Raw genomic sequence first — 884,867 nt, 5'->3', positions numbered from 1 at the left:
AGCAGAAGAGAGGCGACTGCATTCCTTGGACATTGTTCGGGCAAGCAGAGTTTACTTGTCTAGATCTGCGGATCAGACACCTTTTTTTGTTTTACCAGAAGGACCCAAAAAGAAGGACCCAAAGCTTCCATTGCCAATTAGGTCCACTAGTTGGTCATTCAGATCGATGGTCTGAAGGAAAAGGCTCCTCCCTTCAGGGTGAGAGCTCATTCTACCAGGGAGTGGAGGAACCTCTTGGGCTTTTCCCCATCAGGTATATGTGGCTCAGATTGGTAAGGCTGCTACCTGATCTTCGGTGCATATGTTCACAAGATTTTATCAGGTAGATATTGGAGCAGCAGTCGACGATTCAGCTATTGGCCGTAGTGTACTACAGGCTGCCATTAAAGAGGAAGTAAACCCTGATGGGTTTACTTCCTCTTTGGTTCCCTGCAAAGGTAAAGCATAATGGACTACTATGCATCGCATGTCACTTACCTGACACAGGAGCCAGCAAAGTCACCGCTGTCCCCTGTAGTCTGGAGCATCCATCTTCTCGGTGGGTCTCGCTGCTCCGCCATTGTCATTCGACGAAGCCGCAATGACGTCACTCCTGCACATGCGCACGGGAGCCACCACTCGCGGCATATCGCCATTGACAGCGGCGCGCTCAGTGCGCCTGCGCCGTAGACGGTGGTGCCTGTGTTTTGGCAAATGTCTCCTAAACCGTGCAGGTTTAGGAGATATTTCTTGGACCTACAGCTAAGCCTTAATCTAGGCTTACCTGTAGGTCAAAGTGGTTTGTAAGGGTTTACAACCACTTTAAGTCTGATGGCTATTTTTGTTTAGCAGGGTGTCTCCCTCCTCTCAAAGCTTTTGCTCTGGAATGTCCCAGTAGGTAATGAATATTAGCCTCTGTGTCTCATGATGCATGATAAGGAAAATAGGATTTTTTTCATCATACTTACCTGTAAAATCCTTTTCTTTGAATACATCACAGGACACAGGTACCTTACTACAGGATTCAGTGCTTACTACAAAACTGAAGTACTTCCTGTATGAGAGGAGTTATATAGGGACAGACTTCCTGTCTAAGACTGTCTACCAGTGTCCATTCACCTAGAGATTAAGTATAACCCACTAGGTAATAAATATTGGCCTAACTCTGTCCCGTGATGTTTTCAAAGAAAAGGGTTTTACAGGTATGATGAAAAAAATCCTATTTTAAAAGTGTCTGCTGCAATCAGGCATCTGGATTTATTGTTCATCCTTCCTGAAGGGTCAGGTGGTTACAAAGTCAACCATTTTACGGTGGATTTGTCAGTTTATTACTCAAACCTATGACTTGAAGGATATGTTTTAATCTTTTGGTGAAAGCTCACGCTACCAGCCCCATACATACTCAATCTAGTTTGCGGGAATTGCTTCCTCCGGGCGGTGTCTTTTGCGGGCTGCAGAGTAGTTTCTTTGGGCCTGATGATGGCTACTGTGCCCCCTCCCCCCCATATGCATTGCTTTGAGGCATCCCAGGTAGTCCGATTTTATAACGTGCTCTGTGTTCCACAATGTACGAAAAAGAAAATATGATTTTTGTACTTACCTGTAAAATCTATTTCTTGGAGTACATCACAGGACGCAGAGGTCCCTTTCCTTTTATTGGGGGTTAATTGCTTGCTACAAAACTGAAGTACTTCCTGTATGGGTGGGCTCCCTGTCTGTTTCTGTCAGTGTCCATTCAACTATTAGTGTCAATCCAAAGACATGCAGTTAGGTTAATTGGCTTCTGTCCAAAATTGGCCCTAGTATATGAATGGGGACCTTGGATTGTGGGCTCCTTGAGGGTAGGGACCGATTTGAGTGTTCAATGTACAGGGATAGGGGCAATTGTAGACACTCACTCAGGTTGAACTGGATGGACTGGTGTCTTTATTCAACCTTACTAACTATGAAACTATAATTGGTGCATAACCCAGGTAGTTATGATTTACCTGCTCTGGGTCCTGTGATATACTCTAAAAAGGATTTTACTGGTAAGTACCAAAAATCCTATTGTATCTTCAAGGGGGAGGGGAGCAGGGCAGGTGAATTGGGTGATTAAGTTTAGCCTTTTACAAATAAAGCTTTTCTTGCAACTTGGATGTTCAAGTGGGGGTAATTTGGCATTGAACTTCAACTATTCTAATAGTAGGTGTGGGTTAGGAAGTGATGAATGTGCAGTATTTTTGTGTGAATTGAAAGTCTTTCTAATACAAACATGAGTATCTAAATTTGTCTCCATTCTGTTTTAGGGTGGCAGTAAGGTATGCCATATAAAAATAAAATCTCATACTTTGCAAAAGTTGAGGCCAATGGTGGTGGGGATTGTATCATTCCTCCGTTTTTATTGTATGATGGTTCGTGCTGCTTTTAAGAGCTGGATAAGTAATTATATTGTTTTCTGGAAAGCAGATAAAGGTGTAGGAGATTGGCAGTGGGCTTCTCTCCAGGTGGGCACCCTGTGAGTTAGGTAGTGAGGCCATTTCCAGATGTGGAATAATAGCATTCCCCTTGTATAGTTGCATCTCCAGCATATAGTGGAAACAGACTGACTGAGGCCCTCATTCCTCTATTCTACCCATGGAAGAGGATGAAGAGATACGCTAACTCATGAAAGGTAGCTGTGGCCTCCAGATATTGTCTAAGTGTACTCCACATCAAAGGGAATAAGATTCAAGCTGACCTAAAGGTGACTATGGTCACTTTAGGGTTTGACTCCAGCATGGGAATTAGCACCACTCTATCAGGGAAGAATGTGAGAAAGGGCTCCCTTGAACCCAGGTCTCTGATTTTGGATACTCTTTTTACTGATGTGACAGCAACTAGAAATTTGTTTTTTTTTTTTTAAGACAAGTTCCTTGATTGAGAGGGGTTTGCCAGTATCTGCTCCAAGCTGGGAGAGGGAATACAGGACACGTGGGAGATCCCATTTGGTGCCTGAGCCTGATTGCTTCTTTGAAAAATTGGCAAACAAGGGAGTGCTTGGCCTAAGACACACACCTGTGATAGCCGACACCTGTACCCAGAGGGAGCCAACCGATAGGGCAAGGTCTAGACCTGTTTGTAGGAAGCTTAGGATGTCCTGGACAGCAGGGGCACTACATGGCTGGAGGACATATGGTACAATAAACTGGCCCAAATCCGATCATAGACCCTGTTGGTGCTCCTTCTCCCAGTGTTCAGGAGGGTAGGGATGACTTCTTCCGGACAGCCTAGCACATCAAGCCTTCCTCTCTAAAGAGCCAAGCCCTGAGGTGCTGATGAGATGGACAGGGTGCAGGGGAGCCAGATCCTGATAGCTGATGAACATCAAGAGAGGAAACCACGGCCTGTTGGTCTAGAAAGGAATTATTGCTGCTACCACCACCTTCTCTGTTCTGAGTCTCCATAAGAACTGGAGTAGCACTGGCACCGGAGTAAAGTCATAGGCTCTGTGGAACCTCCATTTATCCGTGAGGGAATCTATACCTTAGCCCTGAGGGTCTTGAAACCTCGAATAGTACTTTGCCAACTTGTTGCAAGGAGAGGCGAAGAGGTTGACTTTTTGGGGAAAAACCCAGGGTCAAGAGCCACTCGAACACCTCTTTGTGGGGAGCCCAATCATTGTCCATTCATACTCGAGAGAGGAAATCCGCCTAAACATTCTGGGTCCTGGGTATGTAGACTGCTGAAATGTTGGACAAATTCTTCTGAGCCTAGATAATAATTGGCTCTACCTCCTGTAGCAGAGACACGCTGTGGCTTCCACCCTGCTTTCTTATGTAGGCCATGTGTTATGTGTTGTCCAGTCTTACCATCACGAAGACTTCATGTTAGATGACGAAAGGCTAATAGTGCCTAAAAAGCAGCCCAGAGTTCTACAATGTTGGACTCTAACCCACGAGTCCCACCTGCCCTGTGCCACTTTCAGCAGGCAGTGAGCACCCAAGCCCCTGTTGCTGGCGTCTGTCTTTATAGTAACCCATGCAATGGGAATAATCGACTGATAGTTGCATAGATTCTTCCGCTGGAGCCACCAAAGGGGAGGCAACCTCATAACCATAGTAAGATAGATATGCTGATTCTTGCTGCCTGACCTCCACTGTTGGAGAAACCCCTTCTGGAAAGGGTGCACCCACCACTGTGCCCACTTCACCATGGGAATAGTGGCCACCATGGTGCCAATCACCTTCAGGGAGCAGGGAGATGAGACAATACGAGCACCAGGCGAATTCTGCCTCAGACCAGGGAAACGTTCACTTCGGGAAGGGAAATTGTTCCCGTCACTGTGACAAAGAGGACTCTGAGAAACACGAGGGACTGAGAGCTCCAGACGCCTTTCTCAATTCAGGAGCCACTTAAAATCATGCAGAATGGAGATAACCAGACCTGTTTTATAGAAGTTGATTTTTGTTTTGTGCCAGGAGGAGGAGATCATCTAAGTAGTGATGGAAAGGAATACCTCTGACTCACAATAAGCCAGGACGGACAAGACCTTGGAGAAGACCAAAGGAGCTGTCGATAGCCATAATGGGAGGTAGGCGAATTGTAAATGAATTTGGCCTAAGGCAAACCGGAGGAACTGCTGCAAAGCCGCTGGTACCGGAACGTGGAAATGTCTTTTTAATCTATAGACACTAACCAGTCTTCTGGTTGGACCGACTGCTGGATCGTAGAAAGGATTTTAATTTGTCATTTTTCTTTTTTGAGGAAGCGATTGAGATGGGCCAAATCTATGACAGGCCTGCCTGTGCCATTCTACCTCTGTACCATGAAGAGAGGAGAATAAATGCCCTGGCCTTGCTTATCACCTGGAACAGGAATAGCCGTGCCTCGCTTCAGTAAAAAGCTTACGTAGGCTAATAGGGTATTTTTTCTGCTGAGGGAGGAAGAGATGTAGGGACGAACCTGAGCCATGGGGTGCTGCTGAAGACCGAGGCATGGCTTGAGGATACCGTTTTGATGGTCCAGAAGTCCTTTATTGAGGCCACCCAGACATGCCGAAAGTGGAGAAGGTGTGACCCCCCCCCCCCCCCCCCCACAGCATGTCTGAGCAGATCTCAAAAAGACTTAGCGGCCTCCCAATAGCCGGTGAAACTACACTTTTTTTTTTTTGCATCCTGCAAATTTGCAGCCAGGCTTGTAGCTGTGCTCCTCTCTGGCCCAATCCGGATCCTGTTTCCTCGGGAAGGCCCGTCTCTAGCCCTGTAAGCTCCGGTCCTGAGGGAGGAACCCCAACTTGCGACCCGTGGCCCGGGTTATAGCTCTATCCAATTTGTTGCTGAAGAGGGGGGTATCCTCAAAAGGAATTTGTCACCAAACCTGTTTGGAAGCTGCATTGGCCATCAAGGAACAAAGCCACAAGGTGTGCTTGGCGAAAGCATAACTGGGCCACCAGGTGGATAACGTCAATGGAAGATTCCTCCAGAAAGGTGGAGGCCAGTTGCAACTCTTGGCTAGGTGTGTTCGTGACCACTTCACCAGAGATGCCTCAGAGTCTCGTTGGCGCTGTCCATCCAGACATTCATGGCTTTGAACAATGGGGCTAGGGTCAGTGCAGTTTGCATGCCATGCCTGCTGTCAGGTAGATCCGTGTTATGTTAGAGTCGTTCTGTCTCTCCAGGGGATCTCTAGACGAGATTGTGTTTTCCAAAGGAAGGGTCACATGCTTGACCACCCTCATCAAGGCTGCATCCAAAAAGGGTGCCTACTCCAGATGCTTAACTTCTTCCTCCCTTGAAGGGATAAAGCTTTAAAACTTTTGGTATCATGGACCTCTTCGTCTGAGATGATTTCTCCCAATTCGGTAAGGAGAGGGAAGTTTTGGCGCTTCTTGTTAAGTTGCTTAAAGATTTTCCTCTGTTTAGGGGGAATCCACTAGTTCCTCCCAATTCAGGGCTTCTCTCGCTGCCCTTACCAGGGAGGGAACTAAAGCAAACTCTAAGCCAATCCCAGGATCATCTGTGTCTGACTCACTGTCAGAGGGGGCAGCAGATGGGTGACTTGGCTGGGAATAATCCGTATGTCATGGATTTGTGCCCCTCCCGATGGAGAGCATAGCAGCCCCGGAGGGGGTTCGTGGTACTGGTGGATCTTCCTCTCCTTCAGGGATTCCTTCACGACCCATTTTTTTTTAGAGCCTCCAGCTGCTAGTTTGTACCTTCCCTCTCCTCTTCTGCCTTGGTGTAACAGGCGTCACAGAGGGATCTTCCAGCTGGGACGGTAGCCTTATACCCCCATCAAGAATTCTTAATCACCTTGCTGGGGCAAGATCCAGATCTTTACTGTGGTGCCTGGATCTGGAGGAGGAATGCCGGCGGTGTGATCTAGAGGAAGTGCTTCAGACAAAGCAACATGAGCCAAGGTGCCGCTGTACCCTCCCCCCCCCCCCCCAGCAGCAGGCACTACCCAGAGGGGAGAAGCCCACCATACATGTACCTGCTGCAAGAGAACTGGCCACCAGGGGGCGGTGAGGTATGATCCCAGGAAAATAGCAGGAAACTGTAGGGAAAGAAGGACACTCAGGTCTGTGTCTAAGGAAGGGCCCACCTATACCCCCAGACAACAGGTACCAACCTTGGAGACCCGGTCCGGTAGCCTGGGGAAGTTGCCCCTGACCCTGGAAGCATTCCTGAGGCTTGCAGTCTCCTACAGGGTTTTTAAAATGGTAATTGTCTGTCAAGAAACACATTTTCCATATAATACGATCCCCCCCCCCCCTCCATATAGTTAGTCTGGCTGAAAAAAAAAATACATGAGTCTATCTAGTGCAACCAATAGAAGATCTTTTCATGCGTCAACACTGAAGAAATGCCACTTTGCTACAATGTAGAGTAGTGAGTGTATGACAGTGTAAATTTGCTATCCCCTAAAAATAACTCAACACACAGCCATTAATGTCTAAACCACTAGCAACAAAAGTGAGTACACCCTTAAGTGAAAATGTCCAAATTGGGCCAAAAAGTGTAAATATTGTGTTTGGCCACCATTATTTTCCAGCACTGCCTTAACCCTCTTGGGCATGGAGTTCACCAGAGCTTCATAGGTTGCCACTGAAGTCCTCTTCCACTCCTCCATGACAACATCACAGAGCTGGTGGATGTTAGAGATCTGGCATTCCTCTACCTTCTGTTTGAGGATGTCTCACAGATGTTCAATAAGGATTAGGGCTGGAGGCATGCTTGGCTAGTCGATCATCTTTACCCTCAGCTGCTTTAGCAAGGCAGTGGTCGTCTTGGAGGTGTGTTTGGGGTCGTTATGCAGGAATACTGCCCTGTGGCCCAGTCATTGAAGGGAGGGGATCGTGCTTTGCTTCAGTATTTTACAGTGCATGTTAGCATTCATGGTTCCCTCAATGAACTAGCTCCCCAGTGCCAGCAGCACTCATGCAGCCCCAGACCATGACACTCCCACCACCTTGTCTTTGTACTTCTCACCTGGATGCCGCCACACACGCTTGACACCATCTGAACCAAATAAGTTTATCTTGGTCTCATGAGACCACAGGAAGGTTCCAGTAATCCGTGTCCATCTACTTTGTCTTCAGCAATCTGTTTGCAGGCTTTATTGTGCATCATTTTTAGAAGAGGCTTCCTTCTGGGATGATAGTGCTCAGACCAGAAGCCACACACTGCATCATATTGGTCTGCATGGCTGACAGGCTGATCCCTTTAACCTCTGCAGCAATGCTGGCAGCACTCATACATCTATTTCCTAAAGACAACCTCTGTATACAATGCTGAGCATGTGCACTCAACTTCTTTGGTCGACCATGGCAAGCCTTCTCGGAGTGGAACCTGTCCTGTATGGTCTTGGCCACTGTGCCGCAGCTCAGTTTCAGGGTCTTGCCAATCTTCTTATAGCCTAGGCCAGTGGTCATCAACCCTGTCCTAAGGGCCCACTAACAGGCCAGGCTTGCAAGCTAACTGAAATACATCACAGGTGATATAATTTGCTGCTCATTGGTTGCAGTATTCTAGTCTGGCCTGTTAGTGGGCCCTGAGGACATGGTTGATGAGCACTGGCCTAGGCCATCTTTATGTAGAGTAGTAATTATTATTATTTATTTTTTTTCAGATTCTCAGAGAGTTCCTTGCCATGTTGAACTTCCAGTGACCAATAAGAGAGTGAGAGCGATACCACCAAATTTAACACACCTGCTCCCCATTCACACCTGAGACCATGTTAACACTAACGAGTCACATGACACCGGGCAGGGAAAATGGCTAATTGGGCTAATAGTCTGTGCTAGTAGTCTGACAATCTGTTAGCTCAGTGGTCCAGTCTTTGACATGAACGAAGGGATTGCTCTGAAGGTGGATGGTCTGTCACCATTAGTTTCCTTGAATTGTGCTTTGCCATGTGGAAGCCTTTTGGTGCTTGCTGGGACCTGTAGTCCTCCTCCTCTTTCCTGTTGGATTTATAGTGGACTGTTTTAGATATGATATTTTAATTTATTTCTTTATGTGTTGCACTTTATTTTATGTATTAATGCCTGCGTGTCGAGTTATTTTGAGTGGACAGCAAATTTACACTTGTACAAGCTGTATACTCACTACTTTACATTGTACCAAAGTGTAATTTCTTCAGTGTTGTCAGATGAAAAGATATAAAAGATTTACAAAAATGTGAGGGGGTGTACTCACTTTTGTCAGATACTGTAGACATATCAATTAATCTGCATAATGAACATAATTACACTATTGTTAATGAATCGATATTTAATCTAAAGGGATTATAATATTTAAAGGTTAAAAATCAAGCAGGTCTCTATCCATGAGAATTCTCTCATAGCGACACTCCCTTGCCGATGAGTGTATAGTCCAGAGAATAAGGAGAAAAGGGGGGGGGGGGTTAATGTGTAAAAATAAAACCGGAAGGTGGGGCACCCTTATGGCAAAGGGTGACTAGTATCCTGAGGGGGGAACCACTGTCTGTAAAAAGGCAAATAATACAGTGTAAGGCAACTGGACAGCCTGGCTCAAAACAGTGGGCGCCTTCATTATCACGACTGTAACCCAAACCCAACACAAATGGGGGGGTGGCTCACAGCTGCAGGCTCAGAGAAAATTTGGGCAACCATGGGGATAGCTGGAACTGGTAGTCAAAAGGCATGGTAAACCGGAATGAAAACCAAATGGGCCCAGGCCCAAATACTTGCTGTGTCCCAGCATCAAAAAGGCACTCCTCATCCGAGGAACTTAAAGGTGCAAACTTCAGCAACCATCCAGCCAGGATACCACAGCATCCGGGGGGTTTCCAACAACCTGGAACGGTCACCATCCACCACCCAAAGCTTACTGGGATAAAGCAGACTGAACTTGAGGCCTTGATCCCCGAGCCGTTTATGGACCCTTGTGAAGGAGCGGCATCTATGCTGAATCTCAGGTGAGTAGTCAGGGAAGAGAAGAAACTTGGCATTCTCGCACTGTAGATCTGGCTTTCACCAGGATATGGTCTCAGTAATTGAGGAGCTGGAGGCGAAAAGGCCGCAATAGTGCCCTGGGCATTGGAGGGAAACCATGGGCCTTCTCCCTCACCGCTATGCTGCCTACCTGTTGTGGTGAAAGAGGGGGAGGCAGACCTCCTATCACAATTTGGATTAGCAGCAAGGAGAAGTGTTATCATAATGGGGGATTTTAATTATCCAGACTGGGCGGAGGGAACCACGTCTTTGTCTAAGGCTTGCCAGTTCCTAATTCAGGAACTACAATCCCCATCATGCGTAGTCATGTCTTTGAATGTCAGAGTTTTACAATGCCTCATGGGATGTGTAGTTCTGCAACAGCTGGAGGGCCGTAGTTTGGACACCCCTGTCCTAAATGTCTTGCAGGACAATTTCATGGATCAGATGGTAGACACACCAACTAGAAATAAAGCATTACTAGATCTACTGATTACCAACATTACAGACCTGATTGTGGATGTGGAAATACGGGGCAATTTAGGAAACAGCGATCACAGGTCAATTGGCTTCAGTATAAATCACACAAACAGGAAACATACGGGAAATACAAAGGCACTGAATTTCAAAAGATACAATCTTAGGAACAAAGAAGACAGAGGAGAGATGGGTTCAATTTAAGAGCATTAGTCAGTGCACTCCATTAGGTAATACATTTAAAAGCGAACAAAAGTCCTGGATGGCTTAACGGCACTGTAAAAATGCATATAAAAGCAAAAGAAGAGGGCCTTCAAAAAATACCAGGTTGAGGGATCATTATCAGCATTCAAACTGTATAAAGAATGCAACAAGAACTGTAAGGGTGCAATGAGGGCGGCTAAGATAGAACATCAAAGACATAGCTTAGGAGAGCAAAAAAAAAAAATCCCAAGAAATTCTTTAACCACTTGCTTACTGGGCACTTAAACCCCCCTCAGTCCCAGACCAATTTTCAGCTTTCAGTGCTCTCACATTTTGAATGACAATTACTCAGTCATGCAACACTGTAACCAAATGATTTTTTTGTCCTTTTCTTCATACCAATAGAGCTTTCTTTTGGTGGTATTTGATCACCTCTCGGTTTTTTATTTTCTGCGCTATAAATGAAAAAAGACCGAAAATTTTGAAAAAAAATGAATTTTTCTTCGTTTCTGTGACAAAATTTAGCAAATTAGCAATTTTTCTTCATAAATTTTGGCCACAATTTATACTACTACACATCTTTGGTAAAAATAACCCAAATTTTTGCATATTATATGATCTGTGTGAAATTTATAGAGTCTACAAGCTATGGTGCAAATCATAAAGATTTGCAAAAAAAGATCACATCTGATGTACTAAGGCCTATCTCCATTCTTGAGACCCTAACAAGCCAGGAAAGTACAAATGCCCCCCAAATGACCCCTTTTTGGAAAGTAGACATTCCAATGTATTTAGTAAGAGGCATGGTTAGTTATTTTAAGTTGTCATTTTTTCCCATAATTCTTTGCAAAATTACGATTTTTTTTTTTTTTTTTTTTTTTTCACAAAATTTTCATTGTAATAGCTTATTTCTCCCACACGGAATGTGCATACCACAAATAACACCCCAAAATACGTTCTACTACTCCTCCTGAGTATAACGATACCAAATGTGTGAGACTTTTACACAGCCTGACCACATACAGAGGCCTAATTTTGAAGTAGCACCTTCAGGCATTCTAGGAGCATAAATTACACATTTCATTTCTCAACCACCTATTACAGTTTTGAAGGCCCTGGAACACCAGGGCAATGGAAACGTCCAGAAAATGACCCCATTTTGGAAAGCTAACACCCCAACGTATAATCTATGAGGCATAATGAGTCTTTTCAATGGTTCATTTTTTTCCAGAAGTTTTCGGAAAATGTGGAAAAAAATGAAAACGCATTTTTTTTTACACAAAGTTGTCCGTTTATAAGATATTTCCAACGCATAGCATTTACATAGCAAAAATAACACCCCAAAATACGTTCTACTACTCCTCCTGAGTATAACGATACCAAATGTGTGAGACTTTTACACAGCCTGACCACATACAGAGGCCTAATTTTGAAGTAGCACCTTCAGGCATTCTAAGAGCATAAATTACACATTTCATTTCTCAATCACCTATTACAGTTTTGAAGGCCCTGGAACACCAGGGCAATGGAAACGTCCAGAAAATGACCCCATTTTGGAAAGCTAACACCCCAACGTATAATCTATGAGGCATAATGAGTCTTTTCAATGGTTCATTTTTTTCCAGAAGTTTTCGGAAAATGTGGAAAAAAATGAAAACGCATTTTTTTTTACACAAAGTTGTCCGTTTATAAGATATTTCCAACGCATAGCATTTACATAGCAAAAATAACACCCCAAAATACGTTCTACTACTCCTCCTGAGTATAACGATACCAAATGTGTGAGACTTTTACACAGCCTGACCACATACAGAGGCCTAATTTTGAAGTAGCACCTTCAGGCATTCTAAGAGCATAAATTACACATTTCATTTCTCAATCACCTATTACAGTTTTGAAGGCCCTGGAACACCAGGGCAATGGAAACGTCCAGAAAATGACCCCATTTTGGAAAGCTAACACCCCAACGTATAATCTATGAGGCATAATGAGTCTTTTCAATGGTTCATTTTTTTCCAGAAGTTTTCGGAAAATGTGGAAAAAAATGAAAACGCATTTTTTTTTACACAAAGTTGTCCGTTTATAAGATATTTCCAACGCATAGCATTTACATAGCAAAAATAACACCCCAAAATACGTTCTACTACTCCTCCTGAGTATAACGATACCACATGTGTGAGACTTTTACACAGCCTGACCACATACAGAGGCCTAATTTTGAAGTAGCACCTTCAGGCATTCTAGGAGCATAAATTACACATTTCATTTCTCAACCACCTATTACAGTTTTGAAGGCCCTGGAACACCAGGGCAATGGAAACGTCCAGAAAATGACCCCATTTTGGAAAGCTAACACCCCAACGTATAATCTATGAGGCATAATGAGTCTTTTCAATGGTTCATTTTTTTCCAGAAGTTTTTGGAAAATGTGGAAAAAAATGAAAACGCATTTTTTTTTACACAAAGTTGTCCGTTTATAAGATATTTCCAACGCATAGCATTTACATAGCAAAAATAACACCCCAAAATACGTTCTACTACTCCTCCTGAGTATAACGATACCACATGTGTGAGACTTTTGTACAGCCTGACCAAATACAGAGGCGCAACATGCAAGAAACACCGTCGGCGTTCCAGGGACACATAGCCTGCACATACCAAGAATTACACCCCCAAATACATTATGCTGAGCAAAGGGTAAAGAAAAGATTACCTGTGGTTTTAGAAGTGCAGTTGTCCACAGGAGGATATCACTGGTCCAGGCAGCAGGCAGGGACTTGGTCAGCAACAGCGAACACAGTTTTTCAGGCAGCAGGCAGGGATACTGTCCATATTACAGTCCAGGGTTAGTGCAGAGATGTCAGCAGTGCCAAAAATATTGGTCCTGGTAGTAGGCAGGTCCTTGTGGTGTGGTCAGTGCGGCATGATGGCAGTAAGTCCTACAGGCAGCAGACAAAAGTAGAGCCTCGTTCAGGACAGAATGGGGATAGGGGTAGAGGCTTCTCCCTCCCAAATCTCTTTGAAGCCTCCGAGTCTCCAGACCCTAATCTAGGAATAAGAAAACAAAGAAAATTGTTTTCTTCTTCCAGAAAAACTATACTGGAGCCCCTCACATATGTGAGACCCCGTGTTGAATCCCACTAGTCCAGTTGCAGAATACAAGATCAGTCCAAGAGGCAGGCAAATATCGTGGTCAAACAGTCCAAGGTCAGTTCCAGATCAGGCAGAGATATATACAGAATCGTTAGACAGAAGCATGGTCGAATAACAGTCCAGGGTCAGTTCCAGATGAGGCAGAGGTATGTACAGAATCGTTAGGCAGAAGCGTGGTCGAATAACAGTCCAGGGTCAGTTCCAGATCAGGCAGCGGTATGTACAGAATCGGCAGGCATAAGAGTGGTCAAATAACAAGCCAGGGTCCGTTACAGAGCAGGCAGTGGCATAAGGGGTGTGAAGGTGTATGAAGGCAGGAACTGAGGATTATGTTTACCATACTTCACTAAAAATTTATTGAAGTATGGTAACGCCGAAAACAGTCGCCTATACAGAGGCCTGGTTGGGAAGGACATTGTGCACAATAATAAGATGTGTCTCTTCTGACTCCTGCTTTGGTACACGCCTTACATCTTTTTTGGCGTCTTTTGCCTGCTGGTGTGGGGGGAATTTTATCCGGAAAGTGGCGCTCGGAGAGTCGACTTACAACGTCTGATCGGATATTTTCTGGTGGGCCGTTTGGGAATAAAAGGGCTGTGAAAACTTCCTCCTGGTAGCCAAAGAAACGTTTGGGGTTTTGGGTGGCGTTGCTGTAAATTACATATGAATTGTAAATGGCCAATTGAAAAAAATAAATTACTACTTTTTTGTACCAATGATATGTCCGTCTTGAGACCAGATATGGTTCCATCATTTGGTCGTTGAAGTCGACTCCTCCCATGAACAAATTATACTCTGAAATACATTTGGGTTTCTTTACGGGGCCATTCCTTCTGGGGATTTCTACGAAGGTATCGTTGTGGATAGAAGATAACATGTACACATCTCTTCTGTCCCTCCACTTCACTGCCAGAACCTCCTTGTTTCTTAGACTTGCGGTTTCTCCTTTCCGCAGCTTCTTGTTCACCAGACTTTGAGGAAAGCCCTTCCGGTTCTTTTTTACAGTGCCACACGCTGGCGTCTTCTTCCGGTGAAGGTTGTGGAACAGGGGCAGAGATGTGTAGAAGTTGTCTACATAGAGGTGGTAGCCTTTATCCAGTAGGGGGTATATGAGGTCCCAAACAATTTTTCCGCTGGATCCCAAATAATCCGGACAATTAGGGGGCTGTAGCTGGGTGTCCTTCCCTTCGTACACCTTGAAGGAATATGTGTACCCTGTGGCTCGGTCACATAATTTGTAGACCTTCACCCCATAGCGGGCCCTTTTGCTGGGCATAAATTGCTTCATCCTAAGCCTGCCACTAAATTTAATAAGGGACTCATCCACACATATGTGTTGGTCCGGGGTAAACAATTTGGGGAATATTTCAGAAAAATAATTTAGTATTGGTTGAATTTTGTAAAGGCGGTCATAATTTGGATCATTTCGTGGAAGGCATTGGGAATTGTCACTGAAATGTAAGAACCTCAGGATCATCTGATACCTGTTTCTGGACATTACCGCGGAGAAGAGCGGTGAGTGGTGGAGGGGGTGGGTTGACCAGTAGGTACGTAATTGGTTTTTTTTGTTGAGTCCCATATTAAATGTGAGGCCTAAAAAAAGCTTGAACTCCTCCACCGTTAGGTCTCTCCATTCGTAGGGACGGGCATAATAGGAGGTCGGATTTTGAAAAATAAATTGTTGTGCATACAGGTTGCACTGGGCCACAATTGACGCCAACATGTCCTCTGTAAAAATTAAATTAAAAAAATCGATGGGGCTAAAATTCTCCGTGTCCACCTGGACTCCTGGCTGGGCGGTGAAAGGGGGAACATTGGCCTCTCCTGAATTAGGAGGAAGCCACAAGGGGTTCTGAAGGGCACAGGGAAGGCCAGCATGGCTCCTAACCCTTTGGGGCTGAGATGACACCCCACTGGTACTTGGCCTTTCTTGCTGGGGCACTGCGGTGCTGGTGGACGGCATTGCGGTGCTGGTGGACGGCATTGCGGTGCTGGTGGACGGCACTGCGGTGCTGGTGGACGGCACTGCCTCACTAGAACGCCTTCGCTTGATGGGCCGGATATCTTCCTCCTCGGATTCATCAGTCAGTGTTTCACTGCTGAGGACTGGCTCATAAGTTACGTCGGCTTCAGAATCCGAATCCGAAAAGGAATCGGAAGAGGAGAGCTCCCCGTTGCTCTCGTCGGCCGCGGAAATAATTTGGTACGCCTCCTCAGCGGAAAAGACGCGTTTAGCCATTGTAGCACTGATGGGCACTGATGAGGTGGCACAGATGGGCGTTTTTGAGGTGGCACAAATGGACACTGATGGGTCGGCACAGATGTGCACTGATTTATTGCACAGATGTGCAGATTTGTTGCACGGATGTGCACTGATGAGGCGGCAGATGGGCACTGCTGAGGCGGCAGATGGGCACTGCTGAGGCGGCACAGATGGGCACTGCTGAGGCGGCACAGATGGGCACTGCTGAGGCGGCACAGATGGGCACTGCTGAGGCGGCAGATGGGCACTGATGGGTCGGCACAGATGTGCACTGATTTATTGCACGGATGTGCACTGATTTATTGCACGGATGTGCACTGCTGAGGTGGCAGATGGGCACTGCTGAGGCGGCAGATGGGCACTGCTGAGGCGGCAGATGGGCACTGCTGAATCGGCACAGATGGGCACTGCTGAGTCGGCAGATGGGCACTGATAGGTCGGCACAGATGTGCACTGATTTATTGCACGGATGTGCACTGATAAGGCAGCAGATGGGCACAGATGGGCACTGCTTAGGCGGCACAGATGGGCACTGCTTAGGCGGCACAGATGGGCACTGCTTAGGTGGCACAGATGGGCACTGCTTAGGTGGCACAGATGGGCACTGCTGAGGCACAGATGGGCACCGATTGGTACAGATGGGCACCGATTGGCACTGGCGGGCAGTGGCGGGCACTGGCGGGCACTGGCGGTGCACAGATGGAGTACTGGAGGTGCACAGGTGGGCACTGGCGGTGCACAGGTGGGCACAGGTGGGCACTGGCGGTGCACAGGTGGGCACAGGTGGCCACAGGTGGGCACAGGTGGGCACTGGCAGGGTAGATCTGAGCACTGGCAGGGCACTGGCAGGGTAGATATGGGCACTGGCAGGGTAGATCTGGGCACAGGTGGGTTTTTTTTTATCACTTTACTGTCTCACTGTCTCACAAGCACCTTCGGTCTCCTCACACGCTATCGCTGTGTGAGGAGACACGTTCGGCAATGGGTGATGATCTCATTTGTTTACATTTGAGATCATCACCCATTGGAGGAGGCGATCGCGCTGTAAACGGCCGCTGTGATTGGCCGTTTACAGCGATCTGTGATTGGCTGTGTCCAGCGGACACGGCCAACACAGATTTTCCCCGATGCGCGCTCCCGGGAGCGCGCGGGGAACTCTTAAAGGGGACTACGTCAATAGACGTAGTCCCGGAAATTGAGATCCGCGCTATACACGTCATTTTACTATAGCGCGGATCTCAAGTGGTTAAGTATGTAAACAGTAAAAAAGGGAGGACAGACCATATTGGCCCCTTAAAGAATGAGGAAGGACATCTGGTTACAAAGGATGGGGAGATGGCGAAGGTATTGAATTTATTCTCCTCTTCAGTGTTCATGAGGGAATCAGGGGGCTTCAGTAACCAAAACTGCCGTGTATATCCTTGTGACACATCACAGGAAGCACCCTCATGGCTAATGGAGGACAGAATTAGACTTGGGATAATTACCCTTAATAAATCGCTGGGCCTGGATGGCTTGCACCCGAGGGTGCTTAGGGAACTCTGTCAAGTAATTGCCAGACCATTGTTCCTAATTTTTACTGACAGGAATGGTACCAGCGGATTGGAGAAAACCCAATGTAGTACCAATATTTAACCACTTGCTTACTGGGCAGTTAAACCCCCCTCCTGCCCAGACCAATTTTCAGCTTTTAGCGCTGTTAATCTTTGAACTACAATTGCGTGGTAATACAACACTGTACCCAAATGCTTTCTTTTGGTGGTATTTGATCACCTCTGGGTTTTTTATTTTTTGTTAAAAATATTAAAGTCCGAAATTTTTTAAAACAAAAGACAAAACCTTTTTATATTTTATTAAATTTTGCAAACAGGTAATTTTTCTTCTTCATTGATGTACACTGGTGAGGCTGCACTGATAGGTGGCATTAGTGGACAGAACTGAATGGCATTGATAGGGGACACTAATAGGTAGCAGTGATAGCTGGCACTGAAGGGTGGCAGTGATGGGCACTGATAGGTGACACTGATTGCCACCACTAGTGAGCATTAATAAGTGGCACTGGTGGGGACAGATGAGATGGCTGTGCATATTCCTCTTCGGGACGCATGTCCCTGGCACAGAAGTTGGTGATCAGCGTTTTTTCCCTTCTCGCGCTGTCAGCTATCAACGATTACTGATCTTCTGTTTACATCATGTGATCAGCTGTCATTGGCTGACAGCTGATCACCTGGTAAGGGGCTGGGATCGTCTCATTGATCACAGGGGGCACGCAGGGAGCGTGCAAAGAGGACGTCGTCCATTGACGGCCTCCTGGCAAAGTAGGTCCGCGCTGTAGCCGTCATTCCGCAATAGCGTGGATCTGAAGGGGTTAAAAAGGGCCCAAAATACATCACTGGGAATTACAGACCAGTTAGCCTAACGTCAATAGTATGCAATCTCTTGGAGGTGATGAGAAGGGACTATATAGAAGATTTTAGTAATAAAAACTGTATCATTAGCAGTAATCAGCATGGATTCATGCAGAATCGTTCTTGCCAAACCAATCTGTTAAAAGAAGGCCCATAGACATGGTGTATCTGGATTTTGCAAAAGCATTTGACACAATATCCTATAAAAGTTTACTGTACAAAATGAGGCTCAATTGGCATGGACCACAGGCAGAGTACATTTATTGAAAACTGGCTACAAGGGCGAGTTCAGAGGGTGGTGATAAATGGGGAATACTCGGAACGGTCAGGGGTGGGTTAGTGGGGCTCCACAGGGTTCTGTGCTGGGAACAATCCTGTTTAATTTATTCATAAACAAAATGGAGGATGGGGTAAATAGTTCAATCTCTGTATTCGCGGACAATACTAAGCTAAGCAGGGCAATAACTTCTCCCCAGGATGTGGATGTGCATTAGTGTGGCAAAAATTTGAATGCAATCTATAAACTAGGGGGAGAACCTCTGGGGGGGATCTAGAATGGAAAAGGACTTGGGGGTCCTAGTAGATGATAGGCTCATCAATGGCATGCAATGACAAGCTGCTGATAAAAAAAGCAAACAGAATACTGGCATGCATTAAAAAAAGGGATAAAGCAATAATTCTCCCACTCTACAAGACCCTGGTCTGGCCACACCTGGAGTATGCTGTCCAGTTCTGGGCACCAGTCCTCAGGAACAATGTGCTGGAAATGGAGTGAGCACAGAGAATGGCAACCAAATTATTAAAGGGTCTGGAAGACATTAGTTATGAAGAAAGGTTGTGAGCACTGAACTTATTCTCTCTGGAGAAGACACGCTTGGGAGGAGATATGATTTCAATTTACAAATACCATACTGGTGATCTCACAAACTTTTTCTTGGAATATGGCCACTCATTAAAATTAGAAGAAAGGAGGTTTAACCTTAAACTACGTAGCGGGTTCTTTACTGCAAGAGCGGCAAAGATGTGAAATTCCCTTCCACAGGCAGTGGTCTCAGCAGGAGGGCATTGATAGTTTTTTTTTTAAACTACTGGATAAGCACCTGAGCGACCGCAACATCCAGGGATATACAATGTAATATTGACATATTCACACACATAGGTTGGACTAGTGTCTTTTTTCAACTTCGCCAGCTATGTAACTATGTACTAATAGATCAAGCAGCGTGGTAAGGAAGGACTCTGCAAATGCTGCCAGCCTAGGGCTTTCAGCCCACTCCGGTAGGCCAAAGATTTGGATGTCATTTCACCTAAGGCGATTCTCGGTGTCAATTGCTTTTTCCTGGAGGGCCTTTACCTATATCTGCAGAACGTGTAATTCGCTGGAGATAAGACTCTGCTTCAGAAAAACAAGACCTGAATTTGTCTAAATCCTGGAGGATAAGGCTGATAGCCAGGTAATCTTTGTTCACAGTGCTTGTCCTTGCAAGCTTGTATGGCTTCTAGGATGTCAGTAGAGGTCGGGCTGGTTGCCTCTATAGATCCAGAGGCAGTCTGCGTGCCGATCGACAACTTGCGAGCTGTATGCCTCGTGACCAAGATGGCCGCTGCAGAAGAAAGGCGAGGAGTGCTTGCAGGAAAATGGGAGGAGCGTAGACAGCGGAGGATCCCGCAGGGGCCGTGTACCCACCTGGACCCCAGCATGTCAGCTGAGAGGATCCGCAGAAGAGGATATGGAGATGATTGTCAGGATGATCGCAGGAAGAGAGCTCATGCACTGCGCGTCCACTTGGTCTGACATCCCGGCCATGCGCGCCCCCCCCATACTTTGATTACGTTTTTGTTGGTTGGTAGTATGCTCAGTGTCCGAAATTTATTGGAATTGCAACAAAGAAACATTAACAAATTGTGTTAGTTTCTACATGTGCATATTTTCAGGTAGATGAAGGGCATAGGAGCTACAAGACCTGAGGGCATAGGAGCTACAAGACTTTTTGGAACTCAAGTAGCCTTCTCTATTTTGATGAGTGAAATAAAATCCATTCATGCAAAGAATATGCATCTTTGACAAAAATATATATATTAAAATAATTAAATTAAATAATCAAATAGCACTACCACTAACAAATGAAGTTGTACTGTATCACAATGATTGACTTGTCTTTACTTATATTTGAAAGCACGGTAACAGACTACCAACTACAGTATACATTTATACCAAATTAAAGGCATTATTTGAGAATTCAAAAACCACAGTCACAGTTAAAAGAGGTATTTTTTATTTTATTTTTTTAAATAAGAGCACAAAGAAAATATACAAAACGCACTTTAAGATTACAAATGTCAACTATTTTATTACCATAACTAAATATTATAAAAAGGATCAACAAAAATATTTACGATCTAGAACAATTTACAACATAAATAATGTGCAGAATTTAGTAATAGAATAAAAATATTTATATAAACACATTAGTACAATGTTCACAAACTAGAATACACTTTAAACGTATTTAACCACTTCGCGCCGGGAGGACGTCCTGGGACGGCCTCGACTTTCCGGGGGGATATCTGAATGATGCCTGAGGTTAGAGACATCATTCAGATATCGACATTTTCAGCCGGCGATTGCCCCCCCCCTCCCTCCGGTGCTTCTACCGATTCACCGCTTCCATCAGTGATTCGGACACAGGATCCACCGGCCTCTGGATAATGATCATAGAGATTTCCGGCGGACCAGATGGTCGCCGGAGTCTGTATGATCGTTCGGAGGCTGGGCGCGATGTTATGACGTCACGCCCAGCCTCTGCATTCACATAACAGTTTTTATTTCTTATTTTAGGCTTCCCAGCCTAGAAGTGAGATATGGGGTCTTATTGACCCCATAGCTCACTGTAAATAGGTCAGATCGTGCCATATTCCTATTACAAGGGATGTTTACATTCCTTGTAATAGGAATAAAAGTAATCAAATTATTTTTTTTTTAAGTATCAAACTTAAAAAAAAAAAAAGTAAAATTAACATAAAAATTTTATATATATTTTTTTAAAGCGCCCATGTCCCCGTGAGCTCGTACGCAGAAACGAACGCATACGCAAGTCCCGCCCACATATGAAAACGGTGTGCAAACCACACATGTGAGGTATCGCCGCTAACGTTAGAGCGAGAGCAATAATTCTAGCCCTAGACCTCCTCTGTAACGCAAAACATGTAACCAGTACTATGGGGATTTTTAAATACCAAGTTTGGCGCCATTCCACGAGCGCGTGCAATTTTGAAGCGTGACATGTTGGGTATATATTTACTTGGTGTATCTTCATCTTTCACATTATGCAAAAAAATTGGGATAACTTTACTGTTTTTTTGTTTTTGTTTTTAAAGCATGAAACTTTTTTTTTTCTGAAAAAAGGGTTCGAAAAATTGCTGCGCAAATACCGTGCGAGACAAAAAGTTGCAACAACCGCCATTGTATTCTCTAGGGTCTTTGCTAAAAAAACATATATAATATTTGGGGGTTCTATGTAATTTTCTAGCAAAAAAAATATGAATTTTACATGTAGGAGAGAAATGTCAGAATTGGCCTGGGCGCGAAGTGGTTAATGAAAGGGTTAAAAACCAAACATCCATTAGTTATTCTGTATTCCACAATTCTGATTACATAATAGACTTAATTAACACAAATATCACTGGCAAACTGCAATTAGCAGACTGGGTGAATATTTAACAAATCACGTCTAAATGTAACTGAGGAAATACCCTTTCAGCAGTAAAGCTACCGGGCCGAACACAGTTGTGAATCTGCAATGCAATTACATATAAAAATCAAACATTTTTGCATTATGAAGGCATACAACTTTTTTGGCTTAATTAACTGTATATTATCAAGCGTCATTTTTAAAACTAGGAAACACTTAAAACATTTCGCTCTTTGGCATGTCCAAATATTTTTTTATTACATTTAAGAGAAGCAACTTGATATTTGAAAAGGTTCAGATTAATATCTTTGGTGTTAAAAATGTTGGTAAAACTGCATGCATGAAGGGAAAGTGCAAATACGATTGGGGTTCGGGATAGACTACAAACCAATTATTTTTTTTTTTTTTTTACTACATAGAGTAAATTATAGGTATCACTTTAAACAATCTTATAAATGTATCAGCTTACAATGGCCACTGCAAACTTCTCCTTCTCATACACTAAGGCCAGCCGTACATGTACTGAAATTTGGTGGGTTCAGCAGGGACCAGCTGGCTTTTGATCCATGTATGGGTAACATGGTTGTGAAAAATTTGATTTACTAATTGACTTCTGTACAACCACTGTGTTGGATTATAGCCACTCATCAGTGTATTCTAAAGACAGGGAAGTAGCCTCGCTGTTAGAATACAAAGGCACAGCAGGGAGGATTCCCCTATCCACATCGAGTGTGTGGATGGTGGAATCTGGTCCCTGGTTGAACAAAAAAATAAAAATAAAAAGGACTTATGTATGGGCAGCTTAAATGAGACCTGGAGACTGTATGTATAGTGCCTTGAAAAAATATTCGTACCCCTTGAAATTTTTCACATTTTGTCATATTGCAGCCAAAAATGTAAATGTATTTAGGCCCGGATTATTTCCTAAGTGCACATAATATAACTGGGTACTAACATTTATAGGTAAAGTTGATCCGGGGAAAATCCGATTGCCTCTCAGGGGATCAGGAAGGAATTTTTTCCTCTGCTTTAGCAAATTGGATCATGCTCTGCTGTGTTTTTTTTGCCTTCCTCTGGATCAACTGTGGGTATAGAATTGGGTATATGGGATTGTATGATATTATTATTATTATTTTTTTTTGTGGTTGAACTAGATGGACTTGTGTCTTTTTTCAACCTGACTAACTTTGTAACTATGTATTTTGTGTGATGGACCAACACAAAGTGGCACATAATTATGAAGTGGAAGGAAAATTAAAAATGGTTTTCAGAATCATTTACAAATAAATATCTGAAAAGTGTAGTGTGCATTTGTATTCAGCCCCCTTTACGCTGATACCCCTAACTACAATCTAGTGGAACCAATTGCCTTCAGAATTCACCAAATTAGTAAATAGAGTCTACCCGTGTGTAATTTAATTTCAGTATAAATACAGTTGTTCTGTGAAGCCCTTAGAGAATTTTAGTGAACAAACAGCATAATGAAGGCCAAGGAACACACCAGACGGGACAGGGATAAAGTTATGAAGAAGTAAGAGAAGAGTAGACTCATCCTGGGGGGATGACGTGACGTGGGAAGGCTGGGGGAGGAGCCCGAGACGGTGCCTGTGAGGGCGGAAGGGGAGGCAGGAGATCCATGGCGGCGAGGGAGAGAGCACCGTGCTAGAGGACCGCACACGGAGGGATCCCGCGGACGCCTATGCCCCCACAATTTAGGACCGGGAGAGCAAGGAGGAGCGATGGCCGGGGGTTGACAGCAGCAAAGGACGCTGGTGATGCTGAAACTGAACAGGGGTATGTGAGAGATATCCCTGGTTTAGTCTAATAGCTGCTGCAAGAGAGACCACCTGGTCCTGGGACCCCAAGAGTGCCTGTTTGCACTGGCCTCCTCCTTCTATCCCCCCTTTACGCCCCCCTCTTACCTCTGTATGCTCCTGTATGCTATACTCCTGAGCCCCGAGTGTGACCAGCGCTGCTGCATTGTGCACTGTGCCTGCTGTGGAAGCCATCAGACCTAGTGAGTGGCTGAAGGAGAGATGCAGCAGCTGGGGTGGGCTAAAGGTTAAAGACTGGAGACATTTGAGAGGTTCTGATAGAGTGATGACTTTTGAAATGATTGAACTTATGAGATCTACTGAAATCAACTGTATGTATGAACTGTACTAATAAGAGGATCTGTTCAAATGTCAAATATCGATGACTGCCTAATAACTCCAGACGTCTTTGGAACGGCTCAATTGATTAATTGTTGGAATTACTAAACAGATATCCAAAGCAAGTACTGAGTGCTAAGATCACTTAAGGACTATGTGTTGATACAGCTCAGTGCTGATTCAAAATGTTATGAATTATGTTATGAACTAAGCTGTGGATTAAGTGATGAACTTTGCGATTAATTATGCGATTAGCTCCGATGCTATGATCATTTAAGAGAAGGAGAAGGAAAATGGGGAAAAAGAAGGGGGGGTCGGTAGTAGTGCTGTAAAACCACCAAATTAGCTGAAATCTGCAGTGATTATCTGAAGCGATATCCATTGGAAAGAAACTTCCCTTGCCTGTGTTGGATAGCTGCTAAATAGATAATTTGTCATGGCTGAAAATAGAGCAGCAAATGTAGAAGGACATGCCTTTTTTTTTTTTTTTTTCTGCTGCTGTTTTCTTTTTCTTTTTTTCCCCCTCTTCCCTCTCACGTTATATAGAAACCAGGAAAACCAGGGACGAATGGTCCTTTCTTCACAGACGCCCCAGTAAAATAAGTCAAAAAATTCACCCAGTCTCAGAGTTCTTAAAGCAAAGGAAGAGAGAGGTACCCCACCTAAACCAGGGAGCCTGAGAGGGGAAATGACAGGAAACTCTCCCCCCCCCCCTTCCAGATAATAGTAAACAAAAAGCTGAGATTTGGACCAGGAGGTACCCTCTTACATAGGACAAGTAATCTGTCGAACAAGATAAACGAATAAGATACACGATGAGGGGAAGATCGCAAAAAACAACAGAACCTAAAACCCCAAGGGAGAGCTTAAATTCTAGCGTAAATGCTAGTTCGATACAAAAATATCTGACAACTAAATAGGGGAACCAAAAAAGCCCAGATGTGGAAAAAAAAAACATCCCAGCCAACCAAAAACGCTAAAAAGGAAATGGCTAAGCTAAAAGGGGCCCAAGGAGATAAAACAAGAGAAAATACAGAAACAGAGAGAGAAATAGAAACTACCGAAGGGGAAGAACAACGAAGTATAGCTCAAATGCCCACAAAGACTGAGATGATGGCAATGTTTGAGAAGATGGAAAGTCTAATTAAAAGTGAGACTACAGATGTCCGGATGGATTTGGGTCATCCGTTGAGGAGAGTAGAAGAGGCTGAGGAGAAAACTGAGAAACAAACAAGAGATCGCAGAATTAAAATCGCAAGTGAAAGAACTGAAAATAAACCAGAGGAATTGCTTCTATAAAATGGAAGCACAGGAAAATCAAAACAGACGCCAAAATTTAAGGATAAGAGCCCTACTGTAGGAAAAAATAAGGGAAATATTTAACCCTTTATTAGGACGAGAAGAGGATGAGGAGTTAAAGATCGATAGAGTACACAGAATTAGGAAGCCTGCAGGAATGAAGGAGGAAGCCCCACGTGATGTTATTGTTAAATTCCATCGGTATACAGACAAGGAGAAAATATGGAGGAACCTCAGAGAAGGACACCCGCTGCAATACGAGCAAACAACTTTGCAAGTATTTGCGGACTTGTCAAGTGAAACATTAATTAGAAGAAGACAATTAAAACCATTACTAGAACATTTAAGACAGGCTAATATTAAATATAGTTGGGGGTTCCCTGCAGCATTAATAGTACATAGGGATGGAAAGATGGTGAGATTGAAATTTCTGGAAGAAGCACAGGACTTTTGCATAAAGTTACAGATTCCAGTCATTAGTATACCCGAGCGACCGGAGAGAGAAGAAAGACTAACTGAAGAAGGAAGATGGCAGAGAGTTTAATATAGAGGGGGGATGGTGGGGGGGAGGGGTGGCTGGTGTAAATTGATACAAAAGAAACGAGATTGGAGATGTAAAGAAAAGATAATGTGGGTATGGGTGGAAACGGGGAGAGCCTCTCCGGAATATCTGCCCCCTTCGCCCCCCCCTTATGTCTACCTGGCCTTTATGGTGGGGGGGGGTGGACACAGAATGCCAGGCTCGTAGTTTCACCCCAAGGGGTGAGGTACACATTCCAGGATGGGGAGATATTCTGGATATAGGTACAAGGACCAAAGAGGGGTCGGGGAGGGTTGGGAGGGGGAAGGGTGGGGGGGGGAAGGGTGGGGGAGGGAGGGGTGGGGGGAGAAAGAAGACCCGACAGCCTAGGACCTTGCTAAGTGAGAAAAGTGAGAAAATCAGCCTGATTAAAACCTGTGTCCATAGTTAACTGTTTGTCATACAATGTGAGGGGGCTAAATGAACCAGCAAAACGGTTTAAAATCTTGAAAGAAATAGAACAATATGAAGCTGGTATAGTGTTCTTACAGGAAACTAATTTATCCTATAAAAGCAAGATTAGAATATATTCTCCTAGGCTCCCGATGTGGTTTTATGGAGACTCTTACTCAAGGAACTCAAAGGGGGTAGCCATTGGTATAGGACCGGAGGTATGCCATAAAATAGAAGAAAGGTTAGTGGATCCGGAGGGTAGATTCCTCTTCTTAAAAGGGAAACTATGGGGAGTAAATTATACCCTCGCTAATATATATACTGCCCAAATAGAAGTCCAACAGTCTTTCTGAAAGGAATACTAGAGAAATTATGGGACTTTAAGAGAGGGAGAGTAATCATAGCTGGAGATATGAATTTTTGTATGAACCCGCAGTTGGATAGTTCGTCCCGTGTACAGGGGATAGGGAAGGAGCAGAGGAGAATAATAAAACATAGGCTGTATCAGTTTCAGCTTATGGATGTGTGGAGAACTATGCACCCGGGGATACGAGACTACTCGTTCTACTCCCCTGTACACAGGACATATACTAGGATCGACTACTGGTTAGTGGAACATAGAGTCTTGGACGAGGTGATATCTACAGATATAGGAATTAGAACACTGTCTGATCATTCTCCAATATGTTTGAAGATCAAAATCCCAGGATCTCAAAAACCTCTATTCTCTTGGAAATTGAATAAGGAACTGCTGGATGAGAAAGGATAGGAAATAATTAGAAAGGAATTGGAGTTTTTTTTTTCTATTAATTCAAGCGGAGAGAATATTGAAAATATTGTATGGGAGGCACATAAAGCTTATATAAGAGGGATATATATTTCTTAGGTGCAGATAGGAAGAGAGAAGGTATTAAAAAGAGTAGGGAGTTGAGGGAGGAAATCCATAGACTAGAGCAAGACCATAAAAATGCGAATGGCAGGGAAAGAGGTTAGGATTTGGACCTATTACATAAATTGATTATTAAAAGAGAGGAACTAGGGGACCTAATGAAACAGGAAATGGGGATGATATATAATAGGATTGCTAAAGAGAGACACTATGGTGGCACTAAAAATAGTAAGACCTTAGCAAAGATAGAGAAAAAAAAGATCGAAGAATTATATAGAGAAAATATTAAATAAAGAGGGAGAGCCAGTCTATAAAACTAAGGACATAGCAGAAGTCTTTAGGGAATATTATGGGCAGCTATATTCCGTGAGAAATAAAGAGACAGAAAAACAAGAGATGAAGAGAAGGGGAAAAATTAAAGAATATATACTTAAAGCAAATATTCCTAAAATACCAAGGGAATTAACGCAGGAATTGGAGAATCCAATCTCAGTCCAAGAAATAATACAGGCAATAAAAGAGACTAAAGGAGGAAAGAGTCCAGGGCCTGACGGCTATATAATAGAATGTCTAAAAAAGTTTGGGGACATATTAGCTCCAATTCTATGTGCATATTACAATGGACTAGGTACAAAATACGGACTGAGCGAGGAGGCCTCCACTGCGACAATCTCCATGATATTGAAAGAGGGAAAAGAGAATACAATATGCTCAAATTACAGACCGATCTCATTACTCAATACAGACGTTAAATTTTTTGCAAAAATATTAGCCTCTAGAATAAAGAAGTTGATGCCAAGTTTAGTCCATGCAGATCAGGTGGGATTCATCGAGGGGCGAGAAGGAAAAGATAATGGAGTAAGGTCAATATTGTTGCTTCAGAGGATGAAGGAGAGTAGAATCCCCAGTCTACTCCTATCAATAGACGCTGAAAAAGCTTTTGATCGAGTAGACTGGGGATTCATGATGGGTACTCTGGAGGGAATGGGGTTTGGACCCAAAATTTTGAATTGGATAAAGGTGCTTTATAATAGCCCCAAGACAGTGGTAAAAGTTAATGGGGTTCTATCAACAGCCTTCAGAATGAGCAATGGGACTAGACAGGGGTGTCCGCTGTCTCCCCTATTGTTCATTCTGGCACTGGAACCACTCCTGGAGACAGTAAGGGGAAACCCAAATATAAAGGGGGTGGAGATAGAGGGGGAAACACATAAGGTAGCCGCATTCACGGACGATATTCTGTTTTATGTGTCTAGCCCACGAATTACAGGAGTATGGGGAAATATCTAATTTTATAATAGCCCCAAGGCAGTGGTAAAAGTTAATGGGGTTCTATCAACAGCCTTCAGAATGAGCAATGGGACTAGACAGGGGGTGTCCGCTGTCTCCCCTATTGTTTGTTCTGGCACTGGAACCACTCCTGGAGACAGTAAGGGGAAACCCAGATATAAAGGGGGTGGAGATAGAGGGGGAAACACAAGGTAGCCGCATTCACGGACGATATTCTGTTTTATGTGTCTAGCCCACGAATTACAGGAGTATGGGGAAATATCTAATTTTAAAATTAATCCAAATAAGTCAGAAATCTTAAATGTAAATATAAATTTAAGAGAAGAACTAGACATTAAGAGAGAATTCCCATTCCTATGGCAGAAAGAAATTAAATATTTAGGGATTAAACTGAACTCAACAATAGAAAAAATATATCAAATAAATTATATCCCCCTCTTAGAAGAATTGAGAGAAGAAATAAGGAGAATGAGAACAAAACCCCTGTCATGGTTGGGAAGAATTAATGCCTTAAAAATGATTATACAGCCTAAAATTCTGTATAAATTTCAGTTACTCCCAATATATATCCCTCCCATATATTTTAAAATGACAAATTCTTTAATTACTAAATTTATCTGTAACAACAAGAAACCTAGAACCCCACTGAAGACTTTGCAAAAGGGAAAAGATGAGGGAGGACTGAATGTCCCAGACTTTAAAAAATATTACGAAGCAGCAGTATTAATATGGGTGGCGGAATGGGCAAAATTAGAAAGTAAAAAAAGATGAGGAAAAATAGAACATAGTCTATCAGGCACAAATTTAGGTAGAGAAATTTGGACACCTTCAAAATATAGATCACTAGGGGAGACAACACCTTTGCTCACAAAAAATGTGTTTAGAGTATGGGAGGGAATACACAAACATAATAAGTGGAAATATAATTCCCCTTTAATATACTTAAAAGACAATGATTTGTTTTCACCTGGTAAAAGCACAATAGGAGGGAAATGGATAAAACAAGATAATATACAATTACGACACATAATTAAAGAGGGGAAATTGAAAACGCTAGCAATATTACAGAAAGAAAATGATTGGATGGATTTAAATGAGTGGCGGTATCTGCAGCTTAGATATTTCATCTCAAGACTACCACAACTGCTTAGAGATGGAGAAAATTTGACTGCTTTGGAGCAGATATGTGAGGGGAAAACCCCAAGGGCAGGTATCACCCAGTTTTATAGGGTCTTGAGACGGGAATGCGAAGCGGAGGTACCAACTTTTATAAAAAAAATGGGAAGAAGAATTAGGACCACGGGGTGAAAACCAAAATATAGAAAATATGTTGAAGATGGTTCACAGATCCAAAAATAGTAAGATGATAGAAATAAACTATAAAACTTTAGTAAGATGGTATAGGACCCCAGATATAATGGCAAAGTATCAGGAAGGACAATCTGGGAAATGTTGGAGGAAGTGCGGACAAACGGGGAGTATAGCCCATATATGGTGGGATTGTCCCAGGATTAAAGAATTTTGGAGAGAAATAATAAGATACATTGAAGTAATAAATAAAATCCAGCTACCAGAAAACCCATGGTTATGTCTATTCCATGCAGTAGATACCCCAATTAAGGAGTATAGGAATTCCCTTACAAGCTCATTGATAAATGCGGCAAAGAGCCTGATTCTGAGAAAATGGAAAGAAATAGAAGCACCCAAAGTAAGGGAGTGGCTAGGAAAAGTAGAGGAAATATATAGAATTGAAGGGCTGGGAATGGATGAGGAGAGGGAAAGAAAAGGATTCTATGTGAAATGGAAATACTGGAAAATCTTTAAACAATCTAGGATCTATAGCGAGGCAATGGGTCTGTAGGGAGGGGGGGAGGAGATGTTCTGGAAGAAATGGAGAAGTAAAGGAAGAAAGCTGGGATAATGTGAAATTTGAAGGGCATGAATGTACTTTGGATCCTATGTTTTCTTTTATTATTTGGTTCTGATTTGTATTTAATATAAGGTGGAAAACTTAAATAAAGAATTAAAAAAAAAACACTGTTCAATCCATCATATGGAAATGGAGTATGGCACAACTGCAAACCTGCCAAAACGTGGCCGTTCACCAAAACTGACAGGCCGAGCAAGGAGAGGATTAATCAGAGAAGCAGCCAAGAGGTAACTCTGGAGGAGCTGCAGAGATCAACAGCTCAGGTGGGAGCGTCTGTCCACAGGACAACTATTAGTTGTGAACTCCACATATCTGGCATTTATGGAAGAGTGGCAAGAAGAAAGCCATTGTTGAAAGAAAGTCATAAGTTGTTCCATTTGCAGTTTGCGAGAAGCCATGTGGGGGACACAGTAAACATGTCTAAGAAGGTGCTCTGATCAGGTGAGACCACAATTTTATTTTTGGCCTAAAAGCAAAATGCTATGTGTGGTGGAAAACTAACACTGCACATCACCCTGAACACACCATCCCCACTGTGAAACATGGTGGCAGTAGCATCATGTTGTGGGGATGCTTTTCTTCACCAGGGACAGGGAAGCTGGTCAGATTTGATGGGAAGATGAATGGTGCCAAATACAGGGCAATCTTAGAAGAAAACCTGTTAGAGTCTGCAAAAAAGACTTAAGACTGGGGTGGAGGTTCACCTTCAAGCAGGACAATGACCCTAAACAGCAAGATGCTACAGTGGAATGGTGTAGATCAAAGCATATTCATGTGCTAGAATTTCCCAGTCAAAATCCAGACCTGAATCCAATTGAGAATATGTGGCAAGACTTGACAATTGCTGTTCACAGATGCTCTCCATCCAATCTGACAAAGCTTGAGCTATTTTGCAAAAGAGAATGGGCAACAATTCCACTCTCTAGATGTGCAAAGCTGGTAGAGACATACTAAAAAAATAAAAATAAAAGACTTGCAGCCATGGTTACATAGACTGAAAAAAGACTCAAGTCCGTCTAGTTCAACTATAAAAATAAATAAAAAATAATATCAAACAGTCCCAAATACCAAATCCTATACCCACAGTTGGTCCAGAGGAAGGCGAAAAACCCCAGCAAATCACGATCCAATTTGCTACAGCAGGGGAAAAAACTCCTTCCTGACCCCCAAGAGGCAATCAGATTTTCCCTGGATCAACTTTACCTATAAATGTTAGTACCCATTTAGGAAAGAATCTAGGCCTTTCTTAGGGCAATCTAACTGAGCTGGCTAGAACCCCCTCTGGAGGGAGTCTATTCCACATTTTCACAGTTCTTATTGTGAAGAAATCTTTACTTATTTGGAGATTAAATCTCATTTCCTCTAGGCGTTATTCACTTTACACAGTCAACACAAAGTTCATTATATGGACCCCTTATATATTTGTACATGGTGATCATCTCCTCCCTTAATCTCCTCTTCTCAAGAGAGAATAAATTCAGTTCCTCTAATCTTTCCTCATAGCTGAGCTCCTCCATGCCTCTTATCAGTTTGGTTGCTCTTCTCTGCACTTTCTCCAGTTCCTTGATATCCTTTTTGCGAACTGGTGCCCTAATGAACTGCATATTCCAGATGAGGTCTTACTAATGATTTTTACAGGGGCAAAATGATATCTCTCAAGTCCATACCTCTTAATGCAAGAAAGGACTTTGAAAACCACAGCTTGGCATTGCATGTCATTATTGAGCTTATGATCTACCAAAACTCCTAGATCCTTCTCCAATATGGATCCCTCCAGTTGTACCCCCCTAGTATGTATGATGCATGCATATTCTTAACCCCCAAATGCAGCGAAAGGTGGTTCTACAAAATATTGACTCAGGGGGGCTGAATACAAATGCACGCCACACTTTCACATATTTATTTGTAAAAATGTTTGAAAACCATTGATCATCTTCCTTCCACGTCACAATTATGTGCCACTTTGTGTTGGTCTATCACATAAAATCCCAATAAAAAATATTTTTACGGTTTTCATTGTAACATGACAAAATGTGGAAAATTTGTGCTGGTATTAATATCTTTTCAAGGCACTATATAATTGTTGACTGATTTGCACATTGCCGTTCTGATGGTCTGTGGAAATTTATGGCACTACAGTTTTGCTTGAAATTTGCTTGAGTTTTTGTGTCATTCCTTGAAAACCTAGTTCTATAGATGGTTTTATTTTACTGAAATAGCATCATTCTGCATTTCCACTTTAAATTTAGCAGATTGACAAGATTTATGCTAGGTATTTATAAAGACAGCCTTTCATTTCAGTTATTTTTGACCATCATTTGTTATAAAATCTAGTGCAACTTTCCTTTTTTTTAATTTTAGTAATTCATATTCTTAGAGTGATTTTCATGAACGAACACCATAAGCTGCCTTTTTATCGCAGGATGCGATCTTGCCACTACTTTTTAGTATAATGATGTAGATATACTAAAGGCAAACAATTAGAAAAGAAGCAATGCAGTCAATTGCTGCCAGCAATACTGCACAGAAGAAAAGACAGTAGGTGTGTTCTGTACTTTATCTTTGTAAAATGAAACTACATAAATGATAAGAACAAGTAGAGGCTTCAAAGTGTGAGCTCATGCTTTCTGGTATACAGAAGCTAGGGTAGACAACAGTTAGTAGAATACAAACACAACAGTACTTTTTTTTTATAACTTACATCTTTAAGTTAAGTTCAGAATGACAATACTGCTCTGTGCATAAAACTGCCATAATTCTAGACCAGTGTTTTCCAACATATCTTCGAGTCCAAGCTGGGGATAATTTTAATAAGTAGCAATTCACAGACCATGAACTGTTGGTGGAACTTGGGAAGAGGTTTAGAAATACTTTTAGGGTTATATAAATGTACATTTTTGTTACGTTGCTTTCACAGAGAATGGCTGTGTTGCTATTTGTGAGGGTTTGGCAATAAAAATGTCTCAGAATGTATTTGATGTATTGCATTTTACATGTTATGTCTGTATTAAAACAGACCCAGACACTTTCCTGCATTAACCACTTTTAATCCCCTGCCCCCAATCTATTCTTTCATCTCTTTGAATAAAAAAACAAAATAGATATTTATCTTCCAGCCATTCCAAGCTCCCTCTATCAGCAAGCGCTGTGGGGTTTATGTGGGCCCATCAACAAGCAGGAACTGTGTTTGAAAGGCCATATGAGCCATGCTATAGCTAGGTTCCAGAACCAACAGTGGAGTGAAGTGGCAAGTAATTCAGAGTAGAATTAATAGTTATGAAATTAGAATTTTAAAGGAAACCACTGACCATGTGACAAAAAAAAAGTTTTCCTCCAATCCCTTCCTAACAATTTCTTGCTTGTTTCTATTAAAATAAAGGATTTAGCACCCAGTACTACTTACCTTAATCCACAGTCCAGCAATCCATCTTCCTCCACCAGCTCTGCATTTAACTGATCTAATAAATTTGTTCTCCGGCTAGTTTTGCTGCTGCCTGTAGATATCCAGTCTGCACTGAAGTTTTGTAAGTATCAAGCATCCATGTCATCAGGATGGTGCTATTAGAATTGCCTGCTCACATTTCAGCCCTGAATAGCAGAGCACTTAGAAGTTGGCTGTTGGTATACCATGGATTGAGGTATTAGTGGGTGTCCATGCCCAATAATGATACTTGCAATGCAAAAGCTGTGACTGCCTTTCTGTTCAGCATTTCTGCTAAAAGTGCACAATATTCTGCTCTTCCTCTGTGTTGGAGAAGTGTCAAAAGCTCATTGTTCCAGCCTGTTGCCACAATTCCCCTTATGTCACCTGTACACCTGATGGTGGCTGCAGAAGCTTTGCACAGTCTACATAAACTGTCTAAACAGTTCTGCAAGGCTTCTCTGGCTTCTGCCAGGGGTAGGTGACATTTGAGTTATTCTTCCTGAAAGTGTTAGAGCAGAATATCAGCCCTGTTTGCAATGTACTTTCAGCATAAATTCTGAAAAAAAGCCACAGCTTTTGCATTGCAAATATATTCACATAACATTGTTATAGGCTTGGCGTGATGGACAGGGTGGGTCCCTATAAGATATATTTGATTGATCCGGCTCTGTGACTGGCCAGAGCCACCGGTCATGGCACTCGCTATTGAAGAAATGGCATAGGCTGCTGTTCCTTCCGAGTGCATGCGCCGAAGATATCATCGGCGCTGTATACAGTAAATATATTCTAAACATGCACTGTAGACACCATCGACGCTGTATACAGTAAATATCTCCTAAACAGTGCATGTTTAGGAGATATTTACAGTACCTATAAGTAAGCCTTATTCTAGGCTTATCTATAGGTACAAAGGAAGGTTTACAGCCACTTTAATGCCTAACAGCTCATGAAGCGTAAAAGTTACTATTTTTTTAATTTGCTTTTAACTGGAGGCCTTTCAACTGTTTTTTTTTTTCAAACAATTGTTCATCAACGGGTGACCTTTTTTTTGAAGTGTATGTCATGGAAGATATGCAAATCTGTAAATGGGAAAACAACTGGGAAAATAAGTAAAATGGCCTCAGGGATGATCGTACGGTACTGTCTGACTTTTTCTGGCCACTTCATTATTTTTCTGCTTTTAACCACTTTCCACCCGGCCAATGCATATATACGGCCAGGTGGGAGCCGTCTACTCCTGATAGGACGTTCAGGAACGTCCTTCAGGAGTAGCGGGATCGTGCCCGCGCAGCGGCGCGATCCCGATGTGCTCGTGTCACCCGGACACGGCACACCTCAGATCGGCAGGAGGGCTCTGTGATTGGCCCTCCTGATCACATGACGGCCGTGTCCAATCACGGCCGTCATGTGATGTAAACAAACAGCTGGTTGCTAGGCAATCGGCTCTCCTCTCCTCACACGGAAGTCACCGCTGAGGAGAGGAGAGCAGAACGCTGCAGCCGGCTGATGATCAGTGAGTATGGGCTGCTTTTTACAGCTTTTTACTCACTGATCATCAGTGTAGTGTAAACACACAACACACCACACAGTACAAACACAGTCCCCACATATGTCCCCAAAACACACATGTCCCCAAAACATACATGTCCCCAAATAATAAAAACACATGTCCCTAATAATAAAAACATGTCCCCCCACATATGTCCCACTAAAATCACATGTCCCAATGATTATCTGCACACATATGTACGTGATCACCTGCACACATATGTACATGATCATTTGCGTACATATGTCCGTGATCACACAAACCAATTATTATACACTTAACGGATTTTTTTTTTACCAAAAACATGTAGCAGAATACATTTTGGCTTAAATTTATGACAAAATTTGATTTTATTGGATTTCTTTTCAAATAGAAAAAAGAAAATATTGTTTTTTTTCCCAAATTTCTGCTTTTTTTGCGCTTATATCGCAAAAAAAAAAAAAACTGAGTCGTGAATAAATAACACCAAAATAAAGCTCTATTTGTGCGAACAAAATGATAACAATTTCATTTGGGTACAGTGTAGCATGACCGCGCAATTGTCACTGAAAGCGCTAGAGCGCTGAAAGCTGAAAATTGGGCTGGGAAGGAAGGGGGTGAAAGTGCCCTGTATTGTAGTGGTTAAGCAGTGTCTTGGATTCCCCTCTGCATCCATACCAGACCCCTATCCTTGATGAGGGTCTGGTTTGAATTTTAAGGATGGGGCCCCATATGTAAAAAAAAAAAAAATAATGACACAGGGTTCATCTTAAAATGGATACCAGAATCTTTGGTCTTTGAGGAGGGTCTGGTATAGATTTAGAAATTATGGCGACCCTTCATAATCTATACCACAGACCCTTATCTAAGCATAAAAAATGTGTTCAACACCCTATAAGGGTAAGAAGACACCCTAAATGGGTGAGGACATTTTTTAAGGCATCCATCATAATGGATGTGAGTCAACATACCTAAAAATATATGCAGAAAAAAAAGGAGATGGAATAACAAGAGAAAAATCCTTCAAGAAATGTAGGCGTCACTTAATACCTACTTTTGTTGAGGGTATTTCTCTGGTTATTCTCTCTCCTTATCTAAGCATGCAGTCTGGCTGGCCAGGAAAAGCGAGCTTGTACTCCACAATGAACCATACTAGGCCACATCCCCTCAACATGGGGGATATCCCCCTACATAAATAAGGGGTACATGGTAATCAATTCCGGTTACTCATTCACAAAAAAAATAAAATATATATATATATATATATATATATATATAAACACAAAATACATTTGACATAGTAATTTATTTATAATAAAATAGGTCCCACAGTGTAAATCCACTGTTAATTGCATTGACTGGTGGTATAGATCCACATAAATCATGCTGAACAAGGCCCACTGAAAAAAAAACCTGCCCAGGAGAAAATAATGCTATTCTGACCGACTTATGCTGGAAATGACATTTCCCAGCAAAGGGTGGGGGAGTCCCAGGTGACTTAACTGACCAAATATGACTGACAACCGATTTACTTCATGTTTTTTTTTTTTTAAATAAAGAATTTTGTTAAATGTGTTGTGTGTTTATTTAACACTTACTACTTTTTTTGTGGATGAGTAATCAGTGGTAACTCCCTATTTTTAAACAAGGCTTCCACATTCGAGAGGCCTTTGTCCTCCCTGCACAGACACCCACATTCACCAGGTAAGGGGAAGAGGCCATTGTCCCATCAACATGGGCAGTAGGTTCCCTCCCCATATTGAGGGCATGTTGCCTGGAATGGTTTAGAATTGAGTGAGGCGAGCATGCCAGGCAACTAGGATCATCCATAGTTGCCAGCAACCAAACGAAAAAATATAAAAAAAATGTACCAGAAAGCAATCCAAACTACTTGCCGCATCTAAAACTGTGCATGGCAGATTGCTGTGGTTCTAACCAGATTGAAAGAGCAAAAATTGTGAGGTGTATGGCCTGCACACATTTAGCACACTGCCATCTGCTATATTACATCACCTATGACTCAGTTGGAGATTAAGAATTTGGAAGATACTCCACAGAACAAGATACTGTAGATTTGAATCTGTTCTCTGTTGCATCATTTTTTGCTCATTCTAAAGCTGCAATATGCAATACAAAATGATTAGATATTATCTCTACAATTGGATTACATATTTTCCTTTAGCTCTACCAAACTGTGTACCACAAATATCCATCTTACATAGTTAAATAGTAGGTGAGGTTGGAAAAAAAGACACAAGTCTAAACTATGTGTTAGATTATATGTCAGTATTACATTGTATATCCCTGTATGTTGCAGTCGTTCAGGTGCTTATCTGGCTAAATGAAATTAATTATTTTTAAATGTGTTAAAAGTTCTTGGTAACTTTATAGTGTGGAAGCTTTCATTATGTTTAAATCCAGTCAAGTGAACTCTCACAATAGTTGTCGGTAAACAAAAAGAAAATGATTTAAGATCCTGCACCTTCTACCTTCAGCTTGTGTTAATTGTCCTGTTTTTTTTTTTTTTTTCAAAGGCTGTCCCAGCAGAATAGTCTGAGGCAGGAGGCTGAGGATAAACTGCTTTAAAAAAGACTGCCATTCACAAGTGTCAGTGGCCTTTAGCTGAAGGCTTCTGCTGGGTATAGATTTTTCTACGAGGAGGACCTTTTAGAAAAAAATAAAATAAACAGTAATGACAATTATCACCTACGGGTTAGATCTATCCTGACTGTAATTGGTAGTTTACTTGGATAGTTTGTTGCAAAACTACGTTTGGCCTTTAATCTGTACAAATAGCTATTCATGTGTTCCTTGATTCATACAGTTAATAAATGACTGCCTCTTAAAGGGCATGCTTTCCAGACAAGAAAAAGTATCTCCTTGGAATAGTATGAAAGAAGGATATCACAATACCTGCAAAAAAACATTGAAACATTATATGTATGTAAACATAGCATAAATTGATGTCATCAAGACAGGGTATTCCCATTCCCAACTAGTGAATAAATGACCTTCTATTAACAGGTGATAAGTATATTACAGCTACTCTGTTACTTATTATAAGAAATTGGTTTTAGGTTTCCGACTGGCAATTGTCGCCAATCCAACTTCACTGTTGTCCCTAGCATCATCGAACAAGAATATAGATCTCTGTATTGAAAAGTTGTGCTATACCGTTTACGATGCTTTATACTCACCTTTGCAACATTCTAACCCATTTGCACTATAGGCTTAGTTCACAAAGCTTTAGTACCTAGGTAATAACTTTATTTTAGTAATGAGACTGTAATTTTTAAATCTCATTTGCCTCAGCTAAAACAAACTTGCTTTTTTAAAGATATGCATTGTTATCCTGGTTTGTAAGCTTGGTAAATTGTGCCTTATGCATCAAAAGGAATGGCACTGAAAACGACTGTCCTGAAGATTACTGCAATTCAGTTACATAGTTACTAAGGTTGAATAAAGACACCAGTCCATCCTGAATGAGTGTCTACAATTGTCCCTATCCCTGTACATTGCGCACTCACATCAGTCCCTACCCTCAAGGAGCCCACAATCCAAGGTCCCCATTCATATACTAGGGACAATTTTGGACAGAAGCCAATTAACCTACCTGCATGTCTTTGGAGTGTGGGAAGAAACCGGTGTACCCGGAGGTAACCCATGCAGGCACATGGAGAACATGCAAACTCCAGGCAGGTAGTGTTGTGGTTGTGATTTGAACCAGCGATCCTTCTTACTGCTAGGCAAGAGTGTTAACCACTACACCACTGTATCGCCAAATCTGGGCTTTGTTTCTTCAATGGCTATCCATATCTTATGGTTAGAAATTCTGTTCTAGTATTATTACCACAGAAAACTTGCAACAATTTTGTGTTGCATCAACCTAACTGTATAATTGGAAAGCAGCGAATGTTCAGAATGCTCTCCTAGTGGGGTGGACAATAGCAAAGGAACTGCTCAAGAAATACAGGAAAGTAAGAGGTCCTTGGCTATGGAGAAAGCTAGGGCAGTGATCGCAAAATTCAAATGCACCTTTTTATGAGCACAGTAATAAGTGCGGTAAATTTTGGCGAGGGCCCAGGCCTTTATCCCGGAACTAAGGGGAGAGGGGACCACCAGGGTGCGAACCACAGAGGAGATTGTGGACTGGTTCCGCGAATATTACAGTGCACTGTATAACCTGCCACACCCTTCCTCGGAGAGAGAGATCTCCAGGGAGCTGAAAGACATCAGACAGTTTATCCAAAAGTCAGGACTCCCCCGGTTGCCCGAAGAAGCTCTGGCACCATTGGAGGCTCCGCTGATGGGTGAGGAGGTGGCGAAGGCCATAGCCAGGATGCAGAGGGGCAAGGCCCCAGGCCCTGATGGCTATTCGCTGACATACTATAGAACCTTCGGGGACCGTCTGACGCCGCACTTCTTAGCAGCATACAACGACGCCGGGGAGGGGGCCACCCCCCTGGCGGACTCGAGAGCCTTTATCACAGTGATTCCCAAGGAGGATGAGGACTCCTTGCTATGCCAAAATTACAGGCCTATATGTATCCCTCCTCAACGTAGATCTAAAAATCTTCACTAAGATCCTCTCGATGCGGTTGTCAGAATGGATACCCTCGCTCGTTCACTGGGACCAGGTTGGCTTTGTTCTCTCGAGAGAGGCGAGGGACAACAACACACAGGCAATTAGTCTTATACAATGCTGCCAAAGAGGGGAGTGTACCGCTGCTGCTTCTCTCTACCGACGCCGAGAAGGCATTTGATATGGTACATTGGCCATTTCTGATTGAAACCCTTTGACATGTGGGATTGGGCCAGCGGATGATGAATTGGATACGATGCATATATTCTAGACCCTCAGCTCAAGTTAAAGTCAATGGGCAGCTTTCCACCCCCTTTAAGATTACTAATGGGATGAGGCAGGGGTGCCCCCTGTCCCCACTGATATTAATTTTGTCCCTGGAGCCCTTCTTCTGTACGGTAAGGGATAATCCTAACATATCAGGAATGCGTCTGAGTGACCATCTGTCCCCAAAAATAGCAGCCTTTGCAGATGATCTGCTTTTTTTCATATCCAACCCGCTGATCTAAATCCCCAACTTGATGGCAGAACTGAAAAAATATGGATTGTTGTCCTTCTTTAAAGTCAATTTTCAGAAATCAGAGGCCTTAAACGTCTCCATATCGCCCTCTACGAGCGCCCTGCTTCGAGCGGACTTCCCTTTTAAAATGGGCACAGTCTCATATTAAGTACTTGGGCATTCGCCTGCCTAACCAGATAATGGACATATGCCCCCTGAATTTCCCCCCTCTCCTGGCAGAGATTAGAAAAGACCTACGAAAGTGGCAGACGAGGAATAGGAATGGCCCTCTTGGACCTGAGTTTTTATCGGATGGCATGTCACTTGACGAGAATCTTTGATTGGTGTCGCCATGGGACACTTAAGCAATGGATTCAGATAGAACAACATATGTTGGGAATGGATCTGGATGGGCTGCCCTGGTGCCAGAAGTCCGTACCTGACCGGGTACTTAAACACCCCACGGTGGGGGAGACGTGGAGGGTAGCCCAGAAAACCTTTCGCGATCACTCAATCACGCCAAGTCCCTCACCACTAACTCCTGTGGTTGGGAACCCCGATTTCAGCCCGGGGAGACTCTAGATTCCGAGCCCTGAAGGGGGGTGAAAGATGCCAACTCCGCCACTTCAACAGTAATGGAGAGTGGATGACCAGACAGAGCATTATGGAAGACCCTCACCTGGAAAATCTTTTCTTTTGGCAAAAGATCCAACTGGCTCACTTTATCAGGGCTCAGCCGGCCCTGGCACCTTATGAAAGAGCCTTGACTTCCTTTGAGCTCCTCTGCCTGGAGCAAGAACTAATACGTCATATGATATCTGTGACCTATCGGCTTCTCATCTCACCCCCCGTGGGATATAGACCACCCTATGTAGCCAGCTGGGAACGGGACCTGGGAGTGCAGCTAACCGAGAGGCAAGTGGAGAGAATAATTCTCTTCACAGGCAAAACTTCCATATGCGCCAAGCAACAGGAAGCAGGGTTTAAAGTGCTGTCATGATGGTACTACACCCTGGTCAGGTTGCATCGGATGTTCCCTCAGTGCTCGGACTTGTGCTTTGTGCATGCACTGTGGGAAACCGGCTGTGAAGCCACAAGGCTTCACTGCTGGTTTCCCTTAGTCAGGATTATGGTGCCAGCAACTGATGGCTGACTGAAGAATCGGCTCGGGAGAGGAAACTGCTGGATGCCTGGACAGGTAAGTGGAAGTTTCCTACTGTGCATGCGCAAAGTGTGGTGCGCTTTGTGAATGGGAACAGAAGAAGGAGGGGGAAGCTCCCCCCGCCACCAGACAAGTGGAGCGTCCCCTTTTGGGTAGAGCTCCGCTTTAACAACTTCTGGATTGCCGCATGCCGATATGCATCCTTACTTTGAAGAGGAATATCGTTGTTATGGCAGCAGCTAGCTGCCATAACCCTGGTATCCTCTTCTTCGGCCAGTGGTCCGCTTTCCGATAAGAGTGGTCTCTGCAGTGGATTCGCCACAATATCACTTATTGGTGGTGGGAGAGGAGTCCCCCTCCCACCACACTCTGGTGCCCGCTGCTGCTTACCAGAGCCGTTACCTATACGGTTTAGGAGATATTTGCTGAAGACAGCCACCGCTGTCTACGGCGCATGCGCCGTAGACAGAGGCGCGCAGGCACACTGGGGCAGGCCGCATATCACGGCGATATGTCGCGAGCGCCGGCTCCTGTGCGCATGCGCGGGAGTGACATCATCGCGGCTCCCGCGAATCACAGCGCTGGAGCCGTGAGACCCGGAAGTCGCTCTGGGATCCATGGCAGCGGCGAAGAGGAAGACGGAGGACCGCTTCGGGGGCTTCATTCTCAGGTAAGTTATTCATAATGAGCTAGTATGCTATGCATACTAGCTCATTATGTCTTTGTCTTGCAGGATTTTTTTTCCAGGATTTTTTAAAAGGGTAATTTTTTTTAAATGACAATTTTTTTTTTATTCTTATTGCATTTTAGTGTAAATATGAGATCTGAGGTCTTTTTGACCTCATATTTAAGAGGCCCTGTTCTGCTTTTTTTCTATTACAAGGGATGTTTACATTCCTTGTAATAGGAATAAAAGTGACAATTTAAAAAAAAAAAACTGTAAAAAATAAGGTAAGGTAAGGTAAAATAAATAAGAAAAAAAAAATGTTTTAAACGCTCCCCGTCCTGCGGAGCTCGCATGCAGAAGCGAACGCATACATGAGTAGAGCCCGCATAGGAAAATGGTGTTCAAACCACACGTGAGGTATCACCACAATTGTTAGTGCGAGAGCAATAATTCTAGCCCTAGACCTCTTCTGCAACTTAAAACATGCAACCTGTAGAATTTTTTAAACGTTGCCTATGGAGATTTTTAAGGGTAAAGGTTTGTCGCCATTCCACGAGCGGGCACAATTTTGAAGCATGACATGTTGGGTATCAGTTTACTCAGTGTAACATTATCTTTCACAATATAAAAAAAATTGGGCTAACTTTACTGTTGTCTTATTTTTTCATTAAAACGTTTTATTTTTTCCAAAAAGGTGCACTTGTAAGACCGCCGTGCAAATATGGTGTGACGGAAAGTATTGCAACGACCGCCATTTTATTCTCTAGGTTGTTAGAAATTTTTTTTATAATGTTTGGGGTTTCTAAGTAATTTTCTAGCAAAAAAAAAAAAAAAAAAACAGTTTTTAACTTGTAAATACATCTCAAAAAGAGGCTCGGCCCTTAGGTGGTTAAGTTAGGCTAGGATATTCCACTATAACATCACATTCTGCAGGATCATGAAAAGTATTGTCTAAGCGAATTTACATTATGTTGTCAATCTTTCTCTACTTAAAACAATAGTGAAACATGACTAATCGCCTACCGCTGCTTTGAATGTTTGCATTGTGTTTATGTGTGTCTGTCTTGGAAAAAGTGATTATATTGTGGGAAAATATGTGGAGTTGATAGGCAATGCACTGCCTATCTCACTGCATTGAGAGTATAGAGGACTTCATGTTTCCCTAACAATTATTGCACTGATGGTGACCCAATGGAAAAGGTGAGTTGAAAAACACTACACATCAAAAAGTGAGACCTGAAGGGGTATTTTAGTGTTAGTTCTAACTCTAATTGTTTTATGTGTGTGTGTGTGGGGAGCAAAGACCTAAAAGCACAATGCATACATTTTCAAAGCCCTCTCCAATTCTGGTCATAGAACACGTATTGACAGGAGATGGTGCTGACACCTGCCAGAATTCTTATCCTCTGGTTAAAATGAAAACGATAAAGATGCAGTGATTTGAGATTTCCCTCTTCCCCAAAGCTTTATACTTTAGGCGAGAATTCCAGCAGTTAATGCAGGTTTGCCTTCAAAATAGAAGGGAAAAATCATGTTCTTTATTGGCAAAACTAATGCCTCTCATTTTGACATTTGTTTTTACCCTCAAGAAAGTAAAAAACGAATTCTTGTAAGCAATACTCAAAATTGGGGGCATTACTTGCTGTTGAAAAAAATGATAATATCACATTATATTGTTTAGATCTAATAGGATTAGAGATGCTGTCTGCATTGTTTTCATATAACAAATGTATTTTCTTAAGACATGGTCAAGATTATCTCTCAACATGCAAACTGCAGGACTAGTGATAGAAGCACAAACTAGCCACGGTGTATTGGGATACATTTGCAAAGTAGGAACTCATGTAAGCAAAATCATGTTATAGAGCAGTGATGGCATACCTTTTTGAGCCCGAGTGCCCAAACAGCGACACCAAACCAACTTATTTATTTCAAAGTGAAAACATGCCCTAAGGGACCAAAAACATATGATTCTGCCCAGAGAAAAATGTTTGTGCTTTTTCAAAGGAGTGCGTTACGCTCAGCATACAGGGATCAGATGAAGGCATTGTGTTCAGAATACAGGGATCAGATGGATGCATTATGCTCAGAATCCAGGGATCAGATGGATGCATTGTGCTCAGATTACAGGGTCCTTCCCAAAGCAGTGTCCTCTGCCCCCTTCACATCCCCCCACATACACAGCAGTGTCCTCTGTGCCCCCTCCCCCATAGCATGTCCTACCTGTGTATGTAGAGCCAAAGTCCTCCACATTGCCATGCCTCAGCGCCCGAGCCCCTGTACAGGAAGCCACTCTCCTGTTGGCTCTCCAAGTCCAGGAAGGGAGAATCATTCTTCTCTTCCTCGGTATTCAGAGGCATCGCGCGCTGCTTACAGCTGACACTCCGTGTCCTTTCCATTGGGCTGCCCTCAGTGCATGCAGGGGGGGCTTTACTCACATCTGCAGCTCCACTGCCCGATCACACTGATAATAGGAAGGGATCCGACCTACTCCGTGCCTGCATTACTGCATTGCTGTGGGATTCCCTCCCCTATCCTGGCGGCTCGTAACGTGCCCACAGAGAGGGCTCGGCATGCCAGCTGTTGCACACGTGCTATAGGTTCGCCATCACTGTTATAGAGTGTAAGGTTTATATAGCCACAAAGGACAGTGTGCTTGTCAAGTATATGTAAGGTATGTTTTACAGCCAAATTCAATGATAGGTTGTGTCCTAATGCATCAAGCGCAGTATGATTACAAGCTGAGCATCAATGTATGCTGCAGATTAATGCAGTCCTTGAAAGAAGCACTGAATCAATTACTAACTTTGCCTAGTTTACACAGGCTTCAGCTTGTATAAGAGCAGTGTGAATGGAAAGATTTTATGAAGTTTTTGTCAAGTTTCAATCAGCTTTCTTAAAGCATCCTTCAGCAACTGTTTGGAAATGTTAAAACACAGATCTTAAAAAGAATGCTGACCATCCAGCACCAGTTTGGGACTGTTAAATACAGATCTTAATGAAACCAGTGCTAACAGCTACTTTAAACAAGCTGTTAGCAGGGTTCAGCAGGTTTTGAACACACTTTAAGCTGTGCTGAAGCCTGCTAGCAGTTTGTTTAAAGTAACCTTTAGCACTCCCACTAGGATCTGTATTTAACAGTCCCAAACTGGTGCTGCGTGGTACTTTATGATCTTAAAGCGCACAACAATTGCAAAACGCAGGTTCAGGTGCCATTATTTTCAATGGCACCTAAAATGGAGTGTGATTTTGGCACGATTGTCATACGGAAAATCGCATTGCATCTAGCTCGTCACCCAAAACGCAGCAGGAGCTTCTTTTGGGTGACTAGCTTCATGCGATTTTCTGCAAGATAAATTAGGCAACAATACTGCACCACATTTTGGGTACCATTGAAATTAATGGCACCTGAACCTGCGGTTTGTGATTGTAGTGCATTTTGAGATCACAGGCAGAAATTGCACGCACACCAGTTCTCTTGGCAGAAAAAAACAACAACAAAAAACGCTTATTAAGGCTCCATGCACACTGACTTAAAAATTGTTTCTACAGAAGTGTTGTGCTCTGCCTGTAGAAGCAGCTCAATCTTCTCCTAATGTGTCCATACACATTAGGACATTTAGAGGCATATTTTAAGCTCAGCGTTTAGAAGCAGGAAACAAAAACCCTTCTGCTTTGCGTTTGATTAGATCTTTCTGGCAGAAAAAAATCCACTAAGCGGTGTACAAAAATACTCTATATGAGGTAGGAACTGGCGTTTTTTTAAAGCCCAGTGTACATGAAGCCATAGAGTGTTTTTGTACAGGAGTTTAGAAGCTTTTAGGAGATCTTAGAAGCATTCAGCGTTTGTTTCTGACAGTTTTTTGGCAGATTAAAAAGGTTTTTTTTTCTGCCTCTAAAATCTGAGCTAAAACTATCCCTCTAAGCATCCTAAGTGTGCATGGACCCTAAAGCTTCAAGAAAGTTTGCTGAAAGTTCTGAAAATGCTTTGTAAACGCTTGCTGTTCATGCTGCCCTTTACAAGTTGAAGTCTAAGTGAACTAAGCCTTAAAGTGGAAGAACAACTTACAATCCCTGCATGTGCCAGCAATTGTGCTCTCAACCAACCTGGCAAACCATCCAATGGCTGGTAACATAACTGATCACACATGCGGCATCATGGCAGTTGTAGATTAAACAGAGGCCAAGATGGCAGCTTCCTTGGCTGATAAAACAATAGGATTTACTTACACTTTAAGAAGTAAACATAGTAAACACACCCACTAGCACCCATGTATAAAACACTTTAACCATACAAAGTGCTAAAATGTTAAAATTTTAGGGTTAGTGAATACAATTCAGTTTAAATCATATTGTTTCTATAGTGCAGGAGTTTTCAAATGCAACCTTGGTATTTTCAATGTTTATTTAGTTGCATTTTCTAAAACATAATCATTTTGTCATAGTCACATGCTGTAAAATGTATTACATACTTATAAGAAATTATTTGATTTATAATAAAATAGATAAATGCAGAAAAATACTATTAGAAAGTTTAAACCAAAAATATACCAAATGTGGTATACCATTTCAAGTATTTAGAAACAAATAATGTTTGCAGTCTTTGTTTTTTCCTATTCAGTGTGCTTGTCATATGTAAATTTCTTCTTGGATTCTTAAGAGTAAATGGTGATTACTTCTCTACCACCGCCACGTACAAGAAGCACTCTGTTTAAACCTTCTGTCAAAACCTCTAAGAACTCCATATCTGACAATGTGTTAAGGTAAACAATTCCAAAGAGAAAGAAATTAAAGTCAATTGGTCTTTGAAAGCTTTTGAAAGCTTTGGAACACTTTTGAAAAAGAGGCAAAATTCAAAACTGTAGAAACGACAAAAACTGTAGAAAATATACAAAGATAAATAGGCTTGTATTACAAATAATTGTGTTGAAGCGTTTTAAATTTCTTTGACACTTTAAAAAGGTTATGCTGATCTCTAAAGCAGCTTTCCAGAACTTCAAAAAAATAGGATTTTTTGTACTCACCGTAAAATAATTTTCTCTGTAATTCACCGACCGACACAGCTCCTCTCTGTAACAAATGGGTTGTTAGCCTTATCACTAGGAGAATACTAGGCATAGTTGCAACACAACACTCAGAACTCTTAGTTCCGCCCAGGAGGGCGGTCCCTTGGTTAACAACCCTCCCATCTGCAGACAGACCTCAGTGCGTCAACAAGCAGTATAACGTAAAGATAAAAGGAGGGGCGGGTGCTGTGTCCGTCGGTGAATTACAGAGAAAAGGATTTTATGGTGAGTACAAAAAATCCTATTTTCTCTTATATTCACCGACTGACAGCTCCTCTCTAACAAATGGGACATCCCCAGGCAGTGCCAAATGAGGGGTGGGAAAACAGCACAAAACTTCATCCACCATGGCAAGTGGGAACTAGTGAAACTGTACCCACAAAAAACAAGTGCGTGGAAAAACCACCACAAAAAAAACAGGGTATCCTCAACAGGAGTGATCACCCAAGACTGCACCAAACTGCGGAAGTAATGCAACAGTGCATTAACATAACAGGATTGTGTTTTTATCGAAAAACCAGGAAAAACAGAAAATATATATTGCATATTCAATTGCAACTACACGGCCGCCTGCAAAACTTTGCGGCCAAAACAGGCATCAGCCGATGCACTGACGTCTACCTTGTAGAACTTGGTAAACGTGTGGACAGACGACCAGGTCGCCGCTTTACACACCTGAGCGGTAGACGCCTGGTGTCGGAAGGCCCAAGACGTTCCGATTGCCCTTGTGGAGCGGGCTGTGACCGGAAAGGAGGGCACCTGCCCCTTCAAGGCGTCTGCTTGTACTACAATCTGTCTGATCCACCTGGAAATGGTGGCCGACAAGACCGCCATGCCTTTCTTTGGACCAGCCACCGAAACAAACAGTGAGTCTGACTTATGAAAGGGAGCTGTGGCAGACAAATACACCTTAAGAGCCCGAACTACATCCACAGCGTTAAGGGCCACCTCCTTAGGGTGCTTTGGCTTAGGACACAGAGATGGCAATACAATGTCCTCATTGCTTTGAAAAGCCGAGACCACTTTTAGTAGAAAAGACGGTTGCGGACGCAACACCACCTTATCCTTGTGGATAACCAGATAGGGAGACTTGCAAGACCAGGCTGCTAGTTCCGAAACCCTCCTGGCTGATATGATGGCCACTAGGAAGACCACTTTCTGGGAAAGAGTCAACAGGGGAATCTCCCTGATATTTTCAAATGGCGGTTTTTGAAGCACCGACAACACCAGGTTCAGATTCCAAGGGGTTAACGGTGGACGAACCGGAGGGACTACATGTCGTACCCCCTGAACGAAGGTACTCACCAAGGAGTGAGATGCCAGTGGTCGCTGAAAAAAGACAGCTAAGGCTGAAATTTGCCCTTTAATGGTGCTTAATGCCAATTTCCGGTCTACTCCTTGCTGAAGAAACAGCAGGATCCTGCATATGGAAAAGGAGCGCGGATGCCATCCTTTCTCCTCACACATGGAGATGTAGGCCTTCCAGGTACGATGGTATATCTTCGAGAAGAAGATTTCCGTGCTCTCAACATAGTTGAGATCACCGAGTCCGACAGACCCCGGTTCCTCAACACCTGGCTCTCAATAGCCATGCCGTTAAAGCCAGCGATGGTAAAGTAGGATGGAGAATTGGACCTTGATACAGAAGGTCCTCTCGCAGCGGCAGTTGCCAGGGAGCGTCTGCTACCATACGCACCAGTTCTGCGTACCGGGGATGCTGAGGCCAATCTGGGGCAACCAGTATCACTGGGTTCCCCTCGGCTTCCACTCTGCGAAGCAGATGTGGTAACAGTTTTAGTGGAGGAAAGGCGTAGATCAGCTGGTCCTGATCCCATGGAGCCACCAGCGCGTCTGACGCGTCGGTCCACAGATCTCTTGTCTTGACCTGGCACCTTCTGATTGATACGGGAGGCCAGCAGATCCACATCTGTTGTGCCCCACCTCATGCAGGCAACCTGAATGTCTCCGGATGCAATGCCCATTCTCCTGGGTCCAGCATCTGTCGACTCATATAGTCCGCCTGCCAGTTCTCCACTCCCGGGATGTAAATGGCCGACAGGGCCGGTACGTGCCGCTCTGCCCTACCGAAGTATGTGAGTGACCTCCTGTGCGGTGGCTGAGCTTCTTGTTCCCCCTTGGTGATTGACGTATGCCACAGCCGTGGCGTTGTCTGACTGGATGCTGATTGGACACCCTTGCAGTCTCATCGACCATGTGGAGAGGCACAGCCTGATCGCACTCAATTCGAGCAGATTGATCGGCAGCTTGGATTCTTCCGTCGACCAGAAGCCCTGAGCTGACTGGACCCCCATCACTCCAACCTCCAACCCAGCCGGATAGACTGGCGTCATTTGTGATCACCGTCCATTTCAGAGAAAGGAACGATTTCCCAGGCTGAATCACTGGGGACCTCAACCACCTGATCAGTAAGTCTCTTGACTGGCTCTACTGGATCTGTCGATCCAGGGACAACTGAGATTTGTCCCATTTTGTCAAAATCTCCTTCTGCAGGACTCTGGTGTGGAACTGGGCATAAGGTACTGCCTCGAAGGAGGCTACCATGAGTCCCAGTACTCACATGCAAAAGCGGAGCAACGACCACTTTTGGTTCATCAGCAGTTTTACAGCGGATCTGAGTGTCTGCAATTTGTCTGGAGAAACACTCTTGCTTCCTTGGAATCCAGCAGCAAGCCTAGGTACTCCAGAAACTGGGTCGGCACAAGCACCGACTTCTTTAGGTTCAACAGCCACCAAAATTCCTGCAGGGTCTGCATGGTGATCGCCACATCCTCCTCTAATTCTGAGGCGGAAGATGCCCTCAGGAGGAGATCGTCTAGGTATCCCACAATCGCAATCCCACGTTGCCGTAGCAACACCAAAAACTGGAGCCAATACCTTGGTAAAGACTCAGGGGGCTAAAGCCAGACCAAAGGGAAGAGCCACAAACTGGCAGTGGGCTTCCCCAACTGCAAACCGCCGGAGGCATATGGGTATGTGCAGGTACGCATCCTGGATGTCTAAAGACGCCAGGGAGTCCCCTTGATGGAGTGCAGCAACTACTGAGCGAACGGATTCCATTCTGAACCTCTGCACTTTTACAAAGTGATTGAGGGCTTTTAGGTCCAAGGTCGGAAGTACCCCTTCCTTCTTGAGAACCACAAACAGATTTGATTAGAATCCCTGGAAGCATTCCGATTCCGGAACCGATACAATCGCCCCATGATTCTGCAAATCCCTTACCGCCCCCAAGAGGGCCTCTCGGCTAGCCGGGGATATGGTTATGCTTGAGGCAAAGAATCTGTTTGGTGGCCAAGAAAGAAACTCAATCTTGTAGCCTGTGGAAATCAGATCGCAGACCCATTGGTCGGATAACCGGGAGGACCACTGGGCTGCAAACTCCCGAAGGCAACCCCCCCACCCGGGATGTGGGTGGGGGCAAACCTTCATACGGTAGCACTTTTATTCGCAGGCTTGTTAGGCTTCCGGTCCAAGGACGTTTTGGACCTTCTGTGGACGTCTTGTCGGGCTGGGGACATTTCGTTGGAGCTCCGGGCGGACGAAAAAGCAGTTTGTGAGCGGAAAAAAGAGGGCCCTTGCCTACAGCGTGGCTCCTTAGCCTTCCTGGCCTGTGGGAGTAAGGTACTCTTACCACCGGTGGCATTTTTAATAATGTATTCTAATGAGCCTCCAAAGAGCCGGTGGCCAAGGAAGGGAAGATCCGTCAGGGCTTTTTTGGATGCCTGGTCAGCAGACCAGCATTTTAGCCAAATTAGACACCTCAGCACCACAGCTGGCACTGAAGCCCTGGATAACAGAGGGAGAGTATCCAGAACCGCGTCACAGACATACTTAAGGCCTTCCACTAGTTGGTCTGCTAGTTCCACGCAGACAGGAGAAGCCTGTTGCTCTCCCAATTCGCAGTGCAAAAGTTTTGCTCACTCAGCCAGTGTCTGCGACACAAGTGCGGATGGCAGTATTGGTCGCATGGCTGACCCCACAACCGTAAACAAGGAACGAGCCACTGCCTCTGCCTTCCTGTCTGTGGGATCCTTGAATGCAGGAGTCCCCTCAACCGGGATCATGGTTACTTTATTTAACCTTGAGGAGCCGACCATTTTTTGAGAAGGCTCTCCTCAAATGGGTAATGCACGCCATGTATTTGGGGACCGAAAAGGTCCATTGCGGGCGACCCCATTCCTTGTAAATGAACTTGTCAAAATAAGTCAGATACGGGAACACCTTAGGTGAACGTGCTGGCTTGCGGGACCCAAAAGGGACTGGTACATCAGCAGAGGGATCCGCTGGCTTTTGAATCTTCAGGGTATCACGCACAGCTGTGATAAGTGCTCCAACAAGCGCTTTGTTGCGCCCGGACCCGAACGGGGACTCATCCTCACTGTCCGAACGGCCCTGGTCAGCGTCGTCTGACAGGACAGAGCAGGGGTCACCAGCCTCAGCAGGTCCCTAGTCTGCGTCAGAGCTCTCCCGGGGGGGGGGTCTCTTTAATGCACCTTTCTTCCCACACACCGCCTCCATCTTGGCAACAAACGAATTGAGGACCGGCATCTGGGTGTCCTTGGGCACTGCGCAGTCCGCAGGTGACCCAGTTGCAATTGCCTGGATTTCGGGGGAAGAAACACCAGTTTCTGAAGCCATGCTGACCCTACCCTGTCTGCCACCCGAAGGAGACTTAAGACAGTGACAGTCCCACACTCCTTGCTACAGCTGACTGAGGGGCTCTTTCTCGCTGGACTCACCACCCTGAGGAGATCTGTGTTGTTCACAAGTAGTGCCTGTAGTCCCTAAGTGCTCCCAAGTGCAGAGGAAACAAAAGTTGTATCGGTGGCAGCCGCCAGAATGAGCACTAAAACGTTCTAGAAAAGTGCTCGGGCTTCAATAAAATGGCCGTCCAGCGTCCAGTACACAGACAGGAAACAGGGAAAATAGCTGTGAGAACACATGAGTCATGCTGCTGCTAGGGAACACTGAAAAATCGTGTTCAGGCTTCCAGAAAATGGCCGCCAGTGTCCTAATTAGGAGATCATTTGGAAAATGGCCGCTGAAGCCCAGGAAGGCATGCTGCCCTCGCCCACACCTAAAATGGCTGCCAGCAGCTCCATGAGGTACAGAAAGAAAGAATGATAACAGACACAGCGCCGCTCCAGACCACAGCAGACCCTCATAGGCACCTTCCGGGAGCTTAACACACAGGACCCAGGACACCTCTAGCCAGCCAGCCCCCCATCTCAGGTGAAAGCCCACAGAGAATGCACACATACACCGCTCAGCAGCCACATGCAGCATCCTCCCAGGGAGGTGGGGAGGGAAGACAGGGACAGGGGAGAGAAGTAAGGGAGGTGAGGGACCCCCGAATCAACCTCCCAGGGAATGCCCAGCCCCGCTGAGGAAGGGAGAGCTGTACTTACCAGTCCTGAAGAGCTGGGATACATTCCATTGCAGAACTACTCACTGATCAGTACAGGGTAGCTGCTGGCCTCGGCATACTGTGACGCAGACATCAGTAGCCTGGTCATATGTATGCCTCGGAGCATAAAATCTCACGACCAGCTCTGGAGCTGAGGTTTCGTCATGGCCTGCAGAGCCTTAGCTGTGACCTGCACATGCTCGATGGCCGGACTGGGGAGACTACAAGGATAAGGGTGGGTATCCAGCCTGTCACACAGCTAGCTGTTGATAGATGATCACAGGATCATTCATCTTGCGCAAAAAGCCAAGCTTCTGCATAAAAAAATATGGACCAATGGGCCCGCAGGGTTCCTAGGTCCTTCTCCAAAACTAGGCAAAATAAAACTGAGGTCTGTCTGCAGATGGGAGGGTTGTTAACCAAGGGACCGCTCCCTGGGCGGAACTAAGAGTTCTGAGTGTTGTATTAAAACTATGCCTAGTATTCTCCTAGTGATAAAGCCAACAACCCATTTGTTACAGAGAGGAGCTGTTTCGGTCGGTGAATATAAAAGAAAGTGTAATACCTGTATTTTTTTTTTTAACACTTTCTTTATTACTTGTGTAACTATGCTAAACAGTCCTCCTGACCTTGCTCCCAGGTTGTGCTGTTAGTGTCAAGCATGAGTCTCTTGAATTTTTTATTTTTTTTTACCTGCTAGTGCCATTCTATCTAATGGTTACTCACTTTCCCCATCAATATCTAATATGGGTCATCACATACTAGTAAAATGTCTTCTGAAGCAACACAAAAAGGGATGTATGGTATGTTTTTCTGGTTTTAGCCATAATCCTTATTGCACGAGACCTTTTTTGTGCTTTATATTTTGTAATTATGTATAGTCCTCCTTGGACTTAAAGTATAGCTGTACCTAGGCTGGATACATTCACATTATTAAAATATTCTTTTACTGGCATTTACTTTTACATGCGTTTTAAAACAAGCCCTTATGGATCTCTGTTGCTAAAGGCACTGTGTGGCAATTCATCTTCAAACTTCATACCAATGACACTCTGGTGAGGATGTAGTTGGATTCTGCTTCTGTAGCTGATCTGCTTGTGACCCAGCTTTCTGATTACTCTTGCTTGCTTGACCCTCGATTTTCCTTTGTCTGCTTGATTCTCTGTTGCCAAACCTCTGCCTGAACTTTGACCATTCTTTTCCTGATGTCTCTGATGTACTTGATCTTCCGTGTATAACCTGGCTTGTCTGACTCTGCACCAGTGTCCTCCACTTGCTACAGCCTCTACGTACTTGCATCCGCAGTACCCCGGCGCTTGAAACCTACCTGCACCTACAGCATCCCTGCATCCACAGCCCTAAACCCGTAGCTCTACTATTGTTGCCGGCTGCTTCACCTGCTATGGGAGAACATTGCAGGAACTCCTACCTCACTGTGCTCTTGTGGCCACTGTTGCAACCTCAGTGGTCCGTGAACCGGGGCTGTACGAGAGGCCTTCCTCTGCTTGTCAGGCTCTACCTGAAGGTACGTGACAATCACTGTGCGTTTGTCTGTATCAATATGGTAAGTGTATCTAAAGGGAGTAGTCTCATAATTAATAAGCAGCAGCTGCACCTGCAGGGTTCTAATTAGGAATGTGATTTCCTATTGAGAGTATATCAACAAAAATTACATTGCAGACTTCCAGGAAAATCAGTGAGCCAATCACACAAGCAGGACAAGATGTTTCTGGGGGTGTACAGAACACCTCCAGGTAGCCATATTGCATTTTACAGAAAACTACAGAGCTGCAAATTGAAAAGGAAAGGTAATTTTTAATAACATTTAATTACAATATGACTTGTGTCGCAATTTTATATGCTATATTTTTTTTTATTTGCCATTTTCCCATGAAAAAGATAGCGTCTACAAACTATGGGAAAGATTTATGGCATTTTAATTATTTATTTTTACTAGTAATTACGGTGAATTGCAATTTTTAGCGGTATTGCAAGGACAGATCGGACACTTTTGACACATTTTTGGGACAATTGACATTTATACAGCGATCAGTGCTATAAAAATGCATGGATTACTGTGTAAATGACACTGGTAGAGAAGGGGTTAACACTAGGGTGCAATCAAGGGATTAAATGTGTGTTCCCTCAGTGTGTTCTAACTGTATGGGGATAGGACTGAGTAGGAGAGGAGACATTTCACTGTTCCTACTTACTAGGAACAAACGACATGTCTGCTCTCCACTGACAGCACGTGAGCCTTCTGGCGGCTCTTAAAGGAACGGGGTTTCGCACAGTGGTGCCATTGTGGCGCAGTATATGTACGCGAGCCAGTCGGGAACAAGTTAACAGGAGAAGGAGGAATCATTTCTATTCTACTATATAGGCTTGAATAATGATGCCACGTGTACACAAACGCCGGTGGTCAGACACTAGAGCTGGCTACTGTGTGCTTCACCTATAGCAGCCCCTATCTAATAAGGGTGTAGATGTGGCGCTATTCCCTTATTATATAATAACTGATGATATAAGGAAGAAACCATGAATACATGTCTTTTTAATTGTGCTAGAATATTATAATTACTATAGGTTTCAATTTGGAATTAACTCTGATGGGTAAGGAGACCTTTTTAGTAAAGTCACAAGTGCCTATGTGTTACACCCTCTATCCTGTGCAGAGTAGTAATGGAAAAAAAAAGTAGTAATGGAAAGCAGTAATGGAAAAAATAATATGTATTACACCCTCTGTAACAGTGTTAAAACTTGCGGTTTCTATAAAATTCCATTTGGAATTGCCTTTAACAATAGGTAAAGAAACCTTTTTAATAAAGTGGTAAGTGCCTAAGTATTGTACCCTCTGTCCTGTGCAGGGTAATGATAAAAAAAATATAGAAAAGAAGGAGTGTGTGTGTTGCGCCCTCTGCCATGTGCAGAACAATGTTAACGAAAATGTGATCAAAAGTTTCACATATACTGCTGTGCGCAGTTATCCCTTAAACATATGAAAAATTGAGTGATACGTGCTTGTTGTGTTACCCCCTCTGCAGTGTCTAAAAAGGTGAATGAATTGATTCTAATTTTTGTAGTATAGGTGTAACTATTATCATACACTACTTAATACTACTCATGTTTACAAGTGACATATGTGTTTGACCCTCTGTTGTTGCTTCTCATTGAACAATCAATCAATCCTAAAGCGAAAATAAAAAAGAACACAGTGCAAGAAAAATGTATCCCACTGTATGACCCAGAGGGAAAAATACATAAACAAACTCAAACGTTAAATATCAGTCCATTTAGTCCAACAATAAATCAATAAAGCGACTTGTGCTATCAGTGTCCAGTACTTTTTCAGAATAATACTGTTTATATCTTTTTAAGTGACAATGGTGCCGGAGCTCATAGCCGTACTGGCAATATAGTTGCACTCACCAGAAGGCCTCACCCCCCCAGGGGTACTGCGCATTCACAGTATAAGGCACTGTGTAGCTCTCTGGTGCTGATTGTTCAAACTGTGGATAGCTAGTGGCGTTCAACCGGGTAATCACATAAGAGAAAGGAGTGCCCATAGCATAATGCAGCGTTTCAAATATTTACTTATAGTAAAAGTATAAGATTATACTCAATAATGCTTAAAATCACATGCAGTGGTTTAAAAACGAAACAAGCGCTGGGTAAACAACCTTATACGGCCCTGACTGTAAGTGACGCAAGACGTACTGTAACTCCATCCTACACATTTCATCACTCGAGACGTTGTTAAAGTGGTTGTAAACCCTTACAAACCACTTTGACCTACAGGTAAGCCTAGATTAAGGCTTACCTGTAGGTCCAAGAAATTTCTCCTAAACCTATATGGTTTAGGAGATATTTGCCCGAAAACGGGCACCGCTGTCTACGGCGCATGCGCCGTAGACAGCGGCGCGCAGGCGCACTGAGCGCGGCATTCTCAGCGACGGAGCTGCCGCGCGTGTCGGCTCCCGTGCGCATGCGCGGGAGTGACGTCATCGCGGCTTCGCCGAATGACAGCGGCGGGGCTGCGAGACCCCACCAACAAGATGGATGCGGCGGACTACAGGGGACAGCGGCGACTTCGCTGGCTCCTGTGTCAGGTAAGTGACACATAATGGGCTACTATGTGATGCATAGTAGTCCATTATGATTTGCCTTTGCAGGGAATGAAAGAGGAAGTAAACTCATCAGGGTTTACTTCCTCTTTAATGGGCACTTATCACTTTACTAAAAAGGTCTCCTTACCCATCAGAGGTAATTCCAAATGGAAACCTATAGTAATTATATTCTAGCACAAATAAAAAGACGTGTATTCATATTTTCTTCCTTATATCATCAATTATTATATAATAAGGGAATAGCGCCACATCTATACCCTTAAAACTCATATTCCTATATTACATCTAGGAGAAAGTATTATGTAGAGGCAGCAATCCCCTTTTCTCCTTTTGATTATCAAAAAACACACCTTGTCTACTGTCTTGTTTATTCCGTGGCGCAGCATCACACATCTTTAATTTTTCTCTTTCCAATAAGGCAAGCCGGGGGACCTGATGCACATGGCCGGCGTTCGCGATTGCCGCAGGCTACCAGTACTCTGTTTCCCCCAGGACTTATACACAATGCTATAGTGCCTGGCTAGCACACCAGGGCAGGTGCGAACTGAGCAAAGCAAGCAGGTACTTGCGGTTGGCAGACAGGCAGAGTGGTTCTATGACAGTCCAGGTAAAAAGGCAGGCTGAGTTCAGGGAATAGTCCAATAATCTGATCCAAGGTCATACACAGGGAAATTGAATCTAGCAGAGCAAGTCAGACAAACAGGGAGCTTGATCAGGAACAACATGTATCACTCTATCACAAGCATTAGACTGAGTGCTTGGCTTGCTTAAAATAGATGACTGACCACATCAGTCACCCTGCAGGTGGACAAAGACAGGGAGAAGGCAATAGCCAAAACCCGAATGCTGGAATGAGGAGCAGGAGCACTAGGTGCTCCTGACAGATGACTTATCTAATCCACTTAGCAATAGTAGCGTGAGAACCAGGGAGCCCCCTATGGGAGCCTTTGGGAAGGAAAAAAAAGCTTATCCAATTGTCAAAGAGATGCTGTAGTTGAAAGTAAGATTATTCTCACAGAGTGTGCCACATGGATACAGTGGAGAAAAAAAAACCCTTGGTATGTTTCAGAGCAGGATATAGGGAAGGAAAAACAGGTTGAGGTAAAAAAGCCACATACAAAAAAGCCACAAAAGGACAAATACCGCATTTATCGGCGTATAACACGTACCGGCGTATAACACGCACCCCAAGTTTAGGAGGGAAGTTTAAGGAAAAAAAAAAAATTACATTTAAATGCCCATTAATGCAGCCTTATCAATGTCCATCTGAAGCCTTGTCAGTGTCATATGCAGCCTTGTCATGCAGCCTGTCCATCATTGCAGCCTTGTCAGTGTCATATGCAGCCTTGTCATGCAGCTTGTCCATCACTGCAGCCTGTCTATCATTGCAGCCTGTCCAACGTTGTCCCCTTGTCAGTGTTATTTTCAGGTTCTATTTTAAAAAATGGCACCGCCGAGATGTCCTCTGTATCTTGGTGGCGCCCGGTAGTTCTTGGCGGCTTTCGGCTGCCTTCAGCCCTTCTCGGCTTTCAGCCACTGAGAAGGGCCGAAGGTGGCTGAAAGCCTCCGAGATGGGCCGAAGGCGTCTGAAAGCCACCCAGAGGCTCAAAAATCGCGGAGGATCGGCGTATAACACGCACCCGCGATTTTAAGAGGAAAAAAGTGCGTGTTATACCCCGATAAATACGGTACTTTAAAGGATAAAACTGCTTAAAAGCCACCTTGTCAAACAAGGAAATATGAATAGTTGAGAGAACCAAGGTAAGCTTCCACTGAGTCACAGGGGGAGCAATGTGCACAACACCCCGCACAAATGACTTAAATAAGGAACGAGAGGCCAAAATTTTGCCCCTTGATAGTACTCAAGGTCAGATGCTGAATGCTTATTTCCTCAAATGGAATTTTCTAGTCTCACACCACACAAAGTAGTAGTAGTGTTAAACATTGTGAGATGTCCTAACCCTTAGGAGCATAGTGAAAAAGAAAAAAACCCTGTAAGTTGCACATCTATGCAAATCCCTGTGAAAGTGTACAGCAGCCTCAACCTGGGCTCCAACCACATGTTTTATGCCACCCCTGAAGCATGAGGGATGTGCAACTTCCAGGACATTTTTCTTTTTCTCTAGATGTCTGGAGCAGAAATGAGCTCCATCCTTGTCTGCACTCCCAGCGGTTTGTCATGCAAGAGGACTCAGAGGAGCCTCGAGCTGCACCTGTAAATGAAGTGTAGAGCTGGCCAAATCTGATCCCTGTCCCTCAGAACCTAGGTTTCAATAGCCATGCCATGCCAGAAGATTCACATCCAGCATTCCCCATGCAGGCTTGGAGCACTTCTGGGTGGATAGCCCATTCCCTCCGATTCAGGCATTGGAGACTGAGATCCACCTACCAAATTTCCAGGCCTGGAATCTGGGCAGCATACAAGGCTGGAACTTTCAGATCTGCTCAGATGGGAATCAAGTCTGCTTCTCTTTAAGCGACACAATTTCTGATTCCTGCTTACTCCCGGAAATCGCTATAGGTGTAAATCGGCTCCTTTAGGAGTGCATGCCAGCTGCACGTGGCCGGCGGCTGTGATGTCCACCAGCCACCTGCGATCGTGGGAAAGAGGCAGAATTGCAATTTGTCAATGTAATGTTCTGAAAGGGGAGGTGTCAGGGCTGGGCTCAGCCCTTCCTTCTCTGAGCTGGCCACTCAGCTGTCGGCTAATTGCCAGCTCCTTTCTCTTCACAGTAACTCAGCTGTTGTTGATCTGCTGGTCAGTTCTGCCTACCTAAAGCCGTCCACCTCACTTCATCTCTGCCTTTGCCTTTGGTCACATCTCCTGCATTCCTGTTGAAGACTTGATTGGCTGACGGTCCTTCTGACTCCTGCTTGCTGTCCGTTGATCTCTGGCTCTCTGACATTGGCTGACTACCCGATCTGGTTACTGAACTCTGGCTATGTATTGACTATGCTTACACTGTTTACGTTTTTATTACGTGGCTCCCAAACAAAATTGACGTCCTTTTTTTGGTATTTGATCACCCCTGCGGTTTTTATTTTTTGCGCTATAAACAAAATAGAGCGCCAATTTTGAAAAAAATTCATTATTTTTTTACTTTTTGTTATAATAAATCTCACCCAAAAATATATATATAAAAAAAAAATTTCCCTCAGTTTAGGCCGATACGTATTCTACATATTTTTGGTAAAAAAATCGCAATCAGCGATTATTGATTGGTTTGCACAAAAGTTATAGCGTTTACAAAATAGGGATAGTTTTATGGCATTTTTATTAATAATTTTTTATTATTTTTGTTTTTTTACCAGTAATGGCGGCGATCAGTGATTTTTATTGTGACTGCGACATTGCGGCGGACACATCGGACATTTTTGACACATTTTTGGGACCATTGTCATTTATACAGTAATCACTGCTATATAAATGCAGTGATTCCTGTGTAAATGACACTGGCAGTGAAGGGGTTAACCAGTGGGTGGCAGTGTAGGGGTTAAGCGTTCCTAGGGGTGTGTTACTAACTGTGGGGGGTTGGGCTTTCATTTAGCGAACACTGATCTCTGCTCCAATCAAATGGAGCAGAGATCAGCGTCACTAGTTACTAGGCAGAATGGGGAAATGCTGTTTACACGGCATTTCCTCCATTCAGCTGTCCCGTGAGACGATCCCGAGTATGTCTGTGGCGATCGAGTCCGCGGGACCCGCGACCGGACTCACGCCGCCCTCGCAATGGCAGGGCAGCATTGAAGATTGGACGTACCTGTACGCCAATATGCCTGCCCGTGCCATTCTGCCGAAGTACATCGGCGTGCGCTGGTCGGGAACTGGTTAAACAAGTGTGATTAACTGTACTTCTGTCTCGGTCTAATTCATGTTTTCTGACAGGAGGAGAGAGAGAGATCTGCTGTTCCTAGTGATTAGGAACAGCGACCTTCCTCCTCCAGTCAGTCCCATAGCCCCTCAGTTAGAAACACCTCCCAGGGAACACATTTAACCCCTTGATCGCCCCCTAGTGTTAATCCCTTCCCTGACAGTGACAGTGTTACAAAACCCAAAACAGTACAATCATTCGATATATGCAGTAAAGTATGCTTGTTATGCACACTGTGGAACCTAAGGGGTTAATCCTCTGCATTGTGTAAAAAGGCTGTTTGACTCCTTATTGGAAGATGGATTGACAGTGGAAGAAGAGTAGGATCAGAGAATATGGGATCAATCTGCTCAGATTGGTGTGTATTGCTAGAGTGTTTTCTTTTTCTTGGGGGGTGCATGCGATTGGCACAGGGCCAATCAGCACCTGTCCACACAAAGTGTCAGGGGTCCTGCAGCCTCTTAGGACAGTCAGACTAGAATGAAAACTCCTTCTACAAGCTTTTGTACTCACTGTAAAATCCTTTTCTCTAAAGTTTGTTGACGGACACAGCTCCTTTAATTCTTGACCTTAGGGTTATATCACCTTCAGGAGAGGACTAGGCAGAACATGTAAAAACCGCAAGACTGCACAGCAATGGTAAAGCAGGATGAATTATCGGACCTTGCGATAGAAGGTCTTTTCGCATCGCCAGCCGCCAAGGAACATCCACCACCAGTCACACTAGGTCGGCGTACCAAGGACATCGAGGCCAATCTGTGGCAATCAGAATCCCTGTAATCCCCTCAGCCTCCACTCTGCGAAGCAGCCGTGTTAGAAGTTTGAGTGTGGGGGAAGGCTTAAATCAGCCGATAATGCCCCCATGGAGACACCATCGTGACTGACGCATCCACCCAGGGGTCTCTTGTCCTGGACACAAACCTCTGCACCTTCCGATTGAGCCAAGAGGTCCACATCTGGTGTGTCCCACTTTAGGCAAAGGAGCCGGACTACATCCGGATGCAACGACCATTCCCCTGGGTCCAGCATCTGACGACTTAGGTAGTCCGCCTGCCAGTTTTCTACGCCCGGAATGTATATGGCCGACACGTGCTGCTCTGCCCACTGGAGGATGTGAGTGACCTCTCGTGCTGCCTCTGAGCTCCTTGTTCCTCCTTGATGGTTTACTTACGCCACCGCCATGGCGTTGTCCGACTGGATCCTGACCGGATGACCCTGTAGCCTCCTTGACCATGTGGAGAGGCACTGCCTGATCGCCCGAAGCTCGAGCACATTGATCGGCAGTTGGGATTCTTCCCACGATCAGAGGCCCTGGGCTGACTGTACGCCCAAAACACCCCCTCAACTGGTCAAGCTGGCATCCATTGTGATCACTGTCCAATGGAGAGGAAGGAACGATCTCCCGGACCAGAGAAGGGAACCCCTGACTAGCTGGCTCACCCGAATTTGACAATCCAGGGATAACGGAGATTTGTCCCATTTTGCAAAATCTCCTTTTGCAGGACTCGAGTGTGAAATTGAGCGTATGGTATCGATCCGAAAGTGGCTACCATGAGACCCAGAACTCTCATGCAGAAGCGCAGCGACTACTGCCTGTGGTTCACCAGCGGCTTGAAGAGTCTGCAGCTTGTCTGAAAGGGGGAAAACTCTCCAGGCATTTAGTCAGCACTAACACCGACTTCTTTAGGTTAAGCACCCAACCAAACTCCCGGAGAGTCTGTATGGTGATTGCTACATCCTCCCTTAATTCTGAGGCGGAAACTGCTCTCAGAGGGAGGTCGTCTAGGTAACCCACAATTGCGATCCCACGTTGCCTTAACAATGCCAGAATTGGAGTTAACACCTTGGTAAAGACTCGGGGTGCTGACGCCACGCCAAAAGGGAGAGCCACAAACTGGTAGTGCTCCTCCCCCAACTGCAAATCGCAGAAACCTCTGATGCCTGAGGCATATGGGTACATGTAAGTATGCGTCCTTGATATCCAAGGACGCCAGGAAGTCCCCCTGATGGAGTGCAGTGACCACGGAGTGAACCGATTCCATCCTGAACCTTTGCACTTTCATAAAGCTGTTGAGAGCCTTCAAGTCCAGGATTGGACATACCCCTTCCTTTTTGGGGACTACAAACAGATTGTAGTAGAATCTCTGAAACCTTTCCGGCGTCGGCACAGGTACTATCACCCCGTGCAGCAGCAGGTCCTGTACTGCCCCGAACAAGGCTTCCTGACGAGCCAGAAGCAGATGTAGATTGGAGGGAAAAAATCAGTTTGGTGGACAAGAAAGAAACTATCTTGTATCAGATGAAACCAGTTCGCAGACCCATTGGTCGGACAGTAGGAAGTTACACCAGGCTGCAAAGTCCCGAAGGCGACCCCCCACCCGAGAGTCCGGCGGGGCAAACCTTCATGTGGTTAAATTTTTGCTCGCAGACTTGTTTGGCTTGCAAAACCAGGGGTGCTTTTGTCCTTCAGCAGGTGCATTGTTGGACTGGGAACGCTTACCTGCTTTTTTTTTATAATTTAAATTTTATTAGTTTTTACATTTTAAAACAGGCAGGGGGCATAAGGAAAAAAAACAAACTAACAAGACCATCGAAAAAAAAAAAGATACAAAAAAGAACAAAACAAGTGTTCTATACAATCCTATTCATGGCCCCTTATCTTGCTTATTTACTTTATCATACTTCCTATCTACCCTCCCCACCTCTATCCCAATCTATACCCTAATCCCCCCCCCCCACCCTCCCCAGTGTTTCTTGGCCTTTCCTCCTCTATTTATTCTTCTAGTGCCTGGATGTAGGTTTCAGTCCTTTTGAAAGATCTCCATTTTTTCCATGTTGCCCAATATCTGTTCATTTGGTTATTCTCCATTTTGATTAAATATTCCATATTGTTGATGTATTCAATTCTCTGTACCCGCATTAAGCAAAAAAGGTACCAACATGTTTGTTTTTCTTTTTTTTCAATTTTCATTTGTGGGTTACTACTTTTTTCTTCTACTCCATAGAACAAACATTTCCGCGGGCAACATGGTATTTTTTCCCCTGTTATTATTTCTATATATGCGAAGATCTTCTGCCAGTATAACTTTATCTCTGGACATTCCCACCATATGTGGAATGTTGTTCCGGGTGATTTACACTCCCTCCAGCAGTACATAGATCTAGAGGGATCTATTCTATGCAGTCTATCCGGAGTCAATTGCCATCTTATCATACACTTGTAATTAACCTCCCTAGACGTTGAATCTGACACGTTCCTATATACTGTCTCCATCATCTGGCTCTCATCTATTTTGATACCCATATCCAATTCCCATCCTTCTATAGCTGGTATACCATCTTGTGCCTCGATTTCCGCCAGGAAATCGTATACTCTTGACATGCAGTGTTTTACTTTTACTTTAGAATTGCATAACTTTTCTATAGGTGTTAAAGCGGAGGTCCACCCTAAAGTGGACCTCCGCTCATCGGAACCCTCCCCCCCTCCGGCGCCACAATTGGCACCTTTCAGGGGGGAGGGGGTGCAGATACCTGTACAGTACAGGTATTCTGCACCCACTTCCGGGATAGCTCTCTGCGGAAAGGGGCGTATATTACGCCCCTTTCCGCAAGTGCCCCGCTGCCAGCTGGGAAACACACAGATCCCAGAGGCAGCGGGGACCGTCCTTATTGCGCAGCGCGATTCGCGCATGCGCAGTAGGGAACCGGGAAATGAAGCCGAAAGGCTCCATTTCCTGATTCCCATACCCAAGATGGCGGCGGCAGCACCCGACATACGATCTACAGATCGGCTTCGGGTGCCGACATCGCGGGCGCGCTGGACAGGTAAGTGTCACTATTTTAAGAGTCAGCAGCTGCAGTATTTGTAGCTGCTGGCTTTTAAAAAAAAAAAAAAACGCGGAGTCCCGGTGGACTCCCGCTTTAATGTGTTCTCATCTCTCATGGGTTTTGGAATTGAATTAACAAAATGTTGAATCTGTAAATACTCCCACTCCTTTAAATTTTGTCAACAGTGTTTCTTAATTATATCTTATTTTAACATCAATGCCCCACCTAAAGTGATATCTTTTAATTATATATTTACCAATTGTTTACCTAATTGTGTACCCTTTCCTGGTATAAAGAAATGTGTGCCCTCAAGTGGAATTAGTGGAGAATTATAAACCCATTTGTTTCTCTGGTGTAGTGCATCCCCTATTTTTAATGTTGTTGCCGTGATTTCGTGAACTTTATTACTACTTATTCTAAATTTTGGCGGGATCCAGATAATTTTTTTAAATTGTGTGCCTGTTAGTGCTTCTTCCATTTTTACCCACTTCTTTTCAGTGTCCACATTTGCCCATTCCACCATTCTTGTCAACGTGATTGCGCTATAGTATCTATAAATATCCGGTAGTGCCATCCCTCTATTTTTTTTCCTAATTAAAATATTGTACTTTATCCTTGGTTTTTTATTTTGCCATATAAATTTAAAAAAATGTTTTTATTATTTTAACCACTTAAGGACCGCCGTATTGCCATTGTACGTCAGCACAATGGCACAGGCAGGCACAATCACGTACATCTACGTGATTGCCTTCCAGCGGGTGGGGGGTCCGATCGGACCCCCTCCCGCTGTTTACGGCGGTCCGATTCGGTCCAGGAGCGCTCCGTGATGAGGGGATGGCCGTTGGTTTTCGGCCACCCCCTCTGGATCGCTCCTGGCCAATAAGAAGCTTCCTCCCCTGTGTATTGTTTACACAGGAAGGAGGAAGTGATGTCATTCTCCTCGGGGCGGTCTTTTTGACCGGACTACGAGGAGAAGAGTAAAAGTAAGTGTGCACCAACACTACACTGACATGTAGGTACACACAGGCACACAAACCCCCCCCGATCCCCCCCCGATCGCCCCCCCTCCCCCCCCAGTCACAGTGTCACTGATTGCATTGATCATTTCTTTACTGATCAATGCATTCAGTGTCAGTTGTGACAGTAAAAACTGTCAGGACAGTTAGTGTTAGGTCCAGGGTAGCCCCCTATCACCCCCCAATAAAGATTTAACCCCCTGATTGCCCCTAGAGTTAACCCTTTCACCCCCTTTTGCCAGTGTCACTAAGCGATCATTTTTCTGATCGCTGCATGTGTCGCTAGGTAGCTAGTTATTTTTTTAGGTTCACCGCCAGGTTTTTATATCGCTAGGTACCCCGATATACTACCCAATAATGGTTTTAACCCCCAGATTGCCGCTAGTTAACCCTTTCACCCCCTTTTGCCAGTGTCACTAAGCGATCGTTTTTCTGATCGCTGCATTAGTGTCGCTACAGTCGCTAGGTAGCTAGTTATTTTTTTAGGTTCACTGCCAGGTTTTTATAGCGCTAGGTACCCCGATATACTACCCAATAATGGTTTTAACCCCCTGATTGCCGCTAGTTAACCCTTTCACCCCCTTTTGCCAGTGTCACTAAGCGATCATTTTTCTGATCGCTGCATGTGTCGCTAGGTAGCTAGTTATTTTTTTAGGTTCACCGCCAGGTTTTTATATCGCTAGGTACCCCGATATACTACCCAATAATGGTTTTAACCCCCTGATTGCCGCTAGTTAACCCTTTCACCCCCTTTTGCCAGTGTCACTAAGCGATCGTTTTTCTGATCGCTGCATTAGTGTCGCTACAGTCGCTAGGTAGCTAGTTATTTTTTTAGGTTCACCGCCAGGTTTTTATAGCGCTAGGTACCCCGATATACTACCCAATAATGGTTTTAACCCCCTGATTTCCGCTAGTTAACCCTTTCACCCCCTTTTGCCAGTGTCACTAAGCGATAATTTTTCTGAACGCTGCATCAGTGTCGCTAGTGTCGCTAGGTAGCTAGTTATTTTTTTAGGTTCACCGCCAGGTTTTTATAGCGCTAGGTACCCCGATATACTACCCAATAATGGTTTTAACCCCCTGATTGCTGCTAGTTAACCCTTTCACCCCCTTTCACCAGCGATCACAGTATAAGTGTCACTGGTGACGCTGGTTAGCCAGTTAGTTATTTAGGTTCCCCGTCAGGTTTTTATATAGCGCCAGGGACCCCCATATACTACCTAATAAAAATTTGAACCCCCTGATTGCCCCTAGTTAACCCTTTCACCACTGATCACCGTATAAGTGTTACGGGTGACTCTGGTTAGTTTGTTTTTTATAGTATTTTATATTCAAATCCGGAAGGCAGTGCTTGGTTTTCGGGGTCCCGTACGTGGCTAGGCTCCCAAAAAGTCCCCCACATGTGGTATCCCCGTACTCGGGAGAAGCAGCAGAATTTATTTTGGGGTGTAATTTGACTTCTGCCCATAGCATGTGTGAGCAATATATCATTTAGTGACAACTTTGTGCAAAAAAAAAAAAAGTTTGTAATATTCCCGCAACTTTTGGCAAAATATAAAATATTCCATGGACTCAACATGCCTCTCAGTAAATAGCTTGGGGTGTCTACTTTCCAAAATGGGGTCATTTGGGGGGGTTTTGTGCTATTTTGGCATTTTATGGCCTTCGAAACTGTGATAGGTAGTGAGGAGTTAAATCAAAAATTTGCACCCTTAGAAATCCTGAAGGTGGTGATTGGTTTTCGGGGTGCCGTGCGCGACTAGACTCCCAAAAAGTCCCACACATGTGGTATCCCCGTACTCGGGAGAAGCAGCAGAATGTATTTTGGGGTGTCATTTCACATATGCCCATAGCATGTGTGAGCAATATATCATTTAGTGACAACTTGGTGCAAAAAAAAAAAGTTTGTAATATTCCCGCAACTTGTGGCAAAATATAAAATATTCCATGGACTCAACATGCCTCTCAGTAAATAGCTTGGGGTGTCTACTTTCCAAAATGGGGTCATTTTGGGGGGTTTTGTGCTATTTTGGCATTTTATGGCCTTCGAAACTGTGATAGGTAGTGAAGAGTTAAATCAAAAATTTGCACCCTTAGAAATCCTGAAGGTGGTGATTGGTTTTCGGGGTGCCGTGCGCGACTAGACTCCCAAAAAGTCCCACACACGTGGTATCCCCATACTCGGGAGAAGTAGCGGAATATATTTTGGGGTGCAATTCCACATATAACCATGGCATGTGTGAGCAATATATCATTTAGTGACAACTTTTTGTAACTTTTTTTTTTTGTCATTATTCAATCCCTTAGGACAAAAAAAATAAATATTCAATGGGCTCAACATACCCATCAGCAATTTCCTTGGGGTGTCTACTTTCCAAAATGGGGTCATTTGGGGGGGATTTGTACTGCCCTGCCATTTTAGCACCTCAAGAAATGAGATCGGCAGTCATAAATTAAAAGCTGTGTAAATTCCAGAAAATGTACTCTAGTTTGTAGACGCTATAACTTTTGCGCAAACCAAAAAATATACGCTTATTGACATTTTTTTACTAAAGACATGTGGCTGAATAAATTTTGCCCTCAATGTATGACTAAAATTTAGTTTATTCGATTTTTCTTATAACAAAAAGAAGAAAATATCTTTTTTTTTCAAAATTTTCGCTCTTTTTCCATTTATATCGCAAAAAAAAAAAAATCGCAGAGGCAATCAAATACCATCAAAAGAAAGCTCTCTTTGTGGGAAGAAAAGGACGCAAATTTCGTTTGGGTGCAATATTGCATGACCGCGCAATTACCAGTTAAAGCAGCGCAGTGCGAAAATGCAAAAAGACCTCTGGTCCTTAAGGTGTTTATTGGTCCGGAGCTGAAGTGGTTAAAGAAGCTATTTGTTAATTGGAAGCATTTGGAGTTTATAGGTGATTTTTGGTAACACCACCATTTTCAAGATGTTAATTCTGCCCGTCCATGAGATTGATCCCTTTCTTATATTCCTTAACACTGTTTTAATTTAATTTACTAATGGGATATAATTCGCTTGATATAGGTCCTGGACCGTCTTTGTTATTTTTATACCCAAGTATGTTAATTCTTTTTTTTCCCATGTAAAGGGGTATTCTTGTTGTAATGACAACTCTTCCTCATTATCAAAGCCTATATTCATTATAACTGTTTTTATAGGGTTTATTTTAAAATTTGAGAGAGCACCGTATTCTTTTATTTCTTTTATTAAGCTAGGTAAGGACAATCTCGGTTTAGTGATATATAGGAGTATGCCGTCTGCGTAAGCTGCCACTTTATGGTCTTCTCCCCCCATCCTAACCCCACTTATATTTACATTTTTTCGAATCTTTGCCAAAAATGGTTCCAGGGCAATCACGTATAGCAGGGGCGAAAGTGGGCAACCCTGCCTTGTCCCATTTAGCATTTCAAACGCGGACGACATACTCCCATTCACCCCCACTCTGGCTGTTGGTTGTGTATATAGATTGTTTATCCACTTCAGCATCCTTGGGCCTAAGCCTATGTTCCGGAGAGATTCTATTATAAAACACCAATCTATTCTATCGAATGCCTTTTCGGCATCAATAGAAATCAATACCATTGGGGGTTTATTTTCCCTATCTTTACCTATAAGAAGCAGAGTCCTCAAGCTATTGTCTCGTCCCTCCCTTCCTGGGATGAATCCTACCTGGTCCCTGTTAATTCCGGCATCAGATTTTTTATTCTTGTTGCTAATACTTTCACGTATAGCTTTGTGTCGATGTTCAACAAAGCTATTGGCCGGTAATTGGAGCAGATGGATTCATCCTTGCCTGGTTTTGGCATTACTGTTATATTTGCCAATAAGGCCTCTTTCCTCATACTCTCCTCTTCACCCAAACTATTCCAATATTTGCAAAGTTCAGGGACCAATTGATGTTTAAATTTCTTATAATACCTGATTGTAAAGCGGATGGCTTTTCCCGTTTGGTGTTTCTTTTATTGCTTTGTATATTTCATCTGGCCTAATTGGTTCCTCTAAACGTTTAGCCATTTCTTCTGTTATTTTAGGTAGTTCTGTTTCGCTTAGATATTCCTGAATTTTAGTTTTCCTATTTTCCTTTTGTGCCCCTGACTCGTGGCTTTTTATTGAATATAAGGCTTTATAGTATGTTTTAAAGGCCTCTGCTATCTCTGACGTTCTGAATTTCACTTCCCCATGTTCATCCTTAATCTTTTCAATATAATTTAAGGCTTTTTTTTTCCCCGAGCTATTCTTGCCAGATGTTTCCCCGTCTTATTTGCCCACAGATATCTTTCTTTAGCTACATTTTATACACACTTCTACGTTTTTGTTCTATCAAATCATTTAGTTGTGTACGTTTTTGAATGATCTCCTTATATATCTTTTTGTCTAAATGTCTCTTATGATTTTGTTCTAACTCGTAAAGTGTATCTTACTTCACTTTCTTTTTTTTTTTCCAGCGCCTATACTAATTAATTTCCCTCGAATTAGGGCTTTATGCGCTTCCCATAAGGTAGCTTTAGAGACTTCTATAGTGTAATTTGTTTTAAAATATTGTTCTATCTCTATTTTTATATTACTCTCAACTTCCTCGTTCTCAATCAGTGCCTCGTTAAGTCTCCAGGTCCCCTTTCTAGGCTCTATTTCCCCCTGCCTAATGTTGGCTATCACCGGGGCATGATCCAATACCGTAATATTGCCTATCTGGACATTTACTCGATTTTCTAGTGTTTAGTGATCTAAGATTATATAGTCCAGTCTTGCATAAGTATCGTGAACCAAAGAGTAATATGTATAGTCCTTTTCTACCGGATTACATGCTCTCCAAGCGTCCACAAGCTGTTGTGTGTGTAATTTTTTTTTAATATTCTATGTTGTTTAATTTCTTGAGGGGGAATAACTGATGTACTGTCTATTTCTGGCTTCATGGTGAAATTTAAATCCCCTGCTATAATCACATGGCCTTGCTTATATTTCTCTATAATTTTCAGTATCCCATTTAGATATTTTTTTGGGGCCTTATTGGGGCAGTAGATATTAATTAATGTATATTTTTGCCTTAATATATTACCCTTTACCAGTAAAAACCTCCCCTCCGGATCCACCTTCATCTCTTCTAACTTCCACTCAATTGTATTCGCTATTCCAATAGCTAACCCCCTAGATCCCTTAATCGGGGAATCAGCATAGTACCAAGTTGGATATTTTCCTGTATCTATCCGAATATTAAAGTCCAGGGCTAGATGTGTCTCCTGTAAAAAAAAAACAATATCCGCAAGATGCCCCTCTAATTCTTTAAAAATACTGAATCTTTTCCTTGGAGAATTCATTCCTCTTACATTATATGTTACTATCTTAAACTCTGCCATCCTGCACTTCTAAAATCTTTCCTATTACCCTTACTATGATCAGGCCAACAAACTCCCCCCCCCCTCCCCACTTCCCCTCCCCCATCCCTGACCCATCGTATGATGTAAATTTGACCCCTTGGTCTGGGACCTCTTCTCCGGGACCTCCTTGTTCCGAATGTTCCTATGTCCTAGGGTGGAGTTCTGTTCGGCCGTGTCGCCGTCCATCTCGCCTATTACTTGCGAGACGAATACCCGACATGCCCGGGGGATCTCAGACCCCCCATTACCTCCCCATCCTCTCCCCCCCCTTTTACAGGGAGGAGGGAGAGAAAGAGAGAGGGGGGGACGGGAGGGGAGACAGCCCCGGGGAAAAAAAAATTTTACTTAATCTGGCCAATCGGCCTCTATTACTTATCCCCCTCCCCTCCCCCATTACCAGGGAGGGGGGCCTCTCTTCCCCTGGCTGTCTCCCCCCGTACCCCCCCACCCCCAACCTACGCCCCAATCCTTGGGACTGGAATATCAATTTTTTAACAAAATTCTGTTATATCTTCAATATGTCTCAGTCTCCCAGTCCGTCCGTTCTTTCTGCCTATTAGGCATGCAGGAAACCCCCAGTTATACTGCACCCCATTCTCAATCAACACTGCTAGTAGCGGTTTTAGAGCTCTTCTTCTCCTCAAGGTATCTGGGGATAGATCCTGGAATATCTGTATGTCTTGCCCTTCATAAATAATTGGTGCTTTAATTCTTATATTTTTCCATATTTGACTTTTGTCTTCTTCCTATTGAAAACGCACTATGATGTCCCGAGGGGTGTCCTGTGACAATTCTTTAGGTTTCCTTATACGATGAACCCTTTCGATATTTATTGGATTTGCTATATCTTTATTCATCAGAGGGTTACATATCTTTTTTATTTCCGTTAAATCTTCTTGTTGCAAAGTATCCGGAACACCTCGTATTCTTATATTTTTCCTTCTATCCCTATTTTCTTGGTCCTCTACTTTATATGCTTGCTCTTGTTGGACTTTTTTTTAGGGAGATTACTTCAGCTTCTAATTTCTTTATTATGTCTGCCTCTTTTTCCGCTTTTTTTCCATTTCTTCTACTCTTTCCAATACATGAGCAAGATTCTTATGTACTCTATCCATTTCCCTTTTCATGGAATTTTCCAATGCTGCAAATATAGAAATTATTTCTTTTTTTTGTAGGTAATGATAAAGGATTTTCCAGCTGCGTCAAATGCGATTGTATATCTTCTATTTCATAACCTAAATCTACTGATTGATCCGTCTCGGCCTCCAGAATGCACTCTTGGGACTGTAGGGAATTGTTTTGGACCTGTTGCCTTTTTCTTTCTTTTTCCCTCTTTTCCTTGTCCTTTTTATCTTTATTTTCTGCTTGGGAACTTCTTGTTTGTTGTTGCTTCTCTGGTTGTTGTTTCTCTGAACCCCCCGTTTGAGTAACACATTTATTCATAGAGCCGGGACTAGCGACCAGGCTCCGCCGGGGTGATTTAGGGATTGCTCCAGTCTTAGCTGTCTTTCCCTTCATTGTCTAAGTATCTTTACTCAGTCCCAAAAATAGAATATCACTGTTGTGTCATTGTTTTATCACCATGGAATCTCTATTATTTTTATTCTCCCCCTTTTTTTATAATTATAATTTCGGTTTATGTTTATTGCGTATAATTTCAATTCCAAAGTCTTACCCCATTTATCGGGCGGGGACACTTTTACATAGCAATAGAGAGAGAAAAAAAAAGGTGTATTCCAACTTCCTGTTGTTTAACCTTACTATAGTTTAATTGCGTATATTTCTATACTTCCCTTTATTATAGAAGACACAACATATAGTCCTTATACAAGGAGTAGGCTGACAAGTACCGCACCTTTAAATACCGGAATTCATTAGACTTTTCCAAGCTTACGATCCATCTCATCCTTTACATTACAGTTAGTCTCGTTTGCAAGCGTTTCTCGTATTGACCAAATTGTTACATAGACTTGTAGAGAGTCCAATGCAAACGCAGCAAAAAAAAAAGACTATTAAAAAACACCAATTTAACGTCTTTCTTGTTTCCTATGTTGGCATAAGGCAAGTAGCACTTTTACTGCTTTCCGTTCAATCGCTACGGGATATTTAAGAACAAGTTGTTTAGCGATATGAGCTACTGCATTTATTCTCCTTACGAGAACTTAGACTTAGATAAACTACTAGCGACCATTTATCCATCTGTCAAAAACAAAAAAAAGGATTTTCCAGTGATTCAAAGACTTATACTATAGTCCACATACCGCATACACCATCTCCTCCTTTACATTACATTAGCCTCGTTTTTTACGAGCGTTCTTGGGTTGACCAGATTGTTGCAATCACTTGCAGAGAGAGTCCGATGCAAATGGAACAAAAATGCCTATTGAAAAACACCAGTTTAAAATCACTTTTCATACTCTGTCTCCCTTATTTGCTATAATAACATTATTTTCCGTTCAAACGCTACAAGATTTTAAGAACAAATTGTTGACGGTATTAGCGTCTGCATTCATTCTCCTTGTAAGCACTTAGAAAGACTACTAGCGACCTTTTATCCGTCTATCAAAAAAAAAAAAAAAAATTATCCAGTGTTTCAATAGCTTATTATATAGTCCACATACCGCATCTTCACACTCTTTCTTCTTCTCTCTGGTATTTCACTCTGTTAAGATCTTTCTACTGCAGAAATAGCTTCATACCTTCTCATGAGGCTTTAGCATCTCCATCTGAGGACATTGTCAGCAAGCTGAAATTCCTGTTTCCAAAGATCCCGTCTTTCAACACCAGAGGGCGCCCGGCGCCACCACTCCTCTCCTCCGGGAATCCGAAGGCTAACGGGCTCGCCCGAGACACCGCTCGGGACACCGATCCCCCAAGCCAAGACAATGCACTCGGCTCCGCTCGTTTCTGCTCTGTTCACCACGGCGGCGTCTCCAGCCCCCGCACGGAGCTCCGGGGGACAGCAACAGCTGAGGTAAGGGGCACAATACGAGGGCTCTGCTGGATAGGCAGGATAGGCAGTGTAGGGAGAGCGTGGAGAGTCTATAACGAGGATGCCAAGGCCGCTATCAGACCTGGCATTGCGGCTGCTTCACAGCCGTACGGGGGGAACCGATCCTCCCCCATGCGTCTAGGTGTGGACACGCTCCCTCCTGAGTCTCCTCCCCCTCATCAGGTGTCCAGCGACTGAAAAAAAATGACCCCGGGAACGCTTACCTGCTGACCCGGGCGGGCGAAAAAGCTGTTTCTCAGCAGAAAGAGAGGGTGCTTGCCTACGGCGTGGCTCCTTACCCTTACTGGACTGTGGAAAAACAACAGGGAGTGCTGGCACTCAACAAATCAATGTGAATAACATAATTACAATTGGAGCAATAAATAAAATTTATAAAAGTAGCATAAAAATAATCATGAAGCCAGTGTCCAAACGAAAAATATTAAAAGTACTTAGGATGTGAAAATGGTCCAACCACTGGTGCTTGCTGGATGGCTGGATGATAGATGCATGCACTGTCACGGAGGGCTGCTCTTCTCCGGAGTGAAGCCGACTCAGAATCATAGGGAAAAAAGTAAAATAGGAGCACGTCACTCAGTTAAAAGTGCTTTAATCAGTAATAAAACGGAATAGTATCACTTACATGTAAAAATGCAAGGAGCTGTACATAAACGAAAGGCTGTCGTCATAAGCGTGTGCAAAAGTTTGCAATCACTGTAGTAATGTCCGCAAGACACTGGGGGGGGGAGTCCGGCTATGTCTCACACATAGGAAATTGCAGAGCGGCTCGTGGAGACAGCGTGTGATGTCAGTGAGTGGAGAAAAACACAACACATTTCAGAGCATGCGCGAAAGTCTGTGGGGCACATGCACGCCCTCTTCTCAAGTGTAGGAATAGGGAAAGGACGGGAAGACGGCACTCAAATACTAAACCTTAAGGAGCAATGCAGCTGGATGCATAATAGATACATAGTGAAGCGTAAACAAAATAAGAAAGATATCAATAAAGATGCTAATGATAATTGAGCTACATATTCTGCTAAACAAATATATCGTAAATGACGTGAGTAAAATCTGGGAATAAAACAATAAAACAACATCAGTATAAATGTGTGCCTTCAATAGAGGAGAAAACCAGCACAGTGATATCTAGAGAGATAATATATAGTGTCAGGAAGGGTTTGTCTTAAAGTGGTTAGAAGAGTGGGTGATGTGTGACATAAGCTTCAAAATGTTGTGCATAAAATGCCAGGACAGTTTTTTTTATTTTTTTTGCACAAAGCTGTCAGTAGCATCATTTTCCCGAAACTAGTGGCAAAATATAAAATATTCCATGGACTCAACATGCCTCTCAGCAAATAGCTTGAAGTGTCTTCTTTCCAAGATGGGGGTTTTGTGCTATCTTGTCATTTCATGGCCTCCGAAACTGTGATAGGTAGTGAGAAAAGAAATCACCATTTTACCATTCACACATGAGGTATCCTCATGCTCAGGAGAAGCATTTTGGGGTGTAATTCCACACATAACCATGGTCCTTGTGAGCAACACTGTATATCATTTAGTGGCAACTTTGTGTATGTGCGCCGGCCGGGAGCTCCGTGAGCAGGATCGCGGGGATACCCATGATCGTTTCATGGAGAGGAAGAAGGTGGAGATGCTAATATGAACAAGCATCTCCCAGTTCTGCCTAGTGACAGTGTCATTGATCATAGCTCCCTGTGATCGGGAGCTATGATCAGTGATGTGTCACAGCTAGCCCATCCCCCCTACAGTTAGAACACATCCCTAGGATGCACTTAAACCCTACAACTCCACCGAGTGTTAACCCCTTCACTGCCAGTCACATTTACACAGTAATTAATGCAATTTTAATTTCACTGATCACTGTATAAATGTGAATGGTCCCAAAATCGCACCAAAATTGTTCGTTGTGTCCTCCATGTCACAGTCACGATAAAAAAATAAAATAATTGCTGATCGCCACCATAACTAGTAAAAAAAAATTAATAGAAATGCCATAAAACGATCCCCTATTATGTAGACGCTATAACTTTTGCGCAAAACAATCAATAAATGCGTATTGCAATTTTTTTAACCAAAAATATGTAGAATACGTATCGGCCTAAACTGCGGAAAAAAATTTAAATTTTTTTTATATATTTTTGGGGGATATTAGTTATAGCAAAAAATAATGCGTTGTTGCTTTTTTTTTGTTTATAGTGCAAAAAATAAAAAACGCAGAGTTGATCAAATGCCACCAAAAGAAAGCTGTATTTGTGGGGGGAAAAAATGCCAATTTTGTTTGGGAGCCACATTGCACGAACGTGCAATTGTCAGTTAAAGCGATGAATCGCAAAAAGTGCTCTGGTCTTTGGCCAGCAAAATGGTCCGGGGCTTAAGTAGTTAAACATTTCTACAGGTTACCAGTTTATAGTTACAGAGGTGTTCTAGTGCTAGAATTATTGCTCTTGCTCAGACCTTTGCGGAAATACCGCATGTGTGTGGTGCAAACACCATTTACATATGCGGGCATGACCAACGTATGTGTTCACTACTGCGCGCGAGTACGCGGGACAGGGGCGCCTTACATTTCTTACATTTATTTTATTACCTTTTTTTTATTTATACACTGTCCCTTTCAAAAGAAACTTGGATCATTTTTTTGCTATAGCAAGGAATGTAAACATCCCTTGCGATAATACAGCATGACAGGTCCTCTTTATGGAAAGATCTGGAGTCTTGGATGACCCATATCGGAAAGCAAAAAAAATACCGTAAATTAAATCATTACGTAAATTCCCAGTTAGGCGGTCGGCAATTGGTTAAGCTTCGTTCAATGCAGTGAAAGCTACATTTTTTAAAAACTGATAGGCAATGATTTTCTTCAAACTGGAGTTTTACTTTAACATGGTGACACGATCTGGGGTATGGTGCCCATAGTCTTAAAGGGGTAGTTGGTATCCTCATCCTCATTACTTAATATGGAAGAACAGAAAAGGGCAAAATTAACATGGACTACTCCAATTATAGATAACCATGTATCACCCAATGGAATCGAGGACTGTCTTGATACCCATTGGGTGATACATGGTTATCTATAATTGGAGCAGTCCATGTTATTTTGCCCTTTTCTGTTCTTCCATGGGGACACGATCATTATTCATACGAACAGATTATCAGGAAGCAAAAGTTAAGTTATTCACAAAAAGTCATTAGAATTTACACCCAAGGGACAACACTGTTGGACATGTACCACATGCCTGCAGGAATAACGGTGTGCCTAGTGAGGAGAGAGAAAGCAGAAAAATTAAGCAGGACATACACAGCTAAGTGAACGAGATGGAGAAAAAAAATTGAACCAGTTTTACAGCAAGTCTTTACAAGTGTCACATACCTTTAAACTACCTACATGAAAGGATACAGTTTTCATCACCTTGTTTACTCTTAGGTGGTCCTGGCATATTTAGTAAAACCAGCTGTGCATGCTGAGATCTATTACGGACAACTTCATTCAGCTTTACAGCAGTGTGCATTCTCCTAACATTTGACTGATTTCTGCAAAACAGTTTAATGACAATAAGAATTTGCTATTCACAAACCATTTTCATAAGGTATACAACCTATTTAAAAGGGATTAACCAAATCATACATGTTTATTGGATAGTAGATGCTACTAACAACACAGCTGATAATATCCCCCCCCCCCCCCCCCATGCCCTCAACGACTTTGCCATCAAGATCAGTCCACTTCCCTCATACCAGGGTACTAAGTGTAATTATAGACTCTGACCTATCCTCATTCAGGCCCCAATTCCAATCACTGTCAAAAGCTTGTAACCTTCACCTCCATAATCTCTAAAATGTGCCTTGCCTTGACTATTGCAACTCCCTTCTCATAGTCCTACCTCTCCATAGGCTATCGCCTATCATGAATTCTGCTGGCAGAGTCATCCACCTTACCAACTCGGTCTGCCACCCCTCTCTGCCAATCCCTCCACTGGCCTCTAATTGCCCAGCAACATACAAAGCCATACACAGCTCAGCGGACTGCTACATTACGAATCTTGTCTCCAAATATCACCCAAACGTCCTCTCCACTGCTCCTAATACCTCCTGCTCTCAAGCCCTCGTCTCCTCCTCCCATGCTTGTTTCCTGGAATTCTCCAGAGCCTCTCCCATCCTCTGGAAGCCGCTACCTCAGTCTGTCCAGTTATCTCTTACTCTAGCTGCCTTTAGACGATTCCTGAAAACTCATCTCTTCAGGGAAGCCCATCACACCTCCAACCAACTGAACTTTTATTACTTTCATCAGCTCATCCCCCACAGTTATAACCAACACTTACCCCACCCTATTAAATCGTAAACCCTTATGAGCAGGGCTCCCTTAACCCTGTATTTTTTGATGATGGATGGATGTGATGGAACTGTAATGTCTCTCTTTATATTGTAAAGCACTGTGCAAACTGTTGTTACTATAAAAATCCTGTATAATAATATCAATAATGCTTAGCACTGTGCACAAGAAAATGCAGGTGTACACAAGGTTTATGTTATTCTCCCAAGTTATTATGAAACTCAAATTATTTTAGTATGAAAGTCTGTAGTTTAACTTACAGGTTCTCCCATTCCCTGCATGCAAAAAAAAAAAAAAAATAGTAAGGTGTACAACATTTACTGGAGCTGTATTCGATTTATATTCTCATTTTTACTTGTGTGCAAGGCAAAACAAATAGTGTTTACAGAAGATACTGGAAACTGGCAATGGCAGCTCCCATATTTCCCTTGTGACAAATTTATGCAACATGATAAAATACTTTGTGCTATACCTTACTTGGGAATACTGGGTACAATGAGCTAAGCAGCAGGGTGCAAAAGTAAACAAAATATTGGGATATATACAAGGAAAATAGTGATTCTAGTACAGTATTGCTTTTACATAAATCTAGAACATGGGCTCAGTTTTGGGCACCATACTGTAAAAAAGGACATTCAAAGGTGGGTAACTAAATTAACAAAATGAATGGAAAAACCTTACATATAATGAAAGATTGTGTTCACTGTGGAAAAAAGATCTGGTAAATAAACATTTTACTCCAAGGACTGAAAAGGGACATAGGGACATCATTTATTGAAAAAAGAATTAATAATTTCTTGAAGAAATACTGGCCAACCTGTGGAATTTCCTTTACAATAGTGTTGGTTACCCAAAATGAAAAACCACAAATCTCAGGGATAACCTGTTATGTAACCTCCTTGAAAATTTTCAATGAAAATTGATTGTAAAAGAAAACCGCAAATTTCACAATGCATCAATAATATACTAAACAATAATTTCAGCAACATGACTCATTAATATTCTTATACTGCACAGAGATGTTCTCTCTTCCGATAAATTACTCAGTGGGATGGTAATGACAAAATAATTACATTTAAAAGAAGCACTGCATGTGTTTGCATCCTGACAGGCTGCCCCCATGTTTGCATTCTAACAGGTTGCATGATTCACACAACACTAATGTTTTTTAAAAAAAACAAAAAAACTTCTAAAAGAATATTTTGTGAATTACAAAAAATGATGTGAAGAGGATTCAATATAAAGTCTAAAATGTTTAAAGTCAGTTTGTCCAAAAGTTATATTACTAGATGTGTCAGTCCCCTGAATTCTTGCATATCTTGGATAGACTCAAAGTAGGAGCAGTCTACTGCCTTTGAGTTTTAGATGTCCTGGCACCACCTGCGCCATTCTCCCTAACATTACACACAGAGCCTTTCTTTGTAAAGTATTAATATTTAAACTTGGTCACAGAGTGAACTATTTTACTGTAAGATACCAAGCTGATAATATGTAACTGTGTTCCTTGCTATGCATTCATCAGTCCTGTGTGGATTACCTTAGCTTTGTAGGTGTTTTTTGTGGTCTCTTGTAGCGTATTTTGTGTATTTACCCTGTGTGCTCTGTGCCTAAGGTAGTATGCAATAAACACTGATCAGCCATAACATTATGACCACCCACCTAATATTGAGTAGGTCCCCCTTTTGCCACCAAAGCAGCCCTGACTCAGAGTCATGGACTCTGAAACAACAACCACAGGGTCAGGTATCTCCTCAGGGCCTGCTTTAATCCCATGGACCCTGCACTAGCATGCCCGTATTTCAAAGTGACAGGGCGGATAAGAAAGAGGGGAGTGGGGGCACTTTAACAGCATGGCTGAACCAGGTGATTTTACGGCCTCCAACCACTAGTATGAAAGAGCTCTAAAACATATACAATCTGTTTAAATAAACAGTTCCAAAAGGACACATGGTATTCATGCAAAACATGGTTGAGAAAAAGCCATTGCCAATTTTAATCCATTAAAGCAAAGTGGCAAAATTATCATACTGACTTTATCAAGGTAAGATAATGTTTTCATATAATGTTATTTCCAAGAAAATAAGAGTTAAAGTGTTAAAAAAGTGCAAATAAAATAGGTTTCTTTTAATTCTGTGAACCATTTCCTAGATAGTAGGTATACATGTTTGACATTATTGAAAAATGCACAAGAGCCAAACTTTTTAAATTTTGGCTAAAATTTGGAGAAGTATTAAAACATCTGGGGGGTTTTTATTTCAGTCTTTACTTACAGTATTGGGAGTTTCCCCCCTCACTTCCTGCCCCAGAGACATGACACAAAGTTTAGGCATGAGACATACAGGCAATAAAATAAAAATATAATAGATTCTAGCCCTTCTCCCAAAAATGAGTTTTTATTGCAGTTGGCGTACCCATTGGAGAAATTTCCCCTCACTTCCTGTCTATATGATACAACAGGAAGTAAAATTAAATCTCATTGACAGGCACACTGGTCACAATAAAAGTCTGACAGATATTCTTATATTTTTCAGTCCAAAAAAAGCTAGCTTTCTGCTTTAATATATTGTCACAGACTAAAAACAAATCCATTGCTTTGCGTACAGTACAGGAAGCAGGTATAGTCTTAGACAACAGTCTCACAAAAAACAAACAAGGGTATAGGACCCCAACTAGGCAGATGCTTGTAGCACTTTATGGTCGAAGCCAACATGAGAAGAGGCTTAAACATCCACCTGGTAAAACTTAGCAAACGTCTGAATAGCAGACCAAGTGGTAGACCTACAAATCAGCAAAAGAGATGCTTGATGCTGAACAGCTCAAAAAACTTCCACAGACCTAGTGGAGTGGGCCTCAACAGGAAAGGGAGAAACCTTATCCTGCAGGGAATAGAGGGTGCACCCTCTGTGACGTCATCTCCCTTCGCCTGGAGTCCCGCGTGCGTTCCACGCCTTGGATGAACGCGCGCTGTCAACACCGGCGGTTCTGTATACCAACATAGCCACCAGGAGCGGACTCATCCTGACAGGACTCCTTAGTGCAAATGATTGGAATGACTACACATTGAGGCTCTTCTCCCCTCCGTTCTTATGGGATCAATATATCGCCTGATTATCATTATTACAATGTGAGTGTTTTTAACCACTTTTCTATTAAATACAATATTTACAGTCTACACCCAGAGGCACCTCTTCTTTTTTTCTCTACCGCATGCGTCGTAGACAGCGGCGTGCAGGCGCACTAAGCACGCCGATGTCAACGGCGATATGCCACAAGTGGCGGCTCCCGTGCGCATGCGCAGGAGTGATGTCATCGCGGAGCAGTGAGACCTACCAAGAAGATGGACACTCCGGACTACAGGGGACAGCGGTGACTTCGCGGACTCCTGTGTCAGATAAGTGACACATAATGGACTACTATGCGATGCATAGTAGTCCATTATGCTTTACCTTTGCAGGGAATCAAAGAGGAAGTAAACTCATCAGGATTTACTTCCTCTTTAAGCCACAGGATCTGATGCATCTGAATGAAGTAGGGAGTTTCCAAGACAGTCTACGCAGTACCGCAGAGCAGTAGAAAGTTGTTCCAGATGCTTAAGAACAAAATTATCTAAAAAGGTATGGAACCAGGGTTCTGGGACATACGTCTGACCTAGGCCACAAGGGCCTTACAAATCTCCATGGAAGGAATCACAGGCTGCATGGCAGAACCAACAAATGCAATAGAAGCCTTAGAGAGTAATGCAAATCTCTTGTCTACAGAATCTAAATACCAAAACATCATCAACCTGAACCATCAAGGACTTAATAAAGCAAAGAGAAGTTCACTTTTTAAAACAAAATAATAAATTCACTTTTTTTGCAGGTAAAAAAAATTTGCATTTATTAAATTTTTTTGGGAGCCTGGAAAGACTTGCACCAGCAATCAGCAGATCGCTGGTGCCATGCAGGTCTCCTCAAAGGAGCTGTGTGAATAAATGATCCGGCAGTGTGGGTGGAGTCCCACATGGCTGCACTGCTTTAAAAAAGGGATAGCTAGTAGGGGGAGCTTCTCCCTCTACTGCTATCACAGGAGGGGGGGGGATCAGGCAGTGGCTGCAGCATTGGGAACATGTTACATGTTCCAATCTAAAAAAGGGTGGAACATGTAACATATTCCCAAAGATGAACTTTAAATCCTTAAAGATCCTTTAAAACTTCAACCACACTGTGCAATAGGAAACGTTTTGGGTGAATTTGCAGCCTTTTTGGAACCCATACTGGTAGTTTGACACCAGAGTCTGTTAAGACAGAAAGGAGAGGAAGTGTCCTTGAGCTTGGAAGAAATTATGAATAATGGCTGTTCCCTAGATGAATCCCCAGATTCAGAAGGAGCACCCTCTTCTTTTATATTGATAGTAAAGGCTTTTTTTTTAACCTAAAATGAAAAAAGAAGTTCATACCTGCTCTGTGCAAGGATACTGCACCGAGCGGTCTCTTCTGGGGTTTTACCTTAAGCTGTGCTTTTCCCTGCTTAAACAGGAGTGATACAGACCACCAGAAGAGGAACAGTGAGTCCTAATATCATAGGTAGAGACCACACAGGGAGCAGAAACAATGCTTCCAGACTCACTAGTAATGAATGTGTAGAATGAGGGGTCTTCAGGGACTGTCATACTTGCGCTGATTGCCAATAACCTGAACCTGTAGAACACCCTCCGACTAGCACCACATGCTGTCACAATGTGGTCCCAATAGTATACCCAGGGCACAGATGCTGAAATTGTGTCATTAGCTAAAACAGCAGGTGTACAATCATATATGCATATATGTATATATATATATATATATATATATATATATATATATATTCTATTACTTAAAGGACACTAGAAAAAAAACTGGATATAATGGTCAATAGGAAAGATTATATAGTTCTATTTGTCGGTGGCCAATCAGGTAGCAACAGAAAACCCCAGTCATCTGTATCGTCTGTCTGTATCCTAAATAAATATATATTATAACAGGGGTTGACAAATTTTCTTGGAATCTAGGAGCCAGCTAAAAAAGTTAGGAGCCAGGTCCGTGACGGCGATCTGGACCTGTCCCTGGCCTGACATGGAGACGAGTGAGGGGAAGATAGCCCCCAGCCCCCCAACTGTCTCCAAGTCATTGCCCATAGCTCTTAGAGGGACATTTGTTTTGTTTTATCTTTTTCAAATGACGAATTTTTTTTAAATTGCATTTTAGTGTAAATATGAGATGTGAGGTCTCTCTGACCCCAGATCTCATATATAAGAGGACCTGTCATGCTTTTTTCTATTACAAGGGATTTTTACATTCCTTGTAATAGGAATAAAAGTGACACACATTTTTTTTTTAAAAGAACAGTGAAAAAAATAAAAATAAAAGTTAAAATAAGAATTTTTTTTTTTTTTTAAATGCGCCCTGTCCCGCCAAGCTTGCGTTCAGAAGCGAACGCATATATGAAAGCGGTATTCAAACCACACATGTGAGGTATCGCTGCGATCGGTAGAGAAAGAGCAATAATTCTAGCCCCAGACCTCCTCTGTAACTCAAAACGTGCAACCTGTAGAATTTTTTAAATGTCGCCTATGGAGATTTTAAAGGGTAAAAGTTTGTCGTCATTCCATGAGCGGGCGCAATTTTGAAGCATGACATGTTGGGTATCAATTTACTCGGCGTAACATTATCTTTCACAATATAAAAAAAAAATTGGGCTAACTTTACTGTTGTCTTATTTTTTTTTATTAAATAAATTATTTTTCCCCCAAAAAAGTGCGCTTGTAAGTCCGCTGTGCAAATACGGTGTGACAGACAGTATTGCAACGACCACCATTTTACTCTCTAGGGTGTTAGAATAAATAAAAAAAAATATATATATATAATATATTATATATATATATATATATATATATATATATATATATATTTTTTTTTGTTTAGGGGTTCTAAGTAAAGGGAAGGAGAGGCTGGCAGGTAGGGCAGGCAAGCTCCATTAGCATTGCTGGTTGTAATCCCAACGGCCACCACAAGAGGGCGCCAGATTCCAGAAGGAACCATAGGATCACAGAAGGCCTCAAAGCTGGGGGCTCAATTACCGGCCACCTGCGGCGCGGCCCGACGCGATCACGCCGGGGGGGGGGGGGGGGGTCCACGGAGACAGGATACCCCCAGCTGTGCTGCCCCAGGCGCCAGGTCGCTAATTGCGAGCACTGTATTATAACATAGTACAGAAAGTTGTGAAAGAGTAGATATGTCATAAAATAATTCCAAAAGCAGACTGTAGTGGAGCTGAATACAAAAAGCAAAGAAGGTCTGCTAAGTAATTTAGCAATATTTATTTTTCCTAAGCAATACCCTGAAAAATCTACCTTTTATCTGGAATTCCCCCTTGAAGAAATGCAAGTGCTCAGTCTGGTAAGTGAGGGTGAGTAGGCACCCTGTGCCTTCAGCCTCATAGGTGTATATCTGCAATGTGAGATTTAATGAACTGCTTCTTGTGACTGCTAATCTCAATAGATATGGAGTGAGATTTGTTTATGAATTTATTACTGTGCTGCTCACTATCCTCCTTGCTTGAGGCTCCATCATAAGGAGGTAAACCCTGACTATCAAGATGGCCATCCCACACAGAAATTGTATGCAGGACAAAGCATGTTTCTATGTAGGTGCTGGTAAGTCCTTGAATGTCTTCTGAGAAGGAAAGGAGATACACACATATTGTGCCAATATGCTAAGAATGGGGTCAAGGAAACCATATTTTTTCCTAAGCAGCGAGTAGAAATACATAAGAGGGATAGAGAGGGAGGAGGGGGCAATTAATATTCATTGTGCTCAACTTCTACAAAATAGAATGAGATAATGTTCCAGATGTTGCTTTTCTAAGCTGGGGTAAGTGTACATAGACTATCTCTTCACCACTGGAAATGCGGAGCAAACCTTTAGCATGAGGAAGGCTTTGTAGTAGCCCTGGTGAGCTTAGACCACAACCAAAAACATCTGCAGTAGATGATGGTGCCTGAGACAGAGGAAAGTAGATCTAATCCATAAAGTAGAGGATATCCATTCCATTCAACTGTGACTTTGGATAATGGTGTCTGAACCCTCTCCCCTTTAATGTATCAAATAAAATGCCAAAGAGAATCTTGTCATTAAAGGGCATGTGCAAAAGGCATCTTTCCAGCACTGATCAGTCACCCAAGCTTTAGGTGAACTAACAGATCACATTCTCCTTGACTTCTATACAGAAGGGCTATAAAATGTTTTTTTATCAATAGCACAGGGGCTGTGAATTTTAAAGTGGTTGAAAACCTCTGACATGAAATATGAACAAACGTATCCCTCTATAGCAAGGATATTCAATTAGCATACCTCCAGCTGTTGCAGAACTACAAGTCCCATGAGGCATAGCAAGACTGACAGCCACAAGCATGACACCCAGAGGCAAAGGCATGATGGGTCTTGTAGTTTTGCAACGGCTGGAGGTCCGCTAATTGCATATCCATGCTCTATAGTGTGTACTTGTATACCCGTGTCGTACATTCAGAGCGCTCCCCCGCCCCTGACACTTTACGAGAAACCCCCATTTCGTCAGAGGGGGCGGGGTCACCCCTACATGTCACTGGGTAACCCCGACATTCCCCTGTCCTCGGTTATTTAAGAACCGTCATCTGAGTCGCGCATCATTCTGCTATGGAGGAGGCTGTATTGTTCATGGATCGTAGGATTACATCACTAGAATTTTTTTTGTTTTGTTTTTATTAAAGGACTTGTGCCAAGCTGAGTGTGTTTTTTTTTACCTTTACTCCATTACCATGGGGTAATGGTACCCCATTACCATTTCACACGAGGGGGGCAGGATCTGGGACTCCCCTTTGTTAAAGGGGGCTTCCAGATTCTGATAAGCCCCCTGCCCGCAGATCCCCACAACCACGGGCAAGGGTTGTGGGGATGAGGCCCTTCTCCCTATCAACATGGGGACAAGGTGCTTTGAGGGGCTACCTCAAAGCACCCTCCCAATGTTGAGGGCATGTGGCCTGGTACAATTCAGGACAGGAGGGGGCGCTCTCTCGTCCCCTATCTTTTCCTGCGGCCTGCCAGGTTGCGTGCTCAGATAAGGATCTGGTGTGGATTTTTGGGGGGAACCATTTTTTTATTTTGGCATGGGGTTACCCTTTAAATCCATACCAGACCTGAAGGGCCTGGTAATGGAATATGGGGGGGGGACCCACGCAAATTATTTTTTTAATTTTGGTTTGGGGTTCCCCATAATATTCATACCAGACCCAAAGGGCCTGGTAATGGACTAGGAGGAATCCCCATGCCGTTTTTTTCAATGACTTTCATCTGTATTGCCAAGACCTCACATTATACCTGCGAGTACTTTTAACCAGAATGGCACGGGCAGATATATTGGCGTACAGGTTCTTCCAATCTTTAATGCCGCCCTGCCATCGTGAGTCCAGTCGCGGGTCCCTCGGACTCGTCTCACGGGGCGGCTGAATGGAGAAATGCCGTTGTAAACAGCATTTCCCCATTCTGCCTAGCAACTAGTGATGCTGATCTCTGCTCCATGTGATTGGAGCAGAGATCAGTGTTCACTAAATGAAAGCCCAGCCCCCCACAGTTAGTAACACACCCCTAGGAACACTTAACCCCTACACTGTGACCCACTGGTTAACCCCTTCACTGCCAGTGTCATTTACACAGGAATTACTGCATTTATATAGCAGTGATTGCTGTATAAATGACAATGGTCCCAAAAATGTCCGATGTGTCCGCCATAATGTCGCAGTCACAATAAAAAACGTTGATCGCCGCCATTACTAGTGAAAAAAAAATATTAATAAAAATGCCATAAAACTATCCCTATTTTGTAAACGCTATAACTTTTGCGCAAACCAATCAATAATCGCTTATTGCGTTTTTTAAATCAAAAATATGTAGAAGAATACGTATCGGCTTAAACTGAGGGAAAAAAATGTTTTTTATATATTTTTGGGGGATATTTATTATAACAAAAAGTGAAAAATAATGTGTTTTTTTCAAAATTGTCGCTCTATTTTTGTTTATAGCGCAAAAAATAAAAACCGCAGGGGTGAACAAATACCACCAAAAGACAGCTCTATTTGTGGGAAAAAAAGGACATCAATTTTGTTTGGGAGCCACGTCGCACGACCGCTCAATTGTCAGTTAAAGCGACGCAGTGCCGAATCGCAAAAAATGGTCTGGTCTTTGACCAGCAAAATGGTCCGGTCTAAGTGGTTAAATTACTATTTTTCCTTTTAGAAATGAGATTTTGTGCAGGGACTTTTCTAAACACGGGAAACATGCCCCCCTTTACAGGCATACTATAGACACCCCCCAGGTACAAAATACAAAAATAAATATTACACTTTTATTGTTTCACTTTAAGCAGTATTAAAATCACTGTTCCTGAAAAAACGTTTTTAAAACTTTTTTTTGCATTGATACATGTCCCTTGGGGCAGGACCCAGGTCCCCAAACACTTTTTATGACAATAACTTGCATATTAGCCTTTAAAATTAGCACCTTTAATTTCTCCCATAGACTTTTAAAGGCGGCTTTCGAATTTGCCGAACGGGCGAACAGCCAATGTTCAAGTCGAACTCATGTATGACTCGAATAGACAGCCCATCCCTATTCCTCTTTACCATGATCTATGGCCCTAGAATTATTGCGCTCACTCAAATGTTCGAGACAATACCTTACATGTGGAGTAGATGATGTTTACATATATGTTCCCACCCTACATTGTGTTTTTATATAGGGTGTTTACAGGGGTGATACTTTTTTTACTTCTTTTTTTACCACTTTTAGATTTTTTTTTGCTATCACAAGGGGACTAAGGAGCCCCTATGTGATAGCATGAGCAGGATATAGGTACTCTTTATGGAGTCATTGGGGTCTAGTAGACCTCCAATGTCTCCCCTGCAGAAATTCTATCAGATTGTGCTGAATTAACTGCATCCTTGGCTACATTAGCCAAGAAACAGCTGTGAACTTGGGAAGTGACGTAATACACTTCAATAATCACAGGAGGGATCCATTACCCAAATTCCTCCTGGAGAAGCTGTTTGCCACTGAGGGTGCTATTGGGATGAGGGAGGAGGAGTGTACACCAGGGACGTGCAGTGAGGTCAGTGGCTGGTGAGGCACTGGCTAGTATCAGAGTCAGATACACACAGGTTACATACACCGCGAATGTTAGAGCGAGAGCAATAATTCTAGCACTAGACCTCCTCTATCTCTAAATATGTAACCTGTAAAAAAAAAAATTAAAGCGTCGTCTATGGAGATTTTTAAGTACGAAAGTTTGGCGCCATTCCACGAGTGTGCGCAATTTTAAAGCGTGACGTGTTAGTTATCTATTTAATTGGCGTAACATCATCTTTCACATTATACAAAAGAAAAAGGACAATCGGGCTAACTTGAGCCCGTGATGAGTCGCCATCACTGCCCTAGGATGTCTCCTAAAAAAAAAATATATATATATATATATATATATATATATATATATATATATATATATATACTGTTTGGGGGTTCTGAGTAATTTTCTATCAAAAAAAATAAATTATGATTTTTACATGTAGGAGAGAAGTGTCAGAATTGGCCTGGGTGGCCAGTGGTTAAGATACATAAAGAATATAAATTACCCCTCTCTGCCAATCCCTCCATTGGCTGCCACTTGCCCAACGAATTAAATTCAAAGTACTAACACTTGCTTACAAAGCCATCCACAACTCTGCCCCCAGCTACATCTCTAGCCTAGTCTCCAAATACCAACCTATTCGCCCACTTCGTTCCTCCCAGGACCTCCTGCTCTCTAGCTCCCTCATCACCTCCTCCCATATCCGCCTACAGGACTTCTCCCGAGCCTCGCCCATCCTCTGGAACTCACTACCCCAATCTGTCAGACTGTCTCCAAATTTATCCACTTTCAGGCGATCCCTGAAAACCTTCCTCTTCAGAGAAGCCTATCCTGCCTCCATCTAAGAACTTCACTATTCTCTCCATTAGCTCATCCCCCACAGCTATTACCCTTTTGTATAACTTGACCCTCCCTCCTAGATTGTAAGCTCTAACGAGCAGGGCCCTCTGATTCCCCTTGTCTTGAATTGTATTGCATTGTACTGTCTACCCCAATGTTGTAAAGCGCTGCGTAAACTGTCGGCGCTATATAAATCCTGTATAATAATAATAATAATAATAATATACAAATTAATACAAATTATTATTATATATTGTTTTTAAGGTAATTTACTATATTTTCAAAAACTGTAATAAAGCAGATGGCTTAATCCTCCTGGTGGTAGTCCCGAGTGTGGCTTGGGGTTTAATGTCAGTACCATCAGCGGTAACCCCAAGCCACATTGAAGAATCCTGGTCCAGGTAACTTACCTTGTCACCGGGATCCTGTGATGTCCCCCCGCTGTATTCTCCGCCCGATGCTCTGGGTGCCAGGCTCCGTTTCCTACAAGCGTTGCGACGCATGGGGGCGAAGGCCGGCGGCAAATTCAAAAAGTACAAAATACATAAAACATACATTACACTGTAATCTTACAGATTACATTACTGCAACAAATCATTTCATATTTCAAAATTTTTATTGAAAAAGAAAAAAAAGGGAAAGGGGAAAGGAAAATGATGGTTGGGAAGCCACTGAGTAGCCTTGGTGCATTTCCCGAGACCATCTTAGGGCTCTCTATAGTATGAGGCCCCATAGCCACTTAAAGCGGGAGTCCACCGGGACTCCGCGTTTTTTTTTTTTTTTTTAAAAGCCAGCAGCTACAAATACTGCAGCTGCTGACTTTTAAAATAGTGACACTTACCTGTCCAGCGCGCCCGCGATGTCGGCACCCGAAGCCGATCTCTAGGTCGTCTGTCGGGTCCTGCCGCCGCCATCTTGGGTATGGGAATCAGGAAATGGAGCCTTTCGGCTTCATTTCCCGGTTCCCTACTGCGCATGCGCGAATCGCGCTGCGCAATAAGGACGCTCCCCGCTGCCTCTGGGATCTGTGTGTTTCCCAGCAGGCAGCGGGGCACTTGCGGGAAGGGGCGGGCACTTGCGGAAAGGGGCGTAAGTTACGCCCCTTTCCGCAGAGAGCTATCCCGGAAGTGGGTGCAGTTACCTGGATTATCCAGGTAACTGCACCCCCCTCCCCCCTGAAAGGTGCCGATTGTGGCACCGGAGGGGGGGGGGGGGGTTCCGATGAGCGGAAGGTCCACTTTAGGGTGGACCTCCGCTTTAAGGACAGAGCCTCTTTTTCAGATTTGGTGTTTACATGTTTAAAACAGTTTTGTTTTTTTTTGCTAGAAAATTACTTAGAACCCCCAAACATTATATATAGTTTTTTTTTTTCTAACACCCTAGAGAATAAAATGGTGATCATTGCAATACTTTTTTTCACACCGTATTTGTGCAGCGGTCTTACAAGCGCATTTTTTTGGGAACAAAATCACTTTTTTTTAAATAAAAAAATAAGACAACAATAAAATGAGCCCATTTTTTTTATATTGTGAAAGATAATGTTACGCAGAGTAAATTGATACCCAACATGTCACGCTTCAAAATTGCGCCCGCTCGTGGAATGGCGTCAAACTTTTACCCTCAAAAATCTCCATAAACGACATTTAAAGAATTATACAGGTTGCATGTTTTGCGTTACAGAGGAGGTCTAGGGCTAGAATTATTGCTTTCGCTCTATCGCGGTGATACCTCACATGTGTGGTTTGACTACCGTTTTCACATGCGGGCGCTACACACATATGCATTCGCTTCTGCGCGCATGCTCATTGGGATGGGGCGTTTAAAAAAAAAATAAAAAATTGGATCACTTTTATTCCTATTACAAGGAATTTAAACATCCCTTGTAATAGAAAAAGCATGGCAGGTCCTCTTAAATACGAGATCTGAGGTCAAAAAGTCCTCAGATCTCATACTTGGACTAATGCAATAATAAAAAAAAAAAAAAGTCATTTGAAAAAATTACATTGAAAAAATTTGCCTTTAAGAGGTATGGGCGGAAGTGACGTTTTGACGTCGCTTCCGCCCTGCTATGGTATAGAGACGGGTCATCTTACCCTCACTCGTCTCCATACCACAGAGAAGGCAGGTCCTGATCACCTCCGCGGCTACCAATGGCTCCGGTAAGCGGCGGAGGGCACGGGAGAGCGGTTGGAGGGGGGTGGCACCTCTCCCGCCACCGATAACGGTGATCTTGCGGCGAACCGGCTGCAGAGACCACCATTATCATACACACGACCGGTGCCTGAAGAGATGGATATCTTGGTTGTGGCAGCAGCTGCTGCCATTACCGAGATATCCCTTTTCAAAAAATGGACGTACATCGTCACGCGCCGGTCGTAAAGTGGATAGACTATCAAAAGTATTGTACCTGTAAATACCAGAAACAGAAAGGAATTAAAAAGAAATGGAGAGAAAGAGAGGACAGGAAGCTAAACGAATAAAAGAAAGAAGACAGACAAAGAGAGGGTCATCCTGGAGTTCCTTACGGAGTTGAGTTATAGTTGATCCATGGGTCTTATTACATTTTTTGGAGCTATTACAGAGTATATGGATGAGCTTGTCATTAATCATACTCCAATTGAATTTACTTTTAACGTGATCTAGAGGAATGATCGACTGTTTCCAATGCCTAGCAACTGTGATTCTCCCTGCCAGCAGTATATATGTGATCAATTTTATTGTTTTTTTGGGTACCTCATCTGGTAGTTTGTGACTGAGTGGCTTCTGGAGATCTACAGATATTTACCCCCGTTAGAGTTTATGAAGTTGAATATCCTTATCCAGAATCTAGTAACAAGGGGGCATTGCCACCAAATATGATACATCATCCCCAACTGGCCGAATCCCCAAAACAATTTGGCGAGGTGGAGGGATGCATTTTAACTCCCCTATTTGGGACCACGTACCATCGTAGGAGTGTTTTGTAATTAGCCTCTATAAGAGTGGTATTGATGGATATTTTGGATAGGTTACAGGCGATATCTTGGCATTCAATCATATCAAAGGAAAGATGCGATTTGGTCGTACCGGAAAATTTTGCGAGGAGGCAGTTGCAGCATGTCTTTAAAGTGATGTAAAGAGCATATTTGGTCTCCCTCAAGAAAGTTGCCAATTCTTAATAACCCCTTATTAAGCCACCACTGAAACAACCATGGCATCAAACCAGGTGGGAAAAATGGGTGCTAATGGAGTATGTGGGGATGATAAAGGGCTACAGTGGCATATTCTGTCCCAGATTGCTAAAGAATGCGATAGAGCGGGGCATAGTATAGGAGGGCGTAGATGACTAGGAAGCCACATTAATGATCCTATAGCCAATGGATGGCAAGAAAGAGCCTCAATGGAAACCCAAAGGGGGACAGAACCTTTGGCAGTAGTGTAAGCCAACTGGGCAATCTGGGCTGCTTGGAAATAGAACTGCAGATTAGGGAGACCAAGCCCCCACCCCATAGGTTTCGGTGTAAAAATTGTCCGTTTTTGCATCTGAAGCCTTTTTGTTACCCCACACAAAGCGCAGGACTTCAGCTTGCAGACGTTGTAATTCTACTCTTGGAATTGCCATATTTCTGAAGTAATAAAGGAGTCTGGGTAAAAAGGTCATTTTTATGGAGTTGATTCTGCCAAACCATGAAAGAGAATAATTTGCCCTCATGCTCTTCCCTCAGTTTTTTAAATAATGGGGGGTAATTTGCCCTATATAGTTAGTTTCAATGGAAGAAGTTAGTTGGACCCCTATGTATGAGAGAGAATGTTGAGTCCACCTAAAATGATATGTATTTTGAAGGGTCTGTACAGTAGCAGTGGGTAATGAAACATTACATGCTGTTGTTTTTGGAGAATTCAAAGACAAACCAGAAAGTTGAGAAAAATGGGTTAACAAGGATAGCAAATTGGGTAAAGTCACTTGGGGGTTTCACTATCATCATCGGCAAAGGACATCAGTAAATAAAGCGCATTTATGTTCCTGTTGACCGCAATGTATACCATGAATTGTTAGGCTGGGAACAAATCACCACAGGTTCTATTGCCAATGCAAAAAGCAAAGGAGAAAGTGGGCAACCCTGTCTTGTGCCGCACCTAACAGGGAATAATGATGATTTATGACTGGAAACTTGAGCTACTGGGGAGCTGTATAGTTTCACAATTTCACAAAATCATTCCCTTTTGTTCCTAGTGCTTTATCCAGTGCCCTGCATGCACTTTTATATTATACTGTTCTTTCTGCCTGGAAACTTGATATTGTCCATGGCAACCCAAACTTGTCCCTTTACCTTAAAATGGGTTTTAGACCAGCTAGAAAACAGTGATAGTAAATTAGAACACTTGCAGAATTGAGCGATAGTGATTCGTGGGGAAATTAATTTTATTATTATTTTTTATAATTATAGTTATTTATTATATTATAATTTATGGTTTTGTGTTTCAAACTTTATCATACCCGGAGTGTCTACTAGACTCTTGCTTGGACAGATTTAAGTGTGTACCAAGAATTACAGGCCTACAATATAAAACATCGAATTTCTATGCAAACCAATGTACTGCTTTGAGATGCAAAAATCTGACATAATCATACCGCCAGGGACAAATGTTATAACACATAGCATAATAATATATGATTTAGCTTTTTTTGAGTAGGCAGCAGATTCTCATTCTCCCTCTTAACTGTATGAGAAAAACATGGGATTATGGGTAACTCTTATACCCATAGGCCAATGGCTTTTCCTTCTAGACACATGCCCCCTTTTATGACACTGCAGTGAGAGGACAGTCTCCACTGCAGCATTTTTATTGGACAGCTTGTTCCAATGGTGCTTTACCATTGGTCCAAGGCTCCAAGCTGTCCATTTAGCTCAGTGCCTCTGACAAGAAGTCAGAGGCACTGTGATATCAGCCTCTCAGTAACTGCAAAGTAGTGTGCCAGCTTGAATTTAACCTGGCCGCTCTGTATGTAGCTTCTGACGGGTTGAGCAAGGAGCCCCTTATCTCCGGGAAACATTAGATGGCAGAAGCACCAAATGTTGACCAGTGGTGGGGTAGGTCTTCAGGTCACTGAGCTATGTCGAAGCTTGATCGTTGTTTTTTTTTAATGTTCATGACAGGTGAGTATCTGCCTCACCTGCCTCCCCTAACTGTACGTCCCAGGTGTGCACTCCTTTGAAAGCCCTGTAAAAGTATCAGGCGGTATAATATCAAGCTCACTTAACTCACTTTAACCACTTCTCCATCAACAGACCTTGGTAGACAAAAGATTAAGAATGTTTGGGATTATCTATTTCAAGGGAGGATTCACTATAGATTTCTCTAGCCAGTTAGCCATAGTTTGTGCAACCGCTAAGGTGGCAATTGCTGACTGTAGAACAGGGCTTGTCAGCGCAAAGGGAAATTTCGGAAGGTTCTCCAAATGCCAATACAGTGAATACATGGAAGTGGTAGATTGAGCATTTAGTGCAAGAATAGCTGGGTTCACAGTGAGGATGGCCTTTTTTTTGTTAAATTCTGGGTCTATAGCATAAAAGCCTTCAAAGTTGTCAGAAGAGAGAAATAACCTATGAGTTTGGCACAATTTGCCTTTCTACTAACAAATCTTGTTATTTTTGTGCATTTTTGAACATGCAGGTGCTACAGGTCACTGAGTGCATCTAGACAGAAACTGGTACACACTGCCTTGCTTAAGGAGTCCACAAAAGATCGTATAGGAAAAGGAAATAACTAGCCTAAACTGTGGTGGTCAAAAATCTTTGTAGCCCCTGAATATAGTCAGGGGATGGCAATCAGAAGAGCGCTTGCAGCTGATCGCGCCCTGCTGATTCCCGTAGTGGTGATAACCTCTGGAAGAGATAACACACAGTGGCAGTAAACTCCACCTTAAGCTGACCATACACTAAACAATTTTCTTACTCAATTTCCTTTAGATTTACCTTCAACTATGTAGTGCAAGGGTCTGCTTTATTGCATACAAATTGAAAGAGCTTAGTTTTGACGTCATATTATATGGTTATGGTAAATCTAGAGGAAAATTGTAAAGAAAATTGTATCATGTATGGCCAGACAGGGCTTCTGTTGCAAACCTGTAATGGAACTAGAGTGCGGTTAGGAGAGGACCACTAACAAGTTGATAGGAATGTAGTTTCTTTAGGGCCTCCAGCAAACTCACACTGTCTGTCCAGTGTGTTCCCACTCCCAATCAGTATGTCTGGTATGAAGAAATTGTGCCAACCCAGTGGTCAACTGAGTTCTGATGGCAGCTAGGGGACTTATAAGAACCACGTCAGTAGCCAGGAGGTGGGAAAAAACAGGCTTGCTATCGAGACAATAAAATTAGGGAAAGACACTAAGAGTGCAAGTCCCCCTACATATGCGCCCTGAGAACCACTTACAGTATGTGCACTATGGTATGTCTTGTAGAAGGATGATGTATCTATACTATAGAGCCACCAAGACATGCAAGCCAGTAACGGGTATGTACCAGGAAACACCGTCTTCCCCTGCCAAAGTTGCTGGTCCTATCTAAGGTCCATGCTTCACCAGCCAGGTTGGGCATACCCTCTAAGGCAATGGCAAGCATCCTTTGAGAGACAGAGATCTAGCACCATGAAAGAGTTCAAAGATCACAGGTGTGTGGCATTTTTTTTTCTTTAAGAAATTGACTAGCAAGGTCCCAATAAAAGCATGGCATGGGGAAAACTTTATATCCAAACAAAAGAACTCGCTGCTCCAGGTGAGACAGGAAGCCTAATGATATCACAGTTGCCCGCCTCGCCTCTGCATACGATCAACACTGAAGAAATGGCTGCGCTCCAAGATCCATCAAAATTCTTATTTAATAACGAACATCCCAAGTGTTACAGACAGTTCAAATGGTATACGCGTTTCACACACTAACAGGCGCGCTTATTCATTACTAGTAAGTTAGTAATGAATAAGCGTACCTGTAAGTGTGTGAAACACGTCTACCATTTGAACTATCTAACACTTGGGATTAAATAAGAATTTTGATGGATCTTGCAGTGCAGCCATTTCTTCAGTGTTGATGGGGAAAACTTAGAAAAATCTAAAAAACGAAATTGCACAAAAAAAATTGACAAAATGACAAACATGTAATACTTTGCAGCTTTCCAGTCAGTAAATGTGGTGGCTGCATCAGTTCTATTCTCTAAGCCCCCCCCCCCCCCTCGTTTTCTCCTGGTGATCTGGACAATAACACTTCCAGTATAAAATGCCCCCACTCTGGATAAATGATCACAGGGGACAAATTTGGACATCAACCATTCTCCATTTGGGGGAAATGTTTGATGTACTAGCAGATTTACACTACCAAATTGAAGCCAAACTCCAGCAGTTTTTCCCTTTTGGGATAATGTTTTACATCAATAAAAGCTGATCATTCTAAGCACCCCTGCTAGTGTTCTCATTGGTGTGTCTCATCCCTGTAACTGATGCTTTCTGCTGGAAAGTGTTTTCTTTTGAAAAACAGCAAACTTACTAGCTGAAAATAGAAGAAAGAAAGCCTAAAAAGAGGATGAATGCAGCCATCACATCTAAAAAATGGTAAGCCACAATATAATAAAGCTTTGCTTTTGGATTTAACCACTTAAGGACTGAGCCTCTTTTAGAGATGTGTTGTTTACAAGTAAATACATTTTTTTTTTGCTAGAAAATTACTTAGAACCCCCAAACATACATTTTTTTCTAACATCCTAGAGAATAAAATGGTGGTTGTTGCAATACTTTCTGTCACACCGTATTTGCGCAGCGGTCTTAAAAGTGCACTTTTTTTTGGAAAAAATACACTTTTTGAATTAAAAAAATAAGACAACAGTAAAATTAGGCCAATGTTTTTTATACTGTGAAAGATAATGTTACGCTGTGTAAATTGATACTCAACTTGTCACGCTTTAAAATTGTGCCTGCTCATGGAATGGCGACAAACTTTTACCCTTAAAAATCTCCATAGGCGACATTAAAAAAATTCTACAGGTTGCATGTTTTAAGTTACAGAGGAGAAGATCTAGGGCTAGAATTATTGCTTTCGCTCTACCGATTGCGGCGATACCTTACATGTGTGGTTTGAACACCGTTTTCATATGCGGGCGCTACTAACAATTTTTTTTTTCTTATATATTTTACTTTTTTTTTAAACTGTGTAAAAATAAAAGTGTCACTTTTATTCCCATTACAAGGGATGTAAACATCCCAAAAAAAATCATGACAGGACCTCTTAAATATGAGATTGGGGGTCAAAAAGACATCAGATCCCATATTTACACTTAAATGCAATTAAAAAAAAAAAAGAAAAAAAGAAAAAAAAAAGAAATAGTCATTTAAATGTTTTTTTTTTTAAATGGCCCTTTAAGAGCTATGGGCAGAAGTGATGTTTTGGCACCGCTTTCACCCTGCATTGTTATGGAGATGGGTGGGGGCCATCTTCCCCTCACTTGTCTCCATGCCCAGCAAGGGTGAAGATCCAATCGCCTCCGCCGCTGCCTACGGATCCGGTAAGCAGCGGAGGGCACCGGAGCGTAGCAGGAGGAGGCCACTCCTGCCGCCGATAAAAGTGATCCCGCAGCAAATCTGCTGCAGAGACCACTATCATCAGGAAGCGGACCACCGGGCCAAAGAAGAGGATACCGGGGTTATGGCAGCTAGCTTCTGCCATAACAATGATATCCTCCTTCAAAGTAAGGGCGTATATCGGCGTGCAGTGGTTTGGAAGTGGTTAATACCACATTCAGTGAGAAACAAGTGTACAAGTCAAGTGGGCTTCACTCAGAGTTATGCTTAAGAGATTTCAACCTGTATCAGTTACATATGTAGAGTCTTCCTTTAAAGTATTATTTGCCCAGCTGTTTTTCACAGGAATAAAAACAGTTTCAGTCTTCCAGCCAGCAATGATCTGCATTTTCTTAACTACCGTATTTATCGGCGTATAACACGCACATTAATTTTAAGAGGGAAGTTTCAGGAAAAAAGCTTACATTTTAAATAAGGAACTTTGAAGCAAAATAGGGGTCAGTGCCCATCTGCAGCCTCACCATTGCTATCAATGCAGCCTGATCAATGCCCATCTGTAGCCTCACAAGTGCCATCAATGCAACCTCACCATTGCCGTCAATGCAGCAGCCTCACCATTGCCGTCAATGCAGCAGCCTCACCATTGCCATCAATGCAGCAGCCTCACCATTGCCATCAATGCAGCAGCCTCACCATTGCAATCAATGCAGCAGCCTCACCATTGCCATCAATGCAGCAGCCTCACCATTGCCATCAATGCAGCAGCCTCACCATTGCCATCAATGCAGCAGCCTCACCATTGCCATCAATGCAGCAGCCTCACCATTGCCATCAATGCAGCAGCCTCACCATTGCCATCAATGCATCAGCCTCACCATTACCATCAATGCAGCAGCCTCACCATTACCATCAATGCAGCAGCCTCACCATTGCCATCAATGCAGCAGCCTCACCATTGCCATCAATGCAGCAGCCTCACCATTGCCATCAATGCAGCAGCCACACCATTGCCATCAATGCAGCAGCCTCACCATTGCCATCAATGCAGCAGCCTCACCATTGCCATCAATGCAGCAGCCTCACCATTACCATCAGTGCAGCCTAATTGATGCCCATCAGCAGCCTAGAGGGGACAGGGAGGGGGGAGGGATGAGCGCTGACAGATAACAAACAGGGAAAATCCCCTATGATAGACAGAACAGTGGTCCAAAGGTGGCCCAGGAGACAGGACTTCCTATTAGAGGCCGCCAAGCAAACAGGAGATTCTCAATGTATGTAATCTGATGGCGCTCGCCCTGCCCCCCACCCTCCCGTCCCCCCCAGGGCAGCTAAAATGTAAGTATTGGCGTATAACACACACATGCTATTTGCACAAGATTTTCAGGGTGAAAAGGTGAGTGTTAAACACCAATAAATACAGTAATTGCAACCCGATCCAACCTTGAGTACGTAAAATATAGAACTGTATTTTCTAGCTAACGGACATGTTATTCAAACTCTTATCTCTGAACCGTATAATGTTTTTTGTCAATCATAGTATAAACAGAGAACTTCTAACCTTTGTGCGTGTGCTTTCCCCCGTGCACAGTACAAATATATATTTACAGTATACGCAGACCATTTTTAACTTTATCAACTTTCATTCACAATTTGTTTTAGGTCTGCAGAGTAATTGGTAATCTCAAGTCTGATGAAGGAGTCTATAATGAAAGTAGGACAAATGGTCCTTCAAGCTGACTTACCTAAAGTAAATGTAAACCGGATTCATGAAATTTGAGCTGGGTGCATACAGTATCTCACCCCTCACATTTTTGTAAATATTTTCTTCATCTTTACATGTGACAACATTGAAGAAATGACACTTTGCTACAGTGTAAAGTAGTGAGTGTACAGTTTATATAACAATGTAAGTTAGCTGTCCCATTAAAATAACTCAGCACATTAATCTCTAAACCACTGGCAACAAAAGTGTGTACACCCCTAAGTGAAAAATTCCAAATTGGGCCCAATTAGCGTTTTTCCTCACTGGTGTTATGTGACCCGTTAGTGTTACAAGGTCTCAGGTGTGAATGGGGAGCAGGTGTGTTCAATTTGGTGTAATTTCTCTTAATAGCTCATACTGGTCACTGAAGTTCAAAATGGCACCTCACGGCAAAGGACGCTGTTGATCTGAAAAAAAAAAAATTGTTGCTCAGCATAAAGATGGCCTAGGCTATAAGAAGAATGCCAAGACCCTGAAACTGAGCTGCGGCACGATGGCCAAGACCATACATCAGTTTAACAGGACAGGTTCCACTCAAAACAGGCCGCGCCATGGTCGCCCAAAGAAGCTGTGTACACGTGCTCAGTGTCATACCCAGAGGTTGTCTTTGGGAAATAGATGTACGAGTGCAGCCAGCATTGCTGCAGAGGTTGAAGGGGTGGGGGGTCAGTCTGTCGGTGCTCATACCATACGCTGCATCAAATTGGTCTGCATAGCTGTCATTCCAGAAGGAACTAAAGATGATGCACAAGAAAGCCTACAGTTTGCTGAAGACAAGCAGACTAAGGACATGGATTATTGAAGCCATGACCTGTGGTCTGATGAGACAAAGATAAACTTATTTGGTTCAGATGGTGTCAAGCATGTGGCAGCAACCAGGTGAGGAGTACAAACACAAGTGTGTGGTGGTGGTAGTGTCATGGTCTGGGGCTGCATGAGTGCTGCCAGCACCGGGGAGCTACAGTTCATTGAGGGAACCATGAATGTCAATATATACTGTGACATACTGAAGCAGAGCATGATCCCCTCCCTTTCGGAGACTGGGCCACAGGTCAGTATTCTAACATGATAACAACCCCAAGCACCCCAAGATGACCACTGTCATCTTTACCCTAAAGAAGCTGAGGGTAAAGATAAAGGACTGGCCAAGCATGACTCCAGACCCAAACCCTATTGAGCATCTGTGGGGCATCCTTAAATGGAAGGTGGAGGTCTGCAAGGTCTCCAACATCCACCAGCTCCTTGATGGAGAAGTGGAAGAGGACTCCAGTGGCAACCTGTGAAGCTCTGGTGAACTCCATGCCCAAGAGAGTTAAGGCAGTGCTGGAAAATAATGGTGGCCACACAAAATATTGACACTTTGCAGCCAATTTGGACATTTTCACTTATGAGTGTACTCACTTTTGTTGCCAGCAGTTTAGACATTAATGGCTGTGTGTTGAGTTATTTTGAGGGGCCAATTTACAGTTATACAAGCTGTACACTCACTACTTTACATTGTAGCAAACTGTCATTTCTTCTGTGTTGTCACATGAAAAGACATGATAAAATATTTACAAAAAATGTGAGGGGTGTACTCACTTTTGTGAGATACTGTATATCTGTAGTGTTTTCTTATCTCTCTTCAAAGCACTAAGTCTCCTGTTCAGTAGCTCTGTTATCAGCCTGATAACTTCTGACAAGTTCTCAGAGATAGCAGCCTGAAGTGTGTGTCCTAGGAGGTTGCTATAAATAGAGTAGTAGACAGCTTGCCATCTCACAGCAGAGCTCTGCACATTCCTTCCTTCTTTTGCCAATGTGTATAAGATAAGATAAGATTTATTGTCATTGTAGAAAGCAAATTCACAATGAAATTACATTTCTACTCCACACATTATTCATATATCACAAGTATCAGCCAGGCATTTACCACACAGCATTTAATTATATAAAAAATAAAAATAATATTATATATATATATATATATATATATATATATATAGATAGAAAGGTGTCCCCATACTATAAAAATTTAAAAAGTGTCCTTATTAAAAACTAAACCAGACAATAAAATAAGACTGACCTGAAGTGCGCATGCGCCGGAGCTTCAAGATGGCCACGTAAGCCAGGAGCTCCGCACCACCCCGGACCACCTACACATTTCACAGCCACTACAGCTGCCAACGAGCGTTACAAAGGGTGCCACAGAGCACCGGAGACCCCCGCGCACACCCCTAGATGTCCGCCCCGTCCGTCAGACGCGATCTCGGGCCACAAATGGACTCGGTTGCCAGGGGAGGGTGTACCAAGTTGGCCACCGCTACCACGAGCACACAGCTACACGAGACCTCAGAGGAGGACGCACAGAAACACAGGCAAGTGATCGTCCCTGCCATCCTCACATACTCGCAAGTGACACAGGGCTCCCTCCTGCCTACCCTGGCTCCCTCACCGGCCTCAACAGAATCCCTGCTGGGCCGCACCATGGAGGACTTTGATTTATCTCCACTTGGGCCTACTCATACTCAACAGAGGGCCTCTCCCTCCCCGGGATACCTGGACCATGACCCTATCACAACACCTCCAGACCTATTCCTCAGGCTCTCAGAACTCCTGGAGAGGGGTTTGGCCAACACAGTAGCCCAAATAACCAGGGACATTAAATCTGACTTTCAAAACTTGGGAACCAGAATGGAAGCCATAGAGAACAAACTGAACTTCACTGTATCCAGAACCAACCAAAACTCAGACCACATTCAGGTCCTACAAGACCAGCTCGACACAGCCCTATCCAGAATCGACGACCAGGAAAATAGGTCAAGAAGATATAACTTCAGACTGTGTGGCCTGCCCGAAAATGTCAAGGACGTGAACGCTGCAGTCCAGGACCTCATCAAGGACCTAATCCCTGAAATTCCCCCCCCCCGACTGGAATTAGATAGAGCTCACAGAGACCTGGGACCCCCCAGGAAGGACGGATCTCCCAGAGATATTGTTCTGAAGCCCCACTTCTTTGCAGTGAAGGAGGAGATCATGCGACAGTCGCATTCCCTGCCAAAGGTAATCTGTCAGGGCCATCGGGTCCAAATCTTTGCTGACCTCTCCCCCTCAACGATCCAGAAGTGGAGATCTCTGAAACCACTTAACGGTCCTATCACAACGGGACATTAAATATAAATGGGCCTTTCCATTTGCCATGAAATTCAGCTTAAATGGCAAAACACACTCATTCTCAAGCTTGCCAGACGGCGAGAAGACCCTCCTCAGTCTAAAGCGCCCATGGATTACTCCAATGCAGCTGGGAATTCATCTAAGTGCCCCCCTCCAACGAGCCCGATCTCCCGGTATGGAACAAAGGACAGCAAAAGCGCTTGAAGGACGGCAAACCTCCTCCCTAAGAGGACAGGAAAGCCCTACTATCTACCTATTACCCTTCTTTTACTTACTTTACCCCCTCAACTTTGAGAGAGACTTTACCCACGGATGGAGCTGACGGCTGCTAGCCCGAGTGGCAACTGTTCTCTGGTGTTAACACCGTTCTAGGTTCTATTTTGGTTCTCTTTATTTTGATTCACATGCTCACATGGACTACAGTTCCAGCTTCAAGAAAATGACCGATACCTGAAAAACTGTCCGCCCCCGGTGACTGCCTACAACCCCAACTCTTGCAGTTTTGTGTTTTTTTAAATTTTTTTATTACTGATCTCCAGGTCAAGTGTACCGTAACGTTCATTTTTTTTTCTATAGTTTAATACTTTGATTGCAACGTTTTGTTTTTCATAGAGTGTTGGGGTCCAGGGTGACCCACATGTGCCTCCACCTCTCCCACTGCTGCAGTTTTCCTGTGGGTGCGGGATGGGTAGTCGGTTCCCTTCGCAGGACAACCGACTATTTGGTTGGAGTTTCGCAGACCTATGTCAAGCCAAACTCTCTAGGTCTTCCTAGAAGACCTTTAGGTCTACTCTGTTCTCTCTTTTTGCTTTCCCCCATTCTTTCTCTAACTTCTTTACTTCTTTTAGCTGATCTGACGGGAATGATCCAGGATATCATTCAACTCCGGTCGATGCCCTTCCACTTGCACGCAGCTACTCACGGTCGAACAGGACAGCAGGGGGTAAGTGATGGTATTGGTATAAGCATTCCGCTCCTCTATCCAAATGGCTAGCATAATTTCCCTGATCCCCCTCCTTAGGATCGCCACGCACAATGCCCAAGGGTTGAATTCTCCTCTCAAAAGAAGGAAAGCTTTTAATTACTATCACTCCTTGAACCTAGACATAGTAATGCTCCAAGAAACCCACTTCCTGATGCGGTTCAGCCCTAAATTCCTACATGCCCAATACCCTACATTGCGAACACGGAAAACAAAACAAAAGGGGTAGCAATTTTATTCTCCAAACGTAGTAAATTCGTCATGACACATGTCCACTGAGACCCGGAGGGTAGATTCATACTGGTTAAGGGTCACATGGATGGATCCTTATTTTCTATAGTATCATACTACGGCCCCCAGTTCAGGTCAGAAGCAATTTTTCCGCTCTCTCTTCATTACCATTGCCCTTCTCCTGGAGGGCAAGGTCATTTTCGGAGGGAACTCGAACGTAGCCTTTGACCAGGGACTAGACAGGATGAGACCACCCGGGGCACAATTAACTCACCCATCTAAAGCCAGCCTCAAAATAGCGAAGCTCATCCACTCACAGGCCTGACTGACATCTGGAGGAAGCTAAACCCAAACAAAAGGGACTACACCCACTACTCCTGCCCACACCAAACATATTCCAGGATCGACGATATACTGGTCTCTCTGGACCCAATCCCGACCGCACAAGCCGCAGCCATTAAAGACATGGATTGGTCAGACCATTCCCTGGTGTCCCTCTCCCTCCACAACCCTCTTTCTCCATGTTCAGGCTCGCATTAGAGACTTAATGAATCTCTGCTCAGCGATCCCATCAAAGTCAAGGAACTCTCTGACTCCCTAACGGAGTATTTTACTTTAAATGACGCACACATTTACCCAGAACTCCTGTGGGCGGCCCACAAAGTAACGGTTAGGGGCAAATTAATTAGCTTGGCCTCCCGGGCCAAAAGAGAGAGGCAAATTGACATAGAAAGACTGGAAAAGGCATTCCAAACCCTAAAACGAAAAAACATAAGCTCTCCTCTACTAAAACTTCCCTGGACCAGCTAGACGCCACACGCCTTGAACTCAGATCTGCTGGAGTGGAGCGAAATTCTACACCCAGAGAGACAACATGGGTCCCATGTTGGCCTCTAAATTATCCCCCAACCTCCAATCCGGACAAAATCCTGGAGGCTTTCCGGGACTTTTATTCCCAGCTATATAGCTCCCCCTCAACTGATGGGAATAAAGCCATTCAGGACTTTTTAAAGGATCTCCCCCTTCTCTCCTTGTCAGGGGAGCACAAAAATGTCCTAGAGAGCCCTATCTCGTCGGAGGAGGTTCTGGAGGTCATCAAGAATCTTAAGAAGGGCTCAGCACCAGGCCTATATGGCCTTTCTGTGCCATACTATAAGACATTTGCAGAAACACTGGCTCCTTATATGACCAGATTTTTCAATGCCAAATCCCAGGGAACACCCTTAGATCCCCAACTCAACACAGCTTTTATAACCATTATTCCCAAATCGGACAAAAATTTAGAGGAGATAGGGAACTACAGACCCATCTCCCTTATAAACAATGATCTCAAGATCCTAACAAAGATCTTAGGCAACCGTCTTACATCGTTCATCAGCCAGTACATTCACAAGGACCAGGTTGGGTTTATGACAGGGTCCTGATCAGGTCAGAAGGGCTGTTGATATTATTTCTCTCTTACAGTCTGGCTGGGACCAGGGCCCCAAACAGGAAGGGATGTTGCGCTCTCTGGATTTACACAAAGTGTTCGACTCAGTGACCTGGCCCTACATCTTCGCTCTCATGGAGCGCTGGGGTTTCGGCCAGCACTTCATGGGGGTGATACAGCCCCTCTACTCCTCCCCTAGAGTGGTGATACGGTTACAGGGGCTTCACTCACAACCACTCACAATAGCAAGGGGTACCAGACAGGGTTGCCCCTTATCTCCACTTATTTTTGCCATTGCTATCGAGACCCTAGCTATAGCAATACGCTACAACTCGAATATCCAGGGAGTTGCATGTGGCCCGCAGATTCACAAATGTGGGTTGTTTGCGGACGACATTCTCCTGTTCCTGACCTCACCGACCACAACTCTCCCCAACCTCTGCAAACTCCTGAACAAATTTTCGATCATCTCGGGCCTTACAGTGAATTACACGAAATCCCAGGCACTCAACATATCCCTTAAGCCTGCAGTAGCTGTGCTTCAAGACACTTTCAAGTTCGAATGGAGCGCCTCCTCCATCAAGTACCTGGGGATCACCCTAACGGCCAAAATTGAGCACTTGTATCCTGCTAACTTTCCCCCCATGTACCAAAAACTTGCGTCTGACCTGACAAATTGGGACAGAGAAGGTTTATCTTGGTTGGGAAGGATACACTTAGTTAAAATGACCCTCCTGCCCAGACTCCTTTATTTATTCCGCCCCCTACCCATAAACATCAGAAAAGACCACCTAAAGTCTCTACAAAGTAAAGTCACCAAATTTATATGATTTATACGGGGGGCTCAGGATATAGACTTCCACAAAAAATGCTATTTCACTCTAGGTCTGGGGGGGGGGGGGGTGGTTGGGTTCTCCCCTGCCTCCACTGGTACTTCCTGCCAGCAAGAATTGTGCAATTGTCCATGATATACACCAAATTTGAAAAGCCAGATTGGGTCTCCATAGAGAGGCAGGCGGTCCCAGCTCATACCCTAGACTATCTCCTGTGGTCTCCCACCAGGGACCGACCTCCGATATTTTCTCCCGTCCTCTCACAGTCCCTATCCCTGTGGGATAAGGTGAGATCTCTCCCATCCATCTCTTCAGAATGCAGACCCCTAGCCCACTTTTTTCGGAACCAAGACTTTTCCCCAGGCCGGGAAATTAAATCCTTCCAAAGGTGGCTGGATAAGGGGCTGTAACGCATCGGGCACTTCTTCACCCCCTCTGGCCCAGTATCCCACAAATTTTGCAGACAAAACCTGGAGATGCCAATTTCAGAACACCTTAGGTTTCAACAGATACAGAATTTCCTCCACAGACTCTGGAAGGGGAAACCTATCCCACCTAAATGTACACCATATGAGGTATGGTGTGGCCAGGCTAGTGATCAGAGGGTCAGAATCTCCATCATATACCAATCACTTTCATCCCCGTCCTCCAAGTCCTCGTACATGATTAAATGGAAGAGGGACCTCCAGATTGACTGGGACCTCGAGAAGTGGCAGTCCTCATTTTCCAGAGCTTTCAAGGGGGTGAAAAACATTTCCTTGGAGTCCAACATCAAAGTCCTAACTAGGTGGTACCTCACTCCCTCAAGGTTGGCCTCCTTTTTCCCTACAGCAAACCCACTCTGCTTTCGGGGATGCCAGCTTCAAGGGTCTATGGTCCACAACTGGTGGGAATGCCTGAGAATCAGGTCGTTCTGGACCAGATTGTACACCCTGATACAAAAAGTGACTTCACACCAACTCTCGAGGTCCCCCTCAGTATCCCTCCTCAACGACTGTCTAACTAACATTCCTAAAGCAAGCCGTAAACTAATCCACTTTATATTCTTAGGAGCCAAGATGTCCATTGCTAAAGCGTGGAAACAACCAACAGTACCCCTCTCAGCAGTTAAACGCAAGATCTCCTGGATTATGTCGCAGGAGAAACTTGTTAGCATATTAACAGATACAGTTTCAAAGTTCAAAGCCATTTGGGAACCATGGTCCCTGTATGTGGGGGTCCCGCTATGTCCGGGCACTCAGGTTCGACCAGATCATCACTAGACTCCCTGTGGTCTTCCCAGGCTAGACCAGACTCTACTCTTCCTCTTTGACTCTTTCGGTATCTCTTTCCTCCTTTTTTTCTTCTCCTTTTCTTCTCCTCTAGTAAGCACTAGTTTTTTATTTAAGGCCTTTCTGTCTGGCCCACATTAGACAAGTCAGGCTACCATCTAGCACCTCCTGCTAATCAACCTGGCGACTTGATCTCGGTGACTTCTCCAGGCCACGGAGTCGATAATATTAGTTGGACTCGGGGGGAGACCTCCAGGCACAGGTTGCTCCCATTTGGGGTGCCGGGGGCCTTCTCTTCAAGTTCCAGTTCTTAAGCACAAACAATGGCCAGGAATCTATGTTGTAACGGTACCATTACCAGGTTGATTGTCATACTCCTGTAAACTCACTCTCAGCTGCTGTCTGATTGAAGTGCCTTCATTTTATATTGGCAATGATTGTACCTACTGGCTATGTCTCTTTTGTTGTTGTTTAATACCAATAAAAAGTTTGAAAGAAAAATAAGACTGACCTATTTCATTTCATTCCTGTATTGATAGGCTTAATAGCCCTGGGAAAAACGCTCTCTTTAAATCTAATTGTCCTTGTTTTAATCACCCTAAAATGTCCCCCAGATGGCAATAATTCAAAGAAATGACAACCAGGGGTCTCTCATTATTTTTCCTGCTCTACAAAGGCAACAAGTCTCATATTTCTTCTAGAGAAAAGTTCACACCCTACAATTTTCTGCACTGTTCGAACCACTCTTTAGAGCATTTTTATTTGCATGCGTACACCTAGGATACCAAACTAGAATACAATACATGAATGTACTGTCAATGGCAGAGGGATAGAAGATCTCTAGTAACTTCCTTCCCAAGCCATTCTTCCTAAGGATTTGCAAAAAAAAATAAACGCTGTTCCGATTTCTTAATAATTGCTTTAACGTTGATTGTCATTGATAAGTTTTCAGAAATGCATGCTCCCAAAAACGTAAAGGTAAAGACGCCTTTAATAAAAAGCGGTGCTGTTTCAGGCCTGTTCCTTCTAAAATCTACAATCAGTTCCTTTGTTTTCCCTGTGTTTAGGATCAGGTTATTTCGCTGTACACCATTCCACTCCTATCCTGTCTCCTGTATTGCTCCTCATCATCTCCGGTGATACAACCGATTACGGTGGTGTCATCAGTAAACTTAACTATACTATTGGTGTCATAATAGAGGGTGCAGTCATATGTGTACAGAACATAGAGAAGGGGACTTAACACAACCCTGCTGTGCTCCAGTACTTATTTCTCACTTGGAAGAAACAAACTTATCTAATTTGACCACCTGTGAGCGATGGACCAAACAAATCCCTTATCCAAAAACAAATGAAGGGTTGCAAATCCAATTTTTTGCAATTTTTCAACCAACCGATCTGGAATGATGGTATTAAAGGCAAAGCTGTAATCTATAAACAACATCCTCATGTAGTTTGCCGAACGCTCCAGATGATTAAGTGCTCCATGCAGCGCTAAAGCTATCTCATCTTCTGTACTGCTATTTGCCCTATACGGGAACCGATAAGGATCTAAACTACCCGGTAATCTAGTTTTGATATAATTCAAGACCAACCTCTCAAAGCACTTCATTAGTACTGAGGTCAGTGCTATTGGTCTATAATCGTCTAAACTTCCCACAGTTGACTTTTTTGGAATTGGAATAATAGTGGCCGATTTTAAACATGCCGGTACAATAGCAGATGATAGTGATCAATTAAAAATCTTGACAAAGACTCTAGCTAATTGATCAGCACAGGCCTTAACTACTCTCCCTGGGATTCCATCTGGACCTGATGATTTCCTCGTATTTATAGCCTTAAACGCCTGCCTCACCTCATATTCCTGTATAGTGAGTGTACAGTTTCCTGGACCTAAAAGACACTGTATATCCTGGTTTGGTAACACAACCTCAAACTGTGAGAAGAACCTATTTAATTTTTCAACCAGCGAAGCACTAGAATTTCCATACATTTTTATAGTTCCTCTATGTTGTGTTGAGTACTGTAGTGTATACCCCTCCAGCCCTCCCTCGCATCTTTTCCATTAAAATAGTCCTCAGTTTTCTTTTTATAGGCTAATTTGGCTTTTTTTATGCCTCTTTTCAGATTAGCTCTCGCAATACTATACATTGCTTTATCTCCCACCTTGAATGCTCTATTCCGTTCTCTAAAAAGACTCCTTAGTCATCCAGGGTTTCGGATTTGAAAAGACCCTGATATGTTTATCCTGAGTAACATTGTCCACACAAGTTTTTATAAAGGCCAGAACGGTTTCTATATACAGATCTAAACCTGTTGCTCAAATATCTCCCAATTTGTTCTTTCAAAACAAATTCTGCTTATTTTACACTGTAGAGCTGTAAAGACAGATGAACTTAAATTCACAAGATTGTAGAGATTACAGCTCATGTGAAATGTTATAGGACATTCATCCACTCCTGGGGGAAGGCAGTTAGCATCTGTGACCATCTACACACCTCTTGCTGCATTTGAACTTTCATGCATGGACTCCCACTATAGAGAGTAGATTCATTGCCCATTTCTCTCTATTTAAGCTGACAGTGCGCACATGAACATATTGTGAAGTTTGGGGATACTAGCTCCGCGGGATTAAGTGCATAAACCGTTGTCAGGTGAAACCAAAATATATTTATTTATGAATAAATCAAAAATAAAGCTTTTCTCCAGCATAAAAAACGTAAATTAAAGTCCGCTTGTCTTCAGCACAAAATAATACAAAAAGAAAAGCACCTACAGTTCTGTAGATAGGTCTTCACCAAAAAGAGTCCTTGCAGAGATCTTTTTGCAGCCTCCAAAACAGCAAACAGCAAATATAACAACACAGCCAGACAGCTCCTCAGACAGGTGTTCATCTCCTTCTCCTCCTCACCAAACCTCTCTGTCTACTTCCTGTCTTTATAGGCTGTCTGTCTTCCTGGAGGTCATTAACCCCCTGTGGTCAGGGAGGGAGGCTCTTTCCCACCCAAATGTCACTTTAGAGCCTCCCAAATTCCGGGTCCCAACTACCTCTCTTAAAATATAGAGAGGACCGCGAATCAGTCATCTCCTGAAAACTACACCCGGAATCTGTCACCCATTTTTGGGTGACCCCCTGAGGCCTACCATGATTCCCTTAAAGGGACCACATCCCGAATATAGGCGCCACATAAAACCCGTCCAGGACCCAACCTTGGCGTCCTGTACAATATGTATACAATATTTATATGCTGGCATAAGGAATAAAGAAAGGTGGTCTGACTGACCAAAAAGGGATAGTGTAATGGCTCTGTAGGCCTGCTTAATATTGCAATACACGATATCCAATGTATTTTCACCTCTAGTAGTACATTTTACAAACTGATGTCCTTTTGGCTGTGCAGCCCTCAAATTCACTTTATTGAAATCACCTGCAACTACCAAAACCCCATTAGGATGTGCACGTTGATACTTGCCTATGAGATTTGACAAAATATCCAGAGCCATGGCAGTATCCGCATCTGGCGATATATATATATACCACAATAATGATCACCACTGTAAATTCTCTGGGTAAATAAAAAGGTCTACACTTTAGCAGCATAAATTCCAAATCTGGTGAACAATAAGTATCCTCAAGTATACCATCAGAGCACCACTCATCTAAAACAAATACAAAGGCCAACACCTCCTTTGCTCTTCCCCGAATTGCTGTTTCTAGCCTGTCGATAGAAAGTGCGGTGAGATATGTGCATAATAGTGTCAAGTACAGGAGGATGAAGCCATGTTTCAGTTATCAACAAACAGCACTCTAACCAAACTGCATGTAGTGATCTGCAACTGCAACTCAATTTTAGGGATTATGGATCTAGCATTGGTTAGAAAGAGACTGGGCAGGGGCGTGGCTTCGGCATGGCGGCGTGAGGACGATTGAACTGAGAGCTCCCGGCCAGCGGCACCCTTTCAGCATACCGGCAACAACTTACCCCACATTTTCAGTACCTACCAACACCCCAGTCAGTCTGCAGACCGAACCGCCGTCCCCTGTACCCCATCCACGGCATGGAACGGTACCCGAGGCAGCATAAACTTTCAGCCTCCACACCGGCGTTCTCCAATGTGGCGCTGTCCGGTCATGCGACGGGGGAATACCAGGGAGAGACAGCTACTCCAGGAAGCTTTCACGACCGGGTGAGGACCTCACTATGCCTGGCCTGTGCAGGTTTATGCCTGCTTGCATATGGAGACTGTCTTAGCAGAAAATCCTCTATCCCGGATGGTTAAGAAAGGGACATGGAAGAGACAATATAAACTTCCATAGCATGATACTGTTTATTAAAATTTAAAAACGTGAGAAATGAGCCAAATGGCCTCTTACATTTGATGGTGCCCACGCGGCACTGCGGCTGCTCGTTTGATTGTTATTTTTTTTATTTTTTTATTCTTTAATTTTCCAACTTACATCATTCAATAAAAATGTACATCTCATATTACAAAATATATAGTTCTTATTACTCTACCTCCCTCCCCCTTTCCCGCACCAATTATATTTATAAATTGCTAATCAAGGCACAGTTTTTTCTTCTTCAAATCACGTAAGCTCCTATAACTACTTCTTAATCCAAGCTACTTTTCACATCATTTAATAAATTCATTCATATACCGCCAGGTATTTTTAAACTTATCCCATTCTTCCTATTTATGTTTCCGTTCACAGTCCGCTTCTCCTAATAGGTCATCCTCCCCCGTTCTCCTCCCTCTCTAGTTTTTGTATCCTATTTACACCTATTATCCAATCTCAAATTTTTGGGCTTTCTATATCCTGCCTTTTTTTGGAATTAGACTCTTTGCTACATTGAGCAAGGTTGGGGTAAGCGAAGCTTTATGTCTTATTGGTACATCAATCCCATGGAACAAACATGTCTATGGGTCTTCCGAGATAATTCTGTAAGCTCAATTATCTCCCCCAATACTCAGTTCCTCTTCCGATCGAATTGGGTTTGGTAACTTCGACAAAACTTTTCAAATGGATGTACCTCCATATATCAATTTTCATCCCCTCTATCCCCTCGTGAAGTTATTGCAAAGTGCATATATTGCCATTTTTAACTATATCTCCAAGTTGCAAATTACTATTTTCGATCCAATTCCCTCCCACTTCCCCCCCCTACCTGGCACAAAAAATTCATTATTCTTTAAGTAAATTAGCGGTGAATTATATTTCCATTTCTTTTGTATGTGCATTCGATCCCAAATCTTAAAAGTTGTGATTGTGATATTATGTGTGTTTTGATCTAGTATTCTAAATTGGTGTGGATTCCATATTATATGTCCTAAAAGTGATTTACTCAAGGTGTATTCTATATTTACCCATCTTTTATCGCTACTCTCTTTTGCCCATTCGCCTAACTGTGAAAGTATCACTGCATTATAATATTTTTGGAAATCCGGCAACGCTAGGCCGCCTTGATGTTTACCTAGATAGAAAATAGAAGCCGCAAGGCAAAGTTTTTTATTTCGCCAGACAAAATTTGATATTATACCTTTCAATACTCTAAAAAAAGATTGTTATAGGTAACATTTGGAACTTATAGAGGATCTTAGGGTGTTATTACCATTTTCACGGCATTTATCCGCCCAAACCATGACAGGGGACGGTAAAAATTTTTTGCGTTTCTCTCCTTATTTCATATAATAACGGGATATAGTTTGTCGTGTAGAGTTTCCGAAGAGTATCAGTCAATCTAACCCCTAGGTATTTAATCTCCTCTTTCCATGGGAAGTGGAATTATTTTAAAAGATTTTCCCTCTCTCTTTTCTTTAAATTAATGTTTACTATCTCTGACTTATTTAAATTTATTTTAAAGTTTAAAGTTTTTTTTTAGAGTTTTTAATAAGTTAGGGATCGTTATCCTCAGCTTTGTAATGAAGAAGAGAACATCATCGGCAAAAGCTGCCAGTTTGTGCTCCTCCTCTCCCACCCTAATCCCCCCGATGTCCACACTTTCTGTGATGTAAGCCAACAATGGCTCCAGGGAAAGTATGAACACCAGGGGCGATAGTGGGCACCCTTGTCTAGTACCGTTCCTCATCACAAACGACAAAGAGGGGAGACCGTTCACCTTTACTGTCGTTTGGGGTTCCTTATATAGCGCTCTGATCCAGCTAATCATCCTAGGGCCTATTCCCCTAATCTTCAACGATTTCAACATGTAACCCCAGTCTACCATGTCAAATGCCTTTTCAACATCTGTCGAGAGGAGTAGACTGGAGTCCCCACCTATCTTGGCGGCCTGTATGAGCAACAATGCCCGAATGCCGTTGTCCTTTCCTTCTCTACCGGCTACAAAGCCGGTCTGATCTGGGTGGATCAGCTCAGCCATCTTATCCCTCAATCTATTGGCTAATATGCTAGCAAACAGTTTTGTATCGTTATTCAATAAGGCAATTGGTATATAGCTCGAGCAGAGACTGCTATCCTTGCCTTCTTTTAGAATAACAGTAATTGAAGCCACCAAGGCATCTCTCCCCATTTCGCATTCCACTCCTATTTTGTTCCAATAATGACAGAGTCTAGGGACCAATATGTCTTTATATTTTTTATAGTAAGGCATAGGAAAGCCGTCTGGGCCTGGGCTTTTACCTGAGGGTGACTTTTTTAAAGCTTTATAGAGCTCTTCCTCTGTTATTGGACCCTCCATACTAGCCGTGTCGCTGTCAGTTAATGAAGTTAAAATCTTATCTAAAAATTCTCTTGTTATTTCTTCTTCATCTGGCGTCGTATGATCTCCCTCTTTCACTGCATATAATGTTTCATAATACCTCCTAAATTCTTGCACAATTTCCTTTGTTGCATACACTGTCTCCCCTGTTTTATTTAGAATTTTTTCAACAAAATTTACTTCTCTTTTTTTCTTCAATACTCTGGCCAAATGCTTACTTGATTTATCCCCCCAATAATATTTCTCATGCTTAATTCTATTTAACTCCTTCCTGGATTCACTCTCCATATAGTCATTAAGTTCCACTCTTTTACTTAATAATGCATGATAGACCTCCTGCGTTTGGCCCCCTGGACTTTTATGGACTTGCTCGAGTGACTATTTCTACTAAGCGGTCCTTAACATTTCTTTCCTTTTCTCTTTTCTTCCGTGTCCCGATGGAGATGAGGATCCCTCTAATGTATAGTTTATGCGCCTCCCAAAGGGCAGCCGCCGAGACTTCCCCATTATCGTTCGTCAAGAAATAGTGTTCTCTTTCCAGACTTCTTCTCCCAGCTTCTTCTCATGTAGCACACTTTCGTTCATACGCCAAGTAAATGGCACTCTTTGGATGTCTGGGGTCCTCAACCTCATCAAGACCGGAGCGTGATCAGAGATGGACATTACTTCTATGTTTACTTCTCTTACTTGTTCTATCAGTCGATGGTAGATGAATATGTAGTCCAGTCTAGAGTAAGTCCCATGTGCAGGGGAGAAGAAGGTATAATCTCTTTTTTTTGGCATGTTTCACTCGCCATATATCTACAATTTGAATTTGATTAAATTTGTCTTTTATCGCTTTTAATTGTATCCTACTATTCACCCGAACCCGGGACGTGCTATCTATAGAGGGGTCTAGGCCAAAGTTCAAATTCCCCGCCAAAATAGGTTCCCCTGCCCTAAACTTTTCCAGTTTATGTAGTGTCTGTCTCAGGAAACGGATTGGGTTTTAATTGGGACAATAGAGATTCGCCAGGGTATAAATTCTCTTCCCGATGCTTCCTTTTAAGAATAAGAATCGCCCTTCTGGGTCAATCTCTCTTTCAATAACCGTAAATGTAATTTTCCTTGAAAACCCCACAGCTACCCCCTTTGCCCCCCTAATAGGAGAGTCGCTGTAGTACCACATAGGGAAATCTATTGAGTGGATTTTGATATTAGTTTCCTGGGTAAGGTGTGTCTCTTGTAAAAACACTATATCTGCCTGGTGTTGTTTAATGTCATCAAGGATCTTATATCTTTTAAGCCGGGAGTTCAATCCCCTAACATTATATGTCAGAAAATGTAAATCCATTTTACAGACGTGTTTTTATCCAGAGGAACCTCTGAATGATAAGTCGTTACCCTGAGAGGCTATAGTATTTTTTGTAATTGGTGCAGCCCACCCCTCCGACCATAACTTGGCTCTGTGCTCAACATAGGGAATCTATACTTATCCCTACCTGGCCACCTAGTTTCGAGAGTGAAGCTCGCGAGATGCCGACCCTCCCCCCTAAAATAGAGGGGGGCAGGGCACAGACCCTCCCCCTGCCCCTCCCCTAAAGACACCTCCCATCCGGTTTCTTCTCTAACTCCACTAGCAAGAGGCCTCCAGTAACCCTCAAGGAGAGAGGGAAAAAAACAAAAAAAAAACACCTCAACTCCTTGTGGGTTATTTCTATAACCCAAGACATCAATATCAAACCTGGGCCTCCCCTCCCCCTCCTCCCCGCATTTCTATAGTCTCTTTCCATTAGTTCGGGATACTAGGGGCAGGGATGTCCAAGTCTCTACAAAACTCTTGAAGGTCTCCCGTTTGTCTTAATCGTATTGTCCTCCCCTCCTTATGGACCAATAACATTGATGGGGAACCCCAACTATATTTCAAAATTGCCGTCCTCAGAGCTTCCAGAAGGGGTTTCCCAGTCAGCCTGCAGACCAAACCACTGCCCCCTTTACCCCATCCATGGCATGGAACGGTACCCGAGGCAGCATAAACTTTCAGCCTCCACTCTGACGTTCTCCAAGATGGCACTGTCCGGCCACGCGATGGGGGAATACCAGGGAGAGACAGCTACTCCTGGAAGCTTGCATGACTGGGTGAGGACCTCACTATGCCTGGCCTGTGCAGGATTATGAGGAACAAAGAAAGACAAAAAGCCGCGCTATGGTAATGGATATCATATACTAGGTTGCTGCCGTCCCAATACTTCACACCTCCCAAAAGGGATTGTGAACTACAGCTGTTAAAAATAATAAAGTGAGGGACTCTGGCGCTATCTACACTGAATATAATTGTGAACAGATAAATCCTTACTAGATAAGGTGATCTATATTAAATTGACTCCTTAATGTTGATGTTTCATAAGTAGGGGAGAGAAAAATATGCCAAATATGAGTGACAGAGAAACAAACAAGAAGAAGTGGTCTCAGCTAATATGTGGAAGCCACTACAGGGGTCCCTATGTTTAGATTATATTCTCAGGCCCTATAAGGGTTATCTACTAACCTCTTGCTTAGTGTATAAACCAGCTAGTTACTTGTAGGCGTACTATATAAAGGTGAAAGAATCAAACTTGGTGCAATATCACATTGTGAAGCCATGGTCAGTAGCTAACAGTCAATAAGAATCCATAGAAAAACAAGCTTAAAAAGAAACAGTAGAAAGGTACAGAAAATAAAGTATCAATATCTAGCTGTATGAATTGTAGGACACTGAGCCAACTACAGAAAATCTCCACTGCAAGTGAACCACCAGAAAATGATATGTGTAAACACATAAATATGGTCCACAGACAGGGGCCTAATGTGCATAAATTCAAAGGAATAAAATATGTGCAAATGATAAGAACATGTGCAAATATAGTGCAATAGTGCAAAAATATGTATATGTATGTGTGCAAAATATGCAAAAAGGCAAATAAAGAATTGATTAATTGATATATATACACAAAGGAAAAAATATATGTGTATAGTATATGATATTAGTCAGAAGATGTTATCCAATAGGGATAGGCACAAAAAACCCCAAAAATTCAAAAAGTGCAAAAAACACAAAAAAAACCCCAAAAAATCCATACAAATAGTGCAAAAATATCAGAAAAAAAACCACAGGAGACTCAAAATACACGTAAATAAATAATAAAAGTGCAGTAAACTATAACTCTCATATAAAGTCCTCGAGAAATAAGTCCACTTGATGGGAATAATTATATGTGTATTAGCTCTTCAAGTAGATAAATCATAAGGTGACTTCTGTGCTCATGCAGGCAATCCGGTGACTTCTGTGTTCACCCCCTCAGGTCCCCACTCAGCGGATCCCTATGCCCACTAGGGGCAGATGTGCGTTTATATCCCAAACACCAGGAGCTCGTCAGGCCCAAAAGTCCACCGCTTATTCCTCTTTTGGTATGTAGTGGATGCTTCAATGGAGCTGGTGCATGCAGGCCGGTGTGTCCTCAGGGAGATGGAAAAATATATCCCATAATGTAGTAACTTAATGTCACCAGAAAAGGCTTATATTCAATGGTTAATTTTATTATAGGCTGTTACAGCCGGCCGGAAAAAATACATATAAAAATTATATAAAAACAACTTCCATGGCTTGCAATCACAGTGAAAGCAGGTAACACCTGTAGTGGCTTCCACATATTAGCTGAGACCACTTCTTGTTTGTTTCTCTCTCACTCATATGTGGCATATTTTTCTCTCCCCTACTTATGGAACATCAACATTAAGGAGTCAATTTAATATAGATCACCTTATCTAGTAAGGATTTATCTGTTCACAATTATATTCAGTGTAGGTAGTGCCAGAGTCCCTCACGTTATTCTTTTTAACAGCTGTGCAGGATTATGCCTTCTTGCATGTGGAGGCTGTGTCAGCAGAAAATCCTCTATCCCGGATGGTTAAGCAAGGGACATGGAAGAGACAATATAAAGGGCGGCACAGTGGTGTAGTGGTTAGCACTCTCGCCTAGCAGTAAAAAGGGCTATCCATTGGATACACTTGAAAAGTGGTTTAACAGGTGTCGACAATGAATAGGTCACTCCTGACTACCAAACCCAAAAGGGAGTTCAGGGAAGAGGTAGCCTTTTTATCAGGTTTTCATCGCCAATACAGACAAGTAGAATCTATTTTTAAAAAACATTGGTCAATTCTGTTGAAAGATAGGGACTTAAAATCCATACTTCCAGATAGACCTAGGTTTATTTACAGAAGGTCTCCGCACCCAAGAAATCTTATAGCACGGAATGTACCAGACTCGCCCGGTAAATTACCAATGTTCCTGGATGGGTCTGGGTTCCATTATTGCACTAGATGTAAAGCCTGCAGAACCACTAGAAAAATCGGATGCAAAGAAAAAGATATCGCATTTTAAATCCTTTGTGACAGGAGAAGAATAAGAAATCAAACCCCTAATTATGCATCACCTAGATCATGTGACATATGTTCATTACAATATGTGGGTAGAACCACGCAACAATTAAAAATGAGAATAAATGAACATGTTGCCAACATTAAGAAAGGTTATCCCAACCATAGTGTCTCTAGACACTTCAAAACCCATCACGATAGTGATCCAACGCTCCTAACATTTTATGGCATTGATAAAGTATCGAAACATTGGAGGGGTGAAGAGATCTAGATCTAAAAATGAACCCTACTGGCTATATACATAATACATACAATGCAACCTTATGGGTTGAATATTAAACTTGATTTAAACGGTTTCCTAACCAATGATTAATTTCTCACCCCCCCCCCCCCGACCTTCTAATTTTTAAGATTTATAGCTAGAATTCATTTATTTTTCTACCATTATGAGATATTTTAGCATTGTGAGTCAATCACAGTATACTTTTCTAGGGTCAATTAATAGCCAAACCAATCAAGGGTGTCTACATATTGTAAATTGTAAAAACAACAATAGAACTGATGAGCAACCCATTTTGGAGTAATTATTATGTTCATGTGCCTAACCTAATATTGTCTGTAGCTTATTTATAATATTGTCTGGCCAGCCATGTATTAGCATTGTGTGTTTCTAATATTTTAACTTAATATGAGGGCAATAGGCTATGTACATATAGTGCAAGCAGCCAGTATGTATACTAAACATGTAAACCGCACTGCAGCTAATATTCGTCACAGCGCGGTTCCGGTTTTGCGCACACTATATCATTTATATAGTTTTGGTATTCCCTTTATGCTTATTCGTTTCTGTACTACAGAAAAAAAGTATTTTTAAAAGTTTTTAAAATTTGTATTTCCTTTGTATCTTTTATGAATATGCAATTTGGGTTGCCTTAGAGACAAACGATATGTCCACTATGGCGACGCAGAGCCTACGTCTAGTAACCAGCTTCTTCCGTTCAATACTAAGGATCGTTGCTTAGCGACTAGGGTCACCCTAGAGACGAACGCGGTGATCGCTGCAATGGCGCAGGGCTTACGTCTATTAAACCGCCTCTTCTGTCCACTACAAAAGATCGTTGCTTAGTGACCAAGGTACACATCCCTTAAGACGTTTAATACGAAACGTATGTCGGAGTGTAACCTTGGTCACGTGTTCTCCTGGTCCTACTTCCGACTTACGGTTTTCTGGTTGTTGCCGACACTCGGGTGGAACGCACGCCGACCACAGAGGTGGTCTGTGGCTTCTATGCCCTACGGTCTAACGATCAAATGAGCAGCCGCAGTGTTGGGTGGGCACCATCAAATGTAAGAGGCCATTTGGCTCATGTTTTTAAATTATTTTAATAAACAGTATCACGCTATGGAAGTTTATATGGTCTCTTCCATGTCCCTTACTTAACCATCCAGGATAGAGGTTTTTCTGCTAAGACACAGTCTCCATATGCAAGCAGGCATAATCCTACACAGCCTTCATGACTTTCTTTTTAAATAAAGAAGTCCAATATATCTGGTAAACAGAGCAATTGCTTGGCACTGTGGGGTAATGATTCCCTTTTCAGGTGAAGGATCTGGGCAGCGAAGGTCTGTGGGCATGCCTTCTCAATCTGGTCAGAAAGCCTGCCCGACACTCTCACGTCCGCTTCCTCTCCTTCCGTCTCCTACTCCTTTTACCAAATGTGCTAAATGAACGGATCCCAATATACCGGACTAGATTCTTTGGGATATCTTAACCCCCCAGGTGTACATTCCTAGCTAATGCATTATACTATAATCTAATGTCCAATAACTCCTTTCCACTATATAACAGTTTAGTATCTGCCCTAAATGTCGCAGGAACTAATCCAAAAAATAACATTTAAAAAATGTACCATAGGCAACCACAACCCTCTATTCTTCCTAAAAAAACATGTTGTCCCACTTAATGATTTAATGTAAACAGTCACTAGTTCCGCAACAAACATTGTGGCCATTTACCACATAGACGATCCAATCCAGGACCTGTATTGTAATACCAATTTAGGCTCAGTCAATAATCAGTTGCTTTTAAATGCAGATTTCCTCTTCCTTAGCCAACTGAACAATTTGTTTATCACTGTTACTTCCCTACCCAGATAAACGTATTTAAAATAGATAGTTAGTTTCAATTTACAAACCGCACTTTAGCAAGCCGATCTTTTTTCCATGCCTTCTGCAGCCTTCAATCCCACACAACAGTCATAGAAAATGGCAGATGAGAACAAAAGTCTAGCTCGGCATTACTGTGCGAATATGTTGTGTCACATCCTATATAAAAGGGAGAAAACCCCATATTGGTGGACTTTAAGGGCACGTACAACAATCAAAGTAGGACGTTTTTATTATAACAATTTATAAAAATAATGACAACAAAAAATATATATCACAGAGCAATTAAAAACACATGAAGCAATGTCCGTAATGCGATATATATAGTGGATATACGTGTCACCCATACAGAGTAAGGTGGACCGAGGTACTCAATACTCTACGCGTTTCGGAGATATTCTGGTTTCCTTCATCAGGTGTGAGTATGGGGCATAGAGCATATTTCTGATCAAGAACACAAATGCCAGGATGTCAGGATATAGAGATGGCAAACAGAAGATGAAGATACATCAAAAAATTGTACTCGCATATCAAGTTACAGAGGGAAACACATGCAGCATGTTAGTAGTTCAAAACACAGAGATCGAGCAAGTCTCATATGTGGCCTTCCAATATCCAGGGCTCACTTGTCTGGATGAATGTACGTCAAGGTAGGATTGCTCCAAAATAATGCGGGGACCAAAAGATCCCCTTCCCCCTATCCAATGGAGCGGGAGTGGCACTGGGTGAAAGTCAGGGGAAACACTGAGGCGTCAGTGGCAAAGGATTCTGAGAGAAAGGGAGAGGCAGATATAAGCACTGATAGAGGAAGAGAGAAAAAAACAAAAAAAAACAAAGACAAACCCTGTGCAGCCAGATAATGGGCCACACCGATACATATAATTGGTCAAGGACAGCCAACGGTGTGTAGTCATAGATAGGAGTACTGAGGGCAGTTACCTGGAGAGATGGAGAGCAAAAGAGCACGGGACCGTCCGCTCAGCATCCCACAGCGATCAACTGTGGAGTACCGGCAGGCACCCGGTCTGAGGTTTAAGAAGAAACGCCTCTCCAATCAGCTGGCACAAAGCCAATTGCAGCAGCTGATGGAGAGGGAGGGGATAGAGGATTAAGCTGTGTGAGCAGGGTCCCGTCAGTAGCGCGCGCATGTCAAAGACACCAGCGCCAGAATGGGGCCCGACCCACTCCATCCACCGACACACTAAGCTTCTCCAGTGGACAGCACATGTCCGCTGGAGTCGCAAGATGGAAAGCAATTGGCGCTGAATGCGTCGGCTGCAATCTCCACAAAAGCCGCCGCAGGTAAAGAAACCCCGGCGGCTTTGTGTGCCGGGTGATCCCGTGGCAAAAACCCAGGCCAAGGGGGAGACAACAAGAGACTGAAAACAGGAGCTAGGGTAATGAGGGAGATATATGCATGAAAAGAGTACTTGAGAAAGATCACATAGGGGAGGGAGAGGAAGCCAGCAAACAATACAAAAGCAAAAAAAAACAATACGTGGTTTAGTATAGGAGTGAAGGGGAAATTTTTCTGAGTAAATGCAGATGTTAATCAAAAGAGCCCGGGAGGCTGGAAACCCACATTGCACAAATTCAGACAAAAAATAATAATATTGTCAACAAATATGAATAAACATAATGCACATAATACAATTCTTATATGTATTAATCCAACATACACAGGTGTATCATGATCATACAGGACATGCATATATGGTATAGAAACAGACATTGGGAATATGGATATAAAGATTTACATTCCTATTACGGAAAAAAAAAAAAAAACTATTATAATATGATTAATTCATTTTTCCCTATGTCCTGTTGAAAAGCCTTTGAGGAATGGTTTAAACCAGATGCTCTCATTGAGGCCTGGTGGCTGAGTGGCTTTTAATTTATAAATCCAGCGGGATTCCAATTGGAGGAGAGTCTTATTCCAATCCCCTCCCCTTGGATTAGGGTATATACGGTCTAGGATTAAAAATTTAATCTTGGAAAATTTGCTGTTGTGGACTAAAGTCTTATGTTGGCCTATGGGTAGGTCTGGGTCACATGATTGCATACTTGCAATATGTCTGTAGGCTCTTCTCCAGAACTCAACTTTTGTTTTTCCAATGTAAAAACATTGGCACTCACAAAGCAGCAAATAAATTACCCCCAACATGTGGCAATTAGCAAAGTGCCTCGGATAGAAAATTTGGCCATTAGGTAAAATTAGGTTTTTCTGTACCAGCATGTATTTACAATAATGGCATTTTCCGCATATAAAAGTGCCTTTGTATTTACAGTGGCGGTTCTTGTCCTCTCCCCTGAATTCACTATTCACTAATCTGTCGCCAATAGAGGTGGCCCGTTTAAAGGTAAAGTGGGGTGTAGGAGTGACAAACCTACCCAGTGTCGGGTCACAGAGCAGCAGATGGCAGTATTTATCAATAATCTTTTTTATAATATTGTGTTGGTTGTTGTATTTCGTAATGATTCTAGTGATGTTGGTATCATTAGTGGGTTTAATTGAATGGAGTAGAGACTCTCTAGTGTGTATACAAGCTTGCTTAAATGAGCGCTTCAGGAAGGCATGAGAATAGCCCCTCAACAGTAGTCTGTCGCGGAGCTTATTCGCCTTCTCCCTAAAGACCAACTCATCAGAACAGTTGCAACGTATTCTCAAATACTGGCTGTAGGGAATAGCGTTCAAAAGGGGTTGCGGTTGGATGCTAGAAGCGTAAAGGATCGAGTTGCCCGCCTTAGGTTTTCTGTATACCGTATTTTCCGGCGTATAAGACGACCTTTTACACGTAAAAAAATTGGCCAAGAAGCAGGGGTCGTCTTATACGCCGGGTCAGCTCCTCGGATGCCGGCTGGGTGTTCGGTAGTACTGTATGTAGCTTCGGCTACATACAGTATATACCGCTGAGCCAATCCTGGTGAGCGATGTATTCAAATTAATACAAAGCCTGCTCGGATTGGAGTAACGACCTCTGCCAATCCGAGCAGGCTACTCTGTAGCCTGCTCTGATTGGCTTGGAGAGTCAGAGCGGCGCGGACTGATGATGTTACAGCCTCTGCCAATCCAAGCAGGCTTTGTATTCATTAATAGAATACATCGCTCGCCGTGATTGGCTCCAGCAAATGCAGGAAGAAGGAAGAAATATGAAGCCTCGGAAGCCTCGAAAGCCGGGTCGTCTTATACGGTAAGTACAGATTTAAAAGCATTTTTGTCCTGTAAGATTAGGGGGTCGTCTTATATGCCGGGTCGCCTTATACACCGGCAAATACGGTAATTTGCTCCCAATGAGACTATCTCTCCCCTATATACTTCAACATCCAAAAATGTGACATGTTGTGGGTCAAAAGACATAGTAAACTTCAAATTTAAATCATTTTTATTAATTCTAGACAACCAATGTTCCAATAGGTCAGGAGGTCCGTCCCAGATGATGAAGATGTCATCGATGTACCGGTAGCAACATAGAATGTGGTCCAAGTACATCGATAGGTCTTCATCATCTAGGACCCAGGTACAGGTTGGCTTATGATGAGGCACAACAAGTCCTCATCGCCACCCCCTGTACCTGGAGGTAGTGGGAGCCATTGAAGGTGAAAACATTGTGTTGCAGAATAAAATCCAACATAAAGACAATAAATTCACCGTACATGGAGTCCATGTGTTGTTCCCTTTGTAAAAGGTGTTTGATGGCCGCCAGGCCTTTAGTGTGGGGGATACAACTATACAAGGATTTTTTTTCTCTCTTCCTCTATCACTGCTTATATCTGCCTCTCCCTTTCTCTCAGGATCCTTTGCCACTGAAGCCTCAGTGTTTCCCCTGACTTTCACCCAGTGCCACTCCCGCTCCATCGGATAGGGGGAAGGGGATCTTTTGGTCCCCGCATTATTTTGGAGCAATCCTACCTTGATGTACATTCATCCAGACAAGTGAGCCCTGGATATTGGAAGGCCACATATGAGACTTGCTCGATCTCTGTGTTTTGAACTACTAACATGCTGCATGTGTTTCCCTCTGTAACTTGATATGCGAGTACGATTTTTTGATGTATCTTCATCTTCTGTTTGCCATCTCTATATCCTAACATCCTGGCATTTGTGTTCTTGATCAGAAATATGCTCTATGCCCCATACTCACGCCTGATGAAGGAAACCAGAATATCTCCGAAACACGTAGAGTATTGAGTACCTCTGTCCACTTTACTCTGTACGGGTGACACGTATATCCACTATATATCTCGCATTACGGACATTGCTGCATGTGTTTTAATTGCTCTGTGATATATATTTTTTTGTTGTCATTTTTATAAATTATAATAAAAACTTCTTACTTTGATTGTTGTACGTGTCCTTAAAGTCACCAATAGGGGGTTTGCTCCCTTTTTTTCCGATGTAGGCAGATTTAGGAGCGATCTCCTGGAAATCAGCAGCAACGATCCCTGATTACTACCTCCTTCACGGTGGTCACTGCTCCTTCAAATCTTCCAATCTGTGTAATCACCGTTTCCTTATGCTGTGAAGATGGTTCATGACATATTTCACACTCCAGCTGGTTCTGCCACGATCTTTGTTTCTCCTTTTCCGACCTCTCCTCTCCAGGCAGTCCGAGCTGCGGGCTCCAGGCACAGTACACACTGTTTGCCTTGATGTTATTAGGAGGAAGGCTGAACACAGGCATTGGCACTCCACTATATGAAAGCAGTAGGCTTTACACAGTTCCAGCACTCTGTCTCCAGTGTTAATTTAGTTGAATAAAACATTTTAGTTGAATAAATGAATACTATTTTAGTCAAATAAAATATGAATAAAACAACAGAGATGACTAAAATACGGCCAAAAACTAAAATGACATTTTAGTTAAAAGGCTAAGACTAAAGCTAAATTGAAATTTGACTTCAAAATTAACACTGGTCTCCTGTATTTATCCCAGGCTCACTATACACCCCCAGAATTATACGAATACATAGACGCTATTGATTTCCCTACTCTGCCATTGGAACAAAATATGTCCTTGGAAGCACCCATTTCTGTGAAGGAGATAACGCAAACTATTAAAACTTTTGCTAAACACAAAACCCCGGGCCCAGACGGATTTCCAATCGAATGGTATTTGGAATACCAAGAAGCCCTAGTCCCAAGGCTGCACAAACTTTTCTCTACTATTTTTAAACAGCACTGTCTGCCCTTATCTATGAAAGAAGCTCTAATTGTACTAATTCCCAAGCCCAATAAGGACCCTCTTCACTCTGAACCCTATAGGCCAATTTCCCTAATTAAGATTTGAAAATTCTATCAAAAATGTTAGCCTCCCGTATAAATTCTGTAATCACCATCATCTTAGTAAACCCAGATCAAACTGGGTTCATCCCGGGGAGATCTACATATAGTAACATCCGTAGATTATTCACAAATCTTCAGGCCCCAAATACACTAGCAGTCCCCAGAGCAATAGTGTCTCTTGATGCCCATAAAGCATTTGATTCAGTGGAATGGCCTTATCTCCTCTACATTATGGAAAAATTTGGATTTGGAGACAACCTTATTACCTGGATTAAAATATTATATGATCAACCAACAGCCCGCATTAGGATTAATGGTACAATATCTAGGTCCTTTAGAATTCGCAGAGGGACTAGGCAAGGGTATCCTCTATCATCTCTATTATTTACGTTGGCTGTGGAGCCCCTAGCCAGATTAATCAGAGCTTCACCTGACCTACAAGGGATGTGGATAGGCTCATTGGAGGAGCGTATATCACTGTATTCAGATGATATGCTGCTTTATCTATCGGATCCAAAACATACGATCCCCAAACTTCTCAACGTAATCACTGGTTCGGTCTTAAAATTAAATTGGACTAAATCCAATATATTCCCTGTAGACTCCGACTCACCCTCTGATCTTCCGCAAAACTGCCCAATACAGGTTGTCACAATGTTTAAATACCCGGGAGTTACCATTCAATTACCAATCCCTAAGTATATTCCAAACAACCTTCTACCCTGTATACACTCCCTTAAAACCAAATTGAATAGTTGGGTCAACCTACCATTGACACTGAGAGTTAATAGAGTTAATCTATTTAAAATGGTGTTTCTCCCTAAACTTTTGTATATTCTAGATATAAAGATTTTTCAGGAGATTGATTCCTTCCTATCCACATTCCTTTGGTTCCCTAAGAGTCCCAGATCAGCACTGACTACCCTACAATTACCCACGACCAAGAGAGGACTGGCCCTACCAAATTTGAGACTTTATTACTACGCCTCACAATTGGTCTATATCCACTGGTGGCTTTTCCCACAGCTGAACAACGCTGCTACCGCAGCAGAGGCGGCACTACTCTCCTCCTATGTAGCACTGACTAATATAATATTTAGGAAGACGGTTTGGGGGGAAAAAGGCACAGACATAATAAAGGTCTCCCTTAAAATATTTAAACAAACAGCGTCAGTCTCTACTCCCAGAAGATCAACCCTCCATATCGCCCAACCAGCCCATCTGGTATAACTCCACATTCCCACACTTCTATGACTTGCCTGAAGCCTGTATGTGGGCAATAAAAGGCTTAAAATACGTGCATCAACTGTATGAGGAAGGTATCTTTAAAACATTCCCCACGCTACGATGGGAGTTGTTGATACCTAAGACTTGGAGTTTCAGATATCTTCAGCTAAAACCTGCCGCCGGAACCCAACTGGGCCTTAGAAATGTCTCTTTTCCGAACTTCTCGCTAGAAGGGGCACTGATACGACCAGAACACACAAAATTGATTTCCACTTACTATAAATTAATAGGTCAGACTAGGTCTACTTGACTGCAAACTTTAAAGCACCACTGGACGACAGATATACCAGACTTTTCGGATGATAATTGGGAAGAACTTCTTAGTACATACTTTGTTACTGCTATTTCAGCCAGAGATAGAATGATACAGATACATATCTTCCACAGAATAGACTATACTCCACAACGACTCTTCCAGATGCGGAAAATACCTAGCCCACTGTGCCATAAGTGTGGCAGGAGTGTGGGGAACTTGCATCACATGCTTTGGAGCTGTGGGAAAAGACCATTTTGGTCCCAGGTGACTCACTTTATTGCAACTACCTTTAACCTACCCAATATTTGTAGTCCTAAATGGTGTCTGCTTTCAGTTTTTTCAAGAGGTGGAACTCAGTACTTATCACAAACAGTTCCTGCGCTTCCTGTTACACTATGCTAGGAAATCCATACTTCTACAGTGGACACAATCAGCAACAATCTCCCTAAATCAATGGAAAACTCTGATTAATCAAGCCATACCGATGTCCAAAATCACATACGAGACCAGTGGATGTGCAGGGAAATTTTTGAAAATATGGGGAGAATGGGTTGAGAAGGTAGACACATGTGAAGTCCCAGAATATTAAGGAAGGTTAAATCTAATGTGGCTCTACAGAAGGTCCCTTGCTGCTTATGGAGACGGGAACACAACTACTGGTAATAGAAACCAGACATCCGGGCTATACGTGCTTATTCCTCAGGGATTATACCATTTGATTTCTCAACAAATAGCAGGTACACCAAAAAAAGAATGTGTAAGGATGTTGATATGTTAATGGTACAGCATTTATTCTATTGAATTTTTATAAGCACAATGCTAATATGTAACATGTATGTTGAATGTCACCTGTATACGATTGTTATTAATAAAAGAAAGTTTAAAAAGCAAAACAAAAAAAAACACTGGTCTGTAGTGCATGTTCACACCTCAATACCATAAATAATAACATTAGATTTTTCACTGCAGCAGTATATAATGAGTTTGTAAATTGTAGAGAAATGTTAACTAATGCATTACAATTTAATTACCCCCTTTAGATTTTAGACGACTAAAATGAGGTTTAGTCGACTAAAATGTACTGGAGATTTAGTCGACTAAATACGACTAAAACTATAAAAACAATTGAAGAAGACTATTTGTAAAAGATATGTGGCGCTACCTCACCCGACTGTAAACTACGTGAAATTAATATCAAAAATGAAAAATATAACTATCTTAAATCAAAACATATATAGTATGATGCAGAATATCAATAGAGTTCAATAGTGATAAATGTGCAAAAGTTTTGACAAATTATTGTGCAAATCAATTGGAATAGTGCAACCAACTTCTAAAGTGCAAAAAATGTTTCAAAGTGCAATCCGTGCTGAATAATAATAAATTAATCCAATAATGTAACCATCAATGAAATATTATGTATTAAGTCCCACAATATTGTAATAAAATAATCTTCTTATAAAAAGTTCATTCCAATTCAATAAAGTGCAGAACTTAGTGCAATCTACCTTCACACAGTGCAAATCCACCAATCATCTGTTCAGTGCAATCCGGGGTGCGCCCCTTGTTTCCCCCAGCCTCTCACCTCTATTAGCGGCCACTATGGGCCAAATGGCGCTGTATGAGTGCTGTTGGTTACTCCCACATCGACTAGCCGCAAAATCAGTACGTCATATATTATGCCATATCATCGGTTTTCACAACCATACAGAATTTCATCATGTGGCGAGGGAAAGAAGAATATAGGGCTCCAATGTGTAGTATTAATAAAATAAAACTTTTAATGTTCCACACAAACACTTACATCAAAGTAGAATACAAAGTGCTGTACACAATGGATGCTTCCGGTCTCGGGCCGCGACCGGAAGTGACATTGACACCTGGCTCCTCCCCAATGTGTTGCATCACCGTTCACATTACTTTTTCAAAGGGTCAAGGAGTCAGGTGTCCGTAAGCCAGCTTAAATAGTCTATAGCGCTACCATAGCAACGGCTAATACTTCTGCAATAATTATACAATATTCAAATATATACATCATTCTTTTAAATGCTCAATAATACTTTTCTTTAGAGGAATACACTTATAAAAAAAAATATTCTACCGATACTAAAAAATATTTATGAATACAAACGTTTAATGGTTTAAAAATAAGGCTGTCTTGTAAAACATTCTCTTATGCCCCGTACACACGAGAGGACTTATGTCCGACAGACTTCCAAAGGAGTTCCGCCGGAGTTCCGACGGAGTTCTGACAGACTTTTCGGCCGAACGGACTTGGTCACACACGATCACACTAAACTCCGACGGATTCGAACGTGATGACGTACGACCCGACTCGAATAAGGAAGTTCATAGCCAGTAGCCAATAGCTGCCCTAGCGTCGGTTTTAGTCCGTCGGAGTAGCATACACACGAGCGGAGTTTTCGAAGGGGACCGGGTCCGGCGGAGTTCCTTCGGGAAAATTTGAAGCATGCTTCATTTCTAAAGTCCGTCAGACTTTGGCGAATCAAAAGTCCGTTGCAGCCCACACACGATCGGATAGTCTGACGGACTCGGTCCTTCGGACTTTGGATGTTGAAAAGTCCGCTCGTGTGTACGGGGCATAACCCTCCTGCTGGGAATGATGGACATGTTGAAGTGTTCAAAAAATGGGTTTTGAAAGATTTACAACAATTAAAAATAATCCTCGGATCCAGGAGATATAAGAATTGGAATCCAGGAAGGACATTGTTATAAAACAAGCAGATAAAGGTGGAGCAATAGTTATACAGTCAAAAGGGGATTATAATGATGAATTATATAGATAATTGAATGATGAGACCACGTATCAGAAGTTGCCAAGTAATCCAACCATACGATATAAAAAGGAATTACGGGAGCATATTGATTTTTTCTTACAACCTGTGGTAAAAGAAACAAAATCGTATCTGAGGGATACAAAACATCCCATCCAGCTGTTAAATTACATCACTTTAGAAGACGGACCAGTATACTTGGCAACTGCGGATGTTGCATCTTTATACACCATCATAAATCATGAAGAAGCCATCCATGCTACTAAATGGGCTCTAAGAAATTTGAGTGATCTAAAATGCAAAGAAAGGAGATATCTGATATCTGCTAGACCAGGGATATGCAATTAGCGGACCTCCAGCTGTTGCAGAACTACAAATCCCATGAGGTATAGCAAGACTCTGACAGCCATAAGCATGGCACCCAGAGGCAGAGGCATGATGGGACTTGTAGTTTTGCAACAGTTGGAGGTCCGCTAATCGCATATCCCTGTGCTAGACTATCTACGATTTCGTTTGGATTCCAATTATTTTTGGTTTAATAATACTTAGGGAAAGAGACCTTAAGGTTCATTTCTCATACTCACAATGGGAGAAAGCGAATATCTTCACTCATAAATGCTCACTGAGCTCTCGCATGCAAGAAACCTCCTATAAAATTTGCTCCCAATGGTACATCACTCCAGTGAAGAAAAAATGCTGGTTCTCTGGGGAGTCTGACTTATGTTGGAGATGTGGGGCAGAAATGGGTTCATTCTTACACTTATGGTGGGATTGTACTATGCTCCAACCTTTCTGGTCACAAGTGAAATACTGGATCAAACACATCACGGGATACAAAAAAGAATTAGATACTGCCTGGTGTCTTTTACATGTAAACAATTTATCATAAAAAGACTACAAAAACTCTCTCATTAGACATTTGCTAAACGCAGCGAAAAGCCAGATTCCCCTCCATTGGAACTCACGCAACATTCCATCTATCAGGGATTGGCTGACAAAAATAAGTTACATATATGAAATGGAAGAAACTATCGCAGTCAAAAGAGAAAACACTGCACAGTTCCACAGGAGGTGGAAACCTTGGCTCAACTTCATCACCTCAGATCCCTATAGTTCTAATCGCCCAATCTCCTCCAAGCACAGAAGGATAAAAACCCCTGGTACCCCTTATTATTATTGGTTTTATTATCGGTTTATTTCTGTCCACCCTTTCCACACAGAGGACCCTGAAACTAATCTGTATAAATATTTTCTGATTATATATGTATCTGGATTCCAAACTGTCCTAACTATCACATTTTGCCCATAGCTGTTATCATTTCATGCTATGGTAATACTCTCAAAATATCATATGTATCATTATGTTTCTCTCATACTTATGTCTAACTGAATAGCGATCACTCTTTAATTCACAGTGTTCTATACACATTCTGTAACCCACTATATTTTGTACTGTTCTTATTATTGTTTATTTCTTTCAATAAACTTTATTGTGAAAAAAAAAAATAATACTTATTTCAAATAGATATGTGGAATCGCTATGGGAGCTAAATACGCACGTAGTGCTGCCAATTTATATATGGCGGAATGGGAAGAGGAGTCCCTATACAGTAATATACTGCATCAATTAAAGCTATATAAACGGTATCTAGACGTTCTTATTATTTGGTCAGGCAGCAGAGAGAGCCTTATGGATTTCTGTTTTAATCTTAACACCAATGAGAGAAATATCAAACTCACATGGGAGATAAGTTCTGACAAAATTAATTTTTTAGACTAGGAATTGAGAAAGAAGAGAATAAATTGACTACATATACACATTTTAAAACAGTAGACAGGAACAGCTATCTGCCCCTGGATAGCTGTCATCATAATACATGGCTGGAAAATAATCTTATTAGACTAAGACTAACTGTGCCAGTAAACAGGTTTTCCTTCAGCAAGCTGAAATGGTTGGGGAGAGATTCATACAAAAAGGGTATCAAGCTGACTTTATTATGGAAAAGATAAACAATATAGCTGAAGAAAAATTGATAAAGGATACTACTAAAGATACAGAAGAGCCAAGTATGGTACCCATTATTATGGATTATAATATTCAGTATAAACAAATAGAAACAATTTATAAGAAACACTGCGATATCATCAAGACAGATCGTCATTTAAGTACCATTCTCCTAAAGAGACCGAAATTCGTGTATAGGAGGGCCCCGACCCTCAGGGATAATTTAGCAAAAAATGTATTGGATCCTCCAGCAAAAAAAATCCTTCTTCTTTGAGGGAAAGTGTCGACACACAAAGGAAAGTAAGAAAAAGAAATCCAGCTTTACATCAACAGTAACTTCAAAGAACTATATGATAGAAGACTTCATAACATAGCGCAGTGAAGGGGTGGTATACCTTTTAGAGTGCCCTTGCCACATACAATATGTTGGTAGAACGAAGAGGGAATTGTGGAAGAGGCTAAGGGAGCATGTTCAAAATATTAAAAACGGCTTTGACAAACGTAGTTTGTCGAGACACTATGTGAAATATCACAAAAAGGATCCGTCTTCACTACAAATTTGTGGTATTGAGAAGTATAAGCCCCATTAGAGGGGAGATAACAATATAATTAAAATCAGTCAAGCTGAATCTCAATGGATTTATGAATTACGCACTTTCAAGCATTTGGGACACAATGTAGAATTTGACCTTAATTGTTTTATATCTAATTATTAAAATAATGGCTCCCCAGGATTTTTATTATGGAATTTAATATATGATAAAAAAAATTTAGTGTTGGTATTTAATTTTTATTTTAGGTTTTAGTCAATATTTTATTTATTGCTAGATCTTCCATCAGAATTTTTTTGAAGAAAAAATAATGATCATACCTTTTATACAAAAGAATGACATAATAATATAAGATTTTTAGTACATTGGTTCTGCTATATTATTATATGCCCACTATATCTCCACAGTGAAAGGCTAAGAACTTGGTGGCACTATAGGTGATTAATAACAAAAAAGATGCAATAATAAACATGTCCACTAGATGTCCCCTTATAGGCGAGATCATTGTTTTACAAGACAGCCTCATTTTTAAACCATTAAACGTTGTTTGTATTTATAAATATTTTTATTATCATTAGAATAATTTTTTATATGTGTATTCCTCTAAAGAGAAGTATTATTGAGCATTTGAAAGGATGATGTATATATTTGAATATTTTATAATTATCGCGGAAGTATTAGCAGTTGCTATGGTAGCGCTATAGACTATTTAAACTGGCTTAGATGCCTGACTCCTTGACCCTTTGAAAAAGACATGTGAACGGTGACACAACGCATCAGGGAGGAGCCAGGTGTCGAAGTCACTTCCGGTCGCGGCCGAGACTGGAAGCATCCATTGTGTACAGCACTTTGTATTCTACTTTGATCTAAGTGTTTGTGTGGAACATTAAACGTTTTATTTTATTAATACTACACATTGGAGCCGTATATTCTTCTTTCCCTCACCACATGATGAAGTTCTGTATGGCTGTGAAAACCGATGATCTGGCATATTATATGACGTACTGATATTGTGGCAAGCCAATGTGGGAGTAACCAACAGCAGTCATACACCACCATTTGGCCTATAGTGGCCGCTAATAGAGGTAAGACGCTGGGGGAAACAAGGGGCGCATCCCGGATTGCACTGAACCCAGACGATTGGTAGATTTGCACTGTGTGAAGGTGAATTGCACTAATTTCTGCACTTTATTGAATTGAAATGAACTTTTTATAACGAGATTATTTTATTACAATATTATGGGACTTATTACATAATATTTCATTGATGGTTACATTATTGGATTAATTTATTATTATTATACATTTTTTGCACTTTAGAAGTTGGTTGCACTATTTCAATTGATTTGAACAATAATTTGTCAAAACTTTTGCACATTTATCACTATTGCACTTTGATATTTTGCATCATGTTATATATGTTTTGATTTAAGATAGTTATATTTTTTATTTTTGATATATTAATTTCATGTCGTTTACAGTCAGGTGAGGCAGCACCACATATCTTTTACAAATATTTTCGTTACGGTGCTGAGATCACTTTTTCATGCTGGCAGCTTCCCGGTGATTTTAGGTAGTAGTTATTAGGTTGTGCGCAATAGTATCTTATTTAAATTTAAGAAGTCTAAAATGGGACTAAAACTAAAATGCCATTTTAGTCCTCAGACAAAATTAACACTGCGTGCCTCAGGCTCCGTTCACACAGGGGGCGACGCGAGGCGACACGACTTGCCGTGCCGAGACCTGACAAGTCGCCCCCGTTCTGTACTACGGAACCGTTCTAAGAGGAGCGACTCGAGTCGCTCCGACTTAGAAAAAAGGTTCCTGTACTACTTTTGGGCGACCTCGGGGCGACTTGCATTGACTTCTATACAGAAGTAATTTGCAAGTCGCCGCTGAGGTCGCGGCGAGGCAAGTCGTGTCGCCTCGCATCGCCCCCTGTATGAACCGAGCCTCACTCTCACAGGCTTCAGATTCAGGCTTGTCACACTCACAAATTCGGCTCCTCAGCACTCTGACTCTCATTGCTCTCACAGCTGCTCACACACTCATTGGAGTAGCCACACCAGCCTATGCGTCCCTGAAAGCCGCAACCTTCCACATGGGAGGAGCCTGTGCTACTTATCACAGTCACTTATAATCCACTCCCAGTGCTGACTAGGAAGAGAAAATCTGTAACACGAATAGCACTTTCTAAAGGATATATGCAGCTGAAGACAGCAAATATGCATGTAAAACTTATGTAGAGAGATTTGTTTCATCTCTGTGCATCATCTGAGGCTATTCACTTCACTGGGTATATGTGAGGGTTTACGCTTTAACTAGTTTCAGGCCTGGCTGGCTTCAGTTCTGTGCTGCCGTCTACTTTGCATTCTGGTTTGACTGGCAGGGTTGAGTTCTGGCTAGTGTAAGTAATATGTAGCACAACGTCCAAGCAGTATACAAAAGGGTCAGCAAAGTGAAGGGCAGAGGTCAGAAGGGCAAAGAACAGTAGAGCAGTGAATTCACCCATATGCAGAGCAGGGAAGGAGTGGGGACACATTCTACTGGCACGCTAATCGCCGCCAGTCCCCTCCCCCCCGGGGAATGCCTTCACTGCCCATGACTGGCAGCTTTGACGGCTTCTCTGCAGGATAGCTCAGGTGGTTTCAACAGAATGGCCCCCTCGCCCTAGAGGAACCATGATGGATCCAAAGCCATGGTTTCAAATTTTTAGGGAATCAATGACTGGAATAGTACCACTGGATTGGCATAGGACCAATGTGGTGTCTATATTTAAAAAGGGATCAAAGTCTTTACCAAGTAACTATAGATCTGTTTAACTTCTATAGTTGGGAAGATACTGGAGTGTTTTTATTAAAGACCGCATAGATGAGTTCTTGCTGGAAAAAAATATTTTAAGTAACAGACAGCATGGATTCATTAAGGACCGAAGTTGTCAAATAAAACATATTTCTTTTTATGCAGAGGTAAGTAAAACCTTGGACAGAGGGATGGCTGCGGACGCAGTATACTTGGATTTTGCAAAAGTGTTCGACACAGTTCCCCACACGCGACTATTGTGTAAGGTAAAGTCTACAGGATTGGAAAGACCAGTTTGTAAATTGATATTAAACTGGCTAAATTACAGAATCCAGAGTAGTGGTTAATGATTCTCACTCTGAATGATCTAAGGTCATCAGTGGTGTACCCCAAGGTTCAGTATTGGGACCCTGATATAGGGTCTGGGATTAAAAGTACCATTTCAGTGATTTCAGATGACACCAAGCTATGCAGTGGAATAACATCCTTACAGAATGTATCCAACTTACAAGCCGACCCAAAGTATGGTTTAATTGAGCGACTATGTGGCATACATCGGTAGAATGGCACAGCTGGGCACAATCACGTACTTGTACGTGATTCTTTAAGTGCCCAGCCGTGGGGGCGGGAGCGTGGTCACGGGACCAGTGGACGCAATCGCCGCTGGTGTCCCGTGATCGGGTCACAGAGCTGAAGAATGAGGAGAGGCCTGTGTAAACAAGCCCTTTTCCCGTGCTTCCTACTGTGGCTGTCACCAATCATCTGTTACCTTCTATGGGGAAGGACGATCAGTGACGTCACAAGCCAGGCCACACCCCCCTACAATAAAAAATAAATAAAAATCATACATAACCCCTACACTGCCCCCTAGTGGTTAACTCCTTCACTGCCAGTGTCATTTACACAGGAATCAGTGCATTTAAATAGCACTGATTGCTGTATAAATGACAATGGTCCCAACAATGTGTCAAAATGTCTGACGTGTCTGCCATAATGCCACAGTCACAATAAAAATCGCTGATCGCCGCCATTACTAGTAAAAAAAAGAATTCATAAAAAATGCTATCCCCTATTTTGTAAACGCTATAACTTTTGTGCAAACCAATCGATAATTGCTAATTGTGACTTTTTTGACCAAAAATATGTATAAGAATGCGTATCGGGGTAAACTGAGGAAAAAAATGTTTTTTTTAATATATTTTTGGGGGGATATTTATTATAGCAAAAAGTAAAAAAATATAGAATTTTTTTCAAAATTCGCTCTATTTTTGTTTATAGCGCAAAAAATAAAAACCGCAGCGGTGATCAAATACCACCAAAAGAAAGCTCTATTTGTGGGAAAAAAAGGACGCCAAATTTGTTTGGGACCCAAGTCGCATGACCGTGCAATTGTCAGTTAAAGTGACGCAGTGCAGAAAGGGGCTGGTTCTTTGGCTGCAAATTGGTCCGGGGTTTAAGTGGTTAAAGTGGAACTTAAGTCATTTTTTCCATCTATTAAATCTTCTGCCCTTGTTTTAACTTTGATAGTAAAACTTTTTTTTTGTCTGGAAAAAAGCCTAGGCTTATGACATCATCTCTCTCACTCTTGTGAGCATTTGCCAGGAAAGGAGTTACAAGAGGGCAATTGAGAGCTACAGAGCTGGAGGTGTGCCTGTGTGTCTGTGTAAGTCCAGGCAGTGAACAGCCAGCATCTTCAGATGCTCACAGTTAAAATGATTGCAGCCAGACTCAGTGCAGGGAGATTTCTGAAGCATATTCGACAAGTACAGAATCACAGTATATATACACATTAATATGCAAAGTGGTTGGAGGGAAGCTTTAGAATGGCAAAGATGTTTTTATTACAGATTAAGTGAGCAGACTGCAGTTCTTCTTTAAAGTGACTGTAAAAGATTTTTTTTTTTTTAAATAAACATGTCATACTTACCTCCACTGTGCAGCTCATTTTGTAGAGTGGCCCAAACATCCTCTTCTGGGGTCCCCTGGTGGCTCTTGCAGCTCCTCCCAGCATCAGATAAACTCCTCGGAGAAGGGCTCTCCCAAGGGGGTTACCTTGCGGGCGCACTCGAGTCCAGCATTTATGTCCATAGACACAAATGCTGGACTTGGTGCCACCCCCAGCACTTACATCATTGGATTTGATTGACAGCAGTGGGAGTCAATGCATGCGCTGCTATAAATCTATCCAGCCAAGAGCTGGAACCCCGTGGAGAGAGAGACAGCCCGTCCCCGCCAAAGAAGGGGCTCAGGTAAGTAAAACGGGAGGGGGGGGGCTGGGGGGCCGGTGACTGCCAGGTGTTTTTTCACCTTAAGGCATAGGATGCATTAAGGTGAAAAAACACGAGGGTTTACAAAGCCTTTAATAATAGCATGCAATGCCAAGCTGCAGTTTCCAAAGTGAGCGAAATCCTTTGGATTGAGAGGTATGGAGTCCAGTGAGCGAGAGGGAGAGAGAGAAAGAGAGAGAGATCATTTTGCTCCTGTACAAATCAATAGTAAGACCTCATCTGGAATATGCAGTTCAGTTTTGGGCACCAGTTCTCAAAAAGGATACCAGGGAACTGGAGAAAGTGCAGAGAAGGGCAACCAAACTGATAAGAGGCATGGAAGGAGCTCAGATATGAGGATAGATTAGAGGAACTGAATTTATTCTCTCTTGAGAAGTGGAGATTGGGGGGGGGGGGGGGGGGATATGATAAACATGTACAAATACATATGGGACCATGTAAGGAACTTGAGGTTGAGTTATTCACTTCATCAAAGAGGACAAGGGGGCATTCTTTAAATCTAGAGGAAAAGAGAATTTATCTCCAAATACGGAAAGGTATCTTCACTGTAAGAGCTGTGGAAATGTGGAATAGGACTCCCTCTAGAGGTGGTTCTGGCCAGCTCAGAAAATTGCTTTAAAAAAAGGCCTGGATTCTTTCCTAACTGTACATAATATAACTGGATACTAACATTTATAGTTAAAGTTAATCCAAGGAATATCCGATTGCCTCTAGGGTAGTGGTCATCAACCCTGTCCTCAGGGCCCACTAACAGGGCAGGATTTATGTAATACCTTGGGGAGATGCAGAATAGAATACTGCAATCACTGAGCAGCAAATGATATCACCTGTGATGTATTTCAGTTATCTTGCAAACCTGACCTGTTAGTGGGCCCTGAGGACAGGGTTGATGACCACTGCTCCAGGGGGATCAGGAAGGATTTTTTTCCCATGTTGTAGCAAATTGGATTATCCTTTGCTAGGGTTGTTTTGCCTTCCTCTGGATCAACTGTGGGTACAGGATTGTGTTCATGGGATTGTATGTTTTTTTTTTTTAACTAGTTGGACTTGTGTCTTTTTTTCAACTTCACAAACTATGTAACTAGGATTCAAAATGAATGGGCATCTCTATATTAGATTCCACTGGGGAAAGTGGTGAGGGATGCTTTAAACCACTGAAATCAGAGGAAGCAACCAGTTGCACAAACTATGTAATAAAAATCCTTGCATAAGAGCAAAAAAAAACCTCTGTAGAGAAGCAGGAGGAGGAATGAGCACCAGAGGGAAGAAAGAAGGTAATAAAAAGTAATTATTGCAGCCAGTTTCAACATTAGGCCCCTTTCACACGGACGATCTGTTCAGGTCCGCCTGTCAGTTTTTCAGGCGGATCTGAACGGATGCTCCATAGAGGTCTATGGAGCGTCGGATGTTAGCGGTGACAAGTCCGCTGACATCTGACCCGCTCCAATCCGAAAAAGTGTGACAGAGGAAAAAGTTATTTTTCCATCCATCATCGGATCGGATGACGACGGACACTGCGGTCCGTCGTCACCCGATCTCCCATAAGGGAGAGCGGCGCTGTGACAGGTCCGTCCCTGCGCAGTGTGTAGAGAGGGACCTGTCATCTTCCTGCTCAGCGGAGATCGCTCCGGGCGATCCCCGCTGAGCAAGCGGATATCCACGGGGCGGATCAGTACTGATACGCCCCATGTGAAAGGACCCGAAATCTTGAAAAATGTGCTTTGCTTAGGGTCCTTAGTTGGTGGGTCATCTGCAGTTGGGTCATTCCCCAGGAATACCGACGGAACACCTGAAGAGGTATGGCTGCGTGACCACTGACACTGCAGGTGAAGCGCAATATCCACAAATGCATTTACTGTCACTCGTTGTGTCTGAGTGCAGACTGTCAGCAGGGACTAATCTGGAAACTGCTAGTAAACCATGACGCAATCTAGGGAAGCAATTGTCAACACTGAGAAGTCCCTCCATACTAAAGGAGAGTTGGGATTGTACCAGGCAGGTTCTTTCAGGGGCCAGCACAGAGGCGGATGGAGATAAAGAGGGGCAGGCTCCAAAGCAGAGTAGATGGGTGACAGGAAGGACAGGGGAGAAAGAGTCAGGGAGGCTGGTCCCAGGCTGGAAAATCCCAATAAGTATGCCCCATTGAGTGATATGGGTGAAACCAGTCAGGGACCAGCATTGCTGGAGCTGAGTGACTCCCCCTAGCTGTCAGGGGAAGAACTCCTCTAGTGAGGGTGGGTTTAAAGCCAAGGGAAAGGAAAGCCAGATTCTGGTGGTAGGGGACTCAAGTCTTAGAAGGACAGAGAGCGCAATCTTTCTCAAAGACCTGAAGTGCCAAACTGTATGTTGTCTACCGGGCACTCGGGTTCGGCACATCACGGATCTGGTGGACAGATTACTGGGAGGAACTTGGGAAGACCCAGCAGTTATGGCGCACATTGGCACCACTGAAAAAGTCAGAGGAACATGGAGTGTCCTAAAAAAACGATTATTGGAACTTAGGAGCTAAATTGGGTAAAAAAACCTCCAAGGTAGCATTCTCAGAAATACTACCAGTACCTTGAGCGACACCAGAAAGGAAAAGGGAGATTAGGGAAGTAAACAAGTGGCTGAGGAGCTGGTGTAGAAAGGAGGGATTTGGGTTCCTGGAGAACTTCTCAGTCGGTTACCAGCTCTATAAAAGGGACGGACTGCACCTAAACAGGGAAGGTGCAGATCTGCTGGGATTAAAGTTGGACAAAAAGATAGACGGGGCTTTTAAACTAGGCGACAGGGGGGCAGGGGAGGGTCCCGGGGTAGAGAAAGTCAGCGCGGAACATATTCCAGAGGGTAGTATTGGGGGCATTAGTGGTAGGTTGACTAAAGCACCTAAACCCAAGGTAAGTATAATACCAAGTCCTATTTACAACCCCAGAGCACCCAACAAGTAGATAGTATACGACCGGTCTAAACTACGTGGCATGTTCACCAATACCAGGAGTCTGGTGGACAAGATGGGAGAACTAGAGCTACTGCTATACGAGGAGGATTTCGATTTTGTAGGAATTACAGAGACAGAGCCCTTCCTTCTCTGAGCTGGCCGCTCAGCTGTCGGCTAATTGCCAACTCCCATCTCTCTCTACAGCTATCCAGCTGTTGTTGATTCTACTCGTCAGTCCTGCCTACTTAAAGCCGTCCAGCTCACTTGATCTCTGCGTTCGCCTTGGTCACATCACAAGAAACCATCTCCTGTGTTCCTTTTTAAAGACTGGCTTTGCTGACATCCCTTCTGTCTCCTTATCCTGCTTGCTGTCCTCTACTTGGTTCCCTGACTTCTGGCCTGGTTGATTACCCGATCTGGTTACTGAACTCTGGCTTGGCTGACTTCTCTATTTACCTTTTTATTGTTATTAACAAGTGTGATTTTACTGTACTTCTGTCTCAGTCTGGTTCATGGTTTCTGACAGTTCGACAGCTCTGATGATTGGCTGGCAACCATTCAAGGGTATTCCCTATATCGCAGGGATAGAGAGGCTAAAAAAGGGGGGAGGGGTATGCCTGTATATCAAAAATAATGTACAAGTGAATGTGAGAGAAGAGATTATTAAGGGAGCAAGGGAGGAGGTAGAATCCTTACGGGTAGAGCTACAAAGGTAGGAAACTAAGGGCAGAGTAATACTGGGAGTATGCTATAGGTCCCCTAACCAGAAGGAGGAGGCGGAGGCGGGCCTCCTATCATAATTTGGATTAGCAGCAAGAATGGGAAGCATCATTACAATGGGGGATTTTAATTATCCAGACACAGACTGGGTGGAAGGAACCGCACATTCATCTAAGGCCTGCCAGTTCCTAAAGGGCTTGCAGGACAACGTCATGGGTCAGATGGTAAATGCACCAACTAGAAACAAAGCATTACTAGACCAAAAATACAGACCTGATCACGGATGTGGAAATACAGAGCAATTTAGGAAACAGCGATCACAGGTCAATTAGTCTTATTATAAATCACACAAATAGGAAACATAAGGGGAATACAAAGACACTGAATTTCAAAAGGGTCAACGTCCCTAAACTACAATCCTTGCTAGAAGATAATAATTGGGATAAAATCTTAGGAACAAAGAACACGAAGGAAAAACGGGTATGCATTAAGAGCATATTAAATAAATGTATTAGCCAGTGCATCTCAATGGGAAATACATTTATCAGAGCTAATGAAAGTCCTGGGTGGCTTGACTCCAATGTAATGATGCATATAAAAGCAAAGGAGAAGGCCTTCAAAAATAATAAGGCTGAGGGATCATAAGCATTCCAACTTTACAAAGAATGCAACAAGAAATTTAAGGGTGCGATCAGGGCGCCTAATATAGAACACAAAAGGCACATAGCGGAGGAGAGTAAAAAAAATCCAAAGAAATTCTTTAAGTACATAAATAGTAAGAAAGGGAGGTCAGATCATATTGGTCTCGATGATATTGAATTTATTCTTCTCCTCAGTCTTCGCGAGGGAATCGGGGGGGCTTCAGTAACCAAAACTGCAATCTTTATCCTCATGGCAGGTCACAGAAAGCGCTCTCATGGCTAACAGAGGACAGAATTAGAAGTAGACTTGAAAAACTTAACATTAAGTCACCAGGACCAGATGGCTTGCACCCGAGGGTCCTTAAGGAACTCAATCAAGTAATTGCCAGATCATTGTTCCTAATTTTTACGAACAGTCTACTGACTGGAATGGTACCATCTGACTGGAGAAAAGCTAATTTAGCACCAATATTTAAAAAAGGGATATAAGTCATATAAAAAAAAAAACCTAAGGATGGTGAAGGTATTAAATGCATTCTTCTCCTCAGTCTTCACAAGGGAATCGGGGGGAAATGGGGGCTACAGTAACCAAAACTGCAGTGTTTATCCTCATGACACATCTCGGGAAGCACCCTCATGGCTAACAGAGGGTAGAATTAGACTTTGAAAACATAACATTTAATAAGTCACCGGGACCAGATGGCTTGCACTCGAGGGTCCTTAGGGAATTAATTACTAGACGATTGTTCCTAATTCTTACTGACTGGAATGGTACCAGCTGATTGGAGAAAAGTCAATGTAGCACCAATATTTTAAAAAGGGCCAAAATACATCCCTGGGAATTACAAACCAGTTATCCTAACACAGGGCTCGACAAATCCCAGGTGCCAGGTCGCCGTTGCAACTAGAAATTGTGCCCTGGCGCCTGGGTTTTTGTCACTGACAGGTGCCTCTGTTGCTCTGTGTCTGGTAGTCGGGATGGAGCAGGAAGAGAGCAGCTCAGCAGCTACTGACATCCTCCTCCCTTCTCCACACACTGTTGGCAGAGCAGCGCCGCAGTGTGTGTAGAGAGGAGCTGTCAAAATTGAGGCTGAATGTCGGGGTCATCGGGACCCAGCTTTCCAACACCAGCCAATGAGATGAGATCTGGGCGGGCCGATACGTGTATGTGGCCCCTCCCCTTTCTTAAGCTGCCCAATCATTGGCTGGATAGCTGCCGGTCCCACCCACCTCTGACATCACGCTGAATGTGTCAGCTCCTCTCTCTCCATACAGTTTCACACAGTGCAGCACTGCAGGGAGCATTCAGTTTCACAGTTACACTATCGGCTGTGAAACCTGCCAGTGACATCCAGTGCCACCTGCCAGTGCCAGTTAGTGCCACATGCCAATGCCATCTGCCAGTGCCAACCAGTGCAATCAAGTGCCACTTGCCAATCAGTGCCAGTTAGTGCCACCTGCCAGTGCCAACCAGTGCCACCTGCCAGTGCCAACCAGTGCAATCCAGTGCCACTTGCCAATCAGTGCCACGTGCCAACCATTGCCACCTGCCAGTGCAATCCAGTGCCACCTGCTAATGCCAGTTAGTGCTACCTGCCAGTGCCATCTGCCAGGGCAATCCAGTGCCACCTGCCAATGCCATCTGTCAGTGCCACCTGCCAGTGCCAACCATTGCCAACTACCAGTGCAATCCAGTGCCACCTGCCAATGCCAGTTAGTGCCACCTGCCAGTGCAATCCAGTGCTACCTGCCAGTGCATTCCAGTGCCACCTTCCAATGCCATCTGTTAGTGCCACCTGCCATCCAGTGCTACCTGCCAGTGACAGTTATTGCCACCTGCCAATGCCAGTTAGTGCCACATGCCAATGCCACCTGCCAGAGCCAAGCAGTGCTACCTGCCAGTTAGTGCCACCTGCCAGTGCCAGTTAGTGCCACGTGCAAGTGCCAATCAGTGCCACCTGCCAGTGCCAGTTAGTGTCACCTGCCAATGCCATCTGCCAGTGCCAACCAGTGCCACCTGCCAGTGCAATCCAGTGGCACTTGCCAATCTGTGCCACCCATTGCCACCTGCCAGTGCAATCCAGTGCCACCTGCCAATGCCAGTTAGTGCCATCTGCCAGTGCCACCTGCCAGTGCCAAGCAGTGCTACCTGCCAGTGCCAGTTAGTGCCATCTGCCAGTGCCAACCAGTGCCACCTGCCAGTGCCAACCAGTGCCACCTGCCAATCTGTGCCACCCATTACCACCTGCCAGTGCATTCCAGTGCCACCTGCCAATGCCAGTTAGTGCTACCTGCCAGTGTCAATTAGTGCTACCAGCCAGTGCCAATCAGTGCCATCCAGTGCCACCTGCCAGTGCAAACCAGTGCCACCTGCCAATGCCAGTTAGTGCTATCTGCCAATGCCATCTGTCAGTGTCACGTGCCATCCAGTGCCACCTTCCAGTGCCACCTGCCAATGCCAGTTATTGCCACCTACCAGTTAGTGCCACCTGCCAGTGCCAAGCAGTGCCATCCAGTGCCACCTGCCAATGCAAATCCAGTGCCACCGGCCAATGGCAGTTAATGCCACTTGCCAGTTAGTGCCATCCAGTGCCACCTGCCAGTGCAATCCAGTGCCACCTACCAGTGCCAGTTAGTGCCATCTGCCAGTGCCAACCAGTGCAATCCAGTGCCACTTGCCAATCTGTGCCACCCATTGCCACCTGCCAGTGCATTCCAGTGCCACCTGCCAATGCCAGTTAGTGCCACCTGTCAGTTAGTGCTACCTGCCAGTGTCAATCAGTGCCACCTGTCAGTGTCACGTGCCATCCAGTGTCACCTTCCAGTGCCACCTGCCAATGCGAGTTATTGCCACCTGCCAATGCCAGTTATTGCCACCTACCAGTTAGTGCCACCTGTCAGTGCCATCTGCCAGGTCAAATCCAGTGCCACCGGCCAATGGCAGTTAATACCACTTGGCAGTTAGTGCCACTTGCCAGTTAGTGCCATCCAGTGCCACCTGCCAGTGCAATCCAGTGCCACCTGCCAGTGCCAGTTAGTGCCATCTGCCAGTGCCAACCAGTCCAATCCAGTGCCACTTGCCAATCTGTGCCACATGCCAGTGCATTCCAGTGCCACCTGCCAATGTCAGTTAGTGCCACCTGCCAGTTAGTGCTACCTGCCAGTGCCAATCAGTGCTACCTGCCAGTGCCAATCAGTGCCACCTGCCAATGCCAGTAAGTGCCACCTGCCAATGCCATCTGTCAGTGTCACGTGCCACCTTCCAGTGCCACCTGCCAATGCCAGTTATTGCCACCTACCAGTTAGTGCCACCTGCCAGTGCCACCTGCCAGTGAAAATCCAGTGCCACCGGCCAATGCCAGTTAATGTCACTTGCCAGTTAGTGCCACTTGCCAGTTAGTGCCATCCAGTGCCACCTGCCAGTGCAATCCAGTGCCACCTGCCAGTGCAATCCAGTGCCACCTGCCAATGCCAGTGCAATCCAGTGCCACTTGCCAATCTGTGCCACCTGCCAATGCCAGTTAGTGCCACCTGCCAGTGCAACCTGCCAGTGCCAAGCAGTGCCACCTGCCAGTGCCAAGCAGTGCCACCTGCCAGTTAGTGCAGTCCAGTGCCAATGCCAGTTAGTGCCACCTGCCAATGCTGCCCATCAGTGCCACCTGCCAGTTCCCATTAGTGGCACCTCAGTGCTGCCTATTGGTGCCCATCGGTGCCACCTGTCAGTGCCCATCAGTTCCAACCTCAATGCCACCCCATCAGTGTCCATTAGTGTAGCCTATCAAAGCACATCAGTGAAGGAGAAAAAAAAACTTTTTTGCTAAATCTTATAACAAAACAAGTTTTTTTTTTTTTTTTAAATATTGTCTCTCTCTTGGCATCAGGTATGAGCAATTCTTATTGTCCAATGCCCCAGACATGCAGTTCTGGGCGATGGGCAGATGATTTAAATAACTGGCTCCTAACTTTTTCAGCTGGCTCCTAGATTCTAAGCAAATTTGTCAAGCCCTGGCCTAACATCAATTGTATGCAAGCTCTTTGAAGGGATGAGAAGGGACTATATACAAGATTTTAGCAATGACAACACTATCATTAGCAGTAATCAGCATGGATTCATGAAGATTCGTTCTTGCCAAACTAATCTATTAACCTTCTATGAGGAGGTGAGCTGCCATCTAGATAAAGGAAGACCTGTACGTATGCAGATGTCTGGTGTATCTGGATTTTGCAAAAGCATTTGATACAGTTCCCCATAAATGTTTTCTGTAAAAAGTAAGGTCCGTTGGCATGGACCATAGGGTGAGTACATGGATTGAAAACTGGCTACAGGGGTGAGTTCAGAGGATAGTGATAAATGAGGAGTACTCAGAATGGTCTGGGGTGGAAAGTGGGGTCCCCAGGGTTCTCTCCTGGGACAATTCCTATTTAATTTATTCAAAAACGACCTGGGGGATGGACAGCTCAATCTCTATTTGCGGACGATACTAACCTAAGCAGGGCAATAACTCGCAGGATGTGGAAACTTTGCAAGACGATCTGAACAAATTAAAGGGGTGGGCAACTACATGGCAAATGAGGTTTACTATAGGAAAATGTAAAATAATGCATTTGGGTGGAAAAAATATTAATGCAATCTACTCACTAGGGGGAGAACCTCTGGGGGAATCTAGGAAGCAAAAGGACCTGGGGGTCCTAGTAGATGACAGGCTCAGCGATGGCATGCAATGCCAAGCTGCTGCAAGCAAAGCAGAGTATCGGCATGCATTAAAAAGTATGTTAATTGGCTTTTGTCCAAAAAAAAAAAAGAAAAGAAAATTGGCCCTAGTATATGGATGTGAGTTGGGGACCTTGGATTGTGGGCTCCTTGAGGGTAGGGACCGGTGTGAGTGTGTACTGGATGGACTAGTATCTTTATTCAACCTTACTAACTATGTAAAAAGATAATTCTCCCACTCTACTCTGGTTTGGTCACATCTCGAGTATGCTTGTCCAGTTCTGGGCACCAGTCCTCAGGAAGGATGTGCTGGAACTGGAGAGAGTCCAAAGGAGGGCAACAAAATGAATAAAGGGACTGGAGGACCTTCGTTATGAGGAAAGGTTAAGAGCACTGAACTTATTCTCTCTGGAGAAGAGACGCGTGAAAGCGGATATGAATTCAATGTACAAAAACTGTACTGTGACCCCACAATAGGGATAGCGCTTTTTCGCGAAAGGGAATTTAATAAGACACGCACCCATTCACTAAAATTAGAAGAAAAGCGGTTTAACCTTAAACTGCATAGAGGGTTCTTTGCTGTAAGAGCGGTTTAGGATGTGGAATTCTCTTCGACAGGCAGTGGTTTCAGCGGGGAGCATTGATAATTTAAAAAAATGATTAACCACAACATAAAGGGATATACAATGTAAAGACAATAAATAGTCAATCAGATCTTGATAGAAGCATTAGTCAAAAGAGAGAAAAAATTCTATTGAAAAAAAATTCCTCAGTAAGGGGAAAGGGTATCCATCACCTAAGTACTAGCAAAAAAATACTGGAGCCTTGGAGTAGCCGGGGTTATATGAGCACACTAGGGAGCAGACCCCGCAAAGCTTTGGTCACTGTTCATCATCTGTAGATAGTGGATAGTGTAGATCCATGGTCCTGTAGTGCATGATAAAGCTAATTTGATTCTGAAAATGCAATAACAGAAAACAACTAATCCTTTATGGCAACCATTATTCATGTCCCAGAAAGTATTAAAACTTTACATAAACGTGTCCTAAAATACATTTCTTTTTAAAATAGTAGGTTCATAATTACTTACGGTTTCATATTAAATAGGTCCCTGTAGCCTGCTGCATTAAGGTCTTTAATTTTATGTTTTTCAGCTATAAGTTTTTCTTTAGTCCATGTCATTTGAACTCTTTCTGGTGTAGCAGCACTTGATTTGTCCACCACTGCTGAATGGGATGCTGTATTTCTGTCATGGATAAGCTGAGCCTAAACAAAGGTATATAGAGAATACATAAACATGTAGAAACAAATGAGCATTCCTGAAAGCTCCAAAAAATCTTCAACATTGCACATGGCTTGATAGCCCAACTACATGAGAAAAGATAAAAGCCTTAATCCCAAATAAATAAAATAAAGTCTGTGTGCTCGGTAGCTTACTAACTAACCCTTATAAACACTATGCAGTTTTACTTGTCCTCACAGTTATTAAAGTTTTATAACAATTCTCTGGACACACTTTTTTGAGCCATGGGAAATTTTATGATGCGATACACAAAATTGACTAGGATTCCTCTTTGGGCTTGTTCATACACCTGTTAACTATGAAGAACAAAGCAGCACTCATTAACGCACCTATAGTGTTATGATGGGTTTTTGACATGTTTTTGTGTTTTTGAAGAGCATCAATAAAGCTTTTCAAACATTTATGAAAGTGTTGTTTTTCTAGGGGGAAGTGTTTAAATAGAGACGTGAGGTAGAGGAAATTATCTACTTTGAGTTTTGTTTAGCTTGTGGTGTGATAGCAGGCATTTTTGTGAATTCTCAGCAATGGATTTGTATACTTTGATCTCTTTGGTCCAGCTGAAAATGATCATGGCAAGAATGGGTGCATCCCATACTGGGTATATCCCATAGTCTCGATTTTCTTTGTTAGTCTCGCACAGATTTACCAAGGGGCATTTCGATACTCTTTACCTTGAATAGCGGTTGTTCCCACAAAATTTCTATGACTAACCACTTGTTGACAGGTTCATGTAGGAGTACGACAGCACAGCGGCTCTCTTGTGCTGGACAACATATCCAACTCTTACGGGCAGGAGGCGTGCACCCACCACACTGACTGTGCTGTGATTAGTCAACACAAACCAATCAGTGGGTCCCGGGCAATGATTGCCAGCTGGGACTCGCTGATCAGCGAAGGGGACAGCAGGACAGAGCTTTCTGAATGTAAATGACAGAGCTCTGTCCTGTCAGCAAGGGTGTGCCGGTTTAAAAAAATAGGATTTTTAAAATAGCTTACCTGTAAAAAGCCTTTTCTTGGAGTATATCATAGGACACACAGCCTCAAGTATTTACTTAGTGGGTTATAGCTTCAGGTGTTGACACTGGTATAACCAGTACAGGAAGTTGATTCCCTCATATAACCCCTCCTCCTTCCAGGAGTACCTCAGGTTTTGTAGCCAAGCAATATAAGCAATATACTCTCACCCCATAAAACCGAGGGGTGGGAGCTCTGTGTCCTATGATGTACCCCAAGAAAGGGATTTCAAAAATCCTATTTTCTTTATCGTACATCATAGGACACAGAGCCTCTAGTATTTACTTAGTGGGACGTCCCATAGCAATGCTACTTGAGGGGAGGGAGACGCAACCCGTAGGGCAACCCCCAGACCTGAGGACTTTATACTGCTGCCTGAAGCACATTGCACCCAAAGGCAATATCCTCATTCCATTTTACATCCACTTGATAAAATCTTGCAAATGTATGTACTAAAGACCAAGTCGCAGCCTTGCAGATCTGATACATGGAGGCCTGGTGGCGCACTGCCCAAGAAGCACCAACCGCTCTGGTAGAGTGTGCCTTAACTTGAAAAGGGGAAATCTTTCACTTTAAATCATAAGTTTGAATTATAACTTGCCAAATCCACTTAGCGACAGTGGATTTCTTTTAGGACCCTCTAGCAGAATAAATAAGACATCAGTCTTACGAATCAAAGCAGTTTTTTCTTTAAATAGATCTTCACTGCTCTCACTACATGAAGACAATGTAGTGACTTTTCTTCCCTGGAACATGGTCTTGGGAAAAACTAAGGCAGGACAATATCTTCAGATGAAAGCCCGAATCTACTTTTGGCAAAAAGCCTGGACGAGGGAGTAACACCACTCTGTCCTCATGAATAACCAAATATGGCTCTTTACAAGAAAGAGCAGCCAATTCTGACACCCTCCTTGCTGAAGCTATAGCAAGCAAAAATTCCAGCTTCCTTGTCAAAAGCACTAAAGGAATATGCTGTAACGGTTCGAATGGCTGTTTTTGTAACCAGACAAAACTAAATTTAAGTCCCAAAGGCTTAAGGGTGCTATAACTGGCAGATTAATCCGCAGCACTCCTTGCATGAAACCCCAGACTAAACAATGCGTAGCAAGCGGTCTTTGAAATAAAATTCACAAGGCTGAGACTTGGCCCTTAACCTCCTTGGCAGAATGATTATGTCAGGAATTTTGTACCAAAAGCGGTAAAAAATTTTGCATGGAAATTTGGTGTTATGTATCGTAGGCCTGGAATTCTTAGTAATTACTTAAACCTGACCAAACAAGACTCCAGTAAACATCCCATATGTTATAAAGTTTGAAACACAAAATCATGAATTATAATCTAATACATAATATAATTTTATTCAATAATGTAATACAAAATAATGAAATTTGTCAAACAAAGAAAATTCAATAAACATCCTGAGTGTTATAAATGTTGAAACACGGTACAGCACAAAGTCCGACGTCACAATCAGGACAATGGAACCTGCTTTCTTTTAGGACTTTCTTTCCATTGTCATCTCTCTTTGAACAGCAAACCATGCACATCCTGGTAGATGCTGCCTTTTTTGTGGTTGGCGGTATGTAGTCCATAAATTGATGACCAGTCAGGCGTTCTGGGTTTGCAACGTCAACAGCACGTCGCCAAGGTCTGTTCACAGCTACCGGTGGCGTCTGGTGGTTGACAAAAAATCTGCTCAGCCACCTTCCAGATAAAATCTGAACAAGAGGCTTGTCACTCTTTGCTCTGTACAGGATATATGCATTCCCAAGGCATTGTTCCAGAAGATGCCTGAAAATCTTCAGCAAACCTCATACAGATCCGGAGAGGTGTAGAAATCGTCCATGGTCACACAATATCCCTGGTTCAGCAATGGCTCCAGCAGTGTAAGGACAGATGATGTGGCCATCCCATAGCTGCTGTACCTGGGGCCATATTATAAATATTTTATGGGCACAAATGACAGTAAAATGGCAGGCAAGGGGCATTGTACAGTGATCAAGTGTCAGATCTGAGATGATACAATGTATCACCTCTTTTATGTGTGTGTCACTTTTGAATTACCCACCCAGTAACACTCCCATGTACCTCTGCCGTTCGCAGGGAACGGAACCAGGAAGTCAGACGCCGGTCGGCATCTTCCTTCTAAGCCCTGCAGGGCAGAGGGAAATACATCTTCAGTCACATATACAGGGACTGAAGTGCGTGAAGCAGTTGCACCACTGCTATCTTCCAATGACTCACCCTGGCTTGCCATGTCTGATCTCTCTTTAGAGGATGACAGTATGGAGGCATGACTGGGGTTCCCAGTGTCTGGGGGTGGTTCCTTAGGTACCTTTATGGTAGCTCTGGAAGACATAGTGCAAGGCACAAAAGCAGAGCCACACAATACAAATTTACTTAATAATAAATCTAGCAAAATAATGTCACCATTATAACAGTACTAACTGCTAAGTAACAGTGTTTCCTGTACTGGAACCCCTTACGTGCCCAGCACTCTTCTCTTCATGCTAAGAACTTGCAACTGAGAGTGTCTGTGTAATAAAGCCTCAGGTGGAACCTGATTGGCGTCCTCATCGTCTTTCCCTCACTCTGCGCCGTGTACCGTGTATGGAGCTTACGTCCCGTACACAGCGCCATGTGACCTACAGACACGCCCCGCAGCGTCCTCACCAATACCTGCCCTTCTCTTAAATATGCCTAGTTCGCGCACGCGCAAATGGCATGTGGGTCTGCATTAGCAGATCCCAAAAGGAGGAGATGATGCTGTCGCTACTGCCGGCATTATGCCTGTAATACCAAGCTAGGAGGCCGGTTTAGTTACACAAGGTATGCAATATATGTGAACGCACCTCTGTAAGGGGGGGGGGGGGGGCGGGGGGTTCTGTTAGCAGTTTTTTTTTTAAAAAACCTGCCGATATGGGGACCCTGATTTTTGCTTCAGGGACCCCCTTTTTACCTTCTCCGCTGCCAGGCAGCTGGGCCAACCTTTTCCACCAAAGTATATAATTCCCTTTGTTATGTTACTGCTGTCTTTATTTAAATCCTTTAAGAGATTAAGTAAGAACCCCCTCTGCTGGGACCACACTTGCTATATAGCCTAGAGACAGAGAAGCTGTAAAACATCATACATAGGTTGTTAAAATTACTCCCTCTAGGGGAGACATCTTAAAAGGCATACAAGGTGTATAGAAAGAAAAAGCATTAGCTTCTTACCTTACCTTGTCCTCGCTGCAGGATACTGCTGTAAACAGACAGATCCAAACTTTGCCCATCAAGGCAGGCTGCGTTGTAAACATTCAAAGACTGGGGCCCCTTTAATAGGGGTTCCGCTCCTCTGGACCTGTATAGCAACCTCAGGACACTTTAGGTTATGTAGCAAGACCAAGAAGAGTCATGGTTCCTAGGGTCCAGCTCTCAAAACCTCGTTCTGGTCTGCGAGGCCTGGGTACCATCCTATGGCCTCAGTGGCGAGGATGGATCCGGCTGTGGAGGTTTTCTAAATCCGTCATGGATCCCTCTAGAAGCTCCTCAGAGCACATCTTCACTTGTGACCAACTCCTTAGACACTGGCGAAAAAAACTGAGGTACTCCTGGAAGGAGGAGGGGTTATATGGGGCAGTCAACTTCCTGTAGTGGTTATATCAGTGTCAACACCTGAAGGTAGGCCCATAACCCACTAAGTAAATACTTGAGGCTCTGTGTCCTATGATGTATGATAAAGAAGAAAATGGCACATCACTTAGTAAAAATAGCATGCAGTGAATGCACCAAGCACTGTTAAGCACACATTTAAACCCTTGATCGTCCTAGATGTTAAAGTGTTACTAAACTCAATTTTTTTTAAATCTTGCGGACCTGCAAGGGTGTCCACATTTGTTCCCCTTTTTGAGATTGTTAGACCCAGACTGATGTGAGCCACAACTGATGTGAGGCATCCTGTATCACCAGAACATCTCCTGTTAACTTTGCAGTAAGCCATGTCTTAGTATTCTCTTTATTGCCATTTTTGAGGACAATTAACCCATCAAGTTCCCCGCAGTATGATTGGCAGCGAGTGGATTCCATAGCTGATATTTTTTCCATATCAGGTATTGAATCTGCCAACCTCTTCTATGGGTATGTATACATTAATATCAGCCTTCATGACTCTTGCTGGTACCCACACTTTGCAGACACAAAAAGCTTTGCCACTGGCAAAAATGCTCAATGCCTCTGCTCCTGTCTAGCACTGTCAGTATTTCTGGCTGGTTTGAGGATTTTGCCTGCACACAGGAGCAAATGTTACCACATGGCTGCTATGTACAAACAGGAAGTAGCTGTAGCTGCTTTGTCCTAGTTCTCTTTTTCCCAGTGCATTCTGTAATACAGGAACCTCTGCCTCTCCCGCCATACCCAGCTAACACTTTATAAAATGTTTCACTAAGGAGCTATAAATGCTATAGATGCAGTTAAAGTGGAGTTCCACCCAGAAATGGAACATCTGCTTATCCAGTTCCTCCTCCCCTCCGGTGTCACATTTGGCACCTTTCAGGGGGTAGCAGATACCTGTCTAATACAGGTATTTTCTCCCACTTCCAATGAAAGATTGCTGCAGATGCACATGTGAATAAGCTCTGAAGTCAAAAATTTCTTTAAAATTTAGATAGAAAAAGGTTTATGATATAATTTGTGCAATGCAGGATACAGGGCTTGATTGTTAAACCATGGGACATCACCAAGCAATAGTTTTAGGGGTGGTCAACAAAATGGCCCTGACAGAAACAACAGGCCCACAGGAAAAAAAAAAACAAGAAGGGTAAACAGACCTAAAGAGGCAGGCTGAAGCACAGTGCTCAGGAGGCCAAACAGCCACCCGGTGAACATGTGAATGAAGGATCAGGTGGTGGCTACGGAACCTGTAAAAATACAGATGCTTGATGCTGAAAAGGACCAAGAACCTCAACACCTTACAAAGATTGGGCTCAGGTAGGGAAGGAGGGACTCATTCCTTGAGGGCACAAGTCCCCCAAAAAAGGCAAAATATCATGTAGCAAGGTGGCAGAGGAAGAAGGAACTCCCTAGATAGACCATGTGAAAAAACAGAAAGAAGTGTCAATACGCAAGGGAAGTCAAGGCAGGTAGCCATATATGACAGTGCTGACCTCGTGAGGCAAAGCGAAACTTGTGTGACATGAATTCAGGCAGGACATGGAGTGGTAGAACCACATTCCCACAAATAGTGGTATAAAAGCACCAAGGAAAGCAGAGCTATGGCTGCCAGGGACCATTTTACAGGGACTCTTTTAAGGGAGTAGTAACACCCAAGACAAGGGGAAAGCTCTGCATGGGTAAGAGCACCTGAATAAGGCATCAGGGGGCACAGAAGGTCACAGCAGGTGATGAACAGTAACTTCTTCCCAAAAGGGTACACAAGGAGTGCCAGAGCCAAGGTGTTAGGAGGAAAACATACAAGGACAAAGAGCTAGGTGTTTGGCAAATCTAAATAGAAGAAGTTGCAGAAATTAGAAATGGGAATAGATTTTAAAATCGAGTTCCCGATCATACTAGGCGAGAACTACCTCATATGATATATTTCAAAGCAAGGGGGAATCTGCATGTCCAAAGGAAGGAGGAGCGCCCAACGTACTAGTGGTTGGAATGTGCCCAACTAAAAGGCTCAATGCTGGGGGACATGGGCGTAGAAATTGGGGTCACAATTGCGACCCCACCCATGTAAGTTATAATTTTTCTTCATATATTTTTTTCCAAAATATATACCGCTACATATCTTTGGCAAAAATAACCCAAATCGGTGTATATCATTTGGTCTTTGTGAATGTTAGAGTCCACAAGCTATGGTGCCAATCTCTGAAAATTGATCACACCTGAAATACTGACAGTCTATCTCATTTTTTGGGACCCTAACAAGCCAGGAAAGTACAAATGACCCCTTTTTGAAAAGTAGACATTCCAAGGTATTTAGTAAGAGGCATGGTGAGTTTTTTGAAGTTGTAATTTTTCCCCACAATTCTTTGCAAAATTTTCTTTCTTTTTTTTTTCACAATATTGTTATATTAGCAGGTTATTTTTCTCACACAGCATATGCACAGCACAAATTACTTCCCAAAACACATTCTGCTACTCCTCCTGAGTATGGCGATACCACATGTGAGACTTATACACAGAGTGGCCACATACAGAGGCCCAACATGCAGGGAGCGCCATCAGGCGTTCTTGGAGCATAAATTACACTTTTGAAGGCCCTGGAGAACCAGAACAATGGAAACACCCCAAAAATGACCCCATTTTGGAAAGAAAACAACACAATGTATAATCTACAATATGAGGAATATCGAGTCTTTTTAACATGTCATTTTTTTCTACAAGTTTTTGGAAAATGTGTAAAGAAAATGAAAACGCATTTTTATTTACACAACGTTGTCCATTTACACAATATTTCTAACACACAGCATGTACATACCAAAAAATTACACCCCAAAATAGATTCTCCTACTACTCCTGAGTATGGCAATACCACATGTGAGACTTTTCCACAGTGTGGCCACATACAGAGGCCCAACATGCAGGGAGCACCATCAGGCGTTCTAGGGACTTAGGTAGTCAAATTAGATTTGAAACTTATTACACATTTGTGAGGCACTGTAGTGGCATGGATGTGGCATGGATGATAACTGATGTGGCATGGATGAGCATGAATAGGGATGGATGAGTTGTGGATGGGGATGGCTGAGCATGAATGAGTATGGCTGGGTACGGCCGTTTACGGCTGGGTATGGCTAATTATGGATGGGGGTTGATGGGATGGCTGAGGATGGATGCATGAGTATTGCTGAGGATGGATGAATGGCTGAGCATTGATGGATGGATGGATGAGTATGGATGGCTGAGTATACCGAGTATGGATGAGTATGCTGTGCATGGATGGATATGCAGAGTATGCTGTGCATGGATGGCTATGCAGATTATCGATGGGTATGCAGAGTATGGATGGATGGTTGGATCTGTCACTGAGCAGCACTGTGCGCAATACAAAAGCAGCCCACAGTGTTGCTGCCACCGATCTCTCCCCTCTCCGCTCACACTGGACAGAGAGGGGAGGGAGAAACCAGAAATCACGCAGTTTTGTTTACATGTGTTCGCTCCCTCACTGGACGGAGCGATCACGTGGTAAACGGCCACGATCAGCGGCCGTTTGCTGTGATCCATGCTGCTCTGGAACTGGTGGTCACAGATGTTCGAGTGTGCGGCCCAGGGGGCACACGAGAGCGAGATTCTGGGAGGACGTCACTGTACACCCTCCCAGAGTTAAGCAACCACCCTTTAGCCATCATTCGGCTATGGGCTGGTTGCTAAGTGGTTAATGGGGGGGGGGGTGATGGGCTGGGGTTAGGCTGGTCATACACTATACCATTTTCTTGTTCAACTTTCCTTTAGTATTAACCAAAACTATGTAATATGAGGTCAAACCTAAATAAACTATATTGCTTTTTTGTTAAAGAACAACACCAAAACTTTCTGAGGTTTCTCTGTTGCAGGGACAACAACCCCTCTGGAGACATCACAGAATACCGCATGAGGGTGCACATATTTGGCAACAATCCTTCCCCTGCAGTTGCTCAATATGGCCTCAGACACTCTGCTAAAGTGGGAGAGTTAGAGTATGGGTCAGATGTCAGACTGTTTGTGGACAAGGTTTTTTTATGTAGACGATTACTTGAAATCACTACCCACAAATGAAGCTGCAATCAGTCTCCTCAAAAGAACTCAGATGATGCTTGCTTGTTCCAACTTAAGACTCCACAAGATTGCTTCCAACAGCAGAGAAGTTTTAGAAGCCTTTCCTGGTCAAGATCATTCTAACGAGTTAAAAGACTTAAATATAGGCACAGACTCGCTTCCCATGCAACGCTACCTTGGTTTGCTTTGGGATTTAATATCTGGCACATTTACTTTCCAAGTAAACACAGCAGAAAAACCCTTTACCCGTAGAGGTGTCCTGTCTACCATAAACAGCCTGTATGATCCTTTAGGCTTTGCAGCACCTGTCACCATCCAGGGTAAAGCACTACTTAGAGACTTAACCTGTGAGTCATTGGATTGGGACCACCCTCTCCCCACCGACAGGAAGAACCTATGGTTAGAGTGGAAGGACTCACTAACAGCTCTATCCAACCTTAAAATATGATGACAATATGCTCCTCTGTCATCTGCTGATGTTCAGATGCAAAGACTTTGTGTATTTTCAGATGCTTCTGTTAAAGCAATTGCTGCTGTAGCTTACCTGAAAACCATAGACACTAAAGGACAATTCCACATAGGGTTTGTAATGGGAAAAGAAAAACATCCACCACTGCCCGAACACACCATACCCAGACTGGAACTTTGTGCTGCAGTATTGGCTACAGAGCTAGCTGAACTAATTACAACAGAGACAAACCTAGAATTTTCAAAAGGCGGAGTTCTACACAGACAGTAAAGTAATTCTGGGTTACATTCATAATGAAACTAGGCATTTCTACGTCTATGTCAACAACAGAATGTTGAGGATAAGGAGATCCACCCACCCAGAGCAATGGCATTTTGAGCCTACAGACTATAATCCTGCAGACCTAGTGACCAGATCTGTGGTGTCCAGCTGCCTCGAAAGTACTTTGCGGTTCACAGGTCCCACCTTTCTATGCAGTATCGACTGTAACACTAAAGACCTCGCCACATTTAATCCAATAGATTCAGATAAGGAACAAGAAATTTGCCCTCAGGTTTCTACCGCAGTCACAAATTCTCTTAACCAGTTTAAAACCCACTGTTTCAGCAGGTTCTCCACCTGGAGGTCACTAGTTAGAGCTATCACTTGCTTAATCCACATAGCTCAGTCCTACAAAAAAAAAGAAAAAAAAAAAAACACCAACTCATGACAATTGCAGAGGTTGGCACGACTGTAGGAAAGTCTACTCAGCAACTGACCTAGAACTATCTAAACATACTGTTGTACAGAGAGAAGTCTTTGCCAAAGAGATCAACTGTATTCTCAACCAGAAACCTGTTCCTAAAGACAGTGTTTTAAAGAAACTTGATCCAATCCTTGATGAAAATGGCATGTTGAGAGTGGGAGGTCATTTAAAAGACAGCAAGTTAGAGTTTTTAGAGAAGCATCCTTTAGTGATCCCTAGTCACCATCATATTACCTACTTACTCATTCAACACTACCATGACCAAACTAAACACCAGGGTCGACTGTTTACTGAAGGAGCTTTACGAGCTGCTGGACTGTGAATAGTTGGAGCTAAGAGATGTGCGAGTAGGTTCCTCTTCAAGTGCGTTATCTGTCGGAAACTTTGTGGAATGTTAGAGACACTAAAGATGGCCATTTACCATCTGACAGACTTAGCATGGATCCGCCTTTCACTAATGCTGGACTTGACGTTTTTGGTCCCTGGTCTGTCGCCACCCGGTACACCAAAAGGAGGCACTCAAACAGTAAACGCTGGGCAGTTATATTCGTCTGCATGTCCATCTGAGCTGTCCACATTGCAGTGATTGAGTCAATGGACACTTCAAGTTTCATTAATGCTCTTAGACGTTTCATTGCAAATCAGAAGCCCAGTGAAACTCATTCGCTCTGACAGAGGGTCTAACTTTGTAGGAGCAGTAAAAGAACTTCAAATTCCTTCTAACTTGGACGTTCTCAGAGTAGAAAGATAGTTGAGTGAATAACTCTTCAACCTACCTCACTCTTCTCACATGAGAGGTGTTTGGTAAAGGATGATAGGCATAGCCCACAGAATTCTTGACTACCTACAAGTAGGAACTGCAAAGCTTACTCACAAATGTTTAGTGACATTTATGGCAGAGGTTACAGCTATCATTAATGCCAGACCTTTGACATCAATTTCACGCGACTCTGAAGAGCCAGTGGTCCTTACACCTGCCATGTTACTCACGCAAAAGACTAGTCTTGCCGGTGCTCCAGCTGGAGAGTTTTATGAGAAGGACCTTTACAAACGTCAATGGAGACAAGTACAAACCCTTACCAATAACTTCTGGAGCCGGTGGAGGGAACAATATATATCTACTCTACAAGTAAGGAGAAAGTGGCACACTGAAAAGCATAATCTTAAAACTGGTGATGTTGTGCTCATGAAAGATTGCCAGACACTAAGGAATATGTGGCCTTTAGGTCTGATCACCAACGTACTCCCAAGCAAGGATAATCGTGTCCGTAAGGTCGTGGTCAAGATCTTTCAACAGAATGAGGCTAAAGTATTCTTAAGACCAGTGACCAAACTTATTCTTTTGCTTTCTACAGAGGACTCTGTTAGCGACATCACTTGACGTCAGGCGGGGAGTGTTCTGTCCACCAGATGTCTATGCCGATTATCCGTACCTGTATTGATAAAGTTACATGTAAGGTTTGTAATTTACGGCGTGCAGCATTTATTTTTATTTTTTTGTATTGCTGCAGTTCTGTGTATTTGATTTACTATGTGTAGTTAAAGAAGTTGTTAGTAAGCAGGGAATTCTGTGTAGAATCTTCACAGGAAGTGAAGCAGTCACCATTCTTTGAGAGGACACTCCAGAAGCAAGACATATATTTCTCAATCTATCGCCATCACCTCTTAGAGAAAGTATGTTTTTACTATCTCATCCTATACTGTAGATCATTGTTTTTGTAATGTATGCAATATTTTACTTATTGAGGTCTATTTCTGTTATTTTGTAGTTTCACCTGGCTTGTTCCAATAAAACGGAGATCAAAGAAATATGGTATCTGAAGTCTATGGTAAAAGAAGGTTTAGCTATATGTCCTTCAGAAAGAACACCCTTCGCTCTATCCTCCTCCTTCTCAATCACTTCGGGGGTGCCCGCTCTCACCCTTACTGTTTGCGCTATGTGTTGAACCCCTGGCAGCATCTATCCGTGGAAATCCAGACATTCGGGGCATACCGGTCAGAGGAAAGAAGTTTAAGCTGTCATTGCTTGTGGACGACATAATTACCATGGCCCAGCCCAGGATTTCCTTACCTAATCTGCACACTCTCAGGTCCCTCTCAGGGTATAAAATGAATGTGTCCTATTCGGAGGCCCTTCCCATCAATATTTCCGCCGGAGAAGTCCACCACCTGCAAACGAGTTTCTCCTATAACCGGAAGCCTGGGCTTTGAAATACCGAGGGATTTATCTCACACCGGCGTTCGCCACCCTATACCAAGCAAATTTCCCTCCTCTTTTTTGCTCTATATGGGAACTATTACAAAAATGGAAGTCCCACCATATATCCCTTTTTGGGCGTGTAGCCTCAGTCAAAATGACCATTCTCCCTAAACTCCTATACTTATTCCAAACACTGCACATAACCTATCACTTATGCACACTTGAGAACTCTCCAAGCGTATCTGATACGCTTAGTTTGGAACTATAAGAGACCAAGGTTTCTCAAGTGACCCAACTGCAAGCTAAAACCTCCTGGTTCCCCCAATGATCTTATAATAAGTGGATGGAGATTGAAAAATTATGGCTGGCACCCATACACCCAAACAGCTTGCTCTAGGACACAAATGCGGAGGTGGACCCGGGTGGGCACACTCCCGCAGCAGGAGCAAGAGCATGCCGGTGTGTGCCTGCACGAGCCAATGTACAGCTATGGCGATTTGTGCAGGAGAGCCAACCTGCCGCCATATAACAATGGTGGCTGGTAGGCTAATGGTTAAGGGAAGAGTTCGCCTCCTCTAGGGCATGAACATATTGAATCAGGTCATCAAACTTGGTCCTACCTAAAAGGATAAGAGTGTATTAGGGATGCTGAGAGATCCCTGGGCAAATGTTTGCGGAGCAATCCATTCATGTAACTAAAGATTTTCAATGAGGTAGGCAAGTGCCGTTGCACCTACATAGAGCAAAGGTAAAGAGGAAAAGAAAACACATAACAGAAGCACGGAGAACAGAGGCAATGCAAGCCTTTTCAGTACTAAACCAGTGAATGGAATTTACCCAATACAAAGGCCAGGTTTTTCAAAATTCAAAAGGTATAAATGGCTTTTTGGCCCATAGAGTGGGAAATTTGCTAAACTACATTGGATCGAGAGGAGGATGCTTTCAACTCTGGGACGGGGTGTTTTGGTCTCCGCTTGTTGGTGTGATTTTGGCCGTCCTCTCCTTCCGGGGTTCCACCGGAGAGGGGGGGTTCGAACGCCGGCAGCTGCTATCTCCATGGGGGAGTCGCTTCTCCCGCTGCCTCTGCCAGAGGGGAGGGGGTGCAAGGGTTTCAGCCGCGGGTTTCCTCCGGAGGGGGAGGGGGGTTCGCCCACCGACAGCCGCTGTCTCTGCGGTGGAGCCGCTTCTCCCACCCGCCTCCTTCTCCTGCTGCCTCTGCTGTGGGGAGGGGGGGTCCGCCCGCCGACAGCTGCTGTCTCCCCGGGGGGGGGGGGTCGCTTCTCCTGCCCGCATCCTTCTCCTGCTGTTGCCTCTGCCGGGTGGGGAGGGTTCAGCCGCGGGCTTCCCCCGGAGGAGGAAGGGGGAGGTTCGCCCACAGCTCCTGTGTCCACGAGGGAGCCCTTCTCCGCCCGCCTCCTGTACAGTACAGTCGGAAGAAATGGGGGTTTCAGCTGCATGTTTGCAATGTTTTTTGTTTTTTTTTCTTCTTCAGGTATGCACTGGTAATTTTGTTCATGAATCCTGTACTTATATGTTAATAGGTGAAGTGGCATTGGTGAGCTTTCTAAAATGCTAGCTACCTAGCCGTCATGTCTGTGTATAACTCTTACCGAGTAACTGAACTAGTATGCAATCAGTGTTTCTGCCGGGGGTGGGGGAGGATTCGATCGCTTGCCGGGGGGGGGGGCGGGGGGCTAGTCTGCCGGGTGGCTGCAGGGGAGCCGCTTCTCCCGCCCCCTTCTCCCGGTGTTTCTGCCGGGGGGGGGGGGATTGGGTCTCCTGCCTCTGCCAGGGGGGGGGGGGGGGGGGTTAGTCCGCTTGGTGGCTGCGGGGGGAAATGCTTCTCCCGGCCACCTTCTTCTCTGGGTGTTTCTGCCGGGGGGAGGTTAGGTCACATGCTTCTGCCAGGGGAGGGGGGGAGTCAGTCCATCCGGTGTCCCCGGGGGCACCTAAATTGCAGAACTTGGCCGCCCACCCGCCTCTCCTGGTGTCCGGTGTTACGATCTCATGCAATTTTCGGTTTCCATGCAATTTACGGTTTCTCATGCAGTTTAAGTTTTTTCTCATGCAATTTACGGGTTTTACGCAATTTACGGCTTTGTGCAAATTACGTTTTTTATGCAATTTATGCATACGATTTGTGTTTCTTATGCAGTTGACGGTTCATGAAATTATGGTTTCTCATGCGATCTATCTCATGCCATTTATGGTTTCAAGCAATTTACGGTTCTTACGCAATTTACAGTTTTCTGCAAATTAATGGTTTCGTACGCAGGTTACAGCTTCTGCAATTTACTTGTTTTCTCGCAATTTGCATTTCTCATGCAATTTGCGTTGCTCGTGCGTTTTTGCGTTTCTCAGGCGGTTGATGTTTTTTTACACGTTTTACGGTTCTTATATGGTTTTCATGGAATTTTTGGTTCTCAGGTTTTACTTTTTCGCATGCAATTTGCATGTTTGATGCAATTTACGTGTCTCAGGCAACTTTTATGTTTTTTGTTTTACGTTTCCAGTGTTTATTACGCTTCCCGTGTTTCTTACGTTTATCCTGTGTTTCTTACGTTTTACCCATGTTTCTTAAGTTTTTCCCATGTTTCTTACGTTTTCTTTGTGCGTTTCATGTTATTGCCCGTCGTTCGCTGCATTTCCGTTAGCTGGTACTTACATCCAGGATCTGTCATGTCTACAGGTCCATACGGGCTGAGGTTTTGTTGTTTTATTGATTGTCGTCCCACAATCTTCTCGCCTCTAGTCCACACATCATACGTATACATTCACCATTACACCTTTTACTACTACCCACCACGGTCTGTGGGTACCTTAGCCCTGAGTGTTCATTTTAATTTCCTGTCTTGGCGCTGCAGGTTACTCTGGCTCACTGCTGCATTCATTAGGGTGGGTTGTCATCAGGTTCACATTCATGCGCTGTTGGTCCTGTCATTTCGGCACCCACATCTTTAAACTTAGTAGGTCCCACGTCCTCATACTTATCAGGTACCAGGGGGATTGTTGTGTCATGGGCGGGTTATTTTATTAGGTTTTCTGGTTGTTTTACACAGCTGGGTTGTCCATGTTCTTCCACCGCGGGTTACCCATCACGTCTATGGGTTTTAACAGATTGAGGTGATCGTTTTTAATTGGCTTGTTCGGTGGCAAGTCTCCTCATCTGCTCTTACACCACTCACATTTTTGTTCAAACTCACGTTTCTCAGGCAGTTAGTTTCTCATATGGCTAGTTCTTAGGCAGGTAAGTTTTTCATGCAATTCACGGTTCTCTCGCTATGTTACGTTTCTCTCGCTATGTTACGCTTCTCGTGCAAATGTTACCGTTTCTTGTGTAAATGTTTCCGTTTCTCGTTCAAATGTTTCCGTTTCTCGTTCAAATGTTTCCGTTTCTCGTTCAAATGTTTCCGTTTCTCGTGCAAATGTTTCCGTTTCTCGTGCAAATGTTTCCGTTTCTCGTGCAAATGTTTCCGTTTCTCGTGCAAATGTTTCCGTTTCTCGTGCAATGTTTCTGTTTCTCGTGCAATGTTTTGTTTCTCATGCTTTTTACGTTTTTCTTATTTTCTAGGTTCTCTCGTTTTCCAGGTTTTTGTCGTTTTTCCAGGTTTCTCATGTACCCAGGATTTTTCTCTTGTGTCCCCAGGGTTTCTCCCGTGTCCCCAGGGTTTCTCCCGTGTCCCCAGGGTTTCTCCCGTGTCCCCAGGGTTTCTCCCGTGTCCCCAGGGTTTTTCTCTCGTGTCCCCAGGGTTTCTCCCGTGTCCCCAGGGTTTCTCTCGTGTCCCCAGGGTTTTCTCTCGTGTCCCCAGGGTTTTCTCTCATGCCCCCAGGGTTTTCTCTCATGCCCCCAGGGTTTTCTCTCATGCCCCCAGGGTTTTCTCTCGTAGTTTCATTGGTTCACGTTCCCATGTAACCTGCGTTTCTTAGGTGGAGGGGGTTTTTCTTGCAGCCTCGGTTCTTAGGCTGCTCATGTTTATTAGCTCACACTATTCATGTTTCTCGTTCAGTCACGTTTCCTTCTAGCAGGTTGCATGCTTGTCACAGGTTTCTTTGTTTGCTCACGGTTCTCTCGCTAGTTGTGCTCCTAAATAGTTGGGAGTCGTTCCACACTACCTTTTTATTTCCCAGCTGCGTCCAGCCAGGAGTTGCGCATGGTATGGAACGATTGGTAAATCAGCCTATTGCAGCTCCGCAGCTTCTACTGGCTCGGGGGCTTTGGTGGATCCCGGGACCCTCTTGGGGCTCGGGCCGGTATCAGTAGGCTCATGTCTCAGGAAGCAGGTACCAGTATCGCACTTTCTTTTCAGTTCCAGTTTCGTGGTAGATTGGTTGTCCATTTGGCTGTCGCAGCAGCTTTGAGCATTAGGTTTTGTTACATACCAGGAAGGCTCATGACACTGCTTGGCATGTTTTCCAGGCTCTCCAGGCTAGGTTTCCAGTCCTGATGGTTAACATCCAGTTCCTATTGTTTTCTGCACTTTTGATTGAAACCGTCCTCAGGGTTCCAGCAGAGTAGACCCCCTGATGTGCTCAGCTGACTTCCCTTGTTTTGGGTCTTATTTTTGTGTCGTATCTGACATACTCTTAGGTCTCCTTTTGCATTGGTTACCAGCGTTGGACCAGCGTAGGCAGTGCTATAGCTCGCTTTTGTGGTTCTTAAAGCCAGGGGAGTGGTGCTTCTGATCAGGATCTCGCTTACTTTAGCCTATCAACTGGTTGGCACCCCGGCCTTCTCCTGTTACATCTGCATGTTCTCGAGACGTAGCTTTCGGGGGCGGCACTGTTAACTGGTTCTGGGAGCCTGTCAAGGTGTGGTGCTCGGGGTTGGTTTTATGCCAGCTTGGTTATTTGTTACATTTGTCAACCCCTGGGTTGGTCCTCTACTGCCTTTTCTGGCGCTCCCCTTTCTACAGCAGAGTACATACTTAGTTACCGCCACCCCAGGTTAGACATTAATTCACTGTGTAATCTGGTTGTTAAGCTTTTATCCTACTGTGTTATTTTTGCCCCCTTTTAGGCATACTGACCACGTGACCCCGGCAGACTTCAGGTCTATGTTCTTTGTTGCTCTTTGTTCCTTTCCATACTATCCACAGTTTGACTCTGAGTACAAGTGTAAGGCTGACCGCAGGTCAGCCTGTATTTGTGGGAGGAGTCAGGCTGCTTAAAGTCTGTCCTCCTCTGCCTCCTCCTCTCGCGGACGCTGGCTCTTGTGTCCCACCCATCCATTCGCTTTTTCTTTTCATTTCATTCATTATATTTCATACTTGGGTATGCCCCCTTTTAGGCATACTGACCACGTGACCCCGGCACACTTCAGGTCTATGTTCTTTGGTTGCTCTTTGTTCCTTTCCATACTATCCACAGTTTGACTCCAAGTACAAATATACTCTCACAACCTGAATCACATCCAAGTAATGGAGAGAAATGTAGGTCTGATTACCTGTAGCCAGGCAGAGGATTGAAAAAGGGCCTTCCTTTGTGCTTTTTTTTGATATGGGTGTTTTTTAAAATATCTTTATTTATATATATATTTATTTATTCCTATATCAAGTAGTGGACCTCTCTCTGTATAATTTTGTATTTTTTTCATGATTATATATATTTTTGATAGAGATATTATTTGTAATATGTGCCATGTTGTTTTTTGTCATTATGATACTTACTACGTTAATGGAATGTCTGGAGATAAATCCATATATGTAGATTTTTACCTGTAGAACGGTTTCTCCCTTTTTTTTTTCTCCCTAGGGACTCCTTTCCAGTTTTTATTTTTTTGGAGTTGCAATTCTTCTTGTCCACATCACCTTTGGCATGCAGGGACCCCCAGGCATTCGCCTCAACCAGGGTCCATCTTGTGACTGTCTAATGAGAGGTGTCCACTTCAGCTCCTCAGGATGGGTGGGATTGGCACAACCTTTCCTTTCCTCCCAAGTCAGGAGACTGTACACACACTGTGGGCTGTATATTTCCCAGGTTAGTGGCGCTACCACATAGTGGCTCCAATGGTCTTGCACATGCATAGTGCGATCTTGCCCTGCACATGCACAATATGGTCCCAGTCCAGGTGGGCAGACACAGCGAATATCTATCGGCTGTGTGCTGTCCCAGACCTCAGCATTTTTGGCATAGGCCAGGTCACATGGGAAGGGGTGCCTCCACCCCTCTCCACTGACCTGAGCCCCAATGGCGGGGTCACCACGGTGATGCTGGATGGGTGGGGGTGGAGATGTGGACTATATTTAGCCCAGAAGCAGCTCTCAGTTGTTATTCATCTGTGGATAAGACCAGGCTGTGGTTGACCCTTTCTGCTGCTTTTGAATAAAGTACATTTTTTCATAGTAATTGGGGTGAAATATTTACTTGCTATGATGCATGCATATCATGCCATAGATTCAGTGGGGATCACTGTTTAGTATTTGGGGTCACTTTGTTTTGTTTATTGAGGTCCATTGCATTTTGTTTTTTAGAGAAGTTATAACACTGGGAGGTCGCAGCAAATGCAGGGACCCCTCACTTTCTATCATCACAGTTTTTTTATGTTTCTTACTATGTAGTCTTTCACTAACACTACTCAGCTAATGGTTTTTTCTACTTCATTCACAGATTTATGTAAGTAAACAGAGTTGGGTTTCTGAAAGCTTATTAGTGGGTTCATCTGGCAATTAGCTGGATGGGTGGAGATGGAGACGTGGGCTTTATATAGCCAAGAAGCAGGTCTCTGTTATCCATCTGTGGATGAGACCAGGCTGGTTGATCCTTTCTGCCGCTTTTGAGTAAGGTACATTTTTCCATCTTGCACACTTTAGTTTGAGGCGATATATTCACTTGCTATGATGCATGCACATCATGCCATAGATTCAGTGCGGATCACTGCTTAGCGTTTGGGGTCCCTTTAAAGCTATCACTTTATATAGTTAGCACCAATCATTGCACATTTGTGACATCACCTTTAAGGATTGACACTATGTATATTAATTCATACACTCCTATTTACTTCTTTTGAATTGCACATATTGTTCAGTTCTGAACACACACACACACACATATATGTTTACTAGTTGATTAGGTGAATTTTTCGATTATTTTTATTTTTTAGTATTTGGAGGTCTCTTTTTGGATCTGACACTCACGCCTAGGTGCTCACCCTGGGAGTGCTTGGCTTCCTCTCACTCTCCCCGTGTATCCACAACTCCCGGTTAGAAGAGAGTGGAGCTGTCGGTTGTTTCATCCTGGCATCTCCTTTTTGTACATACTTGGAAGACATTTGATTTTAATAATCTGCTTGCCATACTATATATCAAGGTGGAATTTGGCCACAACTCTCATAACTGTTAGGCAAATAGGTGAAGTGTGACGTATGGTAGGGTTTGGAGGTTGTTTTTGTTTTTATGTCCTTTGTCTGCAGATACTCTCTGTGCTTCTCCTGAGGAAGTGAGGTTTGGAACTCAAGTAACACTTTGAGAATACCAGCACAGATTTTTCAGGCTGATGGCAGATATCAATACAGACCATATAGGTTCTATCAAAAGTTTCAGTATTTGAGCTGTACGGTATTTAAAATGTACTTCTATCTTTGCTATACATGTATGACTTGCTGTTTTTAAATGAATGTAAATACACTTTTATACATTTTACCTGTGTTTGAGGTGCGACTCAAAAGGTCCCGCGAGCTTAAATAAATTGTTGTTCAATACTTTTTGGGACTGAGACACTACCTCTCATACCACCCTCCTCTTTTTGTCACTTTAGAAAAGAAGTCCTGGCTCTTAACACTTCTTGTTCTCGTGTAAGACCAAAAATGGTTCTTGGATATGGTTGCAAGCATTTGCTTTTCAAACACCAAGGGTAAGAGTGGGAAGAGGAATATCTTTGATGGGTTCAAAGGGCAGTTTTTCCATTTAGGAAATAATCGTGGCCTTTCTTAAAGCAATCTACTGAGCTGGCCAAACCAATGCATCCATCATCCTGAACAAGGCAAAGACCCCTCCCAATGCAGCAGTTATGGCCCTATATCCTTATTAAACATAGACCTAAAACTATTTGCGAATGTTCTCGCCAATCACCTCTCCCCTCTACTTACGGGGATTATTCACAGAGACCAGGTCAGTTTTGTCCCAGGCAGGGAGGCCAGGACAACACGACCAAGACCATACATCTCATCTCCTATATTCAACGTCACCGCCAACAGGCTTGCCTTCTGCCTTGATGCCGAGAAGGCATTTGACAGGGTCAACTGACGATTTCTGCTAAATTTCCCTGGAGCAAATAGGTTTAGGATCAGTCATCTCCAAAATCATGTACCTCTACTCACACCCCTCAGCATCGGTCTTAGTGAATGGCACGTCATCAGAAGTGTTTGACATATCCAGTGGCACCCACCAAGGATGCCCCCTTTCCTCTCTTAATTTTGTTATTGTAATCAAGCACTTTGCTTGTGCCATCCACCAAAATGACTTCATACAAGGTATCCAAACACCATCCAAACATAAATTATCACTCTACACAACCTATTAATATATGCCCAACAGCCCCACACAACCCTCCCTTCCCTCTTCATAATGCAAACGCTTTGGATTACTAAGCAATTTTAAGCTCAGCATCTCCAAAACAGAGCCCCTCAACAGCTCTTTATCCACATCGACCATGTCTTTACTTCGCTCCAACTACTCCTTTCAATGGCAGACTAAATGCATCTCTTACCTGGGTGCAACAATCCCTGTTAATCTCTCTAATCTTTTTACACTAAACTATATCCCCCTTCTCTCCCAATTCCGAAAGGACTTGGTTTCCTAGGGGGAAACAACTCTACCCTCGTTTGGACGCATTAATACCCTTAGGATGGATACTCTACCCAAGCTATTATATCTATACCAGTCACCATTCCCAAATCCTTATTTTCTGCCCTACGCTCCCCCTCTATTTGTTTTATATGGAATAAGGGGCTATCCAGAATTAAATATAAATTACTCACACTCCCAAAATTGCAGGCAGGCGCAGGCTTACTGGATTTTGAGCTTTACTATAAAGCCACTCTCATAGCTCGCATCCTAGAGTGGTTCCCACGACCCTTCCAAAAAGCGTGCTCCTCACCTCTGACCACAGCTGCCCTTGTGCTCTGGTACAGGAGAGGGCTATATGAAATTCTCTTCTCAGATCCACTCCCCTTATCACTATTTGACAACCCAGCCTTCTAACAAGGCATAGGGGCTCACACCGCTCCTCCTGGCCTCAGGCACACACCTTCATCCACTTGGGAAACGGAACCCCAATTGTCCCGACGGGAACACGTGACCGGCTCACTTCCTTACACCTAACAACATTTACCAAACACCTATTTCTCTCATCCCAGATCCACTGTCGACTCTCTGAATTTGAACATCTGAGTTCCCTTCAGGAGTTGCCCAGACACTTACTTTCCCACATTTATAGTCCGATTCAGGCCCTCACACAAAATGACCTACCCACTTACACCAGGATATGGTCGGCAGACCTGGGAAAGACCTTCTCCAGAGCGGAATGACAGATTGCATTCCACTTTGCACACAAGTCCTCTATCTCCTGCTATTCACAAGAGAAGAACTTCAAGATTTTGTCTAGATGGTACAGGGACCACGCCACACTACAAAAAATATTTCCATCTACCTGCTGGCAATGCAATGCAGCCTCAGCCACATATCTTCATATCTGGTGGGAGTGTGATTGGATTCGACACTTCTGGAAACAGGCATTTCAGGTATATTATAAGATATATGATGAATCTTTGCAAATGATCCCCGAAATAGCCCTTCTTTCCATACTACCGGGATCAATAACCTACCAAAAACGGTGCCTATTATGCTTTTTTCTATCGGCAGCCCGTCATCTCATCCTCCTTTTTTGGAAAACAACTACTATCCCCCCAATATCTCTTTGGGTCTCCACGATGAATGACATTATGCGAATGGAGGAGATGTTGGCGCTGGACAATAACATCTAAGACAAATATACAGTTTTGTGGACTTTCTGACGGCGCGTCTCCTCCTCAGATACCCTGACTGAAATTCTTTCCATCTCCGCAAGCTCCATTCCCCCCCTACCCTGATCTCTAACTCTAGTAAGAGGATGAACCCCAACTGACAAATCAGTGTCATTCTCTCTCAGTCTCTGCTAGCATACTCCCTCCCAACCCCTCTCCTCCCTTAAACCCCCTGGTCTTCCTTCCTTCCTCATACTCTTTTATTGTTTGACATGCAATGATTGTATCCAAAACAAAACCGAAAAGAACAGCGCACCAAAGGGACCTTTATATGCTAAAAAATTTGTCATTTATTACAAGTTATGAAAAAACACTTTAACAAAGACATCAGTTTTTACGGAATTACGCTATGTTGGATTTATTCTTCTATTCTGTATGATCGTTTGGTGGAGTGTGATCTGCTCTATTGATTGGAGGATATTTGGCATCAGGTCTGGTTCTAGAGGAGTATCTGCACCAACCAGTTCCATGTTTCACGGTTTCCTGGAGGCCATCTAATCGTTTTTGTATTAAAGCCATTTCGACCCTTCGGACATATGACCGTTGGGGTCATAGACGTCCGGTAAGCCTCAAACTTGTTCCAGGTGGAGGTGTTCACATAAAGGTGTACTGTGCAAGTTTTGGATTTCCTGGAGGATATCTGTAATTTCTCTTCACGCTGAGGGGGACTACTGATGATTCTTCATACAAACACTGTATCAAAATTTCACTGGAGGACTTTGATATAACAAAAAATTTTTTGTTCATTTCTTTTTTTCACGTGTAATATTTATATATACACATTTAATGAGTATTGGGGAAACCCGATAACTGAGCATAAGTTTATATTCCTTTGTATAGAAGTTTTTTTCTGTACATCTATCACATTTATTTTCACTTAGCGCAACACTTTGTTATGCATTGATTGTACTAGAAACTTCCACTTTTAGTGTGTTAGCGGCTGGTTTGGCAGTGTTCTTTTTGTATAGTCTGTAATAAGCTCTCCTCCTGTAGAATGATCAATTCCATCAGTTCAATAGAGCATTTAGTAAGAATGTTATTCCATTGTAAAGTAAATTCTTCAGAATAAAGGGTGGAGGGGAATTTCTTAATTCTTAGACCTCTAGGGATCATATTGATTGTGTGAGTGTGCAATGTACAGGGATAGGGACAAATGTAGACACTCACTCTGGATGGACTGGTGTCTTTATTCAACCTTACTATGTAACTATATCCTATCCTACATACTGTTTGAGACCAGTGAAGTCCAACCAAACTTGATCTCCTTAGTCATGTTAGTCCGCAGGTTATCAAACATAGTGGTGCATAAGGAGTTATCAGATGGAGGCACAGGTTCCTTAGTGTAGATCTGTGTGATGTTCATTTGTCGATCCATCCCAATCCTATATGCAGTCCCAATAATGTGTACTCTATTATGAGAAAAATGTAATCCTTACTGTGCCACAGTAAATAAAACGTAAAATGTATGAATGGACTCCAATGACTGTGAAAAAGTCCAGATATGAAATTAAGGAAATCCCCGGAGCATACCTACCACAGAGGATTATGTCATGTGCAGACAAGAAAATGTAGCGCTCTGAACACGGGAATTCTGTGATGACAAAACGGAGTCAAGAGAAGGGTCCTCAGGCTACAGTCTCCTCCAAACACCCGAACAGCAAATAGCACCCATGGATGCCCCTCTACACTGTAAAAAGCATGTCTGATTGAACATAAAATAATTGTGCTCTAAAAGAAAAAAGAGTGTGCCTTTTTGTAACTTTTATGCAGTGATCAAGGCTGATCAGCCAAAACACATCTGCTTTTTGTATTTCTACGTGTGTCAAATAAATTTATCTCTTTATGGATTGGAGTTGCCAGCAATTTTTCTACTTTATTTACGTGAATAGGTTTATTTTCAACATTCCTGCAATAATAATTTGTGTGAGTTTAATTATGTTAAAGACTGTGTGATACCTTTAAAGTCTATTTCCTAGAGCTTGAGTAGTAACTCACTGGGATGTGGTGCCTTTTTAACTGCACACACAGTTTGTCATATCTCCCCAGAACCCCTTCTGTGTAATATCTGATCTATCCCCGATACACAAGGTCTACAAGTTGGCCGAATCAGCAGATCGTTGCAGATGATCTACTTTTGTTCTACCTGCTTTATGGGCCAATCCTTAAAATTCTCTACAACCAGGAATGCCCCCAATTGATCAGTCAGTGTCCATCTACCTTAACCACAGTTATAGTCAACCCTAGATTTCAACCCAAAGTTGCCTTTCTCCCCCTCTTTGCAAAGCACTTTTCAAATTCAGCACTTTTTGACTATCCTTTTTAAGACTGATCAATTATCAACTTTCAGAAATTAAACAACTATCTGCAGACAAACTTGCTAGGACATGGGTTATTGACCTCATATGCTCTGCTTGTAACTCCACTGCATGGGTTCCTTTCAACTTACCTTTTGTACTGGAAAAGGAACTTGGGCATTGCCTTCTTCCAGGAGCAAACAAATCCATTTACAATTCTACTCTATGCAGATAAAGCTTCTATAGTGATTAAGATAAAAGAGATCAGCTTTAAACATCTTTCCCAATAGTATAGAACCTGCCCTACTCAAAAAAATAAAAAAAATAAAATCATCCACAAAGCTCTGTCCTTTGTTAGCATTGCTTCTAACATCCTGGTTCACTCCTTCACATTTTTTGTGAATACTCCACGGACCCATACTGAATGTGGGGCCGTGGCTATCCGAGGACTATAAAGAACCTTATAGCCTCTTTTTAATACAGGGGAGAAAAGTTCTAAGAAAACTGGTTTTATTGGATTGGTTTTACATTCTCCCTAATTATACACAAGATCCTTTTACCGTATATACTCGAGTATAAGCCGAGATTTTCAGCCTCTTTTTTGAGGCTGAAAGTGCCCCCTCGGCTTATACTCGAGTCACCGCTGTCTGACTGCTCGATCAGCGTATCGAGCAGACAGACGGTGGACATTAAAATTCAAAAGCCGCGCCTCCTTCTCCGCCTCCGCCTGTGATAGGCGGAACACTGAATTTCCCAGCAGTCAGTGTTCCGCCTATCACGGACATCCGTTCATTCTCATACTACGGACGAGTATGAGAGGATGTCCGTGATAGGCGGAACACAGGCTGCTGGGAAATTGAGTGTTCCGCCTATCACAGGCGGAGGACGGAGGCGCAGCTTTTGAATCGTAGAATGGCCGCCGAGAAGAGCGGCGATCCATCGGCACGACACGGGACGGAGGAGGCACGGGACAGAGGAGGCACGGGACACCGGAAGGCACGGGACAGAGGAGGCACGGGACAGAGGAGGCTCGGGACGACGGCGGCTCGGGACACAGGTAGGCTGGACACACACACAAGGCTGCACGGACACACACACACACAGGGATGGATGGATGGATGGATGGATACACACACACACACACACACACACACACACAGGGATGGATGGATGGATGAATACACACACACACACACACACACACACACAGGGATGGATGGATACACACACAGGGATGGATGGACGGACACACAGGGATGGATGGATGGACACACACACAGGGATGGATGGATGGACACACACACAGGGATGGATGGACGGACACACACACAGGGATGGACGGACACACAGGGATGGACAGCCATGTCTCACCCTCGGCTTATACACGAGTCAATAAGTTTTCCAGTTTTTTGGGGGTAAATTGGGGGCCTCGGCTTATATTCGGGTCGGCCTATACTCGAGTATATACGGTACTTAATGCCACTCAAGTGCAGAATCTGACCTCTACTTTTTCCAGTCTACCTTCTCCGCTCTATCTTTCCCTTGCCTATTGCCCCTATTCTTCTTCTTCCCTCCTCTCCAAGCCCGATGCCATCTATGAGTCCTCTGAGCCCTATGCCCTTCAGCTATGGCTGAACAAGCATGCTGTCTGTCTACACAGTGTCCTATACCTCAGAATGACCAACCAAAAGGTTAAAAAAAAAAAAACTGACCACACAAGCACAAATTACCTGCTCTGCTTTGTGTGGAGTCAGCTTGAAACAAGGAAAAGAGGTGACTGCGAGGATCAACCAGGTACTTTAGATATGAGAAGTACATGAAAGGGATAGAAACTTTGGGGTTTATTTACTAAAGCTGGAGAGTCCAAAATCAGGCTCACTTCTGCACAGAAACCAATCAGCTTCCAGGTTTTATAGCCAAATCCTAATTGAAGAAGCGGAGGTTAGAAGCAGTTTAGTTTCTATGCAGAAGTCAGCTTGATTTTGCAATCTTCAGCTTTAGTAAATTAACCCCTATGATTTATAAAAAACACATACTATATGCAAACACACAAAAATATACATATATTTTTTTAGGTTTAAATACACTTTAACCATTTCCGGGGAGATTGACTTATAATTTTATGCAACATCTTTTGTAACACTCATCAAGATTGTATATCTGTGCAATTTTGGGTATGTCAATGCATAAATAAAAAGGTATTTCTTGTTTCTTCCTCATCCACTCAGTACCTTTCTCCTTACCAATTTCATGTGACTGTACCCCTGCCTTCTTCCCACAGTCTCTAAACTTGCCATTCTGTACTTAAAACATTTAAAGATTTATTTAAAATAAATATAACACTTTACCTCTCTTTCTCTTTCGTTCTTAGACAGCTGCATTTGCTTTAGCATTTGAGATCTTTGCTCCATCATTAATGTCCGCTCATATGTAAATGCAGATATATCATTTTCAAACTATGAAAATAAATAACATTGTCATTTGCATGTAAATCATATGCTGTAATGTTTTGATTTTCCCCTGGGGATTTAGCTGTAATTTCTGTAACCAAAATACAATTAGAAACTTACAGTGATTAACAGCTACTTTTTATTAACTGCTATTGATTAAAAACATTTTTATATTCTTCTGCAACATTATTAAACTAAAAATGTGTGCCTTTTCCTAGAAAAAGTAACTCTTAAAAACTGGCCAATGCAGACAAGTGGCCCCAGTAGTCTAAACTACACTGCACCATTTGTAAATACAGGTTTTTAATGCAACTACCATATCTGTAGGTCTTTATTGTCACCCATTGAAGTTGGTCAAAATATTTCCAGTGTTTGTGATTCTATGTCCCAGCTTATTTTCTTGGACATGGGCTACAAGAAAATGGCCATTGCACCTTCTTATTTGGGGATGACTAAAATGAAAATCTTTTAAAGTTATCCCGTCCAAAAAAGGATGCTCAGTGACCATTTTGTTGTTGCTGGGACTGAAAAGGGCTACAGCAATGCAAGAACCCTGGTGGGGATGTGCGAGTAGAGAGTCCTTGCTGCGTTGGAACAGAGCACAAAGCACATTTTTTGAATTGGGAAGCAAACTCGATTTTGCAATGCTGTGAGACAGCACCCAACAGCTGTCGTGTCCTAAAAATAAGCCAGGACAGAATTTAAAAATTGGGAGTATTTCAGCCAGGCTTCAAGGGTGATAGAAAAGGCCTACAGATATGGCATTTGAAGAAATATTTCTATAAATGGAACAGTGGAGTAAAGTCAAAGCTTTAAAGGACTCCTTTATAAACTCTACCTCACTCCATTAGTCCCTGGTTTTCTAGCAAACAAAAAAATGAAAGGGTGGGTGGCCTATCTCCTGTGCTTAACTCCAAGATATCGAATTTACAGATCAGAAGTCAAAATTCCTCTCATCTTAATCATATAGTACAAGACACAAGCAGAGTATTCATACACTATGAGATGTCCCCAAGTAATGAATAAGAAGGGTGGGTAACAAATAGGCAAACACAACTGTGCCAACAGGCCCTAACAACAAAGGTCAGAAGACTCACCTTTAGAGTGCTGTGTTACCCTTGTAGCCAGAAGACCAGATGGCAGCCTTAAGCTGGCCATAGATGGATAGAATCTTGGCCCCTTCAGCAGGGACTGGCCAAGATTCGATTCCTCTAAGGGCAGGCTGATTATACCCAAGTCCATTGATCATCTTGGGTACACCAGGGTGAGATTTTTAGCATGCGATTACTGCCAGCAATTATAGCCGTTAGCAGCCCCCCACCAGGAGAACACAATAACTCTGCGGATGGGATTTCCCCATCACCACAGACTATGTTGATGGTGGAACAGAGCAATTTTCTTTTTTCAGGAAAGAAAATCCCATAATCTATGGCCTGTTTTACACAACTGGGCTACATAGACTTGGTGCTGAAACCCCAAGGAATGGGTGTGTAGAAGTGCAGGAGGAGATTTCTCTTTGAGAACATAAGATCTTGTGATCAGATTCCTTATCCATTGTGTAATGGTGGACTTTCTAGAAGGGTGCCCCTTGTGAGGCCCTGGGAACAAGGCAAACAGGGAATCTGTCTGATTGGAGCAGTATATAAAAGCAGAAAAAATCTGGGCAGTACAACCCCTTTACAAAAGCTGCTGAACACCAAGGGTCAATCACCAAATCCCAAAATACAATATATCAAACAGATGGTACAGCGCTCTAACTAAATTAAAATAATTACTAACGTATTAAAATAAACATTAATTAAAAGTCCAAAATAGCTTATATGTCAAAAAATCCACGTGAGGAATCCTCAATGGTATACAGTCAGATCATGCGTAAAGTGACTTAGTGCCAGGGGGGGGGGGACCGCCACCAATGGTAAAATTACATATGGACCCTTTAAATTACAGAAGGTCACATGCACTTAATATCACCGAATGCTTATCAACTCGTCCAATTGCTGTATTCGTTCTCACAGATATTATCCGACCGGTTCAGCTTTCTCCCACTCAGTCAAATTAACTGGCGAATTCGTGGAGTACCCACAATAGATCATTATATTGCAGTATTCAAATTTCAATAACGAAACTTCAAACGATCGTTAAAATGAGTGGCCGCGGGTGACGTCACGTGATCTCCGTCTGAATTTTTGGTAATTTCTTTAATTTGAGAGTCCAGAGTGTCCATCTTCCTTTGCTTACACAATAGAAGAAATTCCAATAGCTCAAAACCCTTTTCAAGAAAGAAATTACTCCATTCTATCATAGAGCTTTCATCAATCAGACCGTCATTGGGTGGTACATCCCACCTCAAGTGTCTGGGTATGAGTTTGGCTGACAGATACTGTTCGCATGACGTAATATCCCACCAAGTTTTTATCTTTTATCTTAATATTTATTTTAAAGCGGAGGTCCACCCGAATTACTAGTCCTACGTCTAAGTGATCTCCCCCTTGCCTAATCGCTAGATATCCTCCTTACCTTTCTGATGTCTTCTTCTGTTTTCTTCTTCTTTCAAATTTCCTGCCTCTGGAGATTCCGGAAAGGGGCGGTGCTGCTGCAGAAATCGGCGGGGCTTCAGTGGCAGGTCAGTTCTTCCTGTCGGCTGCAGGGGCTCCTGGGATCATTGTTTTTATTTCCCAGGAGTCTGTGCGGCACCCAGGCTCGAGATCGCTCGAAGGATTGATCTGCGCATGCGCGAGATCGCAGATCGTATGGGCGGTGCATGCTGGGAGATTAGGAGGACTGTGTCCCGGAAGACAATGCCTGTGGGCTTCACATTCCCACAGGCAAAATGGAAAACGTCTGGAGACGTTTTTGTAATGACTTTAGAAGAAAGAAAAACGGCTGCAAGACACTTTGACATCATATAAAAGTAAGTAACCTATTTAGAATAGTTACTTTTGAAGATTATTGCGGAAAAAAAAAAAACGGCAGTGGAACCCGGCTTTAATACGTTAGTAATTATTTTAATTTAGTTAGAGCGTTGTACCATCTGTTTGATATATTGTATTTTGGGATTTGATGATTGAGATGAGCAGCCAATTTTACCATTGGTGGCGGTCCCCCCCAGCACTAAGTGACTTTACGCATGATCTGACTGTATACCACTGAAGATTCCTCGCGTGGATTTTTTGACATATAAGCTATTTTTGACTTTTAATTAATATTTATTTTAATACGTTAGTAATTATTTTAATTTAGTTAGAGCGCTGTACCATCTGTTTGATATATTGTATTTTGGGATTTGGTGATTGACCCTTGGTGTTCAGCAGCTTTTGTAAAGGGGTTGTACTGCCCAGATTTTTTCTGCTTTTATATTTTGACTGTTCTATTTTCTTTAAATCTAGCAGCAGATATGGATGTTTTTCAATATATTGAGAAATGGGACGTTAAAATAAATGAAGTGTTCTCTCTGAGTCTTATGGCTGAACCTATCAATGATATGTCCCAGGCGTTTAAGAAACGGACATATATTTGAAAAAAAGATAAAAACTTGGTGGGATATTACATCATTCCAACAGTATCTGTCAGCCAAACTCATACCCAGGCGCTTGAGGTGGGATGTACCACCCAATGACGGTCTGACTGATGAAAGCTCTATGATAGAATGGAGTAATTTATTTCTTGAAAAGGGTTTTGAGCTATTGGAATTTCTTCTATTGCGTAAGCAAAGGAAGATGGACTGCTCCTTTGGATGCTTAGGAGCAGGGCATAAGGATGGAAGGAAAATTTCCTCACTGAAGTGGAATACTGAAACCATATGGGAAAAAACATGGCCTTGGGCGCAAGACAAGTTTATCAGTGAAGTATAAGGAAAGGGCAGCCAGATGTGTTCAGAAACACATCTTTGAATAAGAGATCCTGGCAGAGGTTCTTAACCTGGGGTTTATGGACGCCTAAGTGGTACATGGGTAGGTTTCAGGTGGTTCACGAGGGTCAGATAAAAAAATTATATTTACATTCATTATACAGCCCTCCCCTTGTCCCAATCAATGGTTTCCCATTAGAAACTCGTCGTCAGCACACATTTACTATCTAAATGTGTATCATTGTTCTACGCATAATCTCTATCTTGTGCGACCCCATAATAGCAAGGGCTAATTTTCATTTACTTTATCCAAACCTTGTGTATGCCATATACTGTATGTATGAAGCAATCACATTTTAATAAAATAAAGTACATACATTTATTGTATGCAAACTTGTGTTTATGTGAATATTTATGGGGAGGGGGTCCATAGTTTTCATCAGATTTTTAAAAGAGTCAGTGACTCAAAAAGGTTAAGAACCACTGCTTTAGGGGTATTTCCATAATGGGTTCAAAGGGCAGAGAGAACCAAGTTGGGATCCCAAGGAAACAAAACGTCTTGGAAGGAGGGGCTTAATGTGAGGTACACCTTGGAGAAAGATACTTCTAAAAAGACAGCAAAGCCAGGGGCTTTTGAAAAAGAATGGTTAAGGAAGGTACCTGCCCTTTAAGAGTGCTTAAGGTCAAGTTCTGGTCAAGACTTGTTTGTAGAAAGGCCAGAATGCAGGCAGAGTAATCACTGGGGCTGAAGTGCTAGTGTTCATATCAGGCAAAAAAAAGAAAAGAAGGATTTCCATGTAGGATACAAAATCTTCCTAGAAGAGACTTCCCTTGCTCTTAGCAAGATAGGAATCACAGACTCGGTAACCCCTCTATCCTTTAAGATCTAGGTTCAATAGGCATGTCATTAAAGCCAGAAACTGCTAAACAGGATGGAATGGGGGCCTTGAAATAGCAGGCCTGTTTGGAACAAGCCATATTTGTCTGCTAGAATTCTGATTATATCCATGTAACAGGTTATTCTGGGCCTGTTTGTTGCAATTGGGATCACCATTTTCCTTTCTATTTTCTGGAGCAGATGAGGCAGAATTCACACAGGGAGGGAAGGTGCCAGTTAGGCTGAACTGAGACATGGGAACTATTAATACATCCAAGGCTAGAGTTAGAGGATCCCTGGTTCTAGTAACAAACAGACGGTTGACTGAGGCTAAGATGTCAATATTTGGAATTTCCCATTTTTGTCATATCAGATTGAATATTTCTGGATAAAAAGGCCCATTCCCCTTTAACCACTTTCAGACCGGACCATTTTGCTGGTAAATGACCAGAGGTCTTTTTACACTTTGGCACTGCGCTGCTTTAACTGGTAATTGCGCGGTCATGCAATGTTGTACCCAAACAAAATTTGCGTCCTTTTCTTCCCACAAATAGAGCTTTCTTTTGATGGTATTTGATTGCCTCTGCGATTTTTATTTTTTGCGATATAAACGTAAAAAGACCGCAAATTTTGAAAAAAAATGATATTTTCTACTTTTTGTTATTAGAAAAATCCAATAAACTCAATTTTAGTCATACATTTAGGCCAAAATGTATTCAGCCACATGTCTTTGGTAAAAAAAAAAGTCAATAATTGTATATTTATTGGTTTGCGCAAAAGTTGTCACATCTACAAACTAAGGTACGTTTTCTGGAATTTACGCAGCTTTTAGTTTACGACTGCCTATCTCATTTCTTGAGGTGCTAAAATGACAGGGCAGTACAAAACCCCCCCAAATGACCCCATTTTGGAAAGTAGACCCCCTAAGGAAATTGATAAGAGGCATGTTGAGCCCATTGAATATTTTATTTTTTTGCCTCAAGCGATTGAATAATGACAAAAAAAAAATTTTTTTTTTTTTTTTACACAAAGTTGTCACTAAATGATATATTGCTCACACATGCTATGGGCGTATGTGAAATGACACCCCAAAATAAATTCTGCTGCTTCTCCTGAGTACGGGGATACCACATATGTGGGACTTTTTGGGAGCCTAGCCGCGTACAGGGCCCCGAAAACCAAGCACCGCCTTCAGGCTTTCTAAGGGCGTAAATTTTTGATTTCACGCCTCACTACCTATTACAGTTTTGAAGGCCATAAAATGCCAAGATGGCACAAAACCCCCACAAATGACCCCATTTTAGAAAGTAGACACCCCAAGCTATTTGCTGAGAGGCATGTTGAGTCCATGGAATATTTTATATTTTGCCACAAGTTGCGGGAAAATTACAAACTTTTTTTTTTATTTTTTTTTTTCACAAAGTTGTCACTAAATGATATATTGCTCATGCATGCCATGGGCATATGTGAAATGACACCCCAAAATAAATTCTGCTGCTTCTCCTGAGTACGGGGATACCACATATGTGGGACTTTTTGGGAGCCTAGCCGCGTACGGGGCCCCGAAAACCAAGCACCGCCTTCAGGCTTTCTAAGGGCGTAATTTTTTGAGTTCACTTCTCACTACCTATTACAGTTTTGAAGGCCATAAAATGCCAAGATGGCACAAAACCCCCACAAATGACCCCATTTTAGAAAGTAGACACCCCAAGCTATTTGCTGAGAGGCATGTTGAGTCCATGGAATATTTTATATTTTGCCACAAGTTGCGGGAAAATTACAAACTTTTTTTTTTTTCACAAAGTTGTCACTAAATGATATATTGCTCACGCATGCCATGGGCATATGTGAAATGACACCCCAAAATAAATTCTGCTGCTTCTCCTGAGTACGGGGATACCACATATGTGGGACTTTTTGGGAGCCTAGCCGCGTACGGGGCCCCAAAAACCAAGCACCGCCTTCAGGCTTTCTAAGGGCGTTACAGTTTTGAAGGCCATAAAATGCCAAGATGGCACAAACCCCCCCCCCCCCAAATGACCCCATTTTAGAAAGTAGACACCCCTAAATTTAGGGGTACACTAGTGAGACTAGGTAATAAATGGCGGGTGCCCTGAAACTATAAAAAAATAACTAACCAACCAGCGTCACCTGTAACAGTTATATGGTGATCACTGGTGAAAGGGTTAACTAGGGGGCAATCAGGGGGCTTTATGCGGTAGTATATGGGGGTCCCTGGCGCTATAAAAAGCTGCGGCGAACCTAAATACCTACCTGCCTAACTAGCGTCACCTGTGACACTAATACAGCGATCAGAAAAACGATCGCTTATTAGGCTGGGTTCACACTGGAGCGATGCGGGAACGCCACGAATGCGCGGCGGGTTCCCGCATCGCATGCCTCCCGGCGGCAGTTCACACTGCCCTATGCGAACTGCTGGGAGTGTCAGTGAAATGTTAATGACACCCCCAGATCAGTTCGCATATCGCAGTGCGATCTGCAAACTTGGATCGCATGGTGTGAACACCCATGCGATCCGATTCTGCTGCGGACCAAAAAAAGGGTCCCGTGCGAGTTTGCGGCGGGTGCGGCGGGTGCGACACGAATTCAGCCATACTATCTGTATAGCTGAACTCGAATCGCACAGAGATCGGATGTGATTTGCACTGCAGTGCGGTGCGAATCACATCCGTTCTCATAAACCGCTGCAATGTGAACCCAGCCTTAGTGACACTGGCGACGGGGGGTGATCACGGGGTTAAACCTTTATTGGGGGGGTTAGGGGGGTACCTTAGAACTAAAGGGGGCTAACCCTAACTGCCCTAACAGTTATTAGTCACAAATGACACCTGCCGGGTGATCAGGGGGTTAAACCTTTATTAGGTAATAAATGGCGGGTGCCCTGAAACTATAAAAAAATAACTAACCAACCAGCGTCACCTGTAACAGTTATATGGTGATCACTGGTGAAAGGGTTAACTAGGGGGCAATCAGGGGGCTTTATGCGGTAGTATATGGGGGTCCCTAGCGCTATAAAAAGCTGCGGCGAACCTAAATACCTACCTGCCTAACTAGCGTCACCTGTGACACTAATACGGCGATCAGAAAAATGATCGCTTATTAGGCTGGGTTCACACTGGAGCGATGCGGAAACGCCGCGAATCCGCGGCGGGTTCCCGCATCGCATGCCTCCCGGCGGCAGTTCACACTGCCCTATGCGAACTGCTGGGAGTGTCAGTGAAATGTTACTGACACCCCCAGATCAGTTCGCATATCGCAGTGCGATCTGCAAACTCGGATCGCATGGTGTGAACACCCATGCGATCCGATTCTGCTGCGGGCCAAAAAAAGGGTCCCGTGCGAATTTGCGGCGGGTGCGGCGGGTGTGGCGGGTGCGGCGGGTGCGGCGAATGGCTGAACTCGAATCGCACAGAGATCGGATGTGATTTGCACTGCAGTGCGGTGCGAATCACATTCGTTCTCATAAACCGCTGCAATGTGAACCCAGCCTTAGTGACACTGGCGACGGGGGGTGATCACGGGGTTAAACCTTTATTGGGGGGGTTAGGGGGGTACATTAGAACTAAAGGGGGCTAACCCTAACTGCCCTAACAGTTATTACAGTCACAAATGACACCAATGCAAAAAAAAAAAAAAAAAAAAAAAAAAATGACATTGGTGTCACTGTGACTGGGGGGCAGGGGTAATTGGGGGGGTGATCGGGGGGTAAAGGGGGGGTGTGAGTGTGCCTGGCATGTTCTACTGTGTGTGGGATGTGTTGGTGCAACTCACTGATCCGCTCTCCTCCGTGTCGGAACGAAAAATACCGACACGGAGGAGAGAATACATCACTTCCTCTCCTGTGTTTACATTACAGGAGAGGAAGTGATGTCACCGGGGATTTCCATTCGTCGGGAGCGATCGCGAGGGGGTGGCCATGAATGAATGGCCGTCCCCTCGTCCGGGATCGCTCCCGAACGAAAACCGACCGCCGCAGGCACCGGGCGGGGGCCCGATCGGGCCCCCGACCCGCGGGAGGCAAAGGACGTACATGTATGTGCTTATGCCTGCCCGTGCCATTCTGCCGACGTACATCGGCGTGCGGCGGTCGGCAAGTGGTTAATCCATTCAGTGGTGGGCTGAGGTAATCCACTTTTAAATTGTCCACACCTGGGATGTGGACCGCAGAGATCACTGGACAGCAAGTTTCTGTCCATATTACCATATCTGCATGTTTCCTTCAAGGCAGCAAGACTCCTGGTGTCCCCTTAATGGTTGATGTAGGACACAACTGTGACATTGTCTGACTGCACCCCTAATTCAGAGAGGGGCCCAGTGCTGCATGGTCCACCAGACTGCTCTGGGCCTCAAGAGGTTTATTGGGGGCTTATTTTTCTCCAGTGACCATGTTCCTTGGACTGTTAAGGATTGGAACAGCCTGAGAGACGTGTGTCTGTTGTTACATAGTTACATAGTAGGTGAGTTTGAAAAAAGACAAGTCCATCAAGTCCAACCTATGTGTGTGATTATATGCAAGTATTGCATTGTATATCCCTGTATTTTGCGGTCGTTCAGGTGCTTATCTAATAGTTTTTTAAAACTATTGATGCTCCACACTGAGACCACCGCCTGTGGAAGGGAATTCCACATCCTTCCCACTCTTACAGTAAAGAACCCTCTACATAGTTTAAAGTTAAACCTCTTTTCTTCAAATTTTAATGAGTGGCCACGTGTCTTGTTAAACTACCTTCCTTAAAAATGTTTTACCCCTATTGTGGGGGTCACCAGTACTGTATCAAGCATCTCTTTTTCAGAGAGAATAAGTTCAGTGCTCGCAACCTTTCCTCATAACTAATATCCTCCAGACCCTTTATTAGCTTAGTTGCCCTTCTTTGTACTTGCTCCATTTCCAATACATCCTTCCTGAGGACTGATGCTCAAAACTGGATAGCATACTCTAGGTGCGGCCGGACCAGAGTCTTGTAGAGCGGGAGAATTATCGTTTCATCTCCGGAGTTGATCTCCTTTTTAATGCATGCCAATATTCTGTTTGCTTTGTTAGCAGCAGCTTGGCATTGCATGTCATTGCTGAGCCTATCATCTACTGGGACCCCGGGTCCTTTTCCATCCAAGATTCCCCCAGAGGTTCTCCTCTCCAGTGTATAGATTGCATTCGTATTTTTGTCACTCAAATGCATTATTTTAGATTTTTCTACATTAAACCTCATTTGCCATTAGCCACCCCATTAATCTGTTCAGATCTTTTTGCAAGGTTTCCACATCCTGCGGAGACGTTACTGCCCTGATTAGCTTAGTATTGTCCGCATATACAGAGATTGAACTGTTTACCCCATCCTCCAGGTCGTTTATTAACTAAATAAATAGGATCGGTCCCAGCACAGAATCCTGAGGAGCCCCACTACTCACCTCCGGCCATTCTGAGTACTCCCCATTTATCACCACCCTCTGAACTCACCCTTGTATCCAGTTTTAAATCCATGTACTCACCCTATGGTCCATGCCAATGGACCTTATTTTGTACAGTAAATGTTTAGGGGCAACTGTGTCAAATACTTTTGCAAAATCCAGATACACCATTGTGATAACTTTCCATTGAGAGGGAAGGAAAGACTTCCCCATTGTTAGGGCTGAGGTGGTGATTCACCAGAATAGGGATTTGGTTACTTGGACAAGAGCATGGGTAAATGGAGAGGAGATTACTTTTACCAGGTCAACAAGATTTTGAGTTGAAAAGTTTCTAATGGAATTGAAAGAATGGTACTTCCTCCAAGGAGGGTACCATTAAGCCTAGAATCCTCAATGACAATCTCAAGCATAGGCTCTTAGAGAAATAATTTTCTTTTCTTAAGAAAGACCTTTGCTTTGGATGTGTCCAAGACCAGACCTGACACAACATGTCCTAGTGCATCCACACAAAAAAAGATAGCAAAAAGACAACTGCTCTGTTTCAACACCATCCTGAAACACAGGGTCATGTTGGTTGTTCGTTACCCTAGTCCAGTTAGCTGCAGTCTGACATACTGAAATGGCAGCAAAAGCTGGATGCAAGGCTGAATCAACAAGAGCAAAAGAAAGCCTTTTAGGAACCGCTCAAATTTCTATTTACAGAATCTTTGAAAGATGTAAAATTTCCAAAAGGAACCGTGAGATGTCAGTTTAAGACAGAGACGGCAAGATCGACCATAGGAATAGCCCACTTCTTTTGCAAATTCTTATCCCACTGGCCACTTTATTATTAGGTACACCTTGCTAGTACAGGGTTGGACCCCCTTTTGCTTTTAGAATGGCCTTCATTCTTTGTGGCATAGATTCAACAAGGTGTTGGAAACATTCCTCAGATTTTGGTCCATATTAACATGATAGCATCCGGCAGTTGCTGCAGATTTGTTGGCTGCACATTCATGATGCAAATCTTCTGTTCAACCACATCCCAAAGGTGCTCTATTGGATTGAGATCTGGTGGCTGTGGAGGCCACCGGAGTACAGTGAACTCATGGTCATGTTCAAGAAACCAGTTTGAGATGATTTGAGCTTTGTGACATGGTGCATAATCCTGCTGGAAATAGCCATTAGTAGCTGGGTACACTGTAGTCATAGTCAAAGGGATGGACATGGTCAGCAACAATATTCAGGTAGGCCGTGGCTTTTAAACTATGCTCAATACGAATTGTTGAAAAAAAAAGAAAACTCCCCCACACCATTACATCACCACCACCAGCCTGAACTGTTGATACAAGGCAGGATGGATCCATGCTTTCATGTTTAAGCCAAATTCTGACCCTACCATCTGAATGTCGCAGCTGAAATTGAGACCCAGATCAGGCAAGGTTTTTCCAATCCTCTATTGTCCAATTTTGGTGAGCTTGTGCCAGGTGTAGCCTCAGTTTCCTGTTAGCCGTCAGGTGTGGCACCCGGTGTGGTCTTCTGCTGCTGCAGCCCATCTGCTTCAAGGTTTTATGTGTGTTATGTTCAGAGATGGTATTCTGCATACCTTGGTTGTAGGAAGTGGTTATTTGACTTACTGTTGCCTTTCTATCATCTAGAATCAGTCTGCTCATTCTCTTTTGACATCCAGTCCTTTGGCAACAAGTCCTTTTCCTCCATACAACTACTGGATATTTTCTATTTTTCGAACCATTCTCTGTAAACCCTACAGATGGTTGTGTGTGAAAGTCCCAGTAGATCAGCAGTTTTTGAAATTATCAGATTAGGCGGTGTGGCACCAACAACCATGCCACGTTCAAAGTCTTTTAAACCCTTTCTTCCCCATTCTGGTGCTCGGTTTGAACATCAGCAAGTTGTCTTCACCACATCTAGATGCCTAAATGCATTGAGTTGCTGCCATGTGATTGGCTGATTAGCAATTTGTGTTATGAAGCAATTGAACAGGAGTACCTAATAAACTGGCCAGAGAGCGTAGTTTAGCAAAGTTTCTTTGGGGGCGGGTGAACATTCCGTCTGGAATGATCCAGTCATGATAGATTCCACATTTTATCTTTTCACGAACAGGGAATGTTTTACAGGATTTTGCAGGTCTCTTTCTACCCATGGCAAGATGGAGGAAGAGTCAGGCTGCAAAAAGCCAGGGCTTCTGTGGACAGAGGCAATGAGGTTTTCGGTGTCAGCAAGCATGTTGCCTGAAGCTCCTTTTTCAATATGGCAGCAGTCTGAGGAAGATATCTGCCTCAATATTCTCTAATCTGTCTGCGTCCTCTCAGACAGGCATATCCGACTCAGGTTGATAAATGGGAATGTGAGAAAAAGTGTGCCAGTTTTGAGCTCGGGATTAAAATTGCTGTATTAAGGCAATAATCTGTGTGAGGAATAGGGACATAGAGACAGAGAATTCTATTTTAGTCAAATAGGCCACTTGTTGTGTGCCTCAAACAGAGGTAGAATTGGATGTAAAGATCAGTGCTAGAGCCGGATCCTTCTCCAGTGGAAGTGATGCATCGTTGCTCTGAGGTTAAAGTGGGAGTAAACCCGCTGACTTTTTTTTTCTACACCTGTAAGGGAAAAGGCATAATGAGCTAGTAAGTAAAAATGGTACTGTGGCGCTTACTCAAAATGGCATTACATCCATTAAAACTAATAGACCAAAATAAACCCTTCGGAGACTCCAAATGGATAAATCCAAAGAAATAAAGTGTCCTTATGTTGATTTCTTCATCAAAAATTGTATAGCCAGAGATTATCAAACCCATGCTATAGCAATTAATGAATGGCCCTATTTAAAAAGAATGTGTGATTAAAACTTAAACAGTAAAACATATGTAGCTGCAATCCTTAAATATGATAAAACTCCAAAGTGCAAAATAAACAAAGTGCAAATGAGCAAAAATTGTGCAAAAATTGTGAGTGCAAAATTCCACAATGTGTGCAAAATAGCAAAATTTAAATGGTGCAAAGTCCACAATCTGTGCAAAATAGCAATACAAAAAACAAAGTGCAGCAAAAAATGTGCAATAATAAATGTGCCAAGGATGAAATAAACCGTGCAAATATCAGCTGGACCAAATTTCACCTAGCACTGTGCAAACAGCAAACATTTAGTGAAAATAAAATTGCAGCAAAAAAAAAATATTCAGTGAAGTCAAAAATCATCCAAAAAGGTGCTCAGGAATACCAATAAATACAATTTCATGAAAAAAATATAAAGACGTAAGTCCAAAATTAAGTGAAAAAAAAAAAAACAGGGTCCCATATAGAGACGGCCTTGCGGTTCGCCCGGCGGTCGGTTCGCAGTGAACTTTGCTCATTCGCGATTCGCCAAACCAGCGGACTTCTGGCGCTGTTCGCAGCGGACATATTCATTTACATCGTGAAGAACTTTGACCCATGACACATCCGTGTCATGGGGTACAGGACAGCCAATTGAGACATTTCAGCACATGGACATACACCCTACCTTTTAAATAGACCTGATCTGGCGGCCATTTTACATTCTGTCTTTTGTCAGTGTAGGGAAAGGATGCTGTGTGGAGCAGGGACAGTCAGTCTAATCACTAGCTATTACTATTAGGTGCACAAACGTCCTTTTAAGGACTGGTATAGGTGTACAATATATAGGATTGTAATACACTTATAATATACTTTCTTTCAAATATAGAAAGCATATTATAGTGCACTGCTGTGCTGACCGATTCTGCAGCTGTCTTTTGTCAGTGCAGGGAGGGACAGTTTGGTGTTTGGAGCAGGGACAGTCTGCAATTCACTAGCTACTAGCTAGCTACTATTAGGTCCACAAAAGTCCTTTTAAGGACTGGTATAGGTGTACAGTATATAGGGTTGTAATACACGTATAATATACTTTCTTTCAAATATAGAAAGCATATTCTAGTGCACTGCATGCAGTGCTGCTGACCGATACTGCAGCTGTCCTTTCTCAGTGTAGGGACAGTCTGCAATTCACTAGCTACTATTAGGTGCACAAAGGTCCTTTTAAGGACTGGTATAGGTGTACTATTTGGTGTGCAGTATATAGGGGTGTAATACATGTATAAAATATTTGCACTGTGCAGCATTGTGACTGCTGAGCGGTTCTGCAGCGATACTACAAAGAGTGACAAACGCAATTAGAAAAAAGTATTAGAACTGGTGTGATAGACCAGTGGCCCTCAAAACGACAGATTGAAGCGGGGTGTTATATACCTTCTTCCACATATACTGCACTTCTCTAGAGACTTTTGTCACAAGGTCATTTAAAAAAATGACAGGCAGAGGAAGAGGCAGGCCCTTCCGCAGGGGTAGGGCAGGAGCAAAAGGCTTGGGACAAAGTGGCAAATTTCAGAAGGTGCGTTAGATTACGTCAAAGGATGCACCAGACTTGGTTGAGTGGCTCACTCAGCCTTACTCTTCTGCACCCTCCTCATCCTCTCGATCTGCACCCTCTTAACACTCTGCTGTGTGCACCCCCAAAGACACTACCACCAACACCACCACCCCCATATACCCTCCGCTTGAGTCACAGGAATTATTTTCCGATCCATCACAAGACATTGCCGCTGCGCAGCCATTCTTGGCATTGGATCAGGAAGAGGAGGTAGCAACAACCACCACTCAGCAGTCTGACAACAGTACCCAGATCAGCCCAAGGAGGTTGGTCCCCGGTGTTGCTGCCAACTTCGAGATCTCTAATTATAGCGGTGGGGAAGGTGACGTCGATGATGACATGTCTAGTGATGTCACGTGGGTGCCCACAAGAGAGGAAGAGGAGGGGAGTTCAAAGGGAGATATGGACCAGCAGATAGGGAGTAGAAGCAGGTGGAACTTACATTGCACAGGAGGGACAAACCAGACTGCTAATGTATCAGGAGCGAGGCATCAACCATGTACAGTCACATCTGGCGCTCCCAGGACGCCTGCACATGGCTCCGCAGTGTGGGCTTTTTTTAACGTGTCCGCTGCTGACAATAGTGTTGCCATCTGCAGCCTTTGCAGTCAACACATAAGTCGTGGTAAGCCCAACATTCACCCAGGGACGACCGCCTTAAGAAGGCACATGAGCTGCCATCACCTAGCCCAGTGGGAGCAACGGAACCCACAAAGCCACACTCCGGGCTCTCACCGTCCAGCCTCTTCTACTTCTCCTTCTCTCTCCTCAGAATTGTCCTCCACTCCACCTTCCATCATGCCTTCCTCACGTTTTTCTGGAAAAAGGCAGGCTTCCGTGGGCCAAACGTTCGAGCATAAAAAAAAAATGATGACGCAGGATAACCCTCTTGCCCAACGGTTGACCGCTGGCTTGTCAGAACTGTTAGCCCGCCAACTACTGCCATATAAACTGGTGAACTCGGAGGCCTTTCGAAAATTTGTGGCCATTGGAACACCACAATGGAAGGTCCCAGGAAGGAAGTATTTCTTACAGAAGGGCATCCCAGAGATATATGGCCATGTTCAGCGGCAAGTGAATGTATCTCTGGCATACAGTGTCGGTGCCAAGATACACCTGACCACAGACATGTGGTCAAGCAAACACGGGCAGGGAAGGTATATAACTTTTACTTCCCACTGGGTGAACCTTCTGATGGCCGTCAAGCATGTAACCCGTGGCACCCGTGTAGATTTGGTTACACCGCCACGGATTGCATGCAGGCCTGGCTCTTCTTCTCCTCGGGTGACTCATCCTTTTGCGCTGCTAGCGTCTCTTTCGCTGCGCCGCCCAAGATCCCCAGAACCTAATCGACATGCCAGGTGAGACGTTGCCATGCTGTGCTGCGTCTGTTGTGCCTGGAAGTCAAGAGCCACACTGGCCCTGCACTCTTTTCAGCTTTGCGTTCACAGGCAGATCAGTGGCCAACACCGCTCAATTTGACAGTTGGTAAAGTGGTGTGTGACAACGGTGGCAATCTGCTTAGCGCATTGAAACAGGTCAAAATTACACATGTGCCATGCATGGCACACATCTTGAACTTGGTCATGCAGCGATTCATTGTCAAATACCCTGGGGTCCACGGCAGGCAAGGAAAATTTCGGCCCATTTCAGAAGATCTTACATGGCCATGGCTTGCCTTGCTGACATTCAGCGGCGACACAATCTGCCGGTCAGACGTCTTATTTGCGATTGCCCCACGTGATGGAACTCAACCTTCTATATGCTTGATAGGCTGCTCCAGCAGAAACGTGCAGTTAACGACTACCTGTACGAACTCTGCGGCAGAACAGGTTCTAGGGAGCTTGGTTTTTTTTCACCGCGCCAGTGGCTGCTCATGCGCGACGCATACAGACTTCTGCGGACATCTGATGAGATCACCAAACTGGTCACAGTCATGGCGCCATCAGTGACATTGTACCTTATGCCTTCTTTATGGAGCGTGCATTGCGTCGTGTCATTGATCAAGCCATGGAGGAGCAGGAGCAGGAAGATGAGGAAGTCGCAATGCTGGATGAATTCCCAGGGGGGCTACTCTATCTGAGACAAGTCAACAACAGGAGTCTGAAGAGGAGTCAGAGGAGGATTGTGGCGGGGCGGATGAGGAGCAAGAAGAGCATGCTTTAAACCTTTCTGGGATCCCTTTTGTTGTCCGTGGATGGGGAGAGGAGAACGAGGAGGACGACATTATCCTGGATGATGAGCAGGAGCCAGGCCACCACACCGCTTTCAGTTTAGTGCAAATGGGGGCCTTCATGCTCCAGTGTTTTAACAGGCATCCCCGTATAAAAAGCATAAAGGTCAAGGACCAGTACTAGGTGGCAACGTACTTAGACCCCCGGTAAAAACACAAAATGGTGGAAATGTTACTACCATCACAGAGGGCTGTCAGAATGGAGCACTTCCAGGACTTGCTTAGAGAAATGCTGCATTCTGCTTTTGCGTGCGCTGGCAGAGGAATTCCCACTCCCAGAGAAAGAGTTGCGGGTACCAATCCAACAGCGCCTGCAAGAAGAGGGCGGTTTGAAGATGTGTTGCTCACTTCTGACATGAAATCATTCTTTCAGCCGACCCATCGACAGGCGTCATCCAGATCCAGCATCAGGGAACACCTAGACCGACAAGTGTCCGACTACATTGGGTTAACGCCCGATGTGGACGCTCTAAGAAAGGAATGAACCCCTGGACTACTGGGTGGACAGGCTTGACCTCTGGCCAGAGCTTGCACAATTTGCAATGGAACTGTTGGCTTGCCCCTCATCCAGTGTCCTGTCCGAAAGGACGTTCAGAGCAGCAGGGGGGATCGTGACCAATAAGCGTACTCGCCTAGCTCACGACAGTGTTGACTACCTCACATTTATAAAAATGTATGAGGCATGGATCTCGGAGGAATTCAACACATGTGACCAGTAGACCATGAATATGCATAATACTATAAACGATTTATATAATCTAGCACACGGACCTTATTTCTACCTTTGGCTCACTTGTACAAAAAAAAGCACAACGTACTATATGCCTGTACCCTCCTGTTTGAAGAGGTTGAGCGGTGTCATATTTTTGGGCTCTGCACCAAGTTGCTGGCATCAGTGCTCTCTATCACGGTGCTGGTGTCATTGCTCTGTATTACGTTGCTGGTGTCAGTGCTCTCTCTCTATCTCGGTGCTGGTGTGGTGTCAGTGCTCTCCATCACGGTGCTGGTGTGGTGTCAGTGCTCTCCATCATGGTGCTGGTGTGGTGTCAGTGCTCTCTATTACGGTGCTGGAGTCAGTGCTCTGTATCTCGGTGCTGGTGTCAGTGCTCTGTATCTCAGTGCCGGTGTGGTGTCAGTGCTCTCTCAGTGCTGGTGTGGCGTCAGTGCTCTCTCAGTGCTGGTGTGGCGTCAGTGCTCTCTATTTCTGTGCTGGTGTGGTGTCAGTGCTCTCTATCTCGGTGCTGGTGTGGTGTCGCTGCTCTCTATTTTGGTGCTGGTGTCGGTGCTCTCTATCTCGGTGCTGGTGCTCTCTATCTCAGTGCTGGTGTCAGTGCTCTATCTCGGTGCGGGTGTCAGTGCTCTCTATCACGGTGCGGGTGTCAGTGCTCTCTATCACGGTGCGGGTGTCAGTGCTCTCTATCACGGTGCGGGTGTCAGTGCCCTCTATCACGGTGCGGGTGTCAGTGCTCTCTATCACGGCTCTCTATCACGGTGCTGGTGTCGGGGCTCTCTATCACGGTGCTGGTGTCGGGGCTCTCTATCACGGTGCTGGTGTCAGTGCTCCCTATTCTCGGTGCTGGTGTCTGTGCTCCCTATTCTCGGTGCTGGTGTCAGTGCTCCCTATTCTCGGTGCTGGTGTCAGTGCTCCCTATTCTCGGTGCTGGTGGCAGTGCTCCCTATTCTCGGTGCTGGTGGCAGTAATCCCTATTCTCGGTGCTGGTGGCAGTGCTCCCTATTCTCGGTGCTGGTGGCAGTGCTCCCTATTCTCGGTGCTGGTGGCAGTGCTCCCTATTCTCGGTGCTGGTGTCAGTGCTCCCTATTCTCGGTGCTGGTGTCAGTGCTCCCTATCTCGGTGCTGGTTTCAGTGCTCCCTATCTCGGTGCTGGTTTCAGTGCTCCCTATTCTCGGTGCTGGTGTCAGTGCTCAGTCTCTATTGTGGTGCTGGTTTCAGACAGTGAGGGAGATAGCAGCGGAGAAGCCAATTAGCAGGCAGTGCCAGCGCCATGGCTGAGGATCAGCACTGGACTGGCACCTCCGGACCACAACAGTGGAGCCCTACATAGGTGGGGGTAAGGGCCGGGCAGAGGGAGGGGCTCAAGCACAGGTTGGCACACGGACACTGGCACAAGACTGCGCTGCTCTGACTGTGGCACTGATCATCTCCTGCACCCCCTTCATAGCCTGGCCTGACCTTGCCTCTCCTCCATGGCCTTTATGCGCTCCTGAATTGTTAAAATTTCCCAGATAAAAAAAGAATGCTTGTCGTCGATCCCAGATTCACTTAATACTTCTGGTATGTCAGTGTCCATGTTGTGGGACTATGTGTACACAGCTAGTATTGTGTGGCTGAAAATATGACCTGGAGGTTTCGCCTGCCATTAAAGTGAATGGGGTCCGCCGCGAACCGCAAGGAACATTTGGGCACGTTCGCGGATCGCGAAACGTCCCATCGGAAGTTCGTCCATCACTAGTCCCATACACGGTGCAATGCAATCCAATTCTGACAATCTCTCTTTAATATGCAATATAGTTCATCAGCTACTCAAGTGACCCCGACCAAGCACTCTCCAGTGTATAAAATGAATAGTGTTACCCTCAGCCTCTCACCTCTATGTGGAAAAAGAACAGCCTTACAGATCAAAACACTGGCCGATCCATTCCCAGGCTCCCCCTGATAACACATCTCCTGTGGGGTTCTATCCTCCGTCAGGACTGTCCAGGGAATTCCAGACATTCAGCCAAGCAGTTAAAAAAGGAGAGGGAGGACTCCATAGTGTAGTAATTAAAATCTGACAGTTTAATAAATGGTCAAACACTTACAATTAAGACGATGCAAACAGCATGAAGTGGAAAATGTTACCAATCCTGGCCGTGATCGGAAACGAACGTCACCCGACTCTCTTCCCTCACGTGTTGCGTCACTGTTCACGTGACTTTTTCAAAAGGTAACTGAGTATGGGACCCTGTTTTTTTCACTTAATTTTGGACTGATGTTTTTATATTTTTTTCATTGGTCTTCCTGAGCACCTTTTTGGATGATTTTGGTCTTCACTGAATATTTTTTTGTTGCTGCAATTTTATTTTCACTAAATGTTTGCTGTTTGCACAGTGCTAGGTGAAATTTGGTCCAGCTGATATTTGCATGGTTCATTTCATCCTTGGCACATTTATTATTGCACATTTATTGCTGCACTTTGTTTTTTGTATTGCTATTTTGCACAGATTGTGGACTTTGCACCATTTCAATTTTGCTATTTTGCACACATTGTGGAATTTTGCACTCACAACTTTTTGCTCATTTGCACAGATTGTTTATTTTGCACTTTGGAGTTTTATCGTATTTAACCACTTGCCGCCCGCCCTATAGACAATTGACGGCCCAAAGTGGTTTCATAATCCCGATCTGACGTCATATGACGTGATCAGGATTTTGAGCCGCTGCGTGCCCCCGGGGGCGCGCATCGCGGCGATCGTTATTGCGGGGTGTCAGTCTGACACCCTGCAACTATGATCTCGGTAAAGAGTCTTCGACGAAGACTCTTTACCACGTGATCAGCCGTGTCCAATCACGGTTGATCACAGTGTAAATAGGAAAAGCCGGTGATCGACTTTTCCTCACTCGCGTCTGTCAGACGCGAGTAGAGGAGAGCCGATTGGCTGCTCCTCTGACAGGGGGGGTCTGTGCTGATCGAATATCAGCGCAGCCCCCCCGAGGATGCCCACACTGGACCACCAGGGACACCACCAGGGATGCCCAGGACAAGGTAATCCTCCCTAGACCACCAGGGATGCCAGTCAGTGCCACAATAGATGCCAATCAGTGCCCATAATGGATGCCAATCAGTGCCCACAATGGGCATCACTGATTGGCATGCATTGTTTGGCACTGATTGGCATCCATTAGTACAGTACAACATAATACAATGCCGCCTATCAGTGCCCACCTGTGCCGCCTATCAGTGCCCACCTGTGCCACCTATCAGTGCCCATTCATGCCCATCTGTGCCACCCATCCATGCCCATCTGTGCCACCCATCCATGCCAATCCGTGCCATCTATCAGTGCCAATTTGTGCCACCTATCAGTGCCCATCCGTGTCGAATTTGGGTACAGTGTAGCATGACCACGCAATTGTCATTCAAAGTGCGACAGCGCTGAAAGCTCAAAATTGGTCTGGGCAGGAAGGTGTTTAAGTGCCCGGTATTGAAGTGGTTAAGGATTGTAGCTACAAATGTTTTACTGTTTAAGTTTTAATCACACATTCGTTTTAAATACAGCCATTCATTAATTGCAAACAAGCAGGACAAAACTCTGGATAGCCGCACACTGTAAAAAGACTTGAAATCCCATCTTTAATTGAAACAACGTGGGTCACATCAAAACAAAATAAAAAAATCCACAGCAAAACAATAACAGGGTACAGGAAAATGTTGACGCGTTTCGCACCGTAATCAGTGCTTACTCATAGCTAAGAGTAAGCACTGATTACGGTGTGAAACGCGTCAACATTTTCCTGTACCGTTATTCTTTTGCTGTGGATTTTTTTTTTCTTGATGTGACCCACGTTGTTTCAATTAAAGATGGGATTTCAAGTCTTTTTCCAGTGTGTAGCTATCCAGAGTTTTGTCCTGCTTGTTTGCTCATGGTGTGTGTAATGGTCAGGACTGGGGCACATCAATAGGAGACAGAGCTTCAGTCCTCGAGGATTACTTTGGAGCGGTGGTTCATCCTTTCTATCATTCATTAATTGCCATAGCATTGGTTTGATGATCTCTGGCTATCCAATTTTTGATGAAGAAATCAACATAAGGACACTTTATTTCTTTGGATCTATCGGTTTGGAATCTCCGAAGGATTTATTTTGGTCTATTAGTTTTAACGGTTGCAATGCCATTTTGAGTAAACGCTACATTACCATTTTTATAGTTATATAGTTGGCTGCTACATCACTAGGTTCCTTTGTTATTTACATTTTGACCTTGTGGCTTGCGCATTAATTTCACGTTTTGCATAATGAGCTACTATGCACCGCATAGTAGCTCATTATGAAATACTTACCTTAGAACAAGGCGCCGGCATCTCACTCGGTCCACGCCGAGGGAACATGTCAGCTCCCTCTTCCAGGTATCGCGGCTCCGGAGCTGTGAGTGGCCGGGGCCACGATGTTGTCACTCCCCGGCATGCGTGCAGGAGTTTTCTTTCCGGCAGGGTCTGGCATCTGCCAGACTTGCAGCCGAGAATCCCCGGAGCGCATGCTCCGCTGAAGTCAGCGGCTCATTGCGAGAGTATCTCCTAAACTGTACAGGTTTAGGAGATGTTCTTTTTACTTACAGGTAAGCCTTATTATAGGCTTACCTGTGGGTAAAAGTTAAAATATGACTATACAACCGCTTTAAGTGTTGTGTGGGCCTTCTTCAGAACGGTTGTCATGGATCAGGTTCCATAGCAATTAATCATGACCCTGGACCTGTAGATCACCTTGTGGCTAACTCCATGTGTATGTATGGGGTAGTATGGGGGTCATTGTATAGCTACGTAAGTTTTGGCAAGGTACCGCTCATCCAGATATGCGCCTTCTATGCTGGCATTAGAAGACAATGATGTGGTGACTTAAGAGTCTGAAGCTTAAAGAATAAAAAAAAATAATAATAAACTTGTTAAGCATAGGGTGATTTTCTCAGTGAAGGAGAAGAGGACTATCACCAGACACTAGCACAAAAACAGAGGACTTGCCGAAAGGGGGAAGAGTTAAAGAGGAGGTGCAAAGGGGGCATTTTCTCTAATGTTTTGCCAGTGTCTAATCACCCGAACGTACGTTCCTATAACCTATAGTGTATGAATATTTTGCCTGTGTCCTGTACTGCACGATTAAGAGATTACATTATCACATACAGTACATAGTTTTATTTACCTTTACTGGGCAGTGCATATTTCCAATGATTGCTATTTTCTACATTCCTAAAATATAAAATGCCTGTACCATGAGACAAATAAGGTTTTATTTATTTAAATTTATGTTAATTGACTTTAAAGTGTTTGCAAACCCTCATGTAAACTCAGAGATGTGAGTATCATCAAGTGATGCACAAGTGAAACAAATCCTCATACACTGTTGTACCTGTTTCTCTTCTGCCATCTCTTCTGTAGATCATTCTTAAACACACAGATCAATTCAATTTATTAAGTAAGCTCTAGCAGCAGGGCAGGTATATAAGGTCTCAAAGTGCCAGTCTCAGTGAAAAGAACTCTGAGCCCTTGGATGGATGGATGGATGGATGGATGGATGGGACCTCACCCCCCCAGTACACAGAGAACATGAAGACCTGTGGATATCAGTCACAGCAGGGCAGGCGAGGTATTTCTCTGTGTCAGGGAAAGCTGCAAGAAGTGGCTCGTGCGGATAACACAAGAACAAGATAGCAGAGAGAAATCAACCAGTGCTTTGGATTGAGGCAAGTACACAGTATAGAAGAAAAGGATGTACTTTGTTCATATTTAATGTCTGACGTTTACAACCACTTTAAAGTAGCTTTGGGGTTATTTATACACCACATTAAAGAAAATGTATTTGGTTCTAAAAGCGGAGTTCAACCCAAAAGTGGAACTCCTGCTCATTTGTTTTCTGCGGTGCCACAATTAGCACATTTCGGGGGGGGGGGGGAATATTGAGGTCACCGCTCGGCTCCCTCCTCCTCCCTTGTTGCTGGGCCAGTAGGAGAGGAGCAGAGCCTCGCACATGCACAGTAGGGCAGGAAGCCGTAAGGCTACACTGCCGGGTTCTCCTACTTGCAATGGTGACGGCATGCACCCGACAGCTTATGGAAACATCAGCTGTGGTGCTGACATCGCTGGACTCCAGAACAGGTAAGTGTCCTATTATTAAAAAGCCAGCAGCTGCAGTATGTGTAGTTGTTAGCTTTTAATTTTTGCAGTGGTGGGTGGACCTCTGATTTAAATAGTGAATTGACCCAAGTATATTATAAACTACTGGGGCCCCTAGTCTGCATTGGCCAGTTATAGCACAAGGTTAACCTAACCTATAAACGGTGCACTGTGACACATTCCTTCCTGGACTTCCACTTTCCACTAAAAGGAAGATGAAGAGAAGCAATAAAGCAGAGCTAAGCAACTGTAATATGCAAAGTGCAATAACTTATATGGAAAATTGACTGGTTGCTATGAGTTTCTGTCCTTGCCACAATTTGTGCGATTTACAGAATAGGGGTGAAAATACAAAAACACAAGTTTGATCTGCAGAACATAATGGAACATTTTCTGACTGGTCTGTTTCAGTGCCTGAAACAGGCACTGCTCAATAACCAATATTAAATATATATTAAAGTTATACTTTTCCATTAGTGCTTGTGTAGGCAATTAGTAATTTACATTCCAGCATTGTCTGCTAGACTCATTATGTTTCCTGGATCCCAGGTTCACACTGACTGTGGGAATGAAATGGTGCGAGTTCAGCTGAACTCGCACCATTTCATTCGCACATGTCAGTCCCGACTTTGTGAGGCGATTTCAGAGACATCTGTGCAGGTCACAAATGCAGCATTGCACCGATTTGGATGGTGCCATTGCCGGCAATTGCCACCGATTTGGTATCCAATTTGACATGTTAAATTGCATACCAAATCGCATCAATGTGAAGAAGGTCACATAGCTGCAAAGATGTAGTCTGGTAGCTTACTGGATGTTCGCCTGTATCCTGTTGACCAGCAGTGTTTAGTGCAACTGGCACACTATCTACATGTCTAGACACAACATTCCTTAAAGCGGGAGTCCACCGGGACTCCGCGTTTTTTTTTTTTTTTAAAAGCCAGCAGCTACAAATACTGCAGCTGCTGACTTTTAAAATAGTGACACTTACCTGTCCAGCGCGCCCGCGATGCCGGCAACCGAAGCCGATCTCTAGGTCGCCTGTCGGGTCCTGCCGCCGCCATCTTGAGTATGGGAATCAGGAAATGGAGCCTTTCGGCTTCATTTCCCGGTTCCCTACTGCGCATGCGCGAATCGCGCTGCGCAATAAGGACGCTCCCCGCTGCCTCTGGGATCTGTGTGTTTCCCAGCAGGCAGCGGGGCACTTGCGTAAAGGGGCGTAAGTTACGCCCCTTTCCGCAGAGAGCTATCCCGGAAGTGGGTGCAGTTACCTGGATTATCCAGGTAACTGCACCCCCCTCCCCCCCGAAAGGTGCCGATTGTGGCACCGGAGGGGGGGAGGGTTCCGATGAGCGGAAGGTCCACTTTAGGGTGGACCTCCGCTTTAATGTCACAATCAATGCCTAATCTCACACAAAATGCCAAGTCCTCAATGTATGAGAAATGGCACAATATAAAATCTGCAAAACAAGGCTTTATTTGGTAAGGTAGTCTGCAGTAACTCCTTGCAAATTTCTAAATGTGTTTGGTAATAGATTATTGCACATACTTTCATATTACATACTGTTGGCAGTCCCTTCACCTTCTAAAATGTCAAACATAGCAATCTTGTCTTTAGAGAGGAGTTCGGTCTAATATTCTTTACAGATATTTTGGAATATAAGCACACGAAAATTCCATTCTTAATTTATCTTTACAGATTAGGTCAGGAGATTGAGTGTGAAAAATGAATGCGATTTCCTTAGCAAACCCATATTAAATATTTAATATAATGATAAAAAAAAAGTACAAACCATTTCTACAACTTCAACCTCAGCATCAAGGCGTAGATGATATAAGAACATCTGAAGATCTTTTTTCATCTGAATACTATTATCATCCATATGGGCAACAGTAAATATCCGCATTCTACATTTTCTCCAAACCTAAATTTGGTTAAAAATGTTTAAATATTAGATAACCCTTTATGTACTATATTGAGGAGAGCAAACAATGCAGACAGACAATTGCATATACATTTAATGACTGAATTCCCCTGAGCTTTTTGCTTTTTTAGCGTTGGCAGTTCCAGCACTGAACCCACATAAAGCTGCCGAAGGTGAGTTTTTTTCTTTTTAATGGTACAGAGAAATGCAATCCCATTGCTAGACCTCAAAGCAAAGGCAAACATTTGATGATGAATTTGAGATTGTATTACAATTGTATAAAACTATGATGCAGCGCTCAACGTTATAGTCCAAAAAAATGTAAGTGGAAGCAAAAAAGGATTTATTGCACAAGTGGAAAAGTCAAGTCAAGTTAACAACAAAAGCCATCAAAGCTCAGTGATAAAACATAAGTTAGTGAAAAATTCTCCAAAAAGCATTGATAAAAAGCCAACAATACCACACTGGTGACTCCTGGGTAAGAAGGGGTTAATACCATCTGGAGGGCTTGTGGTAGAGCATTGGGGGGGCACCAAGAATCATGCTGAATGATGGAAAGCCTGGAGAGGTGGAGACCGGTGACTGCTGGCTAATGGCGAATTGCTATGCCCAGCGATGGTGATGCCAAGGGGTGACACTGCACCAGTCACTGCAATAGCAATAGAAGCATATGGGCCAGGAGAAAGCCGATGGAAAAGAGTGATCAGCCGGGAGGAGCTCTCAAGACCAGGGAAGCCCAGCGCAGTCAAAAGAGTTAGGCGCATCTGGATGACGCCAGCACTGGGTGCAGGGGCAGAAGAGGAACGCATTGGAATATCGTGTATCACAAACTATGGCGTTGCTATGACTACATGTTTCACACTCCTGCACTTTGTCAAAGTCATGGAAAAACGGCAACAGCACCTATTTGAGCATAGAATGGGAATGGAGAGTGGGCATGAATATTTATCCTGGGGATGGTTTTTAACCCCTCCTGACCATACAAACTATTATGGGCTTTATTACTATGAAATGCTCTATTAAGCATAAATGATTACCGTATATACTCGAGTATAAGCCGAGATTTTCAGCCTCTTTTTTGAGGCTGAAAGTGCCCCCCTCGGCTTATACTCGAGTCATCGCTGTCTGCCCGCTCGATCAGCGTGTCGAGCAGACAGACAGCGGCCATTCTATTCAAAAGCCGCGCCTCCGGCTCCGCCTTCGCCTGTGATAGGCGGAACACTGAATTTCCCAGCAGCCTGTGTTCCGCCTATCACGGACATCGTATCATCCTCGTACTACGGACGAGGATGATACGAAGGCAGTGATAGGCGGAACACAGGCTGCTGGGAAATTCAGTGTTCCGCCTATCACAGGCGAAGGAGGAGGCGCGGCTTTTGAATTTTACAATGGCCGCCGAAGAGGGCACGGGACGGAGGCAAGGCAAGGCAAGGCAAGGCACGGCACGGCACGGGACGGGACGGGACGGAGGCAAGGCAAGGCACGACACGACGGCAAGGCACGGCACGGGACGGAACGGAGGCAAGGAGGCAAGGCACGGGACGGAGGCTCGGGACAAAGGTAGGCTGGACACACACACACACACACACACACACACACACACACACACACACACACATACACACACACACACAGGGATGGGTGGATGGATGGAGACACACACAGGGATGGGTGGATGGATGGAGACACACACACACAGGGATGGATGGATGGATGGATGGAGACACACACACACAGGGATGGATGGACACACACACACACAGGGATGGATGGACGGACACACAGGGATGGACGGACACACAGGGATGGACGGACACACAGGGATGGACGGACACACACACAGGGATGGACAGGCATGTCTCACCCTCGGCTTATACACGAGTCAATAAGTTTGCCAGTTTTTTTGGGGGTAAATTGGGGGCCTCGGCTTATATTCGGGTCGGCCTATACTCGAGTATATACGGTAAATAAAATTATGTTATTAGAAAAACACAAGCTTTGTGTACCTTGGGAAGATGATAAAAATAAGTAAGGGAGTAAAACCCTCTCCCCCTTCTGTTGCGCACCCCATCCCTCCAGGCTGCATCCACCAGGGTTGTGAGGTCTAATTGGTATTGGGCAAGAGGGTCAGATGAAAGTTTATACTAAGTATCAGTAAACAACCAATAAGCCTCTTGGAGGTAGTCTGTTCTGTTTTGGACTACCAGACCACTCACTTTATCAGCCTGTTTGATAAGGACATCTTTGTTAGATGTCATAATAGTAGCGCCCATAATAGTTTGTATAGTCAGGAGGGGTTAACAACCATCCCCAGGCTCAATATTCCCTCCCACTCTCCACTCCCATTCTGGGCTCAAATAGGTGCTGTTGCCATTTTTCCGTGACTTTGACAAAGCGCAGGAGTGCGAAAGATGTAGTAATGGCAACGCCATAGCTTGTGATCCACAGGGTTCCTCTTCCACCTCCGGCCCGGTGCTGATGCCATCCAGACGAGCCACTTGGTTTCCCCGGTCTCGAGAGCTCCATCCGTCTATATGCTTCTATTGCTATTGCAGTGACTGGTGCAGTGTCTCCCCACACTATGGAAACACTGTCACTGGGCACAGCATTGCCATAAGCCAGCAGTCAATGGGCTCCACCTTTCCAGACCAGGCTTTCCATTGTTCAGCATGGTTATTGGGCCTCCCCTCCCCCCATGCTCTACCAACGAGCCCTCCAGATGGAATTAACCCCTTCTTACCCAAAAGTCACCAGTGGTATTATTGGCTTTTTATCAATGTTTTTGGAGATTTTTTCACTGTTGTGAACTGTTGTGCTTTATCACTGAGCTTTGATATCATTTGTTGTAAATAAATATTTTTTTCACCCTTTTTTTGCTTCCACATACATTTTTCTGGACTATAACCCATTGAGAGCTGCATCATAGTTTTAGCTCCTATGTTACTTTGTACCAGTGTTTTGGCAGCTGCACTGGGTCTGGTCCAACAACATTTGTGGCTTGTCACAGCTTCATACAGGACCCACAGCTCCCAGCAGCGCTGAAGAACCTTGTTGTATTATAATTGTCTGTCCAAATAATAAATCAGTGTTTTCTTCCATCAATCAGCAAGGTTAAAGTACTAAAGCCTCAAATTCATTATCATCCTTGGGCCCATCCTTGTGGGAATGTGCTGTATGTGAAGTTACAATTACTTGCCTGCGCCCCAATCAGAATTTCAAGGAAACAAACACCTCAGAAGCTGTGCTTGTATACATGGCTAATTATAAGCATTTTGTAAAGGATAAGTTCACCTTTGGGAACATGTTACATGTTCCACCCGACATGCAGCATGCCCCCCCGGCAGCAATACAGGGAGAAGATTTTCTGCATGTGCATGCTGGTGCAGGCAGTCTCCTAATGTAGGTTTTGAGTCTCTCTCTTTTGGGAGCACACAGAGGGTGTCTTCATCTCCCCAAAGAAAATGGAGCTACACAAGGAGGAAACCTGCAGCAGCAGTATTCCACTGGATCAGTTGAGAAGAATATGCTTTTAAAGAAAAACAAGCAGTAGTATAATAGGCAAGTGTCCAAACCAACTGCTGTAATTGCACCTAGGGTTTAATAACACTTTAAGACAGTAAAAATAAAATAGAGGTATCTCTGCGCCAACCAATTCGATGGGTAAGGGAGGGTATTGCTGCATGCACTGGAAAGGGTTATTCAAACCCAAAATAAATGAGAATATTTGAACACAAGAGTGTAAAAGACTCATAAATGTGATATAAAAATTCAGATCACAATCTATCTATATAAGTGGACTCTTTCCGGTGCAAAAGTGCTTAAATAAATTGTGTGTGAAATCAATAAATATGACAATAAATAGTGATGGACGAACTTCCGACGGAACGTTTCGCGAAAGCGATCCGCAAACATACCCAAATGTTTGTGAACCGAGCACTGACACCAGCACCGTGATAGAAAGCACTGACACCAGCACCGTGATAGAGAGCACTGACGCCAGCACCGAGATAGAGAGCACTGACGCCAGCACCGAGATAGAGAGCACTGACACCAGCACCGAGATAGAGAGCACTGACACCAGCACCGAGATAGAGAGCACTGACACCAGCACCGAGATAGAGAGCACTGACACCAGCACCGAGATAGAGAGCACTGACACCAGCACCGAGATAGAGAGCACTGACACCAGCACCGAGATAGAGAGCACTGACACCAGCACCGAGATAGAGAGCACTGACACCAGCACCGAGATAGAGAGCACCGACACCACACCAGCACCGAGATAGAGAGCACTAACACCAGCACCTTCTGTAATTTGCCATTTTGGCTCAAGCCTGTTGTTCCTGCCCTACCCCTACCACCCCTGTGGAAGGTCCTGCCTCTTCCTCTGCCTGTCATTTTTTAAATGACCCTGTGACAAAAGTCTCTAGAGAAATGCAGTATATGTGGAAGAAGGTATATAACACCCCACTTCAATTTGTCGTTTTGGGGGGCCACTGGTCTATCACACCAGTAGTTATAATACTTTTTTCTAATTGCGATTGTCACTCTTTATAGTATCGCTGCAGAACTGCTCAGCAGTCACAATGCTGCACAGTGGAAACGCACTATACTATGCTTTCTATATTTGAAAGCATTTTATACGTATATTACACCCCTATATACTGCACACCAAATAGTACACCTATACCCGTCCTTAAAAGGACCTTTGTGGACCTAATAGTAGCTAGCTAGTAGCTAGTGAATTGCAGACTGTCCCTGCTCCAAACAGCAAACTGTCCCTACACTGAGAAACGACGGCTGCAGAATCGGTCAGCAGCCCTGCATGCAGTGCACTATAATATACTTTCTATATTTGAAAGAAAGTATATTATACGTGTATTACAACCCTATATAATGTACACCTATACCAGTCCTTAGAGGACCTAATAGTAGCTAGCTAGTAGCTAGTGAATTGCAGACTGTCCCTGCTCCAAACAGCAAACTGTCCCTACACTGAGAAACGACAGCTGCAGAATCGGTCAGCAGCCCTGCATGCAGTGCACTATAATATGCTTTCTATATTTGAAAGAAAGTATATTATACGTGTATTAAAACCCTATATACTGTACACCTAATACAGTCCTTAAAAGGACCTTTGTGGACCTAATCGTAGCTAGCTAGTAGCTAGTGAATTACAGACTGTCCCTGCTTCAAACACCAAACTGTCCCTACACTGAGAAACGACAGCTGCAGAATCGGTCAGCAGCACTGCAGTGCACTATATTATGCTTTCTATATTTGAAAAAAAGTATATTATAAGTGTATTACAACCCTATATACTGTACACCTATACCAGTCCCTAAAAGGACCTTTGTGGACCTAATAGTAATAGCTAGTGATTACTGACTGTCCCTGCTCCACACAGCGTCCTTTCCCTACACTGACAAAAGATAGAAAGTAAAATGGCCACCAGATCAGGTCTATTTATAAGGTAGGGGGTATTACCATGTGCTGAAATGTCTCAATTGGCTGTCCTGTACCCCATGATGGATGTGTCATGGGTCAAAGTTCTTCACAATGTAAACGAATATGTCCGCCTCGAACAGCACCAGAAGTCCGCCGGTTTGGCGAATCGCAAACGAGCAAAGTTCGCCGCAAACCGACCGCCGGGCGAACCGCAAGGCCATCCCTAACAATAAATATAAACGGAGAACTGACACTTGCACTTTATATGTATTTTCCTTTGGATTATCACAACGTTGCACTCTATATGGCATTAGCCTATATGGACAATTTTTTTGAGCTTGAAATGAAAAGCGTCCTGGTTTTTATTTTATTTTGATCATACAGTTCTCCGTTTATATTTATTGATTTCGCACACAATTTATTTAAGCACTTTTGCACCGGAAAGAGTCCACTTATATAGATAGATTGTGATCTGAATTTTTATATCACATTTATGTGTTTTCTACACTCTTGTGTTCATCTGATATGAATTAGCCTCAATTTTGACACACCAATCCCTGTTTCCCCCACCTCTTTTTCACCCCTCTCTCCCCCCCCTCTTTTCTCCTCTAGTGCAGCACTTTAAGACAGTGGCTCTCAACGCCTGTCCTCAGAACCCACTAACAGGCCAGGTTTGCAAGATAGCAAATACATCACAGGTGATATCATTTGCTGCTCACTGATTGCAGTATTATAGTCTGCACCTTCCCAAGGTAATACTTAAAATCTGGCCTGTCAGTGGGTCCTGTGGTATTCTATGCATTAAGGTGAAAAACATTTTTTAACACAGCAGTGCCCAAGCCCCCCTTAGACTTACCTGAACCCCGAAATTTGCGCGACAGGAATGAGCACACTAACTCCAGTCGGTGTCTCATGTCCTGATTGGATAGATTGATAGCAGCGCAGCCACTGGCTCCCGCTGCTGTCAACCAAATCCAATGATGCAGGCGCCGGGGCGGGGCTAAGTCATATATTCAGCGGCTATGGATGCCGAATGATGAACTCGGGAGCACGTCCGCAAGGTAACCCCCTCGGGAGAGGGCTTCTTCTAGGTGTTTATCTGATTGCGACTCCATTGTCACAATCTTGCCCGAGACTGGACCAGCTCTGTAACGTCAGCAGACTTCTGCCCGCTGCCTGCTGTAAACAGGTCACAGGAGTGCTGAATGAACTGCATTTCTGTGATCCATAGGAGGAGTATAGCCAAACGAGCTTTGGCATTACTTCTGCTTTAAGTTCTCTAGGGTGCAGTAACCAGAAGGGCCCATGCCTACTGCAAGGTCAAAATCAAGTTGCAGATTTTTGCTTGTGTTGATTGTGGCTACATTTTGTTCATTCTTGTTCTTTGAAAAAAAAAAAAGAAGAAGCAAAATCATGTAACACTGTACAGGTGTAATCAGTGCTCACACTTGTATACAGTAATGTCTTACACATATTTTAAACAGTCGCATGATTTTAGCACTACAAAAGAACTAAAAATGACTAAGCATGGCGGAACTTGGAAGGCACAACAGTTAAAAATATGAAGTTTATTGTACATTCACAAAATTCAGGATTTAAAAATTATGGATTTTGTGAATGTTAAATAAACTTTATATTTTAAAATGTTAATTTGTGTTGTGCCTTCAAAGTCCTGCCATGATAGTCATTGCTAGTTTTTTTGAAGGGCAAATAGGGGTGTGGCACTTATAGGCCAATTTAAAATTTTAGCACTACAAATTTCAATGTCAATATCACAGAATAGTACTGACATTCAAAAAAGCTTACTTTATGTTGGCGCAGTAAAAAAGGAAGCAACATTAGCATTCCACCATCATGAACAATCCACCAAATATCAACATTCCCCTCACTGAAACGCTCTTGTTTGGCAGGAAATGAATCAATGTTCTTTGCCACAAGTAATGCTTGCTGAGCTGTTGTAGCATCTCGTACTGTATCTGGTGGAACACAAAAATTTACAATTAAATTCATTTTTTGAGACACATATGAATTATATTTCACCTACATCCATCTAATTAACCACTTGCCAACTGCCCCCTGGCAGTTTTACTGCTACAAGGCGGCAGCTGTGCACAGGATCATGTATATATACACACAAGATTCTGCTTTTCCACCTGCAAGGGGTATGCGTGCGCTTCCAGCGGGATTGCTTCTGCTGTGGTTCTTCGCACTCAATGTCCTCCGTCACCCACCGATCATTGGTAAGCAAAACAAAATGGTGATCTGCTTATGTAAGCAAAGCAGATCACTGTTCTGACAGGGGGAAAGGAGTGGCTTCTGTGTTCCTGCAAAGCAATGACTAGAATCCATCTCTTCCCCTAGTAAAGCAGCACATATAGTACACAAACACTGGCTAGGCACACAGTTAACGATTTAATTGCCCTAGATGTTTAACCCCCTTCCCAGCCAGTGTCATTAGTACAGTGACCGTGCATATATTTAGAATTGATCACTGTATTATTGCCACTTGTTTCAAGGACCGCCGACAAAGCGTCCAAAGGCACTGCACTGTTTGCAGATGAGCAGGTTGCAAGAAACCGCAGTTTCTTGAAGCCATGCTGACCCACCCTGTCTGCCATCCTTGGGGACTTAGGACAGGTGCACAATCCCACCCTCCTAGCTGCTTTAGACTGAGGGGCCCACACCACAGAACTCACCACCCCGACCGACTGCTGTGCCGTTCTGTTACAGGTGCCTGTGTCCAGTGTCAGCTCCCAGGTGTCCAGAGCAACAAAAAAAAAACGCGCTGTTCAGAGCAACAGGGACCAGCGCTGAGGATAAAAACCGCGCCGAACTATAACAAAATGGCCGCTGGCCACCCAGTATAAGGGACAATCACAGGGAAAATGGCCGCCAAACTTCAGGAAAATGGCCCTCGACCATGCTTTCCACAGAGACACACAGAAAATGGCCGACAAGCAACTGTACACAGTGAATGAACAGAGATAATGGAGGCAGAACAGCGTTATGGTGACAGCACATGCAGAGTCACCAGACACCCAGGAGAGACCACAGACACCGAAGGATACAGACAACCAGCGCAGCCCCCAACCCAAGGTCAGAGCTCCCCGGAGGCCCCTGGCTCAGGTACACACACCACTCAGCAGCCCAGCCATGCAGCATCCCCCACGGAGGTGGGGGGAAGGGACAGGAAGAGAAGAGAGGGAGGAGAAGGACTCCCTAATTGACCTCCCAGGGAATGCCCAGCTGCACAATCCCGCCGAGGCAGGAAGAGCTGTACTTACCATCCGGACGAGCAGGGGACATCCCATCACCGACCTACTCCCGAGCAGAACAGGGTGGTTGTTGGCCACGGCACACTGACAAAGACATCAGTAGTCCGATCATATGTGTGCCCCGGAGCGTTGCGCTCACCGGCCGCCCCTGGAGCCTGAGGGGCATGTTGTGGTCGACCCAGCGCGTACCTAGGGTCTGCGCGCGCTCAATGGCCAGGCTGGGGAGACTACAAGGATCTAGATTATCCAGCCTGTCACCCAGCCGGCTGTTGATAGCAGATCACAGATCTTAAAATCTTGCTCAAAAGGCAAAAATCCAGAGATTCCCAGGACTAATGGTCCCGCAGGGAGCCTAGGCCCTTCTCCTTCACTAGGCAGAAAAAAACTGAGCTGAGCTGCAGGAAGCAGGCTGAGGGGTTATTACCCCCTGAGCGGAACTGCAAGTTCTGTTGTATTTCACATGTATTAAGGGGCGGAACAGTGGTGTAGTGGTTAGCACTCTCGCCTAGCAGTAAATAGGGTCGCTGGTTCGACTCCCAACCACGACACTACCTGCCTGGAGTTTGCATGTTCTCCCTGTGCCTGCGTGGGTTTCCTCCGGGTACTCCGGTTTCCTCCCACACTCCAAAGACATGCGGGTAGGTTAATTGGCTTCTGTCCAAAATTGGCCCTAGTATATGAACGGGGACCTTGGATTGTGGGCTCCTTGAGGGTAGGGACCGATGTGAGTGTGCAATGTACAGGGATAGGCACAATTGTAGACACTCACTCAGGTTGAACTGGATGGACTGGTGTCTTTATTCAACCTTACTATGTAACTATGTTCTGCCTAGTCCTCTCCTGAAGGTGGCGTAATAACCCTACGGTCAAGATTACTGGAGCTGTGTCCGTCAATGAACGAAAGAGAAATGGTATTTTCCTTATGGTATTCTTTAAAATATAGTTTAAAGCTTGTGCAGAATATTGCTACTTGCTGCGGTGGGTTTGCTAAACATACCTACAGATAAAGTGCACGTGTGGATAGACAGTATGCAAAATATACATTAACAAATTTAAACACAATATATATATATATATATATATATATATATATATATATATATATATATATATATATATATATATATATATATATATATATATATATATATATTGTACATACATACACACACACACACACACACACACACACACACATATATATACATAATGCACATGTGCATATGCATGTGCACATAGTTGCACAGGTCCACACGCAAACCTACGCATACAAAACCGCACACGCAATGAACACGCATCTGTTCTATAAGGTGAAAGTCACCAGCGTGTATTGCTGGTGACAAAAGTAAAGTGACTGTTATGTGAACATAGCGTGCAAATGGGACACATACGTGTAGAGGTGTGCGCATGGAATGAGCTTATAAAAGTGCCTGTTGCAATAAATTGAGGTGAGAAACTGGTGAGTGTGTGTGAGGGAACTGAATTGCACCTACCTATGCGGTGTAGAGAGATGCATTTCTCTTTCTGTGTGGGTCTGTCAATTTGAACCTACAGAAAAAATGACACAAGAGGAATGGAACAGGGAAAATTGGACCTGGGAGGGATGACCTAAACTGCTGGTATATATCAATTGTGACAATATCAGTTCATATAGGGAATGGATAAATCCATAGAGTGAGACATCTGTATTACTGACCTGCATCCAAGATTTGTGACATTCCGATCTTTTACGAAATAGTGTTAGATGAGATAAAAAAGATCTGCCAAAAAAGCCACCCCAATGGCAAATTTGTACATACCACGGACAAGAATGAAGTCGTCCCAAAAGATATCATCAAGAATTTTCAAGACAGAGAAGATATCAGACAAACTGATAAGGGGGGACATTATTTGTCAAGGAGCAACATGCACCTCCTACAAACCCAATTCCTCCTCGACTACATCGAATTTTGTCTCATCCAAAATAATTTTTTCCTCTGTGGGTGAGTACTATAGACAAACCAGAGGGACAGCCATGGGAGCCAGATTTGCTCTAAGCTATGCAAACCTTTTTATGAGTTTATGGCATCCATTACTCTTACTTCGTTCTCCACATTCATTTGTGGCCCTCAGTATTCCTCCCCCTCCTTTTTTATTATATATTTATTATATTTTTATTATTATTATACATTTGTATTATTATCATTTTTTATAAAAGACGGCTACAGCGCGGACGCTAACTGCTGGGAGGGCGTCGCTGGACATCCTCCTGTTTACTTCCGCACTGCGCACTCCCTCAAGAGCGTATCGGGGAAGTTCTGTGCTGGCCTTGTCCCTTAGACACAGCCAGTCACAGATCGCTGTAAATGGGCAATCACAGCGGCTGTTTACAGCACGATCGGCGTGTCCAATGAAAGATGATCTCATATGTAAACATATGAGGTCATCTCTCATCGCCATCTCTCCCTCCTCACACAGACAGCGTGTGAGGAGGGAGAGATGAACGGCTGCAGCCGTAAGTAAAAAAAGAAAAAGAAAAAAGAAAAAAAAAGGAAAATAAAGTGCCACAGTACATGGCAGTGCCACCTGTCCCCAGTGCCACCTGTCAGTGTGATCTGTCCCCAGTGCCACGTATAAGTGCCACCTGTCATCAGTGCCATGTATAAGTGCCATCTGTCACCAGTGCCACGTGTCATCGGTACCACATAGTGCCATCTGTCATCAGTGTCACGTGTCATCAATGCCAGGTATCAGTGCCATCTGTCAACAGTGCCACGTATTAGTGCCATCTGTCATCAGTGCCACATATTAGTGCCACGTGTCATCAGTGCCACGTATTAGTGCCATCTTTCATCAGTCCCACATATTCGTGCCATCTGTCATCAGTGTCACGTGTCAGTGCCACGTATTAGTGGCATCTGTCATCAGTGTCACATCAGTGCCACGTATCAGTGCCACATCAGTGTCACATGTCATTGTCCTGGTGCTCCAGGGCCTTCAAAAGTGTAATAGGTAGTCAACAAGTTAGATGTGTAATTTATGCTCCTAAAACACATGATGGTGCTCCCTGCATGTTGGGCCTCTGTAAGTGGCTAGGCTGTGGAAAAGTCCCACACATGTGGTATCGTAATACTCAGGAGGAGTAGCAGAATTTATTTTGGGGCATCATTTGTGGTATACACATGCCAAGTGAGAGAAATAACCTATTACAATGACAATTTTGTGGAAAAAATTAAAAATAAATCTTCATTTTGCAAAGAATTGTGGGAAAAAATGACAACATCAAAAAGCTCACCATGCATCTTACTAAATACCTTGGAATGTTTATTTAAAAAAAAGGAGTCATTTGGGGGGTATTTGTACTTTCCCGGCTTGTTTGGGTCGCAAGAAATAAGCCACCAGTAAATCAGATGTGATCAATTTTGTATGATTTGGACCATTGCTTGTAGACTAACTTTCACAAAGACCAAATAATATCCACTAATGTGGGTTATTTTTACCAAAGATATGTAGCAGTATAAATTGTGGCAAAAAATTATGAAGAAACATTAATAATTAGCAAAATTTTATCACAGAAACTAAGAAAAATTTGTTTTTTTTTCTCAAATTTATGGTATTTTTTCATTTATAGCGCAAAAAAAATGAAAAACCCAGAGGTGATCAAATACCACCAAAAGAAAGCTCTATTTGTGGGGAAAAAAGGACAAAAAAATTAATTTGGGTACAGTATTACATGACTGAGTAATTGTCATTCAAAGTGTGAGAGCACTGAAATCTGAAATTTGGTCTGGGCAGGAGGGGGGTTTAAGTGCCCAGTAGGCAAGTGGTTAATAAACATTTATTATTAAAATGTATTATCAAAATTTAACATCAGTTTATTTCTGCATTTCTCATTACTGTTTGCATCTTGTAATTTGCAATTAGTCACCAGTTGGAATTGAAATTACTCTCTGCAGGTCAACACTACTATCAATGTGACAGGGAAATCCCACTGGTTGTGCACTACGGATTGGCTTGTCATCTGTGGCTCCTCCTACAACTGTGCTGGTGTGCGATCTAGGGAGTGAATTGGTTGCTCCTTGGCTCACACAGACTAGTCACATGCCCACCGTCCTGAGCTGCCACATGCACAGTCATTATTACACAGCGATCTGGCTCCCTGCAGACCACCGTATGTTTAGACCAGTCCCTTATAGGATAAGGCTGACTACTGGACATACGAACAGTCTCTGAAACACACGACCACGCCCATTCACGCAATGGCGTGCGTTCCACAGAGAGATCTATCCACTCATGTCTGCCATTAGGGTCTACAAGCCCGCCCCATGGACCCACCCACTGTTGGCTCTTAAAAAAGCCCGCACTTCTGTGTTCAAACATGGCCGATGTCCCATATGATAGAGACAGCCAAGAACTTTTTCATAGCAAAAGGCAACTCTCTGGTAAGAGGCACTCAGAATCCCCACAGAAGCAACTGCCTTCTGCTTTATCAGTGATGCACGCAGGCTGCAGTTCCCTCACAAATCTTGGATGCAGGTCAGTAATACAAATGTCTCACTCACTCTATGGATTCATCCCTCCCAGGTCCAATTTTCCCTGTTCCATCCCTTGTGTCTTTTTCTGTAGGTACAATTTGACAGACCCACACAGAAAGAGAAATACATCTCTCTACACCACATAGGTAGGTGTGATTCAGTTCCCTCATACACACTCACCAGTTTCTCACCTCAATTTATTGCAACATGCACTTTTATAAGCTCATTCCATGCACACACTTCTGCACGTATGTGTCTATGTGCCCCGATTGCACACCGATATGTTCACATAACAGTCGCTTTACTTTTGTCACCAGCCAATACACACTGGCAACTTTTACCTTATAGAACAGATGCGTGTTCTTTGCGTGTGCAGTTTTGTATGCATATGTGTGCACGCTATGTTGACATATATACATGCATATGCATATGTGCATCGTGTAACATATGTATATGTGCTTTTATCTCTCATATATATATGTATATATATATATATATATATATATATATATATAGCAATGTTCTTCGCAAGCTTTAAACTAGATTTTAAACAATTCCATAAGGAAAATAATTTTTAACGGCTCTCTAATGTTTTAATGTTTAAATACTGGTAGTAGTATTACTACTACTTTTTCTAAAAAAAAATAAAAAACCTTAACAGGTCTACATTTAGTTTTTTTATGTATTTTAACATATTAATTCCACTTTTAATTATATGTCTCTGGTCTGCATGGTGTAGTATACAACGCCAACTTTTAATATGTGCTCTGTAATATACACATATTTGATATCTAGCCTGTTTAGAGCGCTGGGATGTGGACAGCTCTAGAGCTAAGGAGAACTGATCACATGCCATGCGATACACCTCCCAACTAGCCATTCCTTTTATGTTAGTCTACCATATGGTACAGACTATTCTCCTTTTTTCAAGGCTCTGATGAAGAGGGAACCCCTCGAAATTCATAAGTAGGCCTTTGAGTACTTGCCCTTACATGGGCATATTTAACATTTAAACTTTTAATTTTTAATGTGTATATTTTCTAACCCAGCTTTTATGAATACGTAGGAACTTTTTTATATGCATTTATCTATTTTTGTATAGGAAAAATGTATTATCTTGATCCAAGCATTTGATCCTGCGCCTTCCACCTCTTTTCTTCCAATTGGCCTTCGTCAGACCACGCCTGGTCAGTTTAGGCAGTGGGAAACGCTTGATCATCTTCTACTTTTATTCTTTTGTAAGTACTACCACTCTATACCAACAACGCCTACACAAGCACAGGAGTATTTCTTTCTCTGCCTACATTGTCTTTAATAAGACTACAAGAACCAAGCTCTGACCCTTGATAAGCTAATGCTGTTCCAGGCATACCTGCAAAATGGGCAGGATTCGTCACAGAGTTTCCTAGGATAAAAGTTTCTTGTTTCAAATAGCCTTTCAGGAAGACTTTTTAGCGGTTTGCATCATGGGCACTACTGATCCAGACATGCCTCTGTCCCTCAGAACCCTGCATTAATAATCATGCTGTTCTTTGGACCCAGTAGGTTCAGGTACTAGGCTCTTATTTGAGTCTTCATTGTCCCACCCCCCCTTTTTTTTCTAAGCTCTTTACACTACTTTGTTACAAATGTTGTACTATGCTTCTGAGCTTTACAAGCCATTTGATTTTGCCTGGATGAGATCCCCTTGATTAGTCTCTCATTTATGTAACCAGCACTGTACTGGAGCCTGTTCTTTTGGATTATTGTGTCTTCTATATGCTTATAAATAATAATAAAACAAAACATACTGTTAAAGCCAGCGATCTTGAAGCAGGGTGAAACGCTGGGCCTTGAGACTAGAGACCTGTGCGTTTTGGAAGAGCTCATGGAGCATTTGGCAGAAATGTAATTAGCTCCACATCCATCTCAGCCAGTCCAAAAGTATGAGGATCACTGAAATGCCCCTCAACTTGATTGCTCGAAGCAGCAAGAAAGGCGTTTCAAGGTAAATAAAGGCATAGATTAAGCTGTCTACTTTATTGTTGAACCTGGAAGCCAGATGGTCATCTTCCAGCAATCCATACCTGTGACGCAGGTTTTGAACACCTTCAGGTTTAAGGATCAGTATTCTGGGTCTAGCACTATTTATTAACTAGTTGCTGACCGCCGGCCGTCAAATGACGGCCAGACGGCGCAGCTATTGTGGCGGGAGGCCGTCATATGATGGCCTCCCGTTTAAACAGGGATGCGCGCGATCGTGCGCGCGCATCCCTGTTTCTTCGGTGGCGGCGTGTCACGGAGACACCGCTCGCCACCGAAGGGGGTGAACAGCCATTCGTTATGGCTGTTTACCACGTGATCGGCCGTGATGAAGTCACGGCCGATCACAGATGGTCACACCCCCTACGTGCACGGCGCATGCGCGCGATCGCGAGCGCGCTGCGCGTGCACGTCGGTGGCGGCGTGTTCCCCGGGAACACTGCTCGTCACCGACACTGGTAAACAGCCATTGGCTGGCTGTTTACCCACGTGATCGGCTGTGATCCTTTCACAGCCAATCACTAAAATGTAAACAAACCGCGGTAACGGGATGTTACCGGGTTCTCCTCCTCACACACCGATCGTGTGTGAGGAGGAGATTGCGGTAACATCTCGTTACCGCATACAGTGTACACCAAACATACTGATTGCCCCCCCCCCCCAATAAAGAGGACCTGTCACCACCCCTCATAGTACCTGTCAATCACAGTCCATCAGAGTACCTGTCACAGTCCATCAGAGTATTTGAGTACCTGTCCCAGCCCATCAGAGTACCCGAGTACCTGTCCCAGCCCATCAGAGTACCCGAGTACCTGTCCCAGCCCATCAGAGTACCCGAGTACCTGTCCCAGCCCATCAGAGTACCCGAGTACCTGTCCCAGCCCATCAGAGTACCTGTCCCAGCCCATCAGAGTACCTGTCCCAGCCCATCAGAGTACCTGTCCCAGCCCATCAGAGTACCCGAGTACCTGTCCCAGCCCATCAGAGTACCTGTCCCAGCCCATCAGAGTACCTGTCCCAGCCCATCAGAGTACCTGTCCCAGCCCATCAGAGTACCTGTCCCAGCCCATCAGAGTACCCGAGTACCTGTCCCAGCCCATCTGAGTACCCGAGTACCTGTCCCAGCCCATCTGAGTACCCGAGTACCTGTCCCAGCCCATCTGAGTACCCGAGTACCTGTCCCAGCCCATCTGAGTACCCGAGTACCTGTCCCAGCCCATCTGAGTACCCGAGTACCTGTCCCAGCCCATCTGAGTACCAGAGTACCTCTGTCACAGTTCATCTGAGTACCCGAGTACCTGTCCCGGCCCATCAGAGTACCCGAGTACCTGTCCCGGCCCATCAGAGTACCCGAGTACCTGTCCCGGCCCATCAGAGTACCCGAGTACCTGTCACGGCACATCAGAGTACCCGAGTACCTGTCACGGCACATCAGAGTACCCGAGTACCTGTCACGGCACATCAGAGTACCCGAGTACCTGTCACGGCACATCAGAGTACCCGAGTACCTGTCACGGCACATCAGAGTACCCGAGTACTTGTCACGGCACATCAGAGTACCCGAGTACCTGTCACGGCCCATCAGGGTACCCGAGTACCTGTCACGGCCCAACAGGATACCCGAGTACCTGTCACGGCCCATCAGGGTACCCGAGTACCTGTCACAGTCCATTAGAGTACCGAGTACCTGTCACAGCCCATCTGAGTACCCGAGTACCTGTCACAGTTCATCTGAGTACCTGTCACCGCCCTTCAGAGTACCCAAATACCAGTCACCAAACCATCAGAGTACCTGTCACCAGGCCATCAGAGTACCCGAGTACTTGTCACCAGGCCATCAGAGTACCCGAGTACCTGTCACCAGGCCATCAGAGTACCCGAGTACCTGTCACCAGGCCATCAGAGTACCCGAGTACCTGTCACCAGGCCATCAGAGTACCCGAGTACCTGTCACCAGGCCATCAGAGTACTCGAGTACCTGTCACCAGGCCATCAGAGTACCCAAGTACCTGTCACCAGGCCATCAGAGTACCCGAGTACCTGTCACCAGGCAATCAGAGTACCCGAGTACCTGTTCCAGTCCATCTGAGTACCCGAGTACCTGTCACAGTCCACCTGAGTACCCGAGTACCTATCTCCAGCCCATCAGAGTACCCGAGTACCTATTTGCAGCCCATGTCTCATAGAATATACGTTGGGGTGTTTACTTTCCAAAATGGGGTCATTTTGTGGGTAATTTCACTGTCCTGGTGGTCCAGGACCTTCAAAAGTGTGATGGGTAGGAATGAAATAAGATGTGTCATTTATGCTCCTAGAACGCCTGAACGTACTACTTCAATGTTTGGCCCATCTATGTGGCCAGGCTGTGTAAAAGTCCTACACATGTGGTATCGCCTTACTCGGGAGGAGTAGCAGAATGTATTTTGGTGTGTAATTTTTGCTATATACATGTTATGTGTTAGAAATATCTTATAAATTGACAATTTTGTGTAAAAAAAAATGCGTTTTAATTTTTTTCCACATATTCCAAAAACTTCTGGAAAAAAATGAACCGTTCAAAAGACTCATTATGCCTCACAGATTATACGTTGGGGTGTTTGCTTTCCAAAATGGGGTAATTTTATGGGAAATTCCATTGTGCTGGTACTCCAGGGCCTTCAAAAGTGTAATAGGTGGTTGAGAAATGAGATGCGTAATTTTTGCTCATAGAACGTCTGAAGGTACTACATCAATGTTAGTGCTCTGTATGTGGCCAGGCTGTGTAAAAAAGTCTCACACACGTGGTATCGCCGTACTCGGGAAGAGTAGCAGAATGTATTTTGGGGTGTCATTTTTGCTATATACATGCTATGTGTTAGAAATATCTTATAAATTGACAATTTTGTGTAAAAAAAAATGCGTTTTAATTTTTTTCCACATATTCCAAAAACTTCTGGAAAAAAATTAACCATTCAAAAGACTCATTATGCCTCACAGATTATACGTTGGGGTGTTTGCTTTCCAAAATGGGGTGATTTTATGGGAAATTCCATTGTCCTGGTACTCCAGGGCCTTCAAAAGTGTAATAGGTGGTTGAGAAATGAGATGCGTCATTTTTGCTCGTAGAACGTCTGAAGGTACTACATCAATGTTGGTGCTCTGTATGTGGCCAGGCTGTGTAAAAGTCTCACACATGTGGTATCGCCGTACTCGGGAAGAGTAGCAGAATGTATTTTGGGGGGTAATTTGTTGTATACATATGCTGTGTGTGAGAAATAACCTGATAATATGACAATTTAGTAAAAAAAAATAAAAAAAAATAAAAAATCTTCATTTTGCAAAGAATTGTGGGAAAAAATGACAACTTAAAAAAACTCACCATGCTACTTACTTAATACCTTGGGATGTCTACTTTGTAAAAAGGGGTCATTTGGGGGGTATTTGTACTTTCCTGACTAGTTAGAGTCTCAAGAAATGAGATACACCTGATGTACTGAAGGCCTGATCAGAAGTGATGAATTTTCAGTGATTGGCACCATAGTTTGTAGACTCTATAACTTTCACAAAGACCAAATAATATATTCTAATGTGGGTTATTTTTACCAAAGATATGTAGCAGTATAAATTTTGGCCAAAATTTATGAAGAAAAATTACTAATTAGCAAAAATTTATGACAGAAACAAAGAAAAAGGCATTTTTTTCACAAAATTTACGTTTTATTTTATGTATAGCACAAAAAATAAAAAATCCACTAGTGATTAAATACCACTAAAAGAAAGCTCTATTTGTGTGGAAAAAAGGACGCAAGTTTCATATGGATACTGTGTTGGATGACTGAGTAATTGTCATTCAAAGTGTGAGAGCGCTGAAAGCTGAAAATTGGTCTGGTCAGGAAGGGGGTGTAACTGCACTGTACTGAGGTGGTTAAGGAACTCTGCCAGCCCATTGTCAGAGGCTAAGATGTGCAAGACTGACAAGACTAGAATGGGAAGTTCTGCCCAAGAATATGTGCTCAGTTTTGTTTAGATGAGACTTACGGTTCTTCCCTAATGGCTGATGTATGGCACTGCTGTGACTTTGGGCCTGCCTGTCCCTGCAATGCTAGACATTTCAACTGAAATGTCATATAATCACGATTCAGTAAGGCAAACTTCACGATTGTGGATCTGGAGCCAAGATTCCTGTGGTGCCCATATCCCATGCACCAACAAGGTGCCCAGGGCTTTACCTCAGCCCAACTGACTGATGTTTGAAGATCCCAGAAGAATTTGGAAGAAAGGACTTCACAGGCTCCAGATTTGGATTTCTGAGCCACCAAGCTAGCGACAAACTTTGGTGCATGATGAATTGGTCTGTACAAGGACTGGACTGACTTGTCCCAAGAAGACAAAATGTTGTGTTGTAGGGGTCTGTTGCAGAACTGGGCAAATGGAGCTTCCTTGAAGGAGGCTACCATGAGCCCAGAACTCTCATGCAGAAATGAAGAGTTGGGTCACTGCTGGACTAAAAAGTCTGAGCAGTAAAAAAATGTAAGCTTCTCCTGAGGAGCAACAACTTTGGCTTGAGCTTTGTCTAAGTTAAGACTAAGATATTCCCACATATTCCTGTCAGTTCCAGTGATGACTTTTGGTTCAGAATCCAGATCTGGCAGTTCAGTAAGACTAGCTGAGGAGTCAATAATTTGGCAAACATCCTAAGTACAGCAGACCGCTCTACCACAAAGACTGGGGAAATTACATTGAGCTACACAAAACTTGCTAGAGCTGCATAGAGACCTGCTAATCTGTGCAGGGACACAGGTCGGTTGGTATAAATTAACTAGGGAGGGGCAGGGAATATTTTTTTTTCCAGCTTGTAGCCCCTGAAAACCACCTCCCACACCCAAGAATATGTAATGCTGGCTGCCCTAGTGTCAGCAAAGTCTCAAAAATGCCCTCACACATGCTGAAGATTTGCTGCTTTGCATATTGAGGCCTGGGAGTAATAAAATGAACACACCTTGACTTAAGCCCGAGTCCTGGGGTTTCTTTGCTGGGCTGATAGAAATTCTTGCCCTGGTGACATCTGTGATAAGGGTGTACAGGGCAGCCCTGATAAAGGAGGAGCTCCCTGAAATGTGGTGTCCTTATTGCTGGCCTTTGAAGTCAACCCTCAAGCTTTGGGTTATGTGTACTACATCAATACCAGCTGAGACAGTCTTCTCTAAGCCAGGGGTGCCCAACAAGTGGCCCGGGGTCCACATGTGGCCTGCGACCTCCTTCTGTGGGATGTTGGATTGGCAAGCCCAGATCATGGATTGCAGACCTGCCATCACAGACCAGCTGTGTTTAATGAAGCCGGCAAAGCAAGCAGCTGTGGAGCAGAGCTATATAAGCTGATGCTTCCTGTATAGTGCTGTCTCCTGCCACAGGCAGAGTGATACCAAATGCACTCTGCCTGGGACAGCAACAGCAGGCGATACCTGAATGGAAAACTGTTATTAAAGGTCAGTTTTTACTAAAATTGCAGTGTATGTGTGGGCATATCTGCGTAGTGATTACTAGGCTGCTTTCCAACCTATCCGCAGGTGCAGTGCACCTTACGGTTACCTACATTGAGCCATAGACTTCTGTTATTACCTGCGGGTTTGGTGTGCTTTCAGAAAGTGCACCACACCTGCAGGATATAATAGAAGTCTATGACAAATTGTAGCTAACCCGCTGGAAAGACACAGGTGCACTGTGCTGCATAGTGTGAAAGGCCCCTTTCACACAATCGGTCCTACCCAATCGGACCCTCCATTCACCTCTATGAAACGGCAGATGTAAACAGATTTGTGTCCATTTACACCCGTCTACCTCCAATCTGATTCGCTAAAAAAATAAAAATAACCCTTCTGTTTGGGCGGATCGGAGGACCCATAGAGTAGAGTAAGCTGTGTCCGTGTCCGGTCTGCATGGACCTGTCATCTGCCTGCTCATTGGGGCCCGTGACCAGCTACCAAGTTTCTTAACCACATCAGCACCAGCGTATTGTAATATGAGATGGTATCCCCCAACCTGGGCAGGCGACATATGAAGTCCTCTCATTCCCGGCCGTCTAGCTAGTAATGGCCTTGATCTGCGATTTTTTTTTTCATGACTGCGACATTAAGGCGGACACATCAGACACTTTTAAAACATTTTTGGGACCATTCACATTTACATAGCAATTGGTGCTGTAAAATTGCACTGATTACTGTGTAAATGTGACTGACAAGGAAGGGGTTAACACTAGGGGGCACTGCAGAGGTTAATTATGTTCTCTGGGAGTGATTCTAACTGTGGGGGGTGGGGACTCACAAGGGGAGGAGACCGATCAGTGTTCCTCTATACTGGGAACACACCATCGGTCTCCTCTCCTCTGACAGCACGTGGATCTGCGTGTTTACATACACAGATCCACGGTCCTGCTGTGTTCCTGAGCAAGCAAGGGTGCCCGGCGGACATCACAGATCAATTACTAGTAAAAAAAAAAAAAAAAAAAAAAAAAAATGCCATAAATCTATCCTCTATTTTGTAGATGCTATAACTTTTGCACAAACCAATCAATATACGCTTATTGCAATTTTGTTTTACTAAAAATATGTAGAAGAATATGTATCGGCCTAAACTGAGGAAAACTTTTTTTTTTTTTTTACAAATAGAATATTTATTATAGCAAAAAGTAAAAAATAGTGTTTTTTTTAACCACTTGCTTACTGGGCACTTAAACACCCTTCCTGCCCAGACCAATTTTCAGCTTTCGGTGCTCTCATGCTTTGAATGACAATTACTCAGTCATGTAACACTGTACCCAAATAAATTTTTTGTCCTTTTTTTCCCACAAATAGAGCTTTCTTTTGGTGGTATTTGATCACCTCTGGGGTTTTTATTTTTTGTGCTATAATTGAAAAAAGACTGAAAATTTTGAAAAAAAACGCATATTTCTTTGTTTCTGTGACAAAATTATGCAAATTATTAATTTTTCTTCATAAATGTTGCCCACAATTTATACTGCTACATGTCTTTGGTAAAAATAACCCAAATTAGTGGATATTATTTGGTCTTTGTGAAAGTTAGAGAGTCTACAAGCTGTGGTGCGAATCATACAAAATTGATCACATCTGATGTACTGGTGGCTATCTCATTTCTTGCGACCCGAACAAGTCAGGAAAGTACAAATACCCCCCAAATGACCCCTTTTTGGAAAGTAGACATTCAAGGTATTTAGTAAGAGGCATAGTGAGCTTTTTGATGTTGTCATTTTTTTCCCACAATTCTTTGCAAAATTAAAAAAAATATATTTAATTTTTTTCCACAAAATTGTCATTGTAATAGGTTATTTCTCTCACTTGGCATGTGTATACCACAAATGACACCCCAAAAAAATTCTGCTACTCCTCCTGAGTATTACAATACCACATGTGTGGGACTTTTTCACAGCCTGGCCACATAGAGAGGCCCAACATGCAGGGAGCGCCATCACGTGTTCTAGGAGCATAAATCATACATCTAACTTGTTGACTACCTATTAGCCCCTGTACACACGGTCGGAGAATCTGTCGGAATGCATCTTATCGGACCGTGTCGTCAGATAATCCGACTGTGTGTGGTATGCATCGGACTGATTCCATCCGAATCTCCGTCTGACCCAATTTTCCAACATGTTGGAAATATTTCCCGACCAACTGGGCCGGTCGGACCTAATCCGATCATGTGTATAGCATTTTGATCGGACCAAGTGCCACGCATGCTCAGATCAAATTCCTACGTCAAAGCTATTGGCTACTAGCCTGAATGTAGTCCCATCGTAACAAAATTACGTCATCACGTTCTGAAAGATCTGATTTTTCGCCAACTTGGCCCGACCGTGTGTATGCAACAGTTTCGGACACAATCCGTCGGACACAATCCGTCGGACTAAATCCGACGGATTTGGTTGGCAAAATCTCCGACCGTGTGTACAGGGGCTCACACTTTTGAAGGCCCTGGAGCACCAGGACAATGACATATGACAGATAGCACCGATACGTGGCGCTGATGACAGATGGCACTAATACGTGGCACCGATGACAGATGGCACTAATACGTGGCATTGATGAAACATGACACTGACAACAGATGGCACGTGACACTGACAGGTGGCACTGATGACAGATGGCACTAATATGTGGCACTGATGACAGATGGCACTGGGGACAAATGGCACTGACAACAGGTGGCACTGGGGACAGATAGTGCTATCTGTCCCCAGTGCCACCTGTTAGTGCTATCTGTCCCCAGTGCCACCTGTTAGTGCTAACAGGTGGCACTGGGGAGGATGGCACTGGGCGAGGATGGCACTGGGCAAGGATGGCACTTTAAAAAAAAAAAAATTTTACTTAAGGCTGCTGCAGCCGTTCATCTGTCCCTTCTCACACGCTGTCTGTGTGAGGAGGGAGAGCAGCGCTGAGAGATGATCTCATATGTTTACATATGAGATCATCTCTCATTGGATAGGCCGATCACGCTGTAAACGGCCGCTGTGATTGGCCGTTTACAGCGATCTGTGACTGGCTGTGCCCGAGGGACACGGCCAGCACAGAATTTCCCCGTTGCGTGCTCGCGGGAGCATGCATTGCGGAAGTAAACAGGAGGCCGTCCAGGGACGGCCTCCCGGCAGTTAGCGTCTGCTCTGTAGCCGTCTTTCAGCTATAGGGCGGCGCGAATCGGTTAAATTGACGCTCTTCTTTTGTTTATAGCCCAAAAAATTTAAACTGCAGAGGTGACCAAATACCACCAAAAATAAAGCTCTATTTGTGTGAAAAAAGGGCGTACATTTTGAGTGCAACGTCGCACAACTGCGCAATTGTCAGTTAAAGCGACGCAGTGCCAAAAATCACAAAAGGTGCTCTGGTAAGGAAGGGGGTAAAATCCTCCGGGGCTGAAGTGGCTAAGTGGCCATCACTCTTCAAAAGGTTGGGCAGCCCTGCTCTAAAGCTATGAAAGGTTGGGCAGCCCTGCTCTAAGGGTGCACCTCCTAACATGTAGAATTGGCCATAAGAAACTTAGCATCAGACAGTCTCAGTGGCTGAAGGCTCGGAGGTCACTAATGCCATAGGCAGACCAGAAGAGGATTCTGCAGGGGAATTTGTGTAAGCATGCTTGTGGTCTCTATGACCCGAGTCCACAATCAACCATCCTGTCAGGCCCTACTCCATTCCTGTGGTAAAATCATCCCAGGCTAGAGCCAAGAATTGGGCCACATCCAACAGCAAGTGGAGCCTATGATGATATCAGATGCTAGCACAAACATCACATTTATATAGACTGCAGTACTGTATGTGTGCTGTTTCTTTAGGATTACATTGTGTATGTAATAACCACCTATTTTTTTTTTGGGTTGAACTAGATGGACTTTTTTTTTAACTTAACTATATACTATATACATTGTAGAGGAGAGATGTGGGGTCTTAATGACCCTAGATCTCTCCATAAAGAGAGATTATTATTTCTATTCCCTTTGATAGGAATAAAAGTGATCAAAGAAAATTGTTTTAATGGGACAATGTAAAAAAAAAAATAAGAAAAAAAAAAGAGTTAAAGCGCCCCCGTCCCCCCTTCCCCAGCTCATGCACAGTGGTGAATGCATATGTAGGTCACACCCACATATGTAAACGGTGTTAAAACCACACATGTGAGGTACTGGCCCAAACATCAGAGTGAGAATAATAATTCTAGCACTAGATCTCCTCTAACTCTAAACTGGCAACCTGTAAAAAAAATTGAAAGCGTTGCCTATGGAGATTTTTAGGTACCGTAGTTTGTCACTATTCCACGAGCATACGCAATTTTAAAGCATGACATACTGGGTTCCTATTTGCTCGGTGTAACATCATCTTTCATAATTTGCAAAAATCCTGCATGACTGCAGTGAAATCCTCACAGGTTAAAGTCAAGGAGGGGCCACACCCCAGAGTCAATGAAGATGTCAAAAATGGCATAAAATCAAGCAGAAGGTTAAATTCCAGTCCATCATTTTTAGGCACCTTACGGAGCACAGCAGTCAAATCATTAGTGGAGCTTGAACTGGAAGTACCCAGGACAGCGGGTGTGTCCCCTATGTATCTTGGATTCAACATGCTGTACCACAAGGAAGGGACAATGTAGTTCAGGGTATAAGATACTTATTAAAGCGTTTGTTAACCCAAAAAAGAATAAAAAGTAGATTCTGGTCCCTTAAAGCAGATTACACAGCACTGGTACTATGTAATCTGCCCCCCTCTAAACTGTAAAACCCCCACCACCCCTAAACCTACCACTTCCTGTATTGACCTCTCTAAACAGACCATTATGACCAGGGGCAGGTGCGCCCTGATCACCATAGTCAAAGTGCCTCCTTCTGTGATAGGCTGCCTGCTCTCTTCTCTCTCCCCCCCCCCACTCCTCCCTGTCAGCGCCCACTATGTCTGTCTCCGGCCCCGCAATTATTTTGATACTAAAATATTAAATTTATCACTGCCAGACTCTCTATTAGAGGCTGGCATAGCACACTGTGTATGTTTTATTTAAAAACAAGCGCTGTAAATACTGAATATCAGCTGCTGTCTTCAAGCCAGTCACGTGACTCGCGGATGCATTCCAGGTCCGATGGATGTCTTCTGCGGAGGAGAAGAATGGCCACGTGATCTCCCTCTGATGTCAGAGGGAGTTTACGGCCCCTCCCACAGAAAACACCTATCAGAGCTGGAAAGCGGCCGTGAGTGATGAGACCGGCCTGAAGACAGCTGATATTCAGTATTTACAGTGCTCGTTTTAAATACAACATACACAATGTGCTATGCCAACCTCTAAAAGAGGGGCTGGCATAGACTTAATGCCTTAATCACTTTAACTAGAATGCTAGTTAATGGGCATTTGTTACTAATGTCTTGGATCAGTTTGGGGCAATGAACAGATTATTATTATACAGGTTTTATATAGCGCCAACAGTGTGCTCAGCGCTTTACAACATGAGGGCAGAAATTACATTTACATTACAATTTGGTACAAGAGGAATCAGAGGGCCCTGCTCGTTAGAGCTTACAATCTAAAAAGGAAGGGGCAATTGATACAAAAGGTAATAGCTGTGGGGGATGAGCTGATGGAGGAAGTAAAACAGTGTTCGTTAGAAGCAGGATAGGCTTCTCTGAAGAGAAGGGTTTTCAGGGATAGTCTAAAGATGGATAGATTAGGGGACAGTCGGACAGATTGGGGTAGGGAGTTCCAAAGGATGGGAGAAGCTCTGGAGAAAACCTGGAGGCGAGCATGGGAGGAGGTGACAAGGGAGCTAGAGAGCAGGAGGTCTTGGGATGACCATAGAGGGCGGTTTGGTTGGTATTTTTGGACTAGGTCAGTGATGTAGCTGGGGGCAGAGTTATGGATGGCTTTGTAAATTATTGTTAGTACTTTGAATTTTATTCGTTGGGTGAGTGGAAGCCAGTGCAGGGATAGTAAGGTGGATGAGTCTGGCAGCGGCATTCATTATGGACTGGAGGGGGGATAGTCTGTGTAAAGGTAATCCAATGAGGAGGGAGTTGCAGTAGTCGAGGCGAGAAATGACCAGGGAGTGAATTAGAAGCTTGGTGGTGTCATTAGTTAAAAAGGGGCGTATTCTGGAAATGTTGCGGAGGCTAAGGCGGCATGATTTGGACAGGGCTTATATGTGGGCCTGAAAGGACAGTTCGGAGTCTAAGGTTACCCCTAGCACTCTGGCATGTGGGGATGGACTGATAGATGTGCCATTGATCTTGGCAGAGAAGTCAGGCGAAGGGGTACGTGGGGGAGGAAATATTAATTAAAACTACCAAGATCCTCATTCACTCCCTTGTTATCTCTCGCCTTGACTATTGCAACTCCCTTCTCATTGGCCTGCCTCTCCATAGGCTATCTCCCCTTCAGTCTATCATGAATGCTGCTGCCAGACTTATCCACCTTACCAACCGCTCAGTGTCTGTCAACCCTCTCCTCCAATTTCTACACTGGCTCCCAATCACCCAGCGAATTAAATTCAAAATACTAACCACCACATACAAAGCCATTCACAACTCTGCCCCGAGCTACATCACCAATCTTGTATCCAAATATCACCCAAACCGTCCCCTCCGTTCTTCTCAAGACCTCCTACTCTCAAGCTCTCTCGTCTCCTCCTCCCACACTCGTCTCCAGGATTTCTCCAGAGCCTCTCCAATCCTCTGGAACTCGCTACCTCCACCGGTGCGGCTATCCCCTACTCTTGCTACCTTCAGACGATCCCTGAAAACTCATCTATTCAGGGAAGTCTATCACGTCTCAAACTAATCTCCTACCACTTCCATAAACTCATTCCCAACAGTTATAACCTTCTGTACCACCTGCCCCACCCTTTTAGATTGTAAGCTCTTCTGAACAGGGTCCTCTTACTCCTCTTGTATTTAATTGTATTGCAACTGTATTGTCTCCTTTTTATATTGTAAAGCGCTGCGTAAATTGCTGGCGCTATATAAATCCTGAATAATAATAATAAAATATTAAGAGCTCGGTTTTAGATAGATTAAGTTTGAGGAAGTGGTGTAACATCCAGGCTGATATGTCTGTTAGTAGATCAGCGATGCGTGAGGAGATTGATGGGGTGAGCTGAGGGGTAGAGAGATAGATTTGGGTGTCATCAGCATATAAATGGTAGTGAAAGCCATGGGAGGCTATCAGCTGACCCAGGGAGGACGTGTAGATCGAGAATAGTAGAGGTCCAAGGACAGAATCTTGGGTGACCCCAATGGTAAGAAGAGGAAGTGGAGTTGTAAGTGACACTGAAGGTGCGATGAGATAGGTAAGATTCAAACCAACGGAGAGTGCAGCCATGGAGACCAAGTAAATTGAGTTTTTTGAGGGGGTGGTCAACTGTATCAAAGGCAGCAGAAAGGTCCAAGAGTAAGAGTATGGAATAATGACCGTTGGTTTTGGCTGTTAGTAAGTCGTTAGTGAGTTTTAGAAGGGCAGTTTCTGTGGAGTGCTGTGGGCGAAATCCAGACTGAAAAGGATCAAGAAGGTTATTTTCAATGAGGTGGTTGCTCAGTCGGTTGTAGACTAAACGTTCAAGGAGTTTGGAGGCAAAAGGGAGTAAAGAGATGGGTCTTAAGTTGTTAAGATGGGTGGGGTCTTAGGCCTTTTTTGGTATGGGAGTGACTAGTGCATGTTTTAGAGGGTTGGGGAAGATGCCAGTAGAGAGTGAGAGGTTGAAGATATGAGTTAAGGAGTGTAGGATTGAGTCAGATGGTGACCGTAGTATTTGAGAAGGAACAGGGTCCAGGGGACAAGAGGTTAGGTGGGCATTAGAAAAAAGTTTAGTGACTTCCTCTATAGTAGCTAGGTCAAGAGGAAAGTATTGATTGTGCAGGAGGACAGGGAGTGTAAGGTGAGGGAGATGTCTGTAGAGCGGAGATCTCGAGATGAATCGTCTCAATCTTATTTTTGAAGTGATAAGCAGTCTCCTGGGCAGTGAGTAAGTTAGTGGGTGGGGGTAATGGAGGACGAACTAGAGTGGTAAAGGTAGAAAAGAGTTGACGGGGAGATTAGCTCAGAAACACTGGAAGGTTCTAAAAAAAAAAAAGACAACGTTTTAGATCCACAATTACCAATGGTCCTCCCATTATTTTTAGGAAGGAGCATTCTTTACATGATAAGATAGCCCTTAACTTGGTGGAGAGAGGAATCAAAATGTGGACAGAAGAAGGGGAATTTTTCATAGTGCAACGCCACTTTATTAAAAAATTATATTCATGGATAACACTCATTTGATAACTGTGCAGGTAACAACCAATATGGACCCAGAAGCGCCGCAGCAGCATGCGCTCCACAGGTCGCCGAGTGCCCACAGCGAAGTTTCCAGTTCTGGAAGCGTCACATTCAGCCTGAGGAGCACATGCCTGCACAGTTATAAACTCAGTGTTATCCATGAATATAATTTTCTGGTGATGTCACATCCAACCCCTTGAGCAAATGCTAAGGTGTAGCTTCAGGGTCCATATTGGTTGTTACCGTCACAGTTATCAAATGAGTGCTATCCATGAATATAATTTTTTTTTAAAGCGGTGTTGCACTATAAATGACCCCCCCCCTTCTTCTGTCTACATATGTACAGAGCTGAGTTCTGTATAAAGTAGTATGTTTTAAAGGGGCAAAAGGTGACAGAGAGGAGACAAGAGCTGGTGAGGGGAAATGCATCTTCTGAATCCATCCGATTTGATTGCCAGCGTATATGACTCCCCTAGCTATAAAGCAGAGGGTCAAGTGGTTCTGATGGTGTAAAAAGGACTTGCAAATATTATATATGTAGCTGTGGAAGCTACACAAGTTATATTTAAGCATAAAGCATATTATTTATGCGGCAAAACACTTTAGGTTTGGACTGTGACATTGAACCATTGATATATATATATATATATATATATATTACAAAGATGTGATGACAAAACTTTTTAGGGTGTGACCACACGGCTCCCTCGTCTGTCTATCTCAGAGCTTGTCACCCCGGGTTCCATAGCAGCCAATACCATCTCAAGGGGCGGTGTGAGAGACATGCGCTGTGCCGCACAGACGTTTATTTCACATGCTGTCATTTTCAAGTCTCAGGTGATTACAGGCTTTAGTGCCTGTTGCAATTGCATCGTACTTGGAGGAATCTAAGGATTGGAGATCATCTTATAGTGTATGGTGACACAAGGCCCATATATCACTTATTTTTGGTGAGTTTATTACCAATGGGGACTATCCGTGCATGAGGTGTTCGTTATGGTATCCAGATGAGGAAGCTTATTTCTTTCTGCTAAGGGTATACGGAGCACCATTTATGCTATAAGAATCTTATGTGGACTTTCTCCTCTACCGCCTACTGATTTTTTAAGTGTTTTTTGAGTCCCACAATAAGTTTTATGAATGTATTACAGGCAGTTGGGCAGAACCGAAGGCAGTTATGTCACCTCATTCTTGCATGTTCCCGCATTGAGCGCATTTTTAGCGTTTTTTACCCAATAAAGTATGATTATCCCAAAAGGATTTTATACTATGTGAGCCAAATGCTCCGTTTTTGTATTCCCAGGACCATGAGCTGCTGAGAACCATTTTGACAAGATTGGGCAATTCTGGACTCCAGCAGTGGGAGCTTTCCCACAACAAGCGCTCTTTGACTTCTCTATGATAGAGTCACATGTCCTCTGCCAAGCGGACATCTTTACTAGACATTAAGACACATGGGGGTTGATTTACTAAAGGCAAATCCACTTTGCACTACAAGTGCACTTGGATATGCAGTCAATTTAGATCTGGGGGAAGATATGAATTGAGGGGGAGATCTGAATTGAGGGGCACTTGTAGTGCAAAGTGGATTTGCCTTTAGTAAATAAACCCCATGCTGTGTTTCTTCACTGTGGGAATTCATTAAACACAGAGATTTCATTTGATATATTCTAAAGTCATTTTAAGGGTGCTGTACTTTTCGTTACTCTCTCTCTCTCATAATATATATATATATATATATATATATATATATATATATATATATATATATATATACACATACACACACACACTTACTTACAAGGATTCACTATTGTTATTTATTGGAACTTTAATCACTTTATTTTCATGATTCTTTAGGATTCACTATTGTTTTCTGTGTACCATACTTTTAGTGAGCTTAGTTAGTATTTACTGAATTACCATACTCACTGAAGTATTTATGTATGTATGTATTTTTGTATATTTATACTGCTATTTCATTGGAATGTTAACACTACTCACATAAGGTCTAAGGATTCATTACAGTTTATGTAGATTTGCATCTTACTATTATAGTAAGTGCGGCATATTATTTTTATTGAATTCTCTATGTATTTTATCCTGATCATTTATGATTTTTTTGCCATTTGCACAGTTTCACTTTTTTGTTTTCACAATGAATTTATTATGCACCGTGAGCAATTTTAACGGTTAAAAAGGATGGAACACTTATTTTTTGTATTTAACTTGATATATTCTGTACTCAGATATTTAGGTGCTGAAGTCTCTTAGCAAAAAAACTGTTCCTGATTAATATATGACAGAATGCTCGGAAGTAGGAGAGAGGCGGGCAGTAGAAAAGAACCCAGGAAAGTTCCATGTGCAACTTGCTGTCAGCAGGGATCGCACGTGCAACACTCTACATAGCAAACTAAAAGCAAAAAATGATGGTGCTGCGCTTCCAAAAAAATGGAACCTTACAAGAAAACACTAGAGAGCTAATTATTAAGATGGAGATGTATCAGATGGCATGTATTAAAACTAATATGATAGAGGAGAACTCTTCTCCTGGTGTGAAAATTATTCTATCGAGAGTGTTAGCAGCAGTGTGTACACAATGATAAATGTCACAATACAAAGTGCAACTTGTATCTCTACAGCATAATAACAGTGCTAGGTGCAATAATACATATAACACCACATACAGTGGTCTGACTATAAATCAGACTTATACGGCAAAAGGTGCTGAGTGCATCACAACAAAACCAAAGTGGCTAATAATAAATAATTACTGACTATATAAAAAAATTACTGACTAAGTAGACGCAAACTAGTGGCAATGATAAAGTGCAAAATTGCAAGCAAAGTGCTAAGTGTAAAACAAAATATCAAAAAACGCATACAATAATCAGACTGTAAATCCAAGCTCTATAAACAAAAAGTGGTGAGTGCAAAAAATAGCAAAACAATTGGACTATGTCCAGCTGTTAATGACGTGAACACAGTCCCGTGATGATGTCACATAAACATATAAAGTGATTCTGTGCTGAAAATTGCCTCAGAGGCTCTTCCTCCACATAGGTGATTCCACGCATAAGTGTGCACACTGGGTAATTACCTTCCCACTATATAAAATATAGCGTATATGCAGCCTCCTCATAGATAAACCAGGAGTCCCAGGGAAGGGGGGGGGCCTCAGGGGTCACTCTCAGATCTCCGTCAAAATACACTCCATCAAGATGTTCCAATATAGCTCAGAGAATAAATATAAGAGCAACCATAGTGTAGCATGTATTTAAAATTCACTACTTTATTAATAGGTTAAAATTACTCACAAACGAAATGGGGTTAATAGGCAGTATTAGCAGCAAGACAATTCAAATCGACCGCTCTGGTGCGAGCGTCACTTCCAGTCTCCATATCCTACGCGTTACGTCACTTCCGTGACTTCAACTGGGATACTCATACGTAGGAGCCCATTGAATATTTTCTACATAGCAAACTGCATCAGCACTCAACCCCCTAGTGTGAGTATTGAAATGGGTATTCCACAGTGGAACTGGCAGAAGTGGGAACTGAAAAGGGCACAAAGCGGACCTAATAACCGAAGCACTTGGTGCACAAACCGCAGGGCCTGCTCACAAGGTATTTCTTCAGAGAGATGCATCGGCCAACTTTTGCAGTACACACAGGTCTGAGAAGTGCCACAATTCAAAGACCAGTGGCAATATCACGTGCCAGGCTAGTCCTGCAGCCCAGCAGGGTTCTGGTACAGCACCTCAAAGTTGGCCTAAGGAAAGGCTGCTTATAGAGACCAGACACTTGAATAAAAAAAAAAAAAAAAAAAAAAAAAAAAAAGCTTGAAGAAACATTTAGCAAAAACTTTAGGCTTTTAGCACCAGATCAGGTAAATGGTGTTCATATTCTTAGTAAACATGTAAAAAATGTAGTCTTGCTGGGAGTAGTAAGAGTTATACTGAGGTAACCCATAATTATTTGCTTCCCAGTGTCCAATGCTTCTGTGAGTGACAGTATAACCAAAAAAATAAATAAAAGAAATACATATATATATATATATATATATATATACACACACACACTAATACACACACATATATATATATATATATATATATATATATATATATACACACACACACACACACACTCTAATACATAATACAATGAACCTCTGCGCCTATGGAAAGAATGTGCAAAATAGAGAGTGTTGTAAGCTACTGTACACCTATTTTCAAATGGGTAATAGCAAAGCAGAGCAAATATAGTTGGGTTGGTGCAGTGCTCTCAACAAAAACATACTAAATTCAAATAACCCAAATAAAATAATTTTTATTTATTTATTTTTAACGACTTGCCGACCAGCTCATGTACTTATACTGTCGCAGGTCAGCAGCGCTGTGCAAATTGCCGTAGGTGTACAGGGGCTTGCGCAGGAGCAGTTGCCAGTGGTGCACTCTCACTGCACGCTGTGTGAGCGTGACTGTGGATCGGGCAGACTCTATGCCCGCCGGCGACCTGCGATCACCTAGTATAGAGGCAGAACAGGGATCTGCCAATGCAAACAAGCGGATCTCCGTTCTGACAGGGGACATGTCAGAGATCTTCTGTTTCCAGTGATCGGGAACAGTGATTTCTGTCATGTCTCTGAAAGCCCATCCGCCCCTACAGTTAGAACACACCTAGGGAATAGTTAACTCCTCTCCTGCCAGTATAATTATTACATTGATCAGAACATTTTTATAGCACTGATCAAAGTAATAATGTCACTGGTCCCCATAAAGTGTAATTTGGGGTCAGATCTGTCACAGTCCCACTAAAAATTGTAGATCACCCCATTACTAGTAAAAACAAAAAAAAAAAGTCCCTAAATCTAACCCATAGTTTGTAGACTTTGTAGCCAAAAATATGTAGAAGAATATATATCGGCCTAAACTGATGAATAAATGTGTTTTTTTTTATATATATACATTTTATTTTGGATATGTATTATAACAAACTAAAAAAAAAATATTTTTTCAAAATTGTCACTCTATAGCGCAAAAAATAAACCGCAGAGGCGATCAGATATCACCAAAAGAAAGTTCTATTTTGTTTGGGTACAGTGTCGCACGACCACACAATTGTCAGTTAAAGCGGCGCAGTGCCCTATCGCAAAAAATGGCCTGATCATTAAGGGGGCAAATCCTTCCGGTCCTTAAGTGGTTAAACTCTCTACAGGTGGTTGCCAGCTTGCAATAACACCAGCAAGATTTCTACAATTTTTTAGGTTTTGTTTCACACATTGCACTGAAGTTAATAGTTCACAGTTTTACAAGGTAATAGCTGACACAAGAACCACCTGAAATAAGTTTAACCATATGACCTCTGGAAAATTTACACCCCTTTATGACCAGGTCATTTTTTGTTTTTCATATGATGTTGTACCCAAATAAAACATATTCCCTTTTTTTCCTACTTGTTTTGGTGGTATTTGATCCTTTTTTTTTTTTTATTAAAAAATAAATAATGTTTTACTTTCTGCTATAAACCTGTCCAATAAAAAAAAAAAAATGAAACAAATCAGATTTCTTCTTAAATTTAGGCCAATATATATTCTGCTGCATGTTTTTGGTAACAAGACATCCCAAGCAGCGTATATTGATTGGTTTCCGCAAAAGTTATAGCGTCTAAGTTATAGCCTCTACAAACTATGGGATATTTTTATTTATTTACTAGTAATGGCAGCGATTAAGGACTTACATTGGGACTGTGATATTGCGGCAGACATTCTGACACTTTTTGGGGACCAGTAACACTAACTAGTACAGTGATCAGTGTTATAAAATATGCACAGTCACTGTACTAATGACACTGGCTGGGAAGGGGTTAACATTAGGGGCGATCAAAGGGTCAACTGTGTGCCTACCAGTGTTTTACTAAACTGCCTTGTTTATATAGGCAGATCTCCGTTCTGCCCCTCTGCTCGATCAACTGGTGCCAGCGGATATAGAGTCTGTGATGCCTGCCGCCATACTCCCTCTATGTTTGAGCTCTCTATCCTACCCTACCCGAAAAAGCCAAGTATATATACGTGATCCAGCGCAGTGGACTTTAAACAGTTAAGTAAATTTTTTTATTCTATATATTTAATTTTAGTATATGTTTTTTTTTTTTTTTGCTGCATCAACCCAACTATAGTTACCATTATAGTTTAGCATTACCAAGCAGTCTCTGAATTCTTGGCTATGGGGATAGTGGTGGAACAACTTTCCTGGCTGCCAATACCCTCAACCATTTAAGAAATAATAACTGCTTTGAAGATCACACAAAAAACACTTTTACTATATTTCTCCACAGCACTTGAAACAAAGGAGAAAAATTGTCCTACAGCAAAATATACTCACCAACAAAGTTCTTACAGCTGTAAGGGTTGTCAGGCTGTTTCCATGCTTGAGGCCAAGCCATTAAAACAGTGTTGTGTTTCATGCCACCAAGTCCAGCTGACTGAATCAAATGCGACATGCCATCTCGTAGATTTGATGAAACAACTAGTTGACAGAATCCTTTGGTCTTCTCAGCAGTCATTAATGCTTGGATATTCTTAAACACATGAATAGAAAAAATTTACTTTAATGCAACACTAATCCAAAAATGCAATGCAACTTTTAATAAAAGTTACAGCCAAAATGTGTATAGATATATTCATAAAAATGTATCATCACTAAAAAAAAATGTCCTTTGTAATATTTGCACACACCAGTATTGCAACAGATAGCCTTAGTAATGCAAAAGCCCAATTACAGTGTTGATTTTGAAGCACATTTCAATTTCCCCCTGGAAACCAGGGGGGAAAGGCCAGCCCATACACGGTTTGAATCTCAGCTGGTTCAGCAGGAACAGTCAGCGCTTCGAACAGTAAGGCTGGATTCACACCTATGCAGTTTTAGTGCTTTTTGCATTTTGCAGATTTGAACTGTAGTCCATTTAGCATGGTATCCTATGGAACACATTCTGCAAAGCAAATCTGCAAAATGCAAAAAGCACCAAAAATGCATAGGTGTAAATCCAGCCTTAATGGGCAGGCTGAATGTACCAAGTTGATCGATCAATCAACTTGGGTACAACTAGCCCACTGAATTCTCTTGTGATTATCGCTAGTGTCTGCGTTGATCATGCAAGTTTCGCACCATGTATGACCTGCCTTATGCTGAGTTTTGGAATAGGTTATGGGATTGATTACAGAGCCAACAGGCAAAAATGTGCTTCTTGAATAAGTCCTCCTCTACTATTTTGACACTCCCACCAATTCTCTGAACACTCACATTCCCTACACTCACCAATTCCTGCCCTCGGTTTTCAAATTTTTTTTTTGAAATTTTGAAGCCATGAGAAAAAAAAAAAAGTTTTTTCCTTTTCTTTCCCAGAAAAAAAATGGAAACTTTTGGAAAAATTGAAAAGAAATTCAGTGTAGATTAGTTTTACAAATTGAAAGTAATTTTGTTACACTGGAAATGTGAAATGCAGCGTATATAAAAGTACTATGTTTGAATTAAGAATAATAGGATTTTTATAACAGCTTACCTGCAAAATACTTTTCTTGGAGTACATCATAGGAGACAGCACCACAGTAATTACTGTATGGGTTATTTGGCACCTTCAGGTGATGGACACTGGCACACCCTAAACAGGAAGTTCAATTGCCCATATAACCCCTCTCCTTATGAGGAATACCTCAGTTTGTAGCAAAGCAATACATGTGTAACCAGAAAGAGGGGAGGGACCTCAGTGTCCCGTGATATACTCCAAGAAAAGGATTTTACAGGTAAGCCGTTATTTTCTTTATCGTACATCACGAGACAGAGCCACAGTAATTACTGTATGGGATTTTGCCAGAGCAATTCTATCTGAGGGGAGGGGGGTCACTAAAAAAGTAGGGTGCAATCAGACCTGAGGACCTATACTGCTGCCTGCAGCACACTGCTCCCAAAGGCGATATCCTCATACCTTCTTACATCCACCTGACAGAATCTGGTGAATGTATGGACTGAAGACCAAGTTGCGGCCTTGCAGATTTGAGCCATGGAGGCTTGGTGATGCACTGCCGACGAAGCACTACCAGCCCTGGTGGAGTGCGCTTTGATTTGAAAAGGTGGAACTTTCCTCTTTAGACCATAAGCTTGAATAATTACTTGCCGAATCCATTTGGCAATAGTGGATTTCGACGCTGCCTGTCCTTTCCTAAGACCTTCAGGCAACACAAACAAAACATCCGTTTTCCGAATCTGAGCAATCACCTTCAAATAGATTTTGACTGCTCTCTCTACAGCCAAAGAATGTAGTGACTTTTCTTCCGTAGAACAAGGTTCCAGAAAAAATGAAGGTAGAACAATATCCTGGTTTAGAAGAAAACCTGAAACTACCTTTGGCAGAAAGCTAGGATGAGGACGCAATACTACTCTATCCTTGTGAATGATTTAATATGGCACTTTACAAGAAAGAGCAGCCAGCTCAGATACCCTTCTTGCAGAAGAAATGGCTACCAGAAAAACTAGCTTCCTTGTCAAAAGGACCAAGGGAATATGTTGTATCGGCTCAAAATGCAGTTTCTGTAATGCTGACAGAACTAAAATTCAAGTTCCAAGGATTCAGGGGTGCTCTAACCAGTGAATTAAGCGTGTTACCCCCTGTATAAAGCTTTGGACGAAGAATGTGAAGCAAGCCAATGTTGAAACAATACTAATAAGGCTGAGACCTGGCACCTGATAGTACTCAAGACCAGCTTCATCTCTAACCCCATTTGAAAAAAAGAATAATTCTATCTATCTATGACATACTTTCTGGGATGCCAACCCCTGGATTTACACTAGGAAACATATGCCCTCCACACTCCATAATAAAGGACTCTGGAAGCTGGCTTCCTTGCATTAATCAAGGTAGATATCACAGAGCCTGAAAGCCCACGATTCTTCAGAATGTGGGTTTCACTAACCAAACAGTTAAATTTAGCGTTTGTAAAGTAGGATGGAACAGTGGTCTCTGTGATAGCAGGTCTGGACGTGGTGGTAGGGGACATGGGGCCACAAGAACTACCAACTTAATTTCCCGATTGATCCTGCGAAGAGGTCGAGGTAGCAACAAAATAGGAGGGAATGCATAAATCAGTGAGAGCTCATCCCACGGGGTCACCAACGCATCTGATCCGCATGGGAGTGGATCCCTTATTCTTGACACAAAGTTGTCAACTTTTCTGTTGAACCTGGACGCAAACAGATCTACGTCTGGGATCCCCCATCTTTGGCATTTTGCCAGGAAGATGTCGGGGTGAAGGGACCATTCCCCCAGGAACAACTGCTGGCAACTTAAGTAGTCTGCCTGACAGTTCTCTACCCCTGGAATGAAGATTGCTGAAATGCACGGCACATGCTTTTCTGCCCAGGTTAGGATATGGTTTACCTCTCCCTAGGCTGTCTGACTTCTGGTGCCCCCTTGGTGATTGATTTAAGCCACTGCTATGGCATTGTCGGATTGAATCCCGACAGGAGAATTCTGCAACCTGAATGTCCAGGCCTTTAGGGCTAGGTCCGCTGCCCAAATCTTTATAATGTTGATGGGCAAGGTCCTTTCGGTTCTGGACCATTTTCCTTGGATGGACGCCTCTTCCAGGACTGATCCCCAACCCAAAAGGCTGACATCTGTTGTTATCACCTTCCAGGTAACTGGTAAGGAGGATTTCCCTTTCTGCAGATTCTCAGATATCGTCCACCAACTGAGGCTCTGGCGTACTTTTGGGGACAAACACATTGGAAAAGCTAGTGCTTGACCCTTCTTTTCAAGGCAGACAGGATACTGTTTTGCAGCATTCTCAAATAAAACTGAGCATAGGGAACTACTTCGAACAAAGCCACCGTCTTCCCCAACAACCTCACACAAAGGCGAAAAGAAGGACCCTTCGGCCTGACCACCTGAACCAGCTCCTTTATGGTGCTGATCTTGTCTGGGTTAAAAACACCCTCTTCTGAGCTGTATCTAAAACCAGACCCAAAAACTCCAATTTTCTTACTGGCTTTAAAGAAGATTTCTCTGGGTTAAGGACCCAACCTAGGTATTCCAGGTAGTTGACTGTGGTGATCATGCTCTGGTCCAAGCGGGCTACCGATCGGTCTATCAAGAGCAGGTCGTCTAGGTATGCTATTATCGTTATACCTTGAGTCCTTAATCTGGCCAGAAGTTTTGTAAACATCCGAGGTGCAGTAGCTAGACCGAAAGTCAAGACTACAAAAAAAAATGTCTACTTCGAAACGTTGATATTTCTGTTGAGCAAGGAAAATAGGTACATGCAGATATGCATCCTTGGTGTCGATTGATGCCAGAAGTACTCCTCCTTGTAGGATGGAGACTACTGATCAGATTGATTTAATGCGAAAAGAGCGAATACTCAGGAACCGGTTTAGATCTTTGAGATTTATAATGGGTCTGACATCTCCATTTGGCTTTGGCACCGTAAAAAGGTTTGCATAAAACCCCAACCCCAACCTTTTGTGACAAAAGCCGGTCTAGCGCTTGACATTTCTTTTTCTCTGGATCTTTGAGGACATTTGACCTGAGGAAACGAGAATTCTCAGAACTCTGCTTCAAATGGTCTCTCAAGGATTGACATACCCCAATTGCCGCCACTGCAGGTTGAGCCACTGAACCTGCCAAGGAGAAAATGTTTTTTTTTTAACAGGAATTACAACTTTTATCGGTTGGATCCCTAAGCATTTACGCATCGTCAACCGGACAAGTCCAACTTTTATTCACGGAGAATATAGCAGCATCAATTGCTGGTATACTCCACATCTTAGTAAATTTTTCCTCCATAGGATAAAGTGTTGAAAACTTTTTAGGAGGAAAAAAAAAGCTCATCTGGGTGATCCCACTCAGAATACATAAGCTTTTACAGCAATTAATGGACAGGAAAGGCAAACCCAAACAAGAAGTGGGCTCCTTAACCAACTCAGTTAAGGGTAGCTTAAATGTGAAGCAGACCATTTCAGTAAGAGAATGCACCAGCAACTTTTCAGCTTGTGAGGCTGAAGGTCCTTCCCCACTTAATCCCATGGAAGAGGAGTCATCAGCCTCTTCACGATCCCCTGAGGGGGATTCATCTTCCCTCACCCACTGTTCCTCTGCAGAATTCCTCTAATGGAGCTCAGCACAGCACATCTTTACTTATGACCAACACCAAAGACACTGGCGAAAACACTGAGGTACTCCCGGTATGGGGAGGGGTTATATGGGGAATTTAACTTCCTGTCTAAGGTGTGCCAGTGTCCATCACCTGAAGGTGCCATATAACCCATACAGTAATTAAGTGGTTCTGTGTCCCGTGATGTACGATAAAGAAAGGATTTTTTCATCATACTTACCTGTAAAATCTTTTCTTTGAATACATCATGGGACACAGAGTTAGGTTATTATTCATAACCTAAAATAAAAAATATTGCTGCGCTGAATATAAGTGTTGTGAACACTCCCAATTAACTTAATTATAATAACAGGTGAACACACATGAATCGTGTGAAAAGTCCATGAGCCGTATCAGTTACCAAAAATAGTTCTATATCCAAAAAAGGAAGTATGTGTATAGTAACCGTGATTCAATAGAAAAAGCGTTAAATAAAAAAGTAAAAGAAAAGTGTACTTTCAATCAATTTCTTAAATTTTGATGATAATCCCGAGTCCCGGGTGATAACTCTTGCTGGTATCTCAAGTAAGTACGGGTCCTTACCTGAGCCGGTGGACTCCCTCACGAGCGGAGTCAGCAGCGTATACAGAGATGCCCTCTGCGGGGATGAACCAATCCTCCGTAGCCACACGTTCCACCGATAGTTTCCGAAAGGAAGCCGACGAGATGTCCCCGTATTCGGACTACTCGCAACCCGAGTAGTTCCGAGTTCAGCCAATGGTCTCTGGAAGTAGTCAATCAAAATGTCCACCGTCACAGGCATAGCAGGGGAGATAGACGGGCCAGCCAGCCAATCCCTGCCGCAATACAGCGTCTCCTCGCAACTGAACAAAGAGAACTCACTGTTGAAAGACAGCACGCAGAGACTTTTCAGCCAATATATATTTTACATGCAAGGCGAGGCGGTCCTCTAGTATCTTGAGCCTCTCTATTTGTCAGTGAGGTCATCCATCACAATAAATGGCAGAAGGGAGGGCAAAAGCTTTAATTCCAACAGACAGGCCTTGTCCAGGACATTCATATTCATTATTCATAACCTACTGGGTTACACTCCATCTTCAGGTGGATGGACACCGATAGACAAAGTCTTAGACTGGAAGTCCACCCTTATATAACCCCTTCCATACAGGAAGTACTTCAGTTTTGTAGCAAGCACTGAATCCTCAAAAGAGCGGAGGGACCTCTGTGTCCAAAGAAAAGGATTTTACAGGAAAGTATGATGAAAAAAATCCTATTTTCTTTACCATATATCACGAGACACAGAGTTAGGCTATTATTCATTACTTACTGGGGTGTTCCAGAACAATAGTCTTGAGGGGAGGGAGACACCCTGCCAAACAAAAATAGCCATCAGACTTTGAACAGCAGCCTGTAGTACATTATGGCCAAAAGTCAAATCTTAAGCTGCTCCAACATCTACCTGATAAAATCTTGTGAACGTATGCACTGAAGGCCAGGTAGCAGCCTTACAAATCTGAGCCACAGATATCTGATGGCGAAAAGCCCAAGAGGTTCCTACACCCCTGGAAGAATGAGCCTGAATGACCAAATGGCGATAGAAGCTTTAGAAGTTGCCTGTCCCTTCTTGGGTCCTTTTGGTAAAACAAAAAAAGGAGTCTGGTCCTTGGATCTCCGCAGATCTAGACAAAAACTCTGACTGCCCACACTACATTCAAGGAACGAGGTTGAGAGAAAAAAAAAGGCAAAACAATGTCCCGATTTAACCACTTAATAATCGGCCCATAGCCGTCAAATGACGGAGTGATCACATGTAAACCAACCGGTGTGATTTCCCCTCTCCGTCCAGTGTGAGCGTAGAGGGGAGAGATCGGTGGCAGCAGCACTGTGGGCTGCATATGTAGTGCCCAAAACGCTGCTTAGTGGGAGATCCATTGATCCATCCATCCATCCATGCTCACCCAGCCATACCCTGCATACCCAGCCATACTCTGCATGCCCATCCATACCCATCTATGCCCATCCATCCATAGCAATACTCATCCATCCATCCATGCTCAGCCATCCCATCCACTCCCATCCATAATTAGCCATACCCAGCCATACCCAGCCCTACTCAGCTGTGTCCAGCCATACTCAGCCATACCCGGCCATCCCCATCCATGGCTCATCCATCCCCATTAATGCTCATCCATGCCACTACAGTGCCTTACAAAAGTGTAATAGTCAAATTAGATTTGAAACTTATGTCCCTAGAACACCTGACGGTGCTCCCTGCATGTTGTTCCTCTGTATGTGACCACACTGTGGAAAAGTCTCACAAATGTGGTATCACCTTACTCAGGAGGAGTAGGAGAATCTATTTTGGGGTGTAATTTGTGCCATGTACATGTTATGTGTTATAAATATTGTGTAAATGGACAACATTGTGTAAAAATAAAATGTGTTTTCATTTTTTTTTTACATATTTTCCAAAAACTTGTAGAAAAAAATTACATGTTCAAGACTCAATATGCCTCATAGATTATACATTGGGTTGTTTTCTTTCCAAAATGGGGTCACTTTTGGGGTGTTTCCATTGTCCTGGTGCTCCAGGGCCTTCAAAAGTGTAAGAGGTAGTCAAGAAATTATACGTGTAATTTATGCTCAAAGAATGCCTGATGGCGCTCCCTGCATGTTGGGCCTCTGTATGTGGCCACGCTGTGTAAAAGTCTCACATATGTGGTATCGCCATACTTAGGAGTAGTAGAATGTGTTTTGGGGTATAATTTGTGCTATGCATATGCTGTGAGTGAGAAATAACCTGCTAATATCACAATTTGTGAAAAATAGAAAAGAAAATCTTGAGATTTCAAAAAATTGTGGGAAAAAATTACAAGTTCAAAAAACTCACCATGCATCTTACTAAATACCTTGGAATGTCTACTTTCCAAAAAGGAGTCATTTGGTAGGTATTTGTACTTTGGCTTGTTAGGGTCTCAAGAAATGAGATTGCCACCATAGCTTGTGGACTCTATAACTTTCACAAAGACCAAATAATATACATCGATTTGGGTTATTTTTACCAAAGATATGTAGTGGTATAAATTTTGGCCAAAATATATGAAGAAGAATTACTAATTTGCAAAATGTTATAACAGAAACGAAGAAAAAGCTTTATTTTTTTACAGAATTTTCGGTCTTTTTTTTTTATAGTGCAAAAAAAACAGCGTTGATTAAATAACACCAAAAGAAAGCTCTATTTGTGTGAAAAAAAGGACAAAATTTTCAAATAGGTACAGTGTTGCATGACTGAGTAATTGTCATTCAGAATGTGAGAGCACCTAAATCGGTCTGGTTATTATGGGTGTTTAAGTGCCCAGTGGTCAAGTGGTTAAATTAAAGGCTGACACTACCTTTGGCAAGAAGGATGGAATCAGACCCAACACCACCTTGTCGTGGTGAAGAATTAGGTATGGTTCCCTACATGAAAGGGCCGCCAATTTCAACACCCTTCTAGCAGAGGCCATCAGGAAGGCTGGCTTGCGTGACAGCAAGACTAATGGACTTTCCTTGATAGGCTCAAATGGTTGTTTCTGTAACACAGACAGCATCACATTTAAGTCTCAAGGACACATAAGTAACCTAATGGGGGTAAGCAAACGAGTTGCCCCCTACATAAAGGTTCGGACCAGCGAATAGGATGCTAAAGGCCTTTGGAAGAATATTAACAAGGCCAAAATATGACCTCTGATTGTACTCAAAGCTAATCTGATTTTCAAAGCTGAATGTATAAAATAATTCTCCCAATCACGTATTTCCGAGGATACCATTTTCTGGCTTCACACCAAGCAATATAAGTCTTCCAGACCTTATGCTATATCTTCCTAGTTATCGCTTTCCTAGAATTCACCAAGGTAGACACCACCGGTTCAGAGATGCCACGATGCCAGTCTCACAATCTCTGTGAACCAGGGCCTTCTATGCCAGGCTGGTGCCACCAGAATGACCAAATCCTACACAACAAATGTCGAAGGACAGGGATCAGGAAAAAGCATAAACCAGAGTGTCCTGGCTCCATGTAACTACTAGAACATCTGCACCGATTACCAGAGCTTCCCTTGTTGGGGACACAAACTGATGTAGCTTGTTGTTGAACCTGGATGCCAATAGATCATCTGGCCAACCTCAACACCGGAAAATTTCCCGAAATGGCTTTGGGTGTAGGGACCATTCGCCCAGGCAGATCTGCTGATGGCTGAGATAATCTGCCCTCCAGTTCTCTGCCCTCAAGATATGGACCACCAATAGAACAGGCACATGTCCCTCTTCCCAGGCCAATATGTGGTTCACCTCTTCCTGAGCTGAATGACTCCTGGTGGTTTATATAGACCACTGCAGTGGCATTGTTGGACTGAACCCTAATAGGGCAGTCCTGAAGCTCCACCGTCAAGGATCGTTGGGACAGATGTACTGCCAGAAACTCAAGGATTTTAATGGGCAGGCTCTGCCCTTGACCCTCTTCCCTGAGCTATGAGCCCCTCTAGGGTTGCTCCCCAGCACAAGAGACTGGCGTCTCTGGTCAGTACTCTCCAAGACACAGGGAGGACAGCTCTTCCCCTTTGCAGGTTCTGTTCCTGCAACCACTAGCTGAGGCTTAAGCGCACCTGAGGAGATAAGGAGATGGGGTAATCCAGGGCTTGACCTCTCCTGTTGCAAGCCGACAAGATATCTGGTTGTATAGGTCTGGAATGGAACTGGGCATAGGGAACTGCCTGGAAGGAGGACACCATCCTTCCCAGAAGACTTATACAGAGCTGATTGGTGGGTTGCCTGATACCCCTTATCCGACGCATCTGATCCTTCAGGGCACAGACCCTTACGGGTGGCAAAAATACCCTTGCCTGAACCGTATCTGGGATCAGACCTAAATACTTCAGACTTTGAGCTGGTCTCAAGGCTGACTTTTTGGTATTTATGACCCAGCCCAGGCTTTCTAAACAACACAATGTTCAGGCTATGCTCTGTTCTAGGGCCTGTAGTGAGTGATCTCTGAGCAGGAGGTTGTCCAGGTATCCGAGCACTAAGATTCCCTGGGCCCTTAAAAGGCCCAGGACTAGTGCTAGGACCTTAGTAAACACCCGGGTTGCTGTGGCAAGCCCAAAGGGCAGTGCCACATACTGGAAATGACGTTCCTCTACTGCAAATTGCAGGAACCTCTGATGAGCTTTAAAGATGGGTACGGATTTCACCCCTGCAGAGCTATCTAGTTACCTGGCCAGTATTGATCTCCTGGCTATTTCAATAGAAGAGAAATTCTTAATGCTCCACTTACTTTAATGGAAGTGGAAAATGAGGTGGCTAGTTTTCCCAATGCCAAGGCCCCAGGGACCGATGGTCTCATTGAGACCTATAAAAAAAATATAATAAATAATTGTTTCCCGCTCTTCTTAGCGCACTAAATTAGACTTTTCATATGGGTTGGCTCCCAGACTCTGTAGGACCATCCGTAATAGTAGTTATACCCAAAACGGATAAAAAATTTCTACACCCTAAATCTTATAGACCAATTTATCCATTATCTACAGACATTAAAATTCTTGCAAAGATATTTGCAACTAGATTAAATAAGGTTATTAACCGTATTACTCATCCAGATCAGGTAGAATTTATGTCCAACAAAATCAACTGCACTTAATATCAGACGTGCATATTTAAATATTCAGGTTTCGGGCCTCGGGCCATTCAAACTGCGATTTTTTAGCATTAGACGCAATCAAAGCCTTGAATTGTGTTGAATGGCCATATCTGTGGGCCATTCATGATAAATTCAGGCCTGGTTCTGCTTTTTGTAAGCTGGTCTGGTTGTTATACACCTCTCCGGGGGCATTGGTTGGGATGAATGGCTTTCAACCTCCTAGTTTCAGACTTGTTTCCCTTGCTCTTTTCTTTGGCCATAGAGCCTTTGGTATCTCTTATACGGGCCTCTCCTGATGTTACTGGTCTGATTAGAGGAAAGCTGGAGGAAAAGATATCAACTACATGCGGACGATCTTCTCTTTTTCATGTCTAATGTCTGTTCATCCCTGCCCTTAGTAATTGAATATGTTAAGGAGTTTGGAAGGTTTTCTCGTTTAGGCATAAACTGGGAGAAATCCATGTTGATGCCTTTTGACCCCCTTCCGGATCCACTACCACCTATACTTTCTCATTTTAAGGTTGTATCATCCATACAATACTTGGGTATAACTATGTCAGACTCCCCACAGTCATGTATTGCAGATAATATATTTCCATTACTTATTAGATTTCCAAATCAGAGCAAAACCTGGACTAAGCTCCCTTTATCGCTAATAGGTCGTATCAATTTATTACAAATTATATGGATGCCTGAGCTCCTCTTTTTTTACATAATGCCCCGATTTGGATACATATCCGGATCTTTATTAAGATAAACACAATATTTAGGCAATATGGCAGAACAAAACCCCTCGTATTAAACTGGAGACAACATCCCACAAATGCAGACGGGCTGGCAGTTCCTAATCCAAGGCTATATTTTCTTGCCTCCCAATTACAGCACTTTGCTGGATGGGAGTCTGAACAGATATCCTTTCCTGATTGATGATTATTCTCGTTTGCATTTAGGGTCAGTTTCCACTCTCTGTCCATGATGGTGCAAGAGGGGGGTGTCTCGCTTGCTGATATGCCTACTTGTATATTAATTTGTAAAGTATGGGATACAGTTAAAAAAAATTCTTGGTGTCTCATATCCCACTAGATACACTCCCATATGGGAAAATGGTAGACTTTCTCAAATTTCAGCTCTTAGAGGCTTACAGAGATGGGGAAAATTAAGAACTACTTTAACTCAGCTATATCAGAATGGTTTACTTAAATCTTTTGAAGATCTGAGGGGGAGAGTTCTCTGTAGAATCCAATTGTTTTTACCATTCCCTTCAATTAAGGCATGCTCTACATGCCCAGTTTTCTTCTGCCAAGATATTTTTCCCCTCTATCTCTGTCTTGGATAAAATAGTAGGGGCAGGGTCAACAAACGGTCTTACCTCGGTTATTTATAGGGTACTGTCAGATGGGTTCCTATTGAACTTTCCCATTCACTCTCGGGTTGGCTGGAGAAAGATATTGATCGCATCTCTGAGGAGATTTGGGTCAATGTCCCCCAGTCCCCGTTCAGGGTGTCTTTCTCCATCACACAAACTGACCCAGATTTTTATTCTCCATAGGGTCTACAGAACTCTGCAGTTTATCTGTGTAATTGGACTGAAATCTGAGCCAGCCTGTGCTAGATGCAGTAACACAGGTACATTAATACATCTTTTGTGGCAATTTCCGAAACTCCAAAGATACTGGTATATTGGGTTACTGTAATACCTCCATCTATACCTCCCATAATGGTAACACTATAAGGCGCACACTTTTTGTTGCCCGTAGACAGATTGCTCTTAAGTGGACCTCTCCACATCCACTGACTGTCTGATTGGATTGTAGATATCAATAGGATTATTCAATTTGAAAAGCATACATATTCCTTAAGGAACTCCCTGAATAAGTTTGATGTTATCTGGTCTAGATGGCTTCAATCTATGACTTAGGAATCATGTCAACCAATGGGTACTATGTACTTTGTTATACTGGATATTGATATTCTTTCGGGAAGTTTCGGCTGAACAGTTCTTAAGCCATAGAAGTCTGCACATGTGTACAGACAGGAGAGCCATATGAGAGACTTGCTGTATCAAGTCCTTTAAGGCATCTACACAAAACACAGTGCTTGAGGTATATCTGCTCTGCTTTCAGCAGGATCTTCCTCTTGACCATCTGACTCGATCCTTTCGTATGCCCTGATAAAAAAAAAAAAAAAAAAAAAAAAAACTGTAATCCAAAGGCATAATGAGCTAATATGCACCTGTATGTCTGTCTGTGCATGTGGTATTGCGGGCGAGCAATTGCGGTGAAGAGAGGTAGAATGGGTATCTGCCAATGTAAACAAGGCTATCCCCGTTCTGACAGGGGAGGAGAGAGAGGTGGTCAGCTATTCCTAGCAATCAGGAACAGTGATCTCTCTCTACTACCAATCAGCCAGTCCATTCCCCTGACAGTTAGAGACACCTCCCTAGGGAGCCCTTAACCCCTTCCCTGCCAGTGTGAGTCTGGATCAAAGGCCTATCTGACTGATACCAACTGGACATCTTCTGGCCCAGATTGCTCAGAAGCAGACTCCTCTGCCAAACCCTCCACAGAATCCTTGGCATTTAGCTCTTCCCCATCATCAACCCATTCCTGCTCCAAGTTAGTAGGATCAGGGGAGGGGAATCTGTCATTCTTCTTGCCATCCTGCGAGATAGAGGGAATCATGCTAGCAATCATGTCCTCTAACCCAGCTAGAGCTTAGGACAGACCATTTCTGGTGTTAAAGGTGGAAGCAGGAGTGTTGACAGTAGACACCATACCAGACAGGTGCAGCGGCTTAGATTGCCCAGAAGCCTCTGGTCTTTCAGGGGATACAACACTAAGGTTTTGACTAAGCTCCTTCCCTGTAGTCTTGGTCCCGCTCCTCTTTTTTGAAGACATTGCAAGCCATAAAAAGGGAGTACCTGAGCTTAATCATAGGGCTCACCAAGCCCCTATGCAACAATTTTGCTAAGCAATTTACCCTACTAACCAACACCTGGTGACTCACGTGACCCGGGTAAGGAGAAATGAACTGCTGAAAGTGAATGGTTCAGAGTCTACTTTGTGTCCCACAGCTCTCCCCTGGAAAAGGCACGTCAGCCATTCTCAGCTTAAATAAGATGACTCTGCGCATACACGCACAGTCCTGGCAAATGTGCCCGGCTGTATTTGCACATGACGCAAATTTTCACATGCCAAGTTTAGCCTATGGCGCATGCACACGTCTGTGGCGAAGCCACGTGCACCATGTCACAAAACTCAAATCTTCTCAAACTGGTTCCTGGAACATGACAATGACACCAGATCTCAATCCAAAAGAGCCCCTTTGGGATGTGGTGGAACGGGAGATTTGCATCATGGATGCGCAGCCAACAAATCTGCAGCAACTGCGTGATGCTATTGGGTCAATATGGACCAAAGTCTCTGAGGAATGTTTCCAACACCTTGAGGAATAATGCGACGTGGTGCATTATCCTGCTTAATTTAGCGTTCACAAGAGGGGTACACCGTAGTCATAAAAGGATGGACATGGTCAGAAACAACACTCAGGTAGGCTGTGGTGTTTAAACGATGCTCAATTGGTACTAAGGGGCCCAAAGTGTGCCAAGAAAATATTCCCCACACCATTCATTACATCAACACCACCAGCCTGAACCATTGATACAAGGTAGGATGGATCCATGCTTTCATGTTTAATCTAAATTCTGACCCTACCATCTGAAATTGAGACTCATCAGACAAGGCACCATTTTTCCATTCTTCTGTTGTCCAGTTTTGGTGAGCCTGTGCGAATTGTAGCCTCAGTTTCCTGTTCTTAGCTGACAGGAGTGGCACCTGGTGTGGTCTTCTGCTGCTGTAGCCCATCTGCTTCACGGTTCGAAGTGTTGTACGTGCAGAGATTGTATTCTGCATATTTTGGTTGTAAAGAGTGGTTATTTGAGTTACTGTTGCCTTTCTATCATCTCAAACCAGTATGCCATTTCTCCTCTGACATCAACAAGGCATTTTCATCCACACGTCTGCTGCTCACTGAATGTTTTCTCTTTTTTGGACCATTCTCTGTAAACCCTAGAGATGGTTGTGCATCTAAATCCCAGTAGATCAGAAATACTCAGACCAGCCTGTCTGGCACCAACAACCATGCCACGTTCAAAGTAACTTAAATCCCATTTCTTCCCCATTCTGATGCTCAGTTTGAACTTCGATTGTAAAACGCAGAAGATTTTTATAAAAAGCCTTTTGTGTGCAGCAACCCCCCTCCCCCCCTAATACTTACCTGAGGTCCTTCTAGATCTAGAGATGTTACATGAATGTCTTGGCTGCCCAGGACTCCCCCTCCTCATTGGCTAAGACAGCAGACTGGCGCCATTGGCTCCAGCTGCTGTCAAAGTCAGTCAGTCAATGAGGAAAGAAAGGGGCAGACCGGGGCTGCTGCTTCATGTCTGAATGGACACAGGGAGCTGTGGCTCCGCTCAGGTGCCCCCAGAGCAAGTTTCTTGCTGTGAGTGCACTCAACAGGAGAGCAGGGCCAGGAGAACTGAGGAGGGACACGAGAAGAGGAGGATCTGGGCTACTCTGTTCAAAACCATTACACAGGGAAGGTAAGTAAACCAGGTTATTTTGAACTAAAAAAAGGCAAAAAATAAACGAGACTTTAAAATCACTTTCAACAAGTTTCCTTCGCCACATCTAGATGCCTAGATGCATTGAGTTGCTGCCATATGATTGCCTGATTAGCAATTTGTGTGACCAAGCAACTGAACAGGTGTACCTAATAAAGTGGCCGGTGAGTGCATATTGCTCTTAGAAGAGCTTGTTCAAATTTTTCCTGATTTTTTAGATGTTATTTTCTCTATAAAGGTTTTGTGTATTTTTGTTTAGTAGTGGTTTGTAACACCTCCTTATATAAAGCTTTTGCTGGTAAAGATACACTTGGTATAGATCCAGAAGCAGCATAAAGTATTTCTGGGATGAGAACTCTGGAGGGAAAAGCTACTCGCACTTTCAACATGGTCCTCGTCATTTCATTCCATAAAGTCATTTTTTATGTCTTTAGGGCCCCTCTGTCATGCCAAGATGCGTTTGGTCATCCTTTTAGCATTTGGAAAAGAATATTTCTTCTCACAATATTTTCAAATTGCCACTTTGCTCTCAGCAGAAAATTGCACTGTGCAAATGTTTCCGAATTCTAGATTTTGGTTTCACCATTTTACTGAGAGGAGGAAAAGGAAAACCAATTTACTAACCAGACTATAGGTAAAAATTATGCTGTGATGGTGTAGAATATTAATATGAATCATTTAAAGGTTAAAAAAGATGATTTGGCAGACGAATGTACCCTCTTGCCTGTCAATTAAAAGGGTTGTAAACCCTCAAGGTTTTTCACCTTAATGCATTCTATGCATTAAGGTAAAAAACCTTCTGTAGTGCAGCAGCCCCCCAGAGCCCACCCCTTTTACTTACCTAAACCTGATCTTTCCAGCAACAAGAATGAGCACCGCTGTCTCGGATCCTCACTAGATAGCCATTGGCTCCCACTGCTGTCAATCAAATCCAGTGACACAGGAGCCTGGAGGCAGGACAGAGTCCTGCTGTCTGCAACAATGGACACAGCAGCAGGGCTTGGGAGTGTGCTGGCACCAGCGCCCCCATGGAATGCAGCTCTCCGTGCGTGAACTCAAGAAGAGGAGGAGGAGCCAGGAGCGCTGCTGGGGGACCCCAGAAAAGGAGGTCGCTCTGTGAAAAACCCTTGCACAGAGCAGGGAAGTATAATAGGTTTGTTATTTAAAAAACAAAACAAAAAAACAGCCCCTTTCAGGCCTGAGAGCACAGATACCTTCATCTACTGTATCCCAAAAAACACCCAACTGTAGGAGATACAAGATGGAGCTCACAAGCAAACTAAACTTGCGCCCCCTCCCAGTGGCAGAAATGCATATTTCTGTTTGAGAACTGCATTGAAAAGTACAGTGTTACTTAAATTGTATTGTTTTCTGCTGAGAGAACTTGTGTTATAGATATATTATTTATCATTGTAAAATAACATTCAACACTTTTCTTTTTTTCCAATTTTCCAGGGAAAAAAAAAGCATAAAACAGCTACTATAAAAAAAAGGGGGAGAAAACACTTTTTTCCAGGCCTTCCCATTTGTAGGCGCTTCACAGCTTCTATCCTGCAGCTCTGTCCAGCACAGCATCATTATTAGACCCCTTTCACACCACACCGCCCATTGCGTCGGCGGTAAAACACAGCTATTTTTAGCGGCGTTTTACCGCCCGATTTGCGGCGCATTTCGGCCGAGAAAGGGTTAAAACCGCCGTCAATAGCGGGGTTTTGCCGGCGGTATTACAGCGCTGCCCCATTGATTTCAATGGGGAGCAGCGGTGGAGGAGCGGTAAACACACCGCTCGTTCACCGCTCCAAAGAAGCTGCTTGCAGGACTTTTTTCTGACGTCCTGCCAGCGCACCGCTGTAGTGTGAAAGCCCTCGGGCTTTCACACTACACACAATGGTGCAGCTTCTTTAGGGCAGATTGCAGGCGCTATTTCTAACGCTATAGCGCCTGCAAGACGCCCTGGTGTGAAAGGGGTCTTATAGAGTGTTTATAGGGCCAGACAGGGACATTAGATGAGATATTTATTTAGACATAGATTGTTTTCTTTTGGTTCCTCCCACGTTCTCTTTTCTTGACTGGCTATGATGTCTGTGTATGTTTATGTCGTTGTCGCTCTCAGAATGTAGTAGCCAAAGTTCTGATTGACTTCATGTGATTCCATTGTTCCACAAGGTGCACAGTTGAGAGTGATTTTAGATGTTCTGCTGATGTCGTTTTCACCTGTATTTTACATAAGGGGGGAACCATATTTAAGGGATATCAGTGGAATATTTCAGGGTAATGAATAAGCACAGAGTCGCTGTGTGGAACGCGTCTATCTGTACCCGTTTGCCTGTCCTGTGGTGTTATTCATGTTACGGATTTTACAGCAAAGAGATTCATCACTACCTCAGTGTGCAGTCATCTATTCCTTTTAGCCATATTGCATGGCCGACGAGCCGAGGCTAGCACCCCTGGGAGGAGTCCATTCCCCAGCCTACCTGGTTCCATCACTCACCTGGAGCTGCGTTTACTTTTTTTATTGCCAGCACAACAGTCTGCTCAGGCACTCAGCCTGGGGACTTGACAACAAAACCCTCAGCCACATACCTCAGTCTGTCCCTCATTCACTGCTACCTTCTTCACCTTTAGTATAGGGGAGGACAGACTGCTGCAGTTCTCTTCCTCACCGCTCTCTGTGCAACCTGTCGGTTTAGAGTCCCCCCACCTCCCCCACTAAATAATATTTATTTAGGAATTTAATTTGTTTAAGTAGCTTTTATTTAAATATAACTTTGTGATTTTACCATAAGGAGCCTTGCTCAGGAACTTGCTGTTTTGGAGTGACAACTGCCTCTCATTCCTGTTCCTGCATGGTTACAGGTTACCATGGTGGAAACAACAAACTTCGGTGCTGACACACTTTTCTCAGGCATGGTCCACTGTTGCCACTATTAGGCCAGAGCAATGATGTGCAATTGATCTGGCAGCAAATACCGTATTTATTGGCGTATAACACTCACTTTTATCCCCTTAAAATCAGGGGGAAATTGTGGGTGCGTGTTATATACCGATCACCTCCGTTCCCCTGCTGATTGCGAGGAAAGGAGTGAGCGGAGCCGAGATACACAAAGCCGAAGTACACTCGGCTCCTCTCGCAGTCACACTTACCTCCACTGATTGCGAAAGGAGTGAGTGCCGCTGACATATAGAAAGCCGAGTGTACTTCGGCTAGACTCGGCTCCTCTCACAGCCCTGCCCCTGACTGTGAGCAGAGCCGAGTCTAGCCGAAGTACACTCAGCTTTCTGTATGTTAGCGGCGCTCGCTCCTCTCGCAATCAGTGGAGATGGGCGGGACTGTGAGCAGGGTCGAGCCTAGCCAAAGTACACTAGGCTTTGTGTATCACGGCTCTGCTCGCTCCTCTCCGCTCATAGTCAGCGGAGATCGGTGCCAAATTTAAATCAGGGCAAGACTGCAAAGAGACTGGCAATTCTGCAAAGAGATTGGCAAGGCTGCAAAGGCACTGGGCAAGGCTGCAATGATGGACAAGGCTGCAGATGGACCCTGATAAGGCTGCATTGATGGGCATTTAAATGTAAGTTTTTTCCTTAAACTTCCCTCCTAAAAAAAAAATTTCTTTAAAACTCCCTCCTAAACTTGGGGGGCGTGTTATACGCCGATAAATACGGTACATGTAGACGGGAAGTAGCTAAAAGAAAATGGAGGAGAACAACACTGAAAATAATATTTTATGGGGGAAACAACTGCCTTTGCTTATGATACCCAAAGCTTTAGCAATCTAAATGTCATGCAGTACAAAAAAATACAATATATTGTTCATTAAAGACGGTATTAACTTTACAGGTTTTTTTAGTGCACGATCTTATAATTTATCAAAAAAAAAAAAAATCAAATGCTCAGGGCTGGTTCACACCAAAACGCAAACATTATGCCATTTGCACGGAGATGCATTAATGTGCATCTCCAATGTGTTTGCGATATATTTATGTGCAGTTTAAATTCATTTTTCTTGTGCTGCATAATCGCATGCCTATGAGACACCACATAGCCTCAGAAAGATAGCAGCAGGAAGGGGGAAACACTTTTTTTAAATTGTTATTTGCAACGAAAAAACATTTGTACTGCCCAATCACATGCAGATGCGTTGTGTTGCAGTGGTATGTGCTGTATAGCATTGTACAGCGATCCATTGAGCAAAAATAATGCATGCATCGTTTTAGCATAAAGCCAGAGCAATGCAGCACATAGATGTGAACACTGATTTAAAGTGTCATTAAACCCAAAATCGAATTTTTGTCATTACCTTCAAAAATATTTAATGGAACTACTGTATTTCTGCTGGAAATTTCATTAAAATGCAGTTAGTAAATACCTGGTGATCCTGACAGCTCATAGGACTTCTGTGTTTCGAGTGGCAACCCTGTCTTCTACATTGCCCCGCTGACTGTGCATGCTCCAATTTCAGTATAGGGAAGCAGGGCACAACCTCTTTCCTCCTTAGCAATCCACCCCATGTGATAATCTGCCTGTCATAAGGAGGCCGTCATTGACAATGGATTATTTCCTCTCCCGTCCTGGGATCCAGTCCATATGACATGGGTGATCACATTACCTTTACTAAATAATAATAACAAAGAAAAATAATCAAAATGGAAATGCTTGTTTATATACAGTGACATTGTTTTCTTGAAACTAAGGATGAGCTCCGGCGTGTTCACACAGCCCATGTGTAGAGCCCGCCAGGAAGTCGGCACTGCGCTGTGCTAATCACAGGCAGTGAGACATTTCCTGATCTCTGCAGCTGCTCATCGGGACAATGTCTCACTGCCTGTGATTAGTGCAGCCCAGTGCTGACTTCCTGGTGGGCTGTGCAAACACGCCGGAGCTCATCCTTACTTAAAACACACAAAATTCGTTATCATTCCAATGCTTATGGCAGAGTTTTTTGATTAATGGTGAGGCAGAATTCATGGGGATAGACCTCTCCTGCTCATGGAGGCTAGAGGGTATGACAGGAAAAGTCAATCCCCATAAACATCGCTATCAATCAACAAACGCCTCCATAAGCATAGAATAGGTAACGTAAATTGTGTGTTTTAAGTAAACAATGAAAATTGTGTATATAAACAAGCATTCATTCAATTTTCTTTGTATAGTATTTTATTTTCAATTCGATAATTTTTTTTCTTTTAATTTGCCAATTGTTACATGATCACAGAGTCAAGTGGGCTGGGTCACATGGGGAGAAAAGAGGAAGTAATCCACTCTCAAATCTGCTAGGAATGAGCTCCACCCTTATATTGCAGTTACCTGCAGTGGAGCTGCATAATGATCATGAAACTGGCTTACAGAAGATCAATTCAAGAGTATTAACAATCATTCTACTGTTGGTACTATAAAGCTAATGATTTTAACACCATTACACCATGCACTTACGTTGAAGCATATGGAAATTGGCTTAATCACACTGTAAACCAAAGTTATTGTCCTTGCTTTTGCGTTGTGGTTGTGTTGGGCTATTGACGCCTAATACAACACGATGGCTCTGTTGTGAACTGGCCCTTATGTGTTTTATTACTGAATGGAAAAAAAAAATACTCAAAATGTACATACTTCTTCTCCTTTCTGTGCTTCTACATGTTTGTCCAGAAACGTGCCTTGCAGCACAGAGCCCACAATGGTCAGTCCTTTTCCAGCCTTAAGCTGAGTTGTTAGTGAAAGCAGTCTGGGATGTTTTACATTTTGCTCTGAATCCAGGTTGAGTAGCACCAAAATCTGAGGTCTGAAAGAAACACATTATGGTTTTAAAATTTGTTAAAGTAGTATGTGTTAAGAATATTCAATCCATGAAAATTGTCATTGAAAATTATTTCAATATCAATTCTCAGTCTGTTATAGCCAGACTGTGTTATAACAGACTGAGAAATATAATAATTATTACAACCAAGGCTATAAGTAATGGTATTCAAGAGAAAAAGCAAGTAGTACAGAGCCCATCTTCAATATTCTTCCCTGTTTAATCATTATAATTCTCGTGCCTGTGCTGTACTCCTCCGATACAGACAACTCAGATTCAATATCACTCCCTTAACCATCAAATATTACACCACCAGAGTGGATTGCCTCATTGGAAGCAGAACTTCTGACATCTGGTTTTTCTTACCTATCCTTGCCTTAATGCAGAAGACAGTCTAGTAGTGTCCCTTTTATTTTATTTTTTTCACTGTTCTTTTAAAAAAAAAATGCATGTCACTTTTATTCCTATTACAAGGAATGTAAAAATCCCTTGTAATAGAAAAAAAGCATGACAGGTCCTCTTTTATATATGAGATCTTGGGTCAGAGACCGCACATCACATATTTACACTAAAATGCAATTTAAAAAAAACTTGTCATTTGAAAAAAATAAAAATAAATAAAATGTCCCTCTAAGAGTTATGGGCAATGACTTGGAGACAGGTGGGGGGCTAGGGGCTATCTTCCCCTCACTCGTCTCCATGTCAGGCCAGGGACAGGTCCAGATCGCCGTCATGGACCTGGCTCCTAACTTTTTTAGCTGGCTCCTAGATTCCAAGAAAATTTGTCAACCCCTGATATATATATATATATATATACACACATACATACACTCACACACACATCTCATTAAAAACGACTCTCCACATACAGTAGGAGTTCGCAACATGCAAAGATTTCAATTACAGTTCACATGTGGATTTGGCACATTTGGAGAATCCTTCTTCAGGAGAATATGTGACAGAATCAGTACAGTGGAACCCACTCCTAATCTTTAACCACTTGACCACTGGGCACTTAAACACCCTTAATAACCAGACCAATTTTCAGCTTTTGGTGCTCTCACATTTTGAATGACAATTACTCAGTCATGCAACACTGGACTTATATGAAATTTGTGTCCTTTTTTTCACACAAATGGAGCTTTCTTTTGGTGGTATTTAATCACCGCTGGGTTTTTTATTTTTTGTGCTATAAAAGAAAAAATACAGAAAATTCTGTAAAAAAATGAATTTTTCTTTGTTTCTGTTATAAAATTTAGCAGATTAGTAATTTTTTCTTCATAAATTTTGGCCAAAATTTATACTACTACATATCTTTGGTAAAAATAAGTACAAATTGGTGGATATTATTTGGTCTTTGTGAAAGTTAGAGTCCACAAGCTATGGTGCCAAGATCTGAAAATTGATCACACCTGAAGTACTGACGGCCTATTTCAATTCTTGAGACCCTAACATGCCAGAAAAGTACAAATACCCCCCAAATGACCCCTTTTTGGAAAGAAGACATTACAAAGTATTTAGTAAGAGGCATGATGAGTTTTTTGAAGTTGTCATTTTTTTCCCACAATTCTTTGCAATATCGAGATTTTTTTTACATTTTTTTTTTTTCACAAAATTGTCATATTATCAGTTTATTTCTCACACACAGCATATGCATACCACAAATTACACCCCAAAACACATTCTGCTATTACTCCCGAGTATGGCGATACCACATGTGTGAGACTTTTACACAGTGTGGCCACATACAGAGGCCCAACATGCAGGGAGCGCCATCAGGCGTTCTGGAGCACCCAGGCCAATTCTGACATTTCTCTCCTACATGTAAAAATCATCATTTATTTGCTAGAAAATTACATAGAACCCCAAAAAATTATATATTTTTTTTTAGCAAACACCCTGGAGAATACAATGGTGGTCGTTGCAACTTTTTATCTCGCACGGTATTTGCACAGCAATTTTTCGAATGCTTTTTTTTGGAAAAAAAAATGTTTGGTGCTTAAAAAAAAACACAGTAAAAGTTAGCCCAATTTTTGCATAATGTGAAAGATGAAGTTACGCTGAGTAAATAGATACCTAACATGTCACTCTTCAAAATTGCACAGGCTCGTGGAATGGTGCCAAACGTCGCTACTTAAAAATCCCCAAAGGCGACGATTTAAATTTTGTTTACTGGTTATATGTTTTGAGTTACAGAGGAGGTCTAGGGCTAGAATTATTGCTCTCGCTCTAACATTCGCAGCGATACCTCACATGTGTGGTTTGAACACTGTTTTTATATGTGGGCGGGACTTACGTATGCGTTTGCTTCTGCATGCGAGCACATGGGGAAAGGGGCCCTTTAAAAAAAATATATTTTTATTGTTCATTTTACTTTATTTTAGTTTGAAATTTTTTTCCCCCAAAAATAAATTTTTTGATCATTTTTATTCCTATTACAAGGAATGTAAACATCCCTTGTAATAGGAATATGGCATGACAGGTCCTCTTTACAGTGAGATATGGGGTCAATAAGATCCCACATCTCACCTCTAAGCTGGGAAGCCTGAAAAAAAAAAAAAAAAAAGATTCTGGCTTTGATCGTATTGGCGAGTCGGTAGAAGCTCCGGAGGGCGGAGGGAGGCAGGGGGGATGTCTATGGCTGGGTATTGCAGGGTATCACCGACTATGGCTGGGTATCTCAGAGTATGGCGTTACAGAGTATTGCGTTGCAGAGCATTGCAGGGTATTGGCGGGTGTTGCAGAGCATTGCAGAGTGTTGCAGGGTATTGGCGGGTGTTGCAGAGCATTGCAGAGTGTTGCAGGGTATTGCAGAGTGTTGCAGGGTATTGCAGAGTGTTGCAGGGTATTGGCAGGGTATTGCAGAGTATTGGCAGGGTATTGCAGAGTATTGAAGGGTATTGCAGAGTATTGCAGAGTAATGGCAGGGTATTGCAGAGTGTTGCAGAGTATTAGCTGGCATTGCAGAGTATTGCAGGGTATTGCAGAGTATTGGCAGGGAATTGAGGGGTTAATTTTCGGTGAGCAGCGATTTGGGCAATGCAGATGCAGCCCACATCACTGCTGACACCGATCTCTTCCCCCTCCGCTGTACCGATCAGTACAGAGAGGGGGAGGGAGGAACCGGCGTCATAACATGACGCCGGTTTGTCTACAAGTGATCACTCCGTCATTTGACGGAGCGATCACGTGGTAAAAGCCCGCGATGAGCGGCCGTTTACCGTGATCCGTGATGCACAAGACCCGGCGGTCACGGATGCTCTCGAGTGCGTGCCCCAGGGGGCGCGCGATAGCGGAATTCTGGGAGGACGTCTTAGGACGTCCTCCCAGAGTTAAACAACCGCCCTGTAGCCGTCATTCGGCTATGGGCCGGTTGTTAAGTGGTTAATAAGGTAATATCAACCAGTAGGGTAAACTGGAATTCATAGCATGTGTATGTTGTCGATAGAGGTGCAAATGAGTGAGCCAAGGAGAAATACTAAATTAGGGTACAATCACTAAACAGCCAATGGTCTTTTACAAATAATCTTAAAGTAACAGGACTAACTTTCCATTGGTGAACCATCCAGACCCAATGTGAGCAATTCACCATAAAGACAGCATGGTAGTCAAAGTAGTCAAGGCACATATATTCCAAAGAGGAGGCACCTGATATATATCCTAGAAGCAAACTCAGTCTCAGTTCACATGAATCCAGCCTGTACTTTACAAATGCACCATGACTGAAAAAATTTACTTGACCCCCCCCCCCCCCCTTTTTTTTATTAGGAACAAGGTGCATTACAATACATAGTATGTGTGTTGTGGTATCCTCTACTGTATAATGTGCTGGGAAGCCATTTATAATGATGGACGGCAGTATGTTCAGATAAGGGGTGCAAAGGGTATGACAGCAGGCAGTACACAAAGAAGTGGAGGGTTACGATAACAGGCAGCATGTGCAGGAGAGGGGTGAAACAGATATGACATGGGCAATCTGTGCAGGAAAGAAGTGTAGCAGGTTGAACAGTGGGCAGAATGTGCAGGAGAGGAGTGCAGCAGGTATAACAGCAAACAGCGTATGCAGGACAGGAATGCTTGTACAAGAGAGGATATGATAGAAGATGGTCAATGTATATAATCCAGGCCTGCTGATATTGGCTCCTCTAGGACAGTCAAGATGGCAGAGAATCAAACAATGGACGTTGAAAAGAATTCACAAAAATTAAAGCAGGTTTTTAGAAGGCACCAAGTCAAAGTGTCCAGGACTGGTAGATACAGCTCAGTAGAGGTAAATGATCTGGCAGGGCTTTGTTGTGTTGGTCTGTTTAAGCAGGATATAGGCAGCAATTATTCTTAACCTATGGGCAATGGAGGCAAGGCTCATATTTGACATGTTGCACTCAGAGAGTGTTGGGGATTATCACACATGCACAGGAGACTGGGTGCTAATGGTTTAATACATATGTGCTAGGAGCAGGTCAATACAGATACACTGAAAATGTGTCACTAAGAGGTTAATACAATTAGAATACAGACAGGTCACTAAGGGTTAATGCTAAAAAGATAGGGATAGGTGACAGAGGTTAGCATTTTCTGTGTAGGCTGATCACTGTGGGGTTAATGGCCATATGCGGCAGACTGCTCACTGATGGATAAACTCACATATACTGCAGACTGGTTGCTGATTGGTAAATGCACATACTCTAGTAGTGTAATCACTAGTTGGTGACCTCTTTGCATTGGAGGGGCAAATACACTGCTGGTATGGATACTGGTAAGTGAGGTGCAAGTGCTAGAAGCAAGATTTTGCTAAAGTATTTGATAGAGTGCCCTACAATAGAGAAACTTACAAATTAAGTTGTTTTTGGCATTTCTGACATAGTATGTACTTGAACAGAAAACTGGTTGCAGGAGTGTGTCCAAAGGGTCGTGAATATTGGCATAGTTTCTGAATGGTCTGGAGTTGTGAGCAAGGTGCCCTAAGGCTCTGTCCTGGGGCCAATTCTTTGTAATTTGTTCATTAAGGATATAAAGGTTGGGATAAATAGTTTAATCTGAGCATTTGCTGATGATACAAAGCACTTGGGAGCTAAAACCATACATGCAAGTCGCATGCTAAGGGGGAGAACCTCTGGAGGAAAAAGATGAAAAAGGATCTGAGGGTCCTAGTAGGTCACAGATTCAGCAACAGCATGCAATCAAGGCCAGTAGACTAACAGCATACATAAAAAAAAGAGAGTATTTACTCAAGAGATAAAACTATAATTCTACCACTTTACAAAACTGGCTGCATGTTGTATATGCTGTTAATTTCTGGTCACCAGTCCCCAGGAAGGCTGTGCTTGAAATGGAGAGAGTCCAGAGAAGAAGAAGGCAGCTAATAAGGGGGATGGAGGACCTAATTTATGAGAAATAACAAAAATGAAAAAAAGCTTGGAGAAGTGGCACTTCAAGAGGCATATGATAGCAACATATGAATCCTTGAATGGTGAATCTAGCATTGGCAGGAAATGTTTTAATCTTAGGCCTCTAAAGAAGAGACATGTCACCCAATGACGTTGGCAGAGAAATTATTCAAATCTAAAACGGAGCAAGGGGCTCTTTTACTGTTAGGGTGGTTTGGATGTGCACAAGGCACAGTAGATGGCTAAACAGATGCCACCATGCCCCAGTTGACGAAGAGAGAAGGGAGACTGACTTCGCTGGATGACCCCTGCCCCCTAGTCTATTTAGTAGCGCGGGGGGGGGGGGGTCACTGTCATTTGACTGTCAAGCTCACTCATCTCCACTCTTTCCTAGCCTTTCAGGCTGCATGCTCAGATAAATTACTGGTATAGATTTGGGGGGGACCCCAGGCCATTCTTTTAAACTTTGCAGTGCCCTCCAAAATCCATATAAGGCCCCACATACCCTTTTTTTGTCTTTGTTTTTGCAGGCTCTTCTGTCACTGACAGCAGAGAAGTCATAGTTGTTAACCGCTTGCTGACCACCGCCTGTATATATACACATCAAAAGAATGGAACGGCTGGGCAAAGTAACGTACCTATACGTTACTTTGAATTACCCGTAGTACGCACACCTGCCACAAACTCTGTGACCATGCCCATGGGACCTGCGGACTTGACGTCTGCGGGGATACCCGCTATCGTGTCATGGAGCTGAAGAACGGGGAGATGCGGAAGTAAACACAGCATCTCCCCATTCTGCCTAGTGACAGGACATTGATCGTCTGCTCCCTGTCATCGGGAGTGTCGTGTCACTGCTAGCCCATCCCCCAGACGGTTAGAAACATGCCGCAGGACACACTTAACCCCTCCCTGCCCCCTAGTGGTTACCCCCTTCACTGCCAGTGACATTTTTACAGTAATCAATGCAATTTTATAGCATGGATCGCTATATTAATGCCAATGGTCCCAAAAATGTGTCAAAATTGTCCGATGTGTCCAACATAATGTCGCTGTCACAATAAAAATTGCTGATCACTGCCATTACTAGTAAAAAAATAAATAAAAATTATTAGCAAAAATGTCATAAATCTAGCCCCTATTTTGTAGACGCTATAACTTTTGCGCAAACCAAACGCTTATTGCGATTTTTTTTTTTAAACAAAAGTATGTTGAGGAATACGTACCGTATATACTCGAGTATAAGCCGAGATTTTCAGCCTCTTTTTTGAGGCTGAAAGTGCCCCCCTCGGCTTATACTCGAGTCATCGCTGTCTGCCCGCTCGATCAGCGTGTCGAGCAGACAGACAGCGGCCATTCTAGGATTCAAAAGCCGCGCCTCCGGCTCCGCCTTCGCCTGTGATAGGCGGAACACTGAATTTCCCAGCAGCCTGTGTTCCGCCTATCACGGGCATCCGCTCATCCTCGTACTACGGACGAGGATGATACGACGTCCGTGATAGGCGGAACACAGGCTGCTGGGAAATTCAGTGTTCCGCCTATCACAGGCGAAGGAGGAGGCGCGGCTTTTGAATTTTACAATGGCCGCCGACGAAGAGGGCACGGGACGGAGGCAAGGCAAGGCACGGCACGGGACGGGACGGGACGGGACGAAGGCAAGGCACGACACGGGACGGAGGCTCGGGACAAAGGCTCGGGACACAGGTAGGCTGGACACACACACACACACACACACACACACACACACACGGATGGAGACACACACACACGGATGGATGGATGGATGGAGACACACACACACACACAGGGATGGATGGATGGATGGATGGAGACACACACACACAGGGATGGATGGATGGATGGATGGAGACACACACACACAGGGATGGATGGATGGATGGATGGAGACACACACACACAGGGATGGATGGATGGATGGACACACACACACACAGGGATGGATGGACGGACACACAGGGATGGACGGACACACAGGGATGGACGGACACACAGGGATGGACGGACACACACACAGGGATGGACAGGCATGTCTCACCCTCGGCTTATACACGAGTCAATAAGTTTGCCAGTTTTTTTGGGGGTAAATTGGGGGCCTCGGCTTATATTCGGGTCGGCCTATACTCGAGTATATACGGTATCTGCCTAAATTGAGGAAAAAAAATGTTTTTTTATATAATTTTTGGGGATAGTAATACGTTTTTTTCAAAATTGTCGCATTTTTTTGTTTATAGAGAAAAAAATAAAAACCGCAGAGGTGATCAAATACCACCAAAAGAAATCTCTATTTGTGGGAAAAAGAAGGACATCACTTTTATTTGGGTACAACGCCGCACGACCACGCAATTGTCAGTTAAAATGACGCAGAGCCAAATCGCAAAAAGTGCTCTGGTCAGGAGGGGGAGTGGGGGGTAAATCCTTAAGGGGCTGAAGTGGTTAAAGAGGAACTGCAGTCTGCTCACATAACTTGCAATAAAAACATCTTTGCTATTCTGAAGCTTCCCTTCAACCACTTAGCATATTCATTTCTATATATTGTGCATCAAAAAAGTATCTGTAGTAACATATGGGACTTTTGAGGCACAACGTTTTAGTAAAATTTTTAACATTTTATTTCATTTCTTTTAAAAAAGTAAACATATAATAAAATACAATTATAAAACGGTCATTTTAAACAACTGCAGTGATTTATACAGCAAAGTGGTTTCGCTACTAAAATATTACATCACTTTAAGAAATAGACATGAGGTATTTAAGTAGCTTTTTCTTTTTTTTTTTTGTAAATTGCAAAAACATAAATGAAAAATGGTATGAATTATTTTTACAGCTCATCTTAAATTGGTAGATACTGTTTTTTGATTGGAGCCCAATGAAACTTATACAAATACGATATGTCTCTTACCGTGAAAAGTAGAAATGGACAGTAGAGGGGGAAGGTGATCAGGACTTATCTCTCTGTATAGTAACTAGGAAGAGAAGACCAATTTGAGCTGGCGAAGGGTGTCAGCATATTGAGACTCAAGACTCGTAGTTTACGAAGCCCTACAAATTAGTAATACTTTGAAAGCAAATCAATGGGTCCATATTTTGTGGGAGACAGAAGCTAAAAGTCTGGTATTCATACACAAGCTCTACCATGTAATGGATGTAGTTAACACTTTAAAACCGTTTCACAGTAGGTATAGCTCTATGCTTTCAAAATAATCAAATAACGGAGATGGCCACATTCAACACGTAGTAATGGAATGATTATATTGGCCTGTTGATTCACTTTTACGGTGAAATAATACAACACACGGGTTGTTTAGATACTTCAGATCTTTGAATGTTTATTCTCCAAAATAAAGGTGTGTATATTTGTGTATGGTGCCAGCGAGATAGAAATTTAAACTTATAAATTGATATAGAAATGCGGCCGCATTTCTATATCAATTTATATACTCATTTTTGGTGCTGAGATCACTGTTTTTATGCTGGCTGCTTCCTGTGTACATTATTTTTGTATTTATTTAGTCTTCCTATGATTTATTAGGTGGAGCGCACTAGTTTTTCCTTTATACATTAGAAATTTAAACTTGTCTTCCATTGCCTTAGATGAAATAGGGGAAATGTGTTAGTTTTTTTTTTTTGGGAATTTTGGTTTTCTGATCTTCCGTTGACGTTCTATGAAGCTGATGCTACCAGGTCAGAAAATGAAGACCTGAAATAAAGACCTGGTATGAAGAAGATTCCAGGTTGAGATAAGCAAGATAAAACTGAGAAACACCTTTTTTCAAAGGTGATGAGGTTGCAAGAATATTTTCTAGGGATACACAGATACCGATATTAGTGCCGATACTTGGCATTTTCAGGGGTATCGGTACTCGTGAAAATGCACCGATACCGGAAGCGACATCAGCTTTGGTGGAGCTCGGGAACTGGATAAGGTTGCGGCCTTTCCACATGATGGTGAGTGCCGTTTCCCTCATGACGTGTTTTGCTGCTGCTGCGTCTGCTACATTGCTACCCCACATGGAGAGCGTCCTCCTTACACCATGTCCCCTCATGGTGGCCAGTGAGTGTTCTTCTCTATTTCTAACTGTCGCTTGCTTGCTTTCTACTTATGTGCCTAACATGGCCGCCGGCCTGTGTTATACTTAGTTTAGTTTGTCCCACATTGTCTCTCTCTCTTAAAAGTTATCCGTTTCACCACGGACATTTGGAGCAGTAGTTTGAGTCCTGTGTCTGTAATTAGCTTAATTGCACAGTGGATTGATGAAAATTTCACTCTGCACCAAGTCATGCTGCATGCAAAGAAATTTTAAGGCTCTCACACAGGCCAAGCTATAAGAAGCATACGAGAAGAAATGTTTGACACTTGCGCGATTCCCAAAAGTTCTGTCCATGTGGTAGTCCGTGATAATGGCAGAAATATGATAAAAGGTGTGCAAGATGCCAGTCATCAGAGTCTTTCATGTGTGGCACATACACTGCAGCTGGCTGTCTTAGAGGGGCTTTTATCACAGTGCAGCTTTACAGAGGCTGTGAGAGTTGGGCGCAAAATAGTTGGGCACTTTAACCACTTGCTTACTGGGTACTTTGAATGACAATTGCGCGGGCATACAACACTGTACCCAAATGAAATTTTTATCATTTTTTTCCCACAAATAGAGCTTTCTTTTGGTGGTATTTAGTTACAGCTCGGAGTTTTATTTTTTGCTAAACAAACAAAAAAAGATGCAAAAAAAAAAAAAAAAAATCATGTTTAATAGTTTGTTATAAAATTTTGCAAACGGGTCATTTTTCTCCTTCATTGAAGTGCGCTGATTAGGCGGCACTGATAGGCTGCACTGGTGGGCTGCATTGGTGGGCACTGATAGGCTGCACTGGTGGGCACTGATAGGCATAGTTAAGGCGGCACTAATAGGCACAGATAAGGCGGCACCGATGGGCACAGATAAGGCGGCACTGATGGGCACAGATGGGTGGCACGGATGGGCACTGATAGGTACCACTGATAGAAGGGACTGATGGGCACTGATAGGTGGCACTGCTGGGCACTGATGGGCGGCACTGCTGGGCACTGGTAGATGACACTGATGGGCACGGATAAGGGGCACTGGGGTGCAGCACCTTTGAGGCAGATTGTGGGCACTGCTGGGTGGCACTGTGGGTGGCACTGCTGGGTGGCACTGTGGGCACTGCTGGGTGGCACTGACGGGGGGCACTTACTTTTTAAACATGTGGCACTGCAGGGGGCAGGTGGGCACTGGCAGGGGGCAGGTGGGCACTAGCAGGGCTGGCCGTGATCGGGACTGATGTCCCGATCACGGCCGCCGGTGATCGGCTTTTTTTTTTCTCCTCGCGCTGACAGCGCGAGGAGGAATAATAGCCGATTACCGGCTCCGTTATATCACATGATCAGCTGTCATTGGCTGACAGCTGATCATGTGATAAGGGGTCGGGATCGACCCCTTGCACGGATCGGTGATCAGGCGAGTCTCGTAGACTCGCCGATCACAGGGCCCGCAGGCCGCTCGTGCACGGGACGACGTCAATAGACGTAGTCCCGGAAAAGGAGATCCGCGATGTAGCCGTCATTTGGCTATAGCGCGGATCTCAAGTGGTTAAACATTCAAACCTGGAATATTCTCGAGTGCAAGATATTCAGATCCAGCTTGGTCAACAAGATGTTCAGACTTGCTGGAACAGCACTTTTTACATGCTGCACTCTCTGCAAAAACAGGCCATTGGAGTATATGTGTCAGAACATGATCTGCCAGCAACGATCACTGCAAATCAGTGGAATCTCATGGAGAAGATGATCAACATCTTGGCTCCCTTTGAAGAGTTGACTCGGCATGTGAGTTGTCCAGATTCTTTTGCCTCAAATGTAATTCCTGCAGTCACTGTGCTACAGCGATTATTATCTAAAGAAGTGGATGAGAACCATGGTGTTAAAACGATGAAGAACACATTGCTTGGTGGTTTGCAGAAACGGTTCTCCGACATGGAGCAAAATCCACTTTACTGCATCGCTACCTTACTGGATCCAAGGTAATAATCATTTATTGCTGTCTGCTATTTTGCATTGTTTTTATTTGAATATTGATGATATGTTTTTGTCTTTTGAATGAAGGTGATATTTTACAGTGTTATTATCACTTGCTTGAATTAAAATAAAATTTGTAATGAAGTGTTATATTCCAACACAAGTTTTCTTATTATGTTTCTGTTTTTTCTCTTTTCGCTTGTTATCTATTTTCTTTGACCATACACAGACAAGTGTCAAACTTAAACGTAATATGTCACAGAATCTTCATGCTAAGGGAATCAATTGAACTATGGCGAGGAATCATCATCATGGACCCAAAGCCTGGCATGGCGCCGCAGTGAGTAACCGTGCTACACACATGGCAGTGTCTTCTCCCTCACATCCACAGGATGGGTCTCTAGTATCCCCTTATGCAGATGCAAATAAGTCAGCTGACTCATACACAACCAGTACTCTCATGGCCATAAATTTTCTATCTATAAATGTTAGGGGCCTTAATCACCCAACAAAGTGGAAATCTTTGTGGGCAGAGGCTCTGCAAAACAGGAGTGATGTCATGTGTGCACAGGAAACTCACTTCTGTGCTGCATCTGCCCCGGTATGCAAAAATAGACACTATCCGCATATTTTTACCGCCAACGCAACTTCTAAAACTAGGGGAGTAATGACTGCAATTCGGGACACTGTTGCGTTTGCGTTACACGAAGAGCATAAGGACCCTGGCGGTCGCTTCCTTATACTCATATGTGACACCAACCAAATAACGTACACAATCGTAAACATGTATGCCCCAAATTCACGACAGTTACTTTTTTTTCCACAAACTCATGAAAAAATTAATATTGTAAGGAAGGGTCTTTTGATACTATGTGGAGACTTCAATGTAGTACCAGACCCCAATGTGGACTCTACGGCAAGTGCAAACCACACAAGTTTATCCCTACAGGAAGCCCTCCAAAGAGAGGATTCGTTTGATGTGTAGCGGTGTCTATATCCTGAGGGAAGGGACTATACGTTCTTTTCTGCTCCACTTCGTACTTACACCAGAATTGACTTATTTTTAGTGGACCAACTAACCTTGTCCAGAATTGTCTCCTCCTCTATAAATAGTATCATGTGGTCTGACCACGCTTCTATAAAGTTCTCCTTGAAGGATGCTTCAACTGTTAGCCCCACTCCACTATGGAGAGCTAACTTTTCTTATACAACAACCGGAATACAAACGGATTATGGAGGAGCACCTGAGAGAATTCTTCACTTGAAATCAATTCTCGGTGCAAAACCAATTCACCTTGTGGAACTCCCACAAGGCATATATGAGAGGGATTTTCATTAAACTGGGGGTCAGGGTGAAGAGGCAGCGGCAAAAAAAAGATACATGACATTACAGCTGAAATTTATGACTTGGAATCAAAAAATAAACAGCAACCATCCCACTCCACTTCCACCAAAGTAACTCAATTAAGATATGACCTTAGACTGCTTTTGTTGGAAGAGTTTGAGAGACACACCAAGAGACTTAAACTGAAACATTACGCACATGGTAATAGAGCAGGGAAACTGTTGGCACACCAACTTAAAGGACACAGACATAAAACCAAAATTCCCTTTATCTTGCATCCCATAACTAAACTCAAAATGCAACATCCACAAGACATCGCAGACACGTTTAGCCACTACTATGGAATGCTTTACAACCTTAAGGATGACCGAGAAACACAACCTACCACTGAAATGATTAATGAGTTCCTGCTAAAAAATTTCCCTGCCAACACTATCCACACAACAGACAGCTTCCCTAAACTTACCATTCACCAAGGAAGAAATTCATGAGGCAATAGATACACTTCCAACCAACAAATCCCCAGGCCCAGATGGCTTTGTGGGGAAATATTATTGCACTTTTAAAGACATCTTGTCACCATATTTAGGTAAAACTTTCAACGCTGGCGCGGCCTCTTCCTCCTTTCCTCCTGAAATGCTTGAAGCTTTGATTGTGAAGCTACCCAAGCCAGGGAAAGAACCTACCACCCCAGCAAACTTTAGACCTATCCCCCTATTAAACACGGATTTGAAATTATACGCTAAACTGATAGCCAAACGCCTGCTAGATATTTTGCAGCTTCTAATAAATTCAGATCAGACTGGATTCACCAGGAGGCGCCAAACCTCAGACGCCACCAGGCGACTAACAAACATTATTCACCTAGCTAAGACTCAGCGGAGGCTTTCTCTGCTACTGGCATTGGATGCGGAGAAGGCCTTCGACAGGGTCCACTGGGGGATATCTAGATCTGGTCCTACGACAGTTTGGATTCCAGGGGCATATATTGAGGGAAATATTGGCCCTATATTCAGCACCCTCAGCCCGGGTGTACATATCGGGCATACTCTCCAAGCCGTTCCAGATAACGAATGGAACTCGCCAAGGTTGCCCACTCTCCCTTTTAATTTTTAATCTAATATTAGAACCCTTGGCTACTTTTATTAGAGCGCATTCTAACATCAAATGTTTCCAAACTCACAAATCTGAACATGTCATCAGCCTGTTTGCTGATGACATAATTTTGATGTTTACAAATCCTGAAACTTCCTTGGCTTCGGTACATGCAGTTCTACAAATGTTTAACAAAATATCTTATTATAAGGCGAATGAAAATAAATCCTATGTGCTGGGAATGGGAATACAATCACGTTTACAAAAAGAACTCAGTTTACGGTTTCCATACGCTTGGAGCAAGGAAAAGGTCAAATATCTAGGGATCCTCCTGACTGCGTCCACGGAGGAACTATTTTCAGCTAACTACACCCCTTTTCTTAACTCCCTGACACTGAAACTTCATGACTTAGCTAAATGTGAACTTCTATGGACAGGGCGTTTAGCAGCATTCAAGATGGTGATATTACCACAACTCATTTATTTATTCAGATCACTTCCCATTCCGGTCCCCAACTCCTATTTTACCAAAATGCAGTCTATAGTCAACAGATTTTTATGGAAAGTGAAGAAAGTGAGGTGGGCCCTTAACAAACCGATAACAGCAAGAAGAGTAGGGGGAGTGCGGAAAGTATTGATTAAAGACTATTATACAGCCTTGGTTCTTGCGCAAATGAGAACATGGTTCCCAAACTAGCCCAAAGCAAAATGGCAGGAACTAGAGGAATTTCAGACCCCAGGCACCAACCTTTACAATCATTTAATAGCTAATATTATCAAACCGGCTTCCAATACTTATTTAGCTCCAATAATCCAAGCTTCCTTACATGCATGGAAGTTAACACCACACACCACACAACTTCTCCTATGTCTTCAATTCAGATACCCATCACATGCCTATCAGAGATTATACCGGATATACACATAACTCATTGGGCTAAGAAAGGTATCACTAGCAGTACAGAACTCTTAATAGGACCCACTATGAAAACATTCAGAACACTACAAATCGAGTTTGGGCTTGAGGAATCTGACCATTATAGGTATATCCAGATAAAACATTTCCTCCAAGCTAACCCCCCCTCTCAACACAAATACCATGGAGGATGTTCCTCTACCTCACCAAACCATCCACCAACATTAAGGGAATCGCTTTGTTTTATGGCTTCTTAATAAATTATTATTTACCTAGAGTTCCAACATCATAGCTTGGGAACAGGAGTGGGGAACTCAATACACGCCAGAACAATGGCAACAAGCACTCCAAACCACATACTCCGCTACTAAATGTATTAATCTATGGGAATTGACACAAAAAATACTATTGCGCTGGTATCTAACTCCATATAGAATATCTAAATTTGACACTCAGGCTTCCCCACTATGTTGGAGGAAATGCGGATGTGTGGGCACGCTTCTCCATATTCTATGGGAATGCACAAGCATCCGCAGACTTTGGGACAAAGTGTTTCACATAATTGAGCGAGTACTAAAGCTACGGATCCTTAAAAATCCGTGCATGGCTATTCTCTCAATGGGCATAGACCTACTCCCAAAAAACACCAGGGTAATAGTGACCCACGTCTTACTGAGCACTAGACTGGCAATTATGAGGCACTGGAAGGATCATAACCCCCCCAAGTTAAGAGAAATAATACTTAGCACCAATACCCATGCGACCTATGAGATCATGTTCGCTTCTACTCAAGGTAAATACATAACGGCGCAGGCTCAGTGGAAACCGTGGACTGACTAGTATTGGACTGACTAGTATCAATCTAGTAGCTTCAAGTAATAAGTATGACTTATAAACAATCAATTGACACAAAAAAGCTGTGTATATACATATTTCTTGATTTTCTTTTTATTCTTTTGACTTTGGTTTAATCTGAGTTACATTTGTTCCTCCTGTTCATTATCTGTTTGAGTACACTGAAGGCAACAACCTGTATCCTATAGCGGAAATCCAATAGATAAAAAATATAAAAATATAATTTTAACTTCAAGTCTAATCATAATGAGGATTCTTAGTGTATAAGGTGTACCTTATATAGTTGCTTAAAGTATATGCATAAGTATTGTCTTGTTAAGATACAAATATTTCACTCCATTTGTAAAGTGAGATCTGTATTACTTCTGAAAACTTTAATAAAGACGTATTGAGATAAAAAAAAAAATGTTTTAATGCAAGTGAGAACACTGTAAAGCTCACCTTCATAAAAAACACAAAACAAAATCGATAATGACAAACACACTTACCTGCTCTGCCTCTGTGTAATGGTTTTGTACAGAGCAGGCCAGACAACTGTTTTTGCAGGGTCCCCCGCCGTCACCATTCCTTCTAGCAGTGCCCCCCGCTGTCACCTTTCCTTCTAGCAGTGCCCTCACAGCAAGCTTTCACAGTTGTTGCTTTGCTTGCATGACGTTCTTTAATGTCTTGTATTTTTCTTCTTCTAGGTATACAGATTGGTTCTTCTCAAATACAGATGCTGGCAGGGAGGCCAAAGATGTTCGTGCAACAAATCTCTTCTGTACAGGTACTAGAGGCACAGGCAGCTACACCTGAGGTGCTCGATAAACCAGCTACCAAAAGGCCCCATACTGAGCAACAGCCAGGTACCAGGGTGACTGTGGACAGTGTTTTTCAAGAAATTGCTTATTAATCTACAATTGAGAACAGTGCTCCCACAGTTGCTACCATACAACAAGAAGCATATCTTGGAGAGGTCACTGTGCCTCGTTCGGACAAACCTCTTGAGTATTGGGCAGTCAAACTGATTTCCCACTCTAGCCAAAATGGCACAAAAATATCTTTCAGCTCCTTGCAGTAGTGTGGAAAGTGAGAGATTGTTCAGTGCAGCGTCACACATTCTGACTGACACCAGAAACCGACTTCTAACGGAACATGCAGAGATTCTTCTGTTTCTTAAAAAAAACTAGCCACTTGCGTTTGAATTGGAAAAGTAATCTACCATCTGTTACTGTCCAACTGTAAGGCATTATGCACAGTTGCATGCTGCAGCTCAAAGCAACTGCTCCACCTGGCATTTGAGCTTTTTTTTTTTTTTTTTTTTTTTTTTAGCGTTTCCTCCCCTCCCTTGTTGGACTTTAAAAAAAAAATAGGATTTTTAGTACTCACTGTAAAATCCTTTTCTCTGTAATTCACCGACCGACACAGCTCCTCTCTGTAACTACATGTGTTGTATAGCCTGCCATTAGGAGAAACTAGGCAAAATTGTTACACAATACACAGAACTTTAATCCCGCCCCGGGGGAGCAGGCCCCGTGCTATCAACCCTACTCCTGCTCCCAGCAACTTCAGAACGTCAACAAGCAGTACAACGTAGAAAAAAGGAGGGGTGGGTGCTGTGTCGGTCGGTGAATTACAGAGAAAAGGATTTTACGGTGAGTACAAAAAATCCTATTTTCTCTTATATTCACAGACCGACACAGCTCCTCTTTGTAACTAAATGGGATGTCCCCAAGCAGTGCCAAACGAGGGGTGGGAAAAAAACAGCATAAAAACTTCAACCACCATGGCAAGTGGGAACTAGTGAAACTAAACCCACACAAAAACAGCAGTAAGTGGAAAAATTCCACCATATAAAACCGGGTATACGCAACAGGAGCGAACCCCAAGACCGCAACAGAGCATTAACAAAACAGTACTGCGTTTTTCTTGAAAACTAGTAAAAAACTCAATTGCAACTACACGGCCTCCTGCAAAACCTTGCGACCGAAACCAGCATCAACCGATGCACTGACGTCTACCTTGTAGAACTTGGTAAACGTATGGACAGAGGACTAGGTCGCCACTTTACTGAGCGACAGACGCTTGGGGTCGGAAGGGGTGCTTCGGCTTAGGACACAATGATGGCAATACAATGTCCTCATTGATATGAAAAGCCAAAACCACCTTCGGTAGAAAAGACGGTTGCGGACGCAACACCACCTTATCCCCGTGGATGACCAGATAAGGCGACTTGTAGGACAAGGCCGCCAGTTCCGAAACCCTCCTGATCGATGTTATGGCCTCTAGAAAGACCCCCTTCTGTGAAAGGGTCAGCAGAGGAATCTCCCCGATATTCTCAAACGGCGGCTTCTGAAGCGCCGACAACAACAGGTTAAAATCCCACTGAGGTAACGGAGGACGCACCGGAGGGACTACATGTTGCACCCCCTGCACAAAAGGTACTTACTAATGAGTGAGACCCCAGGGGTCGCTGAAAAAAAGACAACCCGAGCTGAAATTTGCCCCTTGATGGTGCTCAACGCCAACCTCTGGTCTACACCTTGCTGAAGAAACAGCAGGATCCTGGATATAGAGAAGGAGCATGGATGCCACCCCTTCTCCTCACACATGGAGATATAGGCCTTCCAAGTACGATGGTATATCTTCCTGGAAGAAGATTTCCGCGCCCTCAGCATAGTTGGAATCACAGAGTTCGACAGACCCCGGTTCCTCAATACCTGTCTTTCAACAGCCAGGCCGTTAAAGCCAGCGATGGTAAAGCAGGGTGAAGGATTGGACCTTGAGATAGGAGGTCCTCTCTCAACGGCAGTCGCCAGGGAGTGTCTGCCACCAGGCGCACCAGATCTGCGTACCAGGCCTGCTGAGGTCAATCTGGGGCAATCAGGATTACTGGAATCCCCTCGGCTTCCACTCTGCGAAGCAGATGTGGCAACAGTTTCAGTGGAGCAAAGGCGTAGATCAGCTGGTACTGATATCACGGAGCCACCAGCACGTCTGCCCATGGATCTCTGGTCCTGGACACAAATCTCGGTACCTTCCGATTGAGATGGGAGGCCAGTAGATCCACATCTGGTGTGCTCCACCTCAGGCACAACAGCCTGAACACTTCCTGATGCAATGCCCATTCTCCTGGGTCAAGCATCTGTCGACTTAGATAGTCCGCCTACCAATTTTACACCCCTGGGATGTAAATGGCTGACAGGGCCGGTACATGTCGCTCTGCCCACCAAAGTATGTGAGTGACCTCCCGAGCAGCGGCTGAGCTTCTTGTTCCTCCTTGGTGATTTATGTACGCCATAGCTGTGTCATTGTCTGACTGTATTCTGATCAGATGCCCTTGGAGGGTCATGGACCACGTGTGGAGGCACAACCTGATCGCTCTCAATTCGAGCCGATTGAGCGGCAGCTTGGATTCTTCCGTCGACCAGAAGTCCTGAGCCGACTGAATCCCCATCACTCCACCCCAGCCGGATAGACTGGAGTCCGTAGTAATCACTGTCCATTTCAGAGGAAGGAACAATTTTCCGGACTGAATCACCAGGGGGCTCAACCACCAGATCAGGGAGTCCCTGACTGGCTGGCTCACCTGGATCTGCCGATCCAGGGACAACGGAGATTTGTCCCATTTTGAGTTGGTACAACCACTGACTTCTTTAGCTTCAACAGCCACCCAAATTCTTGCAGGGACTGCAAGGTGAACGCCACATCCTCCTCTAATTCTGAGGCAGAAGAAGCTCTCAGGAGGAGATCATCTAGGTAACCCACGATCGCGATCCCGCATTGTCTCAACAACGCCAATACTGGAGCCAGTACTTTGGTAAAGACTCAGGGGGCTGATGCCAATCCAAAAGGAAGAGCCGCAAACTGGTAGTGGGCTTCCCTAACTGCCAAACGCAGAAACTTTTGACGCTGAAGGCATATGGGTATGTGCAGGTACGCATCCTGGATGTCCAAGGATGCCAGGAAGTCCCCTTGATGGTGTGCAGCGACTACTGAGCGAACTGATTCCATTCTGAACCTCTGCACTTTTACAAAGTGTTTGAGGGCTTTTAGGTCCAATATTGGACATACCCCTTCCTTCTTGGGAACCACAAACAGATTTGAGTAGAACCCCTGGAAGCGCTCCGATTCCGACACTGGTACAATCACCCCCTGATTCAGCAAGTCCCTCACCGCCCCTAACTGGGCCTCCCGGTGAAATGGGGACACGGGTATGCTGGGAGGAAAGAATATGTTTGTCGGCCAAGAAAGAAACTCTATCTTGTAGCCTGTGGAAATCAGATCGCAGACCCATTGTTCCGATAACCGGGAGGTCTAACGGGCTGCAAACTCCCGAAGATGACCCACCACCCGAGACATGGGTGGGGGCAAATCTTCATGCGGTAGCACTTTTGTTCGCAGGCTTGTTAGGCCTGCAGTTCCAGGGATGCTTCTGACCATCCGTGGGCATCCTGTCGGGCTGGGGTCCTTTTGCCAAAGCACCGGGCGGATGAAAAAGCCACTTGTGAGCGGAAACAGAGGGCCCTTGCCTGCGGCGTGGCTCCTTAGCCTTCCTGGCCTGTGGGAGTAGTGTACTCTTACCACCCGTAGCATTTTTAATAATGTCATCCAACGAGGCTCCAAAGAGCCGTTCGCCAAGGAAGGGAAGATCAGTCAGGGCTTTCTTCAATGCCTGGTCAGCAGACCAGCATTTCAGCCAAATGAGGCGCCTCAACACCACGGCTGACACTGAGGCCCTGGATAGCAGGGGGAACAGTATCCAGTGCCGCGTCACAAACGTACTTAAAGCAATGCACTAGTTGGTCGGCTAGCTCTACGCAGACCAGGAAGGCGTTCTGCTCTCCCAATTTGCGGTGCAAAAGTTTTGCCGACTCAGTCAGTGTCTGCGACACCAGTGCAGATGCTAGTACAGGTCGCGCGGCCGACCCCACAACCGTAAACAGGGAACAAGCTGCTGCCTCAGCCTTCCTGTCCGTGGGATCCTTGAATGCAGGAGTCCCCTCAACCGGAATCGTGGTTAATTTATTTATCCTGGACACTGGGGGGTCCACGACCAGAGGAGCCGACCACTTTTTGAGAAGGCTTTCCTCAAAGGGGTAACGCACCGCCATATGTTTGGGGACCGAAAAGGTCAGTTGAGGGCGACCCTATTCCCTGTAGATTAATTTGTCAAAATAAGTCAAATATGGGAACACCTTAGGTGAACGTGCTGGCTTGCGGGACCCAAAAGGGACCGGTACATCAAAAGAGGAATCTGCTGGCTCCTGAATCTTCAGGGTATCACGCACAGCTGTGATAAGTGCTCCAACAAGTGCCTTGTCGCACCTGGACCCGGACGGAGAATCATCCTCACTGACTGAACGGTCCTGGTCAGCCACGTCTGATAGGTCAGAGCAGGGGTCTCCAGCCGCAGCAGGGCCCAAGTCTGCATCAGAGCTCTCCTCAGAGGACGGGGGTGGCAGGGGCCTCTTATGTGCACCTTTCCTGCCACGTGCCGCCTCTATCTCAGCAACATAGGAGTCAAGGACCGCCGTCAGGGTGTCCATGTGCACCGCGCTAACTGCAGGTGACCCGGTTGCTACAGCCTGGATTTCGTAAGAAGAAACACCAGTTTCTGAAGCCATGCTGACCCTAGCCTGTCTGTCACCTGCAAGGGGACTTAGGACAGTGAAGGTCCCACCCTCCTGCTGCCGCCGCGTGGGGGGGTGGGGGGTTACTTAGCACTAGACTCACTACCCTGGGGCGTTCTGTGATAGCCACAGCAGTGCCTGTAGTCCCTAGGAGGTTCCCAGTTGCAGAGAGGAGAAAACTGTCAGCAGCAGCAGCTCCAACCAGCGATGCAACGATCTGCAGAGCAGCTTCAGCGTTCAGCAGAGAGCCATCCAGCGTCCTGCACACACAGTGGATACAGGAAGCAGCAAGTGAAAGCACATGTAATGCTGCCACAAGAGGACAGAGGTGAAAAAAGTGCTCAGGCTTTAAGAAAATGGTCGCCAATGTAATCAATAGGAATCCTAAAGAAAATGGCTGCTGAAGCTCACCAGTGGAATTTACAGTTTTCCCAAATCCAAGATGGCCGCTGCAATGGCGCCATGCGGTGACACAGCAAAAAATAAAAATGTGCTGCCTGCTAACAGTCAGAACAACCTCCATAAACTTGTTTCGGGACCCCCAGACCTGGACCAGGACTAACGCCAGCCGCACAGAGCCCCCACAGGTGAGAAACAGCGACCCACACACACACACCTATCACAGCGCATGCAGACACCCCCCTCAGAGGGGGGAAGGAGGGGTGATGGGGACTTGGGAGAGAAGATAAGGAGGTGAGGTGGCCCCCGAATCGACCCCCCAGGGAATGCCCAGCTGCTCACTCCACCAAAGCAGGGAGAGCCGTACTTACCAGTCCTGAAGAGCTGGGAGACATTCCATCACAGACTTACTCCTGCGCAGTTACAGGGAAGCTGTTGGCCTCAGTATACTGTGATCCAGACATCAGTAGCCCGATCATATGTATACCTGGAGCATTGAAGCTCACCGACCACCTCTGGAGTTGAGGCATGTCGTGGCCTGCCGAGCCTTAGCTGCGGCCTGCTCATGCTCGATGGCCGGACTGGGGAGACTACAAGGATATCATTAACCAGCCTGTCACCCAGCCGGCAGTTGATAGAAGATCTCAGGATCTTTCATCTTGCACAAAAAGCAGCAAACCTGCAGCAAAAATATGGACCGAGAGGCCCGCAGGGTTTCCTAGGTCATTCTCCTTGCTAGGCAAAATAAGAACTGAACCCCTGTGGCGGGATTAAAGTTCTGTGTATTGTGTAACAATTTTGCCTAGTTTCTCCTAATGGCAGGCTATACAAACCATTTAGTTACAGAGAAGAGCTGTGTAGGTAGGTGAATATAAGAGACATTTTGGATCCGGATCTCAAACTTTGTGTGTCGGAAATTCAGACAGAAAAAATCAGATGGAGCCAACACACGATCGGCATTTCCGACAACACAGTCCGATCACACATTTTCCGTCAGAAAGTCTGACCGTATGTACAGAACATTAGACTTGGAACAACCACTGTCAAAGGCCGAACTAGAAGTCATCCTCAAACAATTAAAACCAAGCAAGAGCCCAGGCTCAGATGGCCTGACGCTAGGGTATTACAAGGCATTTATAGATACGCTACATCCACATTTCCTCAACGTATTTAAATACCCTTTCTGTAGACAACCCTCCTCCTAGAGACTTTTTAACAGCACATATTACTGTACTCCCAAAACCTAACAAAGACCCAACGTATACATAAATGGCTGACTTCAACACACCAACACAGATTTTGGCATTCGACAGGGTGGCATGGTACTACATAGCAGAAGTTCTCAAAGCGATTGGCATGGGTGAACTTATGTTACAATTCATACTGCCATTATATTTGGGTCCGACAGCTAGGGTTCAAGTCAACGGCCACCTGTCTAGTGCCTTCTCTATCTCCAATGGAACATGTCAGGGCTGCCCACTCCCCGCTAATATTTGTCCTTACCCTAGAAACTCTCCTCATGCGTATCAAAGATAACCAGGACATCAAAAAGGTATCTCAATAGCAGAAACCACTTACAAGCTCATGGCATTTGCGGATGACATTCTCTTATTCTTAAAAGACCCACACATCACACTGCCCAATCTTCTCAAAGACCTGATGTTATTTGACACCTTGGCCAGCGTATGAATTAACTTCGCTAAATCAGAAGCATTAAATATATCATTGCCAAAAGAGATCCAATCGCAACGCCAAACAAATTTCCTGTTCAAATGGCAACCAAATTCAATTATGTATCTTGGAATTCAGATCCCGGCCCAGTTATCAGACTTATATAGCAAGAATTATATCCCAATACTCCAAAATATTCAGAAAGATCTCAAATCATGGTCGACAGGACTATTTTCATGGTTCGGTAGAACATCTATTATTAAAATGATCATCCTACCAAAATTACTATATGCCCTATAGACGGTCCCTGTAAAATTGCCACAATCATTCTTTGCTTCATTTCGCAAATCCTGTTGAGAATTAATTTGGGATGAGTCAAGACTCAGACTGAGCTTTACAAGGTTAACTGTACCCAAACAAAGGTGGTCTAGGACTACCGGACATACACAAATATTAAGGCGGCACAGTGGTGTAGTGGTTGGCACTCTCGCCTAGCAGTAAGAAGGGTCGCTGGTTCGAATCCCAACCATGACCCTACCTGCCTGGAGTTTGCATGTTCTGCCTGCGCGGGTTTCCTCCGGGCAGTCAGGGTCCATCCCACAAACCAAAGACATGCAGGTAGGTTAACTGGCTTCTGTCCAAAAAAAAATTGGCCCTAGTATATGAATATGGGGACCTTGGGTTGTGGGACAATTGTAGACACTCAGGTTGAACTGGATGGACTGGTGTCTTTATTTAACCTTACTAACTATGAAATTATTATTGGGCATGTCAATTGAGCAGAGTAATAGACTAGAATATCCATGCACACAAAAGCTTGGATCACCATAGAACATGCTTTCCCACATTTCCAAGTTAGATAATTACTCTGGATCGCCACGAGCCACATTCCGCAACCATGCAAACGGCACCCATTAATTGGCAACACGTTGCAAATTTTCAATAAAAACGTGTCGCCAATTTAAAATCTCTTCTTCTCCAGGTCCGCTGACACCAATAAGACAAAACCTGGATTTCCCACATGGTAATGATACATTCCTTTCAGAACTACGGCCACACACTGACTTGAGAGCAGGAGATTTCTTCTCTGGAGATACCTTTTTACCGCTATTCACACTCACAGTACAGACACCAGACCAACATATCTCGTTCTGGTCTTGCATGCAACTTCATCATTTTCTTACCGACGCTCGGGTATGCCCAGCATTTTTGATATCACACTCACAATTCAAATTGCTTTGTACCAACACTGAACCTCAACGTCATCTGATCTCTATCATTTTTGCCATTCTCTTTGATGAGCACAGTGCTAAATCTAATATAGCAAGCATGCATTGGGATAGAGACCTCTCCATCAACCTTTCAGAAGTAGAATGGGGGAAAATATACACAAAGGTTTGATTAATGTATCTGCCTAAGAAAATGGCTTCAAAATATTCTTTAGATGGTACAAAACACCCCTCAAGCTACACAAACTTAACCCCTGCGATTCCACCCACATGTTGGAGATGCCATGCCAAGGAAGGCTCGGTTCTCCACACTTGATGGGATTGTCCCTCGATCCTACAATTCTGGACAGAGATACACCGCCTTACGACCCATATTACAACACACCAAATAGACTTCTTACCAGCCCAAATGCTTCACCAATCCACACTACCTGAGAAAACTTACTGATGTTCTATGGCCCTACACCTACTTAATGCTGTGAAAATGTGTATTCCAGTTCACTGGAAGTCTCCCCACGCACCTACAATAATGGAATGGATCAAGAGAGTGAACAAGGTAGCTGAAATGGAGGACCTAGTACACCAAGCCCATGACACATCCACTACTTTCTGGAAAACATGGGCTTGCTGGCAACATTTCCAAACAATGCCCGAATACACCAAGCTTCTAAAACAGTACATAAGAGTAGCACAAGGAGATGGCAAACGGAAAAGACAGAGTGCCTCTACTTTCTCATTCCCCTTCTGCCCATCCCAATCAGATACGTACTACTACCCTGCCATATAAGTACAACCCTTAAAGTACCCTCCAAAAATAGAACACAGATTGAGACTGAGACCCTAAACCAGAACCATCATATAAGGATTATAGAACAGTTACAGGGAAGTACCCTATGCACCCATTCCTCCCCTCCTCACCATACGCCCCTGGAATTGAGAATATATGGACAGGGAAGAGAAAACAATCCCTTTACCTACACGTAAGGGATCTTCCTCACCTTGCACACCTGACGGTTCAAATATTCATAACACCCGACACAGAGATACTCCTGAATCCATTATACCATAAGAGGAAAATTAAGAGCACTAAATCATCATCACTCCTATTCAGGGGATACCCATTAAGGATTGATTCACATCTATGCATTTTTTGTGCTTTTTGCATTTTGCTCTACAGAACGTGTGCCATAGGAAATCATGCTAAATGGGCTGTAGATCAAATCTGTAATACTCAAAAAGCACTAAAAATGCATAGCTGTGAATCGGACCAAACAATAAAATGATACTCGGTTGGACTTTTCAACATAACATCGTCACCACAAAAGGAATATCTTAACAATGCAAGACATTTTGGTGTAATGACTATGAATCTTACGGATTTGGAGTATCCTGCAAACTGGACAAGCTTTACAAAGGGCAATTCTCCCTAACTATAATGTAAGTCTTCCTTTCCATTTTAAATATATGTATACTTGGCCTATATATGAACTAATGCATTAGATATGACCAAATCTTATCTGATTTTCTGTTAACCTAGCTCACATGTGATGCTGATGTTTCTGTATGTTTGTTTTGGCAATTCAATAAACTTTACCTTGGGGGAAAAAAAGAAATTAAATTGCCTATGGAGATTTTTAAGTACCAACGTTTGGTGTCATTCCACAAGTGTGCGCATTTTTAACCACTTGACCACTGGGCACTTAAACACCCTTAATAACCAGACCAATTTTCAGCTTTCGGTGCTCTCACATTTTGAATGACAATTACTCAGTCATGCAACACTGGACCTATATGAAATTTTTGTCCTTTTTTTCACACAAATGGAGCTTTCTTTTGGTGGTATTTAATCACCGCTGGGTTTTTTTTTTTGTGCTATAAAAGAAAAAATACAGAAAATTCTGTAAAAAAATGAATTTTTCTTCATTTCTGTTATAAAATTTAGCAGATTAGTAATTTTTTCTTCATAAATTTTGGCCAAAATTTATACCACTACATATCTTTGGTAAAAATAAGTACAAATTGGTGGATATTATTTGGTCTTTGTGAAAGTTATAGAGTCCACAAGCTATGGTGCCAATATCTGAAAATTGATCACACCTGAAGTACTGACGGCCTATTTAAATTCTTGAGACCCTAACATGCCAGAAAAGTACAAATACCCCCCAAATGACCCCTTTTTGGAAAGAAGACATTCCAAGGTATTTAGTAAGAGGCATGATGAGTTTTTTGAAGTTGTCATTTTTTCCCACAATTCTTTGCAAAATCAAGATTTTTTTTACTTTTTTTTTTTTTTTCACAAAATTGTCATATTATCAGTTTATTTCTCACACAGCATATGCATACCACAAATTACACCCCAAAACACATTCTGCTATTACTCCCGTGTACGGCGATACCACATGTGTGAGACTTTTACACAGTGCGGCCACATACAGAGGCCCAACATGCAGGGAGCGCCATCAGGCGTTCTGGAGCACCCAGGACAATTCTGACATTTCTCTCCTACATGTAAAAATCATCATTTATTTGCTAGAAAATTACATCAAATCCCAAAACATTATATATGTTTTTTTAGCAAACACCCTGGAGAATACAATGGTGGTCGTTGCAACTTTTTATCTCGCACGGTATTTGCGCAGCAATTTTGCGAATGCTTTTTTTTGGAAAAAAAACTGTTTTGTGCTTAAAAAAAAAAAAAAAAAAACACAGCCCAATTTTTGCATAATGTGAAAGATGAAGTTACACCGAGTAAATCGATACCTAACATGTCATTCTTCAAAATTGCACAGGCTCGTGGAATGGCGTTAAACGTCGCTACTTAAAAATCCCCATAGGCGACGATTTAATTTTTTTTTACTGGTTATATGTTTTGAGTTACAGAGGAGGTCTAGGGCTAGAATTATTGCTCTCGCTCCAACATACGCAGCGATACCTCACATGTGTGGTTTGAACACCGTTTTCATATGTGGGCGGGACTTACGTATGCGTTCGCTTCTGCATGCGAGCACATGGGGACAGGGGCGCTTTAAAAAAAAATAATAATTTATTGTTCATTTTACTTTATTTATTTTAGTTTGACATTTTTTTCCCCAAAAATAAATTTTTTGATCACTTTTATTCCTATTACAAGGAATGTAAACATCCCTTGTAATAGGAATATGGCATGACAGGTCCTCTTTACAGTGAGATGTGGGGTCAATAAGACCCCGCATCTCACCTCTAAGCTGTGAAGCCTGAAGAAAAAAAAAAAAAAAAAAAGATTCTGGATTTGATAGTATTGGCGAGTCGGTAGAAGCACCGGAGGGCGGCGGGAGGGGGGGGGGGGGGTGTCTATGGCTGGGTATTGCAGGGTATCACCGACTATGGCTGGGTATGGCTGGGTATATCAGAGTATGGCTGGGTATCTCAGAGTATGGCGTTGCAGAGTATTGCGTTGCAGAGCATTGCAGGATATTGGAGGGTGTTGCAGAGCATTGCAGAGTGTTGCACGGTATTGGCGGGTGTTGCAGAGCATTGTAGAGTGTTGCAGGGTATTGGTGGGTGTTGCAGAGCATTGCAGAGTGTTGCAGGGTATTGGCGGGTGTTGCAGAGCGTTGCAGGGTATTGCAGAGTAATGCAGAGTATTGCAGAGTATTGCAGGGTATTGCAGGGTATTGCAGGGTATTGCAGAGTATTGCACAGTATTGCAGGGTATTGCAGGGTAATGCAGGGTAATGCAGGGTAATGCAGAGTAATGCAGAGTAATGGCAGGGTATTGCAGAGTAATGGCAGGGTAATGCAGAGTATTGCAGTGTAATGCAGAGTATTGCAGGGTATTGCAGAGTAATGCAGAGTAATGCAGAGTATTGCAGAGTATTGCAGAGTATTGCAGAGTATTGCAGGGTATTGCAGAGTAATGCAGAGTAATGGCAGGGTATTGCAGAGTATTTGCAGGGAATTGAGGGGTTAATTTTCGGTGAGCAGCGATGTGGGCACTGCAGATGCAGCCCACATCGCTGCTGACACCGATCTCTTCCCCCTCCGCTGTTCCGATCGGTAGAGAGAGGGGGAGGGAGGAACCGGCGTCATAACATGACGCCGGTTTGTTTACAAGTGATCACTCCGTCATTTGACGGAGCGATCACGTGGTAAACGGCCGCGACGAGCGGCCGTTTACCGTGATGCGCCGGGTCCTGTGGACCCGGCGGTCACGGATGCTCTCGAGTGCGTGCCCCAGGGGGCGCGCGAGAGCAGAATTCTGGGAGGACGTCATATGACAGCCTCCCACAGTTAAGAAACCGCCCTGAAGCCGTCATTCGGCTATAGGGCGGTTATTAAGTGGTTAAAGTGCGATATATTAGGTATCTATTTACTCTGCGTAACATCTTTTACATTATACCAAAAAATTGGGCTAAGTTTACCGTTTTGTTATTTTTTTAATTCATGAAAAGTTTTAAAAATTGTTGCACAAATATCGTGAGACATAAAAAGTTGCAAGGACAGACATTTTATTTCCTAGGGTCTCTGCTAAAAAACATATATAATGTTTGGGGGTTCTAAATAATTTTCTAGCAAAAAATACTAAATTTAAACTTGTAAACAAAAAGTTCCAGAAAAGGCCTGGTATGGAAGTGGTTAAAGTGGTTGTAAACCCTTACAAACCACTTTGACCTATAGGTAAGCCTAGATTAAGGCTTACCTGTAGGTCCAAGAAATATCTCCTAAACCTATACGGTTTAGGAGATATTTGCCCGAAGACAGGCACCGCTGTCTACGGCGCATGCGCCGCAGACAGCGGCGTGCAGGCGCACCGAGCGCGGCATTTCCAACAACGAATGACAGCGGCGGAGCTGCGAGACCCCACCGAAAAGATGGATGCGCCGGACTACAGGGGACAGCGGTGACATCGCTGGCTCCTGTGTCAGGTAAGTGACACATAATGGGCTACTATGCTATGCATAGTAGTCCATTATGCTTTGCCTTTGCAGGGAATGAAAGAGGAAGTGAACCCATCAGGGTTTACTTCCTCTTTAAGGTCATCACAGAGGACAAGGGGGCACTCTTTACATCTAGAGGAAAAGAGATTTCATCTCTGAATACAAAAAGGTTTCTTCACAACAAGAGCTATGAAAATGTGGAATAGGCTCCCTCCAGAGGTGGTTCTGGCAAGGCCAGTAGCTTTAACCACTTGCTTACTGGGCACTTAAACACCCTTCCTGACCAGACCAATTTTCAGCTTTTGGTGCTCTCACACTTTGAATGACAATTACTCAGTCATGCAACACTGTACCCAAATGAATTTTGTGTCCTTTTTTTCCCACAAATAGAGCTTTCTTTTGGTGGTATTTGATCACCTCTGGGGTTTTTATTTTTTGCGTTATAAATGAAAAAAGACCGAAAATTTTGAAAAAAAATGCATATTTCTTTGTTTCTGTGATAAAATTTTGCAAATTATAATTTTTTTTTCATAAATTTTGGCCACAATTTATACTGCTACATATCTTTGGTAAAAATAACCCAAATTAGTGGATATTATTTGGTCTTTGTGAAAGTTATAGAGTCTACAATCTGTGGTGCGAATCGCACAAAATTGATCACACCTGATGTACTGGTGGTCTATCTCATTTCTTGCGACCCGAACAAGTCAGGAAAGTACAAATACCCCCCAAATGACCCCTTTTTGGAAAGTAGACATTCCAAGGTATTTACTAAGATGCATGGTGAGGTTTTTGATGTTGTCATCTTTTTCCCACAATTCTTTGCAAAATGAAGATTTTATTTATTTTTCTCACAAAATTTTCAATGTAATAGGTTAGTTCTCTCACATGGCATGTGTATACCACAAATGACACCCCAAAATACGTTCTGCTACTCCTTCTGAGTATTACGATACCAAATGTGTGAGACTTTTACACAGCCTGGCCACATACAGAGGCCCAATATTGAAATAGCACCATCAGGCGTTCTAGGAGCATAAATTACACATTTCATTTCTCAACCACCTATTACATTTTTGAAGGCCCTGGAGCACCAGAACAATGGAAATGCCCACAAAGTGACCCCATTTTGGAAAGCTAACACCCCAACGTATAATCTATGAGGCATAATGAGTCGTTTGAATGGTTCATTTTTTTTCCAGAAGTTTTGGGAAAATGTGGAAAAAAAATGAAAACACATTTTTTTTACGCAAAGTTGTCCATTTATAAGATATTTCCAACACATAGCATGTACATAGCAAAAATGACACCCCAAAATACGTTCTACTACTCCTCCTGAGTATAACGATACCAAATGTGTGAGACTTTTACACAGCCTGACCACATACAGAGGCCCAATATTGAAATAGCACCATCAGGCGTTCTAGGAGCATAAATTACACATCTTATTTCTCAACCACCTATTACAGTTTTGAAGGCCCTGGAGCACCAGGACAATGGAAATGCCCACAAAGTGACCCCACGTGGCACTGACGACACATGGCACTGACAGATGGCACTGGAGGCAGATGGGGCTGGCAGATGGGGCTGGCAGATGGGGCTGGCAGATGGGGCTGGGGCTGGCACTGGCAGATGGCACTGGCAGATGGTGCTGGCAGATGGTGCTGGCAGATGGTGCTGGCTATTTGCTCTGGCTAATTGCTCTGGCAAATGGGGCTGGCAGATGGCACTGCGGCTGGCAGATGGCACTGGCAGGTGGCGCTGGCAGGTGGCACTGGCAGGTGGCACTGGGGCTGACGGATGGCACTGGGGCTGACGGATGGCACTGGGGCTGACGGATGGCACTGGGGCTGGCAGGTGGCACTGGTGCTGGCAGGTGGCACTGGCAGGTGGCGCTGGCAGGTGGCGCTGGCAGGTGGCGCTGGCAGGTGGCACTGGCACGTGGCACTGGCGGCACTGGGGCTGATGGATGGCACTGGCAGGTGGCACTGGCGCTGGCAGGTGGCACTAGCAAGTGGCACTGGCGGCACTGGCACTGGCGGCACTGGTGGTGGCAGGTGGCACTGGCAGGTGGCACTGGCACTGGGGCTGACGGATGGCACTGGCGCTGGCAGGTGGCACTGGCGGCACTGGGGCTGACGGCACTGGGGCTGACGGATGGCACTGGCAGGTGGCACTGGGGCTGACGGCACTGGCGGCACTGGGGCTGACGGCACTGGGGCTGACGGGCGGCACTGGGGCTGACGGGCGGCACTGGCGCTGACGGCACGGGCTGACGGCACTGGGGCTGACGGCACTGAGGCTGACGGCAGGCGCTGGCAGGTGGCACTGGCACTACTGGCAGATGGCACTGGGCTGACAGATGGCACTGGGGCTGACACTGGCACTGGGGCTGCACTGGGGCTGACACTTAGATCGCTCTCCCTCCTCACACGCTGTCTCTGTGTGAGGAGGGAGAGACACGGCAATGGGAGATGATCTCATATGTTTACATATGAGATCATCTCCCATTGGCAGCTGCGATCGCGCTGTGAACGGCCGCTTTGATTGGCCGTTCACGGCGATCTGTATTTGCCTGTCTCCGGGAGACACGGCAAATACAATACTTCCGCGATGCGTGCCCCCGGCGGCGCGCATTGCGGAAGTAAACACCAGGCCGCCCAGGGACGGCCAGGCAAAGGAAGCCGCCCGCTCTAAGGCCGTCATTCGGCCATAGGGCGGGTGGGAAGCGGTTAAAAAAGGCCTGGATTCTTTCCTAAATGTACATAATATAACTGGATACTGACATTTATAGTTAAAGTTGATCCAGGAAAAATCCAATTGCCTCACAGGGGATCAGGAAGGATTTTTTTCCCCTGCTGTAGCAAATTGGTTTATGCTTTGGTGGGGTTTTTCGCGTTCCTCTGTATCAAATGTGGGTGAAAGATTGTGTATATGGGAGTGTATGATTTGTTTTATTATTTTTTGGTTTAACTAGATGAACTTGTCTTTTTTTCAACCTGACTATATAACCATGAAATATTAGCTACATGGTTTAACACTGGCATGAGGTTTACAACATGAGGGCAGACAGTACAGTTACAATACCATTAAATACAGGAGAAATCAGAGGGCCCTGCTTGTTAGAGCTTCCAATCTAGGAATCTCAAGCCAACAAGCTTGCAGCAGCAATAGTAGTTATGTCTACCCAACACAGACAATTAATGTATACTCTTAAAGCTGAACATCAGCATCTTAATTTAACCACTTCAGCTCCGCAAGGTTTCACCCCCTTCCTGACCAGGCCATTTTTTGCGATACTGCACTACATTGCTTTAACTGACAATTGTGTGGTTGTGCGACACTGTACCCAAAACAAAATTGATGTCCCTTTTTTTCCCCCACGAATAGAGCTTTCTTTTGGTGGTATTTGATCACCTCTGTGGTTTTTATTTTTTGCGCTAAAAAACAAAAAAGCTAACAACTTTTGAAAAAAAAAAAAAAATAGCTTTTTTACTTTCTGCTATAAAACTCATTAAAGATGTAAAAAAAAAAAATCTAAATGTTGTTATCAATTTAGACCATTACGTATTCTGCTACATATTTTTGGTACAAACAAAATCCCAATAAGTGTTTATTGATTGGTTTGCACAAATTGTATAGTGTCTACAACAGGGGTAGGCAACCTGGGACCCTCCAGCTGTTGTGGAACTACATTTCCCATGAGGAATTGCAAGGCTGGCAGTTACAATTACTTCCAAAGGCACAATGGGACTTGTAGTTCTGCAACAGCTGGAGGGCTCCAGGTTGCCTACCCCTGGTGTAAAAACTATGATAGATTTATGTACTTTTTATTATTTTTTTTAAATAGTTTTTACTAATAATGGTGGCAAACAGCGATTTTTTCTGGAACCGTAACATTGCGGCATACAAATCTGACACTAAGTGAAGCTTTTTGGGGACCAGTGACACAAATACAGTGATCAGTGCTAAAATAAATGCACCGTCACTGTATAAATGACACTGGCAGGGATGGGGTTAACAGCAGGGGGGATCAAAAGGTTAACTGTGTTCCCTGGGAGTGCTTTCTTACTGTGTGGGGGATAGTTTAACTGAAGAAAGGCAGAGATCCGTGTTCCTGCTTAGCAGAAACACAAGATCACTTCTTTCTTTACTAGCAGAATGGCAATCTGCCTTGTTAACATAGGCAGACCACCATTCTGCCTCTCTCTGAATGATCGCAGCCGATTGGCTCCTGCTGTGTCCAATCACATGGGGAGTGGGGCTCCAGCAGCACGCGCATGCGCCCCAGAGCGGAGAGGAATCAGGTAAACGATTTTGCGCTTATGGGCCATCCTGCCGCAGTACATGTATGTGGGATGGTCCTTAAGCAGTTAAAGCAGTATAACCCCTTCTACTCTCAACATGCTTTGATTTTCTAGCAAGCAACCATAAGAGTGAATCACAAGACAAAGGAGTGGGACCTGTGCTTCCCTAATAAACCCCAAAATCTTGTTTTCTTAATAGTTCATTAGGGGATAAAGTAGGACATGCAGAAATGTAGGAAGGTCCCAAAGCAATCCAACTGAGGGGTGGGCAACACAGAAATTGTTAGCAGGCCTACAATTAACCACAGGTTAACAGAGGAGGCTCAAAGGGCTGCTAAGAGAAATGCATGGCTAAAACTGGCATTAGGAGAGGCCTGAATATCCACTTCATAAAACTTGGCAAACATATGAAAAGGAAGACCAGGTGGCAGCCTTTCAAAATGGAGAAACTGATGCTGAAAATCCTAAGATGCACTAACAGAACAAGTGGCATACATTGACAGGAAATGCGGGAACCTTGTCCTTAAAGTGGTTGAAAAACCCATTCATGAAATTTGACCTAAGCACGTATGTCTGTAGTGTTTACTTATCTCTAGCCAAAGTGTAAGTGTGGCGCCTTTCTGCTGCTCTGTTCCTCTGTTATCAGCAAAGTCACTTCTGACAAGTGCTCCGACATGCAAAATAACAGTAGCTGAAAATTTGTCCCAGGGAGGGAACTTAGAGTTATATAAGCAGAGAGCTTGTCTATTCAGACTACAGCTCTGCATGTTCCTTTGTTACTATGCCTATGTAGAGTGGGGGTGTGTGCCTTTCTCCCAGTCAGCTCTCACACAGTGTAAGCCCAGACTCCACACCCATTGCTGAATGAAACAAGATTTCTAACACAATCTGAACTTTCCAAAGAGTGTAGAAAGGGAAAGACAGCAGATATACATGTAAAACATACAGTATTTATGGAGATCCGTTTCATATCTGTGTAGCATCTGAGGCTATTCACTTCACTGGGTATAGGAGAGGGTTTAAAACCAATTTAAACATATAAGTTTGAATGTGAAAAACAATAGTGTAGCCCCTTGAACAAAATAAGTAGATTAGAGTATAATAAACAACATGTGAAAAAAAGGTGCCAAAATATAAAGTCACAAAATAGAGTGCCACAGAGTAATCATTGAAAACTGGTACTGTGTATAACGATTCTAGTGTTCATGTAGATGTTCCTCAGAGTGCTCCAGTGACCAGCCACCAGCAGTGAGTGAATTCAAAACTCATCAGAGCGAATGGCTACCATTACAGTGGCATGTGCACCCAACCAAAACAGAGATCTCACAGGAATCACTACGGCATGTAAACTTCAAAAACTGCTCCTGATATGCTTCCAACTGAGGATAAATAATGCTCACCAGAGCCAGAAGAAAATTCCAATAGCGTAGTATGTTTTGTAGAAAACATATATCAGAAAAAATACAATCAAGGACAGTGAATCTCAAACTCACATAGGAAGTTAACCAACTCTGGTATTGATGTAATGCCGCTGGGTGATCTCGGGTCATCAGCGGCTTCCTATGTGAGTTTACGAGAGTCACTGTCCTTGATTGTCCTTGGGTTAAAAAAAATAATTGCTCATTCTCACACTGATTTCCTTAATAAAGAAGTCAAGGGATGCGCCAAAGAGGCATTGCCATTTAAAGGGTATGTACTGTAGCATTTTTTGCAAAGCTGTTCAGCAGCCACACTTGAGTCAAAGGATCCCGTGAAGTGAAGAGTCCTATGTAGAAAACTAGGTTGCATAACAGCATAATGAATAATTGTTGTGGGCTGCTGGCGCTACCTCAGGCTATTTTCTGTTTACAATATTAAATTTGAACCTATATTAACCATTTATTATCCCTAAGGACTATATATATTAGAATCGTGTTTAATGTTATATCCCAATTTCTGTGATTAAACCAAAAAGGTTTTTTCTCTCATACCCTTAATCCAACCAAATGTGACTACACAACACTTATATTAATTACCATAAGTGACCTGAATAATTTTGTCACTTATTTCAACAAAGAGCTAGAAGCAAAAAACACAAACAAAAAGCAAAAACCAAGTGATGTCCAAACTATTCTGTGACACTAAAAGAAATCCCCATATGTGGGAAGTGTAACAGCTATACCTCCAATTCACATACACAACCCTTGTGCTAATTATTATTTATTACTATTAAAAAACTATTTTTTTTTAAAGAGAGTACCTGTCACTACCTATTGCTATCATAGGGGATATTTACATTCCCTGTGATAGCAATAGAAATGATAAAAAAAGAGAAAGGAACAGTGTAAAAATAAAATAAAAAAGGCAGAATAAATAATAAAAAAATAAAATAAAAAGCACCCTCGTCCCCCCATGCTCGCACGCAAAGGCAAACGCAAGCATCGGTCTTGTGTCATATTTAACCAGCAATTGCACATGCATGTGAGGTATCACCACGAATGTCAGATATAGGACAGTAATTTTAGCAGTAGACCTCCTCTGTAAATCTAAAGTGGTAACCTGTATAGGCTGGGCAATAGTGTGTTTTAGAGCATAAAAATTCAAAGTTTTTTTTTTCCCCCAAAAAATTGCATTTCAAAAAGCTGGTCAAATACTGTGAAAAAAAAATGCAACACCCACCATTTTAATCCATAGGGCCTTTGCTTTAAAAAAATAAATAATAATTGGGGTTCAGAGTAATTTTCTGGCAAAAAAAAAAAAAGTTTTCATGTATCCCAATAAGAGGATACATGCAACTGGTCTAGACTACGTAGCATGTTCACCAATGCCAGAAGCCTGGCACACAAGATGGATAAACTAGAGATACTGTTGTAAGAGGAGGATTTGGATTTTGTGGAAATTTCAGAGACCTGGTTCAACAGCTCTCATGATTGGCTGGCAAACATTCAAGGGTATATACCCTTTAGCGCAAGGATAGAGAGGGTAAAAAAAAGGGGGAGGGTTATGTCTATATATCAAGAATAATGTACAAGTGAAAGTGAGAGATGACATCCCTAAGGGAGCAAGGGAGGAGGTGGAATCCTTATGGGTAGCACTCCAAAGGGATGAAGCTAAGGGAAAAATAATACTGGGAGTATGCTATAGGCCCCCTAAATCTGAGGGAGGAAGGAGAGACAGATCCATCACAAACTGGATTAGCAGCAAGGATGGGAAGTGTTATCATAATGGAGGATTTTAATTATCCAGACAAACTGGGCGGAGGGGACCACGCATTCATCTAAAGCTCGCAAGTTCCTAAAGGTCTTGCAAGACAACTTTATGGGTCAGATGGTAGACGCATCAACTACAAATAAAGCGTTACTGGATCTACCGATTACCAACAATATAGACCTGATCACGGAAATATGGGGCAATTTAGGCAACAGCGATCACAGGTCAATTGGCTTCAGTATAAATCACACAAGTAGGAAACATAAGGGGAATACAAAGACACTGAATTTCAAAAGAGCCAACTTCCCTAAACTACGAACCTTGCTAGAAAGCATTAAATAGGATTTTTATCACAGCTTACCTTGGAGTACATCATAGGACACAGAGCCTTAAGTATTTACTTAGTGGATTGTAGCTACCTTCAGGTGTTGACATTGGCACACCCAATACAGGAAATTGACTCTGTTTTTGTAGCCAAGCGATATACTTAAATTCCATAAAAGAAGAGGGGCGGGACCTCTGTGTCCTATGATGCAAGTAAGCTGTTATAAAAATCCTATTTTCTTTACCGTACATCATAGGACACAGAGTCTTAAGTATTTACTTAGTGGGACGTCCCGCAGCAATGCCAACTGAGGGGAGGGAGACGCAACCCGTAGGGCCCTCCCAGACCTTGACGACTTATACTGCTGCCTGTAGCACACTGCACCCATAGGCGATATCCTCATTCCTTTTTACATCCACTATGTAAAATTTTGTGAATGTATGGACAGAAGACCAAAGTGTGGCCTTGCAGATCTGAGCAAAAGATGCCTGGTGACGCACTGCCCAAGAAGCACTAACCGCTCTGGTAGAGTGCACCTTAACTTGAATAGGGGGAATCTTACCCCTTAAATCATAAGTTTGAAGTATAACTTGCCGAATCCACTTGGCAACAGTAGATTTTGACGCTGCCTTTTTTAGGACCTTCTGGCAGAATAAATAAGACATCAGTCTTACGAATCTGAGCAGTTTTGTTTAAATAGATTTTCACTGCTCTCACTATATCAAGACAATGTAGTGATTTTTCTTCCCTGGAACATGGTTTGGGGAAAAACAATGGAAGGACAATATCTTCATTAAGATGAAAGCCTGAAAACACGTTTGGCAAAAAGCCTGGACGAGGGCGTAACACCATTCTGTCCTCATGAATAACCAAATATGGCTCTTTACAAGAAAGAGTAGCCAATTCTGACACCATCCTTGCTGAGGCTATAGCAACCAAATATATCAGCTTCTTAGTCAGAAGGACTAAGGGAACGTGCTGTAATGGTTCAAATGGCAGTTTATGTAACAAGTCGCAAGGGGTTAAAGGTGATTTAATTGGTGGATTAATCCACTTCACCCCTTGCATAAAACCCCGGACTAAAGAATGTGTAGAAAGCGGTCTTTGAAATAAAAACGATAAGGCTGAGACTTGGCCCTTAAAATTACTTAGGACCAACTTCATCTCTACCCCCATTTATAGAAAGGCAAGGATTCTGCCTATAATACATGTCCGAGGGTGCCAACCCTTGGATTGACACCAGGAAACGCAAGCTTTTCAAACGCTATAATATACAGCTCTGGAAACTGGTTTTCTTGCATTGATTAAAGTTGAGATAACAGACCTGGAAAGCTCACACTTCTTCAGAATGTGGGTTTCAATAGCCAAGCCATTAAATTTAGCATTCATAAAGTAGGATGGAATATCGCTCCCTACGATAGCAGGTCTGGCCTTTTGTGGGAGAGGCCAAGGACCCTCTACTGCCATCTTTACGATCTCTGCGTACCATGACCTTCTGGGCCATGCTGGTGCTATCAGAATTACCGGCTTTCTTTCCAGCTTGATCCTGCAAAGAAGTCGAGGCAGCAACTGAATCGGGGGAAAAGCGTAGATCAGTGAAAACTGATCCCACGGAGTTACCAGCACATCAGTTCCGTATCTGAATTGATCCTTTGTTCTGGACACAAAGTTGACTAAGTACATGTTGAATCTGGACGCTAGAAGATGTGCGGAGTCCCCCATCTTTGGCAAACAGCCCGAAACACTTTGGGGTGAAGAGACCATTCCCCTGGGAATGACTGCTGGTGACTTAGATAGTCCGCCTGCCAATTTTCTACTCCCAGGAATGAAGATTGCTGATAGGGATGGGACATTCCTTTTTGCCCAAGTTAGGATATGGTTCACCTCTCTCTGAGCCGAGAGACTCTTGGTGCCTCCCCTTGGTGATTGATATAGGCCACAGCCATGGCATTGTCGGATTGAATCCGGACTGGACAATTCTTTAACCTGGAGGTCCAGGTTTTCAGAGTCAGATACACTGTCCAAATCTCTAGGATGTTAATGGGCAGGGCTCTTTCGAGTTTTGACCACTGTCCCTGGACAGTCGTCTCCTCTAGTACCACTCCCCAGCCTGAGAGGCTGGCATCCGTTGTTACTACTTTCCACATTATTGGTCTGAAGGATTTCGCCTTCAGCAAATTCTGGCTTTGTAACACTCTTAGGGACAACTGCATTGGCAAGTCCAAAGCTTGGATCGTCTTGTTCCAAGCAGAGAGGATTCTGTTTTGCAAAAGTCTTGAATGGAACTGAGCATAGGGGATTGCTTCGAATGAAGCTACCATCTTTCCTAACAACCTCCTGCAAAGGCGGATTGAAGGATTTAGTTTTGACTTGACCATCTGTACCAGCTCTTGTATGTATGCTAATCTTTCCTGGAGGTGGGGCCAGTATTTTTGTGAATACCTATGGTGCTGTGGCTAGCCCGAAGGGCAAGGGCGTGAACTGAAAGTGCCGTTGTTCCACCTCAAAACCTTTGGTGAGCGGGAAATATAGGGACAGATATGCGTCCCTGATGTCGATGGACACCAGAAGTTCTCCGCCTTGTAGGACCACTGACCTGATCGACTCCATTCGAAATTAGCAAATTTTTAGGAACTGATTTAGATTTTTTAGATCCAGAATGGGCCTGATAGCTCCATTCGGTTTTGGTACCGTCAACAGGTTTGAAAAGACCTAAAATTTGTTCTTCTGTGGGGATCTGTATGATTACCCCTTGAGTCAATAATCGGTCTAATGCTTGAAACGGGGATTGTCTTTTTCCTGGATCCTTGGGAACGTTTGATCTCAGAAAGTGAGATGGTGTAAACTCCTGAAACTCTAGTTTTTATCCTACAGTCACTTTGGAGAGAGCCCATCTGTCCTGAGTTTCCCTATGCCAGACTTCTGCGAAATGCAGAAGTCTTCCCCGCATCTTGGTGAGGGGAGATGCCTCTTCTTCTGGCCTTATTATTCTGCTTTGTAGTCTTGTGGCTCCAGGTCTTCCTTTGAGCCTGGGTCTGACCCTGCGATTTTCCTCTGGAATCTGATGGTGGAAGCCGTCACCACTGCCTAAGCCAAAGGGTCCTATGCATGTGTACTAGCACAAGTGCAAGGCGAAACTCCTGGTGAATAGAATCCTTTATAGCATCTATGGCAAAACATAATGCTTTTGGTAAATCGGCCAACTCACTGGCCTGTTGTGCGGGGAGCTCGTTAAGGGCCTCTGTGAACTGGTCTTTTAAGGACTGACAGATGCCCACAGCCGCAATTGCAGGCTGAGCAACAGTACCTGCTAAAGAAAAAAGAGGATTTTAGCAGATCTGCTCTTTACTGCTGCCTGGACTCTGCTGCCATTGTACATGAGCCCCGGCATTCTCTGATCCCCTTGGCCAGTTGTTTTTCACCCTGCTGCTGCAATTGCTGGACGGGGGTGGCTGCTGCTGGGCACTGCCTTTCTACACTCCTGGCTGCCCTAGATCTATTGAAACCACATTACCTAAGAGAGAATTGGCCTGACGCTTCTCTAGAATAGGAACTACGTACATTGATCCTTCCCCCTTCATCCATACCGGCAAAGAATAAAACCGCTACCCCACACTCCAGCAAGAAGCAACCGCTGGCGCAGGCTGAACGATCTGACGCCATCCTAGCTGACAGGCTTCACTCTTTGCTGGCTGAACTGAATATGGAAGCGAGTCAGGGAGGCCCATCTGCCCCAGAGGTCTCCACCTCTAGAGACACGGCGGTGATCCTCCTTGCCATCGAAAACAGTAGATCCTCACTGTTAACCCATATTGACAAGCTCACGGAGGAATGTAACTGCATACGGGCAGACCTGGACAAATTTAGAGGCCGCCTTACAGAATCTGAATAGTGCATATCAGCCACGGAGGACCTGACCGCCAGCCATGATCACCGCATCGGGGGCGTTGGAGGGCACGGTTAAAATGCTGGTAGCTAAATCCGATGATGCCGAGAACCGCCTAAGGAGAAACAATGTGAGAGTGCTTGGCTTGCTGGAAGGATCCGAGGGTGACCGTCCTGCAGAATTCGCTGAAGCCTTCTTTAACCACTTAACAACCAGCCCATAGCCGAATGACGGCTACAGGGCGGTTGTTTAACTCTGAGAGGCCATCATATGATGTCCTCCTAGAATTCCGCTCTCGCGCGCCCCCTGGGGTGCACACTCGAGAGCATCCGTGACCGCCGGGTCCTCACAGATCGCGGTCGTTTACCACGTGATTGCTCCGTCAAATGACGGAGTGATCACTTGTAAACAAACCAGCGTCATGTTATGACGCAGGTTCCTCCCTCCCCCTCTCTGTACCGATCGGTACAGCGGAGGGGGAAGAGATCTGTGTCAGCAGCGCTGTGGGCTGCATCTGCAGTGCCCACATCGCTGCTCACCGAAATTTGACCCCTCAATTCCCAGCCAATGCTCTGCAATGCCCGCCAATGCTCTGCAATGCCCGCCAATGCTCTGCAATGCCCGCCAATGTTCTGCAGTACAATTCCAGCCAATACTCTGCAGTACAATTCCAGCCAATACTCTGCAGTACAATTCCAGCCAATACTCTGCAATACCCTGCCATAAATTTCCATACTCTGAGATACCCTGCAATACCCAGCCATAGACATCCCCCCCTCCCCCCTCCCGCCTCCCTCCGGTGCTTCTACCGACTCGCCAATACAATCAAAGCCAGAATATTTTTTTTTTATTATTATTATTTCAGGCTTCCCAGCTTAGAGGTGTTGACCCCATATCTCACTGTAAAGAGGACCTGTCATGCCATATTCCTATTACAAGGGATGTTTACATTCCTTGTAATAGGAATAAAAGTGATCAAAAAATTTATTTTTGGGGGAAAAAAATGTCAAACTAAAATAAAGTAAAATGAACAATGAGAATTTTTTTTTTTTTAAAGCGCCCCTGTCCCGCCCACATATGAAAAGGTTGTTCAAACCACACATGTGAGGTATCGCTGCAAACGTTAGAGCGAGAGCAGTAATTCTAGCCTTAGACCTCCTCTGTAACTCAAAACATGTAACCAGTAAAAAAAATTAAAGCGTTGCCTATGGGGATTTTTAACCACTTCCCACCCGGCCAATGCACATATACGGCCGGGTGGGAGCCGTCTACTTCTGATAGGACGTTCAGGAACGTCCACCAGAAGGAGCGGGATCGCCCACGCAGCGGCGCGATCCCGATGCGCCCGTGTCACCCGGACATGGCGCATCTCAGTTCGGCAGGAGGGCTCTCTGATTGGCCCTCCTGATCACATGACGGCCGTGTCCAATCACGGCCGTCATGTGATGTAAACAAACAGCCGGTTGCTAGGCAATCGGCTCCTCCTCTCCTCACACAGAAGTCATTGCTGAGGAGAGGAGAGCAGATCGCTGCAGCCGGCTGATGATCAGTGAGTATGAGCTGTTTTTTACAGCTTTTTACTCACTGATCACCAGTCTAGTGTAATACACAACACACCACACACCACACAGTATAAACACAGTCCCCACATATGTCCCCAAAACATACATGTCCCCAAATAATAAAAACACATGTCCCTAATAATAAAAACATGTCCCCCACATATGTCCCACTAAAATCACATGTTCCAATGATTATCTGCACACATATATACGTGATCACCTGCACACATACAGTGCCTACAAGTAGTATTCAACCCCCTGCAGATTTAGCAGGTTTACACATTCGGAATTAACTTGGCATTGTGACATTTGGACTGTAGATCAGCCTGGAAGTGTGAAATGCACTGCAGCAAAAAAGAATGTTATTTCTTTGTTTAATTTTTTTTTAAATAGTGAAAAGTTTATTCAGAGGGTCAATTATTATTCAACCCCTCAATTCAACAGAATTCTGTTTGGTTCCCCTAAAGTATTAAGAAGTAGTTCAGGCACAAAGAACAATGAGCTTCACATGTTTGGATTAATTATCTGTTTTTCCAGCCTTTTCTGACTATTTAAGACCCTCCTCAAACTTGTGAACAGCACTCATACATGGTCAACATGGGAAAGACAAAGGAGCATTCCAAGGCCATCAGAGACAAGATCGTGCAGGGTCACAAGGCTGGCAAGTGGTACAAAACCCTTTCCAAGGAGTTGGGCCTACCTGTCTCCACTGTTGGGAGTATCATCCGGAAGTGGAAGGCTTATGGAACTACTGTTAGCCTTCCACGGGCTGGACAGCCTTTGAAAGTTTCCTCCCGTGCCGAGGCCAGGCTTGTCCGAAGAGTCAAAGCTAACCCAAGGACAACAAGGAAGGAGCTCCGGGAAGATCTCATGGCAGTGGGGACATTGGTTTCAGTCAATACCATAAGTAACGTACTCCACCGCAATGGTCTCCGTTCCAGACGAGCCCGTAAGGTACCTTTACTTTCAAAGCGTCATGTCAAGGCTCGTCTACAGTTTGCTCATGATCACTTGGAGGACTCTGAGACAGACTGGTTCAAGGTTCTCTGGTCTGATGAGACCAAGATCGAGATCTTTGGTGCCAACCACACACGTGACGTTTGGAGACTGGATGGCACTGCATACGACCCAAAGAATACCATCCCTACAGTCAAGCATGGTGGTGGCAGCATCATGCTGTGGGGCTGCTTCTCAGCCAAGGGGCCTGGCCATCTGGTCCGCATCCATGGGAAGATGGATAGCACGGCCTACCTGGAGATTTTGGCCAAGAACCTCCGCTCCTCCATCAAGGACCTTAAGATGGGTCGTCATTTCATCTTCCAACAAGACAACGACCCAAAGCACACAGCCAAGAAAACCAAGGCCTGGTTCAAGAGGGAAAAAATCAAGGTGTTGCAGTGGCCTAGTCAGTCTCCTGACCTTAACCCAATTGAAAACTTGTGGAAGGAGCTCAAGATTAAAGTCCACATGAGACACCCAAAGAACCTAGATAACTTGGAGAAGATCTGCATGGAGGAATGGGCCAAGATAACTCCAGAGACCTGTGCCGGCCTGATCAGGTCTTATAAAAGACGATTATTAGCTGTAATTGCAAACAAGGGTTATTCCACAAAATATTAAACCTAGGGGTTGAATAATAATTGACCCACACTTTTATGTTTAAAATTTATTAAAATTTAACTGAGCAACATAACTTTTTGGTTTGTAAGATTTATGCATCTGTTAATAAATCCTGCTCTTGTTTAAAGTTTGAAGGCTCTAACTTATTTGCATCTTATCAAACCTGCTAAATCTGCAGGGGGTTGAATACTACTTGTAGTCACTGTATGTACATGATCATTTGCGTGCATATGTCCGTGATCACACAAACCAATTATTATACACTTAACAGATTTTTTTTTACCAAAAACATGTAGCAGAATACATTTTGGCTTAAATTTATGACAAAATTTGATTTTATTGGATTTCTTTTAAAATAGAAAAAAGAAAATATTGTTTTTTTTCCAAATTTCCGCTTTTTTGCGCTTATATCGCAAAAAATAAAAAACGAAGTCATGAATAAATACCACCAAAATAAAGCTCTATTTGTGCGAACAAAATGATAAAAATTTAATTTGGGTACAGTGTAGCATGACCGCGCAATTGTCACTGAAAGCGCTAGAGCGATGAAAGCTGAAAATTGGGCTGGGAAGGAAGGGGGCGAAAGTGCCCTGTATTAAAGTGGTTAAGTAGCGACATTTGGCGCCATTCCACGAGCGTGTGCAATTTTGAGGAGTGACATGTTAGGTATCTATTTACTCGGCGTAACTTCATCTTTCACATTATGCAAAAATTGGGCTAACTTTACTGTGTTTTTTTTTAAGCACAAAATTTTTATTTTTTCCAAAAAAAAGCATTTGAAAAATCGCTGCGCAAATACAGTGCAAGATAAAAAGTTGCAACGACCACCATTCTATTCTCCAGGGTGTTTGCTAAAAAAACACATATAATGTTTTGGGATTCTATGCAATTTTCTAGCAAATAAATTATGATTTTTACATGTAGGAGAGAAATGTCAGAATGCTCCAGAACGCCTGATGGTGCTCCCTGCATGTTGGGCCTCTGTATGTGGCCACACTGTGTAAAAGTTTCACACATGTGGTATCGGCATACTCGGGAGTAGTAGCAGAATGTGTTTTGGGGTGTAATTTGTGGTATGCATATGCTGTGTGTGAGAAATAAACTGATAATATGACAAAAATGTAAAAAAAATCTTGATATTGCAAAGAATTGTGGGAAAAAATGACAACTTCAAAAAACTCATCATGCCTCTTACTAAATACCTTGGAATGTCTTCTTTCCAAAAAGGGGTCATTTGGGGGGTATTTGTACTTTTTTGGCATGTTAGGGTCTCAAGAATTGAAATAGGCCGTCAGTACTTCAGGTGTGATCAATTTTCAGATATTGGCACCATAGCTTGTGGACTCTATAACTTTCACAAAGACCAAATAATATCCAATTTGTACTTATTTTTACCAAAGATATGTAGTAGTATAAATTTTGGACAAAATTTATGAAGAAAAATTACTAATCTGCTAAATTTTATAACAGAAACGAAGAAAAAAACATATTTTTTTACAGAATTTTCGTTTTTTTTTCTTTTATAGCACAAAAAATAAAAAACCGAGCAGTGATTAAATACCACCAAAAGAAAGCTCAATTTGTGTGAAAAAAAGGACAAAAATTTCATATAGGTCCAGTGTTGCATGACTGAGTAATTGTCATTCAAAATGTGAGAGCACCGAAAGCTGAAAATTGGTCTGGTTATTAAGGGTGTTTAGTGCCCAGTGGTCAAGTGGTTAAAGGCATACTGGACCTGACTCCTATCTCACCGACCTACGTGGTGGAACGAGCACATAGAGTACCATCTGGTCGCCGCCCACCTGGGGCGACACCTGGACCATTTCTGGTACGGTTCCTCAATTATCGTGACAGAGACCGCATCCTGAGTGAAGCCAGGAAACAGCCGCACATCCAGTATGAAAACGCCGAAATACACCTGTACCCCGACTTCTCAGCAGACCTACAGAAGAAGAGGAAAACCTTCCAAGACATCCGTCGGTGCCTCAGAGAAAGGGGCCTGCCTTACAGTATGTTATATCCGAGCCGGCTGCGAGTGGTACATGCAGGCACTACAAAGTTCTTCGACTCCCCGGAGGAGGCGGACTCCTGGTTCTCCACCTTGCGGTGAGCTGTCCTTGTTTGCATTGGTCCAAGGCGCCTAACTGGTGCAGTTCTATGTCCTGGAGAGCCTTTTCTCTTTTACCGTATCACTGCATGTGCTCCTGTCTACTCCTATGGGGGGTTTTTTTTGCATCCTGGAATAAATGGAGCAATAAAGTTTGGAAGACGTTTACACTCATGGATGTTCCCCCCCCCCCTTTTTCTTTGTATTTTTGTTTTTTGGCTCTCCCTTTTCTTTTTTTTTCTCTTCGAGTCTGTCTCCAACTCAAGTACTGTTATAGCACCACCTAAGTGTAGGGGAAATAAAACTGCCTAGTTCTCCTCGCCCAGCGATTAGTTTTTGGTAACAGACTGTTCCAGTTTTTGTTTTGTTTTTTGTTCAGAGATGAAGCTGACCTGCCTAAATGGTTCCGGCGGGTTGGTAGGGGTTGTTTGCTTGCTGCTAAATTGTCATACCTTGATACTACCTATTTACATAAGTGAATGCACCATTGGCTACATACGGGTGTTGGTTGTCACATGCTGCCATAGGGGTGGCGGGACGGGGGGTGGGGGGGCAGGGCGATTGGCTCTCCCCCCTTCCTTCGGTGGGCTACCCTGCTATTTGTTTATATGATAGATGGAGCTTAGATTGGTGTCATGGAATGTGCGTGGCCTAAATAGTCGCTTCAAGAGAGAACTTATGATTAAGTATTTACAAACGCACAAACCACACATTCTTTTTCAACAGGAGACCTATCTGATGAGCAGTAAACATCTGGCTCTCCGTAGGAGGTGGGTGAGGGAGTCCTTCCATGCCACATATTCTAATTATGCCAGGAGAGTGTCCATTCTCCTAAACAGATCCCTCAATTGCCAGGTAGAACATGTTGTCTCGGACCGGGGGGGGGGGGGGGGGCGGTTTGTCATATTGCTGCTGTCTATAGAGGCCCAGATGTTTGCGTTTGTGAACATATATGTCCCGCCCCCTTTTTCGACATCTGTGCTACATACGGTGTATGACAGGCTGGCCCCTCATATGGTCACGAGACTCATCATAGCGGGAGATTTCAATGGCATTCTGGATCGGACTTTGGACACCTCCAATCCAACCAGACTGCCGGATACAGACTTGGAGCAATGGGCCACAGCCCTGCAGCTCACGGAGGTCTGGAGGTGGGAAAATCCACAAGTGAGGCGCTTCTCCCACCTGTCTGCGGTCCACCGCTCGGGCTCCAGAATAGACCTGGCCTTTTGCTCTCCGGCTATGCTTCCATATGTAGCCTCGGCAACATATTTGCCAACGGGGATCTCAGACCATTCCCCCCTGGAGGTCATTCTGCGGCTTGGAGAGAGGGAGTGCAGAGGTAGCTGGAGACTGGCGACACGCTGGCTGCAGGATGAGAAGGTGGAGGAGAATATGCAAGGGAAGATTGCTCAGTATTGGGTCTGTAATGATGATGTGTCCACTGCACAGATAACCTGGGATGCCTTTAAAGCAACTATAAGAGGGGGTTATATATCTGCAATAAAAGCTGCCAGGGTGGACTATGCCTCTGAGACTAAGGAACTAGAGTTTGATGTGCGTATGGCAGAAGGGGAGTTTGCATCGGATCCTTCTCCTGGGGCATATTCCTCCCTGGCACAGGCTCGGAGGGCACTCTCTCTACACTTAGCTAATGTGACGGCCTCCTCGGAAAGGTCACTCGGAGCCAGGGTATTTGAATCTGGGGACAAGAATGGGAGGCTTTTGGCCGGTCTGGTGGCTGACCCCAAATTTCAAACGGTGGTGCCCACGATACATACTGTGGCGGGGGGAGTGACTTCCAACCCATCTGACATCCTTAATGAATTTCAAACGTATTATTCCTCATTGTATAGCTCCACCACTGCACAGTTATCCCCCGAGCACCTCTCTTTTCTCCGGGGACTGTCTCTGATGGTTCTCACAGAGGAGGATGTGGCCCTACTAGAAGCTGACATTTCGATAACCGAAATTGAAACAGCAATCCGTTCCCTACCACCTAATAAGACACCGGGCCCTGACGGGCTCCCAGGGGACTGGTACAAAATGTACATAGCCGATTTGGTCCCACGGCTCCATAAGTTGTATGCCCTTAGTCTGGAGACAGGATCTCTACCTGACTCAATGTCACAGGCCCACATAGTTCTGGTTCAAAATCCGGGTAAGGATGCCTCCTATTGTTCAGCATACCGTCCTATATACCTTCTTAACTATGATTTAAAGATGCTGACGAAAGTGTTGGCCACCAGGCTGATGGGGATCCTCCCATTTTTGGTAAACATAGATCAAACTGGTTTTATGCTGGGGAAATCAACAGATGTCAATATCCGTAGAGTCTTCACTCATCTGCAACTCCCTTCCACGGACCAGGACAGCAGAATTTTAGTGGCCTTGGACCTTGAAAAGGCGTTTGATTCTGTGTCCTGGGCCTACATGGAGGAGGTACTTAGGTTATATGGCTTTGGCCCTACTTTTAGGAAATGGATCCAACTATTGTACCAAAAACCTAATGCACAAATTAAATTGGGGGGTATGCTGTCCTCCTCATTTCCGGTAGAGAGGGGCACCCGACAGGGGTGTCCTCTGTCCCCAGCCCTTTTCTCTTTGATGGTTGAACCCTTGGCTGTTGCGCTGCAATCCTCGGGCGCCGTTCGGGGGATACGGGTGGGATCCTTGGAGGGAAAGACTGCACTGTATGCTGACGATATTATTCTCTTCCTCCGGGATCCTGGGCCGTCCATCCGGGCGGCGCTAGAGCTTCTATCACGCTTCGCGGCCGTTTCTGGTCTGAAGGTCAACTGGGACAAGTCCCAGATTCTGCCGGTGGACCCGGGGGCTGGGAGGCTGGCCGACCCATCACTTCCACTACAGTGGGTAGAAAACATTAAGTATCTTGGTATCACCATCTCTCCCAGAATACAAGACTTTTGTAAACTTAATCTTCTTCCTATCCTACAAACTACACAAAATAGGCTTAAAGTGTGGGCTAACCTTCCCCTTATGCGGATAGGGCGAATTAATTTAATTAAAATGAAATTGCTCCCTCCTCTCCTGTACGTAATGCGCCATTCTCCAACGTGGATACCCAGGGTTCTTTTTCAACTATTAAACTCTCACTTATTTCGTTTTTTTATGGGGCACCACTCCTCCCCGGTTCCGCTTGTCCATACTACAGAGACCTTGGACGCAGGGGGGCCTGGCTTGTCTTGATTTTTTCCTTTATTTCATGGCGGCAATGCTCACACATGCCCACAGCTGGCTTACCTCAGATGCCACCAACGCAGCAGTTGCCTTGGAGGCCTTAATTGTGGGATCGTTTGAAGCACTGCAGAACGTTTTAGGGGCCTTTAGGGGCCTTAGAGCTCCACATCCTCTTACTACCTCAATGAGGACAGTGCTGAGGGCGTGGTCTGGGGTGGTCAGCCACCGGCTGGCTGGACCCAGAGTATGCTCTCCTAATACTCCATTGTGGCTCAATCCCTCCCTACCTGAATTCTACTCTATTCCGGATCCGATCGTGTGGGCGTCAAGGGGCGTTCGGTATCTCCATCACATTTGTGAGAATGGTGCATTACTGACATTCGACCAGCTCAGATCTAGGTTTGATTTACCCAATGTGTACTTTTTCCGGTACCTGCAGCTTCGCCATGCATACGAGACTCAGTTCGGTAACTTGCCTCTAACCCTGTAACAGTCTAATATGGAGTTGCTCCTGCGTCAAGAGACACTGCTTAAACCGTTATCCACGGTTTACAAGGCTCTGCAGCCCTCAGTTCATTGTGGATTGGAAAAACGTCGGGAATTTTGGGTGGCGGAGCTGCCGGGACTGGATGGGGAGGACTGGGAGGACATTTGGGACTCCCCCTTTAGACACTTGGTCTCCTCTAGAGACCGGCTGATTCAATTTAAAATACTTTATAAATTTTACTATACCCCATATAGGCTTCATAGGATATACCCTGACTCTACATCGCAGTGCTGGCACTGTCGGGCGCACTCGGCTGGGTACATTCATATGATTTGGTCTTGCCCTGAGGTACAACATTACTGGTCACTGGTTCTTTTCTTCATTACTGAGCTGACGATTCCTATACCTCAGACGATGGAGATATGTCTGCTTGGCTTGGTGGGCGCTTTGGTTCCCTCGCGGGCAGTCCGCACATTACTGGGATTGTTGCTCTTCTATGCCAGGAAACTTGTGCTCCGGTGGAGGGCCCCCAAGGCGGCCCTCACCCTGAGTGCATGGAAGTCATTGGTTAACTTTGCAGTGCCCTTGTACAAGGAAGTATATTCTATTCGGGGATGCCCTCAGAAGGTTCAGAAGGTTTGGAATATATGGTTGGAGTCTGAGACAACTGTGGAGCAAGATAACCCTGTAGAATTGTCAACCCAATCTATTCAGTAGACAACTCCTTTAATAGCTTTATCTGGGGTGGCATCTGAGCTACCCACGTGCCAAATGGACACCCGCTTATAGACCTTTTGTTTTAGTAGACTGCCTGTAGTGCATTACTAGGCCTAAGTTGATAACTAGGAAATATATTACTCCTGTCAATTTTAGCAGCAAGCTACGGGGTTGGTTTGACGAATGTTGTTTGGGTTAGGCGCATAGTATTAGGATGTTATGCCTTACCTACTGTTTTGTATTATGCGAGCCGGGGAATGCCCCAAGGCTCTGTTTTGTACCTTTTCTTTTAAAACGAATAAAAAAATAAATAAAAAAAAGACAGATCCAAACTTCACCCATCACGGTGGGCAGCTTGGTTAAACCTTCAAAGACTGGGGCCCTTTTAATAGGGGTTCCACTCCTTTGGACCATGTATAGCACCCCTCAGGACAGCTTTAGGTAATTTGCAAGACCAAAAAGAGTCCTGGATCCTAGGGTCCAGCCCTCAAAGAGGAGCGTTACAGGCAAAACCTCATTCTTCTATGCGAGGCCTGGAGCCGCAGTGGCAGGAGGGATCCGGTTGTAGAGGCTTTTTAGATCCTGCATGGATCCCTCCAGGAGCTCCGCAGAGCACATTTTCACTCGTGACAACACCTTTAGACCAAAAGAAAGCTCTATTTGTGGGTAAAAAAAGGATGCAAATGTTGTTTAACCGTGCAATTACCAGTTAAAGCAGCGCAGTGCAAAATTGTAATTGTAAAAGTGCTCTGGTCAGGAAGGGGGCAAATCCTTCTGGGGCTGAAGTGGATAATGTGCACTGCAAAAACACGTGGTAAGGCACATTTTTTATATCGCATTACTACAATGCACAGATGTGAGGCCCACCTTTAAAATGCATCTATAGCCAAAACGTTTGATTTAGTATTAGGTAGAGCAGGGAAGAATCTGGTTTCGATTTGAGATAGCCAAACAGAGGAATGCAAGAACCTCTGCCATCTTTTTATGGTTATCCATTTCTCTGTGGCAGATTTTCCCTGTCTTACAGTCTGTTAAAAGATCCCCATAACTGTGATTGGGCAATCTCGAGCACTGGATAGCAGAAAGATCTGACAGGGGTTCCAACCTCTTTCTATTCTATCCAAAACTAAGAACAAAATTGGGTATAGATACACTTTTAATTCTCTTAAAAGAGGAATTTAGCTTTCTTGATAGTCAGCATGTTTGATAATACCACATTAAAAAATGTCCTCAATTATACAGTGCTCTCCTTTATATCTATCCTTCACCTTAACTGAACACAAATGTTTTAATAACCCTTGATCTTGTTACTTTAGCTATTCTTCTAAATACTTACATAAAATAAAATCACCTACAAGCAAATCCTGTAATACTGTAAGAGAGAATAGGCTGGAAGCACACGAGATACAACTAAAACATCTTTCCAGAAGGCCTATTCTGTTTAATTGGATTACAAATAACTAGTCATATGGCAAGAATATGGTTCTTGATTACCCATTTGCTTGTTTTTTTACTTTTTCAGAGACACGGTCTCTTAAAAGAGTAACAAAATTAATTTCAATTGCACACATTTAATATGTAAACAAATGATACAGAAACTTACCTCCAATTTTTAGTATGCATTGTTCCATGTTCAACACGAAGTAATGCATAGCGAGCTGCATTTAAGGACAGTCCTCGTATTCCATCTCCCCATTCTTTTTCAGCTCTAAATGTAGGGCATTTTAAACATGGTTACTACAGTTTCTTAGGGATGATAATAAGTAGATCTTTAGCCATTAAATATGATTTATGTTAAAGGGTTATTTATAAAATGTTTTAAACACATTAGTCGCACAACCTTTACCCATGATTCACATTTTTTTCAACTGAATTCACATGAACAAATGTGTGTAATTCAAAGGTGTTCAGGTTTAAAAGGATGAGGTGGTAACTCTAGGAACCCATTCATATCGAGGGGCATATAGATGTGGCCAGTTAGACTGTCTTCAAGTTGCCGCACTCATCCTGCAGGAGGCTCGAGGAGACTACAGCAGCTTATCACGGTGTAACATCTTGTTGCTGGGGAGAGAGATTTCCTGCTTGCCATCCTAAGTGTCCATCCTGATGATTAATCTAGTCCCATATAATAGTATATTCTGGTAAGCGGCCAGAGTTAATATTGGTGATGGCATCTTCTGCACTTTACAGAACTTTTTCAAAGGGTGTTTTGATCCTGCACTGGATTCCTGCTGATCCCTTAGCATGAAAATTTTTGGGACATTTATATGGACTAATATTTTCTATTTCGTTTATATTAAGTATCATTATCAAATTACTAAGCTTCGCGTATGAATTTGTATTTATTTTATATGGTCATTTTATTAGCTTACTAATTTTCACTTATCAATTTTTATTTATGAACTTTCACTTATGAACTTGTATTTATTTATATATTGTAATCAATTTTTTGTTTGCACTTTAATTGTGATTGGGACACTACCAATTAATTTTTTGATCATAGTTTACACCTAAATTTTTCTTAGCGCAGCTCCTTATATTTGTTAATTGTTGCGTGTCGTTGTGGTTTGGTTATAGTAGTTTGAGCTGCTGCTTATTGGGTGGGTTTAGTTAATAGCGCAGTTTTTTCTTTTGGCATAATAATTACAGTCTTATTATTATTATTAGAGTAGTATTAAATCCTCAGTGGTTTTTAGCCTAACACGTTAAGCACAATGATATAAAAATTCCCCAATAAACCATCTGTTAAAATTCTTACCTCATGCCTTGAGGTTTACAAACTTTTAATGCTGCTCCTGATTGCTTATTGCTGCTTCCCCGAGATTCTGGTCTTCAGTGAACAGTGCAGTTCCCAATTGTTCTGTAAGCTTGGAGAAGGGAAGACTAGGGTAGTACCTTGGCACCCTAGGCCATGGGGCTGTGTGTTTCTTTCTGATGCACACTGGGGGAGATTTACTAAAACTGGAGCACTCAGAATCTGGTGCAGCTGTGCATGGTAGCCAATCAGCTTCTATTTTCAGCGTGTTCAATTAAGCTTTGACAATAAAACAAAACCTGGAAGCTAAATGGTTTCCATACAAAGTTGCACCAGTTTTTGCACATTCCAGTTTTAGTAAATCCTGTCAAAGTTGTGAGGAGACACAGCTAGTGTCCCCTAAAGCCTGCATGCAAGGGTGGCTCCATAGGACACTAAAAGAGAAAAGGACCCGCCCTGAACAGAAAACCTGGGCAGTGGTCATAGGACCAGCTTAAACAAGAACAAAGGCAAGGATTAAAGAGTTACTCCACTTTTGTGGGGAAAAACATAATATAACAAATACAATTTAGACGTAAATCAATGTAATTTAATGTTAATAAAATTATTAGGGATGGGTTTTTTGGTGCCGATACCAAAAATAAATCTTAGTTGATCCTGAAAACCAAAACCGATACCGAAATTGACTGTTTTAAAAAAAAAAACAAATTATACAGGAGATGGTCAGACACTGAAAACATGCTACAGGAGATAGGAGATGGGCAGAGACTGCGGACATGCTACAGGAGATGGGCAGAGACTGCGGACATGCTACAGGAGATGGGCAGAGACTGCGGACATGCTACAGGAGATGGGCAGAGACTGCGGACATGGTACAGGAGATGGCCAGAGACTGCAGACATGGTACAGGAGATGGCCAGAGACTGCGGACATGGTACAGGAGATGGCCAGAGACTGCGGACATGGTACAGGAGATGGCCAGAGACTGCGGACATGCTACAGGAGATCAATGCAGCCTCACCAGTGCCCATCATACGCAGCCTCACTGTGCCCAGCAGCCTACCAGTGACCATCATGTAGCCTGCCTGTGCCTCACCAGTGCATATAAACATACACATATAAAAACACACACACATAATATATATACATGCACACAAACATACACACAAATATAAACATGCACACATATAACACACACATGCACACACAGATGCATAAAATAGTATATATATATATATATATATATATATATATATATATATATATATATATATATATATATATATATATATATATATATATATATATATATATATATATATATATATATATATATATATATATATACTGGGTACTGCACTGTAGGGGGAGGCAGAGAGCACAGCACACACTGCTAGATATCTCTCCCTTGCTTTCACTTTCACAGTAAACAGCGTGACCGAGCTCCTGCACAGCCATATGTAGCCACGGGCCGCTTGCAGCATGGGTGAGGAGGGGAGGAGGAGAGAGTAATGATGGGCTCTCCAGAATGGCACCCCCATGTGATGGGCGAAAATTCACTTTCGACTTTTTGCAGAAAGGTCAATTTTCAGCCGATATGTTTTGGTGCATCCCTAAAAATGACCCTATCCTTTTCAATCTGTAGCACTGTAATTTTATGTAAAATGCAATACAATTTGGCAACCTGAAGGTGTTCTGTACACAGATGGTGTACCGAACGCTCCCAGAAGTGTAATTTCCTGGTTTTGCGATTGGCTTACTTCTTCCCCAGAAGTCTGCACTAAGCTACAAGTCAGATTTTGGGCATCCCCTGTAACAAATTTTTTTATTTTTGGTGAGATACCCCCAAAGGAATAGCATGTCTAAAGGGATGCAGACGCTGCCAAATTCCTTATTAGTGTAATGCAAGAAGGGTTGAAATTTAACCACTTCCCGACCAGCGCACGACGATGTACGTCGGCAGAATGGCACAGACAGGCATATGGGCATACAGGTAGGTCCCTTTAAGAATGGTGCCGTGCCATCGCTTGCAAGGCGGCGTGTGCCGGTCAGGACTCCCGCAAGTCCTGTTGCGGATCCCGCGGCTCGATCGCCACAGGGAAACAGCATCTCCCCATTCTGCCTAGCAACACGTGACACTGATCACCGCTCCCTGTGATTGGAGCAGAGATCAGTGTTCACCAACACACAGCCACACCCCCCACAGTTAGTAATACGCCCCTAGGACACTTAACCCCTACACTGACACCCCTTGGTTAACCCCGTCACTGCCAGTGTCATTTACAAAGCAATCAGTGCATCTGTATAGCACTGATTGCTGTATAAATGACAATGGTCCCAAAAATGTGTCAAAAATATCCGATGTGTCCGCCATAATGTTGCAGTCACAATAAAAATCGCTGATCGCTGCCATTACTAGTAAAAAAAAAAAAAAAAAAATGATATAAAACTATCCCCTATATTGTAAACGTAAATTTTGTAAACGTAAATTTTGTGCAAACCAATCAATAATCGCTTATTGTTATTTTTTTTACCAAAAATATGTAGAAGAATACGTATCGGCCTAATCTGAGGAAAATAAATGTTTTTTTTTATATATTTTTGGGGGAAATTTATTATAGCAAAAAGTAAAATATAATTGCGTTTTTTTAAAAATTGTCGCTCTTTTTATGTTTATAGCGCAAAAAATAAAAACCGCAGGGGTGATCAAATACCACCAAAAGAAAAAACTCTATTTGTGGGGAAAAAGGGACGTCAATTTTGTTTGGGAGCCCTGTCGCACGACCGCAGTTAAAGCGACGCAGTGCCGAATCACAAAAAGTGGTCTGGTCTTAAACCAGCAAAATGGTCCGGTCTGAGTGGTTAAAGCACCACACCACTGCTAAGAAGGTCCAGAATGAACTTTATTCCATTTAAAGGTCAGGAGTACAGATCAAGAAATAGCCAACAGATTTTGATGGGTCTACATGCCCCCTTCATCAGGGCTAGAAAGAACATAAGATTATCATGTCAATCTGACATCAATACAATGTCCCCTCCACAGGGTAATTAAAACCAGTCAATAGTAATTTGAGTGTCAAAATAATTACATTAAAAAAAAGAGAACACAAGTGCTGAAAAAATAAATATGGGTGGTGAAAGATAAAAAAAAGAAATAATTACAACTAATAGTAATCATCACTATTATTAAAATTATACATTATGGATGAGATGTTAACCTAATAAAAGGAACCAAAAAACAAAACACCTTCGATCCTCCACCTGTTCCGTTTGGAGCCATTTTTTTTATAAACCTGCCTACCTGGCTCTAGCATGGTTGCTGACAAACAAGCTGCTGATTAGGCCCGTGCTTTCAACTCACACTGGAATAAATAAGGATTTCTCTCATTTTCATCCCAGTTCTTACCACTAAAACTTTTACCCAACACTCACCCTGCTTTCATTCTGTCCTTTCTACAGATACCATTGTAGGTCCAATTCACTACTGGTTTAGGAGATATTTGCCAAAAGACAGGCACCGCTGTCTACGGCGCATGCGCACTGAGCGCGGCACCGTCAGCGGTGAATATGGCGCGCATGGCTGCTCTCGTGCGCATGCGCGGGAGTGACGTCATTGCGGCTTCGCCGAATGACAGCGGCGAGACCCATCGAGAAGATGGATGCGCCGGACTACAGGGGACAGCGGTGACATCGCTGGCTCCTGTGTCAGGTAAGTGACACATAATGGGCTACTATGCATCGCCTTTGCAGGGAATGAAAGAGGAAGTAAACCCCATCAGGGTTTACTTCCTCTTTAAGGATCATTATTCTTAGTAGTATTATTACTAACATTTTCAATATCTTTTGTACCAATTTACGATTGTACAATCAGATGGTATAATGTTTGGTTCAATTTATACACCAGTTTTGAGAGGTTTTTTTTTTTCTCTCTCTATTTATTAGGTGATCATTTAATCCATAATGTATCATTTTGGTGACGACTACTATTAAAGTTATTATTAATATCATTTTTTTTTTATCTTTCAGCACCCATATAATTTTTTTTTCAGCACTCATGTTTTTTTTTTTCCCCCAATTTTATTGGTACATTCAACAAAGTATATACCAAGTATATACCAAGAACATTATCACAGTAAACGTCAGTGAGGGTGACATAGTTACATCATGAGGCATAGAAGAAAACATCCCATGTAGAGAGGAGATTGCATTTAGAAATAATAGGGGGTTTACAGTAAGGTAATATGACAGAAAATATAGAAACATAGCTTGCATGGTACAGCAAATATTCATCCTTCTCGTGATTCCCACTGAGATAGATTTTAGGAGCCCAACAATTTGTATATAAAAAAACAAGTATATGGAGGGGGCTTCATTATATAGTCTCTGGGGCTTGTAACCACTTATCCCAAATTTTACCATATTTGGAAGGACAATCTATATGTAGTTAATTGAGTTTTTTGTATTTTAAACCGTTATTTACTTCCATTAGCCACATTTTAAACTCAGGTGGGGTAGGGCCTCATCCACTGTTTCGCTATGGTTTTTCTAGCAGGAATTTAGTAATATCTTAAAGAATTTGTTGATGTCTGGTTCTGAGTATGTGCCTAGTAGGCATGATTTGGGGTTTAATGTGATGGGGGAGCCCATGGCGTCGTGCAAAATAGACGCTTAAAAACAAGCACGGACAAAAGGCTGTAGATACAGGAAGCGGCCATACATAGCGTGTGTTTCACGGATCGGAAGTGATGTCAATCGAGACAGGAAATTATGTCAATGCATTTCACCCTCCCTCAGGAGACATAATTTTCTGTGTCGACTGACGTCACTTCCAATCCGTGGAACAAACGCAATGTATGGCCGCTTCCTATATCCACAGCCTTTTATTCATGCTTGTTTTTAAGCGTCTTTTTTTGTAAGTACCAATCCCTATGCGCATTAAACCAACTTTTATAACAGTACTCCGCTATTGGTCCATCCTCTTTGTTTCTGGGTACCTGCTTATCCTGTTGAGAGCCTTCTATTGGAAATCTATCATCTGATGTTCCTACATTAATCTATCATCTGATGTTTTGGCACCAATCTATGTGTGTGGGATATCATTTACAAGCCTAAAGTGACCCATGGACTGCAAAGCTGGGGGTCGTCCTGTTCTAGTGAGTGGGGACACATTAGGGGGCGCCACTGCTCTCCTGCAAGTTTATGAAGTATCCCTTGCACCAACTCCACTGTGGATAAACACTTACATTTCTTTTATTTTGACTTTTTTTTGTTTATTTCACAAATATTGTGTGTTGTGAGAGCAGTTTTTTCCCCATCTACATTCATTCAAGTGATTAGCACCTTGTGTACAGCAGCTGCAATTTATCATCACCTAGTTGTTTAGAACTATATTGTAACAAATAAAAACAAGCTTTTCCTAATATCGGACTTACCCTCTATATTCGATATACTTATAAATGCATCCAGCAATCACCATAGCAACTAATGCATAATACCAAGAGCAAATGAACATTAAAGCAAGGCATAAACTCATTCCCACAAATGAAAGAGTCCTAAAAAAAAAAAAAGGGGGGGGGGAGGAAATAATTTTCAGCACATATGTGTATATATACATACATGATTATATATTGAAGCACATCCATCCCAGCATGGTAATTATTCCACTTGGAAGCACAACCTGTGTGTACCCCCCCCCCCCCCACACACACACACAGTGTCTCCACCCTCAGCTCTGTCCTTTCTGTATTTTATATTTTATTTACAATAGAAAACATATCAAATATCAAATGTTTAACCACTTCAATACCAGGCTCTTTCGCCCCTTCCCGCCCAGGACAATTTTCAGCTTTCATCGCTGTCGCACTTTCAATGACAATTGCTTGGTCATGTAATACTGTACTCACAATATACTATTTTTATAATTTTCTTCCCACAAAGAGTTTTCTTTTTGATCACCTCTGGGGTTTTCATTTTTTGCTAAACATAAAAAAGGATGAGGAGGCACTGTTATATAGAATTGATGGGCACTGATGGACACCAATAGCACTGATGGGCAGCACTGATGAGGCGGTACCGACGGGTATTACTGCTGGGCACCGATGGGCACTGTGGTGAGCTCTGATATTTTTTTGAGGGGGCACCGACTGGCACCTGATGGGCACAGTGTTGATAATCAATATGCTGATTATCAGCACAGACCCCCCTCTGACAGGGGGAGCTGTCGATCGTCTCTCCCTGTCAGTACGAACTGCGAATGCCGATTAGTCACAGCTGATCACATGGTAACAAGCCTCTGTCAGAGGCTCCTTACCACAATAGTAGATGTGGCGTGTCAGAGTGACACGCCGCGATCGCTGCGCATCCCTGCACTGGCATGTTATCCTGCTGGACGTCATATAATCTAATCTAGAGTGGGTGACTAGGGTCAAAGACAAGGCAAATGTATTAAATACTTTCTTCAGCTCTGTGTATACAAAGAAGCATGTGGGAGCTCATGTCCATAATGGGGTCGATATTGACACAGCCACAAATGATCCACAATGGCTCAAAAGTGATATGATCCAGAAATATTTAGATAGACTCAAGGTGGATAAAGCACCTGGAACAGATGGCATCCACCTACGGATCCTAAAAGAATTGAGCTCTGTCATTTTAAGGCCATGTTTTCTCATTTTTAGGGACTCACTTTTAGGGAATAACTGGAATGCTACTACTGGATCAGCGCAGGGCCAATGTGGTGCCTATAGTTAAAAAGGGATCAAAGTCTTTACCAAGTAACTATAGACCTGTTTAACTTCTATAGTCGGGAAGATACTGGAGAGTTTAATTAAAGGCCACATATGAGTTCTTGGTGGAAAAATATATTTTAAGCAACAGACCGCATGGATTCATGAAAGACAGTTGTCAAACAAACCTGATTTCTTTTTATGAGGTGGTAAGTAAAACCGTGGACAGAGGGGTGCCTGTGGACATGGTATACCTGGACTTTGCAAAAGCGTTTAACACAGTTCCCCACACACGGCTCATATGTAAAGGTAAAGTCTATAGGCTTGGAAAGATCAATTTGTAAATGGATAGAAAACTGGCTAAAAGACAGAATTCAGAGAGTAGTGGTTAATCACTCATACTCTGAATGGTCTAAGGTTATTAGTGGTGTACCCCAAAGTTCAGTGCTAGGACCCTTACTTTTTAATATCATTATAAATGATATAGGGTCTGGGATTAAAAGTAACATTTCTGTCTTTTCAGAGGACACCAAACTATGCAGTGGAATAACATTCTTACAGGATGTCTCCAATTTAAAAGCTGACCTCAATGCACTGTCTAATTGGGCAACTAAGTGGCAAATGAGGTTTAATGTTGATAAATGTAAAGTTATGTACTTGGGTCTAAGATTATGCATGCATCATACAGTGCTTTGCAAAAGTATTCACCCCCTTGGCTTTCTACTTATTTTGTTACATTATAGCCTTTAATTCAATGTTTTTTTTTTAATCTGAATTATATGTGATGGATCAGAACACAATGGTCTAAGTTGGTGAAGTAAAATTAGAAAAATATATACATAAAACTATTTTTCAGAAATAAACTGAAAATTGGCATGTTTGTATGTATTCACCCCCTTTGTTATGAAGCCCATAAAAAGCTCTGGCGCAACTAATTACCTTCAAAAGTCACATAATTAGTGAAATGATGTCCACCTATGTGCAATGTAAGTGTACCATGATCATTACATATACACACCTTTTTGAAAGGCTCCAGAGGCTGCAACACCTAAGCAAGAGGCACCACTAACCAAAACACTGCCATGAAGACCAAGGAACTCTCCAAACAAGTAAGGGACAATATTGTTGAGAAATACAAGTCAGGGTTAGGTTATAAAAAAAAATATCCAAATCTTTGATGAACCCTAGGAGCACTATCAAATATATCATAACCAAATGGAAAGAACATGGCACAACAACAAACCTGCCAAGAGATGGCCGCACACCAAAATTCAGACCGGACAAGGAGGGCATTAATTAGAGAGGCAGTACAGAGACCCAAGGTAACCCTGGAGGACCTGCAGAGTTCCAAACATAGAGACTGGAGTATCTGTACAGAAGATGACAATAAGGGTGGCCAGAAGAAAGCCATTACTTTCAGCAAAAACAAAATGGCACATTTTGAGTTTGAGAAAAGGCATGTGGGAGACTTCCAAAATGTATGGAGGAAGGTGCTTGGGTATGATGAGACTAGGATTTAAGTTTTTGGCCAAAGAAAACGCTATGTCTGGCGCAAACCCAAAACATCACATCACCCAAAGAACACCATCCAATCGGGACTGGGAAACTGGTCAGAGTTGAGGTAAAGATCGATGGTGCTAAATATAGGGATATTCTTGAACAAAACCTGTACCACTGTGTGAGACTTGAGGCTAGGATGGAGGTTCACTTTCCAGCAGGACAATGACCCCAAACACACTGCTAAAGCAACACTTGAGTGGTTTAAGGGGAAATGTGTAAATCTGTGGTCATGGGCGTTTGCAGGTAGGGGCAAGGGGGGTCAAGTGGCCCCTCAGCAGGGGTTGTGCTACCTATAGGCAAGTGCACACAATCAGTCCAGGGTGCTGCGCTGCTTGTCCCAGGGTTGGGAGTCACATACACAACATGGAGTGTAAGGGAGTGATGGTGTTTGTAGCCCCTGAGCTGAGGGAAGGCAGCGCGGCCAGAGGCAGGGAATACAAAGCACTCCCGCAGCTTGCCTGTTGCCTTTCACCTGCTGCCTGGACAGCGTCTGTTAATGCTTAGCCCGACCATATCACTGATGATTTATCTCTGCTCCTATCCTCGGCTCGGACTGCTGGCTCTCTGTGTTGTGCCTGGACATTTGTGAGAGGCCCAGCACTCCCTTCTAGATAAGGACCCCAAGAACACCCACCGCATGGGGCCCCAGTCTCATCTGAGCTGCTTGGCATGTGCAGCTGTTGTTGGAGCCTTCCATCTGCCTTTTCTGGAGTTAGTAATTCATTTAATTCTCTCTGTCATCTGAAGCTCGCAACATAGAAATTGATTGGAGGGGAGTTCTCCATACTAATGATTGTGTGTGTAATGTATGGGGTGTAATGTATCTGTGTATATGGGGATGCAACTTATCTAGGTGTATGGGGGTGTAAAGTATCTGGGTGTATGGGGGAGTAAAGTATCTGGGTGTATGGGGGAGTAAAGTATCTGGGTGTATGGGGGAGTAAAGTATCTGGGTGTATGGGGGAGTAAAGTATCTGGGTGTATTGTATCTGTGTGTATGGGACGTGTAATGTATATGGGTGTGTCTGTACTATGTCTGCCGTCTCTAACCATGATAAGGACAGTCGAAAAGGGACGGAGCATGGGTGACCTTAAAATGATGCCCCCCCATGAAAAAAGTTCTGCAGACGCCCGTGTCTGTGGTCAGACAAAGATCGCTGTTCACAAGCGCAAACCATCCAACTTGAAGAAGCTAGAGCAGTTTTGCAAGGAAGAATGGGGAAATTCCCAGTGGTAAGATGTGGCAAGTTCATAGAGACTTATCCAAAGCGACTTGGAGCTGTGATATCCGCAAAAGGTGGCTCTACATACGTATTGACTTTAGGGGGTTGAATAGTTATGCACATTGACTTTTCCTGTTATTTTGTCCTATTTGTTGTTTGCTTCAAAATAATAATAATAAAAAATAAAACTTCAAAGTTGTGGGCATGTTCTGATGTTCTATAAATTTAATTATGCAAATCCATATTAATTCCAGGTTGTGAGGCAGCAAAACACGAAAAACGCCAAGAGGGTGAATATTTTTGCAAGGCACTGTATATACTAGGGGGAGTACAATTGGGGAATCAATGGAGAAGGATCTGGGGGTTTTGGTAGATCATAAGCTCAAACATAGCATTCAATGCCAAGCTGCAGTTTCCAAAGCAAGCAAAGTCATTACTTATATTCAGCAGTATGGACTCTAGAGAGAGATATCTGTAAGGTACCTGTGGTAGGTGGTGTCTGAAGTAGAGCGTGTATGCTGAGGATTACATTGTCCACAGCTGGCAGCAGGTGGGGCTAGTGAGTCCAAGACAATGCATCAAGCTGGGAGAACATTGCAATAACTCCAGAGCTCCTCCGTGGCACAACAGGTAAGACTGCAGCTGTGGGACAAGGAACATTCTGGTTCGAAGACACCTAGGTACATGACAGTGGCCCCTCCCCAGTGGACCCCTCCGGGGGCCTATCGGGACTTAGCGGGAAAGGAGGCATGAAAGTCTCCAATAAGAGCATGTACAAACTTATCAGGTGTGCAGGTGGTTTTATCAAATACTACTTGATGGAGTGATCTGGTGAGCAATGTGGATCTATTGCTTATCTTTCAGTACTGCACCCCTAATCATACAATAGAAAAATAAAAAAGTGACATATTCTACTGTATCGTACAGGCTAGGGTTGTTTTCATTATTCAAATCAGTGTTTAACCACTTAACAACTGGCCCATAGCCGAAAAACGGCTTCAGGGCGGTTGTTTAACTCTGAGAGGCCGTTAAATAACGGCCTCCCAGAATTCCGCTCTCGCGTGCCCACTGGGGCACGCACTTGAGAGCATCCATGATCCGCACATCACACCATCACATCAAATGACAGAGCGATCACTTGTAAACAAACTGGCGTCATGTTATGACGCCACTTCCTCCCTCCCCTCTCTGTACCGATTGGTACAGCGGAGGGGGAAGAGTTCGGTGTCAGCAGCACTGTGGGCTGCATCTGCAGTGCCCACATCGCTGCTCACTGAAATGTAACCCCTCAATTCCCTGCCAATATTCTGCAATACCCTGCCAATACCCAATACCCTGCCAATACCCTGCCAATTTTTTATTTTTTTATTTCAGGCTTCCCAGCCTAGAGGTGAGATGTGGGGTCTTATTGAAGCCATATCTCACTGTAAAGAGGACCTGTCATGCCATATTCCTATTACAAGGGATGTTTACATTCCTTCTAATAGGAATAAAAGTGATCAAAAAATGTATTTTTGGGGAAAGAAATGTCAAACTAAAATAAAGTAAAATGAACAATACATTTTTTTTTTTTTAAAGCGCCCCTGTCGCCATGTGCTCGCGTGCAGAAGCGAACGCATACGTAAGTCCAGCCCACATATGAAAACAGTGTTCAAACCACGTTAGAGCGAGAGCAATAATTTTGGCCCTAGACCTCCTCTAACTCAAAACATGTAACCAGTAAAAAAATGTAAAACGTTGCCTATGGGGATTTTTAAGTAGCGACGTTTGGCGCTATTTCACGAGCGTGTGCAATTTTGAAGGGTGACATGTTAGGTATCTATTTACTCAGCGTAACTTCATCTTTCATATTATGCAAAAACATTGGGCTAGCTTTACTGTTTTTTTTTTTTTAAGCACAAAACTGTTTTTTTTTCCCAAAAAAAAAAAAAAACCTTGTTTTAAAAAGATGACCACCATTGTATTCTCTAGGGTCTTTCCTAAAAAAAAAACCATATATAATGTTTTGAAGTTCTATGTAATTTTCTAGCAAATAAATGATGATTTTTATATGTAGGAGAGAAATGTCAGAATTAGGGGTGCTCCAGAACGCCTGATGGTGCTCCAGAACGCCTGATGGTGCTCCCTGCATGTTGGGCCTCTGTATGTGGCCACGCTGTGTAAAAGTCTCACACATGTGGTATCGCCATACTCAGAGTAATAGCAGAATGTGTTTTGGGGTGTAATTTGTGGTATGCATATGCTGTGTGTGAGAAATAACCTGATAATATGACAATTTTGTGGGGGGCAAAAAAAAAAGGAAAAAAATCTTGATTTTGCAAAGAATTGTAGGAAAAAATTACAACTTCAAAAAACTCATCATGCCTCTTACTAAATACCTTGGAATGTCTTCTTTCCAAAAAGTGGTCATTTGGGGGGTATTTGTACCTTTCTGGCATGTTAGGGTCTCAAGAAATGAAATACGCCGTCAGGTGTGATCAATTTTCAGATATTGGCACCATAGCTTGTGGACTCTATAACTTTCAAAGACCAAATAATATCCACCAATGTGTACTTATTTTTAACAAAGATATGTAGTAGCATAAATTTTGGCCAACATTTATGAAGAAAAATTACTAATCTGCTAAATTTTATAACAAAAACGAAGAATTTTTTTATTTTTATTTTTTTTACAGAATTTTCGGTCTTTTTTCTTTTATAGCACAAAAAATAAAAAACCCAGCGGCGAATAAATACTACCAAAAGAAAGCTCAATTTGTGTGAAAAAAAGGACAAAAATGTCATATAGGTACAGTGTTGAATGACTGAGTAATTGTCATTCAAAATGTAAGAGCACAGAAAGCTGAAAATTCGTCTGGTTATTAAGGGTGTTTAAGTGCCCAGTGGTCAAGTGGTTAAAGAGGCAAAGTGTAAATACAAATCATAATATTTGTACATAACAGTAGGATAAACAAATCATCATAGAACAAAACCATTATTACAGTGACAGTGCATTTTTTTTAGCACTTATCACTATATTCGTGTCACTGGTCTCCAAAAAGTTTCAGAAGTGTCAATTCGTGTCCGATTTGTCTGCTGCAATATCACAGTCCCACTATAAGTCGCTGATCGCCGCCATGACTAGTAAAGATACATTCCATAAATATATCATATAGTTTGTAGATGCTATAAATTTTACGCAAACCAATCAATATACGCTTATTGGGATTTTTTTACCAAAAATATGTAGCAGAATACGTATTGGCCTAAATTGATGAAGAAATTCGATTTTTTTATATTTTATTTTTATTAGGTATGTTTTATTGCAGAAAGTAAAAAATGTATTTATTTATTTTCAAAATTGGTGTTTTTTTGGGGGTTTATAGCGCAAAAAATAAAAAACACAGAGGTAATCAAATACCACCAAAATAAAGCACTATTTGTGGGGGAAAAAAAGCACATACATTTTATGTGGGTACAGCGTCGCTTGACTGCACAATTGTCAGTTAAACTAACGCAGTGCCGTATAGCAAAAAATGGCCTGATCATGAAGAGGAGTAAATCTCCCGGGAATATTTTTTTTTTGTGGCTCCCATACCCACATAAATTATTCTCTTATTAATAAAACATGAAGATGTCAAAAACCCTACCCAGGCCAATGTATGGTTCCTCTTGAAGAATAAACATGCCCAAAAAGCAATAGATACATTTTTCCTCCCCAAAAATGATTGGGGCATGAGCCTCCCAAACATTAGACTATTAGACCAGCTGAAATCAGAAGTGGCCAAACTGTGTAATCTAAAAGCACATAGCAGGCTCTCTTCCTTGCCATCCAAGCTGAGAAATGACTAAAAAGGTCTTCATTTTCAACTAAATTTATTTTTAATTTAGGTAACCAGTTAAGTTCAAGTCTATGTTTTAGCTTTAAGCAACCAAAAGGCAGTGTTCAAATTCAAATTGTGTATAACCATGTGAAAAAAAAAAAAACAAGATATAACAATGCAAAATTATATTGAAAATTAAACACAGTTCAATTGTCTTGAATTATGTTTATTATAATTTTGCAAAGTTTATTATATATTTGAGGGAAGATTTTTTGTTGCCAATATTGTATATTACATTTATCTGGGTAGCTAATGTGCATTTCATATGCTTATCTCTTTGAACTCAGTATTCTGGGGGAAAAAAAAAAAAAAATTATGTGCAGCTATTTCTTAGGTTTCACCACTCCTATCTTTTTTTTTTTTTTGGATGAATATTGTTGAGGTAAACACATTTTGGGTAGTTTGAGGTTTCTCATTTAGGGCCTGCCTGCACGATTTTTGATATGATGTGGTGTTTGTGGGCAAACAAATAACCCCATGGCGCACTGCCTTACTGCACATTAACACATAACAAAACATATGTGCATTAAAAACTGCAACTGATCAGGCTGGACTAAATAGGCCCTCAAGCTATTGTGCAGCGAGATATAAAATATATATGTTGTTTATTAAAGACCAAAGAAAACAGAATATTCTTACCAGTGATAGTATCTAAACCGTGGTCTCCAATTTGGCGTTCGCAACAATGTTTGTAAAGCACAAGCCAGGTTAACAAACATGTAACACATCAAGAAAAACCTATTCGAAATAAAAACGGACATAACATAATAATGCAAGTCTATGTTCAATTCAAATGAATACTACATAGAAAGATATACTTTTTGTAGCGTTGTCAGTCACTAGTATTAGGATCTACAGTACATAGCTGTATATGCAATTATGAAAACATGGCAACAGAAGCAAGTAAATGTGTGTGTGTGTGTGTATATATATTTAAAAAAAAGAGGTCCAGTCACTCAAATTTTCTTCCAGAAGTCCAAATTGCATGTTTGATTCTTAAAAGGCACCTCAAAGCATCGCCAAATGTTTTTGTGAGCGCCAAACTGGTGATTTTAACGAAAAGGGTAATAGAAATGAGTGAGCTGCCTACACGCAGTACACAGGTAGCAATAATTTAAACCTAGACTTAGATCCTTCATATCACAATCCCATTATTACAACAATGTTCTCAGTCCCCATGCACATTAGGCCTCTTGCACACGATATTCCTGTTTGAGTATCTACTTTTTCAGACCTTTTTTTATGCACTTAATCTCACGTTTTTGTTGTGAACGATGTGTAAATGGGTATTTGTGCACATGATGCATAAAATTACTGAACAAAATGCAGTTTTTCTATTTTTTTTTTTTTTTTTACTGAAGAATGCATGGCTCTTGTTTACACGCATGTGTGCATAGACACATTACAATTAATGGGGTGTATTTTAGCTCAGTTAAAAAAAAATAAAAAAAAGATGTACTAAGCTTTTTCAAGCTGCAGTGTGCAAGAGGCCTTACATATGGTCATTACTAAATCTGACAAAAAAACATGTTGCGTTTTGATCAGCTGGCTAGATTATATACCAAAATTGAGAACAAAAAACAAACAATCTGCAACAACGCACCTATGCTTGGTAAACAAATGCAGTTAAAAAGGAGAATCCTGTGATCAAATGTCAATTTTAGCTGAATTATGTGAACCCATACACAAGCTGTCACTGCAAAGTTATTTCTCTAAGAGCAGCCATACATGGATCGAAATGTGGCCAATTCCACAGGGAACGGACAAATTTCAATCTATGTATGGGCAGGCTGTTGAATTCCCAACTTTTTTTTTCCTGAATGACCAGTGCCGCTAGCTATAGTTCAGTGTATTTTGATGGTGGGGAAGTCTCCCTGCCAATAGAACACAATAGCACAGCTAGAGTGATTCCCCCTTCCCCATGGAATGCAAGGATGGGGGAATCAAGCCATTATTAAATTGAATGTATAGCCAGCTTAGGTGATTGTTCATTCCCTGAATGCCCACCATGATGAATGTCAAGGTCTAATTTAACACTGTGGGAAAGGTCCCATACATCTAAAAGGTTCTTGGGTGTATCATCTGGCCTCCTCAGTTTGCACTGCAGAAACAATAAAAGTTGGGAAAAAGTTGCTACCAGTACTGCTTGTTTGGGAGTACAATATCTGGGAGATTTACTAAAACTGGTGCACACAGAATCTAGTGAAGATGTGCATAGTAACCAAATCAGCTTCTAACTTCAGATTGTTCAATTAAGCTTTGACAACAAAACCTATAAACTGATTGGTTACTATGCACCTCTGCACCAGATTCTGTGTACACTGGTTTTAGCAAACCCCCCCCCCCCCCGCCAATGGAAGCTAGGACATAAGAGGTAAATTTGGCATTTAGAACTTCAGGGTCAAAAATAAAGGCTCTTGAGGTGGTTTTTAATGTTTTAGAATGTTCATTATATGCATGAAGGTAAAAAACCTATGGGCAGCAGCCCCCCGCTCCCCCAAAACTTACCTGAGCCCCTTCTCGATCCAGCGATGTGCACAATAGCCTCGGCTCTCTGGGGACTATCACTCTTCATTGGCTGTGGCAGCAGCGGGAGCTATTAGCTGGTGTTGTCAATCAGCCAGTGATCCAATTAGAAGAATGAGGGGGCGGGGCAGAAAAGCAGCTCTGTGTATAATTGGGTGCCCCCAGAGCTTGCGCTTCTGGAAGAATGGTCAAACATTCCCATAGACACACTCCTAAACCTTGTGGACAGTCTTCCCAGAAGAATTTAAGCTGCAAAGGGTGAGCCAATTCCATATAGAACCCTACAGACTAAGACACCATTAACCAGTTAAGGACCGCCGCATGTAGATATACGTTGGCATGTACGGGCACCCGCCTTCCAGCGGGTGGGGGGTCCGTTTCGCTTCAGGAGCGATCCGGGATGAGGGGATGGCCGTTGGTTTCTGGCCATCCCCTCTCAATCGCTCCTGGCGGATGAGAAGCTGGGCAGGGAGGAAGTGATGTTACTCTCCTCGGGGCGGTCTTTTTGACCGGACTGCGAGGAGAGGACATAGTATGTGCACCAATCACTACACTGACATGTAGGTATACATAGGCACACAAATCACCCCCCCCCCTCCCAGTCACAGTGTCACTGATTGCAGTGATCATTTATTTACTGATCACTGCATTTAGTGTCAGTTGTGACAGTAAAAAGTGTCAGGGCAGTTAGTGTTAGGTCCAGGGTAGCCCCCTACCCCCCCTCCCAATAAAGGTTTAACCCCCTGATTGCCCCTAGAGTTAACCCTTTCACCCCCTTTTGCCAGTGTCACTAAGCGATAATTTTTCTGATCGCTGCATTAGTGTCACTGGTGCCGCTAGGTAGCTAGTTATTCTTTAGGTTCACCGCCAAGTTTTTATACCGTTAGGTACCCCCATATACTACCTAATAAAGATTTTAACCCCCTAGAGTTAACCCTTTCACCAGCGATCACCGTATAAGTGTCACTGGTGATGCTGGTTAGCCAGTTAATTATTTAGGTTCCCCGTCAGGTTTTTATATAGCGTCAGGGACCCCCATATACTACCTAATAAAGATTTTAACCCCCTGATTGTCCCTAGTTAACCCTTTCACCAGTGATCACCGTATAAGTGTTACGGGTGACTCTGGTTAGTTTGCTTTTTATAGCATCAGGGCACCCACCATTTATTACCCAAAAAAGGTTTAACCCCTTGATCACCCGGCGGGTGATATCAATTAGGTTTTAGGGTCAGGGACTGCGTCGCCCCTGGCAGCGCTAGGTTAGCGCCAGTACCGCTAACACCGACGCGCAAAGCATACACCTCCCCTAATGGGGTCATTTGGGGGGGTTTTGTGCCATTTTGGCATTTTATGGCCTTCGAAACTGTGATAGGTAGTGAGGAGTGAAATCAAAAATTTGCACCCTTAGAAATCCTGAAGGCAGTGATTGGTTTTCGGGGTGCCGTACGTGGCTAGGCTCCCAAAAAGTCCCACATATGTGGTATCCCCGATCTCAGGAGAAGCAGCAGAATATATTTTGGAGTGCAATTCCACATATAATGTATATGGTATGTGTGAGCAATATATCATTTAGTGACAACTTTTTGTAAACTTTTTTTTGTGTGTCATTATTCAATCACTTGGGACAAAAAAAAAATATTCAATGGGCTCAACATGCCCCTCAGCAATTTCCTTGGGGTGTCTACTTTCCAAAATGGGGTCATTTGGGGGGGGGGGTTACTGCCCTGCCATTTTAGCACCTCAAGAATTGAGATAGGCAGTCAAATTAAAAGCTGTGTAAATTACAGAAAATGTACTCTAGTTTGTAGACGCTATAACTTTTGCGCAAACCAATAAATATACGCTTATTGACTTTTTTTTTACTAAAGACATGTGGCTGAATAAATTTTGGCCTAAATGTATGACTAAAATTTAGTTTATTCGATTTTTCTTATAACAAAAAGTAGAAAACATCTTTTTTTTTCAAAATTTTCAGTCTTTTTCCTTTATATCGTAAAAAATAAAAATCGCAGAGGCAATCAAATACCATCAAAAGAAAGCTCTATTTGTGGGAACAAAAAGGACACAAATTTCGTTTGGGTACAACATTGCATGACCGCACAATTACCAGTTAAAGCAATGCAGTGCGAAATTGTAAAAAGACTAGGGCTTAAGTGGTTAAAGTGTCTTAGTAAAGTGTGTAAAGGCAGGCTTACCAATACTTTTGACAATATAATGAATATTGGATTATGAATCACAACAGATTAGGCAACCCAGTGCTTTGCAGCTACCTTTCTCCAAGGGAGCTGCCTATTAATCACTTTGAATTTCAAGTCTAAATAAACTTTTTTTTTCCCCTAAATCTAGTGCCACTCCCAACTAGACTTGCTGGTAAATTATTTAGTGACAGGTGCAGGTTTAAAGCTGTGTTTTTGCATCAAAATTTGCCACACATAAATAGGTTTGTCATGTCAACCACAGTTAAATCATTGTGGCTATATGACAGTTTAGATTGTTCAATCCATCTGTCAGGATTTTATATTAAAGTAAAAGGCTATTCTTAATTGTTGAAAACTGAGAAACTTTGCAATAAGGTCTTGAGGAAATTATTTTTTATCGTGGTGGCTGCTTTTTCTGATCATAACAAAGGCCTACAAAAAACAGATTGGAGCTGAAGGAAAAACACGCGTTTATTCAATTTTCTTCTGCCAACAGCGACGCAACAGCTTTCAAACGTCATTTCTAAAATAAAGGTTTGGAAAAGGAAACAAATATTTTGATTTGTTGCTATGGGTAGTGGAAAGGTTTCCCAATAGCCCATTTTTTATATGTCAGCTCCTAGCCAAATATATAGGAAATTACCTATTTTTTTTCAACTGCTTTGACTTTACATGTATGTTAGTAAACCAATTTCAAAAAGATTTTTTTTTTCATTTGAGCACATGAAAATACTCCTTTTTGACAGAAGGAATGGTTATAAAAAAACAGCTATCAAGTTAAAATTGCAAATGACATACAGCATGTTACAAGAAACTTTGCAAATTATACAGACATTTTCCTTGCAATTCAGAAAGTAATTTATGCTTATTTCTTCAACAAATAGATTTATTTTAAAATGAAAAAGCCACATCCACAAACTAGAATAAAAAAACTTACATTGACAATATAGGTGCAACACTATCCAAAGAAGCAATAAGAATACCAATTTCACATATGCCTGCTGTCAGTAAAAGAGCCCATGTTGGTTCTCCATTGGCTTTTCCATGACCAAACACCTGAATAGAAGAAATGGTAAACATTAAACCGCAAAAACAAAAAAACAATTCAGAGAGAGTAGGGGATAAGGATTTTTACTCTGAATGGTCTAAGGTTATCAGTGGTGTACCCCAAGGTTCGGTGTTGGGATCCTTACTTTTTAATATCTTTATAAATTATATAGGGTCTTGGATTAAAAGTAACATTTCTGTCTTTGCAGATGACAATAAGCTATGCAGTGGATGAACGTCCTTACAGGATGTCTCCAATTTACAAGCCAACCTCAATGCACTGTCTAATTGGGCATCTATGGCAAATAAAGTTTAATGTTGATAAATGTAAAGTTATGCACTTGGGGGCTAAGAATATGCAAGCATCATACATACTGGGGGAATCCATAGTGGAGAAGGATCTGGGGGTTTTAGTAGATCATAACCTTTCATGACTAAGCCTATTTTTGGCATTTGGTGTTTACAAGTTAAAATCCATATTTTTTGCTAGAAAATTACTTGGAACCCCCAAACATTATATATATATATTTTTTAACAGAAACTCTAGAGAATAAAACGGCGATTGTTGCAATATTTTATGTCACACGGTATTTGCGCAGCGGTGTTTTAAATGCAACTTTTTGGGAAAAGGGACACTTTCATGAATAAAAAAAAAAAAAAACAGTAAAATTATCCAATTTTTTTGCATAATGTGAAAGATAATGTTACGCCGAGTAAATAGATACCAAACATGTCACACTTTATATTTGCACGCACTTGTGAATTGACGACAAAGTACGTCAATAGGCGACGCTTTAAACATTTTTTACGGTTACCAGGTTAGCGTTACAGAGGAGGTCTAGTGCTAGAATTATTGCTCTCGCTTTGACGATCGCGGCGATACCTCACATGTGTGATTTGAACACCGTTTACATACGCGGGCGCAACTTCCGTATGCGTTTTCTTTGCTTCGCGAGCTCGCGGGGACGGCGGGCGCTTTAAAAAATTTTTTTTATTATTTATTTATTTTAAAATGACTAAATTGTTTAAAAAAAAAAAATTGATCACTTTTATTGCTGTCACAAGGAATGTAAACATCCCTTGTGACAGTAATAGGTGGTGACAGGTACTCTTTATGGAGGGATCGGGGGTCTAAAAGACCCCCCACCCCTCCTTTACACTTCAGTGTATTCAGATTGCCGAAGACGGCGATTCTGAATACCGGATATTTTTTTTAAACCGGCGCCATTGGCAGCCAAGTAAACGGGAAGTGACGTCATGACGTCGCTTCCGTGTTTACTATGAGGAGACTGGAACGAAGCCGATTACGGTTTCGTTCCAGTTCCTCCCCAGCGGCCGGAGGCATCGCACCAGGAATCTGTGCTCCCGATCGAGCGGGAGCACCGGTAACAGCGGCGGGAGGGGGGGGACGTCCCCTCCCGCTCCTCCGGCATAACAGCCGAGCGGCTTTTAGCCGCATCGGTTGTTATGGCTGGATAGCCAATCACTCCTGGACAAAATGGTACCGGGATGATGCCTGCAGGTGCGGGCATCATCCCGGTATACCCCCCCGGAAGCCGAGTACGCACATCTGCATACGCTCGGCGGAAAGGGGTTAATAATAGCATGCAATGCCAAGCTGCTGTTTCCGAGGCGAGCAAAGTCCTTTCTTATATTAAGAGAGGTATGGACTCCAGAGAAAGATATTATTATGTGCCTGTACAAATCATCAGTAAGACCTCATCTGGAATATGCAGTTCAGTTTTGGGCAGCAGTTCGGAAAAAGAATGATAAACGGAGAACTGGAGAATCTGCAGAGAAGGGCACCCAAACTGATAAGAGGCATGGAGGAGCTCAGCTATGAGTAAAGATTAGAGGAACTGAACTTATTCCCTCTTGAGAAGAGGAGATTATGGGGGGGGGGGGGGGATAGGATCAACATGTACAAATACATAGTGGTCCATATAGTAAACTTGGTGTTAAATTATTTACTTTAAGGTCATCACTCTTTACGTCTACAGGAAAAAAAGATCTCCAAATACGGAAAGGTTTCTTCACAGTGAGAGCTATGAAAATGTAGAATAGACTCCCTCCAGAGGTAGTTCTGGCCAGCTCAGTAGATTGTGTTAAAGGCCTGGATTCTTTCCTAAATGTACATAATATAAATTGGGTACTAATATTTATAGGTAAAGTTGATCCCGGGGGATCAGGAAGAAATTATTTTCCCTGCTGTGGAAAATTGGAGCATGCTTTGCTGGGGTTTTTCCTCTTCCTCTGGATCAACTGTGGGATTGTATGATTTTTTTATTTTTTTTGGTTGAACTACTAGATGGACTTTTTTTTTTTTGTGTCTTTTTTTCAACCTATGTAACTATCTTGGACATTTCAGAGGTTTCCCTTATTTTGGCAACTAATACTTTAGGACAGTAATTTGTGTCGCTGCAAATAATCTAAGGTTTTACTCCTGCATAAAGCAATACTGCATTATTCCTGTCTTAAACTATGTGTTTCTCCCTTTAATGCTTTTTCAATTTAAATCAATATACATGCATCAAAATGCATGTCAATGAGCATTAATGCTCCAAGTATTTGGCGAATGTTGCAAAGCACTTTGTACTAAATGTAAACACATCATAACAAATATCAAAATACATTGATGCACACCGCGATGCATTCCCATCATATTGTATCCTTTAAAAAGCATTTCCATTTACTTCAGTGGAAAACACATCAAACAAAAAAAATGCAGGTTAGAATCCAGCCTAAATATTATAGGGATGTTAAAGCAGAATTAAGTATATTCTTTATGCAAATACTCTGAAATTACAAGTTATAAATTGTGTACATATGCATACTTGCTAATTTGTGTTACATTTTCTATTTCTATAAAACCTTTAAACAGTAGAACAATTATACAGTAGTTGGCCTCTGAAGGCAAATTCAGTTAAAATTCTGCAAGGCAGGCGAGACACAGCAAAGAGAAATACACAATAAAAGCACACATGATGAACACAGTAAACTTGCATCAAAATATACTGTCATATCGACCAGATATGACAAGTAGAAAACTGGGGAGTGGGTGTTCTAGATTAGTGAGTAAAAGTTAAGTCGACTTTATTCTGCACGGGTAATATTTTAGGCATGACTATCATAATACAATAATACCCATCGTGATCGGTAAGAGATCTTCATACCATCGAAGACAGGAAAAAAGGAAAAAAAAAGGAGAAATAGAAAAAGGGAACTAAAAAAAAAAAAAAAAAAAAAAAAAAAAAGACTTAGCCCTTGTACACACGGTCAGAGAATCCGTCAGAATGTGTCCTATCGGACCGTGTCGTCGGATAATCCGACTGTGTGTGGTATGCATCGGACTGATTCCGTCGGAATACCCGTCGGACCCAATTTTCCAACATGTTGGAAATATTTCCCGACCAACTGGGCCGATCGGACATACTCCGATCACGTGTAGAGAATTTTGATCGGACCAAGTGCCACGCATGCTCAGATCAAATTCCTACATCAAAGCTTTTGGCTACTAGCCTGAATGTAGTCCCATCGTAACGAAATTACGTCATCACGTTCTGAAAGATCGGATTTTTTCGCCAACTTTGTCCGACCGTGTGTATGCAACAGTTTCCGACGGGCAAAATCCGACGGATTTGGTTGCGGAAATCTCCAACCGTGTGTACATGGGCTTAGACTTACAGATGATGGTATTTCTAAGAGCCTTTCAGGACAGCCCTGGAGAGAGCGTAGCTCCGCCCATTTTCCAGCAAATACATGCAGCTTTAAATCCCTCTTCTTCCACCATGGCCTCAGTTATTGTGTGGTCTCTGATATGCTGGAAAACAAAGCACAGAAAACCACCAACACAACCATGACAGATGCTTAAAACACTTCTAAGACAACAGGGAGGGTAATAACGGCTGTCCTGAAAGGCTCTTAGAAATACCATTTCCGGTAAGTCGACATTTTTCACAAATCGCCTTTCAGGACAGCCTTGGAGAGAATAACCGGGAAGCTTCCGCTAGGGCGAGACCACTGCCTCCAGCACATTCCTGCAGAAGGCTTGATCTGCAGAGGATAGCCGGTCCAACCTATAGTGCCGGAATAACGTAGAGAAGTTGGACAGTTAGCAGCCTTGCACATTTAGGAAAAATGTAAACCGCGCTGGGAAAAAATCGTGAAAAACTAACAGACTAACAATATAGGCAGCAGCAATAAATGCAATATGGCACTCAGCAGAAATAGAAAAATACAAAGCTGCGCCAACCCTCTAATAGATATAAAATGAAATAATAAAAATAAAAATAATAAAAAGCTAAGATTACTTAACAGGTGATTAATTAATACAATAAGCAAAACACCTCAAGTGTGTACAAATAGCAAAAAGTGCCCAAAAGATGACACAAAAAAGAGTCCAATCAAAGAAAAGTTCATAGGTAAATCCAGATAATGGACGTTAGTGTTCATAAATAGCAGCACCACAGTGGTTCAACACTTTCCAAAGCGCATGAAGTGCCCGTCACCATATAGTGAATGCGCTTACCAGAAAATATATAAAATGAAGCGTTTATATATGGTCGGTGGATCACATCCAAGTTAACCTTCCTTCAGTGGGTCAGCACTCCATCTCATAGCAGTACTTCCTAGATAGTAATCTGTTCCGTGGTCTCAAAATAAGGAACTCAGAGGTCCACAGAAAAGAAAGGAACTGACATAGCGTAATAACGTAGGAACAGTTTAATTAAAATAAAAGTAATGCACTTACAAGTACGTAGATAAAACACAGCATATAGGAGCAATGTAAAAAGCCGGCCGGCAAACAGGAGCCCGTCCTCCTCTCCTACAATGTGGTACGGGCAGCGCAGTGACGCTCCGCCTAATAAAGCCAATGATGAGAACCAAGCCTCGTTCTGAGATGCAAGACTTAGTCGACATGCGCCATTAAAGATGATGGCAAATAGCCCTAAGACAAGCGCTGTCTGTCCAGTATTGAAATACTATACCAACATATAACAGACCCGCTTATCATTTAGTTTATTAAACATCTTAGATGAAGAATATATCCCTCGGATGTATTAAATGTTAAAAAAAGAAAAAGAACATTAACATTAAAATGGTGCATATGTGTGTTGGTGTAACGCAGGTATAAAACTGACAATGTATAAATCGCATACCGCCTCGCAATGCACAAAAGAAAAAAAAACAGTCAAATTGTAAAATAAGCTACATCCAATCCTCTAAAGGGATTGACGCAGAAAACATATGCAAATACAATGTCATATGCCTGACATATGTATATTAATGGTCATCAAAAAGGTATAAATGGATAAAGAGGGATTATTGGAGAAAATTATTTCACACTAATCCATGGGTATAATATTTCTCTAAATGAGAAGAGAAAATAAAGTAGGTGTATATAGGGAGTGGTCCATGTCCATAGATCCGGCCGAAGAATGGCATAAATTGGATCCACGCGCATGGACCAAACCCCATAATAGCATAAAAATATGTCTATCCAATCTGCACAGTCTATACGCAGTCTATAATGAAAATATAAATCAAATAAATATATATACATGTGTAATGAAAATAACGCGCGTACCTAAAATATATAAACTTGTCTGCAAATAGCGCACAAGTCTAAAATATATAAACCAGTCCAGCATCTCAAAACAGGCAGGGCCAAAAAAATAATAATGCATATATGGAACTAGTATGGCTTTCATAATACAAAAAATACAGAAAATAAGTAAATAAATAAAAGTATGTAAATAAAAAATCAAGCCCCAATACATAAAGAGATAAAGGAAAAAAATAAATAACTAGGAATTGTCAATGAAAGCATTGACATCGGTGTCAATATTAAGCCCAAAGGGGGTATAAGTTTTAAGACGGTGGACCCAAGACATCTCAAGTTTAGAAATTTCTCTCACTAAAGAACTACCCCGCCAGTGAGGTTTGTATTTGTCGATCCCCAGGAAAAGGGTCTTAGAGGGGTCTTTATTATGAAATCTCAAGTAGTGTTTAGACACAGAATGGTTGGGGAAACCAATGGTAATATTGCTTATATGTTCATTGAGTCTCACCTGTAGGGGGCGCTTCGTGCGTCCCACATACTGCAGCCCGCAAGGGCACTGCAACATATATACCACTCCCTTGGTGGCACATGTGATGCACGGTTTAATACTATGGTCTAATTCAGTAGTCGTACTACGAAAAGTAGTGGTCCGTCTCTGAAGGCAGGAATTCAAGGAACAGACCCTACACTTTCCGCATTTATAAAATCCTGTAAGCTGATCAAAAAAGCCCCTACCCCTGGCCGGAGGGTCTATAACGTTTGGTGCGAGACGGTTACGGACTGACGATGCCCCTCTAAACACTACTTGAGGCCTCTCGCTTACCACATTTTTCAAAGTGGCATCACTGCTGACAATGTGCCAATGTTTGTTTATCAATTTTTTTATACTTTTCTGTTGGAGAGAGTAAGTGGTTATGAAGGGGACTTTTCCCTGAATGTCATTTACACGTGAACCAGCAAATCAGCACGGTGGATGTTGGTCACTTCATTAAGGGTCTTATTCAAGAACTCTTGTTGGTATCCTTTTTCTAAAAATCTGGAGGTGAGGACTTCGGCCTGTGCCAAAAATTCCTCAACTCTAGAGCAGTTGCGCCTCAATCTGATGTATTGGCTCTTGGGGACTGATCGGAGCCAGGGAATGTGATGGCAACTATCGATCGGAATGAAAGAGTTCCGATCAGTATCTTTAAAGAACGTTGAGGTGACAAAACGATCCTTTGCTACAACAATATTGAGGTCTAAAAAATTAATTCTCACCTGGCTTATCTCATAACTGAGACGTATGCCCCTTTCGTTGTTATTCAAGGACTCCATAAAGTGTCTCAAATCTCGCTCATGGCCATCCCAAAGGAGGAGGATGTCATTATGTACCTGGCCCACAAACCAATCTGAGGTATATTATGGGCATAGATGACATCCTCCTCCCACTTGGCCATAAAGAGATTGGCCAGGCTGGGGGCATACTTAGCCCCCATAGCGACTCCCATAGTCTGTCTGTAGTACTGGCCCCCAAACCAAAAATAGTTGTGGGAAGCCGCAAACCGCAGAAGGGACATTAGGAAAGACACCTGTTGGGTGGAAAGCCTAGGGTCTCTGTCAAGATATAAATGGACCGCCTCAAAACCCAGGTTGTGAGGAATACTTGTATACAGGGAGGTCACATCTGCCGTGACCATCCATGTATCAGGCCCTGCAGACAAATTTTCTAAAAGGTTAATGACATGTCTAGAGTCTTTAACATAGGAGGGGGTCTTCTGGACCAAAGGCTGTAAATATGAATCTATATATCTGCCCACCCGGGAAGTGATGGAATCAATACCACTGATGATAGGTCTTCCCGGGGGGCAGACAGGATTCTTGTGTATTTTTGGCAAATAGTACAAGATCGGTGTACGTGAAGCCCTAGGAATCAAAAAAAGGCTTTCCTTATGGTTCAAAAGACCCGCTTCCTGTCCTGTCTTTATCAGCTTTTCCAATTCCCTTGTATAGGTAAGTTTTGGATCAGAGGGTAATTTGATGTAAGTATTGGTATCGCTCAGAATTCTACTAATCTCGGTCTCGTAATCAACTCGGTCCAATACCACGTAGTGGTATTCGTAGTACGACTACTGGATTAGACCATAGTATTAAACCGTGCATCACATGTGCCACCAAGGGAGTGGTATATATGTTGCAGTGCCCTTGCGGGCTGCAGTATGTGGGACGCACGAAGCGCCCCCTACAGGTGAGACTCAATGAACATATAAGCAATATTACCATTGGTTTCCCCAACCATTCTGTGTCTAAACACTACTTGAGATTTCATAATAAAGACCCCTCTAAGACCCTTTTCCTGGGGATCGACAAATACAAACCTCACTGGCGGGGTAGTTCTTTAGTGAGAGAAATTTGTAAACTTGAGATGTCTTGGGTCTACCGTCTTAAAACTTATACCCCTTTTGGGCTTAATATTGACACCGATGTCAATGCTTTCATTGACAATTCCTAGTTATTTATTTTTTTCCTTTATCTCTTTATGTATTGGAGCTTGATTTTTTATTTACAGTGGTGTGAAAAAGTGTTTGCCCCCTTCCTCATTTCCTGTTCCTTTGCATGTTTGTCACACTTAAGTGTTTTGGAAAATCAAACCAATTTAAACAATAGTCAAGGACAACACAAGTAAACACAAAATGCAATTTGTAAATGAAGGTGTTTATTATTAAAGGTGAAAAAAAATCCAAACCATCATGGCCCTGTGTGAAAAAGTGATTGCCCCCCTTGTTAAAACATACTAAAACTGTGTTACTCTAGCCACACCCAGGCCTGATTATTGCCACACCTGTTCACAATCAAGGCATCACTTAAATAGAAGCTGCTTGACACAGTAAGGTCCACCAGAAGATCCTTAAAAGCTACACATCATGCCGAGACCCAAAGAAATTCAGGAACAATTGAGAAAGAAAGTAATTGAGATCTATCAGTCTGGAAAGGGTTATAAAGCCATTTCCAAAGCTTTGGGAATCCAGCGAACCACAGTGAGAGCCATTATCCACAAATGGCGAAGACATGGAACAGTGGTGAACCTTCCCAGGAGTGGCCGGCCGCCCAAAATTACCCCAAGAGCGCAGCGACGACTCATCCAAGAGGTCACAAAAGACCCCACAACAACGTCCAAGGAACTGCAGGCCTCACTTGCTTCAGTTAAGGTCAGCGTTCATGCCTCCACCATCAGGAAAAGACTGGGCAAAAATGGCCTGCATGGCAGAGTTCCAAGGAGAAAACCACTGCTGAGCAAAAAGAACATCAAAGCCCGTCTCAATTTCTCCACAACACATCTTGATGATCCCCAAGACTTTTGGGACAACATTCTGTGGACCGATGAGACAAAAGTGGAACTCTTTGGAAGGTGTGTGTCCAAGTATATCTGGCGTAGAAGGAACACTGCATTTCATAAAAAGAACATTATACCAACAGTAAAATATGGTGGTGGTAGTGTGATGGTCTGGGGCTGTTTTGCTGCTTCAGGACCTGGAAGAATTGCCGTGATAAAAGGAACTATGAATTCTGCTGTCTACCAAGAGATCCTGAAGGAGAATGTCCGACCATCTGTTCGTGTACTCAAGCTGAAACGAACTTGGGTTCTGCAGCAGGACAATGATCCTAAACAACAGCAAGTCCACCACCGAATGGCTGAAGAAAAACAAAATGAAGACTTTGGAGTGGCCTAGCCAAAGTCCTGACCTGAATCCTATTGAGATGTTGTGGTATGACCTTAAAAAGGCGGTTCATGCTCGAAAACCCTCTAATGTAACTGACAATTCTGCAAAGATGAGTGGGCCAAAATTCCTCCAGGACGCTGTAAAAGCCTCATTGCACGTTATCGCAAACGCTTGGTTGCAGTTGTTGCTGCTAAGGGTGGCCCAACCAGTTATTAGGTTTAGGGGGCAATCACTTTTTCACACAGGGCCATGATGGTTTGGATTTTTTTTCACCTTTAATAATAAACACCTTCATTTACAAATTGCATTTTGTGTTTACTTGTGTTGTCCTTGACTATTGTTTAAATTGGTTTGATGTTCCGAAACACTTAAGTGTGTTAAACATGCAAAGGAACAGGAAATGAGGAAGGGGGCAAACACTTTTTCACACCACTGTACATACTTTTATTTATTTACTTATTTTCTGTATTTTTTGTATTATGAAAGCCATACTAGTTCCATATATGCAATATTATTTTTTTGGCCCTGCCTGTTTTGAGATGCTGGACTGGTTTATATATTTTAGACATGTGCGCTATTTCCAGACAAGTTTATATATTTTAGGTACGCGCGTTATTTTCATTACACATGTATATATATTTATTTGATTTCTATTTTCATTATAGACTGCGTATAGACTGTGCAGATTGGATAGACATATTTTTATGCTATTATGGGGTTTGGTCCATGCGCGTGGATCCAATTTATGCCATTCTTCGGCCGGATCTATGGACATGGACCACTCCCTACTCCCTATATACACCTACTTTATTTTCTCTTCTCATTTAGAGAAATATTATACCCATGGATTAGTGTGAAATAATTTTCTCCAATAATCCCTCTTTATCCATTTATACCTTTTTGATGACCATTAATATACATATGTCAGGCATATGACATTGTATTTGCATATGTTTTCTGCGTCAATCCCTTTAGAGGATTGGATGTCCCTTTTTTTACAATTTGACTTTTTTTTCTTTTGTGCATTGCGAGGCGGTATGCGATTTATACATTGTCAGTTTTATACCTGCGTTACACCAACACACATATGCACCATTTTAATGTTAATGTTCTTTTTCTTTTTTTAACATTTAATACATCTGAGGGATATATTCTTCATCTAAGATGTTTAATAAACTAAATGATAAGCGGGTCTGTTATATGTTGGTATAGTATTTCAATACTGGACAGACAGCGCTTGTCTTAGGGCTATTTGCCATCATCTTTAATGGCGCATGTCGACTAAGTCTTGCATCTCAGAACGAGGCTTGGTTCTCATCATTAGCTTTATTAGGCGGAGCGTCACTGCGCTGCCCGTTCCCCATTGACAATGTCAGGTATGACGAAACGCGTCTGGGAAGGCACGCAGTGACGCCACCACGTTGTAGGAGAGGAGGACGGGCTCCTGTTTGCCGGCCGGCTTTTTACATTGCTCCTATATGCTGTGTTTTATCTACGTACTTGTAAGTGCATTACTTTTATTTTAATTAAACTGTTCCTACGTTATTACGCTATGTCAGTTCCTTTCTTTTCTGTGGACCTCTGAGTTCCTTATTTTGAGACCACGGAACAGATTACTATCTAGGAAGTACTGTTATGAGATGGAGTGCTGACCCACTGAAGGAAGGTTAACTTGGATGTGATCCACCGACCATATATAAACGCTTCATTTTATATATTTTCTGGTAAGCGCATTCACTATATGGTGACGGGCACTTCATGCGCTTTGGAAAGTGTTGAACCACTGTGGTGCTGCTATTTATGAACACTAACGTCCATTATCTGGATTTACCTATGAACTTTTCTTTGATTGGACTCTTTTTTTGTGTCATCTTTTGGGCACTTTTTGCTATTTGTACACACTTGAGGTGTTTTGCTTATTGTATTAATTATTCACCTGTTAAGTAATCTTAGCTTTTTATTATTTTTATTATTTCATTTTATATCTATTAGAGGGTTGGTCCAAGCAACTGCCGTTGATCTCGTAGAGTGGGCAGTGATACAGGCATACCCCACTTTTAAGTACACAATGGGGGTTTATTTACTAAAGCTGGAGAGTGCAAAATCAAGCTCACTTCCGCATAGAAAGCAATAAGCTTCTAACCTCAGCTTGTTCAATTAAGCTTTGGTAATAAAATCTGGAAGCTGGACTTTCCAGCTTTAGTAAATAAACCCCATTGTGTACTTAAAAGTGGGGTATGGCTGTACTTCTCCCTTAGCTTTGTAGGCTTCTATGATTGTCCATTTAAGCCACCTACATAGAGTGCTATTGAAAGTTTTTTCCCCCCTTTATTTCCTAAATACTTTGGTGACTGTTAGGTAATGTAGCAAGCATCTCCTTACATCCAGTCCAGCTTCTTCTCCTGGATTGGCTGGAGCTGAGGAGAAAGTGGGTAATACTATTTCTTGTTAGCGGTGGAAAGGTGTAGCAACCTTGGGTAGAAATGCCGGATCAGTTTGAAGAATTACCCGATCAAAAAAAAAAAAAAACGTCAAAGAGGGTTCTGTGATCGCCAAGGACTGAAGCCCACTGATTCTTCTGGCTGACATGAAGATTACTAAAAAAAATCTGAAATACAATAGATAAATCTCAACTGGGAAAAACTTTAAGGCCTACCAGCCTACTCCGTGCCGTTGCCCTAAAAAAAATGTGAAATTAAAACTTCTTTGTAAGGAGTATGTAAAAAAAAAAAAAAACTGAAAAGAGCCGCCACCTGGGTTTTAAGGGTGCTGGCTGCCAGCCCCTTCTCCGTCATGAAGGAACTCAAAGACTGAAACTATACTTTTGACCTGGAAACCCTTGGAGGGCCACCAGGAGTTAAACTTTTTCCATACTTTAAAAAGGTATATGGCCTGTGTCCCTTCTTTCCTACTGGAGAGTAGGGTCTTCACAATCTTTTCTAACAGGCCCTTGGCTCTTAGGTTTTCTACAGAAACTAGGTGGTCAGTTGTAGCCGGTTTGCTTCCGGATGGTTCAGGGTCCCCTGTGTTAGCAGATCCTTTCTGGATGGTAGCTTTCAGGGAGGTTGTGCGGCTAGCTTTAGTAGGGTCTCTTCGGCCAGAAGGGAATGGCCAGGATCAGATTTGTGTTTTCCTCTCTGAACTACCCGAGGACCAGCGCCATTAGCTGGAGGGGGGGAATGTAGCACAGCTAGTAATGCCAGGGATGAGCAAAAGCATCTATGCCTATGGCCTGATCTTTCCGGTGGAGTGAAAAAAACATCCACACTTGAGTTTCGCTGGCTCGCAAACATCCATTTAAGGTTGTTCCCATACTTCGGTGACCATCAAAAAGACTTCTTGGTTCAGACTCCATTCTGCTTTTACCACTCTTCTTCAGGTCTGCTAGCAGGTTCTGGGACCCCTTTTAGATGGATCGCCAACAGTGAAGCCACATTTCGCTCAGGCCAGGTGAGCAACTGGCTGGCTAGCTCCAAGAGCCCTTTGCTCTTGGTTCCTCCCTGTTTTAATACATAGGCTACCACTGTTGTTTTGTCCGAGACTACTTGCACATGTTGTCCCCTGACTCCATGTTAAAAGGATAGGAGTCTGAGAAAGATGGCCATCAGTTATCACCAGTTTGAGGAATTCCAGGCTTCTGCTTTGGACCAGGAACCTTGAGTGGTCTGGCCATTCAAGTGGGCTCCCCAACCCCAAGCACTTGCGTCCATTGTTAGACATTTGTCCAAGGGAAAAACCCAGGGGAAACCTTTTGTTAGGTTGGTCGAATCCTGCCCCCATCAGAGCACTCTTTCTCCGTTTGAGATGAGCCGCATTTGTTTTTCTAGAGGCTCCTGGTGTGAACATCCTCATCCGGAAATGTTTGTAATGGATTGACTTGTTAAGAATCTTCAAGTTCAGTATTAACCGATACTCCTGAGGGTTTCTTCACTAAGAGGATGTGTTAATAGAAACCCCGACCCTCCTGATGGTTTGGGACTTGGACAATGACTTCCTGTTGTGTCAGATCCTGAAGCAGGCTCGTCATTGTGGAAGCTTTTTCCTCATCTTTCGGACGATTGGTGATATAGAATCTGCTCAGAGGGGTTTCTGAAAACGAAACTGTACCCCTGGGTGACAATGTTTTTTACGAACAGGCTTGTAGTCGTCTTCCCACTACAGGTGAAAAGACTGTAATATTCCCCCTAGTAGAGTGAGATTGTCACTTATTTTTAGAGAGCTGATCGGAAATAGCAAAACAAGAACCCTCTGGCTTTAAAAAGGCAATGACATCAGAGATTACGTATGCAGACAATAAATGTATAAAAGTTATACACGTTTAATAATACAAATTTCTAAAAGGTAGATCCAATACAAATACAATACAATGTAACCACATAAGATTATAGAAAACCACTATGTTTACATCACTCTTGTGCAAAGTGAAACTTTACGAGTTTCGAGATTATGCGTCATTCCTCTTCATCAGGAGAAAGTGGTATAAGTGTTTATGAGAACTACAATTCAAAAAAATACAGTAAGTACAGAATCTATGCATATAACTGGTAACATAGGTTGGACTTGGTGTCTTTGCAACCTCATCTACTATTTAACCGTTTAAAGAAAAACAGAAAATGTAATTATCTACAAGCAGACATTTGATTTTAGAAATAAAAAAATAATTATTAACCACTTGTCAATCGCCGCACAACGATATACATCAGCAGAATGGAACGGGCAGCCATATGGGCGTACCTGTACGTCCATGCCTCCCAGCGGGCGGAAGGTCTGATTGGGCCCCTCCCCCAGTGCCTGCAGCAGTCAGATTATCTTCAGGAGCGATCCGTGCTGAGGGGGAGGACAATGATTCCTGGCCACCCCTTCACCATTGCTCCTGACTAATGGAATGCTTTCTCTGCTTCTGTAATGTAAACAGAAGCAGAGGAAGTGATGTCATCACTCCTCGTGAAGCCTTTTTGTTCCGGCTTCCGAGGAGAGAAGACATCATGTAATTTTGCACACTATTCACCCCCAATCACCCCCCTGCACCCCCTGTCCCAGTGACACCAATAGCAGTTTTTTTACGTATTGGGTGTCATTTGTGACCGTTATAAGTGGTAGGGGAGTTAGTGGTAGGCCACTTTAGGTCTAGGGTACCCCCCTAAGCCCCCAATAAAGGTTTAACCCTTTGATCAACTCCAATCACCAGTATCACTAAGCGATCGTTTTTTCTGATCACCATATTAGTGTCACAGGTGACGGTAGTTAGGCAGGTAAGTATTTAGGTTCGCCATCAGCTTTTTATAGTGTCAGTTACCCCCATATACTACCTAATGAAGGTTTTAACCCCCTGATTGCTCCCTAGTTAACCATTTCACCAGTGATCCCCGTATAACTGTTACGGGTGTCGCGGGTTAATTATTTTTTATAGTGTCAGGGCACCTGCCATTTATTACCTAATAAAGGTTTAACCCCCTGATCACCCGGTTTTAGGGTCAGATGGGGTCTGCATCACCCCAGGCAGTGTCAGGTTAGTGCCAGTACCGCTAACACCCACACCCGCAGCATACATCTCCTTCAGTGGTATAGTGGCTGAACGGATCGATATCTGATAGGATTTATACTAGCATCCCCAGCAGTTTAGGGTTCCCAAGAACGCAGTGTTAGTGGGATCAGCCCAGATACCTGCTAGCACCTGCGTTTTGCCCCTCCGCCCAGCCCAGCCCACCCAAGTGCAGTATCGATCGATCACTGTCACTTACAAAATACTAAACACACATAACTGCAGCGTTTGCAGAGTCAGGCCTGTGATCGCTAACAGTTTTTTTGGTAGCGTTTGTTACATTTGCTGACAGTCAGAGCTTTTTTACCTGCGAGTCTCACTATTGTACCAGTAAATTTAGAGCCCAAAATGGCAAATCGAACGTACAGTAGTGAAGAGGCCTACACGTTTCTGAGCATGACAGGTAGTGAAGAGGAAGTCACTCATCTGTCAGATTCAGGCTCAGAATACGATCCTATAGATGACAGCGGCTTCATGACAGATAGCTCTGACGACAAAGTTGTGGTCCCTGCCAAGGTCAGGCGTACCAGACCCCGATCTTCTGCTGTTGTTGAGGTGCAAGAATCGAAGGGCTCTAGTATGGAGCAGAGAATTACTAGTGGTGCTATTCCTTCTGGTGAACTGGCAAGCACCAGCGGCCTAGTACACCCTGGTCGTACATCCAGCACTGCAGTAACACTTGGTGACGTGGCGAGTCCCATAAGTGCAGTTCAACCTGGCAAGGTGGCAAGCAAAAGTAGTGTCCCGCTGCTACCAAGAAGACAAAGACAGGCCCGTCGTGCCCATAGTGTCCGTCCTGCAGAATTTGCCAATTTGAATTGGGAGCCCACCACTTCTGCAGCACCCGTACTTCCCCCATTCACTGGCCAACCTGGCATTCAGGTGGAAACCGAAGATCTCTATAGATCTATTGTGGACCAAAGCAATTTGTATGCTGGTCAACTAATCGGCACCAATCCCCAGTCCTCCCTTGCCAGAGATTGGAGACTAATTACGGTCTCTGAATTTAAGACCTTTCTGGGCTCTATCCCTCAACATGGACATAGTTAAAATGAGTATGTTGCGGTCATATTGGTCCACTGAACCAATGTACCATATGCCCGTGTTCTCTGCTTCCATGGCCAGGGCACTATACGAGTAGATTTTGCGGTTCATGCACTTCAACAACAATGAACTTTGTTGTCCTCGTGGAGACCCTGGATACGATCGGCTCTACAAAATTCAGCCCCTCGTAAACCACTTCAACCAATGTTTTGCAGACTTGTTTACTCCCCCATCAAGTTATCTGCGTTGATAAGTCCATGATTACGTTTTCTGGCCACTTGTCATTCAAACAGTACCTTCCCAGCCAGCGTGCCACATACGGAGTCATGATATATAAGCTCTGTGACAGGGCCACATGTAGTTTTATTGTTTACGAGGGAAGAGAGTCACGTAGAACCGACAAACTGCCCTGACTACATAGGAAGCGCTGGCTAGATTGTGTGGGACTTGGTGTCACCCTTATTCGGAAAGGGGTACCATTTGTATGTGGACAATTATTACATGAGTGTGCCACTTTTTAGTCACTTGTTTGATCAGCAGATTGGAGCACGTGGCACAGTGCAATCTAATCACTGGGGCTTTCCCCAGCGGCATGTAGATTTCCGTCTGGAGGAGAGAGCCTGGTTGAAGTGTAATAACTTGCTCGCTATGAAGTGTAGGGATAATAAGAATGTTTTCGTTCTTACCTCCCTTCATGCAGACACGACGGTCCAAATTACTACAGCGACTGGTGTTGTGGAGAAACCCCTGTGTCCATGAATATAAACAAAATATGTGAGGGGTGGACCTCAACGACCAGTTTTTGGCGCCGTACCTAGTTGCCCGTAAGGCCAGACGCTGATACAAAAAAGTGCCTGTTTATTTCAATTGGCTTTGCTGAAATCTCATGTGCTAAACAGAGCTTCAGGGTGGACTGGATCCTTCCTTAAATTCCAGGAAGAGATCGTCAGAGCCCTTCTGTTTCCAGACGGTGCTCCACCTCACCCATCCCCAACCAAATGCAGTAAGCCGGCTGCATGAATGGCATTTTCCATATGTCGTTCCGAGTACCCCTACCCAATGAGCCCCCCCAAAGAAAATGTTGTCTGTAGAAAGCATGGATATAGGTGTGACACCTGTTATTATTGTCCCCGCTGTCTTGACAATCCTGGTCTTTGCACTGGTGAATGTTTTGAACGCTACTATACACTAGTGGAGTTTTAGCATAGGGTACAGCATTGCACAGACTAGGCACACTTTCACAGAGTCTCCCAAGATGCCATCGCATTTTGAGAGACCCGAACCTGGAACCGAACAGTTACAGTAACAAATAAAAGTGTAAAAAGAAAAAAAAGTAAAAAAATAAAATAAAATAAAATAGTTGCTGTTTTATTGTTCTCTCTCTCTCTCTCTCTCTATTCTGATCATTTTTTACTGTATTCTATTCTGCAATTTTTTATTGTGTTTTATTGTTAACCATCATTTGCTTAGTAGGTACGCCATTCAGCTGCAGCATGGATTTATTTATCTTCACAGCAACAGCGTTTGCTCCCACGATACATAAAGCTGTGACTCCATCACTGTCGGAGGTGATTTCATCACCACAGTTAAAAAAAAAATGGTGCATGTATGCCCATCATTAGAAGTGGGTGGTGCTAGACCACTAGCACGCAAATCTAGTTTAACTTGTTACCACCGCATCAGGACTTATAAGTGGTTGACAGCCTCTTGCTGACCACACTTCATCTCCTTTGGTTTTTTTAAGAACTTGCGTATATCTCTGTGTCTCGGACTAACCCTTTTTGATACTTGAAGTTTTTACAAATATTCCTCCATGATGTGTCCATCACATTTTTGTAATAACCTTTTGATCTGTTTCTTTTCAATAAAACCCTTTGTACAACAAGTGGGTGGATGAAGGGAGATGAAGGGCATACCCACCGATCAATCTCTTTTTTTCGTTCAGCCCACAGGCTGCATGAAAAAAAAAACAATTACTAAATATGTCCAGCAAGGACCAACAATGTTCTGGCATGTTGCTGGACTTTGAGCGGTTATACCAGAATGATGCCTGCGGGTTTAGGTATCATTCTTTTCAGCCAGCGGTCGGCTTTCATGTAAAAGCAATCCTAGCAGCTAATTAGCCTCTAAACTGCTTTTACAAGCAGTGGGAGGGAATGCCCTCCCCCCTTCCCATTATTCCATGGTTTTCTTTGGCTCTCCTGTCCCAACAGGGAACCTGAAAATGCAGCCGGTGGTTCATCCAGCTGACCATAGAGCTGATCAGAGACCAGAACGGCTCCAAATATCTCTATGGCCTAAGAAACCAGAAGCTATGAGCATTTCATACCTGTCACTACCTATTGCTATCATAGAGGATATTTACATTCCCTGAGATAACAATGATTTAAAAAAATATAAGTGAAAGGAACAGTTTAAAAATAAAACAAAAAAGCAAAATAAATAAATAAATAAATAAAGCACCCCTGCCCCCCCCCTCCCCGCGCAAAGGCAAGCGCAGACAGCAATTGCACCATGCATGCAAGGTATCACCGCAAAGGTCAGATCGAGGGCATTAATTTTAGCAGTAGACCTCCGTAAATCTAAAGTGGTAACCTGTAAAGCGTTTAAAGGCTTTTAAAAATTTATGCAGTTTGTCACCGCTGCACATTTGTTTGAAATTTTAAAGCATATCGTGTTTGGTATCCATGTACTCAGCCTAAGTTCATCTTTTTTATTTCATCAAAAATTTTGGGCAATATAGTGTGTTTTAGTGCATTAACCACCTCAATACAGTGCACTTACACCCCCTTCCTCACCAGACCAATTTTCAGCTTTCAGCGCTCTCACAGTTTGAATGACAATTACTCAGTCATGCAACACTGTACCCATATGAAACTTGCGTCCTTTTTTCCACACAAATAGAGCTTTCTTTTAGTGGTATTTAATCACTAGTGGGTTTTTTATTTTTTGTGCTATAAATAAAACGTAAATTTTGGGAAAAAAATGCGTTTTTCTTTGTTTCTGTCATAAATTTTTGCCATTTAGTAATTTTTCTTCATAAATTTTGGCCAAAATTTATACTGCTACCTATCTTTGGTAAAAATTACCCACATTAGTATATATTATTTGGTCTTTGTGAAAGTTATAGAGTCTACAAACTATGGTGCCAATCGCTGAAAATTGATCACATCTGATCAGGCCTTCAGTACATCAGGTGTATCTCATTTCTTGAGACACTAACAAGTCAGGAAAGTACAAATACCCCCCAAATGACCCCTTTTTACAAAGTAGACATTCCAAGGTATTAAGTAGCATGGTGAGTTTTTTTAAGTTGTCATTTTTTCCCACAATTCTTTGCAAAATGAAGATCTTTTTTTATTATTTTTTTTACAAAATTGTCATATTATCAGGTTATTTCTCACACACAGCATATGTATACAACAAATTACACCCCAAAATACATTCTGCTACTCTTCCCGAGTACGGCAATACCACATGTGTCAGACTTTTACACAGCCTGGGCACATACAGAGCACCAACATTGATGTAGTACCTTCAGACGTTCTACGAGCATCTCATTTCTCAACCACCTATTACACTTTTGAAGGCCCTGGAGTACCAGGACAATGGAATTTCCAATAAAATGACCCCATTTTGGAAAGAAAACACCCCAACGTATAATCTGTGAGGCATAATGAGTCTTTTGAACGGTTAATTTTTTTCCAGAAGTTTTTGGAATATGTGGAAAAAAATTAAAACACATTTTCTTTTATTTTATTTTTTACACAAAATTGTCAATTTATAATTTATAAGATATTTCCAACACATAGCATGTATATAGCAAAAATTACACCCCAAAATACATTCTGCTACTCTTCCCAAGTATGGCAATACCACATGTGTAGGACTTTTACACAGCCTGGCCACATAGAGAGGCCGAACATTGAAGTAGTACGTTCAGGTATTCTAGGAGCATAAATGACATCTCATTTCATTCCTACCCATCACACTTTTGAAGGTCCTGGACCACCAGGACAGTGAAATTACCCACAAAATGACCCCATTTTGGAAAGCAAACACCCCAATGTATATTCTATGAGACATGGGCTGCAAATAGGTACTCGGGTACTCTGATGGGCTGCAAATAGGTACTCTAGTACTCTGATGGCCTGGTGACAGGTACTCGGATGAACCGTGACAGGTACTCGGGTACCCTGATGGGCCGTGACAGGTACTCGGGTACCCTGATGGGCCGTGACAGGTACTCGGGTACCCTGATGGGCCGTGACAGGTACTCGGGTACCCTGATGGGCCGTGACAGGTACTCGGGTACCCTGATGGGCCGTGACAGGTACTCGGGTACCCTGATGGGCCGTGACAGGTACTCGGGTACCCTGATGGGCCGTGACAGGTACTCGGGTACCCTGATGGGCCGTGACAGGTACTCGGGTACCCTGATGGGCCGTGACAGGTACTCGGGTACCCTGATGGGCCGTGACAGGTACTCGGGTACCCTGATGGGCCGTGACAGGTACTCGGGTACCCTGATGGGCCGTGACAGGAACTCGGGTACTCTGATGGGTCGTGACAGGAACTCGGGTACTCTGATGGGCCGTGACACGTACTCGGGTACTCTGATGGGCTGGGACAGGTACTTGGGTACTCTGATGGGCTGGGACAGGTACTTGGGTACTCTGATGGGCTGGGACAGATACTCTGATGGACTGTGATGGACAGGTACTATGAGGGGTGGTGACAGGTCCTTTTTATTGGGGGGGCAATCAGCGTGCTTGATGTGTACTGTAGGCGGTAACGAGATGTTACCGCAATCTCCTCCTCACACACGATCGGTGTGTGAGGAGGAGAACCCGGTAACATCTCGTTACCGCGGTTTGTTTACATTTTTGTGATCGGCTGTGAAAGCATCACAGCCGATCACGTGGGTAAACAGCCAGCCAATGGCTGTTTACCAGCGTCGGTGACGAGCAGTGTTCACGGGGAACACGCCACCACCAACGCATGCACCGTGCACAGTCGGGGTGTGACCATCTGTGATCGGCCGTGACTTCATCACGGCCGATCACGTGGTAAACAGCCATAACCAATGGCTGTTCACCCCCTTCGGTGGCGAGTGGTGTCTCCGAAGAAAAAGGGATGTGCACGCACAATCGCGCGCATTCCCTGTTTAAACGGGAGGCCATCATATAACGGCCTCCCGCCACAATAGGTGCGCCACCTGGCTGTCATTTGACAGCCGGCGGTCAGCAACTAGTTCAAATTTAAAAAAGTGTGTTTTTTTCCCCAAAAAAGTTTGAAAATCGCTGCGTAAATACTGTGTGAAAAAAAAATAATAATCTGTAGGGCCTTTGCTTTAAGAAACTATATCATCTTTGGGGGTTCAAAGTAATTTTCTTGCAAAAAAAAAAAAGTTTTTCATGTAAACAAAAAATGTGAGAAAGGGCTTTGTCTTCAAGTGGTTAGAAGAGTGTGTGATGTGTGACATAAGCTTCTAAATGTTGTGCATAAAATGCCAGGACTGTTCAAACCCCCCCCCCCCCCAAAAATAAATGACCCCTTTTTGGAAAGTAGACAACCCAAGCTATTTGCTGAGAGGCATGCCAAGTCCATGGAATATTTTATATTTTGACACAAGTTGTGGGAAAAAGACAATTTTTTTTGCACAAAGTTGTCACTAAATGATATATTGCTCAAACATGCCATGGGCATATGTGAAATTACACCCCAAAATACATTCTGTTGCTTCTCCTGAGTACAGGGATATCACGTGAGAGACTTTTTGGGAGCCTAGACGCGTACGGGACCCTGATAACCAAGCACCACCTTCAGGCTAAGGGTGTACATTTTTGATTTCACTCCTCACTGCCTATCACAGTTTCGGAGGCCATGGAATGCCCAGATGGCACAAAATCCCCCCAAATGACCCAATTTTGTAAAGTAGACACCCCAAGCTATTTGCTGAGAGGTATGGTGAATATTTTGTAGATCTCGCTTTTTGTCACAAAGTTTTGGAAAAAAAAAAACATTTTCTTTTCTTTCTTAATTTTCAAAAATAAATGAGAGTTGCAAAATACTCACCATGCCTCTCTGCAAATAGCTTGGGGTGTCTACAAAATGGGTTAATTTGGGGGGATTTTGTGCCATCTTGGCATTTTATGAAATCCTGAAGGCGGTGATTGGTTTTCGGGGGCCCGTACGTGGCTAGGCTCCCAAAAAGTCCCACACATGTGATATCCCCATACTCAGGAGAAGCAGCAAAATGTATTTTGGGGGTGCTTTTTTACATATAACCATGGCATGTGTGAGCAATATATCATTTAGTGACAACTTTAAAAAAAAAAAAAAAAATATATATATATATATATATATATATATATATATATATATATATATATATATTTTTTTTTTTTTTGTCATTGTTCAATCACTTGGGACACAAATATAAAATATTCAATGGGCTCAACATGCATCTTAGCAATTTCCTTAGGTCTACTTTCCAAAATGGGGTATTTTGGGGGGGGTTGTACTGCTCTGCCATTTTAGCGCCTCAAGAAATTAGATAGGCAGTCAAACTAAAAGCTGCAATAAATGTACCTTAGTTTGTAGACGCTGTAACTTTTGCGCAAACCATTAAATATATGCTTGACATTTTTTTTTACCAAAGACATGTGGCTGAATATGTTTTGGCCTAAATGTATGACTAAAATTGAGTTTATTGGATTTTTCTTATAACAAAAAGTAGAAAATATTTTTAAAAAAAGATTTCTGTTTTTTTCAGTTTATACATCGCAAAAAATAAAGATCGCAGAGGCAATCAAATACCATCAAAAGAAAGCTCTATTTGTGTGAACAAAAGTACGCAAATTTTGTTTGGGTACAACATTGCATGCCCGCGCAATTACCAGTTAAAGCAGCGCAGTGCCAAATTGTAAAAAGTCCTCTGGTCTTTGGTCAACCAAATGGTCCAGGGCTTAAGTGGTTAAATACCATGTCTACTAACGAATTATGTAGAAACAGCCATCTTGAGTACGAAGAAAGGGGGTGAAAGGTAAAAAACAGGGAGAGAATGGCTGCACTGAACTCCACGGTGCCCCAAAAGGGCAGAGGCAAGAATGGCAAGAACAATGGAGATCAAAAAGGGGGAGAAAAGTAGGAGGAGAGAGATCCAACCCAATGCCCCACCGCCCGTGGCAAAGGTGTAGATGATCCAAACCTACCTAACTTTAAAATAATTGGTGCGCTGGACTGGAAATATTCGGGTTGAAGGGAAGGGGAAAAAGAGGAAAAGGGGGGGACCCAAAGGCGGCCCTAGGCCAATAGAAGATGGTATGATGACTGATTTGATGTTCTACAATTAAAAGATATAAAACTGATACCTAGATTGGAGAATATTGGTGCCAATAACAGTCCTAATCTGCTACACCAAAGAAGTGGAAGAGGGGGGAAAAAAGAGAACGGGAATGGGGAAAGAAAAAAAGGGACAAAGAGAAACAAAAAGGGAAAAAAGGGGGGGCTGATCAGAGGGACTGAAGAGAACTTTCCCTCTTCCCCTACCCTTTGGGAGGCCCAGCAGTTCTAGTCCTGGTCCCTAATTTTGTGGGGTTGTTGAACAGCATGAAAATTCTTTTTGGGTGGTTGTTTCTTTTTGGAAGGAAACTCCTTCTTGATGGCTGTTCTGTCCAGGATCGTCTCAGGGTGTGGACCAAAAAGTAAGTCACCTGAGAAAGGTAACCTACTACTGAACTACTAAAAGGGGCTCTTCCAGAGTCAATGAGACTGGCCCATATAGCTCTTGTATATAAAGAAATGAAAGATCCAAAATGATGTGCTTCATATAGACCAATAGCATTAATGACTATAGATTTTAAAATATTGACTAAAATACTGACATTAAGAATACAACCATTGTTAACAACTATCACTGACTCGGACCAGACAGGATTCATGCCCCATAAAACAACAGGCATTAATCTACGTAGACAGCATACTAATATACACGCGCAGCATATTGAGGGGATCAGAATGGTGGCTTCTCTGGATATAGAAATGTCCTTCGATATCATTGAATGGCCTGTTCTATGGTAAATACTCAGAAGAATGGGATTTCCATTAGTGTTTATAAATTGGATTAAAACATTATACTACAATCCTATGTCAGCGGTCAACCTGAGGGGAAGATTTTCAATGTTTTTCCAGCTATATAGAGGAATGTTGCAGGGCTGCCTCCTCTCTCTGGCCCTTTTTGCTATAGTAATTGAGCCGGTGGTAGAGGCTCTTCGGACTTATCCAGATATTAGGGGATTACAAATAGGGGGGCTGGAGAAAAGGGTATCCCTATATGCAGATGATATGCTACTCTTTTTGGGTAATGCTGGGCCATCCTTGCAGGGAGCTTTAGATTTGTTAAATCTATACTCGGCCTATACAGGGCTTAAGGTAAGTCCCTATTGTTTGCCATCGATCAAGGTGCAGTAGATATAGCCCTTTCAAATTTGCCACTACAGTGGGTAACGGTATTTAAATATCTTGGGATAGAGATTACACGACAGGTCGGTGATTTTTTTTTTTTTTAGGTTTACTCTAAATCCATCAGTACAAGAAGCGAAGAAAAAGCTAAAAAACACTACCCCTATCAGGTCATATAAATTTAATAAAGATGAAGATTCTTCCCAAATTTTTGTATTCAGAAATTCACCACAGTGTATACCAACATCTGGGTTTTTTTTTTGTTTACACAATTAAATAGCACTTTCTCCTAATTTTTATGGAGAAATAAGCTACCTAGGATTAAACTTACTACACTTATGTAACCATTGGTGCAAGGTGGACTTTCACAAATAATACCTGGCAGCAGAGCTGGTAACAGCAGGGGAATGGTTAAATCCAGATATATAATCCTGCTATAATGTTGGAAGAAGCAGTGTTACATTCCACAGAAGCATTACAGCCATTGATGTTTTGAGTCTTAAATCTCCTTACGAGTTGACGCTCTCATTGGCAACAACTATAAAGGCATGGAGAGCAGGATTTATTTTTATTTTTTACAAGAAAAAAATGTTATTCGATCTCTACAGTACAAGCGATGCATATACACATTTGTTCACAGAAATATGTTACATAAATCGTGATATGTGAAATGAGCTGTACATTAAAGCAGGTGGAAGGTGCGTCAGGCTGTTGAGTTACAATATAGGATATGGGTTCGAAGATGGTAGACTTAAGCAGGACTAAATAAGGAGGTCCTAGGGAAGTAGGGGAGGGGTAGGGTTGCAGGACAACAGGTCATGGAGAGAAGAAAAATAAGGGGGGGGGGGGGGGTAAGGCATGAGGGGAAAAAAGAGGGGGGGGAGGAAGGATGGGAACAAAGGAGGGACCTCATATTCTGTACTAAGTTCACTCAGTTCAATCAGTGATTAGACAATCAATAGAGCATAGCAGTGGAGCCTTATTTTGGGGCAGGTCCAGCAGTGAGGTTTTAGTGATTGTCCGCCAGTTCTGTGCACCAGGCATCTATCCATCCAGACCATATTTTGTTAAATTTGCAAGGGCAGTTTGGATTGGCGTAAGTAAGCTTATACAGTGGCAGCACCGAGTTCAGAGTCATGCGCCATGAGGACACCCCAGGAGGTGCAGCATCCTTCCAATGTAGGAATATCTCTCTGTGGGCATTAAAAGTAGCATAACTCAGAAAGTCTAGTATATTTGCCCCTTATTCTGGAATAAAAAACATTTAGCAGCATCATTTTGGGGTCTGTTCCCAGCTCCAGGGAGGTAACCAGACTAAGGGTACCAGCTATCTCTGACCAGTAGTTTGCCAGGCGGGGGCATGACCCTGTCATATAAAAGAATGAGGCGGAGTACTGATCACATCTAGGGCAGGCCACCGGATTGTTAGGATTCATAATTGTTAGCAGTTTAGGAGTATAGTAGGCTCTGTGAAGGAACTTGACCTGCATGAATCCGTCTCTTGCCGAGATCATGTTAGTGACAAAGGAAGATACACATGCTTCCCATTCTTCCTCTGACAGATCTGGCATATCTATTTCCACTTTGCCAAGGTTTTTTCAAGTTTCTTCAGTGGGTTTATAGATAAGTGGAATTAAAGGGAGGAGAGGGGTTTATCTATGGTCTTGGCAGTAAGTATTCCCTCCACAGAGAGTCTGACTTCAGTATAAGCTGCATTGGGAACTGCTTCCTATACGCTTGGCGAAGTTGATGATATCGAAACAGCATCCATCCCAGCAGGGAGTAGGCATTTTTAAGATCAGAAAAGGTTCTCAGTTTACCCCCCCGTGACTATATGTTTCAACTTGACTATACACTTCATTGCCCAAATTTGGGGGTCCGGAACTGTATTCATGTGTGGTAGATTAGGATTGCCCCAAAGAGGGATGTGGGGAGAGAATGTCTCAGGAGAGCTAAAATGCGCCCTGGCCTTATTCTATATATTAATGGTTATGCACATCAGCTCTGTAATGCCAGGGGGAGATCTCGACCCCCTGAATACCACGTTGCTAATGGAGGAATATGAACTCATTATGGCTGCCTCCAGGGTCACTGCCGGGTTGTCTCGTGCTTGGGAGAATCACCATCTGACCATCACCAGGACGGCTCCCCCGATCTGAATGTCTGGCAGGGATAGGCCTCCCTGGGCGACGGCAATTGAAGGGTGGCAATGGCCAGCTGTGGGGGTCTTCCATTCCAAAGGAAGATATACTTTTTATTTTGTCGAAGAACGAGGCTGGGGGGGATCATAGGGGCGTTTCGAAAAAAGGTATAGGAATTTGGGGAGATAGACCATCTTAACTAGATTTACCCTACCTACTGGTGATAAGGAAAGGGTCCTCCAGGCTACAAAATTCTGTGAGAAGTTTTTTAGTAATGGTTGAAGATTCAGCTCATGGTATGAGGATAGCGATGTCCCAATCCTTAACCCCAGGTATTTGAATTCATATCTCCAGTTTAGGGTTGTACCTGTTGGTGGGTGATGGCCCGACGCGTTTAGTGAGAAAAGAATCGATTTCCTCCCAATTAACTTTAATGCCCGAAAATGAGCAGAATTTGTCTATTATTTGGAGCGCTGGCAGGAGGGAGGAGATGTCTTCAAGAATGAGGAGGGTATCGTCGGCATATAAGGATATTTTATCTGTTATTACACTGACCTGGGATTCCCTTCACTAGGGAGGCAGATCTAATGCTAGCTGCCATGGGTTCCATGGCTAGCGGGAATAATTCAGGGGATAATGGGCATCCTTGTCTAGTGTCCCTAGACATGGGAAATGGCATGGACAGTGTATTTATTCATATACGGGCCGTAGGGTTGTGGTATAGCATCTGGACCCAGCTGATAAAACGAGGACCAAACGTGAATCTATGAAGGATCGCCCAGAGATAGCGCCACTCAACCGAGTCAAAGGCTTTTTCGGCGTCTAGAGAGGTGACTACCTCCGGGCCGTCCTCTCCCACTCTGGAGAGATGTGTAAGGAGATGTGGAATGTTTTGGTCTGTCCCTCTGCCCGGCATAAATCCGGACTGGTCTGCGTGGACCAATGCCATAATCACAGTGTTCAGTCGGCCGGCCAACACCTTGGCCAACAACTTGGCATCCACATTAAGGAGGGAGAAACAGGAACACTGTTTGGGGGTTTTTCTGGGTTTAAGGATGACAACTATAACTACCTCAGCCATTGTCGGGGGCAACAGCTCCCCCTCCATGGCTTTTTGCAGTACTGATTTAAATGACGGCCGTATTTCCTCTGCATATGTTTTAAAGAAATGGGCAGGTATTCCGCCCGGGCCTGACGTTTTGCTATTTTGTAAGGAAGCCACTGCCCTCTGCAACTCCTCCAGCCCATCTAAAGCTTCTCTAAATGTGGATGTCAGGCAGGGGAGCTCCACCCCGTCGAAGTATGTCGTCAGCTCTTCATGCGTGCACCTCATTCGAGAGCCATACAGGTCTCGATAGAACGAAGCAAATCTGTCATTGACGGAGGAGGGATCTCTCAGAGTCATGGCATCCGAATCACATATGTTTAAGATCGTCACCGGGGAGGAGCTCTCCCTCCCCAGCCATGCCAGCATACTACCAGTCTTTTCCCCCTGTTCAAAGATTCTTTAAGATTGGTGTAAAAATTTAGTTTTGGTGGCTGATGTTCGCAACAGGAGAACATCCCTTAAAGCTGCCTGGAAGTTAGAGTATGCCCTTGGAGTCCCTGACTCGGAGCATTCCTTCTCGAATGCTGCCACCCTTTCCTCATATATGCAACTGCAAGCTACCCCTAGTGAAGGCCTTAAATGCATCCCAAGATGTGATCAGGGACAACGAATGATCTAATGCCGCCAATACCGCTTTCCCTTTAGACCTATATGGCTCGGATATTCATATATATATATACATATACACATACACACACCTTTGTAGATTTTGCTGTAGGTTTGGGATCATTGTGTTGTTGGAAGATAAATCTCCGTCCCAGTTTCAGGTCTTTTGCAGACCCCAACAGGTTTTCATCCAGAATGGTCCTGTATTTGGCTGCATCCATCTTCCCCTCAATTTTAACCATCTTCCCTGTCCCTGCTGAAGAAAAGCAGGCCCAAACCATGATGCTGCCACCACCATGTTTGACAGTGGGGATGGTGTGTTGAGGGTGATGAGCTGTGTTGCTTTTATGCCAAACATATCGTTTTGCATTGTGGGCAAAAAGTTCAATTTTGGTTTCATCTGACCAGGGCACCTTCTTCCACATGTTTGGTGTGTCTCCCAGGTGGCTTGTGGCAAACTTTAGACGAGACTTTTTATGGATATCTTTGAGAAATGGCTTTCTTCTTGCCACTCTTCCATAAAGGCCAGATTTGTGCAGTGTACGACTGATTGTTGTCCTATGGACAGACTCTCCCACCTCAGCTGTAGTTCTCTGCAGTTCATCCAGAGTGATCATGGGCCTCTTGGCTGCATCTCTGATCAGTCTTCTCCTTGTCTGAGCTGAAAGTTTAGAGGGACGGCCAGGTCTTGGTAGATTTGCAGTGGTCTGATACTCCTTCCATTTCAAAATGATCGCTTGCACAGTGCTCCTTGGGATGTTTAAAGCTTGGGAAATCTTTTTGTATCCAAATCCGGCTTTTAACATCTCCACAACAGTATTACGGACCTGCCTGGTGTGTTCCTTGGTCTTCATGATGCTCTCTGCGCTTTCAACAGAACCCTGAGACTAACACAGAGCAGGTGCATTTATACAGAGACTTGATTACACACAGGTGGATTCTATTTATCACCATTAGTCATTTAGGACAACATTGGATCATTCAGAGATCCTCGCTGAACTTCTGGAGTGAGTTTGCTGCACTGAAAGTAAAGGGGCCGAATAATTTAGCACGCACCACTTTTCAGTTTTTTATTTGCTAAAAAAGTTTAAATTATCCAATAGATTTAGTTCCACTTCACAATTGTGTGCCACTTGTTGGTGATTCTTCACAAAAAATTAAAATTTTATATCTTTATGTTTGAAGCCTGAAATGTGGCAAAAGGTTGAAAAGTTCCAGGGGGCCGAATACTTTCGCAAGGCACTGTATATATATTCAGCCAACCAGAACCTGGATAGTCTCCACAAACTCTCCCCCGGTGTACTAGACACGCTCAGCTTCAAAGCAATGGGGGATGGAGAGCAGGTTTAGTCTGGGAAAAACACCCCAAGGTGATCTTCTCTCCAAACCTCCGCTGTGGAGGAATCCTCAGCTGTCTCATTTAAACTCCATTCAAGATCCAGGAGCCTGGACCAGATGCGAGGTTAAAAAATCTATCCCAGGTAGTGCCGGGAGAAATGGCGATACCATTTGCAGGAATGATAGAGATATTTTTATTTTTTTTTTAATATATGCAACTTGCTCTCTCTGCCCAATTCCCTCAAAGTTTTCCACAACTAGAGGAATCTGGGCTGGAGCAGATAACTAGAAGGAGAATGGAAGAGAAACCCATTTCAGTACTATATACGCACTTGGTAGAAGTATCCCTGATGGATATGAGTAAACTTCGAGCATGTTGGATAAGAGATGTTCCAGATCTTGGGGAGGAGAATTGGGAGGAGATATGGGTCTCGCTTCGAGATATCCAAAAAGTTTAGCACAAAGAACGTACTATACACCACACAAATTACATAGAATAAGTCCATTGAACCCCCAAAATTGTTGGGGATGTGGCAATATCCCAGGAGATGTTATCCATATATTCTGGTCCTTCCCCGATATCGCTATTTTTTGGAGAAAGGTCATAAATGAGATTGTGATAGTGACGTCAGTTGTTCTGGAACAGGAAGTAGGAACCTGTCTCTTGGGTTTTATGGGGAATAATATTGCTGCTACTATAGAACATAAAAGAGCCTATTGCTTTTTTACGCAAGAAAAACGATAGTATTGAACTGGAAAAAAACAGAGGCCTTCAATAGCTTTTTGGAAGCATTTAGTAGATGATACCTTTGTATAGAAAAACATATTGCAATAAGAGGACATTAAGAAAATATCAAAGTGTTTGGTCAAGCTGGATAGAACAGATCACAACAGCCTCCAAACAATCTAAGGATTAAATGACTGAAATAGGAAAATATAGAAACGTAGTAAGACAGTAAGGAAATGTAGGTAAGAAAATGAAGGGGAATAACAAACCACACCATGACACAAGGTTAAAGGAGAAGAAGAATGTGTGTATTTTTCTTGTTTTTAATGTGATATGCAAGTATTGTAAATAAGAGTTATGTGGAAAGCTCCTGTGAGAGTGGAATAGGATGAAGTAAAAAGTATATGTTATAACATCATTTTATGGAAAAATGAAGTTATTTGAAAAAAAATAAAAAAGGTTTTTTCTTCAATCCAGTATCCTAGGTTCCTGGTCACTACCCAGGCTTTTTTCAGGATGGAATCTGCCCTCTTATCCATTGCGCCTTTTAGTACCCCCATATCTTCAAACGCTAAGTCCATGCAATGGGATACCTGTGAGAACTCTGTGTCCAACCTGGGTTTCTGGTTCCAGACCTCAGTTTCCTTTTCTTCAAAGGGTAATCTTTTCCTGAGGGTTTTGGAAAAGAAAGGACCTCTCTCTGGGTCCTTCCACTCTTTTTTTAATTGCGTCCGAGAGCACCCTGTGGATCGGAAACACCCTGTTTGGTTTCATCCAAGCCCTGGTACATTTTGTCATATACCGACAGTTGTACTTTTTCCTCCTGGATCTCTAGGGTCATGTAGATTACTTTTAAGAGATCGTCTACCTCCTCTAGATAGCTTGTACCTGGAAGCCCGGCTATCATCTTCCTCTTCCTTCCCTCAGGGATTCAGACAAGGAGGAAGAGTACTTGTCCCCTCATCCCCTGAGTTAATAGCCTTAGAGGTGGATGCTCGGGGGCTGGACGGAGGCTGTTAAGGTTCAGCTTGGCTTGCCGGGCTTCTGACCAGGAGAGATCTGACTGAGCTTAGGGAGTTGATCAGTTCTCTTACAGAAGAAAGCAGATCCTTGCATTGTTAGGATATCTCCTCCTCAACAAACTCTGCTATACAGGTCCTGCTCATTATTCTTTGCCATGAATCTCAGAGGATTTTTGTAAGATGGACATTTCCTTTGAGCTGGTGGAGGAGGTTTATATTTTGCTGATGCTTTAACCTAGAAAAAAATAACCAGAATCACCCAAGCATCCTTGCTAGAACAGTACACCACCATCTTGTTATTGAGACAGCCTTCCACCAGGACAAAATGAAACCATATGCCCCAAAAAGCTGCCAGACCCCTCAGCTATAGCCCCCCCCCCCCCACCCCTGTCCAGGCTGCCGGGTCCGAGCGGATTAGTCTCATACCCTGCAGCCGTAGGCTCCCCCAGGGAGGTACACCAACAGAAACACATAGGCCCTTAAGGAGAAGATTGGGCCACCACTGTACCCCTCTTACCAGGGCCTGCATGGTGCTTGGGGCGCCTGCTTCTGCCGAGGCTGTATATCTCTCATCCATTTTGCAGAGAGCATAAAACTATCTGGTTTTAAAATGCCCAATTTCGGCATCATCCATGGGGGCTGGAACCGGAAGCACTGACCGATAGACCCGCCCCCTGACCTCTGCGTTCAAGGCGATTGGAACCACTGTTGCCCTGTCTCGACAGGACGACGCACCGCTGAACATGACCCGCCAGCCGGGACCTGGGACCATCATGTGGGAATGGCACAAACTCGCCCGGCTATCTGAGCCAATACGCCTCGGACCCCAGGAACCAGGACGCACCACCTCCTGATTCTCTGAGCTGGAGAGGCTGAGGACACCAGAGCAACCCCCTGCCACTACTGGGGGGAGGGGGAGCTGGGATGGTTGCTGGAAGAAAACAACAACAACTTGAGGTGAGCCTATACCCCTCCACCTTGGTGAAAGCACAGCTCCCCCTGGTTCCTGCAGCGCTTCCACCATGGCAGAGGAAACACAAAAACTGAGGCCATGATGGAAGAGGAGGGATTTTAACCACTTCCCGACCGGCGCACAACGATGTACCTCAGCAGAATGGCACGGGCAAGTATATTGGCGTACAGGTACCTCCATTTCTATATGTCGCCCTGCCATCGCGTGTGCGCTGCCGGCGGCATGCTCGCATGCCAGTTGGGACCTCCGTGAGTCCAAACACGGGTCCCGCGGACTCGATCGCCACGGGGATACCCAGGATCGTCTCACGGGGCGGCTGAACGGGGAGATGCCGTTGTAAACAGCATCTCCCTGTTCTGCCTAGCAACAAGTGACATTGATCTCTGCTCCATGTGATTGGAGAAGAGATCAGTGTTCACCAACACAAAGCCCAGCCCCCCACAGTTAGTAGCACGCCCCTAGGAACACTTAACCCCTACACTGCCACCCCCTGGTTAACCCCTTCACTGCCAGTGTCGTTTACACAGGAATCAGTGCATTTGTATAGCACTGATTGCTGTATAAATGACAATGGTCCCAAAAATGTGTCAAAAATGTCCAATGTGTCCGCCATAATGCCACGTCGCACGACCGCGCAATTGTCAGCTAAAGCGACGCAGTGCCGAATCGCAAAAAGTGGTCTGGTCTTAAGTCAGCAAAATGGTCTGGTCTGCTACGCTCTCTCCAAGGCTGTCCTGAAAGGCAATTTGAAAAAAAAAAAACTACAGCCCACCCAAGTACCAGACCCAATCGCCATAGCGAAGGTTATTAAGAAGGGGATAGTATATAGCTTATCCATGAGTTCCAGACCCTTTCAAACTTTGTAGAAGTAGCATGTAAAATGCCAACCAGCTTTCTGTTGATAATCTGTGTTCCCCTTTTGCCATATAGTTACATAGTTACATAGTAGGTGAGGTTGAAAAAAGACACAAGTCCAACCTATGTGTGTCATTATATGTCAGTATTACATTGTATATCCCAGTATGTTGTGATTGTTCAGGTGCTTATCGAATCGTTTTTTGAAACCATCAAAGCACCTCGCTGAAACCACCACCCGTGGAAGGGAATACCACATCCTTGCCACTCTTACAGTAAAGAACCCTCTACGCAGTTTAAGGTTAAATCTCATTCCTTCTAATTGTAATGAGCAGCCACGTGTCTTATTAAACTCCCTTCCGCAGAAAAGTTTTATCTCTATACTGGGGTCACCAGTGTGGTATTTGTAAATTGAAATCATATCCCCTCTCAAGCATCTCTTCTCCAGAGATAATAAGTGCTCGCAACCTTTTATCATAACCAATACCCTCCAGTCCCTTTTTTAGCTTTGTTGCCCTTCTCTGTACTCCCTCCATTTCCAGTACATCCTTCCTGAAGACTGGTGCCCAGAACTAGACAGCATATTCCAGGTGAGGCCGGACCAGAGTCTTGTAGAGTGGGAGAATTAACGCTTTATCTCTTGAGTTAATTATTTTTTTTAATGCCAATATTCTGTTTGCTTTGTTAGCAGCAGCTTGGCATTGCATGTCATTGCTGAGCCTAGTCATCTACTAGGTCCCCAGGTCCTTTTTCATCCTAGGTTCCCCCAGAGGATCTCCCCCCAGTTAGTCAGTCATTTTCATTCATATTTTTGCCACCCAAATGCATTATTTTAACATTTTCCACATTAAAAACTTAATTTGCCATATAGTTGCCCACCCCATTCATTTGTTCAGAGCTTCTTGCAAGGTTTCCACATCCTGCGGAGAACTTATTGTCCTGCTTAGCTTAGCATCGTCCGATAATACAGAGATTGCACTGTTTATACCATCCTCCAGGTCGTTTATTAACAAATTAACCAATTGACAACTGGCCCATAGCCAAACAAAGGCTACCGGTGGTTGAATAACTCTAGGAGGGCGTGCTATGACGTCCTCCCAGAATCCTGCTCTCGCTCGCCCCCTAGAAGATCCGTGACCACCAGGTCCACACCGACAGCGGCCGTTTACCATGTAATTGCTCCGTCATGTCATGACACCGGTTCCGCTCCCCTCTGTGTACCGATCGTTGCAGTGTGAGAGGAGAAGGGGAGAGATCAGTGGCAGCAGCGCAGTGGGCTGGATCTGTAGTGTCCACAGCGCTGTTCTGTGACAGCTGCAGTCACATCCAGCCATCCATGCTCAACCATCCCTCCATGCTTAGCCATATCCTGCAATACCCAGCAATACTCGGTGATACCCAGCCATACCCTGCAATACCCAGCCACGCTTCCCCATGCTCAGCTGTACTCCGCTTCTGTATGTGGCCAGGCTGTAGAAGTCTCACACATGTGATATTGCCGTATTCAGGAGTAGAAGAATCTATTTTGGGGTGTCATTTTTGGTATGTACATGCTATGTGTTAACAATATTGTATATAATAGACAACTTTGTGTTAAAAAAAAAACACCACCACATTTTAACCACTTCCCACCTGCCAGCTTTCATATGATGTCCTTGACTACAGGCATCATTCAGATATCAGCTTTTTCAGCCGGCGATTCCCTACACCAGAAGAACAAACATAGCGGCTGTTCCACTACTTGATCATTCTTACGGGAGGCGATAGGGGACCCCCCACCACCCTCCATGTGGGGTCTTATTGACCCCATATGGGAATGTACATTTTTCTTAAATTTTTTTGGAGCATAAAAAAAAATACATTAGCTTCATTTAAAATAATAATAAATATCAAATACCACTTAGAGCTCTTTTTTTTTTTTTTTTATAAATCAAAAGTAAATTGAAGACACTATGTGGAGTATTTCTATCAATGTCTTCTGGTGTGTGGAGAGGGAAAACCATTCTCCATTAAAAAAGCCCCCTCCCCCCCAAAAAAAAAGTTTTTCAACTTTTTAATAATTAAAATCAAAATCAGGTGAAAATAAAGTCTAAAAGCCCTCAACACTAGTTTCAATCTCGTGCAGCAAACCTTTCTCTGTAATCTGTACATTTAAAATAAAAAATAGTGTTGCATGACAGAGTACATTAGTATTTATAAGATTCAAGAGATTTATCAACGCCATTTTAATTAAAAAAGCTTAGGGAGGCATGCAGTACCACTGGCAACCAACCTAAAGGGCACGTTGTTTGGGGGCATAAAATAAATTAATCAAAAATATAAAGGAGGGGAATATTACAGGGACATCAAATGGCTCCACTGGTAACATTCCTCTGTCAGAAACCATGAAATCAGACCGAGATAGAAGTACAGCTAAATCACACTCGTTTAATAATAAAAGTGAATAGAACAAATTTAGTCAAAACATAGCCAGAGTTTAGGAACTGGAACGGATAATCAGACAAGCCAAAATGTCAGGGAGCTGGAGATGAGCATAGTAAAACAGCAAGCAGGATCTAGAGCCAGAAGGGATGTCAGCCAAGCAAGTCTTTTTAGCAGGAATGCAGGAGAGCGTCTCTGTAATGTTAACTAAGGGGAAGGCAGAGATCCTCTGGGTTGGATGGCTTACGTAGACAGGACTGACAAGCAGGATATCGTCAACAGCTGAGTAACAAAAGAGATAGGACCTGGCAATTAGCCGACAACTGAGTGGCCAGATCAGAGAAGGAAGGGCTGAGCCCAGCCCTGACAGTACCCCCTCCTCAATGACCCCTCCCCCTTGGAGGACCACCAGGCTTGAGGGGAAAACATCTATAGAACTCACGGAGGAGGACAGGGGCATGAACATCCGAGGACAAGACCCAAGAGCGCTCCTCCAGACCATAACCCTTTCAATGCACCAGGTACAGAATGTGCCCACGGAACCTACAGGAGTCAACAATGGACTGTACTTCATTCTCCTCATGGTTCTCAACCTGTACATGATGTGGACATGGCACAGAGGTGGTAAAACAGTTACAGACCAAAGGTTTTAAATAATGAGATATGAAATACATTAGAAATACGCATGTTAGAAGGAAGGTCTAATGCATAAGCCACTGTGTTAATCCTGCGAAGAATAGATAAAGGCCCAATAGACCGAGGTGCGAAATTCAGTGAGGGAACACGAAGTCTGAGGTTGCGAGATGACAGCCAGACCCTGTTCCCTACCTGGTAGGAAGGCGCAGGGAGGCGCCTGCTGTCAGCATAGAGTCTGTACCTATCATTAGCATGTTGCAAAGCCTCTTGGACCTGTGCCCAAGTGGTATGAAGACCACTAATGCAGGAATACTCTGCGGAACAAATAAGTCAGGCAACATGGTTGGAAACCATAGTTCGCCATAAACTAGGACAATCGGGAAGCAGAATTCAAGGCACTGTTGTGCGCAAACCCTGCCCACGGTAATAGGTCTGACCAGTTCTGATGGTCAGAAATATAGCAGTGTAGGAATTGCACCAAGGACTGATTAGACTGCGGGTGATACGCAGAGGAAAAAAAATCAAGCTGAATTCCCAACTGTGCACACAAAAGGCTCGCTAGAACCGCAAAACAAACTGACTACCCCTGTCCGAGACAATCACCTTGGGTAGCCCATGTAAGCGAAAGATCTCCTAAGCAAAAATGGAAGCCAGTGCCTTAGAAGTGGGCAACTTCTTAACTGGAATACAATGAGACATTTTTGAGTACCGGTCAACCACCATAAGGATAACTGTGTTGCCCTGGGAATTGGGTAACTCCACAATGAAATCCATAGACAGGTGGGTCAAGGGCCTCTCTCCATTGGGTATGGGTTGTAGGAGGCCCACTGGAAGATGTGGAGTCTTATGCCCATACACATGATCAGATTTTCCGACAACAATTGTTGGATGGAAGTTTGTTGGCGGAAAGTCTGACCGTTTGTATGCTCCATCGAACATTTGCTGTCGGACTTTCCGCCAAAAAATGTTGGCTAGGAGGCTCTCAAATATTCCGCCAACAAATGTTTGTTGTCGGACTTTATGATCGTGTGTACACAAGTCCGTCTGACAAAAGTCCACACATGCTCAGAATAAAGTACGAGCTGGAAGAGCTAGGTCTTGTAAAACTAGCGTTCGTAATGGAGATATCATGTACATCTTGTACGTCACTACGTTCATAATTGTTGGCCAACATTTGTGTGACTGTGTGCATGCAAGACAAGTTGGAGCCAACATCCTTCGAACAAATATCCACAGTTTTGTTGTCGGAAAGGCCGATCCTATGTACATTACTTTGAGCACACACAGAACAGGCAGCTAAAAAGGTGGTTAGAGCAGCAGGTAGACTAGGCCACCTGAATTGTTGGGAAATGGCCCATGGCAACCAAAAAGCGTTCCTTTACGTCAAAATCGGTTTTAGACCAGCTAGAAAACAACAATAGTACATTTGAATTACTTGCAGAAGTGAGCGCTCGGGATTTGTGGGGAAAGTCGTCAAACACTGAAAGTAACGTCAGCGACAATTCTGCAACTGAGCAAATTTCAGTGTTTTTGATTTGATTACATTATTGAATATATTTTATCATCACTATAGTAGTTGTTCTAATTATTATATTTTAATTTAGGATTTTGTGTTTCAAACTTTCATACTCTGGATGTCTACTAGACTCTTGTTTGGACAGATTTAAGGGAGTTAGTCCTAAGAAATACAGGCCTACAATATAAAACGTCAAATTTCAATGCAAAACAATGTACCGCTCTGAGACGCAAAAATCTGACCTCATACCGTCACAGAGGTTAATAGAAAAAAAGTGTGCTTCTCCATTATGAGCTAAGCTTTAAATTAGAATCAGTATTCCTCTTTTGTTCAGTGTTGCATATTGTCTGAGTGTCTATCTTGTTCTTATAAATTTGTGGTTCTGTTACCTGAAGGAAAGGCACTATTCCATCTCTTGCAATGGCTTGTAGAAGACGAGGTGCTCCTGTCAAACTCTGGAGTCCAGCACCACAAGTAGAGAAGAAAGAACCAATAACAATTACCCAAGGAGATGGCCAAGCCAAAATACCTATTACAAGCTGGCCACTAACAGATTCGCCAAATCTGTGAAAGACAAAAAAGAACCCAATTTTTTTTTCTTTAATGCAGTTTGAGTGAATGAGTTCACTTATCTTAGATAATTACATAAATTAGCTTAAATCTACTATTGGTATTTAATTTTATTCAACTAGTGACATTTTTTTTTTCTTTTTTTTTTGGGGCCTTGTGCTATCCTGAATACACCTGCCTATACTTTCCCTCCAATTCCTCAGCAGTTGAAGCACATCATATATAGCTGCTAGCAACACTTTTGCCCAGAAAAGTGCATTGCATGTCCTGCTCAATACCACAAAATCTTTGGTTGAAATGTTCAGAATTACTTTGATGATATACGTGCATGTGTCACAATCTCTATTAATTTCAATGGTATTTTGACAAGCAAGGCCTCCAATTAAAAAAAGGCTCTTGTGTGCGTGTGCTAGTGCAACTGCATACTATGAAGAAGAGCACCAATAACTTTCAATTAATAGTATGCTCAACATTTTATCCTGCAACCATTAAAATTACCTAGAGGTTTCCTGCACAATTGTTATCCGATATCTTTGACGTACAGAAAATATAGGAATTACATTGGTACTGTATATTGTACTTGACTTTTCTTTTGTTCCCCAAAGCATGGCGGACTTGACAGTACATCAAGTAGGAAGAACATCTAAATGATACAGATTTGACAACATTAAGTGCATGCTACACTTAAAGTGGTTCTGAATCCAGGTCAGTTTTCCCATGTCTAAAAAACCATCAGCAATTGATTTTTTTGGGGAAAGCTCTGCTTAAGCTTTTTACAGTCAGATTTGTTTATTTTTTTTATTTTTATTTTTTTAACTTTAGCATATCCAGGGACAGGGGTTGAGAAGCAGAAGGTTACATGTACTGGTAATGTTGCTTTAGCTTTTCAGCTCAACCAAGCCATAGGCTGTCAGTCAAGCATCTGATTTGCCTGGCAGGGCAGATAAGATGTCGGACAGCTCCACTTCACTCTGCATGTCCTGGGGGAGGGCCTGGAAGAATGTCTTCAGCATATGTGACTTGCTGTGGTTTAACCAGGTTTCTTTGAGCTCCATCTTGCAGGCACAGAGTAGCTCGCCCAGCAGCACTGATTTGGTGTTTTTTTGGAGGTCACCTCGGATCCACCCTTATGCCGCATACACACGATCAAACAAGCGGGTGGAAAAGTCCAGCAAACTCAAGTTTGCCAAACAATCCCCCCGTGTGTAGCCTCCGGCATACTTTTTTGACCCGAAAGTACGGCGGACTTAGAATGTAGTTTTGCACTCCAATCTTCCCGACGGACTCGCATTTCGGTGGACAAACCGGCCAAGTGTATGCCAGTCCACCGTGCTTCTGAAATGAACGGACTTTTCCCGCCCGGAGAAAAGTCCGCTCATTTCGAGCGGGTCTCCAGGTAGGCGGGGCCCGCGAAGGAGACGTCGCTGGTCCCGCCACCTGGTATGGACTTAAAGGGGAACCCCAACGCCGAAAAAAATCGGCATGGGGTCCCCCCAAAGTCCACAACAGACCCTTGTCCGAGCACGCTACCCGGCCGGCCAGGAAAGGAGGGCGAGCGCCCCCCCCCCTCCTGAGCCGTACCAGGCCGCGTGCCCTCAACATGGGGGTGCCTTGGGGTGGGGGGGCCGCGCGGCCCCCCCACCCCAAAGCACCTTGCCCCATGTTGATGAGGACAAGGGCCTCTTCCCGACAACCCTGGCCGTTGGTTGTCGGGGTCTGCGGGTGGGGGGCTTATCGGAATCCGGGAGCCCCCTTCAATAAGGGGGCCCCCGGATACCGGCCCCCCACCCTATGTGAATGAGTATGGGGTACAATATACCCCTACCCATTCACCTGTAAAATAAAGTACAAAAAAAACACAACACACAAGATAAAATAATTTATTGCACAGCTCCGGGGGTCTTCCGTCTTCGGGGGTCTTCTCGCCGGACTCCTCCGCTATCTTCTTGTAGCTCTTTTACTAGCGGAGGAGCCCGGCTTTCTTCCTCGCCGCCGCCTCTTCTTCCGACTTCGGGGGTCTTGTCCCCCTCTTCGGTTCTTCTGCCGGGCCACCGCGCCTTCTTATAGCTCTTTTACAGGCGGTGGCCCGGTCTTCTGTCACCGCCGCCGCCTTCCGTTCTTCTTCTTCTCCTGGAGATGTTGACTCGACGTTCTCTCCGGCCGCAATGCTAGGGACGCTCTGCACGGCAGCTTATATAGGGACAAGGGGCGTGTCACATGGGTTGATGTCACATGGCAACAGTCCCAGCATCCTCCGGGACTGTGACATCGTAAGGGGGCGGAGTCACCATGTGACCTTAACCCATGTGACACCGCCCCTTGTCCCTATATAAGTCGAAGCGCAACGCGCCCCTGGCATTGCGGCCGGAGAGAAGAAGAAGAAGAAGAAGAAGAAGAAGAAGAAGAAGAAGAAGAAGAAGAAGAAGAAGAAGAAGAAGAAGAAGAAGAAGAAGAAGAAGAAGAAGAAGAAGAAGAAGAAGAAGAAGAAGAAGAAGAAGAAGAAGAAGAAGAAGAAGAAGAAGAAGAAGAAGAAGAAGAAGAAGAAGAAGAAGAAGAAGAAGAAGAAGAAGAAGAAGAAGAAGAAGAAGAAGAAGACCGGGCCACCGCCTGTAAAAGAGCTATAAGAAGGCGCGGTGGCCCGGCAGAAGAACCGAAGAGGGGTTACAAGACCCCCGAAGTCGGAAGAAGAGGCCGCGGCAACGAAGAAGAATGCCGGGCTCCTCCGCTAGTAAAAGAGCTACAAGAAGATAGCGGAGGAGTCCGGGGGGAGAAGACCCCGGAAGACCCCCGGAGCTGTGCAATAAATTAATTTTATCTTGTGTGTTGTTTTTTTTTTGTACTTTATTTTACAGGTGAATGGGTAGGGGTACATTGTACCCCATACTCATTCACATAGGGTGGGGGGCCGGTATCCGTGGGCCCCCCGGATTCCGATAAGCCCCCCGCCCGCAGACCCCGACAACCAACGGCCAGGGTTGTCGGGAAGAGGCCCTTGTCCTCATCAACATGGGGACAAGGTGCTTTGGGGTGGGGGGGGCCGCGCGGCCAAGGCACCCCCCATGTTGAGGGCACGCGGCCTGGTACGGCTCAGGAGGGGGGGGGGGCGCTCGCTCGCCCCTCCTTTCCTGGCCGGCCGGGTAGCGTGCTCGGACAAGGGTCTGTTGTGGACTTTTGGGGGACCCCACGCCGTTTTTTCGGCGTTGGGGTTCCCCTTTAAGTCCATACCAGGCGGCAGGGCCAGCGACGTATCCTTCGCGGGCCCCGCCTACCTGGAGACACGCTCGAAATGAGCGGACTTTCCTCCGCGTGTGTGGGCGAGTCCGTTCATTTCAAAAGTAGGGCGGATAGTACGGCGGACTTAGTACGCCGTATTAGTCTGCTGAAAAAGTGCCGTGTGTGGGCAAGTAGCCCGTTCGGAAAGTCCGACGGACAGTCTGGCGGGAAGTCCGCCAGACTAAGTACGTTGGACAGACGGCTACGTGTGTACGCGGCTTTAGAGTGGGGGCAACCTCCAGAACACTTTTGGCACCATATTTAAAATAACTTTTTAGCAAATTTGTCTTTTTTTGGGCGGGGGGGGGTTAAATGTAAATGCTAATACACACACAATGCTAAAAGTAGGCTTGAGAAAAAAAAACACAAATGTTAGTGCATAGCAGATATAATTATGTATAACATTGTGATCCCCTTGGCACCGTTAATGAAGCCCAGTGATCTATCTAGCCATCCATACATGCAATTTTATTTATTTTTTTCTTACAAAAAGTTTTACTTACTTGTCACGCAGAAGTGCACCATCGATGCATGCACCAAATAATACTACACAAGACAAATCTTTTGTAGGTTATTAAGGAATAAAGTATAAATATTTTACAGTACAAGACATTTTATTTCTCAAAGCCAAATTTACAAAAATAGCCCATCTAAGACATTTCTATATTTTTGAAATTATTAAATTTACTAAAGCAAAGAAAGTGCGGCATAGTGATTGCCCTCTGTTAGCAAATAAATATATTCCTAATGAGTTTACCTTAGACACAGGGATCATAAGGAACTCTATTGCACATTAAATCTAGATTGTTGCAACAGACATTTCTGGATTCACTAATGCCACGTACACACGACAGGACTTTGACAGCAAAGGACGGAACAAATCTGTTGGACAAGATCGTGTGTGGGCTCCATCGGACCTTTGCTGTCCAAAAATTTGACGAACTTTAGAAATAGAATACATTTCAATTTTTTCTGCCGGAACTGCATCGGACCTAGTTCCTATGGAGAAATACGCTCATCTGTATGCTAGTCCGACGGATGAAAACCAACACTAGGGCAGTTATTGGCTACTGGCTATGAACTTTCTTAGTGTAGTCCGGTCGTACGTCATCACATTCGAGTCCATCGAACTTTGGTGTGATTGTGTGTTGTCAAGTCCGTTCATTCGGAAAAGTCCATCGGAACTTCGCCGAAAGTCTGTCGGGAAGACTGTCGGACCTAGTCTGCCGGAAAGTCTGGTCATGTGTACGCAGCATTAGGAGTATTTAAGCTGGCCATAAAGCATGAGGACCGAACAAAATAAAAATAAACACCCAGCAATTTTCCATCTGGTACTTTAAATTTTTCAGTGAACATATATAAATCGAGCGGGAGGAGGCCGTCCGCTGTACAAAATTCAACCTTTTTCTTAGGAAAAATTTGCTCACAGTCTGTGACCAGCTTTAAAAGAACCTTCACAGCTACACTAAGGGTGCTTTCACACCGAGGAGTCGGCGGCAAAGCGCTGCTATTTTTAGCAGAACTTTACCGTAGTTTTTGGCGGAGGTTTTTGGCCACTAGCGGGTCGGTTTTTACCCCCGCTAGCGGCTGAAAAAGGATTAAAAACCACCCGCAAAGCGCAGCTGAGCTTTTTCCGGTGGTTTGTCGGCGCTTCCCATTCATTTCAATGGGCAGGAGTGATGGAGGAGCAATGTATACACCGCTCCAAATATGCTGCTTGCAGGATTTTTATTTTTTTTTAAGTTTTGCCAACGCATCGCCTCAGTGTGAAAACACTCGGGCTTTCACAGACTGCAGGGGAACAGTTTTTCAGGCGCTATTTTTAGCCCAAAAGAGCCTGAAAAAAGCCTCAGGGTGAAGGGTTCTAAAAGGTTGTGCCTTTCTCCTATAATAGCAGTATTAGCACTGATTCAGTGGGCTTTATAAGTAGAGACATCCTAAAGTAAGGCCTAGCAAAATTAAAGCCCAAAACTTCAAGTCATTCATACAGTACAGGACAGACTTTTTAACCACTCGCCTACAGGACACATTCACCCCTTCCTGCCCAGGACAATTTTCAGCTTTCAGTGCTGTTGTATTTTGAATGACAACTGCGTGGTCATGCAACACTGTACCCAAACAAAATTTTTATCATTTTTTTGAAACATAGCTTTTTTTTGGTGGTATTTAAATCACCACTGGTGTTTATTTTTTGCCAAACAAAAAAAGAATGAAAATGTTGAAAAAAAAATTCCCTTAGTTCTGTTAGAAAATTTTGTAAATAAAAAAAAATTAAAAACTGATGTGCACTGGTGAGGCTGCCCTGACAGGCACTGAGAGGCTGCACTAATGGATACTGATGAGGCTGCACTGATGAGCACTGACTGGCATCACTGATGGGCACCGATTAGCAGCACTAATAGGCCACTGATCATCAGTGCCCCCGATTGTCAGTGCAGATGTCCCAGGCTTACTGGCTGTCCTCACGTGCTGTCAGCATGTGGAAAGGAATGCTGACAACTGGTATTTGGGTATTGGGCCTCCTCTTCTTGGGTCCCTTGTCAGTGCTCCAGGCCCCTCCCTTTTGTCTAGTGCCCTTCGTAGTGAGCATCTTGCTATGGGGGCACCTGAGCAGGCTTGATCCTGAGCTGTTGCTCCGTGTGTCCATTCACGTGTTGAGCGTGGCTCGGCCCCACTCTCTCCTCATTGGCTCACCTCATTGAGTAGCCAATGGCTACCGTTGCCGTCTCAGCCAATCAGCAGGGAGAGACCCAGAAGAGCCAAGGCTCTCATGCGCATCGCTGGATCGATCGAGATGGGGCTCAGGTAAGTATTTGGGAAGACTAGGGGCACTGCTGCACACACAAGATGAAATGTGTAAGAAAGAAAAATAGGGATTTTCATGGTGCTTAAACTTTAAGCACCGTGAAAATCCCTATTTTTCTTTCTTACACATTCCATTGCCTTATTTTGGGATGTGGTGCTAAATTGGGATGGGTGTTCTTCTGGAGTCTGACCAATACTTTACTTATTTGCTGCACACAGGTTTTTCACCTTCATGTATAGAATTGCATGAAGTTAAAAACCTTGAGCCTTTACAACCACTTTAATCATTACGGTTTATATGCAGCTACTTTTTGGTGACTAGACACTGGCAAAACGAAAAGCTCCTGGGACTTCCCTCTATATATCCCCTCCCACTCAGCTAGCCATAGTTTTTTGCTAGTGTCCTTGAGTGATGGACTTCTTTTCTGTACTGAGGAAAGCTTACCTTCTAATATGGATACTTATCTATCTGGATACTTATTTTCCAAGATCAATCTTCTACCAACCAGCTGCACCATACCCATCAGATTCCATGGGCTGAATTTCTGGCCTTATGGAGGCCATTGATAGCAAGGGTCACAGCCTTGCCCCTTCAACCTCCCCTCCCAAACGTGTCTTATCTTGAACCAAACAGTACCGAAGGAAGTGGTGGCACTTGAGGAAGAATCTTCCCCTTCTTAGGCATTAGAACAGTATAACACACCTATTACAGAGATTTCATTCAAACTAAAGGGTAACATAGCTACCTTTATTAACACAGTACACTCTTGCTTAGCCTTGGAACAGCCTAAGCCCAATCATGCTAAGGTGTCCAGTAGAGGCTCCCTAAAATGAAAATTACTGTCCTGGTCCACTTGCTGGTAGAATCTGTATGGACAATAGCCTCACCCGGAGGGGATTTGTACTCCCCAAAAACCTTTTGTCAAACAATATCTCACTGAAGAAAGTCTTTCAAAGGGCTTGCTTCCTCTGGTAGACCCTGGCATTTTATGGCCAACATGGGGGATAATCCCATGTTCAAAGACCTGGTAGACAACAGATCATCTTTAAAGATCTTACTTGATAGGGCCTGCAATGCGACTTGTCTATGTACACTATGCAAAATCCTGGTTCTATCCTTACAGATGCCCCTGTCCACAGTCAGTTAGACCTTTTAACCATGGCCTTACATTACTGTATGACTTTCTTGGTAAATACACTTCACCAAATCTCCAGGGTGAGCCTTTTGTCTTTCCATATGCGCAGTATTCTCTATCTTAAATGCAGATCAGCTGAGCTCCTGTGCAAGAAACACCATGAATGGTTACTCTTGAAGAGGAATGCCTGTTTGACCCCTTCTTTGATAAGTACATTAGAAAGATCACATGGGGTACTTGTACTCTCCTTATCCAGGAAAAAAAGGTCCACACCTCTACTAGTAGATGCTTTGCTCCTGAGGTTACCAAGGGTTCCTTTCAGGATTGAGGAGGGGGGCATTCCTGGGGTCCCAAATCACACTTAATTGGCCCAAGAACATGTGGTACTCAGACTCCTGGTGGACACTCTGTGAGACCTCTCTGAAGGGAGAGAGTACCATCCCACTTTTCGGTCACTGACTTACCGTATATACTCGAGTATAAGCCGAGATTTTCAGCCTCTTTTTTGAGGCTGAAAGTGCCCCCCTCGGCTTATACTCGAGTCATCGCTGTCTGCCCGCTCGATCAGCGTGTCGAGCAGACAGACAGCGGCCATTCTATTCAAAAGCCGCGCCTCCGGCTCCGCCTTCGCCTGTGATAGGCGGAACACTGAATTTCCCAGCAGCCTGTGTTCCGCCTATCACGGACATCGTATCATCCTCGTACTACGGACGAGGATGATACGAAGGCAGTGATAGGCGGAACACAGGCTGCTGGGAAATTCAGTGTTCCGCCTATCACAGGCGAAGGAGGAGGCGCGGCTTTTGAATTTTACAATGGCCGCCGAAGAGGGCACGGGACGGAGGCAAGGCAAGGCAAGGCAAGGCACGGCACGGCACGGGACGGGACGGGACGGAGGCAAGGCAAGGCACGACACGACGGCAAGGCACGGCACGGGACGGAACGGAGGCAAGGAGGCAAGGCACGGGACGGAGGCTCGGGACAAAGGTAGGCTGGACACACACACACACACACACACACACACACACACACACACATACACACACACACACACACACACACACACACACACACACACACACAGGGATGGGTGGATGGATGGAGACACACACAGGGATGGGTGGATGGATGGAGACACACAGGGATGGATGGATGGATGGATGGAGACACACACACACAGGGATGGATGGACACACACACACACAGGGATGGATGGACGGACACACAGGGATGGACGGACACACAGGGATGGACGGACACACAGGGATGGACGGACACACAGGGATGGACGGACACACACACAGGGATGGACAGGCATGTCTCACCCTCGGCTTATACACGAGTCAATAAGTTTGCCAGTTTTTTTGGGGGTAAATTGGGGGCCTCGGCTTATATTCGGGTCGGCCTATACTCGAGTATATACGGTAATTCAAATTCAATCACCCTTATTCTCTTAAAGGCTACAAAGTGAACTTTTTGTCAAATCTACCACCACACTTGCAAGGCCTATTTAGCTTGGTGCAAGTTGAGGAAATGCTATCCTTAAAGATATTTTGTAGGAAGGATTCTGTCTTACCTCTAGTTTGGTCTAGACATGGCCTTGAGTACAATTCAACACAAGTACAAGTCTCGGCCTTGGCCACCCAGTTTCAGAAATCTCTAGCCTCTCACTCATCATTTATGGCTTCTGTGCACCTCAATCTGTTACTATCAGTCTTTCAGAAGCCGCCCTTTGATCCTATTAGGGATATTCCCTTGTGTGACCTTGCTCATAAAAGGAGACCTTCTTTGCTGCTTTTGCCTCTGTGGAGAGTCTCTGAATTAGCGACCTTATCCAGTAAAGAGTATTTTTTCCCTCCCAAAGGTGGTCCCTGCCTTCCACCTTAATATGGATCCTGTGCTTCTAAAAGTATCCTAAAAAAAGCATTTTCGCCTTAAGCTGTTAAAATTTACCTCTTAGCTACTGCCTCCTTAAGGAAATCTAATTCCCTCTTTGTGATCTCTGAAAGTAATTGTAAAAGTCTATTTTCACAGGGCAGCCCAGATCCTACTCTTCTCAGGTCCCTCTTCGGTCCTCCTGGCCCCTTCCGTCTGTTGAGTACCTCCACAGCAAGCAACTTGCTATGGGGGAACCCAAACCAAGCTGCAGCTCCATGTGTCCATTCAGCCCCCCTATTTTGACTGGCTGACTGATTGACATCAGCAGGCGCCAATGGTGCCATTGCAGTGTCTCAGCCAAATCGCGAGGGAGAGTCCTGGACGGCTGAGGCACTCGTGGACATCACTGGATAGAGATGGGGCTCAGGTAAGTATTAGGGGGTGCTGGGGCGGCTGCTGCACACAGGCTTTTTTTCTTAATGCATTAAGATAATATTCTGCTTTTACAACCACTTGAAGGGTCTCTCTGCACACTTCACCACTGCTAGGTGAAACAGACAAGTTATCAATAAAGCCCATGGCCTGAAGGCTATTGCTATTTCCTTTCCCATTAAGGGGCACGCTACCAGGTCTGGGCTTTTCAGCATCAGGTATTTGTTTCTCCAACTTGCAAGGCTGCCACCTAGGCTTCTGTTCAAGTTATTAAGTTTTACTAGGTGCATGTTCAGGCTTCTTCTGGTACCAATTTCAGGTGTAGGGTACTATAAACTGCTGTTTGGGACAGTCCAGCCCTACTTGATCCATCTTGTTATGTGGGCCTGTTGACATTGTTGGACATCCAAGTTGAAATGCGTAAAGACTATGTCCTGTACTAACAAAATAAGGATGGATAGAGAACAGGAATTATAAACAGTGCCTACGAATATATATGATACACTACTACGTAAAAATATGAAACATTTAATTACAAAAATCAAAAACATGAACAGGTGTGTAGACAAAAAGTGGTCCAGAATGCTGAATGGCAATTAATCCCTACATGTTTCACCAAACAATTGGCTTCTTCAGGGGAGTGATATTGAAAACCTTTACATGTATGTAGACTATGAAAACACACAAAATATACATTTTAAACATAATTACAAAATATAATCATGTCAAACATCAATAGTAGTTGATTGGAATAATGATAGCATGGCATGGATTAAGAGCTCCCCAAAACAGAGAACCCCCACATAAGGAAGTCCCCCAATACCTACCTATTATTCCCAAAGGGCAAGCGCAGCACCAAGTCCCCCCAAGGACAGTCAGCAACCAATTGCAGCACCAATTGAGGCTGCAGAGGGCTAATAGAGACCTAGCATATAAAAGAGAATTAAACAATATATAAACTATAGTATATGGGAACACCCATGGATTAAAGCGTCCCATAGAGTGGTCTAGCATAGCCTCAATACTTACAAAGTGTAAATTCAAATCAATATAAAGACAGTGGCGCCAAAAAATCTCGTACTAATGAAAGCCACAGCAAGTGAGTTAATCACAATAGGGTGTTGATGAACTGAAAAAAGAAAACATTTTCAATAATGAAAAAATAAAAATGTATGCCCAATTTACGGTCATGAACATGACCGTAAAAAAGCAGATAAATAGTCAGGCAGAATACCATGAGGACATAATCCACATAACACTTACCCATAAGAAATGGTAATGTATAGAGTGAATTCCTACATCAAGGTAAAGCATTAGCCCAGCTGGAATGCAAATAGGCTGAAAATATCAACGGAGCAGCTGCAGCATGCCATCGAGGTGGATGGAAAAACCTGAGGAACAGGAGAGGGTGAGACAACAGGGGATGTGACTGTGAAGGAGGGAAAGAGAAAAACGGCAGCAAGGACAAGAAAAAATGCATATCGTGATCCAATCGCACAATTATAAGGTGCCCCTGTAGACCAGCAAGGTTGAGGCTGGAATGGCTCTTATACAGCCCCCCCCCCCCCACCCGATCGGCATGTGACATCACCGATTGGAAGCGGACAAAAAAGGCGCCTGCGCATGCATCTATGACGGCGTCTGGGCATACAATTTCCATAATGCCGTACGGAAAGGCACCCGGGTCACATTACGCAATTCACATCGTTGGAGGAAGCCACAGGCCTGGCTAACCATGCCTACCATAGGGGCTGATGAATCGGGCCGCAAAAAAAAAGTATGGAATAATGGGAGCCAGTGCAGGGACAAAGGCCAGAAAATGGGCTAGCTCTCAAAAGGGGAGCCAGTCCTTGGGTGTCCATGCAGTCAAAAGTGGCATGATTGCTGAGATGAACGGGGAGAATCCGTGATGCCCAACCTGCACCAGGGGAACGAGACATGGCCGTGGGGCACTAGAGGGAGGCCTCCTAAAGGGGTGAACAAGATGGGGAAAAAGGGAGGGGACAACTCAGAGTCCCATAATCTGCACACCCCGGATAGGACAAGGATCTACTCCTTTCTTCCCAACCAAGAAAACCATGGCATACCAAACATACAAACAACAAAAATACACAACATTTCATGGAAAAACTATTATAATAATGTATGAATAACACGATTAAATCTTATAAAAATCAATAGAAAATAGGTTACAACTAAATTTAATGAAGAACAAATCAAGACCCAATTGTAAAACCATGGTAATGAACAAGGGGAGAGGAACAAGAGGATGGAAATAAAATGGTCTAGGTGGGGAAAAAAAGGACAGTGACAATGCAACAATCAAATATACGGGATATTAACCGAAATTACAGAAAGAACTTAAAACTGATGTATTAATTTAATCCTGGAAATTTTGTTGCATCCAGGCTATGAATCCACTTTGTTTCTAATCGGAGGAATGCAGTATCAATTCCTCCACCCCTGGCATATAGAGGTGCATGCTCCAGAGCAGCGACACTGATCACGCTAAAGCAGGGGTCTCCAAATTATGGTCCTCCAGTTGTTCAGGAACTACAAATCCCAGCATGCCTACGAATGTCAGAGTTTTCCAATGCATCATGGGACACATAGTTTTGCAACAGCTGGAGGGCCGTAGTTTGGAGACCCCTGCACTAGAGTCAAAGTCATGCTGTGATCCAATATGCCTGTTAATAGCGGTAGTGGTTAATCGCTTGTACAATGGTATAACATGATCTCAAATGCATTTAGAGAAGGGTCACTTTGTCTTACTGACATAATAACTACATCTGCAGGTAGCTATGTACACAATCCCGACAGTTTTACATGTTACTGTATGTCCAATAACAGGAGTCAAACCATTGGGAAGATTCACTTACCGAGAGTTGGAAATAAAACAACAAACGTCACACTTATCACAAGGGAAAGTGCCAACATCACTGCGGGATTTTTAGGTTTGGGCGAGTGGTGACTAGTGGTCAAATGATCTCGCATTGAAGGAGCGTGTCTAAAAGTAATATCGGGGTAAGGCTTGATGTATTTACGGATTGTACTGTCTGCAGTAAGCAGAGGCCAGAATCTGGTAAGAGAATCCCTCACCTGATTATGGTGTCTAGAATATTGAGTAACAAGACAAACTGGCTGTTGGTTATTAATTATCTTAGTTGAGTTTAGTTTAACTTTATTATAAGCTTTTTTTTTTTTTTTTTTTAAAGAGAATGGCTGTAGCCTCTACTTTTTAATCGAAGGTAAAGAGCATGAGATGCTTTATAAAAATCAGCCTCAAGTGTATAGTTCCTCTAAATTCTCAAATGCTGTCTATAAGGAATACTGTCCAGCAGGGGTTGGGATTCGCACTACTGACATGAATGATAGTATTACCAGTATTACCAGAAGATGGTTTACGGTGCAAGGCAGAATACAGTATTCCTTCAGAATCTATAGAAATTTCAAGATCGAGAAAAGTGATATTTAATTGACTGCATTCAATAGTGAACCTTAATTAAAAGGCCAGAAAGTCAATTGTGAGATAATCTTGAGTGCCGGACCAAAAGAAAAGCACGTCATCTATATATATATATATATATATATATATATATATATATATATATATATATATATATATATATATATGCCAAGGTATAACGTGTTGTAACAGATCAAACGAACCAGCATTGTCAAATAGTTTCCTCTCCCCCCCCCCCCCCCCCGGTACAGGTTGGTGTAGGGAGGGCACATTTAGTCCCCATGGCCACACCCCCCCCCTTCTTTGAAACCAAAATAAAGGGCTTTTCCTACGCTTTCAGTTAATCCCAACATTTGGGCATTTGTCTAACAAATGACTGTTGCAATCAAATATATGGATCTTGACAATCAACATTCTTTTAACCTACCTGCCACTCGGAGAGCATTCAAAACTCTTCAAAGTGACCCCAGGTGGGTTATCAAACCAGCTGGTAAAGGAAGAAACGTGGTTATGGATGTCGCGGCATATGAGCGCATGTGCCGCAGCATCCTTGACAACTAAGACTGGTATTGTCCTATATCACAAACATTAATTGATAACTTTACTTGTAAATATCACAACTTGTATTTTACAGAGTATTATTGATTATGATTTTCTTACTGTCAAGGAGCCCAAAACGCCAACATTTTATGCTCTGTCAAAATTGCATAAGTCATTTCATAATCCCCCCAGCCGACCAATCGTGTTTGGATGCCAATGTCTTACTGAAAACCCTAGTGCGTTGGTTGGCAAATATTTATGCCCTCATGTTACATCTTTATCTTCATATGTGAAGGACACGATCGATCTACGTAATCTTGAAGGCAAACAACTACCCAAACATACTTGGCTACTTGCTCTTGACGTGGAAAGTCTGTACAACCCCATTCCTGTCAGGAGAATTAGTAAACCAGACTGTGTGGACTGCACAGGAGATAACCAAAAATGCATGTAAAGTGAATAATATTTATTAAGATAATAAAGAAAATACAAACAGTACACAACCAACCCAACAACAGTATATACAGCAAAGGGCAGTACCAGAAAAACAGATGTCAGCCAGGCCAGGGTCATGCACAGCAGATCATCAGAAGGACAAGGGATGTTCCAGAAACAAACGCTAGCCAGGCCAAGGTCATACAGAGGGAGATCAGTAGAAGAGGGACTGGGAACAAACGGGACAAGGAGGGGATGGATCAAGATGAAGGTTAAAGGTAAGGGTACAGAAGGCAGCAGGCTCCGGGTCCATCGAGCTGGGCAGCAGACAGGAGGCTCATCAGGCTGGGCAGCAGACAGGAGGCTCATCAGGCTGGGCAGCAGACAGGAGGCTCATCAGGCTGGAACATGGATAAAAGGTCAGACTGGTTGGCAGGTACTGGAGCGTCAGAATGGGTAGCAGGCACTGGAGCGTCAGACTGAAGTGGATTAGCTGGTGCAGAGGCAGGTTGGGTTACTGGCAGGATCAAGTGGGTAGGAAAGAACTTCCATCTCTTTTAGGTTTAGCTACTGGAGTCCTATAGGTAACTACAGGACTGTAAGTAGGGGATGAAGCAGACTGGAGAGGAGGGTTGGAATATGGCAGGGAAGAGGTAGCAGTAGCTGGGGGAAGTTCGTGAAGGATTGCAGGCAGCCAAGAAGAGGCAGGTGGGTTAAAGTCAGGATAGGTGCAGTGAGTAGAAACAGGGTATATTGGGCTGAAATGGAGGTTGCCATGAGCGGCGGGAGAAAAAGATGTCTGAGCAGGCAGGTGTTTGGTAGCAAACATGGGGTGTTGTGAGCGGAGTGAGGCTGATTGCAATATATTAGACCAGGCTTGGAATGGCTGAATAAAACTTGGTTTACATGCTGCCTATCTAACAAGAGATTGCACTGAGTTAACACACTCTGATAACACCTGCTGAGAATAATGGGGAATGAGGAATAATGTTCAAAGAAAGAAACTGGGTCATCCTCTAATAACCACACCACAGACTCAACCTGATCAAAACTGAAGGGGGGAGAAAAATCATCCCTGGCTTCTGGAATACTGGACAAGGCTAGCTCTGCACAGCTGAATCAGAGGCTGAACATTTTCAAATAGCATACCGCCCTGATCCACCAGAGAATGGGCCAGACGGATACACTCTAAGCCCCCGTACACACGGTCGGAGATTCCGGCAACCAAATCCATCTGATTAATTCAGACGGATTAATTACGGAAGAGGTCCGGAAGTGATGTTGCATACACTCGGTCGGACTCAGTTGTCGGAATTTCCGGTTGCCAAGAACGCGGTGACGTAAGCCGCGTACGGCGGCACTAGAAAAAGGAAGTTCAGCACCACGTCCGGCACCCTTTGGGCTCCTTCTGCTGATCTCGTGTCTATCTCGCGTTAGTAGAAGTTTGGTGAGAGACGATTCGCGCTTTTCAGATTTGTGCTTCAGTTCGGTACTGCTCTTCCGTTTCTGCTTGTCTTTGCGTATCTGATTATCAGTGTGTGTAGTCAGTAAGCATTTGTTTTTCATTGTGGACTATATCTTGGTATAGTACGCTTTGATTTGCATTGCTTATTGTTTGCTTGCTTCTGCTTTTCAGGTCGTTCTTTCAGGCATTGCTGTTTATCAGTGCTTTCTGTTGTCCGTTCTGACCAGCTGAACCGTTTTAAACCATGTTTCGTGTACGTACTCGTCGTACAGTTTGTGCTGTGCAGGGGCTTGGTGTTGGGCTTTTAGCTTTCACACAAGCCCGGTCCATGAACAGGGAGAGGAGGCGTTTGTGGACCAAGAATTGGTTGCTCCAGCATGACCAGTTCTCGCACATGCCTTTGCTTCGTGAGATCTGGGAGAATAATCCTGATGATTTCAGGAATTATCTCCGGATGACGGACCTTGTTTTTCACCGTCTGCTGGCTTTGCTGTCCCCTTATATCACCAGGCAGGATACCTGCATGCGGCAAGCCATCACTCCGGAGCAGAGGCTCATCGCCACATTGCGCTACTTGGCGACAGGGAGAAGCCTTCAGGACCTCAAGTTCTCCACAGGCATCTCCCCCCAGGCTCTGGGGATCATTATTCCAGAGATCTGTTCTGCCATTATTCAGGTCCTGCAGAAGGACTATATGAAGGTAAGTTTTATCCTTTAACATCACATTCTATGTATTTAATGATGCTAATGTATTGCATTTCTTTCCTCCTTCCCTAATTACCATAATTGCAATATGCTCTAATTCATATGCTCTGCCTCTTTGTCCGCATGCATATTTGCCTCACTAACTTCCCCACCATGCTCTTGGCCCATAAAACTATAGTCTAGTCACTTAGCAATGTCTTTTGTCAGCTCCATAGTATTGTTTTCCCCTAAACACCCCCTAAAATGTCTACAAATGTTATGTGTGTGCTTCAATTCATGCAGAGTGACTTTTTTTTTTTGGTTATGCCAAACTCCTTAGGAAACCCCCTCCCCCCAACTGCTAGGTCAGCTGATAGCAATCCTCTATCTGCTGACTTTACCAAACCCAATACACTCTACCTACCTGTTTGATGGCCACATTTATGGACGAGTTCACCAAAGCATGTAGTGCAAGGGCCTGCCTCAATGCTTTCAAATGCTATAATTTTTTTTTCCCCCCATTATTATGTTGAGATGTAATAGCAGAATGTCAAAATGTGCTTCCATTATTTCAAATTTTTGGTATTATGACACTTCTTACCTGTCCGGTGGGCTGCCAATAGTGTAAGTAAGGAGGGGCTTCCCAAAGTATCACACATTATTTAGGCATTCAGCTCTCAATCAAGTGGAGAGGGTTACCTGTCCAAAACATCCCCCCCTCATTTTTTGCAAGGGCCCATCAGATGGGGGGTGATGACTCTGATAAGGGGACCTTATACCTTAGGCTTTAAATACTAATTTCCCAAAATGTTATACTGATCTTGGCCAAAAATGTTGGTGTCTAATCTGCTTGCAATGTTGAGGTGCAAAATTACAAATTTTTTGTCTTGTTTCACTCCACAGTTTCCTTCAACGCCACAGGAATGGCAGACTGTGACCTCCCACTTTGCCAGTCGTTGGGACTTTCCCAGTTGTGGAGGTGCAATTGATGGGAAACGTGGTCGCATCGTCCCACCCCCCCAACTCAGGGTCATACTATTATAATTACAAGGGGTTTAATAGTATCGTGATGTTGGCGGTGGTGTCAGCGACCTATGACTTCTTGTATGTGGACGTGGGGCAAAATGGCCGGATGTCGGATGGTGGAGTGTTCGCACGGACGGAATTCTACTGGCGTCTCCAGAGTGGCAGTCTGGGCTTGCCACCCCCCAGAGGAGAATCAGGAAGGACTCCCATTCGTCTTCATCGCGGATGAGGCGTTTGCCCTGGCAAACCATCTGATGCGGCCTTTCCTGATGAGGACCCTCACCCCGGACCAGAGGATCTTTAATTTCCGGCTGGCCAGAGCCAGAAGAGTGGTGGAGAACACTTTTGGAATACTGGCCAGCCGGTTCTGCCTTTTTTTAACACCTATACACATGGCGGAATATAAAATAAATCACATAGTGCTTGCCTGCTGTGTTCTGCACAATTTCTTGAAAAGACATTCAGCTAACTATGTGGTCTCAGTTGGCCAAGATGCAGACTTGCTTGAAAACGAGAACCTCACGTCCCTTGAAGCTGCTCGTCCTGGCTTGCCCCCCCAAAGCGCCCGTGAGGTCCGAACCCAATAAATGGAGTACTTTGTGGGTTGAGTTTGTGAAGCCTGTGGTCCACATGGCAGACAACAACTATTTAAAAGTGAAAATCGGTGGCCTGAGGAGTACGTATCTGAAGGAGAGGAAGAAGTTGCTGAAGTCCATGCAATCTGGAGCTGCAGCAGATGATGTTTATGTCCCCAGGCTGTGGTATTATGACAGGATGCAGTTTCTGTCAGACCAGGCTGAGGTCAGAGAATCCCTCTATACTCTTCCTTCCACGCATCCCATGCTACATTCCACACCCGCTGAGTCTTCCGACGCCCAACCTAGGCCTTCCACTCAGGAAGAACTGGAGGAGCCCAGCTTGAGCCAGGTATAGTATTATTGTTCTACATATTTTGGGAGTGAAAATGAATGATGTTAACTTGATTTTTGATCACTAATTGCTGATTTTAGAAAGTGTTTCACATATCAATAGACAGTAGTGGCCAAAACCTTTGGGCCAAGAATGAAAAATGCTTGGCTCAGAATGATAGTCTTTTCTATTGGTTAACAATTTGCAACAGTCTTGATGTGAAAATTGTGTGTGTTTGATGAACCAAAAACTAAAACTATGTCCCTTTTTCATACACAGGAAGACATCAGCCAGGAGGGTGTGGAATGCAGCAGCCAGGAGGTGGCTGTGGAAAGTGGCAGCCAGGAGGAGGCAGGGGTAAGCGGCAGCCAGGCGGTGGGCGGAGGAGCCTGACAGAATGCCAGGTCCCTCCCCTCCGCCTTCCACACAAAAGGGCCAGAAAGGGGAGGAACGTGGAGGAGTCTGCTCTGAGGCTCATCGGGGAGGCATCAGCGGCCCTCCAAGTCACCCCCACCTATCAAGAGGCCTTTGCCGCCTTGGCTGCGTGCAAACTCGAGCAAATGGGGGAGGGGAAAAAGCTCTTGTGCAAGGAGATTATTCTCTGCACCCTCAACAAGGGTCTGTTGGGCCAAATCACACAAGCAACACACTTGTGTGCTTTGGCCCATGCCCCTCCTCCTCCTTCTGCCACACCTCCAGCACCACAGCCACAGCCTGGAAGGAAGACCAGAGTGCGATTACCTGGGTTCAGTCTGGTCTGACAGAAGATGCAGCCTCTTATAGTACCACAGCCTGGGAATATAGATGTCATCTGCTGCTGTTCCGGGTTTCTTGGACTTCAGGACCAGACTTCTCTCCCTCAGGCATGTACTCCTCAGGCCACCAATTTTTGCTTTTAAATAGTTTATGTGTGCCCTGGGGGCCAAAGGCTTCGCTAATCTCCCCAGTTTCTCCAGCGCTGCCTCCCTCTTTATTTGTTATTGACATCTAAATAAAGGTTTTTTTTGTTTGAAGAAATACTTGCGTATGTGTTTTACTTCAAAAAGGACAGTTTATTTGTGAGCAGGCAGGTACATTTCAAAAATACAAAGTGAAATGAACAACAAGGGGCACCAACACTAAACAACCTCCTGTAGATTAAAAAAGAAAAAGAAAATACAAAAAAGATAATGGTGTTGTGGTAAATTGACACACAAAACACACCCCAAAAAATGCAAAGATGAGCAAACTGACAAAAAGAGATGTTGATGAAAAAAAAACAACCACAAAATTCCCCCCAAAAAAAACAAAAACAAACAAAAACAAAATGTGTAGATGTGACGATTTAAAATATTGTATTGCTGAAATGAGTAAAAAAGACGTTCGGGAGAAGTGTGTGTGACTATGAGCATCAAAAGAAGTTCATTCTTGCAGCATTGTAAAGAACAAGAGAATGCGCTTCATGAAAGAATTTTTAACATTGCAGCGTGACGAATGTGCTATATCGATTACGAGCAGTAGTTTTACCTGAGCGAGCGCTTCCGTGTCCGAATTTGCGAATTTGATTGTGAGCATGCGTGGCACCTTGTCCGTCGGAGCAGGCTACACATGATCGGAGTATATCCGATCGGAGCATTTTGTCGGAAAATTTTTCCAGCAAGGTGGAAAAGTTGGTCCGTCGGATATTCCGAAGGAAACAGTCCGATGCAGACCACACACAGTCGGAATATCCGTCAAAACGGTCCGATAGGAAACATTCCGTCAGAATCTCCGACCGTGTGTACAAGGGCTAATAGTTTATCCCTGGCCCATTCCTTCAATACCAGGCGGCAATAACAATTATCCTCAGTTACCGTTGAGGCAAGATAGATCACCATTTCTGCCTGCCTTTTCAAAAAAGCTCCTCCGTGCAGCCACTTCTGGTCAGAGATGGCCTTGGTATACTGTCAGAAAAATTAGTAGACCAGACTGTGTGAACTGCAGAGATTACCAAAAATGCATGTAAAGTGAATAATAATATTTATTAAGATAGGGGATAAATAAGAGAATACAAACAGTGCACAACCAACCCACCAAACCCATCAACAGTATATACAGCAAGGGGCAGTACCAGAAACACAGATGTCAGCCAGGCCAGGCTCATACACAGCAGATCAGCAGAAGGACAAGGGATGTTACAGAAACAAACGTTAGCCAGGCCAAGGTCATACACAGAGATAAGTAGAATCAGTAGAGGGATTGGGAACAAACGCGACAAGGAGGGGATGGATCAGGATGAAGGTCAAAGGTAAGGGTACAGAAACCCAGAAGGGACATGATTAGGATGGGATCGGGTTCAGATGCAGGATGCAGGTACGGGTCAGGGCACAAGGAAGATACCAAGGCAAACATGTGAGCGTTTGCCGGGTATTTGTATGCCTGTAATTGGTCTCAAGTGACACCTGTTTGCAAGAGGTGCTGTCTGCTCCACACTGCCGTGATCCATCCGCTGGTGGATGCCAGTACTGCGACCCAAAAGATGACATAATACTACCAAAAGGGGAAAGATCCCCTGGCATTTGTAGACTGCCATGAGACACCTGCTGGTGGACCACAGTACTGCACGCCAAATATCAGGCATTGTCAGCGGATGGAACCTTCCCTGACAATTCCGCATAAAAAAAGGCATCACTGTGATTGGTAATCGGCTCCGGGAGAGAGGTCCTGGATCTGATCCCAATAGCCAGTTTGTTCTTAAATTGTTGGAGTTCATCTTGACATGGAATATTTTATGTTTGGCCCCTCCCACTTCCTCCAGGTGCAGGGTGTGGCCATGGGGACTAAATGTGCCCCATCCTACGCCAACCTGTGCCGGGGGGGTGGGAGAGGGAACCATTTGATAATGCCAGTTCATTTGATCTGTTACAACATGTTATATCTTGGCACAGATATATAGATGACATGCTTTTCTTTTGGTCCGGCACTCGAAATTAACTCTCACAATTTACGGACTTTCTGGCCATTAATGATTACAATTTAAGGTTCACTATGTATTGCAGTCAATCAAAAAATCACTTTTCTCGATTTTGACATTTCTATAGATTCTGAAGGAATACTATACCGTACCGTAAACCATTTTCCGGTAATACTATCCTTCATGCCAGTAGTGCGCATCCCAAGCCCCTGCTGGACAGTATTCCTTACAGCCAGTATTTGAGAATTAAGAGGAACTGTACACTATAGGCTGATTTTTATAAAGTATCACATGATCCTCATCTTAGATTAAAAAGTAGAGGCTACAGCCATTCACTTTTTAAAAAAGCTTATAACAAAGTTAAAAAAACTAAACAGAAAGGATCAGATTTTTTCAACTAAAACAATAACCAACAGCCAGTTTGTCTTGTTTATTAATATCCTAGACAGCATAATCAGGTGAGGGATGCTCTTACCAGAGTCTGGCCTCTGCTTGCTGCAGATGGTACAATCAGTAAATACATCAAGCCTTACCCCACTATAAATTTTAGACACGCTCCTTCTATGGGAGATTATTTGACAACTAGTCACCACTCACCCAAAACATACAAATCCCGCAGTGATGTAGGCACTTTCCCTTGTGGTAGGTGTGACGTTTCTAATTTTATTTCCAATTCTTGGCAAAATAATCTTCCCAATGGTTTGACTCATGTTATTAGACATACAGTAATATGTAAAACAGTTGGAATTGTGTACCTAGCTACCTGCCGATGTGGTTATGTCTGCAAGACAACGCGACCCTTCTGTAAACGCATTCGAGATCATGTTAAAGCATTGTACAAACAATTAACCATTATCGCTATTAAAAGGCATATTGAATCACAGCATGACTCTAGCGTGATCAGTTTCGCTGCTCTGGAGCATGTACCTCTACATGCCAGGGGTGGCGGAATGGATACTGCATCGCTCCGATTAGAAACTAAGTGGATTCATAGCTTGGACGCAACAAAATTGTCAGGATTAAATGAATAGATCAGTTTTAAGTTATTTCTGTAATTTCAGTTAAAATCCCATATATTTGATTGTCATATTGTCACTGTCCTCTTTTTTTCCACCTGGACCATTTAATTTCCCTCCTCTTGTTCCTCTCCCCTTGTTTATTACCATGGCTCTATAATTGGGTCTTTATTTGTATTATTTGTCAATTCTTATTTCATGACATTTCGTTTTAACCTATTTTCTATTGATTTGTATAAGATTTAATCGTGTTATTCATACATTATTGTAATTGTTTTTCATGATTTTTTTTTTTGTTTTTTATGTTTGATGGTATGCCATGGTTTACTTAGGTGGGAAGAAGGGAGTGGATCCTTGTCCTATTCGGGGTGTGGGGCTCTGATTTGTCCCCTCCCTTCTCCCCATCTTGTTCTCCCCTTTAGGAGGCCTCCCTCTAGTCCCCCACGGCCATGCTTCGTTCCCCTGGTGCCGGTTGGGCATCATGGATTCTCTCCTTTCACCTCAGCAATCATGCCACTTTTGGCTGCATGGACACCCAATGGCTGGCCCCCCTTTTGAGAGCTAGCCCGTTTGCTGGCCTTTTTTCCCTGCACTGGCTCCCCTTATTCCATACTTTTTTTCCGGCCCGATTCATCAGCCTCTATGGTAGGCGTGATTAGCCAGGCCTGTGGTTCCATTGGTCCTTGGCAACTCTCCAATGACATGAATTGCGTCATGTGATGTTTGCGTCACATGACCCGGGTGCCTTTCCATACAGCATCATGGGAATTATATGCCCAGACGCCGTCATGGATGCATGTGCAGACGCCTTTTTTGTCTGCTCCCGATTGGTGATGTCACACGCCGATTGGGTGGGGGGCGTATAAGAGCCAGCCATTCCAGCCTCAGCCTTGCTGGACTACAGGAGTGCCTTATAATTTTGTGATTGGATCACAGTATGCATTTTTTCTTGTCCTTGTTGGCGTTTTTCTCTTTCCCACCCTCACAGTTACATCCCCCTGTCGTCTCACTCTCAACTGTTCCTCAGGTATTTCCATCCACCTCGATGACATGTTACAGCTGCTCCGCTGATATTTTCAGCCTATTTGCATTCCAGCTGGGCTAATGCTTTACCTTGATGTAGGAATAATCTCTATACATTTCTGTTTCTTCTTATGGGTAAGTGTTATGTGGATTATGTCCTCATGGCATTCTGCCTATTTTTCATGTTCATGCCCTTTATAATTTTCACATCCATCTTTATTTTTATTATTAACTTTTTGATTTTTTCAGTTCATCAACACCCTATTGTGATTAACTCATCACTTGCTGTGGCTATCATTAGTAAGATTTTTGTTGGCACCCCTGTCTTTATATTGATTTTAATTTACACTTTGTAAGTATTGAGGCTATGCTAGCTCACTCTATGGGACACCTTAATCCATGAGTGTTCCAATATAATATAGTTATATATTGTTTAATTCTCTTTTTATATGCTAGGTCTTCATTAGCCCTCTGCAGCCTCAATTGGTGCGGCAATTGGTTGCTGACTGTCCTTGGGGGGACTTGGTGCTGCGCATGTGCTTTGGGAATTATAGGTAGGTATTGGGGACTTCCTTATGTGGGGTTCTCTGTTTTGGGTAGTTCTTAAGCCATGCCATCATTATTCATGATGTCTGACAATTATATTTTATAATTATGTTTAAAATGTATATTGTATTTTTCATAGAGTTTGCACACATGTACAGGTTTTCAATATCACTCCCCTGAAGAAGCCAATGTTTTGGCAAAACATGTAGGGATTAATTGCCTGTGCTATTTAGTGGCCAGTCAACATTCTGGGCCACCTCTGTATGTACTGTTTTATAATTGTCTACACATCTGTTCATGCATTTCATGTTTTGATTTTTGTAATAATAAAATTTTTCATATTTTTATGTAGTAGTGTATCATATATATTTGTAGGCACTGTTATAATCCCTGTTCTCTATCCCTCATTTTGTTAATAAATTAGGGATGAGGTGTCATATACCATGAGGACTTTCCAGCCATATCACATTTTTTCTGCCTATGTCCTGTACTTTTTGACTACCCTGGTGTATAGTACAGGTTACAGATCTATGTTCTTATGGCCTCCTTATTGCTTGCTACAAAACTCAGACTAACTGGTAGTAAGAGGTGTTGCATAACGGATGTCTCCGTAACTTCTTTTGTCATTGTCCAGTCATCTAAAAGGTAGCTAGCTGCATGTAATCCAGTTGCAATACCTAAAACATCCTGTGTCCTGTACTGTACTGTAGGTCAAAAATCATATTTTATAGTTTTCAGCAGAGTGGGGAAGCCATAGAATCTTGTAAGGAATCCTGTCTCTGCACACTATACTTGGATGTCTTTTGGATTTAAAGTACACAAACTATGCATTTTACACAGGCATATGTGCAAGCAAACTCTAAAACAACAAGGACAGAGGCCACATCAACCTTGCACATTACCTTTGCAACAAGATATTTATTGAATAAAATATTGTACTCAGAGCTCTGAGGAAGAGGGGTCACTCTCGAAACACATCAGCAAACTTTGGACTACTCTCATCCCACTCAAGTTCACCAGCCAGCAAACCATGTTGGACAAAGTCACTGATGGGCTTTTTTAATATTTAGCTTGCTTACACCATTTGTTTGTGAGTACAATATTTTATTCAATAAATATGATCTTTTGTTGCAAAGTTAATGCACTATTCTGGTGCGCCTTCTGTCCTTGTTTTTTTAGAATGTCTTCTGGGTTCTCCTTGACCCATTGAGTGTGGCAACACAGCCAATCCAGTAGTCTCAAGTCCATCCAAAGCTAACTCTTGAGCGCAGCAGCATTTGCTTTTTCTTGTAATATGTGCAAGCAAAGGCTTATGAAGAGAAGGGACACAGTATAGCCAGAAACTTGCAAGGGTCATGAGTGAAACACAGGGGAAGAAAAAGTACAGAGAGACTTGTCAAGTGCGATTACAGTATACAGGAGCTATAAAACAAAAAGTACATAACGAGTAGCAGTTGGTGATATAGGAGTAGGGGAACCTGCCAAGGGCAACAGCAGAAGAGATGAGGAGAGAAAAAACAATCTTCTTGCTGCATCTCACTTACAGAAAGCCTGATGTTATTTGCCAGAATTAAGGTTTCAGTCACCAATCTGACTGCATTCCATTATAGAAGTGATTGCAGGAAGCAAAGAGAATGGTACATAGCATACCATTCAGAAATACAAGCTTTCTTGCAGATGCAGGTGTAACGTATGTGCTGATGATGGGTTTACAGAGAACTCAGATCAGTAAATTGCATGAGATTTTGGTTTTGATCACAGCTGCAGTATGCTGGCATGCACTAGTATCTCATTGAGCATTTTCACTCAAAATGTTTTATGCCACCAAGGACTGGTTATGTGATAATTGTCATGTGATCCAAGCACCCATTATTAGGCGAAGTGAATACTACTAAATAAAGGAGAGCATTGTTCACTTTGAATGCCCAATAGAGGGAAATATGTGTGACATGTGCATAGGTTCTTTTCCTGCATTAGGAGTCACACTTATACATTGCTGTAATATGTATATGCAACAGCCCATGCATTGTGTTGCACCCCACAATGAGCCCTGGGCAATGCACTACAACATTGTGAAACACATGTTGTGGTGAGCAGCATAATTAAATACTCACATAAGTAGAGCAGATTACCACGTGTGCCCAATTGCAATGCACAAGGTGTGAAGGGGAACCAAGTCTGTCCCAATGAACCAGTATTTGTTCACACTTTTACAGACACTTATAAGATCCAGCGCTTACTGGCATTAAGCAGTAAAATAGCTGCTAACAGAAGTTATGATGCTTAGGCTAGGGTTGCATGTCGGGCAGCATCGCCGGTTCAATAGAAACTGGCCAAATTTTGGCCCATGTGTACAGCAGCTGGTCCGACAGAAGTTGGCTGTTCGGCTAGCTTCTGTCGAAGGGGATTAACCGGAGAGCTGACCGATGTGTTCTGGCGGGGGGGCAGTCCCCGTTAGAACACAAAAGCTCAGCAGGGGATATCCCTGTTCTAACATCGGTTAGTACACTGGCTCCTCCCGAGCTCTTTGGTTTAATAAATATATATCTTTTTTTTATTTTTTTTATAAATAATTGTATTGTAGTCAACGTTTCAATTAATATCATGAAATTAAATGAATATGAATTTGTCTACCATTATTGGCACCTTTTGAAGCAGTGTTAAAAATCCTGCTTGCTACATTTTTGGTGCATATTTGTCAAACCGCACCAAAAACGCATCTCACCATTGAAATGCATTGAAAAGGCAGCAAGGATGCATCAAAAATGCTCCTGTGTTGCGTTTTTGATACATTTTTTTTTAAGTTACATGACCTATGAAAACATAACATAAGCAAGGCAAAACCTAGGCAGCCCTTATTGGCACTTTTTGATTTCTTTCTGCACAACGCTGAACACTGGCAGCCGAAATTTCGGTGCATCACTAGTTTTTTTGTTCACCTTGCTGGGTTGAACAAAAAAAAAAAAAAAATGTTTAGTGTGTACCAGGCTTTAGACTAGAGCTGCAACAATTATTTTGTCTGTCGACTAATCTAGCCATTATTTTTTCGATTAGTCATCGACTAGAACGATTATTTTTTATTTTATTTTTTTACTAATCTAATCTAGTGTTCTAGTTTTTTTTGATTAGCTAATTAATCCTTTAGATAACTTTACAAAAAATGATAAGTACAAAAAAAAAGTAAGATAAAAGAATATAACTACATACATACATACACATTATATATATTATATATATATATATATATATATATATATATATATATATATATATATATATACATACATATACACACACACACACATATACATATATATATATATATATACATATATATATATATATATATATATATATATATATATACACACACACACACACACACGATATATATATGTATGTAGTTATATTCTTTTATCTTACCTTTTTTTATGTTCTGTTTTTCTTTTCTGTTGAGAAGTTTTTTTTTTAAGGGGGGGGGGGGGTGTGGGGACAGTGTCAGTGTGTTTTTTTTTTTTTTACAATTTTAATTTATTGCTATTTTTTTATCAGCCCTGTTGGGGGGGGGGCTATGGTCTTAACAGACCTCCGACATCTCCCATTTGAGTCAGGGAAAGGGACTAGGGACACAGATTCCCCAGTCCCTGTCCAATGTTTCAGTTATGTGAATGGACAGTCAGTGGTCACTGACTCTGTCCATTCAGAAAACGAAGGAGCCGGGTTTACTGGTTGCTACCTCCACTTTCCATCCTGAGATACCAGGGGGGGCGGCAGCATGGAGGGGGAGAAGAGAGGGGGACAGATGCATGGAGGGGGACATGGAGAAGAGAGAGGGGGACACGGAGCAGCATGGAGGGGGACAGCAGCATTGAGGGAGACACGGAGAAGAGAGGGAGACACGGAGCATCATGGAGGGGAACACAGAAGAGAGGGAGACATGGAGCAGCATGGAAGGGGACAGCAGCATGGAGGGGGACACAGAAAAGAGAGGGAGACACGGAGCAGCATGGAGGGGGACACAGAGAAGAGAGGGAGACACGGAGCAGCATAGAGGGGGACGCGGAGAAGAGAGGGAGACAGACGAACGGAGGAGAGAGGGAGACACGGAGCAGCTTGGAGGGGGACACGGAGAAGAGAGGGAGACACAGAGCAGCATGGAGAAGGACGGATGGGGACTGGAGAAGGATAGGGGACAGTCAGCGGCAACGCCTTTCACGCACATCAACGTATTTTCGTAATCTATTACGTTGACTCGTCATGGCAGCTCTACTTTAGACTCTTGGCTGGCTTGTGTCAGCAGCAGAGGCATTTACACATCAGCCAGAAGTGCAAATGTCTTCAGCTGACTGCCAGCTTTTTTGTGAACCTGATTTTAACCATTTTGCTGACAGGCCCTGTGCTCCATTTTGTACACTCATGTGGCCAGACCATTTTTGCAATTTCTCCTTTGCATTTTTATTTTTCATTATTTTTTCATAGCTTTCAGAGTTTGTAAAAGACCCCCCAAACAATATATTTTCTTAAAGCATAAGATCAGTAGAATAAAAAGAGGTGCTACTGATTTTTTAGACCCCGCTGTATTTGCGCAAATATTTATCAAACCAATATATTTTCCAAAAATACAGTAAAACCATTAGCAGATAAAAGCACAAATTTTACAAAATTTCTATTAAATATAAAAGTTTAACCTGTATTGAGTTAATAAATAACAAATATTTGTAATTTTTGCGAAATGGTGAAAAGTGAAAAATTGTAAATATCCAAATTTCTCAAAAATTCTGAAGGTTTTAATTTTTCCCTTACAGCTTTCAGAATTTGACCTCTAGAGCATATGACCTCTAGAAACAAAGGTGCTACAGATTTTTTAGACCCCGCAGTATTTGTGCAAATGTTTATCAAACCAATATATAGCAGATAAAAACACAGTTAATTTTACAAAATTTCTGCTAAATCCCTACTAAATATAAAAGCTTAACCTGTATGGAGTTAATAAATAACAAATATTTGTAATTCTTAAATTGCGCCTTTTTGCAAAATGGTGAAAATAGAACATAACCAAAAATTTATCTAAAAATCTGTTTTTCTTATTTCACTTACAGCTTTCAGAACTTGTGAAAGACACCCAAACCATCTATTTTCTGAAAGCACAGCACTAGTAGAAGAAAAAGAAGGTGCTATTGTTTAAGGCCCCACAATATTTGCACAAATGTTTACCAAAGCAATAATTTTGCTAAAAATACACTGAAATCATTAATAGTGGATTCAGTGTACAAAATGTACAAAATTCTTGCTAAATTCCTACTAAATATAAAAGTTAAAACTGTATTGGGTTATTAAATAACAAATATTTGTACATTTTAAATTGCACCTTTTTGTGAAAACTGAAGGTACGCAAAACTGCAAATAACATACTCTAAAAATCCAGAGATTACCATTTTTCACTTACAGTTTTCAGAGTTCGAAAAGACCCCTCAAATTAGACATTTTCTAAAAACACATTAACTGTACAATAAAAAAAGGGCTACTGAATTTTTGGGCCCTGCAAAAATTGCGCAAATGTTCATCATATCCCTATTTTCACAGAAAATACACTAAAATCATTAATATTGCACATGAAACACAACACAACTTACAAAATTCCTGCTAAATTAGTACTAAAGCACTGTTTACATGTGACATACTAAAGTGTACGCCCATGGTGGGCCATGTTTACCCACACAGGGATGCACAGGTGTTCCGTGCATCCCCGTACAGGCAGTCCCATTTATGTCAATTGGGATGCAATGGCTGCACAGGCATAGCTGCTGTTCACAAATGGACATCTGTGTGGGTACCCCAAATGCAGACAGTATGAGCTCAGAGACATGTATGCGGACCTACATGGATGTAAAATTGGAAGCAATGGCTCTGTTCATGCAGGTGCTACAACCCAAATGACATCAATGGGACTGCCTGCACAGAACATCTGTGCATCCATGTAAAGGTACGCTGTGTATGCCCTGTGTGAACAAGGCCTTAGGCCCCTTTCACACAAGCACACTGATCGGGTCTGCTTGTCCGTTTTTCAGGTGGGCCCAATTGGACCACCCATTGTTCTCTATGGAGAGGCTGATTTAAATGGACAGGTGTCCGTTTAGACCCACCTACATCTGATTCCATCTGCTAAAAACAGACAGATGGGGATTCCATTCCCCATCCATCTAGCAGATCGGATCGTATGGTATCCGATGGAAATGGACAGGCAGTTTATTTCCATCCGACCACCCCATAGAGAACAGCAGGCTGTTTCTGTGTCTGCTTTACATCAGTGGAGTGGACACGGACCTGTCAGCAGACAGATCCCTGCATCCCCCAAAAAAGTCACTGGGTCTTACTAGGGTTGTTTTTTTTTTTTTTTTTTTTTTTTACAGGTATACTTGTAAAATGTTTTATTTTTTGCATTTTTTGGGGGGGTCTTTGATGAGATATCAGAGGTCTAAACAGACCCCCATACCATATCTCCTTTTTTTTGAGACAGAATTACTTGAATGAAATCTGTATAGCGATTCCATTCATTCATAAACTGACAGTCTGATACATAGCAACACTCACGGTTACCATTATCAGATATCAGTGAGCATATAAGAGCACTCAGTGATCGCTGCATACGCCCACGGTGCTACACTGAGGGAGGTGGTAAACACATGTTTACCAAGCCCCCCAAGCCCAAACATTACCCGCACCGCTCCCCCCCCCCCCCCCCCCCCGCCGCGAGCCCCAGTCTGATAGTTTGCAGGAGCAGAAACTGCAGGTGGAAAGGGGGTGCAGGGATAGGTATGGGGGGTGACCAGAGTGATTGGGGGACACATCTGGACCCCCCCCAAGGCCCATGCAGCACCTGAAGCCGGGGGGTGTTGCAGAGGGATGCCGGCTTATGATGGTAGCTGCAGGGGATCCAATTTGCTGGGGTCAGGTCAGGAGGAGGGGGGGAATCAGTGCTTGGGGTGAAGGGTATAGGATAGGACAGTGATGGCGAACCTTGGCACCCCAGATGTTTTGGAACTACATTTCCCCATGATGCTCATCCACTCTGCAGTGTAATGGAGCATCATGGGAAATGTAGTTCCAAAACATCTGAGGTGCCAAGGTTCGCCATCACCAGGATAGGAGGTGGGGGGGTAAATTTTGGTGGAAGGGAGCGGCAGGGGTGAAGAGGCTTGGGACCGGGAAGCAGCGGCATGGAGGGGGGGTCACTTTAGGGGTTAAGAACTCTGATCAGTGGTTTGTAATTCGCTGATCAAAGTTAAAGAATTGTTCAGCAGAGTCTAACAATTCTACTATAAGTTTATGGTCATTGAAGTGACCATGAGCTTATAGGAGAGGGAGAAAAGATATCCGCATGGTCTACAGATTTACCACTTGGGGGTAGTGGTGTAATTCCGTACACCATACGTGCCTGGCAGCAAAAGGGTTAAGGGGTTGTAAAGCAGTTCAATCACTTCCACAGGTACAGTAGCATATGGCCCCTTGTCTGACTCCTCCCTGCAATGGATCCTATTCTCTGCTGCCCCTCCTGGGCATTCAAGATGTCCGTGGCAAGTGTCAGTGGGGAAAGCAGAGGATGACCAGCAGATAACCATTTACAGATCGCCCCAATAAAGAATGAAGCTTAAAGCATTTTGTCATTACCCATTTCATAGCTGTGATTTCCCTACTGCTAAGGCCTGTGCGTGATCTGTGCTTAATTAGCTTCATAGGAGTGTAGGGGAGACAGAGGGCTAAACCACCCCTAAAGTCTTATAAAAGAGAACCTCTTGTCAGCCCCCAATTCTAGCAATAATGTTAATTTAACAATTAAAATAAAGCAAAAAGTTACACAATTAAACTTAAATAGAATTAGAAAACAAAACCACTTTTAAAGCCCCCTGCCCCGACTAACGTAAATGTGCGGGTGTGCGTACATATGAAAATTGCGCTACACATATTAGATATTGTTATATGTGCCACAGTGAGCGCAATAATTCCAGATGCATCATTCATGATTAAATCTAAAGTGATGACGTGTAAATGCTTTTAAAGCACTTCTTGTAGACAATTTGGCCGTAGTTTGTTGCTGCTGCATGAGGCTTGAGATCTATTTACATAGTTACATAGTAGGTGAGGTTGAAATAAAGACACAAGTCCATCAAGTCCAACCCATGTGTGTGATTATGTCAGTATTACATTGTATATCCCTGTATGTTGCGATCGTTCAGGTGTTTGTTTCTTGAAACTATCGACGCTCCCCGCTGAGACCACCGCCTGAGGAAGGGAATTCCACATCCTTGCCGCTCTTACAGTAAAGAACCCTCTACGTAGTTTAAGGCTAAGTGGCCATGAGTCTTGTTAAATTCCCTTATGCAAAAAATGTTGCATTCCTATTGTGGTCACCAGTATGGTATTTGTATATTGAAATCATATCCCCTCTCAAGCGTCTCTTCTCCAGAGAGAATAAGTTCAGTGCTTGTAACCTTTCCTCATAACCAATATCCTCCAGACCCTTTATTAGCTTTGTTGCCCTTCTGTGTACTTACTCCATTTCCAGTACATCCTTCCTGAGGACTGATGCCCAAAACTGGACAGCATGCTCTAGGTGCGACCGGACCAGAGTTTTGTAGAGCAGGTGAATTATCATTTTATCTCTGGAGTTGATTCCCTTTTTAATGCATGCCAATATTCAGTTTGCTTTGTTAGCAGCAGCTTGGCAATGCATGCCATTGCTGAGCCTAACATCTACTAGGACCCCCAGGTCCTTTTCCCCATCTTAGATTCCCCCAGAGGTTCTCCCCCTAGTGTATAGACTGCATTCATATTTTTGCCACCCAAATGCATTATTTTACATTTTTCTACATTAAACCTAATTTGCTATGTAGTTGCCCACCCCATTCATTTGTTCAGATCTTTTTGCAAGGTTTCCACATCCTGCGGAGAAGTTTTGCACTGCTTAGCTTAGTATTGTCCGCAAATACAGAGATTGAACTGTTTACCTCATCCTCCAGGACGTTTATGAGCAAATTAAATAGGATTGGTCTCAGCACAGAACCCTGGGGGACCCGACTACCCACCCCTGACCATTCCGAGTACTCCCCATTTATCACCACCCTCTGACCTCCCCATTGTAGCCAATTTTCAATCCATGTACTCACTCTATGATCCATGCCAACGGACCTTGTTTTGTACAGTAAATGTTTATGGGGAACTGTGTCAAATGCTTTTGCAAAATCCAGATACACCATGTCCACGAGCCTTCCTTTAGATGGTAACTCACCTCCTCATAGAAGGTTAAAAGATTGGTTTGGGAAGAACGGTTCTTCATGAATCCATGCTGATTACTGCTGATTACCGCTAATAACGTTCTCATCACTAAAATCTTGTATATAGTCCTGTATCCCCTCCAAGAGTTTACATACTATTGATGTTAGGCTAACTGGTCTGTAAATTCCAGGGATGTATTTTGGGCCCTTTTTAAATATTGGTGCTACATTGGCTTTTCTCTCTTCAGCTGGTACCATTCCAGTCAGTAAATATTAGGAACAAAAGCCTGGCAATTACTTGACTGGGTTCCCTAAGTACCCTCGGATGCAAGCCATCTTGTCCCGGTGAGTTATTACCGTATTTATCGGCGTATAACACTCACTTTTTCCCCCTTAAAATCGGGGGAAAGTCGTGGGTGCGTGTTATACGCCGATCCCCACTGTCTGCGAGTCAAAAATAGCGAGCGCGGCCGAAAAATACCGAGCGTGGGCGAAAAATACAGAGCCGATTGCTCGGCTCCGCTCGTAGTCCCGCCTCCCTGCTGTTTCTCTAGCAAGCGCTGCCGAAAAAGACCGAGCCAACTGTACTGTGTACTCGGGTCAGCTCGGCTTGCAGTCCCGCCCATACTGGGCGAGACTGCGAGCGGAGCCCAGCCGAATACACTGTACAGACGGCTCGGTCTTTTTCGGCAGCGCTCGCTAGAGAAACAGCAGGGAGGCGGGACTACGAGCGGAGCCAAGCAAGTCGGCTCGGTCTTTCGGCGGCGCTCGCTCGGTCTGTCTCGCAAGCTGCAAATGACACTGATCATTCTGCAATGATGGACAAGGCTGCAGATGCACACTGATAAGGCTGCATTGACTGGCATTTAAATTTAATTTTTTTTTCCTTAAACTTCCCTCCTAAAACTTTTTTCCTTAAAATTCCCTCCTAAACTTGGGGTGCGTGTTATACGCCGGTGCATGTTATACCCCGATAAATACGGTAATGTTAAGTTTCCCAAGTCTCATTTTAATTCTGTCCTCTGTTAACCATGGAGGTGCTTCCTGTGATGTGTCAGGAGGATAAACACTGCAGTATTGGTTACTGAAGCTCCCCCAATTCGCTCGTGAAGAATCAGGAGAAGAATCCAATACTTTCGCCATCTCCCCATTCTTTGTGGGGCCAAATATGGTCTGTCCTCCCTTTTTTACGGTTTACATAGTTAAAGGATTTCTTGGGATCTTTTTTGCTCTCCTCCATTATGTGTCTTTCATGTTTTTGTTTTGTTTTTTTAAACAAAAGTTTATTCGAGAAGAAAAAAACAAAGCAAAAGAATTACAGCATTCTCGTACATCTGTTATACATACATGAGGAATGGAGTATATCTAGTTTTTAACAGACACTAACAACTCAGGAGACATCCTTCCTCATAAGCAAATCAGCCCAGAACCCTTGTGTGCTGGATGTCTTCATGTTCTATTTTAGCCGTCCTTATTGCACCCTTACATTTCTTGTTGCATTCCTTATCGAGTCTGAATGCTGATGATGATCCCTCAACCTTGTATTTTTTCAAGGCCTTCTCCTTTGCTTTTATATGCATTTTTACATTGGAGTTAAGCCCTCCAGGACTTTTGTTCGCCCTTTTAAATGTATTACTCAATGGGATGCTTTGGCTAATGCCCTTATTTAATATGCTCTTAAAGCAAACCCATCTCTCCTCTGTGTTCTTTGTTCCTAAGATTTTATCTCAATTTTGCCTTCCAGCAAGGTTCGTAGTTTAGGGAAGTTGGCTCTTTTGAAATTCAGTGTCTTTGTATTCCCCTTATGTTTCCTATTTGTGTGATTTATACTGAAGCTAATTAAACTGTGATTACCTAAATTACCCCTTATTTCCACATCCGTGATCAGGTCTGTATTGTTGGTAATAAGTAGATCCAGTAACGCTTTATTTCTAGTTGGTGCGTCTACCATCTGACCCATAAAATTGTCCTGCAAGACGTTTAGGAACTGGCGAACCTTAGATGAATGTGCAGTTCCCTCCGTCCAGTCTATGTCTGGATAGTTAAATTCCCCCATTATGATAACACTTCCCATCCTTGCTGCTAATCCAAATTGTAATATGAGATCTGTCTCCCCTTCCTCCCTCAGGTTAGGGGGCCGCTATGGCATACTCCCAGTATTATTTTCCCCATAGCTTCATCCCTTTGGAGCTCTACCTATAAGGATTCCACCTCCTCCCTAGCTCCCTTAGTGAGGTCATCTCTCACATTCACTTGTACATTATTCTTGATATATAATCATACCCCTCCCCCTTTTTTACCCTCTATCCTTGCGATAAAAGGTATACCCTTGAATGGTTGCCAGCCAATCATGAGAGCTGTTGAACCAGGTCTCTGAAATTCCACAAAATCCAAATCTTCCTCGTACAACAGTATCTCTAGTTCACCCATCTTGTCCGCCAGGCTCCTGGCATTGGTGAACATGCCACATAGTTTAGACCGGTCGCATATTATCCTCTTATTTGCCCCACACAACCTCATTTTTTCTTTTTACCAACAAAACAAGATAATATATTTTGACGTGCAATGCGCTATTATATGCTAGTTAAAAAAAAAATATATTATATATATATATATATATATATATATAGTGTGTGCATATTATATACATATATATAGTGTGTGTATACACACACACACACACACACACACACACTGTATCTCACCTGAAGAAATGACACTATGCAACAATGAAAAGTAGTGAGTGTACAGCTTGTATAACAGTGTAAATTTGCTGTCCCCTCAAAATAACACACAGCCATTAAAGTCTAAACCACTGGCAACAAAAGTGAGTATACCCCTAAGTGAAAATGTCCAAATTGGGCCCAATTAGTCATTTTCCCTCCCCGATGTCATGTGACTATTTAGTGTTGCAAGGTCTCAGGTGTGAATGGGGAGCAGGTGTGTTAAATTTGGTGTTCTTGCCTTCACGCTCTACTACTGGTCACTGGAAGTTCAACATGGCACCTCATGGCAAAGAACTCTGAGGAGCTGAAAAAAAGAATTGTTTCTCTACATAAAGATGGCCTAGGCTATAAGAAGATTGCCAAGACCCTGAAATTGAGCTGCAACACGGTGGCCAAGACCATACAGCTGTTTAACAGGACAGGTTCCACTCAGAACAGGTCTAGCCATGGTTGGCCAAAGAAGTGGAGTGCACATGCTCAGCGTCATATCCAGAGGTTGTCTTTGGGAAATAGACGTATGAGTGCTGCCAGCATTGCTGCAGAGGTTGAAGGGGTGGGGGGCCAGCCTGTCAGTGCTCAGACCATACGCCACACACTGTATCAAATTGGTCTTCATGGCTGTCATTCCAGAAGGAAGCCTCTTCTAAAGATGATGCACAAGAAAGACCATAAACAGTTTGCTGAAGACAAGCAAACTAAGAATATGGATTTCTGGAACCAGGTCCTGTGGTCTGATGAGACCAAGATAAACGTATTTGGTTCAGAAGGTGTCAAGTGTGTGTGGTAGCAACCAGGTGAGGAGTACAAAGACAAGTGTGCCTTGCCTACAGTCGAGCATGGTAGTGGAAGTGTCATGGTCGGGTGCTGCCAGCACTGGGGAGTTACAGTTCACTGAGGGAACCATAAATGCAAACATGTACTGTGACATACTGAAGCAGAGCATGAGCCCCTCCCTTCAGAGACTGGGCCACAGAGCAGTATTCCAACATGATAACGACCCCAAAAACAACTCCAAGATGACCACTACTTGCTAAAGAAGCTGAGGGTAAAAGGTGAGGAACTGGCTAAGCAGGTCTCCAGACTTAAACCCTATTGAGCATCTGTGGGGCATCCTCAAATGGAAGGTGGAGGAGCGCAAGGTCTCTAACATCCACCAGCTCTGTGATGTCATCATGGAGGAGTGGAAGAGGACTCCAGTAGCAACCTGTGAAGCTCTGATAAACTCCATGCCCAAGGGGTTAAGGCAGTGATGGAAAATAATGGTGGCCACACAAAAGATTGACATTTTTGGCCCAATTCGGACATTTCCACTTCGGGGTGTACTTACTTTTGTTGCCATTGGTTTAGACATTAATGGCTGTGTGTTGAGTTATCTTAAGGGGGCAGCAAACTGACACTATTATATAAGCTGTAAATTCACTACTTGTGAGAGGTAAGTATAATGTGAGAGGTAAGTATAATGTGAGAGGTAAGTATATATATATATATATATATATATATATATATACACACATATATACACACACACACATATATATATATATATATATACATACATATATACACATACACACAATTTTAACAAGTGTAAAAAAAACAATTCTCTGGCAGCAGAAGGGTTAAAGCAGTATTTATGAAAATCTAGGTTTTAAAATAATTTGTCCCCCCAAACATCTTTGCAAAAATATGGATACCACAAGCTTATTGCTGGCATTTTCTATTTCTATTGCAAGCTCTAGAGCAAAACAATATCTAGCATGCAATTGTATTTTTTCTATATACCCGCAAATGAGCATTCAAAAAGATACATATAAAAGATGTGGTTGCAATAGCCAATATTGTTCCTGAAGGGATAGACTTCTGAGCATCCTTCAAATCTCCAGACCGATTAGAACCAGCCATGATACCTGCATTTGAATATTGAAAAATACAGCAGCTTAAGCTTTCATCTTTAATTGCATTGTGTGCATTGAGAGCAACCTTCACTTGTTCCTACTTTTACCATTATGAAAGGTCTCCTGTAGCATCATTGTTACTCAGCAAGTAAAACTTGATATAATAGCGGTTAGGCAGGTAAAAGGCTCACTACTTCTGCAAACCATTCATTCATGGCTATGTGTCAGGTAGAGGGTTTTTAGATTGTAAGCTCTAATGAGCAGGGCCCTCTGATTCCTCTTGTACCATACTGTAATGTAACTGTAATGTCTGTCTTTATTTTGTCAAGCGCTGTGCAAACTGTTGGTGCTATATAAAACCTGTATAATAAATAATAGAAGGTTTTAAATAGCAATACCAATTCACTTACTATAAAGGGATCTATTTGTATAAAAAAAATAAAAATATATCCCTGTGCAAATGTCTCAAGCATTTGCAAAATCATCACAAATTATCTCCGTAATCTGCCTGAAGTTTATTTCCTATGATCAAAAGCTTCATCTAGAGACCATAATGTGGTATTTTGCTGCCCGAGTACAGTATGTCAGGAAAATACTATGACCACTAGATGCAGCAGGCAATCACAGGCTACAAATGTATTACCAAATTATGGGGATTGTTTGTGCAAAGTTGGTGGGGAGCAGAGTGTTCCCATGCTTTTTTCTACCTTCTATGCTCCCTGTCTGACCTTACAGTAGATGCAGCGCAAATCCAATCCTATTGCCTAGTTTTCCACCAAACTAGGCACTGAGTGGCTCCTCTGCTGTAGCCTCAAGAGAACTCTCCCATTAATCTCTGTAGGGACACAGGAATCCTTATGCAGGAACATAGGGTTATACAGTTGCCTACAGGAATATTGGACACTATGCACAAAAAACTGAAGGACAGCCTTAGGGACTAGAACCCCTCCAACAACAGGCATGCTGTAGCTGAAGCATGTCGTTTGAAAAAACAATGGAATTAAACATGAGGGGAGGAACCTGTGTCCCTCAATAGCCAGCGTCCAATTTTTATGAAGGCAGCAAAAAAACAAAACAAAAAAAACAAAACAAACACACATTAGTGAATTTCTGTATACCTTAATGAACAAGAAAGGGGGCTACCTTGTCCCTCAAACGATGTGCCTAAACAAAAGACTAGTAGTGTATCTACGAGGAAATTGTAGAACAAGAAAAATGGTGAAACTAGAAGTTCAGGGACCCTTTCATAGAAACTGGGAAACCAATTTGTGGTCCAGTCATAAGAACAAACAATTATATTTCCAAAAAGATTCAGTGGCATTCAGATACAATTTGACTGGAGATGGGCTTTATTTGGCCTACACATCTGTACAGATAATTATGATGCTAAACATTTAGGCAGCTGGTGACCAATACTGCATCACACAAAGTTACACAAGAGCCACTTTAACTTGACAAATTTTGACCTGTTCAAGAGGGACTGGACTAGAAAGGCCAACACAAAAACTGGTTGAAAATCAAAATAGACCAGGGAACATTTTATCTGTTGTGTCCTTAAAGCAGAGTTCCAGGACAAACCTGAACTCCTTTGTAAACATAGGCATCCCCCCCCCCCCCGCTTTGGGATAATTTATTTTGGTTTGTCTTCATACCTTTTTTGTAAAGCTTATTACTTCTGTCCCACTGCGAGGTACGTCACTTCTGAGATGCCCTCCTTTGTCCATCCTCCCCATTGCCTTCTGGGACCTGTGTAGGTCCCAAAAAAACACCAGACCATTCAGAAAGCGCCGTGCCACTCGCGCATGCGCAGTAGGAACAGGCTGTGAAGGTCACAGAAGTGGCCAGCTACAACTGATTAACTCTGTCTTTGCCAAGCAAGGAGGAGCCCATGATGATCAGTGCAGCTGTCCCCAGCGTGAATTTGCCAGTTTTCGACTCTCCTCTTGCACCGTCAGCATGAGGGGAGGATTGACGATGCCGGTCAAATCCTGTTTACATCTGTGGTTGGACATAGCTGATCACTTGGTAAAGAACCTCCGTGATTGTCTCTTTACCCCGATCACTGTCGATGCACACCGCAGGGGGCCGTTCGGCTATAGCGCGTTCGCAAAGGGCTTAAATAAAGCTTGGACTATTTTATCAGTTAAGTCGATGCCCATTTCCTACATTTCTTAAGGTTTGCCCACAGTATGTACAGCGTATAACCTGGCATAGACTACTGCATCCTAACCCACATTAAATCAGGATTTTTAGCACCACAAGGCTTTTTTCCCGAAGCTGTGCACAATAACAGAAAATCAACCAGTTACTGTTGAATTGTCCGATTTTCAGCCAGTGTGTACCCAGCTTAAATCCTTCCCCAGACAAATCTCGCTGCTGCTGATACTCAATACCTCCACAGACATCTCACACTCCCTGACCCTTTATCCTTGTCCAGACACTTCAGCTCTGCAGACATCCTATCTCTTCACGGATAACTCATCCCTTACTCAATTCTACAGACTAATCTAGGGCCAGTACCCTCCACTCACACTCTTCTTGCTCTGTCCACCTGATAACGGCAGTGTGGATCTTCTGGCTATCAACATCATGTTGCTCTGAAAAGCTAGGCTCTTATACAGCAAAAAACAAAAAAAACACTTTATTCAGAGAAAACGGAAAGGAAATATTGCCTTCCAATATGTTACATTTGACAAAGATAAAATAGGTATCCTCTACAAATATACTGTATACTCCCCACTGTCACTGCCTCACAGCCACCACTGCTGTCACTTCACATACCACTCTGCTCCACAGCTCTGCTGCTGCCTCCCCACCATCCCAACCGATGCTCACAATCCTCAGTGTTGATGCTGTACAGTCCCATGACATGCACTTTTGCAGTCACCACTTCACAATCTAGGTTGAAGCTGTCACCTATTGCTATAGGGTCTGCCTTATTTACATGTGACTGTATGTGGTGTATACAAAATTTAGAAAAATGTGCAGTTGGACTTTGTGTGTGCCTCGATGCAGTATAGACAATAATTTATGACATTGTATTTTTTTTAAAAATTCATAAAGATATTTTATTTACAATCCTTGGATGACAATATTTAAAAAAATACAGTTTAAGAGAAAATACAATTTACTGTTATGTTGGTACAGGTTGTGCGAGTCCTGGTATAGAGTATCAAAGGTGTGGCCTACCTGTTTCGTGGGGACCCCGCTTCGTCAGGGCCTTTTAGAACAGCACAAACAGTAAATACTAAAGATGTCCTAGAGATACAAATTTGTGAAATTAGATAAATCATAAAATGCTATTAGATAAAATGTTAATAGTGCATATATAAAACATGAAAAACTCAGACATCGTTGAAGGACATTTTTAATTACCCTTTGTTATGGAGTACTGATATGGTAACATGAAGAAAGTTTTAAACAGAAATGCTGTTACAGGTCATGCTTATTTATGTTCAACTGTGTCCTATAGACACAGGAATATTTCATACAATATTTAATTTCTGTATGCTAAATTTGAATATCCATTCTCCGTTTCATCTCCCTGTATGAAATATTCATGTGTCTACAGGACACTGCTGGACATAAAAAATGACCTGTAACTGCATTTCTGTTAAAACTTTATGTTACCATATCAGTACTCCATACAAAAGGGAAATTATAAATGTCATACAATGATGTAGGAGCTTTTCATGTTTTATATATGCACTATTAAAATTGTATCTAATATTTTATGATTTAGCCCATGTCACAATTTTGTATCTCTAGAACATCTTTAGTATTTACATGCTGTCCGTGCTGTTCTAAAAGGCCCTGACAAAGCGGGGTACCCGTGAAACGTGTAGGCCACACTTTTGATACTCTATACCAGGACTCGCACAACCTGGAGCAACATAACATTAAATGTATGTTCTCTTAAACTGTCATTTTAAATACTTTCATCCAAGGATGGTAAATAAAATATCTTTAGGATTTTTTTAAAAAATACTGTCATAAATTATTGTCTATACTCTATTGAGACACACGCAAAGTCTCACTCCACGTTTTTCTAAATTTTGTTTCTACAAGGGACATTGCCTCTGTGTGAGTTATAATCATCTCACACTCACCCCCACACTCATTTACCTGTATGTGGTGTATAGGTCTAGAAGGGCATTACACTACCCCAACCATGAAGTTATCTAAGCACAAATTAGCATTAACACAAAAACATAATTAACTAAGAAGCTTTGTCCCTTTTTTCACAATAAACTTTATACAATATATATGGCTTATGCATAAGTCTTTTTAACCAAAATATTTAGACAGCAATAAAGTAACCTTTTACTATCCAATTATTTCCTTACCTGTCACGGAGGGAAAGTAAATTCCAACTAGCATTGTGAAGTATGTCATAATGTCTGTCAAGACATAGTTTTGATTGTATGCTTTCTGACTTTCTCCTGAAGCAGCTGATGTTTGGTTTCTCTCAATTATTGATTCTTTTGGACTATATGCACTCCACAGATTATCTGTTAGATTAAGGATATAACCATATTCTTGTTAGAAATTTAGAACAATCCAGGTTTGCTATATAATAATGTGAATAAGCATCAATATGCATATATGTATTTTGATCATGTTGAGATAATGGGCAAGAAGCATATCTGTGATGATCAGTAGAACACTGCCTGTTGAGGCTAATGGGCTTGGAAGGTCTTGGAAGGTGCAGGGACTAGTAAGACTAAACTAAAGTCACTAAAGTCCAGATAAACAAGAACAAAAGACGGTTTTGTGCCACAAGAAGGTGGGAGAAAGGTGATGGTGATGGATTAAAGATTCACTGGACATGGCAGACAGAAAACAAGAAGATGGTTACCACTGCTAAAGGTTTTGGTTCACACTGCAGCTGGGAGGTTCGCTTGCCGAACACCCATTTGCTCATCTGTTCACACAAGATTCTCCATAAACTGTACACAGTGCACAGGTCTCTCTCATATTTCCCCTGCTGGTTGAATTTTCTTGGACTATAGTGTTAGGCTATTTTCACTATTGTTGAATGTTAAGGCTCATGGTCCAATGTTCTTCTGGCTACTTTTGTTCTTGGGAAGGAATGTTAGGGAATGTTACATTAGCCCAGCGAAAGACAAAAAAAAATATTAAACAAAAACATTACAATTATAAATAGACCCCTTTTATTTTTTTTAAACCCTATTGATGAAATGGTAGGTTTTATTATTCAGTATTTCACATTTAAAAAGAATACAATGCAGCGCTAAAAACAAATCTACATTAAAAGTAATTTAAAAAAGACTTGTATATGGCCTCTCTCTTGCCATAAATGATTTTAATTACTTAGTGTAGATTTGTTTTTAGCGCTGCATTGTATTCTTTATGCATTTATCCAAGGATTGTTATATATTGACCTTAAGTGTCCAGCTGCTTAAATTAGTATTGTAGTGTTTTGTTTTTAATGCGCTGACTGAACCCCCACTTTTTAAATGAGTCTTTCACATTTGTCTGAGGTGCTTGTATATTTAGAAAAGATTTGTCAGCCAGAAGTTTGGGGAGGAAGGCACCACACCCCATAAACTAGAAAGTACACAAGTGGGGACTTTTAAGGTGACAGTCAGAGATTATATACTACATCAGGTTTTAAAATTTTATTGAGTACATTAAAAGATTTTTAATTTTTTTTTGTTTACAGAATTTGAATGAAGATCAAATGTGATCCAGATATACAGTACAGCGATTATTGTGGATCTGTTTAAATATTGCTTTGGCTATTTTTTTAGATCCTTATTGTGGCAATATGGTTCTCCTATGACACACTGATATCCTTTTGATGGCCCCTATATGGATACATACTCACCTGATGGCATTTGCGGGGCAAGAGCACTCCTCCAGATTTATTGTAAGAATGAATTGATTAATGTATGAAACAGACAACAGAGCCATGTGATATTGTCTCTAAAATGTGAATTCTTTTTGTCTACAGTTAACATACTGTCCAGTAAATTAAAATTTTCCTGAAGAAGTCATCTTTTGGCGAAACATGTTGAGCTGTACTGTATATCTGGATCACATGTGATCTTTATTCAAATTCATTTTTTTTTTAAAAGCATCTTTTAATTTACTCAATAAAATTTCATATGAATTTTAAAACCTGATGTAGTATATTATCTCTGTCTGGCACCTTAAAGTGGAGTTCTGCCTGCAAATTTTTTTTTTTAAATCAGCAGCTACAAATACTGCAGCTGCAGACTTAAAATAAGGACACTTATCTGTCCAGGGTGCCTGCAATGTCCTCACCCAAAGCCCTTGGCTCAGGGTGGAGGTGCCTGCATCTTCAGTAAGGGAATCAGGAAGTGAAGTCTTGCGGCTTCACATCCCTTTTCCTACTGCGCATGCGTGAGTCATTCTGCACGTTTTAAATGGTCCCTGGTGTCTTCTGAAAACTGTGTCTCTCTCAGAGGACAGCGGGGTGGGGGGAGGAGGGGAACAGAGGAGGGGCTGGACATGGTGTAGTTGGCCGCGGATTCTGCTGTGCTCTTTTGCTAGAATTGGGAGAAAATACCTGGATTAGACAGAAGTTTTATTTCTGGGTATAACTCTGCTTTAAAAAAACTTACCTGTGTCTGGCCTGCCCCCACCCACTGAAAAACAGTGCTCCCCGTTGGAAGCCCCCATCACCTCCACCGAGAAAGAGTCCACAGTGAAGTCTTTGCATAACGGGAAGAGCCCTGGCCCTGGCCCTGATGGGTTCACCAAGGCATATTATAAACAGTTCCTACCTCTGCTGTCCATGCCGATGTGCAGCTACATTAACTCCATAGCAGACGGCAACCCAATCCCCAGCGAAAATCCTATTGGCCCATATTTCAGTAATACCCAAAGAGGGGAAAGACCCCACTATGCCCCAAAGCCACAGACCTATATCCCTTCTTAATGTGGACATAAAAATTCTAGTTAAGATTCTCGTGACCAGACTAAAACATTTAATCCTACTAATTGTCCACCCAGACCAGACAGGGTTTATCACGGGCCACGAGGCTAGAGACAATTCTATTAGGGAAATCCACCTTATACATTGGGCACATGCCTCCCCTGAATCCACCCCCCCCCCCACCTAATCCTGTCCACCGACACAGAGAAAGCCTTTGATAGGGTGGACTGGACTTATCTATGTGCTGTGCTAGAGGCCCTGGGCCTTCGTACACATATGCTAGCCTGGATCATGGCTCTGTATTCGGACCCGAGTGCTCAGGTCAAGGTCAATGGCTTTCTTTATCCAATATTCCCAATCAGAAATGGCACGAGACAAGGAAGTCTTCTTTCACCACTCCTGTTCGCCCTGGTGCCGGAACCATTTATGCGCACTATCAGGGGGAACACAGATATTAAAGGACTTAAGGTGGGCCACACGGAGCACAAGCTCTTGGCATATGTTGACGATGTGCTCTTCCACCTAACGGACCCCCTGATCTCTCTGCCTAATCTGAGTCGAGAATGCCAACACCATGAGACTCTAATTTCAAAATCAATTACACAAAGTCAGAAATATTACTAATCCAATAGCCACCCTCCCTGGCTGACAGACTACAAACTGCCTTCCCATTCACTTGGACTAAATCGTCCCTAAAATACCTAGGTATATAGCTGATGGACAAGTTTGACACACTATATAACACTAATTTCCCTCCCCTGCTGACAACTGTGAAACAAGACCTCGCCCGGTGGATCAAGACACCTTTCACTTGGATAGGAAGACTCAATATAAAAAAAATGAATATTCTCCCGCGTGTATTGTTCTATATGCAGATGGTGTCCGTGCTCCTACCTAGGAGCTTTTTTTCCCCAACTATCCAGTCTGATATCAACCTTCGTCTGGAATAATAAGAGGCAGAGAATAGCACTTAGACTGCTGAACTGCTACACAGAGACGCAGGAGGTCTGGGCCTCCCAGACACTCAAAAGGTATTATATGGCTATTGCCCTAGAGAAATATATGGTGGGCAGAAACCTGTCCAATGCCCCGTGGCTGGCCCTGGAACACAGAGAGCTGTTGTATTCTACCTCTCCACTGAAGATCCAGGCATTGAAAACCTGGGATCGACTCAACGCTAACATTATGCTGGCGCCCCCCGTGTCCCCACTGGCCCCTCTGGGAGGCTGTGGTTTCCACCTGGAGAACAGGTGGTCTTTTTTGGTCCCTGGGTGGACAACGGAAGCGCCAGTTGTTGCAAACTAATGCAGGATGGCAAGTTAATACCTCTTAGAACCCTTTTGAGACCAGACAGGGAGTTTCCCTATGGATTTTTGGCTCTATAGGCAACTCCTCTACTTTTTTAAAACACAAGGGAACTCCATACGGAATATCTTCACCCTTACGCCCTTCGAAAACCTCTTCATAGCAGAGAAACTGACCCCACACTAGGGTCTCAGAACTTTACCAACTGCTTAGATCTGCAGCTTCCACAGTGAAGCCCTCATACATCAGGGCCTGCGAACGAGACTTGGAGATAGTTTTTACCCCGGCCCAACTATCCTCCCTATACCAACTGACCCGATCCACCTCAATCGACTCTAAGATGCAGGCATTGAATACAAGATACTACTACGCTGGTATCATGTACCGGTAGACTTGGCAAGAATACACTCATCCACATCAGACAATGCTGAAGGGGCTGCGGCCACAGGGGCACCCTTCTGCACATCTGGTGGGAATGCCCGGCGATTAGACATTACTGGGAGGACATTAAGTCCAAATCAAAGAGATTATGGACATAGACATTCCTCTCTCTCTCTCCGGTCCACTTTCTGCTACACATTCCCCCCATGCCAGTGAGCCAGTACAAGAAAAGCGTGCTGCCCCACTTACTAAATGCAGCTAAACGGCTACTTCCCATATTCTGGAAGCGCAAGCAAACCCCAAGTAGGGAGGAATGGTGTCGTAAAGTGAGTGACATTAGAGAGGCTGAATATTGGATTGCCACCTGCAGAGGTATCAGTGACCGCTTCACCGCAACCTAGCAGACCTGGGATGTCTCAAACCGGGGCCATATACTCTCCAGCTTGGATGGTGCCCTACTGGAACTTGCAAACCCGTCCCTATAGGGATGACCCCGAGACTTTCAAATGGAGACCAAGAGACCTAGCACACTACGTTATTTAGTTAATGGGGAGGGCAGGGACGGGACGTTCTTTTTATCTCCTTCTAGCTCTCCGGCAAGTGTTGAGATATCGACAGGTCTCGGAGCGAAGGCGGAGTTGGACGCTAGATTCCAAGCATGCTCTATTCTACTCTTCCTTTTCCCCCTCTATTACCCACTACTACCCTATGTTTCAACTGGACATGACCGCCTGCCCACAGGTAGCTTATCTGTCAGTCATCGGGTGACAGATGAGAAAAAGGCGAGCCGGCCAGCCTAACAAATTTAGGCAGCCTGACACCATGTGACACCCTGACCTGTAAGCGGGTCCGCCACAGTGGTGGAGATGCCAGGGCAAGGGGAGTAACGGACGGAGGGCGATGAGGGGTGAGGTTAGTTGGGGAGCCGGCCAAATTTAACATGCACAATGACTCCTATTGGGAGGACAGACTCTTCTCACGCTCGTTAGATGGTCGGGTGGTTAAAGCCCGGCTCGCCCTCTGAGCAGGCCGAGGCCCTGCTGCTGACCTGATAACTGACCTTTTTATATTATCAATGGCATCAAATGTCCTTTTGTGTGAAAAAACAAAAGAAAAGACCAGTGTACTACTTGAAGCTGCCACCATTGGCAAATGTTTATTGAACTGTATTACCCGGTTGATAAAAAAAAAGCATGAACCAAATTTGCACCAGCAGGGGAAAAAAAAAAAACCTTCATGATCCTCCACACGGCAATCGGATGTTCCCTGGATCAACTATACCTATAAATGTTGGTATCCAGTTATATTATGTACATTTAGGAAGGAACCCAGGCTTTTTTTTTTTTTTTTTTTTTTTTTTACAGAGCTGGACATAACCAGCTCTTGAGGGAGTCTATTCCACATCTCTTACTGTGGAGAAGCCTTTATTTGGAGATTTCCTCCAGAGTGCGCCCCTGTCCTCTGTGGTTACCTTAAAGCAAACAACAATGAGTTCACTCTATGGACCACTAATTATTTACTTATACTTGTTGATCTTATCCCCCCCCCCCCCCCTTTAATCTCCTCTTCTCAAGAGAGAACAGATTCATTTCCTCTAATCTTTCCCTTTCTAATCAGTTTAGTTGCCCTTCTCTGAACTTTCTCTGGTTCCCCAATATCCCTTTTGTGAACTGGTGCCCAAAACTCAACTGCATATTCCAGATGAGGCCTTACTAATGATTGTACAGGGGCAATAGGATATCTTGCTCTGTCATGTCTATTCCCTTTCAAAACAAGAAAAGGACTTTGATTTCTCTGGAAACCGCCGCCTGGCATTGCATGGTATTATTAAGCTTATGATCTTCCAGAACACCCAGATCGTTCACCATTCATTCCCCCAGTTGCACTCCCCTTAGTATGTAGGATGCATGCATATGCCTAGCCGATAAGTGCAGAACTTTGTCAGTGCACACAGAACATTTATAAATAATAAACTTTATATGCAACAAAGCTGCCCAATTAAACGGTGCATTGAGGACAGCTTGTAAGCTGGAGACATCCTCTAAGGATGTTTTTTCACTGCATAGCTTGGGGTCATCTGCAAAGACTGAAATTGTAGTTTTTAATCCCAGATCCCATATCATTATATCCTAGACCTCATATACTATTAACTCTTGGGTAGTAGATTTTAACTTTGACCCGAGGAGGGGATACTATATTGATATGGAGATGCCAACAGAGTATGCTAGGAATCTAATGAGGTCTGAGTATATCAGCAGCCTGAGCCAGTTTGGTGCAATGAGAATCATCAGAATTCCCTCCATCTTGATCCTTCAGAGCTGACGAGGAAGGTGTTTTAGAGGGGGAACAGCATACACCAGTTTGAATTGATTCCATGAAGACACCAGAGCACCCGTGCAAACGATAGAGGATTCTTGGACCTGGATACAAACCTGCTCACTTTGTTTTTGAACCTGGAAGCTAAGAGATCCAAATCCAGCACCCCTCCATCTGTGCCAGAGGACTCTAAACACTTCAGGGTGAAGGGACCATTCTCCAGAGTCCAGACACTAAGGATTGACGAAGTTTGATTGCCAATTTTCCATGCCTGGGGTATGCATGGTGGACTAGATCTGATCTGCTTTTTTTGCATCAAAACTGATGGTTGACGTAAACCACTGTACTGTGTGTTCGACTAAATTCTGGCCTAGATGGCTTTGCAATCAAGAGGTCCAGAGTTGAAGTAATGGCCAAATTGCTCTGAGCTCCAGAATATTGATCAGAAGACTAGCTTTCTTTGGTAGCCAAGTCCCTTGCAATGATAAAATATAAAAGATCTTATCGCAGCCCAATAAACATCCATTGTACAATTTTCCAAACCAGTGGGAAGAATTTTACCAACTCCAGAGCTGGATTTATGATTGACATGGCCAGGGAAAGCCTGATCAACAAACCAGGGAGCAACAAACTAGGGACTGAACCAGTCTGTCTCAAACTGCCAGAATGTTGACTTGCTATGGTCTGGAGCTCTATTGGGCATATGAAACTGCTTTGAAAGCGGCCACTATTAAGCCCAGAAATCTCATGCAAACATGGAGGGTCGATAGTCCATCTTAACTTCTGTAAGGTCTGGACACTGTCTGATATAGTCTCTGTGCCGACTGATCCCTCAAAAGAAGGTTGCCTAGATATCGCACTATAGGAATGCTCTGAGAATGAAGCAACAAAAGAACAACCCAAGGTGCAGTGGATAAGCCAAATGGAAGGACGCCAAGTTGGTAATGAAGTTTGCCCACTGCAAAATGCAGGTAGTATTGATGTACCAGGCCAACGAGGACATGCAATTAAGCATCCTTAATGTCCAAAAAGGCCAGAGGAAAGCAATGACTGACCCGGTGAATTTATTGAAGATTAATGCAGGAGGAAAGTGTCAAGAACCTTCAGATCTAATGTGAGACGGATGCCCCCTTTGGCCTTGGGAACAGTTGACAGGTTTGAATAAAGTCCTATAACCTTTTCCTTACTGGGATTATTGCTATGACCCTTTGATAGCTGCACCAGAGCAGCTTGGAGGTGCACCAGTTTTTGAAGGGAAGCTAAAATTGCGGCATATAACATCTGTTTTTACACAAAATATCCTGAAAGCAGATGGCCGTAACAACCAAAAGACATCACCACATCCCCTCCCCAAACTGAGAAAGATCGCTCCTTCTGCACTAGCGATCAGATATACTACCAAGCATGTACTAAAAGGTCTCAAATCAGGGGAACTCACAACTGACTGCTGGAGCAGGGTTATCCAGCTGTTGCAGATGCAGCTTAAGGGTCCTAATGGGATCCTTCGTCACAAACGCTGCAACAAAGGCAAGTCTGCTTCTCTCCCTCATAACTGACTTAGGTGTCCGTTTAGTATATTTTGATATTTTACATCTCTGGAGTTCTCTGCTCTTCTTAGAGATATTTGTTCTCACCCATGTGGCAGTTTAATATATCATGTAGATCACTTCTCCCACTGAGAATAGAAGTGATCTACAAACGCTCTGAGAACCCTGAACGGCTTCTGTTTCTGTAATCTCACAATAGCTCAGGAGATTTCAGTATCAGAATCCCAAAGTGAAATACGAAGCACTCCACATACACTGCACATATTAAGTTAATAATAAAGATATAATCCCCCTACCCAATAAACAGACACCCCATAACTGTAAAACATTCTAATTAATACGTAACATATGTGCATATTTATGCGAATGGTGTATTCTGAAATGATAGTACCCTATTTGTCATGCAGATATGCACCATTCATATAAAAACAATAAATATATATATTAAATAGTTCAAAGTAATTTTAAAAAAGCATAACAATAAAAATATTAATTAATTAATATTATATAATTAATTTATATTAATATTAATTAATATTAAATTAACAATTAAAATAATAATAAATACATAATAATAATAAATATAAAAAATAAATAATACCGGCGTATTAACATATACACTTATGCAAACGCAGTGTATACTGGACTCATCTGATGCTCTGAATTTTACAGCCACCTTGCGTTATCAGCGATGCATCATCTGCGCAGCTGTCAAAATTACAGCATCAGTTGTACTTCTGTAGCCACAACACTGCCTTTATATATATGCCTATATATATGTGTATATCTGTGTGAGTGTGTATGTGTGTGTATGTATGTATATATATATATATATATATATATATATATATATATATATATATATATATATATATATATATATATATATATATTAGGGGTGCAACAGATCGTCACTGATCCGTGATTCGAATGGGTCACCCTGTTCGGATTGGCACACGCAGCGATCCGCGGTCTCGGCCTTAGGAAAGGTCGTGGCTTCGGCCTAGCTCTGGAGCGGCAGCTATCTTGGTGCACCCATCAGCCGTTTACGATTTGATCACTCTGTCAAATGATGGAGCGATCACTTGTAAACAAACGTCGGTTCCTCTCTCCCTTCTGTAAAGTGGAGGGGAGAGATCGGATAGAAGCAGCGCTGTGGGCTGGATCTGTAGTGTCCACAGCGCTGCTCTGTAACAATTGCAGTCACAGTCATCCCTCCATACTCTGCCAATTCTCTGCAATTCCCTGCCAATACCGTGCCAATAGTCTGCCATACCCTGTCAATACTCTGCCATACCCTGCCAATAGTGCTATACCGTGCCAATACCCTGCCAATACTCTGCAATGCCCTGCCAATAACGTGCCAATACTCTGCCAATACCGTGCCAATACTCTGCCAATACTGTGCCAATACTCTGCCAATACCGTGCCAATACTCTGCCAATAGCGTGCCAATACTCCGCCATACCCTGCCAATACTCCGCCATACCCTGCCAATAACGTGCCAATACTCTGCCATACCATGCCAATAGTCTGCCATACCCTGTCAATACTCTGCCATACCCTGCCAATACTGCCATACCCTGCCAATACCCTGCCAATAACGTGCCAATACTCTGCCATACCGTGCCAATACTCTGCCATACCCTGTCAATACTCTGCCATACCCTGCCAATACTGCCATACCCTGCCAATAACGTGCCAATACTCTGCCATACCGTGCCAATACTCTGCCATACCCTGTCAATACTCTGCCATACCCTGCCAATACTGCCATACCGTGCCAAGACCCTGCCAATACTCTGCCAATAACGTGTCAATACTCTGCCAATACCGTGCCAATACCATGCCAATACCCTGCCAATCCTTTGCCATACCCTGTCAATACTGCCATACCGTGCCAATACCCTGCCAATACTCTGCAATACTCTGCCATACCCTGCCAATACTCTACCATACCCTGCCAATACTTTGCCATACCCTGCCATACCCAGCCAATACTTGCCAATACCCAGCCATACTCGGTAATACCCAGCCATACTCAGCGATACCCAGTCATGCTTAGCCAATTATTATTTGCTGATCCGAAAAATGATCCAATCCGTGACTCTGATCCCAGGAACGATCCGTTCCGTGAGTTTTTTGAAAATATATATACACACATAAATATAAATATATACACACACAGAGATATATATATATATATATCTGCATGTATATATATACACATATAAATATATGTATATATGTGTGTGTGCGCGCGTGTATATATATATATATATATATATATATATACATATACACATATACACACACATACATATATATAATCTCTGTGTGTAATTGTATAGTTAATGTATTTGTAACCTGCTGTTGGTGTATTTTTCACTGCAGTTAAGAAAGTTTTTACTTTCATTTTTGGCCACGGGAGAAGGAAGAAGCTATTCTCTGGCAGAGATCTCCTGATATCTCCACCTCTGGGCTGGAGAAGCCAGAAAGGAGAACTTGAAAGAGAAGCACAGAGAAAAAGTGGCATCTCTGTTTACTAAACATGCCGTTTCTGTTGCAGTCAATGCAGCCGTTCTGTGTTCTGAGATGAGAAGACAAAAAATAGTTCTCCAGCACTCATCTCGGTATATTAAACCTGCAATGCTCTGAGATAAGCAGAGATCATCCTGATCTCAGCTTATCAAAGTTTACTAAACGGACACCTTAAAGTAAATGTGAACCCCTGACCTTGCAAAACAAACTTCGTTTAAAAATAGAAATGCAAGGCAAAAAAGTTTGTGCACATATATAAACAAATACATTATAAATACTTTTTTTTTTCTTTTGATCACATTGACCTCTGTTCTCAGCTGCATAAGATGTTTATAGAGGTGGGGGGTGGAGACTGGATGGGGCATGTCAGTAGAAGGGAGAGGAATAGCAGTACACTGATATTTCCAGTGATTAGCTGTGCAGGTGGGGGGAGTCAGCAGAAGTCTGACCATTGGAGTATAGGCAGGCAGAGGTTCCAAGCAGAATACAAAGGAGAAAACTGGCTATGTTGGGAAGGAAGTGTTTCCATGCCTGGTGTGGTCAGTTTGAAATATGAAAGCAGAGGGACTGGCAGGATCACTAAATATTTCACACAAAGGAAGCAATACAAGGAGGAGAACATGATACTTTGTATTATAAGTACACGGTACAACAGACAAATATTACGAATTTGAAAATGTTGGGGTAACAGACTTTAATCACTCACCAAGTATAACCCCACTAGAAATTCCAGGAATTCCTTGTATTTCAGTAACATCATTTGCCAAAAAATAGCCGTCACAGGATGGACTGTGGTTTCCAAATGTACAAAATTTATTCCAAAAGAAATCATTAATTGTATCATTGGAAATGTTTTTGGCACAAACATTAAGATTTCGTGCTGCTAATACACGATTACCTAGAAGGCATATGCTGTAAAATATAAGAGTATGTTAAGCATTACTAAGTATTAGAGAAATCATGTATTTGATATGAAAAGGATAGGGAATGCACACAACACAAGTCCTAAATAATATACCTGAAGATTATCATATGAAATTAAAAAAGAAAAAAGAATGCATACATATTAAAATATGGAGTTTCTGGAAGTACCTACTTACAGTCATGGCCGAAATTGTTGGCACCCCAGGATTTTTTCCCAGAAAATCAAGTATTTCTCACAGAAAAGTATTGCAGTAACACCTGTTTTGCTATACACATGTTTATTCTCTTTGTGTGTATTGGAACAAAACAAAAAAAGGGAGGAAAAAAAGCAAATTGGACATAATGTCACACAAAATTCCAAAAATGGGCTGGTCAAAATTCTCAGCACCCTTTCAAAATTGTGGATAAATAAGATTGTTTCAAGCATGTGATGCTCCTTTAAACTCACCTGGGGCAAGTAACAGGTGTGGGCAATATAAAAATCACACCTGAAAGCAGATAACAAAGGAGAGAAGTTCAGTTAATCTTTGCATTGTGTGTTTGTGTGTGCCACACTAAGCATGGACTTCAGAAAGAGGAGAATGAACTGTCTGAGGACTTGAGAACCAAAATTGTGGAAAAATATCAACAATCTCAATTTCAAGTCCATTTCCAGAGATCTAGATTTGCCTTTGTCCACAGTGCGCAACATCATTAATACGTTTGCAACCCATGGCACTGTAGCTAATCTCTCTGGGCATGGACGGAAGAGAAAGCACATCATTCTACTGTTTACCGAAAATTGAATGAGGCCTACGAAGAAAAGAACACAGTACCTACAGTGAAATATGGTGGAGGTTCAATTATGTTTTTTTTTTTTTTTTTGTTTTTTTGCTGCCTCTAGCACTGGGTGTCTTAAATGTGTGCAAGGCATCATGAAATCTGAGGATTACCAAAGGATTTTGGGTTGCACTGTAGAGCCCAGTGTCAGAAAGCTGGGTTTGCGTCCGAGATCTTGGGTCTTCCAGCAGGACAACGACCCCAAACATTTGTAAAAAAAAAAAAAAAATGCATGGTAACAAAGTGCTGGAGAGTTCTAAAGTGGCCAGCAATGAGTCCAGATCTAAATCCTATTGAACAACTGTGGAGAGATCTTAAAATTGCTGTTGGGAAAAGTCGCCTTTCCAATAAAGAGACCTGGGGCAGTTTGCAAATGAAGAGTGGTCCAAAATTCTGGGTGAGAGGTGTAAGAAGCTTATTGATGGTTATAGGAAGTGACTGATTTCAGTTATTTATTCCAAAGGGTGTGCAACCAAATATTAAGTTAAGGGTGCCAATAATTTTGACCAGCCCATTTTTGGAGTTTTGTGTGACATTATGTCCAATTTGCTTTTTTTCCTCTTTTTTTTTTTGTTTTGTTCCAATACACATAAAGGGAATAAACGTGTATAACAAAACATGTGTTACTGCAATACTTTTCTGTGAGAAATACTTGATTTTCTGGGAAAAAATCCTGGGGTGCCAACAATTTCGGCCATGACCGTATATGAGTACACAATATCCATATTACAGTACACAAAAACATGGACACTACAGTTGCCATAACATGGTGCAGAATATACAGGTCTGTATTCATGGAATTTTCACATGTTTATCAACCCAAAAAAAAGTGAAAGCCTTACAAAAAGGTAAGTAATATCTAGCTTCAATGACCTGAAAAAGGCATCGCGTTGCAAGACCACAACAGTTTATTGCCATTGCAAAAACTCCAGCAAGCTGTTAAAAAAAGCAATTTTATGAACATATCAAATAAAATATAAATGCATTTATATAAGCATATTGTATGCAACTGTTCAACTAGATCCTGAGACTCATCTGTATTAAAACAATGGATAATATCTACTACTGTCCACTAGATAGGCAACACATGCTTGCTTCCCATGCCACTGCCTTGCCTGTTCCTTCTGAGCTATTTTTGACCAGGTGCAACAATGTCAAGCATGTATTCTATATCACGTCACAACTGCACTAAGGGTGTAACTAGATTCCCTAGTTTTTGTAGGCAGGGCACACTTGTCTTTGTACTCCTCAGCTGCTTGCTGCCACACATGTTCGACACCATCTGAACCAAATAAGTTTATCTTGGTCTCATCAGACCACAGGACATAGTTCCAGTAATCCATGACCTAAGTCTGCTTGTCTTCAGCAAACTGGTTGCATGCTTTCTTGTCCATCATTTTTAGAAGAGACTCTCTTACATAGTTACATAGTTAGTAAGGTTGAATAAAGACACTAGTCCATCCAGGTCAACATAAGTGAGTGTCTACAATTGTCTCCATCTCTGTACATTGTACATTGCACACTCACCTCAGTCCCTACCCTCCAGGAGCCCACAATACCCATTCATATACTAGGGCCTATTTTGGACAGAAGCCAATTAACCTACCAGCATGTCTTTGGAGTGTGGGGGGAAACCGGAGTACCCGGAGGAAACCCACGCAGGCACAGGGAGAAGATGCAAACTCCAAGCAAGTAGTGTCATGGTTGGGATTTGAACCAGCGACCCTTATTGCTAGGTGAGAGTGCTACCCACTACAACACTGTGCTGCCCTTGGGACAACAGCCATGCGGACCAATGTGATGCAGTGTGTGGAGTATGGTCTGAGCACTGACAGGTTGATGCCCCCATCCCCTTTAACCTCTGCAGTACTGCTGGCAGCCCTTATACATCTATTTCTCAAAGACAACTTTGGGATATGATGCTGAGCATGTGCACTCAACTTCTTTGGTCAACCATGGCAATGCCTGTTCCGAGTGGAACCTGTCCTGTTAAACAGCTGTATGGTCTTGGCCACCGCACTGCAGCTCAGTTTCAGGGTCTTGCCACTATTGCTATAGCCTAGGTCATCTTTATGTAGAGCAACAATTCTTTTTTTTCAGATCCTCAGAGAGTTCTTTGCCATGAGGTGCCATGTTGAAATTCCAGTGACCAGTATGAGAGGGTGAGAGCGATAACACCAAATTTAACACACCTGCTCTCCATTCACACCTGAGACCTTGTAACACTGAGTCACATGATACCGGGGAGGGAATATGGCTAATTGGGCCCAATTTTGACATTCTCAATTAGGGGTGTACTTTTGTTGCCAGCGGTTTAGACATTAATGGCTGTGTGTCGAGTTATTTTGAGGGGACAGCAAATTTACATGTTATACAAGCGGCACACTCACTACTTTACATTACAGCAAAATGTCATTTCTTCAGTGTTGTCACATGAAAAGATAATAAAAGATTTACAAAACTGTGAAATTTGTGGGGTGTGCTCACTTTTGTGAGATACTGTATATATCTAGATCAAGCTTTGATTTAGGTCAGTGCCAGGGTTAGTGTTTGGGTCAAAGGTACATTTTTTTTTTTTCAAATTAGTATCAGTGTCCGAGTTTTAGGTATGGGAAAAACAAAAAAACAACAAAAAACAAAATGTGAACTTTTGTTTTTGGGCTGAATTTTGGATACAAACAACTAACATACACATATGTAGTATTGCTGCGATTGTCAGGAGCAGGAGAATTTAATTTGGGTTGTTCTTTGGTGGAAAGTTATGGCAGTAGCAAGAAATACACAGCTAAATAAAAAAAATACATTTACTATTTTTATTATCAGTTTTCCTTTGATAATAAAAAAAAAATAAAAAATCAGGGAGCTATCCATTACAATTGAATAAAAATGAAAACCCAATTAGTCCTGAAAAAAAGCAGTGTAATCCACCTGGATGCACAAAGTAGTTGTGATGTTATGTACAGTTTTACTAACGCATGTTGAAGTTGCAAAATTGTGCTTAGATATTAAGACTTGTTTTACATTTAAGCGCAAAGGGGTTAAGTACGCTGCAATTGACATACTGAACTCAAAAGGGGCACACAACATAGTAAAAACATTGAGCACTTTGCAAGGCATGCACTGAGCACCTATAAAGAACCTGGCACCCACACAACCAAGAATATATTGAGCAAATTTGTCACTTTGCTAAGGACCTGGTAAGAACACTTGGTACTTTGCAAAGGTCATGTTATGCAGAGATCTCTGCCAGGACAAAGCTGACCACCTAAATTGCTCTTCCATGGACATGCTAACTACATCAGTGGTCATCAACCCTGTCCTCAGGGCCCACTAACAGGCCAGGTTTAATGAATTACCTAAGGGAGATGCAGACTATAATACTGCAATCACTGAGCAGCAAATTATATCACCTGTGATGTATTTCAGTTATCTTGCAAACCTGGCCTGTTAGTGGGCCCTGAGGACAGGGTTAATGACCACTGAACTACATGGATTACCAGATACATGGTAGGAACATTTGAGCACTTTGCAAGCTATATAAATGAAAACATACATCATTCTGCTAGGGACATGTTGAGCACATTACTAGGCCATGGTAAGAACTTTGGACAATCTGCTAAGTACATGGTTAGCACTCATTAAAGGATATACAAGTTGTCCACAAATGACTGGCATTGTTGTCTACTGAAATACGAATGTGTCATACCTGGGCTGATCAACTCCCCCTTTCTATTTTTACTAACTCGATTTTTACATTTTTACTAGCATATATAAATAATGGAGGGTGTAGACCATGCCAAATAAAGAAACATTAAACTGGAAACGTGGTACAGAACAATGGAATATAGGAATACATTTCTTTACTTACGGAAAATCTGGTGGATCAAATGCAGATTTGATTACTCCAGCATATATGGCCATAATGGACAGAATCACACAGGCAAGAAATACTAAAGCAAGTTTGTTTACATACTTAACACCAACAAATACTACTATAGCCATTATGGCAATTATGCATGTCCCATAAACTCTCATGTTGTTAAACATGGCTTGAGGATTATCTTTTTCTATCGGGAATATGGCAGCATTGGGTGATATATAAGTCTGTAGAAAAAAACATATACAAAGTATTATTTTCACATTTTAAAATAGTCAATTCTTTAAAGTGTCAAACTAGCAAACTTTAAAGTTTTTTTGCACTTTCCCTTCAGTTTTAAAGTGGCTGCATAAAAACCATGGCTCTATGCACAGACAAGGTTTGGCTTATACACCTCTGTTAACCTCTATAAGTAAGGAGGTCAGCATAGAAATGCAGAACGATTCTGTAATCAGACACAGTTTGACAAAAAAACATGGGGTGCAAATGTTAGGAATTACGTATATATGCCAACCTCAATCACCCAGAGAGATTAACAAATCAAAAGGAGCTCATATATTTAGGATGATGGCTGGAAACCAATCCAAACATAAAATGATAGTTGTATACCTTAACCGCTTGAGATCCGCGATATAGCCGAATGACGGCTACAGCGCGGACCTGCTTTGCCGGGACTACGGCGTGCTCTGTGATTAGCGAGTCTAGGAGACTCGCTAATCACAGATAGGAGCAAGGGATTGATCCCGGCCCCTTACCACATGATCAGCTGTCAGCCAATGACGGCTGATCATGTGATCACAACAGAGCCGGTAATCGGCTATTTTTCCTCCTCGTGCTGTCAGCGCGAGGAGAGAAAAAAAGTCTATTACCGGCGGCTGTGAGAGGGACTTCAGTCCTCATCACAGCGAGTGGGGGCCAGCTCATCAGTGCCCACCTGCCCCCTGCCAGTGCCACCCAAGTATAGGAAAAAGTGTCACCCATCAGTGCCCACAGTGCCACCCATCAGTGCCCACAATCTGCCTCAACAGTGCTGCACCTCAGTGTCACATATCCGTGCCTATCAGTGTCATCTACCAGTGCCCATCTGTGCCGCCCATCGGTGCCCATCAGTCCCATCTATCAGTGCCATCTTATCTGTGCCCATCTTTGCCCATCAGTGCCGCCTTATCTGTGCCTATCAGTGCCACCTTAACTGTGTCTATCAGTGCCTATCAGTGCACACCAGTGCCGCTTCATCAGCGCATTTCAATGAAGGAGAAAAATTACCTGTTTGCAAAATTTTATAACAAACTATGAAACATGATTTTTTATTTTTTTTTATTTTGCATCTTTGTTTGTTTAGCAAAAAATAAAACTCCCAGCTGTAATTAAATACCACCAAAAGAAAGCTCTATTTGTGGTGAAAAAATGAAAAAAAAAATGTAATTTGGGTACAGTGTTGTATGGCCGCGCAATTGTCATTCAAAGTGCGACAGCGCTGAAAGCTGAATATTGGTCTGGGCAGGAGGGGGGTTTAAGTGCCCAGTAAGCAAGTGGTTAAACACACTCCTTAAAGTAGAACTATACGCAAAACTTTTTTTAATTTCATTTTGGATAGAGTAAGGGAAAGTTATAACTTCTTCCACAGAAAGAACAGGAAGCGAAAGGAAATCCTTGCAAATGAAGGGAATCTCTTGGGGTCCCCCAGGTCACCAGAACTACCAGAACAAGTGTCCCCATTAGATGATTCCCGCTCCATTACTGTTCTGGGAACACCACAAAATTTGTGGTTTTCTATTACTTTTCCCAATGACGGCAGAGATAGCAATAAAAACCTGAAAGATGTTCTCATCTAGCTCCACTCTGTCCAAAACTAAAATAAAAAAAGTTTTGCCTTTAGTTATACTTTAACCATTTGCTTACTGGGCATTTAAACCCTCTTCCTGTTCAGACCAATTTTCAGCTTTCAGCGCTGGCACGGTCATCCAACGCTGTACCCAAATTATATTTTTATAAATTTTCACACAAATAGAGCTTTCTTTTAGTGATATTTAATCACAGCTGGGTTTTTTTTTTTTTGTTTTTTTTTTGCTAAAAAAAACCCCTGAAAATTGTGAAGAAAAAAAAAGAAAAACGTTTCATAGTTTTTCTAAAGTTTTGAAAAACAGCAAATTTTTCTCCTTCATTAATGTGCGCTGATGAGCACTGATAAGGCAACATAGAGGTGGCATCCGAGGGCACTGATGATCACTGATGGGTGGCACAGAAAGGCACTGGTAGGTGACACTGATAGGTGCCACTGATTGGTAGCACTGGTGGTCATTGATAGGTGGCACTGTTGGGCATAGGTAGGTGGCACTGGTGGGTACTGGTAGGTAGCACTGGAAGGTGGCACTGGTGGCACTGGTGGGCACAGATGAGGCATCCACAGCTCTCTGTGAGAGGGGCTGATATCCCTCTGACAGAAGCCGGTGACCAGTTTTTTTCCCCCCTCACGTTGACAGCAAAAGTAAAAAAAATAAAATAAAAAAAAATTACTGATCTTCTGTTTACATCACGGGATCAGCTGTCTCCGACTCGGTGGTCACAGAGCGCGCTGCGTGCACCAGACGAGGAACGAGCAGGCAGTTCATGCATGGGAGGACGTCATATGGCGGCCTCCCGGCAATTAAGGCCCGTGCTGTAGCCGCCATTCGACTTTAGTGCAGGCGGGAGCAGGTTAAAGCCGATTCCACCATACACTGTGATATACTCAGAAGCAGTCATATGCAGAACACCTCATTTGAGAGCCGGAGGGTTCCAGCATTATCGGACCCCTTACTCTCCAGACTTGTCCCTGGTCTGTCCTAGTTATTTAATGGTCTTGAGTAAAATGCCATTTTAGTTTGTCATATTTTTTTAGACATCTGGATTGTTTTAGGCTGGGTTCACACCTATACGAATTAGATGCGGATTTCTCCGCATCCAATTCGCATAGCAGGAAATGTGACTGGCTCCCTATGGAGCCGTTTCACATATCTCACAGTTGTGGCTGCGGCACGCACTGCACAGAAATGCTGTGCGCCTTTGGCTCAGTTTCAGGGCCGAATTCAGGCGTAGATTCGGCCCCGATACATCCCTGAAACCGGAAACAGCACTCCAATGTGATGCACAGTTTGTTCCAGTGAACCCGGCCTCAGTCATATTTTTTTCGATCTCCAGTACAATTTAGTCAACTAAAATCTAATGGGTTTAGTTAAATGTCAATGCATTATTTAGGTTTCTCTAGATTTCCCAAACCCATTACCGTATTTATCAGTGTATAACACGCACTTTTTTCCCCTTAAAATCAGGGGGAAATCGTGTGTGCGTGTTATACACTGATCCCCCGCCGATCTCCGCTGATTGTGAGCGGAGGAGTGAGCCGCCGAGATCACAGTCGAGTGTACTCGGCTAGACTCGGCTCCACTCACAGTCAGGCCCAGTCCCGCCCTATGATGAACACATGGACTGGGCGTGACTGTGAGCGGAGCCAAGTCTAGCCGAGTACACTCTGCTATGATCTCAGAGGCTCGCTCCTCCGCTCACAATCAGCGGAGATCGGCAAGAGCCGCCGAGATACACAGGGCATCCAGCTCTGCATCTCGGCAGCACCATTTTTAAACTGGAAAGCGGCAATGACACTGGAGCAAGGCTACACTGACAAGGCTGCAAATGACACTGGGGCAAGGCTGCAATGACAAGGCTACACTGACAAGGCTGCAAATGACACAAGGCTGCAGATGGACACTGGACAAGGCTGCAGATGGACACTGGACAAGGCTGCAGATGGACACTGGACAAGGCTGCAGATGGACACTGGACAAGGCTGCAGATGGACACTGGACAAGGCTGCATGGATGGGCATTTAAATGTATTTTTTTTCCTTAAAATTCCCTCTTAAACTTGAGGTGCGTGTTATACGTCAGCGCGTGTTATACACTGATAAATACGGTATGTACTCCTGGAGTAATAATCAAAAACAACAGGTTAATATTTATGCCATTAAGGTTTGCACATGCTCTACAGACACAGATTTAGCCGGTTCTGATACAGAACGTATTTATGAATAAAACCAAGTTTTATAAACAAAAATACTGCTTTATGACAAACAGAAGTGTAACTTTACGATATAAAAAAAAAAAAAAAAAAAAGGAAAAAAACTAAAGCTTTAATGCCATTGCACATATAACCTGAATATATTACCAACATTAAATATTAAGAACATCTTCGCAGCTTAGTTGATGCTCCCTACTTATTCTTATGTGGCAGTGCAGTGCTAATTTTGACATCAAATTTCAGTTTTAGTCAGTCTTTTGACTAAAATGCCATTTTAGTTTTAATTGTATTCTAGTCACCTGAATGGTTTTAGTCGTGTTTTAGTTGACCAAAATGGTGGTAATTTTGTTGACTAAAATGTTTTCTTCAATGAAATGAACACAGTTTACAGCACTATTTCATTTTTTGCACCAGGATTTGATCTACCTGCAGTGCATAGTGAAGCATAGGGATACACCGATGACATTACCGGGTCTAAAATAAGGTAAAATAGGTCAGTGTGTGGCTGAAGGAGGATGGTAGAAACCAGGGAAGGCAAAAATAGGAGCAGGTTTAGACTTACGGTAAGCTTTAATGCATACACTACAATGAAAACATTAAGTCCCGATCTGACAAAAAAAGGACTTTTCATCTACAGTAAATGCCCCAATGGTTTCTGCTAACTCTTACTTCACCTACTGTTCTGACGTATTTTGCACTGATGCTTTGCATCAGTAAAGAGCTGCAATTGTCTGAGAAAACAAAACTGGTTTAACATTTTAACAGTCAAAATCTCATGCATTTTTGTCCAAGTCTTTTCACAATAAAACATTAAAATAAACACACTTACTAAGAGGATTTCAATTGTTCCAAGAATGTACATAGCTCCAGCAAAAGTGGTGCCCAAATAAAAGCAAAGTCCTACAGCTCCTCCAAATTCTGGACCTAAAGATCTTGAAATCATGTAATATGATCCGCCAGCTGTGAAAGGCAAATCCAAAAGTTAGAACAACATTTTATTTTTTATTCATTTTAATATTTGTGTATATTTTTTTCCCATTACATTTTAACCACTTCAATACAGGGCACTTACATCCCCTTCCTGCCCAAACCAATTTTCAGCTTCAGAATGACAATGACAATTACTCAGTCACTGTACCCATATGAAATTTGCATAATTTTTTCACACAAATTGCTTTTGGTGATATTTAATCACTTGTGGGATTTTAATTTTTTGTGATATAGTGTATATTATTTGGTCTTTGTGAAAGTTATAGAGTCTACAAGCTATGGTGCCAATCTCTGAAAATTGATCACACCTCATGTACTGAAGGCCTATCTCATTTCTTGAGACACTAACAAGTCACGAAAGTACAAATACCCCCAAAATGACCCCTTTTTGGAAAGTAGACATTCCAAGGTATTAAGTAGGTAGCATGGTGTTTTTTTGGGTGTAATTTTTTCCCACAATTCTTTGCAAAATTAAGATTAAAAAAAAAAAAAATGTCATCAACAGGTTATTTCTCTCACAGACCATATGCATACAACAAATTGCACCCCAAAATACATTTTGCTACTCCTTCTGTGTATGACGTTACCACATGTGTGAGACTAAGCCTAGGTTCACATTGGAGAAATTTGTCATGCGATTTGAGAGATCAAGTTGAAGCCTATTGGAGGGGATGACATTGTTCTAATCAGTGCAACACTGATTTTGCTGCACCTCACCGATTTGCAGAAGTAGTTCCTGCACTACTTTTGCCGATTTCAGGTGCAACTTCAATAGACATCTGTGCATGAAGCACCTGAAATCGCACTACTACCAGAGTAGCACAATTTCAAGGTAGCATCAATGTGAACCAGGGCTTACACAGCCTGGCCAAATACAAAGGCCCAACATTGAAGTAGCACCTTCAAGCGTTCTACAAGCATAAATTACACATCTCATTTCTCAACCACCTATTACAATTTTGAAGGCCCTGGAGCACCAGGACAATGAAATTGCCCACAAAATTACCCCATTTTGGAAAGCAAATACCCCAACGTATAATCTTTGAGGCATGATGAGTCTTTTGCACGGTTCATTTTTTCCAAGAAGTTTTTGGAAAATGTGGGGGGGAAAAAAACACATTTTATTTTTTAACACAAAGTTGTCCATTTATAAGATATTTCCAACACATAGCATGTATATAGCTTATATAATACCCCAAAATACATTCTGCCATTCCAGAGTATGGTGATACCACATGTGTGAGACTTTTACACAGCTTGGCCACATACAGAGGCCCAGCATCCAAGTAGCACCAGCAGGCGTTCTGGGAGCATAAATTACATATATAATTTCCTGGCAATCTATCATTTTTGAAGGCCCTTCATACGTCTAATACATAGCAAGCATGTACATACCAAGAATTACAATCCTAAATAAATTCTATTGTGGAAAGGATAAAAAAAAAAAAATCATAAAAAAAAAGTATTACCTGTGTTTTTATGCCCCATACACACGGTCGGATTTTCCGACGGAAAACGTGTGATCGGATCATGTTGTCGGAAAGTCCAACCGTGTGTGGGCTCCATCTGACTTTTTCCGTCGGATTTGAAAGCAGGATCTAAAATTTTCCGACAACAAAATCCGATCACATAAATTCCGATCGTGTGTAGACAATTCCGACGGACAAAGTGCTACGCATGCTTAGAATAAACTAAGAGACAAAAGCTATTGGCTACTGGCCCGTTTATAGGCCCGACGTAAGTGTTTGACGTCACCTCGTTCAGAACGATCTGAAATTCTGACAACTTTGTGCGACTGTGTATGCAAGACAAGTTTGGGCCAAAATCTGTCTGAAAAAATCTGACATATTTTGTGGTTGTAATGTCCGACCGTGTGTATGGGGCATTAGTAGTGTCCACAGTAGGAGAGCACTGGCCCAGGCAGCAGGCAGGGATGCCATTAGCGACAGCAAAAGTAATTATCCAGGCAGCAGGCAGGAATATTGTCTACAGTCAGCACAGCCAAAGCATTTTTACATAGAAATTGTCCAGGCAGAGACAGCCATAATATTGGCCCTGGTACACTGTTACCCGCAGACACTCATTGTACCTCTCTCCAGCCCATCATAAACATACTGCCTCTTGCTACAGCAAATTATTTGCATAGTCCAGGTAGAAGGCAGAGGTGTGGTCTGTTCATGTGGCAGGCAGAGGCATGATGGCAGCAAGTCAGCAGCAGGCTGAGGGCCGCAATCAGTTAAGACTTATGTATAGAGGAGCACAGGGGTAGAGGTTTCGACCACCCAAATCTCTATGAAGTCTCTGGACTCCAGACTCTAGTCCGGAAATTACGAAACCTGGAGGAAACAAAAAAAGTCTACAACCATTAAAAAACCTATTCTGGAGCCTCTCACATATGTGATTCCTCTGTGTACTACACTAGCAGGGCAACAGATGAGTTCAAGCGGCAAAAGCATAAGCCAAACGTCCAAACGTAGGCAGAGGCATAGTCAAAAAACAGGCCAGGGTCAGTTCACATGGAAGACAGTGGCATGGGTATCTGGGGAAGCATGGAAAATGGTCAGCACGGGTGATGAAAATGGGGAAATGGTTAAAAATATGGGCTGATATTTTAGGGATATGTGATAAAGTTGGAAGCAAATGGATGAGAAATTTCTACCTTCTTGCACCAGAAACAAGACCTCCTTATTGAGAAATAGGGCTGAATCATTTGATCATTGAAATCCACTCCCCCCCCCCCCCCCCCCACGTAGAGATTGTAATTTTGGACACATGTTGGCTTTTAAATAGGATCTTGTCTTCTTTGAATCTCAATTGTAGTGTCATCATGGATGGCGGACATCATGTGCACATTCCGGTTATCCTTCTACCTTAAGGCCAGCACTTTGTTGCAGCTCAATATTGCTCTTTCCCCTCTTTGCAGCTTTTTGTTCACTTGGTATTGCGGGAAACCCTATTATTTCTGGAGGTTCCGCAGGCCAGGGTTTTGTGATGTATAAGTGTTTGAAAAGGGGCAGCTTGGTGTAGAAGTTATCAAGGTATATGTGATAGCCTTTGTTCAGAAGTGGCTATGCCAAGTCCAATACAATTTTTAAAGTTGTGCCCATGTAGGCCAGTCACTCAGGGAGCTGGAGCTGGGAATCTCTTCCTTCGTATATGCGGAATGCATACAGATATCCTGTGACTCTCTCACAAAGCTTGAAAATATAACTCTGTATTTGGCCCTTTTCCTAGCTGGCCTGAAAAGGGTACAGGGGACTCATCTACACATATATGCTGACCGGGTACATACAGTTCTGCAAATCGCTTGGAAAAGAAGTTTGAGTGGGTGAATTTTATATAACTTATCGTGATTTGGATGACTGGTTGTTGTCGCTGAAATGAAAAGAAAAAAAAAAACACAAACAAACCGCATAATCATCTCATATTGGGACCTGGACATTACGGCAGAATAAATGGGCATGTGGTGGATGGGGTTGGTGGACCAATAGGCATGTCCTTCATTTTTTTTTCGTAAGCCCCATGTTTATGGTAAGGTCTATAAACAATTTAAACTCCTCCAAATTCAGATCTCTCCATTTAAACGGAACGGACGAGCATATGATAATTGGGGGTTGTTGGCAATATACTGCTGGGCATATAAATTGGTCTGGTCCACAATAAACTGCAGCAGTGTTGGGTAAAAACAGATAAATGTAATCAATCTCTGTGAAATTTTGGGTGTTGGACTGCATACCTTGCTGTGCTATGAAAAGTACCAGTTACGGTAACTGTCTTTCAGGGAAATCTTCCAGGACAGCACGCCTGAGAGATGAGAGACTCCTCCCTAAAGGAAACACAATCAATTGACAGCTGTTTTAAGTCCCCACCCTTCCCCTTGATCCTCAGTTTGTAGAGAAGTAACTCCTGAACCTGGTTTACAAGGGAAATCATTCCTCATAGGCACTCACCTTCCAGTGTTCTACAATTTTCCCTCCTCCAACAGGCAGGAAGTAGGCCTGCCGTCCTGGAAGATTTCCCAGAAAGACAGTTACCGGTAAGTAACTGGTACTTTTCTCTAGTCCTCTTCCCGGACGGTACACCTGCGAGTGTCAGAAAGTACCTCAGGCCTTCCTTAGGGTGGAACCACTGCAAGACCCCTTTGGCGAACCTCGGTTCTGCAGCGAGCTTTACCTCTACTCCATATGCTTGATGAAGGTATCTTAGCCCGTATCACACATCTAACAACCATGGCCTATTGTGCCTATAGGTGCTACTTAGAGCCACTAAAAAGATTAATCAGAGACCTGTGTTGTAAGGACACTACATTGATCAATAAGAGGGCCTGTCTTAACACTACCCTGTTCAGGGAAATAAAACTGCAAAAAAGGGGGGCACCTGACAGACAACCTTTTTTTCCTTTTTATCTTTAGGTCAGTGAAGACTAGGGAAGCCTACTTAAGGGTAATAGATTAAGGCTGCCCAATCTATGGCTTTACTTGCGCCCGAGAGCCTACATCAGAAGATTAAAGTCCATAGCAGGAGTAGAACCCTCATTGCTACATCTAGTTTTGCTGGGGGGCGTGGCCAGCAGCCAAGGTGAATGGCAGCTTGAGGACAAAGCTCCATCTGAATCCAGAGCAATCCAGCAACTAGCTGCAACACCAAATGGCTGTGTGAGGAGATATCCCCTGCCTAATATCTTAGCTACCATCTGCTATTGAGATGTCAAGAGAAAGAAGGAGAGAGTCCCAAAAAAGCTGACTGATTTCTACACTGTGGAATCTCATGGGCCCCAAGATGGCACTGAGGCCTACAATGTGCGGCGAGGCCATGGAGGTGGATTATTATCCAAGATGAATGGTCAGTATCAAGCATCATCCCCAGAATACAGCAACAGGCCCTCCCCGGGAGCATCCCCTGTACAGAGCCTGCATAAAACCACACAGAAGCGATTGGAGGAGTGCAAATATCCAGGCGAGCTGGGGGGACATGACACCTCACAGGACAGCACCAGGGAGTTCATAGAACAAATGCAGGATTTCCTCACCCTGGATCAGCAGCTTACTGATACCTTAATGAAGGAAATGCTAGTGAGTCTAAGGGGCTCATTACACAGGGACCAGATGGAGTGCTAAACTCAGCTGAAAGCTGAGGTAACTGCCATAGGGGACAGAGTCTCTCATACAGAGGACAAGGTGGGGGAGTTTGCTGCTGCTCATAATATTGTTGATGCACATAATGAGGCAGAGGATGAGATAAAGGCACTGAAAAGCAAAATCGCTGATTTGGAAGATCATTCCAGAAGGAACAACGTGAAATTGAGAGGGGTGATTGAATCTTTTATACCTGCGGACCTTAGGAAGTATGTCCAACAATTTCTATCTACACTGCTACCTGAAACATCTAGTTTTGCCAGAGGGGCGAATTGAAGGCCATGCACCGAGCCGTAACCTATTCGGCCGGGTATACATCTTTATACTTCCTATTCAGTCCATAATACTCCTCTGAACAGAACTTCCCAAGTTCTTACTAAACAGAATGATTCATTATCGCCTTGAATGAATGAATGAAATACTTGTATAGTGCACAATGCGAACTGAATCGCCTCTAGGCGCTGTGGCGAGCCCTGATCATCTGCTAAAAGAGAAAGGTCTTGAGTTTTTTCCTAAAAGCCAGGTGATTTTCTTCCAGGCGGATGTTGATTGGTAGAGCATTCCATAGCCGAGGCCCTTGGACAGCGAATCTCCGATCACCCTTGGATTTATACCGGGCTTTGGGCACGAGGAGGAGGTTTTTGTTGGCTGATCGAAGACTGCGGTTTGGTGTGCAATGATTTATTTTCTCCATTAGGTATTGCGGAGCTTCTCTATGCACGCATTTGTGGGTGAGGCACAGGGTCTTGAACGTGATCCGATTTTTTTACGGTTAGCCAATGTAAGCTCCTCAGTGAAGGAGAGATGGATTCCCAGGGTTTTTTTCCTGTTATCAGCCTTGCCGCCGTGTTTTGGATCAGTTGTAATCGCGCAAGTTGATATTGTGGTAATCCTATGTAAAGCGAGTTTGCGTAGTCCAGTCGTGAATTAATGATTGTTCCAACTGCCACTGCTTTGTCATTCTTTGGGATAAAAGGGATGAGTCTGCGAAGCATGCGCAGCAGATGGTGAGATCGACTGACTACAGATCCTATTTGCGCATCCATTGACATTTGTGTGTCTAAAATAACCCCGAGACTCTTCGCTTTGGTCTTTGGGGAGATAGTCTGCCCAAAGACGGTTGGTGGAGACCAGGAGGTTTTGGTTGCGGGCTTACGATTTGGGTGTAAGATAAGAAGCTCTGTCTTTGATTCGTTCAGCTGGAGGGAGTTGGTGGTCATCCAGTCCTCTATTGATTTGAGGCAGTTTTCAAGTTGTTGTTGGTGATCTTTTTTTCCATTGATCCGGAAATAAAGTTGCGTGTCGTCAGCATAAGAGTGGAAGCAGAGATCTGAGCATCTGATGATTTGAAGGAGTGGGCGAATGTAAATGTTGAAGAGAACGGGTGACAACGGAGAGCCTTGAGGGACTCCACAGGTGACTGCCCGAGTTTCGGAGAGGAATTTTCCTAGTTTCACTGTCTGTGACCGATTTCCTAGGAAGGACGCGAACCATTGGAGATCTATGTCTTGGACTCCGGCTACTTCTGTGAGGCGGACGAGTAGAGTATTGTGATCTACTGTATCAAACGCTGCACTTAGGTCTAGTAGTACCAAGAGACACGGCTCTCCGTCATCTGCTGCTTCGAGGGCGTCATCCCAAATCTTGAGGAGAGCCGTTTCTGTTCCATGACCCGGGCGGAAGCCTGATTGCAGCGGGTCCAGGAGTTTGTGAGTATCCAGGTGAAGTTGTAGCTGATGTACTACAGCTTTCTCCATGATCTTAGAAATGGTGTTGAGGCTTGTAATTGGCCTACAGTTGTTTGGATCCTGAGGGTCCAGGTTTGGTTTCTTGAGTAGAGGTTTGACGATGCCTTGTTTGAGGATGCTGGGAACAATCCCTTCGTGGAATGATCGGTTTATGAGGTGGGTTATGGTTGGAGCTACGATGTCGGAGCATTCTTTCAGTAGTTTTGTGGGGATGATGTCAATAGGTGAGGTACTGTCACGCAGTTTATTAATGATGTTTTTTGCGGTGTCTACGGTAATTGGGGATAGTGAAAATTTAGGCGGTTGCGGTATGTTGGTGCAGACATCCTCTTTATGTATTTGCTGGCTGAGGTTGGATGTTTTCTTCTGACAAATTGTTTCCCTGATGGTTTTGACTTTATCGATGAAAAAATCTGACAGTTTGTCACAGTAATCCTGGGATTCGCTTTCTGGGGGTTCTAGGCACACCGGATTCATTGATTGATTAACCAGTTTAAACAGTTCCCGTGGTTGGTTTGCGGCCGTTGAGATTGTATATGAGAAGTGGTCCTTTTTGGCTTTGAAGATTGCTTTCCGATAATTCTCTGTGAGACCTTTGTAGTTAAATAGGTTTTCCTCGGTGGGATTTCTTCTCCATGTTCTTTCCACTCTTCTGCGTTCTTGCTTTAGTACGGAGAGGGAGCTATTAAACCATCCAGCATTTTTCTTCCTGATGAGTGCCCTGCGTTTTGGTGCTACAGAGTCTGCTGATTGCAGTAATGCCTTGTTCAGGGAGTTGAGTGTTTCCTCCGTAGAGTGGTTTAAGGTTATTGTAGATATCTTTTTGGACAGAGTGGTTTTGAAGGATTCGGAGTACAGTTTTTTATGCGATCTGGTCCAGTGCGTTGTTACAGGTTTCCGTTTTGCGTTGGTGATGTTGGTAGCGATTTTGAATTTGATGGCGTGGTGATCCGTCCATGGCAGAGTTATGTTGTCGAGTATGTTGACGTCGATGTTCTGTTTGAAAATGAGGTCCAGGGTGTGTCCTAACCCATGCGTGGGAGTCTTTATCAGTTGCTGTAGACCCAGTTCTTCTAGTTGATTGATGCAGGCAGTCGCGATGGGGTCTTTAGGCTCGTTTGCCCAAAGGTTGAAATCTCCGAGTGCCAGGAAATTTTTGAATTTTAGGGTGTGCATTGCAAAGGATTCCGTGAGGGGTGAAAGAAGATTGGACTTTGGTCCCGGTGGTCTGTAGCACAGTAGAATATGAGTGGTGTCATGGGGTGTTGGTTGAAGATGTAGCGTCAGGGTTTCCATAAAAGGCACTGGGTTCCGAGATGATGGTTTAGTGAGATCCAGGTGACCTTTAAAGATCACTGCTAGGCCTCCTCCTTTTTTCCCTATCCGGTGTTCGGTTAGGATCCTGTAGTTTTCCGGCACCAATTTGGTGAGGATGGTGTTGCAGTCAGAGGTTAACCAGCTTTCGATGATGAAGAGGCAGTCTACATTGTTCTCGATGATGAAGTCGTGTACTTCCAGTCTATGTTTGACTGCAGACCTGGCGTTAATCAAGGCGCAATCTAATCTTCCTCCGGTGTCCCATAACCCTACTGGGCTTCAACCCTAGGAAATTGTTCTGGCATCCCTGAATGTAAGAGGTCGAGGCTTTCTGACATGTGACGTCTGCAGCCAGAACTCCTGGCCCCTCCACAGAAAAGAAGGCTGAAATGCAAAAGGTGATACATGCGTTATTAATATCACAAATAAAAAGACCATAGATTGTGGGCACAGCAGATTTAGACAGAAAGGACACAAGCATAGACAACAATGTTGTGTATCTGAGTGTGACTAGCTAAACTGACAAATCAACTATGGGATGAGACCCAAATCTGAACTTCAATGTAGACAAACAGTCCTCACAGTCTGGTTTTCTGATGTGCGGCACAAGACACAAACAAACCCTAAATGCTGCGTATTTCTGAAGAGCAGCTATCTTGGTCATAACTGATTTAAATACAGAAAGGACAGGAACCCCCTTTACTGTGGTGTTTTACTGATGTACAGCAAAACAAGGCCATAAATATAAGATCGAAAGACCCAAACTTTTACGTTGCGTATTTCTGACGAACCACCAAATACAGTTATAAGATCAATATGAACACGGCAAAACAACTCTCATGTTGTGCATTTCTGCTGTGCCACAGGGTAAAATAATAAGGAACACAAGACAAGCTTTTCTGTTATGCAGTTCTGTAGTGTAGTCAGATAGAACCAACACTGAGAAAGGACACAAGCAACCTGCAGCATTGTGTTTTTCTGAAGTGTAGCAAGATAAGGCAATATGAAACAGAAAGCACCAACAAGCTTCAATGTTCAGTATTCTGTTGTGCAGCAACATAAAAACAGAGAAAAAACAGATGCGATCTTTCTGGTGTACTGCAAAATAAGGCAATAACTCCATGATGAGTAATCCTGCTGTGTAGCAAAACCTCAACCAGAAGGGACAGATAAGCTTAGGGCTCCCATACCCGTGCGACCCAACCTGCAACTTGGGACTGCAAGACGCACGAGAAGTCATACACTATGGCTTTCAATGGGTGCCTTTCGTGCCTGTGCGACTCCAGGTCACGGCGCCTCCAGCAGTTCCTGCTTTCTGGATCCATAGACCTCAAGATTACACAGGTCGCATGGAATAAATAGCAATTTTCAGGTCGAACATGCTCCCTGGAGAAGTGCAGCCAACAACCCCCTGCTGTGTATCCCTAAGAAGCAGCAAGGTAGATCAATGAGAAACACTGCTCACTGCTGTGCCTGATATACAGACAATAAGATGCAGAGATGCCACCATCCTCAATGTGTCTCCCTGCTGAGCAGCAAAAACAAAATCAGAAAAACACAAGCAACCTTCACTGCTGTGTCCTTATGTAAGACATAAAGGACAGACAACCTTCAGTCTTGTATATGTCTGATGTGCAAAATTGAAGTGATTTGGCATGTGACTAAACATGTCAAATTGCATGCTTAAAATCGTCAGCCATTGCCATTAATAGCACTGTCTGAATCGACACAACGCCACTTTTCAGTGCTGCATCGATTACCAAAGGCAGTAATACAGAACACAAAACCCCACAGACAGACTTCAATCTTGTGTATGTCTGATGACACGTGTATGTCACCAGACTCGATGTACATCTTTGCCATGCGGCACAAAACCAGAAAGTACAGACCACCTTCACTGTTGTATTTTTCTGATCTGTAGCAAAGCAGTACCTTTATAAAGGATATATAGGACACCAAACAAGCTTCAGTGCAGTGCATTTCTGATGTACAGCAATATACCCCTTATGAGCAGAGATGTCACAAATCTCAATGTGTATTTCTGCTGTGCCACAAAACATCCCAGCAAGGACAAACCTTCACTACTGAGGTCTACTGGTGTAAAGCCAAGAAAGAGTCATGGTGTATCCCTTTATAAAATAACTAAACAGGGGCAATTTATTTCATAGGCATAAATTAAAAAAAAGCTGTGCTGCAAATTGATACAAAAAGCATGAATCCATATAATATATATGATATAGATAATAAAAAGACTACTTCAGCAAAAACAAAAGTGAATTAAAACAATATTAAGCTGAGTGAATATATAAACGAAAAAATGAATAGATGCAACGACTTAAGCCCCGGGCCATTTTGCTAGCTTAAGACCAGAGCACTTTTTGCAATTTGGCACTGCAACGCTTTAACTGACAATTGTGCAGTCATGCGACTTGGTTCCCAAACAAAATGAACGTCCTTTTTTTCCCACAAATAGAGCTTTCTTTTGGTGGTATTTGATCACCTCTGCAGTTTTTATTTTTTGTGCTATAAACAAAAAAAGAGCAACAATTTTTAGAAAAATGCATTTTTTTTTTTTTTTTTTACTTTTTGCTATAATAAATATCCCCAAAAAATATATAAAAGACACCTTTTTTTTCCTCAGTTTTAGGCCGATATGTATTCTTCTACATATTTTCGGTAAAAAAAAGGAAACACAAGAAGCAATTATTGATTGGTTTACAAAATAGGGGATAGTTTCATTAAATTTTTAGAATTTTTTTTTTTTTTTTTACTAGTAATGGAGGCGATCAGCGATTTTTATTGTGACATTATGGCGGACACATCGGACATTTATGACACATTTTTGGAACCATTGTCATTTATACAGCAATCAGTGCTATACAAATGCATTGATTCCTGTGTAAATGACACTGGCAGTGAAGGGGTTAACCAGGAGGTGGCAGTGTAGGGGTTAAGTGTGTCCTAGGGGCGTGTTATTAACTGTGGAGTGTGTGGCTGTGATTTACAGATCACTGATCTCTGCTCCAATCACAGGGAGCAGAGATCAGTGTCACTTGTTGCTAGGCAGAACGGGGAGATTCTGTTTACATCGGGATCTCCCCGTTCTCCCTCCCCGTGAGACGATCGCGGGTATCCCCACGGCGATCGAGTCCACAGGACCCGCAGTCAGACTCACGGGGGTCCCGAACGTGCGCACGAGATGGCACGTGGCAATTTTAAATGGACGTACCTGTACGCCAATTTCCCTGTCCGTGCCATTCTGCCGACGTACATCATCGTGCGCTGGTCGGGAAGCGGCTAATGTCCAAAAAATATTGGTGTAACCATATACATGCACCAAAATTCAGAATTAGAAATTGAATGGTCCACACTATAAGTCAAACAATGGTTCTTCAACCCGCCAAGGTGCAATCACACGCGATAGCACCTTGGAGTGTGTGATAGCACCTTGGAGGGTTGAAGAACCATCGTTTGACTTATAGTGTGGAAAATTCAATTTCTAATTGTGAATTTTGGTGCATTTTTATGGTTACACTGATATTTTTTGGACATTAGACGCATCTATTCATTTTTTGTTTATATAGTCACTCAGCTTAATATTGTTTTAATTCACTTTGTTTTTGTTGAAGTAGTCTTTTTATTATCTATATCATATATATTATATGGATTAACCATTCATGCTTTTTGTAACAATTTGCAGCGCAGCTTTTCTATTAATTTACGTCTTTATTGTGTGTATCTCACGTTAAGTTGCAGCTAATTCTTTACTTTTTCACTCTAAAATTCACTTATTATAGGGATATATGAGACAGCGCTGTATTGCTACTTTTTTATTTCATAGGCATAGCCTGGGCTGTAGAAACTAACCCTTCACCAGTGAAGGAACACATCTTAAAATGGTTGAACACCTTACAATAGTAGTTGCTGTCCTACCTTACCTCCGTAGACTGAGCAAACGCTAGCCAGCTCATACACAGGTGCGGCTGATCAGCAACTAAAGTCTCAATGAGCCCAGCCCTAGAGACCAATTTAAGCCTCTAGAAGAGGTGGTTACCAATTTAGCCTGGAGGTAAATAGATACCTGCAGGCCTTAAAAAAACAATCATGTAGCTCTTGCATAGGTTTGCACAGAAAATCCTCAATTAAAGGATATAGGAAGCGATGTATGGTAAATCGCCTTTAGATCTGCCACTGAGTGGAATGTTGGCCAAACCAACAAAAAGGTTTTTCTCATCTCCTGCACTATAATATAACCACAGTGTAAAGGTGGAGTGGGAGGTTGGAGCTTATGAAATGTTACCCATGGCAAGCATTAATCCTGAATCCCCCAACCATTGCACAATTAATAACTTGTTCAATGGTTTACCTGGCCCATAAGGAGCTCATTGTATCTACCAGCCCCCCCTCCCCCTTCGCTATATTGACCCCTACTAATGTACCACACCTGAGCACGTAGGGAGAGGCTGGCAATCTACTGTTGCGATAACCACACAGTGTCTCTGCTGTGAGAGGGAGCTGTGGCTGGTGAATTTAGCAGTAGCTTCTGGGCCATTTGATTCCACACCCCAGGTCCTGCACTACACCAGTCAGTCAGTCAATATATACATGGAGAAGGAAGGGGGGGGAGCAATGCCTTACCTTCCTCTTTCCCATCTGAGGTGATTTAGACATACTCGCTCCTCTGCACCACTTGTCCACCATACAGTGTCTCTGATGCAAGAGGAAGCTGTGGCTGGTGTTTTTAGTAAAAGCTTCTGGACTATTTGAATCCAGACCCCAGGGGAGATTATCTCAGCTCCCTATGGGGCGGCACAGTGGTGTAGTGGGTGGCACTCTCGCCTAGCAGTAAAAAGGGTCGCTGGTTCAAATCCCAACCACAACACTACCTGCCTGGAGTTTGCATGTTCTCCCTGTGTCTGTGCGGGTTTCCTCCGGGTACTTGTGTTTCCTCCCACACTCCAAAGACATGCTGGTAGGTTAATTGGCTTTTGTCCAAAAATATTTAACCACTTGAGATCCGCGCTATAGCCAAATGACGGCTACAGCGCGGATCTCCTTTTCCGGGACTACGTCAATTGACGTAGTCCTGTGTACGAGCGGCCTGCGCGCCCCCTGAGGGGCGCGCGCGGCGCGCTCTGTGATCGGCGAGTCCATGAGACTCGCCTGATCACCGATCCGTGCAAGGGGTCGATCCCGACCCCTTATCACGTGATGAGCTGTCAGCCAATGACAGCTGATCAGGTGACATAACGGAGCCGGTAATCGGCTAGTATTCCTCCTCACGCTGACAGCGCGAGGAGAAAAAAAAAAAGCCGATCACCGGCGGCCGTGATCGGGACATCAGTCCCGATCACGGCCAGCAATGCAAGCGCCCACCTGCCCCCTGCCAGTGCCAACCTGCCCCCTGCAGTGCCACCCTAATAAAAAGTAAGTGCCCCCCGTCAGTGCCACCCAGCAGTGCCCACAGTGCCACCCAGCAGTGCCCACAGTGCCACCCACAGTGCCCACAATCTGCCTCAAAGGTGCTGCACCCCAGTGCAGCCCATCAGTGCCCAGCAGTGCCGCCCATCAAGGCCACCTATCAGTGCTACCTATCAGTGCCCATCTGTGCCACCCATCCGTGCCACCCATCCGTGCCATCTTATCTGTGCCCATCTTTGCCCATCAGTGCCGCCTTATCTGTGCCCATCGGTGCCGCCTTATCTGTGCCTATTAGTGCCGCCTTATCTGTGCCTATCAGTGCCCACCAGTGCAGCCTATCAGTGCCCACCAATGCAGCCTATCAGTGCCCACCAATGCAGCCTATCAGTGCCCACCAATGCAGCCCATCAGTGCCCACCAATGCAGCCCATCAGTGCCCACCAATGCAGCCTATCAGTGCCGCCTAATCAGCGCACTTCAATGAAGGAGAAAAATGACCCGTTTGCAAAATTTTATAACAAACTATTAAAACATGATTTTTTTTTTTTTTGCATCTTTTTTTGTTTGTTTAGCAAAAAATAAAACTCTGAGCTGTAACTAAATACCACCAAAAGAAAGCTCTATTTGTGGGAAAAAAATGCTAAAAATTTCATTTGGGTACAGTGTTGTATGCCCGCGCAATTGTCATTCAAAGTGCATCAGCGCTGAAAGCTGAAAAATGGTCTGGGACTGAGGGGGGTTTAAGTGCCCAGTAAGCAAGTGGTTAAAGAAAATAAAAATTGGCCCAAGTAAATGAATGTGAGTTGGGGACCTTAGATTGTGGACTCCTTGAGGGTAGGGAGCGATGTATGTGTGGAGTGCTGCATAAATTGATGGAGCTATATGGGTACCTTAATAAATAATAATAATAATAATAATAATAATAATAATAATAATAATAATAGATGAGCATCTTAAAGCGGGAGTCCGCCCGGAGTTCCGCCGTTTTTTTTTTTTTTTAAAGCCAGCAGCTACAAATACTGAAGCTGCTGACTTTTAAAATAAGGACACTTACCCGCCCAGCGCGCCCGCGATGTCGGCACCCGAAGCCGATCTCTCGATCGTCTCTCGGGTGCTGCCGCCGCCATCTTGGGTATGGGAATCAGGAAGTGGAGCCTTTCGGCTTAATTTCCCGGTTCCCTACTGCGCATGCGCGAGTCGCGCTGCGCAATAAGGATGGACCCGCTGCCTCTGGGATCTATGTGTTTCCCAGCAGGCAGCGGGGGACTTTCGGAAAGGGGAGTAGATTCACGCCCCTTTCCGCAGAGAGCTATCCTGGAAGTGGGTGCAGATACCTGTACTGTACAGGTACCTGCACCCCCCTCCCTACTGAAAGGTGCCAATTGTGGCGCCGGAGGGGGGGAGGATTCCAATGAGCGGAAGGTCCACTTTAGGGTGGACCTCCGCTTTAATGAGACACAATGTATAGGGATAGGGACAATTGTAGACATGCACCCACACTCACTCAGGTTGAACTGGATGGACTGGTCTCTTTATTCAACCTTACTATGTAAATGCCCAGAAACCATGTGGCTGTAATTGGGGATTTTGCAGCTAAATTCCCAAGGCAAAGGAAAGTACTCACCATTGATTTCCCCTTTTTGCCACAGCCACGGGCTTGCTTTTCCATCCTTATGGTCCAAGGAGGATAGCCGCCAAAGTGCCCCGTCCCCCCCAACTGCTGCCCCCATAGGGAGCTGCAAGGTTAGGCTGTGTCCTGCACTGTACCAGTCAGTATATACACATGGGGGAGAGGGGACAATGCCTTATATTCCTCATTCCCATCGGAGGTGGTTTAGGCAGACATCCACCGTAGTGAACTGGTGCCTCCTCACCTAGCAAAAGGAGGATGTGGGCGCCTGCTCCTGCTGGCTCTCAGCCTTCCCTCCCGAGTAAGAACGACACTGCCATTTTCCCGAAGTCTGAAAATTACATGGGTGCTTGTCACTGTGCGTCGGCCGGCACCCTCCCCAGCAGCCCACGTGAGCTACCAGGGGCCCAGGAGTCAGGGGACACGCTCCCCCTGGAAATAACTGACAGCCAGCACCCCCGCCTGAATGGACATCCAGACAGGTAAGGGGGGAGGCAGGATAATGGCCCCTGAAGTTCTGGGTAAACCACTGTACCCAGGGTCCTTCAGCTCTCGGGGAACTCATCCAATTGCTGTCCTCCCTGAGGAAAAGATAAGGAGACCCACCAGGAAGGACAAGAATATCCTACCGAACCCAGAGGCTTCCAGCGGGAGACCACCAGCCCCAGGCTTCGGGTCATTTGAAAAAAAAAAAAAAACAGTTTCGCTGTGTAGGGAGCAGTGTTGGTCATCTTACTTTAAAAAAGTAATTAGTCAAGTTAGAAATTTCTTCTCCCAAAAAGTAAATGCGTTAGTAAGTAATTAGAAAAAACGGCGTGGGGCCCCCCCAAAGTCCATAGCAGACCCTTATCCAAGCACGCAGCCCGGCCAGTCAGGAAAGGGGGTGGGGACGAGCGAGCCCCCCCCCCCGAACCATACCAGCCCAAAGCACACCTTGCCCCCATGTTGATAAGGACAAGGGCCTCTTCCCGACAACCCTGGCCATTGTCAAGGTCTGCGGGTGGGGGGTTTATCAGAATCTGGGAGCCCCCTTTAATAAGGGGGTCCCCAGATTCCGGCCCCCCTACCCTATGTGAATGAGTATGGGGTAAGATGTACTAGCTAGCTGCCATAACTCCGGTATCCCCTGGCTCGGCCGGCAGTCCGGTACAAGATAAAAGTGGTCCCTGCAGCGGATTCGCCGTGAGATCCCTTTTATCGGCCCTCCACCGGTTACCGGAGCCATCGGCAGCGTCGGAGCGATCCAGTCCTTCTCAGTTAAAAAAATAATATCATACAATCCCATATACCCAATTCTATACCCGCAGTTGATCCAGAGGAAGGGAAAATTCCTTCCTCATCCCCCGAGAGGCAATAAGATTTTCCCCGGATCAACTTTACCTATAAATGTTAGTATCCAGTTATATTATGTACATTTAGGAAATAATCCAGGCCTTTCTTAAAGCTACTGTGAAGAAACCTTTCCGTATTTGGAAATGAAATCTCTTTTCCTCTAGATGTAAAGAGTGCCCCCTTGTCCTCTTTGTTGACTGTAAAGTGAATAACTCAACACCAAGTTCACTATATGGACCCCTTATATATTTGTACATGTTGATCATATGCCCCCTTAATCTCCTCTTATCAAAAGTGAATAAATTCAGTTCATCTAATCTTTCCTCATAGCTGAGCTCCTCCATGCCTCTTATCAGTTTGGTTGCCCTTCTCTGCACTCTCTCCAGTTCCCCAATATCCTTTTTGAGAACTGGTGCCCAAAACTGAATTGCATATTCCAGATGAGGTCTTGCTAATGATTTGAACAGGGGCAAAATGATATCTCTCTCTCTGGAGTCCATACATTTCTTAATACAAGAAAGGACTTTGCTCACTTTGGAAACCGCAGCTTGGCATTGCATGCTATTGAGCTTATGATCTACCAAAACCCCCAGATCTTTCTCCACTATGGATCCCCCCCCTCCCAGTTGTACTCCTCTAGTATGTATGATGCATGCATATTCTTAGCCCCCAAGTGCATAACTTTACATTTATCAACATTAAACCTCATCTGCCACATAGTCGCCCAATTAGACAGAGCATTGAGGCTGGCTTGTAAATTGGAGACATCCTGAAAGGACGTTATTCCACTGCACAGCTTGATGTCATCTGCAAATACGGAAATTTTACTTTTGATCCCAGACCCAATATCATTTATAAAGATATTAAAAAGCAAGGGTCCCATCACTGAACCTTGGGGTACACCACTGATAACCTTAGACCATTCAGAGTAACAATCATTAACCACTACTCTCTGAATTCTGTCTGTTAGACAGTTTTCTATCCATTTACAAACTGATATTTCCAAACCTGTAGACTTTACCTTACACATGAGCCATGTATGGGGGAACTGTATCAAACGCTTTTGCAAAATCCAAGTATACCACGTCTGCCACCCCACTGTCCAAGGTTTTACTTACCTCCTCAGAAAAAGAAATCAGCTTTGTCTGACAACTTCTGTCTTTCATGAATCCATACTATCTGTTGCTTAAAATATTTTTTTCCTGCAAGAACTCGTCTATGTGGTCTTTTATTAATCTCTCCAGTATCTTCCCAACTATAGATGTTAAACTAATAGGTCTATAGTTACTTGGTAAAGACTTTGTTCCCTTTTTAAATCTAGGCACCACATTGGCCCTGCGCCAATCCAGTGGTACTATTCCTGTCATTAATGAGTCCCTAAAAATTAGATACAATGGCTTTGAAAATTACAGAGCTCAATTCTTTTAGGATTCCGTGGGTGGATGCCATCAGGTCCATGTGCTTTATCCACCTTTATTCTGTCTAAATATTTCTGGACCAAATCACTTTTGAGTCATTGTGGATTTGGAGCTGAGCTCCCCCCTGCTTGTTTGTATACACAGAGTTGAAGAAAGTATTTAATAAAATTAGCCTTCTATTTGTCCCCAGTCACCCACTCTAGATTATTTTGTAAAGGGCCTACATGCTCAGACTTGACCTTTTTACTATTAATATATTTGAAGAATTTTTGGCGGTTTGTCCTATCTTTTGCAATCTGTCTTTCGTTTTGACTTTTTGAAACCTTGATTTCCTTTTTACATATTCAGTTATATTCTTTGTAACATTTAAATGACACTAGTGTTCCTTCATTTTTATATTTTTTAAAAGCTCTTTTCTTATAGTTTATAGTTTTTTAATCTTTGGCCGTGAGCCACATAGGTTTTATTTTTAGCCTTTTAAACTTATTGCCCATGGGAATATACTTTGCAGTGAGTTCACAAATAGACTTTTTGAAGAATTCCCATTTCTGTTCTGTGCCCATTGATGCCAATATTCTCTCCTAGTCTAAGTCCTGGAGAGCAGCCCTCATCCTTGGAAAATTTGCTGATCTTATCTGAGGTAAGTGAGGCATGCAGTTCTTTAGAACTTGTTCTGGGTAAAAGAATGACCTCCTAGATGAGCCATCGTCATGCTCTTGGAGTAATTTTTTTTGGTCGGCCATTCCTGGGAAGGTTCACCACTGTTCCAAGTTATCTCCATTTGTGGATAATGGCTCTCCTCATAGTTCACTGGAGTTCCAAAGCCTTAGAAATGGCTTTGAAACCTTTCCTAGACCGATACATGTACATTACTTTGTTTCTAATCTGTTCTTGCTGCCGTGTGTATTGGCGTACGCAGATGCGCGGCTGTGCAAATGGGCATACGCAGATGAGCAACAACGCTAACAGGCGTACGCAGATGTATGATGGTGCTAACGGGCATACGCAGATACACAATGGTGCCTCCTGGCCTATATAAACCTGCTGCTGAGACCTGTGCATTGCTGGATTATTGTCAGCTCCCGTGTTCCTGTGCTCCTGTTTCCCGATCTTTGACCTCCCGTTACCGACCCGACTTGCTTAAGCTGTTATCATAATCTCCTGGTTTGACCTCTGGCTTGTACTATTGCCCCCGCTCGTCTGCTCCACTATGTTTGATCTCGGCTTGGCTTACCGACTCTGCTGCAACCTATCTCACCGTGCATGACCGAGGCTTGTTCCAGTTCTGCTACATGAATCTCACATTGACTGAATTACCGTGCATAACCCCTGCTGGCCTGGCTCCTGGTTTTGTTTCCGGATTGTCCATGTGCCAAGTTCGACAGGAACTCTGCAAGTACACCTACCCTACAATACACCTTGCTTGTTCCAGCTACCTTCCGGTGATCAGTGAATCAAACCACAGCAACTGGCAAAACATGCTTGTTTGGGCACTGCACTTCCTGTACCATTTCCAGGGGTGCACTGAACTCCGCCCACAAGGGGAGCACTCTCAGCACCTCGGCCTCACACCTGGTACGTGACAGCATAATCCAGCTATAGTGTCAGAGGCCAACAGAGGTGCTTCCCTGCTAGAGACTTTGTGCCAACAGGTCACTGCCCTCATTCAATCAGTACAAAGACTACAGGAGGGCTACTTCCAGCTGGAAGGATGACTGCAACATCTGACGGTGAAACTTGCCCCTGCAGATCAAGGTCCATCTTTCTCCAGCTCTGCAACTGCTGCATCGACCCAAGAACGCACCACCATTACACAGATTGTGATAGTCCCTCCACCTGAGCCACAGGTGGCAACTCCCGAGTGGTTCTCCGGAGACCAGAATAAGTTCTTCTTGTTCTACCTGGCCATACAAGCACTGACTTTTTCCATTGAGACTATTAAAGTCATCTCATTACTGTCAGATGAACCCCAGTTTTGGGCCCACAGCTTATTGGAACAAAAGAATCCGGACATCAATTCTGTGGACTGTGTATGATAACCCACAGCGTGTAGCCACTGCTGAAGCCATCTTGCATACTTTACAGCAAGGACGGCACCCCATGGAAGACTACACAGTAGATTTTCACAAATGGTCCACTGACATAGGGTGGAATGAAGCAGCCCTGAGATACCAATACCGTCGAGGACTGTCTAAATCTCTCAAAGACGAGTAAGCCAGAGTTTAGGCCCCTGCTACCCTGGAAGGCCTCCTTCAGCTTGCTTTTTAACTCGATAGATGCCTATGGGAGCGATGGTCCGAAAGAGCCCAAGCCATCAGATCCAACTGGATGTTGCCCAAGGTTTCTGCTTCTCCAGCAGCCATGCCTCTCATCTCATCAAAGTCTGAAGTTCAGCCCATGCAGATTGGCTTAGTCCGCTCAGCTCTGACTCTTGCAGAGAGATTCCATAGTCGGCAAACTAACCTTTTCCTTTACTGTGGGGGAACTGGACATTTCTTGCGTAATTGCCCCATAAGAATCAGTAAGCCCTCTTCACATATTCCAGTATATTTCCATCTCATCTTGTTCTTCCTGTCTCGTTGCAGGTGGCAGAAGAGGAAGTTCGGCTTCTGATAATAATTGATTCCGGGGCCTGTAGCTGTTTTCTGGACTTGGCTTTGGCAGCAAAACTGGGCATTCCCCTTTTCCATAAGAAACATCTGACAGTTCACCTAGCTGATGGCTCCATGCCCAGTTCTGGGCCTGATACCCAAGAGACTGCACCTCTCCTTACCTTAACTGAATCTGGTCATCGAGAGTTCCTACGCTTTGATGTTCTGAGCTCACCCACGTTCCCGGTTATCTTAGGAATTCCATGGCTGCTGGCACACAATCCGCAAATTAACTGGTCCCAGAGAGAAGTCCTGTTTCGTTATTCCTACTGCCGACAGCATTGCTTCACTCCCATGCACAGGGATTCTGCTAGTTGCTTGGCTGTCCAACCAGTACCCAGCACTCACCAGAATGTGCCATCTACCTACCGAGAGTTCTTGGATGTTCTTGATCCCCACCGGCCATACGATTGTCTAATTGAGCTGCTCCCAGGTTCCTTAGATACCCGTTGGCCGCATATTGCCTCTCTCTGAAAAGGAGCTTGAGACATTACGGCTATAGCTAGATGAGAACGTAGAAAAGGGGTTCATCTGACAGTGTGATACAAGACAGAAATCTGTCATGGGCTCTGGCATGCACGCAGGGGTGGGCAGGGGTATTAGCCAACTTCAAACTGGAGGCAGGTCGATATTTCCTTCTGTCGGAAGCATGACCTGTTGTTCTTTGCATGCCAGGTCAATACATGGTAGTGAACAAAAAATGTTGGAAAGATATTTCACTCTGGGTTCTGAATGGAGAGATCATTGCTGGGAAGGAAGCACCTATGTATTATCTGGGATATAGAGGAGCTTGTTTCTGTGTCCCAAAGGATATTAATATAACGTTAGTCATGGAACTAGGGTGTTCCTTGAACCTGACAATGGGCAGAGGTGCATGGTATACCCTGAGCATGGTCTCTGGAATCCAGGCACAGGGATGGAATTTTTTGAGTGTCTCGTTTCAGGTTTATATGTGTTAGACTCTATATTTATATAGAAGGGTCGCCCATTTATCTATGCACTGAGTGGCATTGATAGACAGCAGTAATAGGCATCACTGATTGCCAGCACTGACTGGCATCGCTAATGGGCACTGATTAGTGGCACTTGTGGGCACTGATTGCCGGCACTGGTGGGCAATGGGGGGGCACTGTTTTGTGACACTGTATTGTAATCAGGGCACTGATGGTCAGTGCCCCCATTACATTCCTCTGTCAGTGTGAGGTGGGGAGAGCCGATTACCGGAATCAACTTATTTACATGTGACCGACTGTGATTGGACACAGCCGATCACATGGTTAAAGAGCCGCAGACGCGACTCTTTACAGAGATTGGGGTCACGATGTGTCCTAGCAACATGGCACGGGGACGAACGAGAGCGGCTGTCCTGCAACGCCGTCATATTACGTCGTCCCAGAATTAGAGCTGCACCGCCCCGCCATCATTTGACGGTGGGCGGGCAGCAAGCAGTTAAGGACCTGTTGGAAAACCTAACACGTTAGGACACTTATGAACTGTTCCATAGGATCCATATCTGAAGAAGGGTGGTATGCACAAAGTGGCATATGTTGGATAGCATCATGGTCTAATGTTATATTTCTGGAGTTTCTCTGTCAATGTTACTGCGTTTATGGGCTACAGTGTCTTGGTATTATCCAAAGTTTGAATTGGATCTGTGATAGATCCGTTACATATGCGTTTCTTTTTCCCAAAGATCAGCTAGGCTGATACAACCAAGCATTTGCTTTCCTGGGGGCGGTCTGGAATGTTGCTTCTCAGCTCTTAGCTCCAGACTGGCTGTTGCTATAACCCAATCTTCAAAGAGAGCCATGGTTGCCAGGATGATTGACGACAGTGGGTGACAAAGATCAAAGGATCAACAGGCACCCAGAGATGGCATTAAAAGGACTATCTCTTGACAATACTTCATTGGACAGGAGGCTAGTGGGGGTGGTTATGAATGGATCTAAATGAATGGGTATTTAAGAGCACACAGGAAGGAATTTGTCCCCTTTTGCTGTTGATTCAAGCAGGGGTGGGTGCCTGAGCCACATGGCTATCTCTCTTGGTCATCTGAGCCCAGCTGGAAGAAACAAGTCTCGCTGAGAGCCTTGTGAAAAGTATATTTAATAGTCTGATATGATGTATTTTGTTGGTATATGTTTGTAACATATATTTAGTATTTTGTGTTAGCGAATTCCTATTTTCTTGGGAAATAAATAAGACTGTTATTAAGCCGTGTGCTTGGTTTCATAGCTAACCTTGTATTATTGTGATATCAATAGTAACATGTGGTCAGAATTTTAATAGACTAGCTAACTAGGGAAATAGACAAGTTAATAGATAGAGGGAATTCTGTAATCACCCTTGAATAATATTTATTGTACCAATTAATTCAATATGTAAAAGCTGAGAAGCGCGACTTTGAAAGGACATCAATCCAGTTCTTGGGGCTAATCATTTCTACAAAGGGAATTGCCATGGATCCACAAAATAAAAGCTATTATGGAATGGCCAGCTCCAGTAGATAAAAAAGGTATCCATAGGTTTGTAGGCTTTGCAAACTTTTACAGAAGATTCATAAAGAACTTTCCTGCTGAAAAGGCTACGGAATGAAGTAATGGCTTGGATCCCTGGCACTGTGATCCAAGGCATTACTTCATTTCGTAGCCTTTTCACCACGTAAGATGAGTCGGCCAGAAGGGAACTATGATGTGGGGGACAGGGAGCTCTTGGCCATAAAGATAGCTCTGTAAGTATGGAGATACCTCCGGGAGGGTGCCGCACATCCCATTACGATTTTCACTGACCACAAGAACCTGGAGTACCTTAGAACAGCCAAACGCTTAAAAACCAGACAGGCTCAATGGGCGTTGTTTTTCTCCAGATTCAATTTCCAGGGTCAAAGAATGGGAAAGCCAATGCCCTGTCATGAATGTTTCCTGACACCCCAGAAGAAACAATACCTAACACAATCTTGTCCAGCCAGAAGTTTTTGTTAATCCAACATGACCTAAGGACATCAACTGAACAAGCCTCTGTCCAGTGCACAGAACCAGAGACATCTTCCCTAAGAAATCAGGAGTGGTTCCTGTGGCATCAAGATAAGATCTTTGTTCCACAGCAAGCCAGACTGCAGGTCCTAAAAACCTTCCATGACCACAAACTTGCCAGGCATTTCGGGGTTTAGAAGACAACGGAACGCATTCAACTGTCCTTGTGGTGGCTTGTAAGAGGTATGTGAACCCTTGCTGTCCATGCCAGGCCAACAAGGGGTTCAACGTCAATGCTTGGGGTCTGTTAAGGCTATTACCAGTCCTGGAACTGTGGAAGAAAATTTCAATGGACTTTATTGTGGACTTGCCCCCGTTAGAAGAGTATACAACCATCTGTGTGGTAGTGGACAGCTTGTCCAAGAAGGCACACTTCCTGCCTATGATGGGCATGCCTTTCGCTGTGGATACAGTAAATATCTATATCAAAAAAATACGCAGACTGCATGGTCTTCTTGACAACATTGTTTCTGATAGAGGGGTCCAATTTACTTTCAGATTTTGGAGAAGTCTCTACAGAAGTCTGGTAAGCCTATCTCCAGCCTATCATCCACAGAGTAATGGGCAGACTGAAAGAACGAACAAATGCAATGTCATGCAATGCCAAGCTGCTGCTAACAAAGCAAACAGAATATTGGCATGCATTAAATAGGGGATTAACTCCACAGATAAAACAATAATACTCCCGCTCTACAAGACTCTGGTTCGGCCACATCTAGAGTATGCTGTCCAGTCCTGGCTACCAGTCCACAGGAAAGATGTACTGGAAATGGAGCCAGTACAAAGAAGGGCAACAAAGCTAATAAAGGGTCTGGAGGATATTAGTTATGAGGAAAGGTGGCGAGCACTGAACTTATTCTCTCTGAAAAAGACGCTTGAGAGGGAATATGATTTCAATATACAAATACCATACTGGTGACCCCACAATAGGGATAAAACTTTTTCGCAGAAGGGAGTTTAACAAAATTTGTGGCCACTCATTAAAATTAGAAGAAAAGAGGTTTAAACCTTAAACTAGGTTGAGGGTTCTTTACTGTAAGAGCGACAAGGATCTGGAATTCCCTTCCATAGGAAGTGGTCTCAGCAGGGGGGCATTGATAGTTTCAATAAACTATTAGATAAGCACCTGCACAACCGCAACATACAGGGATATACAGTGTAATACTCACATATAATCATACACATAGTGTCACATACCTTCTAGTAGCGAGCCCGGATTGCGGAAAAAGGCCTCCCTTACAACTCCCACTACCGGTTTCCTGGCAATGTAACAGGGAAACACAGGAGTAAGGAGGGGTACAGGTGCCTGGCAGGATCAGCAGATGAGAAGGATGGATAGGTGAAGTTCAGTGGAGCAGGTAATCACAGCGAATGGATCAGCAGGTAATTTATAGCAGATAACACAGTACAATGGAGCAGGTAACTTGCAGCAGATGAAAAGCAGTGCAAGGAAGTAGGCAACTTGTAACAGATGAACAGTGCAACATACACAGGTACTTGCAGCAGATGAACAGTTCAATATGAGCAGGCTACTTGCAGCAGATGACACAGTTCAATATAAGCAGGTACTTGCAGCAGGTGAACAATTCAATAAGACAAGTAACTTGTAGCAGACGAACAGTGCAATATAAGCAGATACTTGCAGCAGGTGAACAGTTCAATACAAGCAGGTTACTTGCAGCAGATGACACAGTTCAATGTAAGCAGGTTCACCTTTAGCAGACGGATGGTCAAAGCAAGCCGGGTCAGATATCAGACTGGAAGCGAAGTACAAGGGAACAGGCAGAAGAATCGTCACAACAAGCCGGGGTCGGGTGCAGGCAGATAGCAGATGGGTCACAGGCAGGCCGGGTCAAACAGGAACGAATGCTACAGGTCTCACAGGTATAATGCTGTAGAGCAGACAGCAGAGACCATTAGCAAGAGGCTAGTTTAAATAGGGCGTTTGGCGCCAACACGGACGCACGCACGCGACCCCGCACGTGCCCGCGCACCCGCGTACGAACGCATGCGCGTACGTACGATCGTGCGCTCCCGCAACGAAGCCCGCGATCGTAAACCAGAAGACCTGGAGGTCAGTCTCTTCATGTGATTTTCATGACACATAGGTTGGACTCCATGGAATTGTATCTTTTTTTCACGCCCCCCCCCACTATGTAATTATTCTATGAATCATTTAAGTGTGAGAAATATGCAAAAAAAATAAAAAAATCAGTAAGGGGTAAATACTTTTTCACAGCACTAAGTATTCACAGCCTTTGCCCAATACTTTGTTGAAGCTCCTATTGGCACCAATTACAGCCTCAAGTCTTTTCGAGTATACTTGAGTACACCTATTATTGGGCAGTTTTTGCCATTCTTCGTTGCAGGACCTCTCAAGCTCCATCAGTTTGGATGGGGAGCATTGGTGCACAGCCATTTTCAGATTTCTCCAGAGAGGTTTAAAATCGGGTTCAAGTCTGGGCTCTGGCTGGGCCACTCAAGGAAATTCACAGTTGCCCCGTAACTCCTTTGTTATCTTGGATGTGTGCTTAGGGTCTTTGTTCTGTTGGAAGATGAACCTACGCCCCAGTCTGAGGTCCAGAGTGCTCTGCAGCAGGTTTTAATCAAGGATGTCTCTGTACATTGCTGCATTCATCTTTACCTCGATCCTGACCAGTCTCCTACTTCCTGCCGCAGAAAAACATCCTCTCAGCATGATGCTGCAACCACCATGCTTCACTGTAGGGATGGTATTGGCCAGGTGATGAGTGGTGCCTGGTTTTCTCTAACATGACGCTTGTCATTCAGGCCAGAGTTTTGTTTCATCAGACGAGAATTTTGTTTCTGAGAGTCCTTCAGGTGCCTTTTGGCAAACTGCAGGTGGGCTGTCATATGCCTTTTACTGAGGAGTGTCTTCCATCTGGCCATACAGGCCTGATTGGAGGAGTGCTGCACAAATGTTTTTTCTTCTAGAAAGGTTTTTCTCTCCCCACAGAAAATTGCTGGAGTTCTGGCAGAGTGACCAACGGGTTCTTGGTCACCTCCCTAGGGTCCTTCTTCACCGATCGCTCAGTTTGGCTGGGCGGCCCACTCTAGGAAGAGTCCTGTTGGTTCCAAACTTCCTCCTATTACAGATGCCGGAGGCCACTGTGCTCATTGGGACCTTCAATGATGCATACATTTTTCTGTACCTTCCTCAGATCTGTTCCTCTATACAATCCTGTCTCAGAGGTATACAGACCATTCCTTGGACTTCATAGGTTTCTGCTCTGACATGCACTGTTAACTGCAGGACCTTATACAGGTCCTTCTCAAAAAATTAGCATATTGTGATAAAGTTCATTATTTTCTGTAATGTACTGATAAACATTAGACTTTCATATATTTTAGATTCATTACACACAACTGAAGTAGTTCAAGCCTTTTCTTGTTTTAATATTGATGATTTTGGCATACAGCTCATGAAAACCCAAAATTCCTATCTCAAAAAATTAGCATATCATGAAAAGGTTCTCTAAACAAGCTATTAACCTAATCATCTGAATCAACTAATTAACTCTAAACACCTGCAAAAGATTCCTGAGGCTTTTAAAAACTCCCAGCCTGGTTCATTACTCAAAACCGCAATCATGGGTAAGACTGTCGACCTGACTGCTGTCCAGAAGGCCATCATTGACACCCTCGAGGGTAAGACACAGAAATACATTTCTGAACGAATAGGCTGTTCCCAGAGTGCTGTATCAAGGCACTTCTGTGGGAAGTCTGTGGGAAGGAAAAAGTGTGGCAGAAAACGCTGCACAACGAGAAGAGGTGACCGGACCCTGAAGAAGATTGTGGAGAAGGACCGATTCCAGACCTTGGAGGACCTGTGGAAGCAGTGGACTGAGTCTGGAGTAGAAACATCCAGAGCCACCGTGAACAGGCGTGTGCAGGAAATGGGCTACAGGTGCTGCATTCCCCAGGTCAAGCCACTTTTGAACCAGAAACAGCGGCAGAAGCGCCTGACCTGGGCTACAGAGAAGCAGCACTGGACTGTTGCTCAGTGGTCCAAAGTACTTTTTTCGGATGAAAGCAAATTTTGCATGTCATTCGGAAATCAAGGTGCCAGAGTCTGGAGGAAGACTGGGGAGAGGGAAATGCCAAAATGCCTGAGGTCCAGTGTCAAGTACCCACAGTCAGTGATGGTCTGGGGTGCCATGTCAGCTTCTGGTGTTGGTCCTCTGTGTTTTATCAAGGGCAGGGTCAATGCAGCTAGCTATCAGGAGATTTTGGAGCACTTCATGCTTCCATCTGCTGAAAAGCTTTATGGAGATGAAGATTTCATTTTTCAGCACGACCTGGCACCTGCTCACAGTGCCAAAACCACTGGTAAATGGTTTACTGACCATGGTATTACTGTGCTCAATTGGCCTGCCAACTCTCCTGACCTGAACCCCATAGAGAATCTGTGGGATATTGGGAAGAGAAAGTTGAGAGACGCAAGACCCAACACTCTGGATGAGCTTAAGGCCGCTATCGAAGCATCCTGGGCCTCCATAACACCTCAGCAGTGCCACAGGCTGGTTGCCTCCATGCCACGCCGCATTTAAGCAGTCATTTCTGCAAAAGGATTCCCGACCAAGTATTGAGTGCATAACTGAACATAATTATTTGAAGGTTGACTTTTTTTGTATTAAAAACACTTTTCTTTTATTGGTCGGATGAAATATGCTAATTTTTTGAGATAGGATTTTTGGGTTTTCAGGAGCTGTATGCCAAAATCATCAATATTAAAACAAGAAAAGGCTTGAACTACTTCAGTTGTGTGTAATGAATCTAAAATATATGAAAGTCTAATGTTTATCAGTACATTACAGAAAATAATGAACTTTATCACAATATGCTAATTTTTTGAGAAGGACCTGTATAACACCAGTGTGTGCCTTTGCAAATCATGTCCAATCACCGGAATTTACCACAGGTGGACTCCAATAAAGTTGTAGACACATCAAAGATGATCAGTGGAAACAGGATGCACCCAAGCTCAATTTTGAGTGTCATTGCAAAGGCTGTGGATACTTACGCACATGTGATTTTCTTATTTTTATTTTTTTAAATAAATTTGCAAAGATTTCAAGCAAACTTCTTTCACGTTGTCATTATGGGGTATTTTTGTAGAATTTTGAGGAAAATAATACATTTAATCTATTTTGGAATAAGGCTGTAACATAACAAAATGTGGAGAAAGTGAAGTGATGTGAATACTTTCTGGATGCACTGTATCATCAGCACAGCAAGGATTCCTCAAAGGGTCCAAAGCTTTATTTTCCTGGTCACATGGTCACATTCCCGGTGCTTCTACTGACTCCCCACTACGATCTAAGCCAGAATTGTTTTTATTTATTTTATTTCAGGCTTCCCAGCCTAGAGGTGAGATGTGGGGTCTTATTGACCCTAGCTCTCACTGTAAAAAGCACCTGTCATGCAATATTCCTATTACAAGGGATGTTTAAATTCCTTGTAATAGAAATAAAAGTGATCAAAAAATGTATTTTCGGGGAAAAAAAAAAAAAAAAGTGTCAAACATGCACAAGCGAACGCATACGCAAGTCCTGACCACATATGAAAAGGGTGTTCAAAGCACACATGTGAGGTATCGCTGCGAACGTTAGAGCGAGAGCAATAATTTTGGCCCTAGAACTCCTCTAACTCAAAACATGTAACCAGTAAAAAAAAATGTAAAGTGTCGCCTATGGGGATTTTTAAGTAGTGAAGTTTGGCGCCATTCCACGAGTGTGTGCAATTTTGAAGGGTGACATGTTAGGTATCTATTTACTCTGTGTAACTTCATCTTTCACATTATGCAAAAACATTGGGCTAACTTTACTGTTTTTTTTTTTTTTTTTTAAAGCTCAAAACTGTTTGTTTGTTTTTTCCAAAAAAACATGTTCGAAAAATAAAAATACAAATACATTGCAAGATAAATAGTTGCAACGACCCCCATTGTAGTCTCTAGGGTCATTGCTAAAAAAAAATATATATATATATATATATATATATATATATATATATATATATATATATATATATATATATATATATATATACAGTGGTGTGAAAAAGTGTTTGCCCCCTTCCTCATTTCCTGTTCCTTTGCATGTTTGTCACACTTAAGTGTTTCGGAACCTCAAACCAATTTAAACAATAGTCAAGGACAACACAAGTAAACACAAAATGCAATTTGTAAATGAAGGTGTTTATTATTAAAGGTGAAAAAAAATCCAAACCATCATGGCCCTGTGTGAAAAAGTGATTGCCCCCCTTGTTAAAACATACTATAACTGTGGTTGTCCACACCTGAGTTCAATTTCTCTAGCCACACCCAGGCCTGATTATTGCCACACCTGTTCACAATCAAGGCATCACTTAAATAGGAGCTGCTTGACACAGTAAGGTCCACCAGAAGATCCTTAAAAGCTACACATCATGCCGAGACCCAAAGAAATTCAGGAACAATTGAGAAAGAAAGTAATTGAGATCTATCAGTCTGGAAAGGGTTATAAAGCCATTTCCAAAGCTTTGGGAATCCAGCGAACCACAGTGAGAGCCATTATCCACAAATGGCGAAGACATGGAACAGTGGTGAACCTTCCCAGGAGTGGCCGGCTGCCCAAAATTACCCCAAGAGCGCAGCGACGACTCATCCAAGAGGTCACAAAAGACCCCACAACAATGTCCAAGGAACTGCAGGCCTCACTTGCCTCAGTTAAGGTCAGCGTTCATGCCTCCACCATCAGGAAAAGACTGGGCAAAAATGGCCTGCATGGCAGAGTTCCAAGGAGAAAACCACTGCTGAGCAAAAAGAACATCAAAGCTCGTCTCAATTTCTCCACAACACATCTTGATGATCCCCAAGACTTTTGGGACAACATTCTGTGGACCGATGAGACAAAAGTGGAACTCTTTGGAAGGTGTGTGTCCAAGTATATCTGGCGTAGAAGGAACACTGCATTTCATAAAAAGAACATTATACCAACAGTAAAATATGGTGGTGGTAGTGTGATGGTCTGGGGCTGTTTTGCTGCTTCAGGACCTGGAAGACTTGCCGTGATAAAAGGAACTATGAATTCTGCTGTCTACCAAGAGATCCTGAAGGAGAATGTCCGACCATCTGTTCGTGTACTCAAGCTGAAACTAATTTGGGTTCTGCAGCAGGACAATGATCCTAAACACACCAGCAAGTCCACCACCGAATGGCTGAAGAAAAACAAAATGAAGACTTTGGAGTGGCCTAGCCAAAGTCCTGACCTGAATCCTATTGAGATGTTGTGGTATGACCTTAAAAAGGCCGTTCATGCTCGAAAACCCTCTAATGTAACTGAATTGGGACAATTCTGCAAAGATGAGTGGGCCAAAATTCCTCCAGGACGCTGTAAAAGCCTCATTGCACGTTATCGCAAATGCTTGGTTGCAGTTGTTGCTGCTAAGGGTGGCCCAACCAGTTATTAGGTTTAGGGGGCAATCACTTTTTCACACAGGGCCATGATGGTTTGGATTTTTTTTCACCTTTAATAATAAACACCTTCATTTACAAATTGCATTTTGTGTTTACTTGTGTTGTCCTTGACTATTGTTTAAATTGGTTTGATGTTCCGAAACACTTAAGTGTGACAAACATGCAAAGGAACAGGAAATGAGGAAGGGGGCAAACACTTTTTCACACCACTGTATATATATATATATATATATATATAGTTTTCGGGTTCTATTTAATTTTTTAGCAAATAAATGATGATTTTTACATGTCGAAGAGAAATGTCAGAATTGTCCTGGGTGCTGCAGAACGCCTGATGGCGCTCCCTGCATGTTGGGCCTCTGTATCTGGCCATGCTGTGTAAAAGTCTCACACATGTGGTATCGCCATACTCGGGAGTAATAGCAGAATGTGTTTTGGGGTGTAATTTGTGGTATGCATATGCTGTGTGTCAGAAATAACCTGATAATATGACAATTTTGTGAAAAAAAAAAATATTGATTTTGCAATTGTGGGGAAAAATTACAACTTAAAAAAACTCACCAAGCCTCTTACCAAAAACCTTGGAATGTCTTCTTTCCAAAAAGGGGTCATTTGAGGGGGGGGGGGGGGTATTTGTACTGTTCTGAAATGTTAGGGTCTCAAGAAATGATAGGCCAACAGTACTACAGTACTTCAGGTTTGATCAATTTTCAGATATTGGCACTATAGCCTTTGGACTCTATAACTTTCACAAAGACCAAATAATATACACCAATTTGTACTTATTTTTAACAAGGATATGTAGTATAAATTTTGGCCAAAATTTATGAAGAAAAATTACTAGTTTGCTAAATTTTATAACAGAAACAAAGAAAAAATAGATTTATTTTTTTTACTGAATTTTCGGTCTTTATTCTTTTATAGCACAAGAAATAAAAAACCCAGCTGTGATTAAAGCGGAGTTCCACCCTAAAGTGGAACTTCCGCTCATTGAAACCCTCCCCCCTCCATGTCACAGTTGGCACCTTTCAGGGGTGAGGGGAGTGCAGGTGTCTAAGACAGGTATTTGCACCCACTTACGGGCATAGACTTCCACGGGAGTCTATGCTTCTTCCTGTCTGGCTGTGTTGTCTGCTGGGACACACACGGTCCCAAAAACAGCCCGGACCATTCCCATTACGCTGCGCGACTCGCGCAGTAGGGAACCGGGAAGTGAAGCCGCAACGCTTCACTTCCTGATTCCCTCGCGAGAACAGCGGCGGCAGCAGCCGAGAGATCGATCGGCCTCAGCTGCCCACATCGCTGGACCCTGGGACAGGTGAGTGTCCATTTATTAAAAGTCAGCAGCTGTAGTATTTATAGCTGCTGGCTTTTCATAATTTTTTTTCCAGTGGACTCCCTCTTTAAATACCACCAAAAGAAAGCTCTATTTGTGTGAAAAAAAGGACAAAAATTTCATATGGGTACAGTGTTGCATGACTGAGTAATTGTCATTCAAAATGTGAGAGCACCGAAAGCTGAAAATTGGTCTGGTTAATAAGGGGGTTTCAGTGCCCAGTGGTCAAGGGGTTAAGGCCCTTGGGTTGTATCGTGTTTATTGTATAAATCTAGTAGGCCTTCAGAAGAGACAGTTATGTATACCCCCTCTTACTGGACATGTTCAATTACCATGCTCCTAAGTTCATGTACCCGATTTTTTTCTGCAACAAAATGCACAGCCATAGATTGGAGAGATCAATAGGAACATCATTTGCGGTCTTAGCCAAGGTTGTCCGTTTGTCACTTTGTTGTCTCTGAAATCTCCATTTAAACGGGCCAATCGTCTTAACAAGATATACCAATGAACATGGGCATTTTAAAAGATATACACAATATTCAGTGTTAACACAATTATGTATCCAGTACGGCTTGCCGCCATGTGGACGTTTAAAGATTTCACTGCATATTAAGGAGTTGCAGACAATTACAACATTGTAACACCTGTAGCATATGACAAATCAGCCTGGGGACTGATTTGTCATATTTCGGTCCCTTAGAGACCTTCCATGTCTGGAAACCAATAATGGCAGGTTCTTTAACTCTGTAATCAGGCTATCATCAGTTTCAAGAATATCAAGGTTCAGTGTGGCTGCGCATCTGATCCAGTGTGATTGACAGTTGAACCTGTGTATAAACAGCCTAGCCACAGTTTTTGTTTAGGTCCTACAGCTATTCATGGTGGCTTTGTACAATCGTACAGGCCACTAAAACTTTTCCAGTCCACTCCCTATTAAAGGCTGTTCTATGCAGTGACTGGCCCCACCGTTCTCTTCCAAACTGTTTTGCTCAACTGTGTTCTCTCAAGGGAAGCAAACATGGTCTGCCTCTGTAGTCGACCCTTCTATCTGTTGTCATCACACAATGCTCTCATTCTCTGTAGAGCAAATGGCAAAAATGGCCTGGTCATTAAGGGGGTAAATCCTTCCAGGGTTGAAGTGGTTAAAAGGTGTTTCGGTGGGGGGAGGGGGGGGGGGGAATACTGTATTAAGTTTTTTTCATGCTGTTCCTCCTTTTTTGGGATTTTGCCTACCCCTGCTCAACAGCGACTGAGAGCATTGTGTGAAGACAACAGATAGAAGGGTCCACTACAGAGGCAGACCATGTTTGCTTCCCTTGAGAGAACACAGTTGAGCAAAATTTTTTTGGAAGAGAACGGTGAGGCCAGTCACTGTATAGAACAGCCTTTAATAGGGAGTGGACTGGAAAAGTTTTAGTGGCCTGTACAATTGTAGGGATCCCATGCGGGAGACCGTGGGGTAAGCAGACTCAGTTTGCTCTAATTCTGATCAAAAACATACAGTGTCAATAGGAGGAACACTGGTATCCTTAAGCTTGGATTTAATTTCAGGTGAAGGAGAGGACTATATTTTTGGCTTACCTGGTACAACTCCATTGGTTGCAATTGCACTCATAGATATAGCAGTTAACATTGTCTAAAATAAAAAAGGAAATGGTTACTAAATACATTATTCAAAGCAATTAATAAAAAAATGTAAGAAAAACTCTTAAATTTGAATTTTAAATTTTTAATTGAATTTCTTTGACCCCCAATATATTAAACCTCACTTTTTGAATGAAGGCTGCAATGTAATCTTTCAAGAGTGGCCCGGTGATTGTTTTTTTCTTTTCTTGTTTAAAATTCTAACAATATAACAACCCAGACTTTTCTGCATTATTCAGTAAATAAGACATCATTCATTGCTCTCTTCCTAGCCATCTTGGTCTTTGGGGCATGCCCATCCACCTTTGGTGTTCAAGCATCTCCAATATAATTCACAAGAGATTTGGCAATTTATTTATTAAGGATTTAATTTAACCACTTTCAGACCGGACCACTTTGCTGGTAAATGGCCAGAGGTCTTTTTACACTTTGGCACTGCGCTGCTTTAACTGGTAATTGCGCGGTCATGCAATGTTGTACCCAAACAAAATTTGCGTCCTTTTCTTCCCACAAATAGAGCTTTCTTTTGATGGTATTTGATTGCCTCTGCGATTTTTATTTTTTGCGATATAAACGTAAAAAGACCGCAAATTTTGAAAAAAAATGATATTTTCTACTTTTTGTTATTAGAAAAATCCAATAAACTCAATTTTAGTCATACATTTAGGCCAAAATGTATTCAGCTACATGTCTTTGGTAAAAAAAAAGTCAATAATTGTATATTTATTGGTTTGCGCAAAAGTTGTCACATCTACAAACTAAGGTACGTTTTCTGGAATTTACGCAGCTTTTAGTTTACGACTGCCTATCTCATTTCTTGAGGTGCTAAAATGGCAGGGCAGTACAAAACCCCCCCAAATGACCCCATTTTGGAAAGTAGACCCCCTAAGGAAATTGATAAGAGGCATGTTGAGCCCATTGAATATTTTATTTTTTTGCCTCAAGCGATTGAATAATGACAAAAAAAAAAATTTTTTTTTTTTTTTACACAAAGTTGTCACTAAATGATATATTGCTCATGCATGCCATGGGCATATGTGAAATGATACCCCAAAATAAATTTTGCTGCTTCTCCTGAGTACGGGGATACCACATATGTGGGACTTTTTGGGAGCCTAGCCGCGTACGGGGCCCCGAAAACCAAGCACCGCCTTCAGGCTTTCTAAGGGCGTAAATTTTTGAGTTCACTTCTCACTACCTATTACAGTTTTGAAGGCCATAAAATGCCAAGATGGCACAAAACCCCCACAAATGACCCCATTTTAGAAAGTAGACACCCCAAGCTATTTGCTGAGAGGCATGTTGAGTCCATGGAATATTTTATATTTTGCCACAAGTTGCGGGAAAATTACAAACTTTTTTTTTTTTTTTTTTCACAAAGTTGTCACTAAATGATATATTGCTCACGCATGCCATGGGCATATGTGAAATGACACCCCAAAATAAATTCTGCTGCTTCTCCTGAGTACGGGGATACCACATATGTGGGACTTTTTGGGAGCCTAGCCGCGTACGGGGCCCCGAAAACCAAGCACCGCCTTCAGGCTTTCTAAGGGCGTTACAGTTTTGAAGGCCATAAAATGCCAAGATGGCACAAACCCCCCCCAAATGACCCCATTTTGGAAAGTAGACACCCCTAAATTTAGGGGTACACTAGTGAGACTAGGTAATAAATGGCGGGTGCCCTGAAACTATAAAAAAATAACGAACCAACCAGCGTCACCTGTAACAGTTATATGGTGATCACTGGTGAAAGGGTTAACTAGGGGGCAATCAGGGGGCTTTATGCGGTAGTATATGGGGGTCCCTGGCGCTATAAAAAGCTGCAGCGAACCTAAATACCTACCTGCCTAACTAGCGTCACCTGTGACACTAATACAGCGATCAGAAAAACGATTGCTTATTAGGCTGGGTTCACACTGGAGCGATGCGGGAACGCCACGAATGCGCGGCGGGTTCCCGCATCGCATGCCTCCCGGCGGCAGTTCACACTGCCCTATGCGAACTGCTGGGAGTGTCAGTGAAATGTTACTGACACCCCCAGATCAGTTCGCATATCGCAGTGCGATCTGCAAACTCGGATCGCATGGTGTGAACACCCATGCGATCCGATTCTGCTGCGGGCCAAAAAAAGGGTCCCGTGCGAATTTGCGGCGGGTGTGGCGGGTGCGGCGAATGGCTGAACTCGAATCGCACAGAGATCGGATGTGATTTGCACTGCAGTGCGGTGCGAATCACATCCGTTCTCATAAACCGCTGCAATGTGAACCCAGCCTTAGTGACACTGGCGACGGGGGGTGATCACGGGGTTAAACCTTTATTGGGGGGGTTAGGGGGGTACCTTAGAACTAAAGGGGGCTAACCCTAACTGCCCTAACAGTTATTAGTCACAAATGACACCCGCCGGGTGATCAGGGGGTTAAACCTTTATTAGGTAATAAATGGCGGGTGCCCTGAAACTATAAAAAAATAACTAACCAACCAGCGTCACCTGTAACAGTTATATGGTGATCACTGGTGAAAGGGTTAACTAGGGGGCAATCAGGGGGCTTTATGCGGTAGTATATGGGGGTCCCTGGCGCTATAAAAAGCTGCGGCGAACCTAAATACCTACCTGCCTAACTAGCGTCAGCTGTGACACTAATACGGCGATCAGAAAAATGATCGCTTATTAGGCTGGGTTCACACTGGAGCGATGCGGAAACGCCGCGAATCCGCGGCGGGTTCCCGCATCGCATGCCTCCCGGCGGCAGTTCACACTGCCCTATGCGAACTGCTGGGAGTGTCAGTGAAATGTTACTGACACCCCCAGATCAGTTCGCATATCGCAGTGCGATCTGCAAACTCGGATCGCATGGTGTGAACACCCATGCGATCCGATTCTGCTGCGGGCCAAAAAAAGGGTCCCGTGCGAATTTGCGGCGGGTGCGGCGAATGGCTGAACTCGAATCGCACAGAGATCGGATGTGATTTGCACTGCAGTGCGGTGCGAATCACATTCGTTCTCATAAACCGCTGCAATGTGAACCCAGCCTTAGTGACACTGGCGACGGGGGGTGATCACGGGGTTAAACCTTTATTGGGGGGGTTAGGGGGGTACATTAGAACTAAAGGGGGCTAACTCTAACTGCCCTAACAGTTATTACAGTCACAAATGACACCAATGCAAAAAAAAAAAAAAAAAAAAATTACATTGGTGTCACTGTGACTGGGGGGCAGGGGTAATTGGGGGGGTGATCGGGGGGTAAAGGGGGGGTGTGAGTGTGCCTGGCATGTTCTACTGTGTGTGTAGAGTGTTGGTGCAACTCACCGATCCGCTCTCCTCCGTGTCGGAACGCAAAATACCGACACGGAGGAGAGAATACATCACTTCCTCTCCTGTGTTTACATTACAGGAGAGGAAGTGATGTCACGGGGGATTTCTATTCGTCGGGAGCGATCGCGAGGGGGTGGCCATGAATGAATGGCCGCCCCCTCGTCCCGGATCGCTCCCGGACGAAAACCGACCGCCGCAGGCACCGGGCGGGGGCCCGATCGGGCCCCCGACCCGCGGGAGGCAAGGGACGTACATGTAAGCCCTTATGCCTGCCCGTGCCATTCTGCCGACGTACATCGGCGTGCGGCGGTCGGCAACTGGTTAAAGGATAGGAAAACTGCCAAAGCTTCCTTATAATTTAGCCACCACCTCACTAGCCACCCCCCCCCCCCCTCCAAAATTGCTGTACTTGACTAGATCTAACTCAGGAGGTCAGTGGCATTCTTTACATCCCCCTGATCGCTTTTCGATTTGATGACTGTGCCTGTGCAGTTGGGCCCCATTGTCAGGTCAGGAAGCCATCAGAGGAAAGTAAACAATGCTGCAGGCCTCGGAGCAAAGTATGCCAATCTGCCAAGTTAGAATCTCCATAAACATTTTACTATGGGGCATTACGATTTGTAGATCAGCCTTTAACAGTGCCATTTAACCTCTTCGCACCTAAAAGGCAAAACTAATGTTAAAGCCCAAGAACAATTTTGCAACCTTGGCATCACAACTACTTTGTGCATCCAGGTGGATTATACTTTGTTTTGTTTTTTTTTTCCAGGAGAAAAAGGCAATGAATATCTCTTGATATTTATTTTTTATTATTATCAAAAGGAAAACTGGGCCAAAATGGAGGAGAAAGAAGAAAGAAGAAAGAAGGAAGAAGGAAGAAGGAAGAAGGAAGAATATATATTTTTTAAATTTAGCTGTATATTTCTTGCTACTACCATAATCAACCAAAACAAATTCTCCTGCTCCTGACGATCGTAGAGATCGAGTCCAGAACCAGTAGTGCATATATTCCTTTTTATTCTTCTAAAACACACTGGCACATACCAATTTAAAAATTACCTTTGACCCTGATCTTGACCCTTACCTGACCCAAACGGTAACCCCGACACTAACTTAGAGCAAACCCTGATTTAACCATTTTTTCTTTGTTTATTTTTACACATACAGTTTTGTTTATTTATTTGTTTATTTCTTTCTCCCTTCAAGGAGAGATGCAATGCATCTTCACTCAGAGAGAAAGAAAACACAGGGGCAGGTTTCACAGTGACTGATCACTGCGGTAGCCAAATCAGTGGCTATCGCAGAAATCAGGTGACCCGGGACTGGGTGTTCTGGGTCCCGATCATTCGTACGGGACATGCGGCTCTGGTGAGACCCCGGTCTTTGTGCTCCCAGCACAAAGACAGATATGCATATATGGGATAAGGAAGGCAAAAAAGGAAGAGAAGCGGCAGGCAAATCCTAGTGCAGCATTATTTTATTTGATTAAAATACAAATTGTTCACAGTATAAGGTGCACTTACATAGTGCTAATAAGGGTAGGTACTTTCCTGATCCAGCATCAAAGAAGAGCCACCGTGGTGTCGGCTGCAGAACAAATGAAGGAGGCTTAGCGGTGCCTTTGAACACGTTCTGATTGGTCAGCCACAGTGGTAGGCGGCTCCCATCTCTAACAGCTATGGAACACTCCTACACAGAGTTACACAGCCAGCATCCTCCCCAGGTCCTTCGAGGCTTCAGCTTCCCGCTGACACACAGCATTCGTAGACTCTTCTAAAGGGACACCACAGCGGCTCTTCTGTGATGCTGGATCTGGAAAATACCTACCCTCACTAGCACTATGTAAGTGCACCTTTACTGTCAACAATTTGTATTTTAATGGAATAAAATAATGCTGTACTAGGACTTGCCTGGCACTTCTCTTCCTTATTTGCTTCCTTTTCCCATAGTGATCGGGTCGTGTCCCCCAGCCCACACCTGAAGCAGCCTCGTTCCCTTTGTAACATTTGTTTCAGAGAGTTGATAGGGGCGTACCCTCTAGAACTCTATGTTTAACCAATTTTAGGACTCTGATCGATTTTTTTTATTTTTTTTATTGTTTTTTAAATTGTTACATTTTTACCTCTACAATATATTTTTATTGTTGCTATTGATGAACCAGCATACTTATGCATGTCCTCCCACTATTTTACAAAATCAGGCATTTCAGCTTTGAGCGTTACCACCAGTGCTTTAGGTGTGTGTTTTTTCTAATGTAGATATGCAGCCCCGTGGAATAAGCCTAATCCAGTGAGGCTGCCTACTGTCAGTAAGAAGGGATTAAGCTGGCCATACACACAAAGTACGACATTTAGTCGGTTCTTGATAGGGGTGGAATTTGCCTAGTAGACGGCCCTCTGGAGCTGTCAAAATACAATAGCCGCAGTTAGAGCTTTATCCACCCTTACTGTAAAAGAATGGCTGGAGGAATCCATTAGACTTTTCATGGCTGATCATACACAATATATACTGTGTATGAACAGTTTTAGTTATGGTTTGGTCATTTGGCTAGGGTTACATTATTTTACACATACAATGCTTTTTTGACCCTTATTTTCTTGATCATTTTCATTACAAATAAGACATGAATACGTCAAGCACACATCTGTTGCCTGGCAATATCCAAAACATGCATACCTGGCTCAATCTATAGGTTTATGAATGTTTGTAAATAGAGATAAGAGAGGAGAAAGAACAGGTATATGCTTTTGCTGTTACTTATCACAAGGGAAACAATAGCAAGAAAACAAGAGCTTCAAACCTGCCCATTTAGTTAGTCCCTAAAGAAGTCCCTTTTAGGCATTTGCTAGTATAAACCTCAGAAATGGAAAACTTCTTTTAACGAAGTCCATATTTTCTCAAAAACAAGCTAAACAATCTATGCCCTAAAAAAATTAACCAAATACTTACACATGAACAGCACATCAGAACGATGCAAAAAGATTCAAGTACTCCGGCATTTCCTACAATCCACGTTAGTCGTAGAAAAAGTATTACGCCAAGTATGTTCTGTAAACATGGCAAGTATACTCCAATAAAGGTTCCCATTCGTGTCTCCTACAAGAATATTTACATTCACATTAATACTTGAATATTTTTTATACGAATACGTTGTTTCATTTGATATGTGTCTACGTAGCATCCATTACCTTGCTCATGCATACACGTTAATGTAGAGAGGTAGTCAAGCAACGTTACATTCAAATAGAAAAACAAAAAAAAGACACCCTAATTGGTTACATGAGCATACAATCCAGAAAGGCTGGTGTGGATGATTAAATGATTGGCTTGTACTCCGTTTGATATGCGATTCTTAGAGCACAAACTTGCCTACAGGTAAGCCTTACTATAGGTACAGTAAATATCTCTTAAACCTGCATGGCACTGCTTTGGGGTCGCTGCGGCTTGAGATCGTGCAGGTATGGGCATTACTTGTTGGGGGTGCGGCTTTGCAGTCCTGGTTAGCACCAGGAAAAGTAGCTTTAGCCCAAGTTTCCACTGTTGTGGCCTGGAGATCACGCAATTTTGATGGGACTTGGAGCAGTGCCTGTGTGTTCTTGGGGTCTGGGGACCTCCGGTCGCATCGGGGTGGGACTGGTGTGGTGCAGGGACTGCTGTGGGGTCACGCAGGTGTGGACGGTGCTTTTTGGAGGTCATGGGGTGCGACTTGTGCAGCTTTGCAGTCCTGGGTTGCGTGACAGGTTGCACTGGTGGATACGTAGCCTTGGAGAATGGTTTTTTTTTTTTTTTTTAATTTTTTATTTGGTTTTACAAATAAAAGGTTACAGAAGATAACTGTACAGAATAAAAGTATACAGATACAAACACTTATGTAGCGAGTAGAAAAGAACCAATGGCAGTATAGTCCCAGGGTCGGGGCAAACGGACCCGAGTGGGTCTCAATAGCCTATACAATCCGAATATACCAGAGATATGAGTAAAATCGGTAGCCTCAGGGTCACAACCTCTAGAACAAAGAAAAGACGAGGAAACACACAGTTATTATGAGAAATGCACATCTTAGGGTCAGAATGTCAAGGTGGCCTATAGGCCGCAGGATCTCCCCGGGGAGACAGTTTAAGTCTACCCAAAGAGCCAGCCAGATCCTTTTGGAGATACCAAGCCGTAAATCGGAATGGATGCATTGCTGTCTGAATGTCAGCGTGAGTTAAAGTGACCTCCATATAGTTACGCCATCTCGCAAAGAAACGGTGTGTAGGACGAGGAGTTCTGGTGATGGCGTCCAGTCGTTCCATATAAAAAAGTGATTCGATAGCCTTTTGTACCGCTAGCAACGTGGGGGGATGTTTGGATATCCAAGATTGCAGAATCGTCCTACGAGCAACAAGAAGTGCCAGTTGTGCCCAGTGAGAAACAGACGTCGGAATCCCAAGGATTCAACGTAGGTAGTTACTGTGTCCCAGTAGCTTGCTATGGCAGGGCATTCCCATAGACGATGGAGTAGAGTGGGGCGAGGTGAAGAGCACCATGGACATATTTTCAAGTTCATATTGCTGTTATCATTGTACATGGGGTAGTAGGCCCTGTGAATTATCTTAAATAGTTTTTCACGCCACGTTTCGGAGAGTGTGAGTTTACGTATTTGCCGGTAGCCATCCATAATTTTAGTAGGGAGATTGTCATCCCCTAGGAGGGTCGTCCATTTCTGGAAAGGTGTGAGATGGTATTTATCCAAATAGTATTGAATGAGGTAAGAGTAAAGGTTGGAAATGGAATATTCCCCCGAGTTCAACACAGTGTCAATGAAGGACTGCTGGAAAGGATTCGTCTGGGGCCCATATTGCGAGCTCAAGTAGTCGATTAGCTGGTTATAGTAGAAAACATGGGTCGGAGGTAGCGAGAATTCCTGAGACAGGGTCTCAAACGACTTAAACTCACGATGATCCGCATGATATAAAGCTTTCGTGGAGGCGAGTCCCTTGAGTTTCCATTGTGAATATGTGCTGTGCAAAGTGGAAGGGATGAACATAGGGTTTCCTTGAATGGGCAGAAAACTCGAGATGGTTGTTGGTAGTCCTAATAATTTGCCTATTTCTCTCCATGCAATGTTGGTGTCTCTGATACGCAGATTAGATTTAGGATGAGGTGGCAGAGCATGTAGGTTGGAGTGAAGGACTGCTGCCAATGTGTAAGGAGAAGCCATAGCCCCTTCCAGATGTACATTACAATACCTAGAGGTGCCCGAAAGCCAGTCTAGACCCTGTCTTAACAAACATGCAAGGTTATAAAAACGAACATTGGGTAAGCCCGCACCCCCCTCAGCCTTCGGGAGGCATAATTTAGGTAAAGCTATGCGCGCTCTCTTACCCGACCATATAAAGGTAGAGGAGAATGCTTTTGATCTCCACTCGTTGCCTGTATCAAAGACACCTGGGAGCCAGAAATCTTGCTGACAGATAGGGGATCAAGTACTTGTTTCACTCATAGGACCGCAGATCAATTTGTGGCCTTTTCTTTTTGGATGTATTTGTTGTTGTTCTGTCACTCGCTGTTGAAGTGGGCCTACTGTTGGAATTGTGGACTGTTCGTTTCTTTGTCGGTGGGTGGGCGTGCAGGGTTAGCAGGGGATACTTCTATATATATTTACGATTATGTGCGAATGGGTCAAAATTAGGCTACTTCCTCCACATGTTTTTCTCCTTATTAAAGAGAAAATTAATTCTCTAAATCAACATTGACTATTTTTAAACCTTATGCTGCTAGTAAATATATTTAAAAGTTTTAAACTCTTTTTACATCTTTCAGTTACTTTCTGGTTTCTAGGCCCAGGAAGATGAGGTGCCAGCGCCATTTACCTTATAGAATGGAGCTGACTGCACCGTTCTAATCCTGTGAAGCTAAACTGATCTGTAAACTTTTAAGAGGCGAGAGCTGCGAAGGGAAAGGAGGGAGAAGGGGGGTGGAGGGGTGGCTGTGCAGACTGTAGAGAGACAGCTGTGGAGATGTTGAGGTTGTTCTGCAGAGGTCAGACCTAGGTATGGGGGGGGGGGGTTATTTGTGCACAGTGAAAACTGTGTGGGGAGCTGGGGGTGCGGAGGTGAAATACTGAAGGTTGAGAGCTATGGATTAAGGGGGAGCTGTAGCCAGGGGTGCAGAAGTGAAATGTGGAGGGACAAATAGATAACGTGGGGAAGAGAAGGGGGGTTGAGCTGTGGGGTAGGGGGGAGAAGGTGATCTGTGTATAGGGGAACGAGAGGGTGACCTTTGAACGGGGAGGGAAGGTGTGCTGTTGATGGGGGAGAGAGAAGGTGACCTGTGAATGGGGAGAGGGTGACCTTTAGACAGGGAGACCTTGAGCTTCAGATGGGGAGGGAAGGTGAGAGAGGGTGACCTCCCTGACTGGAGGGGGTGGGAGTTGAGCTATGAATGGGGAGGCTAATATTTTTTATGCACACTTAGTGATACACACTCCTTCACTGCACAACTTTGTGTGTTACACTTTCCTGAACTTCAAATTGTGCGTGAAACGCAGTTCTGAGCCTTGACCACACCCATTATTTGGCATTATTTTACTTCTCTAAGCAAGGAATGGCAAGATTGGGAGCAGTAGGAGTGGGATTGTGGGTGGGAGTGGGAGTGGGATTGTGGGTGGGATTGTGGGTGGGGCTGAGGATGGGGTGTTGACTGGGGAGGGTGGGTTCCTGCACCTATTCTCTGAGAAAAAAAATCCCTAGTGGGTAGAATGTGCAGTAGAATAGTGCAGAGTGTATGGAGGTGGGTAGAATATGCAGTAGAGGAGTGCAGAGTGTATGGAGGTTGGTAGAATGTGCAGGTGAGAAGTGCAAAGTGTACATCGGTGGATAGTATGTGCAGGATGGCGTCAGTAGGGATGTGTTAGTAGTTTATTTTATTAATTTATTAGAATTTTTTTTTTTTTCACTTTTTCTAAATGCTTTTTGGGGGCCAGTGGGTGCAGTCGATGGTGTCAGTAAAGCAATGGACATTGTCAGAATTGTTTTTATTCTTCCAATTTTTTTTAATCGTTTACAATTACATTTTTGTATTTTTTTTTTCACAGTGATTTGGGTGGGGGTGGGGGGGGGGGGGTTAGTGAACAGTGTCTGTAGCTTTTTTTGTTTTTATTATTTTATCTACTATCTTTTACTATTTCGTTTTTTATAGTCATTTCCAAATAATAAAAAAAAAAAAAAAAATTCACAGTGCTTCTGAGAACAGGGTTGGGGGGTATGGTGCAGTGGACAGTGTCAGTAGTTTATGTGTATGTATTTATTTTTTTACAATTTCATTCTTTTCACAGGAAGTGCAGGTCTCTAGATGAAAATGCTATTTTTCTTTTCCCTTGCATGTCCCCCTCAGATCTACAGTGCCTTGCGAAAGTATTCGGCCCCCTTGAACTTTTCAACCTTTTGCCACATTTCAGGCTTCAAACAAAGATATAAAATTTTAAATTTTTGTGAAGAATCACCAACAAGTGGGACACAATTGTGAAGTGGAACGAAATCTATTGGATATTATGATCCAATGTTGTCCTAAATGACTGATGGTGATAAATAGAATCCACCTGTGTGTAATCAAGTCTCTGTATAAATGCACCTGCTCTGTGATAGTCTCAGGGTTCTGTTGAAAGCGCAGAGAGCATCATGAAGACCAAGGAACACACCAGGCAGGTCCCTAATACTGTTGTGGAGAAGTTTAAAGCCGGATTTGGATACAAAAAGATTTCCCAAGCTTTAAACATCCCAAGGAGCACTGCGCAAGCGATCATTTTGAAATGGAAGGAGTATCAGACCACTGCAAATCTACCAAGACCTGGCCGTCCCTCTAAACTTTCAGCTCAGACAAGGAGAAGACTGATCAGTGATGCAGCCAAGAGGCCCATGATCACTCTGGATGAACTGCAGAGAACTACAGCTGAGGTGGGAGAGTCTGTCCATAGGACAACAATCAGTCGTACACTGCACAAATCTGGCCCTTATGGAAGAGTGGCAAGAAGAAAGACATTTCTCAAAGATATCCATAAAAAGTCTCGTCTAAAGTTTGCCACAAGCCACCTGGGAGACACACCAAACATGTGGAAGAAGGTGCTCTGGTCAGATGAAACCAAAATCTAACTTTTTGCCCACAATGCAAAACGATATGTTTGGCGTAAAAGCAACACAGCTCATCACCCTCAACACACCATCCCCACTGTCAAACATGGTGGTGGCAGCATCATGGTTTGGGCCTGCTTTTCTTCAGCAGGGACAGGGAAGATGGTTAAAATCGAGGGGAAGATGGATGCAGCCAAATACAGGACCATTCTGGATGAAAACCTGTTGGTGTCTGCAAAAGGCCTGAAACTGGGATGGAGATTTATCTCCCAACAAGACAATGATCCCAAACATACAGCAAAATCTACAAAGGAATGGTTCACAAATAAACGTATCCAGGTGTTAGAATGGCCAAGTCAAAGTCCAGACCTGAATCCAATCGAGAATCTGTGGAAAGAGCTGACAACTGCTGTTCACAAACGCTCTCCATCCAACCTCACTGAGCTCGAGCTGTTTTGCAAGGAAGAATGGGCAAGAATTTCAGTCTCTCGATGTGCAAAACTGATAGAGACATACCCCAAGCGACTTGCAGCTGTAATCGCAGCAAAAGGTGGCTCTACAAAGTATTAACGCAAGGGGGCCGAATAATTTTGCACGCCCCACTTTTCATTTTTTTATTAGTTAAAAAAGTTTCAAAAATCCAATAGATTTCTTTCCACTTCACAATTGTGTCCCACTTGTTGGTGATTCTTCACAAAAAATAAAAATGTTATATCTTTATGTTTGAAGCCTGAAATGTGGCAAAAGGTTGAAAAGTTCAAGGGGGCCGAATACTTTCGCAAGGCACTGTACAGTGACTGCACTTCCAAGTTCACTTGCAGTGCAAAATGGATTTGCCTTCAGTAAATAACCTGACAAATTCCCTGCAGACGGCGGTAGAGGAGAGAAGGGAAGCCGTTTGCGGGGGGGGGGGGGGGGGGGGTGGTGGTTAACAGGAGCATGATACAAGAGCTGGAGGAGGAGGAGATCCCAGGGAACAGTTGTGATGATCGGTGTGGCAGAAGTGACAGCTACAAGCACCAATCTCCCTGTATGCCATTTCAGCTGACAGCTGAGAAAGAGAAAAAGAGAGAGAGAGAGAAAGAAAGAGAGAGAGAGAGAGAAAGAGAGAAAGAGAGAAAGAGAGAAAGAGAGAAAGAGAAAGAAAGAGAAAGAAAGCGAAAAAGAGAAAGAGAGAAAGAGAGAGAGAGAGAGAGAGAGAAAGAGAGAGAGAGAAAAAGAGAGAGAGAGAGAAGCGATGCATACTAGAACATTATGCCAGGGTTTAAAAAACAAAAAAAAAGGGTGCTGTTTACTATCGCTTTAAGGTCCACCTGAGAAGGGGAGTTGAGGTCCTATTAAAGGAGCAGTGCACAATAGGTGTGTAAGAGTAAGGCCTCGTACACACGATTGGATTTTCCAACAGGAAATGTGTGATGACAGGATATTGGTGGAAAATCCGAGAGTGCTCCATCGGACAATTGTTGATGGATTTTCTGCGGACAAATGTTGGATCGCAGGCTTTAAAATTTTCCAGACAAATTTCTGTTGTCGGATTTTCCAAGCGTGTGTACACAAGTCCTTCAGACAAAAGTCAAAAGTACAGACATGCATGCTCGCAAGCAAGGACGAGCCAGAAGCGGTCGGTCTTGTAAACTAGCATTCGTAATGGAGAATTCGTGACATGGCAAATTATGAAATCTCGAAATACAGCGCACATTCTCTTCTTATTTAATGGGATAATAATGAAGCTGCTTTGTTGGGGATACTGACGGAGTTATTGCAGACAAATTTTCAAAGTCTTTTTCTCTAGTGATATCAAGATTATTATTATGCTTTTTTTTTTTTTTTTTGGGGGGGGGGGAAGTTACCACAACAACATTATCCCGTAGTTTTTAAGATCAAAGATACAACTATGGTGTCCTTTGTCAATTTTACATTGTATTTTTTTTTCTGTAATTGCCTACTCCCAAACTGTAATTTGAAGTAAAACAAACACATAGCCAAGTATTATTCTACACAATTTTTTAGTATGGATTAAAAAAAGAAAGCAAATAAAATTAGACATGCTATCTGCCAATAGAACTTAACCAAAAAGTGCATTCTATACATCCAAAAATATAGAAAATATACCAAATCAAATCATTCAATCAAAAATATAATGTCAAAGCAATAACTCCAAGGCCAATAATAAATAACACTTCATCTCCGATTCCACAACGTGGCTGGTTGACGAACGGCGGTTCAGAAACAAACTAAAAAGCATGAAATGAAACATGTGAAATGAAAAGCGTGAATCACTCACCAAACTTCTACTAACACGAAATTAGCAGGAGGAGCCCAGACAAGGAAAGCACTAAAAAGCTTAAGAACAAAACAACATAGTACGTCACTATGTTCGTATTTGTTGGCCAACAATTCCTTGTTGTTTGTATGCAAGACAAGTTTGGGCCAACGTCCTTTGGACAAAAGTCCACGGTTTTGTTGGCCAACAATCTGATCGTGTGTACAAGGCTCAAGAGTGATTTCTGATGTGATAATGGAATTTTTGACCTAAGGCACAAGAAGAGGGATTAAAACAAGTTCACAAACTCAGATAAAAATAATGATCCAGGAGGCTCTAGAGCCATTCAATCATTTTTACAAGGCTCAAAAGGTACTACCCTCCACCCGCAGTGGTTCCTTGGCTCTCCCATTCCTCAAAAGGAGCTCAGGACAGCAGTAAAACTACTAAAAAATGTAGAGCAAGAGGAGCTTGGGGAACGGAAGACACCCCCCCCCCCCAAATGCAAATGCACACGTAGGGCTTGCGTGAGTATGTAAACATAGATTCCACAACACATGCGAGGTATCACCACAAAATTTGTCACAAGAGCAATAATTTAAAGAACAAGGTACCCAAAACCCACTTCCAGCTATCTGAAGATGGAGTGGGTACCATCCCTGCATCAATACACAGCACCAAAGAGTTACCCTGCTAGGTCCTAAGAATATGGGTACTTTTGGTGAGGGAACCCTCCACAATCAATTCAATACCAAAAAAAGCCAATATATAATGGTATATTGCTCTACCTGTCACCATACTCACTAAATTGTCAGTTATGATTATTGCATGAAACATACCACTTATACCTCTCTAAATATATAAAACTCAGCTCCCAATTGTTGAAATATAATCAAAATCTTTATTCCATATAGATTAAAAATTATTCCACAAACATAAAAACTTTTCCTGGCCCATCCTCCTGTCAGCACACCATGATCAGAGACAAAAATTGAAACAAAAAATTCCATCGAGAACAGACCAAAAAACGGTCTTCTTAGTTAGGGAGGAGCTGCCTTTTATTCAGATATACAGGTGGTAATGTGGGGCTCCAGAGGAGAGGTTAACCTATGACACTGTAAACAACCAGCATAGAGCCAATTGATCATATGTGCCCCCAGTGAGTAACTCACTAGACTGCCCGTGGTCCACACCAGGCTGTCACAGTTGATCCAGCGCGTAGCCTAAAGGCATGCATTCGCTCACTGGCCAAGCGAAGGGGATTACTGGATCTATATTATTCAGTCCAGTCCTATATTATCCAGTATGTTGCCAAGCTCGGCTGTTGATTGAAGATCTTTGCAGGAAGAATCCAATAAAAAAAAAATAAAAAAAAGGACCATTTAGGACTGCAGTGCTGTGTTCTTTTTATCCTTTTTCTGCCTACTCCTGAGGATGGCGCTATAATCCTATAATCAAGAAAAAAAATGCAGAGCTGTGCCCTCTATATGTGTTTGCAAAAACATTATAAAATCTTTCATGTCAGGGATATAAATAATAATAATAATAGGTCTGCAAGAGACCAGGCAGAGGCCTAGTTACTCTGGAAAACATAGATAGGATGTGTGACCCTGCCAAAGTCAAACTACCGTAGCAATGTTTTTATGCTTTTATGGATAAAGACAGGACCATGCATACCCAACAGGCAAGAGTCTCGTTTTCGGCATTTTAACCACTTAACAACCGGCCCATAGCCGAATGGCGGCTACAGGGCGGTTGTTTAACTCTGGGAGGACGTCATATGACGTCCTCCCAGAATTCCGCTCTCGCGCGCACTCGAGAGCATCCGTGACCGCCGGGTCCGCACGGATCACGGTAAACGGCCATTCATCGCGGTCTTTTACCACGTGATCGCTCCGTCAAATGACGATGTTATGATTTTGATGTCATTCACGCTATATTATATATATATATATATATATATATATATATATATATATATATATATATATACACACACACACACACACACACACACACACACACACATATATATATACACACAAAATACATACACACACACATAAATATATACAGTATATTTATTATTTTTATTATTGGGGGGGGGGGGGGGGGAGCACAAAGCTTCCTGGGATGAGCAGTTTCTCAGGCACAGATACCAAATACAAGAAGGTAGTGACAAAACAGTGCAGTGTTTATTTGTGATATTTACACGTTTATATACAGGTGCTGTACAGTGTCTCAGAAAACAAACAGGAAAAATAATAGCAACACAACAGCCTAGCCGTGTCTTGGCACTAACTATATCAAAATACAGGCCCTCACTACCAGGCTGACCAAGCCTACAGCTTGTCAGCTTCCACATATACAGCTTGTTAGCTTTTAGCAACCTCTTTCTTTCGCATACAGGGGTCGTCAAATTTCCCAGGCTGAAAGCACTGGCTGGCTGTCTATGGCGAGTTTAAATTGGCCTGGGGGCAAGGACCAAGGTCTGAACTGGATTGTGGATCAGAGATCCCTGAACATCTATGAGAGGAGCCCGTGAGATGTATAAACCCCAAATAGGAATTTTCCCTCAGCTCTCTCTGGGATGCTGTGCTACATATACATACACAAAAACACTATATATATATATATATATATATATATATATATATATATATATATATATATATATATATATATATATATATTTATTTATTTTTTTTACGAGTTTTTTTTTTTATAGATTTGAACTGCGTATTAAAAAAAGGTAATCTTTTGGCAAGGATGATAAATTATAAATGCCAAAATCCAACAATCAACGCAAATAATATAGAAAACTTGAATACATTACCTTAGTTTCCTTTCTTTTACGATCTTCATACTCTTCATGTTCTTTGACGCCCTGTGGTAAGTTTGTGTAATTTGCGAGCTTGTTCAGTAATGAAGACACCATTGGATTGCTGTCCATTTCTTCCTGAATAAGTAAATTTATACAAAAGTTTTATTTTACCATGGAGTAAATAACAGATTACATTTACCTGAATCCTGGGCAACATAACATTTGGCTAAGCCCTCCAAAATGATAGCAGTAATCTTATTTTACTTTAAAACAGCTACAATGGCTACAGCAAACAAATGTTCAAATTGGCAGGCAAACAACTTAATTAAATTACAGCAGCACGGGCAAATCCCACTGCCATAGAGTGCTTTCTAACCACTTAAAATCATGTTTTTAGTCTTTGATAAAAATAGTATGTACATCCAGCAAAATATCTGTTAAACCTTCTTTTTAACAAGAAATAGTAAAACCTTAGAAAAAATGTAGTGAAATTTCAGCCCGCTATTAATTCTGTGATTTTCTAAAGCAATTTGGAACTCCCATACACTTACCTTAAGGGTCAGACGGGTCCCTGGGTCCCTCCTGACTTCCTAAAGCTTCTAAAAGATTAGAAAATGTAAACAGTATACTGCCTGGCTGCTTTGGCAGAGGCAGCCAAGCAATGTCTTGCAATGGGGGTTACTTATGAAAGGAAAATCCACTTTGCACTACAAGTGCACTGAAAGTCGCTGTAAAACAGAGGGGGAAATGTATAAAAACAGCATTTTAGCCTGCACATGATTGGATGATAAAATCAGCAGAGCTTCCACTCATTTCAGATCTACCGCTCAGATTTACAGCGACTGCATGTCTAAGTGCACTTGGAGTGCAAAGTTTATTTTCCTTACGTAAATAACCTCCAATGTCTTACAGCAATGATATACTGTTGTAGCATATACTTTGATCTATTTGCGCCAATTCAATTGTGTGTTCACTATTTTATGCTGTGGTTCCTCACGATGATACGTACATCACTACAGGCCACAGTCAGACAGCAAAATGCTGGTGAGCATTCTTGTGAGATTTTGAACACCCAGCTTTCCAGGGATGCAGTAATGTCACCAAAACCTCCAAAATGTGTGAGGAAGTCAATTTCGTGGGATGTATTTATACTGTTTTTACTCTCACAAAGCTTTATTTTCAGCAGCTTTGACAAGCTATTTTTAGTTAGGAGGTGGTATGGAGCTGTTAGCCACATGCACCTTATATTTTCATGAAAGATGCACTTTTTTTTTTAAAACAAAGGTGCTTTATTGTTGTCAAAACGGGCAAGACAGAGCATACAGGTTAGCTTAGAAAAAAACAGTACAAAATGCTTGGATATCATACAGAAAACAGGGATGTACACAACCGTAGTTGACAATTCGATTGATTTAATATAAGATAGCGAACAGGGCTGCTTCTATCAAGGCTTCCCAGGAGGAGAGAGAAGGGGGCTGGGAGGGAAATCCACTTCAGGAGCATCTCCTTCTTTGCATAAAACTGGCAGTAGGATATCAGTTTTAAATGATGGGAACGCTGCGCATCATCATGAACCCTCGGGTGTGACTGGAAGGGTCAACTGTAGCCTAAGATTAAATTTCACCACGTTTTGCCCAGACTTGGGGGTCAGGCAGGGTGTGGAACTGCTACAAGCCAGAATTGGTGGGCCGGCGACCATTAATTGGGACACACAAACCTACGTCTGGTAGCTACCCACACCATCCAGGTGGCCCTCGTTGGGCCAGAAACCTGCATGTACACCTTTGGGCCTCTATATACAAAATTTCATAGATTAGCCAGAGAGCCCAAGGTAACTGCTTCCAAACAGATGGCCACGATTGATCCAGAGCCCATGAACCACCACTGGAGTGTTACCAGCATCGCAGCCCAGTAGTAAACCCTGAAGTTGGTCAAGGCCAATCATCCCAGGTAAGCTGGAAGCCACAAGGTAGAGCGTGCCAGTTTAGGACGGCTGCCATGCCAGAGAAATTATCCCACACATTGTTCAATTTCTCTAAACAGGGAAACCGTGATCCATATCGGATAGTTCCGGAAGAAATATTTAAATTTGGGTAGCAACACTAATTTTAAAAAGGAGGTTTATCCGTTCCAGTAGATTAAGGGGAAGGTGAGCCAGAGGAGGTACATTTGGCTTTCAGGAGTCGTCAACAGAGGCAGAAGGTTCTTATCCATAGTCGGAGGAATTTTTAGTCACTATGACTCCAAAATAATGGAATTCCTCCACCCACCGCAGAGGGGAGGAGGTAGCCGTCTTAATAGCATCTGCATCTATGAGGAATAGAAGTGACTTGGACCAGTTTATTTTAATACCCGAAAAGTTACCAAAATTATCAAAAATACATAGGACGGCTAACAACGAGGGGCCAGCATCATTAGGATACAGCAATGTGTCATCTGCATACAAGGACAACCGCTAATCCAGCTTTCCCAGCCGAAGACCCACGACATCCAGAGCAGACTTGATCAAGATGGCCAGGGGCTCCAGTGCCAGGATAAACAGACTGAGGGAGAGCGGGCATCCCTGTCATGAAAGGGGGCGGAAAGTTGTTTGTATGGACCCTCGCTCTAGGGGCATTATACAGTAATTTAATTCCGTGTATGAATTTGGGGCCAAACCCGAATCGCTGAAGGACTTCCCAGAGGTACGACCATTCTACGTTGTCGAAAGCCTTTCCAGCGTTTAGGGAAGCAATAACTCTAGAGCCTTGATTGTCATGGCGGACAGACAAGTTTAAATAGTGTCGCCTGATGTTTATGTCGGTTCCCTTCCCTGGCTTAAAACCAGTCGGATCAACGTCAACCAGGTCCTCAATCACCTGAGACAACTGGTTAGCTAGGACCTTTGCAAAAATCTTGGCATTCACGTATAAGTAGGGATATACGCCGCACAATCCTGCGGGTCCTTGCCGGGTTTGGGAACCAACACAATCACGGCTTCATTCATAGTGTCAGGTAGCTCCTCCAAGGAACCATAGTCTGAAAGAAGGGAGGTCAATTTGGGAAAAAGAAGTTCCATGAAATTGCTGTAGAATTCAGATGGCAAGCCATCCATTCCAGGGGCCTTACCACCCTTCAACCGTCCCGTGGCCAATTGAACCTCTTCCAGGGTGATGTCCGCATCCAGCCTCTCTATCCACTGCAGCTAATGTTGGAAAAGAAATAACTTCAAGAAATAAGGTGATCAGAAGGCGAGAAGTCAGCCCGGGAGGAGTATAGGTTCTGAAAAAAATTTTTTAGAAATCGAGCATTAATGCAGTCAGGTGCTGTTAGTATGTGGTCGTTCCTTGTCCATAATGCAGCCAATAGGGGTGGTCGCAATGTTTCCTTACGTCAGCCAGGCCAGCAGTTTCCCATTCTTCCCCTCAAATCCCAAATTCAAACACCTTTTGGGCCGAGCACAGGAGGGCTTTGTCAGTCTGAGCTACTGTAAGAGTGGACAACTCCTGTAGAGCCCACTGCCATGTTTTATAGCGGTCAACATCCGGGGCCTGCACATAAGCTGCCTGTAATCTAGCCACTCTCCCCTCTATCACCTTCAGGGACAGGGCAGCCTCCTTCCGGAGTCATGTAATGCTGGAGATGTATTCTCCCCTAGCCCACGATTTAAAGGTGTCCCATAGCAAAGGTAAGGAAGTAGTGTCTTGGTTGTCTGTCCAATAAGATGCACTTTTAAAAACAGAACCGAGATTGGACCAGTGACCACAAATACCCAGATACCGTCCGACAATTGCATACATCTCTCCTCTTCGGCTCTGTATACAGCCACACGCATGTAGGCAGGTTCATTCTTTACTCACTTCTGTAGGTGGCTGTCAGGAAGGGCATGCCAGCAACCAGGATGGCTGCCAAAGAAGACGACCTGTTACCTCTGCCTGTCAGGAAGGGCATGCCAGCACCCAAGATGGCTGCAGAAGATGATGATCTGTTACCTCTGCCCCTGTCAGGATGCCATTGGTGCGCACACACCCTGTGACAGCTTTTGCAGCCCAAACAGGCTATTTAAACTCAGCCAGTTTCCAGACTCCGTGCTGTCTGCTCTACAGCGTTCTCTGTGTATCCTGCAATTACTTACCCGACTTCCGTTCCTGTTGTGACCCGGCTTGCTTCCTGATGTTCCCGTTTACATCCGACCCTGGCTTGTCCTCCACTCCGCACCCGCCTGCTCCTTCTGCCACTCTGCTGCCAGCCTGTTAACTCGGCCTGTAATCTGCTTCAGCTTCAGACTCTGTTCCTGACGTACCGTTTGTGCATGACCTGGCCTGCCTGTACCTGCCTTCTCTTCAGCCTGGAGGGTGCCACCATCCCTTCTGCTACATCTGCACTTCTGCCTGTGGGGACCGGTTGTCTATTCGCTCCAGCTACCTGCCTACCACTGCTCTGAGATTCCTACAGACACCTCTACAGCCCAGCTGAGTGCTCCAGTCCAGCTCCAGGTTCAGCGATCCCGCCAGGCACTTGTGCGACTTTGCATCTCGGTGCTTCCTGTCAGCTCTATCAGGGGCTCCAAGTCAGAGTTGTAAGAGAGGCCACCCTCTGCATATCAGGCTCCATCACCAGGTACGCGACTGTAGTGCTAGGCTCTAGTTGTAGTGAAGGGGAAGGAAGGCGTGAGGAACTTCATTCCTCCACAACTTCCTACTGTCAAGGGAGCAGCCAACACATTGGACGCTGGTGCCCTGGCTGATCCCGCAGCCATCTAGGTTCAGGGCAGTGTCTATACAAGGCACTGGCTCCCAGGTTTGGCAGACAGTTTGCAAATGTTGAGGATAGGAACAGGTTCCCAGTCTGTCAGGGAAAGTTTAGAGCCAAGGAAAGGTTCTAGAAGAGTAGGGACAGCTTAGAAACTACAACTATCCTCTGCTTGGAGAAACCTCCCAGTTGGGCATGGACCAGCCAGACTACATTCCTGCCCCTTGTTGCAGAAGCTGACAGCTTCCTCCGAAAAGAAAGCCATCGGCTGCAGACTCTGTAAGTTACCCACCGGCCTGGTTATAACGTGTAACTTTCTGTAAATATACTGTTGTCATCTAAGTTGGCCTCTGAGTGATCCCTGTTTGCCGACACACCACGCTGCATCCTGCTCACACACCGCTTGGCCAAATTGGCAGCCAGCCTCACACTAGGTTCAGGAACAGCAGCTCTATGCAGGAATAGGCCCTAGCCTGTTATTAGGTATAGTTGAAGAGAGAGAGTCTGTTATACATCGACTTTTTTACTCTTTGGTTTTCATAGACAGACATGCAACTTGGCCAAGATTGCGCATGGCCGTTTGGCCTCATAATTAGTACAGGAACAGCGACTCCAGGTAGGACTGGGTCCCAGCCTGCTATCGGTTACAATTGGAAAGGAGAGAGCAACATCCAATACTAACTCCCAGGCTCATTGGAAACTCCTCACCTTCTGTTCTGGAGTCCTCCTGATATTGGGTGCCACAGCCCTGGTCTGTAGATTCTGAGCTTAAAGACATCCTACAGTGGGAATCGAAAGTTTGGGCACCCCAGGTAAAAATGTGTATTAATGTGCAGACGCCATTTTTCTGTTTTCTGTAATTTTGAAAGTGTAAATGATGGAAATAAAATCGAAAATTTTTTGACATATTATAAGAATGTCTAATCTGTAATTTGATGCCATTTGGAGCTTTTTCCATCTTTCCTTGGCTTCGTTATGCACACAATACACATTTTTACCTGGGGTGCCCAAACTTTCGATCCCCACTGTACATGCTTTGTCAACCAGACAGGACTTAGATGCCCTCCCAACCAGGCCTGACCTGGAAGCTGTGACGCGGAGGTTTGAAGTGCATTACAGAAAGAGATTACAGAGGTCCAGCAGGTGGTCTCATCCCTTGCCACTAAAGTAGAGACGCTGAAAGAGGCCGGCAAGCCCATGCTGGAGACAACATCCCATCAGTGTTTCACCCCCATCCTCCTGTGTCTGGAAGATTCAGAAAACAATAGCCGGAGAAATAACCTATGGATCAGGGGCCTACTGGAAACTACCTAAATCCTCCATTCAGGCACTGTGCAATAATATTTTTATGGACAAACCCCCTGATGCGGACCTGGAATCAGATAGAGTGCATTGGGTTCCTTTGCCTAGATCTGTTTCTACACCTTGGGACGTATTGTGTCGAGTTAATTTCTATGTGATAAAAGGATACATTGCATAGGGGATGGCAGAAAAGGCCCCTCGACTTTGATGGCGCAGATTCATATCCTACCTGACCTCTCTCCCCACACTCCGTGGCTGCGGGGTATGTTGAATCTGTTGCTGAAAGTGATTCGGGCAGTTGGAGCAATGTACAGAAGGCTATCCATTCCATCTCAGAACTTTCGCCCTGCACTCCCCAGCTCAGCTGCCGGATCAGTTTTAGTTCTTGGCATTGGTGCCCATCGCAGTTTGCGATTGGCTGTAGTGCTCAGAAGATGCAAAGGGGCTGGTGGGGTCCACTCCTCTATCACTGACCACAACACACTAGATATTGTGGACCCTTTTAGTCACACCGGGTACCCAGACCGGCCGAGCTTTGATAACCGTTAGTAGCAGCATATCTGAATCCATAATGCTGCTGAACCTGCCTGACTCCTGAGCCTGGTAGAACTGTTTGCAGGTTACAAGTTATTTCCCCATGTTTCTGTTAAGAAAGAAGAGTAGGCATTAGCCCTCCTTCAGTTCTCTGTTCTTCATCATGTTATGTGTCTGGACATACCCCATTCTAGTTTCACACAGTTTGGGGCAGCCGTTCTATATACTTGACCTACTCTTTTCCCTGGGACCATGAAGTTGGTACGCCCACTCTCCTTACACGAACTATGTTCACAGCCCCTAGAGCCCAGGAGTCTATGTACTCTACAGCCATGCTCCTTCTCCATCTCTGGGACATTTGACACTTGTATTCAAGCCGCTACCCAGTCCAAGACCTTTGAACTCAATTTCCCACAAGACACCCAGTGACTCACGGAGACAAAGATATTTGCCATGATCCTACTCTAGTTTTCAATGCTGGTGGATACCATACAATAAAAGTAGTGTCCCTTAAGAACACCTGTCCCCTCTACAGCAAAACTGTCTTCCACCCCCTCCAGATGTTTGACGTATCGGGGTAAGGAATAGACATTCATGAATGCCTGAGTTTGCTCAGTATATATTACCTTTTCTCGAATGCAGAATGACATGGTCCATGTTGCTGTACCTGAGGTTCTGAAATCATACTTGGTATCTTTGTTAGAGTGGGGGGGCTGCGGTACATAGGGCAACCACTCAAGTTGTTCTAGTTTCTCTCCTCCCCACGACCTTGATTAGTCCAAGACAACAGTTATTACCTTGTCTTGACATGCATGTTCTGGGTTAGCAACATATTATTTCTGTAGGTTGCCAATTTACCTGCTTTTTGCCTGTAGAGGTGCATCTCTGCTAAAGAAAATCTCATATCTCACCCCAACATAGGTTCCTCCCAACCTAAAATGGTTAGATAAGTTTCTGATAGGAGTCCTTCTGTCAGCAAATCCCCTTCCTTTTGTTTGATCCAATTGCTTTTACCTACCCTCTCTCTCTTTTTTGTCTATCTACACCCCACCCTATCCTCTGCTACAAGAAATGGAACCCAGCATTAAACCTACACCTAGCCACTCGACCAGGTGCCCTCTAAAATTCACCTTGTACCATGTGAAAGGTCTGAATGTGTTTGAGAAGATGTCATGGTTGCTTCATGACCTGCCCGACATGTGCAGTCAGATTGTTTCCTTGCAAGAAACCTTCCTTTAATCCAAAAAGATCCCTAAGCTGTCAAGCCACAAATATCCAGTGGCTAACCATGCTCCTACTTCCATAGCTACAACAAAAAGGAGTCCGTATACTTATTGCAACTCAGTGCCTCGGCAGCCAGGTGCGCAGATAGTTGATGACAACAATACATACCGGATAGTCAAGGTGACTTGAATAATGTTTACCTTCCAAAATTCCGATCAACTCCTTTTTTCCCTCAACCTGTGATAGAACAGTGATGGCGTTCCGATTTTAGGGGGAGAATTCAGATTTTGCTTATGACCCTCTGCTGGTCATTTCCAGGGGGACAGTTAACCACTCTTACTTCTACCTGAGAAAACTCACAGCTGAGATTCACCTTTTACAATTAGTAGATATATGGTGCTTTAACAATCCTAATGAAACAAACTACACCTTTTTCACCCGTCCATAGGGCTTTATCCTTCATAAAACAATAATGCAGAGTATGCTCCACTTCAATTGACCCAATTATCAGATCACACCCCCTATACATTACACAAACATTATTTGGGGCTCTACTCCTCGAAGGGCAAAGTCTTCCCAGGTCACTACTCCAATTACCAGGATAATAGTGATGAAGGGGAGGCGAATAGGGACCATTAACATAACCTCTACCCCCTCTATTAATACCACCCCATCCACCTCAATGCTTCTTGAATACTGAACCCACATGCTGACCTAAACACTAGGACAGTGAGGTGTATGCGGTCATATACATCCCGCTCTTATTTTACTTTCTTCAGCCGCCTCCTCTAAGACTCTGGGGACATTAATGCTGGGCCTCCTTTATCAAACTCCAAGCCCCACATCCAGTACTCTTCCTCCCAAGGCAACAGCCACAATCTATTCAGTTTAATTTCTATCCCCCTGCTTCAAAAAATCATCCGCCCCATCCTATGTGCCCACTGGAATGCCAGCTTTGTCTGTAACCAGCCCACCTGTGTATGATGGTTTTTATCTCCCATTCCTTTAAAATTCTTCCAAAACCTGGCTTGAGGAATCTGACTACTTCTCCTGCTGCCCTCTCCCATTCTGGCCTCCACTTGACTCCCACACCCAGACCAAGTATACAGAAATGAGGTGAAGTTGAATTCCCTCTATATTTACTGGGCACCTTTCACCACCTTCACTCAACTATCCTCTACCTTTTACTCTCTACTTTGTCTACCGCTATCTCCACCCACTTACTCACTGCCCAAGAGATTGACAATCACTTTGAAAACAAGATTGATGCAATTCGTGAGGACATCATCCTCTCCACCCTGTAACAAGCCCATTTAATATTTGTTTTTGTCCTGGCTACTACAGAGAAGAGGTCACCAAACTTTTTTTCAGATGCCCACTTATCCTCCCGGATCCAGTTTCCTGACAACTACTACAGTCACCCTCTTCCTCTGCTCTATCATTCACATCTTCAATAAATCTCTGCCTCTCTACTGGAACCTTTCCCTCCCCATACTTAAAAAGCCCTCACTGGACCCCACCAGCCTGAACAACTCAAGACTCCTTTCCTTGCTCCTATTTACCTCTAAAAATACTTTTAGAATTCTAATGCCCTGTACACACGGTCGGACATTCCGACACCAAAATCCATCAGATTTTTTTCCGACAGATTTCGTGCCAAACTTGTCTTGCATACACACGGTCGGACAAAGTTGTCGGAAAATCCGATCGTTCTTAACAAGGTGGCGTACAACACATACATCGGGACTATAAACAGGCCAGTAGCCAATAGCTCTGGTCTCTTAATTTATTTTGAGCATGCGTGGCACTTTGTCCATCAGAATTGTCTGCACACGATCGGAATTTAAACGATCGGATTTTGTGGTCGGAAAATTTTAGATCCAGCTCTCAAACTTTGTGTGTCAGAAATTCAGACGGAAAAAGTCAGATGGAGCCCACACACGATCGGGTTTTTTGACAACACGATCCGATCGCACATTTTCCATCGGAAAGTCCCACCGTGTGTACAGGGCATTAGTCTACAACAGTCCTACCTCACTGAACATCCCTTACAGTTTGGCTTTCGCTCATAGCACTCCACAGAAACGGCCCTACTAAAACTCACCAACGATTTACTACTACCACTTATAAGTAGACCTTTCTGCATCCTTTGATATGGTTTACAACCCACTCCTAAGCAACTCCACTCCCTTGGCCTCCAAGACACTGTTCTTTCCGTGTTCTCCTTCTATCCATCACAGCATTTCTTCAGTGTGACCTATGGACTGTCTTTCTCCACTTCCTCTTTCTGTAGGGGTCCCCCAAAGCTCCCCCCCATTGGATCTGTTCTCTTCTGTAGCTACACCTCTTCTTTTGGTCACTTAAAGTGGTTGTATAGTAAAATTTTGGGACTTTTACCCACAGGAAAGCCTATAATAAGGCTTATCTGTAGGTAAAAAAAATGTACGGTTTAGGAGATATTCCCCTCGCAATGCACCGCTGACTGCAGTGGCGCATGAGCACAGGGGATTCTCGGCTGAAAGTCTCCCACGCGCATGCGTTGGAGTGATGATATCAGGGCTCTGGCCACTCACAGCGCCGGAGCCGCGATGCCCGGAAGAAACGCAGAGGGAACATGTCAGCTCCCACGGCATGGATCGGGCCAGATGTCGGGGCATTCTAAGGTAAGTATTTCATAATGAGCTAGTATGTGGTCTGAGTGCCTGCCACTCCTTTCTGCCAATCCCACCACTGGCTTCCAAATACCCAAAATTCTGATTCTGTGTACAGGACAGAAAGAGAAGGGAAATCTCCATAATGGCACAGGGGAAAAAAAAAAAAAAAAAAAAAAACAGCAGTTTTAACCCTCCCCTACTGAAATGAAAAAAAATGTAATAAACCCCTTTGCCTTTAAAGATACATATTTATTTTTACACACACACACCTCAAAAAGAGCCATATTTTTTCCATCATAGAAGTTGTCCTTTTCAGCTTCATTATGAATAAATGGACTACTTTCTCTGGGATTTCCATCACCTGCAAAAAAAAAAAGAAAATAATTCAGTGATACTATAAAAGATATAATAAAATGGAAAATAACCCCAAGTTTCCAAATTTTAAACATTTGAAACATTTTACTTGCAATATTTGAAGGAATCTTGAATAAAAGAGGTGGCACAATCCTAAAGTGGACCTTCTATGCAAAAAAATGAAATGTCTACTTTTTGAGAGCCCCATGCCCCCCCAAACACAAATGGCTTAAAAAAAAGCCCGTTTGGGGGCGTGGCCACGGCATGAACGAGAAGACGTGCTTCCTCTGAGCTCCGTCGGACCCACTTGATACACTGCTTGTATGGCAGCTTTCCTGGGGAGACAGGCACGCTACAACATGTCCCCGAAGCACAAGACGTCCCCGCAACCACAGCGAACCCCTCAGAGACGATCAGAATGGCAGGACAACTTTTTTTTCCGGAACTCGCAGAGGAGCTGCAGGTAACTCCAAAATGGCTCCGGGTGAGCACACTGCCTGGGGGCGGCCTCCCCATCAGCTATCCACACATGCCGCTGCTGTCTCTATCCCCCCGGGTCTGATAGCTCAGGCAGCCTGAGGTGGGTGATGCCTGGGGATACAAAGACACCTGCTCTCACATCTTATCCCTCCCCAGTAAGGCTGACCTGGAGAGATTTGTTCACAGAGTGGAAAAGGCACTCCAGGACACTGAAGCACTGCAGGCAGATACAGCTCATCTGGGAAGCAGGGTAGAGGCCCTGGAGCCAAACTAAAAGGACTTTAACCTTCTGTCCAATTTAAAAATAAACGACAACAAATCTGAGATTCTATCTCTGAATATACCTACATGCTTGTGTACACAGCTGCAAACCTCTTTCTCCTTCACCGGGTGTCAAACCTCGCTAAAATACCTGGGGGTCTACTTACTCACAAGCTACTCCCAGCTCTATAATTGCAATTATGCACCGCTACTTTCCGCTATAAGAACAGACCTAAAGTACTGTGACAGAACTGCTTTTTTGTGGATGGGCCGAGTCATTATATTAAAGATAAAAGATACACAGGTCACACAGACCCCACACCGTGCTACAGAGGCCAAGACGAGGCTAAGACGTAAATGGAAGGGCACACAAACAATGTCGCCACCCCTAAAACTCACAGCCCCAAGAGGGGATGCAAGCGGTAACAGAAATATATATATTTAGGCGGGGACCGGCGCCACTGTTAATTGGCTGCAATGGGGTATGCACAGTGGTTACCAGGGTAGGTAGCAAGCCTATCCAAAAAGTAAAATACAAGGGAGAACGGAGGAGTAAGCAGAACTAAACCCTTGTAGTAACCTCTACTGATATATATTACTACTAAGATACCAATACCAATAATGATGCACGCCAATACCTATAGTGTACCAAGGGGGTTCCACAAATTATATGAATAACTCACCAAAAAGGTGTATATATTGACCACTCATTGACACTTATATACAGCAACACCATGTGTACATAAAAAATTATGTATAAAAACAAGGGAGATTAGGATATATAGCTGTAGACCTGCCGGGTTATGATAATTATGTGTCCATGAGTCTATACACATACATAAACATTAACCCAAGATACCTCAGGAAGTGCTACTAAAGTGCATAAGATACAAAATTGTGCACAAATTGCAAAGGTGATGTATAAAGTATAATCATTAAACACTAGGGTGATTAGTGTATTGTAAAGTGGTCACAGTATAATTAATTAGAACTATAAATACAGTAAAAAACAGTGCACAGACCCCTCAAGATAAACTAATTATTAAATAATAATAATAGTAATAATAATAATAGTAATAATAATAATTAATAAAAAATGTGAAAAAAATCTGTGATAAACAATTCATAAAAACCCCAAAAATAGTTCATATACAGCCAAAATGGCAATCTCCTAAAAAGTGCAGTCCAAAAATTGGAAAAAAAGATGATAATTAGTTTATCTTGAGGGTTCTGTGCACTGTTTTTTACTGTATTTATAGTTAATTAATTATACTGTGACCACTTTACAATACACTAATCACCCTAGTGTTTAATGATTATACTTTATACATCACCTTTGCAATTTGTGTACAATTTTGTATCTTATACACTTTAGTAGCACTTCCTGAGGTATCTTGGGTTAATGTTTATGTATGTGTATAGACTCATGGACACATAATTATCATAACCCGGCAGGTCTACAGCTATATATCCTAATCTCCCTTGTTTTTATATATAATTCTTTATGTATACATGGTGTTGCTGTATATAAGTGTCAATGAGTGGTCCATATATACACCTTTTTGGCGAGTTATTCATATAATTTGTGGAACCCCCTTGGTACACTATAGGTATTGGCGTGCATCATTATTGGTATTGGTATCTTAGTAGTAATATATATCAGTAGAGGTTACTACAAGGGTTTAGTTCTGCTTACTCCTCCGTTCTCCCTTGTATTTTACTTTTTGGATAGGCTTCCTACCTACCCTGGTAACCACTGTGTCTTCTTGGTGGCCAGTGGTGTACGTGTACTTATTCTCTGTACATACCCCATTGCAGCCAATTAACAGTGGCGCCGGTCCCCGCCTAAATATATATATGTTATATTAAAGATGAATGTGTTGCCCCACATTCTGTTCTTCCTGCAGATGGTGCTTATCCCACTGCCCGGACTTTTCTTCCCCACCCTCAACAGCCTGTTTTTACAATATATATGGCAGGGGAAAAGCTCCAGGTTGGCCCTCTGCTCAATACAGCGCCCTAAATTTAAAAGGGGGTATGGGTGTCCTGGCGATTCGTAGATAATATGAGGCAATCACACTACAACGCATTTTGGATTGGTACCATAATGTAACTCTTAAGCTCTGGGTATCACTTGACAAGTTCCTGGCTGGCTGAAATATGTCATATGCCCCATGGGTCCCTCAGGTGAATAGGGGATTTTCTGTGCTGGTCTCCCCCATGGCCACCCATGCCCTGGCAATTTGGGATGTCCTGAACAGGAAAGGAAAAACTCGCCCCTCCCGTTTCCCCCCTTGCTCCCCTAGGTGTCTTCCCCTGGTTTGCTCTGGGGGAACACCCCTCCTTTTTCCGGGCCTGGGCAGCTGATGGGGAAGATTTATACAGGACCAGGGTCTACGACTGCTGGCCTCACTGAGAACGCAATATGGTACCTTCCTGATGGACGAATGGCGCTATAGACAGCTCCAGCACTTTATACACAGTCTGCCCCAGGGAGTCAGATCTCCCACTATGGCATCTCCCTTCAAATGGCTTTGCATGTCGACTTTGGTTATCCCACCTACGATTTCTGTACTATACAATTTATTACAATCGTTGAATAACGAATGGGAAGCTGAGATACATTGGGGAATAGGAGAGAGACCTTCAGCATGTCTTTACAGAGTTAGACCAATTATATCATCTCACGCACTCGAGCTCAGTGGATACGAAAATGCAGGATAATAGTTATAAAGTTTTGACCAGGCGGTACAGAGTCCCTTCTAAACTTGCCAAGATATACCCATCTAGAGGTCGACCGATATATTGGCCGGCCGATATATCGGCCGATATTTGCCGTTTTTTAAATAATCGGCATCGGCCGATTTTGCTGATAAAAAGCCGATTTATAACTACAGCGGGACTTTGAAATGACTTCTGTAAGAAGTCAGTGTGAGTTGCCTGAGTCGTCATAGCAACCCTTTCCTCCTCTCTGGGCAGACTGCCAAGAAAAGAACAAAATGATACAATGTTTACACTTGAATGAATGAAGTCATCTCAGTGTGTAGAAGTTCTCAGTTTAACCATTTAAAGACTAAATCTTTTCTGACACTTGTTGCTTACAAGTAAAAATCCTGTATTTTCTGCCAGAAAATCACTTAGACCCCCCAAAAATTATATATATTTTTTTAGCAGAGATCCTAGGGAATAAAATAGCGGTTGTTGCAATATTTTATGTCACACGGCATTTGCACAGAGGTCTTTCAAATGCATTTTTTTGGGAAAAAAATACACTATTTAAAAATAAAATAAAAACAGTAAAGTTAGCCCATTTTTTTTTCGGCCAAAAGTTTTGACTACCTGTTTTTATTTAATACATAGGTTTTTTTTTTTTTATCTAAATCATACATACAAGTAATTTGATTGGAGGTTTGTTTTGTTTAATACATGTTTAAATGTAAGAAATTTTCTGTATCACTTATGAAGGCTGCTTTCACACTGGAGCGTTGATGTTAAAAACGCAAGTTTTAGCGGCTCTTTACCATCATTTTAGCGGTGCTATTCGGCTGCTAGTGGGGCACATATAACCCAGCTAGTGGCCAAGAAAGAGGTTAAATGCGCCCATGAAGCACTGCTGCCAAATCGCATTGCATGCGCTTCGGCAGTGGTGCCCATTCATATCAATGGGCAGGAGTGGTGGAGGAGCGGTATACACCACCCCAAACGTGCTGCTTGCAGGACTTTTTTTTAAGATCCTGCCAGAGCATCGCCTCAGTGTGAAAGCACTCTGTCTTTCACACAGACTGCAGGGGAGCCATTTTGCAGGCACTTTACAGGCGCTATTTTTAGCCCAAAAGCGCCTGAAAAACGCCCCAATGGGAAAGGTGTGTTAGATCAAGGGGGATTAAAAAAATAATAATAATAAATAAAATAAAATCGGCCTAACATATCGGCCCAAAAAAATCGGCATCATATATCGGCTATCGGCCGCCATGATTTCTAAATATCGGCATCGGCCAGAGAAAAACCCATATCGGTCGACCTCTATACCCATCTAAATCAGAAAACCTGTTAGAGATGTGGCTTTAGGGGCACGGTCTTCCATATATGGTGGGAGTGCCCCAGATTGTGGCCCTTCTAGCTAGACATCCACGCAAGATCATTTTAGACATAAAGCTCCCGGACTCCCCGTTGGAATCCCTACTGCATGTTCCTACCACTCCTCTCAGCCAATACCACAAATCGGTACTACCACATCTACTCGATGCGGTTAGGAGATGGATTCCGATATATTGGAAGAAATCACAAATCCCTACATGCACTGAGTGGATCAACCTAGTGAATAACATCATGGCGGTGGAGGAGTGGATAACCAAATGTAGAGCAGGTATGAAATGTTTTATTGATGCTGGGCCACTTGGATACGTTACTCGGGCAAAATCACACCGGGGCCCCTGGGACCCCTACTGGCAGCAGACCCCCCTGATTGATGGGGGTCGGCTGTGGGAGTCCAGGGGTCACTCTGAAATAACTTGACAAAGTAAGCGGCAAAATTAACAAGCCTATTTTAACTCAATTTATTCTACCATGTTTGTATGTTTGTTTGTTTTTTCTTCTTCTTTTTGTTTCTCTTTATACTTCTCATTTAAATTTTTTACTCCGTTTTGTGTCATCTCCCTCACTGCTCCACCTCTCTGGGCACTTCCAGTACTCTGCCCTTATTTGAAGGTCCACACCATCATTGATGGTATTTTTGGGAGGTTTTGACAGGGGTACTTCAATGATGTTTGATTTCATATGACATAGTTGAAATATGATGTTCCTTATACCCTTTAGGTAATTTTTTTTTTTTTTTTACCTGACTGTCCTGAAATGACCTAATATTGCCCAATATGTAGTGCTCAGAGGAGGACTCCCTGAGTATGTTCTTATGACCATTTGTATGTTCTGTTTTACGTTCCTTTCTATGTTATTTTATGCAAATTTCAAAATAAAGATTTCATTAAAAAAAGCCTATTTGTAAACAAACAGATCACCTGTTAAAAAAATAAAAATAAAATAAAAGGATGATCCCTTCGTCCTGGCCAGTCTGTGAAGCTTCCAGGAGGCATAACTGACAGCACCCTGCCTCACTGATGCCTCCTGGGATAGTCAAGTGCTCAAAATCCAATTGGAATGCACTCTTGTAATGTTTATAAGTATATTCTGTTGGGATTTCACGCTACTAATGCTGCAGGAAGGCACGGTGACATCACCCATGCACCCTAGAAACTAAGCACATCAGGGCTGAGGTACATAAAAAAAAAAAAAAAAAAAAAAAATTCTGGGTCAATCTTGGCGTTTACAAATGGCTTTAAAAGATATTTGTGTTTGGGGTTGGGGGTTTGGGTTCTTCCACTTATGCATAGATAACACTTTTTTTTTTAGGGGGTTTTGGATGGAGTAGGGAAGGTTTAAAACCCTATTACATTTATGCGGTTTGTGTTCAGTTAGGAATATTTACCTTCACTTCCTATTTCAGAGACACAAAAAGATTAGAGGAAATCTCTACAAAGTCAGAAAATTGCTGCTTTAGACTGGGTTCACACAATTGCAAATTGGATGTGGGTTTCTCTGAATCCAATTCGCATAGCAGGAGATTGTGACTGGCTCTCTATGGAGCCAGTTCACACATCTCCACAGGTAGGGGTGTCTAGTGTAAGTTCATTTTACAGATTTTCTTTGTAAAAGGTTAACCCTTTAAGCAGTTCTACATAAAATGATATGGTGCATAATGCCATATAATTAAAAGCATGGACCTTAACTGCTTGCCAACTGCCTGCTGTCGATTGACTAGCTGTACAGTGGGTGCTTTAAGGAGTATAGGTGGCGCGAACCCACCGTGTCCCTAAGGGGCCGATGGATGTTCCCGGCAGCCGCGATGTCCCCTGGGCACCTGCGATTGCTCCTGACACAGCGAGAACGTGGATTTGTTTGTTACACACAAACCCCCATTCTGTCAGGGGTGAGGAGAGATTGTGTGTTCCTAGTATATAGGAACAATGATCAGTCTCCTCCCCAAGTCAGTCCCCATCCCCCCACAGTTAAAACACACACTGGGGGAAAACATTTAACCCCTTGACCACCCCTTAGTGTTAACCCCTTCCCTGCCAGTGACATTTATACAGAAATCAATGCATTTTTATAGCACAGATCACTGTATAAATGTCAATGGTCCCAAAAATGTCCGATATGTCTGCAGTGTCGCAGCCCCGATAAAAAAAAGAAAAAGAAAAAAAAAAAAAATATCGCAGCTCGCCATTTCTAATTGCCATATATAATAAAAATGTCATTAATCTAGCCCCTATTTTGTAGGCTGTATAACTTTTGAGAAAACCAATCAATATATGCTTATTGAGATTTTTATTTACCAAAAATATGTATAAGACTATACATCGGCCTAAACTGATAAAGAAATTTGTTTTGTTTTTATAATTTGGGGATATTTATTACAGCAAAGAGTAAAAAAAAAAATTTTGTTTTTTTCAAAATTGTTGCTTTTTTGTTTATAGCGCAAAAAGTTAAAAAAACAAAAACGCAGAGGTGATCAAAAGAAAGCTCCATTTGTGGGGAAAAAAATTTACATAAATTTTGTTTGGGTACAATGTCGCACAACCGCGCAATTGTCAGTTAAAATGATGCAGTGCTGTATCGCTAAAATTAGCTTGGTCAGTAAGGGGGTAAATCCTTCTGGGGCTGAGTGGTTAACTTCCACCCTTCAAATATAAACAGGCATATCCTGCACGCATATTGCTGTGACCACCACCTGCATTGGAAGCAAATGCTTAAAGCTGAACAGCGGGGAAAACGTGTTCTCCATTATGTTTGCAGAATCCTACATCCATGAGAACTGACTGTTACTGTTCTTTGCGTGCACAGTTTATGCACTACCAATTGTGGTCAGCAGTGACTTTGATTCCTGAATACTTATAGCACTTTATGCAGCTAAACACAATATTTATATGCTTGCTTTTGGAGCTGGCTGGTTTGTGCACACACATTATGGAAACAGATTTGCCATGCCCTGTGATTATTACAAGCTATTAAAGATTATTTTGATCTAATCATCCCATACCCCCTTTCATAGTTACATAGGTTGAAAGGTTGGAAAGAGACACAGGTTTATCCAGTTCAACCTGTGTACGTGTGATTTTTATACTCTAACAATTCCCATAGCTCTGTATATTCTGCTTCCTGAGGAAGACATCTAAAAGTTTAAGTTGTCATTTGGCTTTCATATCCAAGTCAATATATTTTGTATGACGTGGAATGTGCTTATGAAGATTTTCAGTTAAAGGTGGTTTTTCCTAAATTGTAACAGTGGCGCTGATCAATACTGGTTTGTGGTGGTACATAGGACTGAAACATACTCAGACAAAGCACTCCTAATCAGCTGTATATCTTCTTGTACTACTAATAAAATATTCAAGTTAGACTTATTGGTAACTTGTTTTCCAAGAGTCTTTCAGGACAGCACCTGAAGGTGGCGCCTCCCATTTCACCACAGGAAACACCAACTTGCAAACTAAAAAGGAGGCTTCTCGCCAGTTGTAGCAGAGTACCTTCCGGCCCAAGTTGGAACACAATCACAATATGGTAAGTCACCGTGTCAAACAAGGGTGGGTTTTTTCTGTCCTGAAAGACTCTTGGAATATAAGTTACCGGCAAGTCTAACTTGAATGTTCCCTAAACATCTTTCAGGACAGCACCTGAGAGGGAAAAAATTTGACTTACCCCTAGGGAGGGACAACAGCCTTACAAATTTGACCTGGGGTAGCACTAGCTTTTTCTGCCCATGCAGTGGCCAGAGCGCTAGTAGATTGTGCTTGAATACCCAGCGGGGGAGACAAACCCATTTGGGAGTAATGAAATAGCTGATTTTAGCCATCTAGCAGTTGACCACTTTGTTGCTTGGCGGCCCTTCTTGTTGCCAAAAAAACAACAACAAAAAAAAAAAAAAAAAGAAGTCCGAAGACCTAAAGTCCCTTGTTACTTTGAGGTATTGCAACAGAATTCTTCTCATATCCAAGTTGTGCAATAAACTCCCCTTCTCCCCCCCCCCCCAAAGGATTTGAACAAAATGTTTACAGGATAATTTCCTGCGACCAGTTATGAATTGGTGCCACTTTTGGAAAAAACCCTGGATCTGTCTTTTGTAAAATCCTATCTGGGTAAACTCAGCGTGAGCATGCAGGTCACCAATTCTTCTTGCGGATGTAATCGCATCTAAAAACACTGTCTTGAGAGTTAGATCTCTTAATGAAATTGTTTACAATGGTTCAAAAGGTTCCTTTGTGAAGGCTTGCAAAACTACTGACAGATCCCATCTAGGAAAATGTCTAGTAGGAGCTAGTCTGGATCTAGCAAGTGCCTTAAAAAAAAAAAAAAACCTTGCAACCAAAGATACTGAACAAATGGGTCTCCCTAGACATACTCCCAGGGCGGCCACTTGTACCTTAAGAGTGATAATAGCAAGACCTTTGTCTGCGTCACTTTGTAGGAATTCCAAAACTGACACAATATCTTCCAAGATTCGTTATGTCAAATGACACAAAGTATTGTAGACTCTACAAAGCTTAGCGTAAATAGCTCTAGTTACCTTCTTCTTACTAGAGAGTAAAGTGGATTAAGTACTAGAGGTTCTGACAATCCTTTGTTCCTCAACCGCTTGCTGACCGCCTCACGCCAATATACTTCAGCAGAAGGGCTCGTACAGGCAGAATCACATGCCTGTATGTTGCCCTTTAAGAGGCGGCCAGCGGGCACATTCACGGCAAGCTCCATGAGTCGGGTTGTGGAGTCGATCGCCACGGGGATACCCACAATCGCCTCACAGGGAGGAAGAACAGGGAGATGCTAATGTAAACAAGCATCGCCCTGTTCTGCCTAGTGACAGTGTCACTGATCTCTGCTCCCTGTCATCGGGAGCAGAGGTCAGTGACGCGTCACATGTAGCCACTCCCCCCACAGTTAGAAAAATGCCCCAGGACACACTTAACCCCTACACTGCCCCCTAGTGGTTAACCCCTTCACTGCCAGTGTCATTTACACAGGAATCAGTGCTTTTGTATAGCACTCATTGTTGTATGACAATGGTCCCAAAAATGTGTCAAAAATATCCAATGTGTCCGCCATAATGTCGCAGTCACAATAAAAGTCACGGGGCTGAAGTGGTTAATAGCTGCTCCTCAGATACCAGGTGGTGAAGCTTAGCCTGGCTATATCCAGGTAATACACTGGGCCTTGAAGCAGTAAATCCTGTTTTGAGAGGAAGCTTTTAACTGCCATTTGTAGAATGGTGGAGAACCAGCCTCTTTTCGGCCAGAACGGAGAAATCAGAATTACAAAATTACAGAATTACAAAACACTACCAACAGAATTAGCTGGATGGGGGGGGGGGGGGCATAGCCCAGTTGAAAGTTCCAGGGATGTGCTAAGGTATCTATCCCTAGAGAACCACTGTTTTGGTGAAAAGAGCTGCAGGGGCTGTGCATTTTCTTTTGATGCAAACAGGTCCACCTGCGGACACCCCCACATCCTGGTGATCCATGCAAAAAAAAAAAAAAAAAAACTTCTGGGTTCAAGCTTCACTCTGCTTCCTGAATTTTTTTTTGTCTGCTCAAAAAGTCTGCCACTTTGATTAGTGTGCCTTTGAGATGGACCGCTGATAAGGCGAATAAATGATCCTCTGCCCACTCCAGGATTTCTATTGGCAGCAACTGAAGAGCCTTGCTTCTTGTGCCTTCCTGTTTGTTCAGGTATGCCACGGTAGTGGTGTTGTCTGATAATCTGCACATGGGACCCCCGGAGGTTTGGAAAGAAGGCAGAAAATGCCATGGCGACTGCCTTTAACTCCCTCCAGGTTGAGGACTTTCCTGCCTCGGTTCAGGACCAAACTCCTTGTGCTAGATTCTGATCCCAGTGAGCTCTCCATCCCCAACTGCTGGCATCTGTCAGTTTTCTTTTGGTCAGGAAAGACCATATTAAGCCTTTTGACAAAATTGACCCTGGTGGGGAGCTTTGCTTTCAAGTTGAAAATGAGACAGAAGCTTCTAGATGGTTTCTACGAGAAATATATGGGGATAGAAACCCTGATGATGTTCCTCTGGAGATACCAGAATCACAACTCCCTGTTGCATCAGATCCTTTTAACAGGTTCTTCATAGCTAGGGCTTTTGTTGTGTTCCTTGGTAGTATCTTTCTGGAGGAGGATCTCAAACTATTTTGTATCCCTGAGACAGCATGTCTAAAATGCATTGGTTTTCTGTCACTCTTGCCCATTGAGGGAGGAATTCTTGAAGCCTTCTTCCTACTGGCAACGAAGAGTCATTGCGTTTTATTGGTTGGCACGGGAGGATGGAAAAGGACATTCTCTCTGTCTTCGCCCTTTTGCGTGGACCAATTTATTTTTTCCTCCTGGGGCTTACTGCCTTGTTCCTGAGCCCTTTGAGGTCGAAAAAGCCATTTAGCTGGTTGCTTTTTCTTCTTAATGGGGAAAGATCTTTTTTGTCAGCTGTCCCATCTAGGTATCTAAATCAGAATAAAAGATCTCCCAGAAATGCAATACCACACAGTTTACTTTTGAATGCCGCCTCCCCATGGCCAGGTCTTCAACCACAGGGCTCTCCTGGCTGAGTTAGTGAAGGCTGCAGATCTTGTTGTCATCCTTATCGATTCTGCAGAGGCATTTGACATGTAAGCTACAGCAGCTGAAAGGGTTGAGAAAGAATCAAGGATTTCTTGCTTGGGTGAATCCGCTATGTGGGCTTTTAGCTGGTTTACCCAGTACTCCATATTTCTAGATACACAAGTAGTAGCCATGGCTAGGTTAAGATTGCCCATGATGGATTGCTAAGCCCTCTTAAATTGCTGATCCATTCTTTTGTCCATGGGACCTTTCAGTATTCTCATGTCCTCAAATGCCAGATTAGTTGATCTGGATACTTGGGAAAAGGCTGCATCAAGTTTAGGAACCTTATTCCAAATTGCTGCTGGGTCTTCATTAAAAGGAAAATGCCTTTTATGTGCTCTCGGGGAAAAAAGCTCTCTGGTTCTGCCCATTCTTTTTTATTGGCCTCGGAGATTATTGAATGTACTGGAAAAAAGTGTGACTTTTTGGCTCAGTAAGTCCTATGTACATCCGGTCATGCAGAGACAATTCTTTTTTCTCTTTGCCTAAACCCAATGTGGCATAAACTGCCTTTAACAGACCATCTACTTGTTTAAAAAAAAAAAAAAAGGTTTGTATTTGGAGGGCGCATCTTCTATCCCTTTCTCCTCCTCTTCCTCTGAATCCTCTTTGAAATGAGAGGAGTAATGTCCCTCTTGGGTAGGAGGACCAACCTCAGCCTCCACCGTCGGGGTTAACTGTGAGCCCTGAGAGGTTCCGTATTGGATTGTAGCATCCAGCTCTTTAACTGATGCGATGAAATCACTGCATGCAGAAGATTCTTCTTTCACCAGGGAGTCAATGCATATTTGAGTCTTCTTCCAACCCTCAGGTAACTTTGCTTTACATGAACGACATTTCCTTTTGACTGCCATGTCAGAGCTTTTAGCCTGTCACAATGACAAAAAACACACCAACATCCCAGGGAGTCAGCCTAACACTTAAACAGGCTCACTACAGGTGCAAAATCGCAAAAAGTTCCATGTGCCCAGAAAGGCTCCGGCCACCAGGGGGAAGACAAAAAAAATGGAGGGAGAGATATTACAGTAAACAGGACAGTACATACATGCACCACTTTCCTGGGCCTTGCTGGTGCCTGTCCCACTCGCTGTCGCATAATGGTGCTGCCGTGTCTGTCTGTGTCTAGAAGGCCGGAAATAGGCACCACACCTGCTCCTCCCAGTGTAGAGATGCCGCACGCCTGCTTTAAGAGCGCTGCCCCTTGCCGATTACATCACTTCCGTCCAGACGAGACTCTCTGCCCACCATGGGGTCCGCCTGCACCCCATGCAGGCGGACAAGTTGGTACCAAAAAAAAAAAAAAAAGCCTCTGCCGGCCTCGCAGCCACCTAGAGCGACAACAACACTTTACAACAGTACAGGCTCTGATGAAATGAAGAGGAAGGAGGAGCCCATACATCAGCCATCTCCAGATGCGGTATGGGAGGACCAGGTTTGCTAGAGGAAAAAAGGTAACGGTGGAGCAGAAAGCCTGGTCTTTCAGGACTGCACCCAAGAGCTCCTGACTCTCCACTAGGCGCTTCCCTGCCGGAGAAAACACAAAAACCGACCAGCTGTGGGGAGAAACCTACTTTCAAATTTGGTGGAAGTTGGCGTTTCCTATGGTGAAGTGGGAGGAGCCACTCTTAGGTGCTGTCCTGAAAGAATGTCCTGCATTGTAAGTAACAATGTCAAGAGCCCATATATGAACATGTTATACTTACCAGCTCTGTGCATGGTTTTGCACAGAGCAGCCTAGATCTTCTTGTTCCCAGGTCCCTCGCCAGTGCTCCTGGCTCCTACCCCTGCTCCCTCCTCACTGCCTGTGATTGACAGCGGCAGGAGCTGACAGTTCCCATTGCTATGTCTGAGCCCATGAGGAGGGAGAGAGCCATTGCTTTAGCATCGCTGAATCTAAATAAGGCTCAGGTAAGTAAGGGGGGGGGGGGGGCGGGTGCACTAAGTTCACTACGTTGTTTTTACCTACATGGAAAAAATGCATTAACATAAAAAATCTTCGGATCTTTAGAATGAGGAATGAGCACCACTGTAGTTTTGAGTTTTCTCCAGAGTCCAGAGTCTTTACCATTGTTACCATGAGGCAAATACAGAACACCCACTGTCATTAATCAATAATGTAATCAAATCCAAAAACACTGAAATTTGCTCATTTGCAGAATTGTCGCTGTCATTAGATTTAGTGTTTGATGACGAATTTCCCCACAAATCGCTATCGCTCAATTCTGCAAGTGATTATAATTTATTATCGCTGTTTTCCAGTTGGTCTAAAATCACTTTTGACATAAAGGGACTCTTTTTGGTTGCTATGGACAATCTCTCATTTCCAGGCAGAAAAAAAAAACAGTATTTATAATATAAAAGTGCATGCAGGGCACTGCACAGACCACTAGGGACAAAGGGGGGGTGTATTTTTTTTTATACAGTACTGTAATCTGTAAGATTACAGTACTGTGTGTGTTTTGTGTGTTTTTACTTTTTTGAATTTGGCGCTGAACTCCGTTCCCTGCGACGTTATCGGGCACTGTGTGAATCGAGCGGAGGACAGCTCGATCACACAGCGCGGAGGACATGGTAAGTAACTTTTCCCTGTATCCAGCGATGCGATCCCGAGTCTGGCTCGGGGTTACTGCTTATGATACTAAAATACCAACCCGAGCCAGACTCGGGATTACCGCTAGGGAGGTTAAGGGCACATCATGTACTTTGCTACACCTTGAAATGCAGGCAACATGCATGGACAAGAAGAAAAAACAAATCACTGCTTTACAAGGGATGTTCACACACCAATGCATGACATTGTAGTACACCGAGAGTCCTGCATGCTGCATTTGCTATTCAAGCACATACAATTCTTTTACAAATGCAACACAGTGCAATGGCTTTAAAAAAAAACAAAAAGGCACATAAATCTGTTTTTCTGTAAATAATTCCTATTTTTTTTTTTATAACAACTGAATATCCATTTCTAAGAAGCATGAGGGGCTTTTTCAGTTTGCATAAAAAGTGAGAGGTCATGAGCCTTCATACCTTTCATACGCATGTACAAACAGCAATACCCATGTTTGATAAGTGTTGCTGCATTCATTTAGGCTGGGTTCACACTGCTGCGATGCGGGAACGCTGCAAATCCACTGCAGGTTCCTGCATCGCATGTCTCCCGGCGGCAGTTCACACTGCCCTATGCGAACTGCTGGGGGTGTCAGTTAAAAGTTAATGACACCTCCAAATCAGTTCGCATATCGCAGTGCGATCTGCAAACTCGGACAGGAATCGGATCGCATAGTGTGAACACCCATGCGATCCGATTCTGCTGCGGACCAAAAAAGGGTCCTGTATGAATTTGGGCCTGATGCGATGCAAATTCAGCCATACTATCTGTATGGCTGAAATCGCATCGCACAGAGATCGCATGTGATTTGCACTGCAGTGCGGTGCGAATCACATCCGATCATGGACATCGCAGCAGTGTGAACCTAGCCTAAAGCACAATTTAAGTGATAGTTTCTCTTCATGATTTTCCATGGTGCATATAGACTGAAAATGCACTATGCATGCATTTTTGAGTATTTAGGCCTGCTTAACCACTTCAGCCCCGGACCATTTTGCTGGCCAAAGATCAGACCACTTTTTGCGATTCAGCACTGCGTCGTTTTAACTGACAATTACACGGTCATGCAACGTGGCTCCCAAACAAAATTTACGTCCTTTTTTCCCACAAATAGAGCTTTCTTTTGGTGGTATTTGATCACCCCTGCAGTTTTTATTTTTGCGTTATAAATAAAAATAGAGCGACAATTTTGAAAAAAACGCATTATTTTTTACTTTTTGTTATAATAAATATCCCCCAAAAATATATAAAAAAACTTTTTTTTCCCTCAGTTTAGGCCAATATGTATTCTTCTACATATTTTTGGTAAAAAAATCTGCAATAAGCAACTATTGATTGGTTTGAGCAAAAGTTATAGCGTTTACAAAATAGGGGATAGTTTTATGGCATTTTATTAATATATTTTTTTCTTTTACTAGTAATGGTGGTGATCAGCGATTTTTATTGTGACTGCGACATTATGGCGGACACATTGGACATTTTTGGGACCATAAATGCAGTGAATTCTGTGTAAATGACACTGGCAGTGAAGGGGTTAACCAGTGGGTGGCAGTGTAGGGGTTAAGTGTTCCTAGGGGTGTGTTACTAACTGTTGGGGGCTGGGCTTTCATTTAGTGAACACTGATCTCTGCTCCAAATCACATGGAGCAGAGATCAGCATCACTAGTTGCTAGGCAGGACGGGGAGATGCTGTTTACAACGGCATCTCTCCGTTCAGCCGCCCCGTGAGACGTTTGCGGGTATGCCCGTGGCGATAGAGTCCGTGGAACCCGCGTCCGGACTCACGGGAGTCCCGACCAGCGCGCCAGCACGCCGGCTGTGGCGCGCTCACGATGGCAGGGCGGCATTAAAGATTGGACGTACCTGTACGCCAATATGCCTGCCCGTGCCATTCTGCCGACGTACATCGGGCTGCGCTGATCAGGAATTTGGTTAAAGCGTTTGTTAACCTCCCCCTTCCAAAAAAAAATGGATCCTGCTCCTTTAAAGCATGTTATATGACACTGTGCTTGTCCTGTGTCATTTGTCCCCCTGTAATACCTAAAAGACCTGGTTGATCCTGCCAGTTTCTCCCCACCCCTCTGTAAACTGACCACAATGTATCATGGCTACTGAGACCAGACACCGTGGTCCGTTTATGTGCCTCTGTCATTAGCAGCCTGCCATCTGCTCTACTCCTGTGTCCTCCTCCCCCACTATGGATAGTCCTCTTTTATTGAGAACCTAAGTGAATTGCTCCCAGTGGATGGCAAACGAACACCCCAGAGAACCAAACAGCAACACAGGGGCTCACACTGTGGAGGCAATACTACCCCTGCAGGGGCAGGGTGTCTGGTGAGGGCATTATCAGTATTTGTCACGCATACTGGGAAGATTTTCATTAATGGTCACACATCTCCTGCACAAATTATCTGTATCATTTCTGGGACTTTTGGAATTTTAGTGCTTTCTTGCATCTATATAATTGAGCATTTATTGGTTGTTTATTGGATGGTCTCACGTTTTGAATGATTTGATATTCATAGCACCATTTATAACTTTTGATATATGCACTTATGTGTAAGATTTTTGCAGTGTGATTGCAAAGGATATTAACTCATATTGATTACCAAAAAATATATATATTTTTTTTATTATTACACAAGTGGTAGCATCATATTTTTATTTAACCCCGATGTAGTGGAATTCTCACATTTGTGATTTTTCTATTTTTGTATTGTGGATTCAAACACTTACGCTTATTTATAATTTTTTATCCGTTTATTTATGTTCACATATTATAAAAACATTTTTTTGACACTATCACGATACATTAGGTGAACTACAAGGAGCACAACATTTTTCATTTTCTACCAATATTTAGGTCTTAAAAAAGGTATAGCGCCAAATCTACTTCTCTCTCTTCATCACACCCCTAAGTGAAAATGTCCAAATTGGGCTCAATTAGCCATTTCCCTCCCCAGTGTTCTGTGACTCATAAGTGTTACAAAGTCTCAGGTGTGAATGGGGAGCAGGTGTGTTAAATTTGGTGTTATCGCACTCACTCTCTCATATTGGTCACTGGAAGTTCAAAATGCTACCTCATGACAAAGAATTCTCTGGATAGGACGCTGAGCACGTGCACTCAACTTCTCTGGTCGACCATGGTGAGGCCTGTTCTGAGTGGAACCTGTCCTGTTAAACCACTGTATGATCTTGACCACTGTGCTGCAAGCGTAATTTCAGGGCCTTTGCAATCTTCTTATAGCCTAGGCCATCTTTATGTAGAGCAACAATTCTTTTTTTCAGACCCTCAGAGAGATATGAAGTGCCATGTTGAACTTCCAGTAACCAGTATGAGAGCGGGAGAGCGATAACACCAAATTTACACCTGAGACCTTGTAACACTAATGAATCACATGACACCAGGGAGGAAAAATGGCTAATTGAGCACAATTTGGACATTTTCAATTAGGGGTGTTCTCACTTTTGTTGGCAGTGGTTTAGACATGAATGGCTGTGTGTTATTTTGAGGGGGCAGCAAATTCACACGGTTATAGAAGCTGTACACTCAATACCTTTACATAGTAGCAAAGTGTAATTTCTTCAGTATTGTCACATGAAAAGTTATAATAAAATATTAACAAAAAAGTCAGGGTATAGTCACTTTTGTGAGTAATATACACACACACACACACACACATATATATATATATATATATATATATATACACACACACACACACACACACACTTCGGCGTACATCCTTTCCACAATATTTGTACATTTTAAATGTATTTTTAAAAATGTACTCTCACAACATGAAAAAAGTTGCAGTAGTTGAAAATGTGTTAAACAGAGAGGCTGTTCATTTGAAAAAAGCAGGAAAACAAAACAAAAAAAAAACATTTATAATATATCAGACATGTAGCGTTTCAAACATGCACTCTCTGCGCAATTAAAACCCAGGCAGGGAGAGCTAAACCATGTCTAATCCTTTTACGTAACAGAGGATACTAGCACTGCATTCATTCAGCCATCTAGTCAAGTCACAGAAATTAAACCAAGGTAAATAATAGAACTGTATCACAATAGCCAGGATGTTTCCCAAGGAATCCTTAAGATTTTCATGGAAGTGAGCAGGCACTGTGCTTAGCACTGTCAGGAAAACTAGGTAACACACATCAATTGTTTGTAAACCTACCGGCACTTGCACCTCCTTCTGAATAATCCAATATGCTCATTGAGGAGTTAAAAATAGAAATCCAGATAAAAGTAAAAATAAAATAAATCCAAGAAAGAAACCTAATATTCTCTAAATGAACCCAGTTGATGCCTGTTGCTTGCTAGCAACCAAACTACATAAAAGGCAACTCATCAGCCTTCCCAGGATTTAAACTGCACCTAGGACACAAAGCTGAGCTGCACAGCAACAGCAATACACTCTGACAGACTTAAGCCCAGGGATCGTCATCACCAGAGATAAACAGTGCACAATCTCAAGGGGGGCATCAAACTACTAGCATAAAGTTTCTTAAAGAAGATTTTCATAAAAACAACTTCTTCCAAAAGGTTAAAGATCCATGAAAAATAAAAACAAACCCTACAAAATTGTAAAAAATACAATGACATGGTTAAAATTATATTAAAACCAAAGCAAAGATTGACATAACAATTACCCATGTGAAATAGCCACAGATAACCTTTTACACTACTTGATGTAATTAAACCCACATAAACCTAACAAAGAAGAAAAACAAATTCTAACATATTAGCTCCTTAAGGGCTAAATTGTGAATGCTATAGAAAGAGTAAAATCTGTAAAAGCTAAATAATAATGACAGGCATAATTTGCCATATTATTTGCCAGCAAGCAGGGTGTTTCTATGCTTTTGTATAAAGTATGATATACTGTATATACTTAAAAAATAAAGAACACATTCACAATTAGTGTATTCACTTTAGTGTTGGTGACTTCTAAGACAACAAGAGTAACGCATTTACCAAGCCTATGTTATAGCTTACTGTACCGAAAAGAATCAAATAGGTTTAATGCCCACATGGTGCTTGTGGATCTCTAGGTCATTTATTCTTTTAGACGGAGCTGATTTTGCTCAGTTGGATAGAGGGAGAGTTCATGAAGTAAGGTCATCATGTTAGAGGTTAAAAATACAGTATCTCACAAAAGTGAGTACACCCCTCACATTTTTGTAAATATTTTATCATACCTTTTCATGTGACAACACTGAAGACATTACACTTTGCTACAATGTAAAAGTAGTGAGTGTACAGCTTGTAAAAACAGTGTAAATATGTTGTCACCTCAAAATAACTCAACACACAGCCATTAATGTCTAAACCGCTGGCAACAAAAGTGAGTACACCCCTAGGTGAAAATGTCCAAATTAGGCCCAAAATGTCAATATTTTGTGTGGCCACCATTATTTTCCAGCACTGGCTTAACCCTCTTGGGAATGGAGTTCACCAAAGATTCACAGGTTGCCACTGGAGTCCTCTTCCACTCCTCGAGGAAGACATCATGGAGCTGATGGATGTTAGAGACCTTGCTCTTCTCCACCTTCTATTTGAGGATGCCCCACAGAGGCTCAATAGGGTTTAGGTCTGGAGACATGCTTAGCCAGTCCATCACCTTTACCCTCAGCTTCTTTAGCAAGGCAGTGAGAGAGAGATTGATCTAACACCAAATTTAACACACCTGCTCCCCATTCACACCTGAGACCTTGTAACGCTAACAAGGGAAAATAGCTAATTGGGCTTAATTTTTATATTTTCACTTAGGGGTGTACTCACTTTTGTTGCCAGTGGTTTAGACATTAATGGCTGTGTCGAGTTATTTTTAGGGGACAGCAAATTTACACTGTTATACAAGCTGTACACAGTACTTTACGTTATAGCAAAGTGTCATGTCTTCAGTGTTGTCACATGAAAAGATATAATAAAATATCTACAAAAAAAAAAAAATGTGAGCGGTGTACTCACTTTTATGGGATACTGTATGCGAAACTCTACAGCAGGGACACAGACCACAAAAAAATTATAAAATAAGGACCTTTGGAACTTAAAAAAAAATAAAAAAAAGAGAAAAAAAAAAACCTTTCATATCAGAAGTCACTAGAAGAATAATGGACTGTATCAAATGCGACACCGAAGGCGTAATTTATTGTTTGGTGCCCCTGCGGTATGATATAGACATGTGCACACCGAAATATTTTGTTTCGGTATTTCGTTTTCGTCTGAAAAATACATTTAGTTACTCGCGAAATTTGATTTATTTTGTTTTTCGTTAAAAATTGCATTTGTGATGGAGATGGCCGGATGTGTGTGGGGGCGTGGCGTGAGCGGGAGGATGTAGCTGGGTTGAGGTGAGAGAAACGCCGCTGCTGTGTCTCCTCCCCGCCCTATCTTCAAGAGCTGCACGCTGGATGTCCGGACGTATAGCCCAGGGAGAAGTCAGACCCGAGGACCGGGAGGCCGGTGATGTCGGCACCAGCCGAAGCTGGCCGAAAACGGCCGAAGTTATCTAGAGGCGCGGTGAGCCCGGCCGAAGACTTCCGGGACTCCGTTGGAGCGTAGGTGCGGTAACCTGTGCCAATCATAACGGCTGAAGCTACGGATAAACCGGCACGGGCAATGTATAGATGCCCTCACCTCCTAAACCTTCGGTAGCCGTGAGTACCTCCAGTGGGGGAACATAGCAGAGGAATATCCCTCCTCGATGAGTATATTGTTTGTATCTGCGATGGGTTAAAAAGACCATTACATCTGGGCTCCCTCTGTTTCATTTTTTGGTATATAGAAGCTGGCTCGGCAGGACGCAATCTATATTTTTCATGTGTTTTATACCTGTTACACTTTCCCCGGTGCTGGGATTTAAGGCTTACACAGTTATAATGTGTTACACTGAACTGTTATCAGCTCTGTTCCCTTGATGTTGATAAAGACTATCCCTTTTTTTTTTTCTCAAATTCCCTGAATGATATTCTGTTGATATTTTATATATAACTGATTAACGGCAAGCTTACTACCGGTTAACTACTCCTGGTTGAGGTCATTAGTGGTCACAGCCTGGAACGGTTTTTTTTTTTTTTTTTTTTTTATATAAAAACATTGGGCTTTAGCAGGAATTCTCTAGAGGACTGTGTGAAAAAGGGAGAAATTTTTTTTTCTCTTGGAGGGTTTTTTCTTTTTTCTCCTTTCTCAGTGGTTCTCCTCCTGTGTATGGTAAGGAGCTGGGGGTCCCCTGGGGAGGTTTTGATACTGGTACACCAGGTTTCCAGCTATATCCCAGGCTCTATTTTGAGGGAACGGCCTATATAATTAAATATGTCTAGACGCCGTGGGGAAGACCAGGGGCAGCAGGAGGGGCAGGGGATACAACATCTCCGCTCCTCTAAAGAAAAAGAAAAAAGCACACAGGCAGCAAGTTCAGCCGCGGCAAAACTAGAGCGGTTTGCGCATACCTCGATGCATACCCCAGACCAAACACCAATAAAAGGGGCTCAGGCGGTACAAACCAAATTTCACTCCGGGGGTTCCACGGATAGAAAAAGTCAAGGCCAAGTGGCCCCATTGTCTATTTTAGCGCCTGAGGGTAAGAATAAGAAGAGCATGGGTGGTACCCAAGGAGAATTGGAGGCTGATAGATCTGGCAGGCCGCAAGAGGAGGCCCCAACCCTGAGGGATGTATTACAAGCGGTTAATGTATGCCAACAGTCTTTGGGAGACCTGGCAGCTCAGCTAACAGGAATGAAGGAGGACATACTGTTAGTGCGACAAGACATCCAGAAAGTAATTGAAAGAACAGCGGAGCTGGAAGTTAGAATAAGCCAGCTGGAGGACGATTTAAACCCAATACAGCATACGGTTAAGAAATTGCAAAAAAACTTGGACAGCTACGCTTTTAAAATGGATGAGTTAGAAAATAGAGCACGCCGGGTCAATATTAGACTCCTGGGGCTACCCGAGAAAAGTGAAGGCCCAGACGCTGTAAAATTCTTGGAGTCCTGGCTGCCAGACAAGTTTGGAAAGGAAGGTTTTTCACCGTTTTTCTCGATAGAGAGAGCCCACCGGTATCCCTCTAGAATACCACCGCCAGGGGGGCGCCCCAGACCTCTAATGTTGAAGTTCTTTAACTATAAGGATAAGGTGACATTAATGCGTAAGGCAAGGGAGTTGGGGGATATCTCCTTTAATGGTTCAAGGATCTCTTTTTATCCAGACTATTCTCCTGACCTACAGAGGCACAGAGCGGAATTCCGGACAATTAAAGCCACTTTTCAGACATATAACTTAACATATGCCCTCTTATACCCAGCAAGGCTGCGAGTGGTAACCCCCTCTGGGGTTCAGATTTTTGACTCAGCAGCCGGAGCACTGAAATGGCTGGAGGATAACAAGGAGTCTTTACGGAGTAGCCATGGGGAAAGGGAGGGGAGATAGGGTAGGAGAGTGCTTGTAAATGAGTTTGATAAATTCTTGGTTGGATAATGTAGTTTTCAGGATGGGGAGGGGGGGGGGGATCACTGTGGCGGTGTTTGTGAGATAGGGTGTGAGGAGTGTTATGGATGGTTCGGTCACGTTAAACTCCCGTAAGGGATACCTGGTTAGGTGGGGGGGAGGAAGGGAGGGTTTGATCTTAAATGGGTGGGAAGGTGGGTTGAGGGAGGGAGGAGGGTTTAGAGGGGCAGGGACGGGAGGGGTGGAGGGGGGAGGTGGGCTGGGTGGAGTTGGGGCGGGTGGGGAAGTAAAATTGTTTGTAAAAAGAAAAACATGTAGAGGTAGAATTGGAAAATAGCACGATAATTACACAAGAGAGTAAATACCTGAAGGGGAAATTTGAAAGTGGTAGGACAAATGCACAGGAGAGAAAGAATACGAACACAAAGCACCATTATAAGACATTCTTTAGGGTTAAATTTAATTGCGTGTTATTATGGTACAAAGTTGGGAAACACCAATGGGTTATGATATTTGGGAATCGCCAATGGGTTATGATATTAAGTTGGCTGTACTTAATGAAGATAGGTATCCTAGTAGACTCTATACTTGATAAGCCTTATGTACCCCCTTCTTGCTTGGTTGCGCGGTGTTTTCTGTTTTGTCAGCATGTCTTCTTTTATAACAGATGGTAAATCTGATGCAGGGTAAATCTATTAACATTGGATCTTGGAACGTGAGGGGCTTGGGTACCCCAGCAAAAAAAGCGATAGTTTTTGCTATGCTGGAGAGATTTGATATCGGACTAGCATGTTTGCAGGAGACCCACCTAACTAATATGTCTAAATCATTGTTAAACAATAGGAAATATCAACAACAATACCACTCAGTTTATTCCTCCTATTCAAGAGGGGTAAGCGTGTTAATAAAGGAGGGGGTGAGTTTCTCCTGCATCCAGGCCAGCATAGATGAGTCGGGGCGATATGTTTTCCTGTTTGGTAAACTTGAGGGTAATAGCTGTATTTTGGCAAATATATATATACCCCCCCCGTTTAAAATGGAAGTTATCTACAAACTGATGGAATTTATTGGGGACAAAGAGGACATTCCTATTATCGCGATGGGGGACTTCAATGAAGTCCTAGATGTAAACTATGATAGGTTTCCCCCTAAGGTGCGGTCCGGGGACGTGGGTGAAACTAGGCTGAGTTGTTTCCTGCGTGAAATAGGTTTGAGGGATCTTTGGAGAGAGAGACACCCGAGAGTTAAGCAATATTCCTGCTTGTCAGGATCGTATGGTACCCTGTCTAGGATAGACATGGTTATAGGAAATATGGAAATGGCACAAAATATAAGGGAGATAGAATATCTGCCAAGGGGGGTCTCAGACCACTCTTTGGTGAGGGCTGTGTTCAACACGGGGGTTAAAAAAGTTCAAGGGTGTTGGAAGATTAGTCCTTTTTGGCTGGAACTCATGAAGGATGAAATGGAAGTCAAATTAAGATTTAGAGAATTTATAAGCTTTAATTCGGGCTCGGCGCCAATGAGTGTGGTCTGGGATACCCTAAAGGCGTTTATTAGGGGCGTGTTGATCCAACAGGTAGCAAGAATGAAGAGAAAATCCAGAATATGGGAGGAGAATATCAGGAAGGAACTCTTAGAAGCAGAGAATACCTATGTCATGGACCCAACTCCAGAAAATCCAAAAATTTGGTTAAATAAACAACAAGGTTATAAAATAGCGATTGTAAAAAAAGAAGAGAGTAAACGAATCTTCGTGAAACAGCGATACTTTGGAGAAGGAGAAGGGGTGGGAAGATTGCTTGCACAGTTGGTTAAGACAAATTCTTCACCTTCACTCATTTCAAGTATTAGAAATATAAATGGGGCGACAACATGCAATAGTGAAGAGATAGTAGAAACCTTCGGAAATTACTATAGGGAGCTGTACCAGTCACAAGGTACAGGCGAGCCAGGGGCAATGGATAGCTTCTTGGAAAATTTAGAAATGGTGACCCTTACCCGGGAGGAACGGGAAGTTCTAGACGCCCCGATAACCATTAGTGAGCTTCAACAGGCAGTGGCCGGGATGCCAAATTGTAAGGCTCCAGGCCCGGATGGGCTCCCGGTAGAAATATATAAATACTATGGAGAACTGTTACTCCCTGAGTTGTATAAAACTCTAATAGACATAACGGATGGGAAACACCTACCGGCATCAATGACAGAGGCAACGATTATAGTGATCCCCAAAATGGATAAGGACCCGCTGGAAGTGGCCTCGTATAGGCCAATTTCACTACTGAATGCGGATGAAATTTTTTTAGCTAAAGTACTTTCAAATAGGCTGAATCAATTTATGACAAAGTTAATACACCCAGATCAAACAGGGTTTATTATGGGAAGATCTACTAGTATGAACATCAGAAGAACCTTCCTAAACATGCAGATTCCAGCAGAGAATGCAGGAGAGAGGGCTATAATGTCTTTGGATGTAACGAAAGCTTTTGACAGCTTAGAATGGAACTTTCTGTGGCGGGTGTTGGAGAAAGTAGGAATGGGCCCCAACTTTATTGGTTGGATCAAAAGGATGTATAACGCCCCTAGCGCTAGGGTAAGGGCCAATGGCAGGTATTCTGAGAGGATCGAGATGAGTAGAGAGACAAGACAGGGTTGTCCCCTGTCCCCTCTACTCTTTGCGTTGGCCATAGAGCCTCTGGCCATAGCCATTAGGGCAAACTCCGGGATTAAGGGCTTTCAAAGAAGCGGAGAGAGACAGGAAAAGATAGCCCTATACGCAGACGATGTGTTACTGTTTCTGGGAGATACTGGTCCATCCTTGATGCAGGCAGTCACTTTAGTAGAAAGTTTTGGAGATCTTTCAGGGTTGGCCATTAACTGGGCGAAATCCGAACTGCTTCGAGTCGATCCCCCGGATGTTGCGTCTTCGCCGCCGGGGATAAAGGTAAGAGAGGTAGATGCGTTGAAATATCTTGGCATATTCTTGACACGGAACCCTGATCAATATATCAACAAAAATTTAATTCCCCTTCTGCATAAATTTAAGTGTAAATGCGACGTCTGGAGTAAACTTCCGCTTTCAGTAATGGGCCGTTGCAGCCTGATCAAGATGATTTGGTTGCCACAGTTGCTGTACGTTTTGCATAATGCGCCGGTATGGATTTGTAAAAAATGGTTTAGGAAATTGGAGACCCTCTTTCGGCAATTGATCTGGAAGAAAGGCAAGGCCCGGATACGACTCCGGACGCTGCAAATGCCAATAGATAGAGGAGGCCTAGCGGTTCCACACCCTAGGAGCTACTATTTGGCGGCGCAGATGCAGCACCTGGCGGGTTATGACTCGGAGCAGGGAAGGAAGATAAAAGGAGGGATTAGAATGATAGGAGCCCCACATGAGTTTATGGCTGAGGTCCTGGAGGCCGACTCCTTTCGACATAACAACTCGATAACTAAAATGTTAGCCAAGGTATGGAAAGCGGTGAAGTTAAAACTGGGTTACTCAGGGTTATTAGAATCTATACCCCTCTGGGACAACAAAAACCTACCTGAAATATTAATTATCGGTAAGATTAAATCATGGGAAAAAAAGGGTATAACTAAGTTGATCCAGCTTTATGATGGAGGGGCCTTAAGGACATTTTCGGATTTAAAAAAAATATATGATATACCACAATACTCATTCTTTAGCTACCTGAGGGTGAGACACGCCCTAGCAGCACAATTTGGGGGAAATATGCCCCCGTGGGATAAAATACCTTTACTTCAGAAGTTGCTCACTACAGATAGGGTAAAGGGGTTTATCTCAGGTATTTACAATCAATTAGGTATGGTTCCTAATCAGGAAACTGTTTATCCGAACTTGAAGAAGAAATGGGAAGAGGATTTAGGAGAAATATTAGATACACAGTGGAGGAGAATTATGGAATTAGGGCCGGTAACTTCAATCTCCCCTTCCCAAAAGGTTTCACAGTTGATGTTGGTGCACAGGGCTTACTACACACCCAAAAAATTATGTCAGTTTGGTAGGAGGATAGACGACAGATGTCCCAGGTGTCAGGGACAGGGAGATCTCCTACACATGTTGTGGCGTTGCCCGAAGCTTTTTCGTTATTGGAGAGATGTGTTGGCGAGTATTAATAGGATTTTTAAGTTAGAAATGGTAATGGACCCGATTCTGTGTGTATTGGGATGCAGGCAAGAGCCGAGAGAAGGGAAATGTGTCACGGTGGCAGTGGTAAGATGTCTGTTTCAGGCACGTAGATTGATCATGCAAAGATGGCAAGCTGAAAGAGCCCCCACAGGAGGAGAATGGACCCAATGCATTAATGAATTAATCTGGAAAGAGAAGACACTGTATGTAAGGAGAGGAAACTATAGAGAGTGGAAGGGAATATGGACCCCTTGGATAACAGAGATGGGACATCCTATAGATTAGTTTGATTAAGAGATATAGTGGTAGAATACCGATGTGTTTGAGTACATGGGTGCTTGGGAGGGTTACGGGAAGGGGGGGTCGGGGGGGAGGAATTAGGATGGGTAGGGGTAGGGTGGGTAGGAGATAAATAATACTGGGAGTTTGTTGCCGGTTAGATATGATTTAGGAAGGTCTGTAAATGTTGTTCGGTTATTTAATAAAAAAGAATAAAAAAAAAAAAATAATAAGCATAAACCACGATGATGAGATATTGTGCAGTGATATAGATGAGAGGCAATATGAATGAGTCTCTAGCACACGACCTCTGACGTGGATGAAAAAAAAATAAAAAAATAAATTGCATTTGTCCGAAAATCCAAATTAATTAAGGTCAAATCTGTCGGTGTCTGTCGAATGTTCAAAGAAGATTCGACGAAGCAGCTAAACTGTATGACTCCATATAGTTTAGCTGCTCCGTCAAATCTTCTTAGAACTTTTGACAGACACCATAAGACAAAGATTCAACGTTTGTATGATTTTCGCTGCTTTGTCGAATCTTTGTCGTTCATGTTGAATGTACGTAGTTCAAAACAGAAAATGGACTGGTGATAGTGATCACTGATCAGACAGGTAACAAGATTGAGATTCTATATACCCTATCTATAATATAGAATCTATAATAATAAATCCCCCCCCCCCCCACAACACAGGCAGCCTCTGAGGCTATCGCAACACTAGTATCACTATCAAGTTCACAACACAAGCAAAATAGCAGCAGATTATTATGAAAAATTTAAGTTGAACTGTAGCTTCACTATTGTTCTGCTGCTGTGCTTATGTTTAACCAGGTCCTGACCGGTGCACGCCGATGTACGTCGGCAGAATGGCACGGGCAGGCATATTGGCGTACAGGTACGTCCAACCTTTAATGCCGCCCTGCCATCGCGAGCGTACCACCGGCGGCGCGCTCGCGTGCCCGTTGGGACCCCCGTGAGTCCGATCGCGGGTCCCGTGGACTCGATCGCTGCAGGCTTACCCGCGATCATCTCACGGGGCGGCTGAACGGAGAAATGCAGTTGTAAACAGCATTTCCCCGTTCTGCCTAGCAACTAGTGACGCTGATCTGTGCTCCATGTGATTGGAGCAGAGATCAGTGTTCAATAAATGAAAGCCCAGCCCCCCACAGTTAGTAACACACCCCTAGGAACACTTAACCCCTACACTGCCACCCACTGGTTAACCCCTTCACTGCCAGTGTCATTTACACAGGAATCACTGCATTTATTTAGCAGTGATTGCTGTATAAATGACAATGGTCCCAAAAATGTCCGATGTGTCTGCCATAATGTCGCAGTCACAATAAAAATCGCTGATCGCCGCCATTACTAGTAAAAAAAAAAATTATTAATAAAAATGCCATAAAACTATCCCCTATTTTGTAAACGCTATAACTTTTGCGTAGGGGTGCACCGAATGGGTTTTTTGGTGCCAAACCGATACCGAAAATGAAAAATACACTAGGCCGAAAACCAAAACCAATACCGAAACAGCACCAATACCGAAACATATTTAAAAAAAAATATTTTTATACAGGAGATGGTCAGAGACTGGAGACACGGTACATGAGGTGGTCAGAGACTGGGGACATGGTACACGAGGTGGTCCGAGACTGGGGACACGGTACACGAGGTGGTCAGAGACAGGGGACACGGTACAAGAGATGGTCAGAGACAGGGGACACGGTACAAGAGATGGTCAGAGACAGGGGACACGGTACAAGAGATGGTCAGAGACAGGGGACGTGGTACAGGAGATGGTCAGAGAAAGAGGACGTGGTACAGGAGGTGTCCCCCATTGCAGGCCAGCGTGTCCCATTGCAGGCCAGCGTGTCCCATTGCAGGCCAGTGTGCCTGTGCCCCATTGCAGCCAGTGTGCCTGTGCCCCATTGCAGCCAGTGTACCCCATTGCAGCCAGTGTGCCCCATTGCAGCCAGTGTGCCCCATTGCAGCCAGTGTGCCTGTGTCCCATTTTGCAGCCAGTGTGTCCCATGTCCCATTTTGCAGCCAGCCTCTGCAGGGAAGAGGAAGAGCCGCCTCCGCCGCCTGTTTAATCACAGCGCCAGGAACATCACAGCTTTCATTTCAATAACTGTGTTCCCGGCCGCGCCGTCACACACAGCCCCTCCCCCTTGTCCGGGCACTTTGATAGACAGATCACCCGCAGGATTGGACTGATGATCTGTCTATCAAAGGGCCCGGACAAGGGGGAGGATCTGTGTGTGACGGCGCGGCCAGGAACACACAGCTATTGAAATGAAAGCTGTGATGTTCCCGGCGCTGTGATCAAGCAGGCAGCGGAGGCGGCTCTCCTGCGCTATACACCCCCCATGATGGGCGGCACCAGGGGCGGGGGCGGCACCCCGCCCCACCCAGGCCCCGCCCCATTTTTGGCTCCATTATTGGCCGTTTTTCCCTTTCGGCAAATTGCTTATTGCAATTTTTTACCAAAAATATGTAGAAGAATACATATCGGCCTAAACTGAGGGAAAAAAAGTGTTTTTTTTATATATATTTTTTGGGGGTATTTATTATAACAAAGTAAAAAATTATGCGTTTTTTTCCAAATTGTCGCTCTATTTTTGTTTATAGCGCAAAAAATAAAAACTGCAGGGGTGATCAAATACCACCAAAAGAAAGCTCTATTTGTGGGGGAAAAAAAAGGACACCAATTTTGTTTGGGAGCCATGTCGCACGACCGTGCAAATGTCAGTTAAAGCAACGCAGTGCCGAATCGCAAAAAGTGGTCTGGTCTTTGACCAGCAAAATGGTCCGGTCTGTAAGTGGTTAATTGCTAAATAATTTAGGTTCTCTGACAAAAACGGACCAGCGAAGATTGACTGTCTTCTGAAATGATTCAGTGTGTGTGTCTCTCTCTGCTAGCAATCATAAGTGAAAGCAAGTTGGCTGTACGTGTGTACTTAGTTCTAGCTATTTTACTGCCCCTCCTCTTTGGTTACAATCAGCCAATAACATTAATCATCAACCTTTTTATTTTAACTTCCCCCCACCCAATTCCAGCAGTAATCTTTCCTCTCTACATCAAATCTTTTCTCTCTATGTAGAATAATCCTGGACTAATAGAGTTAAGGTTAGGCACATTTGACCACAGGTTCAATGGACACAGATTGTTATTTTCAGTGTCATGTTCAATCTCCTATCTATATCGAACTGTTGTCACAACGAAAAACAAAAATAAAGCATTTGTTTATGTCGGATCTTTTGTTTTTCAGATTCTGCACTTTCGTTATCGTTTGTTAAAACGATAACGAAAATACCTGAAATTAGGATAAAAATGCATTCAGACGAAAACAAATGCACATGTCTAGTATGAAATGTAGTGGGCCATACTAAAAACAAATTGTCAAAAAGAATACAGGAGAATCTTTATAAATTTCTCTGTAGGATTTAAAAAAGATTTCTTTGTTGAGACATTTTAAAACAAATACATTATTGTGATCTGACTGCATTACAATTCTGGGGCATTGAGAAATCTAAAAGTCATTGGAGAGGCTCTAATAGAGGGGATATTACACAAGATTTTTTTAAATAGGTTGTTCCAATTGTGTTCACTAGATGGCATTTGTTTACAGTATTATTAATGGTCCATTATGTTTAATGCACATGTATAATATTACTTTAGGAAAGGGGGGGGGGGGGTGTTTTATGTATGTTTGTGTTGTATATTTACTGTAATTAGGTATGAGCAGAATATGTTTTTGATTTTTGGGGTTTTCTTGCCACTGGGTGTATCGAGCATAATAAATATATATATATATATATATATATATATATATATATATATATATATATATATATATATATATATATATTTTGTAATGCCCCAGATTTTATGGAATATTTTATTCGTCTTTCAATTATCAAAAAGGTAAGCTTGTATAGAGGCATGGACTCATTAACCAGTTTTAACCAAAGATTCCAAGTCGGGTGTCAGAAACCATGAAATCAGACCGAGACAGAAGTACAGTTAAATCACACTTGTTTAATAACAATAAAAAAAAGTAAACAGAGTAAACATAGTCAAAACATAGCCAGAGTTCAAGAACCGGAACGGATAGTCAGACAAGCAAAAACGTCAGGGAGACAGAACAGCAAGCAGGATCTGGAGCCAGAAGGAATGTCAGCCAAACAAGTCTTTAACAGGAACACAGCAGAGCATTTCTAAAGATGTGACCAAGGCAAAGGCAGAGACCATCTGGACTTGACGGCTTAAGTAGGCAGGGCTGACAAGCAGGATATCAAAATGATTAATGCCTCTCATTGAGGGAGGAAGTACTCCGTCTTTCAAGGCCTCATTATATGTATTGAGTATAATAGGGCCCAGGAGGTGCCGAAAGCGTGTATACCATTCAGCCGGAAAATCATCCAAGCCTGGCATCGTATGAGTTGATAGCTGCGAAATTACATAGGAGAGCTCTTCTACAGAGAGGTTCATCTAGCTCATCACGGTCTTGGTCCGACAATTAGCTGTACTAGGGTTCTGAGCATAGGCCGTCCCTGCGACCATCATTGCAATTTTCTAATTCCTCAGTGCGCTGTTGGGTATTGTTTTGGGGTATTTTTGTGCAAAATGCCAGTAATGGACATGAAGGTGCCCCTCAGCACAGCCTTGGAGGCCTCCCAAGCAGTGGAGGACCCAACAGTGCCCTGAATCGCACGACAGTAGTCGGCAATACCTTTCTGGCATTTATTCTATACAATCTCATTCTCCAACCTATGGAAGTTGGAATGCCAAATGTGAGGGCCTGCACTCGGCAGGAGGAGGAGATCCACAAAAAGAGGGGCATGGTCAGAAATACCCCAGGGTATATAGGAGATTGCTTGAACAATAGGAAGCACATCAGCAGGGGTAAATGCCAATGCCAATCTATGCGAGACATGGTGTGGAAGGAGTCAAAGTGGTAGGAGAAGTGACACTCATCTGGGTGCTTCCATCACCATAGCTCAGTAAGGCCATAAACTTGAGTCCAGTCAAAAAATGAGGGATAGGGCCTGCCCTCACCCCTCAAGCGGTCCATGGCGGGGTTAAGTAAAGCATTAAAGTCTCCTACGAACAGTAGGGGACCAGGGGATCTAGACAGTAATAAAAGGGACAAGTGAGAGCAAATCTGGGGAGAATGGAGGAGGGACATATACATTCATTCACTAATGTAAACACTGTAGAAACAATACAGTTAGCAATTATAATGAATCTCCCTTCAGGGTCTCTCTTTACCAGCAGATTTCTTCCAGGAGGGACTTCGCTAGTAAGACAGAGACCCCATGGGAGTGGTTAGTGATGGGTGGCATGGTATTCGATAGCTAGACAGGGACATTTAAGGGTCTGCACTGTGGTATTGATAAGGTGGGTCTCTTGAAGTCAATATGGGGTTTATATATAGAATTTTTTTTAGATAGGAGAATACCAGGGACCGCTTTTGGAGGTTAGTTCAGCTCCTTAACATTCCAAGCAATCAGTTTTAATGCATTAGCCATAGAAAACGATATCCAACATAGTAGCATAGGGAGGATCATGAAAAAATGCAACAGGACATATATGACATTGCCTACAGTATAATCTGGAGTAAAAGTGCAGTAGCCTCAGAGGAGGAGCATCCATAAGAGCATAAATAACAGAAAAAAACCTGAATGTCCAGTCATTCTCAGCAACCAAAGCACGAGAAGGGACCATAGAGAAACCCCACCCTCCACCCCCCTGCCCTGCTCAACCATCCCAAAAACAGTGAGCTTTGGTTCCCTGAACAGAAAAAAAAACCCAGCAACATGAGAGGGAACAGAAAACTCTGGCCTCACCATCTACTGGTATGGGGGAGGGGTAGCAGGTCCAGTGAGGCTCTCAAGAAAGGCACATGCGTCCATCTTACAGGATATAGAATTCACCTATAATAAAAGGCTTAAACAGTAGCAGTTATGAAAGGCACAACAGGTGCAAAAGTTAGGAAGATCAAATTGTAGACCTGACTTAGGCATTTGCCAGGCCTGCAGCAGGGGCAATGTAGAGCAACTAGTGGAAAAGGGGCAGTAAAAGTACATTACACAGGATAACCACAGCAGAAATAATTGCAGGTACTAATCAGAGGATTAAGAAATCCTGTACGTGTTCCAGCAGACATCAGGTAGAATAAGCAGAGAGGTAGGAATAACTAGAGGAACATCAGCAAGTAGCATCAATTGCAGAGTTGTCTGGGTTGTTTTCCAAAGCGAGCTTCCAGCCAGGCTATCGCTTCTTTAGGACAGGAGCAGAAGTGAGCTTTACCCTCATAGATGATCCTCCACTTAGCAGGGAAGAGCATTGCATAGAGGAGGCCTTCAGTGCAAAGTCGGTCTTTTACCTGCCATGCGCTGGCGTTGGACTTCAGCTGAGAAGTCAGGGTATATGGAGATATTGTTGCCGTTAAACTTGAGCGGCCCTTTTTCTCTGACAAGACCCAGGCTAGTGACTTTGTTCTGAAAATTTGGCATTTTTGCAATCAAGGACCTTGGAGGGGCCCCCGAGGGAGGAGGAGGTGGGGGGTACGGTGTGCACGTTCAATCTCAAAAAGGCATGGGATAGCACCTCCAGCCCAAAAACATCCCACAACTATGAATGGAGGAATTGTTCAGGGAGCAGTCTGGGAACCCCACAAAATGGAGGTTGTTCCTGCAAGAACAGTTCTCCAAGTCATACAACTTGGCTCTGAGGGTCACCAATGTGGTGGAACAGTTGATTCACATCAGCTGTAGCAGTTTGTACTGTAGCAGCTAAGGCATGCACTGTGTCTTCTAGGGAGCCGATACTTACCCCCCCCCTCCCTTCCCACAGGTTTTGTATGTCCTGCTTCACTAAGGACAAATCAATGTGGACGCTTTCCATTTGAACTGTGAGGGAGGCCTTACAGTATTTTATAGCCAGCATGGTTTCAGGCAGGGTAGGCTCATCTGGAGAGGAGCCTGGTGAATTGCAATCCGCCGAGCATGTAGGGAAATCTAGAGGTGTTAGGTGGTCAGCCTGGGTGCGAAAGGCTGTAGGGAGAGAGACACTCACCCCTTGTGTAGAGAGCTGTGTTGAGGTAAGGGAGGGCTGCAGAGTGGTTTCATGCATGGCTGAGTGATCAGTGGCATCTTGCCACCGGAACTCAGTTAGTTGTTCTGCCACAGACTGGGGCACGGGTGGCCCATATTTATTCACCATCATGCCTGTAATGGATGCACACCTCCATTAGGAAGGGTTTGGTGCATCTTGAGAGAATTTTGGACTCAAGATACCAGCAGGATGAGAAGATAGAGCCGGAGCTGTGGATCTAAGCAGTCACTCTCATGGACCTCAAGCCACACTCCGGACACTTTATTAGTTACACCTTGATAGTACCGGGTCTGACTCCTTTTGCCTTCACAACTGCCTTAATTCTTCATAGCATAGATTCAACAAGGTGTTGGAAACATTCCTCAGATTTTTTCATATTGACACGATGGTATCACGCAGTTGATGCAGATTTGACGGCTGCACATCCATGATGCGAATCACCCGTTCCACCACATCCCAAAGGTTGAGATCTGGTGACTATGGAGGCCACTTGAGTACAGTGAACTCACTGTCATGTTCAAGAAACCAGTTTGCGACGATTTGAGCTTTGTGACATGGTGCATTACCTTGCTGGAAGTAGCCATCAGAAGATGGGTACATTGTAGTCATAAAGAGATGGACATGGTCAGCAATAATACTCTAGTAGGCCGTGGCATTTAAACTATGCTAAGTTGCTACTAAGGGGCCTAGAGTGTCCCCCACAACATTACACCGCCATAAACCATTGATACAAGGCAGGCTAGATCTATGCTTTCATGTTTACATCAAATTATACCCCTACCATCTGAATGTCACAGCTGAAGTCAAAACTCAGAGTAAGCAACATTTTTAAAATTTTCTATTATCCAATTTTGGTGAGCCTCTGCGAATTTTAGCCTCAGTTTCCTGTTCTTAGCCGACAGGTGTGGCACCCGGTCTTTTTCGAACCATTCTCTGTAAACCATAAAGATGGTTGCACGTAAAAATCCCAGTAGATCAGACATTTTTTAATAACAGCCCTTCTGGCACCAACAGCCTTGCTACGTTCAAAGTCACTTATATCTCCCTTCTTCCCCCATTCGGATGCTCCATTTGAACTTCAAGTCATTTTTGCCACAACTAGATGCTTAAACTTGAGACCCGCAATACGTCTATTGACGTCATGGGGTTTCGCTGGTTATATCTAAATGATGCCTGAGTCCACAGACATCATTCAGATATTGCCGTTTTCAGCCGGCGATTCCCTACACCATAAGAATGATCATAGCGGCTGTTCCGCCGCTTGATCGTTCTTACGGGCGGCGGGAGGGGACGCCCCCCCCCCCTCCCGCCGCCCTCCGGTGCTTCTACCGACTCACCGTTTCCATCGGTGAGTCGGTCACAGGATCCGCCGGCCCCAGCATGTGATCATAGAGATTTCCGGCGGACTAGATTGTCCCCGGAGTCTCTATGATCATTCGGAGGCCGGGCGCGATGTTATGACGTCACGCCCGGCCTCGGTATTCAAATTAACGGCGCCAATCTGGCTAGGAAGCCATGATCGTTTTTTTTTTTTTTTTTTTTTTTTTTTATTCTTCCCAGCCTAGAGGTGAGATACGGGGTCTTATTGACCCCATATTTCACTGTAAATAGGTCCGATCGTGCCATATTCCTATTACAAGGGATGTTTACAAAAAAAAAAATTTTAAGTGCCCCTGTCCCCGTGAGCTCGCACACAGAAGCGAACGCATACGCAAGTCCCGCCCACATATGAAAACTGTGTTCAAACCACACATGTGAGGTATCGCCGCGAACGTTAGAGCGAGAGCAATAATTCTAGCCCTAGACCTCCTCTGTAACCCAAAACATGTAACCAGTAAAAAATGTTAAAGCGTCGCCTATGGGGATTTTTAAATACCAAAGTTTGGCGCCATTCCACGAGCGCGTGCAATTTTGAAGTGTGACATGTTGGGTATCTATTTACTCGGCATATCCTCCTTTTACATTATGCAAAAAAATTGGGCTAACGTTACTGTTTTTTTTTTTTTTTTAAGCATGAAACTGTTTTTTTTCTGAAAAAAACGCGTTCGAAAAATTGCTGCGCAAATACCGTGCGAGATAAAAAGTTGCAATGACCGCCATTGTATTCTCTAGGGTCTTTGCTAAAAAAACATATATAATGTTTGGGGGTTCTATGTAATTTTCTAGCAAAAAAAATAGGAATTGCTTTCATGTGATTGGCTGATTAGCAACTTGTGTTACCAAGAAATTGAATAGGTATACCTAATAAAGTGGCTAGTGAGTGTATATATTTTTATTCACCTTTATGAAGAATTGCGTGTTTACAAGAACTGTATACATGTTAAATTATGTTTATACATTTTGGGGGATTCAAGAGTAGATTTTGGTTGTGCTGCCCTTATAGTGTATATGTAAGATTTGGTGTGGGAACACATTTTAATGATTGGCGGCAACCTATCAATCTATTTTGTTCACATGCAATTTATATATATTTATATCTATTGGTGCTGGTATCAAATTGGGTGTGAAGCAGCGATTTCAGTTTTTTTTTTTTTATATTTTTTAAATAAAATACATAAAACACTTTTGCCACACTCTAAAAAATTTAACAAAAAAATAAATAAAAAAGTTTTGATAGTGTAGGATTTAGGTTTGCATCTTTGGGGTTATGTCTTTAGTGGTCATAGATTAGATGCTTTGGCTGTGTTGAGATATGGGATTGGGATGGCGGCCCCAATCCCATGAGAGCAGAAAGTGTCCAGACAGTACATTAAACCTGTGCAGTAGCTATACCAGGATGGTGCCTGCAGCTACAGACAGTCATCAATCTGGAATCTTTTTTGGCCGGTGATGCTCTTTTTTTGGAAAAGTGGTCCTAGTGGCTAATCAGCCGATGGATTCCTTTTATAGGCGGCTTTCTTGGGCTCTTCTGTTCCACTGGGAAACCCAGGACCAGAGAAGCAGCACAATGATTTTCCCAGTGATTAGCTATGCAGGTGATGTCTCTGAAGGCATAGGTGAGGCTAGAATGCCTTGTCACTGCCTCCTTGAAAGTTGGTACTTCGAATGAGATTGTTCTTCCCTCTTCCTTTCTGGGAAGCTGCGGCACATTGACTTCACCATTGCCTTCAGGAAGTGTCTGGAATCCAGGGTCCAAGGTTATTTATTTTTAATGCATTACTTTTCATCACTGCGCTATGCTTTGTGCATGGCAGAGCAGAGGGAGGGGGTGTACACACAGCAACAGCACAGGTGTCCGTTATAAACAGCATTTGGATGCTACAGGGATCCCGATATGCAGCTCCCTCTGTACATTAGAGCAGTGATCAGTAAAATTGCTGAAGTAACAAAAATATATATATAGTTTTAATGCAAGTTACAAAAAAAAAAAAAAAAAACAACAACAATTGTGCCTGGAGGTGTTGTTTTCATGTCCTTTTTTCATATCTGCATAGATTTCCCCTTTAATAAGGGTATTTGTGGTAGATTAAACTTAAAATGTGTTTGTATAGATGTGGAGGGTGAGCAACATACTATTTCAATAGCTTTTACTTGCTGCATATTAAAAGCATAGTGCCAGTAAATGGATGCATAGCTAAAACATCACTTGCCTGTTCAGATCACATTCACCTTCCATTATCAGTTTTCGTTAGCGAGGATTTGGTTGTTTATTAGGTCACATGATCAGCTTACTTAATCCTCTATGAATGAGTTTGGGGATTTTTTCATGCTTCACCTGTATCTGACCCATTTTCTTATTCAGAACAATGCTAGCCCTCCAAAATCCACAGAATAAGAAAAATATAAAATATATTCTTGATAAAATACAGTTATCAATGCACAAACTCAGGTAATAGTATTTTGTATTAGGCTTGATTCACACTAATGTCTTTTTTGATGCATTTTGCAGAAATGCAGGGCAATTTTTTAACATGGGTTCCTATGGAACATGTTCACATCAATGCATTTTTGTGCCTCTGAGTTTTTGGAAAGTGTCTGGGACTTTTTTTCCCTGCAAAATGCAGCGTTTTGCATATAATATTATTATAATGGACCCACATCCAAAACGCAAGTACCACGTTTTTACTGCGATTTGCATTTTTTGATTTCTTTTTTCTTACACTGTATTTAGCTGGTTGCCAAGGAGGGGGCCGACCGCCGTGTCCTTAACCAATGAGTGATCAGCTCTCAGCTAGCTTCCCGCTAAACAAAAACACAGCGTTGGGTCCCCCCCCCCTCCCCCAGGTCCAGGCCCAGGCCCTTGGGTCCCACACACCAAAATGAAAAAAAAATAAAAAATAAAAAAATACTGGCGTGGGGGTCTCCCCAAAATCCATACCGGACCCTTATCAGAGTATGCAGCTGGCAGGTCAGGAAAGGAAAGGGACGAGCGCCCCTCCCCCCTCCCAAACCATATCAGGTCGCATGCCCTCAACATGGGGGGGGATGGGTGCTTTGGGGGAAGCACCCATTCACAAAAAAAAAAAAAAATATAACATAAAAAGTAGTGTTAAAAAATATAGTGAACAGTTTTTGACAAGTCTTTTACTAAAAATCTTCTTCTCTGCTTGTTCCTCCAATCCTCCTGCATCTTCTTCTGCATCTTCATCCTCCGGTCTTCTCCTTCTCTCCCTTCTTCTGCTCTTCTGTCTTCTTTGTCAGGTGTTCTTCATCATCTGGTATTCTTCGTCTGCCGCCGATCCCGCCAACAACCCTCCTCCGATGCTGCATACCGCTGATCTGTCAGCGCCGATGTCTTGCATTCCTAAAATAACGATGAGGGCGTGGCAATCAAATTATGTCATCCAGGAAAAGATGGAGGAAGACCAGAAAAGAAGAAGATTTTTAATAAAAGACTTGTCAAAAACCGTCTACTGTATTTTATTTTTTTTTAACACTACACTACTTTTTTGTGACTGGGTAGGGTTACAAAGTACCCCACACTCGTTCACATGTGGGGGGCCCCCCTGCCCCAAAGCACCCACCCCCCCCCCCAGTTTAGGGCATGTGGTCTGGTATGGTTCGGGGGGGGGGGGAAGCTTGCTCATCCCCTCCCTTTCTTGACCTGCATGCTCGGATAAGGGTCTGGTATAGATTTTGGGGCGACCCCCACACCATTTTGTTTTTACATTTTGGCATGGGGGTCCTCTCCGAATCCATACTAGAACCGATTTTTTTTTTTTAGCAGGCATTTTTTTTTTTCTTATTCAGTGGGAAGCCCGCTGACAACTGATGACTCATCGGTTAAGGATGCGGTGGCCGACTTCCTGGCCCCCTCCTTAGCAACCAGCTATATACAGTGTAAAACATTTTTAAAATAAAAAAAATTAAAATAAAAGCAAATCGAGGAAAAAAAATATAAAATAATAAAATATCGCTGTAAAAACGCATGTTCAAAAACGTGACAAACACCGCAAAGCAATCACGAGCTCCCATTCCTTCTCCACCAGAAACTCTAATTCCTCCAGGTCACACGCCTCATCGGGGAGGTCCAGTACCCCATCTTGGATGTCCAGGATGTCTTCCAGCCGCCACTCCCAAAGTCTGGATCTCCATACATTTGGTACAGCCCCATACCGCTTAGCCATTGCCTTCTGTTGGGCTGCCATCTGCTGTACCTGCCCACAGTTGAGCCGCAAACCACCGGGGGGCTCTGTAACTGGCGTGCAGCCTCATCTCCTCCCGGTCCAATCTTCCGAGCTCCGTCTTGCACTCGTCTCTCGGTCGTTCCCTCAGGAATACCTCTTGCACATGGTACTGCATCCAGTACATCTCTGTGGAGGAGGGAAGGATCTTCCCCTGATGGTGCCGCTCGTTGCTTAGCATTTCTTGCCAGAGTTGCCGGCGGATCACACCCCCAAGCTGAGCATGGTGCGCACCATCGCTGGTCCCTGATGTTGGTTCCACATGCCTTGCAGCCTCCTCCCGTACGTCGCTCTCATGCTGTCTTGTCCCCGTACCACTCCTCGGCGGCTGCCCGGAACTTGAATCCCGGTGGCGGTTTGAATGTCCCGGACTGCAGGAGACTTAACTATGGAGTTAAAATAACTACACATAGGTTCTGCCAAGAGGGAGAGGAAAACCTTACAGTACGCCTTGGTGAACCCATCTGGGCCAGGGCTTTTCCCATTGGGCAAGGACTTCACTGTCAGCTCAATCTCAGCGGGAGTGATCAGCAGCTCAAGGGAGGAATATCGACCGAGGCCACGTTTTTGGTTGTAACATTACACAATGTGGAAAAATGTCAAGGGGTATGAATGAATACTTTTTCAAGACACCTATATACAGTATATAGTAGTATGTAGTTGGCTAAGAGAGTTTATTTATTGTTTGTAGTATAGTATTATTTCCATAAATGTTCGTTTTTCGTTTCTGATGTTTTTACATAATACTAGTAAAAGTGTGCCTATTCCAGAACAGTTAATGCGGTTGTATACTCCGCTTTGTGATTTTTACCTACAGGTAAGCCTATTATAAGCCTGTAGGTAAAATAAAGATCTCCTAAACCTAAATGTGCACCATTTAGATGATATTCACCGACACATGCACTCCGAAGGTCCAGCTAGGTGCGGTGCATAGTAGCTCATTATGCCCTTGTCTTACAGTTTTATTTATTTACAGGATTTACAACCACTTTAATGTTGAGTTTGGGGGGGGGGGGGGTAGTAGCAGGTGCAGTGATGATAGTGGAGACTGCCTGTGTGTGCAATCCTAAGCGGGTTCAGGGTCAGTCGCAGTGATAACACGGTGGTGGGGGGGGGGGGGAGGGGTCAGCAAGTCGCTTCAGTGGTGCTGGTAATAGGAAAGGAAGGCCTGTGCGGACCACGCACATGCATGCTGCAGAGCTAGGTGCCAGGGAAAGAGCCACAAATATTATTATCGATTTATATAGTGCCAACAGTTTACGCAGCGCTTTACAATGTATAGGGGGGACAACACAATTACAGTACAATACAAAAGGTATAGGAGGGCCCTGCTCGTAGAGCTTACATTCTAAAGGGAGGGGGTGGTGGTACAAAAGGTAATAGCTGCAGAGAATGATTTGATGGGGGTGGCTCGGGGACAGTTAGGTGGGTGTGGGATAGGCTTCCCTGAATAAATTAGTTTTCACGAAACTCTTAAAAAGGTGGACAGGGTAGGGGCTGAGTGGACAGACTGGGGCAGGGAGTTCCAGAGGATGGGAGAGGCTCTGGAGAAGTCTTGAAGGCGAGCATGAGAGGTAAAAAGGGAGCTAGAAACAGGAGGTCCTTATGGATATGACAGCTGTATTCACTTATGCACAGAGCACACTGAGGAAAGTCTGAAATAGAGCAGCTGAATTTATGCATGCACAGAGCTGAGCTGAGCCTAGAAGGGGCAACACTAATAAGGTCATGCCACGTTTCTCTTCTAAATTATACATATTAGACAGAACCCAAAGGCTATATCAGGAGGGAAGTCTAAGAGGGTGAAGTTATTTTTTTTTAAATTGCCATTTCTAGTTAAAGTTTTTGAATTCAACTACACAATGTTTTTATCTATGACCCATGGCTGCACAATTCCAGGTTGCCAGGTCAACATAGCAATTGGGTCATTGAAAGCAGAGCAGGAAAAAAAGATAGTTCCAAGACTTGCAATGCCAGGATAGTGGCACTATAGTATTGCCTAACAGACACTAGGTGGCACAGTGGATCCTCCCTGCTGCAAACAAAAAAAAAAAAAGGAATGTTGGCAAGGTTGTAAAACCAAAGGAACAATGGCACATCTGTGGTGGGAATGCCCAAAAATCTAAATCTACTGGGGAAAGATCCTCCAAAAAATAAGAGAAATAACTAAAATAAGTTTGAAAAAAGATCCTTGGATTATATTATTCCATGGTATAAAGTGTGGTATAAAACAATACCAAGAAACTATAACCCCACATCTTCTTAATGCAGCGAAAAAATTAATTCCTAAAAACTGGTTGGAAATAGAAACTCCATCGATGTGGGAATGGGTAAACGCGGTCGAAGAGACATACAAGATGGAAAAACTGATTAGTGGAGAGGATAAGGAAAGAGAAGCAGTTACAAAAAAAGGGAAATGCTGGAAAGACTAAGAAAGACTGGAGTTACATAGAACATTTAAGACCATAAATAGAATCCATATGGGATGAGGAATAAGAGGAGGAGGGGAAATACTGACATACAATTAGGGAATAGGGGGGGGGGGGGATGGGGAATAATATTAAAGTGTTACGAGAAATAAAAGAATTGTATTTTAATAGAAAAATATATTTATCGATGATCATGGGGAAAAAAAAAAAAACACACACACATATATATATATATATATACATATATATAAAGCCACAATGATGTGAGAGAATTAGAGAATTCGCTGACATGGTAAAGAAAAAAAAAAAAAAAGGCGATTTTATTCCTCACTACCTATCACAGTTTGAGAGGCCCTGAAATGTCAAAATAGCACAATCCCCCCCAAATTACACTGTTTTGGAAAGTAGGCACACCAAGGTATTTGCAGCTCTCATTTGTTTTTGAAAATGAAGAAAAAAAATAAATTACTTTTTTTTTATCTTTTAAATTTTCAAAACTTTGTGACAAAAAAAGCGAGATCTGCAAAATACTCAACATGCCTCTCAGCAAATAGCTTGGGGTGTCTACTTTCCAAAATGGGGCCATTTGTAGGGGTTTTGTGCCATCTTGACATTTCAGGGCCTCGGAAATGCCCTTAGGAAGCGTGAAGGTGGTGCTTGGTTTTCTAGGCTCCCAAAAAGTCTCACATGTGGTATCCCCATATTCAGGAGAAACCGCAGAACATATTTTGGGGGGGCAATTTTACATATGCCCATTACATAACATTATTTGAGCAATATATAATTTTAATGACAACTTTCTGTACATTTTATTTTTTTTGTCACTTTTCAATCACTTGTGACAAAAAAAATGTAATATTAAAATGTGCTCAACATGCCTATCAGCAAATTCCTTGGGGTGTCTACTTTCCAAAATGTGGTCATGTGGGGGGGGGGGGGGTTGTACTGCCCTGACATTGTAGCACCTCAAGAAATGAGATGGGCAGTCAAACTAAAAGTTGCATACATTTTTAGAAAATGTACCCTAGTTTTTAGAAAATCTAAAAAAAACTTTTGCGCAAACCAATATACGCTTACTGAAATTTGAGTAAGTGAAGGACTAAAATTGAGTTTATTTTATTTATAACAAAAAGTAGAAATTCTTGTGATTTTTTTTTCAAAATGTTAATTTTTTTAGTTTATAGCGCAAAAAATAAAAACCGTAGAGGTGATCAAATACCACCAAAAGAAAGCTCTATTTGTGGGAAAAAAAGGACGGAAATTTTGTTTTGGAACAGCATTGCATGACTGTGCAATTACCACTTAAAGCAGCCCAGTCCCAAACTGTAAAAAGTGCTTTGGTGAGGAAGGGGGCAAATCCTTCCAGGGCTGAATTGGTTAAGAGGGAGAGGTAAGAATGTGAAATCATAGCCTTACTGTATTTTTCTGCCTCCTTGTAATGTTCGCCATGAGCTCCCAGACCTCTCCCCCCCCCCCCCTTCAGTTTGGAACAAAGAGTGCACATTAGTTGCAGTCAAGTGTACTGCTCCATGCACACTAGACATCGCATGGTCCATGGTCATTAGTCCATCTTGGGAGCAAGCACAAGACGATGGCTTCATTCCAAAATACAGTAGGACCCTGAAGAACAAAGGTAGTCACCCTTGGAACATGAATTTAGATAACAGCAGCAAAAAATAAATACAATTATTTTGAAGGAAGCCAAGAGAGATCGAAGGTACATTTTTGAGCTAAGAATACATATTTCTCATTAGAGGACAAGGGGGCACTCTTAAAGTGATTGTAAAAAACAACAATTGTCATACAATTTTTAAATAACAAACTTGTCATACTTACCTCCACTGTGCAGTTTGTTTTGCACAGAGTGGCCTCGATCATCCTCTTCTGGGGTCCCCCGGCGGTGCTGGTAGCTCCTCCCTGCATCGTATAACCCCCTAGGAGAAGCTCTCTCGAGGGGGGGGGAGGTCATCTCCTTGCGGGCGCACTCCCGAGTCCAGCATTTGCATCCATAGATGCAGAATGCCGGGACTCGGCCCTGCCCCCCCCATCATTGGATTTGATCGACATCAGTGGGAGCCAATGGCTGCACTGTTATCACTCTATCCAGCAGTGGGAGCCAATGGCTGCACTGTTATCACTCTATCCAATCAAGAGCCAAGAACCCCCGAGCGGAAGCAAGCATCTCCACCGTGAGAAATTGCAAGGCTCGATTAAGGAAAATGGTGGGAGCTGGGGGGGGGGGGGGGCGGGGGTTCACTGCCAGGTGTTTTTTCACCTTAATGCATAGGATGTATTAAGGTGAAAAAAACATGAGGGTTTACAACCCCTTTAATGTCTGAAGGAAAAGAGATTTAACCTCCCCATATGGAAAGCCTCCTTCATAGTAAGAAATGTGAAAATGTGGAATAGACTCCCTTTAAGAACTAGTTCTTGAGGAAGTCTGTAGTACTTTTTGTACTATAGTGCATCACACCTGCCCTGCCTTTTTGGACATGCTTATCCCTCAAACAAGAAGGCAGCCCAATTAAAAATGGACATAGAAGGGAACAGTTCCAGCTTTTTCTAACGGTTGCAGCACACTTGAAAGCAAACATCTGCATAAAATATGAGGTTAGTGGAAGCTGGCACTGGAGAGTCCTCAAATACTGTAGAAGTCATGTTCACCATGTGGTTAAGTTGAGACACTCAACCATTACCGAGTTGTGCCAAATTCTATAAGGAGTAGGGGTAGAAGGTAATCCCCAAAAATAATTAGCAAGTGGCTGAGTCCTTGGAAGAGCTACATTGAGAAAATCTTCCCACAACGCATAGGTGTGACGGGGACCTAAAAATACATCTCCTGGTCCAAAGCACATCACGTTCATCACAAAGCACACTCTTAAACAGATCATATAAAAAGGAAATGAAAGAAAAAGGACAAAGCATGGGGGCTATGCTTCAGATTTATGGCACCAAAATGCAAAACAGTTGAAAATGCCATGCTCTTCCAAGTAGCCTATTAACATCTTTGCACAATGCACAAATGTTTAGTAAAAAAAATCTCACATGTAGAATTTGTGGTAATGATAAAGTACACTTTCAGCTGCACAGAAGTACATGGCAAATATTAGCATTTTAAGTAATGGTAGTATTAAACAAAATGTGGACAAATGTCGTTACCTCCATAGAAAATTTTCTATTCTGGAATATTCCTACATCAATGTGCAAAATACATGCTGAAAAATAATTGTTCAAAACGTGGATACCAGCCCTGAAAATAAATGTACCTCAAACTGCGTACTCAAGCCTGCTTTTACTAGTCGCCAGCTTTGTGGGTGCTCAGTCAGTTCACACTACATAAAATTAATGTGATGTCATTTTATTTAATTAAAAATGATTACCCTTTTATTAAGTATTTTACACCTCATAGCATCCATTTGCAGTTTAAATTTGCTGCCATGTGAATTTCTTTCAGGCTTTCTAGCAGTGTAAATTGAAATGACTTGTGTTTAATATGAAGTGCATTCATGCTAAATAAGAGGCTTACAAAAAAAAAATGTATTATTATAGCTGCATGCTTCAGAATCATAAATTAGTTTTTTATTCATTGCTAGGAGGAAGAAAAAAAAAAAAAACTGGTCCGATTAGAAATTTTCACTAGAGCAAGACTGTACTGCTGCGGTTGTCAAGAAAATACGGCTCAGGAACATTATACTGGCAATAAAACAAGTATATATATAAAAAAAATAAAAAAATAAAAACTGTACAACAGAGCATAAAAAAATAAAATCAAAAATCAATATTTGGCTTGCCCACATTTGCCTTTACTTAAAGAGGAAATAACCCCTGATGGGGTGGTTTTTGTCGCTACTTTTTGCACCGGTGGGTTTGGGCTGCATGCCGCTCTTCCACTTTTTAGGGGACAGCTTATTTACACTGTTATACAAGCTGAACGCTCACTACTTTACATTGTAGCAAAGTGTAATTTCTTCAGTGTTGTCACATGAAAAGATAAAATACTTACATAAATGTGAGACTTGTGTGTGTGCGCACACACATACTATCATTAACGACTTCCTGCCCGCCGGCAAATGATGGCTGGGCAGGGTGGCCCGACTCTCGTTTTGGGTGGACATCATATGACAGGCCTCCAGAATGACCTCTCTCGGGCAACCCCTGGGGGCGCGCACATCGCGGCGATTAGTGGTGTGGTGTTTCAGTCTGACACACCGCTACACCGATCTCAGTAAAGAGTCTGACGGAGGCGCTTTACCACGTGATCAGCCGCTGATGGCTGATCACGATGTAAACAGGAAGAGCCGTTGGCAGACGCGAGTAGAGGAGAGCCAATCGGCTGCTCTCCTGATGGGGGGGGTCTGTGCGGATTGTTTATCAGCGCAGCCCCCCCCCTGGGATGCCCACACCACCAGGGATTGCCACCACACTGGACCACCAGGTATGCCACCCTAGACCACCAGGGAAATGCCAATCAGTGCCCAGGCAGCTGCCAATCATTGCCCATCCCCAATGCCAGCCAGTGCCATCAGTGATGCCTATAAATGCCATCAGTGCCGCATATCAGTGCCCAGTGCCACTTATTAGCGCCTATCAGTATCGCCTATCAGTACTACCCATACCCATAAGTGCAGCCTTTCAGTGCCAAGTGTCCCCTACCAGTGCCACCCATGAGTGCCCATCAGTGCCACCCATCAATGATCATCAGTCTGCCTACCAGTGCCACCTTATCAGTGAAGGATAAAACTTAATTATTTACAAAATTTAATAACAGAAACAAAAGAAAAATGTTTTTTTGTCAAAATTTTAGATCTTTATTTGTTTAGCAAAAAATAAAAAGAATAAAAACTTAGTAGGTGATCAAATACCACCAAAAGAAAGCTCCATTTGTGGGGGAAAAAATTAAAATTCTGTTTGGGTACAGTGTAGCATGACCACGCAATTGTCATTTAAACAGCAACAGCGCTGAAAGCTGAAAATTGGCTTAGGCAGGAAGGGGGTGTAAGTGGCTGGTATTGAAGTAGTTAATGTCTAAACCGCTGGCAACAAAAGTGAGTACACCGCTAAGTGAAAATGTCCAAATTGGGCCCAATTAGCCATTTTCCCTCCCTGGCGTCATGTGACCCAATGTTACAAGGTCTCAGGTGTGATTGGAGAGCAGGTGTGTTAAATTTGGCGTCATCGCTCTCACTCTCTCATACTAGTTACTGGAAGTTCAACATGGCACCTCATGGCAAAGAACTCTCTGAGGATCTGAAAAAAAGAAAATAAATTGTTGATCTACATAAAGATGGCCTAGGCTATGAGAAGATTGTCAAGACCCAGAAACAGAGCTGCAGCATGGTGGCCAAGACCATAAAGCAGTTTAACATGACAGGTTCCACTCAGAACAGGCCTCACCATGGTCAATAAAGAAGTTTAGTACACGTGCTAAGCGTCATATCCAGAGGTTGCCTTTGGGAAATAGACGTATGAGTGCTGCCAGCATTGCTGCAGAGGTTGAAGGGTGGGGGGGAGTCCTCCTGTCAGTATTCATACCATACGCCACACACTGCATCAAATTAGTCTGCATGGCTGTCATCCCAGAAGGAAGTCTCTTCTAAAAGATGATGCACAACAAAGCCCGTAAACAGCTGAAGACAAGCAGAATAAGTACATGGATTACTACAACGTCCTGTGGTCTGATGAGACCAAGATAAATTTATTTGGTTCAGATGGTGTCAAACGTGTGTGGTGGCTACCAGGCGAGGCGTACAAAGACAAGTTTGTCTTGTCTACAGTCAAGCATAGTGGTGGGAGTGTCATGGTCTGGGGCTGCATAAGTGTTGCAGTCACTGGGGAGTTACAGTTTCTTAGAGGGAACCCATGAATGACAACATGTACTGTGACATACTGAAACAGAGAATGATCTCCGCTCTTTGGAGACTGGGCCACAGGGCATTATTCCAACAGAACGACCCCAAATACACCTCCAAGATGACCACTGCCTTGCTAAAGGAGCTGAGGGTAAAGGGGATGGACTGGCCAAGCATGTCTAAACCATATTGAGCATCTGTGGGGCATCCACAAAACGGAAGGTGGAGGAGTGCAAGGTCTCCAACATCCACCAGCTCCGTGATGTCATAATGGAGGAGGAGTGGAAGAGGACTCCAGTGGCAACCCGTGAAGCTCTGGTGAACGCCATGCCCAAGAGGGTTGAGGTAGTGCTGGAAAATAATGGCTGTGTCTTGAGTTACTTTGAGGGGGTAGCAAAAGCTGTACACTCACTACTTTACATTGTAGCAAAAGTGTAATTTCTTCAGTGCTGTCACATGAAAAGATCTAATGAAATATTTACAAAAAAGTGAGGGGTGTTGCTCACTTTTGTGAGATAGTGTGTGAGTGCGCAGAAGGCGGCTGAAGGGTCAACATTGGCATTACAAAACTACAAAGAACGCAACGCAATAAGAAATGCAAGAGCACAGAGCATTGCTGAAAAAAAAAAAAAGTAAAAAACACACATATTACTGCCACACTTTCCAGTCGAACACCACTGCAGAAAACAGAATACCTTTTACAATATCTAGACGAGGCTAGCCCCTCAATTGACAACACAGATCACTGACCAGCTCGATAAGCCTATCTCTGCGACAGAGATTGAGTCGGTAATTAAGGACTTGTAGAAATACAAAGAAATACCAATGATGGGTGAAGGGGAATGTATTTCCTCCAAGCTTTTCAGGAAGCCTTCTGCTGGTAATTCCTTGTTAAGGGTTGATTCAGGCCATCCAAGGCATATCATTAAGGGCATCCCTGTGGGAGTTTTTGAGGTTAAAACGGGTATGTAGTGATGAGTAATTTTTGAAAGAAGCCTCTGCTATGGAAAAGCGTTTCATAGAAAGAGGTACTTGATAGGGCGTTCAATATAGCCCTTAAATTGGTTGTAAATCCTTACAACCCACTTTGACCTACAGGTAAGCCTAGATTAAGGCTTACCTGTAGGTCCATGAAATCTCCTAAACCTACACGGTTTAGGAGATATTTACTAAAAGACAGTGAATTTGTAGACAGCGGCACGCAGGCGCACTAACGCCGTTAGCAGCATGCCGTTAGTGGCGGCTCCCTTGCGCACGCGCAGGAGTGATGTCATCGCTGCTCAGGCCACTCACAGCGCAATACCTGGAAGAAGATGGACGCTCCGGACTACAGGGGACAGCAGCGATATCGCTGGCTCCTGTGTCAGGTAAGTGACACATAATGGGCTACTATGTAGAGGTCGACCGATATGGGTTTTTCTCTGGCCGATGCCGATGCCGATATTTAGAAATCATGGTGGCCGATAGCCGATATATGATGCCGATTTTTTTGGGCCGATATATTAGGCCGATTTTATTTTTTATTTATTTTTAATCCCCCTTGATCTAACACACCTTTCCCACTGGGGCGTTTTTTAAGGCGCTTTTGGGCTAAAAATAGCGCCTGTAAAGTGCCTGCAAAATGGCTCCCCTGCAGTCTGCGTGAAAGACAGAGTGCTTTCACACTGAGGCGATTCGCTGGCAGGATCTTAAAAAAAAAAGTCCTGCAAGCAGCACGTTTGGAGTGGTGTATACCGCTCCTCCACCACTCCTGCCCATTGATATGAATGGGCACCACTGCCGAAGCGCATGCAATGCGATTTGGCAGCGGTGCTTCATGGGCGCATTTAACCTCTTCCTTGGCCGCTAGCTGGGTTATATGTGCCCCACTAGCAGCCAAATAGCACCGCTAAAATGATGGTAAAGAGCCGCTAAAACTTGCGTTTTACCATCAACGCCTGCCCGCTCCAGTGTGAAAGCAGCCTTCATAAGTGATACAGAAAATTTCTTACACTTAAAGCGGAGGTCCACCCTAAAGTGGACCTTCCGCTCATCGGAACCCTCCCCCCCTCCGGTGCCACAATCGGCACCTTTCAGGGGGGAGGGGGGTGCAGTTACCTGGATAATCCAGGTAACTGCACCCACTTCCGGGACAGCTCTCTGCGGAAAGGGGCGTAACTTATGCCCCTTTCCGCAAGTGCCCGCCCCTTCCCGCAAGTGCCCCGCTGCCTGCTGGGAAACACACAGATCCCAGAGGCAGCGGGGAGCGTCCTTATTGCGCAGCGCAATTCGCGCATGCGCAGTAGGGAACCGGGAAATGAAGCTGAAAGGCTCCATTTCCTGATTCCCATACCCAAGATGGCGGCGGCAGGACCCGACAGACGACCTAGCGATCGGCTTCGGGTGCCGACATCGCGGGCGCGCTGGACAGGTAAGTGTCACTATTTTAAAAGTCAGCAGCTGCAGTATTTGTAGCTGCTGGCTTTTAAAAAAAATCAAAATAAAAAAAAATCAAAATAAAAAAACGCGGAGTCCCGGTGGACTCCCGCTCTAAACATTTATTAAACAAAACAAACCTCCAATCAGTTTACTTGTATGTATGATTTAGATAAAAAAAAAAACTATATATTAAATAAAAACAGGTAGTCAAAACTTTTGGACAAAAAAAAAAAAAAAAAAAATGGGCTAACTTTACGGTTTTTATTTTATTTTTATTTTTTAAATGGTGTATTTTTTTTTCCAAAAAAATGCATTTGAAAGACCTCTGTGCAAATGCCGTGTGACATAAAATATTGCAACAACCGCTATTTTATTCCCTAGGATCTCTGCTAAAAAAATATATATCATTTTTGGGGGGTCTAAGTGATTTTCTGGAAGAAAATACAGGATTTTTACTTGTAAGCAACAAGTGTCAGAAAAGATTTAGTCTTTAAATGGTTAAACTGAGAACTTTACACACAGAGATGACTTCATTCATTCAGAAGTGTAAACATTGTATCTTTCTGTTCTTTTCTTGGCAGTCTGCCCAGAGAGGAGGAAAGGGTTGCTATGACGACTCAGTCAACTTACACTCACTTCTATAGAGAAGTCATTTCAAAGTCCCGCTGTAGTTCTAAATCGGCTTTTTATCAGCACAATCGGCCGATGCCGATTATTTAAAAAACGGCAAATATCGGCCGATATATCGGCCGGCCGATATATCGGTCGACCTCTACTACTATGCGATGCATAGTAGCCCATTATGCTTTACCTTTGCAGGGAGACAAAAAGGAAGTAAACCCATCAGGGTTTACTTCCTCTTTAATACTGATTGATGTCATCTCCTTCGTGATAAGCTCAAGAATGGAGATTGGAGACGACAGGTATCTGACAAATCCATTAAAACTCTGGTGTTCTCCACGCCTTATAGTTTAGAGTTTAGTAAAATTAAAGGGATCGTGTCTATGCTCAAAATCTATCTAAGGGTATTAGATCAGTCTCCCACAGGGCTCAAACCATTGGTGGCATGTTGTCCCCCAGCCTCTATTTGAGTAGCGTTCAGCGCCCCAATTGGTTACAGTTTAAGGGATTGTTTCGATGTGGGGGCAATAATTGTTCATGTTGCCCCCACATTTTACGAGGCGATACTATCCTTTCTAGGTCTCTGAATAAGGATTTTAAAGCTATGGCCTTCATTAACTGTAACACTAAATTTGTTATTTACGTGGTTACGTGTGAACAATGTTGCATACAGTACATTGGACGCACAACACGAAGACTGAGAGACAGATTATATGACCACCTCTATGTGGCGAAGCACTGGAATCTTTGCCATGATAAGGATGTCAGTGGCTTACGCATTCAGGGGGTGGAAAAAGTCACTTTATCTAAAAGAGGGGGGTGATAGTTTTAGTCTGTTGTGCAAGAGGGAGATTTATTGGATATACCATTTCCATACGAGGCAGCCCATGGGCCTTCATTTTGAGTGGGACATTTCATTCTTTTATGAGTGAATTTTCCACATATTGACTGCCCAGTATTTACTAAGCTAATATGTATGGCTCCCATTTCACTGGTTGTCAGTCCAGTGCTAAGGTGTTTTCATCTTGCTCTGCTGGGCTCATTTTATTATGTTTCTGCCAGAGTTTATTCACTATTTTCCATTTAAAGCGGAGGTCCACCCTAAAGTGGACCTTCCGCTCATCGGAACCCTCCCCCCCTCCGGTGCCACAATCGGCACCTTTCAGGGGGGAGGTGGGTGCAGTTACCTGGATAATCCAGTGCCCGCCCCTTCCCGCAAGTGCCCCGCTGCCTGCTGGGAAACACACAGATCCCAGAGGCAGCGGGGACCGTCCTCATTGCGCAGCGCGGCTCGCGCATGCGCAGTAGGGAACCGGGAAATGAAGCCGAAAGGCTCCATTTCCTGATTCCCATACCCAAGATGGCGGCGGCAGCACTCGAGTGTCGATCTAGAGATCGGCTTCGGGTGCCGACATCGCGGGCGCGCTGGTAAGTGTCACTATTTTAAAAGTCAGCAGCTGCAGTATTTGTAGCTGCTGGCTTTTAAAAAAAAAAAAAAAAACCCGGAGTCCCGGTGGACTCCCGCTTTAATATAATTGCTTTACATCGAGGACAGGCCAATTATTCGATTGATACTGTTTTTTGAATAGGGCTGTATGCACATATTGCAGCATTTTTCGCTGCAGTGGATTGTGAATATCAGTATTTTATGTGTTAATTAATATCTTATTAAACATGTCTGTTATTAGTTTGATGATCACACACCTGATATATTATTATTAGGCGTGTGATCTACTAGCTGGGTTTTTGCATCAGCGTCCCATATCTGTCGGTATAAGGCTATACACATTTAAATTTGCCTTTGGTCTTAGAAAAGATTAAAAAAAAAATTCTTACAGGAGACCCATCTAACTCCAGCCACGGCCCCTCACCTACATAATCGGAGCTTCCAGGCACATTATCACTCCTTCTACTCATCGTACTCCCGTGGTGTGAGTGTGCTAGTCTGGAGGGGTACAGATTTTTTATGTAAAGAGTCCCAGATTGATGGGGAGGGGAGATTTATTTTTTTATATTGTTTGATTGGTGGGCAGGAATATGTCTTGGCCAACATTTATATACCCCCCCCCCTTTAAACTGGAGGTTATACATAAATTCCTAATGTTTAGCCTGGGTAAACCAGGGGTCCCATGGTTAATAGCTGGAGATTTTAATGAAACTATGGATAAGAGCCTGGACAGATTTCCCTGCCCAGTGGGGAATAGAACCGGCCGATTATATGAATTTTTGCTGGAGGTTGGCCTAAAGGATATTTGGCGTATGCGGCACCCCCAGGACAGGCAGTACTCTTGTTTCTCTAGCACCCATCAGACGCTATCGAGAATAGATATGGGCCTGGGGAATAAGGAGGCATCAGAGCTGGTGGCAGACATAGTATACGAGGCACGTGGGATTTCAGATCATTCCCCCTTAGTGATAACCTTGAATACGGGAGAGAGTCCCCCACGGGGAGAGTGGAGAATAAACCCCGCTTGGCTAGAATTAATTGACAACTCTAACCTTCTAGGAGCACAGATAGGGGAATTTCTTCAAATTAATAGTGGGACAGCGGCACCCGGAATTGTTTGGGACTCCTTAAAAGCCTTCCTTAGAGGTTTACTTATACAGAAAATTGCAATAACTAAAAAAGATGCTCGAGAGCAAGAGAAAGAAATTAGAAATGATGTTATCCAGGCTGAGAGAGCGTTCGTGGAGGACCCATCGCCAGGTAAACATCAGGCTTGGGTGAACTGCCAACAGATATATAAAATGGCCATCTTAAAGAAGGCAGAAAACCAGCGTATCTTTCAACACCAATATTATTTTGGTGAAGGAGAAAGGGTGGGTCGAGTCCTTTCTCTACTGGCCCAATCTAATGGCCCCTCTACTGTAATACAAGTAATTAAAACACAAAATGGAGACTTTGTCTCCAGACCCCCTGAGATCATGAAGGTACTTAGGGATTATTATAGAAAATTATATAAATCGACTACACAGGATCATAGACGCTTGGCCACTAACTTTTTACACCAAACAGATATCCCTATGCTCTCAGATCAGGATAAACTGAATCTGGATCTGCCATTAACGATGGAAGAACTAAAAAGCGCAATGTCTAGTATGCCCAACTATAAATCCCCTGGCCCTGATGGGCTCCCAGTAGAAGTTTATAAGCGTTATAGCGAACAGTTGATGCCGGCACTATTGGAAACATTAAACCATGCATTAGAAACGGGAGAACTCCCTGCCTCAATGTTAGAGGCCAATATCACCTTAATCCTAAAGGAGGGGGAAGGATCAACAAGAGATTTCATCGTATCGGCCGATATCCCTGCTATGCTCAGACGTAAAAATCTTGGCTAAGGCCTTAGCAACCCGCCTAAACAACTACATCCATAAATTAATACATCCAGATCAATCCGGGTTTATCCCGGGCAGAACAATTAGCACCAATATTAGGAGGGTTTTTCTAAATTTACAAATACCCAGAGATAATGAAGGCCCGGGTGCCATACTGGCTTTGGATGCAACTAAAGCCTTTGACAGCTTGGAGTGGGGTTACCTCTGGGGGGTTTTGGAACGCTTTGGCTTCGGCCCCATATTTATTCAATGGGTAAAGTTACTTTACGGGGGACCAAGGGCAAAGATTAAAATGGGGACCTTACTCTGATACATTTCATTTAGAAAGAGGAACGAGACAGGGGTGTCCGTTGTCCCCCCTCCTGTTCGTATTGGCTATGGAACCCCTGGCTGTGCTGGCGAGATCACGCCCGGACATCCAGGGATTCCGGCGCGGACCGGAGGAGGAAAAAATGGCCCTATTTGCAGATGATGTTCTGTTTTTTATTGGGGACACGGGCTCTACCCTGAATAATGTGGTGCAGTTGATGGAGGAATTGGGACAACAATCAGGCTTGGTTATCAACTGGAGCAAATCAGCCCTTATGCCATTGTCGGGGTCTGGAGGTCCAACATTATCCACGGTTTCGGGATTGGAAGTGGTGCCTAAGTTAAAATACCTGGGTATTTGGATCTCTAGAGATATTAATCAGTATGTTGAGGAGAATCTAGTACCATTACTGGCAAAGTTGAAGCAAAAGATTGATAACTGGTGTCGCCTCCCCCTGTCTGTGGCTGGCCGCTGTAATCTAGTAAAAATGATTTGGCAGCCACAGATTCTATATATTCTTCATAATTCCCCAATCTGGATTAACCAGAAGTGGTTTACCAGACTGGAGGCGCTGATCCGTGAGCTAATATGGAGGAGGAGACAGCCTCGCATTAGACTACAGACGCTGCAGCTTTCTGCAGAAAAGGGAGGAGCAGCGATACCACACTTAAGAACATACTTTTTGTCAGCCCAGCTCCAGCATTTTACTGGGGCTGGGCTTGAAGGAGGTGGCTGCCCAAATCATAAATTGATGATCGCCAAAGCATACCACAAAACATTAGCTGAAGTTTTGGAGGCCAATTCATTTGCTTGTAGGTGCCCTACTAACGTATTGGCGAGGAAAGTATGGCAGACAACCAAGCAACTTTTGGACTATGAGGGAGTGACTGAGTATACACCCTTATGGAACAATGGAGACCTGGCCGAATTAAATAGTATAGGTAGGCCATTGGAGTGGGAGAGAAGGGGGATCACTAGATTAGTGCACCTTTACCAGGGAAGCCTTATGAAATCTTTTGAAGTTCTTCAGCAGGAATTTGGTATCTCCAATAGAACGTTCTATACATACCTACAAGTGAGACATGGGATACAAGCACAGCATCGTACACTTACCATTGAGAGGACAAAGACCCCCCTACTTCAAGAACTTCTCGATCGAAGGCAAACAAAGGGCCAGATCTCTAGGTTATATACAAAACTTAAGGATAAAGTGTTGAAAGGAGAGGGCCCTGACAAGAGTAGAAGGGGATGGGAGGCAGATTTGGGACCACTCAAGGGTGAACAATGGGATGAGATCCTAGCACAGGGGAACTTGGTATCTATCTCCCCATCACAGCGCATGTCCCATAAGCTTTTTATATATAGGGCATACTATACCCCTAAAAAAATGTGGAAAATAAGTAGAAACTCTAATGGTAATTGCCCCAGATGTGGGGCATCAGGGGATCTTCTCCATATGGTATGGAAGTGCCCAAAACTGTATCAGTATTGGCTAGAAATTGTACACAGTATTAATAGGATTTTCAACACCACCTTGAAACCGGAAGCTAGGACTTGTCTATTAGGTATTACGGAAGGGGGTAAAATACCCGCTGCAACAGAGAAAGCTATACTGAGGTGCCTATATCAGGCCAGACGCCTAATTGCGTTGAACTGGCAGGCAGCGAGCCCCCCAGTACTACAAGCTTGGGTAAATGCCATAAACTCTACAATTTGGTGTGAACGAGCAATGTTTATTAGACAAAATAATATAAAAAAATTTGGGGCGTTATGGAATCCATGGCTGAGAGATATGGGTTACCCCCTGGACGAGATAGTGGATGATAGGACCTAGCGAGTATCCACCCGGTCTGGGCTTGGTGTGGTTGGAAATCCGTTGCTGTCCCCCGTCCCGGTCCCCGTAGGGATTTGCCATCTCCCTAGCCGGCCAGCCTGAATTGGTCTGGCCGGAGTCAGTAGCATGTGTTCGAAGAAGAGGGGTTTGGGGGATTAGCATGGGTTATATGACTACGTCTGTGTTTTTTGATAAATTCTATGACGTAAGAATTTGTATCTCTTGTTGTTTTATATGATAATTTTTTTTATAATCATGCTGTATGTAAAAGAAAAATCTTTTTTAATAAAGAGTATTTAAGTTAAAAAAAAAAAAAAAAGAAAAGATAAAAAATAAATATAGGAATAGACCGAATGTTCTATCTATGCATCGTATCATAGGAGAAGACCTAAATAGACACATCCAATAATGGGATGTGGGATGGGATGGAATAATAAGGACCCTACTACCCCGAGTAGCTATAGACAGATCTCATCGTTCAATACTGACATTACGTTTTTGGCAAAGATCTTAGCGAATTAATTAAAAGGAGCTCCGCGCTTAGGAAAAAACAAGGTGTGCAGCCTCCCCTAATAGAACCCCTAGGGGGCTAATAAGTATTTAGAGGTAAAGCAGGTGGGGTAAGTGGCGCTACCAATAAACAGAACCTAGTCCTCGACCAATATTACACTCTACTTCAGCACTGTAGTGTAATAAACAAATAATATATATCATGTCATAGGTTTTATTATGTGCATTAATGAACCATAACATGCAAAGAAAGTAATAATAACACCAGGTAGGTGATTGATGCTAAATGTGCAAGAAATTAAATTAGTCCTCTACGTGACAAAAACCCAAATGACAAACAATTCTAGTCCATCAATTGATGACCAGTGTAGCAGTCAAAAATAAATAAATAAATATAAATATTATATATATATATATATATATATATATATATATATATATATATATATATATATATATATATATATATATATATATATATATATATATATATAAATAATTAATATATAAGTCAAGTGTAGCACCCACTAGTGAGACCAATCCACACCAGAAACTCAATTTCAGGGCTTTTTGCCCCACTTTTATTAAAAAAAAAAAAGAAAATGTCCATCGATAATTCCCACGCAGGGGTTTCAATTTCACAACAGTAGTAAACTAAAAATACCAAGCCACCTGGCTCTATGGTCAGCAGTACTGCCGTTTATGTTCTACCCTTCAGCCCTCTTGGCCATGTAACAGAGATCACGTACAAGGACTGTACCTCTTTTAACCACTTAAGCCCCGGACCAATTGCCAGCCTAAGGACCAGAGGTCTTTTTACAATTTCGCACTGCACTGTTTAACTGGTAATTGCGCGATCATGCAATGTTGTACCCAAACGAAATTTGCATCCTTTTCTTCCCACAAATAGAGCTTTCTTTTGATGCTATTTGATTGCCTCTGCGATATTTATTTTTTATGATATAAAAGAAAAAAGACAGAAAATTAAAGAAGAAAAAAATCGAATAAACTAAATTTTAGTCATACATTTAGGCCAAAATATATTCAGCCACGTCTTTAGTAAAAAAAAAATGTCAATAAGCGTATATTTATTGGTTTGCGCAAAAGTTATAGCGTCTACAAACTAGAGTACATTTTCTGGAATTTACACAGCTTTTAATTTATGACTGCCTATCTCATTTCTTGAGGTGCCAAAATGGCAGGGCAGTACACACCCCCCACCCCCCCAAATGACCCCATTTTGGAAAGTAGACACACCAAGGAAATTGCTGAGTGGCATGTTGAGCACATTGAATATTTTTTTTGTCCCAAGTGATTGAATAATGACACACAAAAAAAAAGTTTACAAAAAGTTGTCACTAAATGATATATTGCTCACACATGCCATAGTTATATGTGGAATTGCACCCCAAAATATATTCTGCTGCTTCTCCCGAGTACGGGGATACCACAGATGTGGGACTTTTTGGGAGTCTAGCCGCGTACGGCACCCCGAAAACCAATCACTGCCTTCAGGATTTCTAAGGGTGCAAATTTTTGATTTCACTCCTCACTACCTATCACAGTTTCGAAGGCCATAAAATGCCAAAATAGCACAAAACCCCCCAAATGACCCAATTTTGGAAAGTAGACATCCCAAGCTATGTACTGAGAGGCATGTTGAGTCCATGAAATATTTTATATTTTGCCACAAGTTGCAGGAATATTACAATGTTTTTTTTTTTTTTTTTGCACAAAGTGTCACTAAATTATATATTGCTCACACATGCTATGGGCATAAGTGAAATTACACCCCAAAATAAATTCTGTTGCTTCTCCTGAGTACGGGGATACCACATGTGGGGGACTTTTTGGGAGCCTAGCCGTGTACAGGACCCCAAAAACCAAGCACCGCCTTCAGGATTTAAATATAAAACGCTACCAAAAAAAAAAAAAAAAAACTGTTAGCGATCATAGGGATCAGGCCCGACTCTGCGAATGCTGCAGTTATGTGTTTAGTGTTTTGTAAGCGACAGTGATCGATCGATACTGAACTTGGGTGGGCTGGGCGGAGGGGCAAAACGCAGGTGCTAGCAGGTATCTGGGCTGATCCCACTAACAATGCGTTTTTTGGAACCCTAAACTGCTGGGGACACTAGTATAGATCTGATCAGATCTTGATCTGTTCAGATTCTATACGGCTACGGGAGGTGTATGCTTTGCGCGTGGGTGTTAGCGGTACTGGCACTAACCTAGCGCTGCCTGGGGTGATGCAGACCCTGACCTTAAAACCTAATTGATATCACCCGCCGGGTGATCAGGGGGTTAAACCTTTATTGGGTAATAAATGGTGGGTGCCCTGATGCTATAAAAAGCAAACCAACCAGAATCCCCCGTAACACTTAGACGGTGATCACTGGTGAAAGGGATAACTAGGGGCAATCAGGGGGTTAAAATCTTTATTAGGTAGTATATGGGGGTCCCTGACGCTATAAAAACCTAGCGGTGAACATAAAAAAATAACTAGCTACCTAGCGGCACCAGTGACACTAATGCAGCGATCAGAAAAACGATCGCTTAGTGACACTGGCAAAAGGGGGTGAAAGGGTTAAATGGGGGCAATCAGGGGGTTAAAACCTTTATTAGGTAGTATATGGGGGTCACGGACGCTATATAAAAACCTGACGGGGAACCTAAATAACTAACTGGCTAACCAGCGTCACCAGTGACACTTATACGGTGAACGCTGGTGAAAGGGTTAACTCTAGGGGCAATCAGGGGGTTAAAACCTTTATTGGGTATTATATGGGGGTACCTAATGCTATAAAAACCTGGCAGTGAACCTAAAAAAAATAACTAGCTAACTAGCGGCACCAGTTACACTAATGCAGCGATCATAAAAATGATCGCTTAGTGACACTGGCAAAAGGGGGTGAAAGGGTTAACTCTAGGGGCAATCAGGGGGTTAATAAACCTTTATTGGGGGGGGGTAGGGGGCTACCTTGGACCCAACACTAACTGCCCTGACACTTTTTACTGTCACAACTGACACTAAATGCAGTGATCAGTAAATAAATGATCACTGCAATCAGTGACACTGTGACGGGGGGGGGGGGGGGCGCTAGGGGGGATCGGGGGGGGGGGGGGGGGGTGATTTGTGTGCCTACATGTCAGTGTAGTGATTGGTGCACTTACTATGTGTTCTCCTCGCAGTCCGGTCAAAAAGACCGCCCCGAGGAGAATGACATCACTTCCTCCCTGCCTGTGTTTACACTACACAGGCGGGGGAAGCTTCTCATTCGCCAGGAGCGATCGAGAGGGGATGGCCAGAAACCAACGGCCATCCCCTCATCCCGGATCGCTCCTGAAGCAAAACGGACCACCGCAGCCAGCGGGAAAGGGTCCGATTGGACCCCCCACCTGCTGGAAGGCAAGCACGTACCGGTACGTGCTTGTGCCTGTCGGTGCCATTGTGCCAACGTATATTTACATGCAGCGGTCCTTAAGTGGTTAATCTTCCTTCCTGCTCAGCCCACAGCTTTGGGTCCTCTGACTACACCATGCAGACATGCATGCTTCTCCCTTGCTTGCCTGGACTCCTCGGGAGGGTGGAGCCCAGAACCATGGTCAGGTGTCTGGAAATAGTCCAACACACGCCTGACCAGTCAATGTGTTGGTGAATCCCAAAATCTGGACCCAGGACTTGGGATTTTATCGCACCCGGATCACTACGAAATCCTCGGGCTCCAGATCCCAAAACAGATTTCAGTAAATAATGAGGAAACTGAATAGTCAGTTTCCTCCTAACGTTGCAAGCTCCCTGGAGCCCCTTAACCCGCCTGGTTGAAAATGCTGGCTCCATACACTGGTGGGATACCACACTACCACAATTATATATATATATATATATATATATATCAGCCGAACATAAATCCTCTACCCACTCCAGCAGACCAGGATATCCACGCCGATCTCCTACTCAGAACTTTCCCAGTCACAGTATCCAAAAAAATAAAAAATAAAAAAAAAATAAAAAAATAAAAAAAGAGGGTCAGAATCTTCCTCTTCTGCTGTTACTTTCAGCAACGTCTTCTCTTTTTTTGCTGAAAGTAACAGCAGAGGACCAGGATCTGTACACTGGTAAAGCTAATCCATTGGCCAAATTTACAACAGAACAGTTCTCCCTGCCTTCTACTGTCCAACATTCTTGGGTGGATAGGCTCCTTATATAGCTCTCCGGAGGCTCGGGTGAAGGTAAATGGACCCCTCTCTGGCACTTTCCCTATACTGAATGGGATGAAACAAGGATGCCCCCTTTCCCTGCTTTTTTCTGCCCTCACCCAGGAACAGCTGTTAAATATGAAAAGGCTAAACCCTAAGATTAAGGGGTTTCGGGTAGGGACGACCGAACATAAGCTGTCAGTACATCGCCGGCATACGCCATTTTATGTAGCTGACCTGCTGATCTCCCATCCCAATATCATGGCTGAGCTACAGAGATTCCATTCCCTTTCCAACTTTAAAATCAACTATAGTGAGTCAGAGATTCTCCCTCTTGTTATTCCCCCGATATGCGCTGCCAACTGCAAGCCCCCTTTTCTTTCACATGGTGGAGTTACTCTTTAAAATATTTGGGAATTTTTCTCCCAGCCATATTTACAGTTATACAACTGCAACTATGCCTCTGCTTTCCACAATTAAAACGGACCTACTGCGATGGGATTGTGCCATTTTTTTCATGGATGGGCCGAGTCAGTATCCTGAAGATGAATATATTGCCAAGAGTCCTCTTATCCTCAGATGGTGCCTATATCGCTACCCAGATCTTTTTTCACAGCCTTCAACAGTCTGTGCTTGAAGTTTATCTAGCATGGCCGGAGCCCCCACCCCCATCTAGCCCTATGCAGCGTCCTAAGCGGTTGGGAGGACTGGGGGTTGCTTCTATGTAGAGGTATTATATCAGACTGGCAACATCACACCACTACCAAATCCTGGGTCCCCCTTAAACTTTTAGCTGGACATAACCTGTCTCATGCTCTGTGGCTCCCCCAGGATTGCCGAGGCCTCTCAGAATTCATGTCTCCTGTCTGTCCATGTGTTGCGGTTGTGGGATATCTTAAATGCTCAGGGGCTGCTGTCCCAACTTGCACTCCTGGTTCATTCCAGGGGGAACACCTCCTACTTCGGCATGTGGGCAAGGGATGGAGAAGCATGGTTTGGAAGCTTCATACATAAGCAGGGCCTAGTCTCATTAGACTGGCTCCGTTCCCAGTTTGACCGATTCCCGATGGACAAGTGGCGCTACAGATTGTTGCATCATTTCGTTCAGAGTGTACCTCATACCATTAGGCCCCCATCCTCCCTGACTCAGTTTGAGAAGCTGTGCATGTCTGGAGACCCTGTCCACGCCATCAAGGTGCTCTATGAAATGTTGCAGTCTGTTGAGGTTTGGGGTAGTCCAGTATGGGAATGGGAGAGAGACCTGTGGCATACGTTTTTACGAAGACTCAATTGGATCACTTACAACTCTTGTGGATCCCTTATCCACAAGAGTTCTGTGGACACAAAAATGCAGGAAAATAGCTTTAAAAGGGTAACTTCACTTTCGCATTGCAAAGAAATAAAAAATATAGCACCTATAAATGCAACACTAATCATATTGTAATTGAATGTTATTAAAAATTACCTTTCCAATCTACAGCCACTGTAATTTTCTGAGAATGCATTGCAATATGGCTACCTGGAGTTTTTCTGTACACAGAAAGTGTACTAACCACTCTCCAGAAACATTTTCTGCTGTGCGATTGGCTCACCAATTTTCCCAGTAGTCTGCCTAAGATACAAGTCAGATTTCAGGCACCCCCTGCAACAAAAATGTCATTTTTGGAGAGATACTCAATAAGAGCATGTCTATAGGGATGCAGGCCCAGCTTATTTCCTCATTAGTGCCCTACAGATGCACACCTGACAATTATGAAACCACTTCCATTAAGTGGTTAACTCAGTAGAGACAAAACACACATGGATTTCTTCAGAATAACTGAAGAGGTAGGAATCTGCAACAAAGGTTGTTATAGTCCTTGAAATGTACATAGGTCACCCAGAGGGGAATGTCATTTTCACAACAAAAGTGGGAGTTACGCTTTAAGCTACTTACCTGGTGGTACAGAGTTTCGGACACTTTAGCCAGAATTTATCCGGGCAATATCGGATGTCTGTTGGAGGGGCTGTGGGCTTTGAGGTACCTACTTACACATATGGTGGGAGTGCCTGAGGCTTAGGCCCTTATGGCAAGATATCATAGCCCAGATAAAGGTTAAACTGGATATTAATATGAATATCTCCCATTGGAGTTTCTACTTCACATGCCATCCATTCCTCTTAGTAACTACCGTAGATCGATTCTGCCCCACCTTTTAAATGCTGCAAGGAGTTTAATTCCCATGTATTGGAAGTCAACACATTCCTGGATGACCTGATTGAATTTGTCTGGTTAATAATATCACAGCGGAAGGGTAATGGGTGGCAAAGTGCAAGGACAGACACAAAAAAAAAAAGTTTTACAGGGTCTGGACCACCTGGATACATTACGCCTCTAGTGCTGTACAGCTGCCAGAGTTTATTACCTCTAGATCCTGTCTGCCTCTGTTTTTGTTGCCGGAGACCCCTACGGTAATAATTTAATATAAACGTTATTGAGGCTGGGACCTGCATGCTGCTGAATATTTGTGCTAATACTTCTTATGATTTCAGATATAGTGCTGACTGTTTGTTTTTGTTCTTTGAACCTTTGGTTTGTAGTGTTCATAGGATCTATGACCCTCCCATTACCCCTTCCTCCTCTCTTTGTCCTTTCTCCCATTTCTCTTTTTCTCACTCCATGTCACAATAAGTTCACAGCTTACAGTAATGTACTGTATATGGGAGCATAGCCCTGGTTTGGTACAATGGTTTAGAAGCACAACCCCCCCCCCAAGATATTTGGATATAAAACGGTGGAGTCATATGACGTTTGCAACTGTATGTACCAAAGAACTTTCTGAAACTAATGTCGCAGGTTTGTGATCCATGGTCCATTGCTTTTTTGTAGGTTTTTTTTTTGGGGGTTTGATTACTTACTGTACATCATCCCTTTCTTTTTGAAAATTTAAATAAAAGGATTATAAAAAACACACAACAAAACAAACACATATTACTAGTAAGAAAGCAGGTCGTAACACATTTGTCCCATTAGAGATGATCAGGGAACGCTGCTTACAAGTGACAGGGAGAACCCAACTGTAATAAATACATTCTTCCCCTCAGTTTATGTCAATGAATCCAAGTTCTGCGAGCTGAGATAACATGCACTGCATTGATGCATTCACAAATTTCACAGTAGCCATGAGATAAAACAAAGTTCAGAAATATTTCTTTATCACATTGTTTTGAAAATCTATGTACACTACAAAACGTTAGGATTGAATCGGTTCTGATAATCGCTGTTTTACCAACCCGACAGCTTGTTATTCTAAATATGAAACCTTCATTTTGTTTGCAAATATTGAAGAACTACCAGCAAGAATAAGTCCTTACATTTAAAGAGCACTTGTCATTTCAGATCCATTGTGGAAGCCCCTGTTAGCGGACATCCACTCACCTGCTGCCGCCACGTCCCTCACCTTGTGTCACTGCCGCATCACCAGCCATCCCATTAAAGCGAATGGGTCTGTTGGTGAGTCAACAGCGGGTCAGAGATGACAGTTGCTCTTTAAAAAGTATGATTTAAATCAAGCCTTTTTACCAGTGATTAGGACAGTGATGGTGAACCTTGGCACCCCAGATGTTTTGGAACTACATTTCCCATGATGCTCCACTACACTGCAGAGTGCCAGAGTATCATGGGAAATGTAGTTCCAAAACATCTGGGGTGCCAAGGTTCACCATCACTGGATTAGGAGGAGGAGTATAATAAACAAGTGTCATGCTGATAACATTATTTTGAATGCTCCCTTGTGGCTGACAGAAACTAGTGCTCAACTAAAGGCTAGAAGAAAAAAGAAAAAAGAAAAAAAAGAAAAAAGAAAAAAAAAAAAAAAAAAAAAAGGAAAAAGTGGTAATAAACCCAAAACAAAAAAATGTATATATATTGCACCTTAAATCTTCTGTAAACCCTCAGCCCTTGTAAAACCACCAATTCAGTTTTAACCACTTGACCACTGGGCACTTAAAACCCCTTCCTAACCAGACCAATTTTCAGCTTTCGGTGCTCTCACATTTTGAATGACAATTACTGTGTCACACAACACTGTATCTATATGAAATTTTCGTCCTTTTTTCACACAAATAGAGCTTTCTTTTGGCGGTATTTAAGCAGGATTGGGTTTTTAATTTTTTTGCGCTATAAAAGAAAAAAAAAAGAAAAAAGAAAGAAAGAAAATTCTGGAAAAAAAAATGATTTTTTCTTCGTTTCCGTTATAAAATTTAGCAAAAATTTGTAATTTTTCTTCTTAAATTTTGGCCAAAATTTATGCTACATATCTTTTGGTAAAAATAAGTACAAATTGGTGTATATTATTTGGTCTGTGAAAGTTAGAGAGTCCACAAGCCATGGTGCAAAACACAGAAAATTGATCACACCTGAAGTACCCTAAGGCCCCTTTCACGCGGGACGGATCAGTAATGATCCGCCCCGTGATGATCCACTTGCTCAGCGGGGATCGCTCAGTTGTCCCCGCTGAGCCGGAAGGTGGACAGGGCGGTCTCTGCACGCTGTGCAGGGACCGCCCTGTCAGATCTCCGTTCTCTATGGGGGGATCAGATGAACACGAACCGTCTGTCCATGTTCATCCGATCCGCAGACGGATAGAAAAATAGGATTTTCCTCCTTCTGCAGAATCGGACAATTGCGGAGGCAGATGATAGCAGGTGTCTGCGGATGTTCATCCGCAGACACCCGCTATCCCATAGGAATGCATGTATGTCCGAATTTCATCCGCAAACGGATGGATGAAATATGGACATACGGTCCGCATGTGTGAAAGGGGCCTAACAAGCCAGAAAAGTACAAATACCCCCCAAATGACCCCTTTTTGGAAAGGAGACATTCCAAGGTTTTTAGAGAGTCATGGTGAGTTTTTTGAAGTTGTAATTTTTTCCCACAACTCTTTGCAAAAATCAAGATTTTTTTTCACAAAATTGTCATATTATCAGGTTATTTCTCACACACAGCATATGCATACCACAAATTACACCCCAAAACACATTCTGCTGTTACTCCTGAGTATGGCGATACCACATGTGTGAGACTTTTACACAGCGTGGCCACATACGGTGCTCCCTGCATGTTGGGCCACTGTCAGGCGTTCTGGAGCACCCAGGCCAATTCTGACATTTCCCTCATACATGTAAAAATCATCATTTATTTGCTATAAAATTGCATAGAACCCCAAAACATGATATATGTTTCTTTTTTTTAGCAAAGACCCTAGAGAATACAATGGCGGTCATTGCAACTTTATCTCGCACGGTATTTGCGCATCAATTTTTCGAATGCTTTTTTGGAGAGAAAAAAACCAGCTGTGCTTAAAAAAAAAAAAAAAAAAAAAAAAAAAAGAAGGTTAACTTAGCCCAATGCTAATGTGAAAGATAAAGTTACGGTATTAACATGTCACCCTTCAAAATTGCACACGCTCATGGAATGGTGCCAAACTTCGCTACTTAAAAATCCCCATAGGCGATGCTTTAAAATGTTTTACTGGTTACATGTGTTGAGTTACAGGGGAGGTCTAGGGCCAATATTATTGCTCTAACATTCGCAGAGATACCTCACATGTGTGGTTTGAATACCATTTTCATATGTGGGCGGGACTTACGTATGCGTTCTTTTCTGCATGCAAGCACACGATGACAGGGGCGCTTTAAAAAAAAAAATGTATTGTTCATTTTACTTTATTTTGAAACTTTTTCCACAAAAATAAATTTTTTTCATCACTTTTATTCCTATTACAAGCAATGTAAACATCCCTTGTAATAGGAATATGGCATGACAGGTCATCTTTACAGTGAGATATGGGGTCACTAAGACCCCACATCTCTCACCTCTAGGCTGAGAAGCGTGAAATAAAAAAAATAAAAATAAAAAAAATAAAAATAAAAACATCCTGGCTTCGATCGTTAGAACCGATAGAAGCACCAGAGGGCAGCAGGAGGGGGGGGGAAGACATCCCCTCTCGCCTCCTGTAAGAATGACCAAGAGGTAGAACAGCCAATATGATCATTCTTATGGTGTAGGACATCATGTAGGGTAGCTACAGGCATCATTCAGATATCCCCGCACAAAGTCAAGGACGTCATATGAAGACCAGAGGGCAGAAAGTGGTTAAAACACATTTTATTTATTTATTTAACACAAAAGTTGTCCATTTATACAATATTTCTAACACATAGCATGTACATACCAAAAATGACACCCCAAAATAGATTTTCCTACTCCTCCAGAGTACGGCGATACTACATGTGTGAGACTTCCACAGCCTGGCCACATACAGAGGCTAAGTACAGCCGAGTATGGCCGAGCATGGCTGGGTATCGCAGAGTATGACTGAGCATGGAAGGATGTGACTTAAATTGTCACAGAGCAGCGCTGTGAGCACAACAGATCCAGCCCACAGCGCTGCCATGCCATCCGCTCTCTCCCCCTCTCCCCTCGCACTGTACTGATCGGTACAGAGAGGGGAGGGATGACGCCAGTTTGTTTACAGGTGATAGCTCCGTCAACTTTGATGGAGTGATCACATAGTAAACTGCCGCTATCAGCAGCCATTTACCGTGATCCGCGGTGCGACGGGTCCGCCGGACATGAATGTTCCCGTGTGCACGCGGGACCGCCCTGTTATCCGCAGGCTCAGCGGGGACAACGGATCGATCCCCGCTGAGCAAGCGGATCATAACGGGCGGATCATTACTGATCCGTTTCGTGTGAAAGGGGCCTAAGTACCGGTTTCCTCCATGAACTGTAGCTACCCAGTGCTGGCAGCACTCATGTAGTCTCAGACCATGACACTCCCACCACCATGCTTGACTGTAGGCAAGACACACTTGCCTTTGTACTTCTCACCTGGTTGTCACACACGCTTAACACCACCAAAAAGTTTATCTTGGTCTCATCAGACCACAGGACATGGTTCTAGTAATCCATGTTCTTAGTCTGCTGGCCTTCAAATTGTTTGCAGGCTTTCTTGTGCATCATCTTTAGAAGAGGCTTACTTCTGGGACCCCTTCAACCTCTGCAGCAATGCTGGCAGCACTCATACGTCTATTTGCCCAAAGACAACGTCTGGATATGATGTGGAGCACGTGCACACACACACGCACACATGTTGCACAAGGTGGATAAAAATTGATAGAGAATCTATTATAACAAGTAGTGTTGTGGTCGGTATTTGAACCAGTGACCCTTCTTACTGCTAGGTGAGAGTGCCAACCACTACACCACTGTGCCGCCCCATGAGGCCTTACATTTAAAAAGAGCACTTGTCATTTCAGATCCATCATGGCAGCGCCTGTTAGCGAGCATCCACTCACCTGCAGCCGACACGTCCCTCAACTTGTTGTGTCACTGCTGCATCACCAGCTGTCCCATTAAAGTGAATGGCACTGTCGGTGAGTCAACAGGGGGTCAGAGGAGAAGCCAAAGCAGGACAGAGATGACAGTTGCCCTTTAAAAATTGTGATTTAAATCAAGCTTTTTTTGCTAGCGATTTAAGTTAAATCCACCCTGGTGCTGCAGCTTAGTTTCAGGGTCTTGGCAATCTTCTTATAGCCTAGGCTTTCTCCATCTTTATATAGAGCAAAAAAAAAAAAATTGTTCTGATCCTCAGAGTTCTTTACCATGAGGCGCCATGTTGAACTTCCAGTGACCAGTATGAGAGCGAGCGATAAACACCAAATTTAACACTCCTGCTCCCCATTCACACCGGAGGCCTTGTAACACTAAAGAGTCACATGACACGGGAGGGAATATGTCTAATTTGGACATTTTAGGGGATGGAAAATGTACACTGTTATACAAGCTGTACACTCACTACTTTACATTGTAGCAAAGTGTCATTTCTTCAGTGTTGTCACATGAACAGATATATTCAAATATTTACAGAAGTGTGAGGGGTGCACACACACATACATATACACACACACACACACACACACACTTTCAGATGTGTAAAAGTTCCAGGGGTGAGGTGCATGTCGGTCACAGGAATATGTTCAATGCCATCAGGGCAAAGGAAAGGGGATTGCTGCACAAAATTACATTACTGAGTTTTTTTTTTTGTTTTTTTTTAAAAGACATCAAAGTTACATGGTATTCATGGTAACAGTTTTGGGCTTAGGTAGATAAATGCCCTTCTTCAAAGGCCAAATATTTTGTCTTTAAAGTAGGCCGTTATCTGCCTAAACTTTTTCATTAAAGTATTTTTGTGCAACAATCCGGTTTCTATAATATATACAAAACATTTTATTTTGATCAGTTGCTTCTTGCACAATATCAACTTTACATGACTTGTAGAGCACCTCATCTTCCCTCTTCAGTGTTGCACTCCCGACACAATCTTCTTAGCAATTGTTACATTCTCCTCCCATATAATTGTGCTCATAAGTTTACATACCCTGGCAGAATGTATGACTTCTTGGCCATTTTTCAGAGAATATGAATGATAACACAAACATTTTTCACTCATGGTTAGCATTTGTCTGAAACCATCATCAACTGTGTTTACTCTTTTTAAAATCATAATGGCAACAGAAACTACCCAAATAACCCTGATCAAAAAAGTTTACACACCCCAGTTCTTAATACCGTGTATTGCCCCCTTTAACATCAATGACAGCTTGAAGTCTTTTGTGGTATTTGTGGATGAGGCTCTTTATCTTCTCAGAGGGTAAAGCTGCCCATTCCTCTTGGCAAAAAAGCCTCCAGTTCCTGTAAATTCTTGAGCTGTCTTGCATGAACTGCACATTTGAAATCTCCCCAGAGTGGCTCAATTATATTGAGGTCAGGAGACTGAGATGGCCACTCCAGAACCTTCACTTTATTCTGCTGTAGCCAATAACAGGTCGGCTTGGCCGTGTGTTTTGGATCATTGTCATGTTGGAATGTCCGAGTACGCCCCATGCACAGCTTCCTGGCTGATGAATGCAAATTTTCCTCCAGTATTATTTTGATTAGAGGTCGACCGATATGGGTTTTTCTCTGGCCGATACCGATGCCGATATTTAGAAATCATGGCGGCCGAATTTTTTGGGCCGATATGTTAGGCCGATTTTATTTTATTTATTTATTTTTAATCCCCCTTGATCTAACACACCTTTCCCACTGGGGCGTTTTTTAAGGCGCTTTTGGGCTAAAAATAGCGCCTGTAAAGTGCCTGCAAAATGGCTCCCCTGCAGTCTGTGTGAAAGACAGAGTGCTTTCACACTGAGGCGATGCGCTGGCAGGATCTTAAAAAAAAAGTCCTGCAAGCAGCACGTTTGGAGTGGTGTATACCGCTCCTCCACCACTCCTGCCCATTGATATGAATGGGCACCACTGCCGAAGCGCATGCAATGCGATTTGGCAGCGGTGCTTCATGGGCGCATTTAACCTCTTCCTTGGCCGCTAGCTGGGTTATATGTGCCCCACTAGCAGCCAAATAGCACCGCTAAAATGATGGTAAAGAGCCGCTAAAACTTGCGATTTACCATCAACGCCTGTCCGCTCCAGTGTGAAAGCAGCCTTCATAAGTGATACAGAAAATTTCTTACATTTAAACATTTATTAAACAAAACAAACCTCCAATCAGTTTACTTGTATGTATGATCTAGATTTAAAAAAAAAAAAAAAACCTATATATTAAATAAAAACAGGTAGTCAAAACTTTTGGACAAAAAAAAAAAAAATGGGCTAACTTTACTGTTTTTATTTTATTTTTATTTTTTAAATGGTGTATTTTTTTCCCAAAAAAATGCATTTGAAAGACCTCTGTGCAAATGCCGTGTGACATAAAATATTGCAACAACCGCTATTTTATTCCCTAGGATCTCTGCTAAAAAAAATATATATAATTTTTGGGGGGGTCTAAGTGATTTTCTGGCAGAAAATACAGGATTTTTACTTGTAAGCAACAAGTGTCAGAAAAGATTTAGGCTGGGTTCACACCGCTGCGGGGGGAGAACCGGATGTGATTCGCACAGCAAATCACATCCGATCTCCGTAGCACTGCGAGTTCAGCCATACAGATAGTATGGCTGAACTCGCAGCTGTCCCGCAGCAAACTCGCACAGGACCCTTTTTTGGGTCCGCAACGGAATCGGATCGCATGGGGGTTCACACCATGCGATCCGATTCCTGTGCGAGTCGGCAGATCGCACTGCGATATGCCGACGGATCTGGGGGTGTCATTAACATAACATTGACACCCCCAGCCGTCCGCATAGGGCAGTGTGAACTGCCGGCGGGAGGTGAGCGATGCGGGAAAACGCCGCGGATTCGCGGCGTTCCCGCATCGCAATAGTGTGAACCTAGCCTTAGTCTTTAAATGGTTAAACTGAGAACTTCTACACACAGAGATGACTTCATTCATTCAGAAGTGTAAACATTGTATCATTTAGTTCTTTTCTTGGCAGTCTGCCCAGAGTGGAGGAAAGTGTTGCTATGACGACTCAGGCAACTCACACTGACTTCTTACAGAAGTCATTTCAAAGTCCCTAGAATCGGCTTTTTATCAGCACAATCGGCAGATGCCGATTATTTAAAAAAATGCAAATATCGGCCGATATATCGGCCGGCTGATATATCGGTCGACCTCTAATTTTGATACCATACTACTGCATGCATCTTGCCAACAGTTTTGACCAAATTTCCTGTGCCTTTGTAGCTCACACATCCCCAAAACATTAGCGATTCACCTCCGTACCTTTCTTCATAGGCCTTGTTGACTCCTCTCCAAATGTAGAGTTTTATGGTTGTGGCCAAAAAACTCAAAATTTTGGTCTCATCACTCCAAATTACTTTGTGCCAGAAGGTTTGAGGCTGGTCTCTGTGCTGTTTGGCATATTATAAGTGGGATACTTTGTGGCATTTGCGTAGTAATGGCTTTCTTCTGGTGACTCGACCATGCAGCCCATCTTATTGTGCATCTTGAAACCACATGACATTTTCAGAGAGTCCTGTATGTCACCTGAAATTTTTGTGGCTTCATTTGCATCCTGAACAACTTTCCTGACAGTTGTGGCAGACATTTTAGCTGGCCGTGGTTTGGTTTCAACATAAACCCTCATTTTTCACTTCTTGATTAGAGTTTGAACACTGCTGATTGGCATTCTCAAATCCTTGGAAATCTTTTTATATCACTTTCCTGAATTATACAGTTCATCTCCCTTTTCCCGCAGATCCTTTGACAATTCTTTTGCTTTCCCCATGACTCAGAATTCAGAAACATCAGTGCAGCACGGGATGAAAGATGCAAGGGTCTGTCAGGAGTCCAGAAACACATTGACATCTTATACACACACACACTAATTACAAGCAAACAGATCACATGTGAGGATGGATACCTTTAATAGCCATTCAAACCAGTTTGCGTCAACTTATGTGCCTGTTACAAGGCCAAAATCACCACGGTATCTAAACTTTTAAACTGAGTTATTTGGGTAGTTTCTGTTGCCATTATAATTTAAAAAAAGAGTAAACATAGTTGACTGAATGGTTTCAGCCAAACATTAACCATGAGTGACAGGGTATACAAACTTATGAGCACAACCAGGGCCGTCTTTAAGGCAGGGCAAAAGGGGCAGCTGCCCTGGGCCCTGTCATTGTTGTAGGGCCCAAAGCAGCTGCCTCATATGTGACAACTGTCCCAGTTTAAATTCCCTTGAAGTTTTAGTCCTGTGCTGTGGCCCGATATCTCAGTGTGAAATGCTGCTACTATTGCTGCTCAGCTCTGCTCTATTGTTGTATACCGATGACTGACCTGCAGACCCTGCGTTTACATATAAATAACCATCATTAATATGCAAATAGCGGCGGCATTACTAAGTAAATATGGGGTTGGCGGTATTGATATGTAAATAAAGGTATCAGTCATATGTATATCATGCTCCCCTGCAGTGAGGAGATGATGTGCTGTAACCTCTAGCAACCAATCAGTGAGCAGTATTACTGTACAGTAATCCCTAGAAACCAATTAACGAGCAGAAATCATTTTCTGTAACCTCTAGGAACTAATCAGTGAATCGTAATGTGTGCTGTAACCTCTAGCAACCAGTCAGTAAGCAGTAATGATATGCTGTAACCACTGGCAACCAATCACAATTGCTGCCTGATTTGATACAGTAAACTGATTTTAAGTCTAGCTGCTATTTATTGTATGTCTCAGAGCAGGTGTAGAGTGAAATTGAATGGGAGCCCAGGGTCCAATCAATATTAACCACTAGAGATCCGCGCTATAGCCAAATGACGGCTACAGCGCGGACCTCCTTTGCCGGCCTGAGGGGCGCGCGCAGTGCGCTCTGTGATCGGCGAGTCTATGAGACTCGCCTGATCACGGATCCGAGCAAGGGGTCGATCCCGACCCCTTACCACGTGATCAGCTGTCAGCCAATGACAGCTGATCATGTGATACAACGGAGCCGGTAGTCGGTTATTATTCCTCCTCGCGCTCTCAGCGAAAAAAAAAAAAGAGCCGATCACTGGCGGCCGTGATCGGGACATCAGTCCCGATCACGGCCAGCTTACCAGTGCCCACCTGCCCCCCTCAGGAATAAATAAGTGCCCCCCCGTAAGTGCCACCCAGCAGTGCCACCCACAATCTGCCTCAGCAATGGTACTGCACCCCAGTGCCACATAACCGTGCCCATCAGTGTCATCTACCAGTGCCCATCAGTGCCCAGCAGTGCCACCTATCAGAGCCCATCAGTCCCATCTATCAGTGGTACCTATCAGTGCCCCTTAGTGCCACCCATCCGTGCCATCTTATCTGTGCCCATCTTTGCCCATCAGTGCCGCCTTATCTGTGCCCATCAGTGCCACCTTATCTGTGCCCATCGGTGCCACCTTATCTGTGCCTATTAGTGCTGCCTTAACTATGCCTATCAGTGCCCACCAGTTCAGCCTATCAGTGCCGCCTCATCAGCGCACTTCAATGAAGGAGAAAAATGACCTGTTTGCAAAATTTTATAACAAACTATTAAACATGATTTTTTATTTTTTTTTATTTTGCATCTTTTTTTGTTTGTTTAGCAAAAAATAAAACTCCCAGCTGTAATTAAATACCACCAAAAGAAAGCTCTATTTGTGGGAAAAAAATGATAAAAATTTAATTTGGGTACAGTGTTGTATGACCGTGCAATTGTCATTCAAAGTGCATCAGCGCTGAAAGCTGAGAATTGGTCTGGGCAGGAGGGGGGTTTAAGTGCCCAGTAAGCAAGTGGTTAAAGACGGCCCTGAGTACAACTGTAGGTCTGCTTTTCTCTCCTTTATTGTCATTCTGTGCTCTCACTGTAGTACACAGAATAGGTAGTGACTGCACTCCCAGGAATTGTTTTGGGCCATGCTCACTGATAGACAGCAAGGTGAATTCACATAGGCATGCTGCACACTCCGCTGCCACAGAACACAGACTCATTCACAGCAGACCACACACTCAGTCACAGCATGCGGTCAGAAAGGACTGAGTCACAAAACTTCCAACACAGAGCACTTCTGGGTTTTCACCGTCAGCATGCGGCTGCTCTGAGTCAGCTCAAATGCAGATCATGGTTTCTTTGTTCCCAATCTGTGTCTATGGACACAAAGGGGGCTTCAGAGTTACAACAAGCAAATGATCTCCATAAAAAAAAAAAAAAAAAAAAAAAAGTCTCCAAGTAATAGCATGTATGCTATCCTATCTTGTCCTCTCATACTTTTCACTTCTTCCCTGCACATATACAGTATTTATTGTGTAAGCTGCCATAGCCTTCTCTACGCTTGGGCTGGAACAAATAATCAACAGACTGGATTATGAAAATAGTTGTCAACTATTTTCATAATGGTAAGCCAATTAGCTTGTCTTCATACAGAATGCATTATTTGTTTGCAGATCAGAAACAATTGAGTACTGTCCATGATATTCTTTTTTTGCATGAACATACAATTGTTCAGGACAAGCTTTCGGGTTATGTCCCCTTCTTTAAGGTCCCTGCAGTACCTTTTGCAGATCAGAAAACAATGCAGCACACATACAGCTCAGTACACTGTCCATACATGTCAATGAGTGCCTGAGAATTGAGAGCAGGAATAGGGATTTGTGTGTGTAAACCTGTTCTGGTCAGGGGAGAGAAAAGACATATCATTTGTTCCTACTAAGTAGGAACAACAATACTACTCCTCCTCCAGTCAGTCCTATCCCCATACAGTTAGAAACACCAACTAGGGAACACATTTAACCCCTTGATCGACCCATAGTGTTAACCCCTTCCCTACCAGTGACATTTATACAGTAATCAGTGCATTTTCATAGCACCGATTGCTGTATAAATGTCAATGGTCCCAAAAAATGTGTCAAGTGTCTGATCTGTCCACTGCAATGTTGCAGTACCACAAAGAAAAAAAAAGAAAAAAAAAAACAAACAAACACACACACACACACACACACACACGCAAATCACTGGCATTATTGGAAAAGAAAAAAAAGCCATAGATCTTTCCCTCAGGTTTGTAGACGCTATAACTTTTTGCACAAACCAATAAATCTACGTTTATTGCATTTATATATTATAGCAAAAAATATATATTTTTTTCAAAATTGGCGCTTTTTTTTGTTTATAGCGCAATAAAATAAAAACCGCAGAGGTGATCAAATACCACCAAAAGAAAGCTCTGTTTGTGAGAGAGAGAGAAAAAAAAAAAAAGGACATTTTGTTTGGGTACCATGTCGCGTACAATTGTCAGTTAAAACGAGGCTGTATCGCAAAAAATGGCCTGGTCATTAACAGCCAAATCTTCTGGTCTGTAAGTGGCTAATGACAAGGAAGGGATTAAAAACACTTACAAGATGAAAGTGAAAAACGAACAGGGATATCAATGAATCCATAACACCTGGGAGTAAAGACAGCAGCAGGTGAAAGTTCCAGCCGACCAGTGGTGGTAAACACTGTGTCTGACCCAAAATGGGGAGCTGTGCCTGTTAGACCAGAATGCAATCCAAGCAACCGGAAGTGAAGTCAAAGTGGGTGGGACATGTTTCAGAGCGTTTCTAGTCACTCCTTCAAACCAAGAGAATCGCACATCAAATCAGAGCCTATCGTCGGCAATGGCAGTGTCCGAACCGGTGAGATGACAACTTTGTGCGCTGCACCAATTCCTAAAACGTAGTTTCTGCACTACTAATGGTGACTTCAATAGACATCTGTGCATGAACCCGCACAGATGTCTGTCAAATCGCCCCTGAAGTCCGACTGAAATGACGGTTTGAAATTGTGCAAGTTCAGCTGAACTCAGTGTGATTTATTTATTTATTTTTTCGATTTAAAATCGGATAAATAAAAACTAAAAACGAAAACACTCCAAACCACTTCTCCAAAACATGATTTACCAAGACCCCTTTCACACTAAAGGCATTTTTTCAGGCGCTAAAGGGCTAGAAATAGCCCCTGTAACATGCCTCCCCTGCAGCCCCAATGTGAAAGCCCGAGTGCTTTCACACTGCAAGCAGCATCTTTGGAGCAGTGTAGGAGAGGCGTATACACCGCTCCTCTACCGTCGATGCCCATTGAAATGAATGGGCAGCGCTGCCGAAGCGCCTGCAAAGCTCTTTCGCAGCGGTGCTTTTCGGGTGCATTTAATGCTTTCTTCGGCTCCTAGCAGGGATTGAAAGGCACCCCGCTAGCGGGTGAAAAGCATTGCTAAAGCCACTTACAGGAGAGCACTTTGCAGGCTGTCCTCAGGTTCTGCTTTTGCAAAAAAAAAAAAAAAAAAAAAAAACGCAGCACCTGAGGACAGCTGCATGATTCTTTAGCAAAGGTTTTAAACTATGGAGCATTTTATTTTTTATGCACCACGGTATTTACGGATGACCCGATTGCTTGTGAAGTGGCTGGTATAAGTTTGTGACTATGTCTATGGTCTCCTGGAAGCCAAGCTGTAACCCATTATATGCCTCCTTTGATCCTCTGTCATAGGGGATCATGATGATCCATTAAGAGTCCATTTCTGCTGTTCTGGTGGTGGAATCAATACGGCCTGCTGTTTCTAGAATGCGGGGACGGTCTTGTTCACGGCTATATGGACTTTTATTTCACACTGCACTGATCTATATTCATTTGGTCACAATGTTTTGATTTTTTTCAACGAATTTTGCGCACTTATGAACTTTGTACGCGTTTTACTGTCAATATTTTTGATATATTTACAGGCACATTATTGTTGATTTTGAATATTTAATTTTATGGTGGATATATATTCACCACTTATATTTGATTGCTTTCATTTTTAATTATTTGTCACATTATATATAGCATGTTTCACATCATTTGATTAATGTGGTTCGCATATGTGTTTTTTTTTTTTTTCCCCATTTTGGTTTTAGAATCATATGCGACTATTTTTTCACTGAAATCAATGGCCAGCGCTGCCGAAAAGCCCCGCTAAAACTAGCGCCGCTTTACTGCCAATGCAGCCGCCACTTCATTGTGAAAGTGGTCCAACGCAGACAGGTGCAAGTATGAAAAGGCTCTTATGGAGTAGAGCACATTCACTTTGCAAACTAAATTTTCACTAAGGCCACTTTCACACAGAGGCATTTTGCAGGCGCTTTTGCACTAAAAATAGCACAAATATAATGCCTTTTCTTAGGCAAAAAATGCCAAAAAGCCCAAAACACATCCGGTTTAGGAGCAGCAGTGTACATAAGGCCTTACCCTTGACATTTGACCTGTCAGTCTTTAACCACTTTCAGACCGGACCATTTTGCTGGTCAATGACCAGAGGTCTTTTTACAATTTGGCACTGCGCTGCTTTAACCACTTGCCGACCGCCGCACGCCGATGTACGTCGGCAGAATGGCACGGGCAGGCATAAGGGCTTACATGTACGTCCTTGCCTGCCCGCCGGTCGGGGGCCCGATCGGGCCCCCGCCCGGTGCCTGCGGCGGTCGGTATTCGTTCGGGAGCGATCCCGGACGAGGGGACGGCCATTCATTCATGGCCACCCCCTCGCGATCGCTCCCAGCGAATGAAAATGTCCGGTGACATCACTTCCTCTCCTGTAATGTAAACACAGGAGAGGAAGTGATGTATTCTCTCCTCCGTGTCGGTAGTTTTCGTTCCGGCACCGAGGAGAGAGGTTCGTGAGTTGCACCAACACACCCCACATACAGTAAAACATGCCAGGCACACTCACACCCCCCCCTTTACCCCCCGATCACCCCCAATTACCCCTGCCCCCCCAGTCACAGTGACACCAATTGCTTTTTTTTTTTTTTTTTTTTTTTTGCATTGGTGTCATTTGTGACTGTAGTAACTGTTAGGGCAGTTAGGGTTAGCCCCCTTTAGTTCTAATGTGCTCCCCTAACCCCCCCAATAAAGGTTTAACCCCGTGATCACCCCCCGTCGCCAGTGTCACTAAGGCTGGGTTCACATTGCAGCGGTTTATGAGAACGAATGTGATTCGCACCGCACTGCAGTGCAAATCACATCCGATCTCTGTGCGATTCGAGTTCAGCCATACAGATAGTATGGCTGAATTCGTGTCGCACCCGCCGCAAATTCGCACGGGACCCTTTTTTTGGCCCGCAGCAGAATCGGATCGCATGGGTGTTCACACCATGCGATCCGAGTTTGCAGATCGCACTGCGATATGCGAACTGATCTGGGGGTGTCATTATCATTTCACTGACACTCCCAGCAGTTCGCATAGGGCAGTGTGAACTGCCGCCGGGAGGCATGCGATGCGGGAACCCGCCGCGGATTCATGGCGTTCCCGCATCGCTCCAGTGTGAACCCAGCCTAATAAGCGATAGTTTTTCTGATCGCTGTATTAGTGTCACAGGTGACGCTAGTTAGGCAGGTAGGTATTTAGGTTCGCCGCAGCTTTTTATAGCGCCAGGGACCCCCATATACTACCGCATAAAGCCCCCTGATTGCCCCCTAGTTAACCCTTTCACCAGTGATCACCATATAACTGTTACAGGTGACGCTGGTTGGTTAGTTATTTTTTTATAGTTTCAGGGCACCCGCCATTTATTACCTAATAAAGGTTTAACCCCCTGATCACCCGGCGGGTGTCATTTGTGACTGTAATAACTGTTAGGGCAGTTAGGGTTAGCCCCCTTTAGTTCTAAGGTACCCCCCTAACCCCCCCAATAAAAGGTTTAACCCCGTGATCACCCCCCGTTGCCAGTGTCACTAAGGCTGGGTTCACATTGCAGCGGTTTATGAGAACGGATGTGATTCGCACCGCACTGCAGTGCAAATCACATCCGATCTCTGTGCGATTCGAGTTCAGCCATACAGATAGTATGGCTGAATTCGTGTTGCACCCGCCGCAAACTCGCACGGGACCCTTTTTTTGGTCCGCAGCAGAATCGGATCGCATGGGTGTTCACACCATGCGATCCGAGTTTGCAGATCGCACTGCGATATGCGAACTGATCTGGGGGTGTCATTAACATTTCACTGACACTCCCAGCAGTTCGCATAGGGCAGTGTGAACTGCCGCCGGGAGGCATGTGATGCGGGAACCCGCCGCGCATTCGTGGCGTTCCCGCATCGCTCCAGTGTGAACCCAGCCTAATAAGCGATCGTTTTTCTGATCGCTGTATTAGTGTCACAGGTGACGCTAGTTAGGCAGGTAGGTATTTAGGTTCGCCGCAGCTTTTTATAGCGCCAGGGACCCCATATACTACCGCATAAAGCCCCCTGATTGCCCCCTAGTTAACCCTTTCACCAGTGATCACCATATAACTGTTACAGGTGACGCTGGTTGGTTAGTTATTTTTTTTATAGTTTCAGGGCACCCGCCATTTATTACCTAGTCTCACTAGTGTACCCCTAAATTTAGGGGTGTCTACTTTCCAAAATGGGGTCATTTGGGGGGGGGTTTGTGCCATCTTGGCATTTTATGGCCTTCAAAACTGTAACGCCCTTAGAAAGCCTGAAGGCGGTGCTTGGTTTTCGGGGCCCCGTACGCGGCTAGGCTCCCAAAAAGTCCCACATATGTGGTATCCCCGTACTCAGGAGAAGCAGCAGAATTTATTTTGGGGTGTCATTTCACATATGCCCATGGCATGCGTGAGCAATATATCATTTAGTGACAACTTTGTGAAAAAAAAAAAAAAAAAAAAGTTTGTAATTTTCCCGCAACTTGTGGCAAAATATAAAATATTCCATGGACTCAACATGCCTCTCAGCAAATAGCTTGGGGTGTTTACTTTCTAAAATGGGGTCATTTGTGGGGGTTTTGTGCCATCTTGGCATTTTATGGCCTTCAAAACTGTAATAGGTAGTGAGGAGTGAAATCAAAAATTTACGCCCTTAGAAAGCCTGAAGGCGGTGCTTGGTTTTCGGGGCCCCGTACGCGGCTAGGCTCCCAAAAAGTCCCACATATGTGGTATCCCCGTACTCAGGAGAAGCAGCAGAATTTATTTTGGGGTGTCATTTCACATATGCCCATAGCATGTGTGAGCAATATATCATTTAGTGACAACTTTGTGTAAAAAAAAAAAAAAAAAAAAGTTTTTTTTGTCATTATTCAACCGCTTGAGGCAAAAAAATAAAATATTCAATGGGCTCAACATGCCACTTATCAATTTCCTTAGGGTGTCTACTTTCCAAAATGGGGTCATTTGGGGGGGTTTTGTACTGCCCTGCCATTTTAGCACCTCAAGAAATGAGATAGGCAGTCGTAAACTAAAAGCTGCGTAAATTCCAGAAAACGTACCTTAGTTTGTAGATGTGACAACTTTTGCGCAAACCAATAAATATACAATTATTGACTTTTTTTTTACCAAAGACATGTGGCTGAATACATTTTGGCCATTTTGGCCCGTTTATATCGCAAAAAATAAAAATCGCAGAGGCAATCAAATACCATCAAAAGAAAGCTCTATTTGTGGGAAGAAAAGGACGCAAATTTTGTTTGGGTACAACATTGCATGACCGCGCAATTACCAGTTAAAGCAGCGCAGTGCCAAATTGTAAAAAGACCTCTGGTCATTTACCAGCAAAATGGTCCGGTCTGAAGGTGGTTAACTGGTAATTGCGCGGTCATGCAATGTTGTACCCAAACAAAATTTGCGTCCTTTTCTTCCCACAAATAGAGCTTTCTTTTGATGGTATTTGATTGCCTCTGCGATTTTTATTTTTTGCGATATAAATGTAAAAAGACCACAAATTTTGAAAAAAAATGATATTTTCTACTTTTTGTTATTAGAAAAATCCAATAAACTCAATTTTAGTCATACATTTAGGCCAAAATGTATTCAGCCACATGTCTTTGGTAAAAAAAAAGTCAATAATTGTATATTTATTGGTTTGCGCAAAAGTTGTCACATCTACAAACTAAGGTACGTTTTCTGGAATTGACGCAGCTTTTAGTTTATGACTGCCTATATCATTTTTTGAGGTGCTAAAATGGCAGGGCAGTACAAAACCCCCCCAAATGACCCCATTTTGGAAAGTAGACCCCCTAAGGAAATTGATAAGTGGCATGTTGAGCCCATTGAATATTTTATTTTTTTGCCTCAAGCGAGTGAATATGACAAATGACAAAAAAATTTTTTTTTTCTTTACACAAAGTTGTCACTAAATGATATATTGCTCACGCATGCCATGGGCATATGTGAAATGACACCCAAAATAAATTCTGCTGCTTCTCCTGAGTACGGGGATACCACATATGTGGGACTTTTTGGGAGCCTAGCCGCGTACGGGGCCCCGAAAACCAAGAACCGCCTTCAGGCTTTCTAAGGGCGTTACAGTTTTGAAGGCCATAAAATGCCAAGATGGCACAAACCCCCCCAAATGACCCCATTTTGGAAAGTAGACACCCCTAAATTTAGGGGTACACTAGTGAGACTAGGTAATAAATGGCGGGTGCCCTGAAACTATAAAAAAATAACTAACCAACCAGCGTCACCTGTAACAGTTATATGGTGATCACTGGTGAAAGGGTTAACTAGGGGGCAATCAGGGGGCTTTATGCGGTAGTATATGGGGGTCCCTGGCGCTATAAAAAGCTGCGGCGAACCTAAATACCTACCTGCCTAACTAGCGTCACCTGTGACACTAATACAGCGATCAGAAAAATGATCGCTTATTAGGCTGGGTTCACACTGGAGCGGTGCAGGAACGCCACGAATCCGCGGCGGGTTCCCGCATCGCATGCCTCCCGGCGGCAGTTCACACTGCCCTAATGCGAACTGCTGGGAGTGTCAGTGAAATGTTAATGACACCCCCAGATCAGTTCGCATATCGCAGTGCGATCTGCAAACTCGGATCGCATGGTGTGAACACCCATGCGATCCGATTCTGCTGCAGACCAAAAAAAGGGTCCCGTGCGAATTTGCGGCGGGTGCGGCGAATGGCTGAACTCGAATCGCACAGAGATCGGATGTGATTTGCACTGCAGTGCGGTGCGAATCACATCCGTTCTCATAAACCGCTACAATGTGAACCCAGCCTTAGTGACACTGGCGACGGGGGGTGATCACGGGGTTAAACCTTTATTGGGGGGGTTAGGGGGGTACATTAGAACTAAAGGGGGCTAACCCTAACTGCCCTAACAGTTATTACAGTCACAAATGACACCAATGCAAAAAAAAAAAAATGCAATTGGTGTCACTGTGACTGGGGGGGCAGGGGTAATTGGGGGGTAATCGGGGGGTAAAGGGGGGGTGTGAGTGTGCCTGGCATGTTCTACTGTGAAGTGTCGTGTTGGTGCAACTCACCGATCCTCTCTCCTCTGTGCCGGAACGAAAAATACCGACACGGAGGAGAGACTACATCACTTCCTCTCCTGTTTACATTACAGGAGAGGAAGTGATGCAATGCTTCACTCCCATTCGTCAGGAGCGATCGCGAGGGGGTGGCCATGAATGAATGGCCGCCCCCTCATCCCGGATCGCTCCTGCACGGATACCGACCGCCGCTGGCACCGGGGGAAGGCAGGGACGTACAGGTACGCCCATATGCCTGCCCGTGCCATTCTGTCGACGTACATCGTCGTGCGGCGGTCGGCAAGTGGTTAAAGAATTTACAGAATTTTGGCATTTGTTTAATTTTTTGCAGCCCTTCCCCGCTCACTTGTTTCGAAATATGCATTTCCCACAGGAACAATTGTATCCGGGCTCCTGCCATCTACAAAGCCTCACTATGGTTTCCTTAGGTCACCTAAAGGACCTAAGGTGAACCATAAGGTTAGAGCTGTCGTGCAACAAGGCTAATGTTCCTGACAAAATCCTCCTAAAGCCCCGTACACACTATCAGATTGTCTGCTGAGTTTTTCCTTCAGATTTACCAAAACCATGTAGTAGAAGGGCCTGCCTGATTGCTTACACATTAAAACTCCTAAGGTTTGACCTGATATTATATGGTTTTGGTAAATCTGAAGGAAAAACTCAGCAATCTGATAGTGTGTACAGGGCTTTACAAGCAGTCCTATTGAAAATGCATTTCTGAAATGGTGACACTTACAACAAGTAGCCTTTACAGATCTGCTTTCGGTCCCCAACACACTGAAAATATTGAACTTACACCATGTGATTTCTGCTGTAAGATCAAAGTTCAAGTAACTAAGAAGAACTGTGCACAGAATAGGTTGTTCTGGCCAGCTCAGTAGATTGCTTTAAGAGAGGCCTGGATACTTTCCTAAATATACATAATATAACTGGGTACTAATATTTATAGGTAAAGTTTCATCCAGGGTGGGGTATATGGGATTGTAGAATATTTTTTATTTTATTTTTTTATGGTTGAACTGGATGGACTTGTGTCTGTCATTTTTCAACCTGATTAACTATGTAAGAAGCAAGTACAGAAAACCCTATTGCCCGAAATAAAGTGTCCTTGTATAACTTGTGAGCTGAACAGAAAAAAAAAAAAAAAAAAAAAAAGAAGTAGTTATATTGCTTCTGTAAACTATGTATCTTGACATCCCCATTTAAAAAAGGAGAAGTATAGCCAAAGCTCGTTTGGCTGTACTTCTCCTATGGATCACAGGAGTGCAATTTGTTTTGCACTCCTATGATCCATTTTTTTTTGCAAAGCGGGCTGAAGTCCACTCTCTGCTGACTTCATAGAAGTCAGTCCAGGAACCGCATCATGGCAAAAAAAAAAAAATGGAAGTTGAGATCCGCCAGGTACCTGGAACGTCATCCGGCTCAACCTCTCAGCGAGCAACCGAGAGTCTGAGCCAACCGCTCACTCCCCCTCCACAGCTCAGTGCTCCAGTGAGCAAGGAGGAAGCAGAGCGGAGAGCTGCTGACTGACTGTCAGCAGCTCTGTTTGGGGAACTGCCAGAACCGAGCAAATGGCGGCGTTTGATCGCTCAGTTCTCAATGTAGAGGTGCCGGGGGACAGATGCAGCATTGGACCGATGCTGCAGCCACCCAAGTATAAATTAGGGAAAAACAAACAAACCCATACCTCACTTTTAATGGAGAAGTGTGAAAGGAAAGTCTAGCCTGGGTGAAAACCATGGTCCTCTCCTATACAAAATAAAGTAAGCTAGCGTAGCCACCCAAGGACAATACTGCTGCTATTTACAGGATACCCAGGTGAAAAAGGAAATCAGATCAGTGGATGTTACATTTATGAGAGGATCTCCACTTTAAGGCCCCCTTCACACTGAGAAGCTTTGCAGGCGCTAGATTGCTAAAAATAGCACCCGCAAAGTGCCCTCAAACAGCCGCTGCTGTCTCTCCAGTGTGAAAGACCGACTGGAGTGGTGCGCTTGCAGGACGCTGAAAAAAGTCCTGCAGGCCACATCTTTGGAGCGCTGTAGGAGCGGTGTATTTACCGTTCCTAAAGCGCCCCTTCCCATTGAAAACAATGGGGCAGTGCTCCAAACCTGCAGCGCCGCTTTGTGAGCGGTTTTAACCCTTTTTCGTCCGCTAGCAGGGGTTAAAACTGCCCCGCTAGCGGCCGAAAATCACCGCTAAGACGACGGTAAAGCACCACTAAATATAGCGCCGCTTTACCACCAGCGCGCCCAGCGCCTCAGTGTGAAAGTAGCCTAACTGTTACCTCCTTGGATTCTCCCCATTTATTGGCCTTCCTCCTACGACTACCACCTTTTTTTGGGGGGGAAAAAAAAAAATTAATAAAAAGACACTACCACCTTTCTTATTCCATCTTTCCACCCATTTCTGCTGCAAGGTGGCTCGACAATATCCAGCAAATACAAATTTAAGTCAGACATGACTAATAAAAGCCAATGTCCAGGGGGATGGGAGGAAGGAAAAAAAAAAAAAGCCAGGAATTGGGCGTGATTGCATCTACAATATGTATTCCTTACAAAATCATTACGTTTAACCACTTCAGCCTAGGACCATTTTGCTGGCCAAAGACCAGACCACTTTTTGCGATTCGGCACTGCTTTAACTGACAATTGCGCGGTCGTGCGACGTGGCTCCCAAACAAAATGGACGTCCTTTTTTTTCCCCCACAAATAGAGGTTTCCTTTGGTGGTATGTGATCACCCCTGTGGTTTTTATTTTTTGCGGTATAAACAAAAAGAGAGCGACAATTTAAAAAAAAAAAAAACCACGCATTATTTTTTACTTTTTGTTATAATATCCCCCAAAAATATATATAAAAAAATAAAAATAAAAAAAATAACTTTATTCCCCTCAGTTTAGGCCGATACGCATTCTTCTACATTTTTTAATTTTTTTTTTACCAAAAAAATAAATAAATAAAATCGCAATAAAGCGATTCATTGATTTGCGCAAAAGTTATAGCGGTTCCTTCAACAGCCATGCCATTAAAACCCAGCGACGGTAAAGCAGGATGGAGTATCGGACCTTGCGATAAGAGGTCGTCACCCGCCAGGGAGCATCTACCACCAGGCATACTAGGTCGGTGTACCAGGGACGTTGGGGCCAATCTGGAGCGATCAGCATCACTGGAATCCCCTCAGCCTCCACTCTGCCAAGTAGGCAAGGCAACAGTATGAGTGGAGGGAAGGCATAAATCAGCCGGTACTGCTCCCACTGAGCCACCAGCGCGTCTGACCAAGGATCTCCCGTCCTGGACACGAAACTCCGCACCTTGCGATTGAGCCAAGAGGCCAGAAGAGCCACATCTGGTGTGTCGCAGGCAAAAGAAGCCTGAACACCCCTGGATGCAATGACCATTCTCCTGGGTCCAGCACTTAGACTTAGATAGTCCGCCTGCCAGTTTTTATTCCCGGGATGTATATGGCCGACAGGGCTGGTACGTGTTACTCTGCCCACCGAAGGATGTGAGCGACATCTCGTGCCGCAGCCGAGCTCCTTGTTCCCCCTTGATGGTTCACATATGCCACCGCCATGGCGTTGTCTGACTGGATCCTGATCGGATGCCCTCGTAGCCTCATTGACCAAGTGGAGAGACATAGCCCGATTGCTCGAAGCTCGAGCACATTGATCGGTAACAGAGGTTCCTCCCGCGATCAGAGGCCCTGGGTCGGCTGTACTCCCAGCACTCCCCCCCCCAGCCGGTCAGGCTGGCGCCCATTGTGATCACCATCCATGAAGAGGCAGGAACAATTTCCTGGACCGAAGGGCCGGAGACCTCAGCCACCAGAGAAGAGAATCCTTCACTAACGGGCTAACCCGAATCTGCCAATCCAGGGATAACGTAATTTTGTCTCATTTGGACAATATCTCCCTCTGCAAGACTCTGGTGTGAAATTGGGCATACGGTACCGCCTCGAAGGAAGCTACCATGAGACCCAGAACTCGCATGCAAAAACGCAGCGATGACCACCTGCGGTTCATCAACAGCTTCACTGCGGCTCTGAGAGTCCATAGTTTGCCTGAAGGGAGAACGCTTTCGCTTCCACGGAGTCCAGCAGTAAGCCTAGGTACTCCAGGCGCTGAGTCGGCACTAGTACCGACTTTGAGGTTCAAACACCCACCCAAACTCCTATAGAGTTTGCATGGTGATCGCCACATCCTCCCTCAATTCTGAGGAGGAAGCTGCTCTCAGGAGATCATCTAGGTAACCCACGATTGCGATCCCACTTTGTCACAACAACGCCAAAATTGGAGCCAGTACTTTGGTAAAGACTTGGGGCGCTGAAGCCAGGCCAAAAGAGAGGGCCACAAACTGGTAGTGCTCTTCCCCCCCTACTGCAAATCGCAGAAATCTCTGATGCCTGAGGCATATGGGTATAAGCAAGTACGCATCCTGGATGTCCAAGGACGCCAGGGAGTCCAGAGTGCAGCAACTACGTAGCGAACCGATTCTATTCTGAACCTTTGTACTTTCACAAAGCAATTGAGGGCTTTTAGGTCCAGGATTGGATGTACCTCTTCCTTCTTAGGGACTACAAAAAGATTGGAGTAAAATCCCTGAAACCTTTCCAGCTTTGGAACAGGCACTATCACCCCGTGTCTGAGCAGGTCCCTTACTGCCCCAAACAGCCGGGAGTAGGTATGCTGGAGGGAGAAAAATCTGTTTGGTGGCCAAGAGATGAACTCTATCTTGTAGACCGATGAAATCAGTTTTCAGACCTATTGGTCAGACAGCCAAGGCGCCCACCGAGCTGCAAACTCCTAAAGGCGACCCCCACCCGTGTCGGGTGGGGGCAAACCTTCATGCAGTAGTACTTTTGCTTGCAGGCTTGCGAGACTAGGGACGCTTCTGTCCCTCAGCAGTCGTTTTGTCGGACTGGGAGTGCTTACCTGAAGTTCCGGGCAGATGAAAAATCCTCTGAGTGGAAAAAGGAGGAGGACCCTTGCCTGCGGCGTAGCTCCTTACCCTTATTGGACTGTGGGAGCTATGTGCTCTTCCCACCTGTGACATTCTTATCAAGCTAAGCTCCAAATAGCCACTCACCAAGGAAGGGCAAATCCGTCAAAGCTTTTTTAGATGCCTGGTTTGCAGACCAGCATTTCAGCCAGATCAGGCACCGCAGCACCACTGCTGATACCGATGCTCTGGAGAGCAGGGGAAGTGTATCCAGGGCCGCATCACAGACCTGCAAGGCTGTGCACCAACTCGTCTGCTAGTTCGACACAGATCGGAGGAGACTGTTGCTTCTCCAATTCACAGTGCAATCGTTTTGCCCAATCAGTAAGGGTCTGCAACACTAATGCCGTGGACAGTACGGGTCGTAGCGCTGACCCCACTACCACAAACATAGACCAGGCCACTGCATAGGCCCTCCTGTCAGTAGGGGCCTTAAATGCAGGGGCCCCTTCTACCGGAATCGCGATTACGTTATTTAACCTGGATACTGGGGGGGTCAACGACCAGGGGAGGCCCTCTTCAAAAGGGGAACGCACTGCCATTCTTTTTGGGACCAAAAGGTCCGTTGTGGGCTTACCCATTCCTTGTATATGAATTTATTGAAATAAGTCAGATACGGAAAGACCTTAGGTGTACAGGCTGTCTTACAGGACCCAAAAGGGACGGCCACCTTAGCAGAGGATCCTGCTGCATCCTATATTTTCAGGGTGTCACGCACAGTGGTGATAAGTGCTCCAACTAGCGATTTTTCCCGCAGAATCACTCACTGTCCAAACGGTCCTGGTCAGCATCCTCTGACACATCAGAACAGTCACCACAGGGCCCAAGTCTGAATCAGAGGGTGGGGCCCATTTTTTTACCTCCCTTGCGCCCGCACACCGCCTCCACCCTGGCAACGTACATTTCAAGGACCGCCGACAAAGCGTCCAAAGGCACTGCACTATTATTTAATATTGGAGTATCGTGAACAATCTGCTGGTATTTATATGCGTTGACATGCGAGGAATTAATCCTATCTGATTTGATTGAGTGTGGACTATCTAATGGGCATCTGATGCTGAGGATTTTTGTTAACATTTTAGGACCACACTTCAAGAACACTATGGGCCAATAGGAGATGCAGTGAACCCTTTACACCACAAATTTAGCAGGCAGGGATTCTGCTGCCAAGCATCCTTATTACGACCGAGTCTGTTTTCGGTGTCTACCCACTTCTCCTGTAATGCATTCGCTTACCGTTAGAGTGCACAGTCCAGTCAAATCTGTTCTGATACGGTAGTATCTTTCATGAGAGAGGTGCAGCATTCCTCCTCAGTCCGGTGCAATCTAAACGTATCCAGACCATGTCTGATCAACGAACATCTAAATAGTTTCATAGTTGGCAAGGTTGAATAAAGACAATAGTCCATGTTGTTCAACCTGTGTAGGTGCACGTGTGTCAGTGTCTAATTATTTCCCATATCCCTGCATGTTGTGTTCTTTAAGATGCACATCCAAGAAGCTGTTAAAAATATGCATACTCCCACAGCCACCACCGATTATGGAGGAGTTCCACATCCTTATTACCCTGACTGGTAAAAAAAAAAAAAAAAAAAAAAAAAAAAAAACCCCTCTCACATTTCCTCTCAAGCAGGAATTTTAGTGTTTGCAGTCGTTCCTCGTAATTGAGGTCCTCCAATCCCCTGATTCGTTTTGTTGCCCTTCTTTGGACTCTCTCCACTTCCAGCACATGCATTCTGGAGTACTGGTAACCAGAACCGGACCTAATACTCCAGATGTGGCCTAACCAGAGTTTTATTAAGTGGTAGGGTTATAGTTTTATCCCTGGAGTATATCTTTTTTTTTATGCATGTCACTATTCTGCCGGCTTTGGTAGCAGCAGCTTGACATTGCATGCTATTGCTCAATCTGTCATCTACCAGGACTCTCAGATCTTTCTCCATCCTTGATTCCTCCAGCACTTCTCCTCCAGTTGAGTAGTTTGCATTTATGTTTTTTGCCTCCAAGTGCATTACCTTATATTTTTCCACATTAAACCTCATTTGCCACGTAGTTGCCCACTCCATTATTTTGTTCAGGTCTTTCTGGAAAGTTTCTATATGCTGATGTGAAGTTATTGCACTGCTTAATTTTGTGCCGTCCGCAAAAACGGAGATTGAGTTATTTATTTCATCATCCAAATAATTTAGGCTGCATTCACACCTGAGCGTTTTTTATAGCTTGTAAAACGGCAGAAAAAACACCCGAAAAACGCCCAACAAGCAAAATCCCATTCATTTAAATGGCCCCTGTTCACATCTGAGGATATTTATGGCTGCGTCGGAATTGTACACGACCTGGTATTCAAAAAAGAAGCAAAAACGACCTGAGAGACCATTTGAAGGCCTTTTTGAGGCAAGCATGCAAATAGCCTCTCAACCGCAAAGGGCCACCAAGAAATTGAGACATGATTAGCTGAAGTGATTAAACCCAAATCCAATACTTAAGGATTATCACCAGATATACTAAACAAAATCAAGTCAATAGGATAATTTCTAAATATTGGCATCTTTTAAAAATAGACCCTCTACTATATTCCTTTGTACCAGTGAAACCGTCCATTACATATCGTAGAACAAAATCCTTAAAAAAAAAAAATAAAAAAAATAAAAAGGAAGGACATTCTAATACAAAGTGAATTTACGGGGGAGTTTCATGCTGACCCTTGCAAATACCCTGGTACTCACCGTTGTGGCAGTTGTAATTTGCGTCAATATATGTACGTCGGTGAAAATGTAGTTTTACCCAATGGTAAGACTTTCAAACCAGTTCATTTTGCAAATTGTAAAAACCATAGGAGTTGTCTACATGCTGATGTGCCAGTGCGGCGCATTTTAATGTTTATAATGTTTTTAAGGTTGAACTGGATGGACTTGTGTCTTTTGAACCTGACTAACTATGCAACTCTGTAACTATGTGGGCAAAACCAAACAACCATTCTATAAAAGAGCGTAAAGACATTACCAGCATGAAAAATAAATAAATAAATCTTCCCCAGAGCATCCCCTGGACCGCCATGTAAGGGATATCCATGATAGTATGATCACTAAAATTAGGTTTCTTATATTGGATAGAATACAAAACACTCGGTGAGGGGATTGGAATAGGATCTTGCTGCAGCGAGAAACCAGATGAATAGCAACTTTGAATTCTACATCAGCCCCAGCTCTTAAGCCCCTTTCTAGAAGGCTTTGCCTCGGGTGGATGGAAGAATGAAAATACTATACCACATACTTGATATGAGGGTCTTGGTATTTTCATTATTATATACTGCCTATGCTCTTTTATATTAAATGGGATCTAGATTCTATATATGTTTGGTTAATTTGTATATATAATCATTATCATTTTTCATAATTTAGTAGTATGGTTGCGATCTTTGGATATTCTATCTAGGGCTGCAACTAACAATTATTTTCATAATCGATTAGTTGGCCGATTATTGTTTTGATTAATCGGTTTAAAAATCGTCAAATCGATGTTCATTTTCAACCACAGTGACGGGAAAATTTGAAAATAGAAAACTTCTTGGTCAAAGGAATTTTCAGACAGTGTATGTGGTTTTCATTCAGAAATGACATTACATTTTAAAAACAATGTTAAAAACAAGTGAAAATTTCAAACAAAAAAATCTTTCATTCAGTGAATGTACAAAGATTTTTCGTCGAAATATTCTCATCTGAAAATTGATCTGTATGGCCAGCATAAGGCTCGGTACACACCTATGCAGTTTGCTTTTGATCTGTTTCTGCTGTGCTTTTTGCTGTGAGTTTTTGATTTCTGTGTACGTGATTTTACTGCAATTTGTGTTTTTGCATTTTTTTGGGGCAGATTAAAAAAACACAAATTGATTCAAAAACGCATTTCATGCTTTTCTGCAGCGTCTCCATTGAAATATACTGAACCAAAGAAGCACCATTTTGCATTTAAAAGTCCCTGACCCTTTCCAAATACACAGCGGCTGAAAAAAATAAAAATAAAGCATGGATGTGAACGTGTCCCACAGGAAACCATGTAAATGAACTGTAGTGCAGTTCTGCAAAAAGCACCAATAAACATAAAGATGTGAACTAAGACATTTAGTAACATAATGGGGTTAAAAAAATGACTAAAATGAGCCCTTTATAGCATAAAAAAAAATAAAAAAAAACATTAAAAAATAAAGCAGATTACTACTTTAAGGGGTTAATTTTTTTACTGTAGAACTGTGAAAGTAATATTTACAGTAGTGATTTGCTCTTTTTGTACTATAAAGGGCTCATTTTAGTTTTTTTTAACCCCATTATGCTACTGGCCAATTAATCGATTATGAAAATAGTAATCGATGAATTTCATAAATTGATTTGTTTGTTGTTTCAGCCTTAATTCTATTGTTTTCTGTATACCCCTTTTTCTGCACATTTTTCGCTCCACGATATGGATTCTGTATGGTCTTACATGACATGAATTAATATTTTTTCTACATATTCCTTCTCTCCGTTTTTCAGTTGTCTCCCACCTGGCGCACCCAGGGATGTACACGCCTCCATCAGGCAATGTCATCCTGGTTTTATTCATGGCTTTGCTATGGACTGCGTTGGTGCATGCTTAGCGCAGGGCTTCACTCCCTCCCCGAGGTGGTGCCGGTGCGCTTCTCCTGCGGGGGGCCCCCCGCGCCTTCCCCTAGTCGGGACTGCAACTTGCCGCTCTTTGTATACCAGTATTTGGGGTTTTCTACAATGCCGCGCACACTAGCATTTTTCTATATAAGGCTGGTCTTTCGGTGTTACCAATTCATTATTTTGCTTTCAAAGAATTTGAGTAGGTCAGTACATATTTTGGCTTTTAAATTTTTATTTGAAAAGCAGTTCTTTTTCTCTTTGTTTAGATTTTTAAAGAAGTACATAGTTTATTTGTCATTATTTTTAGATCTTTAGTCTGAGGTTTTTCCCTGTTTGGGGATTGTGCAGGGACCCTTGCTGGGATTCATTGACTTTTTGCATCTGGAGAGAACTTGCTTGAATATTAGCTGTACATATCTTTTCTTGTTATGTGGGATACCATGCAGAATCACCATTGATGTAAGATCTAACTTTTTCTATGTCCTCATTCATTTGCCCTTGTACACTGTATTTGCTGAACAGAAATAAATGTATGTTCTAACTGATATACTAATATAATGTGCCTTTCATTAGACATTTGGCTCTATACGTTCGTAAATTCCCTGAAGAAGGGCATCAAGCCGGAAAACGATCGTTGGTCTTACTATGAGCCGTTTTTATGGATTTTATTCAAACTGATTTGTATATTCCACATGATTTCTCTCATGAATGTTTGTACTATATAAAATAAACGTTATACTTCATTGTTTTCAGTCACTTTTAAAATCCCATTCCCTAGGGGAATTGTTCTCTTTTCTTCATATAACCGGGATGTGGTGACTCAACATTTGCTCTCTGAATAGTGGGTTTCTTTGTTCACATCTGAGTGGTTTGTAGCCTGAAGCAAAAACGCCTGAAGGTCAAAAAAAGTACACAAGCTTCTTTTTGGGCAGATTACAGGAGTTTTTCTGCTTTTTAAAAGGTGCACATCCAAGACCTGTGCAAAATCATGGCAAAAACACGCGACTTTCTGCCTGGAAACAAATCAAATAGAAGTGATCCCAAGACAGAACCCTGGGGTACCCCGCTTACCACTCCAGACCAGTCTGAGTACATGTTATTTATCATGCTTTGGACATGCCCCTGTAACCAGTTTACCCAAGAACAAACCTTATGGTTCATGCCTGCAGGCTTCAGCTTGTAGATTAAGCCCTTATGTGGGACTGTATCGAATACCTTTGCAAAATCCAGGTACATTAAAGAGGAAGTAAACCCTGATGGGTTTACTTCCTCTTTTTTTCCCTGCAAAGGTAAAGCATAATGGACTACTATGCATCGCATAGTAGCTCATTATGTTTCACTTACCTGACACAGGAGCCAGCGAAGTCGCCGCTGTCCCCTGTAGTCCGCCGCATCCATCTTGCTGGTGGCGTCTCGCAGCTCTGACGAATCACAGCGGCGAAGCCGCGATGACGTCACTCCCGCGCATGCGCACGGGAGTCGCGTCTCGCAGCCCCGCCGCTGCCATTCGGTGAAGCCGCGATGACGTCACTCCCGCGCATGCGCACGGGAGTCGACAAATTAGGCAAATGCATTCTTGGACTTGCCGCATTTAGTGCGCCTGCACGCCGCTGTCTACGGCGCATGCGCCATAGACAGCGGTGCCCATTTTCGGGCAAATATCTCCTAAACCATATAGGTTTAGGAGATATTGCTTGGACCTACAGGTAAGCCTTAATCTAGGCTTACCTGTAGGTCAAAGTGGTTTGAAAGGGTTTACTTCCTCTTTAAATCCACAGACCTTCCCCTGTCTAGATGGCAGCCTACTTCCTCGTAGAATGTGAACAGATTGGTCTGGCAAGAAAGACCTTTCGTAAACCCATGCTGATAACTACTTATATTCTTTTCTTCAGTAAAATTTTGGATATAGTCCCTTACCATCCCCTCCAATAATTTACCAATGATTGATCCTTTTTTCAATATTGGTACCACACTGGCTTTTCTCCAATCAGCAGGTACAAATCCTGTCAGTATGCTGTCCACAAAGATTGGGAATAATGGTCTGGCTATAACCTGACTGAGTTCTCTGAGGACTCTCAGGTATAAGTCATCTGGCCCTGGTGATTTTTTTGTATTAGTTTTTCATTCCGGCTCCTGTTAGCCACGAGGGTATACCCTGAGATGTGTCACAAACAGTACTGATGCGGTCGGCATACCCCTCCTTTTCCCCGTGTAAAAACTGAGACAAAGGCATTAAGTACAATTGCCTTCTCTGTCATCCGTAACCATCCTCCCATCATTGTCTTTTATGTGGGCAATGTGCTCTAGTCTTGCCTTTTTACTGTTAACGTATCTAAAAAATGTCTTTGGATTTTTTTTTACTCTCCTCCACTGTGTCTTTCGTAATCTTTTTTGGCCATCCTAATTGCGTTCTTACACTTCTTATGGCATTCCATGTAGTGTTGGAATGCTGAACCATCCTTTGTTTAACCACTTCAGCCATGAAAGAATTTACCCCCTTATTGACCAGGCCATTTTTTGCAATACAGCACTGTGCTGCTTCAACTGACAATTGCGCGGTCGCGCAATGTTGTATCCAAACAAAATTGACGTCTCTCCTTTCCCACAAATAGAAAGTTTTCTTTTGGTAGCATTTGATAATTTCTGTAGTTTTTATTTTTTGCACTATAAAAAGAAAAACAAAATTTTGAAAATAAAAAATATTTGTACTTTTTGCTATAATACATATTCAATAAAAAAAAAATAATACATTAGTTTAGGCCAATATATATTCTTCTACATATTGTTGGTAAAAAAAAAAAAAAAAAAATCTCAATAATCATCTACAAAATAGGGAAAAGATTTATTGACTTTTTTTTTTTTTTTTATAACTTTTATTTATTTTATTTTTTTTATTGTTTTTACTAGCAATGGTGGGGGACCAGCCATTTTTAGCAGGACTGCGACATACAAATCTGACCCCAAGTGACACTTTTTGGTGACCAGTGCTATAAAAATGCACTGATCACTGTATAAATGGCAGGGAGGCAGGGAGGGAGGGGGGGGGAGACCGGATCACTAGGAACAGTCAACCTCTAAAGCCTCCTTTGTCAGAATGGGGATCCGCCTTGGTTACATAGGCAGATCCCCATTCTGGCTCTGAGAAGCGATCATGGGTGGCCGCTGGGCATGTGCATCGGTTCTTGCGATGCATCTATTACACAAAACATACAGCTACGTCGTTTCGCGCAATAGAGCCTCCCTGCCGCAGTATATGTGCAGCAGGTGGTCTTAAAGTGGTTAATATGCTCCTAAAGCATTCCCATTTTTCTTCCATGTTCAGTGCATCTAAAATTTGGTCCTAGTTGATGTCATGTAGTAAGGACCGTAGTTCAGAAAATGTACTCGTTTGAAATTTAGTGTTCTTGTGCTGCCCTCGTGCCTCCTTTTTCCATATTTTACATTAAATGTGATCATCCTATGATCGCTAGATCCCAAGTTTCCCCGTATTTCCACACCCGAGATCAAACTTGGATCATTCGTAATTAATAAATCTAGCAGGGCATTCTTTCTAGTTAGGAAATCCACCAAATTGGGATATGAAGTTATCCTGCAAGACATTCATAAAATGGCAGGCCTTTAATGAGTGATATGTCCCCTCTGCCCAGTCAATATCTGAATAATTGAAGTCCCCCATTATGAAATAAGGGGTTTGGGAGCCTGGTCCCCAGCCAGAGCTCACTGAGGAAAAGAGGGGGTGCAAGTGGACTATCTCTGTACAATACAAAGAGGGATACAATTGAATATGTAGACAATTGAATGGAATTTAGAGAAAGTTTATTGATACACAATACATGACAAAGAGAGTCAGTAAGAAAATTAAAAACACAGGTGACTTGGTCATGGACAGTGTTTCAACTAGTTTTGCAGTCGGTCCGATAGGAAACATTCCGTCGGAATCTCCGACCGTGTGTACAAGGGCTAAGGCAGTAGTCATCAACCCTGTCCTCAGGGCCCACTAACAGGCCAGGTTTTATGTATTACCTTGGGGAGAGCAGCAAAGTATATCACCTGTGATGTATTTCAGTTATCTTGCAACCCTGGCCTGTTAGTTGACCCTGAGGACAGGGTTGATGACTACTGCCTTAGCCCTTGTACACACGGTCGGAGATTCCGACGGAATGTTTCCTATCGGACCGTTTTGTCGGATATTCCGACTGTGTGTGGTCTGCATCGGACTGTTTCCGTCGGAATATCCGACGGACCATGTTTTCCAACAAAATGCTCCTATCGGACATACTCCGATCATGTGTAGCCTACTCCGACGGACAAAGTGCCACACATGCTCAGATCAAATTCCTAGACCAAAGCTATTGGCTACAAGCGTGAACGTAGTCCCGTCGTAACGAAATAACGTCATCACATTATGTACAATCGGATTTTCCGACAACTTAGTCCGACCGTGTGTATGCAACATCCCTTCCGGACCTCTTCCGGAATTAATCCGTCGGAATTAATCCGACGCATTTGGTTGTCGGAATCTCCGACCGTGTGTAACTTTTCCATCGGTACCTCTTGGTATCCCCTATCAGTGGGAAGTTTTTCCTTCAGGGTTCCCTTATACACTGCAAGCCGCTAACTAGGTACATACTTTACATTCTCATTTTCACATGTTCAACATGATTCACTTTCACTACACTTCCCCATTCAAACTTGCAAGCCCGCCCTCCCTCTCCCCCCCCCCCCCCATTCCCCCCCCCCCCCTTTCCTCACTCGCTCACTCACCTTTTCCTTCTTTCCCTCCTCCATTCCTTTTCCCTCTCTTTTGCCTCCCCCCCACACCTCCTTACCTTCCTCTCCTTTTCCCCCTCTCCCTTCCCTTTTCCTCTCTCCTTTTCTACCCCCCTTTATTCATTCCCTTTTGCCATTCCCCACAGTGGTGCACAGGTTTTTGCTTTTGGTCGCATCAATTTAGTTGTTTGGGTTGCATTTTTTTTTCACATTTGAACCACTAACCTTTTTCTTTTGGTAACCTTCCACTAATCCACATCACTTACTTTTATTTATCCCACTTCCATTCGCTACCTAGTGTTTTGGTTCATCTATCTTATGCACTCTATTTTACCCAGACTCCAGTCCCTTGCCAATCTACCCCAGTCGCAGCGGGAGACTTCACTGGCGACATCTTGTGCCATGTGCACATCAGGACTTGGATAAGCAGCCTCACATTCCTTCCTCCCCCTTACAATATATAAAATACACATTTTTCGGAACTGTCTATATTTCCTGTATACGGTTGACTATATTGTCATTGGTCTCATGTCGATTAAATTGCAGATGTTTTTCCAGATGAAGTGACTCAGCCTACAAAAGTTGAAACACTGTCCATGACCAAGTCACCTATGTTTTTCATTTATTACTGACTCGCTTTGTCATGTATTGTGTATCAAACTTTTTCTAAATTTTATACAATTGTCTGCCTCTTTGTATTGTACCAATATAGTCCACTTGCTCCCCCTCTTTTCCTCGATGAGCTCTGGCTGGGGACCAGGCTCCCAAATCTCTTATTTCATCAAGTCTTGGATGATAATGCAACCTTTGTTTTAACACACATACTTATTGATATTGCTTTTAGAGGCCATCAATATTATGATGACAATTCCCTGTCTCGCTGCCATTTCTAACTGTGACAGATTCCTCCTCCTTCAAGTTGAGAGGCCTATAAACATACCCCCAACTATTACATTTCCCACTTCTTCTCTTTGAAGTTCTAACCATACCGATTCCACCTGCCCCCTTGTCCCATTTACAATGTCACTCTACAACCCTTCCAACATTTTTTTTTACATATAGACACACCCCCCAAAAATTAGCCCTTTTTTTTATATTGTGAAAGATAATGTTAATGTTACGCCAAGTAAATGGATTCCCAACATGTCGCGCTTAAAAATTGTGCCCACTCGTGGAATGGCGACAAACTTTTACCCTCAAAAATCTCCATAAGCGACATTTAAAAAAATTCTACATGTTGCATGTTTTGTGTTACAGAGGAGGTCCAGGGCTAGAATTATTGTTCTGGCTCTACCAATCACGGCGATACCTCACATGTGTGGTTTGACTACAGTTTTCATATGCGGGGGCTACTCACATATGCGCTTGCTTCTGCGTGCGAGCTTGTCGGGACGGGGTGTTTTTTTCCTACTAGGGTTTTATTTATTTTTACACTGTTTAAAAAAATAAAAATAAAAATGGATCGCTTTTATTCCTATTACAAGGAATGTAACGTAAACATCCCTTTTAATAGAAAAGAGCATGACAGGTCCTCTTAAATATGAGATCGGGGTAAAAAAGTCCTCTCATATTTGGACTGAAATGCAATAAAAAAAATAAAAAAAAAGTCATTTAAAAAAAAATGACATTGAAAAAAAAATAAAATGTGCCTTTAAGAGGTAAGGGCGGAAGTGACATTTTGGCGTCACTTCCGCCCTGCTATGGTATGGATAGTCTGCCCATACCTCTGAGATGGACAGGTAGTTACACTCTGACGGGAAGCAATGAACAGCGCCCTGGTAGTTAATTAAGAACTACAAGCTGACAGCCGCAAAGGCTTATAGTTTTCACATTCACAGAACACTGAATGAATGGTGAGGGAGCAGTGTTTTTTTTTTTTTAATTGGAAGAGCGAGCATTGGGTTGGGGGGGGTTGGAGAGGTGGAGAAGATCCCTCGCTCACTGTCAAAATGGGGGATCAGATAAGGTAATCACCATAAAGATGGTTGTGTGGGGTATGGAGGCCTCCTGGTCCCCTGAAACTCTGTGCGATTCCCTTTATATAGGTGTTCACCTTTCCTATCCCCCAAAAATATATTTAAAAAAAAAAAAAAAACATTTTTTCCTCTCACTTTAGGCCGATACGTTATTCTATATTTTTTTTTTTTTTACCAAAAATAAATCGCAATAAGCGATTATTAATTGGTTTGCGCAAAAGTTATAGAGTTTACAAAATAGGCGATAGTTTTATGGCATTTTTATTAATTATTATTATTTTTTTACTAGTAATGGTGGCGATCAGTGATTTTTATTGTGACTGCGACATTATGGCGGACACATCAGACATTTTTGACATATTTTTGGGACCATTGTCATTTATACAGCAATCAGTGCTATACAAATGCAACAATTCCTGTGTAAATGAAACTGGCAGTGAAGGGGTTAACTAGGGGGTGGCAGTGTAGGGGTTAAGTGTTCCTAGGGGCGTGTTACTACTACACTGTGGGGGGCTAGGCTTTGTGTTGGTGAACACTGATCTCTGCTCCAATCACATGGAGCAGAGATCAGGGTCACTTGTTGCTAGGCAGAACGGGGAGATGCTGTTTACAACGGCATCTTCCCGTTCAGCCTCCCTGTGAGATGATCACGTGTATCCCCGCGGCGATTGAGTCCGCGTGTTACTACTACACTGTGGGGGGCTAGGCTTTGTGGACCTGCCACCGGACTCACGGGGGTCCCGACCGGCACGCGATGGCAGGGTGGCATATAGAAATGGACGTACCTGTACACCAATATGCCTGCCCGTGCCATTCTGCCGACGTACATAGGCGTGCACTGGTCGGGAAGTGGTTAAAGAATTAAAATATTATTATTATTATTATTATTATTATTATTATTATTAATAATATGGGGAATGGGGAGGCTGATGCATCTGTAACACATTACACCCAGAATATGGGAATATAGGTGTAACATGTAGGAAGTTACAAAAAGGTGAACTTATCCTTTAAGCAGAACACTAAGGCAGCCCATATTGGTCCAATAACCACATCCACAGACTCAATGTGGATGGATGAATCCTTCCCACTGTGGCATTGTATAAACAATGATCATTGTTGCCGCCATAACTGATCATTCAGGAAAATCCTGACAGGCTGGTTGTATGCAAATTGATTGATAGATCAACTTATGTACAACTAGCCTGCTCGTACATGGAGCAAAATTCAGCTGGTTCCTGTTGAAGAGACTACATTTTGATCCACGCATGGCCTGCTTAACTGCTATTTGTTGTTAAACAATTAATTTTTACTGAGCCATTGTTTACTACAGATTAAAGAATCAAGTCACAATTGAACTACAACACATATTCTAGTAAACCATTACACTCAGAGCTTAGTAGTCAACTGTTGCAAAACACTGCACTTTTGTCTGCCTGTATTTATAAAGCATACACCAATCTGTTCCTCTTGTGTTATAAATGACGACAGACAATAGACACATCGAACAGTTATATCTTTTTTTTTTTTCATTTTTAATGAAGATACTGAAACTGAACAACAAATTTAATAATTATATAAATATCTTTGTACAGCAAAAGCAAATATTGGATACTTCTGTAAAGGTGGAAGGTTTTTGTACCCTAATGGATTCTCTGCTCGAAGGTTAAAAACCTTCTCTGATCAGGATCCCCTCCAGCCCCCTAAATACTTACTGGAGCACAATCTCAATCCAGCGCTGTGCTTGAGAGCAGCAGAGAGATAGAGATATTAGATAGATAGATACATAGATAAAATATTGAGGGAGCAGCAGGAGGTTACTGCTGTCAATCACAGTCTGTGAGGAATGAGCCAGGGGCAAGCTGCTTGCTATGGGGCCATCCTGCAGGAGGGAGGGGGAGGAGCACCACTGGTAGACCTGTGAAGAGGAAAATTGGGGTTACGCTGTGCGAAATCATTGCACAGAGCAGGTAAGTACGACTTTCTCTCGGTGCTTAGTCATCATGTCATCGGTGCTTAGTCATCAAAAATAATAATAATAATAATAAATATTATATAAAGATACAGTAATATTGCTACCTTAAAAAGAGAAAAGGCACTGGGCGTAAAGGGCATATATGATCTATACATGCAGGGTGTGTGTGTGTGTGTGTGTGTACACGACACTTCAAAAGGTTCACACATCTCCGGGGCACATTGCGCAAGGGCCTGTGCATCTTTGGCTGTTTCAGGTCCAAATTCAGGCATAAATTCGGGCGATACGTCCCCGAAACAGAACAGAGATGCATCTGAGCTGCATCCGCACACAGGATGAACCCAGCCTTAGACTGTAAGGCCCCTTTCACATGGGCCAAATCCGGTCTTCTCAGCAGGGGATCAGTAAGCTGATCCCCAGATGAGCGGAGTGGGTGGATGATAGATCTGTGTCTGCTCCACTGATGCTAAACGGACACGCTCTGCTCTTTGGGCAGTTGGATGTAAACAGACTGTTTACACCCAACTACCTTCCAATCTGATCAGAGGGCAACGGATGTCCTTCTGTTTGTTTTTAATGGATCAAATTGGAGGTAGGCGAGTGTAAATGGACACAAGTATGTTTACATCTGCTGCTCCATAAAAAGGTTAATGGAAGGTCTAAATAAATAAAATAAAAATAAAAAAAAGCAGACAGGCAGATTGATCGGACCGCTTGTGTGGAAGGAGCTTAAAGAAAAAGTCTAAAGCCTCGTACACACGATCGGATTGTTGGCCAACAAAACCTTGGACCTTTGTCCGAAGGGCGCCCAAACTTGTCTTGCATACAAAACGGCAAGGAATTGTCGGCCAACAAACACGAACGTAGTGACGTACTACATGTTTTTTTCAGCTCTTTAGTGTCACCCTTTGGACTCCTTCTGCTAATTTTGTGTTGGTAGAAGTTTGGTGAGTGTTGATTAATGCTTTTCATTTTGCGCTTTTCATTTAGCGACTGAATGGTCGCTCGTCAGACATTTTGCGGAATCAGAGGAGATAACATGTTATTGGAGTTATTGCTTTGACATTTTTTTTGGTTGAATAATGATTTGATATATTTTCTATATTTATGGATGCATTGCATTTATGGTTATTGGATGCATTATTGGCAGATAGCATGTCTAATTTTATTTGTTTACTTTTTTTAATGCACAATAAAAAATAAAAAAATAAAAATGTGGAGAATATACTTGGCTATGTGTTTTACTTCAACTGACAGTTTGGGAGTAGGCAGTTACATTTAAAAAAAATACAATGTAAAATTGACAAGGGACACCGACATAGTTACATCTTTGATCTTAAAAACTACGGGATAATGGTGGTGTGGTAACTTGCTGCTGCAAAAAAAAAAAAAAAAAAAAAAGGCCTTTCAAATTTTGTTTGCAATAACTCCATCAGTATCACCAGCAAAGCAGCTTCATTATTATCCCATTAAAGAAGAAGAGAATAAGCGCTGCATTTCGAGATTTCATAGTTTGCCACATCACGAATGTTAATTCTCCATTACGAACGCTGGTTTACCATACCGACCGCTTGTTTGTACTTGGGACTTTTGTCTGATGGTCTTGTGTACACACACTCAGAAAATCCGACAACAGAAAATTGTTTGCGGAAAATTTTAAAATCTGCTATCCAACATTTGTCCACGGAAAATCCAACAATTGTCCGATGGATACATACACATGGTAAGATTTTCCGCCAACAGCCGGTCATCACACATTTCCTGTTGGAAAATCCAATCATGTGTACGAGGCTTAGGGCCTCATGTACACTGCTGCTGATAAACAGACATTTAGGGGCAGTTGGGTATTTTTTTTTTAGCAGCCCCTGAACTCTCTTCTATGTTATTACCTTATCAGTACATGTACAGTGTGTAGTTTATAGTTGTTTAGAGGCAGTAGAGTTTAGTAGCATTTTTTAATTTAAAGAAAAAAAAAAAGCGTTCAGGACAGAAGTTAATTCGCATTTGAAACGGCAAATGATTGTAACCATGCAAACGTGTCTAAACATGGTAACTTGCATTTAGCCATGTTTCATTTGTAGGCGGTTTAATGGAGATACATTTCTGACCATTTACAATGCAAAAAGCGCTTTTAAACGCAAATGTGGCATGTAAATGCGGCACAACCGAGGTTTTTAACCGTCGGTTACTAGCGGTTAAGTTCAGGAGAGGTTTAAATAGTTCCTGTGAACATGAAGCCTAAATGAAGCCAAAGAAAAAAAATATGCGCACAGCTTTGATGATGCAAGATTTCTTCAATCAGTGCCATTGGACAAAGGTGTAATGATCTATACAACATGCCGCAGAAAAATTATCTTACCAGTCCATAGTCATATGACATTCGCAGATGGGATCTCCCATCCTGAGTGGGCATCATCTGATGTCCTCGGCTTCCCGGCTTTATAGGTGGCGAGCACCCACCGTTTCACTGAGGAGCCAATGCACATGCCCGGCAGCTGCTATGTCCGCCAGGCACTCACAACCACTTGCTACAGTTCAGGACTGTGGATGTGTGTGTTTGTGTGTAAATGCACTTCCTGTCCTGCGAGAAGAGACTGATTGTGTGTTCATACAAAGTATGAACACTGATCAGTCTCCTCCCCTATTCTGTCCCCACCCCTACAGTTAGAATCACTCCCTAAGTAACACATTTAGCCCCTTTATCACCCCCCTAGTGTTAACCCCTTCCCTGACAGTGACATTTATAGCACTGATCGCTGTATAACTGTCAGTGGTCCCAAAATAGTGTCAAAGTGTCCGATATGTCCGCAACAATGTCAAAGTAGTGATAAAAATGTTAAAAAAAAAAAAAAAAAAAAATCAGCAGATTGCCACCATTACTAGTAATAAGAAATAAATAAATAAAGGAAAATAACAAAAATGCAATAAATCTATCCACCATTTTGTAGGCACTAAAGCTATTGCGCAAACTAATCCATATTATACGCTTATTGTGATTTATCAAAAATATGTAGAGTAATACATATCGATCTAAACTGAGGACATTTTTTTTTTTCAATATCCTCAGTTTAGACCGATATGTATTCTACATATTTTTGATAAATCACAATAAGTGCATATTGATTGGTTTGTGCAATAGTTTTAGTGCCTAAAAAAAAAAATTGTGTATAGATTTATTGCATTTTTATTATTTTTCTTTTTCAAACTTCTCGCTTTTTTTTTTTGTTTATAGCACAAAAAAATAAAAAACCACAGGAGGTGAAAGGCTCTATATGTGGGGGATTTTTTTTTTTTTTAATTTGGGTACAGTGTTGCATGACCATGTAATTATCATTCAAAATGTTACAGCTCAGAAAACTGAAAATTGGCCTGGGCAGGAAGGGGGTAAAAATACAAAAATACAGGAGAGATAGAGAATTACACACATATACACACACACACACACACACACACACACCTATGAAACAAAACTGCCCAGGCAGAGCCAACATACCAAGTACAGGCATATCCCACTTGTAAATACACAATGGGGTTTATTTACTAAAGCTAAAAAGTGCAAAATCAGACTCACTTCTGTATAGAAACCAATGACCTTCTAACCCCAGCTTGTTCAATTAAACTTTGGTAATAACCCGAAAGCTCATTGGTTTCTATACAGAAGTGAGCCTGATTTTGCACTTTTCAGCTTTAGTAAATAAACCCCCATTGTGTACTTACAAGTGGGGTATGGCTGTAAAACAAGACTGTTAGAACAAACTTCAGGCAGACCACCGTACGATTTTACTTTCCCAATGATACAAAGCCCAGACAGGCGCGCACACGCATATATACGTACACGGCGGGTCACCTCCTAGATTAGAAGCTCTGCTCAGTGATAAGTAATTAGCGCCTCTGACAACAGAAGGGCTCCAGGGGCGGGGTGTGCCGGTGACGTCATGACACTTCAGGTGAACGCTGCAGACCTTCCCCAGGGGCCCGTCCTCTCCTATCACACACAACACATGAGGAAGTTCACAGATAACTTACCCAGCAAAGACTCATCACTATGACTTCTCTGTGTGCCGCCCTCCGCCTGTCCCGCTGCCCCGAACTCAGTCTCCGCGACTCCGTCCTGCTGCTCCACAGGAACCACAGTGAAGTTGGTGGGCATCCTGAGGGGGTCAGGCAGGGAGCGCCGATACCTGGACTACACCAGAGCCCCGCTGCCACAGGGCACCAGCACTAGGAAGAGCAGAAGGGTCAGATTGATAGAGGCTGTTCTCTTCCCCGCCCCGGTCCGCTCTCCGCCCGCTCCTTTAACCACCTAGCGCCCGGATAATATTGTCAGTGGGAGCTCAGGGGTTAAGTCAGGTGGGCGGGGCGGCCAGCCAGACATCGCGCTGGCACGTGACAGCCATCGATGGACAATCATCTGACTGCCAGAGACGGGCGCGAGGCTGCTGCCGCCAAAACGGTTTAAACGTGATCATCCCCTTTAACCTCTCCGTGCCAGCGACGTCTCCACTCACACTAATAGTTACCAGACCCAATTACCCGAGGAAAGTCACACAGAGGTGTACGGATAGCATTCCTGTCATATTTCTGCTGAGAACCAGGGACACCTTTTAGCCATAGCAATCCTCCATGGAACACTCCTAGTCCATCGATACTTCATCTTTCCAAATGGAAGCCATTTACCTCTGTAATGGGATAGAGCTGGAGGAGGTGTGCAGGAGCCTGGCATGGCACCCTTCACCCACAAACACACCTTCCCTGCAAATATGTGTGCATTTATTAATCTAGGTATACAACCATGGACTCCGCACATGTGGTGGCTGTATTCATCTTTTTGTTCTCTTTATTTTCCCCTGGTGAACACATTAAAGTTGAACTCTTTTTGTTCCTTTTGGGACAAAAATTTGACATGAATAAATAAAAGCTGATCATTGTAAGCACCCCCCATCAACGGTAAATGGTTTGTCTCACCCTTGTAACTACCACTCTTGCTTGGTCTGTTAAAGTGATTATAAAAAAAATAAAACAGGAAGGTTTACAAACAACAAACATGTCATACTTACCTCCACTGTGCAGCTGGTTTTGCACAGAGTGGTCCCGATCCTCCTCTTCTGGGGTCCTCCTCGCATCAGATAACCCCCTAGGATAGAGGTAGGGAACCTCAGCTCTCCAGCTGTTTTGAAACTACAAGTCCCATGAGACATTGCGGGATTTGTAATTTCAAAACAGCTGGAGAGCTGAGGTTCCCTGCTCTAGGAGAAGATCGTTTCCATAGACATGAATGCCGGTCTTGGCCCCGGCACCCACATCATTGGATTTGATTGACAGCAGCGGGAGCCAATGGCTGCACTGCTATCAATCTATCCAATCAAGAGCCCCATGTAGAGAGGGTGAGCATGTCTCTGCCAAGGGGATAACGGGGTTCAGGTAAGTAAAACGGGGGGTGATCATTTCTGTATTCTTTAGAATTATTACATCATGTTAGAATTTTCAATTCCTCATTCAGCACTGGGAGGAAGCACCCCCCCCCCCCCCCACTCTACATAGGCAGCAGAATGAAGATATTTTCAGAGCTGTGCTGTGACAAGACAAGCTCTCTGCTAATCTATATATAGCAACCTCCCATGATACAAACTGCAGGCTGCTTTTATCTCCTGTCTCAGAGAACTTGTCAGAAGTTATCAGCTCTTAAGAATAGCCACCCCCTTTTTCAAGGTAACAAAAATAGTTGGACAATTTAATGAAAAGCCGTTTCATGGCCAGGTGTGGGCTACTCCTTCGTAATTTCTTCATTAAATAAGCAGGTAAAAGGTCTGGAGTTCATTCTAAGGCCCCATACACACTATTAGACCCGTTTCACACTGTGGCGCTTTCACAGCAAAAAATGGAATTACGTACCGGTAATGTCCTTTTCCAGGAGTCTTTCAGGACAGCCACCTTTGAGAGACACTGGCTCCTCCCCTCTTAGGAAACACCGCCTTCATTTTCATGATTTAAGCCTCCTCCTCCCTTCGTTCCTCAGTTCTTCCAGAGTACCTCCGGCCAACTGGGGAGACACAAGAACACGTCAAATAAACAAACCTTTAAGTCTTACCTGACGGCCTCATGTAATGAGTTCCCGATGATCTGCAAAAAACTTGGGTGGGAACCGGTGCTGTCCTGAAAGACTCCTGGAAAAGGACATTACCGGTACGTAATTCCATTTTTCCCCAATCGTCTTTCAGGACAGCCACCTTTGAGAGGATAAGCGAGTACCCTGTCTTAGGGTGGGACCTACTGCTTGCAGCACCTTGTGACCAAAGGGCTTGGTCTTTGGCTGAGAGAAGATCCAATCTATAGCGCTTCACGAACGTAGAAAACTTGAACCACGTTGCGGCTCTACAGATCTGTTCAGGAGACACACCAGCCCACATTGTCTGCGGAGTTGCCGCTGTCCTGGCTGAGTGTGCTTTAATTCTAACTGGAGGCTTTAATACCCCAACCGCGCAAGTCTGCCCAATGGCTGACCTTAATCATCTGGTTAGCGTACGTCTAAAGGCTTTGGAACCCTTCCTAGCCCCTGGAAGTAACACCAAAGGTAAATCAGACTTCCTGAACTGGCTTTGTGTAACCAAAATAATGAAGGACACGTCCAAGAAGATGTGTTCCTGTTCGCTCACTGGTTTTGAACGAAAAATAGGCAGCATAATCTCTCGGACTCTCTGAGGATTAGAGACTACCATTAGGTAAAAAGGCCAGAATGATCTTAAAAACTGAATGGTCTGGAAAGGGAGTGCCTTAACAGAAAGGGTTTCGAGTTTACTCACTTTCCTTGCCGCAGTGATCGCCACAAAAAACACAGTTTTGAGAGTGATCAACCATAACCAGCCAGATTCCAATTGCTGAAAAAGGTTCCTTTGTGGGAACCTGTAAAACTAATGAGTGACCCCGACTGGGAAGGGGGCGACCAAAGGCTTGGTCTTTGCCTACTTAAGGCTCTAGGAACCTTACTATACCAAGGTCTGATGATAGATGCCCTTCCAGGAATACGCTAAAAGCGAAAACCTGACTCTTCAATGTTTATGGGGCTAAACCTTTATCTGCCCCTGACTGCAGGAACTCTAGAACCGTCTCCATACCTTCAAGAAAATGGTCTGAGTTTCTATTTACCTGCAATTCAGAAGAGTGGCTATTAAACAGTCTGAGACCTCTTTGCCCTTCAGCAATTCCTTCTCAGTAGCCAAGCTGCAAGAATCCACCTGGGGACCGCAGACTGGACCCTGGGAGAAGGGACACTCCTAGACCGGGAAAACCCGGGGGGGGGTTCTACTGACAGGCCCTTCAGAATGGAGAACCACGGCCTCCTGGGCCCAAGAGGTGTGATTAGAAAATAGGTAGTAATCTCCACCTGAAAACTTCCCTGACCCTGCAGGAATCAGAACGGGAGGGGAGAAAGCATAGCACTTAGAGAAACCCTAACTCTGTGCTTTAGTGTGTCTGCTCCCGACCTCCCATCTCCCCTGTTCATGGAACAGGAGATGGCTTCCTTTGCGTTTTCCCTTGAGAAAAAGAGAGGTCTATCCAAGGAATCCCCCAACTCTGGGTGATCCATTCGAAGAACCTCCTGCTTGAGAACCTGGTTGCTCTGAGGAAATCTAATATCAGGATTTGCTCTCCTTCAAGACAGATCACTGAAAAGACAGGATTTTAATATTCGGCCCATCTGAGGATGGCCTTCGCTAGGACCCATAAGGATCCGCTCCAGGAGTCCCCGTCCTGTCGACGCAAGCCACTGCCAAGGGATTGTTTCCACGACTCTTACATGAAGTCTCCAGAGAACTCTGAGAGGTCCTGAGAACCAGATCTACTGTTCTCAACTCCCTCCAATTTGAGGATCTCTTAGATTCCTTCCTGTACCAAACAGGAGTCTAGGTGTGTACCCCAACCTAAGCCGTTCGTATCGGTATCGTAACCACCCTGGATACTGGGAAACTCCATTCTAGGTCTTGTAACAAACGTGCTCCCTTTCCCAAAGGGACCTCTTTACCTGAGTTGGAACCAAAGAGTCCCAAGACCCCTGACTGTGGTCCCAAAGCTTCAAGATGAATAGTTTACAGAGGACGGTAACATGACCCCGTCCACTGAACTGCTAGGAGCGTGGCTGTCAGTAAACTCAACCTGCCTAACTGAGTTTTTGACGGTTGCCCTGGAGAAACAACAGTGCTCTGTCTATCTTCTGGATCTTCTCCAAGGAGGGAAGACCTTTTGTTCTGTTGAGCCCAGCACCTACCCCAGGAAGGTGACCCCCTGGTAAGGAATTTAAGTTGGGTTTCTCTAGGTTCAGAGGCCAACCCAGGCTCACTAACAGGTCTTTTGTTACCTGTTGCTCCCAAATCGACTGCGTCAGAGAAGGTACAAACCGGAGAAGATCTTCAGGACACACGATCACCGAGACTCCCCTGAGACGCAGGAATGCCAGAACATCTACCATCACTTTGGTGAAGATAGGAGGAGGAAAGGGATAGCCCAAAAGGGAAGTGCTTTGAACTGAATGTGTAGCACCCCTACAGAAGTTATCACTGCCAGCCTAAGGAAACGCTGGTGGTTCTCTGCAATGGGAATATGCAGGTATGCATCCATACTATCCATGCCCTGAAACAGTTTTGGTGGAAGAGGTGCCCTCACCCAGTGACCAAAACCAACGAAAGCCATCTGTAGGTGACTAAGACACACAGACATTTCAGGTTCAGGATGAGCCTGAACTTTTTTCCCCAAAGGCTTGTGAACCACAAAAATGTGAGAATAGGAGCCCTTTCTATATATCCTGCTGGGACCTGTATTACCACTTCCTGTTCCTCTAACTCCTGAAGAGGAAAGAAGGGCACATTTTGGCAGCTCAGTGACAAGGAGTCTCAAAAGAGGAGAGTTCTGAAAACTCCAAACGGTAACCTCTTACGATGATCCCCAACACAAACTGATTGGAGGTGATCATCTCCCACTGGGGGAGGAAGGCCTCTTTTTTACTGCTCCCCATATTTCTTCTTAAGGGGAAAGGCCTTTTTCTTATCAGCCGTGTGATCTAGCCCTGCTTCAAGACCTGGCCCAAACTGCAGTAAACAGTAGCAGTAACAGCAGCCTCCTGTAAAAAGGATTCCAGAGCTTTGCTTTGGACGCCTTGTCCCCCTGCCATGCCTTGACCCCCTGCCATGTCTTCAGCCTTGAGGCCCTCCAGGCTGAGTTGGTCAGAGCCGAAGATCTTGCATACATTCGCCTGGATTGAATCGAAGCAGCGTATGCCAACACCTTAAGCAGCATGGGAAAGGAGGATAGAAAGTCTCCTCTGCCGTCATTGCTTCATGCATTAATCTGGCTAAGCCGACACTTCATATTATGAGCCACCACTGTGGCCGCTATGGCAGGCTTAGATATTTTCTTAAGAGAAAAAGCCCATGCATCCTTCAGAAGTGAGTCCATCATTTCAAACATAGGGTCTGAAAGCATTCCCATGTCCCTGAGGACAGGTCAGTATGCCTGGACGTCTGAAGAAAGGTAGTCTCTAACCTGGGAGATTCTATTCCAGACAAGAGCTTCCTCTTCCGCCCAAGAAAAAACCTTTGCTTTAATGCACCAGAAAAGAAAGGTTTTCCTTCGGGACCCCGCCATTCCTGATGGCATCGATCAAGACAGCATGAACCGGGAACACCCGCTTCCCCCAGGTCCTAGTACATCTGATCATGGGGTGACAATGCCTTCTTCCTAAAGTGGTATGAATAGCTCTCAAGAGCTTATCCACTTCATCCAGGGGGAAGTTTATATCGAGGGGTTCTTTTGGGTTCCCCACCCAAGCCCTCACCTTTATCAGATTCCCTTGGGAGTCTGAGACGGCACTGTCAACTTCTTCCTCAACTTCCTCTCTGGAACCCTCTAGACTCTCCCTTAACCTGCAGGAGGAACATCCATCGGGTTAGGTGGAACACTCTGCTGTGCTGGTGAAAGAGTGCTCTGGAGCTGAGGCCACTGGAACCTTCCCAGAAGCCGCCAGATATGCACCGTGTTCTGCTGCCTGTTTCCTGATGGCGCTCAAACAGGGACCTGAACCCTCTGAGGCCACTGGAACCTTAGGTTAAAGGTCTGACTGAGCTATCCGGTGCTTCAATACACTCTTTACCAAGTGCCTTTGAACCAGGGATTCCCCAAAGAGGCTCTATATGAAGGACGCTCCCTCCTAGAACCAAGGGGAGACTTGCTCATGTCCTTCAGAGACCTAGAGCTAAAAGAGCAGCATAAAATCCTAAAAAAAAAAGAAACACCAGCACTACTTAAGAGGACCACCGGGAGTGCCCTCCCCTAGGATCAATCTCCATCTGGATCCCAGACGCACTGCCCTTCCCCCCGACCACCTAGGGGGAAAAAACACCAGTGGAGCTACTGGTTGTAAGGTAAGGGAACCCCTCGCCAGGGCTTTTACCTTTGAGTGGCTGGTGCCGTTACTCCTGGAGCTCCCGAAGCCACTGCTTTGGACATTCTCCTGTTGAGGAAGAGTGGTACGAACGTGCCTCCAACAGCTACCTGTGCAACTGTAGAAAGAGAGGCTGCACCAGCCGAACGCTAGGTTCCCCTCCACGTGCCGCGTCCGGAACCGGAAGACGCGGATCCAACGAAGAGGTCCGCCCCCACCGGAATTGACGTCGCCCGCCAACCGGTCCGGCCTCTGGCTCCCAGCCGACTGGATACACAGGGGGGCCTTGGACGTCCTCGTTGCAGCGCCCCACTGGGCGAAACGCAGGGATGAACCTCCCCAAAAACTTCCTGCTTTCCCCAAGCGAAGATTGGAGTGCGTATATAGAAAAAGGTCAGTCAAAAGTTCAGCTTCCCCAGCCGACCGGACTGCCTGTTCCGTTAAAACACCCGCGGGTGAACGGACGGACGACCCTGTAAAACTTCCTGCTTTCCCCAAGCGAAGTTTAGGGTGTATAGACAGTACGAACGCTTCAGCTCCCCGCTGATCCGACTGTCAAGGGCCGACCGATAGACGGTCGGGTAACCGAGTGGGGCCGGGGCTCCGCTCGGATAGCTTCAGTCTCACCAACCGAATTCAGCTAAGGTTCCTTAGCGATGTCTCCCCACCGGAGGAAACACCATAACTGAGGAACGAAGGGAGGAGGAGGCTTAAATCATGAAAATGAAGGCGGTGTTTCCTAAGAGGGGAGGAGCCAGTGTCTCTCAAAGGTGGCTGTCCTGAAAGACGATTGGGGAAAAAAAGTCCCCGAAAAACTCACAAAAACCTATTCTCATTAAAATCAATGAATGCTTTCACTCTGGGTGGTGAAAAAAGGCCCCTCTCCATTGAAATGAATGGAAAGCGCTTCAAAAAGCACCAGGAAATGTCTTTAAAAGTGCTCAGTGTTTTAGTGCCTGAAAAAAAGCCTCAGCTACAAACCCAGGATGAAAGCCCGAGTGCTTTCACACTGGGGCGCTGCGCTGGCAGGGCGTCACAAAAGTCCTGCCAGCAGCTTCTTTGCAGCAGTGAATATACCGCTCCTGCCCATTGAAAACATTGGGGCAGTGCTGCTATACCACTGGCAAAGCGCTGCTGCAGCAGCTTTTTGCAGGCAGATTTTACCCCTTTTCGGCCCGAGCACTGCTAAAACAACGGTACAGCGGCGCTAAAAATAGCGCCACGGCTCAGTGTGAAAGGGGCCTTATATTTTCTGCAGATTTTTGTCTTCAGGTTTACCAAAACCATGTAGTGCAAGGGCCTACCTGATTGCATACAAATTGAAACTCTTATGTCCTGTACACACAATCGGACATTCCAACAACAAAATCCCATTTTTTTTCTGACGGATGTTATCTCAAACTTGTCTTGCATACACACTTTCACACAAAGTTGGGAAATTTTGAGAACCAGATCTCAAATTTTCTGCGACAGAAACTGTTCAATGGAGCCTACACACAGAATTTCCGAGCCAAGCGTGAGAGGAATTCGGTCGGAAAAACCATCCAAGTTTTTTTACGATGGAAAATCCGCTCGTGTGTATGGGGCATTAGTTTATTAAGGCAGCTCCGTCATCTCTTCCAATCTCTTTACCCTCTCCAGCTCTTCTGCTGGGTCTCTTCCGCTGTCTTCTCGCTCTTTTGCCTGGTCTTCTCTGCTGTCTTTTCCCTCTGTTCTCCTTCCGATGTTGACATGACGCTCTCTCCCACTCTAATGTTGAGTGTGCGGTGTGCCACTACTTATATTGGCATGGGGTGGGGTTAACAGAGGCACACCATTTATGACGTCACCTCTCATCATGGCCCGAGCAGTGATATTATAAAAGGTGGGGCCTCCATATGACATCACGCGGTGACCCCGCCCCATGGCAATATAAGTAGTGGCGCACCCGCGTTCGAGAAAAAATGGAGACAGAGTGGAGAAGAACTGGAGAGGGGCAAAGAAGCGACAGATGCAGAAGACGTCAGAAGAAAAGCCGGAGAGGGAAGAGGAGATCTGAAGAGTCTATGAATTACTTTAAAAACCTGCGTAATGTGTTTTATTTTTTACACTTTTTTTTTTTAGGTGAATGGGTAGGGGTACAATGTACCCCATACTCATTCACATAGGATGGGGGGGCGGGATCTGGGGGCCCCCTTGTTAAATGGGGCTTCCAGATTCTGATAAGCCCGCCACCAGCAGACCCCGACAACCAATGGCCAGGGTTGTCAGAAAGAGGCCTTTGCCCTCATCAACATAGGGACAAGGTGCTTTGGAGGGGGGGTCACAGGGTCACCCTGCCCTAAAGCACTCACCCCCCATGTTGAGAGCACGTGGCCTGGTATGGTTCAGGAGGGGGGCGTGCTTGATCGTCCCCACCCCCTTTCCTGACCTTCCAGGCTGTGTGCTCAGCGTTTGGTATGAATTTTGGGGGGACCCCCATGCTGTTTTTGTTTTTATGTGCCATGGATTTCTCTTCAAGACCATCAGAGCACAAGTCGCATGCCAAAATCGGATCAGTTAAGACAGCGATCCAATTTTCATCTGACTTCAGTGATATTCAATGGGCTGAGGTAGGATCAAAGTCGGACCAAAGTAGCGTGGGGAGCATTTTCAAAGTCGGACCGACTTGTGACGGACCAGTTAAGATGGCTCCCTATGGAAACATTGATTTTCACGTGTCATGCGACATAAGCTCCCAATATTGGAGCATTTGTTGTACCAGTGTGAACCAGGCCTCAATGTGGTATTTGCATTTGGGCGGCGCAGTGATGGAGTGGTTAGCACTCTCACCTAGCAGTAAAAAAGGGTCACTGGTTCAAATCCCAACAATAACACCTGGCTGGAGTTTGCATGTTCTCCCTGTGCCTGTGTGTGTTTCCTCTGGGTACTCCGGTTTCCTCCCACAATCCAAAGACATGCTGGTAGGTTAATTGGCTTCTGTCCAAAATTGGCCCTAGTATATGAATGTGAGTTGGGGACCTTGGATCGTGGGCTCCTTGAGGGTAGGGACCAATGTGAGTGTGCAATGTATGTGTGGAGCGCTGTGTAAATTGATGGCGCCATATGGGCATCTTAACTGCTTAAGGACCGCCTCCTGCACATTTATGTTGGCAGAATGGCACAGGTACGTTGCTCTTCAAGTGCCCAGCCTTTGGGCACGCTCACGACCCGGTCCTGAGCTCTGTGACCATGGCTGTGGGACCCGCAAACCCGATCGCCATTGGTGCTCCACGATCGGGTCACAGAGCTGAAGAACGAGAATGTGTAAACAAACCTCTCCCCGTGCTTCCTAGTGTAACTCACCGATCATCTGTTCCCTGTTATAGGGAAAGACGATCAATGACGTCACATGCCAAGCCACGCCCCCAACAGTAAAAAAAAACACACACATCCCACGTAACCCCTCCACGCCCCCTAGTGGTTAACTCCTTCACTGCCAGTGTCATTTACACAGGAATTTAAATAGCACTGATTGCTTTATAAATGACAATGGTGTCAAAAATGTCCGATTTGTCCGCCATAATGTAGCAGTCACAATAAAAATCGCTGATCACCACCATTACTAGTAAAAAAAAAAAAAAATTAATACAAATGCTATAAAACTATTCCCTATTTTGTAAACGCTATAACTTTTGCGCAAACCAATCAATAATTGCGATTTTTTTTATACCAAAAATATGTAGAAGAATACGCATCGGCCTAAACTGAGGAAAATTCGTTTTTTTATATTTTTGGGGGATATTATAGCAAAAAGTAAAAAATATAGAATTTTTTTCAAAATTGTCGCTCTATTTTTGTTTATAGCGCAAAAAATAAAAAACGCAGAGGTGATCGAATAACACCAAAGAAAGCTCTATTTGTGGGAAAAAAGGACGCCAATTTTGTTTGGGAGCCACGTCGCACGTCCGCGCAATTGTCAGTTAAAGTGAGGCAGTGCCGAATCGCAAAAAGGGGCCTGGTCCTTTGGCTGCAAATTGGTCCAGGGCTTAAGTGGTTAATGAGATACAATGTACAAAGATGCTGCTTGTAGGACTTTTCTTCCTGTCCTGCAATTGTAGACACGCACCCACACTCACTCAGGTTGGACTGGTGTCTTTATTCAACCTTACTAACTATGTAACTATGAATCTTTTGCTGTTAACCTACATCATGCATTCAAATGTGCTGTCCATGCAAGCGAAACAGGCCATTGTATGGCTTTAACCGGTTCCCGACCAGCGCACGCTGATGTACGTCGGCAGAATGGCACGGGCAGGCACATTGGTGTACAGGTACATCCAATCTTTAATGCCGCACTGCCATCGCGAGCACGCCGCCGGCATACCCGCGATCGTCTCACGGGGCGGCTGAACGAGGAAATGCCATTGTAAACAGCATTTCCCCGTTCTGCCTAGCAACTAGTGATGCTGATCTCTGCTCCATGTGATTGGAGCAGAGATCAGCGTTCACTAAATTAAAGGCCAGCCCCCAACAGTTAGTAACACACCCCTAGGAACACTTAACCCCTACACTGCCACCCACTGGTTAACCCCTTCACTGCCAGTGTCACAGGAATCACTGAATTTATATAGCAGTGATTGCTGTATAAAATGACAATGGTCCCAAAAATGTGTCAAAAATGTCCAATGTGTTCGCCATAATGTCGCAGTCACAATAAAAAAAAATAAACAAAAAAAATAAATAAAAAACCCCATCGCTGATCGCCGCCATTACTAGTAAAATAAAAAAAATTATTAATAAAAATGCTATAAAACTATACCACCAAAAGAAAGCTCTATTTGTGGGAAAAAAAGGATGTCAATTTTGTTTAGGAGCCACGTCGCACGACCGCGCAATCGTCAGTTAAAGCGACGCAGTGCCGAATCGCAAAAAGTGGTCTGGTCTTTGACCAGCAAAATGGTCCAGGGCTGAAGTGGTTAAAATGAAACAAATCCATCATAGAGATTGCAGCAACAGTAGGAATGGCCAAATCAACAGGCATGTCTGTGATTATTTTTTTCTATACAATTAAACAATTGAATAAATATTTTCCAAGATTAGTGATTCCATACTTTTTGCCAATTGTATAATACATTAGTGTAGACTACAAATGCTAAAGCAGTAATGTATACTGAGACATTGCCAAAAATATTTTGGGGACTGTAAGGCCTGATTCACACTGGTGTGACATGAAACTCATGCGACTGTTGACCTGACTTTGCCCTGCAACTGCAGTCCAACTTCATTGTGACATTAATGAATGGGATCCGATTTTGATCAGACTTTGAGAAAATGTTAAAAAAAAAAACGATGTGGGGTCCCCCCAAAATCCATACCAGGCCCTAATCCAAGCATACAGCCTGAAAGGCCAGGAAAGGGGGGGGGTGGAAGAGCAAACGCCCCCCCCCCCCGAACCATACCAGGCCATATGCTCTCAACATGGGGAGGTGCTTTGGGACGGGGGGGCTCTGCCTACCCTGGGTGAATGGGTAGGGGTGCTGTGTACTGCATACTCATTCAAAATTGGAGGCGGGATCTTCCCCAAAGAACACCTCTCCCCATGTTGAGGGAATGCTCTGCCAGGCTGCATGCTTGTATAAGATGGATTTTGGGGGGACCCCAAGCCGTTTTTTTTTTAAATTTTGGCGTGGGGTTTCCCCTCAAAATCCATACTAGACCCGTATGATTTTTACATGTAATGCGACTTGTGCTCTCAAAGTCAGAGCGCTTGTCGCATCAGTGTGAACCAGGCCTTAATGCTTACTATAGTTAACCCTGGCTGTACTGTGCTGGCAGATTTTGAGTACTGTCTGTCCTAACAAAGGGTTAAAGATCTAGAAACTGGGCCTCTGAATTGTATGTGAATAAGGGAACACTCCGTTCATCTTTCTTATGCTGGCCATACATGGCTCAGGTATTTTTGTTCAGCCAGCAGACTAAAGGAAAAATACTGATCCGTTGCCTCCATCAACACATTTAGGCTGGGTTCACACCACAGCGATGCGGGAACGCTGCGAATCCGCTGCGTTTTCCCGCATCGCACACCTCCCGCCAGCAGTTCACACTGCCCTATGCGGACGGCTGGGAGTGTCAATGATATGTTAATGACACCCCCAGATCCGTCCGCATATCGCAGTGCGATCTGCCGACTCGCACAGGAATCGGATCGCATGGTGTGAACCCCCATGCGATCCGATTCTGTTGCGGACCAAAAAAAGGGTCCCGTGCGAGTTTGCTGCGGGAGCGATGCAAATTCAGCCATCCTATCTGTATGGCTGAACTTGCATCGCTACGGAGATCGGATGTGATTTGCGGTGCGAATCACATCCGGATCTCCCCCCGCAGCAGTGTGAACCCAGCCTCAAGGTGGATGGGGGAATCTTTCCTGCTGTGTCATTGTATTCTAACAAGGGCATCAAAGCAACATTTTTCAACAAGGATTAGACATCAATCGACCTCTCATGAACTGGACCAGTCATAGATAGACTGTTTTTACTGGTCCCTACCAAAATTTTGATAAATCTATACACAGCTTTAGTTAGAGGGGACAGACTCACACATTTTTTTTTTTACCTGCAAGCTATTCTGAACAATTTGAAATAAGAGTTTACTCTTATTTCAAATTGTTCAGAATAGCTTGCAGGTAAAAAAAAAAATTTGCGAACACAAGTGAATGGAAACACAAAAATTGTTTTTTTTTTTTTTTTTTTTTTTTAATTATTGCTAAAATGATTTTTCACTAGAATTTTTTTTTTTTAGAAATGACAAGAAAGGGGGGGCGTGGCCAAGATGGCGCTGTGAGCGGCTGCTTTTCTAGAGAGCTCCGCTCCTTCTCAACATTGATCCAGATCCTGGGCAGTTTTGTATGTATAGTTCACCCCTCCAAATCGGGAGGTTGAAGAACACTGCAGTGGACACTAGGAGGGGAGAAAGGGTGCGAGCCGTTGGCCGCCAGCGCTTCCCCTGCACACGTCTCGGCCCATCAACTAGCTAGGCTGCAGCCATGGCCTTTCCTAGCACACCCTGCAGCTCCAGAGGGGGGACACCATACGGCAGGGGTGTCCAAACTTTTTTCAAAGAGGGCCGGATTTGATGAACTGAACATGCGCGAGGGCCGACCATTTTGCCTGACATTCTTTGAATCGTTAAAATTCGGTCTAAGTGTGTTCGTTCGAGCTCTAATACACTGCCCAACAAGAATTCTCTTGCCTTTGTGGCTGTGTGTGGGAAGAAATGAGCTTGGGCGTATTTGTACATACTGTATTAATTGGCGTATAACACACACCTTCACTTTAAGAGGGAAGTTTCAGGAAAAAAAAATGTTTAAATAAAGAACTGTGAAGCAAAATAATGGTCAGTGCCCACCAATGCAGCCTAATCAGTGCACATCTGGAGACCCACCTTTGCCAGGAACACACCCACCACAGCCAGGAATGCCCCCCCCCATAGCCAGGAATGCCCCCCCATAGCAAGGAATGCCCCCACCATAGCCAGGAATGCCCCCATTATAGCCAGGAATGCCCCCATTATAGCCAGGAATTCCCCCACCATTGCCAGGAATTCCCCCACCATTGCCAGGGACACAGCACCATTGCCAGGGACACAGCACCATTGCCAGGGACACAGCACCATTGCCAGGGACACAGCACCATTGCCAGGGACACAGCACCATTGCCAGGGACACAGCACCATTGCCAGGAATGCCTCCCCAAATGCCTCACCATTGCCAGGAATGCCTCCCCAAATGCCTCACCATTGCCAGGAATGCCTCTCCAAATGCCTCACCATTGCCAGGAATGCAGCACCAATGCCAGGAATGACTCACCATTGCCAGGGACGCAGCACCATTGCCAGGAATGCCTCCCCAAATGCCTCACCATTGCCAGGAATGACTCACCATTGCCAGGGACGCAGCACCATTGCCAGGGACGCAGCACCATTGCCAGGAATGCCTCCCCAAATGCCTCACCATTGCCAGGAATGCACATACTGTATTAATTGGCGTATAACACACACCTTCACTTTAAGAGGGAAGTTTCAGGAAAAAAAAATGTTTAAATAAAGAACTGTGAAGCAAAATAATGGTCAGTGCCCACCAATGCAGCCTAATCAGTGCACATCTGGAGACCCACCTTTGCCAGGAACACACCCACCACAGCCAGGAATGCCCCCCCATAGCAAGGAATGCCCCCACCATAGCCAGGAATGCCCCCACCATAGCCAGGAATGCCCCCATTATAGCCAGGAATGCCCCCATTATAGCCAGGAATGCCCCCACCATAGCCAGGAATTCCCCCACCATTGCCAGGAATTCCCCCACCATTGCCAGGGACACAGCACCATTGCCAGGGACACAGCACCATTGCCAGGGACACAGCACCATTGCCAGGGACACAGCACCATTGCCAGGGACACAGCACCATTGCCAGGGACACAGCACCATTGCCAGGAATGCCTCCCCAAATGCCTCACCATTGCCAGGAATGCCTCCCCAAATGCCTCACCATTGCCAGGAATGCCTCTCCAAATGCCTCACCATTGCCAGGAATGCAGCACCAATGCCAGGAATGACTCACCATTGCCAGGGACGCAGCACCATTGCCAGGAATGCCTCCCCAAATGCCTCACCATTGCCAGGAATGACTCACCATTGCCAGGGACGCAGCACCATTGCCAGGGACGCAGCACCATTGCCAGGAATGCCTCCCCAAATGCCTCACCATTGCCAGGAATGCCTCCCCAAATGCCTCACCATTGCCAGGAATGCCTCCCCAAATGCCTCACCATTGCCAGGAATGCAGCACCATTGCCAGGAATGCAGCACCATTGCCAGGAATGCAGCACCATTGCCAGGAATGACTCACCATTGCCAGGAACGCAGCACCATTGCCAGGAACGCAGCACCATTGCCAGGAACGCAGCACCATTGCCAGGAACGCAGCACCATTGCCAGGAATGACTCACCATTGCCAGGAACGCAGCACCATTGCCAGGAACGCAGCACCATTGCCAGGAACGCAGCACCATAGCCAGGAATTCCCCCACCATAGCCAGGAATTCCCCCACCATTGCTAGGAATTCCCGCACCATTGCCAGGGACACAGCACCATTGCCTGGGACACAGCACCATTGCCTGGGACACAGCACCATTGCCTGGGACACAGCACCATTGCCTGGGACACAGCACCATTGCCTGGGACACAGCACCATTGCCAGGAATGCCTCCCCAAATGCCTCACCATTGCCAGGAATGCCTCCCCAAATGCCTCATCATTGCCAGGAATGCCTCACCATTGCCAGGAATGCAGCACCATTGCCAGGAATGACTCACCATTGCCAGGGACGCAGCACCATTGCCAGGAACGCAGCACCATTGCCAGGAACGCAGCACCATTGCCAGGAACGCAGCACCATTGCCAGGAACGCAGCACCATTGCCAGGAATGCACTGACGAGCGCCAAAGGAGAATCTCCTGTTTACATGGCGGCTTCTTTAATAGAAAGTCCCGCCTCCTTTGATGGACAGAAAAGTCGTCCAATGGCAGTGCAGGAGAAGGACTTCCTATTACAGAGGCCGCCCGTAAACAGGAAATTCTCCTGTGTACGGCGCTCGGTCCTGTCCTCCCTGTACCTTCCGAAGCATATATATCAGGGGTAATGAATTAAAATTAAAGGAGGTCCGGTCGCCAAAATTTTCTTTGGGCCGAGGTCCGAATCTCAAGTCTGTGCTACGACTCAGAAATATTGTAGTAACTGTATATCTATCAAAAACATGAGAAATGTACAATTTCCTTAGCATTTCAACAATATTTATTGTCAAGTTAAATCTGGTGTCCCCATCACAGTGCCCCTTTAAATCAGGTGTCCCCATCGCAGTGCTTCTTTAAATCAGGTGTCCCCATCACAGTGCCCCTTTACATCAGGTGTCCCCATCACAGTGCCCCTTTACATCAGGTGTCCCCATCACAGTGCCCCTTTACATCAGGTGTCCCCATCACAGTGCCCCTTTACATCAGGTGTCCCCATCACAGTGCCCCTTTACATCAGGTGTCCCCATCACAGTGCCCCTTTACATCAGGTGTCCCCATCACAGTGCCCCTTTACATCAGGTGTCCCCATCACAGTGCCCCTTTACATCAGGTGTCCCCATCACAGTGCCCCTTTACATCAGGTGTCCCCATCGCAGTGCCCCTTTACATCAGGTGTCCCCATCACAGTGCCCCTTTACATCAGGTGTCCCCATCACAGTGCCCCTTTAAATCAGGTGTCCCCATCACAGTGCCCCTTTACATCTGGTGTCCCCATCACAGTACCCCTTTACATCAGGTGTCCCCATCACAGTGCCCCTTTACATCAGGTGTCCCCATCACAGTGCCCCTTTACATCAGGTGTCCCCATCACAGTGCCCCTTAACATAAAATGTGCACATCAGGATTTCCCTTAACATAAAATAAGTGTCATGCTGATGGGCACATTTTATATTAAGGGGCACTCTGATGGACACAACAAAACATGCCCCTTAACTTAAAATTTGCCCATCAAAGTGCCCCTTTTAATATAAAATGTACCTATCAGTGTTGCTCTTAAAATAAAATCTGCCCATCAGCGTGCCCCTTAACATGAAATAAGGGTCACACTGATGGGCACCTATTATGTTAGGAGGCATTCTGATGGACAATTTTTATTTTAAGGGGCATGCTGATGAGTATATTTTTAATGTGCACATCGATGGGCATATTTTGTAGGGCACATTTTGTTGTACCCATCAGCGTGCCCCTTAACAAAATATGCCCATCGATGTGCACATTAAAAATATACCCATCAGCGTGCCCCGTAAAAAAAAATTTGTCCATCGGATTACCCCTTAACATAAAAGGTGCCCATCAGCGTGACCCTTATTTTATGTTAAGGGGCACGTTGATGGGAAAATTTTATGTTAAAGGGCACTCTGATGGGCACATTTTATTTTAAGGGACACGCTGATGGGTATATTTTTAATGTGCACATCGATGGGCATATTTTGTTAAGGGGCACCTTAACAAAACATGCCCATCAGTGTGCACATAAAAAAATATATCCATCAGCGTGTCCCTTAAAATAAAATGTGCCCATCAGAGTGCCCTTTAACATAAAATTTTCCCATCAGCGTGCCCTTTACAAAAAAAAGCCCCTTAAAATATGCCCAACAGTGTGCACAACACTGATCACTAATAGATAACTAATGTGCCCACATACCTTAACTGCAGGAGTGTGGGCACAACTGAAGCTGCCTTGCGATGAGATCCGGGAACCGCGGGCAGCAGGGGGGCGGGGCACGCACGTGACGTCACACCCCTACTGCCCGTGTCTCTTCAGCTCCGAGAGACGCGGCCAGGAGCAGGGGGCGGGCGCTTGCGCGCAGCGTCACTGGTTGCTGGGGAAACCCGCGGTCCCAGCAAACCAGTGATTGCTGTCGCTTGCTACACTGGCAGCGCTCGGTCCAGCCATTTAGTGACGGCTGATATATATCTTTTGTGGCCCCGGCGCTGGGAGATCGTCGGGGGCCACAAAAGATATGTATGTCCAAATAACCAGGCGGGCCGTTCAAAACCGGGCCGCGGGCCGCAATTGGCCCGCGGGCCGGACTTTGGACATGCCTGCCATACGGCTCCTGTTCGTAGGGCCGTCCTGTCCACTTCACACAAGACTCGGATGACGGCGGAAGAGGCTGAACTCCGGTGGATACCGGATCACCCAGGACACAGCCCGGCCCCCACGTGCAACTAGGCAGCCGCCACAGACTTTCCTAAGGGGCCCCGAGATTGCGGAACGGCCCGGAGGCACCCCGTGACCCCTGCTCGAGCAGCGGGAGCTCTACACAGGACACAGACCGGAGCATCTAGAGCAAATAACCCGCTCCCCCCTCATGTAGCTAGGCCGTAAGCAGAGGCGTGGGCGGCCTTTTCCTGGCAGGTCCGGGTCAGACTACTGCTGCACTTCAGAAACTGCTGGTAAGGGAGGGGAGACTGACTGGGGCCCTAATTCTTACCAGAGACTCTCCCGGACACCTCCTTACCCCGCTAATAGACCCCACCAAGCTACTCACAGCACAGACAGCTCACAGCGAGGGCCCTAAGGCATCTGAATGAGGCGTCGGAACTCAGGCACAAAGTTTAGTAAAGGGGGCAAAAGATTGACTTTCCAGTCGCAGTCAGACCCTCCCCGAATGCCCACCGACTCCGGGTGGAGGTCCGCACTACCTGGAGCACCCACAGAGCCTCACAGATGGGCCCCATGGACTCAGCCGAGTCCCGACCTCCCTAGCTGGTGGACATAATGGTGGCCAATTGCAACTTGACAATCTACCTTAACAGCAAAAATAGAGGTGGTGCAGATGGCCGTGGGCCTCATATGCCAAGATATAGACAAACTCAGGTCCAGAGTCACTGAGACCGAACAAAGAGTGAGCAATAATGAAGATACAGTTGTGGAACATGGAGCAGCACTCTGTACCCTTCAAACCAACGTGAAAGCCCTGGAGTCAGACAGAGCCGAAGATGCCGAAAATAGAAACCGATGCAACAACCTGCGCATTGTCGGCCTACCCGAGGGAGCAGAAGGGAACAACCCCACGTGCTTTGTAGAAGGTATGCTACATGACCTCCTCCCTGACGCTCGCCTGTCACCCCATTACGCAGTGGAAAGGGTACACCGCATACCACCTAAGCCGAGGCCCCCTGGAGCCCCCCTGCGAACCTTCATCTTTGTCTCCTCAACTTTGGGGATAGAGACGAAATTCTTTGTGCCTCTAGAATTGTTGGGGACATTTGATATCAGAACACCAAGTTGCTGATTTTCCCTGACTATTCGGTGGAGACCCAAAAGCTCAGGAAATCCTTCGACCATGTCAAAGCGGCATTGAGAGCACACAACATCCGCTACAGCGTCCTCTTCTCAGCTCATCTAAGAGTCCAGGATGGAGAGAGACGACCTGCTTCTTCATTACCCCTAGAGAGGCATCTACCTGGCTGGACTCACTGCCACCGGCCCATTGATCGGAAACATGCCATGTACCACTTGGCATCCTCAACTGTGATGAGCTTCACCCGGGCCCAGGCCTGGGTTGAGCACAAACTAACCCACAGATGGGATATCTAAACCTTTGTTGGACCTGTTGTGCCCTGTTAGCACCCATGGTGTGTGCAGCTCCGATTGCGGAAGTTAGCCCCCCTGTTGATGTGGGTATTCAAGTTAGTGCTCTTGACAAAAAGATATAGTCAGAAGACTGTTACGAATTGCTGCTTCTCTATGCTTGTTCTGTCCCCTCCTAGGGCGTTAAGGCCCATACGAACTATGCTCATCCACTATTGGATTGAATTCACTGTTGGGACAAATTTCAGGTTTCCTTTCTCCTCTCTGACCCATGTCCCCTACAGTCTGTTACAATGAGCCAGCGGTCTCTCACACGGTCTCATACTTAAGGAGCCGCTCAGACTACTGCTATGCGTTAAGATAAAAAGCCTTCTGTGTGTAGCAGCCTCCCAAGAACCCCCTAATACTTACCTGAGCCCCCTCTCTGTCCAGCGATGTCCACGATTCCCACGTCCACTCCAGACTCTCCCTCCTGATTGGATGAGACACAGCAGTGGTGCCATTGGCTTCCGCGGCTGTCAGTTAAAGTCAGTTAGCTAATCAGGAGAGAGATGGAGCGGAGCCGAACGGCAGCTCCATGTCTGAATGGATAATCGAAGCTGCAGCTCAGCTCGGGTGCCCCCATAGCAAGCTGCTTGCTGTGGGGGCACTCGACAGGAGAAATGGGCCCGGAGCACAGAAGAGGGACCCAAGAAGATGAGGATCCGGACTGCACTATACAAATCCAATTGCACATAGGAGGTAAGTATATCATGTTTATTATTTATTTTTTTAAACAAGACTTTACAATCACTTTAAGCTCGCCATAGTTCGATCGAAATTCAGCGGGGTCAGCAGGAACCGGATACAATTTGAATGGCTTTACAATCACTTTAAATTTGAAAACTGACAATTTTATTGTTTTTCAAAATGTCATTGTTGTAGAAAGCATATATCTGGCAAGTTATCAACATACATTGTGGCTAGTGATAAAACTCAGACATGCAAATCATATATCCAAAGACAGTATTTGGTATCATCAGATCAGGTTGCGTAGGATTCCGAATTTCTGTAGCACAACAGAGTCTAACCAGTAGAAGTGCGTGTGGAGGAGAAGAAGAGCAAAATGAGAAGGTTAGGAAGAATCAGAAAAGCGAGAGAAAGCGGAGATGACCAGATAGAGAATAGTGGGGGGGGGGGGGGATAGAAGAGGACAACCTCTCACTCTAGGGGCTCTGCACTACCCAGGGACACCAAACACAAGTGACCCCCTTGAGGTCAAGGTTCATCAGGGGATCAACCAGGTTGTAGGGTTCTCCAGCATAACCCATGGCTCCCACACTCGATTGTGTGCATCAATAGTATTATTTAGGGAGGCTGTCAGGTACTCCATCCTTTTAACATCTCTGATCCTGGAGTGCAGTTCAGACAGTGAGGGGGTTCCCATCCTTTTCCATTTCAGGGCCAACAAACACCACGCTGCTGTTAGCACCTGGGCTAAGAGCTATTTAGACAATTTAGAAAAGGAGAGGGGTGAGACAATAACTTTAAAGTTTAGTGTAAATAGGTATTAAAACGTTTTTTTTTTTAAACCCAGCGATCAGAGAGAAGGGGCTGGGAGGGAGGAGTAATTGTATCCTGGAATTGGGCTTTAAAACTTAATATGCATCATAAGCTTCCTGATATGCCTCTTCAGTAGAATACATTCTTCCCTACAACTCTAAGAATAGTTACAGTAAATCCATTTTTTTTTAAAACATTAGCATGGGAACAGCTTTTCTCTGGAACATTATTTTTAATTAAATGTCACCAAGCATGGTACATGCAAAACCTTTTATGCTACCCAAAAAAAGAAAAGCATGGGAAAAAGAACAATATATTAATATTATATTTTTATTGCTAAAGTTTTTTTCTTTCTTAGTTTTGGATGGAATGGGGAAAGATTAGAAACCCCATTCAGTTTTTACTGTTATCTAGGGCTCAAAGATTTACCCTCACTTCCTGTCATACTGACAACAAGGAAGACAGGAAGTGAAGGAAGCAGAGTGGGGTGTTAAAGTGAACCTGTTGCTTTGCCCTGCTTAATCAACAATATTGCCTGCGGTTTCCCTGCAACTGATCTTTCCGTATTGTTCTGCTCTGTGTCTCTGTGTGAAGGCAGCCACTTTGGTAGAGGCAGGGCATTTCTTCCTCATGTCAGAGACTCCAGTAAGAACAGTAAACAGCACAGTAGTGACATCTCCAAATCTCCTGAGATTAGCAGCTGAAGGCACAATGCCTAGCCACAGAAATTTGACAGGTTACGGTTTAGGCATAATAAATATTTCTACATGGTCTCTATAACATAGCAAAACTTTCCTTTTCAGTTCAGGTCCAAAGTCAAAGATAAAAAGTGTTGCTGCTATGCGTAGAATGCAGGGAAAGGCAAGAACATACACAACACATATAGAGAGACGTGTCTGCACAGCACAGCAAGCTGCTCAATGCCTATTGTAAGAAAATACTAAGGTCATGCAACCCAAAAAACAAAATACATTTCTGAAAGACATAACTTCTTTAACCACTTAAGGACCAGGCCTAGTTTTCAGACTCAGTGTTTACAAGGTTTTTTTTTGCTGGAAAATTACTTAGAAAAAAAAAAAAAAAATTACACACACATTATATATATATATATATATATATATATATATATATATATATATATATATATATATATATATATATATATAAAAATATGTTTGGGGGTTGCAACACCCTAGAAAATAAAATAAAATGGTGGTTGTTGCAATACTTTATGTCACACAGTATTTGCGGAGCGGTCTTACACGCGTACTTTTTTTTTTTAGAAAAAAAATACACTTTAAAAAAAAAAAAAAAGACAACCATAAAGTTAGCCCATTTTTTTTTTACATTTTGAAAGATAATGTTACGCAGAGTAAATTGATACCCAACATGTCACGCTTCAAAATTGTGTCCGCTTGTGAAATGGCAACAAACTTTTACCATTAAAAATCTCCATAGGCGACATTTAATTTTTTTTATAGATTACATGTTTTGAGTTACAGAGGAGATCTAGGACTAGAATTATTGCTCTCGCTCTAACAATCACGGTGATAACTCACATGTGTGGTTTGAACACATTTTTCATATGTGGGCGCTACTCACGTATGCGTTCACTTCTGCTCACAAATTCCCTGTATGTAAACATCCCTTGTTACAGAAAAAAACATCACAGGACCTCTTAAATATGAGATCTGGGGTCAAAAAGACCTCAGATCTCATATGTACACTAAAATGCAATAAAAAAAAAAATAATAATTTCATTTGGGAAAAAAAATAAAAATAAAAATTCTCCTTTAACTACTTACAGACCGGACCATTTTGCTGGTCAAAGACCAGACCACTTTTTGCGATTCGGCACTGCGTCGCTTTAACTGACAATTGCGCGGTCGTGCGACGTGGCTCCCAAACAAAATTGACGTCCTTTTTTTCCCACAAATAGAGCTTTCTTTTGGTGGTATTTGATCACCCTTGCGGTTTTTATTTTTTGCGCTATAAACAAAAATAGAGCGACAATTTTGAAAAAAACGCATTATTTTTTACTTTTTGTTATAATAAGTATCCCCCAAAAATATATAAAAAAAAAAAAAAACTTTTTTTCCCCTCAGTTTAGGCCGATACATAATCTTCTACATATTTTTGGTAAAAAAAAAAAAAAAAAAATCGCAATAAGCGATTATTGATTGGTTTGCGCAAAAGTTAAAGCGTTTACAAAATAGGGAGTTTTATAGCATTTTTATTAATAATTTTTTTTTTTTTTTTACTAGTAATGGCGGCGATCAGCGATTTTTATTATGACTGCGACATTGTGGGGGACCCATCGGACATTTTTGACACATTTTTGGGACCATTGTCATTTATACAGTAATCACTGCTATATAAATGCAGTGATTCCTGTGTAAATGACACTGGCAGTGAAAGGGTTAACCAGTGGGTGGCAGTGTAGGGGTTAAGTGTTCCTAGGGGTGTGTTACTAACTGTGGGGGGGTTGGGCTTTCATTTAGTGAACACTGATCTCTGCTCCAATCACATGGAGCAGAGATCAGCGTCACTAGTTGCTAGACAGAATGGAGAAATGCTGTTTACACGGCATTTCCTCCATTCAGCCGTCCCGTGAGACGATCGCGGGTATGCCCGCGGCGATCGAGTCCGCGGGTCCCGCGATCGGACTCACGGGGGTCCCGACCAGCGCGGGAGCGCGCCGCCGGCAGCGTGCTCCCGATGCCGGAGCGGCATTGAAGATTGGATGTACATGTACGCCAATATGCCTGCCCGTGCCATTCTGTCGACGTACATCGCCGTGCGCTGGTCGGGAACCGGTTAAACACATTTGATGCCACTTCCGCCAGTCAATGCTATGAAGCAGAGCTGGGGCACTCTTCCCCTCACTCGGCTCCATGCCAAACACAGCAGAGGACCCGATGGCCTCCACCACTACAAGCAGGTCTGGAGAGGGAGGGGGTGCCACCCTCCTGCCCCTGATAAAAGTGATTTTGCTGCGAATCGGCCGCAGAGATCACTTTTATCTGAAAGCGGACCGCCGGCTGAAGAAGAAGAAGCTATCTGCTCAACAGTATTCATCTTCAAAGAGTATAATGGCGGCGTGCGGTCCGTAAGTGGGTAAAGCCTAGTTCACACTGGTGTATTATAGCAAACGTGTGTACTAGGGCCATGTTTGTCCATGCAACCAGACACAGCCATTGCTCCCAATTTGACAGCAAATGCAATGTGATTTTCAAAATGTTTTTTGTACATTGCCTTTGCATTTGTCCCATTTGTATGAAATTTTTAACACTTAGCCTTTTTTTGTGTAAAACCTTAAGGGCCGGTTCACACTGCGGGCGATGCGAGGCGACACGACTTGCCTCGCCGCGATCTGACAAGTCGCCCCCGTTCTGTACAATGGAACCGTTCTGAGAGGAGCGACTCGAGTCGCTCCGACATTGACTTCTATACAGAAGTCATTTGCAAGTCGCCGCTGAGGTCGCGGCAGGTCGCGGCGAGGCAAGTCGGTGTCGCCTCGCATCGCCCGCAGTGTGAACCGGCCCTAAAGCTGAATTCTAGGAATTCAACTCCTTTGCAAAAAATGAAGGTCCACTATGAGTTAAAGTGGTTGTAAACCCTTACAAACCACTTTGACCTACAGGTAAGCCTAGATTAAGGCTTACCTGTAGGTCCAAGAAATATCTCCTAAACCTACACGGTTTAGGAGATATTTGGCCGAAGACAGGCACCGCTGTCGGACCCCACCGAAAAGATGGATGCGCCGGACTACAGGGGACAGCGGTGACATCGCTGGCTCCTGTGTCAGGTAAGTGACACATAATGGGCTGCTATGCGATACATAGTAGTCCATTATGCTTTGCCTTTGCAGGGAATGAAAGAGGAAGTAAACCCATCAGGGTTTACTTCCTCTTTAAGTCAAGCAAAGTGCATGACGCCTCCTGGGCTTAGCTTGTTTATTTATTTCAGATGGCTTTATTGTACTCTTTAATGACAGCTATCGCTGTCATTTCGGAAGAGTGACACTGATCCAATTGAGCTATGCATCTTGAACAGGAGAGTCACTGCATCTGCTATGCCCTCCCCTCACCTCCTCCTGCCCATTCACAGAAGCCTTTATATTATGTGAGCAAATTCACAAAATACATCAGCTTCTCGGAATAAGCAGCAGAGGGGAGGGCTGCTCAGTGTGCCTTTCTCCTCTATCACAACCCTGAATGTCTTGACTGTAATTCCCTACAGAGAAATAAACCTGCCAGATATAAATAATAAAGATAAACCCAGGAGATGTCATGAAGCTCCTTGGACTTAACTCATAGTGTGCCTTCACTTTTTACAAAGTAGCTGAAATCCTGGATTTCAGCTTTAATGTTTGGAATATTCTTGTAAGGTCACGGTATACCACTTGATGTAAAAAAAAAACAGGGTCATGACTCAAACAGCCAGGTACAAAAACATCCTTACAGTCAACAACCTGCACTCTCGCCTAGCCGTAAAAAGGGGCGTTGGTTCAAATCCCAACTACGAGACTACCTGCCTGGAGTACAGACCACATTCATTGTTTTATTTTTCTGATCTGTAGCCAAAGCAGTACCTTTAGGATATAAAAGGACACCAAACAAGCTTCAATGCAGTGCATTTCTGATGTACTGCAAAATACCCCTTATGAGCAGAGATGTCAAAAATCTCAATGTGTATTTCTGCTGTGCCACAAAACATCCCAGCAAGGACAAAGCTTCACTACTGAGTACTGGTGTGCAGCCAAGGAGTCATGGTGTATCCCTTCATGAAATAACTAAACAGGGGCAATTTATTTCATAGGCATAGCCTGAGCTGTATCTACCAACCCTTCACCACCAGTGAAGGAACAAATCTTAAAATAGTTGAACACCTTACTATAGTAGTTGTTGCCCTACCTTACCTCCGTAGACTGAGCAAACGCTAGCCAGCTCATACACAGGTGGGGCTGATCAGCAACTAAAGTCTCAATGAGCCCAGCCCTAGAGACCAATTTAGAAGAGGTGGTTACCAATTTAGCCTAGAGGTAAACAGCTACCTGCAGGCCTTAGACAAGCAACCGCGTAGCTCTTGCATAGGGTTGCACAGAAAATCCTCAATTAAAGGATATAGGTAAATCGCCTTTAGATCTGTCACTGAGTGGACTGTAGCCCAAACCAACAAAAATGTTTTACTTACCTCCTGCACTATACTCCCTGTGCCTGCGTGGGTTTCCTCTGGGTACTCTGGTTTCCTCCCACACTCCAAAGACATGCTGGTAGGTTAATTGGCTTCTGTCCAAAATAGGCCCTAGTATATGAATGTGAGTTGGGGACCTTGGAATGCGAGCTCCTTAAGGGTAGGGACCGATGTGAGTGTGCGATGTATGTGTGGAGCGCTGTGTAAAAATTTTCAGCGTTATATGGGTACCTTAAATAAATAATATATAATAGAAGAGCATCTTAATGAGACACAATGTACAGGGATAGGGACAACTGTACATTATCATTATTTATCCCTTGCGGACTATTTTTTCTCTGCTGGTCATTTTTTCTCTGCTGGTTATGTTTCTATTTTTTTCTGTGTATCTAGTATCTCATTCCTTTTGAATTGGGGAACATTCACTTTTTTGAGTAGTGTGTAACCTTTTAAGATCGGGGGGGCATATGTCATTTTCTTTTTCCTTCTGCTCTTTAAGGTTGCTATATGGAATGGAACTTTTTTTGTGTTTCTGTTTTTTGTTTTTAAACATCTTTCTGAACAGGAGATTTTATTGGTCTGAAGTTGCAACAGCTGAGTCGGCTTTTAATAAGATGCACTTGTGCTGTCATGTGATTTACGTGTTCTAAATGTGTTTGTAGTTTTTGCAACTTCTGTGGTTTTGACAAAGCACTTCCATAGTGTGAAATGCGTCAACATATCCGCATTTCCCCTGCCTGTACTCATCCAGTGCTTTTAATATTTATGCTTCAATAAAGACTTTATACTTTACTTTTTGTGGGTGTGCTGTTCATCCGAAGATTTTCTGTTCCAGGCATGATGATCTAACTGGGCTATGATCAAAACTACTGTAATTCTTCTTTCTTTTGAGAAACTCCCACGGTAAATGTCAAATCGTCAGTTGATGCTGAAGATCAGCTGGGTCATGAGCAAGACATTGACCTCAATTATGAAAGCAAATCAATAAAACACTGGCTTGGATCAAAATAAATTAAAAGCGGAGGTCCACCCTAAAGTGGACCTTCCGCTCATCGGAACCCTCCCCCCCTCCGGCGCCACAATTGCCACCTTTCAGGGGGGAGGGGGGTGCAGGTACCTGTACAGTACAGGTATCTGCACCCACTTCTGGGATAGCTCTCTGCGGAAAGGGGCGTAGATTACGCCCCTTTCCGCAAGTGCCCCGCTACCTGCGGGGAAACACACAGATCCCAGAGGCAGCGGGGACCGTCCTTATTGCGCAGCGCGACTCGCGCATGCGCAGTAGGGAACCGGGAAATGAAGCCGAAAGGCTCCATTTCCTGATTCCCATACTTAAGATGGCGGCGGCAGCACCCGAGAGACGATCTAGAGATCGGCTTCGGGTGCCGACATCGCGGGCGCGCTGGACAGGTAAGTGTCACCATTTTAAAAGTCAGCAGCTGCAGTATTTGTAGCTGCTGGCTTTTAAAAAAAAAAAAAAACGCGGAGTCCCGGCGGACTCCCGCTTTAATGTATTGACCTGACCTGAAGGAAGGGGAGGGGCAGAGATTGTAGGCCAGTAATTAGACTCTCAGTAGAGGAGAGGGCTATGTGAGGGGACAGTGAGAGGGGCTGTGCTAGAGAACTAATAATTCCAGAAGTAGTCACATTTTCTAGTAGCTTCAAAGGCACATTGCAAGTGCACAAAAAAGTCGTTTTACTTAACCACTTGCAGACCGGACCATTTTGCTGGTCAAAGACCAGACCACCTTTTGCGATTCGGCACTGCGCCGCTTTAACTGACAATTGCACGGCCGTGCGAAGTGGCTCCCAAACAAAATTGACGTCCTTTTTTCCCACAAAAATAGAGCGACAATTTTGAAAAAAACGCATTATTTTTTACTTTTTGTTATAATAAATATCCCCCAAAAATATATAAAAATAACTTTTTTTTCCCTCAGTTTAGGCCGACACGTATTCTTCTACATATTTTTGGTAAAAAAAAAATTGCAATAAGCGATTATTGATTGGTTTGCGCAAAAGTTATAGCGTTTACAAAATAGGGATAGTTTTATAGCATTTTTATTAATAATTTTTTATTATTTTTTTTTACTAGTAATCACACAGTTACTAGATCAGCGATTTTTATTGTGACTGCGACATTGTGGGGGACCCATCGGACATTTTTGACACATTTTTGGGACCATTGTCATTTATACAGTAATCACTGCTATATAAATGCAGTGATTCCTGTGTAAATGACACTGGCAGTGAAAGGGTTAACCAGTGGGTGGCAGTGTAGGGGTTAAGTGTTCCTAGGGGTGTGTTACTAACTGTGGGGGCGTTGGGCTTTCATTTAGTGAACACTGATCTCTGCTCCAATCACATGGAGCAGAGATCAGCGTCACTAGTTGCTAGGCAGAATGGAGAAATGTTGTTTACACAGCATTTCCTCCATTCGGCCGCTCCGTGAGAAGATCGCGGGGATGCCCGCGGCGATCGAGTCCGCGGGTCCCGCGACCGGACTCACGGGGGTCCCGACCAGCGCGGTAGCACGCCGCCGGCGGCGCGCTCCCAATAGCAGGGCCGCATTGAATATTGGACGTACCTGTACGCCAATATGCCTGCCCGTGCCATTCTGTCGATGTACATCGTCGTGCGCTGGTCGTGAAGTGGTTAACTGATCCTCCTTTCCTGCAGGCTCCCTCCAGGCTGTAAGCGCCGGACCGTTAGCACTAAAGCACAGCTCATTTTAGCACTTTAGCACTGTTTAAGCTGCGCTTTTGTACTGCTATTCGGCTGCTAGCAGGGTGCTTTTAACCCCAAAGAAGGGATTAAAAACTCACGTGTTGCAGCGCTTTCCATTCATTGCAATGAGCAGGGCGCCCCCAAGATGCTGCACATTACAGGCGCTATTTATTAATAGCACTAAAATGCCTGATAACTGCCTCGGTGTGAAAGGAGTCTAAGAGCTGGGGGGTGAGAAGCAACAGTACACTGAGTTTCTCAGTGAAGGGCTGTGAGGGGGAGGGGTGTCGGTACCAGTGTTAATTTCGTCCAGGAAAACATTTATCAAAATTTTCATCAGCTGCCTTTTTTTTTTTTTACAGTGACGAAAACAAAGCGAAAAGTACACCACAATTTCACCCACTGACAAAAACGATGAAAATCAATTCTGTTTTTGTCAATGAATGAAAACAAAATGTAAATGTGATGGAGGAACGTTTATCCACGTGAACTTCTGGTTTCCTTTTGCCTGTGTAGAGCCCATGAGCGCTCCTGCTCCCAGCAAGCAAGGTAGCGAGTATCAACCGTAGCATGCTTAGCAGTTAGCACTGTACAGCACCACAGGACTCTTCAGGCGACTGTCCAGGGCACTGTGCATTCCAGGCCTCCCGACGAGTCCCAACTCACAACTGTCCAGAGCACTGTGCATTACAGGCCTCCTCAGACCTCCAAACTACCATCCAGAGCACTGTGCAGCAATGCAGGCCTCTCAGACCACTATGCATTACAGGCTCTCAGACCATGGTCCAGAGCACTGTGCAGCATGACAGGTCTCTCAGACCACCATCCAAAACACTCTGTAGCATGACAGGCCTCGTCAGACCACCATTCAGGGCACTGTGCAGCATGACAGGCCTCATCAGACCACCATCCAGAGCCTTGTGTAGCATTAGAGGCATCCAGAGCGGCTAACTGTGTCTGAGTTTGTTCAAAACTTAATACCATAAATAATAACATATTCGAATTTTTTACTCCAGGAGTATACGAGGGGGAAATGCAAAGGAAATAAGTTCCCAGCATAGCTAGAGAACTGACCATGGTGTGTTATCCTGCTTAGCATGGTCAGTTTTATAGGAAAGCTGGGGGAACCACATGATTACCAGGGATTTAACACAAGGGAAGCAATACAAAGAGACCAGGATACTTTTTCATACATGGTACAGTAGGCAGACATCAGAAATATGAAATGTTGGGGTAACAAACACTTTAAATAAAACCTCAGTCTCCTTGTACCCATAAAATATGCTTTGATTGCTGTGCCAAAAGCAATTGCCTCAAAGACGTGTATAAACTTCAGCACAAGGTTTTACAAATACATTTTAAAATTCCATTACATATGTTGTTGTGCAGACTGAAAACAGAGAGTGCTAACACTTTTTTTCTGAGCCTACCTTAAAGAAGAACTTAATTAAAATTATTTAGGGATGACTTAAAAGCCACCAACTATTTAAAACATGTTGGTCAGTAGTCTGTAAGCATTTCCATGTAGTGTAAACAGCACAGTATTCTGTAAGTCGTAGAAGGGCACAGGTCAGAATGTTTAACACACAGAGACCGTTGCAGTGTTTTTATTTTCCATAAATTCTCTTTTTTTGGCCCTTAGACCTAAGTGAAAAAGTGCAGAAGCAGCCAGACTGCAAGGTAACATGTTTACTTATGCAGAAGTTCAGCTTTAATACAATTTGGCCACACCCACTAATCGCCACAGGAAGCTACATGCAAAAAAGTGCTCCAGGTCATTTACAACTTTACGTTTACAACACCTTTGCATTCATATACATGACAAAAAGATCTGTTCATATTTATCACAACAATCAGAAAAACTGACTGTTCATTAAAATGGAATTTCAGCTTAAAGCGGGGTCCACCCTAAAGTGGAACTTCCGCTGATCGGAACCCTCCCCCCCTCCGGTGTCACAATTGGCACCTTTCAGGGGGGAGGGGGGAGGGGGGGTGCAGATACCTGTCTAAGACCGGTATTTACACCCACTTCCGGGTATAGACTTCCACGGAAGTCTATGCCTCTTCCTGTCCCTGCGCGCTGTCTGCTGGAAAACACACAGGTCCCAGAGACAGCGCGGACAATTCCTATTGCGCTGCGCGACTCACGCATGCGCAGTAGGGAACCGGGAAGTGAAGCCGCTTCGCTTCACTTCCTGATTCCCTCACCTAGAATGGTGGCGGCAGCAGCCGAGAGTCGAGCGATTCATCGGCATCGCTGGACCCCGGGACAGGTGAGTGTCCATTTATTAAAAGTCAGCAGCTGCAGTATTTGTAGCTGCTGGCTTTTAATATTTTTTTCCGCAGTGCAGTCCCGCTTTAACCCCAACTATTAACACTGTCCCCTCTCCCATCCTAACACCTATGTTTACTGAACTGTGTAAGAAAGGTGCATATACTTACCTATTTTCAGCTCGCTCTGGTCCAGTCACATGATCTTCCCAGTGTCAGCCAGCAGTGGCTGCAAGGTAGAGGAGTGAGTGCTCCGAAAATGGCTAGTAAAGCCTGGAGTGGTGACGTTACCCATAGGCTTCAATGGCCCATCCATTATCTGCATTCCCTCCTCTCTCCTGAAGCCATGGTGGCTAACACATGGGAGCTGGATCACATGACTGGTGCAGCCTGAAAATAAGCAAGTATATGCTTATCTTTTTTTTACACAGATTAGTTAGCATAGGTAGGGAGGGGATAGGTCTGGGCGAGGGATACAGTTTCAAGATTAGTTAGGGGAAAGCTGGAATTCTAGGCCCAGTAAGATGTATTCATACCTATGAACATTAGTGTTTGTTATAGCCAAGCCTCTACTGTGTTATCTGAAAATGTCTCTACCTTTGCACTTCCTGACTTTATATATGACCTCCAAATATACAGATGACATATTGTATACACACATTTGCTAATAAAAATACAATCTGAATGTACTGTTGGCACTTTGTGTAGTATTTAGGAAAAAAAAGGTATTTCACTGGGCAGCTGTATCTGAACATTACTGCAGCCATATACTGTATCCTGGGTGCCTCTGCTGTGCTATACCATAATTATATGGACCCCTGCTGCCCATTTGAATCATACAAGGACACTTTTAAATATAATGAAACCACTCTCTAAGACATTTCCAGACTACCTGGATTTAAATGGGGATACGTTTGAACTGCGAAATGTGTCATAACGCTACCTACAAACCCCTTCTAGTGTCTGCTGACTTCATTTCCCTAGTGGCTGAATGGTATGTAAATGGAAAAAAAAAAGCTCACTGGGGAAAATTACAGATGTAAGTGTGGAGAATATTTATTAAAAAGAGAGAAGTTAAATTCCACAAATTCCAATAAGTGCTTTGCTGGTGTTTCAGTAAGGAACATAACAGCATGGGGATTTTGTGTTTATAGCCAAGAGAAGTAGAAGTTATTACCTGCACCTCTGACTCAAAGCCTAAATCCATCCATTTCTTAAGAAATACAGTAAATCAAATTTGTCTCTCAGGTCTCCCCAGCAGAAGAAGAAAATATTGTTTTTTTTTCAGGATTTAACAAAGACTATTACTTACCTTACCCCACTGTCCCTCAGTTGTCCTTCCTGCCTGTTCAAGCAGCTTGTTTTTATTGTATGTATTAATGTAGGAGTGCCCCCCCCCCCCATTCTGGTGCTGGAGAGAACGGGACTGGACCACCAAATACTGTGGAACCATGGAGTAAAGTATTACTCTCTGTTAAATAATGCCCTAATGAGCAGTATATTTTGCATGAGCCTGGGGCAGATTTACAACATACATTTATTTATTTTTTGGTCAGTTGGTTTTTCTAAGCCATGGCAAAAAAATTCAAATTTGTAAATCCTATTTTTAGTTTGCAATGCCAGTTAAAAATATTAAGATTTCCACAATACCCAACTGAGAATTTAAAGCGGTTGTATAGTGCATTTTTTCACTTTGACCTACAGGTAACCTATAAGGTTTACCTGTAGGCAAAAAGAATATCTTGATATTCCCCTCACAATGAGCCGCTGACTTCAGCGGCGCATGCACACCGGGGATTCTCGGCTGCAAGTCCGGCAGAAGCCAGACTGTGCCGCGAAGAAAGCTCCCGCGCGCAAGCGTAGGAGTGACGACATGGCGGCTCTGGCCACTCACAGCGCCGGAGCCGCGATACCCGGAAGACACGCCGAGGGAACATGTCCGCTCCCTCCGCGTGGACCGAGTGAGATGCCGGCGTCTCGTTCTAAGGTAAGTATTTCATAATGAGCTAGTATGCGGTGCATACTAGCTCATTATACCTTTTCCCTTACAGGTGTAAAAAAAAAAAAAAAGTCAGCGGGTTTACTCCTGCTTTAATGTGTTGCCACATGGGGATTGCAGAAAAATAAGCAATGATGCGTGTCTGAATGTTTATTCCATAGCTAACTGTAGTAGTGTAACCATGAATGCCGATATGTACTGTGACATACTGAAGCAGAGCATGATCCCCTCCCTTCAGAAACTGGGCCGTTGGGCAGTATTCCAATATGATAACAACCCCAAACACACCTCCAAGACGACCACCGCCCTGCTAAAGAAGCTGAGGGTAAAGGTGATGGACTGACCTAGCATGTCTCCAGACCTAAACCCTATTGAGCATCTGTGGGGCATCCTCAAATGGAAGGTGGAGAAGCGCAAGGTCTCTAACATCCACCAGCTCCGTGATGTCGTCATGGAGGAGTGGAAGAGGACTCCAGTGGCAACCTGTGAAGCTCTAGTGAACTCCATGCCCAAGAGGGTTAAGGCAGTGCTGGAAAATAATGGTGGCCACACAAAATATTGACACTTTGGGCCCAGTTTGGACATTTTCACTTAAGGGTGTACTCACCTTTGTTGCCAGCGGTTTAGACATTAATGGCTATGCGTTGAGTTATTTTGAGGGGACAGCACATTTACACTGTTATACAAGCTGTACACTCGCTACTTTACATTATAGCAAAATGTAATTTCTTCAGTGTTGTCACATTAAAAGTTCTAATAAAATATTTACAAAAATGTGAGAGGTGTACTCACTTTTTTGAGATACTGTAGCTCAAACTCTGACAGACTGGATAGAGAGCATCTGAACAGCAATGTTCAAGTCTTGCCACAGATTCTCATTTGGATTTAGTCTGGACTTTGACTGGGCCATTCTAACACATGAATATGCTTTGATCTAAACCATTCCGGCTCTGGCTGTATGTTTAGGGTTGATGTCCTGCTGGAAGGTGAACCTCCGCCCCAGTCTCAAGTCTTTTGCAGACTCTAATGCCCTTGTACACACGGTTGAACATTCCGATGACAAAATCCATCTGATTTCTGACGGATTTTGGCCCAAACTTGTCTTGCATACACACGGTCACACAAAGTTGTCGGAAAATCCGATCGTTCAGAACGAGGTGCCATACAACATGTACGATGGGACTATAAAGAGGCCAGTAGCCAATAGCTTTCGTTTCGTAATTTATTCTGAGCATGAGTGGCATTTTGTGCATCTGAATTGTCTACACATGATCGGAATTTTCATTTTCCGTCGGTAAGTCCAACCGTGTGTACAGGGCATTACATGCTTTCTTCTAAGATTGCCCTGTATATGGCTCCATCTATCTTTCCATCAACTCTGACCAGCTTCCCTGTCCCTGCTAAAGAAAAGCATCCCCACAACATGATGCTGCCACTACCATGTTTTACAGTGGGGCTGGTGTGTTCACAGTAATATGCAGTGTTCGTTTTTCGCCACACATAGTTTGCTTTTAGGGCAAAAAGTTAAATTTTGGTCCCATCTAACCAGAGCACCTTCTTCCACATTTGCTGTGTCCCCCACATTGCTTCTCGCAAAAAACAGCCAACGGGACTTCTTATGGCTTTCTTCTTGCCACTCTTCCATAAAGGGCAGATTTGTGGAGTGCATGACTAATAGTTGTAGTGTGGACAGATTCTTCCACCTGAGCTGTGGATCTCTGCAGCTACTTCAGAGTTACCAGAGTTACCATAGGTCTCTTAGCCCTTGTACACACGGTCGGAGAATCTGTCGGAACGAGTCTTATCGGACCGTGTCGTCAGATAATCCGACTGTGTGTGGTATGCATCGGACTGATTCCGTCCGAATCTCCGTCCGACCCAATTTTCCAACATGTTGGAAATATTTCCTGACCAACTGGGCCGGACGGACCTAATCTGATCATGTGTAGAGCATTTTCATCAGACCAAGTGCCACGCATGCTCAGATCAAATTCCTACATCAAAGCTATTGGCTACTAGCCTGAATGTAGTCCCATCGTAACGAAATTACGTCATCACGTTCTGAAAGATCGGATTTTTCGCCAACTTGGCCCGACCGTGTGTATGCAACAGTTTCGGACACAATGCGACGGACTAAATCCGACGGGAAAAATCCGATGGATTTGGTTGGCAAAATCTCCGACCGTGTGTACGTGGGCTTAAAGCTTCTCCGATTAATGCTCTCCTTGCCCAGCCTGTAGTTTAGGTGGACGGCCATGTCTTGGTAAGTTTGCAGTTGTGCCATACTCTTTCCATTTTTAGATGATGGATTAAACAGTGCTTCATGAGATGTTCAAAGCTTGGAATATTTTTTTATATCCTAACCCTGCTTTAACCACTTCCGCTTCGGAAGGATTTGCCCCCTTAATGACCAGGCCATTTTTTTTGATACGGGACTGCATCGCTTTAACTGACAATTTCACAGTCGTGCGACGTTGTACCCAAACAAATTTAATGCCCTTTTTTCCCCCCACAAATATAGCTTTATTTTGGTGGTATTTGCATCTCCAAAATAGGGGATAGATTTATGGAATGTTTATTATCATTATTTATTTTTTTACTAGTAATGGTGGCAATGTGGGATTTTTAGCGGGACTGCGACAATGCTGGCGGACATATCGGACACACTTGACACTTTTTTGGGACCATTGACATTTTTACAGTGATCAGAGCTAAAAAATAACCACTGATTACAGTGACAGAGGCTTTTGGAGGGGACTGAATGCTAGCCTCTGGCCTACCAACTATGGACCCTGGCATTTGAGGGAGCTACAAGCAATTAGGAAGATAGTCTTATGTAATGCAAAAGGACATTATTAAGGAGGCCATGATGGTCTCTGCCAGCTTGGGACTCAGTGGACAGATGTCAGTGAAAGGAATGCTGATTAATGAGATCTGGAAAGTTTTTCACCCAATAGTTTGTGCTCATTAACCCACTTTTGTCTCATAGCAAATTATTGGGGGATGTGTGTATACTTATGTATATTGTAAGTTGTAAGTGAGGAGACGGCAAGTCTACCCTGAAAGGTCATATCTCTGAGTTACCAAGTCTGGGTAAATGAATAGATTACTAGCTCATGTTAATTTATGTTTCTGGTTACAGGTGTATTGTTAGAGTAATATGAGCAGGAACCTCCTCTTCAACTGTATATAACACTGTATTATTGTTCTAATAAACAGTTCATGTTTAGCAACCAAACAAGTATTGCCTGGTTTGTTTTTGGGAGAGGTTGGAATATCTGATATCTATATTCAGACTGGGAGGAAGCAATATATGACAAAAGCACTCAAGCGAAGTGTGGGACATTTCATCACAATTACTGTATAAATGTCTCTGGGAAGGGGTTAACACTAGGGGGCGTTCAAGGGGTTAACTGTGTTCCCTAGGTGTGTTCTAACTGTAAGGTGGATGGGCTACCAGGTATATCACAGAGATCACAGTTTCCAATCACTGGGAACAGTAGATCTCTGACATGTCCCCTGTCAGAATGGGAAATCGCCTTGTTTACAAAGGCAGTGATTGCGGGAGTCCACCCGACTTACGAGCGTGCTTATGCAGCGGAAGTGCGACGGCGAAGGCACGAGCCCGTAACTGCACGAGCCGCTATACAGGCGATTCACACAGGAGAGCCGACCTGCTGCAGTATATCTGCGCAAGCAGGTCGGCTAGTGGTTAAACTTCTCCACAACTTTATTCCTGACCTGCCTAGTGTATTCCTTGGCCATTATGATGCTTTTTGTTCACTAAGGTTCTCTAACAAACCTCTGAGGGCTTCACAACAGCTGTATTTATACTGAGATTAAATTATACACACTTATTGTGTTCTTATATAAAATTATTAGAGGCAATTCGTTCCACTCGATTTTAGTTAGCGGCATTAGAGTAAAGGTGGCTGAATACAAATGCATGCCACACTTTTCAGATATTTATTTGTAAAAAGTGTTTAAAACCATGTATTGTTTTCCTTCAACTTCACAATTATGTGCCCCATTGTGTTAGTCTATCACATAAAATCCCAATAAAATACGTTTTTGGTGGTAACATGAAAAATGTGGAAAATGTCAAGGGGTAGAAATAATTTTTCAAGGCACTGTACATTCTTTTATGTTCACTTTGTACTTGCATTTAGCATGCACACAAAGCATCTGCTTCTAATGCCATTAGGCAACTGACAGCATCCGCTCAAAAGCACAAAGACAATTAAAAGCATATTTGCCATCAGTGTGATAAAAGGGATCTCTCGCTGATGGCAAATATTTATGCATTTGCCATTTCCAATTCTAGGGAGGTGGTATTTAAACTCATGACCTAAGTGCTACTAGCTAACAATGCTAAAGGTTAAGCCACAGTGCTTAGTACAACCAGACTTAAAATATAAAGAAGTATCATGATTACAGAATGAACATATGTATAAATAGATCTCAAACTTTTCATAAAATACGAATTAGACATAAAAAAAAAAGTTTGACATATATAGAATAGAGATGCAACTCTTATATCAATGATAATAATATAAATATCAGCAAAAGAAGAAAAACAAGTCACATCTACTAATTTTTGACAATTTTGTAATGATCTTGCATTTGTATTTTAGGAGACTATAGACTCTCTTGATCTATGTTCATTCCTTAGTCATTGTACTACTGTATATTTTAACTATAATTCTGGCGAGCCTTTTGTGCATGGTTGGGAATTCAGCTTGCTTTTTCCTCTGCATATCACCCGCAGTCTAATGGGGCCGCAGAACGAGCCAATCAGTCCTTGGAGCAATTCTTACATTGCTATATTTCTGACCATCATAACAACTGGTCAGACCTATTACCGTGGGCAGAGTTTGCTCCCAATAGTGCCTTGAATTCTGCTTCCCGATTGTCGCCGTTTATGGCGAACTATGGTTTCCAACCTTCCATGTTGCCTGACTCATTTATTCCACAGAGTATTCCTGCATTAGAGGAGCATATCCGTGGTCTTCGTTCCACTTGGGCACAAGTCCAGGAGGCTTTGTGACATGCTAATGATAGGTACAGACTCCATGCTGACTGCAGACACCTGCCCGCGCCTTCCTATCAGGTTGGGGACAGGGTCTGGCTGTCATCTCGCAACCTCCGACTGTTCTCTCACTGAAGTTCACACCTCAGTTTATTGGGCCTTTCTGTATTCTTAGCAGGATTAACCCAGTGGCTTACACATTAGACCTTCCTTCAAATATGCGTATTTCGAATGTATTTCATGTCTCCTTATTGAAACCTTTGGTCTGCAACGGCTTTACCACCTCAGTGCCACATCCTCACCCTGCACAGGTTGAGAACCATGAGGAGTATCAAGTACAGTCCATTGTTGACTCCCGTAGGTTCCGTGGGCGCATACTGTACCTCGTGCATTGGAAGGGGTATGGTCCGGAGGAACGCTCTTGGGTCTCATCCTCGGACGTATATGCCTCATCCTCCTCCGTGATTTCCATAGACATTTTCCCCTCAAGCCTGGTGATCCTCTAAAGGGGAAGAGTCATTGAAGAGGGGGTACTGTCAGGGCTGGGCTTAGCCCTTCCTTCTCTGAGCTGGCCGATCTGCTGTCGGCTAATTGCCAGCTCCTATCTCTTCACAGTTACTCAGCTGTTGATGATATCCTGCTCATCCGTCCTGCCTACTTAAGCCGTTCAGCCCAGAGGATCTTTGCCTTCACCTCACAGAGGCTGCATTCCTGTTAAAAGACTTGCTTGGCTGACATCTCTTCTGGCTCCAGATGCTGCTTGCTGTTTTACTACGCTCATTTCTGGCTCCCTGACGTTTGGCTTGTCTGACTATCTGTTTCGGTTCCTGAACTCTGGCTATATTTTGACTATGTTTGTTCTATTTACTTTTATTATTAAAAAAGTGTGATTTAAGTGTGATTTAACTGTACTCGCTCTGATTTCATGGTTTCTGACAAAGGGGTCTTTTTGGTTAACCAAATATTTAAAATGTAATTTGCGGGATTTCTATTTGTACCATATTGGTGATATCAGACCCGGAAGGATTTACCCCCTTAATGACAGGCCATTTTTTGCTATACAGCACTGTGTCACTTTAGCTGATAATTGTGCACTCGTGCGATGCTGTACCCAAATAAAGAAACTTCCCCACAAATAGAGCTTTCTTTTGGTGGTATTTGATCACCTCTGCGGTTTTTATTTCTTGCACTATAAACAAAAAAAGACAGACAATTTTGAAAATAAAACAATATTTTTTATTTTCTGTTATAAAACATACAAAAAAAAAAAAAAATTTAAAATCAAATGTTTTCATCAATTTAGGCCAATTTGTATTCTGCTACATATTTTTGGTAAAAAAAAAAAAAAAAAAAAAAAACCACAATAAGCGTATATTGATTGGTTTGTGCAAAAGTTACGGTGTCTACAAAATAGGAGATAGATTTATGGCATTTTTATTATTATTATTTTTTACTAGTAATGGCGGTGAGCTGAGATTTTTAGCGGGACTGCAACATTGCGGAGGACAGATCGGATGTGTAAATGACACTTCTGACACTTTTTTGGGGACCAGTGACATTATTACAGTGATCAGTGCAAAAGATCTGCACTGACATTGTACTAATGGCACTGGCAGGGAAGTAGTTAACATCAGGGGCGATCACGGGCTTAAATGTGTTCCCTGGGTGTGTTTACTAACTGTATGGGGGCTGGGCTGCCTGGGACAACAGACAGATCCATCTTCCTGCATAGCTGAAAGATAGGATCTGTGTGTCATCCCCTGATAGAATGGAGATCTGCCTTGTTTACTTTGGCTGATCCCCATTCTGACTCTGCAGGCAACGACACGGTCCGCCAGACCCGCTGATTGTTTCCCCCACTGGTCAATCGGCACGCGACTACAGAAAGCCATGTAAGAGCCTGATGTACACCTACGGCGATTTGCATAGCCGAGTCAACATGCCGCAGTATAACTGCAGCGGCTGGTCTGCAAGCGGTTAAAATTAATTAGTACACAGTATAACAAAATTATTTAAATTCCACAGCAACCTGAGCTGTACTGAGCTGAGTTGAAGGTGTTTTATATGAAATTTCTTCAGCAGTAATTTTGTCATTTCAACACTGCAGCCATTTCAATTAAACATGTTAGGAGATGCACACCTAGTGGTGGCTGGTGCACCCCCACTTGACGAAAATGGGCGTGGTTTCAGCAGAATAGTGGGCATGACTTAAAGGGGTGTGGCTCTTAGGGGGTGTGGTTAGCATCTGAGATGAGGGAGAGGGAGAGGGAGGGAGAGAGGGAAAGGGAGATGGAGGGACAGCAAGCCCAGATCCTACACAACAATAGACATATGTGTATTCTAAAGAAGTTTTAATGGAAATTTCTTTCCCATATAAAGCTTTTCGTTCATATTAAGTTATCATAGCTCTGGATAGAGTTTAGCCTCCCTTTTTTTTATACAATGTTTGTGGCCTTTCTTTTCTGGTCTCAAGAGACCACGTATAGTCATATTACGATTTAGGTAGCTTATTGCTTTTTCACTTTGGTTCTAGACCATTAATAATATTTTTTACTTAGGGGTTGTATACCTAAAAGAAATACATCTTTACATTTCAAGTCTTTCATGCCCTACAATAGCCTCAAGTATAGGCGTAAAAGATATTTTGAATAATTTGTTTTTCATTGATTAATGAATCCTGCTCAGACTCAATTTTATTTTATTTTATTTTATTTTATTTTATGTATTTGCTTTATGTCTAATTTTGATGATACATGATGTATTTGTCGATAATTAAAATTCAATAAAAACGATTGAAAGAGAAATATGTATTCCAGAAAGTTTAACAATCAGCAGATAAAGATACTCCAAACACCTGGTGTTAGCGCTTCAATCATTCCGGCACCATGGTTGTTATGGTGTCAGGATGATTGAAGCGCATTATTTCTATTATTACATTGTAATATAAAATGAAATTATTCAACTCACCATAATGCTGAATCAGTGGGAGCCCTGAGCGTGTCACCGGCCATTTCGCTTGCCACCAGATGCCATCAGGTGCCCCCAGCAGAGTCCCTCCTTACATCAGGTGCCCCCCATCAGTGTCCCTCCTTACATAAGGTGCCCCCAGCAGTGTCCCTCCTTACATAAGGTGCCCCCAGCAGTGCAGACCTCCTCACATCTGTGTCCCCAGCAGTGAAGTCCTCCTCACATCTGTGTCCCCATCAGCGGAGCCCCTCCTTACATCAGTGTCCCCATCAGCAGCAGACGACTCCTCATGTGTCCCCATCAGCAACAGATTTATGCTCACTTGTGTCCCCATCAGCAGAGCAGAGTCCTCCTCACTTGTCCCCATCAGCAGCAGAGACCTCCTCACGTGTCCCCGTCAGCAGCAGATTTCTCCTCACTTGTGTCCCCATCAGCAGAGCAGAGTCCTCCTCACATGTGTCCCGGGCAGCACAGCCCTCCTTCATGCCGCATCTGTCTCTGTCCCCTTCAGTGGCAGCTAGTACCCGGCTTTCTCCATGTGTTCAGTGGAGAGGGGAGGAGTCTCCCCTCTCCACTGAACACAAGGGGATTAGTCCTCATGGCGGTGGCCATCTTTTTGTAGCCCGCCGGAAGCGACATCTGGTCTCAAACTGAGAGCAAAGCACCAGGCTGTAGTGATACACAATAGGCACAAGCTGTTGGGCACGATGGACTGCGCCACAAAGCAGCTCCAAACCCCACAAATGAAGCGCCTTATCTGCAATCACATGATTGCATAGACGTGGCACTTTCCATAGTGCACTTTGCCCGTTGCCTGAACACAGTGCACTTAAGGATCTTTTTTTTTTGTGACTGCCTGGGGGTGGGGGGAAGTGGGCGGCACCCGGGCACCCCCTATGCACACCTAAGAGCTCTCGCATGCGGGAACCCTGATCCCGTGTTATACAGATTTGAGTGTTTTTCCCCCTTGGGGCTGAGGGGATTTTGTTGCATTTGTGAAATTGTCCTTTACCACTTATGTAGAGTGCTGCCCACAAGTACTATATGTGTAACCTAGATCAATGAACAAATTGGTCAGATAATGGTTATTAAAGTTTACCAAACTGTGCACACTAAAGTATGTACATATTTTGAAGGAGGAGGAAAAGCATTTAAACCGCTTAAAGCGGAGCTCCACTCACTCTGCTTTTTTGCCTCCTCCCCCCCTCCGCTGACATATTTGGCGCCTTTCGGAAGGGGGGTGGGTAACTGGTTTTGACAGGTACACGCTTCCACTTTGGGTGACTTTGCCAAGGCAAAGTCATCTGAATGTCCGGTCCCCCTCTTCCTTTCCCTGCTGCCAGGCCATTCACAATGCGCAAAATGCTTCGTGTATGCGCAGTAGGGAACCAACTGTGAAGCCTCAAGGCTTCACTGCTGGTTTCCCCCACCCGAAATGGCAGTGGCAGCACCCGAGACGCGATTGAAAAATCAGCTCGGGTGAAGACACTGCTGGATTTGTGGACAATTAAGTGTCCTAATATTACTATTTGTAGCTGCTAACTTAATTTTTCTGAAGGAGTCTGGAGCTCCTCTTTAATGATGAAGGTCCAAACAAATAATAACATCTGAAACCAGCTCTCGAAGTTTGTGTTAGTAATACCTTACATATCTTTTCAACTACTTAGTGTATCCAGGTGAATTATATTGTGCTGCTGTTTTCAGGACAAACTGGGCCTTTGTTTCGTGGTTAATGGTACTGACATCTCATTTTTTATCACTGTTAAACGAACCCCAAAAAAAACCCCAAGTACTTTATATTACTTTTTGAAATTTAATGGTATATTTCTTACCATTTTATTAACCACTTTCAGACCGGACCAATTTGCTGGTCAAAGACCAGACCACTTTTTGCGATTCGGCACTGCGTCGCTTTAACTGACAATTGCGCGGTCGTGCGACGTGGCTCCCAAACAAAATTAACGTCCTTTTTTTCCCACAAATAGAGCTTTCTTTTGGTGGTATTTGATCACCCCTGCGGTTTTTATTTTTTGCGCTATAAACAAAAATAGAGCGATAATTTTGAAAAAAAAAACATTATTTTTTACTTTTTGTAATAATAAATATCCCCCAAAAATATATAAAAAAACATTTTTTTCCCTCAGTTTAGGCCGATACGTATTCTTCTACATATTTTTGGTAAAAAAAAATCGTAATAAGCGATTATTGATTGGTTTGCGCAAAAGTTATAGCGTTTACAAAATAGGGATAGTTTTATAGCATTTTTATTAATAATTTTTTATTATTTTTTTTTTTACTAGTAATGGCGGCGATCTGCGATTTTTATTGTGACTGCGACATTGTGGGGGACCCATCGGACATTTTTGACACATTTTTGGGACCATTGTCATTTATACAGTAATCACTGCTATATAAATGCAGTGATTCCTGTGTAAATGACACTGGCAGTGAAAGGGTTAACCAGTGGGTGGCAGTGTAGGGGTTAAGTGTTCCTAGGGGTGTGTTACTAACTGTGGGGGGGTTGGGCTTTCATTTAGTGTACACTGATCTCTGCTCCAATCACATGGAGCAGAGATCAGCGTCACTAGTTGCTAGGCAGAATGGAAAAATGTTGTTTATACAGCATTTCCTCCATTCGGCCGCTCCGTGAGACGATCGCGGGGATGCCCGCGGCGATCGAGTCCGCGGGTCCCGCGACCGGACTCACGGGGGTCCCGACCAGCGCGGGAGTGCGCCGCCGACGGCGCGCTCCCGATGGCACGGCGGCAACGAATATTGGACGTACATGTACGCCAATATGCCTGCCCGTGCCATTCTGTCGACGTACATCGTCGTGCGCTGGTCGGGAAGTGGTTAAGCCATCACCAGAAAAAAATAATTCTCCTACTCCTGACAAAACCACATACAATGTGTGTATTTTATTTGTAGTTTATACCTGTAGTAGGGCCCAGAAACAATAGCGCACATTTTGCAACTAAAATACATGGACACTGACACTAAATTAAAAAAAATGCTTTTTTCTTTTAATCCTACCTAAAACACGCTCTGACCTTAGGCACTGACCTTGTTTTCGCTAATTTATTTTTTTTTATTTTTTTTTAAACAGACTTTGTTGTTTGTTTTTCTCCTCTAGCAAGGAGAAAAAGATATAATTCATCTTTTGCTCCATTTAAAAAGGGCAAAGAGCACAGGGGTGGGCTTATACAGTTACTGATCATTGTGATAGCCAATCACAGGCTATGACTACGATTATCCTATCAAAGGCCATTCCTCCCAGCTCCCAAACCCTAGTACAAGGCCTGTTTACACAGGAACACACACATGCAGCCCCGCAGAAGAACCACTTCAGTGAGGCCGCATATGTGCGTTTACTCGACAAGGGGTTACAACAAGCCATCTTCAGCAATTTACCTGTGGAGCTACTGTTATTGTGGATAAATTAGGACTCATGGACACTGCCACAAGGGGGCTGTATTTTGTGCATGAGCATCCAGAACCTCAATAAAAACTTCCTCTGGACCCACAGCAGCTGCGTACAGCCCCCCCCACAGCTGCTGCATTCAGGAATTAAGTGTGTGTACTGTACGCGACTACTGGTGCATGCCCTATACTAAATTTAACGTAGCATCTGTTATCCTTAATTCTGCAGACTATTCTTCCTAACTTTTCCCACTTGGAGAGTGGTGAAGCCTGTTAGGGTTCTGAATGTATATTTGTTCCTTTAAAATCCAGCTGAAAGTAAAGAAATAGATGTTCAGTCAAATAGAAATTTCATTAACAAACTCCATTTTACCATTATAACAGTTGCTAATTGTGTCTAAGGCTCGGTTCACACTGTAGCGATGCGGGAACCCTGCAAATCCACTGCGGGTTCCCGCATCCCATGTCTCCCGGCGGCAGTTCACATTGCCCTATGCGAACTGCTGGGACTGTCAATTGACACCCCCAAATCAGTTTGCGGACAGGTATCCGATCACATAGGTGCGATCTAATTCTGCTGCTGACCAAAAAAAGGTCCTGTGCGAGTTTGTTCTGAATGTGATGTGTATTCAGCCATACTATCTGTATGGCTGAAATTGCACTGCACAGAGATCACATTTGATTTGCACTGCAGTGCGGTGCAAATCACATCCGATGTCAGACATCGAACCAGTGGGAACCGGCCCAAAATGAGAACTCACAGTCCAATAATACCAGAGTGTTTGTTTAATGTTTAATGACTGTAACCCAAGCAAGACTCTAAGGCCGCGTACACACGCGGGGACTGTTCGCTCAACTTTGTCCGTCAAACAGTTTCAGCGGACAGTCCGCTCAAAATTAGCATGGACGGACTTGCCCACACACGACGAACGAACAGTCCGCTGAAACCGTGCGCGATGACGTGAACGGCACGTACGACGGGACTAGAAAACGACGTCCTATACACTGCAATGCAACCTTCGGCGTGTAAATTCTTTCTGAGCATGCGCGGAACTTAGTTTGACGAACAAGCCTACACACGGGCGGACTGTCCGCTCAAACCAAGTTTCAGCGGACAGTTTTTCGGAATTTCCGAAAAACTTTGTTCGTCAGACTGTCCGCTGAAACTGTCCGCTGAAAGCCCACACACGAGCGGACTGTCCGCCGAAACACTGTTCAGCGGACAAAGTTGAGCGAACAGTCCCCGCGTGTGTACGCGGCCTAACAGGCCCATACAAACCTCAGCACTCCCATTTTTTAAATCTGTTCCATTACATATGCTTTTCTGCACACAGCATACCTTCAGGGGTATAGGGTGCAAAGCCCAGCTTATAGAATGCAGTGCTCAAGAACATGAAATATACAACACAGTAGGGGTTATTTACTTAGCACTGCAAGTGCACTTGGAAGTAGATCTGAGGGGGACATGTAAGGGAAATAAAAAACAGCATTTTAGCTTGCACATGATTGGATGATAAAATCAGCAGAGCTTCCACTCATTTCAGATCTACCCCTTAGATTTATAGCGACTGCACTTCCAAGTGCACTTTCAAATGCACTTGTAGTGCAAAGTGGATTTTCCTTTCGTAAATAACCCCCCAGTGTCTAAAGTGCATAGTTCAGGAGTGCGTCACACAGGAAGTGTAGGGGAGAGGAGTGCATAACAGTACAGGGGTCTGGAGTGAAAAGCTCAGGAGGCAATGCTTCACAGAGTGAAAGGGCTCAGTACTGTTTAATGCAGAGTGGAGGGGTCATCAATGCTAGATGCACAGAATGCAGGGGTCAGGAGTTATTGGCACACAGAGGCAGCTGTCAGGAGTAGTTATTGCACAGTACACATGGCTCAGTAGTGTAAAATGTATGGTGTCCATATATAGAGTGCAGGACTCAGGAGTGCTATTTAACATACAGTACAGGGGTCAGAACTATGCGACAGAGAATGCAGGGGCCAGGAGTAGGTAATATAGAGAGTGCAAAGTACATAACACACAGACTAGTGTAGAAAGTAAAAACAAAAATGAGCCTCTCCTCCCAGTACATTTTAACCCACCCACTGCTCATATCCCCCACAGAACAGATCTTTCAATACAGTACCATTCCTCACCCAGTAAATATCCCCCTCCTTGAATATAGACCTTCTCAGTACAGACCACACCCTTAGTAAAGACTCTCAGCCCAGACCACGCCCTCAGTACAGACCACGCCCTCAGTACAGACCACACCCTCAGTACAGACCCCACAGTGCAGACTCCCCTTCCCTCCAGTACAAACATCCTTACTCTCCAGTGTCTCCACCAGTACAGACCCCTTTCCCCCCTAAACTCACTCATCAGTTGCAGGATCTGATATGCAGTGGTAGAGGGAAGACTTCCCCTCAGCTGTGGATGTGAGCAAAGCCACGACGTAGCCTCCCTCGGCTTAACATTCAAATGAGCTGTAAGACCTGCATATGAAAGTGCCACTATAGCTCATTAATACACAAATACCTCCATTATATCATTTATATTCAAATCACTGCATATAAATATACTGTATGCAATTGTATTCATATGAAAACCACAGTGAACAAAATGTACAGTGGCAGAGCCCTTGCGGGATAAAGCCACTGTGGTCTAAGCTGAAAAAGCAGGACAGTCCCATACAATCCGGAACTCCTGAAAGGTATGGTACAGCCAAAACCTATTGTGTGGCTTCCTCCTCAACCTTTAGGGGAACTGTATTTGTTAGAATTACGCTTTGGTCTATTTTATCTCCATATTTAGCCATTTGCCTACCGTTCAGCTTTAATTGGCAAAGTCATTATACATTGTCACATCTGCCTATTTATTATAGACAATAATGCATCCCAAGTCTGAGATTCTTTTAATTTAAATAATGCTTACTTAAACAATATTTATTTGAATAATAATGTGTCTTCTTACCAGCACAACGGTTTCTGTAGTCTGCTTATGAAACTGATATGGTGGGTTTTTTTAACCTCAAATATATTTGCTTTAGCTGGCCCTTCATTCCTTTCCCTCTTTCCTTTTTCTTGTCTTAGATCAGTGATAACATCACTTATAACACCAAAAATATAGCCCGACTGAACTTTGAGTTGTATTCGGCTGAATACATTTTAGATTCAGCAATACAAAAGTCTTAGTTTGTTTCATTGTTTCATTTACAAAGCTGACAGAGCCAGAGCAGAAAAGTCTGTCCCCTACCAGTATGCCGCCAAGAGGAACCATTGCTCTCTGTGTGCAGTGCTTTCTCTGCAGAGATCTGACTCACCCCTTGTGGTAAATCTAAAGCTCTTCAATCAGCAGGAAACTTTACAGATTGTGAAGCTACAGGTCTGACTTAGCAGTGAGCATTCCAGACCCCTGCAGAGAGACCACCACTTCCTTCCAGACTAGAGTTCTTTCTACTTAGGCTGTGGCTGCATTCTAAAAGACAAAACTGTAAAACGTTGTGCACCTTTTGTTGTGATGCACCTGGAATGTTTTTAGCAGATTTAACCTCTTCCCGCCCAAGGTATGTCATATGATGTCCTGGACTTTGAGTGGGGATATCATATTTTTCGTCCAGTGATTCCCTGTATGTAAGAACAATTATATTGGCAGTTGGAGAAGGAATCCACTGGTGCCGGAATTTAGCCATAGAGATTTCTAGTGACCAGATGGTCCCCGACAATCTATATGAACTTCAGGAGGAGCGACATTATGAAGTCACATTGGGGCCGACAGAAGTGAATAATGCCAGGGAGTCGGCTGGAAAGCCTGAGATCATTTATTCTTATAGACCCCACATCTCTCCATAAAGAAGACCTGTCAGGCACTATTCCTATTAAAAGGGTTGTTTACATTATTTGTAATAGGAATAAAAGTGTTAAAAAAAAAGTTAAAGAGAAAGTGTAAAAAGAAAACAATTCACATATGTAAACGGCGTTCAAACCACACACGAGGCCTCGCCGCAAACGTTAGAGTGGGAACAATAATTCTAGCCTTGGACTTCCTCTAACTCTAAACAGATAGCCTGTAAAAATGTTTAAAGCGGCGCCTATGGAGAATTTTAAGCACCAAAGTTTTGTGCCATTCCAAAAGTGTGCGCAATTTTTAAGTGTGACATGTTAGGTATCTATGTACTCAGTGGGGTGGCACAGTGGTGTAGTGGTTAGCACTCTTAACCTAGCAGTAAAAAGGGTCGCTGGTTCAAATCCCAACCACGACACCACCTGCCTAGAGCTTGCATGTTCTCCCTGTGCCTGCGTGGGTTTCTTCCAGGTACCCCAGTTTCCTCCCACACTCCAAAGAGATGCAGGTAGGTTAATTGACTTCTGTCCAAAATTATCCCAAAAAATTGGGCTAACATTACTGTTTTTTTTTTTTAATTCATGAAGCTGCGCAAACACCATGTAACATAAAAAGTTGCAACGACCCCCATTTTATTCTCTAGGGTCTCTGATAAAAAAACATATATAATGTTTGGGGGTTCTGAGTAATTTTCTAAAAAACAAAAAATATAATTTTTACATGTAGGAGCGAAGTGCCAGAATCATGTAAGTCATTATTACAGAAAGGTAAATCTGCAAGAAGTTTGTGAATGTTTAGGCTGGGTTCACACTGATGCGAACTGCGGCTTTCTCCGCATCCAATTCGCATGACAAGACTGTGACCGGCTCTCAATGGGGGCGGTTCACATATCTTTGGGGCGGCTGCAGAGCGCATTGCACAAGGGTCCTATGCATCTTTGGCTCCGTTTCAGGTTCGAATTCAGGCAAAAATTCTAGCCTGATTCATCCCTGAAACAGAGAACAGGGACCCACCGGACCCCTGCTTTGAGCCGTGTCCGCACATAGTGTGAACCCAGCCTCAGTGTGCCATGCCCCCAAAATAATCAGGGCTCTCTATGTTAGTTTTAGGATTTTGGCAACCTTCATTGCAGAATTTTACCTGAAGCTCGATTGTTTTACTGATGCATGAATTCCAGGCACCTGCTTTTTGTAATAAGAGAAAGTCTAGAAAATCAGTAATTATATGAACAAGAAACTACATTTCTGGTGGTTGTCTCTACAATGTCACAGTGCTGCCTGTGGTATCAAAACATTTTTACTGTACTGAATGCCTAGTAAGATCTGTGTACAACAGCTGAACAGGAATCAAGTGCAGCAACGCATTCATGATTAAAAAAATTAAATAAAAATATAATCATACAGAAGGCTAACAAATGCCCTTCCTAGGTCCCCAGATTTGTCCAGCCTTGATTATGAGTTTTATACATATATTACATGCGTCTTCAAACTATGGCCCTCCAGTTGTTCAGGAACTACAATTCCCATCATGCCTAGTCATGTCTATGAATGTCAGAGTTTTACAATGCCTCATGGGATGTGTAGTTTCGCAACAGCTGGAGGGCCGTAGTTTGAGGATCCCTGATATATTACCTGAAGCATATCTTGAGTTTGTGTTACAATGTCACTTTAATTCTAAATCGTTATAGGTAATAATTAGCGTTCAAATTTTTTTTCTGCAGTCTGCATACATGGAAAGTTTCCATTCCGCATGTCCGTGAATTGTATTTGTAGCCATTTCCACAATAATGTTTTTCACATCCTGCATTAACACAGGGGTCTGGCAATTCTGTTCTGCATAGTTACATATTTTTCATTAGTATGTATGAATTATTTGCATGCATTGTATATCACTTCTTGGCAAGGCATTTGCATGATTTCCAATCATAATTTCCAGACATCATAATAAAATGCGATTTCCTTGTACTAGGTATATCTTAATGTACACTGGAAACCATGAATCATTTGCGGTACTTTCATAATTTAGTCAAAAAATGTAACATTTTTTTGTCTAAATGGTTTTGGAGAGCTATAGGAACAACTTCATAAAAGTTAAAGCGGTATTACACGTAGACCAAGAAGACTTGCTCATTACCCAGATTCTGGCGTAACAGCTTAGCCCACTATGTGAGAGTGTGAGATACATGGGCCATAACCAGAATCAGACAGCTGAACCAGGAACCATGGGGTGAGCGTCCGATTCCACCTTCCTGTCTGCAGGATCCTTGAGAGAGGAAGAACCCTCCACAGAAGCATGGTTGCATTATTCAACCTAAAGATTTGTGTATCGATGACAAAGGGGAGAGGTCCACTTCTTCAGTAGAGCCTCCTCAAAGGGTAAGGTGCCAAAAACAGTTTTGGGACTCCAAAGGGCTGTTTTGGGTGTTCACATTTCTTATATATGAACGTATCAAAGTAGACAGTTTAGGGAAAACTCATGAGTACCAAAGGGGGCAGACAGCCACCTCCTCAGCAGCCTCAGCGGCATCCTCAATTTTTCAGGTTTCCTGCCACGAGTTAATGAATGCGGCCACCAGTGCTTTTTCTTGCGCATCCACAGTGGCAGCGGAATTATCCTCACTATCTGAGCGTTCAGGAGCTGTGTTCTCTTGGTCTCCAGGGAAAGTGGAACCCGCAGAGATAGACTCAATCTTGGAATCATCTGAAAAAGAAGAACTGGGTGGGGGTTGTTTCTTACTCATTTTATGTCCAAGCACCACCTCCACCTGGGACACAAAGGACTGCTGACAGCTTGTCCAGGTGTATAGAAGTGCCAGAAAGTCCCTCTATCTCCATGGGGTGTCAGATACACCGCCAGAAAATAAGTGCACATACAGCTGTGCAGATGAACAAAACCAAGGAGCCCACCCACTAACAAGATGCTCATACATGGAGGAGAACACCTGTAGAACTTGCCACACCCGCACCTTGAAGCCAAGAAGTAAGCAGAGCTGTGTTCATGTGTCCACTGCTCCAGACAGAAGAACATGTGGAGGAATGCATGTTCTGTATTAGAATACCACTGCTCCCCTGCATCAAGAGCACCACAAGGATGGCCACCACCACATGGGTATACGATAATGGATACCAGAGCAAGTCCCCACAAAATTGGTCACCCGGAGAAGACTTCAGCAAGATGGCTGTCTGAAACAGCACACTCTAAGATGGTCATCTAGGTCAGGAAAGGCCCCCCCAGAGATGGCTGCTGGAACAAATGCCCCACCAAAATGGCCATTCCCACAGGCGACAAAAAAAAAAAAGTTGGCCAGTCACAAGGCCAATACATGGCCGGCACCACATGGAACAAAGCGAGCCATGGGTTACCTCCATCCAAAACCACCAAGCACTGCGGCCGGCTGGATGGCGGGTGTCAGTGGATGAAGAGTGAGCGTGGGAGCTGGAGTCTTAAAGGGACCAACATCAAGGGATCACCTGGATACTTTGGAACAAGCCAAGATTGATGTAACTCCACTCCACTCCAACACTACAACCATAAGGCTTATACTATTGTCTTTTAAGGTGAGAGTTGGAGGTGAGGTGACATGAGGAGGTGAAAGCACATTAATTCAACTGAATACATACATGAAAACAGAACTTTGTTGGGAAAACATTGATTATATTTGGCACATGACCGCAATGGACTGCACAATGTGAAGCACTGTATTTGTTATTAAATAGTACATATGATTTTTATTATTCTAGTGGCGGGTTTATATAGTACTTAGTTTTGTCATACACTTAAAGAGCCTGGGCAACACCAAATTTCACATTGTATACCAAGCACTGGCCCCATAAGAGCACCCAGCAGCTGCCCCAACAGGGGGAAAACACCACCAGACAGCCAGTAAATGTATATGAGCTGCCCCAAATCTAGAGGGGAGGCAGGTGAGGAAGGAGAGAGGAAGTGAACATGGAAGCAACATAATCTGGAGTGAGAGGAGGAGATACCTCAGGGCCGACCTCACCAACCTGTCAGCCACCCACCATACAGAAGGGGTGAATATTTACAGTACCCATAGGTAATAGGTACCCATAGGTAATAGCAGGTATCACTCCTGAGACAGACCACCTCCCACTGAGGTGAGGGCTATCGGCCAGGGGAGTACTGTGGCAGACGCCAGGTGTCCCGTGATATGTGACGAGACAACCCGCCGGCAGCCCTGGTCCTGGATGGGGCTCTAGTGAACTTACACGCTTGGACAAGCTGGGGTGCCTATATTTAGATTATAAATAGATTATCCAGTCTGTAGCCCAGATCGGCTGTTGACTGAAGATCTTCACAGGAAAAATACAAAGAAAAATCTAAAGAAAGTAAAAAAAAAATGTGGGACTAGGAGTCGCAGCAAGGAACTAGGAGAAATACAAATCAAAAGTTTCTAGAATCATGAAGAGGGATCTTCTATTGAAATATTGTGTTGCATCTATAAACCAAGCATTTGACTTGCAGTTGTGGCATGGTCCTATGCACTTAAATGGGTCACAGTCAGCAGTGTTTCTGTTGTATTAATTTTGAAACAACGGCAACAATGTGTACTAACATAGCGGCTGGCCACTCTAATATGCAGCTTGGGTTGCTCAGGGAAGTAAAACTGCAGCTCAACTGTTTTTTTTCTTGCTTTTGAACCACATCCTTAGGAAAAAAAATAAAACTTTCCATTTTAATTCGCTATCTCTGCTACATATTTAGAAAATAATTTGCATGCATGGGAAAACCTACAGATAAACCTCTCCTCTGCTTTTTTAAGCAGTTAAAGTGTTTGTTACCCCAGCATTTCATATTCCTGATATGTGGCTGCTGTACCATGTATTTGTATGAACAAGTATCAGGTTCTCTTTGTATTGCTTCCTTTGTGTGAAATCCCTGGTGTTCCTGCCAGTCCCTCTGTTTTCCTATTAAAAATCGACCACACTAAGCAGGAGAACACACCGTAGTAAGTTCTCTAGCTATGCTCGGAACTGAGCCTGCTTTCCTCCAATGATCAGATTTGTCCTGACACACCCCCTTTCACGGGTAGCCCAGTGTACTGTTGCTTCTCTTCCCCCCCAGCTTTTATGCAGCTGAGAACAGGGGGGGGGAGGGCAGATGAAATGTGATCACTTATAAAAAAGAAAAAAAAAAAAAAAAAAAGAAAAGAAGGTATTTATAATGTTTTTTTATTTATCTATACACAAATGTTTTGCTTTCATTTTACTTTTTTTTCCCCTTTATATCTTTATTAAAAATTTCTTTGAAAAAAAGATACATACATAAATAATCGAGAACGTATCTCTACTATACATTAATTATTACATACATATCTGTGTAAAAGCTCGGTTATCATTTTTTTTTCTCCTCACGCTGACAGCATGAGGAGAAAAGAAAGCCGATCACCGGCTTATGCGCAAGGGACATTGGCCCCGAAGAGGAAGGAGGCACATCTGCCTCATATGTGCACACCAGTACCCCCTGCCAGTGCCACCTATCAATGCCCATCACTGCCACCTATTAGTGCCACTTCTCAGTGCCCACCAGTGCCCCCTATCAGTGCCACCTTATCGGTGCAGCCCATCGGTGTCCATCAGTGCAGCCTATCAGTGCAGCCTCATCAGTGTACATCAATGAAGGAGAAAAATTACCTGTTTGTAAAATTTTATAACAAAATATATATAAAAAAAAAAAAAAATTGGTATTTTTAAAAAAATTTTTAACAAAAAATGAAAACACAGAAGTGATCAAATACCACCAAAAGAAAGCTCTATTTGTGGAAAAAAAATCATTTGGATACAGTGTTGTATGACCGCGCAATTTTCATTCAAAGTGCGACAGTGCTGAAATCTGAAAATTGGTCTGGACAGGAGGTGGGTTTAAGTGCCCAGTAAGCAAGTGGTTAAAGGCATAGAAAACAATGGAGAAGTAGGAAAAAATATTACAATGTTTATTGAAAAAAATACATGGTATGAACAGAGCATTCAAAGATAGATTAAAAATCATATATGATGATACAAAATATACAGTGAGCCCTTGTGCGACAAATTCGTGTGAGAAAGGGGTCTCCTGTAAAAAGATTACCTCTGCTTTAAGACGTTTTATTTCTCCAATTATATTAGATCTCTTTACAGGAGAGTTTAACCCACGAACATTATACGACAAAAATTTTAATGTCATCTTCTTTGTCCAGAGGGTTCATTATACCAAGGAGTATTGGCTACTTCTATTGCCCTTGTAATGCTTCAGAGAGGATCCCCTACCCTTTCCCCCCATCCCCTCCATTCCCATTGGGGATTTTGGCCTCCCGGTGGCCAAAGGAACCAAGGCCCACCTACTCCTCCCGGCCCTCCAGTTTCCCCCCTCAGAGGCTGAACTCTTATGGTCCCCTGACCTGACTGCCCCCCTATCCATCGCCCGCCCAGCTCCTCCAGACTTAGTGCATTCTATTTTTTTCTTCTCCTCCCCATCCTCCCCCCACCCCCAGTCCAAGACCCCCCTCTTCATTCCGCTGTTAGGTTTTTTTCATGTTGCTGCCTTTTTCTTTTTTAGAAATCGGGTGCCATTGTTGTTGTTCCTCTATATTTGGGGGTTTCCCCTGCGATTCCCACCAGCCTGGGATCTCCAATAATGGTATATCCAGTCTATTGCAAAATTTGCCCGTGTCTTCTGGAAATCTCAGTGTTGCAGATCAACCCTCTTTTCGTCCGATTAGACAGGCTGGGAAGCGCCAAGAATATTGAATCTTATGCATCTTTAACTGTTCAAGTAGGGGTTTTAACATTCTTCTCCTTGTCAGGGTCTAAGGTGCCAGGTCTGGGAATATCTGTAAAGTGGTTTCTTCATATTTAGCCAGTTGGTTGGATTTTAGACTTGTCCATACCTGCTCTTTATCTTGGAAATTATGAACTCTCGTAATCACATCTCTCAGAATGTCTCCTGCCATCTCTACAGGCTTCCTGATCCTATGGATTCTTTAAAACTTTATTTTTCCTGTTTCGGTTAACACCAGCATCAGGCCAAATGCTTTATCAATTTTTTCCTGTAAATCTTCTCCATGCAAGTTGGGTAATCCCCAAATCCTTAGATTTTTTTCTCCGGTTGCAATTTTCCTGGTCTTCTAACCTGTACTTTGTGTACCTCTGTTCTCTCTGCATTTCTTCCATCTGTTAAGCTCCTTTATTTCGGACATTTGAAAATCCAACTTTTCTTCTGTTTCCTCTACCCGTTTTAATATCTGATTCAGGTCCTTATGCAGAGTAGCCACTTCTCCCTTTATGGATAGTTCCAATCTCACAAACATCTCCGCCATTTTACCTTTAGTGGGTAGTTGCTTTTTTTGTCTAAATTCCATTACAGGTGCATCTCCTGTCTCATCATGTGTATACAGTGAGGTATCTATATCCCCTGGTTGTCTTCTCTGCCCATTTGTTTGTGCGCCCTTAGGTATTTTACTCTTGTCCCCAAGTTGTTTACCTGGGCTCCTGCCCCTGTTACTGGCTTCCCCCGCATTTTATTATGGTTATTGTGTCCAGATAATTGATTCCAGGTTATACTTTCATAGAGTTCAAATAAAAAGCAAGGTTAGTTTATTGCTTCTCTGTAGGATATTGAACCTGCAGTATACTTCAGACACATGAGGGAATTTTGTTATGTGTATTTGCCGTCTCCTTTCTTTTATTAGCAGTCTACTCACAGGCTACTTGTCCTCCTTTTCAGATAGAGGGTTTAATGCCTTGGGCCCAGGAGTGGAGTGGGTAACAGAGAAACCTGCTCCCTGTTGTATTTAACCTCGTTACCTTTCTTTTGCCATGAGGTGCCGTTCACAATTACACCTCTCCCTCCTAATTTCTTTCAGCGAGACTGTGGCTGAGGCTTCAGGTCTTCTCCTGTTCTCCGGTGGATCCTTGTATGGATTGCTGTTTCGGTTCCTTTTGTCAACTTAAGGTCAGCTGGAGATTCACAGTTTCAGCCAGTTCACAGTTTCAGCCAGCCTACTCTCCGTCTAGGTGGTAACTCCCGTGTCCCATTCCAGGGATCATTCATGCCCTCTCCTCCCTCTCCACCAGTTCCACCGTCTGCAGGGAGATCCCAGCAGATACCGTCTCCTCCAAACTTCTGCCTTCTCCCCTGACGACAAAGGCCTCTCATGCTCCCTTCCACTCCACAGGTCCGGCGCCATCTTCAACCACCTCCCTGCATCCAGGCTCCATCCACCACACCACAGGTATTGACAGGGGAGGTGGAATTGTCGTACGGCCGCAGCAGGGACTCCCATTGCAGCTTAACACCGGGGGTGAGGAGAAATATCTGGTCAACTTAGCTACATGCCGAGGACAGCTCAGCGGGCCTCGCTGGATCAGCAGCTGATCGCGTCCGATGCCCACATAGGGCCCTCCCTCCTTCTGCTTTCATTTTACTTTTAAACGGAATAGGTTGTTTTACAAGGTGAGGGTTTACAATCTCTTTAAAGGGGTTGTAAAGGCAGGAGTTTTTTTTTTATCTTAATGCATTCTATGCATTAAGATAAAAAGCCTTCTGTGTGCAGCAGCCCCCCTAATGCAGCGTACACACGAGCGGATTGTATGGCGTACTTAGTCCGTCAAAACACATCTCAGCGGACAATCCGCTCGTGTGTGGGCTTCAGCGGACTTTTTCAGCGTGCAGTCTGGAGTACTAAGTATTTCGGTTTTTTCGAAATTCTGTCCGTCGTACTTTGGTTTCAGCGGACAATACGGTCGTCAGTATGCTAGTTCGACGGACTAAGAATGGCGCATGCCCAGAAAGGATTTACACAGCGGAAGGGTGCTTTGCTGTGTCTTGGACTTCCTATTTCTAGTCCCGTCGTACGTGCTGTACACGTCATCGTGCAAGCTTTTGACGGACTGTTTGTGTATTCGTGTGTGGTCAAGTCCGTTCAGTGGAAAGTACGACGGACTGTCCATCGGATTGTATGACGGACTAAGTACGCCATACAATCCGCTCGTGTGTACGCGGCATAACACTTACCTGAGGTCCTTCTCTGTCCAGCAATATCCATAAGTGTCTCAGCCATCTGAGATTCTCCCTCCTGATTGGTTGAGAAACAGCAGCGGTGCCATTGGTTGCTCCTGCTGTTAATCAAAGTTAGCTACCCAATTAGGAGAGAGAGGGGCGGGGTTGGGCTCTGTGTCTGATTGAACACAGGGAGCTATGACTCAGCTCAGGTGCCCCCATATCAGGCTGCTTGATGTGGGGGCGCTGAACAGGAGGGAGGGCCAAGATCACAGAAGTGGGACCCGAGAACAGGAGGATCCGGCCTGTTCTGTGCATATCCACTGCAACAGAGCAGGTAAGTATAACATATAATGTTATTTTTATAGGAAAAAAAAAAACAAGAATTTAAAATCACTTTAAATATTGTCAGAAACCATGAAATCAGGCCGAGACAGAAGTACAGATAAATCACACTTGCTTAATAAAAGTATAAAGAACAAACGTAGTCAAAACATAGCCAAAGTTCAGTAACCGGAACGGATAGTCAGCCAAACCAGAAGTCCTGATGTAGAAATGTAGTGGAACAGCAAACAGGATCTGGAGCCAGAAGGGATGTCAGCAAAGAAAGTCTTGAACAGGATTGCAGGAGATAGTTTCTGTGATATGACCAAGGCAAAGGCAGAGCTCCCCTGGACTGGACGCCTTAAGTAGACAGGACTGACGAGCAGGATATCAACAAGAGCCGTGTAACTGGAGGGATAGGAGCTGCAATTAGCTGGCAGCTGAGTGGCCAGCTCAGAGAAGGAAGGGCTGAGCCTAGCCCTGACAGTACCCCCTCAACGACACCTCCCCCTCAGAGGACCACCAGGCTTGAGGGGAAAACATCTATGGAAATCATGGAGAAGGACAGGGGCATGTACGTCTGAGGATGAGACCCAAGAGCGTTCCTCCGGACCATACCCTTTCCAATGCACCAGGTACTGTATGCACCCATGGAACCTACGGGAGTCAACAATGGACTGTACTTCATACTCCTCATTGTTCTCAACTTGTACAGGGTGAGGACGTGGCACTGAGGTGGCAAAGCGGTTGCAGACCAAAAGGTTGTAATAAGGAGACATGAAATTCATTCAAAATACGCATATTAGAAGGAAGGTCTAATGCGTAAGCCACTGGGTTAATCCTGCAAAGAATACAGAAAGGCCCAAAAAAAACGCGGTGCGAACTTCAGTGAGGGAACACGAAGTCGGAGGTTGCGAGATGACAGCCAGACCCTGTCCCCAACCTGGCGGGAAGGCGCAGGCAGGCGTCTGCGGTCAGCATGGAGTCTGTACCTATCATTAGCATGTCGCAAAGCCTCCTGGACTTGTGCTTAAGTTAAATGAAGACCACGGAGATGCTCCTCTAACACAGGAATATCCTGCGGAACAAACGAGTCAGGCAACATGGAAGGTTGGAAACCATAATTTGCCATAAATGGGGACAATCAGGAAGCAGAATTCAAGGCACTGTTGTGAGCAAACTCTGCCCACAGTAATAGGTCTGACCAGTTGTTATGATGGTCAGAAATATAGCAACGTAGCAATTGCTCCAAGGACTGATTGGCTCGTTCTGCGGCCCCATTAGACTGCGGGTGATACGCAGAGGAGAAAGCAAGCTGAATTCCCAACTGAACAAAAGGCTCGCCAGAACTGGGACACAAACTGACTTCCCCTGTCCGAGAAAATCACCTTGGGTAGCCCATGTAAGCAAAAGATCTCCCGAGCAAAAATGAAAGCCAGTTTCTTAGAAGTTGGCAACTTCTTAAGTGGAATACAAGGACACATATTTGAGAACCAGTCAACCACCATATAGATAACTGTGTTGCCCTGGGAGTTAGGTAGCCTCACAATGAAATCCATGGACAGGTGGATCCAGGGCCTCTCTCCATTGGGTATGGGTTGTAGGAGGCCCACTGGAAGATGTTGTGGAGTCTTGCGCTGAACACACATGGAACAGGCAGCTACGAAGGTGGTTGCATCAGCACGTAGACTAGGCCACCAGAATTGTTGGGAAATGGCCCAAAAGAGTTGATTCTTCCCAGGGTGGCCAGCAGTCTTGGGAGAATGGTAAGTCTGGAGCACAGCAGTACTGACACTCTCTTGGACAAAGCAGGGGTCACAAGGTTTCTCAGGAGGAGCATGGACCTGAGCAGTAAGAATTTTGTCACCCAAAGGAGAAGTGAGACTGGTGCGAATCATAGCCAGAATACGATCAAGAGGAATCACAGAAAACCGACTACAACATGGAGGAAAATTGTCGTGACAAAGCGCCAGCTCTTACATTCTTAGTACCGGGTAAGAATGAGACAATGTAAATGAAACTTGACAAGAAAAGAGCCCATCGTGCCCTTCTGGGAGAGAGGCGTTTAGCCTCAGACCAGAATATGAGATTCTTATGGTCAGTAAGAATGAGAACCGGCACAGTGGGACCTTCAAGGAGATGTCTTCATTCTTTCAGGGCTAAAATGATCGCCAACAGCTTTCTGTCACCAATCTCGTAATTGCACTGAGCAGGTGACAAATTCTTGGAAAAGTAGCTACAAGAATACATAGCACTCTCAGAGGTAGGACGTTGAGAAAGAAGGGTGCCAACACCAGTCTCAGAAGCATCAACCTCAAGGATAAAAGGTAACGTAGGATCAGGATGTGCCAACAGGAGCAGAAACAAAAGGCAGCCTTGAGACTCTCAAAGGCCTTAATGGACTCCGGAGACCAACTCTGTGGGTTACCATCCTTTCTGGTCATATCAGTCAGGGGCTTGAACAGAGAAGTTACCAATAAACTTCCGATAATAGTTGGCAAAGCCCAGGAAACGCTGCAGAGGATGTAAACCGACGGGTTGGAGCCACTGTAGAACTGCCAAAAGTTTCTCTGGGTCCATCGAAAAACCAGCAGTGGAAATGATATAACCCAAGAATTTAACCTGTTCACGATGGAACACTTCTCCAGTTTACAATAGAGATTGTTCTCTCAGATTCTGAAGCACACAACAGACATCTGTGTGGAGGCTCTCCAGGGACTTGGAAAATATGAGGCTATCATCGAGATAAACCACCACCCATAACTGCAACAAATCTCGGAGGACATCGTTCATAAATTCCTGGAAAACTGCTGGGGCATTAAAAGGTATTCATAATGGCCTGTTCTGGTATTAAACACAGTTTTCCACTTGTCGCCCTCCTTAATCCTCATGGGATTGTATGCCCCTCTCAAATCAAGTTTCATGAAAAACATTGCTCCCTTGAGGAGGTCAGATAATTCCATAAACAACAGAATTGGATAGGCATTCTTAATCGTGAAACGATCGAGACCCCTATAATCAACAAAAGCTCTCAGTTCACCACTCTTCTTCACAAAGAAACCAGCACCAACAGGAGACAAGGATTTGCGGATGAAACCTAGAGAAAGTGTGTATGCAACATACTCCTCCATGGCCTTATCCTCTAAGACCAACAAAGGGTAAACCAGGCCACGAGGGGGTATGGCACCAGGTTGAAGGTCAATTGCGCAACCATATGGCCGGTGTGGAGGCAAACTACCGGCTTTACCTTTGGCTAAGACATTGCTAAAATCGTGGTACTCCTCCAGCAGGAAGGAGTGTGAAGAGGTGCACAGGACTTTGGCTACCTTCTGGAAGCATGTCTCACTACATTGTGGTGACCAGGAGAGAACCTCAAAAGAGCCAATCAAAAGAGGGGTTGTTCTTCTGTAACCAAGGATAACCAATAACCGGCGGAAACTTAGATGAGGACATAACTTGTAATTGGATTATCTCATGGTGCAGAGACCCTACGGCCATGGACAACGGAACTGTCCCATGAGTCACATGGGCAGGCTGTATAGGTCTCCCGTCAAGTGCATTAAAATTGCAAGTGGAGTGTCATGCATCTGCAGCAGAATCGCGTGCTTCTATACAAAGGCAGCATCAATGAACAGACCTGCAGCCTCAGAGTCGATTAGAGCCCATATCTCAACGGACGACTCAGCCTAAGAAAGGGTGACCAAAACCAGGGGATTATCCTTCTGGATAAGGGGATAAAACAACGCCACCTAAGGTCTGTCTGTGACAGGACCTCAAGGTTTGGGCATACCCTGGACGGGTAGGACAAGACTTCAAAAAGTGACCTGCCTCGCCACATTGAAGGCACAATCTCTACCTCCTCCTAAAGGCTCTCTCATCCGCAGAGAGACACGTGAAACCCAAGTGCAAGGGTTCACCTTCACTGACCAACTCGGTACCAGGAGAAATGGGAGGTGAGGGAGACACGGATGAGAATGCAAAGCTCAGAGAAAAGTTCAGGAGGCTTCTGCAAGCGCTTCTTAAAAGAGAGTTTTTCTCTGAGTCTGGTGTCAATGAGGATGGCAAACATGATCAACTTCTCCAGCTCAGTGGGTAAATCTCGGGCTGCTATCTCATCCTTGATGGTATCCGAGAGACCATGAGAAGAAGCAGCCACGAGGGCCTCATTGTTCCACGCAACCTCTGCTGCCAGAGCATGGAATTCAATGGTGTAGTCAGCAACAGTTCCCATACTCTGTTCGATGGACATGAGGCACTTGGCAGCAGAAGTGGAGCATGCGGGAACATCAAATACCGTTTAAACAAAGCCACAAACTCAGGGTAGCTCAAGACAACAGGTTTTTGTGTCTCTCACAGAGGATTTGCCCAGCCCAAGGCTCTCTCAGCGAGCAAGGATATCACGAAACCTACTTTGCTTCTGTTCATGGGAAAAGCCTGGGGCAGCATCTAAAAGTATATCTCAACCTGGTTGAGAAACCCTTTGCATTGAACTGTAATGCCCCCAATTCACTGGGGAAGTGGAGCGGAACCAGACATACCTCTTCTATAAGCGGGTGCCTGCACAGAGACTTGAGCAGCAGCAGGGTCGGCCTGCAACATAGATTGTACACAGGGGCCACAGTGGGAGATTCCAGGTGAGCCGTGCGACTCAGGAGTGTTTGTAACGCCATGGCAAACTGATCCTTGCGGTGATAGAGTTCATCCAATCTGGAAGAAATATTACCAACAAGTGGATTGACTGCACCTTCTGAATTCATGCTGACAAATATATGCCATGCAGTATCCTGTAAACTGTGAATTTATTACTGTATACTTGTATTTGTATACCTTTAATAAAAACTTATTGAAAAAAAGAAAAATATGCTGTGTGGGTTCTGCAAGAGGACCGTAATCTCCAGGTGCTGCAGTGTTTTAGTGGTTAATTTTTCTGCCTTGCAGTACTGTGGTCCCTGGTTAGGACACTATCTGCATGGTGTTTGCACGTTCTTGTGTGAGTTTCCTGTTAGTAGGTTCCTTTCTAAATTCGCCCGATAAGGACCATAGAATGTAAGCTCCTTGAGGGCAGGGACTGATGTAAAAGTCCTGTGTACAACCTGTCCATGCAATATACAGTAAATACCTGTAATATATTTAGGTTTAAGACCCCGGTCATGTTTTTTTGCCATCTGTGTCCCATTGGGGTGATTTTCATTAATTTCTTGTTCCATAGCAGGAAGTGGGAGGAAATCCCTCCAAAGTGAGGAAAATCCATAGTAGTCACCAGAATCCACACTGGGAGATTTTCGTTACGTTCCTGTTCTGGTGATAAGCCCAAATTTGAGATTTTCTTTCACTTTTGGCAATAGTGGTAAACTGTACAAATAAAAGAAATGGGAGAATCAACCCTCTCTGACTACTATGTAAAAATAATTCTCTGTTGACCACCAATGTTAAGGACATTCTTTCCGTTAACTGTCAGCCTAGGTTCACACTTGTGCGATGCGGGAACCAGCACGATTCCAGCCCCGTTTCCCGCATTGCATCTGTCACGCAGGCAGTTCACACTGCCCTCTGCGGGTGTCAATACATTGTTAATGACACCCCCAGATCGGTTCGCAGATCGCAGTGCTAACTATGAATTCGCACAGGAATCGGGTCACATAGGCGAGAACCATGCGATCTGATTTCAATGTGGGGGGAAAAAAAGTCCCTGCGTCTTTTTTGAGCAAATTCAATGCAAGTTCAGCTATACAACTGTATGGCAGAACTCGCATTGCACAGACATTGCATGCGATCCGCCCCACAATGCGGATGCGAATCGCATAGGATGTCTGTGTTCGCACACATGTGAACCTAGGGTCAATGCAAGGCGCTTCTTAACCACTTGACAACTGGGCACTTAAACCCCCCTCGTGACCAGACCAATTTTCATCTTTCAGTGCTCTCACACTTTGAATGACAATTACTCAGTCACACAACACTGTACCCAAATGAATTTTTTGAAATTTGTCCCACAAATAGAGCTTTCTTTTGGTGATATTTGATCACCTCTGGGTTTTCTATTTTTTGCGCTATAAATGAAAAAAAGACCCAGAATTTTTATTTTTTTAAAACACAAATTTTTCTTTGTTCCTGTGATAAAATTTTACTAAATATTAATTTTTCTTCATAAATTTTGCCCACAATTTATACGGCTACATATCTTTGGTAAAAATAACCCCAATTCGTGGATATTATTTGGTCTTTGTGAAAGTTAGAGAGTCTACAAGCTGTGGTGCAAATCATACAAAATTGATCACATCTGATGTACTGGTGGCCTATCTAATTTCTTGAGACCCTAACAAGCCAGGAAAGTACAAATACCCCCCAAATGACCCCTTTTTTGAAAGTAGACATTCCAAAGTATTTAGTAAGAGGCATGGTGAGCTTTTTGATGTTGTAATTTTTTCCCACAATTCTTTGCAAAATGAAGATTTTTTTTCCCCACAAAATTGTCATTGTAATAGGTTATTTCCCTCACATGGCATGTGTATACCACAAATAACACCCCAAAATAAATTCTGCTCCTCCTCCTGAGTATTACTATATCACATATGTGGGACTTTTCCACAGCCTAGCCACTCAGAGGCCCAACATGCAGGGAGCACCATCAGGGGTTCTAGGAGCATAAATTACACATCTAACTTGTTGACTATCTATTACACTTTTGAAGGCCCTGGAGCACCAGGACAATGACACGCGACACTGATGTGGCACTGATGACAGATGGCACTGATACGTGGCACTGATGACATGTGACACTGATGACAGATGCCACTAATACGTGGCACTGATGACATGTGGCACTGATGATAGATGGCACTAATACGTGGCACTGATGACAGATGGCACTAATACAAGGCACTGATGACACGTGACACTGAAGACAGAGGGTACCGATACGTGGCATTGATGACACGTGACACTGATAACAGATGGCACGTAACACCGACAGGTGGCACTGATGACAGATGGCACTAATATGTGGCACTGATGACACGGGACACTGATATGGCATGGATGACAGATGGCACTTATACGTGGCACTGGGGACAGATGGCACTGACAGGTGGCACTGGGGACAGATGGCAGTGACATTGTGGGCACTTAATTTTCCGTGTTTTTTTTTCTACTCACGGCCGCTGCAGCCGTTCATCTCTCCCTCCTCACACTCGGTCTCTGTGTAAACGGCTGCTGTGATTGGCCATTTACAGCGATCTGTGACTGACCAGCACAGAAGTTCCCCGATGCGCGCTCGCGGGAACGCGCATTGCAGAAGTAAAACAGGAGGACGTCCAGGGACGGCCTCCCGGTAATTGGCGTCCGCGCTGCAGACGTCTTTCGGCTATAGCGCGAATGCCTAGTGGTTAAAATTGACTAACAGTATAAGGAGTTCCTTCTCCCACTGATCACTGGTATGAGGATGTTCTCCTACTGATTACCAATATAAAGATGCTCTTCTCCATTGACCATCAATCTAAAGGGATTCTACTCCATTGACTACCAATGTAAGGGCGTACTACACAGACCACCACTGTAATAGGGTCTTTCACTAACCATCAGTGTAAAATGGTCAATTTTCCACTGACCATCAATATAACCAGGCTCTTCTCCACTAACCACCAGTGTGAGGGAGCCTTATAATTTTCACGGTCTGCATTTACTTTTTGGCCATTATTAATTATTTGTGTTATTTTAATTTTATTGGACATCATCTAATATACAGAGCAGCCCTGGGTATCCAAAAAGCTAAGTACATCCCATTTCTTATTTTATTTATTCTTATATTTCAACTTGCTGTTCGTGTACTGTAAACCTCTCGCTGTCCACATAACGTATAAGTGCGGTGGCAAACAGTGTAGCCATTAATGTCTACACATTGAACATATGCTTCCACGGGTGGCAGAGCTTTCTGTGCTGAGAGCACTCCCAGCATAGTGACCAAGACGTTAAAAAGCAGCTCTCAGCCCATACTAACAATCAGGAATCAGCAATACCAGCTCTTGATCATGTGACAAAGCAATGCGACAACCAATCCCAATGGTAATGTGTTCCTGCCCCTATCCCTGGCTACAGACCCTGTTTTTTTTAATCATAGAATGTAGAACTTTTCTAATATTGTTATATGTCAAAATTATTTACACAGACTAAAGGGTCCACTTTTAGGACAGTTTAAAAGCAGTGTTTTTTATTTCCAGTTAGTGCATGGTACATGGTATAATCTTCACGAACAATGGAAACATGTGGTAAACGTATGGCAAGGGTATTGCAAAAACACATTAAGCACAATTCCAAAGGCATCAAAATGTCAGACATGTGCCAGCCAGACCTAAAACTCCAGAGAAATAACTGCAGCGATATGAAAAAAAAAAAAAATGATGACGGTAGCTCAGCATCTTTCTTACAATGGTATTATGAAGTTCACATTGCTGAACAATTGCGTATAGTAAAAAGGCAAATTCTATATTTAGAGTATACCCAGCCTCAAAATATTTCACTGGCAAACAAAGTGCAACAGCTGATACATGGGAACAATTGTAGGAATGGAAAACAACCTTAGATAAAACACCATTTGAAATACTCACTTTATTTCTCTAAATTAGAAATGACACATTATGAAGAAGTACACCGAGTTATCTGTTGTAGAGTGGTATTAATCACCAACTCAAGCCAAAACTTTTTTTTCTTTGGGGGGGGGGGGGGGGGGGGATAGGATATGGAAGGGTTAAAGTGTTTTTAAAGGCTGACGTTTTTTTACCCTCTATGCATGAAGGTAAAAAAACCTCCTCTGTGCAACACCCCCCCTCCGCCCCCTAATACTTAACCGAACCCCATCTCGAACCAGCGATGTGCACGAGAGCCTCAGCTCTCTAGGGACTCTCCCTCCTCATTGGCTGAGACAGCAGTAGGAGCCATTGGCTCCCACTGCTCTCAATCACAGCCAGTGAGCCAATGAGGAGAGAGGGGGTGGGGCCAAGCAGCAGCTCTGTGTGTGAATGGGCAGGCATAGCTGCTGCTTAAGACAGTCTGCTGCTTGCTGGAGGCAGGAGGGAGGGGCCAAGAGAGCCAACCAGGGACCCAAGAAGAGCAGGATCTGGGCTGCTCTGTTCAAATCCACTGCAAAAGAGCAGGTAAGTATAACATGTTTGTTATTTAAAAAAAAAAAAAAATGAAAGCCTTTAATACAACTTTTAGTTGTTTATTGCAGTTTGTGACACATCAGTGGGGGGTTTCAGGGAATCAAAAAGACAGAAAGTGGTGGGAAATCTCACTATGGGGAACAGATACAGTTGCTAGGCTTGTACTGTCCTTAAAAATGGAATGAATCCCAAAAGAAAACGCTTAGCCCTTGTACACATGGTAGGACATTCCGACGGAAAATGTCCGATTGGACCATATTGTCGGATAATCCGACCGTGTGTGGGCTCCATCGGACTGTTTCCGTCTGATTATCTGACCGACAAAGTTTTAGAGCTGGGCTATAAAATTTTCCGACAACATGATCCGATCGGACTTTGTCCAATCGGAATTCTCTACTTCTCTCTGCTGTCAATCACATCCAATGACGCAGCGCGCCGGGGCGGGGCCTTGTGATACAGCGAGCGGCTATAGCCGCCGGCTGTATCACGGGAGCGCGCCCGCAGGTGCTTCTCACCAATGCGAGGGAGCTCGCATGAACGTGAGAAGCACCTGTGGGAAGAAGCAGAGACAGCCACCGAGGGACCCCAGAAGAGCAGGTTCGGGGCCACTCTGTGCAAAATGAGTGGCACAGTGGAGGTAAGTATAACATGTTTGTTATTTTAAAAAAATAAAAAATTTGACTTTACAATCCCTTTAACCCCTTAGGTTTCACAGTGAGTATAACAAGCATGCTTTACTACATATATAGACTGATTTTACTGTTGTGGGTTTAATAACACTTTAAGGTAAAGAACCTTCTCTGTATTGCAGCCCCCCGCCCCTCTAATACTTATTCGATCCAGCAATGTGCACGAGAGCCTTAGCCTCCTCACTGGCTGAGACACACAGCCAGTAAGCCAGGAGAGAAAGGGGGAGGTGCCGAGCCACGGCTCTGTGTGCAAATGGAACAAAAGACTTTGTGTGCGAATAGACACGCAGAGCAGCGGCTCAGGAGGGAGCCTACTTGGGTGCACCCCTAGCAAGCTCCTTGCTCCAGAGGCACTCGGTAGGAGGGAGGGACCAGGAACGCTGGTTGGGGACCCCAGAAGAGGAGGATCAGGGCTGCTCTGTACAATATCACTGCACGGAGCAGGTAAGTATAACATGTTTGTTATTTTTTTTAAAACAGTTTACTATGCTTCATTGGTGAATGAATACAAAAGTGGTTGGTACTGCTTACTGTGTTCATTCAGGAAAGGTAGGGGCTGGTAAACACGTTTACTAACTCACCCCTCTGCTCTCTATTCTGACTTCGATCTGCAGCTGGCGAGAGGGGGAGGAGGGAAAGCTGGCCAGTAGCACTGAGGAGGGGTGCTGGGAGAATGGTGAGAGGGGTCAGTCAGAGTGCCAGAGAGATGTATTTGGATTTGCAGTGAGGGGGATCGGTGTTGGGGGGCAGAATCGTTGCTACAGGGTATTAGTGTGGCAGGGAAAGGGGATGTAAGAGAGTGTGTGTGTGTGTGTGTGTGTGTGTGTGTGTGTGTGTGTGTGGGGGGTGATATCAACTGTCAACAACAGCAGCTGGGAGCAAAGGAGACAGGAGACACCGACATATGACATTGAACATAGCCACCCTCTTAGGCTGGATTCACACCTATGCAGTTTTAGTGCTTTTTGTATTTTGCAGATTTGCACTGCAGTCCATTGAACATGGTTTCCTATGGAACACGTTCTGTAGAGCAAATCTGCAAAATGCAAAAAGCACTAAAAATGCATAGGTGTGAATCCAGCCTTACAAGACGTCAGTTCACAGCAAAAAAATAAAAAAATAAAAAAAATTAATCCACTTGGTTGATATGGGTTACTTCCCTAGTTGTCGTTTCTCACTTTAGTTTCTGTATCAGGTTAACACTACTGCCACCCCCCCCCCCATAAAACTATCTCTGATATGAAGACCATTAGCACAACAGACGTTGCCTCTCTTTTCCATCAGTAAGAATAGAGTGGAAACCTTCGCTAACAGAAAGAAAGAAAAATAAAGCACACTCATTAAGAAAACACTACTAGGTATAGTATATATGTATACATATCCAAATTAACTGTATATATGTAGATGTATAATTACAAACTATACATAGAAACAACACATTGATTTTATTATTGCACTAAAGCTGGCCATAGATAGATCGAAATTTGGCCAGTCCAGCAGAGATCGCCCAAATTTCGGTCCATTTATAGCTGTTGGAAATTTTGCTTCAACCAGATTGGCGATTGACAGTAGCGCTGATCAGTGTATTCTGACAGTCTCTGAGTCTCACTGCCAGAATACAATGACACAGAAGGGAGGATTCCCCCATCCACCTCAATTGTGTGGATGGGGGAATCGCTTCAATCTTTCAATCTGCACACTGGCTATTAAAGAAAAAACTGATAAGAGGATGGCCAACTTAACTGGTTCCCGCCCTATAGCCGAATGAGGGCTATAGAGCAGGCGCTTTCGACCGGGAGGCCGTCCCTGGACGTCCTCGCGTTTACTTCCGCAATGCGCGCCGCCGCGGGCGTGCATCGGGGTTTTGTGTTTGCCGTGTCCCCCGGAGACAGGAAAACACAGATCTCTGTGAACGGCCAATCAAAAGCGGCCGTTTACAGCGCGATCGTAGCTGCCAATGGGAGATGATCTCAAATGTAAACATATGAGATCCTCTCCCATTGCCCTGTCTCTCTCTCCTCACACAAACAGCGTGTGAGGAGAGAGGGGGGGATCTGTGAGTTATACAGTGATACACTGTATAAAATCTGTCAGCCCCAGTGCCATCTGTCAGCCCCAGTGCCATCTGCCAGAGCAAATAGCCAGCGCCATCTGCCAGCAGTGCCATCTGCCAGTACCACGTGTCGTCAGTGCCACCTGCCACGTCAGCGTCACCTGTCAGTGCCACCTGCCAGATCAGCGTCACCTGTCAGTGTCATCTGCCACATCAGCGTCACCTGTCAGTGTCATCTGCCACATCAGCGTCACCTGTCAGTGTCATCTGCCACATCAGTGTCACCTGTCAGTGCCATTTGTGATCAATAAAAATGTCACAAAGATTATATTCAGCCGAGGAGGCATACAATATTCTTGCAGCCGATGAGAGCAACGGGGAGCTCTCCGCTTCGGATTCCTCCTCATATTCAGATTGCGAGTCTGACGTGGACTACGAGCCTGTCCTCAGCAGCGGTACAATGACAGCCTCAGAGGAGGAAGATGATAGTCCACCCGTCAGACAAAGGCGTACTGGTGAGGAGGCGGTACCATCATACCTCGGCAAAGGCCAAGTACCAGTGTGTCAACTCGGCCCCAAAAGGGTTAGGTCCCATGCCAGCCTTCCCCATTCCCTCCAGAACCCCCTTGTGGCTTCCTCCTAACTCAGGAGAAGCTAACGTTCCCCCTTTCACTGCCAACCCAGGAGTCCAGGTGGACACACACAATTTTTCCCTGATGGACTTTTTCCACTTAATTTTTACCGAGGACATGCTTGAATCTATTGTGGTCCAGTCCAACCTATATGCCCAACAATTTATTGAATGCAACCCAACGTCCTCTTATGCCCGTCCCTACGAGTGGAGAGCCCTAACAGTGGAGGAGTTTAAAAAAAAATTTGGGCCTCACATTATGGGAGTAAACAATAAAAATGAAATACTTGCATATTGATCATCCCGCCCCATCTATCACATGCCCATCTTTTCCTCAATAATGCCCCGGACCAGATATCTCACGATAATGAGATTCCTACACTTTAACGACAATACCCAGTGCCTTCCCCGAAATGACCCAAATTTTGATACATTTTACAAAATTCGGCCGCTAATAAATTTATTATTTTTCTGAGATCTTCCCCCAGTTGTTTACCCCAGACCAACACATATGTGTGGATGAATCCCTGATCAAATTTTCTGGCAGGCTGGGCCTAAAACAATTTATTCCCTCCAAAAGGGCCTGCTATGGGGTGAAAATGTATAAATTATGTGACCGAGCCACAGGGTATACATATTCCTTCATGGTATACGAAGGGAAGGACACCCAGCTACATCCCCCTAATTGCCCCGAATACATCGGATCGAGTGGGAAAGTTGTTTGGGAACTCATAAACCCACTCCTGGAGAAAGGCTACCATCTCTATGTGGATAATCCTTACACAAGTTTACCCCGTTCCGCAACCTCCATAGAAAGAAAACTCCAGCATGTGGCACCGTAAGGATGAACCGGAAGGGCTTTCCTCAAAGCCTCGTCAGTAAAAAGTTAAGAAAAGGCGAATCGGCGAGTTTACGGGACGAGGAAATTTTGGCTGTGAAGTGGAGGGACAGAAGGGATGTGTAAATGCTTTCTTCGATCCACAGCAATACATTCGTTGAGATCACCAGGAGGAATGGCCCAATACAAAAACCAACTTGTATCCATGAGTACAACATGTTCATGGGGGTGTCGACTTGAACGACCAGATGCTCGAACCCTACCTTGCCACAAGAAGAACATACAAGTGGTATAAAAAAAATTCGATTTATTTCTTTAATTTGGCCATATACAACACGTATGTAATCTATCGAAAATCCACAGAAAGACCCATACCCTTCCTTGGCTACCAGGAGGAAATCGTCACTGCCCTTATATACCCCAACGGCCCACCAGAAAACATTCAATCCGATGTAATTAGCAGACTCTCTGAACGCCACTTTCCTGGTAAAATCCCTCCCAGACCAACAGGCCGAAGACATCAGAAAAAAATGTCGGGTGTGCAGCAAACGAGGATTGAGAAGAGACACCACTTATCATTGTGCCCAATGCCCTTCCCAACCAGGCCTCTGCATAGGTGACAGTTTCCGCCGTTACTATACTTGAATTATTATGGTAAGTATGGTAACCATAACCCTCACTTCCTGCCATTTACCTTCACACCCCTTATGCCTCTGCTTGCTCTGTAACTGACCCTGGCTTGTTATTCGACCACGCTTCTGCCTACTGATTCTGTTTATGCCTCTGCCTGATCTGGAACTGACCCTGGACTGTTATTCGACCACGCTTCTGCCTACCAATTCTGTACATACCTCTGCCTGATCTGGAACTGACCCTGGACTGTTTGACCATGCCTCTTGGACTGATCTTGTACCCTCTCAGTGGACTAGTGGGATTCATAACAGGGGTCTCACATATGTGAGGGGCTCCAGAATTGTTTTTCTGGATGAAGAAGACAATTTAATTTGTTTTCTCATTCTTAGATTAGGGTCTGGAGACTTCAAAAGAGATTTGGGTGGGAGAAGCCTCTACCCCTATCCCCATTCTGTCCTGAACGAGGTCCTACTTCTGCCTGCAGGACCTATACCATCATGCCTCTAGTATGGCATATACATATATTAAAATGTAAAGTTCCATTTTTAAAGTAGTAATTGTAATTATGTGTTTGTTGTTGTTTCCATATTGTCCCTTCTGTTTGATAGATGTGCTTCTGGGCATGTTCCCTCCCCCCGATTAAAAGCTCCCTGTGATTGGCACTAGCGAGGAGGGTGAGGAGGGTGCTAGCATACTTATATCACAGACAGACATCAGGGCGTTACCTGAAGGAGGCCACGCCTCCGAAACATGTAGTCACGGAAACAGTCTGATGCACAGCCTAGTCAACACACACGCCGAGAGATCCGCCCCCTGGCCGCGAGTGACGTCATTCACAGCCGGCTGGTCCGTGCATGTGAGACGCGGAGAGAGGGATGGTGTACTCCTAGCAAGCAGGCGAATTGAAAGCCTGGTTATCCCCGCTGTAAGCCGCTACAGGAAGCAGGAAATCGGGAGATGAGGCAGCCGTGGAGGCTTCTGATTTCAATGCTACAACAAATCCGGCAATCTGTGAGTGTGATACTTGGCTTTTTACTTTCTTATTAGATTTAGTAAACGTTAATGCACTAGGGCTGGTGTGCGCTCTCTCTTGCTTTGTACCATCATGCCTCTGCCTATCGCATGAACTGACCACACCACATTGATGGACCATGTTCCTGCCTACTACCAGGACCAATATTTTGGCACTGCTGACAATCTCTGCCTGCACTGACCTTGGACTGTATATGAACAGTATCCCTGCCTGCTGCCTATATTGACTATGGACAGTATACCTGCCTGTTGCCTGGAAAATTGTGTTCACTTTTGCTGACCAAGTCCCTGCCTGCTGCCTGGACCAGTGCCATCATCCTGTGGACAACTGCGCTGCTAAAACCACAGGCAATCTTTTGTTTACTCTTTTCTCAGCAGAATGTATTTTGGGGTGTAATTCTTGGTATGTGCATGCTATGTGTCCCTGGAACACCTGATGGTGTTCCTTGCATGTTGGGCCTCTGTATGTGGCCTCTGTATGTGGCCAAGCTGTGTAAAAGTCTCACACATTTGGTATTGCCATACTCAGGAGGAGTAGCAGAACGTATTTTGGGGTGTCATTTTTGCTATGTACATGCTATGTGTTGGAAATATATCTTATAAAATGGACAACTTTGCGTAAAAAAAAAAAAATGCATTTTCATTTTTTTTCCAAATTTTCCCAAAACTTCTGGTAAAAAATTAACCATTCAAAAGACTCATTATGCCTCATAGATTATACGTTGGGGTGTTAGCTTTCCAAAATGGGGTCACTTTGTGGGCATTTCCATTGTCCTGGTGCTCCAGGGCCTTCAAAAGTGTAATAGGTGGTTGAGAAATGAGATGTGTAATTTATGCTCCTAGAACGCCTGATGGTGCTTTTTCAATATTGGGCCTCTGTATGTGGCCAGGCTGTGTAAAAGTCTCACACATTTGGTATCGTAATACTCAGAAGGAGTAGAAGAACGTATTTGGGGGTGTTATTTGTGGTATACACATGCCATGTGAGAGAAATAACCTATTAAATTGAAAATTTTGTGAGAAAAAAAAAAATCTTAATTTTGCAAAGAATTGTGGGAAAAAGACGACAACATCAAAAACCTCACCATGCATCTTAGTAAATACCTTGGAATGTCTACTTTAAAAAAAAGGGGTCATTTGGGGGGTATTTGTACTTTCCTGGCTTGTTCTGGTCGCAAGAAATGAGATAGGCCACCAGTACATCAGGTGTGATCAATTTTTTATGATTCGCACCACAACTTGTGGACTCTCTAACTTTCACAAAGACTAAATAATATCCACTAATTTGGGTTATTTTTACCAAAGATATGTAGCAGTATAAATTGTGGCCAAAATTTATGAAAAAAAAAAAAATAATTTGCAAAATTTTATCACATAAACTAAGAAAAATGCGTTTTTTTCCCAAATTTTCTGTCTTTTTTAATTTATAGCGCAAAAAAAAAAAAAAAAACTCAGAGGTGGTCAAATACCACCAAAAGAAAGCTCTATTTGTGGAAAAAAAAAAAAAAAAGGACACAAAATTAATTTGGGTACAGTGTTACATGACTGAGTAATTGTCAAAGTGTGAGAGCACCGAAAGCTGAAAATTGGTCTGGGCAGGAAGGGTGTTTAAAGTGGTTGTAAACCCTTACAAACCACTTTGACCTACAGGTAAGCCTAGATTAAGTCTTACCTGTAGGTCCAAGCAATATCTCCTAAACCTATATGGTTTAGGAGATATTTGCCCGAAAACGGGCACCGCTGTCTACGGCGCATGCGCCGTAGACAGCGGCGCGCAGGTGCACTGAGCGCTGCATTCTCAGCGACGGAGCTGCCGCGCGTGTCAGCTCCCGTGCGCATGCGCGGGAGTGACGTCATTGTGGCTTCGCCGAATGACAGCGGCGGAGCTGCGAGACCCCACCAACAAGATGGATGCGGCGGACTACAGGGGACAGCGGCGACTTCGCTGGCTCCTGTGTCAGGTAAGTGACACATAATGGGCTACTATGCGATGCATAGTAGTCCATTATGCTTTGCAGGGAATGAAAGAGGAAGTAAACTCATCAGGGTTTACTTCCTCTTTAAGTGCCCAGTAAGCAAGTGGTTAAACTGACCACAGCATTTTGCAAATCACAGGGAATAGCAGAGAATACATCACTAATTAACTATTCCACACTGAACTAATCAAATGAATTAACAAAATCAGTACTGTCTATAGGCAGCTAATACAAGCATGCAGTATATACAATCCCAAAATAAATTTATGAGAACTATATAAAAATCCCTATTATGCTATTACAAATTTAAGAAACTTAGACTTCAAAACAAGGTCCAGTCCAAAGCAGAGGAAATAGACACCTCAGGAGAGTCAGGAAAAGAGACAGTAATGAAGTGCCATTCACAGCGCAAGAAAGTACTAAAGAGACTATCCTTGTTTGCAAGGGGGTTATCCTTCTCACACATCATTTTGACAGTTTTTTTCTAGACTGTTAGTTGTTAAAAGATTAGTCCACAATGTATTACTCTATTAGCGTCTTTCACAGGTTGCAGAGGAAGAAGGCTCTGTAAATAAATGTAAACAGGATGTAGTGGAGTCAGTAGGTTGTATTTGATTTTCAGGAAAGGACAGCCTTACTGGAACATCTGCAACAAGAATCTTGATGGGGATTTGTGATTATTGAGGTTGGCAAATGTAAGTATAGAGGCGCTTTTACACTGGTGTGGTGCGGTTTTTACGCTGGATGCAACATATGTCTATGGCAAAGCGCATCCCACAGGTAAACTGTGCTGCCCCGGCAGTGCGGGAAAACTGCAACCGCATCAGCGCCAAAGCGCCCTAAGAAGTATTTTTACCCAGTCTAGCTTAGGAGCCATGCTACCTTGAAACAGCTGAAAAAATCATTTTGCGGGGGGATATGTACGCAACTACTGAGGATGATAAAGAGGAAACGTATTTCCACCCAGTGCAGGCTAGCAGCCCTGCAGCTGAGAGGTTTCAGGATGTTATGGATCCAGGAATAAGGACATTGAAAGAAAACAAAAATTTGGTGAAAAGGAATGCAGATATAGGAGGCTGCTTGGTAATTCTTGGTGCCCAGGTCTGTGAGGATAATGCTTTTTTTTGTATTCAGAAAAGGGATCCAGCTCCAGGTTTTTCAACGTACCCGCTTTTATTTATTCTCTACAAGGGAATCTATGAGCATTCTTAATAAAAAACGGAAATATTTGAGGCTGCAGTCACCTATCATCCTGATTTTTCCCAACTTGCTCAAGGCCCACAAGATGGGGGGCCCTTTTGAGGGGCTGCGAAACAGGGATTGAGACTTTCTTGGAGCTGATGGGAAGTTGTTGTACTCACAATTGATGGTGTTACGGTTACCAGGCTATATCAGGGCCACAATGGAAGTATTTTCACATATTCAGAAACTTGTCAAGAAAATACTGTTTGGGTCACTTCCATTTTTTATATTATGCACCATTAGTAGTTTTGAGAATCCACCTTTGTAGGTATAGTGGATGCTCTCAGGAGCTGTAAGGTTTACTTGTAATGTCAGTTAAATTCCTCCTTGCCCACAATTTATTTTTGTTCAACAAAGTCTTCTACCTGCAGAGGTTGAGCTTTGGACTGGGAACTGCATGTTACTGAAAATATAGCAGGGAATTGCTGCTAAATGTGGAGGGTTTTGCAAGCAATGCTTGAACTCTTACGCTATTTTCATGATAATGAGTGGAATGCAGCTATGATTGATTCTTTAGATGTCACTCTTATAGAAGATGTCAGTGCTGCATATATTGTCAATGATGTAAATGCCTGTAATAATTAATAAAAGATTGCAAGTTTGTCTTTATCTACAGTCTGCAAACCATTTTTAGGTAATTCTACCTTGAAGGCATTAACTCCTCACACACATCAAGTTGATTCCCATTGGAAAATGTATTGGGACCAAGAGAAATCATTGTATGGATGTCTCCTTGAAAAATAGTCTGAAATCATTCAGAGGCAACTTACGTGTACATTAATTTGCGCAAAAAGTATTACAACAGATCAAGGACCTGTTGCAGGAGAAGGCAACTTTGGCAGAAGATGGAGGATTGACATTTGTTACCACCTTCTCTGTAGAATTTTAAAAGATTATAGAAACAAAGAGATGTACTTATTGTGTTTTCAGATAAAGAGTTGCATGAGGTTCTTAAGAAAGGGTGCCATTTCTCTAGTAACAGAGCACCCATATTTAAGTTGATGCCATCTCCAAGGTGTTATGTAACAAAGGGTGTGAAAAATACATGCTTGTCACTGGTTGGCTTGTACAAGTATCAGGTCAATACCTGTAGGTACTGCAAGGTACACAGAAGTACTGAGGTTGTTAACTAAGGCAGGGCTCGATAAACCCCAGGCGCCAATTCGCCATGGCGACCATAAATCGCACCCTGGCACCTAGGCTGCCACCAGTCCACTCACTATAACTACCAATGCCCCAGACATGCAGTGCATTAACAGCGCGGCACTTGATGCTTGCCAGAGCCACTGAGTGTGTGAAACTGAAAAGTAACTTAGAGAGGAGAGAGGAGGATCTGTCAGATTTGAGCTTGATGTTGGGGGTGGGCGGGACCCAGCAGCTATCAAACACCAGCCAATGGGATCTGGGCGGGCCACTACATGTATGTGGCCCTGCCCCTTTTCTTAAGCAGCCCAATCATTGGCTGGTGTTTAATAGCTGCTGGGTCCCGTCCACCCTGGCCGGGTCCACCCCCGACATCAAGCTCAAATCTGAAAGATCCTCCTCTCTCAGTTACTTGTCAGTTTCACACCCTGGCCGGGTCCCACCCACCCACGACATTACGCTCAATTCTGACAACTCCTCTGTTAGTTACTGAGTGCTCAGTGTGAAACCTGCCAGTGCCAATCAGTGCCATCTGCCACTGCCAACCAGTGCCACCAACCAGTGCCTGTCAGTGCCACCTGCCACCACCAACCAGTGCCACTGCCAATCAGTGCCACCTACCAGTGCAACCTGCCAGTGACAAGTGCCACCGCCAATCAGTGCCACCCGCCACTGCCAACCAGTGCCACGCGCCACCGCCAATCAGTGCCAAGTGCCACTGACAATCAGTGCCACCTGCTAGTGCCAACCAGTGCCCCGCCAGTGCCACCTGCTAGTGCCAACCAGTGCCACCTGCCAGTGCCACCTGCCAGTGACAACCAGTGCCACCACCAACCAGTGCCACCGCTAGTGCCAACTGCCATAACCAACCAGTGCCACCCGCCAGTGCCACCGCCAACCAGTGCTACCTGCCAGTGCCAATCAGTGCCATCTGCCACCCAGTGCCACTACCAATCAGTGCCACCTACCAGTGCCCCCTGCCAGTGACAACCAGAGCCACCGCCAATCAGTGCCACCCGCCACTGACAACCAGTGCCACCACAAATCAAAGCCAAGTGCCACTGCCAATCAGTGCCACCTGCTACTGCCAAACAGTGCCCCACCAATCAGTGCCACCTGCTAGTGCCAACGCCAACAGTGCCACCTGCCAGTGCCAACCAGTGACACCTGCCATCGCCACCAATCAGTGCAACCTGCCAGTGCCAACCAGTGCCACCGCCAATCAGTGCCCCCTGCCAGTGCCAACCTGTGGCACCAACCAGTGCCACCTGCCATCACCAGTGCCACCTGCCAGTTGCCAGTGCCAATAGTGCCACCTGCCAATGCCTGCCAGTGCCATCTATCAGTGCCACCTGCCAATCAGTGCCATGTGCCAGCGCCACCTGCCAGTGCCAACCAGTACCACCGCCAATCAGTGCCACCTGCCAGCGCCAACCAATGCCACCTGCCAGTGCCATCTGTCAGTTCCACGTGTCAACCAGTGCCACCTGCCAGTGGCAACCAGTACCATCTGTCAGTCCCAAACCAGTGCCACCTGCCAGTGGCAACCAGTACCATCTGTCAGTCCCAAACCAGTGCCACCTGCCAGTTCCAAACCAGTGCCCATGCCTGCTAGTGCCAACCAGTGTCACCTGCCAGTGCCAATAGTGTCATCTGCCAATCAGTACCACCTGCCAATCAGTGCCACCTGCCAGCGCCAACCAATGCCACCTGCCAGTGCCATCTGTCAGTTCCTCCTGCTTGCCAGTGGCAATCAGTACCATCTGTCAGTCCCAAACTAGTGCCACCTGCCAGTGCCACCTGCCTAAGCCAACCAGTGGCACCTGCCAGAGCCAACCAGTTCCATCTGTTGCTAGCCTTACTCTTTCTGGTCAGCCCATATCCCTGATGTAACAGCGTTACATTGGAGTTATTGACTGGGTGCTCTGTAGTGAGTTAGGATTAGGGGGTGAAAATTACTGGCCTTACCCTGGGAGCTGACAATCCATACCACTGTAAGAAAAACTGGCTCCTAACTTTAACTGGCTCCTAGATTCAAAGCAAATTTGTCAAGCTCTGAACTAAGGGGTTACAGGGGATGATTATACTATTCAATTATTTATTATACAGTTAATCAAATCATTTCTTAACAGTAACACGTTATGTGGTTTATATGTGTTTAAGTATAAATGGCGCCACCCTTACACCTACTACCAATTATGCAGCTGCCACCTCTTTGAATCCCACTCAAAAAAGTGTATTTAAAATACGTGAGGTAAGGCGCTACTATAACTTATGCCTAATAGTATTGTGCAAATATCTATCCACAGGATGATATTACCCTTAGTGTGTTCTATCAAAGCTATTCAAAATGAATATGTGATTACCGTAAAAAAAAAAAAAAAAAAAAAAAAAAAACTCACTATATGGTGTATATACAATTTACACCATAAACAATTGTTAAATAATGTTTAAGCAGTTCAGCCCCGGATGATTTTATCCCCTTCCTGACCAGAGCACTTTTTACAATTTGGCACTGCGTCGCTTTAACTGGCAATTGCGCGGTCATGCAATGACAAAATTTGCGTCCTTTTTTTCTCACAAATAGATCTTTCTTCTGATGGTATTTGATCACCTTTTAATTTTTTGCGCTATAAACCAAAAAAAAACAGCATAAATTTTGAAAAAAAAACAATATTTTTTACTTTTTGCTATAATAAAAGAGCCCCAAGAATGTTTAAAAAAAATATTAAAAAAAAAACACATTTCTTCATCAGTTTAGGCTAATATATATTCTTCTACATATTTTTGGGGAAAAAAAAATATAAATTAAAAAAAAAAAAAAATCGCAATAAGCTTATATTAATTGGTCCGCGCAAAAGTTATAGCGTCTGGCAAACTATGGGAAAGATGTATAGCATTTTTATTTGTTTTTATTTTTACTAGTAATAGCGTCAAACTGATTTTTAGCGGTACTGCGACATTGCGGCAGACAGATCGGACACATTTGACATATTTTTGTGACCATTGACATTTATACAGCAATCAGTGCTATAAAAATGCACTGATTGCTGTGTAAATGTCACTGGTAGGGAAGGGGTTAACACTAGGGGGTGATCAAGGGGTTAAATGTGTGTTCCCTGTATGTGTTCTAACTGATTGGGGAAAAGGACTGACTGGGGGCGAACACCAATCGTTGTTCCTACTTAGTATGAACAAACGATAGGTCTCCTCTTCCCTGAGAAAACAGGGATTTGTGTGTTCTCGTGCTCTCACGCCCACCGGCCATGTACGTCGGTTCCCCACGTGCAGTGGGCGCACCTGTGCGGGCTAGCTGCTTTTAAAGGGGATGACGTACTCGTACAGGGTTTTGCCCAGCCATGCCATTCTGCCGCAGTATATCTGCGTGGGGCGGTCGGCAAGAGGTTAAACAATGTATTTTAGAAAAAAATTATATGTGCAAAAAAAATTCAAAACCTTCAAGATGTCCACCATCAAAATAAACACATAAATGAGGAAAAAACAACCAGGTAAATAGTGGCTCTGAACAAACAGTACATGAGTGAATTAATTTTTTTTTTTAAATAAACTTAAAAATAGAACAATTAAACATCCAGTGAATGAAAGTACATAATCATAAAAAACAGTCCATAATAAAATGTGTCCAAATTAGGATGAAAATATAATTGATAATTGATGATAAATAGCCAGATTTGCTGGTTGGAAGCTGAAGAGTGGGAACTGAGTGTATAGTGAAAACCAGTTTTGCTTTTGACTGCTGATGATTGCTGTGTTTGCATTTTTAGGTTCTATTTGAAGGTCTTTCCTTGCAGCTTTTGAACACCTGATCACTGCCATTTCTAGTAAAAAATAAATAAAATAAAAATAAAAAAAAATGGCGTAAATCTATTCCCCGTTTTGTAGACACAATAACTTTTGCGCAAACCAATTAATGTACGCTTACTGCGATTTTTTTAACCAAAATTATGTAGAAGAATACATATTGGTCTAAAATGATGAAGAAATTAGTTTTTTTACTTAGATATTTATTATAGCAAAAAGTAAAAAATATATATTTTTTTCAAAATTGTTGATCTTTTTGTTTATAGCACAAAAAATAAAACCCGCAGAGGTGCGACGCAGTGCCGTATTGCAAAAAACGGCCTGGTCCTTAAGTGGTTAAACAGTCTTTTTTCTTTTTTTCCTTCAGACTACTAATTAAGTGCAGTGGTTAATTGGTCACAGGTGCTTAAGGTCCTATATAACTTTCTATATAAAACTTTCTGAATTTGCCAGATTTGCTGGTTGGAAGCTGGAGAGTTGGAAATTTGAACGGAGAATGAAAACCAGTTTTGCTTTTGACTGCTGGTGATTGCTTGCCACCTTTTTTCATTGCTGGAACTCGGACCAAGTGGAACTGGACTAAGTGGTGAGTTATAAACCAGAGTTGAAAACAGGAGATTATAACAGGAGTCATCAAACTTGTTCCTGTCAGAAATATTATTATTGTAACTGGGAAAATGGGGGTTCGCAAGATTGAAGGTTTTGTGCAGTGCACAGTGTGCCACATGTATACAACAATGGAGCCTCATCTCCAGAATGGATACCGCTGTGACAGACGTGAGCAGGTTGTCCTTCTGGAAGCTCGCAGTAGAGATCTGGAGGAGAAAATTGCAACACTGGGCAGAACTGACAACCTTGAAAGGAGGTGGCTAGTGGGGTTAATGGGGAGGGTGAAGGGGTAAGTCAGGATTATCAGGTAGGAAGATGGGTTAATACGATTAGAGGGAGTGATAGGGGCTCACAGAAAAGGAAGGCCAGCCCTGGGTTTGAGCACCCTAACAGATTCCCCAATTTGGCTGAAGATGTAAGGGTATCAAGCTCAGAGGTGGCAGCCCAGGCGCCCTTCCAACTCTCGGGAGACATCTCAGACCTTCTCACCCCTCACCAGAAGCCCAGCTAAAGCCCGCTTCAGAGTGGATGACCCAGAAGTACAACATTGTGAGGTAAGGTATAATACAGACTCACAAGGAGGACACTATAGAACTCCCTGACTCCATAGTCTCATTCCCCACGCTGCACCAGGCAGTTTTGGACACAACACTCAAAGACATGCTTATTTCATTAAAAAGCACTATTCATGCTGACATGATATTACTGCAATAGGAGATAGAGTGGATCATATTGAAACCAGGATTGGGGAATACGCCACTACCATTAACGATTTGGTCGACGCACATGATGCAACAGCGGAAGAACAAACATGGCTGAAGGCAAAATTAGCAGATTTAGAGGACAGGTCTAGAAGAAATAATGTCAAAGTAACAGGCATTGCAGAAACAGTACAATCTTCTGATCTGCATTCCTATACCACTGCAATGCTTGCTACTCTCATGCCTGACCTCCCTGCTATTGAGCTCTCTATAGACAGGATTCACCATCTCCCAAAGCCATCATTCATTCCAGAAAATGCACCTAGGGATATGCTATTACGAATGCACTTCTACCAAACTAAAGAACGCCTCATGTTAATTACACGCAAAGGGGAGCACCGTAACACTGATTACTCTGCACTGCAATTTTATGCGGACCTGTCGCAATTCACTCTTCAACTCCGCAACAATATGAACAATGTTACTAAAGCATTAAGAAATAAATGTTGATTATAGGTGGGGATACCCAACAAAACTGCTGGTAACTAAAGTTGGTACAACCCATGTGATCACATCCCCAACTGGGGATTTCCTCCAGAAATGAAAGATTATTCCAGAGGATCAGTCTACATCTACAGCAGGTAACCCTGGTAGGATCACCCCAGAGTGAAAACAGGTTCCTGACCTGTAATTCTTCATTATGATGTCTTATGGTATCCGTCCTAGCTAAGGGTCCTGCCTTTCGGAGTTGCTCCCAAAAAAATATGAGCAGAAATGCTCTGCACCTGGGTTATCTGACCCTCCTTTTTAAGTGCCAGTTTATGCTATTTTTTTTTTCTTGTTTACCAGTTACCTTTCAGAAACTGTTCCTGCTACTATATTCGGGACTCTTCAACCACAATTAATCTGTCAAACAAGACAATGGCACATCTACAAACTTCACCAATCGGAAACAACAGACACTTTGCCTCATCAGCCTGTTTGATACTGGCCCTAACTGTAAGTACACACACTTTTTGACACAAAGCACCACAAGCCTCTTAAGCACCACATAAATACTAAAATAAAATACTTTCTATAAATGCTCACTGCCTGAATCACCCAGTTAAGCTGTGTGTGCAAGAGACACCTTTCCACTGTTTGGCCCCACCTAAATGAACTCACAAATCCTTCCGACATTACTTCTCCTGTAATATGAAAGCTAAAAAACAGAGTGCTAACTGCGATTAAAGACACAATTTCCTTCCATTTAATCTCCGACCACGCAGACTCACTAGGAAGATTATCGTATGTGACATTAACAATGCCGCTATACATTAGTGAATGTCTACATTCCTAACAAATCTCAAATTAACTTTCTCAATGGACTTATGCACAGTGGTGTAGTGGTTAGCACTCTCACCTAGCAGTAAGAAGGGTCGCTGGTTCAAATCCCAACCATGACACTACCTGCCTGGAGTTTGCTTGTTCTCCCTGTGCCTGCGTGGGTTTCCTCCGGGTGCTCCGGTTTCCTCCCACAATCCAAAGACATGCAGGTAGGTTAATTGGCTTCTGTCCAAAATTGGCCCTAGTATAGGAATTGGGACCTAGGATAGTGGGCTCCTTGAGGGTAGAGACGGATGTGAGTGTGCAATGTACAGGGATAGGGACAATTGTAGACACTCACTCAGGTTGAACTGGATGGACTGGTGTCTTTATTCAACCTTACTAACTATGAAAGTGAAGAAATTACAGCAAGGATCCCTTATAATATGTGGGGACTTTAATATTGTTCCTAACCCACTACTGGACTCCACTTCAGCACCTTCTAACAGGACTCCATCTCTAGCAAACTTTTTACGTTCATATGACCTGTATGGCGTCTGGCGTTGTACACATGCTAATGAAAGGGACTACTATATATATTTTTTTTTTTTCCCCCACAGACACAGTATGTATACAAGGATTGATCTGTTTTTAACAGACCAGTGGTTGCTCCAAAAAGTAGCCCAAGCCAAAATTGAAACAATAGCTTGGTCGGGCCAGGCACCCATCCTTCTCACACTAAGGTACTTATACCCTAACACCACCACCTATGTATGGAGAGCCAATTCTCAGGTTATTCAAAACCCAACCACCAAGAAAATCATAGAAGACCGCTAGTCCGAGTATTTCCAGATCAATTCCTCTTCCATGGATAATGCATCTTTATTATGGAATGCTCACAAAGCTTATATAAGGAGGTATATTTATCCAGTTAGGGATTAAGAAGCAGAAGATTACTACTTTAATGACAGAGATTAGCACTTTGGAAGAACAAAATAAGAAGAACCCTACTCCCACCAACAGCACTAAACTTACTACCCAGAGACATGACCTTAGACTAGTTTTACTCCAAATTTATGAACAAAAAGAAAAGAAGATGAAAAGGTCTTTCTACGCCACTAATGACAAAGCAGGGAATGCATTAGCTTGGAAAATACAAGGACAACACTTTAGAACCAAAATGGCACACTTCATTCACCCTAAGAGTAAACAAACAGTATATGACCCTCAGGGCATAGTAGATGCTTTTAGTGACTATTATAGCTCCCTTTATAAATTTAAACCAAGAGGACTCAATAGCACAGCCTTCCCAGAAAGACATAATAGATTTCCTATCGCGTATCAACTTGACCAAACTCTCTTCAGCAGAACTCCAAGAGCTAAATTCTCCCTTCTCCCTGACAGAACTATTATAGGCCATAAAAACTCTCCCAAGAAACAAATCCCCTGGCCCAGATGGTCTCATAGAAGACTACTACAAGAACTTCAATACAATGCTAGGTCTGTTTGAGGGTGCAGCTGCCTCTGCTTCCTTTCTGAGTGAAATGTTAGAAGCGCTGATAGCCTCGTTACTTTAGCCTGGGAAGACACCGGATGTGCCTCAAAATTTTAGGCCTATATCATTATTGAACAATGATCTAAAAATCTATGCCAAAATGACAGCCTTGAGAGTTGATATTTTATCTACCCTGATTGACCCTGACCAGTCAGGATTTACAAATGGTAGACAGTCATCAGACACCACAAGACGCCTGCTCAATATAATTCATATCGCTATGGGGAAAATCGGACACCTTCTCTGCTTCTAGCTTTGGATGCGGAGAAGGAGTTCGACAGGGTGCATTGGCTATATCTGACCCACGCTTTGGAAAAATTTGGATTCACTGGCCACTTGCTCTCTGCTATATTGGCCCTGTATACCTCGCCATCAGCGAGAGTGTATACATCGGGGATGCTGTCTAAACCCTTTGGGATGTCAAATGGAACTAGGCAGGGGTGCCCACTATCTCCACTCATGTTTAATCTCCTAATGGAACTGTTAGCTGCAAGCATTACAGGGTTTTATGATCGATAACAAAAAAATGTCATCAGCCTTTTTGCTTATGACGTAACCATGATGCTCATGACACGTTGCCTTCCCTAGAAAGAGTAACTTATCTACTTTGGAAGTATGGTATGGTGAGGGCCAGAGAGAGGAGTCTAGTAATGACGCATGTCCACAGCTAGAGCATGCACGGGGGAACCAGGTCTCGCTCCCTGCACTGAGCTGAAGATGACCTCCTGATTTTAGTCTGGCTGCCCCCCCCCCTCAGCTGTGAACCCGTGGCGTAAGGCAGATCGAGGTCTAACCCTCACCGTCCACATCGGGGGCACACAGCAGGGCAGTGTGCCTGGCCACATCTAGTATTTTGATACATCTGTGTGGACAAGTGGCAACTGCGGTCTGCTTCACAAACATCAATAGATCCTCCCAATAGTTGGCATCCCCTCTGGCTAAAGAGGATTTATGCTCATACGGCTACATTGGGATGCCCTTTGTGGGGGAATTCACCCATGTTGGAATTTGCTGTATCTGGAGGGCGTGTTGAACTGTCCGGTGGAGCTGGAGACCAGAGAGGGGTTAATTCCCGCATTATATTTTTAACTTGGATGCTGGAGCACCTATAACTTGTATGACGTTTGCTGCGGAACAAGTGTGATTTTTATTGGTTGTACAAATTATTATGTATGGTGTATTCTCCAGCTTCCTATAAATATTCTTGTATAGGATTGTGTTTTCATTATGTATGTGCTCATTTTTTATTTATTTTTTTATATTTCCATTAAAATATATACTTTTTAATACGCGTTCAATATTTCATTGGCGACTCACCCTATCTAAAAGTCCCTCCCATAGAGGAAAAATCATCTTTTCAATTTTCAAACACTAAATTATACTCGCGGGTGATCCCATCTTGGTATTATGCTGACTCCCATGATCTCGATAATACGTCTCGTGCACCGTGCTGAGAGAATAAACAATTAAAATTGATTTAAAAAAAGCACAGTCAACAATTACTCGATGTTTGGAGAATAATACACCCAAAGAAAAAGGACTATACTTTTCACTCTATGGTGCACGACTAGAGATGTGAAGGCCCAGAAAAATTTGGAAACAAAACAGTTTTTTTCCATTTTTTTTTTTCTGAAGGTTTTTTTGTTTTTTTTCCAAAAATTGGAAAAATTGAAAGATGAACATGATGAATAAAATATATTTTAAGACAGGGTGTTCAAATATTTTCCAAATCATTTCTAAGAAAAAAAGTATGATATCATAATATTCTAATTTCTGAGTGAGGACAAGCAAGTTCTAAGTAACAAACTGAACCCTCCAATGCAAGAACAGTATGCATTTCTTCCTTTAGGAGGTGCTGTGCTGGTATTGTAACAAGAAAAAGGTTTCAGTTTTGCTTTTGCACATTAGTGGGTGTGTGATTTGTTCTGTCCTCTTCACTAGGCATCAAAAGCATTGGAAGAAAATACAGAGCAAGAAAAACGACCTGAAAGTATATACTTAATTAAAAAAGGTAAGAGTTTACATTTATTTGATTCTGAATCCAGAAAACTGAATCATTTAGCTACATTAGTTTATCTTTATAAACTTTTGTGTAAATAATAATTTAATTACCAGTAATCTGGTTATTCCCCCACCCCCACACACAACCATAGATTAGGGTCTTCTTGCAAAGTAGTCATTTTTTCTTGTTATTATTTCCTACTCCCCTCAGAAAAATGGTTCAGTTCTTCTGAAAAGAAAAATGTGATTTGCAAATGTATGCATTTCCAAATGCTACCAGGATGACAAAACACATTCTTGCATGTAACAAGTGTCCTGTAGATATTAAAAAATCCTTCATGAATCGAATTGAAGAGGACAACAATTATGACAATGCACATAGTTTTTCTCAATGTTCTCGTAACAGAATAACTTTCAATCTTAAAAAGACAAAGTGCTAATGTAGCATTTTTTTTTCAATTTCATTTCCAAAAAAGGAAAAAAAAAAAAAAGTTTTTTCCAAGCTTCAAAATTTCTGGAAATGTTACCTCTCTATACACGACACATATGCGAGATTGGACTATATTTTTGTAGACCATGAAATACTGGAGCATGTTACGGAGGCAGCGATTGAAATAACCTCTGTCTCTGACCATGCTCCTGTAACAGTAAAAAAAAGATTTAAAGATATAAAAAGATTTAAAGATATGGAGCGGAGAAAAGGGCTTTGGAGACTGAACGAAGATCTCATAGATGATGAAGTAGGAAGAATAATAAAGACCAAGATCGAACAATACTTTTGTTTAAATGATACTCCAGAGGTGTCAAAAGCAATAATCTGAGAGGCCCATAAGGCCTACATCTGGGGGAAATTGATCTCCATTGGAGCCGGGGAAAAAGAAAGATAAAAATGAAATACGTAATAAAGGAATTACAGGAGTTAGCGCAAAACCATAAAATACATTTTGACACAGATACACAGATTATCATAAAAAAAGCCCAACTAAGCGACATGATGGAGCAGGAAACTAGAAAATTATTTAAGAGCATAGCGAAAGAAAGGTACATGTGGGGAAATAAGCCTGGGAAACATTTAGCAAAAACATCAAAAGGAACATTTTTTTTTTATTTTTTTTTTTTAATTCAATCTTATTTTATTCAGAAAAAAGGTTGAGAAAGAGAAGGTCAAACAACACAATCAGTAACAAGATACATCAACAGTATGCTTCGCATGTGCCTGTACAAAAACATGTCTATGGTATATATATATATGGATTGAAAGCATGTAAATAAAGCCTACTAGGAAACCGTTGATGCTATTAATCCATGTTTGGGGGAGAAGGGGGAGAAGGAGAAGAGAGAGAGAGATAGAAAAAAAAAAAAAAAGGAGGATAACATATACATACATATACATATATATATATATATATATATATATATATATATATATATATATATATATATATATATATATATATATATATATATATATATATATATATATATATATATATATACACATACACACACACACACACACACACACACACACACACACATATATATACATATACACATACATACACACATACAAACATATACATACACATATACACATACCAACATACAGAGTAAAATGAATACAGCGTATAAGCCAAAGAACCTTTCGTCTTCAGCACTGCCAGGGGGAATCAAAGCTGACCCCTGCGCAGAACTCCAGACAAAATTATATAAAAATCTGTGGCACAGATATTCCGTAGGGTTCTTACACCAGTTCAGGAACACTAGATAAGTTGGAGCCATGGTACATTAGCTAGATGTATTCCTAAGGGTGTATGGAAATATATATAGAAAAAAAAGGAAAAAGAATCAGGGACATATAAGAGGGGGCATAGAGATAGGGGACGAGAATCACTCCATCATGGACCCAGGGCGACGCCCTCCAGGCCATGTTCAGCCCAGGAGATAAACTCAGAGGAATATCGGAACATGGACCATGATGTCCAGGTGAGAGCAAACTGTTCATTTTTACCACATTCCTCTGCCAACAGACGTTCCAGGTCCCTTATGCGGTCCACCTCCATAGCCCAGTCCCCAAGGGAAGGCATGATCGTCGATCTCCAGTGACGGGGGATCACTACCCTGGCCGCCGCCAGGAAGTGTCGTAAAATATCTTTTTTGATGGATTTGAATGTACCAGGGAGTATAGATAAGAGAGCCACCTCAGGTGAGGGGTGTATAGAGGTCGCCATCAGCTTACAGTAAAGTTTGAATATCTGTTGCCAATACTTTTGTACCGGAGGGCATTCCCACCATATGTGTAGCATGGTTCCCCGGGAGCTAAGACACCGCCAGCAGGTATCCGGTACTCCCGGGTTGAAATGGTTTATCGTCGATGGGCATCTGTACCATCTCGTTACCAGTTTAAATCCCTTTTCCTGGGTCTTAGTGGCGAGGGATAGTTTGTGCGTCAGGATAAAGCATTTCTGCCAGTCGATAGGAGAGATAGGGTGTCGTAGTTCTGTCTCCCAGGCCGCCGTAAATGGAGGGAGGTCAGGGGAGGAGATATTGAGCAAGAGGGAGTAAAGTTGAGACACCACATGCGTTGGGGGTTCTGCCTGCAAGAGCAGTCCCTCAAACCCTGTCGGTTCAGCAAGGATATCTGGAATAGAGGGGAAAGTCCGGATGTAGGAGGTGGTTTGTTGTCTCTGCATCCACTGCATGGGATGTCCGGATGTCAGATTGGTAGGGGTATCTGTCCTTAAAGTGGGATCTGCCCGAAGAACTTGGGCAAGTCTCCTATGGTCTTCTCTTTGCCATGGTCCAAATTTAGATACACCCGTAGCTGGAGGAAAGGCCGGGGTCCCAAAGAAGGGAGTCATTGGCCCCATATATTTTGATAAGCCCCTCTTGGTCAGCATACGGTCCCAAATCTGGATTGTGTGACGAGTAAGGTCGTTGAGAGGGCCCGACCCCCCCCGGACCGTGGGCAAGGTCCATGGGAGGGCGGAGAGGTCTATTGGGTTCATATAACTTTCTAATTGAACCCAAAGCTTGGTGGAAGAGTGATGGAACCAATCTAGAATGCGCGTGAGCACTGCTGCTTTATGATACAGGGAGGCGTCCGGGGCTCCGCCCCCCCCCCCCCCCGATCCCTTGGACGAGACAGCGTTTCATACCGTATTCTGGGGCGGGCAGCATTCCAAATAAATTTGGAGAACAGCCGGCGTAGTTTCTTGAAGTACGAATTGGGTATGTGGATAGGAACGGTTTGAAACAGATACAGGAAACGAGGAAGAACGTCCATTTTCAAGGCATGCACTCTACCCAGCCAAGAGAGACGTTTTAACGTATATGTACTTAGGTCTGCCTGGGCCCTAAGAAGTAGGGGGGCAAAATTCAGAGCAAAGAGCTGGGACGCGTCCGCCGGTATTTGGATTCCGAGATACTTAATGGATGAGGAACCAGTTTTGAAGGAGAAAGCAGTCGAGAGTCTCCGTATATCCGACTTAGGCATGGATATATTAAGGATTTCTGATTTACTATAATTAACTTTGAAATTGCTAACAGCACCGAATTTTTGGAATTCCCTCAATACTGAGGGTATGGATGTGCGTGGGTGAGTCACGTACAGGAGAAGATCATCAGCGAATAGGGCAAGCTTAGATTGAGTGGGCCCAACTATTATGCCATGGATAGAGGGATTGTTGCGTATAGCAACGGCCAAGTGTTCCATAGTTAGAACATAGAGGAGGGGGGACAATGGGCACCCCTGACGTGTCCCGTTGGAGATTGAAAAAGCTGGAGATAATGAACCATTCAGTCTAATCCTAGCATACGGAGAGGAGTATAGGGACATTATTCTTGCTACCATATTAGTTCCCAAGCCTATTTGTTGCAGGGATAATCTGAGGAACTGCCAGTCTACCCGGTCGAATGCCTTCTCCGCATCGACTGTTAAAAGGCATAGTGGAATATCATGGGACCGGGCATAATTAGTCAGAAGGAGGGTCTTTAGAGTATTGTCCCTAGCCTCGCGACCGCTCACGAAGCCAACCTGGTCTAAGTGTATTATCCTGGGCAACAGTGGTTGCAATCTATTGGCTAGGATTTTGGCAAAGACTTTTAAATCGACACCAATCAAGGATATTGGCCTATAGTTTGCACAAAGAGTGGCGTCTTTGTCAGGCTTTGGTATGAGGCAGATGTGGGCCTCAAGTGTTTGTGGAGGGAACTTAGATCCCTCCGTCAAGGAGTTGAACATCCTAGTGAGAAAGGGTGTAAGAAGGGTGGCGAAAAGTTTGTAAAACCTAGGAGTGAAGCCGTCGGGGCCTGGGCTCTTTCCACTGGGCGTTCCCGCTATGGCTTTGGCAACTTCGTCCTCTGTGATAGGGGTTTCTAGGTCAGCAACGGTGTCTCCGTCCAATCTGGGGAGCGCGGTTTCCGAGACATAGGATAGTTTGTCTGCCAGCTCGATAGATGGGGTACCCACTTGTCGAGACAGAGGGATATTATACAGAGACTGATAGAAGTTCCTGAACTCCTCAGCCATCTTAGAGGGTGAAGAGACCAATTCCCCCCGCGCCCCCCTAATATGGGGCACAAAAGCGGAAGATGCCTTGGGATGCAGGGATCGAGCCATTGACCTACCACATTTATCCTGAAACTTATATTGGTGGAAAGCAATCTTATCCGAATATGTGCGTGCGGAGGTCTCATATAGCTCCCTGAGTTGAGATCTCACCCTGGAAACGTCCGCCAGCGTGGTCACTGTCGGGGATCGTTTATGTTCAGTTTCTAGGTTCCTAAGAGTTTGGATTGCAGCCGTGATGGCGGCTGAGCGTTCCCTCTTTAGGCGTGTACCCAGTTGGATGAAGGTTCCACGTAGGACTGCTTTTAATGCCTCCCATTGAAAGGGCAGCGATGTCGTATCAGAGGCGTGGTCAGCAAAATAGTTAGATATGGTATTTGTAACCTGCGCCACACACTCCGAGTTTGTAAGTAACGAATCGTTCAACCGCCACGTCCACTCCCTAATTGGAGTGGAGGGGATTGAAAAGGTCATATGAATGGGGGAGTGGTCAGACCAAACCATAGGGTCTATGGTGCATTCAGGGGACCAATCTAGGCAGCTGTGGTCACACATTAGGTAGTCTATGCGACTATAAGTGTGATGTACGTGAGAGAAGTGGGTATAGTTACGGGATGTGGGGTGTAGTACCCTCCAAACGTCAACAAGACGCAGATCGTAGAATGCGCGTTTCAGTGCCCTCAGTTTAGGGAACGAGAGACACGATCGCGAGGTGGAGGAATCCAAGAGAGGTTCTAGAGGTGTGTTAAAATCCCCACCCAAGACAAGCTTACCCTCCAGGAATCCTGACAGAATCTTCAAGTACTGCAACGCAGATGATACAGGGTTGACATTTGGGAGGTAAATATTAGCTACCGTAAATTTGGTGCCCCATAACATGAATTTCACGAAAACATACCTTCCCTGGGGGTCAGACAAATGATCAAGCACTTCTATAGGGAGCGTCTTATGAAAAGCAATAGACACTCCCTTGGTTTTCTGAGTCGGGTTAGTACTATGGAACCATCTGTTGAAGTATCTGCTGGAACAGGAAGGAGTGGAGGCAGAGTGAAAATGTGTCTCCTGTAGCAGAAGCACATTAACTAGGCGTTTGTGCATCTGATAGAGGATTTGTCCTCTTTTAGCGGCAATATTAAGGCCATTCGCATTGTATGAACAAAACTGTAGCCTGGGTTGAGACGTCACCGTGTGGGCCATGATAGAGTGACAACAAAACAGAAAAAAATAAATAAAAAATAATTAAGACAACAATAGGAAGGGTAGTGGAGCAAAGGGAGAGATGTCCAAAGACACACGGGGAGGGAGACAGGAGGGGGGAGAGATGTAAGAGAGGTAGGTCAGAAAGAGCCTCTGGGGTAAGGCGGCTCTAGAAGAATCCTAGAGTGTCCGTGAAAACGTAACACTTCGTGAAATATCACGTAATAGGCACGGATTGTGCCGATCCTATGGAGGGGGAGAGAACTAGGTTAGAATAGCTGAGTTGTGATCCCGACAACTTAGCAGGCACATATAACATAAGCGTAACATACCCAATGACCATGGCGTCTAATGCTCAAGGTCGTAGGCACTAAAAAGAAAAAAAAAAAAATAGAATGTATAGCTAATACCATGGTACCCTCGGGCTACATAAACATTATAGGAATATAAACAAAAACAAGAAAAAACAACAGGAGTGAACAACAAGGTATGAACTGGCTAGGGGCAACACAAGGGCTCAGATATTCCCATGTGGTGCCAAGGAGGTTGAACACACCAAGTACCACATTCATAGCAGCTTTATCCAAGATTGTTGTCATAGCCTAGCTCTGATAACAGTGTAAACGTACATTAGTTGCCCTCTACAAGGGCTACCGATCCCGAGCCACAGATAAAGTAGGGGTTGGTGCTGAGGAGAAACTTGGAATCCCCAGAACAAACCAGAGGACCATGTTCAAGACACGCCAAGTCAATCCGCAGGTCCAACGTTTTAAAGGAGACATAAGAAGTGTGTCCACTACAACCCAACAAACAACATCCGTGGTAATGTCCACCCTTCCAGAGCCCCAGCAAGCACAACTGTACCAGCGGAGGGCCATGGAAGCTTCAACTATCCCATCCAGACAGCCAAACCACCCACAGCATTCAAAGTAAACAGTTATCAGGAGTCAATGGGAGGGGAACAAACATACAAAGGGGAGGAAAAAACAGAGCATAGGGAACATTGTTAAGGCAAACCTGGCCTGTATCAAGGATAAGACCCGTAACCTCCTAGTGAGGAGAGAGAGTGCATATTAGTCTTCTGGTGATGTGGCTCTCCGTATTCTGGGACCAGGGGGAACAAATCTAGGACGTGAGCGTCTCCGGCGTTGCAGGGGAGGACCCGGTAGTCTTTGACGATCATCTGGAGGATCCAGCCAATTTGGGACGGTGATAGGGTCCTGGTCCAAAAAGAGGAAGAAGGCAGGAAGCTGGTCCGGATCTGATAGGACAAATTTGTGGTTATCCTCCCGGGTCACTTTGATGCTAAAGGGGTGACCCCACGTGTACGCTGCACCTGCTTGGCGAATCAAGTCCAGTAGTGGGCGGACCACCCGCCGCATGTACAGCGTGTTGCGGGAAAGATCTGGGTACAGGTGTATGGAGGATCCGTGAAAGTCCAGTGGGCCCAGGCGCCAGGCTTTACGCAAGATCTCTTCCTTCAGGGTATAGTAGTGCACCCGGCAGAGGACATCACGAGGGCGATCCCTGCCGTCTCCCCCCACACCCCCAACCCTATGCACTCTATCCAATTCGATAGGGGACGTAACTTCCCTCTCCAGGACCTGGTTTAGGATAGCAACAACAGTGGGTTTGAGGTCATTACCCGAGGTTGCCTCCGGGACACCCTGCAGCCGGATGTTATTCCTGCGGCTCCGGTTTTCACTGTCTTCTATGCGGAGCTGGTGTTGCCGTAACCGGGAGAGGTGAGTCGTAGATGCGAGTTCAAGTGCCGTTATACGGGACGCATGGTCATCTTGGGTGGTGGCCATTGTAGAGATTGCAGTCTCCGATGCCGAAACCCGCTGTTTGAGGGCATTCAGTTCACTTTGGAGAGAAGTTTCCATTTTGGAGGCCCAGGAATCAAAGTCAGCCCTGAAGGCAGAGAGTAGGGCAGTGGATGTGGAGCCCGGGTCCCTGGTCAAGGCTGAGGAAGGCATCTCTTCTGAAGCAACGGTTACGTTTGTGGTAGGGGACAGTGTAGATCCGGCCAGGGGATCCGGAGGGTCCATCGGGGGATTCGGCTGAGCAACCGAGTTGGTCCCAGAGATAGGGCAAGACGCTGTAGTCGGGGGAGGAGGCTTCAGTTTGCCTGGGGTACGGCTTGTCGAGAGCTTGTCTTTTCCTGCACGGGAGTCTTGGGAGGTTGTACGGAGTAGGTAACGTTGGATAGAGCCTTGTTGTAGTTCAGCAAAGTCAGCAGGATGAGAGCTAGGAGCCGCCATCAGCAAGTCGGGTATGATTAGATGGGAACACAGCCTGCAGTTGTCGGGGTAGCACAGAGCTCAGCGGTACATATCTTCAGCCGGCCATCAACAGCCACACGCACCCGTAGGTAAAGTGGTAGAACAGCTTATGCGGGCCGTGTTGGCGGTGGAAGCGGGCACTTGTTGCAGTGTCAGTGTCCGGGTGGAGCAAGATGGCCACCGGATTTGAATTGGGAGCAGCCCTCCTATCAGGCGTTCATAAGAGGAGGGGAGAGCAGAGCAGGGGGGAGCTGGAATATGGTGTGGCAGTCCGGGGCACCCTTGGGGTCGAGGAGGGGGCAGGCTGCGGCCAGACACGAAAGAATGACAGCACTGGGTGGAGCAAGATGGCTGCTATGACAGTAAGAAGTCAGCAGGGTGTAGCAAGATGGCCGCTATACCACCCAGCCACAGGACTTCAGGTGGAGCAAGATGGCTGCTTCTTCAGGCCTAGGAACGTTCCTCGTCCCCCCCTCCCCGCACCACATACACCAGGGATGGGTTCTTGTTAGGGCGGAGAGAGGGATGCCCTGCTCCTCCAAGCCAATGCCAGGCCGGCCGCCCCGCCCCTCCGCGGGATGCACTCTGCAGGACACACCGGGGATCCGCAGGCCCCACTAGGCCGCACTAGGCCGGATCCGACCGCGGCCTCCACGAGCGCCCCCGGAGCTCAGCCGGGCCACCGGAGGGTGCAGAGAGGATGCTGGACAAGGCTGAGAGGGTGGATGGGGGCTCCCTACCTCCCGGTTCTTGCAGATGAAGGCCGGTGTCTGCAGGCCTCGGAGCTCCAAGATGGCGGCCGCGAGTGTCCAGGGGAGAAGGCTCCCGGGCTGTCCAGAGCAGGATCTCCGGGCAATACCAGCTCCAAACCCCACAGGGCACCCAGACGGTCAGCTGGGTAAGGTTTCTGGCTCCCAACAGCTCTGAACAGAGGCGGATGGCGGTGGATTAGGCTGTAGGAATAGCGGAGCTCTCAAAGCAGACGTCCGCCGCTGTTCACATCCGGACACGCCCCCCCTATTTATTTTTTTTAAACTATATTGGAGAAGATAAAAAAAAAATGAGAAAGGTGAAATGAAATATAAAACAACGGAGATAGCTAGCGCCTTTAAATCGTATTATAGTGCATTATATGCAATTAGAAATAATGAGACACAAAAAGAGGATAAGATTAGAAACTCCAAAATACAGGAATATCTAGCAGAAGTAAATTTACCAAAAATAACAGAGTGCAGAACTACTAGATAAACCTATTACACAAGAATAAATTTATAAAGCCTTAAAGGAAACACCAGGGGGGGGGGGGGGTGGGGGGGGGAGCCCAGGCCCAGACTGGTTTTCAATTAAATACTACAAAAGCTTTAAAGAACAGTTAGTCCCAGAATTATATAATTACTTTAATAGAACAGGTGAGAACCAGGAAATAAGAAAAGAATCCCTTCTGGCGAATATTTCAGTTATACCAAAAGCAGGGAAGGATAGAACCATTTGCTCTAACGCTATGGGGCGATAGTTGAACGCTGACACAAAATTATATGAAAAAGTTTTGGCTTCAAGACTAAAAAATCTCAAGCTAGATCTGATAAACGTTGACCAAGCCGGCTTAGTACCAGGAAGAGAGGGGAGGGACAATAGTATAAGAACCATCCTAATGAACAAAGAGAAGTGCAGGCCCCCAATGATCTTAACATCGATCGCTGGCGAAAAGGCATTTGATCGAGTAGACTGGGGTTTTATGATGGAAACCTTACGGAGTATAGGGCTGGGACCAAAAAATATGAGATGGTGATCTATACAAGCATCCCACAGCCAGGGTGGGGGTCAATGGGAGTATGTTGTCTGCATTCAAAATGTTCAATGGGACTAGGCAGGGGTGCCCGCTCTCGCCACTCCTATATGTAATTGCATTAGCACCACTAGTAACGAAAATACAAAAATAATGTGGATATAGGGGGGAGTAAAACTGGGAGAACACAAAGTTGCAGCGTATGCAGACGACATACTCCTATACATGAACAAACCAAGGCTGTCCTTATCCTGCCTAATAAAAGATCTGAAAGAATATGGAACACTCTCTAACTTTAAGATGAACCCCATGAAAAAACGGTAATATTGAACCTAGGAATAAATAAAAAAGAGGAAAAGTTATTACAACAAGAATTCCCCTTTACTTGGGAAAAAGATGAAATAATATATTTAGGGATTAAAATAACACCTACTTTAGTTAAGCTATATCAAGCCAATTTTCTTCCATTACTTAATGAAACTAAAACAGAGAAAAAAAATATGGCAAGGAGACCAATTTTAAAGGATAGGGAAAATAAACATGCTAAAAATTGTGATTTTACCAAAAATAACCTATACATTCCAGATGCTCCCGATAGGAATACCAATAAGCTTTTTTAAAGTAATAAAAACAATACTTTTGAACTACATATGGCAGAATAAAAAACCTAGAGTAAATAATAACTTGTTAACTAGGAAAAAAAAAAAAAAAGAGGGATGACACGTGGGAAGGTACTAGAAGGCAATCATATTAGCTAGACTAGTTGAATGGACAAACTTAACCACATCAGTCCCGATCCCGGCCAGCCCTGCCAGTGCCCGCCTGCCCCCTGCCAGTGCCACCTCATTAAAAAATAAGTACCCCCGTCAGTGCCACCCAGCAGTGCCCAGTGCCACCCAGCAGTGCCCACAATCTGCCTCAACAAAGGTGCTGCACCCCAGTGCCACATATCCGTGCCCATCAGTGTCATCTACCAGTGCCCAGCAGTGCCGCCCATCAGTGCCACCTATCAGAGGCACCTATCAGTGCCCATCAGTCCCATCTATCAGTGGTACCCATCCGTGCCACCCATCCGTGCCATCTTATCTGTGCCCATCTTTGCCCATCAGTGCCGCCTTATCTGTGCCCATCGGTGCCACCTTAACTATGCCTATCAGTGCCCACCAATGCAGCCTATCAGTGCCGCCTCATCAGCGCACTTCAATGAAGGAGAAAAATGACCTGTTTGCAAAATTTTATAACAAACTATTAAACATGATTTTTTTTTTTTTTTGCATCTTTTTTTGTTTGTTTAGAAAAAAATAAAACTCCCAGCTGTAATTAAATACCACCAAAAGAAAGCTCTATTTGTGGGAAAAAAAATGATAAAAATTTAATTTGGGTACAGTGTTGTATGCCCGCGCAATTGTCATTCAAATTGCATCAGCGCTGAAAGCTGAAAATTGGTCTGGGCAGGAGGGGGGTTTAAGTGCCCAGTAAGCAAGTGGTTAAATACTAAAAAGAGATGGGTAAAGATGGGAAGACATATACTATAGGACACAACTTCAAAAAATTATTTGGATTCCACCAAAATATAGAACCCATAGTAAAAAGACACACAAGATGGAAATATAATTCTCCATTAACCCCACTAGCAGGCACAAATTTTTTGACTCCAGGGAATGGGACACGGTGGGGAAAACAAATGGCAAATGCACAACTAAAAGATATCACAACTCACGGGGAAATTATGACAAAGCAGGACTTAATAATGAAGCATGGGTGGTCACATCTGAAAGAATGGGAGTATCTACAAATAAAAAATTTTATAAGCACAATACCCCACCCAATTAGAGAAGAGAATGAGTTAACACTAATAGAAAAATTCTGTAGTGCAAGTAAACCTGTAAGACACGGGATAGCTCAAATATACGAAATTCTAACAAAACTAGATGGACATGGGAACCTACCCTTTATAGAAAAATTGGAACAGGATATGGGAATAAAACTGGATGAAATGAAAATGGTAGGTGCAGTATACAACTATGCATCTGATATAACCTCGATTTGAGGTAAAATTACAATGGCATTTGACACCAGAAAGAATCAATAAAATCCAACCAAACAAGCCCCCACATTGTTGGAGGAACTGTAAACAATAGGAACAACATTGCATATATGGTGGAAATGCCCAGAGATAAAAGAATACTGGCGAGATATATTAGAATATACGGAGGCAATAACAGGAAAGAGACCCTCAACACCCCTGGAATTGTTTGTTCCACGGAACAACTAAAACAAGGAAACAATATAAAAAAACTTTGGTCCCGTTCCTGCTTAACGCAGCAAAAGGTCTTATCCCTAAAAAATGGCTATATACTAAGAAGCCAAGTATCAAAGAGTGGATAATATTAGCAATATGGAGTAGCTGTGAAGCGCTGAGCAGCGATGGACTGAAAATTATAGAGCAACCTGGGCGAAATGGAAAACGTCAGAAAAATACTCACAGGGTATGACTGAAACATGCAAAGATAGAACGATGTAGAGGATAACAGATCAACTAGGGAGGGGGGGTGGGGAATGGGTTTTTGACATAAGAGATGTAAATTAATAATGTTAAGTTTTAAATTTGACTACTTGTGTCATGTATATTTATAAAATTTAAAATAAAGGATTCAATTATAAAAAAGGAAATATGGTATGGTGTCATATTACAAAGTGAATGACACCAAATCTTACATTTTAGACCTAGGGGTATCCCAACAAGAAAAAAAAATGGACATGCAAGTCAAATTCCTATATATAGATATAGATAGAATGAATATGCAATAAACTACCTAGGGTTAAATCTTACGTCCCACCCTGAACAGCGATTTAAAGCCAACTACCTACCTCTTGAAGGCAAATTGAAAGAAGGAACGAACAAATTGAGCAAACGCGGTATCATGGACAAGAAGGACTGGCTGCCTTTAAGATGCAGATACCGCCCCAGATATTATACATATTTAGAATAGTTCCTATACCTGTTCCCAAAAAGTTTCTTAATAACTTACAAAGCCCACTCTCTAACTTCCTATCGGAAGGGAAAAAAAGCATGGAGTGCTTTTTCCAAACTTAGTAAAACAAGAGGAGCAGGGTGCGCAAGCATACCAGTCTTCATTGACTATCAGAGCAGCATTATTCGCACAGATCAGAGGATGGTTCCCAAACCAGCATTTACCATTATGGGGTCTCATAGAGCAAACTCAAATACCGGGGGGGGGGGGGAATACATGACTACATCTCCGCTGAGCAGGAAGATGACACTGCGCAGGGAAGGACCTGTCACAGCTCCGCTCTCCCCTTTGGGAGATCGGATGATGATGGACCGCAGTGTCTGTCCTCACCCGATCCGATGACTGATGGGAAAAAATTGGTTTTTCCTCCATCACACTTTTTCGGATCGGAGCAGCTCAGATGTCAGGGGACATATCACCGCTGACATCCGACGCTCCATAGACCTCTATGGAGCATCCGTTCAGGTCCGCCTGAAAAACTGACAGGCAGACCTGAACGGATCATCTGTGTGAAAGGGGCCTAATATTAAACACTCTACTAGGTCTCGAGTAGAAACAGAGTGATTGTGGTAACTGTTCCTCCTTTTCTTTCCCCCCCCCCATCTCCAATTTTGTATATCCTTTGTTTTACTTAAAGTTGGAGATGTATGTTATCAGTGGCTATGTATTAATATAGCAAAACGTACTGATCACTTGTTAATCTTATCTGCACTGTATAAAGAGCTCACAAATGCTTTTAAGGACTGTTTCCCCAGGTCACAGTTAGCTTCCAAGGGTGTGACCTGGGAAGGAGTATAGTCCCACTGGCATACTAACATCACTTGGTATGAAGTTCAAATAATCTGTAACTCTAGATCATCGATACTGTTAAGTAACTAATTGATACATGTTGTTCACCTTTTGTACTTTTGTGAAAACGAATAAAAATTTATTGAGAAAAAAGAGAAACCTTGTTGAATAAGATAAAACCGTTATAAATACGAAGCATGCATTTTTGTCCAATATGCTTCCCGAGTGGATTCCGTGTTTAACTTTGAACTTCCTGATACTCTTTGCTCTTCATAGGAGTTTGTTATCCTCCATATTTATTTGATTTTAGATGCCATTTCTGTAAAAGAGATGCAGTATCATTACTTAGGCATAAAAATTTTACTTTTTTTTCCCAACAAATGTTAGAACATTATGGGACAATAGCTTTGTAAATTTTTTAAACTACAGTATCTCACAAAAGGTAAGTACACCCCTCACATTTTTGTAAATATTTTATTATATCTTTTCATGTGACAACACTGAAGAAATTACACTTTGCTACAATGTAAAATAGTGAGTGTACAGCTTGTATAATAGTGTAAAATTGCTGTCCCCTTAAAATAACTCACACAGCCATTAACGTCTAAACCGCTGGCAACAAAAGTGAGTACACCCCTAAGTGAATGTTCAAATTGGGCCCAAAGTGTAAATATTTTGTATGGCCATCATTATTTTCCAGCACTGCTTTAACTCTCTTGGGCATGGAGTTCACCAGAGCTTCACAGTTTGCCACTGGAGTCCCCTTTCACTCCTCCATGACGACATCACGGAGCTGGTGAACGTTAGAGACCTTGCGCCTTGGAAGAGACTTCCTTCTGGGACGACAGCCATGCAGTGTGTGGTGAATGGTCTGAGCACTGACAGGCTGACGCCCCACCCCTTCAACCTCTGCAGCATTGCTGGCAGCCCTCGTGTCTATTTCCCAATGACAACCTCTGGATACGATGCTGAGCAGGTGCACTCAGCTTTTTTGGTCAACCATGGCGAGGCCTGTTCTGAGTTGAACCTGTCCAGTTAAATCGCTGTATGGTCTTGGCCACCTTGCTGCAGCTCAGTTTCAGGGTCTTGGCAATCTTTTTATAGCCTAGGCCATCTTTATGCAGACCAACAATTGTTTTTTTTAGATCCTCAGAGTTCTTTACCATGAGGTGGCATGTTGAACTTCCAGTGACCAGTATGAGTGAGTGAGAGCGACGACACCAAATTTAAAACACCTGCTCCCCAGTCACACCTGAGACCATGTAACATTAACGAGTCACATGACAACGGGGAGGGAAAATGGCCAATTGGGCCCAATTTGGACATTTTCACTTAGGGGTGTACTCACTTTTGTTGCCAGTGGTTTAGACAGTAAATTTATACTTTTATAAAAGCTGTACACTCACTACTTTATATTGTTGTAAAGTGTAATTTCTTCAGTGTTGTCACATGAACATATATAAAATATTTACAAAAAATGTGACGGTGTACTCACTTTTGTGAGATACTGTATATGTGAAATAATACTATTTTATATTTTCCTTCAAAGATAACTTCTGTATGACAATGTACTGTGCTTATCCTGTCTAAGATGGTCTAAAACTATAAAACATATGTATTCTGGTGTATGACAGGACGCAACTCCTCCGTTTGGTCATGATACAAATCCTTGTTTTCACAAAGAGAGGTTTTGTATCACCCCTGAGATGACAATGGACTATGCCTTTGTTCTCATCTCTAAAATTAGAAATATGTGTAACTGTGTTCTGTGTTGACGCTCTTATTCTAGTGTTAGACTGTTCTGCAGTAATAAGTACTGGTTCAATACGTTTCTCAGTTCTTATGCTGGAAACCTGAGCTAAAGACTTCTCAGATACAGCTGTATAAACATGTGCTGGTGTGCTCTCCTGAAGAGGTCTTCCTTTTAAATCTATCTGAATTTGTTTGAATGATAATGCTCTGAACCATAAAGGATATGTTTTCTGACATTTTCTAAAACGATCTTCCTCAAAAATACCTTTTAGTGAGCAGTCAGGGGTCTATACAATGATTTTGTTTGATTTCACTATGGTCTCCGTTTTTTTTTAATTGCATAGTAAACACTTAGCAGTTTTACACCTGACTCAAAAACTTTTCTTCCAAAAACGATAAAACTCTAGAGAAATAAGCCAATTATTTTCTCCTTACCTTCTTGTAATTGAGCATTTTTAGTGTGACCTCTCGTAAGCCATATCACTGTATACAGTGCCCCCCTGCTTTGGTTGCTGTAGCTGCTGAGTGTTTTGGGACTCCGTGAGGGAAGAGGAAAGTTTTTTAAAGGATCTCCATGTAGGAAGTTCTCCCTTTTTTGGACATACACTCCTAGGTAATTATATATTACTTGTCTGCACTCTATGGTACTTATTTTTTTCATATTGTGCTTAAATAATGATGACGTGTACCCTGAATGTATTTTTCTTAGCAGACTGATCCTCTGGACGAAGACCCTTGGTATATGGTTTGAAACGCATCCGTTTATTTTTCATATTGTCGACATTTATTCATCAATGTTATGAAATTTGTCTGCAAGTGTATGTCTATTTCATTCCTACTCATTTTTTAACCATGTTATGTTTTTTGATATCATTAATAAAAAATTTGTTTTATCAATTCAATTGTCCAATTTTCTGCCTAAAAACTCCATTTTGGGGGAACCTTTCCCTTTTGTAAGGTAATTCAGGAAAAATTTTATTTCGACATAAAAAAAGCAGGTTGTACAAAAGCTGCTTTTTCATTTTCCATATCTTTAGATTTTATTTGAGAGTCTCTTAAAATTTACAGCAATATTTTCTTTATATGGCCAAATCTATGACAGGAAAGACAGGCGATAGACTTTCCTTGCCTCACTTGTTTGCACCTGTCATCGTCATTCTTGCTAAGAACTGTAGTTTCTGACACGTCTGTAGCCTGACTATTTTTGTCACATTGAATTATAGCTACCTCGTGTGTGAGATCGCTTTGCTTCAGTTTTCTCCTGATTTTATCAATGAAAATTAAGCTTGCTATATCATTTAAAGTTTGTCGTTCCTGTACTATAGCTAGTGAAGTTGGGTCAAGGTATTTACATTTTTTTTATGAATGCATTTTTTAAACCTGGGTCATTGCCATTGTCTACTCCAAATATCATTTCATTTGCCTTGCAGAATTTAATTGTAAACTTAAAGTGGTCTTCTGCTGCAGTAGTCTGTAAAAGGTCTAACATTTCTATGGTCAGTTCTTCATCGGTCATACATAGCAGCAATTGTCGCAGTCTGTCTGTTGCATCATTATGTCTCTCCTGACCTTTGTCATCAATTACAGGTGAATTAATTTGTTTAGCAAAATTAAACAGGAACCCACAACTTAAAATATGTAATTGCATTGATCATTTGGCAGACTAAAATTATCCACATACATCTCAAATAAATCCCAATTAGAAAACACTTTCCTCAAAATCATAAACAGGAAAGTCTTAACATTTTCATAAGTTGGTCATGTATTTGCAATTTTAGTTTTGAATTTCTACATAATAAGATTTTATGTTGCATTTCTATTTCATCAGTAGCATCAACATTCTGAATCCAAGTTAAAGCTACATAAATTGTAGCTTTAACTTGGATTCGGTCTTTTTGTCATCTGTAGTTATTACAGCAATCTGTCTACTGTCGTTTTGTTCTAATTGTTCTTCAAGATTCTCTATGTAATTACAAAAAAAATCTCAGTGTGGACAACTAAGAGAATCTTGGGATATATTTTCATGTATTCCTGCGTTCTGTACATGGTTAGTCTCTGTCCGATTTAATGTACACACATTTTTGGCAGGTAAAATTTTAATAATCATCTTTTTAAATATTCTTACCAACTTTAACACATTATTTATCTTTTTCCGTAATTTGTGCACAATAAATCTGGCTTTGTCAATCTGTGTATTAGCCTGAAAAACATTCATTGTACATATATACCCATAAGTGACTGTCATTTGGATAAAAAGACATCTTTAAACTCTAGCTTGCTTTCTCTAGCTATTTCATCAATAAATTTCATAACATTTACTCACCACATTTAGAAGAATTTCTCGTCTTCAACCGTCTCAGTTACTGGACTGTTGTCCACATCTGACGCAACACAAACGCCTCTTGGTTTATAGGCTCGGGACAGTCTTTTTCTCCAGACTTGAATATTTGCAAAACTGTGCTAATCTCTCCCATCTCAGCAAGGATGGAGATTTTCATAAAAATTTCAAAATTACAGCAGTGTTTGGCTCGCAAAATTGAAGAACAGTATTAATATCTAATACTCTTGTATCTCAAGGGTATTTCTGGATAAATAGAATTGATAGTCAGACTGACTTAAATCAAAGTGTGAGTTTAGTGTCATACAGTGTAAAAAGTAGAATAATTCAGTTCAGTGTAGGTAAAAATATATGAAATAGAATCAATAGTCATATAGCTGTAAAAAGCTTATAAAATCATGTGTGCTTCATGGCTGCTTCCTTCTGTCTCCATGCTGCCTCGTGTATCCAGGAAGCAGGAAATTACATTCTTAGACTTCTGGGAGAAGTAAGCTGTTCCATTGATGGGGGCAACGTTTTTGCCATCTTTAGAAAATCTGTATATGGGATGGTGGGAGGAATTGTTTCCTTTTTCTCCCTCTAATCCCTTCATGAGCCATATCAAATGGTAAGGTCGCTATATAGACGACCTGCTTTGGTATGGGATGGAGCCCCTGCAGATGTTTTGTCTTTTGTCGTCATTTATCTTAACACATTCTTTTCATTTAGAATTTTGTTTTGAACATCATGATGAAACTATAATTTTTCTGGATATTACCTTGGAGGGTTATATTAATGGTACTGTTTATACTCAGACTTGCCGAAAGTAGAGCGCCGGCAATTCACTGTTATTGGCCACTAGTTGCCATCCAACGACCACTATACGGTTAGTCTCAGTGGGCAAGTGTATCAGAGCCAGACGCAATTGCTCTACAAGAAACTTTCTCTGAATGTAGAGTTGTGTCCTCCAGACTATTGGCACGTCAGTACAAAGGGATATTAATAGGGCCATATGTGAAGCCAAAAATAGGGATATATCTACCCTTCTAAAGAATTCCCAATCAAAAAAAAAAAAAAAAAAAAAACAGTTTGAGAGACTAAACCAATTACCTTTGTAACAACTTACTCACAGGAGTTGAATTCGAATAACAACATACATTTTGAAGAATCTACCTATCCTGTCAACTGATGAGGGTTTAACATCCATTATAAAAGCTGGCTGTAGATTCAGTAGTCGAAGGGCTAATACAAACTGGGGGGAGAGAATACCACCCAAAGTAACAGTCCAAAGTCTCTGGAGGCACACCATGGGATCTTATGTCTGTGGTGTTAGCACCTTTCTGTCAAACACACAAAGAAATCCGGAGTGGTTAAGTCGTGCTCCACAGGTAAAGAGCTCACAATCTGTGATTACATTAAATTGTGAAAGTAATAATGTGGACTATTCAGTTGAGTGCACTTTCTGAAATCTACACTATGTAGGGTGCACAACAGGAGAGCATTAACTTGGAGCATTTTATCCAGACAAGGGACTCTCCAATGCATTAAAAAAAAATTCCAAATGAAGAAGGGCAAGATCTTTCTTAGCTGTGATGTTATATGAGCTGTTTGTCTGTATAACTCTGTTACTGTGAAAATTTAAGAATTTATTAGAAAAAAAAAAAAAAAAAAACAACATTTCAAACATCTTCATGTAGGGAACATATCTGACATTTTCTTTTATGCCATAGAGTTAAAAAATGACCTTGTGCGATGCGCGAGCGATATTGATGGTAGGGACTGATGTGACTGTGCAATGTATATGTAAAGTGCTATGTAAATTGAAGGCACTATACAAGTACCTTATATAAAATATGGGAGGGATATAGAACTTCTGTTGAGTTTTTGTTGCACCTTAACCATAAATGATAACATTAAACTGGATTATCAAGTTAGTGACACTAACATACACTTTTTGGGTGTTAATATTGATAGGTCAGGCTCTATATTGGAAACAAAGGCTTACTTTAAACCTACAGATCAGAATAGCTATTTATCAGTCACTAGCGGATACCATCCTTTGTTGATTAGAAATATACCAAAAGGCCAGTTGATGGTGAAGTGAAATTATAGTAAAACAGGAGGATTACTATGTGCAAGTGAATCACCTGAAGAATACATGTATACAAAAAAGGGTATAATTCGGAGATCCTTGATAAAACCATTAATGAGGTTGGTGCTATTCCAAGAGATTAGCGTCTTTAAAAATAAGGATCAATCAATGCAGAAAGGTCAGCAACAATGGGGATTTATCTCAGACTTCCTATGCCAATATAGAGATGTGTAGGATATTTTCAAAAAATATTGGCATATTCTGTGTATGAATAGGGACTTGGGACTGGTCTTACCGGACTGTCCAAAGTTTATCTATAGAAAAGCACCCAATTTTGGAGACCGAGTTGTGAAAATAATCCTAGATGCACCAGGCCAACAAAAGATACATCTTGACAAAAAGGGCAGCTGTGGTTTATATCAGTCCTTAAGTAGGCACCAGAAGTTGTGCTACTCTATTGGAAGAAGACTTTCTTGAGCAGAACTTCATATCCCTGCCCTGTCCACATCCCCAGATGTGGAAAATTGACAGGCGAACTTTCTGAGCCATTAGTGTCTAGATCCAAGGTAATAGGCTGTTCGTCTTGGAGGCCTTTCAGGTTCTTTGCCACAAGTTGGAAACACAGGTGTGAACAACAAACTGAACAGGTATGTCACTTTTGGGCATTTGCAGTGGACTCTTTGGTGACACATTGGGATCAGTTCCATCTGATATGCCTTTTTGCATGCAGGAAGTGTATCGCATGCAGGACAGTTAAGAGGGAATGCACTTGTGTCACCAATGTGGAGGGTAGAACCCTCACTATTGATGAACTTATTACATGCAATACGTTCTATGTTGCTCATCTGCTGTGGTGCCCATATGGCCTATTTTATATAGGAAGGACAAAAAGATTACTTAAACCACTTCAGCCCCAGAAGATTTGGCTGCTCACTGACCAGGCCATTTTTTGCGATTCGGCACTGCGCTGCTTTAACTGAAAATTGCGCAGTCGTGCCACACTGTACCCAAACAAAATCGACGTCCTTTTTTTTTTCCCCCACAAATAGAGCTTTCCTGTAATGGTATTCACTTCTGTGGTTTTTATTTTTTGCCCGCGATCGCTCATGGCCAGCTGTCATCGCAATCGCCAGTCGCGAGCATCGCGCCCCCCCCCCACCCTGCAGTGCAGCGGGTGCGCCTGTTATCCTGCTTAAAAGGGACCAACGTACAGCTATGACAGTTTGTGCGATCGTGCCGACCTGCCGCAAAATAATCACGGTGGCTGGTCAGCAAGCAGTTAAGGTGCGTATAGCGAAATATGTAGCTAACATTATAAAAGGTTTCCTTGCAATTTAGGGAGAAACATAATAGGGACCCAACGGGCCTACAATTTTGTGGAATAGATTGTGTGTACCCATCCTGGAGAGGTTCAAATCAAGTTAGAGTTTTATCCCAAAGGGTAACCAAGTGGATCTTTTTAACCACTTCCCGCCCGGTCAATAGCATACCGACATCCAGGAAGTGGTTCTGTTATCCTGACTCGGCCTCATAAGACGTCCAGCGGTGCGGCGATCGTGAGTGCGGCGTGTCAGTTTGACATATTGCATCTCCGATCGTGACAAGAAGCCTCTGTCAGAGGCTTCTTACCATGTGATCAGCTGTGACCAATCACAACTGATGATCGTGTGAACCAGAAAGTGTTGGTAAACGACATTCCTCAGTTCGCGCTGACAGGGAGAGCCGTTCCGGAGCCGATTGGCGGCTCTCACTGTCGGGGGGGGGGGGGAGGGGGTCTTTGCTGATAAGCACATTGATTATTAGCACAGCCCCATCAGATGTGCCAAAAAGGTACCCAGTCAGTGCCCCCTCAGGATCGCCTATTAGTGCCCAATAAAGTGCCATGTATTGCCCAAAGTGCCAGTCAGTGCCCATCACATTGCCAATCAGTGCCCTACAGTAACATCTGTCAAAACCTCATCGGTACCTCATCAGTGCCACCCGCCAGTGCCAATCAGTACCGCCTATCAGTGGCACCTATCAGTGCCCATCAATTCTACATATCAGTGCCAACTCATCAGTGCCGCCTCATCTGGACCAGTCAGTGAAGAAAACAAAATTTCATAACTGAAACAAGAAAAACATTGTTTTTTTTTCAAAATTTTCTGTCTTTTTTAGTTGGTTTAGCAAAAAATAAAAAGCCCAGTGGTGATCAAATACCATCAAAAGAAATCTCTATTTGTGGGAAGAAAATGACAAAAAAATATGTTTGGGTACAGTGTTGTATGACTGTGCAATTGTCATTCAAACTGCAACAGCACTGAAAGCTGAAAATCGTCCTGGGCAGGAAGGGGCGAAAGTGCCTGGTTTTGAAGTGGTTAATGAAAAGTCTCCCACTCAAAGGGTTAAATATAGAGCTAGACTTAAATTGCTAGACTTAAATTGCTTTATAAATAATTATTGATCTGGCTTCTACATTTTTGGTTTTAACATTAACCTTTTATGTATATGTAGTGAGTCCCTTATTAGGAGCTCAGTGGGACATTATGTTTACTCTGATAGATACTTTATTATTTGGGGTAGTTCATTATATGGGAGACCATTATCTATTAACCACTTTAGCCCCGGAAGAATTTACCCCCTTCCTGACCAGAGCACCTGTTGCGATTCGCCACTGCGCCGTTTTAACTGACAATTTTTTCCCCACAAAGATTTCTTTTGGTGGTATTTGATCACCTCCTGCGGTTTTAACTTTTTGCACTATAAACAAAAAAATCTGGTATTTTGAAAAAAAGCACATTTTTTACTTTAATAAATATCCCCAAAAAATATCTAAAAAAAAATTTTTTCCTTAGTTTAGGCCGATACGTATTCTTCTACATATTTTTGGTAAAAAAAAAAAAAAATAGCAATAAGCGCTTATTGATTGGTTTGCGCAAAAGTTATAGTGTCTCCAAATAGGGGATAGTTTTATGGAATTTTTTATTGCAAATATTTTTTTTTGCTAGTAATGGCAGCGATCAGTGATTTCTATTGTGACTGTAACATTATGGCGGACAAATCGGACAATTTTGACACATTTTTGGGGCCACTGGCGACCAATGCTAAAAAATTGCATTGATTACTGTAAAAATGTCACTGGCATTGAAGGGGTTAACCACAAGGTGGCACTGTAGGGATTAAGTGTGTCCTAGGGAGTGATTCTAACTGTGGGGGGGGCTGTGTGTGACACGTCACTGATCAGCGCTCCAGATTACAGGGAGCGCTGATCAGTGACAGTGTCATTAGGCACAATGGGGAGATGCTTGTTTACATTAGCATCTATCCGTTCTTCCTCACTGTGAGACGATCGCGGGTATCCCCACGGACATCGGGTTCGCGGGACACGTGATCACGGTCGTGGAGCTCCGCGAGCATGCCCGCAAGCCACCTCTTAAAAGGGCAACGTACAGGTACATGATTTTGCCTGTACGCGCCCTTCTGCCGCAGTATATCTGCGTGAGGCGGTCGGGAGGAGGTTAAACATTATACTATTTATGTCGTTAGGCAGTTTAGGGTACACCGATGATTTGGGAGTACCTGATGAGGTGGGATTCTGCTTTATGTCTATGTACATATTGTGCATTTTTATAGTGTATATTTGTTATGTATTTTTTATTGTATTTGAATCATTAACCACTTAAGGACCATTTATCAAGCCTAACATTTTTTTTTTTTGCTAGAAAATTACTTAGAACCCCCAAACATTATAAAAAAACATTTCTAACACCCTAGAGAATAAAATGACGGTCCTTGCAACACTTTGTCACAGCTTATTTGCGCAGCGTTCTTACAAGCGCACTTTTTTGGGAAAAAATAAATTTTTTGAACAAAATAAGACAACAGTAAAGTTAGCACAATTTTTGTTCATATTGTAAAAGATAATGTTATGCCTAGTAAATTGATACCCAACACGTGATGCTTCAAAGTTGCGCCGCTCGTGAAATGGCAAAAAACGTTTACCCTTAATCTCCAGGGGGCTGGAATTAATGCTCTCGCTCTACTGACCACGGTGATACCTCACAATATGTGGTTTGAACACTGTTTTCATATGCGGGAGCTACTTACATATGCGTTCGCTTCTGCATGTAAGCTCATCGGGACAGGGCACGTTTAAGATTTTTTATTTATTTATTTATTTATTTAACCTTTTCATTTTTTATTTTTACACATTAAAAAAATAAAAAATAAATAAATAAATAAAAAGTGTCACTTTTATTCCTATCACAAGTAATGTAAACATCCCTTGTAATAGAAAAAAAAGCATGACAGGACCACATAAATATGAGATCTGACATCAAAAAGACCTCAGATCTCATATTTACATTAAAATGCAAAAAGAAAAAAAAAAGGCCCTTTAAGCGCTATGGGTGGAAGTCTCCATGTCAGGCCACAAGAAGAATCTGATCACCTCCGTTGCTGCCGACGGCTCTGGTAAGTGGCAGAGGGCACAGAGCATGGCTGGAGGGGGGGGCCCTCTCCCGTCGCCAATAAAAGGTGATCTTGTGGTGAATCCGCCGCAGAGACCACTTTTATCTGAAGCCGGACTGCTGACTGGAGAAGAGGATACTGGGGTTATGGCAGCTAGCTGCTGCCATAATGATATACCTCTTCAACGAACCAAGTAGTAGGTAGTGTTTGTTACTATGTCATGAGACTTTGTATATACTGTTTCTTAAACTGTGTGGAGGAAGCTTTACATATCTGAGCCACGGGGGACATTATACAAGCAGCTAAGCGATTATCCAGCATTTGTATACGTGGGTGTATAAAAGATATGGTTGCCGTGCCATGCTGCCAATCCCAGGATGAAGTCATAATGACGAAATGCTGCGGGATATAGCTGCACGGCAACCGGAAGTCACATTCCGTGTGGATTAGCTTGCTGGTCGGGTGAGATACAGACTTCATCATTGGGTCAGCTGTGACTATGCTAGCTTCTGATCACTATACCAATCAGTTTTATATTTGGCCTTCTTGTAAGTGAAATACCATTAGGCTTTTGTGGTTTTTAATAAATTACTTTTTATCATACGTTATTGTACTATTGAAGTTCTTTTCCTTTGCATATCTATGGGAATCTCTTTCCTATTGGATGTTTGGATTGAATGAAGGGATATCTACAACATTGAGGGGTACAATGCTATTTTTTGCTAACAGAGTGTGAGGCAATTGTTGGCGAGTGTACATCCTGTAGGGGAAGTAGAGACATCTCTAGCTATCTATCACTTGGTGTGGCGTGGAATCACTCAATCAACTGACTGTTTATCATTGATTATCAATTATATTTTATTCAGATTTGGACACATTTTATTATGGACTGTTTTTTGTGATCATGCACTTTCATTCACTGGGTGTTTAATTTTTCTATTTTTACGTTTATTTACATTTTTTTTATATTTCATTCACTCATGTATTGTTTGTTCAGCATCACTATTTACCTGGTTGTTTTTTCATTTATGATAGATGTGTTTTATGCTAATTGTTGAAGTGGCAGCTATATTTAGAATTTATTATGGATTCACTTATATTCTCTGGCGCAGGGATAAGATCTGGGGAAGTGTGTTATTTTGAGATTTTTTTTTGCGCTTTTATCAAAATAAACAAAAATGCTTCCGTGCAGTGCTTATATTGGAAATCTATGAATTCGTCCCATCCACCATGCTTTTTGTATAACAAAGCGACAACTCTTCGCCTCCACAAAACAAAGTGCTCCACCGTGTGGGGTACAGGGAGTCACCAGATTCTTGTGGCCACAAATACCTCATCAGCTTTTACACTGAAATCGTCAGGAAAGGTAGAGTGTACTCAGCATCCAATATTTCCTCTCACATCCAATTCGGAATCATAAATCCCCAGAAAAACAATAGTACATTGATAGTGCAGCACGTTTATTAAAAATTCAACATTTAACATGAAGCCAGTCTCATGCACTTAATTTGTGTCCAGACCTGCACCAGTTCATTTAGCCTGTGTATATAGTGATTTGCCCAGCCATTCTCCCCAGGGAATCGGCGTGCGTTCCACCTAAACCGGATGTGAGGTCAGTAGCAACCTGGAACAAACAGCAGCGACCCAACCTCAATGCATTTCACCAGTATGGCGTCATCATGAAGTCCCTTATTTTTTAAATCGATAATCCATAATTAAAGATTTTATATTTAGTTTCCTTGCAAATGTTTCAATGTCCACATATACTTCAAATTTATCTAAAAAAAATTGCAGGAGCAAATTTAAGTCCTTCTTGCAGGACTTTTAACTCTGTTTCTAAAAACTTGACACCTGCTAGATTAAAAATCCCTAAATCTACCCTTCCCTTTTTCTGCCTACCTCCTCCTATAAGGCGGCACAGTGGTGTAGTGGTTAGCACTCTCGCCTAGCAGTAAAAAGGGTCGCTGGTTCTAAACCCTCTGTTTTAATGTGAATTTTTAGCCAAGGTCAATGTTTTTTTCAGGCTAGCTGGTAAGTGTGCTGGGAAACTTTTGTCCGATTGTGAAACTGACCAGGCACATTTTTTATGTCTAGAGTCACTCTGGAAACTGTTTAAAATCTCACACCTCCACACCCAAACTGATGCTGTGGTGGAAAGATCTATAAAGACCCTTAAGAACATGTTAAAGAAAGTAGTAGACAAATATGTTTGCATGTACAAACAAGTTCCTCAGCCATCCACCCTTTATTCATCTTTTGATTTACTTTAAAGGTAGGTACCCCAAAGACTTGTTAGATGTTGCAAAATAAACATGAAGTGAAAGACCTTGCCTTTCAAAAGTAGCATTGGGCATATCTTATTGCTGCAAGATAGAATTGCAGCTTTCATTCCCCTTCTGGAAAATATGGAGCAAGCCCATAAAGTCAAATGTAAGTGGTGGTCGCAACAAGTGGCGACTACCACTTATATTCGACTTTATGTCTACAATATTTGTATGTCTCAACATTTAGCAGCTGTTACATCATATTTGTATGTGTTCTATTCCAATGTTTTTAGATGTTTATTGTCTATATCATTTTGTATTTAGCTACTGAATAAAATTTATATAATTTTTATACTTTTCTAGCACCATTGTTCTCAATATCTTGTAAATTTTCTTACCCGCAGTATCCCTTGGGGCCTTTTCTCCAAGTTTTTTTATGTGTGTGAGTATATGTCAGTATTACCTTGTACATCCCTGTATGTTGTGGTCATTCAGGTGATTATCTAGTTTTTTTGAAACTCAAATCAGTCTCGCAATCCTCCCCATCTAATAACACCACATCACCTCCTTTGGACCTTGTGTACCCCCCTCTCTGTTTAACAGAATATGGTCATTAGACCAATTTCTGTCAAACAGTCCTGCTGGAAATCCAGCATTCGATCAGCCCATGCAGCCAATGACTGCAGGGCTGATAAAGGCATTCTGATAGGCGGGAAGTCCTATGAGTTTTTCTCTCTTTCAACCTGTTTGTTGAGCGAAGAAAACTGTGTATACTCTGCTTTAAAGAGGAATTAAAGCCATCAATTTAATGGTTTCCCAAAACAGTTACATTCATGGCCGTGAATGATAACTGCCACATTTGTTTTTTCTATAACTGAACTGTCAGGTCATCAAATTGCTGGTATCATAACTGATCACATGTGCACCATAACTGCATACAAGATGGCAGCTTCCTTGGCTGTAAAGTATACAAGGGAATTGGCTGCAGCTGCTGATCAACAAACATTTTCCTAGTCTGTCTGTTTGACAGAATTTGATCTAATGATTGTCTTTGGTGAAACAGGGAGGGTCACACACAGTTTGAAATTTGTCCTGTACATGCTAAATGGGCTGAGTTTTTGATCCCTCTACACCCAGCTTTAGTTACTCCTGACTTTACAAGAATTTGTAGTAGAGACCGATGCCTCCAAGGTGGGAGTGGGTGCATTGCTATCCAAGATCAGACAGTGAAGAGCATCCTGTGGTGTATCTGAGTGGGAAACTTATTGTACTGTACATAAGAGAAACTATGCTATGAGAGAGGGAGAACCATTGAAGAGAGAGACGGACTATCAAATAAGCATTGGAAGCCCTCTGGTATTACCTACTGAGCAGACAATTCGAACTGGTTATACATTCCTAAAATGAATGTTTGAAAGTAAAGAGAAATCTTGACACTGCAAGCCTTCAAGTTTATGGTCAAAACACAGTTTGTAAACATAGTTAGTCAGGTTGAAAAAAAAAAGTTCACCCAAAAACCCCCCCCCCAAAAAAACAAAAACACAACCCATACAATCCCATATACACAATCCTATACCCAGTTAATCCAGGAGAAGATGAAAAACCACAGCAAAGCATGATACAATTTGCTACAGCAGGGGGGGAAAAAAAATCCTTTCTGATCCCAGAGAGGCAATTGGATATTCCCTGGATCAACTGTACCTATAAATGTTAGTAAATGTTAACCCAGTTATAATATTTACACCTAGGAAATAATCCAGGCCTTTTTTAAAGTATTATACTGAGCTGGCCAGGAACTCCTCTGGAGAGAGTCCATTCTACATTTTCACAGCCCTTACTGTAAAGAAACCTTTCTGTATTTGGAGATGAAATCTCTTTTCCTCTAGACGTAAAGAGTGCCCCCTTCTCCTTTGTGATGGCCTTAAAGTGAATAACTTGACACCAAGTTCACTATATGGACCAATTATGTATCTGTACATGTTGATCAGATCCCCTCCCCCTTAATCTCCTCTTTTCAAGAGAGAATGCATTCATTTCCTCTAATCTTTCTTTATAGCTAAGCTGCTTTATGCCTCTTATCAGTTTGGTCTGCACTTTCTCCAGTTCCCCAATATCCTTTTTGAGAACCGGTGCCTAAAACTGAACTGCATATTCCAGATGAGGTCTTAGCCCTTGTACACACGGTCAGAGAATCCGTCGGAATGTGTCCTATCAGACCGTGTCGTCGGATAATCCGACTGTGTGTGGTATGCATCGGACTGATTCAGTCGGAATATCCGTCGGACCCAATTTTCCAACATGTTGGAAATATTTCCCGACCAACTGGGCCGATCGGACATACTCCGATCATGTGTAGAGAATTTTGATCGGACCAAGTGCCACGCATGCTCAGATCAAATTCCTACATCAAAGCTATTGGCTACTAGCCTGAATGTAGTCCCATCGTAATGAAACCACGATCTTCTGAAAGATCGGATTTTTCGCCAACTTTGTCCGACCGTGAGTATGCAACAGTTTCGGACAAGATCCGACGGATTTGGTTGTGGAAATCTCCGACCGTGTGTACAGGGGCTCACTAATGATATCTCTCTCTGGAGTCCATACCTCTTAATACAAGAAAGGACTTTGCTCGCTTTGGAAAATGTAGTTTGGCATTGCATGCCATTATTAAGCTTATGATCTACCAAAACCCCCAGATCCTTCTCCACTATTGATTCCCTCAGTTGTACTCCCCCTACTGTGTATGATGTATGCATAACTTTACATTTATCAACATGAAACCTCTTTCGCCACATAGTTGCCCAATGAAAGTGCTTTGAGGTCAGTTGGAGACATCCTGTAAGGATGTTACCACTGCATAGCTTGGTGTCATCTGCAAAGACTGAAATGGTACTTTTAATCCCTGACCCATTATTATTTATAAAGATATTAAAAAGTAAGGGTCCCAACACTAAACCTTGAGGTGCATCATTGATCAGAATCATTAACCACTACTCTCTGGATTCTGCCAGTTTTCTATCCATTTACAAACTGATCTTTCCAAGCCTGTAAAATTAACCTTACACATTAGCCGTGTGTGGGGAACTATGTCAAACGTTTTTGCAAAATCCAAGTATACTAGGTCTGCAGCCACCCCTCTGTCCAAGGTTTCTTACCTACTTTCTCATAAAAATAAATCAGGTTTGTCTTTCATGAGTCCATGCGGTCTGTTGCTTAAGTTCTTACTGAAAAAAAATATTTTAATCTATGTAGTCTTTTATCTTCCTGACTAACAGGTCTATAGTTACCACATTGGCCCTGCGCCAATCCAGTGGTACTAGTGGACTACTAACCAGCCATTAACGAGTCCCTAAAAATTTGAAACAATTGCTTGGAAATGACAGAGCTCAATTTTTTTAGGATCTGTGGGTGGATGCCATTTGGTTCTGATGCTTTATCCACCTTGATTCTGTCTAAATATTTCTGGACCATATCACTTTTGAGTCATTGTGGATCATTTGAGGCTGTGTCAATACCAACCCCATTATGGACATGGGCTCCTCCATGCTCCTTTGTATACAGTGCATCCGGAAAGTATTCACAGCACTTCACTTTTTCCACATTTTGTTAGGTTACAACCTTATTCCAAAATTTATTATTTTCCTCAAAATTTTACAAACAATACCCCATAATGACAACGGGAAAGAAGTTTGAAATCTTTCCAAATTCACTAAAAATAAAATAAATCTCATGTACACAGCCTTTGCTCAATACTTTGTTGAAGCACCTTTGGCACCAATTAAACCCTCAGATCTTTTTGAGTATGATGCTACTAAGCTTGGCACACCTATTTTTGGGAATTTTCTCCCATTCTTCTTTGCAGGACCTCTCAGGCTCCTTCAGGTTTTGCATAGGGAGCGTCAGTGCACAGCCATTTGGAGATATCTCCAGAGATGTTCTGTCTGGTTCAAGTCTGGGCTCTGGCTGGGCCACTCAAGGACATTCACAGAGTAGTCCCATAGCCACTCCCTTGTTATCTTGGCTGTGTGCTTAGGGTCATTGTCCTGTTGGAAGATGAACCTTCGCCCCAGTCTGAGGTCCAGAGCTCTCTGGAGCAGGTTTTCATCAAGTATGTCTCTGTACATTACCTTGACCCTAACAAGTCTTCCAGTTCATGCTGCTGAAAAACATCCCCACAGCATGATGCTGCCACCACGCTTCACTGTAGGGATAGGTATTGGCCAGGCGATGAGCGGTCCCTGGCTTCCTCCAGACATGACACTTGCCATTCAGGCCAAAAAGATAAATCTTTGTTTCATCAGAGCAGAGAATTTTTTCTCATGGTCTGAGAGTCCTTCAGGTGCCTTTTGGGATACTCCAGATGGGCTGTCGTGTGCCTTTTATTGAGGAGTGGCTTCCTTCTGGTCACTTTACTATACAAGCCTGATTGGTGGAGTGCTGCAGAGATGGTTGTTCTTCTGGAAGGTGGCCCGCTCTAGGAAGAGTGCTGGTGGTTCCAAACTTCTTCCATTTACAGATGATGGAGACTGTACTCACTGTACTCACAGGGACCTTCAATGCTGCAGAAATTTTTCTGTACTCTTCCCCAGATCTATGCCTCAATGCAATCCTGTCTCAGAGGTCTACAGACAATTCATTGGACTTCATGGCTTGGTTTGTGCTCCGATATGCACTGTTAACTGTGGGACCTTATATAGACAGGTGTGTGCCTTTCCAAATCATGTCCAATCCACTGAATTTACCACAGGTGGACTCCAATCCAAGTTGTAGAACATCTCAAGGATGATCAGTGGAAATAGGATGCACCTGAGCTAAATTTTGGGTGTCATGGCAAAGGCTGTGAATACTTGTGTGTGTGTGTGTGTGTGTGTGTGTGTGTGTGTATGTGATTTTTTTTAAAAATAAATTTATAAAATTTCAAACAAACTTCTTTCACGTTGTCATTATGGAGGTATTGTTTGTCGAATCTTGAGGAAAATATTGAATTGAATCCATTTTGGAATAAGGCTGTGACATAAAATGTGGAAAAAGTGAAGAGCTGTGAATACTTTCCAGATGCACTGTACACAGAGTTGAAGAAAATATTTAATTTGCTTTCTCTTTGTCCCCAGTCACCCACTCCAGATTATTTTGTAAAGGGCCTACATGCTCAAACCTGACCTATTTACTAATACTGAATTTATCGGCGTATAACATGCACCTTCATTTTAAGAGGTAAGTTACAGGAAAAAACAAAACAAAACAAAAAAAAAAAAACTTACATTTTAAATGAAGAATTTTGAAGCAAAATAAGAGTCCGTGCCCATCAATGCAGCCTTGCCATTGCCCATTAATGAAGCCTGATCAGTGTCCATCTGCAGCCTTGCCATTGCCCATCATTGTTGCATGATCAGTGCCCATCTGCAGCCTTGCCCATCATTGCAGCCTGATCAGTGCCCATCTGCAGCCTTGACCATCATTGCAGCCTAATCAGTGCCCATCTGCAGCCTTGTCCATCATTGCAGTCTGATCAGTGCCCATCTGCAGCATTGGCCACCATTGCAATCTGATCAGCGCCCATCTGCAGCCTTGCCCATCATTCAGCCTAATCAGTGCCCATCTGCAGCATTGGCCACCATTGCAATCTGATCAGCGCCCATCTGCAGCCTTGACCATCATTGCAGCCTAATCAGTGCCCATCTGCAGTTTTGTTATTGCCAAAATAGACAGAGTCTAATCTCCTGTGTACTTGGCTCTCAGTCCCACCCCTTGGCCCGGCCCTTATGATGGACATAACACTGGTCCAATGGGGGGGACGTCAATGCTAGGAGATGGGACTGGGCGTGACTGCGAGCCCAGCTGAGTACAAAGGAGATCGCAGCTATGTCTATTTTGGTGGTGCTCGTTCCCTCCTTCACCTCCGAGGCAGCCCTATATCGGCATATAACACGGAAACACACGATTTTCCCCTGATTTTAAGGGGGAAAAAGTGTGTGTTATACGCCAATAAATACAGTAATATAGTTGAAGAATTTTTTGGGGTTTGTCCCACTATCTTTTGCAATCTGTTGTTTGCATCGTTAAATTCCTTTTTACATATTCTGTTATATTCTTTGTAACATTTGAACAATGAAAGTGTTTCTTCGTTTTTATATTTTTTTTTAAAAGCTCTTCTCTTATTTATAGCTTTTTTAACTTTGGCCATGAGCCACATTTTTTTGTTTTATTTTTAGCCTTTTAAACTTATTGACCATGGGAATATACTTTGAGGTGATTTTGCATACAGGCTTTTTAAAGAATTTCCATTTCTGTCCTGTGTTCATAAATGCCAATACTTTCCTCCCAGTCTATGTCTTTGAAAGCAGCCCTCAACTTGGAAAATGTGCTCTCTTATGCCGCGTACACCCGGTTATTCCGATCATGTGTGGGCTTCAGCGGACTTTTTCTTTCGAAAATTCTAACAGACCTAGAAATAGAACATGTTTTAAATCTTTCCAACAGAATCAATTCCTAACGGAAAAAACTTTTGTCTGTATGCTATTCCGACTAACCAGAAACGAAGCAAGGGCAGCTATTGGCTACTGGCTATCTATCTTTTTCTAGTCCCTTCGTACATGTTGTACGTCACCGCATTCTAAATGATCGGACTTTGATGCGATTGTGTGTGTACGCAAGTCCGTTTCAGCGGAACTCAGTCAGAAAAACCGTCAGTTTTTATTCTGACAGAAAAACAGGTCGTGTGTACGCGGCATAAAAGTTAAGCGTTATTATATTTCCCCTACAGTGCATCCAAAAATATTCACTAGCCTTACAGTGAAGCATGGTGGTGGCAACATCATGCTGTGGGGATGTTTTTCAGCGACATGAACTGGGAGACTAGTCAGGATCAAGGGAAAGATGAATGCAGCAATGTACATAGACATCCTTTATGAAAATCTGCTCCAGAGTGATCTGGACCTCAGACTGGGGTGAAGGTTCATCTTCCAACAGGACAACGACCCCAAGCACACAGCCAAGATAACAAAGAAGTGGCTATGAGAAAACTCTGCGAATGTCCTTGAGTGGCCCAGCCAAAGCCCTGATTTGAACCTGATTGAACATCTCTGGAGAGATCTGAAAATGGCTGTGCACCAATGCTCCACATCCAACCTGACAGCTCCTGCAAAGAAGAATGGGAGAAACTGCCCAGAAATAGGTGTGCCAAGCTAGTAGCATCATACTCAAAAAAGACTTGAGGCTGTAATTGGTGCCAAAGGTGCTTCAAAAAAGTATTGAGCAAAGGCTGCGAATACTCATGTACATATGATTTTTTTTTGTTTGTTTTTGTTTTATTTTTAACAACAAACACCTTCTTTTACATTGTCATTATGGGGTATTGTTTGTAGAATTTTGAGGAAAATAATCATTTTAATCCATTTTGGAATAAGGCTGTAACATAACAAAATGTGGAAAAATCGAAGCGCTGTGAATAATTTCCAGATGTACTGTGTGTTTGTTGCTTACAGCTAACATTAAATGAAATCATGTTATGGTCACTGCTACCCAAATGTTCTTTTATATGAATATTGGTAAAAAGCTCAGCATGGTTTGAGATCACCAGGTCCAGCAGAGCATCATTCCTAGTTGGGGCCTTAATAAACTGCACCATAAAATTGTCTTGTAATAGGTTTATACATTTTTGCCCTTTAGCTGTTCCGGGGAGTTAAAATCCCCCATTATTATAACTGTCCCAGGTCTTTCTTTCTGTGGGGGAGGTCTATAACAAACTCCAATGATAACCTTTGTAGTACGCACACTCATGTACATTTCCACCCATAATGCTTCAGACTTATCACGCTCTTCATCAACTAGGTCCTCTTTCACACTCTCTTTGAGATCACTTTTGACATACAGACAAACACCACCCCTCCGTTTTACCTCATCTTACCAAAAGAGAGCATAGCCAGGAATATTAATAGCCCAGTCATGAGAAGAATGAAGCCAAGATTCAGCAATACCAGTTAAATCATAGTTCTTCTCGTGCACCAGAGCTTCCAACTCCTATTTTGCCTGGCAGACTTCTGCCAATGGTGAACAAACACTTTAATTCATTGACACGTTTTTATTGAATATTTTTTATTTTAGCACAAATAGTACCAGTAATCAGCAATCTGAGTAATTTAGATACCTTTTCACATATCCATTGCCATATCCGTTTCTTAAACACAGTGACTTGAGAAGAGCAGAGCTCTGTCCTGAGACACAGGAAGGTATCCGATGAGAGATGCAAAAAGACCGTGTGTGTAAGATCTCTGGAAACTTGAATTTTTTTTTAAATGACTAGATCTAGCCCACCTTTTAGATAGCGAAGTAACTGCATAGTATTGTTAGTGCCTGACCAGACAGGAGCCGTTTTCTGTTTCTTTTGATACCTGAAACCTTTTACAATAAAGCTGGCTGTATATCTGTTTTAAAAACCACCCGCTGTCTGAAGTCTTGTGAATCCTGAGTATAACTTTACCCCAGAAAGGTGAGCCCATAGGGGAAAATTGCAGCCTTTACAGAGAACACAGATCAATGTTTTTACAGAGATCCACAGATCCAAAGGGGTTGTAAAGGTAAATGTTTTTTCACCTTAATGCATTCTATGTATTAAGGTGAAAAAACACCTGACAGTGCCTGCGCCCCCAGCCCCCCGTTTTACTTACCTCACCCCTCGAAAGTCCCGCGCTTGTCCCCCGACGTCCTTTCCACCGTTCAGCCTGGCCGCTGATTGGCTGGAGTTGATCGAAAGCAGTGCAGCCATTGGCTCGCGCTGCTGTCAATCACATCCACTGACGCGGAGCGCCGGGGGGCGGGGCCGTGTGATACAGCGAGCGGCTATAGCCGCCGGCTGTATCACGGGAGTGCGTCCGCAGATGCTTCTCACCAGGCGAGGGAGCTCGCATGAATGTGAGAAGCACCTGCGGGAGGAAGCCGAGACAGCCGCCGAGGGACCCCAGAAGAGCAGGTTCAGGGCCACTCTGTGCAAAACGAGCTGCACAGTGGAGGTAAGTATAACATGTTTGTTATTTAAAAAAAAAATAATAATTCACTTTACAATCCCTTTAACGTGTTCTGCATTTAGATAAGTCTATATATAAACGTAACAAAGTCCCAGTGGTGTGATTATATAGTCAAGCATTAAACAGATCTTTTGTTTCTTGCTAATCTTTGTGAAAATGTTTGTTGTATAGCATCCCTAAAGGTGCCCATTGCGCTTGGATGACAAGTCTCCCAATTAAAGTGTTTGTTAAATGTCAAAAATGTTCTTCTATAGTTCCCTCTGGTATATAACACTAAGCTCCCCAGTGGACATAATTTTTAAAAATATGCGGTATAATAGCTTAGCTGACTGCCCGTCGGTCTCCTGTCCCGATCTGATAGCTGCAGGGGGGTGTGCTGGGAAACCCTTGCTGGCGTTAGCCAAGATGAGGAGAAGAGGGGAGGAGATCAGCGGGCAGTCACATTAGTGCTGAATGGTGCTCTGCAGTAAGCTATTATACCGCATATTTTTAAAAATGACATCTACTGGGGAGCTTAATCTTATATAATAGACGGAACTATAGAAGAAACACACAGTTTTTTTATTAGAGCAGGAGGGGAGGAGCACAGATGGAGACACAGACACAGAGAGCAGGTCTGCAGCTGACGAAGGAACGTACGCTGAAAATGGTGTCAGGGCTCAGCAGCCCTGATATAATCAGAGTCAACGTACAGAGGGGAGGGCAGAAACTGACAGGATCACCCAGGTATTTCAGGTGATACAGGGGGCCAAATTACACAGCAAAAGCACTGCTTTAAAGAAACAGAATCAATATTTTTGTCACATTTTTGTCAAATAGCTTCAAAGCTTATCTGTCACCTGTAGTGTCTGTAGTTCTACAGTGACCAGTTACTGGTTCCACAGACATACAAGGTTGCTACCTGTATCTGATCTGTCACTTGTTGTTCCATGGACTAGCAGGCAATCTGTTGCTTGCAGTTCAACAGTTCAAACCTCCAGTGCACTTCTGTTAGACCCCTTTCACACTGGGGCGGTTTTCAGGTGCTTTGGCGCTGGAAATAGGCTCTGTTAAGCTCAGAAAACCACCCCCCATTCGTTCCAGTGTGACTTTTTACACACGGACGGTGCGCTTGCGTGGCGTTCCCAAAAGGCCTGCAAGCAGCATCTTTGTGGCAGGTTGGGAGTGCTGTGCACTCCCAAAACACCCTGCCAATTGGAATGAAAGCGCCTGAAAAGCGGTGTGAAAGCACTGCAAAACTGGAGTATTTAACCCTTTTTTGGGGTTAAAAGAGCCCCACTAATGCCCGAAAAGCATCTCTAAAATGAGCAGCGCTTTAGCGTTAACAGCCTGTGCCGTTAACTTGAGCGCTCGCTCCTGTGATGGTGGGCCTGGGCAGTAACACTAGGCTTCTCTGAGCAATATCCTACAAATATTCCAGTCAGGCTTCATGTAAATGGCCCACACCTACAGCAAGGGCATTATTCAAATCGTTTTTTTTTTTTTTTTTTTTTTTTTTTTTTTTTTTTTTTATCTACAAATGTCCCTTAGCACAGTGGTCATCAACCATGTCCTCAGGGCCCACCAACAGGCCAAGTTTGCAAGATAACTGAAATGCATCACAGGTGTTATCATTTGCTGCTCAGTGATTGCAGTATTCTAGTCTGCATCTCCCCAAGGTAATACATAAAACCTGGCCTGTTAGTGGGCCCTGAGGACAGGGTTGATGACCACTGCCTTAGCAGTTTTTTTGGTAAAGAACTATGCTTTTATCCACTTCAGCCCCGGAATAATTTACCCCCTTCCTGACCAGAGCACTTTTTGCGATTCAGCACTGAGTCGCTTTAACTCACAATTGCACCATCGTGCGATGTGGCTCCCAAACAAAATTGATGTCCTTTGTTTCCCACAAATAGAGCATTGTTTTGGTGGTATTTGATCACCCCTGTGTTTATTTTTTGCGCTATAAACAAACAAAAAAAAAAAAGCATTTTTTACATTTTGCTATAATAAATATCGAAAAAAAGGGGGAGAACCAAACTGTGCTAAGGTGAATAAACAATGTATAACAAATTAATCTCAAAGGACTGAGTTCAGCTGCGGCTTAGCTGTATCACATAATTACAGAAATGAACAAAATAGAAAAAATAATAAGCTGCACTGAGTGCACTATAAATTAGAGCAAAATAAAGTGACAATGTAAATACAATACTGTTCTACCCCCAACTGATGGGGGAGCTGTGTATACCAAAGTATAAAAACAAATAGTGTCATTAATATTCACTGCCCTACCCATAGGTGGGCAGACCACAAACTTAGTGTCCAGTGATATAATATAAATCAGATGATCACATCTGAAAAAAAACCCTGTGAACACAAACACCTAGCTCAGGGCTGAGCGACACGCTAACGTCACCTTGTGTTCGGTGTCCAGGCAGGACGGGTTTGTCGGTGTGCGTCCGGCCGGCGCAACAGACTTAAGGCTTTGAAACTCCATTTTTATTGTAAGTGTTATTTTATATTTCTTACGTTTTTACAATAAAGGGTTTTACACTATTGGAGCTCGATCTCTCTTTTATGGTGCACATCTTGAGCCTTCCAAACATATGAGAGGTATCCCATGAAAACGTAGCCAGTCATTTACATATGAAAACGTAGTGCAAGGCGAGTAAGAAGGATTCCTTTGGAGTGGGGGACGATTACATACCTATATGCTCATTGTGACCCTCTGTAGTGGGGGGGTCATGAATTTCCGGTAAGAAGTGATTTTAGACATATGGTGGTGGACTGAACACTTTTCGTTAAGGCTAGGTTCATACCGGAGCGATGCGGGAACGCCGCGAATCCGCGGCGGGTTCCCGCATCGCATGCCTCCCGCCGGCAGTTCACACTGCCCTATGCGGACTGCTGGGAGTGTCAGTGAAATGTTAATGACACCCCCAGATCAGTCCGCATATCGCAGTGCGATCTGCAAACTCGGACAGGAATCGGATCGCATGGTGTGAACACCCATGCGATCCGATTCTGCTGCGGACCAAAAAAAAGGGTCCCGTGCGAGTTTGCGGTGGGTGCGATGCGAATTCAGCCATACTATCTGTATGGCTGAACTCGCATCGCACAGAGATCGGATGTGATTTGCACTGCAGTGCGGTGCGAATCACATCCGGTTCTCGCTGCCGCGGCGGTGTGAACCCAGCCTTATGGAGGATCCCATTTGTATTTAATTCATTACAGCTGGACTTTTTCTCTGTTTACCAATTTGTATGTTCATAGAGACTCTTTGTGTTCACGGGGTGTTTTTTCAGATTTGATCATCTGATTTATATTATATCACTGGACACTAAGTTTGTGGTCTGCCCACCTAAGGGTAGGGCAGTGAATATTAATGACACTATTTGTTTTTATACTTTGGTATACACAGCTCCCCCATCAGTTGGGGGTAGAACAGTATTGTATTTACATTGTTACTTTATTTTGCTCTAATTTATAGTGCACTCAGCGCAGCTTATTATTTTTTCTATAATAAATATCCCCCAAAATGATAGAAACTTTTTTTTTCCTCAGTTTAGTTTATTTTTTGGTAAAAAAATAGCAATAAGTGTTTAATGATTGGTTTGCACAAAAGTTATAGCGTTTACAAGATAGGGGATAGTTTTATGGCATTTTTATTTATTTTTTTACTAGTAATGCTGGCGATCAGCGATTTTTATCATGACTGCAACATTATGGCAAACACGTTGGACATTTTTGACAAATTTTTGGGACCACTGTCATTTATACAGCAATCGGTGCTATACAAATGCACTAATTCCTGAGTAAATGGCACTGGCAGAGAAGGGGTTAACCACTAGGGGGTAGTGTAGGGGTTAAGTATGTCCTGGGGAGTGATTCTAACTGTGGGAGTGCGTGGCTACGCGCGTCAGGGAGCAGAGATCAGCGACACTGTCACTAGGCAGAACGGGGAGATGCTTGGCTTGTTTACATTACATTTCCCCGTTCTTCCTCTCTGTGAGACGATCGCGGATATCTCCGCATCGATCAAGTCCACGGGACCCGCGACCCGACCCATGGGGCTTGCCATGCGTGCTCCTGCTGGCCTCCCCTTGAAGGGCAACATACAGGTACGTTAGTTTGCCTGTACCAGCCCTTCTGCCGAGGTATATGGGTGTGAGGCGGTCGGCAAACGGTTAATCAGTGGTTGTCAACTCCTGTCCTGCCACTAGCAGGGGTCAAAAGCGCCCCTACAGCGCTTGAAAAACGCTGGTAAAGTGCAGCTAGTTTAAGTGGCGCTTTATCAGCGTTTTTTGGGCGCTGGCAGTGTGAAAGGGCTCTTAAGGTGATTTTCAAATGTGAAATTAACACACGATACATCCAAGAATCCTGGTTAAAATAGATAATGACCTCCACCTCTGCACACACTGCTGCAAATGATATCCTATTACAGGAGATCACACTCGCTTGTGGCTTAATACCCAGGCCAGGCCTTTTGAGAGATGGAATGGTGATCCCAGTGCCTTCACCAAATGTAATCTTTCAGGGGCACATGTTGCCCATTGATCCCCAAAAAGACATAAAAGCTTCCATAGTGTAAAATCCTGGGTTACTTTATTTAAATAAGTATTGCCAGCTCTCGATAGCAGCCCGTCACTCCGGGACCTGCATGAACGCGGTGACGTCAGCCTCCTCCCACCACATTTTGTCACGCCTGCCGTTGTCCTGGGGCCTGTTGAATGCCACTATGTCTTATTCACACAAGAAAGGAAGCATGATACTAAATACTTATCCAAGCCCCATCTCTATCCAGCGTTGTCCACTAATGCCTCGGCCATCTGGAACTCTCCCTCCTGATTGACTGAGGCACAGCAGTAGCGCCATTGGCTCCCACTGCTGTCAAAGTCAGTTATGCAATGAGGAGAGAGAGGGGGCGGGCCATGTCTGATTAGATACACAGAGCTGCGGCTCGGCTTGGGTACCCCTATAGTAAGTCAGTTAGCCAATCAGGAGAGAGAGAGGACGGGGCCGAACCGTGGACACAGGGAGCTGTGGCTTGGCTCAGGGGCTCCCATAGCAAGCTGCTTGCTGTGGGGGCACTCGATAGTAGGGAGGGGCCAGGAGCTCTGATGAAGGACCCGAGAAGAGGAGGATGCAGGCTGTTCTGCGCAAAATCATTTCAGGTAAGTATAATGTTAATAAATGAAAAAGTGTGAAAAAAAAAAGAAAACTAATGCAGCCACCACATCTGAGGACTGGTAAGCTGCAACAATATCCATTTTTGTTCTAGGGCTCTGGTGTCCAACCTGTTGGCCAGAGGCTTTGTGTGGACCTCAGACCTCAGCTGACTGTAGTGGGAAGAATGATCTCTATCAGCTTCATGTAACATGTTCCCAGTTTGGCATGGTCTTCTGTAGCGCATTCCCAGCCAAAAATGTAGCCTGTTCCCCCTCTCTGATCCTCATTCAGCCTGTCCATTAAGGGTGCACGGGCGCTGCCCTACCCCCCATCCATGCTTCTGTTTTTTTTTTTTTGAAGCACCTGATTAAGACCCCTTTCACACCACGCCGCCCATAGCGTCAGTGGTAAAACGCCGCTATTTTTAGTGGCATTTTACCGCGGATTTGCGGCGCATTTGGGCTGCTAGCGGGGCGCTTTTGCCACCGCTAGCGCCCGAGAAAGGGTTAAAAATGCCGGCAATACACCACAATAGCAGAGTTTTCTCGGCGGTATTATAGCGCTGCCCCATTGATTTCAATGGGGAGCAGCGGTGGAGGAGCGGTAAACACGCCGCTCCAAAGAAGCTGCTGGCAGGACTTTTCCTGACGTCCTGCCAGCACACCGCTGCAGTGTGAAAGCCCTTGGGCTTTCACACTACAGACAATGGTGCAGCTGTTTTAGGGTGGATTGCAGGCGCTATTTCTAAACGCTATAGCGCCTGCAAAACGCCCTTGGTGTGAAAGGGGTCTTAAGCCAAAGGCTTCAAAATAGGGTGGGCTCGGGGCGCAGAGGATGCAAACCAAGCCCCCCAGGTGTGTTACGATAACAAATGAATATTCACTATTGTAACACTGATCCTCCTTCTGGCCAATCAGGAAGGCCCGTCACCTGATGGCTCAAAGCACAGGCGATCCTATTGGATGCCTTGAAGGAGGGGAGGAACCACGCCACAGAAGCCGCCGTTGATGGAGGAGAGGACACAGGAGCCGTTGCCTTCCAGATAGATGGCGGCAAGGGCCAGACCAACCAGTAGACAGCAAGCAGGGGGCAAATCTCTTTCCCACCGCCCAAGCCGCCACTGCCCTCATTTCCTCTATTAGGTCTGCAGTCTCAAGCATTACATATACAGAAGATTATGCGGCCCTCTGGTGATGTCAGTGGCCGCAGTTGGGACCCCCTTTAGCTCATAAACTGACAAGCACTGTTGTAGGGATTACAGTGTGCAGCCATCCTTCCATTGTCATTTGTTTACTGTGACTAAGGCTGCACACAGCACTATCACTCAGAAACAGACGCCTTCAGGAGATAATGACGTGCTTGCCCTGGAAAGAGGTATTAAGATACAACAGCTCATAATAGATCACAATGTACTCATGGCGACTTGTGTAAAGTGACGGCTGTCCCACCGCCTGTCATCTGATAAACAGGGGTCACCCCCAGGGAGGCTCATAAGAAGTACACACCGGTATACACTGACATAGAACTGATATTCCCAGCCGGTGCAGATTACCTAGACAGAAGCCCCATCCTCTGTCCACTACAAGGTGTAATAATGCTCTCCTTACCGTATCTATTGGGCTCTCTGGAATATTCCAGGATGGGCACAGGTACGGACTCCTCATCGTTCAGTAAATGGTAATTGCTGTTTTCGGGGTTTTCTTGGTAGAAACGGGCAGCGTCCTCCTCCTCCTCTACATCTCCTTTACTATCCACTTCCCCAGTGAGAGCCGGGGTCACCACAAAGCGCTTCGTCATGGAGTTTCCTTCACTCACACAGCACTAGAAAGTTCTTGGCTGTGCAATGAGTCCATCCACCGACACTGAGAGGATCTCTCCAGGCACCATGTGCTGAGCCGCCTCACAGCTCCTCCTCTCACACAAGGGGCTCCTCACGTCAGCTTCCTTCTATTGTCTTTATCAGTCCTGACTACAATGACAACCTGAGTGTCAGAGGTGTCACACACAACAGGACTGCTTTACTTTTAACATCTTCAGGCCACTTTTTTGCAGTACGGCGCTGCATCACTTTTAACTGACAATTGCACAATCGTGGGTGTGACGTTGTACCCAAATAAAATTGGCATCCTTTTCTTACCACAAACAGGTTTCTTTTGGTGGGATTTGATCACCTCTGCGGTTTTTGTGCTATAATTTTGAAAAAAACGATATTTTTTACTTACTGCTATAATACATATCCCCAAAAAAAGTAACACCTCAAAATTTCTTCATCAATTTAGGCCAATATGTATTCTTCTACATATTTTGTGGTAAAAGAAATCCCAATAAGTGTATATTTATTGGTTATAGCGTCTACAAACGATGGGATAGATTTATGGAATTTTTATTTTTACTAGTAATGGCGGCGATCTGTGATTTTTAGCGAGACTGCTACACTGCAGCAGACAGATCTGACACTAAAGCCATACACACTATTCCATTTTTTGCAGATTTTGTCTTCAGAATTACCAAAACCATATAATATAAAGGTTTAAACCTTAATGCCCTGTACACAAAATCCATTGGGTTTTTTGCATACATAGTTAGTAAGGTTGAAAAAAGACACCGGTCCATCCAGTTCAACCTGAGTGTCTACAATTGTCCCTTCACACACTCACATCGGTCCCTACCCACAAGGAGCCCACAATCCAAGTCCCCATTCATATATTAGGGCCAATTTGGGACAGAAGTCAATTAACCTACCTGCAAGTCTTTGGATTGTGGGAGGAAGCCGGAGTACCCGGAGGAAACCCATGCAGGCACAAGGAGAACATGCAAACTCCAGGCAGGTAGTGTCGTGGTTGCGAATTTAAACCAGCAACCCTTTTTACTGCTAGGTGAGAGCGCTAACCACTACACCACTGTGCAGCCCCATACACATGGTTGGACAAAGTTGTCAGAAAATCCGATCGTTCTTAACGAGGTGACGTAAACCACGTACATCGGGACTATAAACGGGAAAGTAGCCAATAGCTGTGGTCTCTTATTGTATTTCGGGCATGAGTGGCACTTTGTCCATCGGAATTGTCTACACACGATCGGAATTTAAACGATCGGATTTTGTTGTGGGAACATTTTAGATCCTGCTCTCAAACTTTGTGTGTCGGAAATTTTGACGGAAAAAGTCAGATGGAGCCCACATACGATCGGATTTTCCGACAACACGATCCGATCGCAAATTTTCTGTTGGAAATTCCGACCGTGTGTACAGGGCATAATAGTTTCAATTTGTATGCAATCAGGCAGGCCCTTGCACTACATGGTTTTGGTAAATCTGAAGACAAAAATCTTCAGAAAATCTAATAGTGTGTATGGGCCTCTAGGCTGCTTTTATACTGAGGCAGTTTTCAGGAGTTTTAGCTCTAAAAATAGCGCCTGAAAACTGCCCCAGTATGACAGCACTCGGCTTTCACTCTGGGGAGGCATAAAAGGCAGTGTGCTTGAGGGATGGGAAAAAAAGTCCTCCAAGCAGCATCTTTGGGGCGGTGTAGGAGTGCTGTATACATCACTCCTACACCGCCCCTGCCAATTGGAATGAATTCATTCATGTAAAGTGCCGCAATATGGGCGGTCTTAACCCCTTCTTCGGCCACTTTCAGGGGTTGAAAGTACCCCGCTAGCGGTCGAAAAAGCGCTTCTTAAATAGCACTAAAGCGCCGCTAAAATGAGCGACTCTTTAGCACTATTGCCGCCGAAGCCCCAATGTGAAAGTAGCTTAAGTGACACTTTTTGGGCACCAGTGACACCAATACAGTGATCGGTGCTAACAAATATGCACTGTCACTGTAGTAATGACACTGGCAGGGAAATGGTTAACATCAGGGGCAATCAAAGGGTAAAATGTATTCCCTGGGAGTGCTTTCTAACTGTGGGGAAGACAGATCTTCCCCTCTCACAGAACAGAGATCTGCCTTGTTTACCTACCTACTGACATATAATCACACACATAGGTTGGACTTGATGGACTTGTGTCTTTTTTCAACCTCACCTACTATGTAACTATGTCTTCCTCCATTCAAAGCACCCCCCCCCCCCCCCACACACACACACACACACACACTCAGTTAGGAAGCACTCCCAGACCACAGTTTTTCCTCTCTCAGTAACGATCGTGGTGTGCGGTGAACAGCGGGTCTGCTGATTGGCTCCCACTCTGTCCAATCACAGCAGGAGCCGGTTGCCGGTGACGTGTATGCGCGCCCCAGACCCGGAACTCGAAATCACGTACAGGTATGTGATTTTGCACAGGATGGCCACCCTGCCACAGTATATATGCGTGGGGCGGTCCTGAAGAGGTTAAAAATAATTTCTATTTATACTATTAGGGTGAATATTTTATTGTAATAAATATTTTATTATAATAATCTATTCCAGATTATTTGATTAACCACTTCAATACTGGGCACATTTACATTTTTTTAATTCATTTTTTTATTTAACATACTTTGACCAAAGCAAAATAATGTTACCATAGTAACATTGTACTACTCAGGGGAGGTGATCAGTACTTTTAAAAAACATTTTTTACACATTAGGTTTGCTTATAGCAATGAGTTTCATTGCTATATGCAAGCATTTTACTCAATAAAATCGATTCATTCAGTTTGTTTTGTTGTGATTAGCTAAAACAGATCACATGGCACAGATGGGCCGGGATTAACCCAGTCTGTACCATGTAAGCACTGTGATCAATCACAGCTAGCAAAACATTGAACACAATGGAAGGAAGCCATCAATTGTTTACAACTGTCATGTGACTTGTGATTGGTTACAGCGGCCACATGGTACCGCCAGTGGGCCTGTACAGTTTTCAGTCATGGGCTGTGTCCAGTGGTTGCAGCCTGTGACAAATTGCACCGCTCCTGTATGGATCAGAGAACTTCTAAATTTCTGCTACGGACCTGTTTATTCAGCAGTAACTTTGTTACAACAAAGTGAGTGTAAAGCTTTTTATTATTATTTTTTTTTTTCAACAAAATAACAAACATGTCATACTTACCTGGTCTGTGTAATGGTTTTGCACAGAGCAGCCCCAATTTTCCTCTTCTGGGGTCTCCCACCAGTGCGCCCATCCCCTCCTGATGGGTGTACATCAGCACACCCAGGGATTCACAAGGGGAGAGACTGCCATATGTAGCAAGCTTTCAAAGGACAGCACTGTACTTAACCCTTTATCCCTTGTCCTGGGAGATCTTTGGAGCAGCCGGGTGTGCTGGTAGTCATGCAGCCAGGAGGGCTGGTAGTTCCTGCAAGTGGTGGAGCTGGGAACAGTTCTACAAGAGGAGAGGAGATACTCCTGCATGCAGCTTTTCAATATTTTGTGCTACTGTCCAAAGGGACTGAGAGCTCCTAACCCATAAGGAACTTTGCCACTGATCCAAGAGACTGGGTGTGTCTAACAAAGGAGAGCAGTCTAGGATCTTTTCTCTGTACATAGGAAGGAAGTTTTCCTCATCCGTTGTTCTTCAAGTTGGGCATCCCATAGTGCTTATACCCTATCTAACAAAAACAACAGATTCCTGTGTCTGGATGCATGTTTATAATGCGTGTTGCATGGCTGTGCAGGAATAGGGGAGCCATTTACCCGGAGCCCTTATGCGGGGGTATTGCTACACAGAATTTAGCTAAAAAAATAATTAAAGCTTTACAGCCCATTCACACTTGTGCACCTTGTCATGAAACTTTGGACACCAGTGTTGCATGACAAGTTGTACCCCATGTTTTCCAATGATAACCATTCATATATGTGTAACTTAAAGTTGGAGCGACTTCAGAGTAGTTCATGCACACTTTGGTCCTACGTGTGTGCAACATGAGGGCTATAGACTTCAATGTTAAATGTCAATAGTTGCATGAAAGCCGTAACCTGAATGTTTTACATGCAACAGTGCGTCTGACGTTGTAGAGGGACAACAATCTAAAGCCGCGTACACACGGGGCGGACTGTCTGGCCAACTTAGTCCGTCAGACAATCCGACGGACAGTCCGTCATACTTTCGAATGAACGGACTTGACCACACACACCACTTTTTGAGCGGACTAATACGGCGTACTAAGTCCGCCATACTATCCGCCCTACTTTTGAAATGAACGGACTCGCCCACACACGCGGAGGAAAGTCCGCTCATTTCGAGCGCGTCTCCAGGTAGGCGGGGCCCGCGAGGGAGACGTCGCTGGCCCCGCCGCCTGGTATGGACTTAAAGGGGAACCCCAACGCCGAAAAAAATCGGCGTGGGGGTCCCCCCAAGTCCACAACAGACCCTTGTCCGAGCACGCTACCCGGCCGGCCAGGAAAGGGGGGCGAGCGAGCGCCCCCCCCTCCTGAGCCGTACCAGGCCGCGTGCCCTCAACATGGGGGGGTGCCTTGGGGAAGGGGGGGCCGCGCGGCCCCCCCACCCAAAGCACCTTGTCCCCATGTTGATGAGGACAAGGGCCTCTTCCCGACAACCCTGGCCGTTGGTTGTCTGGGTCTGCGGGCGGGGGGCTTATCGGAATTTAATAAGGGGGCCCCCGGATACCGGCCCCCCACCCTATGTGAATGAGTATGGGGTACAATGTACCCCTACCCATTCACCTGTAAAATAAAAGTACCAAAAAAAACACAACACACGAGATAAAATACTTTATTGCACAGCTCCGGGGGTCTTCCGTCTTTGGGGGTCTTCTCGCCGGACTCCTCCGCTATCTTCTTGTAGCTCTTTTGCTAGCGGAGGAGTCCGGCTTTCTTCCTCGCCGCCGGCCTCTTCTCCCGACTTCGGGGGTCTTGTCCCCCTCTTCGGTTCTTCTGCCGGGCCACCGCGCCTTCTTATAGCTCTTTTACAGGCGGTGGCCCGGTCTTCTGTCGCCGCCGTCGCCGCCTTCCGTTCTTCTTCTTCTTCTTCTTCTTCTTCTCCAGGAGATGTTGCCTCCACGTGTCACATGGCTTTATGTCACATGGGTTGGTGTCACATGGTGACCCCGCCCCCTTACGATGTCATAGTCCCCATGTGACATCAACCCATGTGACCAGCCCATGTGACATAAAGCCATGTGACACCGCCCCTTGTCCCTATATAAGTGGCCGCGCAGTGCGTCCCTGGCATTCTGGCCGGAGAGATCGTCGAGGCAACATCTCCTGGAGAAGAAGAAGAAGAAGAACGGAAGGCGGCGGCGGCGACGGCGGCGACGGCGGCGACAGAAGACCAGGCCACCGCCTGTAAAAGAGCTATAAGAAGGCGCGGTGGCCCGGCAGAAGAACCGAAGAGGGGGACAAGACCCCCGAAGTCGGGAGAAGAGGCCGGCGGCGAGGAAGAAAGCCGGACTCCTCCGCTAGCAAAAGAGCTACAAGAAGATAGCGGAGGAGTCCGGCGAGAAGACCCCCGAAGACGGAAGACCCCCGGAGCTGTGCAATAAAGTATTTTATCTCGTGTGTTGTGTTTTTTTTGGTACTTTTATTTTACAGGTGAATGGGTAGGGGTACATTGTACCCCATACTCATTCACATAGGGTGGGGGGCCGGTATCCGGGGGCCCCCTTATTAAAGGGGGCTCCCGGATTCCGATAAGCCCCCCGCCCGCAGACCCCGACAACCAACGGCCAGGGTTGTCGGGAAGAGGCCCTTGTCCTCATCAACATGGGGACAAGGTGCTTTGGGGTGGGGGGGCCGCGCGGCCCCCCCTTCCCCAAGGCACACCCCCATGTTGAGGGCACGCGGCCTGGTACGGCTCAGGAGGGGGGGCGCTCTCTCGCCCCCCTTTCCTGGCCGGCCGGGTAGCGTGCTCGGACAAGGGTCTGTCTTGGACTTGGGGGGGACCCCCACGCCGATTTTTTTCGGCGTTGGGGTTCCCCTTTAAGTCCATACCAGGCGGCGGGGCCAGTGACGTCTCCTTCGCGAGCCCCGCCTACCTGGATACCCGCTCGAAATGAGCGGACTTTTCTCCGGGCGGGAAAAGTCCGCTCATTTCAAAAGTACGGCGGACTGGCACACACGGGCGGATTGTCCGCCGAAATGCGAGTCCGACGGACAGTATTACGGAAATTCCGAAATACTTAGTCCGCCAGACTGCACGCTGAAAAAGTCCGCTGAAGCCCACACACGAGCGGACTGTCCACTGAAATGTGTTTCGGCGGACTAAGTAGGCCAGACAGTCCGCCCGTGTGTACGCGGCTTTAGTCACACCTATCCAAAGCTGCTGCAAAGTTGCCCTCCAAAGTCACCCGATGAGGGGATACAGTAAAAGATCTGCTTTAAGGGAGAAGTATGAGAATAGAAAAAAACAAACATCCATGGTCGTTTTTAAGGCAGGGCAAAAGGGACAGCTGCCCTGGGCCCCATCATTGTTGTGGGGCCCAAAGCAGCTGCCTCACACTTGCCAACTATCCTAGTTTAAATTCCCTTATCCCTTGAAATGTTAGTCCCGTGCTGTGTCCCGATATCTAAGTGTAAAGTTCTGTTGCTGCTGCCCTATTGTCCTGTACAGGTGACTCACCTGCAGACTTCACTTCTGCTGAATGCTGCCCACTGGGGAGGTAAAGGAGCATGCTTAAAAGTCCTGCCTACAACTATAGTAATTAAGCCTAACATCAGCCTATTCTGCAAAGGTAAGCAAATTGGAGGTGGAACCCTTCTTCAAAAGAACAGGGTGCCACAGCACCCTGAATTTTGGTGCATGTGAATACGCACATCTCAGTTGATACATGAGGGTTTCATTAACAATTAATGGCACTTCTGTGTATCTGCTAAAGGGCAGCATGTTTCTGTGGTGTCAGGAAAGCAATTTTTGCATGTATTCCCAACACACACAAATGTGAACACAGGCTAAATGTCTCAGTTACATTGGTAGTCAGTGTAAATCTTCTTATTACATTGGTCTTGGTGTACATTGCTTTCATGCACACTAGTGGCCAGTGTGAAGGTCCCCCTTACATTTGTGGTCAGTGTAAATCCCTCTTTAAATTGGTGGTTACTGTGAATGCTCCTGTTACATTAATGGTCAGGGTAAATCACCATTACATTAGTGGCCAGTGTATAAACTCCTCTTTGAATCGGTAATCGTTAAAAAAATCCAAATTTGCATTTGTGGTCAGTTTTGAATCCTCCGTTACATTGGTGGTCCATGTAGAAGCCCCCTTTAAATTGGTGGGGAGTGTAAATCCCCTTCTATTGGTGGCCAGTGTAGAAATCTCCCTTTTTTGGCTGTTGATGTAAAATCCCCCATTACTTTGGTGATCAGTGTACATTTTCCTTTACATTGGTGGTAAGTGCGGAATTGCCCTTACACTGGTGGTCAGTGTAAATCCCCCTTTACATTGGTGTTTAGTGTAAATCCCCCCTAACATTGGTGGTCGGTGTAGAATTTTCACCTTACATTGGTGGTCAATACAAATCTCCTTGAAAATGGTTGTCAGTATAAATTCCTGTTTACATGGAGGTCATTGTATATTCCCCCTTACACTGGTGGTTGGTGTAAATGCTCTTATTACATTGGTGTCAGCGCAGAAATTCCTCTTTTGTATTGGTGGGTGGCATTAAATCCCCTGATACATGGTGGTCAGTGCAAATCCCCCCTCACATTCATGGTCAGTGTAAATCCCCCCTCACATTGGTAGTCACTGTAAATTCCCCATTACATTGGTAGAATCCCCCACTATAAACTTGCCAAAGATTTCCAGCTTTGCTCTACATGATTCAGAATTTGTCACAGTTTACTGCCTCCTAACTAATCTCATTCCCCCACCACTGCCACTGATCCCATCAACCCCCAGCATTGCCACTGATCCCAGGAGTCCCAGAATTCCTAGGAGTTTTCTGTCTATTGATGGACCCCCTCACCTCCTCAATCCATAGTGTGCAGGCAGTGAGGAGATGATGTGCTGTAACCTTTAGCAACCAATCAGTGAGCAGTAATCCTGTGCACTAACCTCTTGCAACCAATAATTGAGCGGTAAGGATATGCAGTAAACTCTAGCAACCAATCAATAAGCAGTAATAATGTGCAGTAACCTCTAGCAATCAATTTGTGAGTGGTATAGATGTCCAGTAACCTCTAGCAATCAATCAGTGAGCAATATTGATGCACAGTAATCTCTAGCAACCAATCAACAAGCAGAAGTCATGTGCTGTAACCTTGACCAAACAATCAGTGAGTCAAAATGTGTGCTGTAACCTCTAGCAGCCAGTCAGTGAGTGGTAATGATACACTGTAACCTCTGGCAACCAATCGCAATTGCTGCCTGATCTTATTCAGCAAACTGATTTTGAGTCTAGCTGCTATTTATTGTATGTCTTAAAGCATGTGGCGAGCAAAATTGCATGGAAGAAGGGGCCCAAGAAAATGTTTACCCAGGGTCCAGTCAATAATAAAGACGGCCCTGCAAACATCTATAGTTGCCTCTATGCTACAGCATCACTGTGCTGCTACAGCTGTAACACTCCCCCCCCCCCCCCCCCCCCACAGGCCCTAAGCCCGAGAACTGAGTAATCACCGCTCTCTGATCTGCCCCTCCAACGTTCACTCTTTGGGATAGAGAGGGGGCGCTCTCGGCCACACCCTGAGAGCCAGAGTTAGCTGTCAATCAGGTGCCTGGGTGGATATTGACAATAGGGAGGGGTCCTTTTAGAATTTAGAGCCTACAGCGGCTCCGTGACATCAGCTGACAGTAGGTTTTAGCTGTCTATCCACTGATTCTGGGTCATCGGAGAGCAAAAGTAAGTGTACTCCTGTGACCCACCAGAGAATTGTGGCCAAAAAAGCTTTGGCCATACTTCTTGTGGTATTTAAGCCTATCACTAAAAATTCCTACAAAACATTCCCTCCCTCCTACTCATCCTACCTTATCCTGCATACCCAGGGTAAAAAATGAACTACTTATGTCGTTTTGTTGTTCAAAATGTTTATTGAAGAGTTTGGTTACATAATCAAATAATAGTAATCCGGAGTAATGTAGAGTGGCAGCAATTTTGTATTAGATAGTGCATCCAGGTAAACAATCAATACAATTTTAGGTCGGCACTGTGACCATACAAAAGCCTATGTGCCTTTCAATTTTACTATATCACTGATCAAATTTTGTGTGGTCAACCACTGGGAACTTTCACCCCCTTCCCATCCAGGCCAATTTTCAGCTTTCAGTACTGTCGCACTTTGAATGTCAATTGTGCGGTCAGGCAACACTGTACCCAAATTACATTTTTAGCAATGTTTTTTTGAGACAGCTTTCATTTGGTAGTATTTTTGCTAAACCATCAAAAAAAGACCAACAATTTTGAAAAAAAAAATGTTTCTGTTATATAAGTTTGCAAATAAGTAATTTTTCTTCTTCACTGAAGGGCACTGATAAGCTGCACTGATGGGACTGCACTGATAATCAGTGTAAACAGTGTGCTGACAGCCTTTCTGGCTATTGGCACTCCTTTCAACACACAGACAAACCGCGTGAGGAAAGGACTGCCGATAACCAGCAAGTCTGCTAGCATGTAATTAGCTGTGATTGGACACAACTGATCACATTGTAATGGGCCGCTGTGATTGGCCCTTGTCCCAGATCTGTGATCAGCTGGGTCACAGAGCGTGCCTGATGCACGCCGCAGGGGGTGGGGTTATGGGAAATTACCTATGGATGCCCTCCCAGAACCATAGTACCACTCTGTAGCCAATTTTTGGCTATAGCACCGTAACTAAAATAGTCAAGAGGGATATTGCAAACATTTAGAATTAAATAAAGGGAAAGATGGAATTAAATGTGGAAAAAGACAAAGGGATATATAAAGGGCAGCGAGAGAAGGAGTGTTCCAGGGGTCACCAAGGTTAAAGCTTTATAGAGTAGAAGTGTGTTTAGTTTGAGTGTGCTAGTCAAGTTTCTAGCATTGAAGCATCAAAATTAGGTAGGAGGAATTACGAAAAACAAGGGTTTTTAGGGGAGAGGGGTCAGCAGAGGGGCAGAAGGACTGGACATGCTACTGTACATGCATCCTGTGTATTTTGATGACTTTTTGAGGCATGTGTGGTACATCTGGTGTCCTCAACTAATCGAAGACCTATTCCAGAGAACACGTGGAGCAATACTGGAACCATATACTCATTGTATCCTGGACGTGCACTACTGACACATCCAGGATACAATTCAAGTGGTTCTTTAGTCAAGACATTTTTAACCTTAATGCATTCCCTGCATTAAGGTAAAACACTTCCCACTACTTGTTCCTACCCCCTCATCCCCCCTGTTCTCTCTCAATACAGCACTTTCCTGTCTACAGCACCACTTTCCACTCTCCCTCTTCTCACAGAACACACAAGCAACCGCTGCTACTTTTCCCCCTCAGCTTCTCACTGTTGTTCCAACTTTCCTGCCAACAGAACAACTTGATTGGACCTCTGTGATGGCTTACAGGACTCCAGTGCCCACACAATTCTGTCACTGTTCACTCTTGCCCCAACCATTGTTCAGCCAGAGCCTGAGCCAGTTCCAGCATCACAGTTGGACCTTTTTCCATCTTCCATTTTTCCATCTCCAGATAAACTTGCTACTGCACCAGCCTCTGACCAGTGTGTTCCAGTGTGTTTCAAATTTGAATCTTCTTCTAATGACCCATGGTATCCCAGTGTTGGAATGCCTGCTGTTTTAATAGACTTGGGAAATCAAGTTTTATGTGTGGTGGAGTATATTGTCGGTGGAGCACCCCACTGGTAGGGAACCTAGCCTGTTGCCAGGCTCTTCCTGCACAGGCATACAACTTGCCTGTGCAAGAAGAGACCTTGGAAGTTTTCTCATTGCACATGTATGGAATCAAGATTTCTTGTTAACTTTTTGTACCACAGGAAAGGGGCATCTGCAAGAAGTGCAAAGATGAGGACTACTGATTTGTCTTTTACCAATAACTTCTCAAAGACTGTCCTGAGACCACTATTTAAAGGGTGGGGAGATTATCAGGAACCAGAGCACCTGCTGGTGGGACAAATGTCCTCAAACCTAAAAAGGTGCAGTTCGGATGTCCACCAGTGGGTGTCCCCCAGCAGGCAGCAAATTCCATGAATTAAGCTGGCCATAGATGGATTGAAATTTGCTTGGCTCAGAAGGGATGTATGTATGACCATTCCTGTTCCAGAGAAGTAGATGTAATAATTGTTTTCTATTGAACCAGCTTGTTGGAAAATTTCAATTTAAGCTGCAGCGCTGATAGTTATATATTTACACAGTGTAACTGATCAGTGTATTCTGACAGGGGAAGTGCCCCTGCTGTTAGAAAACAATAACAAGGCAGGGGGGATTCCTCCATCAACCTTGCTTGTGTGGATGGGGGAGTCTATGCTGTCTTTTTCAATCAACCCACTGGATGATCGGAAAAAAAAACAGATCCATGTATGGCCAGCCTTAGACTGCACATAATGCTGGCTGCTGGGAGGGTATTTAGCCTAGGGTTGCCACCTTTTCTTCATGCCAAACCCAAACACTTTTGCAGCACGGGGAATTTTTATTTTTTATTTTTTGCAGTAAACACTATAGGAATATAAAAGACCTTAGATACATTTGGGTGCCCTAAGGAGAGTAGTAATGTAGCGCACAGAGCATGCTTTGGCAAACAGTGAGCGTGGCCAAATTGCTCTTGCAATCTCGGTTACTTGGGGAGCCACAGCCTTGTTGTGAATAATGTGTCCGGGTTTCAGGTGGACTGAAACCCAGACAAATGATTCTAAACCCGAACTGTCCAGGTGAATCCTGGACAGGTGGCAACCCTAATTTAGCCCCTCCTCTTGTTTTGCACAGTGCCTCGTTTTTTTGCACTGTGTTAAGCCCCATACACACTATCAGTTTTTCTGCTGAGTTTTTCCTTCAGATTTACCAAAACCATATAATATGAGGTTAAACCTTAGGAGTTTCCAATTGTATGTAATCAGGCAGGCCCTTCTACTACATGGTTTTGGTAAATCTGATGGAAAAACTCAGCAGAAAAACTGATAGTGTGTATGGGGCATTATACATCTTGCTCTTGATGCCTTGATACTGATACCTGTTACCCTGAACCTTGTACCTATTACCCTGATCCTGCTGTCTCTAACTGCTCCCTTTATATCCGAATCCCTGCTCTGGCCCCCTTCCTGACACATCTCAACTGCTGTTTCTTGCACCTCCTGCCTGATCACACTTTACATAATCTCTCCCCTTGCATTTATGTACTGTAGTATATCACAGTTGCTTTGTTTGTCAGGTAATTTTCAGTATGTTTTACTTGTCAGGTGTGTCTCACTATTGCTTGTGCTGTTGGATGGTTTTTGCTGTGTAATAAATTGTTGTATAATTGCACTTAGTTTGCCTCCAATCTTCTTTGTATAGCTACACAGATCAGGTCACACCTGCTTTTGCTGGATATCAGCATTTGGTATCCTAGCACACTGTTACTGTACACCTACAAGTCAGGAAGTCTGTTCAGTTTACTGGAGGTGTTGCTAGGATTGTGAAACACCTGCGGCACCATGAAGAGAAGAATGAGGTCTCATGCCTATTGTGCTCCAGTTAATTGTGGGCTTGATCAATACGGATGAAAAAATTGGCCTGGGTTTGATTTGGAGGACATTCAACCAATGCAACATAAAATATGAAAATAGAGTACTCTAATTCAAACCTCACTGAAGCCAATGGGGAGGGGGCACGGGAATCTTGAAAATCAATTCTGGACATTTTTTATGTAAATGCAGAAGTGATTGTCAAACAAAGGGCAAGAGATCATGGGCACTCCATTTATGAGGAAGAGGTTACTGCAATGAAAAGCGCTCTATGACTGCAGAAAAATGCAGGCATAGTTAGCACCTTTGACAAGTGCCTGTGGTAGGTGAAACTGCTCATATTAACCCCTGCAGCACTGGAAGATCACAGCTCTGGTGGTGTCCTGGGTGCAGGGGGTGGAAGATTTGAAAGAACAGAGTAACCACCAGCACTTGTTATTCATGTAAGCACTGTCCCTGGTGCTGATTTGAAGCAGTATTAAAACTTTCATTATATTGCAGCTTACCAATTCTTAGATGTGATGACTGCATTATTTTTCTTTTACTTATTTTCACCTGGTTATCTGGCCAGTTAGTCTGCTGTTTTTCAACAGAACAAGCTGTCTAGCGGATGTAACAGTTAGAGGGTTGAGGCAAACCATTTACCACTGACAGGGGTATTTACAATGATCAGCTTTTATTTATTGGTATACAATCATTATCCCAAAAGAAAACAAAAACCGTTACTGTAACTGATGTTGTTAGTGTATGTAAATCTGCTAGCGCATCTAAAACTACCCTCCCCCAGATTAACAATGCTGCTATCCAAAGGTGCCCCTGTGTGTTACTGGCTGAATTGGCAGGTAAAAATGGTGGGGAAAAAAGTCTAAAAAAAAAAGAACGCAGCCACCACATCTAATGATTGGTAAGCTGTAATATATTACATTTTGGGTTTTGGATTTAATACAGCTTTAAAAAAAAACACTAAACTTCAGTTTTAAACACTTGGAGTAGGCCTCATTTGAACAGGATGCCTAGCAACATATTACACTGACTCCATAACCAGTATTTATGCATTTTTACTAGACTCAGACAAAAGCAACAAGGCTACTACCCATATAATATACTGATGAAAAGAGCTCCTGGGTGCCCGATCCACAGCCGTTTTACTGAATGCATATATAGAAAGATAATCCGCAGGTTGCTCTTAAAAAATCTTCTTTTTATTCAAAAACCACAGTCCATAACCACAAATAAATCGGTTGATGTGTTTCAGCCTATGAAGCCTTAGTCATAGCATAACTTTTAATAGACTACAGTTTACCAGGAAGAGATCAGGCAAATTTTAATTTTAAAGAAATCACAAGTAGAATACACTATTTCAGAGAGATAATGGCCAAAAATATTTTTTTTTGCAGGAGCAGTAGAATAGGCCAGGAACTAAAAGGAACAGAGCATGATTTACTCGGATCTACATGATTTACCCTGCAGCAAACACTGTTAATTTTGCAGCTGAAGTCCAGCTGCAGAAACATTATCTATGACACCTTTACAGTACCCAATCACCAGAATAGGTTCGCTAGACATTTTGAGGCGCAATACAGGATTTATAAAAAATGACAAACTTTGCAGCTGAGGCACGTCTGCGGGAAAATGATATGTGGGATATTTACGCTACAGGAACACTAGAATAGGCCAGTAGAGGCAGCATGAGAAAGCCAGCAGTGGTTGCAGGAGGTGGAACCACTGGTAGGCCAGCAGCCAGTGGCGTAACTAGAACCTTCAGGGCCCCGATGCAAGAAACCATGAAGCGCCCCCCTGAACCCCAGCCAGGGCCCTTTCCTCCGAGTCCGGCGGTTTAACTCCAGGGCGTGGTCACAGGTATGACCTTTGTGAGCCCTGTAGCTCCACCACTGGCATCAATAGTTTTTTTTTTATTAGTTTTTTTTCATTTTTAGGTGCCACATTGGGGGACTGTCCCTAGGCAGGATGGGGTCCCCGTCCCCAGAACAGATGAGGTCCTTTTCTCCAGGGCAGATGAAGTTACTGCCCCCAGGTAAGAAGGAGTCCCTGTCCCCAGGGGAGCTGGGGGTCCCTGTCCCTACGTGAGAAGGGGTCCCTGTCCCCAGGGGGAGATGGAGGAGGTATGTAATGGTGTGTGGGGGATGGGGTCCTCTCACTCACCATGACCAAGCTGTAGGCCACGCACTCATCCATGTTGGCCTGGGCTCCATCCAGTGTGCTGGACGGGCGATCAGCATATCTCCCAGAAAGAACTTTCATCATCTGTGTATGACGGGGGAGGAGGAGGGCTGGCAGACAAGCCTGCAGTGTCCTCCGGCGAGCCGGCTCTCATAGGGCTGCACTGCATCTGTGTGCTTAAAGTTTGTTTACCCAGGAGAAGTATGTAGTGTAGAGTGGGTGGGGGGGAGGCAGGACTCTGGCTGGGGAGAACAGACATCGGACTGAGCGGCAATGCATGGAGCAGGAGAGGGGTACTCTGAGGAGCCGGCCGAGGACACAGGTCATGTGGGGAATGCACAACTAAAGAGCAGCCAGTGCGATAGTCGAGCATGGAGCTCTGCTAGTCACCCTCCACCTCCAGCCACCCGTGTGCATGGTGCACAGTACCCCTAGCTGCCTATGCTGCTGCCGGCCATATGTAGAGGGGGCTGCATGGGCCCCCTGCATCACAGGGTCTGGTTGCGGTCGCAACTGCTGCACCCCCTATAGTTACGCCCCTGCCAGCAGCAGTGGAAGGAGTTGTAAATGGTGGCAGGAGATGGTAATGGTGGCAGGCCAGCAGCAGTGTAAAGAGCTGGCAATGATGGCTGGAGCTGGTAATGGTGGCAGGCCAGCAGTGGTAAAAAGAGTTAGTTATTGTGGCAGGGGATGGCAACGTTGGCAGTCTAGCAAGAGTGGAAGGAACTGGTAATTGAGTCTAGCCAGCAGCTGTGAAAGGATCTGGTAATGGTGACAGGCCAGCAATGGTGGAAGATTGGGATGCACCAATACCATTTTCTTAAGACTGAGTACCAATACTTTTTCTCAAGTACTCACTGATACCAATTACAGTTACTTATTTTTTTAGTGTCTTGTGACAGCATTTTTAGGGCTCATTCACACCATACATGCATGAAAACTGATGGGAAAACCGCACAGATTTCACTTGGATAGTCATCCGTTTCTCATCACTTTCACAACAGTTTTGACATTTCAGTGAGTTATTACAGCCTGTTCTCATACATTGCAATCGCACCTGAACCTCTGAACAAAATTTCACCAGACGGGCTTTGAAATCACACTGCAAACTGGTCCGTACATATGTGAATCGAGTCTGAAGGTATCGGTTTTAGTATCGGAGCATTTTAACAAGTACAAGTGCGGTATTGGTGCAATGCTAGTGGAAGACATTAATAATGGTGGAAGTAGACAGGAATGGTGGCAGACCAGCAATGGTGCCAGAGGCTCAAAATGATGTCAGGCCAGCAGCAGTGAAAGAAGCTGGTAACAGTGGCAGGAATTGGCAATGGTGTCAGGCCATCAGAGGTGGAAGGCATTAATATATAGGTCAGTAGCAGTGGCAGAGGATGGTAGTTGTTTAAAGTATAATCATTGTTTGGGGCCAGATTTCAATTGAAAATGTAGTCGTTAGCATGAGCTGGAAAAGTTTTGTACTCATTTAGGATCCAGGGCTGCTTAATTTTTTATAAAAGTTAGCAGATCAACTCTGTCAGTGGGCAGGATGGTTTGTCATGGAACTGATCACTGCACTGAATGTCCTCTAGGAAAGGACACTGAGAAAATGACTCCATCCCCATCTACATAGAGAGCCAACAACTCCAAACAGTGGTCCAGCCTGAGCACCGAAAGGTCAATGGGTTCCTCAGGTTTAAGACTGTTTACATCTGCCATGGACCCCAGGTAATCTGAGATTATGTGATTTAGGCATTGGCTGTGACTACCGTCAGCAGCAAGGTCTGTTAACTGAAAAATTACTTAAAGGGTTTTTCTGGGACAGCCACTAAAAGCGCTGAGGATATTGGCCATGAAAGGGGACCCTGCCACTTTCTGGAAAAGCAGTGAAAAAATTCTTCCACAGCACCTCTTCCAAGTGGCACATTTTTGTTGCTCCCTCTTGGATGGCAGAATGAAATCTGCCATTTCCCCATTGTATCAGTGTTCAAAAAAAGTAACCAGGTAGTAATGATCCCTCTCCTTTTATGGAATGAATCTTTACTTCTTTCCGCATACATTTTAACGTGTCCATTTGACACAAATTTCCTGCAACAGAGGTCTTCTGCGGACAACAGTGGAACCCTGTCCCTTGTTGTTCTCCTCCTCACCAGTGGCATCCAACCATCCTTTCCTCTTCATACTTCTCCTCTGCCCACAGCTGTGTCTGTCTCACAGAGATGGAGTCAATTCTAAAGAGATCCTGTTGGACCTGAGACCACTTATACTCCAGCAGGAAAACCAGAGGAAATGTGTAACTATCCACTGTATCATTGCATCTCATAAATCTGCTTATTTCCTTGAATAGTGACAAAATGGATCAGGTGCCACTCAAGTGATAAAAGAAATCAAAATCTCAGAGCCTGCCTCGTCCCGTACTTGCACATATACTCATTAACCCTCAGCAGGTGCAGCCACTGCAACATGGCCATCATTGAGTTCAGTGCATGGGTGTAACGCATTTCAGGGAGCTGGCAGGCAGCTGCATTTCGGTCAGGTGAACACTCACTGTATATGACCACACTATTCTGGCCTACTGTATTACAACCTGAAGCCAGAGTAACTAACTAGTAACTATTGCACCACCAATGTGTGAACATTCCCTTGTTAAAGGGGGACAACAGGTTGATGCTCTTGCCATGTGACCTTTCCTGGCACAAGATGGCATGGGGTCAGCCACCTCTTAACCTGCCCCCTAAAGTGATTGTAAAGTCTCCTTTTTGTTTTGTTTTTTCAATAAAATAACAAACATGTTATACTTACCTGCTCTGTGCCACAGTTTTGCACAGAACAGCCCAGATCCTCCTCTTGTTGGGTTCTTTGTTGGCGCTGCTGGCTCCTCCCCCCTGCTGAGTGCTTCCATAGCAAGCCACTTGTTATGGAGGCATTTGTGCATACCTTGTCCTAGCACTATTTTGTGTGTCCATAAGACACATCGCTGGCTGTTATTGAAAGTAGCCGATGGCGCCAATGAGGAGGGAGAGAGTCGAGAGAGCCTCTGCTCTTGTGCACATCACTGGATTGGGCTGCATGCAAAAGGTTTTATCCTTACTGCATAATGCAGTAAGGTAAAAAACCTTCTGCCTGTACAACCACTTTAAAAGCTGAGAGAATCTCTGGCCCAAGGTGGCTTCTGTCCCCCTGGATTACCAGCTGCAAAAGCTTGCATAGACTCTCAGTTGTATGGGGGAACTGTGGTGGTTCTGACAACTGACAACTAACCACAATAGGCTACTGAGGAAGAGGAGGTAGAGGTGACTGAGCTTTCACCGTCACCAAGGTGCAGGACACAGGGCTACACAATTAACTCCAGTAGTTTGTCTAGACTCTTCCCAGTCACTAGAAAATTTACCCAATGCACAATGACATCCCTGCCATTGCTTGCCTGTGGACTGCTTGGTCCAGTGACACAGAATCTTTACCTTACAAATGCTAGTGAAAGACGGGAATTAACTTCTGGGTGAAAAAATGGAGGCTAAGTACCTGCCACTGTAGTGCAGTACAGGGCACAACATCAAGGTAACTGGCTGACTCCACGATTTGGGATGGAATCACCTGTATGGAAAGTCAGTAATTTTTGTCAGGCCAGCGTTGAGATGCTGGGAATGGGGGTGAAAGCATAACAAGGTAGGTTAAGCCTAGACTTAGCCCCACTTTGTGTGTCAACATGCTGATCCTCCTCCGCACTTGATGTGCTGTAAGGTAAGCCTCTAAACCCCCTTGTGAGACTTCCAACCCTTTAGGCTTCACATGTTAAACTGAATGCAGAAGGAGATTCTTGTGGAGAAGGAGAGGTGGAAAGGGAGGAGTGAGGGGGAGGAGGATTGCAGGTCTTTGCTGCAAAGAGGTATTTTTCATGTGCTGCTCCCATCAAGCTTTGTGTTGAACAATCACGTGTCTCCTCATGTATGGCTGTAGGCAGGCGCAGTCTGCTGTCTCCACTGCAGGTGGTGGTCAACGACAGCGGCAGTGCAGGGTAAGATGAAGTCATTAGGACCATGATTCCTCTATGGTTTCCTGAGTCACTGGGGCAGCGTTTTGATTGAATGCTGGATGGCCATGTGACTCTGGTGGCCATATTAAGTGTGGCAGAGTCTATTTAAGTCCATGGCCTCTGGGTTTGGCATGCTTTATGCAAGTGGGTAGACCCTGTCTATTAGGGACAGTACTAGCTTTAGGGAGAGGTACCTGACGAGGAGGGAAAATGTAGGACTGCATGCCAGGCAGTATTCTTTCCCCTCTCAACAGACGCTGTTGGTTCAAATGGAGTCTACTTACTCACGTTATTGGAAACTGTGAGTGTGCCCGAATAGGTAGCTGTCTCACCAGGACATTGTAAACTGTCGCTGCCTTACTTCAATATACGTTTTCAATTGCAACTGGTTGTGCGAGTTATTGCCACCGCACCACACTACACCCCACCTACATACACACAGCAGGTAGAGACTACAAATCACTACATTGTTGCCTGCAGCAGATGTATTTAAAAAAAAATAGAATGCTGAGCTATGTGGCGTCGCCCAGGGGAATTACAATGGTCTGCATCTGTGGGGCAGTGCCATCCAGTGGCAGTACAAAAACCTCCAGTAACACATATCACGCACTCCCACCTACTTTCTCAATCTCCCCAGGCTGGAACTTTACTTGTACTGTGAGTGGAGTTTTCAAGTGCAGTTTTTCTTTCAGTGCCAGGTGCTATAATACAGAGTGCATTCAAGCACCCAGAAGCCTGCTGCCAATCTGCTACCTATATGGTGCTCAATAGTCCACAGGCTGCACACAGAGGGCTGTAGTATGTTGGGCACCAGTGACATAGTGCAAGGGAGTCAGTAGTATGTAATGTACACAGTGCAGTATTAAAAAGATTTATTGGCAGCAAATAATGTACACACAAACTTATTTGTGTGTGTGTGTGCGCATTATTTGATGCCAATAAATCTTTTTAATACTGCACTCAGATGGTGCTGCTCTCTCTTCTTGGTTTTCTATATCTGTAGAGTCTCCTTCTAGCTCTTCTCTGAGCCTGCAGCCATCTATAAGTCCACAGTTCATCACAGACTGTCCATCAGAGACATTCAGAGACACTCAGTTGTTTCCTACTATCCACAGCCCATATTTACTCCTAGAGCTGTAGAGCGCCATTATTGTATTGTTATTTACTTCTAATGAACAGTGCAGGCATCAAGGGTACACTGACTGTGCACAGAGTGTAGAGAGTTAGAGGTAAGGATGGGGTTTGGGTTCATCACCATCATAAGTTTTAGACAAATTGTGTGGGTTCGAGGTTCGCAGTCTCAGAAAATGTATCTGCAGATTTGGTAACAGCAAGGCAGATAGGTACAGAATCATGATCAGAGTACTTATCACTCACATTCACTACACCCCCATACATAACTTAAAAGTTAGCCATACAGAAGTTAGACCTATTATCCCTGATTAAAACTGTTCTTCTTCTGGATAATTTTACATTGCTGTGTCCTCTGTATTGTCCTAAATCTTGTAGTAAAACCCCAGCCTGTGCTTTTTGTGTCTATTTGGCCTATCCTTGCTATGTAAAACTGCCCTGATACTGATCATTTTTTTAATGTAATGTATGGAGTGCAGCCATAAGAATGTAAAATAAAACACTACGTGCAGACTACAGTGGTCAGGGGTATGTAATGTACACTATACATTTCATACTCCTGGCCATTACACATTGTATATTGTGCCCACTGTACTTCCAGCACACAGAGTGAAGTTGTCAGGAATATTGAACACACTGCATAGAGTGAAGGGTTCAAGCAGGGGCTTTTCTTTATCTTACATCACAGGACACAGAGCCAAAGTAATTACTGTATGGGTTATATGGCACCTTCAGGTGATGGACACTGGCACACCCTAGACAGGAACTTCAACTCCCCATATAACCCCTCCCCCTACCGGGAGTACCTCAGTTGTTTTGCCAGTGTCTTAGGTGTTGGTCACGAGTAAAGATGTACTGTGCTGAGCTCTGCTGGAGAAATCTTTGCTGGGGCAAGCCATGCAACCAGATCCATTGAAAGTGTCTTTCCAGGCTGAATTGAATGGTACCCGGGCCTTGTATCGGAAGAAACTAGGTTTTGCCTGTAACACTTCTCTATGTAGAAAGCTGGACCCTAGGATCCAGTGCTTTGTTTTTTTCAGCCATATTTCCTGGCAGGGTGCTTTACAGGTCTAGGGGTGTGGAACCCTGATAAAAAGGGGCCCCGGTCCCTAAAGGTTTTATAATGGAGCCCACTGTGAGTGGTGAAGATTGGGTCTGTTTGGTTTACCACAGAGCCCTGCAGCTGGATAAGGTAAGTGGAGATTCCTAAGGAATTTTTCTAATTCTTGCGGGATTTCTGCTTTAAAGTAAATGTTGTTATGCCTAAAGTCGCCACTGGGGTTGTCAAGAGCACATACCTGTGCTCTTGACATACCATGCTTGTCAGTCTCGCTCTGTGTCAATACAAGCTGCATGCTTCCTTCAGCCCAAGCCCCAGGTAAGATATGGGAGTTTTTTTTTATTTATTTTAAAACATCCCCCACCTGGACAGCTTCTCTCCAGGAGGCAGAAGGAGCATGGGCCAGTCGGCAGGTATGCCACGCTGTTCCCGCTGCCACCACCATAACAGCAGTTCTCTGTCCATCAGCTCTCCTCCTCACCTCCACCCCAGTCCCCCTCCACATGCGTTCTGGAAGGATCAGAGGCCCGCTCCTGCAGGAAAACAATCTTTTTTAAAAAGAGTGGGGGGCGTGGTGGGAAGATGGAGAAAGGGGGTGGGGCTTAGCGCAGCGTTAACATGCTTCAGATGTTCATAAGGCTGTGTAAGCTATAGTGCACTTTTTTCAGATGCATTCAGCTGTCAGAGGGACACAGAGCAGATGGGGGCATGTGAGTGTTGGTGACACAGGCATTCCCAGGGCACATTTACTTAGCATCAGGCTGAGCATTAATAGCGGCAGCAGTTGCTGGACTATTTGCTCAGTAGTGGGTGCATTTTGGTAGAACCTCTGCATTTGTGCTTGGCACTATGACCAGAGGGGGAGGTTCAAATACCTCAAAAAACAAGGGCACAAAGGGGTTGCCCCCAGGCTCTAAGGATCCTCCCTCTGCAACACCATCCTCCCCTGAAAGGCCTAGGGAGGCTGGTGAAAGTGAGCCATCGGGGTCGTCAGGGGTTAAAATTGCTTCCGACAGTTCAGCCACTGTCTATATTACTGAGGAGATTCTTTTCCTCAGCCATGGTTGGATTGTAGGAAAGATTAGCAGCTTTAATCGCATCTTCACATAGTGGAAGAAAACGCATTAGGTCCCCTTCTACCACCCAGGATCCTCAAACAGAGGAACAGTGGGAGAGGTAAGATGAATCCCCCTCAGGGGACCGTGAAGAGACTGATGACTACTCTTTCGAGGGATCAAGTGGGGAAGGACCTTCTTTGGCTTCACAAGCTGAGAAATTTCTGGTGCATTCTCTTACTGAAATGGTCCGCTCCACATTTAATCTACCCTTAACTGAGTCGGTTGAAAAGCCCACATCTTGTTTGGGTTCACTAAAACCTCCTCAAGCTTTGCGTGCCTTTCCTGTCCATTCGTTGCTGGAAAAGCTTATGTATTCTGAGTGGGATCACCCAGATAAGCATTTTTTTCCCCCCTAAAAAGTTTTCAACACTTTATCCTATGGAGGAAAAATTTACTAAGATGTGGAGTATACCAGCAATTGACGCTGCTATATCCTCTGTGAATGAAAGCTTGACTTGTTGACAATGCACAAATGCTTACGGATCCAGCTAATAAAAAATTGGAATTCCTGTTAAAAAACAAATTTTCCTTGGCAGGTTCAGTGGCTCAACCTGCAGTGGCTGCAATTGGGGTATGTCAGTCATTGAGAGACCATTTGAACAGGTGCACAAGGTTCTCCCTGAACAGCAGGCCCAGGATTTAGCCAAGATGCCAGGGGCTTTGTGTTGTGCAGTTGACGCAATCAGAGATTCTATTCTTAAAAACTCTCGCTTGGGTTGGTGCCTATGCATAGAACCTTATGGGTGACAAGTTGGTCAGTCGAAGCGCCATGCAAAGTGCTCCTGGCTGGTTTTCCTTTTCGTGGTGAAAAGCTGTTTGGAGATGATTTAGATAAATATATCCAAAAGATATCAAGTGGGAAGAGTACCCTTTTGCTAGTTAAGGAAAGGAGTAAACGTCCCTCATTTAAATGGGCTTTTTCTCCAGGCAGTCGTGGCGGCCTCCACCATCAGGTTCAAGAGGTAAACCTCAGGGTCAACCCCACTGACAAAAGAAGTCCTAGGGAGGAAACCTATAAGACAGAATGCTAAAGCCCCTTTATGAAGGGGTGCCCCCACTCGTTCGAGTGGGGGGAAGACTTCTGCAGTTCTTAAGGGTCTGGCAGGAGGAATTTTCGAGACAGATGGGTGGTCTCCACAATAACTCTAGGTTACAGACTAGAGTTTGGAGAATTCCCATCTCCTGGTTTCCTCAGGTCAAATGTTCCTAAAGATCCAGAGAAAAAGAAGTCTCTCTTTCAATCGTTAGACCGACTTTTGTCACAAAAAGTGATCATGGTGGTCCCCATGGAAGAGCAGGGGTTGGGGTTTTATTCAAACCTTTTTACGGTGCCAAAACCAAATGGAGATTTCAGACCCATTCTAGATCTCAAAGATCTAAACCGATTCCTGAAGATCTGCTCTTTTCTCATGGAATCAATCCGATCGGTAGTCTCCATCCTGCAAGGAGGAGAGCTTTTGGCATCAATCGACATCAAGGATGCATACCTGCATGTGCCTATTTTCCCCGCTCATCAAAAATATCTGCATTTCGAATTAGAAGAACATCACTTTCAGTTTGAAGCCTTCCCTTTCGGTCTAGCTACTGCACCTCGGGTGTTTTCAAAACTTCTTGCCCTTCCTCTGGCCAGATTAAGGACTCAAGGTATAACAATTATAGCATACCTAGACGACCTGCTCTTGATAGACCGGTCGGTAGCCCGCTTAGACCAAAGTATGGTCACCACAGTCAACTACCTAGAATACCTAGGTTGGGTCCTCAACCTAGAGAAATCTTCTTTAAAGCCAGTAAGAAGATTAGAGTGATTGGGTCTGGTTATAGATACAGCCCAGAAGAGGGTGTTTTTTACCCCAGGCAAAGATCAGCGCGATAAAGGAGCTGGTTCAGGTGGAAGAAGGGTCCTTCTTTTCACCTTTTGTATGAGTTTGTTGAGGAAGATGGTGGCTTCTTTCGAAGTGTTTCCCTATGCTCAGTTTCATTCGAGACTGCTCCAAAACAGCCTGGAGCAAGAAGGTCCAAGGACTAGATTTTCGAATGCATTTGTTGCCAAAAGTGTGCCAGAGCCTCAGTTGGTGGAGGATATCCGAGAATCTGCAGAAGGGGAAATCCTTCTTACCAGTTACCTGGAAGGTGGTAACAACAGATGCCAGCCTTTCAGGTTGGGGAGCAGTCCTGGAAGAAGCGTCTTTCCAAGGGAAATGGTCCAGAATGAAAGGACCTTGCCCATCAACATTCTAGAGATTCGGGCAGTACACCTAGCCGTAAAGGCCTGGACATTCAGGTTGTAAAAGTTTCCTGTCAGGATTCAATCCTACAATGCCACAGCAGTGGCTTATATCAATCACCAAGGGGGCACCAGAAGTCATGCAGCCCAGGAAGAGGTAAACCATATCCTAACCTGGGCAGAAAAGCATGTGCCATGCATATCGGCAATCTTCATTCCAGAGATAGAGAACTGGCAGGCAGAATACTTAAGTCGCCAGCAGTTGTTCCCAGGGGAATGGTCCCTTCACCCTGACATCTTCCTGGCTATATGCCAAAGAATAGGGATCCCAGACATAGCTCTGTTTGCGTACCGGTTCAACAACAAAGTCAACAACTTTGTGTCAAGAACAAGAGATCCACTCGCATGCGGAACATATGCGTTGGTTACCCCGTGGGATCAGTTCTCACCGATTTATGCATTCCCTCCTATTCTTCTGCTACCTCGACATCTTCGCAGGATCGAGCAGGAAACAAAGTCGATAGTTCTTGTGGCCCCAGTGCGGCCCAGAAGATCTCGGTATGCAGAAATAGTAAAGATGGCGGTAGGGGCCCATGGACCCTACCACCATGTCCAGACCTGCTATCACAGGGACCAGTATTCCATCCTACCTTACAACCACTACATTTAATGGTATGGCTATTGAAACCCACATTCTGAAGAATCATGGGCTTTCAGGCTCAGTGATATCTACTTTGATTAATGCAAGGAAGCCAGCTTCCAGAGTCATTTATTATAGAGTCTAGAAGGCATATGTTTCCTGGTGCCAGCTTCCAGAGTCATTTATTATAGAGTCTAGAAGGCATATGTTTCCTGGTGTGAATTCAGGGGTTGGCATCCTAGAAAGTATGTTATAGATAGAATCCTTGCCTTTCTGCAAATGGGGTTAGAGATGAAGCTGGCCTTGAGTACCATTAAAGGCCAGGTCTCTGCCTTATTGATGTTGTTTCATCGATCACTTTCTTCGCATTCTTTTGTCCGAAACTTTATACAGGGGGTAACACAGCATAATCCACCAGTTAGAGCACCCTTGAACCCTTGGGACTTGAATTTAGTTCTGTTGGCGTTACAGAAACAGCCTTTTGAGCAGATATAACACATTCCCTTGGTTCTGTTGACAAGCAAGCTAGTTTTTCTGGTAGCCATATCTTCTGCAAGAAGGGTATCAGAATTGGCTGCTTTTTCTTGTAAAGAGCCATATTTAATCATTCACAAGGATAGAGTAGTGTTGCATCCTCATCCTAGCTTTCTGCCAAAGGTGGTTTCAGGTTTTCATCTAAACCAGGATATTGTTCTACATTATTTTTTTCCAGAACCCTGTTCTACAGAAGAAAAGTCACTACATTCTCTGGATGTAGTGAGAGCAGTCAAAATCTATCTGAAGGCGACTGCTCAGATTCGGAAAACAGATGTTTTGTTTGCGTTGCCTGAAGGTCCTAGAAAAGGACAGGCAGCGTAAAAATATACTATTGCTAAATGGATTCGGCAAGTAAATAAAATTATTCAAGCCTTTGGTTTGAAGAGGAAAGTTCTACTTTTTCAAATCAAAGTGCACTCCACCAGGGCTGTTAGTGCTTCGTGGGCAGTGCATCACCAAGCCTCCATTGCTCAAATCTGTAAGGCCTCAGCTTGGTATTCAGTCCATACATTCACCAGATTCTATCAGGTGGATGTAAGAAGGCATGAAGATTTCTCCTTTGAACTCAGTGTGCTGCAGGTAGCAGTATAGGTCCTCAGGTCTGACTGCACCCTAATTTTGTTTGTGTCTCCCTCCCCTCAGATAGCATTGCTCTGGCACATCCCATACAGTAATTACTGTGGCTCTGTGTCCCGTGATGTACGATAAAGAAAATAGGATTTTTTTATAACCGGTTACCTGAAAAATCCTTTTCTTGGGGTAAATCACGAGACACAGAGGTCCCTCCCCTCTTTCTGGTTACATGTGTATTGCTTTGCTACAAAACTGAGGTACTCCCGGTAAGAAAGGGGTGATATGAGGAGTTGAATTTCCTTTCTAGGGTGTACCAGTGCCCATCACCTGAAGGTGCCATGTAACCCATACAGTAATTACTCTGGCTCTGTGTCCCGTGATGTACTCCAAGAAAAGTATTTTACAGGTAAGATGTTATAAAAATCCTATTATCATGAAATCTGTGGGTCTGTGTGCAAGATAAAAAGTGGGCCCTATTCACCGATAAAAAAAAAAGCGAACAGTGGAAGTGGCTTATATTGCGCTAAATGCTGGGTGTGGCTTAAATAGGGTGTGGTTTAATAGAGTCTGAGATGATTTCTATAGTGCAAAATGCGATAATGTTAAATAGGAAATGTACAGTGCAGAGTGTACAGCGGTGGGTAGTATGTGCAGTAGAGGGGTGTGGAGCGTATGGCAGTAGGTAGTATGTGCAGGAGAGGGGTGTGGAGTGTATGGAGGTGTGTAGTATGTGCAAGAGAGAAGTGCGGAGTGTATGGAGGTGGGTAGTATATGCAGGAGAGGAGTGCGTAGTATATGCTGGTGGGTAGTATGTGCAGGAGAGGAGTGCAGAGTGTGTGGCGGTGAGTATCATAGTATGTGCAGGAGAGTTGTGCGGAGTCTATGGAGGTGGGTAGTATGTGCAGAAGAGGAGTGTGGAGTGTACGGTGATGGGTAGAATGTGCAGGTGAGGAAAGCAGTGTACAGTGGTGGGTAGTATGTGCAGAATGGTGTCAGTAGGGCAGCGTACGGTCGTTTTTTAACTTTTACTATTTTATCTATTTAAATTATTTTTTTACAACTTCATTATTTTCTGTTTTTATTTTTTTCATATTTTGAAAATGCTTTTTGGGGGCTAGTGGATGGTGTCAGTATAGCAATGGACAGTATCAGATTTTTTTTAAATTATTTGTTTACAATTTATTTCTGTATTTGTTTTCACAATGATTTGGAGGGGGGCTGTGGACAGTGTCAGTTTTTTGTTTTTATTATTATATTATCTATTTTTGTTTACTATTTTGTTTTATTATTCTTTTCTACAAATCATTTTTTTTTTTCTGGGATACACACAGGTCCTAGAAGACATGGGGGCGGGGGGCTCGCTGCACAAAAGGATATGACGTCCTGCGCCTTGGACCGGATGGATTGAAAGTACACTATGTACTTCATAATAAGGTACGATAGAAGAAATTTTTAATATCTAAAAATGAGGGACAGAGAGGTGGTCCTTTGTTTAAAAGTGCGTGGAACTCCGCTTTAAGTAAAAATATCCCTACTCTCCCCAGTACACATCTTCTTATTCTCCAGTGGTAAATGACAGACTACTTTGTTCCTTCTTCATGCCCACTAACCAGCTAAACACAATGGGGGTGGGACATTACATCTTGATTGATGGAGGCTTCACCTCCCTTAGTTATTCTAATGCCTCGTACACACGATCAAACAATCCCGCCATGTGTGGGCTCCGGCTGACTTTTTTTACACTCCAATCTGTCTGCCGGGCTCGCATTTCGGCGGACAATCCGACCGTGTGTGTGCCAGTCCGCCGCACTTTTGGAATGAATGGACTTATCCCGCCCGTCCGCTAATTTTGAGCGCGTCTCCAGGTAGCCGGGGTCACCTGGTATGGACTTAAAGGGGAACCCCTACGTCGAAAAATCCGCGTGGGGGTCCCCCCTCAGGTCAGACCCTTATCCGAGCACGCTACCCGGCCGGCCAGGAAAGGGGGTGGGGACGAGCGAGCGCCCCCCCCTCCTGAGCCGTACCAGGCCGCGTGCCCTCAACATGGGGGGTGCCACCCCAAAGCACCTTGTCCCCATGTTGATGAGGACAAGGGCCTCTTCCCGACAACCCTGGTCATTGGTTGTCAGGGTCTGCGGGCGGGGGGCTTATCGGAATCCGGGAGCCCCCTTTAATAAGACCCACCCTATGTGAATGAGTATGCGGTACAATTTACCCCTACCCATTCACCTGTGAAAAAAGTAAAAAAAAAAAAAAACACAACACACAAGGGTTAAAATAGTTTATTGCACAGCTCCAGGGGTCTTCTTCCGTCTTCGGGGGTCTTCTCACCGGGCTCCTCCACTATCTTCTGCTCTTTTGCTAGCTCTTTCACTAGCGGAGGAGCCCGGCTTTCTTCTCCGCTGCCGCCCTCTTCTTCCGACTTCGGGGGTCTTGTCCCCCTATTTGGGGGTCTTGTCCCCCTCTTCGGTTCTTCTTGCCAGGCCACCGCACCTTCTTCTAGCTCTTTTACAAGCGGTGGCCCGGTCTTCTGTCGCCACTGTCTTCTGGCCTTTTGTTCTTCTCTTCTGGAGATGTTGCCTCGTCGCTCTCTCCGGACACAATGACAGAGAAGCGGCGTGCGGCGACTTATATAGGGACATCACCGGATGATGTCCCCGCCCATTATGATGTCACAGTCCCAGCATCCTCTGGGGCTGTGACATCATAATGGGCAGGGACATCATCCGGTGATGTCCCTATATAAGTCGCCGCACGCCGCTTCTCTGTCATTGTGTCCGGAGAGAGCAACGATGCAACATCTCCAGAAGAGAAGAACAGAAGGCCAGAAGACAGCGGCAACAGAAGACCAGGCCACCGCTTGTAAAAGAGCTAGAAGAAGGGACGGTGGCCCGGCAAGAGGAACCGAAGAGGGGGATAAGACCCCTCAAGAGGGGGACAAGACCCCTGAAGTCGGAAGAAGAGGGCGACGGTGAAGAAGAAAGCCGGGCTCCTCCGCTAGTGAAAGAGCTAGCAAAAGAGCAGAAGATAGCGGAGGAGTCCTGCGAAAAGACCCCCGAAGACGGAAGAAGACCCCCGGAGCTGTGCAATAAACTATTTTAACCCTTGTGTGTTGTGTTTTTTTTAAACTTTTTTTCACAGGTGAATGGGTAGGGGTACATTGTACCCCATACTCATTCACATAGGGTGGGGGGCCGGTATCCGGGGGCCCCCTTATTAAAGGGGGCTCCCGGATTCCGATAGTCCCCCGCCCGCAGACCCCGACAACCAACGGCCAGGGTTGTCGGGAAGAGGCCCTTGTCCTCATCAACATGGGGACAAGGTGCTTTGGGGTGGGGGGGGGCGCGCGCCCCCCCCCCCCTTCCCCAAGGCACCCCCCATGTTGAGGGCACGCGGCCTGGTACGGCTCAGGAAGGGGGGTGCTCGCTCGTCCCCACCCCCTTTCCTGGCCGGCTGGGTAGCGTTCTCGGATAAGGGCCTGATATGGACCTGGGGGGGACCCCCACGCCGATTTTTCGGCGTAGGGGTTCCCCTTAAAGTCCATACCAGGTGACTGGGCCAGCGATGCCTCCTTCGCTGGCCCCGGCTACCCGGAGATGTGCTCAAAATTAGCGGACTTTCCTCCGCGTGTGTGGGCGAGTCCGTTCATTTCAAAAGTACGACGGATAGTCCGGCGGACTTAGTACACCGTATTAGTCCACTGAAAAAGTGCCGTGTGTGGGCAAGTAGCTCGTTCGGAAAGTCCGCCAGACTAAGTCCGCCGGATAGTCTGCTACGTGTGTACGCGGCATTAGACACAGGCTGGAGGGGCATGACACAGCCTGTGACTAGTAGAAATCTGCACACACTGTGTTATTGCCAAAAAATAATAAAGATTTGATTTCCCACCTGTCAAATTCACCTTTCGGAGGTCTGAAGATGGAATTTCGGGGGGGGGGGGGGGGGCGGCGTAACAAGTGACAGGAGAGCAGGAAAGTATTCCGGGGTTCAGCCCATTGAGGAAGCATTAAACAAGTGGCAGAAGGCTAGAAGCTCCTCTTGCCTCTGTTGCCCTACAGACAGGCTGGGAAAGCACTGGGCCATGTAACAGCTTTATATCAATTAGTAAAAAAAGTACATAGATGATTTTTTTTTTATTTAAATAATTACAGTGCCATCATTCACAAAAAGAGAAGGGATAATGTATGAAGAAACCTCCTAGGTCAGGTGCTAGAAGTGAGGAAAATTTAGTTTTTGTCTCTACTGTTAGAAGTGGAGACAGGGATTGGCTGAAACTGTATCCAGGGCCAGCTCAGACTCTGCCCTCTCTTCACACTAGGTTTCCTGAAGATTCCTGAAAATCAAGGGGAAATAGACAAGCCTGCAGCTGCAGAACTTAAGCCCCATACACACTATAAGATTTTCTGCAGATTTTTTCCTTCAGAGTCCGAGCTGGCCCGGGATACAGCTTCAGCCAATCCCTGGTTGAGAACAATGGCCAGTAGGGGGCTGACAGGTGTATTTAACCACTTGCTTACTGGGCACTTAAACACCCTTCCTGCCCAGACCAATTTTCAGCTTTCGGTGCTCTCACACTTTGAATGACAATTACTCAGTCACGCAACACTGTACCCAAATGAATTTTTTGTCCTTTTTTTCCCACAAATAGAGCTTTCTTTTGGTGGTATTTGATCACCTCTGGGGGTTTTTTTTTTTTGCGCTATAAATGAAAAAAGACCAAAAATTTTGAAAAAAAAACGCATATTTCTTTGTTTCTGTGACAGAATTATGCAAATTATAAATTTTTCTTCATAAATTTTGGCCACAATTTATACTGCTACATATCTTTGGTAAAAATAACCCAAATTAGTGGATATTATTTGGTCTTTGTGAAAGTAAGAGAGTCTACAAGCTGTAGTGCGAATCGCACAAAATTGATCACATCTGATGTACTGGTGGCCTATCTCGCTTCTTGTGACCCGAACAAGTCAGGAAAGTACAAATACCCCCCAAATGACCCCTTTTTGGAAAGTAGACATTCCAAGGTATTTAGTAAGAGGCATAGTGAGCTTTTTGATGTTGTCATTTTTTTTCCACAATTCTTTGCAAAATTAATTTTTTCATTTTTTTTCTCCACAAAATTGTCATTGTAATAGGTTATTTCTCTCACATGGCATGTGTATACCACAAATGACACCCCCCAAAAAATTCTGCTACTCCTCCTGAGTATTACAATACCACACGTGTGGGACTTTTTCACAACCTGGCCACATAGAGAGGCCCAACATGCAGGTAGCGCCATCATGTGTTCTAGGAACATAAATTACACATCTAACTTGTTGACTATTTATTACACTTTTGAAGCACCAGGACAATGACACTGATGACAGATGGCACTGATACGTGGCGATGATGACACTTATACGTGGCACTGATGACACGTAGGCACTGATGACAGATGGCACTAATATGTGGCACTGATGACAGATGGCACTAATATGTGGCACTGATGACACGTGGCACTGATGACACGTGGCACTAATACGTGGCACTGATGACAGATGGCACTAATACGTGCCACCGATGACAGATGGCACTAATACATGGCACCGATGACGTGTGACACTGATGACAGATGCACTGATAAGTGGCATTGATGACCCGTGACACTGACAACAGATGGCACGTGACACTGACAGGTGGCACTGATGACAAATGGCACTGATACGTGGCACTGATGACAGATGGCACTAATACGTGGCACTGATAACAAATGGCACTATGTGGCACTGATTACACGTGGCACTGATGACAGATGGCACTTATACGTGGCACTGATGACAGATGGCACTGGGGACAAATGGCACTGACAACAGGTGGCACTGGGGGCAGGTAGCACTGGGGTGGATGGCACTGGGGCAGGATGGCACTGGGGCAGGATGGCACTGGGGAGGATGGCACTGCTGGGGGAGGATGGCACTGCTGGGGGAGGATGGCACTTTTTTTTACTTTTTTTTTTTTATCAAATCAAAGCAAAGCAGAACGGCTGCCGCTGCAGCCGTTCATCTCTCCCCTCTCACACTCTGTCTGTGTGAGGAGGGAGAGCGGCACTGAGAGATGATCTCATATGTTTACATATGAGATCATCTCCCATTGGACACGCCGATCGCGCTGTAAACGGCCGCTGTGATTGACCGTTTACAGCGATCTGTGTTTGCCTGTCCCCAGGGGACAGGGCAAACACAGAACTTCCCCGATGCGTGCCCGCGGCGGCGTGCATTGCGGAAGTAAACATTAGGACATCCAGGGACGGCCACCCGGACGAAAGCGCCTGCTCTACGGCCGTCATACGGCTATAGGGCGGGCGCGAGGTGGTTAAGATGATTGTAAAGCCATGTACACACAATCAAATTTTCCAACGGGAAATGTGTGATGACAGGCTGTTGGTGGAAAATCCGACCGTTTGTACGCTCCATCTGACAATTGTCGGATTTTCCGCGGACAAATGTTGGATGGCAGTCTTTAAAATTTTCTGCGGACAAATGTCTGTTGTCCAAGTGTGTGTACAAAAACCCAAAGTACAAATACGCATGCTCGGAAGCAAGGACTAGCATTCGTAATGGAGAATTAACATTAGTGATGTGGCGAATTATGAATTCTCGAAATGCAGCGCACATTCTCTTCTTCTTTATTTAATGGGATAATAATGAAGCTGCTTTGCTGGTTATATTGATAGAGTTATGGAAAACCTATTTTAAAAGGCTTTTTTTTTTCTAGTGACAACAAGAATAATATGATTATGCTGAGGACTGAGTGAGATTGTATGCTTGTGGCTAAAATTACCCTGTGCCTGGCTGCTTGCTCCATTAAGGGATCAGAACTTGGGATCAGATTTGTGGACCAAGTCATGGATCCGCTACGTGTAAATTGAACAGTGTGTTTAGTATCAGTAAAAGACACGCCTATAGTAACTGTCAAATCTATGAACAACTTTGCTGAAGTAATTTGTTGTCAACAAGGAAAGCATTATAAGGTGCTATATAAAAGGACAGTGTATGTATATGTTTATGAATACATAAGTCTCTAGCTGACCTTGCCTGTGTGTTTTGATGTTTTAGTTTGAGCAGAGTTTTTCCATTTCAAATATTGTGGGTTTTTCTTGTTGTACAATCTAACCCCACCCTATCGTTCACGTTATAATCTGGAAACCACAGATGCTGTACACATGAAGACTAAACAGGGAAAACCTTTTTTTGTAATTATGACATACGGTGTCGCATAGAATTTTTTTAAGTTTTTTTTTATAATGATGATAACATTTTAACATTGTTGTTCATAGTCGATTTCCCTGATTCATTCCCTACAAACACACGCCTTTATGGAGAAGAAATATGCCACACTTGGGTATTCCACACTGTGTTAGGTTAGTTTATATATCCTGTTTCCTTTCTGTTTAGGCAGACGTGGGCTTTTTCCTCTTCAGATCAGGAAACTGAAAAGAATACGTTTTCTGGCATTTCTAAAAATGAATAACAAGCAAATCAATTAAATAAATTGACCAGAAAAGAATTAAAAGAAAAATAATTTGACCAGCTACATACATTTTGATGCATTGTTTGGATATTCACCTAATATAGCTCCAAAACCTGGAGATTTTAAAGCCTAATTCCAAGCAATTTTTTTTAGATTTTTTTTTTTGTTCAGATTTCAGAGTTCAGATTTGCTGCAACCTTAGTTTTGCAATCTAAATGTACTATGTACTAATGTTGTACATCACCTTTCAACCATGGCCAGCAGACTTAAAAGGCTTAGAAGGGCTAATAAAGATGCGTTTAAATAAAATAGCCCCCTGAATATTAAAAGTTTCTGTAGTGAGAGTATAGGGAGAGTAGACAAGCTGCATAGGAAAAGCTTAGGAACAATTACCAAACTCTGCTTTATGTCTGTAAATTGTAGTGGTGGGGTTTTGTTTAACTGTTTTCACAGTTCTTTATTTAACCAAAAGGTTATTGTTGCCATTGTCAGCAATACGTTTCATTGCTATCTCTTTAGGCATTTACACACTTTGCTTTCTTCTTTTTTTATCCTTGTTTTTGGGGAATATGTTGTCTTTAATTTTAGTTTATGGTTGGCAAGCACTTTTAGTTATTTTTCTGCAAGACTATTTTTTTTTTTTTAAAGATGGCTTTTTTTTTCTCAAAGCACAGAATTCACTTGTTGCTGATCGTCTGCTCTTGGAGCTGCCTTTAGTGCACAGCTTGCCACTGCATTGTTTAAAAGAATAAACGTGCAACAACAGTGTTCACCAAACCACCCCACAGCCTATAATTCAAATTCTCCACACCTCATTATCCACACTGTAGAAATAAAAGTTAGGCATACACCAGTTAGGGCTATTCTCCCTGTTTAACAATGTGTTGCCACTGGCCAATTTTTATCCTCTATGGTCTCTCCATTTATGTCTGAAAATAACTGTCCTGTGTCACTAGTACAACAAAGCCTAACCTTACTCATTAAAATGTCCCTGCCACCAAATGAATTTTACACAGCTGTAAGAAAAACCCAGTATATATTGGAACAAGATAACTGTTGCATGCTCACAAGCATAAATAATGTGAATACGAGAGAGGGGGTGCTAGTGTTCAATGTGTATAACAATCTTCAAAAAATGCATATACATACCCAAATTTATATGAATAGATTCTCATGTGCTATTACAAATAAAGATATAAAACGCTATTATTTCCAATGGACTAAACATTTCAATCATTCAATCAACTAATGAGAAAGAAAAATAACAATTCCCTATAGTGCAAAACCAGTCTCTGTAAGCTTATAAACATAAGTCCATAAATATACCAACAAACATTTTTTGTGTTCACTGCAAATCCAGTGCTGAGTCACCCACTGATTAATGACAACATCAAACACCAGATGGCATGTGACCACCTGGTCAATAAGCACTTGATTAAATTATGATTTATATCAGGATCAGCCCAGATCTGTTTTTAAGTATACATCTACCACAAAATTGCCACATGCTCATAGATTGGTAAACCAGAGGGATAGAAAACTGCTGCTTATAGTGTAGCAATGTTATTACAAAAAACAATAAAAGAAAGACAGACATACAGATGTACCCTTACATTATGAGTCCAACAAATGGCACTAATACAGCCCGCAGTAAAATAAAATGTCGAGCACCCCCAGGTCCTGGAGCCAGCGTGCGTTCCCAATACTGGAAATATGTAACCGGAAGTTAGAATTTTTTTGACTTTCAAATGATTTAAAGTATTACTAAAGGCAAAACTTATATTTTAGTTTTGGATAGAGTGGAAAGGGGTAAGAAGACCTGTCAGTTTTTTATTTATTTCTGTGTCCCGTTAAGGAGGTTCCCCTCTCTATTTTTCCTGTTTACCATTATCATTAAGGCCGGGTTCACACCACTGCGATGCGGGAACGCCGCGAATCCGCGGCGTTTTCCCGCATCGCATTACTCCCGCCGGCAGTTCACACTGCCCTATGCGGACGGCTGGGAGTGTCAATGATATGTTAATGACAGATCCGTCCGCATATCGCAGTGCGATCTGCCGACTCGCACAGGAATCGGATCGCATGGTGTGAACCCCCATGCGATCCGATTCTGTTGCGGACCAAAAAAAGGGTCCCGTGCGAGTTTGCTGCGGGGCCGATGCGAATTCAGCCATACTATCTGTATGGCTGTACTCGCATCGCTACGGAGATCGGATGTTATTTGCGGTGCGAATCACATACGGATCTCCCCCCCGCAGCAGTGTGAACCCAGCCTAAAAGTGAAAGTTAAAAAATATCTAAAATTTTGGGTTGTCCCCAGAAAAGTAATAGAAGGAAAATCTTCCAACGGGGACTCCTTATTTGCAGTTATTTCCTCTCACTTTCTGTTTGCCTATGGGACAGGAAGTGAAGGGAAATCTCTGCAATGGTTCACAGATGGCAAAAAAGAAACTTACAGGGGTTATAACTAGGGTTGCACCAATAATGAATATCAGTCCTGATACTAGGCATTTTTGTGAGTATCGGTACTCGTGGAAGTGCTACGATACCCAAAACCAATACCGGAAGTGACGTCAGTTTGGGAGTGGAACACCTCCTCCTCCCCTCCGGCAAGCTGTCTCCTCTGGCGCAGGGCCGTCTTAATGCATGGGCCAACCTGGCCACTGCCTATATAGGTAGAATATGTACTATTCCAATCACAGGGCATGGAGAAGAGAGCTGGCGGGGATTGGAGCAGTACAACTCCAGCTCCAGCACATGTAGCAGAGGTAAGATCATGCCCTGATCTAGGGGGAGTATTGGGGAGGGGTTGGGTGATTGTGCCCTCCTAACCCCCTGTAATGTGCCCTCCTACCCACCATGTACTGTGCCCTTCCAACCCCCTGTACTGTGCTCTCCTATTCACCCTGTACTGTGCCCTCCTAACCCCCTATACTATGCCCTTCTACCCCCTTACTGTGCCCTCCTACCCAACCTGTGCTGTGCCATCCTAACCCCCTGTACTGTGCCCTCCTAACCCCCTGTACTGTGCCCTCCTAACCCCATGTACTGTGCCCTCCTAACCCCCTGTACTGTGCCCTCCTAACCTCCTGTGCTGTGCCCTCCTAACCCCCTGTATTGTGCCCTTCTGCTCTCCCCCTGTACTGTGCCCTCCTAACCCCCATACTGTGTTCTAACCTCCTGTACTGTGCCCTCCTAATCCCCTGTACTATGCCCTCCTACCCCCCTGTGCTGTGTCCTCCTAACCCCTTGTATTGTGCCCTTCTGCTCTTCCCCTGTATTGTGCTATCTTGCTCACCCTGTACTGTGCCCTCTTGCCTCCTGTGCTATGCCCTCCCTGTGTTGTGTCCTCATGCTTGCCCTGTGTCATGTCCTCCTGCCCTCCACCAGCTGTCACATCTGCCCCCATGTCTACTAATGACCCTCTCATCCCCATCCTCTTCCCCCCAGCAATCACAGCCTTTCCCATCCTAACTCTCCTACCCACAATCCCTGTTTAACCCCACCAGGGATGCCATCAGGGGGGTAAGGGGCCCGGTGTCCCTAGGGGCCCGAGTGGGGACCGATTCTTTGGATACTTTCCCTGTATATCCTCTGAGGACAGACGCTGTAATGAAGCTCTCTGTAACAGACGTTGGCTGCTTATCACAGCAGCACACCTAGCCGATGGAGCGGGGCTCCTCCATTCTGATCAGGGGTGGACTGAGGGCCCAGTGTAAGTGGATGGGGGGGTACACTTGCCACTGTGGGGCAGCAGCTTCTAAATACACACACTGTTTGTGCTGGTCTTCTCTCGATAGAACACCGGTGGTGTATTTAGAATCTCCAAAGCTCCTCTTGTCCCTGAGAGATCTCTGACTCAACTCCCCCCTCCTCCAATCACCAGTGCAGTGTGCTGAGGGGGGTGGAGCGCCCTTTAGCTGGTCGGGATGTCTGCTTACACTACAGTGAGGAGATGCGAGGAGTTTCTTTTTACTAAGTAAAGTCTCCTTGGAAGAAAAGCTGCCAAAGTTTCTGTAGGATTTGTCGTGTAGGTATTGCATCTATAAGGAGACACAGAGGATGAAGAGACAGTGCGTGTGACAGATATCTCCCAAGCTAGCACACAGCCCTATCTATATAACATCCTCCAACCTCTATGTCCAGATCATGTGAATGTCATTTTTGACCATTCATGTAACTCTGTGTTTATGTGGTGAGTTTATACCTCTGATTGTACAAACTCAGCTTGAATTGTCATGAATTAATTTTACATTATCTGGACATACAGCCTGCTAGGTGCTGGATTATATATATATATATATATATATATATATATATATATATTTACATCTCATAACAGGACAATGTTTTCTTTGAGTACCAATTTTGCATTATATCACTTGTATATATTAGTGGATGAGCACAATCGTTTTTTTTATAATTTTTTTTTATTATTATTATAAACATAAACATCCAGCTTATATCCAGCTGACAGACATCACTCGGACCCTTATCTATTCAACATCACTCCCTGCTCACCTCAGACTGTCATTAAAATAAATCCTTCCCCATTCTGCCACTGTCATACCCTCCACATTCCTCTCCCCTACATACAGGAGGGATTACACTGGACTGGATCTGGGCTGTACTGACTGCACAGAAGGGATAGAAGGACTACAGAGGGAGGACACTGCGAGAGAGGACTGACATAGAGGTCAGATGAGGATGGAGGAGGAGGAGGACCTAGAATGGAGGAAGAGGAGGACAGTGGAATGAAGGAGGAGGACCTAGAATGGAGGAAGAGGAGGACATGGGATGAAGGAGGAGGACCTAGAATGGAGGAAGAGGAGGACATGGGATGGCGAAGATGGGACTGCAAAAGGAGGACATGTGTTGGGGAAAAGGGACTGGAGAAGGATGAGGACATGGGATGAGGAACATGGGACTGGAGAAGGAATAGGACATGGAGTGGAGGAGATGGTATTGGAGAAGGAAGAGGACATGGGATGGAGGAGGAGGACATGGGATGGAGGAGAAGGGACTGGGAATGGAAGAGGAGCACATGGGATGGAGAAGGAAGAGGACATGGGATGGAGGAGGAAGAAATGAGATGGGGGAGAAGGGACAGGAAGTGGAGCACATGGAATGGAGGAGGACATGGGAGTTGAGGAGGAAGAGGACATAGGATGGAGGTTATATTGGGTTTTAAGAGTATTAAAATAAAAGTGCACCGAAGGACTTGGTGGGTGGATTCGGTGGGACAGTCAGTGGTCGGGCCTTGAGGAATGTTTGTGGTCAGGCCCAGACTTAAAGCTGCGTAAGGGGCCCCAAAATTTCTGATGGCTGCCCTGAACCCCACCCTCAAATACCCTACCCTCACATACCCCTCTACGCCCTCACCCCAGGCTCACCCACCTCCAAAACCACCACTTTACCTACACTTCTTAGGCAATAGGTATCGGTAATTGGTATCGGCAAGTACTTGAAAAAAGTATCAGTACTCATACTCTGTATTAAAAAATGGTATTGGTGCATCCCTAGTTATAACCCTCCCTTGCTTTATCTAAAAAACAAGAGGGATTGGGATACCTGCCAGGTTTGTTTTGCCATCTGTGCTTCTGAGATGCACCCTTTGTATTTGTTTTTATTTGTTTTGGTAACTGTTATCACCAAAACTTAAAGTAAAAGAAAATTACAAATTTTGAAGCGTCACCATAACAGGAATAGAGAAGAAATTATCCACTGGTTCAGTATAATGTAGTCAAGTTGAGAGATTACCTCACTTTGGAGGGCTTCCATTTTTTTCTGTTTTTATATTTTCATCTATAGATTTCATAGAAATTAAAATAATTTTTGCACAACAATTTTTCCAAAAAGCCAAAAAACAAACCGCAATGTATGTATTAATTTGTTATATTTTAGTAATGACAACATTACTTAGTGAAAAAGGCCCTTAGTGGAAATGTAAAAATAGTTTTGGCATAGAAAGGGTAAACAGGCTTAATATTTGAATGGTTTTCTTTGTCTATGTTGCCCTTAAAGCCGCATAAATAGGACCTTCTCTCTGCTGTACAGCAACCTATAAACAGGATGGGTACATACCTCCATAGCATTGCTCAGAATCTCATCAGAATCTCATTTTGTTTATGTCCCATGATATATATATATATATATATATATATATATAAGCCTGGCTATTATCTCTAAAAATAAAATGACTAGCATTCACTGTAAGACCAGGACCTTGTATTCTACTTGTAATGCAGGAAAAGTATGTTTACAGTGGTGTGGAATGAAGCTCTAATGACCTGGCATTATGAAAAGAAATACAGAAGGCACAGGCCATGGTAGTTCAGCAGTGAGCAGTGGTGCTATCAACTCAAGACCATACGGTAAGTTATTTTCTCCCAGAAGTGAGAACAGGATACCCATCAAAGACAGTTATCCTGTCCCCCTACCGCCCGAAAGATGCCAATTGTGGCACCGGAGGAGAAGAGGAGACAGATGAGCAGAAGTTCCACTTTTAGTGGGTATAGTGGCAGTTATGGTAAAACAGCACCTTCTCTGGTTCTACATCAAACAACCCCACATTGCATTTATTTTTTAGCTCAGAAATTGTTAGGGATGTCTGCTACATCTTCTATACATCATGTACTGTTATCTATTAGTAAAATCCATGCTGCTAGGTGGTTGAGAACTTCATAATTTATTTCACAAGAAATCAACTGTAATATGTCTGCCCCTAATACATTTTTCGGCAATGCGTCAGGGTCTAATACTTGAGTGGAATTTCTTTTTCACATCCTAATTAAAAATGTGCAGGTGCTGTCTCTTTAAGGGAAAAGGTTTTACCTCCTTAGGCTAGGTTCACACATATGTATATGCAGTTGATATGTTTTTAAGCTCTGTTTTCCAGCATGTTATGTTTTTTTGTTTTTTTTTATGCACATGTTTGATGAATTTAAATACGTTTTGCATTTTTGGGAATGCGTTAATGTTGCTAGGAGGAGGTGTCATGCAAGAAAATACACCAAAAATGCACGCACAAGCGTTTTTTCCTTCTTTAAAGTGCAAGTGTACTCAGACTGTGGAAAAAGAATACATTTAATAGTTATCACAACCAGCAGTCCTCCTTGTCTTGACAAGCTCAGAAAATGTCAGTAAGCAATATGATAACAAACTAAAACATAAAACACACAGAGTGCATTGGATTGCCCAGAATTTTCTTTTAATGAAGATACAAAAACAAATGCATGCGCTTACAATGCTAAAATTTAATTACAAAAGGAACTATATGCAGCGCTCTATGAGTAAAATTCAAAGTGTAATGGTTATAAAAATAGGCAGTTCTAACACTGTGTTCAGTGAAAACCACAAATGGCTGTGAAAAAATGGGGTGAATACAATGTCATGATCATCCAACACTTATAAGTGACACAATTAATACAAAATACATAAATAGCAAGCTATAAGTCCATAAATGATATAATCCCAACACCAAAGTAGAATGCTCTGAGATATAAAATCTAGTTCTTCCACCACGAGTGCTCAATGGCAAGGTGGCCACTCACCAGAGATGTTCATAGTACATACATAGTACATGGTAGGCGAGGTCGAAAAAAGACACAAGTCCATCAAGTCCAACCTATGTGTGTGATTATATGTCAGTATTACATTGTATATCCCTGTATGCTGTGATTGTTCGGCTGCTTTTCTAATAGTTTCCTGAAACTATCGATGCCCCCCGCTGAGACCACTGCCTATGGAAGGGAATTCCACATACTTGCCGCTCTTACAGTAAAGAACCCTCTATGTAGTTTGAGGTTAAACCTCTTTTTCTTTTAATGCGTGGCCACAAGTCTTGTTAAACTCCCTTCCGCGAAAACGTTTTATCCCTATTGTAGGGTCACCGGTATGGTATTTGTATATTGAAATCATATCCCCTCTGAAGCATCTCTTCTGCAGAGAGAATAAGTTCAGTGGTCGCAACCTTTCCTCATAACTAATATCCTCCAGACTCTTTATTAGCTTTGTTGCCCTTCTCTGTACTCGCTCTATTTCCAGTAATCCTTCCTGAGGACTGGTGCCCAGAACTAGATAGCATATTCCAGGTGTGGCTGGACCAGAGTCTTGTAGAGAAAGAGAATTATCATTTTATCTCTAGAATTAATCCCCTTTTTAATGCATGCCAATATTCTGTTTGCTTTGTTAGCAGCAGCTTGGCATTGCATTTCCCACATCCCGTGGAGAAGTTATTGCCCTGCTTAGCTTAGTATTGTCCACAAATACAGAGATTAAACGGTTTACTCCATCCTCCAGGTCGATTATGAATAAATTAAACAGGATTGGTTCCAGCACAGAACCCTACCCACACTGACCATTCCGAGTACTCCCCATTTATCACCACCCTTTGAACTCGCCCTTGTAGCCAGTTTTCAATCCATGGGAACTGTGTCAAATGCTTTTGCAAAATCCAGACACAACATCTACGGCCTTTCTTTATCTAGATGGCAACTCACCTCAACTTAATAGATTGGTTTGGCAAGAACGAGTCTTCGTGAATCCATGCTGATTACAGCTAATGATACCATTCTCATTACTAAAATCTTGTATATAGTCCCTTATCATCCCCTCCAAGAGTTTACATACTATTGATGTTAGGCTAGCTAGTCTGTAATTCCCAGGGATGTATTTTGTGCCCTTTCTAAATATTGGTGCTACATTGGCTTTTATCCAATCAACTGGTACCATTCCAGTCAGTAGACTGTCAGTAAAAATGAAGAACAATGGTCTGGCAATTACTTGGCTGAGTTTCTTAAGTACCCTCAGGTGCAATCCATCTGGTCGGGCGGCACAGCAGTAAGAAGAGTCGCTGGTTCAAATCCCAACCACGACACTACCTGCCTGGAGTTTGCATGTTCTCCCTGTGCCTGCGTGGGTTTCCTCCGGTTTCCTCCCACAATCCAAAGACATGCAGATAGGTTAATTGGCTTCTGTATAAAATTGGCCCTGGTATAGGAATGGGGACCTTGGATTGTGGGCTCCTTGAGGGTAGGGATGTGTGATGTGAGTGTGCAATGTACAGGGATAGGGGCGATTGTAGACACTCACTCAGGTTGAACTGGATGGACTGGTGTCTTTATTCAACCTTACTAACTATGAGAAACTATGAGACTATGGTCCTGGTGATTTATTAATGTTAAGTTTCCCAAGTCTAAAGCCGCGTACACACGGGCGGACTGTATGGCCTACTTAGTCCGTCATACAATCCGACGGACAGTCCGTCATACTTTCGAATGAACGGACTTGACCACACACACCACTTTTTGAGCGGACTAATACGGCGTACTAAGTCCGCCATACTATCCGCCCTACTTTTGAAATGAACGGACTCGCCCACACACGCGGAGGAAAGTCCGCTCATTTCGAGCGCGTCTCCAGGTAGGCGGGCCCGCGAAGGAGACGTCGCTGACCCCGCCGCCTGGTATGGACTTAAAGGGGAACCCCAACGCCGAAAAAAATCGGCGTGGGGGTCCCCCCCAAGTCCACAACAGGCCCTTGTCCGAGCACGCTACCCGGCCGGCCAGGAAAGGGGGGCGAGCGAGCGCCCCCCCCTCCTAAACCGTACCAGGCCGCGTGCCCTCAACATGGGGGGTGCCTTGGGGAAGGGGGGGCCGCGCGGCCCCCCCACCCCAAAGCACCTTGTCCCCATGTTGATGAGGACAAGGGCCTCTTCCCGACAACCCTGGCCTTTGGTTGTCGGGGTCTGCGGGCGGGGGGCTTATCGGAATACGGGAGCCCCCTTTAATAAGGGGGCCCCCGGATACCGGCCCCCCACCCTATGTGAATGAGTATGGGGTACAATGTACCCCTACCCATTCACCTGTAAAATAAAAGTACAAAAAAAAACACAACACACGAGATAAAATACTTTATTGCACAGCTCCGGGGGGTCTTCCGTCTTCGGGGGTCTTCTCGCCGGACTCCTTTCGCTATCTTCCTCGCTGCCGGCCTCTTCTCCCGACTTCGGGGGTCTTGTCCCCCTCTTCGGTTCTTCTGCCAGGCCACCGCACCTTCTTATAGCTCTTTTACAGGCGGTGGCCCGGTCTTCTGTCGCCGCCGCCGCCGCCTTCCGTTCTTCTTCTTCTTCTCCAGGAGATGTTGCCTCGACGATCTCTCCGGCCGGAATGCCAGGGACGCACTGCGCGGCCACTTATATAGGGACAAGGGGCGGTGTCACATGGCTTTATGTCACATGAGTTGGTCACATGGGTTGATGTCACATGGGGACTATGACATCGTAAGGGGGCGGGGTCACCATGTGACACCAACCCATGTGACATAAAGCCATGTGACACCGCCCCTTGTCCCTATATAAGTGGCCGCGCAGTGCGTCCCTGGCATTCCAGCCGGAAAGATCGTCGAGGCAACATCTCCTGGAGAAGAAGAAGAAGAAGAAGAACGGAAGGCGGCGGCGGCGGCGACAGAAGACCGGGCCACCGCCTGTAAAAGAGCTATAAGAAGGCGCGGTGGCCCGGCAGAAGAACCGAAGAGGGGGACAAGACCCCCAAAGTCTGGAGAAGAGGCCGGCGGCGAGGAAGAAAGCCGGACTCCTCCGCTAGCAAAAGAGCTACAAGAAGATAGCGGAGGAGTCCGGCGAGAAGACCCCCGAAGACGGAAGACCCCCGGAGCTGTGCAATAAAGTATTTTATCTCGTGTGTTGTGTTTTTTTTGTACTTTTATTTTACAGGTGAATGGGTAGGGGTACATTGTACCCCATACTCATTCACATAGGGTGGGGGGCCGGTATCCGGGGGCCCCCTTATTAAAGGGGGCTCCCGGATTCCGATAAGCCCCCCGCCCACAGACCCCGACAACCAACGGCCAGGGTTGTCGGGAAGAGGCCCTTGTCCTCATCAACATGGGGACAAGGTGCTTTGGGGTGGGGGGGCCGCACGGCCCCACCTTCCCCAAGGCACCCCCCCATGTTGAGGGCACGCGGCCTGGTACGGTTTAGGAGGGGGGGCGCTCGCTCGCCCCCCTTTCCTGGCCGGCCGGGTAGCGTGCTCGGACAAGGGTCTGTTGTGGACTTGGGGGGGACCCCCACGCCGATTTTTTTCGGCGTTGGGGTTCCCCTTTAAGTCCATACCAGGCGGCGGGGCCAGCGACGTCTCCTTCGCGGGCCCCGCCTACCTGGATACCCGCTCGAAATGAGCGGACTTTTCTCCGGGCGGGAAAAGTCCGCTCATTTCAAAAGTACGGCGGACTGGCATACACACGGGCGGATTGTCCGCCGAAATGCGAGTACGACGGACAGTATTTCGAAAAATCCGAAATACTTAGTACGCCGGACTGCACGCTGAAAAAGTCCGCTGAAGCCCACACACGAGCGGACTGTCCGCTGAAATGTGTTTCGGCGGACTAAGTAGGCCATACAATCCGCCCGTGTGTACGCGGCATAATTTTAATTCTGATAACCATGGAGGTGCTTCCTGTGATGTGTCATGAGGATAAACACTGCAGTTTTGGTTACTGAAGCCCCTCGATTCCCTCGTGAAGGCTGAGGAGAAGAATAAATTCAATACCTTCGCCATCTCCCCATCCTTTGTAACCAGATGTCCTTCCTCATTCTTTATGGGGTCAATATGGTCTGTCCTCCCTTTTTTACTGTTTACATACTTAACTACTTCAATACCAGGCACTTAAACACCTTCCTGCCCATGCCACTTTTCAGCTTTCATCGCTGTCGCAATTTAAATGAAAATTGCGCTGTCATAGTACACTGTTTTTTATAATTTTGTTCCCACAAATAGAGCTTTCTTTTGGTGGTATTCAATCCCCTCTGTGATTTTTATTTTTTGCGCAACAAATAAAAAAATACCGAAACTTTTGAAAAAAAAAATTTTTGTTTCTGTTAAATTTTTTTGTAAATAAGTACATTTTCATCTTCAATGATGTTGGCACTAATATGGCTGCACTGATGGGCACTGATAAGGCGGCACTGATGGGCACCGATGAGGTGGCACCAATGAGGTGGCACTGATGGGCACTGATGATGGGCACTGATAGGCTGCACTGGTATGCGGCACTGATGGGCACACATAGGTGGCTCTGATGGGCACTCATGGGAGGCACTGATGGGCGGCACTGATGGGCACTGATAGGTGGGCACTGATGGGCATGGATGGGCTCTGATAGGTGACGCTGATGGACACTGATGGGTGGTACTGATGACACTGATAGGTGGCATTGCTGGGCATAACTTCATTATTATATTACACAATGGTGCCATCAGTGCCCATATGTGGGCACTGATTGGCACAGATTTGGCATTTATTTGCACATATGGATGGCCATAGGGGATGTACCTGGCCATCCACATGTTATATGCCTCCCTGGTGGTCCTGGCGGCTTCCCTGGTGGTCCAGTGTGGTCAGCTGAGGGGAGGCTGCGCTGATAAACAATCAGTGCAGAATCCCCCCCTGTCAGGAGAGCTGCCAATTGGCTCTCCTCTACTCGCGTCTGTCAGATGTGAGTGAGGAAAAGCCAATCACTGGCTTTGGTTTACATCGTGATCAAGCCGTGATTGGAAACGGCTGATCACGTGGTAAAGAGCCTCCGTCAGACTGACACACCGCACCACCGATCGCCACGATGCGTGCCCCCCTGTTATCCTGAAGGACATCGTATGACGCCCAGTCAAGATAAAGGAGCCACCACCGGGTCGTCATTTTGCTATAGACGGGAAGTGGTTAACCACTTAAGGACCGCCGCCTGTACATTTACGTTGGCACAATGGTACAAACCTGTACGTGCCTGCCTTCCAGCAGTTGGGGGGTACGATCGGGCCCCCTCCCGCTGGCTTCAGGAGCGATCCGTGATGGGGGGGGGGCGGCCGTTGGTTTCTGGCCAGCCCCTCGCGATCGCTCCTGGCGAATGAGAAGCTTTCCCTGCCTGTGTACTGTAAACACAGGCAGGAGGAAGTGATGTCACTCTCCTCGTGGCGGTCTTTTTGACTGGAAGGCGAGGAGAGAAGACATCCAAGTAAGTGCACCAACACTACACTGACATGTAGGCACACTTTTCACCCCCAGTCACCCCCCGATCACCCACCAGATCACCCCCTGCCCCCCCCCCCAGTCACAGTGTCACTGATTGCTGTGGTCATTTATTAACTTATCACTGCATTTAGTGTCAGTTGTGACTGTAAAAAGTGTCAGGGCAGTTAGCTTTAGGCCCCTTTAGATCCAGGGTAGCCCCCTACCCCCCCTAATAAAGGTTTAACCCCTTGATTGCCCCCCAGGTAACCCTTTGACCCCGTTTTGCCAGTGTCACTAAGCAATCGTTTTTCTGATCGCTGCATTAGTGTCACTGGTGCCGCTAAGTAGCCAGTTATTTTTTAGGTTCACCGTCAGGTTTTTATAGCATTAGGTACCCCCATATACAACCTAATAAAGGTTTTAACCCCCTGATTGCCCCTAGAGTTAACCCTTTCACCAGTGATCACGGTATAAGTGTCACTGGTGATGCTGGTTAGCCATTTAGTTATTTAGGTTCCCTGTCATGTTTTTATGTAGCGTCAGGTACCCCCATATACTACCTAATAAAGGTTTTAACCCCCTGATTGCCCCTAGTTAACTCTTTCACAAGTGATCACCGTATAAGTGTTACGGGTGACGCTGGTTAGTTAGTTTGCTTTTTATAGCATCAGGGCACCCGCCATTTATTACCCAATAAAGGTTTAACCCCCTGATTGCCCGGTGGGTGTCACCCTTATTCGGAAAGGGGTACCACTTGTACGTAGACAATTATTACATGAGCGTGCCACTGTTTAGTCATTTGTTTGATCAGCAGATTGGAGCATGTGGCACCGTGTGACCTAATCGCCGGGGCTTTGCCCAGGGGCTTGTAGATTCTCATCTTAGGCTGGGGGAGAGAGCCTGCTTGCAGTGTAATAACTTGCTCACTATAAAGTGGAGGGATAATGGCATGTGTGAGCAATATATAATTTAGTGACAACTTTTTAATTTTTTTTGTCATTATTCAATCACTTGGGACAAAAAAAAATATTGAATGGGCTCAACATGCCTCTCAGCAATTTCCTTGGGGTGTCTACCTTCCAAAATGGGGGGATTTGGGGCAGGGGAGGGGGGGTTGTACTGCCCTGCTATTTTTCTTTTACAAAAGGTTTATTGAAAATTCACATCAGTGAGACAATACAAGGATGACAAAGGTCTGTCAAAAACATATCAATAATATGAACATAACAATGTTGGGCTCGTGTCCGACCCATAATAATCATCTAGGAGTATCCGAGGCTGGCCGCAACGCACAGCTGCATTCCATAGAGCAGAACTAAAGGGGCGTAGGGGCGGACAGAGTTCATTTGTTCGATGGGGCACCTATGTCGGATAACCACATAGCAGATGGAAAGTCAGACAAAACTCTTATGATGAGTCTGGGCTGCTTTCGAAAGGGAAATAAAAGACCCACTACTGGTCAGAGATTGCCACTGGGCAGCCTGAGTGCGCTGTGAGACAGATTCAAAAGAACAGCAAGTAAGAGAAAGAGATAGTAATAGAAGTATAGAAAAGAAAGAAAAGAGAAGAAATGGGGAGAGGGGGAGGGAAAAGGGGGAAAGAAGGGGGGGCGGGGAGGTCCCTGGAGTGGGGGGGGGGGGACATCCAACGGTTAAAGAGAGAGGAGTACTGGATCAAATCTGGATGGGCGGGTATAAGCCACCCAGGGCTGCCAGACCCGAAGAAATTTAGCATGGGTATCTGATGCTATCGCTGTCAGTTTTTCGTTCACCATAATATCATTCACACAGTTCTTGACTGCCTCATAGCTAAGAACCGGAGTCTTCCAGGCCCTTGCTATTGTTATTTTGGTTGCAGTAAATATATGTGCAGCTAGCTGACGCTCCGGACGCAGAAGCTCTGCAATCGGTTTCCACAGGAGGGCCTCAAAAGGGTCTCTCCTGATATCCGCATGAAAGAGTGTATGAAGTAGAACATATATTCTGACCCATAGTCTGGTCACCCTGGGGCAGGCCCACCAGATGTGAGCCATGGTACTCTCCTGCGAGCATCCGCGAAAGCATAGGGGGGAGTGAGACGGGATAAATGTCGCCAGCCTCGCCGGGGTGTAATACCACCTATAGAACACCTTGTACGCATTCTCCAGGAAGAGGACGTTTCTGGAGCATGTAGGCAGCGCCTTGGTCATAGCTTGCCAGTCCTCCGGGTCAAGCTGTTTACCCAATTCGGCCTCCCATTGAAGATGATAGGGCCGGAGCGGCGGTTTCGTAGACGATAAAATAGCTGTATAAATGAGAGAAATCATCCCTGAAGCATGGGGCCGAGATCTACAAAGGCTCTCAAAAGCGGACAGTGTGTAGGAAGCAGACTGGGGCCCAATCAATTGGTGAAGGAAGTGCTTAAGTTGGAGGTAAGTATAAAATTCCCTGAGGGGAATATCATGGGATGACCGAAGGGCTGCAAAAGGGATAATTTTAGTCGGGGTGAGCAAGGAATGGACATCTACAAAACCGTGATCCGTCCACCATGCAAACTGATTGGGGTTATCACAGCCTGGTGGGAATAGGGGACAGTGTAGAAAACAAAGCAGCGGGAGATGGGGGAGATTGGAGACCTGCAGAGTATTTCACTGTATCCCACAGACGGAGGGAATGGGCTAGGCCGGGGCCTATGTTTGGTGGGCGTTGTATGTCCGGGAGCCAGGGAAGGGATGCTAGTGGAATCGGATGGGAGTCCACCATATCGAGGATTGCCCAGAGCGGCATTTGATGTCATTCATGTAGGCGGGACATGGGGGCGATACCCGCTGCCGTGTAATATACATGTAAATTAGGGACTGAAAAGCCGCCGTTAGCTTTATGGGCATAAAGAACCTGTTTTTTGATCCGAGGCTTTGAGGAGCCCCAGATAAATCGCATAATTTTGCGTTGGTGGATTCTAAGTACATGGGGGGGTACAGGAACCGGCAAAACTCAAATAATATAACAGTTTTGGGAGATAACTCATTCGCACCGCCGCTATCCTGCCAAACCATGAGATTGGGAGAGTTGACCATGAGTCAAGCAAGCCCGTCAGCTTCCGAAATAAGGGGGGGGGGGTAATTTGCCTGGTAAAGCTCAGAGTACTTGGGTGAAAGTCTGATCCCCAAATACGGTAATGTTGTTGTCCACTGGAAAGGAAATGCGGCTTGCAAGGACTCAATTTCCGAAGGTTGCAGGTTGATAGACATCGCCCTAGATTTCACTGGGTTAACTGCCAGGCCCGATAGCGCAGCGAAGGTATCCAAAAGAGAGAACAAGTTAGGAAGGGAAAGCCTGGGGTTTGTAAGTGTCAACAGAATGTCATCCGCGAACAGTGACAATTTATGCATAGTACCCGCAAGTTCCACTCCAGAGATGTCCACATGTGACCGAATCACTTCCGCTAAGGGTTCCAAAGCTAGGATAAATAGTAGTGGGGAGAGTGGGCACCCCTGGCGGGTTCCCCTACGTATGGGTAAGACCGGCGAGTCGTAGCCACAGTAGCGCACCTTGGCCTGTGGAGAGTCATAGATAGCCGAAATCCAGCCCATAAAGGAGGTGTCAAAGCCATAGCTGGTAAGTACCCACTTCAGGTATGACCAGGACAGGGTATCAAAGGCTTTGGTAACGTCTAGGGAAAGAAACAATGTCTCCAGAGACCTAGTATGCGCCAGGTGTTGGACTTGCACGAGCCGTCTGATGGCATCGCCAGCTTGCCTCCGGGGGACAAAACCTATTTGATCTTTTTTAATCAGCCGAAGGAGGAAGGAATTCAAGCGAGTGGCCAGGATTTTTGTCAAGATTTTCACATCAATGTTGATCAGGGAAATTGGTCGGAAGTTGGCCCAAGAAGAGAGATCCTTATCCGGTTTGGAAATCATTACCACATTAGCCGTCAACATTAACGGTGAAAAGGAATGACCTCCCTTCACCGCATTGTACACAGCCGCCAGGTGAGGGGCCAGCACAGCAGCCAGCTTGCGGTAATACAAGGCGGTGAAGCCATCTGGGCCTGGGCGCTTCCCCACCTTCAGTTCCTTAATGCAATGCAGGACCTCCGAGACCTGTATGTCACGGTCCATAAGTGAGATCTGGACATCAGATAGAGAAGGCATAAGGATAAGTCCTTTAGGAAAGCGCCCAGGTCCAGAGTCGAGGTTTGAGTCGGGGCGGAATAAAGTTTGGCCAGGCGATAGCGAAATTCCTCCAATACTAATCGGGGGTTACCCGTCAGAGTATTATGGCGGGTGCACAAAGTGATAGGTTGAAATTTCGGAGTGAAGGTCCACAACCTCATGGCCAACATAGCATTGGGTTTGTTTGCCCTAGCATACCACCTCTGACGAGCCCAACGGAGGGTGCGTTCGGCATAGATCCAGGTCCAAACGAGCCTTGTTTAATAGCCTACGGTTTGCTACAGAGGGGGAGTGTTTAAAAGCTGTGGAGAGAGCCTCCAACCTTTCCTCAAGCTTGCAGCAGGTCTGGACCCTCTCCCTCTTCCTCTGGGATGCTATACGAATGACCTGCCCCCGAAGGACGGCTTTATAGGCCTCCCAAAGCATCACTGGGGAGGATACCGAGCGAGCATTTGTTTTAAAATAATCCTCAGAGGCCTCGTGGAGGCTCTTAAGTATCGGTTCCAGAGAAAGAAGAGAGTCATTCATGACCCAAGGGGCACCCTGCGGCTTGTCGCAGAGGGAGTGACAGATAGTTAACACTGGGTCATGGTCAGACCAGGGGACCGTCAAAATGGAGACGGAGGCTACCTGAGGAAGTTGTTTACGTAGCAAAAACATATGATCGATCCTAGAATGGGAATGATGAGGGTGGGAATAGTGAGTATAATCCCTTCCGATAGGGTGGTGTTCCTGCCAGACATCTATGAGATCATGGTTTTGTAGAGCCTGCAAGAATTTTTTAGCTGATGGAGAAGGGTTTTATGGGCCGGCGGGTAATTATCCATAGAGGGATTAAATGTCACATTGGAGTCGCCCGCCAAGAAGAGGGCCCCTCTCTGGTGGGCCCTCAGCAAGGAGCAGACATGGGCCAGAAAGGGGCCCGGATTATTATTTGGGGCATAGTAACTCATAATTGTGATCTCATTATCCTGGATGGTGCCCTGAAGCAGGAGGTACCTGCCGTCGGGGTCAGCTAGCTGTTTACTGCAAATAAACAGGAGTGATTTATGAATGGCAATAAGGACCCCCTTCTGCTTGGTGGGGCCGTTCGCTAGGTAAACTTGGGGATAATGCGCAGAGAAATATTTGGGGGAGGTTCCTGTTGACATGCAATGCCAATTTTAAGATGCTGGAGGTATTTGAATATTTTAACCCGTTTCTGGGGGGAGTTCATACCCTGAACATTCAGGGAAAGCCAATGAAGAGACATCACGGCGGCTGCATGTAACAGCGCATCTCCTGTTCCGACACCCCAGGGAGCGAAGGGAAGAGGGGAAGGAAAGGGGGCAGAGGGGAAGTAGGGGAAGGATAAGAAGGAAAGAGGAGAGAGAGAAGAAAAGAGATACGAAACGCATAGAAAGAAAAACAAGCTCGACAAGGCACATAAATCGAGCTCAAAGATGTACAACAACGTGGGCTGGATAGCCCACTCAGGAGTGTGACCATGGCTGAGAAACCCGTCTCAGCCAAGTATACACACATCTGGGGGAGCAGTGGTCCGTCGGAACCACCGGCCTGAATTAAACACATTGAAACAGTATAATTAAGTGAACATAGAACAGAACTAACATAAACATGGAAACATAAACCAAGTTAAGTGTAACAAAAACACAGTAACAATTATGGGTAAACCACTTCCGCAATGGCGCGGACGTAAGGGCCCACCAAAGCCCCCAGAGAGGGCAGCCAAGCCACCATCTTCCAGGAGGTCGGGCGCACCCCCACAGCTGGGCCACAATATCCGTCCCACTCCCCCTACCCGAATGGGAGGAAGAGGGGTCCAGAACGCGGCGGAACCAGCATCCCAGCAGGCTAACAGTGGGGGAGAAGCCTCCCATCGCCCACCCACACCCCTCCCCCCTCCCCAGCCAGTAACCCCCCCCAGAATCCCACCCTCTAGCTGGAGGTCCAGAAAATGACGTATCAAATCCGAGGGCGATGAAGCCTGGAATTGCCGACCTTGATGGGAAAAGGTGAGCTTGAATGGGAACCCCCACCGGTACTTAATGCCCTGTGACTGGAGGACCTGGAGGTATGGCTTGAGGCCTCGGCGTCTAGCAATGGTGGCCAGAGCGAGGTCCGCAAACAACTGGAGAGGGTTACCTTGAAAGGAGAGGGTCTGCTGCTCCCTCGCTGCCTGCAGAAGTCTCTCTTTGGTGCGATAATAGTGAAATTTGATGATAACGTCTCTCGGGGGGCCCTCGGAGGGTTTAGGGGCCAAAGACCTGTGGATGCGGTCAAACTCAAGCCTCTCCAGGGGGATCTCCGGAGCCAGTTCCTTAAAGAAAGCCGTGGCGGTGCCTTGGAGATCCGTGAGTGACTCGGGGATACCCCTAAGGCGAAGGTTATCCCTCCGGGCCCTATTTTCTGCGTCCTCTAACTTGTCCCGCAAGGCCACCAGCTCTGAGGACAGCTTATCGACCTCCTCTTCATGGCCCTCAAGGACAGTGGTAGCTAGGTCCATACAGTGCTCTAGCTGGTTAGTGCGGTGGCCTATCTCTTTAAGGCCCCGCACGAATTCAGAGGAAAGCTTACGGGATGCCGCTGTGATTTCGTCCCGTACAATGCTGTGGAACCGCACCAGCAGGTCCTCCGTGTCAGCCGGGGGGGACTTCCCCCATCCATGGGGAATAGGTGGAGGCTGTCTGTGGGGGGTGACGGACCCGCCGCCGAAAGCTGAGTGTCCTCGTCCGGGTCCGGAGGCTCCGGCGCCATCTTAACTCTACCTCTGGCAGAGGCCTGGGAAGACTTGCGGTGCTGCTGGCTCCTCGGAGGCTTCTTCGCCGTTCTGTGCATCACCGGAGCCCTCGCGGGATGTTCCGGAGCTGGCGGGGGTGAGTGTGTCACTCAAAGACTATGCCTATGTCGGATTAGGCCGGGTATTACGATCCGACGGCGCAGAGTGAGGGAGTCAAGCTGCCATCTCCGTTGCTCGCGTGCATTCGCCCCCCCACTGGCCTGCCATTTTAACACCTCAAGAAATGAAATAGGCAGTCATAAATTAAAAGCTGTGTAAATTCCAGAAAATGTACTCTAGTTTGTAGACACTATATCTTTTGTGCAAGTCGGCTAGTCCCATGGGGATGGTGGGCGTTCCACGTCTCTATCTGGGGGGCAAAGCCTTGTGTGGGATATCAGATCAGAATGAAGATATTTGGCAGCACACCATGGATACACACAAAGTAGTGTCCAAACTGATTATTTATTGCATGATCACAACACAACGAGAGTGCAGCGTTTCAGAGTCATACAGGACCCCTTCGCCAGGCATGTGAGGAGATCAGATCAGGACCTGGAAGTAGCGGATCCTCCGCTCCAACATATGCTTTGCCGTTATTGGCGTCTTCGGGAAGTGATGTCATGCCGCTCCTAGCTTGCTTTTATGTCAATAGGAAGGATGCTATTGGTGGGGCTCCTCCAAAATGGAGGAGAAGACAAAAATTTAATGCAAAATATACCTCTTCGGCATGCCGATCCGCACACACTGCCCACGCCACACATAGAAAACCAAACATAAAACAATTTACATAATTGTTATATAAAAAAATATGTATAGCATTAAATCACATATAAAATAATAAGAAGAAAATATAATAATGAATAAGTCACAACTGAAACTGAATATATTCATATTGCCATACTAAAGAAAGAAGGAAATTCTCAAGATGGCATCCTTGTGATTTCCAATTGCCTTTTATTGTATCCCTTCTCTAAGAATCTGCCAATACGCATGTTGGTCAGTGACATAAAATCCTCTTCACCTGCACAGTTCCTTTTTATTCTGAGGAATTTGCCCTTCGCAATCTCTGTCACTCAATTTGGGTGATGGCAACTACGAGTGGAAATGTATCCATCAGTTTCTTTAAAGTGGGTCAGAGTTCCCAAGCCAAAACCCCCCCTTATTCGCCGGTCTTATAACTATATTTTTGTTTTGTACTAATTTTGAAATGGCCTCTCTAGTTTGTTTAACTTTTCTCTTTTTAGCAAAAGGGATATCCTTGATATCTTCCTGTACCATGTGTTCAAAGACTTCTATGAACCTATGGGAAGCATTTTTGTGATTAAAAACAGACTGGCACTGCGGAACAACTGCTTTATTTGAACTACGATGTTCCGCAAAAAAAAAATTAACATTCAATTTCCTGGCAATTTTTTCCAGGTCAATGAATGTTTCAAACTTATTCAGAAACTTGGCTGGGTTAAATGTCAAACCCTGATTGAGAATAAGAAGTTCTTCCTGGGTGAAGGAGATATCAGTGAGGTTAAAAGTGCCTGTTCTTAGGTTTTGCCTTTTCTTTTCTACCCCCTCTGCATCCTCTCCTACATGTTCTGCTGGAAGATGGATGGTCAGAAAAGGGTGGGGGTGGTGGTTCCCCCTCGGTTGGTAGCCTGGCTGCACCATTTTGAATGGTTCACTTCACTCGCTCTATTCCCCCTCTTGAGTATGGTATGTAATATAGATCGGCCTTTCTTGTGGAGGCTCTGGACATGGCAATGACTAATAACTATTTTTGGCATGCGGGAGATTTTTACAACCAAACAAAAGTGGTGGCTATGGGGGCCAGGTATGTACCTAGCATTGCAAATATTTTCCTCAATAAATGGGAGGAGGAATGTATTTTTACCAATCACTGGCCCCAATTTCAAATGTACCAAAGGTATATAGACAATATAATTATTGTTTGGGAGGGTTCACAAGAGGAACTGGAAAAGTTTCTAGAACATATGAACTGCAATAAGTATCAAATTAAAATTCACTAGCACCTGGCACCAATCATGCATCCAATTTTTGGATCTCAAGATCTTTAAAAATTATCTATAATATAGGATGAAATAGAATAAACTTACTTTTTAAGTTCTCCAAGGGGTGATGGTGATAGATTTATAAAATAAGATTTTTTGTACTCGCCGTAAAATCCTTTTCTCTGTAGTTTACTGACTGACACAGCTCCTTTCTTAGACCATCGGGTTGTTACGCCACCTTCAGGAGAGGTCTAGGCATAATAAAACTAGAACTTTCAAGTTCCGCCCAAGGGGCGGTCCCTTAGGTAACAACCCCTCAGCCTGCTACTGCAGCCTCAGTATGTCAACAAGCAGTATAACGTAAACAAAAATAGGAGGGGAGGGTGCTGTGTCAGTCGGTGAACTAAAGAGAAAAGGATTTTACGGTGAGTACAAAAAATCCTATTTTCTCTTACGTTCACCGACTGACACAGCACCTTTCTTAGACCATCGGAACGTCCCCAAGCAGTGCCAAAACTAGTGGTGGGAAAACAGCATAAAAAACAATGGCATGTGGGAACTAGTATAAAAACTTTACCCACAAAAACAACAGTGTGTGGGAACAACCAAAAACTTTTTTACCCACAAAAAAACAGAGTGCTCCTCAATCTGGGAATCACTACCTCCAAACCGCCTAAGAACTTCTAACAAATGCAACAGCGCATTTACTTAAAGGTACTGTGTTTTTACCAAAAACCGGAAAAAAAATGTAAGTGCAATTGCAATTACACAGCCGCCTGCAAAACTTTGTGGCCAAAACAGGCATCAGCCGATGCACCGACATCTACCCTTGTAGAATTTTGTAAAGGTGTGAACAGACCAATTGCTCTGGTAGAGTGGGCCGTGACCAGAAAGGGGGGCACCTGCCCCTTCAAGGCATAGGCCTGTACTACAATCTGTCTGATCCACCTAGAAATGGTGGCCGACGAGACCGCCATGCCTTTTTTCAGACCAGCCACCGAAACAAACAAGGATTCTGACTCTCAGAGCCAGGAGCATGTCCAGGGAATGGAGGGCCACCCATTTAAGATGTGTTAGTTTAGGGAACAGAGATGGGAACACAATGTCTTCATTGATGTGGAATGCCGAATCCACCTTTGGCAGAAAAGAAGGTTGCGGACGCAACACCACTTTATCCTTGTGGATAACCAGATAGGGCGACTTGCAAGACAAGGCCACCAGTTCCGAAACCCTCCTGGCCGATGTAATAGCCACTGGAAAGACCACTTTTTGAGAAAGAGTCAACAGATGGATCTCTCTTTTTTTTTTTCTATAATCATTCATTTATTAGAAGGAAGAAAATTCACTAGTATTTACATTTAGTGCAAAAAGCAGTTATTAATCCAAAATGAGCAATAAAAATATTATCCTTCATACAGAAAAAAACTTAAAAAGTAGAAAAGCAAGCACATGAAAAGATGAACAGTTAAAATCAAATGGAAAAAGTCCACAGTCTAAAAGGTTACTCTCAAAAATGTGTGTAATTTCTTTCATAAAGCATGCCCACTATAAATGAGAATTCAGAATCAAGGAGACCAGTTGGCACAGCTAATGAGGTCATAGACTTATCGTAAAACATTACTACAATTCAAAATATTGTATGATCATATAAATCTAGCAACTTTTGCCATATCATGTCTCAGGGGCATGTGCAGAGGAACCAATAAAACAAGAGAATACAATACAATAGCAATGCCAGCTTTTTTCAGAACATTGAATACTTATCAAGGTTATATTTCAGTGAACAATACCAGTACCACTTAAAGTGTTACTAAACCCACAACAGCAAAACCAGTCTACATATGCAGCAAAGCATGCTTGCGATACTCACCGCGGAACCCAAGGGGCCAATTCTCTGCAATTCCCTTCTTTAAAGTGGAGGACCACCCTGAAAAAAAAAATACATAAAAAATTAGAAAAAAATCAGAAAAAAAATGAAAACATTTTTTTTTTAAACTTACCAGAAATGCCTGTTGCTAGGCACATTGTCCTAATCTGCCTCTTCCTCCTCCGCGGAGATCTTCTGTCTTCTCTCCTCCGTGCGGTGTCTTCTGGGTAATGGGTCGCGTTGTGTTCTGGGAACTGTGTGTCCACAGCGCACCCCATTCACAAAGCGCTGCGAGACTCGCGCATGCGCAGTAGGAAACGGGCAGTGAAGCCGCAAGGCTCCACTGCCTGTTTCTCTTAGCCAAAATGGCGGCGCCGGGACCCGAGAGCCGAGGGACGGGTCAGCCTCAGGCGGCCGACATCGGGGGCGCCCTGGACAGGTAAGTGTGCTTATTAAAAGTCAGCAGCTACAGTGTTTGCAGCTGCTGACTTTTAAATTTTTTTTTTTAAACCGGCCCTCCTCTTTAACTGATCCAAATCATAGCATTAGGAGTCAGGCTGCACATGTTTAGCTTGGTGTGCACCTTGGAAGTTGTTTTTTGTTTTTTTTCCTGGGAAAGTGCATGTGACCAGCACAGGGCCAATCAGCACTGTCCAGACAGGATCAGGGGAGAATGAAAACTCCTCCTACAAGCTTAAGCAGACACTGATAGAAGTCACAAGACTTCTAGACACTGCTGATGAGAAAAGGCATTCAGCCGTTTATATTTACAAATATAATTGCATTTCCACGTTCTGTGCACCGTGGGAGACCGGACACGTAGGGTGTCGGGCCCAGCAACACTGTAAAGTAGGGGTCTCAAACTGGTGGCCCTCCAGCTGTTGTGAAACTACAAGTCCCATCATGCCACTGCCTGTGGGAGTCATGCTTGTAATGGTTAGCCTTGCAATGGCTCATGGGAATTGTAGTTTTGCAACAGCTGGAGGGCCACCAGTTTGAGAACCTTGCTGTAAAGAATGAGTGAATGATGTGGATTTAAAAAGGAGACTGCTGCCTACTTTACCAGCCCAATAAACCTGTATCTGAGCAGTCACAGCATATACTGGGAGATCAGGTATGTTGACTGTAACTTACGGCTTTACATTTCCTTTTACATTGCAAGCCAGATTCATATATTAACAGACCATGAACTACCACTTTCCTGACAGAGCATAATTAAATATTTCCCTATGCAACAAGCAGCTTAATATTATAACTCTAGCCGTGTTACCTTACACACTTGGAGAAGGATGCAAACTTAAAGGACTCAAACTTAGAGAGGTACAGCCAAAGCTTGTTTAGCTGCACTTCTCCTATGGATCACAGGAGTGCAGTTTTTTTTTTGCACTCCTTTGATCCATTTTCAGCAAAGAGCGAACTGAAGTCAGCTCTCTGTTGATGTCAGAGTCAGCCCAGGCTTGGGCACCATCACAACCATGGAGTTGGGACCACCCAGATGGTCGCTGAGAGCCTGAGCCGGCCATTCCCTCCACAGCTCAGCTCTCCAGTGAGCAAGGAGGGGGCAGGTCAGAGAGCTGTGAGAACCGAGTGATCGGTGGTGTTCAATCGCTCGGTTCTCAGTGTAGAGGCACTGGGGGACAGATGCTGCATCCACCTAGGTAAGTATGAATTAAAAAAAAACAAAAAAACATACTTTTCTTTTAGGCCTAGTAAACACGATAAGAATATTAGACAAATGATCGTCTTTTTTTATTGCATGCTAGTCTTATATCAAAACCCAATAGGTTACTAAAGTTATGAAAATTCTCATATGACAGAATACAACTTTGGTAGTGATGCACTCTTTTAAAATGTAAGCTCTAAACGAGCAGGGTACTCTGAATCCTCCTGTATTGTAACTGTACTGTATGCCCTTATGTTGTAAATCGCTGCACAAACTGTTGGTGCTATACAAGTCCTGTATAATAATAATGTATTGTATTCTTTATTTCCAATGATGCATGGTCATGGACTCTGGTCCGGCTGCACCTGGAGTATGCTGTCCAGTTCTGGGCACCAGTCCTCAGGAAGGATGTACTGGAAATGGAGTGAGTACAAAGAAGGGCAATTAAGCTAATAAAGGGTCTGGAGGAAAGGTTGCGAGCACTGAATTCATTATCTCTGGAGAGGAGATGCTTGAGTGGGGATATGATTTAAATTTAAAAATACCATACTGGTGACCCCACAATAGGAATAAAACTTTTTTGCAGAAAGGAGTTTAACAAGACACATGGCCACTCATTAAAATTAGAAGAGAAGAGGTTTAACCTTAAACTACATAGAGGGTTCTTTACTGTAAGAGCGACAAGGATGTGGAATTCCCTTCCACAGGCGGTGGTCTCAGTGAGGGGCATTGATAGTTTCAAGAAACTATTAGATAAGCACGTGAACGACCACAACGTAATACTGACATATAATAACACACATAGGTTGGACTTGGACTTTTTTGTCTTTTTTCAACCTCACCTACTATGTAGGTCTTGGTCACACATTTCTTTTCGTACAAATACCATACTAATTACACAAAAATCATTTATTCTGGTATTGTACGAGAAATTTTTTGCGTTTATCCCTTTAGATATTTTTGCATGAACCGTCGTGATCAGCTCTCGAAAGCTGTGTACTAATGATCATATCGCACATTTGCCCTATAAGTGGTATTTTTCATCAAATTTTCTCAGATTTTCTCATCGAGTCTTCTAGGCATTATTTACAGACTTAAAGAGTTCACTTATACCAAAAACTGCCTATGCAGGTAAGGGGCACCTGTAGATAAAAACAAACTATTCAGCTATGACCAAACTTAAATAATGCTGTAGCGATAGGTGTAAGCCATTTGCTACTTCCCAAAGACTAACTGAAAAAGTCCCAGAGATGGCATCCTTCAGGGCCTGCCCCATTGCTAGGACTTCGCCAATACATGTGCCCAGCAGATTTAAACTCCCTTGCATGCACAATCTCTCCCCTCTAAAGGGATCTCTCTGATATTTTCAAATGGCGTTTATAAAGCGCCGACAACACCAGATTCAGATCCCACGGGGTAATGGTGGACGCACCAGAGGAACTACATGTTGGACCCCTTGAACAAAAGTGCTCACCAGAGAGTGAGACGCCAGAGGTCGCTTAAAAAAGAAAGCCAAAGCTGAAATTTGTCCCTTAATGGTGCTTAACACCAATTTCTTGTCTACTCCTTGCTGTAGAAACAGCAGGATCCTGGATATAGAAAAGGAGCGCAAACGCCCCCCTTTCTCCTCACACATGGAGATGTAGGCCTTCCAGGTATGATGATATATCTTCAGAGAAGAAGACTTCCGGGCTCTCAGCATAGTTGGAATCACCGAGTCCGAAAGACCCCGGTTCCTCAACACCTGGCTCTCAATAGCCATGCCGTAAAAACCAGCGATGGTAAAGCAGGATGCAGAATCGGACCTTGAGACAGCAGGTCCTCTCGTAACGGCAGTAGTCATGGGGCGTCAGCCACCAGGAGCACTAGGTCTGCGTACCAGGGACGCTGGGGCCAATCTGGGGCAATCAGTATTACTGGAATCCCCTCGGCCTCCACCCTGCGGAGCAGACGTGGTAACAGTTTCAGCGGAGGAAAGGCATAGATCAGGTGGTACTGATCCCATGGAGCCACCAGCGCATCTGGCATGTCTGCCCAAGGATCTCTTGTCCTGGACACGAATCTCGGCACGAATTGAGACGGGAGGCCAGAAGATCCACGTCTGGTGTGCCCCATCGCAGGCACAGTAGCCTGAACACCTCTGGAAGCAACGCCCATTCTCCTGGGTCCAGCATCTGGCGACTTAGGTAATCTGCCTGCCAGTTCTCCATTCCCGGGATGTAAATGGCCGATAGGGCAGTACCTGTCGCTCTGCCCACTGAAGGATGTGAGTGACCTCCCGTGCAGCGGTCAAGCTTCTTGTTCCTCCTTGGTGATTGACATTTGCCAACGCCGGGGTGTCATCTGACTGGATCCTGATTGGACACCCTCAAAGTCTTATCAACCATATGGAGAGGCATAGCCTGATCGCTCACAGCTGGAGCACATTGATCAGCAGCTTGGATTCCTCCTCTGACAAGAGGCCCTGGGTCAAGTGAACTCCCATTACTTCACCACAGCCGGTTAGGCTGGCATCCATTGTGATCACTGTCCACTGTAGCGGTAGGAACGACTTCCCGGACCAAAGTGCCGGGGACCTCGGCTACCAGAGCAGGGAGTCCCTGACTGACTGGCTCACCTGAATCTGCCGATCCAGGGATAACGGAGATTTGTCCCATTTCATCAAGATCTCCTTCTGCAAATCTCTCGTGTGAAACTGGGCATATGGTACTGCCTCAAATGAGGCCACCATGAGTCCCAGGACTTGCATGCAGAAGCGTAGCGATGCCCAACTGTGGTTCATCAGCAGTTTTACTGCAGCTCTGAGAGTTCGCAGCTTGTCTGAAGGGAGGTCTCTCGCTTCCATGGAGTCCAGCAGTAGGCCTAGGTACTCCAAACACTGAGTTGGTAAATCACCAACTTTTTTAGGTTCAACAGCCACCCAAATTCCTGCAGGGTCTGCATGGTGATTGCCACATCCTCCTCTAACTCTGAGGTGGAAGACGCTCTCAGGAGGAGATCGTCTAGGTAACCCAGGATCGCGATCCCGCGTTGTCGCAGCAATGCCAAAACAGGAGCCAATACCTTGGTAAAGACTCGGGGGGCTGATGCCAAACCAAAGGGGAGAGCCACAAACTGGTAGTGGGCTTCCCCAACTGCAAATCTCAGAAATTTCTGATGCCGAAGGCATATGGGTATGTGCAGGTACGCATCCTGGATGTCCAAAGACACCAGGGAGTCCCCTTGATGTAGTGCAGCAACTACTGAGTAAATTGATTCCATTCTGAACCTCTGTACTTTTACAAAGTAATTGAGGACTTTTAGGTCCAAAATTGGACGTACCCCTTTATTTATGGAGACTACAAACAGATTTGAGTAGAACCCCTGGAAACATTCTGACTCCGGAACAGGTACTATCACCCCGTGACTCAGCAGGTCCCTTACCGCCCCCAATAGGGCCTCCCGGCGAGCCGGGAGTACACTTATGCTGGAGGGGAAGAATCTGTGTTGTGGCCAAGAGAGGAACTTTGTCTTGTAGCCTGAGGAAATCAGATCGCAGACCCATTGGTCAGACAGCCGAGAGGCACACCAGGCTGCAAACTCCCGAAGGCGACCCCCCCACTCGTGTTGCGGGCGGGGTAAACCTTCATGCGGTAACACTTTTGCTCGCAGGCTTGTTACCCCAGGCGGACAAAAAAGCTGTTTGTGAGCAAAAAAAAAGGGCCCTTGCCAACGGCGTGGCTCCTTAGCCTTCCTGGACTGTGGGAGTAGTGTACTCTTACCACATGTGACATTTTTAATAATGCCCTCTAATGAGGCTCCAAAGAGCCGCTCGCCAAGGAAGGGTAGATCCGTCAGGGCTTTTTTAGATGCCTGGTCAGCATTTGGCCAAATCAGGCGCCTCAGCACCACTGCTGACACCGAAGCCCTGGATAACAGAGGAAGGGTATCCAGGGCCGCGTCACAAACGTACTTAAAGTGGAAGTAAACCCATCGATTTAAACAGTTAAAAAAAAAGGCATGCCGGGAATGCTAACTGCACATTGGCTGTGCTCTCAGCCAAACTATCAAACCATCCAATGGCTGGTGTCATAACGAATCACATGTGCAGCACCATAGATAGAATAGTGATTAATAGAAGATTAAACAGAGGCAAAGAGGGCAGCTTCCTTGGCTGAAAATGATAGGGGAGTTTACTTCCACTTTAAGGCCTTGCACTAACTGGTCTGCTAGTTTCACGCAGACAAGTGAAGCCTGTTGCTCCCCCAATTCGCGGTGCAAAAGTTTTGCCCACTCAGTAAGTGTCTGTGACACAAGTGCGGATGCCAGTACTGGTCGCATTGCTGACCCCACAACCGTAAACAAGGAATGAGCCACTGCCTTAGCCTTCCTGTCCGTGGGGTCCTTAAAGGCAGGAGTCCCCTCTACTGGGATTGTGGTTACTTTGTTTAACCTGGATACTGGGGGGTCCACGACCGGAGGAGCCGACCGCTTTTTGAGAACGCTCTCCTCAAAGGGGTAAGGCCCTGCCATGTATCTGGGGACCGAAAAGGTCTGTTGCGGTCCACCCCATTCCTTGTATATAAACTTATCGAAACAAGTCAGATACGTTGGAACACGTTAGGTGTACGGGCTGTCCTATGGGACCCAAAAAGGACCACTACATCAGCAGAGGGATCTGCTGGCCCCTGAATTTTCACGGTAGCACGCACAGCTGTGATAAGTGCTCCAACAAGCGCTTTATCGCGCACAGATCCAGACGGGGAATCATTCTCACTGTTTGAATGGTTCTGGTCAGCATTGTCTGAAACGACAGAACAGGGGTCACCAGCCTCAGCAGGGCCCGAGTCTGCGTCGGAGCTCTCCCTTGAGGACGGGGGGCAGAAGCCGTTTTTTACCACCTTTGCGCCCACACACAGCCTCCATCTTGGCAACGAATGAACTAAAGACCACCGACAAAGTGTCCAGAGGCACTGCACTGTCTGCAGGCGAACCAGTTGCAATTGCCTGGATTTCTGAGGAAGAAACACCAGTTTCTGAAGCCATACTGACCCTACACTGTCTGCCACCTGTTGGGGACTTAGGACAATGATGGTCTCACCCTCCTAACTACTGCTGGCTGAGGGGCTTCTCCCGCAGGACTCACCACCCTGACCCAGTTCTACGCCATCCAGCCAGGTGTGCCTGTGTCCTGTGTCAGCTCCCAGATGCATAAGAGACCAAACCACGCTGTGCTGAGCTCTTCTGAATAGCGATGAAGCTGAAAAAAGTGTTCAGGTTTCAACAAAATGGCCACCGAGCATCCAGTATAAAGAACATAATCACAGGGAAAATGGCCACTGGACTACAGAAAAATGGAGACAGAGCATGCTGCTCCCTGGTCACACCAAAAATGGCCACCGAGCACTGTATGCAATGAAGAACAGTGAAAAAAAACAGGCAGAGAAATGGCAGTAAAACAGCGCTACATTGATCAGCAGACACAGCCTCCAGACACCTCAGGGGAGAGACCTACACACATACAGGGCACAGCTACCCAGCGCAGTCCCCCCCCAGGTGAGAGCCCCCCTGGAGAGCCCCTGTCTATGGCACACACACCACTCAGCAGCCCATGCAGCATCCCTCACAGGGTAGGGGGGAGGGAAGATAGGGACAGGGAGAGAAGAGAGGGAGGTGAGGGACCCCCAAATCGACCTCCCAGGGAATGCTCAGCTGCTCAGCCCCACTGTGGCAGGGGGAGCTGTACTTACCAGTCCTGAAGAGCTGGGAGACAATCCATCACAGACCCACTCTCCGATCAGTACGGGGTGGCTGCTGGCCCGGCACACTATGACGCAGACATCAGTAACCTGCCCATATGTGTGCCCCGGGGCATTACACCCACCAGCCGCCCCTCGAGCTGGGGGCATGTCATGGCTGACCCAGCGCGGAGCTCTGGTCTGCACATGCTCGCTGGCCAGGCTGGGGAGACTACAATAATAAGGGTATCCAGCCTGTCACCCAGCCGGCTATTGATAGCAGATCACAGGATCTTTAATCTTGCGCAAAAAGCAAAACTTATGCAGAAAAATCCACAGACCGATGGGCCTGCAGGGTTCCTAGGTCCTTCTCCTTCACTAGGCAGAAAAAAACTGAGGCTGCAGTAGGAGGCTGAGGGGTTGTTACCTAAGGGTCCGCCCCTTGGGAGGAACTAGAAAGTGCTAGTTTTATTATAACATTTTATCATTTTCTGCCTAGTCCTCTCCTGAAGGTGGCGTAACAACCTGATGGTCTAAGAAAGGAGCTGTCTCAGTCAGAAATACACGTCTTGCTTCCTGCAGTATCGTCTCAAAGAATGGTGGCTGTTTCACTTCATGTGAAGATTCTACCCAGAATTCCCTGCTTACTAACAACTTCCTTAACTACACATAGTAAATCAAATAAACAGAACAACTGCAGCAATACCAAAAAAGAACGCTAGATGGAGCCTGCACTCCACATATGATTGTCTTATGTAAATTACAAACCTTACATGTAATTTTAACAATACAGGTACAGATAATCAGCATAGACATCTGATGGACAGAACACTCCCCGCCTGACGTCAAGCGATGTCACTAACAGAGTCCTCCATAGAAAGCAACAGAATAAGTTCGGTCACTGGTCTTAAGAATACTTTAGCCTCATTCTGCTGAAAGATCTTGACCTCGACCTTACAGACACGATTATGCTTGCTTGGGAGTACTTTGGTGACCAGACCTAAAGGCTGCATATTCCTTAGTGTCTGGCAATCTTTTATGAGCACAACATCACCAGGTTTAAGATTAGGCTTGTCAGTGTGCAACTTTCTCCTTACTTGTAGAGTAGATATATATTGTTCCCTCCACCAGCTCCAGAAGGTATTGGCAAGGGTTTGTACTTGTCTCCATTGACATCACCGGTAAGACTAGTCTTTTGCGTGAGTAACATGGCAGGTGTGAGGACACTGGATCTTCAGAGTGACTTGAAATTGATATCAAAGGTCTGCCGTCAATGATAGCTGTAATCTCTGCCATAACTGTCACTAAACATTCGTGAGTAAGCCTTGCAATTCCTACTTGTAAGAAGAATTCTGTGGGCTATGCCTATCATTCTCTCCCAAACACCTCCCATGTGAGAAGAGTGAGATGAGTTAAAGTTCCACGTGTAGTTTTGTTTACCCAAGTATCTTTCCACACTTAGAACGCTCAAGTTGTAAGGAATTTGCAGTTCTTTTACTGCTCCCACAAAGTTAGACCCTCTGTCGGAGCGAATGAGTTTCATTGGGCCTCTGATTGCGATTAGTTTAGCTAGCTCTGTGGCTAATACTGCAGCACAAAGTTCCAGCCTGGGTATGGTGTGTTCGGGAAGTGGTGCAAGTTTTGCTCTCCCCATTATGAACCCTATGTGGCATTGTCCTTAAGGCTGGGTTCACACTGCTGCGGGGGGAGATCCGGATGTGATTCGCACCGCAAATCACATCCGATCTCCGTAGCGATGCGAGTTCAGCCATACAGATAGTATGGCTGAATTCGCATCGCTCCCGCAGCAAACTCGCACGGGACCCTTTTTTTGGTCCGCAACAGAATCGGATCGCATGGGGGTTCACACCATGCGATCCGATTCCTGTGCGAGTCGGCAGATCGCACTGCGATATGCGGACGGATCTGGGGGTGTCATTAACATATCATTGACACTCCCAGCCGTCCGCATAGGGCAGTGTGAACTGCCGGCGGGAGTAATGCAATGCGGGAAAACGCCGCGGATTCGCGGCATTCCCGCATCGCAGTGGTGTGAACCCGGCCTTAGTGCCTATGGTTTTCAGGTAAGCTACAGCAGCAATTGCTTTAACAGAAGCATCCAAAAACACACAAAGTCTTTGCATCTGAACATCAGCAGATGACAGAGGAGCATATGGGCATGGAATTTTAAGGTTGGATAGAGCTGTTAGTGAGTCCTTCCACTCTAGCCATAGGTTCTTGCTGCCAGTGGGAAGAGGGTGGTCCCAATCTAATGACTCACAAGTTAAGTCTCTAAGTAGTGCTTTACCCTGGATGGTGACAGGTGCTGCAAAGCCTAAAGGATCATACAGGCTGTTTATGATAGACAGGGCACCTCTGCGGGTAAAGGGTTTTTCTTCTGTGTTTATTTGGAACAGTGTCATCTGAAATGTCTATGAAATGTCTATGTAGTGCCCACCACCTTTAGGTGGGTGCTAGTTAAGTAAGTGTTAGGAAAATTTGCCAGTGCCTTGCACTTTAAGGCCTGGTTGTTCTGTTTGGTTTGGATGGGAGGAGTGACAGAGCTCAGAGAGGAGGGTGTGGCCACCTGCATTCTGCAGTGAAAGATTCTCCCTTACCTTCTATTGAAAGTTCTGGAAGTAATGCCCCGTACACACGATCCGAAAATCGTACGGAAAATGCCGCTTTCGAACCGATCGTACGATAATCGGATCGTTAGTACAGAGCTTTCGAGAGCCGATTAGGACAGTTCATCCGATATTATTCTATCGGACATGCACGGAACTTTTTTTCGTACGATGCCAGATCGTACGATTTTCGTTTAATCAGTACAGCTATCGTTCGAAAATGCAATACAAATGCATTACAACACATGACATCACTTCTGAATTTTTTTTCTGTCGTGCGGGAATTTTCGTGACTTTAGTAAACTCATCAGATTTGATCTGAGATTAGCATGCAATAAAAAACGGACGATCATTCGTCCGATAATCTCATCGTGTGTATGGGGCATTAGGCGGGCTGGGGAGGGGGTGCAGGCAGTTTATATGGAGAGCCCTGGTCGAATCATTAACATGTATTTGCAGGGGCATTCCTTGCATATAAGAGAGACCCCAGCGCTGGATAGCAGGAACAAAACCTGAAGGCCTGAGGGTTCAGAGACCTCAGTGCTGGATGGTTTCACTGAAACTAAGTCGCCAAGTACCTCCGGGAGAAGTGGACTGGGCATCCCAGCTGTGGATGATTCCAGCCATGCGGAGCGGGAAGTAGCTGCAAAGAGCTCCGTATTCCCCCCCTTTGTCCTTTATTGTTTGCCTTTTGCCAGATCCATACCAAGCTATATACTACTACTAATTTTTGGCTTGTTATGCGTCTGCTGATGGCTATGGCCCTTTTTCTATCTAGTGTATTTTTAAATTTCAGCGCAAATATGACAGTTCTATTACGATAGCTTTGTCCCTCCTATAGATTACAGTAGGCAAGGGGACAATTTAAAATTTGGGCTGTGTTTTTACCACCCACATTGTCCCATTTGGTATTGTGTACACCCAGGATAATTGGTTGGTCAAATCATATATTGAGCATGGGTCCCCCCATAGATCGCAGAAGGCATAGGTTTAATTTAAATTGTGGGCAGTGTATTTTTACCACCTATATATATATATATATATATATATATATATTCTACCACCCATATTGTTCCTTATGATATTTTGCACACCCAGAATAGTTGATTGTTCAAATCATATATTGAGCACGAGTCCCCCCTATAGATTGCAAAAGGCATACGTTTAATTTAAAATTTGAGCTGTGTGTTTTTACCGCCATATTGTTCCATTTGATACTATGTACACCCAGGAAAGCTGGTCACTCATATATAATTACTAAATACGAGTCTCTCCTATAGATTGCAGAAGATATAGGGATGATTTAAACTTTGGGTTGTGTTTTTACTGCCCATACTGCTCCATATGTATACAAATGTATATATCGAACATGAATTCATCTATCCATTTGGGATCGACCATGGTGCATGACTCATACAGAACAGATAATGGATGTCTTTTATATGAATCATGTACCGTTAATAGATTTTGGTCAATTTTGTCTGGTTCTATACTCCTCCTCCTTTTTTCATCTCTATACCTTGACAGCTTTCCCATGCCTTTGATTAACCACTTAACAACCGGCCCATAGCCGAATGACGGCTACAGGGCGGTTGCTTAACTCTGAGAGGCCGTCATATGACGCCCTCCCAGAATTCCGCTCTCGCACGCCCCCTGAGGCACGCGCTTGAGAGCATCCGTGATCGCCAGGTCCTATGGATGGCCGTGATGAGCGGAGCGATCACTTGTAAACAAACCGGCGTCATGTTATGACGCCGGTTCCTCCCTCCCCTCTCTGTACCGATCGGTACAGCGGAGGGGGAAGAAATCGGTGTCAGCAGCGCTGTGGGCTGGATCTGCAGTGCCCACAGTGCTGCTCACCGAAAATTAACCCCTCAATTCCCTGCCAATACTCTGCAATACCCTGACAATACCTGCAATACTCTGCAATACCCTGCCATAATCTGCAATACCCTGCCATAATCTGCAATAGCCTGCAATACCCTGCCAATACTCTGCAATACCCTGCTATAAATTGCCATACCCAGCCATACTCGGAGATACCCTGCAATACCCAGCCATACTCTGCAATACCCAGCCATTCTCAGTGACACCCTGCAATACCCAGCCATACTCGGTGATACCCTGCAATACCCAGCCATATTCGGTGATATCCTGCAATACCCAGCCATAGTCGGTGATACCCTGCAATACCCAGCCATAGTCGGTGATATCCTGCAATACCCAGCCATACTCGGTGATACCCTGCAATACCCACTCATACCCGGTGATACTCTGCAATGCCCAGCCATACTCTGCAATACCCAGCCATACTCGGCCATGCTCAGCCATACTCTGATACCCTGCAATACCCAGCCATACTTGGCCATGCTCAGTCATACTCGGTGATACCCTGCAATACCCAGCCATACTCAGCCATGCTCAGCCATACTCTGTGATACCCTGCAATACCCAGCCATACTCAGCCATGCTCAGCCATACTCTGTGATATCTTGCAATACTCGGTGATACCCAGCCATGCTCGGCCATGCTTGGCTGTACTCGGCCTCTGTATGTGGCCAGGCTGTGGAAGTCTCACACATGTGTTATCGCCGTACTCAGGAGTAGGAGAATCTATTTTGGGGTTTAATTTTTGGTATGTACAAGCTATGTGTTAGAAATATTGTATAAATGGACAACTTTGTGTTAAAAAAAAAGCATTTTAACCACTTCCCACCTGCTGGCCGTCATATGATATCCTTGATTTTGTGCGGGGATATCTGAATGATGCCTATAGCTACAGGCATCATTCAGATATCAGCTTTTTCAGCCGGCGATTCCCTACACCTTAAGAACAATCATAGTGGCTGTTCCACTGCTTGATCATTTTTACGGGCGGTGAAAGGGGACCCCGCCCTCCCACTGCCCTACGGACTCGCCAATACGATCAAAGCCAGAATCTTTTTTTTATTTTATTTCAGGCTTTCCAGCCTAGAGGGGAGATGCGGGGTCTTATTGACCCCATATCTCACTGAGATATGGGGTCAATAAGACCCCGCATCTCCCCTCTAGGCTGGAAAGCCTGAAATAAAAAAAAAAAGATTCTGGCTTTGATCGTATTGGCGAGTCCGTAGGGCGGTGGGAGGGGGGGGGGGTCCCCTTTCACCTCCCGTAAAAATGATCAAGCAGTGGAACAGCCACTATGATTGTTCTTAAGGTGTAGGGAATCGCCGACTGAGGACCTGTCATGCCATATTCCTATTACAAGGAATGTTTACATTCCTTGTAATAGGAATAAAAGGGATCAAAAAATGTATTTTTGGGGAAAAAAATGTCTAACTAAAATAAATAAAGTAAAATGAACAAAGAAAAGAAAAATTGAAAGCGCCCCTGTCCCTATGTGCTCGCATGCAGAAACGAACGCATACGTAAGTCCCGCCCACATATGAAAACGGTGTTCAAACCACACATGTAAGGTATCGCTGCGAACGTTAGAGCGAGAGCAATATTTCTCGTCCTAGACCTCCCCTGTAACTCCAAAGGTAACCAGTAAAAAAATGTAAAGCGTCGCCTATGGGGATTTTTAAGTAGTGACGTTTGGCTCCATTCCACGAGCGTGTGCAATTTTGAAGAGTGACATGATAGGTAACTATTTACTGAGCGTAACTTCATCTTTCACATTATGCAAAAACATCGGGCTAACTTTACTGTTTTGCTTTTTTTTAAGCACAAAACTTTTTTTTCCCCAAAAAAACTTGTTAAAAAAATTGCTGCGCAAATACCTTGCGAGATAAAAAGTTGCAACGACCACCGTTGTATTCTCTAGGGTCTTTCCTAAAAATATATATATATATATATATTGTTTTGGGGTTCTATGTAATTTTTGAGCAAATAAATGAGGATTTTTACATGTAGGAGAGAAATGTCAGAATTGGCCTGGGTGCTCCAGAACGCCTGATGGCGCTCCCTGCATGTTGGGCCTCTGTATGTGGCCACGCTGTGTAAAAGTCTCACACATGTGGTATCGCCATACTCTGGAGTAATAGCAGAATGTGTTTTGGGGTGTAATTTGTGGTATGCATATGCTGTGTGTGAGAAATAACCTGATAATATGACAATTTTGTGAAAAAAAAAAAAGGAAAATAAATCTTGATTTTGCAAAGAATTGTGGGAAAAAAATTACAACTTCAAAAAACTCATCATGCCTCTTACTAAATACCTTGGAATGTCTTCCTTCCAAAAAGGGGTCATTTGGGGGGTATTTGTACTTTTATGGCACGTTAGGGTGAATAGGGTCTCAAGAAATGAGATAGGCCATCAGTCCTTCAGGTGTGATCAATTTTCAGATATTGGCACCATAGCTTGTGGACTCTATAACTTTCACAAAGACCAAATAATATCCTCCAATTTGTACTTATTTTTACCAAAGATATGTAGTAGTATACATTTTGGCCAAAATTTATGAAGAAAAATTACTAATCTGCTAAATTTTATAACAGAAACCAAGAAAAATTAATTTTTTTACAGAATTTCCTTTTTTCTTTTATAGCACAAAAATAAAAAAAACAGCTGTGATTAAATCCCACCAAAAGAAAGCTCTATTTGTGTGAAAAAAAAGAACAAAAATTTCATATGGGTACAGTGTTGCATGACTGAGTAATTGTCATTCAAAATGTGAGAGCACCGAAAGCTGAAAATTGGTCTGGTTATTAACTAGATGCTGACCGCCGGCCTATTGTGGCGGGAGGGCGTCATATGACATCCTCGCATTTAAACAGGGAATGCACGTGATCGTGTGCGCACATCCCTGTTCCTTTGGTGGCGGCGTGTCACGGAGACACCACCCATCATTGTACCTGTCACTGACAGTCTGTCAGGAAGATCCTCCTCACGGACGTCCGAGCGGCGTAAGTCGCAGAAGATCTTTTGCGCAATTTCGGGAGCGTTACCGTGATCAGCGGTGCGCACGTGCGCGTGCGTGTGCGCGCGCGGCCGTTTGACGCAAATTGGCGCCAATAGCGCTATTTAAACTGGATCCATGCTTCACTGCCTTGCTGCCTGATCAACAGCGTTCCCGTGCTTTCTGGTAACCTGCATCTGAACCTGAACCTGTATCCGTATCCTGATCCGTATTGAACCCGGCTTGTTCCTGACTCTGCTGTTTGCTGCCTGCCCCCCGACTTTGGCTTTGTACCCGACTACTCTTCTGGATTCCGTTTCTGTACCTGATCTGCCCGCCTGTGCCTGACCTGGACTGTTACACCATCCGTCAACTGTAAGTTGCTTGTTCACCGCTGTTGTACTACAGGACACCTCCCATTCTTCCACCATACCCAGCTGCTACTCCCTCTGCGTTTGTAGCCTTCTACCTCTTGCTGCAGACTACTAGACTCTTCCCACTTCCGCAGTATTCTGTTTGCACCTGCATCCGCTGTCGGACTACAGTACCCCTCCGTTGTTCGCTGTTCCCTGCAATCACTTGCATCCCGTTACTGGACTACAGGAATCCTTCTGCTATCTGCTGAACCCTACCTCATCTTGGCCTGCATTCCGATACTGGACTACAATACACCTCCACCATCAACGGTCTGCTGCTGCTTACACCTACCATCCAGTCAGGCACTTGTGCCCCTCTGTGCTCCTGAGCCCCTGTCATCACTACCAGGGTCTCTTGAGTCAGAGGTCTACGAGTAGCCACTCCCTGCACTCCGGGCTCTGCCTTAAAGGTACGTGACACAGTCCATCGGAGTAACCAAGTACCTGTCACAGTCCAATCAGAGTACCCGAGTACCTGTCACAGTCCATCAGAGTACCCGAGTACCTGTCACAGTCCATCTGTGTACCCGAGTACCTGTCACAGCCCACCAAAGTACCCAAGTACCTGTCACAGCCCATCAGAGTACCCAAGTACCTGTCACAGTCCATCCGAGTACCCATCACAGTCCATCCGAGTACCCGAGTACCTGTCACAGCCCATCAGAGTACCCGAGTACCTGTCACAGCACATCAGAGTACCCGAGTACCTGTCACAGCACATCAGAGTACCCGAGTACCTGTCACAAGGCCATCAGAGTACCCGAGTACCTGTCACAGTCCATCTGAGTACCCGAGTACCTGTCACAGCCCATCAGAGTACCCGAGTACCTGTCACAGCCCATCAGAGTACCCGAGTTAGAAAAAAGGGGGTAAACTGCGCTATTGGAAAAACCCTCCCTCTAAGCAGCAACTCAGCTCGTAATACTCCGATAATATGTACAATATAAAAAGAAAAAGCTGTGCTCAAAACCAAAAAATTGTGCTAAATACAAACTACATGCAATTAATAGCATGAGTGATTAAATGTAAATAAAACGTGAATATCAGATGATATATAATTTAATTAAACACATAAATCATATAATAAAAAATTATTATCTTACAGGAATGATCCCCTATAAATGATCATCCCGTGAACACGTCCGTCTAGTGACAAAATGCATAGGGAGGCATGTGAGTGTATTGATTCAGCTTTTTATTATTTAAATAAATAAGGGTTTTTTTACGCTATGGGAGCTTTTTCTGCTTTATTTATATGAATTGTGGCACCTCTGTTTTACCAACTGGTACCTGCATTGAGGACATTCCGCTGTGGCTCCTGTGGTGGTCCAGCCAGATCTCTGATCTATGTGCTCTTTTGATCTCAGGTAACACTGAGATTTTGAGTTCAGAGTACCCGAGGATCTGTCACCAGCCCATCAGAGTACCCGAGTACCTGTCACCAGCCCATCAGAGTACCCGAGTACCTGTCACCAGCCCATCAGAGTACCTGTCACCAGGTCATCAGTGTACCCGAGTACCTGTCACCAGCCCATCAGAGTACTCAAGTACCTGTCACCAGCCCATCAGAGTACCAGAGCACCTATCTGCAGCCTATCAGAGTACCCGAGTACCTATTTGCAGCCCATGCCTCATAGAATATACTGTGGGGTGTTTGCTTTCCAAAATGGGGTAATTTTGTGGGTAATTTCACTGTCCTGGTGCTCAAGGACCTTCAAAAGTGTGATAGGTAGGAATGAAATGAGATGTGTCATTTATGCTCCTAGAACGCCTGAAGGTACTACTTCAATGCTCGGCCTCTGTATGTGGCCAGGCTGTGTAAAAGTCCTACACATGTGGTATCTTCATTTTTCATTTTTTTCCACATTTTACAAAAACTTCTGGAAAAAAATGAACCGTTCAAAAGACTTGTTAGTGTCTCAAGAAATGAGACTCACCTGATGTACTGAAGGCCTGATCAGATGTGATCAATTTTCAGTGATTGGCACCATAGTTTGTAGACTCTATAACTTTCACAAAGACCAAATAATATACACTAATGTGGGTTATTTTTACCAAAGATATGTAGCAGTATAAATTTTGGCCAAAATTTATGAAGAAAAATTACTAATTGGCAAAATTTTATGACAGAAACAAAGAAAAAGGCACTTTTTTCACAAAATTTAAATTTTTTTAAATTTATAGGACAAAAAATAAAAACCCCACTAGTGGTTAAATACCACTAAAAGAAAGCTCTATTTGTGTGAAAAAAACAACGCAAGTTTCATATGGGTACAGTGTTGCATGACTGAGTAATTGTCATTCAAACTGTGAGAGCGCTGAAAGCTGAAAATTGGTCTGGTCTGGAAGGGGGTGTAAGTGCACTGTATTGAGGTGGTTAAGGGTGTTTAAGTGCCCAGTGGTTAATGTTTTTATTATGGGGTTCAGCTAAATGTATATGTATGTAGATAAACATTTATTCAGGTTTAATGGAGTATAGAAAACATACCGTATTTGCCGGCATATAAGGCGACTGGGCGTATAAGACGACCCCCAATTTTTCAAGTGAAAACATAGGTTTTGGGCAATACTTGCGGTATAAGACTACCCCCCTTCTGAGGCAACACCATTTAAAAAAAACATTAGAACCATTAAAAAACACAAAGCAAGAATGCCAACTACTCATCCGCCATGCTGTGTTATGTCATAAAGTAAATCAAACAATAACACAAACAGAGATCTATTGAATGCCACAACTCTGGAAAGTAGAATTTTTCACTAACCAAACCTATACCACTTTTGGGTTACATTCTATGGGAATTGTCCACCAAAATGCATTTAATAAACCCCCTGTCATATGTCCCAGATTTGCCTGTCCCTCTTGGGTGCCTGGGACCTCAAAGGCAAACAGCAGGATGTATAGTAGTAGGAGATCAGTGAATGGATTTACCCAGGGAAGTATGGTGAGCGGTGTATTATTTTAATGAATACAACGCCTGCTTGGATTGGCAGAGGCTTTAGCATCATCAGCCCTTGCCCCCCTCTCTCTCTCTCTCTCTCTCAAAGCCAATCCGAGCAGGCTACTCTATGTAGCCTGCTCGGATTGGCCGAGGTTGTTACTCCAATCCAAGCAGGCTCTGTATTCATTAATAGAATACATCGCTCGCCGGGATTGGCTCAACGGCGTATACTGTTGTAGCTGAAGCCACATACAGTATTAGCAGACATTTGAGGGCTGACATCCATCGGGCAGCATTGTATACCTGTATACCCGGCGTATAAGACGACCCCTGATTTTTGGGCATTTTTTTTTAGTGTAAAAGGTAGTCTTATACACCAGCAAATACAGTACATTCATCTTTAATCATTGGGATATTAATAGGTTGTAATGTTTCTAAATTTGGATGTTTTTTTCTCTTCTATGTACACATCTATGTATATATGTGTGTGTGTGTTTATATCTATCTATCTATCTATCTATATGTGTATGTATGTATGTATGTATATATATATATATATATATATATATATATATATATATATATATATATATATATATATATATATATAATATGTGTATAATTTTTATTTTGTTTTTATTTATTTTTATTTTGTACGCATACTTATGTACACATTTTCCTGTTTTTTCATAGCACATGAAATGTCTATATTGGTATATCCTCACTACTACCATTTACTTATGAATGGATATCCAAATATGTGCAAGTTATGTCTATGTTTTTTCTTTCTCATTAATGTTTATGTGAATCACATGTGGCTAGAAAGAAGTCTGCAATTTAATTATCTGTATCACCTGTTGCTATATTGGATAGGTTTATATAAGGAGAATAATGCTGACTTATCTTTGTAATGAATAAGTGTACCTGTTAGTGTGTGAAACGCGTCTACCATTTGAACTGTCTGTAAAACTTGGGATGTTCGTTTATTAAAGAAATTTGATGGATCTTGGAGTGAAGCCATTTCTTCAGTGTTGATCGTATGCGGAGGCGAGCCAAGGCGGGCCCCCGTTGATATCATTAGGCTTCCTGTCTCACCTGGAGCAGCGAGTTATTTTATTTGCATAGTCACAGATCGGTTATGCAGGCCATGCATGGTCGAATTTCAAACTAATTTTCTTTTCAAAACCAGAAAGTTCGTTTTTTTTGTGATCCGATGATAGCACCATTGATTTTCGAAATTCGGCCGACCAAGCCTTCAATTTCACCTCATGTTGCTACAGAAAAGAATTTTCGTGGCCGGTAATCTTCTTTTCTCTCAGTAAATTTTCTTTTCTTATTACATTTCTCACATGATTCTCCCATCATTAGAAAATCGTTTGTTTTTCAAAAAATTTCCAACATGTCCGATTCCTCAAATTTGATTTCCACACGAAAATTGGCTGTTGCTGCAGCCCAATAATGGTGTGAAATTCATACGAAAATTCTTAGATACCATTTTCTAAAGATAATTCTTTTGAAATTCGAACCGTGCATGGCCGGCATTAGTGAGGTGTATTGGTCTAGCAGCAGAATTCATAATAGACTGGGGAATAGCCTGCTTAAGGGTAGGCCATTAAGGAGAAAGTTGCAGTAGTCAATGCGGGAAATAATCAAGGAGTGAATAAGTTGCTTTGTGGTGTCATTAGTCAGGAAGGGTCAAATTCTGGAGATGTTGTGGAGGTTAAGGTGGCAGGATTTAGCCAGTGATTGGATATGGGAGCTGAAGGAGAGATCGGAGTCAAGGATTACACCCAGGACCCTGGCATGTGTGGAGGGACCAATGGTTGTGTTGTTTATTAATGGTGAAGTCACAGGGGGGGCGCCGTGAAGGAGGAAATATAACAAGCTCAGTTTTAGATTGAGTTTGAGGAAGTGGTGTGACATCCATATCAATATGTCATTCAGTAAGTTTGAGATCCGTGAGGAGATCGAGGGGTGAGTTGAGGAGTGGAGAGAGAGATCACAGTTTTTACATTCTGCAATTACCTATCAAGATAATTGGAGAACAAAACTTTAAACAGTAGCATTTGAAAGTATTCAGGCAGACCCTTGCACTACATGCTTTGGTGAATTCATCCATAAATCTGAACACAAAAGAGGTAGGTATAGTGTGTATGGGTTTGGCAAAGTCAGCAGAGTATTGGCTGACTTAGCGGTTGGGGGGAGGGAGGGTTCCAAATGAGTTTGGGCCCCCCCCCCAAAAAAAAAAGCCTCTTGCACTCTGCATGAATTTAAGGACAAAAATAACATTTACTACAATGGAGCTGACAAAATACATTGTTAAGTTACTAGGTTAGGTGTGTATGGGCCCAGGATAGCATACTGGGGAGGTTAGTGAAGGCAAATATGCATAAAGGACAAAAAAAGGAGCATTGATAGCTTCCAGCATGCATAAGGATAAAGAGGACATTCACATCAAATTACAATCATGGTAATTAGGGAATGATGAAATAAATACGATACATTAGCAAACATTAAATACATAAAATGTGATGTTAAAGGAGAAAACTTACCTTAATATAGTCCTTCTGCAGGACCTGAATGATGGCAGAACAGGTCTATGGAATTATGATTCCCAGAGCCTGGGGGAGATGCCTGTCGAGAACTTGGTGTCCTGCAGACTTCTCCCCATCGCCAAGTACCACGAGGTGGCAACGAGCCTCTGCTCAGGAGTGATGGCTTGCCGCATGCAGGTGTCCTGCTTGGTAATATAAGGGGACAGCAAAGCCAACACATGGTGAAAAACAGGGTCCGTCACCCAGAGATAATTCCTGAAATCATCAGGATTATTGTCCCAATTCAAATCCATATGACAGAATTGGTCACGCTGGAGCAACCAATTCTTCGTCCATGAACTCCTCCTTGCCCTATTCATGGACTGAACTTGGGTCAAAGAAAGAACCCCAACACCAAGCCCCTGCACAGCACAAACTCTACGATGAGTACGTACCCGCAACATGGCTAGAAAACAGTCGGCTGGTCAGAACGAACTAATGGGACGCACTGAAAATCAGAAAGGCCAGAGAAGAACGATCTGAAAAACAGATACGAACTAACAACACTCACTGAAGAACAGATACAAACACACAAGCACAAACTGAAGAGCAGTAACGAACTGTAAAGCACGAGGCTGAAAAGTGCGAAATGTCTCTCACCAAACTTCTACTAACAGGAGATTAGCAGCAGGAGCCCAAAGGATGGCGCACTTGGTATTGAACTTCCTTTTTATAGTGCCATTGTACGTCAGCACGCACTTGGCGATTGGAATTTCCGACAACATTTGTGTGACCATGTGTATGCAAGACAAGTTTGAGCCAACATTCGTCGGAAGAAAAAACACAGTTTTGTTGTAATGTCTGATCGTGTGTACAGGGCTTTACTCTGAGCACACACGGAACAGGCAACTACAAAGGTGGTTACATCAGCGTGTAGACTAGGCCATCAGAATTGTTGGAAAATGGCCCAAAAGAGTTGATTCTTCCCAGAGTGACCAGCAGCCTTGGGAGAATGGTAAGTCTGGAGCACAGCAGTATGGAGACACTCTGGGACAAAGCAGCGGTCACCAGGTTTCTCAGGAGGAGCATGGACCTGAGCAGCAAGAATTTTGTCACCCAAAGGAGAAGAGAGACTGGTGCACACCGATCAGGAGGAATCACAGGAACCAGAACCAACTCCATCTTGGAAGTGGAGGAAAATTGTCGGGACAAAGCGTCAGCCCTTACATTCTTAGTTCCAGGTAAGAATGAGATAATGTAATTGAAACTTGACAAGAAAAGGCATCTGGGAGAGAGGCATTTAGAATGTGGGATTCTTATGGTCAGTAAAGCCGCGTACACACGTAGCCGTCTGTCCGATGTACTTAGTCTGGCGGACTTCCCGCCAGACTGTCCGTCTGACTTCCGAACGGGCTACTTGCCCACACACGGCACTTTTTCAGCGGACTAATACGGCGTACTAAGTCCGCCGTACTATCCACCCTACTTTTGAAATTAATGGACTCGCCCACACACGCGGAGGAAAGTCCGCTCATTTCGAGCGCGTCTCCAGGTAGGCGGGGCCCGCGAAGGATGGCGGCGCCGCCGCCTGGTATGGACTTAAAGGGGAACCCCAACGCGGAAAAAAATCGGCGTGGGGGTCCCCCCAAGTCCACAACAGACCCTTGTCCGAGCACGCTACCCGGCCGGCCAGGAAAGGAGGGGCGAGCGAGCGCCCCCCCCCCCCCCCTCCTGAGCCGTACCAGGCCGCGTGCCCTCAACATGGGGGGTGCCTTGGGGAAGGGGGGGCTGCGCCCCCCCGACCCCAGAGCACCTTGTCCCCATGTTGATGAGGACAAGGGCCTCTTCCCGACAACACACAAGATAAAATAATTTATTGCACAGCTCCGGGGGTCTTCCGTCTTCGGGGGTCTTCTCGCCGGACTCCTCCGCTGTCTTCTTGTAGCTCTTTTACTAGCGGAGGAGCCCGGCATTCTTCTTCGTTGCCGCGGCCTCTTCTTCCGACTTCGGGGGTCTTGTCCCCCTCTTCGGTTCTTCTGCCGAGCCACCGCGCCTTCTTATAGCTCTTTACAGGCGGTGGCCCGGTCTTCTGTCGCCGCTGCTGCCGCCTTCCGTTCTTCTCCTTCTTCTCCTGGAGATGTTGACTCGACGTTCTCTCCGGCCGCAATGCCAGGGACGCGCTGCGCTGCGACTTATATAGGGACAAGGGGCGGTGTCACATGGGTTGATGTCACATGGGTTGGTGTCACATGGGTTGATGTCACATGGCGACAGTCCCAGCATCCTCCGGGACTGTGACATCGTAAGGGGGCGGGGTCACCATGTGACACCAACCCATGTGACATCAACCCATGTGACACCGCCCCTTGTCCCTATATAAGTCGCAGCGCAGCACGTCCCTGGCATTGCGGCTGGAGAGAACGTCGAGTCAACATCTCCAGGAGAAGGAGAAGAAGAAGAAGAACGGAAGGCGGCGGCGGCGGCGACAGAAGACCGGGCCACCGCCTGTAAAAGAGCTATAAGAAGGCGCGGTGGCCCGGCAGAAGAACCGAAGAGGGGGACAAGACCCCCGAAGTCGGAAGAAGAGGCCGCGGCGACGAAGAAGAATGCCGGGCTCCTCCGCTAGTAAAAGAGCTACAAGAAGATAGCGGAGGAGTCCGATTCACATAGGGTGAGGGGCCGGTATCCGGGGGCCCCCTTATTAAAGGGGGCTCCCGGATTCCGATAAGCCCCCCGCCCGCAGACCCCAACAACCAACGGCCAGGGTTGTCAGGAAGAGGCCCTTGTCCTCATCAACATGGGGACAAGGTGCTTTGGGGTGGGGGGGCCGCACGGCCCCCCCCTTCCCCAAGGCACCCCCCATGTTGAGGGCACGCGGCCTGGTACGGCTCAGGAGGGGGGGGGGCGCTCGCTCGCCCCTCCTTTCCTGGCCGGCCGGGTAGCGCACTCAGACAAGGGTCTGTTGTGGACTTGGGGGGACCCCCGCGCCGATTTTTTTTGGCATTGGGGTTCCCCTTTAAGTCCATACCAGGTGGCGGGGCCAGCGGCGTCTCCTTCGCGGGCCCCGCCTACCTGGAGACCCGCTCGAAATGAGCGGACTTTTCTCCTGGCGGGAAAAGTCCGCTCATTTCAAAAGTACGGCGGACTGGCGCACACACGGCCGGATTGTCCGCCGAAATGCGAGTCTGGCGGGAAGATTGGAGTGTAAAACTACTTTCTAAGTCCGCCGTACTTTCGGGTCAAAAAAGTATGCTGGAGGCTACACACGGGGGGGATTGTTTGGCGGACTTCAGTTTGCCGGACTTTTCCACCCGCTTGTTTGATCGTGTGTACGTGGCATAAGAATGAGGACCGGCACAGTGGTACCTTTGAGTAGATGTCTCCATTCTTTCAGGGCTAAAATGATCGCTAACCGCGCTCTATCATCAATCTCATAATTGCACTCTTCAGGTGACAATTTCTTGGAAAAATAGGCACAAGAATGCATAGCGCTCTCAGAGATAGGATGATGAGACAGAAGGGCACCAACTCCAGTCTCAGAAGCATCAACTTCCAGAATAAAAGGCAACGTAGGATCAGGATGTGCCAACACAGGAGCAGAAACAAAGGCAGCCTTGAGACTCTCAAAGGCCTTAATGAACTCCAGAGACCAACTCTGTGGGTTACCATCCTTTCTGGTCATATCAGTCAGGGGCTTGACCAGAGACAAGAAGTTACGAATTATCAAATCATTTCTTGTTGCTTGCCTGAGCTTTAGTGATTGTATCTTGTAACAGTGGATTATTGGTAGAAAGGAAACTTAACCGGTCTTGTACAGCAGGCACGGGAGATTCAACAGATACCTTTAGCAAGAAGGAGGGATGAAACCCATAACTGGCAAAGAAGGGTGATTGTTTGGTTGCTGAGTGAATGGAGTTATTAAAAGAAAATTCTGCAAGTGGAAGAAGTGACAACCAATCGTCTTGTGCAAAGGAAGAAAAGCACCACAAGCATTGTTCAAGGGTTTGGTTCATTCTTTGTTTGTGGGTGATATGCGGAAGACAGACAGAGTTCAATGTTCAGTGCCTTACATAAAGCCTTACAAAATCTAGATGTAAATTGTACACCTCTGTTGGAGATGATGCTGTCTGGGATGCCATGTAGCTTAACAACTTCTTTAATGAAGGCTGAGGCAGTCTCGTGGCAGAAGGAGTTCCTTGTAAGGGTATAAAATGGGCTATCTTGGTTAGTCGGTCGACAACAACAAAAATGGTGGTGAAATCTTCAGATGGAGGGAGCTCTACAATGAAATCCATGGAGATCATACTCCGTGGTTTCTTAGGTATAGGGAGGGATTCCAAAAGTCCCCGGGTCTTGGCTTTGTCCGACTTGCTGCGAAGACACGTAGTACAAGAATTGATGTATTTCTTACAGTCCTGCATTAGGTCTGGCCACCAGAAGGTGCGGGAGATTAAGTCAGCAGTCTTAGTAATTCCAAAGTGCCCTGCCAGAGGGTGATCATGGCAACGTCTTAAGATAGCAACCCTGAATCGCTCAGGGACACAAATGTGTTCCTTATGTAAGAAAAGATTATTCCTCAGTTGAAGAGCCAGGTCCTGGGAAGGGGGTCGGTTTACCAGATCTGCCTTTATTTGTGACACCAGGTGGGCCTTAAGAAATATAAATTTTTTACCCGGGAGGATGGTATCCAGTTTCATGGAAATTACAGGGCTGTTGAACATGTGTGATAAGGCATCCGGTTTGCCGTTTTTTGAGCCGGGCGGTAAGTGATATGGAACATAAAACGTGAGAAAAACAGTGCCCACCTTGCTTTTCGTGGCCTTAATAGTTTATCTGTCCTTAAATACTCCAAATTTTTGTGGTCCGCGAAGATGAGGATCGGGTGAGATGCTCCCTCCAAAAGGTAGCGCCATTCTTTGAGAGCAGCCTTGACTCTTAGTAGCTCTCGGTCTCCGATGTCATAATTCCTTTCAGAAGGATTCCGTTTCTTTGAGAGGAAAGCCACTGGATGAAGTAAAGACTTGGGTCCTTGACGCTGGGATAATATAGCTCCGACCGCATTCTCAGAGGCATATACCTCCAATACATAAGCCAGGGATGGATCTGGGTGCTTCAGGATGGGGGCAGAAGTGAATAAGGCCTTCAGTTGTTCAAAAGCCTCCTGAGCTTCTGGAGTCCAGCAGAAGGGAACATGTTGTTTCGTTAATTGTGTAATGGAGGAGATGATGCCAGAGAAGTCCTTGATAAATTTTCTATAAAAATTTGCAAACCCCACAAACCTTTGAACAGCCTTTCTGTCGGGGGAGAGCAGGCCATTCTAGGACAAATGAGACCTTCTGTGGGTCCATAGAAATGCCGTCAGCAGAAATAACAAGTCCCAAAAAATGTATGGTTCTCTTCTCGAAGTCGCATTTTTCAGCTTTAGTGTACAGGCGGTGTTCACGGAGCCAGTAGTTTCAGAGAATATAAGAACGTCATCTAGGTATACTATGACAAATAGATCTAGAAAGTCCCGGAAAACATTGTTCACTAGATAGTCCCCCTTAGTCGCTGGAAGAGCTCCGGAATGAAAGGAAGGGGGTACCGGTTCTTCACCGTGATCTTATTAAGGTCCCGATAGTCAATGTTTCTTCAGACTTTCGTCTATGTAGGTACGTAGAGCTTCCAGTTCGGGTTCAGAAAGGGGATAGATCCATCCAAATGGAATTTCCGGATAGAATTTCCGGAATTGACCGTACTTCTGGGAAGGCAGTTTGTCAGCCAGTTGTCGGAAGTGAAGGAGACGTCTTCTGTAAGCCAGTTAATGAGTGGATTATGGGCTTTTAACCATGGAATGCCAAGGATGACAGGAAACATAGGTGATGTTATGACATCCAGCCGGAGGAGTTCGTGATGGCCAGTGGTAGTTTGGCAGATAGGTGCGGTCTCCTGAGTAACAGGACCAGATTTAATGCCAGAGCCATCGGCCAGATGAACCTGGAACCCTTGCTTCTTGGCAGAGAGACAAATGTGGAATCTACAAAACAGCTACAGGCCCCAGAGTCTATAATAGCTGATACAGGAATTGTCCTTCCCGAGTGGAAAAGTTCTATAGAGAGAGAAACATGTGACTGATCTCTTCCCGGAAGATATATCATGTGAGGTGGATGTGGGCTAGGTCTGTTGAGTTTTAGTGGGCAAGTCTGTATAAAGTGACCAGCCTCCCTACAATATAGGCATAAATGGGTTTGCTGTCATCGAAGACACTCAATACGGGAGAGAGGAGGCCTTCGAAAACTCCTATGGTGAATTTTAAGCGGTACCTTCTCTCCGGGAAGTGCAGCCAACAAAGGAGCAGAAGATCTAGGAGTCACAGCAGGGGTTCTTTTCAGTTTTTCGCATTGCCTTTCCCGTAATCGTTGGTCAATCTGGATAGTTAAGTTGATCAGATCTCCCAAAGATGTGGGCATACCCACTCTGGCTAGTTCATCCTTTAAGGTATCAGAAAGTCCCAAGCGAAATTGGTGGCGAAGTGCGGAGTGGTTCCACAGGGTATCAGCGCGCAAGATATGGAAATCGGTTATATAGTCCTCAACAGGCCTTGAGCCCTGTTGTAATTTGCCAAGCTTGGATTCTGCAGTCTGATGATAGACCTTGGGCCATGGCTGTAAAAAATGAGTCTGTGGTTTCCAGGACAGGGTCATTTTGTTCCCGGAGATAGTGGGCCCAGGAAAGTGATTCATTAGATAACAGGGTAATGATGAACCCCACCTTGATGTCCTCTGAAGAAAAGGTCTGGGGCAGCAGAGAGAAGTACAGTTCACAGGAATTCCAGAAGGTACGAAACTTTCCACGGACCCCAAAAAAAGTTCCGGAATAGGCACTCTGGGTTCCGGAGGGGGAGCAGCATCCTGGAGAAACCTGAGCTCTGTTTGAGCAGAAGAATTTGTGACTACAGGGAAAGCAGGGGCCAATGCAATTTTCATCTTGTCCAAAAGTCGCTTTTCTATGCGACACAGATTCTTCTGTAGACCTTGCACTGTATATGTTAGTGAGGAGATTGATCTGAAAATGTCCATTAGTGGGGAGACCTCCCTTTCAGACTCCATCCGTGGCTGACTGGTACTGTCACATACCTGGTAGTAGTCTGAGATGACGAGGTCGGCCTCCCTTGTATCTCCGACCCAAGCTCCACTGAATGTGGAACAAGTGGTAGCTAGGGTTAGGAGGAACACGAGTGTCTGGGTATGTTGTTTGCAGAACTTGCAGTGGAGGCTGTAGGGTAGACGAATCTGGCAGAACAACAGGCAGAAGTCTCGGATGAGATTCAATGGATCCACTGATGTTAAGGCTGCACTCCAACCGATGTGCGAGTTCAGGTGTCGTGTCTTGTCAGGACTTCCCGAGGACTGGAGATGGAAGCAGAGTCGTGAGGGTAGCCGGGTTCGGTAACAGGCGGGCAACGAGGTATAAGACATCAGGCAGGAGCAGAGTCAGATCAGGCCAGGAAACCAGAAGTCACAGGTAACAAGGTATCAAGCAGGTTTTCAGGCAGAGTACAGAGGATCAGGACAAGCTGAAGACCAGTCAGCACTGTTTGTGAGCAGGGCACCCTTTAAATAGCCCATCCGGTGCTCTTGCGGTTAGGGGCACGCTCTTGCGCATGCACGCCGCTGTGCACATGCGTGCACATCAGCGGTTCTAGAAGTCCATTGAGGTCTGTGCGCGCTCCCATCCGCGTTAGCGCTTCCGAAGGTCCGTTGTTGCCTGTGCGTCCGCCCATGCGCAATAGTTTTCTTCCACAGGGCCAGGTCTTTTGTTTATTTTTATTATTTTGATAGCACTGGACACCTTTTCAGCCGATACAGGTTTCTCTAGTAGCTCTAACTGTGTTGGGGATAATGGGGGGAGGGAAATGTGGGAAAAGATCTCATCTGCTTTAGATGTATCCAGCTCAGTGGCAGAAGAATATAAACTGTTTAAATGTATTTTACATTTTTTAAGTATTTTCTTTGGGTTATTGGAGTTTATTTATATCTTTAGATATTTTGAGACGAATAGGTTTAGTGGGAGAGTTGCGAGATTTGAGTGTGTGGGCTAATAGTTTCTGGTTTATTAGCTTTCATGTAAAAATTGTGATGTGATCGATTGATTCTGTGAGAAACAGGTCAAATTCAAGTTTAGCCTTATCCAATTGCAACAAAGAGGAGGGATTCGATTGAAATGCCATGTAGCAAGTGTTAAAGTTTGTTTCCAATATGTTTATATAAAGCTCTACTTTCTCAATTTAAATAGAACCGCTTGTCTCATACATATGCCACGTAAAACTGGTTTGTGCGCTTCCCACAGAGTGAGCGGGGATATATCAGGAGTGTAGTTGTCTACAATGTATTCTTTCAGTGCAAGTTCAATATTACGTTTATGGGTTTTTAAGTAGATAATCTCTAAGAAGCCAAGTTGGATCATGTACTTTTGGAATGGTAGAGGCTATAGTGGTAAGTATTGCACTATGATCCAACCATGGGATTGGTAAAAAGTTGGATGTTAGGATTTCAGGTACCATGCCTGTAGTTAGGAATATGTGGTCTATCCGTGAAAATGAGTGATGTGAATAATGGGTAAATTGTCTTTTAGTTGGATTCGGTTCTCTTCCAGGAGTCTACTAAATTATGTTTTGCAATAAGTTGTGAAAAGGATTGTATATTAGGGATATATGATTGAGATATAGGTGATTTGTCTAGAAAGGGAAAGAGAGTTACATTGTAATCTCCACATAAAAGTCTAGACCACGGTGGCCAGAAAGTCCAGTCGTGTGTACGTGGCATAACACGCAAATTTGAGCATCTAGCACAATTTTTGTAGTCTTCCAATCTTGTCTGTATTGTTGCATTTTCCTCCTTCATTGAAATGCGATGATGAGGCGGCACTGGTGGACACTGATAGGCTGCACTGGTGGGCACTGATAGGCTACACTGGTGGGCACTGATAGGCACTGTTAACGCGGCACTAATAGGCACAGATAAGGTGGCACCGATAGGCACAGATAAGGCAGTACTGATGGGCACAGATAAGGCGGCACTGATGGGCAAAGATGGGCACAGATAAGATTGCACTGATGGGTGGCACGGATGGGTGGCACTAAGGGGCACTGTCAGGTACCACTTATAGATGGGACTGATGGGCACTGATAGGTGGCTCTGATAGGTGGCACTGATGGGCGGCACTGATGGGCACTGGTAGATGGCACTGATGGGCACAGATATGTGGCACTGTGGTGCAGCACTGTTGTTGAGGCAGATTGTGGGCACTGATAGGTGGCACTGTGGGCACTAATGGGTGGCACTGATGGGGGCACTTTTTTATTATATAGGTGGCACTGTCAGGGGGCAGGTGGGCACTGATACGCTGGCCGTGATCAGGACTGATGTCCCGATCACGGCCGCCGGTGATCGGCTTTTTTTTTATTTCCGGCTCTGTTGTGTCACATGATCAGCTGTCATTGGCTGACAGCTGATCACGTGGTAAGGGATCGGGATCGACCCCTTGCTCCGATCCGTGATCAGGCGAGTCTCATAGACTCGCTGATCATAGGGCGTGCAGGCCGCTTGTGGACGGGACGACGTAGAGGAAAGCAGGTCCGCGCTGTAGCCGTTATTCGGCTATAGCGTTAATCTCTAGAGGTTAAGCTTGTCAATTTCATTATAGCATTTTACATTGTTAATTTTTAAGTCATCTACTCTGGTTTCAAGTGTGGATAAGCGCTGACCCAGCTCTCTTATTTCCTTGGTAAGGCTAGTAGTAATATGGTCAGAGGTGTTTTTCAATGCTTTGAGAAGCATTTTTTTCTATTTGTTTCAGTGTAACTGGTGAGGTAATTATGTTCTGAGGTGAATCTTCCAAATACTCACAGCAGTGTTGCCAACTGTCCATAGTTTTACGGGCAGCCTGTAAATTTAAGCCCTTTTTCGGGCTGCCCGTTAAAGTACGTTACGGGCACTGGTGCCCGTAAAAAAGATGCCCGTGAGCCGACCACGCAATGGTGCATGTGCCGTTCCGAAGCCAGGAAAGCTCGTACACGCTCGGCCGGGCGGTGCATGCGCAGTAACGTAATTGCACCACCTGGCACCATTTTTGAAAAGATCGAGAATCTAGACCACGGGGGCCCGGCAACTGTGCACTCATCCTAAGGCGAAGTCGCGGAGGACCTGAGCAGCCAGTGTCGGTGAGGACACTGAGGAGGAGGAGGAGAGTGAAGCTGGGGGGATATCCATAGTACAAAGGGGACAAAAAGAGAGAGGAGGATGTTACTGGGAGCTTCGGGAGGCAGAAGCCATGCCATGCAGGGGACAGAGACTGATGTTCTCTGTCCACCATCCATCATATTACTTCCCCAGTCCACATCATCAGTGTGTGGTGTCCTCCTCCTGTGCCCCTTTCACCTCTCCATAGGTCAGGGCTGGCAGGAGAAGTAATATGATGGTGGACAGAGAAGGAAGCTACTGTGAGGGGGTGAGGAGGACATTATCATGTCCGCAGCCTCTGAACACCTCCTGTAGTATGCCCACAGTCTCTGTCCACCTCCTGTAGTATGTCCGCAGCCTCTGTCCACCTCCTGTATCATGTCCGCAGCCTCTGTCTACCTCCTGTAGTATGTCTGCATCCTCTCTCCACCTCCTGTATCATGTCTGCAGCCTCTGTCCACCTCCTGTATCATGTCTGCAGCCTCTGACCATCTCTTGTCTTTTATCATGCCTGCAGTCTCTGAGGAGAAGAGTGGGACACCGCCAGGATGGGGGTTACGGGAAGAAACAGACTGTGTGAACTGTAGAGAGGAGACTATAGTATAAAACCAGAGCTGCCAAGCTGGAGCCATCTGACTGAGACCTGCACGGTTTATCTGAGAGGAGGTCAGTGACAGTGCCACCAGGCCAGTCTGAGGGGGGGTCACTGATGTAAGGGGAAGTGAATACAATAATGTAAGGGGGCACTGATATAAAGTTTCCCCCCTATATTAGTAAACCCCCCGCTTACATTAGTGTATTCACTCTGCGGAAGGTGGTCTCTGGTCACCATCCTGCAGTCTCTGATGTAAGGGAGAACTCTATGCTGGCTGGGTTATCGTATCCTGACCTTTATGTAAATTGAGAAATATGTTTTTTGCCTTTTTTGAACTTTATAAATGATATTGGGTCTGGGATCAAAAGCAACATTTCTGTCTTTGCAGATGACACCAAGATATGCAGTGGAATAACGTCCTTACAGGATGTCTCCAATTTACAAGCCGACCTCAATGCACTGTCTAATTGGGCGACTATGTGGCAGATAAGGTTTAATGTTGATAAATGTAAAGTTAGGCACTTGGGGGCTAAGAATATGTATGCATCATACATGCTAGGGGGAGTACAACTGGGGGAATCCATAGTGGAGAAGGATCTGGGGGTTTTGGTAGATCATAAGCTCAATAACAACATGCAATGCCAAGCTGCTGTTTCCAAAGCGAGCAAAGTCCTTTCTTGTATTAAGAGAGGTATGGACTCCAGAGAGAGAGATATAATTTTGCCCCTGTTAAAATCATTAGTAAGACCTCACCTGGAATATTTAGTTTTGGGCACCAGTTCTCAAAAAGGATATCGGGGAACTGGAGAAAGTGCAGAGAAGGGCAACCAAACTGATAAGAGGCATGGAGGAGCTCAGCTATGAGGAGAGATTAGAGGAACTAAATTTATTCACTCTTGAGAAGAGGAGAATAAGGGGGGATATGATCAACATGTTCAAATATATTAGGGGTCCATATAGTGAACTTGGTGTTGAGTTATTCTCTGTACGGTCAACCCAGAGGACACGGGGGCACTCTTTACGTCTAGAGGAAAAGATTTCATCTTCAAGTACGGAAAGGTTTCTTCACAGTTAGAGCTGTGAACATGTGGAATAGACTCCCGCCAGAGGTGGTTCTGGCCAGCTCAGTAGATTGCTTTAACCACTACAATACAGGGCACTTTCACCCCCTTCCTTCCCAGCCCAATTTTCAGCTTTCATCGTTCTAGTGCTTTCAATGACAATTGCGCGGTCATGCTACACTGTACCCAAATTAAATTGTTATTATTTTGTTCGCACACATAGAGCTTTATTTTGGTGTTATTTATTCACGACTCCGTTTTTATTTTTTGCGATATAAGCGCAAAAAAAGCGGAAATTTGGAAAAAAAACAATATTTTCTTTTTTCTATTTGAAAAGAAATCCAATAAAATCAAATTTTGTCATAAATTTAAGCCAAAATGTATTCTGCTACATGTTTTTGGTAAAAAAAAATCTGTTAAGTGTATAATAATTGGTTTGTGTGATCAGGGACATATGTACGCAAATGATCATGTACATATGTGTGCAGGTGATCACGTACATATGTGTGCAGATAATAATTGGGACATGTGATTTTAGTGGGACATATGTGGGGGACATGTTTTTATTATTAGGGACATGTGTTTTTATTATTTGGGGACATGTATGTTTTGTGTGGTGTGTTGTGTGTTGACACTAGACTGATGATCAGTGAGTAAAAAGCTGGAAAAAACAGCTCATACTCACTGATCATCAGCCGGCTGCAGCGTTCTGCTCTCCTCTCCTCAGCGATGACTTCCGTGTTAGGAGAGGAGAGCCGATTGCCTCGCAACCGGCTGTTTGTTTACATCACATGACGGCCGTGATTGGACACGGCCGTCATGTGATCAGGAGGGCCAATCGCAGAGCCCTCCTGCCGATCTGAGATGTGCCGTGTCTGGGTGACACGAGCACATCGGGATCGTGCCGCTGCGCGGGCACGCGCGCGCGATCCCGCTACTTCTGAAGGACGTTCCTGAACGTCCTATCAGGAGTAGACGGCTCTCACCCGGCCGTATATATGCATTGGCCGGGTGGGAAGTGGTTAAGAAAGGCCTGGATACTTTCCTGAATGTACATAATATAACTGGGTACTAACATAGGTAAAGTTGATCCAGGGAAAATCCGATTGCCTCTTGGGGGATCAGGAAGGAATTTTTTTCCCCTGCTGTAGCAAATTGGAGCATGCTCTGCTGGGGTTTTTTTCCCCTTCCTCTGGATCAATTGTAGGCATAAAATTGGGTATTTGGATTGTACGATTATTTTTTATTTAATTTATTTGTTTTTAAGGTTGAACTGGATGGACTTGTGTCTTTTTTCAACCTGACTAACTATGTTACTATGTAACTATGTAACTTAAACACATTGCTAATAGCAGCTATCACTAGCAGCTATGTGATTATAGTTCAAATATTGATATTTGCATGGTTTAGCAGTACTTTTTTGCAGTACCATTAAAGAATGTGGATCTGTCAGTAAATTTCATAATTTTGTGCCAGTAAAAAATTGGTGCCGTTTGCAAATGTTGGTGTTCTGCCAGTAAATTTCACTTCAGGGGGGGGGGGGGGGGGGGTTGGCAACACTAACTTACAGTGTACTTCAGAATCATATGGTGAAGTCTGTGTGACAATATATGCCTTTAAGTTTATATCATCACCTCTGGAGGTGCCTGAGCCAGACTGCTGCAGCGCTGTTTTGGCCGTGTTGTGAGGTGGCACTGTTTTGATGATTTTGGGACACATATTCTGTCCGAGGACACCGGGATCGACACCCCTGAATTCAGGAGTGCTGTGGACACAAATTGATATGTTTTATGTGCGGGTGTTTGGCGAACACCTGCAGTTATTCGGTTTTATTGTTGTCTCAGAGAGCAGAGTTTCAGGCAGGCATGTCTTCTCCGCTTGACTCTGCCCCTCGGCTCCCGCCTGAAAATATTTTATCAAATCAAGCATTCCTAAACCTCCCCTCGATTTTGGAAAAGACCCTGGGTCTTTTATTTCCCCATATAAATTTGGGCAGCTTCTTTTGAAATACCTTATGGTCCTGACCTGAAAAAAAGTTCTGAACAGGTACTGTATTCTGGGAAGGATATTCATTTTCACCAAATTATGCATATTCTACCAGATCATGAGAAGGGAATTTTGTTTGCACCTTTCTAATTCTTCCACTATTATTTTGTATAGTGGATCATTTTCTGGTAAAGGGTGTGGGCATCGTGTTTATTCCTAGATAGGTAAGGGTGTCTGACTTCCATTTCAATGGAAAATTGCTCTTTACACGTTGGAGACTTTGTTCAACTAATGATATTTTAGGGCTTGGGATTTAGATTGGTTAACTTTGAGATCTGAGATGGTAGAGAATTGTAGCAGGGTATTAAGCATATTTGATATAGAGATGATAGGAGAAGAAGGCACTATAAGGATATCATCTGCAAAAAAGGTGCCTTTATGCTCTCTACCCCTGCATGTAATACCTGGATGTCTCCAGATTTTTATTGCCAAAGGTTACAATGCAATAATAAATAAATGTGGAGACAAGGGGCATCCCATGATGAGTGGCTCGAAAAATCTTAACTGTCATTTATAGACCTTGATCATTGGGGGCATTATGGGTTCCTTATATACATTTTGTAAGATAGATAAAAGTTTAGGCACAAACTCATATTTCTTCAAAGTGTAAAACAAATACTTCCATAAATGGAATCAAAGGCTTTCTGAAGGTCTAGGGAAAGGAGCATACCGTTACCTCCCCCCCCCCACCCCCTTTTCCCATTTAGCATGGGGAGCAGATATGTTATCCAGCACCCTTCTTGTCTGGTCTGAGGCTTGTTTAAGGGGAGTAAACCCTACCATTACTTGTCTGGTCATTTAGGGGGTAAATCCTTCTGGTCCTTAAGTAGCTAAAAAATGTTTTATATGTCTGCTTATATGCTTAAAAATTTTTTGGTTTCATTTTTATTTATGTATTTTACATAACTTTTATTGCTATCACATAGTGGACCAATAACCCTTATGTTATAGCATATAGGGGACAGGTTCTTTTTATAGAGACACCTGGGATTTATTAGACCCTGGATGTCTCCCTCTCTAATCCACTGCAGCTGATGGAACACAGAACGTGTTCCATCAGCTGCATCCCACTGATCCCGGAGAATAACAGCTCAGGTCTGGGAAGTGACGGCTGAGTGGATGGATTTCCGCTGAGCTCCCGCTGGCCATCCCAGCAACACCCTCCATGACAGCACTGAGCCCGTAGGTGGGATAGCGGAGGGAACATGGGGGGGGGGGGGGTCACGAAAGAAAGGTGAGAGGGAAAGGGAGAGAAAGGCAGCACATTGCAGCAGTGGTGGAAGTGATAGGCAGCTTCACAGCCGCTTGTATTACTTCCACATGAAAGCCAACAGCCAATTTTACTAAAGATCACACACTCCCAGCAGCTATAGAGGCCTGGATTGTGTAAAAAAAACATGTCTGCAGCACTGTAAAAATCTGAATCCCCAGAAAGTGGGGGGATTTGGATTTACTGCCCCCCTATTACCCCCCCTATTACTGCCCCCGATTACCTTTACATAGACTATCCCCCCTTCAGTCCATAATGAATGCCGTTGCCAGACTCATCCACCTTACCAGCCATTCAGTGTCCTCCACTCCTCTCTGCCAATCCCTGCACTGGCTTCCACTCACCCAACGAATAAAATTCAAAGTACTAACAATAATTTATAAAGCCATCCATAACTCTGCCCCTAGTTACATCACTAACCTAGTCCCAAAATACCAACCAAGCCGCTCTCTTTGGTCATCCCAAGACCTCCTGCTCTCTAGCTCCCTTGTCACCTCCTCCCATGCTCGCCTCCAGGATTTCTCCAGAGCCTCTCCCATCCTTTGGAACTCCCTACCCCAATCTGTCCGACTGTCCCCTAATCTATCCATCTTTAGACGATCCCTGAAAACCCTTCTCTTCAAAGAAGCCTATCCTGCTTCTAACTAACATTGTTTTACTTCCTCCATCAGCTCATCCCCCCACAGCTATTACCTTTTGTATCAATTGCCCCTTCCTTTTTAGATTGTAAGCTCTAACGAGCAGGGCCCTCTGATTCCTCTTGTACCAAATTGTAATGTAACTGTAATGTCTGCCCTAATGTTGTAAAGCGCTGAGCAAACTGTTGGCGCTATATAAAACCTGTATAATAATAATAATAATATATTGGCGCCCTAAGGTGGTTGCTTAAGCCGCCTTATGGTAGCGTGGACCCTGAGATAGATATTTGTACTGGAGAGTGATCTCAACCGTGGTACTGTGAAGACCTTAGCTGCAGTTATAATAGGGAAGCCTTATTAACAGGATTAATGAAGAGCAAGTAAGGAAGTGATCTATGTGGGAAAACATACCATATCCTTGAAAAAAAATGTGTTGTCACTCTTTGTAGGGTTACATTCTCTTCAGATACCAATTAAATCATAATGATGAAATAGTTTAGCTATTTTGTGACTTTGTTTTGTAGACAATAACGTCCTAATAATGCAGTTCCATGACTTCATTATTAGGACGAGACTTATCTAGGATTTGGTTTAGTGGAATATTGCTGTCTCCTCCCATTAAAACATACCTAGTCATATATGGCGTTAATTTGTGCAGACAGCATATTGTGGAAAAATTCAAGCTGTCCCAAATTAGAGGCATCATATGAGATCAGTCCAACTGAATGTATAAAAAGTATAGAAAGAAGAAAAAATCTGAAGAAGAGGAAGAAAGATTTGAGAAGAGTAAATAAGGAAATACGTAGAACATGAATAACCATTTTCAACTCTAACCACAAGGTGATGCTAAAGATCCATCATTTTGCTATAACAAATGGACAGATTGTCCATTCTTTTTTTTCACAATATAGAACCATTCAATAGGAGCTATTAGCATATTACCTATATTACCTATGCCACCTAAACTGTTATAATCATGAACTGTAATAGGCTAACGCTGACTCATCATGGCAGGACATATTAGAATATCGGGTGTCTCTATTCCTCTAAATGTCCATAGAGAATTTTTTTTTTGCAGTAATCCATCGGCATCCAATATCCTCCATCACAGAGTGATATGTGACGGACCACTAAAGATAGTAAGGATCTGATGGTGGACCTTTACATGTTTCCACAAGCTAAAACTTTTGAACTCTGTAAACAAGTACACCAGGTTATAGAAATCTCATTATGAGGATTTGGAAGGCAAGATTGATATAAAGGTACACCCTCTGCCCCTTTTGAATGTCCAAGCCTTGGAGTCGATTTTTGAGACCGTGATCATATGGGTGAGAGCTGTTGTTGATCCTGTTGAGCCATTGGGCATTGTGGATCCCTATTGATGAGGCCCAGAATCATGAGAATGTCTTTACCTTTTTGGAAAGTACATTGTAGAAAAAAATGAGATTTATTGTTATGTGTAAAAATAAAAGTCCAGTGATACTTAATTATGTTCCACGAGCGAGAAGTGGTTTTTAAGGCTTTTGTTTTTTAAATCATAGATAAGGCTATATTAATGAACAATTGAATGGAATGGCCCATAAAGTAGATATCTGACTTATCTGTAGCAGCTAGTTAGCTTTTCTTTAATTTTGTATTAATGAGGTTTGACAACAATGTCCTTTGGAAATCTGATCTTGGAGCAGTAAGTGCTCTGTGGACTACCTCCATATGAGTTTCATAAATGTCCAGCTTTAGATCTCTTACCAATGTGTGCACTGCCTTTTCTAGATCTTAAACAGATTCGGGAAGCCCTCTTATGCAGATACCTGAGGGTTTAATAAAAGACCACATAGTTTTAAAAAAATATATCTATATTCTAAGTAATAGCATGGATTCAAGTCCGAGGTTATCAAACAAATCTGCTTTCTTTTTATGAGGAAGTAAGCAAAAACTTTTGAATGGTTCTGAATATAGTATACTGTACTTTGGTTTTGCAAAAGCATTTGAAACAGTTCCCCACACATGGCTAATGTGTAGTTAAAGGTTAGCTCCACTTTTGTAATAAACAATATCACATATAAAAAAAATAATATAGCATATACAATTGGGAGGCAAGCCATATGGTAATATATTGTTTTTAAACATGATGTTTCCTTTTCAACCTGCAGCAATTTATTTGTTTTTAAAATTCAATGCAATGCAATATGGCAACCTGGAGACTTTCCGTACGTAGTTGGTCTACAGTCCGCCCCCAGAGATGTCTTTTCCTGCTTATTTGATTGGCTCATTGTTTTTCCCAGAAGTCTGCACTATTATATAAGTCAGATTTAATGCATCCCCTGCAACACAAATTTAACCACTTCAATACAGGGCACTTATATGCCTTCCTGCCCAGACCAATTTTCATCTTTCAGCGCTGTCGCATTTTGAATGATACCATCAAACCACACTGTACCCAAACTACATTTTTATCATTTTGTTTACACAAATAGAGATTTCTTTTGGTGGTATTTGATCACCTCTGGGATTTTTATTTTTTGCTAAACAAATAAAAAAAAGACCGAAAATTTGTTTAGCAGCAAATGTTTTTTTTTGTTTCTGTTACAAAACTTTGTAAATAAATATGTTTTCTCCTTCACTGTTGGGCACTGATAAGGCTTCACTGATGGGCACTGATAAGGTGGCACCAATGAGGTGGCACTGATGGGCACTGATGATGGGCACTAATATGCAGCACTGATGGGGCACTGATAGGCAGCACTGATGGGCACTGATAGGTGGCACTGATATGCAGCACTGATGGGCACTGAAAAGCGGCACGGATGGTGACTGAAAGGCGGCATGGATGGGCATTGATAGTCAGCATGGATGGGCACTGATAGGCGGCAAGGATGGGCACTGATAGGTGGCACGGATGGGCACTGATAGGTGGCACAGAGGGCACTGATAGGCGGCACAGATTGAAACTGATATATGGTATGGATGGGCACTGATAGGTGGCACAGATGTACAGTAATTGATGGTATGGATAGATGCCAATCAGTACCAAACAATATTGCCTGCCAATCAGTGATGCCCATTGTGGGCACTGATTGGCATCCATTGTGAGCACTGATTGCATCCCTGGTGGTCTAGGGTGGCATACCTGGTGGTGGCATCCCTGGTGGTCCTAGTGGCATCCCTGATGGTCCTAGTGGTGTCCTTGGTGGTCCAGTGTGGGCATCCTCAGAAGGGCTGCGATAATCAATCAGTACAGACCCCCCCCATGAGAGGAGCAGCCGATCGGCTCTCCTCTACTCACGTCTGACAGACGCGAGTGAGGAAAAGCCGATCACCGGCTTTTTCTGTTTACACTGTAATCAGCCCTGATTGGACATGGCTGATCACATGGTAGAGTCTCCGTCAGAGACTCTTTACCAAGATCGCTGTAGTGGTGTGTCAGACTGACACACCACACCATCGATCGCCATAATGCATGCCCCCACGAGCGTGCGGCGGCTATTATCCTGCTGGATGTCATATGACGTCCGGTCAGGATATTGAAACCACTTTGCCGCCTTCATTTTGCTATATGGTGGGCGGCAAGTGGTTAAGTTTTGGTGAGATGCTTCTAAAGGGTTAATTTACTAAAGGAATGCAGACCCTGCCACTATTCTCAAAGTTACTCCTGTTCAGAATCAGCCCTGCATAAGATATGATCTAACAAAGAGGGGAGAGTTTTTTCTTAAACAAAAGTGAAGCTACTTTTTAACCACTTACGGACAGCCTGCCACAGTTTTACGACGGCTGTTTAAAGGAGGATATCGCTGTTATGGCAGCAGTTAGCTGCCATAACCCTGGGATCCCCTTCTTCAGCGTGCAGTCCCCTACAAGATAAAAGTGGTCCCTGCAGCAGATTCACCACAAAATCACTTTTATTGGTGGCGGAAGAGGGCCCCCTCTGGTGCCTTCCGCCACTTACCGGAACTGTCGGCATTGGCAGAGGTGATCGCGTCCTTTCAGTAGCTGTGCATGGAGACGAGTGAGGGGAAGATGGCCCACCCATCTCCATACAATTGCTGGGCGTAAGCGACGTAAAAATGTCACTTCTGCCCACAGCTCTTAAAGGACCTATTTTTTTAAATGATTTTTTAAATTACAATTTTTTTTTTTATTGCATTTTAGTCTAAATATGAGATCCGAGGACTTTTTGACCCCAGATCTCATATTTAAGAAGACCTGTCATGGTTTTTTTCTATTACAAGGGATGTTTACATTCCTTGTAATAGGAATAAAAGTGAATTTTTTTTTTAAACAGTGTAAAAAAAAAAAAAAAAAAAAGGTTAAATAAATAATAATAGTAAAACAAATTTTTTTTTAAACGCGCCCCATCTCGCCGAGCTCCCTCGCGGAAGCGAACACATGTGTGAGTAGCGGCCGCATATGAAAACGGTGTTCAAACCACACATGTGAGGTATCACCGCGATCAGTAGAGCGAGAGCAATAGTTCTAGCCCTAGACCTCCTCTGTAACGCAAAACATGCAACATGTAGAATTTTTTAAACATCGCCTATGGAGATTTTTAAGGGTAAAAGTTTCCACGAGTGGGCGCAATTTTGAAGCATGACATGTTGGGTATCAATTTACTCGGCGTAACATTATCTTTCACAATTTTAAAAAATGGGCTAATTTTACTGCTGTCTTATTTTTTTATTCAAAAAAGTGATTTTTTTTCCCAAAAAAGTGCGCTTATAAGACCGCTGCGCAAATATGGTGTGAAAAAAAGTATTGCAATGACTGCCATTTTATTCTCTATTGTCTTAGAAAAAAAAAAAAAACAATGGGGGTTCTAAGTAATTTTCTAGCAAAAAAAAAACTGTTTTAAACATGTAAACACCAAAATCTCAAAACGAGGCTGGTCCTTAAGTGGTTAAAGTCTATAGGCTTAGAAAATTCACTTTTAAATGGACAGAAAATTGGCCTAAAGACCGTATTCATAGAGTAATGATTCATACTCTGAATGGTTCAAGTTTATAAGTTGTGTACCCCAAGGTTCAGTCTTAGCACCATGACTTTTTAACATATTTATAACTAATAAAGATATAGAGTTTGGGATTAAAAGTTTAATTTCTATGTTTGCAGATGAAGCCAAGCTATGTAGTAGAAAAAAGTTCTGTATATGGTGGATTTCATTTTTTTAAATCTATTTATCTGATAATTATTTAATATAAAAGTCATATGTTAAAAAAAATAAAAAAAATAAAAAAACAAACCTTGTCTTTTGTTATAGGTCCAACATCAGTCACAGTGTCCAGCGATGTAGATCCAGCATGAAGCCTTAAGAGCTAACAATCTGCGGGCTGCTGAATGTCAACAGCAAGGTCTCATCTAATAGTTTTTTTAATTTGTCTACAATCACCCTGACACTCTGAAAGGGAGTGCCACATCCTTAATGCTCTAACAGTAAAGAACCCTTTACACACTTTGAGATTGAACGGTTTCTCATCCAACTTCATTGTGTTGCCAGGTGTCTTCTTTGGAGACTTAAGATTAAATAGTTTTCTCCCAATGATAGTCGCCATTTAAAGATTCGTATACTGCTCTTCTCCAGAGAGAATACGTTTAATGTTTGTAGTCGTTCCTTATAACTGAGATCCTACTCCCCCATTATTAGTTTTGTTGTCCTTCTCTGGACATCTTTCCTGAGGTTCAGTGACCAAAAATGGACAGCATACTTAAGATGTGTCCGAATAGGGGGGGGGGGGGGGGGGGGTGTGGCCAGATGTGAAGCAGGAAAGACATGCAGTAGCTGAGCTCCACTTTTACCTCATCCTTTTGGGCATCCTGACAACACAGATTTTTCTTCCATCCGCATAATTCAGTGGCTAAGCAGTCCCCTTACCAATCAGCATCACATAAGAAAGGAATGTGGGACTTTAAATGAGGAAATTGACTTGTAGAGGTAGAGTATTTAGTAAACATTTGTTATTGTAACACTAGTAAGAAAGTATTTTTTATATATACATACATGCACACATGGTATAAACATAATGGATACATATATGTCAGCTTGGCAGCACATAAGAGATAGTAAACATTGATGAATGTAATACAGGGTATTTCATATTAGCAGGCATTAATACACCATATGCAAAAGAGCTGCTATAAGATAAGTACACATACACATTAATAGTTACATAGTACTCAATCAATTTTGAATGTATGAAAGATATATATGGGCCAGTGAATAAGTGGTTTGGGTCGGGGATGGGGGGGTGCCATTTTCTTGTCTTGATTCCACAGCTGCGATGCACAGCCGTTCTTCCCTCCTGAGTCTCTTTTGAGATATTGGTGTGGGGGGCCCTCCTGCACATCGGCGTTATGTTACGACCTGTTTGTGGCATCTTTTTTGACGCCACAATACAGAGACGTCTTTGGACCATCTCACGTCGGAGATGGGGTTGGCGTGGCTCCACTTTGGCACCTATGCCGATGGTGGATTTCACTACCAACTCCCACTCTCATTCATCGGTGTGCATGACGCTGGTCGGGGACCCGTCCCATACCTGGATTACATAAGCAGGTGAGCTTGATTGCCTTATTTCACTATGTGTTTGACACCAGGGAGGCACACACACACAGCCTATTCACTGGATACACACACACATGTAAGTTATGCACATTTAGTTTTTTTTGTTTTTTCAGCCCTCTCCTTTTTCTTTTGACTCATGCAACATTTTTCACATTTTCTTACTTTTCCTTTTTCACCCTTTTCATACATATTTTTCACATTTTTATACATTGTTTTCCAGAACACCACACTTGTAATCATTCCCACACATGTGGAATGTGTTGTGGCAATTGGGCATGCTTTGTGGATTTGTGGTTTTTGGATTTGTGGTTTTCTTGGCTGGGGTGGGGTTCCTTGCCTCAGCTCTGGAACAGACAACCATTTGGGGTTCCATCTTCCTTGATGTTAGCCAAGCACAGTGCTCTAGCTGACCTGTGAGTACAGATCTCCTTTTTCCCCATGAGGTATTTTCTATTTATCTGATAATTATTTAATATAAAAGTCATATGTTAAAAAAAAAAAAAAAAAAAAAAAAAAAACCTTGTCTTTTGTTATAGGTCCAACATCAGTCACAGTGTCCAGCGATGTAGATCCAGCATGAAGCCTTAAGAGCTAACAATCTGCGGGCTGCTGAATGTCAACAGCAAGGTCTCATCTAATAGTTTTTTTAATTTGTCTACAATCACCCTGACACTCTGAAAGGGAGTGCCACATCCTTAATGCTCTAACAGTAAAGAACCCTTTACACACTTTGAGATTGAACGGTTTCTCATCCAACTTCATTGTGTTGCCAGGTGTCTTCTTTGGAGACTTAAGATTAAATAGTTTTCTCCCAATGATAGTCGCCATTTAACCACTTGCCGACCGCCGCACGCCGATGTACGTCGGCAGAATGGCACGGGCAGGCATAAGGGCTTACATGTACGTCCCTTGCCTCCCGCGGGTCGGGGGCCCGATCGGGCCCCCGCCCGGTGCCTGCGGCGGTCGGTATTCGTTCGGGAGCGAATTCATGGCCACCCCCTCGCGATCGCTCCCGACGAATGAAAATGTCCCGTGACATCACTTCCTCTCCTGTAATGTAAACACAGGAGAGGAAGTGATGTATTCTCTCCTCCGTGTCGGTAGTTTTCGTTCCGGCACCGAGGAGAGAGCATCGGTGAGTTGCACAAGCACTACACTACACAGTAGAACATGCCAGGCACACTCACACCCCCCGATCACCCCCCAATTACCCCTGCCCCCCCAGTCACAGTGACACCAATTGCTTTTTTTTTTTTTTTTTTTTTTTTGCATTGGTGTCATTTGTGACTGTAATAACTGTTAGGGCAGTTAGGGTTAGCCCCCTTTAGTTCTAATGTGCCCCCCTAACCCCCCCAATAAAGGTTTAACCCCGTGATCACCCCCCGTCGCCAGTGTCACTAAGGCAGGGTTCACATTGCAGCGGTTTATGAGAACGAATGTGATTCGCACCGCACTGCAGTGCAAATCACATCCGATCTCTGTGCGATTCGAGTTCAGCCATTCGCCGCACCTGCCACACCCGCCGCACCCGCCGCAAATTCGCACGGGACCCTTTTTTTGGCCCGCAGCAGAATCGGATCGCATGGGTGTTTACACCATGCGATCCGAGTTTGCAGATCGCACTGCGATATGCGAACTGATCTGGGGGTGTCATTAACATTTCACTGACACTCCCAGCAGTTCGCATAGGGCAGTGTGAACTGCCGCCGGGAGGCATGCGATGCGGGAACCCGCCGCGGATTCGTGGCGTTTCCGCATCGCTCCAGTGTGAACCCAGCCTAATAAGCGATCGTTTTTCTGATCACTGTATTAGTGTCACAGGTGACGCTAGTTAGGCAGGTAGGTACTTAGGTTCGCCGCAGCTTTTTATAGCGCCAGGGACCCCCATATACTACCGCATAAAGCCCCCTGATTGCCCCCTAGTTAACCCTTTCACCAGTGATCACCATATAACTGTTACAGGTGACGCTGGTTGGTTAGTTATTTTTTTATAGTTTCAGGGCACCCGCCATTTATTACCTAATAAAGGTTTAACCCCCTGATCACCCGGCGGGTGTCATTTGTGACTGTAATAACTGTTAGGGCAGTTAGGGTTAGCCCCCTTTAGTTCTAAGGTACCCCCCTAACCCCCCCAATAAAGGTTTAACCCCGTGATCACCCCCCGTCGCCAGTGTCACTAAGGCTGGGTTCACATTGCAGCGGTTTATGAGAACGGATGTGATTCGCACCGCACTGCAGTGCAAATCACATCCGATCTCTGTGCGATTCGAGTTCAGCCATACAGATAGTATGGCTGAATTCGTGTCGCACCCGCCGCAAACTCGCACGGGACCCTTTTTTTGGTCCGCAGCAGAATCGGATCGCATGGGTGTTCACACCATGCGATCCGAGTTTGCAGATCGCACTGCGATATGCGAACTGATCTGGGGGTGTCATTAACATTTCACTGACACTCCCAGCAGTTCGCATAGGGCAGTGTGAACTGCCGCCGGGAGGCATGCGATGCGGGAACCCGCCGCGGATTCGTGGCGTTCCCGCATCGCTCCAGTGTGAACCCAGCCTAATAAGCGATCGTTTTTCTGATCGCTGTATTAGTGTCACAGGTGACGCTAGTTAGGCAGGTAGGTATTTAGGTTCGCCGCAGCTTTTTATAGCGCCAGGGACCCCCATATACTACCGCATAAAGCCCCCTGATTGCCCCCTAGTTAACCCTTTCACCAGTGATCACCATATAACTGTTACAGGTGACGCTGATTGGTTAGTTATTTTTTTTATAGTTTCAGGGCACCCGCCATTTATTACCTAGTCTCACTAGTGTACCCCTAAATTTAGGGGTGTCTACTTTCCAAAATGGGGTCATTTGGGGGGGGTTTGTGCCATCTTGGCATTTTATGGCCTTCAAAACTGTAACGCCCTTAGAAAGCCTGAAGGCGGTGCTTGGTTTTCGGGGCCCCGTACGCGGCTAGGCTCCCAAAAAGTCCCACATATGTGGTATCCCCGTACTCAGGAGAAGCAGCAGAATTTATTTTGGGGTGTCATTTCACATATGCCCATGGCATGCGTGAGCAATATATCATTTAGTGACAACTTTGTGAAAAAAAAAAAAAAAAAGTTTGTAATTTTCCCGCAACTTGTGGCAAAATATAAAATATTCCATGGACTCAACATGCCTCTCAGCAACTAGCTTGGGGTGTCTACTTTCTAAAATGGGGTCATTTGTGGGGGTTTTGTGCCATCTTGGCATTTTATGGCCTTCAAAACTGTAATAGGTAGTGAGGAGTGAAGTCAAATATTTACGCCCTTAGAAAACCTGAAGGCGGTTCTTGGCTTTCGGGGCCCCGTACGCGGCTAGGCTCCCAAAAAGTCCCACATATGTGGTATCCCCGTACTCAGGAGAAGCAGCAGAATTTATTTTGGGGTGTCATTTCACATATGCCCATAGCATGTGTGAGCAATATATCATTTAGTGACAACTTTGTGAAAAAAAAAAAAAAAAAATTAAAGTTTGTAATTTTCCCGCAACTTGTGGCAAAATATAAAATATTCCATGGACTCAAAATGCCTCTCAGCAAATAGCTTGGGGTGTCTACTTTCTAAAATGGGGTCATTTGTGGGGGTTTTGTGCCATCTTGGCATTTTATGGCCTTCAAAACTGTAATAGGTAGTGAGGCGTGAAATCAAAAATTTACGCCCTTAGAAAGCCTGAAGGCCCCGTTTTCGGGGCCCCGTACGCGGCTAGGCTCCCAAAAAGTCCCACATATGTGGTATCCCCATACTCAGGAGAAGCAGCAGAATTTATTTTGGGGTGTCATTTCACATATGCCCATAGCATGTGTGAGCAATATATCATTTAGTGACAACTTTGTGTAAAAAAAAAAAAAAAAAATTTTTTTTGTCATTATTCAATCGCTTGAGGCAAAAAAATAAAATATTCAATGGGCTCAACATGCCACTTATCAATTTCCTCAGGGTGTCTACTTTCCAAAATGGGGTCATTTGGGGGGGGTTTTGTACTGCCCTGCCATTTTAGCACCTCAAGAAATGAGATAGGCAGTCGTAAACTAAAAGCTGCGTAAATTCCAGAAAACGTACCTTAGTTTGTAGATGTGACAACTTTTGCGCAAACCAATAAATATACAATTATTTACTTTTTTTTTTACCAAAGACATGTGGCTGAATACATTTTGGCCTAAATGTATGACTAAAATTGAGTTTATTGGATTTTTCTAATAACAAAAAGTAGAAAATATCATTTTTTTTCAAAATTTGCGGTCTTTTTACGTTTATATCGCAAAAAATAAAAATCGCAGAGGCAATAAAATACCATCAAAAGAGAGCTCTATTTGTGGGAAGAAAAGGACGCAAATTTTGTTTGGGTACAACATTGCATGACCGCGCAATTACCAGTTAAAGCAGCGCAGTGCCAAATTGTAAAAAGACCTCTGGTCATTTACCAGCAAAATGGTCCGGTCTGACGGTGGTTAAAGATTCGTATACTGCTCTTCTCCAGAGAGAATACGTTTAATGTTTGTAGTCGTTCCTTATAACTGAGATCCTACTCCCCCATTATTAGTTTTGTTGTCCTTCTCTGGACATCTTTCCTGAGGTTCAGTGACCAAAAATGGACAGCATACTTAAGGTGTGTCCGAATGGGGGGGGGGGGGGGGGTGTGGCCAGATGTGAAGCAGGAAAGACATGCAGTAGCTGAGCTCCACTTTTACCTCATCCTTTTGGGCATCCTGACAACACAGATTTTTCTTCCATCCGCATAATTCAGTGGCTAAGCAGTCCCCTTACCAATCAGCATCACATAAGAAGGGAATGTGGGACTTTAAATGAGGAAATTGACTTGTAGAGGTAGAGTATTTAGTAAACATTTGTTATTGTAACACTAGTAAGAAAGTATTTTTTATATATACATACATGCACACATGGTATAAACATAATGGATACATATATGTCAGCTTGGCAGCACATAAGAGATAGTAAACATTGATGAATGTAATACAGGGTATTTCATATTAGCAGGCATTAATACACCATATGCAAAAGAGCTGCTATAAGATAAGTACACATACACATTAATAGTTACATAGTACTCAATCAATTTTGAATGTATGAAAGATATATATGGGCCAGTGAATAAGTGGTTTGGGTCGGGGATGGGGGGGTGCCATTTTCTTGTCTTGATTCCACAGCTGCGATGCACAGCCGTTCTTCCCTCCTGAGTCTCTTTTGAGATATTGGTGTGGGGGGCCCTCCTGCACATCGGCGTTATGTTACGACCTGTTTGTGGCATCTTTTTTGACGCCACAATACAGAGACGTCTTTGGACCATCTCACGTCGGAGATGGGGTTGGCGTGGCTCCACTTTGGCACCTATGCCGATGGTGGATTTCACTACCAACTCCCACTCTCATTCATCGGTGTGCATGACGCTGGTCGGGGACCCGTCCCATACCTGGATTACATAAGCAGGTGAGCTTGATTGCCTTATTTCACTATGTGTTTGACACCAGGGAGGCACACACACACAGCCTATTCACTGGATACACACACACATGTAAGTTATGCACATTTTGTTTTTTTTGTTTTTTCAGCCCTCTCCTTTTTCTTTTGACTCATGCAACATTTTTCACATTTTCTTACTTTTTTTTTTTCACCCTTTTCATACATATTTTTCACATTTTTATACATTGTTTTCCAGAACACCACACTTGTAATCATTCCCACACATGTGGAATGTGTTGTGGCAATTGGGCATGCTTTGTGGATTTGTGGTTTTTGGATTTGTGGTTTTCTTGGCTGGGGTGGGGTTCCTTGCCTCAGCTCTGGAACAGACAACCATTTGGGGTTCCATCTTCCTTGATGTTAGCCAAGCACAGTGCTCTAGCTGACCTGTGAGTACAGATCTCCTTTTTTCCCCATGAGGTATTTTCTCCCTTTAAAAGGGGTAGAACATATTTAATAATACTTTACATCTATTTATATTTACAGTTTACTTCTGTACCCAACTCCTGATGAATGGCAAATAGCCATGAAACGCGTCGAGTTTCCATGGGGTGCTCAGTCAAGTCTGGCTCATTACTTATTCACTGGCCCATATATATCTTTCATACATTCAAAATGTATTGAGTACTATGTAACTATTAATGTGTATGTGTACTTATCTTATAGTAGCTCTTTTGCATATGGTCCCCCTGAAAGGGCAGAGGGCACCAGACCTGCGGAATTCACTGAAGGGTTCTGCGCCACACTGCTGGGCCTCACAGATCTTCCATCTTCGTTTGTTGTGGAGCGGGCCCACACACCACCTATACCCGGAGCCCCACCTAGACCCCTTTTGGTTAAGTCCCTGAATTACAGAGACAGGAGCAGGTTGCTGGCGGCCGGTAGAAATACCACTGAGCTTACCTTTGAAAACACCAGAATCGCTCTGTATCCTGATTATTCCCGTGAAGTGCAGCAGCAACGATGCTCCTTCATAGAGATCTGAAAGCGCCTCAGAGAAAACAGGCTAAAATATAGCCTACTTTACCCCAGCAAACTCAGAATTGTTAATGGCAGCTCCACGTGCTACCTTGACACCCTTGCGGCCACAGGCTCCTGGCTTAACTCTTGCTGAATGAACCTCGCGCAGGCCTCATTTGTGGATTACAACTCTGCCTGTTGCAGCTATTCTGGGAGAACATGATCCTGATGCATACTGCATTTTTTGGAAGCAGACCAACTTTTCTGCACGGCACAATGCTACCTTGATGCTTGTCTCTTTACCTCCCCCTTATTGTTGGAACCCAGGTACCGTTGATGATCACCCTGGATTGTGTTTCACTGACACCACCCCCCGTGCATGGCTTCACAGTGTTGTGAAGACATAAAGTCCATACTTTTTTTGGCATGTTTTCGAAGTTAACCCTGTACCGTTTTTTTTTTCTCTTTATTTTCTTTTTTTCATGGTTTTGATGATTTGTTCTAACGGTGCAAGGGTAGGGAGTTCTTTTTTTACAGGAGAGTGCGCACATTCTGTTGCTATAATACTGTGTTTGCCTTTACTGCTGCTCATGGCTATTAGGTCCAAATGGCTCAAACTTGTGACCAATTTCTTGATATGTACTGCACTGTTGGCTGGTGTGATGGCTCTGTTCCGGATTTGCTCCTTCCTATCATTCCATGATGACTAACACCACTAAAGATTGTCTGACCATTCTGTCATGGAATGTTAGGGGGCTCAACTCCAAATACAATCAATCGTTGCTGTTTCAATATCTGAAATTACACAATCCTGATATACTACTCTTACAAGAAACCCAATTAATGGAATGTAGAATTATGACTCTTAAGAAACCGTGGGGGCAGAGAGCATTTCATGCAACTTACTCCACGTATTCTCGTGGGGAATCTATTTTAATCAGTAAAAATATGCCATGCACAATCCATGATGTTCATCTGGACCCTAATGAGAAAGTTATAATTTTAGTGCTAAGTATGTGTAATAAGAAATATCATTGTGAATGTTTACCTACCTCCTCCCAGGCAGATGCAACCCCTGTATTCACTGTTGGAGAGGATGACTATGCATTGTCCTACACAAATTCTGTTCATGGGTGACTTTAATGCCATCCTCTCATGTGAATTAGATAGGCCGACACCCCCTACCAACTTTAATTCTGATTTAGGCACCTGGGCCAAGACCTCTTCATGTATTGATCTGGCTTTTGCGAACATGGGCCTTCTTAGTCAGATTCAGGGGGCGTGCTATCTCCCCTCTGGCCTTTCTGATCATAATCCACTCAAACTGACCATAAGAACCCAGAGGGAACGTAACTGTGCCCTCTGGTGACTGTAGCTTCACTCAATAGATCATGAATCCGTTCAAGAACATATGGGTAAGCAATGAGGAGTCTGCCACCTGAGATGATCTGGGATGCCTTCAAGGCTCATAGCAGGGGGAAATACATTTCTGCTGAGGCAGCTGTGAGGGCAGAGCAAAGAGAGACTGTCTCCTCATTGCAGACGAAAGCTGACCAAGCCCTGACTCAATACTTCTCCTCTCCTACTGCTACAAACTTTGACTATCTCTCCTCACTCAAGCGTGACTTACATCTTCACATCTCAGAGGAATACTTTGAGTTTGGGGAAAAAACTGTCGACACTATTGGCACAACAGGACAGGCCTCTCACAGTTGTCTCCAAAATCCTCACTGCAGACGATAATGTGGTTGTCTCTCGGGAAGACATCCTGACTGAATTTACCAAATTTTACACTAAACTATACACCTCCTCATTACCACCTGCCTTTGAGCCCACGTCCATGACCACTGTCTTGGACCCCCTGGCATTGGGCTGGATTTCTGACTCTGAAAGGCAACTCCTTGTTGCAGATTTTACCCCATAAGAAGTAACACTCGCCATAAAGTCTTTTCTGGCAGGTAAGGCTCTGGGGCCTGATGGCTTGCCCTTAGAATTTTATAGGAACCACTTAGAATTGCTTGCTCCTTGAATGGCTGAGATGTATAAGTCCTGTTTGCTTGCTACCCCCCTCCATGAAGAAGGACCCATAGTATAATCATACCCAAACCTAACAAAGATCCCAGGCTGTGTGCCTTATATAGACCAATTGCACAAATCAATTGTGATTTGAAAATTCTCACAAAACTACTAGCTACCAGATTGAATAAAGTCATCAAATCCCTTGTAGATCCGGATCAAACGGATCAAATGGGCTTTATGCCTGGTAGGTCCACGGATATCAACATACGCAGGTTATTTTCTAACATTCACGCCCCTCACACTATTTAAGGCACTAAAACGATAGCCACCTTGGACATGGAAAAGGCCTTTGATACAGTGAAGTGGGCCGTTAAGGGGGATATGATTACCATGTATAAATGCATAAATAGTCCATATAGTGAACCTGATGTATTTATTCACTTTCAGGCATTACAGAGGACAGGATGTGCAGTGTAGCATGTGTTGGTGTTGTTGCTGGAAGGAAAAAATGCTCCTGTGTTGATGGTGTCGGTGTGAGGAGGACTGATTTGGTCGTGGTATGAGGGGGAACAGGGGCTGGAAGGTTGGGGGCTCTATGGGGTGCATTTGACTGAGGCCTTCAGTCAGACAGCTGAGTCCCCCCTCATAGTATATTTGTATGTCAATAGTTTTGTAATATTCCTTGGTACCTGTCCTGGACCAGCACTACGCTTTCCTGGATAGGTATAGTGCATGGTATTGAATTTGATATTGTAACAGTCTCCTAGGAGGCAGTCAATTCATTCAATGCAATTCATGGACACAATTTTGCTGCGGTGATCATGGATGGTTGCACTTTGACTGTGGTGATCACAGGTGGATGCACTTTGGCTGTGGTGATCGGAACTGGATGCACTTTGGCTGTGGTGATCGGAACTGGATGCACTTTGGATGCGGTGATCACGGCTGTGGTGATCGTGGCTGGGTGCACTTTGGCTACAGTGATGGTGACTTGACATGACACACTTTGGCTACAGTGATCGTAGCTAGACGCACTTTGGCTGCAGTGATCATGGCTGAACATCTGTGCAAATGAAGCACTATTCAGCCATTATTATCCATATCCAAAGAATCATATTCCATCCATACTCAGACACCTGTAATCTCAGGGAAATAGTAATATAAGGCTCATTGAAAGGGACCTAATCATTTTTTCCCAGCAGGTGAAAGTCGATGGCCCTTAAAAAAAAAGTTTCACCTCAAATATATATGCTTATATACAATTATGAGGAAGATGCATGATATAACCAATGGCTTGAAGAGAATCTTTTGCGTGTTTGCAATAAATTAAAAGTCAGGAGCTCCAAGTACTATATTTGCTGACTTTTATGTTTCAATAGTTTTTTTTTTATTAAAGATTTACAATATGGGGGGCATGGCTTGGATGGGCATGTGAGCGGTTACACTACACGGAGCTCCCGCTATGGATCCTCCGTTGATCCTGATCCCGCTTGCGATCTGCCACTTAACCAGCACCGGAGACACGGTCAGACCCCGCAGGACGCTGCCAAGAGCCAACCGGCACACACAGGAGCCCAGAATGACCTGGAGAGGTGGAAAAGACACATCGGCCATGGCAGCCATGGAGGGCCAAGATGGCGCCAGCACACCCCAGCCCCAACAAACGACGTGAGGCCCAGACAGAGCACAGGAGATGGGGGTAAGTCCAATAATCCCCCCAAACATCAGGGGAAAGAGCAGCCCAGGGATATGCTTTATTATGCACAGAAGTTGCAGGGCTCATATAACCCTCATCCTTCGCGGCTGCAATCACCAGCACAGGGGCATGACAGACAAAATGACAGACAAAATGGCGATGACATGCTGCCAGCTCCCCCATACTCAACCCGGACCCGTTCAAGCTAATGCAGGAAGAGACACAACAGCCCACACTAACAGAAATCCTATGCGCTGTTTAGCTTTGCACAGCATCTGTAGATGGATTGAAGGGGCAATTTGGGAGCCTTAATGAAACTGTGTCCCTTATGAGACAGGAACTCCAGAAAATTAGGGAGAGAACCACAGCAGTGGAGGGCAGGATCAGCAAGGCGGAAGATCTACTCCCTCCTCTCACCAGAGACGCCAGAACTGCTTTGCAACAATTGGTACAAGTCAATGCCAAAACAGATGACATTGAGAACTGTCTCAGACAGAACAATGTCTCGGGCTCCCTGAGAAGGTCCAGGGCCGGGACCTCACGGCCTTCATAGAAACATGGCTCCTGGAGGTATGTGGCAAAGAGGCCTTCACTACACTGTACGCGGTAGAACGGGCACACCGCCCAGACCCCACCCACCCGGAAACCTACCAAGATACATGCTGGCCTGACTCCTGAACTATAAGGACAGAGAGATTATACTCAGGCTAGTCAGGGAGAGAGGTGCGATACACTACAATGGGGCTAAAGTTTCATTTTACCCAGATTTTTTGGCGGAGGTGCAACGCAAAAGGGCCAAGTTTGCTGAGGTGAAGGAGTGCCTGCAAAGAATGCAAGTAGCATGTGCAATGTTGTACCCAGCTAAATTGCGCATCACTGCCAGAGGGCAATCTACTTTTTTTGAGTATGCCTTGGATGCTTCCGCTTGGCTGGACCGCAATGAACAGGACCTTAGAAGACACCAGGGGGAGTGATGTCTGCCACAGAGGCGGTATGTAACCTGCTGACACCTGTCTTCCACTCACAGTGCGGGATAAAGTTCATTTTTGTAAAGATAGCGCTTGGCAAGGGATTTTTGACAGAATAAGTTTGTCTAAAACGGAGTCTGAGTCCAGGTGGGGATGACATGCCCACGGGGACACACGAATCTACATTTTGCCCCAGTTAAGAGGGCTTGCTATTTGGTGCCCTGTTGGCATGAGTTCACTGAACGACTCTTGGCGCGAGGTTGGAAGGGGAGAGGTCGCCCTCACCTCGTGCAGGCCGGCGAAATGCACCCAACAGACTACTTCAGGACAGTTCTTTATACTATTGTTGGTCACACTGACAAACTGTGCTCTGAAATCAGTATTTCCCCATTCCTACCAATGTGAGACATCGCCACGTTCAACCGAAGCAACCCACTGGATACCAGAACTTAGTACCTGTAGCGGGCTCAATGCCCCGCTGTTTCCTAGGATTGAGGCGTCGGGGTATATGGACCATGGACACAATAACATACAACAACCAGCATGGCTGCCACCCAGATTGTAGCGTGGAATGTCCTTGGCGTTCATGACCCATTGAAATGCAGTATAAGTTCATGCTTGAAAAAGTTTCACCCTGCTATTGTGAGTCTCCAGGAGACCCACCTCCCAAAGGACACGACTATCTTTCTGCAATACCACCCACACTGCGTATTCACGCGGGGTGAGTGTACTGGTGCACAAATCCTTGGCCTGCCAGGAAATGGACGCAGTAACAGATCCCATGGGCAGATATGTATTTTTGTACTGTAAAGTGTTTACTTTAACTGTGATAATGGCATTTGTGTATATACCTCCCCCATTCTCTAGGGAAATATTGCAGCTTCTCCTGTCTTACCTGGTCGATAAGCCTGAGGTCCCCATGCTGATCATGGGTGACTTTAACGGTTACCTGGATCCTAAATTGGATAGACATCCCCCGGCCCAGCCTCCCTCTGGAACAGGGGCACTATTTTAAGCCGGCTCCTGCTGGAGGTGGGCTGGACAGATGTATGGAGAGCAAAACACCCTACCACCAAACCATTCTCCTGCTTCTCCAAAACGCATGCGTCACTGTCACGCATTGACCTGTGTGTGGGGTCCCCCCAGCTGTTGACCTTGAACACCAGGCTAGAGTACTTTCCAAGGGGGGTATCTGACCACTCCCTACTGGTTGCGCACCTGATCACCCGCCCTCTGGGGATATCTGCCCAGGGCACCATGGAAGCTGAATGCCTTTTGGATAAAACTATTCACCTCTCATGAACGGGTGGTGAAGCAGATAGAACAATACTTTTTTGACAACCAAATGCATAGTGATTTGTTGCTGAGCTGGGATACCTTCAAGGCATGCCTTAGGGGCACATTTATAGCCAAAATTGCCACTATCATAAGCCCTACTACTGCAAGTGGAAGACCAGGTGAGACGGCTGGAGCTTGCTTATGTTGTGGACCCATCGGACTCCACGAGGGAGGCATGGATCTTGGCTCAGGACTCCCTGGACTCGGTGAGATCCTCCGCCGCAGAACGAAAAAGCTTCTTTACCAAACAGGCATTTTATGAAGAGGGGGAAAAAACAGGCAGACTACTGGTGAGAATTGCCAGAGCTCAACAATCCTCCCCTGCCATAGGAGCAATACGCAACTCCTCGGGAAGATTGCTAAACAAACCTGAACAAATAATAGAGGAACTGGCATCTTTTTATGTAGCACTGTACAGGTCATGCGACAATTACACAGACAAAGAGCTGCAGGGCTATGTGGATGGGGTGGATCTCCCGACTCTGACCTGCAAAGAGCGGGAGGAACTGGAGGCTCCGCTTACACTAGACGAGCTGAGGGAGGCTGCAGCCCCGGGGGATGATGGGATTCCTATGGAGGTTTATTCCCAATATGGAGAGGTGCTCTTACCTAAGTTACTCAAGGTTTTCAACTCCTCTTTTAAGTCAGTAAAGCTACCCACTACTATGACTAAGGCAAATATCATACTACTACTTAAAGCAGGCAAGAACCCACTAGAATATAAATAAAATATTCAGCGCTAATATATATATATATATATATATATATATATATATATATATATATATATATATATATATATATATACAATAAATGCTAATGCAAGCAGACACTCAAGGTAAATTCAATAAATCCCTCAAATAACTAAAAACATCAAGGACCCACTAGACCCAAGCTCCTATAGGCCCATCTCGCTACTACAGAGCGATGTTAATATCATATATCCTGGCCAAAGTACCGGCCATGAGGGTTAATAAAATAATCTGATCCATTGTCCACTTAGACCAGGCAGGATTCATGCCACGGACATCCACTGCGACCAACCTCAGGTGACTATACTTGAACATGCGGACCCCCTCGGATTCCGCCGGCCATAGAGCACTGTTGTCTCTTGACGCCAACAAGGCATTCGACAGTGTGGGCTGGCGGTATCTGTGGTCTGTGCTGGCCAGGTTTGGGTTTGGTCCCAGGGTAATCAGATGGGTGAGACTGCTGTATGACACACCACAGGCTGCCATACGCATGTCCGACAGACTGTCGCATGCTTTTGCTCTGGGCAGGGGGACCAGGCAGGGATGTCCCCTGTCCCCCCTGCTCTTTGCTCTAGCCCTTGAGCCCCTTGTGACACAGGTGTGGAACTGCCCACAGATCAGGGGATTCCGATACGGTGAACTGCATGAAAAAAATCATGCTCTATGCCGACGATATGCTTCTTTTTTTGGAGGACACAGATGACTCACTGGTAAGGGCAATGTCCCTCATCAAGGAGTTTGGTCATTTTTCAGGCCTCACTATAAACTGGTCCAAATTGGACCTGATGTTTGTGGATGGAGCCCAGGACCGGGCGGGGGGCCCTCTTGCCCCGTACCTATATTGACTATGTTCAAATACCTAGGCATACACATTTCTCCATATTAACAGAATTCTGCAAACTAAACATATGTCCCATGCTAACCCGGTTTAGAGATAAAATAAACATATGGAATAAACTTAAAATGTCACTGGCGGGAAAGGCAAACCTCATCAATATGATACTGATGCCACAATTCCATTACCTGTTACACAACACACCAATGGTCACCACGCTGAACATATTCAGAGTGGTTAACACCTTGTTCAGGCTGTCGCTGTGGCATGCCAAACCCCCCAGAATTAAACCGGAGCAGCTGCAGTACCCAAAGGAGGGGGGGCCTTGCCCTACCCAATCCTTGGATATACTATCTGGCAGCACAGCTGCAGTATCTGATAGGGACGATGACTCCCTCTGTGGGGGGCTCATCTGCCAAACTTATGCTGCTTGGCTCGGGGGTGGCTCCTATACCTGAGGGCTTAGAGGCCCAACAATTCCAAAAACCTAACAAATCTATGCCCACGTATGTACTCCTTCAGAAGGTGTGGAATAAAACTAAGAAGCTTCAGGGGGTAACAGGGTTTATGGCATTCAGCCCGATCTGGGGAAATAAAACCTATGCAGAACTAGCCAAGATCCAACAGGGACCCAAGTGGATCCCCATGGGTATAACTCACATGAGGCACATTTTTCACAACGAGGCCCTTTACTTCAGATTATTTTATTATTGTGTAAAACAAAGATACAGTATTTGACAATGACGTTCCATACAACTATCATAAAATAACAAGTAGATTATACACTGTAGCCATAACTTTGAGGTTGGCAATAATATAAGAACAGTATACTGATTGTTTTAAGACAACCCTAAGGGGAAAAGGGGTTTATGGGAGGATACCTAGTGGTGTGGGGGGAGGGCTCCCCCCCACCCGGCACCCCGAGTGGGATCAATCTGTGTCTGGTAGGAGGAGCCCAGACCCCACACCCCAAGGCTTATTGCTTATTAATCAAATAAATAACCTTCTCCTTTGGAGATATAAAACTCAATGCAGTATCCGTGTAGAGGTACCTGTCATTTTCCAGACAATTATTAACAGATGAGGAGTGAAGTGTATGGAATATAGGGGGGGGGGGTGAGGGAGAAACAAGGGGCTAGGAGGAGTAGAAGAAAAGGGGGGGGAGAAAGAAGAAGGAAGTGGAACATCAGTTTGGTTACGCAGGTCAGCTCAAGAAGGCAGCGAGTTAGTGGTCAATGAAGAGCCTATAAAAATGGCCCATGGCACCCAGGTGGATTCAAATCTACCAACCGAATCTGAGATTATGTTGGATAACTTCTCCTGTGACATTATCCAGGAGACCTTTCTGATTACAGCTGGGAAAGAAATCTTGGGGTTTTTCCAGGCTTTTGCCACTGTAAGTTTGCCACCCAAGAGAATGAACTGGATGAGTCTCCGAGAGGCCTTAGGGATGTTTGGGATGTGTGCATTGAGGAGTGCTACCATTGGGGTCCTGGGGATCCGGTTTCCCACAAGCTTTTCAATCAAGTTGAATACTTTTTTCCAGAATGAACGTATTCTGGGGCATTCCCACCAGATGTGGGGCATCGAGCCATAGAGTTTGCAACCTCTAAAACATAGAGGGTCTGCTGCTGGAAAAATTTAGGCAAGACGAGAAGGGGTGTGGTACCATCTTAATATGATTTTCAGGCTCGCTTCAATTAGTGTTGTGTTTAGGATACTCTTGAATGATTTGAAGCTTGCTTTCTGCCATTCCTCCAGATCCCAATGGAATTGGAAGTCAGACTCCCAATGCTGCATATAGGGGGATTTAGTGGATAGAGAGTTAAGGGACGAGTAGATAATCGATACTCCTCCTTTTTGGTCCATGGCCTGACCACACCACAGTTCGTATTCAGTAAATTGTGGAGGGAGGGGTCTATCCTTCCAGAGTTTGGAAAGAAAAGGAAAGATCTGTCCAAATCTGAACTTTTCTGAGTTTGGTAGGCCTAACTTTTTGTTACAGTATGAAAGGGTAATAGGACCTGTTGCTGTAAAAAAGTGTCCGATTCGGTATAGCCCCTTATCCAGCCACCATTTAAATGCTTGGATATTTTCTCCTGGGGGAAAGGCCGGGTTATTAAAGATGTGGGTTAATGGTTTGTATGTTGATACTAAAGTTGCATTGGATCGCAAAGATTCCTAGAGCACTAACATGTGAGAGAGGATGGGGGCCATGATCGGAAGGCAGGTTTTTGGATTGGACCAAAGCAGGTAGTCAAGGGTAAAAAGCGGTACTGCCTGCCTTTCTATATGGACCCAATCCGTTTTTTTGTATCTGGAGTAGATCACTGAGAGTTGGAATATTCTGGCTGCTAAGTAATATTTATGCAGGTGAGGTAACCCTAGGCCCCCTTTTTTCCTGTGTAAATACAGTGTTTGTTGTGGGATCCTGTAGGCTGCTTTCCCTCAAATAAATTTGAGGATTTTGCTTTGAAATGATTTAATGTGGTCCCTCTTTATAGGGATTGGAAGTGATCGAAACAGGTAAAGGAGTCTGGGGAGCAGCGTCATCTTTACCGAATTGATCCTCCCAAGCCAAGATAACGTTATAAGATCTTGTTCCAGTTTCCTATACATAGGAGGGTAGTTGCTACTGTAGAGAGTTTCGATTTTAGCCGTAAGATTAATACCTATGTATTTGATGGAGGAAGAACTCCACTGGAATTTAAAGTTATTTCGTAGGAGATCAACAGTGTCAGGAGGGAGGGAGATGTTAAGAGCGTGTGACTTAGAATAGTTTACCTGGAGTCCAGATATCTTAGAAAATTTGTCTAGGGATTGGCATAGGTTGTGTAGGGAAGTTATGGGGGAAGTGAGGAACAAGAGTATGTCATCTGTGAAGAGACAGCATTTATGGATTTGAGGGCCACACGTAACGCCTTGTATGCTGGGGTTCTGGCGAATGGAGATGACGAGTGTTTCTATAGCTATTGCAAAAATAAGCGGTGACAAGGACAACCTTGTCTGGTGCCTTTAGCTATGGATATTGATTTTGAGAAGTGACCCTGTAGCTTAATATGCGCTTTCGGGTTTGAGTAAAGAGCATGCATTAAACCCATAAATTTGTCACCAAAACCCCAGCATTCCAGGATCGCAAAGATATATGGCCAATAGACCGAATCAAAGGCCTTTTGAAGGTCTAGAGAAAGAATCATGCCTTATTGTTTAGAGCCCCCAGTCCAGTTTGTCTGGAGAATGGAGACTATATCAATGGCTCTCCTGGTTTGATCGGCACCTTGTCTTCCCGAAATGAACCCCACTTAATCCTTATGTATATACCGATTAATGATAGAAGCCAGACGATTCGCTAGAATTTGGTGAGGATTTTTAAATCACTATTGATGAGAGAGATGGGTCTGTAATTACTAACCTCTTCTGGGTTTTTATCCGGTTTCGGTATCCCTGCAATATAGGCTGTGTTAAGATGAGGATCAAGTGGGGTTCCCTGCGTCTTTGTATTAAAGAATTTAGTCAGGAAGGGGGACAAAGTAGAGGAGAATGTGTTATAGTAGGGGTTTGATACACCGTCCGGACCCGGCGCTGAACCCGCCTTAAGGGCTTTGATAACTGCCTGAACCTCCTCTTCTGAGAAGGGGGCTTCCAGTATGTCTCTATGGTCTGCAGATGGAGAGGGGATAGGAAAAGCATCAAGATATTCTGAGGTGAGAGTTGTGTCGTTGGCTTCCTGGGAGCTGTATAATTTGGAATAAAAGTCATGAAAGACCTCAAAAATATAGTAGGGTTAGTCGAGGTGTCTTGTCCTGGGATTCTGATCTTGGGTATAATGAAGGAATGGAATTTAGGTGTAAGTTTAGAGGCCAGCATGGACCCCAATCTATCTCCCTGGGTATAGAATTTGTTTTTGCTCCACCTTATTTGTTTTTCAGCCTTAACTGTGAGGGCAAGGTTGAGCTCCAGTCTGACTTTGTCAAGTTGAGGGAGAGGGGTGTCTTTTGTGTTGGGAACGCAAAGAGGAATATTCGTTGTCTAATCTCTTTATGTCTGCTTCCCTTTTCTCGTTTTATTTGAGTAGTCATTTTGATAATGTCTCCTCTCATAAACATTTTGTGGGCTGCCCGCAAGGTTTCTGCTGATATCCCCTCAATCTGGTTAAGCCTAATGTATTCCTTAAGGGATCTTTCTAGCATATTCACTCTTACTGGGTCAGAGAGTAGGGATTCGTTCAGTCTGCAATGCCCCATTCCCGGTTTCGGGGGTCGTCTATGTAGTGTCATGGCTACTAATGAGTGGTCTGATAGAACTGTATCGTGGATTTTTGATGAAACCAAGAGAGGGATAGTGCAGGTCTGGACTACGAGGTGGTAAATCGTGGCGTATAAGTTGTGGGGGTTGGAGAAGTGGGAAAAGTCGCATTTACCAGGGTTAAGTTCTCTCCAGGCATCCGCCAAGCCCTGAGCATGGATGAGTCTGGCTATATTAAGGCTCTCCTTGGTTGGCCAGGTCAGTTGGGAAGTGGGAGGTTTAGATCTGTCTAAAGCCTGGTCAAAGGAGGAGTTGGAATCCCATCCAAATATCACTGTGCCCTCCAAGGCTGGGGAAATGGAGTCAAACAGGTGCTTGAAGAAGGTGGCTTAACCTTTATTAGGTGCATAGTAGGAAATGAGGGAGTAGAGGTGTCCTTCAATTGTTCCTTTTACTAGGAGAAACCTGCCCTCTGGGTCTTTTACTTCTGTGGTGATGGTACAATTGCTGGTTTTGCCAAAAACTATGGCAACCCCTTTGGTCTTGTTTTGTGCACTTGCTAGAAAGAAATTGGGGAAGTGGGAATGGAGGAACTTGGGGCTATACCGAATCGGAAGGTGAGTTTCTTGAAGCATGACAATGTCAAGCTTGGAAGATTTGTATAGGTTGAAGAGTGTTCTTCTTTTAAGGGGGGAGTTCATACCCTGTGCATTGTGAGTAGCTATTTTTAAGGTATTTTGTGTGTGGTCAGCCATGGAGCCACTGAAGAGGTGCATAGGAGTGTCCCCCGTCACCTACCTTTAGAAGCCTGTTTCCGCGTGACATGGAGAGTGAGGTTTCTGGACTGCTGTGACTCTGTATCTCTGGGAGCGTTGACCAAGCGATTGACCTTATTGAAAGATAAAGAGGAGTTAATTGATGTTCCGGAAAGAAGAAGAGAGAAGAGAGAGGAGTAGAGGAAGGCATTGTTTTTCCTCCCTGGGTAAAAAGACACCGTGGCAGAGATATTGGACCAAAAGGCTCCCCCGCACTTATAAGTGCAGGGAATCAAGAAAAAATAAAAAAGCTCCGTACCAAACGAGGCCTGGAGATCCTACCCCCTCGAATCCGAAAGGAATCAAAGGGATAGGAGGAGGCGCATGTGTTCCACCCCAGACCAGGGCACCCTGGGTCTGAGGGAAATGTAGAAATGAACAACGTAACATTCAAACAGCCCTGTAAATTAGAATCCTATCAGACAGGGATAAGGCGTCAGTTCAACCAAAGCCGACAACATTTAACTGTGTTCGGGAAGGTTTCTACAACCCCCCAAAGTCTCTTGATCTTCCCCACCTCCCCTCCCAGCCCCAAAAGGTAAGGCGAGGGGAAAACACAGGGAAGGAGAATGACATGTCTTCCCCTCTGGATCCATCCGGAATCCAGAGGGGGAGACTTTGCGTGTGGGACGATGGTCTATCTTCCGTCCGTAATCTTGTTTGAAGAAGTGAGTTCAGAAGTCACGTAGCCAGAGCTGGCAGAGGTGAATATTTTGCCAGAAAGACAGAGGACCCAAAGGCAGTATTGGGAAGCAGGGCTTGAGGATAGAGTGGACAAACTCTAAGGATTGCCATTTAGTTGGGGAGAAACTAAAACAAAACATTTCTGTAATGAGACGACAGTCAGGGAGGACCATTTTGGGCCGATCTGCGTGTCTTGGGTTTATTCCATAGGAGATTCAGCGGGCTCACTGGTGGCAGGCATTTGTTCGAACCCGTGGGAGGGCCCGAGATATCCATGTCCGCTTCTTGGGAGATTACTTTCAGCTTGAGGAGCAGGGTTTCACCCGCCGCGAAAGTGGAGAAGGAGTAATCTTGTCCTCTAGAAGAGAATTTCACTGCGAATGGAAAGGACCATCTGTATTTTATTTCATTCTTTGCTAGAGCTTGTAGCAGTGGTTTCAGAGTCCTTCTGCATTGTGACCAGAGTGACCATGTGTCAGGGAAATGGGCGCATCCCTATGCGCAACCTCGCAAGGTACGGTCGTGTTAACGCGCGTCAGCGCACTCGGAGGCGCAATGTGATTCTAAAACAAATGGTATTACATCTGAGCAAGCGCGCGTATGCGATGGTGGTACGAATGCATAACGTTACAACGTCGTAGGCGTACGATTGCAATGGCGCGCATACGACGTGACCTAGGCGCCGTACCTATTTAAACATTCGTCTGACAGTGCTGCATCGCTGGATTATCATCAGCTTCTCCTGTATACCTGTGTCTGTGATTTATGCTGTCTGATCTCCCGTGTACCGACCCGGCTTGTTTGACCTGCTCCTGTTGTTCTCCTGGCTCTTACTACTGGCTTGTACCCGACGTCCTTTGTCTGCTCCCTACATCCGATCCCGGCTCGGCTTTGGACTCCAATACTCCGGTCTTCAGCTCAGGACCTGTAGCTCCGACCTCAGGACTGATCTACTGTGTTTGACCCCCGGCCTGGCCTTGACCCTGCTATTGGACTTTCGTTCATTCTTCTCTTGGACTTTCCTAGCACGGTTGCCCCCAGAGTCTTGCTCAACTCAGCTCCTGTCATCTACTGCTACTACCAGGCAACCTGTGCTACTGTGGGCACTGCATCCCTTTGTCATCTTCAGGGTTGTGCTGCACTCGGCTGCAAGGGGAGCCCTTTCAGCATCTCGGCCTCCCTCCAGACTCCTGACACCATGGCATGTCACCTGGGGGAGGGCACGTGCTTGTCTCATGACTGCCTCCTTTACCGTGTAAAAATGAGGTTTGACGATGATATCCTTGGGTGTGCCATCCTTTCTGGGGGGGGGGGGGGGCAAGTGATCTATGAGCCCTGTCTAGCTCCAGTCGGTGTGCTGGGATATTCGAGATCAGTGTTTTCATAAGGTCTTGTGTCGCCGAAGTGACGTCTTGGATGGATTCGGGTAGACCTCTGATCCTAAAGTTGTACCTTCTGGATCTGTTCTCCAAATCGTCAATGCGGGACATAGCAGTGTCCAATTGGTCTTGGTCTGAGGTCAGAATTTTGGTGTGCAATTGCATTGGTCTACCTTGGTTTCAATGGCGTCAATTCTGGACCCTATATTCTGGAGGTCTGCCTTGATCTCCCCGGTGATTTTGGCAACTGTGGAGGCTAAACCCCTATCCAGAAGCGTAGATAATTTGAGGTAGAGATATTCCATATTGAAAGGCTGGTCCCTGGCGTGGGAATCATAGTGGAGAGAGTCAGTGTGTGTGCGGCCATGACAGGCCCTGCGGGGGAAAATGGAGGGTCTCCAAATGAGTGTCCGAGGAGCGACTCTGCGGAGGCTGGGGAGGGTAGAATCTCCTGCTGGCAGAGTCCTTGTGGCCCGGGGGGATAGTGTAGGTGGGCTGGAGAGATGACTTGCCTGTGGTCTAGCTGTGCTTCCATGCTGGAGACATGAGGCAGGTTGCAGAGTCTGCAGCGGTGGCCATCTTGGTACACCCAGGTTGGGTGGAGGCTGTGAAGGCTTGCTCCAGATTTCGCCTGGGGACCCAAGCGGACATGCAGGGGGTGATCTCTGCGGGTTCTGGGTGCCGTTCACCCCAAAATCGCGGGCTTGTGATGGCTCAAACCGTTGCTGTGGGTGATACTCAGTCCGGGGTGGCGCAGAACTTCATGACTAGGTGCCCATCACGGATGCCGGAATTTGTGACATTATACACGCTGACTGACCTCCCTTAAACAGGGGGTCGCTGATCTGTTAAGCCCCCATCTTATTAGTGGTGATTAAAGGTGACGTGGTCAAGTATATTATTATTATTTTTATTCAATAAAGTCACACTATCTGTTGGATTTTTTTGATATTTCTATGGACATTTATTTATGATTTATGGACTCACATATGAATTCATTTTTATTTTATTTTTTTATTGCGTTTATATGTTAATATGGTTTCGTTTGAATGCCACTTTATTTTGGTTTTGGATTGTCACCATTTTTGCACGTTTCACTTGTGTGATTATTTAATCATTATTTATTGAACAAGCACTGCACTTTATTTTTGCTCTGCATTTCTGTGCCCAGTATCTGGGTTATGGTGTTCAGCTGCTGTTGTTTAAGTTTAACTGCTACAAGACGCATCTGACACAAAAGGCATAATCTCCCAATGTTACAGCATGCTATTGTCATCGTTCTTAGAAGGACACCCCATGAAAGCAGCGACACAATGGGAGGCTGACTTAGGGCCCATAGATGGAGAACTGTGGGAGGAGGCCTGGCAGGCAGTCAATATTTGCTCACTAAATGTGGCACAAAAGGTATCCCAACTATACATTGTACTGAGAGTTCACTATACTCCCGTAAAATTATACAAAATGGATAGAATACCTGACCCACTATGCGGTAGATGCAGGGCGGTACCTGGGGATCTGATTCACCTCATCTGGCACTGCCCAAAGCTCCATAGATAGTGGACGTAGGTTCTGGCCACACTGAATCAGATGTTCCAGACCAATGCCCCCCTTGAACCACTAAACTGCATGCTGAGTGTCCTGGAGGGGGAGATAGCAGAGGAGGGGAAGAGAACTGCCTTTACCAGGGCACTGTTTCAGGCAAGGAAAACAATTTTATTAAGCTGGAAATCAGCTACGCAACCAAAAACTAAAACGTGGATACAACATATGGGTAAAACGCTCTGGAGAAATACATATACCAGCATAGAGGGAACCCTGGTAAATTTGACAAACTGTGGGGAGCATGGCTTGACAGACCAGGACTAAGTCCAACAGAGTTTTTACATATGAGACTGCTCAGAGGGGCGTAGGCACAGCAAGACTCAGACATCCAGATGAGTGTGACGAATTCAAAGGCACTATGAACAGAAACCAATTTTATTTGTTAACAAATGTACATATAGATGGTAGGCTGAAAAATGTATGACCTGAAAATGTACGGAGTTTCATATTGGAATGTACTGTTTGTTTTGTGAGCAATAAAAACCTTTTTGATTTAAAAAAAAAAACAAAGATTTACAATACAAGGAACAAAGACCTTGACTTTTCATTGTGCAGGATACATCGTGTTTAGGGAGCCATACATTGAATATTCTAATATACTTGAGGATTCCTCCTCTTATAGCATACATGGGCCATTATCACCTCCTGATGTTGACTGTAACTTATTTGCTTAGATAAGTGTGGTATACAGTGGCGTAACTAGAACCTTCAGGGCCCCGATGCAAGAAACCATGAAGGGCCCCCCTGAACCCCAGCTAGGACCCTTCCCTCTGAGTACGGCGGTGGAACTCCAGGGCGTGGTCACAGGTATGACCTTTGTGAGCCCTGTAGTTCCACCACTGGCATAAGTCGTTTTTTTTATTATTTTATTTTTTTATTTTTAGGTGCCCCATTGGGGGACTGTCCCTAGGCAGGATGGGGTCCCCTTCCCCAGAAGAGATAAGGTCCTTTTCTCCAGGGCAGATGAAGTGACTGCCCCCAGGTGAGAAGGGGTCCCTGTCCCTAGGGGAGATGAGGGTCCCTGTCCCCACGTGAGAAGGGGCCCCTGTCCCCAGGGGGAGATGGAGGGGGTATGTAATGGTGTGTGGGGGATGGGGTCCTCTCACTCACCATGACCAAGCTGCAGGCCGCGCACTCATCCATGTTGGCCTGGGCTCCGTCCAGTGTGCTGGACGGGTGATCAGCATATCTCCCAGAAAGACCTTTCATCATCTGTGTATGACGGGGGAGGAGGGGGGCTGGCAGACAAGCCTGCAGTGTCCTCCGGGAGCCGGCTCTCATAGGGCTGCACTGCATCTGTGTGCTTAAAGTTTGTTTACCCGGGAGAAGTATGCAGTGCAGTGTGGGCCGGACACGGGGGGGGGGGGGGGGCGGGACTCTGGCTGGGGAGAACAGACATCGGCTTGAGCGGCAATGCATGGAACAGGAGAGAGGTACTCTGAGGAGCCGGCCAAGGACACAGGTCATGCGGGGAATGCACAACTAAAGAGCAGCCAGTGCGATAGTCGAGCATGGAGCTCTGCTAGTCACCCTCCACCTCCAGCCACCCATGTGCATGGTGCACTGGTACCCCTAGCTGCCTTGGCTGCTTCCGGCCATATGTAGAGGGGGCTGCATGGGCCCCCTGCAGCACAGGGCCCAGTTGCGGTCGCGACTGCTGCACCCCCTATAGTTACGCCCCTGGTGGTATATATGCCTTTCTCACCTAAGAATCTTAAACTGTACACAGTACCACAGCATCTATGACCTAAAGTATATTTGCAATCCTAGGCCCTAACGTATGTTCCACCCCCTGGGAAGAACTAGCTCCCCATCTGACTATCAGGGGAATCTGGTTCCTCCATAGCCCAAGTCGACAATAGTCCGCTAAGGGTGAATGAGAGAAACAACATAACAAATAAAACAAAAATTGAAACCCAATAATTAAAAATTATTAAAAGAGGGGGGGTTAAAACAAAGTAGAGAAAAAGTTCAGAGAAGAGGGCAGAGAAGGGAAAGTTGGGGGGGGGGGGACTGCAGCTCCGTGCCCAGAGATCCAATTCTCGAGAATAGGTCTAGTTTGTGAGCATCCTGGGGTCATTTGTGAGGTATCTAATCCATGGATCCCATACTTTGTGAAACAACTTCATCTTAAATTGTACTATTGCTGTTAACCTTTCATTCAACATAAGCCACAACATTTTGTGTTTAAGCTGTGTTTCTGTTTTGGAGTGTACATTGTACCTTTGTTCACCCTAGGCCTCTGATCTCCCCATATGAACTGGAGGATTTTATTTTGAAATGTTTGGAGGTCCTTTCGAGCCAATATTACAGTTATGGTGCAAAATAAATATAGTACCCTCTGTAACACGTTCATTTTTATCGAGTGTAGTCTCCTGAACCACAATGGGGGGGTAAATCTGCCATCTAGCTAGATCCTCAGTAAACCGCTTGAACAGGGCAGGGTAATTTATTTTATATAGCATTTGAATTGATGAGGTCAAATGTATCCCAAGGTATGGAAGAGCCTCCGTCTCCCATAGAAATGGGTAGCACTGTGCTAGCGTTTTATGGGTGGAACTCTGCAATGAGGGATTCAATGCCCTGGATTTGCTATGGTTAATTTTTAACCTGGAGATATCAGAAAATGGTTGCAATATTGCATATAAATTGGGAAGGGAAGTGATCGATAATGACAGAGTCAGCAGTAGGTCATCAGCAAAGAGTAGGCATTTATGTTCATATGTATAAAAATATACTAACGCGCTGATGTGAATAAATATTAAAATATGTGTGAAATAAATATTAAAAGATAACTAAATAATATAGCTGCAATTATATATGTGAACTGATACACAAAAATACATTGTTTTCAATGAATAATTGTGCTAATATTAACCTACTAATATTGCACGGTGTACCACCAAATTAAGTGAATAATATTGAACATATAGTGAACCATATAAAATATAAGAAATATATAAATGATATAAAATGCCTTCTGTGCAATGGTAACAATAGAGTAAACATTTGCCACAGGTAAAATAACCGCCTGCATCCTGTAGGGTCAATGAAGTGTCAAAAGACCTCCTCATAAAACCGACCCCTCACGGATACCACAGGGGCTTATGTCCTCAGAGTGGTCTGGTACCTGGTGCTAAACCAACATTGGTAAAAAAGTGAGTAAATCCCAAAGATAATTATAACATGACTTAAAAAATATAAATTATAATATAAATCTGAAAGAAATCCATACGTGAACTCCCATGTGTAGTCAATAAACCTAAACGTGTTTATAAATAGTCTGATGACTAATAAACATGTGAAAGTTCCATGGTAAATAGAGTCCCACAGTGCTGTGCAAAAGATATATATACCGGTATGTATATACCAAAAAACAATTATTTTTTTCGAAAAAATCGCAAAAAAACATCCGACAAAATCGCATAAAAAACAAAACCAAAAAACTAAACAAAATGTCAAAATCTCATCAGTTGCTAGAGTCACATATGTGCATCCATTCTGATATAGATAGTTGTTTGTGCTATTGAAAAATAGTTTCAGGTGACTTTTGGTGCTCACGGTGCTTGACAGAGGACTTGCGTGCTCTCCCTTATGGGTCCCCACTCACCAGCTCCTATGACCCCCACAGGGGTAATATGCCTGTAATTCCACCGTACGGTCCGGTGGTCTCAAGCTGCAGCATCCAGAGTCCCTCAAAGTGATTTTGGATGTCCAATCGGTGGCAGATATATGCAGTAATATTCCTCATAAAAAAGAGAGATTGGCTCCCATGGTGTAGTATCCAAGAAAGTTCATCTATTAAAAAAATGAGTTAAAAAATCACCCCCCATGATCACCTATCCCTGCACCTTGGGCATCAGTATCTTGAGCATTTTAATAAAAAACTCTGTCTGTCCCATGTTCGGGGCATAGTATGATATAAACGAGACTACCTGATCATGGAGATGTCAGACATAAGATATCGGCCTCCTTTATCCTTCACTATCGTGATGGGTGTAGAGGGGTTCCGCTTTGAAAAGAAAACCGCCACTCCACTCTTTTTGTCAGGACCACATGCAAAGTAAAACTGTGGATATTTAACATTCAGGTATCGAGGGGGCCCAAGTTTTAGAAAAGTGGGTTTCCTGCAGCAGGAGGACTTCGGCTTTTTGTTTGTGATAAAATTGAAAGGCCTTAGTTCTTTAGTACGGGAATTGAAACTGTGTACATTATGGGTAATGACAGCATAGTCAGTGGGGTATGTCTTATGCTGCGTACACACAATTGGAATTCTCGTCGGAAAAAGCTCTGCTGGTTTTCCCGACAGAATTCCGACGGAATTCGGCTCAAGCTGTCTTGCCTACACACGGTCACACTAAATTACGATCGTTTATAATGTGGTGATGTACAACACGTACGACGGGACTAGAAAAAGGAAGTTCAATAGCCAATAGCTTCTGTCTCGTAGTTGAATCTGAGCATGTGTGATTTTTGGCATGTCGGAATTGCATACACACGATTAGAATTTCCGATAGAAAGTTTTTCAGTCGGGAAAATTGAGAACATGCTATGAATTTTTGGCTGGCGGAAATTCGGACAGCTAAATTCCGATGGAGCATTAACACGGTTGCATTTTCCGATGAAAAGCTCTCATCTGTCTTTTTCTGGCCGGAATTCCGAACGTGTGTACGTGGCATTAGCCATCGTGGTAGGGCAGAGCACTCTTACCTTGTGCCACCGAAGGAGTAGATGAGACGGCTGGGGCGGATGTTGTCTGCTTCCTTATCTTCCAGGACCAGATAGTATGGGTGGGGCACAGAACCAGAGCTCAGTAGGAAAGGAGGGAAGGGGGAGAGAGAAGAGAGCAAAGCCGCGTACACACGGGCGGACTGTCTGGCCTACTTAGTCCGCCGAAACACATTTCAGCGGACAGTCCGCTCGTGTGTGGGCTTCAGCGGACTTTTTCAGCGTGCAGTCTGGCGGACTAAGTATTTTCGGAATTTCCATAATACTGTCTGTCGGACTCGCATTTCGGCGGACAATCCGCCCGTGTGTGTGCCAGTCCGCCGTACTTTTGAAATGAGCGGACTTTTCCCGCCCGGAGAAAAGTCCGCTCATTTCGAGCGCGTCTTCAGGTAGGCGGGGCCCGCGAAGGAGACGTCGCTGGCCCTGCTGCCTGGTATGGACTTAAAGGGGAACCCCAACGCCAATAAAAATCGGCGTGGGGGTCCCCCCAAGTCCACAACAGACCCTTGTCCGAGCACGCTACCCGGCCGGCCAGGAAAGGGGGGCGAGCGAGCGCCCCCCCCCCCTCCTGAGCCGTACCAGGCCACGTGCCCTCAACATGGGGGGGTGCCTTATGACATAAAGCCATGTGACACCGCCCCATTGTCCCTATATAAGTGGCCGCGCAGCGCTTCCCTGGCATTCCGGCCGGAGAGATCGTCGAGGCAACATCTCCTGGAGAAGAAGAAGAAGAAGAAGAACGGAAGGTGGCGGCGACGGCGGCGACAGAAGACCGGGCCACCGCCTGTAAAAGAGCTATAAGAAGGCGCGGTGGCCCGGCAGAAGAACCGAAGAGGGGGACAAGACCCCCGAAGTCGGGAGAAGAGGCCGGCGGCGAGGAAGAAAGCCGGACTCCTCCGCTAGCAAAAGAGCTACAAGAAGATAGCAGAGGAGTCCGGCGAGAAGACCCCCGAAGACGGAAGACCCCCGGAGCTGTGCAATAAAGTATTTTATCTCGTGTGTTGTGTTTTTTTTGGTACTTTTATTTTACAGGTGAATGGGTAGGGGTACATTGTACCCCATACTCATTCACATAGGGTGGGGGGCCGGTATCCGGGGGCCCCCTTATTAAAGGGGGCTCCCAGATTCCGATAAGCCCCCCGCCCGCAGACCCCGACAACCAACGGCCAGGGTTGTCGGGAAGAGGCCCTTGTCCTCATCAACATGGGGACAAGGTGCTTTGGGGTGGGGGGGCCGCGCGGCCCCCCCTTCCCCAAGGCACCCCCCCATGTTGAGGGCACGCGGCCTGGTACGGCTTAGGAGGGGGGGGGGCGCTAGCTCGCCCCCCTTTCCTGGCCGGCCGGGTAGCGTGCTCGGACAAGGGTCTGTTGTGGACTTGGGGGGGACCCCGACGCCGATTTTTTTCGGCGTTGGGGTTCCCCTTTAAAGCCATACCAGACGGCGGGGCCAGTGACGTCTCCTTCGCGGGCCCCGCCTACCTGGAGACGCGCTCGAAATGAGCGGACTTTCCTCCGCGTGTGTGGGCGAGTCCGTTTATTTCAAAAGTAGGGCGGATAGTATGGCGGACTTAGTACGCCGTATTAGTCCGCTCAAAAAGTGGTGTGTGTGTGGTCAAGTCCGTTCATTCGAAAGTATGACGGACTGTCCGTCGGATTGTCTGACGGACTAAGTTGGCCAGACAGTCCGCCCCATGTGTACGCGGCTTTAGAAACAGATGATTAAACAAAGAAAAAAAATCTGACCATAGGCCTAAATGTTCACATTTAATAAACCTGAGTAAGTTAGCAACATTGTGGGGAATAACCCCTACTGGATGCAATGTCCAGAACTGTGTGAGCAAGGGTACGATCCTCCTCAGAGGAAAAGTAGTTTAGCAGATGGGTGGCATATATTGCCGGCCCGACCCAAGGAACTAAAACTTTAAAGCAGGTCAACTGGGGTTGAACTTAGACTAATATAGTCATATAATTATTTACCGTATTTATCGGCGTATAACACGCACTTTTTCCCCCTTAAAATCGGGGGAAAGTCGTGGGTGCGTGTTATACGCCGATCCCGGCGGCGCTCGCTTGGTCTGTCTCGGCGGCGGGAAATTTAAACATGGGCAAGGCTGCAAACAGCGCTGGCCAAGCTGCAAATGACATTGCAAAGCTACAAACAGCGCTGGGCAAGCTGCAAATGATGCTGGGCAAGGTGCAAATGACACTGATCATTCTGCAATGATGGACAAGGCTGCAGATGCACACTGATAAGGCTGCATTGACGGGCATTTAAATTTAAGTTTTTTTTTCCTTAACCACTTCAGTTCCGGACCAATAAATACCTTAAGGACCAGAGGTCTTTTTGCAATTTCGCACTGCGCTGCTTTAACTGGTAATTGCGCGGTCATGCAATATTGCACCCAAACGAAATTTGCGTCCTTTTCTTCCCACAAATAGAGCTTTCTTTTGATGGTATTTGATTGCCTCTGCGATTTTTTTTTTTTGCGATATAAATGGAAAAAGAGCGAAAATTTTGAAAAAAAAAGATATTTTCTTCTTTTTGTTATAAGAAAAATCGAATAAACTAAATTTTAGTCATACATTGAGGGCAAAATTTATTCAGCCACATGTCTTTAGTAAAAAAAATGTCAATAAGCATATATTTTTTGGTTTGCGCAAAAGTTATAGCGTCTACAAACTAGAGTACATTTTCTGGAATTTACACAGCTTTTAATTTATGACTGCCGATCTCATTTCTTGAGGTGCTAAAATGGCAGGGCAGTACAAATCCCCCCCAAATGACCCCATTTTGGAAAGTAGACACCCCAAGGAAATTGCTGATGGGTATGTTGAGCCCATTGAATATTTATTTTTTTTGTCCTAAGGGATTGAATAATGACAAAAAAAAAAAAAAAATTTTTTTTTTACAAAAAGTTGTCACTAAATGATATATTGCTCACACATGCCATGGTTATATGTGGAATTGCACCCCAAAATATATTCCGCTACTTCTCCCGAGTATGGGGATACCACATGTGTGGGACTTTTTGGGAGTCTAGTCGCGCACGGCACCCCGAAAACCAATCACCACCTTCAAGATTTCTAAGGGTGCAAATTTTTGATTTAACTCCTCACTACCTATCACAGTTTCGAAGGCCATAAAATGCCAAAATAGCACAAAACCCCCCAAAATGACCCCATTTTGGAAAGTAGACACCCCAAGCTATTTACTGAGAGGCATGTTGAGTCCATGGAATATTTTATATTTTGCCACAAGTTGCGGGAATATTACAAACTTTTTTTTTTTTGCACCAAGTTGTCACTAAATGATATATTGCTCACACATGCTATGGGCATATGTGAAATGACACCCCAAAATACATTCTGCTGCTTCTCCTGAGTACGGGGATACCACATGTGTGGGACTTTTTGGGAGTCTAGTCGCGCACGGCACCCCGAAAACCAATCACCACCTTCAGGATTTCTAAGGGTGCAAATTTTTGATTTAACTCCTCACTACCTATCACAGTTTCGAAGTCCATAAAATGCCAAAATAGCACAAAACCCCCCCAAATGACCCCATTTTGGAAAGTAGACACCCCAAGCTATTTACTGAGAGGCATGTTGAGTCCATGGAATATTTTATATTTTGCCAAAAGTTGCGGGAATATTACAAACTTTTTTTTTTTTGCACAAAGTTGTCACTAAATGATATATTGCTCACACATCCTATGGGCAGAAGTCAAATTACACCCCAAAATAAATTCTGCTGCTTCTCCCGAGTACGGGGATACCACATGTGGGGTACTTTTTGGGAGCCTAGCCACGTACGGGACCCCGAAAACCAAGCACTGCCTTCCGGATTTGAATATAAAATGCTACCAAAAAACCTGTTAGCGATGGCAGGGATCAGGCCTGACTCTGCGATCGCTGCAGTTATGTGTTTAGTATTTTGTAAGTGACAGTGATCGATCGATACTGCACTTGGGTGGGCTGGGCAGAGGGGCAAAACGCAGGTGCCAGCAGGTATTTGGGCTGATCCCGCTAACAATGCGTTTTTTTGGAACCCTAAACTGCTGGGGACGCTAGTATAGATCTGATCAGATCAGATATTGATCTGTTCAGATTCTATACCACTACGGGAGGTGTATGCTTTGCGTGTGGGTGTTAGCGGTACTGGCACTAACCTAGCGCTGCCTGGGGCGACGCAGACCCTGACCCTAAAACCTAATTGATATCACCCGCCGGGTGATCAGGGGGTTAAACCTTTATTGGGTAATAAATGGTGGGTGCCCTGATGCTATAAAAAACAAACTAACCAGAGTCACCCGTAACACTTATACGGTGATCAGTGGTGAAAGGGTTAACTAGGAGCAATCAGGGGGTTCAAATTTTTATTAGGTAGTATATGGGGGTCCCTGGCGCTATATAAAAACCTGACGGGGAACCTAAATAACTAACTGGCTAACCAGCGTCACCAGTGACACTTATACTGTGATCGCTGGTGAAAGGGGGTGAAAGGGTTAACTAGCAGCAATCAGGGGGTTAAAACCATTATTGGGTAGTATATCGGGGTACCTAGCGCTATAAAAACCTGGCGGTGAACCTAAAAAAATAACTAGCTACCTAGCGACACTAGCGACACTGATGCAGCGTTCAGAAAAATTATCGCTTAGTGACACTGGCAAAAGGGGGTGAAAGGGTTAACTAGCGGAAATCAGGGGGTTAAAACCATTATTGGGTAGTATATCGGGGTACCTAGCGCTATAAAAACCTGGCGGTGAACCTAAAAAAATAACTAGCTACCTAGCGACTGTAGCGACACTAATGCAGCGATCAGAAAAACGATCGCTTAGTGACACTGGCAAAAGGGGGTGAAAGGGTTAACTAGCGGCAATCAGGGGGTTAAAGCCATTATTGGGTAGTATATCGGGGTACCTAGCGATATAAAAACCTGGCGGTGAACCTAAAAAAATAACTAGCTACCTAGCGACACATGCAGCGATCAGAAAAATGATCGCTTAGTGACACTGGCAAAAGGGGGTGAAAGGGTTAACTCTAGGGGCAATCAGGGGGTTAAATCTTTATTGGGGGGTGATAGGGGGCTACCCTGGACCTAACACTAACTGTCCTGACAGTTTTTACTGTCACAACTGACACTGAATGCATTGATCAGTAAAGAAATGATCAATGCAATCAGTGACACTGTGACTGGGGGGGGAGGGGGGGCGGGGGGGGATCGGGGGGCGATCGGGGGGGGATCGGGGGGGGGTTTGTGTGCCTGTGTGTACCTACATGTCAGTGTAGTGTTGGTGCACACTTACTTTTACTCTTCTCCTCGTAGTCCGGTCAAAAAGACCGCCCCGAGGAGAATGACATCACTTCCTCCTTCCTGTGTAAACAATACACAGGGGAGGAAGCTTCTCATTGGCCAGGAGCGATCCAGAGGGGGTGGCCGAAAACCAACGGCCATCCCCTCATCACGGAGCGCTCCTGGACCGAATCGGACCGCCGTAACCAGCGGGAGGGGGTCCGATCGGACCCCCCACCCGCTGGAAGGCAATCACGTAGATGTACGTGATTGTGCCTGCCTGTGCCATTGTGCTGACGTACATTGGCAATACGGCGGTCCTCAAGTGGTTAAACTTCCCTCCTAAAACTTTTTTCCTTAACATGCCCTCCTAAACTTGGGGTGCGTGTTATACACCGGTGCGTGTTATACTCCGATAAATACGGTAACACTGTGTAGGCAGTTTTCACCAACCCCTCCCCCCCAAGGACTGCGAAACCAGGACCGGTGGGTTCCCCATCGGTTGCACCTGCCTTGGAGTCGTCAGCCCAGGGGGACTTAATTATCCCCCGTGCTGAGGGGGCCGATGCAGCAATGTACTATTAAAAAATAGATCATCTAGAAACAAACTATAACCAATGGTTAGCGATCAGAAAATTGTTCAGATAAACAGGGAACTGCACTGTACTTATGCAACCAGGGTGACTGTGTGAAAACCAGAGTCATTTAAGGACTTGAACCAGTCAATCATGGCGAGACTTCAGTGATCCCCGTTTGGGGAAAGTAGTGACTTCCATGTTCAGGTCATCCGAGGTGAACTTCTGGCCTGTGAGTATTTGCGGTCTTGTCACAGTGGGGAGAGGGGACGATGAGCTTGATGTGAGGGGGTAGGGGCTGGAGAGTCCCGTGTGATGATTCCCAAGTCCAGCAGCAGGTCCTCACCATCTTGAAACATTGAAAAGGAATGGGATCTTCCTTTGTATGTGACAACTTGAAGGGAAATGCCCATCAATATTTTATCTGTTTGTTAACAAGCTGTTGTAGCAAGGGCCTCAGGTTTCTACGTTTTTGCACAGTGGAAGAGGCTAGATCGGTAAAGAGTTGAATCAGTGCTCCAAATAATGACAAGTCCTGTCTGTTGCAGGCTGCAAACAACTTCTCCTTTATGCGATTATAGTGCGGCTTGACTATGATATCACGCGGCAGGCCATCCGTCCTTGGGGCTGTTAGGGCCCAATGGATGCAAACGATGTCCATTTCGTGCAAATGAATGTCCGGAATCAGTTCTTTCATCAGCTCTCTCATGGCACCCTCCAAATCAGCATGTGTTTCAGGGAAGCCACGTATGCGCACGTTATACCTGCGAAAGTGTTTTTCGAAATCTTAAATTTTAGTATAGGCCTTCTCCTGCCTATCCTGGAGGCCAGTAATCATATTGGAATTATGATTGACCTTTTTAACAGTGCTGTCCACCTTATTTTCTATTAGCTAAAATCTCTCTCCTATGCTGTGAATGTCTTTTTTGAGATCAGTGGTGATCATAGTGCAGGCTTTGGAAAGCTGTAGCATGGTGGAAGCATTCAAGTAATACCGCATCTCCAGAATAGTGTGCCAGCTGAGGTCAGGGCTAGACTGATTGAATATGGCCTCTGTCATTTCAGCCATATTTCTGTCCATGGAGGATACAGGGGAATCAACAGGCTCCTGCATGTCTCTATATGTCTCCAGGGATGGGAGCTGTGATAGGGACTCACCCTGCTGGTCAGCTTCCATGTCCCTGGATGATTGTGAGGAGAACGGATCTCTGATTTTGGTCAGGCTGGCTCTGCTTGTCCTCCACCTGCAGGGTTTTGTCTGCCCTGGATGCTGTGCTGCCTCGTGTGTCTGGTCGTCCCGGCGTCATCTTGGATTGCGGCCTGTGTCTGGGGGAGGGCTCCACTCCTCCGTTTGATTTGGACTGCTTATACTGTCCCCTTTTAGGCTGGCCTTGTGCCCTCCGGTTCATTACTGTCCCAGAATGGTCGCTGCCCTGTTCCCGGTGCATTGTCTCCGCTGCCTGTGCTGTATCTAGCTTTAGTGGGTCAGATCGCGCGGAGCCCGTTCAGAGCGAGTCTGCCTCTGGGATCCCACGCATGCGCACTTCATATTTGCTGACATTTAATAAAAGGACACTTACCTGTCCAGGAATCTAGTGTGTAGGCTGGTTGACTACTGTGTTAATTTGAGCCGGGCTAGTGTGGCCGCCCAGGTTAGGGGGAAAGGGTTAATACTCCTTTACATGCCCTGCTCACGTTTGCAGGCTTTTTTGGGGTCCAGCCTCCTGTTCTGTGATATAGAAAAGGTAAAGGTTTAGGTCCCAAGAGAGCGCAGGGGAGCAGGACAAGAACCTTGCTAGACTTGCTGAGACTTGTAGTTAATCTAGGGAGCACTAGCCTTTTGGAATACACCTAAGCCGTTGTTAGAGTTAGTTAGGGAAAGGACATTTTGACATGTTCTGTTTGCCATGCCGAACTTTCAGTAAAAGTTGTTTAACTGCACAAAGCCTGTTCTGAAGTTACTCAAGGGGTGCATGTAAGGTCCCGGTGAAAGGGTCTGAGTCAACTATGGCAGGGGTCCCCAACCCCTGGGCCATGGCCTCTCTGTAGCTGGGCCACGAAGGCTTCACTGTCAGATGTGCGGCGGGGAGAAGAGAGATGACATCTCACTCTGCCAGCCCCACATCACTGCTCTTCCACCCTCACAGCCGGGCCTCTTTAATGTTGGAGGTGCATCGGGGAGCAGAAAGATGACATCATCTCTCACCGCCCATCCCGCATTACCGCTCTCCTGCCCTCACTCAGAACCCCCCACTGCACCATGGCCTGCCTCTGTGCTCAATGGACCAGTGCTGCCACCAATGCAGTGACAATCCACATCTGGTAGAAGGCAACATGGCGAGTGACAATCCGCATCTGGTGTCAGGCGATGGGGCAAGTGATAATCCACATCTGGTGACAGGCGACATGGCAAGTGATAATCTGCATCTGGTGGCAGGAGACGTGGCAAGTGATAATTCACATCTAGTGACAGTCGATGTGGCAAGTGACAATCCTCGTCTGGTGGCAGGCGACGTGGCATATGACAAGCTGCATCTTGTGGCAGGCGATGTGGCAAATGAAAAGCTGCATGTGGTTGCAGGCGACGGTGGCAAGTGATACGCTTAAGGGATCCCACTGATTCTGTGTTATGGTGAGTTGAACTATTTAATTTTATATTACAATTTAATAATAGAAATAATGTGCTTCAATCACCCTGACACCATATCAACCAGCACTGTGATTATTGAAGCGTTAACACCAACCATTGCCCCGCAAAAGTTTCCCCAAAAAAATCGCATACCCCCCACCTATGGGCCTTGAATGAATGAATGAATGAAATACTTGTATAGCGCACAATGCGAACTGAATCGCCTCTAGGCGCTGTGGCGAGCTTTGATCATCTGCTAAAAGAGGAAGGTCTTGAGTTTTTTCCTAAAAGCCAGGTGATTTTCTTCCAAGGGGATGTTGATTGGTAGAGCATTCCATAGCCGAGGCCCTTGGACAGCGAATCTCCGATCACCCTTGGATTTATACCGGGCCTTGGCACAATTCTCTTTCACACAGCTGGTCCCCCGTTGCCAAAAAGGTTGGGGACCGCTGCAATAGATAACAGGACGGTTGGGGAAACAATTAATTTTAGCATAAATGGGGAAAACACATGATTTCTCTTGTCTGGTCCAAGGGGCTGAATGAGAGAAATCGAAATGTCTATGACTAGTTGTACTTCGGTATGGATAGTAGCACTTTAGGTTGATTAGAAGTCAGCCTTTTTTCTGTATATTTTGTCGGTTAGCACACCACAATAGGCTTTTGGTTTTATAACATTATTTTTTATAGCAAACCTTTGGACTTCAAATAACAGAATTACCGGAGATAAGTAGATGTGCTTAGATTTAACCTTCTCATCAGGGTAATTACAATGCATTCAGTTGTACTTGCTTTTGTCATTTTTACTGTTCTGCAGCCATATTCTTGTGGGCTTTTTGCCATTGCACTGACTCACAAAATTAATATTTAAAGCAACATCACATGGGCAAATTATAGCTTTGTGACGTCTTTATGTTGAGCTGCATTAACTCTTTATTCAGAGGAGTGGAGATTGTTTTTTTTTCTTGTGACTAGCGATGTGCAAATGTGCTTGGGTTTGATTCTTGGGTCGTTCATCAAACTCGTCATGAATTTTCAAAAATGCAAACTTTAATCCAAACTCCATTTTTATAAAGTATCAACTAATCGTAAAAATCTAGTCTGGCTATTTTTAAGGCATGTCAAGCAATGGGCATTTGAGAGCTGGGCACTGCCGTGGGGGACATGTACCATTACAAAATCAATTATAAGAAATACTACTTAATGGGGAGGGGGCCCTTCAAGCAACTTGCATGGGGAAAAAAACGAATTCATGTAACAAATGATGCTTGAAAGATGCATTTAAGCTTGCCTTTCTTGACTTTTTTTTTACCAAAAGGGACCTGAAAAAAATTCAGGTCTCAGGGAAAAATTATTAGCCCAAAAACTCGTGGTACATTAGTGTAATCAGTAGTTTGTTAATAATTTTAAAATAAAAAATAGAGAATGAGGTTGACTTAATAATCAAGAAATGAAACAAATATGAAAGGCTTATGTATCTAGAGACTTCTGCGCTCTACGGAAAAGTGAAAATAACTAGTGAAAAAAGCAGCAGTCACTAAATGAGTTGTCTCTCACTACTGAAAAATAAAATAAAGAATGTGATGCGCTGATTTCAAACCATACAATAATCGCAGTAAACCACAAATGTGCGATTATAAAATTCTATGAAGTGCAACTGTGCATAAATAAATCAGAAAATGCCTCTGTGCATATATTAAAGTGATAACTAGTGCATAGACCATAAAGTGACTCTATGTGCAAAAGGACACAAATTTGTCATATAGACCAAAATCCATATATAGGGTGTGTAAACTTATTGCAATGTGTGTATAATGGAGCAAAGGCAAGTATCTGTGCATATATTAAAGTGATAACTAGTGCATAGACCATAAAGTGACTATGTGCAAAAAGACACAAATTTATCATATAGGCCAAAATACATATATAGGGTGTATAAACTTATTACAAAGTGTATAAAATGGAGCAAAAACAAGTATAAAAAAGAAAAACAGGAGAAAATATATATAAAATATTAGATCCAAGTGACCAACGTGATTAAAGGAAAAAATGTCCCATACACAATCAAATCAAATCGTGCAATTCGGTAGACACACTGAATAAACGTGCAACGTGCTGGGCAATCAATCCATCCGTGATGATCCGTGCAGAAAGTGCAAATGCTATGCAATTACCTCACTGCTGTGGGTAAACAGCAAAATAAGTGATGGACACCAGGATGATTGCAGAAACGGCTGTGTAACACAATCTTTAGGAGACTTCTCTAACTTCCTCATGGATGGCAGGTAAACTCAAGGAAATGGATTAAAAAGGACCGCCATAGTGTAGTATTTCAAACATGTATCAATTTTATTAAAAAGGTTTAAGACTACTCACAAGCGAAGTAGAGGTAAGCACATATGACAGACAGCATAAAGTAAAACCGGATACGGACGTCACTTCCGGGTTCCTACGCGTTACATCGTGGAGACTTCAACTGGGATGTTTACACAGGGTACAGGAAGTGACTTATAGGTGTACTGGGCGGGACTACGCCGCCCATTTCATTAGTATGCCGATGCGCCGCTGTGTAGACATAGTAATGCTAATGGGGGCGGGCCAGTTAAAAATAAATACACTGGGTAACCTCCCATCTAAACTTGTGTAGCATTAATGGACAGCAGCGCAACGAGGGAGACTAATACAAGGGCGGGGGGAGTAGAGCGAGCATTATACTGGATTTGACAAACTAGAGAAATAGTAATGGCTTAATATTAAGTTATAGCTACAGACAGCGCCGTGTCATAATTTAAAACGTGCTATCTGTCACCCTAGTACTGTGAGGCGATAGAGCACGTCCGGCGGCCATTTTGTTGGAGTTTATTTTAAATTATGTAGGTGGCCATATTTTTGGTGGTTTAACAACGTCTGGAGCAGTGGTTTTATATCAGTAATGACTAAAGCCAAAGTTAAATAAAGCAAAGGTGTGGGACCACACCAAACACAAAACCGCAATGGATATTAGTATATCCTATTAGATCAGCAAGGGTGGTGAATGATCGATCAGAAAAAATATAAATATACCTTATATCAATAGATGCAGGTACAGAAAACTATACATAAACAGCTGTATTTGAGAGACAGAGAAAAATAATAAAAAAATAATTTTAAAAACATTTTAAAATAGGGTAATGTCCAAAAAGAGGTTGCTAAGCAGATTATAAATACACAAAATGTATAATTTTATGGAGACACGGAGATGACGTACATATTAGGGATGCCATACAAACATAGCAAATTAATTAAAATCTAAGAGGATAAAATACATAAAATCGCATAAAAAATATTTTGACCTAAAGCCATGGGAACATATCTTAAAAATCGCATGCATTTAAGACGACAGTATATAGATGAATCGCTTTAAAAGATATGTAGAAAAGATTAAAATATTGACAGACCATAAAAGCACCATGGCACGAAATCGCACATAGAAAAAATATATCATTAGGGGGCTAAAAATCGCTAATAAAGCAGTTCAAGTCGAACTCTATATTTAATCCCCTGGGGGCAAAGGTATCAAGGGTATATATCCATTTGGACTCTATCTGACTCAAGGTCCTCACCTTGTGCCCTCCCCTCCAATGTTTGACATAGGGGACAATACCCCAGAATTTCAAATGCTTGGGGTCTCTATTATGGTAAATTACACTCTTGTCGTAGCCTTTCTCCTGGAATCTCTGTCTCATGGACTCAGCTTGTTCGAGGAACACTTCTTTTTTGCTGCAATTTCTCCGTAGGCGCATGAATTGCCCTTTAGGGATATTGAAGAGCCAGTTTTGGTGATGGCAACTTGTCAACGGGAGATAGCTATTTTTATCTACACTTTTGAAATGTGTCTTGGTTTCTATTCTCCCATCCCTTTGTGAAATTAGTAAATCCAAGAAGACTATTTCCTTCTCATCTGGATCTCATCTCATCTCTCATTCTTGGATTTACTAATTTCACAAAGGGATGGGAGAATAGAAACCAAGACACATTTCAAAAGTGTAGATAAAAATAGCTATCTCCCGTTGACAAGTTGCCATCACCAAAACTGGCTCTTCAATATCCCTAAAGGGCAATTCATGCGCCTACGGAGAAATTGCAGCAAAAAAGAAGTGTTCATCGAACAAGCTGAGTCCATGAGACAGAGATTCCAGGAGAAAGGCTACGACAAGAGTGTAATTCAAGAAAAAATATCAGAAGTGGAAAAGATGGACAGTGAACATCTCCTTAAAGACATGAAAACACAATGTAAAGATAAAAAAGGTGTAGAAGGAGCAATAATTTTGGATTATAATAACCAATATAAAAATATAGAAAGAATAATCAAAAAACACTGGCACATCCTCTTGAATGATAAAGATTTGCACGAAGTTCTACCCCCTAAACCGAAGTTTATTTATAGACGCGCCCCTAACCTCAGAGACATGCTAGTCAAAAACATACCCGATCCTCCCGTGAATAACTTTACGTTTTTCACGGGGAAAGGTTTCTTCCCCTGTAAAAGGTGCTTAGCGTGCACTAGAGCGAGTAAACCAAATAAAGTCTTTGAATTTTTAGCTACAAGTACCGGTAATACCCACAAGGTTAAAGATTTTATTTGCTGCAACACAGTAGGCGCTGTTTACGTTTTAGAGTGTAGTTGCGGCTTACAATACGTAGGCCGCACAAAAAGGCCTTTAAAAACTCGACTGAAAGAGCACATACAAAATATACAGAAGGGGTACGATAAACATAATGTTTCTAAACATTTCGCTATTTACCATAATAGAGACCCCAAGCATTTGAAATTCTGGGGTATTGTCCCCTATGTCAAACATTGGAGGGGAGGGCACAAGGTGAGGACCTTGAGTCAGATAGAGTCCAAATGGATATATACCCTTGATACCTTTGCCCCCAGGGGATTAAATATAGAGTTCGACTTGAACTGCTTTATTAGCGATTTTTAGCCCCCTAATGATATATTTTTTCTATGTGCGATTTCGTGCCATGGTGCTTTTATGGTCTGTCAATATTTTAATCTTTTCTACATATCTTTTAAAGCGATTCATCTATATACTGTCATCTTAATCCCATGCGATTTTTAAGATATGTTCCCATGGCTTTAGGTCAAAATATTTTTTATGCGATTTTATGTATTTTATCCTCTTAGATTTTAATTAATTTGCTATGTTTGTATGGCATCCCTAATATGTACGTCATCTCCGTGTCTCCATAAAATTATACATTTTGTGTATTTATAATCTGCTTAGCAACCTCTTTTTGGACATTACCCTATTTTAAAATGTTTTTAAAATTATTTTTTAATTATTTTTCTCTGTCTCTCAAATACAGCTGTTTATGTATAGTTTTCTGTACCTGCATCTATTGATATAAGGTATATTTATATTTTTTCTGATCGATCATTCACCACCCTTGCTGATCTAATAGGATATACTAATATCCATTGCGGTTTTGTGTTTGGTGTGGTCCCACACCTTTGCTTTATTTAACTTTGGCTTTAGTCATTACTGATATAAAACCACTGCTCCAGACGTTGTTAAACCACCAAAAATATGGCCACCTACATACTTTAAAATAAACTCCAACAAAATGGCCGCCGGACGTGCTCTATCGCCTCACAGTACTAGAGTGACAGATAGCACGTTTTAAATTATGACACGGCGCTGTCTGTAGCTATAACTTAATATTAAGCCATTACTATTTCTCTAGTTTGTCAAATCCAGTATAATGCTCGCTCTACTCCCCCCGCCCTTGTATTAGTCTCCCTCGTTGCGCTGCTGTCCATTAATGCTACACAAGTTTAGATGGGAGGTTACCCAGTGTATTTATTTTTAACTGGCCCGCCCCCATTAGCATTACTATGTCTACACAGCGGCGCATCGGCATACTAATGAAATGGGCGGCGTAGTCCCGCCCAGTACACCTATAAGTCACTTCCTGTACCCTGTGTAAACATCCCAGTTGAAGTCTCCACGACGTAACGCGTAGGAACCCGGAAGTGACGTCCGTATCCGGTTTTACTTTATGCTGTCTGTCATATGTGCTTACCTCTACTTCGCTTGTGAGTAGTCTTAAACCTTTTTAATAAAATTGATACATGTTTGAAATACTACACTATGGCGGTCCTTTTTAATCCATTTCCTTGAGTTTACCTGCCATCCATGAGGAAGTTAGAGAAGTCTCCTAAAGATTGTGTTACACAGCCGTTTCTGCAATCATCCTGGTGTCCATCACTTATTTTGCTGTTTACCCACAGCAGTGAGGTAATTGCATAGCATTTGCACTTTCTGCACGGATCATCACGGATGGATTGATTGCCCAGCACGTTGCACGTTTATTCAGTGTGTCTACCGAATTGCACGATTTGATTTGATTGTGTATGGGACATTTTTTCCTTTAATCATGTTGGTCACTTGGATCTAATATTTTATATATATTTTCTCCTGTTTTTCTTTTTTATACTTGTTTTTGCTCCATTTTATACACTTTGTAATAAGTTTATACACCCTATATATGTATTTTGGCCTATATGATAAATTTGTGTCTTTTTGCACATAGTCACTTTATGGTCTATGCACTAGTTATCACTTTAATATATGCACAGATACTTGCCTTTGCTCCATTATACACACATTGCAATAAGTTTACACACCCTATATATGGATTTTGGTCTATATGACAAATTTGTGTCCTTTTGCACATAGAGTCACTTTATGGTCTATGCACTAGTTATCACTTTAATATATGCACAGAGGCATTTTCTGATTTATTTATGCACAGTTGCACTTTATAGAATTTTATAATCGCACATTTGTGGTTTACTGCGATTATTGTATGGTTTGAAATCAGCGCATCACATTCTTTATTTTAAATATGAAATGCTATTGGTGGTCAGTGTAGAAGTGATACCTTACATTGGTGATCAGTGTAAGCAGTAGATCAATCTGCCACTGCTCCCTTCGCTAGGGACCCCTAGGAACCTCTGGAGGATCCCCAGGATTCCACAGAATCTTGTTGTGAAAGGCTGCTTTAACCTATATACGATTTTACAGAATAGTAAGATTCTCCTAAACAGCAGTGGTGTTGACCGCACCTAGATTACCCCCCTCCGGAGGGATGACACCTATCGGCAGGGGCACCACCACTGCACCAGCGGTACTGAACCACATCTCTCGAGGGCTGTCCCTGCTGTGTCAGTCTCACACAGCAGAGTGGACTGAAGCCGCCTCCCCCTCCTCAGGTGTTTACATCTACACAGCCTGGAGGAGGGACACCAGCGCTGATCTGAGGTCTGTACTAAACTAAGTTTATTATATTGTAGATGGACACAGGAGGGGGACAGAGGGACCATGAAGAGGGGGGAGACAAATAAAAAAAGAAGTAGGATTGATTGGGGGGGGGGGGGGGGGGGTTAAGAGGATGTGGGCACTTTGGGAGGGGAATGGACCTATGCTGGAAGTAGGGGTTGAATTTGAAATCCGACCTCCCACAAAAGCATAAGCCCTCTCCCCTCCCAAAGCACCCCCAGCACATATCTTACCCCCCGCACACCTTCCTACTACCACAAGACCTCTCTTCTCTCAAATGCCCCCTAGCACATATCGGACCCCCACATCTCCCTACTAGAGGGGCTTGCGTACTGAGGTAGGGGAGGTCTGTACTTATTGGAGGGGGGTAACAGAAGGGACAACAATTTTGAAGATGATCTGCTTCTTATTGAACCTGGATCTCTTGCCCCAGCTGATTCAGAGGAGAAGAGCACCGGCGACTCATATTTGAAAAGTGCTGAGTTACTATTCCCGCAGGCTACCAGTCCTGATTTTAAGGACTCCCACAAGGGTTTAGCTCCAGTTCGGATGAAGGGGGTGTAGCGGGCCCCCAAACCACCTGAGGCCTTGGGGTCACAAGCAGAAGATGACAGCCCCCAAAGGTGACCCCCACAGAGGACAGTAAGGTTTGCCACCCAATGCAGTCCAACCGTAAACAGCTCCTTGCAAATTACTCTGGGGGCAGGTGCAGTCTGTACTTCCTACTGTAGGTGCTGCTCAACTAAAGCCGCAATGCAGTTGGGGAAGGAAGTTGTGAGGAACTTGGTTCCTCTATTGCCTCGTACACACAATTGGACTATCTGGCGGACTTAGTCCGGCGGACAATCCGCTGGATTTTCCGAACGAGCGGACTTGCACACACATGACCACACATGAATGGACTTTCCGGTGGACTAGGTCTGGCGGACAATCCGCTGGACTTTTGGCGGAGGTCCGCCAGACTTTCCAAATGAACGGACTTGCCCACACGTGGACTAAAGTCCCTTCATTTTAAACGTGACTTCAGGTAGTTAGGAAGTTAATCTTGCCGCCTCCATCGGCGAGATTGACACCTTGCGAGCCCTGTTGCCTGGTATGGGTTTTAAGGGTAACCCCTACGCTGAAAAAAGGTGTGGGGGTCCCCCCAAAGTCCATACCAGACCCTTATCCAAGCATGCAGCCTGACTGGTCAGGAAAGGGGGTGGGGACGAGCGAGCGCCCCCCCCCCTCTTGAACTGTACCAGGCTGCATGCCCTGCGGCCCCCCCACCCCAAAGCACCTTGTCCCCATGTTACGGTATTACAGGGGGAGAGAGCGTTGTGTCAACATCGGAAGAAAAGAAGAAGGAAGAAGAAGACAGCTATGGCGACTAAGGAAAAAGCTGGGCTCCTCCACTAGCAAAAGAGGCGAGAAGAACCGGAAAGCACAGAGAAGTCGGAAGAAGACCCCCGAAGTCGAAAGAAGACCCCTGAAGTCGGAACACCCGGACACGAGCACATCGGGATCGCGCCGCTGCGCGGGTACGCGCACGCATGATCCCGCTCCTTCTGAAGGACGTTCCTGAACGTCCTATCAGAAGTTGACGGCTCCCATCCGGCCGTATATGTGCATTGGCCGGGTGGGAAGTGGTTAAAACCCATATCAGGCGACAGGGCTCGCAAGGTGTCAGTCTCACCAATGGAGGCGGCAAGATTGACTTCCTTCTCTAGTTCAAAATGAACGGACTTTAGTCCGTGTGTGGGCAAGTCCGTTCATTTGGAAAGTCCAGCAGACTAGCACACAGACAAGCGGATTGTCCGCTCGAAAGCCGAGTCCGGCGGACAATTTTGAGTCAAGTCTTCTTTCAAAGTCCGCCGGACTTTTGGGAAGAAAAAGTCTGCTGAAGCCCACACATGATCGCATTGTCCGATCGTGTGTACGGGGCATATGACTTTCTGTGGTCACCAGGGGGATAGCTGTCTGGTTGCATGCTGGTGCCCCAAGTTATCTCCATGTCCATCTTGGGTGAGAGCAGAGCTTTTTTAAGATCCCAGCTCCCTCATTTTGTGTGTATTGTGTGAGTGGTTAGTGTAGGAACAGGTTTCCCCTCTGTCAGGGACAGTGTTTAGTTGGAGGGAGAGTTTCCAGAGGAGTAGAGAAAGTACAGGGACTGCGTTTTCATCTCTCAGGAAGCCACCTGTTTGGGTGTGGACCTGCCAAGTCGCATTCCTTCCATTCGCTGCAGAAGCTGTCGGAATAATTTTAAGATAAAAATCCTTTGCACCTGCTGGTAAGTGGTTCTAGTTGGATGTGCCTACCCTCCGGGCCTGATTGTGCATTGTTGGGACTTTCTTAACCACTTCGCATCCAGGCCAATTCTGACATTTTTCTCCTACATGTAAAATTCATATTGTTTTTGCTAGAAAATTACATAGAACCCCCAAACATTATATATGTTTTTTTTAAGCAAAGACCCTAGAGAATACAATGGCGGTTGTTGCAACGTTTTATCTCGCACGGTATTTGCACAGCAATTTTTCGAACGTGTTTTTTTTCAGAAAAAAAAGTGTTTCATGCTTAATAAAAAAAAAAACGGTAAAGTTAGCCCAATTTTTTTGCATAATATGATAGATGAAGATACGCCGAGTAAATAGATACCTAACATGTCACGCTTCAAAATTGCACGCGCTCGTGGAATGGTGCCAAACTGTGGTATTTAAAAATCCCCATAGGCGACGCTTTAAAATTTTTTACTGGTTACATGTTTTGCATTACAGAGGAGGTCTAGAATTATTGCTCTCGCTCTAACGTTCGCGGCGATACCTCACATGTGTGGTTTGCACACCGTTTTCATATGTGGGCGGGACTTGCGTAAGCGTTCGCTTCTGCATACGAGCTCACGGGGACAGGGGCGCTTTAATTTTTTTATCTTATTTTTTATTGTTAATTTTACTTTTATTTTTTTTGTTTGACACTTGATTACTTTTATTCCTATTACAAGGAATGTAAACATCCCTTGTAATAGAAATATGGCACGATCGGACCTATTTACAGTCAGATATGGGGTCAATAAGACCCCACATCTCACCTCTAGGCTGGAAAGCCTAAAATAAAAAAAAATAAAAAAACAATCCTTGCTTCATAGCCAAATCGGCGCCGTTATTTTGAATGCAGAGGCCAGGCGTGACGTCATAACATCGCGCCCGGCCTCCGAACAATCATAGAGACTCCGGGGATGATCTGGTCCGCCGGAAATCTCTATGGTATTATCCGGGGGCCATCGGATCCTGTGACCGTCTCACCGATGAAAGCGGTGAGTCGGTAGAAGCACCGGAAGGTGGCGGAAGGGGAGGACGCCCCCTCCCGCCTCCCGTAAGAATGTTCAAGCGGTGGAACCGCCGCCATGATCGTTCTTATGGTGCAGGGAATCGCCGGCTGAAAACGCCGATATCTGAATGATGTCTGTGGCCTCAGGCATCATTCAGATATACCCCCGGAAAGTCAAGGATGTCCCTGGATGTACCTTGGGCGGGAAGTGGTTAATATACTGTTCTCAACCACCTCAGCCTCTGTGTATTATCTGTTGCAGATGCAACACTCTGCACCCTACCCACATGCCGGAACTCATGTTTCTCTGGTCCCTTGGCATCATCTGTTTCACCTTCAGTGTGACCTGGGCCTGAGATACAAGAGAAGGCAACCTCGTCATTTAACTTTCCTGTCAGGTACATGACAATGCCAGTCACTCAGAGATGGAGTCTGAAAGTGAGCTCTCCACTGGAAGTCTTTTGTTGATCAACCGCTGCCTTATTCCAAGCTGTGCATTGTCTACAAGAGTGTCTACAGGTGGAAAGTTCTGTTATGCCTTGACAGATGTGTCATCCTCTTCCAACCTCCAGTCACTTGTCTGTCCAAACAGAATGCAGCACATTCTGCAGGGACTTTCCTTCACCTGAACCCAGGGTGCTCGTACCCGAAAGTTTTTCTGAGGACTGCAAGAAATTTTGGGCTAACTCCTGTGAACTATATTTATCCCTTCTACTCCACACTTTTTCATTGGAAGTCACCAATGTGGGATTTATTATTTTGCTCCTCCAGAATGAAACCCAATCCTGGGTTCATCTCCTTCAGGAACAATGTGATCCCGCCTTGGCTACCATGGACTCTTTATTCTCAGCCATGTCCCAGTTATAAACTGACCCTTTCCAGCATCAGACTGCTGAAATAATACTAAAGCCTGGTACACACATTCAGTTATTTTTCATTCAAACCAGCAGGCTAAATTAAATTAAAACGAAGGAGCTTGTGAGGAGCTCACTGTACTAATTCAGATTGATCGGTGCTTATGGGAATAACAATCAGAAACAATCAGTAAACCCTGCATTGACTGGCTTACCGGAGTAATTACCTTTCCATCCAATGAGAATATATGCTTAACTAAAAACAAGCCTTATATAATTGGGTACATTTTTTTCAACACTCTCTAAATGAGAAGCACTTAAACCATTAAAATGTGATGCACACATTCCCACAATACAGACCAGTGGGTGCTAGAACTTTTACAAAGGGAATGAAATATAAGCAGATTGGTACATATCAATAAACATAGCTAAATGAACCTAATTGGGCCCCATACATCACTCATCCCATTTTAGATACAGCATATAGTGCCCCTGCTTGGGGTATAGATATAAAGCCCATTAGTGGACACATCCTAAAGGAAAAAGGGCGGCTTAGGTCACCAAAAAGTTATAATTGACTCCATAACTTAAAAAGGTTGATCAGATCACATCCAGTTGAAAAGGAGTCCATCAACTTCTACTGAGTCAGTCAAATGGAGGCTTTCCCCCTTGTAACATAGAAGGAACCCCTTGCTTCCACTCAGTCAGAACGTTGGTGTAGGATGTATCTGGACTTGTCTTCAAGTCAAGAATAAACACCCGATGACCAGCATAACTAATGTGTTTTTACTTGTTCTTCAGTCCAGGTTCCCCCCGGAATATTGAGCATGACACACAAGTCCAGGTGCCTGTTTTGTTCTTGGCACTGCTCAGCAACAGCTGAAGCCTCCATTTCACCTTCTTGTAACTCACAGGCATATTGAGCAGAGGAATCCTGGACAACCCCCACATGTAGCCCTACTCCCGCAGCAGCCGATAGTAAGTTTGGGTCCTCTGCTCTCTCTAGTCCTAAGCGAGGCCTCACCCTTGCTGACAGGACGTTACGTAGTTGGTAAGGTTGAAAAAGACACCAATCCATCCAGTTCAACCTGTGTAGGTGTGCATGTTCATAATAATATCCTGTATCCCTGTATACTGTGCTCGCTAAGATTGATATCCAAGAGTTTTTTAAAACTATCAATATTACCTTTTGACACTACCGACTGTGGAAGTGAATTTCACATCCTTACTGCCCTGACAGTCAACCCCCCCTCCCCCCAAGTAGTTTAATGCTAAACTGCTTCTCCTCCATTTTTATTGAGTGGCCCCATGTCTTCTTACACTCCCCGAGACTGAATAGTATATTGCCATCATATCTCTCAAGTGTCTTTTCTCCAGAGAGAGAATAAGTTTAGTGCTTGTAGTCGTTCCTCATAACTGAGGTCCTCCAGTGCCCTTTTTAACTTTGGTTCCCTTCTCTGGACTCTCTCTAGTTCCCGCACCTCCCTCTTGAGGATTGCTAACCAGAATTGGACGGAATACTCCAGATTAGGGATTAGCCGAACACCCCCGGTTTGGTTCGCACCAGAACCTGCAAACGGACTGAAAATTTGTGCGAACTTGAGAGCCCCGTTAAAGTCTATGGGACTCAAACTTTCTAAATCAAAAGTGCTAAGCTAATTTTAAAGGCTAATATGCAAGTTATTGTTCTAAAAAGGGTTTGGGGACCAGGGTCCTGCCCCAGGGGACATGTATCAATGCAAAATATAGTTTTAAAAACTGAAGTTTTTTCGGTAGCAGTTATTTTAATGATGCTTAAAGTGAAAAAATAAAAATGAAATATTCCTTTAAATATTGCACCTGGGGGTGTCTAACACTGTCTATAGTATGCCTGTAAAGTGGCGCGTGTTTCCCATGCTTAGAACAGTCCCTGCACACAATTACATTTTTAAAGGAATAAAGGTCATTTAAAACTGCTTGCGGCTTTAATGTAATGTCTGGTCCCGGCAATATGGATGAAAATCAGTGAGACAAACGGCATGGGTACCCACCCCCAGTCCATTACCAGGCCCTTTGGGTCTTGTATGGATATTAAGAGGAACCCCGCACCCACATTAAAAAAAGGAAAGGTGTGAGGCCCCCAGACCCTATATACTCTGAACAGCAGTATACAGGCGGTGCGAACAAGCCAGGGACTGTAGGTTTGTTGTTAAGTAGATTCTGTTTGTAATTTCGAACAGGTACATTTTTAAAGTGTAGCTCATGCCAAAAAATCTATTTTTAAGCTTTTTGGAAAACATAAAGAATGGTTATCACCCCTGTAGCTAAGGTTTTGCTGTCTGTGCACCTCTTCAGAAGATTCCACCTCACTTTCTGTCCCAGTGGTAGATTTCATATCACTTCCTGTTGTCTCCTTTCGTTTGCAAGTAGGAGTTGTTTGTAAGTTGAATGTTTGAAAGTAGGGGCCTGCCCTATATGCTCTGCATAAATTTGGGCCTAAGGTGTTGCCACAACACTGTAAGCCCTCACAGTTACTCCTGGTGGATGCTGGAACGGTCCCTGCTGTGAAATATTATATCAAGAATTGTAATTACAAGTGGAATGGAGTGGAGTGGAGTGGAGTGGAACAGGGTCAGAAAAATTGGGCTTTAGGCACTGGTGCTGGTGCCACAACACTGCAACCCCTCGCAGATACTCTAGTTAAGTGCAGGAACGAGCCCTGCTGCAAAATATTACAGCAAAAATTGTAATTACATGCCCCTGTTAAACAGGAGCAGAAAAATTGGGCTTTAGGCACTGGTGCCACAACACTGTAGCACTGCAGCATGGTTAATGTTGAGTTCCACCTGGTGGGCATGTCACAGATTAGGCGGTTCTTGGGCAGGTTAAATTCCTTTTGGAGGTCAGCCAGCCAAGCACTGGCATTATATGACCGGCGGAAATGCACACAGACTTTCCTGGCCTGCCTCAGGACATCCTGTAAGCCCAGGTACCTGCCCAAGAACCGCTGCACCACCAAGTTGAGGGCGTGAGCCAAATGGGCACATGGGTCAGTTGTCCCTGTCAGAGGGCGGAGAGGAGGTTGGTGCCATTGTCGCAACTGCCCTGTCCAGCGAGGCCAAGACATTACCTTCCACATGCCGGTAGAGAGCCGGAATCGCTGTCCTTGAGAAAAAGTGGCGTTTGGGAACCTGCCACTGAGGAACCGCACATTCCACAAACTCACGGAAGGGGGCCGAGTCTACCAACTGAAAAGGCAGCAGTTGAAGTGTTAGCAATTTAGCCAAGCTAGCATTCAATCGTTGGGCATGTGGATGACTGGGAGTGAACTATAGCGTCACCCGGACACCCAAATAATCACTGGAGCAATATGGAAGCCTCTCAGGTCTTAGGCCGCGTACACACGGGCGGATTGTCTGGCCAACTAAGTTCGTCAGACAATCCGACAGACAGTCCGTTCAAAATTTGCATGAACGGACTTGACCACACACGATGAGCAGACAGTCCGCTGAAAACGTGCGCGATGACGTGTACAGCACGTACGACGGGACTAGAAAAACGACGTCCTATACACTGCAATGCAACCTTCGGCCGTGTAAATCCTTTCTGAGCATGCGCCATACTTAGTCCGTCCAACTTGCCTACACACGAGCGGACTGTCCGCTGAAACCAAGTTTGGACAGACAAAATTTCGGAAATTCCATAAGACTTTGTTCGTCAGACAGTCCGCTGAAAAAGTCAGCTGAAGCCCACACACGAGGCGATTGTCCGCTGAAACACTGTTCAGCGGACTAAGTTGGACAGACAATCCGCCCGTGTGTACGCGGCCTTAGGCAAAAAAATTTACAAATTTGGTTACTATCCGCACCCAAAATTAAAAAAAATGATCAACATTTATCCCCGTCCATTAAAGCATCATTGGCAGCCTTTACTTATTTAAGCATTTACACTCCACAGCTCCTACCTGCGAAATTCCTCTCCCCATAGAAACGCTACAATTACTGATCAAAGACATACAGCTTTCCTCTTGGAATTACTTCAAATATGTCCAGATATGGGTGACCCCGCACCTCTCTGATGTAACGGAAACCTGCCTGTGTTACATCAGAGGGGTGCAGGGTCACCCATACGTCACAGGGAACCCCGGGTTTCCCCTTGCATCAGAGGGGGCGGGGTCAGGTGACGGGTGGCCCCGCCCTCCGTATATAAGAAACGTCAGGCCGCCGGAATCCCTGCAGTGTCTCCTCCGTGGAGACAGAAGAAGGATGGATTTGCTGCGCTAATTCAGATGAGCCATCGCTGGAGAGATGATCGTCCGTCGCTGGATAGCAAGAGTGGATTACCACCGCTGGAATCTTTTTTTTTTTTTTTTTTTTTTTTTAATAAAGGAATTTTTCAAAAGTGTGTTTGTCTTATTTAACTATTTTTTACACTTTCTTTGTGAAATGTTAGGGGTACTTTTGTACCCCCTTACCATTTCAAACAGGGGGGGGCCGGGATCTGGGGGTCCCCTTGTTAAAGGGGGCTTCCAGATTCTGATAAGCCCCCCGCCCGCAGACCCCCACAACCATCGGCCAGGGTTGTGTGGATGAGGCCCTTGTCCTCATCAACATGGGGACAAGGTGCTTTGAGGGGTCACAGACCCCCAAAGCATCCTCCCAATGTTGAGGGCATGTGGCCTGGTACGGTTCAGGAGGGAGGGGGGCCGCTCTCTCGTCCCCCCCTCTTTTCCTGCGGTCTGCCAGGTTGCGTGCTCGGATAAAGGGTCTGGTATGGATTTTTAGGGGGACCCCCACGTCAATTTTTTTTTTATTTGACGCGGGGTTCCCCTTAATATCCATACCAGACCTGAAGGGCCTGGTAATTGAATTTTTGGGACCCTCACGCTTTTTTATTTTTTTATTTTTTTATCAATGACTTTCAATGAGTGTTCTCTGTATTACGGAGCCGACAATTCATAATAGCTGCGAGTGATTTTAAAGGACTTTTTTTCCTGCATAAATGACACTTTGTGCAGGGACAGTTCTAAGCACCAGATACATGCGCCCCTTCACAGGCATACTATAGACACCCCCCCCCCCCCTACGAAATTTAAAGGAATATTACACTTTTATTGTTTCACTTTAATCATTATTAAAATCACTGCTCCCGAAAAAACGTCCGTTTTTAAAACTTTTTTTTGCATTGATCCATGTCCCCTGGGGCAGGACCCGGGTCCCCAAACACTTTTTAGGACAGTAACTTGCAAATTAGTCTTTAAAATTAGCACTTTAGATTTTGAACGTTGGAGTCCCATAGACTTTAATAGGGTTCTAAAGTTCACACGAAGTATGCTATATACTAGCTCCGTCGAATCTTCTTTATACATTCGACAGACACCATAAAGCCCCGTACACACGAGAGGACTTATGTCCGACAGACTTCCGAAGGAGTCCTGCCGGAGTTCTGCCTGAGTTCCGACAGAGTTCTGACGGACTTTTCGACTGAGCGGACTTGGCCACACACAATCACACCAAACTCCGACGGATTCGAACGTGATGACGTACGACTGGACTCGAATGAAGGAAGTTTATAGCCAGTAGCCAATAGCTGCCCTAGCGTCGGTTTTAGTCCGTCGAAATAGCATACACACGAGCGAATTTTTCGAAGGGACCGGGTCCGGCGGAGTTCCGTCGGAAAAATTTGAAGCATGTTCCATTTTCTAAAGTCCGTCAGACTTTTGCGAATAAAAAGTCTGTTACAGCCCACACACGATCGAATAGTCTGACGGAATCATTCCGTCGGACTTTGGATGTTGAAAAGTCTGCTCGTGTGTACGCGGCATAAGCCTTCAAAGACAGATTCGACCGTAATTCGTGTGGATTTTCGGACAAATGAAATTTTTGAACGAAAAACGAAATAAATAAAAACGAATTTCGGGAGTAACTAAATAAATAAATTTTTCGGACAAAAACAAAATTCCGAAACAAAATATTTTACTCTGCACATGTCTAATGAACAATAGACTTGTGCTGATGGGGTGGAGTACAAGGCCAAGATTGCCATCAAGATATGACCTTGGAAGCCAAATTTTTCCAGAGTTTGTTTCAGGTATTGCCAGTGAACCCTATCGAATGCCTTCTCCGCATCCAAAGACAGAAGCAGAGAAGGCATTTGATGGGCCACTGTATGATGTATTATGTTAATCATTCGTCGGGTTGCATCGGATGTCTGGCGACCTTTTATAAATCCTGATTGGTCAGGGTGTATTCATTGTGGCAGTAAGTCAGACAACCTATTTGCTATTACCTCAGCATAGAGTTTTACGTCATGATTTAGTAGGGAGATAGGCCCGAAATTTTGCGTTGAGGTGGGCTCTTTCCCTGGCTTCGGAATCGTTATAATTAAAGCTTTCAGCATTTCTTGCGGGAAAGAGGCAGAGGAGGCAGCAGAATTGAACATCAGAGTAATGTGTTTAGCTAGGATCTGGTTGAATTGTTTGAAGTATTCTCCTACAAAGCCGTCAGGACCAGGTGCTTTATTGTTGGGTAAGGATTGGATGGCACATATAATTTCTACCGTAGTGAAAGGTGCGTTGAGATCCTCTAATTGAAGGGGAGTTAAGCTGGGTAGACAAATTGAGTCTAAAAACGATTTTATTTGTAGGGGCGTGGGTTGAGGTTGATTTGGGTCATCTTTTAAATTATAAAGAGAGCCATAATAGGCACTAAAGGCGTTGGCAATGGCTTGTGGGTCAGTCAGTTTGGCATTAGTACTAGGATGGTAAACGTAGGGAATGTGGGATTTAGAGGAGTAGCCTTTAATCTGACGGGAGAGTAGTTTACCTGGTTTATTGCTCTCAGCATAGAATCTCATTTTTAATCGTCTTTGGTACTTATCATGGGTTTCCAACAACAAGGCTCTGAGATCTAATCTGAGGGCAATGAGTTTCGATTTAAGTGCTTGTGTAGGAGTTTGCTTGTTGAGGAGATCAGTAGATCTAATGTCTGCCAATAACGTGTCCATTCGCTGCCTCCTTTGCCTCTTATCTCTAGCTCCCAATTGAATAAAGAGTCCACGCATAAACGCCTTATGTGCAGACCACAGAACATGTGGGTCAGTAACTGAGTCTGTATTGTGTTCGAAGAACGATACTAGGTTATCTTGCAATAGTTGTGCATATGGTGGGGATTGCAATATTCTGGTATTCAGCCTCCATAAGTAGGTTGGAGCACGTCTGGTGGAATCTTCAATGGTTAAGCTTACAGGGGAATGGTCAGACCAAGAGGTAAAGTGGATAGTAGAGGCAGAGACTTTCTGTAAAGTCCAAGGGTCTGTGAGAAAGAGATCAATGCGCGAGTAAGAGGTGTGGCAGGGAGAGAAAAATGTAAAGTCTTTTTCATCTGCGTGGGTGCACCTCCAGACATCGTAGAGTCCCAATCTCATGTAGGAGCGAGTTCAATTCTGGGCGTCTTCTTGTAGTGTGGGAAGATGAGTCTAGTGCTGGGTCAGGGGTGCAGTTGAAGTCACCACACCATATAGTTGCACCATGTTGTAGTGCTGCAACCTTTTTGTGCAACTTTCGAAGAAAGCGGAGTTGATGGGTGTTGGGGACATACACATTAACAATAGTGTAAGGGGAGTCATTGATATGGCATTTTAAAATGATATAACGGCCTCCTGGGTCCAAAAGGCAATGATCCTGACGAAAGGTTAGAGAGTTGTTAACAGCTATTAGCACTCCTTCTTTTTTCTGAGTTGCTCTGGCTGTGAGTATCGTATTAAAGTTTCTATTTGTGCAGGAAGGAGCGTTGTTGGCCAAGAAGTGTGTCTCTTGTGCACAGAGGATGTCGCATTTAGTTTGCTTAGCTAGAGCCCAGAGAGAGGCTCTTTTTGCAGGATAATTTAGGCCCTTAGTATTGATTGTGACAATTGTTATAGTCATGGTGTGTATGTGAAGGACAGCAGTGGTGAGTTGAGGTACCTTTACTTTCATTGGAGATTGGAGAGAGATCGGTTGCCTTCACAATCCGAGAAGATTCGTGGTGGTAGGTGTTGCTGGGGAGAGGACGTCCTCGAAATGATGTGCGGTGTTCTTTCGAAGGTAGCAAAGACGGACTGTGGGCGAAAGACTAGCAGTAAATCTTGAGTACCTGTAGGAGAGAGATAAAAAAAAAAGGGGGGGGGGGGAAAGAGTGTTAGGTAGATCGGTGTCTTCAGGCGACAGCACGGCAAGTGCTGTGTGTTCCAAGTCAGCAGTCAGCTGATAAGACAGGGGTGCTTCCAAGTACTGGTTACTGAACCAATAGTTTAAAAAAACAATAACAATGTAGGGGGTGGGAGAGGGCAAAACTGGAACAAAAACAGTTCTCAGGGTATAAGAACGACACAGCAGTGTCTATAAAAGAGAACCCTGGATGGGGGTATAAGTCTTAACACGACCGAGTGTGAGCAGGATACACATCTACACGGCCAAAGGAAAAAATGTACCCCAGCCCTTCAGATAGGTAGGACATTTCTGTGGCCTCTCGGGGGGAGAGGTTGGGTCAACATGGTGCCAGTGTTGCTCTGGTCCATATGTAGCACTTCGTTGTGGGATGGGACAATAGCCCAATCTTGTAACAGGCGCAGTCCTTGCGAGACTGAGGAGATCACATGTTTTGAACCAGCATGGCTGATGGAGAGTTTGGCAGGAGCAATCCATTGGTATTGGATTTGGTTATTACGTAAGGTTTTAGTGATATTATTGAGTTGTCTACGCCTGCTCAGGGTATGCTGAGATAGGTGAGCAAAAAATTGTAGGTGGTATAGGGTTCAGGGAGCGTTGGCAGAGCTCTCACCTTTTGCATAAACTGCTCTTTGATATGAAAAAAATGCACTCTGAGAATGACGTCCCTGGGTGTGGAATCTGGCAGAAATGCAGGTTTTGGTAATCTGTGAATACGGTCCACAAGTAATTCCATATTTTTTGCTTCCGGAAGCACTGATTTGAGTAAGCCTTTCGCAAAGGCAGGGAGATCAGTATTTTGCACCGTTTCTGGCACTCCTCTGATTTTAAAGTTGTTGCATCTAGCCCT

General features: G+C 43.9%; 1 protein-coding gene across 2 annotated transcripts; it reads right to left on the bottom strand.

Moving 5' to 3' along the window:
- Window positions 1-43,493: 43,493 nt before the first annotated feature.
- Window positions 43,494-727,720, bottom strand: SLC12A7 (solute carrier family 12 member 7). 2 transcript variants are annotated; one of them, XM_077491822.1, is made up of 24 exons: window positions 727,412-727,720; window positions 492,470-492,561; window positions 481,768-481,890; window positions 471,507-471,653; window positions 465,179-465,233; window positions 430,940-431,070; window positions 426,046-426,281; window positions 421,141-421,346; window positions 409,766-409,930; window positions 405,333-405,431; window positions 371,737-371,794; window positions 367,780-367,954; window positions 329,625-329,743; window positions 324,602-324,700; window positions 316,024-316,143; window positions 309,440-309,544; window positions 256,778-256,946; window positions 236,091-236,286; window positions 207,930-208,099; window positions 200,544-200,675; window positions 174,957-175,064; window positions 147,916-148,091; window positions 77,132-77,265; window positions 43,494-46,737 (listed from the first exon to the last, which is right to left on the bottom strand). In XM_077491822.1, exons 1-24 carry the CDS (start codon window positions 727,599-727,601, stop codon window positions 46,646-46,648), a joined length of 3,297 nt encoding a protein of 1,098 aa, XP_077347948.1. In that variant the 5' UTR covers window positions 727,602-727,720; the 3' UTR covers window positions 43,494-46,645. The 2 variants fall into 2 exon arrangements, with proteins under 2 accessions (XP_077347948.1, XP_077347949.1); XM_077491823.1 differs by lacking the exon at window positions 727,412-727,720 and adding an exon at window positions 597,872-598,156.
- Window positions 727,721-884,867: the final 157,147 nt, after the last annotated feature.

The sequence above is a fragment of the Lithobates pipiens genome, unplaced genomic scaffold, assembly GCF_037356315.1.
Source record: "Lithobates pipiens isolate NorthernLeopardFrog02 unplaced genomic scaffold, aLitPip1_a1.2 Scaffold_19, whole genome shotgun sequence".
Taxonomy (NCBI): domain Eukaryota; kingdom Metazoa; phylum Chordata; class Amphibia; order Anura; family Ranidae; genus Lithobates; species Lithobates pipiens.
The sequence above is the reverse complement of the archived record's forward strand: the minus strand, read 5'-3'. Positions and strand labels throughout refer to the sequence as shown.

What these genes read in the sequence shown, in the direction of transcription:
- SLC12A7 (XM_077491822.1), bottom strand. Translation starts at nt 727,601, where the DNA reads ATGACGAAGCGCTTTGTGGTGACCCCGGCTCTCACTGGGGAAGTGGAT. An exon ending in TGCAACCACATCTTTTATAT is followed by an intron (nt 371,795 to 405,332) that starts GTATCTTTTTGA and finishes AACCTACAAAAG; the next exon opens with ATTTGTCTTGTGTAGTATTA. An exon ending in CGGTTTAGATACTATCACTG is followed by an intron (nt 316,144 to 324,601) that starts GTAAGAATATTC and finishes TTTTTTTTTTAG; the next exon opens with GACTCTTTCATTTGTGGGAA.